The sequence below is a fragment of the Bos taurus genome, chromosome 1, assembly GCF_002263795.3.
Source record: "Bos taurus isolate L1 Dominette 01449 registration number 42190680 breed Hereford chromosome 1, ARS-UCD2.0, whole genome shotgun sequence".
Lineage (NCBI taxonomy): Eukaryota > Metazoa > Chordata > Mammalia > Artiodactyla > Bovidae > Bos > Bos taurus.
In genome coordinates, this window is record NC_037328.1 from 68,278,455 (window position 1) to 69,407,933 (window position 1,129,479).

Sequence of the window (1,129,479 nt, forward strand, 5' to 3'; positions counted from 1 at the left end):
GTCTTTAATATTTTTGGTTTCAATTTCTATATTTCTAAAAATGAAATTGGACTAGAAGATCACGTTGTTGCTGTCGTTTAGTCGCTTAAGTCATATCTGACTCTTGTGACACCCTAGACTGTAACCTGCCAGGCTCTCGGTCCATGGGATTTCCCAGGCAAGAACACTGGTGTTGGTTGCTGTTTATTTCCTTCTCCAGGGATCTTTCCAACCCAGGGTTAAACCTGTGTATCCTGCTTGGCAGGTGGATGCTTTACTACTGAGCCATCTGGGAAGCCTTAAATGATGGTGGCTTCCCAGTCCAATCTTTTAATCCATAAAAATTGGTGGCTATAAAACATAAAGCAAAATTTATTTACAATATTTTTATACCAGGCATATTTAAAACTTCTTAGTAGGGAATGCTGATGTTCAAAACTTAATCCTAAAAATAGATGGAATTATTAAGAGATACCAGGAATATCAGAGCTTTTTGAATTATATGAGACAAATAATCACACACAACCCCCTCCCCGCTTCTTTCTACAAATCTTCTTCAGAGTTGGCAGGGCCATCCTATTGATTGGGAGAATGACCTGTCTACTTCACATAAAGTTCTAAACAAAAGTTTCACATAAAGCCCTAAAACTCTGAGCAAACCCTTTGTGGCTGACTAACTGAAAGATATGTCTGGTCAAAATGCTAGAACTATATTATTAAATAGATGATTGTTGAATCATGGAGTGACAAAAGAGAATTGTTCATCAAATTCGCACGTTTTGTAACTGGGAAAAATGGTTCACACAGTAAAAAAAGCAGCAACTGAACCCAAACTCAAGACTCCCGATTTCCAGTCTAGCTCTCTTCACCATGCTTTATGGCCTCCAGGGGCAGACCTGGCTTCAAGTAGAACAAGCACTTCAAGTTGTGGCAAATGTGAGCTCTTCCTTTAGGGGCAGTGGAGGCCACTTCTTTTTGGCACAAAACTGTCTTTAAGGAACTGCTCATTTCTAGCGGACAGGACCTGGCTCCCCAAGCTGTGCTAACATAATGCCACACAAAACACGGAGAATGACCATGAGAATATTGTCTGGAAACTAACTACAGTCCTAATATGTCATATAGTATACTGTGATGGCTAAAGACAGCCTACTCAGTCTAAGTCCATTTTAAACAAATGGCAACCCACTCCAGTGCTCTTGCCTGGAGAAGCTCATGGATGAAGGAGGCTGGTGGGCTACAGTCACAAAGAGTCAGACACGACTGAGCGACTTCACTTCACTCATTAACAAGATTGTAAGAAATGATAATCTAACTGTATTCTGCTTGATCAGATCACATCTGGAGTTCACTGCTCACTGATGGACCTACACTAAAAGAAATTGACAAACCGGAGAACATCAGAAGTGCGCAAGCAGGACAGCGAGGGCTCCTTATTTTTTATTTAAACTGAAGAGTAGTTAATTTACAATATTGTGCTAGTTTCAGGTATCAGCAGTGATTCAGTTTTATATACTTTTCAGATTATTTTCCACTACTACAAGATACTGAATATAGTTCCCTGTGCTATACAGTAAATCCTTGTTGCTTATCTATTTTTGTGTATACTAATTTTTATCTCCTAATTTACCTCTCCTGTCCCCCTTTTCCCCTTTGTGAATCAGAAGTTTGTTTCCTATGTCTGTGAGTCTATTTCTGTTTTGTGTATAGATTTGTCTGTATTATTTTTTATATCTCATGTATAAGCAATATCATACATTTGTCTTTCTTACTTCCCTTAATATAATATTCTCTAGGTCCATTCATGTTGCTGCAAATGGCAATATTTAATTGTTTTTATGGCTGAGTAATATTCCATTATGGATTTCCTTGGTGGCTCATTGGTAAAGAACACGACTGCCAATGTAGAAGATGCAGGATCCATCCTTGGGTCAGGAAGATCCCTTGAAGGAAATGGCAACCCACTCCAGTATTCTTGCTTGGGAAATCCTATGGACAAAGGAGGCTGGTGGGCTATCCATGGAATTGCAAGAAGTCAGACATGACTTAGTGACTTAGCATGCATGCGATATTCCATTGTGTATATACACCACATCTTAAGTCAATCATCTGTTGAAGGGCACTTGGGTTGTTTCCGTATTTCGGCTCTTCAGTGCTGCTATGAACATTAGGGTGCAATCTTTTAAAATTAGTTTTCATCTTTTCCAGATATCTTTGCAGAAGTTGGATGGCTGGATCATATGGTAATGCTCTTTTTAGTTTTAAGGAATTTCCATACTGTTTTCCATAGTTGCTACACCACTTTATATTCCCACCAACAGTATAGGAAGGTTCCCTTTTTTCCACTTGGTGAGAGCTCTTTAAACTTCGTAAGTCACAGACGGTGTACACCATCTTCCAGTATTCAAAGTGCAACTACCTTTATTCCTCCTGCGAATCAGTGAGGTAGGCTGGTAGGACAGATTACCCTTGTACTGGTGACAGAGAACACACCAGAGAGGCTGAAATGTAAGCTGACACATGCATCAACAGAGGAACACACAAGGCACAGTGGTGGTGCTGCGGGCTTGAAGAACGAGTCCAAGTGTGTCAGGAGCCGGGCAAAAGGGCAGGCCAGACAGAAGGTGCGCCTGGTGCTTTCCCAGTAGCTGGCATCACTATGATTCCCTCTCCGGGCATGAGAGTGAGATAGAAGACTTTCATAGATAGAAGCCTTTTCAAAAACTGATTTTAAGCCCTTCAGATGTCCCTCAGATCTTATGATATCTGGTAATTCTCTGGGAGGTTCTACTCAGGCCAACTGCTTTATATAAAACAGACCAGTTCTCTATACACAATCAACCAAAACATCAAAATATAACTGATACATAGAATTCTTTTTAAAAAGCAACTCTGAGCAGAAAGAAATCAAGAATTAACAGATTTGAAAATGGTTAAGGGAGTGTTAGCCTGCAAATAATTCAACTAGTGGTATGCTTAAATTTTAGCCTTCTTAAAATAATTTTTGAGAAACAGCCTCTAATAATTAACACTTTAGCCAATTCTGTCATTTTTTATGCCCTTCAGATCAGATCAGATCAAATCAGTCACTTAGTCGTGTTCGACTCTTTGAGACCCCATGAATCGCAGCACGCCAGGCCTCCCTGTCCATCACCAACTCCCGAAGTTCACTCAGACTCACGTCCATCGAGTCAGTGATGCCATCCCGCCATCTCATCCTCTGTTGTCCCCTTCTCCTCCTGCCCCCAATCCCTCCCAGCATCAGGGTCTTTTCCAATGAGTCAACTCTTCGCATGAGGTGGCCAAAGTACTGGAGTTTCAGCTTTAGCATCATTCCTTCCAAAGAAATCCCAGGGCTGATCTCCTTCAGAATGGACTGGTTGGATCTCCTTGCAGTCCAAGGGACTCTCAAGAGTCTTCTCCAACACCACACTTCAAAAGCATCGATTCTTCAGCGCTCAGCCTTCTTCACAGTGCAACTCTCACATCCATACATGACCACTGGAAAAACCATAGCCCTGACTAGATGGACCTTTGTTGGCAAAGTAATGTCTCTGCTTTTGAATATGCTATCTAGGTTGGTCATAACTTTCCTTCCAAGGAGTAAGTGTCTTTTCATTTCATGGCTGCAGTCACCATCTGTAGTGATTTGGAGCCCAGAAAAATAAAGTCTGACACTGTTTCCCCATCTATTTCCCATGAAGTGGTGGGGCCAGATGCCATGATCTTAGTTTTCTGAATGTTGAGCTTTAAGCCAACTTTTTTACTCTCCTCTTTCACTTTCATCAAGAGGCTCTTTAGTTCCTCTTCACTTTCTAACATAAGGGTGGTGTCATCTGCATATCTGAGGTTATTGATATTTCTCCCGGCAATCTTGATTCCAGCTTGTGTTTCTTCCAGTCCAGCATTTCTCATGCTGTACTCTGCATATAAGTAAATAAACAGGGTGACAATATACAGCCTTGACGTACTCCTTTTCCTATTTGGAACCACTCTGTTGTTCCAGGTCCAGTTCTAACTGTTGCTTCCTGACCTGCATACAAATTTCTCAAGAGGCAGATCAGGTGTTCTGGTATTCCCATCTCTTTCAGAATTTTCCACAGTTTATTGTGATCCACACAATAAAGTCAAAGGCTTTGGCAAAGTCAATAAAGCAGAAATAAATGTTTTTCTGGAACTCTCTTGTTTTTTCCATGATCCAGCAGATGTTGCCAATTTGATCTCTGGTTCCTCTGCCTTTTCTAAAACCAGCTTGAACATCAGGAAGTTCACGGTTCACGTATTGCTGAAGCCTGGCTTGGAGAATTTTGAGCATTACTTTACTAGCATGTGAGATGAGTGCAAATGTGCGGTAGTCTGAGCATTCTTTGGCATTGCCTTTCTTTGGGATTGGAATGAAAACCGCCCTTTTCCAGTCCTGTGGCCACTGCTGAATCTTCCAAATTTGCTGGCATATTGAGTGCAGCACTTTCACAGCATCATCTTTCAGGATTTGAAACAGCTCAACTGGAATTCCATCACCTCCACTAGCTTTGTTCGTAGTGATGCTTTCTAAGTCCCACTTGACTTCACATTCCAGAATGTCTGGCTCTAGGTCAGTGATCACACCATCGTGATTATCTGGGTCATGAAGATCTTTTTTGTATAGTTCTTCTGTGTATTCTTGCCACCTCTTCTTGATATCTTCTGCTTCTGTTAGGTCCATACCATTTCTGTCCTTTATCGAGCTCATCTTTGCATGAAATGTTCCTTTGGTATCTCTTATTTTCTTGAAGAGATCCCTAGTCTTTCCCATTCTGTTGTTTTCCTCTATTTCTTTGCATTGATCGCTGAAGAAGGCTTTCTTATCTCTTCTTGCTATTCTTTGGAACTCTGCGTTCAGATGTTTACATCTTTCCTTTTCTCCTTTGCTTTTCACTTCTCTTCTTTTCACAGCTATTTGTAAGGCCTCCCCAGACAGCCATTTTGCCTTTTGGCATTTCTTTTCCATGGGAATGGTCTTGATCCCTGTTTCCTGTACAATGTCACAAACCTCATCCCATAGTTCATCAGGCACTCTGTCTATCAGATCTAGGCCCTTAAATCTATTTCTCACTTTCACTGTCTAATTGATTTAGGTCATACCTGAATGGTCTAGTGGTTTTCCCTACTTTCTTCAATTTCAGTCTGAATTTGGCAATTAGGAGTTCATGGTCTGAGCCACAGTCAGCTCCTGGTCTTGTTTTTGCTGACTGTATAGAGCTTCTCCATCTTTGGCTGCAAAGAATATAATCAATCTGATTTCGGTGTTGACCATCTGGTAATGTCCATGTGTAGAGTCTTCGCTTGTGTTGTTGGAAGAGGGTGTTTGTTATGACCAGTGCATTTCTTGGCAAAACTCTTTTGCCCTGCTTCATTCTGTATTCCAAGGCCAAATTTGCCTGTTACTCCAGGTGTTTCTTGACTTCCTACTTTACGCCCTTACATCATGTTTTTTCTTCACAGCACTTACATTTTGTCTCAACATAAACTCCTTGGAAGTGGAGAATACCTGTCTTGCTCATTGTTTTCCCAGAGCCCAGAATAGCATCAGACATACATTAGAGCTCCATTTCATTTATTCATTAGATGAGTGACTCTCTAGCTGATGGGACTGCCCCACAGTATAAGCAGTAGATATATACTTCATTATGATTTGGTCCCATACGTTTTCTATATAACTAGAATTTGCAATTCTACCCTACTTTCCATGTAGTTGAAGCAGGCCTTTGTAACTTTTAAGACACTTGACATAAATGCCACCATTAGTAAAAAGTAAAGATTTCTGGACGATTCACTAAACTCCAAGGGTGGCAAGAGAAGAACATGCACCAAGTACTTTGGCATCCTTAGCCCTGATCCAAGAAAGGACCATAGGATAGCGACAAGATAGTTAGTTCCTTCCTATTCAAGAGCCCCTATCTATCAGGAGACACTGAATTCATCCTTCCAGAAATTAGGAGACACACCAAGTGCTTTTCACATTTTCTGGGTTATCAGAAAAGGTTTTGTGAAAGCACTGGGACATGGGACTAGAATAAGATGATGATGAGGCAGCTATAATAATTCCTAGTGTAAAGATCAGAACTACTGAAAATGGGCACTCCCACTCTTTTTAGCCTACTCTCCAATCAGTACCGTTTAGCAAGACCTACATTAGAATTTGTTAACTTTGAACTTAACCAAGAACTTGATTTTTCATTTTAGACAGTGGTGTGACCCAAACTGACCAAATTAAAAACTTTGGTGTCATCTTTGATTTCTCCTTCATTTTCAATTAAGTCATCAAGCCTACTGAAAAATTTTCAAATTTTCTCTCCTTTTTCAATCTTACTGCTAAAGGCTTATCAACTTATGTCTGGACTACTGCAGCAGCTTACTAAATGGCCCCTAGCCTCTCTCTTCTCTAATCCTTATTTACCATTACTCTATGCGGTTTTAAGAACATTCATCTGGTGACCCTCAATTTAAAAACAAAAACAAAAAACACCCCCAAGATAACCGTCACACCCAATGATTTCATAATGTGTTATGGTCATTCCTCAGTCTGGAGCTCAGGAAATTCTACAATTTGACCCCAGCACTTCTAAGTTGTGTTACCATCATCTAGTACTACCATTATCATTTAGCAACTTCAGCTCCTCTTTTTTAACCAGATTGGTGTATCTAACAACCTCTTAATATACCACTCAACCCTCAAATTTTGGTAATACTGACTTTACATGGGATTAACATTGTGAGGATATTTATAGAATTATTCAAATCCTATGCATTATTTAAGATCCAAAGGAAGTTTCTTCTCTTTTAGGTCTTTCTCTACCATTCTGGCTTTGGGCTTCCCCAGTGGCTCAGGAGCAGCAACTATGTTTGCTGGAGCAGCCATGAAGAGATACCCTACATCCAAGGTAAGAGAAACCCAAGAAAGATGGTAGGCACTGACAGAGGCCATTAGAGGGCGCAGAGACTGAAACCACAACAACAGAAAACTAGCCAATCTGATCACATGGACCACAGCCTTCTCTAACTCAATGAAACTAAGCCATGCCATGTGGGTCCACCCAAGACAGACAGGTCATGGTGGAAGGGTCTGACAGAATGTGGTCCACTGGAGAAGGGAATGGCAAACCACTTCAGTATTCTTGCCTCGAGAACCCCATGAACATATGAAAAGGCAAAAAGATAGGATACTGAAAGATGAACTCCTCAGGTCAGTAGGTGCCCAATATGCTACTGGAGATTAGTGGAGAAATAACTCCAGAAAGAATGAAGGGATGGAGCCAAAGAAAAAACAACACCCAGTTGTGGATGTGACTGGTGATAGAAGCAAGGTCCAATGCTGTAAAGAGCAATATTGCATAGGAACCTGGAATGTCAGGTCCATGAATCAAGGCAAATTGGAAGTGGTCAAGCAGGAGATGGAAAGAGTGAGGATTGACATTCTAGGAATCAGTGAAATAAAATTGACTGGAATGGGTGAATTTAACTCAGATAACCATTATATCTACTACTGTGGGCAGGAATCCCTTAGAAGAAATGGAGTAGCCATCAAAGCCAACAAGAGTCTAAAATGCAATACTTGGATGCAATCTCAAAAACGACAGAACGATCTCTGTTCGTTTCCAAGGCAAACCATTCAATATCACCGTAATCCAAGTTTATGCCCCGACCAGTAATGCTGAAGAAGCTGAACGGTTCTATGAAGATCTCCAAGATCTTTTAGAACTAACACCCAAAAAAGATACCCTTTACATTATAGGGAACTGGAATGCAAAAGTAGGAAGTCAAGAAACACCTGAAGTAATAGGCAAGTTTGGCCTTGGAGTACAGAATGAAGCATGGCAAAGGCTAATAGAGTTTTGCCAAGAGAACACACTAATCATAGCAAACACCCTTTTGCAACAACACAAGACTGTACTATATGGCCAACATCACTAGATGGCCAACACCGAAATCAGATTGATTATATTGTTTGTAGCCAAAGATGGAGAAGTGCTATACAGTCAGCAAAAACAAGACTGGGAGCTGATGTGGCTCAGATCATGAACTCCTTATTGCCAAATTCAGACTTAAATTGAACAAAGTGGAAAAACCACTAGACCATTCAGGTCTGACCTAAATCAAATCCCTTATGACTATACAGTGGAAGTGACAAATAGATTCAACGGACTAGATCTAATAGACAAGAGTGCCTGATGAACTAAGGATGGAGGTTCATGACATTGTACAGAAAACAGGGATCAAGACCATCCCCAAGAAAAAGAAATGCAAAAAAGAAAAATGGCTGTCTGAGAAGGCCTTACAAATAGCTGTGAAAAGAAGAGAAGCAAAAAGCAAGGGAGAAAAGGAAAGATATAAGCATCTGAATGCAGAGTTCCAAAGAATAACAAGGACAGATAAGAAAGTGTTCCTCAGCAATCAGTGCAAGCAAACAGAGGAAAACAAGAGAATGGGAAAGACTAGAGATCTCTTCAAGAAAATTAGATACCAAGGGAACATTTCATGCAAAGATGGGCTCAATAAAGGACAGAAATGGTATGGACCTAACAGAAGCAGAAGATATTAAGAAGAGGTGGCAAGAATACACAGAACTGCACAAAAAACACCACAACCCAGATAATCACGATGGTGTGATCACTGACCTAGAGCCAGACATCCTGGAATGGGAAGTCAAGTGGGCCTTAGGAAGCATCACTATGAACAAACCTAGTGGAGGTGATGAAATTCCAGTTGAGCTATTTAAAGTCCTAAAAGATGATGCTGTGAAAGTGCTGCACTCAATATGCCAGCAAATTTGGAAAACTCAGCAGTGGCCACAGGACTGGAAAAGGTCAGTTTTCATTCTAATCCCAAAGAAAGGCAATGCCAAAGAATGCTCAAACTGCCACACCATTGCACTCATCTCACACGCTAGTAAAGTAATGCTCAAAATTCTCCAAGCCGTGAACTTCCAGATGTTCAAGCTGGTTTTAGAAAAGGCAGAGGAACCAGAGATCAATTTGCCAACATCCGCTGGATCATCCAAAAAGCAAGATAGTTCCAGAAAAACATCTATTTCTGCTTTATTGACTATGCCAAAGCCTTTCACTGTGTGGATCACAATAAACTGTGGAAAATTCTGAAAGAGATGGAAATACCAAACCACCTGACCTGCCTCTTGAGAAACCTGTATGCAGGTCAGGAAGCAAGTTAGAACTGGACATGGAACAGACTGGTTCCAAATAGGAAAAGGAGTACGTCAAGGCTGTATATTGTCATCCTGCTTATTTAACTTATATGCAGAGTACATCATGGGAAATGCTGGGCTGGAAGAAACACAAGCTGGAATCAAGATTGCTGGGAGAAATATCAATAACCTCAGATATGCAGATGACACCACCCTTATGGCAGAAAGTGAAGAACTAAAGAGCCTCTTGATGAAAGTGAAAGAGGAGAGTGAAAAAGTTGGCTTAATGCTCATCATTTCAGAAAACTAAGATCAATGCATCCGATCCCATCACTTCTTGGCAAATAGATGGGGAAACAGTGTCAGACTTTATTTTTTTGGGCTCCAAAATCACTGCAGATGGTGATTGCAGCCATGAAATTAAAGACACTCCTTGGAAGGAAAGTTATGACCAACTGAGACAGCATATTAAAAAGCAGAGACTTTACTTTGTCAACAAAGGTCCGTTTAGTCAAGGCTATGGTTTTTCCAGTGGTCATGTATGGATGTTGAGAGTTGGACTATAAAGAAAGCTGAGTGCCAAAGAACTGATGCTTTAAACTGTGGTGTTGGTGAAGACTCTTGAGTTCCTTGAACTGCAAGGAGATTCAACCAGTCCATCCTAAAGATCAGTCCTGGGTGTTCATTGGAAGGACTGATGTTGAAGCAAAACTCCAATACTTTGGCCATCTGATGTGAAGAACTAACTCAGTGGAAAAGACCCTGATGCTGGGAGGGATTGGGGGGAGGAGGAGAAGGGGACGACAGAGGAGGAGATGGTTGGATGGCATCACCGACTCAATGCACATGGGTTTGGGTGGACTCCAGGAGTTGGTGATGGACAGGGAGGCTTGGCGTGCTGCAGTTCATGGGGTCCCAAAGAGTAGGACATGACTGAGTAACTGAACTGAACTGAGTGGCTCAGTGGTAGAATCCACCTACAATGCAGGAGACATGGGTTTGATCCCTGTGTCAGGAAGATTCCTTAGAGGAAGAGATGGCAACCCACTCCTGTATTCTTTCTGGGAAAATCCCATGGACAGAGGAGCCTGGCAGGCTATAGTCCACGGGGTTGCAAAGAGTTAGACATGACTGAGCATAGCTCATGCTTGCTTGCTACCATACTGGGGCTTCTTTCTATTTTAAATTTCTATGAAAGTCATTGTCTATTCCCTCAGTTTTGCTAGGATCATATTCCATCTTAAAGTTTAACCAAATTCTTTCATGTTTTTGTGACATGTATGTGTCTTTTACCAAATAAACAGTAAGCGCCTCGTAAAGGTCCCTTGGGGACATCCCAGTCTCATTTGTTATCCAATCAAATTATTAATCTTAGTTAACTGAACCCATAAATATTAAAAAGTTTTCTTTGCATGTAAAGATAGCAATCTTATATTAAGGGTAAAAGAGGACAATCTTCTTGAAAGTCCCATGATAATTTCAAGAATTTACTTCTGCGTATACATAACAACTGAATATTTAGGTGTAGACATATGATACAATTTCCTTCCTTGCTTTACTATTTTGTATTTCTGAACTGTATTTCTCAACTTATGTGTTCAAGGCTTGTGACCTACTACCTCCACATAAACTAAGGAATTAATTTATGAATACTAGAAGAAATTGAGAAGGAAATGGCAACCCACTTCAGTGATCTTGCCTGGAGAATCCCAGGGACGGAGAAGCCTGGTGGGTTGCCCTCTATGGGGTTGCACAGAGTCGGACACGACTGACTCGACTTAGCAGCAGCAGCAGCAGCAGCAGAAGAAGAAATGATAAACAATAGACAATTCTGTGAAAACAGCTTAAAATTCATTTAACATTTAGGCCTAAGAAATCTCTTTCTATAAAATCTGAACATGTTAAAGAGACTCTGTCTCGGTCTCTGGAAGTTGTAGCCCCAACACTTAAAAACAGCAGGAGGTGGTTCTGGGACCAGCAGAACACTCTATGCTAAAGCCTGCCCAAGCACCAAATAAAATGACACCAGGCAGGCGACTTGTATGAAGTATCAGTCACAGCACAATATGCAGCTTTCTGAGAGTTAAACTGTGCTATTTACATGGAAGGAGATGACACCAAATAGTTAGAAAGTGCTAGTTTAGAGAAGCAGAGATCAACCTAACCCATACCATTTACAGAATAGAGAATGCTCTCAGCTAAAGTGCTGGGGGGAAAAAAATCGGCCCAGAAAGGCAGAAGTACAATCAGTACAAGATTTATAAAATCCATCATGTTCAAATATAATGACAAAAAGCAAATAAACACTTATTTTAAAAAACAAATTTACAAAACCAAAACCTATCTTAGCATTTTTTTTTATTAGTCTGACTTTACCTTTTAATGATCTTCAATGTATCTGTGACAAAAATAAATAAAAGTGCTAAAGTGTTAAGAAACCATATGCTAACTTAGGATGTTATCTGTATTTTTTAAGACCAATCAACATTTGTTTTTTTTAAAATGGAGATACTGGCATTTTTTCTCTTAAAATAAATGTGTATATGTCTCACCAACAACACCAGTCTGTAGCACAGAACATCACACATTAAAACACAATGCCATTAAAAAACAAACAGGAATCCTGAAAGAGAAAAAAAAAACTCTAGTTTTAATATAGTAAATTGTACCCGGAGACTCCCTTCCCATTATCCTTTACAACAACCAGAAATTCCTTCCAACCTGTATTCTTAGCCCAGCAGAGTAAGAATAAACTCTAATAATACTAAATTTTATTTATAATACAGCATTTTTCTAGTAACACACAACCTTTCTTCTCTTAACATATGTCAGTTTCTTAAGATGACTTGTTTTTATAAGCTCTAGTGTCAATATATTCCAATGATAAATGTATTATTCATACAATTTATTTCACACATAATATAAAACTTTTCTCTAAAGAAATTTAAAATATACATTCAATGTAGCCAAGTTCTATTCTTAAAAACAACTTTTCCTTTCTTCTGAGCTTATTTCTGCAGAAGACCAGTCCTTAAGGACTTCTGGAGTCTGGCAATGTTGGCATCCAGTGCTGCAAGGCCGTTCCGGAAGTCTTGCTCATCACGAGACGTGAACGTGGAGAGAGAAGAGATGCTCCAGTTAGAAGTTAACTCAGAGTTTAAAAAGCTACCGTCAGAGACTGCACTGCTTTTCACCTGAACGTTGCTGTTCTGACAAGCGGAGGGGCCGTGACAGGCCGCCGATTCCTCCTCAGGGGCAGGAGGGATCTTGCAAATGGCTTCCTTTATTTTCTTGAGGAGCTGCTTGTCCTCCAGATCAGCTGTTCTGCAAAGTTTGTCAGGTGCATCTTCCTTTTGGCAAGAGGAACAAACTCCAGGTGCACACAGTTTCTTTTCTTTTTCAGCAACAAGTCCACTGACCGGTTGTGGTGGAGCTACACTGATCTGGGCTTGGGGGGATAATCTCTTAGACAGGGGTGATTTCTTTTTAGGAGTGCTTCTAGCAAATGGAATGTAAATTGTTTTATCCAAATTATGCTCATCTTCTACTAAGGTTGTAATTTCACTTTCCTCATCAGACTCCCGTTTTGAAAGGGCAGGAATAATTCCAGGGGCTGATACCTCCTCCATGCTCCTGGTATTACTATGCTGAGGGCCTTTGGAGGGCAGAACATTTTCATAAGGTCTATCTGGCACCATGTTTTCCTCACTGTCAATTGTAGAAACAGGCTCTGGATGTGTAATAAGAGTGTGATCTGGTTCTAACTTACTTAGGTAGCTCATTATGGAAGTGTGAGCAGAGATTGGGTCATGTTGATGTTGCTTTTCATAAATGTTCAGAAGTGATTTGGTAAGATTATTCCCAGGCTTGTAGCGAGCAGTGTCCATACTAAGATCTGAGAGAAGCTTTGCCATACTGCTCTGTAAAGTTCTGTTAAGAAGAATTTAGTACACTAATTATTTCTTTTTACCCATTTGTTTCATTTACTTACATATTCCTCTCATCTTTAAAAGAAAGTATCTCAGGCAAGCACCTGGTTCTTAATATGGAAAAAAGCAACTAAAAGCACAAAATCACAGAATATGCTCTGCAAAGAGTAAATTAAAGTAACAATTGATAAAAGATCTTAGTCTGCATCAAATCTAATACTATTATATCTAAAAATGGAGGCTTAGAAAAAATTTTCTCTTAAGGTAGAGATGCTTAATATTCTTGAGCAACACTGCAAAATGGTAAATATACTACCCATTTGTTAGTGGATTGTGTTAGTAACTATTACTCTACATTCAAAACATATATGGAAAGGACATTAGAACAATACTGGCGAAAAAAAGGATAGTTAGACATAATTTAATTATCCAGTATAATTAGGTATAACTGACAGCTAGACTCCAGGGAAAGTGCGATATAAGGAAAACCACACAGGGTTTGAAGTCAGACAGAAACTGATTCATATCCTAGCACTATTGCTAGCTGTGATCTTGAGCAAGCTGTTCAACCTTTCTGAATCTCAAGTTCCTCAACTGCAAAATGAAGATAACTACTTCACATTTAGAATGAACATTAAATAAGATAAAATAATAAAACATAAGGGTAAAGTGCTTAGCACAGTTTCCATCTGGTGACAGCTTTTATTAGTAGTCCTCTTAAAACCATTTTATACCAAGACCTTAGTCTATTTGAATGGAATCATATATATTCTTAAATATAGATAAGAAAAAGAAACACACCAATTTAAAAAAAAGATACAAAGAACATTAACAGGTAATTTTAAAAGATTACAATGAGTCAGTAAGTATGTTTTAAAGTTTGACTTTTATCAGAGAAATTAAAATTTTTTAAATACGATTTTTTTTGGCCTATCAAGCTAACATAGGAAAATAAGAATATCCATTGTTAAAAAGGCTTGGAGAGGCAAAGTGGGAGTGTACACTCCCCTAGCAAAATAGCATTATATCAGAAATCTTAATATTTTTATATCCCACACCTTTAGACCCACCAAGTTGCACTTCTAGGAATTTAACCTACTGATATTCACCAATAGGCTGCACCCAAAGATATATTTACAAAGATGTAATTTATAACAGAAAATTGATGAACTTAATATCTTTATCTTCAAATACTGTGGACTGATTCAGGTATATTACAGTCTTACTACATCATAGCCATTTTTTATAGTCATTTGTAAAGAATATTTATTGATAGGAAAATGTTCATTATACAAGGTTAAATTTAAAAGAGTAGGCCATACGCAACACAGTAACAATACTATTTTTGGAAAAAGTTATACATGTCCAAATAAAATAATAAAGGGAAATCTCTGTATCAAACAGTTAGCAGTGATTATATTAATATCTTTGGATATAGAATGAGTGATTCTTTTCCTACAAAAGGAAAAAAACATTCTTTCCCAACCTGGCATACACTGTCATCTTAAATATGCTATGTCTTGAGTTCTGATTGCCCTTTAAATGGCAATGGCTCCAGCCACTTTTTTCGTACCTCTTTCAAGAAGCTAACGAGCTACTATTAAAAGATAAAAAGCATGCTATAGAAACCATCTTTGAAGAAGTGCTGTAATGAGTCATGACCACTAGTTAATTCAACCAGACAGCATACTGACATTTTTATTTTCATTTATTTTTAGAAAAGAAATCCTTATGTTGAAGTTCCTTTTCAGACTTAATTAGAAATATTATCTTTGCTCTGTACAAAATTCACAATACAAAAAGGGACATGCAATAAGAGTTTAATCTCTGGAAATTAAATGCAATCATTAAGTTTCTCATGTGTAAACAAATGTGACTTACAACTGTCTTTGAAATTAAAAGAAAAATCTCTGTAAATAAAGAGATAAAACTATGCCAAAATTTTAAAGGAAGCAATACAAGCACCTAAATAGCTACCAAGTAGATATATCTGTGTTTCTATTACATGAGACTCAGCTAAACACAATGATTTTTAATGCTTGGAAAACTGGTGTATTTTCATAAAAATGTAAAGTCCTTTCTTGGCTATTTATAAACCTATACTAATTTAAATAAATATCAGCACTTATATGAGTGCTCTTAGAAACTATCAGAAGAATATTTACTACTTATTTACTGAAAAATATATTAATTTTCCTCACATTTTAATGGTATTATAACATGCATTCTAGTAAAATCTAAAAATAATAATAAAGATGTATTTCAAAACTATTCAAAGTTGGAGAAGAAATGGTTTAGGAAATTTGTTTAGCACTTGTATGTGAAACTTCTAGCTCCATTATCCCTCCCCAGTAGTCTGAGAAAGGCATTTAAAATTTTTGTCAAATCTCTGAGACTATTTAACACATGCAAAAAAAAAAAAAAATACACACACACATATTTGACTGAGGTTACATGGCTATAGGAAAAAGAGATGGAGAAGGCGAACATGAAGATTTATCTGTATTGTCAAGTGTTGTTGACTTATGCTCTAATGTCAGAAGTAAAATGTAAATTGTCACAGTAGCCCACCTATAGTACTAGGGATATTCCTAATTAACTGAATTGCCTAGAGTAACACCAAACACATTACAAGTCACCAATGTGGGTGAATTTTGACAACTAAGCTCAAAGAGTATTCTTTGTCTGTTTTGCTCTTAAATTTAAAAGGCAATCTGGTCTGAGTAAATCTTAGCATTTTTCTGGACATTTCTTAGAAATAAAATCATAAAATATGTGGTTTTTTGTGATTAACTTCTTTTACCATAAATACTTAAAGATAACAAAGTTTTTACCCTAAATTACTCTTCAGAAAAGAGAAGATGCTTTTCTTTAGAGGCCTTATAAAGACTTTCATAAGAAGAGGCATCCTCATAATTAACTTGGAAAAAGAGTGGTATAACCCAATATTCCAGAAACTCTGACTAGAGCCTAATTAACACTAACACTACATGGATACAAGAAGTACATTTTGCTTTTCTCACTGTTCAAAAAAAGTTTGAGTGAAATTATTCTGTGAAATATGAATGTGGGGGGAAGCAATATTTCTATATTAACATAGCTTATATAAAGTCATTTCAAATGTATTTACAAAACTAATAAATATTCTTTATATATATATAGGCTTCCCTGGCAGCTCAGCAGTAAAAGAATCCATCTGTAATGTAGGAGATGTGGGTTTGATCTCTGGGTCAGATAGATCCCCTGGAGAAGGAAATACTACCCATTCCAGTATTCTTGCCTGGGAAATCCCAAGGATAGAGAAGCCTGGCAGGCTACAGTCCTGCCAGGACTGCAAGAGTCAGATACAGTTTAGTGACTAAACCACCACCATGTATCTATATATCATTTATTCTCTAAAAATTATAACTCAAAGTGGGGAAAAAGTGTATAATTCAAAACGGGTCTTTTCATTTGAAATACAAAGAAGATTGTTTTATATTCAGGATTGCTTTATATTTAGAACTATGACTTTCCAGGATCAGTCAAAAGCATGGTCAGATCTGATGATATATAATTCAGGCCTAAAATAACTGACTTCTCTAGGACTGAAAAAAATCAGTTGAAAATCCAATTTTTGTCAACCACCTCAAGAGAAAACTGAACTTTATAAAAGAATATCATATAAAAATTGAGTGAGGTGGTTCTATTTATTTAAGACATGTTAAGGAACAAAGGAATCTTAGAAATTATTATCAAATCCCTCATTTTACTAATGCAATGAATAAGGTTCAAAGAGGCTAAATAACTTACCCAAGATCCTATGAATGAGGGCTTACTGTGCTAAGTGCTTTTCATGAATGATTTCTTAGCCCTCTTATCAACCCTAATCATGCCCCCACTTTATAACTAAGGTTTAGAAAGGTTAACTATCTTGCTCAAAGTCATACAGCTAATAAATGATAGAGCTGGAATTCCACTCAGGTGTCTCTGGCTTCAGAGAGTTCTTAACCATTTGCTAAACAAGTCTTCAGTTCCTCATCAGACTCCTTTGCCAGGAATCACATGGTTTAAAAAGGAATTTAGCCACGTTTGAAATTTAACTGGAACAGAAGAAAAATATCCTTAGAAATTAGCAAAAACACTGAGAAAAGGATAAGGTTAAGAAGGCAGGTCTGAAATTATTTTGAAGTTTATAAATATATCTAACAAAAGGCATAAGTTATTCAAATAATGTCAACATCACCTGGTTAATTCTCTCAGTCGAGTCACCTCAGCATCACGCTGGCGTAATGTTATTCCCAATATCTGATTTTCCTTTTCAGCAGCTTCTAACTTAAACCGGGAGCTTTTCATATTGACTAAGGCTTCCTCCAATTCTAAAACAACAAAAGTTTCAGTTTCAGTATTACCTTTTAAAAAGTGACTGTGACTACAGTTCAAACACATACCAATTTTCATTCTTGTTGTCTCAATGTCAAATTGCTGTTTATTTTCAAGTAAAGTTTGATCTTTCTCTTTAAATATACCAGCAAATTTTTTGTTTTCATCTTTCTGATTTTCTATCACTTTTAAGAGCTCTTCATTTTTACTCTGCAGTAATTCCTGGCTCTTTAATGACTCCTGTAATTGATTTTGCAGTGACTTGTTCAATGATTGAAGAGAAGACACTGTAAGACAAAATTGATCAAATAATTATTACCTCAATTAAAAAGTACAAACCTGGGGGCGAGGTGTCCTGTCAGGTGAGGAAGCTTCTGCTGGAAGATGCAACTCAAAATTTAAACTGAACTACTGCGTGCAGCTCTGCTTCGTCACCCAGGAGCAGTTCTTTACCACAGGGCCGCTCTCATTCCCCAATCCAAAGTCTCTGTGGCTGGAGGTGCACCCCGTGGGGGAGGAGGCAGATGCGCTGGTGACCGACTAGATCAAGCCCTGAGCCTCTGGAGTGGGAGGACTGACTCCAAGACCGCAGACTACCAGAGAACTAACCCTAAGGGGTATCAAATAGTGAGAACTCACACAAAGGAGACCACTTGAATACAAGACCCGGCATCACCCAACCACCAGTAGCACCCTGTGCAGGACATCTCTAAACAACAAACAAAGCAAAAATACAAACCCAATCATCAGCAAACAGGATTACCACCTCACTCACCCTTGCCCATGAGAGGAAAAACAAACAAACAAACAAACAAACAAAAACTCAGCACAAATCCCACCCTATACGAAGCTTACACAAACCACTGGACCAACTTTAGGAGGGTAGAAACCAAAAGGAAGAAAGAATTCAACCTTAAAGCCTGAGAAAAGGAGACCTCAAACACAATAAGTTAAAAAAAAAAATGAAAAGGCAGAGGAATACTACATAAATAAAGGGACAAACTAGAAACACAGAAGTCCAAATAAATGAAGAGGAAACAGGCAAACTACCTGAAAAAGAATTCAGAATAATGATAGTAAAGATGATAAAAAACCTTGAAAACAAAATGGAGAAAATGGAAGAATCGATTAACAAAGACCTAGAAGAATTAAAGAATAAACATACAGAGACAAACAACACAATTACTGAAATTAAAAATACTCTAGAAGGAATCAATAGCAGAATATCTGAAGCAGAAGAACAAATCAGTGAGCTAGAAGATAAAATGGTGGAAATAACTTCTGAAGAGCAGAATAAAGCAAAAAGAATGGAAAGAACTGAGGACAGTCTCAGAGACCTCTGGGACCATATCAAATGCACCAACATTCAAATTACAGGGGTCCCAGAAGAAGACAAAAAGAAAGTGTATGAGAAAATTTTTGAAGAGATTATAGTTGAAAATTTCCCCAACATGGTAAAGGAAATAGTCAATTAAGTCCAAGAGGCACAAAGGGTCCCGTACAGGATAAACCCAAGGAGAAACACACCAAGACACATACTAATCAAACTAACAAAGACTAAACACAAAGAAAGAATATTAAAAGCAGCAAGGGAGAAGCAACAAGTAACAGACAAAGGAAACCCCACACACTTAACAGCTGATCTTTCAGCAGAAACTCTGCAAGTCAGAAGGGAATGGCAGGACAGAGTTAAAGTACTGAATGGGAAAAATCTACAACCAATTTATTGTACCCTGCAAGGATCTCATTCAAAATTGATGGAGAAATAAAAAGCTTTTCAGACAAGCAAAAGTAAGAATTTAGTACCACCAAACCAGCTTTACAACAAATGTTAAACTGACTTATATAGTCAAGAAATACAAGAGAAGAAAAAGATCTACAAAATCAACCCCAAACAATTAAGAAAATGGCAACAGGAATATATATATCAATAATTACTTTAAATGTAAATGGATTAAATGCTCCAACCAAAAGACACAGACTGGCTGAATGGATACAAAAACAAGACCCATATATATGCTGTCTTCAAGAAACCCACTTCATATCTAAAGACACATACAGACTGAAAGTAAGAGGAGGGAAAAATATATTCTATGCAAACAGGAAGCAAAAGAAAGCTGGAGTAGCAATCCTCATATCAGACAAAATAGACCTTAAAATAAAGAAGATTACAAGAGATAATGATTACATGATACAAGATTACATAATGATCAAGGGATCAATCCAAGAGGAAGACTTAACAATTGTAAATATCTATGCACCCAACATAGGAGCACCTCAATACATAAGACAAACACTAACAGACATAAAATGAGAAATTAACAGTAACACAATAACAGTAGGAGACTTTAACACTCCACTCACACCAATGGACAGATCATCAAAACAGAAAATTAATAAGGAAACACAAGTCTTAAATGATACATTAGATGAGATGGATCTCATTGATATCTTCAGGACATTCCATCCAAGTGCAGAAGAATGTACGTTCTTCTCAAGTGCACATGGAACATTCTCCATGGTAGACCACATCTTGGGTCACAAATCAAACCTCAGTAAATTTAAGAAAATTGAAATTGTATCAAGCATCTTCTCTGATCACAATGCTATGAGAGTAGATATCAATTACAAGAAAAAAAACTGTAAGAAACACAAACACATGGAGATTAAAGAACATGTTTCTAAATAATCAACAGGTTACTGAAGAAAGCAAAAGGGAAATCAAAAAATTTCTAGAAACAAATGACAGTGAAAACAACAAGTCAAAACCTATGGGATGCAGCAAAAGCAGTCCTAAGAGGAAAGATTATAGCAATACAATCCTACCTCAAGAAACAAGAATTAACATCAAATAGACAACCTAACTTTACACCTAAAACAACTGGAAAAGAAGAACAAAAAACCCCCAAAATTAGTAGAAGGAAAAAAATCGTAAAGATTCGAGCAGAAATAAATGAAAAAGAAATGAAAGAAACAATAGTAAAGATTAATAAAACTAAAAGCTGGTTCTTTTGAGAAGATAAACAAAATCGACAAATCTTTAGCCAGACTTACCAAGAAAAAAAGAGAGAAGAATCAAATCAACAAAATTAGAAATGAAAAAGGAGAGATTACATCAGACAATGCAGAAATACAAAGGATTATAAGAGACTATTCAGAGAAGGCAATGGCACCCCACTCCAGCACTCTTGCCTGGAAAATCCCATGGACGGAGGAGCCTGGTGGGCCGAAGTCCATGGGGTCGCTAAGAGTTGGACAAGACTCAGCGACTTCACTTTCACTTTTCACTTTCATGCATTGGAGAAGGAAATGACAACTCACTCCAGTGTTCTTGCCTGGAGAATCCCAGGGACGGGGGAGCCTGGCGGGCTGCCGTCTATGGGGTCGCACAGAGTCAGACACAACTGAAGCGACTTAGCAGCAGCATAAGAGACGATTATGAACAACTATATGGCAATAAAATGAGTAAACTGGAAGAAACGGACAGATTCTTAGAAAAGTTCAATCTTCCAAGGGAAGATATAGAAATTATGAATGACCCAAATACAAGCAGTGAAATTGAAGCTGTGATAAAAAAAACTCCCAAAAAACAAAAGCCCAGGACCAGATGGCTTCACAGGAGAATTCCATCAAACATTGAGAGAAGAGCTAATGCCTATCCTTCTAAAACTCTTTCAAAAAATTGCAGAGGAAAGAACACTTTCAAATTTATTTGCTGAGGCCACCATCACCCTGATACTAAAACCAGACAAAGACAACACAAAAAAAGAAAACTACAGGCCAATATCACTGATGAACATAGATGCAAAAATCCTCAACAAAATCTTAGCAAACAAAATTCAGCAACACATCAAGAAGCTCATACACCATCATCAAGTTGGGTTTATTCCAGGAATGCAAGGATTCTTCAATATATGCAAATCAATTAATGTGATACACCATATTAACAAACTGAAAGATAAAAACCATATGATAATCTCAATAGATACAGAAAAAGCATCTATTTTTGCTTTTGACAAATTTGACAAAATTCAGTACCCATTTACAATTAAAATTCTTCAAAAAATGGGCATAGAAGGAACCTACCTCAACATAGGAAAGGCCATATATGATAAGCCTACAGCAAACATCATTCTCAATGGTGAAAAACTGAAAGCATTCCCCCTAAGATCAGGAACAAGACAAGGGTGTCCACTTTCACCACTATTATTCAACATAGTTCTGGAAGTCTACAGCAATCAGAGAAGAAAAAGAAATAAAAGGAATCCAGATCAGAAAAGAAGAAGTAAGGAATCCAAATTGGAAAAGAAGAAGTAAAGCTCTCACTGTTTGCAGATGACATGATACTGTACATAGAAAACCACAAAGACAGTATCAAAAAATTATTAGAGCTAATTGGTGAATTTAGCAAAGTTGCAGGATACAAAATCAATACACAGAAATCACTTGCATTTCCATATACTAACAATGAAAATTCAGAAATAGAAATTAAGAAATCAATCCCATTCACCACTGCAACAGAATTAAATATCTAGGAATAAACTTACCTAAGGAGACAAAAGAACTGTACACAGAAAATTATAAGACTGATGAAATAAAGACAGTATAAACAGATGGATATATTACCCATGTTCCTGGGTAGGAAGAATCAATACTGTGAAAATGACTATACTCCCAAATGCAATCTACAGATTCAATGTGATCCCTAACAAATAACCCAGAGAAGGCAATGGCAACCCACTCTAGTACTCTTGCCTGGAAAATTCCAGGGACGGGGGAGCCTGGTGGGCTGCAGTCTATGGGGTTACACAGAGTCGGACACGACTGAAGCAACTTAGCAGCAGCAGCAACAAATTACCAACGGCATTTTTCATGAAACTAGAACACAAAATTTCACAATTCATATGGAAACACAAAAGACCCTGAATGGCCAAAGAAGTGTTGAGAAAGAAGAGTGGAGCTGGAGGAATCAACCTTCCTGACTTCAAAATTAAACTACAAAGCTACAGTCATCAAGACAGTATGGTACTGGCACAAAACAGAAATATAGACCAATGGAACAAGATAGAAAGCCCAGAAATAAACCCATGCACCTATGGGGACCTTATTTTTGACAAAGGAGACAAGAATATACAATGGGGCAAAGACAGCCTCTTCAATAAATGGTGCTGGGAAAACTGGCCAGCTACATGTAAAAGAATGAAATTAGAACACTTCCTAACACAAAGACAAAGACCATACACAAAGACAAACTCAAAATGGATTAAAGACCTAAATTAAGACCAGAGACTTATAAAATTCTTAGAGGAAAACACAAGCAGAACATATGATGACATAAATCAAAGCAAGATCCTCTATGACCCACCTCCTAGAGTAATGGAAATAAAAACAAAAGAAAACAAGTGTGACCTGATTAAACTTAAAAGCTTTTGCACAGCAAAGGAAACTATAAGCAAGGGGAAAAGACAATCCTCACAATGGGAGAAAATAATAGCAAATGAAACAACTGACAAAGGATTAATTTCCAAAATATACAAGCAGCTCATACAACTGAGTGCCAGAAAAACAAACAACCCAATCAAAAAGTGGGGAAAAGACCTAAACAGACATTTCTCCAAAGAAGATATACAGATGGCTAACAAACACATGAAAAGATGCTCAATATCGCTCATTATTAGAGAAATGCAAATCAAAACTACAATGAAATATCACCTCACACCAGTCAGAATGGCCATTGCCAAAAAATCTACAAACAAATGCTGGAGAGGGTGTAAAAATAATAATAAAGATAAAATGTTATTTATAATTCTGCTGTACATGAAATGAAAAAGATTTCTGGGACATGCTTTACCAATCTTTCCTTTGTAGCATGTGAGTTTTTGTTGGGCTTAGGAAAAGTTCCCAAGAATACAAAAAGAAATCCCTGTCTTTTCCTCTAGTTACTGTTTTTTTTTTTCTTTTCTATTACTTTAAGCTCTATGAGCCATAAGGACAATCTGGCAACATCAGTCAAAACTGAAACAGTAATACTCTGACTCAGCAATTCTATGGCTATAATCTACAAAAACAGTCACACATGGGCACAAAGACATGTACAAGGGTTTTCATTGGAGGATTATCTGTACTAGGAAAACAGGGAAAGTATCTAGATATCTATCAGCAGAGGACTTTAAATACATTACAACAGAACTACATAAACAGAATATATACTTAGTTTTAATAAGAAAAAATAATATTTATGTATTTTGATAGAGAAAAATATCCACTACATAATAAGTGAATAAATGCAAGCTGCAGGAGTGTGCAATCTCATTTTTACAAAAGAAAAATACATATGTAGTTCTACTAGGACTCATCTGTTAATAGTAGATATTCAGTAAGCATTTATGAAATAAATCAATTATAAATGAACAGGAGATATGTGAAAGGAAATACAGACTTTTAAAAAAAAATAGGATTGAATTATCGGGAATAGCACAAATCTTTTATTTTTGTGTTTCTATACTATTTTAAATTTTAATGAGTATCATTCCTACTTTTTTGACAAATAGTCCACTTAAGACAAAGTAATTAAGAAAGTTCAATTCTTTATCAACATTTTCAGAGCCATAAAGAGTTCACAATCAGTCCTCACAATTCTTTTACCTACATTCAAGGCTGCATTCCAGAGAACCAGATGCCTTTTGAGTTTTTTCTCGTTCTCTAAGTTGCTGGTTCAAAATTCTCAATTGCCTAAATGAAATAATGAAGAAACATGAATGCAAGAATCCCAAGCTTATTTTAGAGTATACATGTGACAGCCTATTAAAATAGAGAACATAAACAGTGGCACCTACTAGGAGAGCAGAAGTCCATCTTGTCCCTAAACATAAGACAAAAACCAAACAAACAAAACCACACTACTGCTATTATTTTAAGACCTGAAATAATTTTTAAAAGATTGCCCAGGATGGCATAAAACCCCCCTTCAACAGAAAAAGGTTAACTTATTTTTCCTCTTCCCTTTTTTGTTCTCTTATCTCTTCAGTGATTTCCTTGTTTTTCTATTTCTTTCATTTCTATCTCCTCTTACTATTTTCTTCTGTCTTCCTTCTCCGGAAGTATTTTCATTACTGTAGTGATTATCTACTTTTAAAAGATCTGTTGTAATTATGAACCAGAATTCCTACAAGGACCAGCTGCTATCAGACAACTAACTGCTTGGTTTGTCACGCAGTGTAAAAACTGGGAAACAAAAACTTATGCTGCTACTAATTTCTTTAATAGATTTAAAGGTTAATGGCTTTATTTAAGTAAAGAGAATGCCAATAAGCACCACCTCTACCTCACAATGAACTTCATAATATATAGCTGCTTCGCAAATAGGAACATACAAAAGGAACTGCAAGTGTTTACTTCTAAGAAGTTAACATTAAAAAAAAAAATCTCTAATACCTTTTGAGAATTATTATCTGGAAATATTCTGTGCTAAAGTATCACTGTTACGAAATCTAAAACGATAGATCCTACCTCACATCATTTGTATATATTCATTCAGGTTGGATTAAAGAGCTAAACATAAAATATAACAACAAACAAACAAAACTTAACAAGTTTTAGGTGGCAATCTACATAATCTTAAGTGGGAAAGGCATTCCTAAGCAATACTCAAAATCTAGCAATCATCAAGGAAAAAAGTAAAGGATTTAACCACATCAAAACTGAAACTTGTTCTAGAATTAGCAGTCTGGAAGAAAATATCTGCTACACAAATAACAGACAAAGGGGCTGTAACATTGAAGAGCTCCTACAAATCAGTAAGTAGGGAAAGAAAACATGACCAATGATAAGAATGGGCAATTCACAAAAGAAACAGAAGAGGCTGATAAGCATATGAAAAATTCTCAGCCACACTAGTATGAAGAAATACAAATATAAAACAGGAGATATTTTATGACCATAGGATTCACAAAAATAAAAGGAAACAACACTGTAAAATATATACATATATATTTATTTGGCTGCACCAGGTCTTAGTTGCAAGATCTTTAGTTGTGTGTGTGTGTGTCTCTCTGACTCTTTGTGATCCCATGGACTTAGTTGTGTGTGTGTGTCTCTCTCTGACTCTTTGTGATCCCATGGACTTAGTTGTGTGTGTGTGTGTCTCTCTCTGACTCTTTTGTGACCCCATGGACAGTAGCCTGCCAAGCTTCTTGTCTATGGGATTTCCCAGGCAAGAATACTGGGGTAGGTTGCTACTTCATTCTCAAAGGAAATAACACTTTTTGTTGGTGACAGGATAAGGAAATGAAATATCTCATTTGGTAGGAGTCCCTACTTGCTCCTTCTCAGGTTTCTTTCACAGGCTTCTCCTTCTGTGTTCTCTGCTTAAGAAGCTGTTATTCCCCAGCAATGCACCCTTGGTTGTGTTTACACTCTGTACGTTCTTAGTGAATTGAACACTTACACGCTGATACCAAACCACTTGCTTTTAATCATTATTGTCTCCAGTACCTACACAGGGCCAGATCTGTAGCAAATGCTCAATAAAAATGTGGTCAGTGAATAACTCCCAAGCTTACATTTCTATCCTGAATCTTGTTTGTGGGTTCCACTCATACCATACATGTCTCCAGAGGGTCTAAATCTTAACTCACTAGTTCTCCCACTACATTTTCTAACTAAAAAATAAAATGAAATAACAATCTATTCTTCCTCTAGTAACTTCCATCTGGGAGGATTATGTTATCATGTGTCAAATTATCAGGCCAAAGCCTGAATGCCACACCCCAGTTCCTCCCCAGTTCCATTTCATTTCTTTGTTCCTCGTGGGTACATAATGGTCTTGTATTTTAGTTTAAAATCAGGAAATGGTCATGAGTTCTAACTTGCCCTTTAAATATTACGGCACTCACTAGCTTAACTGGAACCCCCCACAGCCTTCATCCAGGAAATTCTGGAATGTGCCACAAGGTCACAATGAATGGGTCACTACAGATATTTTACGGGTAGGGACCTGTGTCAGGAGTCTCACATAAACACTGTCCAGACCCAAACGCCAAACAAACAATGCAGCTAGCCATTTTTTTTAATGCCACAAGATGGCAATAAACACCAAGAAAGTCCTGAAAGATCAGTTTTCTGGCTAAAAAGGAACAGGAAGTTTCAAAATGTCCAAACAAGAAAAAAAAAAACCCGTTTTTGATTGAAAATGCTGAAAAACACTTTTGAATGAGCCTATGCATTCCAATTGTTATTTATAACAGAGATTATGGATGATTCTTTCCAAACAAAGATTAACAAAGAGACACAAAAATTCCTACTTCTGCTGGAAATCTCATTCTGCTAAAAAAAAAAAAGCATATCTGACAAATTCTTCATTTTTCGATAATTTCATTTTTGGAAGGTCAGGTAAACGGTGGCAGTAGCATGATATATAATCTTTGTCCTCTAAGGACACAGCCAAGAAATGTTGGTGCCAAGTCCGAAGAATTACGTTAGACATAAAACTAATACCTTTTAAAAAAATTAAACACAAGCAGTGACCAATAAAGTAAGTTTTATTTTCTAAAGTGGCTTATAAATTAGCTCCTAAAGCAATTTTAAAATGTTCTGCGACTTACCCAGTGTCACAGTGTACAAGAATTCGCCTGCCAGTGCAGGGGACACAGGTTCAACCCCTGGTTTGGGAAGACTCCACATGCCACTGAGAAACTAAGCCCGTGCACCACAACTGCCGAGCCTGCAGGCTGCAACTACTGAAGCCTGAGCACCGAGAGCCTGTGCTCTGCCCTAAGAGAAGCCACCGCAAGAGAAGTCCACACACCACAACAAAGAGCAGCCCTGCTTGCTGCAACTAGAGAAAGTCCACGAAAGCAACGAACACCCAGTGCAGCCAAAAATAAAAATCAATCAATCAAAGAAAAGTGTTCTAAGAAATAGAAACAAATAACAACTATTGATATTTCCTACGGTCACAATATCAAGATAAATAATACGCAGAGACTAAGTTCTGGGCTTCCCAGGTGACTCAGCAGTAAAGAATTCCCCTGCAATGTAGGAGACCCAGATGCGATCCCTGGGGTCAGGAAGATGCCCTGGAGAAGGAAATGGCAACTCACTCCAGTATTCTCGCCTGGGAAATCCCGTGGACAGAGGAACCTGGCAGGCTACAGTCCATGGGGTTGCAGTCGAACATGACTGAAGCAACTGAGCACAAGCACTGCATAGCCTGAAAATGAAAGTGAAGGTCACTCAGTCGTGTCCGACTCTTTGCAACCCCATGGACGATATGCATAGCCTAGACTAGCCTAATAAATATCCAGATGTAGTTCACTTTGCTCTCTATTTGTTACCAACCAAGCGACAACAGATGTGAAAAAGTTGTGAAAAAATACATACTAGTGGGCAGAAATAATGGAAGAGTTAGAGACTGCTGTCAGTATTTGGAAAATAGGGGATTAAGAGTATAAATACAGTAAGACTATGTCTATTTTCCTTACAAAGCCCTAGATATCTCATTAGGCATTTTTGTTCTGGCCATAGGACATCTTTGCATGGAGACAAAAAAGTCAAAGAGCAATTCTTACCTGCGTAAATGAGCGTTTTCACTTCTTAGTGGCTGCATGGCCAGTGCTATTTCAACCTGAATATTTGTGTTTGCACTTACGGCTGGAAGCAGAGATATACACATCTCCAGTTCTGTAATCACCCTCTGGATTTCTGAATCTTCTATAAAAAACAGAAGAAATGAGTAAACACAGTATTATAAATTGCTGTTTTGATAAGATTATTCATATGTATTACCAAAAAAGAAAACATTTCACATACATACATATGTACTATAAACAAACTCAACTCAGTTATTTATGAATTTATTCTACAAATCCTATTTTCCTTTTTCCTGCAGGCTGCACTTCCTTATTGAGAAGAATTCTAAAGATTTATGTTAAGTCACAGAATTATTATATCAGTGATTTTTTTTTCAGTTAAAGTGTCTAGTAGGAAGATGGTTATATATATCTCCTAGTCCACATGTTCCTATAATTACTAAAGGGTTTCTTATAATTGATTATAGTATTAACAACACAACCTTTGATCCTGGCATAAGCAAATAATTCACTTCTGGTGATTCATTTTGGAAATATATTGAGGGAGGGTCTACTAAGATAAGGTTTTATTATTTAATTTTATAAAGTAAATTTAACACAACCGGCTACACTTCATTTGATGCAGCATCAAAAGCAGTATCATTTTTGTCATTGACTGTGGGGAGTGGATGATTTGGGAGGTGGCAAAAAGATACAGGTAGAAGGTAGATTTTAGATCTCTTGTCCTTTTATTTTTGTTCATTTTTATTCAGATTTTCTGTAAACTGCTAGAGAAATGGTACAGATGAATTTATTTGCAAAGCAGAAATAGAGTCACAAATGTAGCAAAAAAGCTTATGTCCAGCAAAGAGGGAGAAGGTGGGATGAACTGGGAGATGAGGGTTGATATACGTATAGTACTGTGTAAAAAACAGATCACTAATGAGAACCTATGGTACAGCACAGGGAATCCTACTTGATCTATGGTGACCTAAACAGGAAGAAAATTTTTAAAGAGTGGATATATGTATACATACAACTGATGCACTTTGCTTTACGGGAGAAACTCATACAACATTGTAAAGCAGCTATACTTCAATTAAACAAAAATTTATGGGAAATGAAAACATTTAATAAATATAATATTAACTGTCTGATATCCAAAAGAGATAAAGTATTCAGCTACAAAAAGTTAATCAATTCCACAAGTATTTTAACACCTTAATGGAAAGTTTACATGCATACAGTAAACAATTGTGCCCAATTACAGAGCAGAATGCTCTGTAGAGCGGTTTTGCATGAAAGCATTAGAAGCAGAGACCTGGGCTCCACCATTTTCCTGCAATGTACCTTAGTCAAATTACTTAATTCTTGAAGCCTAGGTTTCTTCATGGTTAAATGGATAACAACAGTACCTCATGGGGTTGCTGAGAGGATTAAATGAAATACTGTTCTCCAAGCCTCAGTTTCCTCGTCTGTAAAATGGGGACAATAATAGTACCTCATAGTGTTGCTGTGAGGATTAAATGAAATAATGCATATAAAACACTTAGCACAGTGCTGGGCACATGCTAGGTGCTCAATAAGTGATAGCTAATATTACTACTATTATAATTATTACCAATGATTAAGTATTCACTTAAGAGAATAATAATGAATTAACAGTCCGAAAATACAGGAGATTTTAATATACTGAACCACAGGATTAATAGTGCTACATCCTAATACAGATAAATTTTAAGATTTGGTAACTTTTTTGTCAGACTGCAAATATGAGGTACTCAATTAGAACTTCCATAATCAATTACTGTGTTTTCTAGATGACAAATGTGTAACTAAGTCCAAGTGAAAGTCATTATTCAGAATATACATAATGAAAATGAATACAACCTGGCTCATAACTCCACCCAAGATATTTTTTTTGATTAATTAAAATATCTTAAGAGTGAACTGAAAAGAGCATCAGAAGATTTATGTTCCTTCTCCAAGTGAGATTTGTTAAACATTGTAACAGTTATTAAATAAATGATGAGAGGAAAACTTTTACATCTTTTTAAAGTAGGAAACATTATCACTCTGTTCTAGGGAGTTAACCATGTCCTCCAACCCCTTAAAATTTATCTCTATGAATTTTCTTTGGTTGAATCTTTTCAAGGTCCCTTTGAATCAAGTAGAATGAACACACACTTACAAGTAAAAGAATGATATTCCCTAGCACGTTTCAAATCCACAGGAAACAACAGGGAGCAAAAACCCACAAAATAAGAATAAAACAGACAAAACTCATCTCTTCATTAGCATAAGACATACTTCTATGGAAAATATCACAAACTTCATGTTGATTATTCTGAATTTAAATGATGACATGCCACAGAAAATTATAAAGAAAGTACTTATCTACCTTGTTCTGCTACCAGGGCCTTGAGCTCTCCCAACAAATACTTGATAGTTCTAACTTTTTCAGCACTCTGGTTCACGTTTTTTGCCTTCTGCACATCCTTTATTCTTGAATCTCCCAGAGGTATGTTTAAATCCTTTCCTTCACTTCTGACCTCACCAATGTGTTTGTTAGTACATTTTTCTTCATGAGTAGCCAAGAAAGCTGGCTGTAATAGGGTGGGGCTGCGGCGAGTGGGACTGTCAGGATGAGAACGCAATAGTTTCATGTATGTCTGGAAACACTTCAGTAAGTCCGGTTCCTCAGAAAGTCTTTTCGGCAGAACCCCGTTAGCAAGACCCAGTTGCTGAAATGTTGGAGTAGCTGGTTTGCCAGTTTGGGGCAGGTTACATGAAACTCCAAGACAGGTATTGAAGGAATTCCTTACAACATCATCAGTACAGTTCACAGAAGTTGTTCTTCCTTGTGATGCAAACTGACTGTCACCATCAGTCTGAACTTCCTAAAGAAAAGAAAAAAACAAGCTAAGACTTCAAAAATAATGAGCACTGACTTGTGGGCATTAACTACAATAAACTCAAATGAAAAATGTTAGAAGATGACATTTGCAGGATGGAGTTACAGATTACCAGTGAATAAGTCAATTTCCCCTTAGCTCATTATTCTGCATTTTTAAAGCTTAATTAGTTCACTCAGTAATATGGGAACATTATAAAGCCACGACCAAAATAGATTGTTTACATATATCATAAATGGTTTAAAGGCATCAAAAATTAGTCTACTTTGGGACTAAAATAAACTTCCACTTTAGGAAATCACAGTGTAGAAAATAAGCTGAAAAGGCTTCTGCATAAACATATTTAGAGAAATGTTACAGTAGTAAAAAATTTATTTAAATGTCTAACCATAGGTGAGGAGTTACACAGACCATGGTATATCCACTAGAGTAGTAAGAACTTAGTAAAAATTTACAAAAGGTAAATCACAATTAAATGTTAAGTGGAAAAAAGCAGCATGTAAAACTATATAAAATTTAATTATGATGATATTATTAAAAGAAAGTTTACTTAACAAATTAAAACCAGAAAATGAAACCTACACAAAGAATTAAATGACTGGAACATGCTCTATCAATGTGTTAACAGCAATTGTGCTTTGCTGGTAGGTATGGGTGATTTTTTTTTTCCCTAGTAATCTTTTTCCTTCGCCCTGCCCACCACTGTCCTTAATTAATAGGCAAACTTTTCTAATAAAAAATAACTCAAAAAATAATTGGTCTTTACAGCCTAGAGCATTAAGATACAATCAGCAAATGAAATTTTCTCTCAAGATGACAATTTCTAAAAGCAAATCATTACTTATATAGTATATAAACTGCACTCACAGAATGAACCATCGGAGGGCAGGGTGGCTGCCGAGGTACCCGGACTGGGATAGAGGTGGGTAAACCATAACTAGAAGGTGAAGACGTCTGAGATTCTAAAAAGTAAAAGGGAGAAAAAGTCATTCACATCTCAGACTGCTTATACAATTACCAGGCAACTTAATTAGAGCTTATATTCATGCTTTTTAAAACGTCATTCATACTAACCAGAACCAGACACAGTGTGGCAAGGTGCAGCAGGAATTCCATTAGGGTTGTTCTTTGAAGCCAAGTTATTCATCAGTGACATTTGAGTCTGCACATGTTCGCAAAGAGCTTGGTATATTAAGGGTGAATACATTCCACAGTGGTCTTGTAGTGACCAATTTTGCAGTATATCTGATGAGTCTCTTTCACTTCCAACAGAAGCATCATTAGGTATCTGCTTCTTCTTATCTGAAGATACTAATATGGAAAAAGGGGGAAAAAATTTCTGAAATATGTTTCTTTTCAAAAACCTTTACCAAAGGTATTAGAGGAAAAAAGGGCTCTCAGAAGTAACTCGATTCATCACATACTTTACAGAGTGTGATCACCCCTCAAGAAAATCACCTCAAATTCTTTTTTTAAAGGGAAGTAATGAATCAGGTTCTCCTCAAAATTAACTTATACTATGTCTTTAAAATCTCTATTAAATGCTACTCATAATGCACTTCAGTTGGGAAAGGAGTCACTGGAAGGACTGATGCTGAAGCTGAAACTCCCAATACTTTGGCCAGCTGATAAGAACTGACTCACTGGAAGAACTGACTCATTGGAAAAGACCCTGATGCTGGGAAAGTTGAAGGCAGGAGGAGAAGGCAGGAGGCAGCAGGAGAAGGCAGGATAGAGGATGAGATGGTTGGATGGCATCACTGACTCGATGCACATGAGTTTGAGGAAAGCTCTGGGAGTTGGTGATGGACAGGGAAGCCTGGCGTGCTACAGTCCATGGGCTCGCACAAAGTCAGACACGATTAAGTGACTGAACTAAATGGAATGCTCTTGAGAGGGTGAATGGAACAGAAAGATAGAATACCTTGTACAATTATGATGCTTTGATGATAATGATGATAATAACAGCAACAATAAATAAATCAGAGCTTTTAGAGTGAGAAAGTGAATTTAATCTACACATTGAGCTCTCAAATAAGACCTTAACCTGACATTTAAAGTCTCAAAAGCCTAACCACAACATAATTTTCCAACCATCTTTCCATCACCCTCAACTAAGAAATCTTTCAATCCAGTCAGACCAATTTAGACACCTACATGCTTTTCTCACTTTCCTATAATATTACTCATGATGAACCATACCTTTCAATTCAATTCTACCTAACTCACCAAAGCTCATCTGAAGCCTTCTCCAGTCATTTCAGTCTAGTGACTGCTCTTCACCATGAAAGAGTACATAGTCTATACAAATCATGTATCACTTGGATACTGTACTATATTGCTTATCTTTCACTCTCTTGTCTGTTTGACTAAACTATAAGCTTCTTTAGGCAGGGCTATATCAGAGTACAAAACAAACTTAGAAAACCACACTTTTTGGCAAAAGCTTACCAAAGCTAAACATATATTTTATGATATAGCAATTATATTTCGGGGAATATACCTGGCAGAAATGAGTATTACATCTACTAAAATGTGTACGAGAATGTTTGCAACAGCTGTATCAGCAGTGGCCCCAAACTGAAAACCCAAACAGTCATGAATAGTAGAAGTGGATGAATTGTGGTGTAGCCATATGATGGAATACTATATAGCAATGGAAAAGAACAAAGTACTGATATACTCTGACTGCCTATATGAAGTTAACAGATATGATGCTATGTGAGAGTCAGACACAAGACTACAGTGTAGAGCTGCATTTTCACAGTGTACATGAAGTTCAAAAATAGTAAAACTATCCAATCAAGAAAGAAGTCAGAAAAGTGTTTATTCAAGGATGAGGAGACAGGTAATAATGAGAATACTGATGGATAGGAGCCTGGTAGGGTACTGAAATCGTTCTTTATTTTCAACTGGGTGGTCAACTACATGGACGTACACATATGCAAATATTTATTGAGATTTATACACTTGCTTTATTAAAGTTAATCCTTAAACAGTGAAAAGTTAAAAAATTTTAAATGGTATGGAATTCCCTAAATACATACACAATTTATTGAAAATAAAAACACTGCTAAAAGCATAAAACCTACAAGTAAAAGCAAAACGTTAAAGGCAAATGAAATATTATAACCAATAAACACAGAAAACTACTACTAAATTATTAATGGACTATGAAAATGGTTGGAGATACTGGATGCATCTATTTTGACTTGAGTTATTCTTTCCTTTGTGATAACCTATTGCTGTGAACATACTTCCCTGGCCTGCATATGAGCTCTAACAACTACTAGCTGAATAACTTTTGGCAAATTATTTAACCACTCTTGGACTCTTCTTCCTCATCAAAAAAATGATGATAATACGAGCATTACCTGTTTTATAACACTGTTATGAAAATTAAATAGCACATGTAAACTACTAGTATCTAGCACATAGTAAGAACTCAATATATGTTACAGCCATTACCAAATGGCTCCAAAGTTTAATCAGATCAGATCAGATCAGATCAGTCGCTCAGTTGTGTCCAACTCTTTGCGACCCCATGAATTGCAGCACGCCAGGCCTCCCTGTCCATCACCAACTCCCAGAGTTCACTCAGACTCACGTCCATCGAGTCAGTGATGCCATCCAGCCATCTCATCCTCTGTCATCCCCTTCTCCTCTTGCCCCCAATCCCTCCCAGCATCAGAGTCTTTTCCAATGAGTCAACTCTTTGCATGAGGTGGCCAAAGTACTGGAGTTTCAGCTTCAGCATAATTCCTTACAAAGAAATCCCAGGGCTGATCTCCTTCAGAATGGACTGGTTGGATCTCCTTGCAGTCCAAGGGACTCTCAAGAGTCTTCTCCAACACCACACTTCAAAAGCATCAATTCTTCGGCGCTCAGCCTTCTTCACAGTCCAACTCTCACATCCATACATGATCACAGGAAAAACCATAGCCTTAACTAGACGGACCTTTGTTGGCAAAGTAATGTCTCTGCTTTTGAATCTGCTATCTAGGTTGGTCATAACTTGCCTTCCAGGGAGTAAGCGTCTTTTAATTTCATGGCTGCAGTCACCATCTGTAGTGATTTTGGAGCCCAGAAAAATAAAGTCTGACACTGTTTCCACTGTTTCCCCATCTATTTCCCATGAAGTGATGGGACTGGATGCCATGATCTTCGTTTTCTGAATGTTGAGCTTTCAGCTAACTTTTTCACTCTCCTCTTTCACTTTCATCAAGAGGCTTTTTAGTTCCTCTTCACTTTCTGCCATAAGGGTGGTGTCATCTGCATATCTGAGGTTATTGATATTTCTCCTGGCAATCTTCATTCCAGCTTGTGTTTCTTCCAGTCCAGTGTTTCTCATGATGTACTCTGCATAGAAGTTAAATAAGCAGGGTGACAATATACAGCCTTGACGAACTCCTTTTCCTATTTGGAACCAGTCTGTTGTTCCATGTCCAGTTCTAACTGTTGCTTCCTGACCTGCATACAAATTTCTCAAGAGGCAGATCAGGTGGTCTGGTATTCCCATCTTTTTCAGAATTTTCCACAGTTTATTGTGATCCACACAGTCAAAGGCTTTGGCATAGTCAATAAAGCAGAAATAGATGTTTTTCTGGAACTCTCTTGCTTTTTCCATGATCCAACGGATGTTGGCAATTTGATCTCTGGTTCCTCTGCCTTTTCTATACATGGACATCACCAGATAGTCAACACCAAAATCAGATTGATTATATTCTTTGCAGCCAAAGATGGAGAAGCTCTATACAGTCAGCAAAAACAAGACCAGGAGCTGACTTGGCTCAGACCATGAACTCCTTATTGCCAAATTCAGACTGAAATTGAAGAAAGTAGGGAAAACCACTAGACCATTCAGGTATGACCTAAATCAAATCCCTTATGATTATACAGTGGAAGTGAGAAATAGATTTAAGGGACTAGATCTGATAGAGTACCTGATGAACTATGGAATGGGGTTCGTGACATTGTACAGGAGACAGGGATCAAGACCATTCCCATGGAAAAGAAATGCAAAAAGGCAAAATGGCTGTCTGGGGAGGCCTTACAAATAGCTGTGAAAAGAAGAGAAGTGAAAAGCAAAGGAGAAAAGGAAAGATATAAACATCTGAATGCAGAGTTCCAAACAATAGTATGAAGAGATAAAAAAGCCTTCTTCAGCGATCAATGCAAAGAAATAGAGGAAAACAACAGAATGGGAAAGACTAGGGATCTCTTCAAGAAAATAAGAGATACCAAAGGAACATTTCATGCAAGGATGGGCTCGATAAAGGACAGAAATGGTATGGACCTAACAGAAGCAGAAGATATTAAGAAGAGGTGGCAAGAATACACAGAAGAACTGTACAAAAAAAGATCTTCACGACCCAGATAATCATGATGGTGTGATCACTCACCTAGAGCCAGACATCCTGGAATGGGAAGTCAAGTGGGACTTAGAAAGCATCACTACGAACAAAGCTAGTGGAGGTGATGGAATTCCAGTTGAGCTATTTCAAATCCTGAAAGATGATGCTGTGAAAGTGCTGCACTCAATATGCCAGCAAATTTGGAAAACTCAGCAGTGGCCACAGGACTGGAAAAGGGCAGTTTTCATTCCAATCCCAAAGAAAGGCAATGCCAAAGAATGCTCAAACTACCGCACAATTGCACTCATCTCACACGCTAGTAAAGTAATGCTCAAAATTCTCCAAGCCAGGCTTCAGCAATATGTGAACCATGAACTTCCAGATGTTCAAGCTGGTTTTAGAAAAGGCAGAGGAACCAGAGATCAAAAGTCTTAATAGGGCCAAATAAATATTTTATATTCATAGATCTTCCCAACTGTATCAATAATAAATCTCTAACCATTTCCCTTCTAAGGTGACATGCAATAAGTTATTCTTCATTCTCTGAATATATGAACTAAAACAAACTGGTTAATAAACATTTGTTAAAAAAAAAAAGGGGAAATGTTGTTGAGTCACTAATCGTGTCCAACTATTTGCAACCTCCTGGATTGCAGCACACCGCACTCCTCTTTTCTCCACTATTTCCCAGTTTGCTCAAATTCATATCCATTGAGTCGTCTAACTATCTCATCCTCTCCTGACTCCTCCTTTTCCCTTCAATCTTTTCCAGCATCAGCTGACTCATTTCCAATGAGTCAGCTCTTCACATCAGGCGGCCAAATTATTGGAGCTTCAGGGTCAGTCCTTTCAATGAATATTCAGGGTTGATTTCCTTTAGGATTCACTGGTTTGATCTACTTGCAGTCCAAAGGACTCTCAAGAGTCTTCTCCAGTACCACGGTACAAAAGCATCAATTTTTTAGCACTCAGCCTTCATTATGGTCCAACTCTCACATCTGTACATGACTACTGGAAAGGCCTAGCTTTGACTATACAGATCTTTGTCATCAAAGTGATCTCTGCTTTTTAATAGGCTGTCTAAGTTTGTCATAGCTTTCCTTCCAAGAAGCAAGTGTCTTTAATTTCATGGCTGCAGTCATTGTCCGCAGTGATTTTGGAGCTCAAGAAAATAAAATCTGTTACTACTTCCACATTTCCCCCTTCTACTTGCCATGAAATGATGGGACCAGATACCATGACCTTAGTTTTTTCTATGTTAAGTTTCAAGCCAGCTTTTTCACTCTCCTCTTTCACTCTTATCAAGAGGCACTTTAGCCCCTCTTTACTTTCTGCCGTTAGAAAGTGAGATCTTTTCAGTTGTCGTATGTGGGATCTAGTTCCCTGACCAGGGACAGAACCTGGGTCCCGCTGCACTGGGAGTGTAGAGTATTAGCCACTGGACCACCAAGGAAATCCTTAGTGGAAATACAATTTATAATTAATAAAAAGGAAAAGTATCCTCCTAAAATAGTTTTAACTTCAAAATCTAAAATGATGAAAGCTGAGATCCCACGCAGCCCATGGCCATCCAGAATATTGTTCTTCCTTTCCTCCTAATTCCTAGGTCTCTCTTCTGCTCTTGGATTTCTTTTGGCTCCATAATATATGTCTGGTTTGAGGAGTTCTCAGATTTTATACTCATAGTCCCAAGCATTGGCACTCATTCACTTTCTTTTCAGGAGATGGCTTTCACAATCTCTGATTCAGTTCAGTTCAGTCGCTCAGTCGTGTCCAACTCTTTGCCACCCCATGAATCACAGAACGTCAGGCCTCCCTGTCCATCACCAACTCCCAGAGTTTACTCAAACTCACGTCCATCGAGTGGGTGATGCCATCCAGGCATCTCATCCTCTGTCATCCCCTTCTTCTCCACCCTCAATCCCTCCCAGCAGCAAGGTCTTTTCCCATGAGTCAACTCTTTGCATGAGGTGGCCAAAGTATTGGAGTTTCCACTTCAGCATCAGCCTTCCCAGGACTGATCTCCCTTAGGATGTACTGGTTGGATCTCCTTGCAGTCCAAGGGACTCTCAAGAGTCTTCTCCAACACCATAGTTCAAAAGTATCAATTCTTCGGTGCTCAGCTTTCTTCACAGTTCGACTCTCACATCCATACATGACCAGTGGAAAAACCATAGCCTTAACTAGACGGACCTTTGTTGGCAAAGTAATATCTCTGCTTTTGAATATGCTGTCTAGGTTGGTCATAACTTTCCTTCCAAGGAGTAAGTGTCTTTTAATTTCATGGCTGCAATCACCATCTGCAGTGATTTTGGAGCCCCCAAAAATAAAGTCTGATACTGTTTCCAGTGTTTCCCCATCTATTTCCTCTGAAGTGATGGGACCAAATGCCATGATCTTCGTTTTCTGAATGTTGAGTTTTAAGCCAACTTTTTCACTCTCCTCTTTCACTTTCATCAAGAGGCTTTTTAGTTCCTCTTCACTTTCTGCCATAAGGGTAGTGTCATCTGCATATCTGAGGTTATTGATATTTCTCCCGGCAATCTTGATTCCAGCTTGTGTTTCTTCCAGTCCAGCGTTTCTCATGATATACTCTGCACAGAAGTTAAATAAAAAGGGTGACAATATACAGCCTTGACGTACTCCTTTTCCTATTTGGAACCAGTCTGTTGTTCCATGTCCAGTTCTAACTGTTGCTTACTGACCTGCATACAGGTTTCTCAAGAGGCTGGTCAGGTGGTCTGGTATTTCCATCTCTTTCAGAATTTTCCACAGCTTATTGTGATCCACACAGTGAAAGGCTTTGGCATAGTCAATAAAGCAGAAATAGATGTTTTTCTGGAACTCTCTTGCTTTTTCGATGATCCAGTGGATGTTGGCAATTTGATCTCTGGTTCCTCTGCCTTTTCCAAAACCAGCTTGAACATCTGGAAGTTGACGGTTCACATATTGCTGAAGCCTGGCTTGGAGAATTTTGAGCATTACTTTACTAGCATGTGAGATGAGTGCAATTGTGTGGTAGTTTGAGCATTCTTTGGCATTGCCTTTCTTTGGGATTGGAATGAAAACTGCCCTTTTCCAGTTCTGTGGCCACTGCTGAGTTTTCCAAATTTGCTGGCATATTGAGTGCAGCACTTTCACAGCATCATCTTTCAGGATTTGAAATAGCTCAACTGGAATTCCATCACCTCCACTAGCTTTGTTCGTAGTGATGCTTTCTAAGTCCCACTTGACTTCCCATTCCAGGATGTCTGGCTCTAGGTGAGTGATCACACCATCGTGATTATCTGGGTCATGAAGATCTTTTTTGTACAATTCTTCTGTGTATTCTTGCCACCTCTTCTTAATATCTTCTGCTTCTGTTAGGTCCATACCATTTCTGTCCTTTATCGAGCTCATCTTTGCATGAAATGTTCCCTTGGTATCTCTAATTTTCTTGAAGAGATCTCTAGTCTTTCCCATTCTGTTGTTTTCCTCTATTTCTTTGCATTGATCACTGAGGAAGGCTTTCTTATCTCTTCTTGCTATTCTTTGGAACTCTGCATTCAGATGCTTATATCTTTCCTTTTCTCCTTTGCTTTTCACTTCTCTTCTTTTCACAGCTATTTGTAAGGCCTCCCCAGACAGCCATTTTGCTTTTTCTGCATTTCTTTTCCATGGGAATGGTCTTGATCCCTGTCTCCTGTACAATGTCACGAACCTCATTCCATAGTTCATCAGGCACTCTGTCTATCAGATCTAGTCCCTTAAATCTATTTCTCACTTCCACTGTATAGTCATAAAGGATTTGATTTAGGTCATACCTGAATGGTCTAGTGGTTTTCCCTACTTTCTTCAATTTAAGTCTGAATTTGGCAATAAAGAGTTCATGATCTGAGCCACAGTCAGCTCCTGGTCGTGTTTTTGCTGACTGTATAGAGCTTCTCCATTTTTGGCTGCAAACAATATAATCAATCTGATTTCGGTGTTGACCCTCTGGTGATGTCCATGTGTAGAGTCTTCTCTTGTGTTGTTAGAAGAGGGTGTTTGCTATGACCAGTACATTCTCTTGGCAAAACTCTATTAGCCTTTGCCTTGCTTCATTCTGTACTCCAAGGCCAAATTTGCCTGTTACTCCAGCTGTTTCTTGACTTCCTACTTTTGCATTCCAGTCCCCTATAATGAAAAGGACATCTTTTTTGGATGTCAGTTCTAAAAGGTCTTGTAGGTCTTCATAGAACCATTCAACTTCAGCTTCTTTAGTGTTACTGGTTGGGACATAGGCTTGGATTACCATGATATTGAATGGTTTGCCTTGGAAATGAATAGAGATCATTTTGTCGTTTTTGAGATTGCATCCAAGTACTGCATTTTGGACTCTTTTGTTGACCAGGATGGCTACTCCATTTCTTCTGAGGGATTCCTGCCCACAGTAGTAGATATAATGGTCATCTGAGTTAAATTCACCCATTCCATTCCGTTTTAGTTTGCTGATTCCTAGAATGTCGATGTTCACTCTTGCCATCTCCTGTTTAACCACTTCCAATTTGCCTTGATTCATGGACCTGACATTCCAGGTTCCTATGCAATATTGCTCTTTACAGCATCAGACCTTGCTTCTATCACCAGTCACATCCACAATTGGGTATTGTTTTTGCTTTTGCTCCATCCTTTCATTCTTTTTGGAGTTATTTCTCCACTGATCTCTTGTAGCATATTGGGCACCTACCGACCCGGGGAGTTCCCCTTTCAGTATCCTTTCATTTTGCCTTTTCATACTGTTCATGGGGTTCTCAAGGCAAGAATACTGAAGTGGTTTGCCATTCCCTTCTCCAGTGGACCACATTCTGTCTTAATCTCTGATTTAGTTAAGCTATGATATTTTGCCTTTGCCAGCAGATGCCACCACCCAACATAAATTAATAACCTTCAAATACTTCTTAAAATTCAAAGCTTTAGAATTAACATGTCTTACTTAACTCCTCCATTAACTCAATCTATGTGAAACTCTACTGATAATGTTGTACATCTGTATTTAAGACACAAAAATCTTAAAACAATTTATCCAAGACAAGTTAAAAACCATTAAGTGGATGTACAATTTTTAGATAATTCCTGCCACCCAAATATGGAATAAAAACCTACTGCAGGTAGGCATTGCTGGATGCCTATTATAATTTTAAATACGGAGAACACTTGGCCTTGATGGGGGCAATCAATGCTAAAAATATTCTGCCTGTAGTGGTTTATTTCTCCAAGATGAGGGCAGAAATATGTATATGATACTGAAGGTAGGAGCATGTGACCACAGCATTCAATACAGTTATCAAAACGTAAGTAGCTGCTTATTAAAAAATGGTTTGTTTGTTTTTTCTTTTAAATGTCAGGTGCAGTCTTGGGTAAGCTCTCAATGCATTTTTGGAACTGCCTTTCTGCCTCATTCCTCTAAGTAAGCAACAGGGTGGGTGGGTGTGACTCCATAGACACCCAGTGATCTGGCAGGTCCCAGACAGAAAATACATAAGGAGCCCAAGCCCCAGAAGACAGTAACACAAAATAGTAAGATAACATATGTTAAAGTTAAAATGATATGTAGATACTAGTTAACATGCTATAACAAATTCCTAAAATTCTAATTATGACTATCTCACTTGTGGAGAGATGAAAAAGGAAGGAAATGCAGTTTTGCCTATTTTTTTTTTAATGTTAAATTGGTGAGTTGTCAGAAACTGTGCTTTTTAGATAAAGGGCATTTTTATTTATTTTATTAAAAAAAAAATCTTTTGGCCATATCCGGTGGCATGTGGGATCTTAGTTCTCCGACCAGGCATCAAACTGTGCCCTCTGCAGTGGAAGTGTAGAGTCTTAACCACTGGACCACCAGGGAAGTCCCAGCTTTTGTGTATTCTAGGCACTGTGATTAACAGAGCAAAAACCTTGTACTGGCTAACAGCTGTTAACTACAAAAAAAGAAAAAAAAAGATCCTTTCTAGATAGTGCTACAGTGATAAATCAAAGAAAAATGAAGTAATTTAACCAAAGGGAAAGAGGTTTCTGCATCCAAAGAATAAACCTTGGTCAATGGGAACCACTTCTTATACTATAACCCTAATGGAGACTGTCCTTTGGCAAGTAGGTCCTAACTTCTGATGATGACAGTGTAGGGCAAAGGACAATAAGAATATTATATACTGATAACAGGCCAGAACTGCTGGTCTGACTCTAATCCAAATAAGAATTTAATGCTAGGGACTAAGAATGCCAGATCTCTCTCATTTGCTTCAGCAAACCCACCTTCTATCCATCTCCACTCTGCTCTGCTCTCTCTGGGATGCTACTCTGTATGGATTACATTATTAAGAGACATTCCTTTATGGGTCTCTTGTGCTCCTACATGTCTTGCTGGGTTTACCAAAGAAAAAGTAAGGCTTTGAGCTAAGCTCTGTACCTGGGACATTTTTCAGGGCTGTGTTTATACTTAGCAACGTTGAGGGATAAGGTGATGTTTTTCCCTCAGTCAAGTATAGGCGTTCTAACTGCTTACCACCAAAGCAATGAATTCCCCAAGCTCAGTGTTCTTCAGCATGTGCAGTTTCCCCGTGGGTCCATCGCACCACCCCACCGGCAGTTGGCAGTGAGGCAGAACCGACACAAACATGCTAATGTGCATGCTGCTAGCTGTGCTACGAGCACAGCACCTTTGTCTCTGACCCAAGAGTCTTGTGTCTCCTGTCAACATGCACGACATAGTAAGGATAATTCATTAGCTTGTAAGAATGAAAATCAGATCCCTGACTAGATATACATCAACAGGGTTCCGGTTGGGTCCAATCCAATGGGAATTGTGGCATTATCAAAGAGAGGAAAAAGCATGCATTCAAGATATTTCAAACTCCCTCTCTATGAGGCCACCTTGGGCTGGCTTTGTCCCTTAAAGCTCACTTCTCCTCTCAAGGTGGCCTACTCTAACAGAACAATATATCTAGCTGAATCCCAGTAACCTCTTCCTCACCTCATCCCTTAAGACCTAGGGATAGCAACAGTTCTGTTCATGCTGCTAGCACTCGGCTAGCAGAATCCCTTGTGGTTCCCTTATACTCTAATGAGTTTGTAATGAGTTTCTTCATAAATAAAACCCCTATCTTAATTTGGGTGTTCCTATCTACTCTTTCTTGCCAGTCAATTCTAAAGGAAATCAACCCTGAATATTCATTGGAGGGGCTGATGCTGAAGCTCCAATACTTTGGCCACCTAATGCAAAGAGCCGACTTACTGGAAAAGACACTGATGCCGGGAAAGATTGAGGGCAGAAGAAGAGGGTGACAGAGGATGAGATGGTTGGATAGCGTCACTGACTCAATGGACATGAGTTTGAGTAAACTCTGGGAGATAGTGAAGGAAGGACAAGTCTGGAAGTCCATGGGGTCGCAGAGTTGGACATGACTTATCGACTGAACTCTGTGGGAACTCTGAACAAATAGTTAAGTTAGGATCCAACAAGTTGCTACCATGGCACCATCGCTGACCATGTACTACCACTCCTTTCTTTGTCCATCAGTCCTCCAAAATAGGTTTCTACTTTAAGAGTTAGACCAGGGGTGAGCACACTTGTTCTTAAAAGGCTAGAGAATAAACATATTATGCTTTAAACAGGCCAGATGGTCTCTTCCACAACTACTCAAGTCTCCTCCTACAACACGAAAGTAACCATAGAAAATACATAAATGAAAATGAATTAGCATGACTGTGCTCTGATAAAGCTTCATTTACAAAATAACTAAATATTACAATAAAACAAAACTGGCTGTAGTATGCTCACCCTGGATTAGACCAATACTGTCCCACTGAAATATAATGTAAATCATATAAGCAATTTAAAATTTTCCAAGAACTACATTAAAAAATTAAAATAGGTAACATTAACTACTATAATGTTTTATTCAAATCAATACAGCCAAAATATTAACATTACAATATGTGATTAACATTAATCACTGAGATATTTTATTTTTTTGCATTAAATATTCTAAGCATACTGTGTATTTTTACTATAAAGCACATCTCAATCCGGATGGTAAATTTTTATCAGAAATCCTTGATCTGTATTTAGGTTTAATAAACTTTACAGTTGAAAAAAGTAGATTCATTTACCAAGTTATTTCAAACATACTTTAAAAGTTTTCTAATAACTAGGTCAAGTATCAGCTTTCAAATTTAAATTAATTAAAATTAAATAACATTTACAATTGAGTTCCTTAGTTGTACTAGCCATACTTGGAATGCTCTGCATCACATGTGTTTTGAGACTGCCACCTTAAGTGGCACAGGTCAAGACAATACAAGGCTAAACGCAACTGGCCTCCAAGATAGGTTAGGAAGTTGTTTTCTCAGCCTTGGTTCTGACTCAAGACCATCTGAATTTCAGCCTCTTTGCCTGAATCCTGATCTCTAATACCCAGAACTAGTGCTGTACATGACTCAAACCCCTTACCTAAGCTAAATCTTACTGTACTCTGCTGTACTAACATTTTTGGCCCACCTGAACTGTGAACTAGCTGGTTCCATTCTTGATGCTCTGAAATCCCATTACGGACTTTTTCATCTCTATTTTGGGCTACCATGTTCCATAGGCCTCTGTGGAACAACACAATCAAAACTTGCTTATTCTAAACTGCTTACTGAATCATTCCACTTAGGTCAGCAAGTTAACTGTGAGCGTAAACCATCCTTGGCTACAGTCACTGTCAATCAGCGGCAGAGTTTTTTTCCTTACATAACTATCCAACTTGGAATTTTACCTTCCTGTTACCATATCTTCTAACTGTGCAGCTGAAAAATTGAGCTATGGATCCCACTTAGAATATATGTATACACATATAGTATTTTTAAAACAATAAATATACACCCAATGTATATGAAATATACATTGAAATATGAAACACCCAATGAAATATGAAACCCAATCAATCTGTGAATATCATTCTGAGTTTGAACTATTCTCCTATAAAACCTAACCATTTTTTTTTCTACTTTTCTTCTTGGCAAAGCATTCAGCAATTAGAAACTGAATAGAGGAAAAAAAAATCACAAGCACACACACACACCTGTATAACCAGTATTATTAAAATGTAAGCCCAACTGCATAACCCCAGTAATCTATCAAAACTCCCATAATTAAGTATCATATTTAAATAAATAAGATAAAAAAATACTTACAAATTTCCTTCCGGACTACAGAAGGCACAGTATGTTTTTCATGTCCTTTCTTTTTGGATCTGTATCTTTTGGTTTCTACAGGTCTGGGGTTACATCTATTTTCTGAATATGTTATTTCTGAACCTATTAATGATTAAAACAAAAATTCATTAGCATTAAGAGAATTACTTAATTGAGAAAAGGTGATCAGCAAAGAAGCATTAAAAAAAAAAAAACCTGAATCTTCATTTCTCAAAATGTCCCGCAGCAAAGACGCACAGCCATCAAGCCCCTGTACGGTTTCAGTCTGTAAGGAGAAAGTCACATAGAAATTTGTACATAAAATTTTACTGCAGAAAAAAAATTCTGTAATTTTAAAATTTCCTTATTTAGAAGTAATTTATTATTGGTAGAAGACATGTTTTAAAGCAAAAAAGTCTTCATTCTTTGTCAGGACAATTAATACTTCACCTTTGAATTTTTATTTCCACTTCTTAACTTTTACCTGAAAACTAATTAAACAGTATACACTGTATCTATTCAGTTTACTCTTACCTGACTTTCTGAATCAGAGTGAGTGGGATAGCCAGAATCTGCATTAAAACGGGGTATCTTTCTCCAATTGGTCCTAGAAAACAAGTTTGTTAATACATTTACATATAACACAAATATAATTACAAATAATATATTTTCCCAAAATACATTCTAAAAAGACACTTTCTTTCCACCAAAGGTTGGATAAGAAAGCTTGTTCAACCATGCAAAAGATGGATTTATGCAGGACTTTATGAAGGTTGTAAAGACTAAAATGATCAACATGGGTAGAGATATGAAAGGTTTCTCCCCAGAGTTTTGTGAAAGTAGAGACCCTCACTTAGATCTCTGGGGTAGGAAAAATTTAGTCCATCCCATAGACTTGAAAATCTCTTGAGAATTCCTGAAGTTGGACACTTTCTTAAGTACTTACCCTTTCTTTCCATTTGTTAATTTAGCAGGTCCAGTGTGCTTTCCCGAAGGTATTACCTATGACATGATGCATTATATTATAGGAGATATACAAATATTTTTCTATCATATTCTCAGTATACTGTTTTGACAAAACCTAAAATGTTATTGTTTCCTTTTGTTTCACTTGGTAAAACATACATAACATAAAATAAACCATTCTAAAGTATACAGCTCTGTGGCATTAAACACATTCACAGTTGTGCAACCATCACTACAGCCCATCTCCAGAACTGTCATCTTCCCAAACTGAAATTCTGTACCCATTAATCATTAATCTCTAATCCTCTCCTAAGTACCTGGTGTAACCACCCTTCTACTTTTGGTCTCACTGTTCTAGGAATCTCATATAAATGGAACCAGATAGTATTTGTCCTTTTGTGACTGGCTTACTTTGCTTAGGACAGTATCTTCATAGTATACATGTTGCAGCATGTGCAAAATTTCCTTCTTGTTAAGGCTGAATAATACTCCATTTTATATATGTACCATGTTATTAATTTTAATAAAATCCACTATTACAACTGAACTCATAAATTTTTTTCTCTATATAAACTGTCAAGCAAGCAACACATACCTTTGTTCCTTAAGTCTTATGTAAGTTGAAGACTGAAGTTGAAATTTTACTTTAACCAGAAGTATCTACTATAGTAAGTCTGGACTATACTCAATCCCTCAAAATATTCTACTTCCCCTAGGTCTTCAAAATACATTAACTCAAGACATAGGGCAGAGTTCATAACTCTGATTCTATTTTTCCACATTCTTTAGAATGCCTGACAAGACCAGCACGTGAAAACTCTACTCATTTGCTTCTACACACATCCAATACGCTGGGAGTTACACAAGAAGCAAGCTAACTGTGCTTGCCTCTGGGGAGGGAAACTCAGAATCTGGGGGACAGAACAAGGGAGACTTTCCATGGTATACGTTTTTATATCTTAATAACTTTACATTATTTAAATGTAATGTCTATTCAAAATATAATTTTTGAAAGACATGGTTAAATTTCCTACTCACTCCCTCATTTTACCCTTTAGGTGTAGTCACTGTTGGCAGTTACACTTAGGATTTTTCTTGGCATGTTTACATATTTCATCTCAAGATACCTTTGAGCAATTACTATTGAACTTTCTGGAATTATAAAGTTTCACTTCTCCTTAAGATAACTTAGAATATGAGGGAGTCAAAAAGCAGCAGCGAGAACCAACATTGGCGGAAATAAGATGCCATGTAACACAACTCTACTAGACCCTAAGGGGCTTTGCTTTCACACTATCTATGTTGGTGTCCTGTCCAGGACCATAATAAAAAACCAAACCATCATGCTAAGTCTAAAAACAACTACCACAATAATTATCTTTCAGAATTTAAAAAGTATACTGTTGAGATAAATATATGGCATGATGGCTTAATTGAAAGATTATATTCAGCATTTCACCGAAACACATACACACACACATTAGGTCATATTACAAAATCAGGTAAAGAAAATTAACCAGAATAAAGCACCCTGCAACAGTGTGATACTGGAAGATTCCCTTCAAATTTATTTTGTATTCTTTATTTTGAAATAATAGTACAAAGAACAGTATAATGCTACCAAGATTCCACAACTGCTGACATTTTACTACATCTGCCATCTTCTCCCTTTCAAAAATGTATAGTATTACTTTTTGTCTGAACCATTTCAGATTATGTTACAGACATGATACTCCTTTATATTTATTTACTCCTAAATATTTCCTAAGGACAAGGTCACTCTCTCATAAAACCAAATTATCAAAATCAGGAAATTAACAGTGAAACCATACTATAATCTAATCTACAGATCTTATTCACATTTTGCCAATTATCAAAATACTGTCCTTTATATTAAAAAAAAAAATTATGGCCCTTATCCCATAAATCCAGGATCATACGAAGCATTTTAAGCTGTCATTTCTCTTTTGTCTCCTTTACTCGGGAACAGTTCCTAGAGGTGTCATTCATTGTCTTTTACAGCCTTGACATATTCAAAGAATATGAGCAGTTACTTTGGTAGAATGTCCCTCTGGTAAGCATTTAGACTTGTCTGCTTCCCCTTGATTAGATTCAGGTTGTGCTTTTTTGGCAGGAATATCACAAAAGGGATGTTGTATTTATCTCAATACCGTATGAGCAGGCATATATTAGTTTGTCCCATTACTAGGGATGTAAAGTTTGATTATTTAAGGTGGTGCCTGCCAGATTTTTCACCAGGTTACTATTTTTTCCTTTGTAAATATTAAGCATTTTGTGGGGAGATACTTGAAGATTATGCAGACATCCTATTCATCAAACTTTCATCGAGTAGCATTCATTGAGGATTCCTGCCTTAATCATTTGTCAAATAGTGATTTTTCTAACTTACATCATTCATTCTAGATTTATTAGCTGGCATTCAACCTTAGTGAAGTAATTCATTGAAGTACTTCTTTGTTCGCTAGTATGGACTCATTGATTCCTAGTTTATTTAATGGGTTCTGATGATTATCATTATTTATATTAATGCTCAAACTGTCCCAGATTCTGCCAATAGGAGTCTTTTCAAACCAGTCCCTGTATCATTTCAACACATCACCATTATTTTTGAGCCATTCCTTACAATAAAGATCTCCAGGTCCCACCCCACCCTCCAACCCCCCGGCTTTTTTTTTTCTCCCCATTGTGGTAACATGAAATCTACCCTCAACAAATTTTAAGTGTACATCAATTGTTAACTGTAGTATGATGTTTATGGGATTCCCTGGTGGCTCAGACGGTAAAGAGTCTGCCCTCAGTGTGGGAGACCCAGGTTCCATCCCTGGATTAAGATTGCCTGGAGAAGGAAATGGCAACCCACTCTAGTATTCTTGCCTGGAAAATTCCAAAGATGGAGGAGCCTGGCAGGTTACATACCATGGGGTTGAACAGTCAGACATGACTGAGTGACTTCACTTTCACTTCAATTCCACGTTTACAGCAGATCTCTTAGATATATCTCATAAATCTAACAGAGCTTATTCATTGTACATAACTAAAACTTTATGCCCACTGAATAGCATCTCTCCATTTCTCTCCCTCCAGCCCCTGGCAACAACCACCCTACTTACTGTTTCTATGAGTCTAGCTATTTTAGATACCTCATATAAACAGAATGATGCAGATGACACCACCCTTATGGCAGAAAGTAAAGAACTAAAGAGCCTCTTGATGAAAGTTAAAGAGAGTGAAAAAGTTGGCTTAAAGCTCAACATTCAGAAAACTAAGATCATGATATCTGGTCCCATCACTTCATGGCAAATAGATGGGGAAACAGTGGCTGACTTTATTTTTCTTGGCTCCCAAATCACTGCAGATGGTGACTGAAGCCATGAAATTAAAAGACACTTACTCCTTGAAAGGAAAGTTATGACCAACCTAGACAGCATTTTAAAAAGCAGAGACATTACTTTGCCAACAAAGGTCCGTCTAGTCGGACTATGGTTTTTCCAGTAGTCTTGTATGGATGTGAGAGTTGGACTATAAAGAAAGCTGAGAGCTGAAGAATTGATGCTTTTGAAGTGTGGTGTTGGAGAAGACTCTTGAGAGTCCCTTGGACTGCAAGGAGATCCAACCAGTCCATCCTAAAGATCAGTCCTGGGTGTTCATTGGACGGACTGATGCTGAAGCTGAAACTCCAATATGTTGGCCACCTGATGCAAAGAGCTGACTCATTTGAAAAGACCCTGATGCTGGGAAAGATTGAGGAGAAGGGATGACAGAGGATGAGATAGTTAGACGGCATCACCGACTCAGTGGACATGGGTTTGGGTAGACTTCGGCAATTGGTGATGGACAGGGAGGCCTGGTGTGCTGCAGTTCATGGGGTCACAAAGAGCTGGACACGACTGAATGACTGAACTGAACTGAACTGGCTTATTTCACTTAGCAAAGTATCCTCAAGATACATTTATGTTGCATATAGCATGATTTCCTTCCTTTTTAAAGGCTGAATAATATTCCATTGTGTATCCACTAATCCATAAATGGACATTTAGGTTGTTATCACATCTTAGCTATTGTGAATGTTATAATGAACATGTGAGTGAAAATATCTCTTAAGATTCTATGTTTAACTCTCCTGGATAAACAACCAAAGTGAGAATGCTGGATCACATAACAATTCTACTTTTAATTTTGGAGGAAATTTCATGATTTTTCGTAACAGTTGCACCCTGACATTCCCATGAATGGTGTACAAGGGTTCAAATTTCTCCATATCCTCATCAACACTTGTTATCTTCTGGGTTGGTTTTGTTTTTATGATAGCCATCCCAACAGGTGTGAGGTGATACCTCGCTGTGGCTTCGATTTGCATTCCCCTGATCAGTGATATTGAGCATCTTTCCATATACTTGCTGACCATCTATATGTCTTCTTTGGAGAAATGCCTATTCAAGTACCTTGCCTATGAATGCTACTGAAATGTAGGAGTTCCTTGTATATTATGATTATGAACCTTTTATCAGATATGTAGTTTTAAATATTTTTCCTCATTCCATAAGTTGACTTTTCAGTGTTGTGAGAAGCTGTGCAGCTTTTTACTTTGATATATCCAGGCCCCAACCCTAGAGTTGACCATTTCCCCAAAAAGTAGTGATTCCTTCCCGTGGACAACAGTATTTATTAATAGAAACCAAGATCTAGGCACTAGCTGTACTCTTTGCTACTGAGGCTTCATATGGATTATTTAGTCATCATGACCAGACAGTTGCAATTTTGAGTGTTGTGTTTTTACTTTCAAATCTTTTTCCATATTAAAAAAGTTCAAAAAATTTTAACAGTTGTATACTATTTTCATAAATGGAAGTAATGTGCCCTTGGAGTGCTTCATATTTTTCAGTTAAAATACAAATCTGAAATAAATCGTTTCATATACTGGAAATACCTTTTCATATTCAGGACTGAAAGCTTAATTATTTGATAAGTTATTCATTGTTTAATGCCTTTAGTGCCCCTAGATACAAACTGCAAAACCACTTTTCAAAACAAGTGCCCCAAATGGCAATACATAAGAGAATGTTTGTTTTATCCCACATTTACTTCCACTAAGTATTAGCAAGAAACTTTTACTTATTTGAGAAAAACATAAGTACCTCTTAGGAGCTGTATCTCCTACCAACAAGTGCAAGATAAAATTATATTTGTGGAATAATTTAGTCTTCAAAGACTTTCATTTCCACTTAATCAACACCCTGTTAGTTATTATTTCTGTGAGGTAGGAACCTACATTTCAGAAAGGTGGCTTGTTCAGAGTCATACACCTAAGAACAGATGTTTAAATGGACTCCAGCACCAACTATGTCAGGCTTTAGACAGGTCTAAAGCCTGTCTCCACTGCTAACCAGCTGTATAACTAGAGAAGTTATATGAACTCTGCATCCCTCAACTTCCTCATCTATAAAATGAGGATTATTATCTACTTCCTAAGCCTACTGTGAAGATTAAATGAGAATAAATGGCAACCCACTCCAGTACTCTTGCCTGGAAAATCCCATGGAAACAGGAGCTTGGTAGGCTGCAGTCCATTAGGTCACGAAGAGTCGGACATGACTGAGTAACTTCACTTTCATGCACTGGAGAAGGAAATAGCAACCCACTCCAGTATTCTTGTCTGGAGAATCCCAGGGAGGGAGGAGCCTGGTGGGCTGCCGTCTATGGGGTCGCACAGAGTCGGACACAACTGAAGCGACTTAGCAGCAGCAGCAGCATATGTAAAAGCACATAGAATAATACCTGTCACATAAGTGCTACCCAAATGTTAGCTGTGATTATTGACAGTAATAAACTGTTTTTAAGGGGACTACGTTGTGTTGCACAATTTATGCCAAGTGTGAAATAGATGTTTTACCAGGTTCTCTCATTTAATCTCCTCAATTCTTTAAGGCAGGATATTACACCTACTTTGTAGAAAAGAAAAAGAAATCTCAGAGAAGTAAAAAGTACTTTGCTTACTATCACTATGACAGTAGTGGCAGAACTGGAATCTGAATTGGTAGGTGACCATGACTACAAAAACCATGTTTTCCCCCCTTGCTGACTGCACCAAGTCTGAGTTCATTCAACACAAAAGAAAGAACTATAAGGGTGGGACTGGTCTGGAAGCATTCATGAAGAAAGTCTTGAGCCAAGCCTTGGGGAAAAGTATAAGATTCACATTAATAGGGGAGACAGCATTAAAAGTGAGTTGATAAATAAAGGAAGAGCAAAAATGAAAGGGGAAAGAAGGGTGGTATGGTTACACTTAAGGAGGCGTAAGATCACGAGTCTAAGTAGAGGGTCTGCATAAGGCTTGATTGATTGCTATTGGTTGACTGACTGATTACCTGAAAAGACAGAGATAAACTGCTTAGTAGCATAGGAAGATGAGCAATGTCTCTAGCCTGGATTTTAGTAAGGGCACAAAACGGGAGCTGAGGGCACCCAAACAATGTAAATGTTGACAGGGCCCGACAAGGCTTCTAGAAGCGGTACTTGAGCTGAAGGGACAGGAGATGAAAAGTGGAGATTTCAGGGGGAGAGGACATCATTCTCGGCAGAACAAAAGGCAAAGGCACAGAAGCCTGAAAGAACGCGGGCACTCAGGGCACTGTGGAACAAATAGCTGAAGAGCGTTGGATATTCCTGGGATGGAGGTGGGGGCTGGTAGGGAACGCACTGGCCACGTCGAAAAATGGCTGTGCTGACAGGTCAAAGAACTGGGATGTTTATGTTGGGGGGAAAAAAAATGTTCCAGAGTTGGATTTTTAGCAGAGAATTGATGAGGGGTGTGCATTTGAGAAGGATGAGGCTAAATGCAGGGACACTCCTTGGGAGACTTTTAAAAAAAAACTAGTAGTAAAATACCAGCAACTGTGACGGAAAACCAGCTAATAGCAGCACTTGTTGGAAAAGCTGGGAACCTGGAGTTGATGCAACAACGTCGTGAGGCTCCGAGATATTAAGTCACGCATCCAGCGGCTGAGGCTGGACTCGAACCCGGGGACCACACCAAAGCCAGCGCTCAGTTGGACCACAACGATTAAAACAGAATCTACATCTACAGGCAGAACAACTGTGTTAGGGCGTTAAGATTAGGTACGCACACCCACCCTCCGCCTCGTCTCCTGTCGCAGCATTTTTTAACGCGGCAGCACTGTTTTTATTTTTTTCAAAGGGGGCTTTCCACGTCTCCAGGCCCGAGGACTACCTCCGTCCCTCTCCACCCCCACAGTGGACGCCTCAGGTCCGCAGACCTCACCTGGCCCGGTCGAGATCCAGACCTGACCATCTCTCGCAGCTTCAGAAAAGTCCAAGCGGAATGAAGCAAAGCCGCAAGATAAAAGGAATTAACCGCCGCCGACTCTCGGCCGCCCTTGGCCCGCCCCTCGAGCTTCCGCTTCCGGGAAGGAGCCCGCCGAATGCTGCGCTTCATAGTCCCGGGCGCGCAACCAGAACCTCTCTTCGACCCACCGCACGGCGCCTTGGGTTTGCGCAATAGACCCCTCCCGGCCCCAGCTCGTCACACTCGGCTGCAGGGTGAGAGAAGTCCACAGAACGCCGGCGAACGCTGCGGGACTGGGGCGGGGCGGGGCCGAGAGGGGCGGGGCGGAGGAGGGCGGGACGAGGAGCGGGAGCATTGGGCTGACCAGAGTCCGTGATCACCTGGGAGACCTGAGTTTGCTGCTGCGAGGGCTTCCACTGGAGGGAGAGCCGTTGTCCTGCATCTGCTAGGGGAAGTGGCAACGGGGACCCGCCACGACAGAGGAAGGGACTACGGTAGAACGCGAATAGGTTTCAGAAGGCATTGCACTGTCTCTGGATTTTGACCCTGTATTTTTAGTTGGTGTTTTGTATACCATTTTGAATGTTTTTGTTCTTGGTAATCAATAAACATCAATCCTACGCCCTGTTTTCTTTGTGTGATTCTGATAGCAATTTAATATTTTTTATTCTGTGGCCTAATAATCGTGCTCATTAGCTGCGATTTTAGTTTTACTTCCAGGCATAGTTGTTTCTTCAGTGGAGGTAATCACTGTTAACAAAGAATAGCACAGTATTCTTACCATTGGCGTGCTGCACGAATTTTAATGGACTGTCTTTGTTTTTAAAGTACTGAGTTTGGGGTTACTGTTTTAAATCGAGCTGGAGAGAAATTAACCCAACTTATTTCATTTTAAAGTAAGAAAGAAAAAGATCTACGTCTTGCAAGTCCTAATTACCATTAAAATAATCCAAAAGCTGAAATCTATGTACCAATATATTGCACACTTGTACTGAGTGATTTGGCGAAACTAGATATTTGATAAATTTAGCTTTGAATTAGATTATACTGAGGAGAACTCTCTCTTCCCTCTTCATCTATCCTATAAAGTGTTTAACATATTCGACTGTTTTCAGTTTTTTCTTAGTTGATTTTTCAAAACTTATACTGATTTTTCCTAATTAATACAGGCATATTTTAGGAAGCAGATAAAGAAATAAAACTCATGTTCCCACTAGATTGATACATTCCCTTCTAGACTTTTTCCAACTACATACAGACAGTCCCCATTTATGATGGTCCAGCTAGGATTTTTCAGCTTTATGATGGTTTGAAAGCAATATGTGTTCAGTAGAAACTGTACTTTTAATTTTGGATTTTGATCTTTCCCAGCCTAGTGATATGAGGTAAGATACTCTCTCATGACGCTGGGCATCTTAGGGAGCCTCAGTTCCCAGCCAACCACAGCGTGAGGACAGTGCACTGTGTTTGAGCATGTTTAATGTAGGCTAGGCTAAGCTATGGGCTTCCCCGGTGGCTCAGCAGTGAAGAATCTGCCTGCAATGCAGGAGAAATCCAGTTTAATCCCTGGGTGAGGAGGATTCCCTGGAGGAGGAAATGGCAACCCACTCAGGTATTCTTGCCTGGGAATTCCCGTGGACAGAGGAGGCTGATGGGCTACAGTCCATGGGGTCTCAAAGATGTTAGATAGGACTTACCGACTAAACAACCAACAACAACAATCCCATGGTAACCAAGGAGCAAGTGAATAACATACAAATATACTACAGTTACAATACAATAGGATACGTATTACTGAAAATGAGTGTTTTAATATCTCATCAAAGTTGTTTATTAACCTACAATTACAAAATGGCTACCTGATGGTCATTTCCCTAATCTTTGGAATTTTATGCTTCTCCCGTCCAGTATTGTTTGTTTGTTTCATTGGGGTTTTTACCTCTTTATAAGTTTTTAATATAATAGTTCCTGATGCTTTTTTTTTAATTAAAATTTTTTTATTGTGGAAAAATAGACAAATCATAAAATTTGCCCTCTGAACCAATATTAAGTGTACAATTCAGCAGTTGTAAATACATTGCAATATTGTGCACCCATCACCACCATACATCTCCAGAACTCTTCATCTTGTAAAACTAAAATACTGTAGCCATCGAACAATGAATCCCCATTCACCCATCCTCCAGTCCCTGATGGACAGATAAATGTGGCATTACATACAATGGAATATTATTTCAAGACTGGCATACTTTACTTGTCTTCAAGGTCTATCAATGTTGTAGCATGTATCAAAATTTCCTTTCTTTTTGAAGCTAAATAATATTCCATTGTATGTATATGCCACATTTATCTATCCATCTATCTCTTGATGGACTTGGGTTGCTTCAAAATTTTAGCTATCGTGATGAATATTGTTTCTATAAACATGGGTGTACTAGTATCTTTTCCAGACTCTGCTTTCAATTCTTTTGGGTATATACCCAGAACTACTGGATCATATGATAGTTCTACTATTAAACTTTTTGACAAACCACCATACTCTTTTCCACAACGGCTGCACCATTTTACATTCCCATCAACAGTGCACAAGGGTTCCAATTTCTCCACGTTCTCCCCAACACTTGTTATTTTCTTTTCTTTGTTTTTTTTGATGGTAGTGGTGGTGGTTTAGTTGCTAAGTCGTGTCTGACTCTAGCGACCCCATGGACTGTAGCCTGCTAGGCTCCTCTGTCCATGGGATTCTCCAGGCAAGAATACTGGAGTGGGTTGCCATTTCCTTCTCCAGGGGATCTTCCTGACCCAGGGATCGAACCCGGGTATCCTGCATTGCAGGCAGATTCTTTACCAACTGAGCTACAAGACCATCCTAATTGGTGGGAGGTGGTATTTCACTGTAATTTTGATTTGAATTTCCCTAATGATTAATAGAGGAGGCTTTATAAGTAGCTGAGAAAAGAAGAGAGGTAAAGGCAAGGAGAAAAGGAAAGGCATACTGTTTGAATGCAAATTTCCAAAGACTATCAAGGAGAGATAAGAAAGCCTTCCTCAGTGAACAATGCAAAGACATAGAGGAAAACAATAGAATGGGAAAGACTAGAGATCCCTTCAAGAAAATTAGAGATACCAAGGGAAGTTTTCATGCAAAGATGGGCACAATAAAGGACAGAAATGGTATGGACCTTAACAGAAACTGAAGATATTAAGAAGAGGTGACAAGAATACACAGAAGAACTATACAAAAAAGATCTTTATGACCCAGATAATCATGATGGTGTGATCACTCACCTAGAGCCAGACATCCTGGAATGGGAAGTCAAGTGGGCCTTCGGAAGCATCACTACGAACAAAGCTAGTGGAGGTGATGGAATTTCAGTTGAGCTATTTAAAGTCCTAAAAGATGATGCTGTGAAAGTGCTGCACTCAATATGCCAGCAAATTTGGAAAACTCAGCAGTGGCCACAGGACTGGAAAAGGTCAATTTTCGTTCCAATCCCAAAGAAAGGCAATGCCAAAGAATACTCAAACTGCCACACAATTGCACTCATCCCACACGCTAGCAAAGTAATGCTCAAAATTCTCCAAGCCAGACTTCAACAGTATGTGAACTCTGAACTTCCAGATGTTCAAGCTGGATTTAGAAAGGCAGAGGAACCAGAGATCAAATTGCCAACATCCAATGGATCATCAAAAAAGCAAGAGAATTCCAGAAAAACATCTACTTCTGCTTTATTGACTATGCCAAAGCCTTTGACTGTGTGGATCACAACAAACTCTAGAAAATTCTTCAAGAGAGGGGAATACCAGACCACCTTACCTGCCTCCTGAGAAATCTGTATGTAAGTCAAGAAGCAACAGTTAGAACCGGACGTGGAACAACAGACTGGTTCCAAATTGGGAAAGGAGTATGTCAAGGCTATATATTGTCACCCTGCTTATTTAACTTATATGCAGAGTACATCATGTGAAATGCTGAGCTGGATGAAGCACAAGCTGGAATCAAGACTGCAGGGAGAAATATCAATAAACTTCAGATATGCAGATGACACTACCCTTATGGCAGAAAGTGAAGAAGAACTAAAGAGCCTCTTGATGAAGGTGAAAGAGGAGAGTGAAAAAGTTCGCTTAAAACTCAGCATTCAAAAAGCTAAGATCATGGCATCCAGTCCCATCACTTCATTCCCCCCACTTCAAATAGATGGGGAAACAATGAAAACAGTGAGAGACTTTATTTTTGGGGGGCTCCAAAATCACTGCAGATGGCAACTGCAGCCATGAAATTAAAAGACATTTGCTCCTTGGAAGAAAAGCTATGACTAACCTAGACAGCATATTAAAAAGCAGAGACATCACTTTACCAACAAAGTTTTGTCTATTCAAAGCTGTTTTTCCAGTTGTCATGTATGGATATGAGAGTTGGACTATAATGAAAGCTGACCGCCGAAGAATTGATGCTTTTGAACGGTGGTGTTGGAGAAGACTCTTGAGGGTCCTTTGGACTGCAAGGAGATCTAATCAGTCCATCCTAAAGGAAATCAGTTCTGAATATTCATTGGAAGGACTGATGCTGAAGCTGACATTCCAATACTTTCCCCACCTGATGCAAAGAACTGACTCATTGGGAAAGACCCTGATGCTGAGAAAGATTGAAGGTGGGAGCAGAAGGGGACAACAGAGGATCAGATGGTTGGATGGCATCACCGACTCAATGGACATGAGTTTGAGCAAGTTCCAGGGGCTGGCAGTGGACAGGGAAGCCTGGCATGCTGAAGTCCATGGGGTCACAAAGATTTGGACACAACTGAGTGACTGAACTGAACTGAATGATTAATATTGTTGAGCATCTTTTCATATGCTTATTGGCCATCCACATATTTTCTTTGGAGAAATGTCTGTTCAAGGCCTTTGCCTTTTTAAAAGTTGAGTTGTATTTTTGTTGTTGATTTTTAGGAGTTCTGTGCAAATTTTGGATATTAATCTCTTGTCATATATATGATTTGCAAATATTTTCTTTCATTCTGTGATTTGTCTTTTTATTCTGTTGATACTGTCTCTTGATATACAAAATTTTTTATTTTCATGAAATTTCCAATTTTTCCCTTTTTTTTCTTTCCTTACCTATGTTTTTGCTGTCACATCCAAGAAATCATTGGCATATCCATGTCATGAAGATTTGCCCTGTGTTTTCTTCTAACATTTCTATATTTTAAGTCTTACATTTATCTAGGTCTTTGATCCATTTTTATTTCATTCTTATATTAGATAAGGGTCTAAATGCATCCTTTTGAGTGTGGATATCCAATTTTCCTAGTATCATTTTTTGAAAGGACTGTCCTTTTTCCATTGAATGGTCCTGGCAGCCCAAAAATATTTGACTGTGTATGTAATGCTTTATTTCTGGGCTATCTATTCCATTGTTTTATTTATCTGCCTTTATGCCAACACTGAACTGTTTTTATGATGGAAGCTTTGTAGTAAGTTTGAAATCAGAAAGTGTGACTCTTCCAACTTTGTTCCTCTCTTTCAAGGTTCTGTTGTCTATTCAGAGTACTTTGAGATTCCCATTGAATTTCAGGATGAGGTTTTCCATCTCTGGCAGAATGTAAGGTCTTCTCAGTGCTTTTCTGAACCTACATGTTTCCCTGGGCATGTATGGTCATGTTCTAATTTTCCCTATGTATACTGTTGCTTTTGAATATCCCAGTCTTTACTGTCTGACTCTCAAAATAGGAAAAAGAGAAAAATGAAAGGAGGAAGAAAGGATGGTTTGGTTTAGCCACTCAGTCGTGTCCGACTCTTTGTGATCCCGTGGACTGTAGCCCGCCAGGCTCCTCTGCCCATAGGGTTCTCCAGGTAAGAAGACTGGAGTGGGTTACCATTGCCTTCTCCAGAAGAAAGGATACCAGTCCTTTAAATCCAGTGAGTCACTTCAACCAGAGGGGGAGGGGCTTCCAACAATGGAGGCAAGTACAACAAAGGCTACCCACCTCTTAGTCTGAACCTCTATGATCAGAAGCACCAATGATCAGAGCACAGATACCCAACATTTGTAGGATGAGGAGCTTTTTGCCCATCCTGGCTCCCACAAGCTGTGTGCAAGCTGCTCCTGGAACCTATGTGTGGCTGCCTGGAATTGGACTGGGAGTGAAGCATGGGTTGCTGCTACTGTACTAAGAGCTAAAATTGAAATTAGCTTTAATTTACCATGCTAGCCATCCCCCTAAAAATTTCAACATTTCAATTGACTCCAGAGTTCCAAAAAAATTACATCAAACAGATTCTCCAAGTGTAACTGTTGTCTAGGTGGGGAGAGAGATTCTGGTGATTCCTATTCCACAGTATTTCCAGAATTCTCCTCCCTCTTCCCTGCTCTGCTATTTCAAGTACTGCTACAGTGTGTTGAGATCTGAAGAATAAACTAGATAGGAGAGAGAAAGATATTCTAAACTTGTGGAGACAGTATGATGATGAGTAAGAGAGACTTGTTGCTCAAGTGCTGACAGCAGGGATAAACACATAGATGGGGGTCAGACTATGCAGTTCTCATAGGCCACATTAAGGATTTGGATTGTGCTAAGGGCAATAGGAATGTGTCAAAGTGTAAAATGGAGTGAAATGAATGGTGTTTAACAAATATTACTGACTGCAGCATAGAGCAAGAATCCACAATCCATAGCCCCTGGCCACATCCAATCTGCCACCTTTTTTTGTACAGTTGTCAGCAGTTTTTACATTTTAAATTGTTTTTTAAAAATCAAAAGAATAATATTTCATGACATGTGAAATTATAGGAAAATTATACTTCAGTGTCATAAATAAAATGTTGTTGGGACACTGTCACACTCATTGTTTACATATTATTTATGGTTGCTTCTGTCTTAAAGCTGCAAATTTGAGTAATTGCAATATAGACTCTATAGCCTGCAAAGCCTAAAATATTTACAACCTTATCCTTTACAGAAAGAGTGCCAGCCCCTAGTATAAAGGATGTTTTTAGAAAAGGAAATCATCAGTATAGATAGATCTCCCCATTTTCTGCCTATCCATTCTCTGCCCTTCTCCATGCCCTGGGTACTCACTCTTAAGGATAGCATCACTCAGAATTGGGTTTTCACTTTAGGTTTTGTTTAATCAATAGGCATCACCTGGCAGAAGATAGGAGGAAAAGAAGAGAGAAACTGGAATATTCCTCCCCTCCTAGCACATTCTGGCTGATGCCTTGGCTCTCTGAGACTACAACTCAGATGAGCCACTGGGCTCCAGTTCTCCGCAGGCTGCAATAAAACATTTCCCTCTCTTTGCTAGTGTTTGGGAGTGTCTGGGCATCTCAACACTCCTCATTGGTTTCCTCATCCACAACTCTGTAAAGCTTTTTAATTATCATTAAAATCTTAGTTCAGAGTGTTTTCTGTTTGCTACCATGATCAGACTTAAAGAAAGCCACCGTAGTGTTCAGAGGAAATACATTTGTAGCTAAAACAGAGGGAGGTGTGACAGGAGATGAAGAGGACAGATGCAAGAGAAGCATAGGAAGTAAATGAACAGGACTTAGTGATAAATTTGTGAAGTAAGGTAAAGGGGAGGTTTTTTACATTGCTTTGGTTTCTAGGTTTTGTATCTGGATGAGTGGTGGGAGAGATCCACATTTAGGAGCTAAGTGTATGAACTCATTTCCCCCTAACATTTTATTATGAAAAAATACAAACTAGGAACTCATTAGAAAGCATCACTACGAACAAAACTAGTGGAGGTGATGGAATTCCAGTGGAGCTATTTCAAATCCTGAAAGATGATGCTGTGAAAGTGCTGCACTCAATATGCCAGCAAATTTGGAAAATTCAGCAGTGGCCACAGGACTGGCAAAGGTCAGTTTTCATTACAATCCCAAAGAAAGGCAATGCCAAAGAATGCTCACACTACCGCACAATTGCACTCATCTCACATGCTAGTGGGAGAAGGCAATGGCACCCCACTCCAGTACTCTTGCCAGGAAAATCCCATGGACGGAGAAGCCTTGTAGGCTGCAGTCCATGGGGTCGCTAAGAGTCGGACACGATTGAGCGACTTCACTTTTACTTTTCACTTTCATGCATTGGAGGAGGAAATGGCAACCCACTCCAGTGTTCTTGCCTGGAGAATCCCAGGGACGGCAGGGCCTGGTGGGCTGCCGTCTATGGGGTTGCACAGAGTTGGACACGAGCTCGAAATTCTCCAAGCCAGGCTTCAGCAATACGTGAACCGTGAACTTCCTGATGTTCAAGCTGGTTTTAGAAAAGGCAGAGGAGCCAGAGATCAAATTGCCAACATCCACTGGATCATGGAAAAAGCAAGAGAGTTCCAGAAAAACATCTATTTCTGCTTTATTGACTATGCCAAAGCCTTTGACTGTGTGGATCACAAGAAACTGTGGAAAATTCTGAAAGAGATGGGAATACCAGACCACCTGACCTGCCTCTTGAGAAACCTGTATGCAGGTCAGGAAGCAACAGTTAGAACTGGACATGGCACAGCAGACTGGTTCCAAATAGGAAAAGGAGTACGTCAAGGCTGTATATTATCACCCTGCTTATTTAACTTATATGCAGAGTACATCATGAGAAACGCTGGACTGGAAGAAACACAAGCTGGAATCAAGACTGCCGGGAGAAATATCAATAACCTCAGATATGCAGATGACACCACCCTTATGGCAGAAAGTGAAGAGGACTCTGTGGGAGAGGGAGAGGGTGGGAAGATTTGGGAGAATGGCATTGAAACATGTAAAATATCATGTATGAAACGAGATGCCAGTCCAGGTTCGATGCACGATACTGGATGCTTGGGGCTAGTGCACTGGGACGACCCAGAGGGATGGTATGGGGAGGGAGGAGGGAGGAGGGTTCAGGATGGGGAACACATGTATACCTGTGGTGAATTCATTTTGATATTTGGCAAAACTAATACAATTATGTAAAGTTTAAAAATAAAATAAAATTTAAAAAAAAAGCCTCTTGAAAGTGAAAGTGGAGAGTGAAAAGATTGGCTTAAAGCTCAACCTTCAGAAAACGAAGATCATGGCATCCGATCCCATCACTTCATGGGAAATAGATGGGGAAACAGTGGAAACAGTGTCCGACTTTATTTTTGGGGGGCTCCAAAATCACTGCAGATGGTGACTGCAGCCATGAAATTAAAAGATGCTTACTCCTTGGAAGGAAAGTTATGACCAACCTAGACAGCATATTCAAAAGCAGAGACATTACTTTGCCAACAAAGGTTCGTCTAGTCAAGGCTATGGTTTTTCCTGTGGTCATGTATGGATGTGAGAGTTGGACTGTGAAGAAGGCTGAGCGCCGAAGAATCGATGGTTTTGAACTGTGATGTTGGAGAAGACTCTTGAGAGTCCCTTGGACTGCAAGGAGATCCAACCAGTCCATTCTGAAGGAGATCAGCCCTGGGATTTCTTTGGAAGGAATGATACTAAAGCTGAAACTCCAGTACTTTGGCCACCTCATGCGAAGTGTTGACTCATTGGAAAAGACTCTGATGCTGGGAGGGATTGGGGGCAGGAGGAGAAGGGGACGACAGAGGATGAGATGGCTGGATGGCATCACTGACTCGATGGACGTGAGTCTGAGTGAACTTCGGGAGTTGGTGATGGACAGGGAGGCCTGGCGTGCTGTGATTCATGGGGTCGCAAAGAGTTGGACACGACTGAGTGACTGAACTGAACTGAAGAACTCATTTGGGGGCATGTAGATTGGGAGTTCATTGGAATCATACAAGAAATAATATCAAGTAGGCTACTAGATATTTGAATCTGGAGCTTGGCAGGGAGGTATAGGCTACAGAAACCATTTCTCAATCATCTGCAGTAACTGCAGCCATGGTCTTCTGAGTTCTCTCTCCCGTTAGTTTCTCAAGAAAGTCTTTCCTTCTGCTCCACTCCTGCAGCCTAATTAGTGTGCCCCCTTAGTTTGCTGTTATAGCACCACTTTTCACCTGAAAGTGAAAGTCACTCAGTTGTGTCTGACTCTTTGTGACCCCATGGTAGTTCATGGGATTCTCCAGGCCAGAATACTGGAGTGGGTAGCCTCTCCCTTTTCCAGGGGATCTTCCCAACCTGGGGATTGAACCCTGGTCTCCTGCATTGCAGGCGGATTCTTTACCAACTGAGCTATTTTACATGATTAGTTACTTGATGTCTTCCCAAGTAGAATTTCATTTCTACGAAAGCAAGAAACTTATCTTATTCAGTGTAGCATCCCTAATACCTAGCACATGTCTTGTGCAGAGTGGGATAAATTTTATTTATTTATTTATGGCTGTACTGGGTCTCGGAGAAGGCAATGGCAACCCACTCCAGTACTCTTGCCTGTCAAATCCCATGGACGGAGGAGCCTGGTAGGCTGCAGTCCACGGGGTCGCTAGGAGTCGGACACGACTGAGCGACTTCACTTTCACTTTTCACTTTCATGCATTGGAGGAGGAAATGGCAACCCACTCCAGTGTTCTTGCCTGGAGAATCCCAGGGATGGTGGGGCCTGGTGAGCTGCCGTCTATGGGGTCGCACAGAGTCGGACATGACTGAGGCGACTTAGCAGCAGCAGCAGCAGTACTGGGTCTGCGCTGTGCTCAGGCTTCCTCTAGTTGTGATGTACAGGCTCTAGGGCACACAGGCTTTAGCAGTTGTGGTGCACAAGCTTAGTTGCCCATGGCATGTGGAATCTGAGACCAGGGATTGAACCCAAATCCCCTGCACTGGCAGGCAGATTCTTAGCCACTGGACCACCAGGGGTGTCCATAGTAGGAATTTTTTAATGGTTAAGTAAACAAATGAACCAACCAGTGTTTGGACTCCTTTGTTGCACTGGGGCTGACTGCTATTTGCATGTTCTGAAACTCAGGATTATTATTTTTTTCCTTTATGTTTATGTTTGGCTGTGCTGGGTCTTCATTGCTGCATGTGGGCTTTCTCTAGAAGCAGTGAGCAGGGGCTACTCTCTAGTTGCAGTGCACAGGCTTCTCACTGTGGTGGCTTCTCCTGTGGAGCCCAGGCTCTAGGTAGAAGGGCTTCAGTAGTTGTAACCCAGGACTGACTTACTCCAAAGCATGTGGAATCTTCCCAGTGAAAGTTGCTCAGTCGTGTCCGACTCTTAGTGACTCCATGGACTATACAGTCCATGGAATTCTCCAGGCGAGAATACTGGAGAATTCCTTCTGCAGGAGATCTTCCCAACCCAGGGATCAAACCCAGGTCTCCAGCATTGCTGGCTGATTCTTTCCCAGTTGAGTCACAAGGGAAGCCTAGAATCTTCCCAGATCAGGGATCAAATTGACATCTTTGTACTGCAAGGCAGAGTCTTAACCACTGGACCACCAGGGAATCCCAAGACTCAAAATTATTCAGGACTCAGTCCTTTAAGCCTAATAGGGAAGTTTAGGTCCCTGTAGTATCATGGTTAATGACTCAGCTTGGTCTAGGCCATATTTTGTAATTTAGTACCTTGGACCAATGACTTTTTCCAGTTGTCTCACCTCTGAAGTGTGAAAGTACTTGTCCATGTTTAACCATGTTTCAGTTTATAGGAAACCATCAAAGTTGCAAAGTATATGAAAATCTAAACTAAAAACACAGTTAAGATTTGTAGCCAGGAAACAAGTATCGGCTGTGAACTGAATAATAAATTAAAGCTTAGAAACATGAGCTCAGTTCTGCTTGGAAAGATCTGAGACTGCTGTATTGCTTTTCCTCAAGTCATTTGATGACTTCTGTAATTATTTCTAACACAAGGGTTCTTAACTTTTTGAGCTCCTATACAATTTTGAGAATTTTCTAGAAGCTTTTAAATTTTTCCTCAGAAAAATGCAAATGTGCACATGTATGAAACATTCTTATACAACATTATCAGAGGCATTCAGGAGCCTCTCCAAAAATTTCAGGTTAAGAATCCCATTCTTACATGATTCAAACTCAGCTTTCCACACTTGAGTGTCCAGCAGCTTCTGTTTTGGGGCCCTGGGGATCTTGGAAGTTTTTGGTTAACTGGGGCTAGAGAGGTGCCTGATTGAACAGCATCCAGGAGAGAGGGGGCATGGAGAAATTCCACAGAGAAAGTGGAATTGAGCCATAATCTTTGCATTTCCTACTGAAGCTTTAAATATATCTGCAGTCTTCACTTTAATCAAAATAGCTTAATTTAGGAAAGAAAGAGCCCACTTTTTTTGTTCCAAAAAATCCTGGTTTTATTGCTTCCTGAATGTTGTTCTTTTTAAAGGAGACATACAAACCATATGTTACAAGGGTGTAAGTTAGCTTAACTGAGGTCATGCTAGGATTCAGATATTTCTGGTCACGATAGGAAGGGCAGTGGGATGGATTTGAAAAGGGTCTCTTGGCAGCAATGACCAAGTGGGCCCCTCTGGAACGATCTCCACTAGGGAAGTTACACAAAGTAGTTGGTCTGGGACAGTGTGTCAGTTTGAAGGTCAAGGTTGTGATTTTACAACAGCAGTGTCAGTCATTCATTGCCTACAGCCCCTATGGATTGGCCCTCACCCTAGGAGAGAAACAATAGTGATCAAAATGCTAAAAATCATTAAAGTCTCTGTAAGGCATTGTGCAGAGGCTGGTGGCACCTCATCCGTATGCTTTCAAAGGTTGCTTATGGTATACATCTGTAACTTCCTACATAAGAGCTTTTTATTTTTCTGGAGTAAAAGGAGCAAGCTCGGGCCATGAGCTGGTCAAGCTGTTAATGCCAGAAAGTGAATGCCTCTTAGCTGATGATGGATGGAGAGTTTCCTCAGCCCTCAGGTTGGGTAACCGTGAGGCATGATCTACACTGCCTCCAGAGTCCTCCAGGGATAACTGGCTTGATAACATATCTCTATTGGCTTTCTTCCTTTTACCATCTTACGGTCTCTACTCCCCTTCCACTATTCCTGGGATTGCCTCCCAAACAAACTACATACATTTAAATTCTTGTCTCAGAGGCTGTTTCTGGGGGAAACTCCATACTAAGATAGTCACGGTGCATGCAGGGCAGCACAAGTGTGGAACCAAACAGACCTGAACTCAAATTCCTTCTTACCAGTGACAATGAATAACTTAATTTCCCTAAGACTGGTTTTTCATCTATAAAATGGGGATAATAGTACTGACTTTGTAAGGTCAGGTCATAAAGAAAAAATTGAGAATGTCTGTAAAATGTTGTGCACAGTGCCTTGCACATAGGAAGTGCTTGATAAATGCTGGCTGTTATCATTAATGTGTTATTCATAATATTGTTAACACAGTATAGCACAGGTAGACGGAAAGGCTGTTTTTCACCATCGGGGTGACTGCTGCTGCAGGTTAATTCGGGAGATGTGCTGTAGATGAGATGTGCTGTGCAGATGTGCTGTGTCCCTGATGAATGTCTACGGTTTAGTAATATCAGTGCCTGGGAGGAAGCATCACTGCTGGGAGCTGGAGAGGAGGTAAACAGCAGGCACTAAGTGGTGGCTTGGAAGACGAGCGATGGAGTCTGCCCCACTGGTATTGCCAGTAGGGCTGAGTCTCAACTGACGGCTCTAGTACTACCGATGATTTCATGTCTGTGTTCAGGATTCACTTTGATGGCTGAGGTTTCATTAGCCTCACTCTTCAGGGATTATGCTCAGGACTACTGAGGTTTAGTTTCTAATTTCAATCTGTTATCTCAAATGTACAAAAGATCTTTTAACTTTTATTATTCTATGACCTTGTTGTCTTAGGGTCTTTCAAACTGGGGCTGTTCCCTCAGCTCCCCTTCACTCCTCACTGCCAGGCAAGATCATATTTAAAATTCTTTGATCACAGTGAAAGAGAAATAGACTGAGGCAGGTTAAAAGATGTCAGTCGCTCTCTCAGTCAGTTCAGTTCAGTCACTCAGTCGTGTCCAGCTGTTTGCGACCCCATGAATCTTAGCACACCAGGCTTCCCTGTCCATCACCAACTCCTGGAGTTTACCCAAACTCATGTCCATCGAGTCAGTGATGCCATCCAGCTGTTTCATCCTCTGTCATCCCCTTCTCCTCCTGCCCCCAATCCCTCCCAGCATCAGGGTCTTTTCCAATAAATCAACTCTTCACATGAGGTGGCCAAAGTATTGGAGTTTCAGCTTCAGCATCCGTCCTTCCAATGAACACCCAGGACTGATCTCCTTTAGGACGGACTGGTTGGATCTCCTTGCAGTCCAAGGGACTCTCAAGAGTCTTCTTCAACACCACACTTCAAAAGCATCAATTCTTCTGTGCTCAGCTTTCTTCACAGTTCAACTCTCACATGCATACATGACCACTGGAAAAAACATAGCCTTGACTAGACAGACCTTTGTTGGCAAAGTAATGTCTCTGCTTTTCAATATGCTAACTAGGTTGGTTATAACTTTCCTTCCAAGGAGTAAGCGTCTTTTAATTTTATGGCTGCAGTCACCATCTGCAGTGATTTTGGAGCCCCCCAAAAATAGGCACTCTCTAACCCTGATTAATTACAGTGCACAGTTTCACCTGCAGTGCTTCAGCCTTTCAAACAACCAAAGGCTCTAGAGTGGCTATAACTGATGGGTCACTCTGGCTGATGGCAAACAGCGGGGAGAATTAGTTGTTCCCTACCCCCTGCACTGCATTTTCTTGGCAAAACTCTATTAGCCTTTGCCCTGCTTCATTCCGTATTTCAAGGCCAAATCTGCCTGTTATTCCAGGTGTTTCTTGACTTCCTACTTTTGCATTCCAGTCCCCTATAATGAAAAGGACTTCTTTTTTGGGTGTTAGTTCTAAAAGGTCTTATAGGTCTTCATAGAACCGTTCAACTTCAGCTTCTTCAGCATTACTGGTTGGGGCATAGACTTGGATTACTGTGATATTGAATGGTTTGCCTTGGAAATGAACAGGGATCATTCTGTCATTTTTGAGATTGCATTCAAGTACTGCACTTCAAACTCTTTTGTTGACCAGGATGGCTACTCCATTTCTTCTAAGGGATTCTCACCCACAGTAGTAGATATAATGGTCATCTGAGGGAAATTCACCCATTCCAGTCCATTTTAGTTTGCTGATTCCTAGAATGTCGACGTTCACTCTTACCATCTCTTGTTTGATCGCTTCCAATTTGCCTTGATTCATGGACCTGACATTTCAGGCTCCTATGCAATATTGCTCTTTATAGCATCAGACCTTGCTTCTATCACCAGTCACATCCACAGCTAGGTATTGTTTTTGCTTTGGCTCCATCCCTTCATTCTTTCTGGAGTTATTTCTCCACTGATCTCCAGTAGCATATTGGGCACCTACTGACCTGGGGAGTTTCTCTTTCAGTATCCTATCATTTTGCCTTTTCATACTGTTCATGGGGTTCTCAAGGCAAGAATACTGAAGTGGTTTGCCATTCCCTTCTCCAGTGGACCACATTCTGTCAGACCTCTCCACCATGACCCGCCCGTCTTGGGTGGCCCCATGGGCATGGCTTCGTTTCATTGAGTTAGACAAGGCTGTGACACCACCCTTATGGCAGAAAGTGAAGAGGAACTGAAAAACCTCTTGATGAAGGTGAAAGAGGAGAGTGAAAAAGTTGGCTTAAAACTCAACGTTCAGAAAATGAAGATCATGGCATCTGGTCCCATCACTTCATGGGAAATAGATGGGAGAACAGTGGAAACAGTGTCAGACTTTATTTTTTTGGGCTCCAAAATCACTGCAGATGGTGACTGCAGCCATGAAATTAAAAAACACTTATTCCTTGGAAGAAAAGATATGACCAACCTAGATAGCATATTGAAAAGCAGAGACATTACTTTGCCAACAAAGGTCCATTTAGTCAAGGCTATGTTTTTTCCAGTGGTCATGTATGGATGTGAGAGTTGGACTGTGAAGAAAGCTGAGCACAGAAGAATTGATGCTTTTGAACTGTGGTGTTGGAGAAGACTCTTGAGAGTCCCTTGGACTGCAAGGAGATCCAACCAGCCCATTGTGAAGGAGATCAGCCCTGGGATTTCTTTGGAAGGAATGATGCTAAAGCTGAAACTCCAGTACTTTGGCTACCTCTTGTGAAGAGTTGACTCATTGGAAAAGACTCTGATGCTGGGAGGGACTGGGGGTAGGAGGAAAAGGGGACGACAGAGGATGAGATGGCTGGATGGCATCACTGACTCGATAGACGTGAGTCTGAGTAAACTCTGGGAGTTGGTGATGGACAGGGAGGCCTGGCATGCTGCAATTCATGGGGTCACAGAGTCGGACATGACTGAGCGACTGAACTGAACTGACCCCCTGCAGGTGTGGCCAGATGACCACAGGGGTAAAATTTGTTTTAGCCCTTTTTATTGTTTCACTCTAGGGCCTGTGGTGACATCCCATCACAATCTTCTTTTACTTATTTAGATACTAATGGACAAAAATTTCCCCAATTCAGTAGAGAGGTGCATGTATTATGAAAAAGGCAACATGGTTTTTATACAAAAACAACTTTCAAGAGGGGATGGTGTTACAGATAGAAAGGCAACCTGGGCACACCTGGCCTTAAGAACAATAACCACACAGCCTGTTAAATTTGTGGCTTCCTGGGAGAAAGAAAAATCTGGTAACCTTGTCAGAAGGTCTTAAGCTCATGCAGGGAGATTTTCCTAAGAGGGTCTCATTATATCGGGATATGGTGTCAGCACCTTAATGTGGAAACTTCAATAATCATCTCTGAAATGCTTTTTAATGCCTCTTAGGGTGCTTACGCAGAAGGCAATGGCAACCCATTCCAGTACTCTTGCCTGGAAAATCCCATGGATGGAGGAGCCTGGTGGGCTGCAGTCCACGGGGTCGCTAAGAGTCTGACACAACTGAGCGACTTCACTTTCACTTTTCACTTTCATGCATTGGAGAAGGAAGTGGCAACCCACTCCAGTGTTCTTGCCCGGAGAATCCCAGAGACGGGGGAGCCTCGTTGGCTGCCATCTATGGGGTCGCACAGAGTCAGACACAACTGAAGTGACTTAGCAGCAGTAGCAGCAGCAGGGCGCTTACATTAAAGTGGTTTTAAGTTCATGTTTTATCTTCACATTAGACTGTGAGCTCCTTGAAGGAAGAATTCACATATAATTTATTTGTATATGCCCAGAAGCCAGCATAGTTCCTGGCTAGGGTTGCCAGGTATAGCAAAAGAATAAAACAGAAATTACTTTAAAAAATACATACATACATATATATATATATATAATTTGTCCAACTGAGTGTTCTGTATTTTACCTGGCAGTCTTATCCCTGGCATACAGCTAGCCTCAATAAACATTGGTAAGTGAATGAATGAATGAATGAACTAGCATCAAAACAACAAATGGAGAAATAAACTGGTCAAAATGTGGATTGATCATGTAAAAGATGCTCATGTAAATTATGCCTAACAGTCACAAAACATGAAAACTGTGTCTGGATAACATTCCACCTCTGAAAATCCGACAGCCTGGCTTTCACTCGAGATGTATTTTCTATCCATGCTTCATCAGTGACTTTACAGAGTGTCCATGGGGGAAGAATACTAATCTTCTGTTAATTGAAGTATAATGTCTCAACAACTTTACATCTTAATTCCACACATTTCTAATTTCATATGTTTGCCTAATTGTTTATTAGTGTGTACCAGTTACACAAGAAAATTGGCTTTGGATGGTACATGAGGTTCAGTCATTCTGAAGCACAATCATCTGTATCTTCCTTTAAAATTGCCAAAAGTGTGCTTTTATTCCAGCCGAACCCTGGGGTTTTGGGTAAAGTCATTCACCTTGATTAAACCATCAGGACCAATACTGTTTGGGGAAAAAAATTGGGGTGTTAGTTTATTTAATATGTAATCTTAAGAAAGACAATATATGAACAACTCTCTCCCTCCAACTTAATTCTGCTGTGGCTCCTGCCCTCATCACCCTCTCTTTCTCTGACCTCTTGTCTGTCTGTTCCTCCTCCACCCCACCTCCACCACTGGTCAAACCTGAATGTGAGCCAGAGTCACTTGGAGGGCTTGCTGAAGCACAGGTACCTGGTCTCACCCCCAGAGTTTCTGATTTGATGGGCTTAGGGTACAGCCTGAAAAATTGCATTTCTAACACGTTCCCAGGTGCTGCTGCTGCTGGTCTGTGTGGCACTCTGAGTCACTGTCCTATACCATTCTCTCTCTTCCATTTCCCCTTCTCTTTCTGATCCCTAGTTACTGTTCTTCACAACATTCCTCTGTTCCCAGAGCTGCATAATACAGTAACCTCACTATGCCTTGGTCTGCTGGATTTGCTTTCCATATACTCTTTCCCCTCCAATTGCTAAATGTTTGCTTACACTTCCTGTTCAATGTAGTTCAGCATTCGACTGACGTGTGATGCTGAGATCTCCCCATCCACTTCAGCGATATACGTGTAGAGAAACTGGAAGGTGCTGAATGGGATCCGGGGAGGGCCACTGTCATGGTCCGATGATAACACTTCACACACTATCTTGAGAGTTTTGGCAATGGTCTATAAAACCAGAAGGTTAAGTGAGGAGAAGCTCACTACTCCACGCTAAATTCCTAAGATCAGTTTAGATATAACAAAACAAAAACCTTGCTCTCATAAAATTAAGTGGGGATGATGCAATGTTCTGGAAAGCTTGAATTTTTTATGCCAAATGTCAGTGAACTCAATCTCAAAATATTGAGTATCTACTGGGTGTCTTTCTTTTTTTGTTGTTGTGGCAACCCTATCTATTCACAAAATAAGTACTTTAAAGAAACCACAGCTACCATCTCTATGGAAGATAATGATTACAATATATAAACAGCAAACCCTCTTATCAGAAAGGTAAAATCAAACTTAGGTCAAATGAATACACTTATATTAATAATAAAGATTAGTTACCTGAATGTCCAAACAAATGGTGTGAATCACTAAAGTCCTCCAAGAGTAAATGTTAGAAGTAAATGGAGAATCTTTGGACTGTGTTACTATTTTATTTCCTTTATTACCTTTCTTCTCCCCGTATGATTTTCGTAAATCACTTGCTTCTCATTTTGAAAATATACTCGCCTCTGTCTCTACTGGGTATCTTTCTATAATATTTCCTTTCCTTTCTTGGTGGGAGGGATACTTTCAAGGAATTAAGTTTATAGACTGTTGAATGCTTTAAGACATTTATTATCTTAATGAGAATAACCTCACTTAAGGAGGGGAATTTGATTTTGCATCCTACAAAATTAGAATAATTTCTTCTGACTTCTCTCCAGTCTTAGTTCTAAAGGGCTGCAGTGATTAGGACAGCTTATCTACTCCAGAGAGATACTTGGAGCCGTGCCACAGCGGGGGGGCAGGCCACTTCCATTTACTCTTTGTCTCCTGCCCTTGGGAGTTCTCTCCTGGAGGCTGTTGTGAAGCCGTGTGTGAGGCAGTGTGCCAGGCGCTTCTATAGAGGAGGGCTGGGGGTGGGCACACAGGAGGCTGGTAAGAGGTTGTCAGAGGATGGGAGGGTGTGTGCACGACTTGAGGTCAGCGTGACAGTGGTTTTAGGTAGATTTACGAGCATGTGTGCATGAATGTCACAATTCCCATCTATAGCTCATCCTCTGTGTGTGTTTTTTGAAAAAAAACACACTTTTGTTCTGTAGTCCTCTTCCTACAGCCTCATCCAAATTGGGGCGCTGTTATGGGCTGTGTTATGTCTGCCCAAAATCCATATGTTGAAACCCTAACCCTTAGGACCTCAGAATGTGATTGTATTTGGAGATGGAGCCTTTAAAGAGCTAATTACGTTAAAAGGAAGTCATTACAGTGGACTCTAATCCAGTAGGTCTGGTGTCCTTACAAGAAGAGGTTACGATGCAGAGAGAGAGAGAGAGACCAGACTCATGAGTGCAGAGACGGACGACCACATGAGGAAGAGGGAGACAACTTCCATTCACAAGCCAAGGTGGTTCCATTTACAATCTTGATCTCAGACTTCCAGCTTCCAAAAAATACTGCTGTTGTTTAAGCCACCTAGTCTGTGGTACACTGTTATGGCAGCCCTTGCTTTCTGCCCCAAACATCTTTTATTGATTATTCAAGCAACAAACCTTCAAATTCTATTGCCTTCTTAAGATTTTCAAATATTTAATAAATAGATGAATGGATAAGAACTCTTTGGACTGGAGCTTTTTGGTAAACTTAAATAAGCCTAAAGTAAACAGAGATCTGGGCTTCCCAGATGGCTCAGTGGTAAAAAAAAATCTCCCTGCCAATGCAGGAGACAGAGGTTTGACCCCTGGCTTAGGATCCCCTGGAGAAGGAAATGATAATCCATTCCAGTATTCTTGCCTGGGAAATTGCATAGATAGAGGAGCCTGGCAGGCTACAGTCCCTAGGGTAACAAAGAGTCGGACATGACCTAGCTACTAAACAACAATAAAAACAGAGGTCTGCATTCTGTTGCACAAGTTTTTTTGGTCAGATGGGGGTCCACTCCATAAAGATAACCTTTGAGCATCTTGCAAGCCTCTTTTTAAAACTCAGAGGTGAAAGCCTCAGAAAGTGAATTATTTGCTGACAAAACATGCCCTTCCTTCTAGTGAACACATCACACAACCTCCTCTTGTATATAATTGGTCTCCGTGGAACAGGAGGTTGAGAGGTTTTCTAGAGGAAGAAATGCTCTAAGGGAAGAGGAACGCATGCTCAAAGGGAAGTGTATCTGCGGCACTTTGAACCACGTGTAGATTCAGGGAGCTCAAGACTGGAGTAAATGTACCTGCTTTCTAAAATTCCTGCCATTAGATTTTCTGTAAGGAGGGGACTTGATTTCCTAAATGGCACGGATATCATGGCTGACTGTGAGTTGGCAAAGCAAGAAAGGAATTTCTGGGTTAGCAAGAATGCACCCCTCCTCCAGATGGTGACACCCCGACCTCTCCCACGTTTAAGTTCCCAGCAACAGTCCAACATGAAACAAATGGGTAAAACGGGATGGGCTCCTGGATTCACAGGGCATCCTTTATTTATGGACTGGACCTGCAGGCGGACTTCAGCACTGGGCGCCCTTGACTTATGGATACAGGACACAAAGTCAGACCCCCGTCACTGCTCAGAATTGGTGGGGCCACTGCTATCCTGGGCCAGGCTTGAGGGTCCTGCAGGCGGACTTCAGCACTGGGCGCCCTTGACTTATGGATACAGGACACAAAGTCAGACCCCCGTCACCGCTCAGAATTGGTGGGGCCACTGCTATCCTGGGCCAGGCTTGAGGGTGTCTCAGTGGAAGCCGAGAAGGTGGAACAGAATCACAGGATGATAGAGGCCAAAGAACCTCATGGAACATTTACGCAAACCTCCTCGTTTTAGCAGGGAAGTAGAAACATCACCTCATGGGTTTTTTTTCCCTGGTGTGGGAGGCAGCCATATCAGAGTAAACCTAGCTGCTGCAGAAGGAGGGTTGGAATTTGGTTTTCCTAAGTCATTCTAGGTTATTGTGAGGTGTGTGGATGAGAGGACTCAGACACCTCCAAGGTGGTGGGCGGCTGTGACGTGGAGCAGATGAGGGCACTCTGGAAGTGACTTAAGGAGGCCCTGAACACCAGGGAGAATGGAGGTTTGCTGGTTGGAGGATTATTGTGCTGTGAGAGAGAAAAGACCAAAGACTTCAGCTGCACAGCTAGCACCACACAGGTGAGTATTTCCATGGAGATCAGAGATGCTGGAGAGGACCAAGGGAGGTGCGAACCCTCCTACTGGGTGCTCTGAGATCCCAGCATCACGCCTTTCCTTGAACACTCAACTGCCACCTTGCAGAGAGGAGCTGTGAGGAGAAATCTGAGAAACTGAGTAATTCACCTGAAAGCTGTTTTTAGTTACTGCAGCAGATGAAAAACTCCTGGGTTGGGTTGAATCTATTCTTTTCTTAATCCACTCTTCATGGGTAGGGTAGGTGGGGAAAAGCAGGATTAACTACAGAGAAAGTACATTTCCCCACTCCGTGAGCATCTGTGAATATGGCGTGAGTAAGCTTGTGACCTTACGAGAATTTAATAAAATGTATCAATTTTTCATTTTTCCTCTGTGATTTTCCCCCAATCCATGGGGCTATTTCCACAGAAGTGTGGCAGTGCTCATTGGCAACTCATTTGCCTCTGTTGCTGGGAATAGTTTATTCATTGCATAAGAGTGCTAGGGAAGGCCGTGAAAAAGGAAAAAACCCAAGAATGACCTCTTCTCTCTTCCTCTCTAAAGAAATAATTATGCTGAAAGTTGAGCAGAATCACAGGAAAAGTTGGACTACAGTATTTCTGATAATTTTCTTACAAGCACAAGTGTCAAGTACACATACTCAGGATATTTGAGAAGGAAGAACAAGGTTGTATTTAGATATACTGAATGATTCAAACTACCTTTTTTGTACCATTTGGTTTTGGCAGAAGCAATAATTTTCTCATTAATTTTTAAATTTGTATGTATTTAGGGGATTTTTAAAACATCATTTTTCTGACTCATTTTCATTTGCTATTATAATAGTGTTTAACAAGAGTGAGTCCACATATAATATGATACCTAAAGCTTTTAAGTATGTATATGAAATGGTTTCTTTGAAATGGGAAAATGGCTTTTCCAATTGTAAATTCAAGTCAAATTTGGAAAAGGCATGAATTTGTATGAACATCCTGCATCCATGGTGATGTCATGACTATGAATCTGGAAACAGCCTCATATCTTCTTTCCTGCTCTCTTATCTCTGATTTTTGTATCCAATTATGCTTATCATACAGTAGTTTTCTACAAGGCTGTATTTCTTTTTTAAAATCTCTATTATTATATCTTCTAGGTGTCTGAAACCCAAATGTAAGCCAATCTTCGTCTACAGCTGGCTTTTGCTTATCTTTAGGAACATGAATGGAGGGAGTGGAGTGGTAATAAACCTAAGTGAAATTAATAAATAATCCAAAAACTGCATTTTAGTCAACTTCTCCCCAGAACCAGATGACAGCTTTCCCTGCTCTCCTCCCCATCCCTGCTTCTGGCTAACAAGCAGAGAAATAACCTTAATTCAGAGAGGAGGGGGAGTAGAAAAGAAGGGGTAGGCTCCTTATCAACCCTGGAGAGTTGACTGTGTGTACTACACGCCCCCCCTCCGCCCCCCGCCTTCCTGGAGACTGTCCAGCCCCACAAAAGATTTTCCCTTAAGGAACAAAAAACATTAAAGCTAACTTACAACTCCGAGAGAGCTACAGGCAAGGGCTAGAAACTTCAGCCACTCAATTTCCTCCGTGAAGCGGCCCACATTCATCACACTGTTAAACAGGTCAGTTGGGAGATTCAGCACCTTCCACATCTGGGCCAGCTCATCTGCATGGACAATCAGTCTGCCACCAACCTGCGGGGCGGGGGACCGACATGAGACAAGGAATGAGGGGTGGGAGGAGAGAAGGCCCTGAGGACACCTGCCAGGGCAAGGGCCCTGTTCTCCCAGCATACAGCAAGGGGTGGGGGAAGGTGTCAGGGGTCGGCAGGGACTCTGGCAGTTCTCTTTGCAAGGGTAGAGAAACGTTCAGCCCAGTGGAGAACGTTCTGATATATAATTTAATCACTTGAACTTCAGGTATGAGAGTTATGGGGAAAACATACATGTATATCATACTTTAATTTTTTTCTAGGTCTTTTATTATTTGCTGTTTCATCCCTAGGTTGTCCCTATAAGGCAGAGAGGGCAGCCTGAAAATGAAACCAAGGAGTAGAGAACTTGTCTGGAAACACTAATTAGTGGTGAAACTAGAACTAGAACTAGATGTTAAATCCCTTGCTTCTAGACCCCACTGAGTTCTTTGTACTAGACTCTAAATGCATTGCTTTAATACGGGGTCCATGGTATGGATGGCTGATGTTGCTCGTTCTGAGGCACCTCGGCTCTCTGCCATGTCCACTGCACAAAGTGCTTGGCAGTCAAGAGGAGAAGGGCACAAGTGGCTAGTTGTTGGCCAACAATACAATAAGGGTGCAGATGCCCCAGTGAAGTCCTACTATGCCTTCCCTGGTCCTCTGATTCCAGTGAAATGCTAAGCCTCTGGGACCAACGCATTTGGCTAAGTCAACCCTGAATCACCTCAAACCTGTATCCTAAAATGAGGTATGGTAGTGCTAAATCATATTTCTTGGGAGTTGGCCAAGCTGCAAGTTTTCTTAGGACAGACCCTTCTCAACCATTCCCAGGACAGCTCCCAGGATGATATGGCTGTGCAGAGAGCCTAAAAGCAAGGCTATGTTGGCACCTGAGATAACTGGGGAACTATAATATGCCCCTCCCCAAACTCTGATTGGCATCATATCTGGACTTGATCAGTAAGGAAGACACTGTCAGGGGATGTGGACCTGCATTTTCTAGAGAGAAGGAATTCAAATTGCACTGAGCCCCTGACTGTTCGGGCAGCTTCAGGACAATGCGGAATGACTCAAGTGACAAGTCAGCTTACAGCCTATTTCAGCATCATTCCTATTTTCACAAGGGAAGATTTACTCTCAGTGCACGCTTTAGTGAATTTTAAGACAGTGCCGAGTGGCCAGCTGATGAGCAAGGGGACTTTTGTCTGCACCCATCCAAACTCAGTATCACCCCCACATTCCTTATCTGCACTGCCTGTTGGCGCTTACCCGGGAATGCAGGATCTTTAACAGCTCCGGTGTCAGCTCAGCCCAGTTAGACAAAGCCACTCGCTCAGACCGCTCTCTCACTGGAGGAATCTCTCCACGGGACATAGCCCCAAAATATCTACAAGAAAAAAAGGGGTGGGGGACCAGCCTGTACTTTAGTGGCCTCTGGCTGCTTTAGGAATCCCTTCTCCCCTTTTTTTGAGGGTAGGGGTGGAGGAAAGAACATTTATTAAGTGGCTTCTGTATGCTAGATGGACTTCCCAGGTGGCTCAGTGGTAAAAAAAAATTTGCCTGCCAAGCAGGAGATGCAGGTTTGATCCCTGGGTTAGGAAAATCCCCCGGAGAAGGAACTGGCAACCCATTCCAGTATTCTTGCCTGGAAAATCCCATGGACAGATGAGCCTGGCGAACTACAGTCCATGGGGTTGCAACTAAACGATGACAAATATGCCAGATGTTGTTTTTAGTTCATTTATGTACAGGAAAAGCCTGAATGTTATTTCACACTTAAGGTCTAGAGATGGCTTAGGGAATAAGTAGATTTGTTTTTCTCTAAGGATGTGGGATAACCAACAAAAGTTTGGTATGAAATTCCCTGAGGTATAGTGGGTCTGGGTATTTTTTTGTCATTCCCTTCTAAATGTTTTCCATTTATGTGTGTACATGCACAAAAAGAGACATACACACATATACAGGCATATGTGTGTTGAGATATACTAATATATATAGTATATGTACATACACATGTCTATATATATGTATGCATATAAAAGGAAAGAAAATTATTGTTGTTTTAAATCCCCTACTCTTTTTTATGAAGGAAGAATCCTAGTACCTGAAGGACCTTTTTTTTCAAACATAAAAATCTTTATGCTTGGTATGATGGCTATCTACATACTTAAAATTGGTATTAGGCAGTGGTGCTAAGTCACTTTGTCATGTTCAACTCCTTGTGATCCTATGAACCATAGCCTGCCAGGCTCCTCTGTCCACAGGATTCTCCAGGCAAGATTACTGGAGTGGGTTGCCATGCCTTTGTCCAGAGGATCTTCCCGACCCAGGAACTGTACCTGCATCTCTTATGTCTCCCACATTGGCAGGTGGGCTCTTTACCACTAGCTCCACCTGGGAAGTCCCATTAACTAGTGGGAGTCTCCTACATTGGCAGGCAGTTTCTTTACCACGGAGCCACCTGGGAAGCCCTAAAATCTTCATCTTCCCTCAAAATTTCAGCACTGCCTGAACATCAGCGCTTTGTGGAATGCACTTTGTTTTGGTGCAGTGGGAAAAACAATGAGTTCTGTTCTGGGACTGACCTATGAAGGAAACTGGCTGCCTGCAGCAGGGAACAGACAAGAGCAGTTGATCCACAGGGCACTGATGCTATGTGGAAAGGCCTGTCTCCATTAGAAGCCTCGTTATTGACTACCCATGGATCACAGCCTCTGCCCCTCTCTTACGTTTTATGAATTTCTCCGGCTCCAGGTAATATACAAAGAATTCAGATGAAATTTTATAAAAGCCCATTTTAGGGTGAAGTTATACAATGATGAGATGGTTGGATAGCATCACTGATTCAATGCACATGAACTTGGGTAAACTCCAGGAGATAGTGAGGGACAGGGAGGCCTGGCGTGCTGCAGTCCATGGTGTCATAGTTAGACACAACTGAGAGATTGAACAACTTACAGTGATGGGGTAAACCACGGCCTGTCTCTTAGCCGTGTCTAAGTTGTGTCATCACACAACGCAGAGCAACAGCTTCCAAGACCAAAACATCTTCCAGGCACCCCTTGGAGGTCATCCACAGGGAGGACAGAAGAAATGCTTCCAGGTCACCCTACTAATGTACCTGAGTGGTCTCTGCAGACCAGGTCAGTGTGGGGGTGAGTGAGGCTCAGCAGCATCTTTGGGCCTTGTAGCAGCGTTGGTTAGAGTGTGTGGAACTGAGCCTGTAGTCATGAGTGTAATCCTCTGTGGGTTATCTGGCTTTGTTTGTAGTGAGCATTTCCATGGTTCTTCACATTTGTGTGGTCACACATACCCAACACAAGACAAAAGAGTTTGTGTCCTGCTGACGTCTGGGAGGTGGTTTCTTCATGGATAGTATATATGCAGGGAAACTTTGGCTCGTGGTAAATAGACATTTTGTCATGAAAACACTTCATAGAGTTTTATCTCTAAAATGCTGCAGGTTTCTAAGCCGCATAAAACCATCTGACAAGTGCTTTCTGTGTCTGAATAGATGGAAAGTGCTCTTAGGTCATGTTCTCCTTTTTCACTGTAGTTAAACTACAAACTGATTCTTCACGGATATCTACAACACTTATAGCACACGATACGATATGGAAGCAAGCAAACTACAACAGTGGAATGTTTTCTCCCATAAATGTCAGGGACACTACCAAGAAATGTCATTTTTCTTGCTATAAAGCAGCAGTGCAAGAACAATAAAATGAGGTTTTAAACTATCGTGTAGTATAAAAGTCTGTCTGGGTGTGCCAAAGGAAATTAGTCTTCTGATGCTTAAAGTTCGATCCTAGACGTTATATATAAAGTTGAGAATGGAAAACTAAACAGGGTTCATTACCAGGCAAAGCAACCCCACTTGTGTCTTGTTTTTATGAGCGCTACTGGCTCATTTTCCTTCCATTTGTAGAAACTTCATACTAGCCCAGCCCAGGAGCAGGAGCACACTGGCCAGGGAGACTCCGTGAGGGTCCTTTTGGTACATCTTGAGCCTTCTCAGAGGTATCAGTGCTTCCTCCTCACCACCTGCTCAATGGACCTCCTCAACCTCAGGAGGAAGGTGCTCTCCCCTCCCCCAACCTACCAGCTCTGGTCTGCAGCCTGTGACTCCGTAACCCCTCTCCCAGTGAAGCCCTACTAAGGAGGCCATCACCAAACAGTAAAACTAGCCTGAAAGTGGTCCCTGGGAGGATTGGTCCACTCCTAACTCTGCCCCAAGCCTCAGTTCCCCCGATTCATGCAGGCACTTTTGTCTAAGGAGCAATTTCGTAGCTGGGAGCCTTTCTCTGTAAAGTTTCAGTCCCGGCTAGCAGTTACTGAGTGAGCTCCTTCCACTGGGCAGCCTCTGGAGGTGTCTCCTGAAAGAGGACACCTGTGTTTGAGGCACAATGAAGCCAGGCCGCTGCTCCGCCTGCCCCCATCACTAGTGCAGTGTGGAATCCTTATGCTGAAGGAATACATTGGTTCAAAGTCAAGAAAATAGCGATTTCCCCAAAGATGAGATACAAAGTGTCTGTGGCTAGGCTCAAGAATGAGTTTTAACAGTAGTAGAGGAAGGGATCTCATTACAGGCTTTAACTCAGGAGAGAACCCACTTGGACTGATCCCACACAGTCCGCCCGGCGGGCTCATCGCATAGCTCCCCCACATGTGCACTGCTGCCATCTGGTGGTGAAATCTGAGAATGAGGCTCTGGTTTACATCAGGGAAAGGCAGGCTAAAGCTCCGAGGGACTCTGGGCCTTTCTTTCCACTGGGACAGGGAGTGGGGGAGGGGCGGGGGTGGGAGCAGGGACCCAGTGGAATGTGCTTGAGTGATGTGATGTGGTAATCTAACTCTTGCTGATTGCCCTAGGACTTTGACTATAGCCCTGGCGTCCAGTCGCTCAGTCTGGTTTACTTGGCGAAGGGCCTCCATCCTCTCAGTTTGCGGGATTTCTGTATGGATTTAAAGTATCAAAGCAACGTGACAGCTGAACATCACAAAGATTATGCTAATCAGTCCCGACTCCCAGGCTGCAGCCATGACAACCTCCTCTCAGTTTTGCAAACCTTCCCTCCTCCACCCGCCACCTCCACCTCCAAGGGGAACCGGGGCTGGAGGTGAGAAAGGAGTACGTACTCTGCAGCCCACTGGATGAGATCCTGCGGCTGGGACCGAATGGCGGCTTTGGTGAATTGCTTCAGCAATTCCGGCAGCTCTGGAGGGATGCATATTTGCTTATCTGTCTGAGGCATTGATTGATTGACCTATTGTCAGAGGAAAAAGAAAATGAGAATCTTTGAATCATAAGATGACAGGAATCTTCGACAGGAGGTCACCCAGCCTCTGTGAGACACTCTCAATATTGGGGGTTCACTACCCCACAAGACAGACCTATTGTTACACGACCCCGAAGTTAGAAGGCCTTCACTAATCCCCGCTTTCTATTGTTATAATTAATTCTTTCATTTACTTAAAAAACACACAATATTATTTGTTCATTAAAAAAGTAGAGGTTAGCTTTGCACAGTGGCGGTTTCCTGGCCAATGAGGTTTATCCGAGGTAGGATTATTGCTAATTTACAAAAAAAAACGTAGAGATCAATAAGAAGTAAACAGAAAGACCTCTAATGATAGCACCCCCAAAATACTGAATCTCTCCATTCAGAATTTTTCCAGTGTAAATACATATTTGTATAAATAAAAATGGGTTCATGCAAAATAATTTGCTCAACATCAGATTACTACCATCTTCCATATCACACAAGTCTTATTGGTCCCATAAGAGTTGTAGCAAAATTTACTCTGTGAATCCTCCATTACTTGACATTGTATTACATATTTCCATATAAAAATAGTCACTAAAGAGCCATTTGATGAACAGCTCTCTATACCTTTGCAGGTATACTCATCTACTTTAATTGTAAAGAGAAACTTGTATGTTTCATTCAAAAAGTTCCAGGGTAAATTGAAACAAAACATGAAAATCCATAGATAGTATACAACACCATGTGCAAATGAACAACAGATGAAAAGACTTTGTTTGCTTTAAAATAGAGTATAAATGTTCTGAAAAGCCCTGTCTCTTCGAAACACCTGGATATGAGACAAATCCCAGCAAACACACCTTTCAAATTGCTTTGCTGAGCTTGCAAGAAAGTGAGGGGAATCCTCATGTGCCACATAAGTAAGGCAGAAATGAGAGTGGAAAGCAAATGAAGAGGTTAGGGCTGGCTTGGGGCAAATGTAGATGCCAGGAACTGAGGCTTTGAGATAAAAGGCCAGGCAAGGAGTGAAAAAGTAAACAGCTGAAAGGAAGACTCTCTTATTCCCCTAAACCTGAAACCCTTTAGGGTTCACACACTTAGTGTGAAAGGATGGGACTGAATACCTGCCTACTGGCAAAGGGCAAGTGGCACAGAAATCTTTCTCCCTTGCTGCTTCTTTTGTGGTTGGTCAGTAGCTAAGTCATGTCCAACTCTTTGTGACCCCATGGACTGTAGGCCATGGACTGTAGCCCTACAGTCCATAGCATTTCCCAGGCAAGAACACTAGAGAGGGTTGCCATTTCCTACTCCAGGGTTGCTGCTTCTTATTGGGGGAGAAATAGTCTCCCACAAATATGAAGCCACAAGCTAGGTCTAAGTTTTAAATTTATACTACCAGCCTGGTTGGGAAATCTCAAGACAAGAAATTAAAGTGGTATCAGGTTGGTGGTACTCCGTTATCTTCCATTTTGTGTACTATTGTTCAGAGGAAGAAGGGTCTAAAGACATCAATTTTGCATACAAAAATTCAAGGGTAATTACCATAAAAGTAATATAACCACCAATCAGAAATAAGAAAAGGAATTAAGAGTAATAACAACGCAACTTGATTGATCCAAAAGAAGGCAAGAAAAGAGGGGCTGGGGGAAGCATAGGAAAAGTGGATAAATGACATGATAGAAGAGAAGTCACATATATCAGTAATCAGTAAAAAGGAAAGGTCTTAAATGTGCCAATTAAAATACAGAAATTGTCAGACTGGATTTTTTAAATGTCTAGTTGCAGGCACACCTGAAAAGACTCAAGTACACAGAAAGGCTGAAGGTAAAAGGATGTATGGATAAATAGGCAAATAATAACCAAAGGAAAGTTGAGGTAGATGAGTCAAAACCAGATGAAAGAGACTTTAAGGCACAAAGCATGTAAGAATAAAGAGGGTCACTACATAATATAAAAGCTTCAATTAATTGGGAAGATAGCAGTCCTCAGCAAGTATCACCAGGGTGAATCTCATGATGCTGGGTGGAACAAGCCGTATATTAGTTAGGGTCACATATATAATAAGAATAGCATTATAAGAAATTAAATTATAAACTATTATGCTTATAATATTATAAGAAAGAGCAAAGGATGATAAACACAAATTCAGAATGGTATTGTCCTTGATAGGAGAGGGAGAGAGATACCATCAGGGAGGGAGATGCAACAGGAGTCCCAACACTATTAGGAATGTTCTATGTTTTAAGCTTACATGTGTGTTTCATCATTTTTATGTCTAAATTTAGTTATGTATTTTATTTGTATGTATGAAATAGTTCATAATTTAAAAAGTTATTGTTACAAGTTGATTGTTTCTGATAACTTTTCAATTCATTTTATCTAGCAAGGGGCAGTAATTTAGTTTGCTCATATTGTCTGCTCATAACTGTATATATATATCTGGTTAAAGTGGTCAACTGTATTTATCAAACAAGTCAATCCTAAAGGAAATCAACCATGAATACTCATTGGAAGGATTCATGCTGAAGCTCCAATACTTTGGCCACCTATGTGAAGAGCCGACTCATTGGAAAAGACCCTGATACTGGGAAAGATTGAGGGCAGGAAAAGAATGGGCGACAGAGGATAGGATGGTTGGATGGCATCACCAACTCAAAGGACATGAGTCTGAGCAAACTCCGTGAGATAGTGAAGGACAGGGAAGCCTGGCCTGCTGCACTCCATGGGGTCACTTAAGAGTTGGACATGACTGTTAGGTAACAGGTACGGTTTCAGTTTAGAAAGATGAGAAAGTTGTGCAGATGGATGGGAGTGATGATGTCACAAAAATGTGAAGGTATCGAATGCCACTGAACTGTACACTTAAAAATGGTTAATGTGGTCAGTTTTATGTATATTTTACCACCAAATACATATATGTAAAATATATTTATATATACATAAATAGGTATATAATATATATAAAACAAATCTTTTTGTTGTTGTTCAGTCACTCATTCTCCATCTCCCAAGTCCCCTCTCTAGATTTGTTTCTGAACACAATGCCACCATTCCTTGGTCGTTTGGCCTCCAAGCCCTGGAGCCTCTATTCTCTTTAGTCTGTTGAATCTGTCACTAAATCTCATTGATGTTTCGTTTGACATGTGTCTCCTACTCATCCCTTCCTCTTTATTTTCACCTCATTTACTCTGGTTCAGTCCTTCACCTCCTAATGGGCTACCCTGTCTTGGGTTACTCTCTGGTCTCTCCTGACTGGTATGTCCTGATCTACCTTCTACACTGCTGTTAATAGGTCAGAAAGTCCAGCTGACAAAATGATAATCCAATCCTGACTTTCAAGGCTCTCCATTAAATAAATTTATATAGAATTTTACAGTATAAATTTTTACTAGTATTTATCAACATAAATTTCTAACACATGGTTTACTCTGGCCACTTTCCAAAAAAATTATAAATTCAAAGCTTAGCACTTTCCCACTGTTAGTAATACTCCATCCAGCTTTCCTCTTTCCCTCAGTATGTTACTAATTCAGCCTGGCTTAGTTGAGGGGTCCTCCCTCTTTCTTCCCATCTGTTAAAATCCTGCACATCCTCGCCAAGGTTCATCTTGAGTCTGTGCTATGCCACGAGCCTTCCTACAAACCTTGAGTATCATCACATATTCTTTGTAGTACACATTTTACCATCTCATCCTATTCTGCCTTTATAGATCTCTAAAGCGGAGCTTCCCACAAATGGTCATGGCAGAATGGGTTACAGGTGTGCAGTGATTGATTAGTGATTGTATACTTTTCATAGTGATACAAAATTTACAACCATTTTACAACTATACACAAATTTGTAACAGTTGAAATTATATTTGGATATTGTTTCACTCAGTCAGTAAACTTCCAGATTTCTGTGATTATTGTTTTGGTGCTTAAGGTTTTAGGCAGAGCACATGCCAGCAGAGATGCTTTTATAGAATTTCCCCCTTTAACCACCATGTTAAAACCACCTCTGTAAGTTTGATCACTGTTGTAACTGCCATGTATTTACTGTCAGTGCCAAACTTTTGTGCATATATGTTTCCAGTACTTAGGTCTTCCTTTAATTTTCTGTTATTTTTAAAATTTACTCCCCCAAAAGAAGGTATATGTTTTAATCATCATCATTATTACTTCTCTCTAATAAAACATAATTGATTTTGTTAATTTTAAAAAATTGTGTCTTGATTTATATATTTATTTATCCTTGGTTTGTGATGTTAAATATCCAAAATTTGATTCAGTATGAAATTCTATAATGATGTTGTTTGTGGAAATTAAAAAATTAAGCTCTCTTCTAAAAGCAAATAATAGTGTAAAATAATTTAATTGATTCAGTAAGAGACTGTGGGCCTTTATTACCTTATAAAAATATTTCCCAAAATACTTCAACTATACTTGAGTATGAGTAATATTTAAATTTTGTGGACAGTTTAGCATTTTAACTGCTAAATTAAATGGTAGCATTTCTTAAAATTCCCCTTTTCAAAAGTGTTATGAAACTACTCTACAGAAAATGAACAATTTTCTTCTATCTGAAAACTGATTTGTTACAGTAAAAAAGGCCTATAGTCTCAAGTATTTTAAATATATGATTTATTTTCCTACTGCTGCTGCTAAGTCGCTTCAGTCATGTCCGTCTGTGCAATCCCATAGATGGCAGCCAACCAGGCTCCACCGTCCCTGGGATTCTCCAGGCAAGAACACTGGATTGGGTTGCCATTTCCTTCTCCAATGTATGAAAGTGAAAAGGGAAAGGGAAGTCGCTCAGTTGTGTCCGACTCTTTGCGAACCCTTGGACTGCCGCCCACCAGGCTCCTCCGTCCATGGGATTTTCCAGGCAAGAGTGGTGGAGTGGGGTGCCATTGCCTTCTCCGATTTTCCTACTATAAAATATAATTTTGAATTAATATCTAATTGTAATTTAATACTTGTGCAGATTCACAGACATTATACATATAGTCCAAAATATAAATTAAAATCACTTATTAGGCAACATAGTGAGGACTATTTGAAATTTGGATTTGTTTGCTCTGATAATTTTTTTCTTTACCCAGATATCTGCCTAAATATCTCATTTTAATGGAAAAGTTATCGAGTGAAAAAAATGGTGCCAGGTAAATTATGCCAGAGCCTTAACAGAAAATACCTATATTATACAGATAGTCTTTTAAGAGATTAATTCTCAAAGTCTTTGATCTCAGCACCCCTTACATTCTGAAAAGTTATTGAGAATCCAAAAAGTCTTTTGTTAATATGGGTTATATCATGCAATATTTGTCATTTTAGGAATTTTAAAATATTTATTTTAAAATAAAAATAGCTCCTTCATATCTTATAAAAAATAACTATAGTTTCTAGAAAACAAACCAACAAAAATTCTTAGTGAGAAGTGTGGCATTATATTTTCTGAAAGTCTTCTATTGTCTGGCTTAATAGAACCAGCTAGATTATCATATCTGCTTTTTGCATTCAATCCATTTGACTGAATTCAATCACACATCGTGTAGCTTCTGGGAAACTCCAGTGTACACTCTTAAGAAGAAGCATGAGAAAGACCTACAGTGTCTTGATATTATTACAAAAATAGCTTTACCTTCATGGATTCCTACCCCCTAAAATCTCAAGGATCCTCAGAAGTCCCTGAAACCACACTTTGAAAACCACTGCTTTATGAAACGTTTTACAAAGGTGTTTACAACTACATGGTAGTTTATATCAGGTTGGGTTCAGGAAGCTAATTAAAAGGTCACATAATTAAGAAGTAAGACCAAAATGTCTCCCACAATTACAGAATCATTTTACCCACCTGCCTGAGATATGATCACATTCGGAACCAAATGAAGCAAAGGAAATATAAAAATGGAACATTACTATTAGAAGATGCATAGATGCAGTCTCCACATGACCAGATCAAAGTGTTTCCTTGCAGGGTGATGAATCTACAGATGTTAGTAAGAGTGTACAGTTAACAGCACTAGTTAGCATCCCTCAAGGGGAAGGCTTGGAAGAATACTGATTTGCCAGAAAGTGCCTTGAGAACCCCCATGAACTGTATGAAAAGGCAAAAAGATAGGACACTGAAAGGGGAACTTCCCAGGTTAGTAGGTGCCCAATATGCTACTGGACATCAGTGGAGAAATAACTCCAAAACGAATGAAGGGATGGAGCCAAAGCAAAAACAATACCTAGCTGTGGATGTGATTGGTGGTGGAAGCAAAGTCCAATGCTGTAAAGAGCAATATTGCATAGGAACCTGGAATGTTAGGTCCATGAATCAAGGCAAATTGGAAGTGGTCAAACAGGAGGTGGCAAGAGTAAACAACATTCTAGGAATCAGCAAACTCAAATGGACTGGAATGGGTGAATTTCACTCAGATGACCATTATATCTACTACTGTGGGCAGGAATCCCTTAGAAGAAATGGTGTAGCCATCATGGTCAACAAGAGTCTGAAATGCAGTACTTGGATGCAATCTCAAAAACGACAGAATGATCTCTGTTAGTTTCCAAGGCAAACCATTCAATATCACAGTAATCCAAATCTATGCCCCAACCAGTAACACTGAAGAAGCTGAAGTTGAACGGTTCTATGAAGACCTACAAGACCTTTTAGAACTAACATCCAAAAAAGATGTCCTTTTCATTATAGGGGACTGGAATGCAAAAGTAGGAAGTTAAGAAACACCTGGAGTAACAGGCAAATTTGGCCTTGGAACACGGAATGAAGCAGGGCAAAGACTAATAGAGTTTTGCCAAGAGAACGCACTGGTCATAGCCAACACTCTCTTCCAACAACACAAGAGAAGACTCTACACATGGATATCACCAGATGGTCACCACTGAAATCAGGTTGATTATATTCTTTGCAGCCAAAGATGGAGAAGCTCTGTACAGTGACTGTGGCTCAGATCATGAACTCCTTATTGCCAAATTCAGACTTAAATTGAAGAATGTAGGGAAAACCACTAGACCATTCAGGTATGACCTAAATCAAATCCCTTATGACTATACAGTAGAAGTGAGAAATAGATTTAAGGGACTAGATCTGATAGAGTGCTTGATGAACTATGGACAGAAGTTCGTGACATTGTACAGGAGACAGGGATCAAGACCATCCCCACGGAAAAGAAATACAAAAAAGCAAAATGGCTGTCTGGGGAGGCCTTAAAAATAGCTGTGAAAAGAAGGGAAGTGAAAAGCAAAGGAGAAAAGGAAAGATATAAGCATCCGAATGCAGAGTTACAAAGAATAGCAAGGAGAGATAAGAAAGCCTTCCTCAGAGATCAATGCAAAGAAATAGAGGAAAGCAACAGAATGGGAAAGACTAGGGATCTCTTCAAGAAAATTAGAGATACCAAGGGAACATTTCATGCAAAGATGGGCTCAATAAAGGACAGAAATGGTATGGACCTAACAGAAACAGAAGATATTAAGAAGAGGTGGCAAGAATACAAAGAACTGTACAAAAAGAGCTTCATGACCCGGATAATCATGATGGTGTGATCACTCACCTAGAGCCAGACATCCTGGAATGTGAAGTCAAGTGGACCTTAGAAAGCATCACTACAGGACTCTCTCTCCTGCGTGCATGCACTCTCTCTCTCTCTCTGTCTCTCTCTCTCTCACTCTCTCTCTCTCAGTCTCTCTCCCTCCCTCCCCACGCACTCCTCCACTCTCTTCTCTTCAAGTCTTGGATTCTCCTGCTATCTTCTAAATAAAATAGAGCTGTAACACTGATTTGCCTAAGAGCTGTAGCACAGTTTGTCCAAGACCCAAGAGCTGTGATGCGCCGAGGGCTTTAATGTCCGTCGCTCCAAATCTTTGTTGTGACGAGACAAAGAACCGAGGAACATACACTCGCGTGACATCTATGGTGCCGTGACTCGGGTTTAACCTGGCTGAAACAACCTCTGCGTGGAAGAGGCCAAGCACAACAGGAGCCCAACTCAGCGAAGCTCCCACACTAAAAGCAGAAGGCGAAGAAACCCAGTGCAGGGAAAGACCCATCGTGCTGGAAACCGGGACAGCGAAAAATGAACTCAGCAGAAAGCTCACACGGCCCAGTCTCAGATTCCAGAAGACCTCCGGTTAAGAAACCTTGGACCACTGGACAAAACCCCGAGAGGGATTTTCAGAAGATCCTCTGACCAATCCTGAGGAAATCTGGTACACTGACGGAAGCAGCTTTGTCTTGGATGGAAAAAGAAGAGCCGGGTATGCAGTAGTCTCCAATTTTGAGACCATAGAGGCTAAGCCTCTGCCACCAGGTACTTCAGCCCAATTAGCTGAGCTCATAGCCCTGACTCGAGCTTTAGAGCTGGGAAAAGGAAAAAGAATAGCCATTTACACTGACTCCAAGTATGCCTTTCTGGTGCTACATGCACATGCAGCTGTTTGGAAAGAAAGGGGCCACTTGACCACCCGAGGGTCCCCAATCAAATATGGTGATCAGATTCTTCAACTCTTGGAGGCAGTCCATCTGCCCACTGAGGTTTCAGTCTCCCACTGTAAAGGACACCAAAAAGGGAACACTGAAGTGGTACAAGGGAACCAAGCAGCTGATCAGGCAGCTAGGAGAGCAGCATTACAGAACCATGACCTAATAGGGATTGCCACCTTAGTTCCACAGACTAATTTGCCAGAAACTCCTTCATATACTGAAGGTGAAACTCTTAAAGCTAAGAGCGAGGGCTTTCAAGAAGATCATATGGGGTGGTTCCAAAAGGAGAGACTCCTTTTTCTGCCTGGAAACCTCCAATGGAAGTTAGTTAACTCCTTACATGCCACTACTCATTTAGGAGAAAAGGCCCTCCAAATATTACTAGAAAGGTCCTTCAGAGGAACAGGCCTCCAAACAACTATAAGACAGGTGGTCTCCTCTTGTCCCATTTGCCAAATAACAGAAGACCCCAGCTGGCCTAGCCCATCCAATGACGTGGGGCCTACCCAGGAGAGGACTGGCAGATGGACTTCACCCAGATGCCAGTTTCTCATGGGTATAAATACCTATTAGTCATGATAGATACATTCACAGGATGGATTGAAGGCTTTCCCACCCGGACTGAGAAGGCTAAGGAGGTGGTAAAAAAACTGCTCCATGAAATCATTCCAAGATTTGGTCTGCCCAGGTCATTACAAAGTGACAATGGGACATCATTTACTTCTAAGGTCACCCAAGGAATCTCGAAAGCATTGGGCATTACTTATTATCTCCATTGTGCCTGGAGGCGTCAATCTTCAGGAAAAGTAGAAAGAGCCAATCAATTCTTAAAATCAGCGATAAAAAAGATAACCCAGGAGACCTCCCTGGGATGGAAGGAGGCTTTACAAATAGCTCTCCTCCACACCCGCATTCCCCTAAGGAACAGGTTGGTCTTAGTCCTTATGAGATGCTATGTGGGAGACCTTTTGTTTATGTCAATGACCTCTTCCTAGATCCAGAGGTTCAGACCCTCCAGTCTTATACCATGGCCATTGGGCAATTCCAACAGAATATACGCTTGTGGGGTATGAACCAGGACCCAAAAGATTCTAAAGAGTCACCACTATATGCTCCAGGAACTCAAGTCCTAATTAAAGTCTGGAAAGATGGGTTCCCAAAGGCTCAACTCCAGCCCACATGGAAGGGCCCCTACCCTGTAGTACTTTCTACCCCCACAGCAGTCAAGGTACCAGGACATGACTCCTGGATTCACTGCTCACGAGTCAAGCCATAGAAGAAAACAGAAGAGGACACTCAATACACCTGTGAGCCCCTGGGAGATCTCAGATACCTATTCAGAACTACCAATGAGTGCCATTCTAATGAACACCCCCAAAATCTGATTTCTGGGGATAAGATTTCTCAGGATAACTCTAAGGAGCCAACACAGCTTGACAGAGACTGTACTCCAAAACAGACAGGAGATAGATCTTCTGATCCCTGAACAAGGAGGGACTTGAGCCATCCTGGCCATGTGAATTTAAAATTGACCAATGTCCCTACTAGTCCTTGTTATGCTATATTGATGATGCCTATGATTATTCCATGTACTGTCAATTGTCTAACCTGTTTTGTCTCTGCCCACGTCAACCAGCTACAACATGCAGTGCCAGTTCAACAAAGATATAAAACTACAGCTGACCACGGAAAATATCACACACCCTTGGACACCGCTATAAGGACTCTGAGGATTGAGACTAGCAAGAGAGGGAGGCCCAATACCCCTCGCCACCCCAGTTCAGCAGGAAGTAGCCAGAAAGACCTCGACGCCCCTATTCCCAAAGAATTGGGCCTCCCATCTCTTGAGGGGGGAATGTTAGGTAGGTAGAATAGGGAAAAGGAGTCCAAAATGGTGGTGGCTAAAAGACAAGGAAGGTCAAAGGAAGGTCCGAGGACCAGAGTGAAAACTTCAGGCAGAACAAACAGCACTCCTGGCTAAGCCCAATTTGCATAGGGCAGGCCCAGGTGGAGGAAAAAACATATAAAAGGAGGAGCCAAAGTGCTTTCTCTCGGACTCCCTCTCCCGCGTGTATGCGCTCTATCTCTCTCTCTTTCTCTCTATCACTCTCTCTCTCTCACTCTCTCCCCTCCCTCCCCACGCACTCCTCCACTCTCTTCTCTTCAAGTCTTGGATTCTCCTGCTATCTTCTAAATAAAATAGAGCTGTAACACTGAAAAAAAAAAAAAAAGAAAGAAAGCATCACTACGAATAAAGCTAATGGAGGCGATGGAATTCCAGTTGAGCTATTTCAAATCCTGAAAGATGATGCTGTGAAAGTACTGCATTCAATATGCCAACAAATTTGGAAAATTCAGCAGTGGCCACAGGACTGGAAAAGGTCAGTTTTCATTCCAGTCCGAAAGAAAGGCAATGCCAAAGAATGCTCAAACTACTGCACAATTGTACTCATCTCACATGCTAGTAAAGTAATGCTCAAAATTCTCCAAGCCAGCTTCAGCAATACGTGAACCATGAACTTCCTGATGTTCAAGCTGGTTTTAGAAAAGGCAGAGGAACCAGAGATCAAATTGCCAACATCTACTGGATCATCAAAAAAGCAAGAGAGTTCCAGAAAAACATCTATTTCTGCTTTATTGACTATGCCAAAGCCTTTGACTGTGTGGATCACAATAAGCTGTGGAAAATTCTGAAAGAGATGGGAATACCAGACCACCTGACCTGCCTCTTGAGAAACCTGTATGCAGGTCAGGAAGCAACAGTTAGAACTGGACATGGAGCAACAGACTAGTTCCAAATAAGAAAAGGAGTATGTCAAGGCTGTATATTGTCACCCTGCTTGTTTAACTTACATGCAGAGCATATCATGAGAAATGCTGGGCTAGAAGAAGCACAAGCTGGAATCAAGATTGCCAGGAGAAATATCAATAACCTCAGATATGCAAATGACACCACCCTTATGGCAGAAAGTGAAGAGGAACTAAAAAGCCTCTTGATGAAGGTGAAAGAGGAGAGTGAAAAAGTTGGCTTAAAGCTCAACATTCAGAAAACAAAGATCATAGTATCTGGTCCCATCACTTCATGGGAAATAGATGGGGAAACAGTGGAAACAGTGTCAGACTTTATTTTTCTGGGCTCCAAAATCACTGCAGATGGTTATTGCAGCCATGAAATTAAAAGATGCTTACTCCTTGGAAGGAAAGTTATGTAGCATATTGAAAAGCAGAGACATTACTTTGCCAACAAAGGTCCATCTAGTCAAGGCTATGGTTTTTCCTGTGGTCATGTATGGATGTGAGAGTTGGACTGTGAAGAAAGCTGAGTGCTGAAGAATTGATGCTTTTGAAGTGTGGTGCTGGAGAAGACTCTTGAGAGTCCCTTGGACTGCAAGGAGATCCAACCAGTCCATCCTAAAGGAGATCAGCCCTGGGTGTTCTTTGTAAGGAATGATGCTAAAGCTGAAACTCCAGTACTTTGGCCACCTCATGCGAAGAGTTGACTCATGACTGGGGGCAGGAGGAGAAGGACAGAGGATGAGATGGCTGGATGGTATCACCGACTCGATGGAAATGAGTTTGAGTGAACTCTGGGAGTTGGTGATGGACAGGGAGGCCTGGTGTGCTGTGATTCATGGGGTTGCAAAGAGTTGGACATGACTGAGCGACTGAACTGAACTGAACAAAACAAAGTACTCAGGATGAGTAGTAACTAAATACTTTAAAAGAAATAAGACTTTCTAGATTATGCAAGAACAACAGTTTCTGTACTAGTGGGAAAGCTGTGATGACAGGAAGGTGCGAGGGCTTTACCTCATATCTCTTCTCCATGTTCTGATCACTTGAGATGCAAGTAAGACATGCTTTGTTTACAGAGGTCTAGTCTATATATTTGCCTGTAGATGTGAATTCCATATTAAAGGATGTTACTAATAAACCCCAGAGAAGGCAATGGCACCCCACTCCAGTACTTTTGCCTGGAAAATTCCATGGATGGAGGAGCCTGTTGGGCTGCTGTCAATGGGGTCGCACAGAGTCGGACACGACTGAGCAACTTCATTTTCCCTTTTCACTTTCATGCATTGGAGAAGGAAATGGCAACCCAGTCCAGTATTCTTGCCTGGAGAATCCCAGGGATAGGGGAGCCTGTTGGGCTGCCGTCTATGGGGTTGCACAGAGTCGGACACGACTGAAGCGACTTAGCAGCAGCAGCAGCAACTAATAAATCCAGGCTACTATGGTTTTGTCTGCTTTCAGCTCTTGTGAAGAAACAGTCTGCTGTTTGCTACTAAGTTACCTATCAAAGGAAAATTTTTTCTTTCTTTTTTTTTTTTTCCTGGAGGCTAGGAACTAAAAGAGGAATTGAAAATGTCAATGATTCTTATTGCAGAATTGTTGGGGAGAGATTTTTTTTTTTTTCCAGAAAATTGGCTTATTTGACATTTTCAAGCACCAGAATAAATTTAATAAAAATCACAATGAATGTTTGAAAATATAAAAGTATACCAACAGTGCTCATAGATTCAAGGGAAACATGATGTTAGAAGTAGTTCAGTGGGGAGTTTAAGTAATATTTCTAACTTTAACCCTAAATAAGACTAGTAGCAAAACATCTGTTAGGTGTCATGTTACTTGTAGATACTTGACATAAAAAAAATTAAGTGAATTAGAAATCAATTCACATTATCCTAAAAATTTCAACCAAAGACAGAAGAAATCAAAGTATTCAAATTTTGGTTAATAGAAAGGAGTTTTCTGTAAGTCGGAGAAAAATCAACCTTTTTAACATTTGCTAAGTAACAACCATCTGTGGGGCAAACTTCCTCACTGATGGTGACTATAAGAATTTGAAGAGAAATACACAATGGAATATTACTCAGTTATTAAAAAGAATGCATTTGAGTCAGTTCTAATGAGGTGAATGAAACTTACTTCACCCTATAATACAGAGTGAAGTAAGTCAGAAAGAAAAATACCAATACAGTATATTAATGCATATATATGGAATTTAGAAAGATGGTAACGATGACCCTATATGCAAGACAGCAAAAGAACAGATATAAAGAACAGACTTTTGGACTCTGTGGGAGAAGGTGAGGGAGTGATGATCTGAGAGAATAGCATTGAAACACATATATTACCATATGTGAAATAGATGACCAGTCCAAGTTTGATGCATGAAGCAGGGCACTCAAAGCTGGTGCACTGGGACAAACCAGAGGGCTGGGATGGGTGGGGGGTGGGAGCGGGGTTTGGGATGGAGGACACATGTACACCTGTGGCTGATTCATGTCAATGTATGGCAAAAACCACGACAATATTGTAAAGTAATTAGCCTCCAATTAAATCAATTAATTAAAAAAAAAAAGAATTTGAAAAGAAGATTAAAAATTTTCTGCATGTAGTTATTTCAACACAAAATTTGGTATAAAGCAAAATCATGATTAGAAAATGAGCTTTATTTCTCTTTAAAAAGTTTTAAAATCTATTTTATTTAAAGTTTTATTGAGAGTAAACATTCAATATCTTCACTCTCACTGTGTAACTTATTCTTGAAATTATATGATAAAACTATATTGGATTTTTCTTAAGCTCCATATAGACCTGCCAAAACCCTACAGTGTACCCCAGTGTGCTTTACGAAGATTTCTGTATGCCATGATATTGAAAAAGGTTGGGAAGCTCTGATGTAAAATCTGGTTTCAAGTACTTTGGTTAAAAAACTTTTGTTTAAAAACCGTTTGTCTCATTGTTTTAAGATTATGTGTTATGGAAGAGATGCTGATGATTATTAAAATCAATTTCTGGTAAAAGCTGAGATTTATATTACATATATGTATGTGTGTGTGTGTGTCACTCAATCATGTCTAATTCTGCAACCCCAGATACTGTAGCCCACCAGCCTCCTCTGTCCATGGCATTCTCCATGCAAAAACACTGGAATGGGTTGCCATTTCCTCCTCCAGCGGATCTTCCTGACCCAGGGATCAAACCCGGGTCTCCTGGATTGCAGGCAGATTCTTTACCAATTTTGCCACTAGGGAAGCCCCATATATTTAGAGAGAGAGAAAGTGAAAGTGTTAGTTGCTCAGTTTACCATCTGAGCCACCAGGTAAGTCAATGTATACATATACATAATTTATATATATAACTTATACAACTTTAAAAGAATGTAATTAGAAAGGGAACTATAAAAATACTGGTTGTTAACGGAACAATTCACTTCCAAGTTAAATTACTCAGCTGAAGTATTGATTAGAAGCCATCAAAAAAGTTTGAGATAAATTAGCAAAACAGATAAACTTCTTTTGATCGCAGAGAAATAGTGTCCTCAGAGTGTCACAAAGGCCGAAAACATCTAGTACTAATGCTCAAAATTCTCCAAGTCAGGCTTCAGCAATACATGAACCATGAACTTCCAGATGTTCAAGCTGATTTTAGAAAAGGCAGAGGAACCAGAGATCAAATTGCCAACATCTGCTGGATCATTGAAAAAGCAAGAGAGTTCCAGAAAAACATCTATTTCTGCTTTATTGACTATGCCAAAGCCTTTGACTGTGTGGATCACAATAAACTGTGGAAAATTCTGAAAGAGATGGGAATACCAGACCACCTGACCTGCCTCTTGAGAAACCTGTATGCAGGTCAGGAAGCAACAGTTAGAATTGGACATGGAACTGATTCCAAATAGGAAAAGGAGTACGTCAAGGCTGTATATTGTCACCTTACTTATTTAACTTATATGCAGAGTACAGCATGAGAAATGCTGGGCTGGAGGAAGCACAAGCTGGAATCAAGATTGCCAGGAGAAATATCAATAACCTCAGATATGCAGATGACACCATCCTTATGGCAGAAAGTGAAGAGGAACTAAAAAGCCTTTTGATGAAGGTGAAAGAGGAGAGTGAAAAAGTTGGCTTAAAGCTCAACATTCAGAAAACGAAGATCATGGCATCTGGTCCCATCACTTCATGGGGAATAGATGGGGAAACAGTGGAAACAGTGTCAGACTTTATTTTTGGGGGCTCCAAAATCACTGCAGATGGTGACTGCAGCCATGAAATTAAAAGATGCTTACTCCTTGGAAGGAAAGTTATGACCAACCTAGACAGCATATTAAAAACCAGAGACATTACTTTGTCAACAAAGGTCCATCTAGTCAAGGCTATGGTTTTTCCAGTGGTCATGTATGGATGTGAGAGTCGGACTGTGAAGAAAGCTGAGCACAGAATTGATGCTTTTGAACTGTGGTGTTGGAGAAGACTCTTGAGAGTCCCTTGGACTGCAAGGAGATCCAACCAGTCCATCCTAAAGGAGATCAGTCCTGGGTGTTCATTGGTAGGACTAATGTTGAAGCTGAAACTCCAATACTTTGGCCACCTGATGCGAAGAGCTGACTCATTTGAAAAGACCCTGATGCTGGGAAAGATTGAGGGCAGGAGGAGAAGGGGACGACAGAGGATGAGATGGTTGGATGGCATCACCGACTTGGTGCACATGGGTTTGGGTGGACTCCAGGAGTTGGTGATGGACAGGGAGGCCTGGCGTGCTGTGGTTCATGGGGTCGCAAAGAGTCAGATATGACTGAGTGACTGAACTGAACTGAAAGAAAGTAAGAGCCAAGGGAAAGAAAGAGCAGCATCTATCATTGGCAGCAACTCCTTTCCTGAGGAAGCAGGATAAGGCAGGGTAACTCTGCATTAGTTTATGAACAGGAGCTGGGATGCCCTTAGGAGAATTGAAGTTGTTTTCTGAAGCTAGAAGAGGGAGGGGATCTTTAAGATTTCTGTAAAGAATTTGCCTATGATGTAGGAGACCCGGCTTCAATCCCTGGGATGGGAAGATCCCCTGGAGGAGGGAATGGCAACCCACTGCAGTATTCTTGCCTGGAAAATTCCATGGACAGAGGAGCCTGGAGGGCTACAGTCCATGGGGTCACAAACAGTTGGACATGACCGAATGACTAACCCTTTCATAAAACACCAAAGCATGAACATATATTTAAAGATGGTCATGTGATTCTAAGATTTAAGTAAACTGAGTGAGTTTGAAAGAACCAGAAAAGTAGGCTCATATCAAGTTAGACTTAATCTCACAGGCAATCACATTTGGACCTAGGCTGATCTTTAAGCCTCACTCCGTTTTTATTTTAATAAAACAATAACATCACAAAACTAATGGTTCAGTTGCAAGATCATTCAGGGCAGCACACTCCATTCTTGCACCACCTCTACTCTCTAGATCCTTCACGCCTGCTTCTGTGTTGATCTTTGCCACGCCCCCAAGAACACACTTCTAGTTCTTATTTAATCTCCAGGTAATGACTCTCCCCTCAAGCCTGAGTCCCACTCAACTGTTTTCCTCACTCCCAGTAGATGAAGCAATTTCCTACTTGAGATCAAGGATGTCAGAAAGAAGTCACACTGCCGTTCGCTGCCAACTCAGCCTATATCTTTGACCTCATAGTCTTTCCTCTGCTGCTTGAGCTCTTAGTTCTTGTCTTGTCCAAGACCTGAGGAACCAGCGTTTGACCCTCTCCATTCTTTAGAAAAGTTTCTTCTTTCCACTTACCTGGCACCTTTTCTTCCATCAGGAAGCATGTCTTCTGCTATCCAGGATGCTGATAAATCCACTTAATAAATTCTTTATTTCAAATATTGCATTTTGATTTCTAGAATATCTGTTATTTTTATACACACAATTTCTGTGTTGAAATTCTCCACTTTCAGCCATTTATACATCTTTTCCTTTATTTTCCTGAACGTATTATTTAGAGTTATTTTACAGTCAACAAGTTCTGATAACTCCAGTGGCTGAATTTCCCTGTGGATATCCTCTTTGATGTCTATTTTTCTTCTTGATTACTAGACACATTTTCATGCTTCTTTGTATTTTTTTTTATTTTATGTCAGACCTTATGTAAAAACGAAAGGGTTTGGGGTGACTTAAATTTCTAATCTGTCATGCCAGAGCTGTTTGACTACCAAGGCTTGCCGGCAGTCCTGAGTCTACATCCAAAGTTGGCAAAGGTACACTGGGAAGAAAATGACTTACCATGAGTTCACTTTGGAAGGGTTTGGCAAATTCAAATTCCTTCTGGAATTTGAATTAATCTAGTACCCATTGCTTCTAAAGCTCTCTGATGTATTTACAATATTTTTTAAAATAATTTTTCTAGATTTTTATATTTGTTGCAGTGGGTGGCTTGAGCTGCTGCAATCTACTATATTCTAACTGGAAGTGGATACTTTTTCTGTGCTGATGACTGCCAAATCCCCAGTTGTAAACTCTCAACCATGCTACAGTCATATCGACCAGCTTCCTACTGTAGAGTTCTTTCCCATAAAAGCATCCAAAATGAACTTCTTTTACTCCCTCAATTGTATTAGTCGGATACATCATGGCCAGTTTTTATTTATCCTTCTCTTTCATTCCCCACTTTAGTCCTGGTGAACTTAAAAAAAAAAATCTGTCTAGAAAATAAAAAGGAACATCTTTTCCAAAAATAGGAGGGGACTTAATCTGACTTATAATATAGTCCAATATGGGGCTTCCCATGTGGCACAGTGGTAATGAATTTGCCTGCCTGCCAATGCAGGAGACATAAGAGATGTAGGTTTGATCCCTGGGTCAGGAAGATTCCCTGGAAGAGGAAATGGCAACCCATTCCATCATTCTTGCCTGGGGTTGCAAAGAGTTGGACACGCCTTAGCACTAATTGATGCACAAAGAGGTGAAGTGGTTGGCACAAGCTCACAGTTTCTGTTGGAGCTGAATCAAAAATTCAGGTCTCCTTCATTGCTTTTCCCACACTACACCACACTGCCTCTCTCAGAATAAGGCCATTTAAACATCATGGATTTTCTCTAGGGCAATCCTAGTTTCAAAAATTATGTTTGACTCTTTCCATAAATCACTGAAATATCATGGATATTCCCATTTGCATCATGAAAGGTACATTTTCAGTGGAACAAAACTTTTACTTGTCAGAGTATGTCCTAATTTTTTGTCCTGAAAATATGATTATTGTCTCATTAGCCATATTCTGCACAGTTGCAAATAATGGAAGGGTTCCCAGCATTAAGAGGGGCTTGAAAGTCAATGTTTTCAACGGGCTTCCCTTTGAAAGCCCTTTGGCTTTCAGATGATGGCTCAGATGGTAAAGAATCCACCTGCAATCCAGGATACCTGAGTTTGATCCCTGGGTAGGGAAGATCCCCTAGAGAAGGGAATGGCTACCCAATCCAATATTCTTGCCTGGAGAACTCCATGGACAGAGGAACCTGGTGAGCTACAGTCCAAGGGGTCGAAAAGAGTCAGACACAACGGAGTGATCAACATTTTCACTTTCTTTAAAGTCAATGAAGTTTCCTTATCTCATTTAATCCTTACAGCAATCTATGAGTAGGTAGGTTCTAATATTATAATCATTTTCCAACGCCAGGAAATTAAGATTTAGTTTTTTCAGATAAAATGCCTTAACCACTCATGTCATCACATCACTCTCTAAAGCTTTTATTGGATCTTCATTTCTTTTCTCATCAAAATGATGCCCTGTCTGACTTTCAAGCCCTCCATGATTTGTCTTATTCTTATTAGCTTGCCTCTCCAACTTTATTTCACAGAAGTCTGGATCTTTTTCTACCCTGGGCCAACCCCTGGATCAAGTCAACCCAGCATTTGGATGCCAGCAGCAATATTGCTAAGGGAAGTCCTATTTGACCTTGTCCCTTTTTTTTGAATAGTGGTTCTTGGCTCTGTTATTAGCAGATTTCTCAAAATTGCTTATATATCATGCTAGTACATTTTGAAAGTTAAAAGCTCCACATGAAGCGAAGTGAAAGTTGCTCAGTCGTGTCCAACTCTTTTCAACCCCGTGGACTATACAGTCTCCATGCCAGGATACTGAAGTGGGTAGCCTTTCCCTTCTCCAGGGGATTTTCCCAAACCAGGGATTGAACCCAGGTCTCCCACATTGCAGGCGGATTCTTTTACCAGCTGAGCCACAATTATCTAACAAGTGAATAGTTACCTCTTTCAATGCGTCTTAACTTAGCCATGTTCATATGTCAAAGAATCTTTCCATGTTCATATCATGGTCCACAAGCCCAGGGATACCATTTATAGACTTGTGTGTTAACTGTGATCCCTAATCACAGCTATGGAGCTTATGAAACTCACAAGAGAAGTCCTTCCTCCTCTAGGAACACACACCCTCCACCCTGATTTAGGGACCTGTCAGACAAACCTGGGGCCTTTCATAAGTGTATGAGAGTCTCCATTTCCTTGAGTGAAGACTGTTTCCCACATCCACATCATTTCCATCCTTTTACCTGTTCTCCCTCTTCTGATTTTCATCATAGCATCCCTATGATCCAGGGACTCAAAGTAAGCAAAGGTTATGAGGGGTGAATGCACCATAGTTTTCAACAAAAGGTCAGGGCTACATTTCTCTCTTTCCACTACCATTCCTGATGATATTTAACACTGTATTCGGCTTTTCCAACACAAAATACAGGGCTGCTGTCCTTCAGAGACCCCACAGGGCAGATCAAACTCTAATGAAGAGGCCTTCTGACCATGAAACAGGAGACCAGGACTCTGGTCCTGGGCCTATCTTTGACTAATTATGTGATCCTGGGCAAACAATTAATCCAATAACAGCTTATGTGTCAGGAGTAGCACTAAATAAATACTGGCATACAGAAATAAATGAGTCACACACCCTGCCCTCAGAGCACTCATAGGCCAAAGGAAGAGACTAATAGGAAAATCAGTGATTAAAATAGGGTACAATAAGTGTCAAGATACAGATATAAAAGAACAAAATCTCCTTGATGAGGCATCTTACTAATCTGAAGGCTAGATAAGGTGGTCAGAAAATACTTCCAAAATAGTGATGATATTTGAACAGAGACTTGGATAAGCCTGGTTTGTTTACTGCTGTCATTCCCAGTCCCAGAACAGTGCCAGGTACAGAATAGGTTCCTGATAAGAGCAAGGAGAGAATTCTCTGTGGCTAGGACTAGACAAAAGTATAGAGGTGTCAAAAAACAGAGAGAGTTCAGGGAAATGTAATTATGGAGGACTAGCCAAGTGGCAAAAGGGGGAATGGTTGGGCCTAAGGCTGAAAATACAGCCCAACACCAGAATATAAGAGGCCTGGTTTGCCATGGCAAGGCTTTCGAACTTTATCTTAAGGGCAGTAGGGAGCTACTAGAAGATTTAAGCGCTGGAGTCACTCAAACAGATTTTGGTGTTCGCATTATGCTCCAGTTATCAATTGATTGCCTCTCTGCTCCAAATTCACCCGCACTGCCTCCTCATCAAAAACTTGTCTTTTAGATCGGTCTCCTTCGCTGCCTGGCATAATGTTAAGCTTTATCAGTAGAGGGCGCTGGAGGGATACTCGAGGAGGAAGGGACTTCTCTCCTGGGTTCCACAAGTTCTTCCCACTAGGCTCCAGGAATGAGCAGTTTCCCCAGTGCAAGGATCCGCAGTGCACAGCTTCTCCAGCATCTGCAGCATACAATCTCTTAAATGCCCAATGGCTGTAGTGCACAGCAGTCAGCAGCGCCCAGTGGCTGGCTGCTTCTCCTGGCACCTCTCTTGGGAGGTTTGCAGCAGAGTCGGAGAAGGCAATGGCACCCCACTCCAGTACTCTTGCCTGGAAAATCCCATGGACGGAGGAGCCTGGTGGGCTACAATCCATGGGGTCGCTAAGAGTCGGACACGACTGAGCGACTTCACTTTCACTTTTCACTTTCATGCATTGGAGAAGGAAATGGCAACCCATTCCAGTGTTCTTGCCTGGAGAATCCCAGGGATGGGGGAGCCTGTTGGGCTGCCGTCTATGGGGTCACACAGAGTCGGCTATGACTGAAGCAAATTAGCAGCAGCAGCAGGGGTCGCAAGGAGTCCGACACGACTGAGCGACTGAACTGAACTGAACTGAACAGCCAGTGTACTGTCACCTTTTCATGGCTTCTTTGGCATCCCAGACAGTGGATTTCTGGCTGCCTGGCACCTCCACTTCTCTGCCATCTAATGAGCTGTGTCCACACCCTCTGTAACACACTCTTAGGAGGTCATCTCTTTCTTAGGTGATCCATCTCAAGGGTAGTGACCGCTTCTTAAATCTGTGATTCCTGTACTCTTTGGATCTTTATGTCCTGCTAACCAATCTTCCATTACCCCAATCGATTATAGTTAAAAATTTGTTACATTGAACTTTGTTAAATTGTTGTATGATTTCTTTCTCTTTGCTGGACTCTGAAACACACATTGACTGAAAGCTGCTGAGATGCACTGAAGAGAGTGGAGTGAAGTCTTACGCAAGGAGCCTGGTTAGGAGACCATGGCAGCACTTTGGGAAAAACTCTGGAGAGCATCCTTGCCTTGAAAAACAATTGCAACTGGGAGGGACATGAGAGACAGGAGATACAGGACTTGGTAACCACTGGGAGAGATGGATGAGAAGAGAGAAAAGTTTAGGGTGACTCCCTTCAAGCATTGATGACTGGGTAGATGGTGACACCACAGTAGAAATAGTGAACATTGAAGGAAGGACAGGTCAAAGTCCTCTCCCACATCCCCATCAGACTCTCAGGACGTCCATGCACTTTTGAGTCACAGAGACTTAGGATCATAGCTCCTTAGGGTGGAAAGGAGTCTGAAGACCAATGTTTTCTTTTGGGCACTGTGGATTATTTATTCATATCTGATAAAAAATAATGGGGAAAGATCCATTCTATCTTAACATTCCATTATTCCAGTGCTTTGTGAAGTTCTTTTCCATTCTTAAAGCTCTCATTATGCAAGGCCTTCCTAAATTATCCATCCATCCCAGCCCTGCCTCCTCAAATCTTAAAATTCAACAGATTTCCTCTTATACCTCCCAATGTGAAATGGCAGGCCAACACATACATGCTAAAGAACATAGGTCTTACTGAATATGAAATATACATTTGTTTTTGCAATTTCCCATTTGGTTTTATTGGCGTGGGCTAAACAGGGCCTCAAAAATTTAAACAAAAGCCCGCAATTACCTGAATGAAAGGCTTCAGACACCAGAATCTCAGGAGGAGGGTCTATGAACAACTCTTAGAACCAAGGACCAGGAACTGTATGTATTTGTTTGGGTTTGGAATAGATGATGGGTTTTGGACACATGGTTACCCTTGCCTGGACACACTTCTCATCATTTCATAGGTTCTTCAGGTCTGAGTTCGGTTTTTCCTGACCTCTCTCTGTTACCTTATACCTTCTCAGAGCACCCCTTACTCACTTCTCCTTGGCAACACTTGACTAATTTTACATTATTTGTGTGATTTTTTTTTTTTTTATGAACAACTGCTATTCCCAATAGACTGTAAACTGGAGGGCAGGCACTTTCTGTTCACAATAGAATCCCTGCTGCCAAACCTGGTGCCTGGAATACAGACATTACTCAATATATATGAGGAAAATGAATGAATGATAGCATGAATGAATGATAGCAGTTTATATAAAGTATTAGTCATGTCCTTTGGTCCTCATGGCAACTCCTTCATTTTTGTTGTTCAGTTGCTAAGTCATATCTGACTCTTTGTGACCCCATAGACCACAGCACTCCAGGCTTGCCTCTCCTCCATTATCTCCCAGGGTTTGTTCAAATCCATGTCCATTGAGTTGGCGATGCCATCCAACCATCTCATCCTCTGTTGCTCTCTTCTTCTTCTGCCCTTAATCTTTCCAGCCTCAGGGTCTTTTCCAGTAAACTCTTTGCATCAGGTGGCCAAAGAATTGGAGCTTCAGCTTCAGCAACCCTTCCAATGAATATTCAGGGTTGACTTCCTTTAGGATGGACTGGTTTGATCACCTTGCAGTCCAAGGGACTCTCAAGAGTCTTCTCCAGCACCACAATTCGAAGGCATCAATTCTTTGGCCTCCAGCCTTCTTTATGGTCCAACTCTCACATCTGTACATAACTACTGGAACAACCACAGCTTTGACTATACAGACCTGTTTTGGACACAGTTTTACTCCCTCCATAGGTATTGTTATATCCATGTTAGAGAAGAAAAAGCCGGGGTTTGGATAGTCAATGGGAGGATCTGATTCCAGATTTTGTGTTTCCAAATCACTGCCCCCGTGTAAGAAATCATAAAATGGTAGTCTGGGTACAAAATATACATATAGTTTGGGTGGAGAGCAATAATCACCCATGGTTACCTTCTCCTAAAGATCGCAGTCCCCTCTTTTGGCTCTGTGAACAGGAAGGGTTCAGAATCCAGGTGGGCCCATCGGGCAGGACTCTTCCCTCAGACCTGAGCCACCGTTGGGGTGTTCAGGGTGCTCCCCTCCCTCCACTTCCCCTGGGGGTGGCTACCTGAGGCTTGCTCCCAAGTGGGCTATCCGGCACCGGGCGACACCTGGCGCCTGGCTTCAGGCGGGAGGTGTGAGAGAGATCCACCGCCTTGCACCTTCGGCGTGCCGGCGGGCGGAAAGCAGCCGAATGTGAGCGGGGTAGGGCGGCACCTGCCTCAGCCAGGAGCACAGGAGAGGAGCGGTGGGGCCTGGCTTTGTTAGCGCTTCGCCTTCGCCTGGCTACGCCGACGCCCGCTGCGCTGCCTGGCAACCGCGGGGCGGGGTGCTGGCACCACCTCACAGAGCCTCCCCTGCCCCCGCCCGCTCCCGCGTGGCCCCCGCCCCGCCCCCTCTGCCGCTGCCCCTGAGGAGTCTGGGTTCCTCAGGTTTCGCCGGGGCCAGGCTGGGGGACCTAGATCTGCTTAGGAACAGACGGCCTAGCGGTTTAAGGATGAGGCTGGGGACTTTGAGAAACCGTGGGGAATGTGTAGCACTTTACAGGCTTTTTTATGTTAGCGGAAGTGGAGGAGTTTTCAGTGCTGTCTTTGGCTTGTGGAAAGAGAGCAAGTGAGGAGAAGCCCTGGGGAACGATTGTCAGAAACGCTTCTTGCAGTGACCCCCACCCCCACCCCCCCACCCCCTCCCCCCGCCGTTTTCAAACGTCTTAACTCGCTCAATCCTTACAGTCACTCCATGAGGCAAACACCCTTATTATCTTCATTTTACAGAGAAAACTGCACAGAGCAGTCAAGTAACTTGCCCAAGATCACAGCAGGTGATAGGGTTAGGGTTTGTACTTAGATTCAGTGTTCCAGACTTCTCCCTTTTAACCTCTGTAATGATCAGAGAGGGGGATGGAGCTGGTGTGGATAGGAACAGAGCTCGAGGTGCTGAAGGTAACAGGGCTAGAAGGAAAATATTCAGGCTTAGAATGGCCTCAAAGTCTCACAGTGACTCTGGAAGTAGGTATTCACCTTCATTTTAGGAATAAGCGACAGATTTAAAACGTTGAGTAACTTGCCTATGGTCAGACCACTGGCAGTGAGACCAAATTTGACTTCAGGTCTTGTGATTTTAAGATTTTTCTTTTTTAGGTGCCCAAGGAAGCAAGAAAAGCCTTTTTGCTCTCTACTATAACCCTTGTCTGTCATTTCATACCCATTTTTCAGGTGCCCATTGTGTCATCTAATCTTTCAGACCAGTGCACTGGTTTAAATCAATGAGTTAGTTCATTTAGGGCCTTCAAAGCTTTCTGCAATTGTGAGTGAAAACTGTTGTCTCTCCTTAAAGCAATTTCAAGCATGGATGAGCAAGTGGGGGAGCTGGAGCCTCTGAAGGCTTTCAGAGCCTGCTGTCATCCATTTGTGAAGGGTCCAGTCTGTTGGCATTTGTCAGGGTCTTACAGGTCCTTGCACACCTGGAGAATTCTAGATGACTTCAGGATGGCCACTTGTCCACAGGAAAGAATAGGAGATAAAGGATACAGAATCACTGGCCATCACCCGCTTTCCTGCTCCCTCTGCGGAGGGACCACCAGATTCTGGTGAAGGCATCTGCTAAGCAGTGTATGCCTTGGGATTGGACAGGGAGGCTGGGGATTTGAGGGCTGTAGGTGCATCTTTCAGGAGAAAAAAAATGCTGTGGTCACTGGGGTCCATTCTGTGTGTGCACAAGAGAAGGTGTGATGTGTCTTTCCTGCTTTCATGCAGGGTAAATGATACAGAAAAGAATTTGACTCTTTGCCGTATGAGGGCAAACAAGAAGGTTGCAGTGTGTAAGCCTTGATTTGGGCTCTCACAGGGACTGAGTCGGCCAGACCTTTGATCTTAGACTTCTCAGCCTCCAGAACTGGGAGTGTTAGGTAGTTAGAATAGGAAAAAGGAGTTCAAACTGGCAGTGGCTAAAAAAACAGACAAAGGGAGGAAGCCCATGAAAAAGAAACAAAGGAAAAGTCCGCAGACCAGAGTGAGAACCTCAGGTGAAACAAACACTCGCCCTTCCTATCAACGAGCCTATACTCAAGCCTTGAGAGTGTTCTATGCTTTGTTTGTTGTTGTTGTTCAGTCACTCGCTCAGTCGTGTCTGATTCTGTGACCCCACGGACTGCAGCACTCCAGGCTTCCCTGTCCTTCACCATCTCCCGGAACTTGCTCACTCATTTCTATTGAGGCAGTGATGCTATTCCACCATCCTCTGTTTACTGAATAAAACTCTAAGCTGTAACCAAGCTGTAACACTTGCCCATTGTTTCAAATCTTTGTTGCAGTGAGACTGAACTGAGGAAATTACACACTCTCCCCACAGGATAAATAAATTTCTGTTTTTTAGGCCACTCAGTCTATGGTATATTGTTATAGTAGCCTAACATTCTGCATCCAGTTCCAATATGTGCAGTTTTCCCCTCCACACCACCAAGCAGTTCTCTGACACCATCTACATCTGTAGGGTGTTCTACAGTTTCACTCAATTCTGAGGCTGTCTACCCAGAGATAGCATCAGGTTGCACAGGTAAGGGCTCAGTCCTGTGCAACTTGACTGAGCAAGTCAGTCAGTTCAGTCGCTCAGTCGAGTCCAACTCTTTGCAACCCCATGAATTGCAGCATGCCAGGCATCCCTGTCCATCACCAACTCCCAGAGTTCACTCAGACTCACGTCCATCGAGTCAGTGATGCCATCCAGCCATCTCATCCTCTGTCGTCCCCTTCTCCTCCTGCCCCCAATCCCTCCCAGCATCACAGTCTTTTCCAATGAGTCAACTCTTCACATGAGGTGGCCAAAGTACTGGAGTTTCAGCTTTAGCATCATTCCTTCCAAAGAAATCCCAGGGCTGATCTCCTTTAGAATGGACTGGTTGGATCTCCTTGCAGTTCAAGGGACTCTCAAGAGTCTTCTCCAACACCACAGTTCAAAAGCATCAATTCTTTGGTGCTCAGCTTTCTTGACAGTCCAACTCTCACATCCATACATGACCATTGGAAAAACCATAGCCTTGACTAGATGGACCTTGGTTGGCAAAGTAATGTCTCTGCCTTTCAATATGCTATCCAGGTTGGTCATAACTTTTCTTCCAAGGAGTAAACGTCTTTTAATTTCATGGCTGAAGTCACCATCTGCAGTGATTTTGGAGCCCCCAAAAATAAAGTCTGACACTGTTTCCACTGTTTCCCCATCTATTTCCCATGAAGTGATGGGACTGAATGCCATGATCTTCGTTTTCTGAATGTTGAGTTTTAAGCCAACTTTTTCACTCTCCTCTTTCACCTTCATCAAGAGGCTTTTTAGTTCCTCTTCACTTTCTACCATAAGGGTGGTATCATCTGCATATCTGAGGTTATTGATATTTCTCCTGGCAATCTTGATTCCAGCTTGTGCTTCCTCCAGCCCAGCATTTCTCATGCTGTACTCTGCATATAAGTTAAATAAGCCAGGTGACAATATACAGCCTTGACGTACTCCTTTTCCTATTTGGAACCAGTCTGTTGTTCCATGTCCAGTTCTAACTGTTGCTTCCTGACCTGCATACAGGTTTCTCAAGAGGCAGGTCAGGTGGTCTGGTATTCCCATCTCTTTCAGAATTTTCCACAGCTTATTGTGATCCACACAGTCAAAGGCTTTGGCATAGTCAATAAAGCAGAAATAGATGTTTTTCTGGAACTCTCTTGCTTTTTCGATGATCCAGTGGATGTTGGCAATTTGATCTCTGGTTCCTCTGCCTTTTCTAAAACCAGCTTGAAAATCTGGAAGTTCACGGTTCACATATTGCTGAAGTCTGGCTTGGAGAATTTTGAGCATTACTTTACTAGCGTGTAAAATGAATGCAATTGTGCGGTAGTTTGAGCATTCTTTGCATTGCCTTTCTTTGGGATGTTTGTCTCAAATTCAGGTTGTCACCTGTGCTTCTGACCAACTGTCTATAAATCACAGGACCCACAACCCTCCCCTTGGGTTCAATTAATTTGCTAGAGCAGCTCACAGAACTCAAGAAACCAGTTTACTCACTTAATCAGGATCATTATAAAGGATATTAAAGGATATAGATCAACAGTCAGATGAGAGATGCATAGAGTGAGGCCCAGAAGAAAGGGGCTTCTGTCCCTGTGCAGTCTGGTGCCCAGCTCCATGGCATGTGGATGTATTTTGGTTCATCAGCCTGGAAGCTCTCTGAACTCTCTCCTTTGGGGATTTTATGAAGGGTTCATTACATAGGCATGTTTGATAAAATTATTACCCACCACAGGTGAGTGATTCAAGCCCTAGCCCCTTTCCCCTCCTCAGGGGTCTGGGGAGTGGGACTGAAATTTCCAATTCTCTAATGACATGTCTAGTTCTTCTGGTAAACAGCCTCCATCCTTTGGTGACCTTCAAAAGTCACTTCATTAACATAACAAAAGTCACCATGGTCATTCTTATCACCTAGGAAATTCTACTTCTTTACAGATTTGAATGATTAAAAGAAAAAATAAAAGAGGACCATTCATCACTGGGGAGGTGAGGCCAACAAGGCACTTCCCTTCTTGACACTCGTGACTGTTGTGGGAGCTTTGAGTCTCCCCAGTACCACCCCCAGCCTACATGGCATCTCTGTACATTAGAAAAAGGTGTGTCGGGCTTGTGTCAGGCAGAGTCCTCGGACAAAGGAACTGACAAGTGGGGCGGGAGCTGGACTTCAGCCTATTTTCCACCTCAGAAAACGGCCTGGTTTTCTTGTCTGTGGAGCCTTCTGTTTCTATCCCACGTGTTTCTTCTAAATAGGCACACCATGCCTTCCCACCCCAACATCCCTCCCCCCGCAAAAAGAAAAGAGAACCTTGGTTTTCTCTACTTTTCCTTCTGTCCATAGGAGAGTAGAAGTCTGTCTCTGTGTGGATGACTCAAAGTTATGCCTCTTGTCCTAGTCTCTGCTCTCCATTCAGTGCCGTATCTAAACGATGGTTCCTTTCAAGTAAGTTCACAGAAGACACATCTTGTTCCGTAAGATGATCCTCAGGCCTTCCCAGTTCTGTCAGTGGAGACGTCATCCTACCTGCTGTCCAATCTGCACGCCTGGAAGCTACCCACGACCACCCACCCTTGTCCTCACAGCCTACCTGCTTCTCTTTTTCAGGGTCTGTGTCATTTGTCCTTCTCTTGTCTGTCTTACTGTTCTGTATTGATCTAAGCCTTTAGAATCTCCTGTCTATCCCATGTTTCAACAGATTTCTGGTTATAGTCTCTTTCCTTTCTTTTCCCAGTGGTTCTCAATTGGGGGGAAATTTGCTTAGAGGACATTTGGGTTTCCTCAGTGGCTCAGCAATAAGGAATCTGCTGCCAATGCAGGAGCCACAGGAAATGGGGGTTTGATGCCCGAGTCAGGAAGATTCCCTGGAGGGGGGCATGGCTACCCATTCCAGTATTCTTGCCTAGAGAATCCCATGGATAGAGGAGCCTGGTGGGCTACAGTCCATAGGGTCACAAAGAGTCTGACACGACTGAAGGGACTTAGCATGGGTGCAGAGGACATTTGGCCATGTCTGAAGACTTCTGGGTATCTCAACTCAGAGTGAAATGCTGCTGAGGCCAAGGATGCTGCTAAACATCCTACGAGGCACAAAGAATAATCCACCTCAGACGTCATAGTGCTGAGATTGAGTTCTGTATATCTTTACCTCCAAGCTTCCTGAATGTTGCAGCCTGCCTGTTCTCAAGAAAATGCACTTTGCACACATTTCTTGGCTGAAAGATAAATTGTTTCCCATTTCCTGGATGGGCATGTCTTCCTCTGCCCAAGATGCCTTTCCCTTTCCATTACTATGCCAAGAACTCTCTCTCTCTCAAAGCCCATAGTAAGGTGTCCAGCCTGTGCACTGGGTTAGTCTTCATTTGTCACCATGTCCATTCTCCACTTTTGTCTCTCCCAATCTGTGCCCCATGACTGCATCTCCTAGCTCCCTTGTCCTCCAGTTTCTGGTTGAGCTTGTGGACGGCACCAGCAGGCTAGGGATTTATTCCCCAACCCCCATCCTGAGCTTCCGTTCTCAGCTCCTGTGGAGCTTCCCATTTTCCAGGCACCAGCACTTGCTCAATGGGGCTCACTCCTTGCTTTCCCCTACAGGCCAAGAGTGGCACCAGCATTCCCTGCTGCTGGCCCTGTTTGCCACTGTGATTAGTTGGCTTAACTCTGCCCACACTCCAATCATTATTTTCTTAAACTTTCAGTGAAATCCTTTGAGCGTGCCATCTGCTTTCCACTGGATCCTCAATGACATGTTAGTCACTTGAGGATTCGCCTTTCTCTTGGCACAGAACTTAGAGGCAGGGCCATTCCAGTGTCATTCAGCAGGTATGCCCCATACTGCTGTGATGCATTTACATCTAGTATTTCTCATGTTTCCCAAACACATTACAATCCCCTGGGGGCTGACTTATTGAACAATCGTATACACCTTCTTGGCATAGTGCCGAGCTCTATAAATGTTTACCAATGAAAATTACAACAAAATTACAAAATGAAATTTTCAACAAGATGTACTGAAAAGTCACCTCATTTTTTAAACAAGGCGTTTGGAATTAATTTTTTTTTTTTTTTGTATCACAGGTATTTGGGGTGATTTGAGTTCAGTAACTTTTTAAAAATTTTTATTTTATTTGGCTGCATAGGGTCTTAGTTGCAGCATGTGAGATCTAGTTCCCTGATCAAGGATCAAACCTGGACCTCATACATTGAGAGCATGGAGTCTTAGCCGATGGACCACCAGCGAAGTCTCAAGCACAGTAACTTTTCTTTGATGTTTTAAGAAGGACTTGGGCTTTGTGACTTGATGTTGCCTGCTCAACTGCCTGTTTTGCTTACTTCCTGGTTCCTTATCGTGGTCCGTGTATTTGTGGCTGCTGAATAAGAGCCTCCAAGTAAAACTGGGAGTTTCTGCCCTGGCTTCCTCCCTTGAAACCAGTATTCTCTCCTTTCAAAATTCTTTGCTGCATTATTCTGTTGCTGCTCTGCTGGGACCAAATGTTCCACTGGCTCCCTAAGTCTAAAACTCATGCTGCATTGTGCCCAAACATGTGCTTTGTAAATGCCTTTTTGTCCCACAATTCAACTTGAATTTTTATTTAAATATTAATGATGCAAAAATTGGTGTAAGTGCCTCCTTAGGGAATCTTGGGAAAGTACAGGGACGTAATCAAATGGTTCGCAAAGTGTGCTTATTTATTTATAACTCTAATTTGAAAAGAAGAACCAGAGTTATTAAAGGGTATGTTCACATTTTGCAGAAACCTTATCCTAAGGAATAAGGGATAATCATTCTTAAAAAAAAGGGAAAATGCCAAGTCATTTCCTAGAGTTATGGTTTCTTTTTCTTCCTGTGTTGTAATGGTTGTTTGTGTGGGCAATTAAAAGCCCTATTTCTTCTGCTCTCTGCTAAATATGTCTCCATCTGCCTAATTCTGCTGTGGGATTCTCGGTCTAACCTCATCATTCTAGTTACTTGTTATGTGAAATATCCACACCCAAGTATTGTTTCCTTTGTACCAGAAAGATAAAGAAGATGAATAGAGAGGACTGGTCAGAAATCTAATCCACAATCCACCTTGATAATTTCATAGTAGGGCCCAGAAAAAATGAAGCTGATATAGGCTGAGCAGGATCACATTATGGCTTTCGTGAATCTCAGGTAAATTTGCTTCTGTGGGCCCTCTTCCACCATTAAAAAAAAAAAAAAAAAAAAGTATGTTTACAACTCTGTTGGTATATGACAGATACAGTAATATATTAAAATATTTTTGTGGACCCCTAAACATTTTTTGGTCCCTAGGTTCTTGTCTCCTGGGCCTAAAGAACTAGTCAGCTCTGTGAGTGAGCAGTGGGACAAGAAAGGAGCTTGATGCCTTATTTCAGGGTCTAAAGATACTGAGTTCCAGTCTGTTCTCAGTGATGCCTATATTGGGAGGTTATGAGCCTAAGTAAGGTGAGTGAATGTTCTTCTTCTGAGAGGCTTGTTGGAGAAGGGGTGTGGAGGCTTGGGCACCTGTGGACCACAAGGCTCGGCCACCTCCCAGACCCAGGCTGCTAATCTCTTTACCTTGTCCCGTATACCTTTTCTGTATGAGAGTAATGGTGTTACAGTCTCTACTGTGAGAGGGTCTAGGGTGATTGTCCTACTTTGTAGATAAACAGCCTAAGGCATGGTGACATGAGCCTGGGTGGCTTGCTCTTCTGTAGCTGATTCAGATTCTAGTGTCTTGCTGCTTTCTTGGCAGCACAATGAAGAAACACTTAAAATAATTTTTTCTGACTATAAAAATGATACTGGTTTATTATGAAATTTGGGGGGAAAATAAGTTAAAAGCAGATTAAAACAAAACAAAACTCCTTTAATTCCAACTCCTAGAGCCAACCACTGCCCACTGCCTCATGAAGTTGTATAAACAGCTGAACCCTTCCACTGATGGGACAGGACTAGTCCAGCTCCCAGGACCTGAACCGCAGAGCTGGTTGTTGTTGCTGTTTTTGCCTGTTATCACTGCCAACTATAAAATGGCTGGATTTTACCAAACTTTCCCACCCTCCAAGGCTTATTATCTACAATATTAAATGAAAAAAGCAGATTGCAAACTGTATATACGGTATGATCTCAATTGCATAGCAACACGCATAACATTGAGGGAGGCAATAGATAATTATGTCAACAGTGATATTAGGCCACAGAAGCTCTAGTGTGGATGAGGGGCAGCTTTTTGGGAGGATGGCAGCTTTTCAGCACACATAAACCCTCCTCCACAGGCAATTTCCTATGCATAGGATGTTTCCTATGTGATTTCCAGGCAGTTTCCTATGAATAACATTCTGCTGTTTATACTCCTAGGAGAGGTAGAGGGGGGCAGTGACCCTTCCTGCATAAACCCCAAATCTTCAGGGATATGTGTCCTCCCTCTTCTCCTTTCTCCCATGCCCACCCATGAAGCAGCAATTTCTGCAGGCTCCCATTTGTATTCGAGTCTGGCAGTGGATTTTCCCGGCTATCCTCTTGGGAACATGATTCTATTCTCTACATAAAAGCAAGGATACAATTAAAGCTATGCATCAGAGAGCAATCAAGGGAACTGACAACACCATATTGCTGTGAACAGGGTGCCATCGAATGAGGGCAGTTTCAGCGGCAGGCTCTTCCTACTGTTGCCACACTTGCACAAAAGCAACTTCTGGTGCCTCTGTAGACCCTCAGAAATAGAGCCTTCCCCGTAGGCAGGAGTCTGACGCATCCCAGAGAGATGGGGTTCTGCAGACAAAATATTTAGTCTTCTTCACGGTCTGGTCCAGTGTCTTTCAGCGTTTCCTTTAGTTCTAATCTGAATCCTGCCTGCTAGGTTTTCATCCCATACCCATTTTCCTTTATGAAGACAGAAAACATTGGTTTGTGCGTCCCCATCTGATAACCCTCCAGAGCTTGATGCTGAGTTTCTTCTAAAGTGTCTATGTCAAGCCCAGAAAATTAGAATGATACCAGGTTAGGAAACTGGGTCTGAATGGTACATTCAATAATGTAATTCAACAGATAATTTGTTCGAGCACCTACTTTGTGCCAAGCATGAGAGAAATAGACAAGGGGACATGGGCTGAACCAGAAGGTATTAGCACGTGCTACCTCAGATGTTGTGTTCAAAGACTCCAAGTCCTCTCTCAGTTTTTAAAGTGAGTTTTGAAGGCAGTTAGACTTGGGTTGAATCCACTTACTCTTTCTGTTATCAAGACCAAGTTGCTCACCTACTTGAGTCTTGGTTTTATTACCCCCAAATGGGGATAATAGTACCTATTTCAGAGGTTGTAGAATAAAAGAAATCATTTAAGCAAGGTACAGGTCCTGATAGTGGAAGTTGCTCTGTAAATGTTGCTCCTTCATTCAGGTTTATAATGATTTGGAGACATCAGCAATATTGGATGTAATACAAAATTGGTTTTTATTTTTAAAATGTGAATTCTAATATGTATTGTTCACCTTGTGGATCATATAATTCCAAATTGACTTCCTATAAACTCAGTGATCATCTGTTATTAATGTGCCAGCATTCATTCACTCAACAAGTATTTCTTAAGTATCTTTTATAGTGTAGCCAGTGTATGCTAGGGGAATAAAAACATCTTTAATGTAAGCTTGGTGCTTACATGATCAAGAAGGGGAATCTGCTAGGAAGAAAATCCTGTATGGAAGGAGTTTCCAGGAGAGCAAAAGATGGGGCTCTGAGACACACAGATGCCAGTAGAGATACTTCTCCAGGGCTGGCAGCAACAGTCCTAGCAAATGCCTGCCTACAGAGGATTCTGGGAGGCTGGACTTGCCGCTCATTCTTGAATTGCATTTATTCTGGGAACCAAGCAGAGTGCTGTGTCAATCTGCTAAGAAGGAGGCAGAGTTAAATATAGGATATGTGCTGAAAATAGGAAATAAGAAAGATGAAAGATGGCATTTAGGGTTTTCACGGTGCGCCCCCACCCCTTGAGCAGAGGGAGGGAAGCCATCTATTTTGGTGGGGGCAAGAAATTCAGGGGCCATTATTTTAACAGAAATGGAAGGGAGAGAGGGAATGGGAAATAGAAATTGGTGAAAAGTGGAGAGCTGGGAAGAAATGAGTGAGAGGTGAACAGAGCAGTGGGAAGGTAAGCTGCTCCCTCCTCTCCTCCTCCCCCAGGCAGATGAGATGAAATCAAAGAGAAAAACCTATGTGAAGACTTACCCAGCTGGAGAGAAACTTGAAATAGCAAGATAATCACACATGGCCAGAAAGGGGGATTGGGTAGGAAAATAATCAAAAAGCTTAAGTCATAAAAGTGGATTTAGGTGGAAAGGCTGGTATGAGATAAAAAACCAGATTTGGTCACTAGCATTTCCTGGTAGCACAATTTACCCTTTTTCCTAAAGCCCACCTTGACACTCAGCCCTCAAGGTGAATATCTTCAAAAGCATTAGTGAATCAATAATGTGGTGTCCTCCCATCAGGAATGGGCAAGGGTGTTCTAGCTGTGTTGAAGGATGCTGTAGTGGAAAAAATTCTTGGAGTTGGGTTCTCATTCCAGCATTGTCATCAACTGGCCATATGACCTCAAACAGGTCACCAGACCTCTGTGACTAGGTTTGGATATAGACTCTGTCATGAACTGCCTCTCCAGTCTTGATCTATTTATTTCCCTTTGGCAGACTTCCTTTTCTTTATCCATACAGATATTATACTATGTCTTAGAAGCTGCTGCCAAGGGTAAAATTCTGTATTTTAATATTTGGACGAATGCTGAGGGTGGATCACAAGAGAGTCTTTAGCAATTACCCACCCAGAGTAAGGTGAGAAGCGGGCCTAGAGAGAAGATACAATGAAGGCTCCTCAAGGAGGCCTGGGAGAAACAACAGCACTCTGCCAAGAGGATGAGATGGACCCAGCTATCTTGCGAACGGAAGGAATGGAACTGCAGGTATGGATCTGCTTCTTTTCCCCAAAGTGATCTCTTTCTGAGGTCCAAAAAAAAAAAAAAAAAAGATTTGGAAAAATTGTAGGTCAGAGGACATCCAAGTGCATCAATGTTGAGAAGTGTTCCCTAAAGTCCTGTTGCCAAGCTCAGAAATCAGGAGTAGCCATGTGGTACATATAGGAACATGCTGTATTCTTTCACCTAACAAATTACAGTATCAATTCCCTTGATGCCATCATATGTCCTCTCACTGGTCCCTGAACTGTTTCACTGTCACTAGTCAGAGGTCCCTATCAAGATGATCTAAGTTATCTGTAGAGATTCTGTTGCTTCCTGCCCATCTCTCCCCATGGCCCCAAAGGAGGTAATATGCAAAAGCTCAATCCTATTCAATGGATAACTTTGAGTCTTAATCAGCCTTTATTCCCTTGTCTAGGGAATCTTTAAATAGCTCAAATCTTTTAAAATTCTGACAATAGGTATGAATTCAGGTACTGGGTCACTAGGTCACTGTCTGGAATGGAGGGTGGCATGTCAGCCTTGGGTATTGGAAGTCCTGGTCTAGGAGACAAGTAACTCACTCTTATATCAAGAGTTGTAAATAGTATGTTCCATATTTGGGGATAAATGTGAGTCTTGGTCAGAAATCTGGGTGGGAAACCAAGGCTGTTACCAATAGGCACAGTGTCCCCTCTGCCATAGGTGTTTTGTCATTGACAAAGTGTGATGTTTTAGCAAATTGAATGGCTACCACAACCTCTTGCCTTACGGCAAACCCTGCATAGGGATAGACTGGTGGCAAAGTCAACCTGAGCTTTATCTGAGTTAGGGCTATGCTCCTTCAACTGCCAACCTGGACAGGCAGCATCAGCACTGCCTGAGAAGAAGCTTGTCAAAGAGCAGAGTCTCAGGCCTCATGCCAGACCTACTGGATCATAACTGCATTTGACAAGATTCCCATGTGATCTGTATGCTCATTAGAGGTTAAGAAGCCCTGGGTTAGGGTTCTCCTTTAAAAAAGAATACAAACGTCTCTTTTAGCAGGTTACCATAGGCCAGTCATTTACCATGTAATGAGAATGGTTTAAGCAAATTACTTCTTATTTATCTCTTTGCTAACATAAGCCAGATGGGAATTTTGTTTGAAAGGGAGGAAGAAATCATCAAATTTCCAATCCTTGACCCCTATTCCAGCCTCAGCTCTACCACAGGGATCTGGCATATAGTAGGACTCAACACACTTTTGTTTTGCTTTTTTGCTGTTTAGCTGAGTAACTGACTTACAATAACAAAGGATATGTAGTTGTATGGGTATCGGGATTTGCTATATGCTCAGGTGTGGTAGGCAGAATAATGGATCCCAAAATGTCCACATGGAGCCCGTGAATCCCTAAAACCTGTGAATGTGTTAACTTACGTGGTATTGAGGGATTGGTCACACAACTTTAAGACAGGCAGATATTTCTGGAGTATCCAGGTGGACTTCATGTAATCACAATGATTCTGAAAAGTGAAAGAGGCTGGCAGAAGAGAAGGTCAGGGTTGGAGAAGGACACGTAAGAAAAACTAGGCCTGCCCCTACTGGAGGTGGAGGAAGAGGGCCATGAGTCAAGGAATAGGGGTGATTCCTACACACTGGAAAAGTCAAGTGAACGAGTTTTCCTTGGAGCCTCCAGAAAGGAACGCAGCCCTGACGACACTGATTTTTGCCCAGTGAGACCTGTGGTTGACTTCTTACCTACAGAGCTGTGCAACAATAATTCATGTTGTTTTAAGCCACTAAAATTGTGCAACGTACAGCATCAATAGGAAACGAATACACCATACCAGGGAACAGTTAGTTCATTCATTTTTAATGTGAATGGCAAAATCTATCCATCTATCTATCTACCTACCTGTCTGTCTATCATCCATCTACCTATTATCTATCTATCTATCTCTATTTTTTTCTTTCTTATATCCTTTGGGGTTCAAGTGTACATGCTTGAGTTGATCCCATCCTCAGTTCATGGAATATCATCATCTGTCCATGGAATGGCCCTCTTTCTTTTCAAGAAAAAAATCAATTTTAATGTGTTTTCCCTTCACCCACCATTCCCAATCTCCCTGCCCTCCTCCCATTGGCATCTACTCTAATATATTTAATATAGTCCTTCCAATACATCTGACACATGTTTATTTAGATATATGAGCAACTTTAACAAAAATACACAAGGCTGTTTTATGTGGGTGTGTAATACATAAATGAATTGGGCTATAAATCTTATTTTTATTTTTTTCTCTCAACTCTGTTCTTGAGATCAATCCAGGTTTCTGTATATCTGGTTCATTATGCTTCTGTATGCATACACCACTTTTACTTGTCCATGCATTAGAGATGGACATCTAGGTGGTCCCAACACCAAGGCAATGAACTTCCTTAGACACATCTCCTTGTGTTCCCTAGGAGGACTTTCCCTCCAGGTATACACAGTAGCGGGCTTGGTAGATTTTGCTGCTAAGCTGCTGCTAAGTCACTTCAGTCGTGTCCGACTCTGTGCGGCCCCATAGACGGCAGCCCACCAGGCTCCCCCGTCCCTGGGATTCTCCAGGCAAGAACACTGGAGTGGGTTGCCATTGCCTTCTCCAGTGCATGAAAGTGAAAAGTGAAAGTGAAGTTGCTCAGTCGGGTCCAACTCTTAGCGACCCCATGGACTGCAGCCTACCAGGCTCCTCCATCCATGGGATTCTCCAGGTAAGAGTACTGGAGTGGGGTGCCATTGCCTTCTCCCTTGGTAGATTTTAAAGTACTCAATTCTACTTCAGAATGGCTATACCAGCTGTGGATGAGGGTCTGATTTCCCCACCTCCTTGCCAATGCTTAGTAATATCTGACTCAAAACGTATATACAGCTATGGGCAACAGCTAACTGTGAAAGGAAGTAGAGATGATTTAGTGGAAATCATGCTATGAATGAAGAATGTTTGGGAATATATAGAAAATAATTCTTGGAGGAAGAGAGTCTTAGAAGAAGAGATCAACATGGCTGGAAAGAGAAAAGCCTTCCAGGCAGGAAAGATGTGTGCAGGGCTCACAGGGGTTCGGACTGATCACTGTTGAGTGATCCTTAAGGGCAGAGATCATCTCTCTTCCTCTGACTGTAGTTATCTGTCACTCAGTCCATCCCCTTCCCACCCAAGGAAAAAGATCTCTGAATTTCCCTGGGGATATGACAGACTCTCAGCTTCCAACTCCCCTCTCTTCCTTAACTCTCTCTTTGCTACTTTGGAAATTTATACAGTTTAATGAATTTTGACAGATGCATACCCTTGGAAACCATGTGCACAATCAAACTATAGCACATGTCCGTGCTTGCCTGTGTGCATGCTAAGTCGCTTCAGTCCTGTCTGACTCTTTTTGGGACCCCATGGACTGTAGCCCACCAGGCTCCTCTGTCCATGGGATTTCCCAAGCAAGAATACTGGAGTGGCTTGCCACGCCTTCCTCCAGCGGATCTTCCTGATCCAGGGGTCAAACCCGTGTCTCTTGTGTCTCCTGCACTGGCAGGCAGGTTCTTTACCACTAGCACCACCTGGGAAGCCCAGGACATGTCCAGGCTCCCCTAAAAGTTTCCTTAGACGTATCTGCAGAACATCATTCCCTCTGTCCCTAGCCCCACGGAACCACTGATCTCTTTTCTGTCACTGTAGGGAAGTTTACATTTTCCAAAATTCTGTATAAATAGTTTTATAATATATTCTCTTTAGTGTCTGGCTTTTTTCATTATGATTATTTATTTTGAGATTCATCCATCTTATTGGCATATCAAAATTTTTACTTTTTAAATTGCTGAATAGTATTCCATTGTATGAGTACATGACATTTTATCTGTTTCCTTGTTGAGAGACATTTAAGTTGCTTTCTCTTTGGGGCTATTATGATTAAAGCTGCTATGAATATTCATGTAGAAATTTCCATGTTTGCTTTAATTCTCTTGGATAAATAGGAGTTCAATGATTTGACTAAATGACAGGTGTATGTTTAACATTTTAAAAAATTGCTACATTCTTTTTCAAAGTGACTGTACTATTTTATATCCCCAGTAGTATTATAGAAGAGTTCCAGTTAATCCATATCCTTGTCAATGGTTGATATGGTCAGTCTTTTTAAATTTGTTCCTATTTTAAAGAGTGTGTAATGGTATACCATGATTTTAATTACCGACAATTAATGATGTGGAGCATTTTTATGTGCTTATTGGCCATTCATAACTTTCTCTCATGAAATGCTGCTTCCGTTTTTGACCATTTTAAAATTTCATTCTTTGTATTTTTATTATTGATTTGTACATGTTTATATATTCTGAGTATAAGTCATTTGCTATATATGTGTGCTACAAATATTTTTCCCATTCTGTGGCATAACTTTTCATTTTTAAAAACAGTATCAGTTTAAAAACAGTTTAAAGACAGCTCAAAGAGCAGCATGTAAAATTCTTAATTAACCCCAATCTATTAACTTTTAATTTTATCTTTTGTGTATACTAAGAAATCTTTTCATACCCTGAGATTGCAAAGTTTTTCTCCTGTGTTTTCTTTTAGAAATTGTATGGTTTAGGATTTTATATCTTTGTGCATAATCTTCCTCTTCTGATCGCTCAGATCCTTGGGTCCATGGCTCTTTCCTGGAAGGGTCAGTAGCATCTCTTTGTATCTATAAGGGGAATAAACCTGAAGACCTAGCTGGCATCCTTTATATATAATGTATTCTTGCCCAAAGTGAATCTAATATATAATGAAAAGGACCTAGCTGGAGTCCATTATATATGATGCTGTGTACTTCATGATGTATCTCAGAAGGAGATATATAATATCAGATTATTTGACTAGTGGTGATGCTAAATTTGATCATGTGGTTAAAATGGTAACTTTCAGATATATGTTTTTCCTTTGCAGCTACAAATAATTTGTGAGATGATACTATTTACCAGTATACTTTTTCATTTCTTTTCCCTTTTTTTGTTTTGGTTGCTTCATGCAGCATGTGGGATCTTAGCTCCCCAACCAGGGATCCAACCCATGGCTCTGCAATGGGAATGTGGAATCTTAACCACTGGGCCACCAGGGAAGTCACCAGAATACTTTTAAAATTATCATTAAACCTTCTTAGCCCTCTTAGAGAAACCAATATCTACAGATAAACAGTAAGGATAATCATCAAAGAGTCAAATCTTGAATCCATAACTCTCCTAGGGAGGGCAGTTCAGCTAACTCTTGGCCATTTTAGCCCTTGACCTCTTCATGTCTGCAACAGGAAGAAAGCACTCCATGCTTTACCTTCCCTGTCCTCCTTCCTCATGGCCGTTTAAATAACCTGTAGTTCTCAAATGAGCCAGTCGTTTCCATTGTAACTGTCCCTAAAGCTTACCCAGCTCTCCTTTCCCATCTTGTTACTGACAATAACCCTTTACTCCAGTGTTTTGGAGACTTCACAGGGGAGTCTCTCATGCACTCGAGAACCTCTCTCTCTTGTTTTCATGTCTGTTGCCACTTCTTTTTTTCTGTGACCACACTGGTCTATGCCAATGTCTCAGGGCTCCCAGACCTACAAACTTACATGGTGCCAAAGATGCCCCATGCTTCCAGTCTTCCCAGGTTAAAGTCCTGCTGGTGAGGACTGCTATGTAAGGTGGAGAAGACCATGTGGGTAGGGCACTTTTCCCTGGATGCCAAGGTAGCACCTCTGTTTGTGTTCCTCTGCCTCACAGCATTGATTGTGAAATCATATCCTTCAGTTTCTGCTTCAGTCTCTAGAACTAGGATCGTCATAAATATCCAGGATAGACACCTTGCTTTCTTCTGATCTCCCTGTTTCTCCAGGTGCCTGAGAAAAAACACCTTCCCTCTTCCTTTAGCCAAATCAGCTCCTGGCACTCCTGCCCACTTTTCTTCAGAGGAATGTGAAATTCATTTAGGCTCCAGATGGGACAGCTAGTCATATTATACATTACAGTAGCTAAGTAGGAGAGAACCACTCAGTGAAATTTCTAAATTTTCTTCTGTATGCTTGTGTGGCCATGAGCCCATATAGCTGATGATATAATCAAGAATATATAATGTATTCTTGCCCAAAGTGAATCTAATCAAACTTTCAGGCCAGCACTATTCAACAGAAGTATAATATGAGTCACACGTAGTTTTAACTTTTCTAGTAGCCACCAACAGGCAACAAAATAAAAAAAAAATAAATTGGACTATAGCCTAATTAAAACGTATATGTATCAAAGGATACAACCAACAGAATGAAAAGGCAACCACAGGATTGGAGAAAATATTTGCAAATCATATATCTGATAAGGGATTGATATACAGAATATATAAAGAACTACAACTCAAAAACAACAAAAATATAACTAGACTAAAAGTGGACAAAGAACTTGAAAATATATTTTTCAAAAAAGATACACAACTGATTGATAATCACTGATGGATACACCACTAATCATTAGGGAAATGCATATCAAGACTTCAATGACCCCAGTACAAAATGTTTTTGGTGTTTAAAAAAAAAAACAACTTCAATGAGATCATACTGATTGCAATGACTATTATTTTAAAAAATGGGAAATAAAAAGTGTTGGTAAGGATGTGTAGAAGTTGAAACTATTGAAATTGAAACTATTGCTGATGAGAATGTAAATGGTGCAACCTCTGTAGAAAACAATATGGTAAATCCACAAAAAATAAATAGAATTACCATAGGATCCAGCACTTTCACATCTGGATATATACCCCAAAGAATTGAAAGCAGGGACTTGAACACTTTTTGTGTATTCAATATTCATAGCAGCAGTAGTTAATATACTGCTGTCAAAAGGTAAAAGAAACTCAAGTGGACATCAATGGATGAATGAATAAACAAAATGTGATATATATGTTAAATGGAATTTTATTCATCTTTGAAAAGGAAGGAAATTCTTACATGTGCTACATTGTGGATGGACCTTGAAGACATTATGGTAAGTGAAATAAACCGGACACAAAAGGACAAATGTTGTATGATTCCACCTACATATGGTACCTAGAATAGTCAAAGTGTGTAGAGACAGAGCAGAATGATGGTTGCCAGGAGCTCAGGAGAGGAGGAATGAAGGGTTGTTGCCCAAAGGGAACAGTTCTGCTTTGGGAAGATGGATGGTGGTGATAGTTGCACAAAAATGTAAAGGTACTTAATGCCACTGAAAGGTACAATTAACAGTATTAAAATGGTAACTCTGATGGATGTTTTACCACAATAACAATACAACAGATGACATTCTTGCAACAATTGGGCTATTTGATATTATGGAATTATTATTAATTTTCTTAGGTATACTGATGGTTATATAGGACAATGTCCATATTCTTAGGAGATGAATTCTGACATATGTGGAGGATAAAGTTTCATGATACCTACGACTGATTTTCAAATGGTTCAAAACAAGAAAAAAAAAAAAAACAGACACGACTGAAGCGACTTAGCAGCAGCAGCAGCAGCAGCATACCATACATATAGATAAAGCAAATGTGGCAAAACTTTAACAGCTGGTGAGTTGCTGCTGCTGCTGCTGCTGCTGCTGCTGCTAAGTCACTTCAGTCGTGTCCAACCCTGTGCGACCCCATAGACGGCAACCCACCAGGCTCCCCCCGTCCCTGGGATTCTCCAGGCAAGAGTACTGGAGTGGGGTGCCATTGCCTTCCCGGACTAAATACCATTATAGGTTGACAAAACACAAATTTATTGCTCAGGCAATAAACTGACAGTTTCAGCTCAGTTCAGTTCAATCACTCAGTCACGTCCAACTCTTCACGACCCTATGGACTGCAGCCTACCAGGCTCCTCCGTCCATGGGAAGGCATGAAGTGCCTTCCGTCCCTCCATCCAGGCAAGAGTACTGAAGTGGGGTGCCTGTTGCCTTCTCCGGTTGGTGAGTTAGGAGGAGTATATATGGGCCCGGTACTCACTGTTTTATTCTGATAATTTTTCCTGTACATTTGAAAACATTCCCGGTAAACATGGAGGTGGAGGGGGAAGGTGGCCAGGAACCCTCAGGAAATGGCCAAATCCTGTTCCCCAAACAAGGCATGTAGTCTTCTTTCTCTTCTCCATAAAGTTCTTCAGGACAATATGCTCACTGGTAGCAGTGACAAGGGAGCTTGTGTCTGAAAGCTAAATTCTCCTCTCTCTGTTAGGAGGCCCAGAGCACAAGACAGAGGCCAGAGGCTGACCTATGCCGCTCCTTCTCCTAAGCACAAACCCTAGTCTGGAGATCCTCTTCATGGGACAAAACCCCAAATAGATGAATATACTGCAGCAGGTGTGGGAGAAGACAACTGCAAGCCACATGAACTTTTTAGCGACACAAAGGGAAGAGGAGACCTGAAGTAGCAGAGAGCAGCCGCCGTCTTCTACTAGGCTGCTCCCACTCAGCGTGCTAAGATTTCTCCGTCACACTGGCATGATTTCTTCTTGAGCTATAGAGGTGAGGGGCACGGGAGAAGTAAAAATAGCTTGAGTTCCTTCTCTTCTCAGGAGTAAAGGATAGATGGGTGGAGGTTCTTGGTCTGTATCTGAAAGCCACTCTTCCATCCTGTATCATGAATGGTGTATAGGCCACTGTTTTCAGAGAAGTTGTGAAAAGAAGTTCCAGCTTGGAGAGGTCAGAATAAGGCAAGGCGGTATTTTCATTGCTTCCCCTGAAAGCTGTATCCAGCAACAAAGACTTGAGCCAGGAGAGGAGGCACGTAGAGCTAAAATGCTTAGGAACTTGAGTGAAAATTATAGGCGCCAAGGATTACTTTTATTAAGGGTCAAGGAATCATACGATGTAATGTTAGTAAAGGAAGTACAACTTTTGTGGCGGAATCTCTACCTTGTCCATCCTAAAATGCTACCTTTACTTCTCTTTAACTTATGCTCCATAACCTGACAAAACAGAGGTTCAAACCATAGATATAGTCAGGTTTTATAATCTGGAATACTGTGAAGACAAAGTAACCGAGTTCTCTTTGGTACAAATTACTGACATTGCTCCCAATTTAGCCACATATGTAAATGTTTTTAATAGGGATGAACTCGGGGAAGGAATAAGGTAGGCAGGTAAGATTTGGGGAAAAGGGAACAGAGGGTAATAATCCCTTGAAACAGAACAGGGAACCTCTGACTTTCAACTTAACTGGATGTTGAATGATGGTCTTGAGTTGAACCATCATAAGCTGAGTCACAGACAACTTTGCTTGCAGATTCTCCTAAACTCTGGTCTTTCGCCCACTTCCTGAAACACTCAAACATCCTTGGCTCACAGTGCAAACTTCTCCCTCTGCTGCTGTACTGAAACTTCTCTTAAATGTTAGAAAAACATGAAGGCTTTAGCTGAAATAGTTGCTGGTTTCAGAGGTACATTGGCTGGCTTCATTGGATCAGGCATTAGCTCATCCTATGTTCCTATCACCACTATCACAGAGACCTAGCATTGGGTGTGAGAGTGAGGCAGTTGTAAACAGGTACTTTAATAGACTCTGTCCCCCTGGATTCCCACACACAACTCTAGGGGAATGTGGCTTCTCCTTACCTTCAGCTGTTGAGAATCACTGCTTGTGATGAGAACTATTACTGATGTGGAGCCAGAAAGAAGTCCAATAGCCACTGTCTCAGGAAGAAGAGGAGAGCTGGTCACCTGCTTCTTTGTCTCAGTTATCTTCTTGGCCTCTGGCTATACACTTAAGGTCATGTTCAGCCCACCTCGCACCTCAAAAATACCCGAAACAGCTGTTCAGGAAGTAGGGGTACATTTAACTTTCTTCCAACTTGATTTTCCCATCTGAAAATACAAAGCAAGTATGAGACACGGTGAGGCATACCCATATCTCTCAGGTTTTATCATTTTCAGTGGGCTCCACACATCTTCCAACTGCCAGTATCTACAAGCTGGTGCTTGAAGACTTTATCTGAAGCTCTGGAAGCTCACTAGGTCCAAGATAACATGGCAGCTCAGCAGTTCTAGAAATTTAACCACCCTGTCCCACAGCCCCGAGCTTCCTTCAACCAATGAATGATGGGAGATTATGTGTAAATATCCCAGTAACCTCATGCCTTGGGTGGGATAATTCTGAAGTGTGTGTTTTACACTGTTTCCCTGTAGGCTTAAGCTATAGCTGTCCATTGTGTAGTTGGCTTAATAATTCACTTTTTATTGGCTGTCTTCCCCTTCCTGACTCACTTCCTCACTCTCTTGCTGGTATTTCCTTGGATCAATTCCCAAATAAACTACTTGCTCTCAAATACTTATTTCAAGGTTGATTTCTGAGGGACCCTAAACAAAGAGGATTTTCTAGTGTAAGTTAGCATCATTATACATACATTACTGAAAAGCCACTAAATGAGAGAGACACCCCCTCCTCTTATTCCTCTGTTTTTATCTGAGGCATTGGGCCTTGAACCCAGAGATTTGTGAGGTGTGCTACATGGAGCCTCCCCTATGAGCAGCCTGGTGTTGTAACAACATGTTTACAGACGTTGGGGGTCTCCTCACTGTGTGTGAGTGTTTGATGAAGGAACATGGGTCACAGTGGAGAGAGAGTGGTCAGAAGCTGGGCTGATGGTGAGTGAGAGAAGCTATGGTTTTCAAGAGTGGTACCCCCTACACTGTGTTCCCTGGTGTTCTGGGAGATGTTTAATAAATGGAAACCCCAAAATAAAGTTCCTTTGGTCAAATGCTCGGAAACTGCTGGATCAAGCAGAGGCTGTGTTATGGTAAGACTTCTTAGGATCTTTAAGACAAAGTACATTGTGATTTCCTGAGGGAAGTATTATGTATATGGTGTTTTCCAAATCTCTCTGGCCATAGACTTTTAGAAGAACCAAACTATTTTCCCAAACTGTCTTCAATGTCAATACCCCATTGAAGATAGATGGGAAAGTGATGATAGAGAGATACGTATTTTCCCTCTCTCGCGCCTTTCAATCATGAGTGCTTTGAAATGAATTCTGGCCTCCATCTGAGTGACTGAAATGTCTGTTTTCTGTTGTCTGTGAAGCTAGGGGTTGAAGAGGGGCTGTTCCTCCATATTATATTTAAGGTGCATAATCATTATAAGATACCCCTTGTCCAAGGTAAGGAGCAATGGCTGTGCTTTGCTGGAGCAGCCGTAAAGAGATACCCCAGGCCCAAGGTAAGAGAAACCCGAGTAAGACGGTAGGTGTTGCAAGAATGCATCAGAGGGAAAACACACTGAAACCATACTCACTGAAAACTAGTCAATCTAATCACACTAGGACCATAGCCTTGTCTAACTCAGTGAAACTAAGCCATGCCCGTGGGGCAACCCAGGATGGGCGGGTCATGGTGGAGAGATCTGACAGAATGTGGTCCACTGGAGAAGGGAATGGCAAACCACTTCAGTATTCTTGCCTTGAGAACCCCATGAACAGTATGAAAAGGCAAAATGATAGAAAACTGAAAGAGAAACTCCCCAGGTCAGTAGGTGCCCAATATGCTACTGGAGATCAGTGGAGAAATAACTCCAGAAAGAACGAAGGGATGGAGCCAAAGCAAAAAGAATACCCAGCTGTGGATGTGACTGGTGATAGAAGCAAGGTCCAATGCTGTAAAGAGCAATATTGCATAGGAACCTGGAATGTCAGGTCCATGAATCAAGGCAAATTGGAAGTGGTCAAACAAGAGATGGCGAGAGTGAATGTCAACATGCTAGGAATCAGCGAACTGAAATGGACTGGAATGGGTGAATTTAACTCAGATGACCATTATATCTACTACTGTGGGCAGGAATCCCTCAGAAGAAATGGAGTAGCCATCATGGTCAACAAAAGAGTCCGAAATGCAGTACTTGGGTGCAATCTTAAAAATGACAGAATGATCTCTGTTAGTTTCCAAGGCAAACCATTCAATATCACAGTAATCCAAGTCTATGCCCCAACCAGTAACACTGAAGAAGCAGAAGTTGAATGGTTCTATGAAGACCTACAAGACCTTTTAGAACTAACACCCAAAAAAGATGTCCTTTTCATTATAGGGGACTGGAATGCAAAAGTAGGAAGTCAAGAAACACCTGGAGTAACAGGCAAATTTGGCCTTGGAAGACGGAATGAAGCAGGGCAAAGACTAATAGAGTTTTGCCAAGAAAGTGCACTGGTCATAGCAAACACCCTCTTCCAACAACACAAGAGAAGACTCTACACATGGACATCACCAGATGGTCAACACCGAAATCAGATTGATTATATTCTTTGCAACCAAAGATGGAGAAGCTCTATACAGTCAGCAAAAACAAGACCAGGAGCTGACTGTGGCTCAGACCATGAACTCCTTATTGCCAAATTCAGACTGAAATTGAAGAAAGTAGGGAAAACCACTAGACCATTTAGGTATGACCTAAATCAAATCCCTTATGATTATACAGTGGAAGTGAGAAATAGATTTAAGGGCCTAGATCTGATAGATAGAGTGCCTGATGAACTATGGAATGAGGCTCGTGACATTGTACAGGAGACAGGGATCAAGACCATTCCCATGGAAATGAAATGCAAAAAAGCAAAATGGCTGTCTGGGGAGGCCTCACAAATAGCTGTGAAAAGAAGAGAAGTGAAAAGCAAAGGAGAAAAGGAAAGATATAAACATCTGAATGCAGAGTTTCAAAGAATAGCAAGAAGAGATAAGAAAGCCTTCCTCAGTGATCAATGCAAAGAAATAGAGGAAAACAACAGAATGCGAAAGACTAGAGATCTCTTCAAGAAAATCAGAGATACCAAAGGAACATTTCATGCAAAGATGGGCTCGATAAAGGACAGAAATGGTATGGACCTAACAGAAGCAGAAGATATTAAGAAGAGATGGCAAGAATACGCAGAAGAACTGTACAAAAAAGATCTTCATGACCCAGATAATCATGATGGTGTGATCACTGACCTAGAGCCAGACATCCAGGAATGTGAAGTCAAGTGGGCCTTAGAAAGCATCACTACGAACAAAGCTAGTGGAGATGATGGAATTCCAGTTGAGCTATTCCAAATCCTGAAAGATGATGCTGTGAAAATGCTGCACTCAATATGCCAGCAAATTTGGAAAACTCAGCAGTGGCCACAGGACTGGAAAAGGTCAGTTTTCATTCCAATCCCAAAGAAAGGCAATGCCAAAGAATGCTCAAACTGCTGTACAATTGCACTCGTCTCACACGCTAGTAAAGTAATGCTCAAAATTCTCCAAGCCAGGCTTCAGCAATATGTGAACCGTGAACTTCCTGATGTTCAAGCTGGATTTAGAAAAGGCAGAGGAACCAGAGATCAAATTGCCAACATCCGCTGGATCATAGAAAAAGCAAGAGAGTTCCAGAAAAACATCTATTTCTGCTTTATTGACTATGCCAAAGCCTTTGACTGTGTGGATCACAAGAAACTGTGGAAAATTCTGAAAGAGATGGGAATACCAGACCACCTGACCTGCCTCTTGAGAAATTTGTATGCAGGTCAGGAAGCAACAGTTAGAACTGGACATGGAACAACAGACTGGTTCCAAATAGGAAAAGGAGTACTTCAAGGCTGTATATTGTCACCCTGTTTATTTAACTTATATGCAGAGTACATCATGAGAAACGCTGGACTGGAAGAAACACAAGCTGGAATCAAGATTGCTGGGAGAAATATCAATAACCTCAGATATGCAGATGACATCACCCTTATGGCAGAAAGTGAAGAGGAACTCAAAAGCCTCTTGATGAAAGTGAAAGTGGAGAGTGAAAAAGTTGGCTTAAAGCTCAACATTCAGAAAACGAAGATCATGGCATCTGGTCCCATCACTTCATGGGAAATAGATGGGGAAACAGTGGAAACAGTGTCAGACTTTATTTTTCTGGGCTCCAAAATCACTACAGATGGTGACTGCAGCCATGAAATTAAAAGACGCTTACTCCTTGGAAGGCAAGTTATGACCAACCTAGATAGCATATTCAAAAGCAGAGACATTACTTTGCCAACAAAGGTTCGTCTAGTCAAGGCTATGGTTTTTCCAGTGGTCATGTATGGATGTGAGAGTTGGACTGTGAAGAAGGCTGAGCGCCAAAGAATTGATGCTTTTGAAGTGTGGTGTTGGAGAAGACTCTTGAGAGTCCCTTGGACTGCAAGGAGATCCAACCAGTCCATTCTGAAGGAGATCAGCCCTGGGATTTCTTTGGAAGGAATGATGCTAAAGCTGAAACTCCAGTACTTTGGCCACATCATGATGCTGGGAGGGATTGGGGGCAGGAGGAGAAGGGGACGACAGAGGATGAGATGGCTGGATGGCATCACTGACTCGATGGACGTGAGTCTGAGTGAACTCCGGGAGTTGGTAATGGACAGGGAGTCCTGGCGTGCTGCGATTCATGGGGTCGAAAAGAGTCGGACATGACTGAGCGACTGATCTGATCTGATCTGAATCATTATAAGACTCAGCAATTAATTGCTTGGTCTTTGCAGTCTCCAGACTGCTTTCCCACACATTAATCCTCATAACAACCCCAAAGGTGGGTCATATGCATCCTTATTTAATAGGTGAGGAAACTAAAGTTCAGCGGTTTCCTCAGGACCGCTTGGTGGTACATCTTTGCAGGAAAACTGCACTTTGAAGCAAACAGCATAAGCGAAGGACTCTTACTTTCTCTACCTTGTCTGAAGTTTGAGTAAAAATTCAACTAATACAGTTTCTAAGACTTTGGGGTTAGGGAAAAGTTCATTGGATCAGGCCAAGAAAGAGTAAGAGGAAAACACATCAATTCTCAGAGCATGATATATGGGTTTCCTCCAGGTGGTCTGTGGGCTGGTTCCATCACAGCCCAGAAGTAGATAAGATCAGGGTTTTCAAAACAAACACTGGGTTTGGATTTTGGCTCTTATCATTTACCAGCTGTGTGACTTTGGGTGAGTTACTTAACAATCTGAACCTAATTTTATTATCTGTAAAACAGAATAATAATTCTCATGGGGCTCCTGTGAGGGTGAAATTAACTAATGTACCTAAAGTTCTTCACAGGGGAAGTATCTAGCATGTAGCAGAAATGATAAAAAAAAAAGTTAACTATTATTAGTAGCATAGTAGCCATAATTTACATTTTAGCATGAATTAATATTTTAACAAAAAGAAAACATCATTTATGTTGTTAGCTTACTGAAAACAGAGCTGTTTCTAATGACTTCTGGCAGTAGATTTTTTTTAATTATTATTGTTTCATTTTGGTTTTATTTTGTGTAAAAATCGGACTAACTGTGATAGGTCTTTGTGATTTTTTTCCTCTCTAACTGAATATCCCGTTGATACTCCCTAACACTCCATCTCGCCCCCTGAAAAAGAACAAATTGAGAACGAATGGAACCATAGCTCAGAAATCTGAGCACTTCCCATTTCAACTTTTCTTGGAATAATTTGATGAAAAGCCTGTGCTGTGGTTTTCAATGGCATGGGAATGCCCATCTTCTGTCCCTACCCCTAAGCTCCTGAACATGATTTATATTTCCCTATTTTAAGCTAGTACAGATTTATGAGACTTTAAACACTGTAGTTGAAGTTATTGGAGGTTTAAAGGGATTAAGCAGATCCAGTGGCACCTGGAGGTATAGAGGTGGTCGAAAAGATTTATCAGCATTTCTATGTTAAAAACCACTTTTCAAGGACTGTCATAGCCTGGGTCTGAATCTATTTATTTGGGCAGAGGAGTGAATTTTTAGGATTTCTCTCAGATGGAAAAAAAGTCCATCCCTCTATGGCTTCCAGCTTTGTTTTGGGGGACTGTGCCTCTGCCCTTCTCTTCATCTTTCACATCCAGCTTGCTCTGTCTTCTCTGGGGTTTCCCTTCTCTCTGGTCCTGTCTTCTCTTAAGCGCTTAAACTCTTGGGACCCCTCTGTGTTCATGTATTCACAAGCTCAGCTCTGACCCATGAACCTAACAGCAGCTGGAGGGAGATGACCCTCCAGGGCAGGGCTATGGTGGATAATAGATGGCTGCGGGGGTGGGAATGCCTCATGCCACAGGGGTGACAGATCCCTGTGTTTACACCAGAGGGTGCAATGACTCCGTGGCTGAGAGGGGCTGGCCGGAGCCTGAAGTTTCCAAATAAAATGCCCATTCAAGGCAAAGCAGGCAAAATTCCCAGGCAGTTAGGTTTTGGAGAAGCTGTATTGAGCGACACTGAAAATAGGTTCAGGGCACAAAGTGGGCACACACTCTTGGTCATAGTCTACCAGTTCTGGGAAGAGCCAACATTCTTCTCATTGCCGGTAATTATTTTCATCAGCCTCTGCTTCTTACCTCTCAGGTTTCCTCCAAGTCCTAGCTATGCCCACCCTGTCAAATCAGTGTGGGTGCTGGAAAGATGAACTCATTTTAACAGCCTGAACCAGACATTGCTGGGAAGGAAATCAGAGAAGCTATTCCAAAGTCAAGTAAAAATAACTTTTGTTTAGTACCTACTCTCTGATTCCACTTACACGAAACCCTAGAAAGGACAAATCTAATCTATAGTGACTGGAAGAAGGTTGGTGGTTGCCCGAGGCCAAAGTAAGGGAAGGCTGATGGAGATGGGGCACGAGAGAAGTATTGTGATGTTGGAAATGTGCCTTGTTTCAATTATGGTGATGGTTGCCCAGGTATATAACGTTGTAAAAACTCATTAAAATGTGGACTTTTTAGGGTGTAAATTATACCTTGATTTTTTAAAATGTATCTGCTGTGCATTCACACACCTTGCCTCCTCTCTTAGCACAGACAATGGAAAGCTGAGAATAAATCTTAGAATCCTCCCCCATCCACGGATGGTTGTTCAACCAGCCAAAGCTGTGTATTCATACAGGGCATGGGGCTAATCCAAAGCAATAGATAAACACCTAATGAGTTATAATTGACTATGGAATATTCTCTGTGTCTTTACCTTCCCTGAATACAACCTGACTGACAGAGGCAGGAGAGAGCAAGCAGCCAAGAAATGTGGTAGGGGAAGCCAGATTAAACAATTACAGGGAGAGGAAAACAAAAGAGTGAATGACCACGCAGATGATAAAGAATTTTTGACTTCATCATATGAGCTGTGCATTGTATGAAAGTGTAAAGGGTTTGGTGAATTGAAGCAGATGCTCATTAGAAATCAAACCAACCACACCGAATGGTCTTGGCATCTGGATAACAGGAGGTCTTCACCAACTCCATCTTTTCCACATCTCTAATTAAATTTTTGATATTGCTTAGGTCAGGCACAGAGCCCTATTCATTCTGACATCCAAATATCCATTTTAAAGTTGGCTAGGCTAACCCAAAGGATGATGTAACTAGATTGAGAATGGAATTAAGATTTAGGACACTGGATTTTTGTCCCTGCTGTGTGACCTTCTTTAAAAAAAATCACTTTATTTGCTCACTTATTTATTTATTCAATAAAATTTTTGAGTACTGACTACAAATCAGGCTGTTGGCAAGACCCTGGGGATACATGGCTCTAGGCTTTGCTTGCCTCATTTGTAAATGCTGTTCTGGGGTCACTGCAGCGTCCTACCACTGTACTGACAGATGGCACGGGCAGTGATGTGGTCAAGCTCTGAAGACCACGATGCTGTGCCTCAGAGATAAAGCTGCCCAGGAGGAACAACAAAGGGAGGGGTCCCTAGCTTCTCTGGTCTGTATCTTTGCAGAAGGTAATTCTACGCCACTTAAAGCATCTTTGCCATGAAAAGTTCCATGGAAATAAAATTAAGCATTTTAGTTTTGTTTGTCAAAAAAATGCTCTTAAAACCCTCTAAGATAGTTTTTAAATTAATTCCTTATTGCTTCAAAGCACAAACTCACATATAGTTACAAATGAAGCTAACATTTGATCTAGTGCAGGGAAATAGACCAAGGCTTTTGTCCAGTCTTTCTCCCTGATTTGCAGTGTTCCGAGTCCCCCCCCCCCGCCCCACCACCCTCTCCCCAAGCAAAATTTAGGAGTACACAGACAGAAAATTTCTTCTCTTGTCGAAGTCCTTCTCACACTCATTGTTAAGTGCACAAGATCTGTTCTCTTTCAGTGCATCAAACCAACTCTCAGAAAGGTCTGAGAGAGGGATTCAAATTATGCTCTGTGATAATATATGACAGAAATATATGATAGAAACTCCTGGAGTTTCTATCTTCAGAAATGAACTCTGGAGATAGAAAAAGTCCGCCATAGGCTAAGAAGTTTTCCACCAATTCTCAAAATGGAGGAACCAGGACCTTCCGCCTTTGCTGCATTGATAACTACCAAAGGACCTTCAGACCACTAAGCTCAGTAGAACATATTACAGCTGTCATTGGTATTTGTGGGCTATTGTTTCCAGGACCTTCACAAACCCCAAAATATGGGAATGTTCAAATCCTTTATATAAAATGGTATAGTATCTGCATGTAACCTATGCACATCCTCCTGTATATTTTAAGCCGTCTCTAGAGTATTACTGGGGCTTCCTCGGCGGCTCAACAATAAAGAAGCCGCCTGCATTGCAGGAGCCACAGAAGAAGGAGGTTGGATCCCTGGGTTGGGAAGATCCCCTGAAGGAGGGCATGGCAACCCCCTCCGGTATTCTTGCCTGGAGAATCCTATGGACAGAGGAGCCTGGCAGGCTACAGTCCATGGGGTCACAAATAGTTGGACACCACAGAAATCACTTCGAATGCACATGCACGCAGAGCATTTCTGATATCTAACACAATGTAAATACGATGTAAATAACTGTGAATACAATGTAAATGTGATGTAAGTCGTTCCCAGCATGTGGCAAACTCAAGTTGCTTTTTGGAATTTTTTTCTAAAATCTTTTCTGCATATTTTGGTCCATCCATGAGTTCACGGATGCAGAAACTGCCAATAAAGAGGAGCTGCTGTATAAAGAAATATTTCCTTGCAATGTGACTGAGGCTTTAAAAAAAAAAAACAAAAACCATTTCTTTTACTTAGAATATTGACACACCTTGTTACAGGGGTGTTTGTGAGATACTCCACTCTGCCTCCTTTTGTGTCATGTAAGCTCTTTTTAAAAAAATTTCCTTAAAAATTGAAAAATAGACATTGTCCTTGAATTTCCTGTGGATATAGAGGGCCAGCTGTATCTGCCTGGGAGAAGAGTTGACACTGTGAGAGAGAAAATAAGCCATCATATACCTTTGACCCAAGAGTGCTTTTCTCTTTAATCTGGTATCCAGCCATAGGAGGAATGCATATGGAACATTGATTGATAAAAAGTCACATCCCCACTAGCTGTGATGGCCACATCAGCAATGCCAGAGTCAGATTACCTCTGTACTCCCCCAGGGAAGGTTGACATCTCCTGGCCCTTTCCAAAGATGGCACTGTTCCACCCAGTAGGTCAAAATCTGTGTCATGAAGATGGCTGAGAACCTGAACATAGAGTCTGCCTGCTGATCCAAGAACAACAGACAGCTGGCTCAGGCTGTGATTAAAACCGGTTGGAACTCACAGCCGGCAGAACAATGACCACATTCATGAACTGAACTTCTGCTTACTCTCCTATTCCAAAGTCCTTCATCTTCCCTCCACATGGACAGCCAGCTGTGTGGAGAGATTTGTGGTGTTAGCACCTGGAAGTGTTGGAAGGACTTGATTCCTGTGTAATAAAATCTAACTTGAAAGACTTGAAAATACAGTTAAAGGATGCAAATCTACTTGTAATTACTAGGAGCCCCCCCAAAAGCCGACTATATTGTAGGGTTCCATATGAGTAGCAGCCACATTTGTCTATTTTACTGCTTTATATCCAGTATCAAGCACAGAGTTTCTTGGGTAACTAATCATCTTGGTTTGCCTGGGGCTTTCTGGTTTTAGCACTAAACGTTCTGCATCTCAAAAGCCCCTCAGTCACAGGCAAACTGGAATGATTGGTCATGCTAGGCTATACATATAGTGAGTGAAAGTCGCTCAGTTGTGTCGACTCTTTGCAACCCTGTGGACTATACAGGCTAGAATACTAGCCATTTCCTCCTTCAGGGAAAATTCCCTATCCAGAGACTGAACCCAAGTCTCCCTCATTGCAGGCAGATTCTTTACCAGCTGAGCTATCAGGGAAACCTATACATATAGCAGGTACTTAAAATTTTTTAACAAAGGAAATAAATAAGCAATAGAAATTTAAAATCTGGATTAACTGCTATAGATAGGGGTCTACCTTCAACAGACACTCCTCTGAGTTTGAGTTTGTTAAAACCAGCACAGTATTTTGATGGTATATAGGCCCAGTCTTGGGTTTTAAATACCATCTCATTTTTGTTCCTTCTTTGACTTTAGTCTATACTTCTGGGCCATTAGTCAGCAACAGGCCGTACAGTTTCAAAACTTTCAACTATGGTCAAAACATGGCTAGGATTTCTAAATTCATTTTTCCATTTGGTAACTTTTCCACCCTATATACACAGAGGCCAGGTGTTTTAACATGATCCATAATATACATGTGGGAAGGGAGGAGCAGTTCTCCAATCAGAGTAAGTCAACAGTCCTTCATTGAGTGACTGCTCTGGGCAAGGTGCTGGGTGCCGCAGGGCATTCAAAATGAGTTAAGAAGATTCTTGCCTTTAGCAGCTCTCAATGTGGGAGTGGGATGGTATGTGGGAATAAACACTGGTAATTATTTATCATGTGAGGCATGCTTGATATATGCATACAACTTCAATGATTTTAATTGTGCCCCAGTCACCTATTAGGGAGAGAAGGAGATTAACCTTGAGATGTTATGAAATGCCTTCTCAAGGAGGTGGGATTTAAGGTGGGTTTTGAAGGAAGTATAGGTCTTCAAAACTTGGCTACTCTCCAGGTAGAAAGGAGGGTATTACTTGCACTGGGCTACTCATTACCTGGGCTTCCCAGGTAGTAAAGAACATGCCTGCTAACACAGGAGGCATAGAGATGAGGGTTCGATCCCTGGGGTGGGAAGATCCCCTGGAAGAGGGCATGGAAATCCACTCCAGTTTTCTTGCCTGGAGAATCCCATGGACAGAGGAGCCTGGTGGACTACGGTCCATAGGGTCACAAAGAGTCGAACACAACTGAAGCAACTTACCATGCATGAAGACTCATTACTTAAACCTGCTCGTTGTTGTTGCTTTGTTGCTTAGTCGTGTCCAACTCTTTGCACTCTTATGCACTGTAGCCCATCAGGTTCCTCTGTTGAAGAATACTGGAGTGGGGGTGCCATTTCCTACTTCAGGGATCAAACCAGCCTCTCTTGTGTCTCCTGCACTGGCAGGCAGATTCTTTACCACTAGCACCGCCTGGGAAGCCTGCCTATAGGATCTCACCTATTAATAAATGACAGCATGTTATTCTCACTTAACAAGAAGTCCAAGGCAGATGAAGCAGCTCCAAGGTGTCATGAGGGTCTTAAGCTCCTTAGCCTTCCCATCTTTAACCTTCCTATCTTTAGCCTGGGGCTTTGCTGTCGCATGCTTCCAAGATGCTATTCTATCCCAAGCCTTCTATTTGTGGGCCAGGCAGGAAAAAGAAGGAAGGAAAGGAAAATGGACAAAGGAGAAAGGCACGTGGGAGAGAAAGGAGGGCCTGTGTGACGAGGGCAAACACTTTCCTCAACTCCCTGGCAGATTTTCTCTGAGTTGTGTCTCAAGACAAGAAATGGGTTTCATGGCCACCCCTAGCTGCAAAGGGGTTGGGGACACTGCACATTTTAGCTGGACACACTGCCCTCCTGGATAATATTGCAATTGTCTTAGTATAGAGAATGGATATGAGGTAGGTAATCAGCAGTGTTTGTGCCTTTGAACAGGAACCTGGAAATGGAGACAGGGCAGGGACTGCTAGATAATTGAGAGGATGAAGAATAGAACCTTGTGCCTGGAATCATGTGTGTGTGTGTGTGTGTGTGTGTGTGTGTGTGTGTGTGTAAGTGTGTGTGTGTGCCTGCATACACAAGGAACAAAATGGAGTGGGTTGGTTTCATGGAGTTTGGGGAGGAGTAATCTGAAACTAAAAGACACTCCTTGGAAGGAAAGTTATGACCAACCTAGATAGCATATTAAAAAGCAGAGACATTACTCTGCCAACAAAGGTCCGTCTAGTCAAGGCTATGGTTTTTCCAGTGGTCATGTAGGGTGTGATAGTTGGACTGTGAAGAAAGCTGATGGCTGAAAAATTGATGATTTTGAACTGTGGTGTTGGAGAAGACTCTTGTGAGTCCCTTGGACTGCAAGGGGATCCAACCAGTCCATCCTAAAGGAGATCAGTCCTGGGTGTTCATTGGAAGGACTGATGCTGAGGCTGAAACTCCAATACTTTGGCCACCTCATGCGAAGAGTTGACTCATTGGAAAAGACCCTGATGCTGGGAGGGATTGGGGGCAGGAGGAGAAGGATGACAGAGGTTGAGATGGCTGGATGGCATCACCGTGATGGACATGAGTTTGGGTGAACTCCGAGAGTTGGTGATGGACAGGGAGGCCTGGCGTGCTGCAATTCATAGGGTCGCAAAGAGTCGGGTACGACTGAACGACTGAATTGAACTGAACTGAATCTGAAGAAGATAAGATTGGAAAAATATGTGCCAAAATGCAGGAGCCATGTTACTTTTGCCTGACTCTTTCATTTGTTTGCAGAATCTCCAGAAGAGTGTAAATGTTTCAGGTTTCATGGGAATAGAATTCACCCTTTACTCCTGGCCTTTTTCCTCTCCAGACTCATGTTATCAAGTGCCTTGGCTAGAGATATTGAAAAATACCACTTTCAAACTTGTACCCTCATGTTAATATCAGAAGAAGATAATGAAAATATTTAAACCATTTTCTTCCCCTAAATTCCCGTTATCCATACTTCAATTTTATATTGTTATTCATATATTATATGGATCAATTCCTTTAATTCCCTTGAGCACCAAAATGTATCAACCTTTTCACCATGAAACAATTGTGATTTTAGTAATATACAAAATGTGATTTTAGCATTGTTAAAATATTAATCAGGAAAAAAATATATATAGAAACATAATGCTTATCAGAAATATGTATTTCTGTAATAATTTCTGATTAGCATTTAACAATACTAAATTTGTATTTCACACACATATATATATCAGCTCAGTTCAGTTCAGTTGCTCAGCTGTGTCCGACTCTTTGCGACCCCATGAATTGCAGCACACCCGGCCTCCCTGTCCATCACCAACTCCCGGAGTTCACTCAGACTCAGGTCCATCGAGTCAGTGATGCCATCCAGCCATCTCATCCTCTGTCGTCCCCTTCTCCTCCTGCCCCCAATCCCTCCCAGCATCAGAGTCTTTTCCAATGAGTCAACTCTTCACATGAGATACACATATTTTTCCATGTATAACCATCTTTTTGAAAGATTTGTCCTTCAGCTTTGAGATTTCTTTTGTATCTTGGTACAGTCTTGCTTTGGTCACTCTCTAAGTTACAGTTCTGAATAATTTTCCCATTTCTTGGCTGTAGCCTTGGTTTCTTTCAGGATGATAGTTTCTGAAGATAACTTTAAGCATCAAGAATAATTGAAGAATCAGGAAAATGTTACTAGTGTTAGAGGAAGTTATGAGATTATTCAGGAGTCAGCAAATCTTTTTCTTGTAAAAGCCAAATAGTAAATATTTTTGACTTTGTGGGCCGTGGGTCTCTGTCACAATGACTTAGTTCTGCTCTTATACCACAAAAGCAGACATAGACACTAAGTAAAAGAATGGCAAGGCTGCATTCCAATAAAACTTTATTTACAAAACCTTGCTCTAAGTGAACAGCAGGAAAACATTATATCCCTTTCTCTATATCTCTTCTCACCTCTCTTGCACTCTCTCTCCTATATTGTTGTCTTCTTACCATCATCTTTCTTCCACCTCTGTCTTTATCCCATTTCCATCCTGATCTTTCTGTTTCTCACTTCCTTTTTTTCATCTTGATTCAATTCTTGTCACTTGCTGCAAGACATATCCCCAGGGATGTTTAGCAGGTCCTCCTAGCCTCTGAGATGGCATCAGAGAGGAGACTTTACTCTCCCCTGAGTCCACTTAGTGACACAGAGAGGCTCCTGGGCTGACTGGGTTATGTGTCTGGTTGCTTCTTAAGCACCGTGTAACTCTTCCTGTGTGGCTTTAGATATGCTTTAGTTTATTAGCTCTTTAATTTCTTCTAGCTTCCTTTGGCGGAGAAGGCAATGGCAACCCACTCCAGTGTTCTTGCCTGGAGAATCCTAGGGACGGGGGAGCCTGGTGGGCTTCCATCTATGGGGTCACACAGAGTCGGACATGACTGAAGCGACTTAGTAGCAGTAGCAGCAGCAGCTTCCTTTGGACTTGAATCTCTGAACTGTCTAAAGGGGTCTTTCTCTTAAAATGTCAGTGGAACCTGAGGGATATTTGAATGTGCTTTTGTCTTTTTGAGTTCTCCGCTTTATGCAGGAGAGGCAAAGCTGACAGGAATATGTGTGTGGTGTCTATGAGGGCAACTTCCTTAGGGCCTGGGGAAAATCTGTATCACCTTACCTGTTGCAGCTTTGCTCACGCAAGCAGGCTTTTCGGCCACCGTATGCTTTCCCCAAAGACAGGATGAGAGGGAATGAGTTTCAGTTGCAGCAGGAAAGATTTAAGAGTAAAGATCAGGATGAACTTTGGTTCTGTTACAACTGTATATCAAGCAAGGCAAGGACCAGGGGATGTGCTGACGTTCCCTTGGAATTGTTAAAAGAACAGGACAAATTACTTCCTACGTTCACTCTAAACAGAAAATGGTGTGACAAAGGAAACAGCTTTGTGTTAGAAATTTCCTGTGCAGTATGGACAGAGAGCTGGCAATCAAGATTTGAGGCCCAAATATCTCCCACCAGCTTCCTCTATGCAGACCAACTCTCAGGATGGTGGCTGACCCCTATAAGACAGAAGGCTGTCCTCCCTTCCAGTTTCTGTAATGCTGCTCATAGTTTTCCAGCCTCCGAATTTTTGATCCCTCTCTTCTTTCTCTGTGGGCTTCCCAGGTGGCTCAGATGGTAGAGAATTTGGTCTCAGTGCAGGAGACCCGGGTTCAATCCCTGGGTTGGGAAGATCCCTTGGAGAGGAAAATGGCAACCCACTCCAGTATTCTTGCCTGGAGAATCCCATGGACAGAGGAGTCCACAGAGTTGCAAGAGTTGGACAAGACTGAATGACCAACACTTTCACTTTCTTTTCTCAGCTGTGTCCTTCAACTCTGCACAGCTATCTCTGTTTTGAAAAGCAAAATGAAATGAATGTTTGGACACTTGATCAAGCTGTCTAACTGTGGTTTTATTTTCTTTTTGTCACTGTCCAAACTGCATGAACAGATGATTCGGCTCTGTTTCTCCCATTTTCTCTCCACATGCTGGCTCCCTTCCTGTCTACAGTTGGGTTCTACCCTTCACTTTGCTCCCTCATCACATACTTTCTCCTGCAATTTAGTTCTAGCCTCCTCTTTCTCTCTCAAAAGTGCACTGAAATCTACCACTTACCCAAATCCAGTCTTGGTTGTCCCTCACTCATCTGAGGCATCTGCCATTTTTGACCTCCTGTCTACCTCGAAAAAGCAAGAGAGTTCCAGAAAAACATCTACTTCTGCTTTATTGACTATACCAAAGCCTTTGACTGTATGGATCACAATAAACTGGAAAATTCTGAAAGAGATGGGAATACCAGACCACCTGACCTGCCTCTTGAGAAACCTGTATGCAGGTCAGGAAGCAACAGTTAGAACTGGACATGGAACAACAGACTGGTTCCAAATAGGAAAAGGAGTACATCAAGGCTGTATATTGTCACCCTGCTTATTTAACTTATATGCGGAGTACAGCATGAGAAACGCTGGGCTGGAAGAAGCACAAGGTGGAATCAAGATTGCCAGGAGAAATATCAATAACCTCAGATATGCAGATGATACCACCCTTATGGTAGAAAGTGAAGAGGAACTAAAAAGCTTCTTGATGGAAGTGAAAGAGGAGAGTGAAAAAGTTGGCTTAAAGCTCAACATTCAGAAAACGAAGATCATGGCATCTGGTCCCATCACTTCATGGGAAATAGATGGGGAAACAGTGGAAACAGTGTCAGACTTTATTTTTCTGGGCTCCACAATCACTGCAGATGGTGATTGCAGCCATGAAATTAAAAGATGCTTACTCCTTGGAAGGAAAGTTATGACCAACCTAGACAGGATATTGAAAAGCAGAGACGTTACTTTGCCAGTAAAGGTCCATCTAGTCAAGGCTATGGTTTTTCCAGTGGTCATGTATGGATGTGAGAGTTGGGCTGTGAAGAAAGCTGAACGCTGAAGAATTGATGCTTTTGAACTGTGGTGTTGGAGAAGACTCTTGAGAGTCCCTTGGACTGCAAGGAGATCCAACCAGTCCATCCTGAAGGAGATTAGTCCTGGGTGTTCATTGGAAGGACTGATGTTGAAGCGGAAACTCCAATACTTTGGCCACCTGATGCAAAGAGCTGACTCACTTGAAAAGACCCTGATGCTGGGAGAGATTGAGGGCAGGAGGAGAAGGGGAGAACAGAGGATGAGATGGTTGGAAGGCATCACCGACTCGGTGGACATGGGTTTGAGTGAACTCTGGGAGTTGGTGATGGACAGGGAGGCCTGGCGTGCTACGGTTCATGGGGTCACAAAGTCTCAGACACAACTGACAGACTGAACTGAACTGAACTGAACTACCTCCTGAAACACTCTCGTCTCCTGTCTCCACAGTCAGCCTGTTTCTGTGACTTCTCTGCCTCTCTGGCTTATCTTTTCTTTCAGGCATTGGCTTTACTTCCCCCCACCTTGCCTGGGGAAGCCAGCTGACAAGCTGTTGTGGAAAATCAAGATTACAGAGCTGCAGACTGGACTAGGATGGCATTGGAGGGAAAAGGGGGCAACTGATGACATTTCAAAGGAAAACTTTGGCTAAATGACAGCATGGATGCTGGAAGTAGGAGAGGTGGAGGAGACAAGAAAGTGTCCCAGCTTCTAGTCTCTGAGAATGGAATAACTATGTCAGGAAAGTCAGGAAGAGGTGCAGGTCCTAAGGCAAATTTGATTTGAGTGGAAAGCAGGACATACAAGTTGATGATACGTCTAAAGAGGAAAGTTAATAGAAATGGATAGAAAACCTTTTATCTCGTTTGCTCCTGCTCCTAGCTCCTTAATCAATATTTCCAGCTCCCAGCCCTCCCGGGCTCTGTGCTGACAGTTCTAATTGCTGGTTGGACATGACCACCCAGACGCCCATCATCACTTCAGATCCCCAGGTGGGAGGAAATGTGTTACAGGGAAGTAGCCTGGAAAACTGGCCTAGAAGGCATGATTTATAGGGTCTGCTGTATGACTTTGGACAAGTCATTTTACTTTCTAATTTTCTCAATGACGAAGTGAAGGGTTAGATGAAGTAATATCCTAGTAACTCACTTTTCCATCTTTCCCTGGATTGGTTTCTCCTCTAGACTTTTTCTTCAGTGAGTGATGCCACCATTCTCTGTTATCTAGTGTCCAGCTGAGTCTTGAACTTCAGCTCACCACCAGTCTCTTTTTCCTGCCCACACCTGCTCCACTTCACATATAAACCATCAACACATGCTGCTGCATTTCCTCCTCGTTGACTTTCACAGATTTGTTTCCTTCCCACAGCCACACCCTCCTGGAGGTGCTTACTGCCTCCCTCCCCAATTATTTCTATGAACTCTGAACCTCTCTTGAGACAGGCTTGAACCTTGAACCTCTTGAACTTGAACCTCTCTTGGTTCCTGGGGCCTGGGATCCTTTGCTACAGTGCCTGCACCTGAATAAATGTCTCCTCGAGCGATAAAATACACAGAAGCTATAAGGGACTAAAATTAATTGCAAACATGCGCAGTTGGGGCAAATTATGAACAATAATATACAGAAAAGCCAAAACCCAACTTCCATTTCTGAGGTGTCAGGAACAGGGACTGCACATGGCGCCTGCATACAGTATCACCAAGGGGTGGGCAGACCACCTAAGCCACCCCTCCTGCTAAACCCACTGAACTACCCCTACCCTCACCCCACAACCAGCTCGCCTTTCCCGCAGAGAACAAGCGAGGGTACCTGTTGCTTGTATTTGCTCCCTCGTGCTGTAGGAGAGTCCCAATAAAAGCCTTGCCTGAATTCCTCAGCTGGCCTATTGTCAATTTCTGTTGATTAAAGACTCCAAGAACCCAGGTCAGTAATACTCTGGAGTCTTCTGGGCACATTACACTTCTTTGCCATTCTTCCATCTGTTCTTCTGTATCATTCTGTCCCCTTCCTCCTTAAATCTTCAAAGTGGGGTGAAGAGAAGGGGCTGTCTGTCAAGTTATTTGAGAGTTTTTTCTAAATACTTGGACCTGAACATTTCTCCTCCTTCTTCCACCCTGAATTCTTACGCACTGTGTGAAAAAATTCCCCCCAGGTCATGATTCTCTCTCTTTTCTCATTGTAAAGAATCAACATTATGAAACTTTAAATATGTATATTTTATCAGTTCAGTTCAGTCGCTCAGTTGTGTCCAACTCTTTATGACCCCATGGACTGCAGTACGCCAGGCTTCCCTGTTCATCACCAACTCCCGGAGCTTATTCAAACTCATGTCCATTGAGTCGGTGATGCCATCCAGCCATCTCATCCTCTATTGTCCCCTTCCCTCTCACCTTCAATCTTTGCCAGCATCAGGGTCTTTTCCAACGAGTCAGTTCTTCTCATCAGGTGGCCAGAGTATTGGCGTTTCAGCTTTGGCATCAGTCCTTTCAATGAATATTCAGGACTGACTTCCTTTGGGATGGACCTGTTAGATCTCCTTGCAGTCCAAGGTCTCTCAAGAGTCTTCTCCAACACCACAGTTCAAAAGCATCAATTCTTTGGTGCTCAGCTTTCTTTATGGTGCAACTCTTACATCCATACATGACTACTGTAAAAAACCATAGGTTTGACTAAACGGACCTTTATTGGCAAAGTAATGTCTCTGCTTTTTAATATGCTGTCTAGGTTGGTCATAGCTTTTCTTCCAAGGAGCAAGTGTCTTTTAATTTCATGACTTCAGTCACCATCTGCAGTGATTTTAGAGCCCCTGAAAATAAAGTCTGACACTGTTTCCACTGTTCCCCCATCTATTTCCCATGAAGTGATGGGACCAGATGCCATGATCTTCGTTTTCTGAATGTTGAGCTTTAAGCCAACTTTTTCACTCTCCTCTTTCACCTTCATCAAGAGGCTTTTTAGTTCCTCTTCACTTTCTGCCATAAGGGTGGTGTCATTTGCATATCTGAGGTTATTGATATTTCTCCTGGCAATCTTGATTCCACCTTGTGCTTCTTCCAGCCCAGCGTTTCTCATGCTGTACTCTGCATATAAGTTAAATAAGCAGGGTGACAATATACAGCCTTGATGTACTCCTTTTCCTATTTGGAACCAGTCTGTTGTTCCATGTCCAGTTCTAACTGTTGCTTCCTGACCTGCATATAGGTTTCTCAAGAGGCAGGTCAGGTGGTCTGGTATTCCCATCTCTTTCAGAATTTTCCACAGTTTCTTGTGATCCACACAGTCAAAGGCTTTGGTATAGTCAATAAAGCAGAAATAGATGTTTTTCTGGAACTCTCTTGCTTTTTCCATGATCCTGCGGATGTTGGCAATTTGGTCTCTGGTTCCTCTGCCTTTTCTAAAACCAGCTTGAACAACTGGAAGTTCACGGTTCACATATTGTTGAAGCCTGGCTTGGAGAATTTTGAGCATTACTTTACTAGCGTGTGAGACAGTGCAATTGTGCGGCAGTTTGAGCATTCTTTGGCATTGCCTTTCTTTGGGATTGGAATGAAAACTGACCTTTTCCAGTCCTGTGGCCACTGCTGAGTTTTCCAAATTTGCTGGCATATTGAGTGCAGCACTTTCACAGCATCATCTTTCAGGATTTGAAATAGCTCAACTGGAATTCCATCACCTCCACTAGCTTTGTTCATAGTGATGCTTTCTAAGGCCCACTTGACTTCACATTCCTGGATGTCTGGCTCTAGGTCAGTGATCACACCATCATGATTATCTGGGTCCTGAAAATCTTTTTTGTACAGTTCTTCTGTGTATTCTTGCCACCTCTTCTTGATATCTTCTGCTTCTGTTAGGTCCATACCGTTTCTGTCCTTTATCGAGCCCATCTTTGCATGAAATGTTCCCTTGGTATCTCTAATTTTCTTGAAGAGATCTCTAGTCTTTCCCATTCTGTTGTTTTCCTCTATTTCTTTGCATTGATCACTGAGGAAGGCTTTCTTATCTCTTCTTGCTATTCTTTGGAACTCTGCATTCAGATGCTTATATCTTTCTTTTCCTCCTTTGCTTTTCGCTTCTCTTCTTTTCACAGCTATTTGTAAGGCCTCCCCAGACAGCCATTTTGCTTTTCTGCATTTCTTTTCCATGGGAATGGTCTTGATCCCTGTCTCCTGTACAATGTCACGAACCTCATTCCATAGTTCATCAGGCACTCTATCTATCAGATCTAGTCCCTTAAATCTATTTCTCACTTCCACTGTATAATATATAGATGTATGCTTTTATTTCTCTTGTGTAAATACCACGAATAACCGGGCCATATCACAGGGGCATGTTTATTTAAGGAACTGCCAAACTGTTTTTTGGAGTGGTTGTACTGTTTAACAGTCCCACCAGAAGTGAAGGGGAGTTCCAGTTTGTTCATATCTTTAGCAACACTTGATATGAAGATCTTTTTATTTTAGATATTCTCATAGATTGTAGTGTCTCATTGTGATTTTAATTTCCCTAATAACTAAAGATGTTGAATATCTTCTCAAGTGCTTATTTGCCATCTATATATCTGCTAAGGTGAGTGTTTATTCAAATCTGCCCATTTTTTCAAAATTGGGTTGCTTATTTTCTTGTTTTGAGAGTTTGAGAATTCTTTACATAATCTGGATACAGCCCTTCATCGGACATGTGGCTCTCAAAGATTTTCTCCTGACGGCTTGTCTTTTCATTTTCTTAACAATGTCTTTTGCAGAGTAGAACCTCTTAATTTTGATGATGTCAAGTTTATAATTTTTTTCCTCTTAAGGATTATGCTTTTGGCATCATAGCTAAGAAACTGACTACCAAAATCACAGAGATTTTCTTCAATGTCTACTAGAAATTTTATAGTTTTAGGTACACTTTAAGGTCTATGATCCATCTTGAGTTAGTTTTTGTATATAGTTTGAAATATTGATCCAAATTATCTTTTTTTTTTTTTTTTTTGGTATATGGATATTGTGATAGAATCAGGCACTTCCCCCAATGATGTCTACCTCCCAGGCTCAGAACCTGTGATTATGTTATTGTTACATAGCAAATTACATGGGAGTTAAGGTTTCAGATGAAATTGTGGTTTCTAAAAGTAGGGAGCAACCTTAAAGTAGGGAGATTATCTTAGATTATTCTGAGTGGGCCCAGTATAATCACAAGGGCCCTTAAAAGTGCAAGGGGGAGGCTAAAGAGAGAACCAGAGAGATGGCAATGTGAAAGGCCCGCAGGTGGATTTGAAGATGAAGAAGGAGGACAAAAGCCAAAAATGCAGCTGGCTTCTGGAAGCTGAAAAAAGCAAGGAGGCAGATTCTCTCCCAGAGCCTCCAGGAAGAACACAATCCCACTAACACCTTGATTTTAGCACAGTGAGACCCATATTAGACTTTTGACTTCCAAAACTGTAAGATAATAGAATTTGTATTGTTTTAAGCCACTAAGTTTGTGGCAATTGGTTATAGCAGTCATAGAAAACTAACATATTTTCAGTTTTTCAAGCACCGTTTGTGAAGACTATCCTTTTTACACTGAATTCCCTTCGATCTTTGTTGCAAAGCAATCGACAGTCCATGTGTGGGTCTGTTTCTGTGCTCTCTTCCATTGATCTATTTGTCTGTCTTTACACCAGTGCTACATTGTCTTAATTCCTGTAACTTTATAATGTCTTCAAATTGGGGAGTGTAAGTCCTCCAATTTTTTCCCTCTTTTTCTTAGTTGTTTTGGATTTTTTATTTTCTTCACATTGAATTGGCTTGTCAATATCTACAAAAAAACCTTACAGAAACTTGATTGGGGTTGCATCGAATCTGATCATCAATCTGGAGAAAATTGATGTCTTAAGCATTTTGAGTCTTCTGATCATGACACAGTATATCTCTCCTATTACTTAAGTCTTCTTTGGTTTCTTTCAGAATATATTGTAGTTTACACCACATGGGTCTTACATATCTTTTTTATCAGATGTAGCCTTCATATTTCATATTTTTCCAAGCTAATATAAATAATGATGCTTTTAAACTTCTGTTCACAACCCTCATTGCTAGTGTATACAAATACAATTTATTTTTAAATATTGGTCTTACATCCTGGAATCTTGCTAAACACATTATTAGTTCTAGTGGCATTTTGATGGATTTCATGGATTTCTAAATAGGCAATTATGTTGTCTATGAATAAAGACAGTTTTACCTCTTCAATTTGGATGCCTTTAATTTCTTTTTCTTACTTTCTGTCCTGGTTAGAACATCTAGTACAATGTTGAATAGGAGTGAGAGTGGATATTCTTGCTTATTTTGTTCTGATCTTTGGAGGAAGCATTTAGTCTTGTGCCATTTAGTATAATGTTTCTGTAGGTTTTTTTGTAGATGCCATTTATTAAGTTGAGGAAGTTCTTTCAATTCCTAGTTTGCTGCGAGTTTTGATCAGAAATAGATGTTGTTTTCTGTCAAATGCCTTTCCTGTATCTATTCAAATTATCATATGGCTTTTCTTTTTAGATCCAGTATATGAATTTTCTAGTGCTGCCATAACAAAGTACCAAAATTTGGGTAGCTTAAAAGAACAGAAGTTTCTTTTGTCCCACTTCTGCAGGCCAGAAGTCTGAAATCAAGGTGTCAGCAGGGCCACGCTCCCTCTGAGATTCTGGGTAGAATCCTGAACCCTTCCTCGCCTCTGTCTACCTTCTGGTGGTGGCTGTCAATTCTCGATGCTCCTTGGCTTGTGGCTGCATCATTCCAGTCTCTGCTTCTGTTGTCACATGGTGTTTTTCCTGTCTTCACATAGGTTGTCTCTTCTTATAAGGATACCAGTCATAATGGATAAGAGTCCACCTTAATGAACTTATCCAAACTGATCACATCTACAAGGAATTTATTTCAAAATAAGGTCACATTCACAGATACCTCAGATTAGGTATCCACTCTCACTTCAACATATCTTTTTTTTGGTGCAGGGGACACAATTCAATCCATAACATGTGGCAAATTACATTGATAGATTTTCAAATATTAAATAAATCTTGCTTCCTTGGTATAAACTGACCCTCTTGGTCCTGTTGTATTATTCTTTTTATATATTTACTAACATTTTTTATTTGACTTGCTAAAATTTTATTAAGAATTTTGCATCAGTGTTCATGCAGGATAGCAAACTATAGTTTTGTTTTTCCCTTATATGGTCCTTGTTTGATTTTGGCATCACAGTAATGCTGGTCTGATAGAATTGGTTGGGAAATAGTCTCTTTTTTTCAAATTTTTCTGGAGAAGTGTGTATGGACTTGGTATTATTTCTTTAATGTTTCATAGAATTCAACATTCAAGCTATACGGGTCTTGAGTTTTCTTTGTGGGATGCTTTTAAGCTACAAATTTAATTTCTTTGATATAAGTCTATTTAAGTTATCTACTTATTCATAAGGAGTTCATGATCTGAGCCACAGTCAGCTCCTGGTCTTGTTTTTGGTGACTGTATAGAGCTTCTCCATCTTTGGCTGCAAAGAATATAATCAATCTGATTTCAGTGTTGACCATCTGGTGATGTCCATGTGTAGAGTCTTCTCTTGTGTTGTTGGAAGAGGGTGTTTGCTACGACCAGTGCATTTTCTTGGCAAAACTCTATTAGTCTTTGCCCTGCTTCATTCCGTATTCCAAGGCCAAATTTGCCTGTTACTCCAGGTGTTTCTTGACTTCCTACTTTTGCATTCCAGTCCCCTATAATGAAAAGGACATCTTTTTTGGGTGTTAGTTCTAAAAGGTCGCTGAAGAATTGATGCTTTTGAACTGTGGTGTTGGAGAAGACTCTTGAGAGTCCCTTGGACTGCAAGAAGATCCAACCAGTCCATTCTGAAGGAGATCAGCCCTGGGATTTCTTTGGAAGGAATGATGCTGAAGCTGAAACTCCAGTACTTTGGCCACCTCGTGCGAAGAGCTGACTCATTGGAAAAGACTTTGATGCTAGGAGGGATTAGGGGCAGGAGGAGAAAGGGATGACAGAGGATGAGATGGCTGGATGGCATCACTGACTCGATGGACATGAGTCTGAGTGAACTCTAGGAGTTGGTGATGGACAGGGAGGCTTGGTGTGCTGCGATTCATGGGGTTGCAAAGAGTTGGACATGACTGAGCGACTGAACTGAACTGACTTATTCATAAATGAAATTTTGTTCATGTCTTCCAAGGAATTTATCCATTTTAAGTTGTCAAATTTGTTGGCATAAAATTGTGCATAATATTCCCTTATTGTTCTTTTTACCTATCTATAATCTATAGTGATATCACTTCTCTTGTTTGCTAATACTAATTTGAGTATTATCTGTTTCCTTATTGCAGTCTGGCTAGAGGTTTATCAATTTTATTGATATTCTCAAAGAATTTTCTTTTAGTTTCACTGATTTTTCTCCTTGTTTTTCTGTTATATATTTAATTTTTTAATGCTCTAATCTTTTAAACTTTCTATTCTTCTGCTTTGGATTTCTTTTGCTCTTAAGGCAGAACAGGAGATCAATGATTTGAGACTTTACAAAATAGGAATTTTAGTACTACAAATTTCCCTCTGTGTACTGTTTTAGCTCTGTTTCATAGATTTTTATATGATGTTTTTTCATCTTTATTCAGTTAAAAATTCTTTCTAATATCTCCACTGAGTTCTTAGTTGATCATGGGTTACTTAGAAGTATTTATTTAGTTTTCATATATATGGGTTTTTTTCATATATTTGTTATTAATTTTTAGCTTAATTCATTGTGTTCAGAGAATATTACATGCTTTTTAAAAAAAAACAACAGGTATAATCTGCATGATGTTAATCTTCTTACATTTTTCAAAACTTGTTTTATGGCTTAGCATAGAGTTTATCTTGTGTACTTAATACCTGTGTACTTGAAGAAAAATGTATATTTGCTGTTATTGAGTGGAGTATTCTATAAATGTCAGTTTATAGAATGTTGGTTGATAGCATTGATCAAGTCCTTCACATCCTTATTGATGATCTATTTCCTTATCAATTATTGAGCGAGATAGAGGTTAAAATTTCTGACTATAATTGTGAATTTGTCTGTTTCTGTTTTGTCCTATCAATTTTGCTTCATATATTTTGAAATTTTCTTAGATGCAAAACATTTTAGGATTGTGTGTGCAGTCGATTAACTGAAATGTCCCTTTTTATCCCTAGTAACAGCTTTTGCTAGGAAATCTTTGTGTGATATTAATATAGCCATGAACATTTAAAACCTTAATAGAAATTGCCAAATTTTTTTTTTTTTAAATGTGTCATTTCATAAGTTTTTCCCCCATTCTGGTCCACATCTATTGAAAATTTGACATGAACTTTTCTCTAAACATATTTCCTTTGAATTTGGGATGAGGTAATGCTCTTGCCTGGCTTCCCAGGTGGTGCTAGTGGTAAAGAACCCACCTGCCAATGCAGGGGACATAAGATACACAGCTTCGATCCCTGGATTGGGAAGATCCCCTGGAGGAGGGCAGGGCAACCCACTCCAGTATTCTTGCCAGGAAAATCCCATGGACAGAGGAGCCTGGCAGGCTACAGTCCATAGGGTCACAGAGAGTTGGACTCGACTGAAATGACTTAGCACACACGCAATGCTCTTGCCAGGCCTCTGGTTCTCTGTCTGCACAATGGTGCCAGTTCACAGCAGCTCTGCCATCATGTGTATGTGTGGGAGTGCAGGCCAGAGTGTCAGCTTAGGGTAAAAGGGAAGGTAAAACTTAGAAAAGACAAAGGAGAAGTCCTTTTATTGTCAGGGCAGGTGGTAAGTAAAGGGGCATCTGGTTGCTTTAAGGCAATTCAAGCTATTTGGACCAGATGAATTAGATCTCATGGCAATGAACTTGTGATGTCAGAGTCTCTATTAATAATTTTTAAGAAATGGGGCCTGATAGATGTACCCAACATTGAAGACAGGCAACTGTACTTATTTTTTTTCAATGGTTGAAAAATAATTGTGACATTCAGTAAGGAAAGTAAGGAGTACAGGGAACCAGAAAGGGTTCACTAAAAACGCATTTAAATCTATTTGCTGTTAAGAGTTAGCTGGTTGTAGATCTGGAGAGTTTCCAGGTGCTTTACCTGGAGAGAGATGGAACCAAGTAGGTTACCAGTGATGACAGATCTGGGAGATTCTGGCTGGTGGGTAGCAGTCCATCAGTTTTACACTACACTATCTGACTTTCCTATTAGGTGTGTTTTTAACACATTAGGTCAGGCCACAGCCTCTCCATCTGTCTGGATGAGGTAGCAACAACAGCCTCCAACACACCACATTAAGTACTCAGGTCTAAAGAGCCTCTGTTTTGTAAGCTTTGCAGTCACTGGGACTATAAACAGAATACTGGCTAATTATTGTTTAATTATTGCTTAAAAACCAATTGGCACAATACAATCACTGCATTAATTACCCCATACAGCATCTGCTTTCTTTTTTGAGGTCTTCCCCATTCCTCTCCTGTCCCTCTCCCCACTTTAATTGAAATTCAGCTTGCTGTAACACCTCCTTTCTCCTGGCCAACTGGATCTCTCCATTCACACGAGGGAGAAGAACAAAACAGAGAAGGCCCCGGGGATTAGGGAGTTTGACAGCTGTCCAAGAGGGGCGTTGAGACACTGGCCAAGTACCGAGGCAGGACAGAGACAAATGAGAGACAGAAGAGAGTCACGGAGGGAACGATAGGCAGGGGCACATCGCAAGAAAAATGAACTGGACAAAGAGTCACTGAGACAGGCAGAGATGTTTAAGGGGCGCTGAAAAGGGGAGAAAGGAAGAGAAAAGCTTTTAAAAAAAAGAGAGAGAGGGGAACTAAGAGTTGGTGAGGAAAATGCGAAAGGCTCAGGAGGTCACGGAGACAGAAGGGAGCTTGTCGAGAAGGAGAGGGGAAAGGTCCAGCCTCTAGAGACAGATGAGCCCATCTTGGGGGACAGGCAGCTTGAGGGGGGTCGCGGCTCATACACCTGAGAAACGGGGTCGGGTGGAGGAGGCGACCGCCGCCGGGCGGGAGTAGGAACAGCGATAGGGGCGAGGCTGAGCACGCGGGGCTCAGGCGTCCGAGCCCCCTCGGCAAGCCCGGCGTGCGCCCGGCGGCCCCGGACTCGCCCGGCGGCCCCGCCCCCTCCCCGGCCGCCTCCTTCGCCGGGGCTTTTCCTGCGGGGCTCAGGAAGCCGGCCTAGCACAGCCGCGAACAATAGCTCGGGGCCCGGGCTTGGCTCCTAGGAGAGGCCGGCGCGGGGAGGCGGGGGGGAGGGAGGCGTCCGCGCCGCCGGGGGCCCGCGGCGAACCCCGGCCCGGGCCGAAGCTTCAGTTGAGCTCGGCGCTGCCCTGGGCATTGTTGGCCGGGACTGAGGAGCGGGAGCCGGGGGAGGAGCTGCGAGGCGGCGGCGGCGGCGGCGGAGGGAGCCAGAGGGGGAGCCAGAGAGCGAGCGAGGGAGGGAGGGAGGCTGAGAGCGTGCGGGCGATAGAGCGAGGGAGGGAGGAGGTAGAGAGACAGGGAGGGTGGGAGGGAGGAGGAAAAATAAAGAGGAGAGCGGAGCAGGGCTGAACAATAGAGACAGGCAGACGGGCGAGAAGGAGAGCCAGCTGCCGCTGCTGAGGGAGAGCGGGCGCCCAAGCAGCTCGGACCCCGGCCCGGGCAGACCGCAGGCGGCCAGCGCCCCCCGGGGAAGGGGGACCATGGGGGAGCCCGCGGCAGGCGCCCCCAGCCCGCCGTGCGCCTCCGCCTGAGGGAGCCTCGGCGTCCTCTGCCCCAGCCCAGCCGCCCCGGCCGGCCGCCCTCGAAGCCCGGTGTCCACAGCCCAGCGCCCTCCGCCCACAGAGCAGCCCTCGGCCCCGGGCTTGGCCGCCCCCGGCTACCCGTGGACGCCCTCCCCCAGTCATGAACCCCCCGGAGGGGGCAGCGGAGGAAGGAGGAGCCGCCGACTCGGACGTGGACGCCTTTTTCAGGACAGGTAAGCTGGGCAGGGCGCGGGGAGCTTGAGGGGGTGGGGCGGGTGGGGGGCTGCTGCCCTGGACGCGGCTTCTCGGACAAGTTTGGGGAACGAGACTGTTGCTGGGGCGGGCGTGTTGGGGGTGCTGTCCCCCTAGTCGTCCGGCCCGGAGTTGCCGAGATTCTTGTTGTTATGGCAGTGCTGGTTGCGTTTTGGAGAGGGGTGGGGGCTGGGAGCTTGGCGCCCCTCGGCGTTCACCCCACTTGCGGGAGTCTGTGTGGGGAGGCGGGAGGCGGTCCCGGTGGGCCGCCTTCTCCCGGAGCGCGGGGATGGGGCGAGGTTGGATCACTTTGCAGCGCGCCGCTCTCGCTCCCGGCTCCCCCCGCCCCTCCCTCACTCCCCCCTCCCCCTAGCGCCTGTCAGCCTGGCTCTGGCCGCCCCGCGCCCGCACCCCTGCTCCGGGCCAGGGGCCCCGGGCCCTGATATGCAAAGAGGGACCGGGAGTCGCGCAGGCTGCAGCCTGACAGTCAGGAGCGGGGCGGACGGTGGACCGCGGAGCCTGATGCGTGTGAGGAGCCGGGCGTCTCAGACTTCAGAGGCGGACTCGGCTGGGAGGGCGGTGGGCGCCTGGGACCTCGTCCTTGTCCTCCTCTTCTCCAGTGATGGGAACGCAGGAGCTTTTCATAAAAATCACTCATTCTGGACATGTGAGTTAGCGTCCCCCTCATACACACCCACTGAATCTTTGCTTGCCTGTGGTATGTAGAGCTCCCCCGCCAGACCTGCTTTCACGGTTGTTCTTTGCCCCCGCCACCACCCAGTCCTGGGTCTGAGTCGCAGGTTCCTTGGCTGCACAGCCCCTTTCCCAGAGCAGATGCCGACCACTCTCCTCTCCCACCACCTGTGGCCCTGTTTCTCTGATAACCAGGGTTTCTCCATCTCCTCTTTACCTGCGGCTTCCACCAACTCGGTAGGTAGAGCTCCCCATCTTCCATATCTGGAACCATTTTGTCTGGAATCTTTGTCCCAAAGAGTCCAGTAAGTTATGGGGACCCCCTCTTTCTGGAAATTGGATTAAAGCGCATGAACTGGTAGGGTCAAGGAGCAGGTTGGCTCTGGAGGCTCCCTGCACACCCGTCTGTTTCCTAACCTCATTGCCCTGCCCTGGAGGTCATCTGAGGGGAAGGGGTGGGGTGCTTTGTTGCGGAGACTTGTGGCTTTAGAAGTCAAGAGTTGGTCGACCCATATGTTCATTTTCTAGTTGGTCTGAAGAGTAAAGAGATGGAGGACAGGAGCTGATGCCAGAGCCTGGAGAAAACAGAAAGAGCCCCTGTTATCCTACCCTGCTTCTCAAGGCTCAGCCTTGTCTCCTTGTCCTTTTACCCAGTCGTGGTTTCTAATATACACCGCCCCGCAGCGCCTCCCCCAGCCCCCTTACACTCACATTCTAAAAACGTGCCTGACCTGAGTTTATAACCTTAGTTTATAGTCTAGGAGAGAGGTTAAGTCATATCTGGAAACATTCACCAGGATGTCTTCCCTGACTCCCCCACCTTGCCCCACTCCTGCCTCTCGTCTGGCACAGAAGTCTGCCTTTCGTTAGTTGTGGGGAAAACTCTTGAAGTATGAGTTTTCCTACCTTCCCTTTCTGGACCTACTTGTATCTTTTGGCACCCATTCCTCCTTCCCTTTTCCTACCATCCAAACACTAGTTCCTGTCCATTCTCTGTCCCAGGCACTTGGAGCAGATCTCAGTTTCTGGAGGCTTGCTAATTTCTGACAAATGAATTCACACAGTGTTAATGGTGTTAATGACCTATAATGGTCCAATGTGTTACTTTTCCCAGGGCCTTTCAAAATACAACATGGGGCTTACATTGTCTAGCTCTGGCTAAAATCACAGAGTAAATAACTGACTGGGGACTGTCTCCTGTGGAATCCTGCCGGGGGTATTCTCTTTCCTCCTTGGGCAGCCTTATTGGAGGTGGGGGGCGGGGCGGTGGCTAGGTTTGATGTGCTCTTCAAATCAGAGAAGGGTGAAATCTACAACAGATAAGGCTGAAAATGACTGACAATGTGTAACAAGTTGTAAGAGGGGAAGCAGGCTATCTGTGGTAGGCTCTAGGACCACCACCCATCTGAGTGGCCCTCTGTGCTCTGCTTTCTGATCTTACTCCCTTCCAATCTCTAGCCTGGGGATTCTTAAACCTGGAAAAGACCATATTTCTTAACTGTCTCCTTTCTGATCCCCTAATCTTTATGGAATATAGTGCTCTACACCTGGTAGGTTGGACAGATTATAAAGTTATTTAGTCGAAGCACTGAGAAAGCTTCAAGCACATTTTCAAAGTCCCTGGGGCCAGGGTTACCCTCTACTTACTGGTGGAAAATTTTGCTCACACAAAGACCAGACTGGCAATTGCTTTGTCAAAACTCTGGCATACTCTGCCTCTAATTAGACATGTTTCAGCTAATTCTGTCATTTTGGTTCCTTGTCCTCTTCTGATTATTTTGGTACTTAAGTTCTTTTGATCATGGATTAAGCTCCATTTTCTAAATCCTATATCCATACGTGTACATGGATAGATAGACACACAGAGAGAAGCACACACACCCCACACCCCAGTCTTACAGACTGGTGTATTCTGTACTGTCTTTCTGGGAACTCTTTGATCCAAGCCTGGGAAAGTGTGTCACAATAATTTTATTGATCATGGTTATGAGGCAGAGGAGGGGAAATATAGAAACTCAGAATTGGGAACAGAAAACCAACAAGGACTTTTCAGCTCCTACTAAGGAACCTTCTGCTGTCCAGGGTGCTGTGGGATAGAAACATTCAACGTGGTCTCTCTCCTCCAAGAGCTTTTAAAAGAAGATTACAATTACTCTTCAATTAGAGATTAATTAACTGCTGAACATTATGGTGCTCTAAGATAAAAAGTTGGCAGAACTACAGAGGAGAGGGACTGAGGGTACCCTATGAAGGAGAGATGGAGGGTAGGAGGAGAATCATGGACAAAATCTCAGGGAGGTTGAGGCATTGACATTGAGGATGCTGGGAAGATGGAGCAGAAAGTGTAGGGAAGGGAGGAATGGGAAACAGAGTTTGTTAAGTAGGACAAGACCAGATAGGGAGAGTCTTGGAAGCCCAAGAGAGAGGAGATTGGATTTGATTCCAGATTGGTAGGGAGTCATTTTAGGTTCTTGATCAAGGGCACATCCTGAAGAAGGTGGTATTTGGAAAGGTTTATCTGGGGGGTCATATGATAGATGGAGTTGATAAAAGAGAGAAAGAATCCAAATGCAAAAGTGACCCAGAACTGAGGGAGAGGGGCTTGGCTGGGTTAGTGGCAGAAAGAATGGGGACTCAGGGACCACTCGGAGAGAAAGGCATTGTCAAAGGCATAAATATGGGAATTTATTGACAAACTTGTTGTAGGAGGGAAAGAAAATTAAGTCCACAAGAAAATGGGAGTAACTGGGTTGAAAGCATAGAGGACCAACATTGTCTTGATTGATGCACTCTGGTTGAGGACAGGAGCTGGGTTTTGCCGGGCAGATAATGTTGTTCGCTTTGGGTGTGGAAAATTCAGGTTGATTGAGGAGCATACAGGTGGAATTGGTTTGTGGGAGAAATGGGACTCCAGACAGGGGCACAGGCAGGAGATTAGGGCTGGTCTTGGAAGCCTTCTGCATCGAGGCTTGCTGCAGCTGAGGCTTGTGAATGCATCAGCTCTCAGAGGGAGGGGGTGGAGGGAAGAGGAGAGGGCTAAAGTTAGAATTTGGGGGAGAAACCCTTGTTTAGAAAGTGGCAGCAAAGGAGACTTGATCCTAGAGACCCCAGGGAGTCAGCGTGGGTTCTGATGTGATGACAGGCTGCAGACAGGTTGAACAAGAGGAATGCCAGGTAAGTGTCACTGGATGTGATAAAAAGAAGGCCACTGTGAGCTCTTGAGAGCACAGTATTAGAAGAGGCATTCCGGGGTAGGCATTTGGGGTGGGTAGGAGTTTACTGGTGAAAGCAAAAAGAATTTGGGTGCTAGTCAGACAGGATATTAGCATCAAGAAAAAGAGTTTTCATTTTTTTTGTTCGAGAGTCAGAACAGCGTTAGATGTGGAAGGGAGGGAGCTTCTGGGCAGGAAGAACTGAAGATGCTAGATTGATTGAGTTAGATATCTGAAGAGATGAGACAGAGGAGGTTCCCTAGTAAAAGTAAAATCTTGGCTTTGGTGAACTGAGGAGAAACGTCTTTCTTTAAGACTCAAAGGAAAAAAAATCAGAGGATAAATTTAATGAAATTGATGTGGAAATATCTGTTGAGCTTTGGTCTTGTGAGTCAAGACATTTTTAATTGGATTGTTTGCTATTACTTGGACTTTGGTCAACCTCACACTCAACTCTGTCTTTCCAAGTCCCTAAACTAGCTTCTCCTCTTGTCTTCTTTATTCCTATTACTGGTATTTTCTCTTTCCTAGGGTTGATATTTAACACCTTGGTATTGTCTCTGAGGAGTCTCTCTTCTAACTATCTCTGTTGAATTATCTTTCATAGTGAGCCCATACTCTTCATTCTCAGGGCTTCTGCCCTATGCCAGGAGACCCATTATGGTGCCATGGACTCTTTCAGTAGCCTTTATTCTTGCCCATTGGAATTGGCTCTCTCACCCCCACTCCAAATTGGCGTCTGCGACAGATTGCACTTCCTAAAGTAGGTTGCAGTACTTTCATCACACCTGGTTTATGAACCTACAGTGACCCTCTACTGTCTTTAGGGTCAAGTTTGTCTTTCATACCTCAGCTTTAGCCAGGCTGCTCTTCTCACTGTCCAAGGGCAGTTTGACTCATGTTTCCTCACCCCTGCTCTACAAATGCAACTCATTCTTCAAAACTTGAGCACCACATTCTTCTGGAAGCTTTCACAGCCCACAAGAGCAACTCTCCCCCCGGAATTCCTACAACACTCACTTGTCTATACTCATTTTCTCACTTCATCAGAGGTATTATATTGTTTTTAGCCTTTTCACGTAATTAAATGATTTGTTCTTTAAAAGATCTTTTAAAAAGTTTATGAGTCACCAAAACCAAACCAAAACAAGCCATCTCCCTCTGATATAGGTAAAGCAAACACAGCAAAATATAAGCAGTTGCTGAATCTAAGGTGGTGATATATTGGTGTTCACTGACTACCCTTTCAGTTTTTCTCTCAAATAAAAACCCCATGCCACCTAGAGAACTGGACATTGTAAGGTCCAGATCATAGACAAGGGACATTTTGGAATAACATCCTATGTTGGTGTGCAGTTTTTTGGGTAAATATCGTCATCCTGTCTGTGCATAGTCAGGCACCCATGAGGGGTGGCTTCTGAGTGCTCTTCTGCAGCAAAGAAAAACATCTCTTTTTGATGTTGTGTTTGCTGCAGAATGTAAACATGATGCTTAATTTAATATTTACCATTCCTTCTTGATTCTCCTTCACTTCCACCCATCATGATTTGGGTTTTGATCATGCCATTTCTCAAGAACTTCTGATGGAGTATTGGGAGAGGACTTTGTTGCTCTGAAAAGGAAATGTAGTTAATATTTTTAATATTGTATTTATATTGGTTATTTCTAGTTTAATATATTTTAGGACATATAACATCTATTCACACTTCCATAAGATTTGGGAGGCTTTGCTTTATCCTTGTGCCAGCAATCATCAATAACTCAATTATTGGTACATTCTATCCAGTTGTATTTGATAATCCCTTGGGGTATGGAAGAAATGTTGGAATAAACTGAAGCTGTAGAAAGAAATTAGTTGAAAAGTGAAACAAATCTTCCTGACTGTCAATGTCAGTAAAACACCAGAATAGGTGAACTAGAGGTCCTTTTTAGCTGTTGAAGAATGAACGCTTTTACTTTTCCAGTTCTTTCTGGTTCTGGAACTTGGTAATTCACTTTTGGAGGTAGGCAGTAGGGTTTAGTTTAGTGGTTCTCAAATGGAGGCAGTTTTGTCCTCCAAGAAATATTTGGCGGTGTCTGGAGACGTTTTTTGGTTGCCATAACTCAGGGAGGGGGTGGCAACTGGAATTTTTGGGTAGAAGTCTAGAATACTGCTGAACATCTTATAATGCACAGGACAATAAAAAATTCTCCAGCTTCCAATTGTCAGTGGTGCTAAGGCCAAGAAGCTGGATGATCATGGGTTTTGGATCAGAGAGGCTCAGCACTAATCAGGGGTGGAATATTGAATGAATTAAATAATCTATGTCATCCTCAGTCTTCTGCAAAATGGGACCAAGAATGCTTATTTCACAGGTTGAGAGAATTAAATAGGAAAAACATGTAAATAACATCTGGTGGTTTCTGACCCACATTAGGAACACAAGAAATCCTAGCTGTCCTTAGCAGTTGTTTTCATTATTAAGTGAATGTGATGGCACAGAGGCTGAGGGACTCTCCTGAAGGGGGACCACGCAGGGCCTTTGACATAAAGTGAAGGGGTGCTGGAGAGGCATCACAGTGGTGTGCAGGAGCCTGGGTGGAATCAGAAGGCTAGAGTCTGGGCCTTGGCTCTTTTTCTTTCATTCATTTCGTCATTTGTTTGACAAATATTTATCGAGTGCCTAGTGCAGCCATGTGCTGTGCTCTGGGAGTGTATAAAATCATTGCAAGAAAGAATATAGAGCAGGAAGGAAAATGGATATAATTATAATACCCCCCTCAGGGAGCACTTGAAGTTAAGGGATGGGAAAGGGAGAAAAAGGCTGTGAAAGAGGCTGAGAAGGTCAGGTAAGAGAGAAGGAGGTGAACCCTCCCCATTGCTCTCTACTTATCTGGATGACTTGGGCGAGGGAGTAGCACCTAGAGTGTAAGATGAGGATGATGCCTGCCCCCACTCCAGTTCCCTTATAGGGCTGTTGAAAGACTCAAATAAGACACTGTATGTGAAAGGTCTTTATAAGTTGTACAATTCTCTCCAAATTTATGTAGGTAGTTCTTTCCAAATCGAACATTGTATTACCCTAAGTACCTCTTCTGGCAAGAATTCTTTTATTAAATTTGACCTCCACGGGACCTTTTCCAATCCTTCTCAGTTTGGTTTCCCATGGGAACTGGATGGGGCACCCTCCTTGCAACAAATCAAGGCACTTCTTCTCCTCCACCAAAGTATAAAAATGCCAGTCCCTCAGGCCCTGGGCCACATGGCCCCATACCATCTAGAGAAGCCCAGCAAGAATGGGGGTCTTGCTTCCACTGAGCCTCAGGTGGGTGCAGTGAATCAGTCTGTTCCTGCTCCTGCTCTGTCTGCATGCTGTTCAGACTCCTCCTGCCACTCCTTTGAGTGTGAATGACTGGCAGCAGAATAACTAGGAAATGATTGACAGCCACAGGGCTGTTGGATCAATAGAGCTGCTTGAAATTGTGTCTGCTGTTGAGTGAGGGAACAGAGAGAATTAGCTGGGAGGACAGAGGAATTATTACAAAGAAGTAAAGAAGAAACTGCTGGAGAATTAGCTTCATCTCCTCCCCTTCTGTCCCATGGCTTTATTAGAAGAGAGCTGGATATTAGCTAGAAAACACAGATATGAGGGATAAACAAGTAGAAGGAAAAGTGGCAAATGAACTGTGTCCTCAAGGAAGTAGTTACTTCTTGAGACTTGAAAGATGGGTAGACTTTAGATGGAGAAGACAGTGTTCAAACAGTGTTAAAAAAGGTGCGACCATCCATGGCATATTTGGGGACAGTCAGTGGTCTAGTTTATATGACTCAGAGGATTCAGGTGGAGGATCAGTGGGAGAGCAAAGTCAGAAGGGGATGGGGACCAAGTTGATTGATTGCTTCATTTATTAAACATTTACTGGACTCTTAGATAACCACGGGCTTTGAGTGACAGGCCAAAGAGTATGGTCTTTCTTCAGTTTGCTTTCAGGAGCCACTGCAAGTTTCTGACTGGGGTGCTGATGTCATCAGGAAGATAAATCTGGCTGCCCTGCAGAGGGTCAGTTGCAACAGGGGAGGAACTGGTAGCCAGAGCTGGACTGGGAGACCACTGTGAAAGGTTAGGAGGGTCTGAACTTGAGATGGCAGAGTTGAAATGGGGAGGCAGGGTGGCTATGAGGAAACTTATAGAGGTAATGTCTATAGGACTTGGTAACTTGGATGAAGAGGTGTTAAGGAAGATGCAGGTCTCAAAGATGACTTCAAAGCTTAGTTGGGTAACGGGGAGGATGGAAGTACCCTAAATGAAAATCAGGAGTTCAGGAAGAGGAGGAGCAGCTGTGGGAAGGCAGAGGAGAGGGAGGATTTGGGAACTTTCTTTAGGACATGTTGCTTTTCAGGTGTCAGTGAAATAGCTTAGGGAGGTGTTGATTCAGTAGGCGGATAGCGGAGGGAGTCTGGAGCTTTGGAGGGAGGCCAGAGACGGAAATATAGATTTGGGAGATATCCGTAAGAAGTTGTGGCTGGAGCTATCAGAATAGACGAGATAATAAATGAAAAGTGTATACAGACTTAAGGGCAGAGGGCCAAGGACAGAGCTGTAGACCCGAGTGAAGGGCTGGAGGAGAACCAGGAAAGAGCAGGGCTTGGAAACAGTCCGGCCATCGACAGGATCTAGTGCTGCAGAGAGGCTGAGGGAGAGGGGAACTGAACAAACCTTCTGAGTTCTGGAAACTGGGAGATCACTGGTAACCTTTGAAATAACATTCACTTGTGTATGGGAGGTGGAATTCAAATTTCAAGGGGAATAGGGAGTTGAGTGGATGGGGAGGAAGTGGTGGGAGTGCATATAGATGACTCTTTGGAAAAGTTTGGCTGTGAAGGGAAGGTTAAAAATAATAAAGTAGTTGGAGATGGGTAGCAGAGTTGAGGGGAGGCTTTTTTTAGGTAGAGAAGATCTGTGAATACCTAGGAGTGGGGAGGAGGGAGAAGGCAGGCTTGGGGAAGGGAATGAATATTTGGAAAAGAGGAGCAGTTGAAGGAAGAAGATCCTGGATGAGCACGTTGGGGTGGATCTCCAGGGTAGCTGGGGGTGAGCCTCGGGCCAGAGGAGGAGAGTGGGGGAAGGTGGACCTCAGTAAAGCAGCTAGCTGGCCAGCAGCTCAGATGAGGGCACCATGTGCTTGGTCAATAACCCCAACAGAGAGAGCATCGCCTGGCTTGGGGGATCAGGGGCTTGTGGTCCTGTGCTTGAGGTGGATAGTGCAAGCTGAGGGCAGCTGTGAAGTGGGTGAGCTGGGTTGGCGCGGCTCTAAAAGGTTCCTTGGGCAGAGAAGTTAGAAAGGAGGTCCCAAAATACAATCCTTTTAGAAGTACTTGTGGCTTTCTTCTGCAGGTTGAGGTGGGATCTGCTCCAGGCTCTAGAGGGGTCTGTTGAATCACTTCCTACAGTGTGAGTCAGAAAGGGAAGTTGTCGGGGGAGCGGGGGTGGGGGGGGGCGGGGGGGGGTTGGGGGGATGGCGGTGGAGAATGAATGAGGAGAGGACAGAAGAGGAGGATTCAGGCAAGAAGTTATTGGGGCAGCTTCCTGAGGAGGGCTCATGCCTGGCCATCGGGTGCCCTCTCTGTCAGGGACTGACCTGTTCTGAATTTTCCATTTCCTTAATGCCTCTACTGCTGAGTTGCTTCAGTTGTGTCCGACTCTGCACGACCCCATAGACGGCAGCCCACCAGGCTCCCCCGTCTCTAGGATTGTTGCCATTTCCTTCTCCAGTGCATGAAAGTGAAAAGTGAAAGTGAAGTCGCTCAGTCGTGTCCGACTCAGCGACCCCATGGACTGCAACCTACCAGGCTCCTCCGCCCATGGGATTTTCCAGGCAAGAGTACTGGAGTGGGTCGCCATTGCCTTCTCAGGCTCTCAAACAAAGAGGAAGCAGACAGGGGTCATGGAGGAGCTTCTTGCCCATTCTCCATGAAGAGGAACGCTTCACACCAGAGGACGATGCCAGTGAGCACACCCATTCCTTTGGCCCCAAAGCCCTCCCTTCAGCTCTTATTTCGGGGGCAGACCCAAGAACTGTCGTTTAGAGAGGCGTGTTATATGGCCCTCTAGGGGATGGAGTAGGAATCCAGGGGATCCTTTGGATCCTATTACCAAAAGGTGGGCTCTGGGGGACTGGGTTTCTATTCCCTGGAGTAGGAGGAGGCGGAAATTTCCTTAGGTGTGGCTCGGTTTTAGAATCAGAGTCTTAGAACAGGAACTTACTGTGTGTCTTGTACAAGGTACAGCCTTCCTGAGATTCAGTTTCCTTATGTGTAAAATGGGTAAAAAATAAACAAACCTTACCTATCAGGATCACTTGATTTGGTAGCTATAGATTGTGATAGTTATATTCATATTGTGATTAGTAATAGAAATGGGATCATACTTCTGGTAATAGAATATGACTATATATAATAGAATATGACCATATATATTACTAGTAAGACTATATTGCATATAATATCATATTACTGGTTAGAATTTCCAAATTATGCTGCAGTCGCTTCCTCCTCTCCCCTCCCCTCCCCTGTGATACCCTCCCATCTTTCCTCCCTCCTTTCCTGTCTCCTTCTCCCCTTCCCTCCCTCTCTTCTTTCCTTCCTTCTTTCCACATAGGTAGGGACGTGATTTTTAAGCTTGCAGTTAGTTATTCCAGGGCATGGCAGGCAGGGACTGGGAATGTGGCTATACTCTTGCCCTGCAGCCTAGGGACAATGGGCATCTATGGGGTATGGGGGTGGGGAAGCGCAGTGTTCAGTTGGCAGCTGGACAGTGGGCCTAGAGAGAGACCCAGGAGAATGGCAGATGGTTAATTGGATGTGACAAAAGGGGGCTAGGGGGAGGGGTCTGGTGCTCCTGGGGGATTCCTGTCTCTGACTTGTTACTCTCCTGGAAAGGAGATTGTGGGAAGAGGGGGGAGTATCTTCAGGAGCAGTTAAGGGGAAAGATTGGCAGGACTCCATGTTGGGTCTACGGCCATGGAAAGACAGAGTGCCATTGGGAGTGATGTCACAGCTTTCATTTGTAGCGTGGGTGCAAAATGTTGTCTCTGTACCCCAGGCCATTGGCATATAATGGGCTCAAATATTTGGATATAAAGAGAATGCTTAAGCAGTGATTGGAACGATATAATTTTCTAGTCATTCTTCATGATCCTAGCCATTGCATTTTGACAGCTAAATATCATGATTACTTTTGATGAGAACTGGATGGAGACTGATCAGTTTCAGCAAACACTAGATTTCAGTGAGTGGATCTTTTCATTCATTCTTGCATTCATTCATATTCAAGTGTCAAACACCAGCTATGAACCTAATTAAGTGCCAGGCTGAGGCCATACCAGCAAGTTAGAAATCATCTTTCTGACATGGAGGGTGACTGTCTGGTGGAGTTGCCTGACACATAAACAAAGGATCGCATGCTGTACACTGAGAACAGAGAGGAAGGATCAACAGCCTCATCTGCATGGCTGTGGGGAGGATTCATGGAACAGAGGATGCTTATTCTGAAATAGCTGAGGAGATGGTAAAAATGAAGATAGAACACTGTTGAAGAGGTTTGCTAGTAAAAGTAAGGAAAATAATGCAATGGTAACTGAAGGGGCATTTAGGGAGTACTGTTTGTCTTGTTTCTTGGTCATAGGTATGGTGTGATCTGTTTGTGAGCTTTCAGTGAGTTGTAGACTTATATATGGAATTTTATGCATGCAAATTGTACTTCAGTAAATTTTTTAAAAAGTTATCAGGTCCAGTGAAATTTTGTTTGTTTGCTTTAAAGAGAGAGAAAAATCTTTCAGTGTTTGAGAGAAAATCACCGGAGGAAATAGTGGTAGACACTGAAGGTGATAGAAAGTGGTATGTGTGTGGATAGGGTATCAGAGTGGGCACTACCTTCTTCAGAAGTCAGGAAAGGATGAGGTTCCCAGGCAAAGAGGTTATCTCCGGGATGGAGGGACACCTCTTCCTCTGTGGCTGTGGGGAAAAGACCAGGAGGTTTTCAGGTCAGATGTATAGGTCAGATGATAAAGTCCTTATTAAGCTATTAAGAAGACTGACTTCATTGTTCTCTGTGAATGGAATCCAAGATCCTCTGAAGGACTGCAGGGTGCTGAGATCCCGTAAAGAGAGGAGATGGATTGGATCCATTCTCTGGAGAACGGGTGAGAATTGCTTTAAAGAATGATCTGTCCAGTTGAATTCAGAGTGAGCTAGGTGTGCAGACTTCTGCATCTCGCTCAGCCCTGGAGCCTCTAGAGTAGAGGTGAAAACAGGGGATTCTTAAGTCCTTATTTGGTGACTTGGATGAGATGTCCAAGGTGGAGGTGAGCTGTACACTAGACTTGTTTGGACATTAGTTTCTTTCCAGAACTTGACTCAACATCGATGACTCCAAGATGTTTTGGAAGCCCCACCTTGGAAAATGGTCATGTCTGGTTTCCCCAAGTAGGCTCTACCTTTTGCTTTGGACTTGTCTGTCTTCTTCTCACCATTAACATAGTGCCTTGCATATACTTGCTTGATTAGTATTTGTTGGCTTGAATTTTTTTCTTTTTATAAGAGCTATTTATTGGTGTGCAGGTCATTTGGGAGTTTTATAATGAAACATTGTGCTAAGGAAATGAATCTGTTTTGTGTAGACAGGCAATTCTACCTTAAACAAAAAGACCTATGAAATCAATATTTATTGTAAAATATAGCAAACATATGTTGTTTATCCTGGATTAATTAGAGGGGATCTTTTATTGCTTGCTTACAAATATCCCATAGGCACTGGAAAACTAATGAAGCACCCTTCTTTTGCAAAAATACACACTGTTGTTGTCGTTCAGTTGCTCAGTCATGTCCAGCTCTTTGTGACTCCATGGACTGCAGCACCCCAGGCTTCCCTGTCCTTCACTATCTCCTGGAGCTTGCTCAAATTCATATCCATTGACTCAGTGATGCCATCCAACCATCTCATCCTCTGTTGTCCCCTTCTCCTCCTGCCCTCAATCTTTCCCAGCATCAGGGTCTTTTCTAGTGAGGCAGCTCTTCATATCAGGTAGCCAAAGTATTGGAGCTTCAGTATCAGTCTTTCCAATGAACATTCAGGGTTGATTTCCTTTAGGATTGACTGGTTTGATCTCCTTGCAGTCCAAGGGATTCTCAAGAGTCTTCTCCAACACCACAGTTCAAAAGCTCAGCCTTCTTTATGGTCCAACTCATATCCATACGTGACTACTGGAAAAACCGTAGCTTTGACTTATGGACCTTTGTCAGCAAAGTAGCATCTCTGCTTTTTAAAATGCTGTCTAAGTTGATCATAGCGTTTCTTCCAAGGAGTAAGCCTCTTTTAATTTCATATCCACATAGGGAAGTTCAAACATTCAAATGGATCAACTAAACAATATTGACTGAGTGTCTACGATGTGCCCAGTATTATGCCAGGTACTAAAGGAGTTACTAAAAGTGGGTAACAAATAGTCTTTATCCCTGAAGAGTTTATAGTCTTTTGGGGTTAGGAGAAGATTGATACAGGGAAAAATGGCTCATTGGAAATCAATCAGAAAGGGAATTTCACTCATTTGTTGATTCATTTCATACGTGTTTATTGTCTATAAGTTAAAAGATAATTTAAGTAGGTGGTAAACAAGGTTTTGTTTAGAGAGATTTGGTTTCAGATATACTTTCATAGAGCATTTATTTAGACATTTAGACTTTTTCCTAAATGAAGCCATTTCCCCGTTAGTTTAAATGTATGATATATCAGTATACATGTATCTATTGAGCAAAGTGAGACATTCATAAGCTAATACTCTTTATATGGGGTAATGAAAGAAGACAGAGGATGTGTCCCTTGTCTGGAGGAGTAAAGGCATTGATACTGTTGTAAGAAATAGTCATACAAAAGGAAAGTACAGGATGGTTTCAGGATGTTTAAAAGTGAATGCTCTTTCTCCCTCTTTTCCCCTGATGATAAGATAAATTCGACTGACATAGGTACCTGTTACATATGCAAGTAAGTATTTATCACAAATGCATAGCTTTATTTCATATTTTGACAAAAAAGAGAATTATGCTATCCCTTTTATTCTGCAATTTGTTTTTTATCACTTTGTAATTGTGGACATTTTTCCATGTCAGTGCATATGTTCTACCTCATTTGTTTGGAGAGTTGTGTCACATTCTGTTGTGTGGATATGCCCCATTTTGTTTAACCATTCTCTTAATGGTGGACATTTATAACCCATCTTTTCTGAGGACGAGTGTTTGTTCTGGAACATTATTTGGTCCAAAGAGTAGCAAGAGCATCACCCATTATTTAATCTCTTTCAGAGGTGACGGCAGGACAACCACAGAATCAGGATGCTTCGTCTGCTTTTATTCTCAGGAAGGAGGGAGAGCAGCCAGTCCTGTTCTCTGGAGGCTAACTTTCTGTGCAGTGTTCACTGACGCTTTTATTAATGACATTTAAATAAATGGTAGAGGCCATTCTTGGCTTCTTTTGCTGTATGCCTTTAAGTGACTTAGGAGCCAGATTTGCAGTCACAATTAGCCAAAAAAAAAAAAAAGCCACATGTGTTTTGTGGGTTTGAGTGAAAGTTAATTCCAATACCACAGGTATGGAAGTGCTTTAGGTTGTGTGTGCAAAAGCCATAGTTTGTGTTTGGCTAGAAGAATCCAAGGATGTGATTCAGGAGACCTCGGTTTCCAATTCTACCCGCAACTAATTATCCCTGTGACTTCGCCAAGCCAGTTAAAATGTCTGTTTTTACAGATGGGACCTGTCTTTCCTCATCTGAAGAGAGAGGTAAACATACTTGCCCTGCCATACATCATAGGAGCAATATGAGATAAAGCGAGATAGTAGAAGTAAAATACTCTGGACAAATGAAATTGCTGAGTCAATGAAAAGGGATTTTTTTCTGTTGCCTTTCTCTGGGGTCTCCCTTGGTTTTGAGTGTGGTTGAAAGCTGAGCCAGGGGACTTGGATGGCAGTGACAGCTGTACCTCCTTTGAGGACTGTACATTTTTTCATGTCTGGTAGGGAATTGGCTGCACCAGGGCTGGAGTGAAACGTTTCATGATATGTTCCATTTGCTTTTGGAAAAGAGCCATGTGTCTGAGTGGAAGAGTGGCTCATCTAACTGCCCGGAATGACTGGGCTTTTCTCTGATGGGTGACACTGCAGCTCAGTTGCACATTCCTTATCACCCAAATGTGCAAAGAAAATGTAGCTTTAAAATTTTCCTAATGTGGAGCTGATCTCCCCCCACCTCAACTTGGATAGTTTGTAGTATGTCATGTGTTTTTAGACGACTGTTTCTTACAGGTAAATTTCCCATTCACTTGGATTTTCTCCTATTCTCCCACTTCTCTTGATCTGGGTCTGTAGAGGTGCCCCTGTGAACTTGTGGTGATAGTGGTAGGGGGAGAGGGGTACTTGGAGTCATGGTACGATGGTTGGATTCCCCTGGTCTTTGCCTCATAGGGGCAGGACTGGTCTGATCTGATCCCTGTACTTGTGTTTTCTTGCTGGGATATTGTCTGATATTGCTACCAAGAAGTAGCAATCATGTCCTGACTGTTTGTCTGTGGGGTCAAAGTCCCTGTGCATGGCAGCCTCCTAGTCCCGACCCCAGGGCTCTGCCTGCTCAGGTCACTGGCTCTCTGAGCATCTCTGAGTTCCATCATCAGGGAATGAAGAAATATGCAGATCCCCAGCTCACTCAGTGCCAGCTGTGAAAAGTCAGAACCTCTATGCCTGGCTTGTCTAACTATATACCCACTAGGCCAGTGCTGTTTCTTCCCATCACACCATGTGGATCAGGGTATGGGACTGAATGACAGCTGTTATCCTAGAGGCCTGCAGCCACTTCAGGAGTGGCCTGAGGGTTCTCAGGTGCCTTCACACCTGTTGAGGTGTTATATTCTAAAGCTGCCTCCTTCACCCCCAAACTCTGGTTGGGCCTTGAGGTGGCATATGGGAGGAAGCTGAGACCCTGGTGTCTGATCTCCTAGACTGGATTTTTGCCACATTCCCCTGATACTTGAGGAAAAGGGCTTCCTCTCCTTCTCTTGTAGCAAGGATCTCCCTAATGTGACATCTTGAGTACTATTTACCTCTGTTTTAAAGTGATCTCCATGGTCAGGTCCACCCATTTTGGATCTTGATGTGTTGATTCCCACAAGAATGTGTCGAGAATTCAAGCTGAACACTAAAAAAAGTCCTACCCAGGATATCAACAGCTAAACGTGAACACTTTCTCTTTGCCCACTGCTACAACTGTCCTGAACTTCCCTGAGGCAAGTAGATGCTTCTGATAGAGTAAGGAGGAGGTTAAATATACATAAGGACATGCAAAAGAGAAAAATACATTGTATTTTGAACAGTGTTACCCTAGTTAAAATAATAGTTTTGGGGGAAAAAGGTTTAGAAATGGGGCTTAATGCTAAGACTGTCTTCACTGGGATTCTGTCTACATCCATGTATGTGTGTATGTGCCCATAAGCATGTGAACGAGGCATTGTTGATTCTCCCAGCAAGCAGTTAGCAAGCACTTCTTACATCCCATGCGCTGTGGTCCAGAGGGGAGTATCGCACAGTCTCTATCTTCAAGGGGCTCCCAGCTTTAGGAGGGTGATGGATTGCTCACAGAGCTGCTCTGCTGATGCCTGCATTTCTGTCTGGTGTGTATGACTAACATTTGAATTAGGGGGCCTCTAATGGGTCTGGATTCCCTCTTACCTTGCTAGGATCTGCTTTCTGAGTCTCTTCAGCCTCCTAAAATGACAAGTTGCAGTCAGTTTTGCTTTTTCCAAATAAAGCTAATTCCTTTACATCACCCTAGGTTTTCATGAATGTGTGTTTTATAGAAATAAGATGAACTGAAATACATCATAAATAGGTAGAAAAATGAGGTCCAGATTGGGACTGTTGCTCTGAGTCTTTTGCCATGGAGTTGTTTATTGGCTGTTTTCTTTAACCAAAACTCTTCTGCTTCTTTTAACACAGGAAGACTTCAGTGTTTTATGTACTGTTCTTGGCTCCAGGGCTCTGGGGCTTGAGTAGCCCTAGTAGCTATGAGCATCATTTCTCATTTGACCAGAGTGAATGAGAACTCTATTCCCGGTAAAGGTGGCAGAAACTGGGAGAATGGTAAACAAGACAGTTCAGGAAAAACTAACAAAACAGGCAAATGGTGGTGTCAGGTGTTTAGGTTTAAGTGGAAAGAGAGATGGGCTGGGCATCCAGAGCCCAGCGTTGTGATTGATGAGAGTGGTAAATTCCTTTCCCTTTCTGAGACTGATGTGGGAGGTGAGTGAGGTAGTCTCAAAAGCATCTTCCATCTTTAACATTCTGAGCTAACTACACCATAGTAAAGCCAGCAGGGATGGAAACCAGGAGGTAAGTAGTCTCAGGACCTTTATACCCTGGCTCCCTGAAGGCTTTCCATCCTTCTGAGGCTTTTTGTCTGAGCATCTCTAGACTGCTTGGTCAGACCCCTGATGCCAGAGCTCACAGGTGACCCCACATCCTTGCTTGGTGATCAAGGGCTTTAATTCCCCTGAGAACTGATGGTCAACAGTACCTTAAAACTGTTTTGGTCTTTAGAACCTTTTGAAAGAGGAGCCCTGTTTCTGGGACTTCTGGGTCTGTGTTGAAAAGCCTACACTTCTCAGTCTGTTCCTTTGGACCTCAAGTCTGTCATTAGGGATGCGTATGAGCACCCTCGAGAATGCCCTTACCAGGGATCCCTCAGAGCTGCTCTGCCAGCTCTCTCAGGGCACGAGGAGGACTGACTTAATGATATTCCTGCCAGCTCATGTCCTTGAACTTTTCCTTTGAGTCACCTAGAGAAGACGGTGAAAGCAATCCAAAGTTTTCATTTCCCCGGGGCATGTGCAAACCCAGCCCAACCACATCATCTCAAGAGGAGGCACTGGGTAATTGAACTACTGTCTTGGCTTTCTTCTACATTTTCTTCTTCCCAGAACTCCATCTTCTTTTCCTCACATTCTTTAGACCTTCAGATAACTCACATTTTGATAGAGGGAAACATTAGAGGTGTTTTTTTTTTTTTTTTTAAGTACATTGAAACATCCCAAGTATATGATATGACTACACTAGTGGAATTCAGGGACATAAACAAGAGCGTGGTGAAGCCTATTTTGACAGATGTGGTGGTGGTCATAGAGTAGGAGATGCTTGAATGCATTTGGAAGATGCTCTCATTATCCAGAGTTGACAGGGTAGGGAGGGAATTCCTGGCAAAGGTAGAGGGTTTTGTGGGATCATGGGGAATTAGAGGTGGTGGGTGCTTTCACCAAGCCTGCCATCTCACGAATCACACTGGAATCATAGGAACATTTCACAAGCTTCTCTAGCTTTCTACTTTAAAGGGGTTTAACACTGCTGTATTCTTCAATCTCTTAAAACATTTTGAATACAAAAAATAAAGAGTGATGGAAGCCTGGACAATTATACACCCAGATGCCTTTCCCCATAGGGATGGTGCGTGCACTTGCCTCTGTGTACATATGTGCCACGTGCATGTGTGTGTGTTGCTCATGCTTTGGATACAAATGTGTGTGCTTCCTCCGTCATACTTGGTTCTTGACACAGTATCATTTTTCAGCATTAAAATTCCCATCACCTCCCAGAAGTACTCCCTTTAGGATCCATTTCTGCTTGGCTCAGTGTGAGCAAACATTCCAGTGGGATTGATTGCTTGTGTCAAATTAATTTTTTTCCTTCCTAGGGAGAGTGTCTGCCATGTGCAAAACGGAGAAATCCCCAGGCCTCTAGCCAAATGCAAGCTCAGATAGACGAATGAAGTTGGGTTTGGGTCAAGAATTGGTCTAGGGAACCCACAGAGCCTGCACCTGGATGCTTAAGCTACCCTTCCCAGCATTTCCTAGGCAATAAGAAAACGAGACTAGGTAGAGATGGCTGCCTATGAGAGGTTTGAGTCTTTTCAGCATCTGCCATGGTAGCATTTCCTCTTCTATGCCCCATCTTCCTGTTACTGCTTTATTTAAAAGGCTGTAGAAGCCTCTTAAATAAATGGAGAATTTGCTATCATTCTCTGCACGAGTGTGTGCAAGCATCAGAAACCTCTGGGGTGGTTTTCTTTTCTGCCCCAGTCCTGGTGCTTCCCTGCAATCTTTGGAGAACCCTCAGAATACCCCTCAGGACTTTCCTAACATGTGGCCCCTAGATTCATGGTGCCAGAGAGCTGGCCTTCCACACTGTGCCTGACTGAGTCCAGACACCAGACCAGGGACTTCCAGATTATCTTTCCCACAGTTGGAACCGTTGATTTACTGACCTGTGAACAGCAGGCTGGTTTAGAATGTACTGTCCACCGATGAACTAATTAGTTTCTTGTCAGTATGAGCTTTGTGAGTATGTGATAAAGTCTCCCTAAAAATAGATGTGTATTCTTTTCCTATAATATGGAATTCTGGATGTCCTGCTTAGCACTTACTAACTTTAAGATAAACCTCGTGGGTTATGATTATCAGTAGGTCTAGCCAAAGTTTCTCTAGGAGTCTATTGTCTGTAGTCTAGTTGAATGTAGCTCTTTAATTAGTGGGGTTATGGCAAATATCTTAGCTCATTCAGTTAACCATTAACCTCAGGATCTTTGGAACTTTAAGAAGAAGGCTAATGAATTCCTCATCCCAGGGTAAAAGTGCTAAATTTCTATATTATTTGGTATTACAATTATTTTTGGGGGAGGGTGGTGGGATGTGAACTTTATTTGCCAAAAGCTTTTGTATAAATTGGTAACAGAAATGAGTTTTAGCAATTCCTGACAGACTCCACAGTGCTTCACTTCTAGCAAAGGCACACTCCAGACTCGGTTATACAATTGAGTGCTCTATAATTCTCATTGAATGGGCTTCCAAGGTGGTTCAGTGGTAAAGAATCTGTCTGCAGTACAGGAGAGGCGGGTTCAGTCCTTGGGTTGGGAAGATTCCCTGGAGAAGAAGATGGCAACTCACTCCAGTATTCTTGCCTGGGGAATCCCATGGACAGAGGAGCCTGGTGGGCTACAGTCCATGGGGTTGCAAAAGAGTCAGACATGACTGAGTGACTAAACAAAAACAAAAATTCTCATAGAATGTGACTGTAATGTCTGATTTTTGAGCCAGGACCACTGGGCTACTGAAGGGTGCGGTGTTCACTGAAGCCTGCTGCTGTTAGCTAAAACCTTCCTCTGCCCTTTTCCTGATGCCACTCAGTATGTCTCTTGAATCCAAGAGGAGATCATCTAAGTTATTCCCTTTGCTTTGGCTCAGTTACTAAGCTCTTACAGCCATTCAATTGTTCTACCTAGTTAGTTTAGTTCTACCTAGTTTTTTTAGAAGACTTAATTTAACTTATTATGCATAGAGATAATTTTCAGACCTCCCTAACTAGTCCATCTAGCACCACAGTAGGTATTGAATAAGCATGTTTGTGATTTCTCCTTAGGTTTTAACTGTCCTCATAACAAAGACCAAGGCAGATTCCCAGCTACAGTCCTTTCTGACAGACCCAAAGCCAAGTGTGTGATCATGTGCTAACTCAGGTGTCCTGGGTCCTAGAACTCTAGATTTGGCAGGATCTGACAGCAAGGGTGGCGGCATCAAATCCTACTCTAAACCTCTTTATGGTAGAGCGGAAGGCCAATCCTTTTAGGACTCGGTCAAGCACTCTGGTGGGTATCACTTTTTTTCCACGCTAAGACTTTTCAGTTCTTCTACACTTAAATGGTTCTGCATCCGGGAACACACTCTATTCATCCCTTCCTGGACCCTCAATGTATGCACTACTGAGGCTTTGTTCTCTGGGACTTTTCCATTTCTGGGTTGTTGAATTCAGTTTGATCTCCCCATACATCAGCTTAAATGGGAGAGCCTTGTGAATTCCTGGAGAGCCTTTGTGGAGGTTAAGAACAAAGGAGGCAATTTATCTCTTTAAGTGTCAGGACTTTTAACCTTCTGTTTTTCATCCTCTACTTCAGGGTCTTTTGACCTTCTGCAGCCCCTTGCCTTGCATGTCATGAGTGTTGTGTGGTTTCCAGGCACTGCTCAGTCCTTGAAATGAAACTATATATGATTATCTGGTTTCCCAGGTGGCACAGTTGGTAAAGAATCTGCCTGCCAATACAGGAGATACAAGAGACGCAGATTCAGACCCTGGGTTGGGAAGATCTCCTGAAGTAGGAAATAGCAATCGGTTCCAGTATTCTTTCCTGGAAAATTCCGTGGACAGAGGAGCCTGGTGGGCTAGAGTCCATGGGGTCACAAAGAGTCAGATATGACTGAGCAGACACACACATCTTTTTTTGGGGGGGGAGGGGTAGGAGGACTCCCCCAAACTGTGGCTCAGTGGAAGTTGGCCTAGCTTTGGGTGTCAGTAGGAATCTTCACAAGCCTTCCGGCTGGCTTATGGCACAGTGATGACTGCACTGTGGTACAGAGAGGCATGTCCCTGTTTGGGATTGGGAGAGCTGCGTGTTGCTGGCCTGCACTGTGATCTTGGGCAGGACACTGACCTCTCTGAGCTTGAGTTTCTTCACTGGAGACTGAAGGTGCTGGAATGGATGATTGTCATTTTGAAAGTCTAGGGAATGATGCTAAAGCTGAAACTCCAGTACTTTGGCCACCTCATGTGAAGAGCTCACTCATTGGAAAAGACTCTGATGCTGGGAGGGATTGAGGACAGGAGGAGAAGGGGACGCCAGAGGATGAGATGGCTGGATGGCATCACTGACTTGATGGACTTGAGTCTGAGTGAACTCCGGGAGTTTGTGATGGACAGGGATGCCTGGCGTGCTGCGATTCATGGGGTCGCAAAGAGTCGGACACGACTGAGCGACTGAACTGAACTGAAGGTCTCTTTAAGAATGTTCTTTAAGGGAGGTTTCTCCTCTGCTTATCTTAGCTCTAAGAAAATGCCAGTCCTTTAAAGATTGCCTTGGGAGGGTGGAGTAGGGAGAAAATCCCTTTTTCACATGTGACACAAAAGATTCAGAATAAATTGTCATTGGCTGATATCTGTCCCCAGCCATTAGACGTTTAGCAACAACAAACTCCCAATCTTGCCAATCTCTGGGTAAACTGTACATGATAAATTCTGAGCCAGTTATAGTATCCTTAGCTCATACTTTTATGAGACCTGCCAAATATTTATACACTCCCAAGAAAGTGCAGTCAACAATTTTGGGATACCAATAATCTATATATAACAACTACTCTTAAAACATGATTTGTTTCCTCTCCTAGTGTGTAAAGAGGATTTTTGAAAGAAGAAAAAATTTTTTTGAATTTTTTCAAAGCCTCCAACTTCTTTAAATTAAATATTTGGCAAATCTTCTTCCCCAGAGAGTTGTGTCTTGGCTGGCCCTGCCAGATCCTTTCCCTCCCTAGTAGAGGGAACTCTGTAACTTCCACTGATTTATCCTTTATCACATGTGGCTTGGTGAAGAGTTGGCTGGGAGGTCATCCTCAGAGTGCTTCTTGCTCCGGAGATCAAGCCTCCAGGACCATGAGTGTGTGCAAGATCAGTCGTGTCCAACACTTTGGGACCCAATGGACTGTAGCCCGCCAGGTTCCTCTGTCTGTGGAATTTTCCAGGCAAGAATACTGGAGCAGGTTACCATTTCCTCCTCCAGAAGATCTTCCCAACTCAGACTGAATTCACATCTCTTGCCTCTCTTGCATAGGCAGGTGGTTCTTTACCAGCTGAGCCACTGGGGAAGCCCTGTATCCCGTTCTTTTTCTTAGAGCTGCCCCCATTGCACTCCCTATTCTGCCCCGCTGTCTTCAGATGGTATGGGTATTCTGGAAACTGGGCTGAGGATGAGAAACTGGGAAATAACCACTAAGATTAAAGGTCAAGAAATTCTCAAAGTTTATAGACTGACAAGAGAGGGTGGTCAGGTTGGAATGCACCCCCAAGGACAGCAAAGGGCCGGGGACAAGGAAGGTAGGTAACAGCCAAGTAGGTGAAATGGAATAAGGTTAGTCAAGGAGAGTAGGGAAAGACCCACCAGTCTCCAGGGCACCTGCAGGAGCTGAAGGGGCAGCCGGACGGAGGAGAGAGTATGTACGTTCTCACTGCAGCGGTCCTCATTGATTGAGGGCTCTGGCCCTGGCCCCTGGATGTGCAGGCACCAGCTCTCAAGCAGGAGGAGCCCACTGAGAGCACTTGGCTGGGACATACTTCTCGATGTCATCAGTTCCCATCCCATACCTCTTTCTGCATCAGGTCAGCCCAGGAGGTTCTGCTGTTTGTGTGTGTGCTCACACATGTCCTCTTTATTGAATGAGCCTGCTGGTGCCCAGGCTTATTCCCTAAGCCTGGGGTTATGTGATTCAAGCCATCTTACAGTATTAAGAAAGTGAGACACAAGGCATCCAAATTCCCCACAAAACATTATCCTTTAGCCCTGGAGGGTCTTCTATATGTAAATTCCTCCTTCATTTCATGGTAACAGAGCTACCTGTATGTCTTCTGTCTCTTTGGCTGCTGCCACATCTTTGTGTTCCTGAAGTCTTGGGTGAGGTTAACTCATTTCGATAGGTGGGCCAGATATTCTTTCTGGCCACAAATAAAACAGGTTGTGACCTGAAGAGTCCCATTTATCTTCAAGCTTTTATTCTGCCAATATAGAAGTCCTTGATTGCTTTTTGATCCAGACTCTTCTCTCAGTTTTTTTTTTTTCCCCTTCCCTCTCAAGCTTGAACGTTTTGAAGTTACCCATCTCCCTGTGGTGCCAGAGAGCTTCAGCCTTATCTGTGGCCTGGCTCAGCACTGCAGGCTTCATAACCTTGACCTGCAGTTGGGTTTCTCTGGGATTTCTTACTGGAATTGTTCCAGCCCAATGAAATCAATGAGCTTTCCTCTGGTATCTGTCTTTGCATCCTTCACCTGTGGATTTAACATCTCCTTCAACCTTTTCCACATTGGACTATCCATCCTCCAGGCTGAAGATGAAAGGGTCTAGATTGACTATGTTTTATTTTTTAGCATCCACATTTAATTTTGAACTTTGGGGGAATTCCTTGGTGGTCCAGTGGTTGACTGTGCTTCCACTGCAGGGGGCTCAGGTTCAATCACTGGTCATGGAACTAAGATCCCACATCCTGTGCAGCATGACCAATAAATAAATATTAAACAATTTTTTTGAACTTTGGGAGTAGCCTCTTCAAACATAATGAGAGAAATGTCCCTGGGTCAGTTGTTGGTGTATACCTGGCTGAGTCTAGCTCTGGTTTCACTGGGTATGTGCACCTCATAATCCTCACCCTTGTCCTCTCCTTTCAGAGACTTTCACTATGTGAAAGAAAGGGGTTGTATAGTGCAGAGTCTCCCAAACTTTCTCGGCTCATGCTTCTGTAACATCTCACTAATTTTTTCATGGCACCCCTAGGCCAAGCAAGGACTTCACAGATCTGTTTATTAAATATTTAGGTCCAAAAAACTTAATAAGTATGTGTCCTAACAATGTAGTAGCCATTTGAAAAAGTAATACACATAAATGGAAAAGAAAGTATTTTTTTATTTCATTCTTAAATAGCCATGGTTACTCATTACTGAGGTGGATGTCCCTTTTGGGCACTGCACAACTCAGAACTTGGAATCAGTTTGGATATTACTTTCTTCATTTCCTGTTCTGTATTTATTTTTGTACTGCGCTTGGTTTTTTCATAGCAACTGCCCCACATCTAGTTTTGCAAAGATACGATGTCATCAAAAGGAATGAAGTGTAACTTAATGCTGTGATTGAGGACAGTCTTGTGCTAGTGGCTCATGTGGTATCTGACGGGTGTCAAGCAGTGATGTATTTCCTTCAAAAAATTAAATATCCCATGGAGTCCCTATGAATTTGCTATGGTGCCCCAAGGTATCTTGGATACACAGTTTGGGAGCCATGGGGGTGATGGTATAAATGTTGGGAAATCTTTTCTGGGGGTGATGTTAATCCTTTTATTTCCTCAACCTCGTTGTCATTCTCTAGGTTGCCAGATATCATCTCCTGGGAATTCCTTTGCTTCTAGGTGGCCTTGGTTCTCAGGGCCTCTTCTTTTCCATTCTCCCTTAGCATTGCTGACCATTCTTGAGGCTGATTGGTACCTATCCTATCAGGGATTCCTTTCACAAGAAGGGCTGGGTCTTGCTCCCTCAGTGTGAGCTGAGGGTGAGGTGAAAATAGCACCAAGCAGGTGAGTTGGGGTGGGGCTGGAGGCTGATGGCCAGGACCAGGTACATAATTTGCAAAGCAAGGTGCAAAATGAAAATTTGAAGTCTCTTGTTCAAAAACGGAAAAAGTGCTATTGTAGTTGTTAAAATATAAAGCCTTTCCTTTCTCCCATGGTGTCTCTCTTCACCTGTCATGATGTTTTAAATTTCTATTTAATGATGTGCTCCCTTAGCACAGGATACTCAGGGGGCCGTACAGACCCTTACTGGTGCCGGGCCCCCTCTGCTGTAACTTGGTGCATGTGGCCTCTGGACTGCTGGGCTCCCCCTTCTGCCAGCTGCGGGACTGACCCTTGGCCAGGGGCAGAGAAGTTGAGCCAGGCGTCTCCCCTTCCCATGGGCCCACTGCTTCAACCCAGAGTAGACGGGCCACCACCAAGAGTAGTGAAAGCACAGGGGCATGCTGGCTACCTGGACTGCAGCTAGAAGAGAGGCTTGCTCCTTCCAGTCGCCCTCTGAGCTTGCTGTGGTGTGGCCAGTTCAGGGGAGGAATGGCTGCCATGTTCTGCCTTGAGATGCTGGGGGGGTGTGTGCCTGACCCTCACCCCCCAGCCTATTTGTGTCCAGGTTTCTGCTGTGGGACAGGGATGGGGTGGCCAGACAAGACCTGGAGCCCTGGAGGGTGGGGGAATGGGACCCTGAGAACCCACCTCTGGAAGGTGGCTTAAGTAGACTGTGAGTAAGCCTGGGCCTCAGCCCCTTGGCGGGTTCTCCCTTTTCCCATCAGCTTTCCCTTACAAAACACATACTCTAAGATTGAATTATTAAGAATTTTGAGACAGTGACCACAGAACATTAAATCCCAAGCACATGGCCTTCTCAGTGTGGGATCCTGTGTGACTACATACCCCCAAGGTGGCTTTGCCGACGGTAGGATTCCTACGTGCGTAATGGGTACCCAGACACAGCCACTGATGACACTTGCCCCTGTCACAGGGCATGCCGCCTGCACTTGGGATGTCCCAAGATAGATGGAAAAGACTGAGTCAGTAAATTTTGTGTATGTCTCTTTCTCCAGAGACAGCCTCTAAGCCTGGGGGAGGCAGGTATAGTAGACAGTTCTGCCTTGTGACTGATGAAGCTGAATTCCTCGGTGATTGAGGAATTCACTAAATGGTGGTTCCTTGGCTGTGCTCACGCCTCTGGAAATATTTACAGCCAGTTTGTACTGAGTGCTCATCACATTTCAGGCATCATGCTAAGTGCTTTCTTGTCCTTTCTTTCCTACTTTCCTGTAGGAACTCATGAAATGCTCATCATAATCCCATTTTACAGATGAGGAGACTGAGTTTAAGTGACTTGCTCAGCATCCTGTGGCGTGTAAGTGATGGAGCCCGGAGGTGAGGTCAGACATTGTGGTGCTAGGAGCACCCAGCACCTCTGAGCTAGGAGGCCATTCTTCTGGGTGTCATTCAGTTTTGTTCATAGTAATGGTGCCCAAGTGCATTTATTTCCTGATTTAGACAAAACCATTTGTTTGGTTCTATGTGTATTTCCAGACAAGGACGTTCATTTTTAATTGGGAAGTTTTCTTCAAAATGAAATAATCTCTTAATTTTCTAACTATTATTTCAAGAAAAGTGCACGGCTAAATCTTTTAAAGTCCTTAAAATTTTTTTGTCATCTCATCACATTTTTCACCATGAATGTTTTGGTAACAGGGCTGCAGTTGGAGGCTCATGAGTCCCGCTTTGGTCTGAGTTCCACCCCTGCTGGCTGTCAACAGGTGATTAGTGGCCTGGATCCGGAAGCAGTGATGTAGCAAGTCCATTCCCTTCACACAGTGTGGCCGAGGAAATCAGAGGTGCTCAGCTTTCTGTGGCACAAGTGCTCACTGTAGAGAAATAGACCATTTATTTAGAACAGAAGGGCAGTTATTTCACTTTCTAAGACCTTGCTACTCAAAGGGTGGATTGTGAACCAGCAGCATCAGCATCACCTGGGGTTAGAAATACAAGGTGTCAAGCTACCTGCCCCGCCCTGCCCCCCCGCCCCCCCCCCCCCGCCGCCATGCCCCCCCGCCCCCCCTGCTGCTCCGAGTTGCTGAATCAGACTCTGCATATTAAAAAAAGCCTCATGTAATTCATTTGCAGGTTAAAATTTGGAGAGTACCATTTTAAGCTTGTGTGTGTGTGCATACATGGGCATATTTATTTTGTTTACTTCTGTGGAGAAAAGACAGCCTTTGTCATGTTAAGCATTCTGCCTTAGACTGGTGTGGCCTTGGGTAGGTAATTAACCTCCTCTGAGCTTCAGTTTTTCTTTGTTAAATGGAGGGGTGAGACCGGATAATTTCTGCAGTGTATCCCGGTTCTATGGTTTTAGTAGAAATCCCTATGCAACAGAACCTTGTAACCGTTTATTGCTTCTATTTAAAGTCACCTTTGGGCATTTACACATTTTTAGCCCTGTCATCTTTATCCTGTACCCAGCTGCTGAGACCCAGTTTTTTTCCAGAGTGTGACTTATGATTATTTGTATCAGAATCACTTGGGGACATTGTTGAAGCCCAAGCTCTAGAGCCTGTGCTCTAGAAAGCCCTCGCACAATAAGACCCAGTGCAGCCAAAAATGAAAAAACCAAAATTAAAAAAAATGCAGATTCCTGGGCCCCAGACTTCCTGAAGTGGAATCTGGGAGTGGATCCTAGTAATCCATATCTTTAACCTCTGTGTCCAGTGTAGGTGCTAATACTCCCCTATTACTTTCTAAGGATAAATCTCTACTGCTGGTCATTATTTTCTCTCTCTCTCTCTTTTTTTTTTTTTGACATTACACTTCCTTGGTGCCTTAGGAAAATGGAGGCACAGTGGAAGAAAGGAGGCTGTTTGGTAAGGGTGCTGATTAGGAGAGGGGTGATGTCGAAGGTGTGGAGACAGTAGGTGGTTAGAAGCAGTTGTCTGGAACACATTGGGTGTGTGGGGCTAAATGTGTAGAAAGAGGGTTGAGCTTTGCATCTGGGAGTGCCTGATGCAGGACTGGGATTCTGAGGGATGTGAAGGAGAAAGGCTGCCATGCATTTCAGTGTGAGGAGGTGTTTCTGCACAAGGCAGGGAGCCTTCCCAGGAGTTGGAGTCCCTGGCTGTACAAGGAAAGAACTAAAAGGACGACTTTAGGACAGCTCAGATTTAGAAGGTGGAAGGGACTGAGGAGCCCATAAAACAGCCACAGAGAGTAGGAGAGGCAGAAGGAGAGCCAGGAGAGCTCAAGGGGAGAACCCCAGGAACGAAGAGCATGGACGTGGTCGCCAAACACTGGAGGCCGGTCAGTCTGCCTCCAGGAGGACTCGTGTTTGAAATGAGGGTTTAATGTCTTTAAAGGTGTCATTGGCAGCCAGATGGTACATGATTGAAGAGGGCAGTGGGAAGAGAAGCAGAGGAGGGGAGGGCAGCGGGGACTGTGTTGGGGTGATGGCACTGCCGGCGCCTTCCTAGAGGGACGAGCCACTGGGACGCTTTGATAGCGGGTTTGTTCAGGGTGCAGAGGCAGTAGTATCACCTCCGCGTTGGGGGTGAATATCTGCCCTTGGTGCCCACATAGTGCTCCACCCTAGTGCCTGTGAAATTGCCAGCTCCTGAAGGAAGTGATGCGATAGGGGGAAATGGTTGGTAAAAACACAGATATTCTCGGCCAGTTGGCAAACATTGGGAGCAGCAAGCTGGAGGCAAACAGATGTCAGTATTTAGAACAAGATGTTTGGACATTTTGAAAGCAAGAAAGTCCTTCTCTCTGCTCACTTCCAGGAGGGATTGGCAATTTTCTTCCTTGCCCGAACTTTGTTGACTATTTAACATAATTCAAACACACTGTACTGTAGCTATATTTGGCAGATGGTCAACTTCTCTAGGGAGCTTGAGTCATGGACACCATCAGGTTATTTCAACACGCGTTTCTTGAGGTGTACCATATGTAAAGCACTGACTTTGGTGTAGCAGGGATCGAAAAAAGCTGGGCCAAACCTTCAGGAGTCATGGTATAAAAGAATTGGCATACAGAACACTCAGAAGGGGCAGGCTCACTTCTCTATATACACAGACTCAGTTTTCAGGATGCATGGTGTTTTCCAGTTACTTTGATTATCAGGTGAGCTACTGAGATGCAACTGGGGATTTTTTTTAAGTAAAGAAAAATAAAGAAAAACACTCTCATGCCGTTAGCAATACACAGAAGGCGGTTTGGGGAGAAGTGCTAGAATTCATTTGACCAACACTTACTGATATGTGACAGGCTTTGTGTTAAGGATTGAGGATACAGAGATAAACAAGACATGGTTTTAGCCTCAGGAGCTTGAAGTCTAGCAGAGGAGACAACCAAGGAAACAGATAATTACAGCTCATCATGATACATCCTGCAGTCAGGTCATCACAGGATGCTAAGGAAGCATAGATGAGGGTGTCAAACTCAGGGGGTGATTTTGATTAAGCCTTAAAGGACAAGAAGGAGTTTAAACTGCTGAGAGATAGCAAGAGACTTTTTAAAAAATATCAGTGTGTGAAAAAAGCTGTGATTCCCCTGGCAGCCCTTTACAGGCAGGATATACATTTTGGTGTTTAGAGGTGAGTTAAGGACTTCGGCTCCTGAGTAGTATGCAGCCAGACTTAGCTGATGCCCTCTTCTCTGAACTCTTCTTCTTCTGCTTCTCTCTTCCTCATCTTTCTCCTTCATCAGAGAGGTTGGAAGTAGGACAAAAAGGAACAGTAATGGTGACCTGTTCTCCTTGTCAACCCTCCCTCCACACACACTGCCCACCTTGGGTGGGAGAAGACCTAAAGGTTTTTGAGAGGGTGCCCAGAGCGGGCATCTGATTAGGAGCTGATTGGCTGGGCCCTGAGGAAGAGAACGGGGGTATGTTATCAGGACTGCCTTTGGTTGGCATCTGGACTCTCAGAAGTGGCCATCGGTGCCTGGAGTGACCCAGCCCGGCCTCCCCTTTCCACCTGACACCACTTGAGGTGCGCACACATTGTTTTCAGGACAAGAGTGACAGAGGCAAAGACCTGGAGCAAAACTTGCCAGTTTCCTTCCTCTTGGCAAGAACTTTCTCCCCCGAGAGACCCCCTACCATCTCTTCAGGAACCTCCCCACCTTAATCCTTTTCCTTGAGTTGCCCCCAGTGACGTAAACAGTGCTGAGTCCTGTGCGTGCTGTCTGCTCTGACACAGCCGTGGCTGCAGTGCAGCTGTAGCTAAATTGGGGAGATTGGTCTCTTCCACCAGAAAAGACTGGTTTGCACTAGATTTATACAAGGACTGAGTAGAAGGAGAACTAGAGTGAGAGAGATTTTTCATTTAAAAAGACTATATAAGTAGGAAAAGTACAGCAAGGAGCAGATAGCATATTGGTGCTGGGGGTGGGTGCAGCATGTGAACTAAAATTGGAATAATTCAGATGCGATCTGACTGGCCATATGTGAGGCCAACAGGCGAACTCATGAAGAGTTCTGCATTTTGTGGGGACAGTTGGGGAAATTTGAATATATCTAAATTTGGTTATTAGATAATATTAAGGAATTACTGTTAATTTTGTTACATGTGATTAGTGGTATTATGGATGAGAAAATCTATATTATATTTATAGATGAAATGTTATGATGTTGCAAATCACTTCGAGATAATTGTATAAAAACTATGAGGCAAATACGGCAACAAGTTAGTAATTGGTAAATTTAGGTTGTGAGTATATCGGGATGAGTTCTACTATTCTTTCTATTCTCTGAGATGATTAAAGCATTTCATAAGAAAACATTAAGAAAAAGTGTAAAGGCTCTGGTGCCAGACTTCAGGGGCCTGAGTTTCAGCATGTGGCTTGACCTCTATGCCATCTTTTCTTTCATAAAGTGGGGTGGGGCTGCATAGAGCTGTAGAGACTGAATTGTGTAACACACAAAATGCTTGGATTGGTGTCTGGTCCACAAGTGCTCAATCACTGTTTCATCGTTATTATTACTATTATTATTAAAAAGAAACCATTTCAACAAGTAGAGATGTTAAACTTAGACTGGAACTGAGAAAGAACATAAGTTCTCCGGAGGCCAAAGGAAATCCCACCCCTTGTAACAACGTGAATGAACCTTGAGGGCATTGGGCTAAGTGAAATCAGTCAACTAGAGAAAGACAAATACTGCGTGGTATTGCTTATATGTGGAATCTTAAAAACAACAACAAAAAAAGTTAAACTCATAGAAATAAAGAGTAGAAAGTGGTTACCAGGGGCTGGAGGAGATCTTGGTACCGATTCAGTTGTACAGTGAATAAAGTCTGAGGATCAATGTATGTCATGGTACCTGTTGTTAACAATGCTGTATTGTATAATTGAAATTTGCTAAGAGAGTAGAACTTAAATGTTCTCATAAAAACAGATAAATATGTGAAGTGATGGGTCTGTTCACTAGATGGGGGGAATCCTTTCACCATGTATATGTATAACAAATCACCATGATGTACGCTTTAAGTATCTTACAATTTTGTATGTCAGTTATACGTCAATATAGCTGAAATTAAAAAAAAAAAAATTCTCTAGAGGCCAGACAAAAGCATTCAGTTTGGGTCGCCTTCAGTTTGTGGTGAGTCCAAGGGGGCAGAGTTGGAGTTGGGTCTGATGGAGCTCCGGCAGCCCTGATGACACTGTTTCCTCTGGCAGGGTGGGCTGCGTGTTGTCAGGGTTAGGCTTATAAATAGGAAAACATTGACATGAGGGGCAATAAGGCCATCTCCAAGGAGAGATGTTGAGTCACCAAGTTGGGTGGAAGAGCTCAGTGGACAGTGAGCTGATTGTTGTGCTGCTCATTCATGCACAGAACTAAGGTTCTTTTAGTCATTGTGATATGTTTTTTCAAGTGGAACAGGATATTTTGCAGGTAGGCTTGTAGAGGGCTACAGAGAAAAGAGGCACCTCAGCCCCTGTCTGGGAATTCAGCTGTGCCAGAGAAAGTCTGGAATGTGTGTTGCATAGTGCAGAGATTTTCAGGGTGAATCAGTCATTCAAAGATGGAGATAGAGAGAAAATGGGTTCATTAGGAATACCAGTCAGGAATCCAGCAGGAAACAGATGGCCCAGCCTTGGTGGGTCATTTGAGGAAGCGAAGGGGCTCTTTACATAAGTGTGGGCAGGGACTAGTAATGAGGTTAGCGTCCCTAGACCTAACAGAATGAGGAAGAAGTTGTCCCGGAACTTGGGGACAGAGAGTTTGTGTTGAGGGCCACCTGGGAAGGAGCTGGGACTTTCAGTTAAGGAACACAGGCAGCCCATCAGAACCTCAAGAGAAGCTGTGGAGAGGTAGCAGATATCCAGGCCTCACTCTCTGTGCTCCTCTTCATCTTCTGTTAGGGGCTTTCCAGTGGCTGAACTCAGCAGGATGAAGGAGAGTGAGAGAGCCTTGCTGTGGTACACTCAGGTCAGCCTCCCAGGCCCAGAGCTGGCTGGAGAACCAGGAAGGCCGACCTGGAACAGGGTACAGAGTGGGGGAGGGTGGATCTGGACATCTTCATCTGACCCACTAGGAGAATATGAGACTTCAAGGAAAAGACTTTATTTTTCCAACCTCACTCTTAGTTACTTCCTCATTGATAGTATGCAGAGGAGCCAGGTGATCTCTTGTACTCTACTGTGTAAGCACCAAGAACTTTATGTAAACACCAGTTTCCAAGGGTGCACTTTGGCTGTGGTGTGCAGGCTGGAAGCAGACTTTAAATACCTAAATGGGAGCTCCAGAAGGAATATTAGAGATCAGATCAGATCATTTGCTCAGTCGTGTCCGACTCTTTGCGACCCCATGAATCGCAGCACGCCAGGCCTCCCTGTCCATCACCAACTCCCGGAGTTCACTCAGACTCACGTCCATTGAGTCAGCGATGCCATCCAGCCATCTCATCCTCTGTTGTCCCCTTCTCCTCCTGCCCCCAATCCCTCCCAGCATCAGAGTCTTTTCCAATGAGTCAACTCTTTGCATGAGGTGGCCAAAGTACTGGAGTTTCAGCTTCAGCATCATTCCCTCCAAAGAAATCCCAGGGCTGATCTCCTTCAGAATGGACTGGTTGGATCTCCTTGCAGTCCAAGGGACTCTCAAGAGTCTTCTCCAACACCACACTTCAAAAGCATCAATTCTTCGGCGCTCAGCCTTCTTCACAGTCCAACTCTCACATCCATACATGACCACAGGAAAAACCATAGCCTTGACTAGACGAAGTTTTGTCGGCAAAGTAATGCCTCTGCTTTTGAATGTGCTATCTAGGTTGGTCATAACTTTCCTTCCAAGGAGTAAGCGTCTTTTAATTTCATGGCTGCAGTCACCATCTGCAGTGATTTTGGAGCCCAGAAAAATAAAGTCTGACACTGTTTCCACTGTTTCCCCATCTATTTCCCATGAAGTGATGGGACCGGATGCCATGATCTTCGTTTTCTGAATGTTGAGCTTTAAGCCAACTTTTTCACTCTCCACTTTCACTTTCATCAAGAGGCTTTTGAGTTCCTCTTCACTTTCTGCCGTAAGGGTGGTGTCATCTGCATATCTGAGGTTATTGATATTTCTCCCAGCAATCTTGATTCCAGTTTGTGTTTCTTCCAGTCCAGCGTTTCTCATGATGTACTCTGCATATAAGTTAAATAAACAGGGTGACAATATACAGCCTCGACGAACTCCTTTTCCTATTTGGAACCAGTCTGTTGTTCCGTGTCCAGTTCTAACTGTTGCTTCCTGACCTGCATACAAATTTCTCAAGAGGCAGATCAGGTGGTCTGGTATTCCCATCTCTTTCAGAATTTTCCACAGCTTATTGTGATCCACACAGTCAAAGGCTTTGGCATAGTCAATAAAGCAGAAATAAATGTTTTTCTGGAACTCTCTTGCTTTTTCTATGATCCAGCGGATGTTGGCAATTTAGTCTAACTCCAAAATCACTGTGGACAGTGACTGCAGCCATGAAATTAAAAGATGCTTGCTCCTTGGAAGAAAAGGATGCCAAAGAATATGATGACAAACCAAGACAGCATATTAAAAAGCAAAGATATCACTTTGCCAACAAAGGTCCATCTAGTCAAAGCTGTTGTTTTTCCAGTAGTCATGTACAGGTGTGAGAGCTGGAACATACAGAAGGCTAAGCACCAAAGAATTGATGCTTTCTAATTGTGGTGCTGGAGAAGACTCTTGAGAGTCCCTGGGACAGCAAGGAGATCAGAACAGTCAATCTTGAAGGAAATCACCCCTGAATATTCATTGGAAGAATTGATGCTGAAGCTGAAACTCCAATACTTTGGTCACCTGATGATACGAAGAACCAACTTATTGGCAAAGACCATGATGGTGGGAAAGATTAAAGGCAGGAGGAGAAGGGGACGACAGAGGATGAGATGGTTGGATAGCATCACTGACTCAATGGACATGAGTTTAAGCAAACTCTGGGAGATAGTGAAGGACAGGGAAGCCTGGTGTGCTTCATTCCACTGGGTCGCAAAGAGATGCAACTTAGTGACTGAACAACAATGGCAGCCTAACTGCCTAATTCCAGACAGGTAAAAAACCCAGGTTTCTGAGAGGCAAAGTGATTTGTCCACAGCTTCTTAGTGGCAGAACCGGAGAGAGGACATTTATATCCTGGTGCTCAGTGAAATGATCTATCCTCAAGTTCCTAATTCTACTCTGACCTCAGACCTGAAATTGGCCCCTTTCCTCTCTTTCTACATTCCCTGACCTTGAGTCTTCAAGGTCACCCCCAACAGGCCCTCTTGCAATAGGAAATAACCTTGATGCAATGGTGACCTCTATACACATAGTTGGCACACACTGTCCTGAGGTCACGGAACTGAAAACTCAGCCAAAGATATGGGATGAATTTACACACTCAGGATAGGGTACAATTGAGTGTAAAGACCACATCCCTGGCTTCTGTGTTGTACGGGGTCAGAGGTCCTGTCTGTCTCTGCCAGGTCACCCTTTCCCGCTGATGATGTGGTTATGGAAACCAGAACTGAGAGGTGAATGAGAGGGGACAGGAGGCAGAAGGTGCCTGTGGCCAACACATACTTTTTTTGAGAAACGCTAGGGTGGTAAGCCTGACTAGAGCAGTTCTGATAACAGCTCTGGATCTTGTGTGGGCAGAGGACTTAGGGGACCTGAATGGGTGTCACAAAAGAGCAGTCGGTGTCCAGCATGAATGTTAGGTGTCTGGTTGATCCTTTCCTTCTTCCTAGCTTCTCCTCAACACATGCATGCTCTTATTTATCTATGGCTAACATGCCTCATGAGCTACTTGCTTCTTTATCGTTTGTGCTTAATTTTATCTATCTTCATTTTGTTTGTTTCTCTTGTTCCCTGTAGAGTATAATTGAACATTCTTAAATAGCAGAGCAAATACACATTACACTCTCCATAGATTTAGGCAATGTTTATATTTTGTACCTTAGTGTCTAGGCTTTGGAGACTAAAAAAAAAAAAAAAAAGGCATCTGAGGTCATGTCTGTAATTTCCAAAGGTAAAAAGAGCAAGAGGGCCCTCAGTTGAATGTTTCTTCACTGAAATTACCCCTGATTGCCCAACCTCATAGATACCAGAATGGGTCATTGTGGTGGTGGTGTTTAGCCACTAAGTTGTGTCTGATTCGTTATGACCCCATGGACTGTAGCCTGCCAGGTTCCTCTGTCCATGGGATTTCCCAAGCAAGAGTACTAGGGTGGGTTGCCATTTCCTTCTCCAGGGCTTTCTGACCCAGAGATTGAACCTGCGTCTCCTGCATTGACAGGCGGATTCTTTACTGCTGCCACCGGGAAAGCACAGATTGGATCTTTATCTCCAGCTAATGATGACATGTGAAGACACAGTCAGGAGGCTCCTCCCATGGTCTCCTTACCACTCTTTTCATGTCTCGCACGTATCTTCTCTGGACCTGCTCTGTTAGCTCAGCTGCTTGACCGTGGCCTTGAGGAGGCAAGCGACAAGTCTGATAATGATAGGGCCCTGCTAGTGTTGCATGGAGAAAAGCATGGCTTCCCTCTCATAAGCAGTGGCCTCCTCTAACCCTGGGTGGGCCACTGTTCTGACAGTCCCTTCACCAAGGGGGCAGGATGACAAAGTTTGGATAACTCAACCAGATCTCACTCCGGGATCAACTAGAAGTCGGGGAAGGAGCATGGTCTTCCTTCAGGAAGGAAATCACTTATCTCCATCTGTGGAACTCAAGGGCACTTGCGTGGGCCTTGGTCAGCCTCACCTGGTGTAACCTGCCTTTCCACAGGTGGCAGCCTAATGACATCATGCCAGGTCACAGCTCTGAAGTATCCAGATCACTCTGTGAAATTAGGACGAAAATCAGAAAGTTTAGTTGGCTCAGTGACACCCCCAAATTGCACCGTGAGTCCCTGGAAGGCTCTTTTGCTGCCTGTGCTATGGAGTGAGGTTTAGCTGTTAGAGTCCATCTAGTACTGTCCCCTGTTCTACCAAGTACACTTGACATCCAGAGACACAGACATGAGGCAGCTAGAGTAAGCCCCATTCCCTGGCTACCTCCATCACAGCCATCAGTTCATTTTGCATTTGAACATCAGAACCCCACCCTCTGCCCTGCAGCATCTGGAGATGATAGAGAGCCTGGTGGATTTTACGTATGTATTGATATAGACCTTCTCCCCGCCAACGGTTGAATAATGCTTATTGATAGAGGTATTTGAAACTTATTTCTACAATAAGAAGAAAACATTATAGCGCTTAGAGGAGTTGGTAAGGGCTGGGGAGGAGCTTTCACTGCCTGGTGGCCTGAGGAAGGGGCAATGTTGTGTTTTCTACTCAATGTACGAGGAAGCAATGCCATTTGTGATGTGAAAAAGACCTCAGTCCCAAGTAGTGCCTCTGTTGAGACCGGAGACTGATAGTACTTTGTAATTAACCATAATAGAAAGGAATATGAAAAAGTAAATAACCTTTGTGGTTCCCATTTTAAAGATAAGGAAATGGAGCCTCAGAGAAGCTAGGGACTTGCCTAAAATCACACAGCTGTTAAGTGGCAGAGCTAGGATTCAAGCCAAAAAATAGTCTGTATGTCTACTTCCATAATCTGTGTTCTTTCTCTTGTACTACCCTGGAAGAAAATAAATTCATGGATACCTAGGAGAAAGAAGAAGAGAAAGAAATACCGAGGAACAAAGTTAAAAAGACTGTCTAAGAGACTGGGAATCTCCCAGAACTGAATCTATGTGTATGTTCCTGTATCTTTTGTGCAGCCCAGGGACAGGGCTGGAGAGAAGTACACAGAATCTCCTGCTCCTCTCTTACTTGTAGCAAAGAACAGGGTGTACTCAAGGAACAGTAGGCAGTTGGGATCAGCAGGTATGTAGGATGAAAATAGGAAATCAAACTAGAGGTATGCTGATGGTAAAGTGAGGGAGTCCTTCATTGCAGGGAGCCACTGAGTATTTTTGAGTGAGGGAATGACATCATAGAGCTGCTTTTCTTTAAGAAAATTATTATTGTTGTTGTTGCTATTTTACTCATGTTTAGAATGGATTACAAGGTGGAATAGGGTAGTTTTATAAAGAGGTAGATCCCTCATGTGGTTGAGCTCAGAGGAAGGAGGTGAGCTTTACCAGAAGAAGCTAGGGAATGGTTTGCAGGAAAGGTAACATCAGTTTAGGCCTGGAAGGATGGATTTGGAAAATCCGTGATGGTGATGCCAAGGTTTCGCTGGAGGAAAGACTGGAGAGCTTCTCTTGTCAGGCTGCTGTGCAAATGGGCTGGACCAGCAGACACACATTTAGATACCACTTTGCTTGAAAAAGGAGTTATAGCAGCTTATAAAAAGTATGCCCTACAATAGGATAAAGAGGTGATGAAAGAATGGCAGAAGGAAAATTAAGGAAAACAAAGTGAAAGGAAGGCAGCGTTAGGAGGAGGTTAGCACAGGTAGCTGGACCTTTCCCCAATTTTCTGGGGACATCCTCTCAAAAGCTCACAGACAGAGACTGCTCTGAAAGACAGCCTGTATGGAGCAAAGGAGGAGACTGAAGAGACAGTAGCAACACACACACCGCAGTCCTTTGGGCAGCACCGAGGATTCCTAGACGAGCCTTTGTGGGGAGCAGAGATGAAGGCTGCTTCAGTGATGGAGTGGTCAGAGCCTGGTGGAACCCAGATGAGAGTGGGCCATGGGGTGTGTAGGAAGAGAGAAATCTGAGCAGCCGACTCCATCACCATCCCAGTGCATGCCTGCCTGTGTGCAGGCGTGTGTGTTTGTCTGTGTGAGAGAGACCTCAGTGCTACGGTGATTTCTGAGAAGTTTGAAATCCTCAAGGGTCTCTGCTCTGAGCATCAAGCTCCATGCTCTATGGTAAGAGATAGTAAGAGAAGGTAAGGAAGCAGCCAGGTAATAGTTTCCAGGTTCTTGGAGAAGTTGCCAGAGGCTCTGTCTTTACTGGCTTGAGAACACACCATAGTCAGGCTAGACTCCAAGACTGCTTCTGCTGGAAACTTTGCTTGAGGGTTCTTTCCATCCTAGCAGTGGTCTATTCATTGTCCATTCATTTTGTAAGGCTCCAGCGTTGTTCCACTCCAGGTGGGGAAGAAATCTCTGTGACATCACTCTGTTCCCATCTCTGATCTCCTTGAACACATTCCAGGACCTGTCATCACAAACCTTCTTTCATTATTGCTATTGCACACGTCAGGGGTTTTCTCCCCAGCTTGACAGATGTTAAGCTCCTGGAGGACAGCTGAGAACTTTTTTGAAAGTCTTAGTGCCTATCCCAGTGTTGTTTATGCAGTAGAAGCTAAATAAGCACGTTTGACATTCTCTTCTTCTGGCACCTTGCCTGGTGTGTCAGCTTCCGTGGGTCTCTGCAGTGCAGTGCAACATAGTGAATAAAGCCCTTACCCTGTCATGAGGTCTTGGTTCTAGGACTGACCTATTGTTGACTTAGATATTGATCTATCATTGATATGGATCTGTCCCTTATCCTTTCAAGGTCTCAGTTGTCCCACCTGTAAAATGAGAGGATTGTACTGAATGATTACCAGGGTCCCTTCTACATATAGAATTGTGTGATTGGAATTGTCTTAGTTAGGGTTGTTTTCTGCTCTTTCTTGCTCTCTCCACACTACCTTTGTATGCTATATGCTGATGTCTGTCACTGAAGGGTTTCTATTCATGGTTAGAACTCTGGACTCAGGAAGGCAGCATGTCCATATGAAGGATGACCAGGAAGGGGAGGGAGGCATCCTTGCACCTGGTTGGGGGGTGTGGGGGCGAGGGGTTCCCACCTGTTTAGGTGTGCTTGGATGCTAGTGCTCTGAGCCAGTCAGGTGTTACTTGGTGGTGACTTCTGTAATGGTGATGTCTTTGCAAGTGCCAAGCTAGCCAAAAAGCCCCCATCCTAAGACAACCATTGAATAGGCACATTTCACATGTCATCTCTAGTCCTCCCCAGACTCAAAAAGGTAGTATATCTCCTGTACTTTGAAAGAACAGGCTCAGAGAGGTTAAGTGATTTGTCAGAAATTGTCAAAACCAGGGTCTCACCCAAGGATGCCTGGCTTCAAACAAGGACTCTTTTCATCAACATTGCCTTGCAACTCAAACCAAGAAGAAGAGAGCAGATGTCCATGCCACAACCACGTAGGAAGGCAGGAATCCCTCAACTGGCAAGGTGTCTCCTCTGTTAGAATTTCCTGCTGGCACACCAGTCCTTGAACCAGATGGATTCTTCAAAGACCTCTTGATGATCTTGCCCAGCATAAGAAGTCAGTGATTTGTAGAATAAGACATATTTATGTCCCAGGCTCCAAGTTTCTTTCTTCTGAGGACTAAAGCTGAATGTTCTTCCACGGACTGTCAAGACACCAGGGAAGGAAAAGAGGATGTTGGCCAGGATCATGTGATGGAAGACTAGCTGTTTCTTTCTAAGTAGTGGGTATCAATTTTCTAAATACAACCCAGGGACACGTTATACCTCCTTCTTCAAGTTCTTGTACAGACAGCAGCTCAGTGTACCCTCTTCCTGGTCTTGTTCTGTTCCAATCTGCTTCCTAAATCTGCTCTCTCTCACCAGTGCTTGAAAAGTGGTCTCTTCCTGTTAATGAAAGCAAATATCTACAGCATTACTTAATAGGTCAATCAATGCCATTGATGAGGTGCCTACTGCTAATGAATTCTTGTTCTACTCACTAAAGAACCATGAAATCAAATAAAAGATGAGGATTCTGGCCTGGAGGAGTTTTGGCCCATGGAGGTTTCATAGAGGTAACAGTGAAGTCTCCTAGGAACCTGGAAATAATAGAAGTGAAGCTTCCTCTGAGGGTTAAATTAGGTCCATCCATCCGTCCATCCTACATGGATGTGATCCATCCTCTACAGCTGTGAACCAGGAGATGTTCTGCAAATGTGTACAAGAAGAGGAAAGACTCCATTAGCATGAGCTGGGAGTAATCTCAGGGATGCTGGGCTGAAATGTGACTGTAATTTCATAATCCAAAGCCTAATTAATTGTACTGAGTACAGCCTGGGGAAAGACTGTGTACAGAAGTTGCTGGTCAGTGGAGACACTTCTGAAGGGCAGGTTATTAAAGAGGCAGAAGCTGGTAGTACCCATTCAGGCTCTGACTGCAAACAAGGAAACTTTGGTTCTCTGGAAGGTCTAGCTCAAATCTTGGGGTATATACACCAGCCCATTGCAGTCCGCTGCCCTTGGGCCATGAATTATTCTGCAGACTCTTCTAGCCTTGCTTTTATATGCTCTCTAAGCAACATCTGGGTGATGGTTTGGTTTCCCCAGTCCATCAACCTCCACCGACCATGCTGACCTGAGCTCTCTGGGTCCTGTAACAGTTGTATTTTGCTGTTGATTTTGGTATCCTGTAAATGGAGCTTCTGACTCTTGCATCAGCATTGTGAGCTTGGTTAGTGAGACATCGCCAACAATAGATCTGCTCTCAAAGTGATGACAGAGTCTAGTGTCACAGTGCACCCCCTTTACCTCGACAGATTCATCAAAAACAGTTTCATATGCTGACTCTCTTGGAAGCAGTTAGTGGCCCATTACTGGTAAAACTAGGCTTGCTGCCAGTTTGCGTGCAAACTTTACCCAAGAACAGGCAGTGGTGACACTGGCACACGGAAGGGACTTCACAGTTTATGAAATGACATACAGACCTAAGCAAATACTGCTCGAGAAGACGTAAAAGAACAGCTGAGCCCTGAAGGGTTGTAGATCAGAGGCAGCTATAATCAGTTACCTCTTGAAAAATTCTTAAAAGCTACAGTTAGATTTGAGGAGAAAGTCAAAAAAGGAATTACTTTGTTAGATCTAGAGGTAAGGAGACTTTATTAGTACCAGCTGAATTTTGTTGAGTGTTTATTATGCACTAGCTACTGTACCAAGCTCTAAACATGACCTAAAATGATTCCCAGAACTGCCCTTTGAAGTAGGTGAATGTTATACCATCCATTTGACAAGTGAGGGTGTTGGGCTCTGTGTTTACTCACCTGGTGACTAGCAGCGCCACGATTTGAACCTATGTATGTTCCAGTGGTCATGTATGGATGTGAGAGTTGGACTGTGAAGAAAGCTGAGCCCCGAAGAATTGATGCTTTTGAACTGTGGTGTTGGAGAAGACTCTTGAGAGTTCCTTGGACTGCAAAGAGATCCAACCAGTCCATCCTAAAGGAGATCAGTCCTGGGTGTTCTTTGGAGGGAATGATGCTGAAGCTGAAACTCCAGTACTTTGGCCACCTCATGCGAAGAGTTGACTCATTGGAAAAGACTCTGATGCTAGGAGGGATTGGGGACAGGAGGAGAAGGGGATGACAGAGGATGAGATGGCTGGATGGCATCACCAACTCGATGGATGTGAGTTTGAGTGAACTCCAGGAGTTGGTGATGGACAGGGAGGCCTGGTGTGCTGCAATTCATGGGGACACAAAGAGTTGGACACAACTGAGTGACTGAACTGAACTGAACTGATGTAGCCACTATATTACATAAGAACAAGTTTTAGCAGGTGACACAATATAGAACTCTTTTTTTTTTTTTTCCTGCATTTTCCAACAAAACACTAACTTCAAGCCCCAAAATGAAAGAGTAAGTTTTAAATTCCCATGATGCTAATGGTGAGGAGTTGTTTTGCTTCTCGTTTTGAAGGAATGAATGGACTTGGATAAGCAGAGATGGTGCTGAGAAAGTGGTACACAGCCTCTGACCATGTGGCAGCCACTCATGTTATAAGCAGTCAGAGAAGTGGGATGGACAGATGTGGATCACAAGGAAGAGATGCTGAACCACTCAGGTTTGCATTTCTCTGGTTAGCTCCCAGCTATTAGCCTGACCTAAGATGTGTTAACAGAAATTAATTCAAGGGAGTAATTCAATCCAGTCATACTCTTGTTTGTTTTAGAATATTTGGTTCATAGCTTCAGACTGGTTTTTCTATGGATGTCTGCCTTTGGTTTATGAGTTTGAAGTTCTATGTATTGAGTGGGCACTGCAGGTGAGGGAAGAAGGGCCAGCCCATGGTGAACCTGACTGGTCAGAGTTTAACCAGATGTGGTGAACAGTCTCTCTGTTAGTCTATTCAGAATCATCTTCTGTGAGTTATATCTGTATCTGTTCCTATTTTTTAAGCATATGTAGGTTTTGGGGCCCACGTCCATAAGGTTCAGAGAATGGAGTCCAGAATCTGTTTTATCAAGGGAGAGGAGACTAAGGAATTGTCACAGGGCAGATAGATCCCATCACGTTGAAACTCAGCCTTCTGTCTCACATCAACTCTTAGAAGCTGAAAAGACTTTCCTATCATTTCTTTGGATCAGTAGTTCTTTTTCTTGCCTGGAAGAGTGTAGACCTGTGGAGTAGCTCTCCGATACCTCCAACAGATTATTTATAAGAATATTATATAAGACCAGTTCTACTGTTCATGCCTTAAGAACTCCACTTTTTTATTTCTTAATTTGAATATGGTAAATTTATTAATTTTTTACTTGTTTCTGGTCTCTGAGTCAGCATACTGAAAAAGTGTTTCCCTGTCGCATCATTAGTCAGTTAAAAAAAGTGTTTTTCACTCTCCGACATACATCACAGCAGGATCCTCTATGACCCACCTCCCAGAATATTGGAAATAAAAGCAAAAATAAACAAATGGGACCTAATTAACCTTAAAAGCTTCTGCACATCAAAGGAAACTATTAGCAAGGTGAAAAGACAGCCTTCAGAATGGGAGAAAATAATAGCAAATGAAGCAACTGACAAACAACTAATCTCAAAAATATACAAGCAACTCCTACAGCTCAACTCCAGAAAAATAAACGACCCAATCAAAAAATGGGCCAAAGAACTAAATAGACATTTCTCCAAAGAAGACATACAGATAGCTAACAAACACATGAAAAGATGCTCAACATCACTCATTATCAGAGAAATGCAAATCAAAACCTCTATGAGGTACCATTTCACACCAGTCAGAATGGCTGCGATCCAAAAGTCTACAAATAATAAATGCTGGAGAGGGTGTGGAGAAAAGGGAACCCTCTTACACTGTTGGTGGGAATGCAAACTAGTACAGCCACTATGGAGAACAGTGTGGAGATTCCTTAAAAAACTGGAAATAGAACTGCCTTATGATCCAGCAATCCCACTGCTGGGCATACACACTGAGGAAACCAGAAGGGAAAGAGACACGTGTACCCCAATGTTCATCGCAGCACTGTTTATAATAGCCAGGACATGGAAGCAACCTAGATGTCCATCAGCAGATGAATGGATAAGAAAGCAGTGGTACATATACACAATGGAGTATTACTCAGCCATTAAAAAGAATACATTTGAATCAGTTCTAATGAGGTGGATGAAACTGGAGCCTATTATACAGAGTGAAGTAAGCCAGAAGGAAAAACATAAATACAGTATACTAACGCATATATATGGAATTTAGAAAGATGGTAACAATAACCCGGTGTACGAGACAGCAAAAGAGACACTGATGTATAGAACAGTCTTATGGACTCTGTGGGAGAGGGAGAGGGTGGGAAGATTTGGGAGAATGGCATTGAAACATGTAAAATATCATGTAAGAAACAAGTTGCCAGTCCAGGTTCGATGCACGATACTGGATGCTTGGGGCTAGTGCACTGGGACGACCCAGAGGGATGGTATGGGGAGGGAGGAGGGAGGAGGGTTCAGGATGGGGAACACATGTATACCTGTGGCGGATTCATTTTGATATTTGGCAAAACTAATACAATTATGTAAAGTTTAAAAATAAAATAGGAAAAAAAGAAAAAAAGTGTTTTTACTATAATCCCTTGCTAATAATTTCTTGGAAATTTATGTAAGTTACACCCACAGATTCTCTTTAATTCACATTAATGTTTACTCTAAAAAGTCTTATGCTTTGCTGTTATCAGAACTGTTCTGTTTTTTTCTTCTGATAGGTCATGCTTGCTTACATGCTTAGTAGTCCTGTTCACATATATTTTGCTGGCTTTCCTGGCTTGAAAAATGAGAATTCTCCCTGGGTCTTTTCTTATGAATGGAGGCTACATGAGTACTCTGGCAGTTCTAGGGCACAAGTGACTTTGAAATAAGAGGTTACACATTTTGGTTAGCAGCTCTACAATTTCACCCTTGAATTCCTTCAGGACTGCCAGGTGGACGCCATATGGTCCTGGTGATTTATTTACACCTCGTTTGTCAGTCAGGTTCCTGAGCACTTAACTGCATTTTCAACCCTGACCTCAGTCCTGGCAATGGAGGAGGGCAACTTGGGAAGAACTTCCTTTCTTGAGGATACTTCTTGTACCAGGAGCACCACCAACAGGTCCCCTGATTCTTCATCTCATTGTGTCTCTTTGGTGAAACAGAATAATCTCTGTGATTAGCTTTGACACTGGCATTCCTCAGTTTTATTTTTGGCTTGATTTAAGTTCCTGGGTCATTTAGTTCCTGGCCTTTTCTCCTTCCATGGCCTCTTTGAAATTTCTCCCTAGTCACACAGTGATGCTTTCCTCTTTGAGGTCTGCTATTGTGGTCCCCAGTCTCACCCCTTCTATCCTGGGAATTCTAATACTGTATTTTCAAAATATCCTGCAGGTATCTGTGGACTTGTGACTTTATAAGCTCCCCTCTTGAGTCTCCCCTTACCAATGTGTGTGCATCTCTCTCTGGCATATGGCCTTTGGGGTTTAAGGTACCCCTTGAGAAAGGCCTTGGAGGCAGGAGCAGGATGAGCTGGGCAAGGGAGGCACTGTGCATTGTACTGAGAGGCCCTTTGGCAGTGCAGATGGAGAACTGAGCTTGCTGTCCAGGTCAGGGCAAGCCCAGTTCCTGAGACTCATTCTCTGAGTCAGGATCTGTGCCCAGGGTGTACAAAGCTTCCAGCCTTGGGACCGTACCCTCTCTCCTGCAGCATGGACTGTCTTCAGACTTCCCTTCCACACCCCAGCTCCCGAAGAGCCAGAGAAGTGATTGGCTAAAGCATTCTTGCCTGCATGCTTCCTGTGATGAGGCCAGCATCTCTGCAGGACAGGCTAACAGAGAAGGGGCTAAAATTGCAGTAGGAGAAATTGATTTTGGACACAGGGGAGAATTTCTAAGGAGCTCAAGTGGGAGGCTCAAAGAGGAGGTGGAACCTCTTTGAAAATATTGAGAATGTCTGTCTGTGTGACCCGAGAGGCCAACCCAGCTGAAGCAAGGGCACTGAGGGAAAGGACCTTGTGAAGATTCTAGGCTGAAGCTGCTGCTGGTCAGGATCACTTCTATGCTCCAGCAGCAAGTGCCTGATCAGGGTTGTTAAGCTAATTGTTAAATTAAAGAGACTGGGGAAGTAAATTGCTTCATGATGGGGTTTCTCTGACTATGTCCAAAGCTGATGTCATCTGTGAGTTCCTCCTGGTTGGGGGGGTGGGTATGGCGGGCAGGTCTGACACGCGTTCTAATAAACCTTCTTCAGCTGCAGCAAATCCCTGCCTCTCTGAGAGACCTGTATCCGCCATTGTGGGGAGTTCACTGCCAACTTCTCTGTGCTCCTGTTTATTGTCCGCAGTTCCTAAGCCTTACAATGATGGTATTTTAGATCATCATCATCTTAGGAATCGTGAACTCAAGTGCCCCCAGGAGCCAGACCAGTAACCTGAGACTTTTGAAGCAGGCCTATTGTAGATGGTGAGTGGAGTCTGTCAGGAAGCAGTAGGGAGTGGTGGTGACTCTGGCAGACTGGAGAGTGGTCCCTCATATCAGGGGAGCTGCAGCCACTCAGCTCCAGCTGATTGATGCCATGTGGGAATGTGAGCTCCTTGTTGCCAGATCTTGTTTCAGAGAGGATTTAAATATGAATTTTCTTTGTGAAATAGCCTTGTTTTAAAATGTTGAAACTAATTCAACTAAAAGACTTTGTGTTAGTCAAACAAAGTCCATTAGCAGGATGAGTTCAGGCTGTGGGCCTCCAGTGTACAATGTCTGATTGTGATCCAAACTGCTTATCTTACAGATGAGGAAGCAGATCCAGAGAGGTTAAGCTTTTGGCCCAAGATTACAGGGAGTCAGGATGACTGCCTGGGGTGTGTAAGTCTCTCTAGCACTCTTCTGCTTCTTGGTGCTGATTTGGGGCCAGGCGTTCTCTATGTTGGGGCAGGCCGGTTGGAGGAGACCAGACCTGGGAAGACACTATGGATGCCTCATGCCAAATTATTGCTTTTGTGAGTCACTGGAGCTCACGTGCTCCAAGTGCGGAGGATGGTTCCAGGAATTCATAGTTCCGGTAATTTTGCAGGTAGCAGCAGTGCATAGTAAGGTGTGGGGCTGGGTATTTAGGCTGCCCCCTGTTTTGGAGCTGTATCCTTGGCTGCAGTCTGTCCTTTTCTTTCCCCCAGGCACACGTGCACACATGCTGAGGCACTAGAGAAGCAGGCATATGCCACTTTCGAAGCCTTGCCCTCTATCACTCAGGTTTATACCTTGGGATTATACTAGACTGTCCCCACTCTTCCTGGATTCCTCAGCTTGGGACCACCTTTCCAGTCTGTTGCTGCTCTCCCTGTTCAGGAGTTTCGTGATATAGTGTTGGGACCATTGCAGTAGGCTTCAAGCCTGACTGCTCCTAATGCATTCTCCATTACTGTCTGATAAATCTTCAGTCTTTGGGGCATTTTCCTACTCAAAGTGGCCCTGCATCCCACTGGATAAAGTAACAGCCCCTTAACTTGGCATCTCAGTCTCCAAAGCCCTACAGCCCTGTCGTTGTCATTAGTCTGGCCTAGGTGTGGACCCAGCTCTGGCATTTACTGGCTGTGTCATCTTAGGCAGTTTTCTTGACTCCTCTGAGACTTTTCCTTCTCTGTAATAGGATGGTTTTACATAGAACTGTTTCAAGAAATAAGTGAAATCATATATATAAAGCTCTTACCCTGCCACATGTTGACTATTTAATTGAAGTTTTTATTCAAGGGCCTCCAGACTCTGGTTCCAGTATTACCTGTCCCACAGCCTCAGCTCCAGCCGCTTTGAACTGCTCGGTGACCCCAGTGCCTTGGTTGTTTTCTCGTTCTCTAATATCCATCCTGTTTTGGTTTTACTGTGTGTCTACTTCACAGCATAGGTATTCGTGTCATTGACTTCCTTCCCCCACTGCATGCTCTTTGAGGGCAGAGCCTGCATTTGACACATCCTGTACCACAGTGGCACGAGAGATGCTCAGGAAATGTTTGTGAAATGGATAAATAATATCCTCAGTGGAGCAGCTGCCTACACTTGGGCTCCACGTCAGTTAGTTAATTGATAATGTATGTATTTATGATAGTTTCATGAATATTTATTGAGTCCTACTGTGTTCAGGGACGGAGAAGGCAATGGCACCCCACTCCAGTACTCTTGCCTGGAAAATCCCATGGACGGAGGAGCCTGGTAGGCTGCAGTCCATGAGGTCGCTAAGAGTCGGACACGACCGAGCGACTTCGCTTTCACTTTTCACTTTCATGCATTGGAGAAGGAAATGGCAACCCACTCCAGTGTTCTTGCCTGGAGAATCCCAGGGACAGAGGAGCCTGGTAGGAGGCCATCTATGGGGTCGCACAGAGTTGGACATGACTGAAGCGACTTAGCAGCAGCAGCAGTGTTCAGGGGATTCAGTTGTAAAAGAAACAAATATAGTCTGGGTCTTCCTGAATCCTGCAGTGTAACCAGGAAATGGGCCAGTGCAGAGGCCACTGAAGTGAGTGTGGTAAGGACAGTGACAGGGTAAGGCCGGCTGTGACAAGGCAGGCACAGGATGCTACTGGTGCACACAGCATGGGGCAGCCAACTCAGCCCTGGTCTCCTGAGGGCTTCCTGGAAGAAGAGGCGTTTCACCTGAGATGCAGAAGGATGACTGACACCTTGACTCAGGTACATGGTTTATTGTGATAAAGCGGCTCTAAGTCTCAGTTTTAAGAAAACCTTGCTTTGTTTTCATTCATTCACAAGCTCTTACAGAGATAACTTTTTGAGAACCAGGTTTTCTGAAGTGATTTGTAACCAAGGCAATGTTATCATTTTAGGTTGCTAGGGACTGGGACAAGGGTTGTTGATTGTATTCAAATTTTAAGCAACACCCAAGCTGACAGCTGTGTTGGAGAACAAAGTTTCTCCTTTCTTTAAGAGCCGGGTGGGAGATGATTCTCTTCTAATTGGGAAAAGATAATCATAGACTTTCACGCTGTCAGAGTGTGGAGATTCAGCGACTCGGTCTATTCTGTTTTTGTTTGTTGCTTGCTTGTTTTGTGGATACAGAGGCAGGACAGCTAGAAGCAGGAAATGGCTGGGGTATTTCTCTGACCCTCGTGTTGGGTCTTCTGCTTGGGTCGGGAAGAAAGACTGTAGTAGTAGACACAGTCTGCAGCTGCAGAGGAGGCAGAGATTTTTGCATTGAGGAGATGCAGAGATCTGGAACTGGGTGCAAGTCAGGAAACCTGACACCAGAGAGAGGAGACCACAGAAGAAGATAAGGCTCTCTTTGTAGACCCTGTACAAAGGAAATGTTCAAGAGGAAAGCAGGTGATTAAGAATCCTTGTGATAGAATAATCGGAAAAATTATAAATTACACTTAATGTTCCTTTGAAGTGGGCTACATTGGGACTTCATGCTTGCATCTGTTCTTTTTAAATTTTTATTTAAAAACATTTCATAAAACTGCTTTTTTTTCCACCGCAGCTAACATTTAGGACCCAGAGCCAAAGGCATCTACTGCCACCTGGTGGCAGAATACACCACCTGTGGGATTTGAAGTTGACGGGGGGTACACATTGATTGAAAACTGATTCTGCAGCCAAAATATAGAATCGTAAAGTATTAGAGTCGTTAGGGATCTTATAGATCACGTAGTTTTGCTTCTAATGAAATCCAATATCTTTTCACATAGACTCTCTTACTTGAATGCCTCCAGTAACAGGAAGCTCATGATCTTGCTCGACAGACTGTTCTGTTGTCATTCATTCTATTCTATCAGAGTATTTCTTCTTTTTATTCATGTTTCCTAGGTAGAATTACCTGTTTTTATTTATCCTAGTTTTTACCTCTGGAAAAACCCAAAATAAGTTTGCTTTGTCATCTGCATTATAACCCTTCAAATATTGGAAGCAGCCTGTCTGGCTCCCCGTGATCTTGTTTTGAGGTTAAACAGTTGTAGTTCCTTCAGTCTTTATTCTGAAGTCATGCTTTTCAGGCTCCCTATAGGCATTTCTTTCCTTTAGCTGCTTTCTACTTTGTCAGTGTCCCTGCCTAATTGTGCTGCCAGGCTTCGATCCAGCACAGCGCTGCAGACTTGATCAGCTGAGTGATCCCTGGTCCTTGCAGGCTGCCTGGGCACCAGGCTTCAGATGCATTCTGGGTAGTATGAAGTAGCTTTCTGCAGTCTGACAGTGCTGACCCCTCTTACATTTGTGGTGATGGAAAACCCAAGAATTTGTGTCCTTCCCCATATTTTTGAACTTTTTTTTAAAAGCTAAAAGCAAGACTTGACTGTAAAATGAAAGCTGAGTCACATAGTTTAACACAATACATTCTCAATTTTGGATGTTACAAGTAAAGTCAAAGGCCCTTTTTACTTCATACCAACTTAATTTCTCCCTGGAGGTAGATCCTGGTAGCAGACATCAGGGACTTTCCAGACCTTTCCATGTATTTACATATATGTCTGTCTATCTGTGGAAATTTGTAAATATCTCTCTGTGTATATATGGCTGAGGTTAACATATAGGGCTTTTATATCATTTTGCAACTTTTTTTTTTTTTCCATGCAATGACATGTCTTGAAAATCTTCCAGATAGTATTTCTCATGGTGGATATTCCATAGTTGTTTTAGCAATTCTTCTATTGTTTCTTTTTTAAATTTTTTACCATTATAAACAGTGCTGCAGTGAACATTCATGAACAAGCATGCACATAGGCAATTATTTCTCTAGGGTAGATACAAAGGATTGGAATTGCTAAGCTGAGTAATAGGTACATTTTTAAATTTTAAAATGTAGATTTCATGCATAAAGCTTGCCCTTGTTAATTTTGGCCTAGTGTTCAAATCTACTGAGATAAATTTATTTATTGATTTTGGTCATCTCTTACAGTATTAACCTCACTATACCAGTTTTGTGTCATCTGTCCATACCATCAGGCATATCTTTCATCTTGTCATCTTAGAAACTATTTTCTTTTTAAGTCAAAATGCAGCAGTCAAGGGAAGAGCTTTGTGGCTACCACCAGAGACCTGTATCCTACCCAAAGCTCACTGTATTGTCCTAATAAACACTCTTAGGGTTCTGCAATTTATCTGCAGTAATCCCACCCAGCTCTACTCTTATCCTGTTCATTTTTCACCATCTTATCTGTAAGACTGCTGTGGAGGACATTTGCCAAAGGTTTAGCAGAGATCCAGGCACATACTTTATGCTGTTCTCCTGCCCACCCACCGTCACAGGCCTGTCATGGAGGGAGATGAAGATGATACGCATTGCTCAAGATGAGAGTTGTTTAAAGTATGTGCGGGAAACACTTTAATGGGCAGTGCTTGTGTGTACCTCTGTGGAAGAGTACTTTCCATCTCAGACATACTAGGAAAACATAAACTATCTGTTATCAAATTACCCTTCTTCCATATATGTTCCCAAACCAGTTTTGGTCTCCCAGGGAGACTGTGTCTGGTGGCAGAGACATAGCAGCCTTAGTGATCGGCTCAGTGCCTTGGGTTATATTTCCAGTCTTGTTCGGAGATATACAGAGATGTAATCACATGGACACATCCACAGGTGCAGGTGCATGGACTTGACACACAACCGTGGACACGTGTTTTCTCTGTTCAGTTCTTGTAAAAGGACCTTGTCTGAGTCACAGGCCTTTTTATCTTAATCTACCTTATTCGTAAGAATGATGGAAATGATGAGGCAGGTAATTTCCAACTCACTTTTACCTGGCTTGGAAATTTGTGTTTATGATATGCCCACAGAGAGTCCTCAAGAGAAGAGGGATGGTGGGACCAGAGTCCTGGAGCGAGTGATGAAGCCTGCAACTCTGATGTGCAGTCACATTGCTGCAACCACAGGGCGGTGGTCCTTGGGGGCTCCCTGTTCCCCAGGCTGGGGTTTGGGAGCTCTGTTGCCCTTTTGGTGGTGGCTAGGCTTTGAATTTTCATTCAGGAAAAGAAGCTCATTTTTAGGGCATCCAGTATGGAAAACATAACCTCAAGTATCTATGATGTAATCTCCAAGGAAAAAGTTGCTTTGGCTTTTTCTTACTATAAGTAGAAATTCTATTTCCTTTTCTTTGTCAGTGGGCCTGAGCTGTCAGAGGCTTCTGGTAGAGTTACAGCCAAGTAGATCTCCAAAATCCCACAGCCATCTTTATTTGTGGGATGGGATGGTGGTGGTGTCAATTCTGGTTCAGAAAAGAAAAATAGAAGGAACAACAAACACTCCTTTTACTCTTGATGTTTCTTTTCCCTTAAGTGATAAACAAAACAAAGGTAAAAACATAGTGAGAAGTGCAGAAGGGAAGAAATGATACAAAATGAGTGAGCTGTTCCTCATTTGCATGCTGCAGTGTTCCTTTACCCTGGACACAGCACTGTGCTGGCATAGCTGCTAATGGCAGGTGGGAGTCGGGTGAAATACAAAAATGCACCAGCTATGGTCTCTGCCCATAGGAGTCTACAGTCTGGTGAAGATAGTCTGCAGACAGCATGGGTGCAATGATATGACCAGTGTTGCTCTAGGAAGATTTTGATGAATAGTACCTGGGTAAATAAACCACCCTCATAAAGAAGAATCTACCTTTTGTTTTTCATAGGTCTTGCAAAGCTACATTTATCCTTCCAATACAGGGAAAATAAATAGAATCTTATGTTCAGGGCTTCCATTGTTTGCTTCAAGTTAAACAGACCCACTCTGGGCAAACCGTATTTCCCTTCAAGAACCACTTCTTCCCTCTGGGACCTAGTGATCTCCTGCCTTGGGCAGGGCTGCACATACCCCTTGTTTTTTTCTTGAGTTACTGCTAGAAGGTAGAAATTCTGCTTTTCATACTATGAGTTCTTGGGGAGCCCCTTGGGTATCCTGCTCCTTCCTATATTTCCAGGCATAGTCCAGGATATGACATAGAGTGGACACCTACTTAATGCTTGTTGAATAAATGAAAGCTTCCCTTCTTCTATTCCTCATTCATTCATTCGCTGAACATATGTTTATCAATTGCCTTCTCTGTGACAGGCACTAAGGGATACAGAAATGAACGGACCTGGTTGAGGAGACATACAGACAACTGGAATTACAGTCTGATGTAAAATGGATTTAATATGACACTGAGGAAGAACAGAGTACTCAGCTCAGCTGGACGGGGCAGGGAAGGCCTTCTAGAGACTAGAGAATTGCACAGATAGCTTAGATAATGACATATAGGAGAGAATATTCCAAAGCTTGGAAGAGCACATGCAATGGACTGAAATAGCTATCTGAGATGGAGTGCGGAAGCTGGAAGTTCATAAGAATAATATTAATCATGAACATGTATATATTACTCACGGTGTGCCAGGTACTCCTTTAATGCTTTTGTATTTGTTAACTTATTTAAATGCTATCATCATCCTCATTCTACTGATAAGAAAACAGATGTACTGGAGGTGCAGTACCTTGAGCAACCTCGCACAGCTAGTCAGTGGTAGGCTGGTGTATGAAGTCTTAATGGTAATACAGCATTTAAGCTTGGGTAGGGGTTGGTCACTGCTTCCCACTGGGAATCCAGGCATGCTGCTGGATATGGACAAGCCCCTGTGATAGCACTGTGCTTGGAGAATGTCTAGTGAAGATGGTCAGGACTTCTGGTACATCCTAATTCTCACGTCTGCCTCCATCAGGCAGACAATGAGACTTCCCTTTGTTGCTGTAGATGGTTCATTGTGTCTTGTCCTCTGTGAACAGACTGAAGAGCAGAGGGTCCTCAACTTCCTAGGGAGAATGGGCCTGGGCCAACAAAGAATAAACTGTGTATGGCCAGATCGCAGCCTCCACGGTGGACTCCCATCCCTAGTGAGGGAGAGGGGGAGAGAAGAAGGAGAACTGGTATAAAGACCTCTACCCACAAGCTGGATACCCTCTCCCGGTGCTTGGCCACTGGATGTGGCTGTCAGGGCTACAGGTGGTGAGGGATGGGTGAGGAAGAAGATTTTAATTGGTCACCATTAGGCCCCTAGAGAATGGGCCTGAAAAGAGGTGGAGGTATTGCTTCTGCTTGCTTTCTTCCCGTTTTGGAATTGAGTGATCCACCCCAAAGCTGAGTGCCCCACAGGCCTTATGCAGCCCCTCCCTGTGGCAGATTGTGACCCTTCCTCCAAACTCGCTCAGGCAGACCCTGCTCAGAGGGTTGTCCTTGCAGCCTCCTCACAGCCTGCTGCCACTTGCTCAGGAAAAGTGCAGGAACTGCACGTTGGTGCTTGGAAAAATTAATGCTTTCAAGATGAGCTCCATACAGCCTTAGCACGTCTGTCTCTCTCTCACCAGCTGAAAAGCAAAGAAGCATTCTTAGACAATTACTCCCCGAGGGAGCCCAAAGACTGGCTTTGTTTATTGAGTGTTTTTAGTTACAACACGTGAAGTTCTGAGATTTTTTTGGCTTTGGGTTTTTCTGGTTTTGGTTGTGGGGATAGAGAAGATGAGTGAATTCCCAACAAACAGGGCACTTGGACTGTTCACAATTGTGAAGGCATCTTCTTATGTGGACACAGCTGCGTGTCCTCGGGTCAAGGAACTCGGTAAGACCTGACAGATGGAACTCAGTCTCTGGGCTGGCACTGTACCTGGATGTTTGGAGCCTTCTATCTGCAGCTGTTTGGGACTCCTTCCCCTTCCTCAGGCTCTCCTTGCTTTCACCCTGTCTTCTGATAGACACAGCCACAGTCAGCTGTCACCTCCCTTCACCCTCAGCCTCCCTTCCGTCCTCACCCCCTAAGTGACAACACTCCCAGTAGAGACAGTGGTTTGAGAGTATCCGTGTCGGTGAGTCAGAGCCCACTGTTCAAGGGCAAGGATGGCAGACTTGCCCGTCTGCCTGCCACGGCTCTTCCAGCCTCATCTTGGCAGCATCACTAATTGGCAGTGCCGCTCTTTCCACATCCATCCTGTCTGTGGCCTCAGTGGTGTTTTTTTTTTAACTACATAGTCTCAAAGATATGTATTGATACAAGGGGAAGATAGTAGCTGTTTAACACAAGCTCTGGACAATTACTGCCTCTGACCAGAGCTGGAACTTGATATGAAACATAGTTGCCATCTCTGACCAAAGTCCCACAAGGTGTCTAAGTGGCTGATGACTGAGTGGGCTGAGAAGAGGTGGGTTGTACTGAGTGCTCGCTGAGGTCACAAAGCACCTAGCCCATCCCTGTGGTGAACAAGGAGTGGTGCGAAGTGTGGGATGAACTGCCTTTGCCAGTCAGGGAATGGGTGCATGAGTCCAGGGACTCGGTTCCGATGGCCTGTGGGTTCTCTGTGGATCATCTCACATTCAGGACCCTGTGAGTGAGAAGTGAAGGAACTTGCTGTCCTGGCCCTGAGGGAGCTCTCATTTTTCATAAAAAGCCTGAGCTGCTACTTCAGTCAGCCTAAATGCTTTCAAAATTACCAAAGTAATGAACGCTTATGGTAAAAAGTTATAAGGATATAAAACTGCGTAAAATATAATTCTCTAACCACTTACTCCCATCTCCTAGGGATAATCACTGTTAGCAGTTTGGTAAATGTCCTACCGGAACTCCTTTTCTATGCACATACTCATAGTGTCTATGTGTGTATTTATATTCTATCTTTTCTCACAAAAAAATGGACTAGTACAAATTATTTCAAATTATCTTGCAAATTTTTTCTCCCACACATACAATATATCATGGACATCCTTAAATTGTCACTATATATAAAACTCCTTGGAGAAGGCAATGGCACCCCACTCCAGTACTCTTGCCTGGAAAATCCCATGGACAGAGGAGCCTGGTAGGCTGCAGTTCATGAGGTCGCTAAGAGTCGGACACGACTGAGCGACTTCACTTTCACTTTTCACTTTCATGCATTGGAGAAGGAAATGGCAACCCACTCCAGTGTTCTTGCCTGGAGAATCCCAGGGACGGGGGAGCCTGGTGGACTGACATCTATGGGGTCGCACAGAGTCGGACATGACTGGAGCGACTTAGCAGCAGCAGCAGCAGCATAAAACTCCTTGTCCTTTATACTGGTTTCAAAGCGTAATGTAGATTGTATCAATAATTATATCAGTTTATTTTACTAGTTCCTTATTGTTGGATTTCTAGGTTATCTCCAGTTTTTTCTTGCTAGTTTTTACAGAATATACTGAAGCATTTTTGTAATTGTGAGAGTTTTATAAGTAGAATTGCTGGAATTGAAGGTTGTGCACTTTATAAATGTTGATAGGTACTGCCAAATTAATTTCTAAAACCACTGTATCAATATACTCTTCTGCCATGTTATGTATATATATTTTCCAATCTGATAGGTGAAATATGGCCTGCTTTTATGCTTTTATTTGCATTTCCCTGATCATTAGTAGTAGAAGTTAGCATCTTTTTACTTTTTATCGATCATTTGTGTTTCTTCTTTTGTAAATTTCCTGTTCATGTTCTTGACTCATTTTTATAGTAGGTTTACCTTTTTCTTTCTGTTTTTTTGAGAGCTCTTTGTAAATTTGAGATCTTAATCTTTTATGTAATGTTTTGTTGCAATGCAGCATATATTTGTCTCCTAGATTATCTTTTAATGTTGTTCATGTTTTTATAATTTTATATATTCCTTTCTCCTCCTGAAGACTTAAAAAATCTGTGAATATAATACATTCATATTGCTCAAAAATCAGTACAGGATCAAATATGACCTTATGCCTATCTACCTAATCCACTCCTTCCATAGGTAACTATCAGTGTTATTTCTTGTGAATCCTTCCAGTGCTCCTTTTTGAAAATATAGGCAAATCTGAATCTGTACTTATTATACCATTTTATTATCGAAATTGGGTTAATACTAGCTTCGTTGTTCTATACCTTGCATTTTTAGCCCAATAGTATGTTTAGAAGATATTTTCGTATCTATTTGTGGAAAACTATCATTTTTAACAATTGCCGAGATATACACCTCAGTGGGCTTTAGACTTTTTTTGCTTATGTATGCCCTAAAAGAATATTGAAAACTATATATTCCCCTCATACATCTAAGTTGACATTAAACATTTTTTTAAACCATAAGTTTAAGTGGTTGCAAATAAAATGTTTTCTAGCACATTGTAGATTATAAACAGGCTTTAAATATGTTTTCTTAAAAATCTGGGAGCTGCAAATTTAGTGAATTGGAAAAGGTATCTCTCATTGTCAAAACAAGTAGCCAAATCAGATATATTTACTTCCTGTAGAGAAAATCTGTCTCTTTTTTTTTTTAAATGCAAGCAAGCAAGTTAATTAGACATCCCTATGACAATTCTGCCTTCAGAATTCAAATTCTAAGATAGGTAGATAGGTAGACAGACAGGTATGGTCCTGAGACTAGACGTGCTTTTATCTTCAAGATGAAATAAGGTACAGTCCTTTTCAATACTTCCTTGTGATCTCAGCCAGTCTTGTGGCTTTAACTTGTCTCCAATCACCAATGACCCCCACCTTCATTTATCTTTACACTGTGACAAACCACCCGCAGTCTTAGTGACTTACACCAACAATTTACCATTTCCCTGATCGTGAGGACCGAGTAGGCAGTTCTGCTTTACGTGTGTCTGTCATGGTGCTGGAAAGGCAGGAAGCTCTAAAGTGACCTCACTCATGGATGGCAGCTGGCATGGGTGGGGCTGAGACTGACTAGCTGGGCTTCTCAGCCTGGGTCCTAGGTTCTCCTTCATGTGGTCTTCCCATGTGGCTTGGTCTTCTCTCAGCATGGCAGCTAGACTCCAAGAACAGTTACATTTATTCTTGACTCCATTATCTTAAAATGTTCTTTAAAAAGTTAGGTACAGTTCAAGGGTCAAAATTCAAAAGGTTTAAAATGATATTCAGTGAGAAGTATTCCTTTCAATACTGTTCTCCATCCCCTGTTCTCCTTAGGTGACTTGTATATTCCTTCAGAGATTAAAAAATGCATATATGTGTGTTGAGCTTTGTGTCTTGCCTAGGAAAAACTTCCTACCCTAAGACTGTCCGTTTTTCTTCTTGGAGTTTTATAGTAGTTGTTTTTTGACATGGATATCTTTAGGCTTTCCTGTATGCATGCTGTGAGGTCAGGCTTGATGGACTTTTAGGGAAGCCAAATCATTGGCATTTACTACACGGAAACTATATCAAGGAACTCCAAAAAGTTTTCCACCTCCTCAGTACTGAGAGTCATCCACATATTTCATGTGGACATAGTCAAAGGACTTTTTCTAATTGACTCTCTCTTGGATCTTTGCAACCTGTGTTAGGGCAGAGGGAAGAAGCCAGATGAGCTGGGGCATTTGGGCAAGTAAGATGTAGGAATCTGCCCCTCCTTGAAAGGCCGGTGGAGAGCTGGGGGATTTGGAGTCCTAACTTGTCCCTAACTCAGCACTTCACAAGGTCCACTTGGCTTACAGCTATCCTCAGAGGCAAAACTAACATTGTCCTTTTTGTTATAAGCTGGTGTATTTGTCCATTTGGATCCCATGGATTGCTAAGTTCAACTGGCATAAGCTTGTTGCCTATTGTAGGAGAATGCACCTGCTGTGTTAGGTACAGTACTTAATATTTCATACATGTTACTTTGTTTTTCCCTCGTGCAGGTTGTTCAGATTTTGTAAGGTCAGCTTTATCTTCATCCAAAAGATGAAGAAACTGAGATTTAGGGAAGTTAAGTGATTTGCCTCAAGCTGCTGCTGCTGCTGCTGCTAAGTCGCTTCAGTCGTGTCCGACTCTGTGCGACCCCATAGACGGCAGCCCACCAGGCTCCCCCGTCCCTGGGATTCTCCAGGCAAGAACACTGGAGTGGGTTGCCATTTCCTTCTCCAATGCATGAAAGTGAAAAGTGAAAGTGAAGTCGCTCAGTCGTGTCCGACTCTTAGTGACCCCATAGACTGCACCCCACCAGGCCCCTCCGTCCATGGGATTTTCCAGGCAAGAGTACTGGAGTGGGTTGCCATTGCCTTCTCTGGCCTCAAGTTACTAGTCAGTTAGAAAAAGACTTGTGATTTGAACTCAGTTGGTCTGATTCAGCTCAGGCCCTTTCCTAACTTTAGCAGGCTTCATATTAACTGGATAAACAGATCATACAGGGATTAGTTCTAGAATTTATGAGAATTGGTTATTTTTAAGAACCATAAGCAGAATTTATTTCATGAAAAGTAAAGTGATCATGGCAATTGATTCTTTCTTTTTAAAAATAAGAGTCAAGGAAGAGAGAATTCAAATTGGCTAGTGTGCTTGTGTGTGTGTGTGTGTGTGTGTGTGTGTGTGTCTTTTGGGGTGGGTGTCAGGGCATTCCAGTGAGTCAAATATTCAGATGTAATAGTGGATTGCATTATGGAACAAACACGAATTATACATTTTCCAAAAAATAAAAACCCAACAATTATATAAAAAAAAGTTTAGTTCTAGATATATGCTAGTCAAAATTTAGTATTTGTTTGATGATACAGTGGGCTCTTTTTGATCCTGTTGAACTTCATATTCAAGATTATCAACCGCAGTTGTCGTAGTCTGGTGTATTTGTATCTGACTTTCCTGGGCGGATATGCTGAGGGGTCTGTTTGGAAAAGCTCTCAGTGGATGGAGAAGGCGTGGGATGAAGAGAGAAGGGAGAGGATTCTCGACACTAAGGGCTCCCCACAGGTTGAGTGAGGCATGAGATTTCAGCTGTGGTGACTGACATCTTTAAGTTTTTCTAAATCAATAAACTGTGGCAATTGAGAGGAGGGAGGAAGAGTTAAGAGAAACCAAATGTTGGGGGGGCAAAAGGCCCCCAAACCTAAGGACCCTTAGGTCACTGAGTCACACCACCTTGATTGATGGGTGAAGAAGCTGCTGTTAGTAGAGGGAATAGGGAGGCACCCCTGCCAGGTGTGAGGGAAACAGAGGAGGCAATAATAAACTCTTGGATTTCTGGGCTTCTGGGATCAGGTTCTGAGGTGTCCATTCTATTTATTGTTTTATTGTTTTCCTCAAGAAGAACTACTTTATAATTTAGGGGTTTGGAGAGAGCAGTCAACTATGTTCTTTCTGGGTAGGAAGGTGGGGGATTACGGGATGAATGAGGTAGGCAAAGGAGGCACCGGGTTCCTTGAGTTGCCTTCATCAGGTCACCCAATAGCACGTGCCCATGGAGCTAGGGAAGAGAGTCATGGACCCTCCTCCTTGCCCCCAACACACCCCACCCCTGCTGCTTATCCAAGGCCTGGACTTCCACTCCCCTTCCTTTTTTTTTTTAAATATTGAATAAATTTACTTGTCATTCTGGATCATAATTTGTACAAACTAAGCTTTTTGACTTTATGTATATATATGTATACCGACTCTTTGCAATCCCATGGGCTATACAGTCTATGGAATTCTCCAGGCTAGAGTACTGGAGTGGGAAGCCTTTCCCTTCTCCAGGGGATCTTCCCAACCCATCCATCGAACCCAAGTCTCCCAAATTGCAGGCAGATTCTTTACCTGCTGAGCCACAGGGGAAGGCCAAGAATACTGGAGTGGGTAGCCTATCCTTTCTCCAGCAGATCTTCCCAACCCAGGAATCGAACCAGGGTCTCCTGCATTGCAGGTGGATTCTTTACCAACTGAGCTATCAGGGAAGACTATACACACACACACACACACACACACAAATCCTCAAAAAAAAAAAATTTAGCATTCCCAGTGATGGTAGAAATATACTATTTTTTCCCAATTCCCTTTTTAAAAAGTTGATATTATAGTTGACATACAACAGTGCATTATATTAGTTTCAGGTGTGCAACATAATGATTTGTATATGCTGTGAAATGATCACCACAGTAATTCTAGTTAGCATCTATCACCACACATAGTTACAGATTTTTTTCCTTAGATGAGAACTTTTAAGACCTACTTTCTCAGCACCTTTCGTGTATACAGCACAGTGTTCTTACCTGCAGCCTTACCACGCTGTGCGTTGCACCCCCATGACTTGTGTATTTACTATAGCTGGGTGTTTGTGCCTTTTGACCCGCTTGCCCCACTCTCCGTTGCCCACCTCTGGCAAACTATCAGTCTGTTCTATTTATAAGCTTGTTTGTTTTTGTTCTTTGTTTTCTTTCCTTTGATCTAGGGCATTATCTTTTGCCAAAATGTAAATACTCCCAGAGGGTCTGAATACTAAGCTCTCCTTGTGCAGACCTTAGAGGGGTTGAGATTATTTATCGTAATACTTTTTACAGGCCCAGGATGGGTGAGCTTTGAAAAGGCATGAGGGCACGGCTTGGTTTTTGGGGCCAGGGGTGGCATGCTATGGAAGGAGAGTCAGGGCCACACGGGTTCTGGCGATTGGTGGGGGAGGAATAAGTGCTCTGGGGAGGTGTCCAGAAGGGACTACATTTCCCTGACTTAGCGATTTGGTGTAGAGCCCAGTGTGGGGAAGGGCTGTGTGACGTTTCCAAGAGCTGAGGCTCCCCCAGTCGAGGGAGCGTTAATGATCCCAGAGGAGGTCGGAGGTGAACACGGATGAAAGCCACACAAAAGCAGGGCAAGGCAGGCTAATGAGCTTCCGCCTTTAGCTCCTGCCACCCGGCCTGATATTTGAGGTGACATTTAAAGCCATTGTACAGATGAATGCTCTCTGGAGCCTGTGGAGAGAGGAGCCTGATTCTCAGCCTCCTGGCTGGCAGCTCCTCAGCCCTGCAGTCTGGGACCCTCTACTGGGCCTTGAAGGCCCCTTACCTTCCAGGAGACTCTTCTAACTCCGCACTCCGAGGGTGTGTTGGGAAACAGGGTACGCTCTAGAATTTAACTGGAATAGCTCAGTGAAGTAAGAGAGGAGAGCAGGGATGGAAGCAGACAGATCCCCATTTCAGACTCATCTGAGGAGCTGGTTAAAAATGCAGGCCTTGGGGAGTGAGACCGAGTTACCTGCCTGGATAACCAACCCTCTAAGGTGATTCTGCTGCCCATTAAACTTTGAGAACCTCAGAGATAGAGAATGAACGAGGTTAGCTGGAAAAGGCCTCTTGGGAGAAGTGGGCTTGAATTTCAGTGTGACAGGTGATAACCTGTCTTAGGTGCTGGCCTCAGGTGTGGACCTAGGAAACCTGTTCACCTGGGGACACTCAGCTCTCACAGGAGAGACGGGCCGGTATCCGTCCCATCCATGGACAGCATTGCTGAGAATGTGTTGTCACAGGGCTTTACTTCTCCATTTGGGTGCTCATTGCCAAGGGGACAGAAGTGGTGTGGGAGGTGGCTGAGGATGGTGTCTGCTGGAGTGTGTGATACATGTTGCAACTGAAGTACAGCTTGCAGGGCAAAATGGCAGCCTGGTGGAGCCCACTTCCTCGGGCAGAGATAGTCTTCGCTCTGCTATGCAGACTAGCAACACTACCACCTTCCCTGGTGAGCTAGCCCGTGTGTCCCACAAGCCAGCCAGTGCCACTGTGGGAACAGTGGTCATCATCCCAGGAGATGGGTGGGAAAGCTCTGGGACATGACTGCTTCTCCCCTCCCTCCGTGCTGCTTGCCTTCTGCTCCATACACTTGTGCTGGCTCTATCTGATTGGGAACACAGTGTTTCCATGTTGGGGCGGGCGGATAGCAGGAGAAAGAACAGTGCCACGTAGGAAGAAGGAACAGGGAAGAGAAGGGAACACATCCATGTTCTGGTGATCGTCCAGACAGGCATCAGCCCTCTGGGATGGATGGGTTGTTGCTGGCCTGGAGATGCTCCTTGCTTCTGAGAATGGGTCCCCGTAGCACCAGCCAGGTGGGTTGCAGGAACCATGCCAACAGGAATGACCATGCTTGCTCCGACCGTGATGAAAGAAGGATCGGCCACAGGAGTATTGTTTAAGACAAAGCGACAACAACAACAAAACCTAATAAGGCCCCTTCCTGGCCAATATCCCGTCCATTCTAATTGCACTGCAGCTAAATGGCAACTGTGACAGCCTCTTGGAACATTGTATTCATCTTCTGAAGGGGCTGCATTGAAGCAGGCTTATGAGGCTCTGTGGGAGTTGGAGAAATGAGCAGTGGTGGACCGAGGAGCTCCCGGGAGCCCAGCGTGATGGGCTGAAGCCAATCTTTAGTGAAATTGCTGGCTGGATGGGTTCCTCCTGGGCCTGACCCCACAGGTGACGCTTACGTTCTTATGTTTACAGTTTGTGGGGGCAGCGCTTGCACCCATGTTGTTAACATCTTTATTCCCCCTCTGTCTTTGAAAACGAAGCTGTGTGGAATGTTTGGCACTTGATTACTGGAAGGAGGGGAACAGGGCCAGCTGCCTTCTCCAGGCCCGAGAATGGGACGTGGTAGAGTAGCATTAACCCCGTCAGAGTATTCTAGTTCACACAGCTCCCACACGGTCACTGGGACTTTCTGCCTCACAGGCAGGTGCTCTTTTCAAAGCCTATCTCTGTCTGGGTCTCCTCAGACCCAGGTGGGAGCCATGTGTGCATGCTTCCCATCTCGGATTTCTCCCCAGTAGGGTTGGACAGAGCCATTTTTGGCATTCTTATTTGGAGACTGCTCTTCCTCGGCAGCCAGAAGCCCGGAGCCAAAGAAAAAGATGAAAGGCTGTCACTCAGTAAGAGGCCACACGCAGGCCCCCTCCTGAGCCTGTGCTTATGGCCTGTCGGCACTGCCCTAGGGTCCTGCCCTACTGTGAGGGCCTCCACCTCTTTATGAAAAACATCACACTTCCCCAGAGAACAATCCAGAGCCACAGAAACACTTTGGGAGAGATAGATGGCACACACTTCTTCAGCCCAGCCACCAACTAGGTATTTGACCATAAGTCAGTTATTTAACCTCTTGGCATGTGGGTTTTCCCTTATGTACACTGGGGAAAGTGAGTCCCATCCTACAGACCTCACAGGGTGGCTCAGAGGCCCGAGGGAGAAGATGGATGTGAAAGTTCTTTGTGAGCTTGAAAAGTACTGGCCACACCTGAATGATGGAGCCTGCTATTCGTGAAGGAGGGGGAGGCTAAGGGTCAGTGCACTTCTCTCTGGAGAGAGAGGAGGAGGGGTGTGCATTCTTGTGTTAACTACAGGCTGGAGTCTTGTCCATTTAAGGTAATAGTAAAATAACTCTAGGAGAGCCGGTGAGGTAGCTTCTGGGTGGCGGGGTGTGCTCGGTCCCAGTGCTGCTCTTCATGAAGGAGCCACGATGCCGTGGTGGAGCAGGGGCAGGGCCAGCCTGGAGGAGACGTGGCTCTGCTGCCTTCTCCCTCTCCCTCCTAGCTCCTGCCCTAGGCCAGGCCTCCTCCTCAGTCTGAATTCTGTCAGAATCTGCAGCCTGTGTCATCTTGGAAGCCTGAGCCTCCAGGAAGAGCTGACGCTGAGGAGGCCTGCTCCTGCCGGCTTCCAGATGGAGACCAGGAGGCCTGGGAGGCCAGCATTTCTACTGGAACAGTGAGAAGACATTGCTGGCATGGCCTGGGCTGGGCGAAAGCAGCGATGCATGTGCACATGGCTGCTGGGTAGTTTTTAGGCTTGGAGTCCAAAGTGGTTCTGGACCTGGGGTCCTCTTGACTTCACTTATGCAAACAGGACTTCTGGTCACCTGGGAGCACAGCCTCACTGGGTCAGCAGCCAGCATCCTGTAAAACGGGTTCCCAGCAATACAAGGCCAGGGTGCCTGTCATTCTTCCACAGGCTTTAGGTGGTGCCCAGGGACTGAGGCCTTTGTAGTCCACTCCTTTTCCTAACTTAAAAAACAAAACCATGTGGCGTGCACAGACATTTGCCTCTTCACTCATTCAGTTAGTAAATACTTAGGCACTTGCAAAGTTCAAGACTCTTCAAGGTTCAGTGATGATCACAGAGCAGATCCTGTCTTCATGGAGTTTGTGGCTGAGTCAGGAGATGGGAAGGAGGACCAGGGAAGGCCGCCTGACTCTGTGGCTATGTGTTGGTAAAACCAGGAAGACTTGGCCACAGTGAATACTTGGCCGTAGGATGGCCATGCTCTGGACAGGAAGACCAGGAGCCATTCACACAGAGGTGGGAAAGCATGGGATGTAAGGGCTATGGGAGCTGAGGATCTGGCTAGAGGAAGAGGGGTTGGAGCAGAAGGGGGAAGGAGCCCTTGAGCACCACCATTCACCACGTGCTGGACCAGAGATTTTAGGTCCTTCCCTTCTTGGGAACCTCACAACAGCTCAGTGAAGCAAATACTCTTCTTTCTAGTTCCCAGAGGAGGAAGCTGGGTTGGAGTAAAGTGATCAAGGCCAGGCAACTGTTAAGTGGTAGCAGGATTTGAGCCCATATCCATGTGACTGGAGTCCATGCTCTCTCTACTCTAACAGAGGATCCACAAAGGGAGATGGAGTCTGTGGCCTTTTTCTGACCACATGGGTCCAGCAGCCTTGGGCCTGGGGTGCCTGTGGTTTCCACGGAATAAGGCAGTGAGGCTCTGGCTCTTGTAGGCTGGCCTCAGAGTCCAGGATGGCTGAGTTCCTGGCTTCCTATCCCTGTCTCCTGTTAGGAGAGCCACTGGCCTTTGGCATGGGAGGCAGGGGAAGCCAGGATGGCAGGAGATCCTGGAATGACATCTAAAATATGACCTTGACTGTGCAGTTTCATTCCCAAGACCACTTCTCTGCTCCCTTCTTTGTGAAGGTGCTCCCTGGTGCCCTCCCCAGCGTCTCTTGACCTCCCTTTGGGCCCCTGCAGGCTCGGTCTGCACCAGGCGGCAGTGTTCCGCACTTGTTCCTTTGTTGCTGTGAAACAGGCTCCCGGCACAGTCAGCCTCTGTGTGGGAGGATTGGTGGCTGTCTTCGCAGGCAGGCATTTGCTTCGAGCAGGCTGCGCGCAAGCCTAGCGTCAAGAAATTCCGGCCTCCTCAAGTTGGCGGTGGTGGGACGAGGCTCTGCTGAGGGGACTGACTGTGAAGGATGAGTTCAGGGGGGGATGACGGACCGCTTCTGGGAACAGTGGTATCTTTGGTATCTCCGCTTGCTCCGGCTGCTGGATCGAGGTATTCCTGGGATGGGGGGTGGCGAGAATGGACATGAGAATGTGTGTGCATGCGTGTGTGTGTATAAGAGACAGAAGCAGAAGGCATGCATATACACACAGCTTTCTGACACAGACAGACAGACACACACACACAGGAAGACACAGTAGAGGAGGGAGCAGAGAGCACGGAGAGAGAAGAGGGAATGAAACAGATGAGTAGCCAGCCCATAGAAAGTAAAAAAAAAAAAAGTAGTTGTTTTTTCTGGGGATGTTTGTGACCCAGCTGGGAATCAGGAGCCCAGGGCCATTTGGGAAGCACGTGTATATTGGGACCTCATTTCTTGTTGGGTTGATCGGCAAACTCAGAACTGTAGTCAAAGGTAAGCTCCATCTTGCAGGACTCTAGATGGAACCCTGAGCAGTGCAGCAAGAAGAATAGTCCCTGAGCAAGAAGCTGGGGGCAAACACATGCAGGCTCACGTCTCAGCTCTGCCACCACCAGTTCTGTGACCTGAGGCTGATTTATGAGACCTTTATGAGCTTGTTTTCCCATCTGTAAAATGGGCGTGGTGAGACCTATCTGCTGGGGTTGTTGCAGAATTCTTAGTTCATTCATACCTATAAAACACATGACATAATGTCTGGTGCATAGTAGGTGCTCTGTAAGTGTTCATTTCCTCCTTACGAGGCCCCTCAGCATCGTGGAGCTTGGCATCTGTCTGGAGGACAGCTGCCTTTGTGGGTTATTGGTGAGCCATACAGAATTTGCAGTTAGTGGAAACGGAAGGGAAAGAACATTTTATTCCTCAGGTTAATCTGACCTTAATACATTTTACCATCAAATAGTCATGTTATTTAAATCTCCTGTTAATGTGATGCAAATCCAGACATTCTGTTGTAGGGAAAAGCCACTGTTAATTTGGTTGAGTAATTGATTTTTTTTTTTAAACAATGTTGAGTGTTATTTTTAAAAGTGTTGGCTCCTTTAAGAGAATTTTGGCAGGATTGAGATGAAATCCTGGTGGAAAAAGTGGCCTAGGGGAGGCTCTGCTGCCCAGCCCAGGGTGTGGTCATCTGTACTGGGGATTGTCTTAGGGGTGCCAGGAGGCCGGTACCAGGTGGGAGCAGAGAGCTGCACACAGCAGGTGAACCAGGGCTCTTATCGGGGAGAAATCAAAGATGGAGGAAGCCAAACCAGCACATCTGAAAAGCAGCCTCTCACTAGCACTGAGAATAGGCCAGTGGGAGCCCAGACTTGAGATGAGAATGTTAGTAAGAGAGCCAGAATTTGTTACTGGTGAAGATCAGAGACCAGAGGAAGGAGAGGCCACAGGTGGGAATCCTCCTTATCCGTGTGGCCTTAGGCAAGTTCTTAACCTCTCTGTGCCTCCTTCATTGTAAAAGAAAATGGTAATGAGGACAGCACCAACTCAGAGGGTTGCTGCAGGGAAAAACTACAAGTGAAATACTTATTCCAGTGCCTGGCAGGAAGCAAAGTGCCCCTTGAGTGTTAGTTTTCTTTACCAATGCTGTTGATTCTCACTGTCTTACAGACGTGTTAGGAAAGACAGGAATATGTGGCATCTAATAACCAGGAGTTGAGAAAAGTCCAATTAAGAGTTGTTAGAGGCATAGAGATAATTTATACTTATGTAAATTAAAACAAGATTCAAACTAACATGATGCTAATTATAAAAAGCTAGATGTTAATATACAAGCTATATTAATAATAATTTGGTTTTATTTTGTAGAAAGTGCTTGAATCCATGAGTTGCAAACTTAGGTTCAAGTTTTGGCTTCATTACTTTCTAAGTGCCCTTGATTAAATGATTTACCCTCAAACTGACCCTTGGTTTACTAATTTGGAAAATGGTAAATGTTAATAATAATAGTTATATTATAGAATTTGGGGGAAATTTTTTGTGTTAGTGCATGTAAAAGTGTCAGGCATTGTTAGAAATGTCAGGTTAGTGAATTTATGAATTAACTAATTAAACTCTCCCCAAAACATTGTTTGCCAGATGTGTTCTTCCATGAATGTTTCATCAACATGTGTGGCTATATTTGGAAAGTTGATGGTCTTTCATAAACAATATCTCCAGGGTTTTATTTAATGTGAGTCTTTAGCAGCTTCTGACTGTGTAGGGAAACTTATTTCCAGGTTTTGGGGGGTGGTGAGTGTTGATTATGTGACCCAGTTCTGATTAATGAGTATCACAGTATTATACATGTACATGTGTGATGCCTTCAGCCATGGTCAAGCAGAGTTTTAAGATGTAGCAACTTTCCTCTAGTAACTAACGTTAGCTAACTTTGTGTAGACTGCAGCATGCTATAATATGGTGTGCTAGGCTGAGCTGGCTCATGGGAAATGCTCAATAAATATTTGTTGAATGAATGGATGAGTGATGAACCTGTCCTTCTGGGCAGTGAACAAAATTCCCAGGGATCTGTCTTTAGTGTAACCGAATTTAGCTCCGTTCATCATCTTTTTAGGATTTTGTTGTTTCACCCTTATCATTGTCATGCCTCATATCATTTTGAAAGTAACAGACCTCAAGAAAGTGAAGAGGGAGTAAGTAAGCAATAAGAAGAAGTGGGAAATGATAAGTTTAGCCCAGGAAAATGAAATAATCGACAAGCTGTGTGCCAGCCTGAGTCATTCTCTTGGCTGTGACTGGGGGATAAATGAATCTGTGATTTGACACACCTAGGAAAAGGGAGAAAAATACTGGAACACATCTTGGAGCGGAAATAAACTTTACGAAGTAATGGCAATGCATATACTTGGTGATTGCAAATGAATCTTTTATCTCCCTCATCATTGTTCATTAAGGGTAAGGATTTAAGAAAATAAAAGGGGTTGTTTTCTAGGACTTGACTATATGTGAGGATTTATAAGATAATGAACTGCCAGGTTGCTCAGACATGATTATTTTGATGATTTCTTTCATTAATATCAGACGCTGTTTTTACAGTGTTTGTTACTGGGCATGTGTCAACTCTGTTGATCATGTTCTGTGCTTTCAGATGGTGACTAAGGAGATGGTTTGTATGGTGGGATCTGTCCATCAAAAGAAGGGTGTTCATACAGATCTAAAACATGAGTGTGTGTATAAGAGAAGTAACATTGCATTTTGTTGTTGAGTTTTAGTGTATCCATGGGGACCTGACAAATGAGATGGGGGTTTACATTTCTTAAATTTTTTTTGGTCATAAAAGGGAAGAGTGAAAAGGCAGCTGCTCTTTATTGGTAGCGCATTAGGCAGTGTTTCTCCGTGTGTGGGAGTGACCACCTCTGGTAGCTCATGGGATGATTGCAGGCAGTTTACAGGTGTCCCTGTGTGCTTTCTTGCTGGTCACTGCTTGGCAGTGTCTGGAGGACATCCTGTTTGGTCCATTGTCTGCTTCTGCTGTGCTGTCCAGCCCCTGCTCTCACCCTATCCAGCGAGGCCTGCCTTAGCCCCACCCGTCTCTCAGATCTCCCCTCATTCCTGCCCCTAGTCTCCCTTTTACCTTCCCACCAGCTTTCCCTAGGCCTCACACTCTGCCCTGCCTTCCTCTCTGCCCCAGATATCTGCCTCCTCTAGCCCCTGTGTTCCCTCAGTCTTCTCTCTCTGTCCCTAGGGCCCCTTTAAAGGCACAACTCCAGGCCACATGTAACCCTATTCCGTGGCATTCTCTAGTATTCTCTAACCAGAGCCAAGACTTCATCCCTTCTCACTGCTGTGCCTGGACCAACTTGACCCCATGGATCCTGGGTCTCCTGCCCTGGACCCGCCCTTCTGTGCTTAGTGGTGTCCAATTCTTTGTGACCCTGTGGATTGTAGCCTGCCAGGCTTCTCTGTTCATGGGAATTCTCCAGGCAAGAATATTGGAGTGGGTTGCCATGCTGTCCTCCAGGAAATCTTCCTGACCCAGGGATCAAACCCAGGTCTCCCACATGGCAGGCAGATTCTTTACCACCTAAGCTACCACGGAAGCCCTTCCCTCATTTCTGGGTGTTTTTTCCTCTCAAGAGCCACGTTTTGTTTTCTCTTGCTCCTGCCTTTTTATGTCACTTTGCCATTATCCCCAGTCTATGAGTTTCTTTTAAAAACAAATTTAAGAGATGGAGTTGATTTAGAATGATATCAAGGAAATAACTATAGGAGGTATGTGGATATGGTGAAATGATGACAGAGGTACAGAAATGACTGGTGTGTGGAAAACTTAAGTGAGATGTTGAATTTACATCATAAGCTTTAGGCCGCCAATTTCTTCTTGGTGCTTCATGTACATTCCTGTAGCTACCACAAAGTGCTTTGGATTCTGGGCCAGAAACCAGCTGGTTCTCATTCCTGGATATATGCTGGAATCATCTGGGAGCTCTTAGAAAGCATGACATCTAGCTCCTCCCTTCCCACCCCCTGACCTCCCCCCACCGCCACAGCCAGCTAAATGAGAGTCCTTGGGAGGAGGGTTGGACACCAGCATGTTTAAGGAACTCTGCCAGTGATTCTAATGACAGCCACAGTTGAGAACTGCTCATTGTGGGGCTTTCACATAGATGCCAGAGAATATAGGTAAAATGGAATTTTCAGCAAAATAAATGAGGAAATCAGTCACTATATGGGAGTGGTAAACAAAGGAATGTGCTAAGGAACAACATTTAAAAGAACACAATCCTTTGGATATAATTCATGCAAGTTTCTTCAGAAATTTCAACTACAGTCATTTTCTATCACTGACTAAACCTTTTTTAAAAAATTTTTAACTTTTCTTTGTAGTTTTTAAGTTGAAGCATAGTTGATTAACAATGTGTTAGTTTCAGGTATACAGCAGAGTGATTCAGTTATACGTGTATAAGTATCTATTCTTTTTCAAATTCTTTTTCCATTCAGGTTATTACAGAAGATTGAGCAGAGTTCCCTATGCTATACAGCAGGTCCTTACTGATTATCTGTTTTAAATATAGCAGTGTGTGCGTGTCAATCCCAAACTCCCAATCTGTCCCGGCCTCCCACCCTTCCTCCCTGGTAACCATAAGCTGTCTTGCTTAGCCCGTTCCTAGCCTGCCTTGAATGCCGGAGACCCACCTTGGTTTGGCTTGTCCTGTTGCGTATATGTGCCCAGCATGGCATGTAGCTTCTTTGTGCCAACCTTTATGACTTGTTCTTTCCTTTCTATGGCTGGTGGGGAAAAGGAAATCACAGCTTGTGTATGAAAAGCAAGTAGGCTGGTTTTTCTTTCCTGGGAATTTTCTAATTAGAGGAGGTTAGGTTGTAATCAGCTTCCCATTGAAGTTGAATGTTCATACACTACACAAAGAAGTTACTTTAACTTAGTTTTTAAGTCACTAATAGATATCTCTTATTCAGTTGGCTTTTGGCACAAAACCACTTTCTTAAAGGGACCTATTGTTCAGTAAAAAGTTTGATTTCAGCACCCCTTGAAACACTCCCCTCAGCACAATTCCCCATTGCCCCACACTCCAGCAACCTTCATATTTTCCCTTCATGATTCAAGTGCTTCCACTTGAAATACCTGAAGCTTCCCCGTCTCACAATTAATCCACATCCTTCCCCTTCCAAACCACATAGCCCCCTTGTCCTCCAGAAAATGTTCCCCCAGTTAATCATACTGGTTCTGTTCAAAGACACGTGGGCATTTAGGTGCAAGGCCAGTGTTCTGTGATTCACGATGGACTCCTGTGGGTGGTAGGAGGACACACCTGGTGGGCTGGTCGTGAGCCTTGAAGGCATTAGTATGTGTGGCCAGGGCCTGGTATGAATAAGTGCTCAGTAAGACATGCTGTACTCCCAGACTGCTATTGTTTTAAGGGCTTAGTTGCTTCCGGGGGTCCGTCTCTTCCATTGTGAGTAGTGTCCCCAAGGGCAGGTCCTTGTCTCCCCATCCCTTAGTGTTCTCACCTGGACAGCGAGTTCAACGTTGTATCCTGCCATGCAAGTGTGCTCGCACAGTCGTGTCTGACTCTTTGCGACCCCATGGACTGGAGCCCACCAGGCTCCTCTGTCCATGAAATTTTCCAGGTAAGAATACTGGAGTCGGTTTCCATTTCCTACTCCAGGGAATCTTCTTGACCCAGGGATCGAGCCTGCATCTCCTTCATTGGCAGATGGATTCTTTAAAACTGTATCTTATCAAGAAACCCAAATAAAGAGGCTAACAGAGTATGCAAACTCTCCAGGGAACTCAGAGGCGATTGTCATGGAATTGTTGGTTGTGGGTAGAGAACTGTAATGACTTGACAGTTCCAGTATCTTATACCCCTTGGTTCTCACTATGTCTCTCTGAGAGCAGTTAATTTAGTTCCACTTTCACACATAGGAAATCAGCTTATAATGTTAAAAGACTCTGCTCTAGTCACAGAGATGCTAAGAGAAGAATCAAGATCCAGGACCCCCAGCTCTCACCTGGGATGAGTTCTCTCTTCTACCTGTTCTTGTACAGGTGGGGGGACCCCATCTTTCTCTCTCTCTGGAAAACATGTTAAACTGGGGTGCCCATTGCCCCTGTCAGTGGAGAGTAGAGTGTATCACTGGGATGTTTTTTCTGTGGTGTGAGATCACTAGACAAGATATATCTAGGCCAGGTGCTAGGGGAAGGACACTGATAGCTGTGCTGTGTGGTCCTGGTGTGGTGTTTCTGCCTGGTGAGGAGGAGGTGACTGCGATGTGAGAACAGTAAAATAGCACTTTCTGAGTGTGGCATGGGGCTTCCCAGGTGGCACAGTGGTACAGAACCCACCTGCCACTGCAGGAGGTGCAAGAGACGTGGGCATGATTGCTGGGTTGGAAAGATCCCCTGGAGGAGAAAATGGCAACCCATCCCAGTATTCTTGCCGGGAAAATTCCATGGACAGAGGAGAGTGGTGGGCTACAGTCTTATTGGGTCACAGAGTCAGACACAACTGAGCGACTGAGCATCCACATGGCCTCCCAGTGCTTGTTCTTCTGTTGTGGCATTTTCAATGATAACTGAGGAGAAGTGGGACAGCTGTGTCCCTGGATGGTCAGACAGCCAGCTGTGGATTCCCAGTGTTGGTGATGGGTTTGCTCTTCACCTTGTGGATGGAGGGTGCTATGTTACCAAAGAAACTGTCAAAACAATAAAGAGTATTGTTAGTGGCAGTAGTAATACTACCTACTAAGCCCCAGGTATAGCAGGGAGTGTTTAGGAGTAGGAGGTAGGATTCCTGTCCTCAGGAACTTAAAGTTCAAATTCCTGAAAGATCTAGAACCAGTGGTAATCTCTGAGTCCCTGTCGGCCCTTCTATCAAGTGATGGATCTTATGAAAAGGATCCCTTCCAGCTTTAATGTTCCAAGGTTCTATGTGGATAATACCTGTAATAAAAAGATGGTGCTAAGTTGTGTCCGACTCTCACAATCCCATGAACTGTAGCCTGCCAGGCTCCTCTGCTCATGCAATTCTCCAGGCAAGAATACTGGAGAATACGTGTATTACCTGTAGATAATGCATCCACAGAGCCTACAATATATCTGTGTGATCCCACAAGGTATCTCATGTTGAATTGCTAAACAAGTGCTATGCATTCACAAGGGGGAGGAAGGACAGAGGCAGTATTACTGCTTCAGCAGGTATCTTCTGAGCACCTACTATATGTGCCCTATTCAAGAGCCTAGAAAACAGTGCTGAAGAAGATAGTGTTCTTGTCTTCATGAAGCTTTAGGATTTAGCAAGGGAGATACACACTAACAAATACCATGGTAAATAATACAATGGCAGGTAAATTAAAGAGGAGAGAACTGACTTAAGCTTTAGTAGTACTTAATGGCAAGGAGGGAAGTTGGAGAGTATAGATTGCCTGGAACGTCTCTGTGTGGTAAGAGTTCAGTTTGGAAAGGTAGGTTGGGATCATCCTGTGAAGAGTCTTGTTTCCATATCAGGTTAAAGACAGATAATAGCAGAGCAAGAGCATTTCATTTTTTAAAAATGAAATGAACAATTTTCATTTACCAGGCAGTAGACGAGGTGCTGAGAATACACAGAAGTATAACATAGCATAACAAAATGCCCACTTCCTTCATTCAATGGAAGTATGTCTGTCTTTCTAGAGAGTTAGGATGGGGGATGCATGGTTTTGAGTCATTTGCCCCAAAATGATAGTGAAGTTGACACTAGCTCAGGAAAGACAGTATAGGGGAAGAGGTGACTGGCATAGATTGGTTTTGGAAAGTGTGGACGTGAGGAGACAGTGTCAAAGGGATAGGAAGAAGCCAGGATACAATATATTCTTGAGGGTAGAGAAAAAGGGACAGTCAGGGGTCCCGCTCTGCAGGGAAGTGGGGCAGTGTGAGGAGTTCGGTGACAGAAGGCATTGGTGACGACTCATAGCATTGTTTCAGCAGCCCTGATGAAGAGAAACCAGATTGCAGTGGGAGGAGGTGGTGAAGATGAGGCAGCAGCAAGCACATATTGTTTGTTTGAGAAATATGTCAGAAAATGCAAGGTAAAAATAGAATGGTGGTTGATGGGACATTAGGGTCAAGCAATGGTTCTGTTAAAGAAGGGAGGCTTGAATGTGTTTGAGGCTGGGGGCGGGAGCCAGTGATGAGAGAAGTTTGAAAATGATGAACAGAAATGGATCAATTAATCCATTCAAGAAATATTCATCGAGCACTGACAGTGTTCCAGGCACCGAGCTATTTTCTGGGGATACAGTATGAATAAGGCATGAAATCTTCATGAAGTTTACATTCTAATGAGTGAGGCAGATGATCCATGATCCAAGCGACAGTTGAAAAAAGCTTGTGATAAGTACTGTAAAGTGCAGCAACAACCTGGAGGAGGTAGGATTGGGTTGACTGAAGAGTGCAGATGGAAGTGGAAGACTGGAGGAGGGAGAATGCTTCCTCTGCTGGAAGGAAGGAAGAAGGGGGTGCTTAGAGAGCTATTTTTAAGTAGGAAAAAGGAGAAATGAGGAAATGCAGTTCGGATGGGCTTAATACGCTTAGCAAAAGAGTAGGCACTGTTATGGGCTGTGACTGAAGAGGTAGGTAGTTCAAGACTTTGCGTAGGCTCACCTGTTTCATTCAAGCTGCCAGCAGGGCTGTGTAGGGGGTGTTATTCTCATTGCATAGGTGAGGTAGCTGAGGAGACTCAGAGGGACCCACAGCCAGAGAGTATGGGGGGAGGAGTAGGTCTGTCACCTTGGTACTCAGCCATTGGGTAGCTCAGAGCGGACTGCTAATGAGTGGAGCCTTCCACTGCCATCAAGCGTTGACTGAGTCCTACTCCCTCCTCAGAGACAAAACCCTATACTGCACCCTTGGGGGAGACCCTTGGGGAGAAGATGATACCCGTGCAAGAACTGTGTTAGAAACTGATAGATCAAGCCCTCAGCATGTACTTACTATGAAGCACACTGTCCTTGTATTTGGATTTTTAAGGATGTAGGTAGAGCAAGGAAAAAGGGTATTCAGGTAAGAGAAAATGCAGGGCCTTTTCTAGTGATTCAGAGGGAAGGTATAATCAGGGAAGACTGGGGCTTTATCAGATAGAAAGGGAATTTACTAGTTCAAGAGATGGTATTGGGTCAAGTAAGATGAGTGGTAAGAGGAAGGTTTCATTTCTCATCCTTTTGCCTCCATAATTGTACCCTCAGCAAAAGAAAAAAAGAGACAGAGTTGGAAGAGACCTCTCATTTTAGAGATGAGGAAACTGAGCCCAAAGAGGTGATTTCACTTCTCAAAGCCATACAGTTAGTTGTTGGCTGAGCCTACCTTTGAAGCAAGGATGCAAAAGCTCCTAGTTGAGGCCTCTCTTCATTGTATTCCCCTGCAGTTTCAGGTCAGTTCTGCCCCTTTTAATGCGCTCAGCAGCCCAGATAGTCATTGTTATGTGGAAGACTGGAGGAATTCATGGGTTTGAAGGGCGCCTAGTTTGAATTAAGCTTTTCAAGGCTCTGGGAAAAGTTCTAAAAAGCCCCAAAAGCAGAATTGTATTTTTTTCTCTATCCTCCCTTGTTATTATCATGAAAAATAAGTTGAGTGGAGTTGGAAGTGGCACCTCCTGGCTCTCCTGATCTATTGCAGAATCACACTCTAAAGAACTCAGCCCTGAGCAAAAGCAGAGGAGTGTCTTCCCTATAAACTCAGGCTAGGAGGAAGAACTGGCATGGGGCTTTTAATCTACATTCATGCCAAATGAAATCTGCTAGATGGGATATAATGAGCTCCATATTTTATAGACTATTTTAAGCTTGTCTCAAAATAAAGTACAGGACTAGGGGTGGAGGAAGGACGTAAGACTTGGAGGAAAAAATGCCATGGCTTACTCATCAGTGTTTTTATTTTAATGATCCCAACCCCAGTACAAGTCCCTCAGTGACACTGTAATGGAAACCACATTTTTTTTTTTTTTCCCCTTCTGGAAGTTTCAGGAAGAACACAGCCAAATGCTTTGAGGCATAATTAAGGTTACAGACTCCTATTCCCAGTAATACACCTACCTTTCACCCCAGGGGGTTCAGCTAGAGACAGTGTGGTTCAAAAGCAGTTGAAATTATAAAGACATTTCTTCCGCCAATCTCTGGCTCACCACAGCTTCTTTTCTGGGCCTTACCCCCTTACCCCCTCCCCACCCCCACCTCCACCCCATCCTCTTCCTCCCTCCGCTTCCTCTTAACCGCTGCCTCATCCCTGCGACGGAATAAACCAACACATAAATAAATAAGAACCCCACAGGTCCTTCTCAGCCACAGGGAGAGAATCTCAGGCAGATACTGCTGTGTTGCAGTAGGCTGGACAGGGCTGGCAGAGGCAGACACACACATGGCAGCTGAGGGAGCCTGCCAGTAGGTGTGGGTCCTGGGAGGAGGTGGTGCCTGTGTCATCAATAGGTATGTGAGGGGTGGGGAATATTGTGCACATTACAGGTTGGAAAATCCACCTCATAGGAAGGTCTTGAGGATCTAAGAGAACAAGGTGGCCCCTTCTCCTGTGTTTGAACATGATGGGTTGAGAACACTCTGCGTCTCCTTTGCCTTGGCCAGCTCTCTGAATCTACATAGATCAAAGTTAAGAAACTTGGCATGGCCGATTCAATTATGTGGGATTGTTTTTTTTCCCTCTTAACCACATCTTGAACACCTGGAATATGTAAGATAGTGAGAACCCTTGGTTCATGTATGCAAACTCTCTCTGGCCAATTTTTGTCCCATCTTATCCATGTAGGAAGGGCTCTGGTTAGCACAAGGACCAAAGGAAGGACTAGGGTGTTTGCCCCCTGGTGGCCTTGGACCCATGCTTTGCCCCTGACAGTGGTGATTCTGGGACAGAGCATAGTGAGACCCAACTGGTACTTTGCTTGTCTCCTTATAGATCACACCACAGCTCCATTTGTCTTCTCATGACCTCCCTCACCAAAGGGCAAATAGTCATGTTCATAATATTACCTTAGAAGACATATTAATGTGAGTACATTCTCCATTCATCTAACATGTGTTAAATACCTCTCCGAGCCTCAGCTTCCTCATGTGAAGAATTAGGGTCATGTCTCTCTGTGGTCGTCATAAGAGGTCATCGCTGAATATTTCCAGCTCTACATCTTTCAGGCACACAGTAAGATTCCACTTTTCTACATCCTTGGCTGTGTGAGTTACTTTGGCCAGTGAATTGTAAGCAGAATTAGGTGTTTCATTTCCATATGGAAGCTTTAAAAATAAAATATGATTTACTTTATTCTCCCACTGTTTCATCAATTACAGGATCTCTGTTGGATTTTAAAGCCTCCATCAGCATGGGACCCTGAGTGACTATGAACATAGCCCTCTGCTGAACCATTTTGAAGATATAATATGAACAAGAAATAATCTATTTTTTCTGTATACCAAGCCTGTATTAACTAATATGTATTACCTTATAAGGCTTGTGGGGAATTATGAAAAATTGAAATATATATGTTGTGCATGCCACATAGCAGGCATTTAAAAATGGTGGATACTTCATTCTCACTATGAATATCATTTAGGATATGGCTACAGGTAACTCAACCTAAACTCAAAATGACATAAATAATTCTCCTCTTTTCCTACCTTTTTTAGTGCTTAACAAGAAGTTCATAAATTAGACCATTAAATCAGAGGCTCAATATCATAACCAGATTCTCTCTTATTTAGTCTACTTGGGTTCATTAGATTTCTGATGTCTACAGGTTGCAACTCATCAGTTTTGGAAAATTCTCTGCCATTCCCCCCCCACCCCCCACTGCTGCCGCCCTGCTCCCTTCTCTCACTTTTGGGATATAGTTGATTAAAATGGAAATTCCTTGAAGTTGAATTCATTTTGAAAGTGATTGAAGTTGAAATTTCTCACTGTATCTTCTATATTTCTTATCATTCTGTATTTGCACAATTTTATCTTTCTGTAATACATCCTAGATGTTTCTCTTCCAGTTAATTTTTTCTTTTTTCTTAAATAAATGTTATTGAAACACAGTTGGTTTACAATGACGTGTTCGTTTTAGGTACACAGCCAAGTGGTTCTGTCCCATTATAGTTTATTTTAAGGTGTTGAGCACAGTTCCCTGTGCAGGAAGTCCTTGTTGGTTGTCCACTCCATAGACAGTGTGTATATTTTAATTCCAAACTCATAATTTGTCTCTCCCCCCGTCCTTCCCTTTGGTAACCATAAGTTTGTTTTCTATGTCTGTGAGTCTATTTCTGTTTTGTAAATAAGTTCATTGGCATAACTTTTTTTTTAGATTCCACATATAAGAAGTGTCATATGATATTTGTTTATCTTCTAGTTTGATTCTCTATTCAGCTATATCTAATCTGCAATTAAACTTGTTCATTGACTTAATTTCAAGTGTTAGATATTTCAGTGCTAGAATCCTTACTTCTCTTTCAAATCACTTAAAAAAAGCTTTTAGTTTAATTTAAGAAAATCTTTTAAGCTTGTCCTTTATTTCTTTGACCACAATAGATATATTTGCTTCATAGTCTCTATTTTATAATTCCAATATCTGAAGTCTTTGTGGGTCTGTTCCTGTAGTCTGCTGTTTCTGATGATTCTTACTCAAAGTATCTTTTTCCTTGTGTTCTCTTTGGTCATTATTTTTGAAAAAGATTGTATGAGAATAATTTGAAGCCTAGAATGGTGACTTCCTCTTGCAGCAATCATTTTCTTTTGCCAGACTCCAAGGGGTACCACTAGTCCAACTCTACCTTAACCCAAGTTGAATGCTCAAGGTTCCTTGGACCCAGATTACAGGCAGCTGTGTTTCAAGTTTTCAGAAGAGCTGGCTTATTTCTTCTAGACTGACTTTACCTTGAGAGCGAAACCCTCCCTCTGGAGAAAACCCAGCTTAGTGTGGGGTATTATATATCAGAGTTCCTTCATTGGGCTGGCTCTGAACTTTGATTTCTGTTCCCTTTTCTCTTCCTGGCTGCCAAAAGCACAGCTTCCTTTTGCCACTGCTTCTTACAGGTTGCCAGATACTTTCAGGGCAAAAAGTAGCTTTGTGTTTTAAGGCAACTTCTTTGGATTCTTACTTTCTTCGAGGCTTTGGCCTAGTTACTTAGCTCTTTAATGCTTTTAAGAAAGTTAAGAGAAAACCCCAGAGATGTTCTTCAGCGGGAGGGTCAGTCCTAATTGCCCAACCAGCCACTGCAAGAAATGAAGGCCCAGGACTGTGTTTCTTCGCACTGTCCTCTTCCTTACTGTCCAGGATGGGTGCCACCGTTTCATATGCCTCATGAGCAATGCGCAGCAACTCAAAGAAACTGTTTTTCATTCATGTATTCCCAGACAAGTGGCCAGAAAGTGGATGCCAGTTCCGCGATTAGTGTAACAGAAGTAGCATTTACCCTGTGGGGCTGAAAGTGTCTCTGCTTCCCATGAAGCACACAGATACTTGATTCCTGAATGAAGTCTGGGTCCTCTAAGCCAGGAAGAAGTGGGTAAGTGGCTACTGAGCAGGAAAACAACTATATCTATCACAATCTCTGCTCAGCTAGAGAAAAAGATTAAGTGTAGCCATGTTTCTTGCCTATTTGGGGAACTACATGCTTGGAATGATTGCAGAAAAATGTAAAGCCACACCCTAATGGAAAGGATTCAGAAATGTTGAGGACATGTTCCTTGAAAACTCACTTTGGAACCTAAAAACTGTAAAGATTTTATATAGCCTGCTATCACAATAGAATTATTTTGTTTAATCAAAATATTCAAAACCAAAGTTCTATGGTAGAAAAAATGACCTTATAGGAAATTTATTCACAAAATTTAATCACACTACAAATTACCTTTATAAATTCGTACTGTATAAAATCTAATGCATGTTATATGGGTCCAGTGGGTGAGCTGGGTCCATCCAGGTGTTTCTGGCAGAAATGGGGTGCAGCTTGCAGAAGAAGGACCATATTAAGATCTAAGGATACTCACAGACCTTGGGGACAAGGGTGTCACTTCCCCAGCAGGGCTTCTGCGAGCGTCACTTCCCTAGAAGGCTGTCCTTGCTCTAATACACCTGCCCTCATTCCCTAGGAGCAGGGTTGGAGCACAGAAGTGAGGTCTGAGGCCTCCAAAGACAGCCTTTCCGGCAGGCCCCTTGCTCCCTGCCTTTGGGAAATCAGATGGACTCCATGTCCTCTCTTTGGGACAAGAGGACCCATAAGGAGGGACATTTGCCCTCCTGCCCTGCCCTGTCTGGCCCCTCTGTAGTTTCCACTTGAGGAAAGGAGGTCCAGTTCCTGACCCAGTGCCTCCCACAGGCTCAGAATCCATCTCCCTCCCTCTCTTTTCCATGACCCATGTCCATGGCTTGACTGCATCTTAGAAGTTCCCTTTATCAGTACATTACTTGCTCCAGGTTGCTAGCTCTTGTGTGTCCTGCACTCTACCTGTCCTGCACCTCCCAGGACCCCCTACCTCAGGCCCCTTCCTTTCTTCCTCCAATGGGCCTCAAAGAAGATACCCAAAAAAGGTGCGTCAAGCAGCTTGAATGTGTGCATATTTTGGTCATGGGCAGATGAGGACAGCTGAGTTTGGGGTCGGTGCTTTCAAATGGGGTGAAAGTCGGAAGTAGGTTCTGTCCCCTTTTGTCATCCTTAAACTCTGCTGGTTAAAGCTATTGATTTGCACGACCAGACTCCTTTAAAAAACAAAGAAAAACCTAAAGCTTAATAAAGTTTGGAAGCATCCAGCCCAGTGGCTCGGTTTAGTTCGGTGATGGACTTGCCTTTAAGGCAGTATGCTGAATGGTTCAGTGTGAACCAAAAGTGGTTCAACTCTGCCACTCACTACTGCGTAGTATTTGCTATGTCACTTGGCTGCTCTAGGCCTTCATTTCCTCATTTATAAGATGCTCACAATAGCAGTCGTTATCTTGTAGGGTTACTGTGTGGATGAAGTGATGTTAGCTGTTAATTCTTAACCCATATTGCCTACAGTTTACCTTTTGGATGAGAAAAGCGTGGTGGAATGGTCAGGAGGGGATCTGGGGCCTCACAGCTTGATGGGCAGGTTTTAAAAGGGTGAGGGAGACCCTGTGCTGCCAGTCTGGATACCGGGCCCTGTGGGAGGGCAGTCAGGTCTGTTGTCAGGGATGGAATTGCAGAGCAACCTCCTCTGGCCTTGAAGTTTGGCGGGAGGCCCTGGGGAAAAACTTCTGCCTCACCTTGTTGTCTCCTGCAGGCGTGGAGTCATCCATCAGTGACTCCTTTGAAGACCCTGCCTCCTTTCCTTGAGGCGACTTGCCAGGCGGCCAAGCTGGGCTGCCCCTGAGGGCACTTCCTTGCCCCCTGTAGCTTGCTGTGCAGGTTCAGCCTTTCAGCTCAAGGTGCTTCCTGCCTCCCTGGAGTTCCTTCTCCATTAAGTAGATTAAGGGTTTGGATGACCCAGCCCAGAATAATGGACACACTAATTGGCAGGCATAGAAAGCTTCAGCACTGATAAAGCTTCAGGCCCTGGGCAGTATCTGCTGAAATCCAATCTTATCGATCACTTCTGGACAGAAGGACCTGTGTGCAGTGGTGAAGGCCCATTGGAGGAAGAAAGGAAGGGGCCTGAGGCAGGGGCGTCCTGGGAGGTGCAGGACAGGTAGAGTCTGCCCTGGGCAGAGGTGCTGAAAGGAGAAGTCAGAGGAAGGGTTTCTTGTCTTTTGAATAGGAAAGGTGGTTGTAGTCAGTGCTTCTCCTTCAGGGGGATGAGGGATGAGGCCTGAGGCAGCTGATTGGGGGAGACAAGTGTAACTTAGTGCACACTGTGGCCACTTGGACACGTCCTGGCCACTTCATCAGAGAGGCAAGCAGCCCAGTGGTCCTGGTTTGTGCGAGGGGTTTGAATGGGAGGAAGAGGAAGATGGGTTTTGGAGAGACCACACACTCTCTTTCCCAGATATCCATCTCTAGCCAATTCCATGGGCTGGGGTATGAGCCCTGAGGAGGGGGGTGTGTGCTGCTCAGAATGGGAGGAGCAGCTCTCAGGAGGGTTCTGTGTGAAGCTTGGGGAGAGATGATGCCGATCTCCTGGACAGAGTGGGGAAGGAGACTAAGCTTCCACTGGAGATTAGAGCCAGGGGCCAGGGGGACTCCAGGGAACTCAGGCTGTTTGGTCTTTGGAGCGTTGGGGATTGGACAGCCCTGGAGTCAGTACCCTGGGTCAGATGCTGGATTCCTCAGAGAGGTCACCTCAGACCTCCTCCAGCAGCAGCTGGCAGCCAGAGCAGGAGAGAGGGACATGCAGGTGGGTCACCCGGGGAGCACAGGGGAGATGTGAAAGGGCCTCCTGGACACAGTGCGATGAGACTTTTCAGAGGCTGACGCGCCACATGAGAAAGGAAACGGGCAAAGCCAGTGGAATTTGAATTTTCTTGTCTGGTGAGGACTAGAAGGTTCAAGTTACAGAACAAACATCTTGGCACTGAGAGACTTCTTAAATTGACAAATATATATTGAATATCTGCAAAGATACTATTATGAGAATGAACAAGGCAAGCTATCTTTTTCTTCATGGAAATTGCAGTGAAGTAAAAAGATTGTTTATTTGGAAAGTGCCATGGGAGCAGTGAAGAGAGAGAGAAGAATCTCAGCTGTGGACTTGGCCTTGATAGGCCTTGAAGGATGCGTAAAAGCTGAACTTGTGGAGATAGAGAAGGGCAAGAAAGGAGAGGTGCTGGGGGTAAGTTTTGGAGTTGGGGAGATAGTCTTCACTTGGAGTCCAGTGTGTATGCTCATTGTGAGTATGTGTGTAAGGGATTTGGGATAATGAGAGAGAAAGCTGGAAAGGTTGCTTTATGTTCCACACTGTGGAGATTTCAGATTTTATTCAATAGTTCATGGGTAGCTATTGGGAGATTTTGAGCAAGGAAAATAACTTGATCAATCCTTTCCTGTCCCTGACTGAGGTCACTTGGTAGTAGCACTGTGTTGGGCAGGGCTTCAGGCCGTGATTGCTTCAATATGTTCTCTTCCTGGCTTTCTCACAGGGGAGCAGTCGTCATTTTATTTTTACCCACGTCTCTGTTTAGGGCGTGCGTCAGATTAGCAGCTCTTTGCCTCCAGTTGGAAGAGAGCTTCTGTTCAAAGTGCTGTGTGGGTGGAGTCCTTCTGCCACTGTCCAAGCCCTGCTGCCCTCCTGGGTGTTGACCTTGGCTGTAGAGGGTGTGTCCCTTGATTTAATGCTGTTTGTTTCCCCTACTTTTTCAGCTCCTTCCCGGTGCTCCTGAATGAACCAGGTTCCTGTAGGAAGGCTGTGCAAGGGGCAGCCTGTGGCTTGCGTGTTAGCTAGGGGAGGTAACTCATAAATGAACAGTCAGTCATCTTGGGAATGTAGATCTTTGCTTCAGCCAGATTTACTTTCATTTTACCATAAATACAAGCAGCTTCATAAACTTAAATTGGTTTCCATAAAGAGACCCTGGTTCCAGGAACATTTCTCAGTATAGAAGACAAAATTGTCAACAAAGATGGGGATGCATTTTTAAAGATAAGATCTACTGACCAGGACATGGTCTCAGTTCAGTTCAGTCGCTCAGTCGTGTCTGACTCTTTGCGACCCCATGGACTGCAGCATGCCAGGCTTCCCTGTCCATCACCAACTCCCGGAGCTTGCTCAAACTCATGTCCATTGAGCTGGCGATGCCATCCAACCATCTCATCCTCTGTTGTCTCCTTCTCCTGCCTTCAATCTTTCCCAGCATCAGGGTCTTTTCCAATGAGTCATTTCTTTACATCAGGTGGCCAAAGTATTGAAGTTAGGACATGGTCTACAAAGAAGCAAATTTGATGGCTTAACACTTCTCTTCTGTATCCAAATGAAGGGGATAGTGCAGATTTATCTTCCAGAAATAGTGATGTTTTAAAATGTCCTGCTGGTGTTGTTGACATTGTTGGCCCCAACACTACATTCATGAGGAGAACTCTGTGGCTAAATTATCTGTTAGATAATTTCTCTCTGGTTGTGGTTGGAGACTACATCTTCCATTCCAGCTGGTAGTCTCTCAGTAGCTTTTTCTTAGTCATGCAAGAGCCAGCAAAAATAGTATAGACAGTTAACAGAGATCTAGACCTTCTACTGGAAAAGGAATCCAGAGAATATGGCCTGTTGATAGTATTTGTGTTGTAAGTTAGTGTTTTGGGATATTGATTAAATACTTCCTAATTTGCCAGGAACTGTCCTAGGTGCTTATCTCAAACCTCACAATAGTATTGTCCCTATTTTACAGATGAGGATACTGAAGCTCAAAGAAGTATGTCCAAGTCATCCAGCTCATACAATGATGAGTCAGGATTCTCACCTAAGTTTTCTTATTCTACACCTCATATTCTTTTCCACTCCTCCATCTGAAAACTGATGAGAATACCCATAGCCTAGACAGCTGGGGGTAGTTAGATGTTGTACCATTAAGTGACATCTTGGAATCTCCTCTGGCCACCAAGGTGTACTGGGCCATGATTTTGGGCCTCTTCTTTCTTTGAAGGAGGGTTACATCTCTCCCATTTGGTTAACATCTGCTCATAGCCAAGTGGACTCCTGGAGACCTCTTTTGCTCTATCTTTTAGCTCCCAGCCCTCTGCTGAATTGGAAAAGTGACAGATGGAAGATCAAGTGCAGATACAAGATCAGATTTCAGACACTACAGGTTTCATTCTGATCTGCGGCAGCTCTGAGGGAGAGGAGGGGGTACTGGCTGCGTGAGTGGATGAGTGTATGCTGTTGACCTGCTGCCCTGAACAGGGGATCCTACTGGGAATTTCATTTATGAAAGAGAAAAATATGGGGTTTTCCCCTTGAGCATATGGGGTAAAGAAAATCAGAAAATTGTCTGATATTTAAGTAACTAAAACATTTGTTAAGAGTTATCTCTAGGGAAGGCAGAATTGATGTCATTTGAAGGGAGCTCAGTAGGTACTCCCAGCTCAAAACCTCTTTGACCCTGGCAGTGCCTTGGTACCAGTGGTTCATTCTTTTGGGCTAATGTCACTCAGCTAATCCTTTTATGAGTGGGAAAATAATGCACTCTGGTGTTAATTTAAGATTCTTTGGCTCCGGAAGTAGAGGAACATGAAGGCTATGTGTATGTGTGTGTGGAGTGGGGTGGGTGGTGTCTAGAGTGGATAGAATGACTCAGACATGGTGGGAGATATTTTGGGATGGCTTCTTAAAAAAGTGATTCTTAACATGCTGTGGTGGCAAAGCTCTTTTAGGAGCTGTGCATTGGAGCATTCACCAGGTTACTGAACGTCAGTTTTTAGTTTCTCAGATAATGAAATTAGCTCTAGTAATACAAGGTACAAAGCCATTATTAACATATAAGCCTTTATAATTACTTTTTAGAAGTCCCTTTTGCTTTGGCATAGTAAATCTTTCTCATGGTGCCAAGGATTTAAAAATTTTAGAAATGACATTTAGTTAATGCAAAAGGTAAAATTCCTTTGGTTTCAAGTTGCCTTGGAAGTCTACTCATTCTCCCCACACCCCCAACATTTTTGTAGTGTGTAAAGGGATTAGGGGCAGGAGGGGAAGGGAATGACAGAGGATGAGATGGTTGGATGGCATCACCTTCTCGATGGACGTGAGTCTGAGTGAACTCCAGGAGTTGGTGATGGACAGGGAGGCTTGGTGTGCTGCGATTCATGGGGTCGCAAAGAGTCGGACACCACTGAGTGACTGACCTGAACTGAACTGAACTGAAGTCGCTTCAGTCATGTCTGACGCTTTGTGACCCTATGAACTGTAGCCTGCCAGGCTCTTCTGTCCAGGGGATTCTCCAGGTAAGAATACTGGAGTGCATTGCTATGTCCTCCTCAAGGGGATCTTCCTGACCCAGGGATCAAACTTGCGTCTCTTGGGTCTCCTGCATTTGTAGGGGGGTTCTTTTCCACTAGTGCCACCTGGGAAGCCCTATATTTTTATAGTAACTATGGCTTATTTGAATATTTATTACATACCAGGTTTGTCCTAAACACTGGAAAAATATCTTCGTATTTAATTGTCACACCCCTGGGAGGGAGCTATAATTCTTTATAGTTTATGAAGCACCTCCATTATCTCACTTGATTCTTCCAACAATATGTATTTCCCTATTATACAAGTGGGAAGTTGCCAGAAGTTGTGACAATGGAACATGAACTCAGAGGTCTTTATTGCAAGTCCAGTCTCTTTTTGACCATATCATAACTCCCAGCACATGCCTCACCCCCGTTCTATACAATTTCTCGGGATTCTGTGCCTGGGAGAGGTATCTAAGCCAGATAAGATTTAAGATTGTATATAGGGCTGAGAAATACAAGATGAGAAGGAGCAGGGAATGGAGATGGACTGGAGGGCTCTGGGGCAGGTGTCAGAGACAGCAAAAGCATGACCCAGGCTCCCACCAGGAGGGAGCTGGAAAGGAAAAGCTTCCAGTTTGGAGGATAATGAGGCTCTACCCTGCACCTTCACATCTGTGAGGTGATGATATGAAGACTCACTGATGAATGGGTAGAAGTTTTCAGACCTAAGAAGATACTAAAATAAATATTTAATTGGAACAAATTATGCTGTGAATCATTAAGATAAACATACATCTCATGAATAAGGTTTCTCTTATTTCTCTAAATCTCAATGAAATATTTATTGAGCAAAATGAAGTCAACTCCCTGCTTTGCATGACTAAATGCCATTGCTAGCTTCCAAGAGCAGCTTCAGGATCCTTGCTGGATCAAAAGGATGGGGAAGGAGGCAAGAATACTTTCAGGCTGACACAATGTGAGCAGAGATCAGACTGCTCACATCTGGGAAGGCTGAAACCAAGTCTGGCCTTGTCTGTGATAGAAAGGGGAAAGTAATTTTGGGTCATTAAATATTGATTTTGAAGGTCCTGGGGTACTTGCTCATTTTGGAAATGGGGAGGATAGGCTTCTAAGTGAGTTGAATTTTCAGATGGTAAATCATGTGATATCCTATGAACATGTCCAAAACTTGGAACTTTAAAGCCCGTATAGGTAACACACAGATGCCTATGCCATTCTCAGGCTGCCAACACTAATGATATACTCATTGGTGGTCTAGGTGACAGGACTCACGAATGCCCATGGGGGTTGGGAAAGCATCATCAGTTCACCTGATCTCAGCTAGGGTAGTAAAGGATATCAGTTCATCTCCTCACAGAGGTCAGCTCCAACCATTGACTTCTTTATCTGAGGCATCCCTTAAGGATTATAAGGACAAGGCTAGCTGTTCCATGGATTTCAAGAGATAGACTCAAAAGACTGAAAGCAAGGGTACATGTCCAGGGTCTCTGGCCTCTCTGGACTGGTTTTGGCTGCAGCTGTACGCCTGATGTGGAGGTGTCCTTGACTCCTGGGTTCACTGTCTTTTGGTAGGCAGACCCTATGTAGGTCACATGATGGATGTTTTCATGAGTGGTCCTGTCCAAAGTCAGGCTTGCTGCTCCAATTTCATTCTGGTTTTCTTCTTGCAATGCACAGGTGGCTTATGTCAGTCCTCATGGATGAATGATGACTTTATTCCCCTCTCACAGACACAGTGCTCTGCTTTGAGAGATAGTTTAGTCAGCATGTCGGGGGATTGTAGGTCACTTAGTATTGATTATATTGTTTTCCTTGGTCTTAGGCTTCCCATTTTCTAAACCTACAGTATGATTAACAGAATTGGCATGGAAGAGAAATCCCCACTGCAAGGAGAATTACTAAATTCAACTAAGAATGTATTTGGAACGAGCCATGTACCCAGTCCTGGTACTGGGTACCAGGTTGGATGCTGTAGAAGATACAGAAATGTTAACAGAGAAATTCTTGTCTTTGGAGAAGCTAATTGAAGAAAATTAATTTGAAGAAAATTAAAACATGTTTATTTCACACAATTAGCTAACTATTCATTCAACATATATTTACTTAGCACCTTCTATTGGTGGTGGTGGTGGTTTACTTGCTAAGTTGTGTCTGACACCTACCACCACATGGACTGTAGCCCACCAGGCTTCTCTCTCTGTGGGATATCCCAGCCAAAAATACTGGAGAGGGTTGCCATTTCCTTCTCCAGGGCATCTTCCTGACCCAGGGATCAAACTCGAGTCTCTTTCTTGGCAGGCAGATTCTTAATACTGCTGAGCCACCAGGGAAGCCCCAGCACCTTCTCTTACCACACCAAAAAAATAATCAGAAGTGCTTTTGATCCCATGCTGCTTAAAAAGATATGTTCATAATTATATGGGACTTCCCAGGTAGTGCTAGTGGTAAAGAACCTGCTTGGAAATGCAGGAGACATAAGAGACATGGGCTTGATCCCTGGGTTGGGAAGATCCCCTGGAGAAGGCATGGCAACCCACTCCAGTATTCTTGCCTGGAGAATCCCATGGACAGAGGAGCCTGGTGGGCTACAGTCCATGGGGTTGCAAAGAGTCGGACACGACTGAAGCAACTTAGCACATAGCACAGCATAATTATATTGTAAAGTGGAGAGTAATATGAGTTTGGGAAAATAATTATATTGTAAAGTGGAGACTGATAGATTTTCTGTGAAAGACATTTTTGATGCAGGGGGTATAAACACTGCTTCTATTAATAGATCAGAAGGTGGAACCACTAGACAGATTTTTACTGTTTATATTTTACTGTTTACTGTTGTTTTATGCCAAAACAACCTAGAACAGTGCCTGGTATACATAGATAGCCAATAAATAAATATTGAATGAATGAATGAACTTTTTCTAGGCTGGAGAGATCAGAGAAAGTCTCATGGAAGAAGTTCAACTTGATATTTTTCACATGATAGAACTTGGGTAGCACTAGGGAGGACATTTCAAGTTTTTCAGGGAAAATCCTTGTTACCTCTGAAGCACTCTAATGTGGATTTCTTTCATGTTTATAAATTATTGTTTAAGTCATTCACGAGCACTCAGCCACATCTTACCTCCTTTATCAGACCATTAGGGAAGGGTTGAATCTGGGGCCGTGATACCTGGTTGTACAATGAAATGCAAGAAAGCGATTTATTTCTACTTGAAGCATTTGTACAGTTTGGGGATGCCTTTGCATTTCTATTAAACAAGGCTGTGGATTGAAATTCTCCATAAGACTATTAATTATTGAATTCGCTTTGTTGTAAAACAAAGCAGCTGCTTATTGGTGTCAGCTGTTGAAGATGCAGAGTGAGTCAGTATCACTCTAAATGCCTCTGATCACGGGTGGGCCTCTTAGCAGACACTCAGGAAGAAGACAGGACACTGCAGTGCACCACTGAAGGGCGAGTAGTGGCTTTGGGGGTCACACAACATCTTGCTCCCTTTGGTCTCCTGGGTATTTTTGTTGGACAATCAGAGATTTTAGTTATGGCTCTAAAAAAAAAAAGAGTTCCAGTGAGAGAATTATGGCTATTAGCTTGCCAAATGGTGAGGTGAGTGGTGCCAGGGAGTTTGGCTGCAGTGGTGGTGAAGGTCATTCTGCAGATGGTGGTGCTAAAGAGGAGATCAAGTTCCTGGGAGTTGAGGATTATTGTCTCCTGGGCCATGGGGCTGGATGTACCTGCATGGCCTGCAGTGCTGGAGAAGTCTTGGCACCAGCTGGCTATAGCCATTGTGTCCTTCAGCAGGCTCTGAGGGCTAGCTCTACTCTCCTGTCTCCTGTCTGGGGTACACAGGGTGGGCTTACAAGATCCTTCTCAGTAGGCATCTTTATAATGATATGTGTGGCTTCTGAATGTACAGAGTCCATGTTAGCACTGTAGCAACAAGAGGGGCATTCAGTGACATTTCAGCCAAATCTATGCAGAGCCTGCAGAGGGGGAGTATAACCCTAGTTCAGACTCTGGAGTATAAAGAAGACACATGGTTTATGCATCACCCCCAATAGAAACAGGCTGCTTTACAATTTCCAAAAAGGTTCACATGGACTGAAAAGTGAAAGTGAGTGTTAGTGGCTCAGTCGTGTCTGACTCTTTGTGACCCCATGGACTGTAGCCTGCCAGGCTCCTCTGTCCATGGAATTCTCCAGGCAAGAATACTGAGTAGGTAGCCATTATCTTCTCCAGGGGATCTTCCCTACTCAGGGATTTGAACTTGAGTCTCACACTTTGCAGGTGGGTTCTTTACCATCTGAGCCACTAGGGAAGCCCTTCACATATATCACCTTTTTCTAGATGGGGAGATTGTAGTTTATACAGGTGAAGAGAGTTACCTAAGGTGACCCAGCTAGCAAGGAGGAGCCATGCCTTGAAGCCAGGGCCTCAGATGACATGCTTCTTGCTTTGTTCTTTCATACTGACAGTTCCAAATCATGAGAACAAAAAATATGCATGACCTGACTCAAAATGCTAATATTGTAAAGAGGAAGGGACAAGGTGGCATGGTGCGTAAGCAAGAGTTCCAGGAGCAGGTGACTTTGTGCTGTCATGCAAAGGACAGGAAGCCATGGTTATGGTGGGCAGAGGGCTGCATGTGGTGCTCCTGGCACTGCTGGCAGATATCCTTGTTTAGGCCCACTCTTCTTTTTTCTTGGGCATGCCAGGGAGACTGGGGGGAGTCAAGGACACCGAGGGCCTGAATAATTAAAATCAGAGGAAATACAAACACTCTTTTTAATGTACAACATAATCTGCTTTTCCTAGAAATGCTTTCAACACACTGCCCACAAACAGCAAAATACCTTGGAATGAATTTCTTCCACTCCTTGTCCTTGGTTCCCCTGTAAGCAGGAAAATGCTTGGAAGGACTGAGGAGGTAATGTCAAGAACCTGGATAATACACAATTAGGCCATCAGCCCCTCGGGTTGATTTGGCTTGGGCTCCACCAATCAGGTGTTTCCACTTGAGCAATGGTGGCTTCATGAGTTAGAGGCTCCATCTTGGTTTGGGGAAAAGAAGTTGACTCTGCTGCTACTGCTGCTGCTAAGTCGCTTCAGTCGTGTCCGACTCTGTGCGACCCCATAGACGGCAGCCCACCGGGCTCCGCTGTCCCTGGGATTCTCCAGGCAAGAACACTGGAGTGGGTTGCCATTTCCTTCTCCAATGCATGAAAGTGAAAAGTGAAAGGGAAGTCGCTCAGTCGTGTCCGACTCTTAGCGACCCCATGGACTTCAGCCTACCAGGCTCCTCCGTCCATGGGATTTTCCAGGCAAGAGTACTGGAGTGGGGTGCCATTGCCTTCTCCAGAAGTTGACTCTACCAGCTTATAACCAGAATTCAACAGCTCACCTATTAATACTCCTTCCCTCCTCTAGCACATGCTGCCGCTGCTAAGTCACTTCAGTCGTGTCCGACTCTGTGCAACCCCATAGACAGCAGCCCACCAGGCTCCGCCATCCCTGGGATTCTCCAGGCAAGAACACTGGAGTGGGTTTCCATTTCCTTCTCCAATGCATGAAAGTGAAAAGTGAAAGGGAAGTCGCTCAGTCGTGTCTGACTCTTAGCGACCCCATGGACTACAGCCTACCAGGCTCCTCCATCCTTGAGATTTTCCAGGCGAGAGTACTGGAGTGGGGTGCCATTGCCTTTTCCACCTCTAGCACATAGCACAGCATAATTATGTTGTAAAGTGGAGAGTGATAGGTTTTCTGTGAAATACTGTATTTGATGCAGGGGTTATAAACACTGCTTCCATTAACAGATTAGAAGATGGGACCACTAGGCAGAGATTTTGACTGTTTATATTGTTTTATGCCAGAACAACCTAGCACAGTGCCTGGTATACATAGATCCTCCTCTGGGATGCCCTAAAGGGACATCTCTTCTGCTTCCATGGTTTACCTTGATGTTCACTGTAGAAAAGTTGAATTAAAGAGGATCATGGTTTTGGGAATTCCTGGCCAAGAATAAGGAGAAACTTCGTTGCCTCAAATTAATGATTCTGTTCTTTCTTTCTTTGTTTCTCTCTTTTTTAAAATAAGTCATGAGTGAGTTTCTGAACTTGAACGGACAGACATGAGGAAGATTTTTCAGCCAGTTCTCTCTCTTTTTTTTTTTTTTTTCACTCAAAATTACATTTACAAATAATTCAGTGTTTTGTAAACTATTTTCCCAGCCACTAATGGTGAGTTTTCTCTCCTTCAGCTGTTGAACTATTTCAAAAGCCTGGGCAAATATTTGAGAACACTTTCTTGCTCCCCACCACTGCTTCAACTTAGTGGAGACGGACAACAGAAGTTTGTGGTCTCAGGACTTCATCTGGCCACTTATCTTTCTGGTGATTTATATCCCTATCTTAAACTCAAGACAGTGGACAGGGATGACATTCAATCACAACTTTCCCTTTCTAACTTGAGGGTACAACACAAGGACGCATGCTTGCAAGAATTTCTCAAGGCGTAATAGAATGTAAAAGCTATTCCCTTGCTGTAACTTAGGTGAATTTTCTTGTGGAAATAGAATGGCCCCAGCCCTGTTGCACCACGCTCTCCAAGTGATAGTTTCATCAAGTCCATATGTTCACAGATGAAGGAAGTGTTGTCACATGGCGAATGGCCAAGAAAGCTCCTGACCCACTTCTACAGGATTGTCCAAGAGTGCCTGGCACATTCTACCCCTCAATTATTCCCATCAATTGTGAACAGATGGGCACAGTACTCTTTAAGTCATAGTAAAATGACTTGTGTCTGGCCATCATCCAAGTGAAATGAAAGAAGGTACTGTTGTACGTCTGGCTCAGCTACAGAATAAGATTCATAAAATAATGACCCCTGATTTGATAATGACAAGAGTCCAAGGCTGCCAGGATAGGCACTTTTGTGGTGGCACTCAGAGACCACCATTCACAAGTTTCAAATTGGTTACAGATTTGTGTACTAGACTTGCCTTGTTGGCCTCCTTTAATTTCCAGCTCTATGGTCTTTCCATTGTGCATCAACTCGTTAAATATCTGATAAGATTTCCCCATTTCAACTTCATTAGATTAGGATTATCTGACAATTTTGGAAGGGATCAATTTACTTTAAATAGATGGTTCTGTGAATAAGACAATGGACCTTGAAGTTTCCCTTATACAATTATACAGGGTAAATTTTCTAATCCTCCCCGCTTTAGTAAGGTTTCTGGGTCCTATACTCCAATGCTGACTGAAGCAACTAGACTAATTTGCCAATTCCATGTTATCTCCTTTCCAGTTTGACTTCAAACTGTCCTCTTCCAGGAAGTTGGCTTTGTTTGACTCTATTCACTTTTGATCACAGAGTTATAGATTCACAGAGTCTTAGTTATGGATGAGACCTTAGAGTCCACTGAATCTAACTTCCACTTGAGGCAGAATTTGCCTCTGGACGATGTCTGAGCAGTGATGATCTATAGGTTCGGTGACAAGTTTCTAATGACGCCACGTGACAACCCACTTTAGTGTTGGACAGAGCTAACTGCTAGTCAACTATTTGATGTAATTGAAATCTGACTTTGTCTAATATAGGCACATTGATCTGAGTTCAGCCCTCTATAGAACTCGGAGCTATATAATTTCATTTTTACTTGAAATCCTTCAGATAATTGAGGACAGCAGTTATTATTACCACAGTTTATTTGGCAATGCTTTAGACTTTTTGGTTGATCCTTGTGTCTCTTTCATTTTTGTTTTCTTTCTCTTAGGCTGCATTTACTTTATTACTCCACAGTCTTACAGGCTAAACTTCTCCGTAATTATGTGTCCCTTTAGAATTTATGCCTTTGATGTGGACAGTATGTTTTAAGTTACTGTATTATTTCCTTCATTCATGTGTTCCCTCAATTAACATTTATTCAGTACTTTTGTGCTTGTCTAGGCTAAGTGTTAGGAAGACAGCAACGAATAAGGCCAGCTCCTTGCCCTCAAGAAGCACTTACTGATATGCACGCTCTGACTTTTTCTAGCTGTTTATTATTCCTATATCAAATTTATCAGTGGAATCAGATCAGCCATCAGAGAAAATGGAACCCTGGAGTGCTGAGACATAGATGCTACCAACTAATGTTTGTTTAACTGATGGCTGTTACTTTTTGTATATTAAGAGACATTTGTCCCTGAAAAAAGATATATTTCCTGCGAAGGTTATTTAGATAACAAACAGTGATGAAGACAGAAGCCTGAGATGAAATAAAATTTGGGGTTGAGGATGGAGGTCTCAGCCCCATCCCTCTTTACTGTTTGGGCATTCAGAAGTGGTAGTTTTACAAATATTGTATATTAACGCATACATATGGAATCTAGAAAAATGGTACCGATGAAGTTATTTGCAGGGCAGCAATGGAGATGCAGACATAGAGAACAGACTTGTGGGCACAGTGAAGGAGAGGGTGGCACGCACTGAGAGAGTATCGGTGAAACATATATTACCATATGTAAAACCGGCGATGGGTAGAAGTTGCTGTGTAACACGGGGAGCTCAGCCTGGTGCTGTGACAACCTGGGGAGGGGGATGTGGGGGGATGGGAGGGGGGTTTGAGGGAGGGGACATTGTGTACTTGGTGCTGATTCACTGTTATGCGGCAGAAGCCAACACAACATTGTACAGCGATTATCTTACAATTAAAAATAAAATTTTAAAAAGTGGTAGTTTTACTTTTGCCCCAGACAGAGGGGAGGTGTTTCCTGTGAGTTGACAGTGTTGGGAAGCAGGAATACCAAATGAAAGTTTAAACCAAGTGGTAAGAAGTAAATGGTCCCTCAAGATAGAATAAGACTACAGATTCCTGGGAATAACACAAAGCAAACAGCCAAAACCCAAAATGTGAATTGTCTCAAAAAGATACCTGGAGAAGATGTGAGCTCGATGGAGGGGAGCGTTGTGATCTAACAGCCATGTCTTCGTGTGGGTGGCTTTCACGTAGTGCCAGGTTTTCCTTCTGCCCTTACTCAGATGCTGTTTCTGCCTTCTTCACCTGGTCCTGAAGGGCTCTGGGGTTTAGAGCCACCTCATGGGTCTGACCAGAGAAGGCAATGGCACCCCACTCCAGTACTCTTGCCTGGAAAATCCCATGGATGGAGGAGCCTGGTGGGCTGCAGTCCATGGGGTCGCTAAGAGTCGGACACGACTGAGTGACTTCACTTTCACTTTTCACTTTCATGCATTGGAGAAGGAAATGGCAACCCACTCCAGTGTTCTTGCCTGGAGAATCCCAGGGATGGGACGGCAGAGCCTGGTGGGCTGCCATCTATAGGGTCGCACAGAGTCAGACATGACTGAAGCAACTTAGCAGCAGCAGCAGTAGCAGCATGGCTCTGACCCTCCCGTGCCTGCTCCCTGTCCCCTCCCCCACGCCTCAGTGTTTGCTGCCATGTCGTACATGCCTACGTTGCTTTAGTTGTGTCCAACTCTGTGCGACCCTATGGACTGTAACCCGCCAGACTCTTCTGTTCATAGGATCCTCCAGGCAAGAATACTGGAGTGGGTTGCCATGCCCTCCTCTAGCTGCCAAATCAATTTGGTTATGTCTCTGCATAGGAGCAGAAGCAGCTTTCCAGTCCAGAAAAGCCACGGCGTTGTTCTTAGTCATTTACATTTGTCTGGAGATCCAAGTCAGAAACTCTGAATTGAGAAATTGAGGGCTGTAGCATGCTAATGAGCAAAACTGTACAGAGCTACCTCCACCTGCTTATCTGAGGATGTTTCTAAGAAAGTTCCTAAAATTCTCAGTCATGGTTTTCAGGCAGCTTTTGTTTGAGTGAAGAAGCCAGGCTGTACTCAGGAGCTGTAGCCGAATCCTACCCTAGCATCATAGTGATGTAGTATGTGGAAAGCTTGTCCAGTCTGTTAACAGACTCTAAGGGCTCCATGTTTATGCTTGCTCTTTTCCTTGCTCTGCTAGAGGGCAGAGCACTTACGACCGTTGCTCCACTGCTCTGCCTTGTCTGACCTGCGTTGAGGACCGGCTCAAGGCCCTTCTACTCTTTGCCTGTATATGCCTCCTCTTTAGAGTCAACTCTGCATTTGGTGGTCTCCATGGGTATTTTCTTTAAGGTTGGTATGTTCGGTAAGGTCAGGGAATATATCTTGTCTTGGGCACACATTCCCCAGTGGTGAGGTATGGGCAATAACACTTAGAGTTGCTGGGGACAAAAAAGGTGGTGGTGGGCAGATATCAGGGGAGGAAGGGATAAGGTAGAATTTGATCTTGTTCTAAGAGAAGACTATAGGTTAGTCATCACCTTCTATCATCCAGTTACTCTATCATATTGCAGTTTGTTTGGTCCATGCCAAAAGATCCTTAATATTTGGTCCTGTCCAAGACCATTTGGCATGGACCAAATATATTCATGGATGATTTAGATAGGACCAAATTTCAAGGACCTTTCGACATGGACCAGATGTCTTATGGGACCAAGTGCCTTATGGACATTTTGGATAGAACCAAACGCCTGCTAACCCCATCACCATGGCCCTATGGGCAGGCTTGTTCTCCCCTCTTCCATTTTCATTCTCTTAAGACATGCTTTCCTCTCCAAGGTCAAGGCCATCACTGATGTTTGTTTTAACTCCATTTCATCTATGAAAGAGTTTGTATTAAAATGAGAAGAGGAAGGTAGATGACAACATTCCACATGATTTACCCTAGGGCCCTGCCTCCTCAAGAGAAATGTTGATTTTCTTTGTGGCTTCCAGAATGTCTAGCTCAGTAACATAAAATATGTGCTTTGTAAATATGTGTTGATTATTTGATAACTGAGTAACATTTGCCAAGCCGCATGAAAACAAATGAAATGAGTAATAACTCACTTGCCCACTTACAGGGCAACCTTCAGTATTCTGGACATAGAAATAGCCTTAAAGCAGCAAAGATGTCCATGCACAATGAGACTAGAACTTATGGGCTTAACGATTATGTGGAAATTAAGTTCTTGTTTTGGCCATCTTCAACATTTCCTAAAAGAGTGATTAGAAGGTGTGTGACCTTCTGACACTTTAGTGATGACTACCCATGAAAGAAGAGACAGTGAAATTGCTAGATATTGAATATGTGAGTAGACATCTCTCTGCCCACCTCTGTGTGGGCTGCAAGGGTTAGGTGGTTAACTCTGTTCAAGAAGTAGAATTGTTAGAATTAAAAATTAGAATTAAAAAGTTGCTTATAGATTAAAATCGGTTATCTAAAAACCTAACTGGGGTACCTTGTTTCACAGTGATACTTTAAAAAGAAGTCTTTTTTTTGGGGGGGGGGACTAAGATAAAAAGGATTTATTGATTGAATCTACACAATGGAAGGAGAAAACAATATACAGCAATGGGAAAAATAAATTATTCCAAGAATCATTAAGCATATAAAAGAAGCTCTGAAATCAATTTCTAGTCCTTCTCACTGTAGAACGAATGATGAGTTTAGTCAGTGTGCTGTGGTCTTGAGCAAAGTCCTCTCCTCCCAGGTTCCAAAGTTCTCATTATCCATCGCATCCTTGTCTGACCTGGTCTCAGATGATAACATCTTAAATCTGTTAAACTTTTCAGATTATTCTCTCATTAGCTGATATCACAAAGGTTAAATAAAGATTTATTATAGGCCTTTGATAAAGGCTTTGCTTTGTCTGATATACTTGCAAAGTATGGGCTGTGCCTTTCCCGGGTTACTTGGTAAAAAGAAGTCTTTACCAATAATACCAAGTGTGGCGCTCCAGGAACTCTCTTTGCTGATGGATGCAGTCACTTTGAAAAATTTTCAGTAGTATATTTCTGTATATACCCATGATGCTCCAATTCTGCTCCTGGATATTCCCAACTGACAAGAGGGTTTTTTATTCATCAAAACGTTTATACGACTGTTCATAAACCTTTATTCATGACAGCCCCAGACTGGAAGCAACCAAAGTGCTTCTATCATTGCATTGTTGTATATTGCATATATATGTATATAATGTATACATGTATACATATACATGTATACATATACATGTATATGTATATAAATGCATTGTTGTATATTGATGCGACAGAATGTTACACAGCAATGAGAAGAATCACACCATTGGCTTATGGACAGCATAGGAGAGTCTTACAAGCAGAACGTTGAGTAAAAGAAGCCAGGCATAAAAAAGAATACATATTATATTCTCTTATTTATATGACGTTCAAGAACAAGAAGAACCTATTGTATGAGATAGAGGTCAGAATAGTGGTTATTCTTAATTAGAAGGGGGATGAGGAGGCCTTCTGGGTAGCTGTAAACGTTCTGAGGTCTGGATGGTTACGTTAGTGTATAAACATGCAAAAATTTACCTAGCTCTTCCCTTAAGATTTGTACACTTTACTGTGTACAATTAATACTTTAATAAAAAAAAAAAAGAAAAAGGAAGTATGACTGACGTATGATTCTCAGTAGTTAGCCCCCAGGCTCCTGTATCTTCTGTTTGCCTGCAGGTTAACAGACAATATCCTTATGGTTCTTCCTTCTGAAACTTCTTGTAAAGTTTAGCTTCTTATTCCTATTCCCAACTTGCTCAGGAAAGAGCTTGGCTCTGGGAATAAGAGGCCTTTGCTGGTCTCTCTTCAGAGAAGGCAATGGCACCCCACTCCAGTACTCTTGCCTAGAAAATCCCATGGATGGAGGAGCCTGGTAGGCTGCAGTCCATGGGGTCGCTAGAGTCGGACACGACTGAGTGACTTCCCTTTCACTTTTCACTTTCATGCATTGAAGAAGGAAATGGCAACCCACTCCAGTGTTCTTGCCTGGAGAATCCCAGGGACGGGGGAGCCTGGTGGGCTGCCGTCTATGGGGTCGCACAGAGTCGGACATGACTAAATTGACGCAGCAGCAGCAGCAGCAGCAGCTGGTCTCTTGGCCTCACTCACCAGCTGTTTACTGATGGATAATCATTGGAAAAGTCTGTGAAACAGGTGTGTCAGCCCCTTCTCTACCTTTAATCCCTGGGGTTTGATGAACAGAATGTTAAACATAAGATATCAAAGAATTTTGGAAAAACTCAAAAGGGCCACCCAAATACTGAGAATATTATTATACAAGAACTTGATGAAATTGATATCAGCTCCTGGTTTGAATCGGGCTCTGCCCAGGTGGCGGTAATGGTAAAGAATCTGCTGCTAATGCTGGAGACGCAAGAGACTTGAATTCAGTCCCTAGGTGGGGAAGATCTCTGGAGTAGGAAATGGCAACTCACTCCAGTATTCTTGCCTGGAAAATTCCATGGACAGAAGGGCCTGGTGGGCTACAGTCCATGGGGTCACAAAGAGTTGGACATTACTGAGCACAGCACACTGGTTTGAATCAGATAAGGTGCTGCTATCAAAGTCCATGCTGTGATTTTGAATGATTGGGCAGTAATTTATTAATCATTTTGGTGGTTGATTTAGTGTAGTCAGTAGCACATGAGGCTGACTTCTGTGTAGGGAAACATGGTAATCACAGAAACAGCCACTGCCAAGAGCCTTGCAGGGTCCTGGCGGCACACTGGCTGGTATCAGGTGGTTGGGATGATGGATCTTTTCAAGGGGAAGCTCTTGGACCAATGTAGCCAAGTGAACAGGGCTCTACTTAGACCATCCAGCTCTAGTTGTGGTTCTTCTGCCCAGGGGCCTTGTAATATGAGGCAATCACTTCACTTCCCCAGGCCTTAGCTTTCTAATCTGTGTTAGTTGCCCAGTCATATCCGACTCTCTGTGACCCCGTGGAGTGTAGCCCACCAGGCTCTGCTGTCCATGGGACTTCCCCGGGCAAGAATACTGGAGTGGGTTGCCATTCCCTTCTCCAGGGGATCTTCCCAACCCAGGGGTTGAACCTAGGTCTCTTGCACCACAGGCAGATTCTTTATCATCTGAGGCACCACCTCTGCTGCTGCTGCTAAGTCCTTTCAGTCATGCCCAACTCTGTGCAACCCCATAGACGGCAGCCCACCAGGCTCTTCTGTCCCTGGGATTCTCCAGGCAAGAATACTGGAGTGGGTTGCCATTTCCTTCTCCAATGCATGCATGCATGCATGCTAAGTTGCTTCAGTCACGTCCAACTCTGTGTGACCCTATGGACAGCAGCCCACCAGGCCCCTCTGTCCACGGGATTCTCTAGACAAGAATACTGGAGTGGGTTGCCATTTCCTTCTCCAGAGCCACCACCTCTAGGCCCCTCTAATCTGCAAAGCAGGGGTTAAATGTGGTCTCAGGTCCCTCTCAACTCTAACTTCCTATGCATCTTGCCCATACAGCCAGTTCTTGCTTATTTCTAGATGTCTATTATAGGGTCAGTTTTAAAGCTTGAACTGGCTTCCTCTCTTCATGTGTTTCCCAGTCCTTCCCAGTATTTTGTATTCAGGAAATGGAAATTCATTTTTAAACAAGTAGATTCTTTGCAACTCTGCTGTGAAAAAGCATGCTGTCTCCTAAGAAACAGTTCCCCTGATTCTGGAGTATCAACTGTCCATCATTTTGGCTACCCAGTGTCTCTTTCCACCATTAGTGCCAATGACTGCATACCACCAATAGCGCACCCTTTCCCTGCCCTCTACCTGTCGGAGCCCCACCTTGGCTTGTCTTGGTGGACAGAACTGTGCATTGCTAATGCTCAGTTTGGGGTCACACTTTTCTAAGCATTGTAAGGGCCATTCCATTAGTACTTCCAGATCCCAGGGACTGGCACCCCAGCCAGTGAGAACGCCAGAGCAAGAAGGAGAAACGCAGGGATTTTCAGCCAGCCCTGGGGAGGGAGCATTGAGGCGCAGCACAACACGCTTGCAGGCTTCTTGCCCAGCTTGGGCTTTTTAAGGCTGAATGAAAATGCAGAGCCAAGGAGAAAATATCTCATTCTCCTCTGGCCAGCCTGGGCTGAGGTCTTATTTTGCACGTGGCAGGACTCGGGGAAGGAGGAGGGGTGATGGGGCCAGGAGAGGATGACTTTGTGGTGTCTGGGAAGGAATCCGGCCCTAGCATTACCACTCAGAGAGCTGGGGGAAAGCTGTGTGGCTGCTTTATTTTTCCTCTTCCTCCAAGACTGTTTGTGCAGGGATTTCTCTTCTTGTCTCATGTTCCAAATTCTTCTGTGGGGACTCTGTGGGTCAGGGGCAGGGAACGAGGCCAGGCCTTGGCTTCCAAAGACACTGTTTCTTCCTGGCAGCCCCCGCCTCTTAGGAGGATAGGCCTGGTTTTTCCTGGAGAAATGGTCGTCTAGCCCCTTTTCTCTGAAGTCAGATCCCTCCTTGTTTGTGTGTCCCCCTCCCACTCCCTTATTTGGGGTGGGGGCTTGGTTTCTAGGTGTCTTATAGATAATGGCATGACTGATGCTTTACTGACCACTTCCTACTGAGGGGCTGCTGCTTTCAAGGCACCTCCTCCAGGGGAACTGAGGCCAGGGCTGCCACCTGTGTTCAACTCTGTGGGGTCTGCATTCTGGAGACTGTTTCCCAATCTGGAGGTGCAGAGCTTTTCTTGTTTGTTTGTTTTAAACTATTCTTCATGGGCTTCCCTGGTGGCTTAGACAGTAAAGAATCCGCCTGCAATGCAGGAGACCTGGGTTTGATCCCTGGGTTGGGAAGATCCCCTGGAGGAGAGCAAGGAAACCCACTTCAATATTCTTGCCTGGAGAATCCCTACAGACAAAGGAGCCTGGTGGGTTATAGTCCATGAGGTTGCAAAGACTGAACGACTAAGCATAGCACAGCACATTCTTTGTGGTGACAAAACTTTATTCTTTGAATGCTAATTTGATTTTAGGAAACAGCCCAGCTTCATTTGATGAAATCCAGGGGAGAGGAAACCAAGTCTGGGCAAGCTGAGTGATTACATTTTTAGTTTAAAAAAAAAAAAAAGCTAGGTTTGCCTATGAAGTGATGACGCAATTCGCTTTTTAAAACATTTTAAATGACAGAGAAGATTGTTCTCAAGCGGCCAAAAATGTTTTTACATTTGCTGGGATAAGCACAGAGCCCAAGGAGGCAGCCACAAGGGCAGCCCTCTGCTCTGTTTGGGAGCCATGGGGTTGCCTGTGGGTCTGGGGGTTGGCAGCATTGTGGGGGAGGCCCAGCGTGCTGTCTGTGACAGCACACCCACTCCTGTGCCTTGTGAGGAGGGAGGGGAAATGAGCTTGGTACTTTTGCCAAGTCCCCAGTAGGCCCGCATTCAGATGTTGCTGAGGAGGGAGATGGAATAAGAATGGTTCAGTACCAGGGCATCTGCCTGATAGGAGAGAGCTTCCCCTGGGCCCGTGGACCTGCCTGGAGCCACAGGCAAAAGCTTGAGAAGGGGCAGGTGTAGGACCATGTATGTGTCCCTTGTGTAACTCAGGAGGCCTTTGTCCACTGTTTTAGAGGGCTGGCCTTTGAACGAACTGGGGATGTGAGAGCTGGGGTCTGGGCTGTGAGCAGCTCTCTGGGAATACTCTGGTTCTCAAGGACTCAGGCTGTTTTTCAGGATGGTGACCAAAGACTTTAGAAATGTTGAAATGGCTGCCGAAGAGATCTTGTCCAAAGTTACGGCTAGCCAGGAGGTCTCTCCTTGGTGGGGCGGGATCCTTGGCGAAGAGCTAATGTGGGGCATACTAAATACATCAGTCCAGCTACTGAGCTCAGAGTTGGATAAGAGCCAGGTCTGGGGAACAGAGGAATTGATGCCCACACTTAGCATCTGCTGTATAGCAGGCATCTAGGTACATCATTTCATGTAGGGTGAATGTTGCAATCCCCATATTACAGATAAGAAAACAGAGGCACAGGTAGTGAACCCACTTGCCCTGATCTCACCGCCTTCTCTCTGCTCAGTTGCCTGCACGCTTGTTTAGTCTTTGCTCTCAGCACATTGCATTATGATTATTTACCCATTCCTAGAAATTCTAATGGAATTACTCTGGGATGGAGCCGGGCTTTGGTGTCATTTTAAAAGCTCCCCCTCTGATTTTAATGTGTGGCTAGGGCTGAGAACTGCTGGTTTAGATTATAGGTTTTTCATTTTTGTATATCATGGGTAAAGACTCCACCTGCAATACAAGAACCCCAGGAGACTCAAATTTGATCCCTCAGTCAGGAAGATCCCCTGGAGGAGGGCATGGCAACCCACTCCAGTATTCTTGCCTGGAGAATCCCATGGATAGAGGAGCCTGGCAGGCTATAGTCCATAGGGTCACAAAGAGTCATGCATGCAAGACCTAAGTCAGTGGTCCTCAAATTTGAATGTGCACCAGAATCAGTTGGAGAGTTTGTTAAAACACAGGTTGCTGGAGTTTCTGATCTAGCAGGTCTGGGGTGGGCCCAAGAATTTGCATTTCTTAGGGTTGCAGATGTAGAAAATAAACTTATGGTTATGGGGGGCGGTGAGGGGGAAGGGATAAGGAAGATTGGGATTGACACATACACACTGTTATGTTTAAAGTAGATAACTAATAAGGACCTACTGTATAGCACAGGAAACTCTACTCAATACTCTGTAGTGGCCTATATGGGAAAAGGATCTAAAAAAGAATGGATATATGTATAACAGACTCACTTTACTGAAAACTTGAAACTAACACAATGTTGTAGATCAACTATACCCCAATAAAAATTTTAAAACGAGCAGTTCCTGAGCCCACAAATCAGGAAAAAATAGCATATCTAACAAGTCCCCAGATCCTACTCATGCTGCCTGTGTGAGGACCATACTCTGAGAGCACCTGACCCCTTGGAACAAGAGCAGCCCATCAATAGATGATGGCTGACTTGGGTGTATTATCAAATCACCCAAAGATTTGAACCCTGGGCTGCCTGGTAGCAAAGCCCACCCTCTCATCATGACACTGAGCCTACTCTCGGGGAGCCCATGGGAGCATGTAGGGCGGGCCTGACATCTGCTTAGGCTCCAGGAAGAGCGTAGAGTTTGTGGTCTTTATAGTCTCCTCACAGGGAGAGACAATACCAGTTTCCTGCCAGGAAACCCAGAGGTGTTGGAGGCCCAGAAATTCTGGGTAGAGGTTCAAGGCAGCAAAGAGATCCTGGAATTCCAAGCCTGGACACAGACTCCTGGTGCTGGGTGTGACCTGGGAAAAGACAGTCATGGATGTGCATTGTCCCAGGGTGTTTGTGACCAAGCTGGTGATGTTGCTTTAAAGCTACACGCCTAGCTTGTGCTCCACAGGAAATTCAGGGGCCTCTAGTGAGGGAAACATGGCTCAGTGAGGTCAGAGGGGAGTGAGGTCCCAAGCCATCCAGACAAGTAGGGGACAAGGTGGATGGGGTGGAACAGCTGTGAGAGTTTGCGCAGCTGGAAACGGTGTATTTAGGGGAGGAGGAGGAGAACTATGCTGGGAAGTATAGCAGGATGTGAGGAGCTCCCGTTCTCCGGAAGGACGTGCTCAGACACCTGGAGGCTTGAGTCACCTGGTTTTGCTGAACAAGGAATAATTTTTAAAAATCCACCCTCAAACAAACTTAAGTGCCTACTATGTGCACAGCACTGTCTAGAGGCTCTGTGAGGCCTTCAAGACAAGACTGATAAAAACACAAGAGAGGGATGTGTCAAATGATTGGTGCAGGTGGAAAGTCTTAGGAGTGGGGAGAAGAGTCCTGTGGGCTGTGTGGCTGTGGAGGCTTTGGGGAGGTGAGTCTGCTGGTCCTGGTGGGAGGAGTGAGTGTGAGATGTGTAGTGATCATGGTGTGAGCAGGGTAGGGGGAGGAAGCACCCCTTGAGTGAACAGCTCAGTCTGAGGGCAGTGGGTGCATGTGGGTAATGATGGTGAAGATATGGAGGAAGAGGGAGGCTGAGTGTAAGAGACCTTGTTCTGGACTATTGTGCCCTGTCTCCCTCAAAACAAGAGAGCCTGGGTCTCTGAGGACCCCTGAGGACCCCTGCCTCTTGGTGGTGGGGCTGCTGGTACTGACTGCTTCTTTAAAGAGTTTCTCCGAGGAGCCCTCACAGGTAAAAGTTCATAGTATTTTTACCTTTTCCAGAAATGTTAGTGATAGAAGGAGGAGAGGAAAGCCCTTCCCTTTTAGAGATGGTAAGACTGAGATCCAGGGAAGGGTAGGGGCTAGAAATGGGGCTCAGATGTGGGTTGGACGCAGGAAATGGTTGAGCTAGCCCTCTGAATGGAACAATATCTGCTGAGCAGTCTTCCCTGAGTAGCACCGGGGCCTGGGCACTTGAGCCTAAGTGTGTTCTATGCAGTCTGTGTCTCTGAAGGTCTGGGGAGAAAGTGTGGAGAACAAGGGAGGTCAGAACAAACCTAGACAGGACATAAGGCCCCAGACACCTCCCCCTAGCCCGAGCAGGCTGGTATTATCTCGAGCCCCTGTCCTGAGTGCCATGGCCTGGCACCGTGGTTGCGGGAGTCCTCTCCCACAGCTCATGCTGCTGCACCCTCTGACAGTCTTCTCTCTATCCCCCTCCTACCCCATCCCAGTAGGAGCAGAGCATTTAATCAACACTGCAAAATCCTGTCTCCCTACTGGGTGGCCCATTAGGTAGCATCTTAGCCGGTCTTTGGAGGGACCCACTCTTTTCCATTCCAATCCCCCTGTCAAAGCCATTAATGTCTACCTCAACTGAAACCAGCCAGACCTGCCTAAGGAGGGGGAGTGGGGTAGACAGCTGAGCTCTAACTCCACCAGTGGCATCACCCACGAATAATTATAACCAAAGAGGAGTATTCTGTTGCCTTGGCAACTCTCTTCATGGGTCTGGAGCTCAGAATATCTGACAAATTTCAGGGTTTCACACGCAATGAGCAGAGACGGAGGAGCAGATCAAAGGGTGAATCTCAGGCATCAGGACCAGGGCCAAAGATGACAAGGGTGACTAAGATAAGGTGTAAGAAACGGCTGAGCTCACAAAGGGTTCACTCCAGTCCTACCCTCTCCTGCCTTCTCTCCTTCCACCTTTCCTTGCATATCTGTATCTCCCTGTCTATCCTGGGGCCTCTTGTTTTTCCTTGTGTACTCTGAGTCACCAGCATGAACTGGGGGTGGCCTGTATGGGCAGAATTCTGCTGGTAGTTGAAGGAAAAGCAGTGGGTCCAGAGGGAGGAACAGTTGGGGATGACATGTGACTCTTGGTCATGGCTGTGGTCCTCAGAGAGCTCCACACTTGTCACGGGAGAGCATGGTCTTCCCCTCCATGGCACTTCTGCTGGGAGGAGAGGAAAGACCTTGGTGTGAGGGAGCCTAGTGGTTGGAAGTGTGGTGATCTCGGATATTGTTTATCTTTGTGTGTATCATGGGACAAATAATGAAGAAGTGAGGTGACAGAAAGACTGCATCCCAAGAAAGTTGGTGCAGCTCAGGCAAGGGTGGGGGCCCGGGAGGATGTTGGAGGCCTGCAGCAGGGGACTGGGGAAGCTGGCTGGAGGAGAAAAGCCCCTTTTGGCCAAGGAGGGTTCTCCTCTCAGGGTTCCATTGCTGGAACCTTTTTCTACGGAGATGTGGTCCTTTGTGAGAACGTTTCCTTGGACACGGAGACCAGAGTAGCAAGGAGGCAAAGGGCCCTGGGGCACTCCCTTTACGTTGTTCTCTGGAGAAAACACGCTGAACAGGTGCTTGTGGATCAGGTTGCATATGTTGAGCAACGGAAACTCCCTTGGAGACACAGCAAAGTCCTTTCCTTCTGTGGCTCACTTCTTGGGGCACCATCCTCTTGAGCCACACTCTGGCCAGCATCTGAATATGATGGCTCCCTTTGCTTTGTGTGCAATTTATTATGCACTGGCTGTGTGCTTGGCCCACTGTGGAAGAGACTTCAGAACCACTCTTCGGAACCACCCTTCCCTCTCTGCAGAGACCTGCAGGATGGGGAAAGGCTCTCTGCCTTGTTGGGGATGGGCTGGTGCAGAGGAGAAGGGCAGAGCCCTGGGCCAGGTGAAACGGCTCGTGAGAGTGGTAACTCTGAGATACCTTGGGCATATTCACACGTGGGTTTCAAGGAAGATGTGGATGCTGGCCTCCAGTCTGCTAAGGAGTGAGGTGGAACCCTGGAATTTGGAAAATAGGATATCATAGGTCATTATTGAAGGTACAGTTTCAGAGAGTGGTGGGCAAAGGAAAGCCTAGCTGGGTGACAAAGGAGAATTTCTGCATTGCTTGGAAGTGCCTCGTGGCTCTGACTACAGTGTCAGAGATTGTACCCCAGTACTGCATTTCAGACTCTTTTGTTGTCCATGAGGGCTACTCCATTGCTTCTAAGGGATTCTTGCCCACAGTAATAGATATAATGATGATCTGCATTAAATTCACTCATTCCTATCCATTTTAGTTCATTGATTGCTCAGATCTCAATATTCATTCAGGTCCGTATAGTCGAAGCTGTGGTTTTTCCAGTAGTCAGGTATAGACGTGAGTTGGATCATAAAGAAGGCTGAGTGCTGAAGAATTGATGCTTTTGAATTGTGGTGCCAGAGAAGACTCTTGAGAGCCCCTTGGACAGCAAAGAGATTAAACCAGTCAATCCTAAAAGAAATTAACCCTGAATATTGGAAGGACTGATGCGGAAGCTGAAGGTCCAATACTTTGGCCACCTAATGTGAAGAGCTGTCTCACTGGAAAACACTCTGATGCTGGGACAGATTGAAGGCAAAAGGAGAAGGGGACGACAGAGGATGAGGTGGCCAGATAGCATCACCAACTCAATGGATACGAATTTGAGCAAACTCGGAGATAGTAAAGGACAGGGGAACCTGGCATGCTATACAATCTATGGGGTCAGAAAGAGTTGGACAGGACTTAACTAAACAACAACAATTCAATGTATTCCTCATGGGAGAATTTGTTATTTAAAAGAAGAAAGTTAGGCTAAAGAAATAAATCTAATGGTAGAATTTCATATGTCCTTAACAGTCAGGCAGAGATGATATTTTGGGGCCTTTGGGCTGCATTTATAGAACAGTTATACCCTCTGTCTGCTCTGTATCTGTCAGACCTTATCCTGAGGATGAAATTCAGTTCAAGATGTGTCAAATCCAGCTTCAGAGGAAACATATCATTTGACAGGTCGAAGGGGAAACTGACTTTTTTGTGTGTTATCCCAGAGAGTATAACTAGGTCTTCTGAGTAGATATTAATGAAAAAAACTGAATCAATAAGAACTGATCAGTAACAGAAAGGCCTGCTCTGGGGTGGGGTTGGAGGGAGCTAACATTTAACTGACACTGTATGTACGTCCTGCACTATGTCAGGTACTTGAAGCTTGTCTTTTATATTCTTCACAGAAGTTGGGGAACTTGCCCACACTCAAGATAGAGCTGTCGTGATTCTTACCCAGAACTCTTTACTCCAAAATCTTATTCCTTGTATCCATACTGAGATGCTGGGTGTGGTCCTCTGTAGTCCCTGTCCCTGACAAATGCTGACAGTCTCTCCCAAGAGCCCAGAAGGGATTACAGCTTGAAGAGGGAAGCGGATTCCATTCTTCTGGGCCTGACCCTGACAGAGAGCCTCACTATGTCTATTGATGGGAATAATTATGGGTTGGCTCAGAGATTTTGTTTCCGTTCTCCTGTGATTTCTCTTATCAGGACATATAGTTCTAACTCACAGAGCAGCTGTCCTGCCTTTCCTGGGGGCTTCAGGAGCAAGGGTGGTCTCCTCTCACCCTGGACAATGGATGAGCCCACCTTCCCTCCCCCAGCCTAAGCTTTTCTTTCCCTGAGTTTTGATTCATGATTTTGGATATCCCAAAGGAACCTTAGACAGAATGTCTAAAATGAAACTAATCAACTTCATCACCATCCTCCCCCCAAATTTTACTTTTTGCTAGGCTTCTGATTTTGAACATGACCCTATCATTTTCTTGAAGCTCAGGTTGACTCTCATTCCCAGCGTCTCCTGCACCCCATTCACCAGGACTTTCCTATTCATCTTGAAACACTGAGGACATTGTCCTCCCTGCCAATCCCTAGGTGACCCCCTTGTTCAGACCCTGCTCAGCCCAGCCTGGCTCTCTAAGTGCTGCTGGTTGCCTTTTACATCAATCCCTCTGCAGCCTGTCTTTCCCCTGTTCAAGTGTGCTCAGTGACTTCTCACAGCCTTCTAGTTAAGGATCAGACTCTTCACTCCATCAGCCAAAGTGCTCTAGTCTCTCTCAAGCCAGCTGTTTCCTACCAGCTCTGTCTTCTAAGCAGAGAGAGCATATTTCTGCACTTTTCTCCCCAGGATGAGATTTTTCCTGTCCCAAATGTCCTTACCTCTCTCCCCTTCCCCCAACCGTGCCCCATGGAATCCTCTAAGGCTCATATCCACTCCCCTTCCTCCACAGATCTATGGTCACCCAAATCAGAAGCAGCAGTCCCCCCCACTTACACTGTGCTATGATATACTGTACTTTTGAACACCTTCTTTGGGACTTTTTTTGGAGTATTTCTCTAATTGTTGGTTTTCACATTTTATCTCCTTGGTTGCACATTAATTTAGGACGAAAAGTGCAAGTGAAAGTATTAGTTGCTCAGTTGTGTCTGACCCTATACAACCTGCCAGGCTCCTCTGTCTTTGGAATTCTCCAGGCAAGAATACTGGAGTGGGTTGCCATTTCCTTCTCCAGGGGACCTTCCCAACCCAGGGATCGAACCTGAGTCTCCTGCATTGCAGGCAGATTCTTCACTGTCTGAGCTACCAGGGAAGTCCCAATTTAGGGTAAAGACTGTTTTATATAACATTTTCTTTTTATTCGGATTTAGCACAATGCTAGGGCTTAGACAGTAAAGAATTAATTAACCTGCAGTGTGGGAGACCTGGGTTCTATCCCTGGGTTGGGAAGATCCCCTGGAGGAGGGCATAGCAACCCACTCCAGTATTCTTGCCTAGAGAATCCTCATGGATAGAGGAGTCTGGCAGGCTGCAGTCCATGGGGTCGCAAAGAGTTGGACACGACTGAGCGACTAAGCACAACAAAGCACAGTGTTGTGAGTGAGAACTGCCCAGTTCTCATTCTTTCTGCTCACCACACCCTCCTTCCCCACACAGCCCCCAGGAGTCTTCCCTTGTTAATCCTGGAGGCTTTCGAGCTGCCAGTGTCTTTGTCCATGCTGCTTACCCACACCCCCATTCCTATCCGTGTCCTACCGTCTTAGAGAAGCAGTGGGAACCCGTGGCAAGTGTATTGGCTGTGGAACCAGGTGGATCTGGGTTTGAATCTTGGATCTGCTACTTACTGGCTATGTAGCTTTGAGCATGTTACTCAACCTTCCTGAGGCTTGGCTTTTTCAACTCTGAAAATCCTTCATCCTTAGGTAAAGGTACATAATAGGCCCTCAGTAAACATCGGTCTCCCACCTCTCCACCCCATCTTCAAATCTTCCCTCTTCCACGTAGCTCCTGAGTATTTTATTACGTACCCCGTTGTGCTTCCCCTGAAATCCTGTAGTGTTTATAATGGCAAAGACTTGTCAGAACTGGAAGGATTGCTTAGTGTAAGTCTTGTTTTAAAGATCAGGAGACTGAGGCTCAGAGACGTCTAACAACTAGCCCCAGGCTGCCTGGAGCCCATGGCGACTGAGCCAGGTCTAGCACTCAGAGCCATGACCCAGCAGTGTCGGTCAGCATGGTGCTGGCCTCTGTGCAGCCAACACGATCTGTGCCCTCCCTCAGCCCCCGGGCTGCCTCCGCCCCCACAGCATCCTGTGCAGTGCAGAATGCACATGGAGGAGAAGCTTAATAAATACTTGTGGATGGACTGTTTCTGTGCCTATGGATCTCACTGCCCTGGTGGACTGCGTGTTCCCCCGGGCAAGAAACATGCCAGCATTTGTGCTGTTCTTTGTCCCTTTTTGGTATTCAGTACAGATGTGATTATAGTAACAGAAGGTTAATTTCAGGCCCAAGAACAAGGATTTTCGTAGCCGGGCAGGAGGTCCTCTCTGTGGTTTCGGGGGCTGTCCCCACCATATTCTGTCTGCCTCTGGCGAGTGTGATTCTGTTCAGTGTCCACTTGTGCCCTTGGAGAGGGCCCACTCCCACTCTTTCAGCTTCCCCGCCACACCCCCCGCCCTCCCCGCTCCCATCTCCCCCACCCACGCCCTGAGCGGTGCTGCTGTGCTGCCTGCCCTGGCTAAGAATAATCATCACGGTTGCATAGCAACGAGTTTGGGTTCCTTAACTCCTCCTCCTCCTCCTACTCCCTTAAAAGTGCCTCAGCTCTAAATTTATGGTAGTGTGTCAGGAGATGCCATTACCCCACAAATGTCCTCCAATAGCTGCTAGCTTTATGAGGACAGAGGCTGATGGCTTTTTCACCTCTTCTCCCAGCACCTAGTACAATGTTGGCACATAGTAGGTGCTCAGGAAGTATCTACTGGATGGTGAATAAATGAATCACTTTCTCATAATCCCTACAGTTATGAGGTTTCTGGGACTCAGAAATGTTATTATGGATCCTGGGGTGGTCAATGATTCCTCTCTGTTGGCTGGGTGCTTCCCTCCTCCCTTTCTTCAGCCTCCTAAAAATCTGATGTAACAAGAGAAGCCACATATCTCTTCGTTTCTCACTGGCATGTGGATGGCAAATATGTTTTCCTCTCTGTGTTTTCTGGAAGCGGATGGTTCAGTCAGCCCACAGGGTTTATAGAGCCCAGTGGGAGGAACCAGTCTAATGGGGCTTCATGATTCTTGCCTTGAGAAGCTGCGTTAGGGCTGAGGGAAGATTATTCTTTTTGGTGACAGAAGTATGGTACTTGCATTCAGGAGAAGATGATGCTCTGTCAGCTTTGAAGTCACAAAGTACCAGGTTTGAATCCCAGCTGTGCCAACTGCAAACTCTGTGACCCTTGGTGGGTCTCTTAACATAGCTCATGGATTAGAAGAATTGTATGAGAAAAAGCAGAGACCAGCATGTGTGCTAAATCGCTTCAGTGGTGTCTGACTCGTTGCGACCCTATGGACTGCAGCCCACCAGGCTCCTCTGTCCATGGGATTCTCCAGGCAAGAATATGGGAGTGGGTTGCTATGCCCTCCTCCAGGGGAATCTTCCTGACCCAGGGATCAAACCCACGTCTCATGTCTCCTGCATTGGCAAGGTGGGTTCTTTACCACTAGCACTACCTGGAAAGGCCAGCAGAGTGCCAGGAAACAGGGGTGCCCAAATAGTGTGAGTTACCTTTTCCCTGTTTAGTGGGGAGATAGAAACATACCAGAAAATGCCCATTACTAGTAGTGAGATGTCATCAATATGTGGATGGGCAAGGAAGGGGAGACCCAGGGAATGTCTGTTTTGGTGGGGGGTAAGAGGAAGGACCTAATGTATTTCTTTTGTTTTCTTCCTTTCTATATTAAAAAATATGTATTGGATTTCACAACTGTCTTTTAGCTACCCTGTGTTCATCTCCTTCCAAACGTCCCCATAGTCAAGGACAGGAAGGTTCAGGGTCCAGAGGGAGATTGAAAGTTCAGCGGCTCCTTTGGGGTCATGGAAAGAGGTTTGAAGAGGAGGCTGGGGTGGGGCTGTTGTTGGACTAAGAATAGCAGCAGCAGCTGCCAGGGGAACAGCCTGAGGTCAGAAGCCAGGGCAGCTGCAGGCACACTTCTCAGCAGAGGACTCAGAACTCAGTGAAGCTCTTCCCTGGCCCTTGGATGGGTTTGCAGACACTTCCTGATCCATGTGTCCCCATGCCTGCCCACAGCGGGCACCAGCATCTCATCTCCCCTCCAGGCCAACATGTTGCCTCACTCCCCGCCCCTCTTCACCTCTCACACTGCCTATTTCCTGCCTTCTGGCCCTGCCTCAGGAGCACAACAGTGTCCATTTACTAGACTTTCACGAATCAGTCACTTGGTACTAAGTGTTCTCAGGCCTCTGTCCTCTGGGGTCTGGAGTCTGAGATAGCATCATGGTCCCATGGACCGCCAGAAAAACAGTCAGGGAACAAGCATTAAATAAACACAAGATATATGAGATAACATGTTCCTATCCTGTGTGAGTGGGGCCAGAGCTGTTTGTGGGGGCCTTCTGGATGTGTAGAAAGTCCTGGACTTTCCTGCTTGACAAAGGTGAGGATGAGCTAAGTTAGTGCTTTTTTAGGGACAGTAATCCCTGGGAGAAACAAGCCCTCCTGCCACCAGGAAGAGGATGGAAAGGGGGTGTTTCTGGCTAGAGTTTAAGGCTGGACCTTGAGAGGAGATGCACACTGAAAGTGAAGGGTGTGAGGAGACAGGAGTCAAGACCATCTCCACATTTGCCACACTCATTGAATGGGTCATTCATCCACTCAACAAACATCTAAGGAACACCTGCTAAGTACCAGTATGGGTGGGAGGGTATGCCAAATTAGTGGCTTTTCATCTTAGCCGCACACTGGAATTAGTGATGGAACCTGAAGAATACTGATGTCCACATTTTATCCAAGAATAATTACCTTAAAAAATCTCTGGGTCTGTGGGACGGGCATGAGTATGATTTTGGAGAGTTCCACAGGTGATTCTGTTATGTGGCCAGGGTAGAAAAGCACTGGTCTAAATGGCCTGAGGCTCCTTCCTGTAACAGCACTCATCACCACTGTTGGTCTCTCTACCCAAGATAAAGATGTGTGTTGTAGTCCCTGAGATGTAGCCAGTGCTCCATGGCTAGTTCACATAAAAGTTTATCGAGCGGCTATCACAGGCCCAGCAGTAGACGGAATAACAGTATCTCCTGGAAGTGTGTTAATATAAGCACTCCATTTCCTTGAATGTTTATCTGGTGAACCAGAGCCAGCTTTTCTGATGAATGGGATTTTCAGTGATTTGTCCTGTCTTGTTCCTCAGTGGAAGAGAAACAGTGACTATATCTGGTGTGTTTCAGTTAAATGGAGATGAAGCAGGTGGTGAAAAAGACAAACACAAATAGATGGAAGGCAGGCAAATAATAGGGATGCTACAAAGATAGGATGTGTTCATTGGGCAGGTTTTCACAAACGCACTTTGTGAAAAAGTAAAAGTAATATGCCGGTTTAATATTTGGAGTATTAGCAAGGATTTGAGCCCCTATGAGGCACCTGCCCCATGCTAGGCACCATGGATGTGACTGTGGCACTAAAAAAAAATATGCTGTCTTGGGAAAATTAATATTAATATAAAAAATAGAGATTTTAAACTACCCAGTTGTATTTTATGACTATAAGATTATTAGGAACTTGGAGGAAAAGGTACAAAAGAGGCATGACTGAAAGTGCAAGCCACGGCTCAGCTCTGCCAGCTGTTAGCAGTCAGTAATGAGAAGTACAGAAATCGAAAGGAAGCATTTAGAAACTTGTATAGCAATTTGCCAGGGCAATTTTGTCTGTTGAATGTAAAAATTTAAAGAAAAAAAAAGACCGAGGCCTTATATTTTGTTTTTAATTTGCCTTTCTCGAGTAATTCATTTTCACTGTATTTTATCAAAGTACCAGTCTATGACAGATTGGATTAAAAAAAATGAGCCAAACAAGCTAAACTGGTCCTTTACTGCAGATGGTTTAAGCTCTGGTTAGAGTAGTGGGAAATGTGAGACGTCATGGCAAGCTGAAAGGTACCAAGTGGGGAAGGACGCGTGTTCTGTCTGATGTTGAAAAGGGAGTAAGAGTGTGTCCTGAAAACCTAGACCTTACTCATGCAGGAGGCTCTTAAGACCATGAACATTTATTGAGTTTCTAGTAGCTACTGGAGCTTTATATGTGCTTGGTGTGAATTCTTTCATTGACTCCTCTCACAACCTGTGTGATAACATGCTTGTCTCCATCCCTATCTTGTGGAGTCTGGAAGAGGCCACCATAGCTGGTGAGTGGCAGGCCTGCCTGTTAAAGCATGTTGGACTCTGGGACCTGATGGCTCATGACCCCCTCCCCTTCTTCACGGAGTCCGTCCAGGTGACACAGAGCACAGGACACAGACTCTGCCCATCCAGTTGTTCCAGAATGGGAATGAGGAGAAGGCCCTGTAGTTTCAGAACACAGGGCTCAGGGTTGCCATTCCAGAAAGATGCCTTACCTCCTAGTGAGAGGCAGGGTGTGGATGCTGATCTGACAGTCCTTGGTGCTCACTTCCAGAGATATTTCAGTAGATGGACCCACCCTGGTTTGGACTTTTTATTAGACTCTGAACTGTCTTAAAGAGTCGGACACGACTGAGTGACTGACTGAACTGAACTGTCTTATCAGCAGCTTTTGCCAGTGTCATCCCATCTACCCATTTATTTTTAAACTTTTAATTTTGAAATAATTGTAGATTCACAGGAAGTTGCAAAGAAACATACAGGGAGGTCCTTGTACCCTCCACCCAGCACCCCCTACCGTCAACATCTCACACAGCTATAGTACCATATCAAAACCAGGAAATCGACCTTGCCATACAGACCTACCCATCTATTTTCTATTAACTTTTTTTAAGGATGAAGAGATTGAGGCTTGGAGAGGTTTAGGTGCCCATTGTTAAAGTGAAAGTGTTAGTCGCTCAGTTGTGTCTGACTCTTTGCGACCCCATGTATTGTAGCTCGCCAGGCTCCTCTGTCTATGGCATTCTCCAGACAAGAAGACGAGTGGATTGCTGTTTCCTTCTCCATTAAAAAGACTTGTTTTTTAAGAGCAATTTCAGTTCACAGAAAAATTGAGAGGAAGATACAGAGATTTCCCACTTTTACACCCTGCCCCCAGACATGCTTACCCTACCCCATTGTCAGCATCCCCCAGTAGAGCGGTACATTTGTGACAATTGATGAACCCACACTGACGTGTCATAATCACCCAAAGTCCACATTTTACATGAAGGTTCACTCTTGGTGTTGTATATTCTATGGGTTAAGACAAAATATAATGTGTCTACTATTATAGGTGCATACATAGGAAGTTTTACTGCCCTAAAAATCCCATGTGCTCTGCCTATACATCCCTCCCTTCTTCTCCCCCTTGGCATCCACTGATCTTTATACTGTCTCCATAGTTTTGCCAGAATGTCATGTAGTAGGAACCATACGGTATATAGCCTTTCAGGTTGGCTTCTTTCACTTAGTAAAGGGCATTTAAGGTTCCTCCATGTCTTTTCGTGGCTTGATAGCTCATTTGTTTTTAGCCCTGAATAATAATATTCCATTGTCTGGATACACCACAGTTTATCCATTGACCTATTGAAGGACATCTTGGTTGCTTCCAAGTTTTGGCAGTTAAGAATAAACCTGCTATAAACATCTGTATACAGGTTTTTGTGTGGACATAACTTTTCAACTTCTTTGGGTAAATACCCCAAAGTACCATGCTTTCAGAGAGGCATCACCAAGCCACAGTGTACCTGGAGAGGGTGGGTGGTCTGGAAGCACAGGTCACATCCAGATTGTTCCTAGGGACTGGTGTCAGCGTCTTACGTATAGGTGCCATGTGTTATGTAGCTCTCCTGCCTTAGCCCCTAAAGCAATATAAGGCACGTAGTTGACCCTCAACAAGTGTTATTTGAATTGAGTGTTTGATTCAGAGCAGAAAATGTATATATAAACATAATGACTGCCTTCCATATTGCTGAGCCTCTGATAAGGAGGACTGGTGAGATTTATCTATGTCCCCCATTGTTCATGAGAGCAGAGCTAGGACTAGTGAATGGGGGAAGAACTAAAGGGGAAACATCCCAGCTGGATTTATAGAAGAATTTAACCAAGAATGGAAACGGTGCAGCAGAGAAGTATGTAGCTGTCTCCCCTACACTGGAAGTACTTTGCTAATAGCAGATTGTCAGGGATGCAGAAGAAATGATTCCTGCGTTTTTTTGATATTAGGCTGAATGGCTTTAACGGAAATCTTTCTAGTTCCTTGTTTCTAAGGTTTTAAGAATGTGCAGGCATGGGCAGAAATAGAACAGTTGAGAAGGCAGACCAGTTTATGGGTTGAGGGTATTCATGGGGGTTGAGGTGAAAGCAAAACATTCTCATGGAAGAACACCTATAGATTTTGATTTTTTTTTTTTCTTTTTAAAAGGAAAGTCATAGGCAGCTAAATATAAGACCCTTTATTTCTGCTTCTTTGGGTAACCTGTGGAATATGCCTAAGACAACATCTGGAGTTAACCAGACAATCAGATATTCATCTTTCTTTCAGGCAGCATTTGGTAACTCCAGTTCTAGATGAAATTGTAGGAGCTGGATTCTGACTACAGCTCACATGTTTTGGTCATGTTAATCATTTGTTGAAATTAAGGAGAAGATTATTGCAATTTCTATTCCAGGAAATGAAGCAGGCACTGAGTTAATCAGATTACTTCCAGGTGGAAAAAAAAAATAAGTCAAGGTTCTTAAATTAGGCCATCTGAGAAGGTGATTATATATTCATATATGATTATCCTATAAGGTATATTTTAAATGATTTATGTTTTTATTTCCTGGAAATAGAACTGCCATATGACCTAGCAATCCCACTGCTGGGCATACACACTGAGGAAACCAGAATTGAAAGAGACACATGTACCCCAGTGTTCATCGCAGCACTGTTTATAATAGCCAGGACATGGAAGCAGCCTAGATGTCCATCAGCAGATGAATGGATAAGAAAGCTGTGGTGCATATACACAATGGAATATTACTCAGCCATTAAAAAGAATACATTTGAATCAGTTCTAACGAGGTGGATGAAACTGGAGCCGATTATACAGAGTAAAGTAAGCCAGAAAGAAAAACACCAATACAGTATACTAACGCATATATATGGAATTTAGAAAGATGGTAACGATAACCCTGTATGGGAGACAGCAAAAGAGACACAGATGTATAGAACAGTCTTTTGGACTCTGTGGGAGAGGGAGGGGCGGGGGATGATTTGGAAGAATGGCATTGAAACATGTATAATATCATATAAGAAACGAATCGTCAGTCCAGGTTTGATGCAGGATACAGGATGCTTGGGGCTGGTGCACTGGGATGACCCAGAGGGATGGTTTGGGGAGGGAGGTGGGAGGGGGGTTCAGGATTGGGAACACGTGTACACCCGTGGCGGATTCATGTTGATGTATGGCAAAACCAATACAATATTGTAAAGTAATTAGCCTCTAATTAAAATAAATAAATTTAATTTAAAAAATAAATGATTTATGTTTTTATTTCATTTTAGCTGCCAAGGAAGACGCAAACTTATCATATGTTTTAAAAACTCACACAAAGAAAACTAATCTTATTACCATCTATTTATTTTTTAAAGTAGGAAGCAGGAAAAGATTTTTTAAAGTAGGAATCAGGGAAAGGAACTTTACATATGTTGTTTCATCAATTTTCACAGTGATTCTGAACAGATATTATTGTTTTCTTATGGCCAAGGAAACTGAAGCTGAGAAGAGTAACTTGTTCACTAGATGTGTCTTCACAAAGTAGAGTTGGAATTCAAAGCCAGGTCTGTTGGACTCCAAAGCCAGTGCTCTTTATGCTGTTTAGTACTGGGGACATGTCATTTCTAGCGAAATCAACCTTACCATGTTTGTGAATGGATTTCAGAACTATATGGTATGTATTTCAAAGCCATGTGTCAGTTCCATCTGCAAGAAGACCTACCTGATGTTTCATGAAGCATGTTTCGTTGTTGCTGATGATCTTTCTGCAGTGGAGTTGGACTAGGGCATTCAGACCATTGCTACACTCGACAGCAAATTGCCCCAGTCCTCTCCCCCACTTCCCAGTGCCTCCAGGAAGTATGATCGTGAAGGTATGAACACCATCCTTGGGCTGGGGCACAGTTTCCAGCTTGCCTGCTGCCTGATGTCTAAGAGCCCTAGATTTATTTTTTTTCAAGTCTTGGAATTATGTTCTCATTCTCACAAGCAAGATTGGAGAGAAGTCAGAAGACCTCATGGTAGAGGAGACCGCATTGTGCTTGAATGTGCCTTGTCCTTGCTGTGTGACTTTCTAGTCCTGCAGCTTTAAGGAGGACCTTATGGCAACCCACTTCAGTACTCTTGCCTGAAAAATCCCATGGATGGAGGAGCCTGGTAGGCTACAGTCCATGGGGTCTCAAAGAGTCAGACATGACTTAGCGACTTTCTTTTTTTTTTTTTTTTAGCTTGCTGAGCCTCAGTTCTTTCATCAGCAAAAAGGAGGTAGTAATAATCTTACTTTAGGGTGAGCATAAGACTCAGATGATAGTAGTATCTGGGCAACTTTGTAAACCATAGGCATTGTACAAATGTTGGTCTAAGGGGTGGAAGAGAATGTTCCCATCTCCTGGAAAAGCTTTCCTCCAGAAAGGGTGGAAGCCTGCGCTTGGGAAACATGAGCTCTTTCTGGCTAGCCAGGCTCCATTTCACTGGAGCAACTTTGATCCCTGTGGCCCACTCTTTTTCCTGAATAGTGTGGTTGTATTTCCTGCCTTGGATTATTGAGATAATTGCTCCCAGTCTTCCCTGTCCAATGAGTGTGAAGCTGTTAGATATGAATAATGATCACTGGCTGACCTTCCCCAGATTCGGATTGGGTAGATTGTGCTCTGTTCAGGTTAATTTGCTTGCTGGCTATAATGAGTACTAGGGTGGCTAATCTTCATTAGAAAATATTACCCAAGAGAAATTATATTTTTAAAAACCCACATATTAACATGGAGAACTTCCCTGGTGGCTCAGTAGTAAAGAATCTGCCTGCTAGGCAGGAGATATGGGTTAAATCTCTGGGTTGGGGAGATGGTGTGGAGAAGAAAATGGCAACCCACTCCAGTATTCTTGCCTGCTGGGCTTACAATCCCGGGGTTGCAAAAGAGCTGGACATGACTTAGCGACTAAACAACAACAATATAAACATAGGAAAAAAAGTAAAAGTAAACCAAGCAAAGTTTAACAATTTTGATGTCCTAAAAGTTTCTGATGAAGACTGAAAACTCTCTAATGTGTGTTCGTTCAATAAGATGGTGGTTTCCAATTTTTTTTGAAAAGTGGGGCCTATATCTTAAATAAAGTCAAATTTTCATTTGAGAACAGAATAATCTAAACAGAAGCTGTCAATTTTGCTGTCATTTAATAGGTTTGGATTGGAAGGTAGATTTTTATGTCCCCCCCCCCATAGACTTTATGCCTTAAATTTATTTTGTGTTTGTGTTTTCTCATTATTAACTTTTTATTGAAATATAAAAGAAAACGTGTACAAATCCTAAGCATACAGCTCAATGAATTTTTCCCAGTGAGCATACCTGAGAAAGCAGGGTACAGATCAAGAATCCGAACATTACAAGCACCCAGAACACTGGCCCCCAAGTATCCCCTTTCCTTCACTAGTCTCTCCTCTCAAGGGCACTATCCAGGGTAACTTCTAGCACCATAGATTAGTTTGTCTGTTTTGACACTTTATATAAATGAAATCTTAAAGTATGTACTATTTTGTATATGTCCTCTTTTGCTCAACATTATATGTGAGAGATTAATTCATGCTGTGTGTAGCAAGTATGTCACTTTCATTGTGATATAATAGTCTATAAGCACCAAAAATTGTTTATTTTACTGTATAAGGAATATGAGTTGTTTCCAGTTTGGGGCTATGATGAATAAAGCTGTTGTTGAAGAGTGTATGTTCCCAGTACTGTGGAGTATATACCAGGGAGAGTAGTTACTAAGCTCTAGAAGATGATTATGTTTAGCTGTAGTAAGTACTGCCAAATAGTTTCCTAAAGAGTTATAACAATTCACATCTCCATCAGGAGGTAGGAGACTTGCAGTCACTCAACATCTTGGCTAATACTCGGTGTTATTTGTCTTTTCTGTTTAAGTTCTTCTGGTAGGTATGTGATAGTGCCTCATTGTGGCTTTGCTTTTTGTTTGACTTTGTGTTTCCCTGATAATGAATGAGGTCAAGAACGTTTGTATATGTTTATTGGCCATTTGGATGCCCTCTTTTGTAAAGTGAATCTTCACTTGTTTTGCTTAGCCTTTGCTATGGAATGATCTCCTTTTTCTTATTGAGTTGTAGGAGTTCTTTGTATGTTCTGGATATGAGTTCTTTGTGGAATATATGCATTGTGAATATCTTCTTCCAGTCTATAGCTTGGCTCTTCATGCTCTTTATGGTGTATTTTGATAAAATATGTATTTTAATGTAATCCAAGTTTTTTCTTTTAATGTTAATGCTCTTTGTGTCCTGTTTAAGAAATCTTTGTCTACCCCAATTTTTTTTTTTTTAACTGAAAGCTTTATTATTTTACTTTTCACATTTAGATGTAAAAGGAAGTGTTTTCACAAAAGTTGAAGTGCTTACACAGAAAGGAAGTGCTCTTTGTGTCTAGTGAGGGAAAGATTCTTTTTTCTCTTCCTGTTTTACCATCCAGTTGACTTAGTCTTTTGTTGAAAAGAGTGTTCTTTCCCTACAGCTCTGTAGTGTTACCTTTGTCATGAATCACGGGATACATATATATTTGTGGGTCTGTTTCCATGCATTAAAATTTGGAGGTGCCATCAAGTAATTGATACTACTTTGAGCTTGATTTTATTGGATAAGTGGCTAGTGAGATTATTGGCACAGGTATGGATGGCTAAGAGAGGCCAGGACAAGATCAGAGGTCTAGAAAGTTCCCAGATATAAAACCCACTGACTCACAGACTGTACTTAGATATACTTCTCCAAATAAAATAATTCTAATAAAATCAATTTTATTAGTTAATTTTCCTCTGTGTTAGAAGATAGATACACCATAAGAAATGGATTTGATAGGAATGCAATATTTATTTTCAAGTTAAATACAATTTCTCACAATATTCAACTGACAATGTTCCTTACTTTATCTGTCAGTTCTTCTCTTAATAAGGGAATACTTTCACTCAAAATAGGGTTAACTGGTTCTTATTCTTGAGGTTCATCCCATCTGTCCGATTGTCCTGCTGAGGCATTAGGTACCCAAAGCCTCTAATTGCTTGTTTATTTTGATGACTCTGTGGAGGGTCTGACTACCTCAAGTAACCAGAAATCTTTCAAGTTTTCTCAGATCTTGGGGCATCTGGGTCTCAGGTGCTGCTGAGGGGTGTTTCCTCAGGTGAGTGAGCACCCCTTTTCCAAAAGCCCAACCCAACTCAATCTATGGAGGATATCAGTCACCGTCAGATCATCAGTGCATCCCGATAACACAGCTCCTTTCCATAAGTGACACACAGGCTGGTCGATGAAGTGAAATTCTACTTCCGAGGGATCTTGGAGCTGGTCCAAGCATCTTTAAGCTTACTCCTCAGTCCTGTTCTCCTCTCCTGGGTGACTGAGAAGCCTGAGCTGCCATCAATGGGAAACATTGCTCAGCAAACAGTGGAGCAATAGCTTCTTCGTAAGTTTCCATTTGATCAAGAAATACAGTTGAGAATCTTCTATATGCCAGCACTCAAAATCTATTCCTAGCCCTTGAGGGCTTAGATGACTTCTGACTGTGTTAAATGATAGTTTTTGGCTAAACTTAGGGCCTAACAAAACCTTCGAAGAAGGCAATGGCAGCCCATTCCAGTACTCTTGCCGGGACAATCCCATGGATGGAGGAGCCTGGTAGGCTTCAGTCCATGGGGTCGCTGAGTTGGACACGACTGAGCAACTTCACTTTCACTTTTCACTTTCATGCACTGGAGAAGGAAATGGCAACCCACTCCAGTGTTCTTGCCTGGAGAATCCCAGGGACGCAGAGCCTGGTAGGCTGCCATCTGTGGGGTCACACAGAGTCGGACACGACTGAAGCGACTTAGCAGCAGCAGCAGCAACAAAACCTTACTGATCCTTGATCACTTGACCAAAACTCTTGCCTGTTACTGTTCCCTGCTGTAACCAGACGTAGCTAAGTGTTTGGTAATGAGTGCCACTCGTCTGTCCTGTATTGTACCCCCTCTTTGTACCTCTATTGTGACCTGAGCTCATCTATGGCCTGTTAACCAGGATGACTGTAACTTCAACCTGATGTCAGATTTTTCATAGTAATGTCCAGACTGGTACCTGCTGGAGCTCTAGTTGTCCTACCCATGTTCTTGAGTATCTTGAGACGCTGTTCTACTGCCCTAGGGTCTGCCATGGAGTGAGGGAGAGAGCAGTGCCCTTGCTAAGAGAGAATTAATCTTTTTTGCATAGTGCTGTCCATACTTTGGGATTTTGGATTCCACTTGTGTCTAATGGCAAAAGATGTAGTGGTGACGTGGAGTTAGGACTGTGGTATAACTTCCCTTTGGTAATTGTTATGTCTTATTTCAGTCAGCCAAGTGTCATGGTCACCAAAGTCTTGCTGCCCCAGATATTATATAGCTTTAATCTCATCCACTTTTTTTCTCTGTGTGTATACAGAATGGCTAGAGATTTTATTTTAGGCTCTTTAACTTCTGTTCTTTTAAAATGGGCATTTAAAGAAGACTGTTCTGTTTGTTAAACTTTTGGTTTTTTGTTTTACTATGCACATCTAAAAACCATTGTATATAATTGAATAACAGACTTTCAGAACTCAGAGATATTAGATATCATTAGTCCAATCTTCTCATGACTAAATAATATTGTGAGATTTCTCTCCCTGGAGATATTTTAAAATGTCTTTTACAATCACAGGAAGTCAGAGCTGGAAGAGAACTGAGAACTGTGTGAGGCCAGTGGTCTCATTCTACAGATGAAAAACCCAAGACTCTGAAGAGGCAGTGGCTGGATCTCGTGGATAGTTGTAGGATAAGACCCTGAGCCTCCAGACCCCTAATCTGGGAGTCTTTGCCAGGGTAGACAAGGCTGCTTCCCATTTCCAATTTTGCTTCATAATTGTTACCTAAAGACAGCGAGGAATTTCTCACAAAATCTGTGGATGTGCTTGTCATGAAACATTAACCCATGGTAGAATTTAAGGTAACAGAACTAGCCAAAATGTACGTTGGGCAAGAGCCATGAATCCCAGTGGGAGTGGGCTGGGATAAGTAGTTATATTAATAAAACCTTTCCACATCAAAAGTGTGAGTCAGATTCAATAAATGAATACCATTGAGAAGCTACACAGAGGGAGTTTAATTTTAGTCCAAACAGATCACCCGTTTGCATCTCCCTTCAGAAATAAAGGGGGTGGAAGTTATGTCTTTGAAGTTAGATTGATTGCTGAAAAAGTGAAAACAAGCTGTAGGAGGGTCCTTTTCCTTGTGGACAGCTTTCCTGTGCCCCATCTACTAGCGGAGCTTGAGCCTCCAGGCCAATGGAGGTGGACATGGAGAGTGTGCCTTTTCTCTCCTCTGCCTAAGCTGCACTCAGGAAATTCCACACCCACCCCTTTTCCGTGGTGGGTGTGCCTGCCCCGGGCTCTCTCCTGAGGCCTTTTGCTCCAGGCTGGTTTCCAGCCGGGCAAGGGTGGCTGTGACTGTGGGGCCTGTGAAGGCTTCCTGTGATGGTACACAAAACTTTTCTTAAGGAGAAAGGAAACCGAAGGGATGAGCCATCCTGCTGCTCCTTTGAGCTCCCTTCTGCCTGCATTTCTCCAGGAAGGCTTAGGCAAGAAGACAAGCTCAGAGATGTGCCTTGAGAACTTCAGAGACTGTTCTGTCCCCCTACATTCTGGGCTTGCTCCTGCTCCATCCATGTCACCTCCACACCACCCTCTGGCCCTTAAGGTCCCAAGTAAAATTTGTGGACAGATGAAGAGGATAGAGAAGGTGGGGCAGGGGAGGGGGTTGTATTTATAGCCTCCCCTGGGCTTCATGTCTCGTGACCAGAGGGACCCAGATGGAGCCTTATGGGAGGTGGGGAGTTTCCAGTCTCGTGGAGGAGATGATAATCACCCATCTGGTTGCCTCTTGTGGGAAGCGGTGCCTGAGCTGGGCGTTGCTTCATTACCTCCTGGACGCCAGTGCCAGTCCTGGGGAAATGCAGCAGTGGGAAGAAGCTGGATCTGAACTGAGACTGTGGTGCTCTCCTCTCAGGACAGTCTCTTGTCCATAAGAGGCATTCGTGTGTTGATTTGCAAAGTACTCCTGAGCTCCTCTTTGGGGAATTTTGTCCAAAGGGGATCTCCATTCCCGGAATTCATTGAACACTCTCCCTGACGTGCCCTCTGTAACTCATCACAATAATGGGAAGGGAGGGCTGGAGGGCAGCCAGGATGCCCACGTCACCCCCAACCATGTCCAGATGGTTGTATTGACTGCAGAGTCTAATGGAAGGTTCGGCTGTGAATGGGTCTTCACTGATAGCAGAGGAATAAAGCTCTGGCCCTCAAGCCTGTCTTCTTAACTGGGCTCCCAGCCAGTGTTTCCTTGCCAGCTCGTGACTCCCCCCTAGTCTGTCATGCACACCCAACTAGATCTGGCTTCCCTGAACATGACTTAGTCAGCCCTCCCAATTGCTTAGAAAAACTTAATGGGTCCTCTTGGCCTGGACTCAAGGCCCTGCAGGATCAGGTACACATCTACAAACAGATATGTTTACAACCTTAACACTGATGACCCTACACTTTTCAGCAGAGCCATCATCTAGACCCCATCTAGATGGGATCTGCTTACAGCCCCCTGAAAATTCTGAGTTCAGTTCAGTCGCTCAGTCGTGTCCAACTCTTTGCAGCCCTATGGACTGTAGCACAACAGGCTTCCCTGTCCATCATCAACTTCCAGAGCTTGCTCAAACTCATGTCCATTGAATCGGTGATGCCATCCAACCATGTTATCCTCTGTTGTCCCCTTCTCCTCCTGCCTTCAATCTTTCCCAGCATCAGGGTCTTTTCCAATGAGTCAGTTCTTCGCATCAGGTGGCCAAAGTATTGGAGCTTCAGCTTCAGCATCAGTTCTTCCAATGAATATTCAGGGTTGATTTCCTTTAGGATGGACTGGTTTGATCTCCTTGCAGTCCAAGAGACTCTCAAGAGTCTTCTCCAATACCACAGTTCAAAAGCATCAATTCTTCGGTGCTCAGCTTTCTTTATAGTCCAACTCTCACATCCATACATGACTGCTGGAAAAACCATAGCTCTGATTAGAGGGACTTTTGTTGGCAAAGTAATGTCTCTGCTTTTTAATAAGCTGCCTAGGTTGGTCACAGCTTTTCTTCCAAAGGGCAAGCGTCTTTTAATTTTGTGACTGCAGTCACCATCTGCAGTGATTTTGGAGCACAGGAATATAAAGTTTGTCACTTTCCATTGTTTCCCCATTTATTTGTCATTAGGTGATGGGACCGGATGCTATGATCTTTGTTTTTTGAATGTTGAGTTTTAAGCCAGCTTTTTCCCTTTCCTCTCTCACTTTCATCAAGAGGCTTTTTAGTTCCTCTTCATTTTTTGCCATAAGGATGGTGTCATCTGTGTATCTGAGGTTATGATATTTCTCCCTGCAATCTTGATTCCAGCTTGTGCTTCATCCAGCCTGGCATTTTGCATGATGTACTCTACATATAAGTTAAATAAGCAGGGTGACAATATACAGCCTTGACATCAGATCAGATCAGATCAGTTGCTCAGTCGTGTCCGACTCTTTGCGACCCCATGAATCACAGCACACCAGGTCTCCCTGTCCATCACCAACTCCCGGAGTTCACTCAGACTCACGTCCATCGAGTCAGTGATGCCATCCAGCCATCTCATCCTCTGTCGTCCCCTTCTCCTCCTGCCCCAATCCCTCCCAGCATCAGAGTCTTTTCCAGTGAGTCAACTCTTCGCATGAGGTGGCCAAAGTACTGGAGTTTCAGCTTTAGCATCATTCCTTCCAAAGAAATCCCAGGGCTGATCTCCTTCAGAATGGACTGCTTGGATCTCCTTGCAGTCCAAGGGACTCTCAAGAGTCTTCTCCAACACCACAGTTCAAAAGCATCAATTCTTCGGCGCTCAGCCTTCTTCACAGTCCAACTCTCACATCCATACATGACCACAGGAAAAACCATAGCCTTGACTAGACGAGCCTTTGTTGGCAAAGTAATGTCTCTGCTTTTGAACATGCTATCTAGATTGGTCATAACTTTCCTTCCAAGGAGTAAGCGTCTTTTAATTTCATGGCTGCAGTCACCATCTGCAGTGATTTTGGAGCCCAGAAAAATGAAGCCTGACACTGTTTCCACTGTTTCCCCATCTATTTCCCATGAAGTGGTGGGACTGGATGCCATGATCTTCGTTTTCTGAATGTTGAGCTTTAAGCCAACTTTTTCACTCTCCACTTTCACTTTCATCAAGAGGCTTTTGAGTTCCTCTTCACTTTCTGCCATAAGGGTGGTGTCATCTGCATATCTGAGGTTATTGATATTTCTCCCGGCATTCTTGATTCTAGCTTGTGTTTCTTCCAGTCCAGCGTTTCTCATGATGTACTCTGCATATAAGTTAAATAAACAGGGTAACAATATATAGCCTTGATGAACTCCTTTTCCTATTTGGAACCAGTCTGTTGTTCCATGTCCAGTTCTAACTGTTGCTTCCTGACCTGCATACAAATTTCTCAAGAGGCAGGTCAGGTGGTCTGGTATTCCCATCTCTTTCAGAATTTTCCACAGTTGATTGTGATCCACACAGTCAAAGGCTTTGGCAGAGTCAATAAAGCAGAAATAGATGTTTTTCTGGAACTCTCTTGCTTTTTCTATGATCCAGTGGATGTTGGCAATTTGATCTCTGGTTCCTCTGCCTTTTCTAAAACCAGCTTGACCATCAGGAAGTTCACAGTTCACATATTGCTGAAGCCTGGCTTGGAGAATTTTGAGCATTACTTTACTAGCGTGTGTGTGAGATGAGTGCAATTGTGTGGTAGTTTGAGCATTCTTTGACATTGCCTTTCTTTGGGATTGAAATGAAAACTGACCTTTTCCAGTCCTGTGGCCACTGCTGAGTTTTCCAAATTTGCTGGCATATTGAGTGCAGCACTTTGACAGCATCATCTTTCAGGATTTGGAATAGCTCCATACTCCTTTCCCAATTTGGAACCAGTTTGTTGTTCCATGTCCGGTTCTGTTGCTTCTTGACCTGCAAAGAGATTTCTCAAGAGCAGGTCAGGTGGTCTGGTATGCCCATCTCTTTCAGAATTTTCCATAGTTTGTTGTGATTCACACAGTCAAAGGCTTTGGCATAGTCAATAAAGCAGAAGTAGATGTTTTTCTGGAATTTTCTTGCTTTTTCTATGATCCAACAGATGTTGGCAATTTGATCTCTGTTTCCTCTGCCTTTTCTAAAACCAGCTTGAACATCTGGAAGTTCACAGTTCATGTATTGTTGAAGCCTGGCTTGGAGAATTTTGAGCATTACTTTACTAGCGTGTGAGATGAGTGCAATTGTGAGGTAGTTTGAATATTCTTTGACATTGCCTTTCTTTGGGACTGGAATGAAAACTGACCTTTTCCAGTCCTGTGGCCACTGCTGAGTTTTCCAAATTTGCTGGCATATTGAGTGCAGCACTTTCACAGCATCATCTTTTAGGATTTGAAATAGCTCAACTGGAATTCCATCATCTCCTCTAGCTTTGTTCGTAGTGATGCTTTCTAAGGCCCACTTGACTTCACATTCCAGGATATCTGGCTCTAGGTGAGTGATCACACCATGGTTATCTGGGTCATTAAGATCTTTTTTGTATAGTTCTTCTGTGTATTCTTGCCACCTCTTCTTAATCTCTTCTGCTTCTGTTAGGTCCACACGGTTTCTGTTCTTTATTGTACCCATCTTTGCATGAAAATTTCCCGTGGTATCTCTAAGTCTCTTGAAGAGATCTGAAAATTCTGGACTTGTTGGTGTCTTCCTACCTCTTCCCAGGTTGTCTCTGTGTCCTTGCTCCTGCATGGCTTATATCCTCTTCCTCCTTCACTGCCTCACCCTTTTGCTTGCTTTGCTCATCTGGTCATGCAGTTGCCCATTTTTGTATTGTGCACTAAGTTCCCTGAGGGCAGGAAACCTGTAACCTCCAGTGCAATGCTGAATGTGAGTTGAGTGCACACAACTTCTTGCGTGAATGGGGAGAGACGGATATTTGAAGTATTGAACCCTCTGTGGGCAACTTAGTATCATCTCCTCCTTGACCTGGTGAGGTCTGCACCCATTTAAAGTGCCGTCTGGAGATTTGAATAGGGTTTTGAGGATGGAAGCAGATGTCTTGGAAACGATTCCAACAAGGCAGTGGTCAGTCACAAGTAGGATTGAAACGGAGAAGGCAAAAACAAAGAAAACAAAGTGAGACACTGGATTGAACATATCTTAGAGGTGAGTATCATGGGTTGAATAAGCACTGTCTAACAATTCATGTCTACCCAAAATCTCAGAATGTGAGCTTATTTGGAAATAGGACTTATGCAGATAATAATTAGTTCAGGTAAAATGGGGTTATACTGGATTAGGGTGAATCCTAAATCCCATGTTCAGTGTTCTTGTAAGGAGAGCAGAGGATTCATGGAGAAGAGGGCCATGTGAAGGAGGAACAGAGATGAGTGGTGGAGCAACAAGCCCCAAAATGACAAGCATTCTCAGGAGCCATTAGAAGTCAGGAAGAGCCAAGGCTGGAGCCTTCGGGCATTGCCACCTTGATTTTGGACTTTGGGGTTGAACTCTGAGAGCATAAATTTCTGTTGTGTTAAGCCATCTGGTTTGTGGTGATTTGTCGTGGCAGCCCTAAGAAAGGAATTCAGTGGGGTTCAGCATGCACTTGGGGTGTATGCAGCAGAAATTCAGGGGATCAAATTCTTGGGTGCTAGTGTATGTGTGTAATACTGTGACAATGTTGTGGTGTTGTGGTTCTGTTTGTGGTAAGAAGTCTGTACTTATCATTTGTGATGCAATTCTGCCCAGAACTACACAATGGCAAATCTCCTCTTGAAAGCTCCTGGTCACCTGAACGGAGGTGACCTGAGAAGCACTGGGGGCATCTTGAGCTTGATGGGAAGTCATGGGCAGAGCCACCCCTACAAGGTACAGGAAGGAGAACTCTCACCAGGCAGGATCTCCTGGGCACTCCTATTTTTATGCAGATGAAATCTGGCTAAACCAGTGATCTTGATTAGGAATAGAGACCTCCTCTATTCCTGTCTGCTGGGAAGAACACCGAGGGAAGCGTGGTAGGGAGTATGTTATGGCGATTTTGTGAAGAAGCGGATGGGAAGTGGGTTTGTTTTCATGGAAATGAAAATGGAAAGGAAAAAGAAAGTGCCAGCAACTAAGTTTGTTTTGCAGTGAGTGCTGTGTGAGAGAGCTGCCGTCTTTTTCTGGGCTACCAGGCAACTCTGGCGCTCTGCCCAAAGCAGTGAGAATCCCACAAAGCAGAGGGTGGGACAAGGGATAGGTCAGCCCTTGGAGGATAGTCTTGGGCACCAGTGCAGGGCCTTCTCGCGTCCTCCTTCTCAGCGTTGGATGTGATGAGGTGTCATGAGATGTGCACTGGAAGCCGAGCTGGTTCCACTGTTGTCGGTGTCTGTTGGAGCAAGTCTGTCTCCCTCGCAGAGCCTTGGCCTCCTCCCTTTTACAGGAGCCAAATGAGGTTGGTGTGGGCATTGGGGAAGAACTTTGTGAAGCTTAAAATGCTAGATAATACTGTATCTTAGAGTCCTCCCCAGGACTGCATAGAATAGTAGTTAGGGGCTTCATCCTTTGAAGTTCCGGGGTGGCTCATAGACTGTGTGAAAAGTAATGCGGATTTCAACTGGGGATGATGAAAAAGTTCTGGAGGTGGATGGTGGTGATGGCTATACAAGGTGAGTATACTTAATGCCATTTGAAAGGTGTTGGCTGTACAACAACGTGGATATATAATGCCACTAAGCTGTACACTTAAAAATGGCTACAATTGTATGTTATGTATATTTTCCCATGAACAAAAAGCACAAGCATTTTCCCCCAAAACAAAATAATACAGATACTGGACTAAGCTGATATTCAGGTAAATTTGACACCCTGATTATTGCACTTTGTGGTAAATGCTCACCATTTACAATCATTGGGAAGGGTAAGCACTGTTTGCTGCTGCTGCTGTTTAGCCGCTCAGTCGTGTCTAACATTTTGTGACCCCATGGACTGTAGCCCACCAGGCTCCTCTGCACATGGGATTTTCCAGGCAAGAATACTAGAGCGGGCTGCCATTTCCTTCTTTAGGGGATCGTCCCACCAAAGGATCGAACCCAAGTTTCCTGCTCAGCAGGCCGATTCTTTACCACTGAGCTACCAGGGAAGCCCTTGGCCCTGTTAACTGGGACTAAATTAACACAATATATTATTTATTTTGGATGGCTCTGTAAGTTCCCTTGGGAGGGGGATTGAAATGAACTGTATGGCCGTGCTTAATAACAGATGATCTGAGATCATCTCGCCGGTTCTGCCTCTGCCCCCAAGGTTATGCTCCCTCTCCAACTCTATGCTTTCCTCTTTCTTCCTTCCCTTTGATTCACAATGTACTCTTTATTCCAGGAGGTTAGGGTGGACACAGTTTTTTTTTTTTTTTTAATTGGAGGATAATTACTTAACAATATTGTGATGGTTTTTGCCATATATCAACATGAATCGGCCACAGGTATACATATGTCCCCCCATCTTGAACCCCCCTCCCACCTCTCTCCGCATCCTATCCCTCTGGGTTGTGCCAGAGCACCGGCTTTGGATTCTCTGCTTCGTGTATTGAACTTGCACTGGTCATCTGTTTTACATGTGATGATGTACATGTTTCAATGCTATTCTCTCAGATCATCCCACACTCACCTTCTTCCACTGAGTGGACACAGGTCTGCATCTACAGCACAGAAATATGTGAGTGTCATGTGGCCTCACACACTTCATCAAAAATGTCCTGTACTATCATGGACCCGGGTATTCTGGCTCCGACTTCGCTCTGAAAAGTGAGAACTATTTGCACACCTCCCAAAACATTTCATTCTCCAGGCCTGTGGGCATCCACATCAAAGCCTCATAGCAATTTTCTTCTTTCCCGAGCTGCTTCTGAAGATCAGAACCACAGGCACTGCCTAATGGCCTCTCTGTTTCTCAGGAACCCCCACAGGCTGAAGGCCCAGAAAATAACTCGGAAAGATGGACATTTTTTGGATTGAGAAATTGTTTCATTTTAGCATAAAATCAAATGTTTAAAGTTTTGTATTCAGACCTGTCTTGTGCCTCCTCCACATCATCTCTGATAACGACACAGAGCACTGTATGGTGGATAACTGCCCATGGTGCCAGGTGGTTTGAGTCACGCACAGAGCCGGGTATGGCTCTCAGATGAAATGGTTGCATGTGTTTCTGTCTTCAGGGCCGGCAGCCAATGTACTAAGAGGGGCTTGGGATAGGAAAAATCAGTGCCTTCCTGGTGGGCCTCCTGTTGCTGAATTTTGCTCCACAGGTTGGAGCACAAGTCCCAGTCCTCCTAACTAGGCCTTTAGAGTCTACGTGGCCCAGACGCTCGCTGGAGCCTTGGAGGTTGCGAAACAAGGAGCACCCTGCCTCATTCAGTCAGGAGAGGCAGGGGCAGAGCCAGCTGAAGGTGCAGGAGTTGGCAGGAAGTTGGAGACCAGCTCCTGGAGGCCCTTCACTTTGAGATTCACAAAGGAAAGAGAGATGTCTCCTCACAGAAAGGTAAGAGTTTAAATTTATCTAAACTGAACATCACAGTCTGTTTTAGCTGCAGTGGCATATTTCCATAATGTGTATAAATTATATTTGAATTCTTATGGAGCCATGCTTAGAGGCAAAGTCAAATACCTTATCTTACTCCTGAGGTGGGGCTTTCAGAGCTGGAATACTGTTTAGTACCCTCTGAAGAGGCTGTTATCAGAGTTTATACGTTACAGAAAATTATCTAGAAACAAGAGAGGCACTAACTGCAGTTTTGTCCTTTTTCTCCTCAGCAAAATGCAACTTCCTTCCTGCACACGAAGCCCTTCTAACTGCAGGTTATTCCAAAGGAGAGAAATAAGCTGACCTCCAAAACCACCCAAGGAAATAAGTGTGTCTAAAGGAAGTGAATATATCTTCATGTGTGGGATGTGTCTGCTGCATAAAAATTTCTTCATAAGTGAATGTGCAAGATGAAGAAAATGCCGGCCCCTCCTCCTAGCACTGCAGTCCCTCCCTGCTGCTGCCATGTGGGAAACCTCAGTGTCCTTACCAGGGCCACACGGGGAGCAAATGCCAACCACCCACTGTCCTCCTCGCCGTATTCAAAACACATCATGAGTAAGATGATGTCTGAAGATGAGAAGGATTGAAAGAAAAAGAGCGTGGGTTCTTCTGGCATGCTGGTTTGAATGCCTGAAAGTGGACCTTAGCTAGATGTTTCAGGTGCTCACTAGCCCCAAGTTCAGAGGACAGGTTAGCAAACCTCTTCAGAGTGAGGCTGTGAACACATGGGCAATGAAAGCACCCATGAGAGCCAGCAGCTCCTGCAGTGGAGGGTCGATCATTTGCACAGAGAGAGGGAACCTCAGATTCTGTCATAGGACACTTGAAACATCTTTTGTGTTTTCAGAATCATTAAAAATGGAAGGCGACCACCATGTATGGAGTAGATGAAATCCTCCAGAGAAGAGCGGTAATTTGTTTTGACAAATCACCTTGCAAGTGATGTGGAAACAGTTTGGAGAAAAATGTCCCCATCTGATGCTGCATCAGAGTGTGCATCCCGTAGCCTAAACCTGTTGACATTAAAAAATATTTTTTGTCGGTGTTCTTTGTAGATTTTTATAAGCCAGATGCATTCGAGAAAATAGGTAGGGGAGGAAAATAGGTTCTAAGATGCATAGAGAAATAGGTTTGAGAGTTGAGGGTACGCAAGAAGGAAAAGGAAATGATAGAAAGATAGAAGAGATGTATAAATATTACAACAGGACATTGAATTTGGGGACTGTTACTCAAGGGTTGGAAAAAAAATTGGATAATTTTATAAAAGACACTGAGAAGCTGTAGAAAAACACTAGATAATGTGGAGGATTGATGTCCTCTTGGGAGTTTAAGAATAAGTTATTCAGTAAAGTAATATCTGAAGATCTTAAAGGACTATAAGTTGTAGTTTCATAGCTTAGAAAGATAACCCAGTTCTGGAAACCCTTGTCTCTATTCCAGACAGTAGTAATGTTCTGGTCTACTCTAGGAAGATCCTGAGATAATTTCAGAGGATTTCTGGCTGAAGAACGTACTGATGACTGTCCTGATGAGCTTTGTCCCTTTAACGTCAGAAGTGGCCACCCCTGGGCTGGGTGGCCCTTGACCATGGTCCTGTTTTTCACCTGCAGGCTTGCTCTGAGCCAGCTTCTAAGCTTGTGCTCCTCCTTCTGAGCTTCCCTGCACACAGTCTTCTCCTGGGCCACCTGACTGATTTTTTTTTTTTTTTTTTTAATTCCTGAGGATTTGCTTCCTCTGCATGACCAAGCCTTACCTGGCCAAGCCACTGTTTTTCTGTTGATTCAGTTGCAACATCTGTTCCTGCTGGGGATGGTCAAAGCTTTCATAGCCTACACACGGTCCAGCCTGAACCCAATCTCTTCTGTGGTCATTCTGAGTAAGAAGCAGTGTCTTTCTCACATACTTAAATGGACAAAATCAGTTTCTATAGCTGTCACTGCATCCGGATTAAACAGTGACCTTGGCTGAACCATCCCTTACCTCTGTTTCAGATAAACTCAGCTGGCAAATAAAATGTCTGTGTGCTTCCTCCAACCTGTCCAGATGAAAGTAAAGTAAAAGACTTCATCAAGAGTTGGAGAAGAACCACATGGTTGGCTGCTGCTGCCACTTGAATCTTGGATCTTGTGCTCAAAGGTGGCAGTAAAAATGCAGGTGGCACTGCTGCTGCATTTGCCTGGCACACCTATAAAATATGCAGCATATTTTAGCCTTCAGTGTTGGAATGGTATTACCAAGTATAGGCTCAAAAATCCTAAGGTGTTTGATTCTAATATAGAGCCAGGGGTTCTGTCCTGCAAATGCATCCTGGAGCCCAGGGAGAGGACCAGTCTTCTGTGACACTCACTTCAAATTCTTCCATCTTCTGGAAAAAGATGTGGGTCTACATCTTGAAATATGCACCTTGAATAAGAACTACTGATCTGTAGAAAACCTGTCTTCCTTTAAACAAATTCTGTTTACAGAAAACTATCAAAAATATCAAAGTAAAGCATCAGAAGGTCATAAACCAAGGAGTTAATGTGAAAAATAAAGTTCTATGTGACCCAAACTGCCTTTGATTAGTTTGGATTTTTATTTTCTGTCCTTTTCCTCTCATATTTCTCTTATAAAATTAAGTGCACTTTCATGATCTACTTAGTATTGTGAAAAATGCAGAGTCCAGACATTGGGATGGCTTTTCTAATAAACAAGCAGCAGCGTGGTGTGGTGGAGAGCTTGGGTTCCAATTATACCTTTGCTGCTAATCCCGGATAACCCTAGCCTTGTCATAGCACCTCCTGGGCCTCTTTTTATTTTTTATTTTTTCCCAAATCTGTAAAATAAAGAGGCTCTCAGGGGAAATCCTTCTGGTTCTAAAGTCCATCAACTGTGAACTGCTGATGGTTTCTTCTGTTTAGATGTTGCTAGATTTCTCATAAACTGTCAGAAGAGCCAGAGTTCAGTAGGGATGGAAACTCGTGACTCCATTTGCAATAATGTTCAAAACTTTAAAATGCAAATGTAGGTAATTATTAATAATTTGTCTTCATTGCCTGAATATATTATACTTTAAAAATACTGTATTCTAAAATATAATCTTTAGACAAACAAATCTGTTATGGAAAATAAATAATTGTTACTGCTCCTTTCAAACCCTTCAAGGCTCCTCAGTCATCACCTACAGTGGTGGCTGTCAACCCTGGCTGTGCACTAGCATTACCTAGAGAGCTTTTAAATGTACTGGTGCCTGTCTTCCCACCTCAGAAGTTCTGATGGAATCAGTCCAGTGTGGGGCTGGGTACCAGTATTTTTAAGAGCCAATTTAAGAACCAGTGACATGCAAAATCAATTCAATTCCTGAGGCTGGTATATAAGACCTCCCGTGCATGCACCCACTTGCCCTCCATGCTGATTACCTATGTCCCTCCAATGTGCCATCATGTCTACATGTGTTGTCTCACACTTCCACACCTTGGCAGCTGTCGTTATGGCCTGGAATGCCAGCATCCTGAGAAGCCTAGTGGTTTTTTTGCTTCTTTCCTGCAGTGTAGGTTTCTTTATTAGCATAGTTCCTATAATACTTTGTAATGGCATGATTTACAGTACTCTTCCTGTCCTATATTTTATAATAATGTATTTTACTCACGGGGCTTCCTTGATGGCTCAGATGGTAAAGAATCTGCCTGCAATGCAGGAGATGTGGGTTTAATCCCTGGGTCGGGAAGATCCCCTGAAGAAAGGAAATGGCAACCCACTCCAGTATTCATAAATCTGATCCTGTCTCTCTCATGCCTAAACCCCCTGCCCCCAGTGTCTTCCTCTCACTGAGGCCTGTCAGAAGCTCCATAATGTGAGCCTGCCTCTTTCTCAGACCTCTTCTCCTACTTCCCACATGTTCACTTCACTGCAGCCAGTCTGCTATTCCTAAAACCTGCCAAGCTTGTTCTCCTCTCAGGGCCTTTGCGCATGTTCTTCCTGCTCCATGGGGCATCTTCCCTTGCCTCCTCATTTGCTTCCTTCCCAAGGATCAGGCCTTAGCTCATGTCACCTCCTTCAAGTGGTCTTTCCTGACCACTAGAACTAAAACTGCACATCCCCCACTCTACCCATCACTCCCCAGTCCTACTGCTTTATGTTCTTTTAGGACTTACACTATCAGAAATGATATTTTTATTTTGTACACAGAGTATTGAAAGCCTTCCATTACTGGAATATAAGTTCTGTGAAGATAAGAACTCTGTCTAGTAGGGGCTCAATAAATATTGAGTGGCTGGGTATTCTTTGTTTCCTCTATAAGATAATGCTATGGCCAGCATAGTGACTGGAAAGAGTATGAACCATGTTCAATACATGGTGGATGGGTGAAGAGTTGTAGGTACAACAGTGTGACTGGAAATCTCTAAATAATACTAATAAACACTAGACAGTCCTACATATTCATTCTTCTTAATTTCTAGTTTAAAAAACAGGAAAAGTAAATATTTGTCTTGTAGTTTTGGTTGTATGAGATTTTCTGCCAGCAGATATTTTGTGAGAATTATTTCACATGGAGATGTATTTTTGATGTATTCTGCCATCTTGATCTGGCTCCCCACAGATATTTTTCTTCTTACAAGAAAATTAGATTCCATCTCTCCACAACTTCAAAATCTTCATTTCTAGGGCGTACACCAGTGGGCACTCCCTCTCTCTAGAGATCCATTCAGAAAGTAACAAAGGGAATGAGGTTCCTCTGGGAAGCAATTTTGCCTAGAAGCCCCAAATTTAAACTGTGACCACTGCTCTGAGCTAATCTGAGAGGAAAATATGGTTTTCTGAACATCTAAATTTGGAGATTTCCGAATAGGTGACTGATGAGTGAAGATGGAGATGGGCAGGAACTAGAGAGAACCTGAGGACCTTGTACTAGCAGCCTGGGCCCAGCACGCCCACAGCTCTCTTCCTGAGGGATACTGCTGACCTGTGGGCCCTTGTGGAATTTTTGAGGAGGCGAAGCAAAGTGACAGATGTAACTTCTCCCTAGCTTGGCTCTCGCCCTGGGATACCTGCAGGTAGAGAATCATTGGGAAGGTAGTCAGCAACTTTGGGAGAAAGTTGGACCAACAGAGAATTTCCTAGGGAACATGAATCTGTCAGGTGTGATCTGAGGAGAAAAGGGTAGCTAGTCTGTTTTCTGAAGGGGTTGGGCTCAATGCCCTTCCGTGCCTTCTGTTTCCAGCCTTCTCAGTCTGCAGGCATTTGTGAGCATTTTGTAATTGAAGCACTCAATATCCAAACTGTAGGCAAAAGTGATCCAGCTGACCTTTGCACCAAGTGATTCTTTTGGCACATACGTTGAGTATCCTCAGTGTCGAATTCCATGACACCTTTTGTTCTGTGGGACAGCAGTAAACGGAGGCAGTAAGTTACCATCGCAGTGAGGTCTGATTGGGACACTATTGTCTTATACAGTAGCCACTAGCACATGTGGCTATTAAAATTATTTACAATTACAATAAGATGAAAAATTCAGCTTCTCCATCAAATTGCTACATTTGAAGTGACCAATAGTCCCATGTGGCCCCCGTGGACAGTAGTGCAGAACAGATATGTGTATTTCCAGCATCACAAGAAGTTCTATTGGAGGGTGCTGATTAGGAGGGCACCCCTGCTAGGGATGAGACATGTTTAGTTGAAGAGCTGCTAAGACTCCATCCACCTCAAGGCTGAATGAATCTGTGGCTTTGTACTGAGAGGATCAGATTCCTGCTCTTCCTCTGCTGAAAGTCTTTTTTAAGTCTCCAAAGGTGCTAAGTCTGGTGGGGAGGGACAAAGCAACTGCAAGGAGTGCCTGTCTGCCTGAGGATATTGTTATTCACCTCAAGGATTGCAGCAAGATTAAGAGATGATGAGATGATACTGGAAAGCCCTTAGAAAAGTTGAAGAGTTGCATGAGTGCAAGGCATGATGATTGTTAAGTGAATGCATTAGACACAAGGCAACTCGGTCCTGGCCCCTCCTTGACTTCCATCCCTTCAGACCAATCAAAGTGGAGTTGGAATTGAAGCAGTCTGGTTTGGTTGCCATTGGCAACTGGCTCTCTACCTGGTCTAAGCTCTGGGAACCTGGGTTAGAGAGGATGGGGGGTGGTTCAGGGGAGAGCAAGGAGAGCTGGCTTCTGCAGAGAGAGTTGTTTGCCTCAACTTTGAGGGAGCTCCTGGAGTGGTGGTGAGTCCTAAGTTGTGCCTGGTCAGGGGCTCAGCTAGGTTTGAAAACTAGAGGGAGCTCCCTGGGAAGAGGCTTCGAGGTGCCACCCTCTTCCCCGGGTGCAGAGTGAGCTCATGGAAAAGGTGACTGACTCTGTCTACCCTCTCCGCACATCTCTCTCCTTCTTTTCATGTCTTTTCATCATGGTCTAAATTCCTGCCATGACAACATAGTATGCTAAGTATTGGAAGAAATATGTCATTTTTGATGACTGTTGGCAACTACATTTACATGCCCTCTGGTTTGAGTTAGGTCTCTGGGCCTCTGACAGGGAGGACTCTGGGAATGACTTGGAAGACAACCCCATCTGTCACCATTGTCAATTCTACCTTCAAATATGACACTGTATTGGAAGCTACCGAAAACCAGTGACTGAAGCACACACTGTTCCATGTAGACACTCAGACATAGGCAGATGTTTTCAGAATACATACCAAGAGAGTGAAACTCTACAAGTGGACTCCTGGTTGGAAAGTCATGGACTTATAGCTACATGGGCCTTGGTTCTAATCCTATATGGACTATGTAGATAGTCCCAGGTGGGCTTCCCACTAGTGGTAAATAACCCACCTGCCAGTGCAGGAGATAAGAGATGTGTGTTTGATCCCTGAGTCAAGAAGAGCCCTTGGAGGAGGACATGGCAACCCATTCCAGTAGTCTTGCCTGGAGAATCCCATGGACAGAGGAGCCTGGCAGGCTATAGTCCATAAGGTCACAAGAGTTGGACACGACTGAAGTGACTTGCACTCATGCATGGACTATGTTTTTAGGCTCTATTAGCTTCAGTTTACTCATATGTAAAATGGAAATAATAATGCTTTACTTAGAGGGATGTAGTAGAAATGAATGATAATGACTTGTATAAAGGACTGACCAGAAGGCTTGGCACATTGAGTCACTTAAATTATTTCTATTCTCTTATGAGGGGTCAGTGCTGTGATTTGGATGGGATTGGTGGAGCGTGGGAATTGATGCTTGGACTGGGAACCACTCCATTTTACTAAATGTGTGTGCTCTATGGGCTGTCTGAATGACAGGGTAGAGGTGTGTGTGGGTTACTCCCTTCCTGTGGAAGGGAGGCCCTTCCACAGGACAAAGGCTCACAGGTGTGAAGGAACCTATTTCTCTTTTGTCCTGAGCCAATGGTTGACATTTTAGTAGATGTAGCTTTTGCTCAGCCTTAGGCTCTAGTTGGGCAGAGGTTAATACTTGTGGGCAATACGACTACCCTGCAGTGAAATCCCAGGGATTGGTAGAGGGGTGGTACATTTAGTTTTAGGAGAAGGAGGGGAGGATCTCCATAGCTCCCTGGCGCCTCATGTTCAGTGAAAAGCTGCCCCAGTCAATGGTATTGATTGGTCTCTGATGAAGATTTATTTCTCTTAGTTCCGTTTCCCATTTTACTATAGAATATCAGTGTGCATTGTGTGAGAGAGGCAGGAAGGAGTTATGATCAACAATGGACTGACTTTCCTGTCAGAAGGGGAAGAGCTGGGGGTGAGTCTCTCTGGGACTCTCAGTCTGCCTGGATATGGGAGTGGTGCCTTGCTGAGATGGAACTAAGGAAATTGAAATTGAAAGTGTTAGTCGCTCAGTCGTGTCTGACTCTTTGCAGCCCCATGGACTGTAGCCCACCAGGCTCCTCTGTCCTTGAGATTCTCTAGGCAAAAATACTGGAGTGGGTAGCTGTTCCCTTCTCCAGGGGATCTTCTTGACCCAGGGATTGAACCTGGGTCTCTGCATTGCAGGCAGATTCTTTACCATCTGAACCACTTTTTTCCACTCATAAAACCAGATATGGAGTGAGAACAGTCCTCAAATGGGACCAGTGTTCTGAGTACAAGAGGTTATTGCCCACTGTTGGATATGAGGTATAAGGCAAGAGGAAGCTGGTTTGGATAAGGTGCAAGCAAGAGCATTTCAGAGTGCCTGTCTCAAGAGATCCCTTGCCAAAGCCTTGCCAAAAAACCTGATTGCTGTGTAGATGTAGCTGGGATGAGCAGTAAGAAACAAAACCAATTACACAGAGACATAGTGCATCACTCTGGTCCTTTACCAACCACATCAAGCTTCTAGCCTTTATTCCAAGGAATCCTGACCTCTTTCCTGGCATCTAACTAACTGTTCTCTGTGATGGAAAATGTTGAATTCTGGGAAGGAACTGTACACTCAGTCAATACCCATTGCCAGGGACAATATTGGGCACTTTGTTATGTTATTTTAGTTTTCATGGCATGCCTTTTACCTATGCATGTAAAATCCCAGTTTTTCAGATTAAGACACGGAGACTCAGAAGTGTGAAGTGTCCTGTCCAGGGCCACACAGCTGGTGAGTAGTGTTAGTTCTGGGAATCAAATCCCAGAACCGACTTTAGCAACAGCTCATGGAGAGCCCCGCATGTCAGATTAGAAGTTTGGAATTCTTCAGAAGACAGCAGGGAGTTGTTGACTGTGACCAACAGCTTGATATATGAGAGAAGACATTTTCCTCTTGAGTACACACGGAGGAGTTGTGCATCAATAAAAGCAGTCTCTAAACCTCTTCCATTTTTATGAGCCCTTGTGAAACCCTTGGGCTCAGTTCTTTATGCAGTCAAGACTATATGTGCTCTCTGGTTCCAGTCTCAGGGCTTCTTGGAGCCTGTGGAGTCTCAGGCCATGAGCCACGTCAGTGCCTTGCCTGACATATACTTTATGGTCTTCCTCAGTTCCCACTTCCTTTATGCTCTCAGAAGTCATGGATGTGTGCACTGGAGTAATCTTCTGTAAGGTGATCTGGGAAATTGGACCCCAAATGACTTTTCTCGATATTGTTCATATATTTACACTTCTGCCCACCACAGGCACATACTCTGGTGACCTGGTAACTCAGCTCTGCAGCCCACATTTCTATCTATGTTGGTGCTGTTTGGGGGCTTGGGTTACTGACATCTGTAATGCCATGAGTTGATTGAGGAAAATATCCTGAATATCCTGTGTCTGCCAGCACAGTGCTGGCCTTGTAGGGTACACTGCATCAAATGTGCCGAATGAAAGTGATTATCAGCAAGAAACTTCTGAGAGAAGTCCTATGCAGGAGTTGCCTAGAACCAAAAGAGATTCCTCACTAGATAGGTGGGTGGGTATTGCTGAGAGGTGTAGGTGAGGGAAGTGTTCCCAGAGGCAAAAAGCAAGTTGTATCAGTTACCTGTTGCTGTGTAACAAAATGCCCATACCTTAGTGGCTTAAAACACTGCTGATTTGCTCACAGTTCTGTTGGTCAGCGATCTGGGTTGGGGTCAGCTGGGGTCAGTTACGTAGCTGCAGTCATTTGACAGTTTGACTGGGGCTGGATGGTCTCAGATGGCTTCACTTCTGGCAGTGGTGCTGGCTGTCAGTGGGTGTCTTTCTCTGTTCATCTGATGGCTTCACGTCCACCAGAAGACAGGACTGAGTTTCTTTACGTAATGGCAGAAGTATTCAAGAAGATGAGACCAGAAGATACAAGACCTCCTGAAGTCAAAACCCAGAAGTCACACAGTGTCTCTTCTGCTACATGCTGGCTCAACCAAGTCTCAGACTAGTCTAGGTTTGGGGTGGGGAGGGGTAAGGAGATAGATGCCACCTCATGATGGACAGAGGGACAGTCACATTGCAGAGGAGCATGTACATGTGGATGGGAGGACTCAATGTGACCAGCTTTGTAAACAATCTACCACAGAAGGACTATGTTTTTCTAACTCTTCCTGAAGTTTGAACTACATGTTCCCTGAGGAATTCCTGCCTGTAGCAGAAATTAGAATTTGGATTCTCAGGCAGATGGCTTAATAGCTGTGAGCAGTTACCATCAAGGTCCCTAAATAAAATCATCTTCCTGGGGGTTCATAATATGAGAAAAGTTCTGATGGGTGTCCTAAGCGTCTGCTCCCTAAACCTGGCACTACCAAAATATGTTTTGGATGCTTAGTAAGGAGGGCAGCTTGGCGGGGTGGAAAAGCATGAGTTTGGAGTTGGACAGACCTGGGTTTAGCCAGCTCACCTTTGCACTGACTGGCTGTGTGGCTCTCAGTAGATTAGTTGACTTTTCTGAATCTTATTTTCCTCATCCATAATATGACTGTATTTATTTTGTGTGATTCATATAAGATGTAAATCATTCAACAGAGGGTGATGGTGTTCCAGGAATCATTAGATTCTATTTTAAGGGGAGAACGAATTCAAGTTCCTCATTCAGAGCTCCTGAATCATGTTGGTTCCCCCCCCACCGCCCCCCCGCCCCTGCACATCCTCCTTTACCTTACCATGGCATAATGGCCAGAAGGTCTTGAGTTCCCACAGATCTTCCTGCTTTATTCTGTCTTGATTGCTGTGGGCTGGGAAGGTCACAATGGCTCCACCTAACTCCTCTCAGTCCCTTGTAGAAAGTTAGAGGAGGAAGTCTGAGAAAGCCAGAAAGAAATTTCTTGCTCTCGATGGCAAGAAATTCTACTTGAGTACTGCAGGGAACAGCCAGAAATGATCCACAGGGAATCAGGTCTCTGCTTAGGACAACAGAGTGGATTTGGATGCAGAAGACTGGACTCCAGGGCTTCCAGATCTGAGGTGTTGGGTAAGTCTTTTAGCCTAGCTTCCCTTATCTGGGGATCTGAATTTGTTCTGCAAGTTTGTTGAGAATAAGAGAAAAACATTTGCCCAGAGCCTAGCAGAGTTCCTAGAATGTAGTAGGTGCACAGTAAGTGATAGCTTTGTGATTCTTCTTGACTCTGTCAACACTGTACCTCACTATTGCCTGCGTGCTGGGCCTGTGCTATCTACAGGAAGTGATGATTCCACACTTTAAATGATCTACCTCCTGGGATACGATAGCCGCATTTCAAAAAAGCTGTGTGTCACATGAAGTTGTATTAATTGAACTGTTTTTTAATTGATGGGTCTGATCATTGATCTCAGAGAAAGCATTTATTGGAAAGCAGACGTAATAGGAATGGTCAGAGCTGCCACGGTCAGCTTCCACCCCTATAGCCATGCCAGCCCAGAAATCTGGCTTCGTGAGATTAAGGAAATAACTTGCCAGGGTTATTAACATGTAGTGCTTTTATAATAGCTAGAGTAAATTTGATAAAGAGAAAAAAGAAATTTGAAAAGAGAAACGTGGGAGGACAGAGCCTTAGTTGTGGCCTATATTCAGACTCATTAGAAAAGACCTTGGTGCTGGGAAAGATTGCAGGCAGGAGAAGGGGACAACAGAGGATGAGGTGGTTGGGTGACATCACTGACTCAATGGACGTGAGTTCGAGCAAGCTCTGGGAGATGGTGAAGGACAGAGAAGCCTGGCATGCTGCAGTCCATGGAGTCGCAAAGAGTCGGACACCACTGAGTGAGTGGAACTGAACTGCTGTTTGGATTGTGGACATGGTGGTCCCAGACTGGATGGAAGGGCATGCAGTTAGCAAAGGGCAGACGCAACTGGGAGTAGACATTAGCCCTCTGTTATGCTTTGTGGATGAAGCAGTGCTTAGGTTGATTTGAAGATTTGGCAGGTAGATGAGGAGGAGGTAGGGTCCACAAACCATTGTGCTGAAGTTTCCTTTACCTCCTTCGTCTTTGCCTTGGCCTCCAGGGCCTGTGATAACTGGGGAAAGAATCAAGGTTTGCTGTTATTTTCAGTGGCCCTATCTCAGGGCCAACTGGAGAAGCTGGGACAAAGCCTTCGAAGTGCCCAGCTGGGCAGAGCTGAAGATTCTCCAGGAACTGTGGGGAAATATATATATAAAGCTTGTTGTTGACACTGTGAAGCAGAGAATGCCCTGCCATTCATCACTGCCTAGGCATCCTTGATGTTCCAGCAGATTTTCTGCAGCAGTGAGGTGGGAACTTTGCCCCTTTTAGGCACAAGGCTTCCTTGCTCATTCATCGCTGCCAGTCACCCCTCAGATTTGGGTTGTCTGCATGGAGCCCCTCCACCAGTTACTTCCATGGCAGGCTCCTTTCTTGGAGCCAGCAGGGCCTCGCCTGCCTTCCTAGGATGTCAGGCTGTTGGGCACAGTGCCCAGAGGTCTGAAATCACGGCTTTCTTTCTGGAGCAGGGCACAAGTGCAGGGCTCCCTTTGGGCCCTTGTGCATGTGGCTTGGTGCTGGGTCTCCGCCAGCTCCACCTAACCCCCCAACCCCCAGCCCCTAGAGTAGCCCTGACTGACCAGGCCTGAGCTGGCAGAGCATAGCCAGAAGAGGGCTTTCCAGTAAGAGGGCTTTCCAGTAAGCAGCCTGCAGACATGCTGGAGGTGTGCTCTGGAGACAGAATCTTGGATGTGAATTCAGGACTTTGTTACAGAGCTTGGGCTCTCAGCTTCTGCTCCCTGATCACACGCAAAAGGTGTGGGGTGAGCCACATCAGAGCCCCCATCTCCCCTGATGATGTGGAGCTTTATGGTACCTCTGGCAAATGCAGGCCACTATGTTTCTTGGGCATTCTCCACTCCTAATCATCTTTTCTGGCTTCTGCCTCAGACAAAAGGGAAAGAGGGAGGCCTTATCTTTAATATGTTCCTCAGTGACAGTAAATCTGTAGAGATTGGATGCACCAGTTTGTTTGAGGAATGTATCCACATGTAGGTATCAGCTTGTCTGTTTAGCCTTCACCAGGTGCCTTGGGGAAAAGGTCCCAACCCTGCTCTTCTCATCACAGGGCAGATGTGGAATGGTGGCTAGTAGACCTTTGCCCCAGGGTCCAGGGAGGGACAGGAAGGCTATGTAGTCAGGAACTGGAGGTGGGCTTTGGCCCAGGAGGGTCCTGTGTATGTGGCCTCAGCTGCAGGTAGAAGGGTTTGTGGCTGGGAACTCATCCACAAGACCTGGAGCCTGGAGAGTCTTGACTTCCCTCGTTGGTCAGGGCTCTTTTTCCTTTCTTGATTTCAGTGTTATAATCCTTGGCAGGAAAGATATTTGGAGAATGACTCGAGTTTTATGAGCTGGTCATCATCTTTAGAACTGAGGAAATAACAGCAGGGTTTAATCCAGAGAGGGGCTTCCTTTTCTGCCTTTCAGTCTGTGTGGGGACCTTGTGTTGTCCTCTAAGAGAAGGGGGCAGCTGGCAGGCCCCTATGGCCCTGGGCCAGTGTGACTTCTGTTGACATGAAGGCTAACATGCAGGGGAGACCACTGATGGGGCCCCATGTGTGCTGCCAGAGGAGACTTCTCAGTTCTGTGCTTCGTGTGCCCTGTACTGGGTATGGTGGTGAATGTGGAATAACAACATGCCGAGTTCTCCGTCCTCAAGATGCTTACAGAATGTTAGGAATGTAAGACACACACACACACACATCTGGAGGCCCTGAGCGCCCAGCATGGCATGTGCCCTGCTGAGCATCCAGGCCTGTTCTTTGGATCACCATGGATGTGCATGCACATACCTTTTAGATTTCAGGTTCTCCTTTCTCTCTGCTCTGTATGAACTCTGTGTGAATACCCTTTTCAAGATGTCCAAAGTGAAATTCAGCCTCTTTTCCCAACATACATGGTTTTTCTTTTTCAGGACTTAAAGCCTTGAGTTTCTTCTTGATTTCTTTTCTCCAATGGCCGCCTCATCTTAGTCTTCAGATCCAGTAGCTGTTTATAACCTCTTGCCTGCATTCCATTTTTTCCCTCTCATCCCCATTTTTAACCTCATGCCTAGCTGCTTCAAAAGCCTCCTGACCAGCCTGTCTCATCCTGCCTTTCTCCTTGGTAGGTCACCTGGGTCAGTCTTCCTGAAACAGTAAATATGTTCAGTTGCTCTCCACCTCCTAGCAGAGACTTCACTTAGGATCATATCAGAATCATCTATAAAAACATCAAGTGGGATGGTTGGAGTTACCAGGCAATCCATCCTGAGGGAACCCCTTAATAGTATTTGGTGAAGTGATCATTTTTATTACTCAGTAGTCTCTATGTGAATCACCCACATTGTGATACATTTATGATGACTTGCAAAACCTGGGATGGCTTCTGTCTGCCCCTCAAACATGGCCATGGCACCTGTCCTCATCATCTGACCAGTATGTGCTCAAGATTTTGACTCTTACGGATGTTAGCTGGAACCAAATATCCCTATGAGCAGAAAGCAGCTGCTGGTTCCAAAAGTCAGGGCATATACTCTCAAGCCAAACGTAGCAGACCTGAGCGATGGAGAGGGGCAAGCACTAGAAGTCAGGAGTCCTGGCCCCAGTCCAACTTCAACAGTCAGCCATATCACCTCATCTTTAACTAGTTCCTCCAATCTGGTCTCAGTTTCTTCCAATGCAAGAGAAGGTCTAATTCTGGATTATTCATGCCACTACTCTCCTCTGATTTCAAGGCAATTTGGGAGGTGACTGCATTTGCTAACTTTATGTCAGTTTTATCCTTGCCTCAAGCCAAAAAGCCATCCTCAGACCTAAAGGCTAAAAGGAATTATGGAGTGTTGGTGTTAGGCGGGACCTTGGAGATCATCTGAGTCAGACTCCTACCTGATGGACATTCATAATATTCAGAAAGCAAAGGAGACAGCAGATTGATTTCCTGTCAGACTCCTGGGGCAGGGAGGCCCCTCACATCCCAAGGTCTCAGAGCACTTAGTAAAGATCACTGACCTTCCCTGAGAAGAGGCAGAGGTGGTCTCTGCTGTTAGAGGTGGACAGATGCCCAGGTGGGCACCACCATGGGGGCAGGTGTGCCAACTGGCTTCCTCTGCTCTCCCCCTGCCTTCCATAGGACCTAGGAGTCTGGGGGCTCTGCCCTGTGCAGATGGAGACCTAGGGGAGGCCTCCCTAGGGGAAAGCCAGTCACCTCCCATGTGTTCAGGACAAGGCCGTTGCTTGGACAAGTGTGGACTCAGGCAAACCCCTCTATTCTCTTCCTGCAGCATTTTAAACACAATAAGTATCCTGGCAACCTTGACCTCAGCCTGTGGTCTAGTAAAAACATCAGGATCGGCAGTTAACTGGGAGCAATATTAGGGATGGGAGGGTTATAAGGAGTCAGTGAGGAGTTGTGAAGTGTCAATGAGGAGTGCAGGTGGAGTATGCTGGTGGTCATTGTATTTTAGTGGCCAGTAGCCCAGTTTTTCTTATCCTGCAACAGTTTCCCCTCAGTTTCCTAAGCCCTATGTCTTAAAGAGCGGTCCCAGTCTAATCAGTGTATCCTTGCCAAAGGTAGATTTTTCTATAGCCACTTGGTCTGAGCCAGTTTCCTAAAGTGGGTTTGGACCACTTGCATCTGCATCCCCTGGGGGGATCTTTCCCAAGGCAAGACCTGGGCTCTGCCTGGAAGTGTAAGTCCAAGCAGTGGCATCCAAATGTTTGCTTGAGATAAAAGCTGGACACAGTTTCTATATCCCTCTTATTGGATTCGCAGCATACCTTATTATTAAAAGGGTGATGTTTAAATAGCACAAAGCAAGCAAGCAAAAGGAAGATAATTCTTTCAGAGCAAACATTTTAATGAAACAAATGCCCAGGATACATTGCTGTATCTTCTTCATTAAGCTGTAGCTTCCCCTCCCTCAGTTTTCCCCCAACCATAATCATATGCATATACTTTGATCAAGACGAGACCAAGTTTGTGCCTGGGTAACTGGTATTAGCTGCTCTTGGTTTCATTGCTGTGGCCCTTCTTGGCTGCTCTCCTTGCCTTGGCCCTGTTCTGCTGGGGCTGCTGTTTCTCACCTGCCCAGGGAGACTGTGGTGGCTTTGAGAAGGGGTCCCCTGGCCTTTTCTTCTCATTCCTTCTGAGTAGTCAAGACCCAGCCCACCAGTCCTCCAGCTCCTACGTTAAAAGCCAAACAGTTTTCCATGATTTAGGAAATGGAAACTCTCTGGTTCACAGACTCTATCTGCTACTTTCCTCTTATGCATTTCCTTGCCCCAACTTTCATCAAGAAAAGTGGGACAATCCACCTCCTCCTTTTTTTCCACCTAGATAAAGTTTAGATGTTTCCACATTGGCTGTTAGGAGCCCAGATAAAGAAGGGAGTGGGTGGATGCACAGAGAAGTGCCAGAAGGACCTTGCTGACTATTCAAAAAGATCCCAGTTGAAATCTTGACCTCAACGCTTATGAGCTACATGACCTTCAGCAGATCATATAAATGTCCTAAGAACCAGGCTCCTCATCTGAAAAGTGGCAGAAGAAGATGCCCTGCCTCACAGGGTGGAAGTGAGGATTCAGTTTACTAAGTGTCCCTCACATGTGAGTTACTCAGAGAATAGCATCTTCCTTCCACTCCCCTCCCCTGGTCCTCTTTTCCACAGAACTCACTTCATTCCCTGGTCTCCTTCCTCTCAGCTCTACTCCACCCCCTTGCCTGTAATTATACATCTGCCTGTCTCTCACCTCACTTCCTTAATGAACAACACCATTCACACTCTGCAGGTTCTCTGACCCAACTTACAAGTGGGCTCTGTCTCAAAATTCATTGAGAGGTCAGATGGCAGAACTAGCCTTATAGTTTTCTAAAAAACACATTTATGTGTAATGTGTATTTAGCTTTCAGGCTAAATACAAAATAACTCGCCACATATCATGCATTTGCAATTTAAAAAAATAGAGAACACATTGTTTTAATTGTATGGATAATGAAGACCTCAGCAAAGGAAAGTCCTATTTATTTTTTTCTGCCAAGCTGCTTATGATCAGAAGCAGGTTAAGTTAGATGATGAGGAGGTGGGCGTTGAAGTTTTTGTAGAGGCTCGGATGTTGATTTGGGGTGCTGCCAAGGGCTTTCGAGTTGTTAGCTTTGGCTATTAGCTCTCATTTACTTCAAAATGTGTGGTTCTGCCTTTTTCCTGATACAGGTGTAAATTCCTGGTACTGATCTTGCACTTCAGTCATGACTAGGATTATTTTTTGGCTCAAAATGGAACAAAGCAGGGAGGAGAAGGTAGAAGGGAGGGAGAAGGAGATCTTTTCCTAAGGTAGTTTGGAGAGAATTGGAAATAAAGAAAAGAGACAGGCCTAGGATGTTCTGTGAAAATACAGTTTATAGTGGAAAGTGATTCCTCTTAGGAATATAGGAGAACAGCATCTCTTTGGTGGGAAAGAAAGAAAGGAGGCAGTAGAAAAGGGAAACCAAGCCAGGTGGGAGAGTGAGTGCCCTCGTGTTTTAGAAACAGGGTACAGAGACCTTGTGCAGATCAAGAATGAGAATCCTGTTACCAATCTCAGTTTGAATGTTTCCACATTGACTGTTCTGAGCCCAGGAATGCCTTTATAGTGACTGCATCCTTCTGCCATAGGAAATATCAATCTGATGAAAATTATATATAATATAAAATTATCCTAAGGAACTTAAGCCCAGATGTGGATATTGGAAGATATTAATTAGTCAGAAATCGAAACCATAGGCTGGCACATTTTGGGGGCTAGAGAGAGGACTTGAAGGTAGTGTGTTAGTTATCTATTTCTGTGTAACAAATTACTCTGAAACTTAATGGCTTACAGTAACACACAGTTTTCATCTTACAGTTTCTGTGGGTCAGGAGTGTAGACACAACTTACTGGGTCTGCTGCCTCATGGCCCCTCATGAGGCTGCAATCAAAGTGTCATCCAGGTACCCATTAAATGATAACTCTTCATTATCCCCTCCCCTAGCAACCACCATTCTACCTTTTTCTCCATGATTTTGCCCAGTCTAAGGTACCGTATCTGTCTTTGTGGCTGACTTATTTCACTTAGCATAAGGTCCTCAAGGTTCATCCTTGTTGTAGCATGTGTCAGAAGTTCTTTTCTTTTTAGGGCCAGACAATATACTAGTATATACATACCATATTTTGTTTATTCATTTATCTGTCAATGGACACTTGAGTTGCTTCCATATTTTAGCTACTGTCAGTAAAGCTGTTATGAGCATAGGTGTACCAATATCTCATTAAGACCTGCTTTTAGGTGTTTTTTTTTTTTTTTAATATACCAAGGAGTGGAATTGCTGCACCATTTGGTAATTCTGTCTTTAAAATTGCCATACTATTTACTACAGCAGCTACACCATTTTACATTCTCACCAACAGTGCACAAGGGTTCAATTTCTCCATATCCTTGCCAACATTATTTTGTTTTTGTTTTGTTTTTTATAGTAGTCATCCTAATGAGTGTGAGGTGGTATCTCTTTGGTAGTTTTGATTTGTGTTTCCGTAATGATTAGTGGGAGAAGGCAATGGCACCCCACTCAAAAAAGTACTCAAAAGTATTCTTGCCTGGAAAATCCCACGGACAGAGGAGCCTGGTAGGCTGCAGTCCATGGGGTTGCGAAGAGTCGGACACGACTGAGCGACTTCACTTTCACTTTTCACTTTCATGCATTGGAGAAGGAAACAGCAACCCATTCCAGTATTCTTGCCTGGAAAATCTCAGGGATGGGGGTGCCTGGTGGGCTGCTGTCTATGGGGTCACACAGAGTTGGATACTACTGAAGTGACTTAGCCGCAGCAGCAGCAGCAATGATTAGTATATTGAACATTTTTTTGTGGTTTATTGACCATTCTTATCCAAGTATCTTCTTCATGTGTGATTGCTTTTTATGGTAGAAAAGGACATATCTCATCCATTACTAAATCCACACAGTGCCCAATCAGAACCTGTTGCAAATAGGTGCCCATTTGTTTACTGAATGAAATGCTAAGATCTCTGATTACTTCCCCCAGTTTATATTTTCATTAGGCAGAGGCTGAGGCTAATGAACTTGTTACTTTATCCTAGGAATAAAAACCTTCTCGCTTTCCCCTTAGAAAATCTCTCTCTCCAGCTCAACCCAGTGCACATTTTGACAATTAAAGTGACTCATTCTTTTGACATAAGATGTTTCCCTGGCCATATCTTATCAGCACTCCAAGCCTGAGTTTATCAAGAGTCCTACTCAGTGGGAGTTTTGACAGAGGTGACTGTGGTGAGAGTGTGGGGCTAGTTATTCTTCTGGAAGGGGAGTATGGCAGAAGAGGGGAATGATACTGGCAGAAATGGCTAGTGATTTAATATATCAATGATCTTGATGACTTGGCAGTGCTGTCCAAAGCTCACCTTGGTAGGGGTACGGGAGAGCCTCCTAAAAAGCACAGCAAGTGGGGCAGACATGGAGCACACACATATGTATGTATGTATGTATATACGTACATACATATAGTTACAGTTGATTTGAGTTGTTGCATGGCAGAAACTGACACAATATTGTAAAGTAATTGTTGTTTAGTCACTCAGTCATTTCTAACTCTTTGTGACCCCATGGACTGCAGCACACCAGGCTTCCCTGTCCTTCACCATCACCTAGAGTTTGCTCAGACTCATGTCCATTGAGTCAATGATGCCATCCAACCATCTCATCCTCTGTCATTCCCTTCTCCTCCTGCCTTCAGTCTTTCCCAGCATCAGGGTCTTTTCTAATGTGTTGGCTCTTCACACCAGGTGGCCAAAGTGTTGGAGCTTCAGTTTCAGCATCAGTCCTTCCAATGAATATTCAGGATTGATTTCCTTTAGGATTGACTGGTTTGATCTCCTTGCAGTCCAAGAAACTCTCAAGAGTCTTCTCTAGCACCACAATTGGAAGGCATCAAATTCTTTGGTGTTTAGCCTTTTTTATAGTCCACCTCTCACATCCATACATGACTTGTGGAAAAACCATGGCTTTGATTATATGGACCTTTGTAGGCAAGGTAATGTCTCTGCTTTTTAATATACTGTTTAGGTTTGTCATAGCTTTTCTTCCAAGGAGCAAGCATCTTTTAATTTCATAGCTGCGGTCACCATCCACAGTGATTTTGGAGCCCAAGAAAGTAGTCTGTCACTGTTTCCATTGTTTCTCCATCTATTTGCCATGAAGTGATGGGACCAGATGCCATGGTCTTTGTTTTTTGAATGTTGAGTTGGACTACAACCTTGCCTAGCTCAATGAAACTACGAGCTATGCCATGTAGGCCACCCAAGACGTACGGGTCATGGTGCAGACTTCTGACAAAACGTGGTTCACTGAAGAAGGGAATGGCAAACCACTTTAGCATTCTTGCCTTGAGAACCCCATAAACAGTAAAGCAGTTATCCTCCAATAAAAAAATAAAAACAGTTTTTAAAATCAAACACAATACTGAGCATTTGAAATTTATGATATAAATATATTGATATGGTTGATGGAATGGGAAGTATTTCCAAAAAACAAAAAGTCAATGTCTTATGTTTAGAGGTACCTAAGTAACCCTCCTGTTAAGTGGTACCCTCGAGAGCACAGTGAGAAGAAAGCAGGCCTTCTACGTCAGACCTGCTGAACTTAGTATCTGAATAGAGGCTTCTGTGGCACCCTGGTCACCCATCCAGACAGAGGGAGTGTGTGGGGGATGACAAGCTATGATCTTTAGCAACCATTTGGACTCCACTTTATTAGCAAATGTTCCCAGACCTGTGGGTATGAAGGGTGTCTTCCCGGGCTTCTGTTCCCCTAAAGATTTGGGTGCTGAGGAGAAGGGATAGGGAGGGAGGCAGGGAGAATTGACTCTGAATGGCAGAGTCATAAGCCAGGAGAAACCCAGTGGTTGCTGAGATACCTTTAGCAAGGCTCATGGGGGTTAATGGATACATGAATTATAAATGGATTAACTGGAGCCCCTAGGTGGAGTGAAAGAAAGGTAATGGGCCAATTAACTGTACATTGTGAGGGTAGATTTCTATTGTAAGTGATTTATTAAAGAGTTACACGTGGAGGAAAGTCTTAAGATTTATATTCAAAGGGAGAAGAACTAAACACATTTGTTGAAGGGCAGTGGGATGTTGGAGCAGAAGAATATTAGAGAAAACTCCAAATATATGCATTTCCAATTAGGGTAAATAGACTGGGGGTTTTGAATCCTGACTGCAAATGGACTCTTCTAAGAAAGCATTAGGAAAAAAAAAAACTGCACCAAAGCCCCACACCAGAGAAATTAATGAGATTTTCTGGCCTGGAACCTGGGCATCATATTTTCATGTTAAGCCAGGATTGAGCCCACAGTGTTTAAAGCAGATTTAGGCATACTTACAATCACCTGGGCACTTGTTTCAAATGCAAGTTCCAGGACCCCACCTCTAAAGACTCTGACTCAGTAGGTTGGGGGTGAAACAGGGATCTGCAGTTTTCACAAGGTGTCTAAATAAACTGATTCTGCAGTGCAGCAATGGAGTGGAGGATGTGGACTTTCAGGACAGTGAGAAACAGTCCTGAGTGGACTGGGATTGTTGAGGAGAAAAGCTGTGTAGGAAAAATGAAATTTCTGAATAGATTTTTCTTCAGAGCAAAAGCTGCCTTACTTAGTATCATTATCCCCTCAGCAAGGCTGGTTCTGACAGAAATTGGTGTCTAGTGCTTGAATTAGTCCCTTAATTACATTTACCTTCAGCTTTTCTTGTCTTGTGCTAGCACAGGCAGTGGGTTTGTCATCAAGGATTTGACAGAAGGAAGTACTTTGGACAGGAAAAACAGGAGAAACTGGAGCAGGTGTTTAGGGGAGAGGGGAGTGTGTACTCTAGTACCCAGTGGCCAAAAACTCCAACTCAGAAGGGCCTGAGTTATTATCTGTTTGCAAGCTAACAAGTTAGCCTGGGTCAGAGACAAAGGACTTCGTTACTCATGGCAAAACCAGTAGCATGAGCTTTAGCATATTTGTGTGGCTACCCCTTACCCACAGCAGCCATGCAGAGGAGGCCTGACAGATGCTGCACATGAACAGGTAAGGCAAATCTGCCTAGCCTTTGTCCCAGAAGGAGATGTCTTTATTACACTGACCAGCAAACAAATCTGCTCTTTGCCTCAGAGGGAAAAGGTGGTGTGAAACACAAGTTATCAGGGCATCTGCTCATAATTGCAGGGCACCATGGAGAACTGTCTAATACCTGACACCTCAAGTCTCCCAGTGAGTAGGTATTGCACTAAGACTGTCCTCCCAGTGCAATACCTAAAGAACTAAAGAGACTAAAAGAACCAAAGAGCCTCTTGATGAAAGTGAAAGAGGAATTTGAAAAAGCTCAACGTTCAGAAAACGAAGATCATGGCATCTGGTCCCATCACTTCATGGCAAATAGATGGGGAAAAAATGGAAACAGTGACAGGCTTTATTTTGGGGGGCTCCAAAATCACTGAAGATGGTAACTGCAGCCATGAAATTAAAAGATGCTTGCTCCTTGGAAGAAAAGCTATGACCAATCTAGACAGCATATTGAAAAGCAGACATCACGTTGCCAACAAAGGTCCATCTAATCAAAGCTATGGTTTTTCCAGTAGTCATGTATGGATGTGAGAGTTGGACTATAAAGAAAACTGAGCACCAAAGAACTGATGCTTTTGAACTGTGGTGTTGGAGAAGACTCTTGAGAGTCCCTTGGACTGCAAGGAGATCAAACCAGTCAATACTGAAGGAAGTCAGTCCAGAATATTCATTGGAAGGACTGATGCTGAAGATGAAGCTCCAATACTTTGGCCACCTAATGGGAACAACTGACTCATTGGAAAAGACCCTGATGCTGGGAAAGAAGGTGGAGGAGAAGGGGACTTAGGATGAGATGGTTGGATGGCATCACTGACTCGATGGACATGAGTTTGAGCAAGCTCTGGGAGTTGGTGATGGACAGGGAAGCCTGGCATGCTGCAGCCCATGGGGTTGCAAAGAGTTGGACACGACTGAGCGACTGAACTGAAGACTGTTCTGGTCTTCTCACTATATGTCACATAGGCAAGACTGAGCACACAGGTTTACCTTGGAATGGAGATGGAGTGGAATGTGTCCTGAGACAGTAATCCAAGTACTCATAAGGCTTCAAATCTTATATTTGTTCAAGTGTTGATACTGTATGTGGTATCAGCGCATACCCTCAGAGCATGCATGGGATTCCAGGAGTTTTGAAAGAGGCACAGGAAGCAGGAAATAGAAATGCTTCTCCCTGTGACCACCCAGTTCTTGTCTCTGGAGAAGTCTTACATACAAGATTGTATAAAAAGAAACATACGAGGGAAATATTTATTTATACAGTGCTTTACAGTCCATAACTACTTTCCCAAACTACCTTATTTTACTCCACAATTATTTTCCTCAATTTCTGCGCATGGCCATTGAGGAAATGTAGAAAATGAAACTAGAACCAGGTCAGGTCTTACTTACTCTAGGAAGCAACTTTGAACAGAGTTGGAAGGTGATGAAGGGACAGGATAAAGAATAGATAGGACCTGAGGAGCAGAAAGCATTTGGAGAGGAAAAGAATTTGTTTTCAAGCCCCAAAGCTGGAAAAAACAAAAACAAAAACCAGGGAGCAGTTCTTCTCTGAATCCTTCCAGGGCCTCTGACTTTCCCCCCAGTGTTTATGTGTCTGAGTGCTGTCATTTATCTTCAAAACTCTAACGAGTCCCCTTCCCTCCATCACCAACACTGACATCCATCTGTCAGTTACTTGGAACACAGTCCTACCTGAGGAGGCTGGGGGTGTACCAGATCACTTCTGAAGACTCTCAAATCCCTGGCAAGGTGTTCCTTTTATCTGTTGCTGACCCAAGACATAACAGCCTGAAACAAAAGCCATTTTATTATGCTCATGATTTTGTGGGTCAAGAATTCAGGCAGGGCACGGTGGGGGTGGCTTATCTCTACTTCATAACATTTGAGGCCTCAGGGGTGGCTCTTATGGTTAGAGATGGCTGGGACAGGTACACTACTGCTATGTTTGAGGCTTCCATATTGGCTGTAGCTAGATTCTTTCCCTACCATCTTTTGCTTCCCCAACACACACACACACACACACATACACACACACACACTCTCACATTGTGTGTGCAGAGGCTGGGATGTCTAGGACAGCTCTTCATACCATGTCTGATGCTAAGGGGAACAGCTGAGCTGGCCAGCCATTTCCCTCTCTTTGTGTGGTCCTTCCACAAGGCTCTCTGGGGTTTTCTGATAGGATGGGGGTCTCAGGGTAGTTAGATTTCCTGTGTCGTGGCTGGCTTTCTCATTGTGAGTATTTCAAGGGTACTCGGCAGATGCTCCAAGGCCGTAGACGGCTCCTTCCATTTCATTCTATTGGTCAAGCAAGTCACTAAAACCATTCCAGATGCAAAGGAAGGGGAGTGGACTCTGTCTCTTAATGGGAGGACTAGCAAACAATTTGGAGAAGACAATGGCACCCCACTTCCAGTACTCTTGCCTGGAAAATCCCATGGATGGAGGACCCTGGTAGGCTGCAGTCCATGGGGTCACTAAGAGTTGGACACGACTGAGCGATTTCACTTTAACTTTTCACTTTCATGCATTGGAGAAGGAAATGGCAACGGAGAATCCCAGGGACGGGGGAGCCTGGTGGGCTGCCATCTATGGGGTTGCACAGAGTTGGACACGACTGAAGCGACTTAGCAATAGCAGCAGCAGCAAACAATTTGTTGCCGTCTTTTAGTCTACCACAGAAGGTCTGGGCAGATCAAAATTCATATCTTCAGGTAGGGGCCTGGGAACCTGTGTGTTTAACAAATAACTCCAGGGGACTCTTACTATCAGGAAAGTTTGGGAAATACTGATATTTAGATGGCTGTTAAAATAGAATGTGTTTGCCTTGAACTAATTGCATGTGTGCAAAACTTACATACTCCTGAAAATTGTCAACATGTGTCCTTTTATTCTGTATTGACCTGACCTAGAATTTGATATTTGATCTAATTTAGCCCCCTTCGTGCTGGTCCTGAGAGAGTTTCCCTTCGGATCCCCTCCTCTCCCAGCTTGTCCTGCCCTGTTGGGTTTTGCAGGTTGCCAGCCCCTGCAGACTGTGTTTCCCAGGCCCCGTGAGATCTGGCCTCTAACTGAATTTGACTAATGGAAGACACTGGCAGGAAACTGAAGGGTGGAGGAAAAAAGGAGATGGGGCATTATTCTCTTCTCTCTCTGATGGCTCCATTTTCTGGGCGAAGGAAGTTAGGCCCACCTGTCCTGGAAATGGGAAGTTTCCATGGGTGACTCTGACGCCATCCTATTTGGCGTCTTAGCTTTTCTGTTGTTTGGGTAGTCAATTTTCCTCCATTTTTAGTTCCTAGAGTGATTTTTGTTTGTCTGTTTGGACCCTGAATGAAATATTTTTAGATTTTTTTTTCCCTAACGTAACTCTTTTTCACCACCAAGTTCACTCTCACCGACTCCTCTACAGATAGAATCCAATTTGACTTTCATTCTGGAATTTAAGTGCAGTTTCTGACATTTCCAAAAGAGAGACTGAAAACTAAATGGAAAAATAGCAATCTTTAATAGTCCTACCAGAGATAACCCCTCTTTAACCTTTGGTATATTTCCTTCCAGTCTTTATTTTCTTTTTTCTTTAATATATTTTCTCCAACCTTTTAATGTATTTTTTACATAGTTGAACTCAGACAGGTATATTTATTTTTGCATCCTTTCTCTTTTAGCTTGACATTTTATCATAAGCATTTTCCCATTTCTTTAGAATTATTCATAAACACAACTGTTAATTTGTAAAAGGAGCCAAAAAGGTAGAATTAGGAAAAATTCTGACTTTTGAAATTCTGTACCCCAGAAAGAGGGTGCCAACTAGAGTGTGAATCTGTGTCTCTCAAACTAATTGTTCACTAGTGCTTACAGTGCCCACGGCATAGTGGGAGAAGTGAGAGAAAATGATCCAGGATCAAGGACTGATTTGGAGCCAAGAGGTCACATATGAAGCAATCAGAGAGAAATAGGAGAGTGAAAAAAAAAATCAAATGCTAGGTGGAGTACCTCAGACTGTGAGTGTAATAAAAGAGCAGAGGGAGGAGAGATCAATATGAGTGGGACTATCCCCCCAGGTCTCTTCTAGTGATGCCATTAGTATAGAGTCACATGGCAGGATTCAGATAGGTCTGGAGGAGAGGGAAGGAGTTCCAGGGCAAGGAGGGTGCAGATTTGGGGCGTTGGACTCAGAGAGATCCAATTCTAATCCGGGCTCCCTTATCTCTATTATATGTGTGATGATAGGCAAGTTAGGTGCCTCCCTAGGTTCCAGCTTCTTGGTGGTCATGATACTAGTACCTACTTCTTAGAATGAAATGCAGTATTCAAAAAGAGTGACAACCTTATTCCCACCAGGATGAACATTACCTCCAGGTGAACATGGAAGTGAATAATCTTCATGTAAGACCTGCTGTTGGCTGTCACCTGTCGTTAAACCTGCATCTCCATGTTACTAAAGCATAAATGGTTTGCCCTACAAGAGCAGGACAAAGTATCAATAGTATCTGAGTTGAGTTGGGAGATATATTTCCTGATGAAGCTGAACCCAAAGGGCACCGAGCCTTTGCCCAGTGCTCCTTGTACACTAGGCACCGCCAGGGCCTCTGGATCAGTGTGGTTTCTCAGATTTCAGCCTGGTCTTTTTCCCTTCCTGGATGGGCCCTTATCTATGGCTTCACAAGAAGAGGGCTGAATATCAGGGAAAGTGTGTTTTCTAAGGCCATGTGTTCGAGGACCCTGAGCTGGTAGACCTGAATGTTAGGAAGAGAAGCGAATCTCGATGGTAGGGGGTTAGGTGAAAGGTTGGGGGAATCACCAGAATGAGAACATGTGTATGTAGTTGTTGCAAATACTGCACATTGGGGTAAATGTCTGTGGACCACAAATACTTTAGAGTCTGTTTGCAAAGTTGACTGGTTATTACTACTAGAAGAGATGTGGGAAGAATTAGTGAGAAGGTTAAGACTTAGAAGAAACCACATCCACACATTCAGAAGGTGGAAAGAACTTTTCCTGCAGCCCTGTGTTAATTACCTTCTCTCCTGGAGCTTAGCCAAGCTGCTGAAACCTTGCTTACCAGACCTCACAGGGCCTCATTCTTCCCCACAGAGTCCCTCACTTTCCTCAAGACCTCCTATGTGACGTGGTCCTTGGGATGCTGCCTGCTATAAATCGATAGGTTGTCCATTCCCCTGTTGTAAGGATCAAACTGATGGTGCACGTTGAAGTGCTTTGTTGAGGATGGAGAGGGAGCTCCTTGCGAGTGGACCCTGACCTTCTAAGAGTCCTAATAGAATGTTGTCATTTCCAGAACCTCCTTGTGAGTCTCCCTGTGTGGGCAAGGTGGGAAGATGGAATCGGTCTTTTCTTTCTCCTCCCCAAGGCCCTTACAGAGCCACCTGGCTTATCCAACCTGCCCTGAAAGGAGGTCTTAAAATATAAAGCCTCAATGAATCACTGCCCTTGGATGCTTATTCCTGGGCACGGAATTGGCTCCACAATGCCCCTCTCTTTGCCTCCACTCTCATCTACCTCTTGACTCCATTGTTTGGATAACAATGAGGAGCCGAGTTTAGCAGTGAGCATGGGGTGCTTTATCCGTGCTTCTGCACAAAAGGACAGCTGCCGAAGCCTGCAAAAGCCTGCCTACCTGCCAGGACCCTAATTTCAGACACTTGCATCAAACTCATCTGCACTCATGCACACATATAATTGTTTTGATTCTCAACAAAATTGCTCTTTTGCATTGGGAGGAGGCAGAGCTCCCCAGAGCCCAGAGGAAGAGAACTGGGGACATTTCTTTCATTGCCAGCTTTGTCCTCAGGGCATGGAATTCTTCCCCAGCTACCCACTCTGAATACTGGGAATAAATGGGAAATGGGGTAGAGTGTTTTCCATGCCTCCACTGATCTTGTTACCGAAATGCTAGTCTATGTACCTGACACACACTGAGGCCAAACATTACCAACATGTTGGAGTTTGCAACAGAAAAAGGTTTACTGCAGGCCCCACAAGGAGATGGGTGGATCATGCCTTAAAAAGACCAAACTCCCTAAAAGCTTTTAGCAAGACCTTTTCTAGGAAAGGTGAGGGAGAGGCGTGGTTAGTTGTTGCAGATTTCTTGGTGCTAAATCCTTTGTTCTTGAGGCAAACCACTGTCAGGTAACGATGTTCCTGTAAATCTCCACCAAACAAATATTATTCTCTGTTCTGACAAGAAACGGCAAGTTTCCAAGGTTCAGCTTTCACCCTCCAAGGTCCAGGCCCTGGCTAAGAGGAGGGGGTCCTTGCTCTGGCTGGTTACCCTGCCTGGGTCCAGCACTCAGTCTGAGTCCTCCCACCAGTACCTAGGTGCTTCTGAAGAGACAGATCTCAGCCAGGTCCCCAGGCCCTGCTCATCTGTAATCACTGAAGGAGCCAAGCATCCAGGACCCTACTGGCCCTCAGGCTCCTCAGGCTGCTTATACTGAGAGGGGAGCCCTAACTGCTGCCACTCTAACCATCCCATGGTAGTGATCTTGCAGTAACTATAACCATAGTGGCTTGCACCGTAATGGTGCCCAGCAACTGCTGCATGCTAAGGGTTGCATATTGCCCTCCTCTATTGCATAATATGATTCATCATTATTTATAGCTCCCCTTCAGCTTGTTATCTCTCACCCTGTTACCAAGCAATGGTTACTATGAGACCATTAATGGTCACTCAGCCATTGTTCAGCACTGCAAAGGATCCCTACCCCGAGCAACCAACTGTCCATGTGTGACCGTTAGTTGTCCTGCTCAGCCATTGGTCACCACTGCAGTGGGCCCCTCCCCCAAGCAACCAACTGTCCATGTGTGACCGTTAGTTGTCCTGCTCAGCCATTGGTCTGCACTGCAGTGGGCCCTTCCCCCAAGCAACCAACTGTCCATGTGTGACCGTTAGTGGTTCTGTTCAGCCATTGGTCACCACTACAGTGGGCCCCTCCCCCAAGCAACCAACTGTCAATGATCTACCGTTAATGGGGCTGTTCAGCCAACTGTTGCTGGAATGATGGTCATTAGGCAGAGAGTGAGGTAAGAGGTAAGCCTCAGGCCAGTGGGTGGGCTGGGGGCGGGGTGGGCGGGGAACAGGCTGGGGGGCTATGTCGTGCAGGGCTCCAGAGCCCTTGCCAAGGCTGCACATGGGCCCAGGCCTTGAGGCAGGGCTGAACCTCTCTCCATCCCTGCCTTGCAGCCTAATAGTGCTGGCAGGCTGCCTTGGGACCTAGCACCCACTATACAGGCTGCATGAGAAGTCTGAGGGCCAACTGGGTCCTGGGCACCTGACTCCCTCAGCAATGACAGCTGAGCAGGGTTTGGGGACATGGCCTTGAAGGAGCAGCCAGCTGAGATCTGTCTCCTCTTAGCCAGGACCTGGACCTTGGAGGGTGAAAGTTGACCCTTGGGACCTTGTCCTTTCTTGTAAAAACACAATAACATTTGTTTGGTAGAGATTTATAGGAACATCGTTACCTGGCCATGACTGACATCAAGAGCAGACACCAAGAAATTTGCAACAACTAACCATGCCCTTCTCTCACCTTCCTAGAAAAGGGCTTTGCTGAAAACTTTTGAGGGGTTTGGGGGTTTTAAGGCATAATCCACTCAATCCTTGTGGGGCCCTGCAGTAAATCTTTCTCGCTCCAAACTCAGACGTTTTGGTATTATTTGGCTCACTGTGTGGCAGGCACAGGGACTTGAGTTTTGGTAACAGTCTTAGCCAAAAACCCTCAGAACTGCCCTTCGGTGACATCTGCATGATGTACATGGTCCTCTCCTGATTTGTGTGGCCTGAGCGAGCATCCCTGATTTACTCATTTAATTCCTGGCCCGGGGGAGGTTGTGCATTTCAGACTGGGATGAGCTGCAGATGGGGTCCTACTCTTGGTCAATGCTCAGGTAAAGGTTGTTTTAAAGACTGGTTGGGTGTGTGAAGCACTCATAGAAAAGATGAAGTGCTCCTCCCATGAGAGGTATTACTGTTATCATCAGTCATACTGATAATAATGGAGGCCTCTGTTTCCTGTTTCTGAGATTCACTTCAGTTCAGTCGCTCAGTTGTGTCCGATCTTTGCGACCCCATGAATTGCAGCACGCCAGGCCCCCCTGTCCATCAACAACTCCTGGAGTTCACTCAAACTCATGTACATTGAGTTGGTGATTCCATCCAGCCATCTCATCCACTGTCGTCCCCTTCTCCTCCTGCCATCAATCCCCCCCAGCTTCAGAGTCTTTTCCAATGAGTCAACTCTTCTCATGAGGTGGCCAAAGTACTGGGGTTTCAGCTTTAGCACCATTCCTTCCAAAGAACACCCAGGACTGATCTCCTTTAAAATGGACTGGTTGGATCTCCTTGTAGTCCAAGGGACTCTCAAGAGTCTTCTCCAACACCACAGTTCAAAAACATCAATTCTTTGGCCCTCAGCTTTCTTCACAGTCCAACTCTCACATCCATACATGACTACTGGAAAAACCATAGCCTTGAGTAGACGGACCATTGTTGGCAAAGTAATGTCTCTGCTTTTCAATATGCTATCTAGGTTGGTCATAACTTTCCTTCCAAGGAGTAAGCGTCTTTTAATTTTATGGCTGCAGTCACCATCTGCAGTGATTTTGGAGCCCCCAAAAATAAAGTCTGACAGTGTTTCCACTGTTTCCCCATCTATTTCCCATGAAGTGATGGGACCAGATGCCATGATCTTCATTTTAGGAATGTTGAGCTTTAAGCCAACTTTTTCACTCTCCTCTTTCACTTTCACCCAGAGGCTTTTTAGTTCCTCTTCACTTTCTGCCATAAGGGTGGTGTCATCTGCATATGTGAAGTTATTGATATTTCTCCCGGCAATCTTGATTCCAGCTTGTGCTTCTTCCAGCCCAGCGTTCTCATGATATAGTCTGCATATAAGTTAAATAACCAGGGTGACAATATACAGCCTTGATGTACTCCTTTTCCTATTTGGAACCAGTCTGTTGTTCCATGTCCAGTTCTAACTGTTGCTTCCTGACCTGCATACAGGTTTCTCAAGAGGCAGGTCAGGTGGTCTGGTATGCCCATCTCTTTCAGGATTTTCCACAGTTGATTGTGATCCACACAGTCAAAGGCTTTGGCAGAGTCAATAAAGCAGAAATAGATGTTTTTCTGGAACTCTCTTGCTTTTTCCATAATCCAGCGGATGTTGGCAATTTGATCTCTGGTTCCTCTGCTTTTTCTAAAACCAGCTTGAACATCAGGAAGTTCATGGTTCACATATTGCTGAAGCCTGGCTTGGAGAATTTTGAGCATTACTTTACTAGCATGTGAGATGAGTGCAATTGTGCGGTAGTTTGAGCATTCTTTGGCATTCCCTTTCTTTGGGATTGGAATGAAAACTGACCTTTTCCAGTCCTGTGGCCACTGCTGAGTTTTCCAAATTTGCTGGCATATTGAGTGCAGCACTTTCACAGCATCATCTTTCAGGATTTGGAATAGCTCCACTGGAATTCCATCACCTCCACTAGCTTTGTTCATAGTGATGCTTTCTAAGGCCCACTGGACTTCACATTCCAGGATGTCTGGCTCTAGGTCAGTGATCACACCATCGTGATTATCTGGGTCGTGAAGATCTTTTTTGTACAGTTCTGCTGTGTATTCTTGCCACCTCTTCTTAATATCTTCTGCTTCTGTTAGGTCCATACCATTTCTGTCCTTTATTGAGCCCATCTTTGCATGAAATGTTCCCTTGGTATCTCTAATTTTCTTGAAGAGATCTCTAGTCTTTCCCATTCTGTTGTTTTCCTCTTTTTCTTTGCATTGATCACTAAGGAAGGCTTTCCTATCTCTTCTTGCCATTCTTTGGAACTCTGCATTCAGATGCTTATATTTTTCCTTTTCTCCTTTGCTTTTCACTTCTCTTCTTTTCACAGCTATTTGTGAGGCCTCCCCAGACAGCCATTTTGCTTTTCTGCATTTCTTTTCCATGGGGATGGTCTTGATCCCTGTCTCCTGTACAATGTCACGAACCTCATTCCATAGTTCATCAGGCACTCTGTCTATCAGATCTAGGCCCTTAAATCTATTTTTCACTTCCACTGTATAATCATAAGGGATTTGGTTTAGGTCATACCTGAATGGTCTAGTGATTTTCCCTACTTTCTTCAATTTAAGTCTGAATTTGGTAATAAGGAGTTCATGGTCTGAGCCACAGTCAGCTCCCAGTCTTGTTTTTGTTGACTGTATAGAGCTTCTCCATCTTTGGCTGCAAAGAACATAATCAGTCTGATTTTGGTGTTGACCATCTGGTGATGCCCATGTGTAGAGTCTTCTCTTATGTTGTTGAAAGAGGGTGTTTGCTATGACCAGTGCATTTTCTTGGCAAAACTCTATTAGTCTTTGCCCTGCTTCATTCTGTATTCCAAGGCCAAATTTGCCTGTTACTCCAGGTGTTTCTTGAGTTCCTACTTTTGCATTCCAGTCCCCTATAATGAAAAGGACATCTTTCTTGGGTGTTAGTTCTAAAAGGTCTTGTAGGTCTTCATAGAACCATTCAACTTCAGCTTCTTCAGCGTTACTGGTTGGGGCATAGACTTGGATTACTGTGATATTGAATGGTTTGCCTTGGAAACGAACAGAGATCATTCTGTCGTTTTTGAGATTGCATCCAAGTACTGCATTTCGGACTCTATTGTTGACCATGATGGCTACTCCATTTCTTCTGAGGGATTCCTGCCCACAGTAGTAGATATAATGGTCATCTGAGTTAAATTCACCCATTCCAGTCTATTTAATTTTGCTGATTCCTAGAATGTCAATATTCACTCTTGCCATCTCTTGTTTGACCACTTCCAATTTGCCTTGATTCATGGACCTGACATTCCAGGTTCCTATGCAGTATTGCTCTTTACAGCATCGAACCTTGCTTCTTTTCTTTCTTAGTGGTATATAAACTAATGATACATTTTATAATTAATTAAACATGGTATTTTCCTAGCATGATTTTCACCCTTACGTTCTCACTTCCTCTCTGGGGTGCCTGCTTCTCTATCTTCTTGCACACCATTATCTCTTCTACAACAAACAGAATTAGGCACAGGACAGCTCGGGGAGGACTGGCCTCAGTAATCATCTTGCCTGGCTTGTTCATTTTACTGGTGTTCAAAATGAAGGTCAGAAGGGGGAAGAGACTTTGAAAAAGCCACAAGCAAACTCAGATCTTCAGATTCTCAGTCCAGTTTCCTTCCATGTCAGAAACATTGTAGCATGAAACAATAACATAATTATGACTCAATTACTCTATACATACCTGGATCCAAGTCAAATGGGGAACACTTCCAAATCCAAATCTACATATGGATTTTGATGGGTAGATTTTAATCCTATAACTCCAAAGCTGAAACTTATTAGATTAACTTCCCATTTGCACAAATACACAATCATAAAACTTTAGATTGGAAGGGAAGATTTTTTCTCATGGGAAAACTGTAATGTTCTCACCTTTGTAGTAGCCTGAATTTGCAAGGCATGCTTTCTGTAGGCAGCTTATTTCCTCCCACTTATTGTATCTACAATTTTAGGAGCCAACAGTACATGAATGACTGTGTCTTAAATTGTGAATCGTTTCTGCAGTTTGTCTGCTTCCAGGTTTGTATAGCTGAGTCCATTGACAAATCAGTCACATAGTTCAGACACTTCATTCATTCATTCATTCACTCCATCACCTAGCATTTACTCCTTAGAACCAGTCAAAACACATGCACATAATCTCAGTTAATTTTCACAACGACATTTGTGAGGTGGTGCTACTTACATGTTGCTGATGGTACAACTGAGGCACAGGGATACTAACATTTTTTTGAGGTTGAATACTGATGAATCTTCCTCCTGAAAAATGGAGCTGCTGCTGCTGCTGCTGCTAAGTCGCTTCAGTCGTGTCCGACTCTGTGCGACCCCATAGACGGCAGCCTATCAGGCTCCCCCGTCCCTGGGATTCTCCAGGCAAGAACACTGGAATGGGTTGCCATTTCCTTCTCCAATGCATGAAAGTGAAAAGTGAAAGTGAAGTCGCTCAGTCATGTCCGACTCTTAGTGACCCCATGGACTGCAGCCTACCAGGCTCCTCTGTCCATGGGATTTTCCAGGCAAGAGTACTGGAGTGGGGTGCCATTGCCTTCTCCGGAAAAATGGAGCTAGGGCACTCCAAAGCAAAAGAGAATTCTATTGTTATAAGAAAAAATGTCTTAAAATTGAAATAGCAAAGTAGATTATTAATCACTACAGTGTGAACTAATAAAAATATACTCATTGGCTATAGAAAAGAAACTGAATGTTCATTGAGATCTTATTAAAACTAAAGATTAACTATATTTATTGCCTTAACTGAGCCAGTAGAATTCAGAATAGATCTTTTCTTTGTCTCATGTATAGTTGGATCTTCAGGTGTTGAAAATACACAGGGGTAAATCAACTATACTTCAATTTAAAAAAAAGAAAAAATATCCAGAGGACCTGGTCTTTTTCTGCTCTCTGTAAGTAGCGGATGTCTCTCATTTTAATGACTGAAACTTTATGTAGTAAGAATTTTCTTTGTGACACAGGGAACTCAGCCCAATGCTCTGTGACAACATAGAGGGATGGGATAGGGTGGGAGATAGGAGGGAGGTTCAAGAGGGAGGGGTCATCTGGCTGGCATGTCGATGTAGGGCAGAAACCAGCATGATATTGCAAAGCAATTTTTTTCCAATAAAATCTTTTTAAGGATATCTTTACTGGAGGCTGAGCATCCTGAAATTTCTAAAGCTAATTTTTTAATTGGCAAGTGTTCTTAATCAGGCTTTTAATCCAAATTTTGAATAGAGCAGAACAAGTCAAGCCTGTTTGCAAAGGGGCTTTTTTCTTGACAGAATATTCACCCAGTCTTTTAAGAGACTTTTCACCTTGTCACGTGTTGGACTGTGGGCTTACAAAGCTATCGGGCAGGTTGACTTTTCTCTAGAGCATGACAGCCTGATTTCTGGTATAACCAGTCAGCTTTTTGTTGGCTTGATGGAGGGTGATTGGACACTACAAAGTAAGCACACATGCAGGGTTTCAAATTGCCTCTTGAAAATGAGAGGTTAGTGAAGACTTTCCCACTAGGGAACCTGAGGATTTCCCTTCTCCTTTCAGCTTCTTTTTGCCTGCTGCACAGCTGCCTCCCAAAATGACCGAGGCTCAGAAGCATCTGTATGAGGCTTGGTGGTTAGTAACTGAGACCTTTGGTACCTATGGGAAAATTTGATCAAGTTTCAAAAATTGATAATCATACTTTTTGAAAAAAGAGGAGACAGAAGCCACTTGTTTCTTCCATAGACTCCTGTGCTTAGACCCAGGAAGCTCCCTTGGATGGCGATCTGTGTCTCTTGGACTTGTGATCCGCACTGGCTGAGCCCTTATTGATTGTATAATGGGCTGTTCCTTCAGTCATCGAGTCATTGGTTATAGGATATGGAGAGCACTCCTCAGTACCTCTCAAGGGAGTACTTGACATAGACCTTGACCCCAGGGAGCTTTTCTTCTTGTAGGATATCTACAAGGATGGCTACTCCATTTCTTCTAAGGGATTCCTGCCCACAGTAGTAGATATAATGGTCATCTGAGTTAAATTCACCCATTCCAGTCCATTTCAGTTTGCTGATTCCTGGAATGTCGACGTTCACTCTTGCCATCTCCTGTTTGACCACTTCCAATTTGCCCTGATTCATGGACCTAAGATTCCAGGTTCCTATGCAATATTGCTCTTTACAACATCAGACCTTGCTTCTATCACCAGTCACATCCACAACTGGGTATTGTTTTTGCTTTGGCTCCATCCCTTCATTCTTTCTGGAGTTATTTCTCCACTGATCTCCAGTAGCATATTGGGCACCTACTGACCTGGGGAGTTCCTCTTTCAGTATCCTATCATTTTGCCTTTTCATACTGTTCATGGGGTTCTCAAGGCAAGAATACTGAAGTGGTTTGCCATTCCCTTCTCCAGTGGACCACATTCTGTTAGACCTCTCCACCATAACCCGCCCATCTTTGGTGGCCCCACACGGCATGGCTTAGTTTCATTGAGTTAGACAAGGCTGTGGTCCGTGTGTTCAGATTCACTAGTTTTCTGTGAGTATGGTTTCAGTGTGTCTGCCCTCTGATGCCTCTCGCAACACCTACCATCTTACTTGGGTTTCTCTTACCTTGGATGTGGAATATCTCTTCACAGCTGCTCTAGCAAGGCGCAGCCGCTGCTCCTTACCTTGGAAGAGGGATATCTCCTCACGGCCAGCCCTCCTGACCTTGAACGTGGAGTAGCTCTTCTCCACCCTCCTGCAATTGAAGAGATTCAAATCCTGGCTCATGGACTGAGGACAAGTGAAAAGAAGGGCAGGGTGAAGGCAGGGGCAGCAGTGACAGCCAGGAATTTTCTATAAGCTCACATCAAAGAAATTCCTCAGCGTCATACTCCGTTAGAGCTTTTTCTGGCTGTATTGAAGTTGGTCTTTCTTGTCTTCATTTCTGAGTGCAAAAGTGCTTTCTTTTTCTCCTTGGCTAGTCTTTTCTGAATCTTTTTCTCATCTTTTTAATCACATAAATACATACACGTTGAAACTAACACAATGTTGTAAATCAACTATATTTAAATTGAAAAAAATACATGTATAAAACATAGATACAGAACTATATAAATGTAGGAATAACAAAAATAAAGCATGCATGCTTTTATAATTTCCTTCTTAAGACCCCAAACAAGTTATTTGTAAACATCTTCCAATATTATATTTCTATAAATTATTTTTAATGGCTCAATAGTGTTCTATCTTGAAGAAGACATTCTTATCTCTCCTTGCTATTCTCTGGAACTCTGCATTCATTGGGTATATCTTTCCCTTTTTCCCTTGCTTTTCACTTCTCTTCTTTCCTCAGTTATTTGAAAGGCCTCCTCAGACAACCACTTTGCCTCCTTGCATTTCTTTGGAGTGTTTTTGGTCACTGCCTCCTCTGCAGTGTTAACAAACCTCTGCCCAGTTCTTCAGGCACTCTGTCTACCAGATCTAATCCCTTGAATCTATTCATCACCTCCACTGTATAATCACAAGGGATTTGATTTAGGTCATACCTGAATGGCCTGGTGATTTTCCCTGCTTTCTAAAATGACAACAAAACTGCCAGCTAACATTTTCTGGAATAATTTCTTGCTATATAGTTATCTAGGAATATATCAAGCACTGTGCCAAATAATAATACTAGAAGGCAATTACTATAATTATACCCATTTACAGGTGAGGAAATGGAGGCTTAAGGAACTAAATTTTCAAAAGGGCACATAATTCTTGACTGACAAAGCCAGGACTTTAAGCATTCTGATTTCAGACCCTACATACCTAACAATTATGCTGTGATTTATTTAACTACACTCTTATTGTTGACCATTTGGGATTATTTTAACAAAAAATTATAAACACTTTTTTAATCTTTACATACATACATAATGGTATTGTTGACTAGCTTTGCCTTATATCAATTCTAATATGTTTGGAGAATATGCTATTCTGCAGACTTATAGCATGTTAAACTTTTAATTTTCATTCTATGTTATAATTTTTTAATTTGATTTCCTGAATTTCCATGATGCTGGGGGAAGGGGCCCAACCTTCTTCAGGTGCTTTAGTCAAGACCAGCCCTCTTGCTTATCAAGCCCTTGCCTCTGGCCTCTAAAAGTAAGCCCTAGGTGCTGGTTATAAACAGACACCCAGAATGAGGTCTTTTCCTCTCCCCTTATTTGCTCCCAAATTGCTTTCACTGTCTCCTGGATTCCAGACTCTGTCAAATCATAGGCTGACTTAGTCCCCACCCCACTCCTCCCAAGCTGTGACATTCTTCCAGCTATGGGTGACATCTTTCCTGAATGATCTCTGTTGGGCTTGATCACCAGCTTAGTCTCAGCATGTGAAAATAGTCCATTCTAAAGGCCATTTCCAGCCCCAAACCCTCCAACAGCTACCTAACAGGCCATTTCCAGCCCCAAACCCTCCAACAGCTACCTAACAAGGTAGGACTTGTCCTTTGCTTTGACCTCAAGCTCCTACAGTGTTGTTCATAGGAAGGACTTTTTCAGGTGTTGTCTTATTATTTTTTCTTGCTTTACAGTTTATCAGGGAATGTTCCTTCCATCTGCCAGCTAGTTTTCTTCATTGCATCTTCGAAGATGCTCTCTAGCATGTCCTCCAACCCACCTTCAGCTGCTTTCACTACTTCCTGCTGGAGTGCTCCCTACCCTGTCTTCTGGTCTACACTCAGTGACTCAGATGACAGTTCCATGAGCTGTCCAAACAGCAAAACCACACTGATATAGAACCAGAGAAATGGCTTCATAACCATGAGGCATTAGTTCTCTCTTTGGCTAGATTTCCGATTGTGGAATTGTAGGCTTTTGTGGGCAAGGAGGGAGGGGTTAGATTTTGGGTGGCCAGGGGAGCTTTCTTTTGCTTACTTCCAACGGTAATCTAGGCTTGGGAACTGTTTCGAATGTGGTGCACACAAGAGCAGCCATGGACCCCTGATAAGCCTGGGTCTGATTCTGTATTCCATAACCCACTATGCATTTGTGTGACCACCTGATTCCTTAACTTCTTTAAGCCTGATTTCCTCATCTGAAAGGGAGAATATCTGCTCCACAAGTTCATTGTGAAGATTAGATTTCCAGAAGATGTGTGTCACTCCTTTGACTTCCCACAGCTTGCCACACAGTAAACACTTAGTGTTTTCATTAAAGGATTCTCAGGTGGGAGGGATCAAAGAGACAATTTGTGTTCTCACTGTTCCAAAAGCTTCCATGTGGGAAAGACAAGCTGGGAGTGGCCTGCCCAGGCCATTGAGAGCTTCTCCCAGGGAGTGCAACAGCCCTAAGACAAAAGTTGTGCCTGCCCTTGGACCCGGAGTTCTTATTCTGGGTTCATGAGTAGGCTTTGTTGGAGGTCTGCCCAGCTCCTATGTGCGTGCATGCTCAGTCATGTCTGACTGTTTGCAGCCCTGTGGACTGTAGCCCACCAGGCTCCTTGGATTCTTTACCACTAAGCCACCTGGGAAGCCTGTTCAAGCTCCTATAATCACATGAAAATTTTGTGGTTGTATGCATATGTGCAATTGTAGCAGGGGCAAAGCCTGTGGCTTTTCTCAGATTCTTAAAGGGGTCATTGACTCCAGGGAGGCTAGGAACCGCTACTTAAGAGGTGCCTTTCGCTTCTTCATCCTCCTCCTCCATCAGGCTGCAGTGGGCAGAGCAGGAATGGATCTTGGGGCCTCAGCTAGACTCAGGGAATCTATGAAAGCATGATGGATCAGTGCTAGGAGAGAGTCAGGGGCAGGGTACCAGGGGTCAGGGCAAAGCAGTAGGATGGACTTAAGCTAAAAAAAGAGCCTGAGAAGCCAGAGGCAGGGGGACTTTGAAGTCGAGTCCAGGCTGCCTGTGTGGCGAAGCACCGATTCGCTGAATGGGAAGCTCACGTAGCGTCTGGCATTCACTCTTGTTGCTTCCAGGCTGCGCTTCTTCCCATTTCCCTTCTTCTCTGTTTTTCTTGCACCAAGAGTCCCACTAAGAGTTAGAAGTTCAGAGCTCATTTCCTTCTCCTTCTCACACCCTCAACCCACCCCAAAATACAGAAACATCATTTCCAATGCTGTAGATTTCAGCCTCCTTGGATCTTACATCCTAAGAAATTTGTGCTGAATGGCTCGAATTCTACTATCCTTGGAGTCTGTGGAGTCTATTTGAGCTCCTACCAGAGTGACCAGCTGCTTTCTGTTTCTACTCTGGAGAGGACAAAAAGAAATACACAGATACTACAATAAGAATTGATGTTTTGCATTATTTATTTGAATATATTTTATTAAGACCTTACCATGTACCAGGCATCATGCTAGATGCTGCAGATAGGATATTGAATTAGTCCTTTTTTCTTGACAAGTGAAGGGTCTTGTATGGAAGTCAAAACAGTGGCCAGGCAATTGCCATGCAGGGATAGAAGTGCTCTGCTGGAGGAGTACGTGGCTAGCCTGAGCAATGCCGAGCCTGTGCAGCAACCTGCATTGGGGGGTAGTCGCAGACATGCCAGGGAACTCCAAGATCTGTCTCTGCAGTTTGAGGTGGGTGGAGTGAGGGCCATGGAGCAGAGGACCCCTGGAAGACATCTTCTATTCATGAATTTGGTTTTTTAAAACCTCTTTTGGGTGAGTTTTGGGAGAGTGCATTCTGTTGGCAAGAGTGAGAGGTTCCTGATCTTTTCCAACCTTTTATGGTATTTTCCAGATTCCCTATGCCCGTCTTCTTCTTTTGCATTAATCTCCATTTTAAAAGGGGAAAGGATTGTCATAAACAGGAAGGGTTCAGGGATTACAGCAGGAATAGGCTGCAGTATAAGAATGACCAATGGTGTAAAGAAAAGAGCACTGATTTGAGACTAGAAATCTGGGTTCAGAATCTGTTTCTCCCTCTTGTAAGCCATGGACATTTGGTATTAGCCTTTCCTTCTTTATCTTTAAAAGTGGGATAGGTTATCCGTGCCCTGGGGAATTGTGGTGAGCAATACATGTAAAAGTGACTCAGCATGTTCAGTGGAAGGGGGCACATTTGGGAGCCCAGGAGTCTTTTCTGAGCCTTGGGTACATTTTTTCACAGCCTTCCCCATTTAAGAGAACAGACAATCAAGAGGCACCCCACATCATCCCTTTTAGGAGGGTGTGTCCTTTTGATTTGTGAATCTGTATGAATGGCACAAATACTGCAGCTGGTACACCTTGCATCTATTCCAAAGACCTTCTCCCTTTTCTTCGTTTATTATGAAGGGTGGAGAGTGAAATACTTACATTTCCAGCTTCCTTTGCCACTAGGAGAGACCATGTGACATGATTCTTTTGATATGTAGGCACAAGTCAATGGGAAGGCCTTCTCTTCTCAAGTAAAGATAAAAACACCCAAAGAGAAAGCTGTTTGCTTTTCACCCTTCTTCCTTCCTGGAATGGGACCAAGATGCCAGGAGGTGTTGCGGCCATCTTGTGACCAAGAGACAAAAGCCATGTGCAAAGATGGTGGATCAAGAATATAGTCACCATTGAAGTAGCTCCAGATTGCCAGCTCCAGACTTCTTGTTTCTTGAGACATATAAGCACCTTACTTGTATAAGTGGGGTTTTCCATTATTCTCGGCCAAACACAATCCTAACCAATGCAGGATTGTGAGGTCTGGGAAGTCCCAGCTGAATTTGGGGCTCAGAGGGTGGTGGAGACATTGCATGGTGCAAGTCGTCCTTCATAGCGGGAAGAACAATGGCTTTCCTTGACTCCGGCTGGCTGAGCTCCTGGTCACTCCAGGCCTTGGCACTCCCCACGGAAGACTGGAACCTTGTGTGTTTTCCTTTTTAACAGGCATTGCTAGTTCTCAGAACTTTTCTCTTCCTGGAGGAGAATCCTTAGGGAATAACAAGGATTTAAAATGCCATCCTCATCAAAAAGTATTCACGAAGTCCTGTTTATGGCTCTGCTGGGGTCTGTACAGTTTGATGGGTATGATTTCTGTTCTCCCAAAGCTCCTGGTGGGAAGGGAGAAGTCTAGAGCTGCCATTGGGAACTCCAGATCTGATGGAGAACATTAAACATAAAGAAGTAGAAGATGGGAATGTTTACTTTTGGAGAATGTTTAACTTTTAAGGATATGTAAATTAATTTGACTATGCCAAAGCCTTTGACTGTGTGGATCACAATAAACTATGGAAAATTCTGAAAGAGATGGGAATACCAGACCACCTGACCTGCCTCTTGAGAAACCTGTATGCAGGTCAGGAAGCAACATTTAGAACTGGACATGGAACGACAGACTGGTTCCAAATAGGAAAAGGAGTGGTGTTGGAGAAGACTCTTGAGAGTCCCTTGAACTGCAAGGAGATCCAACCAGTCCATTCTAAAGGAGATCAGTCCTGGGTGTTCTTTGGAAGGACTGATGCTAAAGCCGAAACTCCAATACTTGGGCCACCTCATTCGAAGAGTTGACTCATTGGAAAAAACTGTGATGCTGGGAGGGATTGGGGGCAGGAGGAGAAGGGGATGACAGAGGATGAGATGGCTGGATGGCATCACCGACTCGATGGACATGAGTTTGAGTGAACTCCGGGAGTTGGTGATGGACAGGGAGGCCTGGCGTGCTGCAATTCATGGGGTCGCAAAGAGTCGGACACGACTGAGTGACTGAACTGAACTGAACTGAAATCAATTTGATATGAATTAAGTCCATAAACGTAGCCATGGGAGTTACTCCAATGATGTGGCTTCCATCTTAGGAAGAAGTGGCTTTTACCTGGGCTATCTCCTCATCTCTAGTTAGACTTGGGCTTTGGAGCTATGAGCAAGAGCTGCTGGAAATGAGGATGACCCAGTCAGCAGGCTAGGGTCATCTGGGCATTTTCTGTCACTCCTCACCCTGTCACCCCTCCCTACCTCCTACCTCCCTTCACTTGATGAGGGGATGGGGTGGATGGAGAGAAAATATGGTGACTTCAGAGCTAACTCAAGTTGGAAGTGTGAAATCCCATGTGTTTGGTGTACTTCATTTACATGGAAGTGACTTAGAAAATTTAAATTAGAAAGAAGTCAGCATAAAGATCTAGAATTTTCTTTCCCGTGTTGATAAGTAGCAGCCACTCCACCCTACTCTTTTAATTAAGTTTGGGTATCCTAATTTTTTGGAACCCTCTCTCCTCCTCTTTGTCTCTCTCCTTCACTTTTATTCAGGTTGCATTCTCACAAACTCATCAGCCTTTCCCTCTTCCCAAGTCTTCCTTCTCCAACATGTGGCCTTTGTTCATCTCTCCTGTGATGATCTCTTACAACAGGTACAAACTAGGGTCCTTCCCTCCTAATTTTGCGTCACCACCTTTTTTTTTTTTTCAAGACATGCCTGTTTTCCTCTCTGGTAGGGAACAAAGTACCCTTCCCTTAATTCCTGAGACTCTTCCAGAGTCTCTGGTGCTTTCAAGCTGCTGTGGCCCTCTATAACTGTCCTGCTGCTCCTGGCTGGCCCCAGCGGGTTCCCATTGGGTTTTGGCAGCTGGCAGGGTAGGCCAGAAGCATTCTCCACTCTTAGCTTTGCTTGTTTCCTATACCCCCGGACATGTTCTAGTGGTGGCTCGAGTTCCATGAATGTTTTATGTGCTGCTCTCAGGAACCTTGGTTGCAGTACTCAGGGGAAGCTTCCTATCCTCCCTCCTCCTCACTGCAGAGCTCTGAGACTGGAGAGATCATTTTGTCTCCCAGAAACTTGGTGCAATCTGTCATCAAGTCTCCAATGAGCAGAAGCTCAGTGCAGCAGGTTGGGAGTACCAACCATCTCCCTGACACAGGAGGGAGGGAGAGCTTCCCAGGGACAGTGACAACTGTCTTGTTATCCCTGAGCTGTCTGGAGCTTAATATTAACCCATTCTCCTGGGCTCTTCATTAGAGCTTTCTGGCCAGGACAGGTTCTTTTTTATTGTGCCCATTTCAGGACTAGAAACTGAGACCAAGGGAAGCAAGCTTGTTCAAGGTCATGCAGAGTTGAAAGCAGAGCCATGTGAAAGGGGCTCTTTTGATTTTTGGCCTGGTGCAGTGATGAACCTTCTCTGTCATCCTGTACTCTGAGCCTGCTGTAGGGTGCTGCAGGAGAGGGAGGTTGGCAGCACCCAGGCAACAGCTTCTATAGCTTTGGAAATGGATAATGTTCCCAAAGCAGGGTGAAAGGAGAAAATAATAATAGAGCAGTAGCTAACAATGAACTCCTCTGTGCTAGAAACTGTGATAGGCAGTTGGAGAATGGAAAGCACCTCTCAGTTTTGGCGTGAATCTCCTCATCCCATAGATAAGAATTCTGAAGCCCAGTGAGATTGTCATTCACCCTCCAAACATAGCTGCTGCTGCTAAGTTGCTTCAGTCATGTCTGACTCTGTGCGACCCCATAGACGGCAGCCCACCAGGCTCCCCCATCCCTGGGATTCTCCAGGCAAGAACACTGGAGTGGGTTGCCATTTCCTCCTCCAATGCATGAAAGTGAAAAGTGAAAGTGAAGTCACTCAGTCATGTCCGACTCTTCGCGATCCCATGGACTGCAGCCTACCAGGCTCCTCCGTCCATGGGATTCTCCAGGCAAGAGTACTGGAGTGGGGTGCCATTGCCTTCTCCCCAAACATAGCTCAGTCAGTTCAGTTCAGTCCCTCAGTCATGTCTGACTCTTTGCGACCCCATGAATCGCAGCACACCGGGCCTCCCTGTCCATCACCAACTCCCAGAGTTCACTGAAACGTCCATTGAGTTGGTGATGCCATCCAGCCATCTCATCCTCTGTCATCCCCTTCTCCTCCTGCCCCCAATCCCTCCCAGCATCAGGGTCTTTTCCAATGAGTCAACTCTTCTCATGAGGTGGCCAAAGTACTGGAGTTTCAGCTTTAGTATCACTCCTTCCAAAGAACACCCAGGACTGATCTCCTTTAGGATGGACGGGTTGGATCTCCTTGCAGTCCAAGGGACTCTCAAGAGTCTTCTCCAACACCACAGTTCAAAAGCATCAATTCTTCGGCGCTCAGCTTTCTTCACAGTCCGACTCTCACATCCATACATGACCACTGGAAAAACCATAGCCTTGAGTAGATGGACCTTTGTTGGCAAAGTAATGTCTCTGCTTTTCAAACATAGCTAATAAGTGGCAATTAGTATTCCTTCCTAGAGTCCAGCTTCATCTGGTGTAATCTCTTCAAAAACTGGAATTCCCTCAGTCCCTCTGCCCTAAGTGTTTTTCCCTCCCTGGCCTTACTGGGGTTGGTTGGTCAACCTTGTTTAGGTTTCTTCTTAGGATTCTTTAATCCTTTAACAAAAATTATTGCTTTGGTGTTATGCTTTTATGAGTCTTTCAGTTCAGTTCTGGCAAACACATATTGTTTCTTATACTCCTTGAATCTAAATCTAAATATAGATACCAAAGTCTATGTTTAAATTTTTTTTCAGCCAAATTTGATGATAAGCCAGGTTTGGGAATAATTCCTCTAGGCCACAAATAAAAACACCAATTTTTTTATTTTTCACATGGGGATTATTGTCCACAGGGGGAGTGTTTACTTAAAAAAAAAAAAGTGAATGCAGGCTGAATGCCCCTAACCACTTTGTAAGCTTCTAACCTCCTTTCCCTAAATACTGTATATATACACATGCTCATCTAATTAAGGTACTTTGATTACAAAAGGTAAACTATGTGCAGCTGATCAAAGGAAGTATTCCAGTTATTTATCTTTGGCTTTGGAATGCATCATGTGATTTTATCTTCTGCTTTGGATTATCCATGCTGCTGCATTAATGTGCTAACTGCAGATTTGGGGGTTAAAAATTTTTTTTAATAATCCCTAGTTCAGAAGTGACCCCAAGGGGCTTGTAATACCTCCCTCGTCCCTTAGTTCTAAAACTAAATCTCTGTGATCTTTCTTTCCATAGCATTTCTTCACATTGCCCTACAGTTTAACTGCTTCTCCTCCTAAACTGGCATCGTTCTTTTTCATTCTTACCAGTTTACTGGGAGAGCTTGTATGGAATTGTTAGACGCTTGAGCCATTCTGAGGGACTCATACTTCTTCCTCACTGCTTTGTATCTTGGTAATGTTTGCCTTTACTTTTGTTAGTTTTTTGTTTGCAAAGTCTTCCATAAGGCTTTTTCCTCCTAATTCTTGTTCCTGAAATCTCAACAGAACAACAGTGTTGCCTGCCTAACTGGTCCAAATAGAAAGAGTTGTTAGTGATGGAGGAATGAAAGTCCTGATTGTAGCCTTTGTAGCATTTGCCAATTTCCAACGTGTAAATACTTCTGTCTGTGGCAGTTTTCAAGCTACCAACCTATTTAACAACCAGCTGGCAAAAATTCTGATGATTACCACTGGCTCTTGGGCACCAGAACAATAGGCTGTAGCACACCACCAGGTGTATTTAGCTGTTTAAGGAAGCACTCTCATCAGTTATAGGTTTTACATAAATGAAAATTGTTCTTCCTAGTTACCAATTGTGTGACCTTGGCCAAATCGTTTTATAACTTCTATGAATCTCAGTTTCCACATCTGCAAAATGAGATAATGACATTTATATCAGGAAAGAATATAAGAGAATTTAATTAGGTGATTACTATAATCATGTATATATAATATTATATATTATAATTATTACGTACGGATATGGCATATGTTAGGTGTGAAGCAAGTGATGATTCCCCTCTCTGACAGGATGGGGACAAAGTTGAGAATAGAGGAAGATTTGAACTTTGCATCCAAATGGAAATACCTGCTGGTGGTTGGCCATGCAGCTGGAGCTAGGCTGGGTGAGAGACAAGGTCAAGAATTTAGATTTGGGAATAAAAACAATCACAGTGCTTTGTGTTAATATCTATCTATCTTTGAAATTTACCTGATACTTTCACATGTGTTTGTCAGAGGCATGGGAATGGATCAACTTTTTCAGAGAGGAGAATAGAGAGCCCAGCTAACTACTGAGTCCTAAGTAGTTCTAAGTCCCCCTAAATTATTCCTTTTTTTATATTTATCTCCCACAAAACTACCACAAGTTTTGGTACCCGCATCACTGCCATATCCTTATTGCTTTTAAATGAGACCTGTCTACTCCTCACACATTAACACTAGACAGAGATTTTGGAATGGAGAAAGTAATTTCTTCAGCCTGTGTAGTTTACCATCACCATGTTTCACCCAAAATTATGTCAACAGTGTTGGTGTTCTCTGCTAATTGGTCATCATATGTTGCCTACTAAAATAATCTACAAGTATCAGGGGTAGTGTAATAGAAGCTTATTTCTTGCTCACATCATAGTTCACTCCAGATGTTCCATTTCTCTTTAGTGACTCTGCCATTCCTTGGAGTCCTCTAGTGGAATTCTGCTTTCAGCCTTCAGAAGAGGAGAGAGAGAGAGTAGAGGACACATGTGTGGGACGATTTTATGGGCTAGCCCTGGAAGTGGCACATAACATTTCTGCCCATATTTCATTGGCTAGAGCTCAGTCACATGACTGCTCTGAAATGCAAGGGAGAGTGGAAAAAATAAGAATTGTGTCCTCCAGAAGAAGAGGGAATGGGTTTGGTGAGCATCTGGCCAGTCTCTGGCCTGTCCTTACAGGGCTTGGTGGAAATAGTTGCCACCATGGATCACTTTCTTTTGTGATGCTTAAGGAAATGGCAACCCACTCCAATATTCTTGCCTGGAAAAATCCCATGGACAGAAGATCCTGGCAGGCTATAGTTCATGGGGTTGCAAAGAGTCGGACACAACTGAGCAGTGAAATACATGGGATCCAGTGGAGCATCACAAAAGAAAGTTTCTTTCAGGCCAGCACCACCATCCACCATCCAAGGTAGGGGAAGATAAGGGTAATCCTGGGAGAGGGTGTCACCGGAGTCTACAAGTGGTGAGAGACCCTCAGGGTCAAGGGAGTCTGTGGTCCTACCCTGTGGGGCAATCTATCCACTCCTGGCAGGCTCCCAGACAGTGACTTGGGAGCACAGGGCTAAGACATTTCCCTCCGGTCTGCTCCAGTTGAGGGGCATGGCAAATGATGAGCAAGGCTCTAATCAGTCAGGTGGAGCTTTAGATCACAATGCTAGCTGCAGGGTACTAATTGCCGTGCTCAGCAGGAAACCGAGGCAGAGGCTCAGCAGTCTGACTATCTTCTGACTCTATAGAATCAGGCACTGGAGGCTCAACCCAGTCACATCAAACTGTGTGTCTAAGACTGCTGATGCTTCGAATGTGCCTTGACCCAGAGTGCTCAGGAACTAGATGAGATAGATCCATATAATTTGAGGTTTTGTGCACAGTTATCGGAATGGAATAGACCTGAATTCAAATTGTGACTTCATCCTTTCCTAGCCCTATAACTTTGTGCTTTTTCAGTTTTTTTTTTTTTAATTTATTGGAGTATAGTTTATTTACAATGCTGTGTTTCAGGTGTACAGCAAAGTGATTCAATTATATATACACAGATATTATTTTCAGATTCTTTTCTCATATAGGTTTTATTCACAGAATATTGAATAGAGTTCCCTATGCCCTAGTCCTATAACTTTGGGTAAATTATTTGATTTCACTCACTTTTAGTTTTCATCCATAAAATGTAGAAATAATATATATCTCAGAGGGTAGGTGTGAGACTTCACATCAGGTATGAAAGGCACTTAGGATTTCCACCTGTAGGTGTGTTAGTCACTCAGTCGTGTCTGACTCTTTTGTGACCCCATGGACTGTAGCCCACCAGGCTCCCCTGTCCATGGGATTTCCTAGGCAAGAATACTGCAGTGGGTTCCCATTTCCTTCTCCAGGGGATCTTCCTGACCCAGGGATTGAACCCAGGTCTCCAGCAGCCTTTAATCCTTGTAGCAAACATTTACTGCCAAGTCCCACAAAAGCAGCAATAACAGAATAGTCACGAGGACTTGCAAAAGCGGGAGCTGAAATTTGGGCTCTTGTGATGCTTGATTTACAAAGCATGTATTTTGTGAGGTAGGCTATCACCATAGAGGTGGAGGTGCCTTGGTTATGCCCGCTGGTTTCACCAGCTGGGCTTTCCATAGAGTGGCTGACTGTGGAGCTGGGTACATGCTTCCCCCTAGTTGGGTGCCTTTAAAATAGAAAGTAGGACTGTTAAGTCAGCCCACATCCTGGCTACTCAGTTTCTTTGGCAGTTTCCACTTCCCAGCTTGAGGGTCCGCCCTAGCTCCTGGCAGCCTGCAACATAATTATCACACATTGTCTTTTCACACATGTATAACTAGAAGAACAAAGATCCCTGAAAAGGTAGGAAGGGGTTTTTCCTGTACTGGCACTCAATTCCCAATGGTTGGAAGTTTAGATGTAGGTTGCTTTGACCTTGAGCTTCAAGTGACTATCTTGAGGACTGCCCACACTTTGGAAAGAGGTTGGTCTTCACTTTAAGATGAGCAGCATGAATTATGAAGGGAAAGGGTCTTCTTCGAGGAGCTAGATGTTTAAAGGCCTTATACAAAAATTTAAAGTAAAGTCAGGTAACAAAACTAAAGCTAGCAGGAGACAAGCTTGAGAACAGTATAGAGAAGGGTTTTGGTTTTCTTCTTGGAAAAGTTGAATCATCTTAAAGGGAAATGGAGAAGGCAAGGGTCAAGTCTGTCATCCTGCTCCCACTGTATCCAGCCAAAGAAGGTATAGTTCAGATTGGAAAATGCCCAACAGTTTATCCACGTAAGAACTGACGGCCAAGAAAGGTGAGGGCATAATACAAACCCCAAGCTATTGCAACAATCTTAGCCAAAATACTTGCCATTGATGCACCATCGGGACTTTGTAGACATTGTCTCTGTGTGAGATTAGTGTTGTTAGCCTCGTTTTACATATGAATCCACAAGACAGAGAAATTAAGCCTGCAGGGTTTCTAGAGCTAGAGGGATTAGAACCCCCGGCCCTCCTGCTCTGTCCACCTCCCCACACTGCTTTGAGAATGCTCTGTATCTCAGTCTTGAATAAATTGCATCCTGGAACACTGAAGGAACTTGCCTATGTCATCACAGGCAAATCACTAAGAAATCAATGCATAAGAATGGGAAATGCCTAGGATGTAAAAAGATGGGAATTGCCAGATTCAGGCAGTTATAGACTAGCAAGCTTGATTTTATTACCTGGCAAAATTCTAGAATCCTAGCTTTTACACTGATGGGCTGTATGTGAAGTGAAAGTGATAATTGCTCAGTTGTGTTGGACTCCTTGCCAACCCCGTGGACTGAATCCCACCAGGCTCCTCTGTCCATGGAATTCTCCAGGCAAGCGTACTGGAGTAGGTAGCCATTCCCTTCTCTCCAAGGGATCTTCCTGACCCAGGGATCGAATCCAGGTCTCCCACATTGTAGACAGATTCTTTATGGTCTGAGCCACTAGGACTGGCTATATAACCTTGCACAAATGACATATCCCCTCTCTGGGCTTTAGATTCTTTGTAAAGTATATGCTTGTGATACATTGTCTTTAAGGTCCATTCTAGTTCTAAGTATTTTACTCTAATAAGCTCCTTTAATGTATCCTGACAGTTTCAATGTTTCAGCCCTGTCTCCATCAGATGCTCGTTTTCACTTTGCATCAAATGCTCCAGCCTTGTTCAAAGAGTAAAAGGTTAGAAAGATGGAGTTTGGAGTGAAATAGTTATAGGTTCATATCTCACCTTTCTTATGGACTAGTTAGAGGATCTTAAGCAAATAATGTAAACCCTCTGTACCTCAATTATCTCTTCTGTAAAATGCTGATCTTTTATATAAGATCCTACATTTCTATCTTGTAGGGTTGTTTTTGAGTTAAATAAAGATATATCTAAAACACTTAGCTTAGTGCCTGGAGTATAATAGTAACCAGTAATGTAATAAATACTTTCCCATGTTTCATTATGAGATTCCCCGTCACATTTTGCCATCTCTCAAATTAGGAGGTAGTTGCAATAGTTTTTTCTTTCTTCAGTTCAGTCGCTCAGTCGTGTCCGAATCTTTGCAACCCCATGAATTACAGCACGCCAGGCCTCCGTGTCCATCACCAACTCCTGGAGTTCACTCAGACTCACGTCCATCGAGTCAGTGATGCCACCCAGCCATCTCATCCTCTGCTGTCCCCTTCTCCTCCTGCCCTCAATCCCTCCCAGCATCAGAGTCTTTTCCAATGAGTCAGCTCTTCACATGAGGTGGCCAAAGTACTGGAGTTTCAGCTTCAGCATCATTCCCTCCAAAGAAATCCCAGGGCTGATCTCCTTCAGAATGGACTGGTTGGATCTCCTTGCAGTCCAAGGGACTCTCAAGAGTCTTCTCCAACACCACAGTCCAAAAGCATCAATTCTTCGGCGCTCAGCCTTCTTTACAGTCCAACTCTCACATCCATACATGACCACAGGAAAAACCATAGCCTTGACTAGATGGACCTTTGTTGGCAAAGTAATGTCTCTACTTTTGAATATGCTATCTAGGTTGGTCATAACTTTCCTTCCAAGGAGTAAGCGTCTTTTAATTTCATGGCTGCAATCACTATCTGTAGTGATTTTGGAGCCCAAAAAAATAAAGTCTGACAGTGTTTCCACTGTTTCCCCATCTATTTCCCATGAAGTGATGGGACCGGATGCCATGATCTTCGTTTTCTGAATGTTGAGCTTTAAGCCAACTTTTTCATTCTCCACTTTCACTTTCATCAAGAGGCTTTTTAGTTCCTCTTCACTTTCTGCCATAAGGGTGGTGTCATCTGCATATCTGAGGTTATTGATATTTCTCCCGGCAATCTTGATTCCAGCTTGTGTTTCTTTCAGCCCAGCGTTTCTCATGATGTACTCTGCATAGAAGTTAAATAAGCAGGGTGACAATGTACTGCCTTGACGTACTTCTTTTCCTATTTGGAACCAGTCGGTTGTTCCATGTCCAGTTCTAACTGTTGCTTCCTGACCTGCATACAGATTTCTCAAGAGGCAGGTCAGGTGGTCTGGTATGCCCATCTCTTTCAGAATTTTCCACAGTTGATTGTGATCCACACAGTCAAAGGCTTTGGCAGAGTCAATAAAGCAGAAATAGATGTTTTTCTGGAACTCTCTTGCTTTTTCCATGATCCAGCGGATGTTGGCAATTTGATCTCTGGTTCCTCTGCCTTTTCTAAAACCAGCTTGAACATCAGGAAGTTCACGGTTCACATATTGCTGAAGCCTGGCTTGGAGAATTTTGAGCATTACTTTACTAGTGTGTGAGATGAGTGCAATTGTGTGGTAGTTTGAGCATTCTTTGGCATTGCCTTTCTTTGGGACTGTAATGAAAACTGACCTTTTCCAGTCCTGTGGCCACTGCTGAGTTTTCCAAATTTGCTGGCATATTGAGTGCAGCACTTTCACAGCATCATCTTTCAGGATTTGAAATAGCTCCACTGGAATTCCATCACCTCCACTAGCTTTGTTCATAGTGATGCTTTCTAAGGCCCACTGGACTTCACATTCCAGGATGTCTGGCTCTAGGTCAGTGATCACACCATCGTGATTATCTGGGTCATGAAGATCTTTTTTGTACAGTTCTGCTGTGTATTCTTGCCACCTCTTCTTAATATCTTCTGCTTCTGTTAGGTCCATACCATTTCTGTCCTTTATTGAGCCCATCTTTGCATGAAATGTTCCCTTGGTATCTCTAATTTTCTTGAAGAGATCTCTAGTCTTTCCCATTCTGTTGTTTTCCTCTTTTTCTTTGCATTGATCACTAAGGAAGGCTTTCCTATCTCTTCTTGCCATTCTTTGGAACTCTGCATTCAGATGCTTATATTTTTCCTTTTCTCCTTTGCTTTTCACTTCTCTTCTTTTCACAGCTATTTGTGAGGCCTCCCCAGACAGCCATTTTGCTTTTCTGCATTTCTTTTCCATGGGGATGGTCTTGATCCCTGTCTCCTGTACAATGTCACGAACCTCATTCCATAGTTCATCAGGCACTCTGTCTATCAGATCTAGGCCCTTAAATCTATTTTTCACTTCCACTGTATAATCATAAGGGATTTGGTTTAGGTCATACCTGAATGGTCTAGTGATTTTCCCTACTTTCTTCAATTTAAGTCTGAATTTGGTAATAAGGAGTTCATGGTCTGAGCCACAGTCAGCTCCCAGTCTTGTTTTTGTTGACTGTATAGAGCTTCTCCATCTTTGGCTGCAAAGAACATAATCAGTCTGATTTTGGTGTTGACCATCTGGTGATGCCCATGTGTAGAGTCTTCTCTTATGTTGTTGAAAGAGGGTGTTTGCTATGACCAGTGCATTTTCTTGGCAAAACTCTATTAGTCTTTGCCCTGCTTCATTCTGTATTCCAAGGCCAAATTTGCCTGTTACTCCAGGTGTTTCTTGAGTTCCTACTTTTGCATTCCAGTCCCCTATAATGAAAAGGACATCTTTCTTGGGTGTTAGTTCTAAAAGGTCTTGTAGGTCTTCATAGAACCATTCAACTTCAGCTTCTTCAGCGTTACTGGTTGGGGCATAGACTTGGATTACTGTGATATTGAATGGTTTGCCTTGGAAACGAACAGAGATCATTCTGTCGTTTTTGAGATTGCATCCAAGTACTGCATTTCGGACTCTATTGTTGACCATGATGGCTACTCCATTTCTTCTGAGGGATTCCTGCCCACAGTAGTAGATATAATGGTCATCTGAGTTAAATTCACCCATTCCAGTCTATTTAATTTTGCTGATTCCTAGAATGTCAATATTCACTCTTGCCATCTCTTGTTTGACCACTTCCAATTTGCCTTGATTCATGGACCTGACATTCCAGGTTCCTATGCAGTATTGCTCTTTACAGCATCGAACCTTGCTTCTTTTCTTTCTTAGTGGTATATAAACTAATGATACATTTTATAATTAATTAAACATGGTATTTTCCTAGCATGATTTTCACCCTTACGTTCTCACTTCCTCTCTGGGGTGCCTGCTTCTCTATCTTCTTGCACACCATTATCTCTTCTACAACAAACAGAATTAGGCACAGGACAGCTCGGGGAGGACTGGCCTCAGTAATCATCTTGCCTGGCTTGTTCATTTTACTGGTGTTCAAAATGAAGGTCAGAAGGGGGAAGAGACTTTGAAAAAGCCACAAGCAAACTCAGATCTTCAGATTCTCAGTCCAGTTTCCTTCCATGTCAGAAACATTATAGCATGAAACAATAACATAATTATGACTCAATTACTCTATACATACCTGGATCCAAGTCAAATGGGGAACACTTCCAAATCCAAATCTACATATGGATTTTGATGGGTAGATTTTAATCCTATAACTCCAAAGCTGAAACTTATTAGATTAACTTCCCATTTGCACAAATACACAATCATAAAACTTTAGATTGGAAGGGAAGATTTTTTCTCATGGGAAAACTGTAATGTTCTCACCTTTGTAGTAGCCTGAATTTGCAAGGCATGCTTTCTGTAGGCAGCTTATTTCCTCCCACTTATTGTATCTACAATTTTAGGAGCCAACAGTACATGAATGACTGTGTCTTAAATTGTGAATCGTTTCTGCAGTTTGTCTGCTTCCAGGTTTGTATAGCTGAGTCCATTGACAAATCAGTCACATAGTTCAGACACTTCATTCATTCATTCATTCACTCCATCACCTAGCATTTACTCCTTAGAACCAGTCAAAACACATGCACATAATCTCAGTTAATTTTCACAACGACATTTGTGAGGTGGTGCTACTTACATGTTGCTGATGGTACAACTGAGGCACAGGGATACTAACATTTTTTTGAGGTTGAATACTGATGAATCTTCCTCCTGAAAAATGGAGCTGCTGCTGCTGCTGCTGCTAAGTCGCTTCAGTCGTGTCCGACTCTGTGCGACCCCATAGATGGCAGCCTATCAGGCTCCCCCGTCCCTGGGATTCTCCAGGCAAGAACACTGGAATGGGTTGCCATTTCCTTCTCCAATGCATGAAAGTGAAAAGTGAAAGTGAAGTCGCTCAGTCATGTCCGACTCTTAGTGACCCCATGGACTGCAGCCTACCAGGCTCCTCTGTCCATGGGATTTTCCAGGCAAGAGTACTGGAGTGGGGTGCCATTGCCTTCTCCGGAAAAATGGAGCTAGGGCACTCCAAAGCAAAAGAGAATTCTATTGTTATAAGAAAAAATGTCTTAAAATTGAAATAGCAAAGTAGATTATTAATCACTACAGTGTGAACTAATAAAAATATACTCATTGGCTATAGAAAAGAAACTGAATGTTCATTGAGATCTTATTAAAACTAAAGATTAACTATATTTATTGCCTTAACTGAGCCAGTAGAATTCAGAATAGATCTTTTCTTTGTCTCATGTATAGTTGGATCTTCAGGTGTTGAAAATACACAGGGGTAAATCAACTATACTTCAATTTAAAAAAAAGAAAAAATATCCAGAGGACCTGGTCTTTTTCTGCTCTCTGTAAGTAGCGGATGTCTCTCATTTTAATGACTGAAACTTTATGTAGTAAGAATTTTCTTTGTGACACAGGGAACTCAGCCCAATGCTCTGTGACAACATAGAGGGATGGGATAGGGTGGGAGATAGGAGGGAGGTTCAAGAGGGAGGGGTCATCTGGCTGGCATGTCGATGTAGGGCAGAAACCAGCATGATATTGCAAAGCAATTTTTTTCCAATAAAATCTTTTTAAGGATATCTTTACTGGAGGCTGAGCATCCTGAAATTTCTAAAGCTAATTTTTTAATTGGCAAGTGTTCTTAATCAGGCTTTTAATCCAAATTTTGAATAGAGCAGAACAAGTCAAGCCTGTTTGCAAAGGGGCTTTTTTCTTGACAGAATATTCACCCAGTCTTTTAAGAGACTTTTCACCTTGTCACGTGTTGGACTGTGGGCTTACAAAGCTATCGGGCAGGTTGACTTTTCTCTAGAGCATGACAGCCTGATTTCTGGTATAACCAGTCAGCTTTTTGTTGGCTTGATGGAGGGTGATTGGACACTACAAAGTAAGCACACATGCAGGGTTTCAAATTGCCTCTTGAAAATGAGAGGTTAGTGAAGACTTTCCCACTAGGGAACCTGAGGATTTCCCTTCTCCTTTCAGCTTCTTTTTGCCTGCTGCACAGCTGCCTCCCAAAATGACCGAGGCTCAGAAGCATCTGTATGAGGCTTGGTGGTTAGTAACTGAGACCTTTGGTACCTATGGGAAAATTTGATCAAGTTTCAAAAATTGATAATCATACTTTTTGAAAAAAGAGGAGACAGAAGCCACTTGTTTCTTCCATAGACTCCTGTGCTTAGACCCAGGAAGCTCCCTTGGATGGCGATCTGTGTCTCTTGGACTTGTGATCCGCACTGGCTGAGCCCTTATTGATTGTATTATGGGCTGTTCCTTCAGTCATCGAGTCATTGGTTATAGGATATGGAGAGCACTCCTCAGTACCTCTCAAGGGAGTACTTGACATAGACCTTGACCCCAGGGAGCTTTTCTTCTTGTAGGATATCTATCCATCTTCTATCCATCTAAATGATTGGCACTGTCAGTAGAACTTTTCTGCAGTGATGAAGATATTCTCTATGTTCTCTAATATGACAGCCATTAGCTACGTCAAATGTGACTGAGAGACTGAATTTTTAATTTTGTTTAATCAATTGATATTTAAATAGCCTCATGTAGCTGGTTGAATAGCAAAGCTCTGAATTATCATCTACCCATCCTTGCATTCTACTATTAAGCATCTATAGTGGGGATACTCTTCAGGCTGTGTGGTATGGAACAGAGAATGCTTGACTGAAATTGGATTTCTACACTCATTGTGTGGCCTTGAGTGCCTTCTTCTTACTGGATCTCAGTTTCCCTTTCTTGTAAATGAAGGACTGGCAGTCTGTAAGGGTTTTCTAGATATGTCATTCCACTGGTTCTGGCCCCCCAGTGGGGTGCTCTAGGACGGGGCACATTTTGTCACAGACCAGGGCTCTGAGAAGGAATGTTGTTGTCTCTGATGAACCCACTGCCAGGACCTGTTTGTAGAGGTGCTGGGCACGTTTAGGAGTTCTTTCTGGATGAGGGTCATGGGAGAGGGAGGTAAGATGAAGTGATGCTTTACTCTGGGAGACTGGTAAAGATGTGAAGGCCCTGGGATGGTGATCCATTTCTTCATGCATCTAGAGGTTATAAGGATGCATTCAGTTGTCGGAAGAGAAAGAGGTTGGAAGAGGTGGCAGGACATGACTAGGTCTGGCATTTCATGAAGAACTGAGCCTGACTCTCAGGTTTCACTCATCCACTTGTCCTAGCACATGTAGGAATTCAAGGATGTGACTTTGGTTATTTTGACAGAGTCCTCACCCTACACTGGGAACCGTGTTCCCTGAATGGGATTGGGAACATAGCCACACAGTTAACCAGTGTCTAGTCCCATGTTTGCCCTGCAAACTGGTGCCTGCCTAGAGTTCAGGGTTCAATCAGCAGAGTTATGTCCTCACACCTGAGAGACTAGAGGGGTGAAGAACCTCCTCAAAGTGGCCAAGTTGATATATCGAGTTGAACCTAGATCATCTGACTCCCAAGTCCAGTGCTCTTTCTGCCACCCCATGGGGCCTAAGAGCTCTGTGAGTGGCATAGTCAAGAAGTTCTGGGAAAGGACAAGTCATCAAAAGATCTTCATCATTTAGCATACAAAAATGCCAAGAATAGAGAGCACAAGATGTCAGGCTACAGGTGATGGACTCATTCTCACCATTGTGCTGTCAGAGGGAAGCTGCTACCTGCCTCTCCCCAAGCCTGTGGGTGATCTTTTACATTTTTTTGTGATCCTACCATGAAGCAGGGACAGGAACCTCACTCCCAACTCTAGGGGATTGGCAGTGACACAAGTTGGGAGGATTTCCAATGAGAAGGCTGCCTGCTTTCCTCTTCGGTGATACTTCGCTGACTGGAAAACATGGGACCACTTCTGGGCATTAGAAATCTCTTGATACTCATGCCTGATCTGGGAAGTCTTCCTGGAGGAAAGGGGACTGATAGAACAGGTCAGACCTTTTCTAGGGCCCTGCTTCTTTTTCTGGGGATTAACCCCAAAGAACAAATGACGGAACATGCAGATAAATTAAAAGAGAGATACAGATGAGTAGCATGGATATTAAGAGATCAAGGAGGCAGAGAACTGTAAAATCAAGACAAGGGGGAAAAAAGGTGGTTTGTTACAGATTTGAGTTTTGGATGTTTCTTCATATGGTCTTCACATAAATATAAATATACAGCTTAAAAGTTTTAATATAATACATGTTCACTGAAGAAATGTTGAAAGCTATAGAACAGTATGAAGAAGAAAATGAAATATCATCATAAGCCTCACAACCCCTTTTTCTTGTTTATTGCTGTTTCTCTTTTTGAAATGTGTATTTATATTCTTTGCCTGTTTTTCAGGTGGGAATAGTATTAATCCTTTGTCAGTTTTGTTGCAAATATGTTTTCCAGCTTGTCATTTGCATTCTAAGTTTTGTTTATACTCTGATGTATAGTTTAAAAATTTCCATAGACAAAAATCATAGATATTTTCCTTTTTTATTTTTTTCAGTGTTTTCATGTTTAGAGAGCTCTTTGTCATTCAGGGGTCAGTTAAATACTCACCCATGTTTTCTCCTAAGGTGTTTTTGTATACATCATTTTTAAGATTTGGTTTTCTAATCTGTCTAAAATTTATTGTGGTGTATAGAGTGAAGTTATGAGAATTAACTTGATTTTTCTTTTCCAACTAGTCTGTTTTTCCAGTGCCATTTATTGAATAATTTGTCTTTTCTCCTTTGCTTTAGTTTCTTCTCTTATCATATATTAGGTTCTTAAATGTCAGGTCTGTATTAGGTCTATGAATCAGGTGCCATTCATTTGTATGTTAATCCTTGTGTCTGTGCCACCTTTTAATAATTGTAGTTTAAAAAATATATATTTTAATATCTAGTAGGGCAAACCCAACCCATTATTCATCTTTTTTCAAAAACACATTTAATTATTTTTATCCATGTGCATGCATGCTCAGTCGCTCAGTTGTGTCTGACTCTTTGCGACCTATGGACTGTAGTCCACCAGGCTCCTCTGTCCATGGGATTCTCCAGGCAAGAATACTGGAGTGGATTGCCATGTCTTCCTTCAGGGGATTTTCCCAACCCAGGGATCAAACTCACGTCTTCTGCATTGGCAGGTGTATTCTTTACCACTGAGCCACCTGGAAGCCCTTATTATCCACTTATTCCTCCAAATAGAAGCCTAGTTGAAAATCCCTTTGGCACATAATAAGTACTTAGAAATTCATTCCTTCTTGCCCTAGCATGTCTGCCTGACTTTATTACAATAAAGTAATTAAGCATATGTTAAAAAAAATTTATTCAACTGATATAATGTTTAGTTTTTAATCTAAAACCATGTTGATTTTATTTGAATTTTATTTTACTTGAATCTTTAATATCTTGCCTTCCTGAGATAAACTTTATTTGGATATATGGCAAATCTTTGAATGGGATTTAATGAAAAATTAAATTTCTTTTTACAGCTTCTTTGAAGTTCATTTTTTCAGTCATGGAACAACTTTATCTATGATGAATGGTAGCCACTTTTTAATTTGCCATGGAATCACATCATAGAGTGAACAGCTGAATAACACAGCCATCCTTAACTTTAAATACGTTTGATTTAAAATGTTGGGTGCAGATGCTGTCATAACCACAACCTAATTATTAAATGTTTTAAGTGCATGAATATTATTATATAAGGATCCTATAAATGAAAGATAAATATACAAAGGAGGGAACTTGCTCTTCTCAATTATTTTAAGGATAAGAAAAATTAGACAGTGAAAAACAGTTAAGAACCATTAAATTAGTCATAATCCCATTTTCCAGAGATAACCACTGTCTGTGTATGTATATCTGGTTTTTATACTCACGTATGGCAATGGCACCCCACTCCAGTACTCTTGCCTGGAAACTCCCATGGCCGGAGGAGCCTGGTAGGCTGCAGTCCATGGGGTCGTGAAGAGTCGGACACAACTGAGCGAGTTCACTTTCACTTTTCACTTTCATGCATTGGAGAAGGAAATGGCAACTCCAGTGTTCTTGCCTGGAGAATCCCAGGGACGGGGGAGCCTGGTGGGCCGCCGTCTATGGGGTCGCACAGAGTCAGACACGACTGAAGCGACTTAGCAGCAGCAGCAGCACCAGTGTATATACAATTAGGATAAGGTTGTACAATTTGGAGAAGGAAATGGTAACCCACTCCAGTATTCTTGCCTGGAGAATCCCATGGACAGAGAAGCCTGGTAGGCTACAGTCCACGGGGTCGAAAAGAGTTGGACACGACTGAGTGACTTCACTTTCGCTTACACCAGTGTATATACAATTAGGATAAGGTTGCACATGCTGTTTTATAATCTGGCTTTCCCACTTAACCTTATACCATGACAATTCCTGTGGCATTAATTATTATTGTACAGTCATGTTTAATGGTTACATAGAGTGGTTAGACCATGGATTGTTTTACCAGTTCCCTGTGGTTCAACATTTAGGTTTTGTGTGATTTTTCAATAGTATGAAGCCATAATGAATGTCATTACTCCCTACTTTAATATGATTCTAGTACTTAGCATATAAGCTGTTTTCTGAGTATATGTGTGCATTTGTCCATGGACAAGGCAGCCTCACAGCTCCCTGGCCATGGTTAAGGGTTCCTTTTCTTTAAGAAGCTAGAAGAGAGCAAAGAAGGTCTGGTTTCCCAGCCTCCTAGAGGTATTCTGCTTAGATTACTGGCAAAAAAAATTGTAAGTATTGGAAAATAAATGAGAAAAGACTTTCAGAGCACCCAGAACAGAGAATTTTAGCAGCTTGGGGCCATTTATCCTATGTAGCAGGTGGACTGAAGATTCAACTCACCCTGATTTGTATTTGCCACTCCCCTGGCCTCCAAACCTAGCTCTTTGACCTCTTTAGCCCTTTCTGCCTCTGTGAATTCTCCACTCAGTGGCTTGACAACTCAAGGGCAACAAGGGAAAAGATCCACAGAACAGGGACTCCCCTCAGGCCTCTTGTTTCTCCCCACAAGCTGTTGTGTCTCCTCACAGGGCTGTGAAGATTCTGCCTACAGGTAGATGTCAGGCCCATCTCATCTCAGATGGTGGCCTTGCTTTTGGGATGTGTTTTCAGTAGGGGTACTTCTCAGAAATGCCATCTGAATTAGTACACCTTCGTCTGGAATCCAGAGCAGTGGGGAAGAGGAGCTAGGGAAGAAGAGGCAAGGCTGGCTAGGTACAGGGACAAGCACATAGAGATTAGTGTGGAAGGGGTGCCCAGGACCATAGCTCTCTGGACATAGAAGGACAGGGTGAGCACTCAGTCAGCAGCTGCTCTCCCACTGGGGATACTTTTCTTTTGCATCTGAGGAACCAGGCTTTGGGGAGCAGGGATGGTTGGAGTGCTTGCCAAATAGCCGATATTAGGTAGGGGAAAGAAATGATAAAAATTCAGAGCAACTACACAGTTAAGTATGAGCAGCTTGGCTTACAGGTATGTAGTGGGAAGGTGGGAAGGCAGTTTTTAGTTGCTGTCTTCTGAATTTACTCTATTCACTTATTCATTAACTCATTTATTGACACAGTCAACACTTACTACATACTAGGGCCCATGCTGGGACTGCCAAGATGAACAGGAAGGAGAGGAGTATCATGGGGACCTACCATCAGCTATGTGTCTGGTACCTTCAAATAGATTTTCTCTTTTAATCATCACCACAGCCTGTAAGGTAGATATTTTAAATCTCTGATGAAGAAACAGACCCAGAGATGTTAAGTAAGCTGTCCAAGGGCACACAGCTAATAAGTGCTGGAGCTGAGAGTCAGACTTAGTTCTGTCTGAATCCAGAGCCTGTGCTTTACTCAGGGATGTGAGCTCCCTCTCAGGATGTGCTACCCTGAGAGAGCTCACCATCTGGTACAAGATGATTTGATGAGCAAATAGTGGCCAGGCTTGTTCTGGTGTGGCAGCCTTACTAGGAACATCTGAGAGCCTCCTTCTCATCCTGCCACAATGCAGCCTCCGGGGGATCATGTTAAATAAGTTTGCAGACTCTCTCTGTCAGCTCTAATTCTGACCATAACCCCTCACGGTCTAGGAGTGGTCTTGGGTCAAGTTGTCATCACTTTGCTAGAAACCAGGGAAATCTTCAGTTAAGAAGGCATCCAGCAAAGGCACTACCTAGACATTTACACAACTCATTTTGTGTTTAACCTCACTCATTCTGGCTTTCAGTAACTCTGTAATAAGAGAAAACCATCTCTGAAGCTTATCTTTGGAACACAGGATCTGGCACTCAGCCTTCACATCCTACCATCTGCCTCAGATTCCTCTTATCCAAGCTAAGGAATCTAAATCATTTGTCTTCTCTAGTTACTTTCTCTTCTAGCCCAACAACTGTATTGAAGTGAAAGTGAAAGTGAAGTTGCTCAGTCATGTCTGACTCTTTGCAACCCCATGGACTGTGTAGCCTACCAGGCTCCTCTGTCCATGGGATTTTCCAGGCAAGAGTACTGGTGTGGGCTGCCATTTTCTTCTCCAGGGGATCTTCCCAACCCAGGGATTGAACCCAGGTCTCCTGCATTGCAGACAGATGCTTTACCATCTGGGCCACCAGGAAAGCCCAACAACTGTATTGGGTCTCAGCTAAACCCTGTTAGTGGGCCATGAGTGAGACAGATGCTGGGTGATAGGGTTTACTGATTAGAACTCAAGACAGATTGTAGGCTCTCATTTGACTTTGCTTTAGACCAGTGGTTCTCTACCATTTAGAGAGCCATTGACCCCTTGGACATCTCATGAAAACTGGAATTACACAATTCTCAGAAAAGTGAACATGTATGGACATATATTCAATAAATTGCATGCATTTTCATGAGTTTCAAGGCCTTTCCCACCACATACATTTTGATGCAAGGTTAAAAAGCCAGTTTCAGTCTACCAGATGCTCCTGGAATGTGCAGCTTAGTATGTCCTCTGGTGAGCAGAGTTGAAGGTTACCTAGGCAACCCTTTGCAGATACCCTCCCCTGCCCCAAGATCCTTGTTTTCCATATTCTGGAGAAGAATTCTAGCTTCATGAGATATTTGGATTACTTTGGTTTCCAATTTGACACATTACATGGTTAGTAGTAATTAGTAGTTTAGTTGCTAAGTTGTGTCTGACTCTTGAGACTCCATGGACAGAGTAGCATGCCAGGCTCCTCTGTCCATGGGATTCACCAGGCAAGAATACTGGAGTGGGCTGCCTTCCTTCTCTGGTGACATGGTTATGCTTCTTTCTAAAGAGATATCAGGCATCATGAGTCAGACCCTTCCTGATCCTGGTCATTTCCTAACTTATGTTAGCTCCTCATAATGCTAAGTCTGTAAGGGAACTTTGTTGTTTATCTCTGGCAAACATTAACTGATCACTCTGATACTGTGGAGAGGGTCTGGGTTGTAGGAGGGAACTCACCATGTCTTAGCTACTCTTCTCTATTCCCTGAAACCCACTAGAGAGACCTCAGTACTCGCTACTGTCCAGTCTAGTCCTGGACCTTGCTGAGGTACCCATAACCTATTGCCTCTTCTCTAGTTACTGCCCCTTCACTTTTCAGACACTTTCTTATACTTTGAGTTGCATTAGCCCTTTGGCATTTTCTGAATGTTTGTCCCTTGTGTGTACCTCTACCATTATGCTCCTTACTTGATATTAAGATTACATGTTGACATGTCTGAGTCTCCCTCTAAACTGAAAGTCCCTTAAGGTCAGAAACTCTACATTTTTTTCATTTTACCCATAGTGACTGGGACTTTACCTGGCACATATAGATGCTCAGTTAATATTTACTGAGCTGAATTGTACAGTGTTTAGATAATAGCTTAAGGTAATACTTAAGGAGAGATTTTAAAATTCCTTAAAACTCTAAGAGTCTTTCCATGACCAACCCATCTATGTCAGTTTATTCAGAAACCAACACATAATATTGGGGGACATGAGTTCATGCTGTCTCATTTCCATGGGAGGTGTGTGTGTGTGTGTGTGTGTGTGTGTGTCTGTGTCGTGTGATGTACACAGACCTTTCTTCATTGCTGCAATTATTTGAAAACAATCCCAAAATGACTCTTTCAATTCGCTACAGTAATGTCTCCATGTCTATGCCCTTCAATACTTTTTCGTATTTGTTTATCTTTCTGATACCTATTAACGTCTCTATCATCTCTGACTCTTTCTCATTTGGTTCATATATCCTAAGGCAGGCTGGACAGCAGCTACTCTGAGTAGCAACTGAACATCTAACTCAGGACCAAGGACAGCAGCACGCATGTCCTTAAAGTGGGAGAAGGGGCTTTAGTGTGCTAAAGTTTATTCAACAATATGACCTTCGGGTATGGCCTTTCTCACCTATCAGGCTGCATTTGCAATTTTGCAAACCTGTTTTTTACTTAGGCCCTAGGTTTTCCATGTCTGTGGTGGACCTGCGTCCAGTCTGTGCCCAGTATGTCCCTCTGGCGTTGCTTCCACCGATGGGCCATTTCATGTTTGGATGCCTGCTTGAATGCCTTCTATAATGACAGAGGCCTAAGCTGACTTTTCTTCAAGTCAACAGTTTCATTTTTAACTAAAGTCATAATATCCTGATTAAAGTAAAATTAATTAAAATGTTATTGATATGCACACGGGGAAGAAGGAAAGACACTGAGAGTGAGGGTTCCAAGGAGTAAACCTTTTATATGTCAAAACCTCCATAGTACACACCCTCTGCTTCTGAGTACCTGTATAGCTCTCTCTAAACATAGTATAAAAGCAAATATACTGCTAATGTTCAACAGCTTATTTATATTCATCTCTGGCTAATGTTCTGTGTTACTTTGAGGACCCATCCAAGAGTAATGCTCAGTGTAACAAAAAGACAATAAATCTCCCACCATCACCACCATCTGTAAGGTATGAGCACTTTAAATAACCTGATCAGTTAGAAAAGACTCTGTTAAAAAAAGTGATGAGCGGTATAATTTCTTTTGAAGTGGCCATTTTCTTGTGTCCAGAGTACATTAAATGATGGCAACTTTTCTGGGAAGGGAGGGAGAGTGAGTGAACCTGTATTGCAGCTGAGGTCTCAACTCAAGCTAATGCTAAAGCTTGTGAAGAATAAACAGAAATGGTTTGCTCATTAGCTGGGCTCAGAGAGGTGTTACCCATATGTTTAAAGTGCTAATTATTAGTGATCTTTAAAGGAGCTAATTTAGTAATGGTAAGTGTTACACATTTCTGCTCTTCAGAAGTAGCCTATTAGCCAGGCCTTTATATCTAATATTGACTTTAGGAAGTTAACAGTCAAGTAGGCCACAGTTAGAGTTTGTGTGAAGCATGAGAGAGAGAAAGATGGAGATGGGGTGGACGCAGGCACAAAGCGGGACCAGGAGAGGAAGAGGCACAGCTGCTCTTAAGCACCGTTTGTGTAGAAGGCACTGTGGATGAATAAGATTCAGTTCCTAGGTCACTCATTAAGCACCAGCTGTGTGCCATGCACTGGAGATATGGAGAAAAGCACTCAGTTCCTTCCCTCAAGAGCTTAAGAGTCTAGACAAAGATCTCAATTCAGGGGTGGAGACCTCATTGCAGTGGGGTGCCTGCCATGTGATGTAGAGAGAAGGGAAGCCGGGCCAGCCTGGGGTCAGGAAGGAGTTAGGGAAGGTACTGTGGGGAAGAGGCACACTTCACAATGAAGAAGGGCAGAAAGTGGTCATTGTGAGGAGTGACATTCAGATGCATGCCAGAGTTCGGAGAAGGTAGACCTTGCATCCCCTCATGTAAAGACGGCTCAGTCTGGCCATCCTTGCCAGTTTCTGGCATAACGCCTATCAGTTTGCTTGGAAAAGCTTAATTTTAGTAATTACTGAGAGAGGAGCCCTTTTGTTTTTTTGCACCACCACCACCCCACCCCTCCCTTTCTGCATTAAGATCAGGTGAGCTGAGGCTTGTGACTATCCTTCTCTCAGAAGTGCTATGGCCTGGTGCTGTGGGGGTGAGAGCCTGCCGCACTATCACTGCTCCGTGGCTGCTGCTCGTGGGGTGGGAGGATGCTGCTGGCTGATCTGATGTTTGCAAGTGTCAGTGGTGAAGGACACTGCAGGGAGTCAGCCTGACTGGAGGCAATGGGTCCCCAGACTGGGCAGAGGCAATGAATCCCCACACTGTGCTGTGTGTCTGTTGCTGGCACAAAGCTGTTCCTTCTCTTTCTTGGCCAGATTTGTTCCTTCCGTTCAGCTCTGCACACACTTCCTGCCTCAGTGGCAGGTGTTTTAAGGAGAGTGCCAAGGAACATATTTATAGTCCCTGAAAGAGTTTCCCACAGGCAGTTGCCTCAATAGCTCATTAGCGTCTGTAAAGACGAGACAAGACAATCACTTCCATCTGCGTGTGTGTGTGTGTGTCTGTGTGTGTGTGTGTTTCCAGCTCTTTATCTCTCTTACCCTTTCCCCTCTCATCCTTGTCTTGAATTAATATAGGAAAAGAGGATGGAAAGAAAGGACAGTGAGGGGAATAAAGACCACTACCTCTTTGCACCAGTGGGTTCCCTCTCATCCCAGCTGCACTGACAGCATCTTCTCCCAAGAGCTTTCCCCCAACTAGTCCCCACACAGAAGGAGCCATGTCCTTGAGTCTCTTCCCTTTATGAATCGTTCCATGTTGCATCTTCATGGGGTCTTCCCCAAACTCCCAGCCTGGCAGGCTCCCAGGAGGTACCTCGCAAGCAAACATTCCTCCTGCCTGTCTTGGAACCTAGGGAGAAGATACAAAGAGGCCAAGCTCCAGTGCCCCCCACACCCCATCCCACCAGCCACCTCAGCAGGGGCTGTGTCCCGTCCTACCCTGTCTCCCTGAAGACAGAACAGGATGTCTCATGGAGGTTGGAGTCAGTGCCTGCTGGATCCAAATCCATTCCGGAACTATAGCCTTCCTTTGGGACCAGCCAGATTCTACCAGCTCTGGTCCTTACTGTGGCACAATCCAGCTCTCTGAGCTTCTGTAGGCATTTGCAGCCACATCTTTGCTGGAGGCCTTCTCAGGAGCCCAACCTGTTGAGAATGATCAGGTTCAGAGTGAGATCACACAGCCCACCCCTTACCACCATGCCTTTCTAACCCTGCTGTTCTGTTCAGCCAGTAATCTCTCCATCTATAGCACACGGTTTGCTTTCCCCTTTCTCTCTGCCTTGGCATGTACTGCTTCCCATCAGAGCATTCTTCTTTGGCCCCTCCCTTATTCAAAATCTGGTTCAAAGATCACCTCCTGGGGGAACCATCCTGACCACTCACCACTCTTACTCTCTGTCTTCTTAGGACCTGTGTGTGCTCAGTCTCAGTTCAGTATTTCTTTAGCCTCTTTTGCATGACAGGCACTGTGCTGGGTGCTAGAGTAGAGCACCAAGTAAGACATGGTCCCCACCCTTGGGGTATGGTGGGCAGTTAATGGGGGAACAGAATGAAAACCCAGAAATGCCTTTTAGGAGTAACAGAGTACAAGTTATAGTCAGGGACAGCTCAACCTGACGGGGGTGGTCAAACAAACTGCCCAGAAGGAGTGATTCATTAGAGAAAGACTGAAGAGGCAGAATCAACATTATCAAGTGACTGAATCGATATTTGCAAAGGAGGGGAGTCTGGGATACGCCTCCAAGGTTCTGTTTTGGTAACTCAGTGGGTGATGGCAGCAGTAATCAGGGTAGAGGGGATGTGGGCCAGCCATGTTGGAGGCAAGATGGGAGGATCTTTATCAGCATCTCAGAATCTAAGTTATCTTTTTGTACTGTGTCTGGTAGCTTTCTGGTGTCAGAGGAAATAGGCATTAGGTATTAGGCAGAAAACTCTCAGAGGGCAAAAATTGGGTCTCTTCTCCTAAGGAGCAAATTGCCCGGGATGAGCACTGTGCTCTCCATAGATGTGAGGCTCCCTAGGGTGACAGCCCCTCTCCTTCTCTGTTTCTCATCCAGTGTTGCCCAGTGTTCAGGGCTTTGTACCGTGGGTGGGAGAGCAGGTGTGGCAAACAGGTATACGCCACTTGGATGCTCTATCCTCCAGGGCTATCTCAGAGATGGCATCTTGGCCTGTAAATATGATCAGTGGCAGTGCTTGTGGTACTGAGAACAGTTCCAGAAGGCAAGAGGGGTCTGAGGCCTGGTGTAGAGGAAGATTTGTTGTGAAATTAAAGCATCTGGTCTATGAGAAAGTGATTTAAACTACCAAAATTCTGAGCAGTTTGAACAAGTGTTATTCATAAAAGTTCCTACCATAAAAAAATATGACATGGTCTAGTCTCAGTGCCCTGGAGGAGGATAGCCTTCCTGGATAGCCTTTTTATTCCAGAGCTGGATTTGAGTTTTGGGTCACAGAGTAATGGCTGAATCTCTGGAATCCTATGCGGGGGGTTGGCCGTGAGCAGAAGCCCTAGATCAGATTTTAGGGGTTCAGTTTAGACTGGGCTAAAGGATGCTTTTGTCTATCTCCGCTTCTGAGGCAACTCTGGAATACAAAGACAAACTTTAGAGTATAGCACTTTCCTAAACATGATGTGTATTCCTCACCTGAGCTTCTTGTTAAAATACAGGTTCTGTTTCTGTAGGTCTGGGGTAGGGCCTGGGATTCTGCTTTTCTAGCAAGATTCTAGCTGCTTGGTGATGCTTGTTACTTTAAGTAGCAAGCAGTTAGGACTCATCCTTAAGGCTTTCCTCTGGACTCCTTTGCATTCATGTTATCCTGTCTCTGATAATAGCTCACTGTCTTGTCTGCATGCCTACTTACCTCTGCCTGGAAGCCTCCTGGAGAGCAGGATCCATTTCTTACTTGTCAAAGTATAACCAAAGCTTAACATAAGGCCTCACACATAATAGGGTTCAAGAAATAATTGATAAAAGAATGACTCTGGGAATAGGAAATTGTCCAAATAGTGCCCAAACTAAGGTTTGGCCTAATGAGCTCTTGGAACTCTCAGCTCTAAGCCAAATCATTTTTGTGTGGCAGATCACTCAGTCTTTCAGTGCCACCATGATCAAGCCTTCCATCCTGGACACACAGGGTTGGAGTGGAAAGAGGAGATGGAGACCAGAGCACTGGGCAACTTGCTGTCTCAGTAGCTAAACAGGGTTCGGGCCCATTTGATGCAACATTAGAATACTTAACACAGTAACTTCTAAGTGCAAATTAAGGGGGAGTGACTGCAAACCAAAAGGAAACAAAAAGAAATCCATGGGTACCCTGGCAGCTTTCACCTCCAAATGTTCAACAGTGGCTTATTTGTTTTTTGTTGAAATCAGGATTGCTTCCTAAAGAAGGTTACCTAGATGATGCTCCAGCTCCCCTGAGAGACTCCCTGCTATCCCAGAGCTACGGAACCACAGACAGGGCCTGTGACAGAGGGCCAGTTGTGCTCCTGCCTCAGGGAGCCACACAGAGGCTGGGAGCCAGATGAGGGTGATTGGCATCTTCTTGCATGGGAACAGTGACTAGGAAAATGTGAAGAGGAGCAGGCAGCAGCAATGTGAGCATAGCCCATTTGGAGTGAGGAGTAGGCAAGAGTGGGGCTTGGAGAAGACCCATGCTGGAGATCCTGGGGCGATGGCAGTGGTAACTTTTACTTCCCTAATAGATGTAGAGCATTTGAACGTTGCTAATTAACAGAACAGCAGGCTTGTAATTCTGACAGCAGCAGGACGTGAATGGGGTGGGACTAGCACTGAGCACCAGCGAAGTGTGTCTTTGTCCATAAGATAAAGCACAGCATTCATGTTGGGTCAGGTCCATGAGGGAGCCCCCTGGTTCTTTCTTTTCCTGCAGTAACTGCAAGAGCACAGGGGCTTTTATTTCTTCCCAGGCTTTCTTTAGAGGTAGCAAGGGACCTAGGGTTTATAGTCTATTAGTGCCATCAAATATACCTTTATATCAGAGAGAGAATTTGCCATTCAGGCCTGCCTCCTTCAAAGTGTGATGCCCCTGGAAGTTCTCCTGTCACTAGTCTCTCATTTTGGTAACTTGGCTGTCTGCAAAATGGTGCGATGTGCCCTGAGTATTCCAGTTTCTAAATTGATTCCTGGGGAAGAATGGACTGGAAGTCCAAGGAAGAGTTGTTCTGTCTTCCTGAAGTATACTGAATCATGTCAGGAAATTGGTTCTTTCAAAGCATACTGATCTGATAATCTAAGGATCTCAAAGGCCAATAAATATGAGGAAAAGGTTTAAAAAGTCTCAGAATGCTAGAGCTGAGTGGTACTCTGGAGATCATCTACTCAGATCACCAGCATTTGGTGTGACAGATGAGGCCACTGACCTTGTGCAAGTCACTTTAGGAAAGGTTAACATTTCATTCATATATTTATTTTGTCATCAAATATTTATTGAACATTTACTATGAGTCTGTGCAGACATGTACCTAGTAGTGAAAACATGTTGCTATTTCATTGGTTCTGTTTGAGTTAGTGTTCAATGAAGTTTTCCTTTCTTACAGATTATGTATGACAACTGGTTTCACAAGGGCCATGGGGTTATTAATACATAGGATCTTTAGCCAGTGCAAATAGGTTTTCTATGCAAGGTCACCAACTTCTGAGCTGCTAGACTAATTAGTTTAGCTCTACTTGGCTTTACATAATACATACATTGTTGAAAAGTTATTTGTAATTCAATTTCTGGCAAATAGGAAACTAATTCAAACCACTAAGGCAACTTTTATTTAAAGAGACCCTGGATCACATCCTTTTATAATGTGAAAAATGTTGTTGCTGTTGGAAATGATTATCCTTTAGTTAGGGATTTTGTAAACCTGGACCCTTTAGGTTTTCTTATGGCTGGACACACAACCTAGGAAATAGCTCAGCTGTGGTCTGAATTGGATGGGGAAAACTCCGGCCTGGGAAGAGAAAGGACCCCCAACCCCTGCCAGGAATCATAGACCAGCCCAACCCAAGATAGTGACATATACTTGGAGCAGTAACTGCAAGCTGCCTGGATAAGCTGCTCCTCTTCTCTCAGGCCTTGGAGTCTGGAGTGGAGAAGGAGGAGGTGGGGCTTGATGAGTGGGGTCTGCAGAATGGAATTCCAAGCGCTCTCTCTCTGTCTCTCTACAGGTGGGAGGTGGTAGGATGGGTAACCTTTTGCTTCTGTTATAGCATTTTCTTCCTTAATTGTCTGGGAACTGTATGGAAATTAGAGCCATCTTGTATACTTTACTGGGCTTCCCTTGGGGCTCAGCTGGTAAAGAATCTGCCTGCAATGTGGGAGACCTGGGTTTGATCCCTGGGTTGAAAAGATCCCTTGGAGAAGGAAAAGGCTACAGCGACTTTCATTTTCTGTGTACTTTAACATGGTAGAGCAGGAGAGAAACAACAGTGGAAGAAAATAGGACAAGAGTTTAGGAGACAAGAGGGTTATGTGGATTGTTGTTATACAGTAATATTTCATTAGCTTGGGTCTTGCTGTTTTTGAACTTGGAAATAATCTGGAAGGACACAGAACTGAAGTTTAACTTATTAAGTTTTTTTCTCTAGAAATTAATAGTGTATGTAGTGATGTCAAGGAGAATGTTTTAAAACTGATGTATAGAAAGATGTATTCCATATATGAAAATAAAACTTTTGATGCAGATATATCATTCTGTGCACATAACTCATGTGTTAAAGATGATCTCTGTCTAGCTGGTAAAGTCTAATAGGACTCTTCCTTGCCCAGGAAACTGAAGCTTATTCTTATTGCATCATGGTGAAAAATTATCTATGTATCTATTTGTAATTTTTTACGATAATTTATGTTGACCCTTGGAGAAGGCAATGGCAACCCACTCTAGTGTTCTTGCCTGGAAAATCCCATGGAAGGAGGAGCCTGGTAGGCTGCAGTCCATGGGGTTGCGAAGAGTCAGAGATGACTGAGCAACTTCACTTTCACTTTTCACTTTCATGCATTGGAGAAGGAAATGGCAACCCACTCCAATGTTCTTGCCTGGAGAATCCCAGGGAAGGGGGAGCCTGGTGGGCTGCTATCTATGGGGTTGCACAGAGTTGGACATGACTGAAGCGACTTGGCAGCAGCAGCAGCACATTGATCCTAATTACTTTCTACTGGTGAGGTTTAATAGCTTTCCTTTGTTGGAAGATAAAGTCAGAGCATAAAGATCAGTACAAACAAAGATAGAAAGTACAAAAAGTCCTATAGTTAGAACTTTCTTTTTATGGTGTTATTTTTTTTCTTCTATTGCCCACAGTCTTCTCAAAGTGAGCCTTGCAGCTGGTTACTTCAGCATCAGCTGCTCTGGGTCAGCTTATAAAGAGAAGCAACTGATGAGCAAAAAGCATCACTGTCTACATTTAGTGAAAAATGAAAATGAGGAAATAGATGGAAGGGTCAGAGATCCTTTGTAAATTTGTCTTGGGCTAGCATATGACCTCTTACCATGGACACTGGCATTCTGAGCCTGCTTCTCCTCTTTGGTTGAGTGTGCAACTGTCTTATTTCCCTTCTCTAGGCAGTGAGCTTAGTCCTGGGGTGTTGCCAAAATTCCCAACAATTTTGGATGCTTGAAATAGTCAGTGATTAGGAATTGAGACGCTTTGAGCAAGACCATCCTTCTCAACACGTTTCTCCCCTTTGTAGATTATCAGGTTGGGCGCACAAGGGAGAAAGCAAGTGGAGAAAGGCATTGAAGGGGTGTCCGTGGTCTCTAGCTCTGTCTCACTGAGCCCACACAGGGCTGCCTTTCTTCTGGGGTCCCTCTGTGCCATGTTCCTGAAGGTGGTACACAGCAGAAATTCCATTTACAGCTTGCAGGGCTCTGAGTGTGGGCTGGCTCTCCCTGAGAGTCCTCTGGGGTACTCAGGATAAATGACAAGGGGTGGTGAGATGGCCTGGAGTTTGTATGTGTGCATGTGTAAGCTGAGTCCTCCCTTCCCACACATCTAACACCAGCCTGGGTTGTCCTTTGCTTCCTGAGGTTGCTGTTTCTCCAGGCACATTGTTATTTTCTATTCTGTGTGAGCCCCAGGCCTCTGCCTCCAGCCTCCTAACAGGAGCTCAGCTGGACCCCAGAAATGACTTTCCACCTGAGAAATGAGATTTAGGCAGAGAGTGAGCTGCTGAAGAAGGGAGTGCATTTGCTTCCCGTGGAATTGCCATTGCTCATCAGTCGTTCATGTGGACTGATGACAGTGACACTGAAGGAAGGGAGAAGAGCTGGAAAATGTTTTGCTCGACTTTGCTTCTCAGGAATTTTCACTTTTTCCATCTGTAAAATGAAGACTAACAGTTGCTATGCCACATAGAGGAAAAAGCAAAAGGAATTATTTAGGACATTGTGGTCCACCTTGATGTTAACTTGACTTGTTCAACAGATATTTACTGAGTGTCTAGTGTGTAACATTCACTATGTACCAGCCACTGTGCTAGCACTGGAAGTACAAAAACGATTTCCAAAAAGCCCCCATCTTCAAGTGCACAGCAATGGGGCTGTAGTTTTGCTCCCAGGACATGGTACTTTGTGTATAATTGGGGGGGGGGGGGCGGGTGAGTTGCACTGTCCTCTTCTTGAAAAGGACCCAGAGGGGCATACTCTTGGTCACCCCTGTGGACTGGCATCATGTCAAAGTGTCCTTTCTGTTGTGGAGCCTCTCCTGCTCTTGGGCTAGGCTGTGGGCCCCAAAGAGGGCATTATTTTCTGGCCCATGAGGGGATTGAAAAGCTAAGGGGGAACCGAGGGATTCAGTCTTTTGACCCCTTTCACTCTAATTCCTTCTGTTTTATTCTCTGACAGGCTCTTTTCGGAATGATGGTTTGAAAGCTTCTGATGTCCTTCCCATCCTAAAGGAAAAAGTGGCCTTCGTGTCTGGTGAGTGTCTATGCAAGTTTCCTCTGTTACAGATCTAGAGAATTTGTGTGTGTGTGTGTGTGTGTGTGTTGGGAATGTGTGCAGGCATGCACTTCTTTGTGTGCTAATGAGAAAGAGGTGGGGGTGGTGGTGATGTTCAAAGCAGCTGCTCCTCTCTCCAGAGGTAGGCAGAAAGGGAAAGGAGCACTTTGGTCCCCACTGGGTGTCCTGGAGGACATTCACAACCAAAGGTGGGTCCATCATGCACCCACGCACATCCACCTCACCTTGCCCTACCCTTCCAGGCCTGTCAGGCCTGTGGGAGCTGCTGAGGCCCCTCTGAGAGATGCAAGGGTCTGTCCCCTTCACACCTTCCCACAGGTTTTATTTAGTTTCATCTCTAAGTGGGTCAAGGACAAGAGATGTAAATTTTTTTCTGGCTCTTCCTTATCTCTTCTTCTAGCAAAGGGAACTCAAGTGAGTAATTGTATCTATTTTTTGTTTTTCTGAATAATATTCATTTCTGACTTTTCTCTATAGCATGTCTTGTGCACCCAGTCCTTTTAATGTCTAATTCAGGGATCAGCAAACTATAGCCTGTGTTTTGCTGCAGGCCAGGCACTTGTTTTTGCAAATAAAGTTTTATTGGAACATAGCCCATGTTTAGTAGTGTATTAGCTTCCTCTTGCCACAAACTTGGTGGCTTACAACAATAGACATGTATTCGCTCACAGTTATGGAGGCCAAAAGTCCAAAATCAGTTTCCTGGACTGAAATCAAGATGTGAGCAGTGCTGTGCTCCCTCCAGAGGTTCTGGGGGAGAATTTGATTCTTGCTTCTTTTAGCTTCTGGGGGCTGCCAGCATCCTTTGGCCTGTGGCCATGCCACTCCCGTCTCTGCCTCCTTGGTGGTATTGCCTTCTGCTCTTCTGTTTATGTTAGATCCTTCTGCCTCACAGTAAGGATACCTGTGACTTCACTTGGGGGCCCACTCAGACCACCCAGGATAATCTTTCCATCTCTAGAGCGCTAACAATCACTATCTATAGAAACTCTTTTTCCAAATAAGGTAACATTTACAGGTTCCAGAGATTAGGGCTTGATATGCTTGGGGGCCATTATTCAGTCTACTACCAGTGTTGCTAATGGCTGCTTTGTTGCTGTAATAGCAGAGTTGAGTAGTTCTACCAGAGACCAGATGACCACAGGCCATCTGACCCTTTAAGAAAAAGTCTGGTAACTGCTGATGTAATTGAAACTGAACTATGAGGTGTACCAGCATCACTATGGGTGCCAGTTCTAGGCCATCAATATAGGCCTCCTGGCTCAGAGTCTCTAGCAGGGGCTGAGGGAATGGCAGTGTGCATAACCAGGGATCAGATTTTTAAAAAATACACCCAGGTACTTAGGCTTCATAGATTGAACTTTTGTTTCTGGATGATTCTGGCCATCTACAAGGAGTGACAATGGAATCACAGGGAAAGAGCCAGCAGAGTTCTTCAGTGCAGGGGTTCACTCCATAGGCACTGCTGGGCGCACTGATGGGTGACAGCCAAAATGGAGAGAAGGGAGAAAGGGGGCGGGGGGGTTGAGGAGGGAGAAACCAAGCAGCAGGTGTCTCCCACCCGACTGGAGGGGAGACTGATAACTCAGAGTGTAGGGATGGGAAGTGAAGGCGGAGTATGTGATGGGAGTAGTCAAGCCTTTGTAAGTACTAAGTGCATTCTATATTATTATTAGTAGTAATAGCAGTAGTAGTGGTATCCTGGTGGCTTAGACGGTAAGGAATCTGCCTGCAATGTGGGAGACCTGGGTTTGATCCCTAGGTTAGGAAGATCCTCTGGAGAAGGGCATGTCAACCCACTCTAGTATTCTTGCCTGGGCAGAGGGACCTGGCAGGCTACTGCAGGTTACAGTCTATGAAGTCGCAAAGAGTCAGACACGACTGAGCGACTAAGCACAGCAGTGTAGTGGTAATAATAATATAGTGTTTTGCTACTGTTTTTGCTGTTAGAGTGGCTGGGAAGCTCCCCTTCTCCATTAGCATTAGGCACTGGTATATCTTATTAGGTAATGAGCCCCTGTCACTGAAGAAGCTGAAGCTTAGGCTGGATCCTTGACTCGATCAGGTGGCAGTGAGTTCAGTATGGGTGGAGACAGAAGACAGCCTCTGAAGCCTTCATAGACTTGGATCTGAGTGCTCACTGAGCATTTTGGGAAGACCTTGTGTAGAAGTCTTGGGACTGCTGAGTAGCACCAGGGCTCTGACCTCTACTGCTGTCCATCATCTGGGCTCCCAGGACATGGCCACAATCTCTAGGGAGCCAGAGCGTTTCTCTTCCTCTTCTTTAATGCCTTGAGCCTGTTTAACCAGGTGTCCTACCTCTGCCCAGGTGTCCTGCTCATCCTTCCATTCTCTTATGCCTGAGGCTCCCTCTATCTGCAGTGCCTTTGAGCCGTTCCTCTGCTTCCCAAGTCAGTTCCCACTTTGCCTCCTCCTGGAGGTCATCCTGGCTTTAATGCATACCTTCTGAGCACCATCCTGTTGGACAGCAGTTCAGGGCATATGAATGCAGACATGTTACAGTCTGGCATCGGGACCCTAGCTTGATTGTTTGTGGCTTATTTTTTCCCATGTGAATTCCATTAGAGCCCTGGAGCAGGGTCCAGCCAGCCCTAGAAAAGAGCTTTCCAAGCGTCAGGAGGTTTCCTCAGGGTGTACAGAGCAGCAATGTGCCAGAAAGATGGTCAGTCAAGTGAGAGGCAGGTAGCTGCTTCCCAGAATGGGACCAAGGGGGCCAGTGGGCAACTCATGCCCACGTGTCCACGTGGGCCACCCTTTCCCCCAACAACCACAAGTCTGTTCTCTATGTGAGGTAAGTCTTATTCATTTGCAAGTGGTGCTAGGAACTTTGGGGTTTAGGGAGTGTTGTCCTTCTGTGCCTGGTAAGGACACTGAGGGTGCCAGAGAGATGACTGGCTGCAGCTAAAAAAAAACCCCAAACAAAAAACAAACCAAAAAAGGCATTTGTATCCTAAGCTTTTAGAAGACCAAACACAAAAATAAAAATAAAGAAACCCAGAATTAAGTAATGCAGTGTACCGGATCCATGTCTCTCTGAGAAGAAGCCCTGCAGGAAGTGTTGAGCAGAGAAACCAAGTGCTGGTTAAGCCCCCTCCCCTGCTGGTGCCCTGGTGTGGCCAAGGCGAGGGGAAGCTGTGCTGCCATGGGAACGGGCATTTGGAATAATCCAGGGCCCACCAGTGTGTGGGCGAGTGCACGTGTGTGCAACAGAATCTGTGGCTGTGCTCAGGCAGCCTGCATCGTTCCAGCCCTGCCCCATCCTGCTCTGTGTTCTCAGCCATGGGCTCTCCCTCTGCTCTCTCTCCAGCTTCCTTCATGTGCTTCTGCCTCCCACTTTCAGCACCCATTGTCCCTTCTCTCCAGCCTCCCTGTGCAGACCCTTTTCACCCTGTTCTCTGTGTGTGCTCACACCCTCATCTGGCTCCTCCCGATGTCCCTCTTTGCCACCTTATCAACCATCAACATCATGCCCCTTGTTCTCAGAGGAACTCCACACTGCCGTGGCACCACCATTTATACTCTGGACCCATGTCTCAAAGCATGTTCCATAGAAAAACAGGTACATGAGATGATCCTCAAAAAAGAAAAAAGGGCTTACTCTCAAGTAAACTTGGGTAATGCTGCCTATTGTAGCCACCTTCTTGGAGACTGTCCATTCAAAACATGAAAGCATTTCCCAAAATACAAATAACACATTCTCTTAAAAATACCCTGTGTATCCATCAGCATCTTGCAGAACTACAGTTGTATGGGCCAAACTTTTGGTATGATTCCCTAGAGGTGTTTTTCTTGTCCTCCTCCAAAATTACCCTAATCTACTTGTCCCCACTGGAGCCTGGTTCCCCCTGAAAAATATGAGTGCCATCTTCCTCCACCTCAATCAGCAAAGCCTTAACTTCCCTTGCCTTTGAACTTGCCTCCTACCTAGGCCTGTCCTGCCCTGCTTTTGCAGAAGGAGATCAGTGCCTTTTCTAGCACATCAGACCACTCCCTCCCTATTTATCCTCTGTATTCCCAGCCTCTATTCCCAGCACCAAAGCCTCAATTAACTGGCAAACAGCAGGTGTTGGATAAATAAGGGGATGGCGCTGCTGAAGATCCTGCCATCATCTCTATCATCTTTTAAAAACTTTCCCTTTTTTGTCTCCACTGTCTGGGGCCCACTCCACAATGCACCTTGACTTCAGCAAAGGGTTCTCATTCTTTATCTCTACTTAGTGCCCTCTGGAACCTCAGCACTCATGTTAATTATCAGTCAAATCCTACAGCTTCATGGCTCCTCAATCTCCTTGGCACTGAAGTCTTCCACCTCCTTACTGTAGCCACGCACATTCAAGACCTTGACCTTGATATGTCTGTCTGTAGCCTTATCTTCTTACCCATGACTGCTTCTGGTGTTCCCCTATCAGTTGGGGAAGTATGGATATCAGGTAAATAAAACATATGCTGTTCCCTCTCTTTTGAGAACTCACAAAGAAGCAGGCCATTTTCCTTCCTCCCCAAGTCCTCCCCACTTAATCTATGCATGAGCTCTGTTCTGCCTTTGCTCAGGTTACAGGCTAGCATGGACACCATGGCCAGACCTTCAACAGAGCTCTCATTAAAGCCAGATACCTGCACCTACCCTTAAACCTACATCATACCCAGTCTGGCTGTCCATTCTCTAGGAACACTCTCCAAAGATGGTCCATCCTCCCTTTCCCCAGTACCTCAAGCCTACTCTGACCTTCAACACTATTTTACCTAGAGAAAGTGTCTCCTAGGCAGGCTGAACTTTTTGTCTTTCTAACTTATGTCTGTTTTTTCCTTCCTCTTTGAGTCTACCACAGACAAAAGGTCAGGGCCCCCCCTCTTGTACCTGTCCTGAAGCCTTTATCCATCCCTTGTCTCCATTTTTTCCAGCACAGATTCTCTTCCTTTATGCCTGTTCCTCCTTTTCTTCCTACAATCTTGCAAGTTCATCTTCCTTCTGAAAAATACCTGGCTTGGTCCTGCTGCCCACTCTGGACTCCATATCCATTCATTTTTCCTGGAGGGAAGGGATTCCACTCCCCTGGGTCATCTCCCCCACCCTCCCCATCCCATGTCCCCCGCCACCACTCACCACCATCTGGAACCTTCTGTAGCCAAGATTATGAAACTCTTGACTCCCAGGGAAGAACTGGCTTCTGCTCAGGAGGGACAATGCCCACATCCTTCCAAGCCTCTTAGGTAGTCTTTGCCATCACACCAACCTTGGCTCCCCAGGTTCCCTTCTCTTAAACCATCCACAGAAGAAAGACTGTGAGAAAGGCAATAGCTGCAGTTAAAACCACCCAAGAGTGAAAATCTTTCAAATGAGGTCAACACTGCAGGCAAAGTTTGATAGTGAGGGAGAGCCTCCTAGCTTTGAGGAAACTTTCCTCTTGATCCCTTTACTTCCTCTTCCCCCTGTGAAGGCAGTTGGGAGATGGAGATCATTTCCAAGGTAGATGAGATGAGATTGGTCACCCATATTCAGAGCTGAGAGCCTGTGGTTTTTAAGGTTTGAAGTTGGGGGTCAGGATCCAACTCTGCGGTATGTGTACACAAATACGGCTGGGTGGGGGCTGCAGGGAGGGGGGATGGTGGTGGTGAAATATTTTTTCAGGGCCAGATCTCTCAGTGGCCATGATCTTGTTTGACCTTTTTCTCCTTGCAGCCTTCTTATTTCTTCCTGAGGAGTATCCTGCAATGAGTTGGACTTTGTTTGTTTAGACTCCCTCTGTCTTGTGATTTCTGGACCCCACAATCAGAGGGAAACAATATTCATGAACTCATACTTGAGTGGGATCCTGGGAGGCTTGGAAAGTGCCCTTCTTCAAGGCGCTGCCCTTTAAGCTTGCTTTCCAGTACTGGTGGTGGCCTTGCCAGCCTTTCCTCCATCTTGCACTGGATCCCTTTGTAGACCTGCTCTGGGGGTGTCAGGTGGCAGCCTGAGATCATGACAGAGTCTTCTTTGTGAAATGGCCAGTGCCTGTAAGGACACAGTTACTGCACCTTAGCTTTGTCCTCATTTAACCTTTTTGGGAAATTTGGTCCTGCTTCCTAATCATAGCATCCACTAATGAATAAATTTTTAATCACAGAATAAATCAGGAGTAGAAAGTTTGGAAAATAGAGGAAAGAAAAAGCAACCATGTAAAACCCCAGCATCCTGATAGCAAACAATGATCATTGTCGCAGTTACTCCTCCCCACTTTTTTTTTAAACCAGATGTTTAGAAGACATTTGTAATCATAGTGTGTACATATGCATTTGCAGTGATTAAGACCTTGAGCATCCTATTTCCAATGAAGATTCATGGGCTTCTCCAGCAAGAGTGACAGGTGGCACTTAGGCAGGCCTGCAGGCAGGGGTGGATCCTTGGCTGTGTAGACCACACTTAGGTCTTTTCTATGACCCTAAAAACCTCCTAGCAATGATGTCCCAGCTGGATGCTTTAGGGGCTTCTCACCACGGTATTCATTTAACCCTGAGCACTCTGCTCATAGAGGTCTGCAAAGAGAAGTAAACTGGAGGTTGAATTTCCAAAGACCATAGCACTTTCATTGGCTTGTTTTCTCAGTAAGAGCAAGTATCACCTCCTTCATTATCATCTCGTATTTGTAGAGAGTACTTCTCAAAGTGCTTCGCCATGTGCCATCTTATCAAGTCTTGCAGCAGCCCTGTAATGTAGTCATCATTATTTTCATCTGCATTTTGCAGATGAGGCAACAGAGATGTCAAAAGACTCGCCCACGGTCACGAATCTAAACTCCTTGCCCTTGCCCAAGGCAGTGACCAGATTTCTCTGGGTACCATCTTTCTGCCTGTTTTATCTAGCACTCAGGAGAATTCTTTTTCCTCTGTGGCAGTTTCTAGCTGGTCTTTCTTAAACATCCTTCTCTTCCTTGCAGGGGGCCGTGATAAGCGAGGTGGACCCATCCTGACCTTCCCTGCTCGCAGCAATCATGACAGAATAAGACAGGAAGACCTGCGGAAACTGGTGACCTATCTGGCCAGCGTGCCAAGGTAAGGTGAAAGTTCTGCAGGGGAGAGAGGGGGAAGCTGGCCTGATGCAAGTAAGCTGTCTGCCCTTGGAATGGATTCTAATTATTTCTGTTACGTCAATACCTATTGTTCACCTCATTCCCAGCATTCCCATTGTTACTGCTGGGATTCATGTGAACAAAGTGGAAGCTGGATGCTGGAACCATGGGCAGAGGTGAAGTTTCCAGGCTTAGAGGACCAGGACAGGCCCTGGAACAGGTGACAGTGTGGCCTGTGGGGGCAGGGATGGGAAGCCATTCTTTGCCTTGGGGAAATGGAAATTCTGGCTGATTCCACTCTGGCTTGTGTAATGGATTTTTTTCTAAAAAACCTCTGGCTTTTGAATATGTTTGTGGCTTTTAGAGTTTAGGGCAAATAGCTCCACTTATATCATTCAAGAGGCAGCCTTCAGCTCGATCTAGGTCATGAATTTTCAATGGGGGCAATATTGCCTCCAAGGGGGATGCGAATTGGTTCTTGTGTACAGCACACACACACAAAAAAAACTTTCATGTATTAAGCACAGTTAAATATATAGTGCATAAACATATATACAATATATTCATGGTATTAAAATCTCATTGGGGCTGATTAAGGAAAAAAGTATAAAAAGCCTCTTTTGTGGCAGGATGATGATTTTAAAAAATGATTGAGAAACACTGGTTTCTGAGTGTTTCTAGGTGGTGCTGCGCTCAGAGGGTGGCAAGGTAGACATGCTAGGGACATGGAATTTATCTTTTAAGAAGGTGGAGGAGAGGCCTTTGCATGGTTAGAGGAACATGGAATGTGAGAGCCAGAAGAGCCCTGAGAAGTAATCCAAGCAAATACATGTCGTGTTTTACTTTGGAAACAACATCTGTGTGGGATTGGAGTTGCTTACGGGGTGGTGGTGGTCATTGGCAGAGCTTGGTTCAGAGCCCTCCTGACTCCTACCCTGGTGCTCTCCCCATCCTTGTTCACAGTCAGTGAGAACTCTGTTCTCTGACTTAGTGGGGTTGGAGTCTGTCAAGTGTTTGTTGTGGCAAATAAGAAGTGGTGCCTGGGGCTTTTAGAACTTTCATCTTGTCTCTCTGCATTTTATAGAGGAAGCAGTAAATTGTACAGAGGAGCTCTGCCTTTGCGGGGAGACCTTGGATAATTGTTGAACGTGCTGATTAAGTTCTTGAAACAGATGTCAATTGAGGCAATCACTGCATTTGAAAGAGCTATGGGGGAGACACATGTATAAGGATTGGTGGATGGTGGTGGGCAGGTGGTAAAGGGGATTTAAGGGCAGTCATCAAATGCTTGGAAGGATGTTGAACAGAATGAAGAGCTCTGAGCAGAAGGCTGTGAACAAATAGATGTCAAATGATGGCTTTTTTTTTCTTTATGGTATCCACAGAGAACCAGAATAAAGGTAAGAAGTCTTAAGCTCCAATGAAATGGACTTAGGTTGTATCCAAAGAAGAGCTTCTAAACTATAAGAGAGTTGGATAAAGAATAGAACAGAAGGTTCCCCGCCCGCCCGCCCCCCGCCCCCTTAGGAGGTCTTTATTCAGAAGAAATATTCCCATCTGTCTTGGAGGCAAGGAGATGAATTAAATAACCCATGATTGATGTAGGTAATTTAGCAATTTAGCCATTGAGGGGCTAAGCAATTTTAAAGGCATCTTTCCCAAGTATACTACTAACAGGCATAACACCAAGCATTTCCTAAAGCAATTTACAGGAAGAGTTTTCATGGGGACCCATGACAGACTCTTAGTTCTTTCAGAGTCAGAAGAAATTTGGGATCCTGAAGGGTATGTTTTTGTTTCTGATAGGTTTATCACATCCCTGAAGCTAATGCACACTCTTCTTTTCTTTAATAGTAAGCGAAAGAATTGGAAGAACATTTTATTAATTCTGACTGTTAAGCAAAGCTGGGACAAAAAGGATTGGAAGCAATTAAAAAGGAAAAGATTTCTACTAGGTAAAGGGGAACAAAACTCAAGAAGAGCTGGGAGGAAGGTCATGAAAAAGTATAAACAATAGGTTATCATGGAAAGAGCATAGTAGATTCAGGCTTTTTGCTTCCCTGAGGGTAGTCCTAAGCATTGCATCCTAGGCTCCTGATAACAGAAAAGGTTCACAGGTTCTGGCAGGTGGGAGGCAAAAATGCTGTTGCTACTTTCAGTGGGAAAAATTGTTCAGGGATGCCTGCTGCCTCCCTCCCAAGGGGCCTATGTTTACCAGGAGTGTGTGTACCTGGCAGGCTGAAGAGCTTACCAACTAGTCATGCCCACCTATCGCTTCCTAGTTCTGTTGGCCACAAGTTCACACATGATGACTGTTGGAAACAAAACCTTGAACAGGGTTATTCCAATGACAGTGAGGTCTGGGGAGGAAACTGAAGCACTTAGCACACCAGATAGTGTTTGCCATTCTTCTGCTTAGCCCTGGCTTTGGAAAGAAAGGAATCTGCAAAAATGAACAGCTAGATTTAGGCAGGTGACACTGACTAGAAGAAATAGACTATTCTGGGTCATGGCCAAGGAGGCTATAAAGCTAGGCTTCTGTCAGGTGGAATGTGCTCTTCAGACTGGGGTAATCACCTGTGGGTGACACTCATTTATTCAAGCATTTATCATTTATTTATTTTACAAATATTTAGAGCCTCTGTAAGCCAGGCTGATTTAGGATTCATGGTGAGCAGGAACAGACATTTTGAGAAAGTTAGGAAAAACCTAAGTATTTGCCTACTGAGTGCCAAACCAGTGACCATAAAGGACAGTACAGTATATAACTGTGCTGGTAGCGTAGGGATGAAGCAAGAGAAGACAAGCAAACAGGGTCAATAAGTGATGAAAGAGGATCCCAGAATCTAAGGGACCAATCAGCTCGATGGCCACTTTGGGCACTGTTATAGAATAGGTGATTAAACAGAGGGTTGTGATAATTTATAAGTTATTACAGTGTGCCCTTTATAAATATGAAGGGTGTGATTTTCTTTCTGGTAGGTTTATCATATCCATGCAGCTACTGCATACTCTAAACAGAAAGCGAACAATTAAAAGAACTTATTTCTGACCTGTTAAGCAAAAGTGGGACAGAACAGATTGTAAGCGATTTAAAAGGAAAAGGTTTCTGCTAGCTAAAGGGAACAAAAACCCAAGAGAGTCTGGGAAGAAGGATGGTTGTATGAAATGAATGGGAAGAAAAAGTCCCAACAGGTTATGTCTGGGCCACTGCATTCAGTCTGCTACACTGAACCTTGCCAGCTCCTTTTTAGGAGCTATGTGGACCAGTTAGAATATTGTCAGGAGAGCAGCATACTAAGGGATCCACAAACTGTTTCTGCAATTGAAGGATGTTTTCTGGTGGGGGTGAAAATGGAAGACAAGTGACTCCTGACTTCAGGTATCAGGAGAGCTGTGCTGCCCCTAAGAGGCGGGAACAGGCATGGTCTCTGTTGCATCACCGGGTGGAAGTTAGAGAGGTCGGGACCTGAAGTGGAGAGACGATCTGCCCAGGTGGGAGCTGTCCAGCACTGCTGCCGCTGCCTCTGGAGAAAGTGAGCTTCCTGTCCAAGACGTCTACAGTGGGTTGGAGGCCGATCAGATCATTTCTAAGAAACTTTCCTGCCCTGAATTCTGTGTTTCTATGATACTGGGGGAAAACACGTTACAGACATCTATAACCTCAAAACAGTATTACCACCCCATAAACATACTCTCTTTCTCAAATCCCCTAAATTATTTAAGGCCTGGAATTTCACTTCAGATCTTGTGTGTATCTTAAATTCTAAGAGAACTCTTTTCCAGTCCCCTTGCATTCTGGGTGGGGCGAAATATGATTCTAGAGTGTGGCTGTGACAGCAGCAGTTACTCTTTTGGAATCCATCTCAGCCTGCGATGAGTCTTTTCCAACTTCCCTTTTTTGCTCCTGATGAGTCTGAACATCTATCTCATGGGGCTTCTCCGAGATTTCTGTTATCTTATTTTGAGGAGTGATGAAATTAGGGTAGGAAGAAAAGCCTTAAAAGTCTCCTAATTCAACTTTCTGATAACTTCATTCACTTAATTCAACAAATATTTATTGAGTGCCTACCATAAACCGAAGCACAGTTAGGGATCTTGGCAAACTTGTGTTATCTTTTCTCTCATCCATTCTATACTTATCTGACTTTTTAGTCCTTCTGCCCTGATATCTGCTTGTAATTACTTTTACATGAAAGGAGTGGGAAAGAAATACTCAGAAACAAGCAGTGGATGAGTGTCCCTAGAAACTGAGAGACAAAATCTAGGCTGAGAGTAAGTAGTTGCCCGAGCATTGCTCATAGTATGGATAGTCTACCCACTGTGATTATTGGGAGTTGACCATATGCTTGGAATAGAAATTTCTAAGTATCTAGTAAAGAAATCCCAGGTTATTTTTATTGCATTGTATTCTTCCTCTTCTTCATTGTTATCCTGCTTTGTCATGATCAGCTTTCTGCGGCTCCTCTGGGCACTGATTGTTAGCACCTTGATGTATCTGGCACTTAATAGCAATGCTGCTGAGATGCTGAGTGTTCTAGCAGGGAATACAGGTATCATACTGGTGAGGAAAAATGACAAGAAATAATGATGGGATATTCTGTAATGTCAATCAAACCAACATGCCAATATTCAGCTTATTACCTGATAATTTGTTCTTATTCTACAATTTCAGCAACAGATAAATTGGGCTTATAGCCAGCACTGTCTTTGTGCAGTGTCACCAGAAAATAGAAATAAATAGAGAGGGCCAGAAAGTTAAAAGATGAAGGGGTGAAAGCTGCAAGGATTTCCTCCCACTGTATTCAGCATGAGAGAACCCAAGCTATGGAATCTATCATCACTGAATGTGTCTGTTGTAAGGGCCTGTTGAGATGTGCCAGTGGTATCTTGCCCTTTGATCTGAAAGTGAAAGTGAAAATGAAAGTTGCTCAGTTGTGTCTGACTTTTGCAGCCCCATGGACTACACAGTCCATGGAATTCTCCAGGCCAGAATATGAGAGTGGGTAGCTATTCCCTTCTCCAGGGGATCTTCCCAACCCAGGGATTGAACTCAGGTTTCCTGCATTCCAGGCAGATTCTTTACCAGCTAAGCCACCAGGCAAGCACAAATACCAGAGTGGGTAGCCTATCCCTTTTCCAGCAGATCTTTTCAACCCAGGAATGGAACCAGGGTATCTAGCACTGCAGGCAGATTCTTTACCAGCTGAGCTACCAGGGAAGCCCCATCAATTAAAGAAGACTGCAAAGAATGTGATGTAAAGTTCAGAAAATAGAGCCAATGAAGACATTTGCCTAAATCTTATCCTTTTCCAGATCCCTTTTAAATATCTTTTATTGCTTACGTATGCTGCTGCTGCTGCTAAGTCACTTCAGTCATGTCCGACTCTGTGCGACCCCATAGACAGCAGCCCACCAGGCTCCCCCGTCCCTGGGATTCTCCAGGCAACAGCACTGGAGTGGGTTGCCATTTCCTTCTCCAGTGCATGAAAGTGAAAAGTGAAAGTGAAGTCGCTCAGTCATGTCCAACTCTTTAGCAACCCCATGGACTGCAGCCTACCAGGCTCCTCTGTCCATGGGATTTTCCAGGCAAGAGTACTGGAGTGGGGTGCCATTGCCTTCTCCGAGAAGAAGGGTGGATGATTCTAATTATGGTGGGCAGTGGTGTCCCATCAAACCTGTGTCATCCAAGATACTCTTTAGATTCTAAGTATGAAGGTTGTTGCAGGTGGGAAATGCAGGTGGTGATTGTCTGAAGCTCAGGTTTCTGCTGGCCAAGACACCCGTGGTGGCTGTGGGTGTGCAGGGTGATGGAGGTGGGGGTTGGTGCCTCAAACTTCCTCTCCCATGTATGTGTGCTCAGTTTTAGACACACAGTTCTATTCATTTATGCTCATCTGTGGATGAACAGTCAAAGGTTTTTAAGTGTGAATTACACTGAGGGATGCTGTGAAAAAATTAAAGCACTGAAGACCTTGGAAACTGTTTAAAGAGATGAGTGAAAGTCTGTAGTAGGGACCCTGAACATATAAACTGGATAGGTGGGGGTGGTCTCCATTGTATTCTAGGGTGCTCATCCTGTTCTGTTTCCGTGGGTCTGAGATGTTTCTTTCACTCAGTCACCTGCCTGGAGTGATCTTGCATTGCTCTGATATCAGAAGCAGGATTCTGGCATTACTTAGCAGTCAGCCGATAGGCATTTTGAAGTTAGTTCACTTTCTTGACCATGCCACTGCCAGACTTCGCAGGTGTGTGTCTATGCTGGTGTCTCCTGAGGCAGAGGGCCCAGGGGGGGCTTGTGGAAACCCTGAAGAGCCTACTGTGATGCTTCAAATGCAGAGACAAGCATTTGTGATTCCCTGGAGAACAATAACCTGGACAATCAGAGGCAGAAACCATGTGGTCATAACGTAACTATGAGAAGCTGCTCTCATTATTCCAGAAATGCTTCCAGTAAACGCCTTTAGGTGATGAATCAAGGACCCAGCACTGGACAAAAGGACCCCTGATGGAGAGGGGAGTGTTGTTTTTTCTTCACGTGCATCTTCAACGTGACCCATAGAAGGGACTTTGGACACTGCCACTGACTTGTTGGGAGTGGAACTATGGACTAGTAGAGGAGGAAGGAGTGGCCTCAAGGACAATTACTGATCTTGGAAATTATGCAGAGTGTTCCAGCCCAGGAAGAATGAACCTCTGAACCTTCCCCTCTGGGAGGAGAAATGTACATGTAGCTGACAAATTTCCTCACCTGTAAAATAGGCACAGATATCACCAGACACAAAGGTAGTGGGGATCACGTAAGAACACATGTAAGGTACCTAGCCAAGGTCTTGGCACACAGCAGGGGCTGATGGCCGATTTCTTTCCCTTTTCTTGCTTGGCAGTGGGGACCTTGTTTTGTTATTTGTCCTTCACTGTGTCTAGCACAACTTTATCAAAGTCAGGTTTGTGTGTCTTAATCGCTCAGTCATGTCCACCTCTTTGTGATCCCATGGACTGTAGCCCGCCAGGCTTCTCTGTCCATGGAATTCTCCAGGCGAGAATACTGGAGTGGATTGCCAGTCCCTGGCTTCCCTGGTGGCTCAGATGGTAAAACGTCTGCCTGCAATGCGGGAGACCCGGGTTCCATTCCTGGGTCGGGAAGATCCCCTGGAGAAGGAAATGGCAATCCACTCCAGCACTCTTGCCTGGAAAATCCCACGGACAGAGGAGCCTGATAGGCTACAGTCCATGGGGTTGCAAAGAGTCGGACACGACTGAGAGACTTCACTTCACTCTCCAGAGAAACTTCCCAACCCAGGGATCGAACCCTGGTTTCCTGCATTGCAGGCAGATTCTTTACCATTTGAGCTACAGAAAAGTCCTTAAATTGGGCCCGTCCCATGAAAGTCGCTCTGTCGTGTTTGACTCTTTGTGACCCCATGGACTATACAGTCCATGGAATTCTCCAGGCCAGAATACTGGAGTGGCCTTTCCCTTCTCCAGCGGATCTTCCTGACCCAGGAATCGAACTAGGGTCTCCTGCATTGCAGGCAGATTCTTTACCAACCGAGCTATTAGGGGAAGTCCCTTAAAGTCAATGTTACAATAATGGTTAAGGTTAGAATAAGAGCTAAAAGGAATAGTAGTAATAGTAATAAGATCAGTATCATATAGGAGTATATCATCACTATAATAAATACTGAATTAATGGATATATATATATATATACACACACCTAATAGTGTGATAAAGTCTTGGCCTATTTTAAAATTAGAAAACTATTTATTTATTATAAAAATAAATGCAGAAAATAGAAAAAAATTTTAAGTCACTTGTAACTCTACCCTCTAGAAATATAAACAATTAGTATATTGACATTTTTCTTTCTATCTCTTTTTATTGGAGATTTTGTAAAGCAGAATTGAATCATATTGTTTATTTAATTTTGCTTCATGTTTTATCCCACTTACTATTATACCCTAAGAATATTTTCATAACATTTTATGCATAATAGTATATCTTTGGATACACCATATTCTAATTAACCTTATCATTAGATAGCCAAGTCATTTCTAAAAACTTCATTGCTATAAATGACTCTCAGTAAACTTCTTGGTGTATGAACCTTTGTCTACATTTTAAATGGTTTAAATGGTTTCTTGGGGATAGATTCGTGGCAATTTTGGATTTTTTTAAGGCTAGTGATCTGCATTGCCACGTTTCTTTCCAAATTTCCCAATTTATAGTTCCGGTATGCCTTGCTATAGACTTCCAAGTCTTTTTGTTTCTCCAAATTTAAGTTTTTACACTCCTCACTGACCAGAACCCCCTGTGAAAACATTGTCATTACCATCATCAAGAACCCTAATTTAGGGTTATGCACTTAAACCTATCCCTGGATTTGAAAGAATAAAAGAATTACCCTTTGGGGTCGTCCAGGGGAGGATTCCTTTAACTTGCCTAAACTAATAGGAATGTTGAAAGGGGGACCATACATTAAAGTTCAAATCTGATAAGAAATCTATGATGACTTAATTGCTTTTGCCCTTGGTGAATCTTTTGTTTTGCCTCTGGGTATATTTCATCTCCTTGGCTAGTTGTGCACTGAGTTCCTGGCTTGGCATAAAGTGGTAGTTAATCTCCTCTGCTCTCGTCTGAGCCGAGGTCCTCATCTGCCTTCCGCTGAGAAAGTTGGGTCTCCTTGGAGTTTGTTTCTGGGCAGCAATGTTGAACGAGCCTCTAAAGCTTAGGTGCAGTCATTTGCTCGCTCTCTTAGGATTCAGAGATCTATGGCTTACCGACAGCAGGCTGATTAGGAAGCTAATGTTGCTGTTTCCACTTAGATTAGGTAAACTTCTGCGTTGCAGGTGAAATAAGTTCCAGAGTATTCAGATTTTTCAGGAATTCATGCTGGGGAATCAGGATGATTTAAATTTCATTCAAATTCATTTGTCTGGAATGTTGTAAGTGAGGGAGATCCCTAAATATGGATACCAGAGAGAGAGCTTGGCATTGAGGAAGAAGAATGTATTTTTCACTTTGTGGGTTCCAGATTTGGGGTTGTTTCGCCCTCCCCCTTTGGGGCTTTCCTGGTGGCTCAGACGGTAAAAAATCTGCATGCATTGCAGGAGACCCAGATTCGATCCCTGAGTCAGTAAGATCCCCTGGAGAAGGGAATGGCAACCCACTCCAATATTCTTGCCTGGAGAATCCTATGGATTCTGGGACCCAGCTTTCTGTAGCCTGGCAGGCTACAGTCCATGGGGTCACAAAGAGTCAGACACGACTGAGCAACTAAGCATACGTATTCCCTCTCTCATTATGTAAATATTTTCAACATGTTTCTATTTCTCTCTTCACCTGTCATTGGTTAGGTTCTATCAGATGCCCCTCACTGGTATTTGGGGTTGTGTATGTTTCAGTTCTGTTCAGTCACTCAGTCACATCCAACCCTTTGCAACCCCTTGGACTGCAGCACACCAGGCTTCCCTGTCCATCGCCAACTCCCAGAGCTTGCTCAAACTCATGAGTCGGTGATACCATCCAACCATCTCATCCTCTGTTGTCCCCTTCTCCTCCTGCCTTCAATCTTTCCCAGCCTCTGAGTCTTTCTAATGAGTCAGTTATTCGCATCAAGTGGCCAGAGTATTGGAGTTTCAGCTTTAGCATCAGTCCTTCCAATGAATATTCATGACTGATTTCCTTTAGGATGGACTGGTTGGATATCCTTGCAGTCCAAGGGACTCTCAAGAGTCTTCTTCAACACCACAGTTCAAAAGCAATTCTTCAGTGCTCAGCTTTCTTTATGGTGCAACTCCACATCCATACATGACCACTGGAAAAACCATAGATTCAACTAGACAGACCTTTATCGGCAAAGTAAGGTTTCTGCTTTTTAATATGCTGTCTAGGTTGGTCATAGCTTTTCTTCCAAGGAGCAAGCATCTTTTAATTTCATGGCTGCAGTCACCATCTGCAGTGATTTTGGAGCCCAAGAAAATAAAGTCTGTCACTGTTTCCATTATTCCCCCATCTATTTGCCATGAAGTGATGGGACCAGATGCCTTGATCTTAGTTTTTTGAATATTGAGTTTTAAGCCAGCTTTTTCCCTCTCCTCTTTCACTTTCATCAAGAGACTTTTAGTTCCTCTTCGCTTTCTGCCATAAGGGTGGTGTCACCTGCATATCTGAGGTTATTTCTCCCAGCAATTTTGACTCTAGCTTGTGCTTCATCCGGCCCAGCATTTTGCATGATGCACTCTGCATGCTGCTGCTGCTGCTGAGTCGCTTCAGTCGTGTCTGACTCTGTGCGACCCCATAGACGGCAGCCCACCAGGCTCTCCTGTCCCTGGGATTCTCCAGGCAAGAACACTGGAGTGGGTTGCCATTTCCTTCTCCAATGCATGAAAGGAAAAAGTAAAAGTGAAGTCGCTCAGTCGTGTCCAACTCTTCGCAACCCCATGGACTGCAGCCTACCAGGCTCCTCCATCCATGGGATTTTCCAGGCAAGAATACTGGAGTGGGGTGCTATCGCCTTTTCTGTAGAAGTTTAATAAACAGGATGACAATATACAGCCTTGATGTACTCCTTTCTAATTTGGAACCAGTCCTTTGTTCAAAGTCCAGTTCTAATCGTTGCTTCTTGACCTGCATACATATTTCTCAGGAGGCAGGTAAGGTGGTCTGGTATTCCCATCTCTTGAAGAATTTTCCACAGTTTGTTGTGATCCACACAGTCAAAAAGTTTAGTATAGTCAAGGAAGCAGAAGTAGATGTTTTTTTGGAATTCTCTTGCTTTTTCTATGAGCCAGTGGATGTTGGCAATTTGGTCTCTGGTTCCTCTGCTTTTTCTGAATCCAGCTTGTACATCAGGAAGTTCTAGGTTCACACACTGTTGAAGCCTAGCTTGGAGAATTTTGAGCATTATTTTGCCAGCATGTGAGATGAGTGCATGTTTGGGAGGAATATATTGGATGCTGACACTTCATGTTATGTCACTTTAGTTTTGTTGCTGCTGCTAAGTCGCTTCAGTCGTGTCCGACTCTGTGTGACCCCATAGACTGCAGCCTACCAGGCTCCCCCATCCCTGGGGTTCTCCAGGCAAGAACACTGGAGTGGGTTGCCATTTCCTTCTCCAATGCATGAAAGTGGAAAGTGAAAGTGAAGTCGCTCAGTCGTGTCCGACTCTTTGAGACCCCATGGACTGCAGCCTACCAGGCTCCTCCATCCATGGGATTTTCCAGGCAAGAGTACTGGAGTGGGGTGCCATTGCCTTCTCCATTAGTTTTGTTGAGACTGCCTTTATTATATACGTATGAAAGTGAAACTTAGTTTCTCAGTCGTGTCCAACTCTTTGCGACCACTTGGACTGTAGCCTGCTAGCCTCCTCTGTCCATGGAGTTCTCTAGGCAAGAATACTTTAGTAGGTAGTCATTTCTTTCTCCAGGGGATCTTCCCGACCCAGGGATCAAATCTGGATCTCTTGCATGGCAGACTGATTCTTTACTATTTGAGCCATTAGGGAAGCCTTATATATGTATAAAATGGCAACCTACTCCAGTAATCTTGCCTGGAGAATTCCATGGACAGAGCAGCCTGGTGAGCCACATTCCATGGGGTTGCAGAGTCATACACAGCTGAACTGCTAACACTTTACCCTTTTCACACTCTGGCAGTTTAGGTATGCTGCCACCAAGTGGTGGAGTACATTAGCTCAGCTGCCTGGAAGATGGAGATGGTTTGTATGGTGTAGACGCTAAGTCATGTGTGACTCCCTGCCACCCCATAGACTGTAGCTGTTCCTCTGTCCATGGGATTTTCCAGGCGAGAATACTGGAGTGGGTTGCCATTCCTTCTCCAGGGAAGATACAGGTGGATTTTGTCAAGGGCTCCAAATATTATGCTCTCTCCTCCTTAGACCTTAGATTTTCTAGGCTTTACTTTTTAAATTTTTATTGAAACATTTAAACTTAAGTAATCACTAAGTGATAATTATTTTTCCTGAACTACGGGATGAGCTTAATATTAAATTCCCTGATAGCTCAGTTGGTAAAGAATCTGCCTACAATGCAGGAGACCCTGGTTCAATTCCTGAGTTGGGAAGATCTGCTAGAGAAGGGATAGGCTACCCACTCCAGTATTCTTGGGCTTCCCTTGTGGCTCAGCTGGTAAAGAATGTGGGAGATCTGGGTTCAGTCCCTGGGTTGGGAAGATCCCCTGAAGAAGGGAAAGGCTACCCTACTCCAGTATTCTGGCCTGGAGAATTCCATGGACTGTATAGTCCATGGGCTGGTAAAGAATGTGGGAGATCTGGGTTCAGTCCCTGGGTTGGGAAGATCCCCTGGAGAAGGGAAAGGCTACCCTACTCCAGTATTCTGGCCTGGAGAATTCCATGGACTATATAGTCCATGGGGTTGCAAAGAGTCAGACCTGGCTGGGCAACTTACACTTTCACATTGAAATATTAAATAATGTTTGTAGAAATCTTTAGCTTGAATATGTAATAATTTCCAGTTGAAATGGAGAATTTTATAATAATGGTATTTTGGGTAAAAATGCTTAAATAATGTAGAATCTCTATATCAATTCTTCCTTTTATAAAATAAAATCCTTTTTTAAAAAGAAAATCACTCCTATTGGTTTGTCTTCAGTCTTAGGTAGACTTGAAGTTGCAGTGCCCCAGGCATACTTATCTCTTGAAATTTCTACTGTCTCCCTCACTGTTTGCATTAGCCACAAACACTGAAGATTGACATCTTAATTTGTCTTTTCAAACCTCCCCTTAAAGGTTCTATTTTTTCTCTCCAAACATGGGAAATGAGAACAAGAAAAAATCACCATGTAGGGCTTTTTGGTGCAAAGAGTATAATCCTGGTGTATATACTTACTAGTGTGGGAAATCTCTATGCCAGTTTGTCACTGTAGCTTTTATTATAAGAAGGAGATTTCCCCCTTACCTGTTTTACTCCACCTTATCTCTCCTTGGATTGCTTTAGATAAAACAACTTTTAAAGAATTTCTCTCTTGAAAGTCTGGCATCACCTATGCAGAACAAAATACTTTGAAAAAAATTTGAAGAAGACTTTTGAAACTGGAAAACCCATCAGGTAGTGGTGATGGGTCCCCTGTCTTCCATGAGTTCTGATTATTCACAAAGCTTTTTCCCTGATAGATGGAAAACAGCTTGAGGGCGGGTCAGTGGGTCTTGTTTGGCTGGAAGTTTACAGAGCAGCACCTTGCAAGTTGGCTGAATTCCCTTAGACTGGGAGAGCCCCAAGAGAAAAGGGCAGTGTCTCACCCTCTCATCCCATCAGAGCCAATGCCAGCCTCTCTTTTCCAGACATGAAGTCACTGAAGTCAGACCCAGGGCTCCTTTGGGATGTCTTCTTTCCTCTGTAAGGGGCTGTACCCAGGGGGCCTGGGCTGGGTGGGTGGACTGGCTCCACTGCAGAGCCTTCTATCAGAGGACAGAATGTGGAGGAGCATGCCAGGGAGCTGGGAGTGGACGCTGTCTCATCAACAAGAAGTATTCCTGTTTCTATATCGAGCAAGTGTGACAGCCAGCCCTTTTGCTTCCGGAACCCAGACACGAGCACTTTGTCAGAGCCACCGTGACTCAGCTAGGACGAATGCTTTTCCGAGTCACTTACTGACATCATCCAAGTGTGCACTCTGATGGTCCTGCTCCCTCTTTTGCCTTCTCTCAGGGCCTCCCTCCTCTGCCCCACCCCCCATCTTATTCTAGGTCAAACAAGGACCAGCTTTGGTTTTGAGAACTATTGAAAAACTCTAAAACCAATACATTTTTCTCCCTCTTATCTCAGACTGTTTCATGCAGTCCTGAGCTGGAATCTCATGTTTACAATGCTAGCAATTTGTGTGCCAGGTTTTGCACGGAAACTCCTCTTGGCCTGGTGCTCCAGGCAACGTTTGAACCTGTGCTGTGACACTCTCCACCCTGATGCCCTGTCCCAGAAGAGACTGTCCTCTCATTTCTAGACTGGAGGCAGTTTTCCTTTGCAGGAAACTCAGACTTCAGAACTTACTTACTAAGGAAGAAATTCCCTGTTTTGGACCTGGAGAAAGGCAAGAACCATTCCTCCCCCTGACCTAGCCCCGATGGGCATAAAGTATTCCATTAGGACACCTGCAAATCAGTCCAGGTTTAAATCTGTGAATAATTGGGACAATTGTTTAGTTTACATACACAACAACTTAGAAATGATGTTCAAATAATCCTCTGGTTTTTTTCAGGTTGAACTTGCAGACTGGAGGGCACCTAGTTCTTGGCCTTGGAAAAGCTTTCAGTCTGGTAGAGATCCTAGGACCCACTGGAGAAAACAAACTATACGTTTTCTAGGCAGTTGTTAAATAAGCATAGCAGTTCAGTGGACGTCATCAGAGACAGTTTATTGGATGTATAATCTGAACTGAATTTCAAAAGAAGTAGATGGATTAGGATCCTGGAATTTGAGGCAGGAAGGGATTGCAGAGGTCAGCCAAGCCAACCCCTTCACTTTAAAAGGGTGGAGTGCTATTCAGAGAGTGTGGCGAGATGCTGAGGGTCAGCCAGCTGGCCAGTGGTGTTGCTGGGGCTGGTGGTTACAACCTTGAACTGTCACTGACAGTCACTGGGGTCAGGGCCTCCCTGGAGTCTTGTGTGGAGGAATTATCCCCTTACCCACAAGCTCTCAGAGTCTCTAAGCTAGCTGTGGGTCAGGGCAAAGGCATGCAGGAGCCCTTCCTGTTTAGTTTAAATTCCAGACATGTCCCACTCCCTTGACTTTCTCCTTTGGGTCTCCACTCCCTCCCTCACTGCTCTCAGGTTTACACCTGTGCCTGAGCCTTACCGAGGTTTTCCACCATGGAAATCACAGAGACCCTGGCTGGTGTCAGAAGGTAGAAGCTAGGTGAGGCCGCCTGCTCTGCGCCAAGTGAAGCTCCTGCCTCAGCAAAGTCCAGTGGACCTGGCCCTGACAGTGACCGTAAAGACAGCTGAGGGGTCTGTGTTAATGGGTTATTTGGGCATTTGTCTGTATGTACAGGGAGATAGCAGTGGGCTTTCAAGAAAGTGATTGTTACTCAGGGAGGAGAGGAGGCATATGCAGGCACTTTTGACCAATGATTATTTCCTGGAGGAAGTGTGTGGTTTATTAATGAGGATTCCACCTGCCCTGCTAGGAAAGTGGAGCCCAGCTGGAGAGGAGGGGATCCCCTTGAGAGGGTGAGAGAGGTGGGGGTGCAGTGAGAGGAGGAGGAAGAGTGGTGATGGCAACAGAGATTGCAGTGAGCAAGAAGTCCTGTTGTGTGGGTGGGGCGGCACATGGCACATTGCTGCAGCCTCTCCTGGGTCAACTCTCTTCTCTGTCTCCCGGCTTTGGAAAAGCTCCCTGTGTCTGACAGTTGGGGTGACTGAGACACTGTGGTTAGATTACAGTCTTTGGAATGTGGATTCAGTCTTTGGCCTACTACTCACAGAAGTATGAGCAGTTTATAATGATGCATATTTTTTTAAGTTAAAAAAAAAGATGCCTGATTTTTCACCTGGCCTGACTATGGGAAAGCGCAGATGGTGAAGGCCAGAGGAGCATGGCCTTGGGGATGGTCTAGGGAGCGGCAGGGGAGGGCAGTGTGGAGAGGTTGCTGTTTTGGGCTTTCATTCATTCTTTCTTTCCCTTGGTTTCCATTTCATTTCTGTTTCATATTCTGAATGCCCTAGAAGGAGGGGGTGAACAACTCTATGAAGGAGAATAGGAAATAGGACAGGAGGCTGAGGTTGGGAAATGGAAATGTCAGTTTCCATCCCACACCCCTGGACCCGCCCCTCTGCCACCTGCTCTCTCTAGCCAGCCAGCCTCAAACTTTTAGGAGCAATGGTTCTGGTGCTTCTCCCAAGTTTCCCAGATCCTTTTCTCCTAGCTGAGAGTACCTCCTTCCAAGTGCCCTGCCCCAGACCAGTCTGGCTTAGAAAGCAGGTGTCTTTCTTTGGTGAATGGAAGTTGTGTTTCAGAGAATGTGAGACTGTCAGGTAATATAACCTGGTAGGTTAACACATTCTAGGTTTATATGCCTCTAACCAGGCTGGCCCCCACAGGTACCTTCCTTTGGAAGGCTGCATCCTTTTACTTTGATCTTACTGTTAGTTGGGCCACTTCTGGAACTCTTCTTGGGAGCTCCTTTCAGTCTATGGCATGCTCCTTTGACTATCTGTAGGCTGGAAAATCTTGTTCTTTTTGAGCATTTTTGGTTTTTTATTTTTAGAAAGTGTTTTTAAAGACAGCATTGAGAATAAGTCAGTTTGTGGGTGCAGAGGTCTTGCTGTGTTTTTTAGGCCATTGACCTGTTACTTTATGGCCATACTTGGGGATGTGGGAGTAATCTTGGGGCCTGAATCTTCACCACACTCTGTCCATGGATAGAAAAGAGAATCGGCTACATCTCTGCCTCTGGCACAGCTGCAGTCAAAATGTTTTATTTCTTTTCTTTTTTTTTATTATAAAAACAGTTTCATTTGGGTGGAATTAGACAGCAAACTTTAAAGCAGTAGAAAACATAACCCTTCTTTATTTGGACTCCATTGCGAGATCTACCTGGGATGCTGAGTTGGGCAAGAGTTGGCTTGGCTTCTGGTAGTCAAGGGTGGGGAACTGGCAAGTGGGAGCTCTTAGACCCAGAAACAGGCAAGAAAATCTCTAGAATGTTTATTGTAGGGGCACTTAACCATGGCTGCATGTTCACATCTCCAGGGAACTTTTAAACACTGCTGAGCCGAAACCCGAGACCAATTAGTCAGTCTCCCCACATTACAGAGAAAGGATTGAGACTTTGTTTTGGATAAAGGATCATCTCTGAGCTTTGCCCTGTAGCCCTGGCATCACAGATCAGAGGTGCAGAGGCAAAAGATGTGTTGGTAATTGGATAGAAAAGACACAAGTTGTTTGGAATAATCATACCCTGGAAAAGTGGACAGAGAGTGTCTTCCAGTAAATCAAAACAAAATACAGAAACAAAACATAAAGAATCCACCTGCCAATGTAGGAGACATAGGTTGGATCCCTGATCCGGGAAGATCCCACATGCTGTGGAGCAACTAAGCCTGTGCACCACAATTATTGAACCTGTACTCTAGAGCCTGGGGGCTGCAACTGCTGAGCCCACTTGCCACAACTGCTGAGCCCACGTGCCACAACTGCTGAGCCCACATGTGACAACTGCTGAGCCCACGTGCCACAACTGCTGAGCCCACGTGCCACAACTGCTGAAGTTTGCACATCCTAGAGCCTGTGCTCTGCAACAAAAGAAGCCACCACAATGAGAAGCCCATGCACCAACTAGAGAGTAGCCCCTATTCACAGCAACTAGAGAAAAAAATGCTGTGCAGCAGCGAAGACCAGGGACAGCTAACAATAAATAATTTTTTTTTTTTTTAAAGAAACAAACATAGAAGGAAAAAAAAAAAACCCTCTGGATGGATTAACATGGATCCTGATAAGGATTTGATGGTAGATGAATCACCTTATAAAAGCCAGCTGATAGTGGACAGACACCCCTGAGTCTGCCAAGAGGTACAGGACAAGCACGGGAGCCCTCCCCCCTCTCTGAGCTTCTCCTCTTCTTTTCACATACAGCCAAACAGGAACCTTAATGCTGTGCAGGCTGAGTTTGAGAACTGTCTGTGTGACTGATCTCCTACTCACTACAGGATATTCTCTCGAGTGGCTCATTGCTCTGTAAGGCACTGCCTCCTCCAATGTTCTTTTTGGTTCTGATTATACCATTTAGAAAGCTTAAAGCAGGTGCTAATGTGTCTTTAACACTTCTCTTTAACACCTGCTGATTTCTGGTTGTTTAAGAAAGTGGGTGTGGTGTGGTTTGGGGCAATCAGCAGAAAGCTGCTATTAGAATAGCGCCAAAGAGCAGAAAACAGGTTAACACAGATCAGCGTGATAGACAAAATGAGCGAAACAAAATCGGGATCCCATAGCCACGGACTCTCCATGGCCTGGGAATGGCTTGAGAACTCAGACACAAATGGGTCAGGGCATGGTTTTCTTCTCAGAACTCCAAGGACCTTTTTTGATGCTCAAATTCTGAATGGAGAAGTTCAGCTTGAAATGATGTCAGGGAGACATGGGTAGAGTGTAGTTCTAAGGAAAGTGTGAAGTGGGAGATTTCTTGGGGCTACCCTTCATTCCACACTTTGCTGGTTTCTGTTGCTCGCTGTGAACTGTCCGTGCACCGTGGTAAGACTTCATCATCCCTCCAGATCATCCTGCGTTTCGGGTCCTGCTTGCTCCTGTGGGGCCAGAGCTGTGTTGTGGTAGGGCCCTGCTGCCCTGTGAGACGGGAAGTCCTCCCATCTGTCTTGGCCGTCCTGTCCCTCACTCCCTCCTCAGTGACCAGTCCAGCCCTCTACCCCAGTGTTCAGTTTGTCTCCTTCCTTGGAAAATAGGTCTGATTTGAAATCTACTTCTGCTCCATCATAGCCCAAGCTCTGGGCCTTCCCAGGTCCCCACACTAGGATTCAGACACACCCTGTACCCCACAATTAACAGCACCTGAGCAGCTCCCATCAGCACACACTAAGCAGAAGCCCTTGAGGCCTCCTCACCTATTCCACTGGAGTGGTACTCATTGCTGATCTCTGCTCCCCCACCTGCCACCAGGATGGGTCATTGTTACATTTATTCCAGTAGCTATTCCAAGTGAGAATCTGTCAGGCACTCATATATATGGGGTAAATCTCAGTTGGCACCACAGAAGCTGGGGCACAGGGGATCAGGCTATCTCTCTACTGCCAGAGCTCAGTGGAACCATAAACAGCAGAGTCCTCATTCCCAGGGAAGGAACTTTGATGCTCAAAATGGGATATACTGGCCCTGCAAACCAGATTACTTGATGTCTCCGTTCCAAACTTCTTGTGGCTTAATAGAAGACATGGAACGGGCAGATTGACAACTGGATGTCTGGTTCAAATATACAAAGTGAAGTGAAATCGCTCAGTCGTGTCCGACTCTTTGCGACCCCATGGACTATAGCCTACGAGATTCCTCCAGCCATGGACTTTTTCGGGCAAGAGAACTGGAGTGGGTTGCCATTTCCTTCTCCAGGGGATCTTCCTGACCCAGGGATTGAACCCGTCTCTCCTGCATTGCAAGCAGATGCTTTTATCACCTGAGCCACCAGGGAAGCTAAATATACAAAACATCCACCCAACTGTGTGACTCTGAACAAATCGCATCCCTCCTCTGGAATTCGCTGCCCTTAGCTCTGAAATGAAGGATCAGCAGGGTAAGCACTAACGTTTCTTCAGGTTCAAGTGTTCTGTTTCTCTCTGAGGCAAGGCAGCATGACAGATACTGCAATCAGACTAGATTCAAATATGATTTTACTTTTTCCTGATGACTTTAGCAAGTTACTCAGCCTCTCTGGGCCTTAGTTCCTTTAACTATAGGGTGAGATAATAATAGAAGCTACTTGTGAGTTTCACGTGAGGAATAAATTAGATAATGCATTTAAAACACTTAGCAGACATAGATTCTCATGAACATACATGTAGATTAATAATAATTAACAATCTATGTGTCTGTCCCACTTTAATTAAAAAAAAAAAAAAAGCTGCCCCAAGTTTGGCTCTCAGTTTATATTTCTCTCCAGGTTAGAGTTTGGAGCTCCTCAATATTTACAGCCAGTTCTGGCTGCTGGTCTCCCGCTTCCTTATGAACTTCACTTCCCCTGTTTCCTCCCCATAGTGAAGGATCAGCCAGCACACAGGCTCTTTTCCACCTCAGGACCTTTGCTCAGGCTGTTTCCTCTGCCTACATTATTCTTTTTACAACATTCCCTTAACTATCTCCTTCTTATAGTTTTGGCCACTGTTTAAATGTCAGCTCCTCATAGTGGCCTGTTCTGGCCACCTGGTAAGTTGTTAAGACTTATCACAATTTGCTTTGTTCTATTGATCTAGCCACTGTCTTGTGTCCGTCTCTCGCCCCAGAATGTAACCTTCATGTTTCTGTCTTATCCACATTTATATCCCTAGTGCCTAGCACTGGGCCAGCCGCAGAGTAAGTGCTCAATAAATATTTGTTAGATTAAAAAATTAATGAAAAATATAGTTATATGACACTGTATTATTTATGAAGCCCCTTCATGACTAGTCTCTCATTGTGAAGGCTTATATACCTGGGCTTGCAATAAATAACTCCCTTCAAGAGAGCATAAGGCTATGAAGAGAGGAACTCACTAACATTTTTGACCAACTTCTGTATAGCACAGCTGTCCATCCTCCCTGCAAACAACATTCAGACTGTGGAGTTGCATTCTATCACCTGTTTATTAACGCCAGGCCTCATCTATTGTAGACAAAGTGCACATCATTAAACTCGCACAAACCACGCCTAAGAGAGTCTAGGTGTTGTCCTTGGATCACCTAGGAGATTCCTGGAGCTCATCCCAGACTGATTTTCATCAAAGTATCTGAAAAGGGTCACTGAAATCATTATTTTTTTTTTAATTAAAAAAATTATTTGTATTTTGATTTCACTGAGTCTCCTTGCTGCATAGGGGCTTTCTCTAGTTGCAGCAAGCAGGGGCTACTCTGTAGTTGTGGTGTGTGGGCTTCTCATTGAAGTGGCTTCTTCAGAGCACAGACTCTAGGCAGTCTGGCTTCAGTAATTGTGGCACATGGGCTCAGTAGTTGTGGTTCACAGGCTTAGCTCCCTGTGGCATGTGGAATCTTCCTGGACCAAGGATTAAATTGATGTCCCCTGCATTGCAAGGCAGACTCCTAACCACTGGACCACAAAGGAAGCTCCTGAATTCATCATTTTAAATAAGGGTCTTAGGTGATGATGAAAGTCAGTAAAGTTTGAAAAGCATTGCCATAAAGTGGTGCAAATGCCGTTTTGAGGTAGCATGGGCTTGCTGAGTGAAAACAGCCCCAGTGACACATAAGAACAAAAGAGTAAATGGTGTAGAACTGAGTACAAGAACTATCTGATCAATCATCCTGTCATTCAGTATACATTATGTCCTGAGCGCCCCTGAGAGTCCATGAAACAGTTCACAGCTCAGTTGGAAGGAACTGTAATTTATTGCAAAGGATGAGAAGCTGGCCAACAGGGCCCAGGTCTCAAGTGCCATATGGGAAATTAGCGGGGCAGGGGGAGTAGGGCAGTGACTGCACTCTACCTCTAAAGCAGAGGGTATGAGAGATGGGAAGGGTCACTCAGTCTCCTTCCCCCTACTTAGTGGGATCTGAAGGCCCACTGCTCCAAACTTCACGTTCTGTGCTCCCATCCTCACCATACACAATGCAGATTCTTCCCCTGAAGATTAAATTTGGGCTAAGAAATATCACTGAAAAGGTAAATATCCTAAAGGGAAAAGGATGACCACCTGCTAGTTATGTTCCAGTGTAAATTGTCTTGCTGCAGCTCTCCCCATGTGAGCACACTGAGTGAGAGGAAGGGAGGTCTGGGGGTATGCAGGCTTGAGGAAGAGGTGGCCTGGTGGCCTCTGTGGGGTTGGGCATAGCCAAAGAGCAGTGTGAACTCGGCTGGTTTCTGGAGTACGTGCACCAAATCCTGTCTCTGATGACCTTGACCTTTTCTCCCATCATCTCAGAGACCAATTAGGAAGGCTGCTTTCCTGCCCCACCCAGTTCCTGCCCCAGTGCCCAGTGACATTGCGCTGACCAACTGGACTAAGGCCTTCTAGCTGCTAAATGCAGTAGTTCTCATCTCAGCTAAGACCTACCTCTCTGGAGCACTTGATGCTGTAGTTCCTCCTTGAAGTCCTCTCCTCCCTGATTTTCTTGACTTCACTGCTCTCCCAGTTTTATCTTACCTCTTTGTATTTGTTCTTCAGCTACTTTCTTCTCCTATCTCTTAAAATTGATATTCACATCAGTTCTATCCTAGACTCAGAAGCCGGTTTTTTCATCTTAAAAGTGAAAGTTGCTCAGTCGTGTCCAATTCTTTGCGACCCCATGGACTATACTATACAGTCCATGGAATTCTCCAAAATATTGGAATGGATAGCCTTTCCCTTCTCCAGGGAATCTTCCCAACCCAGGGATAAAACCCAGGTCTTCCACATTGCAGGCAGATTCTTTACCAGCTGAGCCACAAGGGAAGCCCAAGAATACTGGAGTGGGTAGCCTAAGAATCGGAGAAGGCAATGGCACCCCACTCCAGTACTCTTGCCTGGAAAATCCCATGGACAGAGGAGCCTGGTAGGCTGCAGTCCATGGGGTTGCTAAGAGTCGGACACGACTGAGCGACTTCACTTTCACTTTTCACTTTCATGCATTGGAGAAGGAAATGGCAACCCACTCGTGTTCTTGCCTGGAGAATCCCAGGGACGGGGGAGCCTGGTGGGCTGCCATCTATGGGGTCACACAGAGTCAGACACGACTGAAGGGACTTAGCAGCAGCAGCCTAAGAATACTGGAGTGGGTAGCCTATCCCTTCTCCAGCGGCTCTTCCCAACCCAGAAATCTAACTAGGGTCTCCTGCATTGCAGGCAGATTCTTTACCAACTGAACTATCAGGGAGCCCTTTTTTCATCTTACTTGTCTTCATTGGGTGATGTCACCCACTTCTGTGCATATCTGCTGCCAATGTTTATGGATTATTCATTTAGCAAATGTTATTGAACACCTACTATGTGCCAGGCATAGTATGACTCCCAAGTCAAAATTTGCAACTCATATTTCTCTTTTAATCTCAAGACTATACCTCAGATTGCCTTCAGAATGTCATATATTTATGAAATTGATGTATGTGTGACTGTTTCTTGAGACAGGGACTCAGACAGAAATTGTCTATTAAAGGGCATTCTCTTTAGGAAAAAATTGTAAAGGAGTTGGAGGTACAGAGTAGGAAGGAGCAGGACTGAGCAAAGATGAAGTCCAGTGGTGACACTCAGGGGAGAGAGAAGGCTCTGGAGTATAAGTCACACTTCAGAGATACCCTGCCTTGAGTGAAAGGCACCTCTGTATAAGAGAAGCACTGGCCCCATTGGGATAGGGGTATAACTGCCACATGTCTTTTGGAAAAGTGCACCCATCAGTCAAAGGCAAGTCTCCTGAGATGGTCTCAGGCATAAGCTGATTGCCACAACACTTATGGGCTGGGGACTGGGCACAAAGATCAACAGAATTGCCCTGGATGGGACACCAACAGTGTCTCCCCCAGAAGCTTAGACTTGCATAGTAGGGATATGTGCCCAGCACCACCGTAAGTGCTTTATGTATCTTCACAAACCTAATCTCTAAAATAACTCTGTAATGTAGTTACTATTATTCACAGTTTATAGTGAAGGAACTGAGATGTAGAGGTTTAAAGGTACTTGCCTAAGTTTCCCCAACAGGTAGATGATGGAGCTGGGATTTTGACCAAGGTGTGTTGGCTCTAGATTCTATCATACCCTTACCTGCTACCCTCCTTCCTCAATATGTTGAGTCTTAGCCTGCCCCAGGTGCTGTAGGCACAGGGAATCTAGCAGTGAAGTCAACACAAACAGCCCTTCCCTCATTGAGGTTACTTTCCATTGAGGGGAAAATGGACAGTAAAAATGAATAAGTAAAATACACACTCCAGATGGTAACCAGATTCCTCTCTCCATGGAATTCTCCAGACAAGAATATTAGAGTGAGTTGCCATTTCCTTCTCCAGGAGATCTTTCTGACCCAGGGATTGAACCTACATCTCCCTCACTGCAGGCAAATTCTTTACTGTTTTTGCCACCAAATCACTGGTTAATGAGTACTACTGCTGCTGCTGCTAAGTCGCTTCAGTCGTGTCCGACTCTGTGCGACCCCATAGACGGCAGCCCACCAGGCTCCCCCGTCCCTGTGATTTTCCAGGCAAGAACACTAAGGAGACTATAAATCAGGGAAGGGAAGTAGGGAGTGGTAGGGGACAACTGCAGCTTTAAATCAGGTAGCCCAAGGAAGGCTTCATTTAGGACACATTTTAGTCCTAGGGAGGTGGTCTCTTTGCTTCTGCTGCTTTTGCTCTCCTACTCTGTCTGGCTGACCCCAATTTATTCTCCCTCTGCACACCTGGAGGGGTAATCTTCCCAAATCACCTGATCATGTTCTGTCCCTCATTGCCCTTAGGGATAAATGCAGCACTCCTGCCGTGGTACAAGTTGCTTCTGAATTTGAGACCTGCTTCTAACATTGCAATGCTAGGTGGGGCAGGAGTACAAATGGAAACCTACATACCCTGTGTCTAAATATTGAAAATTAATATAGCAAGTTAATGAACTGTTAGAAAAAAATGTGTTCTACCCTTCCACCTTGACAAAAATATTTTCATAGCAACCTAGGAGGCTAACTTCAGATTCATATTTGTTAGACTTCTCTGTGTTCCATGCTCTGCCCCACTTCTCTGCCTACCTCCTAGGTCTGTCTTTGATTGTGGAAGGGCCCCCTACATGCATGTGGACGCCCTGGCTGACACATCCATGTTTTAGCCACATCTTTGAAAATAGCAGCTCTTTGCCACCCCTCAGACCAAGGTGCTCACACTGGTAGTGTTCTTTACCCCCTGGGGATGGAACCTAGGAGAGAGGCACATATGAGCTCAGGAAGTAGGTTAAGGGCCCTTTGAGCTGAAAATTTTAGGATGTCAGGGACAAGGAATTTGGTCTAGAAAAGGGTAGGGGCAGCCTGGACTCTCTGTGGCAAGTCTCCTTATTCTCTGGGGGGAGGGTGTGGAAAAGGAGGGTCAGAGCCTGAATAGGGCTCTCTGAGGCACTCGGACCACGCTGTCTCACCACGCTGTCTCTTACCCCTGTGCCTAAACCAAAGTGAATTACTTGAACTTTCTGAATTTGCCATGATCTTTTGCTTCTGTGCTTTTGTGATTTTTGAAGACTGTAGAATGAAGCCATACACTTGGATTCCTTGCCCTAATTTCCCCCGTCTCCTAATCTGGTCCCCTCATCACTGACCCTTCATTCCACACCCAGTCACAAAAGCGCCACACGTAGTGCACTGGTAGGTGTGATCTGATGTGGTAACCTGAGTGTGGGCTTTGGAGTCAGTGGTCCTGGTTTGGATTCTGTGCTGGGCACCTACCGGTCACGTAACCTTAGGCACATCCTCTGCCTCCGTGGCATCATCTCTTATATGATGATAACCACGCCAAGTTTATAGGTCATTGTGAGAACAAAATGAAATAACATGGGTTAAGTGTCTAACCACAGTCCGTGGCACAACAAGCACATGATAAAAAGTTCCTTACCCTCCCCTGGCTATGCTTTTTGATTCAAATCACACAGAGAAAACACTTTGGTAGATTAGCTATTTTCACAGAGAGATGCCAATTAGGTTGAAAGTGAAATTGTTAGTTGCTCAGTCATGTCCAACTCTTTGTGACCCCATGAACTGTAGCCCACCAGGCTCCTCTGTCCGTGGGATTCTCCAGGCAAGAATACTGGAGTGGGTTGCCATTTCCTTCTCCGGGGGATCTTCCCGTCTCAGGGATTGAACCCAGGTCTCCCACATTGCAGGCAGATTCCTTTCAGTCTGAGCCACCAGGGAAGCCCAATTAGGTTATCTCTCAGCATTCAGCCTCTGGGCCTCTTTCTCCATCTCCTGAGCTAGTGAGAACTTCCTAGAGAGTATTAGTACCTGATTTCTCTTTTAGTTGTCAGAAATTATTCATTAACAGTGTGTGAGCTGTTACTGATGACCACATTGAAATCTGGGATAGTCAAACTCCAGCTCTTGGTAGCAACACTGACTCTTTGTTGTTAGGGATGGGGTTTTCTCATGTCTACATAATTATGGTAACAGCGACGGGGCCTGAGGAGCTGGTAAACAAGGAAGTCAGTCATCTCTAAGAGAAGGGAAGACCCCCTATTACTGTGCAATGCCTGGCCTAAGTGGGCATGCAGCAAATGTGAGTCAGACTAGGGCTTCCCTGGTAGCTCAGCTGGTAAAGAATCTGCCTGCAATGCAGGAGACCCCAGTTCAATTCCTGGGTTGGGAAGATCTCCTGGAGAAGGGAACTTCTACCCACTCCAGTATTCTTGCCTGGAGAATTCCATGGACTGTATAATCCGTGGGGTTGCAAAGAGTCAGACAAGACCAAGTGACTTCCATTTGCAAATGAAGCTAAGCTCAATAAGAAATGCCATTAAACTGAAATAGAAAAATAGTTAAAAGAAATGATCAGGTAAGTCACAGAAGAAATTCTTATAGGTCAATAAGCTATAGCCAGTAAGCAAAGAAATGCCAATATAAATGTAATACAATATTTTTCTTAGAAAATTGGCAAAGATTTAAAAAATTCAATAATCAGTGCTGATGAGGATACAGTAGTCGGGGCAGGGGGTACACTTATGCTTTGCTGGTATACATGTAAATTGATGTGCCCTTCTGTAAAGCTGTAATGAGAATGATTAAATAAACTATGGTGTAGTTACAAGATGGATTTTGTGTCATTAAGTAAGTAAGTATTAGTCACTCAGTTGTGCCCAACTCTTTGCAACCCCATGGACTGCAGCCCACCAGGCTCCTGTGTCCATGAGATTTTCCAGGCAAGGATACTGGAGTGGGTTGTCATTTCCTTCTCCAGGGGATCTTCCCAACCCAGGGATCAAACCCAGGTCTCCTATACTACAGGCAGATTCTTTACTGACTGAGCTACAAGTGAAGTGAAGTCGCTCAGTCCTGTCCAACTCTTTGCAACCCCATGGACTGTAGCCCATCAGGCTCCTCCATCCATGGGATTCTCCAGGCAAGGATACTGGAGTGGGTTGCCATTTACTTCTCCAGGGGATCTTTCCAACCCAGGGATCGAATCCTGGTCTCCCAGACTGCAGGCAGACGCTTTAACCTCTGAGCCACCAGGGAAGCCATTAAATGTAACCATTTCAAAAAAATCTGAGACATGAGAAAAATTCTGTGTTACAGTGAAAGGTAGAACACTATAGGGTATGAAAATTACATGCACAAAAAAGGCTGGAAGGAAATAGGCCTGAGTATTATACATCCCTATCATTAGTATCTCTTATACAGATCTCTGAATATTTTAACTTTTCTATGATTAGCAGGTGTTTTCTTACAATGGGAAAGAAATTCTGCAATTTAAGTAAAAGGTACATTGCTTTCATACAATAATATAGAATTACGCTGGCCACTTACTGACTCAGTAAATGTCAGAGTAGGAGAAGTAACTGCTTTCCTTTGGGATATAGGATTTGCGGAGAAACAGAAGGCTCAACCTTCTTCCTTGCTGAGTCTAATCCTTTGTGTCAACAAGAAGAAATGGAAAGAGTGTCTGTCCTGCCTGGGGAGTTTCCTGTATAACTGGGAGGCCCGATAAGCTGCCTTGTGCTTGAGACATTCACACAATTGCAAGAGCTGTGGTCTCTTCAAAAGTCTGACAAGTTTATCACTGGTTGAGATTCGAGAGTGAAGCCTGAAACAGAATTTTGTTTCCATTTGTAGACTAAATCCTCCAATTGTAGCCTTACCTCCAGTAGCAATAAGTGATTAGTAGCTGGTGGTACATGACTGTGGAGCATGCAACATGCACAGGGCTTTAAGCGAGTACAGTCTGCTGCTGCTGCTACTGCTGCTAAGTCGGTTCAGTCGTGTCTGACTCTGTGCGACCCCAGAGATGGCAGCCCACCAGGCTCCCCCGTCCCTGGGATTCTCCAGGCAAGAACACTGGAGTGGGTTGTCATTGCCTTCTCCAATGCATGAAAGTGAAAAAATAAAGTGAAGTCACTCAGTCGTGTCCAACTCCTAGTGACCTCATAGACTGCAGCCCACCAGGCCCCTCCATCCATGGGATTGTCCAGGCAAGAGTACTGGAGTGGGTTGCCATTGCCTTCTCCGGAGTACAGTCTGGGTAATAGAAAATTAAGACAAGCACCCTAAGGAAATGTTACACCAGTATTTATACAAACATGTGAATTAACCAAAGTCTGTTTTGAGTTAGATAATAAATACGTAGATTGAATAAAGCAAGAAAAGCTCCCTAACTACCAAAACATAGAATTTATTCCAAACTGAGATGTTATAACCATTTTGACTTTCTTTTTTCTTTAAATTATTAGGTGTTATAAAGTCCAAGTGTTTAAATAAGTTTGTAGCATCATATTGATTCACTTAGTCTGATTAGTTTTCAGTTTTCAAGTTGGTCACTGTCATTTCATCTTGCGTTAATTTCAAGAGTAGTTCCCCTTACTTAACTTCCTGAAATGTGCCTTTTTATACCCGACTCTTGTAATGGAAGTGTGTGAGACTATGGGACCACATCCACTGTTCTAATCAGTCCCACCCTTGGCCATTTAAGAGTAATTGGCATACCCAACAATTTGTCAAAATTGACATACAATTTGAACTACAAGTAATACGTCTTAAATACAGTGGTGTTATCAATACCTTGTGTACCATCTCTAATCAATTGATAGAATCAGCCTAGATCCCTTTTTTTGAAAAAGATTCTTTGGCCCAGGTTCGGTTCAGTGGTAAAGCATTCCAGTGGCTACCATTGATGTGGGCCTGGGGAAGGATAGCACTCATGCCGAGGACTTTCCATTTCAGATCTAAGGGCAGCAACATCCCTGTCTTTAGAGAGCTTGTACAGCATTCAAATGGAGAAAAGATGATTCATCCCAGAAGCAAGAGAGGGAGACAAGAATTAAAAGAAACTCTAACACAATAGTGAATGCTGAAACCATAAACGTCCCAACAAGTGCAATTGACTACAGGGAAGGCTGAGTTATTTGCTAAGTGCTGGGAGAAGCCAGATGCCCTTGGTCAAATGAGGTTAATCGCAAAAGGTTTTCTGAGGCAGTACATTTTGAGTTACATTGGAAGACAGCCAGGAGACCTGGTGTGAAGTTGGAAGGTTGGTCCAGATTAAGAGGAATGCAGGTTTCCAGATGCTTTTCGACTGTGTACTGCAAAGTCGCAGCAGCCCAGAGTGACCATGCCTGCCCTCTGACCTCCCCACAGCGAGGACGTGTGCAAACGTGGCTTCACTGTCATCATCGATATGCGGGGGTCCAAGTGGGACCTCATCAAGCCCCTCCTCAAGACGCTGCAAGAAGCCTTTCCCGCTGAGATCCATGTGGCCCTCATCATCAAACCCGACAACTTCTGGCAGAAACAGAAGACCAACTTTGGCAGCTCCAAGTTCATCTTTGAGGTGAGGCCGACCTCTCTCTTAGCTCCTGTTTCCTCCCCTTTCTGCCACCCACCCATTTCTCACCTGCCCTTCTCCACCACCCTAAAATCCCCAACATGTCAGGGACTGGCTGATAATTCAGGATTCCTGGGTCACTGTGGCCTTTCCAGTGAGATTCTCAGAAGGGAGGAGAGGCCCACGAGATTGTCCCAAGGGCACAGAGTCTTTAAGCAGTCCTGTGTCTACTGGTGAGTGGAAGTCAGAGGAATTGTTTCTGGGGGCAACCTTGTAATTTGGGTCAGATGCCTTAAAAAGAGTTTATATCTACTGATCTTTTAATTCTCCTTCTAGGAAAATGTTTTTAATATAAAAATTAAAAATAAAAAGGTGAATAACTAATAATTATAAACAAACAAATGTCTACAGGGATATTCATCACATTGTTTTTTGCAGTAATATACATACATATGTATACACACATATTTACACATATACATATATATACAAACATATGTATAGTTTGTATCCTAAATATCCATTAATTATGGCTACATTAATACACAAGTACTATAAGGCCATTAAAATCATATTTAGAACAATAGTGTCACTGAAAAATGTGCCTGATATATTGTTTTTCTAAAAACAAGTTATAAGACAGTATTAGCAATATAATTTATTTTTTTAATTATCTAATAGTCTAATCTAATTCTTTTTCTTTTCTTTTTTAACTTTACAATATTGTATTGGTTTTGCCATATATCAACATGAATCCGCCACAGGTATACACGTGTTCCCCATCCTGAACCCTCCTCCCTCCTCCCTCCCCGTACCATCCCTCTGGGTCATCCCAGTGCACCAGCCCCAAGCATCCAGTATTGTGCATCGAACCTGGACTGGCGACTCATTTCATATATGATATTATACATGTTTCAATGCCGTTGGTTTTAAGTGTATAGTATATGGAGAGGAAGACTGAGAAATACATGAAAATGGTAACAGTGCTTTATTTGAGGTGGCTGGAGGAGTGATTTGATTTTCATGTTTTTCTACTTTCTTTTGAGAATTTTGTATTACTTTTACACTCAGAAAACATGTTGTTTTTTAACTAGATTTTTCTAGAGGCCATATGAGTCCCCTGAGAGCCTTTAGTGACAACATATTAAAGCAATGATTTAGGAATCTTTGTTCCAGCCAAATCCGAGCTGTTCCCCCTTTCTGGGAACTTTGCCCTCATCTGCAAGAGGATGAACCCTGAGTACAGTATGTGTTCATGTTGGAAAGCAGAGCTGCCCTTAATCTATCAGTAACTTCCCATTCCAGAGGCTTGGCCCTAGGGGCCGGGAGCACCTGTGTGTGTGTGTATGTGTGTGTATGTGTGTGTGTGTGTGTGTGGAGGGGGGGTGGCCCCAGTAGGCTGCAATTTGAGCACAGCAATGAGACCAGCTGAGAGGCAGTTCTCTATGTAAATAATATGAGAAATTCAACTTGGTGTAAAAACAGTTAACTCTCATCTTCCCCAGCACTAGGAGTCCTGTAGGGAAATAAATGCTTTGTGTATTTTGGGTTTGTTTATATACAGAAGCAGTGACAACAGGCTTATAAATTTATTAGTTGAAATGACTGGAAACAATCTTTCCAAGTCTTCAAACTTGTGCTTCAGCACAGCTGCCCAGCATTTTCCATCTCCCTGCATCCGCTTCACCCCAAGTTGAGAAAGCTGGTCTTTACCTCCTTAACCATGAAGAACAGGAGAGAGAGCTGGGAGCTTCCCACTTGAAAGAATGCTTATAAAGTAGTGTTTCACAAAGAGCAGATGAGGTACTTAGTATGCTGCTGCTGCTAATTCACTTCAGTCGTGCCCAACTCTGTGCGACCCCAGAGACGGCAGCCCACCAGGCTCCCCCGTCCCTGGGATTCTCCAGGCAATAACACTGGAGTGGGTTGCCATTTCCTTCTCCAATGCATGAAAGTGAAAAGTGAAAGTGAAGTCGCTCAGTCGGGTCCGACTCCTAGCAACCCCATGGACTGCAGCCTACCAGGCTCCTCCGTCCATGGGATTTGACAGGCAAGAGTACTGGAGTGGGGTGCCATTGCCTTCTCCAGTACTTAGTATAGACTGAGGCAATAAGTGCTAAGAGATGAGAGTCCTGGCATTTTCAATGGCAGATACTTAAAGAAAAATTGGTGAATGAAATCATGGGAGACTTCCCGGAAGTGGTAAACTTGGGGCCAAATTCAAAGGGGGAAAGTGCTCTAAAAGAAGCCTTCTTGGATTTAATGCACAAAGTCCCTAGGGATCTTAGATGCAGATTCTGACCCAGCAGGTTTAGGTGGGGCCTGAGATCCTGGATTTCTAACAAGCTCCCACGTGGTGCTAGTGCTCCTGGTTCCAGGGCTGCGTTGTGAGTAGCAGGGATTTGGATCTGCAGAGGTGTGTCACTGGTTGCACATTGCTGCTGCTGCTAAGTCGCTTCAGTTGTGTCTAACTCTGTGCAACCCTAGAGACAGCAGCCCACCAGGCTCCCCCGTCCCTGGGACTCTCCAGGCAAGAACACTGGAGTGGGTTGCCATTTCCTTCTCCAATGCATGAAAGTGAAAAGTGAAAGTCAAGTCACTCAGTCGTGTCTGACTCTTAGCAACGCCATAGACGGCAGCCCACCAGGCTCCCCCATCCCTGGGATTCTCCAGGCAAGAACATTGGAGTGGGTTGCCATTTCCTTCTCCAATGCATGAAAGTGAAAAGTGAAAGTGAAGTCGCTCAGTCGTGTCCGACTCTTAGCGACCCCATGGACTGCAGCCTACCAGGCTCCTCCGTCCATGGGATTTTCCAGGCAAGAGTACTGGAGTGGGATGCCATTGCCTTCTCCGGGTTGCACATTAGGAGCTTTTAAAGCTACCCATGCCCAAGTTCCAGTCCAGGCCAACTAGATGAGAGTTTCTAGGGACAAGGATTTGAGCATCAGTGTTTTCGTAAACTTGCCAAGGGGCTCTGATGAGCAGTCCAGTTTCAGAGCCCCTTTCTATGTCTTTGGAAGGAGATAGAGGGAAAAGGGAGAAGAGGAGGAGATGCTCAAAGATCAGCTAGACAGAAGGGCATGTGCATTTAAGGGCTTCAGAAAGGATGAGCGCTATCCCAGTGAGCGCTAACTGGGTCTGAGCATGCGCTGACTCTGTGCCCTAGGCACTTTACACACAGCCCATTATTATCTCCATTATACAGTGGAAGGAACAGAAGCTCTGCAAACTTGGTTTACCTAATTTGCACAATTGTTAATTGTAGGGTTGGACCTTGGATCTAGATATTCTCTAGTTGCCTCTCCTTCTCCAGGAAACAGAATCAGGTAATCCTGTAGGAAGGAAAAGATCTTTCTTGGTAAATTAGAGTGGTTTCCTGTGCCATCACTTGCTGCTCTGCGTCCCAGAGACAAACCTTCTGCACTCTACTCTCTAAGAGCTTGTAGGGGGCTCAGAGAAAATGGGGGGCCCAGACTCCCTGTCCCCAAGCCCTGTCTGTTCTCTGCACCAGAGAAGGGCATCTGCTCGTGGACAGATACAGGAAGATCAACTCTGAGACCCTTGCAGCTCAAAACTGACCCTCACTGTTTAATCCACCCATGAGGATAGGATCCTGGGTTTTAAAGCTATTGAGAACTAGGCCCCTGGGACTAGATTCAGTCTATTCTCCCAGCTTCTAGCATCCTGTTGTGGTGGACTTGGGGAGAGGAAAATGAGGACAGTAGGGACATAAAGACAGTCATTCCTTCAGTGGCAAATGGTGGCAGGTGAAGAGACTTTTTGAACCAGTCAGCTAGTCTGTTGAAACTACTGACCTTGGCTGATTGTGACATCTGATCAGGAGGCTGCACATTCTCCCACTTGCCCTTTTCCAGGCAGGGTCTGGTCATTTTCTAGATGTATCTTGGCCTTTCCTCTTGACTTTCTCTTTTCTGACCACGGCTCCCCTGGGGGTCTTCCCCAGACTTGCCCATGCATCACTGAGTCTCCCTCTCTGTGTCTGCCCATCCCAGACAAGCATGGTGTCCGTGGAGGGCCTCACGAAGCTGGTGGACCCCTCCCAGCTGACGGAGGAGTTCGATGGCTCCCTGGACTACAACCACGAGGAGTGGATCGAGCTGCGGCTCTCCCTGGAGGAGTTCTTCAACAGCGCCGTACACCTGCTCTCACGCCTTGAAGACCTGCAGGAGATGCTGGCCCGGAAGGAGTTCCCCGTGGATGTGGAGGGCTCGAGGCGGCTAATTGATGAACACACACAGCTGAAGAAGAAGGTGCTGAAGGCGCCTGTGGAGGAGCTGGACCGGGAGGGGCAGCGACTGCTGCAGTGCATCCGCTGCAGTGACGGCTTCTCAGGGCGCAACTGCATCCCGGGCAGTGCCGACTTCCAGAGCTTGGTGCCCAAGATCACCAGCCTGTTGGACAAGCTGCACTCCACCCGGCAGCACCTGCACCAGATGTGGCATGTGCGCAAGCTCAAGCTAGACCAGTGCTTCCAGCTGCGGCTCTTCGAGCAGGATGCTGAAAAGGTAGGGGCGTGCCGGCCAGACCTGAGTGGGGCTGGGGTGGGGGCACACACAGATACTGCTAGTCCAGCTTTTTAAAGCTCCCCTCGTGTAGTGTTTATTATGCATCAGGTACTGTTCTGTGCACCGTGTGTAAATTAACCCATTTTAATCTGTCAGGAGTCCTACGAGGTAGGTATGTTATCATCATCCCATTTTACAGGTGAAGAAACTGAGAAGCTAAATATCTTGGGCAAACTAGGAGGTGCAGCGTGGCTGCAGACTCCACACTTTTGCACTGTTGGACACTGCCCCTCTTGGGGCGTGCTGTGAATGGGTCCAGCCGGCCGAGCAACAGAAGTAACAATGGTATTACCAGCCGCAACATGACTTAGTGATTATTGCCCTGCACTATACTTGACTATTGACAAAGCACTTCTGCATACAGAGTCTCATTTAGTCTATACAGTCCTTTGGCCCTTTGAGTGGGTGATGTTGGGTGTTCTTTGATCTTGGGGCTACAATAGTAGCTTGACATGGGAATCTAGCTGTCTTCCATTTGAAGTCCAGGGCTCTCTTCCTGCCATACCACTTTATTTCTGGAGGTTTTTCCTCACTGCTGCACATTTTCTCAAGCAAGATATTTTTTCCAGCAGTAAATTTTCAAAGCTTTCCCCTTATCAGTGAAAAAGAGAAAAGTGAAAAAGGAAAATACCCTATAGTGCCTCTTTGCTAAGGATGCAAAATATCTTCTCTAGATGCTCTCTGAGCTAAAGAAGAGAGTTGACTGCTGCATATACTTTTAAGAGGAGTGAAAGGGGCTCTCTTATCAATTTTCTGGGAATAAAATTTAAATATATAATATCACTAGTAGGAACACCATGACTCTCAGTAACCTGTGAGTCTTACAGACAGTGTCTGATATAATAGTTTTGTGTCTTTTAAGAGCCTATACTGAAAATGTCTCTAGGTATTTTAAGTGATGAAATCAAGATACAAAACTATATAATTATGATCCTAGTTTATATAGTAAGTGTGCCAATATAGGTATAGCTGGAAAAACATTCACCATTAATAGTTTTTATTTCCAGGGGCAAGGATTATGATTAATTTTAATCTCTCTGTGTAAGTTTTCTGTGCTTTCCAATCTTTTATAATTTATAATCAGATGAAAATCAATACATATAATTTTAAAAGAGTGCATGACCCCTTTCTACAACAGAACTTTTAAACATCATTTAATCCAGAGTTTGGAAGAGATAGAAGTTTCTTGCACAACTTTTGGAGTTTCAAGGTTTCCTCTGCCCTTTCTGAGGACTCTTGACCCAGTGGCCAGGCAGCCTGAGTCTGACCCTAGCCTGGCCTGGGCCTGAGGTTTGGAGCACATGGACTGCAGAACCCCCTGCTCATATCCAAGTGAGAAGAAACAGCAGGTCAGGAGCCAGCTACTCTGTAAAGCCAGAGCCATGTGTTTTGGCCTCTGTGACCAGTGTTGGAAAGGTCTGGAGCATTTCATTTTTACTTGAGATTTTTTTCTGCTCTGAGGTAGGAGATCTGCTTTGCATCCTGGCCTGGGTGCCTGTTTCAGGGAGGTAGGGGACTTGGGTCTGCCTAGATGTGTTTGAGTTTGAGGCACTTCACGGCATCCTTCAAGTTCAGGAAATGGAAAGCCTAAAAGGGCCCAGACAGTGCCCATTTACAAAACAAAACAGCATAACATGCCTTACCACAGAAGCCCCCAGGTAGAGAAGGCTGACCTAGAGTCAGCCTAGTACCAGGCAGCCAAGCAGTAATGCTGCCTCACAGTTCATGCTCACAGAATTGTATGGTGTATTATTATTCTTAATTCATATGGAGGAAATGGAAGCTCAGAGAGGTACAGTGGCTTCCCTAAGATCACACTGCCAGTTGGAAAATAATTATTGAAGTACAGTTATTAAAATTCTTAAAGTATAGCAACTTAGGTACTTCTTTCAGTTCAGTTCAGTTCAGTCGCTCAGTCATGTCCGAATCTTTGCGACCCCATGAATCGCAGCACGCCAGGCCTCCCTGTCCATCACCAACTCCCGGAGTTCACTCAGACTCACATCCATTGAGTTGGTGATGCCATCCAGCCATCTCATCCTCTGTTGTCCCCTTCTCCTCCTGCCCCCAATCCCTCCCAGCATCAGAGTCTTTTCCAATGAGTCAACTCTTCACATGAGGTGGCCAGAGTACTGGAGTTTCAGCTTTAGCATCATTCCTTCCAAAGAAATCCCAGGGCTGATCTCCTTCAGAATGGACTGGTTGGATCTCCTTGCAGTCCAAGGGACTCTCAAGAGTCTTCTCCAACACCACAGTTCAAAAGCATCAATTCTTTGGCGCTCAGCCTTCTTCACAGTCCAACTCTTACATCCATACATGACCACAGGAAAAACCATAGCCTTGACTAGACGGACTTTGTTGGCAAAGTAATGTCTCTGCTTTTCAATATGCTATCTAGGTTGGTCATAACTTTCCTTCCAAGGAGTAAGCGTCTTTTAATTTCATGGCTGCAATCACCATCTGCAGTGATTTTGGAGCCCAGAAAAATAAAGTCTGACACTGTTTCCACTGTTTCCCCATCTATTTCCCATGAAGTGACGGGACCAGATGCTATGATCTTCGTTTTCTGAGTGTTGAGCTTTAAGCCAACTTTATCACTCTCCACTTTCACTTTCATCAAGAGGCTTTTTAGTTCCTCTTCACTTTCTGCCATAAGGGTGGTGTCATCTGCATATCTGAGGTTATTGATATTTCTCCCAGCAATCTTGATTCCAGCTTGTGTTTCTTTCAGCCCAGCGTTTCTCATGATGTACTCTGCATAGAAGTTAAATAAGCAGAGTGACAATACACAGCCTTGAAGTACTCCTTTTCCTATTTGGAACCAGTCTGTTGTTCCATGTCCAGTTCTAACTGTTGCTTCCTGACCTGCATACGGTGGATAAAAATAAAAGCATATTTTTTTTCCTATTGAAGTCTACGATCCCTGAATTCTGTATGTGGACTCTGTTAGGATCCATGCTCATGCCTTAAAGAGAAGTGTATTTGCTTGCATATTTGTGCACGTGTGTGTGTGTGTTTGTGTGTGTGTGCATGCGTGCGTGCAGAGGAGGCAAGGAGGAATATCAAAAAAACAACGGAGGGAGTGAAAGGCTGATAGGGAAAAGGCAGCCCAGGAATATTTTGGTATTGAGTCAGTGGTGGAAATGCTGCTCAGGCTTGACCTAGCTGCCACAGAAATGTGCTGGGTGAGGGGCAGGGGAGAAAAATAATCCTTTTAAATTGCTTCAAGATTAATTTAAAATATCTGTGCAGAACTAAGTGCCTCAGCCCTTGACTTATTTGGTGTTTTGGAAAGAGGGTGAGGAGGATGGTGGTTTGGGTAAGAGTTATGTGAGCAGATCCACATCTAAACAAGGGCCTGAGGAAATAGTTACTGCATGAGCCACGTCTTAGCCTCCTCTCTGGTGGGAGGCTTGTTGGAGGCCTCTGACTCCAGATCTGGGAAGCTCTTGGCAATTGGAGGAGTCTGGTGATCACCCAGCTTCTATTTTTATAAAGGGGTGGACGCGGTCTCCTCTCTGGCCCTGTGGGTGACAGCTTGTTTCCCAGGCCTTCAATAATGGCAGCACTTCCCATTTGCCAGCTGGCCTTGAGAAGTGAAACCACCCCTCACCACCTTCCCCTGACCTCTGCAATGACCCCATGCATCCCTCATCTCGGGGGTGGCCATGAAGGAGCCATTTTCTCTGCCAATTAAACATTTAGGGAGGAGGGACTCTGTTTTACAGATAATTCATAAGGCAGGCCACCCATTCATTTAATAAACGTCTGCTGAGCAGCTGTCATGAGCCCAAAACAAGGCACTTGGATAAAGACGAGTGAGCCAGAATTTCTGTCTGTCAGCAGCAGGTTGTCATCAAGTCCTATTTATTACTACTTATGTCTGCTGTGTGCACCCCACTGTCCTAGGCACAGCCTCTGTGATTAAGGAGTTCTTAGAAAAGGGAAATATTGCAGCTCAGAAATGACAGGAAAGCCTTAATGAGCCATTTGTGGGAGGGCTGGGTAATTCAGAGGTGATTCGAGTAACACAGAACGCATCTTGCTGGAAGATGAGCACCACTGCCTGGGCCCTGTGCCCTCTGGTCTGTAACTAATGGGCCTGTCCTCCACTGTGTTCACAGAGCATGGTCCAGTCTCTCCTCATTAGCCAGGCACAGATTACGACTCTCTTTGCAGCCCTGTTTCACAGCTATTTGCCCCACTAGCTGCAGTGGATCCTGTGTGATGAAGATATCTGCCCTGCAATCACATCCCATTACTGGAGAGAAGGGAGGCCTCTTCCCCATTAGGGGGAAGTTTGTAAGAGTCATTAAGTAGACTCATGGTAGATGCCTCCTTGGAAAAGAGAAGGGTGGGTACAGTTACAGCTCAGTGGAGTGTCTTCCTTAGCTCCCCACTTTTCCTGGATGCCTAGGGTACATCTTAGAATGGTAGAATTGGAAGAGATCTTGAGATACAAGAGTTTACCTTCCATGCACTATAGGAAACCCAGCCTTGTCATCTTGACACCTGCCATTGTGACCTCTTGCTGCCCATATATGTGCTGATACTGATCATAGCTATCAGAGAATACCAGAGCTGCTGTACCGGATGCCTGCTGGAAGATTCCCTACAATCTTCCAGTCTTTATAGGGAAAGGGAAGCTCTTAGAAGGGCTCTAGGGCATAACTTGACTTAATTAATGGAGAAACCTTTTTCTACTTTGCTTCTGAATAAAGGAGGTTATACGATGTCTATCCAGGAGGCCCTCTAATCTTGTTCAAAGCCATTCTGGAAAGAAGGAATATATTTCCACTTCCTGTGAGAGTATCCCCCAAAGAATGAACAGAGCTATCCAGTGGGCTTCCAGTATTAGAATTGTGCTTATTATCAGTTTATACTGCATGTTGTATTTGTTTCATGTGGGACACACCCAAGACAAGGTATTTATCACCACACTTGGGAGGATATTTAGGTGCCTGCCTCCTCCATGACCAAGGCACCTGCCCAGATGAGGACCTCTCGTTTGCTTAGAGGAGCCTGACCTCAATGGCTGCCTTTACCATGCCACCTGTGGGAAAGCTCCCTTTGGAGAACCTAATTTTAAATTCGTTCCTTCATATTCATCCTTGTGTGGTGAAATTCTATTCACACTCATGGGTGCCATGTCTGTGATGAAATAGAGTCTTGTAAGAGGGGGCTCCGACGTGGCCTGGGGTGCCACTTAGCACTTAGGAGATCTTAGGCACATCTTTAACTTCTGACCCCCAATTATGTTCCCAACAAAACAGAGATGAAGAATTTGGGCTATCTCAGTGTCTTTTGACTTTCTCTCTTGATTCCACATGATATTATTCATGTACAATCCTCTCTGTTTGTGAAAATGACCTTCACTGGGATAAAGAGGGTGGCGGGGCATGTGTGTGTTCACAGTAGTGAGAGTGGTGGTCAAAAGTAGCCTTGTGAAGGGGGTGTTTCACAATCCCCAGAGTGGTTGAGTGAAGACCCCTCTCCGCCCAACCCAAATGTGCTAATGTTCCTTCTCCTTTGAGACTTGCCACACTGCATGGTGTGTAAGCCCCTTCACAGCTCAACAATTGTACAGTAATTTTTGCCTTTTTACTATTCATCCTCCCCTGTGTATCTTCAGTTGACTTTTCTCTCTTCAGGGTTATCATTTTGGTGATGATGGAAAATGAGAAAGAGAAGCTTTTCTCAGCAAATAGAATCATGATTTGTTGAGTTCTTTTCCTGATTAAAAAAAGAAAGCTCCCCAGGGTTGTTAGGAAAATTGAATGAGATGATATGTGTGGAGGCCCCAGCCCTGTGCCTAGCCCAGATCACTGCTCCCTTAACCTTGGCTTCCCTTCCTTCTCCTGTGCTGTTTCAATCCTGGTTTACTTCTTAGTCATCAGGCACCTGCTGAGACCTCAAAGAGTGTGATCGATGCTACCTTTCAAATGAACTTGCTCCAAATAATTTTTAATGATCCCTAGTGGAATGAAGTTAAGAACTGAGTTTTGAGAGAAGTTGGCGATTATGATATAGGTTCATGAGGGTCCCCCAAGATCACTGCATTGTGTGGTGCCCCTGGATGAAGCAAAAGAGAGAAGCACCAGGTCAAATTGGGATCATATCTGATGAGTCAGGGTGGGGGAGCTGCCAAAGGGAAAGGTCTCTGGAAAAGTAGTGTCTGTCCTTGAAACAGCCACAGAGGAAAGCAAGTCTCCTCAGGTGCAGGAGAGCACCCGTCCCCATGCACGAGCTACACCTGAGACACTTGTCACCTTCTGCCATGCGTTAGAGCAGAGAGCATATTTGTCATATTCTCTTACAGTCTTGCAGCCAGAGCTTCCTGCAGTTTATCCAAGAAATGTCTATGCATTCTTATATTCTCTGAGGTCTATGCAAACAAAATAATGTTTCTTTCATGTTAGTCACCCTGAGAAGATGGGTGAAGAGCATCACAGTGGGCAACACTAATACTCACTGGACAGAGTATCCACTGCTGTTTCCTGCCCTTTCCCTCTGAGGTACAAACACTTCTGTTCACTCCCCAGAGCCCAAAGCAGGACCCTAAATCTCACTGTGCCTGGGGTGACAAGGACCACTGGAGCCAGTGTGGAAGAAACGCAGTGCTCCTCCTCCCTGCCCCACACTTGGCTCACTGCCTCTTCTCTTGGCCACCTCTCCAACCCCACACGCCTTGAGCCAACAGTGTCATTCGTCAGACTGAAGTGCTATTGTTGTCATTATATGAAATCTTTTTTTGAATGTCGGTTTTTAAAGTGTTCTCACACCCCTGACCTTAGAGATTTTCTGGTCCAGCCCTTCCTTTTACATAGAAAACTTTGACCCAGAGCAGAGACCCACCCAGAGTCACGCAGTTGGTGGCTCCTCATTTGGTCTCCTGTCTGTCGGGGAGGGTGGGGGTGTGAATGTGAGCACCATTTTACTTGAGAAAGCTGAGATTTGGCAACGGTGGGAGGTGTGCCTGGGATAGTGTCAGGTAGGCAGTGGGAAGGTGGGCCCTCTGCTCTGTGGCTGGGCTTCCTCCCCCTCCCCAACACACACACACACACACACACACACACACACACACACGCACGCACGCACGCACCGCAATACCAATCTTGCCCTTGCCCTGCAGGAGAAAGAGTGCATAGGCCAGTAACCTAGGAGGTGGCTAGAGAGACTGGGGTGGAGTGGAGGCTGGTGGTCACCTGACCTGTGACCTTACCGCTGCTATGGTAAGAGGGCAAGCACTGGTTGGGCCTCTAGGGAGCATGTTGACAAGTTTCTGTGATTCCTTTGCTTGAGCCCTTGGTGTTGGGAGAGAGGCCTCCAAGAACTATGACCTTTGAGATAAAGTCTTTACTGGGTGGCTTGTAACTTCCTGCTGTTTTTGGAGAAAGGTTCCCGGTGCCCCTCGCTCCTGCCCTCCCTCCTGCTGAGGCCGTTCCACTGCCCCGCCCCGCTCCCACTGCCTGGGCTCAGGCTCAGGGCAAGGAAGTGTGTCTGTGTCCCACCCAACACAGGACATCGTGTCCTGTATTATTTCCAGCCTGTTGGTCCCGGGAATCTCTACTTCCTCTTTTTCATTTCCTCCCCTTGAACATTAGAAACATTAGATTCCAAAAATAATCCACGTCACAGTGTTTTGCAGAATGCCTGTGTGCGTGTTTTCTCCTGAAGCTGTTTTTCTCCTCCTTAAAACCCGGTCTCCCGCTCTGTCCTTCACTCTGCTTCATGCTCAGGACACCGCGTGCTCAGTGTGCGCTGAGGTGGCCAGGCCTGCATGGGAAATGGGTGTGAAAAGCAGAGTGGAACAAGGAGTGGCGGGAACGCTGGGCACAGCAGGCTTGACTCCCCCGACCCTCCCAGGTCTCTTATGAGGGCTGGAAGTAGCCTGAATTGTCATATGTGTCATAGGTGGCCTCCCATTACATGTGGACCCCACAAGATGACCCTTCAGAACTGAGAACTGGGACACTATGCTAACAGTACTTTCCAGAATCTGGGTTGTTACTCTGAGTCTGTCTGCAGAGGAGCCTGGTTGGCTGCAGTCCATGGGGTCGCAAAGAGTCAGACACGACGGAGAGACTTCACTTTGACTTTTCACTTTCATGCATTGGAGAATGAAATGGCAACCCACTCCAGTGTTCTTGCCTGGAGAATCCCAGGGACGGGGGAGCCTGGTGGGCTGCCGTCTATGGGGTCGCACAGAGTCGGACACGACTGAAGCAACTTAGCAGTAGCAGCAGCAGCAGAAAAGAAGGACACTCATCAGAGATATAAACAGAAATTGTTTTCCAAGATTTCTTCTCAGGCATTTTACTTTGAAGAAGCCACTTTCCTCCCTTCACTTGACCTTCTGTCCTCCCTTCCCTTCACCTTCTGTCCTCCCTCACCTTCACCTTCTGCCCTCCCTAAGCGCCCCTTCTGCTTCCTCTCCTGTTGGTGGCCCTTTTCTCGGTGCCCACACACCTCCTCTAGCCTGTTACCCCAGCCTTCTAGGATGCATTCATTCTCTCGGAACTGGTTGTTTCACTTCCCTTTTGTGGTCTTGTTTTGTGGTCTTGCTTCCTTCCTTGGGTGATTCCCTGTGTGGCTCAGGCCTCCCATGGAGGGCAGCATGCATAGGCCACCAGAAGACCCAGCCAAGGCTTCTAGAAAGAGCACTGGCATTACAATCACAAGAGACTTGGGTTTTGAATTGCAGCTTAGCCACTTGCTAGCTGATTGACTATCTGTGGCGAGTTTGCCCTCTCTGAGCAGTTTCTTTATCTGTAAAACATAGATTTTTAATACGTGCTTTAGGGTTGTTGTATGGATTGTGGAAAATGTATCTGAAGCATCTAGTATGCCAGGAGCCCAGTAGGTGCTCAGCGGATGATAGGTTTATGGAGACCAATTGCAGCTGGGCCATCAAGAGTGGAAGAGGCTTGTGGGGTGGGGGGGCTTTCTTTCAGGGCATGGGAAGAAGGGCAGAGAGTACAGGGTCGTCCACAGCATGGGTACTGGAGCAGACAGTGGCCAGCATGTGGCAGCAAAACATAGAGGTGAGGTAGGGCCCTGGTGTCTGGGGAAGCTAGAGGAAGGAAGTTAGAAGTGTGTGCCCAGTTTGGCAGGATCTAAAACACTGTTGCTGAAGACAAGCCAATTAAATAAATGCCAGATACTGTACTGGGAACAGGCCATTGGAAGATGAACTGGAGTCAGGCTTTATTTACCACACTAGAGTGGGGAGGCACTGGCAAACAGCTGCTGCACAGGGAAAGCTGACCAAAGAACCTGTCACTGCTGTGGGAAGAGCATGAGGGAAACCTTCAGCCTGGGTTGGGGTGCAGGCCAGGGAAGAACATGAGCAAAGGCATGGCAGCCTCAGAGGCACAGAGTAGGTTCTGTCCAGTGTGGCTGCAGCTCAGGCTCGGCATGGGGAGGATGTGGGCTGTAGGCGGTGGGTAGGGCAGCAGAGGGAGGGGTGTCCTTGCCATGTCGATTACCTGGGGTCACAACAGGGGGTCAGAAATCTAGTCCCACCACTCCCTGAGTAACCAGGGACTGGAGGAAAGCTGCATTCTTGCCCTTTCTTGGTATAGAGAAAAAAGGGATGTTGGTTTCTTCCATGCAAATGGGTGGACTGACTTGTCTCACCTGAGAGAGGCACGTGTCCTGTTCTAAAGATTTCCCTGGGATACCCCTTGTCCCGAGGTGTCCGAGGAGGTGCAAACCAGAAGGTCCTAGAATGGAGAATGAGACTGGACTTGGGCCTTCAGCCTTGATGTCAGGAAAACCTCTTTTGTGCTTTGCACAGGTCCACCTCTCACACCTGTGTTTATACCGACCTCCCTCCTATCTGCCTATTGAAACCCTATCTTAGTTGAAGGCCTAGCTACTTTCCCCACTCTCCTCTGATGGAGGTGGTCTTTCTCTCCTCTGGGAAACTTTCCATAGTCTTTATCTATCAAATTGGCCCTGTTCCAATGCAGTGATATTACACATTCCCAGAGGTCAGGGCCAGTGTTTGAGATAACTGCGTTCCTCAGAGGCACTCAATAAGCTGCCTGATGGAACAAAACTTTTGTGAGTGCTCTGAGTTGGCACAAGAGCACCACCTACTGCTGAGTGGCTTCAAGAGATGTGACTCCAATTCTATTGCTTAAAAATTGGAATTAACAGGTTTCCTCTCACAATGGACAGAAAGAGCTGGAGTTAGGGAAACCAATTCTTGTCCTTTTATACTAATCCAAATGTGAGCAGATGAGTTGACAGGGAGAGAGGAAAGGAGAGGGGCTAGCCCTGGAGATAGTCTAAGGGAAAGAAAATAGGACATGGTGATTAATTGGAGGTCAAGGAGGAAGGAGGACTAAGGGAACCACCAGACTTTTATGTTAGGGTGTTAAGGTGGTGAAAAGAAAGCCCAAAAGCACTTTGGAAGGAGGATAAATGACTTACTTCAAATGTTGGTTTCTCTTAAGGCATGGAGAAGTCAAAGATGTAGTGATGAAGGTTATTGAAAACATTACCAGGAGTTATCTGGTTAGTGCATTTCTGCTCTGCTCTTAGGGACAGTGGCATTATCTAAACACAAGAATTTACCTTAGTCCTCTGAATGAGGTTGTTAAGGAAATGGAGGGTTTTGAAGATTGGGCTCTTCCTTCCTAAGTCTTTCCTGAGTTCCTATGGAGTATATTCTGCTAGGTGGGGTCTGGAAGCTGGAAGCGTGATAGAGCATCTTCTCCAGCAGGTACCTGAGCCTGGCTCCCTCGTGGTCTCCCACCTCTCAGCCTCATTGTTGCCATAGGAAGAGGGGAGAAGGGAAAAGGAGAGGGCTAGCTTTCTTCCTCTGCTCAGAGTCAAGCCCACCTAGTCCAGACCCCTTCCAGCATAGCACCTGCCCCCCTTTCTGGAAGAGGGACTCCTGAAGGGGAGGCCACCTCCTCCTCAGTCCACGTGGAATTTTTTCCCCAGATGTGCAAGTAATTGCGACAGCTGATTTTAGGATGTGTGGGAGGACTGGGTGAGAACATCCAACAGACACTCCATTTTTGCAGTAACAATAATAGTTACCATTTACTGAGTGTATCTTATAGGCCAGGAACAAGCATTAGCTCATATAAATTAACTCGCCAGGGCCAGAACTCGGTTTATGCCTAAATTTAGCTCTGGGATAAAGTTGGGCACTATTTTCTCAGCTTGAATTAAATTGAGTTTGACCTCTTCAATTTTACATTTTGGGAAGTGAGTAAACATTCCCTCATGCTGTTCCTGAAAATATTTTATCATCATCTGTGGTTCAGATGGAAGGAATTTGGCCACTCAGAGTCAATATCCCAAGGCTACCCGGGCTGACTCCTGGCTTGGTTGGTCCTGTTTCTCCTCTGCTTGACTTGCTGGCTCCTGGGTGACCGTTCCTTCCCACAATGGGGTAGTGTGTGTGTTGCCAGGACTGCAGGAAATTTAGTCCATCCAGGCAAGCAGACTGGAAATAAAATGCAAAGAATAAAAACATTATTCAAATTCTGAAAATATTTATATTAATAATTGACTTGGTGAAACTTTTCATTACCTCACTTAGCATGAGAGGGCAAGTCTGAAGAGAGTAGCCTTTTCAGGCCTAATAGGAGTGTGCTGATTTTCTAGGACAGTGTGTGACTCGAGCGTGGAGAGTTGTAGCCTGGGTTTCTTTAGTCAGAAAGCAGCTACCTGTGACTGGCAGCTTATCCTGTCTGGCAGGATAAGGAGGGGAAGAAAGTGGGAAGGAACTAGCACGTGTTCAGCATCTATTGTGTGCAGTGCACTGTGCCAGGCACCTTTCGTATGTCATCTGCATCTCCTCCTTTATATTTATCTTCTTCATCTCAGATGCTGAAGGGTTTTTAAGAAAAAGGAGAAGGGGAAGGAAGGAGGCAGGGGGCTGTGTGGGAGAGCCCTCGGTCATGGAGAAACCTGTAATGTGTTAGTTGATTTTTTGTGAGATCATGGTGGCTGCCTTGGACTCTTCTTTGCAATGAGATAAATGACTGTGTGTTGAGGGCTTCAGTGCAGAGACCCATTTAGGGTTAGAAGTGAATTCAACCTTATCAGTTTCCTTCAGTGGTTCCTCTCCACCACAAAATAAAGACCTACTTCTTCTGCATTTTGACCTTTGCCTTTTTTTCTATTTCTTAAATTTTTATTGAAGTATAGCTGATTTACAATGGTGTATTAGTTGCACCAGTGAATCAGTTATACATACACATATTTGTTGTTCTTGTTTAGTTGCCAAGTCATGTTCAGCTCTTTGCAACCCCATGGACTGTAGCCTGCCAGGATCCTGTGTCCATGGGACTTACCAGGCAAGAATACTGGAGTGGGTTGCCATTTCCTTCTCCAGGGCATGTACACTTTTCATAGTACTTTTCACAGTTAAAAGTGACAGACTATCAAATATATTTGCCTCCCTCACTAGACTCTGACCTTGATCTTTTCTTGTTAGTCTCTAATCCAATATCTGGAATACAGTGGGCGCTCAATAAGTGAAGAAAATAGTGTGCTAAGCATCCTGAGCATGTGACTGTTTATGTTGGGATGCTTTTGGCTACAAGAAACAGAAGACTGGACTCTGTTGTTATGTTCACCTTTTAATTCATTTTGTGCCTTTCCCTCCTATTTTCTTCAAGATGTTAATCATGGTTCTTTCAAAAGTCTTGTCTGCTAAATTATAGCCTAATCATCTCAGGTTCTGTTTCTATCGACTTTAATTTTTTTTATTCTTAGTCACTTTTCTCTCCTTCATAGGTTGAATAATCTACTGGTTGTTATAGATGACATATTGTTCAGCCTCTTGATTAGGTTGTTGCTGCTAAGTCACTTCAGTCGTTTCCGACTCTGTGCGACCCCATAGATGGCAGCCCACCAGGCTCCCCCATCCCTGGGATTCTCCAGGCAAGAACACTGGAGTGGGTTGCCATTTCCTTCTCCAATGCATGAAAGTGAAAAGTGAAAGTGAAGTTGCTCAGTCGTGTCCGACTCTTAATGACCCCATGGACTGCAGCCTACCAGGCTCCTCCTCCACCCATGGGATTTTCCAGGCAAGAGTACTGGAGTGGGTTGCCATTGCCTTCTCCACTTGATTAGGTTATCCTCCTCTAAATTTTGTTAAGTTTAGTTCTGGGATGCAGTTAAACTACAGATTGTGATCCTGTTGAGCCTTGGTTTAGGCTTTGCTATGACGTATCTACTTCCATCTTTTCTTTAATTCTAGGATATAGCCTATATTCTTAGGATGCAGTTCTTACTCTTACCAGTCTTGTCTTTTTGGGGTTCCAGTTGAGTGTCCAGAGTTCACCAAAGTCTCTTCATACTGTTTGATTTAGAACTCATAACATTTCCTCAGCACTGTAGCCCCTGATATTTCTCTTCAGTTTTCCACATACCACAGCTATTCTCTCCTGGACCTTCTGGAATCTCACCTTGCCTATGCACAGCTTAGGATTTGGCCAAGGACCTAAAGGAAATTTGGTGAAGATTTTTAGGTCTCATTTTCTTAGCTCCCTCCTCTCTAATTTCCTATCACCATAATTACCACCACCCTACCAGCCCCTAAGTCTAGTCTCTGTTGTATTACAGCCATTAAGACTGCTGCTCTCTGCTCAGCTCCTGTTGCTTGGCTTCATAGTTTGGAAAATACACTCAGGGAGAAAGCCAGGGTGGGCCTGGGGCTTACTTGTATGTTTCCCTTCCATCAAGGATCAGTGGTTTATGTTGGTTGTTAACCAATGCTTTTAACTAGTGTACATGTGGTAGAGTTAAGTTCCCTACTAGCTACCCCATCAAAAACAGACTGTAAGTCTACATGAACTGTTTAGATAAAAATGCAAGTGCATCAGATTTACCTGCAGAGTTCCTGCTGAATCGGAATCTCAAGGATAGGGCCTAGGAAGCTATACTTTTTTAAGAAAACACTTTAGGTAGTTCTGAATGAAGGTTAGGTTTGTGGATTATGGTACATACTTGGGCAGTGAACTTGGAGGAAAGAGAAATCAGTATGGGCTCAGTTGGTCAAAGAAATCATTGAGAGGAAAGGAGACTTCTGGTACATTTTGAAGGGTGGAAGTAAATTGGATATTTGGGTATGGAAGGAGAGATGTGAACACATATGTAGGGGTGGCAATGAGCATGTGTGATTTATTTGCCTGGTGCTGAATAGAATATGGCAGGAAAGGATGCTTGATGCAGACAGTGGTGTGAAAGAACAGGGAGAAGGGCAGATATGGGCCAGTTGGGCATGGAAGGGGGAGGTACTTTGCATGCCAGAATAAGGAGATTAGATTTTAATTATAGATAATAGATAGCAACAATAATTTTGTTGGGGATTTTTTTTTTTTTTTGGACTGAGGGAATGACAGGGTAAAAGTAGTGTATCAGAGCAGTGAGCCTGGTGGAGCAGATTGCTTGGTATAAAGAAGAAAACAGAGTCAGGGAAACCAGTAAGGGAGTAATTACAGTAATCTTTGCAGGAGGGGCTGAGCAGTGAGTATCCGTAGCAGTGGAAAGTGAAGGGTATATTTCAGAATGATTTGAAGAAAGACAATGCATTGACTTCAGGGGGGTAGGGTGAAGATGTGGGGGATCGAGAGAAACTAAGAGTTTTCACAGAGCAGGCAGAGTAGTTTGAGATGCTGATGCTACAACAAGGGGGTATTCATACTGAATTCATGGGCACCAGGTGACTAGGAATAATCCAAAATTGTGTGCGTTTGGAAGACAATTGGATAGTAGTTTAAAAGCGTGGAATTTGAAGTCATATAGACTTTGCTTTAATATGCACCCAGACTGTGCAACCTTGGCCAAATTATTTGATCTCTCAAACAGTTTCTTCTACAGAAAGGTGGTGATGGTAGTATCTAACTCAAAGGGCTGTTTTGAGGCTTGAAATAATGTGTGTAAAGCTCATTGTGCAGAGCCACATATTTCTTCTTGTCAGTTATCAGGGAAGTTGAGGTTAGAGAGCACCCTGGAACAGAGGAAATTAGGTTCAGATGGACAGTAGATTCTGGATTTATCTCCATCACTTACAAGCTGTGTAATCTTGGGCAATTTACTTCAGCTCTTTGTACTGAGTTTTCACTATGTCAAAAGCGAAATTAACAATACCTTATTTTTGCCTTATTATAAAGACTACATAAGAAAGTCTGTGAAGGTAGTTGGCACAGGATGTGGCACATGAAACAGGAAATAATATTTGGGTTGTTGAAAATGTGAGCCTGAATGGATTTTCAAATGGACAAAGCCGATGAATAAAAGGCAGAGGGCTAAGGGTTGAGATGGTTCCAGTGAGGATGTGAAGGACATGAAGGACAGCCATAAAGGGGCAGCAGAGAATTAGGAGGCAAGTTTAGATAAATCAGTGTACGATTGAAGAATTGGTGAGCTTTTGAAATTAGAGTGTTCTATTGTTTTTGTCATGCTGAGACTAGATGTGGTGTGTCAAGAGAGCCTGAGTCTGTGAAGCCCTGATTCTCCCGGGAGAAATTAGTGTTGGGTAGAGACTTGTGAGGAGAAGGCAATGGCACCCCACTCCAGTACTCTTGCCTGGAGAATCCCATGGATGGAGGAGTCTGGTAGGCTGCGGTCCATGGGGTCGCTAAGAGTCGGACACGACTGAGCGACTTCACTTTCACTTTTCACTTTCATGCATTGGAGAAGGAAATGGCAACCCACTCCAGTGTTTTTGCCTGGAGAATCCCAGGGACGGGGGAGCCTGGTAGGCTGCCGTCTATGGGGTCGCACAGAGTCAGACACAACTGAAGTGACTTAGCAGCAGCAGAGACTTGTGAAAACAGGAGGGAAAAGCGAATCATGCCTGCAGCCGGATGGCCTGCCTCTGTTAGAGGGTCAGAGCCAGTCGAAAGGACGGCAGAATTGACGGCACTGGATTTTAATGCAAGATCAAGGATAGGGTCAAGATCTCAGAAAGGAGGAGGCAGTCAGTTTTCATGGTGAGTGCAGACTTAGGAAAGCAGTAAAGGCAAAAGATATTACAAGCGGTTAAAGAGGAAGTGGATGGAGGAAAACAAAAGCAGCCAAGGGGCCAAATGTACGTCTGAAAGTTTGGTGAAAAAGAGAAGGGTAGACAGAAATGAAGCTTTGAGCATTTTGGAAGGTGGAGCAACAGGGTTAAGAATATCAACACTGGAACTAGGCCTCCTGAGTTTGAATCTTGGCTCTGCCACTTATTAGCTTTGTGACTTTGGGCAAGTTAATTAGCCTCTCTGTACCTTAGTCTCTCAATTTGTAGAATGGAGATGATAATATTGGGGGTTAGTATTGGAGAGATAATTAGGATGTTATTAAGAGAAGTAAATGAGTTATATGTTAATAATGCTTAGAGCTGTGCCTGGCACAAGGTGCTGTGCTGTGCTTAGTCGCTTAGTCATGTCCGACTCTTGGCGATCCCATGGACTGTAGCCCACCAGACTCCTCTGTCCGTGGGACATTCTCCAGGCAAGAATACTGGGATGGGTTGCCCTGCCCTCCTCCAGGGGATCTTCCCAACCCAGGGATCGAACCCAGGTCTCCCACATTGCAGGCGGATTCTTTACTGACTGAGCCACCAGGGAAGCCCAGGATGAGCATTTAGCAAATGTTAGTTGCTATTATTTTTGTTGCTACCATTATTACTGCTGATATTGAGAGAAGTTGAAAGTGAGAAAGGAGCCTGGGGAAAGGGAAGACAAAGAGAGACTATGTACACAGGATTTGGCTCTGCAATATGGATACCACACATACTAAGGAGTCTCCTTAGACTCCACTGAGCATTCACACTCAAAGACTGCTATGGGCCACCTTTGGTGCTGATCCACTCAGGACAATATAAGATGGGAGCTATGGTTTCCTTGCCGTACAGTCCTTGCAGTGGGCCAATTCAGGTGCAAGGAGACAAGATCCATGGTGGGCAGCTGCAGAAGCTCTCACGGCTCAATAACCCATGTCTCACACGAGCCAGTATCTCTTATAGCAACTCTATTGACACAGCTTCCAGGGTTCTGGCAATGGACACACCCTTAGTTACAAGAGTCACCCTCTTCAGGGAAGATCAAGGAACATTATCCCCACCAGTTATTTATAGTTCATTGATAGTCTTTCCAATCCAGATTCAGTTTACCAGTTGGGAGAGTAGTTGTTTTTTTTAACCATAGGCAACATGATTTAGTAACATGTTGGCACATACTGTCTTTATCTGTTTCCAGGGAAACAGAACTAGGGTGTTAACTGAAGGTCAGATTAGCATGCTCAAGGGGAAAGGGTTTTATTAACTCCTTGCTCACAATGGGAGCAAACAGGGACATTTATCTGTTTTATAGAGAAACTGGGCAGTTCTAGATGTGAGTATCATGATGTGAGTTAGGATGTTAGATCTGAGATCTGGGAATTAGGGAATTGCGGGTCAGAGTGGGTAAGAAATATGCTAGAGCAGCAATAGCATGTCTGCAGGTCAGAGATACAGCCTGGCCTGTGATATTGTTTGGTGCCCTGACTGATTCCTGAGGCCAGTGCTGGGGTCTCCCAGGTAACCAGGCTGAGCCATCCTCTAAGAAGAGCTGGATTTATGGTGATAGATAAAATTGACTTCTTTCTTGTACCATATATACAGCTATGCCTGCTGTCATTCCAAAAGCCTAAAGAAGAACAGACAGGGCCCAGAACACCTTCTCCCCTTCAGTAGGTATTTATTAACGTCTGTCAGGCACAAGTCCCAACTGCCTCCCTGTCTATAGACACCAGTGTAAAGACTATCTCCCAGAACCTTGAGCTCCTTATGGTCTGCAGGCCTGCAGGATACAGAAGAGGCAAGGTATCAAACTCCCTTCAGTAGGGAATTCTGGGGAACTACAAACTAGGTCCACATCTTGGGGTCCTTTACTTTTTCTTTCTCTATCCTGCTTTGGAAAAGCAGGAAAGCTCAATCCTAGATGAGCAGATAATTGAAAACAAAGACTGAAGGGTCTTAAGGATCCCTCAAGGACGATGCCATCAAAATTTTGCATTCATTATGTCAGCAAATCTGAAAGGCCCAGCAGCGGCCACAAGAGAAAGGTCAGTCCTCATCCCAATTCCCAAGAAGGGCAGTACCAAAGAATGTGCTAACCATCAGACATTTGCACTCATCTCCCATGCTAGAAAGGTCATGCTTAAAATCTTGCATGCTAGGCTTTAGCATTATGCAAACCAAGAACTTCCAGATGGCTAAGCTGGGTTTAGAAAAGGAAGAGGAACTAGAGATCAAATTGCCAACATTTGCTGAATTATAGAGAAAGCAAGAGAATTCCAGAAAAACATCTATCTCTGTTTCATCTACTACACTTAAAGCCTTTGACTGTGTGGATCATGACAAACTGTGGAAAGCATACCGGACCATCCTACCTGTCCCCTGAGAAACCTGTATGTGAGTCAAGAAGCAACAGTTAGAGCCCTGTATGGAGCAACTGATTGGTTCAAGATCGAGAAAGGAGTACGACAGGGCTGTCTGCTGTCACCCTGTTTGTTTAACCTATAGACTGAGCACATCATGAGAAATGCAGGCTGGATGAGTTACAAGCCAGAAACAAGATAAGTGGGAGAAACATCAACAACCTCAGATATGCAGATGATACCCCTGTAATGGCAGAAAGTGTAGAGGAACTAAAGAGCCTCTTAATGAGGGTGAAGGAGGAGAATGAAAGAGCTGGCTTAAGACTGAATATTAAAAAAAAGTAAAATCATGGCATCTGGCCCCATTACTTCATGGCAAATAGAAGGGGAAAAGGTGGAAGTAATGACAGATTTCCTCTTCTTGGGCTCAAAAATCCTTGTGGGCGGTGACTGCAGCCATGAAATCAGAAGAAGATTGCTTCTTGGCAGGAAAGCGATGACAAACCTAGACAGTGTGTTGAAAAGCAGAGATGTTACTCTGCCAACAAAGGTCTGTATAGTCAAGGCTATGGTCTTCCCAGTGGTCACGTATGGTTGTGAGGGCTGGTCTGTAAAGAAGGCAGAATGCCAAAGAATTAATGCTTTCGAACTGTGGTGCTGGAAAAGACTCCTAAAAGTCCTTTGGACAACAAGGAGATCAAGCCAGTCAATCTTAAGGAAGATCAGCCCTGAATATTCACGGGAAGGACTGATGCTGAAGCTGAAGCTCCAATATTTTGGTCATCTGATGAGCACAGATGACTCATTGGAAAAGTCCTTGATGCTGGGAAAGATCAAGGGCAGAAGGAGAAGAGGGCATCAGAGAATGAGATGGTGGACGGCATGAACACAAACTTGGGCAAACTCCGGGAGATGGTGAGAGATGGGGAGGCCTGGTGTGTTGCAGTCCATGGGGTCTCAAAGAGTCAGATAAGACTGGGCTGTTGAATAACAACAACAAGGGTCCTAGGCCAGAACACACACATGGGGTCTGTGTGTGTCCCTGTTTGCCTGAAGACATTTTCCCAGGGTCAGGCAGAGTTGTGAAAGCAGAGTTGTAAAGTGGGGAAATTTGCCCTTGGTTCTCTCCCACTCCCACTTTAGGGCCTGTCTCTTTTGGTCTAGGGCTCCTCTGCCACCCCATTTTAGGATCCCATCCCTAAGTCATGCTCGCAAAGGGCCTTGCTTTCTTAATGAACTGTTTCTGTGTCCAGGATAAACCAATTTCAGGAGGGGTTGCAGGAATGATGCATTTTAATAGGAGTCTCTCCTGGGTGAAAAACTGTTAAAAGTCAAAGGGATTGAGTCTGTAATAGTGAAGGGTTGGGATGTGGCAGAGAGGATGGGGAAGGGGGAGGGCAGGAGAAGGTTAGATCACTGTTCCACTCTTTGGGCTACACAGGGAGGCCAGGAGGGGACAATGCCCTCAGGCATGACCCTGAGAGAATATGCAGGGCTTTTAGGCCTGTGTAAGCAAAGGCTTTCTTTCTTTCTTTCTTTCTCTCTCCCTCCCTCTCTTTCTCACCCCAAGTGTATGTCAGGGTTGGGGCAGAGGGAAGACGCACAGGTGTCCTTGGTCTGTCTAGCGCCCTGTGGTGGCTCTGGGAGCATGTCTCCGGCAGGGGTGGGCTGTGGATGTTTGTGTATGAGCTTCAGGGGTAATTTCCATGAGCCCACAGTGATTTTGCAGTAGGGTGAAGGTTGTGCAATTTTAAATCCACACCTTTCATCTGTTCTCTGCTCTGACACAAACATTAGGGAAATATGTGCAATAGTATATGCTCACTATATAGGTTTAAAAATCTATCTGGTATGTAGCAATTACTGAAGCATGAAATTCATAGTCTTATTTTAATCTCACTATTATGATAAGGTTGAAATAGTGTAAATTGTTATCCCCATTTCACTGATAAGGAAACTGAGGTTCAGACCATTAACTAACTTGTCAAAGTTTATAAAGCAGGTCTATACTAGAACCCAAGTCTCCTGAATTGAAACCTCGTCTTTACGCTATAAAACACATAACATTTTGCTGTGGAATTGACTGCACAGCAAGTTTTCAGATGTAGCAAGCTTCTCTGGCGAGGAGGTTGTTAGTGTTCTTTAGGGCATAGGCGTTCACGGATGGGTTAATGCAGTATATAAGCAGGATACAGGGGACAACAGGTAGTGCGGGAATGTGCATACTTAGAAAAGAAAATCACTTAGTTGTCTTCTATCCTCTCAATCAAGTCACCAAACCTGGATATGAGCAAATTAAAACCGATATAATTTAAATTACAGATAGCATAAAATTCTAACACTAGGTGGTAAGTTGGTTTGAAAGTTAAAACTAAATCAGATTCTGTTGCTAAATGTGGCAAATGAAGGAAATAAGTCCAGGATCCTTATTTAATATCCTTGCTCTATGAAATAGCTTATGCTTTATTAAAAACAGAACAGAACAATAATAATCTTTTAGCTACCCCCATATTTAAAAGAAAAGGATAAAAATGTTTCTGTTTAGTTTCCTAATTTGCATTTAAATAGATTCTATCATTTATTATATATTAAAAACTAGATTTTTATATTTTCACTGAGTTTTAGCCAGCATAAAAAATTACTTAGCAAAATATGAAGAAAAAAAACTCAAGTAGCTTACATGTAACATTCATCTTCTTAATGAGATGAAACTATGTTGGTTTCCAAACAAAGAGATAAAATTTCATTATTTAGACATGAACTTTCCTCCTGGAGGAATTTTGTTGTCTTTTTACATTTTGTGGAACCTACCATTTGCTGCTTCTCAAAAAAATAAACAACAGTAACAACAACAACAATAAAGAGTTCAAAATGTTTGAAACCACTGTGGAAATATTTCCTTTAATTTTTTTTTCTTTAGAGTTTTTTTCAAGTGTCTAGTTGAAGTGTCTTCCAGAGAAGCCAGTTCAACAAATCAAGCGCAGTGTCCTAGTTGGAAGGGAATTTAGAAAGGGTCAGCTTGTCTGGAGATGAGCAAGCCCAGAACCCATGGCCAGCTTGCTCACACATTACCTTCATTCACCAAGTATTTCTTGGACTGCAAGGAGACCCAACCAGTCCATTCTGAAGGAGATACGCCCTGGGATTTCTTTGGAAGGAATGCTGCTGAAGCTGAAACCACCTTTGGCCACCTCATGCGAAGAGTTGACTTATTGGAAAAGACTCTGATGCTGGGAGGGATTGGGGGCAGGAGGAGAAGGGGACGACAGAGGATGAGATGGCTGGATGGCATCACTGACTCTATGGACGTGAGTCTGAGTGAACTCCGGGAGTTGGTGATGGACGGGGAGGCCTGGTGTGCTGCGATTCATGGGGTCGTGAAGAGTCAGACACGACTGAGCAACTGAACTGAACTGAAGTATTTATTGAGAGAAGTGTAGCTGTTTGAATCAGCTATCTCCAGGCACTGAGAGGGCAAAGGTGAGGCAGAGAGGAGGGGGCTGGGTACTAGACAGTGCGTGGCCTATGAGGGACAGTGGCCTACCACAGCTGGAGCCTCATAGTGCCCTGGTGGCTGCCTTCTGAGGGGCAACAGCTCTGTGGAGCCTGGGCAGAGGAGGTCCTGTAGTCAAGGAGGCAGGGCAGTATCCCTCAAGCCTGGATCAGCAGACACTCAGTGAATGTGCCTTGGGTGAAATGAATAAAGCCCATTGGGGGGGCTTCACTTCTCTGAACCTGTTTGCCGTCTGTAAATTGGGCCTGATGGAGGCAGTGAGATGATGTGTGTGAATGGACATGTTGAACTCTAAAGCTCCAGACAGATACCAAGGCTAAGACTAAGAAGCTGCCTTTCTCTGGCTGTCAAAACAATGCCAGTTTTCTCACAGACATTCTTTGTAATCAAAAGTTAGAAGTGTACTTTGTAACAATGAATATGTATTCTGATCCAGGAGACTCAATAAGACTAATTTTTATTTTGAATGGAAAAAAATACCTTGCATAAGTTTCCCAATTGAGCCAGTTGTAAGCCAGGATGCTTACTTCCATTCTGGGTACTACTTATCCCTTGCAAATGAAGAGAAGCACAGAAATGAAGAGACTTGCCCACAGTCTCACGGGTAGTTAGTGACAGAGCCAGGCCCAGACCCAGTCTTGTCCTCATCCTGCTTAAGTGCACACCTACCTGGGAGCATGCATGCACACACACACATTGTCTGCTGCCAGTTCCACTGAATGCAGCAGAAATGCTGATGATCCTTGCAGGCAGCCAAGTTCAAAAAGGTGAGGGTTATATATAATTAGCAGATTCAGGCCCAGAGGAGACTTGAGACTGTCCCTAGAAAACAGTCACGTTGGAGAAACCCTGGTTCCTGCTATCATGTAGACTATTTGGCCTCTAGAGCAGGGCTTTTTCTCGCTTCACGAGGTGAGTGTCACATCTTTGGAGCACTGCATCTAGCCTCCAGCATAGCTGCTGCTGCTGCTGCTGCTGCTATTGCTAAGTCGCTTCAGTCATGTCTGACTCTGTGGGACCCCATAGACAGCAGCCCACCAGGCTCCCCCGTCCCTGGGATTCTCAAGGCAAGAACACTGGAGGGGGTTACCATTTCCTTCTCTAATGCATGAAAGTGGAGAGTGAAAGTGAAGTTGCTCACTTGTGTCCGACTCTTTGCGACCCCATGGACTGCAGCCTACCAGGCTCCTCCATCCATGGGATTTTCCAGGCAAGAGTACTGGAGTGGGGTGCTATTGCCTTTTCCGAGCATAGCTGCAGTTCCCCCAAAAAGTTCAGCCCCCAGAGACTGCTCATGTGCTCCACTATGGAAGGCAGAGGGGGCAAAATGGCTTGGGCACAGACCTGATCATGTAATAAGTCCACTCAATGAGATGTGTACTTCCTCCAGCACTTTCTATTGTCACCTGCCATTTAACTCACTGTTGTCCCTGCATTTCCTCCCTAATTGGCCCATGCTCAGCTCTCCTTGCTCTGTAGTCCAGCAGGGACCTGGCGCCAGGCAATCTAATAATTCTGATGCTAGCACATAACTCTCTGTTTATTAGCATATCTAAATAGTCATTTAGCAGAAAATACAGGGAAGGTCACTTCCAGGCCACTAGGATAGCCAAGAAAATATAAGGAATGTGTTCATCCCAAGTTCTAAGGACTTCAAGCATTTCAGATTTTCATTAATTTTATTGATTCTTTCATCAACAAGAAAAAGAGATAGAATTATTTTAAAATGAGGTTGAGAGGTAGAATTTTAAAGAACAAAAATTACACAATGAAATTCCTTTAGTCTCCAGGGGAGCTTGTCTTCTTCCCCTCTTGTCCTTAATAATAATTTTAAGAACCATGTGCCACACCAACCATATGCCATTGGTATGGGATTGGCTATGGCTGGCAGAACCAGGGTGTTGCACACCACCAATACCAACCAGCCTCCACAGGCTTCCCTAGCCTGGGACATCCATGGACAGTTGAAAGTGAAGAATGCTACTTTGCCCTTTATCTGTGTAGGTAGCAGGGAGTGATCTGGGTAATTCAGAAGGGAGAACCCTCTCTAAATCAAAGCGTGCCCATTTGCCTTGGGAAGGTGGTTTGTTTATGCTTATGTGTGGGTTGTCATAGCCTTGATGTCTCTCTCCTGACCTCCAGACAAAACTCTTAACTACCCACAGGACACCTTCACTTGAAGTTCTCCTAAGCGTCTAAAACTCAGTTTCTAAAATGGAACCACGATCTCTCTTCCTTCACCCCAGCTTCTCACCCTCCTCTTGAGGTAGTGCCATGGCATCTTCTTTTACAAGGACCCAGGGTGCTATTCCAGATGCCTGACTATGCTCCCTGTCTCTCCCTCACCCCCACTTCCTAAACAGTTGGGAGTCCTCAGTCCCCTCCTAGTAGCTCTCACTCTGCCCACTTCTCAAACTCCACTGCCATTCCCTACACTCAGGTTTCCAGGTTATCTCTCTTGCTCCCCAGGATTACTGTAACAGCCTCCTAACCATTTTCACTGCTCCATATCTCCCCTCCAGTCTCCCATCCCACACTGCTCTCAAAGCTGACATCGAATTTCACTGCTCAGCCCTCCACTGATGCCTTGCTGCCCACAGTATATAGTCCAGGTTTCCTAAAGTCTGTGTCCAGAGCTCTTCATGGTCCCATCTACCTCCTCAGCCACATATTCTCCTTACATCAGGTCCAGAAGCACAAAAGTGGTGATTTCAGAGCCCTTCGCACACTGGGCTGCCCCAGAGTTCTGCCCCTTTGATCTCCCCTTTGTGTGGAGCTTACATCTCATTCATCTTCCCCTGGCTAATTCCTACCTGAGTCAAGATCAACTCAGGTGTCGCCAACTCTGGGAAGCCTTCTGTGCTCTTTCCTGTCTCCACACCACCAAGAGTGGCAGCTACCTTGATCCACCATCTTGACCTTTATCTTGATAGATTTCTTTTCAAATTGTGATCTTAATTGTCATATGCCAAGTTATACTAACATTGTATCTGAGTCCATGTTTGCTGTTCACAGTGGCTTTTAAGCCACTTAAACTCAAGAAGCACATATTAATCATTTTTGCCTTGAACAGTGCCGGGCATATAATGAGTGTCCAATAAATATTGGTTAAATGTAACTGAAAAAGTAAATTCATTTGTCTGTTTAAAGGAGGAAAATGGAATGAGGCTGTGGTTCGGCCTCGAGGAAAGCTGGCGTGAATTTTGCAGCGTCTCAGCTTGCATCTCTGCTCAGTTCTTCCCTGCTCTTCTCTGCAACTGAGCCGCAGTCTTTAGCTCATCCCAAGCTACTGAGCGTTGAGTTCCAAGTGCAGCAGTCCTCTTCTCCAAAGGTTTAACATCTTTCCTGGCTATATCAGTTGACTACTCTAGGCAGAAAATTACAGAAAATCCAGCTTAAACCAGTTTGAAAAATAAAGAGGATTTATTGGCTCAGGTACTAAGGAAGTCCAGAGAGAAGGTGGTGATCAGGCAAGGCTCAAGCAGAACTCTGCCTATTTCTTTCCATTATTTTGGCTACACCCTTTCTCTGCCCATTGACTTCTCCCTCAAGCTACCACCAGAATTGTGACAATTCAGCAATTTGAGGTGCAGGGTCACAATGACAGTATCAGAGGAAGAGAAGCTGTATCTATAGTACTGCAGTTCTGTTTTCCCAGAAGTTTCCAGCAAACTTCCCTTCATGTATTATTATACTGAATTGAATAACATTCCTATTTCTTACCAGTTTCCCTGGTGGCTCAGACAGTAAAGAATCTGCCTGTAATGCACGAGACCTAGGTTTGATCCCTGGGTTGGGAAGGTCCCCTGGAGAAGGAAACGGCAACCCACTACAGTATACTTGCCTGGAGTATTCCATGGACAGAGAAGCCTGGCAGGCTACATACAGTCCATGGGGTCACAAAGAGTTGGACATGTTTCTAAGATAATCCCATCAGTCAGGAAATGTCATACACTGATTAGCTTAGATCTGGTGTCCTGAGAAGCGATAACCCTTAGAGTGACCAGGCTTTTCCTTGGAACTGAGATTCTGATCAGCTCCCCTAAAAGTGAATGGGCTGCCTGGGAAGGAGGTAGAAACCTAAATGAAAACCAGGTACAGAGCTGGGGAAGGAAAATGGCTCAGTGCCCACTGTGCCAGGCAGTATTTACCCTACCCTTAAAATCCTCCTCTTCTGATTCCTCATGGCTTATAGCAGAAACCCTGGAATTGTGAGGCTGTGGGATCAAAAGAAAAGTTGATTCCATTCAGAGTCAATTCAACGATGTGTGTGGTCAGGCAGTGTAAATGGGAGGGGAGTATATTAGGATGCTCTGTGGCTTCCGACAAGGGTCTCTCCTGCTGGTGCAGTAGGGGATACATGAAACCTCCCACCTGTCCTGTCCCTAAAGCATGTGTGGGGTTCTTTTGATGATTTTGAAAAGTTTTTAAAAGGGGAAGTAAAGGTTTCTAAAAGTTTTTAAAAGCAGCAGCTGATAGTGAACAGCTTTCTCCTAACTCTCCCTGGTCCTCTTACTCATTTTCTCTTTTTCCTCTAGACTTTGTAAGGAAGCATCGAGGCTGATGGTGGGGCCTTCTTCTAAGGAGGGCTCTTCTGGGAAGCCAGGCTGTGGGCACTCCAACCCTGAGCACAATGTCTGGTCCTCACTGGGCACCAGCAGAAGGGCTGGTTTTCTTCCAGTAGCTCTTAAAGTTTCTTGCTGTTGAACTCATAACCATTATCTGTGTCTTCTTTCCCCCTTCCAGATGTTTGACTGGATAAGCCACAACAAGGAGTTATTCCTCCAGAGCCATACAGAGATTGGAGTCAGCTACCAGCACGCCCTAGACCTCCAGACACAGCACAATCACTTTGCCATGAACTCCATGGTGAGTGCAGGACCTGTTTTCTTGGGGCAAGAGAATGATGAGGGGGAAAGGGGTTGGGATACAGAGGGTAGAAACGGACTTCCAACCTGAGTAGGAAGGAGAAGCTCTGAGCATGAAGCCCCTTTTAGCATTCCATTTGCTAGCATGGGGACGTGTGCAGAGCATGCGGTGAGTCGGCTATTCCTGCAGCAGATTATGGCCCCGTTTCGGCCTGTGAACCCTGCTTTACATGGTAAAAGGAATGTGCTGCGGTTGTAGAAACTATCAGCCCTATGCTGTACTAGAAGGGAGAGTGCCCCTTTCTACTCCACTGACTCCACCGACTGGCACATGTGAGTCACTGAGCTGATGGAGAGGGACCTCAGTCTATGGCATGCTGGAAACCAGTGAGTAGACTGGGTTGTTGGACTAGAGGAGAGGAGCCTGGCAGGGCATTACAATTGCTGCCTTCAGACATGTGAAGGGCTGCCTTGCAGAGAAGAGGTGGAATTGTTTCCTGTTGGTCTAGGAAGCAGAACTGTCCAGGGGACCACAGTTGGAGCAGGAGGCAGGATATGGCTCAGGAGTTGGCTTGTATTGGAAGTTAGAGCCCCCGTGATGGGGAGAGTTCAAGCAGATGCTGAATTCAAACACAGAGGGATACATAATGGCTGTGGTCAGAGGAAATTTACTTCTCTGTCCTTCAATTTCTTCATCTGTAAAGTCAGAATAATAATAGCTCCTTTATACGGTGGTTGGGAAGATTTACTGAATTAATTGTAAGGTGGCTGGAGATGTGCCTGGTACTTAGTCCATTATCAGTAAGTATTGGTATTGTGATATTAATGATGCTGATGATATAAGAATCTAGTCTAGATAATACCTGTGATTCCTTGAGAAACTAACACTTTGGGATACTTATTTTTCCATGTGGTCACCCCAAGACTTTGAAATCTTGTCTGCCTCTTGAACCCTTTGTATTTGAAATGCCTGCAGCCTAAGTATGCCTCAACATCTCTCTCTCTCTCCCCTCTGCCAGCTCTTCCTACTTGTACTGCTGGTCCAAAAGAATATCTCTGCCATTCCCCATATATCTGAATGTCAAAGACACCTTATCATTTCAACTGGTGATGATAGGAGGAGGGCAAATGTTAGAAAAACATAAACACAGAGGATCACAGAGGCCAGGAAGGAAGACAATTTCATTTTCTAAGGAGTTATTTTAATTATGTTATACACTGGACTTAATGTATTGAAGAAGAAATAATTCTGGCCTCAAGTTTTCAGTGTCTAATAAGGGAGATAACTCAGACAGTCATGGCGCAGTTTGATATGTGCTGTGATTGAGTTGCTGTATGGACTTCCCTGGTGGCTCAGTGGTAAACAATCTGCCCATCAATGCAGGAGATACGGGTTTGATTCCTGGGTGGGGAAGATCCCCTGAGAAGGAAATGGCAATCCACTCCAGTATTCTTGCCTGGGAAATCCCATGGACAAAGGAGCCTGGCAGGCTACAGTCCATGATGTTGCAAGAGAGTTGGACGTGACTTAGCAACTAAACAACAAGAGATGCTGAGTGACTAAGAACCTTACAGTCTCAATGATGTAAAGCAATAGGGGTTTATTTCTTGTTCCTACCATGTACCCATCACTGGCTGGTGGGGGTTCTGCTCATCACAGTCACTCAGGGATCCAGGCTGAGGGAGCAGCCACTGTCTCAGATGCAGCCAGTGCCTCACTAGACAAAGCAAGCCTCCAGGCACATGTTAGCTCTGAAAGCTTCCACCTAGAAGTGGCACATTTTACTACCTAACAGCAGTCACAAGGCCACATCTAACTTCGTGTGTGAAGATATATGGTCTTACCTCCACATATTGGGGAAGAGAGAGTGGGTACTTGTGAATAACCCTAATGGTTAGCAGAGGGAGTCACTGCAGGATAATCAGGTACAGATGAACAGCATTTATTCATCTGTACAAAACGGGGATTTGCATGGGAAGGTACTTCTGGCTTCAGAATAGAAGGCTGTGGGACCAGGCAGGGAAAACATCAATATTGACTGTTATCAGTTTTGGCCACAGCAGTCTTGTCTTATCTAAATGTAAAGACTCATTCTCTTCCAACTAGTCTTCTATAATTATGTCTCATCTCAGGTTTGCTTTAGTCACAGAGGAGCAAAGCAATTGATCACAAGTGATTAAGAATGTGAACTCAAATATAGTCAGGTTTGATTATCTGTGTGCCTTGTAGATTTCCCCTGGTGAAATTTACAAATTCTGTACCAGAATCTTCATGTCACCCAACTGCCTGGCCCTAAGGCAGACAAACTCATTTTAATAAGAAGCAAAGACAAACATAATTAGAGAGGTAAGTCTGCTACCAAGCCCCTCAAAACAATGAACTACAAAGTTAAATAGAGAGAGCTTTGGCTTTGAATTATCTGCACCACTGCTCTTCTCTGTTAAGATGGATAACTGAGAGTTAATGACACATCAAAAACTCTTTCCTCTGACAAATTTACCTTTGATGTTTCCATTTTCAGGACAAAAAAAATTAAAATGAGGGAAGAATTTTACTGAAGGGAAGCATCTTTTGGAGCTGGGAGAGAAGAAGAGGAATTTTAATATACAACAGCCAATTAATATGTTCCAGCCCATCTCTAAGTCTCCCACTGCCATGAGTGCCTGCAGCACTCAGAGGCCCATTTAGCCTGATTATCCTGGCTTTCCTCTCCAGCTGCAGGCAGGGGAAGGGAAACCCCAGTGCTGTTTGATCAAATTGCCCAAACCAGTGCATTATAGACAGAGACCAGTGCCTTTGTTAACTGGGAGGTTTACAGGTTTGTTATTAAAAGGAACTTCCCCCAAATGGATGTCATCATCCCAAGCAGGTAAAAGAAGGGTATTACAGACTCCTTTTCTCTGGCCTGAATGATGGATGTTGCTGCCAAGAAACAGATGAATTTAAGCAGCTACTGATGGAGCCCAGTGACTGTAGGAATGATCAGTTACTCAGGGGAAGTGGGAATGTGGATTGTTCTGTAATTTCACTGAGACATTTACATTTTGGTTCTTGGAACAGGACCTACACATATGCCACACATTTGTCCACCTAAAGGTACATGTAGCATACTTTGTTTCAGGCTACAGGTGAGTTGTTTGCTACTGAATCCTTATCATGTCATCTGTCTCTCCACTGGAACCTCTGTGGGACAGACCATCTCTCTTTTGTTCACCACTATATGCCCAACATCCAGCACATCTAATCCTTAATTATTTGTGGAATGAGTAAAGAAAGAAGTCATGAGGTTCTTGGGATCTTAAATTGGGGAGGGTGATTGATAGGCTTTAGGGTTTACTACTGAAATAAGCCAGTGATCCCTTACCTTTCTGCGCAGTCACAAGCCCCTTTGAAATCTAATGAAAATTGTGAGTCTTCTCTGCAGAGAAATGTATGTAGACAATTTTTTAAAGATATTAATATTTTCAGGGGATTTGAGGGAATTCTAAAGCCTATTGATCATCCTCCCCAATTTAAGATCCCAAGAACCTCATGACTTCTTTCTTCATTCATTCCAGAAATAATTAAGTATCAGACGTTGTGCTGGATGTTGAGCATATAGTGGTGAATAAAAGAGAGATGGTCTCTCCAACTGAGGTTCAATGGGGAGATGGATGATATTATATAATTTCATAAGTAAATATATAATCATAAATCAATAAGTCTTGTGTTGGAAGAGTAGGGCTGCTATGATGGAGAATAACAAAAGAGGCTCCATTTAAATGATGAGAGGTCAGGTACATTTTCAATTAATAATTAGTATTGACTTATTGTTCATTAATTGATAGTAATTATTGGTCTGTGAATTAACTGCTGTGCTGTGCTAACTTGCTTCAGTTGTGCTTGACTCTGTGTGACCCTATGGACTGTAGTCCATCAGGCTCCTCTGTCCATGGGATTCTCCAGGCAAGAATACTGGCGTGGATTGCCATTCCCTCCTCCAGGGGATCTTCCCCATCCAGGGATTGAACCCGGGTCTTCTGCATTGGAGGCAGATTCATTACCATCTAAACCACCAGGGACACCCATGAATTAACTCTGTAAAGTACCAATTCTTCTTTATAATTTAAGGAAGCCCTATGTATATCATTTGGTAAATGAAAATGATCTAGTTATAATTTGTGTATTTTTTAAGTTTTGTTTTCATGTCTAGTTTTATATACCAGTTAAAGACCCAACTCCGGCTGAGATGACCATTATTGAGAAATAATTGCATATCAGCAAATTATGGATAAAGATCAGAAATATCCTAGATTTTATCTATGAATTGGTACTAGTAAAGGCTATCAGTTATTAACACGTGGAGAGTGTGGGAGTAATGCCCCATTGAGAACGGTCCGTGAGCAACTCTGAAAGAAAATGGTTTAAAATGCTTGATTTTTGCCTTTTTGTTATGGCAAGAATTTTTTTTTTTTTTTTGCAATTTCAACTGGGGAATCCTATTATACTTTTTTCATCTCCAATAATAACAATAATAACCTACCTACTAAACCCAGTAGATAAATATTCTCTGGCTTCTTATAGTGCCTCATAAAGCCAGATTTCCTGAGCTCTCTGGGGCCCTCCTTTTTCCTGATATGTCTTCTGTTGTGAAAGCCTTTCTTACAAATTCTCCTTGCCCTGAGTGTGGCCTCCTCCTCTGATGGGAGTGTGGGCAGATAGAAGTAGAGTTTGGGTTGTAATGTGCAATAGAACCATTATGTAGCCATCTATGCTCCAGTCACTCATGAAAAAGACACTCACAGAAGTACATACAAGCATAACAGTGTTATTTACAATTTTAATTAGCTGGTTCTTTGGGAAAAAATAAATTGCCAATGGTTTCTGTCTAGAGTTTTAAAATATGAAATGATATTCATTTTCTATGATTATGACTGTGAGGACTCATGTTAGTGATAACCATGTGCAGCTGGGCAGTAGGAAGCATTTCTGCAGCGGCATGTTGATAGCTGCTTTAGTGCTATTAATTTGCTCACCAGAGGCACTAACTGTCAGTTGGTGGTGTGCAAATCAGACCAATTGCAACAAAGCCTGTGGCACTCTCTTTGTTTTGAGGGAAAGTTACAAATAGTAACACCAAGGAGAAATCAAACCTGGTGCAAAAGAGGGAAAGATTCTGAGCAGGTTTCCTGACCCAATTTGAGAAGCCTAGCTCTGCGGTCTTCTGTCACCTTTGATTCTCAGCAGGCCCAAACCGTGACTCTGCAAGCACTTCCCTACCCGCAAACAGGCAGCAGCACTTCCTATAATGACAGTATTTCTAGGTTTTGGTGAAAACACACACACACTTGCACGCGCACTATAGTAATGTTTAATAGGGTTTGACCCTGCCGTAGCTGCAAAGTTTCTTAGTAGACACAGAACCTGCTGAAAAAGAGAAGAGACATCTTTGCTGATATGCTTTAGTCTTTTTAGTGAAATTTTTTTCCCCAAAGAATCATTAGTGCACTTGCTAAAAGTGCAGGTTTCTTTTTGGCTTCTACTCCTGGAAGACTAGAAAATCCTAGAAAATTCTAATCTCTGGGGGGTGAGACCCCCACACCTCCATTTTTAACAAGTTTCACTGGTGAGTTTATGTACATATTAGAGTTAGCAAACTATTATTCTGTGGACATGTATATGTATAAAATAGTCATGCCCTAAAATGTAGCATTACGTGTTCTGAACGAGAGTCCACTTCCAGTATGATGTGTGTGTGTCCAGTGTGTGTCCAGTGTGTGTCCAGTGTGATAGAATGATGAGCTATGCAGACTTACTCTCTAGTGAAAGTATTTTTTTTTAAGATTCTTTTCCCACATAGGCCATTACAGAGTAGAGTTCCCTGTGCTATACAGTGGGTTGGCAGACATGTTTTAAACAAAAAGTCTCTAAAAATTTTCCTAAGTGCATACAACAAATGAAGAAACATTTATTCAAGAAAATGTACTAAAACTTGCTAAGAACAGTGAATCTGTGGTATTTGAACGAGGACCCTCTTTTCTCCCCATTTCCACCTCAGTGAGATGGAAATTCTGCTCGAGACTAGTGCAACCAGGAACACAGGATCCCCTTTCTCCCTAGTTCCCAATTGAAGGACTCTCTTCTCGGATAAAACAATTCCTATCCTGCTCCAAGCTACCGAATGCTGAAGTTAAGTTTTAGGGGAGTGTGGCCAAGAGGTGGAGCATCTTCTGCTTAACCCCCCACTCATGGAGCTGCTGCTATATCATGGGCATAGCACTGCCTTGGAGTAGAAGCACAATATAAAGCAGAGAGCCCCAAATCTTTTCCCAAAGCAACTGATTTTATTTTCAACAGAGGGTGGAGAAGTTCAAGCCAGTAGCACTCTCAAAAATGCCCTTAGGGAAGTTATGGTGAGAGATAACTAAGAGAAGATTGCTAGAGAATTGAAGATACAGGATGAATAGTAGGCAGGTTAGTTTGCCAGAGAGAAAAGGACCTCCTGGGGTCAGAACAAATCTGAAATACTGGCCTCAGGATCTATCCCTTCAAAGGAGCTTGGATTTGATTGGATAGATCTGTGGAGCAGTTGATACCCCCAGGACATTATGGGAAACAATACAATAGTGATCTGGAAATTAGTAAAATTTAACAGCTTGATGTGGTCAGGGAAAGAGAAAGTTAAAGAGATGACTATGAAGACCAGTGTCATCCCAGGGTGACTGTAGGCATACCCAGTGCTGTACCCCATAAGGAACAACATCAGAGTTTTCCCACTAAAATAATCCGGCCAGTCACTAAACAAATAAGTAAACAAATAACAATAACAAGCCCCAGAAGTGGAGGAATCAGTACCCAGAGATGCTGCAATATATTATCTAAAATGTCCAGATTCTAACAAAAAATTATAAGTTATGCAAAGAAACAAATGTATGAATGGAAGTTGTGGGTGAGGGGACAAACAGATAAAAAGCACTTGCTGGAAAAAGCAAGAAACAGAAAATGCCTCCGATAGTCACCAGATACCAAATTTAACAAAGATTCAAAGTAGCCATTATAAATATGTTTTTTTTTTAAGTGTAGTTTTGCCTCCTTTGTCATAGACTAATTAACCATAGATGCATGGACTAATTTCTGGGGTTTCTATCTTGTTTCAATGATCTATATCTCTACTGTCTTGATTACTATAGTTTTGTAGTATAGTCTGAGATCAGGGAGTCTGATTCCTCAGCTCCATTTTTCTTTCCCAAGATTGCTTTGCCCATTCAAGGTCTTTTGTGTCTCTGTTATATAAATTTTAAGATTTTTTTTTGTTCAAGTTCTGTGGAAATGCCATTGGTAATTTGGTAGCAGTTGTGTTGAAGCTATAGCTTGCTTTGTGTAGTATAGTCATTTTAACAATATTGATTCTTCTAATCCAAGAACATGGTTTATCTTTCTATCTGCTTATGTTATCTTTGATTTTTTTCATCTGTGTCTTATAGTTTTGGAGTACAAGTCTTTTGTCTCCTTGGGTATGTTTATTCCTAGGTATCTTATTCTTTTTGATGCAATGGTAAATTTGATTGTTCCTTGAATTTCTCCTTCTAATCTTTTGTTGTTAGTGTATAGAAATGCAACCGATTTCTATGTATTAATTTTGTAACCAATTTTTACTTTACCAAATTTATTGATAAGTTCTAGTAGTTTTCTGGTAGCATCTTTAGGATTTTCTATGTATAGTATCAAGTCATCTGCAAACAGCGAGAGTTTAACTTATTCTTTCCCAATTTGGATTCTTTTTTCTTTTTCTCCTCTGATTGCTGTAGCTACAACTTCCAAAACTGTGTTGAATGACAGTGGCAAGAGTGGACACCCTTGTCTTGTTCCTTATCTTAGAGGAAATGCTTTCATCTATTCACTGTAGAGTGTGATGTTAGCTGTAAGTTTGTCATATATGGTCTTTATTAAGTGGAGATATGTTCGCTCTGTGCCCACTTTCTAGAAAGTTTTTATCATAAATGGGTGTTGAATTTTGTCAAAACATTTTTATGCATCTATTAAGATGATCATATGGTTTTTATTTTTCAGTTTGTTATTGTCCTGTATCATGTTTATTGCTTTGTAGAGTTTGAAAAATCCTTGCCTCCCTGGAATAAATCCCACTTGGTCATGGTGTTTGATCCTTTTAATGTTTTGTTGGATTCTGCTTGCTAGTATTTTGTTGAGGATTTTTGTGTCTATGTTCATCAGGGATAGTGGCCTGAAATTTTCTTTTTTGTAGTGTCTTTATATGGCTGTGGTATCACAGTGATAGTGGCCTCATAGAGTGAGTTTGTAAATGTTCCTTCATCTGCAATTTTTTAGAATAGTTTCAGAATGATAAGTGTTAACCCTTCTCTAAATCTTTGGGAAAATTCACCTGTGGAGCCTTCTGATCCTAGGCTTTTGTCTGTTGGGAGTTTTTTAAATCACAAATTTGATATTAGCACATGTAATTTATCTGTTCATATTTTGTATTTCTTCAAGGTTCAGTCTTGGAAGGTTGTACCTTTCTAAGAATTTGTCCATTTCTTCTAGGTTGTCCACTTTATTGGCATATAATTGTTTGTAGTAGCCTCTTATGATCCTTTATATTACTGTGGTGTCAATTGTAACTTCTCCTATTTAATTTCTAATTTTATTGATTTGAACCCACTCCTTTTTTTTCTTGATGAGTTTGTCTAAAGGTTTATTCATTTTATTTTTTCAAAGAACCAGCTTTTAGTTTCATTAATCTTTGCTATTGTTTTTTGGTCTCTATTTCATTTTATTTCTGCCCTGATCTTTATTTCTTTCTTTCTTTTTATTAACTTTGGGTTTTCTTTTTTTTTTAAATTTAATTTTATTTTATTTTTTAACTTTACAATATTGTATTGGTTTTGCCAAATATAGAAATGAATCTGCCACAGGTATACATGTGCTCCCCATCCTGAACCCTCCTCCCTCCTCCCTCCCCATACCATCCCTCTGGGTCGTCCCAGTGCACCAGCCCCAAGCATCCAGTATTGTGCATCGAACCTGGACTGGTGACTCGTTTCATATATGATATTATACATGTTTCAATGCCATTCTCCCAAATCATCCCACCCTCTCCCTCTTCCACAGAGTCCAAAAGACTGTTCTATACATCCGTGTCTCTTTTGCTGTCTCGTATACAGGGTTATTGTTACCATCTTTCTAAATTCCATATATATGCATTAGTATACTGTATTGGTGTTTTTCTGGCTTACTTCACTCTGTATAATCGGCTCCAGTTTCATCCACCTCATTAGAACTGATTCAAATGTATTCTTTTTAATGGCTGAGTAATACTCCATTGTGTATATGTACCACAGCTTTCTTATCCATTCATCTGCTGATGGACATCTAGGTTGCTTCCATGTCCTGGCTATTATAAACAGTGCTGCAATGAACATTGGGGTACACGTGTCTCCTTCAATTCTGGTTTCCTCAGTGTGTATGCCCAGCAGTGGGATTGCTGGATCATAAGGCAGTTCTATTTCCAGTTTTTTAAGGAATCTCCACACTGTTCTCCATAGTGGCTGTACTAGTTTGCATTCCCACCAACAGTGTAAGAGGGTTCCCTTTCCTCCACACCCTCTCCAGCATTTATTGCTTGTAGATTTTTGGATCACAGCCATTCTGATTGGTGTGAAATGGTACCTCATAGTGGTTTTGATCTGCATTTCTCTGATAATGAGTGATATTGAGCATCTTTTCATGTGTTTATTAGCCATCTGTATGTCGTCTTTGGAGAAATGTCTGTTTAGTTCTTTGGCCCATTTTTTGATTGGGTCGTTTATTTTTCTGGGATTGAGCTTCTTTGTTCTTTCTTTCTGTAGTGACTTTAGGTGTAAGGTTAGATTATTTGAGATTTTTCTTGTTTGCTGAGGTAAGACTGTATTACTATAAATTTCCCTCTTAGAACTGCTTTCACTATACCCCATAGGTTTTGAATCCTTGTGTTTTGTTTTCATTTGTCTCTAGGTATTTTTTAATTTCCTATCTGACTTCTTCAGTGATCCATTGGTTGTTTAATAACATATTGTTTAATCTCCATTTAGGTCTCATCTGAATGTGAGACTGGACACTATAAAACTCTTAGAGGAAAACATAGGCAGAACACTCACTGACATAAGTTGCAGCAATATGTTTTTCATTCCATCTCTGAGATTAATGGAAATAAAAATAAACAAATGGAACATGGTTAAACTCAAAAGATGTTGCACAGCAAAGAAAACCATAAACAAAATGAAAAGACAACCCAAAGAATGGGAAAAAATATTTGCAAATGATGTAACCAACAAGGGATTAGTCTCTAAAATTTATTAATACAAAGAGCTCATGCGACCTAATATCAAAACAACCAACCCAATCAAAATATGGACAGAAGATCTAAATAGACCTTTCTCCAAAGAAGACATACAGATGGCCAAGAGGCACATGAAAAGATGTTTGACATCACTAATTATTTGATTTGCAGAAGTACAAATCAAAACTACAATGAGATATCACCTCACACCAGTCAGAATGGCCACCATCATAAAATCCACAAACAATAAATGCTGGATAGCGTGTAGAGAGAAGAGAACCCTCCTACACTGTTGATGGGAATGTAAATTGGTAGAATCCCTGTGAAGAACAGATGGAAGTTCCTTAAAAAAAAAAAAAAAAAGAAATGGAGCTACTATATCATCCTGCAATCCCACTCCTTGGCATATATCTGGAGAAAAACATGGTATGAAAGGGCTCATATACACCAATGTTGATTGCAGCAGTGTTTACAATAGCCAAGACATGAGAGCAACCTAAATGTCCATCAACAAAGGAATGGAAAAAGAAGGTGTGGTACATATGTACAATGGAATATTACTCAGCCATTAAAAAGAATGAAATAATGCCATTTGCAGCAACATGGATGCATGTAGAGAATGTCATAGTGAGTGAACTCAGAAAAGAGAAAAATTGTACGATATTGCTTACATACGATTGCCGGGAGAGATATTAACAACCTCAGATATGCAGATGATATCACTCTAATGGCAGAAAGTTAAGAGGAACTAAAGAATCTCTTGATCAGGATGAAAGAGGAGAGTGAAAAAGCTGGCTTGAAACTCAGCATTCACAAAACTAAGATGATGACATCCAGTCCTATCTCTTCATGACAAAAGAAGGAGGAAAAGTGGAAACAGTGACAGATTTTATTTTCTTGGGCTCCAAAATCACTGCAGATGGTGACTATAAACTTGCTCCTTGGAAGAAAAACTGTAACAAACCTAGACAGCATTTTAAAAAGTAGAGACATCACTTTGCCAACAAAGGTCTGTATAGTCAAAACTATGGCTTTTCCTGTAGTCATGTACTGGTGTGAGAGTTGAACCATAAAGAAGGCTGATTGCCAAAGAATTGATGCCTTTGAATTATGGTACTGGAGAACTCTTGAGAGTCCCTTGGACCAGCAAAGAGATCAAACCTGTAAATCCCAAGAGAAATCAACCCTGAATATTCATTGGAAGGACTGATGCTGCAGCTGAAGCTCCAATACATTGGCCATCAGATGCAAAAATCTGACTCATTGGAAGATAGCCTGATACTAGGAAAGATTGAGGGCATGAGGAGAAGGGGGAGACAGAGGATGAGATGGTTGGATGGCATCACCTACTCAATGGATGTGAGTGTGAGCAAACTCTGGGAGATAGTGAAGGACAAGGTAGCCTGATGTGCTGCAGTTTATGGGTTCACAAAGAGTTGGACATGACTTAGCGATTGAACAACAAATTGCTTATATGTGGAATCTAAAAAGAAATGATACAAATGATGCAAAACAGAAATAGATTCAGACTTAGAGAATGAACTTATAGTTACCAGAGAGAAAGAGTTGGGGGAAGGGATAGTTTGGGATTGACATGTACAACACTGGTATATTTAAAATGGATAACCAACAAGGACCTATTATATAGCACAAGGAAGTCTGCTTAGTATTATGTAACAACTTAAATGGGAAAAGAATTTTAAAAAGAATAGATCCATGTGTATGTATAACTGAATTGCTTTGCTGTGTACTTGAAACTAGCACAACATTTTTAATCAACTATACTCTAATATAAGACAAAATGTTAAAAAATTAAAGTAAACATTTTGCAGTTAAAAAAAATCATGGTGGAAGTCCTCCCAAACATTGAAAAGCAATCTACACAGCCAGGAAGTTCAAGGAACTCCAAGTAAGATAAAGGAAGGGGATCCATAAATAGATTCATCATAGTCTACTGAAAGCCAAAGACAGAAAAATTTTGAAAGCAGCAAGAGAAAAATGAATTGTCACAAGGGAATCTCAATAAGAATAATAGATGATTTCTCATCAGAAACAATCATGCCCAGAAAGACATAGAATAATATATTCAAAGTGCTTAAAGGAAAACAAAAAAAACAAAAAAAACTGTCAACCAAGAATCCTGTATTCAGCAAAGATATCTTTCAAAAATGAAAATAAAATAAAGATATTTCCTCATAAACAAATACTGAGGAAATTTTTTGCTAGCAGACTTCCTTTATGAGAAATAAAGGAAATTCTTTACAGTGAAAGCAGGTAACCCAGACAGTAATCTGTATCCATACAAAAAGACAAAAACCACTGGGAAAGGTAATTATATAACTATAAAAGACAGTATACTTGCAAATTTTTTCTTCTTCTCTTCACTGATTTAAAAATCCATTATATAAAATAATATGTGTGTAATGTACTACTGAGCATAAAACATACAGAAATGTAACATATTTTCCAGTGACAGCATAAAGGATGGGCACAGGGGTAAAAGGGAAGATCTAGAAATGATAAATAAGGAAGTTGATATAATAAGAACTGTAGACTTATATTTACTGTACTTTCTTGTCTCAGCTTCAAAAGACATAAATTATAAAAAGTGATAAAATCTAATGTTGGGTTTATAACACTGAGAGATGTAATATATATAATAACAACATCACAAAACACTGGGGAAAGAGAATGAACCTACACAGGAGTGACATTTTAATATCTCACTGGAATTGAGTTAGTATACATCTGAAGCTGATTCTCATGAGTTAAGATATTCATAGTAAACCCTAGAACAACAGCTAAGAAAATAACAAAAAATATGTAGTGAACAAAAGTTAGCAAAATAATAAAGTGCTACATTATAAAATACAATACATAAAGCACTCTAGAAAGAACAGAATTATAAAGGCAAACTTGTAACATATAGAAACAGTTAAATGGCAGACATAAATCCAACTGTATCAATAATGACATTAACTGTGAAAGGGTTAAACAATCTAATCTGAGGCAGAGATTGTCAGAATGGATTTTTAAAAAATGAGATCCAACTATATACTGTTTATAGGACAAACACTTTAGATTCAAGATTATAATATATTGAAAGTAAACGAATGGGAAAAATGATAAAACAGCAATCATAAGAAAACCCAGAGTGGCTATACTAATAACAGACTTTTAAATAGACTTCAAAACAAAAACTAGGACATGGAAACAATCTAGATGTCCATTGACAGATAAATAGATAAAGAAGCTGTGGTACATATATACAATGGAATATTACTCAGCTATAAAAAGGAATGCATTTTAGCTGGGCTGGATGAAGCACAAGCTGAAATCAAGATTGCCAGGAGAAATATCAACAACCTCAGATATGCAGATGACACCACCCTTATGGCAGAAAGTGAAGAGGAACTAAAAAGCCTCTTGGTGAAAGTGAAAGTGGAGAGTGAAAAAGTTGGCTTAAAGCTCAACATTCAGAAAACTAAGATCATAGCATCCGGTCCCATCACTTCATGGCAGATAGATGGGGAAACAGTGGAAACAGTGGCTGACTTTATTTTTCTGGGCTCCAAAATCACTACAGATGGTGATTGCAGCCATGAAATTAAAAGACACTTACTCCTTGGAAGGAAAATTATGACCAACCTAGATAGCATATTAAAAAGCAGAGACATTACTTTGCCAACAAAGGTCCATCTAGTCAAGGCTATGGTTTTTCCAGCGATCATGTATGGATGTGAGAGTCGCACTATAAAGAAAGCTGAGCGCCGAAGAATTGATGCTTTTGAACTGTGGTGTTGGAGAGAAGACTCTTGAGAGTCCCTTGAACTACAAGGAGATCCAACCAGTCCATTCTAAAGGAGATCATCCTGGGTGTTCATTGGAAGGTCTGATGTTGAAGCTGAAACTCCAATACTTTGGCCACCTGATGCGAAGAGCCGACTCATTGGAAAAGACCCTGAGGCTGGGAAAGATTGAGGGCAGGAGGAGAAGGGGATGACAGAGGATGAGATGGTTGGATGGCATCACCGACTCAATGGACATGAATTTGGGTGGACTCTGGGAGTTGGTGGTGGACAGGGAGGCCTGGCGTGCTGCGGTTCATGGGGTCACAAAGAGTCGGACATGACTGAGCAACTGAACTGAACTGAGTAAGATGGATGAACCCAGAGCCTATTATACAGAGTGAAGTAAGTCAGAAAGAAAAAAACAAGTAATGTATACTAATGTGTTTATATAGAATCTAGAAAGATGATACTGATGAACCTATTTGCAGAGCAGCAATGGAGACACAAACATAAGAGAACAGACTTATGGACCCAGTGGGGGAAGGAGAGGAGGGGAAGAACTGAGAGAGTAGCATGGAAACATATACATCACCATATGTAAAATAGAGAGCCAGTGAGAATTTGCTGTACGATTCAGGGAGCTCAACCTGGTGGTGTGACAGCTTTGAGGGGTGGGATGGGTTGGAGTGAGGTTCAAGAGAGAGGGGACATGTGTATACTTATGTATACTAATAGCTGATTCATGTTTATACATGGCAAAACCAACGCAGTATTGTAAAGCAGTTATCCTGCAATTAAAATAAGTTAAACAAAAATGTTACTGGGGAAAAAGCAGAACATTTGATGAAAGAATTACTCCATCAGGAAGATACAACAATTAAAGCATATGTGCCTAACATGTAACCCCAAAATGAGGCAAAAACTGACAAAAATGATGGGTGATATACAATTTAAAATTAATAGAGACTTTGATACCCCACTTTTAATAATGATTGGAACACTAAGCAGAAGATCAGTAAGAAAATAGTAGACTTGAGTGAAGAAAAAAACCAAATTGACCTATAGAACACTCCACCCAACAACAGCAGACTATATATTCTTCTCAAAAGCACATGAAACATGTCCAAAATAAGACTATATATTGGCCATAAAACAAATCTTAATAAATAAAAAGGATAAAAATAACATAAAATATGTTCTCAGACTATACAGGAATGAAATTAAAAATCAGCAACAGAAGGAATTTGGGGAATTATCAAATATGTGGAAATTGAATAATGCTCTCTTTAGTATATAATGGATCAAAGAAAAAAATAAAAAGGGAAATGAGAAAATACCCTGTAGGCCTAAGGGTCCACACGTGGTACACAATAAAGTTCAGGAAGCACTGGACTCGATCTTTTAAGTTCAACCTGACCTCACGCATCTTGGTTTCTGAGGTTCTAATCCTAAAGACGGAAGTAAAGCCATTAAAATGTGTCCTTCTTTGGCAAGAATGAATATAATCCAGTGTTTTCTGTTAACACTGAGAGTCCCTAGGGCAGGCCTTCTAAGGAAACCTGTGCTTGTAAAATAATACATGTATCTCCAACCAGACCTTTTCTTACTAATCAGTTGAACAGGATGCAATGTTTGTATTTCCACAAACAGCCTTGTGAATGGAGTTACCCTTTCCTTCCAACTCAGGAGAAGGATTAGATTTATTTTCTGATGTGCTCAGGATCCATTTGTGATCCATGCTTTTAGAACCGTTATTGACATTAGAATTGTCCAAAGGAGAAGGAATATGCTTTGGACTAAGAAAATAAGTCAGCTGACACTATCCCTGAGGTCAGACTCTAAAGCTATCGATTAATTAGTCTGTGGAGTTGGAGGACTTCTCTTCAAGTTCAAGAGTATCCAGGGAGAAAGAGCATCTGTCTGCTTCCTGTCTTTGCTCCCTACTCTAGCCTTTCCAGGTGCCCCATTTTCCTTTACCCACTGATCAGCCATGTTTTGAGGACTGGCTCCTTTTTAACCAGAAACAGAGAGCAGCTCCTTGGCATAGGCAAAGAACCACCCTGTATTACTCAGTGTCACTCTGGTATACAATGCTGGCTTCCCTCACCTGCTGCCCAGATACTTGGCACGGGTCCCTTCCTGGAAGGCTTCTCTGAGCTGACCTGCAGGGCTTGACTGACCACACAGATTTCTGACTTGTGGCTGGCACTGGCCTAGTTCAGCCTTCTCTCCTGATCATTCACCCCTCCAGGGCCCAGTTTTCCCTGTTCTTCCCCCTCACTCCTGGTTCTCTGCCCAACACCCCTGATACCACTTTTCTAGCTTCAATCTACTGCTCTCAGAGGCCCTCTGTCAGCATGTACCTTGCCCTCAGGATATTTGCTCTGCCCTCTGGATGTTTGCCCCCTGAGCCTTGTAGCTCAGTTTACCCACACACTTTGACATACTCACATGCAGCCAGTGCCTGCTCTCTGTCAGGTCTGTAGCTGCCATGGAGTTAACTTGTCTGAAATTCAGCCAAAGCTGACTCATGCTTCTTCTCTGAGGTTTCCTGGAGCCAAAAGACGTGAAATGGTCTGTGAAACCTCACACGTCAGATCAGATAATGTACACCAAAGGGCTTTAACTGTTAGCATGACACAAATATGAAGTATTAATAATAATATGCAGGAGCAGCACTGCATATGTCTTCTGGGACATGGCTGGTTGCCGACCAGGAGTACCAGATGAGGGACAGAGATGGATCAGGGACATACAAGCAAAACGTTTACAAATCAGAATATTTGAGAACTGAGAGGTCTGGGTTAAATAGGCAAATGAGAAAAGGGCAGTGCTAAAAAAATTAAAAAAACAGAACTCAGACTTTGTGATGCAACCAGAGGCCCAGAAATAAGGAAGAGCATAAAGGATTTCCATCAGCAAGTCCTTTTGGTTCTACCCTCAAAATAATCCAGAATCTGGCCACTTGTTACCACCTCCATAGCCATTACCTGTCTGGACTATTGTAGTAGCTCCTATCTGGTCTCCCTGCTTCCACCTTTGATTCCTTACAATCCACTTTCAACATAACAGCCCTAGTGATCCTGCCAAAAGTAAGGTACTTCACATCATGTCACTCCTGTGCTCAAAATGCTTTAATGTCTTCTTGTCCTTCTCAGGATAAAAGCTGAAGTCCCTTACCATGGTTTATAAGGCTCTCTGTGGCCTAGACCCCCATTACCCCTCCAGTCTCATCCTCTATCACTTACTCATCTGCTCCAGCCACCCTCGACTTGTTGTTTCTTGAATGCTCCAAGGTCACTCCTGCCTCATGGTCTTTGCCCCAACTATTTCCTCTACCTGCAGCCTCTTTCTGGCTGTTCATTCTCTCACTTCATTCAGGGCTAAGCTCCAGTCTTACCCTCAGTTTCAGAGGTCAGCTTCCCCTGACTTCTCTGTCTTAAGTAGCACTTCTCAGCCCCATCATACACTATCCTTTTCCCCACCTGAATTTTGTATAGCACCTAAATAGGTAATATATAATAGATATTACATTATTGTAATAATGGCGCTTCCAAAATGTAAGCTCCACGAACATAGGAGTTTTGCTTGTCTTGTTCTCCACTTACATTGTTGGATGAATGGTTGAATAAACAAATAGGATAGCAGATTTAGTCTCCAATGATAAATCAAGATATCGAGGGTCAAAGAATTGTCTTAATCCTGAGCTTTACTATGGTCCTGTTGAGGCAGGGACCTATTCCTCAAGGTGACTGGTCTTGGATTTACAGGTGGTGATTTTTCCTCCAAGGAGGGAAAGGACAAGAAAAGTCCACCTGCCAGGCTCATGCCCATTCTGGAGCAGAGCTATTCTAGGCATTGCATGGGCAAGTCAAGGGCCCCAGTGGGGAGACTTCAGAGAAGTAGAAATTCTTATTGAATTCTGTCTCCAGGAGACCTGTTTTCTGGAATTTGAGTTTTTTGGGTCTTTGGGAGCAATTTCTCTTCATCATTTCTCCTCTCTCTCTCTCGGGACATCTTTGGCCAGCTCAACTGCTTTCAGGTGTATGATAAAGTAAAACAGCACAGTGGAAAAGAGCACGGGCACTTGGTGCTAACCATTGCTCTGTGTTTCCTTCCTAATTGTGAGATCATTGGCAAGTTATTCTCAGAGCCTCACTACCTCGTCTGTAAATGGAGAACAGTGATAGTGCCTTTGACAAACACAGACATTGTAAGGATGCAATGTGATCATGCATTTTAAGCACAACATTTGGCATGATGTTATGCTTGGCACATGTTCAGCTCTTATCATTCTTAGGGTGAGAGTGCCAGAAGAAATGGTTCCTTTTGTTCAGGACAGCTCCTCACAGTTCTGTCTACAGAGCTTCTCAAACTTTAATGTGTATACGTATCACTTGAGACAGTCTTGTTAAAATGCAGTCTTATTCAGAAGATTGGGAAGGGGCCTGAGATTCTGCATTCTAACCAGTTCCTGGGTTGTGATGGTGTCTCAGACCAAGCTCTGAGTAGTCAAGAGAAAATATAGGAGAAAGGCCTGGGGTATAAAATACTGGTGTTTCTGTGACATTTCATAATCTCTGATTCCAGCCTTAAAGGAATCCTGAAATTACTACGTCTTAACTCAAAAAGAAGGAAATGGCAACCCACTTCAGTGTTCTTGCCTGGAGAATCCCAGGGACGGGGGAGCCTGGTGGGCTGCTGTCTATGGGGTCGCACAGAGTCGGACACGACTGAAGTGACTTGGCAGCAGCAGCAACTCAAAAGAGCTGTTTTGTTTCTAGCCTCTTTACTTACGGTGTCCTTGAATCTGATTCCAGCCTATATTCATCCCTCCCTACCATTTCAATCCCACAAAAAATGCCTCATGCAAAGACACTCACCCTTTTAAGGAAGTTTCACTCAAAACTAAAAGAGGAGAGAGAGATTTTCTCTTTTACTTAAATCTGCTCCTGGGCTTCCTTGGCCCTCAGACATATGGCCAGGCACTTGTTTTCATGGCTGTTTAATGGTTTGTAAAGCAATTGCTGGAGGAAACATTGCTACAGCAAGCCAGGCAAGAGAGACTGAGGGATTCACGGGCCAGTGTTATCTTTGCTGAGCACCAGGGCTCTTCCAGCTTCTTTCCTTTCTCTGCCCGACAGAGACAGATGGCTTCCACATGGTTTGACCTACTGTTTGGCCAGACCTGACCAGATAGTCATCCATCAGCTGCCTGTTAGGCCCCCTAGAGGGCACCCTGTGGCTTGAGGGAGGCAGAAGTTAGAGGTTTCATTTAGAGCTCACCACATCTCATGGCTATTGCAGTAGAGTTTCAAGCATGGAGAGTTCTTACTCCAGATGTAAGTAACTATCCCGATGCCCATATGTTCTGAGGTGGGATCAGCAGGTTTACATGGTAATGTTCAAGTAATTAATCATAAGCTGATGCTTTAACAGTTTCAGGACCCAAAGTGGGTTTGGTAATGCAAAGATGTAAGCAGTACATATGGTATTATTAATTGGGAAAAAGGAGGTGATGGTCAGCTTTTTCCATTGCCTTGGCACAATCTCTATTTTCTTACTAATTCTGAATGTTACTCATGAAATCTCTGAAAGCTGCCTGGGAAGATATCCAAATACATCTCCTCGTGGCTCTCTTAAGAGTATTGTGAAAAAAACAAAAACAATACTTTGAATGATCTGTAGGGCAAGAGAAAAGGGTAGTATAAGTAAAGGGGTTGTGCAGACTAGGAATTAGGGGACCTGGATCTAGTCCCAATTTGCCTCTCTTTTTTTTTGTGACTTTGAACATACTACTTAATTGATTTTACAAATTTTTAAGCACCTACTAGGCGGATTCAAGAAATGTCTGGGTCTTATTATTTTTTTCTAACTATAAAATTAGATTGTTTATGAACTTGGCTTCTAAAATTTTTTAAATAAAGTGTGTTTATATTTTTTCCTTCTTAAAGTATAATTTGGTCACTAAAACTTGCCTATTACTTGTAAATAAATTATACTTTACTTGCAAAAAAAAATGCTTTACCAAAGTAAAAAGTTGTGAGGACGTTTGAATAATTAGAGCTGTCATGTAATGTAACTTGATCAAATCTATTAAAATTAAAGGTACATTAAAATAATTTTTAAAACTAAGTAATATTTAAAATACCAAATGCATTAAAATTAAAAATGTACTGCAACCCTCAGCATTATTTATAGAGGGGGATCAAAAAGCACTGAACTTTTTGTTCAGTGATACTGAACTAGAAACAACCTTTGTGTCTCAGGAAAAAGAATGAGCTTGATAAAAGTAGAAGGTTGAACATAAATTCCCCCTTAGCTCCATCACTCATAGACATTTGATGCTTTGAATACTAGCTTCACTGGGGCGGGAAAGGACTAGGGGATAAATATATATATAATATATAAAAATAAAAAATATATTTCCTCTATATAGCTTTAAGAATATTTTCCCCCAATTACTGTATATATATATATATACTCAAAATTACTTAAAAAAAAAAAACTTCTCTATACACAGGAGAAATAAGATCAGAAAAAGACCCTAAAGAAAAGTTTCTCCCCACCCACCGTGCATATCTAGTACAAAATAGCATTCAGTAACCTTTGGGTGTGCTTCTTTGGTTTGCATAATATTTTTATCAGCTGAGGTTTATATATTTTGTATTTCACATTCTGATTTAGCATTCAGTTTGCATTTGACCTGAATGATTTTGCCCAGTACCCTGGCTCTTGACTGATTGTTTGCCTGGCCTCCCTCCTTGGACTTTTGGATTCGGAGAGACAAGATCTGCAGGGCTTGTCTAGAGGACTGAGCCCCTTTCAGGAAAGTGGCCCCTCTGTGGTAGCTGGCCTTACCTTCTGTGATGACCTGTCGGTTCACAACTTCCATTTTCACTATGATAGTTTAAAAGCTGCAGTCCCATTGAGCAGAATGGAATTGAAAACCTTGTGCCCAGGACTATTCCTTGCAGAGATGAGACAGTTCAGTAAATCCCCTCTGCCATTCTGGAGGTGATGATGAGAAATGTGCCCCTGGACAACAAAGTGACAGGCTCCCTTGGCTGGGCTGGGGAAGAGGCTTTGGCCACCTTTTGCAATATGCTCATTGATAAGGAGATGGATCTATCCCCTTGTATGAACATGGGACATTCCCACTTCTGGGCGCTCTGGATGTGGCTCACACATATCAAGGTAGTGGAGACACCTTAAGAAGGCTATCCCAAAGACAAGAACCTCTATTTTTCCAGCTTAAGGTTGAAAGGGCATGGCTCACAGAATCAGTCACTAGCCAACTCTGATTTCTCCAATCTTTCTGAATCAAAGAAAGGCTTATGAATAATTCAGGGCCACAGACCCTTGAATCCTAGAGGAAGGGCTTCTGCTAACACTGAAAGTGTGGTTTTCAGGGCAGTGGCCTGACAGACAGCGAGGGAAGTTTACCGTCGCAGGCTCTTGTGCAAGGGGCTCTTTCTCAGGAATAGTAGGGGACTTTGTGGCAAACTCTCTGTGAAGTACAGTGGGACTCTGGCTTCTTATTGGAATATTTGTCTCTAGTTGGAATCATTGATAGATTTTTCTTTTGTCTTACTTTTTACTAATACTTTGATTTAGGTTGCACTTAGTTTGGAGAGGAGAGTTAACCCCAAACTGCTGCACTTGGATGTGGGAAAAGATACGATATTCTTTGAGTTATCAGTTATATGCCAGGCACAGACTGACTGGATGCTTTATGTTATCTCATATAGCCCACAGCAGGGAGTTTATGATTCAGGGTGGGGACCTATGACCACAGGAATATAAAATTTACTCCTGATTTTAGGAGTGAAATGAATGGGATTCAAATAATATATGAATTCAGAAACAATCTGTTCTTATAATCAGCCCCTGACACAGACCCCAGGGTTACCAAAATGATAGCTTGCATCAAAAAGAACCAGGATTTCTTTCAGAGTATACCACATAAGAGACTACATTTAAAGAGAAATTTTAGCTGGGTTTTTATGTGGAAAGTTATCATTATCTTGCAAGCAACTTTGCATGTTTTGTAGCCAGTCAGAGGAGCCAGGGGCCAGGTTCAAAGTGAGAGCCTTTGGCAGGGCTGAAAACTTTCATCAAGATTCTGCCACATAGAAATTTCAGCAGAATGACTCTGTTTCATCGATTTAAGTTAATCACAGGAGGAGACAAGACCTCAGGAGAAGAGACGAGTCGTCCATCCTCTGATCTTCAGTTACTGACTACAGGAATGAAATGAGAAAACAGAATTTTATAGGCAACAAAAGTGGGGGCAAGGTGTAAATATAGAGAGAGGATTTCAAGTTAGCATGATTTTGCTGAATTTAGTTATTTTTTTCTGTTTGTGACCAAAACGATCAGAGGAATGGCTCTGAGGGGAGACGGCAGGGGGTGACTGGTGCAGCAGAGCAGGCTGCTGGTGGGTTGCATTCTGCAGGGCAGATCGTGCTTAAACCTTGGACAGTGCGATATTTTGATAATGATAATAATAATAGCAGCACTTGGGGGCTGGGGTAAATCGATAAGGCAGTGTTGAGATAAGGGTTTAATAGGATACTCACTAAGCCAGAATCATTAGTCCTATTGTTAAATTTCTGGTCAGAGAATATGGTTAGTCTTGGTAGCTCAGCTTGGGTGAAGAGGCTGGTCTTTGGTCACCCAGCTCCAGGCGTGGATCTCACGCGACGGAGCAGAGAGCAGAGCTGGGCTGAGGGGCTGAGGCATGCAGACAGCCTAGGCTGAGCTGTACTGCTCTTCTTGGTCTCACTCCAGGCAGGCATCCTCTTGCTAGCCTTTTAGCAAACAGAGCAGTTTGTTGAAAGCATAAACCAGGTATTACTCTTCTGTTTAAAACCGCCCCATTGCGCATGGATACTTGACAGCTTTGAGTTACTCTTGTTGCTTCAATGTATGCCTCACCGCCTCCATAGAAAAGAGTCTAGATTTAGCAGGTATTCCCCCAGGCACTGAGATGAGACAGAAGAAGACTGTGACCTCCTAGGTTCTCTCTACTTTCAATCTGGACACTCTCCTTGAATCAGGGAATACCTCGAGGCCTGGTTATATAGCACCAACACTGCTTACTCAGAAATGGAATGTCAGATCTTCAGTTGATAGTACAGATGAGGAAGCTGGGGCACAGAGGAGGCACATGACATCTTAAGTGAGTGCCAGGGCTGGACCAGAACTCACATCTAACTCCTGGCTCCTGGTCTAACAACTTTGATGTCTTTGACTGCTGGTCAACTCTACAGCTGAAAGGGCATTGAAGGCTGACAGGGAAGAACAGCAGAGTCATGCAGAGAGAGTGGAGGAGGCAGCTGGTAGGAAATGGAAAGGCCATAAAGATTCAAAATACCCATTCTTGCCAGCCATATTCCCAAGACAAATGTGAGTCCCAGATGTTCTTTAACAGAGGCATAAACAGTAACACAGAAAAACTACACAGAGGGGTTGACCAAAGGCCATGACATTTGTGCCTAACGACTGCTGCTGCTGCTGCTGCTGCTAAGTCGCTTCAGTCGTGTCCGACTCTGTGCGACCCAACAGACAGCAGCCCACCAGGCTCCCCCGTCCCTGGGATTCTCCAGGCAAGAACACTGGAGTGGGTTGCCATTTCCTTCTCCAATGCATGAAAGTGAAAAGTGAAAGTGAAGTCACTCAGTCATGTCCGACTCGAGCGACCCCATGGACTGCAGCCTACCAGGCTCCTCTGTCCATGGGATTTTCCAGGCAAGAGTACTGGAGTGGGGTGCCATTGCCTTCTCTGGCCTAACGATTAAGCACCCTATATATTTGGATTCTTAACCTTACTTTGTCCTTTTAAGTGATGGGAGACCTCCTCCATTCATCTCTGGTTATTTGGTTTGTGACTCCAGTTTAGAATCCATCTGCCTACTTGTCTCGGGTTCTAAGCTCCAGGGAGATGAAGATGATGAGCTTGGGCCACGTGATTTGCCTGCAGTGTTTTGCTATTCTGCACAGGGGCTATGGAGAAGAACAATGAGCAAATTCATGAGTCAACATTATATTTATCCTTCTATTGTGAGGAATACTGCCTCTACTTGTGTGAAGCATAATCATTTGTTAGCTTAAGTAAGACATTTCCCTGCCCACTGATAAGGAAACAAAAAGGCATTTACTGTGCTAGTCTCTAGAATGTGAAATGTAAGCTATGGTCTTTTCTATTTGTTTGTCTTTAGCTTTCATTTATGATCACAGGCTTAAGGGTTGAAGGGGGCCTTGGAGGACCGCCAGCTTCACCACCCCCTTCTGTGCAGGAAGCCCCTTCCTAACATCCTGGCTGGTGGTTCAGATTCTTTCTCTCTGCATCCCCACTGTGAGTTGCTGCTACCTCTGTCGCAACACTTACTTCATTTTGCTTTAAATTACAGTTATTTGAGGACTTTCCTTAAGTCTCAGCTGTGAGCCCCTGAGGACAGAAATCCTGTCTCATTCCTCTTTGATGTCCCACAGCCCCCAGCACAGAGCCTGGTCCACTCTCCATAAACATTTGAATGAGTGACAAAGTGTTAACAGCCTCCAGTGGTAGTCACAATTCGACATCTCTAATAGCTAGAAAGTTCTTCCTGAAAGTGAGCAGGAACATGTCTCCCTGTCCCTGTGGGGAGAGAACATAAAACAGGCATTGATGACAAAGGGCCAGGCATTCATGCTGTACACACAAGAGAGCCTGGGGACTGGCCATGCTCTGCTCTTTATTGCTGTTCTTGCTTCCCATCTGGCCAGAGGATGTGGAGGTCTTTCCCAGGACAGGAAAACCCAGCAAAACTAGATAGGTCTGGATAAATGTATGAGGGTGGGGAGGGTTTGCAGGACTTGAACCTAGTTTGGAAGGAGAGCTTTATTAGACTCTGTCAATGTCCCACTCATACCCCTCAGTCTGCCCCAAGGGACATCTGGTTCCCATATACAATTACAGCTTCCCACGTTTCTCTGCCCATGGTCACTCTCTGGCCTGGGGAGTGTACTAGGCTTGTGTATAGGCCAGGCTGGAAATGCCAGGGAGTAACTCCAGGAGGAACTTCAACCATGAGTGATGGTACTTGGTGCATTAATACTCCAGATCCCTCATCTCCCCTTGCGAGGTTTGGAAGTATGTTCTATACAGTCTCTTAAAGTTTTCAGGAAGGAGGACCCCCCAGGTGCTCACAGCAGTAACCCATTAATGAGCACATACTGTCTTCATTTGCCTCCCTTCCCTCTGACTTGCCCACTCCCTCATTGTGCTTCCTGGAATCATACCTGTATAAACAATCTGCCCCAAATCCTTGTTTCACCCAAAGTCTGCTTTGGGTGAAACCCTAGCAGGAAATTTGGGGGAAATCCAGATGTTAGTCCCTTAGAAGACAGAACTATTAAACTGAGTGTATGCCCATCTTCCCCATTTCTTTCCATCTAATTCAGAGTTGGTCTTTCTTGTCAGTTCTATAAATAGAGTTTAATTTTAAGAAGAATCTATGTCCTAACTCAGAAAACAGGACCGATAATGATTCCTAAATCCTTGAAGGATAGTTATTTCAAATAATAATAGTTAATAATATTCTAGTTCTATTAAGGAAACATGCTACATCAGAAAGGTCTCAGGCCAGTCTAAAGGAAGAAATCACGCATAGACATCAGGATGGATTTGTGCTTAAGTGCTTCACTTAACCCTTTAAACCTTCACAGAGACCTTTTAAATGAAGAACCACTTTATAAACCTGTCTCAGATTTGGGACAGAATGCTTGAGGTCAGGGACAATGAAGATGAGTAGGGACCATGAAGGAAGAGGGAAAAGAAAATAAAGAACCTTCATTAAACTTACCCACTATTGATGAACTACCACTGAGCTAATAGAGACAAGAGAAAATGCCGTTGCTAAAGAATATTTATTATCATATGAGAAGATTTGTAACAAAGAACAAAGGTGTGCAAGCAACCTGCCACCCTAGTCCTTCTTCAGACAGACATTGTGTGAGTCAGAAAAGCTCCTTGCAGGTGCCACAATATTGCTTGATTGTTTTGACACCTCAGACAATTAATAGGAGATAGCAGTTAAAAATAACCATGCTCACTACTGTCTTTGTTTCTGTGGGTTTTCTATTGTCTTGTTTCTTCCTGGAGAGTTTTCTGCCGGCCTAGTAAGGAATGAAACACATGGTCATGAATTTTTAATTGGCAATCAAAGACGAGAATGGATGTAAACAAAACACAGGGTGAGCGGAGTCAGCAGGGCCAGGAGAACCTCACAGGTGCCTTTTTGAGGTCAGGTGGGGAAATGTTCCTAAATCACATAGGGATAAGAAAGGGCTCCACGGGTCTTATTTTTAGTGTGGATATTGTGGCTTCATATGCTGTCTTTCCTGGAGGAGGGCATGACAACCTACTCCGGTATTCTTGCCGGGAGAATCCCCATGGACAGAGGAGCTTGGCAGGGTACAGTCCGTGGGATTGCAAAGAGTCAGACACGACTGAGCAACTAAGCACAGCACATGCTATCTTTATTTATTCACCTGCTTCCTTGGTGGGGGTAGGAACGGGGGACAGTAAAGTCTTCACTTGGTGGTAGGAAGATGTGTGGCTATCCTGTGACCTGTGTACTTTGCTCTCTGCGCATTGCTGCCCTACTGTAGTAATGCCCTGGGTACAGCCCTCTCCTGAGTTGAGAGGGGTGCCTTTTCCTCCTCTTGCTTTCGCCTTGGTCTGAGCCATTGCTTCTAGCGAGAAACTCTTGGAAGTACCATGTTGTCCCCATGCATGACCTCATAAGGTGATTGTGAGGATTATTAAGGTCGTCCATGTAAAGTGACTGTATTCACGGGTATTAATGTGCCATGTGCCGCTTTGAGTCCCTTCAGTCATGTCCGACACTTTGCAAGCCTATGGACTGAAGCCTGCCAGGCTCCTCTGTCCATGGGATTCTCCAGGCAAGAATACTGGAGTAGGTAGCCGTTCCCTTCTCAGAGGCTCTTCCCAACCCAGGGATCAAAGCTGGGTCTCCTGCACTACAGGCAGATTCTTTAGTGTCTGAACCACAGGAACTGTGTTGGTCCCCAGAATGGAAAAGCTCAGTTTCTGTACCTGCCATCTGCTGAAATTTTAATATGTAAACAAAGGCCTCCTTTGGGCCTAAAATGGATATGCTAATATGGCTGATAGAGCCTCTTTCAAACTTTTCAGTTTGGGTGGCCTCCTTCACTATGTACTTCCCCACCCCAGAGTGCTCTGTGGGTGCCCTTTCAGCCTGCCCCACTAAGCACCACTCTCCCTTGCTTCCCAGAATGCCTATGTCAACATCAACCGCATCATGTCTGTGGCTTCCCGCCTCTCAGAGGCTGGCCACTATGCTTCACAGCAAATCAAGCAGATCTCCACGCAGCTAGACCAGGAGTGGAAGAGTTTCGCAGCTGCCCTGGATGAACGCAGCACCATCCTCGCCATGTCTGCTGTGTTCCATCAGAAGGCTGAGCAGGTGAGGCCAAGGGGAACTGCTGCAGCTGCTGGTGGTGGGGAGGGGCAGAGACAGGGCAGGTTGGGAGGGACATACCCTGAGGTGTAGAGAGCCCCTCCTCTCTTTTTGAAACACTGAAGACCTTGTTGGGTAGTTGTGACAAAACCCATGTTCTACCACGGTCGTGGCCCCTGTGTACACAGAGAAACATTGATAACTCTTAGTGGCTTTGCTTACATTCAAACAGGAAGGAACCCAGACCCTGTTTACATTCTGCTTACTAGTTTATTGGTGTGTGTGTGTTGACTGCTTAGTTTGCATTCCATGAACATAGACCAAGGAGTGAAACTAAACTGATCATTGAGTTTTATCAGGGAAAAACTAATTTTACATGAAGCATTTGCTGTGGATAATAATAATACAGTGGACAGAAATAATTATTATTTGTTGCCATTTTCTTACTGGCATTGGCCAGTGACATTATTAACCCATTTTATGGAGAGGAGCAGGGAAGCTCAGAGAGATTAAGTGACCTGCCTAAGATCCAGTGTAGGAGCTGACTCTAACCAGCTTAGGAAGAGCCAACAGCTAAATTTTCACAAATTTAAAAAATGAACTGGTTGTTAAACATAGCCATTACTTCAAACTGTATAAGTTTAAATATATCATATTAAAAACAAAGGTAATTAGTACTCAAAATTCATCATTTTCAATTATTTCAATAGGTCTTATTATTTTCTATGTTCTTGAGATTATTTCTAATATTTATGTCTATGGTGGAAAAAGTATACAATTGTGTGCTGCTGATCACCTCCTCCCAGCTCCACAGTTGGTGATGTCACACTGGTAGCCTGAAATAGACCAAGATAGATGTTTTACACCATGGAAATCATCAAGTGTTACAAACCAGTGCTTAATTTGTTGTTTTATTGATTGTATAGAATCTTTAAAAAAAAAATGAAAGAAAAAATATTTTAAAATTTAGATTTAGTATAAAAATGTGCCCTGTGTAGAGCTGTTACACTGTGAATAGAACACAAAATTAAGGAAATATTCTTCTGATATTCAAAAATATAATTTCATTCAGGCAAAAAAGCCACTTAAAATCACTGATGAATGAGTAACATTCTGACATAAGTCTCCAGGTGTTTTTCACTTTTGTCTTATACCTTAACGAAAGTTAAAATACCAACCAGCTTTTGTGTTGTAACTATATAAGTTTTTCATTTACAAATAGAAGCATCTGTGAGAATTAATTTGTTACATGGAATTTATCATAAGCATTCTATATGCTTCTAAATTTACAGTTTCTTTGTAAACTATGTATGTGCTACACATCTTTTATAGCAGTAAAATTTATAACATACCATGTGTGTACACACACACATATATATGCTGGTTATTAAAAGTTTATTCATACACCATTGTGAAAATCAATCCATAGGTATCTGGGATCAAGTGTGTCTAACATTAAAGCCATGGTCTTATCCTCTAAATTTCTTTCTTTGTATGACATTTGGTTAGCTCATAGGTAATGTAGAGTCAGACACAAGGTCATTCCTTAAATCTCTTCCTCTGTTACCCACCTAACATGGAAGTCAGCATGGAATAATTGAAAGAGTCTGGGTTTTGATGCCAGACATATGTAGGTTCTGATCATTAACTCTTAGGCAAGTCACCTCAACATTCTGAGCTTGTTTGCTCATCTCTAATGTGGGGATGATCATAAATCTCACAGCACTGTTATAAGAATTAGAAATGGAACATTAGGTGCTTAGTGTGTTTATTAAATGGTAAACATTACTACTGTGGGTATATGTTCAACATACTAGCCTGGTATATTTGTATTTCCTCTACCCTGTGTCTGATTCTATCTGAGCCTTTCCCAGAAACTGAAATTCTGTGTTATAAGTTAAGAGCAGCCCTACACATTGAGAGGAATCTAACGTTTTATTATTATTTTTTATGATAATGGTGGTAGTAGCAAATACTCACAACTAATCTCCTATTCTCTCTTCAACCCTATTACTTCAAATGTTGTTCAAGATTTCTCCAGATTGGCAATGGAGATTCAATGCCTCCCTCTCTGCCTCTCTTTCTGTCCTTGAGATGACCATTGTGTGGGGTCTGATATAGGATTCTGGTTAGAGTGTTACCAAGAAATCCCAAAGGCCTTGAAGCAGTCCCACCCCCATGATTGACATATAACCGTCAAGTTACTTTCAGGTTCCTTGGTAAAATGGTTGTTGATGGAGCAAAGCAGCTTCTGAGGTATTAGAAAACACGTGCAGATTGATACTGGGTCATACCCAGCACTCTTCCAGAATTGTTAGGAGGTGGCTTAATGCAATATAAACATACAGAATGAAAAATCAACCGCCACAGCCAACTGGCTAAGGACTGAAAGCTGACATAATACCAAGAGGACGACTCAAGCAGTTGTAGAAGCACATACCAGAATTGAGAGTAACTGGAGGAATCAACTTTTATTTGCTGTTTCCTGACTTGGATTACTTCGAATGAGAAGAAATTTTATTTGTATCCATTTTTTTTTAATGCAGTTTCTCAAGATTGCCAGTCCTTCAGGGAAACTCATAAACCATGCTTATTTTTAGCTGGAAAACATACACACACACGCACACACCAAACAATGGATTCAAGGCTATTTTTTCAATGCATTTATTTAGGCAGCTCTTTATTGTCCTCAGATGGGCTGTTCTAGGCAATGAGATAAAAAGGTATTTAGGCAATTAATTTAAATGGAGCTGTGCAGTCAGGCAAGAAGAATCATAGACAGAACCATTCCAGACTACTGGGTGAAGAATTATCTGCATTTTAGAGGTGTATTTTCCACCCAATAAATCTGAGTGATTTCAGTTAGCTTACCCTTTGTGCATGGAGACCCATAGTCTTCCACAGTTGTTAATTTTAATTTTTAAATAATTTGATTTCTGTCAAGATCTATATCTATATATCACATCCCAGGAGTCACTCTAGACATAGTGCAGTCTGTCCTTAATCTCCCCTCCCCCTGCCAGACCCTTGGGGTTCTGACCCAACAGCAGGAATCTTATTGAGTGTTAATCTCCATCCCCTGTAGGAATGGTCTCTCCAAGTTCCCTGGGGTGCTGGATGGGCCTTTATGAGGCGTTCTTTGCTCCTCTTCACAGCTAGATATCCACATTGCAAAGCACGTATGTGTAAATATCCCATTTTGTTATATGTTGCCTCTCATGTGTGAGCATGCACAGGATAAGCATCTCTCATGTACACATATAATTTAGTGAGCTGTTTTCACACGTGTATTTTATAGTGGATATAGCCCACTGAACATGAAGACAACTTCCATCCCCAGCAGTTTCATAGTAGTCATCTTTCTTTGTGTAAACTACACTTTCTAAATAGGTATTTGGGTCTGACTTGTTTCCTGAGGTTGGTGTTTATAGAATTAAAGAAAAAACTCCACCTTCTGCAGTGGTCTCTGAAAGCTTCCAGAGGTCCTGATGCTTCTTAAAGGTATCTGTCTGTGCCTGTCACTGCCCGCCCCCAGTGCTCCCACACTGACCTAGCTGGCATCTCCTTCCAGTTCTTGTCAGGAGTGGATGCCTGGTGCAAGATGTGCAGTGAAGGTGGCCTGCCCTCTGAGATGCAGGACCTGGAGCTGGCGATCCACCACCACCAGTCTTTGTATGAGCAGGTGACCCAGGCCTACACAGAGGTGAGAACCAAGCAGGACACCCACGGGTCCTGGCTATGTATGGGCGTGGGTGGCAAGAGCGCCAGCCTGTGAGCTGTGAAATAGCTTGGGTTGGACTAAGAAGAAATGAGGCCATTTTTCTCCTTTCGGAGACATCTTTAAGATCTTTGATCTGTGAATGATGGTCTCCGCCCAGGAAGCAGAAAAATGCAGCCATCAGCAGGTACCACATTGGTGTACATGTGTGTGTGCACCTCACCCTGTGTGTGAAGACTGGACTGTCAGAGGAAGGACTGTAAGAAAGCAAGACTGTGCTCCTCTGGAGCTTTCTGGATGGTGAACAGGCATGTACACACTAGCCTTGTCACCACTTTTATGAAGCAGCTCATCAAAAAAAGTACTAATTTCCTCACTGGCAGGTCCAGAGGACAACTCACCATGGGGTGGAGATAAGTGTTTGTAGGAGTGAGAAGCTGCTGCGGAAGTGAAAGTCCAACTAAACAGTTCTTATGCTAAAAAATCAAAGACTGGGAACATGGTACAAGTTAAGGGGGAAACATTTCCTTTTAAAGTAAAAGAAAAGAAGTATATAGGTGCATGTGTGTGAATACACCCAGCCCAATAAGTTTGTTAAGTGATGTGAACTCTGAGGGAGCAGCTGAGGGATGTGAAGAGATGGGCTGATCAGGAAAGCTGGATGAGAAGAGGGAAGAGTCTTCACATCTGGCCCATGGATTTTCTTGGGGGAAAGGTCAGCTAAGGCACTGTTTCGCAAAGTGTGTCCCTGGACCAGCTGCCTCAGACTCACCTGAGGTGCTTGTTAAAGGTGTAGATTCCTGGGTTCCATGCCAGGCTGAATCAGACTGTCAAGAAGTAGAACCTGGAACCTCCATTTCAATAAATATCAACCCAAGTAAGTTTGGTGCTTGTTGAAGTCAAAGAACTAACTAATTTCAACTGAGTGAAAATAAGAGTTTTTGCCACAGTCAAAATGGAAATTTGAATCCTGGTTCCTTCTCTTACCCGTGTGACCTCAAACAAGTTACTTAACCACCCAAAGCCTCATTTTCTTCCTCTGCGAAATGAAAGTAATAACAAATGCCTGTAGTTTTAAGAGTTGTAAAGGTAATTTGTATAATCCACTTGGCCCAGTGCCTGACAGTAATAAGTACTGAAAAGGTAACAGGTTTCATCATTTTAAGAGGCAGAGAGAGGAGAACTAGTGAGCCAAATTTGATCTCACCAGCTGCAATGCTCACAGCCAAAGGCTTTCTCTCAGGACAGAACTGTGCCTCTGCCCGTGGGTCAAGAATCTCTAAATTTACTCTTTATAAAATATAAAAATAGAGCATGTAAATGAGAGGAATATTATACTCACACACTAATGGAGTGTGATTATAATATATGTAGAGAGACACGGCGTTTCTCTCAGTTAATTCTCAGGCCCTAGCACTGTGGGATGGAGACGCTCCCTTCAAGCCCACTTTAGAGGGCAGTGGACTGCCCCTGCGTCCTGCACATGTGGGCTGAGGCTGAGGGCTGGGACTTGGGTTGACTTGAGTTTTAGGACTTGGCCCTCCAACTGGAACCACCCAGCCCTGGACAGAGCACAGTGCCCAAAGGCAGCATTGCTCAGAATTCCCTGAAGAGAGCTCTCCCGGGTATGGCCACAGAATGTGTATCTTCCTCATGTCTCTATTATTGATGAGGTACTTCCCCTCTCCCTCTCCTGGCAATACATCGTAGGAGGCAGCACAGTAGAATGGGGTGGATGGAGTTGGTCATCAAAATTGGTCATTTTCCTCCAGCCAGGCTCTCTCTCCTGTCTCAGCTGCGTTCTCCACCTTAATCATGTGTTCTCCTTTCTTAATCATGCGACAGTCCCCCATGCACTTCTGTGGCTCCATCAACAGGGGAGTAACTCCAGGCTCTGTATTTCTGAACCCCCAGCCAAGCTATTATCAAGATGTGCAGGTAGGGGAGGGGAAGCTGCAAGCCCAGCAAATAGCTCCCTATTCATCATCATAAGGCCAGAAGTGGGAGCACACCTCCTCTGCCACGTTTTTGGAAGGAAAAGACTGTCTTAACTCTTCATTAACTTTGACTTAATTGTTAACCAGATTAATTTGGGGTCTTAAAATTCCTAGTCATCACTGTTTTAAATTAGAAAGACACATGCTCCTTGGATACTCTGCCAAGCACTGGAGAGCCACAAGTGTCAATCAGATGATGCCACTTTCTAGAAATATTGCCAGGAATCTGGTGAGGATTGACAGGGAATGTCACCCCCACTGGTTTTAGCACTGAGGGTGAGTTTTGGGGAACCCAGGAGCATGGATGTTGTGTCTACAATCTAAGGGTCTCTCACTTATTCTGCATGTTTTCAGGATAAAAAAAAAAGGGGGGTTGAATAAAAGGAGAGTGAAAGAAGGATAAATATAAAAGAAAGAAAATGACAAGGAAATAAAGAAGGCAAGACAGAGAAATGATGATGATGATGATAAAGATAGAATTCGGTAGCCAGTACTACACACTGGGTTCTGTTCTAACTAAGTACTCTGCTTGTGTTAATTCATTTAATCCTTACCACGACTCTTTGAGGTATGTGCCTACCTCACACACAAGGAAGCTGAGGCCCAAAGAGGTTAAGTAACTTGCCTCTAGTCACACACCTAGAAGTTCAGAGCTAGGCAAAGGAAGGTGAGGAAGGAAGAGGCAGAGGGGTTTATGGTGACAGCTTATATTCAGGTTTTTTTTTTCCAAAGTGGAGTTCTGTTGCCTAACCTAGTTAGAGAGTCAGTCAAGATATTTATCAAGTACCGAGTGTCAGGCACTGTTCTAGGCATGGAGAAAGATAAACAAGGCAGAGTACTTGCCCTGAAAAAGCTGAAATTCGAAGAGAGACACTGATTCAGGGTCTTGAAGACCATGGCTGCAGCACCAGCACCTCCCCAGGCTGCAGGCCGAACACTGGGTCAGCTCTGGTGGCACACTCCTCGGCTGTCATGAATCTGGGTGGGAATCTCTGTTCCAACCAGGGGCCCTGGCAGCTTGCCTTGCCTCTCTGTGCCTCACCCCACCTCCCCCTTCTCCTTCAACTTGACCTTTCTCATCTTACAGGTCAGCCAGGACGGCAAAGCACTGCTGGATGTGCTGCAGCGGCCCCTGAGTCCCGGGAACTCTGAGTCCCTCACAGCCACAGCCAACTACTCCAAGGCGGTGCACCAGGTGCTGGACGTGGTGCACGAAGTGCTGCACCACCAGCGGCGGCTCGAGAGCATCTGGCAGCACCGCAAGGTGCGGCTCCACCAACGCCTGCAGCTCTGCGTCTTCCAGCAGGACGTCCAGCAGGTACCACACTGCTCCCCCGCCCGGCATCTGTCACAGACCAGGCAGGCATGCCTGAGTCCCTCACTGAGGTGACCAGGCCTGGGGATGCCTGATTTATGGACGGAAGAGGGCAATCCAGCCCCCAGCAGCCCCCACCCCCTCCTATACCCATCCAGACTTGTTCACTGATGCTTCTCACTTAAGCAGCTTTACAGACCTGGCCTGGGGTTGGGAAGGGAGGCTCAATCTGAGAAAGAACAATTCTTTGCAATCATGACTTTGTTTTCTTTGGGGAAAGCTTGACCGTCCCCCAGGCATTAGCTTTCTGGACAGCTCTGGGTCTGGGGTGGTGGGTATCTGAGCACTGTCAGGGCTGGACCCCCAGCCAGCTTGCTTCTCAACCAGGGATGCAGGTGGCCTGCTGGAGCTGGGGGGTGGTGGCATACAGAGCCTTTAGGGGATTCTTTGGCAAGCTTGATTCGGAAACCAGATTTAAAAGATGGGCTGTTGATAATTGTATGTTCTGTAATTAGAGGTTACTTCTGGCTTAATCTGTTTCTTGCATTATTATAATAGTCATAGCTTTTATTCTTTACCACAAAGAGTAAAGAAATGGTTATTTTCTAACTATAAAAGGATAGCCTTGCCACAAATACCCTTTTGGATGAAATGACCCATTCTTTTCTCCTCATACTTCCTTTGTCTGTCTCTTTGGGGACCCCTGGGAGCTTTTCTTTGAGGACTAATAGCTGGAGCAGGGGGTGGTTGGGAACTAGAGATGAGAGTTAAGTTTTAGTATCATTTCCCTGCTGGTTCACTGCAAGAGGCAGGGGTGGGAGCACTCATGTTCTCAGACTTTTTCTGTGGCCACCTCATAATTTCAGGATTTATACACATAAAATAGCATTTTACTCTGCTTCCACACCTCCTGTGATATTGACCAAGTGTAGTCAAAAAGTATATCGAAACATACATGGAAAATGGAAAGCTAACTGGATGTATCTTTGGAATGTTGGTTCCCCTTACAGCTGTCGTTAGGGAGACCTTACACTGGGTACCCTGAGAAGGAGATAGGTTTGGAGGGAGAGCAGGGCATCCTATCAGGGGCTGTGACACCCTCTGTGTGTTGGGTTACCGCCATGCAGTCAGTCCCAGGAGTAGACAGCCCTCCAGAAGTGTCCCATATTCTTGGGCTGCCCTAACTCCTTTGCAGCCCCCACCCCCCAGCTAGGGCAGTGAGGAGACTTCAGAGGTGACACTTTAGTCTCAGGAGAGGTGGGAACTGCTGATGTGCTGGCCCAGGCTCTGAAACCCTTGTGGGGTTTGCTGGGAATGGAGAAGCAAATGCTTTAGTTGTCTGCTCCTGCTGTCTGGAATTGTTCAGATCAGTGTATCACCTCTGAGCACAGGAGGCCACAGAGTTGGTCTGTGAATGAGACAGAGGTGCCAGCCTCCAGAGGCACACAGAGGAGAGGTTACTGTTTTGAGTGACTTTTGGAGATTTCTGTACCATGTATTATGCAGCTTCCTTGGTGTGCTCATTGCCTTCCTGCTGTTTTCATGGCTGTTGGATGGTGTAGGATCGATGCTGGAGAGGGGCAGAGGGCTGTGAAGAGGGTGGGGAAAGACATCCCCGTTAGGAGGGCGGCATCTAGACACAGACTCTCTGGAAATAGCGGTTATCAGACTTTTCCATGGCCACCCTGACGTCTACACTGCAGCTGGGGGAAAGTATAACAAAGCTACACCGCTGACTGTTTTACATCATGCTCTTAGAAACGAGAGCATTCCAGGAATACAGACCCTATCAGTTCACCTCTATCAGTGAATCACATTGTCGGCACTCAATAAAAGCAATAAGATTATGAGGTAGAAGTAAAAGGGTTTGGATTTTCCATGAGGACTGAATCCCCCAGGGTGGTTAATTCCATTGTTCTTTTCTGGACATGTGAATGTGACTTCTGAAGACATGATGTCATTCAGCCATTTGTCCCACTCACTCTCGCTCACCAAATATCTGACTCTGGGACAGATATGCAAAGACGAATGTGATAAACAAGGGCTACTAATTTGTGATGGGTCTCAGATGCTTCCTGACACCCAGCAACCATCAGCATCTGATCAGTGTCTGAGCTGGTGCTTCAGAGGTCACTGGACATGGTGAACTCGGTGGTTCCAGTGACAAACTCGGATTTTGGTCTCCCAACTGCAAGCCATGCAGGAGCCTGTCCTAGTTTTCACAATGAGATTGGGACAAGTAGTTTCCTTTCTCTGTGCTCCCACAATTATATAATTATATTTAATTATATATATATACACACACACACATATACACATACTTCCCAGGTGGCACTAGTGGTAAAGAACCCACCTGCCACTGCAGGAAAAATAAGAGACTTGAGTTTGATCCCTGGGTCAGGAAGATCCCCTGGAGGAGGGGGCATGGCAACCCACTCCAGTATTCTTGCCTGGAGAATACCATGGACAGAGGAACCTGGTGGGCTACATTCCATAGGGTCCCAGAGTGTCAGACATGACTGAAGCAACTTGACATGCATGCATGCATCCACATACATAAAAAATAATTTAACACAAAAGTCAAAGTGCTATTGAAATTTTATATATTTATCATTTTTTTATTTTGCATTTTTCTATCTCTTCTGTTCCAGTATCTCCTTGAGAGCAGGAGGCACGACTGCTGCTTCTCTGTGCCCCTTACAACTCTTAGCTGTCTGGCATAAAGCTGGAGTTCTTTCTGTATTTGCTGACTTGAGCTGAAATAGTCCCTGGAGAACCCCAGTTTCTGCCTCTATGACTTGAGCACCAGCTAACCCTCCCTCCCAGCCCCTTCAGTAGTTGCCAGGGAGTAGCTGGGGTCTGCGTGCAGGAATCGTGGAAGGCGGCAGGGTCCCAGATACTTACTTACAGCCCCGGGCAGGGGACTCAGGGACATAGCATTAGCGCTACAAAGCATCTTGGTGCCCATCAGCTATTCAGCAAGGCGGGGCCTGGGCGGGGAGCCCAACACTGCACTAGGTTCTGGCAAGATGCCTGCTTACATAGAAAGGCAACAAAAGATACACACTTGAAAGTAGAAAGTTCCATGCTACCTGAGCATGCCAGGCAGGTGCACAGCAATCAAGTATTAATGGGACAGGCCGAGGCGCAAGAAGTCAGAGTTGTTATCCTGAAAGAGGAGAGAATTGATTAACCATATAGTCTGGATCCAAGACTCCTGAGCACATTTGGGGTTGAGAGATGTTTACTCTACAGCCTAAGTGGGAAGCTTGTGAATGAGCATCAGTGGCTGGGGCAATATAGCATTGTGGATAAAAAGCATGCGCTCTGGAGCCAGAGAGCCTGAGTTTAAACCCTGCCCTGACAAGTCTTGGCCATGGGACCTTGGGCAAGTGACTTCACTCCTGGTGCTTCAAGTTCCTCACCCCTAAAATAGGAAACATCACATACCTATCTTTTTGGACTGAATGAGGTGTAAGCACAGTGCCTGCCTAGCATGTAGTAGATCCTCCAGCAGTATGGCCTGGGTTTAGTCACATCTTCTTTGAGTAGTACTCGGGTGTGCCCTGATGCTTGTGCTGTTGGGAACCCCCAGCCTGATTCCTTTGTTTCTACAATAGCAACTGCTTCATGGATCTGTTGAGTTTCATTTCATTCAATGATAAAAATTTCAGAACTGCTAGGGACTGGAAGAGCACCCAGTCTCACCTACTATAGGTCAAGGAAATTGAGTCCCAGAGATGTAAAGCAACTTGGTCATAACCACACAGCTAGTTAATGGTAGTTCTAGGACCAGAAACTAAGTCTTCTGGCTCCCAGTCCAGGTATCCTACAGAAAAGTCACACGAGAAAGGAGCCTGGCAGACAGAGAAGGAGAACAGAAGAGAGACAGGAGGGATACATACAACCTAACAGAGAGAGAAGAAAGACAGACACGCACATACACACACCCTGGAACAGGGAGAGAAAGGAGAGACAGGGACTGTGGGGGATGGGAAAGAAAGGGATAGATTTAAAAACAGAGATCAGAGAAACAGACATACATGGGCTGGGAGGAGAAAGAGAAAGAGGAAGGTGGAGCAGAGACAGAAGAGAAAGAGACAGGGACTCCTGCTTGTGGAGAGAGGAGGGAGAACCAGCCAACCTCTCCCTGTGCCTGACTCCTTATCACATTGCCATTTCTGGGGGTGGTCTTTTCCCAAGCAGGATTACCTTGTCCAAAGCATGGAGTAAAGCAGAGAGGTTGAAATCGAGATAGACACCAGTGAAAACAAGATTTAGACATTATGTAGCCAGAATCGGCCTGACACATTACCTCTGTGCTAGCTCTTCTCTGGGTCCCAACAGGTGTCCTTTTACCATTCTCTTCCCCTCTGGGCTTGGAGGCAGTGAAAATAAGTCTCTGAGGATGAAACTGGAGCTTGGGTTCATTAAGATGCAGAAATGCATGGACAGGGCACACCTGCCATAGTATTGCTAGTGGAATAATTTTCAGTGCTGTTGTTTTTCCAGCGTAGAGTGGAACAGTACTAAAAGTGAAAACGAAAGTGTTGGTCCTCAGTTGTGTCTGACTCTGCAACCCCATCCTCTGTCCATGGGATTTCCCAGGCAAGAATGCTGGAGTGGGCTGCCATTCCCTACTAAGCAATAGCCAAAAGAGCATTTCACAACAATATCAGCCAACTTATCTTTCCATCATGGGCTCCTTCTGAGCCCAGATAGACCTAATTTTGTTGAGAAGAACAAGGAGTAGCTAGTCTTGATCTTTCTGACAGATGCAAATTCCATCCCATTTTTACAGGCAGAGAAACTGTCATGAGTATCTCTGTAAGCTGTCTTATTCTACCTCCTTTTCTTCTTCCCCTTGCCTGTGGTGCAAGAATAAATTGGTAAAGTGTTTTGAAACACTTGTGTGCAAGCCCCTGTGCTAGGAGTTGGGGGTCCCTGGCCTGAGAGAAGACATATGTACCTGAGGATGTGTCAGTGGCAGGTGTCTGTCTGGGTTTAGGGCCAGAGAAGCAAGACAACAATGGGCTGGTGGAGTCACAGCAGGAAAATTTCCCATGGTTGGAATGGCATTTGCACTGGTCCTTGGAGCTCAGGCAGAGGATCTGGGGATGGTATTCCTGGGGATAGCCAGGAAGTGGAGAGCTAAGTTACAGCCAGGGGACAGGGAAGAGGAAATCTAACTGAGTGCCTGCTCTTGGCAGTGATAGCAGGAGGTCAGGCTGGAAGGGTTAGGACATGACCTGTTTGAGGTTCCAGTGCCCTCCCTTAAGAACAATGTGTTTTGCTTTTAAGTGGCCCAAAAGTGAGCTAGGGAGGGGCAATGATGACAGTATTTTCTGGCTCAGTGACTTTCCATTCTGAATGAATGCATTAATATTAAAATCCATAGTTCTGTACTACAAATGAATCTCACCTGTTTCTCTCAGTTTTTACTGAAGCCTCATATGGAAAGCTATAGCTTTTACTGTGTCAGCTCTTGCCTGCCAAACAATGTGTAAAAAGGATTTGAGGGTAATTTTTTTAAACTCCAGATAGTGGATCTTTTACTAGCTATAATGACTAAAGCCCCTTAATCATACTAAACCAGTTTGGGCATTGTATAATCCAATTAACAGCTTTGCATAATAAAAGGTGAGCACTTTAGGTTACAAATTGCATGCTTAGGAAAAAAATGACTGGAATGATGATGGGTCTAGAAATGAACTCTTCTTATAAAAAGGAAGGATTAAAGCATCTGAGAAGGAAAATCTCACCCAGGGCATACATAGTCCCAGGGAGATGGGGGAACACACACAGTAGGAATCATTCTCAAAAATCTGAAATGCCAACTGGTGGTAGCTGGTGGGTATGTCAGGGAGGAGATTCAAACATCAGAGGTATGATTGGATTCCAGCCCTGAGATTTTTTTTTTTCCTGAGATTAAATGTGTCTATAAACGTTTTATTATTCATAGCTCATGATTCATCTTTATGAGCAATTGAATATCTAATCACTTATCTTATTTAATCTTCCAACACTATAAAGCAGGTGATAGTTTGGTCTTCATCTTACTGATAAGGAAATTGAGGCTTAGAAAGGTTAAGTAAACTTGTACAAGGTCACATAGCTAGAGGCAGAGGAAGGATTTATACCCACTTCCACTGAATTTCTAAGTCCATGCTCTTAGCCTCTCTGCTATGCCCTGGGCACTATGCTGGATGATGGGGATGCAGAGAGACACAGCCCCTGCCCTCAAGGGGTTTATAAATTAGTGCTGGAATGTCATTGCTCAAAGGGCCCAGATAGATTACTTAGTCCCAAAGGCTGAGACTTGCCCAAGATTGCATAACTGCAGACAGATGAGATTCATTCCCAAACTGCCTGTGCAGTAAGACCCACACAGGCAATCACACTCGCACTCAGACGCTCTTCACCCGCTCCATCATTAGAAAATGGCCCGCTATGGTTATTTATATCTAACACAATGCCCCTAAAAAAAAAAAAAAAATGCCCCTAAAACAAGCCCTACCCATTCTCACTTGTTTTTCACAACCATAATTACATTACCTCAACATTGTTGGTGGTTTTCTTTGTTGGTGGTTTTGAGTATCTTGAATAATTTCCATTTGCCCATGGTAGTATTTAGCAGTATAAAAACTCTCAATTAAATTTTGATGGTGATAATCCAGTCATTCAAATCTGTTCAAGTAGACAACTGATGATTCTTTGGGCAGGGCGGGTGTCCAGAAAGTGAGCAGGTTTGGGCTTGGCTGAACTGGGGGAAGTAGAGAGGGGAGAAACAGAGGGCTCTGCCAGTCAGGGTTGCTTTCTGATTGGAGTGGGGATGAGGAAGCTTTCTCATCTGACTCTTCTGTGTCACTGATCTTGGAGGGGGCACTCTATCCCTCTCCCTGTGGGAGGAGGCTGGCACCAAAGTGTATGTTCCAGTCTTCTCCATGTACTCTCCAGCTAGAATTAGCAGGGCTGGGAAGTGGGCCTTGGAGGCCTGCCTCTGATGTGCTCAGACCCTCCTGCCTGGAATTTCATGGACCCTTAGTACCCTTCACACTCTACACCTCACCCGCCTTCCTCTCTGCCCTGCTTTCCACCTTCTGTTCCCTTCCCTGTCATGGTCTTCTCCCTTGGTGCTTACTTTGATTTTCTGATTGCAGACTCTGTTCTGACTGAACAGTGGTCATTCTGTGATGAGCACCTTCCAAGGAAGGATTTGGGTCCCTCCCTCTGGCAGCCTTGGGAAGCTGGTGGGTCCTGAGAAGCAGTGAGAAGTCCCTCCCCAGAAGTTACTGAGCCTCGGGGCTTTCTTGAGCCACTGTAATTTTAAACACCTTTAATGTCCTCAGTTCCTCTTTTATTGTTAACAAGTGACTAAACAACATTCAAAAAAACTAAGATCATGACAGCTAGTTCTATCACTTCATGGCAAATATGTGGGGAACAAGTGGAAACAGTGGCAGATTTTATTTTCTTGGGCTCCAAAATCACTGTGGATGGGCAGTAACTGCAGCCATGAAGTTAAGACACTTGCTCCTTGGAAGAAAAGCTATGACAAACCTGGACAGCTTATTAAAAAACAGAGACATCACTTTACCGACAAAGGTCCATATAGTCAATGCTATGGTTTTTCCAGTAGTCATGTACAGGTGTGAGAGTTGAACCATAAAGAAAGGTGTGTGTGTATATGTGTGTGTGTGTGTGTGTGTGTTAGTCACTCAGTTGTGTCCGACTCTCTGTGACTCCATGGACTGCAGCCTGCCAGGCTCCTCTGTCCATGGAGTTCTCCAGGAGAGAATACTGGAGTGGGTTGCCATTTCCTTCTCCAATGCGAATTTTACTAGTAGTAGTTTAGTCGCTCGGAGAAGGCAATGGCACCCCACTCCAGTACTCTTGCCTGGAAAATCCCATGGACGGAGGAGCCTGGTAGGCTGCAGTCCATGGGGTCGCTAAGAGTCGGACACGACTGAGCGACTTCACTTTCACTTTTCACTCTCATGCATTGGAGAAGGCAATGGCAACCCACTCCAGTGTTCTTGCCTGGAGAATCCCAGGGACGGCGGAGCCTGGTGGGCTGCCATCTATGGGGTCGCACAGAGTCGGACATGACTGAAGCGACTTAGCAGCAGCAGCAGCAGCAGCAGCAGCAGTTTAGTCACTAAGTTGTGTCTGGCTCTTGCAACCCCACAGACTGTAGCCTGCCAGGTTCCTTGGTCCATGGGACTCTCCAGGCAAGAATACTGGAGTGGATTGCCATTTCCTTCTCCAAGAGAAGGCTGAGCACTGAAGAATTGATGTTTTCAAATTATGGTACTGGAGGTACCATAATTATGGTACTCTTCAGAGCCCCTTGGACAGCAAGGAGATAAAACCAGACAATCCTAAAGGAAATCAATCCTAAATATTCAGTGGAAGGACTGATGCTGAAGCTGAAGCTCCAGTATTTTGGTCATCTGATGTGCACAGATGACTCATTGGAAAAGTCTCTGATGCTGGGAAAGACTGAGAGCAGAAGGAGAAGGGGGTGACAGAGGGTGAGATGGCTGGATGGCATCACCAACTCAACATGAATTTGAGCAAATTCTGGGAAATAGCAAAGAAAGGGAAGCCTGGCATGCTGCAGTCCACGGCATTGCGAAGTGTCAGATAGGACATAGTGACTGAACAACCAGACAGTCACCATCCAAGGACATTTCTGATAAACATGTACTCAGCGTGTCCTTGACCTCAACGTGCTATGTCTGGAGCTTTGAATACCAGGCTAAAGGATAAAAGATTCACACTTTGTAACTAGTGGAGAGCTAGAAAAGATTCTGACCAGAGAAAACAGGTTATCAGAGTGAAGGGCTGAGGTAATTTTGTGCCAGCAGAGGACTGAGTTGGAGTGGGAAGATTGTGGGATCACAGTCATTGACTGAAGTGATGGGAACGAGGGTAGATATGAGAGTACTTATGAAAAAGCATCACTGAAAATTGCTGTCCATTTTGTTATAGAAAGCAAAGGAAGTGTCAGTTATGAATATGGAACTGTATTTTTCCAAGTGTGGTTCTTGGACCAGTTAAAGAACCCAACTCAGGTCCACTTGTCCAACATAGAGCAAAGCCAATGTACTGACATCAAGTCCTAGTGAAGGAAAGTACAGTATTTTTTGCAGGGTGACTAGCAAGGAAAACAGGAAGCTGGTGCTCAAAAGACCTGAACTCCTTAATAGTTTTCAGGGAAGGGTTTTTAAAGGCAACATTAGGGGTACACACACAGGGTATGTGATCAGTTCATGGACATTCTTCTGATTGGTTGGTGGTGAGGTAACAGGGTGATGTTTCGAGAATCCTAATTAGCAACCTTCTATTTCCATCCAGTCTGGGGTCTACTGCTTGTGGTCAGCATGTAATCACCACTCTCCCCTGGATAGGGGTGGGAGTGATCTTAGTTTCTGCAGAACGACTCAAAGATACGCACCAGATTGTTATCCGTATTCCTTCAGGAGGAACTAGGAGTCCTGTGGCTCTGTTGTTCTAATCATTAACTACATGAGCCTCCTCTTTGAAACCTGAGGAAGGCCAAACAAGAACAGGGGACATGGAGAGGCTTTTGCACCTGAAAGGACCTCGGAGATCCTACTCAGTTTCAGTTCCTCCCTTTCTTTGATGTTCCTCAATCCTGAGAGGAACAGGGGTGGGATAATAAAAGGAATACAGTTTTGGATAGAGAAGTTAAAAACTCAGTTTAGGGGGGGACTTGCCAGGGTTTCAGATCTCTGGCATTAAGATCATCTGGGCAGAGTTGGGGCTTGTTAAAAACAGATTATCTGGTCCTGTTCCACACTATTTAGTTCAGAATCTGTGGATGACATGGTGCCTGTGTTTTAGAAAGAACCCCAGGTGATTCTGAAGCATTCTAAAGTTTGAGAGCCTCTGACTTGAGAGATTCAGTCCTTAGTGATGAAAAGTGTGGTGATACCATAAACAGGAATCAAGGCACTGTAGTGAGGAGATGCTCTCAGGAAGCTGCCAAGGACAAAGATGAGTTCCAGTCACCCCAGCCTGTAGGGCTGGCCAGAGTGGAGGGGCCCAGGGGAAGAAGACTGCTGGTCTCCTAGCTGGCTTCCACCTGGCATCACATGTGTCAGGAGACAGGACCATGGTTCTCAGGGGAAGATAATCTGTTCACCTGCTAATGAGTTTCAGCTGAGCCCTCTTGGAAACGTGACAGCTTTCCCTGCCATAGCAAGACATTTATTTTGATCATACTTGTTCCAAAGATGAGACAGAAAATGAATTGCTGATAACTGATAATTGCTGATAATTGGGCATTTCAAGTGTTGCCCACATGCTCTCCAGTCACAGCCAATGGGGAGCAGGGTGGTGCTGGCAAAGGATGAGCCATTCCCCTTTAGAACTAATGTGCAGTGTGCTGTGTAAGGAAGCAGAAATAATGATTTGATGGACTGTCCTGGGTACTGTCACACATCATGTGTACTGGAGCCTTTAACAGGACAAAATGTATTGTTGACACATGATGACGTGTCAGCCCTCCTCCCTGAGCTCAGAATAATGGCTTCTACAGAGTTGAGGGGTGGGGCTGGGAGGTAGGGGGGCGTGAAGAACTGAGTGGGGCAGTTCTTCACTTTATGTAAAACATCTTGCCTATTTTATCAGGGATCAGATTATGACACAAAATTAATAACATATTTCAAATAAGATGATTGATCAGGGAGAGCCAGGGAGGGAATCAGTTGGAATTCTGATTTCACAACTGTTTGCTAAACATCTTCATTTCTTTTCATGGTTTTGCCCTTCTTCACACAGAAAGTTCTCACATCAGATTGGTTGAGTTAATTCACTCATTTATTCAGCTGATGTTCTTTGAGGACTTAGCAGTAAACCAAACAAAGCCCCTGCCCGTGTGGGGCTTATATTTAGGAAGTAGAGAAAAACACTACTGCAAACAAACAAATATGTCATAGGTGCTAAGTGATAGCCAGTGAGCTAAATGAATAAGCCATGGAATGTGTTTAAGAAAAGGTTCCAAGTATGTGAAATGGAACCTACACAGTCCTTGGGGCCAGAATGAGCTAGGTGCATTCATGAAAACAGGAGAACGGTCAGAGTACCACAGTGAGTCAAGGGAGAATGGACAAGAACCTAGGTTCCTCTAAGTTATGATGCCCTTAATTTATGATGGTGCACATTTTGGTGATGCTTTAGCCACCTAAACCATTCATGTAAACAGAGCTTAGACATCAACTTAAAACTGTGTTCAAAGGTAGTTGCCTTAAAATGCAGGGTCCTCCTGCATTTTAAGTTGGAGTCCTTCTCCAGTGTTAAGTGAAAGTGAAGTCACTCAGTTGTGTCTGACTCTTTGTGACCGCATGGACTGTAGCCTGCCAGGCTCCTCCATCCATGCAATTTTCCAGGCAACGATACTGGAAAGAGTCACTCTCTCCTTCTCCAAAATTAAGATTCTATCATATTAGAAGAATCAAAAAAATCAGAGTCCCAGGACAGAAAGCAGCTACGCCTTTGATTTTCTCCCATTCACTTGGTTGCATTCATGCCCACAGTTCAGAAAATATCAATACTTCTCTTCAAAAGGACTTTTGTGTTCTCCTTAGCAGCTAGAAATAACTGTCTCCTCCCCTGAAAAACAGAGTCTTGATTGTATACTGGTTGGAATAAACACAATTAGATGAGGAAGAAAGGGGGTGATTAGGGAATTATACATAATGGCTGTTAGATTGACTCCTGAATCCAGTTCAGGATGTGAGTGTCCTCCCTTGGAAAAGGCTGTTCTGGGAAAGGACTAATTCTGGTGAAAAAGTTGGGGAAAGTTGGGGCATGAGAAAGGAGGAAGAACTTTACAAGTGGTTTGCAAGATTACCTGCCTGCTGTTGTGGTGAGGAGTCCTGGGCTGACCAGGACTACTGTCCCCAGTGACAGGGCAAAGAACAGGCCTCCGGCTGAATGGGTTGGCACAGCTTTCCCTGAGACAGTAGGCAGCCATGCTTGCACCTGACTATTCATGTCTATAAATATTCATTGAGTATCTCCTGCGTGTGCAAGGCTGGTGGGGACACTGGGGGCAGGCAAGTGATGAAAGGGTAGCATACAGTGGTGGAAACCTCGTACTTCTTCAGGAACCACCTGCAAAGTGAGGCAGTGCAGAGGGAGGATACACACAAAGGGAGAACTTTGAGTGCAGACTGTGAGAGGTACTGAAATGGAGGGTCCTAGCTAAGGAGTATGGAGCTAGAGACATTCAGAGTCATATGTTGAGAGGACGAGTTTGAGTTGACTTCAGCATGTCTTAAGCAAACCCCTCTGCCAAGTACCATGCTATGTACAGGAATCACAGAGAGGTCAGAGTCTAGTGGAAGAGACCAGCCTGTGGGCAATAATTGTAGTTTGAACAGAGCAGAGAAGAGTGATACCACCCCCAGCCTGAGTGGGCTGTTAAAGAGAAAAGACTTTCCAAAACTAGAGATTTTGAGATGGTGCTTAAAGGATAAATACGAAGGAGCCTGGGAAGTAGATGTAGGGAGAAAAAAAGAGACATTTCATGTGAAGTGAAAAATAGCAAGAACAAAACTCAGAAGGTAACAAGCAGTTTTGGGGATATTGAGAGGTGGGACAGGAATCCGCTGGAGGTGGAGTTTGGGGTGGGTAGGGCTGGTCACAGAGGACTTCACATGTCATGTTAACGCTTCCCTCATAGCTCAGTTGGTAAATCATCTGCCTGCAATGCAGGAGGCCTGGGTTCGATTCCTCGGTCAGGAAGATCCCCTGGAGAAGGAAATGGCAACCCACTCCAGTATTTTTGCCTGGAGAATCCAATGGACAGAGGAGCCTGGTGGGCTCCAGTCCATGGGATAGCAAGAGTTGGACACAACTTAGCAACTAAACCACCACTACCAAAAATTATACCCCAGTGAAATGCCTTCAGGAATGCAAGGGTTAATTTGATGTAAGCCTAAATTTATAATTCTTCAGATGGATTTCATATCCCTAATTTTTTTATCATTAGGATCCAGCTGTATTAATAATTTATAATTTATTTTTAAACCTTCATGTATAAAATTACTCCTTTGAAATTAAAGGCACATCTTGCCAGAATCAGATTGAGAACTATCATTGGGTGCTACTTCCCACTCAAGTTCAGACGCACACCTGTCATTTATCAAAACCAGAATGTGAGTATGCAAATTGAAAGAAAACATGAAAAAATCTGTCATCTGCTATCCCTTGTGATTCACTTGCTTCTGTACCAGTGACAAGTTCCTCTTCCACCCAGTTTTTCAAGGCTTTCTCCTGGAGGGATTAACCTTACACCTGCTTCTTCATCACCCCATGCCCACTCACCAAATCCTAGCCATTTTGTCCCCTAAATATTACTCAAACCTGCCTCCTCACAGACACTGCCATTGGCCTCATCTGAGCTATTATTGCCTCTTGTCAGGATTTCTATAGGAACTTCCTGTTTTCCTGCCTTCATCCAATCGATTCTCCACAAAGCAGTCAGAGCAATAATTTTTAAATCAAATCTGATGGTGTCGTTCTCCTCCTTTAGTTAGCCTTTTAGGGGCTCTTAGGCCAAACACTGGAATGGAGCTCAGCCCACCAAGGCTTAGCTCTATCTGGTGCCTGCCTTCTCTGGGCTCATTTCCTACTAAAGCCTGCTTAAGCCATGCTGATCTTTTCAGTTGCTAACTTGGTTAAGTCCTACTGTCTCTCAGGTCTCAGCTAAACCTCATTTCTTCAGAGTGAGCTTCCCTGGCTTTTGGCACTTTTCACCCTTGCCATTAATGATGAATTGTGTGGTTTCATATCTAGTGCTCATTACCCACCTAGACTGAGTTCCTAGAGTCAGGGCCAGCCCTGCTTTGTTTAATCCTGCACCTCGGGCTGTCCTCTGGCCTGACACTAGGCCACCATAAGACGAACAATATATATTTATTAGAGTATGTGAATAGCCATATCCCACACATGCTTCTCTGCATCCAGAAGACCCTTCCTTCAGACAAAAAATAAAAGGAAAACCTCCTATTGTTGGAAACACTTAAATACCAATTCAAAACCATCAGAAGTATCATTACCTATCATCCTGTACTATCCTAACTATAACTGATAATTGACTATTTTAAATAAGATCTTGTAGATGAGAGAAATTAAATAAAGGGGCACAAATAAGGGGTACCTTGATTGGTGCTTACACTTTGATAGGGTCCGGGGTGAGGCTAGAAACTCAATTTATTCTTCAGCCAGTGATGTTCAGGTTCTGGGTCTCACTAGACTTCCGATGCTGCACATTAATTTACAGTGTGTCGCTAAGTGCCAGGCACTGCTGGTGTCTGCTCACAAGCACCTTTCTCTGCTATGCAGTCCGTGTTAGAACCCTGTATCCCCAGGGTTGGGGACCATGAAATCAAAGGTCAAGAGAGCTTATGAACTGTCTGAAACAAAATCGACAGAAATTATCATTTTGAACAATTCATTGATTACGTTTATCTGTCCTCAGGTACTTCTTCAGTCTCTATGTATTACTAAAGTAATTTTATTCCCTTCCTAAATCTTTTGCTTTTATATTTGTTAAGTTGATTTCCCTGCAGTCCCTGAATCGGCATTGAGGTTGCACTGTTTTCCCCACAGCTCCAGTTCTAATGAAAGAAGTTAGACTAAACGGAGACAATGTAACATCACAGAGCAAAGTTATGTGTAAACTAAGTAAAAGCCTCTTAAATATGAAATAGACTTTTAAGTGGTTAAATTTGAGCTAATTGAGTAAACTAGGTGTCACAAAAGGAAAATAAATTGACATTTTAAAGAAACCAAAATAACTGAAACAGTAAACAAATTGCTTTTAAAAGAAAATGTTTAAAAGTTGTGAAAACACCCCCAGGGAGTATAAAAGCTAACCATTTATGAACTAGTACATACCAAACATTTCTCTCTAACCAATTTGCTTTAGAATATTATTTAGAATATTTATTGAAAATGAAATAGATTGAAATTTTAGAGGTTGAAAATGAAAAGGAACAAAATAAAATTCATGAAAAAAGTGCCAGAGAAGTAGATCACACTTAACTACTCAAAACGAATTTTTAAAAAAAAAAATTATGATCTGAAAATACGTCATAAATTCCAAAGCACTCATGAAAAGCTACAAGACAGCTCTTTTGTATATAAAAATTATCTCCAAGCTTCAGTTCATTCTCAAAAGGGGATTAATGAAAGTTTAAATATGCATAAAAATTATAAAGTTACACCATCCATGGTACACAATATATGGAAAAATTTGTGACTAGAAATGTTTATCTTTGGCTTTGCATGCTAATACCCATCATCCCTTTTACTGTACAGAACTGTGGGATCAAATTGTGGTAAGTCAAGTAAAAATGCACTCTCCTGATTTTTTTTTGCTGAAATATCACCATAAGTAACTCAAAAGAAAAGTAGGCTCTTCTTTATTCTGGGAAAGGGATATTTAAAGTTCCTTTCAGTGCTGCCTTTCAGTGTTTGCAAAAGGTAAAAATTCAGTTCACTTACTATTGCAATTTCTTTCTGCAGATATGCCTCCAGAATATTAAAAAGTATTGTCAGATTTTTGTTAGTGTCTAAAATCTTTTTGATTGAAGTATAGTTGATTTACAATATTGTGTTAGAGTCAGGTGTACAGCAAAGTGATTCCGTTTTATACATATATTTTTTCAGATTAATTTCCATTATTGATTATTATAAGATATTGAATATAGTTCCCTGTGTTATATATAAATTCTTTTTGCTAAAGTGTTTAAGCTCTTTACACTAAGTGTTTAGATAAAGTTATTTTTTAAAGGCTTTTTTCCCCTTTCATTTTCATGGATAATTACCTGACTTGGCTTTATACCATGTACTTTTGTTAAACCTCATTTTTATATTTATATGTGCTTTTCTCTAATACCATCTTGGTATGACTTTATGATATTGAAAGTTTCCATACTTCGTACAATTGCAGACATTAATTTGTCTCAAATGTCAGAGGATGTGAAGCCAAAGGGTAGATTCTGTAGAACCATAACTCCCATGCCTACAATCCAGGCAATGATTTGGTCTCTCTGCTTACCACAGGACAATCTGTAAAAGAAAGTATCTGTAAAATTAAAGTATCCTTTTAAACAGGCCTAGTCCATCTAAATAATTTTCCCAAAAGTCCTTCTAAAATCTGAGAAAGCTAGCACCTCATTAATCAAATGTTTAGTTGAAGTTTACTGTAGTAGGAGTAGAGTCACATTAGTTGAATCTTGGCAGGATCTGCAATAGGTATGTCTGTCCTGTAATTCTGATTTAATTGTGGCCATTTGATTTATTGAATGCCAACTTCTCAGAGCCCAGATAAACTGCTTCCCTTCTCCCTGGGATGCTGCAATTCATGGGGTCGCAGAGGCGGACATGACTGAGTGACTGAACTGAACTGAACTGATGTGGACAAATGCAAAAGGGACTCCAGGCTTTGATCCTGCCTATATTTCAAGGGTTTTACTGCCCCTCAGGACAACATATTTCCTCACCTTCTCAGCATTCCCTCACCCATCCCTCTTTTTCAGCTGCCCTCAACTCCAGGGAAAATGTCTTGAGGCCAATCACTATACCTTAAGTCGGGAGAACATGGAGTTTCTACTGCTTCCCAAGAGCATCAGCGATACTAAAGACCTTACTTTATTTGGTTGATTGGTTGATGCTGATTGGAGGAGAAAGATGAAAAGAAACCAGAGACCACAATTGTCCTGGTGATGGGCTATCTTTAGTACAGTTCCAGTTGGGGATTGACTACTCTGGACTTGACTTCCAGTATTAGGGATGGAGTCCTAGGAGAGCAATGAGGCAGGGTCCCCATGACTTAGTGACACTTCCATGAGCATTTTTATGGTGGAGTGAGAGCGAAGGAACTGCCCTGACCTGATACCGCCTGTATGTGTGCTCAGTGGTTCAGTCATGTCCAACTCTTTGTGACCCCATGGACTGTAGTCTGGCAGGCACCTCTATCCATGGAATTTTCCAGGCAAGAATACTGGAGTGGGTTATCATTTCCTACTCCAGGGGATCTTTCCGACCCAGGGATTACTGCCTAATTTCCTGCAAGTGTGTCTGACTTTATGGTTGGAGTCAAAGTTGTGAGAGGGTTAAACTGTGTCTGGTGGTCTATGTAGCTTGTTTAAAATAATGGGCTTATTAAGGCTGAAAAAACTGAACAAGTAATGAGAGGATATTCTGGAGATCAAAGAGGAGGAGCTGAACTTAGTTAAGGGTGGGATTGTTATATTGCTAATGACAGTAATGAAATCCCTATCATGGATTGAACATTTCCACCTGGACTGCCACTTTCTAATTGGGATGGGACTCTGATAGCCTAGCGGTCACACATGTTGTCACATGTCTTTCCTTTTGCCAAGAAGTCATTGTTTCTGTCTTCCTTCTCTGACTAGGTGTTAGATTGGATTGAAAACCACGGCGAGGCCTTTCTCAGCAAGCACACAGGGGTCGGGAAGTCTCTGCACCGAGCTCGGGCCCTGCAGAAGAGGCACGATGACTTTGAAGAGGTGGCTCAGGTGAGATGTTGTGAATGGTTGTATGTGTTTGGATCCTGGAGAGGGAGACCAGGGCTGTGGCTTTGGTGTTTGGTGGGACATTCTGGGCTGCCTTCCTGCCTGATGCAAGGAGATCCTTGTTTTGGATCACTAGATGAATGGTAAATAAATATTTGTCAACTGCAGACAGTTGCAGTAGAAAGAGTAAGGCAGGGAAGAGGTAGCTGGGAAGGGTATCAGTACAGGATGATAACCCTAACCCCATGCTGTCTTTCCTTACTGAGGTAGAGGAATTGGGTGTAAAATCCGTTGCCAGTTTGCTCATGTAAATTACAGGTCAGAGAGAAAATAGAGTGGGGAGGCTTCCTCTGTCACAGGCATTACTTTTCCCTGTCCAGCCAACAAGTAATCTCTTGATATAATCCACCTCTCCCTGCTCCTGCTTCCTGATTAGACTGTGTCTTTATGAGAGAAGAGAGTGTTGTACCTTCCAAAAGGCTCCTGCTTTTAGGAGGAGTGTTTCCTCCGGAAAGGGAGCGCAGTGGGTGTGGGCCACAGAGGAAACACGGACATGCAGGTGCAGTCACCACATCACTGCCCTGCAAACAGGCCTCTGGAGATGGCCTCATATTCTGGAAATGAATCCTTGTTCATGTCTTGTTCCCTGTCCCCATCCTGGGGAAGGGAGTGGGCAGTGGACCTGCCTAGCATCCTAGAATTGGTAGTCCCCATAGGAAAACCACCCGTGACCATGATGAAGGCAGGTGGACGGACAGTCAGTAGCCAGCTGCCTCAGCTCTGCTTTGTCCTGTGCAGTGTGACCATCATGCTCAAGTGATGAGAAAGGAGGTGATCCAGGCAGGAGAGGGCTCTCTCTTTCTTGCTTCTGTTTTCAACTAGGTGAGGGCCACTGGGAGGAGAGAAGTGGATTTGACCCAGAATTAGATAATTCCTGAGTTAGAGATCAGTGTCAATCAGTGAAAGCATTAGAAACCTGTGCTGGTTGTTATGGGCTGCTGGTTATGAGACAGTCACGAAGGGCATCACACATCGTATGAAGTCAGAGGCTGGGAGCCACGGGTCAGCAGCACTACAGAGGGTCATGACTGAGTGCAGAAACCTCTTTCAGCTTCATGATTTTATGATTCTTTTGACCCAAGGCTGATATGACAAGGGAATTCTGAGCTCCCATTTTCTGCATTCAAGTTTAAAAACTGTCTTGAATGAAAGCAGGAAAAGAGCTGTCTCATCTGTCACAGTCCCTGGAAATATGCCCTTCTGCAGGGAAGAGCAGAGAAGTGGCTACCGGTGGGGACAGGTCTGCTGCTGCTAAGTCGCTTCAGTCATGTCCGACTCTGTTCGACCCCATTGACGGCAGCCCACCAGGCTCCCCCATCGCTGGGATTCTCCAGGCAAGAACACTGGAGTGGGCTGCCATTGCCTTCTCCAGGGACAGGTCTAGAGCAGCACAAAGTCCCTGAACCAACACTTCTCCGCTCATGGGATAGTGGATGCACCTTTGAGTCTCACTGCTTGTTACTGTTTGAGGTAAAGATATTTAAGGCAGTCATTAAAATAAATAGAAAGAAATTATATCTGTGAAGAATGAATGTTGCAATTCATTATCTGTCATTAAACTTTAACTTAAATCTTGTGTTGATTACCTTTGAATACATTTTAATTCATTTGAAGGAAATTAATTAAGTATTTATGAGTCCTCCTTCATCCTGCAGATGGCACTCTTTCAACAGCCTATGTAGAAGCCGAGCTGCGTGAGTAAGGGAGCCTCAGTCATGACAGCCTGACAGACAGATGGTGAGGGGTCAAGGCCAGGGGGCTCACCAACAGGTGTCTCTGCAGGCCTTTCTAGTCTAAGCTGCTGAGATTGTCCATGCTCAAATATAGAAGAGCTGGGGACCAGGAGACCCCTTCTGGTCCAGACAGATACTTGACTCAAGTTGCCCATAAACTTAACAAATGACTCAGGTGATAGAGTAAATCAGATTTTTTAAAAACACTTATTACATACATACACACACACGTTATATATATGTGTGTATATATGTGTATTGTGTGTGTGTGTGTGTGTGTGTATATATATATATATATATATATATATATATATAAATGTGTGTGTGTGTTGCATGTTAAATGTCACTGGCGGTATAAACAAGCATAGGAATGGAATTGAGCATAGCTGTCCGGGGACAGATGCGTCCCTATCTGCTCAGGAGGTAGAATGGGCAATGGTGCTGCCATTTTGTCCTGAGATATTTTCTATAACTCAGGGGAGTATACAAATGCTTGTGGTTTAGAGAGCAGCTGTGCCCACTCTGTTAATGGTCTGCTGTATGACCTCATTATCTGAAATGCCAGACTCTCTGTAAGCTGGTTTAGTCAAAAATTAGCAAGCATTCACATTCAAATATATATTTTTTAAAATCTCAAAGCCACAAGTCACATTTAAGTAGCTAAGCACTAGTGTAACATTTTTGAAAGAACAGACCATTCAAAGAAAGAGTTAAAGAAATATTAAAAACACAGTCACAATTAGGTACTTCATTCAGTAATTTCTGATTAGTTATTTCTCTAGCTGATCCTTGCTTTTCTTCAACCTTGAATACATTTTTAAAAAACCTCATTCTGAGTCTTAGGGTCAAAAAAAGGCAAAAAATGGAAGAGAAACATTTTGGTGGACCTACTAATGACCTTGCCCCTAAACGATATTCAAAGTATAATCAGCTAACTTACCAGGGTAGTAGGGGTGAGGAGAATAGGATAATTCATAGAGATGGATAGCCTATGTCCACAGAATTGGACAATTACACTCAGTTTCCATGTCCCATCAAGTCTCTGTGTAGTGCCCTGTAGAAAATGAAACAAATGCATAGTTTCTGTCTTGCAGAACTCACAATCTAATGAAAAACATGCAGCCAGAGTATTCTAACCCTCTTAAGAAGTCCTGCAGTAAGAGAGGGGACGTAATCTTTACTCTTTTAGAATTTTCAAGGAGTACATCTAGTGAAACCGAGATAAAGCCTTAGTTCATTTGATGATCCAAAAAATATGGCTGCCTAGAGGTAGTGTAGTGACCTTTGGAGTAAGTTCCATCTTTCTTGTCACTCCTGAGATGGCAACCAATTATAGCAGCTGCAAATGCAAGCAGAAGGAAGAGCGGGGAGAGATTAAGTAGATACTTTTTCACACACCAGTTTATTAGAGATGATGAAAGCTTCTTAGGCAGGATGGAAAAAATGGTGAGAAAGCCAGGAAAATGCTGATAAATTAATGTCATGAAGTGGGCAAGTGGAAGAATGTGAAACAGCAGAGAAATGAAGGACAGTCTTACCCTTTGGAGCTTGCCTGGCACTCTTCCCACTGGGGCGGACTCAATACATTCCTCTTTCTCCTTCTCTCGCTAGGGAGAAGTTACTGGCATGAGCTGATGGGAGGGGTCTTGTGACCACTGTCAGGAAGAAGAAAGATATTTTATATAGTGGATAATTCCCAAACAAGGGTTTTTAAGGTCATGTTCTATAGACTTGATGTGGAAAATTGAGAGGCGGTCGGAGCCAATATCCAAGATATTATATAGAGCCTGCCAAGAACTTCTTATCAAGACTGTGAATTGCCCACCGCCCCCGCCACCACTTTTGCTGCTTCCTGTGTGGAACAGACAGCAAACTCAGAAGAACTGGGAGTCCGTTCTTAATGGCTAAGTTCTGGGTGGCACACCGAAAGATTCAGAAGCACAAATGGTGTTTCTATCTCTTGTTCTGTATGATGGAAGTGACTATGAGAAAGAAGGGAGGCTGAGAAACAAATGATTTCCTGTGTAAATGATGTTTTAAAAAGTCTTTTGGACGATATCCTGCAAAGCCAGGATGACGGACTTCTGGCAAGGGGCAGAGTGCATCTTGTAAAGATTGAGAAGGATGTGCTTTGGCAGGAAACGTTGATCTGTCTAGAAGGATTTAAGTGAATTTTGAGATGGAAGGAGAAATTACCCCAGTAAAGCCAAAACCAGATATGTGAGGCCCACAGGTAACACAGAAAGAAGCATTTGCTGAAGGAAATGCCCGTAGGTCAACTTAAGTTAGAAAAATACCAAAAATACAGATTGTAAACAATATTTGTAGTCTCTCTTATCCATATATCAACAAAAGGCATGTGTAATAAGTAAGGTACTTAGACTTTAACAAAAGATAAATGTAAATATTCCTGAGACTTTAGGGTATTAAGCATAAGTAAAAAATGGCAATTGTATAAGGTTTTCTGTTTAGACTCTTTTCATAGGAGGGCTAAGGATATATTAGAAAGGTTCTTATCTATATGAGATCTACAAGCCTGAGGGTAGTAAACAATATGAAGAAATAAGAGAGATTAAAGGAGAGCAAACAGAAAGCCATGCTTGTGACTCAAGAGGACCATAGTCTCCTCTGTTAGACGGAGGATATAGGAATGTCTGATATGGTTTCAGTTCTGGCTCAGGGAAAACTGTAGTGGTTATGAGAACCCTCAAATTTCCTGGCATCTCCTGTAAATTGTGACACCGTAAATAAAACATTAATAAGTTGATGAGAGCAAAGTGTTCTATTAATACAATGTAGAGAGAGGATCATTTTAGAAAAGCTTGAAAGACTCTCAAGAACCTTGACCTTTAGATTAAAGAGTTTAGACATTTCTCTTAAAGGGGAATATTAAAGACATTTGAGTGATGATACAAATTAAAATATAATCTCTCAACCAGAGAAATAAGAATTTCTTTATGCACTATTTAGATCATATGAGAATATTGTGCCTAATTCTAGAAAATATATTTTCAAAAGGCTATTGACAAACTGTGCTGTGATTGTTGGAAGCCTGCCAAGATAGCGACATTGAAATAACTGGATATGTTCAATTATATGTTCAATTATGTTCAATTATTTTGAGTAAATATTTTTTTATGGAAGGTTGGGGTGGGTGGAGGTTTGATAGTTGAAATCTTCCTGTAGAAGAGATAGGGTGAAAGGTATTGTGAAGCTAATTTTAGCTTAACTCATGTATCATTTCCAACCCACAATTACTTTTTTATACACTATCCAAAGCCAGAATGAAATGTCTTGTGATGCAGTGTGCTTCTTATCATGGGAGGTTTTACATTAGAGGCAACTCTTTTTTCCTTAAACATCCTCAAGTTTTTCCCATCTTAAAAAAAACAAACAAATGAATAAAAAGAAACCCTACTTCCCATTTCTCCTTCCCTTGAACGCCCAAGTTCTTAAGAGAACAGTTTGTAGTTGCATGGGCACTTACTTCCTTACCTCCTAGATGCCCTTTGACCTCTGCCATTGGGCTTCTGTTCTCTGTACTCAATAGAGGTTAATCTTACCAAAGTCTCCACCTGAACGTTTCTTTTTGTTTGTTAAATCCAAAGGATACTCTTTAGATATTGGTCTTCCTGCAGCATTTGACCCTGTCAGCCACTTTTTAAATTCCCTCGTTGTCAGCCTTCCATGACATCTGGATCTCATGGTTTCCACATGACTTTCTTACTGGTCCTTCTTAGGCTCTTCTACTTTTCCCCAGGATTTGTTCCCCAGACCTTCTCTTCTCCCTTTACACTGCCTGCATGATTTTATACTCTTTCCCACTCTCAGTTGGCCCCCTGCTCTGATGGCTTCCAGATCCATGTCTTGTCTCTGGTCTCACCCTGTGCTTCCTGTTTGAAAACCCACTGGCTTTCTGGACATTTCCACTTCAATTTTTCAGAGGATTCTCCAACCTAATGTCTCCAAAATTTATTTGATCATCTTCTACTCCTTCCAGGTATACTCTTACCCCTGTGTTCCCTGTGCCAGTGAATAGCACCAACCATCCAGCTGCTTGAGCTAGAAATGTGGGAGTCATTCTTGACTCTCACTCCTCCTGAATCCTTCACAAAATTCTACTGACTATATCTTTAATGTCCCTTTTCTTCCATCTTCTTTACCACTGCCCCAGATCAGAGTCTCATTATCTCTTGATTGGATTATTGCAGTATTCTCCTGTTTTCCCTGACTCTAGTCATGGTCTCCTTAAATCCATGCACAACTTGCTACAGAGTGGTTTTCCTAAAATGCACATCTCATTGTGTTACTCCATTTGTTATGGTACTCATGGGTATCTTCCCATTGGGATTAAGTTCAAACTTTTTTTTTTTTTTTTAAATAAAGGACAGCTTGGCTCTTATTTTTCTGTCTGTGCAGAATTTCTCTAGTTGTGGCAAGTAGGGGCTACTCTCTAGTTGCAGTGCATGGGCGTTTCATTGCAATGGCTTCTCTTGTTGCAGAGTACGGGCTCTAGAGCTCAGATTCAGTAGTTGTGGCACATAGGCTTAGTTTTGCCTCTCAGCATGTGGGGTCTTCCCGGACCAGGGATTGAAGCCATGTCCCTTGCATTGACAGGGAGATTCTTACCATCTAGACTCAAAGAAAGTCCCTCAAGCTCTTGATACTAGAACCTGACTGCTGACCTCTCTGGTTTTACCTTTTATCCCTTCTGTGCTCCCTCTACCCCACTCTATACTTTTGCTGTCTCAGGGTTTTAACTGAACAGGTCATGCTCCCAAGTCTCAATGCAGTCTCCTCTTTAATCCTTCCTGGCTCTTTAACTACCCTGACCAATTTCTGTTCATCTTTGAGTACTCATCAAGTCTTACCTCTTCCTTCTCCCTTTTGAGGAGATCCTAATAACAACAGTACTAAAGATAATAACATGGACAGAGGGGCCTGGTGGGTTACAGTTCATGGGGTCACAAAGAGTCAGACACAACTGAGTGACTAACAACAACAATAATAATAACAGTAACGCTGAGTACTTTCTATGTGCCAGACCCTGTTCACTTCATTCTCATAACATCCCATGAGTTAGGTATTGACATTCCCATTTACAGACAAGGAATCTAAGGCAAAGAAGTAAAACAATAGGTCGAGTTGGCAGAACTAGTAAGTGGTGGAACTGGGATTCAAATCCCAGTAGTCTGACTCCAAAGCCCTGGCTCTCAACCCTTTTGCTGCAGAGTCTCTTGATTCACAAAGCTCTGGATGTCTCTGGGATCAGACCTGGCAGGATGCTCAGTTCTACCCCAGAACCAGTTCCTAGTCCTTTTTGTGTATGGATCTGGGTGACCCCTCAGACAGCCACACGTTAGCCTGTGGCCACAGGACTGCTGAGTGACACTCTTTCCCGCCTTGTGTCTAAGAATTCCCTTGGATTTCAGGGTCACCTACATGACCCTCTATGACATCTTCTTATCTAAAGGTTTTGTGTGACCCCAGAGCTGTGGAATCCTATGACTGCCTCTCACTATTCTCTGCCTATCCTCTGCCTCATCTGAAACACATGTACCCACGGTTGGTGATAGCTTGCTATGCTTTCTGCTGGAGCTTGGCCTATCTAACAATTAACTTGGCCAGTATCTGGCCTGAGTCTTCATTTCCATTTCCTAGCAAAAAGTGGACTACACTTGACCCAGCCCAGGATATTATTTTGTCTCTTCCTTTTTACCTTATGCTGAAGTCAGGCATTCATTAACAAAACCTCCTTGTTTTCAGACCACATCCCCCTTGATAGCTCCATGAACCTATTTGAGACATCCCTCTCAGTTGTAATTTTTACAATATAGTAAAGAAAAGTGTAGCATTTGCAGTCAATCTGTTCTTTCCTTTTGTTGGCCTTGGACCCTGTGATAATCAATTTTCCTGAGACTCAGTGTCATGTCTAAAATGGAGATAGTGATACCTCCCCTGAAGACTGAGGGTCAGAAATAACACATGGAATGTGCCTAATAGAGCATTTGGTTCATAGGTGGTGCCTGGTGAATGGTGGCCTCTGCAGCAGCAGTGGTGACCATGGTAGTGGTGGTGATGGGATACTTCCAAGCCTCACTCCCCTCCAGGAAGGGTTGTCATGTGCCGTACTGTCACCTTTCAAGACTCAGCCTGGTGTGGTCTGTGTGTGCTGTGCCAAGTTGCTTCAATTGTGTCCGACTCAAGACTGCTGGGAGAAATATCAATAATCTCAGATATGCATATGATACCACCCTTATGGCAGAAAATGAAGAGGAACTAAAAAGCCTCTTGATGAAGGTGAAAGAGGAGAGTGAAAAAGTTGGCTTAAAGCTCAACATTCAGAAAACGAAGATCATGGCATTCAGTCCCATCACTTCATGGCAAATAGATGGGGAAACAGTGGAAACAGTGTCAGACTTTATTTTTGGGGCTCCAAAATCACTGCAGATGGTGATTGCAGCCATGAAATTAAAAGGCACTTACTCCTTGTAAGGAAAGTTATGTCCAACTTAGATAGCATATTCAAAAGCAGAGACATTACTTTGCCAACAAAGGTCTGTCTAGTCAAGGCTATAGTTTTTCCAGTAGTCATGTATGGATGTGAGAGTTGGACTGTGAAGAAAGCTGAGCACCAAAGAATTGATGCTTTTGAACTGTGGTGTTGGAGAAGACTCTTGAGAATCCCTTGGACTGCAAGGAGATCCAACCAATCCATTCTAAAGAAGATCAGTCCTGGATGTTCTTTGGAAGGAATGATGCTGAAGGTGAAACTCCAGTACTTTGGCCACCTCATGCGAAGAGTTGACTCATTGGAAAAGACTCTGATGCTGGGAGGGATTGGGGGCAGGAGGAGAAGGGGATGGCAGAGGATGAGATGGCTGGAGGCATCACCAACTTGATGGACGTGAGTTTGAGTGAACTCCGGGAGTTGGTGATGGACAGGGAGGCCTGGCGTGCTGCGATTCGTGGGGTCGCAAAGAGTCGGACACGACTGAGTGACTGAACTGACTGAACTGACTGACTGTGACCCTATGGACTGTAGCCTGCCAGGCTCCTCTATCCATAGGCAAGAATACTAGAGTGTATTCCCATGCCTTCCTCCAGGGAATCTTCCTGACCCAGGGATCAAACCCTTGTCTCAGGCATCTCCTGCATTGGCAGGAAGGTTCTTTACCACTGGCGCCATCTGGGAAGCCCCAGGTGTTGCCTGGTCTGCCTAATTATGTTTGAAAAAGTAAGCTTGTCCTTTGAGATGGGTCAGGTGCCGACTGGAAAGATCAGCTACAGGAACTAAGCTTGGCCCTCAGATTAAGCATATGGAAGAGGGGTCCATCCAATATGACCAGTCAGAATCATGGAAAAGCAATAGAGTAATGGTACATTCAGCCTTGGGCTGATAGGGGGTACCAAGCATTGGGCATCTGGGAGTCAGTGTATTCAGAAATCTGAGGAGGAAGATTGGTGGTTTGCATTGAGAAGACTCTTAACAGATAGCAAGCTCTCTTAACAGCTAGCAGGCTTCAGTTACTGTGCTGCAAATCAGAGGCAGGTTTGCTAGGGCACCAGGTAAGGCAGGGATAGGGGTAAAAGCCATATTACCAAATGTGAACACCAGGGCAAGGCTGAGTTAGCTGCCAGTGAGACCTGATATGGAGGACTAGCCTGTTGGTAAGACATGTGACACCATTTGATTTCTGTCATGGGACTGAATCTGAGCCTACAAGGGGCCTCAGCAAAGGGGAAGGAAGGGGAGAGAGTCTGGGTACCAAGTGAGAGCGCTCTCCCTTCTAAAGGGTTCAGTGCTCTTCCTTAGAGGGACCCCAGTGTGTGGGCACTACTTCCACAAGGTGACCACATATTTACCTTGCACAGTGAGACTAACACACTGGTGGGAAGAATCAAGTTGCTGACCTCAGAGAGTGCTGATGTGGTTTAGAAAGGAAACCAGGAAAGCTCTTCCAGAGAAGAGCTTCCTCATCTGCCCGGTATTGATTCTGAAAGCAAGCCATGTATTACCATGTCTTCCAACAGTTGATTTCAAACCATACTGGCTTCCTTTCTCTTCTGCCTTTCTTTCATTTCTGTGACACTGGGCCCACAGGGTAGGCCTCTGGAAGCCAGCATTGTTGTAGCTGAAAGGGAGAAGGAGACCGTGATGGATTTGCATATAGGGGAATGTATGCAAATTATACAATGAAAATATTTCTCCTGGATAAAAACATTTTGAGAGTGTTTTAAACCTGTGCTATAAGCAGGTAAAAATAAGTAATAAAAATAACTGCCATTTACGGAATACATACCTTTATAAGAAATATCTCATTTCATCCTTGAAACAATTCTGTGCAGTAGATTTTAATGTTGTCCTCAATTTCCAGATGAAAAAATCAGGCCTAGAGATGATCATTCAAGTGTTGGAGACAAGCTTTGAACCCAGACAGTCTGATACCAGAGCCCATGCTTCTAGCTCATGTACATTCAGAGTAATGGGAAAAACTGAGCTTATTCAATTCTCATTTTGTATTTTTTCCAAATGAAGCTTCTATTTTATTTTTTAAAAATTTCTAATTACAAAACCACACATTTTCAATATAGAAGTTCAGTTCAGTTCAGTCGCTCAATCGTGTCTGACTCTTTGTGACCCCATGAACCACAGCACACCAGGCCTCCCTGTCCATCACCAACTCCAGGAGTCCAACCAAACCCATGTTCTTCAAGTCGATGATGCCATCCAACCATCTCATCCTCTGTTGTCCCCTTCTCCTCCTGCCCTCAATCTTTGCCAGCATCAGGGTCTTCTCCAATGAGTCAGCTCTTCTCATCAGGTGGCCAAAGTATTGGAGTTTCACCTTCAACATCAGTCCTTCCAATGAACACCCAGGACTCATCTCCTTCAGGATGGAAGGGTTGGATCTCGTTGCAGTCCAAGAGATTCTCAAGAGTCTTCTCCAACACCACAGTTCAAAAGCATCAATTCTTCGGCACTCAGCTTTCTTTATAATCCAACTCTCACATCCATACATGACCACTGGAAAAACCTCAGCCTTGACGAGACGGACCTTTGTTGGCAAAGTAATGTCTCTGCTTTTCAATATGCTATCTAGGTTGGTCATAACTTTCCTTCCAAGGAGTAAGCATCTTTTAATTTCATGGCTGCAATCACCATCTACAGTGATTTTGGAGCCCCCAAAAATAAAGTCTGACACTGTTTCCACTGTTTCCCCATCTATCTGTCATGAAGTGATGGGACCAGATGTCATGATCTTCGTTTTCTGAATGTTGAGCTTTAAGCCAACTTTTTCACTCTCCTCTTTCACTTTCATCAAGAGGCTCTTTAGTTTCTCTTCACTTTCTGCCATAAGGGTGATGTCATCTGCATATCTGAGGTGATTGATATATCTCCCGGCAATCTTGATTCCAGCTTGTGGTTCTTCCAGCCCAGCGTTTCTCATGATGTACTCTGCATAGAAGTTAAATAAGCAGGGTGACAATGTACAGCCTTGACATACACCTTTTCCTATTTGGAACCAGTCTGTTGTTCCATGTCCAGTTCTAACTGTTGCTTCCTGACCTGCATATAGGTTTCTCAAGAGGCAGGTCAGACGGTCTGGTATTCCCGTCTCTTGAAGAATTTTCCACAGTTTATTGTGATCCACACAGTCAAAGGCTTTCGCATAGTCAATAAAGCAGAAATAGATGTTTTTCTGGAACTCTCTTGCTTTTTCCATGATCCAGAGGATGTTGGCAATTTGATCTCTGGTTCCTCTGCCTTTTCTAAAACCAGCTTGAACATCTGGAAGTTCACAGTTCATGTATTGCTGAAGCCTGGCTTGGAGAATTTTGAGCATTACTTTACTAGCGTGTGAGATGAGTGCGATTGTGCAGTGGTTGGAGCATTCTTTGGCATTGCCTTTCTTTGGGATTGGAATGAAGACTGACCTTTTCCAGTCCTGTGGCCACTGCTGAGTTTTCCAAATTTGCTGGCATATTGAGTGCAGCACTTTCACAGCATCATCTTTCAGGATTTGGAATAGCTCAACTGCAATTCCATCAACTCTACTAGCTTTGTTCGTAGTGATGCTTTCTAAGGCCCACTTGACTTCACATTCCAGGATGTCTGGCTCTAGGTCAGTGATCACACCATCATGATTATCTGGGTCATGAGGATCTTTTTTGTACGGTTCTTCTGTGTATTCTTGCCACTTCTTCTTAATATCTTCTGCTTCTGTTAGGTCCCTACCGCTTCTGTCCTTTATTGAGCCCATCTTTACATGAAATATTCCCTTGGTATCTCTAATTTTCTTGAATATTTCTGACAGAATGTGGTCCACTGGAGAAGGGAATGGCAAACCACTTCAGTATTCTTGCCTTGAGAACCCCATGAATAGTATAAAAGGCAAAAAGATAGGACACTGAAAGATGAACTCCCCAGGTCAGTAGGTGCCCAAGATGCTACTGGAGATCAGTGGAGAAATAACTTCAGAAAGAATGAAGGGATGGAGCCAAACCAAAAACAACACCTAGTTGTGAATGGGACTGGTGATAGAAGCAAAATTTGATGCTGTAAAGAGCAGTATTGCATAGGAACCTGGAATGTTAGGTCCATGAATCAAGGCAAATTGGAAGTGGTCAAACAGGAGATGGCAAGAGTGAACATTGACATTCTAGGAATCAGTGAACTAAGATGGACTGGAATGGGTGAATTTAACTCAGATGACCATTATATCTACCACTGTGGGCAGGAATCCCTTAGAAGAAATGGAGTAGCCATCATAGTCATCAAAAGAGTCTGAAATGCAGTACTTGGATGCAATCTCAAAAACGACAGAATGATCTCTGTTCATTTACAAGGCAAACAATTCAGTATCACGATAATTCAAGTCTATGCCCCAACCAGTAACGCCAAAGAAGCTGAAGTTGAACGGTTCTATGAAGACCCACAAGACCTTTTATAACTAACACCCCAAAAAGATGTCCTTTTCATTATAGGGGACTGGAATGCAAAAGTAGGAAGTCAAGAAACACCTGGAAGAACAGGCAGATTTGGCCTTGGAGTACAGAATGAAGCAGGGTAAAGGCTAATAGAGTTCTGCCAAGAGAACACACTGGTCATAGCAAACACCCTCTTCCAACAATACAAGAGAAGACTCTATACGTGGACATCACCAGATGGTCAATACCGAAATCAGATTGATTATATTCTTTGCAGACAAAGATGGAGAAGCTCTATACAATCAGCAAAAACAAGACCAGGAGCTGACTGTGGCTCGGATCATGAACTCCTTATTGCCAAATTCAGACTGAAATTGAAAGTGGAGAAAACCACTAGACCATTCAGGTATGACCTAAATCCAATCCCTTATGACTATACAGTGGAAGTGAGAAATAGATTTAAGGGCCTAGATCTGATAGACAGAGTGCCTGATGAACTATGGATGGAGGTTCATGACATTGTACAGGAGACAGGAATCAAGAACACCCCCAAGAAAAAGAAAGGCAAAAAAGCAAAATGGCTGTCTGAGGAGGTCTTACAAATAGCTGTGAAAAGACAGGAAGCAAACAGCAAAGGGTAAAAGGAAAAATATACCCATATGAATATAGAAATACAGACAAGCCTAAAGGAACAAAAATATTTTACCCACTCAGTTGTCTGTCTTAGTTGCTAATACTTTGGTGTTAATTCTTTCAGATATTTATTCTTCCATTATTTATACATATATGTATGTTGGTTGTCAGCTTTTCTCACTTAATGATATATCCATGTTAATGGATAAATATCTACAGTGGTTCTGTTTTTGTTTTTTTGGTGATGAAGTCTTTTATATTGAGACTTTTTACTCTTTCCCAGATTCTAGTAACTATAATTATAGGCTATTAAAGTAGGTACAGTTATAAGTTGGTAAAGAGAAGCAAAATAAGCATTGAAAACAGAGGGCTAGGTTTAAGCCAAATGTTCAGAATCATTTCCCAAGAGAAAGCTTCAGAGAATGGCAACTTACTTACAAATGCCCTCCCAAGACTTTCCAGTTCCCCATTGTAGATGCATGTATATTAGAGGAATGTGAGGACATTCTGAGCCCCTAAAATTGGCTAAGATGATGGTGGAGACGGTGATGGTGGAGGTGGTGGTGGTGGGTGGGTGGGGAATCCTTCAAAACATTCATAGTTGTAGCCTCTCTCCTCCTCCCCCTTCTTCCCTCTCTGCTTTTTCTGTACCTCCCATTTTCTTTTTTTCCATTTTGTTTGTTCCATCTCCTCTTGGGAGATCCTTTCCTGAAATCAGGGTTCTAGCCAGGATCCAGGATGCAGCACTTGGTTCTGACCCAAGTGTGGTTTTAGGTGGTAGTACTTTCCAGGACCCCTAAGAGCTGTGTGACGTGAGTCCTCTGTAGCTGTGATGGGCAAATCAGGAGTTTCTGGGCTCTAGGGTAAAGGCTTTTGAGAACTTGTGACTGGAGTGCTTCTGGGACAAGGGTTCCAGGAACCAGCACCTAAGAGCTTCAGGTGAAAGGGTTTCAGGCTAAATATTATGAAAACTGAAAGCTAAACTTACATCACCAACAAGAACAGCCCACCAAATAGACATGTTTTTTTTCTCTTCTGCTGAGCAACTGGAGATATTTCATGAACCAATTATGTTTGGAATAATTTTTTAATAGGAGGAAAAAAAAGCCCACTGCCAAGTTCTGACAGGCATAAAGCATTACATCTGGTTATTCCACATGGATAGGCAAGCAGGTTTGGGACAGAGGGAGCTGAGTTCCTGTGGCCTCCTGTGGTACCAGGTGATATCCAAGCCTCATTGGGATAGGATCCCTTTATTTGTCTCAGGATATGCAAGGCAGCTGCCCAGCCGGCCCAAGGCACTACCTCTTGGGTTTCAGTAGAGACTAGTATGGGCTTCCCTGGTGGTTCAGACAGTAAAGAATCTGCCTGCAGTGCAGGATACCCGGGTTCAATCCCTGGGTTGGAAGGATCCCCTAGAGAAGGGAATGGCTAATGCAGGTATAACCTAAATCAAATCCCTTATGATTATACAGTGGAAGTCAGAAATAGATTTAAGGGACTAGATCTGATAGATAGAATGCCTGATGAACTATGGAATGAGGTTCATGACATTGTACAGGAGACAGGGATCAAGACCATCCCCATGGAAAAGAAATGCAAAAAATCAAAATGGCTGTCTGGGGAGGCCTTACAAATAGCCGTGAAAGGAAGAGAAGTGAAAAGCAAAGGAGACAAAGAAAGATAGAAGCATCTGAATGCAGAGTTCCAAAGAATAGCAATAAGAGATAAGAAAGCCTTCCTCAGCAATCAATGCAAAAAAATAGAGGAAAACAACAGAATGGGAAAGACTAGGGATCTCTTCAAGAAAATTAGAGATACCAAGGGAACATTTCATGCAAAGATGGGCTCAATAAAGGACAGAAATGGTAGGGACCTAACAGAAGCAGAAGATATTAAGAAGAAGTGGCAAGAATACACAGAAGAACTGTACAAAAAAGATCTTCACAACCAAGATAATCATGATGGTGTGATCACTAACCTAGAGCCAGACATCCTGGAATGTGAAGTCAAATGGGCCTTAGAAAGCATCACTACAAACAATGCTAGTGGAGGTGATGGAATTGCAGTTGAGCTATTCCAAATCCTGAAAGATGATGCTGTGAAAGTGCTGCACTCAATATGCCAGCAAATTTGGAAAACTCAGCAGTGGCCACAGGACTGGAAAAGGTCAGTTTTCATTCCAATCCCAAAGAAAGGCAATGCCAAAGAATGCTCCAACCACCGCACAATCGCACTCATCTCACACGATAGTAAAGTAATGCTTAAAATTCTCCAAGCCAGGCTTCAGCAATATGTGAACCGTGAACTTCCAGATGTTCAAGCTGGTTTTAGAAAAGGCAGAGGAACCAGAGATCAAATTGCCAAAATCCTCTGGATCATGGAAAAAGCAAGAGAGTTCCAGAAAAACATCTATTTCTGCTTTATTGACTGTGCCAAAGCCTTTGACTGTGTGGATCACAATAAACTGTGAAAAATTCTTCAAGAGATGGGAATACCAGACCACCTGACCTGTCTCTTGAGAAACCTATATGCAGGTCAGGAAGCAACAGTTAGAATTGGACATGGAACAACAGACTGGTTCCAAATAGGAAAAGGAGTATGTCAAGGCTGTACATTGTCACCCTGCTTATTTAACTTCTATGTAGAGTACATCATGAGAAACTCTGGGCTGGATGAAGCACAAGGTGGAATCAAGACTGCTGGGAGAAATATCAATCACCTCAGATATGCAGATGACATCACCCTTATGGCAGAAAGTGAAGAGAAACTAAAGAGCCTCTTGATGAAAGTGAAAGAGGAGAGTGAAAAAGTTGGCTTAAAGCTCAACATTCAGAAAACGAAGATCATGACATCTGGTCCCATCACTTCATGACAGATAGATGGGGAAACAGTGGAAACAGTGTCAGACTTTATTTTTGGGGGCTCCAAAATCACTGTAGATGGTGATTGCAGCCATGAAATTAAAAGATGCTTACTCCTTGGAAGGAAAGTTATGACCAACCTAGATAGCATATTGAAAAGCAGAGACATTACTTTGCCAACAAAGGTCCGTCTCGTCAAGGCTGAGGTTTTTCCAGTGGTCATGTATGGATGTGAGAGTTGGACTGTGAAGAAGGCTGAGCACCAAAGAATTGATGCTTTTGAACTGTGGTGTTGGAGAAGACTCTTGAGAGTCCCTTGGACTGCAAGGAGATCAAACCCGTCCATCCTAAAGGAGATCAGTCCTGGGTGGGGTGTTCTTTGGAAGGACTGATGCTAAAGCTGAAACTCCAGTACTTTGGCCACCTCATGCAAAGAGTTGACTCATTGGAAAAGACTCTGATGCTGGGAGGGATTGGGGGCAGGAGGAGAAGGGGACGACAGAGGATGAGATGGCTGGGTGGCATCACCGACTTGATGGACGTGAGTTTGAGTAAACTCCAGGAGTTAGTGATGGACAGGGAGGCCTGGCATCCTGAAGTTCATGGGGTCACAAAGATTCGGACACGACTGGGCGACTGAACTGAACTAAACTGAACGCACTCCAGTATTCTTGCCTGGAGAATTCCATGGACAGACGAGTCTGATAGGCTACAGTCCATGGGGTTGCACAGGGTCAAACACAACTGAGCAACTCAGTTTCATCTTCTGAGACTAGCACAGCTGTCCTACTATATTCTAGGAGCATGGGCAACCTTAGCTGTAATTACACATCCCCATGGTGTTTCACACTTTGGGCTATTTTGTATAATATATCTGAGCCTCAGCAATGTCAAGTATGGATTGAAATAGCTCTGGTGGACTTTAGTCCATCACATGCATAGAATTTGAAAATAACTCTGAGGGAAGGGGGCAGCGAATAAGGCTAAAAAGGGAACTCCAAATCCATGTGATAGACATGTTTCAGTTTTCTTCTTCTTCAGGAGCCTTCTTGGACTCTAAATTTATGGACTCTTTGAAGTGAGGTGAAAGTGAAAGTCGCTCAGCCATGTCTGATTCTCTGCCACCCCATGTACTGTAGCCCACCAGGGGCCTCCATCCATAGGATTTTCCAGACAAGAATACTGGATTGGGTTGCCATTTCCTTCTCCAGGGGATCTTCCTGACCCAAGGATCTTTCCTTCTGCAGGGTCTCTTGCATTACAAGCGGTCGCTTTACCATCTGAGCTACTAGGGAAGTCATGGACTCTTTAGTGTCTTGGGATTTAATAAGGTCAGTCTCATTTGCTTGGGCTGGGGGACCAGCTACAGAAGAGAGGGTTATTTGGATGCAAAACTTGGGTCTGACCCACCTGCTGTGGCTTTGGTAAAAGTTTTACAAGTTTATAAAGTTAGAAAGGTGTGAAATTTGTTCCAAGGAATTACATCCCATCATGGCTTCAGGTGGTCAAATGACTTGGTACCAGATGACTTTGACACACTATTTTCCTAGATTCTTTCCTTATCCTGTGCCCCACATAAAGGCCATTTCGATAATTAAAGCTATAACCATATCATCAACAAAATGAGAGTTATAGATTCTTCCTCCCTTTTTCCTTGTGGGAGGCAACAAGATCCCAGTGAGAAGGAAGGGCACAGGGATTGGAACACCTGGGTAGGAAGCCCAGAGCCACTCTGGCTATGTGTACAGGTCGCCTAACAGCCTTTCTACATCTACAAAGTGGGGATTATGTTTATTCCATCATAGCTGAAGTAAGTATTAAATGAGATAATGTACTTAAAAACGCTTTAAGTCTAGAGCACAAAGCAGATGTAAATTATCATTATTACTCAGGGCATATAATGACAGTGGATGAGATCATGTCTGGAACATGCTCAGGAAAGAGGAGCTAAAGATACAGAAAAGATTGATGCTGCTGCCCCATACCGGCTATTTCCCAAGAGAGGGAATGTGCTGACCAGTCTCTGAGTTTAAGTGAACTCTTTACGCCCCAGACTTCTGACACTGTTTGAGGGCCAGATTCCCATGCGTAGCAGGGATTAGCCGGGAAACTTCCCACATTCTAAAGCTAAAGCTAGTAATTTTATGAGCCTTGTTCTGATGTTTATGTAAGTATAGATCAGGGAGAGTTTGGGGTCAGAGGTGGATTTTGGAAATGGAAACATCGTGATGCTTTGTACACAGAGCACGGTGGCCACTTCTCTTACATACCCTTCTGCCCAAAGAGAACAAGGAAGCCTTGCTCACAGCTTTCAGAAAGCCCTGGGGACCCTTCCCTCTACCTTCTTTAGGGTTATGTCAATGTATCCATGCCCTGCCAGACCTTACCACCTAGCCAGCTTTCTCCCATTTATTGCTTCTGAGTTCACATAACCTCTGGGCTTCCCCATTGGCTCAGCAGTAAAGAATCCTCATTGCTTAATTTCCCCTTTGTTGTATTGAGGGAGGGGAGTTGTACTTAATTACTCATGATCATGCCAAGGTTCTCATGATGAGCATTATGGGTATAGTCTGGTCATGGAAGATACTGCTTGGTCTGTGAAAGTTAGGAACTTTCAAGAACTCCAGATAATGAGGTGAATGATGAGATATGAAACTGAACTCTATGACCCTTCCCTATCTCATAGTTGATCTCCAGCTATTTGGATTCTGCCCTTTCCCTTGGAGGCCATATGTGGGGAGACTTTGATCTCCTGCAGCATCTCTGCTCCAAGGAATGCTCCAGTGGGTGAGTGTCTTCAATTGATCACCTAAGGAAACAAGAAAATGTTGTTTACTCTTTGAAAATGGAGATCCTGAGGTTTCAGAGGGCCCTGGGTTTTGGGGGACAATTTGTGGTAAACGGTCCTTGGTGGATATATGGTGTCTCTTCTGTCTTAGAGCAGATCTCCGAGCCTGGTCCTCTTTGAGGAGGGAGTGCAGGTGGCCCCATCCTTTGTGTAGGTCTCCTTCCTCTGTCTCTCTTGCCTCTTTCAGCCCACTCCCTACCACTGTTCCATATCACACAGCCACTGTTCTGGACATATTCCACAGTGAGGACTAGAGCTAGGCTCTCTGACTCCTACACTGTGCTTCTCTGAACAGAGTGGCTGTTCTTCTGAAGAACCAAGTGCCACTTCTTTTTACCCCCAGCAAGCTTTCCATCACCAGCCCTGGCTTGAAGGGGGAAAACCCAGGACTGTGCCTCTCTTAGCTCCTTGCCAAGAGCTCTCATATCTTCCCAACTTTCCAATCTGGACCTTTGCCCAAGCCATTCTCTTGCCTGGTAGATTCCTCCTCTTAGCCTTCACATTTTAGACTTCTTGAAGTTGGCTCAAAAACGTGCCTGTTTTTGAAACCTTCTGCAGGCCTATACATTTACCCAGTCATTTGTTATCCAGTGTACACCGAGCATCACATCATCACTTTGTACTGTCACACCTCATTTCCTTCTCATCGTTAGAGAATGAACTACTCTGTTATTTCATAGAGAACCAAGATTTAATCCTAACCACTTTATGCTGAAACTTTTCAAAGGTCATCTTTATTGATGGTAAACTTTCTGAAATACAGTTTAAACTTTCTATGCTTTATATATAGATCATTCTGAACATAATTCATCTTTTTTTTTTTTTTTTGGATGCCTCAGGATGCATGGCCATGTTCACTAATTTCAGTCATGAGTAGAAAGACCTTCAGGGCCACTGCAGAGGCCAAGGTTTTCCTTTGCCCTTACTGAGGGTCCTTCCCAACACTTCAGAACCCTTCTAGGGCTGGCTTGCATTCAGGGAGACCTGATCAGGTTAGGGAATGTAGACCCTAGAGCAGTATGTGTCACCTCCCGTGGGCCCTGGAGCAGTCCTGTGGCTAAAATCCCTATTTCTCTTGGATGATGATGATGATCTTAGTGGCACACCTGGGGAAGGTGAGATATAAGTGACCTGGACCTTCTAAAGCCACTGAAACCACAGTCCCAGAGTGCATCAGCAAGATAGGGAGAGAGACAATGATTCCTCTAGAAGAATCTGAAGAAAATCATTTTCTTCTTCTAGAAGAAGAAAATGATTCTTCTATTATTCCTTTGATCTTTGCATCACTCCATCTTTATTTTGCTGACTTTTATTTAAAAGGCCCTAAGCTTTTCAATCACATCACCTTGTCAGTTTCATACACATAAGTACCCAAGGACTGGCCCTTGCCTGTCACTCTGTGCTGCTGTCAGCTCCATGCCATCGGCATGAGGGCTTTGATATTTATGTGATGGTGATAAGGAAGGCTTTCAACCAAAGCCTATAGCAGCATTCCAGACAGAGGCTCTTGGGAGTATTGTCTGAGGATCAGCCTCACTTTTAAGTATTTTCAAATTTGACATGTCTCTTATTTTTTTCCTGCTGTGGGAGACAGCTCAGGGTCCTGGGTAGTTGATGCTGGCATTGTGCCAGGGGAAATAATTTCCAAGATTTCATAGGTGATTATTTTTGACTGGATCTTTTTTGCATATATATATGTCATATCAAAATCATGTTTCTTCTGAGCTATGCTGAGCAGTGTCATAAAATCCAAACTGAGAAAGCTGAAATCACTGACTGGGGCTACAGAGAGATTGTGCGTTTTTGTATGACTGAATACGTCACACTGGTTGCTCAAGCATGAGTGTCTTTGGGAACCCAGAACTAGGAAATGCATCCATCTCTAACATAAATACATTTATAATGAAAGTTATTTGTATTTCTAGATGTTACACAATTGACAAAAATATATTAGATCCCCATGTTTTCCTTTAAAATTTCTTTTATTTAGTATTTTTCAAAGTTTGAAAGAGATTCCTAATTGTTACAATAACAAGCGAAACCTTGCAAAGATATGTGTAAATAAAAATGCTAATTATCCCTCCATTCCCACTTCCTAATCCCTTCCTCCCAAGGCAATCACAGTTAATTTGTATGTTTTTCTTCTTACACAGACAAAAAGAAGCAAACACATGTAAACATAATATTTGGTTTATTTTTTGGAATAATTTCTAAAGAATGCCCTGCATATAATTTTTTTACTTCAAATGATTTTCCCATTTTTTTGACTATAAAATTAATACATGCTGACCATAGAACATTTGGAAACAAGAAAATAGTGGGGAAAATCATATCCCTAATATAGCTTAGAGATAGTTATATATAAACTATTAATATTTATTGGCAAGTTTCCAGTCAGCACAGCAAAATGCAAAGAACGTTTTGCTTAGAGTCAAATGAGTGTGAATTCCACCTTGACATCTACTATTCAGCAGCTATGTGAGCTTATTTGAGATTTCAGATTCTTTCACCTTTCCAAGCCTCGGTTTTCTTATCTATAACATGACATAATAGCATTGCTACCTTCCACTGTAGTAATGTTTGTAGATGGGTCCAAAACTGGCAGCCATCATGACCAGTAGTAGTTTTTCCCAGTAGATAGGTAGGTAGTTAGGACCAGGACCATACTTTGATTTATGCTGACTTCTTCATTTGATCTTACATCAGGGATACTTCCTCAGATTGCTAGATAGTCTTCAAAGCATAATCGTGAGGACTGCCTCGTTTGGTCATACCACAGTGTATTAAAAGTGTTGTCTCAGTCATGTCCAGCCAGACTCCTCTGTCCCTGGGATTCTCCAGGCAAGAATACTGGAGTGGGTGGCCATTTCCTTCTCCAGGGGATCTTCCCAACCCAGGGATTGAACCTGGGTCTCCTGCATTGTAGGCAGAGCCACCAGGAAAGCCCACAGTGTAGTAACCTCCCCCCAGTATTGAACATTCTGGTTATGTTTATTTTTTACTGTTATAAACCATAGTTACTGTATTTAAGCTACTAGGTAAACTGTTAAATTCATTATAGTCCTAAATTCTCCAGGTTTTTCCGGTCATTAATAATATTACCATTCATTCAAAACCTGTAGCTCTTTGGGGGCAAAAGATGAGATTCCTGTCACCTTAGAATTTCAGCCCAGGCTGTGAGCCCTACGCCTAGAGAGTGCTTTTAACCTTAGATAGAGACTGCAATCGGAGAAGGCAATGGCACCCCACTCCAGTACTCTTGCCTGGAAAATCCCTGGACGGAAGAGCCTGGTAGGCTGCAGTCCATGGGGTCGCTAAGAGTCGGACACGACTGAGCGACTTCACTTTCACTTTTCACTTTCATGCATTGGAGAAGGAAATGGCAACCCACTTCAGTGTTCTTGCCTGGAGAATCCCAGGGACGGGGGAGCCTGGTGGGCTGCCATCTATGGGGTCGCACAGAGTCAGACACGACTGAAGCGACTTAGCAGCAGCAGCAGCAGCAGGAGAGACTGCAATTATAGTCACCTAGGAAGCTTTTACAGGCTTCCCTGGTGGCTCAAATGGTAAAGAATCTGCTTCAATGTGGGAGACCCAGGTTTGATCCCTGGGTTGGGAAGATCCCCTGGAGAAGGTAATGGCTACCCACTCCAGTATTCTTGCATATAGAATTCCACAGACAGAGCCTGGTGGACTACAGTCCATGGGGTCGAAAAGAGTCAGACATGACTGAGTGACTAACACTTTTGTTGTTGTTGAGTTGCTCAGTCATGTCTGAGTCTTTGGGACCCCATGGACTGCAGCACACCAGGCTTCCCTGTCCTTTACTATCTCCTAGAGTTTGCTCAAACTCATGTCCATTGAGTCAGTGATGCCATCCAACCATCTCATCCTCTCTTGTCCCCTTCTCCTCATGCCCTCAATCTTTCTCAGCATCAGGGTCTTTTCCAATGAGTCGGCTCTTTCCATCAGGTGGCCAAAGTATTGGAGCTTCAGCTTTGGCATCAGTCCTTCCAATGAATATTTAGGGTTGATCTCCTTCAGGACTGACTGGTTTGATCTCCTTGCAGTCCAAGGGACTCTCACGAGTCTTTTCCAGCACCACAGTTCAGAAGCATCAATTCTTCAGCGCTTAGCCTTCCTTATGGTCCAACTCTCACATCTGTACATGACTACTGGAAAGATCATAGCTTTGACTATACAGACCTTTGTTCGCAAAATGATGTGTCTGCTTTTTAATATGCTGTCTAGGTTTGTCATAGCTTTTCTTCCAAGGAGCAAGCATTTTTTAATTTCATGGCTGCAGTCACTGTCTGCGGATTTTGGAGTCCAAGAAAAAGTCTATTACTTTCCCATTTTTTCCCATCTATTTGCCATGAAGTGATGGTACCAGATGCCATGATCTTCATTTTTTGAATGTTGAGTTTTAAGCTAGCTTTTTCACTCTCCTCTTTCACCTTCATCAAGAGGCTCTTCAGTTCCTCTTTACTTTCTGCCATTAGGATGGTATCATCTGCATGAGATTATTGATATTTCTCCTGGCAATCTTAATTCCAGCTTGTGATTCATCCAACTTAGTGTTTAGAATGATGTACTCTACATATAAGTTTAAGTTTTTAAAAACATATGCTGCTGGATACTCCCCTCCCCCACCTCCTCCTTAGCTCCCATTCTGATTTGAGTAATCTGGGGTAGGACCTGAACACTGCTTTTCTCCCCCAGGCTCCTTGATCTACTGCCCAGTCCTGTCCTATGCGAACCACAGGATTAGATTTCTTAAGGCTTCTGCCATCTGAGGGACTGTCAGAAAAGCAGTATAAGCTAAGGAGGTTGTATGGGCTCCCTCACTGGAGCTTCCTTGATGGTCTTATGATCTAAAAGAACTTCTCCACTGGAAGACATTTTTGCCCATCCCCCACCTCCACCCAGGGCATGTCTGTCAATGTCCGAGGACATTCTGGGTTGGCATCTGGGGAAGGCATTGCTTTTGGCATCCTGTGGGTCGAGGGCAGGGATGCAGCTAAACACCCTGCAGTACAGAGAACAGCCCTGTGTTAATTTCCTAGGGCTACTGTAACAAAGGACCACAGACTGGGTGGCTTAAAACAACAGAAGTGTATTGTCTCACAGTTCCGGAGGCTCAAAGACTAAAATCAAGGTATTGGTAGGTTAGTTCCTTCTGTAAGGGAGAATCTGTTCCGAGCCTCTCTCTCTGGACTTCTGGTGTTTGCTGACAGTTTTTGGTATTCCTTTGTATCACTCCAGCCTTGGCCTTCGTGTCACACAGTGCCCTCTCTGTATCTGTATGTTCCTGAACTCATCTTTTTATAAGGCCACAAGTCATAGTGGATTACAGCCCACCCAACTCCAGTCTGACCTCAACTAATTCTACCTTCATTGACACTATTTCTTTAAAAAAAAAGTCACATTCTCAGGTACTGGCCATTAAGGTTGCAACATACCTTTTTGGAAGAACAGAACTCAACCCATAACAGCCCCCTAACATAGAATTATCCAGCCCAAAATGATATCAGTGCTGCTGTTAAGAGACCCTGTTTCGTAGAGTCTATGGATGAAACCCAGGGAGGTTAGCTATGATAAGAACAGGGCAGATAGGGGTCCAGGGTCCACGAAGTTGAAAATGAGCAGGAACACCATTCATAAAGAGGGTCATAGGCAGTGGGCTCCCTTCAGATCGGAATGTGGACACTTAGGGCTATATGTGACCACATGGGGGTGAAAGGGCTCGAGAAGCACTGTGCTCACTGGGGCAGAAGCAGAAGTGTGGACCAGCCCCTCTGCTCATTCCCCCTTTCACCTGACCCCCATTTCCCTGGGTCAGGCACATCTTTTTTTGTCTGCCCTTTTCAGGATAGAACAGAAGAGAAAGTAAGTCCACAAGCCCCAAGGCTTTCAGCAGTATTTTCAAACCAACTGTCTTTCTCCAAAGGCCTGCCTTCTCCCTCTTCCCGCCCACTGCCTCCCACTGACAGCCAAACATAGAATATGGAAAACAGGAAAAACAGCAACAGTGCAAAGTTACTCTTTTGAGAGAGAACAGCATTTTGGGTACAGCTCCCCGCCTCCCCAATCTCTTGAACTGCCAAACCCTGCAGCAGGTGGCCCTACTTATCTCTGTTCCATGGAGATCCTGTCTCACCAACCGCTATTTTTTTGGCTTCAAGAATTCCACGTGAGAATGAACTTTATAGGGCCAGGCTACTGGGCAATCCACAAATTCATATCTGAACACTTAGGTCTGCCTTCTTCACTTCTAAAACATTTTTGTCCTTATTCTTCTTTTGTGGTTACATGTTCCCCTCCATTATTTTGCCCATTTGAGCTGAGTGACGAGGAGGAAGGAGGGGAAGGGTAGCCAGGGTGGAGACTGTGTTATCAAATTCCCATAATGCTGGGGTGGTGGGTTGCTTCCCAGCAGCAATATAGTTGCCAGCTGGCTGCATCTGGGACTTGCTTAGTGGGAAAAGGATTAAATACTTCCCTCTGAGTCAGACACGACTGAGCGACTTCACTTAGACTTTTCACTTTCCTACATTGGAGGAGGAAATGGCAACCCACTCCAGTATTCTTGCCTGGAGAATCCCAGGTACGGGGGAGCCTGGTGGGCTGCCGTCTATGGGGTCACACAGAGTCAGACACGACTGAAGCGACTTAGTAGCAGCAGCAGCAGGAGCAGTCTTCAGAGCTTTGTGTCTGCATGGCACTCTCCTGGTTTTGATCTTCTAATTGCTCAGCTCCCTAGGGCTCTCTCTCCTCACTCTTCTTTTAGTCCCAGCCTGCAGCTCTAGGCCAGTCTCTGGCCTCTAGGTCCCTTCCTGTATATACCGTCTTCTTTTGTTCAGTCTGAGCATCAGACCTGGCCCAGTCTCTGCCATCCACTGCTCTCTCTGCCCTGGAGGCGTAGGTGGGAAGAGTCCAGGAGAAAGTCCTTCCTTGCTTTGTGTCTCAGTCCCCTGGGGTGGCCAAATTTTCTGAAATCTGGTTGGTCCTTTCTTACAAGCTGGTCCTGATGTTTTCTGACAGATCATGTTTTGTAACCAGTATTGGCAGCCTCTAGGATTGACCCTGGCTTTTGGTCCAGAAACAAAGCATTGCTTTTTATCATTATATTAAATAGGTAATATGCTAATAGTTAATTCTTGTTATCTCTTCTGCTGTTTCGCCTGAGAATACCTAGATACTCAGCTTCTGGCCTGCAACTAAAAGAAAATACATCAAGGTTAAAGCATAGCCTGTAAATGAAGAGGGTTACTGAGGATAAGAAGGAAAGAGAAAATCAGTAAAGGAGAACACCCTGGCAAAGAACAACTGCTATTCTTTTCTCAGAATTACTCAGTCTAGGTGTTCTTAAACACATAAAAGTTAGACTATAGGAAATAAAACTTTACTTTAAAAATGTGGAGTTCTGAAAATACACCACTTATTGTTAATAGGAAGAGGTGTTGAAACATTTTAGACGTGCAGAGGAAAATGCTTTCCAGCAAGTAGAGATGTGTATGAGAATGGGACAGGGTGATGATTGTATATGTAAATGTGATAAAGCCAGTGTTTAGGTTCCCAGAGATACTCTCAGCTCCCACACTATTTGTGTTGGGAAGTATTGGCAAGTGCAATAGTTATTTTTGGTATCAGTCCCAATTAGTAGACTTGTAGCAGATTTGTATAGACAGTCTCCAATTGAAGGAGCATCTGATTAGGAGTAGTCATTAGTTACTCCTTGTTTGGACACACAAATTGTCCTCATGGAGACAACTACTGTTTATTCCTTTATTCAGGATATGTAGGCAGATGTCCTTCCAGCAGACGTAATGTGGTGGGTTAACCCATCACTGTCACCAAGTGGTTTCCTCCTTTCCATCCTATTGCTTTGACACTTTGCTGTCATCAGAGTCCATCCCTTCGTCCTCTCCAAGAGCCAACAGATGATGGAGAAATATGTGCCTGATGCCCTGGAATGAAAACCGAAAAGCATTTTCCTGTATCACCCTAGTTATACATTTTGACTGTACTGATGTGCTGTATCAGTGAGCTTGCGTACGCAGTCATGTCTGCCTCTTTGAGATCCCATGGACTGTAACCCCCAAGTTCCTCTGTCCATGGGATTTTTTTTCAGGCAAGAATACTGGAATGGGTTGCCATTTCCTCCTCCAGCAGGTCTTCCCAACCCAGGGATCAAATCTGGGTCTCCTGTATCTTCTGTATGGACAGGTGGATTCTTTACCACTGAGCCACCTGAGAAGCTAGTACTATATTTTAAATATGGTATGGAGTCTTCCCAGTGGTAAAGACTCTGCTCTTCCACTGCAGGGGGCTCAGATTTAATCCCTGATTAAGTAACTAAAATCCCACATGCCATGCAGCATAGCCAAAAAAAAAAAAAAAATGCTATGTGCTCAACTGATTTTCTCTATTTTGTCCTGGGAATCTAACTCCCATTTACATGGAATATACACTCCTGGTGCTAAATAAGAGTCTTACAAAGGAACTTTTGGATCACTACTTATCCTTAAACTTAGGACTAGCTACACTAGGAGATAAGGCAAATGTCCATTTCCAAGCCTGGAAAAATAATCGTCAGGAGGGGACAGTTCTATACTGGCCCTCTGGTTGTTACATCCTCCGGTCCACACTACCTCTTTTGAATTATAAGAGGAACTTTGGCCTTATCCATCCTCATCCATCCTCATCCCCAGAGCACAGGGCCCAGAGTGCTAACTTCATGTTATCAAGGAGGTCACCTCTTAACTCCACAAGTGTTTTCACTCGCCGCCTCTTCCACACTCTGTCTTTAAAAAGCCTACTTCTCATCCTTCTGCTTCAGCCTAAGGAGGCTGAAACCACAGCTAGATTGCTGGGATGACAATGTTTTTAGAGACAAGTTATCCTCCAATGCTCTGTTTCCTCCCTGAGGAAAGGCATAAAGTCATGAGCCAAGGCTGCAGCAGGGGGAATGGAAGGAAGGCATACCTCAGAGCTGTTGTGGGTTCACTTTCAGACCACTGCAATAAACCAAATACCAAAACAAAGTGAGCCACATGAATCTTGGTTTCCCAGTGCATATAAAAGTTTTGTCTGTTAAGTGTGCCATAGCATTATGTCTAAAAAAACAATGTATATGACTTTTTAAAAAATGCTTTAATGCTAAAAAAATACTAACCATCATCTGAGCTTTCAGCAAGTTATAGTAGTAACATCAAAGATCACTGGTCAGAAATCAACAAAGATAATGATAATGAAAGAATTTAAAATATTGTGAGAATAACCAAATGTGAGGGATTATGGTTCAGCTCCCAGAGTCCCTAGAATATTGTTGTTCAGTCAGTCAGTCCTGTCCTACTCTTTGCAACCCCATGGGCTGCAGTACGCCAGGCTTCCTTGTCCTTCACTATCTCCCGGAGTTTGCTCAAATTCATATCCATTGAGTCAGTGATGCTATCTAACCATCTCATCCTCTACCACCCACTTCTCCTCCTGCCTTCAATCTTTGCCTGCGTCAGGACCTTTTTCAGTGAGTCGGCTCTTGGCATCAGGTGAACAAAGTACTGGAGCTTCAGCTTCAGCATCAGTCCTTCCAGTAAGTATTCAGGGTTGATTTCTTTTAGGATTGACTGGTTTGATCTTGCAGTCCAAGGGACTCTCAGGAGTCTTCTCCAACACCACAGTTCAGAAGCATCAATTCTTCAGCGCTCACCCTTCTTTATGGTCCACTCTCGCATCCATGACTACTGGACAAACCATAGCTTTGACTGTTTGGACCTTTGTTGGCAAAGTAATGTGTCTGCTTTTTAATATGCTATCTAGATTTGTCAGACAAATCTAGACTTTTCTTCCAAGGAGCAAGTGCCTTTTAATTTCATGGTTGTAGTCACCATCTGCAGTGATTTTGGAGCCCGAGAAAATAAAGTCTGTTACTGTTTCCATTTTTTCCCCATCTATTTGCCATGAAGTGATGGGACCGGATGCCATGATCTTAGTTTTTGAATGTTGAGTTTTAAGCTAGCTTTTTCACTCTCCTCTTTCACCTTCATCAAGAGGCTCTTCAGTTCCTCTTCACTATCTGCCATTAGGGTGGTGTCATCTGCATATCTAAGTTATTGATATTTCTCCTGACAATCTTGATTCCAGCTTGTACTTCATCCAGCCTGGCATTTCACATGATGTACTCTGTATGTAAGTTAAATAAACAAGGTGCCAATATACAGCTTTGATGCACTCCTTTCCCAATTTTGAAACAGTATGTTGTTCCATGTTCAGTTCTAACTGTTGCTTCTTAACCTGCATACAGGTTTCTCAGGAGGCAGATAAGATGGTCTGGTATTCCCATCTCTTGAAGAATGTTCCACAGTTTGTTGTGATCCACACAAAGGCTTTAGCATAGTCAATGAAGCAGATGTTTTTCTGGAATTCTCTTGCTTTTTCGATGATCCAGCAGATGTTGGCAATTTGATCTCTGGTTCCTCTACCTTTTCTGAATCCAGCTTGAACATCTGGAAGTTCTCAGTTCATGTACTGTTGAAGCCTAGCTTGGAGAATTTTGAGCATGACCTTGCTAGCATGTGAAATGAGTGCAGTTGTGTGGTAGTTTGGACATTCTTTGGCATTGCCCTTCTTTGGGCTTGGAATTAAAACTGACCTTTCCCAGTCCTGTGGCCACTGTTGAGTTTTCCAAATTTGCTGGCATATTGAGTGCAGCACTTTAACAGCATCATCTTTTAGGATTTGAAAAAAGCTCAGCTGGAATTCCATCACCTCCATTAGCTTTGTTTGTAGTGATGCTTCCTAAGGCCCACTTAACTTCACACTCCAGGATGTCTGGTTGTAGGTGAGTGACTACACCATTGTGGTTATCTGGGTCATTAAGATCTTTTTTGTATAGTTCTTCTTTGTATTCTTGCCACCTCTTAATATCTTGTGCTTCTGTTAGGTCCATACCGTTTCTGTTCTTTATTGTGCCCATCTTTACATGAAATGTTCCCTTGGTAGTTCTAATTTTCTTGAAGAGATCTCTAGTCTTTCCTATTCTGTTGTTTTCCTCTATTTCTTTGCATTGTTCACTTAAAAAGACTTTCTTATCTCTCCTTACTGTTCTTTGGAACTCTGCATTTAAATGAGTATATCTTTCTTTTTTTCTCCTTTGCCTTTCACTTCTCTTCTTTTCTCAGCAATTTTATAAAGCCTCCTCAAACAAGCATTTTGCCTTTTTGCATTTCTTTTTCTCGGGGATGGTCTTGATCACTGCCTCCTGTACAATGTCATGAACCTCCATCCATAGTTCTTCAGGCTCTGTGTCTACCAGATCTAATCCCTTGAATCTGTTTGTCACTTCCACTGTATAAACGTAAGGTATTTGATTTAGGTCATACCCAAATTGCCTAATGGTTTTCCCTACTTTCTTCAATTTAAGTCTTAATTTTGCAACAAGGGGTTCATGATCTGAGCTACAGTCAGCTCCTGTTCTTGTTTTTGCTGACTGTATAGAGCTTCTCCATCTTTAGCTGCAAAGAATATAACCAATCTGATTTTGGTGTTGACCATCTGGTGATGTCCCTAGAATACGCCTGCGGTCAGTTGCCATCTCGGCTCATCCCCTGTGTGAAGAACCTGAAAGACAGTGTTTACTGGTAGCAGTGGCCATGTTGAGCACAAGGTTAGGTCAGACTGATCCACATTTGTTTCACCCCCTGCTCCAAGTTCCCAAAGAGCCCAAAATGACCACCATCATTGACTCCCAGACATGAAAATGCCCTCCTGTGCAGAGCTGGTCATGTCTCCCTTTGCTCACATTCTCAGATTTAGTCTTTTCATGTCAATTTGCTGTCCTGATCGCAACATTCTAGGAGGAAACACCCTCAAAGATGACACTGTCTCCTCTTAGCCTCTTGTGTTTAATTTCTAAATATCACCCAAAGAAAAGTCTTTAATGTCCCTCTTTCCCAAGAGAAAAGCAAACAAAAAAACAACATATATGATGCTGTTTGAGTCATTCACAGGGTCCCTTTAGGAATGGCCACCACCACACTGCCCATCACCCACCCTTAATTCTCATTAGGATTTTGACTAGATGTTCTTTAAATAAGTCAGAACTTGAATCTGGAGGTCCAACCACATCTCCAATTGCACATCCCTTAACTCTCTGAATACACTCATAATTTGCTATCTTCCTCATATAACACCTAAGTGACAACTTGAAAGAAATAGGAGTTTATTTTGTTTCCTTTGGAAATGATACCACTGCCTTTATGAAGCTGTTTTAATTCTGGGACATTTAACAACTTTGATTTTGCCAAAGATCTCCCAACAATGATATGTTGAAGACATTGTTTTTGACTTAGCTTTTTGTGTAATGTCAGAAACCCATAATCCTTTCCCTTTCTCACATCCAGGGATACAACTGTCCATATTAGCAAAACTCAATCCAATTTTTTGAGGTAAATCAATGAATAAATCCTTGATGCCACCACCTCTCCCCCTGTTCTTTCTCTTTTATTAATGAAGGTCTGACTCAATCAATTCATATGGAGATTGACAGTAACCCAGTCAGGGTTAACCTGAGGGGCGCTGTGGAATCTTAACAGGAAGTGCCTTCTGATTAGAAGTTAGTGGTTGGAAGGAGGGCAGATGTGGTTAGAAAAGTTCTATAAAAGCATCAATCATCAAAGAAGAGATGCAGAAGCTTCTCACTCTGGAGTCACTGCCTGTGTTCTCCACCAAGTCTGAGGTCTGAGCAACCCACCAAACAGATCAGAGCTGGATTCCATTCAGAGAAGAGTCAGGATGAGTGTTCACAACCCACCCAGATTTGTGAACTTAGCAGCAGTAAGCCTGATGAGAGACGAAGCCTCAGCCATCACCTCTTTGGAGTGTCTGCCTACTGAGCTCTACCCACCATTATTCATGGTCACCTTCTCTGGCAGACATAGTGAGACCCTGAAGGCCATGGTGCAAGCCTGGCCCTTTGCCCACCTGACTCTGGGGGGCCTGATGCAGCAGCCTTACAAGGGAACCTTACAAGCAGTGCTGGATGGCCTTGATATCCTGCTGGCCCAGAAGGTTCACCCCAGGAAGTACAAATTTCAGGTGCTGGACTTGAGGAATACTGGCTGGGACTTCTGGAGGACGTGGTCTGGAGACATGGACTATGTACCCTCAAGCTCACCGATGGCACCAGTGGCTGAGGACATGTCAAGGACAAAGCATCCCTTGACTCCCTGGGAGGTAGTCATAGAACTTTGTCTCAAGAAAAAGGCCTGGGTAAATTCCTCGCTTACTTCTTCATGTGGGTGGGACAGAGAAAAGGCTCTATACACCTATGCTGTAAGAAGATGAAGGTTATTTCAGTGTCTACGGAAGATACTAAGAGAGTTCTCAGTTTAGTGAAGCTGGACTGTGTACAGGAGGTGGATTTGAGTTTCACTCAGAAGCTGTCCACTCTGGCCAGCTGAGGATCAGCTGGGCAAGATGAGCAATGTTCAGAAACTCCTTCTCTGCCCCATTCATGTGTCTGCTGTTGAGGATCAGGACAATCAGCATCTTCTGCAATTTACTTCTCAGATCCTCAGGCTGTAGTACCTCCAGTATCTCCTAATGGAATCTCCATCTTTCTTGGAAGGCCATCTGAGCCAGATACTCAGATGCCTGAAGACCCGCCTTGGACAACCTCTCAGTAACCAACTGCCTGTCTAGAGAATCTGACTTGACCAATCTGTCCCAGAGACTGAACATCTATCAGCTAAAGGGCCTGAATCTGAGTGGTGTTATCCTGACCAGCTTTAGTCCTGAGCTCCTCCAAGTTCTGCTGGAGAAAGTTGTAGGCTCTCTGGAAGAACTGGACTTAAACCTGTATGGGATCATGGACTCCCATCTCACGGCCATTCTGCCTGCCCTGAGCCACTGCTCCCAGCTCAGGGTCATCAGCGTGTGTGGAAATCTCATCTCCATGGCCATCCTAGAGAGTCTCCTGCATCATACTGATAGGCTTCCTGATTTAAGTCTAGAGCTTTATCCTGTCCCTCGGGAGAGTTACAGCACTTTGGGTATTCTTCATCAGGAGAGACTTGCCCAGCTACAGGCTGAACTTTGGGAGATTCTTACAGACTTAGGATGTCCCAGGAAGATTTGGGTTAGGCCCAGCCCCTGTCCTCACTGTGATGGTGACATGTGTGATCATCTGAGTTCCGATACATAATGCTGTAACACCCTACCTAGTTGTTGGTTCTATCAGAAGCTTTCTTCAGGACACTTGGAAACTGAAATCTAGGATATAGGTACATTACGAAGGGAAAACACACCCCTGGTTTCTGTTATTAGCTCAGTGTGATCGAGAAAAGTAAATGTGATCCAGTAGGGGTGCAGGATTCCAGAAGGATATGTTGACTTGGGGAGTTGATGGTACTGTCAGAAACATGTTTATAGAGTCAAATATGAACCTAAATTCCTGGAGGATTCAGTTTGGGACTTTTAGAGATGTGTTTTTGAAGTCAAATATGAACCTAAATTTCTGGAGGATTCATGTTTGAGTTATTTGTGTATGCACAGCTGTAGAAATGATCAGATGTAAAGAGACCTTCAATGTAAATGAATAAATGCCCTCCATGATATTGAAAAATGCTTTATTGCTAGAAAATGCTAGCCATCATTTGAGCCTTCAGTAAGTCCTAGTAGTAACATCAAAGATCAATGATCAAAAATCAACAAAGATAATGATAATGAAAGAATTTAAAATATTGCAAGCATTACCAAAATGTGACATAGAGACATGAAGTGAGCTGATGTTGTTGGAAAAACAATGCTGATAGACTTGCTTAACACAGGGTTGCCACAAACCTTCAGTTTGTAAAACAAAAAGCAGGATCTGCAAAGCACAATGAGGTGAAGATGAGATTTATGCCCATCAACGTAAGGGCTGAATTATCTAGAACCTTTTACCTGGTAGACACAGGCATGGAGGGAGGGAAGAACAGGAAATGCAGCCATCCATATGGCCTAAATCTCTGACCCAGGGCTCCAGTTACCACAGGCCCTGCCTAAAAGCCCCAGGGGCTGAGGAATTGATGTCCCCCTACTCGTAACCTATTTTTGCAATGCCAATTAGGAAATGTCATCAAGGGATCAAACCCAAGGCAGAGGATAGGAGACTGAGGAGCCAAAGAATGCCTAGGAACTATACCCATAGTGAGTTGGATTCTGGCCCTGGGGTAGAAACTCTTGTTGGCTTGGTCAGAAGGTGAGAAGGTTTACCCCAGAGGCAGTGGAAAGCCACTGGACAGTTTTACATGGAAGAGAGCTGTGACTGGGTCTGAATTTTAGAGGCTCTTTCTAGTCATGATGGGGAGGAGGGCTAGGAAACAGGTAAAGAAGGGAGCCCAGCTTTTAGTGCTGACCCCGTTGCCCTCCCAGTTGTGATCCTTGCCCCAGTGGGACAAGGATTGCCCAATTGGGGCAATGACAGGTATCAGTGAATTGCTCCATTAACACTTTAATTTATATTCTATAAGCACATTCTTATTTCAGGATTCTGCCAGGAAATAGGATAAACCAAATGAGATTAAACATTGAACATAAATTCTAGCATATAAGATCTTGTACCAAGTAGTTGATGGGGCTAAGGATTGAACATTAGGATTGGTGGGGATTGATGTATTCTTTAATTTATTAATTCATTCATTAAATTTTTATAGAGCACTTACTTGGTACCAGGCACCAAGGGAAAGAAGTGAAAGACTGCCTGCCCCTAAGTGGATGAGAAAGGCAAACACTGGCATTAGAATATGGCAGGAACCAAGAAGAGGTTTGGCACAGATCACTCTGAGAGCTCAGAGGGGCTCATATAGGCCAACCTTGGGAGGGAAGTGGATCTCAGGGTGAACTTCCTGGAGGAAGTGACACCTGGGCTGGGTCTTACAGGGTGAGTAAGAGTTGGTCATGGGAAAAAAAGTAGGGGAAGGACAACCTAGGCAGAAGCACAGGGGAAGACCCAGTGCTATGAGTTTCCAGAAGTATAAGCAATTTATTTCACAGGCTGTTTTAGGGGAGTTGAGGCTGAAGGGAAAAAACAAGTGTCAGATGAAGAGGGGCCCTGCATGGCACCCTGAGGGGTTTTACCCCAGAGGCAGTGGAAAGCCACTGGACAGTTTTACGTGGAAGAGAGCTATGACTGGGTCTGAATTTTAGAGGCTCTTTCCAGTCATGATGGGGAGGAGGGCTGGGAAACAGGTAAAGAAGGGAGCTCTGCTTCTAGTGCTGACCCTGTTGCCCTCCCACCGGCTCTCCTCTCCCTCTCACTGTAAAATCTATTATCTGGCCCTTCCCTGCCTTATAAATATGATTTCCTTCTACTCTCCAATTTTAGTGAGGTTAGCTCAACTTACCCAGACATGACATGCTCATTCAAGCTCTGAGTCTTGTTCGTTCAGTAGACATTTAGTAAGTGCCTATTGTCTACCAGCCATGGTGTCTGGCATGAAGAACCCACAGTGAGTGACACATGGGACCTATCTTTAAGCGCAGACCACAAGGGAGGTACCTGTCTTTACATGGTGTTATTTTTGTAAAGACAGCAGTCATATTGAATTAGGAATCCTACTTCACTATGATTTGATCTTAATTACCTCTGCCATTACTCTGTCTCCAAATAAGGGCCCCATTCTGAGGTCCTGGGGCTGAGGGCTTCAACATGCAAATTTAGAGGGGACACAATTCAACCTTTAACACCCAGGTCTTCAGGTGAGTGAACTCTCCAGGGACCGGAGACCACTCAGATATAGGCAAAGTAAAGCACCACGCACAATCATTGCTACAAAATTCGTTCCACTTCTCCACTCACTTTGCACTTGATCCTGACTGTTTCTGCCGCCAGTTTCATATCATCCCCAGTTCACTTGTTCATCACTTTGTTGGGCCTTGTGTCATTATAAGGGTGTTGAGAAATATAATGTGCATCTGAGCCACCAGCTCTAATTAAGGGTCTGTCTGGAACTCTCTTTTACAGGAAGCCTACCCAGGAAAAATTGTATCCATGGCATATATGTACTAACTGACATACATGTATTGCAGAGGCAGTGACTCCATCCTGATGAGCAATAATTACAAGTTGGTTGCTTTTCAAAATGCTCTGGAGAACATAGACAGGGGTTTGGAGGAGAGTGTGTGTGTGAGAATGAGTGTGTTCATGTGTGCGTGCATGCAGTAGCGTAAGATAAACAAAATCACCAGACACCTCCCCAACCTTCCTGCAAGCTTTAAGCCTTTACTGGGCACACAGGGAATTGCCTGTATCTCCTCACTCTGGCTGTGGCTGCTTCCTTCTGTCAGTTCCCTGAGTTCTGACCCTTTCCCCTCCAAAGAGATAGCTCTGTTCCAAAAGATAAACACCAGTAGTTATAAGGGACTTGGGGGAAAAGTCATGCAAGTTTCCCAGTTATTATTTCTCTGGTGTTCTCATATAGAAACACAGCTGATCTTTGTGGATGAGGTATTTCCAACTCTGGCAGTTACAGCCTGAGAGGTGAGGGCAGTGGTGGATCTCCCTAAGGGTAGGGGGTCCAGGCGAGGCTGAGGAATGGAGATTCTAGCATGTCTGCTCACTTCTTTCCAGGACACCCCACCTGGGAGAAATCCCAGGCACAGAGGAGGCACTGAGCTAGTACCCGCTTGTGCTGAGCTGCCAGGCAGGCTGCTGGCTTGCTGGGAGGTGGTGGGTGAGCTGGGCACTCAGCTCTTCCGTGCCAGATTAGGGAGCTCTGGGCTCAGTGCCCACGCACTGCGCTCCAGCTCTGGGCAGCCCTGGTGGGCTGGGGGAAGACGTGACGCTCCATTCGTGACTGCAAGTTGACTTTTCCTCACTGTCGTTGCTGGCAGAATACATACACCAATGCGGACAAGCTCCTAGAAGCGGCAGAGCAGCTGGCTCAGACAGGGGAATGTGACCCGGAGGAGATCTACAAGGCAGCTAGACACCTGGAGGTGCGCATCCAAGACTTCGTGCGCAGGGTGGAGCAGCGGAAGCTTCTGCTGGACATGTCTGTCTCCTTCCATACTCACACCAAAGAGGTATGGGCAGTTAGCAAGGAGGGGCATTGGGCTGGGCTGCTTTTTTCTGGCAACAGTCAGGTCGATGTCCTAGCTCCCTGAGGTCTGCCTGGTGTCCTGGGTGGTCTGGAAGTTACTAGCCTCCTGAGGTTGATGATATTAACAACTTGCTCCTGATAATTTACACTGAGGTCTCAACCAATATGGGGCAAAATTTCCTCGTTATTTCTAGTGAGGAGAGGGCTGGGGAGGCAGATGGTTTGGGGGGGTCTGTTAGAGCATTCAGTCTGCAACTGGAGAAATTTGGGAATTCCTAGTATAGAAATAGTCACCTTAAGAGGCAATAATAGAGGATCAGAGATTTCTTTCCCATGCAACACCCAGTTTCTCTTGGTTGATGTTTCCCATCAGAAATCAGAGTCCTGCAGAACTTAAATCATCTTTCCTACCAGCAGGGAATATAGAGAGTTTGCAAATCTGTTCAAAGTTTTTATTTTATTTTTTTTAAACAGAGGATTAAATCATCTAATGAAGTCTGCCACAGTGTGCTAATAAAGTGAGAGTGTCCTAACCTTTCTCATTGTGGAGCAAAAGCCAGTGAAGGGAGGGAAACTGGGATGCCGTCCATGCAGGAGGCTGGGCTTAAATCTGGCCCCTGAATCATTCACAGAGTGGAGACAGGGTAGAGGAGGATGGATCATGTTACATTGTTGGCAGGATCAAAGAGCCCACAGAGAGCAGTAGAGTTGCAGACCTATGGTTGCTTTTTGGCTCCGATTAACACGGGGCAGTCTAAGTGGCCGGTGAGGAGGCACATTTAACATCTTCTGTAATAACACCCTTGACAGATGAACTCATTAGGTGTATACATGCTTGTACTCCCCCAGGAATTAATTTTTTTATGAAGTATCAATTAAAGTTGGATTGCTGCTCAGGAAGAAATATTAACCTTACTTAATTAAGTTGATTTTTGATATTTGAAATGCCTTAAGAAGCCTGGTTGTTTCTCCTTCACAGGCTTTTCTGACTCTCTGTGGGAATGAATACAGATCATTGCAGTGTCTATCAGAATTAAACATGAAAAGATGTTTTCTAACTGAGATTCCCCAGGCAGATGAAGGGCTGGGGAGCCCTGTGAAGCTAGCTCTGCTTCTTCTCCATGGGACCTACAACCACCCTCTGATGAGAGTCTGTAAAGCAAGGGGGGTGTGGGGGGGATTAGCTTTAATCCAAGTTTTCCTGCCTAGTTGTCTGCTTGCTGTGGCTTACTCGATTCTGAATAAGGTCTCAGAAACCAAAGGCATGTGTATTCTCTTTTAATTATGAGGCTGTGGGTGAGAGAAAAGAGCATGAATGAACAAGAGCCACGTTCCTTGTGAGGACTGTGGGGCTGTAGGCTGCCAAAGGAGATGTGGACCAGGTTAGTTTCCAGGGAAGTGCTGCTCCTGAAAAGGTAACTGAAGCTCCCAGGAAAGCTCTCTAGCTGCATCTTTAGCCTTCTGGACATGGAACAAGGAGGGTGGGATTCTAGTCCAGAGCCTGCTGCTATAAAACCCTGTGTGTTTGTGCTAATCACGGTGTCTCTGGCCTTCAGTTCAGTTCAGTTCAGTCGCTCAGTTGTGTCCGACTCTTTGCAATCCCATGAATCGCAGCACGCCAGGCCTCCCTGTCCATCACCATCTCCCAGAGTTCACTCAAACTCACGTCCATCAAGTCGGTAATGCCATCCAGCCATCTCATCCTCTGTCATCCCCTTTTCCTCCTGCCCCCCATCCCTCCCAGCATCAGAGTCTTTTCCAATGGCCTTAGGTTGCCTCATTTATAAAGTTGCGCAGTTAGACTCAATGTCCCTAAGGCCCTTTATGGTTCTAATGTGATTTCAAGATTTTTTTTTCTCCTCTTCTTCTTTATTTGATGTCGATAATCATAATTAATAATAGTAATTAAGCCTGGTGTGATATATGTGATTTATCTAGCCTAAGATTTGGTCTGTTGCAAGCACTCAGTGTATATTAGGTAGTATCTTTTTCTAATTGAATATTGACTACTTGCTAGACACATACATCATCTCATGTAATCCTCGTGAGAATATTATGATACAGACTTTACTCAACACATTTTCAAATGAAGACGCTAAGGCCCAGAAAAGAACCTGTCTGAAGTTACAGAGCTGCTCAGTGCAGCAGGGTCTTGACCTGTTTTCCTAAATTCTGTGCTCGTGTTCTTACCTGCTACCATGCATTCTGTCCTCCTGTCTCCCTCTCGCGTCTCCTCTGCTCTTCTTCCTTCTCCTTACTCATCTTTTTACCTTTCCAAACTCCAAGACAGAGGCAGGGTAGCTCTTAGATGAAAAAAGTGAAAGAATAGTCAGGGATGCAGTTATTAACCACTGTTTTCCAAGATAGCTCTCAAACCTTGCTAAGTTTGGTCCTGTTTGAATCTGAGACTTGTTTTCCCACCATGGCTCAGTTTATGCAACCACATTCGTATGAAATAGTACCAAGGTGAGTGGGATGTTACTGGGACAGGTGGAGAAAGGGAGAGGGAACGAAAACGGATTTCCCCTACTATGTGCCTAACTATTCCTCTGTCTAGTCAATAGCACTGAGAATTGTCATTTTTAATTCTAATTTTATATATCAGAGAAATTAATAATTTGCCCAAGGTCTTGTAGTGAGGATGTGGTAAATGTAAGGATTGAACCCAGATCTTTCTGACTCTAAAGCTCCTGCAGTTCCTCATTGGCCTTTCGTACAACAGCCAGGAAACAGACTTGGAAGAGTTTTCTAAACCCAGGAATTTATTTGAGGCTGTCGGCAAGTAGCATAGTCTCTATCTTTGGGACCCCAAAATAGGAGAGAAATTAGGAGCAGTCCTGCCTGGATGCAAAGGGGTGTGTGATTGTGAGGCCTTTTCTGTTCAAGAGATCTACAACTCTCAGATCATATACATTCTAACTTTTTTCCAGGAGGGAAAGAAAAGTATCATTTTGAGTGGCTATCATAGTGGGGCTCCTCATGGTGGGGCATCCTTTAGGACTTTTTATCTGCCTGTTTCCTCTCAGTTACCTTCCTACCCCCAAACTAGTCTGTCTGAGGCCCCTTTTATACAGAGTAGAGAATACGACCTGTGTATGTGAGTACACACTTATGCATATGTGTTATACACACACATGTTAGATGCAGCAAGATCTTAGATGCCAGATTTCCAGATCCAGATCTTCACTGGGCACGGCTGTGTGTCTTTGGGGTAATTACTTAGTCTCTATTATTTTGTGATAATTATGATGGTGACCATTACAAATTTGAGTCGTACAATTCTAATACCCACTTTTTCCTAGTGGAAAACTCCCTCCAAAATTTATCCTTAGATCATCTCTAAAGTAGGTTGTAAAGTAGGTTGTAAAGAACTCAACTCAGAGGCATCATTTTTCCTTGAAATTCTTCCCTGGGGCTTCCAGCTTCCCACCCAGACAGGATAGGAGCACTGTGTCTGTACCTCATCAACAATGCTGGGATCTCACTGAGATTATTGACTCTCCCTCGTTAAATTGGGGGTACTCATATGTAAGTATACATGTGGGTTTAGATGTGTAAACATAGATTCTAATATTTCTGCTGCTGTGTCTGATACTTAGTGACGCTGAATAAATATTAAACAGGCTTACTTGACAATGAGAAGCTAGTCACTTCTCCTAAAAAAAAAGAAAATAGAAAAAATAAAAAGGTGAGGGAAAGCCCATTCAATTGCATCATTCATCTACTCCAGTTCTTTGATTTGAACTCTACGGACAGTGTAAACAAAGAAAGGCAGGTGGGGAAATCTGAGTTGCCTGTGGGAGCTTTCCTCTACAGCCTGTATAGCAGGCAGAAATGGATTGTTGGGTAGTCAGAAGTGAGGATCCTTGAATGGGCTAATGAAGGAACACCTGTGGTTTGCTCTTTCCCTATTCTGTTTAATGCCTTTCAAGACACACCGCCTCTCAGACCTTGCTAAGTGTGGATCCTGGCTGATCCTGGTCAATTAACTCTTGACTCCATCCTCTTTACTCTGTAGGCAAAGTTCTGATTTTTACTCATGGCAAGGTTAGTAGCCAAGTTTACTAGTCCACAAGTCTGTTAGGGAATTTTGAGTTGCTATGGATGTTTTCTCTCTTATAGTAAATAGAGTGAATGGAAGAATAATTTTCTACTCAGCTGTATCAAAGATGTACTTTAATTAGGATCAGAGGGGAAACAGAAGGAAGATATGAAGAAGATGTCCCCCAGGCTCGTTTCTTCCGCAGATTCAAGAGTCTGCTTGATTCTGTTTGCTGGCTTTGTGAATTCTTCGTGACTAAAGGCGTCCGGAGGGTTAAAGGCTTCTAATTATTTAATTGCAGTGTTAGTAATAACCTTGAATAATTAGAAACCATCTAAATATTCCATGTTAAGTGATTCATTAAATCATAATGAATCTATAGAGTGAAATATTATACAGTTATAAATCACAGTGTCAAAGATCATTAATGGTATGAGAAAGAGCTTGTGGTATAATATATAAAAAGCTGTATATCTATCACGACCACAATTTTGATTACGCACTTAGAATAAAGACTAGAAGGAAGTATCCAAAGAAGTTAAGAATGTTATGAATGATTTAATTTTCCTTTGAATATTTTATTTGTTTTATAAGTTTTCTTTAATATTTTCAATTGAAAGGAACAATCCCAATAAATACTATTTTATAAAAACAAAACTTTCCATCTCTACTTTGAGAGAAGAGCTACATAATAAAGATAGGTGACAAACATGTGCTTGGAACTTTCTTATGCATCCAGAACCTCAGCGATTAATAGAAATTGTGCTGAACTTTCAAATATCTTCCTTTTGCCTGGGGACAAGAGGCTAGCTGGCTGTTTGCTGGTCTGGAAACCTCAAGGAGAATGTAGGGAGAAGTATTTACTCAAGTCCTCATTTTCTTTGTCCAGGGGAAAAAAAAAAGGCATTTAAAAAAAAGGCGTTTGTGGCAAGTGTCATCTGCTCCACAGAGATTGTCCAGGCAGAATTCTCTCTCTTTGCTGTGTTTCCATGGAAATGCTGCAATTGCTGGGTTTTCAAAATAACTGTTTTTAGATATTTTTGTAGTCATAATATGAGAGTCAAATTAACTAAGGAATGTGTCCAAGATAATCAACCTCAGCTCTTTGTTAAATGTTTAATTAAATGCCATTTCCAATTGTTTATAACCCTGTGAAATCATTCTTTCATGCTATTTCCTGCTCAAATAGGTACATATACCACAAATGCCGTAGATACACACATACACACATATCCCTTTGTCTGCCCACTATAGAACAAAAACTAAATCAGTTTTCAAAAGGGATTATTGGCCTTAAGAACAGAACAACTTCTTCTTCCATGTCAGTTGTTAGGCTGGTATGGTATTTATTTAAGAGATAAAAACTGGTAGTCAATGCCAAAGGAAAATGATGCCTTCAAAATGAGGGAGGGTGATTCATCCCATGGAATTGGTGTTCCTTTTGCATCTCCAGGAGTCAATCAGTTGTATCAGCACAATGGCTACCAGAACTGTCCAAATCCATAAGCCTCATCATTTCTACAGACCTGCTAGTTTCTTCCTTCCTGTCTCTCCCTTCCTGCCCTTTTCAGTTGCCCTTTTCTCAGGCTGCCCCTCTATGTAAGCAGAATGGGGTCCATGCACTGGCCCTTCCTGAACTCACTGGTTTCAGTCTTAGAGCAAACTTTATGTAGCTCATTGAAAGGCTGCCTTAACTCCCCCTCTACAAAAGTTCAGAGAGTCTCAAATCAGTTCATTCTTTTGGATATAGGTATTTGGGGCCATAATTACATGTGTTCTCTGAGAGAACACATAAAGAGACCTAAGTGTATGTATCATGCATGTTCAGTTGCGTCTGACTCTTTGCAAACCCATGAATGGTAGCCCACCAGGCTCCCACCTGGGAAGCAGGGCCCAAATAATTTTTGCCAAGCAGAGAGCAGAACCCTGAAATAATGGTCTTTGCACAGGTGTGTTTGATCAAGAACAGAGGATCTGGAAATGGCTGAAACAGGAGATTTTTTTCTCGGGAGCAGGTGGGTTGGTGGCAGAGGCACAGTGCTAATTAATGTTTTAGACTGTAGATAACCAGAGGGTTAGGAAGATTATCATAGGGGAGAGAAATGGAAATGGAGAACAGCAGGAAGAAACATGTGGTGGCTGCTCCTGAGCTGCCTCACTCACTCCATGATTTCACCTCATTCTGGCAATGGCTTGTGATAACTTGAACTACAAGATCATTCTGACTCAGTCTCGTTGGCTCCCTGATAATGAATAAATTAATAATAGAAGTGACTCTCTGATTTGGACTCGTTTCAGTCTAGGCATGCTCTTCAAGAATAAGTCAGATGGACACATAGACAGAAAGAGACCTACAGGAAATTCAGATAGTAGAAAACTTACAGCCTAAGGAACAGAATATGGGCCCTTAGTCATAGGTTAGTCACGCTGATGTTAATGTTTATCCCTCAGAGGTGCTTATTCAGAATTATGAGCCTGCAATTTAAGCTTGCTGACACCAGGGGGCGACTGTGCATGCTTTCCTGTGGTTCTCCACTCAAGCCTTCCAGATACTAAATAGTATCTTAACTTGGTAGTGCAATTATCTTCAAAGTGGTGCTAAACTCTCTGGACTTTGGGTGTCTTGGTGTCAAAGATGTGACTACAGTTTTTTTCAATTTAGAGAGGCATTTTGATTACAACTCTCTTCTTTAGGTCAGCTTCTGGAGAACCCACCTGCACACACACACTTATGCACATGTACTTTAAGTATGAAGTACTGGAAGTAGTTTTCCCATGATCATAGAGCTAGGACAAGGGCAAGATCGAGAATTATCCCCAGTATATACCAATTCCATTCAAGAACTTCTTTCCCTCTGGGTTTTGTTTTGGTTTTGTTTTTACAGAAGGAAAAATGAAGAAATGTTATCACTAACCCTTTGTCTTTGGTGCTTCCCTATCTCTGAGTCAAATTCCATAGCAATTTTACTTGACATTTTATCCTTTGAAGGTAGACCGGCCCTTTCCTTTCCTCACCAGGCTGCTGACCACTGGGCTGAGTGGCATCTATGTTGTACATCATTGATTTCTTAGTTGATTTTCCTTAGTGGTAGGTTTTAAACTACCTTAGACAAGATTTTGGAGAAGGAAATGGCAACCCACTCCAGTGTTCTTGCCTGGAGAATCCCAGGGACAGGGGAGCCTGGTGGGCTGCCATCTCTGAGGTCGCACAGAGTCAGACACGACTGAAGCGACTTAGCAGCAATAGTAGCAGACAAGATTTTCTTTATAATAAAGTAGAATATATGACCTGATAATGTGAAAAATCAACTTCAACTCATTAATCAGAGAATATACAGGAGTAGGACACATTTTTATTAAAATGATATTGACTCCCAAGGTTGGTGTGTTTCCTCAGACATACCTAATCTTTCTCTAGTCTTTTTGTTGTTACACTGACATCTCGTGTTTGACAAGTTTGATCTTTGACTGGTCCCTATAATTTAGCTACATGGTTATCAGGTGGAGGGAGTGTCATGAGTCATGGTGGATTTCCTCAGAACAGAATAATGCTGACTTTCTTCCCTAGACCTACACCAGAAATGTTCAAGTTTTTTACTGAAGAGGAGAAAAAAAAAGAAACTCCAAGCTATGAAGCCATTAAAATAGCTTAAGGATGGTACTGAGAACAAAATTATCTTGAATAAAATAAATTCCTTAAGATATCTATAAGCTTCTGAGCTCTCTCATTCTTGTAATAGGAATACCAGCCTCATCCTGAGAAGTCTTCCATCCAGTGCCTTTTCTACCTGGACACACTAAATTTGTTTTTCTTAAGTGACCTGTTTCCTGTCCACAATTTTAATCTCTCTCTCTTCACATAGTCTTGTCTTTTCTTGCTTTTTTAAAAAGTTCATTTTGATATTTGGCAAAACTAATACAATTATGTAAAGTTTAAAAATAAAATTAAAAAAAAAAAAGGAAATTTCTGGACTTTTCAATCTCTAGGTTTTCTTTAGATATCCCACGAAAAAGTTGCAAAAAACAGAAAAGAGGGGCCCAACTCATGTTAGCATATTGAAAGATCAAATCCAGTATCGATCTTTTACCAATTTAAAAATGGAGTACTTCAAACTTTTCCTCTGTCTTCTAGTGGGAACTGGAGGTGACTTGCATAAAAATATCTTTTAAATATAATAATATCTAGCACTTACTATATGCCAAGCACTGTTTCTAAGTGATATGCATATTATATCATATGTATATATTTATATATAAAATTTATATAAATGTAGAGTGTATGTATTAAGTCACTTCAATCATGTCCGACTCTGTGCGACCCCAGAGACAGCAGCCCAACAGGCTCCCCCATCCCTGGGATTCTCCAGGCAAGAACACTAGAATGGGTTGCCATCTCCCTCTCCAATGCATGAAAGTGAAAAGTGAAAGTGAAGTCACTCAGTCGTGTCCGACTCTTAGCGACCCCATGGACTGCTGCCCACCAGGCTCCTCCATCCATGGGATTTTCCAGGCAAGAGTACTGGAGTGGGGTGCCATTGCCTTCTCTGGTATATATACATACACACATGTATCTCATTTATTTGTGTGTGTATACATAAAGACATAACACACACAGATATATCACTTTATTAATAATCTTTACAACTCTGTAGGGATAACAACTATTACTATTACATTACTTACCCAAGGTTATAGAGTTAATATGTGGTAGAACGGGGGGTTCGTTCTTTCTTATCTTTTGTTTTTTTTTTTTCTCTCTCTCTCCCTCCCTCCCTTTCTTTCTTTCTTTCTTCTTTCCTTTATTATTTAATTTTTTAAATTAATGTATTGTTGATTTAGAAGTTCTTAACTGCTATGCTATATTGCCTCTCTATATAGCAATTTTTCAGAGATTCCATTGTCTCATACCCAAGGACTTCAGCATAGTTGGAAAATGGTTTTGCTCTAGGAAAAACAGCAGCCAGAAAGTGTGAAGTAACTTTAAGTTATAGTGACCAATATCCTGAACTTTCTGATTTCATACTGATTTGAAATAGATACATTCATATCTGTAGGAAAATGTGCCTCAGCTTAAATAGTCTTGAAAATTTGTGTTTTACAACAGAAAGCTTATTTGTAAAAAATAAATAAATAAGTAAATTGAACTAAACCAGACACAAGCAGCTAAATGACAGAAACACTGAATAATAATTTGCAATGGCTTATTAATAATGCTATCTCTTTATTTAAAGCATTGATAATAAGTAAATAATTCATTTTTCATAACCTTTGAAGTGAGCAGGTCAAATCTTTTTCTTTCCATTTTGTAGATTAGGAAACTGAAGCTCAGAGAAGTTCTTACCTGTCCAAAAAGAACACCTCCCTTTATTTGTTACCTCCAGGGCTTCTTAGTTTTATGAACTCAACCTCTTATGTCACACGTAAGGCCTTTACTCTCTTAAGGACAAGAATAACTTGTCAAAAGTCTGAAGATTATTTTTGTCTCTCTTTATTGTCTCTCTTCTAACCCCTTGTTACAAAGGCCACACCATGATTTACCATAATGAGAACTAGCAAGATGAAATAATATTCTTAAGATGGATGTTTATCCATGTTTTTGACATGGAAAACTTACAGAATGTTAGGACTGTAAGTTAACTTTTATTTTATGCTCTCCTCAGCCCATGTTACACGTGAAGTCTGACAAGCACAGGTGATGTACTCAGAGACACCACAGGTTATGGGAAGAACAGCAGTCACAGTCTGCATCTTCTGGCTCCTTCCATCAATTTTTTCTCTCCACTGGCTTTTCTCCTGGTAGAGTCATGAGCTTATCTTTTCTGCTAACCAGGGGAAGATTTCTTGTTTCTAAGCAAACATCAGACATGTCTTTCCCTCCACCACTCATGAAAATGCTCACTGAGAGCATTTAGAAGTGGAGCACCATGGAAGGCCACCTGTTTTCACTATGAGGAAGAGCTATCAATCCATTAATTTACTAATTCAGTTCTACTCCTCATCATTTCCAGTACTTATTCCATTCAAATAACTACACTTGGCTGTCTGGGGAGGCCTTACAAATAGCTGTGAAAAGAAGAGAAGCGAAAAGCAAGGGAGAAAAGGAAAGATAGAAGCATCTGAATGCAGAGTTCCAAAGAATAGCAAGAACAGATAAGAAAGCCTTCTTCAGTGATCAATGCAAAGAAATAGAGGAAAACAGCAGAATGGGAAAGACTAGAGATCTCTTCAAGAAAATTAGAGATACCAAGGGAACATTTCATGCAAAGATGGGCTCGATAAAGGACAGAAATGGTAGGGACCTAACAGAAGCAGAAGATATTAAGAAGAGATGGCAAGAATACACAGCAGAACTGTACAAAAAAGATCTTCACGACCCAGATAATCATGATGGTGTGACCACTGACCTAGAGCCAGACATCCTGGAATGTGAAGTCAACTGGGCCTTAGAAAGCATCACTACGAACAAAGCTAGTGGAGTTGATGGAATTCCAGTTGAGCTATTCCAAATCCTGAAAGATGATGCTGTGAAAGTGCTGCACTCAATATGCCAGCAAATTTGGAAAACTCAGCAGTGGCCGCAGGACTAGAAAAGGTCAGTTTTCATTTCAATCCCAAAGAAAGGCAATGACAAAGAATGCTCAAACTACCGCACAATTGCACTCATCTCACATGCTAGTAAAGTAATGCTCAAAATTCTCCAAGCCAGGCTTCAGCGATATGTGAACTGTGAACTTCCTGATGTTCAAGCTGGTTTTAGAAAAGGCAGAGGAACCAGAGATCAAATTGCCAACATCCACTGGATCATGGAAAAAGCAAGAGAGTTCCAGAAAAACATCTATTTCTGCTTTATTGACTATGCCAAAGCCTTTGACTGTGTGGATCACAATCAACTGTGGAAAATTCTGAAAGAGATGGCCATACCAGAACACCTGATCTGCCTCTTGAGAAATCTGTATGCAGGTCAGGAAACAACAGTTAGAACTGGACATGAAACAACAGACTGGTTCCAAATAGGAAAAGTAGTTCATCAAGGCTGTATATTGTCACCCTGCTTATTTAACTTATATGCAGAGTACATCATGAGAAACACTGGACTAGAAGAAGCACAAGCTGGAATCAAGATTGCTGGGAGAAATATCAATAACCTCAGATATGCAGATGACACCACCCTTATGGCAGAAAGTGAAGAGGAACTCAAAAGCTTCTAGATGAAAGTGAAAGAGGAGAGTGAAAAAGTTGGCTTAAAGCTCAACATTCAGAAAATGAAGATCATGGCATCTGGTCCCATCACTTCATGACAGATAGATGAGGAAACAGTGGAAACAGTGTCAGACTTTATTTTTGGGGGCTCCAAAATCACTGCAGATGGTGACTGCAGCCATGAAATTAAAAGATGCCTACTCCTTGGAAGGAAAGTTATGACCAACCTAGATAGCATATTCAAAAGTAGAGACATTACTTTGCCAACAAAGGTCCGTCTAGTCAAGGCTATGGTTTTTCCAGTAGTCATGTATGGATGTGAGAGTTGGACTGTGAAGAAAGCTGAGCACCGAAGAATTGATGCTTTTGAACTGTGGTGTTGGAGAAGACTCTTGAGAATCCCTTGGACTGCAAGGAGATCCAACCAGTCCATTCTGAAGGAGATCAGCCCTGGGATTTCTTTGGAAGGAATGATGCTAAAGCTGAAACTCCAGTACTTTGGCTACCTCATGCAAAGAGTTGACTCATTGGAAAAGACTGATGCTGGGAGGGATTGGGGGCAGGAGGAGAAGGGGACGACAGAGGATGAGATGGCTGGATGGCATCACTGACTCAATGGACGTGAGTCTGGTTGAACTCTGGGAGTTGGTGATGGACAGGGAGGCCTGGCATGCTGTGATTCATGGGGTCGCAAAGAGTCAGACATGACTGAGTGACTGAACTGAACTGAACTAGCTCTTTTAAAGTTGTCTGACCAGTAATATCATCCTGACTGCATTTCATCACCTTGAATATCACGAGGGAAATGTCTTATATTGAAATTAAGATAAGCTATACCTCTTTAGTAGTTAACTTTCTAACCAACAAATCAGTCCTGAGAAGAAAAAAATAGTTTAGCCTAACACATATTTTCTTAATTAATCTTCACTTAGTTCTTAGTGAACATCCCATTCTTTCTTACGTATTTATAAAATCATGATACATTTCTGGGAATCAGCCTCTAGCTATCTGCAGGAACTGTGCAGAGTCCTCCTTTATGAAAGATGAAATAGAATTTGTCCATCAGTTTCCTGTTCTTCCCGCTCTCTCAAAAATGACTGAGCTTCCTGCTCTAAGACCAGTTTTCCAGAATCACTAGAAAATAAAGCAGAGGGTAATTCCTGTCCTTAGGGAATGCCTGTACTAATGGAGTAAACTTAGCAGAGATGGATAGTGAATATAAATACAGAGATGTAAACTGACCCGTAGGGTGCTGATGAGAAGGACAGTCTGATATTGACTGAGTAGTTGAGAGTAGGTTGGATGACCTGAGTTCCACACTCTTGCCCTTCACCCCAGCCCTCCACTCCCATGTGACCTGAGTAGACTCTGCTTTCTCTATCCCCTACAGCTATGGACATGGATGGAAGACCTTCAGAAGGAGATGCTGGAGGATGTCTGTGCAGACTCTGTGGATGCGGTCCAGGAACTGATCAAGCAGTTCCAGCAGCAGCAGACCGCCACTCTGGATGCCACACTTAATGTCATCAAGGAGGGCGAAGACCTTATCCAGCAACTCAGGTCAGCGCCTCCCTCCCTGGGGGAGCCCAGCGAGGCCAGGTCAGCATGGGCGGTGCTTTCCAGTGGGAAATGCCTTGGACTAGACACGAGATAAGTCATCATGTCCTGGTCTTGGCTCAGCTGCAGCCAGCTTTGTGGTCTTGTGTGAGCTTCAGTTTCTCCATCTGTCAGCTATAAGAATGCCTGTACCATACCCAACTTGAATTTAGAATGAAGTAGTCAGTGGAAAAGCTCTTATGTTTCAAAGAATTATGTATATCATTGAAGATGTTATTCAGTGATCAATAAGTAATATAAATACAATAAAAATTTAGCAATATTCAATAGAAAACAAACAGCATCTTCATTAAGAATGATGGCATGTTTGATCATGTGAAGAAATAGCCATTATGGAACATAGTGTTATTTGGCATCTGGTCTTGGGCTATTCTGAATTCCAGTGCTCCAGTCAGTAATATGTGACCCAAATGATTGCCTTTGGCCTCATGTGAACGTAGAGAGTGTGTAATGTGTCCTACTCTGCTCTCTGCTTACGCACATATGACCTTTCTACCATTCCTTGGTACCCAGAAAATAAAACTCCTTCTCTATTGCCCTAAACAAATATAGCTAAGAATAAATCTTAGAAAATCCTGTCTGCCACCTTATATTCATTTCTAATAATCCACCCCGTTGCCTCCTTTCCATTTGTATCAGTATCTAGTTTCCTGTCCCTGTCAAGGGCATCAGCTCCTCAGATGAAGTGTCATGAGGCCTTGAGCAAGCCCTCAGCAACCGGCCATGTGCCCAGGTGATATGTAAATAGGATTTGATGGCACTAATGATGCCTGCCTGCGGGGACTTGTTCCTATCCCCGGATCACTGAGTGCTGGGACCTCTGCCAGCTCCAGATAGTAATAATCTCATCAGCAAGACCCAGGACAATCCTGAAGCCAGAGGGAATTACTTCAGTAGGAGAGGGCTTCCTCCCACCCCCCACCCTCAAACCAGTTGTCCAATTAAATAAACAATAAGAACTTACCTAAAGATAGCCCTGGCATGTTTTTCTGTTGGATTGATCATTTCTTTTCCAAACATTCACAGGCCATGTTCTGAGTCCTCCTATTGCATACTAACAAGACAGCCTCTTTCCTTTCTTCCCCTGGTTCATCTTCATGGATGTATAATACATGACAGTTTTGTCTGCCTGCCCAGGAAACTCCACTGTTATTTGCTTCTGAGGAAAATTCCAAATAATGAGCAGTGACTTAACCTCTCTGGGCCTCAGCTGTTTCATCTGTGTGATTTAAGGAGTTCACTCTAGGAGCCTGTCAACTCTAGAATTATGTCATGGCTTTTGTGTTTTCTTTCCAAACGCTTTCCACAAGCTTGGCTGGCCTGTCTGTGGGACTGAGTCTGTGGCAGATGCCCTGCCCACCTTGCACCATGCCTGAAGGCTGACGGCTACTAAGTGTTGGTGGAGACAATGATATGGCTGATGCCTGTCCTACAAGTTTAAGTTCTATGGATTTCAGAGAGGACCACAGACATGTGACAAGAACCACTGGTGACTGTTCCTTCCTCCACTAGTCTGACACTCATCTAGGCTCCCTTCCTTGATATCAAGACCAGTCAAAGAAAAAAGTAAACAATTCCTAGTAGACACTGGCAAGATGCCTCACACACACCGGCACACACATCTTCCCTAGGCCTCATGACTCTTCACACTGAAGCACCTAAGGTGCTTTTACATTATGTCTTTGATTCTAGTGTATATGACAGTGACAGAGGTGCTATACAAAGGGGCCAGAAATCATCCTTTTCCTTCTGGAAGCTGAGTGATAGAGAAAGACTGAGGGGAGCCATCAGAAATAGTAGTCACATCCTCTCAATAGTGCTGTTCTCAGCAAATGCACAATGTATAGTGTTCGGTACTCCTCTTGAGTTCTTTTCATAGTTGGGGAAGCTGTGCATGGTGGGCTTTCATGCCCAAATAGGCCAAGGTGAGAAGAGAGGGACTGTAAGTCCTCTAGATGACAGAAGGGCAGGCTCTTGGCCTTGTGCTCCCTCCAGTAACAGTGTGAGCTCAGATACCATTGCTTCTGAGTCAGACATGGGCCAAAAGGACCTGATCTTCAGAAAAGCTGCTGATGAGAGCATTCAAAACTAAGGACTTTCCCCTCTGACTTCTTAGATTGTATCAGAAACCAAGATGTCATGAGATAATGAATGTGCCTGTTTCTTTCAAGGCTAGGGGCTCTAGCTTACTCACTCAAGGCCCTATAGAATCTAACTTAGTGAATTCCAGTTTTTCTATTGTAACGATCTCTTTGGAGGTGTTACCACCTTGCTTGTCTCAGCAGATCAATGTTTATCTCGATCAATGTTTATCTCTTTATTCCCTCTGTGATGTGTCATCTCCCCTTACTGCCTTTGTATGGACCTTCTCTGCTCAGAAAGCCCACCCTTCCCATCTACTTGGTTCATTCTTTTCTTCTAACACTCAAATCAGGGCTTATCATCTTTGAAGCCTTTGTTCGTTGCTCAGGCTCTTGTGCCCTAGATTCTACTTTCCCCAACTGGACCTGTGCCCAGTAAGAACCTGACACATCTTTCAGAATTAACAGTCATTCATACAGCACATTCCTGGTCTCAGAGTACGGTCATACATGCCATCTTATTTAACAGCAAACCATGCCATGAGCAGGGTGAGGATTATTAAGTCCACTTTACAGGAGGCAACTGAGCCTCAGGGAGGAGATTTCCCAAGGTCACCAGCCCATGTATGTCAGATCAGGAATTTGAGCCAGGCTTCAAGCTTTCCTAAGTACAGCTTGAAGCCTATTAAATAATACCAGCCATAACTTTGGCATAGAATTATAAAGGGGATGAATAGTTTTTGCAACCATTATCTCATTTTACTTTAACCATGATCCTTTGAGTTAAAACTAGGAAGGATTTTTTCCATATACTTTTAATTTGTCTACCTTTATGTATCATGATATGTGTATTTGTGTGTGTATATTGAAATATGTGTATATTAGACTACATATATGTTTGGAACCATTCCATTTCATTGATGTTTATAGAGCCCCTTTGCATGTGCTATTCATTTGATTCCTGTCACAGTTCTGTCTGAGGAATAGGACAGCAGCTAATCTCGGAGTTACAGTGCTGTGAACCCCAAAGAGGGTACATGTATCTTTGGCTCACCTATTAGGCAGACTGTGCCAGGCTCACAATAGGAGTCTGATAAACACCTATTGCTTGAGTGACTCTATTGATTCCCATCCCCGTTGCTGAGACAAGGAAGACTCCCTCTCCACTGTCACTTTTAATATGGCAAGCCCCCTCCTTTCTCTCTCCCACTGTGCCACAGGGACTCAGCTGTGTCCAACAACAAGACGCCCCATAGTAGCTCCATCAGCCACATAGAGTCGGTGCTGCAGCAGCTGGATGACGCCCAGGTGCAAATGGAGGAGCTGTTCCACGAACGCAAGATCAAGCTGGACATCTTCCTGCAGCTGCGCATCTTTGAGCAGTACACCATTGAGGTAGATGTGGGGAGGAGGTATGGGCAGGTGGAGGGCAGGCTGCTTCCCGGCCAAGGGTACTGCCCCAAAGCTAGACTAAGGGGACTGGATGGGACTATGTATCACAATACATTTTTAGAGATCAGCAAATTCATGATCATCATGTTAGATTCCTTCCAGTCCCTTTCACCCCACTGCCAAGCAGAGGCCCTCTCCTCAGTCTCTGGGATTAGTCCACTGGGAAGGGTTTGTTGGTTTCACTGGACTCTTGCTTGGCACTTTGGTTCCTGGAAGACCACGGAGTTGGTCGTTTGGCGACTGAGGTAGACTTGCTAAATTCTACAGCTTCTTGAGTAGGAAGGTATTAAGATTAGGTGACTATAGATGAGGGGTTGGATGGACTCACACAGCAGCCAGGAAGTCCGAGGAAGGAAGGCACAGTCCTTCGTTTGCTTTCTGCTTGTGAAGAAACTAAGCGTGTGCAAAGGTCATTTGCTGGTTCATCTCATCAGCGCCTCAGCTCATCCTGGGAAGGTCAGAATCTGGTGTTCTGGTATAATTATGTCCTCTTTTGATGCCTACTAATAATGTCTGCCCCACACAATACCAACCTTTTATTATTTTCTGCTTTAAGCCAGTGACTAAAGCCAGGTCAGTAGGGTTTCTGAGCCGCGAAAAACATTCAACACCTATGGGTGGCAAATGGTTAAAAACTATGTCTTCTCTTTGCTCCTGGCTGGTGTGTTGTGAAGGAAAACCAATTCTCTGTCTACCATTCATTAAAACTTTACTTTGCATTCCCGCCATCTCCTCCAAGTTGAGGCTTCTGGGGGTCTGGGATTGATCTTCCCAACAATATCTACGGAAACTTCTGTGGAACTGGTTTGGGAAGGAAAATTATTATTTTTTTGAATGTAAGTGTTAAAGTGTTAGTCACACAGTTGTGTCCGACTCTTTGTGACCCCATGGACTGTAGCTCACCAGGCTCCTCTGTCCAAGGAATTCTTCACGTATGAATACTAGAGTGGGTTGGCATTCCCTCCTCTAGGAAATCTTCCAGACACAGAGATTGAACTTGTGTCTCCCACATTCAGGTAGATTCTTTACCATCTGAGCCATCAGGGAAACCCTTCAAATGTTGAATGCTCCAGTATTCCAGTCTCAATGTCATTTTCAACCCCTTATAGGCCAGAAAGCTGTTTTGACAACAGATGCCCTCTTCTTCAGAGAAGGCAATGGCAACCTACTCCAGTACTCTTGCCTGGAAAATCCCATGGACAAAGGATCCTGGTAGGCTGCAGTCCATGGGGTCGCTAAGAGTCAGACACGACTGAGCGACTTCACTTTCACTTTTCACTTTCATGCATTGGAGAAGGAAATGGCAACCCACTCCAGTGTTCTTGCCTGGAGAATCCCAGGGACGGGGGAGCCTGGTGGGCTGCCGTCTATGGGGTCGCTCAGAGTCGGACACTACTGAAGCGACTTAGTAGTAGTAGCCCTCTTCTTCAATCCCTAGAGCAATCCTTCCTATCTCTGACTCTCTTTTGACCTTTCTCTCCTTCACCTCTATCCGAGCTTCCTAGAAGCCACTGCAAGTTTTTACTTAAAGATGTCATGTTCTAAAAGGTGCTCTCTGGACAATTTCTGAAATAAAGGAAGAGATAAGTCTTTAAATCTAGGTCTTGATTATCCTTCCAACTCATTCCATAACTTCAAGTGAATTTATTTATACTTTTTATTTATAATCTATTTTGAACTGGTACTCATAGTGATTTCAGGTTGCAAATGGTATTTAAACATATATTGAAAGAACAATGAAAATGCCAATGGAAAATTAGAGATACTGGTATGTGGAAAGGCATGAACGTGTGGTGACAAAGGTGATGAAAGAGTGATAATTGAGAGTGAGAAATGAACAGAGGTGATGTTTGGTTGCAGTAGTTTTGGCCACGGACACTCCCACCATCTTCCCTTGACTTCATTTCACCCACAGAGTGAATACATCCATGAGGGAATTACGTTAGCAGGTGTGGGAATTTGGCTGTTGTGCTCTTTATTTACTTTCCTATCATTCCAAGTCCACATCAAAAAATGCTTAAGGGGAAGGAAATAACCTAGGGTTTGGGTGTTTAAGCTTTACTTGGTGAGATGGCTGTGGTTTTGAGGCCTGGTTGCTGGTTTAGTTCCACAATGGGCCGGTTAGCTTCACTTCACCACTTGGACTGTAACCCATTGACATCAGCTGCGGGCACCATTAGGATGTGTTTGCCTGCCGTGATTCTGGGACAATCCATTTCCAGCCCAAAGCCTACAGAAAAAAAATATGCTTTTAAAAAAAATAAATAAATAAAGTTGGCTATAGATCAAATAGCTTAAAATTTGATCCTATTTAAATGTTGCAGTAGAAGAGCTTGATATTTAAATTGTAGGATTTGCATTTCTCAGCCTTTGTGTTGTATAAGTTTCCCCTCCCACCCTGACAACTTGGACAGCTTGGTATGCAGCGAAGCTGAAGTAAGGAAGCAGTAAAGGGTCTAATAAAATGAGGGAGATGAAAATAGTGAATAGGTCAAATGAGGGGAATAAGAATTTGGTTCTGCACCCAGGTTTTAGCAGAGGTCTGGTTCCCCATTGCAGGTGTGGCCCAAAACTTGGGGAAATGTTGCTTTTCATCTCAGATAGGAATGAAAATCCTGCCAAACCTATGGAAAATCTCTGCTTTAAGTCAGATTGTCAGAGTTATATTTGAGGGTGATGAGATTATTTCAAATGCCAGCTAGTGTTTCACTGTGGGGGTAAAAGGCAAGCTTCTAGAGAAGATTCAGAGTGTGAAACTGAGGGTGGGTTCTGTAATGAGAGCTGTGTGGAGCTGATATAAGCCAGGGCAGAGCCTGTCACTGCAGGACCCACAGCTATGGTTTCCTTCCCTAAAGGAAGGCATTTGATGGGCATACTCAGAATTCCTAGGGATTACTGAAGACCAGTGCAGGCCTGCCCCCCACATATGGGGAGTCTAAGTTAAGACTCCTTAACCATGTCACTGATGGCTAGCATGGGCTAATAGTTTTAAAACTAAGATAAGACATGAGTTGCTGCACTAGTCTCCTTTTACGTAATTATATGGCTCCCGAAGTACTTGGGGTGGTGTTAAGGGTCCCCGGCTAAGAGTGACACTTATCCCAAACGTATTAGGCAAAAGTTAAAAAACCAAGACTGCATTCCTGATATGCCTTCTTCACATCCCTGGAGACCAGAAGCAATGACTCACAGATATTCTATAAAGTTTTTTCCCTGTAAGTTCAGCCTCCTTCTGTGAAAGACACATTATAAGAAACAGTTAGAAAAGACACTTCACCAAATGCAAATAATCTTTATCTTGTGATGGTAAGAATATGGAAAATTTCTTCTTCTTTTTGATGCTTCCATGCATTTCACCTTTTATACAATTAATTAGAATGATTGGAAAGAAAATATTTTTAGAAACAGGAACAGGTCAGTGGTCTCAAAACTCCTTTGATTATATATACTCAATAAACTGTTTTTGAACTTTCAGCTCTCTACATATTCATCTGTGTTAGCTTATAAATTATGTATGTATTCTGTCACTAATAATCTCAAAATTCACTGTGCCCTTAGGGCGAAGGAAGCTTGACTTTTTCATCAGAAGCTGCAGTTCTGTATTTCAAATAGTATTCTTGATAATTTTCAATTATTTTTTGGTTCTGCTTCTTGACAGATCGGATTAGATTGTCATTGTTTCTTTACCCCGTCACATGGCTGCCAAAGAGTTCTGAGTTCTCTTGAGCTTTCACGGTCAGTATTATCTTCAAACTGTAGTTTCTTTGAGGAACCTTGTTAAGCCACATGTCTTTTGTGAAGGGTAGTTTAGTTAAAACTAGATAAGTCCCTTTAACTGGGCACATGAAAAGAGCAATAATTTGAAATGTGCTAAAAGCAGCTGAACAGATGAGCCAGAAAGTCCGTCGTCTGAAGTATTGAGGTACTTCCTGTGTCCCCTGAGGAGCCCTCCCAACACACCATCTACCATGTGGTACAAGTGAGAGTCTGGGGTCAGTATACTATGAAAGTCCAGGGAACTGTTGTATCTTTTTTTTTTTTTAGTAGTTTGATCAAATATGTGTGTGTATAATATATATGTACATACATATGCTTATTTATATACTTAGAATTTTTCTATTTGTTATCAATGGGCAATCTTGGGTGCCCCCTGCGATGAGCATACGCATACTGGAGAGTGCTAGGAATGACACCGAGAAAGATAAACCCAAACAAGGACTTTATGAAAAATGGGCCACACCTATAATCTTTCTTTTAAATTTCTGACTCTGTAATTACAATCAGAGTTTTTTTCAATGTACCTGAAAATTAATCTGCACAATTAATCAGAGTAAGGAACGGAATAGCAGCTCTAAATCCATGGGGTTCATATTGGGATAGGCTGGGGCCAGGCTGAGGCTAGAGGAAAATGGCCTTCAAGGAGGAAAATTCTTCCTAGAGGAGAGAAAGCTGATTGTTATTCACTGGTAGCATCAACTCTGTGATTGGTTGTATGCAGAGGCCTCTTATGTTTTATACTTGAGTGAGATTGTTCAGTCAGTCTTTTACCTAACAAATTCAACTTGGTAAGCATTTAGTGAGCACCTACTATGCCTCAAAAATTATTTTGGGCACAGAAGATGAAACTGTCCCTGCTATCAGGGAGCTAGATGGGAAGAACCGCAGAAACAGAACCATCCCATAGTGATAATTTATGACACAGACAGGCTTACAGATCGATGAGAACACTGAGGCAAGACCGCTTAGCTTTTCAGGCTGCCCGTGGAAGGTTTCCCTGTAAGATGACACCTGGAGGACAGGTAAAAATTGATGGCCAGGGTTTGGCATCTCTGAAGAATGCCATCCAGCCTCTACCAGAATATCTCCAGAGCCCAGAAGCAGAGTTCAGGAGAGGAGGGAACTCAGGATCTCATTATTGTGTTGAACCAAGATCTCCTTCTGCCCTTTTCTCCTGCTTCTGCTCTCTGGAGAAACAAAACAAATCTGTTCCCGCTTTTTGGAAGCTTTAACATATTTGAAAATGTTCGTCATAGGCCTCTTTTCCTTTATCCAGAAAGTGTTGAGATTGTGAAAGTTATTTCTGCAGTCCCCTCTAAAACTTCAATAACTACTTCTCTTCACTGTTAGCCCTTCTCTGTGGGATATAACCCCAGTGTTCTCCCCACTTTCTGGGCCCACATTGTTGCCTCATTGCCCCCTGGTGGCTGGACTCTAGTTATCCACGGTGGCTTATACCCCCGGCCCCACCAACCCTGGGGCAGCTGTGTGTCCAAGACGCTGGTGTTCTATACACTCAGCCCAAGAGACGTTTCTATGACTTATCACCTGTCCTGTTGACGCTTCTGCTCCCCCAAAAGCCCCTGGCTGTTTTTTCTGGGTACATGTTTCCAGTACACTGACTTTGTAAAAAATTTAAATGAAAGTGTCTTATGTATTTTTCCTCTCAAATTTTATTCTCCTTTTTCTGGCACAGTTCTTCAGCCTATCAAAATATATTTAATTTATTATTGTATCAGTGTTTCAACAATTTGAAATATTGGCCAGGTCAGGCAGGGCTCTGTGGTGCTTTACTGGACGTTTTCCTTCAGTGACACAGAGCCATCAGCCCGCACAGTCATTCCTTAAAGGGCCACATCATCTTCTAGTCCGATTTCACAGCCCTTTCCTCCATAGATAGTGTTAGACTCTGCAAAGCCTTGCTGTTCTCCTGGTTATAATGTGCCTCAAACCCACCAACATAGTAACTATATCAAGAAAAAAAATAATATTTGTTTGGGATCAATCTTTGTAGGCTCCCTTGGGATCCCTATATCCTTTTCTAAATGGATCCAGATCTTTTGCAAAGGAAATACAGAATAAGTGCAATAAAGTAAACCAAAATTCTCACAAAATATTTATTTGATCATTTCTTCTAGACTTTTGTCAAATTGATTTCAGAATCATTGGCGGTTTCCCCTCACATCTTCCATTAAAAAAAAAAAAATTACTTACATAGCTTTAGTATTCTAGAATGTCACCTGTTTTGTTAAATTATCAAAGATCCCTAATGGAAGCTTTCAGATCATTCTGTAATGGGGTGGGTGAGGGGCTGTGGACCTGAAGTCAGGTGACATTATGAAGGTTCAAATGCTGCCCACTTCTCCTTTCTGGTAAAGATGCAAGTAACTCAGTAGAAGGAAATAATGTAAACTCCAGCATGGGGTGTTTAGCCTTTGCGGAAGAAAATCCGTTCTGAAACTCAAGCATTGATAAGTTCTAGAATGGGTGAACAATATATATCATGGGAGCTCTTCAACAGACAGGAGATTTTTTGAAAACAATAGATTTCTATGAGTCTCAAACTGATTAAGAGGCCAAGATATGGGCAAAATAAAGACTCAAGATCCCCTCAGTATCAGTCATGATTTTAAAAGATCTCAATTTTAATTATGATGATGATGAAAAAAAGAACATGAACTTGGTTGTAAAAACTGTGTTCCAGTATCTAAATTATCCAGTTGGAATAGAAATTAGGTAACCAAACATTGGAACTCATCAGTTAGACTGTTATGATATGTTCTTACTTTTTATCACAAAAATAAAAAAAATAACTGCATGGATTTCTTTATTGCTAAGTCCTGCTTTTCCATACTGCTTCTTTCAGTATCCTCAAAGGTTTCCTTATAGCTACATACATCAGTATTTTAACTCTGGACAGATTGTATGTATTTCTAAAACAGAGTGAAATTCCATGATATATTTTTAAAATAATCTGTATTAGAATTCACTAATCTTATCATTTTAATTGATTAACAGAAAAGAGCCTAATACTAGACTACAGGAAGAACAAATGGCTATGGTAATTTAGTTTAGTTTCACAGTGGTAATACACATAAATATGTTGTTGTTCAGTCGCTAAGTCATGTCTGACTCTGCGATCCCATGGACTGCAGCACAGCAGGCTCCCCTGTCCTTCACTATCTCCCAGACTTTGCTCAGATTCATATCCATTGAGTCAGTGATGCTATCTAACCACCTCATCCTCTGAGGCCCCCTTCTCCTTTTGCTTCATCTTTCCCAGTATCAGGGTCTTTTCCAGTGAGTCGGGTCTTCATATCAGGTGGTCTAAGTATTGGAGCTTCAGCATCAGCCCTTCCAGTGAATATTCAGGGGTGATTTCCTTTAGGATTGACTGACTGGATCTTCTTTCAGTCCAAAGAACATGTAAATATACATACCCATTGTAGATGAAATAGCCCTTCCCAAAGCAATGAAATTCTATTTAGCTGCAATAGCTCTTCTCCTACCAGCCAGCACTTGTAGGTCAGTGAAGAATATTTAGCTTTCAGTTCCCTGGTGGCTCAGAGGGTAAAGCGTCTGCCTGCAATGCAGGAGACCCGGGTTCAATCCCTGGGTCAGGAAGATCCCCTGGAGAAGGAAATGGCAACCCACTCCAGTATTCTTGCCTGGAGAATCCCATGGACAGAGGAGCCTGGTGGGCTACAGCCCACGGGGTCACAAAGAGTTGGACATGACTGAGCGACTTCACTTTCACTTTTTCTCATTTTAATATAAATAATGACATCATAGAACAGAAAGATGTTCATTTGCATTGACAGAGCATGCTCATGTATTTCAGAGCATCTTACCATAGTGAAATGCCTTACACCCTTCCTCCTCATTATTAGTTGGAATGGGATTGGACCTTAATGTGCATAACGTGTAGTGTAGATACACACACACACATGCACGCACACACACAGTCACTCTCTGCTGAATGGCAGTGTAGTATAGTCATTGAGTATGCAGTATGAGTTACAGGGCCTGGGTTTGAAACCCGTCTCACCAGCTTCACTAATTGTATGATTTTATGCAAGTTACTCCCTTGGTTTCCTCATCTGAGAAATAGGTATGAGAATAATAATTCCCAGTCCATAGAGTTATTAAGGATTTAATGAGTTAACACATAGAACTCAAGTACCTAGCACTTAACACTGTAATACATTGTAGTTAACACTGTTATTATTAATAAACTACCTAAATAATATATACAAATTTGATATATATATATATATATATATATATACACACACACATATGCATATGCATTTGCATCCACATTTTAAGCAAACATCCCGTCTTATTCTCTCTGAATTTATTACCCAGTTCTGTTAGGTGACATTCTAGGAATCAGCGAACTGAAATGGACTGGAATGGGTGAATTTAACTCAGATGACCATTATATCTACTACTGCAGGCAGAAATCCCTCAGAAGAAATGGAGTGGCCATCATGGTCAACAAAAGAGTCTGAAATGCAGTACTTGGATGCAATCTCAAAAATGACAGAATGATCTCTGTTCGTTTCCAAGGCAAACCATTCAATATCACAGTAATCCAAGTCTATGCCCCAACCAGTAATGCCAAAGAAGCTGAAGTTGAACAGTTCTATAAAGACCTACAAGACCTTTTAGAACTAACACCCAAAAAAGATGTCCTTTTCATTATAGGGGACTGGAATGCAAAAGTAGGAAGTCAAGAAACACCTGGAGTAACAGGAAAATTTGGCCTTGGAATACGGAATGAAGCAGGGCAAAGACTAATAGAGTTTTGCCAAGAAAATGCACTGGTCATAGCAAACACCCTCTTCCAACAACACAAGAGAAGACTTTACACATGGACATCACCAGATGGTCAACACCGAAATCAGATTGATTATATTCTTTGTAGCCAAAGATGGAGAAGCTCTATACAGTCAGCAAAAACAAGACCAGGAGCTGACTGTGGCTCAGACCATGAACTCCTTATTGCCAAATTCAGACTTAAATTGAAGAAAGTAAGGAAAACCACTAGACCATTCAGGTATGACCTAAACCAAATCCCTTATGATTATACAGTAGAAGTGAGAAATAGATTTAAGGGCCTAGATCTGATAGATGGAGTGCCTGATGAACTATGGAATGAGGTTCGTGACATTGTACAGGAGACAGGGATCAAGACCATCCCCATAGAAAAGAAATGCAAAAAAGCAAAATGGCTGTCTGGGGAGGCCTTACAAATAGCTGTGAAAAGAAGAGAAGCAAAAAGCAAAAGAGAAAAGGAAAGATATAAACATCTGAATGCAGAGTTGCAAAGAATAGCAAGAACAGATAAGAAAGCCTTCTTCAGTGTTCAGTGCAAAGAAATAGAGGAAAACAACAGAATGGGAAAGACTAGGGATCTCTTCAAGAAAATCAGAGATACCAAAGGAACATTTCATGCAAAGATGGGCTTGATAAAGGACAGAAATGGTATGGACCCAACAGAAGCAGAAGATATTAAGAAGAGATGGCAAGAATACACAGAAGAACTGTACAAAAAAGATCTTCACGACCCAGATAATCATGATGGTGTGATCACTGACCTAGAGCCAGACATCCTGGAATGTGAAGTCAAGTGGGCCTTAGAAAGCATCACTACGAATAAAGCTAGTGGAGTTGATGGAATTCCAGTTGAGCTATTCCAAATCCTGAAAGATGATGCTGTGAAAGTGCTGCACTCAATATGCCAGCAAATTTGGAAAACTCAGCAGTGGCCACAGGACTGGAAAAGGTCAGTTTTCATTTCAATCCCAAAGAAAGGCAATGACAAAGAATGCTCAAACTACCGCACAATTGCACTCATCTCACATGCTAGTAAAGTAATGCTCAAAATTCTCCCAGCCAGGCTTCAGCACTATGTGAACCGTGAACTTCCTGATGTTCAAGCTGGTTTTAGAAAAGGCAGAGGAACCAGAGATCAAATTGCCAACATCCGCTGGATCATGGAAAAAGCAAGAGAGTTCCAGAAAAGCATCTATTTCTGCTTTATTGACTATGCCAAAGCCTTTGACTGTATGGATCACAATCAACTGTGGAAAATTCTGAAAGAGATGGGCATACCAGACCACCTGATCTGCCTCTTGAGAAATCTGTATGCAGGTCAGGAAGCAACAGTTAGAACTGGACATGGAACAACAGACTGGTTCCAAATAGGAAAAGTAGTTCGTCAAGGCTGTATATTGTCACCCTGTTTATTTAACTTATATGCAGAGTACATCATGAGAAACGCTGGACTGGAAGAAACACAAGCTGGAATCAAGATTGCTGGGAGAAATATCAATAACCTCAGATATGCAGATGACACCACCCTTATGGCAGAAAGTGAAGAGCAACTAAAAAACCTCTTGATGAAAGTGGAGAGTGAAAAAGTTGGCTTAAAGCTCAACATTCAGAAAACGAAGATCGTGGCATCCGGTCCATCACTTCATGGGAAATAGATGGGGAAACAGTGGAAACAGTGTCAGACTTTATTTTTCTGGGCTCCAAAATCACTACAGATGGTGACTGCAGCCATGAAATTAAAAGACGCTTACTCCTTGGAAAGGAAGTTATGACCAACCTAGATAGCATATTGAAAAGCAGAGACATTACTTTGCCAACAAAGGTCTGTCTAGTCAAGACTGGTTTTTCCTGTGGTCAAGTATGGATGTGAGAGTTGGACTGTGAAGAAGGCTGAGCACCAAAGAATTGATGCTTTTGAACTGTGGTGTTGGAGAAGACTCTTGAGAGTCCCTTGGACTGCAAGGAGATCCAACCAGTCCATTCTGAAGGAGATCAGCCCTGGGATTTCTTTGGAAGGAATGATGCTAAAGCTGAAACTCCAGTACTTTGGCCACCTCATGTGAAGAGTTGACTCATTGGAGAAGACTCTGATGCTGGGAGGAATTGGGGGCAAGAGGAGAAGGGGACGACAGAGGATGAAATGGCTGGATGGCATCACTGACTCAATGGACGTGAGTCTGAATGAACTCCAGGAGTTGGTGATAGACAGGGAGGCCTGGCGTGCTGCGATTCATGGGTCACAAAGAGTTGGACACGACTGAGCGACTGATCTGATCTGATCCGTTAGGTGATCCCTGAGTGTTCATGTAACTGCTGTGAGAGACACAGGCGTTTGCTCTTGCCATAAAGAGAATGTGCCTATGCAGAGGGCAGATTACACTTCTCTTTGCCACAACTTTTGTCCCAGTGTTCACACCCCAATGCCAGATTGCAGATGTTTATCCTGTTCATGGCAAAGGCTCCTGAAAATAAAAGTGAAAGTGTTAGTTGCTCAGTCCTGTCCAACTCTTTGCAACCTCATAGACTGTAGCCCACCAGGCTAGAATACTGGAGTGGGTTGCCATGCCCTTCTCCAGAGAATCTTCCCAACCCAGGGATCAAACCCAGGTCCCCTGCATTGCAGATTCATTACTGTCTGAGCCACAGGGAAGCCCCAAAGGCTTCTGAGGGACCAAAGAATTCCAGTTAGATTAATATGACCTTTATATTGAGTATAAGTACTCAGTATACTTTAAATATATAAACTATATTTTTAAGTATATAAGTTCTCAGAATCAATTTTTAAAATTTACCAAACTTTTTAACACAAATATCTTACTAGGGGAAGGTTGTGTGTTTTTTGAAAGGGTAAGTTATTCCTGGCATTATATAAAGCCACAAACATACAATTTATTGATGTGTTCAAAGCACATGATTAATTTTAAAAGTTCATGTGAAGTGAAGAAAATGGAGTTACAATGAGTTTGTGAAGGTTTTTTTAGAGAAGAAAACAGAGGAAAGGTTAAACAGGCACTTCTCTGAAGTGATAAAAATTTAAAAAGTACACCCTGAAGACGGTTCTTATACCAGCTCTATGGATATGACACCGTGGTTAAGAGCTCTTGGCCTCGGAGTTGAGTGCTCAGTCCCGCCTCCACCAGCTCCGAGGCCCTGAGGCAAATGATACGACTTCTCTGTGCCTTGGTTTTCTCATGTTGTTGCTGTGAGGAGCTGCTATGAGGATGAAAGAAAAGAGAATCAAATGCTTAACACTGCGTGCTCAGTCGCTTCTGCTGCTGCCGCTGCTGCTAAGTCAATTCAGTCGTGTCTGACTCTGTGCGACCCCATAGACGGCAGCCCACCAGGCTCCCCTGTCCCTGGGATTCTTCAGTTGCTTCAGTCATGTCCAACTCTTTGCGATCCTATGGACTGTAGCCTGCCAGGCTCCTCTGTCCATGGGGATTCATTCTCCAGGCAAGAATACTGGAGTGGGTTGCCATGCCCTCCTCCAAGGGATCTTTCCCACCCAGGAATCAAACCCTTGTCTCGGGCATCTCCTGCATTGGCAGGTGGGTTCTTTACCACTAGTGCCACCTGGGAAGGTTGTGGTAAAATACTGTCTATCCCATAATGAATACACAGTTCAGGGTCAAATATCTTCTTTAAGACACTTGGGGGTGAGGGGAGAAAGTATCCTCTACCATAACTACTGGGAAGGACCCAGAAAATGAGAGGAGCCAAAGAAGAGGGCTTTCTGAGAACAGAGCCCAAGGCCACTGCTAAACCAAGTCCCTGGAGTCAATTTTGGGCTGCAGAATACTGGATTCAGTGAATCTCATCTGGCAGGAAAGCTTTGGGCTTCTTTTTGAAGTGCCTTCCCATTTCCCACTGCCTCTTATCCTATCTAAATGCCTGTTTAGCTCTTTTCTCTGATTTCCCTTATGGCTGTGACTCTGGAGTAGATAATTGTTAGAATAGAAAACACTGCCAATGTATCTCTCAAAGAGGTCATCATATCCTAACACTTCAATTAATTCAGAAGAACGAGGCAGAGAGTGGCCATCAGAGCCAAGAGAGGAACTGAGTGAGCCAGGAGCTGAGATGGAGCTAATTGAGTGGAAGGAGAAAGAAAAATAGGTTGATTGAAAGCTGAATGTCCTGTGGGTACCTTATGTTCCATCTTTCACTCATTTGGTTCAGGCCTTAGTTTCTGCCCAGAACAAATTCTTCCAGGTTTCCTTTCCAAATGGAGTTAGATCACTGGATTAGTCCACCGGGCAGGTTTTTCTTTTCGTGGTTTTGTTTCTGTACTAGCAAATTAACCCTTGTCCCGTGTAATGAGATAAGCCAGAGAACAACATCAGGTTTTGGGGGTTGTCATGAAACTCTATGCCAGAGTTGACTTTGAAGGGTGGTGAGGACTTGAGCAGACTGGGAGGAGGAACAAGGATGTCTCAGGGCTGCTGGACCAGAGAAGGTGGCTGGAGAGGGCAGAGCAACTTCTCACACCAGAGAGTAAGCCACATGCCTAGTTCACATAACAGGACAGCATGAGATGGGGCTAGAATGCTATGTTTGTTCATTAGCAGTAAAGTGAACTTCAGGTTTGAAAACAAATTTTTTTCCCTTAAAAAATGAACCCCTGCTCTGTGCCAGCCTTGTGCCCTAGAAAGAAGGTCGAGAGGGGGAAGCCAATAACAGAATATTCCTTGAGGAAACAGAAAATACTCAGGAAAGAAAATAATTAAACTCTAGCAATCATTTGAAATACATAAATCAGACTATTTCAAGGCTCTGGGCTTCAGTTCTTGGAGGTTGGGAAAGGTCAGCCACAGAGATAGTAAAGAATGTGTAGACCCAAGGAGCAAAGCTTGGAAGTCAGGCTGTTGCATTGAGTAGCTTCTTGAAATTCTCATTCTTCAGGCTTCATTTCAGACGTGGGCCCCTCAGCTTAATGGGGTTGGGTAGTGTAGGTAGAGAAGGGGAAGGAAGGAATATAGAAACACCAGATATAGAATCCTGGGTATACTTCACATTTGGTTTGGATTCAGATTCTCAAGATACCAGACCTCTGAGCTTTATTCTCACAGCTAAAGCACCTCATCATTGCTCTGCTCTGATCAGGACTCTTGGCACTTGCCTTTCCGCTCCACAGACTCATGGCTCGGGACCTCTCTAGGGTCTTCCTGCAACAAACAGCTTCTTCATTGACTCAGTTTCATGAAAACAAAGCAAAAGCTAAAATGTTAAGAAAAAGAAATGTAAAGAAAAAGACTCTTTCTTTCATGCTTGTCTTATTCTTACTTCCCTTAAGTTTGTAGGCAAGGAAATGGACTAAAAATTTTGTTTGGGCTCTTTCCCATATATTATCTGATAAATGACTTATATCCAGCATGTATTAAGAACTCTAACAAATCTATAATCAAAAGATAACCTAGGTTCTGAAAAATGAGAAAAAAAACTTGACACTTTCTAAAAGTAGATTCAATAAGCATATGAAAATGTGCTCACCATGATGAGTCATCAGGAAAATACAACCTAAAGTCATAAGATATCACTTCACACCCACTAGCATGGCTAAAATTAAATAGACTGATAGTACCAAATGATGGTGAACAACTGTAACTTTCACAGGGAATGTGAAATTCCTCTTGGGAATGTTAAGCATATACTTATCCTATGACCCTACAGTCCCACTCCTAAGTGACTCTCAAGAGAAATGAAAAGCTGTGTCCACAAAAGACTTGTGTAAGTCTTTCACATCAGCCTTACTCATAATAGCGAAATACTGAAAACAACCTAGGAGTTCATCAACTTGAGGGCTGGTAAAAAAAATCACGGTGTCTCTACACCGTGGAACAGTACTCAGCAGCAGCAAGGAATGAACAGATACAGCACAACTGAATCTTAAATACAGTGTGTTGAACACAAGAAGCCAGACATGAGAGTCCACATTGTATGATTTCATTTATACAGAATCTAAGAATCTGTGATGATAGAAATCAGAAAGTAGTACCTGAAGGCAGTGGACAGGAACTGACTGGAAGGGGTGAGTCCCTAGGGTGATGGAAAGGTCCTGTATTTTGTTTTTGGTGGCGGTTACACTGGTATCTAAAGTTGTCAAAACTCACAGAACTGAATATTTGTGTATCTTATTGTATGCAAATTTTACTTCAATTTTTTTTAGTACAAGAAGGAAAAACAGTTATAGGCCTAGCCTACAAAGTTCTATTCATTCTATAAATTATCTCTTATAAATTATAAGTTGGTGGTGGTTTAGTTGCTAAGTTGTGTCTGACTCTTTGCAGCCCCATGGACTGTAGCCCACCAGGCTCCTCTGTCCATGGGATTCTCCAGGCAAGAATACTGGAGTGAGTTGCCATTTCCTTCTCCAGGGGATCTTCCCCACCCAGGGATTGAACATGGGTCTCCTGCATTGCAGGCAGGACTCTTTACCAACTGAGCCATCAAGGAAGCCCACAATTATAAGCCCACAATTATATTTTAACTCCCTTCTCTAGTTAGAGAATGAAGTGCTTTTCAAAGATAGGATATAACAAAAACCTGTGTGCCTGCCAACCTGCTGATTCCCAAATCACCAAGAACTCCCCACAATAAATTGATACCAGGTTTTGGGCTGAACTCAGTGGATCCCTTAGTTGACCTGCAAAGAGGTAGGGGCATAAAGTGAGAACCCATGACACTGAAGGGTTTAAAAAAAAAAAATTTATTGTACTATAGTTGATTTACAATGTTGTGTTAGCTTCAGATGTACAGCAAAGTGAATCAGTTATACAAATATCCACTTTTTAGATTTGTTTCCCATATAGGCCATTACAGAGTATGGAGCCGAGTTCTCTGTGCTGTACAGTAGGTTCTTACTAGTTATCTATTTTATACACAGTCATGTGTATGTGTCAGTCTCAGTCTTCCAATGTATTTTGCCTCCCCTCCTTTAACCCCTGGTAACTGTGAGTTTGTTTTCTACATCTGTAGCTCTATTTCTGTTTTGTAGATAAGCTCATTTGTACCCTTTTTTTTAAGATTCCACATATAAGTAATATCATATGATATTTGTCTTCCTCTGTCTGACTTGTGAAGGTAATATTTTTAGTTGCCCCATTTCTGCTTCGAAGACAGTAATTGCACTTTCAATGGAGGAAAGTCTTACTGTTAGACGAAGAATGGGAATCCTGTGCCTCTCATGAGGGACTGCTTGCCTTTCCCATCTGGGTCTGTGTGGCCCTGGCACAGCATGGTACAGCACCATCTCCCATTGTGAATAGGCTGCATCAGACTGGTCTTTCCTTCTCTTTGTCTCCTGATGTTCCTGGATAGCAGTGTTTGGTAACTGGGAAGGTTTTGCCACATGTCAGCTGGGATGACTGCCAGCATGATGAAAATCACTAAGCTGGTCTCTGGGCTGTGTGCTTAGGGTGCCTGGACCAAATTGCACTGTGTGATCTGGGGTGAGGCTTCCATTGCCTCTTCCCAGAAAAGAGAGAGACACTACCTGTGCCATTCACAGGTACTTCATGAGATAACACACCTGAAACCCACTTTGGAAAAGGTTTTGTTTGATTTATGTATCATGTGGAATTATTATCCAGTTAAGTACTTCTGAGTTGTTCCTGTGTGTTTGATTGCAGCGAGCCTAAGGAAGTGTAGGATTCAGTCTCCGGGTGCAGGCACTTATTTGAGTAAATGAGGGCATATCACATGACTGAAACTGTAGAGCAATAACCAATTAGCAAATCCATGTTAGGGCAGTCTCCCTTCATTCCATGCTTCAGTCTTCATTAGAATCATGTGTGCCTTTCAATAGCGTGTAATCTTCTTGGATTTCTACTGGTAAGCTATACATTTACACCTTCTTTAGTCACTATTACCAGGCATCACCCTTTGTGAATAATAGAATCCTGTACCCAGAACACAGGAACCAGATCAGGATCCCTGGGTTTGGTGTACACCAGCTCTGAACAATTATGTGACCTTCGGTCATTGCCTGGGCTTCTCCAGCCTTCTGTTTGTTTCTTGAAGTTAGGCTCAGTACTTAGTTTCTGAGGCCTTCTCCAATGATGAGATCTTTAGAACAACAGTTACGGTATGGTGGACTAAGTGTTTGCAGTAAGGAGAGAAACTGAGTTATGTCCTCCGGTCGTGTCCCTCATGAGTAGGGTAAACTCGGGGCAAACCATTCCATCTGTGTGAGTGAGTATCGGCTGCTTTCTCTGTGAGATGGACCTAGAGATCTCCACTCGGCCTCTGTCTCAGGTTATTGCAGGTGGAGTGAGATGGAGCATGCAAAACCTTTCTAAACCATAAGTCATCATTTAAGTATTTGCTGCTGCTGTAGACACTAAAGCACAGGGAGAACAATTTTTTTAACATTTTAATTTTATATTGGAGCATAGCTGGTTCCAGGTGTGCAGCAAAGTAGCTGTTGTAGACATTGAAACACAGGGAGAACCCTATTAAAGGCATGCATACATGGGTGCCTGGCATCATTGCTTAAACGTAGTCTAGGGGTCAGGAAAGAGATGCAAAGCAGAGTCAGATCTGACCTAGATTAGTTAATAAGGCTCAGAATCAGTGAGCTTCTACATAGCTGTCTCTTGTGAACCAGTGAAGCTGCACTGACGGTGGTTCCCTTACAGGTGACAGCAGAGCTCGACGCTTGGAATGAGGATTTGCTTCGGCAGATGAATGACTTCAACACGGAGGATCTAACACTGGCGGAACAGCGGCTGCAGCGCCACACAGAGCGGAAGCTAGCCATGAACAACATGACCTTTGAGGTCATCCAGCAAGGCCAGGATCTGCACCAGTACATCATGGAGGTCCAGGCCTCAGGTAGGAGACCTGTCCTGTGCTTATGTGTCCAGCAGGGAGATGATGAAAACAAGAACATCAATCAGCTTAACTCCAAGGGCCATTTCCACTCCACTCATTCATTCTCTTCCCACAGGTACAAGAAACAGAGAGTTTTGTACCATTTAAAAACAAACAAAAAAAGAAGCTGAAGCATGAGACCTGAGATTGTTTGTCTGAGGTTTCCCAGTTAGCTATCATAAAGACAGGAATAGGACCAGGTTCTTCTGGTGCTGTGGCTGCTGCTGCTAAGTCGCTTCAGTTGCGTCCAACTCTGTGTGACCCCATAGATGGCAGCCCACCAGGCTCCCCCTGTCCCTGGTATTCTCCAGGCAAGAACACTGGAGCGGGTTGCCATTTCCTTCCCCAATGCATCTAAGTGAAAAGTGAAAGTGAAGTTGCTCAGTCATGTCCGACTCTTCACTACCCCATGGACTGCAGCCTACCAGGCTCCTCTGTCCATGGGATTTTCCAGGCAAGAGTACTGGAGTGGGTTGCCATTGCCTTCTCCGTGGTGCTGTGGGGAGAATGGGAAAAACCAATGATGGAAATTAGCACAGATTTACAAACATGGTGCTCTAGAGAAATAAACCAAGGGGGCTCCAAATGCCATCAGCCATCCTTGTGACTTGTATTCAGATGTGTAGATATTGCTGTTCCACCCCTACCCCCTGCACATACTCTCCTGCCCTGTCCTCCACCCTCAGGGCTGACTCCTCATCTCCAGTCCATGCCTCTCAGTGTTACAACTCCTTGCAATCCCATGGACTGTAGCCCACCAGGCTCCTGTCTCCATGGAGTTCTCCAGGCAAGAATACTGGAATGGGTTGTCATGGCCTTCTCCAGGGATCTTCCCAACCCAGGGATTGAACCCAGGTCTCCCACATTGCAGGCAGATTCTTTACCAATTGAGCCACCAGTGAAGCCCTCCGAGAGTCCTCTTTTTTCCTATCACTGGTCTGTGTGTGAGTGTAAAAAGTACAGACAAAATTTATGGCAAGGTCATATAATTTTATAACTTCTCAAAAAACACATGGCTGTTACTCAGACTAGACTTCTTTTTCTATTTAGAATTTATTCGTTGTTTATCCAACAAATGCATGGACTCTTAAGTTTCAGCTGCCACTTAGCAGAACAGCCTTTGAACTCAGAGCTGGAGAGAGCCATAGTGGTTCCCTAGTCCAGAAGGAAGAAGTTATTGGTCTGGGCCTAAAACTAGTGGACTGCCAGAGCCCAGGTCTCCTCACCCCCACCACCCCAGGTCCTCCAGGAAGAGGCAGGCAGGAGCTCAGGCCATCAACTCTCTGAAACACGGTTGGTCCATGTCTCTGTTGATTCAGAATCATGAGATTGTCAGACAGACCTTAGCAATCAAACTTGACTTTAGGGTACTGTGCTTCTTTTAATGACCTGAAAGGGGACATACAAGCATTCAAAGGAACTTCACTCCTAACTGGAGGAGAGACAATCTAGTAAATTCTATTTACTTTGATCAGCATTATCTTCCCTTGAATGTTCATTTGTGTTGTGAACAGGCTGCAGCTGTCTGTGAGACACTGTTTTCAGGGTGCAGATCATGCTCCACACAGCTCCAGGAGGAGCCCTTATTCACTTTGTGGTATATCTGGGGATTATTTTAAAAATGACAATACCCAGATACTCTGATTTAGCACCTCTGAATGGGACTTGGGCCTTGGCAAAACCTTCTCAGATGATGCCACCGTGCGGCCAGGGCTGAGAATCACTGCTTTTTATCGTGAAGGTTAAATCACAGCAGCTGATATCTCTGGTGTACCTTAGGACAGCAACTTCCAATTGTGGTCCCCAGATCAGCAGCATCAGCATTACCTGAGTACTTGTTAGAAATGCAAATTCAGGTGCCCATCCCCAGAACCTGCCACGTCATAATCTCTCAGGCATGAGGCCCAACAGTGATTCTGATGCACTAATCTAAGACTGCTGATCTAGGACCTGCTCTAAGTGTGGGCTCTGGGCCAGCAGCACCAGCATTGCTCAAGAGCTGATTGGAAAGACAGAATCCCAGACTTAGGAATCTGAACCTCATTTTATCTTCAAGTAAATTATGTGCACTTTAAAGTTTGAGAAGCGGTATTCTTGGCCACAGCTGTACCTTTTCAAGGCCTTATTACAGAAGGGGAAAACTGATGGAGAACCTTGTCTGGACTCAAGGTTTCACCCTATAGCTTGTCCTCATGATCCTCGAGATAGCTGGCTATCCAACTAAGATAGGGAAACATGAGAGAATGCAGACACAGTTCCTAGGAAGGAGGCTGTGCAGAGAAATTCTGCAGGTATGCTTATCCCTTCATCCCTCAGTACTGATGTGTCTCGCAGGTGGAGAGCCTCATCTGCCTGAAAACTTGCAGCACTTAGGAGCAAGGTGCTGGTATGATCCTTGGCAAGTGCACCTCTGTCCAAGAGCCAGATATCCTTGGTAACAGAAAGACTGCCAGGAGCTAGCAGTCCCTGTAGACCGACTGTGCTTGGCGGCCACCTTAACCATGAGGGCTGAGTGGGTGAAACACCCCAGGCAGATGAGCTGCCCACCCCCACATATCCTGTTCTAGAAATGAGCTTTGTCAAAAGAGCCTTGATTGGCCTCTTCAGCCCTCTCTGCTGGGACGGCTGTTCCCTGCTCCTCCTTGGCTAGCTGTTCAGCCTGGCATAGCCCACGAGAGCTCCAGTGAAGTAGTTCCAGGGCTCTCAGGGAAGCTTCCTCTGTCTGCTGCCATGTGCCTGTCCTGCAGAGGAGGTGTCTCTCTCATCTCTGGCTTGGAGGGAGGGCAGCATCACACCGGAGCTGGGACTGCGAGTGGAAGTTGAAGGTGGACTGAGAGTGGGCCTTGCCAAGAACCTGGGTGGCTGACGAATGCAGAACTTCAGAGACACAGGACTCAGGGAACAAATAGGTTGGGCATTTGCCTTGTATGTCTAATGAATTATATTTGAACTAGAGGTAAAAAAAAAAAAACAAAAAAACAAAAAAAAACTGCTGTCTCAGAAAAAGAACAATTGGAAAAATGAAGAATTTGGTTACTATGTAGCCTTCCAAGCTGAATTAATTAAGGGCTTATGCTTTGATTTTTATAGGAATAAATGGAAGTAGGGAATTTCCTTACACTAACTTTTAGGTGTGAACTTTGTAACATTCAGCCAGGTTCTACTAAATCCACCTGATTTGCTAAGAGCCCAAACCAAAGCAAAAGCCTCTGCTTAAATCAACATCAGCCTTAAACATAGTTGGCAAAATAGGAACATTTTCTTTACCAGCACATTATTTAGGGTTATCTACTGGGCCTCAACTTAGGAAGTGGCAGGTTTTTCTGGAAAGAGTCATGCTGGGTCAAACACGCTGGCAGAATTTAGAATTCAAGGTCCAGCTGCACCACCAACAAGCAGTCTGACTTTGGAATTCACTATTCTTTCTCTGTAGACCTTAGTTTCTTCTTCTGTCTAGCGTGGAAGGTGGGCCTTCATTCTTAAACTTCCTTTCAGTTCTCACTTGCCATGGTTTAGCCTCACTGACCCCACTGGTTATGCCCCAGCTCGTCTCCCTAATGTTATCTGACCATGCGACTATTACATGTGACCTTAGAAATAAGACAAGAGCTGTGTATCTTGTGCATATGTTCCTTTCATGGTTTAATCAAAGCATCAAGTTCTCTCTTTATGGAAGGTCTTTAAGTGAAAACTCTTTGGAGTGTGTGGCAATGGTGCTTAAAATTTACTGTGCTTGGGAAGAACCCAGCCCCAGCACTTAAATTAATTCTTAAAGTAGGTTGTGAGGATCACTCGTCTCTTTGAACATAGAGGTTAATTGTACAGCCAGGTGAGATTTCTGGGTTGGAATCTGCATCATACCTCCCACTGCATGGGTTCCCTGAGCATGTTATCCAATCTCTCCAAGCCTCACCTTCCTCTAAAAACAGCAATTATAGGAATCCTAACCATATGAAGTCACTGTGAGCATCCAGGGGGGTGAAACATGAGCCTGGTATGAGTTCAGTAAAGCTTGATAACTGTTGTACATTGTACTGATACTGTAGCTCAAACTGAATTCTATTGGGGTTATTTGTGTTCTGTAGCTTCTCCAGCAGTGTGAGGGCGGGTCATTTCCTTCCTTCTCTTTACGTTTCCAGCATCCAGCAGAGTGGTTATGTCTCGCTCATAGCAATTTCTCTATATTGACATTTGCTGAATTAATCAAGTGAACATCAGTCTGGGAGAAACCAATATACATAAAAATCAGTTCAGTTCAGTTCAGTCGCTCAGTCGTGTCCGACTCTTTGCGACCCTATGAATCACAGCACAGCAGGCCTCCCTGTCCATCACCAACTCCCGGAGTTCACTTAAATAATGGACCACAAATAATTGTACTTATGTTGTAAAAGGAAAAAAAAGGCCTGTCTTCTTCCAAAATGTAAGCTACTCTGGGGTGAAGGAATGCGGCTCTGAGAGGAAGGGAAGAGAAGCTGATGTAAAATGATGGTTCTCAGCCTGACTACATATTTTGGAATCACCTGAAGAGCTTCTTAAAAATACCAGTGTCTGGATCCTGCTCCTCAGGGATTCTTAGTTAATTGGTCTAGAGTGAGCCCAGATTTTTTAAACTTCCCAGGTGATTCTAATATATAGCCAGGGTTGAAAATACTCATCTAAAAACCTGATTAAAGGACTTTGTAATTTCAGAACTGGGTGTTAATTGAGGTAGTGACACAGAAAGAGGAGTGGGGGGAGGAGAAAAGAAGATGTTCTCTATCTGAGGCAGACACAGATATTTAAAGAACATACAAACAGTTGAAAAACATGTTACAAGTATGGGCAGCATAGCCAGAAATACCTAACTCTACCCTAGACCACAGCCTCCTCTCTCCATGAGGAAATTAAAGTGATACTCTCAATCTGGCAGCAAAGGAAAACAAAATAACATTTTATTACTAACTGTGGGCTTGAACCCTAAGTAATTGCTATGCTGAACGGTCTGGTAACTGAGTGTACCCTGAGGAATGTCTCTGTCCCTGGATCGCTGACCATTGTTTCATCTTATCCAGTGGATCCCAATCTTCATTGCACGTTGGAATCACCCTGAGAACTTTAAGGTGGGAATTCCTGTTGCCTGGTTCCTACCCATAGAGATTTTGATGTTATTGGTCTGGGCTGTGGCCAGGACATGGTGACTTTTAAAGTTCTCCAGATGAATCTTATGTGAGCCAAAGTTGAGAGCCTAGTCTAGTAGCATCCAAATCATCATTTCTAATGATATACTTTGAACAAGCTCATAAACATCTGATGGTAAGATTTTCTATTTACATTTTATATAAGTCATTCAATAGTCCCATCAGTAATCAACACAGAATATAATTTCCCCCAAGGGAAAGGAAAATGTGGGGATATGGGTGTTTTTGAGCCTACTAAATGCCAGGCCCTGTATCTACCTTATCTCTCTTAGTCCTCATAACAATCCCGAGGACTCAATGTTCAGATTCCCATCTTACACAGGCTCAGAGGGGATTTGGAACCCAGAGCCTCACTGTTAATAGGTTGCAGAGCCTGCATTCCAACCTAACTCTGTCCCCAGAGCTCTCAGGTTACCCGAGTTCTTCCTAAAGAGGCCCCTGTGTTCATTAAACAGGTATTTTGGTAGTATTATGTGTCAAGCACTGTGCTAGGTCCTAAAGAAGCTGAGATACATGAAATAGAAATGGCCCTGGCCCCAGGGAACCTACATTACTGTGAGGACACAGACAAGTTAGTAAGGAACTGACCTCAATGGAAGTGTTCTGACACAAGGATATTTGCAGGACATTGTGGAGGTATATCAGAAAGAAATTTCAATACAGCTTTCTCTAGAGAGGCTGACAAACTATTTCAGTATGAATATATTTCATTACTTGATGGAAAAGACAAACATCTTATTGCATCTCTGGAGAGCCCCTAAGGAAGACAATTAGGCCTCAGATTAGATTGAAAGGAGTAATGTCAATACACGAAAATACTCTTTGCTATTGATTGATGCTGCTTACCAGTTGATGGGTATTAGCTGAGACTCATGTCAGTGTGCTTGTGGGCACCAGGAGAGGCATGAGTTTCTGTTCTTCTAGGTATTGCTGGAGTAACTCTGCATGTTCCTCCCATTCACTTCATTCATGTGATGAGTTGTTGAGTGTAGAAATGCAATAGGCATTGTCTTCACCCATTTTATTTCCTGTTCATCTCATTAAAAAAAAATCAAGTGAAATTAATGAAAATGAAGGACTGGAGTCTCAGGGCAGGCAGGTTCTAGATGGTGTTCTAAGCAGGTGGCTGGCCCCTTTGATGAGGTACGAGGCTTAGATAGCCCATTTGCATGTGATGTGGCAGATGTGAGCCATGGGCTTCCCATAGAAAGACACTTAGCCCAAGCCCAGCATACTAAACACCAGAGATGCATGCAGAATGAAAATGAAATGGAAAAACATCTGCATTGTGGCTGGAAGCAAGGATCTACTTCTGCAGGTGAATCTTATATTACATTTTTAGGAAGTAAACATGGAAGTCAAGGGTCATCCCATGATGCCTAGCAATGCAAAGGTAGAAATTTTCCTTTTATCTTTTTTTATTTCAGTCAAAGTGATGCTCTACCACATCCTCTTGGTAATTGAAAATAGTAAGTGGAGGGAGTTGACTGCCAAAAGAACAAGCCATTCCCTTCTCTGTCTCCCACAGATACAGATTTTCAGGACCTGGGACTTAGAATTATGAAACCAACAGAAAAAATAAACATGGAAAGATACTGAAATTACTACATGTAACACCAGAAAAAAATCTCCCACTCTCCCATATTGTCTTATATAAAACACTATTTTTGGCTCTAGAACTGAATTTCCCTTCACATGTATAGACTTTCCTTATACATTCCCACTGCATCAGGCCACTGTGTTGGTGGTGGCGATGATGAATTTCTGATGTTGTCAGTCAGAGTGAGGGGGGAGTCTCAAAAGGGCGATTTTTTTATGTGGCTGTACACTGAGATTTTGGGGCTTCTCTGAGTGTGATCTCCATGGAAGTAACTATACTTTGGCACCCTGAACTTCATGGTAGTTGGGATTCTGTTTGTCAGTATCAGGACCACAACTGCACCAGGTCATAGATTCCAGGATATGGGCTCAGGGAAAGGATCTGGACAAAATTAAGAATCTGAATCAGTTCTAATGAGATGGATAAAACTGGAACCTACTATACAGAGTGAAGTAAGCCAGAAAGAAAAACACCAATACAGTATACTAACACATATATATGGAATTTAGAAAGATGGTAACAATAACCCTGTGTACGAGACAGCAAAAGAGACACCGATGTATAGATCAGTCTTATAGACTCTGTGGGAGAGGGAGAGGGTGGGGAGATTTGGGAGAATAGCATTGAAACATGTATAATATCATGTATGAAACGAGTCGCCAGTCCAGGTTCGATGCACGGTACTGGATGCTTGGGGCTGGTGCACTGGGACGACCCAGAGGGAGGGTAGGGGAGGGAGGAGGGAGGAGGGTTCAGGATGGGGAACGCGGGTATACCTGTGGCGGATTCATTTCAATATTTGGCAAAACTAATACAATATTGTAAAGTTTAAAAATAAAATAAAAGTTAAAAAAAAAAAAAAAGAATCTGAGGAGCCAGGTGGAGTCAGGGATCAGAAGGAGGCAAGCAATCCAGAGTTAGGATTTTCCCAAAGCCAAGGACCTGAGCAGGGCTGAATCAGAAATAGCTGGACAGTAAGAATCAAGAAATATTTCAACTTGCATGAAGATAGGAGCCAAGAAGACATGAATGTCAGAAGATAGAAAGTTGAAAGCTTGAGTCAGGAACCAGGAAAGCCGTGGGACTGAGGAGCAAAGCATGTTTATTGTTATCATATGTTAGATACTTATATATATATTATATATTATCTCATTGAATCCTCCCAACCAGCTCCTGAGATAGGTGGCTATGTAAAATCCCATTGTACATATAAGGAAAGTGAAGTCTCTGAAAGCTTAGGTAACTTGCCAAGATCAGGATTCTGATCTGGGACAGGCTTCACACATTCCGTGTGCTCTATCACAGCAAGTAAGGAATCACAGTCAAGTCACTAGAGGGCAGAAGGACCTTGATAACTAGGCAGAGCCTTTGCTCCATCTTAGAGTTCCTTAGTGACCCTTGCTGAAGCAGAAATCTGTTGGAGAAAGGCTACTTTAGGCCTGTTGGTGATAATGTGTGAATAGGAGCTCTGGTTTGGAGAAGAGAGAAAGTGTGTGTGTGTGTATGTGTGTGCGCGTGCGCGCATGTGCGCACATGCATGCATGTGTGCTGGGAGAGGTACTCCAAAAAAATAAGACAGGGAGGTGAGGGGTTTTACACAAGGAGTGGAGCCACAGCTTCTGCCTGGTGAGTGTTGATTCGTCTCCCCTCAAAGTCAGGTGACTGGCAGTTTATTAATAAACTTTGGGAGCCCTTGTTGGTGACTGGTGGGGCTTACTAATGCTTTGAATCAGTAGAAGGATGAGCAAACTCTCCTGTGGGCACAATTTTAGTGTGATGATTTTTCTAAATGGATAAATACTCAGTGTGTGCTAAGTCGCTTCGGTAGTGTCTGACTCTTTACGACCCCATAGACTGTAGCCCATCAGGCTCCTTTTTCCATGGGATTCTCCAGGCAAGAATACTGGAGTGGATTGCCATTTCCTTCTCCAGGAGATCTTCCCCACCCAGGGATTGAACCCATGTCTCTTGTACTGGCAAGTGGATTCTTTACTGCTGAACCACCTGAGAAGGCCAAGTACTCAGTACCCCTGTGATATTGCTGGGGTATGGTTATCAGGCGTGTTTGCCTGTATTTGATAAACAATAGAGCTAGCAGGTATTTCTAAGAGTGCTTTTTTAGGGAACCTAAGTAGTTGACTAATAAAATTACCACTGGCCAACTATTCTCTTCAGAATGCATTTAGCTTCTAATCGTGAATTGCATCTGACCAGCTGAAAGAGAGTGTGCCTTTGGCAGAAGTTCCTGAGACAGCGTCTTTTGGGCTTTGTTTTGTATTTCCCAATGTAATCCAAAGGCTTGGTTGTGAACATTCTGGGTGTTGGCAAACCACCCAGTAAGGACTGCTGTATGTGGTCTTGTCTGGGGATGGACTCCAGTAAGCCACCTCTTTGACTCCAGTTGGTAAGGAGCTGATCATCTGTTAAAGAGTTGTTCCCTGGCAAAGGATCAGTTAATCCAATAGAGATGGTATGCTTTGAGCATCTCAAAGGCCCATATGGTGATTTATCCCTTTTCACAGAGTGATATGCAGAGGTTGGGAGGGTACTGGTGTCGTCTTTCTGAATTCCAGCTTTCATATGCATGCTGAAGGAAATGTAGTCTTTACTGTACTACCTGGTTTTTAATTGTTTACATTTTGTTTTAATCAGGGATTGAGTTAATCTGTGAAAAAGACATTGATCTGGCAGCCCAGGTACAAGAGCTATTAGAGTTTCTCCATGAGAAACAGCATGAGTTGGAGCTCAACGCAGAGCAGACCCACAAGCGACTTGAGCAGTGCCTCCAACTGCGGCACCTCCAGGCCGAGGTCAAACAGGTGAGCCTGGCCCTCCACCTTCAGCCTGGGCTTTCCAGTGGCTGAGTCTGGTCTGGGCCTGCTCCTGGTATTGGGTAAGGCATACAGAGCCTCAGGTGTGACCAGAACTTAGGAATAGGTAAGTTAAGGAATGGTTGTATTAGCTTCTGAAAGCTAGTCTGCCGTCTATTGACTCTAACAAATAGATCTAATGGTCCAGTGGCTCAGACTTACAAACCCATGATTTCTCTGGCATATAACAATCTAAGGAGAACATCTTCTCAGGGCTTTTCCAAGTTGTCCTCAGTCACTGAATCCATTCTCTTCCTTTCTGTCCTCAATCCTGCATAGAGTTCATGGGAAAGGCAAAGCCTTTATCAATAGACATATTCAGGCTTTAGAGCCAGACTGATTAATTTGGGGGCACCTATGTGTCTAGTAAGGACCTAACATATTCTTGGTAATAAGTGGTAGCCATCATTCACTTCCCATTATTCTTTTCCGTATGTTTGTGGTTTTTATAAGAAAATGTTCTCGCCACGTTAAAGCCAACTTTAAAGAGTTCTTACCTGTATGAGACATGATACTATCTATTGTTCTAAAGGATATTCCTGTACCATTCCTAGGGATTTATAGGAACATACACACAATGACCAATGATACATTTTAAAAATACTATATATTTATATTATAAACAGACTAAATGGGAATTTTCAGCATAATGATTGGTGACTTCCTATTTAGACAAAGTGGGACTGAAGAAATCCAAATATAATTATAGTTCCACTTATTGAGTGTCATAGACCTTTTATACCTATCTCTTGATCAGTCCTCACAACCATTCTCTGAAACAAACATTACTCTCCTTTCAGAGGAAGTCACTGAAGCTTAGCAAGGTCACCAGACAAAGGTCACACTGAAGAAAGAACTCGCCATCACCTTCCCCATGTCCAGGAGGACTTCCTGGCAGGCTAGACCCCACAGCACTTCACTGTTTGCTTCTTTTGCTCCAGACTCTCCCAATCAACCCGTTCCCCCTGCTTCCTCTAGGCAGAGCCCCGCCCAAAATATCATGTTCAGTAACCACTAGAACTTTTAGATTTAAGTCTATCAATTTAGCACAGGGAACAAAAATATATTTTATAATTATTTCTTGGTCCCTTTTATTCAGGGTAGTCCTTGTTAATGCCTGTGCTTATATAGTTATTATATAGTATTTATTATAATGTGCAAAATTACCTTCTCTGCTCCCCTTCTTTTCCAATCAGTGCTGAGTTCTCACATTCTGTGCTAAAGATTCATCTTTAGCACCAGTGACATCACTGAGCCCTAAGCAAAGCCAGGTCACAGCACTGCCATCCAGGTTTTTTTCAGTTTAATTATCCTGGGGTCACACCTAATTGTCTGGAGAGACATGTTACTCGTGATGACATGGTAGAAATCCTAGCAGGCCCAGAGTAGGGATGAGTATTCAAATTCTGAATCTCTTGGCAGCAATGATAGTAATTTCTTTCTTATGAGAAGTACTTTGAGAAGTACTTTCTCATTTGTGATCTCAATTTAGGAGAAAAAGTCTGTGAGAGAGAGTGGTGTACATTTACTTTACAAATGAGGAACTGAGGTACTATAAGATGATTGTTCCCAGGGCCTTGTGGCTGCTTAGCTGAAACTTGAGCCCAGGCCTCCTAAATCCAGACCTGGGACTTCTCCTCTGCTCTTTGTTCATGGTCATCTCAATAAACTGGATAACAGGAAAATTATTCCTAATTGAATTTTTGAGATGGAAGTACCAGACCGCCTTACCTGTCTCCTGAAAAACCTGCATGCAGGTCAAGAAGCAACAGTTAGAACCAGACATGGAACAACGGACTGGTTCAAAATTGGGAAAGGAGTACAACAAGGCCGTATATCAGCACCTTGCTTATTTAACTTATATTATGCAGAGTACATCATGTGAAATGCTGGGCTGGATGAATCACAAGCTGGAATCAAGACTGCTAAGAGAAATATCAACAACTTCAGATATGCAAATGATACCACTCTAATGGCAGGAAATAAGAGGAACTAAAGAGCCTCTTGATGAAGGTGAAAGAAGAGAGTGAAAAAGCTGGCTTAAAATTCAGCATTCAAAAAACTAAGATCATGACATCTGGTCCCATCACTTCATGGCAAATAGCAGGGAAAAAAGTGGAAACGATGACAGATTTTCTTTCCTTGGGCTCCAAAATCACTGTGGATGGTAACTGTGGCCATGAAATTAAAAGACTCTTGCTCCTTGGAAAGAAAGTTATGACAAACCTAGACACTATTAAAAAGCAGACACATCACTTTGCCAGCAAAGGTCCATATAGTCAAAGCTATGGTTTTTCCAGTAGTCATGTATGGATGTGAGAGTTGGACCATAAAGAAGGCTGAGTGTTGAACAGTTGATGCTTTCAAATTGTGGTGCTAGAATAGACTCTAGAGAGTCCCTTGGACTTCATGGAGATCAAACCAGTCAACCCTAAAGGAAATAAACCCTGAATATTCATTGGAAGGACTAATGCTGAAGCTGAAGCTCCAATATTTTGGCCACCTGAATCGAAGAGCCAACTAATTGGAAAAGAGCTTGTTGCTGGGAAAGATTGAGAGCAAGAGGAGAAGGAGGTGACAGAGGATAAGATGATTAGATAGAATCACCAACTCAATGGACATGAATTTGAGCCAACTCTGGGAGAGAGTGAAAGACAGGGAAGCCTGGCGTGCTGCAGTGCATGGTACACAAAGAGGTGGACATGACTTAGCGAAAGAACAACAACATCATATGATTTTGTTTGCATTCTTTATTTTTTATTTATTTTTGTTACAGAATTCATAGTAGAGCCAACTTTCTAATTATGTTTTTCTTGACTGTGATGAAAATGGAAATGAAATGAATTTTTAACTTTCCAAGTATACATTCTGTATAGGATGGGGAGCTAAAGGATGATAGGTAGTTTGTCAAGTGGGGAAGTAGATTAACCAAATATGGATCATCCAGGCTTGACTAATTGCATACATTCCCATTCAGTATTTCATGAATTATAGAGCAAAAAAAAGTTCTGGAATTTCAAATTCCAGAAGAGAAAATTCTAGAATGAGAAAATTCCTTCTTCTCTTCACCACGGCAAGAATGACACATGGGGGATTGTAGTTCAAAATGGTACTGGATGGCTGAGATCAGCCTTTAGGAAACCACGAAGGCCTTGGCAGCGGATATCAGCCCTTGCAGGTGCCGAGGGGCTGCTGTTCAGTTAAGCCATTATGCATCATTAAACAGACTTGTTCTCCTTGTCAGTGTGGGCTCTTTCTTTAGGGAGTCATCGAATCCAGTTTCAGAGAAGGCATTTGGTGTTTGATGGAAGTTGGTGGAGCAGGAAATATTGACTTGGAAGCTGTTGACACTTGGAAAGAGGGAGTTAATTTAGATGTCAGTATTGATCGTGTGGGCTAAATTTAGACACCAGCTTGAGAGTTTCTCTTTGGAATGTACTCTCAAAAAAAAAAAAAAGACACCTTAATTGAAGTGCCATTAATAGAGACAGAAAGGGAGAGGACAACACTGTGTTATGTCTCTGTCATTATAGCGCAGAGGTTAAAGGTTTAGATTTGGCCTTCATAACCTATGTGAAGTTATACCACAGTTATATTAAACTGGAGCTCTGAAGAGCAGTGATATCACAGACGTTGACTAAAAATAATTTTCAAGTATTTAGAACAAATGAAACTGATTAGTGCAACTGATTTGCTTTCTGAGGGATTACTTAGGATTTTGTGTCTAAGATAAATGGCCCCAGCATCTCCAGAGAAATGCTGAGTCTTGAAGGAAACCACTCCCCTGATTCCCATGGTCCAGGGCCCTAGACCACCCAGATACCCCCTTTCTTCTAGAAAAATTGTTCAGATTATTCTCCAGACCCCACAGAATGCTCTGATTGTTTTCTAGGAAAATTGCTACTCTGGTAAGGATGACCTTACACTTACTAGATAATTGAGGGAGATTTGAAAAACCTATTTACTGGGCATAAAACTAAATGAATGCCCATATGTATTCCTGCAGAGCGATGCATTTAGCAGAAAATAGGCCAAAATGGATTCGTAGGATGTTGGAGCTCTGAGCTATGGGAAAATAAATTGTACTTATTTGTCTACTAAAGACATTGACTTAAATTATCCCTGTGGACTAAATACTGGCCAATATTTTCATATGATCAATATAGGAATTTAAAACAAAGGAGAAAATATTACCTTATCCTCATATTCATATAGAAAATACCATTTAATTCTGTTCACTGTACAAAATTAAAAGGAGTTGGAGTAGTACCAAAAGATAGGCAGCCATAGGGACAAGTATCATCCATTTGTTTCAAAATGGAGATAATTAAGAAGACACACAGAGTCTATAAAACCATGAAAGATAAACATATATAACTCATAAATTGTGAATTTTTTTAACTAAGAAATACTAGAATATAACAGGCTCCCATTTAACCACCTGAGAGGCTGACGATTTTCCTGTGGTTAGAGTTTCAGAAATGACTGTGCCTTGTGATAAATCATCTGCAGTAGCAGGAGCCTCATAGGTTTCCTGTCAGTGTGACCTAGAGAACACAGTCATAGCCAAGCAACTTCCCCAACCTACGTGGGCACAGGGTCCAGCTTGCCCAGCGTAGGTGGCATCATCATTTTGGACATTCACATCTAGTTAACCAAATCCACCCTTCTCCCAACTTGGTTATCTGAGCTTCTGAACGAAGCAGATCTCTGTGTTCAGTCCCCCCTCAGCCTGACTGAGCTGAATTGGTGACTTAACTCCCAAGCCCCCAAGCAGCAATACTCTTCCCAACCCTCATTTCTGCAGGGCTATGTTTCTCTGTTATCCTGTGGTTATAGGGACAGTCTCTGAATTTTGAACGGAGTATGGAATATTATGGCTCCAAGTGACCTTTAAAGACCATCTAACCTATTGGTAAACTATGATCCAAGATGAATGATCTATGTAAAATGTGTGTTTATAGGATTACATCTTATAGTTTACAAAATACTTTTACAGTAATTATTTCATTTCAACTATACCTTGTGACTTGCCATTTTACAGATAAGAAAACTGAGCCTCAGGGAGATTAAATGATGTTTCAAAAGTCAAATAGCTCAAGATTAGTGGGCCAATATTTCTCATGTTACAAAATTTCTTCTACTACCTTTCTCTCATTTGGATGCTCACAGAGAATAAATAACCAATTTTATGAACCAGGAAGATAAAGGATGACAGTAATGGAAAATTATACCAACAAGAGTTATTGATGAGAGCGCAAAGACTGATGATAAGAAAACAGCTAAGGTATCTATATCTCATCAGAATATACAAATGAACTCTGCAAATACTAGAATATAAGTTGGTATTCCTAAACTCTTTTTCTTCTCATTGTGAGAGGTATAATTGTAGAATCATAGTTAGGTTTGTCTCGAAACTAAAAATCACCACCATCATCAGGCTTTGCCTTTAACAGTATGCTACATCAACCCTGATACAGGAAGGAAAGATATCCTACCTTTACAGATGAAAAAGCTGTGGCTCAGGGGTGGCTTTATCAAGTAGAAACAAAGCCAGGTGTTTTGACTTGAGATTTTGTGTTCTTTCAACATGGTCTCAGTTCTGCTTCTAGGACTGAGTCCAGGACTTCAACATGGGAGATTTGATTCTAGGAAGATAAAAATGCTTGTAGTTTAATCATTGGCATCAGTCCCACCCCTGAACCAAGCCATTGATTAAACTGCCATGCATTTTTGTCTTCCTAAAATCAGATTTCCTATTTAAAGTTCTGGAATGCCTTTATAAACAACATTTGGGAAATAAAAATGAACAAGGATATCAAGGATATGACATGATTTAATGTAAGATGCAGAGACTAAAACCTATCATATTTCTAAATGGAGAATCTGGTAGATGGAGATCCCACAACTATAGCTATAACTGATGCTTTCAGTTGGCTCAGAATAGAGAGAAAAATATTCCAGCATGAACTCAAGAGGCCCAGAGGGAGTCAGATTGCCCCACCCCCCAAGTGTTGATTTGTGATGCACATTGAGAAAATGTTTCTCTGACACCCTCAAATGAATCTTGAACCAAGCAAGTTGTGATGAATCATGGCAGAAGGACTTACATAGTTCAGAAATATAAATTATGAGCTCTCTTTTCCAAAGGAGTGAAGCATTTGGGCATGCAATCTGTGTATGCATGTACCCAAACTTACAGCCAGCTTTTAGAAATCATAAGCGCCTCTAGTCAGCCAACTACAGTGCACCAGTGGCATCAGAGATTTCACACATACACTCTGAACAGTTATTTCCTGCAACTAATTGCTTTACAGATTGGCGTCTCATCCGCAATCTGCCAGACTGCCCGTGAATTAACATCTCAATCCAAATAGCCCAGCTTCAATGGGATTTATGTCCCAATGTTATCCATGCACAATATGGCATCAGTCATTGTCTGCCCAAGGAGAACATTTGAGAAATGCCAGTGAGGGTTATGGAAAAGGAGACTAGGATTAGTATTTTTCTAATTGTTTAACATGAAGAAGTTGAGAGAAGAAAAAAAAAAAAATCTCAAAACCTCTGAAACAGATTGTGATGTCTTCTGCTTTGCCTTGAGGGAACAGATGGATGATATTTACTGATCTTGAAATTTCAAAAGAACTTTTATTTCCTCTCCAAGCAAACTCTCAGACTCTTTAATAAAGCAAATATTTGGCAATTTTCTGATGACCAGACACAAGGTAGATTTTCAAGGCCTAATACTTCCAGTTTGATTATTTGCACCAGACTCTATTAGCTGGGTAATTGCCACATTTCCATTTCAGCTAGGACTATCTAGACAGTATCAGCTGTTTCTCCTTCTATTCTAATATTCTCTAGCTGAATTTTCTTTCCCCCAGTACTAAGTTAAGGTCACCTAGAAATCTTACTCAGCCTAGCCATAACCTCTAAATAAATCAATTATAACATACTCTTTTGTTTTCTAATGATCCAGTGTATGGGTGATTCATACTATTTTGCTTGTTTTCTTTTTCCTCCTTTTGGGTTGTTTAACCAATCAAGGCTGAGACTTTTCTACTCTTGGCTGTTTTGCAAACCGTAGGAGGTTGGACCCACTTTTCAGGTGTGACTTGGATATTTTCCACAGTGACTTGGATATTTTCACTCTTTCAAAAATGTTACTGCATACCTGTCATATGAAAAGCACTATGCTAGGCATTGGGTGAGATTATGATATGACTCATGTATTATTCAAGTCTCCCAGAAGTTTACATTCTAACGAGGGGAGATGAAACATGGGTCAAAATAACCAAATAAGGCAGACTTCCGTGAGTGCCACAGAATGGTCTGGTTTCGCTAGATGATGAAGAAATTGTTTCTAATAGGTGTGATGAGATATAGAAGATTTCAAGCAGTTGTTGGCCTTAAAAAAGAAAAGGATACCATACCAATATTCCATACATATGGAATTTATTTATTTTTACCATACTGTGTTCCAGAAGGAACTTCAGAAACATACCTACAGTGCAATCAGATAAAGTAATGTTTAAATTAAGTAGCTGAGGAGACTGGGATTGAAGAGTGATAAGGGTAGGAAAGAAAATATGAAGCTGGGAATAAGATTGGTACTTACAATAAATATCTTATGGCACAGGGTTCCAGATAAATTTGAAGAGATTTTACTTATCCAGATCCTTCCTATCTTCTCTTGGTTGCAGGTAGGAGATAGTGAGCTATCCGACTGAAGGCCATTCACCTGTGCTCTTGTCCCAACTCCCTAGGTCCTAGGATGGATCCGCAATGGGGAGTCAATGCTCAATGCCAGCCTGGTCAACGCCAGCTCTTTGTCTGAAGCAGAGCAGCTACAGCGGGAGCACGAGCAGTTCCAACTAGCCATCGAGGTAACACCCAGATCTGACTGCACTGTCCTCCCTTCCCTTCTCTGCTGTGCAACTTAGGCAGGATGATTCCTTAAGGTGTGGGTTTTCCTTTATGTGGTGAAGCCATTACTCTTTCTTGTGAAATGGGCCAGGTAGCTTCCTTATCACCCAGGAATTAGAGAAGCAAATCCAAGGCTTAATCACCCCAAGGAAGCCTGGTATTAGAAGACAAGTATTCACACTCCAAATGTGGTCTTTTTTATTAGTACCTTTAACCTTCAAGGCCCTTGGTCCATTGAGTCTTTTAATACCTTATGATCTATGCATCATGTGAAAAATATAAAGCTAAAAAGTTAGAAGTCACTTCCAGTTGAAGCTCACTCAGAATTGAGGATAAACAATTATAGAAGTCAGTAGTAAATTAGGATTCCATTTTTAAACATTTGATTTACATGTAACATTTAGATTTCATTGTCAAATCTGCCTTTTAACAAGAGCAGTGAGCACAGGAGCAGACTACACTAGATAGTTTGTTTCACTGAAAGTAGTTGTTCAATAATGTGGGTGGAAGTCATATTTAAAGAATAAACTAAAATCAGAAATTTACCAACCAAGGCTATTTTAAAATAAAATTCCACTTGTGATAGTCTAATGTGAATTTTGTCTTGCTTTAAATAATATCTTTAATTATCCTTTGTACTGGAACATTTCCTTCCCAAAGAGACTTGAGCTGATTGCTCTAGAACAGTATGGAGAAAGAGTAGGAAATAGGACATGGGAACTATGCTAAAAATAAGTTCAGTTCCAATGGGAAAAGAGATAAAGAGAGAAAACCTCAAAGACCTGCATCACTTGTGGTTCAGTATAGAACTTAACCCACTTTTGAATGTGTAAGAAGTGCAAAGGTATTATCTTCTACTAAAGAAACACAACAGTGATAAAATCTTAACTGTCTGTGTCATGAAGTTTATCTTTAATACAGAGGTCCAACTGATTGCTAGCCATTTTTAAACTAGTATTGATGGATTTCAGCCATTTAATTTTCGAAAAGCTTTCTTATATGTGAAAATGTAGCATTAACATGAATGTCATACTTCTCTAAGACGTTTGATAACTTCTTAGGAAATATTGCGTTTTACTGGCACACCCAAATATTAGGGTGTTGGGATCTATTCATTGTGAAGGAAAAATCAAGATTGAGATTATAATAAAAAATTAGGCCCACAGTGGTCAAAGCCCCATTGAGAGGCAGCTGTGAAGAAAATGAAAGTCGGGCAGTCACATTCAAGGCTTGACGTGAATCTGTGAGGGACACTAGGCTAAGAAGGGACAGCTGTTGGCCATACCTCCTCCTTACTTACCTTGAATGTGGATGTTTACCTGCCCTGTCAGGTAATTCAATTTTCAGTCCCTTAATTAGATGTTGGGCTAGTAAAACCAAGTGTCGTGACACACTTGAGCGTCTCAATGAGCTAGTAGAAAATAGTGGGTAAATCCATTAGTAATGTTACTGAAATAGCTAAATTCTATCTGACTTGCTTATGCAGTATACACAAATTTGTATTAGATGATGTTGCATCCTTACAGAATAGAGGCTTACTAAGCATCTGTGTCTCTAAATTTCATGGATGCAACTTGATCAAATATTCCTAGGATATATGTTGAGATATAAATGCCTGTAGAGTTTGTCTGTGGACTCAAGAGGACGTGACAAAACAAACAGGATTTCTGGTAGATCTTGGGAATGGAAGGTGGGCAGGGTCTGCAGCTTGGCTAGAATAATGACAAGAACAGAGCCAGAATTTCAACATATGCTCCTTCTCCAGGTGGCATTATGCTTCTCTCTAAATATGTCAATTTAGACCAGGTTCTGCACTGGGGGAACATATGCCAGGTAGGGTGTGAGCACTTTGATAGGAGATTTTACTAGTCTGGTTTTATTTAACCCATTTTAATACTGTTACTGGAGGTCCTTACAGTGATAGGGAACATAATTTGACTCCTTGGGCCCTAAGAAAGAATCCTGGCCTCTAGAAGGGAAAATAAAATAGCTCTATGTAAGACAATTATATAATTTATTGTTAGAACTAAGACTCTTTTAAGAGAAAAAATGGGAACTAATAATAACTAATCCAGAAAAATCAGCATGGACTAGAACTCTCATGGGAAAACCGAGATGTTTGCTCCCCCTAGCTTGATTGGCCTCATCTGTCTGAAGGTTTTGGTCTCCTTAAAGGTCAGGATTTTTACCTGAAGTATACTTGGTTACAGAAAAACTTCCCCAGAGCCATTCAGAATGCAGAGCAGTAGACAGCTCTCCAGAAATACAGCTTTACAGATTCGTATTTGTTAGTATCCAAATGTTGTGGCTGATGTGTCTTCAAGAACTGTGAACATCATAGAGGCACCCTTGTTTTTATAACCTGCTTTTTAAAATCCATTTTTATTTGAAATCCTCTTATGCATTCTAAGCATAAGCACTATGACAGTAGTTAAAACTGGATAATAAATTCAGTTGATTTGGTTTGGTTTTCTTCCATGTCCCCCTACTAAATATGAACATCCTTGATAATCCATGTCTCAAAGACATAGCACTTAATAAGATTAGATAATAGTAGAAATAAATGCAAAATAATAACTCAAGCTTAGTGAAGCAGAGATTATGTCATATGCATAAAGTTTATTATTTAGGAAATGAAAGGGAAGAAGAGGCTCCCAGGACTATTAGATATTAATGAGTTTCAAAATAAGGAAGAGGATTTGTTACATAGCATAAATTGTAAGAAAATTAAAGTTACTCCTCTACTCTGAGAAAAAGGTACAATAAAGGTTTATGATGACAATTATATGCTGGTTTTATATATTGAGGAGAGACAAGATAATTATCAGAATCACTAATTCTACTTAGTGAGCCCTTCCTCTGAATGAGAAACTGTATATACCATTCTAATTGCTAGATATGAAATGATGTTATGTGATATGGTGGAAAGGACATAAATTTGGAAGTAGGTCAAACCTGAATCTGATTTCATCACTTCCTTGTATGTACGTTTTGGAGCAAGTACCTTGATCAGCCTGAGCCTCAGTTTCTTAATCTGTAAAGTGGAAATAAGAATATCCACCTGTAGAAGTATCATAAGAACTAGAAAAATTCATAAGTACAGTGCCTAGCACAGAAAATACACATGACTAAATGGCTTTTAAAGAGATTTTTAAAAACAGCCCTTGCCTTAAGAGTTTCATTAAGTAAGGAAAATCAGCCAAGTGGTATAGGCATTCAGAAGAGGGTAGTTTTTAGTAAGTCTCAGGCTATCCAGAAAGATCTCTGAAGGTGGTCAGAGCTGAGCTGAGTGTCCAAGGGAATAGATGAGAAGTCTACGGAAGTGAACCAAAACCAAGAATGGACCTGAGGGTACTTCTACATTTAGGAGACAGGAAAAGAAAATGGTACCAATAAGAAAAATAGAGAAAGAAACCAAAGATTTGTAATGGATTATTTCTACTTGTTAGTTTATTTTTTCTAACTTCATGTAGCAATTAGGAAGATTGCTACATGATAAGAATGTGCTCATCAGGACTGAAGGCTAAATCAGTGGCAAAGTAAGGGAATAAAGGAGTCTAGGTGCTGTAGGAGGTCATGCTAACATAGCTCATGCTGAGGACAGATTCAGCAGAGGGGAAAGGGCAGCCAGAAGGTAGTTGATAGGCTGTGTAGACTGCAGTTTGGAATGAAGGTAAAGCAGGAGGTAGAGGTGAAAAGAGGGGAGGTTGTATTCACACACAAGCAGTGCTTGAATGGATTTGCTCTGGGGAACTGTCCCTGCACTGCAGCCCAAGACGAGCAGAAATCATTCAGGAGTAAGGCGCTGGGCTTCCAGCTGTTCTTCCCCACTGTCAGCTAAGCTATCCTTTCCTGAAAGTGCAAAGGCCAAATTCATACTATGCCATTGGGTTGAAATGATCCCAGTAGCTGAAGCTGGGATAATATTAGCTGATTGAAGTCATATGGCTCATCCACATCAGTCTCTTAATTTAATAAATTGTGTTTATTTGGCTGTCTCCCTGCCACCCAGTTCTCCAACCTATTCTCCCCACCTCCTTCAGTTAAAGTGAACTCAGGATGCAAACCACACTTACCTGAATAAGAAAACAAACCTTCTGCAGTATAGATTATCCTAAAGGCAAATGTAAATAATGTGGTAATGCGGGATTATATGTTAAACTGAATTATCTTCTGTACTGTTCTGTTCCCTTGACAACTAAGAGATGGTGTGAGATTCTACTCTCCTGCTTTACTAACCTGTCAAATGTCTTCCTTCTACTAGAACCCTTTTAAAAATGATCATTCATGTTTAAAATGATTGCATTGTTGGTTGAGACTTGTATTACATGGGGATTTTTTTATGTACTGTGTTTATTTGATCTGCAGAGTGGGACTACAGCAATAGCCTCCTCTGAAAACTGATGATGAATACTTTTATGATTAGATTGGAAAAGGAGATTTAATTAATGGTTGAGTCAACCAGGAAGCAGATTTATACACAACTGTGTTTCTCTAGCACAGAAACTAAAATGTCTTTAAAACGAAGAGTGATGCAAATAAATGAGAAAGGGATAGGGACAGGAGTTAGGGACCTGAGCAGTTAGTTAATGAAAATGTTTGATATTCATTTTTTAAATATGCTTTTAAAACAGTGATGACAACATGTTTGAATCAGTCATTTAAAGCTCTTTAACTTTTCTGCATCTTTCCACTCACGCCTCACTCCACCCCTTCCCATACCACGCCTGGGTTGTTCCCACGGACCTCTCTCTCCTCCCCTTGTGCCCAGTCCCTCTTTCATGCCACTTCCTTGCAGAAGACACACCAGAGCGCCCTGCAGGTTCAGCAGAAAGCTGAGGCGCTGCTCCAGGCTGGTCACTATGATGCAGATGCCATCCGGGAATGTGCTGAGAAGGTGGCCCTCCACTGGCAGCAACTCATGCTCAAGATGGAAGACCGACTGAAACTGGTCAATGCCTCAGTGGCCTTTTATAAAACTTCTGAGCAGGTGAGGGAGAGGGCTGTGTGGGCCTGAGACCAATGGAGGGCAGTTTTCTGCCACACATGGCAAGTCTATAGGATCTACCTTAGCAAGAAGCCAATCCTCTCAGCACTAGCCTGAGAGTACAAGAATGATTTGTGGAAACACCATGGTTTGCTTCCATATGATTATTTCCATTAAAGGAGTGAACCATGTGATTTGTTTCTTATAAATTTCTCAAACTCACTAGATGTAGGTGTTGAAGTAGAAATTGGTTGGGCATATGCTGAATGCTAGGTTTCAGTGATGTACCAGTTAGCTCTGGCCACAATAATGCTGTATAACAAATCACCCCCAATCCCAGTGGTGTAAAACAATGAACAACTATTTTTGCTTAGGTATCTAGTATTCAGCTGATCTTGGCTGAGCATAGTAAAACTAGGCTCCAAGCTACAGGTTGGAACTAGATCTGTTCCTGTGTTTCTCTTCCTTCTTGACTGGCAGGTATTTGAGCCACATTTATGATGAAAGGCAGGGGTGCAAGAGCCCAAAATCTACTGTGCAAGTGCATTTCAAGTTTGCCTGTGTCATGTGCTGTAACATCCTTTTGGCCAAAACAAGTCATGTGTCCAAGCCAACATCAGTGAAGTATGCCTCCTGTGAGGATTGTGAAAAGAGAGTGATGAGTTCCTGAACACAGTTTGCTGCTGCTGCTGAGTCGCTTCAGTCGTGTCCGACTCTGTGCGACCCCATAGACGGCAGCCCACCAGGCTCCCCCATCCCTGGGATTCTCCAGGCAAGAACATTGGAGTGGGTTGCCATTTCCTTCTCCAATGCGTGAAAGTGAAAAGTGAAAGGGAAGTCGCTCAGTCGTGTCCGACTCTAGCGACCCCATGGACTGCAGCCTACCAGGCTCCTCCATCCATGGGATTTTCCAGGCAAAAGTACTGGAGTGGGGTGCCATTGCCTTCTCCGGAACACTAGTTAGGCTCACAGTTCTCTGATGACAGAGAGCCGTGTTTCCTGTACTACACCGGGAATCCCATGAATGAGATGTAACCTGTCCGTCAGTGGGCCCTGCAGCCAGCATTCACCTTTACACCTTCTCTCAGTCCTCCTTTCAAGCATTTCAGAGAGGTGGCATCTTACATGGCCTCAGAAGTGAGAGCAGCAGACTAACATAATAAAGAGCTTCTCCAGTTGTTTTATAAATTAAGCACAGCCCAGTCACACCTCAGCAAGCTTTTTTTAAAAATAGAAATCGATATGCTAATTCTAAGATTTACACAGATATGTGAAGAACCTAGAATAGCCAAAAGCAATCTTGACAAAGAACACTGTAGGCTTTATACCACCTGACTTTAAGACTCTAAAGCTGTAGGGATCAAGACAAGATGGTATTGGTGTGAGAACAGACACAGTGGAACAGAGTAGAGGTTGCAGAAGTAGACCCACATATATACAGTCAATTGATTCTTGAAAAAGCAATTCAACAAGTAAAGTTTTTTAAAAAATGGTGCCGGATAACTGGCTATACATATGAAAAAAATGAGGCTTAATCCCTTTGTAATATCATATATAGTTTTTAATTTGAGATGGCTCAACATGCTGAGGAGAAGTCAATGGCACCCCACTCCAGTACTCTTGCCTGCAAAATCCCATGGGCGGAGGAGCCTGGTAGGCTGCAGTCCATGAGGTCGTGAAGAATCGGACACGACTGAACGACTTCACTTTCACTCTTCACTTTCATGCTTTGGAGAAGGAAATGGCAACCCACTCCAGTGTTCTTGCCTGAAGAATCCCAGGGACGGGGGAGCCTGGTGGGCTGCCGTCTATGGGGTCGCACAGAGTCGGACATGACTGAAGCGACTTAGCAGCAGCAGCAAGATGCTGAAGGGGACAAAACACTAGATTAAGAGTCAGGAAATTTGACCCTGAACTGACCTTACCAAAGGTCACTTTCTCTCTCTAGATTTTTGATTCTTCACCTATTAAATTAAATGACTTACACTGGGTAATCTTTCCATTTCTTCTAGCTCCCAAATTGATTGGTTTTAAAACTAATACTACCTTGGGACAAGTGTTAAGCACTCGTTTTCTTAAAGTTGTTGCATGTGTATAATCTGTTTTCTCTCCATATGTAAGCCTCCTGCTTGTTTTGAGGCCTTGTCTCAAGAGAGATGTGTGGTGCTAAAGAAATTAGCTAGAGTTCAGGGATAGGCCTTCTCATGACATGGGAAGCATGTTGGCAATGGGAGTGTTCTGCTTTGGACACCTTTCAGCTTATTTTTCAGTTCAGTTCATAACTCATAAAGCATCCTATCCAATGCCACGTCGTTTACCAAAAGAGATGACTTTCTCAGATAGAGGAGGTCAAGGATAGTTAGAACCACTTTCCCCTGCTGCCCTAGCCAGGCAAGTAACCATAGATTGTTGAAGGAAAGTATAGAAATGGTTTCTGTTTTCTGCATCCTTCCTTAATCCCTGACACTAGGCTGCACTGTGTCTCCTACTGATGCACCCAATTTGTCTCTAAGGTCAATTAGAGCATGGCCTCCCAGACTTTTTAGAACTGAAAAACCATCTTAACTATCTTTTAAGTTAACTCGAATTTGTTATTCCTCTGAAGGAAATGTACATTTTGCAATAGCAGGCCTGGAGATGTCATTGCCTTATGGTAGCACCTTGAAACATTTTTGCTGGAATATTTCTCCCAGCGAGGGGAAAGATAGCATTCACTTATGGTCCATAAATCATACAACATAGGCACATAGGCAACTTCCTCCTTTACCTCTACTTGAGGCTACTTCCTGTAGGACAAGTACAGATGGCTGGGCAACACAAATATCTTCCCCAAACCTCCTTTTCCTGTTCTACCTAATATTATAGCAATTTAATATATAAAAACACTTGGAAACTCCCCAAATTACTAGTCTTTCCTCCTTTCTTGCTGTGTACATTATTCCTAGGTGATGTCATCAATCCCTGTAGCCTTCAACCATCAGCTGTCAGAAAATGATTCCGAAGTCCATACCTCAGTTGTAATCTGTCTTCCAAGCTCCAGACACTGGATTCTCACTGCCTCCTGGACTTTTTCTTAGACATCTCAGGGGTGCTGCACACCTAAGGCCACAAATTGGATTTTGAATGAAAAATGTCACTTACAATAGGGGTCTCTAAACTAATGGTCCTTATAAAACACTTCTTAAACAATTACTGAGTCTTTTCATTCATGATTCATTAGGTCTGTAGTGTCCTGGAGAGCTTAGAGCAAGAATACCGAAGAGATGAGGACTGGTGTGGTGGACGAGATAAATTGGGGCCAGCAGCAGAGATCGACCACGTCATTCCACTCATCAGTAAACATTTGGAACAAAAGGAAGCCTTTCTTAAGGTCAGAGCACATTGTCATCCAAGTTCTGGGACTTTAGCCTTGTTTTTCATCTACCGTCTCCCTCTCTCTCAGTCTCCTCCTCTTCCTCCTCCTTTCTGTCTCTGTCTCTTTCTTTCTCTCTCTCTCTCACTGCTTCATATGGGCTTCCCATACTCCTGTATTTTCTAGTTTCTTATCTAAAGGGAGGCATTTGTAGAGAGGACATTTGAAAGGTTGAAAAGTTACACTTCAAACATTATTTCTCTCCACACTTTTTGTATAATTAGGTAATTAGAATGCTCCATTTCTGCTGGTGCTATGTATAAATATCCTGATATCCCATTGATGTTTACTGAGGAAAATACACACTTTCACTTAGTTATGTTTTATCTATAAAAATATTTTAATTTAAATATATAAGCCTAGATAGAAAACTAATAAAATACATCTTTAATAACTGGATGACACAAAATTTAGAGCAAGAGTTTAAAAAAATATGTTTAGACATTTATTTATCAATCTAACAATTACCGATTACCAATAAATGTGACACTGTTTATTCTGTGTATGAAGACAGAAATACCTAGCTTCCCAGGGGGGAAACACAGTCCAGCTCTGAACAGCTTTCAGCTGGTGTGGGAAGACCTCCTAAGCCTCTTTCCTTCTGCCTTTGATCTTCTCTCTGACAGAACCTTCAGTGTGAAAACTTTTTCAAAGGATCCATTTACTCTCAAATTCCTTGCTTTTATGTTCTGCTTCCTTTCAGGTTTCTGAAAGCACACTAGAGACTTTTTACACCTTAACATGTTGCCCCTGATTTTCTACAATTCTGTAATTAACTGCTTTTCTTTCATTAGGGATTTTCTCTACTTGACCACTTGTTTAAGTTTTATTTTTATTCTTTTTTAAAGATGACCTCCTGCTGCTCTCCTCCCATCTATCTAGTATCTGCACCTGCATTTGATCTGAACCCTTAGTAATCAGCTCTTACTAATAAGATTAAATAGAAATCCTTCCATATAAGGCTTAAGATGATTTTAAAAGTCTTCCCCCTGATAAAACAAAGTTTAAAATGAAACAATTTAAGTAGAGCATGTCAAAGTTTTTAAATAGAGGTATGAAGGTATTTCTTCATAAAATTAAATTTTTTTTTTGAAGAAGGGAAAAAAATGTTCTGAGGTTTTCCACATGTGCCTAAAACCATAGTTGAGAAGCTGTTTTTGTGGACATTACAAGCCAAATGGACAGAAGATCAAGCTCTCTGTACACATCAGTGGATGTATTTTGGATTCTTTAGTTGTGGACCACTATCCAGCTGTTAAATTCATGGACCTTAGGGTGGTAGAACCATGAACAATCTTACCAGAGCTCCCAGAAACCGTTATTGTGAAAGCAACATTTAAAATAATTTTTTACCATGTGATTTGTAGAATCAGATGCTAAATATAAAAAAGCTTAGTTTTGACCATATAATTTGTAGAATCAGATGCTAAATAGGAAAAAGTTTAGAAGTTAACAATTTTGTTTAGAGATAATTTAGTTCTGAAAGCTGTGGACTGAAAATTAATGGAATAACATGTATTACTTCTACCAACAGGAAAAATACTGCTTTGTAAAGAAATTTCAGAAACTCTCTGGTCTTGAGAGAAACTAGAAGCACTCTATCAGTAGACCTAGATTCTAGTCCTGACTTGATCATGACTCCCGCCCTTGCTGGGCCCCAGCCTCCTTCCGGTACAGCAGCATGGGACAAACCTGTCCTCTCTGCCACCCACTGCTCTGTGAGCCTTAAGGGGATGGTACAATGGCTCTTACTCTTTTACATGATATACTGTGCCCAGCAGTAGGATGTTTATTAATCTTATTGAGGTGGAGTTGGGTTTTATAGACAAACATGTTTCTAAAATGTGGGTAATTTCCATTTATATTTGGAACGTGTGGTTAATAAGTTTGATTACTAAATTTGCTTTCTCGAGTCTAAATTAAGCTAATGTTAAAGCGACTTACACCAAGGTCGTATATGAGGCACTCTTATATGTGGCAGAGGGAAATCAGGCTGCAGGGGATGGTGGTCATGCTGAATCAATACATGTAGTAGTCAAGGAGTAGCTGATTTCTTTTTTCGCTTGTGATGGAAAGGAGAGAGGAACAGGGAGCTTTTCTTTTTTAAGCTTTGCACTTAAAAGAATAAGTGAACCTCTTCCATTAGAACTGGAACATCCATGTTGCTCCAGTTGGCCTCCAGGACTCTGCTCACCCAGAGACCCAGAAGCCTCATCGCCAGCATCCCTTCTCTGGTGCCTTAGATCATGTGCACCTCTGGACTGGGACTTCACACTTTGTCTCTCTCAGGCCTGCACCCTGGCACGGCGGAATGCTGAGGTCTTTCTCAAGTACATCCATAGGAACAACGTCAGCATGCCCAGTGCTGCCAGCCACACCCGAGGACCCGAACAGCAAGTGAAAGGTCAGTGTGAGCCCTGCCAACCTGAAGCCACTCCAGCCACATGGATCAGAGCTTGGTACCTGGTCTTCATGTGACCTCAAATTTCCTGGTTCTTCTCCTTAGATAAGAAAAAGTGTGATGTGGGATGGTATTTCAGTGGCAATTCATCATGCATCAAAATTTTGAATGGAAAAATGACTATAAAATTTCTCCAAATATATTTTGTTTTATCTTAGAGTTTCAGTTCAGTTCAGTCGTGTCCAACTCTTTGCGACCCCATAGACTGCAGCATGCCAGGCCTCCCTGTCCATCACCAACTCCCAGAGTTTACCCAAACTCCTGTCCATTGAGTCAGTCATGCCATCCAACCATCTCATCCTCTGTCATCACCTTCTCCTCCTGCCTTCAATCTTTCCCAGCATCAGGGTCTTTTCAAATGAGTCAGCTCTTCACATCAGATGGCCAAAGTATTGGAATTTCAGCTTCAACATCAGTCCTTCCAATGAACACTCAGAACTGATCTCCTTTAGGATGGACTGGTTGGATCTCCTTGCAGTCCAAGGGACTCTCTTGGAGTTTATAACAATGCTAAGAGAAATAACAGATAATCTCTACATATCTACACTGTGCAGTATCATAGTCACTGGTCACATGTGACTTTTGAGCAGTTGAAATGTGCCTAGTTACCCGCACTGACTATTCATTACTTTAAGTGTCATAGCCAAACATGGCTACCATATTGAATGGCACAAGATTGAGTTACCTTACAGCCTGAGAACGAGACATGGACTGAGATTCATAAAACCACATTCTAATCCTGGTTTTATTGCAATGTACAATGTGCTGCATGCTCAGTCGTGTCTGACTCTTTGCAACCCCGTGGACTGTAGCCTACCAGCTCCTCTGTCCCTAGGATTTTCCAGGTAAGAATCCTGGGGTGAGTTGCCATTTCCTCCTCCAGGGGATCTTTCCAGCCCAGGAATCAAACCCAAGTCTCCTGAGTTACCTGCATTGGCAGGTGGGGTTGTTTTTTTGTTTTTTTTTTTTTACCACTGAGCCACCTAGTTTTATTACTTACTGCTTAAGCTTTAGAAACTTCAGTTTTCTTATTGAAAAATGAAGAAGGATGTGTAAATTCTTGCTGCTCAAAATATGGGCCCCAGACCAGTAGCATTGACAACACTTGGGAGCTTATAAGAAACATTACCTCATGCCCCACTTAAACCTACAGAATCAGAACCTCCTTTTTGGCAAGAGCTCCTCCATCCCACCAGATCCAGGTGATTTTTGTGCACGTAAAATTTAGATAAGTACTGGTCTAGATAATCTTCAGTATTTCTCTGATTTCTATAATGTCTACAGTTGTATGGACAAAAATCAGTAACCTTTAAAATTGTTCATTTGCTGACCAACATTAAGATTAAATTATTATTGGTGGAATCACTTACTCTGGACCTTACAGAAATTAGCCTTTGAGTGGGTGAAGAATTTAACAAATGTCATCTCGACACAGCACAGCAATACAACCCTGGAGACCAGCACTAGGGAGGGAAGTGATACAGGCTTGGCAAGCTGCTAAGGGGACAGTGGGAAGTTTGGACCTCTTTTAGGAAGGGCCTCTTTTATGCTTAAGGAGCTCGGGAGGTGGCAAGATCCTCTGATCTTGGAAGAATTTTTCACCAGGAAGAATTAAAACTTAGGAATCAAAGTTCCCTACAGAGAAGAAAGAAGAGGGTTCCTTTTCCAGATGTGCTATCTGTTTGCAGCTGAGGGGCCCTGTGGGTGGCTGGCATTATGTCACCTTTCCCTTCCTGCAGATTTTTCAAGGTCTGTGTTCTGATGTCTAAATATGACTTGAGAGAGGCCAGCTACCTGCTGAGAGCAAGCACGCCCCACCTGCACCTCCACCCCAGTGTGCCAAGAGTGGCAGCCTCCCAGGGAGAGCAGGATGTGCCGCATCTTGGTTGGGGCCAGAGCAGGGTGTGCCCTCAGGAAAGCTTAAAGAGGGGCAAAAATGAAACCTGAAACTCATTAGGACATTCACCTAAGCTGGGCTAATTCCTCAGCCACCATGGAGGGACCTCAGTGAACAAAGCTCTAATTTGGAGACAAAAAGACTAAAGATAACACTTGTTCTCACTGTCTTTGCCCAGTTGTAGCTTTCACCTGAGCAGAGACCTATGACCTCTTCTGTATCCATTTCCTTTCCACCTGCTGCCTGGGCCCAAAGCCAGTACCTCTTATTTTAAGTTTTTCTTATAGCAACAATTATTACTATGTAACAACCCCTGAAATACAGTGGCCCACAACTGTAAGCATTTATTGTTCATTGACTGCATTGCCTGGGGACCAGCTGCCTTGGCTGGGCTCAACAATGCACTCCTGCTTGAGACTGCAGGTCTGGCTGGCTTGGCCCCTTCACTACAGGATGGGTTCTTGTCTGCTCCATGTGGATTAATTCTGGGACCTTGTTGAAGGGGCAGTGGTCACCCGGGAGAACTTCTTAGGGAGGTAATAGCAGAGATCAAAGGGGCAAGGTCGAGTGCACAAGCACTCTCCAAGCCCCTACTTATGTCCTATCAACGACCCATTTGCCAAAACAAGTCACATGACCAAGTGTGAGGTCACAGGTGAGGAAGTACGCTTGGTCTCTTTGGGGGAGGAACTAAAAAGCTACATAATAAGAGCATAGATATAGAGAGAGATCAATAATAGGGATCCATATAAGTTCTCAGCCTAAGGGAGAAGAGACAGGTTCTATCCTTCAAGAGTTAAACTTCCATAGTGCATTAAAAGTTCACAAAAATCAATAAGCACTACAATTTGGGCTGTGCCCTCTGTGTAGAGCACACTGTTACTGAGTCCAGGCTTGCTCTGCTTGCCCCATGAGCCAGTAGACCTAGAAGATGGCAGACTAATGTCTCAAAATAACAGTCTTATTGGGGTATTAATACTGGGTTCTTTTATAGATCAGAGATGAGAGGAGGTGAAGAAACAAAGTATAAGGGCCATTAATCTTGCAAATATCTCCTATAATGGCAAGCCTCAGCCAGGGAATGTGTTGATTTCTTCTTTTCTGCCATCCACAAGTGGACAGGATTCTGAGCAAAGGCACTTTAGTTTAACAGTCAGGCAGAGGGGCAGGATTCTCTGAGGCAGACCATTATGGGTGGTTATGGATTATTATTATAATCCGTTATGGATTATAGTAACAAAACAAACAAAAAGCAAGTCAAAGAAACAGTTCCAACATGCAGTCAGAATTGGCTTTTCCCTGCAACATAACTTGTGCTTTACAGCCCCAATAACCTGGGAGCCCAAGGTGGCTAAGAAGTCATAAAGTTCTACGCTTTTCCATAAGAATGACCTTGGGCCAGTTGCCTACTCTCTCTAAACCTCAGTTTCTTCATCTGTAAAGTGGAGATAAAAATGGTCCATGCATAATGAGGTACTCTGAAAATACGTGTCTGCCATATAGTGAGCGCTGAATAAGTGTCAACTTTTCATAGCATCGTTCTTGTATATCTTATTAGTATCTAATGTAGTTAGTGGGAAGTCAGAGGCAAACAGTACAAAATAGATTTGATGCTTCAAGCTTAGAACATACTATTAAACACTGGGGATCTATCCACGTAGCCAGCTGCTTCTGGAACAATAGAAGTAGGAAGAGGGAGGGAGCTGACATGGACAAATGCCTCCCACAGCCTCTGCTGTGCTTCATGGCCTCATGCCCATCCTCACACCTACCATCATTAGAGATGATTGAAAATAGCTTTAGCTTTTCTTATGATCGGTCCCAACCACCAGGGGAGTTTGGGCTTAGAGACATGATTCCATGATGACATGATTTCAACGCAACTTCCCTATGCCCATGATTTAGAGGTTTTTAAACTGAGGCTATGCTGTCAAAGTACTAAGAGCACAGCCCTTTGTATAGGCAGAGTATGTGGCAAGTGACGTGGTTGTCCATGCAGTTACCCCAATCCTCCTGCCTGTTCACCTCTGGCCCTCCCCTAGAACCTCCAAGAGTGGCTGGGATCCCTGCCAAGTCCATTCACTCTCTACAGGCTCTAAGCATCTGGTTGAATTAGTTATTATTTTCAGCACCAATACTTCCCAAGGTCTCCTATCATCAAGGACTAGCTTTGGTGTGAAGAAAATCAGGGTCACTTTTAAGTCACCCTGGGGACATCCTCTCCCCCACTTTATTGATGCAACTTCATCAGTAAGCCCTCCCCCAGTCTCCCCAATATTGCTCTCCTCTGGGAAATTCTCTCTGAACCAAACTTTGACCCCTTGCTTCTGGTATTGAATTAGTCCTATGGGGAGAGTCGAAGGGCACAGTTATCTGGGATGGGGGGCCCGAGTAGCTGGTCAGATTTGATCAGGGCCTTCCTGAGACCAGCACCTGCTCTCTGCCCTGCAGCCATCCTGAGTGAGCTCTTACAGAGGGAGAACCGTGTCCTGCACTTCTGGACATTGAAGAAGCGGCGGTTAGACCAGTGTCAGCAATACGTGGTATTTGAGCGAAGCGCCAAGCAGGTATGTTCAGCACTTTCCCTGGAGTTGTCTTGGACAAGGACTGTACAGAGGCCCAGATGACCAAGACTTGGGCAGTTCCAAAGAGGGTCATCACACCGACAGAATAGAGATGGGAGATGGGGGTGAGAAGAGGAATGCTTGCACTGACAGCAGTTCGATCTTCACCAAGCACTCTGCTCAGAGTTTGATGACAGGAGTTGGGAGGAGATGCTGGGGGCAGATCGCCCTGACTCATGGATGATAGTGGACCTGGTCTAGAAGAGTCCCTGGTTTAATGGACAAGACACTGTCTTTGCTGGTGGGTTTTTCCAGGTATAACAGAGAAGGGCACTTTCATAAATCAACTTCCAAGCTACGTACTGATTAAATCATGCCAGGGTTTCCTGGGTCCATCATATTGTTCCAAACCACAAATGTTCACATCAGACCATGGCATATTTTCCTACTGTCAGCTGGCTTTTGGGAGAACTTAGTGGGTTGTTTCCTCCCACAGGCACTAGACTGGATCCAAGAAACAGGTGAATATTACCTCTCAACACATACCTCCACCGGGGAGACCACAGAGGAGACTCAGGAACTGCTGAAAGAATATGGGGAGTTCAGGGTGCCTGCCAAGGTAGGAAGCATCCTGGAGCCCTCCCCCGTCCACCCAGCACATCCCATTCTGGCCATTTTCACACTGTGAGTGAGAGAACAGCCTCTGTACAGAAATGCTTGACCACAGAGCCAATGGGGGACATGTAGGTAGAATCATCTCCTTTGAAATATGAACATTCAAAGAGATGCAGCTGCTGGGTAGAGCTCTGTACACAGGGTCTCAACTCCTATATGCTGTGCTTCTGAATGGACCTCATCTTTGTGCTCCAGGTTCTGGAATCTGCTGTGTTCTTTTAGACCAAATACAGCAAAGGAATGTATTCATGTGAAATGCACATTGTGTGTATGAATATCAGCCACATACTCTTGAAATCTGAATGGCTTGGGAAGTCCACCTTTTGAGAAGGGCCAGTGGTTATGGGTGGCTTCACAAAGCAGATTCCAGAACTATTTCCATCTGGCCTTGCCCAGCAAATGAGCTGGGCTGGGGTCCCTGGGGAGCAAAACACACTCTGGTGTATGTACCCACATCCTCACACCCCCATTCACACTGAATGGAGAATGCTATAATAGAAGGAAATCTTGTTTTCATGTTTTCCTAGCCAGGATTTGATCTGAGGACCTTGGGTTTGAAGGAAATCTATCTCAGTTCCCTCTTTGTAGCTTCCTTGTCCCTCACCCTGGGCTCCGTGCCATGGAGGACCACCTTTGGCATCACTTCCAGGCATGGCAGATACTCTTCCAGGATGAGAGCTGCTTTTGTGGCAGTCAAGAGAGGAACATATTAATGCCTACCTTACCCAGAGATCCCTCTGACACTATGGCAAATCTCCCTCTAATTTGCTGTAACAAAATTAGACTCTTAGCCTCATTCCTGAGATATTTCAGAAGTGGTTTTACACTTTGTGAATCCTACACCCCAAACTCTTGATAGCAGGGAGTTTTCCTCTGCACACTTGTGAGCTTTTGGGCCTTGTCATTCAATATGAAAAGCTGTCAATCAGATAAGAAATTCATTTCAACACCAGCTAGAACAAACAGCACTAGGGATGTGGCAGATGCACAGAACCCTTTTAAATTCTTTTAATGAAATAGTTTAAATGAAAATAGTTTTGAATTACCCACTTTGCATCCATCTGCCCATCTCCAGATAGTGTCAACAATGAATCATCAGTAGTCTAAATAGTATCAGATCCATGGTGATCCTATTCACATAGGATGGATCACAGCAGATACCCAGAACTTCCTAGGATCAGAATCTGCCCATCACACAAGTAGAAATGTGGAGAATCATTTAGTCAATTAATTTTATTCTTCTTTTACAATCTTCCTATCTTTCTCCTTTCTGTTCACATTGTTGTCACCCTAATTGGGTTCTTTGCTTTCAGCCTTTCCTTCCTTCCAGTCCATCCTGTCCTTCATTGGTGTTCCTCTCTAAAACACTACTTTGGTCATATTGCCAACCAGCTTGAGAGCTTTTATAACTCTCCAGTGCCTTCAGGCTAACACTCAACAACATCTACATCTGGATCACCTTACAACCCCCACTGTATCTTCACTTACCCATTTATGCAAATTTTACACTCCGGCTGAATGGATATATTTTCTTACCCTCCAAGAAATACATCATTTATTTTCGTGCCTCTGTATCTTTTCTATACTGATTTTCTCCTTAGATTAGCCTTCTCTTCCCTCTAGTTTGTACTTCTTAAAAAGATGCCACCTTTCCACTTCAGTGCCTCCTCCTCCGTGATCCTGCCTACCTGCCAGAATACAATCTGGCCCATCCTTGGACTGCAGCCATTGTCTGTGTAGCCCTTAAGGCACCTGTCTTGACCATCCTGTTCTCCCAGTAATGTGTATGCAGTGTTGTCTCCTGTATGAGCCTGCAAGATCCAAAAGGACAAGAACAATGCTTTATTCACTTTCCTAACTGTATCTTATGGCGGCTGTGATGGCGCACGAGTGCAGCAGCTGCGACGGCACAGGCGCGCAGCACCAGATGTTCACACCAAAATCAGATTGATTATATTCTTTACAGCCAAAGATGGAGAAGCGCTATACAGTGAGCAAAAACAAGACCAGGAGCTGACTGTGGCTCAGATCATGAACTCCTTATTGCCAAATTCAGACTGAAATTGAAGAAAGTGGAGAAAACCACTAGATCATTCAGGTATGACAAATCAAATCCCTTATGACTATACAGTGGAAGTGAGAAATATATTTAAGGGACTAGATCTGATAAAGTGCCTGATGAAGTATGGGTGGAGGTACGTGACATTGTACAGGAGACAGGAATCAAGACGATCCCCAAGAAAAAGAAATGCAAAAAAAAAAATGGCCTTCTGAGGAGGCCTTACAAATAGCTGTGAAAAGAAGAGAAGTGAAAAGCAAAGGAGAAAAGGAAAGATATACCCATGTGAATGCAGAGTTCCAAAGAATAGCAAGGAGAGATAAGAAAGCCTTCCTCAGCGATCAATGCAAAGAAATAGAGGAAAACAATAGAATGGGAAAGACTAGAGATCTCTTCAAGAAAATTAGAGATACCAAAGGAACATTTCATGCAAAGATGAGCTCAATAAAGGACAGAAATGGTAGGGACCTAGAAGAAGCAGAAGATATTAAGAAGTGGTGGCAAGAATACACAGAAGAACTGTACAAAAAAGAGCTTCATGACCCAGATGATCACGATGGTGTGATAACTGACCTAGAGCCAGACATCCTGGAATGTGAAGTGAAGTGGGCCTTAAGAAGCATCACTACATACAAAGCTAGTGGAGGTGATGGAATTCCAGTTGAGCTATTCCAAATCCTGAAAGATGATGCTGTGAAAATGCTGCACTCAATATGCCAGCAAATTTGGAAGACTCAGCAGTGGCCACAGGACTGGAAAAGGTCAGTTTTCATTCCAATCCCAAAGAAAGGCAATGCCAAAGAATGCTCAAACTACCGCACAATTGCACTCATTTCACGCGCTGGTAAAGTAATGCTTAAAATTCTCCAAGCCAGGCTTCAACAATACGTGAACCATGAACTTTCAGATGTTCAAGCTGGTTTTAGAAAAGGCAGAGGAACCAGAGATCAAATTGCCAACATCTGCTGGATCATTGAAAAAGCAAGAGAGCTCCAGAAAAACATCTATTTCTGCTTTATTGACTATGCCAAAGCCTTTCACTGTGTGGATCACAATAAACTGTGGAAAATTCTGAAAGAGATGGGAATACCAGACCACCTGACCTGCTTCTTGAGAAACCTGTATGCAGGTCAGGAAGCAACAGTTAGAATTGGACATGGAACAACAGACTGGTTCCAAATAGGAAAAGGAGTAGTCAAGGCTATATATTGTCACCCTGCTTATTTAACTTCTATGCAGAAGAAGAGAAACACTGGGCTGGATGAAGCACAAGCTGGAATCAAGATTGCCGGGAGAAATACCAATAACCTCAAATATGCAGATGACACCACCCTTATGGCAGAAAGTGAAGAAGAACTAAAGAGCCTCTTGATGAAAGTGAAAGAGGAGAGTGAAACGTTGGCTTAAAGCTCAACATTCAGAAACCAAAGATCATGGCATCCAGTCCCATCACTTCATGGCAGATAGATGGGGAAACAGTGGAAACAGTGGCTGACTTTATTTTTTGGGGCTCCAAAATCACTGCAGATGGTGATTGCAGCCATGAAATTAAAAGATGCTTACTCCTTGGAAGGAAAGTTATGACCAACCTAGATAACATATTAAAAAGCAGAGACATTACTTTGCCAATGAAGCTCCGTCTAGTCAAGGCTATGGTTTTTCCAGTAGTCATGTATGGATGTGAGAGTTGGACTGTGAAAAAAGCTGAGCATTGAAGAATTGATGCTTTTGAACGATGGTGTTGTAAAAGACTCTTGACAGTCTCTGCGAATGCAAGGAGATCCAACCTGTCCATCCTAAAGGAGATCAGTCCTGGGTGTTCATTGGAAGGTCTGATGTTGAAGCTGAAACTCCAGTACTTTGGCCACCTGATGCAAAGAGCTGACTCATTGGAAAAGACCCTGATTCTGGGAAAGATTGAGGGCAGGAGGAGAAGGGGACAACAGAGGATGAGATGGTGGATGGCATCACTGACTTGATGGACATGGGTTTGGGTAGACTCTGGGAGTTGGTGATGGACAAGGAGGCCTGGCATGCTGCGGTTCACGGGGTCGCAAATAGTTGGACACGACTGAGCAACTGAACTGAACTATATCTTATACATTGAAGAGAGGCTACAAATATTTGAGAACAAAAGAGAAAAAAAAGTCTGGGTAGATTTCAAGAACGCTTCCTCCTCAAATTTCTATTTAATATGATTTTTTTACTTTGGCTCTCTCTCTGTTCTTACTCTTAACTATTTCTGTTAATGGGATTTCATCCTCCCATTTATCATTTCCAGCTGTCAGGACTATTCGGTATGAGAATATCTACAAGTTAACAAATCCACCTGGGGATCTTCTGATGAAAGGCAATAGCCTCCTGCCCTACCCTATTCCTACTTACCAGAAGCAAACCTCTTTTAACCACCCATCTTTGGTTTTAATCTTTATAACCAGTAAAGTGAATTTGAAATAGAAACCAAATTGGCCTTAAACCACAAGACAGAAAGTATGATGGACCACAGGATTGAGTTGAGCAATAGAATATACTAGTCGTGTCCGACTCTTTGCAACCCCATGGACTGTAGCCTACCAGGCTCCTCTGTCCATGGGATTTTCCAGGCAATAGTCCTGGAGTGGATTGCCATTTCCTTCTCCAGGGGATCTTCCCAACCCAGGGATCGAACCCGGGTCTCCTGCATTGTAGACACACGCTTTACTCTCTGAGCCAGCAGGGAAGTATAGAATATACTGAGTCTATCAAATTAGATACTCTATTCCAAAGAAACAGATCAAGTAGAAGAAACACTGCATATCAAAACGTACTTTCTATATAGCAATACAACAATATGAGAATAAAAATAAGATAAAGAGAATTTGTGTGAGGATAAGAGGAAAACAAAATTTTCTTGTTGTGCTATATTGTAGTCAAGCCAGTTAGAAGAATCCAAGTGATATATTCCAGTTGTGGATTTCAAAATTTATAAAGGGCCAAGGTATATGGTGATAATTAAAGCTTAATCATCTTAACATCTGGAAGAACTCAGTTTTTCTAATAGGAAAACTCTTTAGATTCTTCTGTTTTCCATTTTTTACAGTTTAGTGGTTTTCCATACATTGACAGGGTTGTGCAACGATTGCCACCATCTAGTTCCAGAATATTTCATCACTTCCAGAATAAACCCCATACCCATCAATAGTTACTCACGTCTTTTCCTCCCCTAAGCCCCTGACAACCTCTAATCTGCTTTCTATCTCTATGAATCTGCCTGTTCCAGACAATTTGTGATGCAACTTGGAATCATGGAATCATATAATATGTGGTCTTTAGTATCTGGCTTCTTTTACTTAACATATTTTCAAGATTCATCCATTTTGCAGCAGGTCTTCATTGGAACTCCATTTTTGTGACTGGATAATACTCCATTGTATGGATATATACCACATTTGTTTATCCATTCATCAGTTGATAGACATTTGAATTGTTTCCAGTTTTTGACTACTGTGAATGATGTTGCTGTGACCATTGTGTACGGGTGTTGGTGTGAACATTTGTTTTCAATTCTCTTAGGTATATACCTGAAAGTAGATATCTGGGTCACATGATGACTCTATATTTAACTTTTTGAGGAAATGCCAAACTGTTTCCAAAAGTGTGAACACCGTTTTCCATTCCCACCAGCAGTGTATATGAGTTCTGACTTCTCCATATCCTCTCCAATACTGGTTATCATCCGTATTCTTTATATAGCCATACTAGAGGGTATGAAGTGGCATTTCATTGTGGTTTTTATTTATATTTCTCAATAAGTAATGATATTGAGAAAGTATTTTTTAATTAATTTATTTTTTATTGAAGGATAAAATTGCTTTACAGAATTTTGCTGTTTTCTGTCAAACCTCAACATGAATCAAACCATAGGTATACATATATCCCCTGCTTTTTGAAACTCCATCCCATCTCCCTCCCCAACCCACCCCTCTAGGTTGATACAGAGCCCCGTTTGAGTTTCCTGAGACATACAGCAAATTCCCATTTGATATCTATTTTTCATATGGTAATGTAAGTTTCCATGTTACTCTTTCCATACATCTCACCCTCTCCTCCCCTCTCCACATGTCCTAAGTCTATTCTCTATGTCTGTTTCTCCATTGTTGCCCTGTAAATCAATTATTCAGTACCATTTTTCTAGATTCCATATATATGTGTTAGAATATGGTATTTATCTTTCTCTTTCTGACTCACTTCACTCTGTATAATAGGTTCTAGGTTCATCCACCTCATCAGAACTGACTCAAATGCTTTTTATGGCTGAGTAATATTCTATATATATATATATATATATGTATATATATGCACACACACACACATACATACATACGTATATACCACAACGTCTTTATCCATTCATCTGTCGATGGACATCTAGGTTGCTTGCTTCCATGTTCTAACTATTGTAAATAGTGCTGCAATGAACAGTGGGATACATGTGTCTCTTTCAATTTTGGTTTCCTCAGGGTATATGCCTAGGAGTGGAATTGCTGGGTCATATGGTGGTTTTATTCCTAGTTTTTTAAGGAATCTCCATACCATCTTCCATGGTGACTGTATCAATTTACATTCCTAACAACAGTGCAAGAGTGTTCCCTTTTCTGCACACCCTCTCCAGCATTTATTGTTTATAAGCTTTTTGATGAGGGCCATTCTGACAGGTGTAAGGTGATATCTCATTGTAGTTTTTGATTTACATTTCTCTAATAATGAGCGATATTGAGCATCTTTTCATGTGTTTGTTAGCCATCTGTATGTCTCCTTTGGATAAATGTCTGTTTAGGTCTTTTTCCCACTTTTTGATTGGGTTGTTTGTTTTTCTGGTATTGAGTTGTTTGAGCTGCTTATATATTTTGGAAATTAATCCTTTGTCAGTTGCTTCATTTGCTATTATTTTCTCCCATTCTGAGAGTTGTCTTTTCACCTTGCTTCTAGTTTCCTTTGCTGTGCAAAAGTTTTTAAGTTTAATCAGGTTCCACTTATTTACTTTAGTTTTTATTTTCATTAATCTAGGAGGTGGGTCATAGAGGATCTTGCTTTAATTTATGTCATCGAGTGTTCTGCCTATGTTTTCCTCTAAGAGTTTTATAGTTTCTGGTCTTACATTTAGGTCTTTATCCATTTTGAGTTTATCTTTGTGTATGGTGTTTAGCAAGTGTTCTAATTTCATTCTTTTACATGTAGCTGTCCAGTTTTCCCAGCACCATTTATTGAAGAAGCTGTCTTTACCCCATGGTATATTCTTGCCTCCTTTGTCAAAAATAAGGTACCCATTGGTGCAAGGGTTTATCTCTGGGCTTTCTATCTTGTTCCATTGGTCTACATTTCTGTTTTTGTGCCAGTACCATACTGTCTTGATGACTGTAGCTTTGTAGTATAACGTGAAGTCAGGAAGGTTGATTCCTCCACTCCATTCTTCTTTCTCTAGACTGCTTTGGCTATTCGGGATCTTTTGTGTTTCCATATGAATTGTGAAAAGTTTAGTTTTTCATGTTTAATGACAATCTCTCTCCCATGAAATGAATATGAAGATATACCTCAAGAAACTGTTTTCCTATACAGGGAACTCGATAATTCCATACCTACAAAGAATGTAGCAATAAGTACAAGGCAGATTAGCAATGAAAGGCCAATTGGAAGTTTATAATGAGTTGATAAGAATATATCAAGAAGGCTAAATTTTAAAGACTTGTCAAATGTGCTAAAGCCACCAAAGGGGTTTTTAACAAACTATATTCAGAGTAAGGCACTGTGCTTAGGGAAGATGGTATAATATTAACTGATCAAAGGAAGGAAGAGAAAGAAAGAAAGAAAAAAGAAAAATAGAACCACTGAACTCTTATTTGTTTTAACTTCTGTTTTTTCCAGCAATAACAATTAGAATTCAAAATGAAAGAGCAAAACATATAATAGGGGGCATAAGAAGCCCAAGATAAGTGAGATGTCAGTCCCAAATTTCCAATCCCAAGTAAATTATATTCCCCAAAGTCTCCCTTTGTCCACAGGATCATGTCTTTACTTCTGAACCCAACATGCAAGCACCTCTACAATCTGACCCCCACTTTGTCAGTCTATATAAGTTACTCTTCTTGGTGGTAAGGTTTGAGTTTCAAACTGGCTTAAGTTACAAAGAGGAAAAGATTATTGTATGGCAGGATATGGAAATAAAGACAGAAGCTATGTAGCTGGACTTCCCAGGAGCCCAGGAAAAGCTGAGTGACTCAACCCCATGGGAAGAACAAGACATATAGCATAGTCTCACCTCTGGAGATGAAAACTGGGATGTCACCTGAGACCAAGGACAGTCCCAGCAGCTGTGTTGCCTGGTCAGCTCATCACAGGCTAACACCACCACCACTGTGACTCACTTCCCTTCTCTCCTGCTGTCTGCTCTCTGCTTTCACTTCTGCTCTGCAAAAAGCTACCCAGAACCCTGTCTCTATGGTCCACGTTCCCAGAAAATCCACCCAGCATGTTGCCCCTGTCCCTGTTCAGTAAGAGCTCCTAGACCAGGACACCTTGGAAGTCACTGGCTGAATACTGATGGGCTGCCCTCATGGGACAGGTTTTACATCTGATCTCATCAGCAGTGGCCAGACATGCAGCAGGTCACATGGTGCCACCACAGTCACCTACTAGAAATCAGTTCAGACTGCTCTCAGGAGGGATTGGGTCCGTTTCATGACTCAAATCTGTTCATCAGTTTTCATTCCATTCCCAAAGAACGTAATGCCAAAGAATGTTCAAACTACCACACAATGGCACTCATTTCACACGCTAGCAAGATCATGCTCAAAATCAACCAAGCTCGGCTTCAACAGTACATGAACCAAGAACTTCCAGACGTACGTACAAACTGGATTTAGAAAAGGCAGAGGAACCAGAGATCAAATTGCCAACATCCGTTGGATCATAGAAAAAGCAAGAGAATTCCAGAAAAACATCTGTTTCTGCTTCATTGACTATGCTAAAGCCTTTGACTGAATGGATCACAGTAAACTGTGGAAAATTCTTAAAGAGATGGGAATACCAGACCACCTTACATGCCTTCTGAGAAACCTGTATGCAGGTTAAGAAGCAGCAGTTAGAACCTCATATGGAACAATGAACTGGTTCCAAGTTGGGAAAAGAGTACATCAAGGCTGTACATTGTCACCCTGCTTATTTAATTTATATGTAGAGTACATCATGCAAAATGCTGGTCTGGATGAATCACAAACTGGAATCAAGATTGCTGGGAGAAATATCAATAACCTCAGATAAGCAGATGACACCACCCCCTTATGGCAGAAAGTGAAGAGGAACTAAAGAGCCTCTTGATGAAGGTCAAAGAGACAATGAAAAAGCTTGCTTAAAATGCAACATTCAAAAAACAAAGATCGTGGCATCTGGTCCCATCACTTCATGGCAAATAGATGGGGAAATGATGGAAACAGTGAAAGACTATTTTCTTGGCCTCCAAAATCACTGTAGACTGTGACTGCAGCTGTGAAATTAAAAGACGCTTGCTCTTTGGGAGAAAAGCTATGACAAACCTAGACAACATATGAAAAAGCAGAGACGTTACTTTACCAACAAAGGTCCATATAATCAAAGCTATGGTTTTTCCAGTAGTCATGTGTGGGTGTGAGAGTTGGACCATAAAGAAGTCTGAGCACTGAAGAATTGATGCTTTTGAACTGTGTTGTTGGAGGAGACTCTTGAGAGTCCCTTAGACTGCAAGAAGATCAAACCAGTCAGCCCTAAAGGAAATCAATCCTGAATGTTCATTGGAAGGACTGATGCTGAAGCTGAAGCTCCTATACTTTGGCCACCTAATGTGAAGAGCCAGCTCATTAGAAAAGACCCTGATGCTGGGAAAGATTGAGGGTAGGAGGAGAAGGGGATGATAGAGGACAAGATGATTGAGTGGCATCACTGACTCAGTGGACATGAGTTTGAGCAAGCTCCAGTAGATGGTGAAGGACAGGGAAGCCTGAGGTGCTGCAGTCCATGGAGTCACAAAGAGTTGGACACGACTGATTGACTGAACAACAATTCTTCCCCATGTAAGCCTTCAACTCTTGCTGGCCTAGCTCTGCTCACCTTTCAGCATAATATTTGCCCACTCATCCATTTTCCCAACATTTATATTATACCTACTAAACATTGCTGATACAAATGAGTAAGATATCACATTTATCTCTTAGAAACATATGGTCTAATGAAGGAGACACATAAATAACTCAGGATGATACACACTGAAGTAGCAGCATGTGTGTGGTACTGTGTGAAGACTGGGAAGGGCAATCCCCCCTCAGCTTGTTGGGAGGGGAGGAGGGACATTTAGATAAAGCCAGAGGTGAAGAAGAGCCACTGATTGCAGGAGGGGCAGGCGGAGCTCAACATGGCTGGAGTTTAGGAGCCACAGAGAGCTGTGGTCACACAGGCAGGTGAGGCCACGTGAGGAAGGCCTTTCTGTGCTGCTCATTTCACTGTCTGTTTGCTTCCCCGGGTTCCACATGTACCTGGAATGCTCTTGCTCGCATGCCATTCTCCTTATTGACGCTGAAATCAGTTTTGATGTTTCAGGATATAATTTCCTCTGCTATAGCTGCTCTGGTAGGACTGTTGCTACCAATAGGCTATAAACCCCCATCTCATACGCAAGTCTCCATACCAATAGCAGAGAATAGATATATATTTCCAAGACTTTTATATAAAGATAGGTTTCTTGATTATAGCTACAAAATTAATGTTTAAAGTTAAAAAAAAAAACTAAGAAAAATTGTTTTCCAGGGGGAAAACCCCAAGTGCAATGACATGTATGTCCTTGGGGAACTTCCCTGGTGGTCCGGTGGCTAAGACTCTGTGCTCCCAGTGCACGGTCTGGTCCCTGGTCAGGGAACTAGATCCCACATGCTACAACTAAGACCCAGTGCAGCCAAATAAATAAAGTTTTTTAAAAGTTCTTGGAATACCAGGTATCTTTTATTGACTGATTCTCAGTGCTGCTGCTGTTTGCCTTTTCATGGTTAGAGAGGTGTTTCTCCTGTCCTCATACCCACCTTATCTCCTTCACACTAAAGCTCTTCTGGCCGCTTGTCTCCCAGCCCCAGGGACCAGCCCACTGCACTGAGATAGGAGAGGCTCAGACGTGTTCACTGAGTTGCTGGAGAGCGGAAGCCCTGGCTGTGTGGTGGCCAAGTTCTCTTCTTGCCTTTCCCACCAGACCTCGGGCATTTCTTGAAAGGATCAGTCTCTCATGGGAGGAGGGGCTGTAGATGAGCCTGGAGAGGCCAGGGTGATGGTGGTGGCATAAGGAATGAAAGGCTCTTCTGTCTGTTCCACTGTTGCTCCAGTAATTTTCTGCCTGCTTCCCTCAGTTATCTGGATTGCAGCATGGTCCAAATTTTGGACTTACTTTCCCCCTGTTTGAAAGAAAAAGGTTATTTTTCAGAATAGTATTTAAATACTCTTCTTTTCTCTTAAAATCTATCAGACTTTCCTAATAGACTTTAGAGTTTCAAAACCCAAACTTAGGATAAAAGATGAGCAAGCGTTTGCTTGTTTGGACAGCCATTCCATTTCTATATCTTAATGCACATAGACCCCACCTCCCCCATGAGACCTGTCCTGCCTCGGCCAGCCCACCTTTATTTTTTTTCCTTTTTTAAAATCACTGCAGTGTTAACTATACATGCTTTACACTTTGGCATTCAGTTATACAATGCCCTGAGTTGTTTAACTGCTCTGGGTGAAAGTCTTGTCCCTCTAGGAATAAAGACTGTTGGTAGGAAATGAGTATCTCTTTTTCTTCTCTTGTCTACCCCCCAAGTCAGTTTCCACACCCCTCTGCACATTGGTGTGGTCAGAGTAGGTGTTGAACACACTCTTGTTAGGAATGAAATTAACCCAATATATGCCATGGCTCCACCTCACTTAGCCCTGTGATGGAAACTAGCTTTGTTCACTCCTCTCTCTAAAGAAAACTAAAGATAAGATCCTGGTGGTGAAAGAGACAGAGTTTACTCTTAAACCTGCTAGTTAGATTTCTTCAGATTCTGGCTGTACCAACACACTTGAGGTTTAGAAAGCCTTCTTCAAGCCAGTGCAATGAAGGGAGAGAACTAGAAACTATAGACAAGAGGCAAATACACTCAACCACTTACAGGTTGTATGAACTTGGACAAGCCCTAAGCCTCTCAAAGCCTCAGCTTTTTTCATATGTGACTCAATAAGACCTACACCGCCTCCCTCCACCAGCCTTCTAGGGATGCTTTAAGACTCAAACAAGCCTCTGATGTGATATTAGCATACTCTGTAAACCAATAAAGTACTATATTAACATAAGAGATTCTTACATCAGTAATCATACTGGCTAACATATATTGCTTACTGAGCTCTTATTTTGAGCATTGTATTCAGACCCATCCTGCATTGTCAACTCATGTAATGCTCACAGCAATGTTATGATGTAAACACTGTTATGACCCCTATTTTGCAGATGAAGGGACTGAGGCACAGAGGGTTTCAGTAGCTTACCCAGGACCTCCTGCCTATAAGTGACAGCACTGGGGTACAAATCCCAGCAGTCTGGCTCTGAGGTCTCTATGGCTGCTGTGAAGAAGGAAAGATGGATGGGGTGATGGGTTATGAGAGTGAAGGTCAGCTAGTAACTTATGACCATCTTTTGGGGCAGCAAACAAAGGAGAAGGTGAAGCTTCTGATTCAGCTGGCTGATAGCTTTGTGGAAAAAGGTCACATTCATGCCACAGAGATCAGGAAATGGGTGACCACAGTGGACAAGCATTACAGAGACTTCTCACTGAGGATGGGAAAATACCGGTACTCCCTGGAGAAGGCCCTAGGAGTCAACACGGAGGTAGGTGTGGGGGTTCCCAGGTGGGGCATCTTCCTTTCCCTCTCCCTCAGGACTGCTGCTCCTCACTGTGGAAGGAAGCTGGGATTGCAGAGGAATCTTTCTGAGCTGTTGGCGCCTAGAGCACTTGCCTTGTGTGGTTTTTCTCCTGGATGGGCTGGATCTTTCTGGAACTTCCAACTCCCCACAACTGGTGCTGTGTATATTGTAAAATTGGCTGGTCAGGGGTGGGGCCTATGGCTACAGAACAGAGTTTTTCTACGTGTAGAGTTAACTGTTGACTTTGAGGATTAAACTCCTTATCTTGGCTTCATCAGTACTGTCTTCCACCCAATTATGTTGACCAGCAAATGATTAGAGTCCTCAGTATGTATAATAATGCTCTTTTAAGAATAAGGGATGCAGTATGTATAAAGTCTATTTGACATTTCAACTGAAAAGAGACACTCTTTGCCAGGAAGCAAAGAAGACTGACTTTTTAATCTCTTCTTTATAATAGGGGTCAGTAACCTATGAATTAAGAGCTAAATACAGGGTAGCAATTTAATCCTAGGATTTCTAGTTCTTAAATCTTTAAATAAGCTCATACTCTGAAACAGAATAAAGTGGTCAAACCACTAAAGTTGGGGGAATTAACATCTCCCCCAGGCTTTAACCTATGAGCTTTTTTCCCTAGAGGTTTTCATCCTATATAAATACCAGACAGTGGTTGAAGTAAGCAGGAATGGGCAATTAGAAAATTCAGTAATTGTTCTATCATTTAGCTTTCTATTTCCAGAGAAGTTGTTTGTTTAAATAAAAATATTTACTTTTTTTACTTTCCCTTGACAAATGGAAGTTTTCTTCTGTATTTATGCATTTCTGTTTCACATCTGTTTTAATGGTTAATAGTCAACCTTGGACCAGTGTGTGTGTGTAGATCCAAACAGAGCCAAAGTCCTTGGAGAAATAGGACACTAGTTATCAAGTGTGGTCATTCTTTCCCTTTGTTGTAGATATTAGTCCTGAACATTTGACTTGGACATTTTATATTTTCTTATTTGAAAAAACATTATGAAAACGTTTTTGAAGAATTATGAAGAAGAGTGCTTGTGGGTGGCAGTTGCTGGGATTCCCCATCTTCTTATCCTTCTCCATTACATCTTTCTCTGTTTTTCCTGTCCCCTGCCTCCCCTAACTGTTGAGGTGCTTTCCCAGAACATCTCCAAGGTGACCTCTGTGATCTGTGTGTGTGTAGGATAACAAGGACCTGGAGCTGGACATCATCCCAGCAAGCCTTTCAGATCGTGAGGTCAAGCTCCGGGATGCCAACCACGAGGTCAATGAAGAGAAGCGGAAATCAGCCAGGAAAAAAGAGTATGTTTATGTGTGCATGTGGGCAGGGGTTGGGGGCACTTTCCGCTTGACTGGCAGGTTCCTCATAGCCGTGCTTGGTTTTCACTGCCACCCATCACTTTAGACTAGCGGATGTGTCCTCATGACCACCTACAGAGGTTGGGATGGACAGACGGGATGCTTCCACCCACATTTCACACTAACCAAGAACTGTAGGGCATTGGAGAGAAGAAACAATGAACCAAGTCAACTTTACAAACCAAGTCTTGCCACTCTGCTTCCTTTACATCAGTGTTACACAGTTACATACAGCCAGAGATATGCACACACTTTATGAAGAGCATTTTGACAGAGTCCTTTCAGGTAATGCCGGAAAAAAGTGTGTGCTAAGATTAAGAAGTCTTCTGTAGTTGATTTTATCAAAATAAACTAGGACCACAGGTCCCTTAGAGCTGAAGAAATTCAAGGTGGTCTGTGAAGTCAGAGCTTGTGTTTCATCTGGGAGTGTAGTAGTTTGTTTGGGCTGCTGTAACAAAGTATGATGAAGTAGATGCTTTTAACAATAGGAATGTATCATCTCACAGTTCTGAAGGCGAGAAGTCTGAAAGTACAGTGTTGTCTGGGTTGGTTCCTTCTGCGGGCTGAGAGGGAAACCTCTGCTCCAGGCCATTCTCCTGCCACATTGATGGCTGTCTTCATGTGCACTTGGCATCCTCCCTGAACACAGGCCTGTGTCCAGATTTCCCCCCCTTTTAGGGATACTAATCATTTTGGAATGGGGGCCCAGCCTATGCCAGTATGACCTCATCTTAACTAACTGCATCTGCAATGACTCTATTTCTAAATAAGTGCCACATCCTAAGGTACCGGGAGTTGGGACACAACATATGCATTTTAGGGGAGACACAATTCAACCCATAACAGGGAGGAAAATGAGGAGAGAGTGTGAGGACAGATCTTCCTGCTGGCTCTCTCTGGGTCTCCAAATCGCCAGAGGATGGTAAAGGTGAATGGAAAGTAAAAGAAAATGGGGTAGAGGGTAGTGGAGCTATATTATGAAGAAAAACAGGAAAAACTGCAGGAAGTAGAAGGAGAAAAAAGGAGAAGATAGAAGCTTGCCAGAATCCAAGGCAGTAAAATCAAAGACAGCTTTTCAAAGCACGTGGGGTTACGTTCCTTCTGATCTTCCTTCTTTGCTTTTTCACCAAGCACTGACAGTGTTCTGGGAACTGTGCTCACGTGAGCTTGTTTAATCCTTGCAGCGGCCCTCTGTGATCAGCTGTGTTACAGTTGAGTAGTCTGGGGCTTGGAGAAGCAAGAGCTGCCTCTAGGAAACAGCAGTCATGATTCAGTTCCTGTTTGTCTGACTTCAAAGCTCACGGACTTTCCATCTACCAATAGAGCAAGAATAGTAAGAGTGTGGCTTATTAACTCCTCCAAAAGGGAATTTTTATACTTTAATGGAAAGGCCACTACTAGAACAGTGTATTGCTTTAAAAAAACAAAAATACCATGAAGATAAAGGTCCAGGAGAAGATGCCTCTTATTTTGACATTTCTTGTGAAATTCCCAATAGGGAACACTCTGTGGATAATCTATCTCTAAATTTTTATCTGATGTGACACGTTATAAATAGGAATTTTTATTATAAAGTACCATGAAAACAGTGACGTAGAAAATCTAAAATAAATGTATAAAAATATACTTTGTGCTAAATTAGATATTATTGCACATCACATGCCAGCTAGGAAGGACCATTTATAATACAAATTTGTGAAAGACTTGGGTACACCACAGTGAAGCCCCACGTCTTTAAGTTTAATGTCTGCCCAGGGGCACTGTGTTATTTAGGAGTCGGGGAGAAAGGAGCCCTGCCCTTGCAAATGTGTGGCATAGGCTTCTCTTTTCGGGAGAGTGAAGAGCAGTCACTTAACATTGTTAGCTTGTCCTGTGGTTGGGATCACCCACTCAGCCTCAGGCACAGTAGTTTGCAATGTAAAATAGTCCCTTTGGAGGCCAGAGGTCAGCATACTATGGCCTACAGGCCACCCCTGGCCCACCACCCGTTTTAAATAGGCAATAAACTAAAAATTATTTTCTACATTTTTAAATGATGACAACTATCAAAACAAGAATATTTTGTTACATAAAAATTAGATGAAATTATTTTCTGTTCATAAATAATTTTATTGGAACACAGCCAGACTTATTTCTTTTTAACGTATGTCTGTGGCTTCTTTCACATCCAACAACAGAGCTGAGTGCTTGTGACAGAGACTGAGTGACCCACAAGTGGTTACTCTCTGGTTCATTACAGAAAACAGTTTGCTACCCTTTCTGACTTTTAAACCTGGTTTAACCTGTGGAACTGTGAACCATTTTGGTGTAAGTCAGCAATTCTACTGAGCAGGAATCAGCATTCTGGGAGCTACACTAAGAGAAATGTAGGAAGCTGAGTTGGTGTCTAGTTGGTGAGAGTGAGTGTGAGCGGTGCTGCAGGCTTGTGCCCACACACACACGCGCAACTGAGAGCACACAAATATCAGCACAGAATCACAACATGGTAGACCTGGGGCAGAAAGGAGGGGAGTAAGTATGGAACTTGCTGAGCACAAGCGTACTGAAGGGACACAACGCAAATGCTCAGAGTGAGAGGGGCTCAGAGGAAGAGATTTATGTTAGTCAAGTAGAAATAAAGGACATTCAAGAATGTGATAAATGCTTGGGGTGGGGGCAGTAAAGTTTGAAAGAAGGGATGCGTTCTCTCTCTAACCAACTAAAAGCCCGTTTGTTTCCTTCTAGATTCATTATGGCAGAATTGCTCCAGACAGAGAAGGCTTATGTGAGGGACTTACATGAGTGCTTAGAGGTAAGTCTTGTGGTCATCAGTTCTCACCTGTGTTAGAAAATGATGTCCTTGCCACATCTGGTACTGGAGAGGAGCTCAGTACTCTGTCTTATCCCAGAGCTTAAAGAATGAAAAACCAGCCAGAAGACTTCTTTCCCCAAGTCAGTAATAATTGCATGAGAATTAAAAGTGCTTTGGAAAACAAACTTTTCCGAGATTGGAACTAGACCCAGCAAAAGAAAGCATGTAAGGAAAATGAATTCAAAATAAAATACATGACACAGTCAATGAACTTAAGTCTGAAAAGCTACATCTCCCCGCTGATGCACAGTCAAACTCAAAGCATGTTTAATAAATAAAAGTATGGAGTTTGTGCTGTTGCTGGGATGAATTTCCTTAACAGCAGATCAAGATAATAGAACATTCAGGTTTTCTTTCTTTTCATTCTGCTTATTTACCATCTCACTTTTTAAGCTCTACATGCATCCCTAGTCTGACCCTTACCCCACAAGTTTTTAAGGCCTATTTTGCATGTATTTCACATGGCAATGCTTGCCAATGATGGAACTGTTGCTGTCTTACAGACCTACCTGTGGGAAATGACCAGTGGTGTGGAGGAGATCCCCCCTGGGATCCTTAATAAGGAGCATATCATCTTTGGCAACATCCAAGAGATCTACGATTTTCATAACAAGTAGGTTGGTGGTGGAGGGTTTCAGTGGAGTACACTTAGGCCATAAATACCCAACAGCACGGCTTCCCAACAAGTGGACCAAAGTTGACTGGGAATTCTCTCCTGGTAAAGTAGTGCCTGTTAAATCTCTAAGTCAATGGCTGTCAGACTTCTTTCTCACTCACCCCTCTTTCTCCACAGTGGTCCAAAATTCCTAATGGAGAGTGAAGTCAAATGTTCAGCAGTATCCTGACTAACCTAACTGCCAGTATCCTCAGACTGAATCAAAATAATAGGCAGGCTTGAGGAAGTAAAAGTAGCTTTTCTTTATTAAAACTCTGGGTAATCCTGACATTAGAATTCATTTGAGGTTAACCATCCTACTTTGCAGGCCTTAGGTTTCAAGTTCCACTGATGTTTTCTTTTGACCTAAATATTCCCTTCATCCCTAACTACCTCATCATCCCCACCCTCAACCAAAACAATAGATTGATAGATACCTAATCAAATTATCTAATTGAATATATTTCTTGACAGTTTATAGGGGAGAACATCAATCAACCCTCTATGTTTTGTTGAAATAAGTAGAATCATAGAGCCCTAAAACTTCACAACTCATTTCTTCCAGCTCCCAATCTGATTTAAACATCTTTTCCATAGCATACTAAACATATTCAATCGTTAACAAAGGGTCAGCAAGAACACTGGTTGGTTAGATGACATATCCAGCTATGGAAATAACTCAGTTTCCAATGTACAAATGGAGGGAACCTTGAGAAATAATGTTGACAAAAAGTCCTAGAGCTCTCTCAGGACCCTGTTGCAAAGGAGGGCTAACGTAGAGGTTCAGAGTTGTAGGATACAGTGTAGAAGAAGTCCTAGGGTCGGGCTAGTCAAGGCTTTGACTCAATGAAGTTGTCATGCTGGAGATGAAACTGCCAGGGCACCAGGGTGGCAGTCCCCTGAGCCAAGACTCCAGAGCAGCACTGTGCCATAGAGCCATCAGTAGGTGGGAATGTTTTGTGTCTGTGATGTCCAATACCATAGCCACTGGCTATGTGTGCTTAGTGAACACATGACGTGTGATTATGCAACTGAGAGCTGCGTTTTCAACTTTGTTTAATAAATGTAGGTGACAAGTGGCTACTCTATGGCACGGCCCAGCTCTAGAGAATGAGACCTCATTCTTTGCTAAGAATGACCAAAGGCAAGTGTGTGTGTCCAGTTGCTCAGCAGTGTCTGACACTTTGCAACTCCATGGACTATAGCCCACCAGGCTCCTCTGTCCCTGGAATTTTCCAGGCAAGAATACTGGAGTGGGTTGCTATTTCCTCCTCCAGGGGATCTTCCCAGCCCAAGGATCAAACACGCATCTCCTGCACTGCAGGCGGATTCTTACTGAGCCACCTGGCAAGTAATAGTTGGATATAAAAGGATGCTGAGCTCTAAAAGGTCTGAAAAGCAGGTGAAGAGGCAGTCCTCTCATCAACACCTGATGATTAATCCCCTGTAAAGTCATCAAATGGCATTAGTTTAAAGGAAACATAAAATATGTAGCTCCCCTATCCGATTATGAAAGCAGTAAGCTCCAGGGTGAAAATACCTTCTGACTCTCTGGAGTACTTGATAAAAGTTTCTAGTCTTTTTTTAATCCAAATTTTTATACTCTCTATATTTTTTGTCTGGAAATCTCCAGCGACAGCAATATTTTCTCTTCATGTCTATTTAATAAGATCCCAATAAAGCCATTCTTGACCACTGACCCCACATTCCATCATCTGAGCTCAGTTGAGTATTATCCCATCTCCCTAGATATTTGGGAAGATATCAGCCTAGAAAGCAGTAAGTCATGTTACTTTTCTTATCTGATTTATGATCTCTGGGATTTAGTCAGAAGTTTCACTTTGCTCACATTCTTACCAAATTGGCAAGGTATAGAAATACAGAGATCACTATACGCACTTCATGTGAGCCTTGTTTTTGCCAAATCAGTGTATAAGGGGAAAGACTCTTCGTTTCAAAATTGACCAATTGTAACAGAATATCTGGGCTTCCCTGATGGCTCAGCGTTGAAAGAATCCACTTGCCATACAGGAGACATGGGTTCAATCCCTGGGTTGGAAAGATCCCCTGGAGAAGGACATGGCAACCCACTCCATGTTTGGAACACTCCATGTTCCCCATTCTTGCCTGGGAAATCCCATGGACAGATAAGCCGTGTGGGCTATGGTCCATGGGGTCATAAAGACTTGGGCACAATTTAACAACTAAATAACAACAGACTATCTAGCATAACCTTGCCTTATTGTGGTTTAAAGGTATCAATCCAGTAAATCAAGGCAAGCTGTTTGGTAGTCTATTTAAAAAGTAGCTGAAGATCTACCTAACAGTTACAAAATAGAGTTCTAAGAACTCCATAAAATAAAAAGTCAAATTAAGCCATAGGAATATCGCATTTTGTAGAGGAATAAATTCAGTGATTAAGAACACAGCTACCCCAAAAATGTTACCTATTTATTAACATCATAAGAAACAAGAAGAAAATAAAAACCAGCCTCTGACCAACCAAAAGAAATAGCATAAAGATAAAGTTCTTATCTTTCCAGAGGAACTCCTTCTTGTCTCCCATAAAACTCTCTCTATTTCTTGGTCAGATTGTTTCCAGGCCCATAGCAATTTAGAAGCATCAAATAAGAATCAAGAATTTGAGCAAGTAGCTTGGTATCAGTACGTGACAGGAAAGAAAGAGAAACTTTCAAAAAAGAGTCAAAAGAACCCAAAAGATCAAGGTGGTCAAGACCTATTCTCCATTGGTACAGATGATCCTATGTCCCAGTATAACCCAGTATAGGGCCCAACAGAACCACTGTATTATGATACAGCGTAATAATATATTATTATATTAGTAATAGCTAATAATGAACCATTGGCATATCCTGCATGAAAAAGCAAGGAACTTGTAATGCATTTAGAAAGCTATCCACCAAAAGATGTTTTAAATAGTCCACAATTTAGGGGAACATGCAAAAAAATCAAGCTGTTTATTAATTCCCAGTAGGATCTAGAAGACTTAAGGCTTTATTTACTCTACTCATAATATGTGCTTTCTTCTCATGTCATACAAAATTTGACTAATGTAGAAAGTATAACCCTCTAAAATCTCTAACGAATAATATTAAAAATGGCAATTAAGCCAACTTTGAAAATGCAGAAATTGTGCACTCCATAAGAGGTCATATCTTTCACTGCATAACCCCAATACTTGGCACACAGTAAACATTAAGTGAGTGTTTGTTGGGTGGATGAATGTATGGATGGGCTAAAAATAGAATTAAAATTTGCAGACTTATGGCTAATGCCATTCAAGTCATAATTCTCTCTTTTGTTTATGAAAATCTCAAGATACGGAAAATCATTATTTTTCTTCACCACTGTCAGAACCTTCTAGACAAGCAAAACATTTGCATGTCTAAAGGAAAGAGTTTCCTGGGTACTTCTTATTGGGAAGACCAGGCAATTGTCCAAACTCTAGTTTGCTCTTTAGGAATACTTTTCTGAAATGGTCACTTTTTAACCTAAACATATCAAAAGGTTCTTTTTAACCCCAGTTGCTTGCATCTTTTCAAATTTATAATTAAGTGCTATCTGACAGAGAAACAGACTCCTCTGATTTCTAGTGCATAGCTCAGGTTCTGTGCATCTTCTCTAGAGAGAGAGTGAGGGAAAGAGATTGGGAGGGAGGAAGACTGGAGACAGAGAGACTGAGAGGCAGAGGGACTGAGATGGACGCGGCCTGCATAACCACATCAGCTGAGGCACTAGGAAATTAGTATCTAGACCAAAAGTGAATGTGTTAAACGACTCGGCTAGTTAATATCGATCCTTCTAAATGATGTCACTTTGAAAAATGACAGTCAAGATTGGTTTTGTGTGTGTGTGACCTTCCTGTAGGAGCTTTGTCTCTGTAGGTGTTGAATGGAGAAGTTCCATTCAATACCTAAATTCTGAGCTTTGTCTCTGTAGGTATTGAATGGAGAAGTTCCATTCAGTACCAAAATTTTGTAAAGAAGAACAATTCATATATGTAGAATTTAACAGTTACAAGTAGTGATGTTAACACACATTGGAGGTTTAAGTGGAGTGATACTTGGTTTTTACCCTCTGCTCTCCCTATGTTGATTCTGTATCTCATATCTATGGAACTAGATCCAAAGACCATGGCACTTATCTACTCAAAACCTAGATCTATTTTTTGCATTTTGTTAAGCATTCTGGGAGTACTCAGGAAAGGTAATAAATGCCATACATAGATCTCCCCAATGGTGGTGGTTTTATTAATGCTCTCTCCCCACTTTGACTGGCCTACAGCTTGCAATGTGGGAAAATTATTCATTTTCGATTTGCCTTGTATTTGATTTTCAGCTTCAGTAAGGACAGCAGTTTGTTTAAAATGCTCATCCTCTTTGGTTAAATCTGAACTTAATTTTTCCCTTTCAGTTTTTGGAGATATGGCCATATGTGAGTCTGGGCAATAACATTTTTTAAAAATCTCTGTTGTCAGGGATCAGAAGGTCTTCCTGAGCATCAAGCATAATTGTCTCCACTGACAGATAAGGGCCCTGAGACCCAGAGAAGGCCCAGTGACTTGCACATTTTGTGACATCTCCCCATTGAACAATTAGGCATAGATTCCAGGGGCTGGGGCGGTCCCTTTCTCCTCTCCACAGACCATGGCTGGCACTGCCAAGTCTGGTTGCTTTGGTTCATATCTAACCAGCTTCAATGTGCATCCTCAAATCTCAGGAACACTTCAACCCATTTCTTCCATAGGTATGTCATCCAGGTCACACACCCTTACAATAATGGCCTGAAATGAAGAAGTCTGGGAGTGAGTCTCCATCCTGGGTCAAGGGTGGGGGAAGGTGAAGCCGTCACACTCCCAGTGGACTGTGTCTTGTCACGTCCGCTCCTGTGAGACTGAGGCACAAGAAGGGCAAGGTGGTGGGTGGAGGGGGTGCAAGGCAGGAGTGGTGGCGACCAGAGTGTGGAGGAAGGGAGGAGAGACAGACTGAGTGGGAAAGTGGGATAGAACACCTGGATAGAGGAGAAGTGAGGACAGTGGATATCAAGGGAAAGAAGAGATGGGGAGAAGAAGGGAGAGAGGAAGGGAGAGTGGGCAGTACTAGAGGAGGCAGTATAGAGAGGGGGAGAGTGAGATGGAAGGGGAGAGATGGATGAAAAAGAGCTAGCCCTCCCTGTCTCCTATGGTAGGCAGGGGAGTCAGTTAAGTGTTTTTCAAACATTTTGTATTATGAGCCAAAGAAAAATTATATATCCTGTCCTGATATGCACATGCTTTATATATTATATATAATAGGAAAATTAAATCCTGCAAAATGATACCCTCACCATGTGTGATGAGCTCTGATATTTTGGATTAGGTTCTGTTCTCCTTCCTCTTTAATGCTGGTTTCCACCCTCTAAATTGATTCTACAACCCCGTGGAATGCAGAGGGTGGATCTGTAGCAACAAGGTGAGGCGCTGGCTCCCCCAAGTGGAGAGAGAAGGGGTGTGCAGGCCACAGCCTCATCTAAAGGCCCCTCTGCCAGGGGGCAGCTGCTTTCCCTGCTTGGCCTCTCCTTCTCCCTCCTGTACTCACGCACTTTGGTTGTATTCTCTGCTTTCTGTGCTTCTTTCCCACACCAGGAAAATCTTGTTCTATTCTACTCTCTTGTTTCATAGAAACTGGAACTTACAAAGGTTCGTGACCTGCTCAAACTGAGTAACACAGCCAAAGAATCCACGTCTTCATGACTCCCTATTTTCACACTGTCATTTTCTTAATATTCAAATGTCAAGCAGAGAGGAAGGGGACATCCTAGTGTGTTTTTTCTTGGGCCCTGAATTTATACTCTGAGAGATAACTGTGAGCCTTACACACTTATCAGTAGGGCCTTAAAAAATTATAGCTGCGATTTTGTTGCTGTTTTTTTTTTCCAGTGCTACTTTTATAAATATGGGGGAGTACCCAAAGAAAAACAAAGTCTAAACATTCATTTTGGTGTGTCAAAGTCATGTTCATTTCAGTTGTACACACTAACTTCTTGGTGTCCATGCCTAGCTACTAAACAGCCTGTCTGTCAATGGCCTATGAATAACATTAAATGCAAGATTAGTTGTTTATATTTTACTTTAACATTAAACTTATGTTTGTGCAGTACTGTTTGATTCATCTAATCACAAAAGTTAAATTTAGGAAATATTAGCAAAACATATTCAACAGGTAGCACTGCCGTGAGGTAAGCTGCTGCTTGAGGTTTAAGGTGAGGGTGGGGGGTATACTGAGTAAGAGTCCAGCCGTGTGCACCTTTCCCTCTCCACCTCTAACCTCAGCAGAAGTTTCTGCTGTGAAATAAAGAGAGAGCTTGGTGATTGTCATGGCTCAGCCCAGATGATCACACTGTGCTGAGCAAAGACTTCTATGAGCCATCTGGCACCTTCCCTGGGGTGCACACAACCCTCCAGTAGTTTAACAGCTGCTCAGTGTGCTAACCAGCTGTCCTGGCCTGCAGTCCAGAACCTCTTCCATGCTGGGCTCTGGGTCTATCTGGTCACTAATGGGTCCCTTAGAAATGATCTCTAGCTCCTCTTGTATGCAGAAGCATAAGGGGCAGTGTCCTGGGCTGCCTGCAATAAGCCTGATCCTCTCTCCCCAGCCTGCCTCCAGCTTTATTTGTTTATGTCTCCTTGTTGTTCTGCTTTTCTCTTGTTACCACTGTGACCCTGCTTCATTCCCCTTCTCACCAACAAGTGTATATGCCCATGCCTGAGAGCATGCACAAACAAAGCCATCGCATGTATTCCCCTTTAAATTCAAGCTGTACCCTTGATATGAAGGTCCTCAGTGAAGGACACACTCCTCTAGAAGCAGTAAGACTATAGACCAAATTTACCTTTGGCAAAAATAAGTTTCAGAATGGCCCAGGGTGCCTTTGGAATGGTACTGTTTTCATAGTGCTTATGGCACCCCACTCCAGTACTCTTGCCTGGAAAATCCCATGGATGGAGGAGCCTGGTGGGCTGCAGTCCATGGGGTCTCTGAGGGTCGGACACGACTGAGCGACTTCACTTTCACTTTTCACTTTCATGCGTGGGAGAAGGAAATGGCAACCCACTCCAGTTTTCTTGCCTTGAGAATCCCAGGGACAGGGGAGCCTGGTGGGCTGCCGTGTGACTCTATGGGGTCGCACAGAGTCAGACACGACTGAAGTGACTTAGCAGCAGCAGCAATGACAAAGCTCACAAAGTTTTTCTGTCAATAATGCTGGTGGCTTTATTTCCCAGGATCCCATCCAAAGCCGGAGGGAAGCATTTTCCTCATAAAGTAACTGCATAATGTATTGCATCACAATAATTTGATAGAGTAATAGCATTGCTTAGATCTTGACATTTCTTTTTTATTGAAGTGTAGTTGTTGTACACTAAGTATGATGTGCTGTGCTTAGTCACTCAGTCGTGTCTGATTCTGCGACTCCAAGGACTGTAGCCCGCCAGGCTCCTCTGTCCATGGGGATTCTCCAGGCAAGAATACTGAAGTGGGTCTCCATGCCCTCCTCCAGGGGATCTTCCCAACCTAGGTACTGAACCCAGGTCTCCCACATTGCAGGTGGATTCTTTACCATTTGAGCCACCAGGGAAGCCCCACTATGTACAATACAGGTGTACAATAGAGTAATTCACAATTTTAAAGGTTATATTCCATTTAAGATACTGATTGTATCCCTTGTGTTATACAGTATATCCTTGTAGCTGATTTTATTTTATACCTGATAGTTGTAACTTTTAATCCCCTACCCCTGTATTGCCCCTCCCACTTCTCTCGCCCCACTGGTAACCATTAGTTTGTTCTCTGTATCTGTGAGCGTGCTTCTTTTTTGTTATGTTCATAAGTCTGTTGTATTTTTTAAATTCTGCAAAAAAGTGATATCATACAGTATTTGAATCTTGACATTTCGTTAAAAGTTTTACTCATTTCTGAAAGAACCCCAGATATTCACACAAGCACCTAAACTTCTTGCTTTGCTCATTCTCCCATGATTTATTACACATAATTATTGAAGTGGTAAAGACCAAGATGTTGCTATAGAACAGCTGAGGAGGAATGTCCCATCATTTGTGAAAAGTGTTGTGACTTCTTGTGCTTTAATTTAAACTCATCACGTCTATTTGAAGTAGGTAGAATTATACTGATCAAGTGTACATAACCTGTCATCTTCATAAGTTTCAAATTAAAAAGCAAAATAGAGTTTAATACTGCTACTGGTCTTCAACAATTACTTGAGATGGTAGTGCACAACTTACTCAAAGTTATGAATCGATATGCCCATCACAGGATAGCTTGTTTAATTCCTACCCTTTTTATTTAAAAATTAAACCATGTAGAGTGGATGTAGGATCTGCCAGCTGGAAGCACACTGGAAAGGGCAGTCAGTTCAGTCGCTTAGCCGTGTCTGACTCTTTGTGACCCCATGGACTGCAGCACGCCAGGCCTCCCTGTCCATCACCAACTCCCAGAGCTTACTCACACGCATGTCCATAGAGTTGGTGATGCCATCCAATCATCTCATCCTCCGTTGTCCCCTTCTCCTCCCGCCTTCGATCTTTCCCAGCATCAGGGTCTTTTCCAATGAGTCAGCTCTTCGCATCAGGTGGCCAAAGTGTTGGAGTTTCAGCTTCAGCAGCAGTCCTTCTGATGAATATTCAGGACTAATTTCCTTTAGGATGGCTGGTTGGATCTCCTTGCAGTCCAAGGGACTCTCAAGAGTCTTCTCCAACACCACAGTTCAAAAGCATCAATTCTTCACGTTCAGCCTTCTTTATAGTCCAACTCTCACATCCATACATGACTACTGGAAAAACCATAGCTTTGACTAGACGGACATTTGTTAACAAAGTAATGTCTCTGCTTTTTAATATGCTGTGTAGGTTGGTCATAGCTTTTCTTCCAAGTAGCAAGCATCTTTTAATTTCATGGCTGCAGTCACCATCTGCAGTGATTTTGGAGCCCCAAAAAATTACTTTCAAAAGCTGATCTATGGACTGGATGCATTAAAATCACCCACGGAGTTTTGCTAAATGATACAGATGCTCATCAGATCCTAACCCAGAGGACAGTGCACAGGCAGGAGCAGGGATCACTAAGTGTTCCCTGAGACAAAGTCTGATACTTTCCCCAAAAGTGTTCCATTTGCAAAGAAGTTTGGGAAGCATTGCATACTCTACTTATTTCAGAGATATAATGTACCTCATCATATTATAGGATTTTGAAAGTCCCTTCATAAACAAACCAATTTAACTCAGAATTTCCAAGCTTAAATGATATGTGACCTTGAAATCCAATCTTTACATAACCCCAATCAAGATTTTTCCCAGGATATGGTTTTCAGAGAAGACAATCTACTATAGATTTTTACCAGGGGCAGGGTGGGAAAAGCTCCCTGGGGATAAGTCTCCAGGAGTAGAGCTTATTAAAATTGGGAGGCACTGATCCTGAAAAACTAATTTAGTGCCTACTGTACACCAGGTATTGCTTTGGGTTTTTTACCTACATGAGTTTATTAAATCCTCGCAACACGAGGTTGTTTAAAATTGAGAAAAATGGTACTTTGTAAGACCCCCTACTGACAACTGTGACTAGATGTGAACTCTGGTTCTTTTATTTGAGCTTGGTTTGGGGAGGAAAGGAAAGTGAGGCCTTGGATTAGTAGAAGAGTGGGCTAGTGGCAGTTGCTGTTAAAACCTTCATTTTCCAGAAAGGCATTAATTCTAGAAATGATATGCTATGTACTTAATTCATTTTAAAGCGCTTTCATTTCTTGAGAATTTTTGGAGTATCCTCCCATAGGCAGCTACTGTCACCAAAAATTGCTATTACTCTCTTCAGCCTCTAGATCAATTATCAACTCTGTGGGCATAATTACCATTTTTTACTTAAAGTTAACCTTAAGTGACCAAGTCACTGACCTTTGGTCATAAGTTAAGGAAAGAGGGAAGCTCTCCCTGAGTCGTCAGAGTCCTTGCAACTTCTAAAACAAGGATACAATTTTATATCTTCTATGGAATGTCATGATCCAGGCTATTGTATCATTTCCTTGGTCACTCTTAATAGAGAAGAACCTGTATACCATAGTGGTCAGAGTGAGGGGACTGGAGCGAGAGCCCAAAAGTGGGCAAGTGGAAGTTTCCTACACCCAGGAGCATTTATCCTAGGCGCCTGGGGCTCCAGGTTCTCCTCCTTCTCTTTTGTTCCGAGTGCTCTTCTGTGCTTACTCCTCTTCTCTTTAAAGCGGTTCATTTCCTTTTACCAGTCCTTGTCCTAGAGTAGCTCTTCCCCGACTCACCAAGCCATTCCAGCCCTAACTCCCAGGTCCTGTTCAGCCCATCACATCTCAGAGCTGAATCTCTATCCATTGTCTTCACTGAGATTATCCTGAAGGCCAATATGAGAAACAGCCATAAAGACTATCTCAACACCTGAAAAAATACCTGTGAAGATTTTGTACCTTATGTTGTTTAGTGTTCTCATGGAAAACACCCACACAATACATGTCCTTTAGAATTTAGTTCCAGAAATAAAAATTATAGTATATTAAAAATAGATGAATGTTTTAATATGTTATGTTATGTATGTGGTGATGATCCAGATTGCTTCTCTTTGCAACAACAAAAAAAAAACATGTTTTCTTCTTGTCCTTGTAAAAAAATTTGATCCTCACTTGCAGCATTATATAATATTTTTCTATTTCTAATTTAGAATTCATATTAAATACATGTGGGTCACCTGCAGTTCTTCTAAAAGTAGCAGTAAATATGATACTTTATTGATTTTTGAGCACTGCATATTTGCATTTTGTAAGCCCAAATTGCATTGTAATCACTGCTGTTCAGTGATTCAAATCAGGATACTCCAGAATTCAGGGGAAAGATGATTATCATTAAATGGATACTGCTAGGAGTCTTCAAACATTTTCAACTGACTTACTACTGAAGTAATACTTATTTGTAGTAGAAAATTTCAATGGCAGATGGACAAAAAAATATCATCTATGATTCTATAAACAGAGAAGGCAATGGCACCCCACTCCAGTACTCTTGCCTGGAAAATCCCATGGACAGAGGAGCCTGGTAGGCTGCTGTCTGTGGGGTCGCTAAGAGTCGGACATGGCTGAGCGACTTCACTTTCACTTTTCACTTTCATGCATTGGAGAAGGAAATGGCAACCCACTCCAGTGTTCTTCCCTGAAGAATCCCAGGGACGGGGGAGCCTGGTGGGCTGCCGTCTATGGGGTCGCACAGAGTTGGACACGACTGAAGTGACTCAGCAGCATGATTCTATAAATCATTGGCATTTTGGCCTTACAAATATGGCTTGCCAAACATTTTTTAATTGCACATATATATTTCTTTAAACCAAAACCAAATCATTCTATGTCATTGAAAACAGAACACAGATAACAGGTGTGTGTGTGTGTGTGTGTGTGTGTGTGTGTGTGTGTGTGTGTAGGATGGCTCCTTTTCTCCACATCCTTGCCAACATTTGTTATTTGTGTTCCTTTTGGTGATAGCCATTCTGACTAGTGTGAGATGATGCTTCATTGTGGTTTTAATTTGCATTTATCTGATGATTAATGATGATTAATGATGTTGAAACATCTTATCATGTGCCTGTTAGCGATCTGGATGTCTTCCTGGGAGAAAAAGTCCATTCAGGTCTTCTGCCCATTTTTAAATCGCGTTGTTTTTTGTTGTTGTTGTTGTTGTTGTTTTTATTGGAGGATAATGCTTTACAATATTGTGGTGGTCTCTGCCATACATCAGTGCAAATCAGTCATGTTATATATCTGCTCCCTCTTAAGCCTCCGTCCCCTCCTCATCCCAGCCCTCTCGGTCGTCACAGAGCACGCAGCTGGGCTCCCTGTGCTACACGGCAGCTTCCTGCTAGCTGTCTGTTGTAGACACAATGGTGCATATGTGTCAGTGCTGCTGTCTCAGCTTGTCCCACCCTCTCCTTCCCCCACTGTGTGCACCAGACCATTCTCAGTGTCTGTGTCTCCATTTCTTCTCTGTAAATAGGTTCGTCAGTACTATTTTCTGGACCCCATTTATATGCATTAATACACGATATTTCTTTCTCTTTCTGACTTCTTCACTCGGTATAACAGGCTCTAGGTTTATCCACGTCACTACAACTGACTCAAATGTGTTCCTTTTTATGGCTGAGTAATATTCCATTGTATCTATGCACCACAGCTTCTTTATCCATTCATCTGTCGATGGACATCTAGGTTGCTTCCATGTCCTGGCTATTGTAAATAGTGCTTCAATGAACATTGGGGTGCATGTATCTTTTAGAATTGTGGTTTTCTCAAGGTTTATGCCCAGTAGTTAGATTGCTGGGTGATATGGTAGTTTTATTCCTAGTTTGTTAAGTAATCTCTGTAATGTCCTCCATAGTGGCTGTAGCAATTTACATTCCCAGCAACAGTGCAGTAGGGTTCCCTTTTCTTCACATCCTCTCCAGCATTTATTGTTTGTAGTATTTTGGTCATTCTGATTGGTGTGAGGTGATACCTCAGTGTACCTTTGATTTGCATTTCTCTAATAATGAGTGATGTTGAGTATCTTTTCATGTGTTTATTGGCCATCCGTATGTCTTTGGAGAAATGTCTGTTTAGATCTTCTGCCCATTGTTTGATCGCATTGTTAGTTTTTCTGATATTGAACTATATGAGCTGCTTATATATTTTGGAATTAATCCTTTGTCAGTTGCTTCATTTGCAGTTGTATGAGCTATTTATATATGTTGGATAGTAACCTTGTATTGGTTACATCATTTGCAAGTGTTTTCTCCCGTTCAGTAGGTTGACTTTTTGTTTTGGGAAGACTTTCTTTTTAACCACTTTATTGAAGTACGATTGGTGTAAGAATTTGTACATATTTAATATCACAAAAACACTGGTGCATTTGGGGATAATTATATACCCATGAAACTATCACCACCATCAAGGCCATAGACATATTTATCACCTCCCAAAGTTTTCTTTTCTATTGTTGTATAACAACACTTAACAAAAGATCCATCTTCTTTGCAAATTTTAAGTATGTGATGCAATAATCTTAGCTATTGATATTATGCTATATAGTAGATCTCCAGAATTAATCTTGCAAAACTAAAATTATACACTTTAACCATTAGTTTCTTGGGTCGGAAATAACAGTATATATATCCCCTACTTAGACAAAAGGCAGAATATTAGGTACATTCTTCTACATCTTGCCTTTTTTACTTAACAGCTTGCCCTGGAGCTCTTCCATGTAAAAACCTACAAAGTTTTGCCATTTCCTATAGCCATATAGTATATGGTTCTATGGATGTACTATGGTTTACTTTGTCATCTATACACTGCCTTTTGCTATTATGAAGAGTGCCATGGTGAATATGCATATGTATACTTCATTTTGCATGTGTGTGACTACAACTATAGCACATTTTCCAAAATTAAAATTGCGGAGGCAAAGATAAGTACTTTTTTACTTTGATAGGTATTGTCGAATTGACCTGTAAAGATTATACCATTGTCCATCATTGTCAGAATGTTTCCCTACAACCTCATAATTACTTGTAACACTTTGTCTGATTTTTAAAAAGAAAATGCCATTCCAATGATTCTGGCTTATTTGAGCTTGTATTCTCTGAGCTCAAACCAACTGTTTAATGTATGAATTTGAAGTTGGTGTGGTCAGCTCTTTATTATTTATTAACATAAAAAGGAGCCATACCGTAGATATTCACAATGGCAGAAAATTCGGTAGTAATTCAATTCAGCTTTGAAATGTATTATGACATTTTCCCCATTAAATTTTCTTTCCTAACAGTGTCAGCAACAGGAAGCATTAACTCAGTTTTTAGCACAAACTGGGTACTGACGGAAGAAAGTGAAAAATTGGAAAGAAGTCAGTATAGGATTCAGAATTTTTCCACCTTACCTCTGGGATCATAGATAGTATTATTTTGGTCTTTTGATACCTATATCTATATATTTTCAAGTGTTGCAACATGCTCAGACTACTTGTATTAAAAAATAGAGTCATAGTTACCATTGAAATGCCCAACACAAGTATCATATTCCATCATTTTCAGCCTGAGAAGTGTAAACCTTTAAGGGAAACAATTAAGTAGCACTAATTAATCAATTAATTTAAAATGTAATGAAATTAGTTCCAACATATTTTAAATTGCTCCTTACTGCACATCACTTAGAAAGTGGAGAAGGCATATGTAAATAATGGAGTTGATGAGATTGGGTTGGCCTCAGTATGAGCCTCTGGTGGGGAGGGGTCCAACAGTACAGAATGTCTGATTTCAGCCTTTCTCCCTCCCTGCAGCATCTTCCTCAAAGAACTGGAGAAGTATGAGCAGCTGCCTGAGGATGTGGGACACTGCTTTGTTACTTGGGTAACCTACTGAACTTCTCCTCCTACGATCCCATGTTTTCCAGGGGTACAGGTGATACCAGATGGCATCACTGTTCAGTGCCTGACTGATGATTGGTGTCACTGACATTCTAACACAGGACCAGGGGCTGTAGAGAAGATCCATGAGTAGATCTGAAAGAAAGCAGTCTATCACTGAGCACCAGAGCCCTCCTTGGGAAAGGTCCTTAGATGTTGTGTCTGATATCTACCTTAAAAAACTTTCAAAAACTGAAATGTCAGGAGATTGAAATAAGACCACCACCCCTGGTAGAACTGTTCCAGCTCCATCCACGAGTTATTTTTAACAGGATGAGGGAATTAGAACTTTAGAAGTCCACCAAGCCATTGTTCACATTTTCTTCCTTAGTAAGAGAACAGACTCCTTGGTTATCCATCCCAATTCTGACCTACAGGATGTATACGTAGTCATTCTCTTTCTTGGAGCTGTTGTCATGGGCCAAGTAAATGGGCTGAATGTACCAGGTTTTAATTATATACATGGTAACACTAGTCTCTGTTAGTATCTCCACGCCCTATTATCCTGAGTTCAGGCTCGTGATATGTGTACCAACACCTCCAGGGAAGCCCACCTAGTACAATAAGTGCAACTAAACACGGAAATCTTTCCCCAGGGCCAGGAGTTCTAAATATTCAACAATTAACTAATTAGAACTACTACTCAAAACAGGCTAATTACTTTTCCAGTGTCTTCACAATTCAGAGAGTTTGCGCTCTTAACAGCCCTATGGAATAGGCAGGGCTGCGGTTATGTTTTATATTTTATAGATGGAAAGATCTCAGAGGAGCTGGGATGTTGAATAGTCCATTGACATATAATTAATATCACAGTTTATCCTGCAACTCTAGACTTGAGTTGCCTCCTTTTTCTGAAACTGTAACATTTACTTCCTGGCCTGGTCTCTTAAGGAAGTCTCAGACTACCATTTTATTTTGTGCTAATACATTTTCCACCTCTAAATACATGAGCCCATGCACAGTTCACATTATTGCTAATAATAGTATATGATCCCTTGCACAGCCAATGTAGAGAAAAAATGAAACAATGTAGAGAAAAAAATGACCATTAAGTGAAAGAATTTTTTTTTTGGTATCTTGTTTCATACACTTTGTGGATTTGCCTTTCAATCAACCATAAGTATGATTTATTAGCATCTCTTAGGGATGATGAATGCCTCCTAAATAGTACATAAAAGTGGTTTCAGAAAACCTTTAGTATACAATATGCTCATTTTGCCAAGAATTATCTCAAAGTGATTTCTTAAGTCTTATCACCTTAATGTATGACTATAATGCAGGAGTAAAGGATAGAAAGAGTTGCCATGTATTGAATAGCAAGAGTTATGACCAAGAAGCCTCAAGTCAACTTGCCTGGGCTCCACTGCTTTCTGAATTTAAAGTGACCTACATTGTGGACTTCTCATGTGGCTCAGTGGTAAAGAATCTGCCTGCCAATGCAGGAGACACAGGTTTGGTCCCTGGGTCAGGAAGATGCCCTTGAGAAAAAAAATGGCAACCCACTCCAATATTCTTGCCTGGAAAATCCCATGGATAGAGGAGCCTGGCAGGCTAGAGTCCATAGGGTCACAAAAGTCAAGCATGACTTAGCGACTAAACAACAGCAACCAACCTCATGCCACTATTTTCGTACCTGTTAAGTGGGTTGATAATAAAAGAACTCATCACATAGGATTCTCATAAGGATCAAATGAGTTAGTATGTATAGAGTACCTGGGAAAGGAAGTGCTGGCATAAGTGAAACCTGCTATAATTAGCACTTAGTTAGGCTTCTTTTTTAGAAGAGGACATCCCCAATGTTATGCAGGCATTGGGATGGGGAGTACTTCACAGTTGGGAAAAGTGCTTGGTGGCCAAAGTACACATAACTTTCCCAGTGGAAAGGCTGTGAAGCACTAACCCAGGAGATGTCAAAGACATAAGAAATGAATTTTTACCTAGCCATAGGATTCTTGACTTGAAGAAGCAATCTGTTTGGGATTCACTGTTTAGGATTCACTTAGGACCCCCCAAGGGTCACCCTGCTTTCGTTTTCCCCCATCATTGCTTCTGGCACATGTGGGATGGTGGCACAGTTGCTTGACATGCCCTAGAAACTGCCCCCATGGGGACATTTAGAGTACAAGCAGATCTCCTGCTGAGATTACACTTCATTTTCATTCTTTGACTTTTCGTTTTTAAAGCAAATGCTATCATTTTTCAAGATGGGAAGCAAATTATAGGTAACGCTAGAAGGTGGATACTCTCTCAATAAATTCTGTCCAGCTTCAGGACATATTATGATTTGTAAATTGATTTTTCTAATTCTATCTAGTACAGACTAGTTTTTAAATGAACTCTCTTTCAGTGAGCTCTCTTCCCCTGCTGATAAGAAAAAAGTACCCCAAGTTTATTAGGGTAGCACAGGCCTAATGAGCCCAGGGCATTTGCCACAGGGTTGTCTGTACCAGGCAATATCTAAGGGCTTAACTGCACAGCACTTGATGGCACGGTAAACAGAAGGGAGCAACTAATGGATGCTGATCTATTATTATCTTTGTTTTTTAGGCAGACAAATTTCAGATGTACGTCACCTACTGTAAAAACAAGCCTGATTCCAACCAGCTGATCCTGGAGCATGCAGGCACCTTCTTTGATGTAAGCTGTGAACTTCCATTCTTGAGCCACTGACGAGCAGGTGGAATGCTTCTCTACTTTGAGATTATGGGTTTCTAACTATCCTTTGTTCCTCATTTTTCTTTATTGGCCCCCCCACAATCCTCTCTCTCATGGATAAAACATGGAAAAAACCAAAACCACTGTTTATCTTTTGTTTTGGGTTTCCCTGGTGGCTCAATAGTAAAGAACCCATGTGCCAAGCAGAAGACACAGGTTTGATTCCCTGAGTCAGGAAGATCCCCTAGAGAAGAAAATGGTAACTCACTCCAGTATTAACTCACTCCAGTATTCTTGCCTGGGAAATCCCATGGACAGAGGAACCTGGCGGGCTACAGTTCATGGGGTTGCAAAAGAGTTGGACACGACTCATAAATAACAAAACAACAATGTTGTGTTTTATTTCATCCCATCTCAAGTGCTGTGGTTTCTGATAAGGCACATTTGCCTGCATATCTCAACATCATGGAGTTGCAAAGAGTCGGACATAAGTGAGCGGCTAAGCACACAACACCAAATCTAGCTAGCCATAAATCTCATGTGTAGAAGAGGTGTACTAGGATGCAGGTGCCAATTAAGATGTTCCATTTCTACAGCGTGTGTGTGTCTGTGTGTGTGTGCATGCTTAGTCGCTCAGTCATGTCCAACTCTTTGTGACCCCATGGACAGTAGCCCTCCTGTCTCTCTCCATGGGATTCTCCAGACAAGAATACTGGAGTGGGTTGCCGTGCCCTCCTCCAGGGGATCTTCCCATCCCGGGGATTGAACCCAGGTCTCCCACATTGCAGGCAGATTCTTTACCATCTGAGCCACCTCTATAGCTCCTCAAATGCAAGACTTCTCAAAGTGTGGTCTCAGCTCAGCTACATCGTTATCACCTGAGAACTTATTAGAAATGCCTATTTTTGGACACTGCTCCAGATCTATTGAATCAGAATCCCCAGGGCTGGAATGAAACAATCTTGAGTTTTAAGGAGCCCTTCAGGTGACTCTGATGCCCACTCAAGTTTGAGAATCACTAACTACTCTAATACGATTGTTTCAACCTTGACTGCACCTTGGAATCACCTTAGAGCTATGAAAAATACTGGTTCCAGTCCCAGCCCTGATTGTGTTATGATCAGCCTGGATTTGGCCTGGGCATTGAGATTTTTAAACATTTCCAGGTGAGAGTAACGTGCAGCCGGGGTCGAGCACTTGTTCTGTAGTGGAAGCCAAGAGGAGATTCAGAGCTGATGCACCTTGTCAGGGCCTCTGGTTTTGGGTGAGCACAGTCCTGTTGGCAAATGATGTGTATATGATACTGGTCCCCAGAGGGTGACTTACTGGCTATAACATGAACAGAATCAAATGGATCACTGTAGGATGCATGGAAAGAACAAGGGGGAAGAAAGAAATGAGAATAAAAAAGTGAAGTTCAATGAGAGATAGGTGATAGCAATGATGGCCATTCTGACAGTCATAGCAGAAGTAACAAACACTTGAAATTCAGAAAATTTTAAATGTCTATCAGTCTAACTTTCTGCCTACTCATTCCTTCTCTAAATATTTGAATGTCTACTGTAAGCAAGATAATGTGCCAGGTCCCATGGGGTCACAGACATTCAAACATGGTTCCCATACTCAAGTTTACAAAATAATCCTTCTCTGAGCATCTTTCTAGCCTTACTTGCTGTAACAGAAATGATTCTACAAGTGTCTTGTTGCTCATTGAAGGAATAATACTTGAATGGGTGAAAGCCAGACAAGAAAAAACAGACATGATTTTTAAAGATGGAGTATTACTATGGAAATGGTCCCAAAGTGAAATTTGTGAGGTTTTGTTTAAACTGAAAACTCAAGAAAAGGACTTCTCTGACTTGGTATCAGAAGTTATTGGGTATCATTTTAGATGCCCTTTACTCCTATTCTCTCTCCTTAATAATGTGTTTCTCTTAATATATTTCTGGTTTTTTATCAATAGTATCTAGAAGAGTCCTTTTGAAGTTTTAAATGTACTGTGTCCTGTCTTCCACTTCACATTTTTCTGAACGTACATATCCTGTGCTCTGAGTAGGCTGTAGACTCATCTGCCTCCTTATCTTTGCACACACTATTCTCACTGCCTAAGATAGACCGTGAGCCCTTTGCACACACTGCACACAGGCACACATAGACACCCTTAGAAGTCTTCCTATCCTTAAACGGTCACAGTCATGTGTTGCTTCCTACGTGAATCCTTGCCTTTCTCTTTATGTGCAGTATACTTTGTCTCTTTATGGCATTTGTAACCATCTGCCTTTTGAAGGTTACAAATGCCATACTATGCCTTTTGTGAGCTCCTGAGAAGGTAGACTCATGGTTTGCCTGGTTCATTTTTTACATGTTACAGTGTCTGGTGCTAATCTGCATTTTCCTCTCATCCTATATTCCTCATATTCCTGTTTCTAGCCAATTTCTAGGCTTTGATTTATAAGTTGGACATACCCCAAATTTTACACCCTACCCCCCGTTTCTAATATCATGCCTAATAAGCCTGTACATTAGTTGGGGAGGCCAATGCAAGACAGAAAACCAGTCCAGTAGAAGTTCCTGGAGCTTGGCCTAGAGGTGGGGAGAGAGGGCAGCAAATTCTCCTGATGGTTCCCTAAACGTTCCAGAAAGCATCATCTTTGTAGCTTTTTCCCTCCCATCAGAAGAGTTTCCCTAAATGCTATACTTAGAGACCATCTACTTTAGGCCCTCCTTCCATCAGAGATTAAAACCCCAATAAAGACAGCTCTGTTATCCATTACTGTAAAGAAAGCACAGAAAATTCAAGCACCAGAAAGGCCCACACATTGACATGATCCAGCATTTTCTACACCAGACATAGGAGCTGTGAGGCGGTGATGACTGGTACCCTGCTGATTACTGAGCTTGGTTGGCTGACCCAGCCACTGGACACCACCCCTTCCTTCCTCTCCACATGAAGCCTTCCCAGAACTCGGCATCTTGTTAGAGAGGGAAGCCAGTCAAAGTGCCTTATTGCCTGAGCTCTCCTGCCAAAGCCCCAGATAAGCTCAAAATGTTAATTTGCCCAAATAGGGTCAGGCTGCCAGCTGTTTTGCCCATTTTCCTTGAACAAGTCCTGATATAAACACACAAGTTTAGGGAAGAGGCAAATGAGTGAGAAAATTGCCACCTTCTGGGATAGCTGGAGGAAAATGGAGTGATTTATGACTATTATTATTCCCTTTGCTTCACCTTCCTTCATGGCCCGTAACAAGTCCTACTTTATCTAGGTTTAAAATGTTTCTTGTAATTCTCCCGATGCTTTGTGCTCACTAACCTTCATTTATGGCAAGCCCCCACATTACACACCTGCAGACATAGACATATGTAGAGGGTACGGTTTGTTTTAGTACCTTCGCAGACATGTGCAGCCATCCTCACAGTCAAGTTTAGAGCGTGTTCATCACCTCATAAGGCATCCCCACACACTCCACCTTATCCTCCCTACACCCCCAGCTCTGAGCAACTGACAATCTATTTTCCATCTCTATAGATTTCCTCTTCTGGACATTTCATTTAAAAATGGAATGATAGGTGTTCTTTTGTGACTGACTTCTTTCACTTAGCATAAGGCTTTCAAGGTTCATCTATGTTGTAGCATGTCTCAGTATTTCATTCTGTTTTATGGCCAAAAAAATACTCTGTTGTATGACTATAATACATTTTGTTTTTTCACTCATCAGTTGATGGACATTTGGGTTATGCCCACCTTTTCACTACTCTTAATAAAATAATACTACTATGAATATTTTGCAGCAGTTTTTTGCGGACATATGTTTTGATTTCTCTTGGGTATATACCCAGGAATGGAATTGTTGGATTGATGGTAATTCTATTTTTACACACTTAGATTTCTGCAATAATCTCTGGACTGGTCTCTGTGTCTCTTTCCCAATCTCTACTCTCTGTGTTGCTATTAGGCTTATATGAGTCTTTCTGAAACATTGTTTTCACCATGTTTTTCTTCTATATAAGATCTGCGAAACTTGACCCTTGAAAAACTCACCATCAAACCCTAATTCATCCTTTTAGCTCTACGCCATCAATGACCCATGTACATCTCGCTTATCTAACTGTATTTTCACTTGTTCCAGAATCTAGGTGTAAGCCTCTCTACTGCTCAGGCACTCATTATCATCTAAAGACACAGTGATGATTTCCTATGTGTTTTGGTTTATACATTTTCCCTTTTTTCCCCTTCCAAGAATAGTTTCTAATCATTTTGTACCTTTTTCTTTTCTCCTCTCTCCTTAACCCTGCCCACCTCCTCCCAGAACACATATGTGCACATGTCCCACCGTGTCTAACAGTGTCCATTTTCATCCCTGTAGGAGATACAGCAGCGGCATGGTCTGGCCAACTCCATTTCTTCCTACCTAATTAAGCCTGTCCAGAGGATTACCAAGTACCAGCTGCTCCTGAAGGTACCTCCCCCCTCTATGTCACCCTGACCACACTGCCAACCAGGTCCAAGGAATCCTAGCTTTGCCCAGGTATGGGAAAGCTTCTACCTGAAGACCTTTCATCTGCCTAGAGCAGAACTTCAGCAATGAGCCCACGCTGCCATTGCTGGCTCCAGACTGCATGTTCTATCCTATGAAATCTCACATGCTTATTTTGTGGGAAAGAGGAGAAATGGAAGCAGGGATGGATTGTGATTGTTTTCATATCCACCACTGCACATCTCCTAGTGACTGCCACCCCAGACAGTGGTGGGTACACAGAGACTCTCCCGTCCTTCCCTTCTGGGCAGATTCCTCCTGGTGGCCCTTGCTTTGTAGGATCCAGGATCAAGGTCTTAGGGTCAGTGCCAGCATGGGCAGTGGAGGCCCAGGGCAGCACCTATCATTGCCTTTATCTCTGTTTGTCTAGACTAGGAGATTTTAAAGAGGAAATAGTTTGAAAGTACATACAAAGACACAATGACAACTCTGTATCTGTAGGCTCCTACGTGTTACGGGTTCTTCTAGAGCCAACCAGGAGATATGTTTTTTCTCCCAATCCTTTTCTTTAAGAGTCAAATCATCAAATTATATAAAATACTATGTGATTTGGGCTGATTCTTCTCAGAGAAGAATACACTAACAGTCTGAAAATGTGACACTTCTCAAAGAAAGCCTGGGAAGTCTATATCTTAGGCAGTTATATAAGTGTATCTACATTAACTCTTAATGTGTAAGGGTGGAGTTTTCCCTAAGTTTGACTATATTTCTGGTCACTTCTCAAATGCAAAAAAAGGATTGTGAGAAGCATGTCGTAAGTAGTATAGTTCTAGAGAAACTCTGATGAAATTCAGTTCTATGAGATGCTTGCTGAACCTCACATTTCCTAGCTGCTTCAGTAAACCTGAAAACCAGTCTTGTTCCAAATCTAGATTCTAGTCATGTTGAAGTGCGCCCGCCTTTCCTGTCTGTGGCGTCCTACTGACTTAGCACCTGTAGTTCTGTGATGAGAAGAGTGGGGGCAGCAGTGAGCCCCGCCCCAACCTCTCTTCTCTCTTCTGGGTTAGGACTGGGTCTTATGTCATCCTTATTTTTCAGCCCTGTCCTTCAAACCTTCACCTTCCTCAACTTCAGGACTTCACTTCCAGGCACTCCAGCCTGCCAACCCTGCAGAAAATGACTTAGAGAATCACCACAGGGCATCCATGCCTTTGGCCTTTACTGAGGACTAGTGTCAGAAATAACTATGTGCAGACCATCACAGCTGTTCGGGTAGAACTTTGAAGATGCCATTCTGTTTTTGAAGTTTCTTATATAAAGACTCACAAAAATTCTCCCAAGATCTCAGCGTAGGGCATGGATATTCTTTCCTGAAAAATTGGTGTGCCAGACAGTCAGTCAGTTCAGTCACTCCATCGTGTCCAACTCTTTGTGACCCCATGGACTGCATCATGCCAGGCTTCCCTGTCCGTCACCAACCCCTGGAGTTTACTCAAACTCATGCCCATGAGTCGGTGATGCCATCTAACTATCTCATCCTCAGTTGTCCCCTTCTCCTCCTGCCTTCAGTCTTTCCCAGCATCAGGGTCTTTTCCAATGAGTCAGTTCTTTGCATCATGTGGCCAAAGTATTGGAGCTTCAGCATCAGTCCTTCCAATGAACACCCAGGACTGATCTCCTTTAGGATGGACTGATTGGATCTCCTTGCTGTCCAAGGGACTCTCAAGAGTCTTCTCCAACACCAAAGTTCAAAAACATCAATTCTTTGGTGCTCAGCTTTCTTTATAGGCCAACTCACACATCCATACATGACTACTGGAAAAACCATAGCTTTGACTAGACGGACCTTGTTTGACAAAGTAATGTCTCTGCTCTTTAATCACAAGAACTTGAGGTCCTTCTTTGCCTTTGACTGTCAGATAGTGTCTAGTTTTATGGTTACTTACAGGAGTTTCTCCTTACCCCAGAGGTGGGGAACAATCTTCTATCCTGGATTCTGACAAAACATTTGAGTAAGCATAATGAATGGGCAGTTGGATGGAGTAGGGTTATAGATTTAAATGAAAAGTACTGTACTGTTGGGCTTCCCTGGTGGCTTAGTGGTAAAGAATCCTGTCAATGTAGGAGACCCAGGTTTGATCCCTAGGTCGAGAAGATCCCCTGGAGGAAGAAATGACAACCCACTCCATTATTCTTGCCTGGGAAATCCCATGGACAGAGGAACCTGGTGGGCTACAGTCCATGGGGTCACAAAAGAGTCAGACACGACTTAGCAACTAAATAGCAGCAATAACAACTGTATATAATTATCCTCTCCTTCCCTAGCCCACATGATGTATGACCTTTCTAAATGATTATTATTATACAAGATTTTTGTGTGTGTGGTTTTCAAACTTAAGTATTTCCAAAGCTCTTTCAGGAATTAGTGGGGTTGTGAATTTTTTTTAAATAAAATAAAACTGACTCACCCATCCACACTGCCACAGTCTCCAGTCAATTAGGCCCCAGTTCTAAGAGAAATATAAGTTTTCACCCCTCTTTGTTAATCCCTAAGGCTGAAGTTCCTAGGATGAATTTTGTGCCTTGGGCAAGGGAGAGATGTGGACAACGGATAGGCTGCCCTGTGCTTTGCTTTAGGCAGATGGAAGGGTGGGCTCTGGGCTTTAACTCTGTGATTAGCTGTTTTAGAAAGAGAAGACTATGCAGGTAACTGAGAGAGAAGACAGTAAAGTAGGGGGAATTTGCTGTAGAAATGTTTTAAAGTTATTTGGGGAAGAAGAGACTTAGTAAGATAATTTTAACCTCTTTCAAATGTGCTTGTAGCCGAGTGCTTGCTGAGTAAAAGAAAAATAGTTTACTGAGCTTTTACTATAAATAAATAATATGGGATTTATTTTCTCATTTAAGTCAGCTTTATTCCAAGTAATGCTAAGTCACTTCAGTCGTGTCTGACTCTGTGCGACCCCATAGACGGCAGCCCACCAGGCTCCCCCGTCCCTGGGATTCTCCAGGCAAGAACACTGGAGTGGGTTGCCATTTCCTTCTCCAATGCATGAAAGTGAAGAGTGAAAGTGAAGTCGCTTAGTCGTGTCCGACTTTTAGCGACCCCATGGACTGCAGCCTACCAGGCTCCTCCGTCTATGGGATTTTCCAGGCAAGAGTGGGGTGCCATTGCCTTCTCCATTATTCCAAGTAAGCGGATATTTAATTATCAGTATCCTCTGGAGTTCCTCCCTTTAGGTGTTGCATAAAAGTGAAAGTCAGAGTGTTCAATATTCTCTGTGTAAATCTGCTACAGCTGTCCTTTTCAGTCTAAATTAAATGTGGAGCTTTCTCCGTTTCATAAACTATAGCAGAGATCTGAGGAGAACTCATTGGTTTTGCTGGTTGGTTGGTGGACATGCCAAATTGCTTTGGGAGGTTAAAGTAATTGGTGTTTTATGTTACCAACTGTAGCCTATTTCTTATTTCCCTCTTATGTTTCTGCCTAGAAATTCCTTTGATGATATATGAGAACCGGTTGGGAGGGTTAAAATTAGGTAAGGGAAGAGAACTTAAGGTTGGCAGAAGTAAATGCAGCTTTCTGAACAATGATGCTGTTACACTGACTGGAACCAAAGACAGAGCTGAGAAATGATCTGGTCTACCTCCCAAGCGTCTGCTCTAGGTGGTGTATCTCTTCTTCGGACACTCAGAGCTCCCTTCTTCATGTGGGAAGATAACATAAAGGCCTGGATTTTCATATCAGATGATCACTAATCAGATATTTACTTTACTAATAATTTCAAAGATACAGATAATCCAAGACAGAGATAAAACACAGAAGTCCAGGACCACCAAAAGCTCCAAGACCTTTCTTACAACATCAGGATATGCTGAGATCTTGATTGGCATGCAAAGTTTCTAAATGATGTGTGTTGCATCCTGTCACTTACCCTGAAGAGAGCCATTTCATCATGAAATGTAATCACTTTTTACTTAGTTGTGTAACTTATTTGATACTTTCCAGGGAGCCATTGATTGTAGGTTTGTCTACCATAAGAAGTCATAGACAGGCCAGAGAGATCCTACTAAAAGCACACCATAAATAAGGAGTCTCCTGCTGGCAGGTACCATTAGTTTGTCAGGAGGTCTGTCATTGATGTGTTTATAAGGTTTGGTCTTGTCAACTTTCTTTCTTTCCTGGAAGTGCATCCCCACCCATCCACCCATTCCCTGTCTTCCCCCTCCCCAGAAGGGGGAAGTATGGTTTGTAGATCTGTTGCTTAACTTCTTCCTTTCCAGAGTCAAAGTGAGCAAGATATGATAACCCTGATAGGAAAAGTGAAAGCCAGCATTCCTCTGGTTTGAGTGAAATCATTTCAAATGGTCTTTATGGTTACTAGGATAGTTGGAAATTATCTTTTCTCCATCAACCAGATATTATATATCTTTTATGGAAAGGGTAAAGACCTAGTCTCCAATGGAGATGTTAAAGAGAGAGCATGGTCCAGGAGGACAGGGGGAAGGCAGGTTGGCCTGGTGGATGGAGTACTGGATTTGGATTCAAGAGACCTGGATTCAAGCCTCTACATGGCCTCCAATGAGTTCTATAACCTGGGCAAAACCCATGTCCCTCTTGAGCACAGTGTCCTCATTTGACAATCCAGGGACTAGTCCATGATCCTATCTGTTGGCCCTGGGCCGACATCTAATACATATAATCTAAAAATCTTTTAGGACTCTGAAAAGCTATAGACCTATACTTTCCATAATCCCTAGTTGTTCCCAGTGTGGAAGAAGTCATTCAGGTGGTAGAGGTGTGTCAATAAACGTGGTGCTGGAGGTTGGCGTGCAGTGATGTGTGAGTGCTGTGTGTCCTCTATGATCGCATAGTACTGCACCTCTGTTTGTATGTTTTGCCAGGGGTATTCCCTGACCTCAGGTTAGTTGGGTGACAGAGAATACCCTAGTTGCTCACTTCTAGTGCCAGCCACTTGGGAGTTGGGTTGAGTTAGTTGGATTAGATTGAGCTGAGGAAACTCAGTCTGGGAAAAGCATGGTGGTTGAATTCTTTGGTGATAACCTCTCCACCCCAGAGGGGTTCCCAGAGGGGACCATCACAGACAATGAAGCTAGCTTCCCTGGTGACTCAGACAGTAAAGAATCCACCTGCAATGTGGGAGACCTGTGTTCAATCCCTGGGTTGGGAAGATCCCCTGGAGGAGGGCGTGACAACCCACTCCAGCATCCTTGCCTGGAGAATCCCCATGGACAGAGGAGCCTGGTGGGCTACAGTCCATGGGGTTGCAAGGAGATGGACAGAACTGAGTGACTAAGCACACAGCACATAATTCCTTGAGGAACTGGTATATAATTGCCTTGAGGGGTTAGGTAGTGGGAGGCTGGGGAAGCTGGGGGAAACTGTTCTAACTGTGTCTGGACCTTTTCACAGGAACTTTTAACTTGCTGTGAAGAAGGAAAAGGGGAGCTCAAGGAAGGCCTGGAGGTGATGCTTAGTGTCCCAAAGAGAGCCAACGATGCCATGCACGTCAGCATGCTGGAAGGTACCTGTGCACTCAGCCTCCCGGGGAGCCTTCTCCTTTCCTAAAGCTGTGGAACTGGCGTCATGGGGGGAAGTGGTGTGAAGTCATGCAGAGTGCCAGGCTGGAAGAGAGGAGAAATGGCAAGTTGTTCCATAGGTCCTGGGGAAGTGTGAGAGGAGATCCACAGGGGCCAGCTCAGCTATCACCTGCCTCCAGGTAGCCCCAGGCCTGTGTCGCATCAGATATGTGGACAACCTGCTGCCTGAGAGCCAGAGTAGGACAAGCCATCATCATCCTTACTGTAAAGGTGTGAAAACCCTGACCCATAGCAGTCCTGTTCATCTGCATAGCATCTGCATCGCACTTGTCATCATAATAAGCAGAAATCCTGCACGCGCGCGCGTGCGCACACACACACACACACACACACACACACACTCTGTCTTTAGCCTTGTCCTTCTCTCTTTTTTATTCTTTTAAAACACATATAACATAAAGGTTACCATCTTAACCATTTTTAAATGTACACTTCAGTGGCATCAAGTACATTCATGTCAGTGTGCAACTGCCCTCACCCATTCGTAGCAGGTGAGTCAAGTCCAGCCAGATAAAACTGATGGGACTTTGTCAAAGCTCCTTCAGTCCACTGGAACCATGTTCTAGGGACCCAGAAACCTGGCATAGAGACAATAAAGCACTCCCAACACCACAAAACCCAGCAGATGAGGGCAGAGCAGCCATGGTCAAAACTGTTAGATGAGTTAATATTCCATATCCCAACCTGGGCTGGCAAACAGGTGAGATAAGGGAGGCAAGTCTTCTTTGTAGTACATAGTAACCCTGTGGGGCATTCCTCTCTTGAAGACCACTTTTCCTTCCGTGCCCCTTACCCCAGCACTGCCAAAGACTTGGTCTGGTTTCAGTATATCCTGACCACTCTTAACACGGGAAGCCCACTTCTTCATGCAGAGGAGCCATGATTACCTTCTCCAGACTGAGCACTGACTATCTGCATCTATTCCTAGTATCTCACCTTCTCCACCTCCTACTCTTCTGTTCACACCTGCTCCCCACCCCTCCCCCACGTCTGCCTCTCTGAGCACCTTCTCCTCCAGCCTGTCCCTGACCTGTATTCTGGATCCAGGTACTTCAGGTGGGCTCTATGGACCAACAGCAGCAGCACCTGAGAGCTTGTTTAAAAGTGCAAATTCATGGGCTCCACCCCACTCCTACCGAATCCCAGTCTTTTAGGGATTGAAGAATTGATTATGTGTTTTCATAATCAATATAGGTGATTCTTGTACACAATAAAGTTTCAGAACCTCTGTTAAAATGATACGAATATAAATTGCTGAAGGCTTGTGCACCGCATAGTACAGGAGCTATCAAAGGGAAGTCCTAGGAATGGAGCATAAGAAATGAGGAAATGAAGTGACAACAAATGGAGTGGAGTCGGGGGCACGCAGGCAGTGTGTGTCATCAGCCCCATTCTGGGCTCCAGGTCAGCTACAGCGGGAGCTGTGGAGGGAGAAGGAGAGATGGCGTTTGCCCTTGCAGGCACTCCCCGGCTGGCAGAAGGCTGGGGGAGACTGCTCTGGAGCTCTGCGTGAGATTCCCCTGACATTGGTTCGGTAGAGGAGACCTGGGGCAGAAAGGGGGTCTGATCCCAGTGCCATAGAGCTGTCCTCTGAGGTGTGCAGGAGCCACAGGAATCAGCCTGAGAGAAAAGTGTGGTAGCTGAGGGGTCCCTGTCAGGAAGCCTGCCTCCAAGAGGGGACTGGAGCAAGGGGCCCACATGTGGTGGAGAAATCACACAGACTGGAAACGGGTTTTTTTCAGGGTTCGACGAGAACCTGGACGTGCAGGGGGAGCTGATTTTACAAGATGCCTTTCAAGTGTGGGACCCCAAGTCGCTGATCCGGAAAGGGCGGGAGCGACACCTATTCCTCTTTGAGATCTCCTTGGTTTTCAGCAAGGAGATCAAAGACTCTTCAGGACACACAAAATATGTTTACAAGAACAAGCTACTGGTAGGTGGGGCAGGTGGGGTCAGACGAGTCTCCCCATTTGCTAGCTCCCTTGGGCAGGAAGGGATCTTGTACACTCTGCTCGTCTCTCCCCTGGTGCCACACCAACACCATCCTGGACAAGCGAAAGGCATCCTAGTTGGAAAGTGCCCCCTCAGCCCACTTCCGCATCTTAGAGCTCACCTTTCTTCTTCCTGTTGGCGTGGGCGCCTCCCTCTTCACCCTCCCTCCCTGCTACCTGCTCATCAGGCACGTGCCTGTAGGTCCTTTCATCCTGGGTAGAAGAACAGAACATCTGGTCTGTTTAAGTTTGATTGACAGAGCCCCTCCCTCGGTCCTCTCCTCTCTGTTGCCTTTCCCTTCCCACCCCAGCCCTAAGTCTCCCCACCGCCCTCCCCTTCCCCGCCTCTCACAGGCATTTCCTGTCTACAGACCTCAGAGCTGGGTGTGACCGAACACGTAGAGGGCGATCCCTGCAAATTCGCCTTGTGGTCTGGGCGCACCCCATCCTCAGACAATAAAACAGTGCTGAAAGTAAGTATTGCTCTCTGCTGGGCACAAGACCAGGGTTGGGGGTAACCAAAGGGGGCTTAGAGGGATGTGGGCAGGATATGCCTAAAAGCTGGGGCCTCTGGGCTTCCCTCAGGAGGGCAGCCCCACATGGATGTTCAGACACAAATTCTATCATGAAAGTAGCCTAAAATCTCAGACTACTGGTCTCTAAGTCCAGGTACTTGTTGGCGTGTGGAAGGAAGAAGGCAGGGAATGGCCTTAGTGGGGCCCACTTAAATATGTTCTGCCCATGTGGCCACTTCAAGTGTCAAGGATGACAACTGACCTTTGGCAAAAGTCACCTTGTTTTGCTCTACATTCATTCAACATTTCTTTCCTGAACACCTTCCGCATATAAGGTATTCTGCTCAGTGGAGGCTGTGTGTGAGATATAGACCCTTACATTCTAGAAACTCTAGTGAATCATACGAGCGAGCATGGGAACTAGGCCGATTGAGAGGAGTGTTGAGAAGGGTCCCTAAGGAGTCCCCTCAGCTCCCCAGAGTACACATAACGGGGAGCTGAGTGAGCACTTGTGGTCACGTTAGTGAAACCGAGGACAGATCCTGCACGTGGCACATCCATCAGTTGTGTGCTTCTCAGGGAAGTGCTCATCACCAAGGAAGACATGGGCCAGCCCTGAGCAAGCTTCACACTTGTTCACTCTGAGTTGTCAGCATGGCTGCTGCCCGGCATGAGGAAGAAGTACCTGAACAGACTTCCATGAAGACAAATGGGGTATTCATGGAGTGACAGCAGTGCCTTCAATTAACAGGTTTACTAGCCTAAAAACCTGGGACCAACGCAGTCAGTACAAGCCTATGTAGTCATATGGGCGTTGGACTTATATCCAGGTTCGATATAAGTGCATCCGAGTTAGACCAGTATATCCAGGTCTATATATCCACTTGGTAAGTGGCTGCTGCCTCCAAACACCCCCTTGTTGCCCCTCCTGTGTTCTCCAGACCTCCCCAGAATCCAGTAACTGAAGTGTTAATCCTTGGTCCAGCAGGGGCAGATATCACTGTTGGTCAGTGCCTCCAAAGTTATTAAATACTTTGAAAATGACCCTGTCGAAGTTTGCATTGAGTCTTGAGGTCAGAGCCCTGTTCAAGGAGTTGGAAAAGCATGTCCGTGGGATTGAAGTCACAAGTATAAAACCGGGGGTGGGGGGATGATTTGGGAGAATGGCACTAAAACATGTATAATATCATATAAGAAACGAATCGCCAGTCCAGGTTCGATGCAGGATACAGGAAGCTTGGGGCTGGTGCACTGGGATGACCCAGAGGGATGGTATGGGGAGGGAGGTGGGAGGGGGGTTCAGGATGGGGAACACATGTATACCTGTGGCGGATGCATGTTGATGTATGGCAAAACCAATACAATATTGTAAAGTAAAAAATAATAATAATAACAATAATAAAAAATTAAAAAAAAAAACAGAGAAGTAAACCCCTCCAACATTTGATATCCTTGACCAATGATGGATTAAGCCTGCAAGAGAAGGTTTGAGAACTGTTTCGGTGGATTGAGGGAAATGAGGTTCTTACTGTCTCTCCCTGTGGCACTGCAGGCCTCCAACATAGAAACCAAGCAGGAGTGGATCAAGAACATTCGAGAGGTGATTCAAGAAAGGATCATTCACCTGAAAGGAGCTTTGAAGGAGCCAATTCAGCTCCCCAAAACACCAGCCAAACAGAGGAACAACAGTAAGAGGTAACCAGGGTCTCTGCCCCTAGCACAGCCTCACAGGCTTCAGGGAGCGGGGCTGGGGCAAACCTTTGCTTCTGTGGGGGTGGTGCACCCCTCTCTGTGACACCCCACTGAATTCTACCTAAGAGGAGTCACCTCCTCTTAAGCACCTCACCCATCACTGTCAGTTATACTCAGCAGAGCTTCAGTGAGCACCTGAGTGTGTTGGGAATATAAAAGGGAGTCCATTCGCTCAAGAACCATCTGACAGGCATGTCTCACACGTGGGATAATTAAACAAGAAGAGCCAGGACCACCGGTAGGGACGGGAAATGCTGCAGGCATCACGGAGAGAGGACTTGTGATGGGCACTAGAGTGAAGTGTATGGGGAAGGCTTTGGGAGGGAGGTGGCTGAGGGGAGGGCTCTCTGGACCGGCTAGACAGCGAAGGGCTGTGACGGGCAGGGGTATGGCGTCACTGCAGCTCTTACTCTACACCCCCACCCCTGCCAAGCCCTCATCTTCTTTCATTTGAGGCAAGCCTTGTGATTGGGCAGAAGATGACTTTTTTTTAAAATACTTTCATCTCTCTGGGTCCTTCTGAATCCCAGTTTTCCCTATACCAGTGGGTGACTGCTTAAGTATTTCTTTCTCAAGTCTCCTTGTGACAGTCACTTTCAATGACTCTTCGGAGGGCACTTTAAAAGAAAGAATAGAAAAACTTCATGTCAATTTTGGAGAACTCGAAAAAAAAAAAAAAAAAGTAAAAACAGAGTTCTGGAGGTTATGGATGTCGGTGATAACAGGCTGTCTTCTCTCCTATTCATGAATGGAATAAATTCAGAAGATTTAGTTGACCCTTTGGTACCAGCCAGCATACACAAGCCAGGGAGCCACCAGGAGAGATGGTAGTCAAAAGAAGGGTGTGGCTAAGGTAGAGAGAGATTCCCCCAGGGGCAGGAGCCCCAGGACATGCATGGCCAGGATAAGGCCCCTTCTAGGTGCTGAAAGAACAGTTATGACTGTGCTGGGGAGGGGTTATTTTCAGTTACCTGTGTCAGGGTAAGGGGCACAATTAGTTTAGTGCTAGAGACGGATCCTTCTGTAGCGAGTCTTTACTTCAATAAAAGAGAGAATGAAAAACAGTTATAAGGAAGTCAAGGTCCAGAACCTTGGTGGGAAAGGATATTCAGGCAAGGCTGTCCAGGGAAAGAGCCCCTTTCTCCTCTAGTAGAATTTGAGCATTTCTAGAACATGGGATGGACATACCTTGGAAATGCCTCATGCCTTGCCTTGGTCGTTGTCAGGTGATGAGAGAGTGAGAAACCTTGGTGGACACTGCAGAGAACAGCCAGGTGTTGTGTTATTTCATTAGCTTGGCTCCCTATATATGGTGACAGAGTTTACAGAGGAATGGGTTGGCTTGGGGAATACTTCCTACCCTCCTGGCTAGGCTCCTCACCTTCCCCAGAACTAGCTTCATCTGGAGTGGACCAGAAGGTCCTGCAATGGGCCAGAATAGTAGGAAGCAGGAAGTACAGCCAGCTCGGAACTATCTACAAATGGTGGGGAGCAGTGTTCCAGATATCTAAAATAACAGATGATTTAAATGTCCTTTATTTTTGGTTTTGAAACGCATCACGTAATTTTTTTTTACAGCAGATTTTCCTTCCTACGAACGTGTGGCTTATATTATTAAAATAAGTTGGCATTTCCCAAGCCCACAAGTGGTGGTGAGAAAACAGTCGACTTAGAATTATTCTGAGTGGGAGAAACTTCTTATGATTAGCACTCTCTGTGTATGTACATATGCATCACATGTATGCACACATGCACACACATGTCCATGTTCTCCCACACTGTAGATTGTAATTGTGTAGACTTTGATGAGACAGCTTCCATAAATGTTGCCCATGGAGTAACACTCTCGGGCAGTGAGTTCCCATTTCCCCTAAGGCCATATTTTTATAAAGTAGCAGCAGGGGTATGACTTTCACATAGACCCCCCATAGGAAGTGCTGTCATTTCCTGTGCTGATTTATCCAACCCCTGGCCCACACCTCCAGTTTTTCCTGACATGGACCCTTTGGCTTTCACCAGTTGCCAGACCGCTAATGCCCCTTGGCCCAGCCTTTGTGTTCAGTATGGGATTGGGACCCAGTTGTAAAGCAGCAGAGTTGAGGGAGCATGTGAATGAAATGGTCCAGGGGCCTAGGAAGGGGTCCAAAGGCCAGGAGTACACTTGGGAGACTGTCCTGTCAGACCCTCAGGAGCACAGCTGGCTCCAGAGCTGCTGCGGAATCTGTGACTGTCCTCTTATCTTTGAGAAGATGCCTTGGCTTTCTATGTTATAAGAAGTCATCATAAATAAGCATGCGATCAGTAAGACCCACCAAAATGAAGGCAATAAACTCTTCCTCCAGACACAGGAGTTGAGGGTCCAACATAAGGACCTTCCCAAGGATCATCTCCCCTGGAGAAAATATCCCACCCAATTTTCTTAAGCAAGAGAAGCACAGGTCAAAAAAAATTATTCTCAGTTCTGTTCTCTTTATAAGCCAGCTATAAACCACCCCCATCCTGTTACAGCACGCACAAAATCTATTTGAATGCCCTGAGCTCTGGGATTGTTGCAGATGACCCAGACAGTTGGAGAGAAGCCTAGGTTCTAAGCAGGTGCTTAGAAGCAGGTGCTTCTCCCTACTGGCTATTATAGACCCATTCCTAGTGAAAATAAATAGCTGCCCCCTCTGTACCATGGGCCAGAAGAGTTATAGAGAGTCATTTTGTATTCAGTTATCAACATAGTGATTATGTATTTGCTAAGCGCAAGAAGTGACATCATTGAAAATCACATGGGACTGCTTCCTTTAGTGGGATAATTTTAGACAAATCCCTGCTAAAAAGTGCTAAGGCTCTGCTCTGCCAGACCAGCTGGAAATCCTTGTGTGCTCTAAACCCACAGTTGTTCCCCCCACCCCCACCCCTGCTGTTTTTCTCTTCTTCCTGCAGGGATGGAGTGGAGGATGTTGACAGCCAGGGGGATGGGAGCAGCCAGCCAGACACCATCTCCATTGCCTCTAGGACCTCCCAGAACACAGCGGACAGTGACAAGGTAGGCCAGTGCCCCAACCTTCCTCCCCAAGACTTCCTACTGGCTGAACCATTCCTGAAGGCCACCCATGGAGGAATGTCTCCCATGGTGGAGCCTGACCTCAGTAGCCAGTGGTCTTTGTGGCGGCCAGAGGGGAAAGAGCTGGAGGGCTGGAGGAGATATGCTACAGCCAACCTTCCTCCCCAAGACTTCCTACTGGCTTAACCACTCCTGGAGGGCCACCCATGGGGGAATGTCTCCCACGGTGGAACCTGACCTCAGTAGCCAGTGGCCTTTGTGGCGGCCAGAGGGAAAGAGCTGGAGGACTGGAGGAGATATGCTACAGCGTGGAGATTTTGTCTGAGGGGACAGAAGATTGAGGGGCCAGCCAGCCCTCTCATGCCATCAAAGCTTAGCAGCACTGGGGAGAGTGGAGAGCGAGTCTGGGTTTCCTCTCCTGAGATGCCCCAGTGGCACTTATTAGGCTGTGCTTTCTGGGAGACTGGAACTCAGGAAGCTGAGACTGGGATAGTTTCCAGAGACCTTAGTGGCTGTGACTGGCTCATCCCAAAGTTATACCAAGACCAGTGACTTTGGAAATGGCCACAGAGATGCCAGTTGGAAGGGGCCTCCTGTCTGAAGGCACTCTGGTGAAAATGATGCCTTTCTCTGGCCAGAGTACTGGGGTTCAGTTCCTAAGGGACAGAGGACCAGGAAGTGATGTTTGAAAAAATGTGGAGGGATGTAGTTGTCTCAGGAGAAAACCTGGTCACTTGCTCTCTTACATTTTGGAGCAAGTGAGTAAGAGGAGCTCTGATGAGGAGCCAAAGAAAGGAGAATGTAGCAGAGACTTGGAGTGTTTGCTCAAGCCACGGGAGGAGTTCAGTGGTCTGAATGTGCATCAGGAGCCGGGGAAGGTTCTGTCTCTGACCCTCCTCTCATCTGTTTACCTGAAGGTCAGAAGAGTATGAGATGATCCTTTTCTGAATACTAGGGATTTTATTAATAAAGGTAGGGGTTTTCAAAGGCTAATTGATCCTAGTTTCTAGACTGAGTATTTTGGCCTTAGTCCTCCAGCCTCAGGCAACATGCTGTGTCCTGACTTCATTTCAGTTTTCTAAATTAGGGACACTTTTTTTTAGAATAATCTGCATTTATTAGGATTTTTCCAAATTTTTTTTTTTTTTTCTTACTGGAAACTTCCTAAGATCATGGTGCAAAATCATTCTCTAGACTAGTGTTCAAGGACATGCAGGGTAATCAATTCTATTTGACATCCTGCTTTCATTTTTGACTATCAGAGTAGATGGAAAATTGGATTTTTCTACTTGTTAAACATACAAAGAAAACTATTTCTGTACTTCCTTTCTCCTCCCATTGGTTGTTTAGAAGTATAACCTAGAGTATCCTATGAATGAAAGTGTTTCTTTTTAAGCAGTCAGTGGGTGGTAAGTGATCATGTTTCCCATGTTCAGCCTAGCAGCCTATTAGTTCCATGGTGGTCATCCGGGGGATGCTTCCCTTCAGGCTGCTGCTTTGTCTTCTGTATGGCCCTTAGACACCTCGGCCAAAGAGTTGTCTTAGGAAGCCTCCACTCCAGCCTTTCCTTGTCTTCTAGCAGGGTGATTGCAGTTGGAGTAGATCACTTCTGACAGCAGCCACTTCTTTATTAATGAGGAACCCTGATAGTTACACGTTATTCACAAGTGAGGAAACTGATGCCAAAAAGTCTGAGTGACTCACCTAAGAAAATCCTAGCAGCGAGTAGAAAAGCAGAAACTAGAACCCATGTCTCCCTGATTCACTGTCATGTTTTCTCCTCGCTCTAAAAGTCAAAGCTTTGAGCTCCCAGTGCTAAGATGAACTCAGCTAGTAGGTCCTTCTTCACATTCCACAAAACTTCCAGGCACATACTCGTGAAAAAGCACCCACCACGTGCCAAGCTCTGTGCTGGATACTGTAGAGACATGTGGACTCTTTGTTGAGTGTGAATTCTTATTTGTGTAATTTTCGTTTCATGTATGTCTCTATAGCCAGGCTCTTAAGCCCTGTTGAGGGCAGGGGTTATGTCTGTCTGTTTCACGGCTGTCCCCTCGGCACATAGCACACAGGGATGCTCAGGAAGTACTTGGGGAATGAACAGAGCAGGCAGGGAACTCTAGAATGAAGAAGAAGCTGAAACAGGTGGTCTGAAAGCAGCCAAACATACAAATAGTGTATTTATAAATATGCTAAAGAAACCTGGAAGTTTCCTTACTTCAAGCAAAAAGCTTTGATCAGCTGGAAGACTGGTCAATTCCCAATTATCTTCTCAGCCTTTGGGAAATATGAGCAGTAGGTTGGAAGATGAAGAGAGATTCTGTGTTCCGCCAGGAAACCTGGAAAATCACTTAGGAACAGTCAAATAAAGGGAGGGCCTGTCTGCAACCATGTACCGTAATTAGAATGTTCTTACTCTTCTAACACTAAGCAGTGAGAATGGGACAGCCATGTGTCCCTTTGACCTGCACTGCCCTTCGTCAGAGAAACTGTTTATTGGTATCTTTGAATTTATAAATGTTATCAACAGTGTTAAATTTTCCCCCTAACTATACCACAAGACCTGGAAACTAGTCTTCACTGGTTTCCAAGGAGTCAGCTGAGTAGACTCTGAAGAAGAGAAAGAGAAAACAGGTTAATTCAGGTAGGCTGAGTCATATTCAGCAGGAGGGCAGACAAGATGACTGTGGGGAAGGGACGGGGCAGAGATACCTCATAGAGATCAGGGTTATTTTAACAGTGAGTTTCTAGAAAAGCCCCAGTCTTTTTCTTCTAATCCAGAGGAATGAGAATAGTAGAACTGTGGGCTGGATAGACGGTGAACATAACCATCAAAGGGCCAGGACGGATGGCCTTCGGGACCTGTGGGACCCTAAGACACCTCTGCAATCACTTTATGTGTCCTCTGTGTGTGGGGTAGGGTAGAAGGAGTGTGGACACACCTGGGCTCAAATACCAGCTCTGGCACTTGCCCTTTGTGTCACGTTGCACGAGTTATTGCACCTTAATCTCCCAATCTATAAAACAAAGATAATACCCATCTCACTGAGTCTTTGGGAAGGTTAAGTAAAATATGTTTAGTTGTTACCTATTAGACACTCAGTAAAGATTAACTTTCGATCTTATTAGAAAGGAAATAGAAATCTAGAGACTGTGAATAAGAGTACTTGATTATTTAGCAGATTAAAGATCTTTGGAAGTTCTTGAATAGAGTTCTGCCCTCCAGGTCCATGGTTCATTAAATGTCAAAAAGTTTTTTCTATATTAGACCTAAAGGGACATAGCTTCAGTTTGCTTGAATATAAATAGAACAACTTAATTCCACTTTCCATTTGCTAGGCCTTAGAATCTAAAATGTAGCTATTTGTTGTTAGCATTGGCTCTTGGTTTATTTTGTTATCTAATGGGTTATGATCCATTATTCTCAGGTATTTCATTTTAATCCTCAAATTGTATCACCTTTGGCCAGTGGTAACCCCTAAAGCTTTAGATATTTGAAGACAGTTGACTTGTTTTTTCTATTTTTTAATCTTCTTTTTTAGAAGTTCTCAGTTTCTCCAGCTATTCTTTCTATTAATATATTTTCAGACCTTTCCATATCCTGGTTGCTTTCCTCGGATTTACTCTAGTATATAATGATCTATATAAAATGGGGCCTGCAGAGTGACATACAGTACATTAGATGTGAACTAACCAATGCAAATTCAGCTTATTGTTCTAGAGCGACAGTGCCTGCCCTCCCTCCCTAAGATGTTTTACCCTGTATAGTAGGATGTACAACGCTGACTCGTGGAATCTCCTTGCCTGTTTTTGTGGCCCGCTCTTAGTTGGGAAGGTGACTTAGTAACCTGAGTGTTGGACTATTTAATATCTATTAGATGGTCTCTTGTTTAATTCCATCCATATTCCAGCATGTTTTGAATACAGAGTTATTCTGTCCAGTGTATCAGATGCATTCCCCAGCATTATTGGCTAAACATACTTTTTGTGACTGCATCCAAATTCTGACTATGAAGACAAGATTGAGAACAGAAGACCAACAAATGGCGAACACCTGGCCCTTCCTCGTTTCCCACTCAGGCTTTGAAACTTGGGTCTATCCTTGTCTGACTCTTCCTTTTAGGAAAGGGAACGCCCCCATTTTCCTCTATAACAGAGAAGCTGGAATTGCTTGTGGTATGTCCTCCCTTGATGAGGAATCAGTCTAGTATTCTTAATTCTGCATTAAATTCTGACAAAGCTAACATGGGTGCCTCAGTAAATGATATGAATAGCTTTCCCCAAAGTTTTGTTTGTTCTGCTCTCAAATGGGTCTGCATAATTAGGTTCTACTTTATCCTTGTCCCGTGTAAAAGTGTCATTTCCCTGAAGGCAAATGGATGTCCTTACTTTGTCCATAGAGCTCTGGGTCTGAGCCCCTTCCTATTCTGTCCAGACTATGCTCATGGTACTCTGGACATGACTACAAGACCCTCTTGCTTATACATGTATTAGGTGGTGGAAGTTTGCAACCATATTTCAGAGAAATCCAGAATCATAGAATTCTAGTCAAGCAAGGCTGAGTAATAAGGTAGTAGTGAAGAAGTGTCTTGTTGTTGAACAAGATGGGTATCTGCCAAATAATTACCAACTAATGGTACAGAAGTAGCCAGCTAGGCAGTGACAGTCTCTATGCATGTATATGTTGTTTAGACTAGCTATGCCAGAGGTGCTCAGTAAGTGCTTATTGAATTGAACATTACAAACCCCTCCTAGGAAGGGTGCTCTCCATCCAAAATATGCTGTGAATTTCTAGACATGTTCAGGCTGGCTGGAGACAGGAAATTGAGCTGCAAGTGCTATTCTCTGCAAAAATTATAACAGAAGAATACTGCTGAAACATCCCAGTGCTGACTGTGACTTGAATGAGGGATTTCAAAAACAAGCAAATGTGATCTAAGTTACAAGGTGGGCTGATAATGACAACGTGCTGAAGGGGGACAGGGAAATGCCTAGAGAAGCCTGGAGATTTCAGAATACAACTCAGAAGTGTTTAAACTCTCAACTGTCAAATCAGTGTAATGAGTTATGACCAAAACTTTGTTCTACTGTTTGGGAGGAAATATTCTGTTTAGAGATGGCAAGGGCCAGACTAAGGGGACAAAGGATTCCTACAAGGTCACTCACTGCGGTAACACAATACCACTAACAAGGAGCAGGGCAGCCTGGCTGCAGAAGCCTTCTGGGAAAGAACTTCTTTACTAAAGAGCCCCACCTGGTTTATCAGACCCTGGTGATCCTGACACATGTACTCTGGAAGCACAGAGCAGGCCACTGGGTGCAAGGGATGTAGTCAGAGAGGGTCTGGCGCCCACATTGGTATATTGGTGAGGGCCCCGCCCGTGCACTGCCTATTTCATCTCTCTCCACTCATGCTCTGTTATGCTCTGCTGTGCTCTCCGTTCATGCTCTGCTGCATAGCAGGTGCGGCTCTCCATGCTGAGAGGGCAGCAGTGAATGAACAAGCCCTCCTTTGGCTTGCTTTCCTATATAAGGAGGAAAGGTAAATAACCAGAAAGAGAAAGGATGGCATTCTAGTTTTCTGCTATTAACAAGAGCTAAAAAAGGCTCCTAGGTTTTTCTTGTAAGAAAAAGTGGGCTAATGCTGCAATTGGAAGAACTTGCCTTAAATGTAAGAAGTTAGTTTCCTTGTAGGGATTATTGTTGATAGGGGGAGAAAAAAATAGACTCTCCATTTAAATGGGCTCATAGGAAAACTTCCCTGGTGGCCCAGTGGCTAAGATTCTGTGCTCTTAAAATGGAGGGGGCCGAGGTTTGATCCCTGGTTGCGGAAGAAGCTCCCACATGCCACAACTAAAGAAAGATCCCAGCCAAATAAAATAAACTAATATCTTTAAAAATAAAGATTTGGGCTCCTAAGTAGAAAAATTCTCCAGAGAATAAGGCTGGATATAGGGCTTCTTGGGAGGAAGGAGAGCATACTGGTTCCAGTTCCCTAGAAGCAAAGTCTGAGACCGGGATTCCTGTGCATGGAGTTTACTGGTGCCCCTTCAGGGAAAGGGGCAGGAAACAGGGCCCATTGTAGAAGGAGCTAAGGCAAATGTGCACGTGGCTTCAGCTGGAGTCCAGCTCAGCCTGATCCCTCCTGGAGCTGGAGTGTGAATGGCACCCAAAGTCTGCCCTACCTTGAGGCAAAGGACTGGTCTTTTGTGGCAGCTGTGAGCTGTTAGCAGCCAACATGCAAAGAGCTGAAGCATGGCAGCCCCAGCAGGAAAGAGAGTCTGAGTGGGCTACGAAGGTGTCAGCTGCACAGAGGAGATGGCTTGGGAATCAGGCACGCATTCAGTCCCTGACTGCTTACAGTGGCAGGACCTTGAACGGGTCACTTAATCATTCCATGCCTCTGTCTCCAAGTCTGTACAGTGAAGGCAGTGATTTCAGCTTCCTGGGATTTTGAAGGACTAGCCAAGATCCTGTACAAAAGAGGGTGTGAAGCAAAGGAGACTGTCCAGATGACTGTGGTGACTTGAGTTTTAAGGGCCTACAGATCACTGGCTTTTGCCACTAAGGATAAAAACCAAATATCTGGAAATGTGGAGACTCAACAGTGTCAAGACTAATAAAAATCCTATCAGTTCACACATTGTAATATTTTTCACTTAGCAAATTCTTTAAAAAAAAAAAAAATCAAGATGATGCACTACACCAGCAGGATATAACTTGTTATAAAGGGAATAATGCGTTATGAGCCATATCCCTAGATTTTTCGTGTGTGTATAATATACACAATTTTATGATATATGTGGGTCAATGACCTGTAAAAGAATTGCTACTCTTTTAGTTATATTAAATTAAATAAAATTATAAGAGAAGACATACTTTTTAAAACTTCGTTATCTGCGTTAATATAGAAGGTGTAAATAACCCAAAGCAATAGCTAATAGACATATTATAAAATACATTACAACATATGGTTTGGTATTTGAGAGAACACAGAGAGGCCACTGGTACATTTTCTAGTTGGAGAAAGACCAGAGTTTTTGTTTCATATGTTTTTTTGGTTGGTCGGTTGGTTGGTTTTGTTTGAATTTTCTTTCAGATATATCTAAATAAGACAGTGTAATACAGGTCTACTAAAAATGTATTCAAAAGAATTTAGTGGTCAACTCAATGCATACCTAAGGAAGTACTTGATCTTAATAAATGTATGAAATAATAAAAATACAAAAATAAAGTTATTGATCATCATTAAGAAACAAAACAAAAACGAAACGAAAACCATCAAGATGGTCCACCCAAGTTTGAGTCTCCAGAATGAGATTGTGACAACGTGTGACATTTAGCCCTGGGGCCTGAGCAGGTTGATCCACCTTCTGGAGGTCTAGCCTATTAAATGCACGATGCTAAAAGCTAGAAAGAAAAAATGTAATGGGTCTCCAGGAGAGTCCTCACCACTTCTGTTACTCTGCCCTTTATCTCAGGGCCCTAAAGTGTTTCTTTAGAGGGAGAGGTTTGTGTTGCCTCCCATCTAGTAACAGAGCATTTTCTAACTCTTAAACAAATACCTTTAAAAGATATACAGTTGTACACCTCCTCTGAGGTGGATACATCTGAAACCTAAACTTAGACTTCATAAATGTTACCAATCAATCATCTGGAAAGCAAATAATCTTCATAACCCACCACGGGTGAGAAGCAGTTTGCAGTACACAGGCAGATCACAGAGCACTGAGCCCACAAATTTCTTGGTTTCCAGTGGTGGTACTGTGCAAATATGTGATCCAGAAATAAGGAAATTGCAAAAGGTGATTTGTCAGTAGATTAGATCTCTGTGTGATAGCTATAGGGCTGGCCAGAGGCCAGATATGACTCCAGGTAAGTCTGGAGTTTGAAAACAGACACTCAGGAAATAATGGAGCCCAAGATAGCCTCTTGCCCTCTGTTTCCATCCTGTTTAAAGGGAACAAGGTGATTTGCACAGAATCACAAAGCCAGTTCCTGGCAGACCTCAGATTGAAGCCCAAGTCACTCTCCTGCCTGTTAAATGGAATCAAAAGCATAGTACTTTTGTAGTAACTGATAGTTCAGCTTCTAAAACTTTGTAGCAAAAACAAACACTATTGGTACTGGCTTCTTTTCCAGCTGCCTCTATACCTCCCTGCCCAGTCCCAGCAAATCTACAGCAACCCAAAGTAAAGTACAAAGTGGTTCTTTAAGTTGTCTCCAGACTGCAAAGGAGAAAGATAACTTATCAAGTGTTGATGCCTACCACAGACTGTTCGATACTAAGTACTTGTGACTCATGTAGTGGCCTTGGTGGGAGTGCGATTCTGCCCGAGTCTTCAAGCCACTCTAGGCAAATTCCCTTTCGGATTCTGAGAGCTTGGGCAGAAAGCACTGTGGTGAGGCCGATCCCTGCCTCCAAGCGCTGTGGGAGCGTGAGTCTTCAGAACAAGTTCAACCCTACTGCCACCCAGCACAAACTTAAATTCTGTTTGTAAAAAGTTTGGTGGAAGCAGAAAGAAAATTTGAGATCAAGCCAAGATGTTAAAGTGGATTAGCTGGCAACAGTCCAAGGCAAACAAGCCTCAAGTGAGTACACTGCCGGTCGGACACACTGGGGAGAAGGGACACAGGACTGGGAGATGGCACAGGTCGAGGGCAGGGCCAGCTTGGAGGTTGGAGGCAGAGAGAAGTGGCAGCTCTCAGGGTGAGGGTTTTACTGGACTGTTCTGCACAGACCTCTTGGCATATCATTTGCCCTTTTTCCTTCTGAGTTAAAAAGTTCTTTTAGTGCAGAACAAGATGACTAAATCTACCTTCTTAAAGCTACTGGTAAGAGGGAAACAGGCTTTGGGAAATATTGTTTTTTTAAATGTTGTGCTCCTGGATGACTAGGGGGTGATGACACTAGGAGTTCTGGTATCTGGAGGCAAGCTCTCCTGGTAGGGGTGAAAGTGAACTCTTAGGAATTTCAAGATATGAACATCTAGAGCCAAAGTAGTGAGATTAGAGTGGATGGGGTGGATGAACGAGGCTTTGAGGTGGTGGTTGTGCTTTAGCTGAGTTTCCTTTCCCCATTTGTGCTGTGCTGTCAAACATGACATGTTTTCTCCCATAACATGGGAGTCTTGGTAGATAAGTGGATAAATATTACCGTTTTTTTGTGATCTTGACTGTAGATTGCAAATGCTTGTGTGGGTTTTTCCTTCCTGGAAGCTTAGCTTCACTGCCTTACTGCTAATGGCTACTGCCCACCTATCTGTCATGACTAGTAGGATATAGTGGACACAGGATGACCATGGGAAGATCTACGCTTCTGTGGCATTGGGGTGAGATGATATGATCCTATTGCCAGAAAGTAGAGCCTTGTCAAGAGAAACAAGATTGCCTGTCCTCTGTGGTGGCTTGCCACTAGGAAAAAAACTCCAAGGATGGGACTTTGGCCCAGGGCAACAAATAGCAAATGCCTGCTGAGAGGAGCAGCCTGCTTCTGCCCTGATAGCTCTTCCTATTGAGAAAAGTGCTGGAAGATGCAGATCTATAAAGACTAGACCCATTCCACGTGTCCACTCCGTAGTTTCACCCAGACTCTTCCTTCTGCTAATCAGTCTTTCTGATCTTCTGTTGCCCTGGTTTTGCTGGAGTAGTCACGGCCTTATTCAGAGTTGATAGTCAAGTTTTCAGCCTCCCCCTTTTAGAGTTGAGTTTTCTAAGTTCAGAATGTTCGTCTCCAATCATTATTATTATTATTATTATCATCATCATTAATGCTGTAATTGGTTCTACTTGAAGCTGCTAATTGCAGCAACATATAGACATTGATTAGAAGTTCAGAAGAGCAATTCTAAATCTGCATGGCCCCTGCTGATGCTGGTTATGGGGCGTTTACTGAATGCTCCCATATGCATTGCTCTCTGTGTCATGTGCAAGGGGTTGTACTCCACTCTGAAGATTATGAAGAAAAAAAAAACAGGCTCTGTGTTTTTCTGTCCCTTTCCTGTCTCCTGCTAGCTGGTTTTCTTTCAGTTGCAGGAATGGGATTTAGAAAGTTTCATCCAAGACTCTGCTGTTAGTCACTTACACATGGACGATAGTCTGCCTTGGTGAGCACTAGAGGATGTTAAAAGTTCATTACCTTTTCTTTTCCTCATTACCTTGATGCATGCCATCTTTTAATCTCATTGATTAACTTATCAAGCATTTATTGAGCTCCTACTGTTTGGTAGGTGCTATTCTAGACAAAGAGGTTATGGCAGTGAACAAAACAGACAAAGCACCTAGGTGGCCTGCTTAAACCTTTCTCTTTTGTGTTGATGTGAACCTAAATATACTCAAATTGGAGATATTTGGAATGCGTTGCAACTTACATCTATTTTTTGTGTGTGCATCTGTGATTGACACTATTGCAGCTTTTATTTTAAAAGAATTCAGCAAATCTTTTAAAAACATAACGTGGGAGTTCTTAAAGGTAGTCCCCCAGTTTTTAACTTCTTGATTCATAATGATTTCAAACCAGAATGTTAGAATTTCCACCACTGTCACCTTTGAGCTGTAGTTGCAGTCAGTAGAGTTTCAGTTAGGGAAGGTACTCCAGTACTCCAGTACTCTTGCCTGGAAAATCCCACAGACAGAGGGCCTGGTAGGCTGTAGTCCATGGGGTCGCGAAGAGTCAGACACGACTGAGCGACTTCCCTTTCACTTTTCACTTTCATGCATTGGAGAAGGAAATGGCAACCCACTCCAATGTTCTTGCCTGGAGAATCCCAGGGACGGGGGAGCCTCGTGGGCTGCCGTCTATGGGGTCACAGAGAGTCGGACACAACTGAAGCGACTTAGCAGCAGCAGCAGCCTTCCTGGCTGGTAGAAATTCCAGACAAAGAGAATAGATCAGGAAGTAGTCACATAGCGCCCAAACATTACTTCTATTTCATAAAACAAGAATATCAAAGGAAAACTGTTATTTAAAAAAAGGGGAAACTGTTATAATAACAGGTGATGATGATGATAATGAGGAAGGATATGAGGGGATGAGAAATGGGGAAGAGTTTATTCAAGGAACTTATTTCAAATTGTAGAATCTGAAATCTGTAATACAGTGTCTAACTCATCTCCCCATCACCCTGCACCCCCCAAAACAAGAACAGTCATAGTTTCTATTACACACAAGATATTAAGCAAGCACCTTTATTGAACCCATGAAAATGTATTGAAAACCACTCAAAGAAAAATATTTTAGGCATATGTTCTCTAACATTAGATTTAAAACAGTACTTCCAATGGGGGCATATAAAGTCCAAACCACTGGATTGGTTATGCATTAAGGAGGCAAATAAGTAGCCTGGCATGCTGCAGTCCATGGGGTCTCAAAGAGGTGGACACGACTGAGCAACTGAACTGAACTGACTGAAGTAGGCACCACCATTAACTCCTGATCAAGCAGGAAAATCTGTTAACAGAGAAGAATGAAATTAGCTAGAGACAAAAATGGAAAATTATTTCAAATATTTAGGTACACTGAATTTTATTCAACAGAATTTTACTGAGTGTTCACTGATGACCATTTACCATGGAGATTCAGGATATATAAGAACAACCTCTGTCCTTGTCCCAGAGTTTCCTGAGTTCACACCCACAAGTGTCTTATATATGATGCCACATACAGTGGCTATATACATGTTATTTGTATTTATGGAAGGACACAGTTGTACTTGGCACTTCTTTGGTTCCAATTTTTGTGCTTAGCATCAGAGAAACTAGGACAATGAATGTTAGTTGAGATATATACTTATCACACAATATGCTACATTTTTTAAACAAGTATAGGCACTTTGAACAACAGCCTAGGAACCAAGGATGGCTTTTACACCAGAAGTGAAATTTGAGCTTGACCTTGAAGTTTATCTTCCTTCTATTTCTCCTCTTTTGTATCAGTTTTAACTCTAGAATAATTATTCTAATCATGAGGGATTGTAAAAGAGCAATGCAACTGATACATCTGTATCAAAAGAAGTATTTTGTTTTGATGTGGAATTAGGCTTTTTTTTAATGACCTGTTAGTTCTGATGGGAACTATTAAAAAGTTCCCTCAGAATTTTTTCTAAAAGTTTCTTATGCTTCCGCATTATAATCTAATTAAATCTGTTTTTCCTTAAGCAGATGTACTCAAAATTTTTTAAAGGAACTTTTGAAGCAATAATACATACACATGATTTAAAATTTAGGTGTTTTTCTTGAGATACTATTTTAAAATATAAAAGCTCACATTTATTATTTTTTAAAAATGTCTAAACAAGTAAACAAACAATAAGTACTGTTTTATACTTTTTTCTTGTAACAAATCTGGGTAATTTCATAGCAGGACATGTAGAGCTGGGTCATTCTTTTTTATGGCTACACAGTATTCCATTGCTTAAGAGGACCATAATTTATTTAACTAGTCTTCTATTGATGGGTGCCTGGGATGTTCCAGTCTTTTACCACTACAAACAGGGCTGTAATCCTTATACAAATGTAGTTTTTCATGCTTGTGAGTTATGAGTTTATTACTAGCGTAACTTCTTAGAAGTAGAATATGTGTTTAAAATTTTTGATAGATGTTGTTAGACCACCCCTTATAGAAGTTGGACCAATCTATACTGTCTTCAGCTGAGTATGTGTGTCAGTTTCTGCAGTCTTGCTACCTAATGTATCTTCAATAGTTTTTATCTTTTCCAATCTGATATTAGATACTTTAAAATAATCCTTATTCAATATTTCTCTCGTATATATTTTGTTTAACTGATAATATTGCAACTGTCTTATTTTCTGTTATTGTTATTGAAATGTGCAGTATTGGACTTACACTATTACCGAATGAGACTTACAGACTTGTCTGACTAGCGGTTACTATGGATAAAATGCATTCCTAATCAGATACATCTGGTATACATTAAACCTTTTCTTAAATTTATTAATGTAAAATAGGTATACTAAAAATGCATAAAAATTACTAAACATTTGAATAGATAATTATAGAGTGAACGTACATGTAATAACCATGCAGTTCATAAGAGCAGGACATGGCCAGATTTCCATAAACTCCATGTGTGCCCCTCTCTGGTCACAGCCCTGTCCTCTTCCCTAGAGGTAACCATTCTTCTGACATTCATAATAATAATGTCCTTATTTTCTCTATTATTGTACCTTCTATGGGCTTCCCTTGTGGCTCAGCTGGTAAACAATCCATCTGCAATGTGGCAGACCTGGGTTCGATCCCTGGGTTGGGAAGATCCCCTGGAGAAGGGAAAGGCTACCCACTCCAGTATTCTGGCCTGGAGAATTCCATGGACTATATGGTCCATGGGGTCGCAAAGAGTCGGACACGACTGAGCTACTTTGATCATCATCATCATGTATATACACCTACAGAATATTATTTCAGTGTGACTGTTGTAAAGTTTTATATGGCTAGAATCATTCTCCGTGTGTGTGTCCTCTCTTGCTCAACACTTATTTTTACGGAATTCATCCTTTCTGACATGTGTAGTTGTTCATTCGTTTTCATTGTTGTGTAGTATTCCGTTGTATGAATATACCACAACTTATTTATCCATTTTGCACATGGGAAGTTTGGGCCTATTAGGAACAATGCTAGAATACTCTTGTATGTGTATCCTTGCAGAAGACATGTAGTTGAGTTTCTCTAGGGTATAAAGCTAGGAATGAAATTGCTAGGTGCAAAAAGAGAAAGAAATTGCTAGGTGATAGTGTGTAAGTGTGTCTTCCTCTTTACTATTAACTGCTGACACCAGCTGTCCACTCCTACCTATAAGTATATGTGAGATTTTCTGTTGCTCCACATCATCATGTGTACTTGAGAGAGCCAGGTCTGATGGGTATGTAGTAATACTTGCTTATAGTTTTAATCTGCAGTCCCCTCATTATTAATGAAGTTGCAGATCTTTCCATATCTTAGTGGGCCTTTAGATTTTCTCCTTCACAATGCCCCTGTTCATCGCAGGGGCATGATGCCTAGTTTTTTAGTGAGCTGCCTGTTTGTTTCTTTCTTATGCATTTTTGGGCCTTCTTTATATATTCTAGATATGAATCCTTTGTTGGTTATACATGTTGTAAATATCTTCTTTCATTCTGTGGGTAGTCTTTTCACTCTATTGTGTCTGAAAAAGCATCTAAATCTAATTTGACATTTTGAAGGCAGCACATTTGTAAGTTAAAGGCTTATATGATGGGATATAATGAGACATTTCTTACTTTTGGTCCTTTAGAATAGAGTTCATCATTTTCTTCTCCACAGAATAGTGGAAAATACCAATATGGAAACTTTATACATAATGTGGGCTTTTGTCAATCCCTAAGTTTACCTCTGTTTTACTAAAAGAATAAGAACAAAGACTTTGACATTTTAAAACATATCTGTTGCACTTTATATATTATGTAACAGGCAATACAGTTAAAGCAATGAAATGTATTAGGAAAAAAGATGGTAAGTCCATTGCATTTGGAAACTCAGTTGTTCGACAAACAGATCTAAGACCCAGGTAGGAAACCTTTACATAACAAAACTAAGCATCTATGCTCACAGGAGAGCCTCTCAAATCCTAATTTTATATGTAATTCTTACCATTTTCATCTAGTTACTTAGCCCATAAGAGAAAGTTACTTCTATGTAGACACTAGTAGCCACAAAAGCTGAGCTACTGATAGCAAAAGAGGAAGCAGGAAAGCTATGAAAGCAAAAGCTGACAGAGGAAGCAAAACTCCAGCAGTTGGGTCCTATTTACTGAAGGTATATAACCTGGCACATCCTTCATATTTTGTCCTATGCCATAACTATTACTCCGTTGGAACTGTCAACAGAAGGGGAGATTATGTTCAGTTTATTTTTCTTTTTAAGAAGTCAGAGATGTAAGGCTATTCATCAAAAGATTTAAACGGGAAGAAAAAGTTGGCGTTGCTGTTTACCTTTTGTCATCGAGAACACTTGATTATCCTGAAGGCATATTTCCCAAAGGGGTCTGGAGAGCTGAAGTGCTGTTGACTGTGATTTACATTAGTGGAGAGATTTGTAAAGGTGAAACTCAATTTTTCTCAATCCTAGTTATTGACTCCAAAAGACTGCTTCTGCCCTCTTTTGGCATTTATTGACGGTCTGCATAATCCACTCTAGTCCACACTACTGTACTATCACACACGGCCTGTGAAAGAAGCCTCCTAATTGGTGCCCAGGCATTCACTCTGACCTTCCTCTAGTCTCTTCTCCATTCTGAGGCCAATGTGATCTTTTTAAAGTGTAAGCTTTTCACATCTATGGCTTCAACCCCTTTGAAAGTGTCTGTTTGCTCTTAGGATGAATACCAAAATCCTCAGTATGCCCTATGAGGGCTGTATGACCTGGACCTTGGCCCTCTTCTCCTCACTGCAGCCACTTTCCTCTTGTTGCCTGCCCCGTGATCTTCCTGACCTTCCAGGAATGTGTCAGGTTTCTTGCCATCTCAGGTCCTTTGTTTCTTCTGCCTAGAAAATTCTTAGTCCTCTCATGCCACAGTCTGCCCCGTTTGCTCTCTCTTCTTAGCCCGTCCTGACCCCCTGACTAACTCCTCTCCCCAAGTCACACCTCCCACAGTCTTCTGTATTGTTATTTCTTAGAACCTGTCACCATTATTGACTATCTCAGCATTTGTTGGTTACTCAGTTGCTTCCTCCACCAGATGTTAAGTCCATGAGGGCATCATGGACTTACTGCATCACCCCTATTGCATTACCAAATCCAACAAAATACTGATTCACAGAAGGGACTCTGTCACTGTTTATTAAATCAATGAATGAAGACCCAATAAACACAAGGTAATGTGTTGGGCATTATGGGTAAGAAAGAGATCTAGAAATACGAAACAGATATTATGAAGAAAATCAGAGGACTTCCTGGGTGGTCCGTAGTTAAAATGCTACACTTCCAATGCAGGAGGCATAGGTTTGAATCCTGGATGGGGAAACTAAGATCCCATGTGCTGCACAGCCAAAAATAATTAAACTTCTTAAAAAATAAAATAGCAAAATATTTTTAAATGAAAAATAAAATCAAACTTACCTAGTCTGGGAAGATTAGAAAAGGTTAGCATTAAACTTTACCAAGTGGGTAGAGTTTATCTCGGCAGGACTGGTATTGGGAGTGGGGAGGAATGTCATTCTAAATGGATCAAACAGCTAGAACAGGGAAAGGGAGAAAGGAATATATAGGATACGTTTGGAACATGCACAGTAAACATGCCTGATGCAGTGTGGACTTTGTGAGGTGAGATGTGGGAGACAAGGCTGAGATGATTGGCTGGGTCAAATCATAGCAGACACTGGACACCATTCAAAGGAACGTGGACTTTGTTGGGAGCACCTAAGAAATACTGAGAGTTGTTTTTAGCATGATGGTTACAGAATTACTCATATCTTCACCTTTATGTGTAACTCTCTATATGCTCTCATCTTTCTCTCAACTCAGAGTGAGTCTAAGGGTAACCTGTCCACAGGTTCTGAGTCACATATTTTGTACCCACTTCCATCTGGTACACTCAACACTCTTCTCTCCCTCATGTTGTCAGGTACCTCCTTTCCTTTTGCCATTTCACACCTCTTTGCTGCTTCATGCTCACTGAACTGGAACTTCTTTTGATTTTTCCTTTTCCAGGTCTTCCCCCACCTTCAATAATAGTTTCTGCTTCCATTCTGATGTCCATGACAAATTCCAAGATGATATCTCTGCAGTGACTTACTCCTCATGACAGTTTCATATTCGCTATTTACTCAGCACATTTTTGCACACCTACTATGTGCAAGGCAGTATTGCAGACTGGAGATGCAGCAGTGACGCCACACAGGCCAGTCCCCAACCGAATGAAGTCTCAGTTCTCCTGTGGAACCAGGAGACTCACGAGCAAACACGAGGCCAAATGGTGGCACAGTGAACACCGGCACTGTTAGTCTTTATAGTTTGCTGCCAACTTCCTTCAGTCTCGGCATCAGAAAACTTTCTTTTTTCTCTCAAACCAGCAAAGCTGGCTTGACTGCCCTGTATGGGGCAGTAGCAGAATTTTCCAGACACCCAGGTATATATCTGTCGATCCGTTTTGGGCAATATCCCCTGATAGCCAGCCGGTCCACAGCCAAGTACTAAGGATGATTCATGATTCCCTCAAAATATCTATCATATCACCCTGGTCAGGCGCTGCTTACCCTTTATTTAAATTCTTTAAGTAGCCTCCTAAATTCTGCCCCCCACTGCTTTCTGGGATGTTGGCCCTGCATTATATCTTTTCTACTGATACCAAATTCATCTTCCTAAAACATTTCTTTCAGCATCTCACTTGTCTGTTAAAAGCCTTCTGTAGCGTACACTTAGAATAAAGTACAGTCCCATCTCCAAAGACATTTATATAATTTTTCCTCCCTATATACGATCCTTATCTGTTATATACACTAAAATACACTTAGATTAGATTGAATCATGTGAAACTGCCATTTTTGTGGATTGGATCCAAAATGGTTGATCAAATATTAGCAATTTGTAGGTTGCAACCTAATTGCACTTACCAAATAATTGGTTACCTGTATGTCTCTCTCCCATGTTACATTGTGAGTTGCCTGATGATCATGGCTTAATGATGCTTCTATCTTTACTGTCTACTACAGCATCTGGTGCATAGTAAACAGTGGCAGTCAGCTGCCTCCACTCATGTCATGATCTGCTCCTGCTGCTTCCATTTCCCGTAATGCCCACTGACTTCTAATCACATCCTACCCACCACTCACTTCTAGACTGACTCATGCCTCCTTCATGGAAATGCTCACTATTTCTCCACATTAATGCCCTGCTACTACCTCTGAGCCAACAATATTGGTCTCCCACAGTCAAATGTTATTCTTTAACAGCCAAAGCATATGTATTATACTTTGCATACAGTTGCACTTTAACATTGAATTGAAAGATGTCTGTTTCTAGCCCTTACTTTTCACCCTAGGATCCAGCAGCATATTTTCAATTGTCTATGACATAACTGCTCTTGAATGATTCACTGTAGTCTACTCAACAGAACTGAAACTAAACTCATATGCCACCTCCCAGATCTGCTCCTGGTCTAGATCCCCATCCACAGCTTGGTCTCTAAGCCATCTCAGCTCTTCATTCTCTGTCCTCCTCCTGAAACAACATTCCACAGGATCATCACAGTGGCTGCATTTTTCTCAGCCTGCCTTTAGACTTTTATATAATACATCAAGTTTATCCCTGAGAGCTTCAAGAGAGGAAGAATGTCTCCCAAACCACAGCAACGTTCTCTAGGACCTAGAGCGTCCTGATAAACTGGCCCCTTCCCCTTGGTCCTGCCCCTCCCTTGCTGTCTGCAGATTACTCTTCTCACATTTTCTGGTAGATATGTGATTATATTTTCACTAAAATATAATGATCCTTCAAATCATAATCACCTTTGTTAGTATATGTCTAACACATACTGCATCACTGTGTCTCTAAACTTCTCTCTCTGTCCTAAAAGATGTTTCTGATCTCAGGAAGAATGTTGCTGGAATGCATCTTCATCGTTATTAGAATGATAGTAGAATGACTCTCTGGAGTCCCTTCCATCAGCACTTTATGAGAAAGCATCTTCTTCCAGTTTGCTATTGTTTCCCATGGGTTAGTTTTCGTCTCAGCAGCTGAACCCTGAGACCCATTAAAAGCAAGGCTTACATGTGGTACACTGTATTATCAGCAATGCATTGAAATAGAGTGGGCATTCACAGAGAGGCCTCAGAAGAGACTTGTTTGAATATGTTTTTACATGTATAATTTCTGTTTGTGTGTATCTATGAATTTTGGTGTGTCTCTGACTGTGTTTCCCGTGTTGCTCTCTAAGAAGGATTCACCCACATGATTTGGGAGGCAGGGATAGCTTGGATATTTCTCCTGGCCATCAAGTCCATGACATTACAAACCAATGAGCCATGTGCTCCAAAAGCTCATGGCTACAGCTGACACAGGTGAAGAGCCTACCTGAGCTGCAGCCTGGGGTTATTTTTCTTCTCCACCTGCCTGGGATCTTCCTTTTCCCTCTAAATATGAAAGACTAACTCTTCTGTTAAGCACCAAAAGGAATGTGGATGTGTATATATGTGTGTGTTTGTGCTTCTGTATGCATATATACATATACTTATATATACATATATGTATGCATGTATGTATATATGAAGGAAATACACCAAAATGTAAGTAATGGTTATTTCTGGATGGTGGCTTTTTCCAAATTCTCCACGATAAGTCAGGTTACTTTTATTAATCAAAAAAAGAGTAGATGTTATTTTTAAGGACAGGAAGGGTCATGATTATTAGATGGTTTCTGGATCAAACCTCTGTGTGAATCAAAGACAAAGGGATGAGCAGGTAACTAGTAGGTAACAGAGGGATGAACTTCCCCTCAACATCTCAAGATGAGAGAAAGTGACCAGACAGTGAATTTGGGCCGATTTGCAGGATGGGCCAAGGTTACTGAAGGCTGTTAGTTGAGGAACTGGCAACTTTGTTTGGTTTTTGAAGGTCAGGAGTCTTGGATAGCGAAAGGGAAGAGGAGGAAAATTCAGGCGAGGAAATAGGGAAGGTGAATAGTGGGTTAGTTTATCAGGGTTTTTCCCCAAACTCAGCTGTTTAGTAAAGTATAGAAAAGGTGAGAGGAAAAGCTTGAAATATACGCTCAAGTTCATGAAGAGATTTCACGAAGAGATATACAGTGGGATGGAGAAAAGGCAGGCATGCTCAAGTTCGGTTTTAACCCCCTATGATTCCAGATGGAAGGGTTCCCCGAGTGATCAGTGTGGGGACACTGGGTCCCCAGGTAGGGAGGATGGGTCACCCCTGCATGGGCAGCAAGATTCCTAACAGCAGGTTCATCATCAGGTCAACACACAGCTCCCCCACTCCCTCCCCTACCTCCTCCTCCCTCCTCTCCTGCTCTTAAAGGACAGAGCGAAGTTTCTGATAATTTTCGGTAGAGAAAGTTTCTAACTTTTCTGAACTTGGAACAAAAAAGTTACATGAAACAAACATTGTCAAGGATGCTCCTCCCACCTGGCCTAGTCTCACAGTTCTCTCCAAAAGCAGAAGGGAAAATGGAAAGATGAAAAACAGAGGGAGTGACTCTTCCTTGCTGAGGCTGGTTTCTTTCCTTTGGGATAGTGTTCTGGAAGTGGGGACTTCAATCTGTCACTCAGGAGGGGACACAGCAGAGCCTCTCTCTGCACCGCCCCGAAGCCTCTTTGTTCTTCACCAAGATGCTTGGCTAACCACTCCTTGCCTCCTCACCGAATTCCAGATGAGGAGCCCTGGGGTCAGTATGAGCAGCACACACACACGGCTAGAAGCCAAAAGTAGAGTAGGAAGCATGAAAAAACTAAGAATGTCACAAAAATCAGTTTTGAAAAAGAGCTACACTGAAACCATAATTCATGATGTCTGTCTGCACGATTCAACATTTGTACTATTCTGTATCTCAGTTTCCCATTCTGGTGAAGGAATATTTCCAGTCTGGGCTCTAGTTTGAAATTGGAGGTGGAGAAAGGCTCTTTTAAACCATTAATATGGGCTTTGCAGTTCCATGTGTGTAACAGAAGAACACAGAGCAGTAAAGTGCCCCCCAGGGACAAATCTGCCCATCTAATGAGAGGCACACAGTCCTTTCCCTTAGAAGCCCCTGCTATAACCAAACAGGCCAAGGAAAGCATGAAGGCTACTATAAGGAAGCGTCCAGAACATAGACAACTGAGAGTAACAAGTGTCTTTCTTCCTGACCGCCTACTATGAGCCTGGCATTTTTTAATGTAATTTCTTACTCAATCCTCACAATTCTTCAAGGTAAGTATCATTATCCTCATTTTTGCAGATGAGGAAAATGTAGAAGTTAAATAACCTGCCCAAGGTCACACATCCAGAAAGTGGCAGAGCTGAGATTTGAACCCAGGTCTTTCTCATGTCTGCTGTGTACACTGCCTTCTGCTGGCCAAGTCCATGAACCAAAACATTTGGATGATTCAGGCAGAAACACACAAAGTAACATTTTGGCCCAGATGCTGTTGCTGCTGTTAAGTCACGTTGGTCGTGTCCGACTCTGCGACCCCATAGACGGCAGCCCACCAGGCTCCTGTCCCTGGGATTCTCCAGGCAAGAATACTGGAGTGGGTTGCCATTTCCTTCTCCAGATGCTGTTAAATCTTATCATTTCTCCCTCCTGATCAATTGAATGAAATGCACCTGATTGAAAATACCAAGGGCAAGGGGAAAAAATAAAAAACCAGGAACATACCATGTTCCATGTATTATACATGTCCACTGCTCACTGTCTGCTGTGCCTAACAGAACATGACGTGAGTCAGGGATTTAGAAGAGACAGTTTATTATGTCTGCCACAGAACTAGTAACTCAGGCACATACCTGCCTCAGTGGCTTCCAAATCCATCAGACAGAAACATCTAGAACATATAGTCAACTGAAGATGCATTTAAAAACATATTGTAAAACAGCTGCCTCAGATTCTTTGTAGAACAAGAAAGGATATGAATCTATAATATAACAAATATGTTCCCCATTTGTGGCTATTTTTATACCACTGGATGTTCTACCCAGAGACTGTAGAACCTCTTTTTATAACTCAGAGAACTCATATTATGAGTGTCTAATATTAGAGTGAGACCTGCAGTATATTAATAAATAGGTGTTTCTATGAAGGAGTCTATACCTGGGCTTCCCAGGTAGCGCTAGTGGTAAAGAACCTGCCTGCCAGTACAGGAGATGTAAGAGACGTGGGTTCAGTCTCTGGGTTGGGAAGATCCCCTGGAGGAGAAAGTGGCAACCCACTCCAGTATTCTTGCCTGCTGAATCCCGTGGACAGAGGAGCCTGGCAGGCTACAGTCCATAGCATCACAGAGTCAGACACAACTGAAGCAACTTAGCACATGCACGTAACTGAACAGGCAGAGATGGGAGGAATCTCAATATACGCCCCCACCCCAAAAAAAAGAATTCCAGAAGGTCTGGTTAATAAAAGCTGCTCTCCTATCAAAATGGGTCTCACTGATTCTTGCTCCTCATGGAAAATGCCCAGGTGCTTCTGGACAGTGTATACTGGCAGACATGAAAATGCAGTTGAAATGCTGCACAACTCAGGTTTTCCAACCATGTATTGTCTGGTACATAGACAAGTCCTGTGCCCTAATGACTTTAAACCAAGTGACCCCTAGAATTACCAAGGAAACATTTCAAAAAACTCATCCCAGGCTCCTCACTGGCCTGCTGAATCAGAATGCCAAAGGTAGAGGGCGATTGGATATGGGATATCTGTGAATTCTAAGCTGAGAGTTATTGTCTAAATAGTAGAGATCATTGGCATTTCAAAGAAATTTAATGGCATTTTTTAAAGCACATTTCCACTTAAATTTTTCCCACTAGTCTCTGCCATAGGCTAGATTTTCAGAAAATCATCTCAATGACATCATAAATGGCTGTCGCTTTTTAATGTTGATGTATGGATGTTAACTACTCTTTTAAGGCACCAACTGGGCCGTATAATATAATGACTTCCTATGTAAACATGCATGTATTTTCTCAGTTTTGGAGAACAAGTGTTCAGTTTGCCTACATGCCTGAATTTCTTATATGTCTCACATAACAAACCATCATCAGATTTGCAGGTACACAGAGACCATCACATCTTGAGGTTTAAAAGGAGATAAAAGTTTTTGTGCAAAATCTAATAAATACACATACTGAAGTGACCCAAACCACTTCTAGTTACGTCTTCAAGGATAACATGGATCCTCAAAATATGTGAGGGATGCTTTCTAAGACCTTTGGAATCCACAAACATACACACATACAAATATCATTTAACAGATGGATTCTCCTTTACACAAGGCAAGCTACCACAGCAGTTAGGACCACTTTGGAGTCAAACCAACCTCAGTTCAGATTCAGCCCCTCCACTTGCCAGTTGTATGATCCTGGGCAGGACCTTAATGCCTCAGTCTGCAAAATGGGAGTAATGGTATTACCCATTCCAAATTTTGTGAAATGATGCATGCCAGATACTCAGCACTTTGCCTGGCACATGGTAAACATGCAACAAATATTATCCATTAATAATAGTGATAATAAAAATGACGGAAATAAATTAGCTATTAATAATGATGACACTAAAAATATATTTTTAACTGTTCTCCTCCCTTATAATTTTAACCATTGTATACAGAGCCAAATGTCAAATTCAGCACTTGTAAAACTATTAAATTCTGCCACTAAAGTAAGTTCTGCAGAGGTAATAGCACATCTATAAACTGGTACTGACAGTGAATTATGATGTGGGGGACTAGCTAATCAGGACAGTTGATGCCACGTCCCTACCCTCAGCCCATTAATGTAACATTATGCAAAGGAAAATATGATTTAAATTTTTTGAGACCCTTTTTCCCTGGAAAAGGTGAGCTCAGTGGGCACCAGTACTTTGCCCTTTCACAAATACATGCATCCTGTCCCAGACTTTCTTTAGAATCTCATCTCTCTTCTGAATCCTTAGCAGCCCCGACCTTCTCCACAGTTCAGAGTAACTGCCATTTGAACTCCATGCTGAGGCTTTTTCTGTCCCTTAATGAACAGTTTTTACCTGGCTGGAGTTCTTACTAAAAGAGTCTCATACTGGTTTTCTCATTTCCATAAGGTAGCCTTTGACACCGTGAGCTGAACCACAGTCAAACTGGAGGTCAGACTCTTTCATTCCTCTTAAACTTTTCTCCTGGATAAGAGCCATTGCTTTTTGAAATATTTCACTCTTCCAATAGCACTAGAAGTTGGTTCTCAAAAAAGAAAAAAAAAGAAGTTGGTTCTCTTTGAGGGACCATCGTTCCTAAAGAATGGATGATTCCATTGCCTCCAGTGACCCAATAGAGATGGTAGAACCACACTGGAATATGGGGTCTCTGGCATGGCTCCATCACTCCCTCACTCAGTAATCCATTCTCTTAGCCGGCCTTGCAGTGTGCATGAACCAGCTTTGTGCCTTAGAAAAGTTCCAGACTACCACGTTATAGACCCTGGAAACACTTGAAATCAAGAGTGTTAAGTCAGTTACTACTAATGATCTGCTGCATAAATGGGTAACCTTTTCTCAGTTTCTTTCTCTAGCTGAATGTCATGGTAAGCCTTGGTAGGGCACAGAGACCCTAGAAGAATTGAAACAAGAAAACAAAACAAAACAGGGAGGGTCTGAAATAAACACTAATGATCACTGCCACTGGACCTCTTATTTAATGTATCCCTATATTATTCCTGGCTCCACCTCTCCTTGTCTGTCTGAGAAGTTGGAAAGTCACAGCAGGATTGCTCTACAGGGAACTAATGCTAAAAACAGCGTGCAGGTTTGCACTCTTGACAGTATTTCACAGTTAAAAGTGGCCACTCAGTGATCCTCCTCTGGATGCTAGACCTGGCTGACTTCTGAACCTTCAGACCGAGCACTGTCCTACACAGCACTCTGCTTCCTCCATCTCCTCTAAAATAATGACTGTGTATTTGCCAGGTTGCACTGTGTGCATTGGATCACTAGAAATACACTAGGTCACACTGATGGTTTCACTCTGTTTTCTATAAAGGGCTACAGGATCTCATGAAAATTTTTGCAGAGTTATATGCAAATCACAGAGCCCCGGCCCTTTTCTTAACAGGATGGCAACCTTGCTCCTCGGTGGTACCTGGGACCTGGAGATCCTTTCTCCACTTACGTTTAGCACGCAGCTCACCGGGGTAGCCGTGCCGCCGTTGGGACCTCCCACCTGGACTCCCATCACCCGCCTCTCTTGAGACTGCTCTGGCAGGGCTGGTGTGGGGTGCAGCCTTTGCTCAGAGGGCAACATGTTCCATGCAAAATCTGCCCCCCGGGCCATGGGCTCACTCCTCGGGGCCCCTTGCTTCTTTCTCTACTGGGTGCAATTCAAGGTTGCCGAGCTTCTCTCCAAAGTCTAAAATGGGGGGGGGGGGGGGCAGTAGGGACCTGTGAGAGGCCCCATGGCCCAACACACTCCCCCAGCTCCCAGTCTGAACATCAGGCCACTGGCCCTGGTGGGGGATTCATTAGAGTTTTCCTGGAGTTTTTCTCCAGGTTGAATGTTTCTTTTGTCAGTGGCCCCAATCTGGAAAAACCCATCATTTTAATCTAGCCTGCCTCCCCTATATCATGAATGGGACGGAGAGGGAAAAAGGGACCTCTTATGGTTATGGTTTATGGAAGGTGAGGGTCAACTCCAACTGATCCCAAACACTGGCAGGAACTACTTCTCCCAACAAATGTTCCATAATCTTCAACCTACCCAGGTTTTGCCACTGTTTTCTAGCTCCTTCCTAACCTTACTCACTGCTGAGGTGTCTGGTTCGAAGATCACCCTACCAGCCTTCCTTGGCTTCCAAATTATCCTGTTGGCAGGGGTGGGTGGGAAGTGGGAGAAGAAATAAACAAACTGGCCACATGTTGATAATTGTTGAGACTAGATGATGGGCACGTGGTGTTCGTTGTATCATTCTATCCCTTTTGTATATGTTCACAGTTTTTCTTAATAAAAAGTTAAAAAATAAAAAAAGTCCTCCAACCCCCAAAACACTTGAGAGCCCCCACCCTAACACAGAGTTTCATGGAAATCCCACACCAAGGCAAAAGGCAAAGGTGATTCCATTCCATTATATATATATGTATGTATATATTCATTTTCTAATTTTTTTTAAGGCCCACTGCTTTATTTTCAATAGACTAAATCTATTTATAAGAGGTCCCAAAGTTGGGTTTACTTCCCCCAGCTGGGTTATGGGGGAGGGCTTGGGTAAAGGGTTCCTTAAAATCCTGAAAGTTTACACTTCCATGTATCTCACAATCTTATTGTGAGGGTGGGACTTGTTCAGTGTTCTGAACTTTGCAGAGGAAACATGCTCTCGACTCAAAGTGTCATGCTCTGGAATTGCACCTGGCTCAGGAAAGGACTGTCTTTGTACTTGAATTTAAATCCAATGGAGAACCTTAACATGGGCATTTGCATGACTAAGAATTGCTGCTGTCTTTTTCCATATGTCACTTTCTTGAATGTGTTCTAATAAAATTATTCTAAAGCAGGCTGTTGATATACAGTGATTTATAAATACTTTCCATTGAGTACTGAGGCCCTTAATTTTCTACTAAGAACGCACCTCATCCCACTTTCTGGAAAGATCTGTTGAGGACAGAAGCAATGGGTGTACGTCTGGCCTGGTGGTGGCACCACTGGAATTGCCATCACAATGCAAATCATGTCGACCACTGTGGATTTTGTTTTCTGGTTGCCTAGCAGCAGAATTTGTTTTCCAGGATAAAGATGGTCATGTGAAGTGGATGAGTGTGGTGGGGGAAGGTGGAGGGGGCAAGGCAGGACCAGGAGGATAATTCCCTCAAAGAGCAAAGCAGGAGAGACAAAGGCAGCCAAATAGAGAAGTTAAGTTCTAACTCATCCTGTTCGCTGATACGAGTGCGTTCAAGTGATTATCAGTTAAGACTTATTTACAAAATTGCAATTTTTGATATCAAGTTAGAGCAAGTTCAAATCTCAAAATGTCATTAAGCAAACTAGAAGCAAATGGAGAAAGTATGTATTTCCAAAGTAAATATTTTGAGAAGCACTTTTGACTCTGATCTCTACTTCCCTTAAGCCAGGCTGGCCAGGGCACTCCCATTAGCCATAACCAACTTGGGTCAGTTTTTTGGAACAGGAAGCTTTGTTAGAAACCTTGTAAGGGGCAGAAAAGGCAGGACCAGACAAGGAGGCTTCCATACACTGAGCACTCCCCTCACACCAGATTATTGGGAAAGCACTTGATACATATCAACTCCTCTTATCTTCAGAGCCATCCTGAGAGGCAGGCAGTACTTCATTTTCCAGATAAAAAGGCTGAAGCTGAGAGAAGTAAATAATTTGTACAAAGTCATAAAGCTAGAGAATAACAGATCTGTGATTCAGGTTTCTGATCCCCAAACCCCTGCTTCTTCAGACCACAGGGCTGATGGCCAGTGCTCAGTCTGGGCTCTCTCCCATATACCTTGCCATGAATACGTTGAATGAATTTTGCAACCTCTGTGTGCTCTGGGGGTTGGTGGAGGGAGGCACAGCATCCTGCTCTTCCTGTTGATTGGCGATCTCTTCCAGGCCAGGGTTTTGAAACCTACATCCACATAGCTTGAACTTAGCTGTACAGAATACAAGCTGATGAGGCTGAGATTCCTATTTGGTTTTCACAGGAATTTGCTCACTCAGCAAATATTTGAGTGCGCCCATGTGCTTGGCGTTATGAACTAGGTGGGCAAATACAGACTCAGCCCCTGTTCTCACAGAGCTTGCTAGTGGAGGAGAGAGGCATTAATCAAGTAATATTTGAATGGATATGTAATTATCAATATAATTGAAAGGGACCTTGGAGATCGTTGAGATCCACAGATGAAACAAGACCCAGAAATGCTAAGCAGTTTGGTTAGGACAATATAGCAAGTTAGGGCAGCATAAGAATGAGAATTCAGTAGATTTCTGTTCCTAGAGGGCCTTTTCCCTATTGTGTCACACTCTGGTCTCTTGCACACCCATAGCCAGCCCTGTGAATGCATTGATCAATCAGTACACTATCCCCAGCCTAGGAAAAACCAGATAGCACATTTTTTGTAATGAAAATCAAACAGCATAGTGAATTAAACCCCTGAGGATGGCAGTTACTCAAGCCTTGTTTGCAGACTTATTTCAGAGCCCAAAGCAGGAACAGAGAGGCAAGGCTCCTGTGCTGTAAGAAGGGTTCTTGCAGGTGTTTCAATGTTTTGATCTGACCCAGTGTTTTCTTATCTCTCAATGTCAGCAGTTGTTCATTCACTTGTTAATTCAGAGTACTGACTAGGAACCATGCACAGTTCTCAGAACTAGGGACACAGCAGTGAACAAAACAGATTGCCCTTATGGAGTGAACATTCCAGCTGGGGGAGACAGACAATAACTGAAATAAGTAAATAACAGCATATTAAGAGGTAATAAATGCTACAAGGAAAAGTAGATCAAGAGAGGCAAGTGGGGAGTGCTAAGGAAGGTGGTGGTACATTTTTAGGTGCGATGGTTGGGAAAAAGACCTCCCAGAGAAAATTGTTCTTGGCCATCATTTTACTTACACACACACAGCTGTGCAGTATGATTTGAAATGTCCCATAAGCCTTATCCTACCTCCTTCAGAGAAATAAAGGTCTTTCAGTAGCATGTCTCAGAGCCCAATTTCTGGGTTTCCCTTTTTCCCTTTGACTTAAGGCAGTGGTTCTCAAACTTGGAGAAGGAATGGCAACCCACTCCAGTACTCTTGCTTGGAAAATCTCAGGGATGGAGGAGCCTGGTAGGCTACAGTCCATGAAGTCACAAATAGTCGGACACGACTGAGCAACTTCACTCACTTTCTCAAACTTGAGTGTACACCAGCATCATCTGGAACACTTGTTAAAACACAGATTGCTGGGCTTCACTCCCAGAGCTTGTGATTCACTCCGTCTGGGGTGGGTCCAAGAATTTGCATGCCCAGATGCTGCTGCTGCAGGTGGTCCAGGGATCTCACTTTGAGAGCCACTAGGTTAAGTATTATTGGAGAAGGAAATGGCAGCCCACTTCAGTATTCTATTGGAATATCCCATGGATAGTGGAGTCTGACAGGCTACAGTCCATGGGGGTCACAAAGAGTCAGACACAATGATTAAACAACAACAACAAGATTAATTATTATAGCTGAAAGATCTCTGTTAAAATCCTGATAAAGGGTGTAACTATTCATTTGGATCCATGGACATTATCAAAGTAGCTATTCCTGGAAGAGCAGAATCCTTAAGAAATGTGACTTTTTAAAAAAACTGGGTTAAGTTTCAGAAGCCACACCCCAAGTCTCCAAGTGAGGAGTTAGGGCAAAGGACAGGTTGTCAAAAGCTGGTGACAGTATTTCACTGTTTGTCTATCAATACTTTGTGTTTTCCTAGCATTTAATACTTTTACAAACACTTTTATTCACTACTCTTTTTTGGCAGTTAATCTGTCAGGTAAACAGTTACAGATGTCCTTATTACATTTTCTAGATAAAGAAACTGAAACACAAAGAGGTTATATGGCCTCCCTTGGGCATCAAGGATGAGCACACCAGTTGCCTTCCTCCTAGTTCAGTGTTCTTTTTCTACTCACACTCTTCATAACATGAGCTATAGCTTTCCCCTGGGGTGACAACCCCGGACCATTAAAATCCAGGACGTGTAGTTGCTCTTTGCCTTTTAGTCTGTTCAAAATCCCACTTGCTGCATGTAGATTATCCATGTGGGTGATTAACTGTGACAGATTCTAAGCCCTGCATGAGTTTCCTCTGCCATAAACACATTTCTCTTCTACTGCCAGGTATTGTACAGAGAAAATGCAAACTCATTTTAATATTAGCCCAAGCTAGAATTAATCATCGTAAAAGCAAACCTGCTGGGGGAAAGGCAGACATAATACTTTCCAAAGACAAATAGAAATGGTATTTGATTATGTGTACTTTCGCTTCCATTCCATTAGTTGTGATAATTGAAAGTTTCCTGTATCACTTAAGCATATGGGGAAATGAGGGTGGATTTTGTTAAATCCAATGACTGGTGAATCACATTCCCAGGTATTTAAATATACCCAAGAAAATCTTAGACATGAAAGAGAAAATCCTGTTTTCCAGTACTTGCCTTTCTTTTTGTTATTTTCTCCAGTTGTACACTGATTCCTCACAGTGAGGAAGTAAGGTCTCACTGAATCTCACAGACAAGGACCCAAGAGTTACAAGGAGCTGTTTCTCTTCAGCTCCCATATGTGTTTTAACCATCCAAGAGCCAAAGGTTTTAGAAGCTTCATTTCTAAAACGGTCCTCGTCTGTCTCTCAACTCTTCAATATTCTAACATTTTCCTCCTGTACCACCATTGGGACCACTCATTTATTCAATAAGCACTTACTCGGCACCAGACACTGTAAGAGCCACTGAACAGGCTATGAAAATGAGTTAGAAATAATCCTATACTCAAATACATGGCATATATTAGAATCATTTTATAAATCACATAGAATAGTCAAGTTGAAGTGTATTCTAGATGTAGATAATAAACCCACGTGAGCATCTCCCCATTTTAATTCTCTGTACTCACTATATGCTCAAAGAAAGCTAATTAATGAGTTATTTTAGCTTCAACATAAAATAGGTATCATTAGGAAAGAAATGCCTGGGGAAGAGAAGAGTGGGGTAAGGAAGAAACTCTACTCTGTAGCTCTGAGCACACATTGATATGTGCATCAGAAACCCAAAAGCTTGGTAACAAGGAGGTGGCGTAGGATCTAACATCTGTCATAGTTATCCCACATGTGGACCATGGTAAATTGAAAATATGAAGATTATAAAACTTGGATGATTAGAATCTCCATATTTATGAAAGATACTATGTGAATGTGTTTTTCCTGAGCTTTAGACTCCAAACTGTGCTATGAAAATGACTACTCCTTAAAAACAAATAGTTCATGTCCACTGCAACACAAGGACTGAACATGTAAGCAAACAAGTTGGGTTGGAGGAGATGAGGTGGCGTGCAGAGGATTCAGTTAATCAGGTCAGTGTTAGAGACACCTTGAGAAGAAAGGCAGACTGTAATTCAACAATACATGTGTCACAAATACATATGCACAGGAAAGGTGCTGAAGCCCAGCATAAGAATTTTGTGAGCCCGTTAAATAAATTGCAAATACATAATCCAAAAAGGAAGACAAGTTTAGAAAACCAAAATGCAGTCAGAAGACAAGGATTAGATTGTAGTTCTGTTGACCCAAGTAGCTCAAGGAATACCACTCACATACCTTCCTTCTGTTTGTGTTGGGTCACCTGTTGGTACAGCAGCCCTTACTCCCTCTATTCAAAGGAGCTGCTCAGGCTCTGACTCCAGCCTGCTTTAGGTTGGGTTTTGTGAATAGCAGAATCTCAACACAGGGGTTCAGGGCAGATGTCCAGCTGGCTCTTGGATCTGTCCTGTGAACCCTATTTCTGCCAGTTCTGCAAGCCTCTTCTAGCCTGGGAGGGAGTTTTCACAGCATAGATGATGCATCGAGCCTTACCAATGACCATCCAGGGTGCTAGTGGCTTGATCGTCTAGCCAGGCCCACTGTGGGTGGGTCTGGTCATGGATGGTGGTAGCCACAGGAAGAAATAGCAGTGATGGGAGGAGGGGGTCTCGACGTATATGCCTTTGAGTTTCTGGGATAGTGGAATAAGAAGTGCTATTCTACTTGTTACGCTGTCCAGGGATACTGTTGCCTGGCAATGGTGACCTTTTAATGGGCCTTACACCCAAATATCATGTGGAGTTTTTAGATTTGGCTGTATTGATTTTTTAGATTTTGCTGGGTTTCTGCTATGGCATCAATCAGGGTTAAAGGATCCCAGGGTGAGAGTGGGGACCAACGTGTGTGCTGAGGAGGGGGCTTCTGATCATACCTTGTATGGGTCAACTATCTTTTGGCCTATCCTGATAAAAATTTAATTTTTAACTAATACTATAGAATGCAAAAACATTATACCTTACATGTAGATGTAGGTCATTAGCTGAATAAAGAACCACTACAGCTTTATAGGATCCATGTCAGATCTTACTAGTAATTGGATTTGTCATTGCTATAAAATAAGTCCCATGAGGGCAGCAATTCTTGTCTGCTTTTTTCACTGCAGTACCCCCACTGCCTATGTTAGTGCCAGACACAGAGTAGGCACTGTAAGTGCAATTGCATATTTTTTTAATATGCAGAAAAACAGAAATATTTCCCATCTTTAATACAACCCGACTGGTTGTATTGATGGTGAATACTTCCATTACACCACTGGGGAGTAGGAAGGAGTTCTGAAGAATAATGTCACTCTTGGCAAAAACAAGGAGCCTGTTGCTTGAGTTCCAGGTAATACAAGAGTAGAAGACAGGTTTGTGTGTGATAGGCAGAGTTAAAACCTGAGATCAAGGACAAGAACTGATAAACAAGGAAAGCAATTGGAAAGTTAGCAAGGAAGCTCCAAGGCCGTGATCAAATAGGCGAGCAGAAGCCCAGGTGCCAGCTATGTGTGGGAAAATGCTGTGTGGTTTAGACACTGACAGTGCAAAGGATTCTGATAAATGCTGACTCTTCCCGCAACAGTTGTTATTGTATTATACACCCATGAGTTTTTAAATGTATCATTTGACTTTTGGGGCTCTGTAGATTATTTCTAATTAAGAATGGCAAATGGGACAATTGAAAAAGGAAAAGCACCAAGGGCCAGGAGCAATAAAAAGGAGAATAAACCCAAAAGCACACATGTCTAAAAAATTGAAACAGTTGCTATGAAAAGTCAAATTTGAAAAATGCTTCACTGAGTTGGTCGCCAGTGAAAAGGACTACAGTTCCAAAGACAGTGTTGATTGCAAATGCACTTTTCCTCACTGCCCTGTCCTATCACCATGTTCATGATTCTCATTACATATTCCTGAAGCTCCAGGAAATGAAAATGTGAGAATTGATGCATCTGTTCGAGTCAGTCCAAGAGATGGTCAACAATGGAATGTGATGCCAATTCACTGATAACAAGTGCAGCTGCCTTCAGCTTGATTTTAGTGAGCCTTAGGACTGTTTCCAAAGTACACACAAGGAAAATGAAATATAGTCCTTAACTGCAAGAATTGTATAGTCCAACTGGGATAGAAAAAAATATACTCAAAGAACAAAATTCACACTATGTCAGAAGCATAGCTGTTGCATTAATCTAAGAGATTCCAAAAGCTAGAATTATTTCTCCTTCCTCTTTTTATCAAACACCAAGGATGAGTCATAGCATGTAATGGCCATAATCTTCAGATTGTTTAAAAAAATAATAATAAATATACTAATAATCATGGTAGTAATAGTAACAACAACAATAATAAAATCTAGTTCAGTTCAGTCCAGTTCAGTCACTCAGTTGTGTCCAACTCTTTGCGACCCCATGAACCGCAGCATGCCAGGCCTCCCTGTCCAACACCAGCTCCCAGAGTCTACCCAAACCCATGTCCATTGAGTCGGTGATGCCATCCAACCATCTCATCCTCTGTCTTCCCCTTCTCCTCCTGCCCTCAATCTTTCCCAGCATCAGGGTCTTTTCCAATGAGTCAGCTCTTTGCATTAGGTAGCCAAAGTATTGGAGTTTCAGCTTCAACACAGACCTTCCAATGAACACCCAGGACTGATCTCCTTTAGGATGGACTGGTTGGATCTCCTTGCAGTCCAAGGGATTCTCAAGAGTCTTCTCCAACACCACAGTTCAAAGCATCAATTCTTCAGCTCTCAGCTTTCTTTATAGTCCAACTCTCACATCCATACATGACCACTGGAAAAACCATAGCCTTGACTAGATGGACCTTTGTTGACAAAGTAATGTCTCTGCTTTTTAATATGCTGTCTAGGTTAGTCATAACTTTCCTTCCAAGGAGTAAGTGTCTTTTAATTTCATGACTGCAATCACCATCTGCAGTGATTTTGGAGCCCAGAAAAATAAAGTCTGACACTCTTTCCACTGTTTCCCCATCTATTTCCCATCAAGAGATGGGACCAGATGCCATGATCTTCGTTTTCTAAATGTTGAGCTTTAAGCCAACTTTTTCACAGTCCTCTTTCACTTTCATCAAGAGGCTCTTTAGTTCTTCTTCACTTTCTGCCATAAGGGTGGTGTCATCTGCATATCTGAGGTGATTGATATTTCTCCTGGCAATCTTGATTCCAGCTTGTGCTTCCTCCAGCCCAGCAGTCTTCTCAAATTGCATTTAATGTGTATATGTTTATGTTTGTCTTAGAATATCCCCTTTACATATCTCTCCCTTCCTTAACTTCATCTTTCTTACCAGTCTCCCAATATTCCTGAGGTCCTACTAGTATCTATCCCTAAGACAGTATCTTCCCCATCCAGGGAAGAGAATGAAAGCAGATATATCTGTTAGGACAAGCTAGGTTGTGCTCTGGTAACAAACGACTTTAAAAATACTGGTGGCTAAAAAAGCAAAGATTTATTTCTTGCTAACACTACATATTCATAATGGGTTGGCATGGGGCTCTATTTGTCATGGAAAATCAGGGACCCTAGCTGATGTATCATCTTGTAAAGTTGCTGATTACCATCCCAGACAGAAAGAGAATTTTAAAGGATTTTAGCCCAAAATTAAATGATCCAGCCTGGAAATGACTCAACTTCAATGGTCAGGACTAGTCATGTGGCCCTACAAAACCAATAGGAACCAGCAAACCAAACAAGTTATGTGTCCAGAAGGCAAAAAGCTAAAAATGTTTAGTGAACATCAGAATGACTACATTAGCAGTAACCTCGTCATATTTGCATATAATTTACATTTTGTCTCTAACTCAGATTTCAAATATTGCATCTGCTCAACAAGTATGTGTAGGTACGTGTGTGTGCATGTGTGTGTTTGTGAATTTCAAACATATACACTGAAATACTGTTATTCATGTTTGAGTCATTGTTTTCTGTTATTCCCACTGCCTAATATTCACTAGGCCTCATCCCTGGCTATTAGGCTCTGAATTTATTGAGTCAATGTGTCAATGTCTAATTGGAATATAAAGATTGGAAGGCTTCTTGTTCTTAAAACTTTTTCCAGACTTAGGGAACCATTTTTTTTAAGGGCACAATGTCCTGATGAATATAGAGGGACTTGAGCCCTTTCATATTTTAATTTATTACATTATTTATATGCTAACCCACCAAGTTCTCTATTAGTATCTGGCATCAGCCTCTACACAGTAAGTTTTACACAATAGGAATGTGAACTTATTGAATCCCCTGGCAGAGTCAGTGACTAATGGTTCAAAGAATGTTTTACCTAAGTATGAGAACAAGACCCATGTGCTACTTTAGTCCTATTATAAACAGTGCTATAAGATTGCATGACCTTGTTCTAGAAATCACTAGATTTCTAGTTACTCCATCATTAAGTAACCAGCAAACCAAACAAGTTATGTGTCCAGAAGGCAAAAAGCTAAAAATGTTTAGTGAACATCAGAATAACTACATTTGCTAGTTACTTAATGATGGTTACTCCATCATTAAGCAGCTGATTTCACTGGGAAGCCAGAGCAAGCTCTACTGTAAACCACATTCAAATTTCTGCAAACACAGGGTATTGAATACAAGTAGACCTGGGCAAAAAAAGATAGCTCTGCAATGAGAAGGAAGGAACCCTGGTTTGGAGTTAGGAAAGTTGATTTTGCTCCTCATTCTGCTATTGACCAGCTGTATGAGCTTTGAAAAACATTTTAGCCAAATCATTTGTCTTCTAAATAGCTCAATTTCCACATCTATAAAGTTGAAGAGTAATAGAAACTTATCTCTAAATTTCGTTCGTACTTAAACATTCTGTTTTTCTATTATTGACTTAGTTTTACCCCCGAGGTCTATGACTTTCACTAGGGAAAATCACAAGCATTCATCCTAAGTAATGTAGAATTGGGAAAATGTTATTTGTATATAAAGGATAACCTAATTTTATATATAATTATTATCTGTACTAATAAAAAAGATGTATTAAAAATTAGTAATTTTTTAATGCTTAGTTTTGAAATACAGGCAAAGAGTTTGTCAGAAATTAACATATATATTTAATTTCTCATTTATTTTAAAAAAATATATTGAACCTCTACCATGTAATTAGCTAGGTTAAATGAGCCTAGGGGTAGAATGGGAATTGAGGACCTTGACAAGAACATTACTGAAATAATGGATCATGGAATACAAGCTGCATAGGAAGGAAAGTAACGAAGGGAGAGTCTTGAAAGATTGGGAGACTTTGTTCAGTTGCTCGGTAGTGTCCGACTCTTTCTGACCCCATGGACTGCAGCAAGCCAGGCTTTCCTGTCCTTCACCATCTCCTGGAACTTGCTCAGACTCATGTCCATTGAGTCAGTGATGCCATCCAACCATCTCATCCTCTGTTGTCCCCTTCTCCTCCTGCCCTCAATCTTTCCCAGCATCAGGGTCTTTTCTGGTGAGTCAGTTCTTTGTATCAGGTGGCCAAAGTGTGGGAGCTTCAACTTCAGCTTCAGTCCTTCCAATGAATATTCAGGGTTGATTTCCTTTAGGATTAACTGGTTTGATCTCTTTACAGTCCATGGGACTCTCAAGAGTCGTCTCCAACACCACAGTTCAAATGCATCAATTCTCCGGCACTCGGCTTTCTGTATTGTCCAACTCTCACATCTATACATGACTACTGGAAAAAGCATAGCTTTGACTATGTAGACCTTTGTCAGCAAAGTAATGTCTCTGCTTTTTAGTACGCTGTCTAGGTTTGTCATAGGTTTTCTATGGGAGTCAGTAGAGGGCTCCACGTGCTAGAGGCCCCAGTGGAATTAAGGAAAGGTCATAGTAAGAATAACTAAGGAGGGTAAGTTGTGGTCAGGAAAGAGGATGTGAGATTTATCTGTGCAACCAAAATAGAGAAACAAGGGCCAGATATACTCCCCTGCTTGAAGCAACCAAAAACCAGACAAAAAATAAGAAACTATTTTCAAGACACTGGACATCAGACAACAAAGGACAGTGTGATCCCCGAGAGACAGGAAACAAACAAAGTGAGCCCTGTGAACACCCTTGCTTACTGCTCTGAGTTTCCAGGTTTCAGTGCAGGGAGAGGTAAACCAGTGGACTTTCAGTCTCATCTTCTTAATTTAACTAGAGAATATGGAGCTGAAAATCCAGTGATATCAAGGCAGCTAGATTCCATAGGACAGAGTAGTAGAGAGAAGAAAGCTGCACAGAAAGAGAACTCTGGAGATATTCAGAGGGTTTCCTGCGAGTATTCATCAAATTATTGATCAGCACATGCATAAATGGAAACTCCCCCAGGATGGGGAAGAATCACCTGAATTAATTAGAGGAAGGGTACTCATTGTTCCCCAAAGAGCCTACAGTAATGCCTGTTCCCACCAGGCAGACTAGGAAACCTCAAATTCTCAGGACATCAGGTTAAATACTTAGAATAAGCCCTAGAAGAACTAGGCTCTGATTCTGCCTAACAGATCTTAATAGAATAAGACTGTTTCAAACTGCATGCCAGGAAAAGCTCAAGAGTAGTTATAGGAATATATGAATATAATTGTTGAGCGCCCAAGAAAAGGTAAAATTCACAATATCTGGTATCCAATCAAAAATTACTGGGCATGCCAAGAAGCAGGAAAATATGACCCATAATGAGGGAGAAAAATCCATTGACACTTAACCAACACTGACACACATGTTGGCAGTAGCAGACATGGACATAAAAACAGTTATTATTAAGTGTTTCATACATTCAAAAAATTAAGGAGCAATATGGGAAACATAAGGACAAACCCATGTTGAACTTCTAGAGGTGAAAACTATAATGTCTGAAGTAAAAAATACCTGAATAAGATTCACAGTAGATTAGACATTCCAGGAGAAAATATAAGCATACTTGAAAGCATCGTAATAGAAACTATACAAAGGGAAACATTGAAAAAATAATAACTTTTTTAGAAGTACAAAGCATCATCATTGTTGATCCATGGAACAACCTCAAGCATCCTAATATTCATGTAATTGGAGTTCCCAAAATGGAAAGGGGGGCATAAAAATATTTAAAACAATAATGACTGAGAAAGAAAGTAGAAAGTATTAATTACTCAGTCATATCATTCTTTGCAACCCCATGGACTGTAGCCACCAGGCTATCTGTCCATGGGATTCTCCAGGCAAGACTACTTGGAGTGGGTAGCCATTCCCTTCTCCGGGGGATTGGCCCAACCCAGGGATTAAACCAGGTCTCCTGCATTTTAGGCAAATTCTTTACCATCTGAGCCACCAGGGAAGCCCAATAATGGCTGAAAAGGTTTCAAATTTGATAAAGGCTATAAATTGGTAGATCCAAGAATCCCAGTAAATCCCACACACAATAACTAAGAAGAAAACAAAAGCAAGGCATAACATAATTAAATTGCTCAAAATGAGTGATAAAATAGAAAACCCTAAAAACAAAAGTCCATCTAGTCAAGGCTAATAGAGTTCTACCAAGAGAATGCACTGGTCGTAGAAAACACCCTCTTCCAGCAACACAAGAGAAGACTCTACACATGGACATCACCAGATGGTCGACACCAAAATCAGATTGATTCTATTCTTTGCAGCTAAAGATGGAGAAGCTCTATACAGTGAGCAAAAACAAGACTGGGAGCTGAGTGGGCCTCAGATCATGAACTCCTTATTGCCAAATTCAGACTGAAATTGAAGACAGTGGAGAAATCCAGTAGACCATTCAGGTCTGACCTAAATCAAATCCCTTATGACTATACAGTGGAAGTGAGAAATAGATTTAAGGGACTAGATCTGATAGACAGAGTGCCTGATGGACTGTGGACGAAGGTTTGTGACATTGTACAGGAGACAGGGATCAAGACCATCCCCATGGAAAAGAAATGCAAAAAAGCAAAATGGCTGTCTGAGAAGGCCTTACAAATAGCTGTGAAAAAAAGGGAAGTGAAAAGCAAAGGGTAAAAGGAAAGATATACCCATTTGAATGCAGAGTTCCAAAGAATAGCAAGGAGAGATAAGAAAGCCTTCCTCAGTGATCAATGCAAAGAAATAGAGGAAAACAATAGAATGGGAAAGACTAGAGATCTTTTCAAGAAAATTAGAGATACCAAGGGAACATTTCATGCAAAGATGGGCACAATAAAGAACAGACACAGAATGGACCTAACAGAAGCAGAAGATATTAAGAAGAGGTGGCAAGAATACACAGAAGAACTGTACAAAAAAGAGCTTCACAACCCAGATAATCATGATGGTGTGATCACTCACATAGAGCCAGACAGCCTGGAATGTGAAGTCAAGTGGGCCTTAGAAAGCATCACTACGAACAAAGCTAGTGGAGGTGATGGAATTGCAGTTGAGCTATTTCAAATCCTGAAAGATAATGCTGTGAAAGTGCTGCACTCAATATGCCAGCAAATTTGGAAAACTCAGCAGTGGCCACAGAACCGGAAAAGGTCAGTGTTCATTCTAATCCCAAAGAAAGGCAATGCCAAAGAATGCTCAAACTACTGCACAATTGCTCTCATCTCACACGCTAGTAAAGTAATTCTCAAAATTTTCCAAGCCAGGCTTCAGCAATACGTGAACCATGAACTTCCAGATGTTCAAGCTGGTTGTAGAAAAGGCAGAGGAACCAGAGATCAAATTGCCAACATCCGCTGGATCATCAAAAAAGCAAGAGTTCCAGAAAAACATCTATTTCTGCTTTATTGACTATGCTAAAGCCTTTGACTGTGTGGATCACAATAAACTGTGGAAAATTCTGAAAGAGATGGGAATACCTGACCACCTGACCTGCCTCTTGAGAAACCTGTATGCAGGTCAGGAAGCAACAGTTAGAACTGGACATGGAACAACAGACTAGTTCCAAATAGGAAAAGGAGTACATCAAGGCTGTATATTGTCACCCTGCTTATTTAACTTCTATGCAGAGTACATCATGAGGAACACTGGGCTGGAGGAAGCACAAGCTAGAATCAAGATTGCCGGGAAAAATATCAATAACCTCAGATATACAAATGACACCACCCTTATGGCAGAAAGTGAAGAGGAACTAAAAAGCCTCTTGATGAAAGTGAAAGAGGAGAGTGAAAAAGTTGGCTTAAAGCTCAACATTCAGAAAACTAAAATCATGGCATCTGGTCCCATCACTTCATGAGAAATAGATGGGGAAACAGTGGAAACAGCGTCAGACTTTATCTTTTGGGGCTCCAAAATCACTGCAGATGGTGATTGCAACCATGAAATTAAAAGACGCATATTCCTTGGAAGGAAAGTTATGACCAACTTAGACAGCATATTACAAAGCAGAGACATTACTTTGTCAACAAAGGTCTGTCTAGTTAAGACTATGGTTTTTCCAGTGGTCATGTATGGATGTGAGAGTTGGACTATAAAGAAAGCTGAGAGCCAAAGAATTGATGCTTTGAACTGTGGTGTTGGAGAAGACTCTTGAGAGTCCCTTGGACTGCAAGGAGATCCAACCAGTCCATCCTAAAGGAAATCAGTCCTGGGTGTTCATTGGAAGGAATGATGCTAAAGCTGAAACTCCAAAACTTTGGCCACCTCATGTGAAGAGTTGACTCATTGGAAAAGACCCTGATGCTGGGAGGGATTGGGGGCAGGAGGAGAAGGAGACGACAGAGGATGAGATGGTTGGATGGCATCACCGACACAATGGACATGAGTTTGGGTAGGCTCCGGGAGTTGGTGTTGGACAGGGAGGCCTGGCGTGCTGTGGTTCATAGTGTCGCAAAGAGTCAGACATGACTGAGCGACTGAACTGAACTGAACTGAACTGAACTGAAAGGCAGTCAATACATGCTATATGCAGATGAACAAAGATAAAAACAACAGCATATTTCTCATTGAAGACAAGGTAAGCAAAGAGACAGTGGCACCTCACAGTGGAATAACGAAAGTAAAAGGAAAACTATCAACCAAGACTTCTATATCTAGTAAAGATAACTGTTAATAATGAAAGCAAAATATTTTTTCCCTGACATATAAAAGCTGGAAAAAAATTCGAAATTCCTCACCAGCAGATCTACACTATAGGAAATGTTAAAGGGAGTCTTTTAGGTAGAAGGAAATGATACCACAAGGAAAAACAAATCTGAACAAAGAAATGAAAGGCGTTAGAAATGGCAAATACATGGTTAATATAAAAACTGATAGATAAAGAGCAGTATGAAAGAGCCTTTAAACAAGGATGTTAAAAATTCCTCAGTGAAGTAAAGGAAGAATACTGTATATGAAACAGAAACAAGTAACCACAAAATAAGAATGCACACTGATGAGAGTATTACTGATTTAGAAAATAGAAGTGAAGGAATGTCTTAGAGCACAAACAGAGCAATAAAAGAGAGGGGATGACAAATAATTTTAATAATAATTCTGGAATACAGTGGGGAGGATGGCAAAAGACATTTTTCAAACATATCAGATCAGATCAGATCAGTCGCTCAGTCGTGTCCAACTCGCTGCAACCCCATGAATTGCAGCACGCCAGGCCTCCCTGTCCATCACCAACTCCCAGAGTTCACCCAGACTCATGTCCATCGATTCATTGATGCCATCCAGCCATCTCATCCTCTGTCGTCCCCTTCTCCTCCTGCCCCCAATCCCTCCCAGCATCAGAGTCTTTTCCAATGAGTCACCTCTTCCCATGAGGTGGCCAAAGTACTGGAGTTTGGCCAAAGTCCTCATTCCTTCCAAAGAAATCCCAGGGCTGATCTCCTTCAGAATGGACTGGTTGGATCTCCTTGCAGTCCAAGGGACTCTCAAGAGTCTTCTCCAACACCACACTTCAAAAGCATCAATTCTTGGGCGCTCAGCCTTCTTCACAGTCCAACTCTCACATCCATACATGACCACAGGAAAAACCATAGCCTTGACTAGATGAACCTTTGTTGGCAAAGTAATGTCTCTGCTTTTGAATATGCTATCTAGGTTGGTCATAACTTTCCTTCCAAAGAGTAAGCGTCTTTTAATTTCATGGCTGCAGTCACCATCTGCAGTGATTTTGGAGCCCAGAAAAATAAAGTCTGACACTGTTTCCACTGTTTCCCCATCTATTTCCCATGAAGTCATGGGACTGGATGCCATGATCTTCGTTTTCTGAATGTTGAGCTTTAAGCCAACTTTTTCACTCATATAGTAAAAGAATTTTCCAGATCTTAGGAAATATAGAAACATTTTAGTGAAAGTAGAGAACATCAAAAAAAGAAAAAAAAATGTTGTGAGAGAGAAAGTAGTTACCCAAAAAGGAATGACATTCAACATGATAACAAGTTTCTCATGACAGAGACTACAGGGAAATGGGTAAAAGCATCAGTGTTCTAGTGGAAAATCTTTGCTACCTGGAATTCTATGTCTAGTAAAACTATAAGAGTAAGGGTGAGATAAGCACGTTCTTAATATACAATAACTTAGACCTTTTATCATTCATAAATCCTCACTCTTTTGCAAAAAGGAAAATGAACCCAGGAGGGAGTACTAGATACACAAAGAAAATAAAAGTAAAAGAGACACTAAAATACTATGGTAAATTCAGTCTTCCCCCATGACTCAGTTGGTTAAGAATCCACCTGCATTGCAGGAGACACAGAAGACCTGGGTTGGAAGAAAGCTGAAGTTGAAAGAGAGTGTTATTGGAAGCTAGAAAAATGGAAACCCACATTGTGAAGTGGTGAAACATTTGGAAAACTGTCATTTACAATAATTTGGAAGTCAGCTTATATATCTAATGAATAAGATGAAGAGTCCAGGATTTTTTTAAGTGGAAATAATTGACTCATTTCAAGAAAAGCAGTAACAGTGGTGTTTGTGACCCATAACATGTAAATATAATCTCTGTATCAATAATAGCATAAAGGCCAGGAAGGGGGAAATGGAATGACTGTTGTAAGGTTCTTATATGATCAAGAAGTGTTGTGATTTCACTTGAAAGTAGACTGTGATCAGTTAAAAATGTATATCAGAATCCTAACATGAAACCAAAGTAACAGAACAAAGAGTTACAGCCAATAAGCTGTCTTCATCTGCTTGGGCTTACATAACAAAGTGCTATAGCATAAACAACACATTGATTTTTCTCACAGTTCTGGAGGCTAGAATTCATGACCATGGTGCGGGCAAATTCTGTTTCTGGTGAGGACCCTTTTCCTAGCTTGTGGTTTTGCCTTCTTCCTGTGTCCCCAAATGGCCTTTCCCCTATGTTAATATGAGCTCTGGTGCCCTTTCTGGGAATTTTCCAGGTATTTGGGAACTAAATAACACACTTCTAAATAGCCCACAGATCAAATTTGAAGCCAAAAGAGAAATTAGTTGAACTGAATGAAAATAAAAATACAACATATCAAAATTTGTAGAATGCCATTCAAGAAAGGAAGATATATACTTCAGTGATTATGGGAGTCAGAGCATTCAGAAATAGTGATCATGGTGTGACCTTGGGGAAGGGCTGCTGAAGTGAAGTAAAAGAGGAGCTCAGGGGAGTTGAGGTCAGAGAAACAAGGCCAGGGTGCTAGAGAGACTGCCCACAGGGAGAGAAGTCAGACATGATGATGAAACTTGGAGTAGAAAGGAAAACCATCAGCCTGGAACCAAAGTCACCAATAAAGGAAGAGCTTCTAGTCCCAACTTTGTAATCTTTGCAAATCACTTCATCTCTCTGAGCCTCTGTTTCCTTATATATAAATAGTGTGAAAGTCGCTCAGTTGTGTCTGACTGTTTGCGACCCCATGGACTATACAGTCCTTGGAATTCTCTAGACCAGAATACTGGAGTGGGTAGCCTTTCCATACTCCAAGAGATCTTCCCAATGCAGAGATCAAACCCAGGGCTTCCCTCATTGCAGGTGGATTCTTTACCAGCTGAGCCACAAGGGAAGCCCATATATAAATAAGGGAGTTATGAATTCTCCATCTCTATATAGCTCTTGATAGTCTCTTTGTATTTTAAATATTTTCATGTATATACATTTTATGTAGCCTCTTCAGATGCTTTTTGGGAAATAGCAAAGTATTAAATGATAAATAAACATGTAAACACATAATCTCTAAGTTCCATTCAAACCCCAGGTTTTTTATTTTTGGCTGTTCCAGGTCTTCCTTGCTGTGCATGCTTTCTCCAGTTGTGGCGTCGGGGGCTACCCTCTAGTTGCAGTGCACAGGCTTCTCGTTGACGTGGCTTCTTTTGTTGCAGAGCACGGGCTCTGGAGCATGGGCTCAGTGGTGTGGTGCACAGATTTAGTTGCCCCACCGCATGTGGAATCTTCCCAGAGCAGGGATCTAACCTGTGTCTCTTGCACTGACAGGTGGATTCTTAATCACTAGCCCACAAGGCAAGTGTCCTAGCGTTTTGTAATTTATGCCTATAAACCATATCATTTCTAAAATGGCACTCACAGCCAAAGCAGCAGTAGGGAAGTTATCCTCCAGTCACTGTGGACAGTCCAGAGAGGATGAACTTGTATAGAGTAAATGAGGGGAAGTATTTTTCATGCCTCTAGAATGGCCTGCACTCAGGTTCAGATGCAGAAGCAGCACAACCCAAAGAAATAAACGGCTCCCGTGGTTGGAGTTGCAGGAATGAACAGTGAGGCCGGTCAGATGAAATCAGGCTGGGAGGGATGTTGAGACTTACAGGTACCACGCAGAAGAGGCTCTGAGGACTGAGACATCCATAGGAGAGGCTGTTTCCAGGACTGCATTCACACAGGTGGGCAGGGGATCATAGCCTGCATGACTACACTTTATCACACAGCAACACAGTAACCTTATTTTGCTGATAAAAACAAAGATATAATAGTATGAGGTTAGATATAATAGTATGAGGTTGACCAAAAGTTTGTTCAGGTTTTTCCAAAACAACTTACAGAAAAACTCAAATTAACTTATTGGCCAACTCAATACATAAAAGTAACATTGGGTTCAAGATTTTATTGGTGGCTTTGTGAACTTTAGGGGACAGAAATCTAGAAGTTTTGGGCTTGGAGAAACATGGAAAGAAGTGGTTTCCTTCTGTACAAAGAAAGGCTAGTAAAGCTGACGACTGGTAAAAGTACTAAACTACCTTTTTTGAGTTAAACCTGAGTTGGTTGATATTTATCACTATTTAATAAGTTTAGAAATTCAAGGAAAGTCCTATAGAGGCTAATTATCCCATCACTGGCACTTTTCCTGCAATTTTTGTAGCTCCTGCAAGCAGACTATGGGTCTTTTAAGTGAAAAATCATCAAAAAGAATTTCCCCAGGAATGCAACTTAAAAAAAAAATCAGTACATGATTGTATAGTCAATTGGGCAGGTAGAGAGAGATTTCATATAAAGAAGATTTTTAACACTATGAACTTGTAAATACTCTTGTAAATTTTAAACTTGTGAAAACTAAGATACATACAATGAAGGAAACTTGAACGTGTTTTATATACGGATGTTCTCACGAAACCTCACTGTCAGTCACCTTCGGTCGCCTGGTGTTTACTCCTTGCACTGGCTTGCAGCTTGTTTTTCCTTTTTTCTTTAAGGCAGAGATTTTGGGGGCTCTGCTTTTGCTAAGTGGTTGGGTTTTCTAAGAATGCTGCGGTAAAGCCTCTGTGAAAACTTGCCCCTGCAGCCTCTTCCGGTCTGTTCTGGTCTCTCAGGTTTCAAAGGAGCCGTGTCACAGGCATTGCTGTCAGCTGGCTTTCCTAATTAGTCCTGCAGCATTCCCCTCACTCTCTGTCTTCTTTCGTCAAAGAGATATGGTTCTTTGGGCCAACCTGCTTTTGAATTTACTTTTCTCTCCTGATCAGAAAAGAAAAACATGGAGATTTAAGAAATATATTTCTAAACTTCCCCCTCCTACCTTTATAAGATCCTGTCATCTATATAGTTAGGATTAGAAGATTCAGCTACATATAAAAGCTCCCAAAGACTGACTTAAATCAGGGTGAAGTTTATCTCACACAATAGACACCTGAGTGTAAGCAGTCTAGGACTGCTGGAGAAGATCCACAAACGCATTTGGTACCCAGTCTCCTTCTAGCTTATTCCTCCACCATTTACAGAGTTTGATCTAATTCATACTCCAAGATGGCCAGTGTTCCAAGGAGGATATTGGGCAAAAGAGAAGAGCCATCCCTCTCGTGTTAAGGAGACTGGTGGCAGCTTACACTCAGGCTTACATCTCCTTGGCCAAACTTGATAATAAGGCTACTATAGTTGCAAGGGAGCCCAGGGAGTATAGTCTTTTTCTGGGCAGCAATGTACACCCTCCCTCTCAAAAAAAATGAGTCTTTATTACTAAGAAATAAGGGCAGAATGGACTTTTGGGGGATCCTAGAAGTCTTTGCCATACTCTCTCTTACTATCAGAAAAGTGACAAGTGACAGTCCATTGTACACCTCTCTAATTCCCTCTTCCACATTTTGTGCTTATCTTGTACCAAAGAATATTACTGTGTACCAGAAGTATCCTTGAGACTCATGACTCCTAAGTCCTTCCATATCTCATAAAGAATAGTTGTATTTTTCCCTCTTAATATTTAAACATATTTTGAAATTGATTAATTTTTAAAGAATTATGAAGAATTTCCTAAAAATTGATGATGGTCCAATGAAAATTCCGAAATCATAAGCCAGTAAAAACATTTAAAACGTATATCCTCCCTATTTCCAGAAAAACTTGTTTTACTAAAAACACTAAAAAGAATGTGAGATTTTAAAATTAAACATGAGAGTTCATATGAAGGAAGCAAAGAGGTAGAAGTTCTAAAAATGTGATGAAGCAAGGTACAGGTCTTTCCATCTACTTCAGCAAATTTAAATCAACAATATTCTAAAATACTTTCTGTAAAAGAAAAAATTTTAAACTACATAGGCTCCACTGTTAAGGCACTTTCAAGCCAACAAAAGACACAGGGGTGGAAACAAATATCCAAGGCAAAGGTGTGCTATAATAGAGGTACAAATAGCATTCTGCTAGAAAGGAAGGGAGGAGATTGTTTAGAACTGCTAGTGGTGGTGGCTTGGATGGGAGCTGCTTGTGGACAGCTTTGTGGATGAGGCTGCCTTTGAGCTGGGCTTGAAGATAGGAAAGGATTTCCAGAAGATGAGAGGGGTGTGGTTTGGGAGGGGAAGGTAGGACTATTCCATACTGAGAAAACATCATAAATAAAAAGTCAGGGAAATGGGAAATTATTGGATACATTCAGGAATCAGCAAGTACAGCTGTGACTTGGAACCCAGGGTCCGTCTTGGTAGCAGATGAGTTGGAAAGATTGAGAGGTTGGATCTGAGAGGCCTTAAATTATGTGCTCAAGGATTTGGACTGGTTCTCTAAGCTGGAGAGGAATAGCAGGAGAAGGAAATTGAACATGTTCACCTTTTAGGACCTCTATTTTCTCAGTGAGTAGTGAGCAAGACTGTCTATTGTTGATGAGCAGTTTGTTAGCTTAAAAAGAAGTGGCAAAACTAATACAATATTGTAAAGTTTAAAAATAAAATTAAAAAAAAAAAGAATATAAAAGATTTAAGAGAGGATAATATGAAAAATCAAAAAAGAAATGAACAAGGAGTTTTGACAATTTGAAAGTCCCCATAGAGTCAATTTGTCTTCAGATTTTGACAGCAAGAGCAAAAAGGCAAACATGTTAGGTTAAGTAACATTTTGATTTTTGACAAGTACAAGTATACTGTGGTGCGTTTTCTTAAACTGTATGGATTAACATTTCAAGATCTCTCAACAAGGCCTTCTTTCAACACAGTGGGATGATTATGAGGGCCTTTGATGCAGGATCCAAGGAAGATGACATTGAATTGCTGGAGAGAGAAAGAGAGTGTGTGTGTGTATGTGTGTGAGAGAGAGAGAGAGACTCAGAGCAAGAGACAGAGACAGGAGTGGTATTCGTTACTCTTGGTTGAGTTGTTAAGGGTAGAAATTTGTGGTCAGAGGAATAAGTTATGTGTTCTTGTTACAGAAAATCTGGCTGACATTTGGAATATTCTTAAAGCAATGCTGGATATTCTAGGGCATGGTAACAGTAAAACAAGAAGAGAGAATTTTCCATAAAAGAACTTTTAATAAGAGAAATTTAAACAGGAACTAAACAGCGTTTTCTCTGGAGTAGGAGGGAGACAGACTTTCCCCTCAACTCTTTCAGAAAGGCTCTGTAAAAAAACAAAATATCAAAGATGAGTGTGTCCAGCAGATGGCCAAGAGCTCAGAGTGGACGGAGAAGCCGCCCGCACTCCGAATCCTCAGCATCTCCACCCGGAGATTCAGAGAAGGGCAAGCTGTGAATCAGAACCCAGAGGGAGAGCTCAGGGATGCTTTTCTGTTTCGTGTACCCAGTGCTCATTTAGAGATGAGTAAACAGACCCAGCAAGATCCACTGACTTGACCAAGATCACCGTCCTCTTAGGGGCAGAACAAGATGGCTGTCCAGATCTCTGTCTCGAGGCCCAGCGCTCCCGCACCACCTCCACTGTGCTGTCACAGGTGTCCGGAGGGCCGGGCAGCCCACCCTGAGTGTATCTGTGCAGACCCCGAAGCCTGGGTGCGTCACTCCCAGAGGAAGAGGCAGCTTGGGGGAGTGATCTGTGGCCAGCGGTTGAAGAGGAGCTGAGGGAAGCTCTCAGATGGGGATTTCGGGAAATATCCTCAAATGGTCTTAGAGGGTATTAGGGAACAAATCTACTTACTACCATGTTTCAGGGATATTAAAATGCAGTGCAGACTGCTCTCCTGCATTTAGGCTTTCAGTGCCTTTGGGGAACTGATAGATCTTTCTAAAATGCATTGATCTTCCGAGGGAAATAGCCTACAAAGTTCCAAATCCTCTCCCAGTGGAGAGGGGAAAGACGGGAAGCTTTAAAAAACACTGACCCTTGTTCCACTAAATGATGAGCATGATGTAGTCATCTCAACCACTTTTCCACCAGCCCCCATCCATCTCATTGAGGCTTGGACCAGCTACAGCCTGTTACACCGCATCCCCCAGCAGCATGCTTTAGGGTTTAGTGCAAAGCAGAATTGGAGGAGATGTAAATACTCTGCCCAGGGGGGTTAGTGAGGTCTGAAAAAAGAAGTGGGTGTGACTGCTGGTGTTTTATAAGACAACTGAAAGAAAGAAGCTAGATACACCTTAGATTTCCAAGATTCTTGGTGGCTCAGACGGTAAAGCATCTGCCTGCAATCTGGGAGACCGAGGTTCAATCCCTGGGTCGGGAAGATCCCCTGGAGGAGGAAATGGCAACCCACTTCAGTCACCCATTCAAGCCCCTCTTGAAGAACAATATGGACCAACTGGGGAGCCATGGGCCCAGGTCTATCTACTAAGCAGTTTATGCAACAATTCCAGTTTTAAAGAATCTGTCCCGTGGCTAGATCATGTGTCCAGTTTTTTTGTGTGTTTGGAGTTTATAGACATACTACAGTAATACAGTTACCATGTGTGTATGGTGAGCAGCTAGCTGTGCACGAATAGTTGAGAATCTTTGAATTACACTCATACAGTTTTAAAGCTGGAATGGACCTTGATGATTTTTTATTAAGCCCATGCATTTTGTTGTAGAAATGGGATAACTGGCTTAGAAAGGTGAAGTTGCTTGTCCAACCCATATGGCTGCTAAGTGACAGAGCTGAGAGTCATTTCCAGGATCTTTCATTTTTAGTCCAGAACTCCCTATACTGAGTCTGGATGGGGGCAAGGCCAATATTCTGGGTGGTCAGAGGCTGCTCAGTTACACCAGTTAACAAAATTCAGCCCTGATGAGATACTGGTTTATGTCCATCCCAAGTGACCTTTAGAGCTTCGCAAGGCTCTTCCCTGTTTGCCAGTCACACCCCTACAACAGAGCTTAGGACACACAGATGTCTTAGCTGGTCTTTGCATTGCTCTGGACTCTTTTGCACAGTTAGGAGCAGTTTCTTAAAATTAAAAAACCATTGGTTATTTCATAATCACAGGAGTAGAGTTCATGTCCTATGTCTTGGGTATCATAAAGTACAAGCGGTTTTGGTATCACAAGTGGTTTTGTTATTTAACTGTCAGAATCCATGGAGCTCTTTGTGTATGTATATTTTGATTTAGAAAACCCTCATGATTCTTGGAAGTTTATACTCACACAGTTTTGTTTATTAAATTTCATAATAGCCATGCCAGCTCTAGTTACATTTGTTTAGTTGTAAGGTAAACAGCTCTCTCAAGAGAACTCAGCAAAGGGGGTTAGTTTCACCAGGGATCAATGAGATGGACTCTCATAGGAACCATATCCTAGTGGCCACAGTGGACTCAGACCTTGTGAGCCTGGGTCTGTAGGATGGTCCTAGATCCAAGATGGTTATAGGGACCTCACTTGTGGTCCCAGTTTAAGTTCCTCTCCTCCTGTCTGGCTTATTCTGTCCCAGTCTCTCTTTTCTCAAGAGATAAGCAGATAGAAAGCTAGGTGGATAGGTAGATAAGTAGACAGACAGACACAGACAGATAGATGGACAGATAGATAGAGCTATACATCTGTCTTCACCTTATCAGCACTACCTACTCCATTTTCTGTTCCCACATAACCTTGACTTGCCTGTGGCCCATTGTAACCCCTCTGACCTTTCTTCTCCTCATAATTACATGTACTGCCCTCAGGTAAGTGTGTCATTCTCTTGTCATTTCCTAGCTCACATTTTTTAAAAGATAGAATCTAGTTGGCCCTGTTCATCTTTTCGTGCCAGGCCATGTCCTTTATTCCTGGTCAGCTATTCACTGTCCACAGGCAGATGACCACTCTGGTCCAATCACTTGGATGCAGGATGGAATGGAGTTTTGTGATAGAAGATGTTGCTGTGTAAGACCTCCCTTATCAGCAGCTCTCCACAGAAGTTTCTTGTAGAAGGTGTTGTGTCATGCTAGGAATGTCCTTAATCTGCTTAATAGAATAAAGTGAAGTGAAGTGAAGTCGCTCAATCGTGTCCGACTCTTTGCGACCCTGTGGATGGTAGCTGAACAAGCTCCTCTGTCCATAGGATATTCCAGGCAAGAGTACTGGAGTGGGTTGCCATTTCATCAGGGAAGCAGCTGAGAGTAAGGGAAAGTAGAATTTAGTAACAAAGAATTTGTGGTTCAGGTTTCAAATTCTAGAACATAATAACTGCATGATGTTAAGCAAGTTACCAAAACTGTCTGAGCCTCAACCCCATTTATAAAATGGAGATTTGTGAGGATTAAATGAAATATGCATGAAAGCACATAGTCAGTTGTGAAGCACCATACCCATGTAAAGGATATTACCCCTCTAGGCCCCTCCTAAGCACAAAATCTCCTGTTGGTGGGATTTTTTTGTGTGTATCTCTTTCTAAGATGAATATCACTTCTCAGAACATAAATTGCACCTTTGGGTTCAAATGATGATCCCTTTGCTATCTAAATCTGCAGAAATAGCTCAGAGAGATCAAGATTGTTATTGATACCTTTTATACATAGCTGACATATAGTACCGGGAGTTGGCAATGGATAGGGAGGCCTAGCGTTCTGCACTCCATGAGGTCACAAAGAGTCGGACACAACTGAGCAACTGAACTGAACTGAACTGACATATACTACATTATTCCTAGAGTGTTCCGTTCAGAGAACATAGGATTTGAGGCCTGGCACCCCTTAGTCTTCTGACCCAAATCTCCTTTATCCACAATTGAAGAACTAAAGCTTAGAGAGGTTCATTGACTTTCTCAATGTCAGTTGTAGAACAAGAACTCACTTAATTTCTATTGCCGTATAACAAATTACCTCAAAGCTTAGCTACTTAAAACAACAAATATTCATTATCTAAGCATTTCTGCAGTTCTGGAATCCAAGAGTGACTTCGAAATGGGTAGTTCAGGCTCAGGGTTTCTCCTGCGGTTGCAGTCAAGATGTGAGCAAAGCTTTAGTCTCTAAAGGTCTGACTGGGGCTAGAAGACCTGCTTCCAAGAGAGCTGCCTCACATGGCTGTTGGCCAGAGGCCTCAGTGCCTCACCATATGGTCCTCTCTCTCAGTGTCCTCATGACATGATGGCTGGCTTTCCCTCAAAGCCAGTGATCCAAGAGAGAGCAAGGAGGAAACTACTGTGTTTTTTGTCTCCTGGCTTCAGTAGTCAACTTCAACACTTCCATATTCTGTTCACTAGAAGCAAGCCTCTAAGTCCAGTGGGCACTCAGGTGGAAGGAACTAAGCTCCACCAACCACTGAAGGGAGGAATATCAAAGAATTTGTGGGCATATTTTTTAAACACCACAGAAGGTTTTCTTTAATATATTAGTTTCTCTGCAAATGAATTTCCATAAGAGATCAGCTCCCACTACCTACCATTCCCCCTGCCTCCCTGTTACTTGATGAGAGGTTAGTCTCATTCATTACTGAAGGAGAGATTAATTGATGAGGATACCTTCTCAGGAAAGTATTAAGAAACCCTCTGTTGCAAGCAAGAAAGAAAAAGAGGAAAAGATATAGGAAAAAGAACATTGGAGGGGAAAAACCAGAAGCAAGGGTACATTAGATTCTGACTTCATGGGCAGAGTTCTCTCTTAATTCATGAAACCCTGTGTGAACAGAGACTGCATAAAGTATGTCCAGGGCTGGAGTCAAGACACAAAGCTGTCGGGACCTGGATTCCAGTTGCAGAGCATGACCCATGTGTATAAATAGCCCCTATATAAAAATATAAGGATGTTAAATACCATATTGAGGTGCATATACTGTGTACTGGCAACATGTAAGAAAAAAGCAATTATGAGATGGTGGGGTTTTGGAAATTCTTGCAGAAGATATGCAACCACAAGGGGTTTGCACCCCCTCACACAGACTCCCCACACACACCACACACCAGACCTACACACCCACGCACCAGACTCTCCATACCTTTTCCTTGCTCTCTTTTGCTCTTTAGCACTTAATCACTAGCATTCTAACATGCTGCTTGTCTTACTTATTTATCTTGTTTACTGCCTGCCTCCCCTACAAGAATGCAAACTCCATGTGGTCAGAAGTATTTCTTTTTTCAGTGCTGAATACAGTCTCTAAAGCAATACCTGGCACATTGTAAGCACTCAGTATACATTTTTGTTGAATGAATCAATTCGATAATTAATCAGGACATAAGGAAATTGAGCTCAACCACACAGGAGCAGGAGAATGTGGCAGGTGAGCACTGGGGGGCAAGGTGTTCCAGGCAAAGGGGACAGCTGAACAGACACCCTCAGATAGGTGTTCAGGACCCATGAACAGGTCCATAGCTGGACCTGTGGATTGTAGACTGCTGTGGCAGACGGGAAGGCTGAAGACGGGGGTGCTAAAGGATGTTGTGACGCGATTAGGATTTTCTCATGCACAAAGGGGATTTGCTTCACTTTTATGGCCAGAGGTGATGTCTGTACTCTTTCTCAATGGTCTGGCTGTATTTAAGAGTATACATTTCCTGTATTACCTGACATTTTACTTGCTGCGTAATGACCAATAATTCTGACTCTTCTACTGTAGCAACAAGCACTTCCTTCTTCATTTTCCCTTTCTGGTATATGAAGGGTGAAACTCTGTGTATATTGGAGTCTTTTATGTTCTCATCCTTTGCCAGTGAGTCTGAGGTCCATACTAGACCTGGGAAATCCGGTGACATTTGTGGCATATGTGACAGTGGCTTTATGCCTAGAGAATGAATCATGAATTTCTTCCTCTAATTTTCAGCTTCCCTGATGTGTAGGGAGCCTTTCTTTTCTCAAAACCTCATATGCTGAGATTTAAAAAAAAAAAAAAAATCCACCTTGCAGCTGCCAGCAGCAGCTGTGTTGAAGTGTGGGAGCCTCACACAGAGACACAGAGCTGTTCCTGGAAGCCCAGTGGGTGAGGACCACCGTTTCCTGCACTTTGCCAGAAAAGGAGCAGCCCCCCCAGGGCGAGGTTCCCAGTGTCCTCTGCCCAGAGGCTGGGGCAGGAGGCTGGGTACCACTGCCATGAGGAGACTGCCACCTGGTCATGGATGTGTCATTAATCTCTGTTCAGCCTCCACTGTTAAGGCAGGTGGGGGTCTGTGCCACACCCCACCCTGATAGAGCTTCTCTGAGGCCTGGATAGTCCAGCCCTATCTAAAGGAACATGGTTTTAGATAAAGAAGGCAACTCCATCTTAACTCTGTGAAGTCTCCTTTCACCCCAAGGTCAGAACCAGCCCTGCCCACAGCTGACTTCACAATCGAGAAGGCAAAGACTGAGCATGGGAGAGTTTTTGTCCTAAAGTGTCTCCTTTGTCTCAGATTTTCCTTCAGTCAAACAGAAGAGGCAACGGAAAGACTGGAGAGTGTGCTTTGTCATCAGAAAGGGCACACAACCCAGAGAGCTCTCATCAGCCACTAATTGAATTTCATTAAAAAAAAAAAAAAAGTCCTAAGATAGTTAAAATCTAAAGCCATTTTCAAAAGAAGCAAACACCACCCTTGTTGTTCTCATTGACAACTCAGTTTTACCTTGTCAAAGTGCCTCGCAGTTGCCTGGCAGTGGTGATTTTAAGCAGTGACTTTGCCTGGACCTCAGTATAAATGAGGGTTATTGTGGTGGTGAGTGTGGAGGGTGAGTGCCTCTGGGGAAATTCACAATCAGAACATCTTCTCCCCAAAAAACCTTGCATCCTCATGATATGGGGGATGGTCCTAGAGCCCAAAGTGCCCAGTCTGGATCCATGTTAGACACAGCTGACAGGTGGGAGGGAGCATCTCAAAGAATCCCTTGGAGGTCTCAGGCCTAATGAAGGCTTTCCTGGGGAGATAGGAAGCAGGTGGAGGAAACTGGTGGGAACAGTTAAGGAAGGTCTTAGCAGTGGGATGGAGCTGCGAGAATGTGGAATACATCCTTGACCATGTGTGCTGGGAGGATGTATCTGGGCGCTTGGGGCAGGCATTTGAGGACTGCATGCTGACCTAACTGTAAATCCAGAGGCAGGAGTGCTTCATATATGTGTTGAATGAATGAGTAACTTGAGGTCAACCTAAAAGGAGAAGAATTTCTACCTTTAATCTACCTTAGACAATCTAAGCAGTTTCTTCCCTGCAGAAACCAAGTTGGTTTGAAGTTGACCAAGACTTTCCAGAAGTCAAAACATTGAGAGAGAAGTACCTCTTTGTACTTGGGGGAAGAGGTGACTGTTTCTCTATTAGAATCCAGTGCATTGCTAATAGCTGAAGACCCAGGAAAGTGGGGAGTGTTTATGGGGGGGGGCTCCCCTGTTGTGATGCTGAGTATGTGTGTGCTGTCTTACTTGTATACCAGAGTGTTTAGCTCTAGTAGAATATTCTCTTTTTTGGTCTGAAAAGTGTTAGTCGTGTCTGAATCTTTGTGACCCCATGGACTGTAGCCCACCAGGCTCCTCTGTCCATGGAATTAGCCTGGCAAGAATACTGGAGTGAGCAGCCATTCCCTTCTCCAGGGGATCTTCCTGACCCAGGGTTCAAACCTGGGTCTCCTGCATTGCAGGCAGATTCTTTATCATCTGAGCCACCAGGGAAGCTCTTTGGTCTGATGTATACCAAATACATCCTGAGGCTGACACTACTAACCATTGCTTTACTTAAGAGCTCATTCTCCTCCCTGTGTGCTAACATTTGGGGCCCAGGGGCCCTCCCACAGGCACACTGCCTAGTTTTCTGTAACTTGCCCAAGTACCACACTGATTTCCATCTTTTCCTTAGGATATAAAGAAATCTGCTCTCCACCCAAGTGCTGCCACTAGGAACTCTTAGCTTAGGTGGTGTGCACTCCTACGGGCCATCAGTTTCCTCACCGAGTCTGCCCCTCCCTTCCTTGATGATTCTGTCCAGGATGTATCTCAGATCAAGCCAGCCCTTTCTAACTACTAAACTCCTAATCACAAGGAAAGAAGCACAGTGAAGAAAAAATTCTAAAATTTTAAAAGATATCTAAACTGATTTTTCCTCTGCCTCCTCTGAAACTATGGATGTCTGCTCTCAACCCATATTTGGTATAGTTGATTTATATCTAAAGGCAAATAGAGTTCCCATCTCACCCCAGTTCTTAGAGGGTCTATGATCTTGACTTTGCATTCTGCCATTAGCTATTAAATCTTAGTCTAGCCCAGATATTCTAACCGGACCTGCAGTTTAGTACTCTTCCTTAATATTTGACCCCAGTTTCTGCGACTATCAGAAAGAAGTTGAAATATTCTGACTCTGTTAAACCCTCACTGCTCAGAGTCACACGGCAGGACAGCATAGAAGGGAATGTTGAGGATTGTAGAGCTCTGCTGTACACCATTGTGCCTGTAGCCAACAGTACAGCTTTGAGCACTGTGCACTTAAAAATGTGTTGAGGACAAATTTCACAGTAACTATTCTCACCACACACACACAGAAAAGGTTGTGGGGGGTACCAGGAAGTGAGTGTGAGTAAGGCCTAAGGGCTGCTGCTCATGTTCTTTTCTGGGGTCTGGGTACTGATCACACAGATGTGTTCAGTTTGAGAAAATTCACTGAGATGATAGATGTACTGTCTCTATGTATAGCATTTAAACGTTTTAAAATAAAATGAATGATTTCTCTCTCTAAAGAAAAGGGACTGTTGCATCTACACTCAATAGATCAACTAATCACACCAAATAATAATGACAATAGTAAAAAATCACAAGAATAATAGCCATTAACTGGATATCAAGTGCTTCACATGCATTATCTTTTACCAAAATGGCAACTCTGTTAACTTCAGTACCTCAGTATTTCTGATGAGGAACTTAAACAGACCTTCTATCTTCCATTTCCAAGGTAACATAGCTACTCAGTGGAAGAACTTGGATTCACGTTCAGACTGCTGAGTTCAAAATCCAGCCTATAAACCACCATGCGGTCCTCCAGGGAAGTCTTAGTCTTACTAGTTCCCTCACCCCCTGCCCCGCCACTCCATTGCCACCACTACCAACTGAAACACAGTGTCTGGGTTACAGATGTTGACATATCTTGGTAGGAAAAACCAAAAAGCTAAAAATTGTGAGGAAAAATGCTGTGACACTGTAACAGTCACAATCATTTTGGCTATTACCAAAGCCAGAGCTCTGGCAGGCCCATTGTTGAAGCAATGCCATAGAGTAGGAGAAAATTGATGAAACTAAGAAGGCACTCTACAAATTCAGTAACTAAACCAAAAAGGCAAGAGACAGAGTAAATCCTTCTGACTGCTTCAGTATCAAACACGTTGGTCAGGACACATTAGTCCCAGGAAGGGGAAAGCGTGATGTGCAGACGACTGCCAAAGAATGTGGGAGACGTGAGATGCAGGGAATCAAGAGCTGTGGGGAAGACAGGGTCTGCAGAGGAAGAGGGAACTTTCAGTGGGACTGTCACCCACCCCATCAACAGCTGTCCAGAGGCAGAAATGACCGGTACCTGTCGGGAAAGAGACCAAGCGGAGAACATCTCTGGACAAGTGGCAGAAGTTGGGGTAGACAAGTGAATGGGATGATCACAGGGGCTGTGAAGCTAGGATGGAGCTGGTAGAATTTCAAGGGACACACACAGTAGAGTTGATTGTATCTAAAATAATAGATTTATGATGATGCCGGAGCGTGGAAGAGTAGATATGAGGAGACACCCACAGAAACTCAGAGGTGGGTGGTGCAGGCCTGGATTAGTGAGGAGCTGTCCAAAAGACAGCAAAGAGGTTTCTATAGCCTGACGGGGCCAGGTTTCAGATTAGGTATAAGGGATGCAGGAAAGGGCCACAAAATGACTACAGTTTTGTCCGAGGAAGTTTTGGAATCTGGATGGACAGGTCGAGAAATCTGGATCTGGTAGAGAAAGGAGCAGAAAAGGAGGGGGAGGGGGACTGGTGTACCATGTGATGGAAAGGCACACTGGCCTGAGAGCCAAGAAGACTGGGCCCTGACACTGATTTTGTGATCACGTCATGTAACTTGCCCTGGTCTGTGCTTTCTTATATCCAAAATTAGGAATTTAATCCAGCAAACATTTATTGAGCATCTACTGTGTGCAGGCACTATGCAACCATCTGTCTCATATTTCCCACATGTGTCCTACCTAAGCAGGGTAGGATCCAGTCTTCTAGTCAAGCAACCCAAGTGTGGCTCTTGCCTTTAGTAAGTCCTAGCTTTTGCTTCCCTCTAGTGGCCACAGTGCGCCATTAGCACTGTTCTTTTTCTCCTGTTACTGGAGCCCTGATCTAAATTGAAAGTCAGGAACAGAGAACACGTTAATGTTTCACGGACCAAAGCACATCTTTAAAAAACGAAAGAAAGAAAAGTTTTTGTTCTCCCTGGTGGCTCAGACAGTGAAGAATCTGCCTGCAATGTAGGAGACCTGGGTTCAATCCCTGTGCTGGGAAGATCCCCTGGAGAAGGGAATGGCTACCCACTCCAGTTCTTGCCTGGAGAATCCCAAGGACAGAGGAACCTGGCGGGCTACGGTCTATGGAATCACAAAGAGTCAGACACAACTGAGCGACTAACATTTTTTTTGCTCCTCTGTTCCTGGAGCACTGACCTGAATTGAAAGTCAGGAGCAGAGAACACATTAACTCCTAATGGACCAAGGCACATCTTTTTTTTTTAAAAAAGATCTTGTTGATAAAATTACAAAAAACGCAAGTTAAAAAGTGAAGATGAAACTAAATCACAGATCACGGACAGGTAGTAAGCAGTGTCCAGCAGGGGCATCCTGATAGTTGGTAACCAGGCTGGGAGGCAGTGGTGAGGAAGACACAATGTCAGGAACCAGACATGAGACGTGGTTGGCAGTCAGTCCCAGAGCAAAACCAGCCAACAGCAGCAGACAGAAGCAGAAAGTCCCGTTAGGACTCACCCAGTAGTGGGTGAGCCTGGGAAATAGGGAATATGGGGTCACAGACCAAGACCCAAACTCACACTGAAAAGGGTAGGACCAGGGATAAGAGGAAATTCTAACAGTGATTCATTGATGGCAAAGACCACAACTTTTAGGGAAGCTGTGATGAGACTCTGGGAACCTTTCTGTTGCTGCTGCACCCTCTCTTCACTTGGCATTTGTTCCAGATCATTCATCTGCAGAGGGGGCATCTGCACAACTGGAGGTGGCCCAGTGGTGACGGAGCTGAGTGGGCCAGCATCAGAGAGAGGCAGGTGCTCTAGGGTCCCCCTGGCTTGTGGGTAAGCAGGACTGAAGTTGTTATCCACTGTCCCGGCCCAGGGAGGGGCCGAAGCTAGTAACAGACACAATCGTGGCAGTACCCATGGGGCAGTAGTAAGGGACATTGTTCCTCATCCCTGGACCAGTACCTTGCATTTCCCCTGTCAAACCTGGGTGCTCATATGATGTGTGGACAGCTAGTAAGCCCGTGAGGGCAGGTCATCACAACCATCTGCCTCACTGCTCTGTGCCCTGTGCCCAGCTCAGTGGCTGGCTGCGGAGCAAGTGAATGAGTGTGGATGAGATAACTGCAATTCTAAGACTTGGAGTCCTGCCTTTGTGATTTGCTGTCTGTGACCCTAAGCCTGTCATTCCCTGCTCGTTGAGCCTTAGTTTCCTCATCTGTAAAATCAGGGATCCGTGAGAGTCAGATAACGTCTGTGCAAGAGTTTTGTACTCTATAAAGGGCCATTCAGATGCAAATTATCATCTTTTTCAGCCCAAAAATGAGAAATTAACAGGATGCCTCCTGGCATCTCTTTTGGCCTGTGTCACTTTGGGTGTTTGCTTTCTGAGACAAAGCATTGAGAATGTACTTCTTCTGAATGTGAATGTGTAATTCACCCCCCACCCGCCAGCTTGCCAGCAGCTGGCCGGCTGTCTCTTACATTCTCAGCAAGGGCTGAGACAAGCCCCTCTATCACGGGGTCAACAGGTCACCCCTCATTTAATGAAGATAAAAAGAAAATTCTCTGAGTTAAAAGTCTCAGAGCTCCCAAGTAGAGAAAGGGCAGGTGCAGGCTTGAGAAGACCCTGCAATTCAGATTGGGGTTTGCAGTAGATTCTGCTTAATAGGCATCAACAGTTTGACTTAACAAGAGACTCTCGAACCACATGGAAGTATAGCGGTCACTCCCGGGAAGTTAGTATGTGCCTTGGTCTGTGCTGGAAGACTCCATCTAAAGAAATAGGTTCAGTCCTAATAGGGACCACCCTATTAGGAGGGACAGTAACATACTGAAGTTTATCCAGAAGCATATGAAGAAAATATTGCAAACTACATGTTCTAGAGCCATTAGAAGGAATGTTTAAAAAAAGGAAGAATTAAATCCTCTGTACTCCCCTGGAACGCAGACTGAGAACCATGAATGAAAATTAAAAACAAGGAAAATGTTCTTAAAACCGCAGCTCTTCACCAGCAGGGAACAGTATCATAGAGCAGACAGCCAGGTATCTTTAAAAGAATCCAGCCTTGAGTAGGAGGCCAGAGAGAAACCCACGAAGGCACTTGGCTCCTGTGATCTGTCATCCTAGCTGCCTCTCCCAGCTCTGCAACCTCTGCAGCGTGGATCTGAAAGCCCTCCTCCCACACTGACATCACTCCATATATCGAGGCATTTGGTGGGAAAGTGGACTGAGAGCCTTGTGTTATTCTTTTAGAGCAATGACATCATTAATCTAGCAAAGTTTGGTGAAAGTGTATTGAGCCTAAATTTGAAAACCCGAGTCTGGTCTTGGCCCAACTACCAACTAGGTTGAGATCCTCAGCTTTTCCCTGTGTGAGTTAAAAGGGTTGGATAGGACTTCCCTTGTGGTCCAGTGGTTAGGAATCCACCTGCCAGTGCAGGGGACATAGGTTTGATCCCTGGTCCAGGAAGATCCCACATGTCACGGGGCAGCTAGACCTGTGTGCAGCAACTACTGAAGCCTGCACACCCTACAGCCTGTGCTCTGCAGCAAGAAAAAAACACTGCAATGAGAAGCCTGCACGCCACAACTAGAGGGACCAGCCCCTGCTCACCACAGCTAGAGAAAACCCATGCAGAACAGCCAGAGCCAGCACAGTCAGGAATTAATTATTTATCTAAAAAAAAAAAAAAAAAGGAGGCTGAGTAATATCTGACTTAACTCATTTGCTTGCTTACTAACGTATCCTTTCAAGCAACAAATGTTTATTTAGTATCTACTGTCTTCCAAACACTATTTTCCTTAGTTAAGTTCCTTTCTTTCTTGGGGAATTATTTTTCTCATCTGTAAAATGAGAGGATTGGATCAGATGAGCCCCCAGATTCCTTTAACCTCCAACAGGCCATAAATCCACCCAACAGTTCCAGCATCATCTCAGTCCACATTTCACCGTTTTAACTAAAAGTTAATCACATAAGATTCTGATGAATGCTTTGCTAAAATCAAAAACCATTTTGTGGGTTCAGGCAGTTCATTTTTTTTTAATAAAGGGAATGAAGGAATTAATTTTATTTTGTATGTATCAAAGGCATATCACATTAAGAGAAACAAAGAAAGTAAAGGGAAATTAAGGAAAATTGGAGAAACAAATGGTAATCATAATACTCATTGAATGCTTGTTGAGGCAAACTTTTTAGTCTTTAAAGTCTGAATATGTTTTTAGTGTACCCTCGTCTTAATGATGGTTTGGGCATAGAATTCTAGATTGGAAGTCATTCCCCCTCAGAATTTTAAAGAAATTGTTCCATTTTCTTTTATGTTCAATGTTGTTAAAATCTGCTATCGTTATCATTCTTGACTTTTGGAGTTTTACCTGACTTTTTCTCCTCTCTGAAAGCTTTTAGGGTGCCCTTTGACTGATGTGTTCCAGTGCTGTGCTTTAGAGTAGGTCTTTTTTTAAAAAAAAAAACAAAAAACTAATTACAGCAGGCACTTACAACACTGTATCAATTTGGCAATTCATGCCCTCAGTCCTGGGAATTTTTCTTTACAATTTATTCCTTTCTACTTTAGCTAAAAGTTGTTGGATTGATTCTTTAATTGTCTTATTTTCCTCTTATTTTCCTCTACTGGTGTTCTTATTCTACTTTTTGGAAAATTTGAATATATCTCCAATCCACATGGACTTCCCTGGTGGCTCAGCTGGTAAAGAATCCGCCTGCAATGCGGGAGACCAACCCATATATGAAATGTCTCTTTTCAACCATAATTTTGGTTTCTAAGAGCGCTTTCTCATCCTGTAAGTTTTCTTTCTGTAGCAGCCTGTTCTTTTTCCATGGATAAAATATCCTCTTATCTCTCTGAGGACATTATAGTGTTGCTGAAGTTTGTCCTGCCTGCGTTTTGTTCCCTCTGAGTTCCTGGTCCTCTGTGTTTGCCTAGTTTGGTCTCTGTCAGGGAGACTTTTCTGAAAAGTCTGGTAATTCTTAGCTGAATCTTGAGGCACCAAGAAACCTGACCACATATTCTGAGTAAAAGGAAGGCGCTTATTGACTGGAAGGATTCCCTGTTGGTGATCGGGCAGGGCACTGCGGCTTTCTGGGGAGGGGTTCCCAGCTGTCAGTTTCCCTACACCTTTTTGGTTTCCCCAATGAAAGAGCCTCAGATGTTTATTTGATTGCCAGTATTCTGGGAGCCAACAGGGACAAGGATGTGGTCATCTCCTTACTCTGTGTGTAAATATTCAGTGAATTTCAATTTTTCAGGAAAGTGTGCACTGGGTAGAGGGGGAACTAGGGACCTGTTTCCTTTACAGACTTTCAGCCCATCTTACCCCTTCAGCCCCACCTGAACTCCTGCCCTCCTTGTTGCCTGGTACTTCCAGTTCCTGAGGCTTTCTGAGGATCAAGCAGGGCTAATTGGAGGGAACTGGCGTGCTGACTTGGGAAATCCTTAAAGGTGTCTACATAACATTCCCTAGACAGCAAGGGCCAGTTCTTCTAGTTGTCTGGGTTTAGGACAAGACTCCATTAAGATGTTTAAAAAGAAAAAAAAAAGTATTCATTTACACATTAATTCATGGCATAATCATTATATAATCATTTACATGCCTATATATTGATACATCTGGCACAATCTATTCCCAGATAAATGCACCATCAAATTGATTTCTCTTTTCCATTTTTCTCTATTCCTAACTTTCCCTTCAAATTTAAATAATAATAAATTAATACCTCTGGCATTCATTTTTAACACTTAGAGAGCTAATTCTTTTCAAGGCACTAAGTGCTTTAAAAATATTTAAAAGTATTAGCTTACTTACAAGTGTTATCTCAGTTAATCTTATAACAACCTACAAAGTAGGTACTATGACATATCTCCATTCTACAGATGAGCAAACTGAGACCAAGATGTTAAATATCTTGTCCCTGGTCACACAACTGATAAAGGGCTCCAGAGTCCCTGCCTCACCACTAGGCTGTGTGGCCTGGGGAGAATCTGATTAGAGCACACAGAAGCTGAGGCTCTGAAATAACAATAGAAGGGAGGGGTATAGTCCTACATTTCTGAATATTACCGGAAACCCCACAGGGAATATTCATGTTCTTTTTCTGTAACATGGGGAAGCTCACAGAGGTAATCTAGTTCACACTGTTTGTACAAGAAGGAGGTTCCATTAATCTCCAAATAGTAACCAAGCAAAAATGACCTGCATGAAGCCAGTAGTTTCTGGTGAATACGCGCAAGAGCCAGGGGTGGTTATGAAGTCTTCCCTGGTGTATAACAGTGTGTGCTGTCACTGAGGAGCAGGGGGAAGTGAGGTGCTCCTTCTGCCCTCTGGGAAGCATCACAGAGGGTGGAGGGTGAAGTCCACCCAGAGACTGGGCAAGAGGGGAACAGGCTCCACCAAGAAAGCCTGGACCCGAAAAGGAGAGAGACTGGGAAAGGAAGCCAAAGAATCAGCTGATGACTCAGGGACAATGGGAGGAGACACAAGTGGTAATTAGCATCGAAGGGGTTTAGCAGGCCTCACCAAAGACTCACGCCCAGGCCAGATGGGGACACACTGCTAAGTAGGGGGGTCACTGTGAAGTGAGAAAGATGGGAGATTATAGAAACAGGGGCGCAAGGTCAGAGGAGACTCCACCACCCCCAGCTTCATGCTGAGACTGTGCTATCAGGTCAAGACTCATGACATTTTTTCTAGCAGGAATAAGTCTGGTCTTAGAATCTGGAGTAGGATTGAACTGATAGTTTGAAAGTTAAGCAACCATTTCAGATAGTTTAAAAATATGCAATAAAACTTCAATGCAGCCTCAAAGTTTTGGACAGGACATGACAGCCCTTCCTGGTGCCCATCAAATTACCTGTGACTTCTGTGGTGTGAGAGACAGGTCTAAGGACACCCATCAAATAGGAATGTTATTCATAGAGGGAATAAGCAACAGGCTGGTAGAAGAGACTCAAACGTACATCATGAAAAGAACAAGCTACTGTTGGGGGAGTAATGGTCATCTTAGGGAAATCAGGGACTCCGCTAATAGAGAAAAAAGTCAAGTTTTTACATTTTGATCAGTAAAAAGGGTCTAGAACACAAGGCCTGCTTTACCCTTGGGAACTAGTTAAAGAAAGAACCTGATCATAGCTTTACTTTTTTTGAGGATAAGCATAGCTCAGCTCAGTGGAGAGTAGTACATCTGAAGTGCTGGGAAAGTCCGTGAGCTGCCTGATGGCAGATCTCCATGGGGCAACTTCAGAGTGAAGCTGCATGTATAAGAGGGTGAGGCCCAGGTTAGTGTTCATGGACAGGCAGTGGGAGAGAGCAGGTAATCAAAGGAGGCAAAGAGGGCCCGGGAGGCTGAAGAAATTATGAAAGTAATCCAAGTCTAGAGCCATGAAATGGGAGGATGGGCCAAGGGGAGGGATAGATGCATCAGAGAAGTAAGAATGAGAGCTGCTTAGGTGGAAGGCTTGCATACTTAGGAAGGAGAGGTTGTTCAAGGAACTGATCATTAAAAGCAAAGTCGTCTTTAAAATACGTCAGTTCTGGGAGATGCAGATACTGAGGAAGAGAGAGAGTGTGTCCAGACAGCTGCCTTCTCTGTGAATGGCCCTCCTTGAGGAGGAGTCAAGAGGCCAAAAGACAAGCCCAGAGTGGAGGCAAGGAGGGTAATTGGCAGTGGTTTTCCAGCTCTGTGCATGTCTCCATGGCTAGTCAGTCAAGCAGGGAACAGCTGAAAGATTGGCTATATGTGGCAGCTTTGTGTTGGGAAAGCACAAAGGGGTCATCTCTGACAAGGGAGTGTTGGAAATGAAGCCAGATGGGAAAAATAATCTGCAAGCCTAAAAGGAAAGTTAGAAAACAAACATGCTGAGAAATATAAAATAAAAATCTAAAGATTTGCAAAGGAAGACCTTAAAAAGTTCTTAATTGCCTGTGAAGAAACTAAGTGAAAACAGGAATTGTTCTTTGTAGCATTTTCTGTAACAAGCTGTTAGACAAAGCTATTTACGTTCCTGGGACTGGAGATGTAGCTAAGGCAGAGAGGTGAGAACTTCCCAAATGTGCCACTCGCTGCAAAGGCAATAAGAAACCATGAGGATGGGGACACGCCACTGGTCTTTGGGAACACGCCACTGGTCCTTGGGAAATGGGAGGTGGAGGAAGAGAAAATAATGGTCATGGGACTCTGTGAGTCAGGAGACACCAGAACTGGTCAGAAAGAAATTTATATACACATGAACTTTTCTATGGAACTGATAATTTAGTATTTGTGAGGGATTTGGGCTTATTGGTTAATAAGCCCTCTGTGTAGGGGCTTCCCGAGTGGCTCAGAGGTAAAGAATGTGCCTGCAGTGTAAGAGATGGAGGAGTCAAGGGTTCGATCCCTAGGTTGGGAAGATCCCCTGGAGGAAGGCATGGCCACCCACTCCAGTATCCTTGCCTGGGAAATCCCACGGACAGAGGAGCCTGGAGGGCTAAAGTTCATAAGATTGCAAAGAGTCAGACATGATTGAAGTGATGGAGCACACACACACACTCTGTGTAATTAATGTTCAGATGGTGGTGAGAAGCATTGTCAGAAAGCATAAGGCACAAAGCCTGAATGAATTACGTTAAGAATTGCAAGGAAGCACCTTAAAAGTGCAAAGGTTCCTCAGAGATCTCTTGGGCCCTCTGCCCTTGACCCTCCCCATATCAACAGGGGCTCTTAGAACTTTTCAGTACTAATTCCACTGTGGGTTTTCTGAAGCACTGTTTCTCAATTATGAACCCCAAATCTGTGCACCCTAAAATTTCCCCGTGGCTCTGGGAGGAGGACAAGGGATTGTTTGGGGGGCAGCCATGCCTAACCACTGCCTCATCCATTTCTCCTAATTCCCTCCATTGCCACTCTTTGGAATTCCCTTATTGCCATGGGGATGGGGACCCTGTGTAGTAATCTCTTTGACTAAGCCACTGAGGTGAGAGGAGCCAGGTTATCAACCCTATATTTGACTCAAGTGGGTTTGGCTGGATCTAGAGCATGAGTGTCACAGAAATGCCTCTCCTTCATCTTCCCTGCCCTCATTTCTGGACTGTCAGCCTGAAGGGGCAAACAGCACCACCTCGTGGTGTTTCCAGGCTTCTCTACTGGATCTGGGTTTTGAACTGGAGAAGCGCACAGCGTGGCTCCATGCTCTTACCCAGCCCTGGTCCTCTACCTGCTGCTGGGTGGGTCTGGCTGTAACTCGCCCTCGGGGGCAATGGGCCTTGTGTCTGATGCCCTACTGAGCTGTTTGCAGCCAGAGCTTCAGGCCCCCTCTGCGTTCCCTCAGCAGTCTGCAGAGGCCACACTCAGCCCTGAAAAGGTTGCAGGTTACATCAGGCCCTGTGCACCCTTGGCCCCAGGAAAGAACCTGAGTTCCTGAGGGTGGCACAGAGGAGAACGCCACAGAGGCATAGAAACTCAGTGACAGAACTTCTTAGAGTTAAGGAAATGTCGTGGTCACCTAGCCCAGAGTAGAAAGTGTAATCGACCTAGTGGGATGCCACCAGCAACTGACAGGGAAAAAATTAAATAGAATATCAAAGTAAAATTTGTGTGTCAATGATGCAGTTATTCATATGTAGTATAAACTGGTCAAGAATTTCAATCCAAAAAGCTTCAGAGACCCAGTGTAGGGCAGGCACACTGAGAGACCCAGGAACTCAGGCCACGGGCATCTCCCTATGTGCCTCCCACCCTCTGCAACCACAAACATGCCTGAAAATGCGTGACTTGCCCTGTGGGATGTGGTTTAAGGAGCAAGGGGTTTGCAGTCGAGGTCTGGGTTCAAGCCCAGCTGGGTGACTATGGGAAACCACCTAGCAGTGTTTCTCAAATAGTAGACCAGGGAATCCCCTTTCCAGAACCCTGAGTTTCAGGAGGAGGCCTGGAGGTTCCTTGTTAAAAATATGCATTTCTGGGTCCTAATCCGGGAGCAAGGGAGGGAACAGCTAGGGCATCTACATTTTCAATAACCTCCCTAGGTGATTTCCATGCACACTCACTGTTCCAACCACTGATCTCGACATTTCTGAGCTTAAATTTCTTGATGTAAGAAATGACAATGGAGTGGATAATATATGTGAAGGTACTTTACACACTGTAAGAGCACTCTTCAGACTTGAGGTATTTCCATTCCACAACATCCTTCTCTAAATGACACTTTGGAGAAGATAACACCAGCTGAGTGGGTGGTGGGGTCTGTGGAGTCAAATGGAAAAAATGAACCAAAACCATGTTTCTTTCTTCTTGTCTCTTTCCACCTCCCACCTTTTGTCCTACACTTTCTCTCCTTGACCTAACCCTGACGGCAGAACCACGCCCATCCATGGAAATGTGTTTAGAGTGGACTCCATGCTTTGTGATTGGTAATGATGCACACTGCAGCTATGAGTCTCATATGTCATGTTAACCTTTTCAAGCCCACTGTAACATTCAAGTTCCTTTAATAGAAAATTCTCACAGTCCAAGCTTTTGACCCTGGGGCACTGCTGACTCCCTATTCACTGTGCTTACCTATGCCGTGCTTACCATTCAGCAGAAGCCTCTCTGGATGTGTGTAAAATTCATAGCTACTGCTGCTGGCATTGGCAGTGCAGGCCCTGGAGGCTTAAATCAAAGATGTGCAGACTGAAGGCGAGGTCCCTGGAGATAACAGGGAGTTTCCCCCTGAATCTCAGAGAACAGGCTGCTGAGCTGGGCCCCTGGGTCTCCTGTTCCTTCCCTTCGCCCCTTTCTTACCCTACCCCTAAGTGCAGCAGCTCTTCTAAGAGGCAGGCTGTGTGCTGAGTTCCAGAAGACAAATGAATAATGAATGGTTTCTCTCAGTGAGAGTGATAAGTCTCAGTATTCAACTAGCAGAGGGTGTTCCTGTTGTGGGGTCTCTCTCCCCAGTTTTACTGATTCTGCCCCAAGAATGGTGGCAGGCCTAAAAAGAAGAAGGCTGGAGCACTAGGCTGGTTCCTAAGGGAGATGTGCCCATTCTTCTTCTCTGCCCATCTTCCCCCTGCTCCCCAGTGGCTGAGCAAGCAGAAGATGATTCTGTTCCAGGCGAACAGTCTTCTGTGTCTGCCATGGAGTTGAGGGTCTGTTCTCTTTTATATCTCTAGTGCCTACATTTTATGCTAATGGCTGCAGCATGGGGTGGGGATGAGGAAGGTGGCAGGAATGAGAAGGAAGGGAGGTCGTCTCCCTTATTCCCAACATCAGTTAGAATCAAGTGAGAGTGAGTGAGTTAAAAATGACCCCAGAAGAGTGGGAGGGCCAGGAGTGTAGCCAGGCGTTGGGCAGAGGAGCCCTTGGAAGAAGAAAAGGGGCACCCTAGGGCCAGGGTTGGAGGGCACCATTGGCTGGAAGCTTGTAAAGGAATGATGAAAAGAACTAACTCCCATGCTACAGGAAGGGATTAGGAGCAAAGCCTGGTTCTGGGTAGGCTCCAGACTGTCACGGCAGCTAGAGTGAACGACAGTAATTGAATAACACTGTGTTAATTTCTTATTTTTTGTTTTCTTTTTCCTTATTTCCTTTCCTTTTCCCGACTCCCTTTCCCATCTTCTACCTTTTCTCCACCCTGAATCTCATCTTTTCTATTTCCCTTCCCCCTCTCCTCTGCTCTCATGCATACTTTGTCCCCTTCCCCACCCATCCACCTACCCATCTCCTTTCCCCATGCCCTCGTGTTTTACTCCACCCCCGCCTCACCCCCAAAAGCTCTCTGGCGGCTGTGAGTTGACCGTGGTGCTCCAGGACTTCAACGCAGGCCACAGCAGCGAGCTGAGCATCCAGGTGGGACAGACGGTGGAGCTGCTAGAGCGGCCGAGCGAGCGGCCGGGCTGGTGTCTGGTCCGAACCACAGAGCGGAGCCCCCCCCAGGAGGGCCTGGTGCCCAGCAGCGCCCTGTGCATCTCCCACTCCCGAAGCAGCGTGGAGATGGACTGCTTCTTCCCCCTGGTGAAAGGTAAGGAGAAAGGAGGGGGAGGGATGAGGCCCAGAGGCCGTTGGAGATGTGGCCCACTTGTTAGAAGAGCATCATGGCACTCGCTTGTCTCAGGAACCTGTTTTGACCTGTGGGATTTCTCTGGGAGAAATCTCACTTGTGAAGGGAGTGCACTGGGAGCTTAAAAAGAAAGAGCTATGGAACAACCATGTAACTTTGGGAAAGAATCACTTAATCTTTCTGAATCATTTTCCTCTTAAAAATGAAGGCTGACTTAGATGACCCTTAAGATCCATGGTAGCTCAGTCGGTAAACAATGCACCTGCAATGCAGGAGACCCACATTCGATCTCTGGGTTGGGAAAATCCCCCAGAGAAGGAAATGACAACCAGTATTCTTGCCTGGAGAATCCCATGGACCCAGGAGTCTGGCAGGCTACAGTCCATGGAGTCGCAAGAGTCAGACACATCTTTTAGCGACTAAACCACCAAGATCTCTTCTAACTCTCCCATTGTATCACCGGACATCCAAAAAAGTTATCTTCCACCCACAGCCCAGTACCTAGATTCCCTTCTCCACTAACCCCTCCCACTCCACAGCTGCTGTCAGCTCCCTGGGCTCCTCCCCCTCCCCAGGCGCTCATGGTTCACAGAAGCCTGAGCAAACCTGGGGGTAACACACAGCCCAAGCCAGCTGAGTTTGACCTTCCCCTCAGCCCTGCCAGGGTCTGAGACACTCATTTATGTGCCTCTGACGTACAAATTGCTGGAGCCTTGGCTTCTGTTTTGTATAAGCTCTGTGTTCTTCCCACTTGATTGTTTATTCACTGTCTCACACCAGGGAGACTGAGCCCCTGGAAACAGTGATTCTCCAGGCGAGGGGTGTGGCTGGACTGGCAGCATCTTCATCTCCTGAGAACTTTTAGGAATGCAAATTCTCAGACCCCACTGCAGACCTTCCGGGCCAGAAATGCTGGCGCGGGGCCGCCGTCTGCATGTTAGTAAGTCCCTGGGGACACCGACGCACACTCAAGTACCAGCGCCTCTGATTTCAGAAGTCAAGGCCGTCAGGGCCTGGAAGTCACTCGTTTTACATTGAGGACACTGAGGCCCAGAAAACTCTTGAGCTTCTTTTTGTCACTGGTTAGACATCTACCTCAGGGTTTCCCTGCAACCCTGTGCTAGGTATTTATGGAATGGGAAGAGGGAAGGACCTGATTCTGTCGGGAGGCAGGGGTAAGGGTCGCCAAGGAGAGCTGTTGATCCTACTGACTAATGAAATAGTGGTGTTTTCATTTCTGGAATTCCCTCGGGTCCACCTCTAAAACCTGACTTCCTCCTCTCGTCCACAAGGTGGCGATAGCAGGCTGCATTATTGGTGCTGCCTGGTTCTTCTAAGGGCCTGGAGCGGGTAGGGGTGGTTTCCATCTGGAGAATGGCTGCTAAAAGCTAATTCACCTCACTCCACACGCGCGCGCGCACACACACACACACACACACACACACATACGCACACACACCCCTGTGCTCCCCTCCCCCAGTGCAGCCATCACCCGCATTTCCCTCTTTGCTCTGTATCAGGAAGTTGTGTGGATCTGTAATTGCAGGTGTAGCTCCTGGGTCCTCTGAAGTGGTCACTAGAGAATCTGGTGGTTTTGGGGAAGGGCCAAGCAGGGGATCTCAGGTTCTACTTGAAATCTCACCACGGGGGAACCTGGGCCACAAAGCGGTTAGAATTGTGCAGGTGAAATGAAGTAATATGTGCAAAACACTTAGAACAGTGCCTGGCACTCAGTACATGTTAGCTGTCAGGATAAGTTATAGTTATTATATCACTTCCACAGATTATTCAGCAAAATGACTGAAAACTCCCATCTCCAGAGACAAAGCCAGGACAGCCATTCATTTGCAGGGAAACTTAACTGGTCACTCATCTCCCAGTGTGGGGTGGTCCGTCAGAAAAGACTTGACTTCCAGGGAGGACCTGGGCTTCTTGCCCTAGGCCTGGCTTCCCTGGTTCCTGGCTGGTTGCATCCCCTCCCTGCCCTGGCCCAACGGGGGAGGTGGAGGTGTCCAGAGAGGGCATACAGTTGGTGGAGAGTTAATTGAAAAATGGGAGCTGAGGATGGGGGATGCAAAATAGAGGCAAGAAAGCCAGGAGACTGTCACAGAACTTTCCAGCTAACTCTGCTGCCATCATGACTTCTTATGAGCACCACCCGTAGTCCTGTCACCATTTCCTTGGCTCTTCCTGTTGGCAGCCTGCTTGCTCTCTCCCAGCATAAGCCAGTTAGGCAGGGTTTCGCATGGCAGCCTGTGAGCTCTCACTGGCTTCTCACCCCGAGGATTCAGGATCCACCCCCCTCCTCCAGGTGCCTGAGTCCCAGCAGTCAGGTTTAAGTCTCTTCTCAGAGCATCCTCACGGCCCTAACGAGGCCTCAGCTGCAAGTATGTACACTCAAGCACACGCCTCATCTTGGAAAAGCCCCTCTGTCTCTCTCTAGGACCTGTCTGGAGTCTCAGCCTCTTAGCAGAAATTCGATAAGCTATTCCTTTTCCCATCCAGCAGGCTGCCTGTGGGCCACCTGGCCTTCTCTCCTCTCCAAGTGACTTGTCTCCAGTGGGCATCCACCTCCTGAGTTATGCCCAATGGAACTGAGGCTGAAATGATCTTCTGGGGGTTGTGGAATAGGCTAGGGCATCTTCCAGTGTCACCAGAGGTCAGAATTCATTTCTTTGTCAATGCTCAGAAGGCAACCGGTCGTCTTAACCTTTGAGAGAGCATCAGGCTAGTGCTCCTACAAATCTTAAGGGGTAGAAAATCATGTGTGTGCTGAGTGCTGCGTGGGTACTCAGGCACGACTGCCATCCCCAGAAATGGACACAAAAGAGCCCTGGATGTCAGCGCTGAGGAGGGAGCTTGAAGAACTACTAGAGCAGGGCTCTCAACTCTGGCTGCCTGGGGTCACCTGGACGCTTTATCAAATGACAAGATCCAGGCCCCACCTAGAACAAGAGGTGTTGGAATTCCCGGAGTAGACCTAAGCGTCAGTGTTTTTCAAGCCCTCCTCAGGTGAATCCAAGGGACAGAAAGGTTGAGAATCACTGCACTGGCCAGCCTCCTCTCTTGTAGGGGCTCTCTTGGGCTCAGGAAAGCAGGGTGACCTCTCAAAGCCACGGAGGGAGTTGGTGGCAGAGCTGGAAGAGACCAGGGCTCCTACCTCCTCGCTGAACCTCTGTACCACACTCTGCCTGCTGGGCTTCCGAGAAGCTCCAGGGCCTTTCTCTAGTCTTTCCTTCCTGAGGCTACTTAGGAGTCAGTGGTTGCTTGTTTCCTCTTGATATCTTTGTGGCAGGACTGCTGGTGGGGCTGTGTGACAAAGCAGAGGGGCCTGCCTTTCCTGTTACAGCCCCCCTGACATCCTAGAGCTTCTCCCTGGAGTTGGGGCCTGTGGACCTAGTCGTTCCTCTTCCTAATCCCCTCTGACTTTCTCAGCAGTGACTGGCGAAGGCAGTACCTTCCAAGGGACAAAGACTTTGCGGTAGTGGTTTCAATTCTGGGGCATCTTAGAACCACCTGGAGGAGACTAAAAAGTACTGATGCTTCGTGCCCCAACCCAGACCAGTTAATTCAGAGCCACCAAGGACCTGGGCATTAGTATTTTTTAAGTTCCTTGGTAATTCTAATGGGTCCAGAGTGACTGCTTTAGGGGTTTGGTGCTGCCTGAGTGTCAGGCATAGGAAGGACTTAGAAGTCCATTGGTAGAGGTTAATATGCAGTTATGTAACAACTCAACAACAAAGAACCAATTCGATTTTAAAATGAACAAAAGACTTGTATACACATTTCTCAAAAGAAGGTATACAAATGGTCATAAGTCCATAAAAAGACGAAGAAGGCATTGGCACCCCACTCCAGTACTCTTGCCTGGAAAATCCCATGGATGGAGGAGCCTGGTAGGCTGCAGTCCATGGGGTCGCTAGAGTCGGACACGACTGAGCGACTTCCCTTTCACTTTTCACTTTCACGCATTGGAGAAGGAAATGGCAACCCACTCCAATGTTCTTGCCTGGAGAATCCCAGGGATGGGGGAGCCTGGCAGGCCACCGTCTATGGGGTTGCACAGAGTCGGACAAGACTGAAGCAACTTAGCAGCCGTAAAAAGATGGGCAACATCACTGATCGTGAGGGAGCTGCATGTCAATATTGCAATGAGAAACCATTTCATAGTGGTTCATCAGGAAAGCTATTATTTTTTTCACAAACCATAGAAAACAACAGGTGTTTGTGAGGCTGTGGAAAAATTGGAAACCTTTACCCTGCTGGTGGGAAAGTTAAATGGTGAATTACTATGAAAAACAGTATGGGAATGCTCAAAAAATTAAACATAGAATTACTATATGATCCAGAAGTTCCACTTCTGGATGTATACCCCAGAGAGACTTGAAAGCAGGGACTCAAAGAGGTGTTTGTACAGTTAAGTTCATAGCAAAGATGGAAGCACCCCAAGTGTCCATTAGCAGATGTGTGGGTAAACAGAAGGTAGGATATACATACAATGAAATATTATTTAGACTTAAAAAAAGAAGGAAACTCTGACACATGCTACAGCGTGGATGAACTTTGAAGACATTGTGCCAGGTGAAATAAGCCAGACAAAAGAGGACAAATACTGTATGATTCCACGATGTGAGGTAACTACCACAGTCAGAGTCATAGACAGAAAGTGGAATGGTGGTTGCCAGGGACTGGGGAAAGAAGAGGAATTATGGCGTTAGTGTTTAACAGGTACAGGGTTTCACTTTTGCAAGATAAAAAAAAAATTGGAGGTAGATGATGGTGATGGTTAAACAACATTGGAGATGTACTTATTGCCGCTGAACTGTACACTTAAAAGCAGTCTTTCAAAAAAGCACAGGGTCCAGAAGCACAGTCCAGGTTCTTCTCCACCCAGCTCTGTAGGATACCTGTGTTCCTTTTCTTTTCCTGTATGATTTTTGCCCTGGTTCCAACTGAGCACCTGAAGAAGCTCTAGGGAAATGCCTGTTTGCTTAGCCAAACTAAACAGGGCCTGGTGAGCCCTGGAGCTGCTGTCCTGGAAGAAAGAGGCCGTGCCTGTGGTGCAGGAAGTCCTCTCTTATGGGGTCTCCTGATGAGTTCTCCTTTATCACCTCGCTGGCCTCAGGAACGGCTTACCCAGGCTGGGGAAGGTGTGACTGTACAGAGCAGTGGAGAATAGTGGGCTCTGGAGGGGTGTGCCACCACAGCTGAAGATGCCACACAAGTCGTGATCCTGCCGACCTGTATTAAGTGTGTCATCAGCTCATAAAAGTACCTGGCAATTATAGGGCCTCACTTAGCGCCAGATTCTGTGTTCATGCTTCACTTTTTCCTCATTTGACAGACTGAAACCTGGGTCTTAGATCAGGTAACTTGCCCAAAGTCACATAGCTTGCTAGTGGTGGATCTAGATTTGAACGCAGGTCTATTTCCCAGGGTCTCACTCTTTCCCACCTGCTCCACCACCTCCCAAGGCTGGAGGTGCTGCAGAGAGCTATTTTACTTTGTTGTCCTTCTCTCTGACTCAGTGCCCTTGGATTTACCCAGTCTAGCTGGGTGAAGGTTGAGAGAGCACAGCCCTGTACACATGATGCCTCCCACTCCCTCTCCCTCTGGTCTCCTGGGCTCCCTTCCCTATGGGCGGTAGTGGCAGACAGACTTGTCCTGGGCGTGCTTTGCCCACTAGAAAGAGCCTGGCTGGAGCAGAATGGCTCTGAGCAGCAGTCTGGCTAGTGGGCTAAATGGGGTCCAGCTCTGCTGGGGGCCGGATACCCGCCGGAGCTGGTCCAACTGGTCTAGCAGATTCGCCGTGGGGTGGGAATTCCCTGCACTTTCTGCTTCAGAAGCGAAAATGCACATTTACTATCTCCTCTGCTGTCAAATCCAGACACTTAGAGTCTCCTCCTGCCTACCAGCTGGAGAGTCCACTGCCGGTCTCTCTCAGGACTTAATAGTGACTGCCTTCCACTCTGAGGCTCTCTATGGGCTGGTCTTTTTTTTTTTTCCTGTAAAGTTATTCATATTGTCACATGTTCTAAAATAGCATTTGTATCACCTTTCATCCATATCTTCCTGATTTACCGCTATGATCCCATCCTGTTCTAAACACATCTGCTTTTTTCTCTCCACATCAGGCAAGTACTGTAAGCAACCTAAAGAGATACCAGTCTAAGTATCCTGTGTTTAATCCATCAAGCATAGCATATACTGGACCTTCATTTTGAGGTCCAATTTATTAGGTTGAACCACATGAAATAGCCATATTTGTAGTCAAAACTGGTTGAAAATCAGAAATTTTAAATGGTTCAATCTAATATGTTATAACCAGCCTATCTTTTTCATAGAAGCATACTTGCAAATCTTTGAGAAAACTGGGGAGGGCTTGGTACTCAGGGAGTCAGATGGATCAGGAAGAGGACAGAATATGAAATGAGTAGAAAGTCCCTGAATCTTGGTTTCTGTGACTGTAGGGGAAGCAGATAAACATTCTTATCTCTCACAGTTGCTGGGAGCCTCAGAGGTTGCAAAGTTAAGTAGAAATGCTTTTAAGCTGTGAAGTTGTTCTCTTTGTTATGTGCATAGATTGCTTAGAATAAAACATAAGTGACCCTGCTATGCATGAGGTTTTAGAGTGACATGTAGAAGGACATGGAAGGCATGATAAGAGGTATGGAATAAGAGTCTTGAGGTGAAAGATCCGGGGGGAGGCGGGGGGGCGTTGTCTGAATCCTTGCCCAGTCACTGGTAAGTTGATGATCTTGGACAAAACACTTAAAATCTATAAAATGGGCAATAGTGCCCACTTGCCTTGAGTCAGACTTCTGACCTGTGAGTACCACGCAGTCGACTAACGTTCATTTCCCTGTCCTTTGTCGCAGTTCTGATCCCTCTAGAGAGATGTGTCTAGGGTGTCTCCAGCGTGAGTCTTCCCCAGGGCTGCTCCCGGGGTCAAGGTGCTGTTTCTAGTTCCATCCGCAGGCCTTGTGAAGGCCCACCATTGTCTCCACTCTGCACCCTCTCCCCGCCCTCAGTTTCCCTCCTGGCCTACCCTGAGCCCTTTCTGCGCTACCAACAGCAGATCCAGCTGACTCTGATTTCCTAAGAAATAATGGTGGGCTCGTCTCTTCTCATTTTCTTTTGCCTCCACCTAGAGGGTAGAGTTTATATATGATATATTTGAACCGAAAATTCAAATTTTTCCCTGGCTTGCGCCTCTCAATGCCCTGTTCTTTCACTGATTAACTCTGGTCATTGAAGGTAACACTTGAATCATACCCTAGAGCTGGGCTGACCCTACGTGATGGAGGGTGGTGCTGAGATGTTGAGTGTTGTTGGGTGGGCATGAATGTGTCCTTCCCCAATTCAAAGAAGAGAAGGACAAAGACCAATTTTGTAAGAACTGCCTTATTTTACTTTCAACTGAATTTCTTTCACTTTCCTCTCTGTGTTAGGATGGGCCAGAAATGACTCAATAGTTACTGACCAAATGGGAGCCCTCCCAGGACAATTTCAGGAAGAGGGAGATGTAGGTGCCATCTAGTTCACACCTTACCCTCCTTTTTATTTTATTTTTCTTTTAAGGATAAGAGATCAGCAAAGACAGTTAGAACTTGCCCCGAGCCTACTTTGTTCTGGGTGAGATGTCCTGCCTGGGACTGGCTACCATTGTCTGATATTATTTAGGACATCAAAGGGCTTGGAATGGAGGCCTCAAATAGAAAAATGTCAGGCCAGGCCACATCCTCCTTTCAGTACGCCCCAGTGTGGTGCTGCCCCAAGAAGAAGTGACGCAGGAGGAGACACTGCATTATCCAGGGAAACGACTGATGCCTCTGGGGACCCTCTGCAGAGATCCTGCCCCTCTCCTTTGTGTAACCAGCCTGCTGACACTTAGCTTATGCCAAACGCCTGTCTCGACAGCATATTTTCATGCCTCCTGGTGCCCACTGTAAATCTGTGAAATATACATGAGAATGGTGCCTCTTATTATTCCCAGGGAGGAGGGTGAGACATGAATAGCAACTTTGCTCCTTGGAGCCTCATGAACCAGCTCAGAGCTGGTAGCGCTCAGAGCTAAAACGAGAGCCTCAGATTCAGACCAAGAGAGGAGAGGCTACCACTGTGTGTGCTTGCTGAGAAGGAATGGGAGATAAATGATAGAGAGGAGAAAGCAAAAACAGAATGTTTCCCAAAGAGAAGATGATGCCGTTTTCTTTTACTAGAGCTACCCCAGCTAAAACCACTTTCCCCACAAAAGAGCAGGGAATATAGAAATGACATGCACAGATTGTAGCTTGGGAGGCAGAGAAGGAGCGACAGAGGTCTAAAGGCTGGAGGGAAGCCCACCGGACCTGCTCAGGGAAGGCCAGAGATGAGAGGATCATAACAGTCGGTCATGAGGAGCAAGCCGTGCAGCCCTCGGCCTGAGGAGCTTTCAGCAGTGGGACTCTGATGCTGAAGAGAGTGTTGAGGACCCTCTTCCCATCACCTCAATGCCTTCCCCTGTGTCAGTCAAACTTTGAAAGCAACCACCCCTCGTCTGGGACCCCTGTAGCACTGAACCTGCAGTCTGAGCTCAAACTCTACAACATGGGTGAGGAATCTTTCAGTTTGCAAGTCTTGCCATGTTTAATACCAGCTCCCCATCCTCCGGAGCAGAGAGGCCATCCACTCACGGACCAGCCTGCCTCTTTTCTTGTCCTTACCTTTGGGAGAGGACTAGGAGGCCTGGTTTCCCCAGCATTGTCCCCCAGCCCCAGCTAGGAACACCAATTCTGATATTATGTCCATTTGCCTTACTCTCCACAAGGCCTGTATGCTACAGGGGGTGTGGGTGCCTACCTTTGTACACAGGTGGGCATGTGGATAATTACCGTTGTTGGGCTCCAGGCTACAGGGAGGAGGGCTGGGCTCAGCTCAAAACAGTCCATGGCTCCTGTCTCACTTCCAGTGATAACAAGAGGCTCTTGTGTGGCTGTAGGGAGGCTCCTGCAAAACCTGCCCCAGAGCCTGTTCTCTGACTTCATCTCCTCTTAGTTCCCTTCTGCTGCTCTAACAAATTACCACAGACTTAATGGCTACAAACAACACCATATTTATTCTCTTACAGTTCTTTAGGTTATAAGTCCAATGTGATTGTCATTGGACTAAAATCAAGAATCGGCGGGACAGCCTTCCTTCTAGAAGCCCTAGACAAGAGATTGTTTCCTCACCTTTTCCAGCTTCCAGCTAGAGGCCACCTGCATTCCTTGGCTTGTGGTCCCTTCCTCCATCTTGAGAGCAATGATGTTACATCTCTCTGGTCCTTCTTCCAAAGTCACATCTCCCTGTGACCACAGAGGGAAAGGTTCTCTGCTCTTAAGGACTCACATGATTACACTGTGCTAACCTGAATAATCAAGTATGTGCTCCCCATCCCAAGGTCCCTAATCATGTCTGCAGAGTCCCTTTTGCTCTGTAAGGTACTGCATTTGCAGTGTCTAAGGACTGCGTGTGGACATCCTTGCAGGGAGGGGCATATTCTTCCTACCATGTCCTACCAACTCCTGACTAGCCTGCCTGACCGAACTCTTCCACAACTGAGTGATGCATTTTCCTTCCCAACACGCACACCTTCTGGAACACCCCATGTCCTCAGGTACCCAGACGACTTGTCACCACACTTCCTTCACGTCTCTGCTTAAGCATCACCTGATTAGAGAGACTTTCCCTCACTCCCACCCTCTACCATCACCCTGGATACCCCTTTGCTGTTTTACTTTTCCTCATAGCAATGATGTCACTACCTGGCATGTTTACCAGTGTTTATTGTTTATCCCCCTCCCCAACTGCTTCCCAGATTCCCTGTACTAGTGAAGAGGTTTTGTTTATTTTGTTCTTTACTCTATCCCAGGTAGCCTGAACAGTAGCTGACATGTAAGAAGGTCTCGGTAAATATTTATGGGAAGGAAGAAAGGGAGGAAGGAAAGGAAGGACAGAGGGAGGGAGAGAAGGAAGGAGGGAAGAAAAGAGAAGAGAGGAAGAGAGGAGGGAGAGGAGGAAGAAGAAAGGACCGTGTGTCAGGGACTCCTGAGAGAGTTCATCTGTGACCAGCAGGCTCAGTGTCCTCCATCCCCCGAGGACTGCAGGGGAAACTGGCTAACTTTATCAGGGGGGCCTGAGGATGCGGTAGGAATAATATTATGAGGCCTGTTCTAACTGAGAAAATCTTTGCAAGCTGGCTTCCTGGGAAATCTCCTCTGGGACACACGGGCTAAGCTTACCTCTCATGCATCTGGAATGGTTGAAAATTCAGAAATATAATGATGGGCAGCGTCTTCCATATCCCTCCTATTCATGAACTCCTCCATAAACTGACTTGAGTTACATGAAGGCAAAATCTACACTGCATTTAATGTATCAGAAACCTCTTCATCGCACCCAGGAATCCACATGCTGCTGCAGCTGCTATTTCTGCCTGTGGGAGGGAAGTGGGCATTGACAGAGTGAAAATACCATCCCTCATAGTGGACACTTAGTAATGGTGAGCCTTCCCAAATTGGAACTCCGTCAGAGTGATAGACGGGCACTTCTTACTGCCCTACTTCGGGAACACTTTGACCTACTTAGAAGTGAACCTTTTGGGAAGTAGATAAAACCTGGAGTGGTTTGCTTTTGGCAACTCCAGCTGCAGTCATCTCTCACTTTGATAAACAGCTTGTCTCCTCCTGAGCTCGGACCTCCAGGAACCCATCCTGGCTGTAGCTTTATCTCACTGTCCCCCAGAAGAGCATGGGCACTGGCTGTTCTGGTGAGACCCCTAGGTCCTTTGTGAAACCCCACGGCCTTCTCATTATCACCTGGCTACCCTTACCTGGGGCTTGGTTCAAACCAGAGGGTGATGAGTGATCCTTCCTTCCTGAAAAGCAGTGTTGGCAGGGCAAGCCAAGCTTAACTTTTTGAGCCAGAAGGCGGCAGACAGGTGTCAGCTAGATAGGCAAAGAGGGACACGGGGACACATTTACATGGCATAGTTGAAAACAGAAAGAACAAGCTCAACGGTGGTTTAGTCCTTGGAGTCTAGAAGCCGTCGCTAGGTGAATGGAGACACCCATGGGGCCAGCAGTGGTTACAGGGGTTAGACCACACTAAACAGATATAACTAGAGGAGATTACTATGCATACTGCTAGCAATAATGCTTTTTCTGTAGGCATTACTATTAAAATAACACATATAACCTGAGGCTAGCTATCTACATAGACATGATACAATTTTGAAAGACATGTTTGGAGTTCAAATTAAATGCAGAAACAATGTACACATTGCATCTCCTTTATTTTAATCTTAAGTGTTTCTGGTCACTGATAATTATTATTCTTCACATAAAGATGGAACCTGTTACTTTATGTCTGGCCTTGGTTTGCCGTCAATTTCCTTTTTGTGCTACAAAAACATTGAACCAACTGCTTTCCTGGAACTCACCTTTTTCCTCTTTGTCTTTGCTCAGGGAACACATCATATTCAGTTTGTGTTTCTCATACAAGATTCCCATATAAATTCTCATATATAGGTTAGCTTAGTGAGTCATAGATAATAGATATTAAAAAAACAACTCTTTGTTGAATAAATGATCAGTACTTGGCAAGAACCTTGGTGTTTTAAGCCACAGTTGCAAACGGAGGCCAGGACAGGATACTTTGGGGGAAATTAAGAACCATTCCGGTGTCAGCCATTAGGCAGTTTACAGACCAGAAATCTACGCAGGAAGATGGGGATTAAGGAGCATGTGGTTAGTAGCTGGAGAGCGTAGCAGGTGGTGGGAGAATGAGTCAAAGGACCAGCTGTCAGAGTTTGAGAAAGTGAAAATATTTGAATTGGGGTGCTTCCTAAACTCTATACTATGCAGGAAGTAATCACAGAGTCCCAAGGCCCATGGTCCTTAGCCCTGACTTCATATTGAAATCACCTGCAGAGCTTTAAAAAACTCTAGATAGGAATCTGGATCAGAATCTGAGAGTGCATACTGGAGCTGAGATTTACTGCTGGAGGAAAAGGCAGGTAAGTGACTGGTTGGGGTGGGACTGAGGAAGGCAGGCCTGCCCATAGTCTCCGGAAACCATGCCACAGTCCTCTCTGGGCATGTTGTGTAGAAGGCGTGTACTGTGCTTTTCACTGTAAGAAAGTTCTCACAGGAATCTCTAGACCGGAGTAGGGGCATAGTACAGTTGCTGTTCCTTCTATCTCTAGGCTGAGCTCTCATTAAGAAGCCTGGATAAATGCTGTGATTTTTAAAAACTCTGTTCCTATAGATCTGAGGAGAATAAGTCTAAAGGATAAAATGGGACACACCTGTCAGTGAAAAGGGCAGATGCCTGAAATCATGATCCACTGTTCCTGAAGCCTGTGGCTAACTTTGGGCGAGAGGTCACTAGTCGCTGGTACCAAGCCCAGTGTTGTGGTGTACTAGGCCCAGTACCTCTGCAGGCTGAGACCAGCAGGAATTCTTTGGGGTTCACTGTTGTGGGAAATGGAGGTGAGGTAAAATGGACACACAGACAGGTGATAGCCTAATTCATGCAAGATAGACTTGGAAACATCACTGAAGACAAATTCTGCCAAAAATAGGAATAAAAGTCAACCATCTGTTTGGAAATTAGGAACACTCCAGAGATAGTGCTGGAGAAGGAAATGGCAACCCACTCCGGTGTTCTTGCCTGGAGAATCCCAGGGACAGAGGAGCCTGGTGGGCTGCCGTCTATGGGGTCGCACAGAGTCGGACACAACTGAAGCGACTTAGCAGCAGCAGCAACAGAGATACTGCTATAGCTCAATGGTTCTTAGCCTGAACTTTGGGAGTGGGTGGGGTGGAGTTTGAAAACCTTGAGATTATAGACATTCCACTATCTTATGCAAAATGATGTTTATTTGGAGTGGGGCTCAGATAAGGTCCAGGGATAAATAAAACTTTGGGGAAGAAGTGTATTTAGGTGATGTCATCGAACCTCTCACACACACCCCCCTACCTCTCTCTCTCTCATTTCATCTCTTTCCTCTGTGTTGGCTTTATGGCAAGACGGCCTCCAGCTGCTTTAGGTTAACATTCTATCAATGTAGAAATCTTCTGAGAAGGGGTTGCTACTTTCACAGTAGTTCTTGCTGTGGTCTCTATGATCATTGGCTGAAACTGGGTCATGTGCTAAATCTGAACCAGTCCCCTTGGCTGGCTGGCTAAGCCCAGGTCAGAGGCCTATCCTTAGAGTGGAGCATGAACACAGAGAGGGTGTCAGCTACATCCAAAAACATGGTCTAAGAATGGAGGAGAGCCGGTTTCTCAAAGAAAAATCAAAGTGCTGTTACAAAAAGAAGAGGGTGTAAATTGCAAACAGATGAGGAAGATTTCACTACCTAGAGAGTCCCTTGGACTGCAAGGAGATCAAACCAGTCAATCCTAAAGGAAATCAGTCCTGAATATTCATTGCAAGGACTGATGCTAAAGCTGAAACTCCAATACTTCGGCCACCTGATGCAAAGAACTGACTCATTGGAAAAGACCCTCATGCTGGGAAAGATTGAAGGCAGGAGGAGAAGGGGATGACAGAGGATGAGATGGTTGGATGGCATCACCGACTCAATGGACATGAGTTTAAGCAAGCTCCAGGAGTTGGCAAGCTCAGGGAAGCCTGGCATGCTGCAGTGCATAGGGTCGCAAAGAGTTGGACACGACTGAGTGACTGAACTGAGCTGAACTGAATTGGTCCTCAATGTGTGGTCCTTCTACCAACAACATGAACATCATCCTGGAACTTGCAGAAATGAAATCCTTAGGCCCCACCCCAGATCTACTGAATCAGAGTGGGGAGTGGGGCCCAGTAATCTGTGCTGTAACTTACTCTCCAAGTAATTCTGATGCACACTCAAGTTTGAGAACCACCACATTACAGCAGTGGCTCTCAAACTATGCTGCATCTTACAAAACACCTGGGGAACTTTGAAAAAATACTAATACAGCCTCACCCAAAGTGAATTAATCTGAATCTTGAGAGGGATAGGGGAGGAAGACCCAGGCATCAGTGGTTCTTAAACTTAGTTCCACCCTGAAATCACCTGGAGAACCTTAAAAAAAATACTAAGGCCTAGAATTATTAATAGAAAAACTTCCCTGATGATTCTAATAAGCATCTGTGTTTAAAAAACCATTGCCCTACCATCCCTCCAAATTGTCCTGAGGACACTTAAAACATCTAGATGTAGGTTAGAGGATTCAGGCACCTATTTTCTTAAATCCCTAAACTCAAAACTTGGTCAAATGATTGACATTGATTCCCTTTTCTTTCATGTTCATGTTGAGTCTGTTGTAGCAGCTAATTCCACAACGACTGGGATTGTTTCTGTTTGAGAATGTAGACCCAGTGCCTTAAACAGAGCCTGGCACATAGTAGGCACTCAGTATGAATCAGCCTGAAATTGGTCAGTGTCTTCAGTAGTGTTCAAGACTTCCTTTCTGGGTTTTAGACATCACTGGTCTTATTCTGGAAGGCACGCAAGGATGGCAATGGGACTCTTGGGTTGTTGATGCCTAACCAGTCTTCAGAATGGCCCAAAATGTGCTGATCATATCAACTTAAGATGGGTAGGTGTCCCTAATGGCTTTATTTTAATGTCCTTTAAATTGATAGTGAGTGGATTCCTGGTTAATAAGGACCAGTGGAAACATGCCTAATGAAGCCTTTACATGGAGACTAAGACTACTTTAAGGGTCTACTTGTACTCAGATTCTTTTTGAAGTATATTTATAGAGTTTGATCCCTGGGTTAGGAAGATCCCCTGGAGAAGGGAATGACAACCCACTCTAGTATTCTTGCCTGGAGGATTCCATAGAGGAGCCTAGCAGGCTACAGTCCATAGGGTCGCAAAGAGTTGGACATGACTGAGCAACTAACACTTTCATTTCACTGTACAACATTCTGTTACAGGTGTACAGTGTAGTGATAAGTTTAAAAAGCTATTTAACCATTTTTAAATACTGTATTTATAGTTGTTATAAAATATTCACTATATTCTCTGTGTTGTACGATATACCCTTATAGCTTATTTTTTACCTATTAGTTTCTGGTACTTTTATTTCTGAAGCAAGGGTGGAGTCTTCCTCAGACATCTAATTCAAGCCAGCTTCTACAAGATGACATCATTAGCCTCTTGTAAAAGATTTTGATGGAAAGATAATCCAGTGTCACCTGAACACGGGTAAAGAATCCACCTGCCATACAGGAGACCCAGGTTTGATCCCTGAGTCGGGAAGATTTTCCTGGAGAAGGGCTGGCAACCCACTCCAGTATTCTTGCCTGGAGAATTCCATGGACAGAGGAGCCAGGACAGTGGGCTACAGTTCGTGGGGTTGCACAAAGTCAGACACAACTGAGCAACTAACAGTTTCAGTTTTCAAACGCAAAGGCCCAGAGGAAGGTTTAACGTAAAAGAGGTTACTCATCAAGCAATTTTGAATCGTCTTTGAATTCCTATCAGAATGCCCCAGTATTGGGTGGGTAGACCAAATGTTGATTCATATCATAGCACCCAGGCAGTGGATCAGAAGGAAACAAAGTTCATTGTTAGATGGGCTGAAGGGTCACGATGAGACTGACCAACAGACTGATCACTGACTTCAGGAATCTGGGGTTTGGGCTGCATGAGCAATTTGAACTTTCATTTCTGTGTTTCATATCTGGAGCACCTGGGGCACACTTCCTGCTTAACAGTGAGATTATTATTTAAAAACTTGCCAGGAGAGGCCATCAGGGAGGTGGCAGTGGTAGACCCTGAAGGTAGATTTTGACTTTGGGTTCTGTTCTTCCTATGAAGTGAAGATTTTTAGAGTCTCTCTTTAAAGTTAAATCATCAGAGCCTCATCACCATTCATTCATTCAGTTTCTTTCGATTTAAAAGAGGACTCTTACCTTATAAGGTTTTTTGGTGTGATTGATGAGTTAATGTATAGAAGGCAAAGTCTTATCCTGTGGCTGTCTTTCTTCCAGGTAGGAATTGAGTGATCAAGCTTCTGTTTCATCAAGCTTCTGCTTCTTCTCACAAGCTTCCTTTTTTTAAAAAATCTAGGGCTATTGCTACCTTATGCGTGCTGTATGTTTCCAGAAATCCCTTCTCCTAAATCTGGACACAAAGGAATGGGAGAGATGTTTTGTGAGTGGTAAAACTCAGTGGTTCATGGGAAGGTCCAGTTGGTGTGGTCCATGTGGGCTTCTGGGGGGCAGGGAGGTATAGTGGATATGAGCTTGACCTTGAAATATGAAAAGACTTAAAAAAGGAAACAGCTAGAGATTTAGGTAAAGGAATGATAGACCCACTGGGTGTGGTTAGGGGAATGAATGGACATCTTCCACCACAAGTAAGGTGTCTGCAGTTTCTCTGTAGGCACTCACTGGAATCTCTTAACAGCTACTTCATGGATATGTCTTTTAAAATTCTCTTAGCAACCCTGTAATATGGGGATTATTTTTCCCTCCTATGATTTTTAAATGAAGAAACTGAAGAATAAAAAAGTGAAATGACTTGCCTAAGGTCAGACAGCTAGTAGGGGACAAAGCTTTGAACTTCGGTCTTACGGTTTCAAGTAACAACATTGCCGCCCTGGAGCCGATAAAAAGGGGAGGTACTATTATTATTTAACCTTAAATATTTAAAAGAAGGAAAGAAAAGGATAGGTGAAGGTATTTTTCAACACAGAGGGGACTGTCCATGTTCGGAGGCTGAGGAGAAGGAAGAGGGAAACCTGTTAGAGAAAAAGCACTATGGAGTCTGGAACCTTCTAAATTTGCTTCTTTCTAGCTTCATCAGGTTGTATATTTTAAGCCGGAGCTGACTGTGGCGGCCTTTGAGGAGAGGAAGTTACACTGAAGGAAAAGCACCTGTGTTGTGCTGTGGGTTGTGTACACTCGTCTCCTTGCATGCTCTGTGCCCTGGGTCAGAGCAGCGTTGCATAAGGCTCTGGGCCACGCTGCCTGCAGGACTAGGGCAAGCAGCTGGACTTTGGAACTCCGCCCCCAGCCCCGCCCTCCCCGCCGGCCCCTCCTCTCCTCCCCAAGGTGGCTCCGGCTCCCAGAAAGTCGCAGCGGCTGCCGCGCGCGGTGCGGGACGGCCGGGAAGGAGGGCCGAGGTTGCGAGCTGCCTCCGGGGCCGCGGCGCCCGCCGAGGTGCCCTGCCGGCTGCGCTCCCACAGGTGCTGGTGCCCCGGGCCATGCCGGAGCGCTGGGGCCACCGGCAGCATGAAGGGCGGCGACCGCGCGTACACCCGAGGTCCCTCTTTGGGGTGGCTCTTTGCGAAGTGCTGCTGTTGCTTTCCGTGCAGAGGTGAGTGTCGGCATTGGCACCTTCTTTTTAGGCAAAGACTGGACCGGCTGAATTGGGGCGGGGTGGGGGTGGGGGTGGGGGGGAGGCGGGATGTGGGATGGGGGAAAATGGGTCTGGGGAGTGAAGCACGGCAGATGGAGCATGGCAGTTTGCTCCCAGTTGTGTTCTTTGCAGTTTCTGCGGCACTACGCGGTTCTCTCGCTCTCTGTCTCAGAGAGCTTCAGACTTGGATGCGGAGCTCCAGTTTGGGAACTCAAGTTACTTATCAGCGACTTTGGTTGTTGGGCGCCAGTCTGCAGTGGGGTGGGGCGCGGATGCGGAGAATGGGGAGAGGTCACTGGGAGCTCTGTGCTCCCCGTAGTGGCAGAGTCACACTTTCCTGCTCTCATTTACATATGGACCTCAGCCGCGGGTTAACAGATGACTCTTAGCTATAGGAATGTATTTGACACTTGTCTCTACACCAGGAACTATTTTTGCCAAGTGACAACTTTATTTGGGGACTGGAGTCGGCTTTTCTGTGCCTGGGCTTTGGCAGGCTAGCGTGGGTTTGCAGCTCTGGGCCAGAGCTTGGCTCATTAATTAACCAAGAACTCTCTATGTACCCAATTAGGACTGTATTTAATTATTATGCTAATTTTAATGTTGTCAAGCAGCTTCGCAGGAAGCAACTCATTTCCCCAAAATCAGCCTGCAAAACAAGATCGTGAGAAGGATGACAGAAGGAAGGTTATCAGTGTGCAGCCCATCCTGAAAAAGAATGGAGCCCTTCCTAGACAGAGTTAGTAGATGTTCCTAACACATTTCATGTCTCTTTAACACCTCAGCTCAGAGGGTCTGTTTCTATGTAGTTAGAAGTGAGAAGATAGGCTCTCACTTGACATTGGTCTTTTAAAAATTTTGCCTGATGGTGTCTCGCCTCCACCCCTGTTTGTGATGTTCCAGTCTCCATGCCCATCTTAACCTGATAAGGTCCCCATGGAACTCTCTGGGACTTACTGGTGAATAAACTTTATCCAAGTGACCACCATCCTATGTGCCCACCCTACACACAGCTCTGACAAATTCTCCATCCTAAGCAGATATAAGGCCACAAAAACTAATTAAATCTGAAGGACCTTTCCCCAAGTCATTAAGATTCATACTCTCAGTGTTAGATTCTCTCAGTCTCTGCATTTAATTAAAACAGCTTAGAACTGTGTAGTAGCTAACTCTAAAAATCAAAATTCAGAGGGAGAAAGAATTTTAGGAGGTCAGGGACCCTCACAAAAATCCAAGCCTGGTTCAGAACCATATAAAACCGTGGCTGGGAATTGCAAGAAGCGGGTATTAAAAGGGAGAGAAAGCCGGAAATGGCCAAAGGGAATCTGAGTGGGTGGGTTTTCAGTGAAGGCTAGGCTGCTGTCCTGGTGCAGAGTTTCCAAGTAGGATTTCTAGTGAGTCCATTTCCTGTCCAAAGGCAAAATTTGGGAACTTGGGCGGTGCTTATCTAAAGGCCCTGCAGCTGCCTCCTTGAGTCCAAATGTGTGGCAGCCCAAGCTTCCTGACAGAGTAATTCTCCAGGGGTCTTTCAGCCTTCAGTTTGTTTGTGAATTGCCCTGGCTGGCCCTCAGTGTTGTGGTGCATGGAGGGGGCGGGGAGCTCACTTGGGGCGCCTGCTGGGTCATCTCCTGCCTGCAGGACTGGGAAAGCAGTGGCTGCAGGCTCTGTGGCTTGGAGAAGGGGATGTTGCTGCAGCCTGAGTGGAGGAGACTGTCTCAGCTGAAGACTGAGGGAAGCAAAAGTCCCGAGCAGTGAAAGCAGCTTAAAAGGGAAAAGGAGGATAACAAAGGTGGGTGCCTCTCCCCTTCTCCCACTTTACCCCTTGCTGCTGCTACTGCTAAGTCGCTTCAGTTGTGTCCGACTCTGTGCGACCCCATAGAGGGCAGCCTACCAGGCTCCCCGATCCCTGGGATTCTCCAGGCAAGAACACTGGAGTGGGTTGCCATTTCCTTCTCTGATGGATGAAAGTGAAAAGTGAAAGTCAAGTGTCCGACTCTTAGCGACCTCATGGACTGCAGCCCACCAGGCTCCTCCGTCCATGGGATTTTCCAGGCAAGAGTACTGGTGTGGAGTGCCATTGCCTTCTCCGACTTTACCCCTTACTCTTTCCTAAATTTAAAAGATGTGAAGATGGGAAACTGGGGCTCAAATCTGAGGAGGATGGTGGTGGACGTGACTTTAGCCAGCCTTCAAAAAGCTCCTGGCGCCACTGGACAGGGTGACAGTGTCTGAGGTGTTGGGTACTGCTTGAGGTTTTCTGCATCTGCTGTAACAGAAGAGAGAGCTCTGAGTCCTCACCCAGCCTATAGACATCTATCTGGAAGCCGACTGAAAATATAAGGTCTTGTACTGAGCTTGAATGCATTGTCCAGAGCCCCAGAACTCTATGCCCAAGCTGAGACACAGAGAAGGACTCAGGAGAGTGTCCGAAGGTCTGATGGCATCGCCAGGGACCTGCCTGGCCTCCCTTTTCTGTTAAACCAGTTTCTCTGGTTGTAAAGATGACTGTGAAGCTGTCAGAACCCATACTATGGTTCCTAAGTCAAGGGGTCCTGGCTGATGGTGACTGGCTTCCATTCCTGCATTTAAAGGATACCTCCTAAAGTCTGGGAAAAAAGGAACCAAGAGGAAGTGGAATGTTTTGGTTATTTTTGACACAAACCTAAGCTGTCCTGGACTTGCTCTGGTGAATCCTAACACTGGAGTAAGAGTTAAGGATTTAGTGATGTACCTGCTGCTGCTAAGTCACTATAGTCGTGTCCGACTCTTTGTGACCCCATAGATGGCAGCCCACCAGGCTCCCCTGTCCCTGGGATTCTCCAGGCAAGAACACTGGAGTGGGTTGCCATTGCCTTCTCCAATGCGTGAAAGTGAAAAGTGAAAGTGAAGTCGCTCAGTCGTGTCCGACTCTTAGGAACCTCATGGACTGCAGCCTACCAGGCTCCTCTGTCCATGGGATTTTCCAGGCAAGAGTACTGGAGTGGGGTGCCATTGCCTTCTCCAAGTGATGTACCTATGTGGCCTTTAAATCATATTTGGGAAAAATATAGACGAAGTTAGTGGAGCTTGTCTTTGGGTTTGGGAAAGTGAGGAAGGCAGCTGTCTGGTGTTCTTCTGTTCCAGTTTTTGTTTCTATTGAGTATGAATGTGACAGAGAGGTTTGATGAAAGATGATGTTCCTTCCCTACCTTGAAATTAGTGTTAAAGAGCAGGAAAACTGAGAATCATTGGCAGAATGGAAATAGAGATGGGTGAGAAGGAAGGAGGAGAACAAATAACATTTATAACTGCCTTTTTGGAAGTGAAAAATAGCCAAACATGAAATAATGGTGTGTGTGTATGTGTGTGTGTGTGTGTGTGAAGGGTGATCAATCATTGATGCCGCGCTCTGTGGAAAGTTTCAGGATTGCTTTGGCTAGTTACACTTTCCTCTACACCTGAAGAACTGAGTCCCTTCTGGATTGTTCTTTAATGATCTTAAGATTTTAAAAAGCAACTTGTTTCCAAGTGATGAAAAGGATTTCAAGTCACCTGGAGGGTTGCTAAGTCCTATGCTGTAGACTGGAAATTGTGACCTCTTAGATCACAGAGCCTGGAGATTTTTTAGACCTGAGTGGGTGGCAGTCAGTTTTAGAGGCTTTAATTTTCTAGTCAACTTGTAATTAACCTTGGGTCTATGGACAACTGTCCCTTCTTGGAAACGTTTCCTGACTACTGGCCTCCTCTGTTTCTCCACAGGGTTCATGGCCTTTATTCATACTTGCTTACTGTTGTATCATTGTCCTTGCAGCTGAAGCCCATGTGCCGACACGGCTCCCCATTTAGACAGTGAACAGTGACTGCTTCAGGAGACTGTCTCAGAGGTGAAAAGAGGAAGCAGTGGTGACTTACCCAGGCTGAGTCAGCTCACAGGAGAGCTGCTGGGATCACATTCCCATGGCTCTCTCATCACAGGGGTGGGTGGGTCTGGGCAAAGGTTATGGGGGTTTACAGGGCGTTTGCAAGCCATTTTCATCTATAATTTCTTTCTCCTCCCTACATTTTCCCAGAATAACTGAGTAGGAACCTTATTCAAAACCTTGAGTGTCCCTTCCCTGGCTCATTTTATAAACTGAATTTAATGTGTGAAACCATGACAGCAAGTTTCTTTAGAAAGGTGTTGGTAACCTCAGAGAGGAACAGAAGTGACCTTCACTTTGGTTTACTTTAGTTCACCTCCCAAAGGACAGAGAGGCCTTAGGACATTGAGGAATACATACCGTTTTCTTTATGTTCCAGGAAGTGCCTTTACCACTATGAAAACTGAATTGACCATTTAACATGTATGTTTTCCCAATACACCTCTTGGTTTTCTCTGCCTCCCAGGAATATACCTTAATCTGGGGAGAATTTCCCAACATACATACTGTCCGCAACCTAGGTCTTATGCTTCTCTTCCCATCTCTGATCCTCTGACTCAGTTCAGTTCAGTTGCTCAGTCATGCCTTACTCTTTGCGACCCCATGGACTGCAGCATGCCAGGCTGCCCTGTTCATCACCGACTTCTGGAGCCTATTCAAACTCATTTCCATTGCGTCGGTGATGCCATTCAACCATCTCATCCTCTGTCGTGCCCTTCTCCCTCCTTCAGTCTTTCCCAGCATCAGGGTCTTTTCCAATGAGTCAGTTCTTTGCATCAGGTGGCCAAAGTATTGGAGTTTCAGCTTCAGTCCTTCCAATGAATATTCAGGACTGATTTCCTTTAGGATGGACTGGTTGGATCTCCTTGTAGTCCAAGGGACTCTCAAGAGTCTTCTCCAACACCACAGTTCAAAAGCATCAATTCTTCGGCTCTCAGCTTTCTTTGTAGTCCAACTCTCACATCCATACATGACTACTGGAAACACCATAGCTTTGCCTAGATGGACCTTTGTTGCTAAAGTAATGTCTCTGCTTTGTAATATGCTGTCTGGGTTCGTCATAGCTTTTCTTCCAAGGAGCAAGCATCTTTTAATTTCGTGGCTGCAGTCACCATCTGCAGTGATTTTGGAGCCCCCAAAAATAAAGTCTCTCACTGTTTCTATTGTTTCCCCATCTATTTGCCACGAAGTGATGGGATTGGTTGCCATGATCTTAGTTTTCTGAATGTTTGATTCTCTAACTAGTTAATAGTAATAGGGATATCAATTATTCCTGTTTTCCAGTCATAATGTAGCCTAGTAGAAATAGGATTATATGGAATTGGTTGGGGTGGGGGAAACCGGAAATGGAAGCCAAATATCCTTCCTTTGGTACCACTGTAAGTCCAGTATTCACTGGTCATGCTGTAGGCCTGTCACCACAGTGGTTCCATGTGCCGCAAGTTGGTAAGTCCTAGCCTGGCGTGCTGCAGTTCACGGGGTCGCAAAGAGTCAGACATGACGGAGCGACTGAACTGAACCTGAGATAAGATAACAGCTCAGACTCTTGTGTTTTTATGCAATGTGTGCGTGAGGGAGGAGGGATTCACTTCCGAGTCCAAACTGTGTTGTAGGCCTGCCTTATTCTGGAGTAGTGCTTTTGTTTCTACTTAGCAAAGTTCTTCTTGAATCTTGATGCTTCTCTTCTGCCCTAAAAACACTCCCCATCCTTTTGATGCTGCTCCTCTTCAGTGAGTGTAAGTGGCTGCGTGACCTGCCCTCTCCTTCAGACCAAATCCCAGATTTTCCCTGCCCTTGAAGGAGCATGGATCTGAACTCTGAGAAGGGCTTCTCAAACGGAAGGGGCTAGCTATTCATGGGACATTAGAATTAGAAGTAACTTCAGAGCTATTTAATAGATCTTTTCTTTTTTCTACAAGAAGAAACAGATTCAGCCATTTAGTAGCAAGGTCAGACCTATAGCCCTTTCCCAGCACTCTTTCCGCAACTGCGTTTTTCTCTTCCTGCCCATGCAATCAATTTCTCTTACTCTGGACAAAGACATCTGGAGTCAGCCTCTACCCTTCTCAGTTGGCTTACCCAATTGAGAAGGGTAGAGGCTGACCCCAGGCTGGAACTTGGGTGTTGACTGTGGAATGATCTGTGGTTCCTGCAGGGTGACTGGAGTCACTGGGATCTGGACCTGCCTGGTCTCTTTTGAGCGGCTGTTCCATCCCAGGACCAAAGAAGGCTGAGCATCTCTGGCTCGCCCAGAACAGTTTCTGCACATTGTTCTTAGTAAATATTTGTCCATGTTTTCCCCTCTGGTTCAATTTAATTCCAAGGGTCCTTTCCCCCGCATTTTTCTTGTCTTCTTTCATGAAGTGTATGCTTTTGGGTGAAAATGAAGCAATGAAATGCATTCCTATCATTCCATTTTTAAACATCACTGGTTTTTATGTAACACACAGTGTTTTAATTCATTTGACACATGTTTACATGTTGACTGCCTGCCAGCCCTGCCCTGGATACTGGGGGAGAATGGATGGGAATCATAATGGTGCTGACCCCATTGGGCTGTTATGAGGATTAGTTAAGAGAATGTATGTAAAGGACTTAGCTTACCACCAGGTATATAAAGTGCTTTAAAAAGGTTAGCTACTGATGGTAACAGTAATTGTAATATTAGACGTAGAACGCGTACCCAGGGGGCTCCCAGCTAAATATGTGGGGTCTTCTGGGTGAAAACGCTGCAAATATACCTTCCTAGGGAACTTCATGGTCTTGGTTCAAACCGTTGTCAACTGTGCCTCACTGCTGTAGAGCTGCCACTGTGGGGAAAGAAGGCCAGTATCTATAAGGATGATAGGGATTTCCTTCTTTTTAAAATTAAACCAATTAAAACTTTAAAAAACATGACACTTCTAGTATTATAATCACTGGTTACATAAAAGAACGCTTGAGAGTAGGTACTGGCAAGATACCATAAGCATCCTTGAGTTATTCTTCTCTGAGGGGAAACACAGTGTGTAAGAATTGGATCGTAATTACACCAGTATTGAAGTTTAGGTCCTGAGAACCTATGTTAAGTAAAAAGATGTCATGTCCTGCCAGCCCCTTGACTTTGGCTAAGAATCCAGTGAAACATTTTTCTGATCCCACCAGCCAGCATTTGTTGCACATCCTTCATTTGCAAAGATTTGCAGGTCCTCTTCAGGCTGTTTTTGCCTACGTAAAAATCATGACCTGCTCACCACAGCCCTTGAGGTTCTAGACATTTGTCTGAGGTTTGGCCAGTATCTTGTATATTCCTTGTGGATGGGAGACATGGGTAGCTTGGTCTCTTCAGTGACTAATGGAGCTCCTCTCTTGAGGTTGACAGAACCTTCTGTGTTACACTTCCTGGAAGGAGGGGAGCCCTGGTTAAACACCTGTGAGGCAGCCAAGAGGCTGCCAGGTTGACTTTTGCCAGATAAAAAGCAAAGATCAGAGTTACGGAACAAGTCCTTTCACATTTTTCTTACTTTCCTGGAGACCACAGTGAGGAAACTGACAAATTGAAAGGAAGGGAAACTCCCTTCTGCTGCTTGGTTGAAACAGTACCTCATAAAACACCTCTGTATCCAAGATCCTGCTCTCCTTGGGGCAGGATTAGTTGTAGGCCTGTGTTTGGTCTCTTAGGGTACCTTGTATGTGCAGGCTCAGGACTGATCAGGAAGTCCCAGTTTCTTCCCTTCCTCCATTAGCATATCCATTATTGCTCCCAGGGAGAAGGGGATATTACCCTTCCCCATCCAAAAATGAACCAAGCCTAACTGTTCAAAAGAATCACAAACACGCCACTTTGTGCAGATTTTGGATCTCAGCCTCATACCTGTGTGGTGCCACCTCCTCTCCTCATCTTAAAGGAGAAGAGCTCCAACAGTGGTTACCACTGGAGAACATATTAGAGATACAGATTCTTGGCCCTACTGATTCAAATTCCATTGACCACAACCCAGCGGTCTGCGTTTTAACAAGCTCTCCAGAGGGCTTCATATTTTTGGTTTGTTCTTTCCTCTCCACCCTCTCCTACCTTCCTCCTCCCTTCACCCAGCTCCGGCAAGGGCATCTGTGACCTGCTTCCTAGGGATTTTGCTTCCTGGGGATTGAGAAGTGGGGAGGGGGGTCCTTCCCACTCACTGTTACTTGAGGGGGATGGGATGGGAGGAGGGGTTGGCATTAAGACTCATGCACATCTTCTCTGAGCCCATTAGCCCCAGGGACGAGGAAGGGTAGTTATGGCATCCTTCTTCCCATTTAAGACTCTTTCACTTTTGTGATCATTTCCCTCAGACTCTTAATGGTAACTATGCTTAATTAAGAAAAAAATCAAAAGTTAGGCAAACCAAAAGGCCATAAAAATAAAACTTTGATAACATAATCCTAACTACCTAGAAACAACTACTTAACCATTTAATATATTCTTTTCTATGTTTTTGCTCCCTTTTAAAATAAATGAGTTCATATTATATATTCTGTTTTTAAACAAGATTTTGCTTAATCTTTGAAATGTCTTCCCAAATAGATGTATTTCCAGGATATCTTTAGTGGCTACCGAGAGTTTTGCCATAGGCAAGACTTGAACTTGACAATTGTCAGGACTGATTTAATACAATGGCTAAAATTTGGTGGGAAGGGATGAGGAAGAGCTTTGGGTTAAGAAATAGATCCTTCCAGAATCAGGTTGTTCAGACAGATTCTTGTGGCATTTACATATCTCCACTCCCTTCGTCGCAGCTTTCCTTTCCAAGGAGTACAACCTACCTCCTTCCCCCTGTGAGACCAGTATGCACAGGGCTAGAGCTGCAGATTTTACCCACTCAGCCTTTTCTTGCTTACTTGGTGTTAGGAATCTCCTCAATCCTGAGGCTTCTAACTGTGTAGTTGCTTTCACCAGCAGGTCCAGAGATTTTTCTCTTTCTCTTTTTGAGACATGCCTCCAAAGAGATAGGTCATTTCAAAATGATTGTTATTAGGAAAGAGAGTCTTGATTTACTTTTTTCTGCCTTGGGAAAGCATTTGAAAATACAGATAAATGATGATAAAATTCCATTACTTAGAGAGAGCCATGTTAACATGTTGAATATATCCTTTTTATCTTTTTTCATGCGTGTATTTTTTCCAGAAATATGATATAGTAGTGTTATAAACTTTTTTCACGTAACATATTAAACAATTTTCATGACATTTTTGTGAATGCATCCAGTGATATGCCAGCTCAGTTCAGATTGGGGTTGTTAAATATTCAGGATTTTGAGAGTGGATGGTTAAGCTTGAGATCAGCCATAGTGGGAGTATTTATACTAAGAGGGTCACCAGACACCACAAATCAAGGTTTTTTGTTTTATTCAGAAATGTGTTTTAATAGTATAGCACTAGATGCTCATTTTATCATGTGTAAATAAGGTTTGTTTTTATCGTCAACCTCCCTATTTTTGGTTGTTTCTAATTTTGCTATTGTCAACAATATTATAATGACCATTCTTATAGTTAAGTCTTGACACAAACCTATAATTACTTCCTTAGGATAAATCCTGTAAAGTGGAGGTCCTGAAAGAAATGACATCCCAAATTTCAAGACTTAGTTGCCAGTTACCCCCAATTCTGTACTCTTTGCAAGCAAGAGTATACTGTTCTTTGTTTAAAGAGGATTAATGAGAAACATCCTCTGGGACCAGGAATTTCATGTCTCTCCTGTTGTTTACTTCTGTTTACATTTTCTGAATTAACTTAATTCTTTTTTTATAAGGATATGCTGGCTGAGAGCCTTTGTTTCTTAAGCTATGTTCTGATAGGTAAGGTGTAAAAAAATACACTTTGTGATGGTAATGGATTGAGAGGCAATATATCGTAATGATTAAGAGCTTGGACTCTGGAGCCAGAATGGATTTGAATCCCAGTTCTACAATTTACCTATGTGACTTTGTGCAAGTTACATAAACTCTGCCTCAGTTTCCTGATCTGAAAGATGGATCATGAAATCTAGTCATGGAGATCTTCCAAGGCTTAGATGGGTTGACATATGTTGTCACCTAGAACTGGCACGTGGGGAGTGGTACGTAAGTGCTGGATTATTGTTAGCATTAGTGGGTGTATAGACGTCTCTGTGGAACTGTGCTGTCACCTTCAAATGATTTCATCAGTTCCTTAATCATATGAGAAATCGAGCTGAGCGTATTTTGTATGCTTAGTCCCCAAATATTTGAATACCATGTGGCAGATATTAGACTAGCAACCATAGAGAGTTTAAGATGTTTCTATGCCCCTGAGGATCTTTTAGTTCAACTTGGGGGTGCTTGATAAGTATGAAACAGTAAATAATGACCCCTCCAAAAAAACAAGGAAAATAGTTGCTGAAGACAATAAGAGGAAAGATGCTTCAAGGATCTGCCTGGTTTCTTACTAAAATAATTATGCAGAGGCCGATGGGAGCACAGTGGCCTGGGGATCTGAGAGGGCTTATCAGGAGATTTAGGGTTCTCTCTGGGCCTTACAGGTTTTTAAAAATCATTTTATTTATTTATTGTGGCTGTGCTGAGTCTTTGTTACAGGCTTCTCTCTAGTTACGGTTCACGGACTTCTCACAGGTTTCTCTTGTTGCAGAGCGTAGGCTCTTGGGCACACTGGCTTTTGTAGTTATGGGCCCAGTAGTTCCCGGGCTCTAGAGCACAGGCTCAACAGTTGTGGGACATGGGCTTAGTTGCCACATGGCATGTGGAATCTTCCCCGATCAGGAATGGAACCTGTGTCTCTCGCGTTGGCAGGCAGATTCTCCACTGAACCACCAGGGAAGCCCCCTACAGGGGTTTTTAAAGGGCTGAGTATATAGTGTGCTTAAAGCCAGCAGGGAAATGCAGTAGACCATAGAGGAAAGGTTAGACCCGCCTTCTCAAGCTATGCTAATTCTGTAGCCACCAGCCATATGTGGCTATCGAGGACTTGAAATGAGCCCTGGTCCAAGTGGAGCTGTACTGAAGTGTAAATTACATGCCAGATTTAAAAGATTTACTTCAAAAAGTGTAAAATAGTTCAGTGATCTTTTTATAGATTACATATTGAAATGATCGTGTTTTGGACATATTGGGTTAATATGATATATGAAAATTAATTGTATCTGTTTTTACTTTTTACTGTGACTACTAGAAGATTTTAAATGATGTAAAATTATGCAATTTTATTTTTTGTGTAATATAAAATACATGGCTCATATTTGTGGCTTGCATTGTATTTCCCTTGGATGGAGCTTTCCTGCATCTTATAGTCCAGGATACATTGATGTGCCAGAGTAGAAAGGATATAAAATTAGAAACTGTCGTCCCACTCCAGGGCTAATCCCAGCCCATTCCCTCAGTCCTCTCCGTAATTCCAGGAGGATAGCAGTCTCTCTGATGCTTGAAGATGCCCACAGGCCTTCTCCACTGAAACCTTCAAGAAAAGCGGTTATACATTTTCCTTTCTGAGCCAACATAGTTTGTGAGGAAACAAGACTGAAATCCAAGTGCTCCTCAGAGAGCTCAGATTAGCCACCTTTGGGGAACAAAATGAGGGAAAGTCTTAAAAAGAACAGTGAACAGGGAGAGTGACAATGTGCTCCCAGCTCCCAACTCTCTAACCCGCAGCTGACTGACTTCACTCCCGTCCTGCCTCCTCACGTGACATAAGCATCTAACCCGCAGCTGACTGACTTCACTCCAGTCCTGCCTCCTCACGTGACATAAGCATGGCCGGCCTGTCCTGAGGGTCTGAGGGACACGATGGGGCTGTGTGGCAGGGTGAGGGTAGCCTCACTGCTCTGACTTGGGACTGAGATCCAGAGGAGATCCCAGATTTTAAATTTTACATCATTTAAAATCTTCTAGTAGTCACAGTAAAAAGTAAAAGCAAACAGGTACAATTAATTTTCATATATCATATTTAACCCAATATGTCCAAAACACGGTCATTTCAATATGTAATCTATAAAAAGATTACTGAACTGTTTTACATTTTTTGAAGTAAATCTTTTAAATCTGTCAGTCCCACCAAGTCAGCTCTTGGATGAACTCAGGCAAGTTTCATTTTGCCATTGAGCTGAATGACGTTCGATGTTTGATTCATTCTGAGCATCATTTTTCATTCCATTTTTGTCCTTTCAAAGCTTCACTGAGTGCTTGACAGAGTGCAGCGTTGTACAGATATTGGGACCATCTCCCTATTTGTGTAGGGAAAGTGTATATATAGCTCGCCTTGTTTGTATGGTGTCATAGATTGCTAGAATGTTACCGCATCACAGAACAAAAGATCTCAGTTTTATCCTTGAGAAGAGCACTTTGGAAAAGATAAAGGGCTTGCCTGAAGTCTTAGCTGGTATTGAGTAAAATAATATCATTCTGTCTGTAGCATACTGCTTATACTTTTATAGAAAAGATAGTGGAATTGCTTCTCGGCCTTTTGGCTAAGACCAAGTGTAGAAAAGACAGTGAAATGTAGAATGAAAAAGTGAATGTTAGCCGCTCAGTCATATCCGACTCTTTTCGACCCCTTGAACTGCCAGGCTCCTCTGTCCATGAAATTCTCTAGGCAAGAATACTGGAGTTGGTTGCCATTCCCTTTTTCAGGCATCTTCCTGACGCAGGGATCAAACCCAGATCTCCTGCATTACAGGCGAATTCTTTACTGTCTGAGCCACTAGGGAAGCCCAAATGTAGAATAGTCCTGCTCTTTTGTTTTGGGGGGAATGGGGAGGGTAGAAGCACTGAATCAAGTCTTCTAGGAGATCCAGCTCTTTGGAAGGAATCTAGGGGGGCAGGGGTCCCAGTGAATGAGAAGTCACTCTCTGGTTCCTGAAACTATGTCCGTGCCACCTGCTCTAGATTTGCTCCCATTGGAATCTGGCCTGCCATGGCCATTTGCATCCGGTGTTTCTAAATGTCTAGAGGAATCCTGGGGGAACTTTACAACTATGAAGTCACAGCTGAATTCCCAGATGCTGGAGCTGAGGTTTAGGTTCCACTCGTCCTGAAAAAGTCAGGATCTGTTCCACTGGCCTGGGGTCTCTAGGTGAGGCCAGGCGATACTGGGGACCTTCTTTAGACATATCATGGGGCCTTCCTATTACCTTCTAGGCCTGATGGAAGGTCAAGGTTGATCCAAAGCCAGGCCTGGGTAGCCTGCTCCTATCTAATCAGGGTCTCATGAAGCCCTCCCAGACAACCCAGGGAGGTCTGTGGCTGCCACGGTATTCTGGGGACCTTACTCAAAGTTTCCTGGACTGGTCATCTCTGACTCCCCCAGAACTGGAGGATAATTGGAGATCACAGCCAGTGAACAAAGTGGACATAGCGTTGCCCTTATAAATTTACAGTTTAGAGAGGGCAGCAGATCTCTCACACACACAGATCTCTGTAAGTGTTCTCAATGGATGCTATGAGAGTATCTGTTGGAGGGAGAGAGAAGGAGGTAGAATTTACACTAGGGCAATAGGGAACTTGTAGGAGAAACTGACGTAAGTACCAAAAGTTTTGCTACTGCCATTCTTCTGGTCCCTAAGTGTGTATCATTTGCATTCTGAGCCTCATTTAAAAGAGTCTTTTGCAAAAGTTTTGCTCACTATCATGGGAAAACAAACACAGGGGCGTAAAGTAAAAGAGGCATAAAGCTAGATAGTTTTTGGAGGTTCCCTTACTTGACACTGGCTTGCTTCAAGAGCTTATGTGCCTTTCTGTGATCCACAAGTACCTGGGGAACCTGTTCAGTGTCCACAAAGGACCACTGGTGAGGGCCTCACTTTCTAATTCATGACCTGAGTCCTCGGGAGCTGTCATATTCCTCCATACTGTGAAACTGGGATCCAGAGAAAGGGGCTAAATTCCCACTCACCAGTACCCACCCACCTTGGGTTTCCCCACCCCTGCCCCTGGCTCTAGTTTCTGCTTTGGGGCATTACCATCCACAGCTGCCACTTCTTGTAGGAATACACCCCCCTCGTGTGTGAGGACAGTTTTCAGCCTAGTCGAAGTGATCGTCTTCAGTAGTGTTGTAGACTTGACTTGACAACATGTAGGACATTGTACTCGATGGCTTCTGAGACTCTTTCCAGTTCCCATTCCACACAAGGGTTTAAAAAACAGACAATTCTATTTATTTACTTGGATTCTGTGTGAAAACAGAGAAGACCTCAGTAACCTTTTGAGTTTTTTCCCGTCTTTCTAATTTTTAAGTCCCTGTTTCTTTATGCTTTGGTTTGAAAATTATACCCCCTTCCCAATTTAACTTATGTCTTAACCACCAAATGGTGCTTCCACTTGGAGTATAATCAGCCACCTCTCCCAGAGTGTCTGTGGATCTCCTCAAACAGCCAGCTTCCCAGCTCCTTCCCAGTGAGGTGGTCAGGTCTAAATTTAACTGTGACCTTCTGCCAGCATATGCAAGCTTGGGCTGCAAGAGCAAAACAGAGCCGATCTGTCCTCAAGGGTGTGTGTGAGGCTCCTCCAAAGGCCAGAGCAGCCTTGTGGGGAGAAGAGGAGGACTTCAGGGTAGGGAGAAGTATAGTCATCCCAAGCGACGATTGGAGTTTATCCAGGCTTGGCTGGGTCCCTGGAGAAAGTCAGCTAAATTCTCCACCCTCTTGGTTTCCTCCCATTGCAAAGAATCAGCAACATAACTCACCTGTATTTGCACTTACCGTGGCTTCCTGCCAAGCATTATGCCACAGTTGTGTGTTCACTGTTGCCTCTTATTCCAAAATCAGCAATCCCAGGTTCATGAGATACAATCTGCACATTGTATTATGTAGATTTCCACCCCGGTTTGGTTGTCTGGAGTGTATCTTTGTTGGGTTTGTGTCTTTTTATGTATCGACATGTACATATCTCAGAGACAGGACAGAGACATTGTCCATAATACTGGAATAGCTTTGCACATTTTTATACTAAAAATGTATAAATGCAAAGGATTGAAACTGCTTTAGTTTGTAAAATATTTCTTATTATAATTTAGTCACACCACCAATTTGTGTTTATAGTCATGATTAGCAGCCTACACCATAAAATTTATACATACATATGTGACATTTTTAGAATGGTATCAGATTGTGACTCAGATAGGCAATCTTATTTTTCTGTTTGATCTCTAACAAACAGAGGCAGGTTTGGAGAGGCTACATGGAGTGTATCTTTCTGAAACGCCCCAGTTTGTACTTGCCAGGAGAACCAGATCACAAAACTTCTAGAGCTGTGATTCTAGTATTTTGTAACAATGTCCAGTTAGTCTTACAAACAGGGACTTGACTCGGAAGGGAATATGGGCCATTTAGCTATCTTGTGCTCATCTGTCATTTTCTGTAAGTAAACAAGAAGGATTTTGAGGGCAATTCTCTTTTGAGCTCAGGTCTCTAAGGGAAGTGTGAGTTAGAGGGGTCAGACTGAGTTTCCATCCTGTCATTAGAATTTACTAAACTGCATTAGTCTAGTTACTTCTTTATGCTAATTTTTTCATCTTTATACTTGGGAAAATACAGGTATTTACTGGAGTGTATCTCCTAATATAGTCTTTGCTTTCTGGCGCATAGACTGCACTCTCTAAATGCTAGCTTATGAATAATCATATTCTTTCTCATTATCAGATATTTCTCTGTCTTATAGGGCAGTAATTTGAGATGGACCATTAAGTGGGATGGAGGATTAGTGAACATTTTTCAAAGCTTTCCAGGAAAGCAGACCTGAAACTTATTAGACCTCTAATTAATGGCCTTTTTGCCCAATTTTTGATCCATGGGAGTGTCCATTTTCAAAAATAAGTTGCTGAACTGGTGGGTCCTAGGGCTGGTTCAGGCTGCCAGTTTTTCTTAAGAGGTATAAAGGTCTCCTCCTTACACCTGGAGGCCAGTGTGTTGGGTTCTTAAGCACTTTCTCAGCAGGTTATCTCTAACAACTTTTATATTTATTTGTTTAGTCTGTGCCATTATCCTGTATTCATGTCCAAAGTTGATCAACTTGGATATGTTCTTTTAATTACTGCAGTTATCTGCTGTGCTCTGGTACATATCTGATCTTCCATTTATGGCTCAGAAATGTCCTCCCTGTCATCAGCAGCCAGTCAGAGCTTCTTGTATTCAGAAATCGCATTTATCACTTTTAAACAAAGAAACTTGACATTTTGGTTATTAAATAAATATAGTATTGGTTAGATTTAGATTACTTTTACCAATAATGAAACTCACAGACCTTCGTGTTCAGTGAGAAAGAGGAAGTAAAAAGTCTCTAAAATTGATTTTCTTTGGGCCTATGTGGAGTCAGGCATGTGATTGTCCTTGACTTAATCCCCATGGCCCAGAGAATAAAATATTCCAGTTATTTTAGGACCTACCCCTGAGATGTGGGTGGGGCTGGAGATTGAACAGGGACAGGATTTCAACTCACAAAGCTGGGAAATCTGAGGTGCTCCTGTGAAGGGGAAAGAAAGAAGTGGGTGCTGGGGAGACAGCTAGCAGATATCTTCTCTGTTGACCTATAGGCCCCTTGGCCTAATGAGAAAGTGCAGTGAGTTTAAGGACAAGTCAAGTCCCTCTGCCTCCTCTGTTGGGCGTGCTCAGAGGACAGCACCAGCAGCTCTTCTGGAGAAGTAAGGTTGGGTGCAGGGAAGGCCTTGTGAAGAGGTAACATGGGGAGTGGGTCTTGAAGGGTCAGGAGAGATCATCTTCATCCAGGTAGCTGGGCAAAGGAAATAGCTTGGGGAAAGAGGTGGGGTCCGGGCATGAAAGGGAGTGTCTGGAAATGATTTACCAGGTGCCACTACAGCCTCCCCCTTGGTGTTCTCTGGGGAGTCAGCCTACACATTTCACATCTGAGAAGACTGGGGCTCAGACAGATGAAACCATTTTCTCAACAGCATGTGGTTAATAAATTGAGTCCTGGTTTCTTCTCATTTTTCTACTCTGTCTCCCACTTACCCTGCTGCCCGCCCAGCTTGATTCTGATCCTTGCATCAAGTTCTATATTTTTTATTACTGTGCTGGAATTTGGTACAGTTCCATACTGTGTTCTGAAACTATGGGATAGGTTTGTAGTTCCAGAAGCAGCTTTTTCTTGCAGGATATTACTTTTATTTGCATATATAAACCCTGTGCTGCCAAAGCTCTTAACCTAAGTATTGCCTACACACACACACACACACACACGCACACGTGCACACACTGTTATACCCTAAATAGCAGAGGCCTAGAATGTTTGTCTACTTTTGCCAACATCTGACTGTGATTATCTTTAACCACAGTCACTCTTGTTTGTCTCTTAAAATAGTATCAACTCTCTCAGGGAGGCTGTTTCTAGTCATCACAGCCCTCCCAGAACCCTGTGTGTTCCACCTGCCTTCTCCTGGTAGGAGGGCAGCCTGTGATTGACTGTGATTAATTTCCTGCTCCCTTGTGTTGACACTCCTGAATTCTTCCATAGGGTTCACAGACCTCTCCTAGTGAGACCACTAGATTTCACCTCCAGAGCCCCCTGTTAACCTGAGTAACTGAAAGTGTAGCTTTCCCTGCAATGTCCATCATCCCTTCTTCCTTCCGTGCCTTTCTCTGCCGACGGGCCCTGGACTGTGCAGGGGTCGCCTCCCCGACAGGAGAGCTGCCTACAGGCCCACCTGTGTCTGACCTGTGGGGTGGACCCAGCCAAGTTTTTTCTTTTAATTTGATTGCATTGGGTCTTAGTTGTGGCACGGTGGATCTTCGTTGGGGTGTATGGACTCAGTAACTCCACAGTATGTGGGATCATAGTTCCCTGGCCAGGGATCAAACCCACATCCTCTACATTGCAAGGAGGATTCTTAACCACTGGACTACCAGGAAAGTCCCAACCCACCCAGTTTTTGGAATGGAATATCCATCTCTGCTGTTACTTGGCATAGATATTGAAAATGTGCATCCTGACTGTGGGATTCTATCTCAAAGAAAGTCAGTATTCCCCTCTGCTAGCCTGTCAGATTCCTTTGCTTTAAAGTAAAAGTTGCGTCATTTGACTTTGAACTTGATGAGAGTTAGAGGGAAATAAAGGTTGTTCTTGTTTTGTTTTTTTTCCCTCATGGTTTCTATCTATGGATCACCCCCCTCCTAACCCTGTCCCATCCTCTGGAATAATACATTATACCAAGCTAGGAAAACCTGCTCTCAGATGGGACCCGATGGTCTTTGAGCAGGTCTTTCTCACAGCATCACCAGGAGAAGGCAGATGAACAACTTCAACTCACATGTGTGGTTCTGGGTGGTGTGCTCTGGACTGGGATCCTACTATTAAGAGATCCCTTTTCTGAAACAATCAAGAGACGCATGGGTGGCAAACACAAAACACTCATGGTAAGGACAGAAAAAATAGTCTTATCAAGATTGCTTTTCCATTTTTCAGGCTTTCTCTGTGCTTTGAACAGTGTGTCCTCCAGAGTGGGCATGGGGGTCACCCACTGGGCTGTGGTAAGCCACTCCTGGGGCTACTGTTGGGCTCTATTGCTTGTCCTGAACCACAGAAGTTGTTTCTGCACAACCCTGTGATAGTAGAATTGAAAGGTGAGGCGCTTAATGGTAGAAAATAGGTTTGGGAGATGTAGTTTGCAAATGAGCTTATGAAAGCCCTATAAATATTTTTATGATGTACTGTGCAATTTCCATTCTTTGGGGTTATAAATAGTTCAGATTTTCCTCACTTGCAATTTGAACTAGAAATTTTAAGATTCGTTTTTGTGTGCGCAGATAATAGGTGCATTAAGACATTTTCACTCTCATTTATAATGTGGTCCTTCATCCAAATGAGGGTCAAAACCATAAGAGTATAGATTTTAGAGTCCTGCATACCTACCCTAAATACTGGCTCTGTCACTTAGCACCTCTGCAACCTGCCAGAAAGGACTTAACCTCTCTATGCCACATCCTTGGTGTCAAATGGGCATCGTAATGGCACCTATACATGGGCAGTGTTGCAAGCCTTACACAAGACTGGAAATAAAACAATTAGAGTGTTTGTCATGTTGTAAGATCTCAGTAGAGAACATACAGAATGTAAAGGTGGATGGTGTGATGTTGCACAACATTGCTCTACACTTAAATGGTTAAAATGGTAGATTTTATGTCAAGCAGGTCCCTAGACTCTTTTCCACCTGCCCTTGTGGTTCTTGGGGTTGATGGGGGCAGGGTGGCAAGTGCAGCGTCTCCTTGTCCTGGCCCTACCTGACCTCTAACCTAGTCCTCTGTCTACCGTATGCGTGGCCACAGTCACTGGGGGGTTGGATGGGACAGTGCAGATGGCTCTTTGTGACCCACCCCATTGAGCTGCAGTGACTACAGGTGCTGCATCGGTTTTTGACTCCAGTTACAGAGTTTCAGTAGCTTAGGGTTTTTTGGTTCATATATTTAGTAAAGATGCGTATTCACTCACAGGTGTTTTTCAGCCTCTGTGCTTCACCCATGACAGTGTGATATATCAGAACATCCAAGAGCAGAGTGGCATTGGCCACTTCCACCACTCCCTACTCTCCACCCCAGCTCTCCATCACACATGACTGGGATTCCCTCCTCCCCTAAACACACCCCCTCAGCATGTTATTCTTGCTACAGCTTCTAGCATCTCTCATGAGGCTTTACTGGAAAATCTACTTCTTGTTGACTTTAACCCTCTTTATTATCTCAGTGCCCTGCTGACTCATACTATCACCATCACAAATAATTTAAACATTCAACTTATTATGTTCATGCATTCGTTGTAACTACTTATTGAACCTAAATATATTGAAACTTAAAACAGATAAATAAAATCACATTTATTGGAGTGTTTGCATGGGGGAAATTGTGATTTGGAGTAGTGACTGTAATGTCTTCATATGGGCATTCCTAGGTCCTTAAACTTGGGCCTTCTGCGATATTTAGACTGGACTGCATCGTCTCTTCGATGGGGAACCTTACTGTTGACATGTGACCCAGAGGAGCATGGAAACGGCCCCAAGAACCAGAGCTTTAGCTTTGCTTCTCACGAGTCTGGCAAGCTTGGTGCCTGCACAGGGTGGGGCATGCATGGGGCATGAAGATACTCAGGCTGTGAGATGTGGGGTAAGGCTGCTGCTTAATCTTTTCTCAGAGTCCTATCTGCTAAAAAAAAGTCTATGATTTTGATTTATAAAATATGGAAGCTTATGAGATAAATAGAAAACTGGTTCTTTTGAAGTTTAAAATATTTTTCCTGATGCTAGAGTAGGTAAGGGGACTTCCTAGCAACCCAGTGGTTAAGACTGCACACTCCATTGCATGGAGAACTGGTTTGATCTCTGGTTGAGAACCTAAGATCTTGCATGCTGCTCAGCATGGCCAAAAAAAATTTTTTTAATAGTAAGGTAAATTATGTTTTCAAATAACATTCTACATAAAAATTAATTCCAGATGGATTTCAGGGGAATTTAATAGACACTCTAAAGGAAGTTAAGCAATAGGCTGAGAGAAAATACTTGCAATCTACATATGAGACAAAAGATTCAATAAGAAAAAAGGCAACAACCCAATAGGAAAATGGGCCAAAGTAAAAAGGAGAACTAAAAAAAGTAAACTTTAAAAAAAAAAAAAAAAAAGTAAAGTTTTGGAAAAGATAGTAACAGTAGAAATAAGAGAAATACAAATAAAAATAAGAAATTTTAACCCTTCAGGTGAACAAAATTAATGGTAAGAATGGGGGAAATAGACAGTCATACACTGGTTGGAATATAAATTGATATAGTCTTTCTGGGGAGAAGGAAATGGCAACCCTCTCCAATATTCTTGCCTAGAGAATCCCGTGGACAGAGGAGCCTGGTGGGCTGCTGTCCATAGGGTTGCACAGAGTTGGACACAACTGAAGCGACTTACCAGCAGCGGCAGCAGTCTTTCTAGAGAGCCATTTCACAGCATCTTTAAACACTTAATATGTATATGTCTTTATTAACCTACTTATAGGAGTATGCCAGCAAATTTGGAAAACTCAGCAGTGGCCACAGGATTGGAAAAGGTCAGTTTTCATTCCAATCCCAAAGAAAGGCAATGCCAAAGAATGCTCAAACTACTGCACAATTGCACTCATCTCACACGCTAGTAAAGTAATGCTCAAAATTCTCCAAGCCAGGCTTCAGCAATACCTGAACCATGAACTTCCAGATGCTCAAGCTGGTTTTAGAAAAGGCAGAGGAACCAGAAATCAAATTGCCAACATCAGCTGGATCATTGAAAAAGCAGAAGAATTCCAGAAAAACATCTATTTCCACTTTATTGACTATGCCAAAGCCTTTGACTGTGTGGATCACAATAAACTGTGGAAAATTCTGAAAGAGATGGGAATACCTGACCACCTGACCTGCCTCTTGAGAAACCTATATGCAGGTCAGGAAGCAACGGTTAGAACTGGACATGGAACAACAGACTGGTTCCAAATAGGAAAAGGAGTACATCAAGGCTGTATGTTGTCACCCTGCTTTTTTAACTTACATGCGGAGTACATCATGAGAAATGCTGGGCTGGAAGAAGCACAAGCTGGAATCAAGATTGCCTGGAGAAATTTCAATAACCTCAGATATGCAGATGACACCACCCTTATGGCAGAAAGTGAGGAAGAACTAAAGAGCCTCTTGATGAAGGTGAAAGAGGAGAGTGAAAACGTTGGCTTAAAGCTCAACATTCAGAAAACGAAAATCATGGCATCTGATCCCATCACTTCATGGGAAATAGATGGGGAAACAGTGGAAACATTATCAGACTTTATATTTTTGGGCTCCAAAATCACTGCAGATGGTGATTGCAGCCATGAAATTAAAAGATGCTTACTCCTTGGAAGGAAAGTTATGACCAGCCTAGACAGCACATTAAAAAGCAGAGACATTACTTTGCCCACAAAGGTCTGTCTATTCAAGGCTATGGTTTTTCCAGTGGTCATGTATGGATGTGAGAGTTGGACTGTGAAGAAAGCTGAGTGCCGAAGAATTGATGCTTTTGAACTGTGGTGTTGGAAAAGACTCTTAGAGTCCCTTGGACTGCAAGGAGATCCAACCAGTCCATTCGGAAGGAGATCAGTTCTGGGTGTTCATTGAAAGGACTGATGTTGAAGCTGAAACTCCAATACTTTGGCCACCTCATGCGAAGAGTTGACACATTAGAAAAGACCCTGATGCTGGGAGGGATTGGGGGCAGGAGGAGAAGGGGACGACAGAGGATGAGATGGCTGGATGGCATCACCGACTCGATGGACATGAGTCTGGGTGAACTCCAGGAGTTGGTGATGGACAGGGAGGCCTGGTGTGCTGCGATTCATGGGGTCACAAAGAGTCGGACACAACTGAGCGACTGAACTGAACTGACTGACAGGAGTATACCATAAAGTTCTCCATTTGTCCCAGGATGCTCAGTGGCAGTTTTTGTTAATAACCAACAATAAGATGGACAGCAGCATGGTTTTCAACAGGGGACTGGTTGTGGTACAGTTTACTGTGGAATACTGTTTAGCAACCACTAAAACAAAAAAGAAAACACAAACATGGAAAGATCTCCCACAATTTAAAAAATGTATAGAAACAGTCAGCTGTATAATATTAACTACTTTGTGCTTTTGTCTGTATACATGGTTATTAGTCTGAGAGATTATACACACTATACACACTATGGTTGCTAAAAACGTAGAAGAGTAGACTTGGGGGAAGGGGGGGGTAGGAACGGAATTAGGAATGGAGGCTATTTTACCCTATAATCTTCTATGGTACCATTTGAAATTTCATGTACATGTGTCTATGTTTGTACTCTTAAAAGTGGGGCTTCCCAGGTGGCTTAGTGGTAAAGAATTTGCCTGCAGTGCAGGAGATGCAGGTTTGACCCTGGGTCAGGAAGATCTCCTGCAGAAGGGAAATGACAACCCTCTACAGTGTACTTGCCTGGGAAATCCCATGGATGAGGATCACCCACCAACCCTGTTCCAGCTACATGAACTTCCTGCAGGTATCTTGAGCATTCCAAACTCCTTTCTGCCTTAGAATTCCTGCGCAGGCTGCACCCTTGACAGAAGGTCTTCTCCTCATCTTTACATGACTGGTTCCATCTTATCATTCAGGTCTCTGCTTACTTCTCAGACTGTCACCAGCTATTCACTCTGAAAAAGTTATGCAGGCCCTCTCCAACCCATTAGCCAGTTTAGTTCTCTAAATGCTGCTCAAGAGTATTGGAAATTTTTCTAATTAATTTCTTAGTTTATTTTCTGACCCCACTGCCATCCCCAACTAGAATCAACTTCCTAATGTCAGCGGCTTTGTGTTGCCCAGAATCAAGAACTGTGCTTGGCATATAGACAGCACTCAGTAGACATTTGTTGAATGAAAGAATAATAAAACCTTATCTTCAAATAAAAATTGAGCCTACAGGACCCAGGGTTCTTAAGGAATAAAAGAGCCCTCGTAGTAGGGCAGCATCTAGGTAGTTTTCTAGCAAAGAGACATTCTTAGGGAAATAGTCCAATTCTAATTTTTCCTGCAGAGGCTGTCTCCAGGATATCGGGGGCACTGGATGATACCCCGCCCCAGTCATTAATGATCAAGAAGCTGGGGGTTCCAGCTGTAGTAATGAGGAGATGGCTTTGTCACCACTGGGTGGGCATGGCAGAGTAGCAGCCTTTGGGCCTTTGGTCCCAGGTATGTGGTTGTTTGGCAGCAGAGTGTTTGGATTCTTTCTTAAAACATGAATATGAATGTCCCTAGCAGATTTGCACTCTCCATGTTGCCACTCCATGCCTCTCTTGATTGTCCGATATCTGAATTCTTCTCATGTTTATCTTTCCTATTAATCCCCAAGGACATCTGAGCTTTGGCCCCTGCCCTGTATGAGTAAGCGCTCTGTTCTCTAGCAGCCCAGTGGGCACTTTGGATGGTTTTGCTGATAGAAGGGAAGTTGAAATACTACTGGTAAGTCTCAATAACCAGCTTGTGGCTAGAGGACAAGGTGTCAGCTTGTCTAATCTGCCTGAAAGGCAGGGAACGCCTGTTAAAGTTCCTTGACCCAGTTATGCAAATAATCTATGTGGTATAATTAGGAAGTGACCCTTCCAGGGTTCCCATTGTATGTTCCCAACATAGCCCCTACCTAGCTTTACCTGCACCCCTGGGGCCAGCTAAGGTTCTCAGTGATCATTCTCTCATCACTCACTTGCCATTTCTCACACCGGTTAACACTCTTTAAGTCTGACTTGTGAAGACAGAAATGGCTTGCTGTCTACCAGTATCTTAGAACTGTATTTCTATTCTTTAGTTTCTGGCTTTCTCAACTGGTCAGCTCACACACTCAAGACTAGAGCAACCAGTGCTCTTTGTCGTGATATTTCTGTACTTATTAGTAAACTATTGTAAATAATCAACAGAGATAGTCAGAATTTTTTTGCCTCTTCACAAAACCCCCAATGTCATTTTCAGGGCCAACTTCAAGATCTATAGAAGGCACTCCTGGAGAAGGAAATGGCAACCCACTCCAGTATTCTTGCCTGGAGAATCCTGTGGACAGAGAAGCCTGGTGAGCTGCTGTCCATGGGGTCGCACAGAGTCGGGCATGACTGAAGCGACTTAGCAGCAGCAGCCGTAAAAGGAACTCCTGGGCCCGTTTAGGAATGTGAGTTTCATGTGGAAACTTCAGCTTGACCGGTTTTATATACCCACAAGGCTAAAATCAATTTTAAATAGCATGTCAAAGCACAACTTAACAAAATTTTAACAAAATCTAGTTCTAGCCTTTAGCAGAAATCACTATTTTCATTATACATTGTTCAATCTGTTTTCAGTGGAACAGAAAATTATTCTCTCATATTTGTCATCATACGTAACATGGGGCTCTTGTCATCATACATACATGGGGTTCTTGAGGATGAGATGTTAGATAGCATCACTGACTCAATGAACAGGAGTTTGAGCAAACTCTGGGAGATAATAGAGGACAGAGGAGCCTGGCATGCAACAGTCTATCAGGTTATAGAGTCAGACATGACTCAGCAACTGAACAACAACAACATTTGTGATCAGGAAATTGTTTCATGAGTGGAATTGAGTATTTTACCTAGGAATTATGTTCAAATATCATTTATAGTTGGTTTATACCAGACTTTGAAAACACCAGGACTAAACGTATCTGCAGTTTAACCTGATGGATTAGAAAATCGTGCCAGGAACAGATCTCACCATAACTAAGAGATCAGAGTTAACATCACTAGAATTGGATCTAATAGATATTGTGTACCTCCTGATAAGGATGCATCACGTTCAGGACTGTTCTGCAAAAATGCTCACTCTAACATTAAGGAAACATCCGGCAAACCCCATTTGAGGGAATATTCTACAAAATAACTACCCTATACTCATAAAAAATGTCCAAGTCATGAAAGATAAGACCTTTTTCCATAAAGCATGTTATAGGAATGATTGGCAACATTTAAGCAAAATAGAGTATCGATATTCCCTGGTGGCTCAGACAGTAAAGAATCTGCCTGCAGTACAGGAGACCTGGGTTCGATCCCTGGATGGGGAAGGTCCCCTGAAGGAGAGCATGGCAACCCACACCAGTATTCTTGCCTAGAGAATTCCATGGACAGAGTAGCCTGGTGGGGTACAGTCCATGGGTAGTACAGTCCAAAGAGTCAGACACAACTGAGCAACTAACAACACTGAAGTATTTAGGGATATAGGGGAATCTTCTCTGTAACTTATTCTCAACAGTTTGGAAACAGGAAGAAAAGAAAAAGGAAGTGGTAGAGTGTTATTAGTTGGGAAATCTGGGTGAAGGAGATAAAAGAATACTTTGTACAAGATCTTGGCACTTTTCTCTAAATCTGAAATTATGTTTAAGTAATTTTTTTAAGAAATGACACCAGTGGGATCATACTCGTGAACTCAACCCCAGGTTGATATTCGTGAACTTATCAACCTGAGGATGCATTCCCTTAGTGTACCCTTAGCGTACATCTGTGCTTTGGGCCCAGAGAGGCCAGGGAGGACCATGAGGGCACTGCTGAATGAAGAGCAGAAGGGAGAATGTAGACAGAGAGGCTGGGCTTGGTTGGGAGGCCCAGACTGAACAGTCTTATTTGCCTGCTGCTTTTTTCCAAGCCAGGTAGCAAGGCCCTAGAGGAAAACTCACTTGGGACAGGTCCTTAGAAAAGACAGGGCCAGGCTAAGACTGCAGGGTCTCAAGTTGTATTAATTCCTGGAAACCTTAAATCTTAACAGTTTCTTTCCTACACTCCCCCCACCCACCCCCACACACACACAAATGTAGTTTCCAAAAAAAGGACCCTGCAAACCCAACCATTGACCACCTGTTACTTCCTCCAGATATGTAGTTCCCTCCTCTTTCGTCTTGCCTCACCTCAGGTTCCCTAGGAGAATTTCCACTGTGACATTTTCAGTTAAGTAGCACATAATTAAAGTCTTAATGCTCCAGCAGCACCCTGCTTAGCTCTTTCCATCCCCCTCTGTAATTAAGCCTGGCATGGTTACCTTTGGTTAAGGTTACTACTGAAGGGCACATTATAAGTTGAATTCAGGTCAGGCTTCCCATTGGCTCCTGCGTAGACTCTGATGTGATAGCACATAGCCAAAAATAACTGGTCTGGACTGTAACTTATCTCTTGCTTTGGTGTTCATAGGAGCTTTTGAGTTTGACTGTCAACCCTGTTTTCAGGATACCATCCTCAGGAATCCAATTCACCTTTTGTATTCCAGTCTGAGATGGAATAATAGCCAAGATGGATGCTAACAACCCTGCTTTCTATAACATATTAATCGAATTTTGGTAAATATTCCCTTTGAAGAGTAATCTACATGAGCATGTTAATTAGCGTATTAAAGTTTCCTAGAAGTCCTACAGAAAGGAAACAGGTAGTTTCTTTAACCCATCTTAATTGATTGGGTGACACTTTGAACATCATAAAGAACAGGAAGCACTAGCCTACATGGATAGTTAAATTGCTAAGGTTAAGAGATGAGCACCTCAACAAAATTTCTTAGAGGTCTTAGAGGTCTCAACAACCTTTTCTTAGAGGTCTCTGGGTCTGAAAATAATCAGACTCCAATGAATTTTTTTGCTTTGTCCTTAGCTATTCATCACCAGCTATTTAATGAGCACCTCTGTAACCAAAGGGCTTCTGCTGGGGATATAAAGACGGAGGACATCTCTGTGCTCAAGGACATTCCTTAGAGTTAGGGAGGTAAAGGACATAAACAAGCATTTATCAGTGCCAAATGAATCGCATGAGAGATACTCCCAGAAAAATAGGAGGATTATGCTGGGCTTAGTCACCTAAGAACTCCTAGGTAGGCTTTAGACAAGCCGAGAGGCTGCAGAAATGGTTTGAGCAAAGAGAAATGCAGTGAACTGAATAATTAGCTGAAAGCAGATGGCTCATATAGGATAGTTGTTTCTAAACCTTAACATACATCAAAATTACTTGCAGGGCTTGTTTAGAACATAAGAGTGCTGAGGTACCCTCTTAATTTCTCATCTGGTACCTCAGGAGCGGGACCCAATATTTTGCATTTCTAACAAGTACCCAGATGATGGTTATCTTGCTGCTCTGGGGACCACAGTTTGAGAACCTTAGATTATCAGAGTGGAAGCTCAGAGAGCTGGAAATGTGAGTTCGGGCCTGACCATGGAGTACCTTAAATGGCAGGCTAAGTTAGACTTTGTTAGTCAAGTTTTAAATGGGGACTTGACCAAAGTGATAGAATTGTTCTCGTAGTAGAGAGACATCGAATAGATAAGACAAAAAGAGTAGCTTCAGAGAGACCAGTTTGGAGGTTGTTGTTAACCCATAGTTAAAACAAGAGGCTTTAAAATCTCTGAATTAGGGCTGTGACAGCAGGAATGGGAAGAGACATATCCTTGCAGAAACCTTTGTGAATGAAGAATCTGCTTGCAGGACAGAAAAACTGAAAGATAGTCTTGGTCATTCTCTGAGAGTCTTCAGTTAAATACAGTAACTTACATAATGTCATTTTGAGGCTTTGTGTGTATTACTGGAGCTGAACTTGTTTATGTTCACACGTTCTGAAAAGTGGGAAATGTTACCATGTTAGGTAATAGGGTAAGGCTATTTTAGAGAGCTTACATTTAACCTGTGTGTGTGCTGTGTGCTTAGTCACTCAGTTGTGTCCGATCTTTGCAACCCCATGGACTGTAGCCTGCCAGGCTTCTCTGTCCATGGAGATTCTCCAGGCAAGAATACTGGAGTGGGTTGCCATGCCCTCCTCCAGGGGATCTTCCCAACCCAAGGATCGAACCCAGGTCTCCGCATTGCAGACAGATTCTTTAACATCTGAGCCACCAGGGAAGCCCACCTGTGAGCTTATTTGAAGGCTTAGGAGAAAGCAGTGGTGTGGATACATCCTGGACTCAGGAGTGGCCCTTCTCTGCCAGGAGAATTTTGCTTTCTTGCCAGGCATGGCACTTGGAAGTGTGGCCAATGAGGAGAAGAAGCGAGAAGAAGACACCTTCCCCAGCCTTGGGACCTGACAGGTGCTTGTGTCATAACTAGAAGACTTCCTTGTGCTCATGATATGTTTATAGAAGAAAACAGATCCCAGGTGACCTCGGTTCCTACTGATGCTGATTCTTATTGGCCTATTACAACTAGAAACCATTACTTAAACAAAAATTCTGTATTTAGGTTTTAGTCTAATATGTAGTTTAACACTAATAGGTTTCATACTAGTAATTCTGTATTTAGGTTTTATCCTTTATTCAGTCTCAGTTTAGGGAAGTTTTACCACAGTCTTTTGGTGGTGATGTTTTGAACTGTTCAGAAGCCTTTTCGGAGAGTTTCCTATTCCACAGTTTAGAAAAAAAAAAAATGTGCATTCCTCTCCAGAGGCTGTGGACAAGTCTCAGAGATAAAATACTATCGATGAAACTAATGTCTAGAATATTTGCTCTTGGAAGAGAAGTAGAGCTCTGTTCACTGACTTTTGCCTGATCTGATGTGTCAAGCTTCAGAATTCTTCGCCCTTAACTTCCAGAGCCAACTAGGGGGAATAGTTTATCATATGAGCCAGTGTGATAGCCTGTGACAGCCAGGATGTAGCGTGTTTCAGTTTAGTTCAGTCACTCATTCATGTCCGATTCTCTGTGACTCCATGGACTGCAGTACGCCAGGCTTCCCTGTCCATCACCAGCTCCGGAAGCTTGCTCAAACTCTTGTCCAGTTGAGTCGGTGGTGCCATCCAACCGTCTCATCCTCTGTCGTCCACTTCTCCGGCCTTCATTCTTTCCCAGCATCAGGGTCTTTTCCAATGAGTCAGTTCTTTGCATCAGGTAGCCAAAGTATTGGAGCTGCAGCTTCAGCATCAGTCCTTCCAATGAATATTCAGGACTAATTTCCTTTAGGATTGACTGGTTTGATCTCCTTGCAGTCCAAGGGACTCTCAAGAGTCTTCTCCAACACCACAGTTCAAAAGCGTCAATTCTTTGGTGCTCAGCTTTCTTTATGATCCAACTCTCACATCCATATATGACTACTGGAAAAACCATAGCTTTGACTAGATGGACCTTTGTTGGCAAAATAATGTCTCTGCTTTTTAATATGCTGTCTAGGTTTGTCATAGCTTTTCTTCCAAGGAGCAAGTGTCTTTTAATTTTGTGGCTGTAGTCACCATCTGCAGTGATTTTGGAGCCCAAGAAAATAAAGTCTGTCACTGTTTCCATTGTTTTCCTTATCTGTTTTCCGTGAAGTGATGGGACCAGATGCCATGATCTTAGTTTTTGAATGTTCAGTTGTTAGCCAGCTTTTTCACTCTCCTCTTTCACTTTCATCAAAAGGCTCTTTAGTGCCTCTTTACTTTCTGCCATAAGAGTGGTATCATCTGCATTTCTGAAGTTATTGATATTTCTCCTGGCAATCTTGATTGTAGCTTGTGCTTCATCCAGCCTGGCATTTTGCATGATGTATTCTGCATAGAAGTTAAACAAGCAGGGTGACAATATACAGCCTTGATGTACTCCTTTCCCAATTTGGAACCAGTCCGTTGTTCCATGTCCAATTCTAACTGTTGCTTCTTGACCTGCATACAGATTTCTCAGGAGGTAGTTAAGGTGGTCTGGTATTCCATTTCTTTAAGAATTTTCCACAGTTTGTTGTGATCCACACAGTCAAGGCTTTGGTGTAGGCAATAAAGCAGCAGCAGATGCTTGTCTGGGATGGGGGAGGGGATGGACTCAGTGCTCTTTGATGTCTCTCGTCCCTCTGCCTCTGGCTCAGAGAGAAGATTACACAGGTGAAACTGAGGCCAAGGAAACATGACAATGAGCAGTTGGAAATTTTATTTTACTCTGCATCCAGTGGCCTCCTGCCAGAAGTCAAAGTAGAAATTGTGGGAACACGGCACTGAAGCAACCAGCAGTAGTCAATGGAGATCTGGACTGAATTAGAACAGAATTCCAAAGAATTCATCTATATTAGAGCCAGGGGTGCTGACTTTTAACTCTTGTGGAGATTGCTTTTCTGTTGGAGAAGATCCCGATATGAAGAGCTAACGTCCCAGTGGGCTTTGAAGATGAAAAGGATTCCTGCCCTATATGGATGCCACTGGGATTTGGAATTGTCCCTGTGGTTCAGATCTCTGCACCTGCTCCAGGATAGGACCAGCAGGGAAGAGAAGGGGACCAATAAGTAGAAAGTAAATAAGAGAGAGCTCAGAAACTTAACACAATGTTGTTAGTCAAGCATGTGTGCTAAGTCACTTCTGACTCTGTGACCCCAGGGACTGTAGCCCACAAGACTTCTCTGTTCATGGGATTCTCCAGGCAAGAATACTGAAGTGGGCTGCCATTCCCTTCTTCAGAGGATCTTCCCAGCCCAAGGGTCGAACCCGAGTCTCTTATGTCTCCTGCCCTGGAAGGCAGGTTCTTTACCACTAGTGCCACCTGGGAAGCTAGTACAGTCAACTATTCTCCAATATAAAATTTTAAAAAATTTGTAAAAACATAGAGCCCAAAGCCATGTGCTTTTGAGGCTCAGCGTGGACCTTCATTTGATATTTTTAATTTAATGAGAAAAATAAGACAGATATTATAAGTCATAGAGATCTGAACGTTAAAAATATATTTTAAAAAGCATAAAAATAGCCTGAGTAGAGTGGTGAAGAATGATAAGTTGGCAAGGGACTTACTGGAGAAGAAATTCCTGAACTAAGTGTGTAAAAGCTATGACTTAATAAGCAGGAAACAGGGTTTGCACTATGCATTTGGGACTTGAATCAGGCTAAGAGGTGAGGGAGGGAATATCCTAAGCCAGGCTGTTTGCCGGCTTTAGTCTAAGGTTGTGGTAGGAGCAATCGCAAGGGCAACAAGTTTCCTAGTTTTTGGACCAGGCTGATTCTCCCACATGTCCTGTTGCTGTCACCGTAGCAGCTTTCCTTTGCTACCAAGTGGCCCAGACCCCAAGACAGGCAACCAAGTGGTTTTCAGGGAAGTCAACCATGCCAGGAACTGGGGGTGCCTTGCCTCAGGACCTCATTGGCAAGTGCAACCAGGAGACCATTTTTGCTAAACATTCTGCGAAAAGACCTGCCAGGGCCCTTCTGTTGTATCATGAAGGATACACTAATACTGTAGGTTTTGTGCTCTCCATGCTTATAAACAATTGAACTTGTGGGTTTATTACCCAGAGAATTGCCTTCTTGACCTTCCTTCCCATCATACAACCTTCTCTAGATGTGCAATTTCCAGTGTGAAAAAAAAAGGGTGTGATACTTCTGATTTTTGTATTAAGTAAATTATTTATAGAAAGCCAAAGAAAACAGAAATGTTTGGGCATAGATAATTTCTATAGGCAGATGTATTTGAATGCATTCACATTCCATATAACTTAAGACATTGAGAGCAATAAGAATGAGTTTACAGTTATTCTTGTATCATTGGAGCTGAAGCAAAACACAATAACAGGTGTTTAAAGGACTTTTTTATAAATATCTAATGATTGTAGAAATCTTTGTGATTTCTTCTGATTTCAGCTACTGGAGTCAAAACTTCCAAAACAATATTATGATGAATACCAGCAAGAATTTTATAGACCTATTGTCCATCTAGAGGGTGGGTGATGAGGTATGACTAATAAAGAACAGCTAGACCCCAAATCTTTTAGCAATTACATAATACAGTGTGTGAATTACATACTGTGTCTATGTATTACGAATCACATCTGCCTTTGGGATGTGATTGAATACCGTCACTGAACTGCAGAAGACTGGATGAAATGAGCTTTCCTTCTTGAGTTGTGCCCGTGGAGTCAATGTATAAAATGGTGGGCCAGCTTAGTGAGTTATACATCTGGGCACTCGTAACCCCCAAAACCTTGGGTGCCATCTGTGCATGTGTGTACTCTGGGATCCCAGCCCAGCCCTTCTGAGGACACCATTCCTGGTCTGTGGGACTACTAAACACACAAAACTAATAGAACTGCCTTCTTTTTGTCTAGGAGTTGTGGTCCTTCACTTTCAACCCACTTTGAGATCAGTGAAAAGAAAGCTGAACCTGTATTTTGTGATTAGAAAACTGGCAGATGACAGATCTGTGGATGCAGCTGTATCCTAAATTTGCATTCTTTGGTGACTTGTACACAATGTATTCTTTAGGAATAGTTTTGCAAAATTTACACTAGAGCAAAAAAAAAGTAGAAGCTTTTCTTTTTTAGGTGTAACATTAAAAGTGAAATAAATATGAGGCAAAACATTTCAGGAAGAAAATTTAATTTATAAATGAACAAAATTTCTAGTATATTCAGTCACTACCCCTGTTGTATACAAATATCTTATATTTTGGTTAATAATGAAAGGTTACGCAACTAAAAGAATATACAACATAAACAGTGGACTTACTAGGATGTGTTCAAGTATGTTCTCATGGGCTTTATTTCAATTTTCATCTTTATGTCAAGCAGACAGCTCTCATCTCCTGTGGTGCTTAGAAACATGATTCTTGAATACCTAAAATTATGGAACCTTTCTCTCAAGGCTTAGACCAATAATGTTGATATGTTTATTCCAACCCCATGATGTTATCTGAGACCCTAATATTCACAGCAAGGGAACATTTCATGCAAAGATGGGCTCAATAAAGGACAGAAATGGTATGGACCTAACAGAAGCAGAAGATATTAAGAAGAGGTGGCAAGAATACACAGAAGAACTGTACAAAAAATATCTTCACGACCCAGATAATCACAATGGTGTGATCACTCACCTAGAACCAGACATCCTGGAATGTGAAGTCAAGTGGGCCTTAGAAAGCATCACTACAAACAAAGCTAGTGGAGGTGATGGAATTCCAGTTGAGCTATTTCAAATCCTCAAAGATGATGCTGTGAAAGTGCTGCACTCAATATGCCAGCAAATTTGGAAAACTCAGCAGTTGTCACAGGACTGGAAAAGGTCAGTTTTCATTCCAATCCCAAAGAAAGCCAATGCCAAAGAATGCTCAAACTACCACACAATTGCACTCATCTCACATGCTAGTAAAGTAATGCTCAAAATTCTCCAAGCCAGGCTTCAGCAATACCTGAACCATGTTCAAGCTGGTTTTAGAAAAGGCAGAGGAACCAGAGATCAAATGGCCAATATCCACCGGATCATCGAAAAAGCAAGAGAATTCCAGAAAAGCATCTATTTCTGCTTTATTGACTATGCCAAAGCCTTTGACTGTGTGGATCACAATAAACTGTGGAAAATTCTGAAAGAGATGGGAATACCAGAAAACCTGACCTGCCTCTTGAGAAACCTGTATGCAGGTCAGGAAGCAACAGTTAGAACTGGCCATGAAACAACAGACTGGTTTCAAATAGGAAAAGGAGTACATCAAGGCTGTATATTGTCACCCTGCTTATTTAACTTATATGCAGAGTACATCATGAGAAACGCCAGGCTGGAAGAAGCACAAGCTGGAATCAAGATTGATATCAATCACCTCAGATATGCAGATGACACCACCCTTATGGCAAAAAGTGAAGAGGAACTAAAAAACCTCTTGATGAACGTGAAAGAGGAGAGTGAAAAAGTTGGCTTAAAGCTCAACATTCAGAAAACTAAGATCATGGCATCTGGTCCCATCACTTCATGGGAAATAGATGGGGAAACAGTGGAAACAGTGTCAGACTTTATTTTTCTGGGCTCCAAAATCACTGCAGATGGTGATTGCAGCCATGAAGATGCTTACTCCTTGGAAGGAAAGTTATGACCAACATAGATAGCATATTCAAAAGCAGACATTACTTTGCCAACAAAGGTCCGTCTGGTCAAGGCTATGGTTTTTCCAGTGGTCATATATGGATGTGAGAGTTGGACTGTGAAGAAGGCTGAGCACCGAAGAATTGATGCTTTTGAACTGTGGTGTTGGAGAAGACTCTTGAGAGTCCCTTGGACTGCAAGGAGATCCAACCAGTCCATTCTAAGGGAGATGAGTTCTGGGTGTTCTTTGGAAGCACTGATGCTGAGGCTGAAGCTCCAATACTTTGGCCACCTCACGCGAAGAGTTGACTCATTGGAAACGACTAATGCTGGGAGGGACTGGGGGCAAGAGGAGAAGGGGACGACAGAGGATAAGATGGCTGGATGGCATCACTGACTCAATGGACGTGAGTTTGGGTGAACTCTGGGAGTTGGTGATGGACAGGGAGGCCTGGCGTGCTGCGATTCATGGGGTTGCAGAGAGTTGGACACGACTGAGCGACTGAACTAAATATTCACAGCCATTCAGTTGCCTGGTCATCAAGCCCATCAGAAGCTCCTATTCCTAGGGATACCCTGTAGATAAAGAGGCATGTGTCATCTCCAGGGAGTAACCTGTACTGCTTAAACTTCTTAATCGTGGGAGGGCGGACAGCAATGACCTGGTAGCCCAAGGATGTGACTCCTTATACTCCAGTGAGATTTTAGGCATTGATTGTAAGTTATTCTATGTTGGAAGGGAGAATAGCACAGAATAGCAACTGGTAACCCTAAGTTTTTCTTTGTTTTCATGAAGCATAGCACTTTGAGGTTAAAAATGGCCTTACGTTATCTAGTCTAGCCTTTAGAAGAACATACAGATGTAGTGAAGGAAGATACAGAGTAGAATCACAGACATGGAACTAGGGGAGATAGTTATGGTTTTATTACTTTTTATGTAACTTAGATGGTACTTCCAGTGGAATTATAACATTTGTTATAAGCGCTTCACAAATATTTATTCCTTAATCCTAATAACAGCCCTATAGGGTTGATACTAATGTTATCTTCATTTACTGATGAGAAAACTGAGATAGACAGAGATCAAGTAATTGGCCCAGTGGTAGGGCAAGACTTTGAATGCACTGTGTCTAATCTGACCATTTTATGGATGAAGAAACAGAGGCCTGAATGTCTGTCCAGTGCTGCCATCTCTCTGTTGCCATCCATTAGGTAGGCACCAGTAGATTATTCTTGAATCATATAATCAAGGCAGGGAAATTATGCCACTTATACTGAAAGAAGTTTTCTTTTTTAATCTGCTTGAACAAAATATCATTAAGAGATGAATGTTGGTGTCAAGAATTCTCTAGTCATCGGTGAAGCTTTGGAATGTGTTCTGTGACCATGCATCATGTCTACTTTTCTTAGATACTAAGGAAGAAATTGGGCAGTTTAGAGAGGTGGCTAGGGAATTAAATTAGAACGTTATCTATATACAAAAATAAACTCAAAATGAATGAAAGACCTAAGCATAAGACCAAATACAGTACTGTAAAACTCCTAGAGGAAGATGTAGGTGCACACTACTCTTTGACATAAATCACAGCAATATTTTTTTGGCTCTCTACCCTAGAGTAACAGAAACAGAAGCAAAAATAAACAAATGGAACCTAATTAAACTTAAAAGCTTTGGCACAACAAAGGAAACCATAAACAGAAGAGACAACTATGAGTTGGGAGAAAATACTTATGAACAATGCTAGCAACAAGGGATTAATCTCCAAAATATACAAACAGCTCATACAGCTTAATATTAAAAAAAACAGCAAACAACCCAATCAAAAAATGGCCAGAAGACCTAAATAGACACTTCTCCAAAGACATACAGATGGCCCACAGCCAGCCACATGAAGAGGTGTTCAATATTGCTAATTATTTGAGAAATGCAGATTAAAACTACAATGAGGTATCACTTCACACTGATCAGAATGGCGATCATCAAAGAGTCTAGAAATCACATGTGCTAGAGAAGATGTGGAGAAGAAGGAACCCTCTACACTGTTGTTGGAAATACGCATTGGTGCAGCTCCTATGGAGAACAATATGGAGATTCCTTAAAAACTAAAAATAGAATTATCATATGATCCAGTGATCTCATTCCTAGGCAGATATCCAAGGAAAACTCTCATTTGAAAAGATGCCTGCTCCCCAATGTTTATAGCAGCACTATTTTTAATAGCTAAGACATGGGAGCAACCTAAATGTCCATCAACAGATGAATCAATAAGGAAGATGTAGTGTGTGTATGTATATATATATATACACACACACACATATTATACATATAATGGAATATTACTAATCCATAAAAAAGAATGACATAATGCCATTGCAGCAACATGGATAGACCTTGAGATTATCATTTTAAGTGAAGTCCAAATACCATAGTGTATCACTTACATATGAAATCTTAAATGATATAAATGAACTTATTTACAAAATGGAAACAGACTCCAGACATAGAAAACAAGTTTATGATTACCAAAGGGGAAAGAGGGGGGAGGATAAATTAGGACTTTGGGGTTAACATATACACACTACTCTATATGGGCTACATGGGCTTCCCTCGTGTCTCAGTTGGTAAAGAATCCGCCTGCAATGCAGGAGACCTGGGTTCGATCCCTGATTGGGAAGATTCCCCTGGAAAAGGGAAAGGCTACCCACTCCAGCATTCTGGCCTGGAGAATACCATGGAGTGTACAGTCCATGGGTCACAAAGAATTGGACATGACTGAGCGACTTCCACTCACTACTGTATATAAATTCGATAAACAAGGATTTACTGTATAGCACAGGTAACTATATTCAACATCTTATAATAACCTATAATAGTGAAGAATCTGAAAAAATATGTATGTATGTACACACACATATGTATAACAATCACTTTGCTATACACCTAAAACCAACATAACTTTGTAAATCAATTATAGTTCAATTAAAAGAAAGATTTAAAACAAGAAAATATGGCAAAAAAAATTGTCTACCTACCTAGGTGGTAGGTACCTGAATGTTAATTTGTTTCTATATATTTTTCTCTGTCTTAAAAATATCTCATAGTAAAATCAACCTCAGAATATTTTTTTTCCTGATCTAGAAAGGATGGACATACCAAGGAACTTTATTACCTGCACATTACCTGTCTTCTCAGTGACTTAAAGCCAGATACCAACCTTATGAGGCAGTTTTTAATGCCTCAAGGCTAAAGATGAAGCATTAGTTCAGAACCCTGGAGAGATGTAGAGGTGCCTGGATTCTGGTCCTAGCTTTATGACTAACTGATCTATGACCATGGATTTCCCAAATACAAGCTTTCCTTGCCTTATCTGTAAAATTAGTGAGACTGAGATTGTTTTCATCATTGAAATGTTGTAACATATAAATTATATATAAATGTATATTTATATTATATTAATGTTGCATAGACTAGCAACGTGATGGTCCTTTTTACAATAATTATAGAGGCTAAAAGAATACATGGTATAAACACAAATGTTGGACTAAGATTAAATATATGTGTAGTGGAGTCAGATCTAGGTATAAATTTTGCTTCTCTGCCACTTACCAACACTGACCCTTGGTTTCTTGGAACACTCTATTTCCTAAAATGACAATCCTAGTAAATAGTACCTATCTCAGCTTGGGGAGATTTGATGAAATAACAGTATTATTGTTGTAGTTGTTACAAATCAGTCAGTTAACTGTTGTGCCTGGAAAGGTACTAGAATAAATTTTCAAACAGCTCATTGCATCCATTTTTCAAAGACAGGATGAGCATCACATGCCAATTATTCTTTGAAGTAGCAATAAACTAAGTATAAATTTGAGACTAAATGATGTCATATTCTTTGCATTCAAAGTGATTTAGAGGCAGCCCTGCCTCAATACAGGACCCTAACTGTAAATGACAAATTAGAGATTGCTTCCAATTCTTGAATTCTCTTTTATGTGGGCTGTGGTTGAATGGCCCTAATTGTTTTTCACAGAATAAACTTGAAACAAAAGTGAGAATACTCTTGATTTTTATTTGTACTTTGTAATCTGTCCACTTGCCACTAATCTGTGCAGAATGCACCAAAGCAGAACCAGATGACAGAGAGACAAGAAGAATGGTCAGTCAAAATTTGCATTCTTAAATCTCAAAACCAGCCTATGGTTTGCCATGGAACAGAAAATGTATTCAGTCATCTGTCTGCATAGTAGTACCAGGCACAGTTAATGTAGCTGGGCCTCTAGCTCTGCTGACATAACATATGCTGATATCTAAGTTTTGAAGGCTTGGATTTAATAGAACTTTGTGGTATCACATGGGTATGGTGAATGGAAAGCCTCTGCAGCTTATCGACAGAAAGATAAGAGGCCGACTACCAGTGCTTCTGAGATGTTTATCACCCAGGCTTCTGAGAACAAGAGTTTGGTCCATACCAAACACTTGAGAAATAATGTCAACACAACCAAGACCACAGCCAACACAGAATTCTCTTGAGATAAGATTACAACTTTGTCCTTAAAGAGACGTCAAGCAGGCCAGTCGATCCCCACATAGTCCCTGAGCTGAGCAGCCCTCTGAGTGTTCCTTCATACCAAGGGGCTTTAGGAGCTCAATTTTTAATGCTTCTACATGCAGATATTCTGCCGTTGTTTTCCAGAGTATGCACAGAACTCTGACCATAGCTAAGGAAGTTCCCACAGGGTCAACAGCCTGAGCTTGGTGCCTATGAGATCCACCAGTATAAAAGCTGGAGGCAGCTCTCTATTGGCAAAAACATTAATTCACTTTAAGGCTTTATACTGAATGTATTGGGCAGGTCTAGGCTGTAGGGCCTCCAAGGCCAGGTTAGACCTCTAGTCTGGGTCTCAGATAAAGTCATTATAGGAAAAGATGATTTGGTCTTTGAGACAACTGGGTATGAAAAGTCACAGCAATACTCTGTTTAAATACCAGCATGTAAACTGGTACCAGGGTAAGAGGACCCATCAGGGGTGAGGTGAAACTGGTCAGGTGTTCTCCCAAGACCTTTCGCCATTGAGAAGCAGCAGCACAAAAGAGACTGCTCACCTTTGGTGTGTCATCCAGATACTAGCCCTATCACATCTTGCTTTGAAATGCCTCACATTCCTTCTTTTGTCCTCGCTGTGTCGTAGTGTGGCCTTCTGGATTCAGTCTTCTTCCCAGGGCTATGTTACATGTAGTTACCAAATTAATTAAAAGACAAAAGCCCTTTCTATCACCCCATTTCCCAGTAGAGTCTCATAATAAAGTTCATACTCCTCTAGTTTATTATTAAATGTTTTCACTGTTCTTTCTGTCCAGTTTTCCTTCTGTTAATCTGTATTTCATTTAAAGGATCTATTTAAGGGCTGTGCTAACTTATTTTTCCATTTTCCTGCTTCTGTGCTTTTGTTCCTGCCATCTCCCCCTTTTGGAATTCCTTCTCTTCTATTCAGACACATCTTTTCCATTAAAGCTTTTCAGACCAGTCTTGCTGCCTACACTGATCTGACCCTCCTCTGAACTCTGTTTCTTTATCGTCTAGAGTCCATGCCAGCCCTTTGGCAATTAATCATATAGTGCTTTGTGCATTTATCTTTATTTTGCGTGTCCTGTCTTGCTCTTTGGCTCTTGTCTTTCTCGTTCTCTCTGTCTCTCTGTCTCTCTCTGTGTATGTAACTAAATAAGGGGTTTGAAAATAAAATCTGTCTTATACAACTTTAGAATACTCATCAGTGCTTTATGACATTGGTATCAGTTGATGAATCTCACTTAGAGGCTTGATTTTTTTTTCCATGAAGGCAAAGGTCTGTCGGAACAGGCAATGGCAACCCACTCCAGTATTCTTGCCTGGAAAATCCCATGGACGGAGGAGCCTGGAAGGCTGCAGTCCATGGGGTTGCTGAGGGTCAGACACGACTGAGCGACTTCACTTTCACTTTCATGCATTGCAGGAGGAAATGGCAACCCACTCCAGTATTCTTGCCTGGAGAATCCCAGGGACGGGGGAGCCTGGTGGGCTGCCGTCTATGGGGTCGCAGAGTCGGACACGACTGAAGCGACTTAGCAGCAGCAGCAGCAGTAGGGGTCTTTGTTTTCTACTACTACTGTATCCACAGCACCTGTGGATTGAGTGTTAGCTATTACCATCTGATAATAAGGGGGTTCCCTTGACCAGGATCTGCAGCTGGCCTTGACATTCGGCCTTGTGCCCTGCTTCCTGAGGCCGAGCTCTCTTATTCCCAGGCTGGCAGCCTACCTGAAGTGTCCTGACACAGCTATGGCTATCTGTTCTTCCTCCTCAGATGCGTACTCTCATTCCTCAAGTGAAAACGGAGGCAAGTCCGAGTCGGTGGCCAACCTGCAGGCCCAACCATCCCTGAACTCCATCCACAGCTCCCCTGGGCCCAAGCGTTCCACCAACACCCTGAAGAAGTGGCTGACGAGTCCCGTGCGCCGGCTTAACAGTGGGAAAGCAGATGGAAACATCAAGAAGCAGAAGAAAGTACGAGATGGTCGGAAGAGCTTTGACCTGGGATCTCCCAAGCCTGGGGATGAGACGACCCCTCAGGGAGACAGCGCTGATGAGGTAATTACACGAGGCCTCGGAGCCTTCCATCAGGAGGGGCTTCTGACATGCCTCATTCCTGGAGCCTCAAGAGGTGTCCTTCACCAAGGTTTGTGAACTAGCCGGATTCTAACTCCCCATAGTTGGTCTTGTTGGGCCTAGCTATTTTCCAGATCCCTAGTTTGAATGTAGTTCCCTGACTATACAGTAGGACCTTGTTGTTTATCCATTCTAACTGTGATAGTTTGCATCTGCCAACCCCAAACTCCCCGTCTATCCCTCTTCCTCCTCCACCCACCCTCTGGATGTGGCGGTCTAGGCCCACAGGGAGCCAGTGGTCACCAAGTCCCCAGTCTCTACTAAGGACTACATAAAACCTGCTAGGACTTCTATTTACTGATTTTTACAATGTTTGGTTGGTTGCTTAGGGCCTTAGTTGCCGCAGGCAAGGTCTTTAGTTGTGACCCATGGACGCTTAGTTGTGGCACGTGGGATCTAGTTCCTTGAGCATGGACTGAATGCTGGCCCCCTACGTTGGGAGCATGGAGTCTTAGCCGCTGGACTTCCAGGCAAGTTCCTGCTAGGCCTGTTTAGAATAAGAATAAAAGAATGGAGGTCATTTCACTTGGAAAACAAGAGGACTGTCTTTTGAGATTATGACTGTTTTCCAGTATGTTGAGCAGAGCCATATATGAAAGGGAGTATACAACTCCTGGTTGCTCCAGAGGGGAGTATTACACTTAACAGGTGAAGGTTTACAGTTGGCAAGGTTTCAGCCTTTAATAAAGCTCAACTAGAAATGGGCCTTCATGAAAACAAATGGACATCCATATTGGAAAGGTCTGGGAGAGCATATGACCTCACATAACAGTCAGAGAGACCCATGTTGACCTGATGGTCAGACTGGCCAATGATCTCTTATATCCCTTCCAAAGCTGGGATTCTGTGGTCAAAACATACAGGGTATTTGGTTACAGAATGAGATAACTCTTTTACCTGGCAAACTAACCTACTCTAGTCATTGACATGGCTAAGAAATTCTTCTTGATATGAAACCAGACTGTTTTTGTAGTTTTATGCTATCTGCTTTTTCTTCCTCTGAGAATGACAGTAGAGCCTGGTGACATTTAGACTGTGGTTTAATCATTGTTCATAAACTTAAAATGCTGGTTTCTCTCTGACCACTGTCTCAGCCTTTCTTTTCCTGGCTAACCAGTAAAGTAGATGTCTTTCATGTGTGTGTGTGTGTTTTCCCCATTTGGTCCTCACTGTCCTTTGAGATAAACAAGGGTGCCCATTCCACACAGGGAAAAATAGGAGTGTGTTGAGAGAGGAGGGTATCATATGTTGTTTTTTAAGAAATCCCAAGTCCTGAACCAACTGACATCTCTAAGTGTAGGAAACAGTGACTAATGCTGCTCTTTTGTTCTAGAAGAGCAAGAAAGGTTGGGGTGAAGATGAGGCAGATGAAGAGTCACACACACCCCTCCCCCCGCCTATGAAGATCTTTGACAACGACCCCACGCAGGACGAAATGGTAGGATCTTTTTCACACTTGAAAGAGCCATGTGTGAAATGTGATTTTGTTTAGTGTGTGTGGTGAGGGTAGTAATGCTCTCTCTCCCTTGTTGTCTCTTATGCCTCATGACTCCCAGATGATGCAGATTCCGTCTGTATTGGGTTATGGGGACTAACTTCAATCTGGGCAGTGTAGGGGTGGGTTCTCAAAGGGAGAATTCTCAAAGTGAGAATCTGCCTAGTACCAGGTCCTGCTGATGAAGGATAATGTCTCTCTCTTCGGAAACAGCAGATCCCGAAAGAAACTACTTGTCTCAAAGAGGAAGCTGAGATGGCTCTAGGTAGTGATCGTTCTGTTGTACATAACCGTTCAACCAATGTTTTAGCTGATGGTTTTTCTCATCCTTAACTCTAAACTCCAAATCACAGTAACTTCCAGTCAAGCGTGGTGCAGACAGCGTGAGGGATGGAGATGCTGCTAAGGGGAGGTTTTGCCATAGATGGACAAACCCAATATGCCAGGTTGCCCCAGTTCTTTGGTTTGCAAAACCCCCTGGCTCAGTGGCATGCAGAGGCTCGCTGGTGTTGGGAATGTGTGTGTCCCTGTGTCTCTGAGCACAGCTGATCATCCCAGCTGTTCTGGAGCAGAGCTCAGGCTGGATTTGCTTCCCAGTACCTTGCTGGGGCTCAGGCAGGTCCCTCCTTTCGTAGTGTAATCTGTCACCACCCTTCCTTACCACTGAAGTCTTCTCACTTCATCGCGTTTCTCTTGCTTCTCTCAGCATTTCTGTCCTAGAGGACTGGAGGCAGAGGTGGTGACTTCAGTGTTGTTTTATGGTACTGTTGGTGGTGGTTAGCCATCCCCCCAGGGTCTCCCTGGCTCTCTTGTGCTCTGTCCCGCATTCAGCAGCCCCCTCAGAGGTGGTGGGCCCAAGTTGCATGGGCAGGGAGCTGACCTTCACAGTGCCACCCAGGATACAATTCAGGAAGTACTGGGTACAGTTGCTTCAGAGTTCCTGGTGAGATCCCAGATCTTACTCGCATTCTCTCTGCTTTGCGTTTGGATCAGTTGTCCCCAGACGTTACTTGCACTCTTCCTCAGTGCTAAGCTAGAGGGACATTTTCCACAGACAGGCCAGTGACTGCAGTGTGAGTACTGCCCCCCTCGGTGACTCACCCATGAGAAGCACACAGTTACAGCCCCTCCTAAGGTGATGCTCTGACCCTGGACTGTTGGGAAGAGAAGAGGAAGCATGGCATGATACCCATCCTGGATTCCTAGAGGCAGAAATACCTTCGCCTTGAGATGGGAACGAAAACTAACCTGCTATGTTCCCAGAGGCCTATTGTGAAAGGTTCTAGAAGCAGTGAGAATGTGTGTGGGGAGCAGGGCGCTCAGGTCACATATCTACCATCCCACACTGCCCTCCACATGGAGGTGCCAACTTACAGGGAAGGATCATGAACCCTCCCCCTCGAAATCCGTCAAACACGGTTTGTTTTGGGGAAAGGATGTTGTGTTGTTTCTGGATAATCTTTAACTGTGAATGCAGCCTCACCCCAGACACAGGATTACAACAGATGGCATTAGCCCCTTTTAAGACAAGTGAACCTCCTCAGTCCTGTTTTTTATTTCTGAACTTCTGTTTTCCTGGAATATTTGGGAGTGGGACGAGCTTCAGAATTTTCTAGCAAATGGAATTGGAATTATTAAAATAAGTTTTAAATCAGTATAAAAGGAGTTTTAAAAAATTCACTCATTCTAGAATTATGCAGTTCTTTAATTCTCCTTGTTTCCTTCTATTTGTTCATATGCATATATGTTTTATTTTTATAATTCTAAATAGGCATATGATGTGTTCGGTGTTTTATATTTTTAATACCTATAAAATTAAATATAAACAATGTTTAATATTTCCTAAAATCTTATTAATTTTACTTTCATAACTGTAATTTTAATAGTTGAGGAGTATTACACTTATGTATCATAATTCGCTTGACCAACCTGTTTGGGGATATCCTGGGTTGTTTCTAATTTTTGCTGCTCTTGGTAATACTGCTGCAGATCACTTGGTACATACAGCATTTTTTCTTTTGACTTCCTTCCTTGGAATCAGTTCCCAGGGGGGTAGGATTACTAGATTGAGAAGTAGCTAACTTGAATTTCCAAAGAATAGTAAGCTGTTTTCCTGCTTTCCAGGAAAGGAAAAAGAGTGTTGCTCCCTTAATTACATTCATTTGATATTATTACCCCATCTCAGAAGCAAAAACCTCAAGTCAGTCTTAGATGAGACAACAAAAAATTTCCCTTTTGAAACTCTTCCCCCTAACTTAAGGAACAAGCTTGAATCCAGAGCCCAGCTGGGGAGTTCAACTTTCTACTCCCACAGTCGCTATGCCCGTTTGTCCTGGGCCCTGTGAACACCGTTGCCCTCTTCTTGGAAGTGCGGGGTGGGTTAAAGTTTACACATGCATGTAGGGTTAACCATTTCTCTCCCAGTTTCTTCTCCAGTAGGAAAAGGAAGAAAGCAAAAGCAAAAGCACTGTCCCTTGGGGAGCAGGGACGTTGACCAACAGTCCCATGGCCCAGTCCTCATTGCTAATGTGAAGGGAGGAGGAAGGCCCTGGCTTGAGCCTCCTTTCACTGTGAACAGGGTCGTCCGTGTGTGCCCCAGCATGGGAGGCACAAGGCCTGCTAACGCAGTCCTGGGCCTTTCCAGAGACAGTTGTGTTTGTGGAGGAGAGAGAGTATGTGTGTGTGTGTGTGTGAGAGAGAGAGAGAGAGAGAGAGAGGAGAGGGAGGCAGTTTCTGGTCTCCCAAGTGCCCTGCCCCTAGCATTTCTGCTTGACACAAAGTGACTGTCTGTACTAAAGATCTAAATCTCAGCAAAGCAAGGACAGTTTCTGTTTGGACACACTTGAGGCTAGGTTTATTGACCCCTCATTTCCTGGAATAGCAGTGGGCAGCCCTGTAGTGACCAAAGTCCTGTCTGCCCCCTCCCCTGTTGCTGTCAGTGGGCGCAGCCCTTCCCTGTTGGCCTCTTGGGAACTCAGTGACCCTCCCTGCAGCTCCTCTGGAGGCCTGCCTAAACAGAGCCTCATCTGGCCCTGCTTCGCTGCTGGCCAGAGCTCCTGACAAGGGGTCCGGCAGGCCTGCCCCACTCCTGCTCTACCCCTATCTCCCTGTGTCATCTCTTCCCTCTAAACATAGAGCTTTGCTTCCCTTGCCTGCTTTGAGCTTTGTACTTGCTGAGTTTCTTCCTAATTGCTATTCCTCATTCCTCGCTAATCTGCTTTTCCCTTGCTGCTCAATGTCTTGCAGTCCTCCTCTTTGCTAGCAGCCCGGCAGGCTTCCACCGAAGTACCTACTGCTGCAGACCTTGTCAGTGCGATAGAACAGTTGGTCAAAAGCAAGCTGGTAAGTGGGGTCCTGGAGGCAGTTCTGCATGTTTCACCTCCATGCGGCTCCCAGGCCTGACTTCTGTTTGCTGTGTTCTCCTTTGCACCTGTCTTCATTCCTCCTGTAGGATTGTTTCCAGCCAGTGATGATTTCTTAAAAACTGCACCTCAAAGTCCTTTTGGCTGTTTTTGAGAATGAGCCTGGGCAATTAACAGGTCCTTTTGGGATTGTGACATTGATGAAAGGTGAAAAGTATCAAGGACAAAGTAGCCTTCTGTAAGTCTGGTCAACTGGCCTGTAGGGAAGTGGCATCCGACTGATAACTGGTGTGTGTCTGGGTAGCCCTGAAACTAACTTTGCTCCTGAGACACAGAACATGGATTGGGTCTTGGAAAGCACTGGGTAATTTTATCTGGGGATGTCAGAGTCTTCTAGCTTACAAAGTCTTATAAGAGGAGGTTGCTGATGATAAAGGGGAGTGGGCAAAAGTATGTGGACACCTCATCACAAGAAATTAAGGGAGATGGTGCTTATCCCATCATGAATGTACACCACTGAAAACTGGTCTAGCTTGTGACTGTCTCATAGACTAAACAGACCATTAGAGGGAAGGGTTATGAGTCTGAGCTCAGGGTTTTGGCATAATGCCACTGAAAGAGCCCCTTTTTGGATAACTCATTTGAATAGGGCTATTCCTCTCCTCCCATATCTTTACCTTTGAGTGTATCACTACAGGATGACAACTTGAAGCATCTTTCTTTCCTTTGCTCCTATTCACATCATTCATTTGGTTTTTCCTACAGCTCTCATTAGGATAAATGTCTGTGCTTCTGCCAAACTTCTGTGGAGCAGTCCTGTCAATCAGCACCATTTAAACCCTTCTCCACTTGGAAAAGGATGGATGCTCTCTAGGGAAAGCTGCCTGAATATAATTTTGATTATAGTAACTCCCTTTTCAAATACCCCAGCTTATAGAGGACCATTGAAATTTAACATATAGTACCTTCTTTTCTTTCTAATTTTCCTTACTAATTAAAAAAAAAAGATTAGCTGGTGTTTTTAGTGCTAGTATCAAACTGCTGAAGGTTGTCCCTGTTCCTGCCATCTCTGTCAATGCTGTGGTGGGGGCAGGGAGCCAAGGGGAGCTGAGAGCTCTCATGGGCACGGCACTGACTTCTCAAAGCCCATCTCCCTGACCACTCCTCACTTCCTCTCCTCTCTACACTAATCCATAGACCCTCTTCATTCTCCAAATAACCATTAAATTTTTTTTCCTTAAAAAATCATCCCTCTTTTTGCCTTTTCTCTTTTGCCCCTTTTTTTGCATTTTCTCTTCTACCACCTGAGCATGGGCCTGACCTCATGCCCAGAGAAGCCTTCTTAATCCTCCTCCCCATCATCTGCCTCCCACCCTCACCAGCCACCCCCCCCCCCACCACATTGTCTCCCTACTTGGTGAGGGCTCCCTGCCTCCCTCTCCCCTCATGGCAGTGGTCTCTAATGTGGGGGTGCCTCCAGGTATACAGGATGGTTTTTTGAGGTACTGAAAGAAAATATTAGAATCTCTTTAACTCATCCTTTTAAAATGGTTTTGTGTATGTTTTATTATGTACTTAAAGGTAATACAGGAGTACAGAAACATAATTTATAAATAAGTTACTTGTTTTGGGAGTGCATGACTATAATCGTGTTCACTAATTGAAGTATATAATGAAAGTTTGGAAATCCCTGGCCCACAGATGAAGCCCAAACTTACCCAATAGTCTAATGTCTTGTGGCCTGTTTTCCAACCTCCCTTTCCAACATCATGTGTTATTCTGGTCAATGAACTTGGCTCCAACCAAATTGTTTTCTTCACTGTCCCTAAACATGCATTTGGCTTCCTCCTCCCAAGTTTCTGTTCATACCACCCCGACTGCTCTGGAATGTTCTCCCTATTTTTGCTTATCTAAAGTATAGCAGCCCCTCAAGGTCCCACTCAAATCTCATCTCTCCACAAGGGCCTCCCTGGCCAGCGCAGGCCAGGTTTCTTCTTGCAGAAGAAGTCCCAGAACAGTTTCTGTGCAAACCACATGCTCCCTGGGACAGCTCTTAATAATCCCTTTATGTTACTTGTTAAAATATCTTCATCTTTTCATTTGCAGCTTACCTCCACAGCTAGATTATTAGTCATTTGGGACATTATTTCCTCCTCCTTGTGTTAGTGCATCCTAGTCTTTTATACTTATATCAGTAAACACTTGTTTCCAAAGTCTGTATTTTTCACATTTTGGATTACCATTTTCTTACTGATCCTGGTCACCTTCTGCTACTGTCATGAGCCTTGACAGGCCTCTAGTTTGTGTGGTCCATGGGTCACGTGTTTTCCCTGTGAGTACAAATATTGAGAAGTCCCATTAGAGTAAATGTCCCAGAGTAGAGGGAAGTGTAGGATAATGCTAGAGTTGTTCAGCCCTATAACAAACTGTCTAAAAATGGCAGTTGAATGAATGGCCTTTCAGTGGTGACTTTACCATAATAAGGACTTTAACTTCTTCTTCTACCAATAGCTACTTCTTGGGGACCTGCAGTAAACCCAGAATTACAGCAATTTCTTTGACCAAACATATAAAACCAAGCCCGTGTCACGAAAAGGAAGGCAAGAGCAGTGGTTTGATTTCTCAGAATCTTCTAACCAAAATTCCATCCTTTCTCATTCCTCTGCTTGTCTCTTTCTTCCTATCCTATGTACCCACCATGGGGTAGCAACGGAGCACTGTAGGTGGTTGTTTCTTCAGCCCTATTTGAGAATATGGAGTTGCATCTTCACCTCCAACACTGGTATGCCTGTTGCTCATGGCTGCCTATCTTAGAGGAGGATAAGATCTAGAGCCTATAAAAAAAAAAGTTCTGGAGTTTTTATTTGACTGTAAGTACAATAGTATGTCAGCTGCCAAAATAACCAGCGTGGTCATAGACTGGGTTAATGAAAGTACAGCGTACAGATCCAGGGGCGTAATGGCCCCATTGTACTCAAAGCTCCTCAGACCACACCTGTCATGAGCTGTGTGTGAGTCATGTCTCAGGTTCTGAATGCAGCATTCTAAAATGTTCTTGAACTCAGTGGAAGGGCCCTGGAGGAAGTACCAATACCATGCAGTGCGTGTCATTTGAAGTAGAGTTGCAGAAGGTTAAGTATGGGGAGAAGTTAGGAGAGAAAAGGCACATGAGAGCTGTCGTTTAGTAATTGAGTGCTGCTGTGGGAAAGAACTGGTCTCACTCTTGGCTGCTCCAGAGGGCAGAACCTGTGAGTGGAAATTCATTCAGTATAAGGAGAACTAATAAGGTCCTTCCAAATGTACAGAACTGGAAATACTACAGGAGCATCTGGCGTGCTTGGACTTTTACATCCAGGGCTTAGATTCTTTCTGCGTTCTTTTTGGGTTGCTCAAGAGATGGTACTAGATGCTGTAGTTAGAAATCATTTGGCCCCAAGGTCCACCCAAAAGCCATGAGATCCCTCATGTCCCTGGGTCTGAAAGCTGCCCGTGGTATGTTATGGTCACATGTCTATGACATTCGGGGCTACAGCCTCCAGAAGTTGTGATCTCTGCTGCTGGAGAGGTGCCATTAGGGAGCTAGGACAGAGGTTCCACTCACCTGCAGTGCAGATAAAACCCTGAAAACTCCTTTGGTGAGTCCCTCTGGACATTAATGGATGCTCCTGAGGTCTCACCTCCCCAGTTTGGTCTTTAATCAGTGATTTTGTTTATCAGGAGAGCATGCCCACACATCTTCCCCCAAAGAGAGCTCAAATACTTTTTCTGGGTTTTGTATTAAGGTATGGTCTTTAAGCCAGGACTAAGGACTCTCTTGTTTTTCTGTGTGATTTTTATAAAGTTTTTACTAAGTTTTTACTAAGTCCTAGATGTAGGGACTGGCTGTGGTGCTACTAAGTACATAAGGAATCAGAAGACATAATGTTAATCTTGCCTCTGCTACTTATTGTGTAGCTTTGGGCAAGTTATTTAGTCTACTTGGAGGCCTCTCTTTTATCTTGCCTATCAACAGTGATGATTCTGTCTACCCGAATCTAATCTCAAGAGAGTTACACTGAGGGCTGAGTAAGGTATGAATGTGTTTTGTAAACTGATTAGGTGAGCATCCCACAAATGTTAGCTCTTAACCACCTTATTTGCATTGTGAAGGGCAGGGAAAGGGAGTCAGTCATACTTTATCTTCACCCGGAACACAGGGACACAGTATTTGTCAGTTAGTAGATCTGTGGTTGGGTGAATGTTGCATACAGGGTAGTAGCTTAGCAGTCTATGTGATTTGGTTTTATTCCTCAAATTTGAAGGTCTTCCCTGGCGGCTCAGACAATAAAGAATCCACCTGCAGTGCAGGAGACTCAGGCTTGATTCCTGGGTTGGGAACATCTGCTGAAGGAGGGCACGGCAACCCACTCCAGTATTCTTGCCTGGAGAACCCCATGGACAGAGGAACCTGGCAGGGGGTTGCAAAGAGTCGGACACAACTCGGGGACTAACACTGCAGTCCATAGTGAAGCGACTTAGCATGCCTCAAGTTTGAGGAGCAAGGGCTTCCTGGCTTTGTGGGAATCTACTGTATTTGTAAACAGCCCAGGATTCTACCACCTACCTTAGATGAAAGAGTGAAGTGTTAGTCACTCAGTCGTGTCTGACTGTTTGCTACGCCATGCACTGTACCCCACCAGACTTCTCTGTCCATAGGGTTTCCCAGGCAAGAATACTGAAGTGGGTTGCCATTTCCTTCTCCAGGGGATCTTCCCCACCCAGGGATAGAACCTGGGACTCCCGCATTACAGGCAGATTCTTTACCGTCTGACCCACCAGGGACTAGGCCTCAAGAAGGAAAGCCTCCCCACTGAACTCCTGTCCCCAGGTGGCACGTCACAGTAGTTCACTGGGCTCATGGTGGCACTGCTGGGCCCTTGACTGAAAATCCTCCATCTTTAGGGAGGAGGCTGGCCAGGATTGAGCTCTTGTTTGGTCTACCTGGTGGCCTGACACCCTGAGAATTGGCCCTATCTGCTTCAGCAAGACTTCGTTCCCTCTGGTTCTTCTACTTTGATAGTATTCACCTCCCTAGGTCAGTCTGTGGGTCACAGAACGTAGCTAGGGCCAGGCTGCATTTGTGTGTATGCTTTGCTCTCCTTTAGATAAATCAGCTTGCTTTGTCAAAGGTACAGTAGAGTTAACAGTCCAGATGGGAGGAAATAATGGCCTCATCATATCCATTGTGAAAATGTGTGCTTTCAAGAACTGAGTTCCTCTGGCATCCTTCTGTGGAAAAGATTCCTGAGCTTGTTAAAATAGAATAGTTTAGATTTCCACCAAAAAAATTTAATCTGAAGTCTCAGATGTGTAATGTCATTTGCCTGGAAAATCCAGACTTCAGTTTTTCTACTTTAAAATGGCTTCCCTACCCCTGCCCCCAATTTGCCTGGGAGTGACTAAGATCGTAATATTTTTTGTCAAGATATTTCATACTTACTTGTATAAAAGGGTAGGACAGCTAAAAGGTTGGTTGTGGTGGGTGATGCTGGATCAGCACCCTTGACTGTTGTTTTTTCAGATGAACTTTGACCTCTACCCAAGAGTTTCATTCAGTAAATTCTTGGAGTCCTACTCTGTGCCCGTCTTGCCAGCATAGAACCTTCCTTAATGGAGCTCACAGTCTGGGGTTGATGCTCAGAAATCCTCTCCCACCTGGGCAGTTGCAATCATTTCCTCCTTAATTTCAGTCTGACGTCTCTTTGCATGCCTGATGGGGGGAATCTTACTTTTCTTTCATTTTTCCTTTTAAAAAAACTTTTAATAGTTCTTTTCTGATTAGCAAAAGCATTATATGCTCATTCAAGAAAAATTGGAAAAACGACAAGATTTTAAGCACAATTATATCTCATAATATCATCATCTAAACATAGTGTTGAAATTCAGATATTTAAAAAATAATGTAGTTAATCATAAGAGTATATAAATCGTAAGTCCTGTTTTCCTTTACTGACATCAGATACATTTTCCCAAGTCGTGAAGAGCTCTTAGTATTAAGACAAATCTTTCTTAAACTTAATCCAATCACATTACTTCCCTGCATAAAATTCTCCTCTCATTGGTCATGGAAGTTGGTACTCTTTTTTAAAATTGAAGTATAGTTGATTTACAGTCTTGTATTAATTTCAGGTGTTCAGCATAGTGGTTTGGATTTTTTCTACACATAAGACTTCTTGTAATCTGATCTCTGCATCCTTCTCCAGGGTTGTCCATTTCACTTCCTATTTCTCCTTTCCCTAGTTCTTACTCCCCCCAACTCACATAACACACAGTTACTTGCTAATTCCCCTTCTCCCCCCTTTACAGACTGTCCTCCCTACACCAGGTGGCTTTTGCCTCCCCGGGCTGCCCCAGGCGGTGTCTCAAGTCGGTCCTTTACTCGCTGTGCTCCTCCTGCCTGGATCATCCTCCCATTGGTGTATCCAGTGAAATCTTTTCTATTTCTTGTTACTCAGTTCAAGCGTTGCCTCTTCCACTGAGCCGTTCCCTTCCTTCCCTACCCCACTTTAAAGCTGCCTGCTCTTTTTTCTCATCTTCCCCATGGTACCCTTCTATCTAGAAGAATGCCCATTGTAGCTTAGATTTTGGTGGGCAGGGAATCGTATGTTATCTGTCTTCATTTCTCTAGCACTTTGCAAATATTCAGCACATAGTAGAAGTACAATAAATATTTGCTTAAGTATAAACAAATCAGTCACAACACTGTGATAAATACTGTTCAGAGGGTATGTAAAGGGTGCTTATAGGAGTCCTGAGGGAAGGGCTTTTTATGGATATGTGGTCCAAGATCAAGCTGACAGGAAATGTGTTCATTTCCATTGTGGCAATAGTCTTCCTTCATTCTTAATCCACTTTTTTGAATTGTATTTGCATTTCTATTCCCTGACCTGGCACCAACAATAAGAACACCCGTTTGCAGCATTCGTTGCTTCCTCCTTGGCACACCTTTTCCTTTGTTGAGACTATTGTGGTCCTGGGCCCAAGACAGGGCAGAAGTCCCCGCTGTGGCTGCACAGTCCACTACTCATCAACCAGCCATCACTTCGCGTGTCCCCCAAGGAGCAGCACAGACACACAATTGAAGATCACCTATAATAGTCCTTGGCTGGGACCCCATATCCCAACTCGAGCACAGGTAGCCAGATCCTCAGAGGGAATCACTCTTGCATTAGTTACGGTATTTCTAGCCAATGCCATTATTTGAGACAGATGACCCAGCATGCTGTTGTTGTTTTAGTTGCTAAGTCGTGTCCGACTCTTTGCAACCCCGTGGACTGTAGCCCACCAAGCTCCTCTGTCCATGGGATTCTCTGAGCAAGAATACTGGAGTGGGTTGCCATTTCCTTCTCCGGGGAATTTTTCCAACCCAGAGATCGAAACAGCACACACTTTAGCCAAACCCTAAATTTCTCTCTTCTCCCACTCTCACTGCCTCTGCCTTCCTCAACTCCATGCCTGAGAGTCCTTGCCCGGAGATAACCTGGCTCTTTGCTCATATAACAGGTCAAGCACGAAGAGACAGAACATATTTCCCTGTGTGACACTTTGGACTCCTCAGATGTCCTTCATTCTGAACAAGAGTTGAGAGTGGACCACGCCAAGATGGATGGTCCATGGGAGACCCTTGTAGCAGAGATGTAAGCGTATTTCCCAGGCCTTGCAGCCAGCATCCTGCCAGCCAACAAGCTACAGAACAAAGGCTGAAATGAAACAATGTGGGCAAGGGGAGGGGAAGTAAAAGGCGTGTAATCAGATCAATCACCAACTGGGTTCATCTGCCTGGGGAGCCTGTCTCTGGTGATGGCACCAGGGGACATGTCACATGTCACTGGAAAGCATGTCTGTCTGGTGGCTTGTCAAGCCTCAGCACCAGATACTCATTTCCTTAATCACTGGTTACAGATCCTGAATCTGCACATTTAGCTAAACTTTTCTTGACCTTTCTACATATTTAGCCTTGTTCTGTGAAATACCTTCATGTCAAGTTAAAAGAAATTCTGTCTCTCAAGTTTGAAGACCCTGTCCTCTTAATGCTGAGTTCTAGTGTTAATAACAAATTCATGTTAGGCTGTGCCACAGGTTCTTGATTTAAGGGTGAAATAGAGGGAAAAAAGGTTGACATCTCTTCTCAGCTTTAAGTGTTTTAGCCTCCAATTCTGATATCCCCCACCTGTTCTTGTATAATGCCACCTCATTCACTTTCTGTTTCATTTACCTGGACTTTTCCTACCTCTGTTCAGCCTGTGCTGAAATACTGCAGCTAAGCCAGGTCACGATAGACACTCCAGGTGCAGGTTGTTTAAGACGACGCTGAAGCCTTTTGTTCCTATTGCCTGTAGGGGCACTTCTTGATCTTTCAAAGACTGCTAAAGTAAAGCCTTTCCTTTCCTACAAAGTGGCTGTCCTAGACAGTCGTTTTGTGTGGACAGTCTGGATTATGCGCTCGTATTTGTTTTACAGTTGCCCACCATAACCTTGGTCTCCAGCTTACTGTTTATCCACATGGTTTCTGCCAGTTTGCACAATGAAATGACATGTCATTCTGTGCTGTTTTTCCTACAGTGCTTATAAAAATGTTAAGATTGACCCCATTTTTTTTTAGCATCCTGGTTAGTTCCCTCCATGGGGGTAGTGGGGGAAGCTCACTGTTTTAGAGCATTTTAAATTTTTCAAGGGGTTATGCGCCTACTGTCTCTGACTGTTCCTTAAAAATCTGTTAAAAAAGGAGAAACCCAATTTGGAAATTGAGAAGAAATCAATTTGGAATGATTTTAGCTGTCTTAAGATTGTCCAGGGACTGGCAGATCTGGGATTAGAATCCTTTACCCTTAGCTCTTTCTAGAGTAACATATTTATTAAGCTCTTTAACTCATTTCTCAGCACCTTAATTAAAAGAGATTAAAGGGATTAATAAATGAAAGAAAGCCCTTGGTAAATAACCTTAGCAAAGATGTGTTTAGAAAATGCTAAATCAGTTTACCTCTTCTTGTCTGCATCTCATTAGTCTCTTCAAAGAAAATTGTAGCTGATTTAACAAACATGATTTTACTGAATGGATTCTCCCATCACCACCCTCCCCTTGTTAACTTGCACCCGGTGGTCCTACAACTGACTTTCTTTCCTTGCTGCTTGTTTGTAGAATTGCAGTAATTAGCTTTACCTCTGGAGCTCTTACCCAGAGATCAGTCACTTTGACAGTGTGCATTATGTCTGGGAAATTGGCAGCCCCTGACGCCAAGCACATCCTGATTGCCTGAGAAGGCGGCAGCTCTGGGTGCCCTGCTGCAGGAAGATGGGAGTCTGGCCTCCTGGTACTTCCCTGAAGTTCAGGGCGGACAGCCTTGGTTACCGATCTGCCAAGATGGCTGTGGCCAGGCTGGGGGGACGCGAGGACTTCCGGACTGCTCTATCACGTGCGCTTCTTTAGGGTTGTTTATTCTTCTCTTTTCAGAGTCTGGAAGGAGGCTCTTACCGAGGGAGCTTGAAAGACCCCACAGGCTGCCTGAATGAAGGCATGACCCCACCCACACCTCCCAGAAATCTGGAAGAAGAACAGAAAGCCAAGGCCCTGAGAGGCAGGATGTAAGTACTTCCCCAGACTCCAGCCTCCTGCGCATGTGTGCAGTGGGCAAGGGTCAGGGGTCCTGGGAAGTTTAGGGAGAATTAGGGATTCCCCGCACTGTTTCCATTGATATCATTCATTCTAAGTAAAGGTGACCGTCGGTCTATACAGTGTGGTGTTGATCAATAAGGAGATGTTTGGATCTGATTGTAAGGATTTTCAGCTGAAATATTACTGACAAAGTGTGGTTATAACCAAGGTCTGTTAGAAATTTAAAACGTGATGATAAAAAGAAAACAAAGATTAGGAAAGTTTGGGACCATTTCTATGACCCCATATCAAAGAATCCTTGGTAGAAAGTCTGATGGAATTTTATCTGAGGAAACGCTTCCCCAGATGTAGGAAAGTAACATATAGGAAAAGGGAGCTGTTGGGCTACCGGGCTAAGGTCTAGCTCCACCGCTTCTCAAAGGTTTTGTCTATTTAAAAAACATTTTTATATAGTAATATTTCTTCTTTGGTTATTTTAAAAAATTTTTAAAAATTGAATTATAGCTGATGTGCAATACTACTTAAGTTACAGGTTTATAGCATAGTGATTCACACAACTTTACAGGTTATATTCCATTTATAGTTATTATAAAATGCTGGCATATTTCCTTGTGCTGTACAGTATACCCTTGCTTGTTTATTTTATAGTTCTCACTCCTAGTTTCTAAAATAGTTTCAACTTCTTACTCCTCTACTCCTATCTTGCCCCTGCCCACTTCCTTCTCCCCACTGGTAACCAGTTTGTCCTGTATATCTGTGAGTCTGTTTCCTTTTTGCTATGTTCATAGTTTGTTTTACTTTTTTGGATTCCACACATAAGTAATATCATACAGTATTTGTCTTTCTCTGTCTGACTTATTTCACTGTGGTCTGAGTTCCAAGAGAAACTCTTTGCTATTTGAACGTTTAGGGGTAAATACAGTTCACACTGCAGTCCATTTCACAAGGACCCAGGTGTTGTGTAAGGTTTGGGTTATCCTCCCTGATGTGAAGGCACTCTTCTGTTCCTTGGTTTGATCAAGAGGATGGCGACACCATTAATGTAAAACCACAGTCCCTCTGGAACTTCAGTTTTCTTGTTCAGGGTTTGACTGAGTGTTGGCAGCAGAGCTGCTGATGAGTCTGCACGTAGCCTGACATGGGAGTGATGGTGAGCACAGTGAGAACAGGCCAAGCGATTGGGAAAGGCCCCTCCCTGTTCCTAATCCCTCAAACTCATAACTCCTTGACCCTGGTTGTAGACCTGACGATGAGCAAAAATAAATGAGGCCGGTCCCTCCTGTTGCCGGGAAATAGGCAAATGACCATTTGTGACTATTTCCTAGGAAACATCATAGCCAGGGCAGGGCTGTCACCTAGGGGAAATGAGCAGGGGGCATGTAAGCACTCTGGTTCTGTATTTACCACCTTAACTTTATGGTGCTCAGGGGAACCCCAAGAATAGAATAGAGGTAAAGAAATACCATCCCCAAAGGGAAATTTCTTAGGATTTGGACAAAGCTAATTCTCTTAGCTTTCCAGGTTGTTTTTACATAGATGAGGCAGGGTCGAAGCTGAGGTTCCAGTCTTGTCAAGCCAAAGCAAAACTTTCATCAGGAAGATGAACGCTTATATCAGGGTGGTGACCTTTGAGATGACAGGTGCTCCTTGGCAAAGCCTATCTCTACGTAAGAGCCTGTAAACAGTCATTTAAGCTTCCAGTCATTGTCTTGCTTCCAGACGTGACTTTGTCTAATTTCGATCCGAGAGGCAAAAGTTTGTTGCTTCTTCCCCCTCTCTCCCTCGCTTAGCTCTGTATCTCTCCACATCCCGTGCTGTCCCAAAAAGCCAGCTGTTAGAATGACTCATTCCTTTTGCTGTATATTGCCCTTATTCTGCTATAATTTATGGCCACAGTGAAAGAGATGATGTGTAGGTGTTTAATTGTAAACCCCACATGAGGCTGGAGGCTGAGGGGAATAGAGAACTGAGACTCAATCCAGTAAGACCTCAGAGTATTAAATGGGAGCTCCATGGAAAAAAGATGAAAACAGACAGTTATCTGTCCAGGAGAAGAAAAAAGTCAAGAATGGATGTAATTGTCTTCAAGTTTTAGCCACTCATTTATCCAACAGATATTTGTTGAATATCTGTTGTACCAACTGCTTGGCATATATCAGTGAATAAAACAAACAATAACAACAAAAGAAAAGTCCATGCTCTCGTGGCAAGTTCACATTTTAATGTGAGAAATCATACAATAAAATTTAAAATACATCATGTAGTATGTTAGAAGCTGGAAAAAAAAAATAGTAAGGGCGATCAGGAGTATGGATGGGGCCATGCTGCAGCTTTAAATGGTTCTGACTGAAGTGTTCTGCATGAAGACCAGAAGGAGGTTGAACCGTTGCGGAAAAGTATTCTCGGCACAGGGAACAGCCAATGCAGAGGCTCTAAGAGATTTTCTATGGAAAACCAGCCATTCCCTACTACTGTGAAGGATAGAGGGTCAGATGTGGATCTTACCTGTATCTGGAAGTAGTTAGTTGGACCAGAAAATAACATTTACTTTGTATTACTCTTTGCAACCCCATGGACTGTATAGTCCTGGAGAATACTCCAGGCCAGAATACTGGAGTGGATAGCCTTTCCCTTTTCCAGGGGATCTTCCCAACCCACGGATCAAAACCAGGTCTCCTGCATTGCAGGCGGATTCTTTACCAGTTGAGCCACCAGGGAAGCCCAAGAATACTGAAGTGGATAGTCTATCCCTTCTCCAGTGGATCTTCCCAACCCAGGAATTGAACTGGGTCTCCTGCATTGTAGGTGGATTCTCTACCAACTGAGCTATAAAGGAAGCCCACTAATAAATAAATAATAAATAAAAAATAATAATTAATAAATGATAAATAACTTTTAATCAGAAGAACTGAACATGAAAAAATTGTTTTATTATCAGTTCAATTTATTTGGCAATTGACTGTGCACTGCCTTGAGTTGCAGGCAGCGTAAATCTTTTATGTCCCTTTCAGATGTCTTTCTATGTGTCCATCTCTTCAAGTGTTTCATCAGCCCTTTGAGGGAGGAGATGCTAGGTCCACTAGCAGCACCTAGTCCAGTCCCCTTTCCTAGAGGCTGGAAAGCTAGGATACCCTTCAATGTCAGCAGGACAGAAATACCATCCAGAGGCGGAGAGCCGGACTTCCTCCCCAGAGAGCCCTTCCAGCCCCAAATTCCCACTCTAACTTTCCTGTGGTTTTTCTTTTTACCACTTTCTTCTAAGCGGTAACTCAGTCTGTGCTCCAGTATATTTAAATGCTTTTATTTGGCCTTGCCAGTTCCTTCCTGTGGCCTGAAACACGTAATTGTGTGTATCAGAGAGAGGGAGCTGGTTGGAAGTGCTGGGCACACTGATAAAGAAGTGTGTGTTTCCCTTGCCTCCTCCCCATCACCCTGGGGCTCCAGGCCCAGGGATTTGTGGCTTCTCTGCGCTGTATTGGACAAAAATTTCAGATGAATTGCTTCCACGGCTTAGAATGGCTACCACCCTTGTGCTGCAGCCCCTCTTTGATGTCCTAGAACTTGATTCCTTCTCCCACTCAGACCAAAAATGCAGCTGTGTGGCTCTAGGCAGAACTCTTGCAAACTTGGATACAAGTCAGACTCCAGTAGGCTGCATACAGCTACCCTGCCTCTGTACACAGCCATACTTGCTTTATGTCCAGCTCTTTACTGTCTGGACAGAAAGAAATGTTTGGTTTTGATGCCTCAGGGACTCCAGAGAGCCAGTCTGAGTAGTTTAGCCAGGCAGCAGGCAGCAGTGAAAGAATGGTCTCTGAACTCGCGTACAGCTGGGTTCAGATCCCAGCTCTGCCTCTCACATTGTCATTTCTGGCAATACTGCCACAGTCTCAACATCTGCATAAACTAGGGCTTACAGCACTTACCCTCTCATAAGCACAAAGTAAATGCTCTAAGAAGAAGAAATCATTAACAAGAAAGAAACCAAGAAAGTAAATATCCTTGTAGTGGTTAAATCCCACCTCTGGTGGGGCTGGGGAGGTGGCCACACTGAAAGTGGTGATTAGGGAATGGCTTCAGTCAGTCTTTCTGGCCTTGACTGGGGATTTTGCAGGCTAGTTACCATGGACACCTATCTGAATAATTGTAGCTTCTGTATCTCAAACACTTCACTTGATGAGTGTCTCTGAGGCCCAAAGGTTGCTTATCAAACAAATGTCTTTCTGTTCTGGTTAAGCAAAGAACAGAGTTGACCTGAAGGAGAAGAAGTCTCATGCTGATCAAAGCTTTCATAACTCAGTTTTGCCCAAGTGGCTGGTATTCCTTCTGCCTTGTGTTGTACAATTATTCAGTTATAGGTGAAGGAGGAGGAATTGTAAACAATGGGAAGACAAACGCTTGGTTGTAAGTGTTGTTCTTCTGGCATTGCTGCCGTCTGGGAAAGCCCTCTCAGCCTGGATGCCCTCAGCTTCTCACCAGTGGGGGCCTCTCATCCAGGGGGCGTCAGCCAGCACCTCCGCCAGAGTGCTCAGTGTGGGTTTGGGTGGTCTTGTTGTAGAGGCACCAAAGTGACTTTATTGTGAACTTTGATGTGAGGATTTCTTGCTTCACAGTGAAGAGGAGCCCTCATTGTTCTTAATCTCTTGCTCAGGTTTGTCCTGAATGAACTGGTACAAACAGAGAAGGACTATGTCAAGGACCTGGGAATTGTGGTGGAGGTGAGTACCTGGCTCAGGACACGTCTGTGGTCACCCAGCCAGGGGGATATTGGACCCTACCTGGGCCCCAGGGTATTTTCCTCTCCCTGGGTGTTTACAGAGATGAAACTAAAAATGGTAGTAGATCGAATACAATATGTGATTTTTTTTTTACACTTTTTTTTTTTTTACCTTTTCCCCTTGAAATACTATAGGAGATTTAGGGGGATATAGGGCCTCAAATGTTGCAGCCTCTTGGTTAGACCTGAATCCATTTCACCTTGTTTTAGGTAACCAAGCCATTGTCTCCAAAGCTTTGCATTGGTATTTAACCAACGTATATATTAGTTATATATATGTGTGCACGTGTGCTAAGTCACTTTAGTCGTGTCCGACTCTTTGTGGCCCTATGGACTGTAGCCTGCCAGGATCCTCTGTCCATGGGATTCTCCAGGCAGGAATACTGGAGTGGGTTGCCATGCCCTCCTCCAGAGGATCTTCCCGATCCAGGGATCGAACCCATATCTCTTACATCTCCTGCATTGTCAGGTGGGTTCTTTATCAGTAGCGCCACCCGGGAAGCCCATATTTGTGTGTGTGTGTGTATATATAAGAAATATATGGACATATGTATTCCTCGTGGCTATGAGCCACCATGAGCACTCAGCAGGTCAAGCAGGTCACTCTTAGTGAGACCTCGGGGCTTCTGTGTTTCCCTAGATTTTTAAGGACAGCATATTGCTACCAAGCCGACAGACAAACTAAAAACCACCAATAAAGCAATTGGCAGATCCACAGTTGAGTCAACTTGATAGTAAATAAAACAATTCTCTCTCCATAGGGGTTTACTTTAGAGGGATTTAGACACATGGATGAGAAGGTATAAGAAAGTAAATGGATAATTTAGATGGCTTAGAGCCCTGTGGTTAATCATCTTAAACGAAAAGATGTGAAGTCTAACAAGGTGAATGCCTGATATCTAAATCACTTGCTGCTTCCTTGCATTGGGTCTATAAGTCCCAGTCCTAGGCAGCCTGCTGATTTAGGGGTTCATACAGTCCATGGGGTTGCAAAGAGTCAGACACAACTGAGCAACTAATACACACACACACGCACACACATGCACACACACATTTGCCTGTCCCGAACCTTGGATAAACAGACTAACCTGGCATACAGAGGACCTGAATTCTAACTTAGGAAAGTTATCCTCTTCTCCAGGGTGAGATGGGGATAGCTAAAGGTGTAGCAGCTACCAGAGGCAGTCCAGCCTGGGAGTGTGGTGGGCTTAGGAGTCTGGAGCCTGAGGTCCAGGAATTAGTCACATCAGTGGTATGACTTGGACATATCACATAATCCCCCGTGCATTGGCTTTCTCATCTTTTGAATGGGACAAATGCTGCTGATAACAACATCGGAACTTAAAGCTGAAATGAGATTATATTTGCTAGCACTTTACAGAAGCTGTGCTGTGCTTAGTCACTCAGTCATGTCCAACTCTTTGTGACCCCATGAACTATAGCTTGCCAGCCTCCTCTGTCCATGGGATTCTCCAGGCAAGAATACTGGAGTGGGTTGCCATGTCCTTCTCCAGTTACAGAAGCTGAAGTATTCACATATTAAGACTTATTTCTAGGTCAGACACATCTAGTTTTAAGCCTTCAAAGACATAATTTGGATTGGGAGACAGGAGAGGAACAGCCAACTATATCTTCTTTGTCCCTACTTTCTTAAGGGGGCTGGAGACAAAGAAAGGGACCCAGAACTTCAGAAAGTTCTGTCTGTCACTCTGCATAAGGGTGAAGTCCTGGTTGAGTGGTGAGAAACCATAGAAGCCCTTAAGGGCTTCTCCTCACACAGAGGGTGGGCTTCCTCCAGGCTTCTGGGTGGGCCTTCGTCCAGAAATATTCTCTGAAATGCTCTACTCACCATTGCCTCCGCCCTGCAGGGTTTCATGAAGAGAATAGAAGAAAAGGGTGTCCCCGAGGACATGCGAGGAAAGGATAAAATCGTGTTTGGAAATATTCACCAGATTTATGATTGGCATAAGGAGTAAGTGCTGCATTGCCCTGAGGATCAGGGTGTCCTGGAACCTGGGGCGCTTCCAGCCTCCAGCATCTGACCTTAGGGGTAGAGTCTGGGGGGAGTCTTCTGTCATTTATCTCCTCATTGAGAAGTAATACAGTTCTGAAGAATGTGGCTTTCTTCTCTTCTCCATCCTCCGTTAGTGTTTTCCTGGGTGAACTGGAAAAATGTATCCAGGAGCAAGACAGATTGGCACAGCTCTTTATTAAATATGTGAGTGTTGCCCCACGCCCCACCCCTCCCCCTCACAGCAGGCTCATTGCATGCATTTTACAATCCCTTCCCTTCTCTCCTCTTCCTCCTCACCCCTTTCTGAGCTGTTAGGGTTCTTTCCTGCCTTCCTTGGCAGTTTGGAAGATGGGCTCTTGCCCACTGTGTTTACTCTTCTGTCCCTGTTGTTCAGCCACCCTGGTGCATCCCCAGAGCGTGAACCAGATCTGTGTCCTCTTCTCCACGCTTAGACCAGCTTAGCGCTCTCAGGTTGACTGCGCAGCTCAGGTGCCTGAGCGCCTTTCCCTCTTCCCTCCTTGCAGGAGCGGAAGCTGCACATCTATGTGTGGTACTGCCAGAACAAGCCGCGCTCCGAGTACATCGTCGCCGAGTACGACGCCTACTTTGAAGTAAGCTGCTCAATTTTGGCTGAACCAGGGTTGGGGCAAGAAACTCAGGCCAAGATCAACCCATTCAGGAACCCCCCACTCAGCACTGCCCATCCCTCAGGACAGAGATAGCCGCCTCCTCAGAGCCATTAATTAGCTTCTTGGCTAAGTTCTCATGAGTCCCTTTGCTGGAGAGGAGCAGAGGCAGCCCAGTGAGTGGATTGGAGTCCCTGCTGATAGAACGACTCTGTAATTCGAAGACTGCCACAGAATTCCGGTCCTCCTCCCATGGCCCCGGAGCCCACTGTGCCCCCAGTCTTCATCACCAGGCCCTGGAGACTGCTGAGGGCCCTCCTCCTCCCCGGGGGTGCTTATAGGCACCTTGTACATAGCCTCTGCTCCTGTTCCCAGAGATCCAGCAAGCACCTCAAAGTATCTGTTCTGCCCCAACCTGGAAGTGTTTATTTTGCTGGAGGAGAGGCAACATCTTGTCTAGGAAAGAGCCCGCAACTAATTGTTTGCAGATCTGAGTCCAGGGTCCAGCCCCTAGGCCTCTGTGTCCCAGGGAAATCCCTTCATTTCTGACTTGACCCTGAAGGGGAAGAGAGAAAGGAACACCCATTCCAGCTTGTCCGCAGGACAGGGGTAAGGACACAGGGAGACAGAGCTTGATAGATAAGAAGGTGATGATGAGGTGTGCTATGTGTTAATAACCAATGAACCATTGTGTAGGCAGTTCTACCCATCGTGTGCCTTGGAGATTCTAAGCCTTTACTGGCAAACACGAAGACCTGCCTTCCTTTCCTTTGAACCCGTAACCAGAGCACCCCAATCCTTTGGTTCCTTTTTGCGTAATACAGCTCCCTTGTGTTCCAGGAGGTGAAACAAGAGATAAATCAAAGGCTGACGCTTAGCGACTTCCTTATCAAGCCCATTCAGAGAATAACAAAATATCAATTGCTCCTCAAGGTAAGAGGGCTGTGAGCTCTGCTCAGGGCCAGAGCAGGGTCTTAGTCAGGCTCTGAGTTAGGGAGCAGGTCAGCTCGAGGTTCTGTCTCCACCACACTTTTCCTATGGGAGGCCTGTGTGGGTTTTTACCTTACCCGCTGGTTATTTGCATCACCTTTGCCCCCAAATAAATTGCATGCCTGTTGTTCCTGTCTTTAAGTTTGGTCATTATTTGATTTTCTTTGTTCCAAATCACTTTCTTACATTGTTCCAGTCACCGACTGACTTAGTACCTTTAAAAACTAAAAAATTATAAGAGCATAAAATCAGAGAAGAATTCACTGAGAAAGAAAACGCAAAAAAACCTAGAAATCTCAGAAGAGTTAAACCTAAAATTTGATCATTTTTTACTTTTTAAAGTTGTTTAATTTGAGTTGTCTTACAGAAATATAAGGCAAATGGAAGAGATCTCTAACTGTCTTGTCTCCCATTCCTTCTCATTCATTCTTGTCATCATTCCCCTTTTGTCCCTGTTCACTCACTCTTTCCACTTCGCCCCTCCCCTCTACCCATATTTTTGAATCTTTGAATGTTTTCTCCGTGTCTACCGTGACTCATAACTTCATATCTCAGCTACTACAAAGCATTGCCATCTCTGCTGGGGAGGAGTCTTCTGGGTGTCATCTTGGTTTTTATGATGCTTCCTTTTTTTTTTAATAGTGCTGTATTTTCCTAACTGGTTTTACCCTCCCCTCACCCTTCCCTGCCTCCCCACTTGCTAGGACTTCCTGAGATACAGCGAGAAGGCTGGTTTGGAGTGTTCAGATATTGAGGTGAGTTTTCTGCTTGTAATGCTGGTGGTCCTCATGGGACAGTACTGAATGTCTCCCTCTAGAGGGGAAGTATTGACTCTGGAGAATAGAGACAGCAGAGCCCCTTACAGACAGCTGCCCAGCAGGATGAGGAATGCCAAGCACTGAGGAGCACACTGAGGGCTTATCAAGAACACAGGAATCCAAACCTGAGCCAGAGCAGAGCTTAGCTCCACTGGTGTTCTCTTTGTGGCTCCCAGTGGCATGTGGGGGAAAGGGTGGCATTTGAGCTCTCTAACATCCTGCAGAGACTGAGTGTTTCAGTGTACAGCTTTATCCATGAATCCAGGTACTGTTTGAAGCTGACATATAAATTATTCCATTTTCACTCCCTCCCTGGGCCCCGAGGATTACTCTCTAAGTGAAGTCCTTTGAGACAACGTCACCATGGGGATTATTTTAAGCCAGAGTGGTTACAGACCATTCTGGCAGGTTATTTTAGGTTAAAACCTCTAGTGTTTCACAAGCAAGGCTAAGCTGTTGCTTGGGCAGCCAGAAAGCAACAAAGAGAAGAAAGAAAATGTGAGAAGGAAAACAAATGGATAAACAAAAGCGGGAAGGTAGAAAAAGGATGGACTGGGTAGCCTCCTTCCTGATGTGGTCACTGATTCGTGTGGAGCCTCTGCATGGATGACCAACACCCCGCAACCTAGAACAGGAAATCCATTCTCTTCTGAAGTGGACAGTAGGGACCAGTGTCCTTTCCTAGGATCAAGAAGCCACCAGGAGGCCTCAGTCTTCCAGTATGGAATTGTCCTGAGCCCCCCACCCAAGTGCTGCTCCTGGCTATGACTACTGCTTTTCTTCCCCGCAGAAAGCAGTGGAGTTAATGTGCCTTGTTCCAAAACGCTGCAATGACATGATGAACCTGGGGCGCCTGCAGGGCTTTGAGGTGAGCTCTCACAAAGGCTTCTTAGCCCTCTCTCTCTGGAGCAGCAGGAGCCCAGGCTTCCCTTTGAAGCCTTGTGCCCACCCTCTCTGTCTCTCTTGCTGTCTACGCCATTATGCCTGGGCCCCTCTGGTTCACGGGCCTAGAAGATGCACCTATTTAGGATTTCCAGCAATAGAGCAGTTATAGGAGGTCAACCAAGTTGCAGTCAGAATTCCAAGGGGGTTGGAAAGACCCAAGATTCTTTATAGCCGTAGACCTGCCAATGACCTCTTCCCTTTTCTTTCTTACTTAAGAAATGCTAGGAATGTGAGGGAGTGCAGGACTATGTGATGGGAGTAGAACTAGGGAGAAATAGAACACTTTTTTTTTCCTTCTGAGAGGGTAGTTCTCATAAACAGGTCTACATAGTGACTGGCTTTTTGGTTAAGTGGATGTTAAAGCTCTAAAACCTCACAGTGCACATTTTTATTCTTTGACAAGAAGAGTCAAGCCTTGGGAGAAACAGCTGGATGTACCCAGGATTTGGGTTTCAATTGAATATGCTAGTGTGCTAGGGCGAAGAAGGCAATGGCACCCCACTCCAGTACTCTTGCCTGGAAAATCCCGTGGACGGAGGAGCCTGGAAGGCTGCAGTCCATGGGGTCTCTGAAGGTCAGACACAACTGAGCGACTTCATTTTCACTTTTCACTTAAATGCATTGGAAAAGGAAATGGCAACCCACTCCAAGACTTTAACATGCAACTTGGAGAGGGGATTCAGTTCAACCCAAAACAATGAATCTCAGAAGAGCAAATTGGCTTTCCTGATTTAAGCTGAACACAGTCTATTTTAAATACTAATATGATAAAACTGGAACTAACACAATTATTGACAGTGCTTATAGTTGTTGCTGAGCCCCTTAGAGAAAGATGTGGATCTTCTAATCCTGTTTCCCAGTAATCTTGTAACATTGCATTTTTCATTTTGGAAACAGGGGGCTTTTCTTTCTGGCTAAACTAGAATAGAAGAGACATAAGGTAGACTGGTATATATGTAAGGTTAGGAAGTGCTATATTCAGGTTTGGGTTAATGAGTCTGATTCATGATGGTTTTGAGCCAAATTCTTTTGTCCTTTCTGCCCTTACAGCCCATCCTGCTCTCCCTGTCTGATTTTCATCGCTTTGTTGTGATCAGGAACTATGTGGAGGGTCTTTTTGCTCTTAATGTTTTTCACAGCTTCCGGTTCTCCACAGTAGACCTGAGGTATTTGAGAAGAAGGGCCGTGCATCAGAAATACATCTCAAGTCTTCACATGGTGTTTATTAAGTCACACTAGATGACATTTTACACTTGTTTGCTTGGAATTATGCCAGGTCTGAGGCTGTTCTGAACAAGCCAAGAAATTCCTTTTGCCCTTCATCCTTGATGTTCCCTTTTTTTTTCTGAGTAAGAGTCTGACTTGAATTTCTCTTGGTCTCTGGAGGAACTGAACTCTGACAGGAGGAGCATCTGATGTGCCTTCTGACCCACTCAGACTTCACAGGAACCATATCGTACCTGATCTTGTGTCCACAGAAGGACGTATATAGGAGGGTGGAATTATTTTCTTTTTTAAATCAACCACCACCATCTCCTTTTTTCATCAAGTCCCCGAGAATCTGCTTTGCATTCCTTCTGCTAACTGGGAAGGACCATTCCTTCTGAAGTCCATGGCTCTGGGGCAGGGAGAAGTTAACCCCTTCACTTAGATTCCCTCCCTTTTACATCCTTTAGCTTTCCCTTTAGTGTTGGCAGGGCTATAACTTTTGGGTCAGGCTCTTATGTAATATTAATAGAGCTTTTAGAGCTGGTCACTGGCTTAATATTAACTTTGGACCAGGGTAGAGATAAGCCTGTTTGGCTGCTGACCTTGACAGTAAGGACCATGATCCAAGCAAAGGGCAGGCATTTCTCAGGAACATGAAAGGAAAATAGCTCATGTGTTAGGTAATGTTTGGAAAAAGGCATCATGTGCAGAGAATAGCCCACATTTGCATTAAAGGACAAAAGTTTTCAGCTGAGAATACAGTTTAGAGGCAGCGCTCTGGTCACTGTCTCAGATGGCAGCATCTTCTTGTTGCAGAACGGTAGAAAAAGCAAGGCTCTCCAGTAGCATCTATGAAGACTTGCTGGCTTGGCTAGATCCCCTTGAAAGATGTGACAGTATTCTGAAAATCTGGTTAGAACTGGTAAACCAAATATACTCTACTTCCTAGACGGGGTGTCAAGTGATCTGGCAACTGGAGACATTATAAGAAGGATTCTAGGACCCCCAAAAAATATCCATCAGCTTATAAAATAAGGGTACCTATTGATAGTACCTCAGCTGTACCTGCTGATCTGTAGCAGGAGATGAAGGTCTCAATTTCACCAGCCTGAAATAATAGAAGAGAGGGGCCCAGCTCATCTGGTGTGTGTGTGTGGTCCTGCCTCCATCATTTCCCTGGCCCTAGACTGGTTCTAGGTCCATGGCTTTGAGAGTACCCCTGGTCTTCTCCCAAGGGCCAGGCAGGCATACCTCTCAGTGGCACACTTTCTCCAAGGACAGCAAGGCCGCTTCCAGCTCCAGCATCACCTACTTTGTGTTTTGGTTGTACTTAAAAAAAATTAAGGGCTAGGACAATTCCTGAACATCTTTGTAGCTAATAATTTTATCTTCTTTCTGGCATTTTCCCCGAACTGCTTCTTCGTGGTTCTGTAGCCATCTTTCCCTTCCGTCTGGGGCCCTATGAGAAGGAAGGTGGCCACAGTCTACCCTAGATGGGCCCTGATTCAGTCTCTTACTAGAACCTGAGGCTTTTGCTGTCTGTTGTCCATGTCCCCAGAGGGGAGGTTCTGTTACCCAGGGGGCTAGGGTCATCTCCCTGTCCTTCACTTACTGCATTCCAGCCTTTCTTCCCATCAGGGGACCCTGACTGCTCAGGGCAAGCTGCTGCAGCAGGACACATTCTACGTGATTGAGCTGGACGCTGGCATGCAGTCGCGGACCAAGGAGAGGCGTGTGTTTCTCTTTGAGCAAATCGTCATCTTCAGTGAACTGCTCAGGAAGGGATCCCTCACCCCAGGCTACATGTTCAAAAGGAGCATCAAGGTGAGGATCCAGGCGAGGATGAGGACGGGCAAGGAAGAGCCACACTGGGGGAGCTGCTTTCCAAAGACAAGGCACTGGCATGAGTGAGGATCCAGAACAGTGAAGCTCTTTTAAGCGTGTAGCCTTCAGGCTTGAAGGTCGATTATCGTGAGAAAAAGTGACAGCTTGGCACCAGTCTCTAAGATGATCGTGCGGGTTCTCCAAGATCGTGTCGTTCACTCAAAAGCAGAAACCAAAGTATTTAAGCTGTTAGAGCCAGGGCACATTTTTGGAAACATATGAAATAAAAGCTTGAAGGAACTGTAATATATTGTTGATATTTTTAAGCCACTTAGATATGTAAAGGATCCCCTTGGTTTCTTCCAGATGAACTACTTGGTCCTGGAGGAGAACGTGGACAATGACCCCTGCAAGTTTGCGCTTCTGAACAGGGAGACTTCAGAGAGGGTTATTCTGCAAGCCGCCAATGCTGACATCCAGCAGGCCTGGGTGCAGGACATCAACCAAGTCTTAGAAACACAGCGAGACTTCTTAAATGGTAGGTACTGGGTCTGGCTTCTAGGCAGGCCATTTTCAGGGAACCTCACACCCACCCCTAAGCCCCTTTGAGTCTGGACTGTTGGTGAGTTATGAGCCTCGATCACATTTACATGCATTCCAACCTTGTAGTTTTCAGAAACACTTTGTGTAGAATTTTTCTGAACCCAAATATACAAGTGGGCAGATAGGGCATGATAAAGAAGGCCATGTTTCCAAAAGAAGAGATAATCTCTTATAGCCTTGGCACAGAAGTTGTGCCTTGTGGCCACCATTACCAGCTGGTAATAACTGGGGCCAAGATCTGAAATGAGTGCATTCTCTTTGTCTCAGGGGCCAGCTATCAGTGATGTACATTTTTCCATTTGGCAGTTAATGGCTGGTAATCTCAGAGGTTCTCTAGTGTTATCTAGAGATAACTGGGAGTTTGGCAGATCAGCTCAAATCCCTCTTTGCTCCCAACAGAGGTGATTGCTAACTCTAAATTTCAGGAATACCTTGAAGCTTCCCAGAACAAATTGTCACTTACACAGAGAATGACATTCCCTATAGACTTACAGGAGTACTGTATGGCCATATGTGTTCCCTTGTTTACACATACACGTCCAACCCTTAGGCATATCACTTTTTCTAGTCTAGAATCTGGTCTCTTTCAAATGATGCACATAGAGCAATTGCTGGGTGTCTAGCATGGACTGAATACTGTGGGGAGAGACTAGAGGTGATGAACCTTGGTCAAGTCATGACGTGTCGCTGGGCCTCTGTTGGCTTTTTTTGTGAACGATCTACTCTGCAGCTTTGGAAGCAGGAAAACACAGCACACCTCCCATAGATAGCATCATTCTCTGTGTAGCCCCTGTTATCTCCAGATAACTCCACAGAGCCTGTGAGATCATCAGGTATCAATTGTACTCTACGGTAAGGGATTTAGCACATTGTATCTATTTTAAAACAAATAACATGAGATTATATAGTAGAATGCCTTGATTTTTTAAGATAGAACATGAGACTTCAAGGCTTCCCAGGTGGCTCAGTGGTAAAGAATTCTCCTGCAACGCAGGAGATATGGGTTCAATCCCTGGGTCAGAAGATCCCCTGGAGAAGGAAATGGCAACTCACTTTGGTATTCTTGCCTGGAGAATTCCATGGACAGAGGAGCCTGACAGACTACAGTCCATGGGGTCGCAAAGAGTTGGACATGACTTAGCAAGTAAAACAACAACATGAGACTTTAAAGCAGTTATACAGAGAGTTTGGGCCATGCCTCTGGTCTCCCAACTGTAGAACAATTTGGTTAAAAAAACAACAACAACAACACTAAACTATGTGATCTCTAGGGTTCTTTCTAATTCTAAAGAATCTAAAATTAAACACCAGCCCAGCCCTGAGGGATAGTAATGAAAGCTGTATATTGTTCACAGCTTTTGAATATACAACTTTGATTTAATGCTTATGTGGATAACGTAAGCAAAAATGTGTGAAATATAAAAAACATTCATTAAATTGCATTCTGTTAGGAATTTCTGACAGACTCTAAGTTGAAAATGAAGTTGTTAAGTTCATCAATTCAGGACGAAAGAATAATAAGGTAGGACAATAAATTGAAACTGTAGATAACTGAGTACCAGTAATGGCTCCCACCCATATATTGAGTCCTTTCTCTGTGTGAGACACGGTGCTGAACATTTCACATATTATCACACTGTATTTTTCAAATGAGGAAGAGGAAGCTCAGAGAGGTAAATAAACTGGTCCCAAGTCAGAAAACCAGTAGGTGCTAGAATAAGAACTTGAACTAAGAGCTGTGTAACTTAAAATCAGGTTCTTAACCCTAAAACTGCAGTATAGTTGCTAGTGGTAGGGCATACATTTGTCTATGAACTCCCCAGCAAACAAAACAAAAAAACAGGATCAGGTATAAGACACTGTATCTGTCAGCCAGATACAAACCCAATCCAGAGATGTACAGCTTTCCTAATCCTAAGACCTAAGTTATGCAGATTAAGGCTGGTGGAAGAAGACAGTCTCTCTGTGGAGCTTATTTAAGAAGATACACCATTTTCAAACACTTTAGCATAATTCTTGTATATAATCAAAGTAAAACCCCAGCTCCATGAGATAGATATTGATTCATCAAATCAGTTTGCTACAGTCTGCTTCACAGCTGTCTTGCTATCTGCTTCAGATTTGGAATGGTACTTCTTTGACCGTAGTCACTTATCCAGACTTGTATTGATACCTGGTTCCAAGAAAACTTTTCCCTAATTATAGTGAGTTATGAAGCTATTACTGAACTCAGTTCTCAATGCCTAAATATTTACTGTTCTCCAAGGAGAAAGGTCGAGGTCTGGTAGCAGCCCGTGCTGCACTTGTACACTCAGAAGACAAAGGACGTGACGATGGACTGGGGCCAGGCTTTTACTTATAGACGCATGTGCAGGCACTTCAGAGTCAGCCTTCCCGTCCTGAGGCCTTAGATGGAAAGGAAATTTGGACTGTATGTTGAGTCCTGTTAAAGTACATACCTATTACTATAGAAATGTCCTCATCATGGAAAGTTCTCTGGGCTTCAGCCATTAACCCAATTAAATATCTGTTACAGTGAACACTGATAGAAACAACATAATCAGGCCAGCCTTGAAGTCACTGTTAGAGAATTTGACCTGTGTGGTTTTTACCTGCTGTACCTCTTTACTACTCAGACCTTGGAACTTTATCATCTTAAACTCAGGAAAACAAAGTTCATCTCTTTCCCTTCAAGACAGCTTTCCCCTGTCTCCTGAGTTCCGCTGACCACCATTCTCCCAGCTCCCAAACTCGAGGTACCCTGGCTTCTTGCCATCTTTTCCCATCTAGGCTGTGTCAGCCTCGCCTCCCGCTGGAGCACCTGCCACACCCCTTCCTTGTTCCCACGGCTCTGCTCAGGTCCCGCCTCTGCCCTGTCACCATCTCAGGGCTCCTGATCAGCCTGGCCTATCCCTCCCCCAACCTGCTGCAAGGTTTTGGTGCCAGCACCTGCATTTAAAACATGCAAGTTCACTGAATTCAGTCACTTTTCGTGATCTTCAGAATTAAATCCAGACTCCGTCACCTAACTTTCTAGATCTTTTACACCATGGCAACTTGAGCCTCCCTTACCTGTCTCATCTCCTTTTTCTCCATGGAGAGCCATGGCCCTGTGCACCAGGGAATCTGACTCCATTCTGTCCCCGAGACCCACCTCCCATTTGTTCCCACCCTGCAGAGCCTGCATGGTGGCTGAGGGCCAGCAGTTTCTGAAGCTCTCTGTCGCCACCCCCACTCGCCCCTGTGTCCATGCACACACACACATACTACAGAGCCTTCTCTCCCTCCTTTTATACCATTTTGGTTTTGCATTTTCATCATTTAGACAACACTAAGAATAGTTCTCAGTAGCTTATACATTCCTTAAAAACAGGGCAGCATCTTCCTCATGATACTGGGGATACAGAGTATCCCCACTCTCTCTCTCACAAAGCCTTCACCTCATGAGCCTCCAAGTCCTCATGGGATTTCCAAAGCTGAGAGTAACAGTCTGCTCTTTCCCTGCAGCCCTACAGTCGCCCATTGAGTATCAGCGGAAAGAAAGGAGCACAGCCGTGATGAGGTCCCAGCCTGCTAGGGTTCCCCAAGCCAGCCCCAGGCCCTACTCCTCCATCCCCGTGGGCTCCGAGAAGCCCCCAAAGGGCTCCAGCTATAACCCGCCTCTGCCACCCCTGAAGATATCTACCTCCAATGGCAGTCCAGGGTTTGACTACCACCAGGCTGGGGACAAGTTTGAGGCCAGCAAGGTAAGTGATGGCCCATCACCTCCACCCTCACCCTCACCCTCTTTGAGGGCACAACCTCTGTTCTTACTTCATAAAGTAGCATCTTTTTATGCTGATTGTTTTAGCAGGAAGAATACACTAAATACCTTCTAGTCTCAATTATGTCTCTTCCTTCTCTGAAAAACTGAGTGAGTAAGGCCAGTTTCCCCCAGGTTCAGACACTCTGTGTTGAAGGGCTATTGTTGCCATCTGCAGAAACACTGTAGGTAATATTGTAGTAGCAATTATGATTTGTAGCAAATAGAGGAGTTGTGAGGTAGATCACCTAAAAGTCGCAGCTCTAGGGTTTGACAGCTTAAAGAGATTGCCCTTTCTAAAGATGAGCTCCTGAAGCGAGCCCACAGCTCTTCACCACCCATAGGCTGATGCAGCAAGGGGGTGCTGCCCATTGATGTGTAACTGCGGAAGCTAGCCTTGGATTAGACATTTATCACAGATAATCCACAATTCAAACATTGTCATGAGGATTGTCATCAATGTACACAGCTGTTTTGACCCCACAAAGCAGTAGAAATGAGAACGAATGGGAAAAGTACTAGATCAGGAGTTAGGCCATCTGGTTTCCATTCCAAATTCTGCAGCTCAGAACTTTGTGTCTTGCATTAGAACCTCAGTGGGTTACTTAATCTCATCAGGCCTCCATTTCCTCTAGAACTCAATGGGTCTATGGATAAGAATGTCTACATTTTTGACTATATGTTTTTACCTTATAGTTTTATTTTTCTTACCCAAATTATTAGGTGATACTGATTTTTTTTTTTTTCCAACCACACTGCACAGCTTGTGGGATCTTAGATCCCAACCAGGGATTGAACCCAGACCCTCGGCAGTGAAAGCACCAAGGAATTCCCATTGTTTTTTTTTTTTTTTAACTATTGATGACCAAGTTCAATTCTGTGTTAGAGTAACTATACTGACCTATTTTATCACCTGGAAGTGATTTTTTTCATCTTAAAATCCCTTGCCCTGTGAGTAAGTTGAAGTCACATTAATTTACTGAAGAATTTCTGGCTCTCACCATGCTGTGAGGCAACCAGGCATCCCTGGGAGTTGCAGGTCTGTCTTGAAGTAGCTTCCCGGTGGAGAGTCACGTGAAAAAGTCATGGGGGCAGGATCCTTCATATTAATGAGTACCGGCTGGGGGCTGGAGCTGGGGGTCTGGAGGAGTTCTGTCCCACAGTGGTTGGGTCAGGATAAGTCATGGCCTGGCCTTTGAACTGGGCAAATGTCTCACTGTTACTTCTGTCTCAAAGAGGGTCAGAATGTAGAGTAAGACCAGTGCTTTTTCAAAAGGAAGAAAAAAAAATGTATCAAAGAGCCTGTGTTCTTTTCACTGGGAGGTTGTGACCACTGACCTGACCTTTGCCCAGGTGTTTACATATGCCTGTACCTTTGCCACACTCTTCCTCCCATGAGCTGGAGGATGCTGGCAGGAAGGTGCGTGCTAAGGAGGGATTTCCATGCCGAAGGCGTGTTCATACCTTTCCCTATGGCTGAGCAGTATCTCTACCTTTACACCCTCAATTATAACATTAATGAAACATTGCCATAAAATATATTCTCAGATCCCATTTATGAATATAATTTCGTTTCTCAGGATAATTTCTGCCTGCTGTTTACCTTGCTAGTAGGAAGCTTGGCTTTTAACCACACAAGGGTGCAGAGTGAGCGTGTGTGAACCAGCCTTCCTGTATCTGTGTCCCTTTCACCTTTGTCTCCTCACAGAATGACCTGGGAGGCTGCAACGGGGCCTCATCCATGGCCGTGATCAAAGATTATTATGCACTGAAGGAGAACGAAATCTGTGTGAGCCAAGGTGAGGTGGTCCAGGTCCTCGCCGTCAACCAGCAGAACATGTGCCTGGTGTACCAGCCCGCTAGCGACCACTCCCCCGCCGCTGAGGGCTGGGTCCCTGGCAGCATCCTGACGCCCCTCACCAAAGCCATGGCAGCCACAGAAAATAGTGACGGGAGCATCAAGTAAGTGCCTCGTTGGCGTCCCCGGGAGAGGAGTATGTGGATCTAAAAAAAATTTCAAAACAAAGAACACAAAAATGCAAACGCATGGTAGGGAGTTACTGCTGCTTATTCTCGACAGCGCCAGCGGAGCCGAGGTCTGAGTGCTGGACCGCACGCAGCAGGGGGCATCCGGGCTGGATTGTTCAGTTCTTTCTTTGGTGGTGGTGGTAACAGTGGTGGTTTTCTTTCCTTTTCATTTATAATTTTCTGTTTTGTTTTTTTTTCTTTTCTCCCCACCGGCCCCTTGTTAAGAAAAGAACCCTACTGAAACCCTAGGTGACAAAAGGCATGCCTCCTGTTGCTCCATTTGACCCACCACAGGATCCACTGGACTGGACTTCTATTTATATTGTATTAAGTTACTGATATATATATATACACACACACACACACACACACATATATATATATTATTTTTTGATTGACTCCAAAAAATTACCTTAGCACAAATGCCAGACCTGCATAGGTCAGAGGCCTGCTGCTTCTCCCAGGAGAGAGGCAACTTTTTGGTTGTCTATGGAAATTCCTGTGTACAGATTGTAACTTTTTTTTCTAATTTTCCCCCTCCCCTGTCTCTCTAATATATGTTCATGGTCATTTGTAAGATATTTCTTTTCCGCATTTTGGTTGCGAAGGCCCTTCCAAACACATTCCTGTGTAAAGTATTTTGCACTATTTAAAGAAACCCGTATGAATGAAGTCAGGCTGTGCAATATAATGGAGAGCCACAATGTTCATCATTGTACCTGTAATGTAACTCATAATTTTAAATGTGTTATTTTAAATATGTAAAATAAATTTTTACCATGAGCATGTCTTTATGAGGTTAAAGACTAGTGGACCCTTTTTCCTCATTGCACTGTTCTGGAACTTTTAAATGTACAAATGATTCTTCTTCTTCCTCTTCTTTTTTTTTTTTTTTTTCCTTTAAGAGTTGGTTGAATGCATTGGCAATTTTTTCCTAAACAAAAAGTGCCTTTGCCACCAAAGCTCCAGCCCTAGCCTTCCCTTCTAAACAGCCCCTGTGGGTTGTCTCTAACCTCTGAGATGAGGAATGATGCAGATCAGATGCTGTCCAACTGGGTGACCTGGTGGTGCTGCTGTAAATCAATGGCGAGTGTAGAAGGCGGTGGGGTGGCTCGCAGCCCCTGCTGCACTGCACACTGAGGGTCACCGGTGCCCAGGGGAGAGGAACTCGCATAGGGTACTTGAGCAGCAACGCCAGCAGAGCTGCACCTCCTTGGTGCTTTCTGGCTCAGGAGACAGGTTGCTGACCCCACCCTGGCCTTTCCAGGTAACCATAGGCCCAGCTGGAAATCAGCAGCAGCCCCTAAAGGGCAATAGACCCCATTCATCTTATCCTTTAGATATTTGGTTTCAGAAGCCTTAGAAATAAAGGCCCTCAAAGCATTCAGGTTCTTATTAATCAGTGACTTACAGTGCTAGCCAGTTAGTTGTGATCTAATTATCCAGGCACTCAGCACTTCTCCCTTCTCACCTTCACATCTTTTGTTCACGTTTCACACCTTCCACGGGAAGACTGGTAGGAAGGGTGTCAAGCCAGGCAGAAGAGAGCAGATTCAAATACCAATTGCTCATTTGATTCCTTATCAGCAGTTCTTGCACAAGGGTTAGTGGAACAGAGCAGTGGACTGAAAGTGGTTGTCACTATTTATCAATGAAGGACACTCATTGCACCCTCCCAAGGGCTGCTGTGACCACAAGTGTCAAGTTGGTTGTATTGCTACAGGATAAATGTCACTGAAATGTCTCTGTTTCCACATCAATCCCCGGGCTTGTGGCCAAGAGATGGAAGATCCCAAACCATGATGACGCCTTCTTCTGAGAAAAGGAATAGTGAAATTAAATGTGTTCTGCCTCTTGTACTATTTTGTGTCTGCTTCTCAACATTACTTGTAGCATTTCTAGTTTCAGGGTTGTGATAAACATAGGAACGCACCCCCGTGCTCACACACACACACACACTGTGCTGGCTGCTCTAGGAGTTTTTTCAGCAGGGACCTCCCTGACTCAAGATGTTCTCAGAATGAGCAGGGACTTTGCTTTGGGGATAAAGATAGGGGATTAAAGTCTGGCGTTAAGATGATATTACCTGAAGTTAGTTTCTGTGACCAGTTCTCACTCAGAAACAACTGTTGGAGTGAACAGCTGGTATGCAAGGGATCCCAGGGAGCCTGCCAATTTAGAAGATACAAGAGAAGGTCTGGCCAGGAGATTCTTTCTTGCCTTTTGTAGGAGCTGCTTTCCAAAAAAAAAAAAAATGAGGACATGACTATTATCACTGTTTCTTACTCAGAAAGTAGATTGCTAAACCTCCATGTTTGTGATAAATATTTTGAGCATATCTTCCCCAAAACATCCTAAAATCCCTGACATTTGTGGAGTTTTCTGGAGGAGATGCTATGTATTTCGGAGCATCCTCCTTCCTCCTGAATCTCATAGGTCTCTCTCTCTCTCCCCTGTCTCCCTTAATGAAGGCTCTGTTAATTGAGCTTTGTCTGTATAGGCCTAAATATGATAAGGAGACACTGGAGAGGAGCCAGCCTCACTTACTCCAGACGTGATAGAATGTCATCCAAACTCTGTGACCACATCTGAAACTGACGATACTCGCCCAGGTCCCCAATGCTGTTTGTGGCTTGACTTTTGATGTCTTTGTCTTTGAGTTGTGACATATGTGGAACTCAAGAGCTCTGCACCAGCCTCTCTTTACAGGTCTATGAAGAAATAGCTCCAAACCCCCTAGGGAGAAGAAATAAGTTAGGATAGTGTGAAAGGGCATTGCTACTCTCACCTCCTGAGAGCACATGTTGAGTCTTCTCCCAACAGGAAAATTCTAGGACCTCTCAGTGGTTGACAGAGCCCTGTATTCACAGACATGGGATAATGTGGAGAACACCAACCCTTCATCCTAACTCCTCCAGATAACTGAGTGGTACTCACCAGTCTATTAAGTCAATGCCCTAGAACTTCTATCTGTACTATACAGCGTTTGAGACTGGCCACAGCCCAAATACAAATAATGAGATGGAAACCTCATTATCATCCTTTTGGGTCTTTGTGTCTGATCCTGGGCAAGTACCTTACACACTATAGAATATACCTCCCTTATATTTCCTATTTGACTCCCCACCCCTAGTCGTCTCCCATCCACCATACCCTTCAGGAAGGGAGTTCCTGAGTCCTCTAAGCCCTCATCAGTATGATATAAAAACTTCCCTCAGTAGAGTATTAATAACTCCATTCTCATTCTTCCCTCCAATGCTGCAACCAACCTCGCACGTCTGTTGGGAGGGGTCAAAGTTCATCCTACTCACTTCCTGTTGGAAGTAAGATCCACTTTCAGCCTCCACCACAGGAGCTGGTGTGCAGGTCTGGGGCCTCCGCAGCCAGGGCTTCACTGGAGTGCCTCACTTGCTGACTCACCAGAGGGTGGCAGTCCCACCCACCGCCTCACTCTGCCTTGACCTACCATTTTGATTGGTGCATTTTTTGGTACAACAGGAAGTCATGTTCATGGCATACTCTACGCATGAGAAAGCGGGCAGAAGTGGAGAACACGGGTAAAAATGAAGCCACAGGGCCTCGTAAACCCAAGGATATTCTGGGCAACAAAGTCTCTGTTAAAGTGAGTAAGGTATTCCGGAACTGTGTCCAACCTCTCATCTACCCCCACCCTGCAGCATTCTCACAAGGAGACTTGGGTGGATGGGGACCAGAGGGGAAGTAGTTTAGTAGGATTTTGCATGCGAGATCAATTTATTTTTTATTTTTTATTTCTCCTGGCAACTTCGATTCAAATAAGTAAGTATCTCTTTTTTTTTTCTTTTATACCTTCCTTCTTATACTATGCAGATGTTTTATAGCAAAATTATCTGCAGTATTATTTATTCTCTTAGAAATGCAAGATGCTTGATCCATAGTAAAGTTCTCAAAGTCACCCATTCAGTGTCTTGGGTTTAAAAATACATGCAAGGTAAAGAGATTAGAGCTGTTTTCCAAACCTCCAACCCTTTGAAGTCTGAGGTTTGGAATGTAAGGGCTACTATGTCCTTGGTAAAGTTTCATTTCTTTTCCCCAGAATTCAGACATCACCTTCAGGCCTGTGCCTGGGCAGAGAAGGGAAGCATGTTGATGAAACCCAAGCTATCGCTCTGTAATAACCCAACTATGACAACGAACTCCCTGATTCTAAGCTTCGGCAGATCCTTGTTGTGCCCCATCTTGAAATGATGTGGTCTGTTTTCTTTGTTTTGGGCCCTCAGAGGAAAAGATCTGCCTCTGGACAATGGAAATTAGATTGCTGATGTGTAATATTGTTATCATGTGCATTATCTACCTGAGTCTTCTGAGAAAAGTAGGAACAGTCAAAACCCGTTCTAATGTCCTTCTTGGGGAAAAGAAATTATTGTGTCTCCCTCACCCTCGCCAGGGAAGTCCAGCCTCACAGAAGACAACAGCTGAGATTTGACAGCACTCATGCTTCATTTGGCTGCTTCCATTGCTATTTCCTGGGAGATGAGCGGCTCTCCCTGGAAAGAGCATGCTGCCGCCCGAGGTGGCCCGCACGCACCTCACAGCACCTGGTTTCTCTCTGCCCGGTTTCCCATTGTTCATGCTTCTCTTAAGTTCTCCCCACTCTCTAGCCAAAGCTGCCTGTGTTCTAACTGTGTTCTCTTTCTTCCCCCACCTCATGCTGCCCATCAAGGAGACGAACAGTTCCGAGGAGTCAGAGTGTGATGATCTTGACCCTAATACTAGCATGGAGGTAGAAGCAGCTATTGTCCTCTTTACTACAATGATTGTCTGTTTTGATGTGTTCTGTAACAGTGACCTTGCTCAAGTGACCAGCCAGTCAAGGATACATGGTGATATTAGGGCATTTCTGGGTATCCCATCCAACTTATAAAAAACAAAACAAAACTGAATTCAGTTTAATTTTGATTTAAAAAAAAAAAAAAAAACTCTTCCTAGATGCCTTTTTAAAAACTTCTGGTTCTCTTGAATGCTTGCTTATTATTTTCTTCTTTGGACGATCTGGCTTTGTGTAGAAAATCTCCAGCATCATAATGGGAGACTTGGAAAACATTTTTTCATGGAAAATAGCATTATAAATAGTGACTGGCTCTTAATTAAAGAGAAGAACCCATTTTTTTTAGTTCTCCTTCCTCCCTTTTTCCTTTCCCCTTTATGTTCTTTTTCTTCTGGGACTAATTCCTCCCTGAAGGCACCAGTAAAATCAGGGATTAGGTGTGGTTTGTGGGATGACCTGGCCCCTGGTCACTGGGTATAGCTGGTGGATAGCAAATGAGGAGTGATCACAGCAACTCCAGAACCCGCTCTTCCCCAGCCCCCAGGGCTCCTGGGCAGTAGCTGCACCTGTCATGAAGGAAAAGAGCCCTGGGAACAGCCTGCCTCCTGTAGGCCTTGCTGAGTCCTTTCTAGAGATAAGGAGGCTGAAACCCAGCTCAGGGGCCTTTCTCATACCACAGGGTTACAGGAATGTGGAAGAGAAACCAACATCTTCACCACCAAGGACATCCAATCAACTTCAACTCCTTCTAGGCCAGGAACTCTTTGGGATTATAGAATTAGGACTTTCACATGGCTCACCACTGACAAGCATCATAAATTTACAAACCCTAGAGAATTGGAGCAAATGGCTTTCCTGCCATTTTGTCTTTCCCAGTAAATTGAAATGTTTTTCTCCAAATCTGTGCCCACATCCCTGATAATGGATAAAAGTTTGAGAGTTCTTCTGTGCATAAAATGTAGAATGTATTTTTAAAAACTTTTCCTTTTTATAGCCCTATGATTTTCACTTAACTAAATGGACCTTTATTATTCTAATTTGACCTAATCCCAAAGAAAGCCACCACTATATTATGACAACCAGCACAAAAGCCAAGGAAAACCAAATGACTCTGAGGGATAAGTCGGTGGTGGAAGATGCCAGCTGACTTGAACCAAGCCAGAGACTAGTGGTTGAAAGTGAGAGATCAGGAGAAAATAGTCCCCTGTGGCTGCAGGTGTTGCCACGGAGCTAAATCTGGCAGGTGTGGGCCAGTCCGGTGCTCCCCTGGGGGAGGAAGCAGATATGGCCTTCGTAGTCTAAATGTATCTTAGAGAGTGAGGAAGGTGGGGGAAATTTCTGGCTCTGCTTTCCTTGCATTTCACAGGACAAGCACCAACTCCTGGGACGCCCACACCTGTCAGCTCGGAGATATGCCTCATGGCGCCTGTATCTCCAGATCTCAGCGTTGCTGGCATGTCCTGAAAATGTCATCTGCAAATACCTGGAGGGAGGGGGGAGAGCCAGCTATCTGCGTTCTACAAGGCAGTTTGGGACGTTTCTCAGCTCTGGTGGACTAGGGGGAGAAGGATGACTTTCCTTCGCTGCTCTTTAGAGGAAGAATTGGGCACAGGGAGGTGTGGGACAAGGTGACCTTCTCATGGGTCAACACTGAGAAGGTTGACTGATGTAATTAATTCTCTGTTCTGCGTTTAGACGAACAAAAGCTTGCAAGTGTGCATGTTGTAGCCCTGCTTTGTGAATTGCACACATTTCTTGGGTTCTTGTTCATCCAAGGCTTCACATGAGCTTGAGCACCGGGAGGTGCTGTGGTTGCATAAGGAAAGATGTTAGGATGTCAGTGCTGATATAAAGAAAGCCAAAAATTGTGTTGATGCATGTATGAAAAGTTTTTAGATGTAACAGTTGAGGCAGAACTGGAACTCTTGAAGGAGTTGGAAGCTGCAAATATTTTGGTTAATCTAGTTTTCTGTAGTAGAAGTGCCTGCAGCCCTTGAACATTCATATGGATCCTTGTAGGAATTATTGGGCTCTTCTAAACTGTGTTGCTATGTTGAAATTAACTCTGAGCACAGAAGCAGGTGCTGAGGGAAAGCAGGCATCATGGCACTGCTAGCGTTTTCAGACACAGATGACGAATAAGATATACAAAGTTAACCTATTCAATATGAATTTTCTGAAGGGATAAGTATAGGTAGCACTTTATTGCAATGTCCCTTGCAGAAGAAAATGGCTTGGGGGTGCCTACTGAAAAGAGCTATATGTTAAAGACCCGGTTTGAGAAATATGTGGGCTGTCCACCTCATAAAGGACTCTTGCTGTTAAATTGAGAGCTTTGGGCATCATTTCCAGGCCCAGTCTGGCCCCAGGCTTTTTGTACCTGATGACTGTAATAGGTGTGGTCTCATTGGGAGTTTGTCCCTGTGCCCCGCTGAGCTGAGCTGCAATTCCTATGACCTCTGCTAAGATCCCCTGGGCCTGAGCCCCCCAGCTGACACCCACTCCACACATCCTGTGCACTGCTCAATGCTAGATCTCTGAATGCTAAGTCCTGCCCTGCTCTCTGCCCACCCTTGACCTGATGCCAGCATGTTGATTCCAAGCCTAGTCATGTATAGGCTCTTATCTCCTGCCTCTGCACAAATATAATTTCCAAAGCATTCTTTATTTATTCTCAATTAGTGGGTTGAAGGGTTCCTTCAAGGGGCAGTTTTCTGGGGTCTCTGCTTATACATTAGCTGATTGCTACCCTCATGGCAGGCATATGTCCTAACATGTGCCTAACATACAATTTTAGGGAGATATATAGGCACATCCCTGAAAGCTAGTAAGAGGAAAATAAAGCACCTTGAATCCTAGGAATCTGATTTTCAAAGCTTTCTGAGAACACCCAGTTTTGTAAAGGGAGGCAGTTCTGCTCTGACGTGTACATCCTTTTTCTTCCCCTATAGAGACATGCTCATGAGTGTTCTCAAGCATAACCTCCCCTCCCACTCCCAGGACCGCAAGCCACACCACCAGCCCCTGCTGAATTGGCTCTTGGTCTCTGCGATCCCCTCACAGCTCACAGCCCCCTTGTCTCCTGCTGATCCATGAGCACATCTCAGAGGGAACCATTCTAAAAACAACTAGATCTCTCCATAGTTTAGTCTTGTTCTTTATCCTGCACTGATTACACTTTGGGAGTGGCAATGGCGGGGGATATTATAAATGAGAGAAGTGTCTGTACGTGGAAGAAGAGTCAAATCAGGCTGAAAATCAAACATGAGGCTTGGGAACATTCACTTGGGAACAAGTGAATGTTAATTCATTTTTCCCAGTAGAGCTTAGACTGCCAGTTGTCTTTTATTGACAAGGCAGGCAGGTGTGATGGTGGGCTAGGTACCACATGCCCACCTGCCAGCTCCTCACCCTGTCCTGCCCCATATCTGCACTGACACCCAGGCGGGAGGCAGGGCTGAAGACTTGAGGCTCAGCCTCCACCCTCTCAGCTAACACACCCATCTCTGAAGAGTCTGGGTTTTTCTGAACTGTATTGGATTTCTCCCAGGACCCAGGCTACATGGGTTCCCACATCCCTGCCACCTTTGAAAAGTTGTCTGAAGACTCGATGCTTGGGCTTTGGCACTCCTCCAACCTCAGCATCACCGCTTGCCTGCAGCGGATGCTGGCGTAGAAAGGCCTGACCCAACCTCCCAGACTTGGGTCTCAGTCTTCAGGCTAGCATTTATGTCACGTCCAGTTAATTAAATGCATCTTAATATTTTTTACTGCCAATACCACTTTTAACAGAGATGGTCAGTCCATCAGAGTAAGAGGTTGTCATGATTCTAAAAAGATCACATCTCTGCCCTAGCTAGCCGTTTGACACAGGGCCGTCCTCAGACACAACACAGGCTACGTGCAGTCATAATGCCAGCCATGAGGCATTTAACTCCAGGGGGTGGGTATTGGTGCTTGCTGTGTAAGAACTGGGTTGGGAACCTGTGGGAGAGAAAGTATGTGGGAAGATGAAGCTAATTTGAAAAGAAATTTCCAACTAGGGTAAGAATCATGGACTTTCAGAGTTGATGGAATCTTGGAAACCTTTAGTTAACACTGTCCCCTTCATTTGTTTGTTTTTTATTGTGCTGAAACATACATGATATAAAATTTACCATTTTACCTGTTTTAAGTGGCATTAAGTGCTTTCACAGTGTTGTGCAGCCATCACCATTATTCATTTCCAGAACTGTTTCATCATCCCAAACTGAAACTTTACCTGCTGAACAATAACTCCACTCCACTCGCCGTCTCTCCAGCCCCTTCCAAGACTTTTAGAAGAGGAAACCGAGGCAGAGGAAGTTGTGGCTTTCTGTTCACAAAATGAGCAGATGCCCTGAAGCCTGTTTCTGGTTTTCCCTGGCCCTTGTTCCCCCACCCACAGTATCCTGCTCTCCGCTTGGAGCTGCCCACCCCCATCTTCAGGTTGTTTTTAATCTAAAACACAGATTCTGGCAGACAAGAAGACGTGCCTTCCAGTGCCAGTTTTCCTCTGTTCATTTGTTATTCAGTTTTCCAGCTCAACAAAGAAGAATATCTTTTCCACCCATCCCAGCCCTGCAAGGCTGAAGCAGGACTTAAATAAAGATCACACAAAGGCAGTATCATATGGAAAGAACACTGGCACAGGAGCCAGGAAACCTGGACTCCAGTCTAGGGCCTGTCAACTGTAAGGCCTCAGGCAGGTTAGCCTTTCTGAGCCTGAGGGGTTTCTCTGTGGGAGGTCACAGAGCTCCAGGAGCACGGGTGTTTATCTAAGAGATGTTGAACCCTTTGAGCCTCATGCCGGTCTAAGGTGTAGAATCGAAAGACCTTGCTCTTCTGAACTTCTGACTCTGAGAACAATGAGGCCCCAACAGAAGAGAAAGTAAAAGAGTTTGTGTTTTGCCCCTGAGACTTGTTCTGCAGGGGCTGTGGCAGGAGTGGCCTGGGTACATTTCCTCCCGAGCCCCAGCTGGAGCGTCCACTTGGGGCTCTGGGAAGGGTTTGAGTGGCCAGAATTGACCTTTCTTTCTCGCCCAGACCCACAATTCCCTAGCCCTGGCTTTCACGTCTTCAAAGAGCTAGCCTGCTACTCCCACCTTAGCTGCCTCGGCGCCTTGTCCCAGATTCAGAGCTTCAAAATAACCTGGCCAGACAGATTCAAGGAAACTTTTACACCCCTGGTCGGGTGACTGACCTCCCGGCATCGCCAGTGTATTTCCACTGGTGCCTGTTTCTGCGTTTTATAAAAAGAATTTTTTTTTCTTTTAATGAAAAGAACTCTTTGGAGAAAAGAAAGTGAAGCATCACATTCCTCTCATTTTATTTTTTACAAAATATTTTCTTTGTAATAGATCTGATGGGTTGGGCCCAGAGATTCACTCCTCTTGCCTAGCTTAGCTCTAACTCTACATGCAGATTGATTTATATTCTGCCACTGGGAGAAGCGCACTTAGCTGGCTGGAGCTAGTGTTTCTCCCAAGAGGATTCACTACAAGATCTTCCACAGCACCGTCACGTCTACTATGCTTTCTGCTCCTTCCAACCGTTTAGTGAATATGGGGTTTTCTTACCCTCCTAGAAGAAACGGGTTCAGAAAGATCATGGTCACACAACCGATAGAAACAGCAGGTCTTAATTGTGGTGCTTTGAGAGGACAGACTTGGCATGTAATAGAGAAGTCTGCTCCCCAGTGAGGCTCAGTTCCTTAAGGAAGGTCAGTTTCAGGCCGTCCCCTGCTGCACATTTGCTTGCTGGAGGAGAATTTCTTCCTCAACAACTTTTTAAATCCCTTGACAGTTGGGGTAATTATTTGGCCTCACCACACCTGTTCCCAGTGACTCAGGAGTCCAGCCATAAATGCCAGGAAAGAGGTCTAGTTTCAAGAGCTGGAAACGTCTGAATTGTTTTTTCAGTTCAAAACAGTCACCCAGCACACCCTCACCCTCATCTGGAAGCCTGGCCCATCTCATTGTGTCATACACTGATGAGATTATGAGGTGCTATTGACCCAGGAGAAGTTGCTCTAAGAGCCAGCCATTAGAGGAGCAGAGGCCACCACCTCCCTTGCCCATACCCTGTGCTGTCAAGATTCACCTACAGGCCCGCTCAACATGATTTCCCAGTCAATTCAGTTTAACACAAGTTGGTTGATACAAGGCATTGCAGTGAGTACTATAGAGGGCCAACAAATTATGTAATTTAGGTTCCTCCCTGTGCTGCCACGTGGAGGGAGGTGGCTTTGATTAAATGCCTTTGTTATATAGGGAACTTTGAAATCTGCTCTTTTGGGGTCATAGAGCCATTCAAGTACTCATTCGGTGAATATTTAACAGCCACTCAGGGCTGGGCTAGGAGAAGGCAATGGCAACCCACTCCAGTACTATTGCCTGGAAAATTCTATGGACGGAGGAGCCTGGTAGGCTGCAGTCCATGAGGTCACAAAGAGTCGGACACGACTGAGCGACTTCACTTTCACTTTTCACTTTCATGCATTGGAGAAGGAAATGGCAACCCACTCCAGTGTTCTTGCCTGGAGAATCCCAGGGATGAGGGAGCCTGGTGGGGTCGCACAGAATCGGACATGACTGAAGCGATTTAGCAGCAGCAGCAGGGCTGGGCTAATAACAGTAGCTCCTGTTTATCAGCCTTTCCTGTGCATCCGGCTCCATACTGAGTCCTGTCATGGTACCATGACATAGGTACTGTTAACGTTTTTGCTTTACAGGTGAGAGAGCAGAGAGGTTAAGTAACTGCCCCAAGGTTGTGCGTTCACAACCTGTCTCCCAGGATGCCTGTGTGCATGGTTATTGGCTTCACACAATGTCAGGGGCTGGGTTGGAGGGACTGATAGGATGTAAAGAGTCTTGGAGAAGTGTGAAGGGTGAGGAAGGGGCTTGAGAGTACCTAGCACATATTGAAAAGAGGCCGCTATCTGGATAACTGGGGTTTAGGTATGTGAGAAGAGTGGTAGGAAATAAAGCCTGGCAGGTGAGTTTTAACCAGATTCTGAAGGCTTCGGGGGATTTGCCAGGAAGCCTGGACTTGATTGAGCAGTCAGTGAGGAGCAGTCGAAGGTTGTTGGGCAGAGTCCCCATAATTCATTCTGGGCTTTAGGAAGTAACTGGCACCTAACTGAACACAGTGGGGATAGGCAGGCCCATTGGAGGGCTGTTGTAGTAGACTAAAGTGGAAGGTGGCAAATACCCAACCCTAAGGGGCAGGACAGGGAGAGGAAGAGTGCTGGTGAAAGGCAGGGAATGACTGGTAGGGGAAGCAGGGACGACAGCAACTGTGTGTTCAGCTCAGGGACCTCAGGGAAGAAGCACCGGGGTGGGAATCCACAAGTCAGTCTTCCTCTGGCCCTTGTCCTCAGAGCACATCGTAAATATTGTGGGTCCACAGATTCTGGGAGGTTGTTTACCCAGTAAAAGAGGTTTGGGGGATCAGGATATGGTCAAGGTCAAATCATTAAGGGATGAGACCTCAGGACACCCATGCATAGAGATTTTGAATATTCAAAGTCAAGACTGTAGATTCCACGTTGGAAACGTGAGTTACAGAAGGGAAAGGATAACACCACCACTGCAACCCCAGCCCCATCCTCACGAACACCAGAGACCAGTATGTGCACGTCATAAACCACCTTGTAGTTCCTTTCTCCTCTACTATTTTGTGAGATAGAAGATAGATCTTTTTTCATTATTCTATGTAAGTCATATTTTTATCCCTTTTATTTTTGAGAACACAATCTTCTTAAAGCAAAGCTTGAAGAATAGGAGAGGGATTTGGACTAGAAGGGGCTTCCCTCATGGCTCAGTTGGTAAAGAATCCTCCTGCAATGCAGGAGACCCTGGTTCGATTCCTAGGTCAGGAAGATCTCCTGGAGAAGGGGTAGGCTACCCACTCCAATATTCTTGGGCTTCCCTTGTGGCTTAGCTGGTAAAGAATCCACCTGCAATGCAGGAGACCTGGGTTCGATCCCTGGGTTGGGAAGATCCCCTGGAGAAAGGAAAGGCTACCCACTCCAGTATTCTGGCCTGGAGAATTCCATGGACTGTATGGTCCATGGTGTCACAAAAAGTAGGACAAGACTGAGGTATGATTTCTGGTTTGACTTTCACTTTGGACTAGAAGTCCCCATGAAACAATGTGCTCCACACATAGACACTCATAACTCTACCCAGTAGTTAGTGCTTAATATGTTCTTAGGAACACATGGAACTTTTTGTGAAAATCAACCATGTACTACCCATAAAGCAAATCCCAGTGAAAATCAAGGAATCAGTCTTGTAGAAACCAGGAACAAGAAGATAATTTTTTTAAATTTCATATATTTGTAAATTTAAAAGCATTTCTATTAAAATTGGGTCAAAGGAAAAAATCATGGTTGAAGGAAAAGTACTTAGAACCAAATGATAATGAAAATATTTGGGAGGTAAGGATAGTTCAAAGAGAATTCTGTTGCCTGGGATTGTGTTGCATTTATGTATTTTTTAAATTTCAGCTTATGTCCTCTTAGAAAAGAGAAGAAATAGGAATATTTTCTAAATATTTAGAGAAATGTTTAGTAAAAAAAAACAAAACAGAATATTGCGTCTGGTTTCACCAGATTGGAAACATGAAGGGCTAAACCTCAAAACCGGAAATCATACCTCAACTTTTAGACATTGTTTTTCTGTTATCTGTCCATTTTATTCATCATCTAAAAATCCCTTTCTTTCCTTGTTGGAACACAGACTCGCTTGACACAAGCATTAAGAGCAAGAGGAGGCAAAGAATGGAATTTTATTTCACTCAAGGTAGCTCTGAGTTGAGTTTAGGACCTTTGGTTAGAGTTTTGTTTGACTATTTTGACTCTGTCGGCATTCTCGATGTATAGCTTTGAACTGTGTTTTGTGAGAGGTGATGAGGGATTTAGAAGAAAGAGGTATTTTTCTTCTGCAGTCGTTTGACACCTGGTCTTCTAGACAGATGGGATTTCATCCTCATGCTCAGGTCTTGGAGTCAGAACCTTGGACACTGACTGGCAAGAAAAATAAACTCCAGATTTGCTCAAAGCTCAGCTTATTATTCATTGCTGGTTGATTTCACCTGTAATTCTTTCCTGTTACTTCACTACCCACCCTCCACCCGCCCCCCCCCCCATTTTAAAGTAAAATCAAGAAAACAATTGGAATTCTCTCCAGAAGGAAGAAACTTGAGTTGCTGATGAACCGGATTGTGGTGGTTCTAGGAGGACCCACTACCACCTGCTGCCCTCTGCTGTTTATACACAACCGGACTCCTAACCAGCCCTTTCCCACGTGGTCTATACCAGCCTCCTCCTCCCGAAGTTTGGTCTCTCAGAGAGAAAACGTGCATTTCATATAAACAACGTCATCTTCCCTCCACCTCCGCTTCCATTTTGGAATCCAGATCTCACCCCCTGCCCCGCCACCACTTTACATGGGCTCCCAGACTGTTTCTGAGGAAGGAAAACATTAGGTTTCAAGAAATGTGTGCACCTTATAATTAACCCTTCGAGTCCCAGTCTGATGCCTCAGGTCCTGTCCCACACCACCTGTGATCATTAGACAAGGTAGTGTCTAATGGAAAGGAAACCTAAGTTCTAGTCTAAACTCATTGAGTGACCTCAGTTAATTTAACAAATTCTGCTTGTTCTGCTATGTCAAGCAACATGACAAAGAGTACATAAAATACATGAACAGGTTATGGCTTCAAAAGGGTTCACAAGTCTGGTGGGGCTCTTAACGTGCAGGGGAGATGTGATGACAGATGGAAGCACATGATCAGAGCCAAAGGGACCAACCTCTGGAAGAGCAGAGAAGAGGGGATGATCACTGTCAGCTAAATCTCAGATCGTGACTGGCTGATGAGATTTCAGAACAAGCCATGTTCCGGATAAACGGAAATAGAAAAACACTCCGAGGTCACGGCAAGGCATTTTTCTCAACTCTCCTCCCTATCATTTCAGTTCTTCATTGATTTGACAGACAGCAGTGGAACACTGTGAGTCAGGTATTGTGCTAGGCTCTGAGGCAATGACAGTGAATGAAACATGGCCCTCGCCCACACGGGCCTGGTGGTCCATAGGGAACCACAGATAAATAGGAAGCTACGGGATGAAAGGTTGTCGTGACCCTCCTCCAGTCAATACTCTGATTTGCTTCAAAATAAAAGAAAACAAGGAAGGAATCCCCTATGGGCATAATCCAGAGTCACAGAAAAACATTAGGATGGATTTTTTTGGGGGGGGGGGGCTCTTTGTTCTTGCTGGACAAGTTTGTAGAGGAGAACTGGGTAGAGATGGGACACGGAGCAAAGGTCAGCAGGCAGTCAGTCCTTTGACATTGATAACAAAGTCTCCCAATGCTTTTCCCAAGACCTTGCCTCTGCACTGAACGCCGAGGTGGAAAAAGCGCTGGGAGCCATTTCCCCATCACTGTCTCTGTGCTGTTACACTTAACTTCCCTGTCTCCTCTGGAAATGGGAATAAGTAACTGCTCAGCACTTTCTCCCAGGGCTTTGGAGGAGCAAATGAAGGAGTCTGAGTAGTTTGTGCCAACTATGAAAGGCTAAACAAATCAGTGATGGTATTACCATTATCAGCAACACCTGGGCCGGCCAGAGAGCAGCGGCACGAAAAGAGATGCCTTCCACAAGCTGCCTCCAGATAAAGAACCTGCAGTTAAGCCGTACTGGCAGCCTTTCTCTCCAAAGTCCCCACTAAGGTCTACACCAAAGCTAGAAGTATTTTCTTTTTAAACAATGCTTGCTGTGTTTAATAATATACTTAACACCGTTGGGGTTGTGACAAGAAAGGGGAATAAGGTAAACTCTCTAAGCAGCAGTGGGGGATGTTTATAAAGCACTGCCACAGTGTAGGTTTATGAAACCCCACTCAAATGTTTGTAACATAGGAAGCTGCCATTGGAGAGCTCTCTGAGACTCCTGGCGTGGGCTTGGTGTCTTGCTCCCTTGGGGATTCCCATCAAGATGGGAAATACAGGCCATGGAACAAAGCTGGCAGCATTCCCAAATCTTTTTGACCCTAGAGTCAAATCCTTCTGATTGACTTGGGGTAGGAGGAGGGAGAGGGCAGTGCTTCGTGTTCCTTGAAGGCTGGTTATTGACACCAGCCAAGCACCGTCCTCGACACTGCCTGTCATTTAATTCCATCTTTCCCACTAGACCATTGGCTCAAGGAGCGTAGTGGGCATTCTGCCTTGCCCCCTGCTGGCCACCACCACTTAACCAATGGTAAGCTCAGTAAATCATCATCAAATAGGTTGAGCCCTTCAGTCAAACAGCTTTCCAAGTGGGCATTATGATCCCCAGTTTACAGATAAAACTGAGGCTTCAGTTGCTTGGAAATGTTGTTCAAGGCAAGAGAGAGTGTCTGGCTTAGAGTCTGGATACTACATGCTCTGTCTGCTCCTAGAGTTTACAATCCCTCATGCATCCCATATTCCTAAAGACCCTACTCTCTCAGAGGCCATGGATTTTATTGTTTTTAATCTTTTTTAAAAAAAAGTTTGCATTCTATTGTGTTTAAAAGCTGACTCCAGTCAAATATTATTAGGATTATACACAGGAGTAATTATATTATAGATCTTTTGGTCCTGTTTCCAGATTTTATGTATTAATCAGTCCTAAATTCATGGGAGAATTGAAATGTGACATAGATCAAATATTCATTCAACCAACGTGTATTAAATGCCCATTACGTGGCACACTGGGGCTAGAGGCCTGAGGTGCAACGATGAATAACATGGCTCCTGTTTTTTAAGAACGTACAGTCTAATACCTCTGGCCGAACCTTTTTTTCCTTTAAAAATTTATTACAAAAGTGAAACATAATGACTGCAGAATATTTGGAAAGCCTGTGTAAGAAAAAAAAAAAAAATTACCCAGTGTTCTGATGTTTTATAAATTCTGAGGTCAGAGCCTATGTCTTAGTATCTCTGTATCCACAAAATCTTACACCATCCTGTGTGCTCCAGTCTATGGGGTCACAAAGAGTCGGACACAACTGAGCGACTGAACTGAGAGAAGCAAGCAGTATTTTTTGAGTGGGGGGACAGCCACCCGCCATCTCATCACCCTGAGAAAACCACTGTTAACGTTTAGGAAATATTCCTAGTTTTCCTTGACTGTGAAATGCCTGATTCCATGTCGTCCTCCCACTCCACCTAAGCCAGGCGGATCGACTTCTGGCTCCCTTAGCAGCCCCTGCACATGATGCTGTGCTGCCCATCAAGGGCACTGGTGGCTTAGTTGCCTTGTCAACTGGAGCAACTCTTCACACTTCTCCTACCATGGTCTGGGGTCTCCTCACGTAGATGGGGTTTCAAAAGTGTGGGAAAAGCAGTCCCTTTACCATATGCCCCATGCATCCCCCATCCCACCCAGAAAAACCTCTGGGGCAGGAAACTGGTCTATCCGAGATTGGTTTCCTTGGATTGAGGGAAACTTTTAGCAGCCTTCCTCAACCGGGCTGCATGTTGATTCACCTGTGTTTTAAAACTGCTGATCCCAACCAGTTAAAAGAGAATTTCTAGGCGTAAGGCCCAGGCATTGGGTTTTTGTGTGTTTTTAAAGCCACCTGGGTCAAGGAGTGAGAATCACCGGTTTAAAAGCAGGCAGGGCAGTGGTGTGAGCAGCCTTGGAGACTAGCAGAGAGCCCTGTGGTGGTCAGAATCTTGAGACACTCAGCTCCAGGACACAGCATTACAGCAGTTTCCTGCAGCCTGTTTCATGAAAAGCCTGAGTGATAGACGCAGGCAAAAGGTTTGCAGAGAGGAACTCAGAGGAGGAATATCTTTTTCCAAAGGGCTTGATGGATGCCTGTATAAGGCAAAACCACACAGAAACCGAGTTGACCTGGGACTTGGGTAAATCAGGGAGAGAAGTGTGACTGCCCCAGTGGGCGGTTTGCCAGGCACACAAGCTTCCTGCCTTCATTATGAAGTAAAGAAGAATTTTGCAAGATAAACTATTGGAAGCCACTGCAGCAATAGGCCTCTTAGCAAAAGAGAGATGATTAGAATTAGATAATCTTTGTTTAAATAGTCATTAAATACTTGTCAAGCATTGTGCAATATACATGGTGTCATTTAATCTTCATGATAACACTTTGTATTAGTTATTATTTATCCCCAGTTTATAATGAAGGAAAGTAATGGTAGTAAGGTTTAAATGACTAGGATAAAATCACATAAAACAGAAGAAGTGAGCCCCAGCCTCTTCTGCTCTGTAGCCCAGGTTTTGTTCACCCCACCCAGCTTTGTGACCTAGACTATAGGGTTAGACGTCAGACAAAAGATGGGAGAAAAATCAAGCAATCATCTTCTCAAGAAGGGGAAATGGCCAGTGGACTGGAAGGTTGTCCCTTCTGTGAGCTCCATGTTGTCACATGGCAGACAGCTTGATATGTACAAAGGGCACCAGCAGGGCCTCCACGAACCAGCTGTATGACCAGACAGGTCACTAGGGCAGCCCAAGTCTCCGTTTCCTCACCTAGGCAGCCAGGAGGGCAGTTCTGTGGTTTTCAAGCTGCCTATGGAGACTTGGGCCACAGGAGGAGTCCTGGGAGGGCAGGCTGAAGAAGTGGAACTTTCCTTTCCCCTCAACCAGTCAAACTGCATTTAGCTGCTGGGAGGAAATGACTGGATTCTTGTCCAGCACCCCTCCACTTTAATAGATGTCAGTTCCTCTATTTTTGAATATTCCCAATGCTGGGAAGAGTCAGTGCCATCATGATGCTTGAGTGAATGTCAAGGTGGAGGAGAATGGGTTGCATGCATACAATAGGGAGGAAAGCAAGTGACGGAGGACAGCAAGGCCAGCTCTGCAGTCACAGTACCCCTGCCTGGGGCCCCAGCTGCCCAGAGGGAGTGTGAACAGAGCAGAGGGGAAGGTAAATCAGGTGCCCTTGTTGTTACTGCCCTAGTGCTACGGTCACAAACTATAGGGGCTGGGCTCAAGGCTTCTTGCCCCAAATTGTACTTCCATTTTGGTCACTATGATGAGTCTCCCGTTCTCTTTAAGTAGCTTAGGATTTATGCAATTTTCTGTTTCTTTGTGTTTTTCAGATCTTAAATCCAAATTTCATCCAAGAAGGTGAGTTAAAAAGTGACAGAATTGACTGCACAGGGATTGGCTAAATAAATTATGGCAAATCCAGCACTGAGGTAGCATCTTTAAACAATGGTCATGTAGTCCTGTACTTATGGACAAGGAAAATGTTTAGGATAAACAGTGGGGTAAAAAAGACCACAACTTGCAATGTGTATAATGGGATCCACTTTTTGTAAGAAAAGATATATTTCTATAAAATCTAAAAGGATATATACCAGACTGTTCACAGAAACCTCTGAGTGATGACATCATGGAGACTGTCTTTTTTTTAAATCAATATTTCCTAATTTTTCTAAAACTAAACATTTATTAATGGAAACCCATTCCAGTATTCTTGCCTGGAGAATTCTATGGACAGAAGAGCCTGGTGGGCTACAGTCCATAGGGTCACACAGAGAGTCGGACACAACTGAAGCGACTTAACATGGCCCGGCACTTTAAAAATACTTTTTCACAGGACACAAGTGACTCTGCGCTGTTAAGCTGAAGATTATTCGAATCATTACACAGCATGGGTGGGGAATGAGAGGGTTGTATTATAAAATAATTGTTTTGTTCGGTTTCTTCTGAATAATGCAAATGTATGTCATGTTGATTTGACCACAGTGGCGCCAGAATTCCTCGTGCCCTTAGTGGATGTGACCTGCTTGCTTGGGGACACAGTGACTCTGCAGTGCAAAGTCTGTGGGCGGCCAAAGCCCACCATCACTTGGAAGGGTCCAGACCAGAACATCCTTGACACTGACAACAGCTCAGCTACATACACCGTCTCCTCCTGGTAAGCAGCAGCCCCACATCAGCACCGCACCTCCCCACACCTCGGGCAGTACCCAGAAACTAAGTCTGGGATGCATTTCCTGTGCAGGTTACTTAGCCTCTCAGAGAAGAGCTACCCTGGAACCTATTCTAGCACAGACCCTTTGTGGCCCTTGGGATCCTGTGAAACAGTGATATACTCAATTCCTCCATTAAGAACAATCGTCTTAGAAGGAAAAAAAGAATGACTTACTCCGAAGTGTACAATAGAAAACAGAAAATCCAGCCACAAGTATGCTTCCACGCAAAGACTATAAAATCAAACTTGGTTGAACCAAAAGTGAAAGTGTTAGGCACTCAGTCGTGTCCAACTCTTTGCAACCCCATAGACTGTATGTAGCCTACCAGGCTCCTCTGTCCATGGGATTCTCCAGGCAAGAATACTGGAGTGGGTTGCCATTCCCTTCTCCAGGGGATCTTCCTGGTTCAGGGGTTGAACCTGGTTCTCCTGCATTGCAGGCAGATTCTTTACTTCTCAGTCACCAGGGAAGCCCTGCTAATTAAGAACTTTCTTGCACAATGCTGCTTACATAGGACAAGCAGTAACAAGCCCTAGATGCTTAAAAAACATTTATGGAAGAAACAGCTAGGATCAAGACACTTCATCCTTTAGCTTAATGTTTTTGTGTGTGAAATGATATTCCTATCAGAGACTCCATGGCCTGATCCTAAAATATCAGTGGACCCAGGGAGCTTAGGATGAGAGTCAGTGCGTGGCAAGGGTCATGAAGATTACCACGTTATGTTACAACCAGTGAGGAGGGAGTGGGACTGACTGTGACCGCTGGGTTTAACCTTTTCAGAGTAGGTCTTTAATGTCTTGAACCCCTGGCTGGAACTACTGGGAAAGTTATTCAGTGAAGGAATTTGCCTTAAGTCACTCAATTATTTCAAGGGTGCCACATGTAGAATGCGAACTACTTGTGCATTTTCATTCTTTAGTCTTTCCATTTTTTGTACCACTTGTTACTGCTTATGGACTGAAAGTATTTTAGGACCAAATATTTTAGGTAGTAATAATATTGGGGATCAGTATTTGTGTAGGACTTTATTTCAAACCATGTTCTAATTCTTATCTCATTTTACTCCTTTACTATCCCTCATTTACAACCAACTTGAGAGATAGGCATGCCAAGAATTTTCTTCCTCTATATGGAATTGGGGAAATAGAGGGCAAGGTGCTCAGCTGGTCCAAAGGATTCCGCTCAGCACACCTTGTACCCTTACTAGTTGATTGTCTCATTACTGGTGTTTGAAGGACATCCTTTTCATGTCCCTAGTGACTCTGGGGAAATCACCCTGAAAATCTGCAATCTGATGCCCCAAGACAGCGGTATCTATACCTGCATAGCAGCAAACGACCATGGTACTGCGTCAACATCTGCTACTGTTAAAGTGCAAGGTACAGTTTCTTTGTTAGTCAAACATTTCTTGTGTTTTAATATTCATGTTTAATTATGGTAAAATACACACAAAATGTACCATCGTCACCAATTTCAAGTGTGCTGTTCAGTAGTGTGAAGCACAGGCACACTGTTGTGTAACCCATCTCCAGAACTCTCTTCACTTTATAAAGCTGAAACTCTGCACCCTTGAAACAAAGTATCTCCACTTCCCCCTCACTCCCCTGAGCCCCTGACAACCACCATTCTACTTTCTATGAGTTTGTGTTAGTCAGACATTTTAACTGGACATTATAAGGGCTCCCTGAGACCTGGGGAAGAAGAGGGGCATTGTAAAAGTTCCAAAACAAGGTTGCAGCAAATGGGAACAGAATGAATCTTTGATAAGAGCTGTCCAGGCCCTACTGTATGCCTCCTACAGCACAGTTCTCTCACTGAGCTTTCTGTCCAGTATGCAGCATTTAATCCAAGGAAGAATTCCGGCAGCAAGGTGTGTCTCCCAAGTCTCCCTTAGCCTAGGAAAGGTGTACCACTTGGTGGGCAAGGTAATAGGAAGCATATGAGGTAAAGGTTAGGTCACATGCCCTAGGTGACTTTCAGCCTTGGCATAAATGCCAAGTTCTGCAGAAATGGCATTTGATCTTAATTTCTGTCCCGCAGGTGTTCCAGCGGCCCCTAACCGCCCCATTGCCCAAGAGAGAAGCTGCACTTCCGTGATCCTCCGCTGGCTGCCCCCATCCAGCACGGGAAACTGCACCATTTCCGGTTACACCGTGGAGTACAGAGAGGAAGGTGTGCCGCCTCCCCTGCCTCCGCTTCCATCTTCTCTCTCTTAAGGAGGTCCTTCGGAGTCATAACACTGTCTGCTTCCATGCCTTTCATCAGCTGTCCCTTCTCATATCTTCCAACTCAGCACCAAGGCCTCAGGCCAGGCTTCAGCTGCCTTTGATCTCAAACCCCGAGCATGATTTTTTGCAAAAATGATAATGACTCATGGCAGGTGGCAAAGTACCTTCACCGGCTTTTACCTACTTAACAAGCCTGATCACCCAGACAGGGACAATCAGGCCCATTTTACAGATGAGGAGGCTAAAGCTTAAAGAAAGATAAGAAGCATGAAGCTGGGGTTCATAAGAGGCAGAGCTGGCATGAGAACCCAGCTCTCTATTAATAGTTTGCTAATCTGTGGTCTTTCTTCCAGAGTAGTAACTAGGAGAGCAAGAGCAATGCTCCACCCCACCTCCCCCCTCCCCATCTTTACCCCAGAAGAAACTTAGAGATAACTGTATAAATTTAGAGATCACTTTTTAAATTGTTCCGTTTTTAACTTTGTTACATTAACACACTAAGAGTGCATACATATCCTTAGTAGTTAGGAACAACTATTATCAAGAAGAATTCATTGAAATGAGAAGCTGCCAGGTAGCTCTAATTGTTAATAGCACTCTCTGAACCAGGTGATGAATCACACACCTGAATTGAAAGCAACGGTTTTCACCTGGAACCAGAATCCTTTGTTTTACTCTGCTCTCTGCTACTCTTATTTTCACCCTTCTCTCTTCTCTTAAAGAGACCTCTGCAGTTATAAAAATATTTGTCCACCTCTTTGTTTAGCTTTTCACTCTGTCTCTCAACTCAGCACAAAGGCATTGATGCTGAGCTGAGAGAAGTCTTTCCAAGCTTGTATTTCCCTTGGCATTCTTCAGGTCATAGTTCATCTTATGAACTAAGTTCTCTTGGGAAAGTTATCTAATCTTTCTGAGCCTCGGTTACTTTATGTGTAAAGTGAGACGAATACTCCCGATCTCACAGGGCTTCTGTGGATTTAAGTGACAACGTGGAAGGAGAGGATTACGGGTAGACTCCTTCCACAGTATCTTACAGGTACATGGTGCTCATACATGTTCATTTCCATTCTGTTTCCATTTTGAAATGCCTGTTTTCTCTCCCTTTGTTATTAATGTGCCATATATTTTTCTGGCCTTGTTGAAAATGTGCTGTGTGTTCCTCTGTGAATTCGTCACGCTCTGTTGTTCACTCTCTCACGTGCCCATTTGGAAATGAACAGACTCAACAGGCCAGCTGCTTTACCACCACTCATGATGTATTCAGGCTCTTAAGAAATCGAACCCAGACCTGCGACAGTTAGCCAACAGGCTTTCAGGGCCCGAGGCAGTGACCACAACTGTCCCTTGAGTGGAATGTGTCATTTTTCCTTTCATTGTTTGCTGAAGGTCTTTGAAACAATGTCCCTCTGGCCTTTTGTCTTTCCCACTCCTCGAAAATTATGCCCTAGGTTCCCAGGCCTGGCAGCAGTCAGTAGCATCGACCTTGGACACCTACCTTGTCATTGAAGACCTCAGTCCTGGGAGTCCTTATCAGTTCAGAGTCAGTGCCAGTAACCCCTGGGGGATCAGCCTGCCCAGCGAGCCCTCAGAATTCGTGCGACTTCCAGATTACGGTGAGTCCCAGCCACACCCAGCACCCTGGTGGTGAATATAAGATAACTGGCCAAGTGTCATACACTCACTGGCCCTGGCAGCCCACTGGCCTGCTGGACCATTGAGCTAGAGGTGACCTGGATTTGCTCGTCGGCTTCTGTCAAGTAGCATTTCAGAGGCCTGATGACGAGTGTTTCCATAAAGTATGGGGCTCAAGTTAGATCGGCCACCCATGTCTGCCCGAGGCCTACCAGGTCCTGGGCATCTGTGTGTGCTGCCAGGCACCTAGAGGGGCAGGCAGGAGCCATGAGCCCCGTGGGTACTTCTTGTCCCTCTTTTGTGATGGAAACACCAAGCCTCCTCTTCCCTGGGAACCCCTGCCAGCCTAAGTGCGCCTCACAGAATTAGTGACAGCCCCACTCACCAATTTAAAACGGGGAGAGGAAAGCCACCTGCTCGAAGGTTGCAGTTAAAATGAGTATCATTTCTCCACCCCCAGCCCTCCCAGAATGTCTTTTTTCAGGGTGGATACATTTTCATGTAGATACATTGAATGACCAAGATACGCATTTAACTACCTGCATTTGAGTATTTTACGAACCTGGTTCTTTTTTTGCCCCTCTATGGCACCCCACTCCAGTACTCTTGCCTGGAAAGTCCCATGGACGGAGGAGCCTGGTAGGCTGCAGTCCATGGGGTCGCGAAGAGTCGGACACAACTGAGGAACTTCACTGAGCGACTTCACTTTCACTTTTCCCTTTCATGCATTGGAGAAGGAAATGGCAACCCACTCCAGTGTTCTTGCCTGGAAAACCCCAGGGATGGGGGAGCCTGGTGGGCTGCAGTCCATGTGGTCACGAAGAATCGGACACGACTGAGCGACTTCACTTTCACTTTTCCCTTTCATGCATTGGAGAAGGAAATGGCAACCCACTCCAGTGTTCTTGCCTGGAGAATCCCAGGGACGGCGGAGCCTGGTGGGCTGCCATCTATGGGGTCGCACAGAGTCGGACATGACTGAAGTAACTTAGCAGCAGCAGCAGCAGCATTCGTGAATTCACCAAGCCACCTTGGTCCCTGGGACATTTTGTAAGAAATCTCCCAATAGTGAAGTTTGGGACAGTGCAGGACAATGGACTGTATGGGGTAGGGAGAGGAAGTCCCTGAAATTAAAAGACAGTGAACTTGTGTCTTTGGGTCAAGGGCATCCCAGAGTCTCCAGAGGGGCTGTGGACCCTCTAGGGCCCTCTGGTTGCAGCGCCCCCCACCCCCACGGTTAACTCCGGAAATGCTCCCCAGGCCCTCCCCACTGCCAGCCAGGCTCAGCTCTGCTCCCGAGGGGCCTGTGACTCACTGGGAAACCTTGGTCCTGGTTCTTTACTTCCTCAGAACTCTATGTGGGTAAGCCAAGTCCAGCATCAGCCCAGCTGTGTTGTGGGCAGACTGAGATGACCAGGGTCAAAAGAGACGTGCTGCAGCTTGACTGCTGTTCTCAGCTGCCCCCTGAGCCCCACCTGGGATGACCACTGCTTGTTTTGCTTCCTGTTGCGAGCCTTGCTCCCCAGCAGACAACACAAATGTTGTTGTGCATGTTTGTGTGTGTGTGTGCATGCACGCGCGTGTGTGTATATAAATCATTGCCAGGGAATGATTGCTTAACGTATCAAACAAGGTACTACCACCAAAGATTATGCCAAGAGTATTAATATATTTGGGGTAAAGCTAAATCATTGAGTACACCAGATAGGCTCATTAATGCAGAGAATAAAGGGGTGAGAATGAGCAGGTTTTAGCCTGCTCTGTGCATGTTCCTTTTCTTCTTGGCTTTATAACTCTTCCCCTTTCCTCTCTGCTGCGTCCTTCCTACAGCCCTGATTCTCACTGGCTTTTCCAGGCCTTTCAAAGTGTTTTGGTTTTTTTTCTCCCTTTTAATTTTTGCTACCAGATTTCTATTTGAAAACATCCAGAAGTTACATTTCTGATTGTTCCAAGTTTTCCCTTCATTTATGGAGGTAGTACGGGGAGTCTGACTCTGTCATATCAGTTTCCCCTTGGCTAGTATTTTTTTAGATAACATTTCAGAGAATTGTGGTATTTTCCCACTGAGTTAGATCCCATATTTAGTCATGAGAATTGCTTTGGGGGTGATGTTGGAGCTTTTCTGTTAACCTTTTCGTTCCTCTTGTATGACTTCCTCAATATGATAAATGGATCCTTTCTCTTCCAAAGACGCTGCTGCCGATGGTGCCACCATTTCTTGGAAGGAAAATTTTGATTCAGCTTATACTGAGCTGAATGAAATTGGAAGGTAATGACTCAGTTTTCTGTTCCTTCGTTTATGAACACAACAACATCACATCATGAAAATGACTTTTTTCTTGTTTTTTGTTTCTTTCACTAAGTGCATTTTCTCCATACTAAGAAAAAACTAGACTATGTGTCTTTTCTATGGTTCTTTTTCTAACTTAAGTTGAAGTTCTCAGCCTTCCTGCTTTTCTAATATAAGAATTTAAGGCTCAGTCTTCTCTTCAGGGTACAATTTAGCTACATCCAGAGTTCTGATTGTGGCATTTTCATTGTTCAGCTCTAAGTACTTTATCCTTCAACTATGATTCTTCTCTTTGGCCCAACTGTAGAAATGTTTTTAAAATGTCCAAATGTGTGAGATTTTTTTTTATTATCTTTTTTCTTTTTATTTTTATTGAAGGGTAATTGCTTTACAGAATTTTGTTGTTTTCTGTCAAACCTCAACATGAATCAGCCATAGGTATACATATACCCCCTCCCTTTTGAAACTCCCTCCCATCTCCCTCCCCAACCCACCCCTCTAGGTTGATTCAGAGCCCCTGTTTGAGTTTCCTGAGCCATACAGCAAATTCCCGTTGGCTATCTTTTTACATATGGTAATGTAAGTTTCCATGTTACTCTCTCCACACATCTCACCCTCTCCTCCCCTCTCCCCATGTCCCTAAGTCTATTCTCTATGTCTGTTTCTCCACTGCTGCCCTATAAATAAATTCTTCAGTACCATTCTTTTAGATTTGGTATATATGTGTTAGAATACAATATTTATCTTTCTCTTTCTGACTCACTTCAGTCTGTATAATAGGCTCTAGGTTCATCCACCTCATCAGAACTGACTCAAATGCATTCCTTTTTGTGGCTGAGTAATATTCCACTGTGTGTATGTACCACTACTTCTGTATCCATTCATCTGTCGATGGACCTCTAGGTTGCTTCCATGTTCTAGCTACTGTAAATAGTGCTGCAGTGTACGATGGGACATATGTGTCTTTTTGGTTTCCTCAAGGTATATGCCTAGGAGTAGGATTTCTGGGTCATACGGTGATTTTATTCCCAGTTTTTTAAGGACTCTCCATACTGTCTTCCATAGTGGCTGTATCAGTTTACATCTCCAGCATTCTCTGTAGGTTGTTTGATGAGGGCCATTCTGATCCGTGTGAGGTGATATCTCATTGTAGTTTTGATTTGCATTTCTCTAATAATGAATGATGTTGAGCATCTTTTCATGTGTTTGTTAGCCACCTGTATGTCTTCTTTGGAGAAATGTCTGTTGAGGTCTTTTTCCCACTTTTTGATTGGGTTGTTTGTTTTTCTGGCATTGAGTTGTATCAGCTACTTGTATATTTTGGAAATTAATCCTTTGTCAGTTGTTTCATTTGCTATTATTTCCCCCCATTCTGAGGGTTGTCTTTTCAACTTGCTTATAGTTTCCTTTGCTGCACAAAAGCTTTTAAGTTTAATCCCATCCTAGGAGATCAGCCCTGGGATTTCTTTGGAAAGAATGATGCTAAAGCTGAAATCCCAGTACTTTGGCCACCTCATGCAAAGAGTTGACTCATTGGAAAAGACTCTGATGCTGGGAGGGATTGGGGGCAGGAGGAGAAGGGGACGACAGAGGACGAGATGGCTGGATGGCATCACTGACTCGATGGACATGAGTCTGGGTGAACTCTGGGAGTTGGTGATGGACAGGGAGGCCTGGCGTGCTGCGATTCATGGGGTTGCAAAGAGTCAGACATGACTGAGCGACTGAACTGAACTGAACTGAACATCCTACTTGTTTACTTTTGTTTTTATTTCCATTACTCTAGGAGGTGGGTCATAGAGGATCTTGCTTTGATTTATGTCATCAAGTATTCTGCCTATGTTTTCCTCTAAGAGTTTTATAGTTTCTGGTCTTACATTTAGGTCTTTAATCCATTTTGAGTTTGTCTTTGTGTATGGTGTTAGGAAGTGTTCTAATTTCATTCTTTTACATGTAGCTGTCCAGTTTTCCCAGCACCATTTATTGAAGAGGCTGTCTTTGACCCACTGTATATTCTTGCCTCCTTTGTCAAAAATAAGGTCCCCATAGGTGCATGGGTTTGTTTCTGGGTTTTCTATCTTGTTCCATTGGTCTATATTTCTGTTTTTGTGCCTGTATCATACTGTCTTGATGTCTGTAGCTTTGTAGTGTAATCTGAAGTCAGGAAGGTTGATTCCTCCAGCTCCATTCTTCTTTCTCAAGACTGTTTTGGCCATTCTGGGTCTTTTGTGTTTCCATATGAATTGTGAAACTTTTTGTTTTAGTTCTGTGAAAAAGGCCGTTGGTAATTTGATAGGGATAGCATTGAATCTGTAGATTGCATTTGGTAGTATAGTCATTTTCACAATATTGATTCTCCCTACCCAGGAACATGGAATATCTCTCCATCTGTTTATGTCTTTCATTAGTGTCTTATAATTTTCTGTGTATAGTTCTTTTGTCTCCTTATGTAGGTTTATTCCTAGATATTTAATTCTTTTTGTTGCATTGGTGAATGGGATTGATTCCTTAATTTCTCTTTCTGAATTTTCATTGTTAATGTATATAAATGCAAGTGATTTCTGTGTATTGATTTTGTATCCTACAACTTTGCTAAATTCACTGATTAGCTTTAGTAATTTTCTGATACTGTCTTTAGGGTTTTCTATATACAGTACCATGTCAATCTGCAAACAGGGAGAGCTTTACTTCTTCTTTTCCGATCTGGATTCCTTTTATTTCTTTTTTTTCTCTGATTGCTCTAGCTAGGACTTCCACAACTATGTTGAATAATAGTGGTGAAAGTGGACACCCTTGTCTTGTTCCTGATCTTAGGGGGAATGCTTTCAGTTTTTGACCATTGAGAATAATGTTTGCTGTAGGCTTATCATATATGGCCTTTTCTATGTTGAGGTAGGTTCCTTCTATGCCCATATTTTGAAGAGTTTTAAGAATAAATGGGTGCTGAATTTTGTCAAAGGCTTTTTCTGCATTTATTGAGATTATTGTATGATTTTTGTCTTTCAGTTTGTTAATATGGTGTATCACATTGATTGATTTGTGTATATTGAAAAATCCTTGCATTCCTGGAATAAACCCAACTTGATTATGTGTATGAGGTTTTTGATGTGTTGCTGAATTCTGTTTGCTAAAATTCTGTTGAAGATTTTTGCATCTATATTCATTAGTGATATTGTCCTATAGTTTTCTTTTTTTGTGTTGTTTTGACTGGTTTTGGTATCATGGTGATGGCCTCATCAAATGAGTTTAGAAGTGTTCCTTCCTCTGCAATTTTTTGAAAGAGTTTTCAAAGGATAGGCATTAGCTGTTCTCTACATGTTTGATGGAATTCCCTTGTGAAGCCATCTGGTCCTGGGCTTTTGTTTTTTGGGAGATTTTTAATCACAGTTTCAATTTCAGTGCTTGTAATTGTGTTGTTCATAATGTCTATATCTTTCTGGTTCAGTCTTGGAAGATTGAACTTTTCTAAAAATCTGTCCATTTAAAAAAGTATCTTCTTACTACTGATTTCTAATTTAATTACCGTGTGGTTAAAGAATTTGGTCTATGTGATATTGATTCCCTGATTTTTGTTGGGACTTGCTTTATGAGTAGTATATGGTCAATTTTCATAAGAAGTTCCATGTCTTCCTTAGAAGAATGTATAATCACTAATTGTTGGGTTCAAGTGTCTCTCTCTTTTTCTCTCTCCCCTTTAGTTAGAAAAATGTGTTCTCAAAAATGAAAAGGATAAAAATATGACTTTTAACAGAATAGTGAAAAATAGTGTATCGCATGTCTCACAAAATAGTTGATGATAAGGAAAAAAAGGGGTTCATGCTTGTGATATATTGGTCTCCAGGTGGTCTAAGTGAGAGAATGTGAGTAGGTCTTGCAAGTCACCCACCTCCTGTGATGTGTAAATAAGAGAGCACCCACTAGCAATGGGCCATTGGTATCATCTCCATCTCTAATTGACATTTCTCAAGGAAGCATAAAATTTCCTAAGTGGTTGTGGCAGAGGTTGTGGAGAGAGCAAAAATGTTCATTATTCTTATTTTCCTAGGCAGGAGTCACAGTGTAATTCACTGCCTTTTGTTACAGCTCCTTTCATCAAAACCCAGCTTTAGCTCTACTTCCTGATCTTCTTCACATAGGTAGCCAAACAGAAAAACAGGGGAGAGCCAGTGGAAATCTACATGGTAATGAATGATGATGATGCTTATTGAGTAATATAGTCCTCTGGATACTATGCAGATATTATACAAAAGTTATTTAATCTAATCCTTACAACACCATGAGGTAGTGTTTGAGTAGATTTCCAATAAAAGAAACTCAGGCTCAGAAGGTTAAGTAACTTTTTCAAGATCCCACAACTAGGAAGTATACAGCCAGGATTCAAACCTTGGGTACCTGACTTTAAGCCTGTATTTTTTTTACTAATATATGTTGTTTCTCATCACAGTAATTTTTGTCAAAAATAAATTTTGGTAATTGAAATCTAGTTTGCTCCATGATACTGAACTTTGTGAAGCTTATATATGACCCCCCAGGGCTTCATGGTGAATCAGCAGTAAAGAATCTGCCTGCAATGCAGGAGAACCAGGTTCAGTCCCTGGGTTGGGAAGATCCTCTGGAGAAGGAAATGGCAACCCACTCCAGTATTCTTGCCTGGAGAATCCCATGGACAGAGGAGCCCAGTGGGCTACAGTCCATGGGATCGCAAGAGTCAGACACGACTTAGTGACTAAAACACTACCACACTGTGAGCCCCAATAATAAGCAGATCAAATCCCCATCTGGTTCTAAATGAAACTGGCTCAGTCCCCTGGATGTACCAGTTAAGTCCTCCCCGAAGCCTGTATTTGCTGTTGATAGTCATAGGCTAAGGCACGTTTTTTATCTCCAATAACCTGAAGATTTTCCTCTCTCCCAAGATAGTCTTCATATTTTTAGAAGATCCTTTAAAATGCTGTTATGTTAACAGAATGGAAATAAGACATGTAGATACTTACATAAGACACAAAATATATCTGTGCCACTGTGCCAGGGTCATATATGTGAGTCAGCTTTCTCCATCACACATAAACCTAGAATTCTGGGTCTATATGGCTATCTTGTTAGAAATGGCTCTTCAGTAATTATTACAAAAAAGAAATATCTTCACTCCTATAGCTCATTCATAGAAGTAAAGAGCACTTGAGCATAGCATACTTAACCAGAAATAAACTATACAGGCACCACTGCAGCTTAAAGAAGCCGAAGAGTTATCCCCTGGGAATGCTACCTGGTTACAGGATCCAAAAAGGCAGCAGTATAGCCATAGAGTTGGACTATAAAGAAAGCTGAGCACCAAAGAATTGATGCTTTTGAACTGTGCTGTTGGAAAGGACTCTTGAGAGTCCCTTGGACTGCAAGGAGATCAAACCAGTCCATCCTAAAAGAGATGAGTCCTGAATATTCATTGGAAGGACTGATGCTGAAGCTGAAACTCCTATACTTTGGCCACCTGATGCGAAGAACTGACTCATTTGAAAAGACCCTGATGCTGGGAAAGTTTGAAGGCAGGAGGAGAAGGGGATGACAGAGGATGAGATGGTTGGATGGCATCACCAACACAGGACCCTTATGAGAATATATAAATGCTAGATACCGAGGACCCCTGTTCCCTTACCAAACAGGCTTCCAGAGGTGGAAAAGCAAGGCTTCACATTCTTGCCAGAAAGTTGGAGGATCTTTCTCTGCAAAATTTGACCAACTCAAGAGGAAAGATTTAAAGATACTGACTTTGAAGTTTCCCCCAACTGAACAGTCCATGCAGTTCACCATACAGTGAGAGTCAAGTTGACAGACTCCATCCACAAACTCAGAGCTTCCAAACAACTTCCTAGTCCCCAGTTGTTAACATGAACCAATTGATGATGCTGGCCAAGATGGAGTAAGGGCATTGTGGCCTTTTCTCTCACTGACTACACTAGCATCTTTGGATGAAACACAAACAGCAACTCTCTGAGCTTCCTGAAAAGTTAACGACAGGGAGATTGGGGAGGGAGGGTAACACCTGAAAAAGACATGGACAGTGGCAGTGAGTTTTCTGGGCTTTGAGGTTTTTTTCTCTCTTTGATCTCCTAGCTTTGACCCAAGGGTGGGCCAAATCAGGGAACTGTCCCGCATCCCCAGAGAGCAAACTCTCTGAGAGAAACCCGTCTTTATGGCCAAAAAACAGGAAGAGAGCAATGAGATCCCTATTTTCACCTTTTTCTTCTTTCTTTTACTCCTTTACCCGCAAGGGTATTCATGTGAAAGTATATGATGATGCAGAGGCTAAAATTCTGATGGAATCCAATATTTCTGGCCAGCAGAACTATAGAAAGGATCGTTGAGCTAAAGAATGTAAGAGAAATCTCAATGAAAAGACAATTAAATATTTTTATAAGAATCATATGCAAAGGGTTAGGAATAATAATGCTATGGGCATTAACAGTTAACATCATCATTCACACTAGAAGTTAGAAGGCAACAGAATAATTCCTTCAAATTTTTTCAACCTAGAATTATACCCAGCTAACCTAACAATTATAAATGTAGAATAAGCATTTTAGATATGTAAATATCAAACAACTTATTTCCCATACACTCTTTGTCAGAAATTATTAAAGAATGCATTTTACTACAAACATGAAAAATTGTCTTACTTTACTAGAGGTTCAACTGTGACCGCACTTCACATAGTTGCAATAATGGAAAAACTGAATATTGATTACAATATAATTCTCTTGGAAGGACAGGGAATGGGAAAAGTGGTTATGCAGTAGAGACAAAGGAAGGAAAGAGGCTAAAATCTCATCTTCCATAGCGGGATGTCAACAGATAATAACTAAAACTGAAAAGTCAAGAAGTAATCATACAAAACATACTATACTTACTGCCATAGAAGAAAATATCTGAAAAATCAGCAAAATACATTAAACTGCTTCTACGGGAAGAAAAATGGTGATGAATGGAGAATGAGACATTACTGATTTTGATGACAAACTTTGCTAAGGCTAATGACTTTTTAAACCATAAGGATGCATAACATTGATAAACACAAAATATATTTTAAAAATTAAGGTAGCAATACCGTGACATAACCACCAGTTCAGATCTCTCTTCAGCAATCAGTTGTTTTCCTGCATTTAAAGTCCTCTGGAAGGAGTGACCTATAGGAAACAAAGAAGAGAGAGTGCTGTTAAAACCCAGGATGGCAACTTTTTACTTGATAATGTAAAATAGAACTGCCAGTTTGGCCAATACTTGTTCACTATGCCAAGATTGATGTCTGGCATGTAATAGGCATTCAATTAATACTTGTCTAATACTTACTTTGTTAATTAGGGCCTTCTCTTCTTTGGGGAAAATTTATAGTGAAAAAAGTTATTATCAGGAAGTTGCTTAGTGAACACAGAGCCAGGTCAAGGAGTCAACTGGACAAGCTTAGTGGTACCCATGATATCTGATGCATTCATTTCTGCTAGATGAGTGGACTGCCCTAGGACTTCTCACTCCCCTACTCTTGGGTTAGGGCCCCTCATGGACAGATTCTGAATGTTGCTGCCTTGTCACCTCTTCAGCCCTCCCTCTCTCTCCTTCTCTGCCAACCAGTTTCTCCTTCTGTATTACTTTCTTACTACCTTCCATAGGCCTATAGGTGAGTCTGGGAATCAGTCTGTCTAATTTAGGTATAGTTAATTTTGTTAGATGTGAAAATGGAGTGGTGGTGATATATTTTTAAATGTCCTTGTCAAACTAGAGATGCAAACTTAATATTTATTCTAGAAATAACATACACTTAAAACACTCCAGAAAAACAAAACAAAACAAAAAAAAATGGGCAGGAGATAGGTAAAGGGTAGATGAAAGTTTGGCAAAATGTTGATAATTGTTGATACCGGCTGCTGGGTACATAGAAGATCTGTTATACTCTTCTCTCTACTTTTGTGTATATAGGAAATTTTCTGTAACAAAAGGATAAGAAATATAAAATAAGATGAAAAAAAATTGCCTCTTTAGAAAATGTTATGAAATTATCATAGAGCAGAATTCCTCCTTATTTGATATTCTTACTGTTGTATTTTATAGAAATATACTCTGTTCAGGAAACTGAACTTGTAGTTGATGTTCATTGACTAAAAATGTTATTTAGTTTTTTGCAACTTGGAGAACCCTCAAATGCTAAGAAAGGAAAGATAATATTATAGTTAACAATCCTGAATGATAATGTTATAGTTAAAAATGCAAAAAAGGTAGATTTCTATAATAATAAAATGTTACTGTCTAACCACTTCAGATAAAACTTCTCGCATCCTTGAATAAAATGATACCTAGTTGATTGAGGAATCTTGGCAAAACACTTTCTCCCTTTTGTTTTCCAGAGGCCGGTTCTCCATAGTAAAGAAGTGCATTCACAAAGCTACTCGCAAAGATGTCGCTGTGAAATTTGTTAGCAAAAAAATGAAGAAAAAAGAGCAGGCTGCCCACGAGGCTGCCCTGCTTCAGCACCTGCAGCACCCCCAATACATCACTCTCCATGACACCTATGAGTCCCCCACTTCCTACATCCTCATTTTGGAACTGTAAGTACCAGTATCATCTCTTGAACGCAGTCCCCAGCTGTTTGGCTTCTTTCTTGCTCACAATGGAAATGGCAGTTACATTTCATATAATGCCTCTAGCTTACAAAGTGTTGTATGTAACATGCACTCTCCCCTCCATTGTATAAAAATGTGATTCCCATTTTATAGATCAGAAAATCAGAGATAAGGAAGTTCATTAAAAGTAGCTCCTTAAAACTAGGAAATGGAGAAGCTGGGACTTGAACACACATCTGTCTCACTCCAGTTTTCATCTTCTTTCTCTTATGGGCTTTCGGGCAGGGCAGGAGTTTAGGAAAAGCTTATTGGCAATGGTCTCATTGACAGGGGTGAAAATGAATTGAAAGAGACGAGTCTGTGCATCTATCTACTGCTATCAGTTCAGTTCAGTTGCTCAGTCGTGTCCGACGCTTTGCGACCCCATGAATCGCAGCACGCCAGGCCTCCCTGTCCATCACCAACTCCCGGAGTTCACTCAGACTCATGTCCATTGAGTCAGTGATGCCATCCAGCCATCTCATCCTCTGTTGTCCCCTTCTCCTCCTGCCTCCAATCCCTCCCAGCATCAGGGTCTTTTCCAATGAGTCAACTCTTCGCATGAGGTGGCCGAAGTATTGGAGTTTCAGCTTTAGCATCAGTCCTTCCAAAGAAATCCCAGGGCTGATCTCCTTCAGAATGGACTGGTTTGATCTCCTTGCAGTCCAAGGGACTCTCAAGAGTCTTCTCTAACACCACAGTTCAAAAGCATCAATTCTTCAGCGCTCAGCCTTCTTCACAGTCCAACTCTCACATCCATACATGACCACTGGAAAAACCAAAGCCTTGACTAGACGGATCTTTGTTGGCAAAGTAATGTCTCTGCCTTTGAATATGCTATCTAGGTGGGTCATAACTTTCCTTCCAAGGAATAAGTATCTTTTAATTTCATGGCTGCAATCACCATCTGCAGTGATTTTGGAGCCCAGAAAAATAAAGTCTGACACTGTTTCCACTGTTTCCCATGAAGTGATGGGACCAGATGCCATGATCTTAGTTTTCTGAATATTGAGCTTTAAGCCAACTTTTTCACTCTCCTCTTTCACTTTCATCAAGAGGCTTTTTAGTTCCTCTTCACTTTCTGCCATAAGGGTAGTGTCATCTGCATATCTGAGGTTATTGATATTTCTCCCGGCAACCTTGATTCCGGCTTGTGCTTCTTCCAGCCCAGCGTTTCTCATGATGTACTCTGCATAGAAGTTAAATAAGAAGGGTGACAGTATACAGCCTTGACGTACTCCTTTGCCTATTTGGAAGCAGTCTGTTGTTCCATGTCGAGTTCTGTTGCTTCCTGACCTGCATATAGGTTTCTCAAGAGGCAGGTCAGATGGTCTTGTATTCCCATCTCTTTCAGAATTTTCCACAGTTTATTGTGATCCACATAGTCAAAGGCTTTGGCATAGTCAATAAAGTAGAAATAGATGTTTTTCTGGAACTCTCTCGCTTTTTCCATGATCCAGCGGATGTTGACAATTTGATCTCTGGTTCCTCTGCCTTTTCTACAACCAGCTTGAACATCTGGAAGTTCTCGGTTCACATATTGCTTGAAGCCTGGCTTGGAGAATTTTGAGCATTACTTTACTAGCGTGTGAGATGAGTGCAATTGTGCAGTAGTTTGAGCATTCTTTGGCATTGCCTTTCTTTGGGATTGGAATGAAAACTGACCTTTTCCAGTCCTGTGGCCACTGCTGAGTTTTCCAAATTTGCTGGCATATTGAGTGCAGCACTTTCACAGCATCATCTTTCAGGATTTGAAATAGCTCAACTGGAATTCTGTCACCTCCACTAGCTTTGTTCATAGTGATGCTTTCTAAGGCCCACTTGACTTCCCATTCCAGGCTGTCTGGCTCTAGGTGAGTGATCACACCATCGTGATTATCTGGGTCATGAAGATCTTTTTTTGTACAGTTCTTCTGTGTATTCTTGCCACCTCTTCTTAATATCTTCTGCTTCTGTTAGGTCCATACCCTTTCTGTCCTTTATCGAGCCCATCTTTGCATGAAATGTTCCCTTGGTATCTCTAATTTTCTTGAAGAGATCCCTAGTCTTTCCCATTCTGTTGTTTTCCTCTATTTCTTTGCATTGATCGCTGAGGAAGGCTTTCTTATCTCTCCTTGCTATTCTTTGGAACTCTGCATTCAGATGCTTATATCTTTCCTTTTCTCCTTTGCTTTTCGCTTCTCTTCTTTTCACAGCTATTTGTAAGGCCTCCCCAGACAGCCATTGTGCTTTTTTGCATTTCTTTTCCATGGGGATGGTCTTGATCCCTGTCTCCTGTACAATGTCACAAACCTCCGTCCATAGTTCATCAGGCACTCTATCTATCAGATCTAGGCCCTTAAATCTATTTCTCACTTCTACTGTATAATCATAAGGGATTTGATTTAGGTCATACCTGAATGGTCTAGTGGTTTTCCCTACTTTCTTCAATTTAAGTCTGAATTTGGCAATAAGGAGCTCATGATCTGAGCCACAGTCAGCTCCCGGTCTTGTTTTTGTTGACTGTATAGAGCTTCTCCATCTTTGGCTGCAAAGAATATAATCAGTCTGATTTCAGTGTTGACCATCTGGTGATGTCCATGTGTAGAGTCTTCTCTTGTGTTGTTGGAAGAGGGTGTTTGCTATGAGCAGTGCGTTCGCTTGGCAAAACTCTATTAGCCTTTGCCCTGCTTCATTCTGTACTCCAAGGCCAAATTTGCCTGTTACTCCAGGTGTTTCTTGACTTCCTACTTTTGCATTCCAGTCCTCTATAATGAAAAGGACATCTTTTTGGGGTGTTAGTTCTAAAAGGTCTTGTACATCTTCATAGAACTGTTCAACTTCAGCTTCTTCAGTATTACTGGTTGGGGCATAGACTTGGATTACCATGATATTGAATGGTTTGCCTTGGAAGCAAACGGAGATCATTCTGTCATTTTTGAGATTGCATCCAAGTACTGCATTTCAGACTCTGTTGTTGACCATGATGGCTACTCCATTTCTTCTAAGGGATTCCTGCCCACAGTAGTAGATATAATGGTCATCTGAGTTAAATTCACCCATTCTAGTCCATTTTAGTTCTCTGATTCCTAGAATGTTGACGTTCACTCTTGCCATCTCCTGTTTGACCACTTCCAATTTGCCTTGATTCATGGACCTGACATTCCAGGTTCCTATGCAATGTTGCTCTTAACAGCATTGGACCTTGCTTCTATCACCAGTCACATCCACAACTGGGTGTTGTTTTTGCTTTGGCTCCATCCCTTCATTCTTTCTGGAGTTATTTCTCCACTGATCTCCAGTAGCATATTGGGCACCTACTGACCTGGGGAGTTCCTCTTTCAGTATCCTATCATTTTGCCTTTTCATACTGTTCATGGGGTTCTCAAGGCAAGAATACTGAAGTGGTTTGCCATGCCCTTCTCCAGTGGACTACATTCTGTCAGACCTCTCCACCATGACCTGTCCGTCCTGGGTGGCCCCACACAGCATGGCTTAGTTTCATTGAGTTAGACAAGGCTATGGTCCATGTGATCAGATTGGCTAGTTTTCTGTTATTATGGTTTCAGTATGTCTGCCCTCTGATGCCTTCTCGCAACATCTACCGTCTTTTTGGGTTTCTCTTACCTTGGTCGTGGGGTATCTCTTCACGGCTGCTCCAGCAAAGCGCAGCCCTGCTGCTTACCTTGGACGAGGGGTATCTCCTCAGATACCCCTTCTGATCTTGAACGTGGAGTAGCTCCTCTAGGTCCTCCTGCACCTGTGCAGCTGCCACTCCTTGGACATGGGGTTGCTCCTCTCATCTACTGCTATAGCATCCCCAATCTACCCCCAAGAAAGTCCTTTCAGGGTAGAATCTTACTTTCAAAACCTTCCACTCATTCCAGACTTCCTCTCATTCCAGACCTTCAAAAACTTCCACTCATTCCAGTATGTATCCCTGTATACTTTGGGCTACATACTGGGTCCTAGAAGGGAGCAATAAGGTCACATCCTTCCCACTCCTTCCCCAAGCTAAGAACAGAGATCATGCCCTGTTGTTTAGAGAAATCTTACAGAGGCCCAAGAGGACAGTCTTTTCAGAAGTATGGGTCCCTCATAGAAATGTTGTCTGGTTGGTGTGATGAGGCCCTGGGTCTGGAGAGAAGACAGACATTTATACTGGAGACTAGTACTGTGTATGGCTCCACATGTACTTGTCTTCAGTAGAGAAGCACCTCCATTTACAGCTTTCAACTGTGATTTAGGCCTCTGAGCCTGTCAAGGAAAGCAGGAGAAGAAAACAAGCTGGTGGGAAGGAACAAGCTAGAGAAGAGAATGGGAACTTGGTGGGAGGATGTCAGCTGTGCTCAAAAGTAGCTTCTGATTCTGGCTCAGGTTCCTCTGCCTGGGCCTCTCCGGGGATGGTCCTCAATGGCCCAGTGCACGTTAGAGAACAGCCGCCTGACATCTGGTCACTCCCTGCTAAAGAGGGCACAGGGTACCTGAAGATAGTTGCCATTCGTTGCTTTCTTACTATTGCTACCAGTTATGCTTTAATGCCTCATTGTCTCACTTGATCCATCAACAGTCCTCATAGATGAAATAGGGATTGTTACTGTTGTTGTTACTCTCACTTTAAAGATGAAGAAAGCAAAACAGAGAGTAAATGACTTGTTCCAAGCCCCCGGCCTGTCTGTGGCAGAACCAGCATTCAAGTCTAGGTTTGGCTGGCTCCTCGTAGCAGGCTCTCAGGCATAGTTTTTAAAGTTGGATAGTTGCCCAGGAGGAGTAGGATTCAAGAAGGGATCGTGAATTTCAAGGTCAAATTTTGCCTACTGGCTACTTTTCCCCAACTAAAAGCTGACAAAGGAAAAGCAATTTGCAAAACACATGTGAGGCTCCTTGAAGCCACCAGATTCCAGTTATTCAGATAGTTGCAAGATCTCTCTCTGTCTCCTCCCTTTCTCTATTTTGCAATCTAACCTCTCTTAAAGGAGAAGGCAATGGCACCCCACTCCAGTACTCTTGCCTGGAAAATCCCATGGATGAAGGAGCCTGGTAGGTTACAGTCTATGGGGTCGCTAAGAGTCGGGCACGACTGAGCGACTTCACTCTCACTTTTCACTTTCCTACATTGGAGAAGGAAATGGCAACCCACTCCAGTGTTCTTGCCTGGAGAATCCCAGGGATGGGGAAGCCTGGTGGGCTGCCGTCTATGGGGTCGCACAGAGTCAGACACAATTGAGCGATTGAAGCGACTTAGCAGCAGTAGCAGCAGCAACCTCTCTTAAAGGGATGTCAGACTTTTCTTGTGAGCAATTTCAATGGACAGAGTCTGCCGGGCTATAGTCCATAGCATTGTAGAGTTGGACACAACTGAAGTAACTTAGCAGGCATTCACAATGTGTCTTAAGATTATACAGATTTATTTCCTGAAGCATGCATCTCTCTCTTATCTGTCCATCTATTTCTATCTCTTTCTATCTCCTCCATATCTATTTATCTATCTTTTTAATGTAAGTTCTGAACATTATACTAACTTTGGACTCTAACTAAAATTTACATGTCTTGCAGCACTGATCTTCATTTATAATAGGAAATAGGAGAAATATTAGCAATGTTACAGATTTATATGTGTGCTATTTTTTTTGTTTTCTTTGCAAACATATTTCCTTGGCCTTTTCCTCCCTTTTTTCAGGATGGACGATGGCCGACTCTTAGACTATCTTATGAATCATGATGAGCTGATGGAAGAAAAAGTAGCTTTCTACATTCGAGACATCATGGAAGCCCTGCAGTACCTTCATAACTGCAGAGTTGCACATTTGGACATAAAGGTAACAATAAACAGCAACCCCAGCAGAGAAGTGCTTAAGTTCAACCTGCCAGTCATTGCCCTTGAGGAATATAAATTCTCATTTTATTTCCTTGCATTAGAATCCCTATGAATATTAAACACAAAATGGGTTGTCACACAATTTGTGTGTTATTATTGAATTAATGAGAACACATCAGAGTCACATAATATCTGGGCTAAGAGAATGTAGGTGGGCTTTAACCACTTTGTCTAACTTTATAGAAGGAATCACTAAATGTTGCTGTCTTTTTCTAAAGAAGCCCCTGTTCCCCCCAAATAAATAATTTACTCTTTCAGTGCAGAAGGGCTAGTTAAAAAGACAGGATTTTCAGTGTCAACCAATTTCTCTGAAGTACCATCCAGCCTCAGAGTTTAGTTCAGTTTGAAGCATAGGGAACATCCCACACACTACAGACTTTATCAAAGAATAGCAGAACCGTGTTGGAGTGGCTGGAGTCCTACAGAAAGTCAAAACAGAGCTGAACTTGCCTTCTTTCCTCCCCACCTCCTTGGATCTCCACAGCCTGAAAACCTGCTCATTGACCTACGGATTCCAGTGCCTCGAGTGAAGCTCATTGACTTGGAGGATGCTGTCCAGATCTCAGGTCACTTCCATATCCACCACCTTCTGGGGAACCCCGAGTTTGCTGCCCCAGAAGTGATCCAGGGCATCCCTGTATCCCTGGGCACCGACATCTGGAGCATCGGGGTTTTGACATACGTCATGCTGAGTGGGGTCTCCCCCTTCTTGGATGAGAGCAAGGAGGAGACATGTATCAATGTGTGCAGGGTGGACTTCAGCTTCCCCCATGAGTACTTCTGCGGTGTGAGCAATGCTGCCAGAGATTTCATCAATGTGATCCTACAGGAAGACTTTCGGAGGCGGCCCACAGCAGCCACCTGCCTGCAGCATCCGTGGCTGCAGCCCCACAATGGCAGCTACTCCAAGATCCCCCTGGACACCTCCCGCTTGGCGTGCTTCATCGAGCGCCGCAAGCATCAGAATGATGTGCGCCCCATTCCCAACGTCAAGAGCTACATTGTCAATCGGCTAAACCAAGGCACGTAGCCATCTCCCAGCCCTCGTGGTTTCACATGGAAGTGCAGTGTGAACCAAAGCAAGACTGAATGTGTCTGTAAATAATTCTGTCCATCATTCACTCCATGTGGTTCTCTGGATTGAGAGATGTACCTCTTAAACCTCCTCAGTGGTTTGTCAAGGTCTGAGCAGCAGTGAAATCACCCTAAATCCAGGGACTTTCCAGAAGGTCGTTCAGAAGAGATACAGATGTAGAGTCACGGAAATTATTCAGAAGAGAGGCGGAGATAACAAGAATAGCAGCTGTTATGACATTTTAACTGTGTTCCAAAATGAGTGGTTAACTTGGCAAAACATAAGATCACTGAAGAAAGTATAAAGGTTCCTGCCTTTGCTGAAATTTTAAGCAAGAAGTTCTATTTAACAGAGATGTCATGTATGTCAACTGTGCCGGTTTAGATTACTTACATATAGTTTCTTAATAGGATACATGTACACATACAGTAAAAATATATCACATTCAACTTTCAGAGTTTTATAATATAGAGATATATATGAAATCAATCTTAAGTAACTTTGAGTGCTCCAGTTAAGACAGTAACTTATGTACCGAAGCATTACATTGTTTTGACTAAGCACAATTAGATGACAGGTTTTGTTTTTTTTTTTTAGAGCCTTTTATAAATCTTGTATAGAACTATTTTACCAGAACCTGTGCATTAAGAGAAAGCAATGTTACCCTTTTGCAATCTGTGAGTGAGAAGATTTTTCTCTCGGTCACAGGTATTTGACTAACTTAGGTTCTGTTTATGAAATGCTATCCCCGGATTCACTGGCAGCTCAGAGTTCATCTGGCAGGAAAGCCTGCCAGGGAATAAATCCAAATACAGCATGAGTTGTGGGGCTATTTTTTATGTCTACACTTGATTTGAAATAGGTAACGAGTAAAACAGGTTCATGCAAAAGTGCAAATAGAAACCTTTCCTGCAGTTCCTGTGAAGAACGTACCCACACTTTCTGATGTCTTCTGCAGCTGTAGAATGCAGTCCTCAGAAAGCTAGCCTGCTTTATTTCTAACCCTTTATGGAAATGAAGGGGTGCTTACCAAAAGGAAGCAGCCATACAGGCCTTTCAAAGGCCTGGTCCCAAGTCCTTTTTGAAGCCATGGAATAAAATCTGATACGTCATCCTAACAGAGCATTGAGTTTTAACTGCAATTGCAATATCTATCACTGCTCAGCCACCAATATTTCCCTGGACTAAAAGGACTAATTGCATTTTGAGGCCAACGCTGCTTTCTGGTATATATTCTCCATACAAGATGGTTATGAACTGCTTTTTTTTCCACTGGCGGAAAAAAAATTAAACCTGGGCATTTCATGGTCTCTTTCTTTCTTTCTTTTTCCTCGGTTTTTGGGAGATTTGTTTTTGTGTTTTGTACATGAGCCATCTTTTGTTTCCTAGAATGTGTTTTTTAAATTACTCTTATGCAAATGCTATTTTAAAAAATATAACTTAAGTGTTTGTTCAAATCAGGTTTAATGGCATTGCTTCTCTCTTATAAAAAGACTGAGAAAATTAAAATCATGCAGCACAGAAGTGCAAGCAGAGAGTTTATGAAGGATAAATAGAACTATAAACCTATCTTAATGAAGAAGAATGATGGAAACTAAGCCTGAACTTTAATATATAAAATACTTAGTCCTGCAGTGGAAATGTAGAATTAAAAATACTCATCATTCTTTTCCATTGACTTCAAAGTCAACTTCTTCATCCATGCTCCACCTCATCCCATCTAAGATTATAGACTAATAAATTAGTAGAAAGTACAAGCAATAAGACTAGATAGCACTTATGTATTTTCAGGATTAACCAAATAAGTGGAAACTGATTCTGACTGTATTTGTTTCCTAGTTTTCGAATGGCCCTGGGCCACCAAGGCTACTTCCTCAGAGCTCTCTACCCCTTCATTTTCTTCACTTAAACCCATAGTTCTATACCAACACTACATGATACAATATTTTGAAATTTAAAACAAGTTTACTAAAAACTCTTTTAGTAAACATGTCTTTGTTATAAGATATAACATAAAAGAAGAAAGCCTGGTCCCTCGGGCTCATCATGGGGTAGATACAGGCACTGAGGATTCTGAATATCTGTACAGTATGGCTTGGCAAGTTATTTTCCGTCCACTGTGGGTGAGAACTAAAAAGCCCCCTGCTGAATCTTTATGAGTTTTTATGACCATGTAGGAGACAAGCTGAGTTTTTGCTTGAGAAGGATAATGGTGTCCAGACTGCACAGGAGAGCATTAATGAAATTGTGCTGTTGGGAGGGCAAGAATGTTAGAGCCAAAGCATTTATAACAGCTTTCACATCAGAGTTGGAATGGTCCAGATGGAAGGCAAGTATGATTTTGTTAACTGGAGCCAAAGTACAATCATTAGAATAGAATGAATTTAATAGAGGCCCCAAGAGAAAGGGTATATATTTTATATGGTTTGATAACTGAAGAAAGCCAACAGGGAGACATCCTATCTGCAAAGCTCCTGGTCCTTCCCAATGAGGATGAGTCGATTGTGTTCCTGGTTCAGGAATTCTCTTTAGCAAGTTGGAAACAACAAGGAATCCTAGAAGATGGGCTGGGATATATACTCTAGTTGCTCTGTGGGCAACTGTGGTGAGGGATGAAGGATTAGGAACCACTTTCTTGTACCTATTTTGGCAGAGAGATTTATTACTTTGTGGTAGAGAAGAGGGGAGAGATGAGAAAATAGTCCCCTTCTAATTATGGTAATTTTTGCAATCAAAACTTAACTAGGAATCAGTAAGAATGAACTTCCAGTTGAAATGGGAAAAATAAATATTGGTTAAAATCACAAGTTTCTTGCTTGGCTTATATCCATTGTATAGGGTTTTGGGGTTTTTTTTGTATAAAGATGGGATGCAGAAAGAAGGAAAAGATCAGGGACAACCCACAATAATTTTTTAAAGGTATATATAGTAATTTACTACATCTTTTACATTGGTTTCAAATTAAACAGATTTATATCCACTTACAGCTGAATGTGAGAAAATTTTTAAGAAAAAAAACTGTAATGTTGGAGGTGTCCTTCAGGTCTCTCACAGCCATAAACACTCTTGGGGGGAACAGAGGAAGCAGAGGGAAAGCTGGCCGCACCGCTTTGTGGTTCACAAGTCTTTATAAATAGCAGTGCCTTTCAGAGGGGAGGATGGGAGACAAAGAAGTTCATTGTATTTAGACTGACTGATATTGCAGCATTTTTTCTTTAAAATATCTTTTAAATGAAACCATCTGAACATAGGGTGAGCCCAGGAATTCTTGAGTTTCAACCTCAGCTGTTCCTGATTCGTCCTTTCTTACAGAAAGTCTGTTTTTTTCTGCCCCAAATATCCCCATTGTGAAAATGGGAGTTGGGGGAAGGAGGGAGGAATTAATCTTATAGGAATGTGGGGAAAATACCTTAGTTGGGATGTCTAGAAAATACTTTGATTTTTTTAAAAGTGCTACACACTGCCAGTGCTAAGAATTTTATTGATGGTAACTTTGAACATTCCAAGATTTCAATATTCATGTCTTTAGATACCATTTACAAACTTATGAGATTAAATTCTGTAAATTGATTTTAATTGGAAGTACTAGGTGCTCTTTGTCTGAATGTTATTTGATCTTAGCCTGTAATTTCGATCATTTAAAAGCTTATTTACAGAAAAAGGTTAGGAGAGCTGATGAAGTGTTTGTCAATAAACTGTTTTCTCGAGTATGTCTTATGGCAGAAGCACAGAGTAAGATGCCCTCCAAAGCAACCATGACTCTCTTCTCAAGCTTTATGCTCTAGAAAAATTGACAGAGAAAAGCCCAAACAGCCACTTTCCTCACTGGGAGGGCAGAGATGAGAATAAAATATTTTCTGATATCACAACTCATTTCTTTAGAATCTCACAGGTTTCTATAATAAGAGGCAAATTAAATGCACAGGTGTAGAAATGAACTGTTAGTTTTTGGAGGGAAAACTTTGGATCTTTTTCTTTTTTTTAAGATAACTAGATGTTCTGGAAGTAGCATATTTGTTTTTCCATAGTCTCCATGATTTAGTGCTGGTGAGTCAGTTGTTACTTTTTTCTTGCCTTGTGGAAGAGCATGGACATTTAGATTTGTGAGACTACAAAGGGGCAAATATGTTATAAACTAGATGCTGGTTATTTCTGTATATTAAGTAAAACTTTGTCCCGTAAATTTGATAGAGGAGGGAAAAAAATGCAAACTCACCACATCCTTGTTCAGTTTTGAGAAATGTGGGGCTTATTTATTGCCCTCCTGTGTAGCATCTCCGTGGAGTCTGGGTTAGGCAACCACAGAATGTGAGCTTTCAGTGGGTTTATTAGCATTACAGTTTTCTTAGCTATTTAAAATCTAGGGATCATTTGGAAATGAATAACTAAACCCAAGGTGGGGTTAGAAAAGGTAAGATGTGCCCATTCTCTACTAAGAAAAGGGGAGCTACTATGTTAATATACATTTTCTAAGTTCTTTGTTTCATTAATTCTAGAGGGTTAAAAACAGCTGAAATTTATCCATAGCATTAGATATCTTTAATAGAGAATATTATTCATGTGAGAAATATACACAAAAATAGTAGAACACAGGCCATATTTTCTATGAAAGACATTTCTTCCTCATTTTCAATATATGTAGAAGTTAGAAGAGAGGAAAAAACAATTACTCTAAGACAAATTTTCATCTTTAAGGGACATTTATGAAAAGATTGAAATTAATACTCATGGGCTATTGTGTTTCCTGTTAGCCTGTTTCCTGGGAGATTCTAAATTGTGGTCAGATTCTGTTTTTATTCAGATGAACAAGATTAACTGCTTATTCAGATAACTGTTATTTTGGATAATGAGGATGGCTGAAGAAATGGAAAAGAGTGCAAATGAATTTACTAGCTGATGAATAGCTAGTGTAAGAGTTACATCAATGCCCGACTTCCATCAAGAAATGAAGCCACATCTTGGAGTATTATGGGGACTGTTACTATGATCTCAAAGACTGTGGTTATGAATTTGAAGGTAACAAAACATACATCTTCTGTTACTAACTTAAGCCATATACGTCATCTCTATGATTGATTTTTTTGACCCCGGTGCTTTTACTTCTGTTTCTGCCAAACTTTGGCCTACTCTATGGGGAAGGTGAGTGAGTAAAACTAGTAGTTAGGACAAATGTGAAGACTGTGAAAAAACTAAACATGTTCTTCAGAACGAGATCCTAGTCAGAGAACAGTAGTGATCAAAGTGCAAACTGTTGGAAAATCTGGATATATGTACATCTGTACATGTATATAGTGTATAATATGTATGTATATGTTATTGCTCATATGCAGAAATCTATCCATTTGAAGACAGCCCAGGTGGATCAGTTTTCTAGTAGAAAACCATTTAGGGCCATTCAAAACCATTAGGGCTGATGGGTAGAGTTAGAGTCTACTCACTGGGGATTTATTTGCTGTCTTTTGAAGCTACAAAGCCAAATGAACAAAGCTTGAAACATAATGGGACCATCATTTAGGTTATTGTTTGCCTGGAGTCAGAAGAATCTTTATATTTGAATATTTAACAGTTGGTTTGCAAATTTTATTGGCACCTCTTGGTTTTGAGTGATTCCTCCCCACCAGATCGTTTGAGAGTTTGGGGGTGGGCTTCTCTGGCCATTCAGATAAAGGGCCTTATCCATAAGTGGACAGGTTTCCCCATAGGGACCATTACACATATACATATAAGTACATACTTCCATCAGGCTTGTAACAATTGATTTAAAATCACTCCACAGTATTGATAAATAGCTCTATATTTTCAAGGTGCAGAAGAATTCCACAGCCTTAATTATTTCAGTGTCTTGCTGGTCTGCCTTAAGTGTATCTTCTGGGTTTTTGGTTGTCTCATTATTTTTAAATTTTTCTGCAGTTGTTCATTTTGTATGCACACAATGTTGTTTTGTAAAGGTAGGTTGTAAATATTTTATTTGTAAGTCAAAATCACTCATGTGTAATGTTGTAAAGTGATGACTTGCTGTCTTGTTATTATCATTACAGTAAATGCTCTAAGTTATGGATGAAGCTTCAAAATGTACATCTCAAGTTATGCATTCCTATAAATATACTATATTAAAGATTATTTCTGGTGGTCTTCTGTTTTCTTTCGAATTAAAATGTCCAGTAAAAGAGTAATTTTTTTTGTTCTTCCTCCAAATATATGAAAGCCTTTGACAAGATGAAAATATTGCACTTTTATTAAAACACATTTTGCCCAGCATTTTGGAAAGAAAAGAACAATTTTGTAGCCTGAAGAAATACTCTAAGGCATTTCTCTATCTAAAAATGCCAAATAAGCCTCAATGTGTGTTGTTAACTTCATTCTGGTGTTTCATTTGGCAACTTAGTTAGAAAATTGTTAGGCCATAGGGGATGGATCTCACAAGTTTACACAATATATCGTGGACTCCAGGAGTCTGGATTAGACTGTGCAGACGTAATCAGGCTTTGAAAGAGTCTGTATGTGCCACCCAAATGCAAATGAAACTAATTCATAGTATATTGTCAATTAACTAGAGTGTGTAAAAATTTATACTGTAAAGGAAAAATCTCATTTAAAGTGGAGGGAGGAAGCCCTGAAGGAGGAGCTCTGTTGCACACAAAAGCACATACCACCCTGTGCACCTTATTTTACATCCCTGGGTAGGAAGAGGTTTACTTAACTTCCTTAGCATGAGGATGGAAGATTTTTTTCCTTGCCCACCAACAATGCAGCCAATGAAAAGCAACCAAGAAACTGTCAGCCCATAAGAAACTGTCACCACCCTGAACTCTTGATTTACTCCAAAGAACTTTCCTTCGAAGAAAACCCTCCCAATTTCCCGGGTGTCTTCATAAAGTAGCATTCCTCTCCTTTGTTCTCCAGGATTGCTTATGGTTTGCCACAGTTTCCATGCTGATAATACAATTCCTCTGCCATTCCCAAATAAAACTCATCTTGCTGGTACAGTAACTGGCCATTTTATTCTTTAGGTTGACAAGTATTAGGGGTTGAAGTATTATGATTAGTTTATTTTGCAAACAAGAATAGAAATATCTTAAAGTTTGGTTTCTATTTCATCAAGATTTTATTGCATTTATTTGAAACGAGAACTGTCAAAAGTATGGGCTCCTTCACGCTGGCTGGTCATCTTGTCTTCACAGAAAACACAGACATACATCAAGAAAATAAAACAGAAATAACAATCAATTTCAGTTCAGTTCAGTCGCTCAGTCGTGTCCGACTCTTTGCAACCCCATGGACTGCAGCACGCCAGGCCTCCCTGTCCATCACCAACTCCCAGAGCTTACTCAAACACATGTCCATCGAGTCGGTGATGCCATCCAACCATCTCATCCTCTGTCATCCCCTTCTCCTCCCGACTTCAATCCTTCCCAGCATCAGGATCTTTTCCAATAAGTCAGTTCTTCAAATGAGTCAGAATCAATTTGATGAGTAACAAGTATGAGCCTTATGGTTTTAACGGTAATTATCTTTAAAGTATTGCCATCTACCCATAAAGGGAATTTCCTCTAAGGAACTGATTTGTGAATACAAAATATGCTTAGATTTTCAGAGTGGCTGGCATGATATTCCTCCTGGATAACCTTGATACCAAAGTATAAATTCATCTTCCTCTTTACTTGGGACCCGGAGCCGCGCGCAGCCAGCTACCCCGCCTAGCCGCCGGAAGAGGGGGCGGAAGAGGCGGGACTTCTCAGGTGGCGTCATCGGGCGCCGCGGCAAGCTGAGGTTTGGAGTTTGGAGTGAACTGGGAGAGCGGGACCATGGCGGCGGCTGATGCCCTTTTGGGGTCATTGGTAACGGGTCTGTACGATGTGCAGGCTTTTAAGTTTGGGAACTTCGTGCTGAAGAGTGGGCTCTCTTCCCCCGTGTACATCGATCTGCGGGGCATCATATCTCGACCGAGTATTCTGAATCAGGTACCTACCGGGGAAAGGAAAGAAGAGTGTTTCGTGGCGTGAATGGGGACCAGGAGGAATGGAGTGGAGTGACGGAAGCTGGGCTCTGGGTGAGATCAAAAGAGCCAAGCAGGAGGGCCGACCCTGCTTCGGCTTGGGGAAGTTGGTTTGCGAAACCCAGAGACCAGGAACTGTTAGGCTCTTTAGGATCTAGAGGGCAGCCTGCTCGTAGACTCGCTTGGCTTTGACACGTGCTTTGCAGCCGAGTCAAGGAACCCAGTTTGGGGCCTTGGCTGTCACAGAAGTAGTTGAAGTTCTGCGTATTCAACTTCGTGAAAATGGGACGGGGAGGAAAAGGTGGGTGAGGGAAGAATTTAGTAGCTTCTTAAATACTTGGAAAGGCTCTTGCTAGGAAAAGGGGATTCGATTTTGAACTTTGTGGCCAGGAGCAAGAATTAAGGCCAGAGGGTGGACATTTCATGCAGGCAGTTCTTTGGTGAATAAAAGGGAAAAACTGTGTAGAAGTTAAGAGATTTCTAGCACATTGCTTCTCAAACTCATATGAATCACCTGGAATTTTGTTAAAATGGGTAATCTGATCGACTGATTGAGTACATCTGAGGCAGGATAGGAGGTTATGCTTTCCTCACAAGCTGCCGACCCAAGCTGCAGATCACGGTGTAAGTAGAAGGGTCTAAATGTGCTGTTTAATAGGGTTTCCTTGCCGCTTGCGTGTATCCAACATTATGGGTTGTTGTTGTTGTTTTGATTGCGCTAGGTCTTCCTTGCTGCCCATGGGCTTTGTCTAGCTGTGGTCACCAGAGACGACTACTCTGTGCTTGGGCTTCTCGTTGCTGTGGATTCTCTTGTGGAGCTCAGACTCTAAGCACTCTGACCTCAGTAGTTGTGGCACGTGGGCTTAGTTGCTCCGGGGCATGTATGATCTTCCCGGACCGGGCGTTGAACTCCTGTCCCGTGCATTGGCAGGCGGATTCTTAACTTAAAAGTCCCCGGAATTTTTAAATTTAGTCACATGCGACTAGTGGCTACCTTTTTAAACAGTGAAGATACAGAACCTTGCCATTGTCACAGAAGTTCTGTCTGGAAGACGTGTAAAGCTTTCTCCACCACTAAGGGTTTATGTTCACCCCTTGTGAACCCCACTCTATGAGGTTATTACAAAAAGATCTCAAGCTCTAGTTGAAGTGGGTTAGAATGTTCTCGCCATCCAGAATCGTGCTATGGTGCATTTCATCAGTGCTGAGAAAGTGAATGATTAGGGATCTTATTTTGAAAAATTGGTTTATTTTTGAAGAAGTCATCAGTTTACAGATGACTGAAAATTATCTTTTGATACTAGATGTTGAGGTTTGTGTGTATGTGTGTGTTATTTTGGGTAGTTAACTCAGAAGGAGCTCAAAACACTGAGAGGTCTGGCTATAACAGAACTCTTTCATGTCTGCTTATGTATGTAAATAGGGTTTCTTATTATTTGCACGCCCTAAGACACAATAGAACTTACACTGAACTCTGACTTCCTAATAGTAAGTAATAGTTATACTAGATACATAAATTAATTGCCAGGATCTGCTGCTGCTGCTGCTAAGTCGCTTCAGTCGTGTCCGACTCTGTGCGACCCCATAGACGGCAGCCCACCAGACTCCCCCATCCCTGGGATTCTCCAGGCAAGAACACTGGAGTGGGTTGCCATTTCCTTCTCCAAGGCATAAAAGTGAAAGTGAAGTTGCTTGGTTGTGTCTGACTCTTAGTGATCTCATGGACTGCAGCCTACCAGGCTCCTCTGTCCATGGGACTTTCCAGGCAAGAGTACTGGAGTGGGGTGCCATTGCCTTTTCCAAATTGCCAGGATCAGGTACTACTATTCCTGTTACTGAGCAATGCATTTTCAAAATAATATGTTTTATGCTTCTATCAAAATTTGCAGATTATGTTTTAATTCATTTTATGATCATAACAATTGTAATAACAGAAGTTTTAACCTTTAGAGACTTATGGTCATGGGAAAATTTTTTAAATTTAAACAATTTAAAATTTCAGTTTACATACATTTTTGTTTTGGAGAAGTATCATAGAACGATCAGTAGAAGTTTTTCAAGCGTAAATGTATATTGCATTAGAATAAAATTCTCTGGAGATAATGAAATGAGAATATGAGTTCAAAAAAGTGTAAATTTTTCCAGGTTTCATAGTTAAGCATTTTCATGTTGCAGTTTGTTTTGTTTCTGGCTCCCTGAAGTCTTAGTAGTGGTATCCAGGATCTTTAGTTGCCTTATGTGGAATCTAGTTCCCAACCCCATCCCACTTCCCCCACATTGGGAATGCAGAGTCTTAGCCACTGGCCCAATAGGGAAGTCTCTCTCTCTCTCTCTCTCTCTCTCTTTTTTTTTTTTTAAAGCAGATGTTGCGTATCAAAGCAATAAGGCATTTGGACTTAAAAGAATGATGTAACAGTTCTAGAATAACATGTTAATTTTTTCAGGACTCCAGAAGTTACATTTTTTGCCACTTAAAAATATTCATAAATTTTTCAAATCTTTAGAAATACAGGAACAAAAAAATTTGAACACCTCTGATATAGGTCACTTAGTAATTCTTCGCTTTTCTTAAAATAAGATGGTGTTGGGTGGGAATATGCATTGTAGTGTTACAATGTGATGATTTTTGTGGGAAAAGATATTATCAACTAGTGGCTCTGTATTTATGAGAACTTTCAAAAACACTTTGGTGTATAGTCTTTTGTTGATTTTTTAAAAATTGAGATACAGTTGACAGATAACATTAAATTTGTTTCAGGTGTACGTAATGACTGTGTATTTGCATAATCATTGCCGCAGTAAGTGTAGTTAACATAATTGCAGTCTTTTTCTTGTGCTGGGAACTTTCAAGATCTCTCAGCAACCTCCAAATATGCAAAACAGTATTATGAACTCTGGTCATTATGCTGTGTGTTATAATACATTTCCATGACTTATTTATTTTATAATTGGAAGTTTGTACCTTTTGAATTCCTTCACCCATTTTGCCTCTCCCCTACTCTGCCTCTGGCAGCCACCAATCAGTTCTTTATATCTACTATTTCTCTTTGTGTTTATAAGACTCCACATGTAAATAAGATCATGAGGTATTTGCCTTTCTCCATCCATTTCGCTTAGCATAATGCCCTTAAAGTCCCTTAATGCCCTAAGTGTTGAGCCAGCGGCAATGTATCACCTTTGTCGTGGCTGAATAATATTCCGCGGCGTGTGTGTATGCACATACCACATTCTCTTTATCCATTTGTTCATTGATGGTTGTTTTGCAATTTAGGTTGTTTCCACATCTTGGCTATTGTAAATAATGCTCCAGTGAACGTGGGGGTGCAGATATCTTTTTAAGGTAGTGTTTTCATCTCCCTTAGGTAAATATCCAGAAGTGGACTTGCTGGGTGACATGGGAGTTCTGTTTTTAACTTTCTGAGGAACCTCCATATTACTTTCCACAGTGGCTGCACCAATTATCATTCCCACCATAAGTGCAGAAGGGTTCCATTTCCTTTGCATCCTCACCAAAACTTATTATTTCTTGTTCTTTTGGTAATAGCCATTTGATATCTCATTGTGGTTTTGATTTGCATTTCCCTGATTATTGGTGATTTTGAGCATCTTTGCATATGCTTCTGGGCTATTTGTATGTCTTGTTTGGAAAAAATGTCCAGATCCTCTGCTCATTTTTTTGATCAGATCATTTTTTATTATTGAGCTCTATGAACTCTCTATATATTTTAGATACTAATCCCTTTTCGGGAATATAATTTGCAAATACCTTCTGCAGTTCAGAAGGGTACTTTTTTGGGGGGAGGGGGTCTTGCTGATGGCTCCCTTTGTTCTGTGGAAGCTCTTTAGTTTGATATAGTCCCATTTGTTTATTTTTACTTTTGTTGTCTTTGCCTTTGAAGTGAGATCCAAAGAAATGTCACCAAGAGTGATGTCAGGGAGCTTACCAGCTGTGTGTTATTCTAGGAGTTTCATGTTTTCAGGTGTTACATTCAGGTTTAATCCATTTTGAGTTAATTTTTATGTATGGTGGATTATAGAGGTCCACTTTCATTCTTTTGCGTGTGGCTGTCCTGTTTTACCAGCAGTGTGTTATTAAAGAGACTGTCCTTGCCCATTGTGCATTCTTGGCTCCTTTCTCATAAGTTAATTGAAATAGGTGCTTGGGTTTATTTTTAGGCTCTCTATTCTGTTCTGTTGATCTGTTGTTTGTTTTTATGCCAATTAGTTTTGACCACGATAGCTTTATTAATATAGTTTGAAATCAAGGAGTGTGAAGTCTCCACCTTTATCTTTCTTTCTCAAAGTTGCTTTGGGTATTTGGGTGGCAGAAAGTGAAGAGGAACTAAAAAGCCTCTTGATGAAAGTGAAAGAGGAGGGTGAAAAAGTTGGCTTAAAGCTCAACATTCAGAAAACGAAGATCATGGCATCTGGTCCCATGACTTCATGGCAAATAGATGGGAAAACAGTGTCAGACTTTATTTTTTGAGGCTCCAAAATCACTGCAGATGGTGACTGCAGCCATGAAATAAAAGACGCTTACTCCTTGGAAGGAAAGTTATGACCGACCTAGACAGCATATTGGAAAGCAGAGACATTTCTTTGCCAACAGAGGTCCGTCTAGTCAAGGCTATGGTTTTTCCTGTGGTCATGTATGGATGTGAGAGCTGGACTGTGAAGAAAGCTGAGCGCCGAAGAATTGATGCTTCTGAACTGTGGTGTTGGAGAAGACTCTTGAGAGTCCCTTGAACTGCAAGGAGATCCAACCAGTCCATTCTGAAGGAGATCAGCCCTGGGATTTCTTTGGAAGGAATGATGCTGAAGCTGAAACTCCAGTACTTTGGCCACTTCATGCGAAGAGTTGACTCATTGGAAAAGACTGATGCTGGGAGGGATTGGGGGCAGGAGGAGAAGGGGACGACAGAGGATGAGATGGCTGGATGGCATCACTGACTCAATGGACGTGAGTCTGAGTGAACTCTGGGAATTGGTGATGGACAGGGAGGCCTGGCGTGCTGAGATTCATGACTGAGCGACTGATCGACTGAACTGAACTGATGGTTCCAAAGAAATTTTAGGATTGTTCTATTTCTGTAAAAAGTACTATTGGATTTTTGATAGGGATGGCATTGAATCTGCAGATTGTTTTGGGTAATGTGGACATTTTTACAATATTAATTCTTCCAAATATGAGCATGGAATATCTTAATTTGTGTCATGTTCAATTTTGTTCATTAGTGTCTTATACTTTTTAGTGTACAGGCTTTCACCTCCTTGGTTAAATTTATTCTTAGGTACTTTGTTCTTTTTGAGGCAATTGTATATGGCATTGTCTTCTTAATTTCTCTGATAATTTGTTGTTATTCTGTAAAAACACAACAGATTTTTGTATATTGATTTTGTACCTTCCAACTTTACTGAGTTTGTTTATTCTAACAATTTTTTGTGACGTCTTTATGGTTTTCTAAATATAAAATCATGTCATCCACTTAGTTTGGAGAAGGAAATGGCAGCCCACTGCAGTATTCTTGTTTGGAGAATCCCATGGACAGAGTCCACTGGCAGGCCACAGTCCATGGCATCGCAAGAGTCGGAATCGACTTAGTGACTAAGCCACCACCAGCACTTGGTTCCTCCTCCCTTTCCAATATGCATGCCTTTTATTTCTTTTTTCCTGCCTAAATGCTCTGACTAGAGCTTCCAGTACCATGCTGAGTAAAAAGTGGCAAGAAGGAGCATCTTTGTCATGTTTCTGATCCTAAGGAAATAGCTTTCAGCTTTTCACCATTGAGTGTGATCAGCTGTGGGCCTATCATATGGCCTGTATTATTCCATCTCTACCCATTGTTCAGTCTTTATCAATGGTGGTTGAATTTTATCAAGTGCTTTTTCTGTACCTATTTAGATGACCGTATGATTTTTATCCTTCATTTTGTTAATGTGATGTATCACCTTGATTTGTAGTGTTGAATCATCCTTGTATCCCTGAGATAAATCCCACTTGATCCTAGCTTATTATTTTCTTTACGTATTGTTGAGTTTGGTTTGCTAATATTTTGTTGAAGGTTTGTACATCTAAATTCATTATCAATATTGACCTGTACTTTTTTTGTATGTGTCCTTGTCTGGTTTTGGTATCAGTGTAATGCTGGCCTTGTAAAAGGAGTTTGGGGACATTCCCTCCTCTTTTTAATGTTTTGAAAGAATTGGAGGAGGATAGGAATTAAGTCTTTTTTGAATAGTAAAATTCAGCAATGAGGGCATAGGGTCTTAAACTTTCGTTTGTTGTGAGTTGTCTGTTTGTTTATTATTGAATAATTCTTATTATTTCTCCTATTTATTCATTATTTCTAATTATGGTTCAGTCTTGGAAGACTGTTTCTAGGAATTGATCCATTTCCCAGGGTATTTGTTGACTTACAGTTGTTTATAGTCACCTCTTAGGAGCCTTTTATTTCTTTGGTATCAGGTGTATATGCTCTTTGATTTCTGATTTTATTGATTTGAGTTCTCTTTTTTTCCTGGTACTTTAGCTAAAGGTTGATCAATTTTGGTTATCTTTTTAAAGAACCAGCTATTAGTTCATTTATTTAAATTGTCTTTTTGGTCTCCATTTATTTCCACTGTGATCTTTATTTCCTTCTTTCTGCTACCTTTGGGCTTCATTTGTTCTTCTTTTTCTGCTTTGTTTAGGCATAAAGTTAGGTTGTTTATTTGAAATTTTTCTTATTTCTTGAGGTGGGCCTGTATCATTATAAACTTTGCTCTTAAAACTGCTTTTGCTGAATCTTATAGACTTTGTATGTTTTCTTTTAATTTTCATTTGAATTAAGGGTTTTTTTTTTAATTGTCCTTTGATTTCTTCATTGACCCACTGGTTGTTCCATAGCATATTGTTTAATCTTTATATATTTGAGATTTTTCTTGTTTTCTTCATGTAACTGAGTTCCAGTTTCATGCCATTGTGGTCAGAAAGATACTTGATATGATTTCAGTCTTCTTAAATTCCTTGGGAATTGTTTTGTGGTCTAACATATGATCTATCCTTGAGAATCTTTCAGGTACACATAAAGAGTGTATTCTGTTGCTTTGGGATGGAATGTCGTCCATCGGGTCTGCGTATTCTTGGTAGGAAGTGTTCTCCTTTAAGCACTTTGACTATATCATGCCACTTGCTTCTGGGCGGCAACGTTTTTGCTGAGAAATCTGCTGATAGTCCTAATGGGGTAGGGGGGTTGTTCTCTTGCATAACAAGTTGTTTTTCTCTTGCTCCTTTAAGATTCTCCCCTTGTCTTTAACTTTTGACATTTTAATTATGTTCAGGTTTTTTGGGGTTCATCTTCTTTCAAACACTCCTAATTCTGGATGTCTGCTTCCATCCCCGAGTTAAGAAAGCTTTCAGTCATTCTTTCTTTCTTTTTTTTTTTTTAACGTTTTTATTTTATATTGGTAGCAGAGTTGATTAACAGTGTTGTTAGTTTCAGGTGTACAGCAAAGTGATTCAGTTATATATGTACACATGTATCTGTTCTTTTTCAGATTCTTCTCCCATGTAGGTTATTATAGAATATTGAGCAGAGTTGCCTGTGCTATGCAGTAGGTTCTTGCTGGTTATTTGTTCTAAATATGGCAGTGTGTGTATATTCCAGACTCCCAGTTTATCCCTCCCCTCATCTTCCCTTTGATAATCATATGTTTGTTTTGTAGTCTGTGAGTCTATGTTTTGTAAATATGTTCATTGTCTTTTTCTGTCTAACTTAATTCACTTGATATGATAATCTCCAGGTCCGTCCATATTACTGCAAATGGCATTATTTCATTCTTTTTAATTGCTGAGTAACATTGCATTGTATATATGTACCCCATCTCTATCCATTTATCTGTTGATGGACACTTAGGTTACTCCCATTTCTTGGATATTGTGAATAACACAGTGGTGAATATTGGGGTGCATGGATCCTTTTGACCCATGGTTTTCTCTGGATCTATGCTCAGGAGTGGGATTGCTGGATAATGTCATAGCTATATATATTTTTAGTTTTTTAAGGAATGTCCATACTGTTTTCTGCAGTGGCTGTACCAATATCCATTCCCACCAAAAGCATAGGAAGGCTCCCTTTCTCCAAGCCCTCTCTAGTATTTATTGTTTGTAACCTTTTTGCTGATAGCCATTCTATTCTGGCTGGTGTGAGGTGATGTCTCATTGTAGTTTTGATTTGCGTTTCCCTAATTAGCGGTGTTGAGCATCTTTTTATGTACCTCTTGGCCGTAAGTCTGGCTTCTTGGGAGAAATGTCTGTTTAGGTCTTCTGCCCATTTTTTGATTGAGTTGTTTGTTTCTTTGATACTAAGTTGCATGAGGTGTTTGGAGATTAATTCCTTGCCAGTTTCATGGTTTGCAGATACAGTCTCCCGTTCTGTGGGTTGTCTTTTCATTGTGTTTGTTATTTCCTTTGTTGTGCATAAACTTCTGAGTTTAATTAGGTCACATTTATTTAATTTTTGTTTTATTTCCATTACTTTAGGAAATGGATTGGAAAAGACACTGCTGCAATGTGTGTCAAAGAGCATTGCACGTGTTTTCCTGTAAGAATTTTATAGTATCCAGTCTTATGTTTAAGTCTTTAATACATTTTGAGTTTATATTTGTATATGGTGTTAAAGAGTGTGCCAGTTTCATCGCTTTACATATAGCTGTCCACTTTGCCCAGGACCACTTATTGAAGAGACTGTACTTTCTCTGTTACATATATAGTCTTGCCTCCTTTCTCAAAGATTAATTTACCATAAATGCATGGACTTTCGTTTGTTAGTTTTTTACTCACAGTTTCAATTTCAATACTTGTGATTGGTCTGTTCATGCTTTCTGTATCTTCCTCATTCAGTCTTGGGAAATCTTTCTAAGAATTGTCCATTTCTTCTAGATGGTCCATTTTATTAACTTACAGTTGCTTATAGTACTCTCATGATCCTTTGTATTTCCTTGGTGTCCACTGTAACTTCGTTTTCATCTCTAATGTTGTTGATTTGAGCGCTTTCCCCTGTTTCCTGGACGAGTCTGGCTAAAGGTGTATCACTTTTGTTTACCTTTTCAAACAACCAGCTTTTAGTTTCATTGGTCTTTTCTATTGTAGTCTTCATCTCTACTTCATTTATTTCTGCTCTGATCTTTATGATTTCTTTCTACTAACTGGGTTTTGTTTGTTTTTCTTTCTCTAGTTTGCATTATGTGTAAAGTTAGGTCATTTCATTGAGACTTTTCTTATTTCCTGAGGTAAGATGGTATTGCTATAACTTCCCCTCTTAGAACTGCTTTTGCTGCGTCCCATAGATTTTGAATCTTTTTTTTTTTAATGTGTATATTTTTAGGCTGCACCAAGTCTCCATTGCTGTCCATGGGCTTTCTCTAGTTTTGGCGAGTGGGGGCTGCTCTCCGAGCTGCCCGGGCTTCTCGTTGCAGCGGTTTCTCTGGCGGAGCTCGGGCCCTAGGCGTGCGGGCTTCAGTAGTGTGGCACATTGGTTTAGCTGCTCCACTGTATGTGGGGTGCCCCCAGACCAGGGATCAACCCGTGTCCCCTGCACTGGCAGGCGGATTCTTAACCGTTAGAACACCAGGGAGGTCTGTGTTTCCGTTTTCTCTTGTCTCCAGTCATTTATTCTTTGATTTCTTCAGTGAGTTGTTTAGTAACATTGTTTAGCTTCCACATGTTTGTGTTTTTTACAGTTTTTTTGTCTTATCTTTTCTAATCTCATAGTGTTGTGATGGGAAAATATACTTGATATGATTTCAGTTTTCTTAAACTTACCATGGCTTGCTTTGTGGTCCAGCATGTGATAAATCCTGGAGAATGTTCCATGTGCACTTGAGAATGTGTATTTTGGATGGGATGTTCTTATAAATATCAATTAAATCAGTCTGGTCCAATGTGTCATTTAAGGCATGTGTTTCCTTATTGATTTTCTGTCTGGACCATCTCTGTTGATGTAAATGGGGTGTTAAAGTCCCCCACTATTATTGTGTAGCTGTCGATTTCTCCTTTTATGGCTGTTAATATTTGCGTCATATATTGAGGTGCTCCTATGTTGGGTACATATGTATTTACAGTTGTTACATATATAGTGTACAATGTGAATGTTCTCAGTATTTTTTTCTTTAGATTCATTCATTCATTTCTTCAGTATTGAACAGGTGCCTACTATGTGCTTGGCAATGGCTAGCAGTTTTTCTGGTTGGTAGTTTGTGAAGGGCTTGTTTATTGGGTTGGAGATTTTTTTCGATCTAAATGAGAAGCATCCACTCGCTGGGATGTCTCCTCCCTTGCTTTTTTCCCTTAGTCACATCCAAGAAGGGCAAAGGAAGAGCTCTAAACAAGAAGCACCTGGGCTCACCCTTTGTGGCACAAGTGGTGAAAACTCCCTGGCAGAGGCCCTGGGCTGAGAGCAGGGAGAAAAGGAAATCCTTGTGCATCCAAGCCTCTGGGTAGGACAGGACTGTGTTAATTAAGACAGTCAAGACAGGAGGCAGGAGGACTTCTAGGGAGCTTGGGACTCCTTGGAGTTAGAATCTGTTAGAAGGTCTTGATGTCTAAAAAATGATCATTGGTATTAAAATAAGTGTTACAGTTTTTTCCCACCTAAAGTTATGTGTCCTTTGGAATTCTTTCAGCTTTTTTAGTATGATGGGCATTCTGAATAATGGGGTGTGGGACTGAAGCAGAATTTTAAAATATCATGTGAGCAGATTCCATGTGTAGAGAAAGAGATAAAAGAATCCCCTAATCGTTGACAGTTGTTTCACTTTCATGCACGAAGTCCTCCGTAAGAGAGGGACTTTTAAAGTCTCTTGAATTTGTTACAATATTGTTTCTGTTTTATGTTTTGGATTTTTGGTGGTGGGATTATTAACTCGCCCGCCAGGAATTGAACCTGCACCCTTTGCATTGGAAGGTGAAGTCTTAGCCACTGGACTGCCAGCGAAGGCCCTGCCTACTCTTAATTACCAAAGATGAGACTTGAATGAGCTGATATCCTGGGAAATGGGACAGAACTTTTTTTTTTAACATACCTGGAGCTCTGGAGAAAAAAAAGCAATACCTGGGCATTTGTATTTTTCAAAAAGTTTCAAGATAATTCTGATATGCATCTGGATTTTGAAAAGTGATTATAGGTTTCTCTATGGTAGTTTTGGTGATATGGAGTTCTATTATTTTTTCTGCTGACCAATTGTGATCCAGTGATATTAAGTAATAATTACATGATCATAATAGTAAAAGATGTTTTATCAGTTTTCATAATCAATAGCCAGACCAAAAATAGAAGATAATTACATGGGAACATGATTAACTTAGCAATATGAAATAATTAGATACAATTTGGGGGGTCCGGCAGAGTGGTATGGTAAGTGGAAGTCCACACATGCATTTGTTTTCATCAGCGCAGCCAGTTGTGTCTTTGGTCGGTGCACTTAATCTATTTACATTTAAGGTAATTAATCGACATGTATGATCATACTACCATTTTCTTAATTATCTTGGGTTTATGTTCTGTAGGTCTTTTCCTTCTCTTGTGTTTGCTGCCTAGAGAAGTTCCTTTAACATTTGTTGTAAAGCTGGTTTGGTGGTCCTGAATTCTGTTAACTTTTGCTTGTCTGGAAAGTTTTTGATTTCTCCATCAAATCTGAATCAGACTTGGTGGGTAGAATATTCTTGGTTGTAGGTTCTTCCTTTCATCACTTTAAATATACTGTGACATTCCTTTCTGGCTTGTAGAGTTTCTGTTGAAAAATCAGCTGATAGCCTGATAGGAGTTCCCTTGTATGTTATTTGTTGTTTTTTCCTTGTTGCTTTTAATATTTTATCTTTGTCTTTAATTTTTGTCAGTTTGATTACTATGTGTCTTGGAGTGTTCCTCCCTGGGTTTATCCTGCCTGGGATTCTCTACTTCTTGGACTTGGTTGACTATTTCCTTTCACAATTTAGGGAACTTTTCAGCTATTATCTCTCCAGATATTTCTTAGGTCCTTTCTCTCTTCTCCTTCTAGGACCCCTATACTGCAAATGTTGGTTGTTTAATGTTATCCCAGAGGTCTCTTACAGTGTCTTCATTTCTTTTCATTCTTTTTTCTATATTCTGTTCTACAGCAGTGATTTCCACTATTCTGTCCTCCAGATCATTTATTCATTCTTCTGCCTTATTCTGCTGCTGATTCCTTCTAGTGTATTTTTCATCTGTTTGTTTGTTCTTTAGTTCTAGTAGATCTTTGGTATTCTTGCATTTTCTCCATTGTTTTTCGGAGATCCTGGATCATCTTCACTATCATTATTCTGAATTCTTTTTCTGGAAGGTTGCCTATCTCCATTTCATTTAGTTGTTTTTCTGGGGTTTTATCTTGTCCCTTCATCTGGGACATAACTTTTTACTTTTTCATTGTGATTAACTCTCCATAATATGTTTTTTCCTTTAGCCACTGTGGGACTGTGCTGCTTCTTGCTTCTTCTGTCTGCCCACCGGTGTTTAGTTGCTCAGTCATGTCTGACTCTTTGCGACCCCATGGACTGCAGCACGCCAGGCTTCCCTGTCCTTCACCATCTCTTAGAGCTTGCTCAGACTCATGTCCATTGAGTCAGTGATGCCATCTAACCATCTCATCCTCTGTCATCCCCTTCTCCTCCTGCTTTCAATCTTTCCCAGCATCAGGGTCTTTTCCAATGAGTCAGTTCTTCAAGTTAGGTGGCCAAAGTATTGGAGTTTCAGCTTCAGCATCAGTCCTTCCAGTGAATATTCAGGACTGATCTCCTTTAGGATTGACTGGTTGGATCTCCTTGCAGTCCAAGGGACTCTCAAGAGCCTTCTCCAGCACCATAGTCCAAAAGCATCAATTCTTCGGTGCTCAGCCTTCTGTATGGTCCAACTCTCACATCCATCCATGACTCCTGGAAAAACCATAGCTTTAACTATACGAACCTTTGTCAGCAAAGTAGCATCTGCTTTTTAATATGCTGTCTAGGTTGCTCATAGCTTTTCTTCCAACAAGCAAGTGTCTTTTAATTTCATTGCTGCAGTCACCATCTGCAGTGATTTTGGAGCCCAACAAAATTAAGTCTGTCACTGTTTCCATTGTTTCCCCATCTATTTGACATGAAGTGATGGGACCAGATGCCATGACCTTAGTTTTTTGAATGTTGACTTTTAAGCCAACTTTTTCACTCTCTTCTTTCACCTTCATCAAGAGGCTCTTTAGTTCTTTGCTTTCTGCCATAAGGCTGGTGTTATCTGCATATCTGAGGTTATTGATATTTCTCCCGGCAATCTTGATTCCAGCTTGTGCTTCATCCAGCCTGGCATTTTGTATGATGTACTCTGCATGTAAGTTAAATAAGCAGGATGACAATATACAGCCTTGACATTCTCCTTTCCCAGTTTGGAACCAGTCTGTTGTTACATGTCCAGTTCTAACTGTTGTTTCTTAACCTGCGTACAGGTTTCACAGGAGGCAGGGATTCCCATCTCTTTGAGAGCTTTCCCCAGTTTGTCATGATCCATACGGTCAAAGGCTTTAGTGTAGTCAGTGAAGGAGAAGTAGATGTTTTTCTGGAATTCTCTTGCTTTTTTGGTGTTCCAGCGGATGTTGGCTATTTGATCTCTGGTTCCTCTGCCTTTTCTAAATCCAGCTTAACCACCTAGAAGTTCTTGGTTCATGTAGCGTTGAAACCTAGCTTGGAGAATTTTGAGCATTACTTTACTAGTGTGTGAGATGAGTGCAATTGTGCAGTAGTTTAAGATTCTTTGTCATTGCCCTTCTTTGGGATTGGAATGAAAACTGACCATTTCCAGTCCTGTGGCCACTGCTGAGTTTTCCAAATTTGCTGGCATGTTGAGTGCAGCACTTTTAACAGCATCTTCTTTTAGGATTTCAGATAGCTCAGCTGGTACGGTTAATGGCAACCACCAAGGGGGACCTTCCCAGACTGGTGCCCCTGTCCCTGTGGTGAGCCCCTGCTGACTCCACAGGAGGCTTTCCAACACTATCAGGTAGTTTGGTTCAGTCTCCAGTGGGATCACTCCTCCTTTTCTGGATCTTTGTTCATGCAAAATTTTGTTTGTGCCCTCGAAGACTGGAGTCCATGTTTCCCCTAGTCCTGTGGAAGTCCTGTAATCAAATCCCACTGGCCTTTGAGGCCAGATTCCCTGGGGATTTCTAGTCCCTTTGTCAGAGCCCCAAGCTGGGAAGCCTGAAGTGGTGTTCGGAAGCTTCATAACAGTGGGATAACTTTTTGGCATTATTGTACTGTAACCTGTGGATCACCCACTTGGCGGGTATGGGATTTGATTTTATCGTGATTGTGCCTCTCCTGCTGTCTTACTGCAGCTTCTTCTTTGTCTTTGGACGTGGGGTATCTTTCTTTGGTGGGTTCCAGTGTCCTGTCAATGATGGTAACAGCTAGTTACCATTTGGGTGTTCTCACAGGAGATGAGTGCACATCTTCTACTCCACTATCTTAAACTAGAAGCCATTATTCTTCTCAGTATTATCCCCTTGGTCTCCTAGACTGTTTCTGCTTTTTAAAATTCTGGGGTTTTGTTTATTGCTGCCCTGTTTGGGTGAGTTCCCCTGCCCTGTCTTCTAGATTACCAATCTTTCTGCTTTATCTAGTTTTGAACCCCTTTAGTGTGTTTTTCAGATAAGTTATTATATTCTTCAGCTCTCTGATTTTTGCATTTTCTCTTTTTTCAAGTTCATCTATTCTTTTTCCTATTTTGGTGAGCATCTTTATGACCATTACTTTAAATGCTTTATCAGGTAAATTACTTACCTTTTTCATTAAGATTTTTTCTAGGAGCTTTATCTTTTTCTGTTTTTGGAACATATATCTCTGTTCCTCAATTCCTCAATTTGCTTGACTCTGTGTGTGTTTCCATGTGTTAGGTGAAACAGTTATTTCTTCCAGTCTTGATGGGGTGGCCCCACGTTGGAAATGAACCTTACTTACCCTTTAACCTTGCCATAGTTCTTGGTTATTTCTCAAACTGTGTATTCTACTGTTTCACACCTGTGGAGCCCAGAAATGAAATCCGCCTTTGCAACCAGAGTACACACTCCAGTAGTGTCCCCTGTTTGGGCTGCATATGCCTGCTGGCTTTGGTGCGTATCCACACTGCTGCTGTGGCTGCAGGACTGGAAGGGATGGGGAGCATGCTGTTATGCTGTTGCAGAAGCATGGGGAAATGGTGCATTCCCCTGCGGCCTCTGGGGGTGCTGGGCAGAGGTGTGTGGGGAAGGCACTAGCAAGTTAGAGAGTGTGAAAATGGTGCCTGCTGGTGCTTCCACTGGAGAAGGCAACGGCACCCCACGCCAGTACTCTCGCCTGAAAATCCATGGATGGAGGAGTCTGGTAGGCTGCAGCCCATGGGGTCGCTAAGAGTCGGACACGACTGAGCGACTTCATTTTCCCTTTTCCCTTTCATGCCTTGGAGAAGGAAATGGCAACCCACTCCAGTGTTCTTGCCTGGAGGATCCCAGGGACGGGGGAGCCTGGTGGGCTGCTGTCTATCGGGCTGCACAGAGTCGGACACCACTGAAGCGACTCAGCAGCAGCAGTGCTTCCATACCTGGAGAGAGCTCCAGCGGTGACATTCCGGCAGAGTTCTTAAGATTACCAAATGAATTTCCTTGATATATGATCTGGGCTCTTTTCAAGCTGCTGCGCTTTAGCTGGGTCACAGGGTGAGTAAGTCTGCTCACAATCCAGTTAAGAGCAAATCTCCATTCCCTGCATCCATCTGGTTTTCCTGGATCTAAACTCTGTTGCTGTTCAAAGCCAAGTGTTTTGAGTACTTATCTGTCTGGTGCGGGTTCGCAGGTTAGGGCGACTGATGTAGGGTGTCAGGGGGAAGTTCAGTTTTTGTGAGCTCCATGTTGCTTATGGGTTGCTGAAGTGGGGATGGAGTTTTGAGGGGACTGTGTCTAACTTCTGCCTATCTCAGTAGGCCTTTTTATCCTTTGTTGTGATGTAGCTGTTGTGCTAGCTCTCAGGTTCATTTAGAGGGAATTGTTGACAGTGAGTTACAGAATTGTGTCAACGAGAGGAGGTGAGTTCAGGGGAGTTCTTACTCTGCAGTCTTGAACCACTTTCCCACTTGTTTATTTCTGGTTTGGTTGCCTTTGCTTTTGGTGCCAAATCCAAAAATCATTGCTAAGACCAATGTCAAGGAACTTATCACTTGTTTTTTTCTAGGAATTTTATGGTTTCCTGTCTTAACATTCAAGTCATTAATCCATTCTGAGTTAATTTTTATGTATGGTGTAAGATAGTAGTCTAATGTGCCCCAAACCTGTTTGTTGAAGAGACTATCCTTTTCCCTTTTTATATCCTTGGCTCCTTTAATGTGTATTGATTGAACATGTATGTGTAGCTTTATTTCTGGGCTTTCCATTCTGTTGACCTGTGTGTCTGGTTTTATGCCAATACCATATTGTTTCGATTACTATTAATTGGTAATATAATCTGAAATCAAGGAGCATGATGCCTCTAGTTTTGTTCTTTTTCAAGATTGTTTTGGCTATCCTGGGTCTTTTGTAGTTCCATACAAATTTTAGGATTGTTCCATTTCTGTGAAAAGTGCCATTGTAACTATATAGAAATTGTATTCAGTTTGTTTATTGCTTTGGATAACATGGACATTTTAACATTTTAATTCTTCTGATCCATGAGCCTGGAATCTTCTTCCGTTTGCTTATGCCACCTTCAGTTTTTTTAAAATCTAATATTTTTAATGTGCAAGTCTTTCACTTCCTTGGTTAAATTTATTTGTAGGTGTGTTATGGAGAAGGCAATGGCACCCCACTCCAATGCTCTTGCCTGGAAAATCCCACGGAGGGAGGAGCCTGCTAGGCTGCAGTCCATGGGATCGCTGGGAGTCGGACACGACTGAGCGACTTCACTTTCACTTTTCACTTTCATGCATTGGAGAAGGAAATGGCAACCCACTCCAGTGTTCTTGCCTGGGGAATCCCAGGGACGGGGAAGCCTGGTGGGCTGCCGTCTATGGGGTCGCACAGAGTCGGACACGACTGAAGCTACTTAGCAGCAGCAGCAGCAGCAGGTGTTTTATTCTTCATAATGTGACTGCTTTCTTTTTAAATATTTGTATTTATTTATTTGACTGCACTGGGTCTCAGTTGTGGCACATGGGACCTTTGACCTTTGTTGCGGAATCTTTAGATATGTGGAATGTAGAATATGGAATCTTTAGATATGTGGAATGTAGAATGTGGAATCTTTAGATACAGCATGCAGGATCTTTAGTTGTGGCATGTGGGATCTACTTCCCCAACCAGGGATAGAACCTGGGTCCCCTGTGTTGGGAGCACCAAGTCTTAGCCACTCATTCACCAGACAAGTCCTGATGCGATTGTTTTCTTAATTTCTCTTGTAAAACTTCTTAATTGAAAACTTGTGTTGGGAAAATAAAACTGATGGGTTTAGATACTCAAAGCATAATGAATTACTGAGAACAACTGTGAAGCCTAAGTGTAATGCTCAGTCTCAGGGTCAATATCATAGTCTTTCCTGACACATTCCATGTTGCCCTTGAAGCAGCCCTGAGTCTGTCCAAGTAGATTAATTCTTGTGTTTTTATATTTGTTTTGTAAACTGGAATTTGTGGAGAGAATAATTTAACAAGGCATTTATATTTTTCTGGCCCAAGTTTGAGACTTTCCTTTGCTAGGTTCTTACTGTCACTTTGTTACATGTTTTATATACAGCTTTAAAAACAGTAATAATAGGTCATTCATATGTTCTTTTTCTTTAACAGGTTGCAGAAATGTTATTTCAAACTGCCGAAAATGCAGAGATCAATTTTGACACTGTGTGTGGAGTACCTTATACAGCTTTACCATTGGCTACAATTGTCTGTTCAACCCACGAAATTCCAATGCTTATCAGAAGGAAGGAGAAAAAGGATTATGGTAAAGTAAAAGTAGTATAGCATTAAGTTGATTCGTAACCTGGCACTTTTAGAATTTGTTCTTCTAGGCACTGAGGTTGATAGTCACCTTGAATATTCCTCATAAGTCCTTTAAGTTGTTACAACCTTGGAGTGTGTTAACTGCTGTTAGAAAGCAACCCCCTTTCCTTTAGAGTCTGGGGATAAAATGCTTTATGTTAATTAGGCAGTAAAAAAAAAAAAAAGTGCCCTGTGCTCCAAATTTATGAAACCCAACATTTTTACCAGGACTTTCCTCATCAGCAGAATGCTTTTAGAGCACATACTTTCCCAGGGTACCATGTTCAAATTACATGAATAAAACCATTCCCTTAAAGCGAGGTAAAGGAATTCCTTGGTGGCCCAGTGGTTAGGACTCTGCATTTCCACTGCAGGAGGCCTGGTTGGGGAAGTAAGATCCTACAAGCCATGAAGCATGGCAAAAAAGAGGGGGGGAGGGGGAGGCAATGTAAATGCTGCATAGAATTCTAAATAGAGATTTATTTTTTTTTAATGGGTTCATGGTAATAAGTTATCAGGTGGGTATTTCAAACATGTTTTAAAGCTACATCAGTCTAAAAGTATTGGGACTGACTTCATATTTTATTACATTAAGAATTAATGTTTTTTGGTATTATTTCTGTTTTGTTGCTTTTTTTGATGAGTCCTTTTTTACCAATGTGTTCTAAAAATTTTTATGATGAAATCATATGATGTCTGAGATTTGCTTCTAAAAATTGTTGGGGGGAGGGTGGGATTGGAATTATAGCTGAAACAAGATTGCCCATGAGTTATTAGGTGGCAAGTGGCTGTATTTGTGGAGATTTGTTATACTCTTGTCTAGTTTTAGTTTATTCAACATTATAAAAACTAGAATATTTTTGCTATTTAGTGGCACAGTGTTTTATCTATATGAATCTCTCCCACAAGGAAACTATTATTTCTATTTTCTTATTATGTATCTTCAAAAAATTGCTCAGAATATGATCATTCATTTTAAAATATACCTATAAATACAGTCTTATGTTCTCATCTAAGTTAAACTTGCCAGTTCTTCAAGGAAGAAAAGTGGGGAAAAGACAAAGATAGTACATGTGGGAAAGTTAAAAGTGGGCAAAACACCCACTAAATATATTCTGCGTCAAAATAAGGCAAATTTGGTGGTGAAAAACACAAAAATGCGTCTCTGAAAACACAGGTCTTTGTAGTCTACAGCATGAATTATTTACAATTTGTAGGTTATCTGAAAATAGTCTGTAGTAGGCCCACTGGAGTGGGCCAGTATATTTAGTCACATTACATTATATAATTCATAAGGATGTAGTGATTCATCTAAATGGTGGTTGAATATTTTCCCTCCTCAATTTGTATACTCAAAGGCCAGTTGTTTTGCCGATCTTGAATAAAGAAATTGTTAATGGAAAAAGGAATGATTTCATTGATGATATTGTGCTATTCTTTAATAACTTTCATCAGTCCAGGTGATCTTGCCTAAAGAAACCCATATTTGAAATTTTGATCATAAACACATTGTGATGTTTTACGAAGTTAAATAATTTGCTAGTTTTATTGTAAATATTCTGTATATGTAACTTTGACAGTTTGGAAATAGAGACATTTAACAAAACAGTAAATCATAGCACATTGAAGATTCATCAGAAATTTAAAAAATATATTTCCAAAGTGGATTATCAGAAAGTATAATTTAGATTATCCACCTTTTCATAAATACATGCCAAATTTATACTATAGATACATCTTGAGTTGGTTGAAATACATAATTTTAAAATGGAATCAACATAATTTTTTCTTTCCCAGGTACTAAACGGCTTATAGAAGGGGCTGTTAATCCAGGAGACACCTGCTTGATCATTGAAGATGTTGTGTCCAGCGGATCTAGTGTTTGGGAAACTGCTGAGGTTCTTCAGAAAGAAGGCTTGAAGGTCACTGACGCTGTAGTGCTGGTGGACAGAGAGCAGGGGGGCAGGGACAATCTGCAGGCCCGTGGGATTCGTCTCCACTCAGTGTGCACATTGTCCACAGTGCTGCGTATTCTTGAGCAACAGAAGAAAATCAATGCTGAGACTGTGGAGAGAGTGAAGAGATTTATTCAGGAGAATGCTTTTGTGGCAGCTAACCCTAATGATTCTCTCCCTTCTGTGAAGAAAGAACCCAAAGAACTAAGTTTTGGTGCACGTGCAGAGCTGCCTGGGACCCACCCGGTTGCAGCGAAGCTTCTCAGGCTTATGCAAAAGAAGGAGACCAATCTGTGTCTGTCTGCTGATGTTTCAGAGTCCAGAGAGCTGCTGCAGCTAGCAGATGCTTTGGGATCCAGAATCTGCTTGCTTAAGATTCATGTAGATATTTTGAATGATTTTACTCTGGATGTGATGAAGGAGTTAACCACTCTGGCAAAACGCCATGAGTTTCTAATTTTTGAAGACCGGAAATTTGCAGATATAGGAAACACAGTAAAAAAGCAGTATGAAGGTAAGCATTATTCAGGAACCAACAAGAATCAAAATCCAGCCTAAACTGGCTGAAGAACAAAAGGAAATGTATTGGCTCACGTGACAAGCGCAGCAGTAGAACAGCCTGTCAAGCGTGGTTGGATCTAGGAGCTCAAGTGATATCTTTCGGGCTTACTTTCTCCTCAAGTCTCAGCTCTGCTTTCTTCTCTCTTCTTCCTCAGGTAGGCACATTCCTCATGCCTGCCCCAAGCCAATCACTCAGGCCTGGGTATAGCATACCTTTATTAACTCACTTGGGTAATACACCCTACTGCTGGTGATGTGAGGCTATTAGCTTTACGTAAACTTCTTGAAACCCGAGTACAGGGTTAATTCTCCTAAAGAAAACGGCTGGGCTGATGCCAGAAGAAAGGGACATGGGTTTTAGGCGGGCAGAAATGACAGGTGTTGGCCCTGGCAGAATAAAACACAGTTCTGCATCTTTGGAGAATGAAAATCGCAGATACAGGAAATAAGGAAAAAGTAGTATAAAGTGGTGAGATTTATTTTTAGCAGAAAAAGATCTGTTGATACACATCCTTTTTTAAAAGTGTTAAATAGGAACTCAGAGTAGAGCATACATTAGTAAAAATGCTTCTTTTACCCATTCATCTATGCAAATTTCTGTCATATTTATGTAATGCTTTTTTGTTTTCACTTAACCTTACAACAGACATTGTTCTTTAATAAGCATCTTTTAAGATAATTTTTTCTTAAAGTAATATATGCATATTCTTAAGCTACTTCTTTAAGAATAGATTTGTTTGTAATGACTTCATATGCTTAAGATACTGACTGTTGAAAAAGTTATACAAGCTTTCTACAAGTTTGCATATAGTTTTTTCAAAAATCTACTTGAGTTATTGTTCTGCTTTTAAAATGATTACAATTGCTTTATTGAAATTTGAAGAGCTAGTGAAACCTAAGGAACAGGAAGAAGATTTAAGAGCTGGTAAGTTCCTGAGATATCCCTACAGAGTGAAAATCTGTCATCTTCAGAGGAATTTCAGTTTGCTATCTTTGACCTCAATACACCTGTCTTCACTGGAGTCCCTTTCCAGTTGCATAAATCTTACTGATGGCCACAAACATCAGCCTGCAAAGAAAAACACCCTTACCAGTTTTGCTAATAAACTAAGTATCGAGCTTACAAGATTTTTTTCTCCTTGTTATTTCTCAACTAGCTAAGCAGATGGAAAATTTTATTTTTCACAAATAGGTCCACTGATAGTTACTAAAATTCTTGAAGTGCTTCACTGTTTGATTGGCATGTTACTAGATTATTTCCATATTGTAGATGGTTGGTTGAGTTAAAAGTTAAAGGTTTTTGTTTGAAAATTGACAAACATCTTTTTTTCCCTTTCTGAGGTGGGGTCTTTAAAATAGCTTCCTGGGCAGATCTTGTGAATGCTCACGCCGTGCCCGGCTCAGGAGTTGTGAAAGGCCTGGAAGAAGTCGGCCTGCCACTGCACCGGGCGTGCCTCCTTGTTGCAGAAATGAGCTCTGCTGGCACCTTGGCTACTGGGAGCTACACTGAGGCAGCAGTAAGTGACAGAGGAGAGGGACTGGGGCAAGGAAGGCAGGACTGTGGCACTAGATGTTACAGGGAAAGAAAATACCTGCATCTGGGGTCTGTGGACTTGCCGCCCAAAACAACAAATCAGCTGCTGTTACTGGGGCAGTATAGTAATACTAGTTGGCTAGAATGCACTGATGGTTAGTAGCCTTTTATGTCTTATAGCAGACACTAAAGAGATTTGAATGGTACTACAAGAGAAACATTGAAACACAGATATTGGGTCAAATAAACATATGTGTCTGTATGTACCTGGCCTTTAAGATAGAGTTTTTACCATCTCCCCATGAGTTGAAATTGAAGAGCTTTTTTCCAGTTTCTTGGAATCTTCCTGAGTCACAAAGATACACGTTCTCATGACAGCAGCCCACGAAGTGGGTTATCTTTTTCAGTCTTTGATATTGATTGGGGTTCTATAGGAGAGCTCTTAATTAGAGTCCAGACACGTTATTTCCTCTAGTAACTCCCCATTATTAAAAATTCTTATGTGTGTGCTTAGTCGCTCAGTTGCGTTCAACTCTTTGCCACTCCATGGACTGCAGTCCGCCAGGTTCCTATGTTCGTGGGGATTCTCAGGCAAGAATACTGGAGTGGGTTGCCATTCCCTTCTCCAGGGGATCTTCCCAACCCAGGGATCAAACCCAGGTCTCCCACATTGCAGGTGAATTCTTTACCGACTAAGCCGCCAGGGAAGTTCTTATAGCACCATACATGTTCTAATGTACCATACCCAGCTCCCACCCCCTGCACACCAGAACAGCATAAGAGATGGATAATCATCTGCTTATAAAGTCCCTCTTCACATTCTCCTCTGGGCAAGTTTCCTAGTTGGATAGTCACCTAGAAAGATGAGATGGATTACCTTTGCATATATTTTAAAGACTACTTTTTAAAGTAGTAGGAACTTTTAATAAATTCCCATGTAAAAATTAAAACTTTATTTTTCATATTTCAAAGGTTGTGGAACTGTGAAAAACTCATGGCCCTAGGGCCAGGTATTAACCCTACCCTTGATTTGACCATAAATGTCTGTGATTTCCCAGCTGACTTAGCAGAGGGTCCATGAGTCAGTGTTAATATTTGGCATTCTGGATCTGGCTCAAGGACAGTACATTGATTATTGGTAGGTGGTAGTACTTAGTAGCAAGAATGAAACAGTCTGGGCCTCAGGGAAGAACCAAATTAGAAAGTTAGGCAGGGGGCGGAAAAAGAGTTAGGCAGACCTAGGGAATCTTCTAAAGATGTGAGGTAATGGAAGAGAAATTGTGGAGGCAGTGTTAAAGTATAGGGAAAGCTGTGGAGGTGGCTTCACACCTCTTCACACCTCTTCAGCTAGCTCTTTACAGCACAGCTGTTTTTATGTGGTGGCTGTCCTTGGATATCTGTGTAGATGGGCAATAAGACTTCAGTGTAGCTTTATATCATTATAAATGTATTCTAGGGTATGATTTATATCCTTTTTGGAAGTAGGTAGGTCCCTAAACATTATTAAAAATAGATAATAATGGAGCATCTAGATTTTCGATGCAAATAGTATAGGATTTTTAGTGTTTTTAGTGTTTGCTTATGGGAGAAGGGGATAGGAGTTATTTTAGGGTCTTAGTGGAGCAGGTATGTAGATTCATATCTAAGATTACCTGTTTAGATATGAGTTCAATGTGACATGAGAAAATACATCCATAAGACAGCAGAGTTTCTTACGTTTGGTGTGGTTAACTGCTGTCTTGTCATCTGTTGATTACATTCCATTCAGGTGCAAATGGCTGAAGAACATTCTGAATTTGTGATTGGTTTTATTTCTGGCTCCCGAGTAAGCATGAAACCAGAATTTCTTCACTTGACTCCAGGAGTTCAGTTAGAAGCAGGAGGTAAGCCTATTGATTGGTAATGATTCCTCTAAAATGCTGCTTTTTCCAAGTCAGCAAAATAAAACCTAGATGTGCAAAAATAGCTTGCAGTCTAATTTTAGGACGAAAATCTAGAAGGTTACTTTTTATTGAAATATGCCTAGAAACTGATAATTGTTTCCCAACTGATGTTTTGAAGATATTGCCAAAAAACAGGTGTTCTATGCTCAAGGAGGAATCCTCTAAACAGAATCAGACATTTGTTTAGGACTTTGCGGAATCTTTGTTTTGCTGATGTTTATTGTGACTTTTCAGTGTGGACATACAGGGTTCTGTCATGTCTTTCAAACTTATCTGAACACATAACACTTGTAGCAGTCTTAGAAATACAGTTGCAGTGGCTCAAAAACTGCGAACTTTCCCACTGATAGTCTTGAGTTAATAAAGGAATGATCTAGGTTAATGTCCTATGGAACTCAATAAGCCTTCTTTTTTGTGTTACCTTTTTATTGAGATATAGTTGATTTACAATGTTGTGTTAATTTCTGCTGTACAGAAAAGTGATTAAGTTGTGTGTGTGTGTGTGTGTGTGTATTTATTTGTTGCAGTGCGTGGGCCTTCTCCTGTCAGGGCGAGCCAGGGCTATTCTTCACTGTGGTGCCCAAGTTTCCCGTTGTGGCCTGTGGGCTCTAGAGCACAGGCTCAGTAGTTGTGGTCGGGGCTTCGTTGCCCTGCGGCATGTGGAATCTTCCCGACCAGGGATCAAAGCCGTGTCTCCTGCATTGTGAGGTGGATTCTTACCCACTGCGTTACCAAGGAAGTCCTATATACACATTAAAAAATATTCTTTTCCATGATAGTTTATCACAGAATATTAAATGTAGTTCCCTGTGCTATATACAATAGGACCTTGTTTTCATCCATTCTATATATAATAGAATCTGTCTGCTAACCCCAGACTCCCACTCCATCGCTTTCCCAGTCTGCCTCCCAGTTGGCGAGCACAAGTCTGTTGTCTTTGTCTGGGAGTCTGCTTCTGTCTTGTCGGTGTGTTCATTTGTGTCATATTTTAGATTCCACGTGTCAGTGGTATCAGAGGGGATTTGTCTTTCTTCCTTTCTGAGACTGTGTAGGTCCGTCCATGTTGGACGGATGGCGTTGTTTCGTTCTCTTTGTGGCTGAGTAGTATTCCAGTGTGTATGCGCACGCGTGCGTGCACGTGAGCATGTTTGTGTCACCCATCTTCTTTACTCACTGAACGTTCAGATTGTTTCCATGTCTTGGCTATTGTGAATAGTGCTGCTGTGAACACAGGAGCGTGTGTGTCTTTTGAATGGATTCCTGCATCGTGTGGCAACTGTACTTTCAGCTTTCTGAGGAACTTCCTTACTGGTCTTTAGAGTCTACACCAGTGTACATCCCGCCAGCATTGTGGGAGGTTCCCTTTTCCCCACACGCTCTCCAGCATTTGCTATCATCAGGTACCACGCTGTTAGTTTTGCTTTGCACTTCTCTAGTGATTAGCGATATTGAACACCCCTTTCACGTGCCTGTTGGCCATCTGTATGTCTTCTTTGGAGAATTTAGGTCTTCTGCCCATGATTGGGTTTTGTTGTTGTTGAACTGCATGAGCTGTTTGTACATTTTGGAAATCAAGCCCTTGTCAGTCACATGTGCGAATAAATATTTCTCCCCATCCATAGACTGTGTTTTTGTTTTGTTCATGGTTTCTTGCTGTGCAAAAGCTTGTAAGTTTGGTAAGTTCCCATTTGTTTATTTTTGCTTTTGTTTCTATTGCTTTGAGACACTGGTACAATTCATGTCAGAGAATGTTTTGCCTGTGTTCTCAGAGTTTTATTATGTGACGTCTTTAGGTCTTTAACCCATTTTGATTTTATTTTTGTGTATGGTGAGGGTGCAATCTGAAGATTGCTTTGGGTAGTATGGCCATCTTAATTCTTCTGACCCTAGAAAATGGGATATCTTTCCATTTCTTTGAATCATCTTCAGTTTTCTCTATTAACGTTTTATAGTTCTCAGCTTATAAGTCTTTCACCTCCTTGGTCAGGTTTATTTCTAAGTATTTTGGGTTTATTTTGTGTGATTTTAAAAGTTTTTTAGTTTTTTGTTTTCTATTCCCTTTCTGATATTGTTAAAGAAATGAAACCAACTTCTCAATGTTAATCTTGTATCCCACTACGCTGCTGAAATATCAGTTCTTTAGGGTTTTCTACACACAGTATCATGTCATCTGCACAGAGGGCCTCTCAGGTAGTGCTGTAGAGAAGCTGCCTCCCAGTGCAGGAGAGGCAAGAGACCCAGGTTCGATCCCTGGGTCAGGAAGATCCCCGGAGGAGGGCATGGCAACCCACTCCAGCATTCTTGCCTGGAGAATCCTATGGACAGAGGAGCCTGGTGGCTACAGTCCATGGGGTCGCAAAGTGTCAGACACGACTGAGCGACTTAGCATGCATGTGTGCATGTGCATAAAATGACAGTTTTACCTCTTCCCTTCCAGTTTGGATACCTTTTCTTTTTCTTGTCTGATTTCCAATACTATGTTGAATAGAAGTGATGAGAGTTGGCGTCCTTGTCTTGTTCCAGATTTTAGCAGGAAGGCTTTTCAGCTTGCCACCATTGCTTTTTTTCTGTATGATGATCATGTGACTTTTCTTTGTTAATGTGGTGTATTAAATTGATTTCGTATATTGTACCATTCTTGTGATCTTGAAGTGAATCTAACTTGGTCATGGTGTATGATCTGTTTTATGTTTGTTGGATTGGGTCTGCTAATACTTTGTTTAGAAATTTTGCATCTATATTTATCAAAGGTATTGACCTGTAATTTTCTTTTGTGGTGGTATACTTGTCTGGTTTTGGTATCAGTGTGATGGTGGCTTCATAAAACATCTTTGAGTGTTCCCTCCTCTTCAACCTTTTGGAAAAATTTGAGAAGGATCCTCAAATGTGTTAGTTTTTCTTTATATGTTTGGTTGAATTCACCTGTAAAACCACATGGTCCTTAAATTTTCTTTGTCGGGAGCTTGTTCTTTTTTTTTTTAATTACAGATTTTGTTTCACTTCTAGTTTTGTTCACATTACCTGTTTCTTCTTACTTCAGTTTTGAAGAGCTGTATATTTTCATTTCTTCTAGGCTGGCAAATTTGTTAGCATGGAGTTGTTTATAATATTGTTCTATGGCATTTGTATTTCTGCAGTATGGGTTGTTATTTCTCCTTTTTCATTTCATATTTGGGCTCTTTCCTTCTTTATAATCCAGGCCAGAGGTTTGTCAATTTTGTTTAACCAAGTCTTGGTTTCATTGATTTTATCTATTGTTTTTTAATCTATTTCATATTTTTCCTCTCAGATCTTGATTATTTCCTTCTGCTGACTTAGGCTTTGTTCTTTTTTCTAATTCTTCTAGGTAGTAGATTCTGCTGTTTGAGATTTTTCTTGTTTTTTGAGGAAGGCTTATATTGCTATGAACTTCCCTCTAAAAAACCCTTTTGCAGCATCCCACAGATTTTGAATGATTATCTGTTAAGTCCATGTAATTGTTTTTTTCTCATTTCTTCTGTGGCTGATTTTTGTTTCATGCTGTGTAGTCAGAAAGATTTTCGAAATAATTTCTATCCTCTTTACCTCTTAAATTTGTTCAGGCTTTTTTTGTGTGTGTGTGTGCCCTGGTATGTGGTCAAGCCTAGAGAACGTTGCATGTGCACTTGAAAAGAATGTGCAGTGTTCTGAAAATGTCAGTTAAGGCTAACTCTCCTATTGTATCATTTAGGATCTCTGTTGCCTTATTGACTTTCTGTCTAGAGGATCTGTCCATTGTTGTGAGTTTCGTGTTAAAGTCTCCTGTTAGTATTTATGTATTTAGGTGCTCCTATATTCAGTTCAGTTCAGTCGCTCAGTCGTGTCCGATTCTTTGTGACCCCATGAACTGCAGCATGCCAGGCCTCCCTGTCCATCATGAACTCCCGGAGTTTTCCCAAACTCATGTCCATTGAGTTGGTGATCCCATCCAACCATCTCATCCGCTGTCGTCCCCATCTCCTCCCACCCTCAATCTTTCCCAGCATCAGGGTCTTTTCAAATGAGCCAGATCTTCGCATGAGGTGGCCAAAGTTTTGGAGTTTCAGCTTCAACATCAGTCCTTCCAGTGAACACCCAGGACTGATCTCCTTTAGGAAGGATGGGTTGGATCTCCTTGCAGTCCAAGGGACTCACAAGAGTCTTCTCCAACACCACAGTTCAAAAGCATCAATTCTTTGGAGCTCAGCTTTCTTTATAGTCCAACTCTCACATCCATACATGACTACTGGAAAAACCATAGCCTTGACTAGACGGACCTTTGTTGACAAAGTAATGTGTACTTTTTAATATGCTGTCTAGGTTGGTCATAACTTTCCTTCCAAGGAGTAAGCGTCTTTTAATTTCATGGCTGCAATCACCATCTGCAGTGATTTTGGAGCCCAGAAAAATAAAGTCAGCCACTGTTTCCCCATCTATTTCCCATGAAGTGATGGGACTGGATGCCATGATCTTCGTTTTCTGAAGGTTGAGCTTTAAGCCAACTTTTTCACTCTCCTCTTTCACTCTCATCAAGAGACACTTTAGTTCCTCTTCACTTTCTGCCATAAGGGTGGTGTCATCTGCATATCTGAAGTTATTGATATTTCTCCCGGCGACCTTGATTCCAGCTTGTGTTTCTTCCAATCCAGCGTTTCTCATGATATAGTCTGCATATAAGTTAAATAAGCAGGGTGACAATATACAACCTTAACGTACTCCTTTTCCTATTTGGAGCCAGTCTGTTGTTCCATGTCCAGTTCTAACTGTTGCTTCCTGACCTGCATACAGGTTTCTCAAGCGGCAGGTCAGGTGCCCTGGTATTCCCATCTCTTTCAGAATTTTCCACAGTTTGTGGTGATTCACACAGTCAAAGGCTTTGGCATAGTCAATAAAGCAGAAATAGATGTTTTTCTGGAACTCTCTTGCTTTTTTGATGATCCAGCGGATATTGACAATTTGATCTCTGGTTCCTCTGGCTTTTCTAAAACCAGCTTGAACATCAGGAAATTCACGGTTCACGTATTGCTGAAGCCTGGCTTGGAGAATTTTGAGCATTACTTTGCTAGCATGTGAGATGAGTGCAATTGTGCAGTAGTTTGAGCATTCTTTGGCATTGCCTTTCTTTGGGATTGTAATGAAAACTGACCTTTCCCAGTCCTGTGGCCACTGCTGAGTTTTCCAAAGTTGCTGGCATATTGAGTGCAGCATTTTGACAGCATCATCTTTGAGGATTTGAAATAGCTCAACTGGAATTCCATCACCTCCACTAGCTTTGTTCGTAGTGATGCTCCTATTATTAGGTGCATGCATATTTGTTGACAAGAGTAAATATCTTCTTCTTGTAGTGCTTATCATTAAATAGTGTCCTTTATCTTCCTTTACAGCCTTTGGTGTAAAGTTTGTTTTGTCTGACACAGGTATTGTGCTTTCTTGTCATTGCCATTTTCAGGAAATATCTTTTCCTACTCAGTCTATGTGTGTCTTTTGCCCTAAAGTGGGTCTCGTAGGCAACAGATTGTCTGCTGTTTTTTAATCCAGTTTGCCACTCTGCATCTTTTGATTAGAGCAGTTAGCCCATTGACTTTTTTTTACTGGAGTATAACTTCTTTACAGTGTTGGTTTCTGCTGTACATCAGTGTGAATCAGCCATGTGTATACATATATCCCTTCCCTCTTAAGCCTCCCTCCCACCCGTCTCGATCATCACAGAAGCAAGGTCACTATTCATAGGTGTATTTATTGCCATTTTAAACCTTGCTTTCTAGTTGATTCTGTATTTGCTTTTTCCCCTTTTTCCTTTTGCAGTTTGGTGATTTCCTTTTATTTTATGCTTGTGTTCTCTTTTGTGAATCTATTTTGTTTTTGAATTGTGCTTACCCTGTTTTTCAAGTATGTTAACCCCTTCATATATCTACTTACTTTAAACTGGTAATCATAGACTCAAACACATTCTGAAAAAAAAAATCTACATTTTAATCTCCTTTGTTTTATGATTTTGATGTCCTCTTTTACATCTTCATATTTATCCTTTTGCTGTTCATTGTGGTTATTGTAACGTTCACACGGGATTTCTTTTAATCTGTATACCAGCTTTATTTAAGTGATTTACTTTTTGACTAATTTTCTTTTAACACAGCTTTTCTATTTAGGGAAGCCCTTGCAGTATTTCTTTCATAATAGGTTTAGTATTACTGTATTCTTCCACTTTTTGCTTGTCTGAGAAATTCTTTATCACTGCTTCTATCTAAATGATAATGCTGTTGACTAGAGTATTCTAGGTTATAGATTTTTCTCTTTCAGGACTTCAAATATATATTTTGCTACTCCCTTCTGGCCTGCAGTGTTTCTGTAGAGAAATAAGCCGATTGTTTTTCTCTTACTGCCTTTAAAATGCTAACTTGTGCCATTTTACTTATGTCTTGGTGTAGCTCTGTTTGGGAGCCTCTGCGCTTCCTATACCTGGATATATTTCCTTCTTTAGTTTGGGAAGTTTTCAGAAATACTTTATATTTTCAGTCCCCCTTCTTCCCACCAGGAGGGTGTGGGAGCCTTTGGTCTTTCACGGTTCCCTCCAAGGGGTGCAGGTCCTGCCCAGATTCCTTTCTTTTTTTTGGTCCTACCTGGTTATATGGAGATTCTTTTTGTCCTTTCAGAAGTGTGATGTCTTCTGCCAGCATTCTGTAGGTATTCTGTGAGACTTGTTCCATGTGTAGATGTATTTTTTGATGTATTTGTGGGAGGAGGCGAACTTCACATTCTTCCATCTGGATAACTCTGTTTTGAATGGGGAAGAAATGGTGGTCTGGAAATATTTTTCCTGAATTGGTTATTGTATGAGAAACCTTGCTTATCACAAGTATGGGAGTTTATTCTATTCCACTTTCTATCTCTTTCCTTAAGATTGGAACTATGAACATCTGGTTCTCAGAAAAACTGTTTAAGATGAAAACAGCTCTGCTTCATGGAGGATGGAGAATGTTTGCGCACGTGCTCTGTCTTACGTTTCCACGTGCGGAGCTGGGGCTTCCCAGGTGGCGCTGGCGGTGAAGAACCCACTGCCAGTGCAGGAAGCATAAGAAGCATGGGGTCAATCCCTGGGTCAGGAGGGTTCTTCTGGAGAAGGGAATGGCAGCCCACTCCCCATATTCTTGCTTGGAAAATCCCGTGGACAGAGGAGCCTGGCGGCTACAGTCATGGCAAAATGAGAGTCTCACATGGCTGAAGTGACTTGTGTATGTGCTTCTATGTTATGTTCCCACATCGAGAGGTACCTTTTCTACAACCCCTTAGTGTATCCTAGTTACAATTGGGCCATAATATGTTCAATCATTTCACTGTGGATACACTTGAACTTTTTATAAACTTAACGTTGTTGTACATATATTTTGCACATGTAGGGTATTTGGAACACGTTTATTAGGCTAGAAACCCCTTGAGGATGAGGTCTCTTTCTGAAGAATGCATATTCTCTAGCACAGTACCCCTGTGCATCATAAATGCTCTATAAATACACACGTGTTGAGGGAAGGATAATACACTGTATAGAGGAGCAGATGCAAGAATTGGTGTTTCTGTGGATGGAATGATAATATTGAGAACATAATGAGATTATAGATTTGGTAAAGCTTAGTTGCTTTTAAATACTGAAATACTTCACTGTTGGATACCTATTAACCTTGACAGAACTAATTAATTTTTATAAATAACACTTGAAAGACATCCTTTTCAGGATTTTGCTTTCAATTAAGTAAACAAAAAACATTGCAGGTTAACCAAAAAAAAGTAGATGTTCCCCTGGGACTAGAGAATATTGAAGGCCTCTGCTATTTTTCAAGTTTCACATTGTAGGTTTTATATACTACAGAGTAGGCCTCAGCAGAATGACTTACCTATTTAAGACTTGATAATAGCTGCCTTGATTTAGGTCATACCTGAATGGTCTAGTGGTTTTCCCTACTTTCTTCAATTTCAGTCTGAATTTGGCAATAAGGAGTTCATGATCTGAGCCACAGTCAGCTCCTGGTCTTGTTTTTGCTGACTGTATAGAGCTTCTCCATCTTTGGCTGCAAAGAATATAATCCATCTGATTTCGGTGTTGACCATCTGGTGATGTCCATGTGTAGAGTCTTCTTTTGTGTTGTTGGAAGAGGGTGTTTGCTATGACCAGTGCGTTCTCTTGGCAGAACTCTATTAGTCTTTGCCCTGCTTCAGTCTATACTCCAAGGCCAAATTTGCCTGTTACTGCAGGTACTTCTTGACTTCCTACTTTTACATTCCAGTCCCCTATAATGAAAAGGACATCTTTTTTGGGTGTTAGTTCTAGAAGGTCTTATAGGTCTTTATAGAAGACCATTCAACTTGAGCTTCTTCAGCATTACTGGTCAGGGCATAGACTAGGATTACTTTGATATTGAATGATTTGCCTTGAAAACGAACAGAGATCATTCTGTCATTTTTGAGATTGTACCCAAGTACTGCATTTTGGACTCTCTTGTTGACTATGATGGCTATTCCATTTCTCCTAAGGGATTCTTGACCACAGTAGTAGATATAATGGTCATCTGAGTTAAATTCACCCATTCCAGTCCATTTGAGTTCACTGATTCCTAGAATGTTAGCATTCACTCTTGCCAGCTTCTGTTTGACCTCTTCCAATTTGCCTTGATTCAGGGACCTGACATTCCAGGTTCCTATGCAGTATTGCTCTTTACAGCATCGGACCTTGCTTCTGTCACCAGTCACATCCACAACTGGGTGGTGTTTTTGCTTTGCTCTGTTCCTTCAGTCTTTCTGGAGTTATTTCTCCACTGATATCAGTAGCATACTGGGCACCTACAGACCTGGGGAGTTCAGTATTCTTGCCTTGAGAACCCCATGAACAGTATGAAAAGGCAGAGAGATACAACGCTGAAAGATGAAGTGGTTTGCCATTCCCTTCTCCAGTGGACCACGTTTTATCAGAACTCTTCACCATGACCCGTCCATCTTGGGTGGCCCCACACAGCATGGCTCATAGTTTCATTGAGTTAGACAAGGCTGTGGTCCCTGTGATCAGATTGGTTAGTTTTCTGTGATTGTGGTTTTCAGTCTGTCTTCCCTCTGATGGAGAAGGATAAGAGGCTTATGGAAGCTTCCTGATGGGAGAGACTGACTGAGGGGGAAATTGGGTCTTTTTCTGATGGACAGGGCCATGTTCCCTCCCTGGTATTTGACCCAGGGCCAAATTATGGTGGAGGTAATGAAGATAATAGTGACCTTCTTCAACAGGTTCCATGGCACTGCTACATTCGGTGCCCCCAACCCGGCAACAGGCCACCACCGACCCACGCCGCCACTGGAGACTCCCAGACACTTACGGGCAAGCCTGGGTCAGTCTCTTGTGGAGTCACTGCTCCCTTCTCCTGGTGCGCACAAGGTTCTGTTTGTGCCCGCCAAGAGTTTGCTTCCCAGTCCTGTGTAAGTTCTGGTGGCTCTATGGTGGAGTGAATGGCTACCTCCTTCAGGAGGGCTTATGCCATACCCAAAGCCCCTGTGGCAGTCCACTGCTGACCCATACCTCCTCAGGAGACACTCAAACATAGTTCTGTCTCAGTCTCTGGGTCCTGGTGTGCACAAGGTATGTTTGAGCCCTCTGAGCATCTCTGGCGGGTATGGGGTTTGATTCTAAATGTGATTTCGCCCCTCCTACCGTCTTGCTGGGGGTTCTCCTTTGCCCCTGGACATGGGGTATCTCCTCAAAGTCACTCCAGCGCCTACCGTCTTGCTGGGGAAATAGCTGTGAAAACAATAGAAGCGAAAGGAGAAAAGGAAAGATAGAAGCATCTGAATGCAGAGTTCCAAAGAATAGCAAGGAGAGATAAGAAAGCCTTCCTCAGTGATCAATGCAAAGAAATAGAGGAAAACAACAGAATGGGAAAGACTAGAGATCTCTTCAAGAAAATTAGAGATACCAAGGGAACATTTCATGCAAAGATGGGCTCAATAAAGGACAGAAATGATATGGACCTAGCAGAAGATATTAAGAAGAGGTGACAAGAATACACAGAACTATACAAAAGAGATCTTCACGATGGTGTGATCACTCACCTAGAGCCAGACATCCTGGAATATGAAGTCAAGTGGGCCATCACTACGAACAAAGCTAGTGGAGGTGATGGAATTCCAGTTGAGCTATTCCAAATCCTGAAAGATGATGCTGTGAAAGTGCTGCACTCAGTATGCCAGCCAATTTGGAAAACTCAGCAGTGGCCACAGGACTGGAAAAGGTCAGTTTTCATTCCAGTCCCAAAGAATGCTCAAACTACCGCACAATTGCACTCATCTCACACGCTACTAAAGTGATGCTCAAAATTCTCCAAGCCAGGCTTCAGCAATATGTGAACCGTGAACTTCCTGATGTTCAAGCTGGTTTTAGAAAAGGCAGAGGAACCAGAGATCAAATTGCCAACATCCGCTGGATCATCGAAAAAACATTTACTTCTGCTTTATTGATTATGCCAAAGCCTTTGTGTGGATCACCATAAACTGTGGAAAATTCTGAAAGAGATGGGAATACCAGACCACCTGACCTGCCTCTTGAGAAACCTGTATGCAGGTCAGGAAGCAACAGTTAGAACTGGACACGGAACAACAGACTGGTTCCAAATAGGAAAAGGAGTACGTCAAGGCTGTATATTGTCACCCTGCTTATTTAACTTATATGCAGAGTACAGCATGAGAAATGCTGGGCTGGAAGAAGCACAAGCTGGAATCAAGATTGCCAGGAGAAATATCAATAACCTCAGATATGCAGATGACACCACCCTTATGGCAGAAAGAGAAGAGGAACTAAAGTGTCTCTTGATGAAAGTGAAAGAGGAGAGTGAAAAAGTTGGCTTAAAGCTCAACATTTTAGAAAACTAAGATCATGGCATCCAGTCCCATCACTTCATGGCAAATAGATGGGGAAACAGTGAGAGACTTTATCTGTAGTAATTTCGGAGCCCCCCCAAATAGTGACTGCAGCCATGAAATTAAGACTCTTGTTCCTTGGAAGAAAAGTTATGACCAACCGAGACAGCATATTAAAAAGCAGAGACATTACTTTGCCAGCAAAGGTCTGTCTAGTCAAAGCTGTGGCTTTTCCAGTAGTCATGTATGGATGTGAGAGTTGGACCATAAAAAAAGCTGAGCAATGAAGAATTTATGCTTTGAACTGTGGTGTTGGAAAGGACTCTTGAGAGTCCCTTTGCTGCAAGGAGATCCAAGCAGTCCATCCTAAAGGAAATCAGTCCTGAATATTCATTGGAAGGACTGATGCTGAAGGAAAACTCCAAACTTTGGCCACCTGATGCAAAGAACTGACTCATTGGGAAAGATTGAAGGCGGAGGAGAAGGGGACAACAGACCATGAGATGGTCGGATGGCATCACTTACTCAATGGACAGAATGTGAGTAAACTCTAAGAGTTGGTGATGGACAGGGAGGCCTCGCATGCTGCAGTCCCTGGGGTCTCAAAGAGTCGGACAAGACTGAGTGACTAAAGAGTTGCTCTAGTAGCTTGATGGACTTCTCAGGTGGGTGAGTGGTAAAGAATCCACCCACCAAGCACATTCCACCCCTAGGTCAGGAAGATTCCCCTGGAGAAGGAAATGTTCACCCGCACCAGTATTCTTGCCTGGGAAATCCCATGGACAGAGGAGCCTGGAGGACTGCAGTCCATCCAATGGCAGAAGAGGTAGACACAACTTAGCAACTAAATAATAAAGTACTTGACAATTTTTATTTTAAACCCTATACTTGTGCTAAACATTTTATGAGTTGGTTGGATTTGGATTCCTAGCCCTTACAGTATCTTTAGACAAATCACTTCCCTTGTTTCGGTCTCATTTTCTTGATCTGTAAAATGTGGATAACAACTCTGAACCTCAGAGTTGTTGAGAGGCTTAAAAGATAATGTGTGCAAAGCACTTAGCACAATGTCTTGGCATAGAGTACTCGGCTTGTTAATTAGTAATATTTATTGGAAGCTGCCATAGTTTTCAAGTAGATAGTACAGTTAGGATCTGGGATTTTTAAAGCATCTTGGATTTGAAAGATAATGATATGCCACTTATCAGAAGTCTTCTGGAATAGCAGAATTTAAAAGGAAGGGAAAAATGGGGTTCAAGATGGCAATGTAGGCTAATCCTGAGCCAACCTCCTCCCAGATATGCTGAGTCTGTAACTACCTGTGTAACAGTTTCCTCTTGATAAAACCTAAGAGCTGGCTGAGCACAGTACAGTAAGCAAACAAGAAAACCATCTTGATATTGGGTCTTCGCCCCTGGTATGGAGACCTAGATACAAAGTGGAACTCAAAACCCAGAGCTTTTTCTGAGGAGCAAAGGGTTTGAACTCCACATCAGGCATCCCAACTTTTTTAAAACTTGAACCTGAGAGATCTAGCTCTGAAAACATCTAACATCTGAAAACATCAAAAACATCTAGCTCTGAAACCCAATTGGGCTCATGTTGACAAGACTCACAAGACTAGTGATCTAAGACTCACCTGGCTCAGGGCCCAACTCAGAGGCAGCCCATCCTCAGACTTGAAGTAAAGGCTCATTGCTAATGTTTAAGAGTTGATCCAAGGGGTAGGCATCTAATTTAACACATACCTTGAAGAGCTTGTGGGAATTCCCTCCAGGGATGGAGACCAGTGGGCACCATCTTCACACTATCCCTTTGCTGAACTGCTGACGAACAGCATTATCTCCTGGAAGGAGCGTTTACATGTGCCCTGATATTTGCAGCTGCTGCCCAAGGAACACCCCTTGATTACTGGGCTCTGAAGGTCAGGAGAGCTTATGTTTGGTCCCATGATAATAAGAGCTGTAGAGACAGTACTTGGCATCCCCCAACACTGCACAGATAGCACCCACAAAGAGGGTGTGTGAAAGAGGCCTGTGGGGCAGATACCTAGTGGCCCCGTGGAAGTCCTCTCAGGGAAAAGAGGCTGTGGACACAATCATTGTGCTGTCTCTCTCCACATTCCAGCTCACTGTTATCTCCCAAAAAGGGACTTACATCCCTGATTGGGACCCTGGTTTTTATAGCTTCCATTGAGGGATATATTTGCATGGGCTGGTTCTTGTGACCAGTGAGGGTTACACTTGCAGGTTTCACTGAACTATCATCAACAGAGAGGGAGTTCTTAAATAGCCACCACCCCCAGGGCACAGCAGGAGGCAGCAGACCCAGGAGCACAGCCTTTGTTAAAGAGGGTGTTTTCAGGAGAGCATAATCTGGTGGACACCATCTTTTGTGCTCTGCTTGTGTGTCATTGCCGCTGTTTATCACCTAGTAAAGAACTTATCTGGGGGCCAGCAGGACGTAATGCTTGCAGTCCTGCAGGACTATGTATTTGCAGACTTCAAAAGATTTTGCCAGGGATGGAGACAAAGTGGTAAAGTAGAAGGAGTTAAGCTCACCTCTCATGAAAACACCAGAATCACAACTGCTGAACAGCCGTCAACAACAAAGACATGAACCTACCAAAAAAGATATTCTTCACCCGAAGATAAAGGAGGAGCCACAAATAAACGGTAGAGGGGCGCTTATACCTTATAATTAAATCTCATACCTGCCAGGTGGGTGACCCACAGATTGGAAAATAATTATATCACAGAGGTTTTCCCATAGGAGTTCTGAGCCCCGCATGAGGCTCCCCAGCCTCCTTTTCCTGATGCTAGACAAGGAGCCCCAGAGTATTTGCCTATGAATGGAGGCGCAAACTGATGCAAGAAATGTCTAGTAAAGAGCTGGAGGACTTCCCTGGTGGTCCAGTGGTTTCGACTCTGAACTTCCACTGCAGGGGTCAGTGGGCTTGCGTGCAGCAGCTCCATAGGACTGGGGAAACAAACTCCACTCTTGGGGGGCACACACAAGGTTTCACACGCACTTGGACCCAGAGGAAAGCAATGTGGAGGGTCCCTGGGAGAAGGTGCAGGTTGGCTGTGGCTCACTCTGGGGGCAAGTTAACTGGTGGCCGAGTTTCCAGGAAGTATTCATCAGTGTGAGCTCTCCCAGAGGGCACCATTTTGGCAAGGCCTGGCCCCAAAAACAGCCTGTAGGCTCCAGTGCTGGGACACCTCAGGCCAAACAGCCTGCAGGTCGAGACACAGACTCAGCCCTCAGCAAACAGGCTGCTTAAAGTCCTCCTGACTCCACAGTTACCTGTAAACGTACTTCTTGAGATAGCCCTGCTCACCAGACATAAGACCCACCAGTGGGCAAGCACCCATCCCTCCCTCGAGAAAATCTGCATGACCCCTGGAGCAAGCTCACCCACCACAGTATGGACACCAGAAGCAAGAGCTACAGTCCTGCAGTCTGAAGAAAATAGACCACAAACACGGAAAATCGGACAAAATCAGATGGCTAAGAAATACATTTCAGATGAAGGAACAACTGAGTGAAGTGAAGATAAGCAGTCTACTTGAAAAAGAATTAAGAGTAATGGTATCAAAGTAAAGATGATCCAATACCTCAAAAAGAATGGAGGCACAAACTGATATAAGACACGTTTATTAAAGAGCTAGGAGACTCCCTCGTGGTCCAGTGATTTACATTCTGTGCTTCCAGTGCAGGGGTCATGGGTTTGATCCCTGGTTGGGGAATTAAGATGCATGGTATAGCCAAAAAGAAAAAAAAAAGAAGCTTTTGAGAACAGATAAAAAATACATAGAAATCAGCAGCAGATAAATTGAGGCAATAGAACAAATGGAACAAACTGAAAAATTAGTGGAAATCATTGCTGTGGAAGAGAAGAAAGAAAAATGAAAAGATATGAGGCCGGAGACCTCTGGAACAACATGAAATGCACCAGCATTCACTTTATAGTGGTCCCAGAGGGAGAGAGAAAGGACCTTAGAAAACGTTTTAAGAGAGAATGTCCAAAAACCTTCCCAAAATGGGAAAGGAGATACTCAAGTCCAGGAAGCACAGAGTCCCATACAGGATAAACCCAAGGAGGAACACACTGAGAGACATTAATCAAACTAAGAGAAAATATTAAAAGCAACAAATAGCATAAAAGGGAATCCCCATAAAATTATCAGCTGATTTTTCAGCAGAAGTTCTGCAGGCCAGAAGGGAGTGGTATGATACATTTAAAATTATGAAAGATTAAAAACTTAAAACCAAGAATACTCTACACAGAAAGGCACTTATTCACATTAGAGAAATCAAAAGCTTTATTCAGCACCATTAAAACAGCTTTACAACAAATGCTAAAGGAACTTCTCTAGATGGAAAAGAAAAGGCCCCAGGTAGAAATAAGAATATTATGAGTGGGAAAACTCACCAATAAAGGCATATATAAAGATAGGAAATCATCCACATACAAATCTGATATCAAAACCAGAAATCATGAAAAGAGTACAAATGTAAGATATTAGAAATGCATTTGAAATTGAGGCTAACAACTTAAAACAATTGTGTGTGTGTGTGTGTGTGTGTGTGTGTGTATATAGAGAGAGAGCGCGCATGCGAGTGAGCTGTATAAAACCTCATGTTAATGGCAAACTGAAAATCTACAGTAGTAAACACACAAAAAAGAAAAAGGAATCCAAACACAACACTAAAGATAGTCGTAAAATCACAAGAGAACAAAAGAAGGTCTATGAACAAAAACACATCCAAAGCAATTAACAAAATGGCAGTATGAACATACATATCAATAATTAAAGTGAATTATTAAGTGTAATGGATTAAATGCTCCAACCAGAAAACAGACTGCTTGAATGGATACAAAAGAAAATAGAAGTTACCAGACACCACAGAAATTCAAAGGCTCATGAGAGACTACTACAAGCAATTATACACCAATGAAATGGACCCTCTAGAAGAAATGGACAAGTTTTTAGAAAGATACAAGCCCCCAGGACTGAACAAATAAGAAATAGAAAATATGAAAGACCAATCACAAGTACTAAAATTAAAACTGAGTAAAAAAACACTCCCAACAAAAATCTGTGACCAGATGGCTTGGCTTCATAGTTGAGTTCTAGCAAATTTAGAAAAAGTTACCTGTCCTTCTGAAACTATTCCCCAAAACTGCAGAGGAAGAAACACTCCCAAATTCATTCTAAGAGGCTGCCAATCACCCTGATACCAAAATCAGACAAAGATACCACAAAAAAAATAAAATTACAGGCCAGTATCCTGATGAATATAGGCACAAAAATCTTTAACAAAATACTAGCAAACTGAACCCAACCATACATTAACAGGATCATACACCACGACCAAGTGGGATTTATTCCAGGGATGCAAGGGTTTTTCAGTATCCACAAATCAATCAATGTAATATAACACATCAACAAATTGAGAATAAAAACCATATGATCATCTCAATCGATGCAGAAAAAGCTTTTGACAAAATTCAACACCCATTTATGATGAAGACTCTCTAGAAAGTGGGCATAGAGGGAACCTGCTTCAACATATTAAAGGCCATATATGACAAAATCACAGCGGTGAAAAGCTGAAAGCATTTCCTCTAAGATCAGGAACAAGGCAAGGATGTCTACTCTTGCCACTTTTATTCAACACAGATTTGAAAGTCCTAGCCATGGCAACCAGAGAATGAATCTAGGTGCTTAACTGAGACCCCCTTCTCTCTGGGACACTGATAAGTCTTGGCACACCCTCAGTTACTGGGAGCTATTACAAATATCATAGGCTTCTTTGACAATCAGAAGATTTGAGAAACAACCAGGAGCTAGGGAAGGGTTGAATGACAAGGTTCATCTCATACATGAGGCTATTCCTTCAAGACTGGGAGAGACACTTGTTTCATCTAATGCATAGAAACCAACCCAGAGAAAAGCAGAATGAAGAAACAGAGGCATGTATTCCAAATGAAAGAATAAGATACAAACCTCAGGGGAAAAAACCTTAATGAAATGGAGATAAGTAATTTACCTAATAATGAGTTCAAAGTAATGGTCATAAAGATGCTCCCCAAACTCAACTTCAAGAGAGGTGGAAAATACTAGTCACAGAGCTGAGGAATACAATAACATAACTGAAAATACAGTAGAGTGGTTCACTAGTAGACCGGGTGAAGCAAAGGAACTTGAGGAAAAGGCAGTGGAACTTACCCAATCGGGACAGAAACCAAAAAAAGAAAAAACTAAAGATAGCTTAAAAGACTTATGGGATGCATCAGGCAGACTGACATTCTCATTATAGGAGTCCCAAGAAGAAAAGATGGAGAAAGGCTAGAAACTTACTTGATGAAATAACGGCTGAAAACTTCCCTACTCAAGGGAAGGAAATGGACATCCAGATGCAGAAAGCCCAGAGTGTTCCAGATGAGATGAGCCCAAAGAGACCCACATCAAGACACGTTTAATTAAAAGCACCAAAAGCTAAAGATAAGAAGAGAATCTTAAAGCAGCAAGAGAAAAACTTCTTATATACAACTGACCCCCCCATGAGACTATCAGCAGAATTTTCAGCAGAAACTTTGCAGATCAGAAAGCAGTGGCATAATATAGCGGAAGTGTGAAAAAAAAAAACCTTGTAACAAAGAACTCTACCCAGCAGAGTTATTCAGAATTGAAGAGTTTTCCAGATTAGCAAGTTTAAATGAGTTCAAGCATTGCTACACTGGCTTTACAAGAAATGTTAAAAGGACTTCTTTAGGCTGAAAAGAAAGGGTGCTAATTAGTAACAAGAAAACTTAGGAAAGAGTAACTTTCACTGAAAAAGCAAAATATATAGTCAAGGTAGTGAGTGGACCAACCCGGAGAAAGCAATGGCACCCCACTCCAGTACTCTTGCCTGGAAAATCCCATGGACGGAGGAGCCTGGTAGGCTGCAGTCCATGGGGTCGCTAAGAGTCAGACACGACTGAGCGACTTCACTTTCACGCATTGGAGAAGGAAATGGCAACCCACTCCAGTGTTCTTGCCTGGAGAATCCCAGGGACGGGGGAGCCTGGTGGGCTGCCATCTATGGGGTCGCACAGAGTCGGACACGACTGAAGTGACTTGGCAGCAGCAGTGGATCAACCACTTAAAAGGTTGAGGCAAAAGTAGTGAAAATAATTACAACTATAGAATTAATTAAAATATAAGACAAAAAGATGTAAAATGTGGCATCAAAAACAAAACTTTGTGGAGGGAATGAACATGTAGAGATTTAGAATGCTGTGAAACTTAAGTTATCAACTGAAAATAGAATATATAATAAACCACATGGAAAGCACAATCCTATAGCAGATAAGCAGAAGATGAAGAAAAAGGAATCTAAGCATACCACTAAAGAAACTCCTATGCAGTGGAAGAAAACAACAGAAGGAAGAAGAGAGACTCAATAGATGCAGAAAACGTATTTGACAAAATTCAACATCCATTTATGAGAAAGACTCCTAACAAAGTGGCTATAGAGAGAACTTACCTCAACATAATTAAGGCCACAGCCAACATCATACCAAAAAAGGTGAAAGGTTTTCCTCTAAAATCAAAAACACAACAGCAGTGCCCACTTTTATTCAAGTTAGTTTTGGAGATCCTAGCCAGAGAAATTAGTCAAGAAAAAGTATAACAGAAAGTATCTGAATTGTAAAACTGTCACTATTTGTAGAAGACATTACTATATATAGGAAACCCTACAGACTCAAAAAAACTGTTAGAACTAATACACAAATTCAGTTAAGTTACAAGATACAAGGTCAAAAATCTGTTGCATTTTTATACACTAACAATCAGAAATTAAGAAAACAATCCCATTTACAATTGCATCAGAAAAAATACCTACAAGTAAATTTAACCAAGGAGGTGAAAGGCCTGTACACTAAAAACCATAAAGACAATCATTTTTGAATGACAATGAGCACACAAAGAAATGGAAAGATATTTCATGCTCATATACCAAAAGAATCTTGTAAAGATGTCTGAATTACCCAAAGCAAACTACAGATTCAGTGTGATCCCTACTAACAGTCTAATAGCACTTTTCACAGAAATGGAACAGAGTCCTAAAATTTCTTCGGAATCACAAAAGGCATCAAATAGCCAAAGCAGTCTGGAGAAAGAAGAATGAAACTGGAGGCATCACACTCCCTGCTTTCACATTACAAAACTTCAAAGCAGACACCTAGATCAACGGAACAAAATAGCCCAGAAATTAACCCACACACATATGGTCAATTAATTTTTGAAAAGAGCCAAGAATATACAATGGGGATAGGACGGCCTCTTCAATACAGTGGTGTTGGGAAGACTGGTTAGCCACATGCAAAAGAATGAAACTGGACCACTATCTTATACCATACACAAAGCTTAATTCAAAATGGATTAAAGCCATGAATGTAAAATCTGAAACCATAAAGTTACTAGAATAAAACATATGTGGTAATCATTGCTACATCAGTCTTCTCAATGATTTTTTAAAAATCTGACTCCAAAACAACAAAAGCAGAAATGAACAAGTGGGACTTCGTCAAACTTAAAAGCTTCCACACAGCAAAGGAAACCAGCAAAATAAAAAGGCAGCTTATTGAATGATTGTTTCCTTGGTGGCTCAGACAGTAAAGAGTTTGCCTGCAGTGCAAGAGACCTGCGTTTGATCCCTAGTTGGGAAGATCCTCTGGAGAAGGAAATGGCAATCCACTCTGTATTCTTGCCTGGAGAATCCCATGGACAGAGGAGCCTGGCAGGCTACAGTCCTTGGGTCACAAAGGGTTGGATACGACTGAGCAACTAACGCTTTCACTTGCTGAATGATAGAACGTATTTCCAAATCATAAGTCTGATAAGGGGTTAGTGTACAAATGTAAAGAACTCATACAGCTCAATAAGAACAACAGAACAATCAGATTAAAAAATTGGCAAAGGGGACTTCCCTGGTGGTCCAGTGGCCAAGACTGCATGCTCCCAAAGCAGGGGACCCAGGTTTGATCCCTGATCAGGGAACTAGATCCCACATGTCCCAACTAAAGATCCCACATGCCCCAACCAAGACCCAACACAGCCAAATAAATAAAAGTAAATACTAAGTAAATATTTTTTAAATTGGCAAAGGATCTGAATAGACAGTTTTCAAAAAAAATACAAATGGCCAAAAAATGCATGAAAAGATGCTCAGCATCACTAATCATCAGGAAAATGCAAAGCAAACACAATGAGACACCACCTCCCACTTGTTAGAATGACTACTATCAAAGCTTTTTCTCTATGATCAGAAACAAAACAAGGATGCCCACTATCACAAGAAATAACAAGTGTTGGTGAGGATGTGGAGAAAAGGGAACTCTTGTGCACTGTATGTGAGAATGTAAATTGGTGCAGCTCCTATGGGAAACAGTATGGAGGTTCCTCAAAAAATTAAAAATAGAACTACCATATGATCCAGCAGCTCCACTTCTGGCTATTTATCCAAAGAAAACAAAAACCCTAACTCGGAGAAATATCTGCACCCCCATGTTCACAGCAGTATTTACCACAGCCAAGATACAGAAACAAGCTAAGTGCCCACTGATGGGTGAGCAGACAGAGAAGATGCAGTATATGCACACAATGGAGTATCACTCAGCTATTAAAAAAAGAAACCTTAGGATTTGTGACAATATGGATGGATACCCTTGAGGGTACTATGCTAAGTGAAATAAGTCAGAGAAAGACAAATACTATATGATCGCTTATATATGTAAGCTAAAAACCAAAAGAACAAGCTCATAGACAAAACAGACTGCTTGCTCCCAGAGTTTTAGGGTGGGATGGATGGGATAGATGGAATGGACGAAGGGCGTCAAAGGGTAGAGACTTGAAGTTACAGAGTAAGTCATGAGGATGTAGTGTACAGCATGCCAAATTTGTTGCCGTTTAAAAGTTGTAAATCTTAAAAGTTCTTATCACAAGAGAAAAAAAATTCTGTGGTTATATAAAGTCAGTCGGTTCAGTCGCTCAGTCATGTCCTGTACTGGCTGAGAAGCCCCAAGGACTTGCCACTCTCAGTAGTCTATCACTGTGGTTGTGCAGTTAAATAGAATTTATGCAGAATTTCAAACATACAATAGGCCAGTAAATGAACTTCTACCTACCTGTCACCCAGACCCAACAATTAAGATTTTTTTCACACTTGCTGTACAAAGTTTGTTTTTTCTTCCCAAATATCCTCTTCCTTCCCAGATGCGCTTTCCAGAGTGCATTTGGTAGAGTGGGTGACTAGAGAGAAATTCTTTCTAAGTCTTGCTGGACTAACCTATTTTCTCCAGTTTTAAGAGGTGGTCAAGATTAATGGAGTCCAGAGAAAGAACTCCTAACTATACTACCTGATAACTGTAGAACCTCACTGATGAGGAGTCCTGGACCCATTCAGTTCAGTTCAGTTCAGTCTCTCAGTCGTGTCTGACTCTTTGCGACCCCATGAATTGCAACACGCCAGGCCTGCCTGTCCATCACCAACTCCCGGAGTTCACTCAAACTCACTTCCATCGAGTCAGTGATGCCATCCAGCCATCTCATCCTCTGTCGTCCCCTTCTCCTGCCCCTAATCCCTCCCAGCATCAGAGTCTTTTCCAATGAGTCAACTTTTTGCATGAGGTGGCCAAAGTACTGGAGTTTCAGCTTTATTTAGCATCATTCCTTCCAAAGAACACCCAGGGCTGATCTCCTTCAGAATGGATTGGTTGGATCTCTTTGCAGTCCAAGGGACTCTCAAGAGGCTTCTCCAACACCACAGTTCAAAAGCATCAATTCTTCGGTGCTCAGCTTTCTTAACAGCCCAACTCTCATATCCATACATGACCACTGGAAAAACCATAGCCTTGATTAGATGGACCTTTGTTGGCAAACTAATGTCTCTGCTTTTCAATATGCCATCTAGGTTGGTCATAACTTTCCTTCCAAGGAGTAAGCATCTTTTAATTTCATGGCTGCAGTCACTCACCATCTGCCGTGATTTTGGAGCCCCAAAAAATAAAGTCTGATACTGTTTCCACTGTTTCCCATGAAGTGATGGGACCAGATGCCATGATCCTCTTTTCTGAATGTTGAGCTTTAAGCCAACTTTTTCACTCTCCTCTTTCACTCTCATGAAGAGGCTTTGTAGTTCCTCTTCACTTTCTGCCATAAGGGTGGTGCCATCTGCATATCTGAGGTTATTGAAATTTCTCCCAGCAGTCTTGATTCCAGCTTGTGCTTCCTCCAGCCCAGTGTTTCTCATGATGTACTCTGCATAGAAGTTAAATAAGCAGGGTGACAATATTGACGTACTCCTTTTCCTATTTGGAACCAGTCTGTTGTTCCATGTCCAGTTCTAACTGTTGCTTCCTGACCTGCATACAGATTTCTCAAGACGCAGGTCAGGTGGTCAGGTATTCCCATCTCTTTCAGAATTTTCCACAGTTTATGGTGATCCACACAGTCAAAGGCTTTGGCATAATCAATAAAGCAGAAATAGATGTTTTTCTGGAACTCTCTTGCTTTTTCCATGATTCAGTGGATGTTGGCAATTTGATCTCTGGTTCCTCTGCCTTTTCTAAAACCAGCTTGAACATCATGAAGTTCATGGTTCAGGTATTGCTGAAGCCTGGCTTGGAGAATTTTGAGCATTACTTTACTAGTGTGTGAGATGAGTGCAATTGTGTGGGAGTTTGAGCATTCTTTGGCATTGCCTTTCTTTGGGATTGGAATGAAAACTGACCTTTTCCAGTCCTGTGGCCACTGCTGAGTTTTCCAAATTTGCTGGCATATTGAGTGCAGCACTTTCACAGCATCATCTTTCAGGATTTGAAATAGCTCAACTGGAATTCCATCACCTCCACTAGCTTTGTTCGTAGTGATGCTTTCTAAGGCCCACTTGACTTCACATTCCAGGATGTCTGGCTCTAGGTGAGTGATCACACCATCACAATTATCTTGGTCATGAAGATCTTTTTCGTACAGTTCTTCTGTGTATTCTTGCCACCTCCTCTTAATATCTTCTGCTTCTGTTAGGTCCATACCATTTCTGTCCTTTATTGAGCCCATCTTTGCATGTTCCCTTGGTATCTCTAATTTTCTTGAGATCTCTAGTCTTTCCCATTCTGTTGTTTTCCTCTATTCCTTTGCATTGATCACTGAGGAAGGCTTTCTTATCTCTCCTTGCTATTCTTTGGAACTCTGCATTCAGATGCTTATATCTTTCCTTTTCTCTTCTCTTCTTTTCACAGCTATCTGTAAGGCCTCCCCAGACAGCCATTTTGCTTTTTTGCATTTCTTTTCCATGGGGATGGTCTTGATCCCTGTCTCCTGTACAATGTCACAAACCTCCGTCCATAGTTCATCAGGCACTCTATCTATCAGATCTAGGCCCTTAAATCTATTTCTCACTTCCACTGTATAATCATAAGGGATTTGATTTAGGTCATACCTGAATGGTCTAGTGGTTTTCCCTACTTTCTTCAATTTCAGTCTGAATTTGGCAATAAGGAGTTCATGATCTGAGCCACAGTCAGCTCCCGGTCTTGTTTTTGTTGACTGTATAGAGCTTCTCCATCTTTGGCTGCAAAGAATATAATCCATCTGATTTCAGTGTTGACCATCTGGTGATGTCCATGTGTAGAGTCTTCTCTTGTGTTGTTGGAAAAGGGTGTTTGCTATGACCAGTGTGTTCTCTTGGCAAAATTCTATTAGCCTTTGCCCTGCTTCATTCCGTCTTCCAAGGCCAAATTTGCCTGTTACTCCAGGTGTTTCTTGACTTCCTACTTTTGCATTCCAGTCCCCTATAATGAAAAGGACATCTTTTTTGGGTGTTAGTTCTAAAAGGTCTTGTAGGTCTTCATAGAACCGTTCAACTTCAGCTTCTTCAGCGTTACTGGTTGGGGCATAGACTTGGATTACTGTGATGTTGAATGGTTTGCTTTGGGAACAAACAGAGAGATCATTCTGTTGTTTTTGAGATTGCATCCAAGTACTGCATTTCGGACTCTTTTGTTGATTATGATGGCTACTCCATTTCTTCTAAGGGATTCCTGCCCTTAGTAGGAGATATAATGGTCATCTGAGTTAAATTCACCCATTCTAGTCCATTTTAGTTTGCGGATTCCTAGAATGTCAACGTTCACTCTTGCCATCTCCTGTTTGACCACTTCCAATTTGCCTTGATTCCTTGCCTGGCAAATCCCATGGACGGAGGAGCCTGGTAGGCTGCAGTCCATGGGGTCTCTAGGAGTTGGACACGACTGAGCGACTTCACTTTCACTTTTCACTTTCATGCATTGGAGAAGGAAATGGCAACCCACTCCAGTGTTCTTGCCTGGAGAATCCCAGGGACGGGGGATCCTGGTGGGCTGCCGTCTATGGGGTCACACATAGTCGGACACGACTGAGGCGACTTAGCAGCAGCGGCAGCATGGACCTAACATTCCAGGTTCCTATGCAATATTGCTTTTTACAGCATCGGACCTTGCTTCTATCAGCAGTCACATACACAACTGGGTATTGTTTTTGCTTTGGCTCCATCCTTTCATTTTTTCTGGAGTTATTTCTCCACTGATCTCCAGTAGCATATTGGGCACCTACTGACCTGGGGAGTTCCTCTTTCAGTATCCTATCATTTTGCCTTTTCATACTGTTCATGGGGTTCTCAAGGCAAGAATACTGAAGTGGTTTGCCATTCCCTTCTCCAGTGGACCACATTCTGTCAGACCTTTCCAGGTGTTGACTAGACTTACTGTGATGATGTATCCAAATACTGTTTCCAAATACATTCATAATGTATAATGTGTCCAAATACTGAGTCATGATGTACACCTGAAACTAATGTCATGTGTCAGTTACACTTCAGTAAAAAAACAATTCTTAAAAAAAAAAAAAGCCAGAATTAAGAATTAGGATCTGTACATAATCGAAGCATTTGGTAGAGTTGCAGGGAAAGCTTCACACATGTGGTTGTGGTCAGGGCAGATGCCTTATGAGGACTTTTCCAACAGCGTGGCGCAGTGATTCTAAAATGTATACTAGATAGTCTTGAATTGTGAGGTACTTTTTATTGCATTATATTTAGTATTGAACCTTTTAGGGCAAAATAAATTTTTTTTTTTATACTGTTAAAGTGTAAATGCTCTAAAATTAGACATCAAAAAGGAATTGGTGAGCATCTGTTTCCACTGTGGAGATCTCTGGCCAGTTTAAGAGTCTCTTCACCTGCCTTTATTCAGTTGCTGTGTAGAAGGGGCATGGTGAACAAGAGCATATTCTTATTTAAATCAGGTTTGATACTTCTCAGAAAGGTGACGTTTCAGGTTTTTTTCATTTTCTGTATTAAACAGACTTCTTTGTGTTTGTAGGTGATAATCTCGGCCAGCAGTACCACAGCCCACAAGAAGTCATCGGCAAACGAGGCTCTGATATCATCATTGTGGGCCGGGGCATAATAGCATCAGCTAATCAGCTGGAAGCAGCCAAGATGTACAGAAAAGCTGCTTGGGAAGCTTACTTGAGTAGACTTGCTGTTTGAGCCTCTTGGATGTGCTTTTGGGATGGCCCTGGAGCTAGATACATGGACTCCTAAGATGCTACTGGCTTGAAACAATAAGCAGCCTTTAATCCTGCTTGGATTTTTCCATGGGTCCTGTGTGGAACTGGAGTTACCGTGGTCTACAGGAAATATCTAATGACTTGTGATCACTACACTGTCACTGTAATCCGTTCAAGATTTCTTTACTGAGACTGATGGTAGTTAGGCAGTCACACCCCGTTCTGTCAGAATGTCACATTGGAGGACTGTGCCCCCCACCATCTCCAGATCAGACCTTTTGATTCTTTTAACTGCCGTGAGACAGAAATTTTAGGTCATAAAGAGCCTAAAACTAGTACAACATTTCTGTGTCCTTTATTCTCTAATGTGGTACCCTAATAATACTTAAATATTAGCCATTCTGCCTAAAAGTAATAGTCCAGGTGTCTACATGGTGCTAGCTCCCAGCACTGCTCCCGAAAGTGTCTGGCTTTCATTGCAACAGGGAGAGGGCTTCTCTGTTACATATGGAGCAGCTGCTCTTTCATTTATTTAAAAAGACAACAGTGTCAAGAGGTCTGAGGTTTCACCTGGAAGTTTGTCAGGGGATCCCACATGATTGTCCCAAAGGGCATTGCTAGAGAGAGAGACGTCAGCCTTCAGATTCCGAAATAGAAAGGAGCCCAGCAACAGAGTTGAAGTTGGTAGTGACAACCATCTGGGTTTCCACAGTGGAGGCGCTAGGCACATCCACCTTTCCTCACACATGCGGCAGTTAGGCAGCCCTCTTATTCTGGCCACAACTGCACTTTTTCCTAGAAATTCTCAGTTTCTGGATGATGCCTGTTCTCCAAAGAAATTGATCTGTTCAGGAAGCATCTTAGAGGGGAGTGAAGGATATGGGCTCAGATGATCATTTTGAAATGGCCCCATTTAGGGCTTATCTTAGAGTCTACACTTAATCACCTCTGCCCTAAAGTCCAGTTCAGCTTCGGGTCCCAGTGCTGCAGCTCCAGAGAAGTCCCCTCTGGGAAAGGGAAATGATCACAGAATAAGGTTGGAAGGAAATGGAAGAGGTGTGACCTTGGGGCTACTCTGGAGGAGCTGAAAGTTAGGAATTGTCTTCAAAGTCTTGGTGACCTCAAGGCTGAGAGACCTTTGCAGTAATGTGCTGAGATTCTTGCACTTCAGCATGCATCAGAATCACGTAGAATCTCAGTCAGTCAGATGCTGGCCCAGCTCCAGTGTTTCTGCCTCTGGGTAGCTCTAGGACAGGACGTGAAAGTTTGCATTTCTAACAAGTACTCAGGCAATGCTAATGCTGGTGCAGGCACCACACTTGGAGCATCACCGCCCTGGTTCGTCACATTTTTCTTCTGCAATAAGACAGTCGTGGGGTCTCCACCTCCTGCTGAGAAACCCACTCCTGCCGTAAGCAGTTCTGGTACTGAGGTTCACTCAGGCCCCTTCTCAGGGGTAATGAAGGGAATTCAGGAGCATCAAAGAACCACCTGGGCCCCACCATCAGAGACTGGTTTAGCAGACAGGCGATGAGGCCTGGAAATCTGCATTTGTTAACAGGTACTTCAGGTGATTTTGATGTTTCTCAAGACTAAGCCCAGCTCAGACATTCTGGAATCATGAAACTTTGAAGCACAAATTGACTAAGACAAAGAAGAATTTGGCTGTCCAGGACCTGTGAGCGGGCTATTCAGCCTAGACCTATTTTAGAGGCATTTTTGATAGTTCAGCCCTTTTGTGGTCAAGGAGTATTGAAAACACCTGACGTAGTGAAGAATGTGGGGACAGCCCTCACAGGGCGCCTAGAATGACATCTGAGAGCAGTGGGAGTGGGCGATACGAGCACTGGCCTCTCCTCCACTCCAGGTCTTTAGTACAGCAAAGGGCAGCAGATGAGTAGTGCTGCACGAGCCTCACAACCCTGGTCCTCTCCTCAGTTTAGAGCTACAGGCGTACAGACACTGTTCACAACCAGCTTGTGAGCAACACAGGCTCACTCTCACCCATGCTGATGTGGACCGCCACCAGCCTCTGGAAAACGGGCACCGGAGGGTGCGGATGGCAGCCTGAGGACACAGCTTGCACTCACCTTCTTCTGAACCTAATGCTGCTGGGTTCGTGCAGGCAAGGCCCAGAAGCACCCCCGTGATCCTGTGAGGTGGGTGGACACAGGAGCAAGAGTGGGGAGGCTCAGGGCTAGGATGCATGCTCGTGTGGGTGGGTGTCAGAGCACCAACTGGATGGCCCTTGGGAGGAGCTGAGGTTTCTGACAGCCCGTTCTGGTCACCGCAGTGCTGGCCCATAGATACAGTCTGTGGGCCTCCTACCAATGATAGGTCTACTGCTACATGAGGGTCAAGTGCTGGCTGGGGGGTCGGGGGTGGGGTGGTGAAAGGGGACGAAAGAAAGTACCTGAGGAAATCCAGGAACCAGGGGAGGAAAGCAAAGAGAACCACCTGTGATAGGTATGAGCTCTAAGAGCGCAGGGATTTCACCTGCTCAGTGCAGTAACTGGAGCAGGCCCAGCAAGTGCTTCTGAATGAAAGTGAGCGTAGGGCCTTCTGGGGAAGGGGGGCTGCCACAGGAAGCAGACCCACTGCAGGATAACAAGAGGAGGATGGCAGTTTGTGTGTGTTGGGGGGCCCCAGCACGGGGCAGGGGCGGGCGCTGAAATGAAGATTTCTGCCATGATTTGAATGTGAAAATTAGGTGGAAAAATTTCAAGATGGTATAATATTGAGAACTACATTTGTGGGCGGGAAGGTCAAGTGGAAGACATACCAAAATTCAAAACAAAGGGACAAAGAAATGCAAATAATGAGGGAGTAGATGAGAGGCTTAGAGAACAGATTTCATGCATATAAAGAGGAAAAGACAATGTAAGGAAATGACAATGATTACAAAGAAAGTAATCATAATTGAGGAAAGTTTTCCACAGTCACGAAAAAATACTTGAGTCCGCAGAAGCAAAGGGCCCACTAAGTTCTAGGTGGGTGTTACGGACAAAGGTGTACACCTGGGCACGTCTGTCAATATGACTGAATTTCAAGGACGGAAAATTTATAAGCATCTCGAGGAATAATCCCTTGCAAAGGGAGGGAATCACCTGGGCTTGAGAAAGGCCCATCACAACCAGGAATCCTGAGCCCAGCCACATGATCCATCCAGCTGTGGCAGCCTGGCTGTGAGCATTCATGGCACACCCCAGTGCTCCAATTCATGGAAAGGCTCGCTGGGGGAGGCTGGGAGTGTGCAGGTGGGCGGGGGTGGGGTGGGTGGGTGCAGGGGAGGAATCTGGCAATACTGGGACCAGTCACCCACTGATGCAGTGACTATATATATCCCAGAATCTTAGGAAACTTGAGTTTGAAAGCTCTCTGCTACTGCTGCTGCTAAGTCGCCTCAGTCGTGTCCGACTCTGTGCGACCTCATAGAGGGCAGCCCACTAGGCTCCTCCATCCCTGGGATTCTCCAGGCAAGAACACTGGAGTGGGTTGCCATTTCCTTCTCCAATGCGTGAAAGTGAAGTCGCTCAGTCGTGCCCGACTCTTAGCGACCCCATGGACTATAGCCCACCAGGCTCCTCTGTCCATGGGATTCTCCAGGCAAGAGTAGGAGACCTGGGTTCAGTCCCTGGGTTGGGAAGATCCCCTGGAGAAGGGAAAGGCTACCCACTCCAGTATTCTGATCTGGAGGATTCTATGGACTGTATAGTCCATGGGGTCGAAAAGCGTCAATGTATTGAACACGGAGTCAACCCGATATACATCATCCCAGTCATTAAGGAACTTACTAAAGGTTCAAAGGTACTTCCATACCATCCTGAGACACACAGCTAGTCTTTCCTTCCACTGCTGAGACCTGGGCCCCTTTGCTGCAGTGCTACAATATCAGCACCCAGACACATCTCTCCTCAGACCACAAAATACAAAGAAACTATGGGGCTGAGCACGTGTGCAACTGAGGCAAATTCTGGGCAAAAGATACAAAGGGACCAAAAACCCAGCTGCCACTTTTGAAAAGCCTGGAGCCAAAAAGCAGGGGGTCAGAAGCAAAAGCAGGGAGCTGCGCATGGCCCCTGCACACAATACCACCTAAGGGGTGGGCAGACCACCCCTCCAGCCCAACCCCTGGACACACGCCTACCCTCATCCCATATAAGGAACAAGCCAACCCCCATCCCCACTCCACCCAGAAGCAAGCAAGCAAGAGAACCTGTTGATTGTTCTCCCTTGCCCCTGCTGCAGCCGGGACCTCAATAAAGCCTTGCCTGAATTTCTTGTCTGGCCTCTGATTAATTTCTATTGATTCAGGAGGTCAAGAACCCTAGCTGGTAACATACTTTGTGGTGCCCAACGTGGGGCTTGTCCCCTTCTGGGGAGAGGATCTGGGCACCTCTGGGAATACTGAACACAGCTTCTCCATGGGTGACAAGTGACCAATTGAATCTTTCAGCGTCACCATGTTCGGTAAGTCTGGCCTCCTGCCCTCATCCAGGCAACACTTCCCTCCTCCCTTTGTCCTTTTTCCCTTTCCCTCTCCTGAAATATCTCTACTTCTGTGTCCTCTCTGTCCTCTCCTCCCTCTGTCCCATGCTTCTGAGACGTCGGCAGCTACAGCATCGCTCCTCTCAGCTTGTGAGACCTGCTCTCTCTGCAGTAATGGCTCCCTTGATGGTGACGAGCAGAGGTGGGAGAGGCTCGCCTCACACCGCGTAGACCTTGGTCCAGCGGGCTCTCCCTGACCAAAGATTTATGAGCGTGATAGAGGTTTAAACCTCATATCGTGTAGTGGCTCGAAGTCTGATTCTCCCAATATTCTCGCCTTCATTTTCCTTCCACCAAGAAAAGTCCGCTGGGAACGGGCTGAAGCAGATTTCCATATACTGGTGTACTTGTGGGTGAGAGTCCCACGTATTGGATTTGGAAAACTGTACAGGAATAATTATGTCTTGGAAACACCCATGTAAAACAGTCCAAATTTTGATAAATTTAAAAATAAATGACAGGAATTCACTGAATATCCAGATCATTTCAAATAAGATAAAATATTGGAACATTAATTGCTAAGCAGGTCTATTCTAAATTTACCTACTTTGTCTTCCTCAGAGAGAGAAACTAACGCTGGAGCCACCGTGAGATGTATGCTAATATAGAGGACAGTTCATGGTTGCTTTAGGAAAGTAGGGTGTGTTTTCAGAAGAGAAGGTATGAGGAATGCAAATATATTTTGTTGAAAGGGAAAAGGGTAATTTTGTCCTAGAGCTGGCTATTCTGAATGGGGAAAGAATAAGGGACAAAGTATGGCTATAGAAAGTTGTGGGTTTGTGGAAAAGGAACATTGAGAAAAGAATTTTGTATGTGGTCAGAATTTTCAAAGGTTGGATTAAATTTAATTAGGTAAATGGATTTTATTATGAGTAGGCTGATGCAAGACTGGATTTGGTTTCTCTCATAAGAGAACAGCATTGTCCTGGAATGCTGCTTTTGATAACAGATTGTTTGAGTTTCTGTGCCTTTAAGTGATCTATATTTACTCCCCCCCCCCACCTTAGCTCAATGAATAAGTATTGTTTCACAGAAACCTAATTCCTACCTGATCAGGTGTTTTGAAACTTTTAAACAATTTTGACAGACTTCCCAAATATCACATTCTAATTGAAGGACTTCCCTGGTGGCCCAGTGACTAAGATTCTGCACTCCCAATGCCGGGACCCAGTTTCAGTCTCTGGTCAGCCGCAACTAAAGATCCTGCATGTTGCAATGAAGACTGAAGATCCCGTGTGCTGCAACTAAGAACCGGCACTATTTTAAAAGATAATAAAAAATAAAATCAGTGTGGAATTTTTTTTAAAAAAATCTAATTGAAATTCTCTTGACTTGCACTTAACTTTGGGGTGCTTCAAGTAGCCCCTTGAACATCCCAAAGAGAGATCTTAAACTTAACTGGGTTCATCTGTAAGGAGAGGTTTGCGAGGTTCTCAGAGAACCCTGACAAGTTTAGGGATGAACTTGTCAGGCTGGGGTTGGCATTCTCTCTCACCTGGCAGGACCTCATGGTTATTCTGGCCCATTGTTGCACCAGGGATGAAAAGCAGAGTGTACTCACACAAAGGCCAGGGGACAGATGGCCTCCTGGCCACCAACCCATACCACCCAACTCATCAGGCAGGTGGGGGTGCAATCCCAGAACATAACTCACACTGGGACCAGAGGACTGTGTAAGGCCAGGCTAGGGTGAGACATGACTTGTCTATCAGAAGGAATGAAAAGGCACATGGCGAAGCCTGTAAACTATGATGAGGTCTGAGAGGTTACACAGGAAGAAGGTGAAAGCCTGGCAGTCTTCCTCAGCCAGGTGAAAGAGGCAGTCAGGACATACACCAACACAGACCCCGAGTCTGCCACAGGGAGGACACTACTGGCCATGCATTTTACCACCGAGCTCCTCCAGGTATCCGGAGAACATTACAGAAGCTTGAGGGGCCTCAATGGGACCTCAAACCCCACTGTCAGCCTTGGTAGAGGAGGCCTTCAAAGTCTGCAACAACCAAGACTTAATGGACAATAAGGATAAGAGGCGAATGAAACAGTTTCTGGCTGCTCTGATTCACCCACCACCTCGAGAGCACCCTGGGGGGCTGAGTTGGCTGGACAGACCACCAAGGAGCTGCCAGGGCCCGAACCATTGTGCATCTTTGTCAGAAAGGGGGCCACTGGAAGGGGAATGGCCAGAGCGCCCTCCTGCGGGATGCCCAAGGGGCAACCCTGACTGGCCCCAGTTCCTTGTGAATCCCTTGGATGAGAGATTCTCAAACACCAATGGATAGGGCCCAAGTGGCACCAGCTCCAGATTCCACTCGATTCATCCTCATTATCCCAGGGGAGCTTAGGGTCACCCTCGATGTGGCAGGCAGAAGAACTGAATTTCCTGTAGACACTGGAGGTGCCTGCTCTGTTCTGACTTGACCAGCCAGGCCCCTCTCCATCCGTGGACTGTACTGTGGCAGGAGTTGATGGGCAGCCAATGGGAGGGTGATTTACATCTCCTCTTCCTTGCCTGAGGAGTTGGGTCCATTATTATTACTCATGCCTTTTTGTATATGCCGGAATGCCCTGTGCCCCTCCTCGGGAGAGGTCTGCTGATAAGTTAGGAGCTAGTATATTCTTAGGGCAGGGTCAAGTCCAAGGGGTAAAGTATCTGAACTGAGAACGCATCTATTAGTAACCCCAGATGACCTACTATTGGGTATCAAAATATTCTCCAGGAAATCAGAGAACAAGTAGACCCTGCAGTTTGGGATACTTTGGTGCCAGGAAGGGCAAGATAAGTTCCCCTAATAAAAATAAGGTTAGGGCCTCAGGAAAAATACCCCTGGAACAGAAAATGCCCTTTAAAAACCTAAGGCCCTGAGGGGAGTCCAAATGCCATTCAGCAAATTCCTAAAACACAGACTCACTGCATCCTGCCCTTGTAACACCATCCTCCCTGTTTACAAGCCTAATAGGAGTATCAGTTTGTGCAAGACTTACAAGCAGTTGAATGAGCCACAGGTGCCAGACCCATTCACCCTCCTCATCCAAGTGCCAGGGAGCGCCCAGTATTTGTTTTGGTCCTCAAAGATGCATTTTTCTGTATTCCCCTGCACTCAGACTCTCACTACCTTTTTGCCTTTGAATGGAGGGACCCTGACACCCTGGAGGCTATCCAATATACTGGACAGTGATTCCAGAGGGTTTTCGAGACGGTTCTCATGTTTCTGGAAATGCATTAGCAAGGGAACTCTGCTACAATCTATTGAGATTTATTGATAAGTAGTGAGACCAAACAAGATTTAGGTCAAAATACTCTTAGGGTCCTAAATTTTCTGGTATAAAAAGGAATATAAAGTCTCTCAAACCAAGGCTCAGATCTCACAGCAGGGGGTTCAACACTTAGGATTTGTTTTGATCCCAGAAGCATGAGCCCTGGCCATTGATCAAAAAACAGCAATTAGTGCATTACCATTTCCAACCACAAAGAGGCAACTCCGAGGCCTTGGGAAGGCTGGCTGTTTTATCTGGATTCCAAACTATGGCCTTAGAGCAAAACCCGTATGAGGCTTTAAAAGGAGGAGAAACAAACAACTTTGATGAACGAAGATCACCAGCGGGCCTTTGAGACTAAAGACAGAGCTGAGTAGAGCACCAGCACTGGGGCTTCCAAATCTGGACAAGCCCTTGACGCGACACATTCACAAGAGGACAGGGATGGCACTAGGAGTCCTGGCCCCAAAGCTGGGACCAGACAGTGGCCACTGCCTTACTTTTCGAAACAACTGGACTCAGTGGCCCTGTGCTGGCCAAGCTGCTTGTGTGTAGTAGCAGCCACAACCCTGTTGGTTAATGAGGCTTCCACACTCACCCTGGGACAACACTCAGATGTGCTAACCCCTAATCAGGTACAATCTGGGCTGGAAGTCAAAGGACATCATTGGTTGACTGGAAGAAGGTTAATAAGATATCAGGCCTTCCTGATGGACACCCCCAACATTACCTTCAAAGTGTGCAAGATCCCAACCCAGCAACTCTGCTTCCAGCAGTCAAGAGAGGAGACTGGTATGGAGACCCTAGAACAAACTTACTCCAGCAAGTCTGATCTTCTAGATGAGCCTCTTGACAGCCTTGACATCAAATTGTTTAATGATGGGCGCAGTTTTGTAGAAATGGGGACCCAAAAGGCAAGAGTATGCCATAGTTAGCCTAGATGAAGTCATAGAAGCCAAGGGTCTGCCAACCTAGAAATCAGCCCAGAAGGCTGAACTAAATGCACTAATGGGAATTTTCCACTGGGGAAAGATAAATTAAATATTTTTACTGACTCTAAATGTGACTCTAAATATTTTACGGACTCTAAATATTTTTACTGACTCTATCACATGTTACAGATTCATGCTGCCATTTGGAAATAAAGAGGAATGTTAACTGCTAGAAATTCCTCCATGAAACACAAAGATTTGGATCTGGCTGTTTTAGAGGCAGTGTAGCTTCTGTAACCCCACAGTGGGATGTATAGAGGGATGGATCTTTTGTGAGCCAAAGGAACAGCAAAGGTGATCAAATTGCAAAACAGGCAATTTGCAGGAACCTGAACAAGTCACAGCTCTAGGGATTGGTCCCCCTGAACTCCCTGGCCTTCCCTAGTGTTTCCCACAGGAAAAAGAAAATGGCAAACAATGCGGTTATGAGACGAGAAGCACAGGTTGGTATAAAAAGAAGGATAAGGTTCTAATCCCTGAAACTCAACAATGGAAATTCACTAAGAGCTTACATGATGCCAGCCACTATGGGAGGGACGCACTATGGAACTTGATGCAAAAAGCTTAAGGGAAGAGAAGGGAAGGGGCTTAAAAGAACAGTAAAACAAGTAATGCTTCCTATGATTTATGCCCGTAATAACCCACAGACGTATCCAGTCTGCTCTTTGTAAGTCAGGGCAATTCAATGCCAAGGGACATATCTGGGGGAAGACTGGCAGATTTCATTCACATGCCCCCACAACCTGTATACAGATATCCTCTGGTGTTTGTTGATACTTTCACAGAATAGGTTGAAGCCTTCCCCACCTCACTTGAAAAGGCTATGGAAGTCAGTAAGTCCCTTTAAAAAAAATTATTCATTCATTTTTGGCTGTGCTGGGTCTTCATTGCTGCGTGGACTTTAGTTCTGGAGAGCGAGGACTACTCCAGCGGTGGCGGGCAGCCTTCTCATTGTGGCAGCTTTTCTCGTTGCGGAGCACAGGCTCTAGGCACACAGGCTTCAGCAGCTGTGGCTCCAGAGCACAGGCTCAATAGTTGTGGCGCACGGGCTTAGTTTCTCCAAGGCATGTGGGATCTTCCCAGATCAGGGATTGAAGCTGTGTCTCCTGCATTGGCAGGTGGATTCTTTACCACTGAGCCACCGGGAAAGCCCTGGCAAGTCCCTTTTAAAAGATAATAGTTCCTCAGTTTGGACTTCCAAAGTCCCTCCAGAGTGACAGCGGGTCTTCTCTTACAGCAAAAATCACACAGGGGCTCACAACAGTCCTAGGGAGAGACTGAGCCACAAACCTCTTGACATCTCTAGTCCTCATGGAAAATTGAGAAAACGAACCGTACTTTAAAGAAAACCTTAGCAAACCTCTGCCAAGAAACTCATGAACCCTGGACCAACTTGCTTCCTATTGCACTCCTCAGGGTCCATGTCACCCCCAGGAGTGGTCTGAGACCTTGTCTTACTACTGCCATTCTATTGGATGAGGATGTGAATCAGGCCCTGAGATATATTACTAACCTAGGACAAGTTCAGAAGGCAGTCCAGGACTATGCCCACAAAACACTTCCAGCTCCCACTAAACTACAGAGGAGGAGGAGTTTCTGCACAAATAAACCCAGGGACCAAGTTCTTTAAACCTAGAAAGAGGGGTCTCCTGAAGATTAGCTATTGCCAAAGTGGAAGGTCCCTATAAAGTACTTTTAACCACCCCCACTGCTGTTAAACTGCAAAGGATATCTGCTGCTGCTAAGTCGCTTCAGTCATGGCCGACTCTGTGCGACGCCATGGACAGCAGCCCATCAGGCACCCCCCATCCATGGGATTCTGTAGGAAAGAATACTGGAGTGGGTTGCCATGCCCTTCTCCGCAAGGGATATCTAGCTGTGCACATTTGTTCAGACTAAAGCTTTTCCATCCAGAAACCCCGTGAATCACAACTGAAGAACAGTATACCTGTGAGCCAGTGAAAGACCTGAGACAGCTGTTCAAAAGGCAGGCACCAACAACACACAAGTAAAATGATGTAGCGGGCTGGCTCCTAGTTGAAGCCTTAATGGGACTTGGGACCTCTCGTTTCCTTGGATGATGTGGTTCTTGACAATCACCCTGCCCTTGACTGCCTTCTGGCAGAACAAAGCAGAGTTTGCACAATAACGAATACTTCCTGCTGCATTTGGATCAATGGGACAGGACAGATGAAAGTTAATGTTAAGGAAATATATGCTCAGACAGAGTGGCTTCATAATTTTGGCAATTTTATTAATAGCTTTGTCTGGTCAACAGCTAAGGAAGTCCAAAATTCACCTGGCTCCTTCCCTTTCTAAGCTCTTTAATAGCTATTGTTGTTGTTCTTTTTAGCCCTTGTTTAACCTTTTGGTTAAGTTTGCATCTTTCAGGTTCCAGTAGTTTGAAGTAAGGATCATGATGGCTTAAGGAATTCAGTCCATTACAAGAAGAAAACGATTCAGTTCCCTAGAGGTCCCTGGAACAGTTAAGTGAGGGACTTCTACACCTCTAGGGCAGGCTAGGGACTGCAGCCTCTGTCCAGCAGGAAGAAGTTTCAGAAGAGATCTTCAGCTCCTTAGCCCCTAAAAATAAGTGTGTGGAGTCTCTCAGGCGGGAATGAGACAGACCTGGGACCCTTTGCTGCAGGGCTGCAATGCTTGCACCCAGACACACTTATCCCTGAGCAACAAAATACAAAGAAACCATATGGGACTAAAAATAACTGCATGCATGGGGCTTCCCTGGTGGCTCAGACAGTAAAGAATCCGCCTGCAACGTGGGAGACCTGGATTCAGTCTCTGGGTGGGGAAGATCCCCTGGAGGAGGGCATGGCAACCCATTCCAGTATTCTTGCCTGGAGAGTCCCCATGGACAGAGGAGCCTGGTGGGCTACAGTCCACGGGGTCGCAAAGAGTCAGATCTGACTGAATGACTAAGCACAACAAATGTGTAGCTGGGGCAAAATTATGGACAAAAGATACAAAGAGACTCCAAAAAACCAACTTCCACTTTTGAAGAGCCTAGAGCAAAAGCAGAGGCTCAAAAGCAGGGTACTATGCATGCCCTGCTGCACATAACCCCCAAAAGGGGTGGGCTTTTGGAACTGGAATGAAAATTGACCTTTGCCAGTCCTATAAAACCATTGCTGAGTTTTCCAAATTTGCTGGCATATTGAGTGCAGCACTTTAACAGCATCATCTTTTAGGACTTGAAATAGCTCAGCTGGAATTCCACCACTTCCACTAGCTTTGTTCATAGTAATGCTTCCTAAGGCCCACTTGACTTCACACTCCAGGATGTCTGGCTCTAGGTGAGTAACTACACCATTGTGGTTATCTGGGTCAGTAAGATATTTTTTTGTACAGTTTTTCTGTGTATTCTTAAAAGATGCTTCCTCCTTGGAAGAAAAGCTATGACAAACCTAGACAGCATATTAAAAAGCAGGGACATCACTTTGCCAACAAAGGTCCATCTAGTCAGAGGTATGGTTTGTCCAGTAGTCATATGTGGGTGTGAGAGTTGTACCATAAAGAAGGCTGGACACCAAAGAATTGATGCTTTTGAAATGTGGTGCTGGAGAAGACTCTTGAAAGTCCCTTGGACAGCAAGGAGATCAAACCAATCAATCCTAAAGGAAATCAACCCTGAATATTCACTGGAAGGACTGATGCTGAACCTCTAATACTTTGGTCACCTGATGCAAAGAGCCAACTCATTGGAAAAGACTCTGATGCTAGGAAAGATCAAAGGCGGGAAGAAAAGGGGGTGGCAGAGGAAAAGATGATTGGATGGCATCACTGACTCAATGGACATGAGTTTGAGTCCAGGAGATGGTGAAAGATAGGGAAGCCTGGTATGCTGCATTCCATGGAGTCACAAAAAGTCGCACACAACTGAGTGACTGAACAGCAGCAGCTCTCTGACCCAACCCCCTGGACACATCCCTACCTTCACCCCTTATAAGGAACAAGCTCACTCCCCAGTTGTTTGTTCTTGCTCCCCTCCGCTACAGCAGAGGCCCCCAATAAAGCCTTGCCTGAATTTCTTGTCTCGCCTCTGGTCACCTTCTATTGATTAAGGAAGCCAAACAACCCTGGTCGGTAACACCATCAGTCACAACTCAGAGACTCATGTTTCCCTGCTACCAAGATTCAGCAGTAAGTGCCAAGACAAGGGACAGTGCTACTGATACTCCCATCCTTCCTTCCTCCCTGAATCCACACACCTTCCCTTATGACTCATCAGTTCCTCCCATTTGAGGTGGAGAGTATTTCCACTCCCCACTGGAGGGCTCAGCTGTGTAACCTTCTCTGACCGGTGGAATGTGGGGGAAGGGGGCAGGGTCCCAGTTCTGAGCCTAGACTTGTATTTCCGCTCACCCTTCATGTCTGCCACCACCATGAGAAGAACACGCCCCGAGTAGCCCACACATCCCAGGAGAATAAAAACGGAGCAGAGCCCAAACCAGCCTTCCACGCCCGATGCACAGGGGCCTCACGTGGTCCGCAAGCCTGTGAGCATGTAGTAAACGCGCATCCTTGTATGCCATGGAACTAGGGGCTCGGAGCTGCTTGTGCAGCAGCAGCTGACTAACACATGCAACGACGTGCTGCAGCTCCCCCACGTCTAGCCCTGGTCGCCAGGAAGACAGAAGCTTGATTCTACCAAGACTCAGGCTTCCTGCCTGCCTTCAGCCTTCGCCTTCGGCTGCAGTCAGTGACCTCTCCGAAACAAACAGCCACTTGGCTCTCGCGTGACTGCTGTGCTTCAGCAGAGAAGCCGCCATCAATCGGTGTGTCACCCATGGGCTCTGCCATCTGCTTCCTCCACCCCTTAGCAGACGACATGATACCTGCCATCAGCGCTGGGGCACACCATCACCTGACTGAGGCACGGGCTAAGAGGCCCAGGGAACAAGGATACCGAAACACGTTTTTTGAAGGAATCTGGTATTTTTTTAAAAAGGGGGGAGGTGCAAATCAGGACTCCTTGAGGTTCTTTATTTAATAGTAGCTGCTGTCTTGTTAAATGCTGCTTTTATTTTAGATTATAGAACATGAGGTGCCATATTTTTTTTAGGGCTTAGGGCATTTAAAGTTCATAATCCGGCCTTGTATGAATTATCAAGTGATTTTTTGTTTTTTTTTTGCTCCACAGTCTGTTTTCTCCACAGCCCTTCCAAGCCCACACTTGGCCTCTGAGCCACAGGAAAGTAATGCCACAATGGAAATACAAAGAGAAACAAAACAATTAGAGTATTTTTTTAACTTTTAAAGTTCAAGGTCTTGGCAGAAGGACTGGTCTGGAAGAACGTTTGCCTCTCCCCTTCCCACCAAGGGAGCGGGGAGGAGTGTTCTGACCTGGGGAGAGGAAAAGAAGGTGCAGGGGTGGGCACAGTCAGATCCTGGGGGAGGCTGTGGCACAGGCATCCCAGTCCAGGGAGGGAGGGAGGGAGGGAAATTGACACGCAGCCAGCAGAGGAGCTCTGGGCCTCGCTTTCCAGGAGGGGCCCAGGAGAGCAGCGATGCCAGAGACCCCGGCACGGAGCAGGACAGTGGACCTGGAGGCCAGGTGTGGCTGGGGCAGAGCCTGAGGTGGCCTGTGGCTCCAGATAACGTGAGGGAGAAGCCGCGTTTCCCTGAAAAGGGCCTGGAAGTTAACTGAGAAACAGGCCTGGTGGACCTGAAGGCTCTCTCCACCGCCATGCAGGAACGTGGTCCTGATGAGGCCAGTGACCTCTTAGCAGGCATCACGTGCGCAGACAGCTCTGTGGACCTGCCTCCAACGTCATGATGCTGCACTGAGCCTCCAGGCTGGGGCTCGGGAGACCCTGGAACGACTGTGCTTAACAAGACACTGTCTCTCTTTACTTAGTGGCTTTGTTTTCTCCCATCACTTGAACAGACACTTGAAGTAGAGGTGATAAGTTTTTAAAAAATAATGTTTTTTGCACACTTGAATGATGACCTCATGGAATTTGCTTAGGGGGGACTTCCCTGGTTATACAGTAAGAATCCACGGGCCAGTGCAGGTTCAACCCCTGGTCCAGGAAGACTCCACACGCAGCGGAGGAATGAAGCCCACGTGCACCACTGCTAAGCCCACGCTCTAGAGCCTACGAGCCACACCTGCTGAGACCGTGTACCTCACGGAGGTACTCCGGTACGTGTACTACCGGAGCCTGTGCGCCCGCGAGCCTGTGCTCCGCAACAAGAGAAGCCCCTGCCGGGAGAAGCCCGTGTGCCACACTAGACAGCCGCCCCCGATCGCCGCAGCTAGAGAAAAGCCCACACAGCCACGAAGGCCCAGTACAGCCAAAAAACAAACAAACAAAAAGAACTAGCTCAGGGAAAAATAGCCTCATCAGTCTCTGCTCTCCCTCCTCCTTTACAACTTCCTCTTCCACTCTCACCCCCAACATCCCGCTGCCCTGACTTCCCCAAGCCCCTGTGGCTTCCTTTTGGGCCAGAGTGTTCCCCTCCCCCTCCCTCCCTGTTGCCTTCTTCTCTGGGTCCGTCAGATACGGGAGTCAGATACGGGACGTCTCCCACCTCAAGCCTACAATCCCCGAGACTTGAGCAGGAACAAGCCCTCAGGGACATTTGGCAGGCAGTCAGGCAGCCCTGGCTTCCCCGCCTCTCCTGGGACCTCTGCCCAGCTCTGCTGCCCACGTGGGGTCCTCACATGGGGTGCCACCCACAACCCTCAGTTGACGGTGTGTTCCGTTCACCGTAGGCTTCTTAGAAATACTGTTGTATGGACACAGGCGAGGATGTGACTATCAACCAGCACACACAACCACTCATACAAATAGTCTATTCCCATCGGGCTGGCTGAACCAGCAGGGAGGTGAGCCCTGAACCAGCGTCTGCACCAATCTGTGGTCTCCTCCACAGAAAAGTCTTTAAATTGCTGAACTTTGGTGCCAGGAACCATGAAACGTGTGTCAGTTGTCATCTTCCCTCAAGTTTTAAATAGTAAAAGCACCTCGATTTCCGGTGAATACACACATACCAGAGATTGCTGATGAGATGGAGATGGGAGAAAAAGATGCAAGAGGGAGGGGAAGGGACATAATCTCTTCATCCACACTCACTTAATTTCAGTAGACATGTGTGCCTTCCAGTCACACGACAGAGTTCTGAGATAAGAACTGACAGCCCTTCTTTCCCAGAAGGTGAACACAGAGGAGAAAGCATCGAATTAGAGGCGGAGTCTCATGTGCCAACCCTCTCCCAGAGTGACTGGTCTCAACTCGCTCCTTAGGAAGACAGGAAATACCTTCCCTGAACACCAGGTGCCACTACTGTGAGGGTCACGTGGAGAGAGGCTGCTTTTCGCTGCAAGCATTTGATATGCGATGCACGTGGAACCAATGAGGCTGTAATTGATGAGTATTCCAAGGGGTTTCTGAAGCCAAACTAAGCTGGTAAATAGTAACCAGCTCCCCTGATAAACGGGTCCAGGCTTTTTAGTATGACCCCTGTTTACACATGTATTAGCCTTATTCTAATAAAGGTTCACTAGAACACCAAAAGTGTCCCCAACACAATATGACCAAGAACTCCTCTCCTAGAAGGTCACCGCAGCACACAGCCCTATGGTTACCTACAGGTTAGAGCTTGCCTGTTTGCAACAAGAATTCAAGGCCACTTAAAACGAAGTACTACAGAGCAGGACATCGGAAGGATCAGAAAGCGTGTGTGGAAGGGGAGACAGCCAAGGATTGAGGGGGTCGTGGAGGGGGTGGGGTTCATTGGAGAAGATGGAGATTTCAGTAACTGGAGGTAGGTTCCATTTCCTGGCATTTAGTTCCCAGCCTCTTGATGCTCAAGATACCGACTACAACCAAAAGCAAAAATTCCAGACACCGAAGCTAGATTATACATTCCCATGGTATGACAAAAGGAGGCTCCGAATGTCCCGGCACTGAACTCCAGAGACACAAACTGGATGCGAAGACCATCTGTCTCACTGTGACACATCACCAGCCTGTCCTGGAGGCGGCGCTGTCAGCTGGGGCCGGCTGGGCAGTGACCATCCCTAAAGCCACAAGCTCAGTGGGAGCTCAACTGAGCTCAACTGTCTCCCTCATTGTCCTGCCTTCACTTACATCCTTCTCTGAGGATCAGAATGGAACCACGTCCTTCCTGGGAAGCCTGGAGCCCCTGAGCTGGGTGCAAACAGAAGTCAGCTCAGGAGAGACCTCACCAAGCCTCACACAGGCCCCACACGTCCACAAGGATGCTGCAGAGGCTCTTACCTCCTCCTGAGTGTCCTCCACTCCACTGCCCCATCCCAGCCAGTCACAAAGGCCCGTGCAAGCTGAGTTCGCCAGGCTGCCCTTCTCAGAAGCAACAGGAGCCCCACACAACGAGAGCCCTCCAGAGAGGGAGAAGCTATTCAATTAAGATGTCACATGAACAGAAAAAAGGGCCGTCTCTCCGCCCCTCTGATCTCCCCATCTGTTTGCTGTTACCTGAAATTCATCCCACGAGTTTCACAATAATCACCGCCAGCTTTGAACCTGATTAAGCAAGTTTAAAAAAATACCACCTCAGAAGAGGCAGCTGTTAGTTACTTTAATTTGATTAAGTACTAGTCAACCAAGTGGAATGAGAATCCCCAGTCCTCTTGAAAAGTGACAGTGTAATTCAGATTTGGTTAAAATCACACATACACGCACGGGAGAAAAGACTGAGATGTCGTCCACAAAAAGGATAAGAGTTGTTGCCTCTGTGTGCTGTGATTGTAAAAGATTTTTACTTTCCTTCTGATCTCTTTTTCATTTTTCCCATGTGCTACTTTTGCAATTAGAAAACTTGTTAAAAATGAATAAAGTACCATTTGGAAATCTCTATTAAGTCAACAAAGATTGATTACAAAGGTAAATAGCACCTCCACTCTTCCTTTCCAACAAACACGTTACTAATTACCTGTCCAAACAGATAACAGTAAAGTTTTCCAGAGGCCACCAGGCATGTGCTCCTTGCAGGTGCTCCAGTGGCCACACAGCAGCAGGTCCTTTTGCAGCTCACTCTCACCTGAGTGCTTCCACAGCCCAGCAACAATGGGCCCTCGGTTTGAGAGAGCTTGGCAGAGCAAAGGTCCAGAGCACCCTCAGCTCCTGCTCCATTATCTGTGTTAACAGGAGGCAGTGAGGACCTGGCCAAATCACCAAAAGAAAGGAAGGGGATCACACACTGGGTCAGAATCTCGTCAGGTCTCTGAACAGCTGTCCCCAGAGCCTCCAGCAGGGGGCAGCAGGGCACTGTGAGCAACAGCCATCAGCGTCACCGAGGAAATAGCCCGAACTTCCACATCAGGTGGAAGCCTGGAGCAATTCATTCTTTCTGTCCCTGGCTCAAGAATGCTGTGCCCTTACAGAGCCACCTGGTAGAAAATTAGACTTTGAACAAGTTAACCATGTCATCAGGAAACCCACAATCAAAAGAGAAATCCAACGTTTCTTCTGAAATCATATTTTTCTCAGTTTGGAAAAGTCACAAGACCATCCTGTGTCTATTTTGTATATTTACCTACATTTGGCTTTATTCCAAAAAGGATTGAAGGCAGTTTCACCAAGCCGCAAGGTCTCTGTTTCATCCTAATTACACAGGACAAAGGAAACACGAATCTGTTCATATTTTCCCCAGGTCATAAATACGGCTGTTTATTAATAGACATTTGTCTTAGCATTTGCTGAAATGAAGTAAAGGGAATTTGGTCCAAGGCTGAGAACAGATGAATCTGGAATGAAAGCCCAATAGCCTTGAAGTGATGCCAGCAGCAGCTAAGTGATTAGTGAAAGAGATGTTACAAAAAGGAGCAGGTACCTTGCTTGTGAGGCCTGCTCTTTGTACCAGCTTGTCATTAGTTACACTTAATGACACCTAGGAAAGCCCCATCCCTTCTCCAGCGATCAGTTTCCTTGTCTATAAACAGGGGATAGGATCAGATAATTTGACTCAGATATGGAAAGAGAGAGGCCTTAAAGGGCCCTGCAGGAAGGACAGCCGACAGGAAACTTGTTATAATGTGTAAGAAGTCACTTTATGTGGAAGCCACATCTTGACCCTTCTTCATCTGCACAATTCGCAGCCTAACACCTGGGACACGGGAAAGAAGCCAAAGAGGTGATCATCACAGTTTAGAACCTAAGGAAAAGCTGGGAGTGTCCAAAGACATCTGCTCAGCCCTCCCTGGAGTGCCTCCCTGCCCCCGCCAAATGCCCGGAGTACTGCATGGAGCTCTGTGTGATGAGCCCTGGTCTGGAGTATTGGACTGGCTTGTGTGGTGTCCCTGCTGGGGACTTCAGAAAGGTAAGTGCATGTCATGAAGAGTGTCAGACACAAAATCTTTTGGTTTTAATCTTTACTTTCAATCCCAAACAATCTCTTTCCTTTTCATTACAAAAGTACTAGATGAACGTGGACAGAAAAAAGCTGACCTCTGCAAACTACATGCCTCCAACAGGAATCTCGATCCCGTCACCAACACCCACGTGCGAGGCAGAGACAACAGGCAGGTAATTCTCGGGAATCAGAACTATACATAAATGCACGATCATTTTATTTCATACAAACATGATCAACATGAGCGAAGCCAGACTGGATTTTACACACTCTTGACACTCCCAAGAGCCCTCTCGTGGGGCCAGATCTGAGGCCCAGCCCTCCCGGAAGGAGGATGTGGCCCGCGTCTCAGTAGTTCATTGAGACGACAAGCTGGATGTGCTGAGGAGAGCCGAGAGTACCGTGGCCAGGCTTGGAGGGGTGGCCAGCCGGCACAGCCAGGCGCCTTCCTGCACAGGCTCCCTGCCCGGGCTTGCCGGAAGGTCTCTGCGCTCGGTGGAGCAGGGAGCAGCGATCAAGCCGAGCAGCTGTCCAGAGCGTGTCAGTCTCTGGCTTGACAGCTCGCCCCCTCCAGCCCTCTGAGGGGAAGGAGCTGTCAGTCCACTGTGCCATTGTAGGATTTGTTGAACTTGTTGAAGGTGAAATCCACAGTGTGCGTGGAGATGGGCTTTCTGTACAGAGGGTTTGAAGCCTAGAGAACACAGAGGGTAAAAGGACACGTGTTAGTTCATTCACTCATTCGAACACACAGGGTTGGAGGCCCTTCCAGGGTCAGTCACCAGGAGGGCAGCGGGCTCAGCGTGCGGGTGGAGGTGCCTGCCTTGTGCTGCAAGACTTGCTCCTCCAACCCACTGGCCTGGAAGGGCCCCGCCCTTCCCTGAACTTTCTCTCTCCTTCTCTGAAATGAGGGACCTTGTCCATCAGATGGTCTCTAAAGTCCCTTCCAGTTTTAACAGAAACTAACTAGGACTTCAGGGGGCACTCACTGTGCTCTGTCCTTGGGTGACTCGCAGTCTGCTTTCGGAAGCAAGGCACACACAGACATTGCGATAGACTGTGGGTAAGGGGATCCCCTCCTGGGCTGTGTCCAGACCGTCCAGACTCCCCCTGCTCAGGCTGTGCCCAGCACCTCTGCTCGTGAGCCTCCTGACCTGGATGTGGTGTGGGGCTCTGTGCAGAGTGTTCAGAACTGGGTACACACCACCCCTCAGGCTTCACTTCTTTGTTCTGAATGCTAAAGGTGTGAGGGGGCCTCTGCCTGAACTCAACTAGACCCCTAAGCTTGACATGTTTCCCACTTCCAGCTTCCCACTGGCGTACCATTTCGTAGCGGGCCCTGGATCGCTCACTCTGGAACTTGGCGAACTCTCTCCGGTCGTGGATGGTGACGAGCAGCTTCCAGATGACCAGAAGTGCAAACCCAGTCAGGAGGATGCTGCCGACTACAGCCAGGAGGATGGTCATAGCACTGGGGGCGGTCCCACACTCTGGAGGACCAGGGCACGGTGAGCAAGCTGCCGGCATCACCATGCCCCCCCCTCCAACCTCAGGCCCACCAGCTCTCCCCAGAGGCCCTCCTGTGCTTCATAAGACCCTCACATGGCTTCTGGGAGGTGTGGGTGGCAGGTGGGTTTCTCCAATGCACATGAAGTAAAAGATTCAAAGAAGGCTGGTGACTGTCCCAAGGCCACACAGCAAATCGAGGGCAAAGTCCAGGAGAACTTGGAGGCTGCTCCACTTTTTCCCCACACACCCTCCGCACGGCTGCAACCCCCAACTCGAAGCACCCACGCTCCAGCCCGGCCCCGCCGCCCACGCAGGATGCTGGACCATGTCTCAACTTTCACATAAATGGTTTCGGGAGTAGACCAGGCGGCAGGAGGTTTCACGAAGCCATTCCACAAGGGCTGGGCTGGGGGCCAGCCAACATTTGTAAGCCCTTAGTGTGCAGCCTTTGGAGCAAATGTGCTTATTTTCAAAGAACCACAAAGACAGTGCTTGGAAACAAAGCCTCATTCTTCAGGCGTGCATCCTGGGCTGAGACCACAACCCTTCCCTCTGCCTCTGCCTCGGGAAGGCATGTTATGTGGTCTGGCCTCAAGTGGAAGCAGTTTGCAATGCTGTGAACTCAAGAGAGCAGATCTTTTCCTGCGCCCTCACCCCCGCTCCAACCTCCTCCAAAGAATAAAAGGGGTCATACCAGAAACCCTAATTATCCCAAGGAAAAGGGCTACTGGTCCCCAGGCCCGGAGCATGAGGCAGAAATGTCCATGTAGGGTCAGAGCGTGCCGTCCTCAGTGGCTGGGCACAGCACTTGTGGGAATGTTAACCCAGCGCTCTGCCCTTCCTGGACTCCACTCCAGGAAGCGGCAGCCCAGCCAGGGCCATGCATGTACCAGAGCTCCCTGATGCCTGGCCCTGATGGTCCGGCCCTGCCCTGCACACTTGCACTGCCGCCGGCCATGTAGGTTAATTGTGTTTTGTGCTTACCATCACCCCTGTACCCCTTCCTTTGAGATGAGACACTCCCCCAGGGCAGGGCCCTATCCTCCTATAACTCCCATTCCCTCCAGTCACAGCCCCCCAGCTCCGCCCCAGCGATGGTCCCCAGATGAACACTCATCTTTCTTCTGAACTACAGCAGTCAGGTAGAGGAGGCCTTGGATCCTGATCTTCACAGGGAACTGTGTCCCTCCCCTCTCTGGAGTTTGGAAAGGATGGTGAGGAGAGGATGGGTGACACATCAGAAACCAAGCGGCCCGGGGGAGCAGACAGGGCCAGGCCTCACCCACCTGGCTCCCTGAGGACCGTGAGGTTGGACTTGCCACTGGGGAGCTCTGAGTAGGTGAACATCATCACACAATCCTTGGCGGTTTTGTAGAAACAAAGCACAGCCTCCTGGTCATCTTTCACTGCAAGAAAACCAAGCAGAGATGTCCTAAGTATCTCTCTGAGTAACGCGGAGCCACTGAGGGATGGGGTGAAGAGCCAAATCCTGCCCCCAAAGAAAAGGGGTGCAGAGGGGCCGACTGGGAGTCTCTCATATCAAGAATGCAGGCCCAGCACTGAGTTAGACTGCCCCAGGGATGCCAACTCCCCTCCACGTGAGGGAACCTCTGCAGCACTCACTGTGGGGATGTGGGAGGAAAGGAAGCACTATGGCCAGGCGGGCAGGACAATGGAACTGGAGAAAGAAGAGGCTGTCCGGCTGCCCGCGGAGGCCTGAGTGAGAGCTCGCACTCGAGCCCCCTGCCGAAAGCCAGCTGCAGGGGGACGAGAGTTGGCAGTGCTGTCCTGAGACGTGAAATGAGCACGCCAGGCCATGAGGCGAGAGAGAGACTCCCAGCCCCCAGCATGGTGCACACTGCTTGCCTTGCTCCCCGTGCGAAGAAGCTCCTTTCCTCACACTGCCTCACACCTGCTGTCCCCACATGGCTGTCACCTGAGGTGAAGGCGCCACCCTCCCCACCCCCTCCAGTCCCCACCCCCAAGGCATTATCCACAGTCCAAGGCTTCCCTGGGTCGGGGTTAGACTGATTTCTTAGGGGGAAGGAAGCCCGGAAGAGTGTGAAGTAAGAGGGAGGCCGGTGATAAGAGAATGACCCACAGGTCCTGAGTAACAACTGCAGGTTATGTTGTGACATGGAACGCCTTCCAGCTCCACCCTCTGGAAGCCTGTGGCTCAAAGGGGGCTCTACCTGGGACCAGACAGTTTTGAGTGGTTATCAGATGCAGAGGCCTGGGCTTTTCCTCTCAAACCCCAACCATAAGCCCAGTCTGGCTGAGTGTGAGCAAGTGTGTGTGTGTGTGTGTGTGTATGTGTGTGAAAGCCTGGGGGAAGGAAGGAAGGAAGGATAACTGCTGAATTCGAATAGAAACTGGGCTTTTCCTCTCAAACCCCAACCGTAAGCCCAGTCTGGCTGAGTGTGAGCAAGTGTGTGTGTGTGTGTGTGTGTGTGAGCCTGGGGGAAGGAAGGATAACTGCTGAATTCGAACAGAAACTTTCTCTGTGAAGCAGCTGATTCAGGTCACAGCTGTGCATGAACAGCAACATTTGCTCCAGAGCAACAGAGTAGTCAGTGGGTCAGGAGAGGCATTGCCCTGTCTTTCTGTGGGTGTCCAGTCATGAGGCAATGGCCCAGGTCTGCAGGCAGAACTTGCTGCGAGCCAGGTCTCAAGTCACAGGACAGAAGTAGGGCAGGAAAACTGGCATAATGAGGCCAGGCTGGGGAGGGTGGGGGGCTCCCCATTGGCTCCCAGGTGCAGTACAAGCCCTGGCACACAGTAGGTGCTCAGTGACTATGCGCTGATGGCATTCATGACTTGGTTGCCATGATTTGGCCAGAGCATCAATCAAGACCAGGGAGGCAGGAACAGGGAGCAGAGAGACCTGCAGGAATTCTATCCTGGGTTCACCTGGACAGAATGCAAGCTCTGCCTTGTCTGATGCCAGCAGCATCAAGAGAGCTGTGCTGGGCTGAGGCCAAATGGGGCAGAGACTGGCTAGCTGGTCACCAAACATGGTTTCCCAGCTTCCTGCATTTCCTGGATGGCATTTCCCACCATTCCTGCAGTAAATGTGGCCGGGTGACTGAATTCTGGGGGGAAATTACATGTACCCTTCCAGGTCCAGCCCATGTAAACCTCCCATCCAATCCTTCCCTCTGTCCTCCCCATTTGTAGACTCAGTGGAGAGGCTTCTGAGGGCATGGGGGAGGGTGGAACCAAAACTGAGAGGGTATCTGGGCTCATGAAGGACCAATGGAGGCTCTGTCAACCAGGAACATCTTCACTTTCAGTGAGTGACAAACCAACTTCTGTTTTGTTAAGTCACTGAGGTTCGGGGCCTGTTTGTTGTGGCAGCTGACAGTACTTATTCTAATACCCCAACTTCTCAGGAAGCCTGGGAGAAGATGTGGCTAGGAAGGGACTGGGCCCAGGGACAGGATAGACACCGATGAACAGGGAGAGCCTGGAACCTGTGCCCTAGCCCAGGTACCCCAAGTCCTCTTGGGGAGCCAGCAAGGACTGGCCAAGGACCTGAGGCTACTTCCTAACTCAAGGCTAAAACTAGCGTCCTGTCTGCCAGGCAGCCCTGAAGATCCCCACAGGATAGAGTCTCTACGTCTCTACATCTACTGCCAGGATCCAAAAGGGGCCAGCTGCCCAGGCCACTAGGCATACTCACCGATGGTGTCCACCCGTGTGATCACCTCGTCCTTGCACAGGTTTTGGCAGGTCTGGTTGTCAGCTGAGCTCCCTGAGTGAAGCAGCAAGCACTCGACACAGTCTCTTTGGAAGAGAGGCGATAAATGTGGGTGTTAAATGCTGTGGATCAGCTCCACACATGTAACCGAGTACATGCCCCAAGAGTGCAGATCCCAGCCCTCCTTTAGGCCCCTGAAGCTTTAACTTCTGCCATCTCCAGTTGCTTAGCCCTACTGTCCCCGCCGTTGCCCTCATGCAGGGAAGCCTGAAGGTCCTTGGAGGAGCCTAGGTGAGTTTAGAGACGTGTCTGGTCCCCATGTCAAGTTGCAGGCTGGAGGCCTTTCAAATTCTGACACCAGGAGCCACATCCACCTGCACTCCGCTGTGTCAAATGCCTCCCTGAGGAGTCTGCCCAACACAGGGAGCTTCTGATGATTAAAAAAAATATATTCCTGGCCTTGAGGAGGGGTTCTCACACCCCCGTGGCCCAACTCCCAAGATCCCCACCAGGAGACCATCACGCAGGCAGGGCTCTCAGCCCTCCTGCACATTAACCTCTCTGGGTGGGCTTTTAGGACATCTCTGCAGGGGCCCAGCCACACCCACAGAATCTGGATCTCTAGGGCTAGAGCCTGGTCTTCCAGGGATTGAGCAAAAAGGTGAGGGCTAAGGACCACTGTCCTGGAGACTCGGCCCTTTCCCCTTCTCCCTCCCAGACAGAGCCCACGTGGCATGGGAGCCAAGCTCTAACGGTTCATTAAGATTGTTGTGGAGGGGAGACAGGGTCCCTAACCCCTCTGGGGGACTGTGGGGAGGTGCATAAATGGGGTGGCAAGAACTCAACTCCAGGGAGAAGTGGGTTGCAACAAAACTGCCAGCGGACTGTCCACTTGCAGCTTATGGTGCTCAGTGACCTGCAGGGAGGAAAGAGATCCCCCAAACAGGGGCTTCTCCAGGAAATGGGGTGAGGACTCCAGAGTTAAGCATGTGGGGCAGGCCACTGCCTCCTTGCAGCTGTGTCCTGGCACCAGAGTGTGGCAGGGGTGAGGGGGAAGCTTACAGAGCCTCAACGACACAGGGGACAGCAGTCCGTACCCCACAGGCCTATGGGGGCCAACAGGGCTGTGTGTCCGGAAGGCTCTCTGGGAAAAACATGGCAGGAAATATAACTGCCACGCATTAGGTTTCTCATTTTCATTTTTAAATTCCTTGGGATGGAGGAACCAGTTACTACATTTCCAGGACAAAACCTGTGCAGTAGATGCCAGGCCTGAAGGGAGCTGGGAGCGTTTCATTAAGTCGCTCTATTTTACAGGCGAGGGAAATGCGGACTCAAAGGCAGCAGGGCTTAGCACCCAGGACCCCCGCCACTCCGTCAAGTCCCTTCCCAAGTCCTTCCTCTGCTTTCTGAACATTGAGGAGGACTGCACAAGTGAGTAGATCATGGAGAGAAAGCAGATAAGACTTTCTTACTAGGGTTCTAATAGTTTGAAGAATTCAACCATTCCAGGATGGGCCACCAAATTCCTCTCTCCCGGAATGACTTCATGGAAACATTCCGGAGTTAAACAAGTCGGAATTGCTGCATTTCCCCTGAGGCAGAGCCCAGTGGGCGGGTACTGAGACTTGGCTGGGCACCAGGAAGGGGTGGCTCCTCCTCTGGTCCTTCTCACTAATGCCGCTGTCCTCCCCCCTCCCCACAATTAACACACTGCAAAGAAAGGTGTCTGGTTCTGGTCTCCACTAGGATTCACCACGGGGGCCTCCACCTGCAGGCCCTGCAGTCAGGAAAGGACAGGCCTGCTTCCAGGGAACATTCCCTCATCATCCACACTGGCAAATCAGTTTAACCCACGTGCTCCTCGCACTGGGTTGAAACTTGTGATTTATTATAGTCACGTATTAACATAAGTCTGGCCTTTAAACAAACAAGCTGCTGAGACACTCTGCGCAGGGAGTCTGTTAATTGAAATCAGCTGAGGCTGAATATGAGCTCACCCAAGGTGAAGTGTGTGTTTGGTTAGTTCTAGAAAGTGGAGATTGCCTGCTCTGAAGTACCAGAGGGGGAAAAAAAGGACATAAGGCATTGGAAGTCCGGTGGTTCTCAGCAAAGCGGTGAATAGAAAAACAGCCTGAAATGAGGCACTATCAAAAGGACTTCATTTTTTTTGTTGTTTTTTTTTTTTAAAGTAGGCTGTGAAAGAGGCAGTGTCAGTGTGGCCCAGAGACAAGTAAGAAGGAATAGTGAGGTTCCTTGATGGCATCTCTTTGCTCTCCTTGCTCCTTTGGTGTTGTTTAATGGATAAAAAAAAAAAAAAAAAATCCATGTCTTCTTGGAAATGAATGCTTTAAACATTTAAAGCTAAGGCTGTCTTCCCAAGCGGCCTTTTAACTGACCTAAGCCAACCCTTTATTGCCCTGCTACTCCAGAGGAAGGCAAAGAAACAGGTCTTATCAGCTTTTATTGCTCCACGTGTATTGTCCTGGCTTCATCCCCACCTCCCAACAGCCTCACATGCCCCAAGGTCTGGGAGCACAGACTCCAAAGGGTTGTGCTGGTGGGAGCTGGGGGGAGGGTGCCTCCCTCAGGCATTACATGTTGATAATGGCTGAGAGTCCAGGCTCAGATGGCCACAGCTATTTGGGCTCCAGACCCAGGATCCTAACCTCCTCCCCTGGGATGTTTCCATTTGCATTTCTGCTGTTTCTTCACTCTTAGCAGGTCTACAGTGGATCTGTGTTTCTTTTCCCTTACTCTGCCTGGCTTCTCTCTAATTACACAAAATAAAATCTGGCCCTGTCTATCTTGTCTCTCCATCTGCGGCCAGCTTTCAATTACCCACGCCTGGATTATTTGTGGCAAACATCCAGACAGGGGCTTTGCCACCCAGAACGTTTCTGAGTTCAGACTGACCGGCAGCCCCAGCCACTCGGGGAGCATGACCTCCTCTCATTAGGAGCCTGGGCCAGGCATTTGGAAGGGATATCTGCCAAAAAAAATTGCACAGTTGCATTTCCCAGCCAAAAGGAAACAACGTCTGTATTATTACTTGTTTCTGATTATCTGTGCCCCTCCCTCCTGGCCCCTCAGCACGAGGATGACGATGGCGCAGCTGCTTCTCTAGCAAAATCAAGGAAAGCTGTCACTCGAGCTCTCCCGACGCCGTAACTCCCTGCTCTCCTTCATTCCCTCTCATTCGTGCTCTGTCAGAATGTGGAGGCAGAGCTGCGAGGTCAACTGGGGAACGCGACCCTGTGGCTGGGTCAGTGGAGGCCTGGAGCCTGTATCTGGACAATCTCTGCATTCAGCAGCAGCACGGAGACCCGCTCCATTATCTGTGCAAATGGAGCAGAAAATTCAAAAGCCACTGCAGTTTGTTCCTGGCATGCCTTATCTAGGTCAGGTGCCCTCCTGTCCAATCTACCTTCTGATGATGTTTTGTTTAAAGCAGTATTTTCTATACAGGGAAGGTGGCCTGTGAAACACTGGGAGATGTTAATGGGGAGGGTCAAATTTATTTGGAAAAAACATGCATGCTGAATGTCCTTTTGAAATACTCAGTGACAGAGTAAGGGCTCAAGAAGATGCTATTTTGGTACCAAAATCAATTCATTTAACCTAGTAATCTGGTAATTTCTAAACTTGAATAACAGTCTTTGCTTTTTGTTGTTCTGTTTTGCTTTTGTGTTGTTTTTACAAAATCTCCATGGAACCAGAGCTTCAAAGGCCCTATTCTAGTTCATGCGAGTAAGAGTTTCATTGCCCTACAAGGTTGCATGGGCAAGGTGTGGGAGATGGGGAGTGAGAGCCTGGTGGCCCTGGAGGCTGACTGGCCAGAGGGCAGGATGGTCTGGGGGAGAAGCTGGGGTGGGGGCTTTACCTCTTTGTGCTGCAGGCATCAGGGCAGGTTGGGCACTTCTCACATGTCTCCCCAAAGGCCCCTGGCTCTGTGCACTGGCACTGCCCGCAGACGCAGTGCCCACGGTCGCTGCAGATGTGGCCATCCCTGGCCTGGCATGTGCTGATGTCTGTCGAGCAGTTACAGTTGTCCCCAATATAACCTGCGTGGCACTTGCATTCTCCGCAGTGACATTCGCCATGGCCTAGAAGGACACACACCACACATCAGTGCCAGCCTGCTTGCACGAACACACAACCAAGCTGGTGCCTGCCACGTGCTGGGCCCTGGAAATGTAACAATGAGACACGGACTGTGCCCTCAGACTCTGACCGGGCAGACAAAGAGGGCCTGGTGCCACCACAAGGTGACACCCAGGCGCCCAGGCGGTGCATGTCGTCCGCCGGGGCTGGATGCTGCTCCAAGTCGGTCCAGAACTTGGCCAAGTTGTGCCCTGGACCCAGGACCCCAGAGGACTTCTTCCTGTCTCCCCGGTTATGTGACTATTGTGCCCTGGACCCAGGACCCCAGAGGACTTCTTCCTGTCTCCCCGGTTATGTGACTAACAGCCCCAGGGCCTGTGGATGTGACCCCCCTGTAGCAAAGGAGACTTTGCAACGTGGTAAAGTGAAGGATTTTGAGACAGGGGAGATTCTCCCAGATTATCCTGGGACCCTAAGTGCCATCACAAGGGTTCCGTGTAGGAGTAAGGCAAAGGGAGATCTGACTGCAGAAGGTGGTGGCCACGGCCAAGAGAAGCAAGATGCTGTGCTGCCAGCTCTGAAGACAGAGGCAGCGGCCTCAAGGAGCCAGGAACACAGGGAGCACAGCTCTGTAAGATGGGAAAGGTGAGGGAAGGACCCTCCCTGGAGCCTTGGCAGGGACTGTGGCCCTCCTGGTACCGACACTGTAGCCAGGGAGAACCATGGCAGACTCTGACCTCCAGAGCTGTAAGAGAACACACTGGAGTCGTCTTCAGTCACCAATTTGTGGTAACCTGCCACAGCCACAATGGAAACGCACACAGGCACTGTCCCCGAGTCTCAGGGGGATGCTGACTCCGGAGCTGTGGCCAGAGCGGGACGATTCAGGAGCAGGGGCCAAGGGCGCCAGCAGCTAACACTGAACTCACTACGAACGTGTCAGGCTTTACAGCGTGGGCTCACGGAACTCTTACAACCATCCCCTGCTCACAAGTGATGAAAACGACACACGGAAGGACAGAGCAGCTTGAGGGTGGCCACAGCGCCAGGACCCAAACCCAGAGCATGGCTCAAGGACCCACAGTCTGAACTTGAGGACCTGTAGCCTCTCAGGAGACAGAGTAGGCCCTAATCATGAGGAGAACCAGCTGAGGGTCCCCCAGCTCCCCCGTGCAGGAGGGACCTGTTTGCTCCACAGCCTCCAAGGGAAGAGGGGCCGGGCATCCCCTCCAAGCTCTGCAGGCATCAAGGGAAGGGGGGCTGCTGGGCTCAGAGGACTGTGTGTGCGCCAGGCACATGCGTGCACCTGCTGGGCAGTGAGGCGCATGGGGAGTGCCAGCTTCCAGGGGGGTCTGACTGTTCATGGATCTCCTGTTCTCTGTGCTAATACAGTGGAAAGCAGTGCTCCAAATGGCAGTTTTTTAAAGTCTTCCTTACACTACTACTGTAGCATACTTTCCTTTCTCATGCCATTCTTCTAAGACTGATACCAAAAGGACCAAGAATTTGTATTTACTGAGAACCCACAGACACACTAGCAGGAGACCAGACAGACAGGGGATGGCGTCAGATGTCGGGGGAGGGCTTGCATTCTACTCCCACTCCTGAGTCAGCTGTCCTGATTGTTGGGTCTCAGCACCTTCTGTGAGGCCCCCAGCGAGTGTGATCCACAGTTCAGGTCAGGACCTAACTTCAGAGCGCCGCTTCACCCCTACTTCCTTCTTGTCCCCCTCTCTGCCCAGTCCTCACTATAGTGCCTGGGACCTGCGGGACGCAAGGGTGGCCATCTGGAGCCAACAAGCCTCCCCCACCAAACCCCCCACACATGGACCACAGCCCAGGGACGCAGAGCCCTGGCAGACACTGCGCTGGGCAACAGCCTCCCCACTTCACAGGCAGCGTCGAGGCATATGGCAGCCCTCTGGGAGAGGTGAGGAAAGCCAGGCCCAGCCAGGAGGAGGCTGCGGAATGCAGTTTAACTGCCTGGAAGCTGGCATGCGGTCTGTGGGCCACAGGAGAGAGAGCAGCACCTCTGGCTCAAGGGTTACGGTTAGGGGGGGAGCAGAGCACACAGCCACTCCAGGGAGGCAGGCCTGCACACCCCTCCTCTCCACCAGTCCTCGAACAGCCGTGGCAGGCAGGAAACCACCCTCCACAGGGAAGTCTTCCCAAATGAAATGGATCCAATCCACATAGCTAGCTCCCTCACTCTCGACCTTGGGACCACATTGGTCAGCAGCCTGTTTTAGATTAAAATGGTTCACTGTCAGGGTAATTTCCACCACCCCCCCCCCAACATTTTATTATGAAAATTCCAAACCTGCAGCCAAGATGAAAAGACTGTGGTGTGAACATCCGCCTGTTTACCAGCTCTCCCACTGCCAGCGTGTTACCTGCTCCATCACACATCCCTCCCTCCTTCCATCCATCCATATATTTTTAAACGCATCTCAAAGTGAGTGCACTTCAGGGGTAGGTTTTTCATTAGCTCTGGCCTCTCCAATGGCTTGTACATAGCAGCATCTCATAAAGCAAAAATATCAGAAGAGGCATGGCTGGTGCCATATTTACATGCAGCAAAGACACTACTCAGCCAGAGGGACTGCTTTGTTTGACCTGGATGAGTGTTGTTTTCCCTCTTACTCTGTATTTGGCAGCAATGTACAATGAACCAGATGTAACCTGACAACTATTCCAGACTGTCAGTGGTTTGGAGAAGAGGTAGTATATTATTTTTTGTGGTGAAGTGTGGGTATGTGTGTGTTGAAAGAAGAACTTGCTCCCCATTGTGACTGAGCATCTCACGTGAAAAGATCTGCTCAATGAGAAGATAGCAAAGTTGCCAACTGCTCGTACTTTCCCCCATGATTGTTGACTGGCAAGTAAACCCAGCTGCCTCAGGCACATATGACCCATGAGAACCCAAGAGCTCCAAAAGCCAGCCCAAGGTCAAAGCAGTTGAATGTGTCCTGGATCTGGGGTGTGAGCAGAGTTAGGAGTCACAGGCAGGAGATACTAGGGGTCAGTGGTCACCAATGTGGCTCCATGGTGAGGGGCAGGACTCATGGCCAGAGATGTAAGCCATCCCTGGAAGCCGCGCCCCCAGCACCTGAGCAGCGAGGACATGGAGAGAAGGAAACGCTGTGCAAAGAGCCTGTGAGTGAGGACACAAGAGCTGTGCCATTAGTGGGGGCAGCAGGTGGGAGGCACAGAGGCCACAGGACTGGAAAGTCCTCATCCATGGGGCTCTTCGGCTTCTAACAGTTGCCAGTTCCAATGCAAAGTCCCAGCAAGTCACACTAGAGAGAAGCCACGCTTGGTGGAGTGGCTGAATCCGCCTAAGGGCTGTCCTCAGGGACTCCCTGGATGGCCCCAGTTTGTCCGTCAGGTGATCCACTGCCTCCCAAGACAGTGGAAAGAAGCTACAGCAGAGAGGGGCGCACGCGGGGCGCACGCACCTTGCCCTCCTTCACTCCCACGCAGATCCTACCGTCTAATCAGGGGAGTCTCTGCCAGGGAGCCTGGGATTAGCCTCAGAATCACCCTCAACACCGTCCTCCAAGGACGGCCTCCCAACCAGAGGAGCTGGCAATAAGGCACAGCCACGCGCCATCTCAGCCTAAGCTTCCATGTCTCCTCCAGAAAGCGTGACCTCTACAGAGTGTCACCAAGCATGTAAATCTGGTCACAATGTATCCTAACCCAAACATCTCAGACCCTGCAGTTGGGCCTCAACCTGCCTTTCCCTCGACCCACACATGCAGATTTCCACATCCTCTGGTCAGCCCTTGGCCTCTCCTAATGCCCTAGGAGGACCATGTGTTATTAAAATGACAAGGGCCACTTGGGTCCCGTCCCCAGGCTCAATAACCCATCTATTACCAGGAGAGCTGCATGGGGAACGGGAACACCCAGAGGGCCGAAGCAAGGAGTCCTCATCATAACAGAGCTCATTTATAATGCTTCCCCAGCACCTTGGCAGAGTGTGCTGAATTTCATGATGCCTGTTTAATACTCTGCAGACATAAAAAATATTTTCATTACATACAGATAGGGATACTGAAGGGCATGTGAAAGCACTTTGTAAGCTGTGAATTGCTACATGTGCAAGTTATTATTAGTACCTTTGTTGGAATGATTGATAGTTAAATGGACAGGAAGTTGTAAATGTGTCTATTTATACAGAATTTCAGCTCTACAGAATTCAACAGCTTTCCATCAGCAAAACGGTGCTTGTGTGGGCCACGGGCCAAGACGCAGCCCCCTGCCTCCCTTGATAAAGTAGAATGCGGGCTATTCAGAGGCAGGGGTGCCGTGGAAGCCGGCAGGAAGGAGCTGCTGGAGAGGAGGGATGGGGGGCTGTGAGGAAGCCCAGCCAGAACCAGTGCTCTGCAGAGGCCAACAAGGGCAAATTCTACAGTGCAGTGGGATGTGAGGGTGGAATCCAGTGACAAAGTGGTGAGGCAGTGGCCACAGACAGCATGGCAGCTCCCACAAGGAATCCGGTTGTTCAGGGAAAGGAAGAGATGGGGAGGAAGGAGGCTGGGGATTTTAAAAAGGGGATATTTAAGCATCCTTCTGATTAAAGAGAAAGATACAGAAAAGAGAAAATCTGGTGGCAAGTGGAGGGATCAAGGGAAAAACAAACTCTAAAGAGATCACAGCAGAAAGAGACTGAGGTGGGGAGGAAGTGGTGGGGGGTGGTGAAGGCAGACTGAACAGCTTGGGGTGAGGGCTGTGGCCGGAGGAGCTCAGGATAACCCTGATCAGCTGCATGAAGGGCTGGGGGCTGTGCATACTTGTTCAAGTGTGTGAACCATGTTCAAGTGTATCCTGCACCACTGGCTATGTTACCTTGGGCAAATCTCTAAACCTGACTGATGATCACGTCCTTATCTGTCCATGAGGACAGTGCCTTCCTCATGGGAGTGTCTTCAGAAATACTGATGTTACTGCAAATCAAGCCCCTAGTGCAGCAGCTGACACAGGACTGCCCTTGGAGCGGAGCAAGCAAGGATCAGTGCTCTGGACAGTGGTCACAGCACTGTTCCGGGGTGATGAGAAGACAGGGATGAGAAAAAGTATGGGACTGTGCCGTGGAAGGACACAACTTCAAACGGGGGGAGTTCAAGGGAGTGGAAAGCAAGGATCTGCCAGGCGAGGGGTGACTGACTCAGATAGGAGACAGCCAGGCCCCCTGTCCTCAGGAAAAGGAGGGGTGGACATTCCTGCATGAGGCAAAGGGTGAAGGGGAGTAAACACACCACAGAACATGGGTGATGGGCAACAGAGCAGGGATACAGGAAACATTCAGAAACTGAGGCGGTAGAGTGGTGGCTAACACAGGGCTTCTGAAATCAGGGAGCCTGGGTCGCCTCCTGATTCTGCTATTTGCCAGAAGTGACTGATGTTTAACCCCTCTGCATGTTGGTTTCTTCACTTTAAAAGAGGGCCAATAGGGGCTTCCCTGACAGTCCGGTGGTTAAAACTCCGTGCTTCCACTGCAGGGGGAATGGGTTCCATCCTTGGTTGGAAAACTAAGATCCTGCATTTATGCCATGCAGCATAGCCAAAAAATAAAAATTCAATAAACTGTAACTTCAAATAAAATCTAGAACACTCTTTAAAAAAATAAAATAGGGCCAATAAAGATGCCTCCCTTGTAGGCTTGCTGTTATGAGTTCAATCACTTAACCTGTATAAAGCACTTGTGTCTGACATGTGGGCTTCCCTGGTGGCTCAGTGGTAAAGACGCTGCCTGCCAAGCAAGAGACTCAGGTTCGATCTCTGGGTTGGGCATATCCCCTGCAGAAGGAAATGGAAACCCACTCCAGTATTCTTGCCTGGGAAATCCCACAGACAGGAGCCTGGTGGACTAAAGTCCATGGGGGTCACAAAAGTGTCAGACACAACTTAGCAACTAAAGGACAAAAGTGCTGAGTTAATGCTAGCTAGCTCCATCGTTGTCACTGTCACATTAGAGGGAGGGTGAGGGAAGGGAAGCTTGGAGCAGATGATCTCAGAGTTCGGAGAGGAAACACTTTCTGGGAGCTTGGATCAAAGACTTCCAAGGTTAGGGAACTCCTTGGAGGCTCACTGGTTAGGACTCAGCGCTTTCACCGCCGGGACCCAGGTTCAATCTCTGGTTGGGGAACTAAGATCTGGTTAGCTGCATGGTACAGCCAAGAAAAAAAAAAAAAAAACAGACTTCCAGAGTTACAAGCTCCCGGAAAGTGACTTAATCCACATCCAGCCCAAAGAGAGAACACTCAGGGTTTGGTTGGACCGCTCGCTGGACCCCAGAGCTTTGCTGTGGAGGCTGACACCCAGTGGTGCCGGAGGCCCTGTTCTGTGTGTGTGTTGGAGGAGGGGAGTGTGGGGGGCAGGGTTCCAGCCTCAGCAGGGAGAGCAGGACGTCTGAGGCAGAGCATATGTGGCCCTCGGCTCCCAGCTGGACGATGGTCTGCAGAGACCCAAGAGGGCCCTGGGGTGACCTCAGGGAACTTGAGTGAGAGCCCTGGGGCTGGAAGAAGGAGCGAGCCAGCCTGGGACGGGGCAGAAACAGAAGTGGGTGTCTTCTCCCCATCTTGGCCCAGCCCAGGAACAAGGGTCACCACAAACGTCAGATGCTTCAGGTACAAATCATCTCTCTCCACAGCTGGTCCAAAAATAGTTTCCATCCAGCTTGGGAACGCACTTCGCTTCCGTCACTGATCAGCTTGCGGCCCTTCCTCTCCAGGCTGAGGAGTGGAGGGCTGCGCGTAGCTCCCTGGACTGGAAGGGTGCGTCCCTCACTCCCGTCTCTTCCTCTCCCACTGGCAGCATCCCTCTCTCATGCAAGTATATACTCCAGCTTCTGCCTCCCTCACAGCCCCCAACACTTCTCCCACAGCCCTCTGTCTGCCCGTCATCTCCTCCTCCTCTCTCTCCCACTCTTCCCAGGACGGGCAGCATGTAAACAGGATGTGGTTAAGAGAGAAAAGAAAAAGAAGGGATGTGGGCTGGAAAACCTCTGTTCATCTGGGTGATTTCCCTGCCACAGAAGTCAGGCCTTGTCTGCGGTGTGGACACCTCTGGGTGACACCCGGGGCACAGCCTCTAGAACTCTCTAACAGCCGTCTTTAAAAAAAGCAGGAAAACCAACTCAGAGCTTTGTGTGCCTCCAGTCCCCCGGTGTCTGTGTGACTCGGGGATCCCAAGCCACTGCTGAGGCAGAGACAGTGCACAGCCCTGCCCTCCTTAGCATCAGCCAGTGTTCAGAGCCGCTCTCTGAGCCTGTGGACACAACAGCAGACAGAAGGGCATGGTCACAGACATCCTGGCACTCACACAGTCTCCATGGTGAACCACAGCCGGATCTGGGCTGCCCTCCTTGTGGCCAAACACACACACAGGCTTCTAAAGGGTCCGTGTCTGTGTCCGGGGCTGGGAAGGGGAAAACCCTCCTGAGAGGCACTCTTCCTGGCGCCTGGCCCAGGAGCAGGTTAGGATTACATAACAGCCGAGTGTTCTCGTGTCGTGAGTCTGGTCCCCATGGGAAGGGCCCCTCCCTGTCTCAGTGTTCCCTTCCATGCACTGGCTTTTGGTGCTGGAAAAAACAGAGAACAGGGAAATGCACAGGACATCTTCTCAGTTCCTGTGAGAGCGATCTCGGCCCGGCTCCGGACGCCTCAGCGGAAACTAAATAAATCTCCAGGGGCAGGAGAGAAGTTGCTCTTGAAGGGTTGTGTCCTTCTCACCACGGGCTTCCTGAGCCTGTAAACACAGCCTGCTCTTGCCAAGGATGAGTTACTGACTGGAGAACTTGCCAACTAAGGGCTGCCCCTCCCAAAGACAGCACAGCGCTCCTTGCTCCACGCCAACCTGGACACCAGCTCTACAGAGACTCTCCTCAGACCCACTCGGCCCTACCCTGCCACTCGACTTGGAACCCCTCAGCTGGGGGCACCTCTTCTGGACGGAGCTACCTACCGTGCAATCTCTCCCAGCCACCTGCTGGCTCTGGCAGCGGTCCAGCTTCTTCATCAATAAAAAAGGCGCAGTGGCTTGTCTATCTCACAGGACTGGGGGAATTCTCTGTTAATGTGCACTACAGGAACTGTATCAGGTACTGACTTTAAGGAATTTCTAATTTCACTGAGACATCAAGTCATTAAAATCTCTTAATAGAGAAACTTTTTGGGGTACTTACAACAGGACGGGCATTGTTCTAAGCACTTAATCTGAATGTTCTCATTAATAGTCCCAATCGCCCTATGTGCTGATATAATTATTACCCTAATTTTTGCAAGTATGGAAAATGAGGCTTAGAGAAGCCACGTAATTTATCCAAAGTCACAAAGCAGGTAGGAGTCAGGGCTGGGATTGGAACCGCATTTGTTTAACTCTGGAGCCTTAACCACTACATGTACTGCCTCTCCAGCCCAGTCGTGACTTAGTCGTGACTTAGTCATAACAAAACAACACACAGGATAAATGTTCAAGGTGACCCAGGGTATTTTGTAGCTTAAAAATGTGCAACAGACCCATGCCCAAGGCTGGTCCTTTTAATCACTGATCATTAAATCCGTCTTGGCCTCCGTTTCCTGTGTGAACAGTAAGGGCGGTAACTAGGTGGGCTCTCCCGTCCTCCACACTGGCACTTGCTATTCCAGGTCAGAGGGGAGAGAGACTGGGACAGGCTCTAGGCTAAGCTACAGGTTTTGGAATAGTAGAGGACAGAAGGCATTTGGGGTGCAAAAAATGGGATGCATTCCTTTGTGAGGATGAATAGAGAGAGTGGGCAGCCTGGAGGGAAGTATTTGAAAAGGAGAGGTGGATGAGAATGGCCACCCAGGGGCTAGACATGGGTCTGTTTGTCTGCATGTGTGTTTGTAGGCGTACATGTTTGCAGGCAAGTGTGTATAGAAACCAACAGAAGGGAAGGAAGGGAAAGAGGGCGGGATGCCGACTGTGGAGGAAGGAGGGCCTGAGGGCTAGACTGAGGAGCGTGAATTTATCCCATAGCCCCCAGATGGCTGGACAATAAACTCCCTTCTCGAGAGGGAGGCTGAGTGCCTCAGCTGGACACTGCAGCGCTCTCCTGGTTGAGTCCTCACACTACAGTCTGCCCTTTCCCCAGGTCAGTGTCCACGTGGCCTCCTCCATCACTTCCCTAAATTGTCAACTATGTCATGACACCCTTTCGCTTAAAACTCAACAGCTCCTCACCACCAAAAGCACAGCTTCCACATTTAAACTGTCGTCCCCAACACACGGGGCTGTTTGAGGCCTACCTCTCGAGTCTGTTCAGCTGCCCCTGTGCCCCCAGGCACCCCAAGTTCTGGCCATTCCAAACCACTCCAAGCTTCTGAAACATGCTGAACTTTAGCGTATCTTTGTTTTGAAACAATTACTTTGGCTGCAGTATATATTTGTTTTTTTATATGTCTGGAGCATATATTTGTTTTTAAACAACTACTTTGGCCGCAGTATCAGGAGTAGAAAAACTAGGACAGTGGCAGCACAGATGGGGAGAAGACGGATTTCAGACAGAAGAGGGGAGTGCACAAGACTTGATAGTAGAAGGAATGCAGGAGTTGAGGAGATGGTAGCAAAAAGGATGATTTCCAGGTTTCTGGCTTGTACAGGTGGATGAAAGGGGGAGATAAGGAAAATCAGGAGAGAACCACGGCTGGGAGGAAGATCATAAAATCAGTCTGAAACGTCCTGAGATTGAGGTGCATTTAAGACATACAAAGCTGAAGGGAGCTTGGAAGCAGGTCTGAGCAACCGAGCAACTTAAGGGTGACTGAAGGTGTGGGCACAGCGAAATGCCCAAGGGACACTCTAGAGGAGCAGATGGCTAAGCCGTGCCGCAGACAATCCCAGCACTGAAAGAGGTTCAGCTGCTATTCAACACTCAGGTCAAGACGAGGGCTGATAAGCCTTAGACATAGCAGGACACAGCCATATGGGGCCTGGAAGACCTGCTCTGGCGGAATCGTGGGGCTGAATCTGAACTGGACTGAGGTGAGGGCTGCCTGGGAGGTAGTTCATGTAGTCGGTGGATGCAGACGAATGTTCTGAGGAATACGGCTGTGAGAATGGAGGAGAGGAGCTCACAGTGAGGGGGATCAGGGGTTAAGGGTTTCTCTTTCTCTATTTTTTTTTTTCTTTAGAGTCCTGAGCATGTTCTTAAGTCAACTAGAATAGTTAACAGGGAGAGTATAGTACACATCACTTATCACACAGATACATTTGTTTCCCCATGTGACGCATCTCATTAGCCTGCAAACCCATACAAAATCAAAGGCGGTGTTTTATTTTTGCTTGCCCAATGCCTAGCATGGTGTCAGGTACACAGTAGATGCTCAGAATATGTTGTTGGCTCTTGGAGGCTGTGAACGCCATCAGGACAAGCCTGAAACCCTGGAGAAGATATCTGATACTGGAAATTAGAAAAGGAAAAGGAGTATTACTGATGTTTAAACATCACTCTCAAAATATTTCAAATTCTCAACAAATGCCCAAGAAAAACAGAGACTGCAGGATGACACGAGAAATAAAAATGAGAAACTCTTTCCTGTGGCAACACATGGCCGTGGTCAAGCAGAAGTCACAGGCTTTGCACTCACTACCGTGACTGCACATTGTTCAGATTTCTCCAGCAAAAGGCTCTTCGGAGATGTGAACAATGATGCATCCTCAGTCCTGGGATCGGCTGCTCCTCTGTCCTTGGCTTAGTGTCAATGAACCAGCCCTGACAAGCTCAGCTGACGCTGCTTCCCAATAGGCGAGGCCCTGATAAGCCCCTCACCCTTTGCCCACATCTGCTGGACTGCATGCTGCATTCTGCATATGAGCGGTGAAATGCAACCACTACTAAGCAAACAAGGCACTGCTGCTTTAAGCTAAACTTTCCCAAACCTCAAGATTACTTAAAGAGGATAGCTCAGGCTGGACAGGGCTTCCCTGATAGCTCAATTGGTAAAGAATCTGCCTGCGATGCAGGAGACCCCGGTTTGATTCCTGGCTCAGGAAGATCCTCTGGAGAAGGGACAGGCTACCTACTCCAGTATTCTTGGGCTCCTCTTGTTGCTCAGCAGGTAAAGAACATGCTCACAATGTGGGAGACCTGGGTTTGATCCCTGGGTTAGGAAGATCCCCTGGAGAAGGGAAAGGCTACCCACTGCAGTATTCTGGCCTGGAGAAGTCCATGGACTGTATAGTCCACAGGGTTGCGGAGAGTCAGACATGACTGAGCGACTTTCACTTTCACTGGCTAGAAAGTCAAGACTCCACTGTCAAAGGCAGCAGAGCCCTCTCAAAGGACATCGTTGCCTTTCTGGTCCTAGCACCTGACTTCTCCATGCTGGTGCCCAGCTGCCAAGTCCCTCTTATTACTGCTGCATTTCACACGAGGGCACCAAGGAAAGGCCTTGGTGTCTGACCCAACTCTATCGATTACAGGGAGATTCAGGCCATGGAGAGAAGATGGAAAATCCCGAGTTCCTTAATGAACTCACCTTTCCAGTTTCAAAGGAGTATGTAATCAGCTGAATGCAATGAACCAGAGTCCTCACAGGCCCCCAAGAATGCTGACTCAGAAAGAAAAACAGAAGGCCTGAGGCCAAGAGAAACAGAGGTGCCCCAGATCAACTTCTCAAGTTTGGCTTAATCTGCCCGATCTGCCTGGCAGGCACTGTGGGGAAATGCCAACCGCATCTGGGGAGACGTGAATTCTCTCCCCTTTCCTCTGGTCACTGCGACAGGATGAGAGGGTGACTATTTTCAACCTGGAAAGCTGTCATGTTGTTGTGGCTGGTGAACAGGTGCCATATTCCATCCTCAGCTGGCCACTGTTCAGAGCCTGGAGTAGCACTCTTGATAGACAGAGTCGGTGTGGCATGTGACAAGAGTGGGCCACGCTGAAGCCTGGCTGCCAGAAGCCCAGCCAAGCCACAAGATGGCAGGAAGCAGCTGCCAAGAGAAGAGAATCCCCTGAGGGTTAGGGTAGGTGGGCTTTTCTTAGGTCAAGGCTCTGGGCCAACCACCACCAGTGGGGAGCATGGCCAACATGCCAATCTTCTCGGCCACAGTCTCCCCCACAGGCCTGATCAGTAACAGCCACCTCCAACTCCCGGTAGAGGAAAACAACCAAATGAGATCATTCACATCAAGAGCATTTTATAAATTAAAACAGGCTAACAAAGGCTCATTTAAGGAAAAGTGGGTCCAGTCTAATCAATAACAATAGCCAGACACTCAATGGCTACTAAGGGGAATGGTCTGTGCCTCTCGAGTAACAGTCATAAAACCGGGCGCCTCGGCTGGCCTCCTGGTCCATGAGTGTCCTTTAGCCTGGTGTGTGCTCTCCTTATGCAACCCAGAGAAAACTCACTGAGCAAAACAGAGACTAAATGTTTCCTAAAATTTTGACCAAAATAAAGCGTACTTATTAGGGAAGACTTGGAAAATTGTGGGCTACATGCTTGAGTGGTGGCAGGAAGGGCTGAACTGGTAATAGATTTGGGAAGGGTCTCAAGCTAGTCAAAATGAGCAAAATTCAGTAGAAACAAGGTTAACTATTTACTTGCAAGGTTCCCCAAGTCTGAATCTATAACCAAGAATCATAAAGTGATTTAGTCCAGGTTCTGGGCCTCAGTTTCCCACAATGCAAACGGTCAGTGCAGGTAATAGGCAGCTGTGTGTGTGTGTGTGTGTGTGTGTGTGTGTGTCTGGTGGTGGCAGGAAACGCAGGAGATGCAAATAATCCTACTATTTCATGCTTGCTTATGGAGAGTACAAATTAGCCTCAGTGTGTTTCCAAGGAAAGACACCTCAAGATACTAAAAAGTGTGTTAAAGTAGATTCTCCTTGCATTGTTACAATGTTTGCCTAAAGGCCAATACTGCAATGTCAAACAACATAAAATAGCAACCTGAGAAGTATATTCCTTTAGCTTAAGGATGATGGGTCACCTGATCAAGACTTTGGGGCTGGGGTTTGTGGACTGGGGTGATAGGAGGTCCCGTCTGCTGGGTCAGAGGGCAATAGGCAAGGGCTCAGGAAGATGTCCAGAAGACAACAAGTCCGAGGGGCCTTCCAGGGATAGACCTTCCTCCTGCCCTGTGTCCTCTGACTCTTGTTTGTAGAAAAGCTTTAGCCTCCTCCGAGGCCTCCCCCAAGTTCCAAAGAGGAAATTTAATCAGAGAAGTGAGAAAATGCAGAAACAAAAAAATGCAGTCAAGAAAAGCAAAATAACAGCTTAGGCATAAAACCAAGTCAAGGACCCTTAGCTCCTCCTCAAGGGCTACTGACATCCTGAGTCATATCCCTGAGCTGTTTTGCAGAAACTAAAGGCCCCACCAAGTAGAGAAAATTGACTGCATGATGATGGTAGACGCCAGACCAGTTGAAATTCAAAAAAAAATTCATGCTACTACTTCACCATAACCTAATCAGAAGAAGGTTCACAAGCTGGTCAGGCTCCCTGCAACCATCACCCCTAATGTGGCCTTTAAAAACTCTTCTGTGATGGTCCTTGGGGAGTTAAGGGTCTTTCCAGCATGAGCTGTCTAGTCTCCTTGCCTGGCACCTGCAATAAACACTGTGCTTTCCTTCACCGCAACACAGTGTCAGTCGAATGGCTTTGATGGAAGTCAGACTAACAGACCCCGGTCGACCTTTCATTAACAAGACACAAAATTTCAGGAGGCTGAACTCACTTAAAGCAACTTCCAGACAGCAGGGAGAGTCTGGATCTGGGTGGAGTTCTTAGGTCAGTGTTTGACAGTTAAGAACACTTACCCCAAAGGAAAACAGGGCTCCATCCAATCCTGCCACACCCCACCCAAAGCACTGAGCAGCAGAGACTTACCATCAGTTATATAACAGTTTCCAAAATCAAGACTAAACTCAAAAGTGACAGCTCAACACTGAAGAAAGGAAACCAAAGTAGCTCTAAGAATAACTATTTTAGTCACCAGAGGTCTCTCATTGTTTTCAACTTAACTAAGAACAGAAAATTTCCTAATGTGTTATTCCATAATATCAAAAAGTTAATGCCACCCAATTCTATACATGATTAAGATTTTATCTTTGGCATTTTCATGGTTTTCTTAGGCTTTTCCTTTGTTTTTAAAGTTTCATTATTTCCTTCACAAGCCAAATTCCATGACCTTGGATTAGGCCTGAAGTTCAAAAGCATGTGCAGAGTCCACATCACAGGCTCCCCTGTCTGCACACTTCCCTTTCTAAGTAGAGAGACAAGGGTAGTAAGGTGAGGTCCAATGTCCAGATTACTCCAGTTTTCACAGTCACTGGTAAATTGCTGCTTCAGATATTTCTGGGATCTGAGCAGTGAGAAACCTGTATGCAGGTCAGGAAGCAACAGTTAGAACTGGACATGGAACAACAGACTGGTTCCAAATAGGAAAAGGAGTCCGTCAAGGGTGTATATTGTCACCTTGCTTATTTAACTTCTATGCAGAGTACATCATGAGAAACGCTGGGCTGGATAAAGCACACGCTGCAATCAAGATTGCTGGGAGAAATATCAATAACCTCAGATATGCAGATGACACCACCCTTATGGCAGAAAGTGCAGAGGAACTAAAAAGCCTCTTGACGAAAGTGAAAGTGGAGAGTAAAAAAGTTGGCTTAAAGCTCAACATTCAGAAAACAAAGATCATGGCATCTGGTCCCATCACTTCATGGGAAATAGATGGAGAAACAGTGGAAACAGTGTCAGACTTTATTTTTTTGGGCTCCAAAATCACTGCAGATGGTGACTGCAGCCATGAAATTAAAAGACGCTTACTCCCTGGAAGGAAAGTTATGACCAACCTAGATAGCATATTCAAAAGCAGAGACATTACTTTGCCAACAAAGGTCCATCTAGTCAAGGCTATGGTTTTTCCAGTGGTCATGTATGGATGTGAAAGCTAGACTGTGAAGAAAGCTAAGCGCCGAAGAATTAATGCTTCTGAATTGTGGTGTTGGAGAAGACTCTTGAGAGTCCCTTGGACTGCAAGGAGATCCAACCAGTCCATCCTGAAGGAGATCAGTCCTGGGTGTTCTTTGGAGGGAATGATGCTGAAGCTGAAACTCCAGTACTTTGGCCACCTCATGCGAAGAGCTGACTCATTGGAAAAGACTCTGATGCTGGGAGGGATTGGGGGCAGGAGGAGAAGGGGACGACAGAGGATGAGATGGCTGGATGGCATCACCAACTCGATGGACATGAGTTTGAGTGAACTCCGGGAGTTGGTGATGGACAGGGAGGCCTGGCGTGCTGCGATTCATGGGGTCGCAAAGAGTCGGAGATGACTGAGCGACTGAACCGAACTGAGCAGTGAGAAGAGCAGTAAGAAAACTCAATTCCCAGAGTTGGAACAAGAGCCCAGAGCATGGAACAAGGCAGGTTCTCCACACGGCCTGCCGACATGCTTAATTTTCAACATCTCACACAAGTCTGGACGGTGAAGGTAGAAGCTTAAGCGGTTCATATCCTCACTCCTCTAACCCAGAAAATTTCTGAGGAGTGGAAAATTCTAGTGAGAACAAACATTTAAAAATTAATTCAGTACTGTGAGCAATTCCAACTCTGTACCCCTGGCACCCGGTAAAAACCTGGCACGTGAGGAATGCTCACTGAGCTCCTCAATGGGATGAATGCAGCACTCTACCCAAAACGAAACGACCTCAGTGAGAGATCACCACCTCAGTGTCTGCAGCTGCACTAAGATCGGATACTTCTACATGACAGTTTTTGAAAGAGCTTTCTCCAGCCTCAGGCTGCAAGATGCTGGATGACTCCAGAGCTGAGCAGTCCAGCTCATCTGCTTCACCTGGCCAGTCTGAAAGGTACATCATTTGCTTATATGACTGACTGAGCCCTACATTTTGCTGTTTTTTCAAATGAACTTGAGCAAGATAAGGATGGAATTTTCACACTCATATATAGTGCCTCCTTGTATTTGCAAAAAGCATCCAGGTAACCATCAAGAAACTGAATAGAGGCTAATACACATGAAAAGATGTGAAGAATTTTCTAGGCTCTCCCACCTGAGGCACTCAGTGGTAGTAATCCCACCAAGAGCCCCTTTCTTCTTGAGAAATTAAATACGTCAAATCTGGGTTCATTCAAAAGGTACTTTTTGAGGCCTCTGTCATGGAGCCACATTCCAGAAGATCCTGTAAGTCATTTATGGAAATTGAAATTGCAATGCAGTGACAGAAGGTAGAGCTGGGACCACAGCTCCAGAGATGGCCACTAGGACACTTACTCTGAGTGTGAAAATTATATTTCTAAAGAAAATAGTATAAACAGAGGGAGAAGCACTTTATAAACATATCCGGATAACTGTTGCCATGGGAGGTGTTTCATTTGGCAAGAATCAATAAGTCTAGAAGCAGGCCATAATGTCAGAGGTGCTTTTAACAGGAAGGGTTTAATACAACCTTGTGAAACCTTCTGGAAACCATCAGCCCAGACCAGGAATCTCTGTTTGGACACTGGTTCTGGCCACTCAGAATGATGCAACTCTCCATTTTTTTATGTCTGGAAGAATAATGCAATTGCCCTTTGACCTCTACTTGCCTTAATTGCCCAAATAACCTATTAGATGAAGTAAAATATGAAGTAAAATACTTAGATATACTTCTATGATCTCACAATCACAAGACCAAAAGCATTCTGTTCAAAATTCTATATCCTATTTGATATAAATTTTCTCAGTATATGAAACCCAAGAAGTAAGCTTTCAGTAAATTATTCCACATATCCCAGTGCAGGCTTCCCTGGTGGCTCAGACAGTAAAGAATCCATCTACAACGTGGGAGACCTAGGTTCGATCCCTGGGTTGGGAAGATCCCCTGCAGGAGGGAATGGCAACCCATTCCAGTATTCTTGCCCGCAGAATCCCATGGACTGGCGGGCTACAGTCCATGGGATCTCAAAGAGTCGGACACTACTGAGCGACTCAGCAGTGCAGGCATTTTAAGAACAGAGATTGCTGAAAGCACTAGGGTTGGGATGATTTCAACAGCTTACCACAGCAGAGTAACTCAAATCCCAGGAAATGCACTGTTTGGGTACAGAAACCAGCAAAGAATAACAAAGTTTGCACAATAACCTCTAATTACACTGAAAACAACTAAACAGACCATGTCCACATGTTCTATTAACAGAGCGATTCTGAAGGGTCAACACTTAAGGAGACTCAAAGGAACAGAAACCCTCACAATGGCCCTGTGGCTCTCTCTGTACTCACAGGATTGGTCTGTGGACAGAACCACTCTGAGTTATTTTGCCTCTAGAAACCAGAGGGAGGAATAGCAGTCCTGGATCCACACACATTCCCATGACAGTGTGTCACAAAAGTAATAACCAAGATGTTCAATTGCTTCCAGACCTTAGTCCGGTTTCCTTCACTACTAACTTCTGTGACGTATAACACGTCTCAAACCTGTAACTTCTTGCCTGACCCTCGGTCCTGTGTCTTGGTTGGGGGTAAGGACCAGAAGCCTCTTACAGGTGAAAAGACCTGGGAGAAGTGGAAGAACTTCTCCAGGACGTCCCCGTCGGCTCTGGCCTGGCTCTGCCTCAGGCTGTGTCTGAAGGTGGATCACAACCTCACGGCCCCCACAGGCCTGGCTGCAGGGGGAAGGGCTGAGAGAATGCTGAAGTCAGCTGCTTGTGAGTCTCTGAGTCAGCATCTTCAAGACCAGAACGGCTGTTGAGAAATAAGACTTCTCCCCAACAAAACCCCAAACATAACAGTGATCTGAGAGCTTGAAACCAAAGGACTCAATTTCAGAGCGGGAGCCCCAAGCTGACCTCGGGAACAAGAACTGTGGGTGGACCCCTCACCCACCCGCTGCCGCCTCCTGAATAAGCTGGAGTGCTTGTGAGACAAGCAACGAGGAGCTGGGCGGTACATGGATGGGCAGGCAGGGTTGCATGCATGCGGATGGGTCCTGCCTGGAGCTGGGCATCCTTCCTGGATGACCTCACATCACCCACACTCCTGACCTACAAACTACTGTCTCCAGAAAGACTTGGATAGCTTCAACTAGCTATTGCTTTCAAAGTGAAGGGGTGGTGGTTTAGTTGCTAAGTCGGTCCAACTCTTGCAACCCCATAAACTGTAGCCCGCTAGGCTCTTCTGTCTGTGGGATTTCCCAGGCAAGAATACTGGACTGGGTTGCCATTTCCTTCTCCAGGGATCTTCCCGACCCAGGGATTGAACCCACGTCTCCTGAATTGCAGGGGGATTCTTTATTGTCTGAGCCAGAAAGTGAAGGGATGGAGGTGGCTAATTGGAGATGCAGTGGAAAGACAGCCAAATGTTCTTCTAATCATTGCTGTGTTCAAGTAATTCAACTTCAGGTGCTTCTTAGGATATAATATAAGGAAAAAAAAAGCAAGATACAAAAGTGCATACACATATACATTTAGAAAAAAATTTAGATGGGAGACCTCTTAAAGTAAGAATGCTGGAATGATGAACAACTTCTTTCTTTCCCTTCAGAATATTCTAGACCTAAGAATAATCCTCCAGCTAGCTGGAATCATTCTCTTGACTGAGGACACAGAGGGTAAAAGAAGTTTCTTGTCTGCTTCACCAGATGGTCCAAATTAATCCTGGTCACCAAGAAGGAGACAGACAGCTCAGACTGACCACACTTCCATCGACTCCCCTGTATTTTTCAAATTTTCCTATGAGGGAACAGAAGACATCCAGCTCAGCAACCCAGAGGAGTTAGTGACTCAACATACCACACAGGCAGGAGCCCCAAAGCATCTCTAACCTCCTGTTTCCTCACTCGGGGAAACGTGAGAGTCTCCCACCGGCGCATTTTTGGCACTTGAGGGGAAAGGACAGCATTCCATGATACTTGCTAATTTGTTTAAAAAAAAAAAAACTGCTGAAAGCCAATTACAGACACAGTCAGGTATCTTAGAGTGTTTGTGGCGGCAGTCTGTCCATCCCGCCATGCAGGACTCATGGGGAAGGTGGCCCCGTGCGCACACTGGGAGCGGCTACAGCTCCCAGAAGTGTGTGGCCCTGATTCTTAGAGGAGCTGGCGATCAGCAAGGCAATGTGCTAGGTGCTTAGACACGTTCTCTTACTGCTCACTAAAGTCCTGTGCCCAGAGGGACACAAGCAGCCCATGGTGGTGCTGGAGTCAGGCCCAGGCCTGCCTGATCCTAAGCACTTTTCTGCTGATCCAGGGGAACCATCCAACCCCTCAGGAAGAGCGGATCCCTGTTGCCTGTTCAGCACATCAAATCCAGACCCTATCAGTTAGCTGACTCTTCTACGACACCATACGTCCTACACTTTCTAGAACATTTCCAATTTTGAGCATGCCACGCCCATGTATGTGTCTCACAGTGTGGTCTGCCCCTGGAGACCTCACTGGCTTATCCTCCCCTGTTGTACCATCTGCACTTGTTTCTCCTGTGGACAGAACGGGGGTTACTCCTCCCACAGGGACAGATGATTTCTATGATCTGATTCACTTCACATGTTTGTGCTTCATCTTCCCTGCCACACTCCATGTTCCTTCTAAATCAACACTTCACCACTGGGAGACCATTCACAAAGAAGGGATCCTGGAAGCAACAGAACATATAAGAGAATAAGAGGTAGTAGAAGAAACTATAATCTTGCCCAAAACTGTTCTGTTCACTCGATCTGTAGGTGGCATGGTGTTGGACAGACTGACCTTTAAGAGACGTGTTAAAGGACACAGTGTTTCACCAGAGTGCCACTCCCAGAATGGGATCTGCCAAACTTCCACTTAACTGCAATCCATGTAAAGTCCTTTGCTTAGATTCAAACACTTAAGTGCTCAGATGTGACACAATAGAAACTTGGCTTTGCTACAGTTCATTCAAATATTAATCTTCAACTTTTGGTAGTCAAGTTAAAATTAAGTTCAACTGTACAATGTGATTGTTTAATAGAAAAGAAAAGGTGAGCATTGTTAGGAGGTGTTTATGAAAGTGGAAAGTTCAGGTCACAGGCAGCAAATGTTAGTTGAACCTGGGGCTGAGCCCCTGTTACCCAGATGACAAGTAACCTGCCTGATTCTGAGAAGCGTGCTGAACAAAATGACAGAGCCTCAAAGCAGGAAGAGACCTGGTATCTAGTTTGGGTTAAGAAAAGAGAACAAAAAATTGTAATATTTTGAAAATTAAAAAAGAAAAGAGAACAGAGAAACACAAAGAAGTTCTCAGATGTTTTAGCAGGTTGCCATATGGAAAAGGGAAGCCTAAAATGTGACCCACCAGTGGAAGTGACTGAGAAACAATTTTTTGTTTGATATAAAAGAAAACTTTCAAATCATACCTGTAGGAGGCAGAAGGATGGCCCTCAAAGATATGCAGAGCCTAATCCCTGGAACTTGTATCAGTGTTACTTTACAGGGTAGAAGGGACCCTGCAGATGTGATTAAGTCAAGGATCCTGAGATGAGGAGACTGGTCTGGACTATCTGGTGGGTCCAATGCAGCTGCAGGGCTCCTTATAAGGGGGAGGCAAAGAGCATCAGAGCAAAACAGAGGTCAGAGAGAGATGTGAGGATGTTTCAGTGCTGGCTGTGAAAACAGAAGAAGGTGCTACAAGCCAAGGAATGCAGATGGGTTTCTGGAAGTTGGAGAGGGCCAAGGAACAGATTCTCCCTTAGAACTTTGAGAAGGAATGCAGCCCTGAAGACACCTGGATTTTAGCCAAATAACACCCACTTCAGACTTTTGACATCCAGAACAGGAATGGAATAAACTTGGGTTGTTTTAAGCCACTAAGTCTATGGAAACTTGTTAGAGCAGCCATAGGAGATGATAAGTTAAAGTTGTTCACTCGTGTCTGACCTTATGGACTGTATAGTTCATGGAATTCTCCAGGCCAGAACACTGGAGTGGGTAGCTGTTCCCTTCTCCAGGGGATCTTCCCAACCCAGGGATTGAACCCAGGTCTCCCACATTGCAGGCAGATTCTTTACCAGCTGAGCCCAGGGAAGCCCATAGGTGATGAATGGATGTCTAATAAAGGAATAATCACTACCATCTCCGGGGAGCTCCTTGTCCCCAGGGCGATCAAGAAGAGGCTGATCATCTACAAGTCAGGAATGCTGTGTGGGTGAGTCCTGAAGGACGCACCGCAGACCCCGCCAACCCTGAGAGTCCCTCAGACAACGCAGCAGCGCTGTCTCTTGTTTTTGTATTCAACATGCTGGTGCCACCCCAAGGCTGGCCCTCGCTTGCTCCCAGCAGAACCATGGCAATCAGTAAAAGGCACGCTTTGGCTCAGAGCAACAGTGCTTGCGGGGGCACCTACCTGAGCAGAGGACACCTTTGTTCCTGGCGCAGGAGAAGTTGTCGCACTCGCAGAAGGACCCGTAGATCTTGCCAAACTCGCTCTCGAAGCAGGAGCACTGGTTGCAGCTGCACTGGCCGCGCCCGCTGCACAGTGGCTTACCCTCCGCCTCCCGGCACAGGTTCTGGTACCCGCTCTGGCTCTCGCCTTCCTGGCACTCGCACCTGGTACCCAGGTAGCCGGGGTTGCACTCACACAGGCCGCAGACGTAAGTCCCGTTGCTGCTGCACCTGGCGCTGTCGGGTTCCAGCCCCGCGCTGCAGCCGCACCTGCAGTTGTAGGTGACCCCCACCTCCAGGCTGTCCCGGAAGCCCACGGGCCGCAGGGTGAACGTGTGCTGCACGTGCTTGCTGGGGCAGCTCCGGGCCTCCACCGACACCTCAAAGGACGCCTGGGCAGGAGAAAGAGAGGGGATGCTGTGGCCGTGGCGTGACTGGGCCTCCCGCTCCCTGTACTGGCCTCCCCATCACCCAGGGGCCTGAGCACAGTTCCTCCAAGGCCCTCAGTGCAGAGCTGGGATCAAATCTGGCCCCTGCCCACACGCAGGGAGGCCACTCCAGCCACCCGAGGAGGATGAGGCCCCAAGTCAGCAAGCCCAGGAAGGGTGTGTTCAGGCACCAGCATCTGACAGGCATCGTGCTTGGTTCGTTAATGTTCATTATCTCTTTGAATCCTCACACCCTGGAGGAAAAAGGCTTCCACAGGAAGGTAGAAAGATTCACTCAAGGTTACATGGTTCTCTTTCTCCCCTTTCTTTTCACTTCTATCCTATCCTCTCCTCATCTCCATCTTGAAAGTCAACAAAATATTCAACAATTTACCAGGCACCTCGTCTGGGCCAAGCTAGACATGCCACCTGAGCACGCAGGGCCCTGGGGCGCAGCAGCCCTGGCAGCTGCCTACTCTCCCGAAGAGGTGCCTCCTCCCCTGCTGGAGAAGGGACAGATGACCCCTGGGTCCCTTCCAGCTTAGCTGTCTCCTCACACACACACCTGAGCCTCCCTTCATCCCAGTTTCTCTCTGCGTGGTGCCCACAACCGTGTCTTTCACAATCAGCCCACGGCCCTGAGGTTGTATTTAGAAGTGAAAGAAAAAGTGAGAGGGTTAGTCACTCTGTCATGTCCAACTCTTTGTGACCCCATGGACTTAGCCCACCAGGCTCCACTGTCCACTGGGATTCTCCAGGCAAGAATACTGGAGTGGGTAGCCATTCCTTTCTCCAGGGGATCTTTCTGACCCAGGGATCAAAATCAGGTCTCCTGCACTGCAGGCAGATTCTTTACCATCTGAGTCACCAGGGATACATGTGGACAGACCTTTTCTTATTAAACAAAGCATGCAAAGCATGTTGCCAACTCCTGAGCTGCTTATGAGTTGCCATGGAAACAGGTAGGAAGGTGGACCTTGGTGGCAGATCACAATGGAAGAAAGGTGCCTGTTAGCTGCCCACACTGCTGGGATGTGAGGAAAGGAAAGACACTGCTCGCTGTGTTTCTCCCAGGAAGTCAAGCATGACACCACTTCCCCTCTCAAGATGTGTGGTGAGAACCATCTAGCACTGCCCTCCATGCGTGGCACTGCAGAAATCTCCAGACAGGTAGCTGGCACACCTGGCCAGACAATACCCTGAGTCCTTCTCCCTTAAATGGACAGAGGCCTGGACCCACTCCAGAAACTGACCCACTGCCTGGCCCAGATGTCTTTCTTTTTCAAAAGGCTCCTCAGAACATTCTGGAAGCTCAAAACAAGTTAGGAACCACTTTTAGCTACTGTTGTTGTTAATTCTACTATCTGGGTTGGAAAAGAACTGATTTCTTTAAAAAGTCATCAATTACCTGCTTTACTCCGTACTCTTTAGGTATATTTTCGGAAAACTCTCAAAATATAATTTTCTTAACGTTCTATGGATCCCTTTTACTTTGGGACCATTACTAATTCTAAAAGGCCTCCCCTCAGATTCCGTGACACCCAGGGAGCCCCCCAGGGTGGGAGGGGGAGAGTGTGAGACTGAGCAGGAGACCCAGCTCCCCAGGCCCTGGAGAGGGTCCTGCTGGCAACAAGACAGCAGGAGTCAGCACCAGGAAAGGGGTGTCACAGGACATGCTGTCGGACACGTGAATTGAGGACAATGGCCACGAGCCAGGGTCAGGAAGCTGGGAGGACCAAGCCAGCTGCAGATAGTTGGGACTGGCCCACCCCCACTTCCACGTGGGCAGTGGGAGGGGCAAAGGGAAAGACTGACGAAAGCAAATTCAAGAGTAACTTCCAAGGCCCTCAAGTACAGAGGGGCTCTCCAGGTAAGGAAGTAAGATGGGGACCCACCCAGGATACTGCAATCTGCCTAACTTTTACCAGCTGCTGAGTACTACACGTACCAGGCACCGTGCTTGGTATTTCCATGAGCATCTCATTTACACGCCCTAGGAGGAGGCATCCTCATTTACCAGAGAGAAAGCGGGGTTGGTTGGTGGGCCCAGGGGGCTTAGTGATGCTCACACAGCTGGGGAGGGGTGGGGCTAGCTAGGCCTGTGCTCACCTTGGCACATGACCTCCTAGAAGGAGAGAATGAGGCAGGCGTCCGGTGTCCAGAGCTGGGTTCAGAGGGAGAGGCCCAGCTCACACAGGGACCATAGGTGGGGACCCCCCCAAGGGGTGACCAGAGGTTTCTTTAAATCTCCCAGCCTTGGGCTAGGGGTAAGCTGAGTGCTAATGGAAGGACAAGGAGGCTGCACCTGACCAAGGCGCCAAGGGCACCAAGAATGTGGAGGTGAACATCCCTCCTTCTGAGGCTCAGAGAGAAGCCTAGTGCTTCCCAGGGGAACAACTTTGCTGGACTTAGTAAAGGAAAGCTCTGCTCCCTGCAAAGGCAGCTGGGGGTCAGAAATGAAAAAAGTTACAAAGAAACAGCCTGGACCAAGAGTCCAAGGCATTTAATTATTGCAAGACTGTGGGTAGTGTCCATCTGTAAGCATAACCTTCCCCCAGGAAAACTTGCCTGCATCATGGAATTAAGTAGCAAGAGAGGGGATTAAATCTCCTGGGACTTACCAGGAGGAAGTGGAAAGGTGAAGCCCCTCAATGAGTGCTGGCAGCCAACCACCCAGGATTCAGAAATGCTCACCTGCTGTCTGCCCAGGCTGCCCGGCTGGAGGAGCAGGAAGGCCTGGCTTCTCAGCAGGTCCCGCTGGCCTTCCCCAGCCAAGCTCTGGTCCAACCAAGGCCCTCACTGTCGGGCCCCATGTGGCCTAATGTCTGCCTGGCCACCTGATAACCAGAGAATGGCTCAGTTTCAGCCAAGCTTCAGGTCCTGCTGGGCACAGGAATGCTATAAAAAGCACGTTGGGAACAGAGAGTCAATCTGTTCTGCCACCCCTCCCCTCAGCATCCATTTCCCAGAAGGATCAGGAAAGAATCCAGCGAGCCTGTCAGGTGGCCGGAATGAGGCTCCTCTTCTGTGACCACTGTGGACTGACGGTGAAGGCCCCCAGTTCTGGAGATTCTCTGCTTTCCACTCTCAGGTTCCAGAGGATGGTCACGTGCACAGCAGCCCTTCCTCTGCCCAGCCTTGTTATCTGAACCTCATTGAGATGCTTCTGGTTCCCGCCTTGGGGCTGCTGGCCTGATTCATCCTTTCCCAGGGGCTGCCCAACCCCCACTCAGGCCCACCAAATCCAGGCTGTGCAGATGCCAAGGCTCCTAGGAACTCACTGAGACAATGGGCCGGGACACGAGGTGGAGAGCCCCAGGGGAGGGGACAGTAGAGGGGACGCCGTGGGAAGCCTGTGACAGGCTCACAGGGTCCTTTGTACCAGGCATTAGTGCTGGCCGCTCAGCAGGCCACTTGCATACTGATGTGTCAAAGCCCGTTCACGAGAAAACCAACTTCCAGCAGCCAGGCCCACTCAGTCAGCCTTGGTTGATGTTGGGAGGAAAAATGGAAATCACTAGATTCGGGACTTCAAGATTTCATTTAAGGATTATTTCTCTGAGGACCACCTTTGACCCTTACCCCCTACACCTCCTAGAGGAAATCAACCCTGACTATTCATTGGAAAGACGGATGCTGAAGCTCCAATACTTTGGCTGCCTGATGCAAAGAGCCATCTCACTGGAAAAGACCCCAATGCTGGGAAAGATTGGGGGCAGGAGGAGAAGGTAGCAACAGAAGACGAGATGGTTGGACAGCACCATCTACTCAATGGACATAAGTTTGAGCAAACTCCGGGAGACAGTGAAGGACAGGGAAGCCTGGTGAGCTGCAGTCCATGGGGTGGCAAAGAGTCAGACACAACTTAGCAACTGAATAACAACAACCCTACCACCTGCTTTTCTGAATAGACCCCTTACCCAGAGAACACAGGACAGTCAGGGAACCACAACCTCTGGTTGGAAGGAACCACGGAGCTGCTGCCTGACCACCCTGACCTCTGCAGGAAATTCTGGTTACAGAGGCAAGACCCACACGGAAGCCACTTGAACTCAGTTGTCTCATGGCTCCCCACAACCCATGGGCCATGTCCTTATCCACAGGCCAGGCCCCAAGACACTTGATGGTAGTGATAACCCGTCTGCGCTCCCTAATTCCTCTTCTCCGGTTGATACCCAGCACCTCTCCGCTGTGCCCTGTGCCCCTGCCTACCTCCTCGCCATTTTCTGACTTGCCCACAGCCCTCCCAACTTGTGGTGCTAAGGAATAGGAAACACCTACCGAATAACAGCCAGACACCGTACTGGAACGTGGGCCCTACCAGTCAGCCCAATCCTGCCTCTGTCCCTGCCACTCTCCCCTCCGTCCCCAGCCCACTCCCCTCAGCTGCTTCCCACCTGCAAAAGGGCAATACCCTCATGGACTCACCACTAATGGGGCCTCCTAAACCTTCTTTATTTTTTTTTATTTTTAAACTTTACAATATTGTATTGGTTTTGCCAAATATCGAAATGAATCTGCCACAGGTATACATGTGTTCCCCATCCTAAACCCTCCTCCCTCCTTCCTCCCCATACCATCCCTCTGGGTCATCCCAGTGCACCAGCCCCAAGCATCCAGTATCGTGCATCGAACCTGGACTGGTGACTCATTCCATATATGATATTATACGTATTTCAATGCCATTCTCCCAAATCATCCCACCCTCTCCCTCTCCCACAGAGTCCATAAGACTGTTCTATACATCAGTGTCTCTTTTGCTGTCTCGTATACAGGGTTATTGTTACCATCTTTCTAAATTCCATATATATGCATTAGTATACTGTATTGGTGTTTTTCCTTCTGGCTTACTTCACTCTGTATAATAGGCTCCAGTTTCATCCACCTCATTAGAACTGATTCAAATGTATCTTTTTAATGGCTGAGTAATACTCCATTGTGTATATGTACCACAGCTTTCTTATCCATTCATCTGCTGATGGACATCTAGGTTGCTTCCATGTCCTGGCTATTATAAACAGTGCTGCGATGAACATTGGGGTACACGTGTCTCTTTCAATTCTCTAAACCTTCTTCTATGTCTGGAAAACTCTAAGCCTCAGCTGAAATAGCGGCCCCTGTGATGAGGGGCCTTTCTTCCTTGGGGCTCCATCAGCAAAAAGGGGGCTGAGGGGAGGCCCCCAGTTTCCATGCCACACCAGCATGGTGGACCCCACACTCAGAACAACCCATGCTTAGGTGTAATACTCTGCTATCTGAAGTTATTTCTGAACAAGGACCCCACCTTTCCATTTTGCCCTGGGTTCTGTCCTCTGCTGCCTCCAGGGCCCTCAAGGAGCTCACCTCTGGTGGCCTGGCCAGCACCACTTGGTCCGGTTATGATGGGTGAGTGGCTGCTGCTCTGTGCCAGCCTGTCTCCTTCCACAGAAAACAAAACTTAACAGCCCTGGCAGCAGAGCCAGGGGCCACATGGCTGTAGCCTCTTGGACAGAGAGAGGAAACAGGGAGCCAGTATGGGAGGCCTGCCTTTGGGCCGCTGTCTCAACAGGGTCAAGGCCCCTCAGAGCTCAAGGGAGGCTCCAGCTCACCTGCTGTGATAGATATGCTATGGAGAGTGTGGGAGAAGCACCCTTCCTTCTTCTGCTTCAAATGCTCCTGAAACCATCCAAATACATCTGACATTGTTCACGTTTGTGAGAAAAATGCCGCTTAGAATCCTGTCCTGTCTTCTGGACAATGTTCTTATCTTGCTGACATATCCTAGCAAAAACAAGATCTGTACACTAGAGTGACCACATGAAAGTGGTGCTGATAACACCTTTCGCTTCTCTGAAACTTTCCAAAGTGCACAAGGTTTAAGGGAAAAACCTGGACTATGGCATCAGTGGCTGCAGCTGTCTCCTAGAGTGCGTGCTCACCAGCAGTCAGACTTCCAGCAAGTCCCTCAGCGCCGCCCCACAACCCCACCCCGGAGTCTCAGTCTTTCTCACATAAAATGGAGACGTAACGTGCACCTGACCCAGGTGCTGCAAGCAGCAGAGACCCGGCAGCAAAGCCCTAGCACAGCATGGAGTGCATTATAAATTCCCAGGAAACGGTAGCTCGCGTCACTATTCCCACGGTCAGGATGCTATGAGCAGTGAGGGGACTCAGTTAGGAGAGTGTTGCAAGTCCACTGCCCGTCTGTGGGTGATCTCACATCTCAGGGTGCCTGGCAGCACTGAGCCACAGCGGGTGTGCAGAGCACATGGGGAGGTACTCCCTTGCTAGAGGCTGGCCCTTGAGATCATACTGAGGCGAGCCCTCTGGACAGGTGCGACAGGTGTGATGGAACACAGTGATGGGCAGCGAGTGCCAAGGGAAGGTGGTGGGGGTAGGGAGGAGCACTGGTACTGGTGCCAGAGCCAGAAGGTCTGAGCCTTGAACTTCTGCCCTGCTACTTACTGGCTGCTTACCTGAGGAACTGACTGAAGTCTGTGCTTCAGCTTTTCTCATCTGTCAACGTGAATAACTACCTTCCTTACAGGGAACCCAGTGAGGAACATGGAGCTAACTCTGTCCAGTCACTTCTCAGTCCTTTCCAAGACTAACTGCATGGCCCCCTTCCTGCATGGACCATCAGGAACCCAATATTCTTACAATAAATTTCCCTTTCTTGATATGGCAGCATAAACTAGCTTCAGTTTCTTGCATCCGCTATTTCAACTTTATTATCAACAAACTAGCTCTTTTGACCTTCCTGGTTTCCAGATACCTCATCGTGACATTGCTTTGACATTGTCAAAGAACTTTCCCTGAACAAAGAACTCCAGATGCGGTCTGACCTGCACAGAGAAAAGTGAAACCGTTATCTCGGGGTTCCATTAAGGCAGCCTCAGTTGGCATTGTATTTTTTTTAAAGCAACACTAGTTATTCACGTGGAGCCTTTGAGAATTAGAATCTACCAGATCCTTTACTTAAAAGCTACTATCAAACCAAGTTCCCTCTATTTTATTAATATTCTGAACTAAATGCAAGATACTAATCCTGATGATTTCAACTCCACTTCATTTTGAAAAATGTTCTTAAATCTTGGTTTTCCTGCTTTGTAAGTAATCTATTTTCTCCAGCTCTGTGACCTTCCCACCTTTGATAAGCAGTTCTCCCACGAGTTAACCTCAAACCAGTAGTAAACACAGACAGGAGACAGTAGGAACCTCAGTCAAGCCTTCCTCCAGCTGGTGTCATCATCACTCCTAGCAAGCAGACTCACTCAGCTATGCGTCTGCCCAGCTACGCTATTGCCAACCTATGTTACCTTTGCATTAGGAAGTCATTAGAAACCGTCAAGAGACATCTTGACACCCAGGCACCTGGTGTGTGCTGTACATCCTCGCCTCCTCAGTTTCACGGCACCTATTTCTCCAAGCAAAGGGTTCCTTGGGTGTGTCTCATGCATCCTTCGTTGGCTTTCCTGACACGCTGCACTAAACACCCCTTGCACCACAGATCTACAGAACCCACTTACATGTATTTTTTCTGGTTAGTTCTGACTCCTCCTACATTTCATAATTGCCTCTTTAAACTCGGTGACTGTAAGGCTTTTATGTTTTTAAAAACACCATATGGATTTGACTAATCACTGCAACTGATCAAAACAACATAAATATATTACAAAATATGACAAGTATTAAAATTTTATTGGGTGTACAACTTTAATGAGATGGGGCTTTCTCTACCCAAATAGTCCATGTATATTAAAAATTTGACTTATTACTAAATAAGACAGGGATTAGCATCAATTCTACTCCTATATTTTATTTGTATAGACTAAACCACTCTCTCCAAAATTTATTCATGTCAATAGGAAGATGGGAATAGGAGTCTGTTACAGCAACATCACCTTATTCTATGAATATCTTCTGAGCTAAAAGCCATAAATAAGCATTTTTAAATTTTAATAATTTACTATCTGACAACTTGATTAGCTCAATCTCCCCCTCTCCTTTTTTTAAGATCAAAAAGACACTTGGAAAAAAAACCTGAGTTAGAAAAAGATTTGTTATCTGGTTATTAGAGTCCTTCACTTTCTGAACTTTCATACCACATTCTGAACTGTCCCTTTGCTGGGGTAAGGCACCCCTATAAGATTTAGAATGGGTGAGATGTATGCTTGTGGGTCATAAAGTGGGTGAAGAGCAGTTGGGAAGGTGAAGGAGGGACAGAATCAATTACAGAACATGAGGAAACTCCAAAAGACCAGACTGCAGTGTAAGCAACTGTGTGACCCCACCCATGTCTTTCTGAGCCAGTTCCCTGGAGTCCAGGATATGTCTGCTAATCTCCACCTTGGCCATCATTAGTGCTTATGAAAGCCCAGAAGATACAGTCATGGATCTTTAAGATCCCTCTAATTTTTCCGGCTCCAATCAGATTCTTTCATTACAGAGGAGAACTTACCCTCACTGCCTTCCCATTTTCTGAGCATCGACAGTGACAGTAAAGCAAAGAATGCATCTCACAGTCTGTCTGGTGCTTCTGGTGGCAGAAGTCTCTAGAAGTGTGGCTGGCTCTCCATCACCGCTCTGCCTGCCTCTGAGCCAGTGTTTCATCTCTGTTCTCATCACTTGTACATCTTCCTCCCCCCGTCAAGTCCTTAGCTTGGAATGTATCTTCATATGCGATATTTCTTCCCCACCGTTTGATTATATCCACTTAAATTCAGACAAGGCAATCCATGCTCCCTCCATTGTGACAGAGTTATCCATTCCATCTGATCAGATCAGAAGAGGTGAAAGGTTTTCTTCATATTTTATAGAAGGGGAAAGTGAAGATCAGACTACCCAAGGCACAGAGCAAGCTCCAGGAGACGAGGAATGAAGGCAGGGGCTTTTAGGTTTCCACTTACACTCCCCCAACCCAATTTAATCCTTGTCAAACAAAGGTAATAATAATAAGTTAAAGGCACCAAAGGTACCATGTCAACTTGAGGAAGCCAATATACTGAGGGCTGTGTACCGACTGGAGTTTTTAAGAAGTCCACCTGCATCCTGAAGGCACAGCACAGAGAAGGCTGAGCTGGAAGACAGAATACAAACTCCCAAAGGCCTCTAGTAAGTCACAAAAGTTATCAGAAGCCAAAGCACAATGACCAATGTTAACAAGTCTAAGCATATGAGGAGGTGAGAACTTACCGTGTCCCCGATCTTCAGGCCCTCGCACTTCCTCTGACCAGGGTAGGATACACCGTCCTGGCAGGTAGCAGTGAAGAAGAGATTAAGATCCTCAGGCTGATCCCAGACAGACAGCTCCACTTTAGACCGGATGCTCTGAACAGAGAGAGAAGAAGCCGGAACCACTCAGTCAAGGCTACAGCTGAGATGCTCTCCACACTGGTCCTCTGATGCCCACATGGCTTCCTCTGACTCTGGGGTCTCAAGCCAAGGTGAGAGCCAGTGAGCTAGGTTCGCTGCTCCTCCCTCATCCCTTTCCTCCTCTCCACACCCACACACCATCGTACTAGGCTGGGCCTGAGGTCTCCCTCTGGGAGCTCAGAGAAGTGGCTAGTGGTCCACCTGCCGCACGATAACCTCATCTGATTCCAAGGGTGATGAACTGTCCCTGCTCATCTCTGCAGAGCCATCTCTCATCCCCACCCTCAGCTTTAGACATGGAGCTCTTCATATCTTGCCAGGTGCTCCCTAGACTATGGGCCTTGCACATGCCTGGGGTTACGGTCCTTTGCTCAACTGCTCCTCTCTCTCCTCCCCTGACCAGCTCCTTATCATCCCTTCCCATCAGCTCAGCAGGCACTTTCTCCTGGAACCCACCCTCCACTGCTCACCATCCCATCCATCCCCCATCAGATGAGGTCCACATTCATGAGCTCTCAACTACTTTCTGAGAGAACATAACATCTTATGTGTGGATATGTCCTCAAGACAATAGATGAAACCAAAATCGAGTTAAAATTATCCATCAGAATAGAAAAGATAAAAGACTAAAAACACCAAATGTTGGAACGGAGTTGGGGCAACTGGGGCTCTCAAACCCTGCTGGTGGGAGTGTGCACTGGTACAACCCTCAAGAAAAACATCAGTTGGTACCTACTAATGCTTAGGTCAACCTTAGACAAGAAATTCACATCAGGATCATATCCAACAGAGATGTGTACTGACCAGCAGACACATACAACAATGCTCACAGCAACACTGTCTGTAACAGCTAGAAACTGGAACTAGCCAAATGCTTATCGATAGAACAGAATTTTTGTTCCAAATTATGGTGTGCTCATGTAGAATACCATACAGTACAAGAATGAATGAAACATGACTGCCTGTTGCCACACAGATGAATCTCATAAATATCACATAGTCCAAAAGAAACCAGATGTGCACAGCATACAATCTATGATTCTGCTTATTTATACTATCCCCTGGGGGATAGTAATAGAAGAGGACATAGGAGTTCTGGAGTCAATAATAGTAATATTCCATTTTGGCCTGGGTGGCTCAATACTCGGGGTGTATTTAGTTTGTGAAAAGTCTACACAATTGTCTGTACGTCTCCAAGTTTTAAAAATCGCCACTGAAAATCTCTAAGGAGGATATACTTTGGAGACAGAGGCCAAATGAACTAACTTGTAATTAAGGTACATCTTATAATAAGGATTTTTTATACACTAAATACACTCAGAATAGCAGGTTGCACACACATTCCAAGAGACACATGGATCTCCCTCCCCAGATCAGCTGACGGACCTTCAGCCTCTATCTCCCTCCTTGGGTGCACTCCAGCAACAAGGCTTTGGGCAGAGGAAGGCAGAAGTGCTTCCTGCTCTCCTAGGGCTGCTTATCTTTTTTTTTTTTTTTCCTGCTGAGCATGAAGTGTTAAACCTGCATTAGTTAAATATGCAGTTTTCCCAACACATTAACAGCTTATTGAAAACACTCTCTGCAAAAAATAGTCTCTCCCTTTGCCACAAATTGTCTAAGTGCTTCTACAACTCTAAAAATATTCTCTCTTAAATCCACTTCCTCTTCTCTTGGTAGTGCCAGCCTCCACTGGCGGAGGACTGCGAGAGTGCCACTCAGCACGCACAGCTTTGCTGAACGCAATCTGTTGCTGTTCAGTTGCTCAGCCATGTCCTGCTCTCTGCAACCCCATGGGCTGTAGCCTGTCAGCCTCCTCTGTCCATGGGATTTCCCAGGCAAGAATGCTGGAGTGGCTTGCCATTTCCTTCTCCAGGGAATCTTCCCCAACCCAGGGATCGAACCTGCATCTGCTGCATTGCACGTGGATTCTTTATTGCTGAGCCACCAGGGAAGCCCTGCTAAATGTGGTCAGTTTTTTTTACAAATCTGTTCTCCCCACTGAGCTGTGAATTCCAAGGACCATAGCATATTTCTCTCTAGGACTGAATATAAACTTTTATTGAATGGATGGATGGAGGGAAAGATGGATATTTTTAACAACAGCTGTGCTAGGCAGCTCAGGCTTAGCGGAAGAAAATTTTTGGAAGATGAGGTAAATTAAAATTGTATATTTTAATTGTGAGTAAGTGAGGATGAGGCAAAGCAGTTTATCATTAAAGGGCTAGGTAGACTGGAGCTATTTAAATTCCTTAGGCTCAGTCCCATGAAATGCGAAGGCCCCATGGCTCACAAACAAGACATTGGGAAGAAGCATCAGTACTTGCCATCAAGATCTCCTGAAGCTACTGCCTGGAAGAATTAACGGGGAATCTGGCGGAGGAAGGGGACTCTGAGGACTGAACTCCTAGTCGATGCATGGGTAACTGTAGCAGATGGACACGGAATCTTATGTCCTACTCTGGCCACAAGACCCCTAAGCTTTGTGTTCAGATCCACAGTGTGTATTATTCTCGATCCCCATGCAGTCTCTGGAATGAGAAACGCTTTAAGATGTTAGCAAGGGTAGGAACTGTGGAGATTATTCAGTTCAAACTTCCCATTTTATGAAGTGGGAACTGAGCCCACTTAGCTGGCAGGGGCAGGCAGGATCAGAACCGGGCCTTCTGGGTCCCCCTGCAGTGCTCTCTGCAGTTATACACTTCTTAACTGGAAACTGGCTCTGACCTCAGGGAGGTGGATGCTTAGGGCGTATCCTGGTTGAGTCAGTCTCCCCTCAAAGATTATGAGTTTCTGGAGGGTAGCACTGTGTTCTGTTCAGTTTTATCCCCAGGAGGTAGCATGACGCCTGCCACACGTTAAGCTGTCTCTGTTTGTTGAATGAATGAAGGAAGGAAGAAGTGGCTGGGGTACAGGATACAGCAGAAAATCAAAGCCACAGCCAATGCAGTTGTGATGTATGAAAACATTATTTGTCACTCCTGAAATTCAATGAACTCCTCCCAAATTTGTTTCTGAATATGATTCCTTATTCCTCACAGCCTAGAACGAGTAGACAACGTCAAGAAGTTTAAAGGCTGTTAAATACCCAGGCTAGGTGACATCTGCTATCATTTTAAGGCAGGCCAGCTGTGGAGCGGGAAGAGCAGACCGTATGGCAACAGAGAAAAGAAAACCATGTGCTGGGTGAGGAGGCCTCTGACGTCACCCTCCACGTGCAGCTCTAGTGGCGTCCAGCACACCCTGTTCTTGCTCATCCTGAAAAGGGACCCCCAGAATTTCTCCCCGAGTTCGACCCTCCCTTTGTCTATGTGACACAATGCTTGGTGTCATGTGTACGCACATTCGTGCACCGAGTGCCCTACCTCCGAGCTCTGGAAGGGAACCCAGAACCATAGCGCAAAGCTCCACACCGGGGATCCCTTACAATGAAGAATCTGGCATAGCGAGAAAAAATGTAGCAATCAGAGCCCAGAGGTGCAGACGTCCCACCATGAAAGCTGAGAAAAACAGACTCGATTCTGCGAGACGATACGTTAGACACACCCTTCCTGCTGCACTCCCTCCCCAGCCTCGAGTCACACCACCTCGTCCGATACGTGTGTTCCGCTGCAGTCCCTTCAGGATGTCCCCACAGATGGTGTGCCAGCACTGGGGGAGGCAGGCGTCCACACCACACTTAGTCATGCCTGTGTGACTCATAGGAAATCCACCACAAAGTGCGGAGGCGGGAAGGTGACGCCGAGAAACGCAAACAGTCCAGTTAGAGCCATGCCCTGACCCTGACCGGGCAGAGGAGCAGGTGAAAGGATAACCAGAGCCCCCACCACAGGCCAAAGTACACACATACACAGGGACCCGTGCAGGCTCAAATCCAGGAGACGTGTGGGCGGCCGAGGCCAGTCCTTACCAGAGAGGACCGCAGCCAACGAATCAGGTGCTAATGAACACGGAACACCAACGTGCCCCCCAACACAGCTCCCACCAGCTAGACTTGGCTCTGAACACCTTGCTGTTTCACATTTCTATAGTTAATGTATTTCTTTAAAATTTCCACTGAAGGAAAGAGCAGAAGTAGGGAGCGACCAAGGGTCCCAACTTTTCAGGGTGACTGACACGTTCACTGGGGTGATGATTTTACAGGTGTGTACAACTGTCAAAAACTTATCAAAGCATGCACTTTAAATCTGTACAGTGCATTATAAATTATAGTTTGTTAATTACTTCTCAAGAAAGCTGTTTTCTTTTTCCACTGAATTTGAATAGCTACTTTGGATCGTATTCCAGAAATGCCCATTTTAAAGGGCGGGTTTCACACACTCACTCTGGAGTCACAGAGTCTGGTTTCCTGACATGTTTCCTTTCAGACACACCAATCTAACTCAGGGAGCAGCTATAGTACTGGACCCATAGAGGTCCTTGGGGGCTCACTCCGGGTTCCAAATGTAGCCCCTGCCTGGAATAGATCTTCTCTCTACTCTGCCTGTTCCAGAATCCTCAGCCACAGAGAGGGCTCCCTGCTCCCCTCCAGAACTCTGCCTAACCCAGGCCCCTGGGTTTCCATTAAGAAAGCGAATTCATCTGTCGTGAGTCCTGCTCAGGTCATTGCACCGTGCCTCAGAGGGAGAGCAGCTGGCTGCCAGCTACCCAGGATGTCAGAACTCAGGAGCTGACTGAGGATGGAGGTGCTGGGAGACGGCTCCTCCCCAGAAGCCCAGGAGAAACCTGCACCCCATGCCGGAGTTCAGGACATAGTCACCTTTCAGCCATTTCTTCCCCAAAGGCTCTGGCCTGGCAAGAGGTAAGCAGTGGTCATTCCACGGTTGAGAGCCGGTCAGCAACAGTCCCCCTGCTAACCCAGGGGTCTTCAAGCCTTAGGACTCCAGCAGGATGGGGCAATCAGTCCAGGGCAGGCCTCTGGCTCTCGTTCTGACCCTCCTGTTCATATTCAGAGCTTGAGACCCTGGGTATCACGGTGAGGGGGGCCCTTAGGACAGAGGTGATGTGGGGCAGGCCTGGGCCCTCCCTCACACACACCCTGCTCAGACTCCCTCACTACATTACGCCTCCACACACTGCAGGAATCTGAAAACCACAAAGCGTAGCTAACCTGGAGACCTGGTCTCACTGGGCTCTGTGCTGGACATGATGAAGATTAAAGGTCAGAGATCAGAAAAGAGGATGTTAGTGTGAGAGGAGTGAGTTAGGAAGGAGAAGGAAATCCAGTTTCTCTCAACAGGAAGTTTCAAGAATGAGGATCAGAGTATGTATGAGAGAAAGAGGACCCTTAGCTGCACAGAATCAGGGGACAGGTACGGGCAGGCGGGAAAACCTGCCCCAACTCCTTACTGCCACCCACTCACCGCCTTCAGGACCAGGAGAGGGCTGGCACCCTATGCTCCAGGACCTCGGTAACAAGGGTATTACCTACAGCCCCTGGTCTAGCACAGCAGCATTCTGTGACCCCAAATAAGGCTACCACAGTAGGAAACAAATTCAGCTGGAAAGACAGAGGTCCAAATGTGCATGTGTAAATCATTCATGGGAAAGTAAGACGGTTTTTCTAATACCGTGTGATGCCAGTGCAGTTGACTGTATTCCTAGGTTAGCCCATGGGTCTAGTCTACATAATAGAGCCAGCTAAACTACACTTACTCTATGTAGAACTTTGTTTTTAATAGGCAGATGCACTCTGAATTCCAGCTCGGGAACCACCAGGCCTCATGAGGGGCTGGGTGGGCACTGGAGGCTTCACAGGGAGGGGCACATACGTGCCAGCACAAGAATCGGGGCTCGTCATTTCCCCGAGGAGAGGAGGTCTGTGTCGAGCACTTTTTGGGTGTTAGGAATGGAGGGGAGGGGGTGGGATGGAGAGAGATTTGGGAATCGCAGATGACTGGCTTGGGATGCAGCAGTGACCCCCTAAATCATGTCCTTAAGCACCATACTTATTACTACAGCAGAGTCAGGCTAATGGAGCTAAAACAACACAGTATTTAACAGCCCCGCAGGCTCCCTTGAAAAGGACTTGAATACAATTAGAGCCTACGCAAGTAGGCAAAAGAACTATTGTGGACTCTTGTTGGATTCTTCTGATCCATTTTAGTCTATGGCTCAATGTGGAGCTCCAGGAGCCTGGGGAATTTCAGTCCTGCTGGGAGGCGAGCAGTGAGCGTGCTTCTCACTTCTTGCCACAGGGAACACAGTGGCATGATGGCCCAGGCACCTGGATGGATGAAGAGCAGTACCCACCACCCAAGCGTGGTGCCCTAACGGGGACCGGGGTTACCACAAAGTCAGAACCCAAGCACATCCCAGGGCCACCAGCCAGAGACTGACTGAGCCATTTGCTGCTTCACTGGGATCCGCTTACAATGTGAGTCAAGGTGTGGCAGGGGTGAGGGGGGACCGATGCACAGGCAGGATGCCTTCTCTACCCCGAATCCAAACGGAGGAGGAAGGTGCTAAACTCAAGAGGCAGGAGGCAACACACGGAACCAAGCACCCCAGCACAATGGCGCCCTTCCAACCCGAGTCTGCACCAGCTCCTGGAGCCCCAAGGGGAGAGGGTGGGGGTGAAGGTGGGAGAAGAAATCGGTGACTTACGTTGTATGCATTGATAATCAGTTGAAGAATATTTTTGGAGTCTCCATGTAAAATCTCCACTGTTGTTCCAGGTATCAGGGCTGTAAAATTCTTGCGAGAAAAAAACAAAAGAAAATAAATGAGCCCACTCTGCCTTTCCATCCTGTCCAACAGTGAACACTGCCCTACTGAGCTAGAATGGTCAGGGCCCTCCGCACTGCTTCTGCCACTCCCTGGCACCAGAACTCAGAGATGCCACACCAAGCACAAGGGAATGGAGCTGTTGCAGTAGGCTGTGGAATCTCGGTTCTGCAAGGTCTGAGTGAGAAGGGTCTGACAAGATGTGTTTCTAAAGTACAACATCAGGCTTCTTCCTGGAGACCCCTCCTCTCTGGCATGTACTGGAAAACATGAAATTCTTCTGAAATTCCATCTTCTGAAATTCTGAAATTCTTCTTCTGAAATTCCATCCTCTAGTGTCAACATAGGGAGCCCTGGTGGCTCAATGGTAAAGAATCCTCCTGCAATGCAAGAGATGCAGGTTTGATCTCTGGCAGGATTCTCGCCTGCCAGAAGAGCCTGGCAGGCTACAGTCCATGGGTTTGCAAGAGTTGGATGCGACTTAGTGATTAAACCACCACCACCACCAGAATCAATATATTCTCAATGTTCTTGTCCTCTCTTCTAGACTACGTAGGTATTCCCAGTTTCCGTTCAAAGATGCCCTCAACCTGTCCAGGAAGAGTGAAAGAGGAAACTCTGCCAGTGGTCTCCAAGACAGTCTCTTTCCTTAGCAGGGAACTGAATGGGAATGGTGCCTTCCAAGGAGGTCTGGTATCTCTGGGTGAAGTCCTTGGCAAAGCAGGCTGCCTTGACGTGGCTGCCTTTCTTCTTTCACTGGTACCAAGGCCTGTGTATGTCACTTACTAAAGTGACAGAAACATCTAGAAATAGCCACCACCCTCAGCCTGCCTTGGACTGGACATGCTTCCTCCCTGAGTGAGGTGTACTTGGTTCTGAGCAAGGCTGGCTTAAGCCAAGGTGGGTCTCTTCCTTCCTGAAGCATCTGGAGTACAGCCCGTGCAACCGCCTCTCCAAAACTGATCCCTGTAAATGGCCATGTCCTATCCTGCTATCTTCACTAAACAAAGACAAAAAAAAATCTCTTTCTCTTGTTTTCATCTAAAATTGATTCAGACTAAAAGAAGGTAAGAACTTAAGAAGATATAAGTGGCGTTTTATCAATGATCATCTCAGGCAGGTACAGTAGAAACACACCTTCAGACAAAGGTTCTCTTGCGGATATTTAAGAGCAGCAGAGAGAGGGGACTGGGGTTGACCGTTCTGGAGGTGGGGATGAACTTCTCATGACCTCTCATTTCAAAGGATATCAGAGGTGAGCTGGGCTTCACACCAACTGACACGAACACTCCGGGAGCAGCTCGCAGGAGAGTTCTAGTGAAAGGCGATTTGCCCATGATTGTGGGGGAGAAGCACATTCATGAGGGGAGAGTAGAGCGGTGGCCCGTGGGATGACTGGGGAAAGTCTTGTAACAGACTCATACAGACTGCTCTGTGCACTCAAGACACTTACTGTTTTCTTTGGAAATTCCTGCCCCAGACTAACCCACTGGTCTCCCACACTCTGCGGGAAGGCACACAGACTCTGCATGCAGCCTGTCTACATGTACGCCTAGTTTTCTCTCTGCACATCTTCCTTTTATATCTTCCTTCCCTATTCCCTGGGTGTTTCCATTTCATCATCTGAAAAACAGGAATTGATACTGTTTCCCTCATTATCAAATTAGAAACCATATGTTTAACTCGCTTGGTATGCTCTGCTATATGAATACTTAAGAGCTTCCTCAATACCATCATTTTCTACTAGATCAAGACAGGACTATACTCCACGCTCCTTTGGATATCTGCCCACACAGAGCAGGGCTGTTAACACTCCTCATGCAGCCGCCCCACACTTCACATGGCCCCACATTCCATTCTCCCAATCATCTCAGAGTCAGCAGGGCCCCCAGGTTCAGTCCACCAGCCTCCCTTGCTCCCTTTCAGGTGTACCTTATAGAGCATATAGTGGTTTTTCGTCACTGCAAAGATGAGGTTGATGTTGTTCTCTGCCAATTTCTCTCCAAGCAAGGCAAGGGATGGATAGTCCTAGGGCCAAGGCAAAAGTCAAGGCTGTAACATTTCTTGCAAGTAGAGACACTAGCACCTGGCTCTAGCATGCACTCAGTAACTCAGCACCTGTGCAGATAATAAGCATCTTCCCCTAGCAGCCCCTTAACAGCTAAGCCCCCTGGGCAGCTCCTTACTGAGAAACTATGTAGGGAAGATTCTCCAGGAAAGGACCCTCTGGAACCCACCAAACCAGACTCACTCCTCCTGCCCCTCTCAACCCAGAATGCAGAAGTGATGAGTGGAGGTCTCCCACACTTGGTCCATGTTTCCATCCCTTCCGCAGGAATGCGGCAGAGTGGGGAAGCCAGCAGGACAGCAGTGACCACATCCTGCCATCAGCACCTGCTTATCTGTCCTCTCTCCCCTAAGACTTTCTTCCTGATCTCCTTGCCCTATTTTCCTTTTCCCATGCCCAGTGCTGGGCCTGCCAATGTCCTGCACAGGTTCTGCTCAGTCCTCTCACGGCTCAGAATGGGCAGAAAAGGCTGCTGACATTTGGACAAGTTGGGCTGTGGTGTGGGAAGGGGTACAGAGGAGGGAGGGAGGGATGGAGAATGCTCCCTGAAGGATGCTGCAAGGCAGCTTAACAAAGTCCTGAAGGATTTTAAGGGCCGATAATGAGTTTGGAAGGAATGATGCTAAAGCTGAAACTCCAGTACTTTGGCCACCTCATGCGAAGAGTTGACTCATTGGAAAAGACTCTGATGCTGGGAGGGATTGAGGGCAGGAGGAGAAGGGGACGACAGAGGATGAGATGGCTGGATGGCATCACTGACTCGATGGAAGTGAGTTTGAGTGAACTCCGGGAGTTGGTGATGGACAGGGAGGCCTGGCGTGCTGCGATTCATGGGGTCGCAAAGAGTTGGACATGACTGAGAGACTGAACTGAACTGAACTGAATGGGTCCAGGACTCCTCCAGAACCACTCCAGTGAGGTTCTACAGTTATCAGGTAGTATAGTTAGGAGTTCTTTCTCTGGACTCCATTATTTTTGACCACCTCTTAAAACTGGAGAAAATGGGTTAGTCCAGCAAGATTTAGAAAGAATTTCTCTATAGTCACCCACTCTACCAAATGCACTCTGGAAAGCGCATCTGGGAACGAAGAGGATATTTGGGAAGAAAAAACAAACTTTGTACAGCAAGTGTGAAAAAAATCTTAATTGTTGGGTCTGGGTGACAGGTAGGTAGAAGTTCATTTACTGGCCTATTATATGTTTGAAATTCTGCATAAATTCTATTTAACTGCACAACCACAGTGACAGACTACTGAAAGTGGCAAGTCCCTGGGGCTTCTCAGCCAGTACAGGACACCTGCCACCTGCCCCAACACTGATGGAACGCAGGGCCTCAGGAAACCCATTTCTAGAAACCAGGAAGTCTCATCTTTGCTGGTCTTGCCTCATAACTTCTGTCCCAGTTTTTTTCCTCTGCGGAACACAGTCCTCTCTCTCGTGTAAAATCGCCTCTTCCCTTTGACATCTATCCTGTCTCACCCACCTCTTCCTTCAACTAAACATTTCTCATGTGGGTGCACAACAGCAGAAAGCTGAACCAGCTACAGAAATCCTTGAGAAATGCTCTAAGGTAATGATGAGCAGGAGTTCTGGAAGCCCAGTTGGAGGAGATGGAATAGAAACCCAGTCCCAAGAAAGGATGGGGAAGTCAGTGAGGAGAAGTCCGGAGGAAGGTGGTCAAGGCTGGGTGAGGCCTCAGACCACAGGCAAGGTCGCAAGGGCGGTGCTGGGGGTCCAGCCCTTACCATCTGGTTGGACGCCGTGTACTCGTTGGCCTCGTTCAGGTGGCACTGGCCATCGTGCGGCTGCACCAGGCCCCCCAGCTTTCCGTCCAGTGCGATGTGGGGCACGTCGTCCGTGGTGAACACCAGCAAGTGCAGCGCATCCTTTCGCCAGCCGATCTTCTCCTGAGGCACAGAAGTTGACGGGTTTAAAGGCTTCCTGGCTGCCCTGGGGCATCAGACGGGGCACTGGCCCTTACCAGGGGTTGTGGTGCGGATCACAGGTGATCCTCTGCGTGCACAGCTGGGGGATCACTCTACAAGCACTGTGGGATCACAGAGAGCCAGCTGATGGGGAAAGCCAAAGGGCAGAGGTGAATCTCCACCGCGGGGTTCACCTGTGCCTGGAACCCCTCGCTGCAGGCCACCCTGCCCTCGCTGCTCCCACTCTCTACCTGATAGCCACTCCTGGAGGCCTCCCCTTTGAGTCTCCCCTAGTATTCCTTGCACAGAATAGCCTTTAGCCTACCCCAACTTCCCCACACTCCAACACACTCGGCTGGCTGCCACGGTCTAAGGTGACCGACCGGTAAGTGACCACTTCAGTCCCCCAATTAAGACACAAATCACTCAGAACAGAGCACCCAAATGACCAACAGATGGATCTGTCTTTGGAGAATTTGGTAAAATCTGCCATCTTTCTGGTAGATGCAAACCACTTCAATCATTAATTGAACTACTCCAGTGATTAAGGTCAATCAGATAACCTCTCTTCTCCCTTTAACTGCTTCCCTGTATGGAATATGTCCACGCTTCAGACAGTAGCATGGCTCAATACAGGCTATAGTGTCAGGGAAGGACTCTGTTTTAAATCTTTAACCACTGTGGCCCTGACATTACACAAAGCACTCCTAGTCATTACCGTTAGGAGCAGCTAGATCCTGATACAGGGCAACAAAATCTGGGATTGGGGTGCTTTCATAGCAGTAGTGAAAGAAAATACATGGTAGCAGGACGAACACAGGAAGGGTCTAAACACTGCGGACTTATCTGCACACGAACACTTGACACTGAAATAGGAGACCGGATTCATAGACTTCACAAGTTAAAAGCTATCACCTTACGGCAGATGAGGGGATGAGGGTATCATCCTTTCTTATCACCAAAATGATGGACAAAACAGCCTTTAAGAGCTATGACATTTTCTTATTCACTCGAAAAGCAGCATGGAAATAAGTCACAAAAAGAGTAATACAAGGAAGAAAAGGTGGTTTGAAAGGAAGCTAGCGAGGACTGAAAGCCAGGATACCAGCTGTGAGCAAGGAATCTACCTCTGGGGAATCGGTTTCCCAGATGCCCAACATTCAGCCAACAATTACTGACCTCTGACCTCGAGCAGGCTCCATGGAAGGCACTGGGTCTATGAAATCATCTGTTCCGGACTTCAAAAAGCTTGCAGTCAAGCAGAAATACAACTTCAACATATCAGGCTAAGTGTGCTAAAAAAGGTAAATACACTCTCAACAGAAACTGGGGGAAGAAGCGAGAAAGTCTTCCCAGGGCAGAGGAAACATAAACTGAGCTAAAGGTCAGGAGGATCCTTCCAGGAAGCTGGAAGAAGACATGAGGGGGAAGGCAGAAGCTGGGGATGGGGAGGTATCCTAGGCACTACTAAAGGCTCAATAAGAAGGCCAGGTACAGAGGACAGAATCTCCTCTGTCCATGGAATAATGGTCAGCCAAGAATAATGGAGTGGGTTGCCATTCCTTTCTCTAGGGAATCTTCCCAACCCGGAGATCGAACCCAGGTCTCCTGCCTTGCAGGCAGATTCTTAACCATCTGAGCCACTAGGAAGCCCAGTAAAGGCACGATGAGGAGGCCGGGCACATTTTCAAAACCCTGAGGAAGAAACCTAGAAAGTCCCTTACAGCCATGAAATCCTAAATTGTGACAAATCTAATTTAAGGGATTAGAAGTGGAGAGGAGTGGGTCCCCTTGGTGGCAAGACTGAGAATATGTTAGGAGGGCTAATAACTGGCATATATGAGAACTCAACAATGAAAACTCAAAACAATTTTGAAAAACAACAACAAAGTTGTGGAATTCATTCAATAAGGCCAAGACTTACTAAAAGCTACAGTAATTGAGACAGCGTGCTGCTGACAAAAGGAAAGACACTCAGACCAGTGGGACACAACAGAAACCAGAAATAGGCCCACACACATGTGGTCAATTTAATGGAATAATTATACATCTATTTGAAAAAAAATGAAGCTTAACCCATACCTCTCACTATGTACAAAAATGAACTCAAATAGGACCATAGACCTAAAACTATAATATGTCCAAAGGAAAGAAAGGAGAAAAAGCTTTATAATCTTGGTTTGTAATCTTGGTATAAGCAAGACTTCACCAAAATTAAAACCATCTTCTCTTTCTCAATGGTTTCTCATTGAGAAAATGAAATGACAAGGCATGATTGGGAGAAAATGTTTGGCAAAAAATAAAAATCTGATAAAGGACTTGTACTCAGAATGTACCAAGCACTCTCGTAGGTTGGTAACAACACAAACAACTGAATTTTTAAAAATAGAAACTTGAATAGACATTTTACCGAAGAAGAGATATGGATGGAAATAAGCACACAAAAGGATCCTCAACATCCTTAGTCATTAAGGAAGTGCACATTAAATTCGCAATGAGATGCCACTGGATAGCTATGCCAAAAAAAAAAGAGCCCTGAAGATACCAAGTGCTGGAAAGAAGGTGGAACAACTAGAACTCTCATAAATTGCTAGTGAGAATACAAAATGTTTTGGCAAGTTTGGAAAACAGTTTGGCATATTCCTATAAAGTTAAATACACACTGACTATCAACTCAGCAATCTCACCCTTTGGTATTTATCCAAGAGAAATGAAAACTTTTGCTCACATAAAAACTACTATGCAAATATTTATATAGCAGCTATTCATGATTACCAAAATTTAGAAACAATCCAGATGTCCATCAAGTGGTGAACACATAGACATACCGTCATACATCTCTAAATGGAATACTATTCAGCAATAATAAGGGACAAACTGCAGATACACACAACTCAGATGAATCTCCAAAGCTCCAGATTTAAGTGGAAAAAGCCTAAAAAAAAAAACCCTCAAAGGGAAACTTGAGCCTAACTTCATTCAGAAGACATTCATGGAAAGGCAAGTATATAGGGATAGAAAACAGATCAGTGATGGCCAAAGGCTGAGGCCAAAGACAGGAGTCAACAAGAGACACCACCAGAAAACTTCCTCAGGCGAAAGAAATCATCTACATCTCTTTTTTCATCAATTTTTTTCTTCATTTATATCTTAATTCTTGGGGTGGCTTTAAGACTTTATATATATAAAAGGGTGAATTTTACTCTATGTAAATTATCCCTCAGTACACCTGACTTGAAAAAAACCCTTGAAGAAGTACACATCTTTTGACTCAATGACTATCTCCTTCAGGAGACTATCTGCAAGAAGTATTCTGAAACACACATAGCAGTGTTCTTACTAATAGTGACAAAACGGGAAACAGGTGAATACCCTACTACTTGGGAACAGTTAAGTCAACTGAGATCTCTCCTCACTGCCATTAGAAATTGTGTTCATAAAAAGTATGAAATTATTGTAAACATTTATAACAGTGGAAAAGAATACAGTACTGTAATTAGAGTGTGATTAAATTTGGCCTTGGAGTACAGAATGAAGCAGGGCAAAGGCTAATGGCGTTCTGCCAAGATAATGCACTGGTCAGAGCAAACACCCTCTTCCAACAACACAAGAGAAGACATGTCTACATGTGGACATCAACACATGTCTACACAACACAACAACACATGTCTACATGTGGACATCACCAGATAGTCGACACTGAAATCAGCCTGATTAGATTCCTTGTAGCCAAAGATGGAGAAGCTCTATACAGTGAGCAAAAACAAGACTGGGAGCTGACTGTGACTCAGATCATGAACTCCTTATTGCCAAATTCAGACTGAAATTGAAGAAAGTGGAGAAAACCACTAGACCATTCAGGTATGACCTAAATCAAATCCCTTATGACTATACAGTGGAAGTGAGAAATAGATTTAAGGGACTAGATCTGATAGAGTGCCTGATGAACTATGGACGGAGGTTTGTGACATTGTACAGGAGACAGGGATCAAGACCATCTCCAAGAAAAAGAAATGCAAAAAAGCAAACCGGCTGTCTGAAGAGGCCTTACAAATAGCTGAGAAAAAAAGGGAAGCGAAAAGCAAAGGAGAAAAGGAAAGATATACCCATTTGAATGCAGAGTTCCAAAGAACAGCAAGAAGAGATAAGAAAGCCTTCCTCAGCGTGATGCAAAAAAATAGAGGAAAACAACAGAATGGTAAAGACTAGAGAGCTCTTCAAGAATTTAGAGATACCAAGGGAACATTTCGTGCAAAGATGGGCACACTAAAGGACAGAAATGGTAGGGACCTAATAGAAGGAGAAGATATTAAGAAGAGGTGGCAAGAATACACAGAAGAACTGTACTAAAAAGATCTTCATGACCAAGATAATCATGATGGTGTGATCACTCACCTAGAGCCAGACATCCTGGAATGTGAAGTCAAGTGGGCCTTAGAAAGCATCACTACTAACAAAGCTAGTGGAGGTGATGGAATTCCAGTTGAGCTATTTCAAATCCTGAAAGATGATGTTATGAAAGTGCTGCACTCAATATGCCAACAAATTTGGAAAACTCAGCAGTGGTCACAGGACTGGAAAAGGTCAGTTTTCATTCCAATCCCAAAGAAAGGCAATGCAAAGAATGCGCAAACTACCGCACAATCGCACTCATCTCACACGCTAGTAAAGTAACGCTCAAAATTCTCCAAGCCAGGCTTCAGCAATATGTGAACTGTGAACTTCCAGATGTTCAAGCTGGTTACAGGAAAGGCAGAGGAACCAGAGATCAAATTGCCAACATCCGCTGCTGCTGCTGCTGCTAAGTCGCTTCAGTTGTGTCAGACTCTATGCAACTCCATAGACGGCAGCCCACCAGGCTCCCCCATCCCTGGGATTCTCCAGGCAAGAACACTGGGGTGGGTTGCCATTTTCTTCTCCAATGCATGAAAGTGAAAAGTGAAAGTGAAGTCGCTTATGTGTCCAACTCTTCGCAACCCCATGGGCTGCAGCCTACCAGGCTCCTTCGTCCATGGGATTTTCCAGGCAAGAGTACTGGAGTGGGTTGCCATTGCCTTCTTTGGCAACATCCACTGGATCATTGAAAAAGCAAGAGAGTTCCAGAAAAACATCTATTTCTGCTTTATTGACTATGCCAAAGCCTTTGACTGTGTGGATCACAATAAACTGTGGAAAATTCTGCAAGAGATGAGAATATCAGACCACCTGACCTGCCTCTTGAGAAACCTGTATGCAGGTTAGGAAGCAACAGTTAGAACTGGACATGGAACAAAAGACTGGTTATAAATAGGAAAAGGAATACATCAAGGCTATATTCTGTCACCCTGCTTATTTAACTTCTAGGCAGAGTACATCATGAGAAACGCTGGGCTGGAAGAAGCACAAGCTGGAATCAAGATTGCCAGGAGAACTATCAATAACCTCAGATATGCAGATGACACCACCCTTATGGCAGAAAGTGAAGAACTAAAGAGCCTCTTGATGAAAGTGAAAGAGGAGAGTGAAAAACTTAACTTAAAGCTCAACATTCAGAAAACTAAGATCATGGCATCTGGTCCCATCACTTCATGGGAAATAGATGGGGAAACAGTAGAAACAGTGGGTGACTTTATTTTTCTGGGCTCCAAAATCACTGCAGATGGTGACTGAAGCCATGAAATTAAAAGACGCTTACTGCTTGGAAGGAAAGTTATGACCAACTTAGACAGCATATTAAAAAGCAGAGACATTACTTTGCCAACAAAGGTCCGTCTAGTCAAGGCTATGGTTTTTCCAGTGGTCATGTATGGATGTGAGAGTTAGACTATAAAGAAGGCTGAGTGCCGAAGAATTGATGCTTTTGAAGTGTGGTGTTGGAGAAGACTCTGGAGAGTCCCTTGGACTGCAAGGAGATCCAACCAGTCCATCCAAAAGGAGATCAGTCCTGGGTGTTCACTGGAAGGACTGATGTTGAAGCTAAAACTCCAATACTTTGGCCACCTGATGCGAAGAGCTGACTCATTGGAAAAGACTCTGATGCTGGGAAAGATTGGGGGCAGGAGGAGAAGGGGATGACAGAGGATGAGATGGCTGGATGGCATCACTGACTCGATGGACGTGAGTCTGAGTGAACTCCGGGAGTTGGTGATGGACAGGGAGGCCTGGCGTGCTGTGATTCATCGGGTTGTAAAGAGTCGGACACGACTGAGCGACTGAACAAACCAAGTAAGAAACCAGCATCACTTTCTATTAAAAAGAGAAGAGTTTGAAACAAAATACACCAGAATATCACTGGGGTTGAGATTAGAGGCAATAATCTTCCCCTTTTTTCCCTCAAACTATCTTTAATATCCAAGTGCAACTTTAAAAGACTTCAATGTTGGCTCTGTCATTTGCCTCCTTTATTCCACACCAGCTTCTCAAGTGGCATGCAGAAACCTACAGGAGAGTGACAACAAGCAGTGAGAATAACGTGAAACTTGGGAGCTTGAAGGTGGGCATGGGAGGTTTATGCCATTAGCAATTACCTGTGTAGATCTGACCACATTATTTAACCCTCTACATTTTTTCATGTTAGTAAGAAGGAAAATAGTTTATTAAAGTTTATTGATCACGTCCACTGTTCCATTCCATCTTCACTGCAAACTTTATGAAGGAGGTAACATATTGTCATCTTGCAGATGAGGACACTGGTGTTCAGACATTAAGAAACCAACCCAAGGTCACTGAACCAGTAAGGACCACAGAAGTCAGATTCAGATGATCTGCCTCTACACACAAAGCTGAACTATCCACTCACATAGGGAGACAGGAGGGCGTGTGATAACTGCAATAATTCAAAGTGCATGGTAGGCTCTCAATTAATGACTGCTGGGTCCAAGATAAAGGTTTGTTGAATTGGAAAATTACATCTGAAACAGAAATAGTTCCACAAATGAAGAGTAGTGTAGCATAATAATATTAATTCTGTCTTCTCTGAAGTGGACTCTCACTGTGTAAGTGATGTTAACAAACTTGGCCAAGAGGTTGGGCTGTGGAGAATGACGTGCTTATTCATTCACCCAGGCTTTGGGGCTGGGAGATTATACAAGCGCTGACTCCAAAGAGAATTTACAATAGAAATAATTTTCCCACTGTCTGCCTGGACTATTTTGAAGGCTTAAGCTTTGTATCCACATTTAGGACAGAGAGCAGTATTGGGAAAGTGGATTTTTTTTAAGGAATAACTATAATACAAAATGGAGTGTGGCATGGGGGCCAGTGTATGAGAGTGTCGGCAGAGGCAAGGCTGAGTTCAAGTCTTTGCTTTCTGAGACACTAAGTCAGTCATGTCGTCTCTCTAAGCCTCAGTTTCTCCATCTGTAAAATGAAAATAATCCTATTTTGCAGGGTGGTTGCTAGGTTAACAAGTATTTAGTACATATGATGGACTTAAAAAAGGATCTATGGTTATTACTCTCAGACTAGCAATAACTTTTACATCTTCTCCTTTTACTGCCTAATGTATGAGGCTCCACAGTTGCCACAGGGACAGTGAAGAATTGCAAACCAGGAAGTTTAAAAGCCTCCTGTTAATAAAAACCACTGATATCCTACCACACACCTAATGGCTAAATATTAAAAAGACTGGCCATATCAAATGCTGAGGGAGAAAATGTAACCAACATACACTGCTGCTAGGGATGTAAAGTGATACATGTACTCTGGAAAACAGTTGGATAGTTTCTTAAACAGTTAAACATCTTCCATATGACCCAGCCATTTCACTCCAAACGACTGACCCATGAGAAATAAAAGCGTCAGTTCAGTTGCTCAGTCGTGTCCGACTCTTTGCGACCCCATGGACTGCAGCACGCCAGGCCTCCCTGTCCAAAACCAACTCCCGGAGTTCACTCAAACTCACGTCAGTGATGCCATCCAGCCATCTCATCCTCTGTCGTCCCCTTCTCCTCCTGCCCCCAGTCTTTCCCAGCATCAGGGTCTTTTCAAATGAGTCAGCTCTTCGTATCAGGTGGCCAAAGTATTGGAGTTTCAGCTTCAGCATCAGTCCTTCCAATGAATATTAAGGACTGATCTCCTTTAGGACGGACTGGTTGGATCTCCTTGCAATCTAAGGGACTCTCAAGAGTCGTCTCCAACACCACAATTCAAAAGCATCAGTTCTTTGGCACTCAGGTTTCTTTATAGTCTAACTCTCACATCCATACATGACTACTGGAAAAACCATAGCTTTGACTAGACAGAACTTTGTTGCCAAAGTAATGTCTCTGCTTTTCAATATGCTGTCTAGGTTGATCATAACTTTCCTTCCAAGAAGCAAGTGTCTTTTAATTTTATGGCTGTAGTTACCATCTGCAGTGGTTTTGGAGCCCCCAAAAATAAAGTCTGTCACTGTTTCCATTGTTTCCCCATCTATTTGTCATGATGGAGAAGGCAATGGCACCCCACTCCAGTACTCTTGCCTGGAAAATTCCATGGACAGAGGAGCCTGGTAGGCTGCAGCCCATGGGGTCGCTAAGAGTCAGACACGACTGAGTGACTTCACTTTCACTTTTCACTTTCACACATTGGAGAAGGAAATGGCAACCCACTCCAGTGTTCTTGCCTGGAGAATCCCAGGGATGGGGGAGCCTGGTGGGCTGCCGTCTATGGGGTCGCACAGAGTCGGACACAACTGAAGCGACTTAGCAGCAGCAGCAGCAGCAGCAGCAGCAGCAACTCTGCATAGAAGTTAAATAAGCAGGGTGACAATATACAGCCTTGACGTACTCCTTTTCCTATTTGGAACCAGTCTCTTGTTCCATGTCCAGTTCTAACTGTTGCTTCTTGACCTGCATACAGATTGCTCAGGAGGCAGGTCATGTGGTCTGGTATTCCCATCTCGAAGAATTTTCCACAGTTTTTTGTGATCCACACAGTCAAAGGCTTTGGCATAATCAATAAAGCAGAAGTAGATGTTTTTCTTGAACTCTCTTGCTTTTTCAATGATCCAACAGATGTTGGATATTTGATCTCTGTTTCGTCTGCCTTTTCTAAATCCAGTTTGAACATCTGGAAGTTCACAGTTCACATACTGTTGAAGACTGGCTTGGAGAATTTTGAGCATCACTTGGTTAGGGTGTGAGATGAGTGCAATTGTGCAGTAGTTTGAGCATTCTTTGGCATTGCCTTTCTTTGGGATTGGAATGAAAACTGACCTTTTCCAGTCCTGTGGCCACTGCTGAGTTTTCCAAATTTGCTGGCATATTGAGTGCAGTACTTTCACAGCATCACCTTTTAGGATTTGAAATAGCTCAACTGGAATTCCACCACCTCCAGTAGCTTTGTTCGTAGTGATGCTTCTAAGGTCCACTTGACATTGCATTCCAAGATGTCTGGCTCTAGGTGAGTGATCACACCAGCGTGGCTATAGGTCCACACAGACTTGAGCACATTTACATTATAGCTGCTCCATTTATAATAGGCAAAAACTACCAAATATCCAAACAACCCAGATATCCATCAATGGTGGGTGGACAAACTGTGGTGGATCTATACAATGGAATACTACTCTGTAACAAAAGGAAGGAAGAGAGACACTCAACAGCACAGATGAATCTCAAAACAATGGTTCTGAAATAAACCAGGACAAAAAAAAAAGAGTATATACTGGATTCATAAAGTTTTAACAAATGCAAAGTCAAATGTAGTGATAGAAAGCAAAGTAGTGAGGGCCTGGGGAAAGAGGGCAGGAGATGCAGGAGGGAGAAATGACAAAAGAGCAAAAGCACTCGTCGTGGGGAGAAGGATGTGTGCTTGTCGTCTTGATTGCAGTGCATATATATCTCACGGGTACGTATAAAGGTCAAAAGTTGTCAAATTGTACACTTTCAATACATGTAATTTATTATACTAGGGGCTTCCCAGGTGGCTCAGTGGTAAAGAATCCGCCTACCAATGCAGAAGACACAGGAGACATGAGTTCAATCCCTGGGTCAGGAAGATCCCCTGGAGGAGGAAATGGCAACCCACTCCATTATTCTTGCCTGGAAAAATCCCATGGACAGAGAAGCCTGGCAGACTACAGTCCATGAAGTTGCAAAGAGTCAGACACGTCTGAGCACACACCCGATGGATATATAATAAACTTAAGTGTGCAAGCTCAGTTGTGTCCAACTCTTTTGAGCCTGTGGACTGTAGCCCACCAGGCTCCTCTGTCCATGGGATTTTTCAAGCAAGAACACTAGAGTGGGTTGCCATTTCCTCCTCCAGGGGATCTTCCCGACCCAGAGATCGAACTCGTATCTCATGCGTCTTCTGCATTGGTGGATGAGCCACGTGGGAAGCCCATACATCCATTATACCTCAATAAAGTTTTTCTTTTTGAAAAAGAGGGCTTAGTTTGCTCAGAAATTCACTCAAATACAGAAATTTAGGTGACCAGACTTGACGTCAGTACTGCACTGGAACACCAGTTATGAGTATTCCTTTGTCTGGTGGCAGTGTCCACAGAAGTAGCTGAGTGCGTGGGCTCCAATGAATGGATGAGTGGCAAATCTTGGTTCATGCCCGCACCTTCCCTCAGCTTTTCTTTGTGACCTTGGGCAAGTTACTTTATCTTTTCCAGTCCCAGCTTCTCAGCTATAAGATGGAGATAATAATAGTATTGATAGAATAGGGCTGTTGAGAGGATTAAAACAAAATCCACACACAAGGAGCAGTCAGTTCAGTACTTGCATGATGTAAAGAGAGAAGAACTGACAGTGACTGTCCTTGGTATTTCCATGAGGCTGAAAATCTGTGACTGAAATCCAGAAATGCACAATCTTGGTTTTGGATTGTAGGGATATGATGTTTATCTCCTTTTGGCTCTCTGCATTTTCTAAATTTTTAAATTGAATATATTCTGTTTTTTATACAAAACTATTTTAAGAGGGAAAAAAAAAAGATTTATTTGTTTAGCTAAACTTTTCTCCAAGTCTCTGGGTAAAAACAAGATTTTTAAAAGCCAATCTCCTCCAACATGATAGAGGTCTGCCCTCAGATGAAAATGTCAGGGGTGGGCGGGACGGAAATGCACTGGACTCAGAAGTCAGAAACCCAGTATCTGGCCAAGACTGCAGTTCACTTGCCTTCTCTTTGGTCAAGTCTGCATCAAAGCCACATAAGGTCTGTTCTATCCTCCCAACTCCCGGTTCCCACGCACTCAGGAGGAGCATCCAGGGAAGACGGAACAGGGCTCGTCTACTCCAGGCACTCAGAGTCTGCCTCCACAGCTCAAGGATGTCTCTCCATCATAAATAAATGGGGCATCCTCCTGCTTTCTTTTCTGGTCTGACTGCCCTGAAGGTAGGAGTGCTCTCCCTCCCCTAGGAAACGCAGCTCCCAAATTCCACCCTCTCTGGGCACTGTTCCATTAGTCAATTTCCTTTGCTTCCTTCCTCGTGCCTAAAAATATGCTCATGACCCACTTAAAATAAATACCCTGCTTTTGACCCAGCATCTCTCATCACCTGTCTCTAAGACTAGCAGACAGGTTGCCTCCACTCTCTCCCCAATTCTGTATAACCCAGTCTCCTCACATGCCCCCACTCCCTCTTTCACAGATGGTTCTAGCTGCTCCCCACAGTGGTTCTCTGCCCTGGCTGCACTTGAGGGTACTCTAATGATGCTAATGCCCAGCAGCTCTCCTGTGGTCTGTAGGCCAGGTTCCAGCTCCCAGGTGAGACTCCAGTGCAGCCAAGGTGGAGAACCCCATGCTGAGGTCCTGTCGCCAGCCCCACAGCGATCCTCTCATCTTGTTCTCCCGCCTCTCTGCTGCCAACCAGGGCCTCCCTCGAGCTCTCCTGCCCTTGGTGTCCTGGACATTACACTGTCCAGTGCCCCATTCCCCTCCGCTGCTTGCAGATTCCACTTCCTCTCCAGGCACCGGATGAGGTCAAAGGTAAGACTGTCCTCTGGGGAGATTTACCCAAGTTCCGTACATCTGCTTGAACAGCACACAATTACGTGCCCGCCACCCCCACCCCCCACCCCCAACCGACCTCTTTCTGGAGTTTTAGTCCCGGGTCTTCATCAAAAGCCAGATGTGTCTGCCATCACCTAAAACTCAACTACTCCAAAGTTGAGGCACCTTCTTCCCCATTTCTGACAAAGGGACCATCAAATGTCTTATCTAGAAAACTTAAAGGTGTCTCTTTCATCCTACCTTCCTGGTCCCCCAACAGCACCTGTCCAGTCCCAAACTGTCCATTCTGTCTTATAATCCATTCCCATGACCTGTGTTGAGCCAGAACCTCTGGGCAGTGCAGCATGTCTCACCCTCCTTTTCCTAAGCCCACTCTGTGTAAGCAGCCAAGGTCCCAGGCCCACCCCTCTCCAGGCCACCAGCTTGCATCCCGCCACCAGAAGGTGATGCATTCTGTGACTCACGTTTACTCCAGCTGTTCCAGGTGAGGCACACATGTGCATAGGAGACCATGCTATGTGAAAAGCAGCAATCCACAGACTCCAGACACACGAGCTGGGGGGACCTGTCACCAAACCCAGAATCTCTGACTCTGTCCAGGTCCCAGGAGGCAAACCCTCTGGTTTTCTGGGTACTGAACAGTCTCCTCTGTGCTGGGGCTGGAGATGACTTCACCAGTTGGAAGCTCAGTAGAGAACTTACCAACACTCTGCTCTGTCCTTAAAAAGCAGTAGCAATCTAGAGCTGAGAGAAGAGAGAAAGGGGTGTGGGGCCCAAAACAACAAAGAGCATTGCACCTGGCACATACTTTGTGTTCAGTGAGGAATGAGTCGTAAGGGGACACATGAATAAGATCGGGGCTGTGCAACAAGAAACCTCCCTCACAATGTCTACAAGTGTTCACTCACGTCACTCCCTATTCCACCAACTATTTAATATGCTTTGGAATCCAACAAACACCTTCTTTTAATCATATAAATATGGGAAGCATTAAGGGGCTAATTTAATTGAAAAATGTTGCATCCAATCACCTGTTATACACTGGGATCCGAGAAAACTAATGGGGATTGCAGAAAAAGTGGCTGCAGGGCCAGGGGATCCCCCAGTACAAGCTGCAGGAGCGGGGAGGGTGGGTGGGTGGCAGTGGGATCGTTATTGGAAGCCCCGGGCAGCCAGGCCTGGAATGGGGGGACCTGGGACCTTGAAATGGTGAAGAGGGAGCAGCAGTTCATTAAAGGGGAAGCAGACTGGAGACAGAATACCCGGTCTTACAGCCTTTGAGAAAATAAATAGAAATTGGATCCTCCCAAGAGTGAAGACAAACTTGCAGGCTTGTTCATCTCCAACATCTGGCTCCAGGGTTGGACTGGGGGAAAAATAAGGGCTAGGGAGTAAGGGTATAGTTTCTCTATTTGATGACATGAAGCTCTGGCCTGTGAGGCTTTGGTTTCTGGGGTTGGAACAAGTCACACACAAGGGGCTACGAGGTCTAACAAAGGAGAAAGGTCACTCAAAGGACCCAGAACAGGCTTCCATCCTCCCTGTCCACTTCCAGACTGTCCCTGGGTCCCCTTGATCAGCTGCCCACGTCACCTGGACTTTTGCCCACTGGGCAAGGTGGCTCCATGGGGAAGCCATCGGGAGCGGAAAGCTTTTCCGGGCATTAGCTTCAGGCTAGCTGTGCCTGGCACACAAAACGAGTGTGCAGGCAGAGTTCATAGTCACAGTGACTGAATACAAATGCAGCTCAAAAGGGTGCAGTGAGGCCCAAAGGAAACAGGCTAGAAGAGGTCACTACGGAACAGAAGCACCGGCGGGTTACTGGGCAGAAAAGCCACTTCAGAGGGAATACCCAGCGCCTGGAGCTGGAAGGACCCTAGAGCTTGGCTCAACCATGCTCTGCCCCGGGCAGGGACCTTTTGAATGGCACCCCAAGCATATGGGCCTGGGGTCCCCATACAGACCCACTGTCACACCTGGCAGCCTGTTCCACGCCAAACACAGGTCTTTGTTAGACAATTCTCCCCTGCCTTGAACATGAACCTGTTTCTCTGTGGCCACCCAGGTACGTTCCCTGGAACAGCCCTCCTCCGTAGTGATGTCTGAGGTCGGGAAACACACTTCTTCCGGTGGTGTCTCTCCTCCTAGTTAACCTTTAACCACTCCTCAGGGGTGTGGTTTCCAACCCCAGCACCATCCACTCACCCTCTCTGTTCTCCAGGATCAATGTCTGTCTTAAACACAGGCCCAGAGGCACATTCAGGTCCTGGGATGTAGCCTGGCTGCAGAGGAAGGAGGGGCTGGGACTGCAAGTGGCTGGGTCTTCTGACAGGCTCACGGAAGCCTGTGGGTCCTGATGCTCACATCCCAATGACCTTCTCACACGCAGGGACCACATCAGAGCATGGCAAGTGTGAAAGGGAGTCTCAGATATGCCCTGTGGGAGGGTGGGGGAGGGCCTGGCACATCGACCTCTAGGAACCTGAGAAAAGCTGACACCCCACCCAACAGCCTTAGAGGACATGGGTTGGGCCACCCAAAGGCAGGCTGCCTTGTTCAACTCAGCTTGTCCCTGTTCGGAGACAAGCCCACAGCACTCTCTCTGGTAGACACAGTTCAATACAGGGGAGGCCTTAGGTCAGGATGCCGTGTAGCTAGCAGTTTCTGCAAGGACAGAAACACCAGCTTTAATCATGGGGTTCTCTGTTCTCAACATGAGCCTATCTAAGTAAAAGCAATGGTCACTCAAACACCTGGGGCCTCCAGCCAGGTGTCGACACAGCCACGGGCCTCAGTTGTCATGGAACACACTCCCTCACTGCTGGGAAGGACGTACCATCTGAGAAAGTATCTCCACAGCGCTATGTGGGAGAGCCAAACAGCAGAGCCACGGTTCCCAGATGCTGGAAATTATAAATGCAAAAGGGGATTCAGAGTTCCCATCTCACAGATGGGGAAGCCAAGGGCAAAGATGTGCATCACTCCAAGGGCTGGGCTCCGGCAGCACACGGACCTTGGCATGGTACTTGAGGTTTCCCTAGCAAACTCAGAGGCTGCTGGAGCCTCCTTATAACTATTTCTGGTAAACAGGAAGCTCTGTGCTCCAGAGGGCAGCAGCATGTGCAGCTGTCTCCCCAGGGACAGACTTGGTCCTGGCTCTTCTGCTGGTGAACTGAGTCACACAGGAAACCAAAATGCTTCCTGAGACCAGGACCCGCCCTCTTTGGAAGCACACCCCTCCCACCTTTCTGCTCCTGTGTGGCCACAAAAAGCCGCAGGCTCTCTAAGGTCAAGGTTAAGAACTCTGTCTCAGGAGCTGGGAGAGTGGGAACAGTTCCATCTCTGGCTCTGTCATTTCCAGTTGTAAGACCTTCTAATGCTACTCAACCTTTCCAGGCTTGTTTTGATCATCAAAATGGGACAATATAATATAGCTTCCCTGGTGGCTCAGGTGATAAAAGCATCTGCTTGCAATGCGGGAGGCACGGGTTCAATCCCTGGGTCGGGAAGTTCCCCTGGAGAAGGAAATGGCAACCCACTCCAGTTCTCTTGCCTGGAAAATTCCATGGATGGAGGAGTCTCGTAGGCTACAGTCCAAGGGATCACAAAGAGTCGGACACGACTGAGGGACTTCACTTTCACTTTCTTTTCATTGGATTAGGTAAAACAAGCCCCATGAAGTACGTGGCATAGAAGCCTGGCTCTCAGCCAATGGTAATCAATAACATCATCAGCATCATAGCCTCAGAAACAATACAGGGAGGCAAAGAGACAAAGATGATCACTTGAAGGGAAAGAACACTTAGTTAACTACTGGGTCCCCTAAGCCAGACCTTCGACAGAGTCTGTGCATTCCACCAGTACTTTAGACTGTCATATAGGCATCTGTCGTCCAACTGGAAAGATGCTCCCCAGGGCGGGAGCTGTGGCTTCATCATCTGTGTATCTCTCACAGCAGCTAATGGGGCATCCTGCAGACAAGTAAGTGCCCAACAAATTTTCAAAGTCACAATTGAAACACTCTGTGTGTTGACCTTTCAGGCAAGCACAGAGAGAGAATAGGTTTGAGGGAGGAAATGAGGATGGGAATAAGGCAGACCTGACCAGCCAAGGCGCAGAACCCATAGCAGAGCTGAGCTTGGGGACCAAGGAGTCTCAATTCCAACGATGCACATGAGGAAAATCAAGGCTGGATGCTCCCTGATTCACTTCCCCAATCATGTGGACATTTAAGCCTACTTTCGTCACTTTGTAACAGTAAACATGCTCTCATCAGTAGCATTCCTACTGATGCTACTGATGTTTGTTCCTCCTGTTTCTGTCCATGCTTTGCAATGAAAAATCTTTTTAAAAAATCTGTCTGTGGTTCAACTTACAGGTAAAAATGTTTCATTTCATTCCTCAGGGAAAGGAAATCTCAGCCCATGACTCAGGATTTAGACATTCATCTGCAGCCCAAGCCCTAACAACTCACAGTGGAACGTGTATAATGTAGACTCTTATGTTGAGTCCAACCTCAACTAAAGACAACACTAGTAGTATATGAAGCTGAACTATATGCATTTTCAATTTTTGTAGGAGAAACTATCAATAGTCAAATATCAAATTTCATTGATAGTAAAATGTCCATGATTTTACATGGTTCTATTTAATGTTTACAAGTAGGTTGTTCTATTTCCTTTGAGTGGATCTGCAAGCTCAGATCAAATCTTGGAGGATGAGGACTTTTTCTCATCTTTCTTTAATTTCCTTCACCATACCTGTCACTGAGCACTTACTGGGCACACAATAAACACTCCTAAGTTGGAAAGCATGGTCCAGTAACAGTACTTCTGGCTCTGCTTTAGAGGACGTGTGAAGTATGTGTGAATGACACGGAGTACTCGGGAGCATAGACTTGGGCATCCTAAACTTTAGAAGCATGAAGGAATCAGTGAGGACAAAGCATCTCCTTGTTTGCCGAATGTTCAAGAAGAAATTGCTGTGTGCAGCCAATGAGCTTGGTGCTGCAGAACCAGGTGTGTGAAAACAGACATGGTTCCCTGCCTTTAGAAAGCTTCCAGTCTCACAGGGGAGGCAGACATCACTCAAGGAGTAGCTCAAATAAAAGTAACTGTCGTTGACATGACCAAGGGCCTGGTGCACAGCGACCCCAACCTCTCCAGGAGGATCATGGAAGGCTTCCTTGACATAAGGCAAGCAAGCAGAGGTCCCAAGTAGGCAGAGAACAAACATTAAAAGAGGGTTCGTGGGCAGAGGAGGGAGGGATGCATAGGCACTGGAATGCTCTGCATGATATGACACTGGGGGACACATGTCGTTATATCTGTCCAAACCCACAGAACCACCAAGAAAAACCTTGCATCAACTACAGGCCTTGAGAGACAGTGATGTGTCATTCTGCTGGGGGAGGCTGCGTATGGGAGGAGGGTATATGGGAACTCTGTGTACTTCCTGTTCAATTTCACTATGAACAGAGAACTGCTCTTAAAAAAATATAGTCTATTAATTGTTTTTAATTTTTGAAAGAAATGCAAGAATACAGGGGAGGAGTATTCCAAGCAGAAGAAACAGCAGGTGCAAAGGGCCTCCCATGAGTCAGAGTAATGGACTGAAGGTCACTGTGACTGGAATGCAGAGGCCAGGATGGAGGCTAGGAAGAGCAGTGTCAGGAGAGCCCAAGAATAAACCCTTGTCACTTTCCCCCTTTTCCTCAAATAGAGCAAAAATGAGCCCGTCATCTGAAACAATACCAGGCATTCACTGAAGGGGCCTTCTAACTTTTCCCAGCTTGAGTCCTCCCTGCCATCGTCACCCAAGGAGCCAAGCTGTGGGGACAGCTATGCAGGCAACTGAGACATGGGCCTCCCTGGTGGCTCAGTGGTAAAGACACCGCCTACCAACACAGGGGACATGGGCTTGATCCCTGGGGGGATCCCTGGGTCTGGGGGCATCCCACATGCTACAGGACAACTAAGCCCATGAGCCACAACTACTGAAGCCCACTCGCCTACAGCCTGTGCTCCACAGCCAGAGAAGCCACTGGGATGAGTGTGTGTGCCACACGCCGCAACTACAGAGGAGCACCCGCTCACCACAACTAGGGAAAAGCCCACGCAAGGATGAAGACCCAGAGCCGCCATGAATTAATTAATTATTTTTAAAAGTGAGACACAAACTCTTCACTTGTGCCCTGTTGATAACTCTGAGTTGTAACTCTGTCTGTTCTTACCCCTCGTGTAGAACCAGCAGCTGTGAGCAGGACAGTGAGGCCTACGGCACAGCTCACAGGCAGGAGGCAGAACAAGGACATATCACTCGAGGGACCAAGACAGTTGAGTGATTCAAAAGTTCACATTAAACCATGTATGCATGCTTAGTTGCTCAGTCATGCCCCCGCCCCGCCGCCTTTGAGACCCCATGGACTGCAGCCCACTAGGTTCCTCTGTCCATAGGATTCTCCATGCAAGAATACTGGAGTGGGTTGCTGTTCCCTCCTCCAGGAGACCTTCTCAACCCAGGGATCGAACCTGGGTCTCCCACACTGCAGGTGGATTCTTTATTGTATGAGCCACCAGGGAAGCCCCACGTTAAACCACAACCATCTGCAAAACAGAAAGCCAAGGAGAACCTGTACCACCTCCAACAAAAACACCTATAAGCATGGACAGAGGGCCCGTGTGGGGCAGGCCACACAGCCCCACAGCCTCCATGGACCACAGGGAAATCCAATACTTTCCCGGGCTTCACAAAGACCAGGGGAAGAGCAAGCAGGGTGGGTTGAGCTAGGCCCCAGAAACCACTGTGTGATCTGCTAGCAGAAACAGCTCACACACGCTGAGACAGATAACTCAGAAAGAAAGGCAATTGTCTACATTTCTCAGTTCGCACTTGGAAGAATGACAAGTCTCAGGTCTAAAAGAAATCAGACAACAGTCAAAAGAAGCCAAATCAACTCCAGGGGAGGTTGGGCAGAGTGAAAACCTCTCGGAGCTGAGCCTGCCTCCAGGACTGGGGAATTCTCCACCCTCTGCTGTATCCACAGCAGCCACTGCCTGGCCTGGGCTCAAAACTGAACCAGGAGAGACAAAAAGCAAAATCAAAGGCTCTGGGCAAGGGGCACAAACAAGGCTATGACACGGCCTTTGTGAAAAGGGGCGCTGACAGCACAGCTGGAGGGCACCCTGGACGTCCTCCCCTCCAGCCGAGCACCCAGACCACCATGGAGCCATTAGTAGCAGAAGAGACACAGCTTGAATCGGGACAAGAGGACTCTAAATCAAGTCCTCTCTGCTCTGCGTGGCACTATCGATACTTCCCAAAGTGCCCGGTACCAGGAAATAGACAGGGCTTGGGCTTTAGGAGGAACTGGAACTGGTTCAAACCTGGCTCTACCTGTCACCAACAGTCAGTATAATGAACCTCGGAATACTCAGTTTCCTCACCTGTAAACTGGGCACTACGGCATGCGTGCTCAGTTGTGTCCAACTCTTTGCAACCCTAGGACTGTAGCCCGCCAGGCTCCTCTGTCCATGGGGATTCTCCAGGCAAGAATCCTGGAGTGGGCTGCGTTTCCTCCTCCAGGGGATCTTCCTGCCCCTGGGACTGAACTCGTGCCTCTGGCATCTCCTGCACTGGCAGGCAGATTCTTTACCACTGAGCCCCCAAACTGTGCACCAACACCACCAATACACTACAGAGCTGTTGTGAGAATCTGAGCTAATGTATACTAAACACCTGGAGCAAGGACGATAGTGGGGCAAGGGCAGCCACTGTTTTGCTTCCAGAGACCCACAGAATCTGCATTCCTGCAGGAAGTCTTATCAGAGGAAGCTGTCCCTCCAGCCTCTCTGGGGCTGTGGTCCCCACTTTACATTAGGATTCTCTCAGTAGTCAAGGGATAAAGGATCCACACCACACCAAGACTGTTTACATGCAAACTTACTTTGTTGGCTTTGAGACACACTTATTAACCTATTTCTGAGAAGGCATACAATGCTTAAAAAAATAATAATGCAAAATTAGGTAATTGAGATTAGAACAGAAAATCTGTCTAAAGGGTAAAATGGATAAATGTTAGGGGGCTAGAAGGTGAGGCCAAAGGGAAACAGGCTGGGTTGCAGAGATCTGATTTTTCTGTCTGACGGGAGAAAGCAGCCCACAGAATCCACATAGCTGGGACACACCCAGCCAGGCATAACTTTGCAGGGAACTGGTTTGACTTGAGAGTCACAGAGAACAGCAGAGCTGAGACTGACAACTCAGAGCGCCTGGGCACCCCCCTCCATCCTTTGTTTCCCCGGGGCACCAGCTCTCCCTATTTGGGGAGAGCAGGAAAGCAGCCATGGTTCCAACCTGAACCACTCATCACACTTCCACCTACTCAATTTCAGAATAAACAACTTACAGTCAACTTCTAGGAAGTCCCCAGAGAGCAACAGAAGCAGTAAAGGGTGAAACCATTATTCAGACCAAGAAAAAGCATAACAAGTTTAATAACAGGTCTCTAGGTAAAGATAAGAAATTGGGGGTAGTGGCCCTCCCTCGTCCAGCCCAGGCCAGTAGAGTCTTGGGAAACACGCCTGCATGGGTGACAGAGGGGTTCCTTAGCTGTGGCTGCTGGTCCATGGCCTCTCCTAACAATGTGACCTGCAGGGGGCAGAGATGGCAACTCAGAATGTCCACTCATAAAAGCAGAATTCTACTTAACCTAAATACAGTCCTAAGTAGAAACAGACTGTTTCCTTCTTTTTGCAAAGAGCAGCTTCCCAAGAAATGTAAAGTCGGTGGTCAGGGTGGGATTCAAGACCAGTCATGTGAGCATTCCACACCCCTAAGTCTCTCTAGTTGGTAACTATCAGTCCATCCTAGGGAAGCCAGAGTGAGAATGAAATCAGAACAAAGCACCCGCCCCTGTGGGCTGGGAGTAGGCCTGTTATCAGCTCCATCTCCAGGGCATGGGGTCAGAGGAAGACAGCGCTGGGGCTGCCCAGTCAAGTCCAGCCTGCAGGAGCCTCTCTCCAACTGCAGAGATCACAGGCCTGCTGGTGCTGTCACATTGGGGTTGTAGGATTAAGAGGAAGGGCCTTTAATCTGGGCAAATCAGGAGGAGGCAGAAAATACAGTCAAGATAAGGCATGCTTAGGGCTTTTAAAAGAACTTTAAAAATCTCATTATCACTGAAATCTAATTAACATTAAAAATCTAAATATCACTGAAACAAATGATATCTAGGATTTATGTCAAATAATGAAAATAAAGTGGTTAGGAATACAAATGAAACAAGACTGGCTACAGATTGGTAACTGCCTAAGAATGGACCATGGGTACATGGGGTTTTATTTCACTATTTTCTCTACTCTCACATGTTTGAAATGTTCCATTACAAAGTTTAAAAATCACATGTTAGTTATTGTGAAAATTTAAGTAAAATATGAAATTAAAAAAACACAGAGAAAAAAAGCCACACATAATCCTATCACTAGAGTCAACTGCTGTTAACACTTTGGTCTACTTATTTCCAATCTTTTCTGTTATTTTTCTTTTTTGTTTGCACAATACAGTCATACCTCTACACTGTTTTATCACTTGCTTTTCTTTCTTCTCTTAATTTATCTTAAGAATTATTCAAGTGCTCAAATATTCTTATAGGGTATGATTGTTACAGCCTTTCATTAATAGACAGGTCATAATCTATTTCCAATATTCAGCTACTATAAATAAGCCTGTGGTCAACCAGGAAAGATGACATGTTATAAACAGGTGATTTCAACTGAGAAAGAAACTGCTTGATCGGTGCTCAAAGAGTGACACAGCACAACGGAGAAAGAATGGCGAAGAGAAAAGCTGGGGTCTCATCAAGCTGCTTAGTTCCAAGCAATTAAGTAACTTTCCACAGACTCCCCACAGCAAAGGGCAGGGTGGGGAATAAAGAAAAAACGCCAACAGATATGAAACCAAAACACACGCTAAAATGCCTCTTAGCCAACAATTCACAACCAGGTGCAGGCACTGAGTTTAAGAAATCTGTTAGCATCTCCACTCAATACCCGAGTCTCAAAATACTGCATTTTCAAAGGGAAGGATACTGTCATGGGTCTGGGACAATAAGGGAAGGTACTGTTGGGCAAAGAACAAATCAAATAGCTTCCCACAGACCACCAAACCTCCAGCATTCCATCACGCCATTCTGATTCATCTAATCAAACAGAATTAATATAACTGGACAGTGTACAGGCCTGTTACTGGGTTCTTCCCCCTAAGCCTTAAAGATGACTTTCCCCCTCAAAAAGAAAACCCACAATATTCCCAGGATGGGGCGACGAGAGGGATCCTGTGTTCTCCCTGCACTATTTTCTTCAGCCAAGCAGTGGATTTGGCAGAACATCTCTAAAGATAGCACCCCATACAGTCAGTATCTGAATGAGAGTCAAAACCTGAATGAGAGTCATAATTTTTCTTCCTGAGGCAAATCCATGAACTACTTTGTGACTTACTTGAAAGATTCAGAGCTTAATCTAGCTGGGTCCTGTCTGCCTTTCTTGGGCTGCTATAAAGCATCAGGGGCCTCTGAATCAAACCATTCACCTCTGGCCAGCAGCTGGGCAGGGGCCACTGTGAGACTTTCCTCTCCAGGGCGGCCCCAAGGAACAGGGATGGGCAGAATGCCAGTGGGACCAAGAAGAAGACTGAGAAGGCTGTGCTTCCTTCACATTTTCCTTTCCCCTTATTCCCCCTGTCTACCATTTGGGGTTTTATTAATATTTCAGGAAGGACAACCATGGCTCTCTTATCATTTTGTAAAGGACTGAGAGAAGAAGTGAGTCTCTGAAGCACTAGACACAGGCTCTCTGAGATCAGTTATGCGGCCTCCCCAAACTGAATGCTAACCTCCCTACCCAGCCCTCCTCCCCCAGACATGGGTGTCCCGACCACCGCCCTGCTGCTGAGCCCACTGAAACGTTCAAGAAAGTGCTACCAATTATGCATAGTCTGTGATGACCACTCTGGAAAAAATTCTGAAGTATGTGTTGGGATAGCAAAATTCAAGAGTGACATTTATTTTTATCTTTTGTTGATGTTATTGGGTTGTTTTGACAGTAGAAAATTATTTTAAGAATAAATTATTACCAACATTCCATTTATATATTTTGCTGAGATTGGAACCTCTCAAAGCCTGAGTTCATTTCTGACCTAAGTCTGTGTCCTCCCTCTGGATTCATATATTATAGAGAAACAGGAGAAAGACAAACAAACAAACAAAACCAAAGATGACAAGCAATTTCTTTTTTCACTGGATTTCCCCAAGAGAGCAATCTTTACGAAAATTGGGTCATAAAGCTCTACAAGGTTCTATGCGTATGGCTTGACTCCACCCCTTCCCTCCCCCCACCCCCAAAAAAGAGACGAAAGAGTCAAATGCAGAAACACAGAACAGCTGTCTGCTGGCAAAGACGGCTTCCCACTGTACACAGCCACACCCTGACACAGACACGCACCAGCCCCCAGTTATCCCTGCACTCCAGCTGGTTTGATGGCTGCAGATTTCCCCAGGGGCCCACTGAGCTCACCCTCTGATGCAACAGCGGACGGGAGCCCACGGGCTGGGGTGGCTTAAAATATGCAGGCAATGCCAACACCCACACTGATGCCTCTTTGTTGACTTCCCATGCGGGGACGGGACAGAAGGGAAGGTTACCTTGCAGACGGCCGCCTGGAGCACTGCGTCAAAGCCACCCTCCGGTGCATCGCGGTTCCGGGACACCCTCTGCTTCCGAACTTCCTCATTGAAGCTGTCCACTCTGTCCGTGAGAGGCAGCAAGTGGCGGAACCCAAAGGAGGGGACACAGTTTGGGAACAGCTTGTAACTAGAGAGAAAGAGGACAAGAGTCATGTTTCCTTCATTATCTTAAAATCTTAAACAACAACATACTCTGTGCCTTTACTGAGTGCCCTGAGTGGCACCAACGAATACTCAGCCGCCTACCAAGTGTCCCTGGGACAGATACGCGGGGGACAACAGAGCAGTAACAGCTCCTACCTCCCAAACACAAGTCCTAATCAGCAGGAAAGACAGCATGCATTAGGCTGTAAATGCATGAAATGGACAAACAGGTCAAAAGAAGCGGAGGTAACGATGGGCTTCTGCAGTCTGAGGAAGATGCCACAGAGGAGCCCTGACATGCGCCTTGAAGAGGCAAGGGCCTGGAGCACGGGCATCATAGCCTCAGCAGTGCCTAAGGAAGGGGGTGGGGGCGTTTTGGGGCTGGCGAAGGCGGGCAGTGTCAAGGGATGGCAGAGTGACTTTACAAAACCAGCTTCTCACATCCACTTTGCTGCTGTCACATGATAAAAGATCACATAACCTCTCCTGTCAACCCACTCAGAGACAACCAGGACACGCTGGCACATGAGCAAACACTAAATGCAACAGGAATGAAAATGCCCTTCCTGCCTCCTCATTCATTTATAAATATTGGAATGATAAACTGTCAGCTCTCCCAGATGCATGCAAAGAGAAATCATTTAGAAGCAAATCATCTTGAAATGGAATATTCTATCTGGAAATTTGGAAAGAGGGAAGTATCACATCTCAATAGAAGGCTAATGCCATATCTCTCTCCTGAATATTCATTGGAAGGACCGATGCTGAGGCTCCAATACTTTGGCCACTTGATGGGAAGAGCCCTCTTGTGGGAAAGGACCCTGATGCTGGGAAAGATAGAGAGCAGAAGGAGAAAGGGGCAACAGAGGATGCATCCAGAGATGTCTGGATGGCATCACTGACTCAATGGACATGAAAGTGAAAGTGAAGTCGCTCAGTCGTGTCCAACTCTTTGCAACCCCATGGACTGTAGCCTACCAGGCTCCTCCGTCCATGGGATTTTCCAGGCAACAGTCCTGGAGTGGGCTGCCATTTCCTTCTCCAGGGGATCTTCCCAACCCAGGGATCGAACCCGGGTCTCCTGCATTGTACACAGACACTTTACCGTCTGAGCCACCAGGGAGTTTGAGCCAATTCCAGGAGATGGTGAAGGACAGGGAAGCCTGGCGTGCTGCAGTCCACAGGATTGCAAAGAGTCAGACACAACTTAGTGACTGAACAATAACGAAAAACAACTCTCCGGAGTGTTGGGTGTTCTCATCTTCAGTCCACAGTAGAGATCCCAAGTGGCCCCATTCCTGGAGGAAGTTAGATCCCAACCATAGCTGCAGGAGTGTCAGTTGGGCATACAGCCAACAGAATAGGGTGAGAGGCTTGACACCGCTTCCAGGAAGGTCCACTAGATACAGGGGGAGAGGGAAGAGTAAATACAAGGCCCTGCGGCAGAGGTGAGCCCAAGGGCGGAGGGCGGCCAGCGAGACCGTAGGGCTGGGAGTAAGAGCAAAGATGGGCAGTGAGGCAGCTGGGCGGCCAGCTGGACAGATTGTGCAGGTCTGTGGCCATGCTAAGGAAGCTTCTCTTTCAGAATAAAGATGAAAACCAAACTTAACAGACAGGCACAAGGGGATGGCTTCATAACCCAATCCAAGCCATGTGCATGGGAAGGGAAGCCGGCTCAGGACCTAGCAGCTCCTGCCTAATTGCACCTTGAAGGGCAGCCAGGGCAGGTCTGAGAGGCTCCCCTCCTCCACAAGAGGCAACCCTGGGCTTTCTAAGAGGCTGCCCCATTCCTCTCAGGTCCTTCAGTACCTGCTCCATCAGTCACCAGCTGCAAGCCAGCTGTGGATGGTCAACCCCACTGCTGTAATGGCTGTGGTGCCTCCCGGATGAGAACCATCAGAGGCTGTCCCTGTTTGCCTTTCCTTTGTTTTACTCCCTCTTCCTTCCACCTAAATCTTTCCCCACCCCTTGTGTTTGCACAGATCAAGCTTGTCTATAACCCATGACTCCAGGCCATCCAAACTTTATATTCCCATTCTCAGCTGGCCATAAAGAGAAAGGTCACGGAAATTGCATTCCCAGCTGGAAATAGGAAGTGAGCTGAGAAATAGGAAGTGAGTCCCACTGTGGTGATCTGGCAAATAGAGGGACCCAGGAGAGAAAAAATGTACACAGACTCTTCCTCGCCCTTGAAGCAACTTCACCCTGTGCTGTGCTGGCCCATGGTTGTGGACTACGGGTATTTACTGCTATGGCTGATGGGGTTGGTTGAGGAAGGGAGGAGAACAGAACAGCAACTGCTGTTCAATGAGAAAACCAGAAAAGCTCAGCTAAATCAGCATTTTTCACCTTTCCCTTCCCTTCCTGCAAAGGACAGTTAAATAGATACATTTTTACTGCAGAGAATTACTATTAATAATCAGGAACTAGAGAATGCATTTACCAGAGAGAAGTCTTCACCGCAGAGAACTTTATTACAACCAAATCAGAGGCACCTCTTAGAGAGGAAAACAGCGTTGTCACACAGGCTCTGTTGAACGTCTCTGCAGTCACTGGAAAATAATGTCACCTGTGACTAGTTATTTTCCCCCTGGGAGAGCTGACTGAGGAACCTGAAGATCTGGGTGTTCGATGATCTTGTGTCAGGAAGCCCACCCACCCCCCAAACCTGTGTCTCTGCTGTAGGACCCCAGATTTAGGGCCTACTAAATTGTTACTAAATTAAGGATGATGAACCAGGAAGATGAATAAAATATATATGCTTAAAGAGCTTGGGGGCGCATGTGTGTATAAAAAGTGAATCCCATTTGAAGACATTAAATCTAGACAAATCCAGAAAACAGTCTAATGCTTCAGAACAATAATACTGTGGACCCTGGAGCTGACAGAGAAAGACCTCCCCTCTTCTTCTAAACAAAGAGAACTGCTGTGTAAAAATCTAATCTTGAAAAATGTTAATATGTAGCCAAGACTGGAAGCTTCGCAGGGAAATCCCAGGTGCCAGGAACGGAGAAGAAAGCACTGCACAAATGAATAGACTTAAGAGTAGGTGGGAAGTAGTGAGCAGGAAAAGCAGTGAGCAGGGATCTCGTGGCAAAGGGGCCCTCTGCCGCCCCACCATGGCATGTTGTCAGACAGGCTGGGACCTGGGCCCCTTTGCTGTAGTGCTGCAATGCTTGCACCTGGACACATCTCTCCTCAAGCAACAAAATACAAAGAAACTGTGCAAGACGGAGCGCATGTGCAGCTGGGGCAGACTGGACAAAAGATACAAGAGTCCAAAAAATCCATCTGCCACTTTTGAAGAACCTGGAGTAAAAAAGCAGAGGGTCAGGAGCAAAAGCAGGGTACTGCACATGCCCCCTTGCACGCAATAGCACTGAAGGGATGGGCAGACCACCTAAGCCCCCTCCAGCCCAACCCCTGGATGCTCCCCTACCCTCAGCCCATATAAGGAACAAGCTCACCACCACTCCCGGCTCCAACGGGGCGGGGGGTGGTGTGGGGGGACGGGAAGCAAGCAAGCAAGAGAACCTGTTGATCGTTCTTACTTGCCCCTGCTGCAGCAGAGACCTCAATAAAGCCTTGCCTGAATTTCTCGTCTGGCCTCTGATTAATTTCTATTGCTTAAGGAGGCCAAGAACCCTAGTTGGTTACACTGGGTTGCTTTTTTATAATATTTTTTTCATAACCTTCTGATTGTTTTTTCTCCCTAATAATATCCCATTCTAGTCTTTGGTATTTCTTCCTTCTTCTCCTCAATGTTTTCAATGAGAATCTGGGGCTTGGGGCCAGGTTCTATCAGGGATGATGGACTTCAGCCACGCAGGGTCAAGCATCAGAACAGGGTTCTCTGCATAAAGCTGTGGGCCACGAAGAGTTGCCCTGTCACTAAAATTAAAACCAGAAAAATTCCAGCCCCTGGCTTGGGAAAGAAGCAAGGAAGATGCACTCCAGGGCCAGGGTGGGATGAATCACCCACAAAGATTGTAACCCCAGGCCTGAACAAGTCAGAATTCATTACTTGTACAAGGAAGGAACCCCCCTGCTGAGAAACAAAACAGGAGAACTAGTCCCACAGTGAGACTTGGAGGATCCTGGAAGCAGGGAACAAAAAACCACCCTGCAGGGAAGCCAGCATACCTGGGACATAGGATCCCCTGATGGAAAACAACCTCTTCTAAAGAGGAGCTAAGGAAAATGTTACAGACCCTATGAGAAATGAACCACCATGAAGGAATGTAGCAAATGCAACCAACTGAAGGATCTTCAAGAAACAGATAGCACAATGATCTAAAGCACTTTAAAACAAACATATTTAAAACACTGAGGAGAAGAAGGAATAAATACCAAAGACTAGAATGGGATAGTATTAGGGAGAAAAAATAATCAGAAGGTTATGAAAAAATATTATAAAAAAGCAAAAGTCTGAAAAAAAGAAAAAATATTGTCACTCAAATTCAAAAATGAAACTTCGGTGCATGGATTTAAAAACTAAAGAACAAGGCACTGGCACAGAAACAGAAATATACATCAATGGAACAGCATAAAAAGTGCAGAAATAAGCCCATGCACCTATGGTCAATTAATCTACAACATAAGAGGCAAGACTATACAACGAAGAAAAGACACTCTCTTCCATAAACGGTGCTGGGAAATCCGGACAGTAACATGTAAAAAAATGAAATTAGAACATTCTTTAACTCCACACACAAAAATAAACTCAAAATGGATTAAAGTCCTAAATATAAGACCAGACACCATAAAATTCTTACAGGAAAACATAGGCAGAACACTCTTTGACATAAAACTGCAGCAATATCTTTTTTGAGCTGTCTCCCAGATTAATGGAAATAAAAACAAAAATAAACAAATGGGACCTAATTAAACTCAAAAGCTTTTTTTGCACAGCAAAGGAAACCATAAATAAAATGAAAAGTCAGCCCATGGATTGGGAGAAAATATTTGCAAATGATGTGACCAACAAGGGATTAGTCTCAAAATTTACAAACAGCTCATGTGGCTCAATATAAGACCACAAACAGTTCAATCAAAAAATGAGAAGACTTTGGGGCTTCCCTGGTGGCTTGGTGGTAAAGAATCTGCCTGCCAATGCAGAAGACTCGAGTTCGATCCCTGGTCTGGGAAGACCCTACATGCCTCGGAAAAACTAAGCCTCTATGCCACAACTACTGAGCCCATGCTTTAGAGCCTGGGAACCAAAACTACCAAGCCCAAGTGCCACTACTGCTGAAGCCGCATTCCACGGCAAAAGAAGCCTGGACACCGCAACTAGAGAGTAGTCCCTGCTCACCACAACTAGAGAAAAGCCGAAGTAGCAACGAAGACCCAGCATAGCCAATAAATTTAAAAGAGAGAGAGAAGACCTAAACAGACATATCTCCAAAGAAGACATACAGATGGCCAAGAGATAGCATATGAAAAGATGCTCAACATCACTAATTATTAGAGAAATGCAAATCAAAACTACAATGAGATATCACCTCACATAAGTCAGAATGGCCATCATCAAAAAATCTACAAACAATAAATGCTGGAGAGGATGTGGAGAAAAGGGAACCCCCCTACGCTACTGATGGGAATACAAACTGGTACAGCCACTATGGAGAATGGTATAGAGGTTCCCTAAGAAACTAAAAATAGAAACACTATGTGCTGTGCTGTGCTTAGTCACTCAGTCGTATCCCGCTCTTTTCGACCCCATGCACTGTAGCCCACCAGGATCCTCTGTCTATGGGGATTCTCCAGGCAAGAATACTGAGAGGGTTGCCATGCCCTATGACCCAGGATTCCCACTCCTATGCATAATCCAGAGAAAAACATGGTTTGAAAGGATGAAGGCACCCCAATGTGCACTGCAGCGCTGTTTGCAATAGACAAGACATGGAAGCAACCCACACGTCCATCAAGAGATGTGTGGTGCATATATATATAATGGAATATTACTCAGCCATTAAAAAGATGGAATAATGCCATTTGCAGCCATATGGATGGACCTGGAGATTATCACACAAAGTGAAGTGAGACAGAGAAAGACAAATTGCATATGCAGCAGCAGCATGGCACATATGTGGAATCTAAAAAAAAAAACATATGAATGAACTTACTTACAAAACAGAAACAGACTCACACAGACTTAAGAGTAGGAGCTTATGGTTCCAGGGAAGGGGGGAGGGGGGGAAAAGGTAGATTGGGAGTTTGGGACTGACATGTACACACCGCTATATTTAAAATAGATAACCAACAAGGACCTACTGTATAGCACAGGGAATGCTGCTCAATATTCTGTAATAACCTAAATGGGAAAGAATTTGAAAAAGAAGAGATGCATGTATAGATATAACTGAAGCACTGTTCTGTACACCTGAAACTAACACAGCACTGGTACTCAACTATCCTCCAATATAAAATAAAGATTTTTTTAAAAATCGAAGAACAAAATGGTAAACTGGAAGACATTTTCTATTATGCAGCTAAAGGAAACAAAGAGAGAGAAATTATGGAAGAAAACTTAAGAAACATGATGTTTAGAATGAGTGGCTCCAACACACATCTAGCAGTGTCAGAAAGAAAACGAAGAGCATCAGAGGAGGCAATCAGATGTCCGAAAACCTTCAAGAACAGAGCTGTACTCTCGAATTAAACAAGCAGAGCAAGCTCTATACAACGCAAATAAAAGTACTTGAATCCAACCTAGTCACACTGGAGTGCCTATTTGTATAGGACATGAAAAAACAGGGAAATATTAAAAGTTACCAGAGAGAAGGAAAACCATTAGATGGATAGCAGACTTCTCACCAGCTACAGAACATTCCAGAAGATGATAAAATAATGCCTTCGAGGTGGTAAAGGAGTACCATGACCTCTTGGAAGAAATACAAAGGGTTAAGGAAAAAAATATAAACGATAAAAGACAAAACGTCTTATCTCATTTGCAAAGATTTTTAGATATGTACTTCCCCTGTTTGTGCGTGGGCGTGAGAACATTTAACAACTCTTTCACAACTTTCAAGTATACAATTATACATTTCAAATACAGTATTGTTGACTACCGCCACCACACTGTGTATTAAAGTTCCAGAATGTATTCACCTTATAACTGGAAGTCTGCACCCTTTGACCAACTTCTCCCCCTTTCCCCCACCCCCAAATCCCCATCCTCTGGCAACCGCCACTCTATAGTCTGTTTCTATGAGCTGCTTCTATACCTCTAACAAAAGAAAAAGGTTCAGAACCAGAAATACCAGGCTGGATTAATCCGTCAAATCCTGTATCAGTGAATATGATGTGACTCTTCCCAAGGACACTATTCCTATTACCCAGAATAGTATAGGAACACAGTATTGCTAATACCCAGAGCTGCTGATTAAATTCAGAAACTCTGATTAAAGAATTAAACAGTTCTTTAATCTGATGATTAAACTATTTTTTGTTTTTTCTTCTTATGGCAGCCCTAGTACTACTGACTTCAGTTCTGGCATTTCTGGTTCATTCTAAGACGGGAGAAGATAAGTCTAGGATTTTCATCCTTTGGCAGAAACATCTGGAGCAGGTGGAGGGACACACCTTAGGAAAGCCCCATGAGAAACTGGTTCTCTTCTGAGATGTCCTGCACAGGTGGTCAGATCGTTCCTCCTGACCCCCATCTCCCTAGAACTTCCCAGGGGCTACTACTGCTGCTTCCAGCATCATAGGGAGAAAAACCTACAGAACGTACCACTGGGGGAGAACACTGTGATCTTCTTTCCACGTGAGTGGAAGGAAAAGAATAGACAAAGATCCAAGACAGCATCTACAGAGCCAAGCACAGAACTCAAGATGAGACAGGGAGACAAGAGTACAGCCATTCTGGAACAGAACTGAGCAAAAGGCCTTGAGCAAGTGGGCTTCACAGGCCAGAAGAACAGCGCCTAAAAGCTTGGGCTTCTGAGACAACAACTAAAGACCCACAGGCATAAAAGACGACCTCCATCTCTGTACATGAGATTGTCTGTACATGGCTTCCAAAAGACAAAAGTGGAACCATAAAACCACCACCTAGCAGAATTGCCAAACTCCCAGTTCCCCAAAAGATATAGATAAAACCTTGACACACATTCCTAAGTTGTTTTTGCAGGAAGCAGGCCCGCCCCGCCCCCTCCACAAGCCGAAAACTGCTGACTGCAGGCACACAGAGGGTGATGATGCTCAAAACTTCACCCTGATGCCAACCAATCTAAGAACTGAGCACAAGCTCATCAGGCAAACCACAGCCCCTCTTCCCTCACACTGCCTTTAAAACCCCTTATCAGACAGTCTTTGGGGAACTGACATTCTTTTCCACCTTCTTTCTTATGCATAAGCTATCCTTTCAATAAAAAGCTCTGCTTGTCTAAGAGTCTTATGGGAGCAACATTTGTTTCTATGGCATTGCTATCCAAGAATCTAGAGAGAGCCCAGTAACAGAACCAGTGAATGAGACCAGCTGGGAGACAAGAGGGAGAGGTAGGGACTGTGGCAGCCAATAACATGTGAAACCAGCCTGCTTTACCAGACCTCCTAGTTTTTGGAGAAAACCTAGAAATCCTGGCCATTCTTTGTTAAATCTTTTATCTTAACTGTTGGTAACTAATTCACAGTGCCATTGACACTTAGGAAAGCAAACAAAGCCCATGTACAGGCTGGATCAAGGGCAGAAACAGCTGCCTACATCCTCTCGCTCTGTTCTCTCCGAGAGGTGGCGGGAGATCTCCGAGGACACCCAGGCGACAGCAGAGTCCACTGCCTGGATGCAGGACATCTATCTCAGCCTGCTCACTGATTCAGGGAGCAACTCCCTCAAGTGCTGCCCAGCTTAGGCAGGAGGGATCTGCATAGCTCAGATCTGATGTTTCCTTTCAAACCCCCATTCTTTCACCGGATTTCCTGTCTCCCAAGCAGCCTGTCAGTGTGCCTTGTACTCACTGTCAAAACTTCTACTGTCTGCAGTTGGTTCTGCCTTCTAGGGCTTGGAGAAGCAGCTCTGAATGAGAGTGTAATAACCTTGAATACTCAATGCTGAGGGCCCCGAGCCAGCCCTTCATCCTCTGCCAGCTTCCAATCTAGCATCTGACAGTTCGCCGATGGTCCCCAGAAGAATCGAAGTACAGACACACCCTGCCTGTCCAGAGACAGGGCCCAGCCAGAGGGCAGAGAGGAAAAGCAACAGAAAGAATCACCATTCCGGATGAACTGAAAAAACTTTTGATTAAGATGCTGTTGCTCCTGGCAAGTAACAGAACTCCAACAAAAAGATGTGGCGCAGGGGACTCGGGGAGAGGACCAAAGTAACAATAACACCACAGCCAGCAGTGGCCAGGAGGAAGCCAAACCCCGCAAATGAGGACACCTAGTACCTCTTCATGGTTAAGGCGCTCAGAATTTCATCTGTATCTAAAATTTGTTTTTGTTTTCTCCACCACTGTGTTATTGCAATCCCCGGAGAAGATCTAAGAAGATCTGGAAGCTAACTTCCAGAAGAATGTACAGAGGGATGAAGGTTTCAGAACACACAATACCAGCATAACTATCACCTCGGCCCTTCCCCCACCCAGCCCAAACCAGACCTGAAAACTGTTGAGGCTGCCGAATGGGAGCCAAGAGGACAGACAGGCTCAGGGGCTTAAGAACAGCCCCTTCCCTTCAGGGAAAGTCAAGGAAACAAAGAATCAAAAGACATCACAAGATGCCTGAATCCCTGAGTCACCCCTTGAAGAAGAGCTGCAACAGAAAGCAGCTCTTCCGAGATTCTGTACAAGCAAGAAATAAACTTTCATTGTGTTGAGCCACTGAGATCTGGGGATTGATTGCTTATTACTGCAGCATAGATAACATGACCCTTATGCAAGTGCCCTGAAGGCTGGGTGGTTTGGGAATGGGTATTGGACTTCCCTGGTGGCTCAGACGGTTAAGCGTCTGTCTACAATGTGGGAGACCCAGGTTCGATCCCTGGGTTGGGAAGTTCCCTGGAGAAGGAAATGGCAATCCACTCCAGTACTATTGCCTGGAAAATCCCATGGACAGAGGAGCCTGGTAGACAGTCCATGGGGTCGCAAAGAGTCAGACATTACTGAGCGATCTTCACTGTATTATTACTGAAACTCAAATAAAGCAACTGTGCAGTGGTGTGATTTGGACGGGGTAAAAATAAGCATTAATGGAAACAGACTCTGGAAGTAGTTCATCTTGATTCATATTCCAAGTGTGGATAGATAGTGCTAGTCCCTCAGTCATGTCCGACTCTGTGCAACCCCATGGACTGTAGCCTACCAGGCTCCTCTGTCCATGGGATTCTCCAGCAAGAATACTGGAGTGGGTTGCCATTCGCTTCTCCAGGGGATCTTCCTGACCTAGGGATTGAACCCAGGTCTCCCACACTGCAGGAAGATTCTTTACTGGTTGAGCCACCAGGGAAGCCCCTTACTATTTGTATAATCTTGGGTAAGTTATTTATTCTTTTTAAGCCTCACTTTCCTTATCTTAAAACTACAGCTCATTTCTACTTTAGAAACCTCAAAAGATTGCTAGGAAATTTAAATGAGACAATCCATATAAGGTATGAAGTACAGTGGGTGCCTGACACTTAGTAAGAACTTAAGTCTTACCTATTCCTTATCTAGTAACTGTTTTGGGGCCTCAGATGCCAAAGCCTAACCAAAGCTGAATATGGAGAAGAGATAAGAAAAAGTTGAAGGTTATCACTCATTGTTGTCACACCACATAGTCTTGCCATCTGAACAAACCCACCTCACAGAGGTTGTGTTTGGAAGAGATCCTCCACCTCCAATACACAAATGTACCAGGGCAGAAACCTATTCATCAACTCATTTATCTCCTCTACTGTGCACAGCTAACCTAGCTCCCAGCCTCCCTGTAGAACCCAGTACTACAGAAACGAATGTAGGAGCAGAGGCCACTCTCTTCTGGTCCAGAGTATCCTCCTAGGAGCAATCCTCGAGGCACGATGACCTTATAAGCCACACATGAACCAATGGAGCCTGGGTCCCAAGTCACTGCTTAGAGGACAGGTACCCACTGATCAGGAGACCCATTTGCCCTTAGATGAGTTCAAAAAATAAACTTCCATCAAGCTTGAGTCACTACATAATTTTTTAGATTTGTTCATTGCCGTAGTTAGAAACTGCTGTTCTCTAATAATGTGTCAAATCTTTTCTAATTCAAGTACTTATGTTAGAAAAAAAAAAAATCACACTTATAAAGGGCAGGGTTTTCATTTTGTTTTGTCAAGGTAATTATAGTTATTTATATAAACAATAGGAACAGACTGAATTCACTCATTCCAAACACCTGAGTTACTCTAAACAAGGGGAAAGTTTAAATTATTCTGCCTGCTCCGGATTATCGGTGTCCATCACTTCCTGAGAACACTCTCTAAAATCTACTAATGTAGAAAACACTGCTGTGTCAGGCAGGCAGGAAAACAAATGAGCTATCATCACTGTAGTGTTACACAACCTTGTAACAACTTCTTTCTTCTCAAGCAGAGGGAGAACAGAGCCAGAACATCCTTCAGCAAATTTGACACCTAAGCCAGGTTCCCTCCCCCACCCAGATATGACCTCCCTAGGCCTTTCTTTAGGGTCAGTCTTCCTGCTGAACCATTTCTCCATCCTTAAATACCCAACTGAAGGGTGGTTGTCACTCACCCAATGCATGGGTTGGTCTGGTACCTCGGCGCTGTGTAGGAGAAAGGAGAGATGTTCTTGTCTACGAAAGACCCAAACCCCAACCGGAAGTTGCTGGTGAGCTTCCTCATCTCCTCAGCTAGCTTGGTGCCCAGGCTCCGGATGTTTTCCAGGTCATCCTTCATGGACAGAGAGAGGTCCATCAGGTAGTACAAGTCCACGGGATAATCCTCCACCTGGCGAACCTGCAGCTGGAATGCAGTCTTGTCACCTGTGCCAACCGAGAGACCATGCGTGTTAGAGGTAGGTCATCCAGTTTGCTGGGGCGGAAGGGATGGGTTTTGCTTTCAAAGCCGGTCCACCTGCGACTTTTCTTTAGTGACCGTGTGCCTCTTGGAAGACATCTTTTTCCTGGAAGCAGTGACTGATGGAATACGGGTGCTAAGGATGCAGCTCTAGGTTCTCCTCTTGCTCACATGGGGTCTCTGTGACCCCACGGACCACAGCCTACCAGGTTCCTCCATCCATGGCATTTTCCAGGCAGGAGTACTAGAATGCATTGCCATTTCCTTCTCTAGGGGATCTTTCCCACCCAGGCATCGAACCCAGGTCTCCCGTATTGTAGGCAGATGCTTTACCATCTAAGCCACGAGGGAAGCCACTCTTTTCACACACAGGGCTCAGCAATTTTTAAGGAAACTCTTTAAGAATGAGTCTCCTTAGCAGTGTTCTGTTTTCTCAGCAAAAACGACTTTAGGTAATTGGTGGATAGTGAATCAGACAATTCCATGGACACAAACTGGGTGGAAGTAGTCCACCTACCACATGGGTGGGAGTATGGCCAGGAGACTATAAAGGTGTGTGTGAAACAGAAAACAGGGAAGAAATGAACAAAAGAAGGGTACAGATATAAGAACTCAGGTGGCAAGAGAGAGGAGAAGGCAAGAGAAAGGGGGAAAACAAAGGTGGTTACTTAAAATACCCCCACAAGGGCAAAAATGTTTACGCTTATATTGTGTCACCTATTTCTACCTCTCTAGCCATTTAGCAAACAATAGTATTTAGTTCTAGGGCATATTTGACATTGCAGACACAAACCATTATCATAAATTATCTATAAATAGGAGAGTATTACAAATTTTAGCACCATCAAAAAGAAAAGGAAAAAAAAAAAAACTATTAGATTTATCTACAGCTATAAGAGAGAAAACGGTTTTTGGTTCTATAATAAGACAGTCAACAGACAAAGGAAAAAGAAATTGATTCAGAGGAAAAGAACAAAGAGAAAAAGGCAGTGTCTGGGAGGCGTGGCCTCTGCAAGCTTGCCCCACGGGCTGTGCAGAAAGGCCCAAGTCAGCGCAGTAACTGGGGAATGCATGCCAGGACAATGATTCTTCATCATTTCATAACCTCTAAAAACACACTGTTCAGACATAATTTCAAGAAGTAAATCCTACCAGGTGATTCTATCTGCCATCAAAATTATTAGCCTCCCAGAGACACCAAGAGATGTCTTTGAACTCTTTGCATAGAACTGCCCACACACGTTTGAAATGTGGATGTACTCTCTTGTGTTCAGAGGTGCAATGTCGAAGGTGACTTTGCTCCCACATGAGGGTCCACACCTCATACGCCCACAGAGACATTTCAGAGGAACCAATCTTTCACCTCTAGCTGACAACCAGTGGGTTGAAGCCTTCTTGAACTTGCAGGATGGGAGACCCAGTGGTCTGTTCTCTCTCCCCTCCTCCCATCCCAGACGAGGCATACTTCATTAATTAGACTGTGAAGAATCTAAGGACCCAAAGATTTTAGTCCAAATTCCAGCTTTGCCCCTCAACTAGGGATGCCACTCAAATCTCCATTTCCTTAACTGTAAAATGGCAATAACGGCACCCAGCATTAAGTCTATGAAGCACTCGCGTGGGAAGGAGTCTTGCAAGCAGTGAAGGCCTGCCCAAATGCAGAATGATTACTATAATTACCACTGTAGCCTGAGTGGCGGAGCCCAGCCTGCTTCCCCTGACTTGTCCTTGCATGTGCTGCTCAAGCCACCTGGAGATTGATGTAGTTTGGGCTGCCTGTTGGTATGAGTCTATTTTTAAAAAACCACTGGAGTCTGACTCAGAGGAATGTTCGAGATTTCTTCCAGAATGAATTCCGGACTGCTACAGTATTTGTCTCTGGTTCCCATGAGGCAGAGAGAGCAGCTCTCAGCACACGGCCCCTCCCATCCCTGGATGCCACACCACAGTCGGGGAGGGGCGGCGGCCTGCGAACATGTCCCCTCCATCCAAGCCTATGACCTCTTTGCAGGGTCTTCTTTGGTTTTCTGACCTGTGCCCTTCCCCCAAGTTCCCAGCTACATCTTCTTTAATCCAGAATCTGCTTCCACCTTTGGGGGGATTATGACCAGTTAACAGATGAGCACTTTAGGACCAGGAAACAGGGAACCAGCTTGGATTCATGGAGGCTGGGAGGCATCCACGGGAGAGAAGTAGACACTAGCCTTGGAGAGCAAGAGCCAGGTTGGAATCCAGACCTTGTCACCAAGGATTCCAGACCTCAGGCTCCTTTAAACTTGCTGCCCAGTTTCTAGATCAGTAAAATGGGGAAGATGTTCATTACTGTGTGTGTGGAGGAGACTCTCTCTCTATATATATACACACACATATATATAAACACTGTACAAATGCTTCTATGCAAGAAAAACTTCAACCCCAGGTCCCCTGAAAGTCAATTATTAAAGCAATTTCCTGTGGGGCTAAAAAGAGAGACAGAACATTCTGCCAAAAACTTGAGTGTGAATGGCTAACAGCCTTCGGTATTATACTTAACTCCAAATTTTCCAGACATGAAGGCAAACAGAGAAACAAGATGTGATACATAGGTCTCTCTGTATGCAAGAGGTTCTCTATTTTGAAGTAAGAAATCTATTGCCAGTAAATTCTAAGAGAAGCTGATCACTAAAACACACACACACACACACACACCCCTCCCCAAAGGGAGGCTGCAAATGCTAAAAAAAAAAAAAAAAAAATTTCTCTCCAAGTTTTCCAAAAATGGAGGAATATATGAAAAAGGGTTAAATCATTAATGTTCAAAATAAGGGTTTACAGCTATCTTATCTATGCTGGATTTTAAATGCTACAAACTCCTCACTAGTCCTTGACAATAATGGAATTTCTGTCAATGTAATCGAGGAAGAACCTTTGTCACAAATTAAAAGGGATGTTGTCTATAAACTTAAATTACACATATTGGCCCATCTCAGGGAACCCTGCCTCCCAGGTACCATTGCTTATCTGCTCGAAAGAAACATCCCAACCAGGCTTACCTGTGAATGGCTGCAGGAAGGAAGAAATTAAAACATCTCCTTTGAAGCCTGCTGGGAACTAAGCCTTTGCCTCCTCTCCTTTTAGTATAAAAGTTAAAGCAAAAGTCGCTCAGTAGTGTCCAACTCTTTGCGACGCCATGGACTATACAGTGCATGGAATTATCTAGGCCAGAATGCTGGAGTGGATAGCCTTTCCCTTCTCCAGGGGCTCTTCCCAACCCAGGCATCAAACCTAGGTCTCCCGCATTGCAGCCGGATTCTTTACCAGCTGAGCCATTAGGGACGAAGCCTGAATTCTAATTCAGAGAAGATGCTTCTCTGGGACACTAGTCCACCATCTCCTTGGTCTGCTGGCTTTTTGAATAAAGTCATTATTCCTTGTCCCAACAACTTGTCTCTTGATTTACTGGCCTGTTACACAGCAAGCAATATAAGCTTGGACTCAATTAACAGCAGATTTTGGAGGGACTGACACTTCTGGACCAGTTCTCAGCGTGGGTGCTAAGTGTGGGAGTTAAGCTACAGTGTCCCAACTCCCTGATGAGGGAGCCCCAGGGTTAGCTGACTGAAGGTGAAACTGCTGCTGCAGGCCAGGGGCACCTCCTGCCAGGAGAGGGTCTGGGGCACCTTCTCCATCTTTGAGTACACTTCTGGAACCAAGTACACTTGAAAGGGAAAGTGAAGTCACTCAGTCGTGTCCAGCTCTTTGCGACCCCATGAAATGGAGCCTACCAGGCTCCTTTGTTCCTGGGATTTTTCAGGCAAGAATACCAGAGTGGGTTGCCATTTCCTTCTCCAGGGGATCTTCCCAACCCAGGGATCGAACTCTGGTCTCCCGCATTGCAAGCAGACACTTTACCATCTGAGCCACTGAGACACACTCAATAATACATCCAGCCGCCCAGTTTGGCACCACCCGAGACGTTAAACCAGTCGCCACCTCCTGTGAGTCCAGGAGGCTGAGAGCCGGGCTCACCTCCTCTGTGAGCACTCAGTCTGTGCCTGTCTCTGGTGACACCAGCCCAGCCCACACGTCCCCCTCCTCCCTCTCCCCATAAGACCCCTACAGGTTCTTCTCCCTGTGTGGCTGTCACCCTCTTCTCTGGGGCCAGTCCACAAAATCCCCGCCTTGGGCCCAGCAGCAGAATCAGAGAAATAGGATAAAACAAACCCCAAAGTAAAGCTGATCACCTCACACCTGTGAGGACACGGCTACTCCTGCAGCCCCTCTGGTTCCTCCAGTTTCCAGTTCAGCCAGCCTCAGCTGTTTCTGCACAGAACTCATGCCACTGCTTGGCTCCTCAGTGTAGATTCTCCCTCCATAATCAAGTATCTACCAGCATTGCCTCTGAAATGTACTTTTAAAGCTTTCTTCTGTCTTCCCTCCAACAAAAAGTGAAAAGTTATTTTTCCTGGGAACATATACCAGATGACAAACATTCCCAGAAAATGAACGTAGAGAATTCTAGCAACAACTTCTGGTTTCCCTAAAATTGACTCGTGTTCAAATATTTTAGACAAAGTTGCATCTAACAGATAAACACTCTCACTATCCCCATTGCAAGTAGTTTTTGATTCCTTAAAATTATACTTCTGTGCTAGAAATTGAAAGAAACGTTAAAATCAGCTACATTATAAATGGACTACAGCTGAACAGGGAATTAGGGCCCCAGCACATAACTTCTAAGACTATCACCCAGCTCTCTGCTCACTGAAGCAGAAGGCAATTAAGACTCAGAATTAAATCCAGACCCATAATGAAGAATTGCCTCCTTGGCCCAGAACAAGGCTGGGTGCTGCACCAAACGCTATTCCCCCTCCTCAGAATTCTGACTTGACAGATGGAACCATCAGAAGATGTTATTAACCTTTACGGTACCTGACGCCAAGCAATTAGGGCTCAGCATTTTTAGTTTCCTTGAAAATAATCTTAGTTTGGGCTGCTATAACAAGTACCATGGACCAAGTGGCTTATAAACAACATAAATTATTTCTCACAATTAACAACAGTGTAAGACCAAGACTAGGCCAGTGTGGCTGGGTTCTGATGAGAGCCCTCTTCTGGGTTTCAGACTACAGACTTCCTGCCGAAGCAAGCAGAAGAACCCTCTGGGATTTGGGGGGTTTGTTTTTATACCACGAATCTCATTCATGAGGGTTCCAGCCCATTACCCAATCATCTCTTAAAGGCCCCACTTCACTTCTTAATACTATCACATTAGAGGGTTAGGATTTCAACATATGAATGTTGGAGATACAAACATTCAGCCCACAGCGAAGCACTATCCACCCATCATCAAGTGTTTTTAAGTGTGTGCACTGTCAGTCTGGGGAGCAGACGCAATATCCAAGTCAGGCACGTGCCACCTCCAATCAGAATGTGAGAGAGGGGAGAGAGGCAGTGTACACAGGGATGGAAAGAAGCCCATCTCAAAAGCAACCCATCCTCTGCAGTTAACAGTACAGTCCCAGGGCAGTTTCCTGGCTCTGATAATGCACTCCAGTTACGTAACAAGTTATCCTTGGGGAAAGCTGAGATGGGTACACAGGGACTCTCTATTATTTTTGCAACTTCTTGTGACTCTAAAATTACTTCAAAATAAAACATTAAAAAAAAAATGCTTTAAAGCTGCCAATCAGAGGTCATTTTTTAAGAGACTAATGGACTGAGGCAAATCAAGACTTAAGTAAACCCTTTCTAATTGCTCTACCCCTAGCTTTTCACCATTTCAGTATGCTTTATTCTAAAGTTTATGTTCTTTCTTAGGGATTTTATGTTCTTCATTAAGGTTTTTTTAAGATTGTTATCCTGACATACAGTTTCCAGGATTGGAAACAGAATGGAAAACATGATCTTGTGTTTATACAAAATCTTGCTTGAAGTTTGGCAGTCCCTCAAAAAGTTAAACACAGAATTACCATATGACCCAGCAATTCCACTCCTAGCTATACACTCAAGATTATTGAAAACATATGTCCATACAAAAATGTGTACATAAATGTTCACAGCAGCATTAGTCATAATTGTCCCAAAGTGAAAACAGCCCCAAATATTCATCAACTAAAATGTGGTATATCTATACATATACAGTGGAACATTATTTGGCCATAAAAAGGAATGAAGTCCTGATACATGCTGCAGCATCAATGAATCTTGAAAATATTTTGCTTAAGTGAAAGAAGCCAGACATAAAAGACCACATATTATGTGATTTAAATGAAATGAAAAGTAAGCAAAACCCCAGAGATTGAAAACAGATTAGTGGTTGTCAGGGGCTGAGTGCATGTGGTGGGGAGGGAGAGAATAAGGAGTATTAAAGGCTACAGGGTTTTCTATTTGTAGTGATGAGAACGTCCTGGATTCATATAGTGGTGATGCTGTACCACTTTGCAAATACACTACAAACCACTGAATCGTATACTTTAAAATGGTAAATTATACAGTATGCAAGTTATCTCTCAATTAAGAAACAAAATAAAAATTTTAAAATTCTACTTAAAAAAAGGGAAAATTGTTCTTTTTCTTCCAGGCTTATTCTGGAATAATAACCTTGCCTAGGTGAAGTGCCTCACATATAGCGCTGAAGCCTGTCCTTGACTAGTCTGGCATAAAGCTAATAAAGTGCTACACATTTCACTCAACAAACACCTATCATGAGGTCTGGGGGAGCTGGGCAAAGGAGACACAAAAGCATTTCTGAAAATACACAATGGAGAAATCAATCACTGCATACCTGAATGCCTTCCCCAGAGTCAGAGGGGCATTACCTTGAAATAAGTATGCACCTGGTAACCTGAAAATGTTGCTAATTACAACACACTATTCTTCTCTTCCCCCAAACAACTAAATGTGGTATATCTATACATATACAGTGGAACATTTTTTGTCCATAAAAAGGAATGAAGTCCTAATACATGCTACAGCATCAATGAATCTTGAAAATGTTTTGCTTTTGGGGTTTGCCTGTATTTCTCTTTATTAATACTGAAATTTTCAAAATTTTAAGAGGCATCATTGGCATCACATGTTTCTATATTTGAGAAAGAAACGTGTTCATGAGATTCTAGGCCTCTAGGAATTCAGATTTTCATCAGGTCTCCTCCTCACTTTTCACTAATTTTCTTCTCCAATTCTCTATCTTCATCTCTATAGGCTGCAATGGGCTCTCCATTATTGCACCTTCTGTAGGACCAGAGCTGCACACAGTCCTCACATCATGATATTGTATAAACACAGAATCAGGGATTTTTATTTTCAATATTGGAAACTGAATCACAATGCTTAGTGAGAGATGTAACTATACCAAACAAGACTGCTTTCTTTCTTTAACTGAGTGTATGTTGAGCTTCGTGCATAAATAAGCATTGCACATAAACTGAATGTTATGAGGACTTTGCACAAGGAGGATCCCCTTATTCAAGTCATTTCTTTGGGGGCTGCTTCAAAAGCTAATTGATAACTCAAACCAAACAACAGTCTCTCTGCCTTAGAGCCACACCTTAATTCTCATTTTAAAAACTGGAATTGAAACTGCGACATCTTTGGCTTTGTGTGACCTCCAGCTTCTCCCTAAACTAAATCTACCCTCAAGAATAAGGATTCACCCCCATGAAGAATATTTCTTGGAGAAAGCAGCACAGGCTCAGAGCAATTCTTGATGAGGAGTTCCCAAAATAAAAACGTCCCTCAATGATGACCCTCAAACTCTTTTAGAGGTGTTAATTTTGGTCTTTGTTTTCAAAAACTTACTGAAAACGGTACACAGTAATATATACATCATAAACATATGAACAATACGAATACATGAATACAGACAGAAAACCTAGCAAAAATGAAAACAGTGTTAAAGCGGATGATTTTTCAAGGCTTTTCTTGAAGTGCCTGTTACACAGTTTTTAAGATAAAAAGGAAAATACACCACTTATGTTAGCCAATAACCATTTTTATCATACGTTGTGCTCTGATAACTTACTAATCTACAAGGATGCCTATGTCCCCTTCTAGGTCAGAGCCCTTGACCTTGAGTCTGAATCAAAGATTAACGTGAGGAGAGGCGTTCGTCTTTCCCCAGAGGACACCATCAAACATCTGCCCACTCGGCTTCCTCTTTTCTACCCACTCGCACAGTTCTGTAAGGGCTCCCTTCTCTCTCTCAGCTCGGAACCTCACTAAAGGTTCCGAGTGTCCCTTCCAGGCAGATGACTTGTAAGAAGAGTATGTTGAGCTAACCCCAGCACTAAGCCCTGGGCTGTGCAGCAGTTCACACTGCTCTATGTCCAGCAGGGCCACTGACACCTTCTTTTGTTTCTTATTTCCAAGACAAGTCAGTAGGTGAAATGAGACATTCTCAAACACACAGTGACTCAGAGTCCTTTCTAACAACTGGAAGAAGCGTGACTGAATGCTTATGATGTGCAGGGCCACACTAGATTGTTTCTGAGATATGAGAATCTCTATCCAAATAGAGATGTGGCTGTCTCCAAAATCTGCATCTTTGGCCATGACTCTCTGAAAACAGTAATTTAAAGTTCTTACAGTGTATTTAAACAGAAAGTCTCATTTAAGCCTCTGAATAGGGCTATGAGGAATGAAGGTGACAAAGACCCTGAGATGCTAAGGAGTGGGGCCACTTGCCCAGGGCCCCGAGCTAGAAACAGAGCCAGAACCCAAGCCCGGACAGCCAACCAGATCCCTCATCTTCCCACAGCCCCAGCCACCCCGAAGTCTCAACTAACCATCTGGAAATGGTTATTGCGAGTGGCTTCCTAGACAATGAGAAAGGACAAGAGGCTAAAAGTCAACGGGATTCGGGGGGAAAAGGCTGCCTTCTCTCAACAAGTGATACTTTCTAATTTGGCCATGTTCACATCCTCCCTTGATATCACAAGGGACCTCATGTGTGGAATATGAGGCGAGAAAAGTGGTGAGCTGTGCAACCACAAGACCCAACGCTGAACGAGGCTTGCTGCTCTGCCTGCGAGCCCTTGAGCACACAGCTCCTCGGGTGTAAAATTATGTCTGCTACCTTTGGGTAGGTCAAGTAATTAGCACATAGTATGTGTGCAAACTGTTAGTCCCCTTATGCCACCATCAACTCCAAGGCAGAGGTTCCAAGGTCATAAAGAAAAAAATACCTCTACTCTGCAAGTCTGTCACTTCAGAATGCCACTGATTCAAATTTGCTGACAGGAAAAAATACTTTCTCCCGGAGGTAGCACGTTCCCTTAGAAACTTGCATGGACTAAGGAGTAAACATACCAGCATCCTCCCATCGAAAATAAGAACATTACTCATAACAATCAAGATGTGGAAACAACTGAAGAGCCCATCCATGGGTGGATGGATAAACAACTGCGTCTACACAGCCAATGGAAGACTATACAGCTTGAAAATGGAGGAAATAGATACGTGCCACCTCATGGATGAAGCTGGAGGGTGTTATACTAAATGAAATGCTCCAGTCACAGACAGACAAATGTATTGGAGTCCACTTGTATGAGGTATGTGGAGTAGTCAAATTCACAACACAGAAAGTAGAATGGTGGCTACCAGGGACTGGAGGGCAGTGAGGAGGGGGAGAGGGACTGAGGGGTTAGCATTTAATGGGTTCAGAGTTTCAGTCTGGGATAAGAAAAAAGTTCTGGAAATGGACAGTGGTGATGGTTAGACAACACGGGGAGTACAATTAATGGCACTGACCTACACACTTAGAAATGGTTAAAATGGCAAATTTTATATTACGCATATTTCACAATTTTTAAAATAGCAAAGATACTCTTATTATCCCAAAGGCCTTGGCCCTCCCTTCCCGGGGTCTCGGCCATGCCTCCCATCGCCCTCCCCTGCCAGGCTTCTCTTCCCACCATCCTGAACTGGCCCACCCCAGGGCACTCACCGGGCCTCAGGGTCACCGTGACCTCCTGTGGTGTCAGCTGGATGACATCGGACCCCGCTGGGCTGGAGCCCTTGCTGCTGAGCGGCAGGCTCCGCAGAACCTGGGTGCTGCTGGCCGGGCTCTCGAACTCGACACCACAGCCATTCCTGATCAGGTTCGCCTTCAAGTCACACCGGGAGGTGACCGACCGCAGGCTGCCGAAGTCCTGGAGGCACGGAAACAGGGGAAGAGGGCAGGGGGCAGTCAGGATGGCTCCAGAGCACCTCAGGCTGTGGATTCATCATCACCCCTCGACCATGGACCCCCTATGGTCCATTTCCCAAAAGTGGACAAGATGGTCACCCCCACCCCAAATGCCTCACGGAGTATTACGAGAATTAAATAATGAACTGGCGTGCTGGACACGGAGGCATTTTGTAAGTTGTAAACACACACAGTAAAATATTTGGCCGCACTGTTATTTTAATGGTCAAAATGCTTCTTTAAAAAAATGTGCCTGTCTACCTGATAAGCAGAAGAAAACAACTGATATGGTCAAAAGTTGCATAACTAAAAATTTTGAAAGATACAAGTGGCCGAGTAGCCGTCACTCAGACAATATCCCAAGGCCAGTAGGTGCCCAGTAGGGCCTCTGCAAGAGTCAAGACCAGGAAGTCAAGGAGACTTTGAAGTATTTTTAAGTAAGTGAAACCAGATGTGTTGTTCTGAGCTTCTGTGATTTTGTTTGTAACTGTTTTTTTTTTTTTTTTTAATTTTGTATATTGAACTCTTGACATAACAGGAGATCTTGCCTGTCAACAACCTCAGGGACGCCACAATAAATATACATATAAATGTCTCCAAAAACACTTGTGGAACAAGCTGAGAAAAATGATTATTCTAGAAATTACAAGAGTCCAAAGCTGGGTTCTGTACAGTCAAGCTAGGCTCTGATAAAGCAATTCTGATGAAGCAGTTTAAAAAAACAAACAAACAAAAAATCACAGCAATAGGGGAAAGGAGAGGTACCGTCCTAAGGGCCTTACAGGTATGGATCTGCTGTCCTAAGCTGTGGGAAGCAGAGGTTGCATTACTGAATAGCTGTCCAGAGCTGAAAGGGCTCAGGGGCTGCTCAGAGCTTACTTGGCTAAGGAATTTCTGAACTTCTTGCCAGCACACTGGGCCTTGCTGCCAGCTCCTCAAATCCTAAGGAACTGGTGGTCCTCCACCCAGTTCTGATTGTCAAAGTGCACATGTCTTGAGCAGACCCGTGCACATCCCCACCACCAGGCTGGTGAGGAAAGCATCTTCGGTCTCCCCAGAGTGATGAGTACCCCAACACCCCTCCCCTTGGCCTGGTACAGCCTGCATTCTGGAACAGACAATGTCACAGAATCAAACTGCTTCACCCTAAGTGGGAAGCAGCTGCATGATTCCTCATCCACAGCCTCAGCCATTTACGTCAGCAAGATCATCCTGTGATGCATGGACACCAGCACCAGCAATGAACTTCGTCCGAGCTGCCCAGTCAATCTGCTCAAAGGCTGCTTTTGCTAGACACTATCAGTCCCCGAGGGAGGACAAGTACAGAGCCACCTGCTGCTCCCCTGCTGGGTTCATCAGGAGACTTCCAGGTCCAGGACACACTTCCCAGACCTGAAGAGCTGACGGGCAGCCACAGACAGCCCATTACAGCCTTGTTTGTGTAGCTGGCTTTCCTGACTGCTCGGGGCTTCTTTATTTTCCAGGTTGTTAGGAGCAAAGCCCTCTTCATTCCCTTCATTGGTAACAGCTTTATTTCTCCTTAATGACATTCTTCAAGGTTGTGGCAAACCTTCACTCCAATGCACAAGGCCTCCTTGAAGTTTGCTGCGCCAGCAGGAAAGACCACGAACTCCTGGAGTCGGCCAGCACAAGCACCACCACTGACCACATAAAAACTGCCACTTGCAGGATGACTTTACGAGCGCCAAACGCGTCAGCAATGTGACAGTACGGGGGGCCCCGCTCAGCAGCTCCAGCTTCACGGGCAGCACTGGACAGCCTACCACGACACGCATACCAAACCCAGACCTCGCCTCGGGGCCATCAAATCTACCATGTCTGTCAACCGTCTCCTGTTTCAGAGTTTGGTTTTCTTGCTATTTGGGGCAGTCCCAGTGGCTTCTCTCCTGTGCTTGACATCCTTTGAAGATACCTTTATCTATAGAATCAAGTCCTGTCATTATTCCAGACCTTTAGGGCCTCAATGACACCTGCTGAGGCACCTCTGGGCATGCAGGTCTGGAGAACCCTTTGAGGATAACGTGGCTTTCTTGAAGTCTATCACGGATGCCCACAATAGCTGAAGTTCTCTCTGGCATGGAATCTGAAGATAGCCATGCCTGATTTCTAGCATAGGCTCCTGCTGCCCAAGAAAGGGAGAGACAGCACTGCAGACCAAGCAGCGAGTGACAAACCCTCCACAAGCTTCTGCTCTCTTCCCCTGAGATCCTCACTCGATATTTTAATTTTGAATAAGGGCAGATGCACATTAAAAGAGAAGAAACCAAAATCACAAAGACCAGGGCATATGTTATGAGAGTTATGATCTTGCCAGGTGGCACAAATGTTATAAAGACAATGTCTCAATACCTCCATTCCTAAGCTTTAAATTCAATGAATGCAGATGCCCCAAATTATAAACTCTTGAAGGAAAGGAGGACTCATGGTTAAAAAATCCTCCTCACATGAGTGACATCCTGAAGTCTGATGTGCCAAGAGCCTCTGCCAGGTGTCAGAACAAAGCAATTTCCAGGGAGACGGGACCTCGGATGCATCACCTGGTCCAGCCCCTCGCTTCTACAGATGACGAGTCTGAGGTCCACACACCTAAGTTCATGCCTATGTTCACCTGAGGAGTTTAAGTTTCTCCAGCCTCAGCTTTGTGAACACAAGCTCAGTGTTCCTTGCATCATCTGCCGCCCTTCTTGGTCAAGGTCACTGCTGAATTCCAGAGCAGGAAACTAACTCTGTGACCCCAGACTCCATCCCCCTGAATTTAGCTGCTCCAGGTGCCGAACTCTTCTGCCACCTATCAAACTTGGAGGATAACTATCCACTTGATGCAGAAAAACAGGCATGAGACTTCATCTCAACATGGAAAAATGGAAACTAGTTTCAGAATGGTCTCTCACGCTCAGCTGCTTGAGTTCATGTCCGAGTCTTTGCGACCCCATGGACTGTATAGCCTGCCAGGGTCTTCTGTCCATGGGATTCTCCAGGCAAGAATACTGGAGTGGGTGGCCATGCCCTCCTCCAGGGGATCTTCCCGACCTAGGGATTGAACCAGTGTCTCTTAAGTCTCCTGCACTGGCAGACGGGTTCTTTACCACTAGCGCCACAGCTCTGTGGTGGAAGAAGTTTCAGTTCACGAAGGAAGCATCTGTCCACACAGTCTCCAGAAACACTGTCTCCAACCCTCCAAAGGGCTCAGGGAAGGTAACTGTATGACAGGCAACCCACTAAGAGAAGCAACAGAAGGCACACTGGAACTCGAAATATCTTTCATGGCTTTTAGTCACTAAACGGTAATTACATAAGAAAGAAAAACATAAGAAGCAGGCGTACCAAACCTAGATGACTTTTACTTTGTTCTAACACTGGTGCTCAGAGTTGTTACAATCTGACCCTCTGCACTGCCTCTGTCACCTGTCACACGGAGGATATAATGAGGTCTACTGCTCACCTAAATAGTACTTAATTCTCATACATTTTGTTAATCAAAAAACTCCTTCCTGCAGCCAAGACCAGCGCTCAGCAGGCTCTCGGCGGTCGGGCACAGCGGCCAGGGCACTCAGCTTGTCCGCCTGCACCACTCTGGTCATCACATCCCGTGCGCCTCACTGCCTGCTGCGGAAAGCCAAAACTCAAAAAAGATGTGGGTCGTATTCAGGGTGAAAAGATGTGTTTTGGTTTGTTTCTGAAACAGCAGGGTGAAGAGCTGAGAAACTGCAGACCTGGGGAAAGAGGAACCCAAGCGGGAACAGGGCGGGGTCGGGGGGTGCGGACCATGGGCAGACACCCTGATCCTGGTAAGAGGGGGAAGCAAATGCAAACTGGTGAACAGGGAGAGGGCCTGGCAGAGACTTGGGCAGGGGCAGGAAGTTGGGGCCCTCTGTGGCTGCGGCCCTGGCTCCACTGGAGCCCTCATGGATCTGGGGGAGGGGAGGGGAGGCCGAAGGTAAGTGATGACCAACTAAAATCCGTGCCCCGTCAGCACACCGCCACGTGGCCCGGCTGCTGGGAGACGGGCGAGTCCCGTCAGGGCTGCTGCACTTAACGCGCTGGATGGCTGTTCATGGAGCATGCACAATGGGCTGAGACGCTTCCCTTTCACGACCACACCAAGATGTTCTCCACAGATCTGTGTTTCATTGTGAGCTGGAGCGGACACTCATGTGTTTCACACCTTCCCAGCTCAAAGGAGAATACAGGTCATGACCCCTCCGCTCTACTTTCCCCAGCACAGTAATCTCCCAGAAGATCCAGTCAGCTGGTCTTGTTTCCCAGCCTCTAATCTGTCTCCTTCCTCACGTTCCCGCCTCCAGTCCTACTGACCCCTTCATTCCTTCTCTCCATGTCCACCTCCAAGAGAAAGACTGGTCCCCGCAGCCCAGGTGCCCCAGCCTTCTCCCACGTCTGCCCCTATAGCCACCATAGACGTGCCCCAGGCCTCCCTGTTCTTGTCCCGGTGGGATTCCGTCCAGGATCCACAGGGCAGCCTTGGCAGCCTGGGCCCTTCTCCCTCTGGCTGCATGGCAGTCTGAACTACTCCCAGCCACATCTCCTGAGGGTGTCTCACCTTCACACCCCAACAGCCTCCCGTCTCTCCACAGCCTCAGCACCATCGCCTAGCCTGCCTGTCTCCTTTCCAGCTCCCATAACCCTGCTTTCTGTCCTGGGGGAGCACCGCTGCTTCAGCCCCGCCCACTTCTCCCCAAACACCGTCCTCTGTCCAGTACGCTGGCCTCCCTGCTTCCGGCACAGGCTGCTGATCCACAAAGCCCCTTCCCCCTTTTTCCCAGTCACACAGCTACATGAAGTCTCCCAGCTCCCTATGCACTTAGACTGAGTGCTGTGACTGGTTTTAGATGAGAAAATGTGAGTGGAAATCACGTGGGCTGCCCCGAGGCCTTGCCATAAAAGCACCCGCGCACATTCTTACACGCACACACCCCTTCACAGCCAGCTGGGTTGTGAAACTTACTCTCTTAGAGCAGAGGCAAATGTCTACTTCAGAAACGTGAAGGACAAAATAGAAAAATAGGTAATAAGCCACCGGAGTCTGTTGTATGTCTTAGGCCGTGCAGCACAAACAGCACTGGGAGAGTTCAAGCTGCTGGAGAACAGCCCCGGGCTCTGACAAAGGGCAAGGGACAGGGGTTGAGTTGTGTGATAAGGACCGGTGTCTCCCTGCCCCATGCCACATCCTCAACTAGGGTAGGGGAGAGTCTGGAGACTCTGACCTTAGAGCCAGAGGGTAAGATCTGTAGCTACCAGAGAAAATGAAGCCACAGTTGAAAGATGAAGACAGGAGAGCCAGGTTAACAGGGCCAGCCAGGTTAACAGGGCCAGGCAAGCAGCAGAACCAGGCAGACCGAGTAGCATGAAGTGGGGGCCGGGAAGGGTGGCAAGGGCACTGGCTGACTCAAACGCCACACCTGTGGGAGAACAGAGCAATGGGAGGGGGACCTGGGAGATGGAATTAGGTTACAAGTTTGTTAAATGCAGAGTAAGGCGTCCCCACCCCCACCCCAGGTAAACAAGAAAGCCATTGTAGGATCTGAAGCAGAAGTGCTCAATGGAATGTGTTTGGGGGTTAATCTTCGGTGGTATGCAGCCCGGAATCCACAAGAACACACTGGTTAGGGACCCAGCCCCCTACTGGGTACCAGCCCCTCCACATCATGTGCTCTCTGCAGATAACCTCACCTCTTTGATGATGTCCCAGGATTCATGATTATGGCACTCAGCCACACTCACCCTGTTAAGGGGCAGTCTAGAAAGCCCCAAACTCAGCTTTGAGACTACTCAGGCCCTGGAGAAAGTTCACCCCCAAAGGGGATGGGAAGCTGCATTCCCACGCAGGTATCACAGGAGGTTCATTAGCCAAGACTAAGGCCATAAGCACAGACAGAGCCCAGTAAGCTACAGAGGGGACCCAGGTGTGGACCAGGACAATGATTTACTCCTGGAGATATCAGTCGGGATTTCTCTGGTGGTCCAGTGGTTGACTCCACGCTTCCAACACAGGGGACATGGACTTGAACAGGCTGGGGAACTAAGATATGTTGTGCTTCTCAGCCAAAAACAAGAACATAAAAAAGTGTCATCAGATACGACCAGTATCAGGACATCAGACTTGGGGAAAGGAAGAGACCTAAAGTTGACAATCCAGCCCAACTTCCAGAAACCATGGCTCACATTCCACTAGAAAATATCTATAAGGTACAGAAGGCTCAGTTAATTAGCAGTTCCATCCACAAGCCCTCTCATGAATTGACCTTGTTTTGTACTTCCAAAGTACTGGAGGGTGGGAATTGTCATCTTCATTTTACATACCAAGAAACAGTAAATTATGGTGAAACTGAGATTTCAACTTTGGTTTTCTAAACAAGGTGTCTTTTTAGCTGGCCTCTTTTATCAAATATGAATTCCTGACAGATTCTTGGCCAATTTTGAAGATGAGGAAGACACAGATTCTCGAGGAAATAATGATGTAATTGGAAACAGGCATGAAAACAAATGCACAGAGTAAGAGGTTACAAGTGCTATTGCTGGAGGACTAACTACAGGGAGACAGAAAGGTGGTCGGTCATGGGCTGTACATGCAGATGTGTAATAAACAGCCACCCAATGAAATCCTTCATCAATCTTACTGAGCAGCTATTAATACTATGAGCCAGGCACTACTCTGGGTATGGGAGGTTCAACAGTGAAGAAAACAGATAAAACCCCTGCCCTAAATTTCTGGTGGGGGAAGCTGACATTCTTATTGCAGATAGATGACGGAAACATGGTTGGGTGGACAGACAGATGTGTCTGGGGAAAACCATCAAAGTCTTCATGGAGTAGATGAGTCTTGAACTAATCTCTTAAAAACTGAAGACAAGGCGTTGGTCAGGAGAAGGAGGGGAAATCTGGGAAGCTCTTTAGGAGAAACAGCAATGAGAAAACCATGAGGGTGTTCATCAGTCAGGGCTCTCTGGGGATCCTCGCTCGGGTCATCCCCTGGGGCTAAAGTGTTGACGGCAAGCAAGAGATGAAGGTAGGGAAGCAGGCAGGGGCCATGGAACTTGGATTTGTCATGCAGGTTGTAAGGAATCCGTGAAAGATTTTAAAGTTGATAACAAAACAGTACCATTAAGCCCCAAATACAATGAGGGGTTCATATGTTGGGAAGAGTCCTCTTTCAAAGTAGCTTGTTTAGTAATCTTACTCTTTACTAGGAAAAAAAAAAATCTAGAACAGTCACTTGGAAGAGGCAGTATAGGTTTAGAAACTGAATATTTCCTGATTAGCCAACCAAGCACTGATATTTGTATTGCTTTACGAGAGCAATATGCCTATCACCATCCCAAACTTACATCCCTTCCTACAGAGTCTAAAGAAACAGCAGCTATTCTTTTCAAGTAAAATCATTCCATAAAGGCCAATTCATAATATTCATCCTCAGATAAGCCACTGAACAATGACCGGCATCCGCCAACAGGCCAACCACCCAGGCATGTTTTATATCATTAGGCAAAAGACTCACTTCACAAGCTCAGGTCTTTTACCACATAGCAGAAAACTGTACAAGAATCATAACTGGTTCCCCTACAAAAGGGAAGAAGATCTTGTTTCCCTACAACAGGATTAACACCTAAAAATGTAGCTTTTCTTTTGTCTCCGCCCTGGGAGAAAGGAAGAGGCAGCTCACAGAACCTGCACACTCTTTTTCTGCCTGGATGCCGAGGTGAAGCCCACCCCTCCCCCACCCGCCCCTCAGAGCACTCCTCCCCTCCCCCACCTACGCACCTCTTTGAAGCACCAGGCACATTTTGGGTGGATTAGCAGGCATTCTTCACATGAGGTGGCACTTCCACTGGTGCATATGTTGAGACCTTCAAAGAAAGATGAAGATGCAGCCATTAGCTTCCAGCCATAACCTCCATTAATGGGCTTTTGAATGGGCGGGAGGAGGAGTCACTTTCGTCTCTAACAGGGGCCTCCCTGAAGCTGAAGGGTGCAGGCCCCTGTGCTGATCGCAGGCCTCTGCTCACTGGCAGAAGCTAAATATTGCCGGTTTCTGAAGCACCCACCGCATGCACACTTGCGTCAGCAACTCCCATCACTTCCACTGTGCCTACAGGGGTCCCACTGCCTTCTTCCTGACACAGCAGGTCCTGGCTCATCGAGAACAAGGCCCCTCTATGCTCACTCCAGACAAAATATCATAAATAGCACAAAAAGCAAATCAAAAAAAGAACTGATTGATCTTCTTCAGACATAAGAAAATCCTAAATCAGGTACTGTCGCACCAAATACATGGTGTACCGAAAGACAGCAGCAAAGTCCTTAAAGAAGAATGTGGCCGAGGAATACAATGCCAGCTTAAGATACAGGGTATCTATTAATTCAATATATCTACTAATAGATCAAGAAAATACATATCATCTGGGGAGATAATAAAAAGGTATTTGATCACATTAAAAAACCACCCATTCAAAGTCTATCCCTGATGTTCAAAAAAAGATCAGAAACGAAGACTAGAAGGAAACGTCCTTGGAAAAATTATTTACTCTCCACCCTCTGTCCCCATCCCATTAATCTGTGGAGGGGTCTCCTGAAGCAAACTCAAGTGTGGTATTCAGGTTAAATCCATTGTCCCCCTCCTCCCCCATCTCCTTTCTCCACTGTATGCCCCTCCCACTACCATCCCCAACAGCAAAGGCATCCTTGGTGAAATTTATCATCACCCAAGTCTTTTCCTTCTGGGACAGATTTCTTTTGACCAAGAGCAATACTTACTGGCTTCTCTCTAAACAGATGTAACTTTATTTGGTCCTCACAGCGCTAACAGACCCACTGGTCTCTTCTGGTCATTGCCTAGAGGCTCACTGGATAAATGGGAAAAAGAAAAACCCAGGGCCACTAGCCCTAGGAAGAAGGGCTCAGATCATAAAGGGGAAAAACAGAGGCAATAAGATTAACAAGAGAGTGTGGAGGAGAAAATGGGGAGGTTGAGACTCTTCCCCAGCTTCGCCAAACAACATAACAATATTGGTTGTAAGACATCTTAAAACTATAACATTTCTCTAATTTGGTCATTTTAACTCCTTGATTCTTCTTTGTCACTAGCAGAAAAAAACCCACAGAAATCGGGTGACGCAGGAGGCTGCACTGAGTCACTGCATTGAGGCACTAGAGGGAAAACCATTTGGGATGAGAATGGCAGCTCATTCCCACTTTCAGGCAATGAAAGTGGAGAAACTGGCAGGAGCTGAGGGGCTGGGAAGAAAGAGAGGTGACTCTGGGAGCCCACAGAGGGCGAGAATGATGGCTTTCCCCAGCCAGAGACCCCAACATGGAACCCTCGGCACTTCATCTCCACCAACTGCCACCCTGTTGGGACTCCACCTCATACCACCAGAGCTGGGGACCCCAGTGTCACTGCCAGGCCTGCAGTGGGACCTCCTGGGTACAACGTTGGACTCGGAATGCATTTTATAGGAGAAACAAAGCCAGGACCAATCACCCTGCATGCCTCACTTCAGGAGGAAGAGTCCTTCGCAGGTCCAAACATTCACCAAGAAGGTATCAGAATTCAGCCCACAGGGAAGTTGGGCTTGCCGTCCACCTGCTTACACTGACAACCTCCTTTCTCACTTTAAAATGAATCCACTCACTTGGAGACTTTCAAATAGGTACCTGAGCCTATTAGAAAAGAGAAATGATTGCAGGAAAAGTTTCAAACTGTCAGTTTCATTGTTTGGTTAAATCTCCTTAACTGCATCACTTTGCTGTACAGCAGAAATTAACATAACACTGTAAACCAACTATACTACAATTGAAAAAAAAATATTTCCCAGAATATTTAGCTTAAAGTTGACATTAAATAAATAGATATGGGAACTTCCTTGGCAGTCCAGTGGTTAAGAGTCCACCTGCCAATGCAGGGGACATGAGTTGGATCCAAGAGGATCCCACATGCTGTGCAGCAACTAAGCCCGTGAGCCACAACGACGACTGAGCCCAGGAGCCACAACTACTGACGTTGTGCACCCTAGAGCTCCTGCTCTGCAACGAGAAAAGCCACCACAATGAGAAGCCCTCGCGTGGCAATCGGAGAGTGGTCCCTGCTCTCTGTAACTAGAGAAAGTCTGTATGCAGCAACGAAGACCCAGCACAGCCAAAAATAAATAAACTTAGAAAAATAAACAGACGTGGACAACTAAAATTAAAAAAAAAAACAAAAAACTCCTCATCTAACAGAAACCTCTAGCTGTGCAGGGGACAGAATCAAACCTAGACTGAAAGTAACTTTTCTCCTGTTCTCCTCCACCTTATCAAATACACATTCAGGCTCTTGTGGCATGTCATCTGCTTTGACATAGAAAATAATTTCTATAAAGGATGCATAAAATCATCCCTATAAATCATTTCTATAAAATCATGGAAGTACAGAACCTTGGAGCTAGAAATGCTTTAGGATCAGCTCACTAAGTCATCTCATTTTACAGCTGAAAACCTGAGAAAACAACAACAACTTGAAAAAAATAACAAGGAGCCCAGTCTTCCAGTAAGAGGTCAGAAGGGGAACCAGCACGCAAGTACCCATATGGGGTCTCTGTGCCACCCAGACACGGGCCATGTGACCAGTGAGTTCCAGGGTCCTCTGAAGGAGATGTTCAACAGGCCCTCAGTCAGAAAGGAATTTGAGGTTGGATGTCTCATTTACGTCTCTGCCCCAGCTCACATTAATTCACAAACACCACTTTCTAATTACCAGGGCCTCATCAGTGAGCTCTGGGACCTTGGATCAGAGACCTCAAGTTCAGAGCATTAAGGGCTCCTCTCCAACCCATATCACACTGGTCTCTGGTCTTCTGCTTTGTTAGCCTAAAAGACCTTGGACAAAATCCTGAAGAGGCTCCACAGGTGTGACAAGCATCCAGTATGAAAACATATTGAACAACTGTAAAATATCTGTCATACTCCATTCTTAGTCGTTTCTGTTACTTCTTACATATTCACATGCAATAGTGGTCTCACTGCACCGACAATGATTCCACTAAAATCAGGTTGCTATATTTTGTAATAACGAAATGGAAAGTAACCTTTAAAAACCGTATAAAAAATAATTTTAAAATATAAAAATAAAATTAGGTTGCTGTTGAGACAAATTCAAATTCAAGAAACCCTGCTCTACGCAAGTCCTAAATGCCAAGTACTGGACTAGGGGATGCTAGAGACACAGAGATGAATGACCCAGGCTGTGCTCCCTGGGAGCTCACAGCTGCCAGGGACAGGTCATGCCAGTCCCCCCAGGCACTCTGGGAACCAAAAGCATAGACCGTGTGCTGACATGTGCCCCAGTGCCAGTGCTACTCCTCTGGCATCTCCCCTCCCTCCACCTATTAATATTGCAGTGAGTTTGGATTTGGCCGGATGAGTCATTCGGCACCAACAGCACTCTGAAAGGAAGGAAGTAATGAATAAAACCTTAAACAGCTGCAGTTCACAAATGTCAGAGTGTTGTGTCTAGGTCATAGTAATAGGTGCTAGAGGCCCAGACAGTGGCCACAACTTTTCTTGGTTACTGTTTGCACGGTGACCACTCCCAGCTCAGTGTCAATTGCCTGCAGCCCTTAATGTCTCTGAAGCCAGGGGTTTACTGCAAACCATCATCTGAAAATACACTCTCCTTCCGAAACTCAATGACTCATCCCTCCCTGTTATCAGTCTTATCCAGGCCGATCTTTCCTTCAACATGCATGAAATGTTTCTCCTAATCCAACCCTCCTGCCTGCACCCTCCTCCAGCCCCACACAGCCCAAGCCAGGCCCTCCGCAGGTTTCTGTGGTCACCTCCTGGCTGGTCTCCCTCCATTCAGCCTCTCCAAACCTCTGTCTACCTACCCGACGTGGCCAAGGTCACTCAGCACCCACCGACGCACACCTCCAGCAGTTGGAATTTCCTGATCTAAAACACTCCATGGGATAATAGAGGTGAGTCCCAAGATGGAGCAGCCCTAATGGCAGGGAGAGAGGAGACACGACACTACTCACTGGGAATAGTGGGAAACACACAGCGAGCAAGTAGGGTGTGCACTCATCCTGGAAAGCACACAGACGAGAACAGACCCTGCCATTAATGTCTGTGCAACCACCTTCAAGATACAACTGAGAAGCCAGCGAGAGAAACCCAATCCTGAATTACATTTTACTCATTGTTTTCAAGACAACAGAAAATAAAAACATCTCATCATTGTTGTTGGGGGGAAAAAATGGTAAGGCACTGGACTGCTTCTCCCCATCCATGCCCTGAACCACAGCCACTCATGTGTCACATGATAGACAAAGTCTTTCCAGTGCTGAATCTAGCAATTAAATAGTCATCGGTCTAAAGATGTTACCACAAAGTGTAAATACACCCTAGAAAGGATCTGTCTCATTCGTATCTTTACTGCCTTTCTGAACACCAGACATCTGCAGAACATTCAACAACATCACGTTTACAGACACGACTTGTTGTTTGAAAAACCTCAGTTCATATATAGGATACTATGCAGCTTTAAAAAAGAATGTGCATGCTCTCTGTTGCCTGCATGCTGGTATGATGCTCACTCTGAGATAGTTATCACCAAGTTAACATAAAAGGCAAGGTGCAGAACAGTGTGTTTAGTGCTGCCTTTCAATAAAACTGGGGGAGGGAGATTTGTAGTAAACATATAAAAAACACGATGGACCCATAAGAAACTGTCAGGGGTGGTCTGAGCAGGGAAGCAGGTCCGGGTAATGTCCCAGACTAACCACCAACAAGAATGAAAGAGCAATCTCTCACCCTACACTGGATATGCTTTTAAAAAGTATGTGAAGCTATTACCTATTTAAAATTTATTTTTAAAAAGACAAATGACTACTTATATGATCTTCCTCTAAAAATTCATAACTCCAGTCTAATCATTAAAAAAAAACCAGACAAATCCCAGTGGAGGGACTATCTACAAAATACCTCCTCAAAAATGTCAAGGTCATTAAAAGATAGAAAAACTGTCACAACCAAGAAGAGCCTATGGAAACATGACAACTCAATGTAATACAGTGTCCTGCAAGGGCTCCTAGGACTGAAAAAGAACATCAGACTTAAACTAAGAAAATCTAAGTATGGCTTTAGTTAATAACAACTTATTGATGTGGTTCATGAATTGTAACAAATACGCCATATGAATGCAAGATGCAAACCACAGGCAAAGCTGGAATTGGGGCACATGAGAACTCCCAAACTAAAGTCTCAGTTTTCCCGTAAGTCTAAAACTGTTTTACATATTTAAAAAGTTGAGGGTTTTGTGGTTTGTTTTAAAGATCATTGAAATCATGGTGGGAGTGGGGAGGGGGGTAGGAATCAACCCAGTACCAATCATTCTGTCCATATCAGGGACCCAAAGGTAAGTGTTGTTTTTGCTGCTGTTTTGAGAGAGCCGGGCAATTCACCTTATAGCAGGTGAGGCAGAGCCCCTCCAACTTCCAGCCTCCTCTAAAAGAATATGCAATGAGAGGGAGGGAAGGAGGGGCCCACTCTGCTCCACCCAAGGGAGGCAGACCAGGCTTCACAGAAGACAGAACATTTGGGCTGGAGTCATGTGATAAGGAGAGGACGCCCTGGCATGAAAGACCCAAGAACTTGTTCTGTCACTTATTGGCTACATGACCTTGAACAAGTCACTTTTCCTGGCCTTAGCATCCCCCTGCAAACAATTCAGGGGTGATAAAAACAAGCTGTATCATAGGTGCCAGTTCAAAAAAATCTTGACAGACTCAAATGAGTTCTCTCGCATGCAACTGTTTCTTCCTAACAAGCTACATGCATAGTCTCTGACCTCAAAGCTAGTTGTAGAAGGTGGCAAGGAAGTGAGGATGGGCCACTCTGCCTCCAACACACACACACACACACACACACACACACACACACACAGAGTACCAAAACTTGTGTCCATCCATTCATTCAACAAGTATTAGTCAGGCACTGTTCTAACCACAGATGAATACAAGGACAAATAAAACCAACAAAACTCCCTGCTTTCATGGACCTTATGTCCTGATTGGGGGTTGAATGCTCAGAGGAGAAGATGAACAATAAACCAGATAAGCAAGTACACTAGATGGTTGTAAGTGCTAAGGATAAAAATCAAGGAAGATAGGAAGAACGTGAGGCAGGAGGTTGCAGTTTGCCTGAGTAGGACGCGCTGAGAAAAGGCTGCGGAGGCCTGCTGTGCAGAGATCGGCAGGGCGAACATTCCAGGCAGAGGGAAGGCCTGTGATCCAGCCCTTAGAACAGTGATGGGACTGAAGTGGGGGAGGGGGAGCAGTGAGAGGCATTAGGTGGGGCGGGGGAGGGGGCGGTCAGGGGGTGTTCATGCAGAGCCTGGCAGGACCCTGGCAGGACTTCTGGAAGCCAGTGGAGGACTTTAGGTAGAGTAACACAATCTAAGTTGAGTTTTGACAGGATCATTCTGAGTAAGAGTTGAGTTTAACTCTACAAGAGACAAGCAACTGTTTCTGAAAAACTGGTGGGGGCGGGAACTAGCATCGACCACAGAGAAGGTGTCCCGGCCTTCCCTGGAAGCAAACTTTTCACCATGTGGCCCAGGAATCAAACCCAGCAATCAATAGAAGCAGCAGCCTCACAAACAAATGGGTGCCTATAAAGTGTTCCTTTACATTCATAAAGGCCATTAATCTCATTTCAGCTTGAAAGAAGAAACACACCACAGCCCTCAGTCCCAGTGTATTGAAAATACCTGCGATGCGACCCCACCGCCATTAACCCGGCTGCTCACTGCCACGTGAATGGGGTATTATCATCTAAGCACTAGGTAATCACCCCACATTACATTAAAACTTCAGAATATTTCCGTGAGCTGGCTGGAGAAGAAAAAGTAGTTACCAGGGTAGGCAGGCACAAAGGGCCTTTTGCCAACTACTTAGATATATTCATTCTCCGTTGCCTCAGTAGCTAAATAAGCATGGAGAACAAGCAGGAGAGGAATACTAATTAGAGCTAATTAGACCCTGCCCTCTTTTGCCTCAATCTCCTTTATTAAAAGTCCCCCTAATTCAAGGATGATGGCGCTAAAGTGTAAATACCTAGGGTAAACAGCAGCCGACCCACCAAGCCCCCTGGTTTGCATTTCTAAACCTTTGCCTGGTTACCTGAGAGCTGCAAACCCAAGGCCAAATTCCAACAGCCCCATCACAGACCACGGCAATCGTGGTGGTGGGGAAGTGCTGCCAACAGGAGTCCAGTAAATAGGATAAAGGGCTCGCCTAGGATTTAGAGCATTCTAATGTGCAGGGCATTCACTAAAAGAACATTTGATTTTTTTTTTCCTTTTAATAAACTATGATGGCAAACATGACTCCAGTTCTGCAGCCCAGTCAATGCCATACCCCTCCCTCCTTAGTAGAGAGCAAGGGCCTCCCCGAAGAGAAACCCTTCCTCAGGTCCTGTCTGCAGGTCTTTGCTAATAAGGAGAGCAGAGAACTCTGGGACGGGGGATTGTCAGCCTGCTGGGGACTTGTTTGAAGTGAGCCCCCTTAAATTAAAAGTCTGTTTCCTGCTGGATTAAACACACAGACGAAAGTGGTGCAAAGCAATAGACTGGTAACTTAACCACTGATCCAGGGACACCCAGGCAGGCAGGACCCTGCAGATCACTTTTTTCTCTTAGTGGGTAATGAAGGTTTTTCTGTCAAATTCTGTCCTAGTAGCAAAACACAAATTGGATAAAGTACCTGTAGTGCTTCAAGAAAAAGAGAAGACAAGGGAAGGAAGAGAAAAGAAAAGCTGTTTCAGACTTGCAGTGTGAAAGCTTTCAGTTGGCTCAGCAACACTGGCAAACTAGGAGAAGTCACACAGATATGTATCAGTCCCTGGTAACCTTGAGAAGCTCCAGGGCATTAAGAGGGAGGTGGCCAGGTCTGGAAGCCAGTGATGGGCTTGCTCTCTCACTGCTCTGCTGATCCATGGAGGGATGGCTGAGCTCTAAGGCAACTGCAGAAGAAGAGACAGCACTGGAAATAAACCTCTGTGGGCTCAAAGCTTTTTTCCCTACCTAAATTGTGTCATGCAGGACAAAGGGCCCTAAACCAAAAAGTTATGAGGCCTATGGACAAGGAGAGTGGGCAAATCACTTCACTATCCTGGGCCAACCCCCAAAATGGAGATCATTAAGAAGAAATATATGAACTTTGAAAAGCAGAAATCACAATGCAAATGGAAAATAATGGATTGAAAGAATTATTCGCCACTGGAAGTATTTAAGTTTTTATCAGAACCAGGATGTCAACCTGTAAGGAAACTAAAAAAACATCTCCTTCAGCAGTTCCTAAACTTTTGTATTGCACAGATTATGATTTAAAAAGAAAACAAAAAGAGAAGGTAAAATTTATATAGGATTGCCGATTTTTTGGTTTGCTCAAAACGAAAAACCACCCTGTTATCACTGCTGAAGCTGCTGCTGCTAAGTCACTTCAGTCGTGTCCGACTCTGTGTGACCCCATAGACGGCAGCCCACCAGGCTCCCCCATCCCTGGGATTCTCCAGGCGAGAACACTGGAGTGGGTTGCCATTTCCTTCTCCAATGCATGAAAGTGAAAAGTGAAAGTGAAGACGCTCAGTCCTATCCCGTCCCTCAGCGACCCCATGGACTGCAGCCTTCCAGGCCCTTCCATCCATGGGATTTATCACTACAAATTATTTAAAAAAAAGTTTTCCTAAAAATAAAAAAGAATTTCGAATTAAAGGACAGTCCTTGTGAAGCAGGGGGCTGTTGGCAATAATATATTCCTGTGTATGACACAGGCTATATCCCTCTCTTTGCCCTTCCCTGGGGACCCATGAGCAATGGGCACTGGGTGCCAGATGGGTGTCTGGAAACCAGTGATCCACTCCAAGCTCTGGACTGATGAAAGAAACCTGTTACACTAATAAGTCTGAAATATCGCCTAAAAAAGTTTTTGTCTGTCTAGACCTCTCCTCTCTCTCAGACAGCAACCTTCACTGCCTTCATGTATATGAAACTCTGCAGGGGACCGTCCTCCCCTCCCTCTTGGCCAGACACAAGGTTCGGAACAGCAATCAAGAATTTTAGGCTTGAAAGTGAGCGGAGAACCTCAACACAATTATCTCCTACCGGAAAAGAGAAAGTCTGGAGCTTCCTGCTTTTAGAGGGGACGGGGTGGGGGTAGCTCCTTCTGCCTGGCAACCCCAGCGGCAACACAGCATCCTTCCTCAGCAGTCTCCCAACTCTGAAAACTTAAAGCAGGTAACTGAGGGTCCTCACACAGACGCCAGCCCAGAGCAGGATCGCGCGAGTGCAACTGCACATCCCCTGCTCCAGAATCCTTCAGAATCAGGGGGAGTACGCTGCACGGGGTGTTTGTAAACTCCGACATAAAGCCAGGCAGAAGGAAGTAGATCGCGAGATCCTAGGTGGGGTTTGGTCCCCAGGTGGGGCTGTGGTTTCGGACGCGGGTCTCCCCTCGGGTATGCGGGAGCTTGGGGGAGGAAGGGGTGTTTACATCTTTAAAGAAAGGCGGCTGGCCTAGGTGGGGTGAAACTATAGGATTCGCCAGGAGACCCTGGGCATCCACGCTTGCAAGAGTCTAGCCCTCGAAAGTAGCCGTGAACCCCACGCTTTGGCTCCGGGTCACGCGCCTCCAGTTACCCCGCGCTCCCCGCGATCGGGGCACCGGCTGCATCACCCGGCGCCTCCCAGCAGCCCGGCCGCCCCGGGCCGGCCACAAGGGCCGCTTTGTGCCGGGAGTTGCAGAGCCCGGATCCCGACGCGGGGCTGGCGGCGGCCCTCCCCGCGCACTGGGAGCGGGCGCTCGCGGGCTAGGTCAGCAGACGGGCAGGGCTGTTTACACAGGAAGGCTCCTCCTCGCCCGGGAGGGGACCAGGGGCCGACGACAGCCCAGCGGGGCTGCGGCGGGCCGCGCACGGGGTGGCGCACGCAGTCTGAAAGCCCCCTACCCGGTCGTTCCGGGCGGCTCGCCACCTGGGGGTGTCCCCGAGGACGCCTCCCACCTTCAAACAACTGCCCTGGCCCCTGCCCCTCCAAGACGCCGGCGGGCGGCTCGGGGGGCCACGAAGTTTCTTTCTGCACAGCGGACGGCGTAGCTTACCTGGGAGCCGGGGCACGAGCGCGCAAAGCCCGAGGAGGCAGGAGAACAGGAGCGCGGGGGCCCGCGGCATGGTGGGGCGCCCGGCTCAGCGGCTGCGCGGGCGGCGGACTCCGCGGGGGCGTGCGGCCGGGGAGCGGGGGCGGAGGGCCGGGGGCCTCGGCCGGACGGGAGGCGGGGGCGGCTGCTCTGGCCCGCGCCCCGCCGCCACCATCCCTCCCGCAGCGCTCGCCGCCGAGTCCCGGGGCCGCCGCTGCGCCGGCTCGCCGGCCGGGACGCCCGGGGTGTCGCCGCTCGGGACGGCCCCGGCGGGCGGTCTGGTCAGAGGCGGGACAGCAGGCTCCGCGCTGCGGCCGCGACTCTGGCTCCGGGACGCGTCCCGGGCGGAGGCTCCCCCGCGCGCCGGCAAACTCTTGCCAGTCGCCTCCACCCCTTCCCTTCCTTTCCTCGCTCCGGCCCGCCGGGCTCCACTTTCCTCCTCTCCTCACTCCTCCCCTTCTCTCCCCTTCCCGGCCCCCGCCCGGCTGCCACACGGTCCGCTGACGGCAAGGCGGGGCGGGCCGAGCTCCGCCCCTCGCGGGGACCGGCCCGAAACGGGAGGCCGGGGGCATCCAGGTGGAAGTCGCTTCCGGCGCACCTGGAGGCCGGAATGGGGGTCTAAATCCCGGGGTGGGGTCTGCCGGGCTTTCCTAGCAGCGTGGACCTGCGGGAAGGCGGCAGGGCACGCTCCATCCGAGAGCAGAGATTACTTGGGATTGCTGAATTTAAGGGGGCGGGGGGAATCGTGCAGCGGCAGTCTGGTCTACCTTCCCAAAGCAGCGCTCGCCCGAGAGACGAAGGCACCGTGCGTGTTAACGCGAGGAGAGTCGCTCCATGGGGAACGTGGGGCGTGGAAGCACACCTGAAACACACTGTCCTCTCTTTAAAGTTTTGCCCCTTACGCGGATTTGAGATTGGTCGATATGTCGCTATTATGCGTTTTTCTTATCTCGATACGCTGGCGGTTTCCATAAAGCGAAACAAATTAAAAACAGATGCTCAACCTTTCACCTTATTCTTTATATCTGAGAGCTGGTTCTAAAATTGACTGTAAGGGATGGGGTGGGGAGCTTCTAACAGCATGTGTAAAGGACCAGGTGGGCTTGGGCTGCGCCACGTTGAGGGGGTTAAGACCGGAATGGTTTGTAGGCCAGAGAAGAAGAGGTGGTCTTCACGTAGAAGGAGATAACAGTAGAGCAGCCTAACACGTAGAGCAGAAAGAGCCCATGGCTAGCCAGACACTGAAATGTAAATACCCTGTTAACTCTTGAAATCCTCTCCCACAACCCTACTGTTAACCAGGTGAGAAAACTGAGGCAAAGGGATTAACGTGCCAAAAGCGACAGAGCTGGATGCCTTGTCCAAAAGTTCAGAGTGCCTTTGACTAGAAGCAGAAGCAGCAAAACAAAAAGCAAAGTGATATGACCTTTGCAGGTCAGGAACCAGTCGGACAGATGGCTCTGGGGAGGGCGGGGGAGGGGGAGCAGTTCTAACTAACCAGATTAGGGAGTTTGGAGTTTAATTGTGCCCTCCCACCCCACATTCTACCAAGATGGTGGCCTGATGCCAGAGGAAGTCAATTTATTCTTGTGGTACAGTGTGCCTATAGAGGCCAAGCTCCAAGTTCCACTTGAAAGAGGGTTTCATCCATAAATTGCATGTAAATATCACTGTACTCTAAATATTCCCAGTGTTTATTCTGATGTAAGAGTCATGCTTGTCCTTAAACTTTTTCCAGTAAAATTGGTGCTGCCAGAGCTTCTCCAGGTTTATCTTAGGTCTTTCTGCCTCAGCTGAATGACCTTGGGACTACTCTTATCCAAGCTTGAGAGGCAATGATTATAATTAATGGGCAGCCAGTAAAAGAATTTGAACTGAGAGGTGTCAATGCCAAGTGGTGATTTTCAAAGATTTGTATGGTAAGGATGTGATGGATAGATTAGATGGAAGGAAAGTTGCAGAAATTGAGCAAGTATTGCATTGTTAAGTACAATTAAAAACTTGCATTTATCAAGCATCCTCTAAGTTTATACCCTGTGGGGTCTGGTATGTGCACCACCTCCCCCACCCCACATGGCCCTTCACTGTTCAGCCCCAACACACACCCCTGTTTACCTGGACTGCACCTGGAAAAACCTGCAACCAAATCTGCACTCCTCCAGTCCCACCCTGGTGGTTTCCAACCTGCCCAGACCTGCCATAAACCACTGAATCCCAAGTGTTGACAACATTCTTCCGTGTTCCATTATCTCAGAACTAGTTTGGAGGTAGGTGCCTCTTCTAATTCCTCCCAAGCTTTTGTTTTCTGTTGTGTGGCTTTTTCTTGTCCAGTCACCCTTCATTCTTTTTATTAGCTAGAGTGGACAAGTAAAGCTTGACATGTTAGTCTCTCAGTTGTAGTCATGTCTGACTCTTTGCTCCCCCATGGACTATAGCCTGCCAGGCTCTTCTGTCCATGGGATTTTCCAGGCAAGAATACTGGAGTGGGTTGCCATTTCCTTCTCCAGGGAATCTTCCTGACCCAGGGGTTGAACCTGGGCAGCTTCTTTACCATCTGAGGCATCAGGGAGAGTGGAAGTGCCCTTCAAATGCTTTGACTTCCTCTGACGAACAAAGTCAGCGTGCACTGATGGTCCCTCTCAGGCAGGAGACAAGGCCGTGCTTCCCCCAGCCACTGGAATATTAATAGTTCTTATGGCTGCCTCCACAACATCCCATTTCTAATCATTGCTGAGCTTCTGGATCCAAAGGAGGCTGCTGGTTGGATTGAGTTTGAGTCTCAAAGTTTGAACATAGATAACCCAGAGGAATTTTATGTTTGTTATTAGTTTTAAAATAAGATTAAATCCTCAAAAAGTTAAAAATGGAATTACCATATTATCCAGCAACTCCAACTCCCAAATGAATCGAAAGCAAGGCCTCAAACAGATAGTTATACACCCACATTCATAGCAGCAATATCCACAATCGCAGGAAGGTGGAGATAATTTGAATATCTGTTAAGAGATGAATGGATAAATAAAATATATCTACATACAATGAAATATTCAGTCTTAAAAAGGAATTAAATACTGACACATTATACACAGATGAACCTTGAAAACATTGTGGTAAGTGAAATAAACAAGACACAAAAGGACAAATGTAGAATTCTAGTAATAAAAGAGACCTAGAATAAGTAAATGCATAGCTTCAGAAAGGATAATAGAGGTTACCAGAGGCTGGAGAGAGGGGTGAATGGGAAGTTATTAATGGTACAGAGTTTCAGTTTGTACGATGGGAAAGTTCTGAAAATGGATCATGGTGATGGTTGCACAACATGAGAACGTTTACTACTACTGAGCTGTCCACTTAAACCAGTCAATCCTAAAGGAAATCAACCCTGAATATTCATTGGAAAGACTAATGCTGAAGCTGAACCTCCAATACTTTGGCCATCTGATTGGAAGAGCTGACTCATTAGAAAAGACCCTGATGCTGGGAAAGATTGAAGGCAGGAGGAGAGGGGGCGGGATGACAGAGAAGGAGATGGCTGGATGGCATCACCAATTCAATTCAATAGACTCAAGTTTGAGCAAGCTCCAGGAGATAGTGAAGGACAGGGAAGCCTGGCGTGCTACAGTCCACATGGCCGCAAAGAGTCGGACATGACTGAGCAACTGAACAACAACTTTTGTGTTATCTATATCTTATAATATTTTTTTTAAAAAACTTGAAATCAATTAAGACTTTTGGGGCTTCCCTGAAAGAGTCTGCCTGCCAATTCAGGAGATGCAAGGTTGATCTCTGGTCTAGGAAAATCCCACATGGCCATGGAGCAACTAAGCCTGTGCACCACGACTATTGAGCCTGTGAGCCCAGGAGCTGCAACTGTTGAGCCCACGCTCTGCAACAAGAGAAGCCACTGCAATGAGAAGCCTACTCGCCATAACTAGAGAAAAGCCCTCACAGCAATGAAGACCCAGCATTGTCAAAAATAAAATTAATTCATTAAAAAGAAAATTTTGTATTTTGAAATTCAGATTTCCATGCTAACTTACTCCCACGGGTAAATTGTCCTATTGTGTAATTCAATCTATAATCCAGGTCAAAAATATTTCACTGATAAATAGATACATTGTAATATGCAGGGAAAAGAAGTCCAAGGGGGAAAAGAACAACCCTACAGTTTTCACCTTACTTTAGATAATATGCTTAATTTACTCTGCTTTTATAATAGTCATGCCTGGGGCTTGTCACAGTGCTAGAAATGAATGACCTTGATGACAGAATGTTATCAAATTCTTTTGTAGCAATTGATAGGACTATGAAACATGTATAAAATTTTCTTTAATGTTAATATTAGGTTGGTGAAAAGGTCATTGTGCTTTCAGACCATGAATTTTAAAGCATTATAACTAGGGTTAAACATATCTTTATTAATCAAAATAGGAACCATTACAATCAACACATTTTTGCCAATGAGAAATAAGTTTGGTTTATACCTGTAGCATAAAAATCCATGCTTCAGGATTTGACAAGCTCTTGGAAAGTATTTTGTGCTTCCTGCTGGTTGTGGAAGCATTTTCCCTGCAAAAAGTTGTCAGGATGCTTGAAGAAGTAGTAGTTTGTTGGCGAGAGGTCAGGTGAATATGGCAGATAAGGCAAAACTTTATAGCCCCATTCATTCAACTTCTGAAGCATTGATTGTGATGTGCAGTTGGGCATTGTGGGAGAGAATTGGGTCCATTCTGTTGACCACTGCAGACATTGCAGTTTTCAATGCATCTCATCAATTTGCTGAACATACTTCTCAGGTATAATGATTTTGCCAGGATTCAGAAAACTGTAGTGGCTCAGACCAGCAGCAAACCACCAAACAGTGACCCATGACCCTTTTTTTTGGTGCAAGTTTGGCTTTAGGAAGTGCTTTGGAGCTTCTTCTTGGTCCAACCTGAGCTGGTCGTCACAGGTTACTGTATAAAATCCACTTTTTCATTGCATGCCACAATCCAGTTGAGAAATGGTTCATTGTTGTTCTATAGAATAAGAAGACAAAACTTCAAAACAATTTTTTTGAATTTGCAGTCAGCTCATGAGGCACCCACTTATCAAGCTTTTTCACTTTTCCAATTTGCTTCCAATGCTGAATGACCTCAGAGTGGTCAATGTTGAGTTCTTCGCCAACTTCTCATGTAGTTGTAAGAGGATCAGCTTTGACTATGGGTCTCAGTTGGTCGTTATCAACTTCTGATGGCCGGCCTCTGTCGGCCACTGTCCTCCTCATCTTCAAGGCTCTTTTTGTCTCCTTTGCAAAACTTCGTGCATTAGTAGTTCCTGGGCCAAATGCGTTGTTGATATTGCAAGTTGTCTCCACAGCCTTACGACCCATTTTGAACTCAAATAAAAAGATTGCTTAAATTTGCTTTTTTCTAACATTATTTCCCTAGTCTAAAAGAATATAAAATAAACAGCAAGTAATAAGTCATTAGCAAAAAAATAAAACACAAGAAATGTGCATTAAAATGATGTATGACATGACCGCATTTAAGAATGTATTCCAATATCAAACAGCAAAATTCAACAATGCAAAACCACAATTACTTTGCATCAACCTAATAATTAACTGTTTTTTTTTTTTTTTTCTGGTCCATGCTGCACGGCTTGTGGGATCTCAGTTTCCTGACCAGGGATTGAACTGGGCCATGGCAGTGAAAGGCCGGAATCCTAATAGCTAGATTACCATGGAATTCCCTAACTTTTTGTTTTAAAAATATAAAATTATATTCCTTTATATAAGAAAATGTTCTTTATAGACTTTTCTACTTCTATGTGACACGATCCTGGTTAGGCAAAAGCACTCCCCATGGCAGCGCATACAGGACTGCCAAGGACAGACCTAAAGGCACCGTCCACGTAAAAAATGAACAAAGGAGATGGGCAAATGACAGGCCATGAGACGCACAGCAAGTTCCATTTTGGTGAAAATAGCCTATTATGTTAATTGGCATGTAGTTGATCTCGGTAATTTTTGTTTGTTTATTTTGAGGTTAAGGACACATATTGTGGTTATGCCAAGGCTCAGATGGGTGGAATTTCATATTGAGAGACAGAAAACAAAACAGTCTTGATGGAAATTTCAGCAGTGAGCTAAGTTTCTGTTTCTTGTTGCTTTTAATGTACAAATATAATTGTAAGGCATAGAAACATCAAATTGTCGGAATTCGTTAAGAAACTTTTTTTAAACTTATTTAAGGAGAATATAGCACACCCTAGATACGTAAGTCATGTTTTTTCAACCTCTCTGTTCATGGAATTATCAATTCTGAAAATGCTCATGAATTATTATATCTTTCTGTGAGCATTTTTTTGAAGGTTAGTTTTGAAAATATTTTTAAGATTATGTATTCCAGAGGGAATGTATGTTTTCCAGCTTTCATGAACTGAGATATTTGAAAACAATATCCATTAGTTTAGTTACAGTAAAAGTTGTGATATTTTTCAATGAATTTTGACATGTCTGTTGTAGAGCTTAGACCCAGAGGAGACTGCTGGAGTCTTTCTATAAATGCCCCTTTTCCACTCTAGCAAAGCCATTACAATTTGTTTCTGTTTTCCTAGAAGTTATCTCACACCACCTAAAGGGCACAGATGCTTTTCCAGTTACTTAAAACTACAATGAATAAAGACAAATACACACACACACACACACACACACACACACACAGACTCCTTTTTAATTAGTCATATCTAGAGACTTCTAGTATAAATGCCAGGAAAAAAGGAGTGAGTAAGGAATTGGGAAGGGGCACAGAACAGGTAATGGTCCATGCAGATGTGGCCTGGGAAGAAATGCGACAAAATGAGGGTATAGGATAGAGGGCAGTGAACACCAATGCGTTCCCAAGTGAACTTGGGAACGCTCTTGGAAGCCCATCCAGCTTTCTGCCTTGGCCAGTAGAGGACTACCTTTTTTTTAAATCCTCCTTTTCTCCTACAATCCCATCCTTGCCATCCCCCACTTCCATCTTGCCTTTCTCTTCTGCCTTGTTTTAGCTCTATCAGTGGTCCTTCAGGCAATGCTGGAGCTAGGAATTCAGCCACTTTTTAAAAGGTAGGACTTCTGACCCCTACCCCTTTCTGGGGGCCAAGTTCAGGGGTATGATGGGGAGTGGAGGCTGCGCTGCTACTCAACGACCGGGTCTGCAGAAGTCAACAGCCAGCAGCCCTGCAAGAAGCCTCCAGCCCAGGACCCAGCTTTGACCATGTACGGGGCTACTGCCCCTTTGGTAGACTATAGCTCTTCATATTTAATTGCTAGTGGAGCAAAACTATAAATCTGAACTTATAAGAATTCAGTTCCAATCCTCAGTGCCATCAACTAGCTGGGCAACTGTGCGATCATCTGCCCCTCCCTGGACTTCAGTTTGCTCACTTGGAAAGCAAAGGATCTGATCCATGCCAGCGCTGGCTCTATAATTACTGCTTGTGAACTCACATGTGTTTGGCACTTGGCAGCAGGCTCTGGTTTACATAACCTGTTCTACCAACTAAAAATTGTCCTGCAGAAAAACCACTGCCCTTTAACAGGATGCAGGACCCAGTTGAACACATTCTTTACATGGGAAGATCGTGAGGACCTATTTTGAGAGGGCACTCTGAAAAGGACCACTTTACCTCTTTAAGGGATAGCCCCCCACCAGCTCCCTGGCTAATCTACTCTGGTTATTTAATCATCAATCACAGCACATTCTTCGGGCCATGTAACCCAAGTTCCTTCTTTGGTAATTTCTTCCCTAGCCTCGCTAGAGATTGGTCACTATCTGCTCCAACATTTCAGAGACCATACAATAAAACACAATGCCTGCAGTACCCACCAGAGGTTCCTCCAAGGGTCAACTCAGTATTCAGACTCACAAGCCTTCTGAGGCCACATGTAGCTTTAGTCAAGAAGATGTAGGGAAGAGCTAGCCAGCCTGGCAGCATCAAGGGTTCATCTCATGGAAACTCAGCCCTCAGTCTAACATAGCACTCATCTCGGGTGCAGGAGAGAAGAGCATGGTTGCACAGATGTAGGTGCCTCCCCAACTTAGAAGACATTATACTTTGTAGTAATTCCAGGAGAATAGTTTCTAGGTTGCTCCCAAAGACAAGCACAATTCAAAAAGTCACCACATTCAGAGAGGCCTGAAGAATGGCTCCCAATCAAGTATTTATAGTTAGGTATTTATAGAACAAATCAATGTTGTAAAACATACCTCATTCTCCCCCATTTGGACACTGGGGCTTTGGAGAAGTAATGATAAGTGATAGAGCCAAGATCGCCTTACTCCAAGGGCCATAGTTCCTTCTATTCTATCACAGCTGCCTCATTTGAATGAAACTCTGATCTTCACTATGACGATGGCCTAGTCTTAATTTGAGTGTACTTAAAAGAAATATATCTTAATATTTTCTGAAGTGCAATGTAATTTCATGTGCTTAGTCACTCAGTCATGTCTGACTCTTTGCAACTCCATAGACTGTAGCCCACCAGGCTCCTCTGTCCATGGGGACTCTCCAGGTAAGAATACTGGAGTGGGTTACCATGCCCTCTTCCAAGGGATCTTCTCAACCCAGGGATCAAACCCAGGTCTCCTGCATTGAAGGTGGATTCTTTACTATCTGAGCCACCATGGAAGCCCAGTGTTATCTCATAATTGGTCTTATTTGTGATCATTTCAGGAAGTATTTACATGCAGGTTAAATTAGCAAATACATCTGAAAACACCTGGCACACAGCGGGCTTTCAATAAATGTTCATTGAATCTGTCTTGTACTTCCTAAATTGGGTCCCCACATGATTTCTTAGGACCACAGTTTTGACCCACTAGTCTCCTGAGTCATGTTACACAGGGTGGCCATCCAGGGTCACAGCAAACTTTTCATTACATGGAGCTCCATACTTTATAACTACCCTAATAAGGTTCATTCCCAAACAACAACTAACAGCAAGCACAGGGTCTTCTGCCCGTAGGTCAAGAGGCTGCAGTGTAGTTAGCTGTGGAGATCTGCGTCTCCCAGACTAGGCCACCCAAACCATGTTTCCCAAGTGCCGCTGAAAGACAAAGCCAACCAGACGCAAAGCAGGAAACCCACGAGCTATAACAAGCTGGCTGGGCTCCCTCCTTCCAAGGGACCAGGGAGGGCATTGTAAGTGACTCCACACGAGAAGGCTTGTAAGTGTCTCCACACAAGAAGGACTTGAGTGAACGCCTTAGTAGGTATCGCTGTTCAGCCTTCTCTTCAAGAAAAGCAGGCAGGGAACATAGTTGGTGTAACTGAAAGGTCATCACACCAGGAATCGATGATTAAGCAACACAAAGAAGACCCATCATAACCTGGCCCTGACACTCGCCCTCATAAGCACATTCTCACCTTCGCACACCAGGCTTCTTCTCCTAGAAGGCTGTATCCTTGATCTTCCCAACTAATAAACCGACTCATCTTTCCATACCCAGTTCAAACCTTCCAGAACTGATGTTTGTAAGAATGTTTTCCTCCATGTTCTCAAAGGGTTTGGTCCTTGCTTCATCAGATGAGTTGAATTCGAAATTTTTGCATATGGCATGACTGACTCTCTGCCTTAACTGAGAATTAAGAGTAGGCACTTAAAATGTATTTGTGGGATAAAAAACAAGGTGAAGAGCATAGGGAACTATATTCAATATCCTGTACTAAACCATAATGGAAAAGAATGTGTAAAAGAAAATCACTTTGCCATACAGCAGAAACTAACACAACACTGTAAATCCACTATAATTTAATAAAATGTAAAAAATTATTTGTGGAATGACTCATTAATTTAACAAATATTTATTGAGTGTATACCTTGTGCCAGATATTGTTCTAGGTTAAGGATGGAATGGTGATATTTATGAAGAATCCTGAAGGGTGAGAAAATGTACAGTAAAGGGAGGGAGAGGAACAGAGGCAGGCTAGCTGTTCACAAAGCACCCATTTCCTCGTCTTCTTGCCTGTGTAGCTCTGCTATGTTCCTCTGTCTCCCTTGGTGTGTTGAGTGTAGTTATGTGACTGGGTTCTAAGCCAGTGTGATGTGGGAAGAAATGAAAGGTATTAACACCAGACCCGACCCATGAAAATCTCTGTTGCATGATCCTTCACACTCTTTCCCTTTCCAGAACATTGATGCAGATGAGTATGGCGTGACCTTGAGAAGTATTCAAAATGAGCCATAGCAGGAAGGAGCCTGGATCACTGCTTAGAGGAGAGTAGAGAGGGCTCACAGGAGCCCCAGGAGCAAAAATAGATGCCTCTGGGCTATCAGGCAGTTCTCGGTCCAAGAGTCTATTAGTGTTGACCCTTTTAAGGTGTGTTTTTTTAAAAGCATGAGACTTAATATCAATAGAAAAATTTAAAGCATTAGTTTAAAATGATAGATGTTCTATTGTGGAATGAGAATTATGTACCATTTAGAGGGTATTGTATAAGTTAATTCTCAAGAAAATGGTAAAGCTGGTTAGTTAGGGCTAGTTAAGAGAGGCTTTCTGTTATGGCCTAAGCTTTTTAAAAAAAAAAAAAATCAAATACCTCGAAAGTGTCATTACAAACAGACATTTGGACAATCAACCCTATTATAATCCAGAGACTTCTCCTGATGTTTTTCCCTAATTCTATTCTTTTCTTCCGTAGTCCAGTATATTCTTTGCTCTAGGATGTTAGTTCACTGAAATAGGGGCTTCATTCTTTCACTCAGTCAGTTTTGTTGAGGACCTTCTACACACCAGAGAAACAAGACAGAGGGTTTTTCCCCAGAAGCTCAGGAGCAAAGAAGGACTGGCTGATAAAGGTGGTACTAAGGGGCGGGTGGGGATAGCGGTGTTCAGTGTCAATCCAGTGGGGGCTGGGACCCCGTCAAGAGGTTATTGTTTCCAGCATAAGGAAAGACGCCTCAAAGACTCCTCCATCACCACAGATGGGCAGGATACCACAGCTGGGCAGAGAGAGTGCACAGAGTTTTCACTGGAGAGAAACTTGAGCCCCTGTGCCCAGAGTGTGAGGCCACAGCCACAGCTGGGGTCATCAGTAATCCACAGCAGGCATTTTGTATGTGGTTTTAGATGAATTACTTTAATGGAGAGAATACTTTCTGAAATCTGAACAATTGCATAAGGATAAAATTTTCATTTTTTATAATAAAGGCCCATTAACCCATATGCTCCAGGAAGTCCTGTTTGTATCTGGCACCAGACCTAGTAAATATAGGACACTCTCAGTTTCAAATACTATGTGTGTGAATCACCGAAACAGCCTACATATGTTAATATTGCATGCATGCTAAGTTGCTTCAGTCATGTCCAATTCTGCGACCCCCTGGACAGTAGCCCACCAGGCTCCTCTGTCCATGGAATTTCCCAGCAAGAATACTGGAGTAGGTTGCCATTTCCTCCTCCAGGGGATCTTGCTGACCCAGGAACTGAACCCATGTCTTGTAAGTCTCCTGCAGTGGCAGACAGGTTCTTTACCACCAGCTACACCTGGGAAGCCCCTATGTTAATATTTTGGCATTAATGACAGAAAGGTAGACTCTGGAGTCAGAGTACCTGGGATTTGAACCCAGCTGGGCTTTCCTGGTATCTCACCAGGTAAAGTGGTAGAGAATCACCAAGTGGATTCTTTACCACCACTCAAGTGGTAGAGAATCCACTTGCAATGCAGGGGACCCTGGTTCAATTCCTGGGTCAGGAAGATCCGCTGGAGGAGGGATAGGCTACCCACTCCAGTATTCTTGAGTTTCCTTGGTGGCTCAGGGGGTAAAGAATCCACCTGCAATGAGGGAGACCTGGGTTTGATCCCTGGGTTGAGAAGATCCCCTGCAGGAGGGCATGGCAATCCACTCCAGTACTCTTGCCTGGAGACTCCTCATGGACAGAAGAGCCTGGCAGGCTACAATCCATAAAGTCACACAGACCTGGGTTTGATCCCTCGGTTGGGAAGATCCCCTGGGGGAGGGCATGGCAACCCATTCCAGTATTCTCTCCTGGAGAATCTCCATGGACAGAGGAGCCTGGCGAGCTCCATGTAGTCCATGGGGTTGCAAAGAGTCAGACACAACTGAGTGACTACACACAGCACAGCAGTGCTAACACAGCACTAATTACTACCCGTACAGCTTTGGGCATGTTTCTGGCCTCTATTTCCTCAACTAGTGAACAAGGGTAATAACAGCATGACTTCACAGTTATTGTGAGAATTTAAGAATTGTGCCTGGCATATATTAAATACTCCCTAATATATTTACTATTTTTATTGTTTTTTCAAACTGACTGTCATCTGGAAGCAGGAGAGTTCTTTTGTTAGACCACATGTTATGATTGTTGGCTCAGAAGATGTTAACTGAGACTGCATGAATAATGAAACTTTTGATGGTTTGCCCCAAGCTTCATTTTTGAATAAAAGTATGTACATGTTACAACCTGGAGGTTGAAGAGAAGATTCCCATACTGTGCCCCAGGAATCCAACCAGACCTTGTTCACCTCATGAAAGCTGATGAAAGACAGAAACTTCCCTCTCGTGGCATTTCTTTTTTAACACAAAATGATGAATTTTTCCATGGAAATGGATTTTTCTCCTTTTTTTTTTTTATTTTGGAAAGCCATTAAATAAAACATTGATTATCTGGATAATGATGCAAATTTTATGCATCATTAAGATGACACTGACATTACTTCAATTCTCAAGGTATTATAGGCCCACTAGAAACAATGTATGATCTCTAATGATCCAGTCAAAATTACTCAAATATTGTAACAAGAGTGACCCGATAATATCCATGTTTACCTGGCACAAGAGGAAGGAATGAAGAGACCAAGAAAAAGTCAAGGGGGAATTATTTAGAATTGTTGCATTAAAAGTGAGCAATTTCAAACAAGGCTTTTAAAAGAACTATCTCACCCGAAGTTGCTTTTTGCAAACCACAGGAGACAGCACCACCTACTGGCCACGTAATTTGCCCAGGGGTTGGAAATGGCAACTCACTCCAGTACTCTCACCTGGAGAATCCCATGGATGGAGGAGCCTGGTAGGCTACAGTCCATGGAGTTGCACAGAGTCGGATACGACTGAGCAAATTCACTTTCACTTAAGAAGGGGAAAGAGGGTGGTGATTAATTCAGGGGTAAAACTGCCCCAAAGATTTAAGTTTCCAGCTGTTTTGGTGTTGAAGCCACCTGGATGGTAAGTCCCTTCTCCATAAAGAGGCTCAGAGCCCACTGAAGATTTCTTGTTCATAAAAAACTCCTGATCTCCAGAATTTCTGGAGAAGGAATGGAAAAATGATGTGATCTGGGTTTTGACTGCTTAAAAGACGCTTACTCCTTGGAAGGAAAGTTATGACCAACCTAGATAGTATATTCAAAAGCAGAGACATTACTTTGCCAACAAAGGTCCATCTAGTCAAGGCTATGGTTTTTCCAGTGGTTATGTATGGATGTGAGAGTTGGACTGTGAAGAAAGCTGAGGGCTGAAGAATTGATGCTTTTGAACTGTGGTGTTGGAGAAGACTCTTGAAAGTCCCTTGGACTGCAAGGAGATCCAATCAGTCCATCCTAAAGGAGATCAGTCCTGGGTGCTCTTTGGAAGGAATGATGCTAAAGCTGAAACTCCAATACTTTGGCCACCTCATGTGAAGAGTTGACTCATTGGAAAAGACTCTGATGCTGGGAGGGATTGGGAGCAGGAGAAGAAGGGGACAACAGAGGATGAGATGTCTGGATGGCATCACCGACTTGATGGACATGAGTTTGAGGGAACTCCAGGAGCTGGTGATGGACAGGGAGGCCTGCCGTGCTGCGGTTCATGGGGTTGCAAAGAGTCAGATGCGACTGAGTGACCCAACTGAACTGATATCCATGAATAGTCATGTATGGATGGGACTACTTTTTAATACACTGTCTAGGTTTGTCATAGCTTTGCTGCTTGGAAGAAAAGCTATGACAAACCTAGACAGTGTATCCATACAGTCAAAGCTATGGTTTTTCCAGTAGCCATGTATGGGTGTGAGAGTTGGACCATAAAGAAGGCTGAGCACCGAAGAATTGATGCTTTTAAACTGTGGTGTTGGAGAAGACTCTTGAGAGTGGAAGATCAAATGAGTCAGTCCTAAAGGAAATCAACCCTGAATATTCATTGGAAGGACTGATACTGAAGCTGAAGCTCCAATACTTTGGCCATGACTGAGCTACTGAACAACAACAAATACCCGTGCAACCTTCACCACCATCAAGATAATGAGCATACTCTTCGAGGCTGAACTGAGAGACTCCTGCTTTATACTGTTTCATAACTATTTGATATTCTATGCCAGGCATTGTGCTGGGTGAGAAAGAAACACAGACTTACCTAGTGCAGGACCTCTTTCCTGGGGAAGCGAGTTCCAGGTCTCAGCTGACACAAGGGAGGTGATACTGCTACTTAAGAGGGCTGTGTAGAGAAGAGGAGGATTAGAGAAAGTTGGTCAGAGGAGATGGTGGTTTAGCTGTTCTCGACAGATGGAGGTGTATGTTAGGCAGTTGAAGGAAAGGGGTGTGTCAAGCATAGGACACAGCATAGGCCAAAAGTAGAGGCAGAAAGAGGTGGCATGTTTAGGGAGCAGCTGGTGTACCAGTGTTAGTACATTGCTGGGGAGGGGGAGAGGCATGGGGTGGGGAGGAGTGGCAAAGCTGGAGCTGTTGGTGCCATAGCAGGAGTGATGAAAGGAGCCACAAGGAGTCTGACTGGATTCTCTGAGCTTCATTTTCTCAGTGCAGAGCCCCTGAGAGCCCTAAGCAAGGAAGTGCCATGATCAGACTCACATCTTAGAAAGTTCATTCCGACAACACTCTAGTGTTGCAGGACAGTCAGTTAGAAGACCTTTGCAGAAGGCCCAGTGAGCAGAAGCAAATGAATTACAGCATATTATATAAGAATCAAAAGCAACTTTGGAGGTAAGAGCCATTTTCATAAACATTATACATTTATTATATATATTTAGAACATTATATATATTTAGAACATTATTTTTATTCACACAATAGCAATGAAAGTCTTCCAAGAATGAATGTACTCTGCTCCATGAAGCCCAGAGTTTTGAATGGCCCAGGACCTTTGAGAAGTGATGGAAACTGACATAGTGTAGTGAAGAGGGGTATGAGACAGGTGAGACTCTTAGAGAAGAAGTTCAAATAGCCTACTTTTTAGCACTAAATCCAGAATCCTCTTCAAATGTAAAGGAGGTAACATGCATGTCAGAACTAGAGTCTGTGATGACAAGTTACAGTTGTTCAGTCACTAAGTCGTGTCTGATTCTCAGCAACTCAATGGACTGCAGCACAGTAGGCTTCCCTGTCCTTCACTATCTCCCAGAGCTTGCTCAAACTCATGTCCATTGAGTCGATGATGATATCCAACCATCTCATCCTCTGTTGCCCTCTTCTCCTCTTGCCCTCAATCTTTTCCAGCTTCAGGGTCATATCCAATGAGTTGGTTCTTCATATTGGGTGGCCAAAGTATCGGAGCTTCAGCTTCAACATCAGTGCTTCTAATGAATATTCAGGGTTGATTTCCTTCAAAATTGACTGGTTTGATCCCTTGCTGTCCAAGGAACTCTCAAGAGTCTTCTCCAGAACCACAGTTCAAAAACATCAACTCTTCGGTGCTCAGCCTTCTTTATGGTCCAACTCTCACTGGAAAAACCATAGTTTTGACTATACACACCTTTGTTGGCAAAGTGATGTCTCTGCTTTTTAATATCCTGTCTAGGTTTGTCATAGTTTTTCTTCTAAATAGCAAGCGTCTTTTAGTTTCATGGCTGCAATCACCGTCCATAGTAATTTTGGCCCCCAAGAAAATAAAGTCTGTCACTTTTTTCATTTCTTCCCCATCTATTTACCATGACGTGATGGGAACGGATGCCATGATCTTCATTTGTTGAATGTTGAGTTTTAAGCCAGCTTTTTCACTCTTCTCTTTCACCTTCATCAAGAGGTTCTGTAGTTCCTTTTCGAGTTCTGCCATTAGGGTGGTATCATCTGCATATCTGAGGTTGTTGATATTTCTCCCGGCAATCTTGATTCCCTCTATTGATTCATCCAGCCTGGCATTTTGCATAATGTATTCTGCATATAAGTGAAATAAACAGGGTGACAATATACAGCCTTGATGTACTCCTTTCCCAATTTTGAACCAGTCTGCTGTTCCATGTCCAGTTCTAACTGTTGCTTCTTGACCTGCATACAGATTTCTCAGGAGGCAGGTAAGATGGTCTGGTATTCCCATCTCTTTAAGAATTTTCCCCAATTTGTTGTGATCCACACAGTCAAAGGTTTTAGTGTAGTCAATGAAGCAGATGTTTTTCTGGAATTCTCTTGCTTTTTCCTAGGATCCAGAGGATGTTGGCAATTTGATCTCTGGTTCCTCTGCCTTTTCTAAATCCAGCTTGAACATCTGGAAGTTCTCTCTTCATGTACTGTTGAAGCCTAGCTTAAAGGATTTTGAGCATTACCTTGCTAGTATGTGAAATGAGCGCAATTGTACGGTAGTTTGACAAGTTACAGTGGTCAGTCAAAACTCATTGATTGATAACAGATGTCTTTACTGTGGGCATTAATAGCTCACATGAGTGTGGTTCTTTTATTCTGTTTACCAGTTAGCCTTGAGAACACAAGAGTAAACACAAGCTGTATCGGTAAGGCTGCTTTCACCTGCAAAAAGAGAAATAATTACTCAAACTGGCCTCTAAGTAAAATCTAAAGCCTTCAGGTATGGTCTGATCAGAGCACCAGCTCCATTTTCCCATGATTCTCTGAGTTTTTCCCTCTATGTGTCAGTTCAGCAAAACTGAAGCATTTCAAGGCCTCATACCTCAACACCCCTCTCCAGAACTCTCTCCTCCCACAAGTCTCTTACCAACATTTAAGCTTTGTTCCAATTTATGCACTTAGGCCATACAATCGACATTCACTAAGTCAATCACTGTGGCAAGGGGGCATGGGATTCCACTGAAAGGCTTGGGCCAACCAAGGCCTACATTTGAAGCTGAGGGTCGGGGGGTTGGATCAGTCCCATTCAAAATGCTTGGTTGCTTCATAATGGAAGAGTAGTGGGATATGCAGGGGAAGAAGCCAGAAATGTCTACTCTATGATAAAAAAAAATTACCTTGGGTAGGGACTTCTCTGGTGGTTCAGTGATTAAGAATCTGCCTTCCAATGCAGGGGATGAAGGTTCGACTGGTTGGGGAATTGAATCCCACATATCACAGTGAAACTAAGCCAGCGCACCACAACTACTGAGCCCACGTGCTCTAGAGCCTGCATTCCACAAGAGAAGCCCACGCACCGCAATGAAGACCCAGGGCAGCCAAATGTTTTATTTTTAAATTACCGTGGGTAATCCAACTGCACCTAATGACCAGATGTTAATCAATTCGGTTTACCACATGTCAGGTTTGCTATTAAAAGTGAAACTTAACCACCATTTGCATCACCCCAAGTCCCAAACACAAGGAAGGACACCATCTATTAAAGACATTTTATTTGTTATCTTTTATATTTCACAGTCAAGAAAAAAAAATAATTAAAAATAACTTGCACGGAGACAGGACATTAGACACAAGCAAGGATACTGTTAACATTAAAGAAAGACTGTGCTCGAGGTGACTGCCCCCATTCTTGGCTGTGTGTATGTTGGTGGCCGCTGCTGAGCCTCTGAGGGAAGGCTGATGCTTTGGTGAAGTACCTCTGGAATCTGTATCACAAGGCTCGAGGGACATTTCCAGTCCAGGCCTTCTAGTTGACATTAAGAAGGTCCTGCATTGCCAGTAACTGCTCCTCAAAAACTAAGACATATGTCTCTTTTTCTGTCCCCTGGGTGTGAGGCCAGGTCACAAACTCCCAGCAGGGAAATGAAATCCCTATATTTGAGGAACAGAAGTAGCATCTCTGTTTTAACTTGCTAGAGGATGAACCTGAGCACCTTGAAGGATGGTATCTCCTCCCATTGCCGGGACCTCCATAGCTGGTGTGTAAGAGTCTTCCAAAATTAGGCCACTTATCTGCAGTGTATCAACTCCAAGCAACATTCTTCTAGACTCTTCCAGGAGTGAATAATCCCAGGGAGCTTCCTTCTAGATAGGAAATTGTTATTGTTGCCCCACCAGGAAGAAAAACTAACCACTGTCCTGACTGGAGCAAATCAACTATCTTGCAAATGCTCACAGTATCTATATGCATTTAATTTCATAGGTACTTGGTTGGCAAACAAGCTGTATTCATTGTAAATAGTCACAACTTCCATTCGGAGAGGCTAGATGTTGGATGGAAGAGAAGTACCAAAGGCCAGATCTTCAAGGCTGCTCCCTTCTCCATCAGTCTTTTGAACATTCAAAATAAAAGCTCATATGAGTTGAGGGGCTGTAGATGGATCCAAATTCTTACAAAATTCTAGACAAAATGAGAGAGGGGAGGGGAACTCTTAGAAAAGAAGTATCCCGACAGAAATGCATAAAAAAATTTAGTTTCATAAATGATTAACACTGTTTTAAAATATTATTTGAATAATATTATTCAAATAGCTCTTTATGCACTTTGGCTTATTTGATCTTTATCCTCTGAAGTAGGCTTCATTTAGTTCATTTCACAGATGAGTAAACTAACCCAGAGAAGTCAAATAACCTGTCAGAGATCAGAGCAGGAAGGGCCAGACTGTGAACCAGGTCTGTCAGATTTTAAATCCCATGCGTGCTGCTACTGCTAAGTCACTTCAGTCATGTCTGACTCTGTGCGACCCCATAGACGGCAGCCCACCAGGCTCCCCTGTCCCTGGGATTCTCCAGGCAAGAACACTGGAGTGTGTTGACATTTCCTTCTCCAATGCATGAAAGTGAAAAAATAAAATGAAGTCGCTCAGTCGTGTCTGACTCCTAGCGACCCCATGGACTGCAGCCCACTGGGCCCCTCCATCCATGGGATTTGCCAGGCAAGAGTACTGGAGTGGGTTGCCATTGCCTTCTCCAAACTGAGCCACTAAAGGCCTTTCTTCAGAGGCAATACTTGAAGTAAGCATTCCACCAGTGTGGAGAAAGGGAGGCTTGAGGTGAGTTCAATGGAAGGTTCACCCCAGGTAGGACCAACAGGCGTCCATGAGACATCCATTCTCGACTACTGCTAACTGGACCCTGTGTCCAACCCCACATGGCACACTTTGTGCAAATCACCCCTTCATGCACACATGAAACACTTAGAGTCTGTGACTAAAGGAAAATCAACCATGAGATTTTAAAATAAAACGACTCAGATTTTCCCAGAATATTCAAAGTGCGTTAAGACTCTCAAAGGATGGCCCGTTCACCCGGGCCACCCACAGAAGCTGAGCTCAAACCTGGGAAGCGGGGATGCTGTGACCCCTTCCCCGGCCCTTCCCCCAACCTCCTAGGCCCTCCTTCTCCTCAGCCTCTTTACTTTTCTTCTCTCCTGCGATGCCTCACCCCTCCTGCTTCCTCTGTCTCCGCGCTCTTCCTCTTTTAAACAAGCCTTTTTTCTCCTTGCCTCTTGGGTTTCCCCCTCCTCGTCTCCGGCCCTTCTCCTTTGCCTTCTGTCTTGTCACTCCTCCTTTCAGGAGTCTCCTCTGGCAGGCTCTCTCCTTTCAGTGTTTCATTCGGTCACACTGAGCAATGCCAGCTACAATTCTCTAATACAAATCTCAGGAGAACAAGCTATTCACCTTGAAAGTCCTCCCAAGGGAAAGAAAATATTACCAGCCTCACTTGTTACTTTAGAAATTGACCAGGTTGCCTTGTGGTCTGGGTGGGAAGGAGAAGAGAGATTTGCCTTTATGTGGGCTGGCTGGAAAGGACCCATGTAAACATGGTTCCATGCTTACAACCAATAGTCCTTCCCAGGCCAGACCTACATTGGGTCCTAGGGCCTTCAGCAGTCTAGGAATTACCATCACAACCACTGGAGTTATAGCCCAAGAAATGTATAAAGAGACCTTAAGGGTATCTGAATTAAGCTTCCCTTTTTACAGCTGAGGAAATAGATGGTAAGAGAAATTAAGTGGTGTGTCTAAAGTCACATATGGGACTTGCCTGGTGGCTCAGATGGCAAAGCATCTGTCTACAATGCGGGAGACCCAGGTTCGAGCCGTGGGTTGGGAAGATCCCCTGGAGAAGGAAATGGCAATCCACTCCAGTACTATTGCCTGGAAAATCACACGGACAGAGGAGACTGGTAGGCTACAGTCTATGGGGCCGCAAAGAGTCGGATACGACTGAGCGACTGAACTGAACTAAAGTCACATAGATGATCAGTGTTAGGGACCAACTGGTGGCTAATTATAATAGCTTCCTGATGAAAAATAAAAAAGGTCTATGGGGAAGCCAGGCCTGCTGCTGATACAGTAGCCCAGTCCCAAGTCTGCCCTGGGGCATTTCACTTAACAAAGGCAAATAGAAAGCATATAATACTCACCTAATAGTCTGGTCGGGGTATGTGCCTTGTGTAGGGGTTCTCTGGCTGGTTGTCTCTGGGCAGGTTCACCTTGATCTTAGGGAAGATGCTCCCCTCTGCTCCTAGATTGCTAAAGCCAGTCTCCTTGAGTCTCAGATTTCTTGAGTCCTTCTCAATCAAGGTCTCTTCTTCCACATTCATGCCTTTGTTCTTTAACCTGTAATTGGTAACAGAAATTAGGATCTGACAATGGTGGCAAGTTCCTTGAAGCAAATGTTAATATTCTTTTTTCAATATTTAAATTTTTTTAATAATTTCAAATTTACATCCTAAGTTACCCCCACCCCCCAAAAAAATTACACAAAGCTCCCATACATCTATCACCCAGAGTCCTCAACTGTTAACATTCCTGAACCATTTAAGAATAAGCTACAGACCTGATGTCCATTACTGGTAATACTTCAGTACTTCATTCAGTGTAGATTCCCTGACTCTCCGCATAAGCTCCATGTAACCATCAAAACCAGAACATTATCCTGATCCAACATTACCATCTATTAATAATTCTGCCTGTCATATTACATTTTGCTAATAATGTTAGTATTCTTCAGTGTGCCTTTGAATTACTTATGGAAATGATAGTAAACGTTAAAGAAAAAGGATGATTTGTGATACAGTTTTTCATTCAAGCAAAGTCAATTCTATAGAAGCACCTCAATGAATAAGATGAGTTCAAGGCATGAAGGTCTTAAGGAGAAATAGAAGTTTCCCAGGATCTGCTGCGAGCCCTCAAGAACCTCAAATGTAAGCATTCAGTGCCAAGTGGAAGGATTTGAGGTGAGGGAGGCACTTGCCTCCCTGCCAGTTACTCTGATCATTACCCTTCTTTCCTTCTGGCCCACAGTCACCCACAGTGCTGCTCTGTTAGAGTGGGTGGTAGGGCCAGAGGCATCCATAAAGGCCACAGGGCAGTCCAAGGGTGACTCTCAGACACTGGGGTGTTGTAAAGGAAGACCCATTCACCTGCTGACCCCGATAGCCAGCACAGAGTTCTTCCCTGTGACAACACTCCTGTCTATGGTGGCTGAGAAGAGGCTCCCTTCCCTTGGGAGTGGGCAAGAAATTCTAATTCTTGGAGGGCTTCGGGAGAAATGAATCCAAGGCTGAGCTAAGAGCAAAACCAGGCTCTGCAGCAGGAAGAGGGAACTGAGAACCAAGGCTGTTCCGGGACACAGCTCTATTGCAGCCCCTGAGGGCCCTGGAGACCATGGCAGTGAGCCGGTCCACCATGGAGGAGGCAGCCTTGCTCCGGAGCTGAATGTCCTGGCCCCCCTCCCCCTGGGAAAAGGAAGGCCATGTTCCCAGTTCCCAGCTTGGCATCCTTGCAATCAAGTCTCTGGGGAAGAGTTAATAACAAAACGGAGTGAAAAGGAAAAAAAAAAAGAAGAAACAAAATATTTTAGGAATGAAAACTATTTGTCCTCTCACATTACAGTGCAAGAAAACCTATTTGCCAAAATATAAGCTATGAGCCAAATACTGCTTTTAAAAAGTAGCTTTTCATTTTTTTTTAATCAGAGTGACTCCTCACGTGGCACATCTAGAATGGAATAGATGATAGCATTCCATCCCTGTTAATGGAGGGAACTTTATCTAAATGTGGAGTGAATGAATGGATCCTACTTAAGTTTTGAAAAAGGGCACTTAAGGCACCAAACTGAAAAAACACCATGCAGAGATAATGTTTCTACTTAAAACCCAGGAGGCTCAGCTGAGGTGTCCTTGTCCTAGTGTTAGTCACTCCATCACGTTCAACTCTGTGACCCCATGGACTGCAGCCTGCCAGGCTCCTCTGTCCATAGGATTCTCCAGACAAGAATACTGGAGTATTGTCATGACCTTCTCCAGGGGATCTTCCTGACCCAGGGATCAAACCCAGGTCTCCTGCATTGTAGGCATATTCTTCATCATTTGAGCCACCAGGGATGTTAGGCTATTTGCCGTGAGATTCTGGGCAGGGGTGACTTGATGAAAATTATATTTGACAATATCAATGGAGTTAAATATTGCTAACAAAATAGTTTTTTGTTTGATTTTTTTTTTTTTTTGAGCAAATAAAGGTTTATTGTAGGGCAAACAAGGAGAATGAGTGGCTCATGCTCAAAAAAACCCAAACTACCCAAAGCATTTTTAATGACATCAGAAAACGGTTGCTATGTCACTTTATAGGCTTCCCTGGTGGCTCAGATGGTGAAGAATCTGCCTACAATGCAGGAGACCTGGGTTCAGTCCCAGGGTTGGGAAGATCCCCTGGAGAAGGGAATGGCTACCCACTCCATTATTCTTTCCTGGAGAATCCCATGGACAGAGGAGCCTGGCGGGCTACAATCCATGGGGTCACAAAGAGTCAGACACTACTGAGCAACTAACACTGATGTCACTTTATAGTATTAAGCAAAAACAAATCTCAACAAAAAATTTAAAAGCACAAAAGATACAAAATTGATTTTAAACAGTAGTCAAAAAACCTAGAAGGATGTATGCCAAAATGTTGGTTGTTTCAGGGTGGTGGGTTTTATGGGTGATTTTTTTATTCTGCTCCCTTACACATGTTCTGTTTTCTTCAGTGAATCATGTGTAGCTCATAGAATCAGAAGAAAGTTCTGATGATAAAAGGTCAATGGTATTAGAGAGGTCTCGCCTTATTTTCCTTCTGTTGCCTGGGAAAGGCTGAATGTGTTTGGAAACCAGAGTGTAGTGCTGACGGCGCTGTGACCCAAGAAAGGGACACTTTGTCCCATACCTCATTGAGACGATGAGTGCAATCACCATGCCAAGAATGACGATGCCAGCAATGGTGCCCACGATCGTGAGGATCAGCTGAAATGCTGAAAGGGAAAAGAGAAGAGTAGGAACAGCTTCCCCCAAGCAGACGCCCCTGTCTACTGCACAGGTACAAGTATTCCCAGTGGTTTCTGGCCAAGAACACAATGGGGCTGTGGTCTGTGACCCCCCTTCCAGGGCCAGGATGAGTGGGTGGCTCACTTCCTTTAACCCTGTGTCCACCGTCACCCCCAACTGTGTCTTCAGAACTCAGTCAGAAGAGACAAACTTGCCAGAAGAAAGAAGGCCATAAACCCAAAGGAGGCCATGGTGGCAGGCCTTCCTGGGCTTGTAGGGAGTGGGATCTCACCTGAGGTCCACTCTACCTCCTTACCTCTGCTGCCTTTGCCTGCCGCCATAACTGATTTTGCTGATAAACTTAGGGGAACTAGGTTGGAGTTAAATTCGTCCCTAATAGAGGAGCCAGGTAAAGACTGGATGGAATTGGTGAGGGAAGAGTCTGGAGGTTCATTCCCACTCAGTCTCCTCTAGATCTGGTCTGTTTAGTGTTCCTGAGCACTTAAAATGTCGTCCTGATGTGGCATGTCAGTGTAACGTACACAGTGGATTTCAAACACATGGTATGAAGAAAAATGTAAAATATCTCTAATAATTCTTATATTGATTGCCTGCTAAAATGATACTATTTTCCATATAGTAAGTGAAATAAAATTTCATTAAAAATCAATTTCACTTATTTCTCTTTACTTTTAAAATTTTACGTAGAATTTTTAAAATCTGAAATTAAGTTTGAAGTTCATGTTGTATTTTTATTGGTCAGTGCTGCTCTAGATCCCTTTGATTGTTCCTGCTCCATGACTCCCCTTTATGCCACCTCTAACTAACCAGGATGCATGGGGCCATTGATCATTAAGTCTGGAAAAAAGCCTCAAAGGTCATCTGAGCCAAACTTCTCATGTTATAGGTAGAGACACTGAAAGCCCAGAAGGAAGAAATGACTTATCAAACCCAGGTTTACAACAAAATACAGTAGAAAAGAAGAGCATTTCTAATCACTAACTTTGTGGCTGGCTGGGAAACTAACAGAAATATTTCCTTCACCTTGGGTCATTGATCTTTAGTTCATTATATAAAATTTTAAATATAATACAGCTAGTATTGTCCCAGTCTGGTGAGGGTAGGGCATGGGAGGGAACAAAGCAACTGAATTTACAACAACATATCCCAAACTTGGAAAAAGGGAAAAAATTGTTAAAAAACACTAGTAAAACAAAAAGATGATTTGAGTACTTAAATGTCTGGTTTCCAGTTTTGCTCCACTATGAATGTAAACATTTTTGGAATATACTGGTCTTTATCCTTTCTAGTAGCAGACAATGAATATTTAATCTAATGCAGGAAATGAATACAATGTTGGGACAACCTTCTTTGGCCTGGGACAAGTCCAGGGGTTCCAGCCCATCTCTTGGGCTGAGTTCTATTGTTTCCCATAGCTGAGAGGCTCTACCTATGACCTAAGGGTGGGCATGGACTGGCCTGACCCAGAAGACAAACTCCAGGCAGATTTTCTTTCTCTTCATGTCAGAGAATTTGGGGGACTGGACAGAATTTTGAATGTGGTCAATGTCTGTTTCTCAGAAGCTTAATAACAAAGGAAGACTTTTCTACTCACAGTCTTCACAGTTGATTCCACTGTAGCCAAATGGACACCTAAAATACAAGAAGGAAAAGGAAACTGTGGTAAAGAACCTTATGAAAGCAGGTCAGAGTTCCTACCCAACCTCCATGTCTTCTGTGCATCCTTCTTTCATTGTCTTCTCCCCGTTCTGTCTCCTCTTTCTCTTTTCTTCCTTATGCACCCCGATCTTCCAGGTAAGTACCTTTCATGGCTCTCGGGAAGATTGAGGGGGCATACAATGCTGTGTGGTTCCATTGGCTACCAGCTGAATGCTCCATCTTCAGAGCACGGGAGGATTCATTGGTTTGGGTGAAGATGAGTCCCAGAGGCCTAGCACTTAGTGGGACCCCTCAAGCTGGGAGACCACATGGCTCACTCTATTACTTATTTGCTGCCCTGTGAGCAGGGACTTGCCATTTATATTCTCTGAGCTTTAGTTTTGTCACTTGAAAATGGGGGAATGAATACATTCCTGAAGTTGTTATTTGAGAAGCGTTACCTACTGTAGTTCCCAGTACACAGATAAACGTTCAAAAATTGGTGGTGGTGGTGCTGCTGCTCTGAACCTTCTGCCAGTGAACCAACTTCCCAAACCTAAACTCATACGTACATTACAAGCTCTGTCCTTTTCACCTAGCCTTAGCTATGAAAAGACGAAAAGGGGGTGATTTCTCTTACTCTTGACAAATCCCTTGCTTATCTTCCTTGTAGCCTGGCAGGCATATGCAGTCAGCTGTCCCGTTGCTCTTCACTAGGCATTGCCTCTTGCTCTGTGCATTGCAGGTATCGGAACACATTGCTTCAAAAGAGAGTGATTTCTGGGTAATTTTCAGAAACAGCCTCTTCAACCCCAAAGTGACACATCACAGAATACAATTTTTCACATTGCTTTTTCTGGGTGAAACTAGGCGCTCAGTGGCTGTGAAGTGGTACGTGGACCTCTTCACCAGCTCTTACCCAAGGCCCCCTCCAGGCCCGTAGGATGAAAGCCAAAATTCACATCCCTCAGACTGAAATGCACATGGAGGCTTGAGCAGGAAAGTGTGTACTTCGTGAGAATGCAGAAGGAAAGGGGAAAGAGGTGAACCATTTGAAGCAGATGGAACACTTACCAACACACATAGGCATCTGTGGTTTTGGTCTCACCAGCCCGTCTTTGCACTCACATAGTAAGCCATTGTCACAATAATTTTGGTCATTCGGTTTTTTACAACCATAGTAATCACACTGATCTTGCTCTGAGAGGCACAAATAATTCAAAGACATACTTAGCAAGACAATATGGATAAGCTAACTTGTGAAAACACCCCATTCCATTATGGTCATCACTGCGTTTTAACACATTTTGGGATTCAACCAATGAAAATCCAAGATTCTGAAATTCAGCTCCCCAGTGGGTCTCTTCTGTAAATATTTCCTTATATAATTCAATTAAAATTAATTCAATCCCATGCAATAGAATTCTGTTCAAATTCTCTTTTGTACCTAGCTCTTTGCTGGGTTCCACGAAGGACACAGTAGCTGCATAAGTTTTGGACCCCATCTTCGGAAAGTTACATGTTTATACCCTTAGGAAGTTGCGACCAGCAACTTGTAACATGGATTTTAAGTACAGTGGGAATTCAGGGGCTCAGATAGCTAAAGATAACATGGAGAAGGTGGAAATTGGGCTAAGTCTTGAAAGAGAGGAAAGATTTTAATAGTCCGAGGCAAAGTCTAAGTGCAGTAAACAAGGGATGAAAAGAAGGAAAGGATTGTTGTCTGGGAGTGATGGGACTGTACTTGGGCAGGGGAGAGGCAGGGAGGTGAGGTGGAAGAAAGTAGAATTCTTGGCTCTGCAGTTGATTGTCTGGAGGCTTTTTGTTCAATCATTTGAGTTTTGGTGGGTTCAAGGTGTCTTCCACCTGTGAAATGGGGCTAATGCAAGTGTCTACTATAGGAGACTCAACAAATAATCGTCCCGTGGTTCATTCATTGGTATAGCAGGGTTAGAAGGCTAGGTTAAGGCCACTGACTTTTATCCTACAAGTCTGAGAATCCATTGTAGATTCTAAGCAGAAGCATGGCCATGAGAAAACCACCTTTTAAGAATGTTAGTCTAGAAAAAGACTGGAAGGCATTAAGGACAAAAAGATGAATCTGAAATAGATTAGGGGGAGAGAATAGGAGCAGGTAGAAGAGATGTGGTTACTCTCTTCCAAACATCCCAAGCCTGTAACTAACCTTCCTTTACCACCTGCTGTTTGAAAATGCCTCTAAATAAAAACTCAGAGAAAGAGATTTTACAACTGTTGACATAGAAGACAGACCCTGTCTTTGCAGCTGAAATGAGAGAGCAACAACTTTTCTCTAAAAGTTTTGAGCTCTCCCTTCCACATGCTGGGCAGTTCGTGCTCCTGTGGCCATCTCCAGCTGGGATCATTTGAGACTCTGTTAATGTATCTGAGAGCACATGCCTGGTCTCAGAGTGGAGAGATGCTGAGAGGAGTTGTCAAAAAGAGCAGTTCTTAGAGCTGAGGCCAAATGGTTTCAAGTTGGCCAGGCTCAGAGCTAAGGCAGTTCAAGTACAGCCAAATGGGAGAACTGCAAAGGGAACCCTAACTTTATCTTGAAGAATGCACTGGATATATTCATTTGATGACCATTATGAGTGGTCCATCCCCAAGCTGATCGGGACTCTCAACTTCCTCACACTTGCTAGAAATCTCATCTAGCCAAAAGCAGGGTGTATAGTAAGGTTTTGTCTTGCCCTGCTGACAATTTCATCTTCCAGGCGGGTATAGCTATTCTGACTACATGAATTGCTACTCTGGACCAAATTCTGACCCCCAAGGAGAAGTTTATTGGCAGGTAGAAGTGACTGGCTCCTTGGAAGACAAGGACCAAGTGATAGCCAGAAACAGGAGTATGACTTTGAGAGAGTAAATGTTGTAATGTTCAGAAACGCTAAGGTGTAGTTCCATGGTATGAGACTCTGGAAGATGAAAACAGTTCAGGAAAGTAAGAAGCTTTGAAAATGTAATCCTAACTGTGTAGCTGTAAATGACCCTCAATGAGCTATTAAAAAAAAAAAAAAGTGGGAGAAGGCCAGGTAATTTAAAGAAACTGGCATGGTTTGCACAGGAAGTTCTCAGAGGAGAGATATAAACAAAATATAAAAAGAAAGTCCTGAAACCAAAGGTGGAAAATTAGAAGTATGACAGTCCAGAGTCCCAAATGAGCTCAGGCTTGTTACAAGCAAAACCCAAAACAACGACAACAAAAATCCAATTACAAAGAGCAAAGGGTTAAAAATAAAAAATGAGCAAATAAAGAGTGTGTGTGTTTTCCATGTCACAGGGGCTCATGGAAAAGGCCAGCCCTGGTTGGTGTGTTTATAAAACAGCAAAAGTGAACTGTTACAGCTCTCCTGCGGGCATGTGCATCTGCCTAAAGGGGAAACCGTGGAAGTAAAATTTTCTTTAAGCATTTGGAAAGCTGTAACTTGGTACAGAGCACTCCTGTTTCCGCCTTTCTTCATCTTTCCCAGTCCAGAGGCTATTTATCCAAGGCTACCTTCGAAGAAGAGGAAGAAACTAGTCAGTTTGATGACTTAGGGGATGGTTATAAATGAGCAGAAGTCAAGTGACTGGGGAAAGGGAGGGAGGAAGAAAGGATGGTTCAAAGAAAACTCAGAGATGTCTGTGGATTCAATTATCCAGTTCTTCTGGCCCCCTTCACAAGGAAAGTAAAAAATTTACTTCTATTTATTTATAATAGAAAATGTAGATAGGTCTTCAGGTAAATGTTGAATAAAATTATTTAATACTTACGGTCATATCCTGAAAAGTTACTTGAGGGTGCATTAATCGCCTTTGTAATGGCATTTGATATGGTTGTCTCATTTTCCTTTGTACTTTCTGTAAAAATGTTTACTACTGCTACGTCAACACCCTGGTTACCAGCACGCATTTCAGATCTTGCTGAAGTGGATGCGCTAAAAATGAAATGAATCCATCACTTGAAGAATTGAACTAAAGCATCACCAAATTGGTCTTCAGACCTCCCAGACTCTCAAATCTCTCAGAGTTAGTCCCAACCCATTTTTTTATATCCACAGTTGAGGCTCAAAGAGGGAGGCCTGGGGTTGCTATAAGATGGCCATTTATAGACTTAGAGATCTCTACTCAATATGCATTCAGAGGAAATCTAGGACTATAGTAAGGTCCTAGTGGAAGGCACTTAGAAAAATTGTGGACAATCATTACTAAGTGCCTGGATTGAACCAGAAGTAGAATCAGTGACATGTGAAACAGTAAGCTGCCATTTTCTGTAGAAAATCAAGAGTAGATCTCCCGATGAGCTGCAAAATCTCAGATTTCTGCCTTGAGAGAGACAAAGGGATATGTATTCTTTTCTGCACACAGAGAGAGCAGTAATCAACCATATTGAGTCTGGATCATTCCCAGAAAGGGCCCAGAAAGCCAGCAGGCAGCTTCAAAGTGTGTGTGTGTGACTAGGCCTGGGCACACCTGACCCAGAGGAGAACTGATCTCAAGAAAGGAGGGGCCGTGGGAAGCATCAGACGTGCACGCGTGCTAAGTTGCTTCAGTTGTGTCCAACTCTTTGTGATCCTGTGTACTGTAGCCCACCAGGCTCCTCTGTCCATGGGATTCTCCAGGCAAGAATTTGGAGTGGGTTGCCATTCCCTTCTCCAGGGGAATCTTTCCAACCCAGGGATGGAAACAGCATCTCTTTAGGTCTCCTGCATTGGCCAGGTGGGTTCTTTACCACTAGCACCACTTGGGAAGCCCAGGAAGCATCAGAATGTAATACCAAATCACATCACCTTGCTGCAAGCCATCCTAAGGGTCTTTCCCTCTCTCTAACTAGCACTACAGTTGGGGTCCTGAGATCGGCTGTGCCAAGTTCTAATTCTTTCATTTATCCAAAAAAAATCAAGTGATAAAACCACTGAGAGAGAAAAAAGAAGACTTTAAAAAACTTCTTCCCTCTCTGATTTGTGTCCATGTGTTTTTAAGACTCAGGATATATTTTTGCAGTCCTATTGTTTTTCTATACTCCATTCTGACTTTTGAATAAATACAGAAGTTTGAAAACACAGCCAACCCTACTTAGATAATGTTTGCTGCTATATGGGTTCTGTGGAACAATTCAGAAAATCCAAAACATGAACCAAATTCTGTTTTTAGGAATGATCACCTCAAAAAAAGGAGTCCAAAAAGCAAAGTGGGCTTTAGAATCTTAAAGTTTCATGATTTGTTCATGGTAGAACTCAGAGGTAACAAAGGAAGGTACCAGGCAGTGAGAAAGGGGTACCTGGTACAAACTCGTCTTTATCAGTTGAAAGATGACCAGAGATCTATGGTATAAATTTGCAGTGGGGCTAGGAAAGAAATGCCATCCATAATTCATTCATCATCTGAAGAACCTACTAGCATACAGCTCAGGAGGCAAGACATTACTCATGGACGAGTTCAAGGAAAGGATGGAGTGGCCATGCACTCAAGTGACAAAAGGTTGTCGTATACAGAACCAGGGGAGAAGGCAATGGCACCCCACTCCGGTACTCTTGCCTTGAAACTCCCATGGACAGAGGAGCCTGGTGGGCTGCAGTCCATGGGGTCACTAAGAGTCGGATACAACTGAGTGACTTCACTTTCACTTTTCACTTTCATGCATTGGGGAAGGAAATGGCAACCCACTCCAGTGTTCTTGCCTGGAGAATCCCAGGGATGGCGGGGCCTGGTGGGCTGCTGTCTATGGGGTCGCACAGAGTCGGACATGACAGAAGCGACTTAGCAGCAGCAGCATACAGAACCAGGGCGCTAGCTTCCAAGTTAAGAACCCAGAGATCTAGACCCAGGGGAGCCACCATCTTCTGTGGCCCAAGACCAGTCCTAACTTCCCTCAGCCTGAGTGTCCTCTTCTGTCCAAAGAGAGATTGGAGTGTAGGAGGAATTCTGGGGATCCTTCCAATTCCAACATTCGGGCAGTAAATAAAGAGCTTGGGGATTCCGAGGAGAGAGCACTGGTCTGGAGCCTAAGAAATGCCCTCTGAAGTGAGACTGAGGTCCATCTGCCCGCCACTGCCCCCAAGCTGGGGGAGTTGCTCCTCTCAGGACACTGAGTTCACAGGTAAGGTGTTGTCACCAAACACCCCTGGCTCCCTTTCAGTAACTCCCTAAAAATGGAAGGAGTGCCACAGTTTCAGGGAACCACTCCCCACCAAATGACTCCGTGGGACCAGCTCTCCATCACACTTGCAGGGTCCCCTATTCTGGAAGGCAAACAGATGGGAACTAATACATGTTGAAACTGACTACATGCCAGGTACTTTGCACAGGGAAGCTTTCCAACAGTATCTCATTTGCTCCCCACAGGGTTCTGGGAAAGTTGATCAGAGTAAACCAGATATACAGATTAGGTAACAAAAGTTCAGAGAGGTTAAAACACCCACCCAGTCACACAGAAATAAGGTGCCAAGACTGGGATTCAAGAAGAGGTTTGCCTACTACCTACTACTGTCATACCTCACTGTTCCTGCTTTTATCCAGTCATCCTGACGCATGAACTCCCTGTTGTCCCCTAAAGCAAGCCTAACACCCTTCAATGATGTATAGCCTTCAGTATTGTCTGCTGTGTCTCCAGCTTCCAGCCACTGTGTTGGGGCCCAGCCTCTCTGCCTGCTGCCTGTACCGTGCCTCCCGTTAGACTGCCTCCTGGCTACCAGTCACACGTGCCCCTTGCTCATCGCCAAGATCACAACTCACGACTTTTAGGGGATCTTCTCTTAATTCATCTTTTTCCTCAAAGGATTTGACAATGTTTATGAAGATAGATGTGATAATAAAACCACAGAAATATAAATACATTAGAGCTGCTTGTTCTGCACGATTCTGTTTACCTTAGAGAGTTCTTTCCTCAGCCTGTAGCACTTGTGTATCGATATGCTTCAGAGAAGGCCAAGATGGAATCACTAATTTCTTGAGAATCCTCTACCTCTTTGGGTTTCCAAATAGCACACAGCCCTGGTTACCACATGCTGATACGCTCATTGCATGCCTGTTCTTACTGTAGAAAGAGCTCACGACAGGCCCTTCAGTGACCAGTCGTGTGACTGGGGACTTCCTGTCTGCCTCATTTCCCCCTTTGAAGGAAGAGATGGCCATGAACCATTCATTCTCCTCCAGGCCCCCTGGGATGCACATTCCAGGGAATGGCCAGGTGTGGTTTGTAGCCAAGGGATCAAACAGAACAAACAGATTCAGGTGATGTCCTGGACCATGTGAGCAAGTTGCTAAGTAGCCAATCACAGGGAACATCTTGCTATCCCCAGGCTACACTCTGCCCACCCAGGCCAGGGTCAATATGCATCTGAGTCAGGGCCCTTTGTGGTACTCAGACTGACCACCTCTTCTTGACTTGTGACTGGCCACCCTAGGACTTCAGTGCCATATGGGGAATGCAAGAGGAGACTAAAAGTTAGGGAACACAGCCTGCTTCCAAAGTACTCTGTCCACAGCAAACTTACCTTACTTTAACAATTACAGTCTGTCCGTATTCAGAATTGTTAAATGTATCTTTAAACTGTGGAGAAGAAGAACAGATTTAATAACAACTACAGCAAGGGGGAAAAGTAATAGTATATCTAGATTTTTAATATAAACCCATTTCTAAACGCATTTATGTAACACAGCAAATTTATTCTTTACATGTGCTCTAACACCTTTCAGTAATTTCTGCTTTAAAATAGGGTGATTCTGCTATAAGTCAGAGCTACCCAGGAAAAAGATGGAAACCTGAAGTGCTCAGTCAAATCAATACTCTTAAATATAGCGTGACTGACTTGTTTTCTCTTTTTGAAGTCATGTGAAGTTTTGCATCTTTGTTAGACTTTTCTATATGCATACTTCATACACTCATCAATTTACCCAAGGAAGACTTAAATGCTTACCTTCCCAAGGCATTATGCCAGAGACATAGATTACCAAGATGGGCAGACCCAGCCTATGATCAAGTTACACCATGTAACCTCAGATTATACCATGAAGCTGACAGAGGTAAGTGCCAGAGATAATACAATCTTCCATGGAAGTTCAAAGAAACGCTCTTCCAGTCTCAGAGCGCAAGACAGGGCTTCATAAAGGAAACGGGCCATAAAGCATTTCAGTAGGTGGCACGGGTCCAGGAAGTAGACAGAGGAAGGAATAGCTCACACCAATGCTTGGGAGCAGTGTGGCTCAGAAGACAGCTGAAGGGTCAAGTTTCTCCATTTGTCAGCATTTGCAAATTTTAACTTCTTTGAACCTCACTTTCTCACTGGGAAATTTGAGACAGCAGTAATTCCCACCGAATAGGGCTCTAATGTGTAGAAAATGAGATGGAATACATGATACATAGCTTTGTGAGCTGGAAGGGCTCCAGCACTGGTAGATCTTATTAGGCCTGAGTTGTGTTCTAAGAGCAGACAACTTTAGATACTTGTAAACAAGTGGCCAGAGATGAAACTGGGACCTCTGGCAGGGGTGAGGTGGAGGTAGGCTGGAGGTCCCAGCTAGAAGGTAAGTTATTTGATGCCAAGAATGGGTTCATTTCCTCTTATGATACCACCGATACCTGCCCATCTCCAACTTCCATCCCATAGCACTCAGCATAGGGCCATCTCCAGGAAACACTCAACAAACACAAGCTGACTGATGATTGAAGAAATTAAATGTGAAATCATAACCTTGGACATGTCTTCCTCTCTTTGGACCCCAGTCTTGATATTTATTACATGAATGTTGAACTGGGTTGGTGCAACTTTTTATAATTCAAGAATTTTATTATTTTCCCCCACACTTTAAAAGATCATGGCACCGGTGTAATTTTAAGAGATATTAAAACATTTCTCTTATTCTAGTCAAATTCAAATAAATTTGATACTCTAGTTAAGGCTGAGCAGCCTTGTATCCAGAATATGTCTCTATTCCTTTTAATTCTTTTAAATATCAGAAAGAGCTAGTATTTCTGTAAACCATCAGAGCACTGCGAGTCTACGTAGGATCAAGTTCATTGGATGACCTCCAAGGTTCTATCCAGCTCCACTGTTGACCATTGGCCATTTACATTTCTTAAATCTCAAAAAAAAAAAAAAAAGATTGCAAAATTAGCATCTGGCATAGGAAAAAGGCTTTCCTTTTCTTTTTTCCTTCTTCCAGGTCATCCTTCGAGGATTTGAGGATATACACTTATTGATCTGAAGGGCCAAAAGGCTGGGCATGGTGGCAGGAATTATGCAAACAGGCCTGCCAGGCCCCCACTGCACAACAGAGCCAGCAGGGGAGAAGCAGCAGCCCTGAGGGTCAGGCAGGACTGGGTTCAAATTCCTCGTCCTCACTCATCAGCTGGGTGACCTTCGGTCAGTTTATTTAGCCTTCCTGATCCTTGACTACCTACCTCATCTGTTAAACAGTATCATAGTACCATCTTCCCCATGTGGCTACTTTGCGAATTAGAAATATACATAAAATGCCAGGTACAGCATAACAGGGAAACTTCAAATCCCTATGCAGCCTGTCCACTTGGATCTAGCTGGGGACAAAATAGACCCTGAGAGGCTTCTCAGGGCCTGAGCTGGCACTGCCCCGGCTACATGGTCTGCTAAGAGGACATTAAAGAAAGTAAACTGTCTTTCTTATCCTATCTCCAGGAGTTGCAAAGGAGTTCTGGTGTATCCCTTTAAGATTAAAAGTTTCTTGGATATTATAAAGTGCTCTATCCCCTCCCTGGCACCTCTGGGACCATCAAGATCTGACTGCACAAGTCACTAAACTAGTCTCTGAAGACCAGGGGCCTAGATCTGTAGCAGGAAAGGCTTCTGGACACTCATATACCCAAATCATGTTGGGAAATGCAGTGGCCACAGTGGCCAGTGCTCAGTAAAGCCACATGAGACAGCTGAAGGATTTCCTAGAAATGGAAACACCGGTGTTGCTTATCCTCAATGTGCCAAATATCATCTGAGCAGGAAATTGGACTGTAGATCCAGGGTAAGAAGCTAAGTCACGGCCAGCAGGCCACTCATGCACAAGAGGTAAGGCAAAGGGGCTCAGGCAAGCCTGGGATACAGCAGACACAGCTTTTATCACAGCAGTGCCAGCCACCAGCTGTTTGGTCATGAGCACGTGCTCTCCCTGGACTATCTGTAAGATCATTTGGATAATATTTTTTCATGTTTTAACAATTCTAATAACAAAACTCTTTTATAATTATGTAATTTCAAATGTAAACACACTGTCATAGAGTAAAACGTTAATTTTTTTTCAAATTTGTATAAAATGCTTTATTGGTTTCTTTAAAAACACAAAAACCATAAAGCGCGGTAGCTTCTACTGTAGAGCCTCTAATCTAATCAAATTTCATTTGAAAACTGAGAAGACAAGATTAAGAGTTAAAGCATCATGCCAAAAGCACACACTACTAATAAAACACACAACTCTGACAAACCTCACATTCATCCTCATGCCGTACTCCAAGGATCTTTGACATCTTTTGATTTTTGACTTAAAAGAGGTGTGTTTATCTTCTTTACATAATTTTTAATCTGTCGCTAGATGCTGTTATTCTGTACTTTGTGGTCCATTTTCATGCCACCATGCTTCGTGGGCCCCCATTAAGACATTCGTTTTTTAAAGTCTTTCTCCACCTAGAGTTCTGAGATATATTCCCAACCTAATATTTTTCCTTTCAAAACTAAATTTTGAGAAACACTGGCTGGACACCGTCTCTGAGACCTTCCAGACCTTCCTGACATATGTGGTTCCAGAATACAGATCTCCATCTCCTCCATGTCTACACACTCACTCACAGTAATCAACATGAAATGAAATTGTTGTTCACTTTGACCTTTTTGACAACGGGATAAAGAAGTAATGTTTATTAATTCAGATGGAGTTCCTCCTCCAGACATTAAAGAAGCCAGACTATGTATGCCAAAGGAAAAAATACAATTTTTCAATTTTTTTCTCTTCAATTCTATGGAAATAATTTATTTTAAAAGAGCATTACATTTATCTGCCCATTTAATCAGCCTCTGTAAGAAAGAGTATGGCATGGCTAGAAGTGGCTTTGAAGGCCCTTGGCTGTGCCTCGTATTACCTCTGGTTGCGGGATCACAGGGAGGCCCCCAGGTCCTAGAGGAAGAGCCCAGGCACCAAGGAGGCAGTGGCACTGGGAATTTGGAACAGCTACTGTTTACAGACCAATAAGGGTACATTTCACTGTTTGAAACACTGGGATAGCTGTACCAGCCTGTACCACCCAAATGCCAGTCTATACAAGTCAGTGTTAGAATAAAGAATATTTATAGAGGAAGGATGTTTGGAAAATACTTACAAATGTAGTAACTTGAATGTATAAATTCTGATATGCCTCAGAAGCTTTATTTTCAAGTTCAGATGTGTATGATATTTTGACCTTAATTGTACCAGGGAATATCTTTCCTGAAATTTAAGCAGAATCCTTCTGTGATATTCAATGCAAATAAGGTCCATTTTGCTTAAAGCATAGATTGTTTTTAAATTCTAAACATTTTGATACTACAGTAATTCTGGAAATATGAAAAACATTACCCCAAACCCAACCTAACCTATCACAATTATTCTCATTTTGGTATATTTCTCCCAGCTCTTTTGTGTGTGTGTAGGTGTCTAGTTTGTATCATTATAATTGCAAGTTTATATCATGAGTCTTCTTTACTGACTCTTAATAGTAAACATTTTTCCAAATCATTACTAAGTCTTCATAATTATCATCTTAAATGCTATATAATATTCTATGAAACACATCTTTCCTTCATTGATGGAGTCACTCTTTGTTTTCAATGCTTTTAATTATTCAAAAGGAAACAAAGTTTGCACAAACATCTCAATGCACAAAACTTTTCTATTTTTGGGGTCATTCACTTACAGTGGATCCCCAAAATGAGATTACTCATGCTAACAACAGGAACAGCCATTTGGCCTTGGGGATATCTCTAATCCCTGTGCCAACACAATACATTCATTTCCAGTGCAGTTGGCAAGAAGGGATATTTCTTTTTCATGAAACAGACAAAAACATATAGCTCAGGAAACAGCCTTGGACTTTTATAGCACCCAGCTGATCTAACCAAAAAAGTGTAGTGTCAATTTGCTCTTAAAGTCCATTTCCAGAGCTGAGAAGTTCTTAAGTCTCCAAAACTAAGATTTGGTGTTATGGTACAAGCAAATCCTATGACAAAAAAAAAAACAAAGCCGAAGTCAGAGACCAGGTTCCTGGCTTGTCTGACTCTGTAGCTTTAGGAAACCACCTCGTCTTGCATCAGTGTCCCCATGTAACAGCACTGCTTTGTATTCCTGCAGTCTTTGTGGTTTTACACACCCACATCTCTCATTTTACACACGTACCTTTCTACACCTATCATTTTCATTTTGACCCCATGGCACTGATCCTTCAACCAGATAAAGTGAAGGGACCCATTCCCTGCCATACTTCTAGAACTAGTTCACATATCTGAATTGGTCCATCTCCTCTCCCACTAGGTTCCACTGAGATAAAGGCAAACTTTTTTTCTGCTTGGCTGGCCTTTGTTGCCTGCACATTTTCTTCTCCTTTTAATATTCCAGAAGCTCTTTTCATCATTATTTTAAGTTTTCTATTCCCTTTAGGCCTGAGATGCACATTCCCATTGTTCAGCCTTTGTAACTCACCTTTATTGCATGTGGAAGACTTATAGTAATATCCTTCTGAACACAGGCAAAAATAATAACTGAGCAGATTAACACACGAACCATCCTTACATGAATCCTCTTTGCAAGGTGTGCTGGGACCTGAGATACAGTAGAAAGAGATTAAAAATCTACAAGTGACAACAAATAACACCTGGAAATATACTTTTAAATCTTCACGTCTCCCTCCTGGGCACTTTCTATTACTTGGCTGTTACGCCATGGTATACCCTTAGAACAGCTAGAAACAAACACATATTTTCTTATGTCTCTAGGAAGATTGTTGCTAAAATTCTAGAGCCAAGCACTTGTCAATAGTAAAGGTCAGAGGTTAGTGAGTAACAGTCTGCTCAGAAAGAGATCCCAGTGTTCTAATTCCAAGGAGTAAGGAAATACTTTGGATTTCACAGATCCTCCAGAACTTTGATGTCTGCTCCTCTAATACTAGGTGGGGTGCTCCAAAATCATTTTAGAGAAAGCACCATATTTTTTTCGGAAGATATGAATGACTGACTTACAGGGAGGACCAGGCAAAAAACTACCCGCCACCCAAAACTAGATATTATACTCTGGTTAACATACATGGTATACAGACCTATGAGGAAGGGGAAGGGAACAACGTGGATTAACTCAGTAAAAATTCTAAGAGGAAGTGATGAAGGGCCACTCTACTTTCTGGCTTTCCGAGTGGATGACTGAATAAATGGTGAGAAGAATATTACCATGGTTTCTACACCACTGCTGAGGATTCCTAGATCAGACAGCGTGCAGCATCTTTTCTATCTTTGGAAAACTGACGGGATCCGAGAAGAGAAATCACCAGTTAGCCAAATGGCGATCTTGGCTAGCCATTTCCCTCTGTCAAATGAAATGATTCTGAGCTTTGATTTCAGAATAGGTTGAATGACTGACAAACTTCAGAGCTGTCTTAAAATTCTTATGGTTCCATAGGTGGAAATCGTTGCTTAAAAAAAAAACTACATATAAGGTACAATGTATATAACATGGTCTCTTTTTTATTGAAGTATAGTTGATCTACAATGTTCGTTTCAAGTGTACAGTATAGTAATTCAGTATTTTTGCAGATTATACTACATTAGAAGTTATTACAAAATAATGGCTATAATTCCCTGTGCTATATAATATATCCTTGTTGCTTATCTCTTTTATACATAGTAGTTTGAATCTGTTAATCCCATATTCCTAATTTGTCCCCCTCCCCTTTGGTGGTTTGGAGAAGGCGATGGCACCCCACTCCAGTACTCTTGCCTGGAAACTCCCATGGACGGAGGGGCCTGGTAGGCTACAGTCCATGGGGTCGCGAAGAGTCAGACATGACTGAGCGACTTCACTTTTACTTTTCACTTTCATGCATTGGAGAAGGAAATGGCAACCCACTCCAGTGTTCTTGCCTGGAGAATCCCAGGGACGGGGGAGCCTGGTGGGCTGCCGTCTATGGGGTCACACAGAGTTGGACACGACTGAAGTGACTTAGCAGCAGCAGCAGCAGCAGCATAAACTTTAACCCCATTTAAGCTATTTTTTCTATAACTATGGGCCTAATTCACTTTTACTAAAAAATAAAATAGTGCTAGTGAGGAATTCTCATACTGGTGGGAATATAAATATAAAGCATAGCCATTTCAGAAGACAGGTTGGCAGTTTCTTACAAAACTAAATATATGACCCAGCAAGTGCAAGTTTTAGTATTTACCCAATATAAATGCTAAGTATTCACTTAGTATTTAGCAACCTTTTTCCACTCAAAACCCTGCAAATGAATACTTAGAGCAGTTTTATTCATAATTGCCAAAACTTGGAGGCAATCAAGATGTCCTTCAGTAGGTAAGTGAATAAACAAACTTGTACAGCCAGACAATGGAATATTATTCATGTTCAAGCCTTGACAATCAACATGGCGGAATCTTAAATGCATATTACTAAATGAAAGCAGCCTATCTGAAAAGGCTACATACTGTGTGATTCCAACAACATGACATTCGGAAAAAGGCAAAACTCTGGCAACAAAAGATCAGCAGTTGCCAAGGGTTAGCAGGGAAAGAGGGGTGAATAGGCAGAGCGCAGCAGATTGTTAGGAAGGTGAAAATGGTCTTTATGATGGACACATATCATTCCACATTTGTCCAAACCTATTGAACACACAACACCAAGAGTAAACCCTCAGTAAACTGGACTATGACGTGTCAGTGTAGATTCATCAGCTGTCACAAATGTACCCTCTGATGAGGAATGTTGATAATAAGGGAGGCTGTGCAGGTATGGGGGCAGGGAAATATGGAAATCTCTCTACATTTCTCTCAATTTTGCTGTGAATCTAAAACGTCTCTAAAAAATAAATTCTATCTAAAAAGAATATTTTTAAGAGTAAAAGAAAAAAACAAAACAGGCTACCTGGACGTAGGAGGCATAGGGCATGCAGTATCTCACAAACAATAAGGGCAAGCTCTCTAACAGGGTGTTAACTGATATTCTAAGTAAAGTCAATGGCTTTTCAACAAAGCCTTAACCACATTGCAAGGATAATTTGGAAAAGCCTAGGGAAGAAGTCGAGTGCAGCACCATTTTGGATATACTGGTCAGATAACTCCCAGTGTGGCTTTCTCCTTGGCAATAAAGGACAGACTCGGTAGCATTTCTGTGTGCCAGGAATAAAGTCACAGGATGTTACAGTGGGAAAAGGATTTTGTGGCTATTTAGTTCAATCATCTCTTATTACAGGTGAGTATGTTGAAGCCAAAAGAGAATTGGTTTGGCCCATGCCTCACAGTTAGTATAGGGCCAGAACACAAGAAGGCTGCCTTACTCTGACGGAGGGTCTACTGCTGCTGCTGCTGCTAAGTCGCTTCAGTCATGTCCGACTCTGTGTGACCCCATAGACGGCAGCCCACCAGGCTCTCCTCCCCCTGGGATTCTCCAGGCAAGAACACTGGAGTGGGTTGCCATTTCCTTCTCCAATGCATGAAAGTGAAAAAGTGAAAGTGAAGTCACTCAGTCGTGTCCGACTCTTAGCAACCCCACGGACTGCAGCCTACCAGGCTCCTCCGTCCATGGGATTTTCCAGACAAGAGTACTGGAGTGGGTGCCATTGCCTTCTCCGGACAGAGGGTCTAGGGAAGCAGAAATGGCATGGAAAAGCTCCCTTTCCTGACTACAGGAGAACTGATTGTGTAGCTGTTCCAAACATGAAAGAAGATTGGGAAGCAGGTTTCAGTGCACCCTCTGGCTCCATTTCCTTAATCATTTATTTCTTAGATCTACCAAACATTACTGAGGAAGCCAAAAGAATAATGTATAGGAAGATATCAACTTGCTCTTTGACCCTGGGCAAGTGGCTGCCCTTACTGAGCCTCAGTCTCCCTAACTGAGAATAACAGGGTTTATCTAGATCCTTTAAACATAGGTTACAAGACTCTTTTAGACCAGGGGTTGGAAAACTATGACTCATAAGCCAATTCTTGCCAGTCCTCCTCTGTTTTTGTAAACTAAGTTTTATCAGTACACAATCAGCACATTCATGTGTCCATGGCTACTTTGATGTTAATATGGCTGAGTGGGGTAGTTGTTTAACAGATCTTATTATGGCCCACAAAACCTAAAATATTTATTAGTTTGCCTTCACTGGTAAAGTTTACTGACCTCTATTCTATACCAAACTTTGGCAAGAAGTTTGGCAAAGAAGCAAGTGTTTCCTGTCTCAATAACTTAGGTGGGAGGTCAATTTTCATCTCTTAAACAGTATCCCTAAACATCCGTCCTTTGGACCATGGCTCTGGTAATATCACCTGTTTTCAATAACATTTGATGAAGAATCAGGGTAGAACTGACTCATTTCTTCAGTAGACCGAGGATCTAGTAGTGGGGCTAGAGATTTCATCAGTGCTTATTAGCACCTGACCTCAGAGAAAAGAAACTATTTCCAAAAATCTCCTAGGGAGAGGGAAACTGCAAAAGTAGCTTTCACAAAGTCCAAGTTTAAAAAATTTTCCACATCTGGCAAGTAGCTTGAGGAAAGAATAGAATGGAACTGCAGGTAATCTTTTAGCATCTCTGCCATCACTATTAGCCTGTGTGACCCAGACTTTTTAATTCCAGGGTTTTATATCCAAGGACACCTTCAGTTCAGTTCAGTCGCTCAGTCATACACACTTCCCTTCTCTGGCAGAACGCACATACTTACCGTCCTTCACAATACTGTGACTCCTTAGTGAGGAGATTTGAGGGACTTGCTCTTACCTGGAGTACGTATGGTAGAAGTAGACATATTCGAGGCGTTAGCAGGAATTGTACTACCTGCGGGAGAAGTAGGTGTACTCGTAGCAGTGTTAGGAGTTGTTTTTTCTGTGGTAGAAGTAGGTGTACTTGTGACGGTAGAGGTTGTAGTAGCTGTGTTAGATGTACTTGTGACGGTAGGGGTTGTAGTAGCTGTGGTAGAAGTAGGTGTACTTGTGACGGTAGGGGTGGTAGTAGCTGTGGTAGAAGTAGGTGTACTTGTGACGGTAGGGGTGGTAGTAGCTGTGGTAGAAGTAGGTGTACTTGTGACGGTAGGGGTTGTAATAGCTGTGGTAGAAGTAGGTGTACTTGTGACGGTAGGGGTGGTAGTAGCTGTGGTAGAAGTAGGTGTACTTGTGACGGTAGGGGTGGTAGTAGCTGTGGTAGAAGTAGGTGTACTTGTGACGGTAGGGGTGGTAGTAGCTGTGGTAGAAGTAGGTGTACTTGTGACGGTAGGGGTTGTAATAGCTGTGGTAGAAGTAGGTGTACTTGTGACGGTAGGGGTGGTAGTAGCTGTGGTAGAAGTAGGTGTACTTGTGACGGTAGGGGTGGTAGTAGCTGTGGTAGAAGTAGGTGTACTTGTGACGGTAGGGGTGGTAGTAGCTGTGGTAGAAGTAGGTGTACTTGTGACGGTAGGGGTGGTAGTAGCTGTGGTAGAAGTAGGTGTACTTGTGACGGTAGGGGTGGTAGTAGCTGTGGTAGAAGTAGGTGTACTTGTGACGGTAGGGGTGGTAGTAGCTGTGGTAGAAGTAGGTGTACTTGTGACGGTAGGGGTGGTAGTAGCTGTGGTAGAAGTAGGTGTACTTGTGACGGTAGGGGTGGTAGTAGCTGTGGTAGAAGTAGGTGTACTTGTGACGGTAGGGGTGGTAGTAGCTGTGGTAGAAGTAGGTGTACTTGTGACGGTAGGGGTTGTAGTAGCTGTGGTAGAAGTAGGTGTACTTGTGACGGTAGGGGTTGTAGTAGCTGTGGTAGAAGTAGGTGTACTTGTGACGGTAGTAACTGTAGTAACTGTGGTTGCAGTGCCAGTTGGGTTCGCGGCTGGAAGAATAAAGATACCAAGTTTCAGAAGACAAAACACTGAACACATAGTGCAGTTGCTATTATTTAATATTAATTAGTACCTAATCCATTTTTTCCTGAAAAAATAAATGTAGTGCACTATATTAAAAATAAAAATACATGACTACTTCTTAAAAAACTGACACAAATTAAAAATTAAACAGACAAAACTGGAAAAATGTTACTAGGGAGTTCTCTGGTGGTCTAGTGGTTAGGATTCTGGGCTTTCACTGCCATGGCCCGGGTTCCATTCCTCATCAGGGAACTGAGATCCTACAAGCTGTGCATGATAGCAAAAAAAAAAAAAGTTACTGAAAAGTACAATGGCAGTTGGTCTGTTAGCTCAGCTGGTTAGAAAAATATGAGGTAAATATCATTTATTACATTAATTGTTATAAATTATAATTTATTAATATAAACTATTAATTATATGTTAATATCAACATATCCTATTATTATGAGATGTAATATCATTTATGTCTGTAGTTGCAGAACTGTCAATCTGAGTTTAATATTCCTCAGAGTGGTTCTCAGTGAGGACAATTTAAAATGCCACAAGGGGACGCTGTTTACCATCTGGAAGCAGCTTCCTTTTGTCCTTACAGTTCATGGCAATTATCCCTATTTTCAATTACAGGACATATTAGTTGAGGGATGGTAGAGAAGGGGGTATGTTTAAAGAATGATGACAAATACCCCATTAAGGTATTTAATGTATCAAACTTCTTTCAAGATGTTTTCTAGTGATGTGTACCCAATTCTTAATTCTAGACACAGAAACTTTTTAAAGAGTAAGATGAATAGAGATAATCTTTGCCCTAAGGGCTATGGTAATCATCAAAGTCACCTTTTTTCCACTCTTAGGAATCCCTGGACACATGAAGTAGTAAACTCTTGAGTGAGTGAAGTTGCTCAGTCGTGTCCGACTCTTTGCAGTCCCATGGACTGTAGCCTACCAGGCTCCTCTTTCTATGGAATTTTCCAGGCAAGCATACTGGAGTGGGTTGTCATTTCCTTCTCCAGGGGATCTTCCCGACCCAGGGATTGAACCCAGGTCTCCTGCATTGCAGGCAGATGCTTTACCATCTGAGCCACCTGCTGCTGCTGCTGCTGCTGCTGCTGCTAAGTCACTTCAATCATGTTCGACTCTGTGCGACCCCATAGACGGCAGCCCACCAGGCTCCGCCATCCCTGGGATTTTCCAGGCAAGAACACTGGAGTGGGTTGCCATTTCCTTCTCCAATGCGTGAAAGTGAAAGTGAAGTCGCTCAGTTGTGTCCGACCCTCAGCGACCCCATGGACTGTAGCCTTCCAGGCTCCTCCGTCCATGGGATTTTCCAGGCAAGAGTACTGGAGTTGGGTGCCATTGCCTTCTCCGAATCACTTTTCTAGAACCCTTAACTGTCTCCAAGAGCTCTGAGAATGATGGTCAGTTTAAAAGAAATAATTAAAAGAAAAGTTTTAGTAAGGAAGCTATTCCTAAACCTTTGGATATAGAAAACTGCTGAAGATGCTATCAGATTTCCCCTTGGGTCTGGACACCCCTGGATGGTAGAATCTGGCTCTTCACCTTGAACAGGGCTTGGTTTAACCAGTCAGTCATAGGCAAGTGTCCTTCCAGGAACAAGAGAACAGTTGACCAGCTGGCCATTTTGACTGCTGCTACCCTCACTTATCAAGGGCTTACCTGTGCCCAACTGTGTCTGTGGAACAGATATGAGCATCAACATTTGACAGAAGTGCCACCAATACTCAGAGGATTAAGGGATTTGCCCAGAGGTAAACGCTAATTCCCAAGGATAAGGGGCAGAAAACTCTTGATGCCACATTCAGGGATTAAACCAGGTCTGTGCTCTGCATTAGGACCCAAATGACATTTGGGGGTTAAAGAGGAGATTCTAGGGCACTGAACTACTAAATTGCTCTTGTCTGGCCTCAGGACTTTCAAGGGCAAATCTCAGGCTCTCTGAACCCCAAATCCTAGTCCAGAAATTTCTTTTCACTACTGTTCTATCTGCCTTCGTCACAGACTGAAATGCCTTGTGCCTTTGAGCCCCCAGGAAACTTCATCCACAACACAGTCCACCTAATGGGGCAGTGGGAATTAGTAGCTTAAGCCTGCTGATTCTATCTCAGAGACAACAAACAGGATTAAAGGAATGAAAAAATTTTAAGTGTTCCTTACCTAAGGCTTGAAAAAGGAGGGCAAGAAGAGCAAGGAGAGCGAAGGCTTTCATTTTGGATGTTCTCGCTAGGTAATCCAGGAAGGAAATGATTTGCCTCCAGCTACCTTTCTTTTAAACTCTCTCTCAGGTTCAAAGTCTAGTCATCAACTGACGTCAAACCTAACAGAGGCAATTACTAGTTAGGGTTTGGTCGTATAACATAGGTCTCTCTCGAGCTTTTGAGATCAAAGAGGTGAACCAGACCTTATGGATTATTTTTTCTGTCTCATAGTCCAAAACAACTCAGGACAGTCCATCCAAACATCCTTGGGAGATTATTGAGTGGAGGGGGGAATGTTAATGTCTTTATATCCCAAACATCCCCAAGTTATCACATTTTAGGAGGTCACATTCCTCTAAACACCCAGTTAGAGAGTCTGGGCCCCTCGTGCTGCGATGGAGTGCAGGAAATCCAGTTTCCTCCAGCTGTAGTTCTGAGAATCCCTGAGGTGTCCTCATGTGTTTCCCCAGACTGTTTGTTGCTGAGCTTTTATCACCTTTTGCTGTGGATCACTACTGTGGGTCTCTTTGATGACCACTTCCAACAACTGTGTATTCATGTCTCCAAGTTTCCCTGGCTCCCCACATATCACTGTAACTGGACATGGCCCCCCCTAATGTTCTTAAAAGCAGTTAATATAATGTTGTAGTATTTAACTTTACTGAGAGCTTGTGGATAACAGGTCAAGGAGGGAAAGAAAGAGAACAACTCAAAAAAGGTTACTTGATATCGTGACTCCTACTTGTTCACAAGCCATGTCCCCCTTCGAAGGTCCCCTGCTCACCTCTTGTTCCTTAGCCCCTGACCTCTCACGTTTCAGGAACCAGTTTATCTCTCGGATGAGAGTCTTTTTTTTTTTTTTTTTAACTTTGCTAACTCTTAAAAAAAAAAAATATATATATATATATATATATATATTTGGCTGTGCCAGGTCTTAGTTGTGACACTTGGGATGTGGCATGTGGGATCTTTAGTTGTGGGTTTCAAACTCAGTTGTGGCATGTGGGATCTAGTTCCCTGACCAGGGATCGAACCTGCGCCCCCTGCATTGGAAGCACAGAGTCTTAGCCACTGGACCACCAGGGAAGTCCTGGATGAGGGTCTTTTTAATCCAATCTTCCCTCTTTAGAAGTCCAGGACCCCAACTCCCTTTGCAATTTGGCCCCAGGCAGAGGAATGAAGCCAGTAACACCTCGTGAATATTAGCCAGAATGTTAACTCTAACCTTAGTGAAAGCAAAAATTTTTATGTTATTACACAGCAGGTGAGTTCCCTGTTGTCCCCAAAGTCTTCATTCAGGAATAGGATTTGGGATTAACTCTTACATAGCAGAGAGGCCCGTTTAAGTATTTTTCCCAAGCAAAGATACCTCTCAGGCCCTTATGTTTTGTGTTATTCTCAGCTTGAATGATTCCTGGAAGCGAGAGTTAAACAAAGGCATTTTAAAATTCTTTTTAAACTCACTTTATTGAGGTAGATATAATTTACTCCAATACATGAATCCATTTAAAGTATAAAACTCAATGAGCTTTGATAGATGTATATTCATGTGCAACCAATACAATCAAGATACGGAACCTTCCTATCACATCCAAAAGTTCCCTCTTGCCCTTTTGCAGTCCATTCTTTCCTCCACCCTCTAACCCAGGCAAGTACAGACCTGCTTTCTGTCACTGGAGATTAGTTTGGTTTTTCTGGAATTGTATATAAATGGAGTCGTATGATATGTGCTATTTTAGTGTCTGGCTTCTCCCCCTCAGCACACTGTGAAATTCTTCCTTATTACTGTGTATCAGTTCTTCTTCCTTCCCTACTTCTTTTGCTTTCTTTTACAATTTTATTGAGGTATACTTTATGTAAATGGAACATATTTAAAGCTTAGACATGTGTGCGTGTATATGCTAACTTGTTTCAGTCGTGTCCAACTCTTAGCGACACTGTGGACTGTAGCCCGCCAGGCTCCTGTATTCATGGGCTTCTCCAGGCAAGAACACTGGAGTGGGTTGCCATGACCTCCTCCAGGGGCTCTTTCCGACCCAGGGACTAAACTCATGTCTCTTACATATCCTGCACTGGCAGCCAGGTTCTTTACCACTAGAGCCACCTGGGAAGCCTTTTGACATGTATACACACCCATGAAACCATCAGCACAATCAAGATATCAAACGTTCTTATAATTCCCAAAAGTTTTCTTGTGTTCAACCTTTCCCATACCTGCAGTCTAACGTAACCACTGATCTGCTTTCTGTCACTACAGATTAATTTGTATTTTCTAGAATTTTATACAAATGGAGTCATACAGATGTACTGGGTTTGTTGCTGTTGTTCAGCCGCCAAGTTGTGTCCAGCTCTTTGTGACCCCCTGGACTGCAGCACGCACCAGGCTCCCCTGTCCTTCACTATCTCCTGGAGTTTGTTCAAATTCATGTCCATTGAGTCACTGATGCTATCTAACCATCTCATCCTCTGTTGCCCCCTTCTCCTTTTGCCATCAATCCCTCCCAGCATCAGGGTCTTTTCCAATGAGTCAGCTCTTTGCACCAGGTGGCCAAAATATTGGAGCCAAAGTATTGGGTTTGGAGGGGTTTATTTTTTGATCTGGCTTCTTTGACTCGGCATGATTATTTTGAGATTCATCCATATTATTGTATATATTTCATAGTTTGGTTTTTTTCTACTTCTGAACAATATTCCATTGTGTAGATATGCTGGACATACCATGGTTTATCTATTCACCTGTTGATGGACATTTATGTTGTTTCCAGTTTTTGACTATTACAAATAAAGATGTTATGAGTATTTATACACAAGTTTCTGTGTGGTCATATGCTTTCATTTCTCTTGGGTAAATACTTAGGTGTGGAAAGGCCACATCATATGATAGGTATGTGTTTAACTTTTAATAAATCTCAAATTGTTTTCCAGACTTGTTCCATTTTACATTCCCATCAGTAACATAGAAGTTCCAGTTGCTTCCAGCCTTGCCAACACTTGGTTATTACCAGTTTTTATAATATTAGCCATTCTAAAGGGTATGTAGTGATATCTCACTTCGGTTTTAATTTGCATTTCCTGATGACAAATAATATGGAGCCTTTTATCATGTGCTTATTAGCTACTCATGTCTCTTAAAAATACTTGCTTCAAATCAATCATTTGTCCATTTTTAGTGGACCAGTTTGTCTCCTTATTTTTGAGTTGTCAGTGTTCTTTATATACATCTCACAAATATGTTCTCCCTTTCCACCATTTTTACATGGCATTTCTACATAATACATTTACTTTACAAAAGGCTAACCAGGATTTTAAGAAAATTAAGAAAGTAGCCTGAGGTCACATAATTAGCTGCTACATCTCAAATCCTGTTTCGTAAACAGGAAGAGCCCACTGCTCTACCTTTTCCTGGGTTCAAGACATCAAGATTGTACTGTACACAGAGTCCTACTGCCAATGTCTGCTAATGAAACTCTACTACAACAGTGTCAGTATCTGCCGTGGCTTTCTACTCCAATTCCCTACTGAGGACACAAGAAAGTGTGACCAGGAAAAGATGCAGATCTGCTAGGCATCTGCCTTCCTGACTCTTCCCTGGCAAAACACGAGCAACAAGAAGGTCAGGCAGTCCTGAAAGCATGAATCCACAGTCATCCTTTCTTAGGCCTTTTTGAACCCAGGCCACACCAGCTGGCAACACTCTAGGACTACAGAGACAAATCCATAGACCTTCTCAGGAGGGGAAATGCTTCTTGCTCATTGCTGATATTTCCTTCCATGTGGAGCAGCTCAATAAGTGCCATGCTCCTGGCCTCTCAGAGCCCTTATTCACTCTGTCCCAAGTGAGGTGTACTGACTTATCTCAGAAGAATAAACCAGGAATACTAACCTCTGATCCTGCCTTTCCCTTCTGGGAGAGCACCTGGACTCTCCCAGAGTCCCACTTAGGACTGTTGTAACAGGGAGGGTCAGGATTCAGTATTAGCCCTAAATCAGGGACTTACCTGGTGGTCCAGTGGTTAAGAATCTGCCTTGCAATGCAGGGGACAGAGTTTGATCTCTGATCAGGGAACAGAGATCCCACATGCTATGGAGTAACTAAGCCCATGGGCCAGAACTACTGAGTTCACATGCCTCAACTAGAGAGCCCACGTGCTGCAAACTACAGAGTTCATGTGCCCTGGAGCCTGCAGGCCACAACTAGAGAGAAGCCCAAGCACTGCAACGAAGAGGCCACCCGATGCAACCAAGACTCAACACGGTCATAAATAAAAAAATATTTTAAATAAGGAGGCCCCCAAATCAAAATCTCCAAAATAAGCTCCTATTGCAAGTGATATTTGTCTCCATTTGCCATATTCTGTCTCATTTCTCACATGTTTCCTGGGCAAGGAAAAGGGGTGATATTAGCACCACACCAGCTATATTTTTTGTATTTACCTATAAGTAAAAAACACAGATTCCACTTTCCCATAAAAACAATGTGATATGTAGGTGATGTCACAGAATCAGCTAAAAAGAGTTAAGTTTACCTGTATTTACTTGGTTACCACAGAACTATACTTCAGCAGAGGCCTTATCAATGATCTATTGTCTATAGAGATGGACGGGAGGTGTTCATTAATTTAAAATTATATCTGAATATTCAGACATAGGGCAAACAGAAGAGTGCTGAGTCAAAGACATTTAGGACTTGAATCTGATTCGTCAAGAGCCCCTCTTCAGCTACTTTGATTCCACAGCATCAATACTCCAAGGCTTTGGGGAATCATTAGAAACCAAAAATCTCTATCAGGATTAAATAACTGGCCCACTGAATTTTTTGCCTACAGGATCAAATGTTGCAAGAAATTTTAACTGCCCTTAACTACTGCTCACTAATTCTAGTCCCTTGATATATAGTCTTCTCAGATTCACTAATACTATTAATATCCTATTTGGATAATAAAGTTATCAGTTATTTTCCTATTTTAGTAAACCATCCCCAGAGAAATGCCTTGTGGAAAAGCAATATTCCCAACTCAAGTGTTTAACTGCTGACGTTTTGAAAAAAACCATTGCCAATCTTGGCATTCTTATCTACTGAAATTAACTTTTCACCTAATGGATACTTTACAGGAATAAAGTCAGGTGATTGATATCAGATGTCTGGGGCAGTTCTGTGTATCTATCAGACACATCACTGAAGCAGTGGACAAGATGGCAATGGTTCCTACATGCCTGGAGTTTATAGAGGCAAAGGGCTGGGCAGCAAACAATTAATTTCAGAGAGAGATAAATGCTATGAAGAAAATAAAACACAAGAGGATAGTGACTGGTGGGTTAGAAGGTACTTCTTTATATAGGACAGTAAGCAGAATCTTCTCATGGGAGTTGATATCTGAACTCAGACTCGATATTAAGAAAGAGCTTGCCATTCAAACATAGGAGAAGAACTTTGAAGCCAGAAGGAGCAATGAGAACAAGTCTGGTGTTTGAGGAGCACTGTCATTTAGGAGGAGATTGGAAGGAGGTGATGTCAGAGAGGCAGACTGGGGCCTGATTCTGCAGGAGTGCAGATCTTATTCTAAGTGCAAAACAGGAAGCCGTAGAGATGGCTTTTTTTTTTTTTTTTAACAGGTGAATGACAGGGGGCTTCTCTGTGGTCTCCTCTGAGAGAGCCACCTAACTATCCATCTGCAGTTCATTTCCTCCATGTCCTCACCATGTATGAAATGACTTTGTCTCTGTTGGTTTGAGTGTTAGTTGCCCACAAGAGCTTCCCTGCCTTGTTCACTCCTCCATCTCCAGCAGCCAGAACACTGGCATACAGCCAGTGCTCAGCAAATATTTATGGATTAAAGGAAAGAATGGACAAATGTCATCCAGTTTGTTGAAGGTTCAGGGAGCACAGAAAGCAAGTAAATAAGATACTGTTCTGGGTCTTCAGACTCACCATAATTTATTTTCCAAAAGTTGGCTGACATAATCAAATTATTCAGAAAGGGAAAATAAAATTAGTTAAGAAATGTGGGAAAAGTACTCAACTTTACACTCATTTTAAAGACATGCTGCTAACCAGAACAGAAATGAAATGACATGCGTCTGTTTAAAATATTCACATTGGTAATAGTCATTTCTGGTGAGGGTATACATAATTTAACATGCTGGTCAGTTCTACATCCCCCCTCCCCCGAAGGCAATTCAGCAGCCAATATTCAGTTCAGTTCAGTCACTCAGTCGTGTCCAACTCTTTGCGACCCCATGGACTGCAGCACGCCAGGCTTCCCTGTCCATCACCAACTCCCAGAGTTTACTCAAACTCATGTCCATCGAGTCCGTAATGCCATTCAACCATCTCATCCTCTGCTGTCCCCTTCTCTTCCCACCTTCAATCTTTCCCAGCATCAGGGTATTTTTCAGTGAGTCAGTTCTTCGCATCAGGTGGCCAAAGTATTGGAGTTTCAGCTTCAGTATCAGTCCTTCCAATGAATATTCACGACTGATCTCCTTTAGGATGGACTGGTTGGATCTCCTTGCAGTCCAAGAGACTCTCAAGAGCCTTCTCCAGCACCACAGTTCAAAACCATCAATTCTTCAGCACTCAGCTTTCTTTATGGTCCAACTCTCGCATCCACACATGACTACTGGAAAAACCATAGCTTTGACTGGACAGACCTTTGTTGGCAAAGTGATGTCTCTGCTTTTTAATATGCTGTCTAATATGGTTTGTCATAGCTTTTCTTCCAAGGAGCAAGTGTCTTTTAATTTCATGGCTGCAGTCACTATCTGCAGTGATTTTGGAGCCCAAGAAAATAAAGTCTGTCACTGTTTCCACTGTTTCTCCATCTATTTCCCATGAAGTGATGGGACTGGATGGCATGATCTTAGTTTTCTGAATGTTGAGTTTTAAGCCAACTGTTTCACTTTCATCACGAGGCTCTTTAGTTCTTCTTCGATTTCTGCTGTAAGGGTGGTGTCATCTGCATATCTAAGGTTATTGATATTTCTCCCGGCAATCTTGATTCCAGCCTGTGCTTCATCCAGCCTGGCATTTCTCATGATGTACTCTGCACAGAAGTTAAATAAGCAGGGTGACAATATACAGCCTTGATGTACTCCTTTTCCTATTTGGAACCAGTCTGTTGTTCCATACCCAATTCTAACTGTTGCTTCCTGACCTGCATACAGATTTCTCAAAAGGCAGGTAAGGTCATCTGGTATTCCTATCTCTTTAAGAATTTTCCAAAGTTTGTTGTGATCCACACAGTCAAAAGTTTTGGCATAGTCAATAAACCAGAAGTAGATATTTTTCTGGAAATCTCTTGCTTTTCTGATGATCCAAGAGATGTTGGCAATTTGATCTCTGGTTCCTCTGCCTTTTCTAAATCCAGCTTGAACATCTGGAAGTTCACAGTTCATATACTGTTGAAGCCTGGCTTGGAGAATTCTGAGCATTACTTTACTAACATGTGAGATGAGTGCAATAATTTGAGGATTCTTTGGCATTGCTTTTCTTTGGGATTGGAATGAAAACTGACCTTTTCCAGTCCTGTGGCCACTGCTGAGTTTTCCAAATTTGTTGGCATATTGAGTGTAGCACTTTCACAGCATCATCTTTCAGGATTTGAAATAGGTCAACTGGAGTTCCATCACCTCCACTAGCTTTGTTCATAGTGATGCTTCCTAAGGCCTACTTGACTTCACATTCCAGGAATGGCTCTAGGTGAGTAATCATATCATCATGATTATCTGGGTTGTGAAGATCTTTTTTGTATAGTTCTTCTGTGTAATCTTGCCACCTCTTCTTCATATCTTCTGTTAGGTCCATACCCAAAAGCAATTTAGCAGCAAATATTAAGAGCCCTCAAAATATCCTTAGCTTTTGACTGAGAAATCCACTTCTAGGCATGTATCCTAAGGAAATATTTTCAACTGAAGGGAAAATTATATGTGCAAATACATTTGTTGCACTATTATGTTTATTATAAAAAATTAAAAGGAACATTTTATAGTCAAGACCAGAGGAATACGGACTTTCCCAGTGGTCCAATGGTTAAGAATCTGCTTTGCAATGCAGGGATGCCGGTTCAATCCCTGGTCAGGGAATCCCATACGTCTTGGAGCAACTAAAGCCCACACCCCACAACTACTGAGTTTGCCTGCTCCAGAGTCTGTGAGCTGTAACTAGACAGGCCATGTGCCCCCAATGAAAGATCCCACAGGATGCAACAAAGATCCTGAGTGCTGCAACTAAGACCCATTCCAGTCAAATAAATCAAAGAACAGAGCAATAACTGTGGTGACTATCCTTGATGAAGCGAATGATACATGGCATGAGAGAAGCCTAGATATAGCAGTAAAGGAGAGCATTTCTTCTACTGTGACAGTGTGTGAAAAAAAGCAGGGTTCTCCTTCCTACACTGTTGGTGGGAATATAAATTGGTCAAGCCATTATGGAGAGTATGGAGGTTCCTTAGAAAACAGAAATAGAATTTCCATATGACCCAACTAATCCCACTCGTGGGCATATGTCTGGAGAAAACACTGATTCCAAAAGATTCATGCACCTCCAAAGTTCATTAGCAGCACTATTTATAATAATTAAGACATGGAAGCAGCCTAGATGTCCATCAACAGATGAATGGATAAAGAAGATGTGGTATACATAGACAATGGAATATTACTCAGCCATAAAGTCAAATAATGTAACTTGCAGCGACATGGATGAACCTAGATATTATTGTACTAAGTGAAATAAGTCAGACAGAGAAAGACTAATATGATATCACATACATGTGGAATCTAAAATGAGACACAAATGAACTTATTTACAAAATAGAAACAGACTCACAGACATAGAGAACGAACTATGGTTACCAAAGGAGAAAGGGGTGGAAAGGGATATAGTAGAAGTTTGGGATTAATAAACTACTGTATATAAATTAGATAAACAACAAGGTTTTGCTGTAGAGCACAGGGAAATATATTCAATATCCTATAATAAACCGTAATAGAAAAGAATATGGAAAATATATAAATACACATAAAACTGAATAACTTTGTGATACACCAGAAATTAACACAACATTGTAAATTAACTATGCTTCATGTACTTCAATAAACTTTTTTAAATGGTCCCCTCTAGAGCCAACCCTGGAGAAGGCAATGGCAACCAACTCCAGTGTTCTTGCCTGGAGAATCGCAGGGATGAGGGAGCCTGGTGGGCTGCTGTCTATGGGGTCGCACAGAGTTGGACACGACTGAAGCGACTTAGCAGCAGCAGCAGCAGCAGCAGCAGGGCCAACCCTAGAGGGAAACATGGACCAATTAATGTGCTTTGAATTGTTGGGAGGCAGTATTATGGTTGAGCTCTCTCGAGATTTTCTATTCTCACACACAGTTGATGTCAAGGGCTCAGAGGAAGGTTCCAATGCTGACACATGGGCATTCTATCACTGGAGCTAAGTTTCAAACACCTTGGCCTTCAAAAGAGGGAGGCATTAACTTTAGAAGGTTGGCTTGTAAAATTCCACAATCACTTACCTACTCATCTCACTGAGTTTAGTCAGTTCTCAAAAAAATTTTTTTTTGCATCATGGAGAGTCAAATTTTGTGAACTCCTTAATTCCATTTGATTATCAGTCTTCAGGAAATTCAGCTCTGGGAGAAGTCATAGAGAGGGGCTTTCCCAAGGAAGGCTTCTCACCTACTTCCTCCTCTGCTCCTTGATTGTGGGGAGGTTTTATGAAGGCCATAAATCTCTCTTCTGGTCACACATTGTAATTCAGTTTTCCTTCTAGAGGAAGTGAGTGGTTCTAGAGAGACGATAGCACTGCTCTCTGGATGCTATAGCTGGACCTGGGCTTGTTGTACTTTAAGAGGAAAATAGTCACAATGAATGGAGTAGGCTTGCACCTGCTGGCCTTCTCCAGCCAGTTTTTCCTAAAGTGAGAGGTGATGCAGTGAGGCCTGTGCTTCTTGGAGTCTGTGATCTGGACCTGAAGCACCAGCATGGCTTGGACCTTTTTAAAAATGCACATTTCAAGTGCTAGCCCAGACTTAATGAATCAGTGGTCTGTGTTTTAACAAGACTCCAGGAAACGCTGATGCATGCTCGGGTGTGACAGCCACTGTGCCCATGGTAAACAGATGATTTTAAGTCATCTGTGGACACAGTACTGGAGAACATTGGTTTACTTAGAGGGGAGAGGTAACTGCATTCTCAAATTTATTTCAGTCATTCTGATTGTGAAATCTCATCCATTGCTAGCATATCTCTTTCTTGCATTGTTTCCCATTACAAGGAAGAGAATTGCTCAAAGAGCCTTTGACAATCATAGATACCCACCCAGAATCCAATCACACTTTATTTTAATTGTATTTATTTTATGGGGACTTTCTATTCATGGAAAACGAAACTAGTTTTTTTTATTTCAGGTGATGTAAAGTTTATTTTAGAACTAAATTTATTTAGGTCTTGAAAAAAATAAGTCAGTTTCAAGAAGACAGATTACGGAAGACAAAAGTAGAGATGATATATGGTTTGTCAAGAACCCACACAACTCTAGGACACATCACTGCATGCATGTTGAGGAAAATGGTTTTTAAAAGTAGGGTAGTGGGGGAAGCAAACAGGTAAATGAACTGAAAAAGAAATATCAAATATCAATAACATGACAAATGTCACATGAAAGTAGTAAAAGAGAAGACTGCATCAAGCCTGCATTGGAGCTGAACTCTGAGTTACTTTCTGATAACTGAGTTATTTTCAGATAAGCACCTGTTCCAGGGAAGTTGCCCCCCAGCTGACTGTCAGTCTAGGGAGAATGTAATGACATTTAACCTGACATTCAAGGCTCGAACTCGACCTTCAACTTTCCCGGTGATCTTTCACCGGACATTCATTTTGGTTGCTGTTTTTCTTCGTCACCTATAAAATGTCTCTTTTAAGAAGGAATCTTTGATCTGGTTTTCTTGGGAACAGTTTTCTTTACGACAAATTTTAAATAAAACTTGGGAAGGCATTCATAAGCAATCTCCTGAGAGGCTGCATAGCTTCAGGAATCAATGAGATACTCTGTGGGCCTAGTTCACTGAAAAGATGAAGAGAATGACGGCGCTTGCCAAGGACAATGTGTGTGAGAAATAGGTTTCACACACAGTCTTTGGGGGAAGGGAAACTTGGCAATATGCATTGCAGACTTTAACAACAGACCTATCGTTCCACCCAGCAATGTTCCATTCCATTCTAAGAATTTATCCTAAGAAACAGTGAGATTTGTGCTCAAAAATAATAGTGGGACTTCCCTGGTTAAGGATCCACCTTCCAATGAGGGAGACATGGGTTCAATCCTTGGTACAGGAAGATTCCATGTGCCGAAGAGCAACCAATCCCACAGACCACAACTACTGAAGCCTGAATGTTCTAGACCCCACAAGTAGCAACTACCGAGCCCATGTGCTGCAACTACCGCAGCCTGCTCACCTACAGCCTATGCTTACAAATTTTCAACTATGTAAATGTCCAAAACCTAGAGCCTGCTCAAGACAAATTTGGGGAGTTTGTGAGAAGAATACTACATAGTCGCTAGGACAAAGGAAATTTTCAACAATACTATATTTCAGATCAGATCAGATCAGTCGCTCAGTCGTGTCCGACTCTTTTCGATCCCATGAATCACAGCACGCCAGGCCTCCCTGTCCATCACCAACTCCCAGAGTTCACTGAGACTCATGTCCATCGAGTCAGTGATGCCATCCAGCCATCTCATCCTCTGTCGTCCCCTTCTCCTCTTGCCCCCAATCCCTCCCAGCATCAGAGTCTTTTCCAATGAGTCAAGTCTTCGCATGAGGTGGCCAAAGTATTGGAGTTTCAGCTTTAGCATCATTCCTTCCAAAGAAATCCCAGGGCTGATCTCCTTCAGAATGGACTGGTTGGATCTCCTTGCAGTCCAAGGGACTCTCAAGAGTCTTCTCCAACACCACAGTTCAAAAGCATCAATTCTTTGGCGCTCAGCCTTCTTCACAGTCCAACTCTCACATCCATACATGACCACAGGGAAAACCATAGCCTTGACTAGACGAACCTTTGTTGGCAAAGTAATGTCTCTGCTTTCGAATATGCTATCTAGGTTGGTCATAACTTTCCTTCCAAGGAGTAAGCGTCTTTTAATTTCATGGCTGCAGTCACCATCTGCAGTGATTTTGGAGCCCAAAAAAATAAAGTCTGACACTGTTTCCACTGTTTCCCCATCTATTTCCCATGAAGTGGTGGGACCAGATGCCATGTTCTTTGTTTTCTGAATGTTGAGCTTTAAGCCAACTTTTTCACTCTCCTCTTTCACTTTCATCAAGAGGCTTTTGAGTTCCTCTTCACTTTTTGCCATAAGGGTGGTATCTTCTGCATATCTGAGGTTATTGATATTTCTCCTGGCAATCTTGATTCCAGTTTGTGTTTCTTCCAGTCCAGCGTTTCTCATGATTACTAGGCATAAATAAACTACAAAACAATATATACAGTGAGGTACTATGCTTGGGTTCAAGGAGCCAGTGTCGACTTCAGTTTTTATCCTCATTCAGCAAATACTTTAGAGAATCTACAAATGTCAGGTGTTATTTCCGACCCTAGAGAACAGAGCAATGTACTGAAATTTACATTTCTGCAGTAACTGTGAAAGTGCTACACAGGACACACTTGGGGGGTGGCAGGAGCACATAAAGAGGAAACCTTACCCTGAAACACTTTCTGCAAAGTGCACCCAGTAAGCACAACACCCAGCAGAGGCCAGTGCATGCAGGCGTGCAGTAAACAGCCACCAATCGGCAGACTTCCTCTGGGGGCAAATCTCTCCACCCTGGGCAGCAGTTGCCATACAGGGCAGGACCAGAAACCACCCTCCCCTCTTGCTGGGAGCCACCACAGGAGATTCCACCCATGACAAAGGTCATGTGGAAGAGACCTAACAGGCAAAGGTGGATCAGGCCTCAAGGGACCCCCTGAATCTGCTCGAGCATCCACCCCAAAACCAAAATCTGTCTGTCTTACTATTTTGTGCCTTTCACCAACTCTTCTGACATTAACAAGGGGCTATCCCTGACCACCTTTCTCTGGAAAAAATCAACTTAGGGCTTTCGTTAATGGGCATGATAGGAGTGTTTCAATTCAAACCCCTCTGTTGGCATTCTAGCTTGCCTGACATGTTTATCCATACTCTTGCAATTAACACACATGATTGTTCACAACTCCCCAACCTTGAAAGGCACGGGAAGCCAAAACATTCTAAAAGTCCTAATGAGCATAGAGTCCTTTAAGGGATGAAAAATTATTAGAATAGATAGTACTGGTAAAGGGCTTCATTATTGGGCCAATGCTTGCTGCCAAGTGCCCATATCCCTTATCCACTGGGCACCTGGGAGTGCATTGGTTAACATAGCTGGAATGTAAGAAAAACAAGTAGCAGCCTTGGAATTAGCCACATCAGACCTTTGAGCTAATTGGTTCTTTCTTTGTTGTAACTCACTGCACCTTTGCTCCGTGAGAATGTAACTCTGTTTAGTACTTTCTGAGGCTGGGAGAAATAAAGAAGAAACACTTTAAGGGAAAACAAGTTTTCTGGTTGAGCAGCCTTTATCATAAAAGGGTCATAAAATGTCCACAGGCCTCCAAGGCCAGAAGATATTGTACACAACATTGTTTATGGGAAAGGTGTGCAGAAAAAATCCTGGTTTTGATAAAGACAAAACAGATGTAATGTTTGGGCTGACTCTGTATTACTTTGCATCTTTCATTTCCCTCTATGTACAAGTCAAAGTATAAAAGTTCCTTTTGAAAATAAAGTTATGGGCCTCGCTCAATGAAGCTTGGTCTCCCCGTGTCATTCGTTTTTCCTTTTCGCTCCTTTCCTCTCTCTGTTCTTCTTTCAGGATGACTCCTTGGAACACAGGAGCTTTATTGGCTTTCTGTGTTAATCAAGGAAGATCAAGCCTCTCTCTCCGCTTTGCAATCCTTTCGCCTAGGCCGTCATCCTGAGGGTACCCCTGGATCCTGCTGGGGCTGGACCCCGGCACCCTCTGATGTCCTGCTGTGATGCAGGGTCTGCCTCTTCAGGGAGACTCCTCTTTCCTTTATGGTAACTATCTCCCAGTAGCCCTGATCCTTCTCCCCAGAAGGCTCCTTGGTGTCTCTGGAAATTGCAGAGATGGGGAGCAGATGGTAGGAGGTGGGGCTGGGCAGCAATGTCCATAGAACTTCTCTCTGGAAGCGAGCTTGTTCTGGCTTCTGCTGAGTCAAGATGCTTTGTGATCATCTGCCCTGTAACTTGGGCTTCTCAGGTGGCACTAGTGGTAAAGAACCTGCCTGCCAGTGTAGGAGACATAAGAGACTTGGGTTCGATCCCTGGGTCAGGAAGATCCCCTGGAGGAGGAGGGCATGGCAACCACTCCAGTATTCTCACCTGGAGAATCCCATGGACAGAGGAGCCTGGCGGGCTACAGTCCATAGGGTCACAAAGAGTTGGACATGACTGAAGTGACTGAGCATACATGCCCTGTAACTCTTTTGCCATACCTTGAAAAATATTTCCTCATTTTTCAATAATGCCCCCTCTGAGGGCAGTATGAATGTGTGAGTCTGTGAATTGGAAACTAATTACCAGTTGAGCACAATCTCTGGGAATCTTTTCTCCTCTGAGAAAAACTTAAGTTTTAGTGGAAATATCCTGATGCTCTTGCAGGGCTGGGCCCTCAGGGTGTTGTCCCCTCATGAACCCAGCGTGGAGTGGTGAGAAGAGTAGTTTTCCCCAATACATCATCCCAGAGAATTAAAAGTGAGCCAGATATCACTTTATCATCACTAAAATGGTTATAATAAAGAAGACAGGTAATTTCAAGTGTTGGTGAGGATATGGGGGAACTGGAATCTTCATATACTGCTGGCAGGGATGTAAAATGGTATAGCCACTTTGGACAAAAGTATGGTCCTGTTTCATGCAAAGTTCCCATTTCATGCAGCAATTTTACTTCTAGATACATTCCTAGGAGAAGTGAAAAAAATGTCCACATAAAAATTTGTACATGACAGTTCATTCATTATTCACAATAGCCAAAAGATAGAAACAACCTAACTCCATCATCTGATGAATGGTTTAACAGAATGTGGTATATTCATAAATGGAACATTATTCCTCCATAAAAAGGAATAAAGTACAATATGTTTAAAACTTGAAAATAATATGCTAAACGAAACAAACCAGTCACAAAAGACCTCATCTCATATGAAAGCGAAAGTGTTATCATTCAGTCATGTCTGACTCTTTGCAAGCCCGTGGACTGTTGCCTGCCAAACTGTTCTGTCCATGGGATTTTCCAGGCAAGAATACTGGAGTGGGTAGCCATTCCTTTCTCCAGGGAATCTTTCCAACCCTGAGATCGAACCCAGGTCTCCTGGATTGCAGGCAGATTCTTTACCATCTGAGCCACCAGAGAAGCCCAGTATAATTCCATTTATATTAAATGTCCAAAATAGGCAAATAGGATTAGGGAATGATGGTTAAGAAGTATGGATTTCTTTCTGGGATGATGTAAATGTTCTAAAATTGGTTGTGATGATGCATTGAATTTAAATCAGTGAATTATCTGGTATGTGAATTATATCTCAATAAAGCTGCTACCAAAACATAAAAAAGCAAGGGATGGACAAGGTAGAAATTCCTCCAGTAATTTTAAAGAGGACTGTCTTTTAAAGGAAATTTCTATTCACCAAAGACCTACCTCTGCCTACAGATAATCTTTTATAATGACCACAACTCTGTATAGTTCAGAAGAGCTATAGAAATATAGTTATTAACAACAACTTAAACTGTAAAAGCACTTACCATGTGTCACTATTCTACACAATTTACTTCACACTAATTTACTCAAAATCATGAAGAAGATTTACCATTATAATACATATATTATAGCTAGGACTCTGAAGCACAGTTAGGACTGTGACTTGGATCTGGGTCAGCAAAGTTTTTCAGTAATGGGCCAGATAGGAAGGTCTTGCTTCTCATTTTAAATTTTGGCTACATGGGTCACATAGAAACTAGTTTGACAACACTTGTAAATTATACAACACTATTAAATTGCTGTTAAGATGACTTAACCGTAGTATAAAATTTGCTGTTTTACCTTGTTATTGTTAAGTTGAATTCATTAAGAAGCATTACCAAGTCTTTGAGTGATGTTGAGCATTTGTCTGTTAACCATCTGTATGTCTTCTTTGAAGAAATGTCTGTTTAGTTCTTTGGCTGATTTTTTGATTGGGTCATTTATTTTTCTGGAATTGAGCTGCAGGAGCTGCTTGTATAATTTTGAGATTAATTTTTTGTCAGTTGCTTCATTTGCTATTATTTTCTCCCATTCTGAAGGCTGTCTTTTCACCTTATAGCTTATAGCTTCCTTTGTTGTGCAAAAGCTTTTAAGTTTAATTAGGTCCCATTTGTTTATTTCTGCTTTTATTTCCATTACTCTAGAAGGTGGGTCATAGAGGATCCTTCTGTGATTTATGTCAGAGAGTGTTTTGCCTATGTTTTCCTCTAGGAATTTTATAGTTTCTGGTCTTACATTTAGATCTTTAATCTATTTTGAGTTTATTTTTGTGTATGGTGTTAGAAAGTGTTCTAGTTTCATTCTTTTACAAGTGGTTGACCACTACTACTCAACTTAGTACTTGAATTTGGAAGTTTTAGCCACAGCAATCAGAGAAGAAAAAGAAATAAAAGGAATCCAGATTGGAAAAGAAGAAGTAAAACTCTCACTGTTTGCAGATGACTTGATCCTCTACATAGAAAACCCTAAAGATTCCACCAGAAAATTACTAGAGCTAATCAATGAATATAGTAAAGTTGCAGGATACAAAGTTATCACACAGAAATCCCTTGCATTCCTATACACTAACAATGAGAAAACAGAAAGAGAAATTAAGGAAACAATTCCATTCATCATTGCAACAAAAATAATAAGATACTTAGGAATAAATCAACCTAAAGAAACAAAAGACCTATATATAGAAAACTATAAAACGCTGATGAAAGAAATCAAAGATGACACAAATAGATGGAGAAATATACCATGTTCCTGGATTGGAAGAATCAATATAGTGAAAATGAGTATACTACCCAAAGCAATCTATAAATTCAATGCAGTACCTATCAAGCAAATAATTTCACAATTTGTATGGAAATACAAAAAACCTCGAATAGCCAAAGTAAACTTAAGAAAGAAGAATGGTACTGGAGGAATCAACCTGCCTGACTTCAGACTATACTACAAAGCTATAGTCATCAAGACAGTATGGTACTGGCACAAAGACAGAAATATAGATCAATGGAACAAAATAGAAAGCCCAGAGATAAATCCACGCACCTATGGACACCTTATCTTTGACATAGGCTTTAAATGTGCAACATTTTCATAAGCTTTGCAAATTAATCCAACTATAGCTTTTGCTGCTCCACACATATTTCTACCACCTTCATTTATAACATACCTGTTCAGTTCGGTTCAGTTCAGTCATTCAGTTGTGTTTGACTCTTCGCAACCCCATGGACTGCAGCACACCAGGCTTCCCTGTCACCAACTCCTGGAGATTACTCAAACTCGCATCCATCAAGTCAGTGATGCTATTCAACCATCTCATCCTCTGTCATCCCCTTCTCCTCCTGCCTTCAATCTTTCCCAGCATCAGGGTCTTTTCCAATGAGTCAGTTCTTTGGATCAGGTGGCCAAAGTATTGGAGCTTCAGCTTCAGCATCAGTCCTTCCAATGAATATTCAAGACTGATTTCCTTTAGGATGGACTGGTTGGATCTCCTTGGAGTCCAAGGGACTCTCAAGAGTCTTCTCCAGAACCACAGTTCAAAAGCATCAGTTCTTTGGCACTCAGCTTTCTTCACAGTCCAACTCTCACACCCATAAATGACTACTGGAAAAACCATAGCTTTGACTAGATGGACCTTTGTTGGTAAAGTGATGCCTCTGCTTTTTAATATGCTATCTAGGTTGGTCATAACATTTCTTCCAAGGAGCAAGCGTCTTTTAATTTCATGGCTGCAGTCAACATCCGCAGTGATTTTGGAGCCCAAGAAAATAAAGTCTGTCTCTGTTTCCACTGTTTCCCCACCTATTTGCCATGAAGTGATGGGACCAGATGCCATGATCTTAGTTTTCTGAATGTTGAGTAAGCCAACTGTTTCACTCTCCTCTTCCACTTTCATCACGAGGCTCTTTAGTTCTTCTTCGATCTCTGCCGTAAGGGTGGTGTCATCTGCATATCTGAGGTTATTGATATTTCTCCTGGCAATCTTGATTCCAGCCTGTGCTTCATCCAGCCTGGCATTTCTCATGATGTACTTTGCACAGAAGTTAAATAAGCAGGGTGACAATATACAGCCTTGATGTACTCCTTTTCCTATTTGGAACCAGTCTGTTGTTCCATACCCAATTCTAACTGTTGCTTCCTGACCTGCATACAGATTTCTCAAAAGGCAGGTAAAGTCATCTGGTATTCCTATCTCTTTAAGAATTTTCCAAAGTTTGTTGTGATCCACACAGTCAAAAGTTTTGGCATAGTCAATAAACACTAGAAGTAGATATTTTTCTGGAAATCTCTTGCTTTTCTGATGATCCAAGAGATGTTGGCAATTTGATCTCTGGTTCCTCTGCCTTTTCTAAATCCAGCTTGAACATCTGGAAGTTCACAGTTCATGTACTGTTGAAGCCTTGAAGTATTTTGAGCATTACTTTACTAACATGTGAGATGAGTGCAATTGTGCGGGAGTTTGAGGATTCTTTGGCATTGCTTTTCTTTGGGATTGGGATGAAAACTGACCTTTTCCAGTCCTGTGGCCACTGCTGAGTTTTCCAAATTTATTGGCATATTGAGTGCAGCACTTTCACAGCATCATCTTTTAGGATTTGAAATAGCTCAACTGGAGTTCCATCACCTCCACTAGCTTTGTTCATAGTGATGCTTCCTAAGGCCTATTTGACTTCACATTCCAGGATGTCTAGCCCTAGGTGAGTGATTATATCATCATGATTATCTGGGTTGTGAAGATCTTTTTTGTATAGTTCTTCTGTGTATTCTTGCCACCTCTTCTTAATATCTTCTGCTTCTGTTAGATCCATACAATTTCTGTCCTTTATTGTGCCCATCTTTGCATGAAATGTTCCCTTGGTGTCTCTAATTTTCTTGAAGAGATCTCTAGTTTTTCCCATTCTATTGTTTTCCTCTATTTCTTTGCACTGAACACTGAGGAAGGCTTTCTTATCTCTCCTGGCTATTTTTTGGAACTCTGCATTCAACTGAGTATACCCTTCCTTTTCTCCTTTGCTTTTTGCTTCTCTTATTTTCACAGCTATTTGTAAGGCCTCCTCAGACAACCATTTTGCCTTTTTGTATTTCTTCTTCTTGGGGATGGTCTTGATCCCTGTCTCCTGTACAATGTCACGAACCTCCGTTCATAGTTCATCAGGTACTCTGTCTATCATATCTAGTCCCTTAAATCTATTTCTCACTTCCACTGTATAATCATAAGGGATTTGATTTAGGTCATACCTGAATGGTCTAGTGGTTTTCCCTACTTTCTTCAATTTAAGTCTGAATTTGGCAATAAGGAGTTCATGATCTGAGCCACAGTCAGCTTCTGGTCTTGTTTTTGCTCACTATATAGAGCTTCTCCATCTTTGGCTGCAAAGAATATAATCAATCTGATTTTGGTGTTGACCATCTGGTGATGTCCATGTGTAGAGTCTTCTCTTGTGTTGTTGGAAGATGGTGTTTGCTATGACCAGTGCATTCTCTTGGCAAAACTCTATTAGCCTTTGCCCTGCTTCATTCTGTACTCCAAGGCCAAATTTGTCTCTTACTCCAGGTGTTTCTTGACTTCCTACTTTTGCATTTGAGTCCCCTATAATGAAAAGGACATCTTTTTTGGGTGTTAGTTCTAGAAGGTCTTGTAGGTCTTCATAGAACTGTTCAGCTTCTTCAGCATTAGTAGTTGGGGCATAGACTTGGATTAATTTGATATTAAATGGTTTGCCTTGGAAATGAACAGAGATGATTCTGTCGTTTTTGAGATCACATCCAAGTACTGCACTTCAGACTCTTTTGTTGACTATGATGGCTACTCCATTGCTTCTAAGGGATTCTTGCCCACAGTCATAGAAGTAATGGTCATCTGAGTTAAATTCACCCATTCCAGTCCATTTTAGTTTGCTGATTCCTAGAATGTCATTGTTCAGTCTTGCCATCTCCTGTCTGACCATTTCCAATTTGCCTTGATTCATGGACCTAACATTCCAGGTTCCTATACAATATTGCTCTTTACAGCATCCATTATTGCTCCACCCATCAACATAAAATTGGTTTAAAGATTCACTGAGCATGGCCCTGCCCATCAGAACAAGACCCTGTTTCCCCCTCAGTCAGTCTCTCCCATCAGGAAGTTTCCATAAGCCTCTTATCCTTCTCCATCAGAGGGCAGATAAAATGAAAACCACAATCACAGAAAACTAACCAATCTGATAACATGGACCACAGCCTTGTCTAACTCAATGAAACTATGAGCCATACTGTGTAGGGCCACCCAAGATGGATGGGTCATGGTGGAGAGTTCTGACAAAACATGGTCCACTGGAGAAGGGAATGGCAAACCACTTCAGTATTCTTGTCTTGAGAACCCCATGAACAGTATGAAAAGGCAAAAAGATAGGACACTGAAAGATGAACTCCCCAGGTCGGTAAGTGCCCAATATGCTACTAGAGATCAGTGGAGAAATAACTCCAGAAAGACTGAAGAGACAGAGCCAAAGTAAAACACCACCCAGTTGTGGATGTGACTGGTGATGGAAGTAAAGTCCAATGCTGTAAAGAGCAATAACATACCCGAGGAGATCCTTATTCTGTTCATACTGTTTTTCACAATTACCTTGAAAATTTTTTTATGAAATAGCTTTATTGAGATTCAACTCATCTATTATATAATTCACCCATTTGAAGTGTATAATTTCATTTTGAAAATATTATTTCTTACAGGTTTTGCCATAGAAGCTACTCAGAGAGGCTAATTATTCAGTCATTTCCATCTTGTAACTGACTCCTTGAATAAACCACAACTGAGCAGTATTGATAACATCCATCAACTAACTCATCAAGATTCAAGAGAAAACACTCAAAATTATTTGCCTTGCTTATTAATTGACTATGACACTGTTCCCAATGTTCTCAACTCTCTGAACAACTGTTCGGCTAAAACAGTCTTAAATAAGCTTATTTCATCTGAGCACATTTCTCTGGCTGCTACAATCAAACACAACTTAATTAACTCATCCCTAAATGGTTTTCCTTGCCTGGCTAACACATGAGCCACTTGAAAACTTGCTTTGATTGCAGACTCATTTTCATTATTTAATTTCATGAAGAAATTTTTCCATAATGAGATAATTCATTTAAAATTTTCTATTTTTCCTGATGGTTGCTTTCCTGTGAGTTGGGAATACTAGGATACATCCTTAGTCTGTTAATTTAAACAATCTGTTAATTAAAACAATCTGTTATTTTAGCCCACCAATAGTGTCACTGTATAATAAGAAATGCCTTGTCATTGAATTTGATAACAAAATAATCCATAGTCCATACTCCAAAATAATCCATACTGGGATTTTAAAGTATGGCATTTGAAGTCAACTTTTCTCCCCCCCCCCCTTTTTTTTTGACATGATGAATATGCTTTGGTGATTTTAAAATGAAAATGTTGAAGCATTGGCATGTCCTTAGGGACCAGAGGGGACACAGAACTCATTTCCCATTGCTAATACAAAGTCTGCTATTAGGTGAAGCCAACAGCGGGGAGTAGGAAAAGCCTGACCTCATTTCCTCCCATGGACACATCAAAATTACTATTTGCAAAGCAACTATTTGATTAGAATAACTTGAAAACCAGCAGAAATGATTTTCTATAATTAAAGATATAAAGAAGAAACCAAAATGAGATAGGTAGGAGGGGCAGGGATGCAGTATACTCAAGATTCACTCACCTGGAGAGACAACCCACAAACAGGAGGATAAACACAATCTTCAAGATTCTTCCCAAGGAGCAAGGAGTCTAAGCCCTGCACTGGGTTCCCCAGCCTAGGGGTCTGGCACTGGGAAGATGAATTTCCAGAATGTCTGGCTTTGAAGACCAGCAGAGCTTATGTTTAGGAGAGCTGGAGGGCTCAAAGAAACAGAAATTCCACTTTTAAAGGTCTCACACAAAATCTCACATGCTCCAAGTCCCAGTACAGAGGCAATACATTGAAAGGGACCTGGGTCAGACACACTTGTTGATCTTACAGTACCTCCCAGAGAGGCAGAAAGCAAAGGGGAAATGCTCTGGGGACACAGATGCTGGCAGAAGCCATTTGGGGGAACTCCTTCTACCAGGAGGACACTGGTGCTGGTGAGTGCCATATTGGTGTCCTTTCTCTAGCTTATTAGCATCACAGCTTTACCTGCCTACCAGTGGACAGACACAGCCCCAAGACCCAGCCCTGCCCAACAGCTGGCCAGAACCACCCTTGGAACTCCTTGGACCCTGTAGTCAGCAGCCCGAGGAATCAGTCTCACTCACCAATGGGCCAGCAGCCTCTGCATGAGGCAAGGCCTGGCAGCCAACCAGGCTAAGGGCCAGGCTTGCCTACCATGTGCCCATAGCAGTTGGCCTCTCTACAACAGAAGAGCCCACATATAAGGCACCCCTAGCGTATAGAACTCTAATGATCAGAGGGAAATGTCTTGCTGGGCCCCAAAGGATGTCTCCTACATAAGGTCACTTCTCCAAGACTGAGGAGTGACCAGTCTAATACACACAAATAAACAGAGAATTAGGCAAAATGAGGAGACAGAGGAATATGTTGCAAATGAGAAAAAAAAAAAAAAAAAAAACAAGACAAAACCTCGGTAAAAGAACTAAGAGGAGATATGCAATCTACCTGATAAAGAATTCAATCTAATGATCATAAAGATGTTCAGTGAACTCAGGAGAATAATGGATGAACACAGTGAGATTTCAACAGTTAGAAGATACAAAGTAGAAACAAACAGAGCTGAAGAATACAATAACCAAAATAAAAAACATACTAGAAGGAATCAACAGTAGATTAGATGCTACAGAGGAACAGATCAGTGGAAGACAGTAGTGGAAATCAAAAAAGAATTCTTAAAAAATGAGGAGTGTGGACTTCTCTGGTGGCTCTGTGGTAAAGAATCTGCCTGTCAAAGCAGGAAACATGGGTTTGACCTCTGATCTGGGAAGATCCCACATACCAAGGGGCAACTAAGCCCAAGTGCCACAACTACTGAACTGACCCTCCAGAGCCCAGGAGCCTGAACTACTGAAAGCCCCTAGAGCCTGTGCTCTGCAACGAGAGAAGCCACATCAATGAGAAGCTTGTGCACCGCAACTAGAGAGCAGCCCCTACTTGCAGCAACTAGAGGAAAGCCCATGCATAGCACAGCCAAAAAGAAAAACAAACATTTTTTAAAAATGAGGGATGTTTAAGAAATCTCTGGGACAACATAAAGCATACTAAAATTTGTATTGTAGATGTCCCAGAAGGAGAAAAGAGACAGAAGGGGACAGAGAACTTATCTGAAGAAATAATAACTGAAAACTTCCCTAACCTGGGAGAGGAAAAAGATAATTCAGATCTAACAAGCACAGAGAGTCCTCAACAAGATGAATCCAAATTGGTCTACAGAAACACATACTATAATTAAAATGGCAAAAATTAAAGATGTAGATAGAATATCAAAAGCAGCAAAAGGAAAGCAACTACTTATGCATAAGGGAACTCTCCTACGACAATAAGCTTGACTTTTCAGCAGAAACTTTGCAGGCCAGAAGGAAGTGGCACAGTATATTTAAAGTGATGAAAGGAAAACACCTATAACCAAGAATATTCTAGCTGGCAGGGTTATTATTCAAATTTGAAGGATAGACAAAGAGTTTTACAGATAAGCAAAACCTACAAGAGTTCATTGCCATTAAGCTGGCTTTGCAGGAAAAGTTAAAGGGACTTCTCTAAGTAGAAAAGACCACAACCAGAAATTTGAAAATTACAAAGGGAAAAAATCTCATTGGTAAAGACAAACATAGAGTAAAGGTAGTAGACCAACCACTCATAAAGCTAGTAGGAAGATTAAAAGACAAAAGTAGTAAGATCATTTATATACCAATACATAGTAAAGGGATGTACAAAATAAAAAAATGTTAAATATGACACCAAACTGTTCAATGTTGTGGGGAAGGAGTGAAAATGCAGGGTTGTTAGAATGTATTTGAACCTAAGAGATCATCAACTTAAAAAAATATGTTGTTATATATAACCTTATGGCAACTGCTAATCAAAAATATATAATAGATACACACGCACACAAGAGAAAGGAATCCAAACATAACACTAAAGATAGTCATCAAGTCACAAGGGAAAAGAGCAAAAGAAGAAAGGAACAAAAAACTACAAAAATAAAAAAAAACAAATGAACAAAACGGTAAAAAGTACATACCCATCAATGATTACTTTAAATGTAAATAGACTAAATGCACCAAACAACATAGAGTAGTTGAAAGGATGGGAAAGAAGAACCATTTATTTGTTGTCTGCAAGAGATTTACTTCGACCTAAATATACCTGTGATGGATTCATTTTGATATTTGGCAAAACTAATACAATTATGTAAAGTTTAAAAATAAAATTAAAAAAAAAAAAAGAGACGCAAACAAAAAAAAAGACAAACAGAGTGAGGGGACAGAAAAGGTATTCTATGCAAATGGAAACTAAAATAAAGCTGGTAGCTATATTTATGTCAGTCAAAATAGGCTTTTAAACAAAGACTGTAACACGTGACAAAGGACAATACATAAGATAAAGGGACCGATCCAATAAGAAGGTATAATAATTATAAATATATATGACCCAACAAAAGAGCACCTAAAATATATCCAACAAATATTAGCAAACCCAAAGGGAAAAACTGGCAGTAGCACAGTAATAATAGTGAACTTTTAACATCCCACTTACATCAACGGGCAGATCATCCAGACAGAAAATCATTAAGGAAACTGGCCTTAAATGGCACATTAGACCAGATGGATTTTATATATTGTTGTTGTTTAGTTACTTCCATCCAAAAGAAACAGAATAGGAAAGAGTTGAGGGGGGCTGGATCAAGATGGTGGAATAGAAAGATTTGGAGCTCACCTCCTCCCACAAATACCTCAAAAATACATCTGCATGTGGGAACAATTCTCACAGAATAACTGCTGAATGCTGGCAGAAGATCTCATGAAACCAAAATCACAAGAAAGATCACCATGTAACCAAGAAGGATGAAATAAAGGAAAAAAAAAAAAAAATGGGATGAGACCAGCAACCCTGGGAGGGAGCTGTGAAAGAGGAAAGGTTCCTTCATCCTGGAAACCTCCTTCAACTGGGAGATCAGCTGGGACAGAAATGGAACTTCAGAGGCTCAGAGAAGAGCACAGAAGTCAGCTTATGGTAGGCGAACAGAGACCAGTATAGGGGATCCTGGTCACCTCCCTGCACCCCCCAGTCCAAGAAATAAATCTGCTACTGTGTGTAGGGGCTGGGTGCTAAAACTTGGGTTTCAAAGGACAGACCTGGGAAGAGCACTGGGGTTGGCTATACAGAGATAGCCTGAAAAGGCTGGAATGTGGTCCAAGCAGCAACTGGGGATGTACACAGGAAGGAGCTTGTGTCTGCCATTGAAGCCCCATTGTTAATGTGCGCACTTGAAGGGAGAGGCAGGGCCCATCATAGCAGCCTCATTCTTATGGTGGGTACAGCTCCACCTTTACAAGCTCTGAGAGCATGCAAGCATTGGCAGGTTGTCCACACATGTAGCCGGGGCTAAAATCCAAGCTGATCCTCAAGGGCCACGTGACTTCAAAAGCAGGGCTAAAATCTGAGCTGTGTCCCAGCAGCTGTGTGATCTGCAGATTTATGTGCCAATGGCAGCTTTGTAAACTTGGTGCCTGGGGGATATCCAATCAGATTACTGGAGCTCCGGTGGGTAGGTTGGGTCCAGCAATAGCGGCTGAAGGCTCTGTGGGAACATGTAGAGGTAGGGCTGAGGTCTGGGCTAACTCAATAGCTCCCGTGGTGAGTCCAGATGTATGACTACAGCAATTCTGGTGCCTGACCTCAGCGGTTCTGAACCAGTGGGTCCGCGCTAATGGCTTTGTGAGCTCAGTGCCTAAGGGACACCCAGGCCAACCACCTGAATTTCCATGGTTGAAGTGGGGCTGAGGGCAGTGCCCCAAACTGTATTTTGTGAGCCTGCACAATGGGTAACAGGCGACACCATGGAGAGCACTTCCCAGAATGTAGTTTCTACAGAGGAATCCACAGTGGCTCGTCTCTCCGTGGGAGTGCTCCAGTCCTGCCTACTGCACACTGCAGTTCAGAAACAGATCTGGGGGATGTCTACTCCAACAACTGAGGAGCAGATCCTGCCCCTAATAGGGCTGTGAAAACCACAGAGGAGGTCCCATTCAACATTCAGTGCAGGTTCTGGTGACCACAACAGCAATCACAATCTCCTGTCAGGGGGATAATGGCCAACATACACTGAGGAAAGATGTGGCAGGCATCCATACTAAAAATAGTCCTTACACAAAAAACATGAGACTCATGGACGCCACACAGGAACATTCCCACATTAAAAAACCCTTCAGGACCACAGTAGATAATGGTTTCTCCGAAACTCATAAAGCCAGAGAAGTATAAGTAAAATGAAGAAGCAGAGGAACCACTCCCAATTAAAAGATCAGGAGAACTTCCCTGAAAGAACAATGAAACAGAACTCTCCAGTGTACTATCAGTTCAGTCCAGTCGCTCAGTCGTGTCCTACTCTTTTCGACCCCATGAATTGCAGCACGCCAGGCCTTCCTGTCCATCACCAACTCCTGGAGTTCACCCAAACTCGTGTCCTTAGAGTCAGTGACACCATCCAGCCATCTCATCCTCTGTTGTCCCCTTCTACTCCTGCCCCCAATACCTCCCGGCATCAGAGTCTTTTCCAATAAGTCAACTCTTCACATGAGGTGGCCAAAGTATTGGAGTTTCAGCTTTAGCATCAGTCCTTCCAATGAACACCCAGGACTGATCTCCTTTAGGATGGACTGGTTGGATCTCTTTGCAGTTCAAGGGACTCTCAAGAGTCTTCTCCACCACCACACTTCAAAAGCATCAATTCTTTGGTGCTCAGCTTTCCTCACAGTCCAACTCTCACATCCATACATGACCACTGGAAAAAATATAGCCTTGACTAGACGGACCTTTGTTGGCAAAGTAATGTCTCTGCTTTTCAATATGCTATCTAGGTTGGTGATAACTTTTCTTTAAAGGAGTAAGTGTCTTTTAATTTTATGGCTGTAGTCACCATCTGCAGTGATTTTGGAGCCCCCCAAAAATAAAGTCTGACACTGTTTCCCCATCTATCTGCCATGAAGTGATGGGACCAGATGCCATGATCTTAGTTTTCTGAATGTTGAGCTTTAAGCCAACTTTTTGACTCTCCTCTTTCACGTTCATCAAGAGGCTCTTTAGTTCTTCCTCACTTTCTGCCATAAGGGTGGTGTCATCTGCATATCTGAGGTTATTGATATTTCTCCTGGCAATCTTGATTCCAGCTTGTGCTTCTTCCAGACCAGCGTTTCTCATGATGTACTCTGCAAATAAATTAAATAAGCAGGGTGACAATATACAGCCTTGACATACTCCTTTTTATATTTGGAACCAGTCTGTTGTTTCATGTCCAGTTCTAACTGTTGCGTCCTGACCTGCATACAGATTTCTCAAGAGGCAGGTCAGGTGGTCTGGTATTCCCATCTCTTTCAGAATTTTCTACAGTTTGTGGTGATCTACACAGTCAAAGGCTTTGGCATAATCAATAAAGCAGAAATAGATGTTTTCTGAAACTCTCTTGCTTTTTCGATGATCCAGCAGATGTTGGCAATTTGATCTCTGGTTCCTCTGCCTTTTCTAAAACCAGCTTGAATATCTGGAAGTTCACGGTTCATGTATTGCTGAAGCCTGACTTGGAGAATTTTGAGCATTACTTTACTAGTGTGTGAGATGAGTGCAATTGTGCAGGAGTTTGAGCATTCTTTGCATTGCCTTTCTTTGGGATTGGAATGAAAACTGACCTTTTCCAGTCCTGTGGCCACTGCTGGGTTTTCCAAATTTGCTGGCATATTGAGTGCAGCACTTTCACAGCATCATCTTTCAGGATTTGGAATAGCTCAACTGGAGTTCCATCACCTCCACTAGCTTTGTTCGTAGTGATGTTTCTAAGGCCCACTTGACTTCACATTCCAGGATGTCTAGCTCCAGGTGAGTGATCACACCATCGTGATTATCTGGGTTGTGAAGATCTTTTTTGTACAGTTATTCTATGTATTCTTGCCACCTCTTCTTAATATCTTCTGCTTCTGTTAGGTCCATACCATTTCTGTCCTTTATCGAGCCCATCTTTGCATAAAATGTTCCTTTGGTATCTCTGATTTTCTTGAAGAGATCTCTAGTCTTTCCCATTCTGTTGTTTTCCTCTATTTCTTTGCATTGATCACTGAGGAAGGCTTTCTTATCTCTCCTAGCTATTCTTTGGAACTCTGCATTCAGATGCTTATATCTTTCCTTTTCTCCTTTGCTTTTTGCTTCTCTTCTTTTCACAGCTATTTGTAAGGCCTCCCCAGACAGCCATTTTGCTTTTTTGCATTTCTTTTCTATGGGGATGGTCTTGATCCCTGTCTCCTGTACAATGTCACGAACCTCCATCTATAGTTCATCAGGCACTCTATCTATCAGATCTAGTCCCTTAAATCTATTTCTCACTTCCACTGTATAATCATAAGGGATTTGATTTAGGTCATACCTGAATGGTCTAGTGGTTTTCCCTACTTTCTTCAATTTAAGTCTGAATTTGGCAATAAGGAGTTCATGGTCTGAGCCACAGTCAGCTCCTGGTCTTGTTTTTGCTGCCTTATAGAGCTTCTCCATCTTTGGCTGCAAAGAATATAATCAATCTGATTTTGGTGTTGACCATCTGGTGATGTCCATGTATAGAGTCTTCTCTTGTGTTGTTGGAAGAGGGTGTTTGTTATGACCAGTGCATTTTCTTGGCAAAACTCTATTAGTCTTTGCCCTGCTTCATTCCGTGTTCCAAGGCCAAATATGCCTGTTACTCCTGGTGTTTCTTGACTTCCTACTTTTGCATTTGAGTCCCCTATAATGAAAAGGACATCTTTTTTGGGTGTTAGTTCTAAAAGGTCTTGTAGGTCTTCATAGAACCGTTCATCTTCAGCTTCTTCAGCGTTACTGGTTGGGGCATAGACTTGGATTACTGTGATATTGAATGGTTTGCCTTGGAAACCAACAGAGATCATTCTGTCTTTTTTGAGATTGCATCCAAGTACTGCATTTCGGACTCTTTTGTTGACCATGGTGGCTACTCCATTTCTTCTGAGGGATTCCTGCCCGCAATAGTAGATATAATGGTCATCTGAGTTAAATTCACCCATTCCAGTCCATTTCAGTTCGCTGATTCCTAGAATGTCGACATTCACTCTCGCCATCTCTTGTTTGACCACTTGCAATTTGCCTTGATTCATGGACCTGACATTCCAGGTTCCTATGCAATATTGCTCTTTACAGCATTGGACCTTGCTTCTATCACCAGTCACATCCACAGCTGCATATTTTTTTTTGCTTTGACTCCATCCCTTCATTATAAAGAGGATACAATTCAGTTCACTTTAGTTGCTCACTCTGCCGCGTTCGACTCATTGTGACCCCATGGATTGCAGCATGCCAGCCTTACCTGTCCATCACCAATCCCCAGATCTTGCTCAAACTCATGTCCATCGAGTCAGTAATGCCATCCAACCATCTCACCCTCTGTCATCCCCTTCTCCTCCTATCTTCAATCTTTCCCACCATCATGGTCGTTTCCAATGAGTCAGTTCTTCACATCAGGTGGCCAAAGTATTGGAGTTCCAGCTTCAGCATCAGTCCTTCCAATGAATATTCATGACTGATTTCTTTAGGATTGACTGGTTGGATCTCCTTGCAGTCCAAGGGACTCTCAAGAGTCTTCTCCAACACCACAGTTCAAAAACATCAGTTCTTCGGTGCTCAGCTTTCATTATAGTCCAACTCTCACATCCATACATGACTACTGGAAAAACCATAGCTTTGACTAGATGGACTTTTGTTGGCAAAGTAATGTCTCTGCTTTTTAATATGCTGTCCAGGTTGGTCATAGCTTTTCTTCCAAGGAGCAGGCGTCTTTTAATTTCATGGCTGCAGTCACCATCTGCAGTGATTTTGGAGCCCAAGAAAATAAAGTCTGTCACTGTTTCCATTGTTTCTCTGTCTATTTGCCATGAAGTGATGGAACCAGATGCCATGATCTTAGTTTTCTGAACGTTGAGCTTTAAGTCAGCTTTTTCACTCTCCTCTTTCACTTTAATCAAAAGGCTCTTTAGTTCTTCCTCACTTTCTGCCATAAGGGTGGTGTCATCTGCATATCTGAAGTTATTGGTATTTCTCCTGGCAATCTTGATTCCAGCTTGTGCTTCATCCAGCCCAGCATTTCTAATGATGTACTCTGCATAAAAGTTAAATAAGCATGGTGACAATATATAACCTCGACGCACTCCTTTCCCAATTTGGAATCAGTCTGTTGTTCCATGTCCAGTTCTACCTGTTGCTTCCTGACATGCATACAGATTTCTCAGGAGGCAGGTAAGGTGGTTTGGTATTCCCATCTCTTGAAGAATTTTCCAGTTTGTGGTGATCCACACAGTCAAATGTTTTAGCGTAGTCAATAAAGCAGAAGTAGAACTCTCTTGCTTTTTTGATGATACAATGGATGCTGACAATTTGATCTCTGGTTCCTCTGCCTTTTCTAAATTCAGCTTGAACATCTGGAAGTTCTCGGTTCATGTAATGTTCTCATACTCAGTGGAAAAATCACCCACTGAGATAAATGCTGAGCTAAAGGCAGTAAATAGCAAACTGGGTAATGCAGAATAGTGAATAAGTGAGCTGAAAGGTAGAATAATGGAAATCACTCTATCAAAAGAGCGGACAAAGACACACACACAAAATGAAACCAATATATGAGACCTATGGGAATATAAAGCATCCCAATCTATGAACAATAGGGATCCCAAAAGGAGAAGAAAGAGAAAAGGGGGTCAAAAATGTATTTTTAAAAATTATGGCTGAAAATGTCCCAAACCTAAAGAAGAAAACAGATAACCAGGTATAGGAGGAACAGAGGGTCCCCAACAAGGTGAACCCAAGAAGATCTATACCAAGACATATAATAACTAAAATGGCAAAAGTTAAGGATGAAGAGAGGATTCTAAAGGCAACAAGAGAAAAACAAAGTTAATTACAAGGAAATCTCCATAAGTTGATTGCTCTCTAAAAACCTTGCAAGCCAGAAGGGAGTAACAAGATATATTTGAAGTCCTGAAATGGAAAAGCTTGCAACTTAATCTACCCAGCAAGATTATCATTTAAAATAGAAGTAGTGATAAAGAATTTCTCAGATAACCAAAAACTAAAGAATACAGGAAGACTAAACCTTTTATTCTTTTAAAATAAAAGAAATATTGAAAGTTCTTTTCTAAACAGAGAAGAATCTATAGGAAAGAGAATATCATAATTGGAAAGTAGATAATTTAGCCAGTACACAGATTTTTAAAAAACTTGTAAAAGCAATGATAATTACAATGAACAGCAAAAGGATAAACATGAAGATGTAAAAGAAGACATAAAAATCATAAAATGTTGTGGGGAAAGTAAGAAAATATAGATTTTTTAAAAAGAATGTGTTTGAGCCTATATGATTACCAGTCTAAAGCAAATAGATATGGCGATGCCTTAACATACTTGAAAAACAGGGTAACAAACAATAAAAAACACACAGTTCAGTTCAGTCACTCAGTCGTGTCCAACTCTTTGTGACCTCATAGACAGGAAGCACACCAGGATTCCTGTTTGAGCTTACTCAAACCCATGTCCATCAGGTTGATGATGCCATCCAACCATCTCATCCTCTGTCATCCCCTTCTCCTCCTGCCTTCAATCTTTCCCAGCACTAAGGTCTTTTTGAATGAGTCAGTTCTTTGCATCAGGTAGCCAACAGATTCGCAAAACCAAAAAAGAGAGACCATAGCATAATAGAAAAACCTCAAACTACAAAAGGAAAAACAAAAAAGAAAAAGGAAAGTACAAAGAAGAAATATAAAAGCAACTGGAAAACAAGGTTTAAAGTGGCAATAAATACGTATCTATCAATATCTATCAGTTACCTTAAACGTCAACGAACTAAATGCTCCAATCAAAAAAAATAGAGTGGCAGATTAAATATTTTAAGAAGAGCCTACAATAAGCTGCCTACAAGAAACCCACTTTAGGGCAAAAGATACACATACATTGAAAGTGAAGGGATGGAAAAAGATATTTCGTGCAAATGGAAATGACAAGAAATAATTAGTAATATTCATGTTAGATAAAACAGACTTTAAAAGAAAAGCTATAAATAAAGGTAAAGAAGGACATTATATAATGATAAGAGGATCAACACAAGAAGAGGATATTAAACTCATTGACATATATGCACCCAATATAGGAGTACCTAAATACACAAAAAAATACTAACAAACATAAAGGGAGAAATTGATGAGAATGCAATAATAGTAAGAGACTATAACAGCCCACTCACATCAATAGATAGATCTTTCAGAGGGAAAATCAATCAGGCAACAGAGATCCTAATAATACAACAGAACAGTTAGACTCGATATTTTCAGTGTATTACATCCAAAAAACCCAGAATGCACATTCTTTGCAAGTGCACATATTCTAGGATTGACTACATACCAGGACAAAAAACAAGCATCAACACATTTAAGAGGATAGAAATTATTTCAAGCATCTTTCCTGATGGCATGAAACTATAAATCAGTCACAGAAAAAGGAAAGATTATTACATAGAAACTAAACAACATGGTATTACAAAGCTAATGGATCAATAATAAAATCAAAGAGGAAATAAAAATACCTTGAGACAAATGACCACACAAAATTTATAGGATGCAGCAAAACCAATTTTTAGAGGTAAGTTCATAGCAATGCAGGCTTTCCTCAAAAAACAAGAAAAAATCTCAAATAAACAACGTAACCTACTGCTAAAAAGAATTAGAAAAAAAAGAACAGGCCTAAAGTCAGCAGAGGGAAGGAAATAATAAAGATCAGAAAGGAAATAAAATAGAGATTTTAAAAATAGAAAAAAATTCAATAAAATGAAAAGCTGTTTCTTTGAAAGGGTAAACAAAATTGACAAAATTCTGGCCAGGCTCACCAAGAAAATAAAAAGGCTGATAGGCACATGAAAAGATGTTCAACATTGCTAATTATTAGAGAAATGCAAATGAGAACTACAATAAGGTACCACTTCACATCAGTCAAACTGGTCATCATTAAAAAATCTACAAATAACAAATGTTGGGGAGGGTGTGGAGAAAAGGGAACCTTTCTACACTGTTGATGAGAATATAAATTTGTGCAGCCACTATGGAAAACAGTATGGAGGGTCCTCAAAAAACTAAAAAGAGAGTTTCATATGATCCAGGAACCCCATTCCTGGGCATATATATGGATAAAACCCCAATTTGAAAAGATATGTGCACCCCAATGTTCATAGCAGCACTATTTACAATTGCCAAGACATGGACGCAACTTAACTGTCCATCAACAGATGAATGGGAAAAGATGTGGTATATGTACACAATGGAATAGTATTCAGTCATAAAAAAGAATGAAATAATGACATTTGCAACAACATAAATGGATCTAGAATTATCACATTACATGAACTAAGTCAGAAAGAGAAAGACAAATATCATATGATATCACTTATATGTGAAATATAAAAGATAATACAAAATAACTTGCTTATAAATAGAAATAGACCCACAGACATAGAAAACAAACTTATAGTTACCAAAGGGGAAAGGAGTGGGGGAGTTTGGGATTAGCATATGCAAACTACTATATATAAAATAGATAAACAACAAGTATAACATACTGTATAACACAAGGAATTATATTCAATATCCTGTAATAAACCATAAGGGAAAAGTCTATGAATCAGAATATATATATATATATATATATAGTAGAGGTAGAAAAAAAATATGTAACTGAATCACTTTGCTGTACAACAGAAACTAGCTCAATATTGTAAATCAACTATACTTCAACAAAAACAAAAATGAAAGGAACAGAATAACACATTTTTCTCAAGTGCATATAGAATATTCTCTAGGATAGGTTATTTGCTAGGCTACAAAACAAGTGCCGATAAATTTAAGAAGACTGAAATCATAAGAAACATCTTTTCCAACCACAACAGTATGAGATTAGAAATCAACTACAGGGAAAAACTCCAAAGGAACATAAACACACGGTGCTTAAACAAGATGCTATTAAACAATGACTGGGTCACTGAAGAAATGAGGAAATCAATAAAAATCTGGAGACAAATTAAAATGAAACACAATGATCCAGAACTTGTGGAATGCAGAGAAACCAGTTCTAAGGGGGAAGTTAATAGTGATACAAGCCTACCTCAAGAAACAAGCAAAAATCTCAAGCAACCTAACCTTACATCTAAAGTAACTAGAAAAAGAAGAAACAAAACTCAAGTTTTATAGAAACAAAGGAACAATAAATATCAAACAGAAATAAATAAAATAGATACTAAAGAGACAATAGAAAAGGTCATTGAAATGAAGAGCTGGTTCTTTGAAAATATAAACAAAAATTGATAAACATTTAGACAGACTCATGAGGCAAAAAAAGGCCCAAATCAATAAAATTTGATATGAAAAAGAAGTTACAACTGACACTGCAGAAATGCAGAGATTTATTATGAACACTCTATGACAATAAAGTGACAACCTAGAAGAAATGGAGAAATTCCTGGAAATGTACACTCTCATAGGAAGAAATAGAAAATATGAACTGATCAATTACCAGTCATAAAATAGAATCAGTAATATTTTTAAAAAGCCCAACAAACAAATGTCCAACAAATGACTTCACAGGTAAATTCTATGAAATATTTAGAGAAGAATTGACACCCATCCCTCTCAAACTATTCTAAAAGTTTTGAAATGGAAGGAATGCTTCCAAACATTCTACAAGGCTAGCATTGCCTTGATAATAAAATCAGACAAAGGTACCACACAAAAAAAGAAAATTGCAGGCAAATATCACTGATGAACATCAATGCAAAAGTCTTCAATGGAATATTAGCAAAAACAATTCAATAATACATTAAAAGAATCATATACCATGATTAAGTGGGATTTTCCCAGGGAGGCAAGGATGGTTTAATATCTTTAAATCAATCAATGTGATATACTATATTAACAAACTGAAGAATAATATATGATCATCTCAATAGATACAGAAAAACTTTTTGACAAAATTCAACATCCTTTTATGATAAAAATTCTCAATCAAGTGGGTATAGAGGGAACATACCTCAATATAATAAATCCTGTATATGATACCCTAGAGCCAGCATCATACTCAGTGGTGAAAAGCTGAAAGCCTTTCCACTAAATCAGAAACAATACAAAGATACTCACTTTTGTCATCTTTATTCAACATAATAGTGAAAATTCTAGCCACACAATCAGACAAGAAAAATAAGAGGAATTCAATTTGGAAGGGAGAAGTAAAACTGTCATTGTTTGCAGATGACATTATAATACATAGAAAATCTTAAAGATGTTATCAAAAAACTATTAGAACTAAAAAATTCACCAAGTTTCAGGATACAGAATTAATACACAGATATCTATTATCTTTCTTCCTTTTATTTGTTGAGTGATATTTCACTTTATAGTTGTTCCATAATTCATCAGGTGAAGGGCTTTCTAGAATATCTTTCAATTTTGGGGGTCCACAAATGCCTGCTTGAGCCTTGTTTGCTACGAGAGATCTTTGCTGAGTTCCTGTTCAGTTACATGTCATAGCTATATATTTTTCTATCATCAGCCAGTCATCAGCCTGCTGCTACCAGAGAGGGTAGGTCTCCAGGAATTTTAACTTCCATACACTTCTTCCACTGGATGATTCATCCACCCACTTACCAATTCTTTGTTTAGTGAATGCCTACTAGGTGCCAGGCACTAATTCATACCTTACAGAGCTTACACTTTTTAGCCAATTAATCCCTTTATGATGGGGCAGCAGGTGGGAGAAGGAGTGAAGGAGAAATGACAGCAATGCTCTGATGGCAAGTCCAAGTTACTAGTGAGTCAGCTTTGAAGTGATACATTAATCCTGTAATTGCTTGTCTTTCTTCTGGTGACAGGATGGCCCTACTGAAGAGAACCTGTGTTATGTTTCTTTGTCGTTTACAGAGTGTTTTCATATGAATTCACCCTTTTCATCCTCACAACAACTCTGGGAGGCAACACAAGTGGGGATAATCCCCACTTCCCTGATCACGTCAGGACACTGAGGCTCAGGGAGATGAGCAGACTCTTAGGCCTGACACCACAACCTGGGAAAAACAGCCAGGAAACCATGAGGGAGTGTCTCGTACCAGCTGGTTAGAGCCTAAGCCTTCTGATAATGCTGTAAGTTTTTATGAGGTCAATAAATATCCACCTGCATTTCTTTCTCTTGGTATCTCTCTCTTGTAGCTTTCTGATCTAAAGTTCATATGTGCTGCATCAGGTGACTTTGTGTCATTCTATTTTGAGGGTTTAAAACTGTCCTGACTGAGCACTGGCCAAGACAGGAGGACTCTGGCTAATGTAATCTCTATATTGTGCCCCTTATCTTTCATTACTTCTCAAACAATTGGAAAATGAGCATGTCTTGTTGGAGTTCTTTAAGTCTAAAGATCTAAAATTATTTTTTTAGATTTTTACTAATAGCAAATCAAGTTCTGATATGGAGGTTCAAGATTCTAGGAATGACCAATCTTGCATTGGTTGTTGCAATGACCAACATTCAGGTAGGACAAGCCCTCAGGCCAGCTTGTAGGTCGACAGCAGAAAGTCCTGCCACTTTTAGTCCTAAACAGTGCCCAGGGGTGAGTGGGTATGGAAATGCTATGCTGTTTGCAGCATTATTTACAATAGAGAAAATATGGAAGCACCTTAAGTGTCCAATTTATATATGAATAGATAAAGAAGATCTGGTGTACATATACAGTGTATTATTATTCAGCCATAAAAAAAGAAATGTTGACATTTGTGACAACATGGATGGATCTTAGCAATTATGCTAAGTGAAATAAGCAATACAAAGACAAATATCACATCATCTCACTTATATATGGAATCAAAAAAGCAATCACACAAATAAAACAAAATGAAAAGAGACTCATAGATACAGAGGCTGAATAGGTGGTTGACAGAAGGGAATAGGATGGAAGATGAAGGATACAAGTAAAAGGGATTAAGAGTTGCAAAACTCCAGTCACATAAGTAACAAAATAAGTAAGTCACAAGGATATAACATACAGCATAAGGAATATGGTTAATAACATTGTATTAATAACTTCGTATGAGGACAAATGATTGCTAGACTTATGGTTATCATTTTACCATGACTTAGCTAAGTCATTGGAGAAGGCAATGGCACCCCACTCCAGTACTCTTGCCTGGAAAATCCCATGGACAGAGGAGCCTGGTAGGCTGCAGTCCATGGGGTCGCTAAGAGTCGGACATGCCTAAGCGACTTCACTTTGACTTTTCACTTTCAGGCATTGGAGGAGGAAATGGCAACCCACTTCAGTGTTCTTGCCTGGAGAACCCCAGGGACGGGGGGGCCTGGTGGGCTGCTGTCTATGGGGTTGCACAGAGTCGGACACGACCGAAGCGACTTAGCAACAGCAGCAGCTAAGTCATTTCAGCTGTGTCTGACTGGTTGCAACCCCATGGACTGTAGCTCGCCAGGTTCCTCTGTCCATGGGATTCTCCAGGCAAGAATATTGAAGTGGGTTGCCATGCCGTCCTCCAGGGGATCTTTCCAACCCAGGGATCAAACCCACATTGTCTGTGACTCCTGCATTGCAGGCAGATTCTTTACTGCAGAGCCACTGGGGAATGCAAATGTCAAATCATTATGAGGTACACCTGAAACTAACATAAGATTGTACATCAATTACATTTCACAAAATGCCATAGTATTACTACATATGGCATCTGAAATACTACTGGGTTATACCTGTATCACTACGGTGTTTAGTGTGCTGAGTAGCAGTGTGAAGTGACCAGAGTGTCGTCATGTCACCATAACCTCTTATGAGTAAATGACCCTGCAACTATAGCATGTAAGCAGCTATAGACAACATACAAACAGACGAAGGTGGCTCTGTTCCAATAAGACCCCGTGACACTGAAATTTGGATTCCACATAATCTTTGCATTTCACAAAATACGATTCTTCTTTTAATTTTTTCCAGTTTAAAAAAAAATGTAAAAATCCCTCTTAGCTTGTGGGTCCTACAAAACAGGCAGCTGACTGACTGCAGCCTAGGGCTGTAGTTGGCCAACCCATGCTCATGAGTGCAGTCAGCCCACTGGGAACAGGTCCTCCCTCACAAGGTAGGAGCATGACATATCCAAAAGCATTCTGAAGACGGACAGAGGGACGAGAGCTCACTTTCCACCTCCTGGAAGGACCATGAGACTTGACCTCGATGAGGAGGGCACCAACCATCATCTTCCGGAGCTCTTTCCTGGTGCTGAGCTGAAATTACCTCCACTGGCTCTCTTAATTTAATTCTGTGAAGTCAAGTCTGTGGGTAAGTTTCTACAGACCAAACACTTGGATCTTAGAGAGGTTACATAACAAAGGGATATTTGGCAGTCCAGAGATTGAATTCCAAGTTCTAAAGGTCATGCTCAACTCACCTTACCACACTGTTTTTATTTCATCCAGGTATTTGTCCAGGCCTTCCCCCCTCACCCACCCATGCTGCCATCTAGGCCATCTCACAGAATCCCTGCTGACTCTGCCACCACTGTGGAGCTCTGCCTTGTCAGTCACCATGGCTGGGCTCACTGTCCTCCCTGTCCCCCATACACTTCTGCAGTTCACATGCTCTGCTGACACATACTTTTGAAGACAACAAGTGCCCTGGAAATCTTAATGAGCTGGCTGCCTAGACCTTGGACCCTTATCCCAAGAACTGGCTGTTCCACTTTGGGAAAATTTTCTCTCTCTGGTCTTGTTTCCTTATACGTAAAATCAGAGTGGAGCATGAATGATACAACCATTTCCTGAGCTCCTTTCCAGTTTTAACTTTCTATGAGTCAACTGGCTTTCCATCATGTTTTATTACCCACATACTACCACATCCCTCTGTTAGTAATAGTTACGGAAAGCAATTACTGTTGATAGGCCCAGAGAGGCATGGACTCTGAACCTTGCTTTAAGGTACATGACACGAGAGTCCTCTAATAAACATAGCACTCCTGAAATTCAGACTGCTTGGCACATACACAAGGATATCTATGTATAAATCAACTGAACAGAGACACCAACTTCGGCCAAACGCACAGACTGAAGAGGGTAGAGAATGGGGCATTATGGAGTGGGAAGCGGCTGAAATGACAGCCAATTTTATAAATATCTATGAGGCGTCTACTGTGTGAGTGTTCGCCATACGGAATAGAGGAGGATGTAGAACAGAGATAAGTAAAGCTGAAGTTCCTGCCCTTGAGGAGTTCACAGTCCAGCAGGTGATAATCGAAGTGCTAAATAATAGAAACTTAGGCTAATAGAAATGTAGAAATCGATGGCAATGAAGTCAGGAGGACTTTGATCCGCCTGCCTCTGTAGAGAAGTGAGCTGAGAAAACTTCCTTTATTGTGATACCTATTAATCAAAGGACAGAGAGCTTCAGGGGACAGGACATTAATGGCCTCAAACTTCCACTTTTCCTGAAGGTTAACTAGCTTAGTTCTTTGGATATAAGAACTAAGGTGTTTCAAGGGAGCAAGAAGGATGTGCCTTTCTCCTGTTTTGTCTTTGTATTGTATTGTTTTCTTGGTATAAATTACAAGGAATAAAATTACTAATTTAAGAGTAAAAATGTTAAGGCTTCTTGAAATCATTGGCCAAATTATGTTCTTAAAGATTCATATTCATTTACTGTCCAGTAGTTTTCTTTTCACCCAAGAGCACAAGTATTTTCACTAGTAAAAAGTAGGCTTTAGTCCTACCATGGTAGGTGAGAAATGCTATCTCAGTATTTAAATTCTCATTTCTTTGACCACTAATGACATTGAACATCCTCCATATGTTTGTTAGGTTATGTGTAGTTCCTGTCTATAATTTTTGTCTGTTGTTTCAGGGGGAGGGTTATTCATAATGTTCTAATGAAAATGTATGAGTTTTTTACATATTTTTGTGGATTAAAGATATAAACTGTTATCAGCCCTTCATTTTCACCCAGTCCTTCCTTCTTCTAAGTCCAGACCCACAGGCATTGTTTGCGGTAAAGTCCTCCAGCCAATATTCTCTCATCTGGTGCCACCCGCCCAAACCTCAATTCTGGGTCCACTCGTTGGCCCCTTCTCTGCTCTAATACCTGAGTTCTACTAGAGAAAAAGTATTGTAAGGGTTGCTACTACCACAAGCTTATTGTTCTGCCTCTCTGTTACCCCATGTCCTGAATCACCTTCCTATCATTTCCCAAACAGCCACTTCAGATGGTTTTTCAATTCCCATCACACACTTTCGTTCTCTTTCAGGAGAAGACCTGGTTTTCTTTCCAACCAAGATATAATTGACAAATAACACTGTATTTGTTTTAGGTGTACAATATAATCATTTGACATACATTTAGACTGTGAAATGACTGCTACGATAAATTTAGTTAACATCCATCATCACACATAATTACAAAATAATTATTTTTCTTGCAGTGAGAACTTGAACTTACTCTCTTAGCAACTTTTATTAGAATACCTCTCTCATTATAATGTGATTCTCAACTAGTTTCACTGTTTAGGAGGTTTTCAGGAATATAGTAATAAAAAAGTGACCTGGCAGTGTATGAAATCAGCTATATACATCATGAAATCCAAGTCATAGTTCCATAAATTTGTTCTCCAGTTTGAACTCTGAAATGTATTATGTTTAACAAACATATAAGACTTACTACACGTAAAATACTGGTGTAAATGTTTTCTAGATAATGACCTATTTCATCCTTAAGACAACTCTAAGGGGTAGATTCCATTATGATTTTACCTGAGGAGCTAAGGCACAGAATGATTAAAAATAACTTGCCCAGGACCCTAACACATTGTAAATCAATTATCCTTCAGTTAAAAAATAATAAGAACATAAATTGCAGCAAGGTGATTTTCCCAATCACCTCCTAGAGTAATGAAAATAAAAAAATAAATAAATGGGACTTAGTTTAAAGCTTTTCATAGCAAAGGAAACCATAAACAAAATGACGACAATCTCAGGGAGGGTTGTCTGGGAGAAAATATTTGCAAACGAAGCAACTGACAAGCAATTAATCTCCAAAACATACAAATAACTCATGTAACTCAATGTAAAAAACAAAACAACCCAATCAAAAAATGAGTGAAAGATCAAAATAGACGTTTCTCCAAAGAAGACATATGGGTGGCCAAAAAGCATATGAAAAGATGCTCAACATCACTCATTATTCAGTTCAGTCGCTCAGTCATGTCCGACTCTTTGCAACCCCATGAATTGCAGCATGCCAGGCCTCCCTGTCCATCACCAACTCCCAGAGTTTACTCAAACTCATGTCCATTGAGTCAGTAATGCCATCCAGCCATTTCATCCTCTGTCGTCCCTTTCTCCTCCCGCCCCCAATCCCTCCCAGCATCAGGATCTTTTCCAATGAGTCAACTCTTCGCATGAGGTGGCTAAAGTATTGGAGTTTCAGCTTCAGGATCAGTCCTTCCAATGAACACCCAGGACTGATCTCCTTTAGGATGGACTGGTTGGATCTCCTTGCAGTCCAAGGGACTCTCAAGAGTCTTCTCCAACACCACAGTTCAAAAGCATCAATTCTTTGGTGCTCAGCCATTATTAGATTATTAATAATAATCACTCATTATTAGAGAAATGCAAATCAAAACTACAATGAAATTACTACAGGTCAGAATGACCATCATCAAAAAAATCTACAAACAATAGATGCTGGAGAGGGTGTAGAGAAAAGGGAATCCTCCTACACCGTTGGTGGGAATGTAAATTAATACAACTACTATGGAGAATAGTATGGAAGTTCCTTAAAAAACTAAAAATAGAACTACCATATGATCCAGCAATCCTACTCTTGGGCATATATCCAGAGAAAGCCATAATTTGAAAAGATACAGGCACCCCAATGTTCATTGCATCACTGTTTATAATAGCCAGGACATGGAAGCAACTTAAATGTCCATCAACAGATGACTGGATAAAGAAGATATGGTACATATATACATGGGATATTTCTCAATTAGAAAAAAGAATGAAATAATGCCATTTGCAGTAACATGAGCTTAGAGATTGTCATAGTGACTGAAGTAAGTCAGATGAAGATGAATATCATATATTGCTTGCATGTGGAATTTAAAAAAATGGTACAAATGAACTTATCTACAAAATAGAAATGGAGTTACAGATGTAGAAAATAAACTTATGGTTACCAAGGGGAAAGAGAGCGAGGGGTAAATTGGAAAATTGGGATTGACATAGACACACTACTATAGTATATAAAATAGACAACTAATAAAGACCTATTAAACAGCACAGGAAACTCTACTCAATACTCCGTAATGGTCTATATGGGAAAAGATTCTAAAAAAAATACAGATATATGTATAACAGATTCACTTTGCTATATAACTGAAACTAACATCGTAAATCAACTATACTCCAAAAAAAATTAAAAAAAATAACAATAATATGTCCAGGGTCATAGAGCAAGAAAGTGAGGGTGTGACCCCAGGAAGTCTGCATGAGTGGCCAGGGTCATCTCCCCTGTCTTACCATCTTGTCAACCTTTTCCATCCCCCTCCACATCTGCAAGGATGGCTGGAGAAAAATTTGCAGAGACGAGCAAGAACCTCTTTCTCCTCACATTTTTCCCAGGAACTCCTGGGAGGTTGGTTATGTCTCACCCAGAGCAGAGGACCCTGTGTCCCCAGTCACTGGTGTCTCTCTGTACCTGAAGTCCACCCTGCCTTCATGCAGACCCTCCTCCTTAGCCTCAACCCCTCATCTCTCCTGCTTAGCTCTGCTCAAATCTATCCCTATACAGCCCTAACCTAAATCCAGTTTCTCCACCCTCCAAATTCCTTGCCACTCCCAAAATGATTCTTATCCAAGAAGAATGAAATAACTGGGTTGAAAATGAGGAACTTTCTAGCAACTGGAATTATTGAGGTATGCAGGGGGCTTCCTCCAAGTAAATGAGCTCCCTGTTTCTGGGACATCTACTCAGATGAGTAGGACTTCCCTGGTGGCTCAGATGGTAAAGTGCCTGCCTACAATGCGGGAGACCTTGGTTCAATCCCTGGGTTGGGAAGATCTCCTGGAGAAGGAACTGGCAACCCACTCCAGTATTCTTGTCTGGAAAATCCCATGGATGGAGGAACCTGGTAGGCTACAGTCCATGGGGTCACAAAGAGTCGGACATGACTGAGCAATTTCACTTCACTCAGATGAGATTAATTGAAGTTTTGTTATTTTTTTTTAAGAGTAGTTGTAATAAACAATGGCTAAAAATCATTTCCAAATCTGAGATTCTGGGTTTCTATATTTTATGTTTTCTAGCATTGTTTTAATTTGTCTTTAATATTTACTAAAGCAAAGGGTCTCCACTCTGACGTCCTGAACCATCTCTCTTCTCCAACTTTACTAGTTCTACCTTGCCTTCAATCTTACCCAGCATCAGGGTCTTTTCCAATGAGTCAGTTCTTGCATCAGGTTGGCAAAGCATTGGAGCTTCAACTTCAGCATCAGTCCTTCCAATGAATATTCAGGACTGATTTCCTTTAGGATTGACTGATCTGATCTCCTTGTTGTCCAAGGGACTCGCAAGAGTCTTCTCCTGCACCACAGTTCAAAAGCATCCCAAAGATACATCCACTTCACTTGGAGAGGTGTCTCTATATCTACCTTCTCCCATAACCACCCTCTTCAAAAACCCTGAACCCAATTCCTCTAAGGTTAAGGCTCATTTTGGACATATTTTTCTTATTATGTCCAGGTTAATACCAACTGTTGATAGCTCTGCCTCAGACACTGAATGCCACTGATTTCTAAGAAGCTGAATTCACAGATCTTTGTCATTCAAGGTCTTCCTTTAGGTCCAGGGCTTCAATTGACATAGGTCCTGAGGGCAGACTGAAGGCACACAAAGGCAGGAATCACACAGGTAAAGGCTTAATTTTCAGTTCAGTCGCTCAGTCATGTCTGACTCTTTGCAACCCCGTGGACTGCAGCACGCCAGGCTTCCCTGTCCATCACCAACTCCCAGAGCTTACTCAAACTCATGTCCATCAAGCTGGTGATGCCATCTAACCATCTCATCCTCTGTCATCCCCTTCTCCTCCTGCCATCAATCTTTGGCAGGGTCTTTTCCAATAAGTCTTCTCCAACACCACAGTTCAAAAGCATCAATTCTTCGGCACTCAGCTTTCTTCACAGTCCAACTCTCACATCCATACATGACCACAGGAAAAACCATAGCCATGACTAGATGGACCTTTGTTGGCAAAGTAATGTCTCTGCTTTTGAATATGCTATCTAGGTTGGACAAAACTTTCCTTCCAAGGAGTAAGCATCTTTGAATTTCATGGCTGCAGTCACTATCTGCAGTGATTTTGGAGCCCCCCAAAATTAAGTCTGACACTGTTTCCACTGTTTCCCCATCTATTTCCCATGAAGTGATGGGACCGGATGCCATGATCTTCGTTTTCTGAATGTTGAGCTTTAAGCCAACTTTTTCACTCTTCTCTTTCACCTTCATCAAGAGGCTTTTTAGTTCCTCTTCACTTTCTGCCATAAGGGTGGTGTCATCTGCATATCTGAGGTTATTGATATTTCTCCTGGCAATCTTGATTCCAGCTTGTGCTTCCTCCAGCCCAGCGTTTCTCATGATGTACTCTGCATAGAAGTTAAATAAGCAGATAACAATATACAGCCTTGATGTATTCCTTTTCCTATTTGGAACCAGTCTGTTGTTCCATGTCCAGTTCTAACTGTTGCTTCCTGACCTGCATACAGGTTTCTCAAGAGGCAGGTCAGGTGGTCTGGTATTTCCATCTCTTTCAGAATTTTCCACAGTTTGTTGTGATCCACAGAGCCAAAGGCTTTGGCATAGTCAATAAAGTAGAAATAGATGTTTTTCTGGAACTCTCTTGCTTTTTCCATGATCCAGCAGATGTTGGCAATTTGGTCTCTGGTTCCTCTGTCTTTTCTAAAACCAGCTTGAATATCTGGAAGTTCACGGTTCACATATTGCTGAAGCCTGGCTTGGAGACTTTTGAGCATTACTTTACTAGCGTGTGAGATGAGTGCAATTGTGCGGTAGTTTGAGCATCCTTTGCATTGCCTTTCTTTGGGATTGGAATGAAAACTGACCTTTTCCAGTCCTGTGGCCACTGCTGAGTTCTCCAAATTTGCTGGCATATTGAGTGCAGCATTTTCACAGCATCATCTTTCAGGATTTGAAATAGCTCAACTGGAATTCCATCACCTCCACTAGCTTTGTTCGTAGTGATGTTTCTAAGGCCCACTTGACCTGCATTCCAGGATGTCTAGCTCCAGGTGAGTGATCACACCATTGTGATTATCTGGGTTGTGAAGATCTTTTTTGTACAGTTCTTCTATGTGTTCTTGCCACCTCTTCTTATATATCTTCTGCTTCTGTTAGGTCCATCCATTTCTGTCCTTTATCAAGCCCATCTTTGCAAAAAATATTCCCTTGGTATCTCTAATTTTCTTGAAGAGATCTCTAGTCTTTCCCATTCTGTTGTTTTCCTCTATATCTTTGCATTGATCGCTGAGGAAGGCTTTCTTATCTCTCCTAGCTATTCTTTGGAACTCTGCATTCAGATGCTTATATCTTTCCTTTTCTCTTTTGCTTTTTGCTTCTCTTCTTTTCACAGCTATTTGTAAGGCCTCCCCGGACAGCCATTTTGCTTTTTTGCATTTCTTTCCCATGGGGATGGTCTTGATCCCTGTCTCCTGTACAATGTCACGAACCTCATTCCATAGTTCATCAGGCACTCTATCTATCAGATCTAGGCCCTTAAATCTATTTCTCACTTCCACTGTATAATCATAAGGGATTTGATTTAGGTCATACCTGAATGGTCTAGTGGTTTTCTCTATTTTCTTCAATTTAAGTCTGAATTTGGTAATAAGGAGTTCATGATCTGAGCCACAGTCAGCTTCTGGTCTTGTTTTTGTGGACTGTATAGAGCTTCTCCATCTTTGGCTGCAAAGAATATAATCAGGCTGATTTCGGTGTTGACCAGCTGGTGATGTCCATGTATAGAGTCTTCTCTTGTGTTGTTGGAAGAGGGTGTTTGTTATGACCAGTGCATTTTCTTGGCAAAACTCTATTAGTCTTTGCCCTGCTTCATTCCATATTGCAAGGCCAAATTTTCCTGTTACTCCAGGTGTTTCTTGACTTCCTAGTTTTGCATTCCAGTCCCCTATAATGAAAAGGACATCTTTTTTGGGTGTTAGTTCTAAAAGGTCTTGTAGGTCTTCATAGAACCATTCAACTTCAGCTTCTTTAGCATTACTGGTTGGGGCACAGACTTGGATTAATGTGATATTGAATGGTTTGCCTTGGAAACGAACAGAGATAATTCTGTTGTTTTTGAGATTGCATCCAAGTACTGCATTTCAGACTCTTTTGTTGACCATGATGGCTACTCCATTTCTTCTGAGGGATTCCTCCCGCAGTAGTAGGTATAATGGTCATCTGAGTTAAATTCACTCATTCCAGTCCATTTTAGTTCACTGATTCCTAGAATGTTGACATTCACTCTTGCCATCTCTTGTTTGACCACTACCAATTTGCCTTGATTCATGGACCTGACATTCCAGGTTCCTATGCAATATTGCTCTTTACAGCATTGGACCTTGCTTCTATCACCAGTCACATCCACAGCTGGCTATTGTTTTTGCTTTGGCTCCATCCCTTCATTCTTTCTGGAGTTATTTCTCCACTGATCTCCAGTAGCATATTGGGCCCCTACTGACCTGCGGAGTTCCTCTTTCAGTATCCTATCATTTTGCCTTTTCATACTGTTCATGGGGTTCTCAAGGCAAGAATACTGAAGTGGTTTGCCATTCCCTTCTCCAGTGGACCACATTCTGTCAGATCTCTCCACCATGACCCCCCTGTCTTGGGTTGCCCCACAGGCATGGCTTGGTTTCACTGAGTTAGACAAGGCTGTGGTCCTAGTGTGATTAGATTGACTAGTTTTCTGTGAGTATGGTTTCAGTGTGTCTGCCCTCTGATGCCCTCTTGCAACACCTACCATCTTACTTGGGTTTCTCTTACCTTGGGCGTGGGTTATCTCTTCATGGCTGCTCCAGCAAAGTGCAGCCATTGCTCCTTACCTTGGACGAGGGGTATCTCCTCACCGCCACCCTTCCTGACCTTCAATGTGGGATAGCTCCTCTAGGCCCTCCTGTGCCCGCGCAGCCACCGCTCCTTGGATGTGGGGTTGGTCCTCCCAGTTGCCGCCCCTGGTCTTGGGCATGGGGTTGCTCCTCCTCTCTCTGAAGGAGATCAGCCCTGGGATTTCTTTGGAAGGAATGATGCTAAAGCTGAAACTCCAGTACTTTGGCCACCTCATGTGAAGAGTTGACTCACTGGAAAAGACTCTGATGCTGGGAGGGATTGGGGGCAGGAGGAGAAGGGGACGACAGAGGATGAGATGGCTGGATGGCATCACAGACTCGATGGACGTGAGTCTGAGTGAACTCTGGGAGTTGGTGATGGACAGGGAGGCTTGGCGTGCTGCGATTCATGGGGTCACAAAGGGTCGGACATGACTGAGTGACTGAACTGAACTGAACTGATGGTTAACTTGTGATTACATTGTAACTCATGCTACATTCCTCAGTTTACTACTTATCTTCCTAAATCCTGTTTGCCCCTAACGTCCTGAGCTCACTATCTCTTAAAAAGACTTCTAGCTAAAGTCTCTCTAAAAATTCCAAACTTCTATAAGCTATAGTAAAATATGCTAACTTTACAACATTCCTTAAATCTTTAACTTCTAACTGTTTAAATTATCTCTAAGCCGTAAATTTGGTAAACTCCTTTGCCATAAACATTCTCCTCACAAATAGGCTTCAGATAGCAATCCCTCCCATGGCCTCAAGCTATGGCCTATGTGCTCATCCTGGAACACTCTTTTGTAAAAGTCCTTGAACTAATGTCAATGATTAACTTTATGAATTATTTTCTGAGCACAGCTGCAGAAGGTTTTGTGCCTTCTCATGCTCCTCTCAAGAACAATAAGCACCTTAATATTCCTTTTCAGTCAACTCAGCCGAGCAGAGGAAAAGACAAGTCAGAATTACAAGGCCTAACTCCTTCATCACGGGGCCAATGCCTACAGAATGAGTAGAGGGGTCTGGGGCCATGCCTCCATTTTGTCAGTAATGCCTAACGTGGCTGTTGACATAAAACGAATCCAGATCAGAAGAGAAGTAAAGCTCTCACTGTTTCCAGATGACATGATACTGTACTTAGAAAACCCTAAAGATGCTATCAGAAAATTACTAGAGCTAATCAGTGAATTTATCAAAGTTTTAAGATACAAAATCAATACACAGAAATCACTTGCGTTTCTATATACTAACAATGAAAAATCAGAAAGAGAAATTAAGGAATCAATCCCATTCACCATTGTAACAAAAATAATTAAATATCTAGGAATAACCTTACCTAAGAAGACAAAAGAACTGTATACAGAAAATTATAAGACACTTATTAGACTGCAAGGAGTTCCAACCAGTCCATTCTAAAGGAGATCAGCCCTGGGATTTCTTTAGAAGGAATGCTGCTAAAGCTGAAACTCCAGTACTTTGGCCACCTCATGCGAAGAGTTGACTCATTTGAAAAGACTCTGATGCTGGGAGGGATTGGGGGCAGGAGGAGAAGGGGACAACAGAGGATGAGATGGCTGGATGGCATCACAGACTCGATGGACTTTAAGTCTGAGTGAACTCCGGGAGTTGGTGATGGACAGGGAGGCCTGGCGTGCTGCAATTCATGGGGTCACAAAGAGTCGGACATGACTGAGCGACTGAACTGAACTGAATATTTTATTAAGTGGAAAGTAAACATGTTTCAATTTATTTAAACAATTCTGGACATTTAGGTTGCTTTGAATTGTTAACTCTTACAGATCCACAATGAACATCCTTTTGCCCATAACTCTTTCCACATACTAAATTATTTCCTAAGAAAACATTCCCTCAAAGTAGAATGGCTGGGTCAATGGAAATCAACATTTTTATGGCTCTTAGTAAGTCTTGATAAATTTCAAAAGGTGTTTTAAATTTGCTCAGTTCAGTTCAGTTGCTCAGTAGTGTCTGACTTTTTGTGACCCCATGAATTGCAGCACGACAGGCCTCCCTGCCCATCACCAACTCCCGGAGTTCACTCAGACTCACGTCCATCGAGTCAGTGATGCCATCCAGCCATCTCATTCTCTGTCGTCCCCTTCTCCTCCTGCCCCCAATCCCTCCCAGCATCAGAGTCTTTTCCAATGAGTCAACTCTTCGCATGAGGTGGCCAAAGTACTGGAGTTTCAGCTTTAGCATCATTCCTTCCAAAGAAATCCCAGGGCTGATCTCCTTCAGAATGGACTGGTTGGATCTCCTTGCAGTCCAAGGGACTCTCAAGAGTCTTCTCCAACACCACATTTCAAAAGAATCAATTCTTTGGCACTCAGCCTTCTTCACAGTCCAACTCTTACATCCATACATGACCACAGGAAAAACCATAGCCTTGACTAGACGGACCTTTGTTGGCAAAGTAATGTCTCTGCTTTTGAATATGCTATTTAGGTTGGTCATAACTTTCCTTCCAAGGAGTAAGCATCTTTGAATTTCATGGCTGCAGTCACTATCTGCAGTGATTTTGGAGCCCCCCAAAATTAAGTCTGACACTGTTTCCACTGTTTCCCCATCTATTTCCCAAGAAGTGATGGGACCAGATGCCATGATCTTTGTTTTCTCAATGTTCAGTTTTAAGCCAACTTTTTCACTCTTCTCTTTCACCTTCGTCAAGAGGCTTTTTAGTTCCTCTTCATTTTCTGCCATAAGGGTGGTGTCATCTGCATATCTGAGGTTATTGATATTTCTCCCAGCAATCTTGATTCCAGCTTGTGCTTCCTCCAGCCCAGCGTTTCTCA

General features: G+C 43.5%; 6 protein-coding genes, 2 long non-coding RNA genes, 1 other non-coding gene and 1 pseudogene across 39 annotated transcripts; 3 read left to right on the forward strand and 7 right to left on the reverse strand.

Annotated features, from left to right (window-relative positions):
* Positions 1 to 10,995: 10,995 nt before the first annotated feature.
* CCDC14 (coiled-coil domain containing 14) lies at positions 10,996 to 54,093 on the reverse strand. 6 transcript variants are annotated; one of them, NM_001352180.1, is given in 13 exon segments: positions 10,996 to 13,090; positions 17,315 to 17,447; positions 17,520 to 17,738; positions 24,101 to 24,183; positions 28,020 to 28,161; positions 30,421 to 30,919; positions 31,802 to 31,896; positions 32,009 to 32,245; positions 45,484 to 45,606; positions 45,700 to 45,769; positions 46,018 to 46,090; positions 46,430 to 46,485; positions 53,750 to 54,070. In NM_001352180.1, coding segments are annotated over 13 exon segments (2,826 nt in total). In that variant the 5' UTR covers positions 53,924 to 54,070; the 3' UTR covers positions 10,996 to 12,168.
* Positions 54,094 to 71,366: 17,273 nt separating this feature from the next.
* On the reverse strand, positions 71,367 to 106,465 carry ROPN1 (rhophilin associated tail protein 1). The gene is given in 6 exon segments (NM_001075900.1): positions 71,367 to 71,562; positions 72,086 to 72,261; positions 76,955 to 77,116; positions 78,388 to 78,505; positions 82,258 to 82,385; positions 106,222 to 106,465. Coding segments are annotated over 5 exon segments (639 nt in total). The 5' UTR covers positions 82,374 to 82,385; positions 106,222 to 106,465; the 3' UTR covers positions 71,367 to 71,495.
* On the forward strand, positions 82,637 to 82,713 carry LOC112448346 (uncharacterized; annotated as a pseudogene).
* Positions 106,466 to 155,483: 49,018 nt separating the features above from the next.
* Positions 155,484 to 847,723, forward strand: KALRN (kalirin RhoGEF kinase). 25 transcript variants are annotated; one of them, XM_024991355.2, is made up of 60 exons: positions 155,484 to 155,887; positions 361,695 to 361,769; positions 368,750 to 368,864; positions 397,857 to 398,049; positions 402,057 to 402,569; positions 429,271 to 429,393; positions 456,801 to 456,992; positions 460,558 to 460,689; positions 463,789 to 464,019; positions 481,476 to 481,598; positions 518,543 to 518,734; positions 531,384 to 531,592; positions 534,912 to 535,086; positions 552,399 to 552,594; positions 562,063 to 562,229; positions 570,047 to 570,166; positions 574,978 to 575,196; positions 578,414 to 578,563; positions 580,895 to 581,009; positions 585,415 to 585,530; positions 586,024 to 586,146; positions 598,976 to 599,158; positions 600,393 to 600,511; positions 603,293 to 603,359; positions 603,923 to 604,032; positions 618,458 to 618,527; positions 621,131 to 621,220; positions 625,603 to 625,695; positions 631,148 to 631,259; positions 633,078 to 633,268; positions 633,698 to 633,799; positions 635,394 to 635,536; positions 638,525 to 638,627; positions 707,414 to 707,660; positions 765,555 to 765,838; positions 767,250 to 767,354; positions 770,658 to 770,753; positions 780,264 to 780,394; positions 785,077 to 785,143; positions 787,071 to 787,174; positions 787,351 to 787,420; positions 787,741 to 787,827; positions 788,683 to 788,775; positions 789,537 to 789,587; positions 790,441 to 790,518; positions 793,443 to 793,628; positions 793,995 to 794,166; positions 797,739 to 797,977; positions 799,742 to 799,995; positions 803,560 to 803,683; positions 804,764 to 804,823; positions 818,989 to 819,016; positions 819,641 to 819,812; positions 821,131 to 821,252; positions 821,914 to 822,045; positions 823,550 to 823,714; positions 825,924 to 826,002; positions 834,417 to 834,617; positions 840,331 to 840,469; positions 841,013 to 847,723. In XM_024991355.2, exons 1-60 carry the CDS (start codon positions 155,815 to 155,817, stop codon positions 841,556 to 841,558), a joined length of 8,967 nt encoding a protein of 2,988 aa, XP_024847123.1. In that variant the 5' UTR covers positions 155,484 to 155,814; the 3' UTR covers positions 841,559 to 847,723. The 25 variants fall into 25 exon arrangements, with proteins under 25 accessions (XP_024847123.1, XP_059742063.1, XP_059742064.1 ...); XM_059886080.1 differs by having other exon boundaries at positions 767,253 to 767,354; XM_059886081.1 differs by having other exon boundaries at positions 575,005 to 575,196.
* On the reverse strand, positions 332,849 to 336,075 carry LOC132345643 (uncharacterized). Its single transcript, XR_009495055.1, has 3 exons — positions 335,200 to 336,075; positions 334,554 to 334,696; positions 332,849 to 334,443 (listed from the first exon to the last, which is right to left on the reverse strand). It is a non-coding gene; the product is annotated as an uncharacterized lncRNA (long non-coding RNA).
* A 961-nt stretch (positions 847,724 to 848,684) lies between the features above and the next one.
* LOC101905265 (uncharacterized) lies at positions 848,685 to 849,384 on the reverse strand. The gene is made up of 2 exons (XR_233290.4): positions 848,932 to 849,384; positions 848,685 to 848,776 (listed from the first exon to the last, which is right to left on the reverse strand). It is a non-coding gene; the product is annotated as an uncharacterized lncRNA (long non-coding RNA).
* On the forward strand, positions 849,375 to 899,422 carry UMPS (uridine monophosphate synthetase). Its single transcript, NM_177508.1, is given in 6 exon segments — positions 849,375 to 849,564; positions 867,413 to 867,566; positions 869,402 to 870,073; positions 871,462 to 871,637; positions 873,423 to 873,537; positions 898,898 to 899,422. Coding segments are annotated over 6 exon segments (1,443 nt in total). The 5' UTR covers positions 849,375 to 849,408; the 3' UTR covers positions 899,068 to 899,422.
* A 19,013-nt stretch (positions 899,423 to 918,435) lies between these two features.
* Positions 918,436 to 1,034,035, reverse strand: ITGB5 (integrin subunit beta 5). Of its 2 annotated transcripts, NM_174679.2 has the most exon segments (15): positions 918,436 to 918,932; positions 919,562 to 919,728; positions 921,034 to 921,153; positions 923,430 to 923,533; positions 927,331 to 927,553; positions 948,883 to 949,312; positions 958,523 to 958,657; positions 965,306 to 965,395; positions 967,358 to 967,453; positions 969,239 to 969,400; positions 993,043 to 993,211; positions 1,004,934 to 1,005,183; positions 1,015,146 to 1,015,350; positions 1,023,186 to 1,023,271; positions 1,033,559 to 1,033,663. In NM_174679.2, coding segments are annotated over 15 exon segments (2,403 nt in total). In that variant the 5' UTR covers positions 1,033,629 to 1,033,663; the 3' UTR covers positions 918,436 to 918,836.
* A 17,093-nt stretch (positions 1,034,036 to 1,051,128) lies between these two features.
* On the reverse strand, positions 1,051,129 to 1,079,052 carry MUC13 (mucin 13, cell surface associated). The gene is made up of 12 exons (XM_002684796.7): positions 1,078,867 to 1,079,052; positions 1,075,587 to 1,076,660; positions 1,071,315 to 1,071,434; positions 1,069,960 to 1,070,066; positions 1,066,115 to 1,066,170; positions 1,062,393 to 1,062,556; positions 1,059,693 to 1,059,818; positions 1,059,259 to 1,059,379; positions 1,058,575 to 1,058,612; positions 1,056,862 to 1,056,946; positions 1,054,080 to 1,054,275; positions 1,051,129 to 1,052,051 (listed from the first exon to the last, which is right to left on the reverse strand). The coding sequence occupies exons 1-11, from the start codon at positions 1,078,916 to 1,078,918 to the stop codon at positions 1,054,080 to 1,054,082; spliced, it is 2,139 nt and encodes a 712-aa protein (XP_002684842.4). The 5' UTR covers positions 1,078,919 to 1,079,052; the 3' UTR covers positions 1,051,129 to 1,052,051.
* Positions 1,079,053 to 1,079,920: 868 nt separating this feature from the next.
* Positions 1,079,921 to 1,079,993, reverse strand: TRNAG-UCC (transfer RNA glycine (anticodon UCC)). Its single transcript has one exon. It is a non-coding gene; the product is annotated as a tRNA-Gly (tRNA).
* Positions 1,079,994 to 1,129,479: the final 49,486 nt, after the last annotated feature.

Excerpts from the sequence above, each read along its gene's own strand:
- ITGB5 (XM_024993427.2), bottom strand. The coding sequence starts at position 1,033,628 with ATGCCGCGGGCCCCCGCGCTCCTGTTCTCCTGCCTCCTCGGGCTTTGC. Across the intron at positions 1,005,184-1,015,145 it reads CACGGTGACCCTGAGGCCCG|GTGACAAGACTGCATTCCAG; the intron begins GTGAGTGCCCTG and ends CGGTTGGCACAG. Across the intron at positions 969,401-993,042 it reads TCCAGGCGGCCGTCTGCAAG|GAGAAGATCGGCTGGCGAAA; the intron begins GTAACCTTCCCT and ends TCTGTGCCTCAG.
- MUC13 (XM_002684796.7), bottom strand. The coding sequence starts at position 1,078,918 with ATGAAAGCCTTCGCTCTCCTTGCTCTTCTTGCCCTCCTTTTTCAAGCC. Across the intron at positions 1,059,819-1,062,392 it reads TAACTTTTCAGGATATGACC|AGCAAGATCAGTGTGATTAC; the intron begins GTAAGTATTAAA and ends TGTGCCTCTCAG. Across the intron at positions 1,056,947-1,058,574 it reads TGGAATCAACTGTGAAGACT|CATTTCAGCTGATCCTCACG; the intron begins GTGAGTAGAAAA and ends TTTCCCTTTCAG.
- CCDC14 (XM_059887261.1), bottom strand. The coding sequence starts at position 53,923 with ATGAAGCGCAGCATTCGGCGGGCTCCTTCCCGGAAGCGGAAGCTCGAG. Across the intron at positions 30,920-31,801 it reads GCCCTCCGATGGTTCATTCT|GAAGTTCAGACTGATGGTGA; the intron begins GTGAGTGCAGTT and ends TCTTTTCTTTAG. Across the intron at positions 13,091-17,314 it reads CGACTGAGAGAATTAACCAG|AACTTTACAGAGCAGTATGG; the intron begins GTGATGTTGACA and ends TCTTCTTAACAG.
- KALRN (XM_024991355.2), top strand. The coding sequence starts at position 155,815 with ATGAACCCCCCGGAGGGGGCAGCGGAGGAAGGAGGAGCCGCCGACTCG. Across the intron at positions 586,147-598,975 it reads AGTTCAGGGTGCCTGCCAAG|CAAACAAAGGAGAAGGTGAA; the intron begins GTAGGAAGCATC and ends CTTTTGGGGCAG. Across the intron at positions 819,017-819,640 it reads TCCAAATTTCATCCAAGAAG|TGGCGCCAGAATTCCTCGTG; the intron begins GTGAGTTAAAAA and ends ATTTGACCACAG.